The 1,153,433-nt window shown below is 44.1% G+C and overlaps 2 protein-coding genes and 1 pseudogene across 6 annotated transcripts; all 3 read left to right on the top strand.

The window, feature by feature from the left end:
* Positions 1 to 335,400: 335,400 nt before the first annotated feature.
* Positions 335,401 to 942,467, top strand: P2RY12 (purinergic receptor P2Y12). 5 transcript variants are annotated; one of them, XM_078666122.1, is made up of 3 exons: positions 335,401 to 335,477; positions 835,147 to 835,446; positions 941,410 to 942,467. In XM_078666122.1, exons 2-3 carry the CDS (start codon positions 835,434 to 835,436, stop codon positions 942,444 to 942,446), a joined length of 1,050 nt encoding a protein of 349 aa, XP_078522248.1. In that variant the 5' UTR covers positions 335,401 to 335,477; positions 835,147 to 835,433; the 3' UTR covers positions 942,447 to 942,467. The 5 variants fall into 5 exon arrangements, with proteins under 5 accessions (XP_078522248.1, XP_078522247.1, XP_078522249.1 ...); XM_078666121.1 differs by lacking the exon at positions 335,401 to 335,477 and adding an exon at positions 757,723 to 757,812; XM_078666123.1 differs by lacking the exon at positions 335,401 to 335,477 and adding an exon at positions 757,754 to 757,808.
* Positions 942,468 to 1,083,377: 140,910 nt separating this feature from the next.
* LOC144790769 (complement C1q-like protein 3 pseudogene) lies at positions 1,083,378 to 1,083,944 on the top strand (annotated as a pseudogene).
* A 13,994-nt stretch (positions 1,083,945 to 1,097,938) lies between these two features.
* On the top strand, positions 1,097,939 to 1,101,184 carry P2RY13 (purinergic receptor P2Y13). Its single transcript, XM_078666116.1, has 2 exons — positions 1,097,939 to 1,098,051; positions 1,099,244 to 1,101,184. Exon 2 carries the CDS (start codon positions 1,099,246 to 1,099,248, stop codon positions 1,100,257 to 1,100,259), a length of 1,014 nt encoding a protein of 337 aa, XP_078522242.1. The 5' UTR covers positions 1,097,939 to 1,098,051; positions 1,099,244 to 1,099,245; the 3' UTR covers positions 1,100,260 to 1,101,184.
* The last annotated feature ends 52,249 nt before the right edge of the window (positions 1,101,185 to 1,153,433 follow it).

The raw sequence follows: 1,153,433 nt of genomic DNA, 5'->3' as shown, positions 1-1,153,433 counted from the left end.
GTCGGACCAGAACCCATTTGAGTAGTCCAAAAAGTTCCGTTAAATGACAACAGAAGGGACAGGCAACAAGAACCATCAGTCAAAGAGGGGAGGGCAAGTTCTTCCCTACCGGGTCACGTTGGGGCTCCACCGGAACTGATTGAATTGGTAGTCTACAGTGTTTCTGGATGTTTCAGACTGAAGCTGGCATCAGCATGAGAGCACCACCATTCCGTGGCTACGTCGTGGCTATTCCGCGAGCAATCATGGCAGTCGCTCCCCACCGGAAGCCTGCGGGAGTCGGGGGCCCCGGTGACTCTTGTAGAATCTTCAAGGCTGAGGGGACGCTTTCGGGAATGGGGCCCATACCCTAGCAGTCAAGCGTCCGAGTTCCAGGGTTGCCCAGAGCCATCCTTGCAGGCCAGGCCCAAGTCTGTGGAGGTGACCGCCATTTCGTGAGCTCCGTGGCAGCCGTCTGTCGCTGTACCGCAAGAGTGTGTGCAATTCAGTCGGATGGCGGGTGAGACGCTGCAATAGCAAGAGCAGGCGCAACTCAGCTGGCCGAGCGAGGCACTGTGCCGCAAGAGTGGGCGTAACTCAGCTGCCGAGTGAAGCGCTGGGGTGCAGCTGAGAAACCTCCACCTGGGGAGGTGGGGGAGGCTCGTTCGCGCCGCCTCTCCCTTCCAGTGCACCCCACGCCGTCTCCTGGCGCAGGTATATGTGATGGTCGGACCAGGGCACCGCAGGACGTGTCTTCAGGTCAAACGTATTGTGGGACCCGGTCCAGAATGGAAGAGTCACCAAAAGGCTAAAAGTTCCGCCGGACCCCGGGAGTCGGCCGCCTACGTCGAGTGAAGCGCTCGGGTGCAGCTGGGAAACCTCCACCTGGGGAGGTGGGGGAGGCTCGTTCGCGCCGCCTCTCCCTTCCAGTGCACCCCACGCCGTCTCCTGGCACAGGTATATGTGATGGTCGGACCAGGGCACTGCAGGACGTGTCTTCAGGTCAAACGGATTGTGGGACAAGGTCCAGAATGGAAGAGTCACCAAAAGGCTAAAAGTTCCGCCGGACCCCGGGAGCCGGCCGCCTATGTCGGGGGCGATCTCAGGCCACACCAGGGCAACAAGACTTGGGGAGGGGGCTGGAGCCAAGCGCCCCCTCCGAGTACGCGCCACCACACCGCCCCTCGGGGGCCTCCGTCAAGCGGCTCATGGAGGCACCGCAGGCAGCGGTTCTTCAGATCAGTGGTCTCACCGGCAAGGCTCCCGTCCGTCAGCAGCGATCGTTGGCGCTGTGGTTGCGGCCGGAGGCCCCGCCTAGTCAACGCCCCGGCCTCTCCATCTCGTAGGCCGCAGAGTAGTCGGGGAGAAATCCCGGGAACGGCGGCATGCATTTGGATCGATGTTGCAGCAGGCTGCCATGTAAATAGTTATTTAATAAAACGTTTTACCCTGTTACTTTGCTGGTGTGTTGTATATATTTTTAATATTTGCATAGGGTTTGTCGTTATTTTGGGCGGGGTGGGCGGCGGAGCCGAGCTGTCTTGCAGCCATCATGGCGTCGAGCTCGGTTCCTCTCACTAGTTTCATATTTCTCATGAGGGGTTGTTCCTAATGTTTCTATTTTAGCGAGGTCAAAAAGGGATCCCATTAGTGGCCTACTGATTTTGATTGATTGCTTTTGTTTTTTCTAACGATTTTTCACTATCTGCAAAGACTAAACAGAGTATTGCGACTCTGTGCTTGTTTGTAAATAGAGAATGAACCAAAGAGAACCAATTCCAAAACAGTAAATGCTTGGATAACAATCAATCAAATGGAGAGGGAAGCAGGCACGACGGATTACAACGGGGCAAAGGTCTGCGTTACCTACCCTTCACTATCTGCAAAGAGAGAATACTCCTAAAAGAAAAGAGGGGGGGCAGCGTTGAAAGCACATCAGCGTGCATAAACACGAAAATGTTTTTACCTACCACGTACTTGACATTTTAAAGCTTTTGATATTTGCTAATAAAAAACCATTGAAATTCACTGAAAAAAACATAGGTTATAGACCATATATAGTTAGGAATTAGCATTTACAAAACCTTGAAAATTCACTGAAAAAACCATGGGTTATAGACCATATATAGTTAGGAATTAGCATTTACAAAACCTTATTTTACTCACACAAAACCATTGAAATTCCATATATAGTTAGTTGCACTAACTATATATAGCGCACCCGCAATCCACTGCTGATCATGTCACATATTACATCATTCATGACATGGTCAGTGACATCACTGATGACATCACTGATGACATCTCAAATGACATCACTCATGACATCACTGATGACATCTCAAATGACATCACTGATGACATCACTGATGACATCTCAAATGACATCACTGATAACATCTCAAATGACATCACTGATGACATCACTGATGACATCTCATTTGACATCAATGGTCACATCACTGATGATATCATTCATGTGACAATACAATGCATCTCCTCACACTTTAATATAACCTCTGTTACACCCAGTGTTAAAAACAGAATATAATTTTTTAAACCATTGACACACCAATACTAGTTACTACATACGCACTCACTGATTCCTATGTCTACACACACATTCACTCATTCACCCATACAATCATTCATACATACATTCACTCATCTTTACAACACTATCATATGCACTCATACACCTATACAGACACTCACACTCTGCCACTCATCCATGGAGTTACTCACACACCTAGTCAGTCCTGTAAAGAATCAATCACACTTCCATTTTCTAATCTATACAGTTAAACATAGAGTACCTTACATTTTCAAATATATACTAACACATTCTTACTGTCTTATACAATCATTGATACAAGAACACATTGATCTGCACAGAGTCACACATCTCCTAGCCAGCCACACACACACTCAGTCTCCCATACAAATACTTGGGCAACCAATCAATAACCCATATAGTTACTCATATAGCTACTGATCAACACATGCAGCAGTTTACAGAACAACAGACATAATGATGCACAAATTAAGACAGTTTAGTCACTAACCCATGCACTCAGTGAGACACATTTAATCACTCACTCATACAGTCAGTCACGCACCTACTAAATCTTTTATTTAGACACTTCTACATCTACTCATTTTTCAATATGTAAAACATATTTAAACTTTACAGAAACACACAGTCACTGGATGATGTCATCAGTGATGTCATCAGTGATGTCATTTGAGATGTCATCAGTGATGTCATCAGTGATGTCACTGACCATGTCATGAATGATGTAATATGTGACATGATCATCAGTGGATTGCGGGTGCGCGATATATAGTTAGTGCAACTAACTATATATGGAATATCAATGGTTTTGTGTGAGTAAAATAAGGTTTTGTAAATGCTAATTCCTAACTATATATGGTCTATAACCCATGGCTTTTTCAGTGAATATATATATATATATATATATATATAACAATCCAGCCTTTCACCAATGTGCTTGCCGCATGGAAAGGCACGCAGACAGCCGAATCAGCACTCCAAGGCAAGGTGGTATAAAGTTGCTGTATTTTATTTCATGACAACATATATATATATATATCGATCCAGCCTATCTCCGATGTGCTTGCCGCACAGAAAGGCACGCAGACAGCAAATTGAGCACTTCGAGGCAAGTTGGTATGAAGTTGCTATATTTTATTTTACAACATGTGGGTAAAAGAATGTCATCAGACGCGTTTCGGGCACGTCCGTGCCCTTTCTCACTGATAATAGACATACGACGCACACTCATTTTAAAATTACATTCTGGCGCCAAGATTCAATGATAATGGAAAGAGTGGAAGGACTCCCTAAGTACATGAGCTCCTATGGGGATCACAATTCGGGCGCCATTTTGTAACGGTACTTGTACATCGATAAACACAATATGACGTATGTGGCACAATTATAAATTTATAAAGTTTATAACAACATGTATGTACTCCCATGTACATTTGTGTACTTCTGCTCAAATGCCTAAATTATGCGTATATTTTGTGTCTGAAATAGAACAAACAAAACACCGCCCCTATGTGAACCTTGTAAGTACTGTGCCCGCAATTGTCCAAAGAGATTCATGTGTTCACGAGCCCATGTTCCTGTCTTCACTGTGAACATTAACCCTCTACGCAAACATTAGTTGTCATAATCCATGCCTCAAAAAATATCACTGTACAAATACGCTTATAGGCAACGAACATTCATAATCATTTGCACCAAATAAAAATATATTTTTCTATGCGTCGTGCGTGCAAATACGCCTATGAGTAAAAAAACACTGTTTGTTTCTCCCCATATATCAATCCATTTCAAATTCATTTTCTTTAGGATTAATATACATATGTGCAAATGCATTCAATGCGTCCTGCGTATTTACATATAATTTGTATGTATCAGTTGCAGGCAAAGACCTTAAAACAAAATACTGTTATAATGCCCACTGATTGTTTGATCAGAAACAGACTATACTAACTTGTGCCATCCTTCCATCCTCTTCTCTTAGCATATCTAAGGTCCTGGCTATGTATGAAAATTAATGAATAAAGTGTGCGTCGCCTAACTGGGTGCTCTCAAGGTGAATTCGATGCTTATGAAAAAAAGGAGAAAGAAATGAATTTAATTCAAATGTGATAAAGTGCTCGTGCATCTTAAAACTATCAGATATGATTGTGGGGGCTTTTTGGGCCATCTCACTGTTCAATTCATATATATATTAGGATGCTTGTGTGATGCTTCGGAGTCTTACTGGACCTAGGCTCTCTGCCTAATGATACAACCCGTGTGATGAAATAAATCCTACTAAGGTCAGGGTCATAGGAAATTGTGAAGGTCTTCACCCATATTGAGACCTCCCGGACTCTTACTGTTGAGTAACACTATATATCGTGACTCTAGTTGCCGCAATTTCTTCTCATAGTCACCACCTCTTTTGTTAGGGACCACTGCGTCTGTGACAAAATAAGTTAGATGTGCCAGATTTTTATTATGCACAGATTGAAAATGCTGAGCTACCGGGTAGCTCTGATCTGCATGCATGATGGCGCGTAAGTGCTGTAGAATACGCTGGTGCACCGGTAACTTTGTGCTACCAATGTATTGCAATTTGCAGCTACGTGTAAGTCTATAGACGGCTAGTTCAGTGCGGCAAGTATAGTGATCGTGTAAGGCTATAGGGTTATCCTATATATATATATACATAACATATATGATGTTTGACCTTCTGATGTGTGAATAAACTTCCATCACTTACACACCAGCTTTTGGAGTCTGTGCCCTTGTGTTACGTCAGAGTGTCAGCCATGGCACTGGGATCTCCTTATCATATATATATAAATATATATATATATATATATATATATATATATATATATATATATATATATATATATATATATATATATATATATATATATATATATATTCACTGAAAAAACCATAGGTTATAGACCATATATAGTTAGGAATTAGCATTTACAAAACCTTGAAAATTCACTGAAAAAACAATAGGTTATAGACCATATATAGTTAGGAATTAGCATTTATAAAAACCTTATTTTACTCACACAAAACCATTGAAATTCCCATATATAGTTAGTTGCACTAACTATATATTTCGTGCACCCGCAATCCACTGCTGATGACGTCACATATTACATCATTCATGACATGGTCAGTGACATCACTGATGACATCACTGATGACATCACTGATGACATCTCAAATGACATCACGGATGACATCACTGATGACGTCTCATTTGACATGACAGATCACATCACTGATGACATCATTCATGTGATAATACGATGAACTTCTTTAGACTCTAATATAACCTTATATACACTCAGTGTAAACAGACACTCACAGACTGTCACTCATCCATGGAGTTACTCACACACCTAGTCAGTCATGCAAAGAATCAATCACACCTCCATTTCCTCAACTATACAGTTATACACACCTTACTTATTCAAACAGATACTAACTCATATTTACTCTCTTATACAATCCCTGATACAATTTCATAATGATCCATACAGTCACTCACACATTCACTGGCTCTTATGCACAGTTATTTATATATGTCAACTCTCACATATACTGTGTTTTACATATGTCTTTACTTTGACATTTAGCACTGAGATATCCATTCACTCACCAATACACTCATGCACACAGTCAACCACCCATACAGCTGTTTCCACATGCACTTTTGAACCCATACATCTAGTGAATCAACTGCTCACACATCTATGCACAGAGTCATACACCTCTCAACCACCAACACACACACTCAGTCTCCCATACAGATACTTGGGCAACCAATCAATAACCCATATAGTTACTCATATAGCTACTGATCAACACATGCAGCAGTTTACAGAACAACAGTCATAATGATGCACAAATTAAGACAGTTTAGTCACTAACCCATGCACTCAGTGAGACATATTTAATCACTCACTCATACAGTCAGTCATGCACCTACTAAATCCTTCATCCAGACACTTCTACATCCACTCATTCTTCAATATGTAAGACATATTTAAACTTTACAGAAACATAAAATCACTGTATGTTGTTTTCAGTGATGTCATCAGTGATGTCATTTGAGATGTCATCAGTGATGTCATCAGTGATGTAATTTGAGATGTCATCAGTGATGTCACTGACCATGTCATGAATGATGTAATATGTGGCGTCATCAGCAGTGGATTGCGGGTGCGCGAAATATATAGTGAGTGCAACTAACTATATATGCGAATTTCAATGGTTTTGTGTGAGTAAAATAAGGTTTTATAAATGCTAATTCCTAACTATATATGGTCTATAACCTATGGTTTTTTCAGTGAATTTTCAAGGTTTTGTAAATGCTAATTCCTAACTATATATGGTCTATAACCTATGGTTTTGTCAGTGAATTTCAATGGTTTTTTTAATAGCAAATATTAAAAGCTGTTAAATGTATTCTTCTTTTAAAGGAAAAATATATTTTATATGTATTTAATACAATTTTTTATGTAAAAATATATACATTTTTTTTTTAGTTTCGCTACCGGTCCGCGCACCGGGTAGCTTCCCGTTAGCTCATTTTTATGTCGCGACCCGGTCCGCGTAACGGGAAACGTACCGTTTGCACAACTGCCGCGTTCGAGAACAACATCGTGACGCGTCGCGTAAGCGCGACGTATCGCGTTGCCGCGTAATGCGTCTTATGACGCGTTCGCGCACTCGGAAGTGCTCCGGTGCGCGAACGAGGCGCGAAGCGCAGCACACCGGAAGCGCTCCAGGCGCGGAGCGGGACACGTAACGTAAGCGTAACAGGTCATGTGACCTGTAAATAACACTTTTCATTGGTTTAGAACTTTTTTTTTTCCCAAATGATGAAAACCCCTCCTTCTTTCCTCACTCTGACTTTCATCTTTGTGAGAGGAAGACCTTAGTTATGGCATCTGTAGTAGCTGCAGCTGGTCGACCCCCACCACCACCACCACAACCACCTAGGAAGGAAGGACCACCTCCACAGTTCCTTCCCAACCCAGAGGAAGAGGAAGAAGAAGAGGAAGAAGACGTAGAGCCGAGGCAGTTCTTACGTGAACAGCCCCGGAAATCCCACCACAAAGACAGTTTTATTTGGCAATTTTATTCATACCCTCAAGGCCAAAAAAAGGTCAATGCCCGACATGTGACATGCCTCATTTGTAAAGATGTTTTGTCTAGATGTACAGACAAAAAGTATAGTCATGGTAACTATACTATGCACCGCCATATGCAGGGGTGGCATCCACTCAATTACAGCGTTGCAGAGATGCGTCACCTCCAAGACAACCCACCAACTCCTGTGGCCAGTACATCGGCACTTGTAACTCTATCGGGACCAGAGGCGAGGGAGACGGTCCCAAATATCCAACAGAATTAAATGCACATGAAGATAGTGTGCCTTTATTGTGGTGACCTACTTTCATGTGCGAATATGAGTATCAATTTGATTAATAGAGCATTTGAAAACCACAAGTGCTTAAAACGCCCCAAGAAATATTTTTTTTTTGCTCCTGTTGAGCCCTTTCTAATGCCTGTTTTTCGTTGTTCCCCCCAAAAAAAACAAAAAAAACATAAAATTGTTCAAAAAATACAACAAAAAAATTCTTCAGAAAAATAAAAAAAAATATAAAACAACAAAAACATTAAAAAAAGTTCTTTTCAGAACTACCTCCCATTTTTAAAAAATTACTAAAATTTTTAGCACTCTTGACTTCATTTTTCTCATGGGTGCGCATCCCGATACGCGCACCGGTGAGCGCCCCGTTAGCGCAACACAAAAAAAAAGAAAAAAAAATACAAGAGAAGGAGAGCATAAGAGAAAGAGAAAGAGAGAGTAATGTTAAGAGACAGACAGCAAGAGAGAGCAACACAGATGTACTGTGTAATACATAGTAAAACAGTGTAAAAGATATAACAAAGTGTAAGAGAGAAAATGAAAAAAATATAAGGCTGTGAAAAAAAGAAAGAGAGAAGAAGAATACTAAAGCAGAGGCACATGAAGAATGTGAGTGGCTGTAAAGAGTAAAAGGAAAGAGAAAAAATTATGTACAAATAAAAGGTAATAACGGAACCAGATTTAAATAACACTGGTAAGGGAGAGAGAGAAAAAAGTAGTGTGCATAACTAAAGAGGGATGAAATAAGATGGATAACATCGAATAAAGTTAAAACATGTGGATTGACAGAGAGAAAAAAATAAAAGAAGAAAAGAAGAAATAACAGAAAGGGAATAATTGAAGCAGCAAAGAAATGTAAATAACGTAGTGTGCTTGAACTTCAGGGAGAAAGCATAATGAACAAGTAGTGAAAGAGTGAAGAGACAGAGACAATTACAGTAAGATAGACGGACTGAGTGAACGGGAATGAAGAACTGTGAGAACAGAGGTACTGAGAAAAGGAGTGGAAGGAGTGCAGTAAGTAAATCACCCACACAACACAACAGCTACCCTACCTCAAAGCACTCTAAAATATTATTTTACTGTTTCTCTTTGTTTTCCCCTTGTTACGCTCCCCAGTGCGCTACCCATTGTAAAAGTAAAGAGGGGTGATAGAGGGAGAAATATTGAATTAGGATAACACATGGTGAGTGACAAAGAGAGCGGACAAAGAGAGTAAAGGAAACAGTACCTGAATGGGCTTGAGCACAACAGCAAAAAAAGATAAGTAATGCAGTGTGTGTGACTTACAGGGAGTTAGTGGGTGTAGGTCGGAGTGTGGGTGTGTAAGGTGTGTCTGTGGGTGTGGTTGTGTGGAGTGTTTTGGTGTGGGTAGAGATGAGGTTGTGTGAAATATGTGTGAGAAGTGTATGAGTGTGGGGTGTATATGTGTTCGATGTATGTGTGTGTATGGAATGTGTGTGTGTTTTTGAGGAGTTTGTGTGGGAGGTTTTTTTGTGTGTATGAGGTGTAGGTGTTGTGTGTGTGTGGGGTGTATGTTACAGGTGTGTGTATGTGTTGGGAGGGGGATGAGGTATATGTGTAGGAGTAAGGTAAATAATTAAGAAAAAGAGAATGAGTAAAGAAGCAAAGGAAGGGAACAGAGGGTAAGTGAAGTAAAGAATAGGGATCAAAAGAAGTTGAATATGAGAGGGTAAATAATGAAAGGGGAGTAAACATAGAGAATAAGAATAAGTGAGAGAAGCAGAGTAAAAACACAGGAGTGAGGTAGATTGAGAAAATGTTAGTGACCTTAAAGCAAAGGGTGATAACAAACTACATTTTTTTAGTCATACTTACCATATAATAAATGTAACTATAATTTTTTTTACTACGTTGGTATCTGTGAAAGAGAGAAAAAAAATAAGTTATAATTAGTAAAATATGTATTTTAAATTAAAAGATACAAATGAAGAGCTAAAAACATCATAACACTCTATTTAGAAATAAAGTTAGAGTGAAGAACACAGAAAGGGAAATAAACTAAGGTAGAAGGACAAAAAGAAGGAAAAAGAAATAGAAGGAGAACAAATTACAAAGAGTAAGGCATATAGATTCACTAAGAAAAAGAGAGAGAAGTACAGAGAAATGAACTGACGGTAAGAAAGATACTAAAACAATGTGAGTTAGCAAAACTAAATCAGGAAACAGAAGTAAGTAAAAAGATAATGACTGAGACAGAAAACAGTCTAATTAAGGATGCATTTAGAAGAATGAGGAATAGAAGATAACTGAGAGTTCGAGAAGAACAGTCATACAGTAAAAGGATGAAGGGAGACAGAATAATATACAACAATTGAAGGAAATGGACAGAGGAAGTTATAACGTAGACACACTAAGAGAAAAACTGAGTGAGGTGGAGTACAATGAGTGAGAAAAGAAAAAAAGTAAGTCTGCAAAAAAAAGGAAAGAGAGGAGAAGACGACTAAAACAGTGGTACTGAGAGAAAATAATTTGGTGATGAAAGTAAAGAGAAGGACATTGAAAGAAAGGAAATGATGGATAGTAATGGAACAAGAGTAAAAGAAATGGGATGAAGAACGATGAGAGAGGAGCAGTGAAGTTGTTGTAAAAGAAGTGATAGAAGGTAGATAAACACAAGTGAAAATAACACAAGTAGAATGAGGCACTGAGGACATAGAAGTAGTGAACGAAAAACAGAGAGAAGAGGTCAAAAGTAAAGAGCAAACCAAGATAAGCTAAGGAGAGTGGGTGATTTATAGTGATAGAGTGCAATAATACTGCTGAGTGAGTAAACAGGAATTATTAAAAGAGCAAAGGAGGAAAATACGGAAAAGAGAAGAAAAGCAGAAAGACTGAAAGCTGAAAAGTTATGCAAGGGAGAGACGGGATACACACAGTTGAAATGAAAATGAGGGGTTGTCAAAGAAGTGGAGTAAGGGAACGGGGGTTACAGAGAGTGAGAGAAAGACATTATAAGTGAGTAAAAAGAGCTGAAAGAAGATGAAAAATGGAAAGTAAGTGTCAGAGAATGGAAATACAATTTAATTTACACAATCCAAAGTATAGAATAATTTCTACAACATGTTACATAGTTTATTTTAGCTGTTCTCAGAATATATTGAATTTCACTTAAAGCAGTGAGTTCAAATTACTCATCATATGACAGCGGGAAAAAAAAACACAATCTAAAAGATTGTGTTTTAAAAAAACCTTACATACTGACAAATGACAAATGTACGCTAATCTTTGATTGACTTACTTTTCCTTGAGGCCAAATAGTATATCATGGAGGTCCTTTTCTCGTTACATAGTATTTTGCTGTTCACTTAGAAATCCATTTCATCGGCTTTCTACAAGAAAAGCTCCAACAACATCTGAAATATTTTCAAAATTTTAATATACTCCTTTTTTTTAGTCATGACTCTTTACTCATTCTGGCACCTTTCCATTTGGCCAAATAGTGTCAGATGTATGAGTATATATGAGTACTCCTCCCGTCTTCATAGGCCAATTACCTTTACCTAAATTTTGGCTGTAAAAACACAAGATATGAATTTATAAAGCCAAAAGGCAAACGTTGTTTGAAAGTCAAATGATTGTCGTTACATTGGGTCCAACCTTTAGAAGTTTTTAAATAGCATGTGTAATGCCCTGATGTTGTAGAAGGGCCATCATGAAAAATAATAGCTACAGTTGCAAAGGTTCTTCCTGATATTGATAACTGAGAAGCCACAACATTTTTAATAGAAGTTGTCAATTTAGTTCCATCAGGTCTACATCGTTGGAACATTAAAATAACATAGTGACCATAATTTTGTAGAAATATTGTGGACAGCATTGCAGACTTACATTGGGTACACACCATATTGTGATCCGCTGCTTTAACTAGATTATTGAAAGACACTGATTTGCAGTCTGGTAAAGTTAAATATATAAATCTTTCAGAGTCTATTCTAGTAGTACTTGATGAAGCACAGTTATCACAGTCATGTTGCCATTGATAAGAAAGGCCGAATAGATTTTTTATATCTACTCCTTCATCTTGTAATACATCAAACATATACATTAAAAATTCCTGACAATCCTGCTGAATATTCGGTGAAAATTGATTTTGACCTGAACATATATCTAGAAGATTTCTAAATTCTGAAACACTTTCTATTTTAGCTCTATCACTACTACATTTGTCTAACACAGAATTCAATAAACAGCACAATGTTTGTTCCCGATTTTCAACAATCCGTCTTTGTAAATTTTGAAGAAAAAAAACAACATTAACTACTACATTAGCATAGCAGTTGACACCAGAACTGTTTTCAAACTTAAATCCAACAACATCTTCAACAGAATCCTTTTTATTTCTCTTTACAATTACACTTTTATCTACTTTATGCCTTTTTGCTGATACCTCACTGCAATTACTCTCATTTCTTCTTTTTCGGCCTACCACACGTTTTTCAATCAGAGGATATTGAGGCAAATGTGGAGCATACTCTCTTCTTAACCTATTGTATTCTTTTACACAATCTAAATCTGCACAAATCTTTGTTTCATCACACTAAATCAAGTACAATCCTGATAAAGTTCTGACTCGTGATAATGCCACATATGCCATACCCTCTTTAAACACAGAACTTCCAATGTTCACCAAAGCGCTATCTACACTTAAACCTTGAGACTTATGAATTGTCACCGCATATGCCAAACAAATAGGAAACTGTTTTCGGCGAACATATAAGTCTTTCACGAGCAAAAATCTAGCTGAACAACGACAAATTTGTTCTATTTCATCAATGTCATCAAATTTAATTTTTAAAATTTCAATTCCATCTCTATTTTTGTAATTCACAAAACCAACAACATAACCCATTGCTCCATTTACCAGACCTCTTTCAACATTTAAATTCCTTCTTAAAATGACACGACAATTCAAACACACATTCAGAGTCTTTTCAAAACCAGCAGTTTTAGATATCATCTTCTCTAATGAATCCAATTTTGATTTCAAATTTTCAGACAAAATAATTGTTGCTCCCATATGCTCTATTTTATCAATAGCTTCCAGTTTCACTATCTCTTCATTTTCTAATTGTAACATTTTGTTGTTGAACATGCAACATTCTTTCAGAGTTGGCAACAAACATATGCCAGATTTCTTCTCGTTAATTTTCTTAAATATGTTCTCTGGAAGAATGTTTTCATTTGGGTACAAATTTGAAATTAATCGTGCATGTAAAGCTTCTTTTCCTTGCTGACTTACTTTTCCGATCCTTACATCTTATAGAATATTTTTATAATCTTCATCCTTTGCCTGCCGCATATTTTGAAGCAGTTCTGCATATTTAAATTTTAACCATATATTAATGTTTCCGATGCTCCCTAAGCACTTCCTGGTATCTTCATGAGTGAGTATTTTGAACACAGGTTGTCCTTTTACTGGAGTCAACTGCAGAAGATCTCCAAAAACAATAATATGTTTTCCTCCAAATAAGACATCATAGTCTGTTCTAAGAATTTCTTGCATCCTCAAATGCACAAAAGCAAGCATGATATTTGACACCATGCTTACTTCATCAATGATAAGAAGTTTCATTTTCTTCAGGACTCTCGAAACTTCGGAACACGCATCTCCTGATAGCTTGTGATACTCCAATTTGTTATCATGCTCCACTGGCAGCATCAGTAAACGATGTAAAGTAATCCCTTTAATGTTATGTGCTGCCAGCCCAGTTGGAGCAGTAACAACACAAGACAGCGGGGATTCAGTCCTTTTCTGCAGATAAGTTGCAATGGCTTTAATCAGAAAACTTTTCCCAGTTCCCGCTTCTCCACTCACGTACAGTTGGATAGGCTTAAATGATGTACATGAGCACTCTTTTTTCTCATGACTGAATCCATGTTCAATCTGTTCTGTGACTTCGTCATATATCTGTTTCTGCTCAAGGTTTAGTTGTTTCACCAAATCTTCTAAGTTAACTTCATCATCTTGACCTTGTTCCATAGCTCTTTCCACCTCATCCATGGCAGTAGCAGCTTCATTTTGGATAATTGGTCCTCCTAGTGGATCCTGACTCAATGAAGCAGAACTCTGACTGCCTTGAGAACTGTCTCTCGCAATCTCTGCAGCAATTGTGGATTCTTGCTCTATTTCTTCATTCAACATTTGCAGATAATTTGGAAAAACAGGACCTTCTATGGTATCCTTCGTTGCATTAAAGGAGTCTTCATAACAGAGAAAATCTCCAAGAAGTTCCTCTTCTTCACGCCATGGTTTAAACAGTTGCAAAAGAGCCAAATAATAAAATTCTCTTTTATCTGGATTATCACAACTCAATTTGCGATGATTAATCAAATGACCTTTTTTCTGTTTCACTAGACATCCTTCACATCCAATGACTCCATATATTCCATTATTGATATCTTCTCTGATGTTCCTCTTATAAATATATCTCTGCAGAACTTCATAGAGACAAGCGTTCTCAAGGTGATGACTTCTATTTGGATAGTATGTATCCAACATGTTTGTCTTCAAAATATCTGTACTTTCTGGTTCTTTCTCCGCCAAATACTCTATCTCTTGTACAGATTTCAAAACTCGATTTCGTGTTGCAGCAAGACCTAGACTCACCCAAATGATGGTTCTAGATTTGGCATAGAGACTTGCTGATGACAATCGATCAGAACATTCATACGCTCCAATTTCACGATGCGACAACATCTTCAGACTGTAACTGTATAATTTCTTGCTTAGACTCTTTTCATGTGAAATGTCCTCCCACATTTCCTTTAGTTCTGTCTTTTCCTCTTTAGTGATGTAAGACGTCACATATCGAGCCACAGCAATAGAGTTGTCAGCAACGAATTGAATATCCATGTTAGCATTCCACATGGACAAAATCACTGGGTTGTAGTCGTTGATGTACTTGGACTCTTCGTCTCTTTTTAAATTGTATGTATTTTTTGGTGATTTCCTCGTCACAGTATGTCGCAGAGAAGACATCAAATTATTTACTCTTCCTTTAGAAATCACTGGTCGTAGAAAGCTGAAACGACATTTTGTGTAGAACTTGTCCTTGTTTCTGAATTTTCGACGACAGTACTTTCCACAACGATGGGATTGAAAGCGTGAAACTTGTTGCCTTAAACTGTTTTCTTCCGTAGTTTTCAGAACAGCACATGTTGAATACTCTTCAATGAAACTCATCACTGTCTCATCCGAATCTGTTCCAAATTTGGGTGCATCTTTAATCCACAACAACATATGTATGTGAGGAGCACCTCTCGCTTGATACTCCTTTCTCCAAAAGAAATCCAAAACCTCTCCAAGGGGAGGATTTTTTTTGTTGGTAATAAAAGACATCATAGCGTCAAATCTATGATTAAAATATCTGCATACATTCACTGGATCCAAAGAACACAGTTCTCCAGGTGTTTTGAATTCTATATTTTGTATATTAGCATTGGCCTCTTGTAGAAATTGAAGTAAGTCCTACCATGCATACTCGGCACAGCTAAGAGTGAGGAACCATGTAGGAGTTCCTAAGTTTCTTAGCATACATTTCAATTCCCCATGGCGACGGTACCAATACTCATTTGTACCACGCTGACATGCCATGAGATTCTAAAATATTATCTTGCAGATTCACTTTCTCCATAAAGTCCCTCGCCGAAACATTTTGTAGATGTGCTCCACTTTTCAGAATATGGTTTACTGCATAAGAAAGCCCAGACAAGTCACTTTCATACAGTAGATGAAACAAATAGGGAATGCATTGACGAAACCTTGCATCTTCAGCATATAATCTTACAGTTCGATATTCAGATGCAGGAATTTGAAGTGGTCGATCGTCATATCGTCCACCTCGACCTGTTGGAAATAGCTGTGGAAAACAACGAGCTTCCAAACTTTCTTCCTTCCCATACACTAATGGGACTTCCTTTTGCTGTTTTCATTTGAAACAATTCAATTGCATTCCCCATTACTTCTTTGGAATGCAAAGGATGAACAGTATAATGTTCATATATTTCTTCACTTCTAGACACATCAACTTTTTCAATTTGGCCGCCTGAACAATCACTGTCTTCATCTGTAGCTGTTTCCTCTGCTGCAACACATACATCTTTGTAGTACTCATTGTTTTTGACTAAATACAACGTTGCCTTTTTGACTTTCCTAACATCCACTAAATCTTGCCAGATTTTTTTACTCTTTGTTGGAACCCCATTAACTAGAATAACTAAAGGTTCCTCTTCTACTTTTTCTATACCAATTGTATCAATATTTTTTTTCAAATCTAGGGGCAAATAAACAACTCTTCCCTTTAATCCTCTCTGCAAATCTGTAGGAGGCAATTTCCCTATCTTAGGCTCCATGCGAACAATTGCCTGAAAAGGATGGACACATTGAATCAAAATAGACTCATATGTATTTAAATCCATCAATTCACGGGGAATGTCTATCAACTCCAGATTATTATGAACAGCTCTAGCAGGCATTCTGTTTTGATTTAATTTGTCATAACAATATTTACAAATATGCTGATCAGAACTCAAATCAAAAGAATTCCCCACCCACAAATAAGTTGCTAAATCTTTCCACTCATAATTATCCATCTTTTCACTTTTTGCATATAAATCAATTAACCTAGTCTGAATCTTATAATGAGTCCGTCGACAACACACACAAGTAAAATTCGGCCTTTCACTTGATTTCACCTTAAACCTGGTAATTTCCTTCTCAAACTTTTCTGTATTTAAAATCTGTACATTGTCTTCCACATTACCTTGAATTGCTGTCTCAATTTCTACACTGTCCTCTTGCTCACGAAAATAACAAACCTCAATTTCTACACAAATCTTCTCCACATCTAATTCTGTTCCATGCAAAAGAGCACTGTTTAATTGTTTAAGCTTAAGTGCTGGACTTTTTGCATAATACAACATTCTCACTAATTTCCTCATTTTGGTATGATGCACTGCTAACATCCTAAAATGATGAAAAACACTCTGACAGACTTTTCTAGAAAGACAAGCCAGTGAATGGCCTTGCAAACCTGTGATTCCTCTCACTCTGCAAGGATCTAAGTCTTGCAACAACTTCATTTTCTGCTTTAGACTTTTCTTACTATATGTACGTAAGAAATTACAAAACAAATCAATTGATTCCTGTCGCACACTACAAATACTACTACACTTCCAAGTGTACACTGGACCCTTAGTACGTCTCCCTAAAACTCCATCAGATAACACCTCTTCTGGTTCTCTAGGCACACGTTTCTCTTTTTCAATCGGAAAACCGTCTTTCACTTCATACGCTCGACCACTGGTGTCAACTGCATGCACTAAATCATTCTTCTGGAAGTAACTCTGCTCATTAAAAAATGGCTCACAACTTGAACTGTGCATCCATTCTCCAGAAAAAACTTTACAAAAATTAGTCCGATTAATAACTCTTTTCCATCTACTGTTTGATTTGAAAACATCAATTGTCTTGTTAAGTGTCCTAATTCTATTGATTATTAAAATAAATAATTTTTTCTTAACTTCAAAAGCCTGATCAACAATCTTCTCTACACTTTTCTTTTTCTTATAAAAAGCAGCTCTCTGTTTACCTTTCCTAATGTTTTTTAACAAATTTAAAACCACCCTATTGCGAAACATTCATCTACGAATGTCTCTAAACTGATTCTGCCTTCTATTCCTATACATATTATTCTCTCCTGCTCCAGTTTTAGGATTCTTTGAAGTTCTCTCCTTCCTTTTCAATTTTATTCTCTCATTTTCTTTTTCTACATGGTGTCCATTATTTTTTCTGGATGTACATATGTTGCGTAAAAAAGACTTAGTTGTCTTACCAGGAGCTTTGTTCCTGTTTTTTGAAGTATCTGTTGTGGAAGAATGCTGTAATTCCGTTGCTGTTTTTGATTTTTCCCGGTTACGTTGTTTCTTTGTCCTTTCCTTTGTGGGCATCATTGCTTTTTCTTCAAATAACGATTTCAATCTGTGTTAAAGAAAAACAGTAGCACATTATAGACCACTATTACCAAACAACAAAGCAATGACAAAAAGCAAACGATCAATACAGGGTTTCAGATCAGGTGAGGATTCTCCAGTGGTGCACAAAAGGTGAGGACTGTATTGAAAAATATAGTGGAAGACAGCTCTGTCCACAACTACAAAGAAGATCAGACCTATGTCTAACTCCACTGCACTCTTATACACAGGCTTCACCACCTATGCTTCCCAAGAAAATATTGAGTTATATAGTTATATAGAATTGTATTTTATAAAATTGTGAAGCTCCATGAGAAAGCGTTTGCCTCAGTCTTATGCCTGCTGTGAGGCAGATGATTGTAAATAGGATCTGTGCTGTGTTTCCTAAATGTGATGTCAAAAACGATTTTGGAGAAAATGATTGTTTTTTACATTTTTGATTATAATGTGGCGCAGAGGTTTAAAAAGTGACGCATCTACCTACATGCATCAATTTTTAAATATGGAGCAAAAAGGTACTTGTTTGGGTTTTCCTGGGGAGCGTAGTTGGTGAAGCTTGTGTCTAAGAGTGCAGTGGACTAGGCTTCATGAAGCATATACCTGTCTGCATTCTTAGACGCAGGAGTCAATTTGACTCTTTACAGTGATGTTAGCTGTGTTTTAAATCAGTGTAGGAATCATATTGAGTTTGTTTCCATAGAGGAATTGTATTTTGTAAAATTGTGAAGCTTCATGTGAAAGCGTTTGCCTCAGTCTTAATCCTGTTTTGAGGCAGGTGCAAGATTTTGCCTCAGTCTTATCCCTGTTGTGAGGCAGATGATTGTAAATATGATCTGTGCTGTGTTTCCTAAATTTGATATCAAAAACGATTTTGTGGAAAATAAATGTATTTTACATTTTTGAGTATAATGTGGCGCAAGTCTCTATGTATATTAAATGAATCATAACTCACCTTTACAAATGCTTTAGGAGATTCACAACAGTGTCAGATACACACACCAATATTTCTTTAGCAGAGCAAAAGGTATGTTCTCCAGGCACTGCAAACCATAAAGGCACAGAAAACCTCGATTTCTACACAGATATCCCTTTTTGTTAACCAATTAAAACTCTTCCCTCTCTATTTTCAAACCAACACCCTTCCCCCCCTCAGCCCTTTCTACCTGTTACCATAGCAACTCCCTCCTCACTGAGCTCCCAGGGTTAAAAGTTTATTCTACAATGTTGCAAATCACCTCTGCAAGGATGTTTGACCTGCAAATACACCAGCTTATCTGGTGTAAGGTTTCTTTAAATAACTTTTTTTTAACCATTCAAATTACTACTTACACAGAACACAACCATGCACCCTAACTTTCAGTTTTCACCTATCTCATTCTACCAATCATTGCTTGTGATTCAAGAGCACAGGTTTTTTTTGCAAACTTCTATTATTCCAACTGCCATTTCTTTTCCACACTTCATCTAACTGCACCAGAATCTCCTCTGACCATGTATTCTGTCTGGATTATTGGACATAGCTATATCCACTGGGCTCAAAGGTATGCTAGTACCAGAAATTTACACAACCTTGATTTATCAAACGTGAACATAAAATGGATTGGCCACAGAGGATTAAAATGTCACCAATTGATTCCATTGGTGAAAACCTTTTTGCATTTGCCACACCCTGACCTGTTAATTGTGCACTGTGGAGGTAATGATTTGGGCACTTTGACTGGGGTAGGTCTGGAAAAGCTTTTAAAGGACACCTTTTAGCAATTGATGGCACTTTTTCCACAAACTGCCTTGGTATATTCCAATATATGCCAAAGGCAGAAATGGAAGTGGTCCAACCAATTTTGTCCACAATTTGAAAAAGCACGGAAACATGTGAATAAATCTGTTTCTGCTTACATGAGAGACTATGGAATGGGTTCAATATACAACAACAACTTGCGTTACAACATGCAAGATATTTACAGAGAAGATGGTGTGCACTTCTCAGAAGAAGGGAATAGAATATTCCTCCTGAATTTAAGACTGTGCATTGGTACCTACTTGTAGGTACCTAAATCAGCCACAGAACCCAAAAGCCCTTTTCAGGGCTACCCTATCTCAGATCACTCCAAATGATTTTCTTTTTCTAACTTTTTTCACTATTTTTCACTATAGTACGCTCCCCGGTACGCTTCCCGGTGCGCGTACCGGGCGCCCCCCCCCCGCGAAAAATAAAACCTTTTTTTTTTCTCGTTTGCCTATTTCGGCCTCCTAAGACCCCCTCAGAAAACCTAGAGGGTCAAGCAGTGCCTACGATGCCCCCTTACACCCATTCCCAACGTTGTCTGTCCTCTATTTTCTGTCTGAAATCTACCGAAACACAAAATGGAGGACTCCCGTAGCGCTGCTGGTACGCGTACCAGGGCGCGCACCGTGGAGCGCTCCCAATTTTTTTTTTTAATTAATTTACATAAAAACCTCTGTAGAAAAGTTCACCAAATATAGAATAGGCAATACTACATACCAGTCCCTACCATTTTCCCAAATTTGGTGGAATTCCATTCAGCCATTTGGCCTGTAGCCCTGTCTAAATATCCTGAGGTAAATTACATAACAAAAACACATCTGAAGTGTTAGAATTGACAACCAATTAAAATGTTACTTTCATTTTCTATTTTTTTCCTGACATTTGATTGGTTATGTACATGAATATAAATGAAAAATGAGAGGGAAACATGGCCATTTTGACTACAACTACCTGAGGTACATCTTGAAAGGATTTTCGCATTTTGTCTTCTTCACCTCTCTGTAAAGTAAGTTGATAATTTGTAAGGGGCACTTTAAGTAATTTTTTTAAAACGTTTTCTGATAGTTATTTACTGTCCCTCTGCTATAGTTATAGATAGAGATAGGCTCCTCTGTTATATTTATAAATTGACTTAGGCTTCTCTGCTATAATTATGAATATGCTTCTTCACAGGCACTTTTTAATATTTCTACTTCCTGCATGTTACCATACATTGCCCAAAGTTAACTTCACTATTAAAAAATCAAAACTACCTGTCTGAACTTAAACCCAACAGTGCCATATTTCTACTGATTTTTTTTAATGTAAATTTCAGCACAAAAATGGAAGGAGAACAGAACATTTCCTTTGAAATTGTACTAGAGATAAACAATGAGGGAATCATTGAACCCATTGACTTGGAATTCATGGATGAATCACGGGACCATGAACTTCTACAATGTGTAGAATCTGTGGATTTGTTAATTCAATATGAGGACGTTTCTGACAGTCAAATGTTGGAAGTTATGTTCACTCAACAAGAGAACATTTCGGACAGTCAAATGTTAGACGTTCTATTAAACTTTGAAAAAGAATCAGAAAAATAAATTTATATTTACTAATCAAAAATTGTTCGAGACATTATTCATTATTATATGTAATTCCTAAACTAGTACCAAATTGATTATAATATAAAGTCAGACTTATAGTATACTGTGCAACGTATTTGTGTTACATAGTAATTTTGCTCATAGTTACTTCCTTTCTCCCACTATATTATCTCCAATGTGTATTTGACATCTCTTTTTCATCTCCTGCCTCCATGTTGTTTCTGCTTCCCTGACAGACTATGGTATAGATTCCATATACCACAATAACTTCTGTAACAACATGCAAATTATCTACAGAGGAGACGGTGTACATTGACTTTAAGACTCAGCATTGGTACCTACATGTTGGTACTTAAAACACCCAAACAACACAACAACTCTATTCAGAGATACCCTACCTCTAAGCACTTTAAATTATTATTTTAGTGTTTCACTTAGTTTTCCCCATGTGTAGACGTGGGGGAGGTGTGTGTGGGGGATGTGCGGAGGGTGTCTGTGAGGTGTGTATGTGTGTGTGTGTGTCTAGGGGGATGAGGTGTATAGGTGTGTGGGGTATATGGATGTGGGTGGGGATATGGATATGTAAGGTGTGTGTGTGGGTGTGACTGTGTGGGGTGTTTGAGTGTAGGTGGGAGTGTGGGTGTGTGAGGTGTGTGTGGGGTGTGTGTGGGTGTGGGAGGTATATGTGTAGGATGTGTATGTATGTGTGAGATGTGTAGATGTGTCTGTGAGATGTCTCTGTGTGTGTCGGGGGGAGATGTTTGTGTGGGATGTGTGGGGTGTGTCTGTGAGATATTTGTGTGTATGTGCATGTGTGTGTGTGTGTGGTGGAAGGGGGGTGAGGTGTGTGTTTGAGTGTGGGTGTGTGGGATGTGGGTGTGGGTGTGGATATGTAAGGTGTCGATGTGGGGGTGTAGGGTGTTTCAGTGTGGGTGGAAGTGTGCGTGTGTGAACTGTGTGTGGGGAGAAATTATTATTTTAGTATTTCACTTAGTTTTCCCCATGTGTAGACGTGGGGGAGGTGTGTGTGGGGGATGTGCAGGGGGTGTCTGTGAGGTGTGTATGTGTGTGTGTGTGTGTCTAGGGGGATGAGGTGTATAGGTGTGTGGGGTATATGGATGTGGGTGGGGATATGGATATGTAAGGTGTGTGTGTGGGTGTGACTGTGTGGGGTGTTTGAGTGTAGGTGGGAGTGTGGGTGTGTGAGGTGTGTGTGGGGTGTGTGTGGGTGTAGGAGGTATGTGTGTAGGATGTGTATGTATGTATGAGATGTGTGGATGTGTCTGTGAGTTGTCTCTGTGTGTGTGTGGGGGGGAGATGTGTGTGTGGGATGTGTGGGGTGTGTCTGTGAGATATTTGTGTGTATATGCATGTGTGTGTGTGTGTGGTGGAAGGGGGGTGAGGTGTGTGTTTGAGTGTGGGTGTGTGGGATGTGGGTGTGGGTGTGGATGTGTAAGGTGTCGATGTGGGGGTGTGGGGTGTTTGACTGTGGGTGGAAGTGTGCATGTGTGAAGTGTGTGTGGGGAGTGTGTGGGTGTGTGGGTGTGGGGTTGTGTGCATGTGGGTGTGTGTGGGACACACTTGTAGGTACCTAAAACAGCCACAGAACCCAAAAGCTCTTTTCAGAGCTACTCTACCTGTAATCACTCAAAATGATTATTTTACACTATTATTTTCACTATTTTCCACCTAAGTACGCTCCCTGGTACGCTCCCCGGTGCGCGTACCGGGCGCTCCCCCCGCGAAAATCGAAAAAATTATAATTTTTTTTTGTCCCACAGGACCCTTTTATGGCCCCCACATCAAACCTAGGGGGTCAGGGGGGTGTACCCTGCCCCCTTTTGCTCATTTCCCCCTTTGATTTTTTCCACCTCTTGTATCTCAATCCTACCGAGACACAAGATGGCGGCCGCTACTGACTGTTTCGAATGTTTACAGACACCCGAGAACCAATCAGCTTGCCGTGCGCAAGTCGCGTGGCGCGCCCGGAGCGCTCCCCGGTACGCGTACCGGGGCGCGCTTACAGATATATAAATTTTTTTAAACCTAAATTACTCAAAATCCACTGGAGCACATATCTTGAGACATAGCAAAGGCACATCGGGCTACCAGTCCCTACAATTTTGCCAAGTCTGGTGCAAATCCATTCAGCCGTTCGAGCTAAAACTGCGACAGACCGCCCTATGGAAATTAACATGGGGAAAACACGTTTTGGGACCCCCCTTTTATCTCAGCCCCCACTTGACGAATCCCCCCCAAACTTTCAGGGAAGAAGCGGAGAGCCGCGAGGCAAAGTTGCTGAAAAATTCAGCCTGATTGCTCAACCGGCGCCAAAGTTATTCCAAATAGAATGTTGCGATTTCCCTATGGAAATCGATCCTAACTATATATACCTCCTAGCACATTCTGAAAAACTGCGTTTTCGGACCACAGAATGACGGACCACTAAGCAGCAGGTAAGTATTTAAGTATTTTAGGAAGATTTATTAACTCTTCTCACGGCTTTCTTCCTGGCATGACGCATTTCGGTTAACAAGTAACCTTGATCACATGGCGACAATGCAGTATACTTCCTCATTAAATACTCGATTTTTTCAATCATTCTCACCACGTGGTGCATAAAAAGTGAAAACATACTATAACTGACAATCTATATATTCACTTAAATATGCACTATTACATTTACATCAACCTGTTATGTAAACGGTTTCAATAAATACCAGTCATTTATATATTTCTGCATAAATGCATTATTTATAACTGTGCAACATTACGCCATAAATAATAATAAATATGTGTAAAAATATTTGCATTTACAACGTTCAAAAATGGTTAAAAACTCTAAAATTCATCGCATTCTAGAATTCATGTATACCAGCATCAATGCTCTAAAACCTAATTGTATTTGTGCAATATTACGCATTGGTTATGTAAAACTCATAAGGATATAAAGCTTTAGAGTTAAAACAAAATAACGGCATTAATGCCTATGAAACCAATTCCTGTGCAAAATTACGCAATTACAGTGCAAAGAGAGGGGAAAAGAATCCCACTGCATATGTACAAATGACTGTTCTTTGTATTAAAAGAAACCGATAATTTGATGTTTTTGTAATATACTTGCATTTTATGAATTATCTTAGGATCTATGGTTAAAAGTCCGGTCCCCGGCCAAAAAACCAACCTAGCTTATTACGTATAATAACAATATTGTCAGACAAAGTGCTTAGTGCAAAAAATGAAAAAATATAAGTGATAATTAAAAACAGGAATGAGAGATTTTTCTATATAGCATTTGCATTATTACTTCATTACTTGTGGTTCATTTTTAGATTTGGAATCTATATCTTACAGAAATGTGTGCATATCCTCTGTGTTATTTACTCCATTTGGAGCCTTGCTGTTAAGATTTAATATATATTTTGTCTCCAGCTGCCTTAATAATTTTTCTCTGTCGCCGCCTCTTTTAGGTACCGGTACCGAATCAATGACATAATATGACAAACAATTGATGTTTTTTCCATGTATCGCCTTAAAATGTCTAGCTACCGGATAGGCGGGATCGCTGTTGATAATTGCTCTTATATGTTGTAAAATTCTCACGTGCACTGGTTTTATGGTACTTCCCACGTACCTAAGGCCGCAAGTGCACGTGAGTATATATACAGCAAATTCTGTCCGACAGTCAAAGTTGCCCTTAATACTCTGTTCACTTTTACTGAAAGGTGTGCTATACTTTACAGTGTTAACACCAAAATTGCATGCCCGGCAGGTTGTGCATTTATAGAAATCCTGTTTGGTTGGTAACCACATAGAAGCAGGAGCCCCCGCTACTGTTGGTTGTGATACATATGTGGCCATGTTCTTGCATTTTCTAAATATATAAATATATATATATATATTCACTGAAAAAACCATAGGTTATAGACCATATATAGTTAGGAATTAGCATTTAAAAAACCTTATTTTACTCACACAAAACCATTGAAATTCCATATATAGTTAGTTGCACTAACTATATATCGCGCACCCGCAATCCACTGCTGATCATGTCACATATTACATCATTCATGACATGGTCAGTGACATCACTGATGACATCACTGATGACATCTCAAATGACATCACTGATGACATCACTGATGACATCTCATTTGACATTACTGATCACATCACTGATGACATCATTCATGTGATAATACGATAAACCTCTTCAGACTCTAATATAACCTTAGATACACTCAGTGTAAACAGACACTCATAGACTGTCACTCATCCATGGAGTTACTCAGACACTTAGTCAGTCATGCAAAGAATCAATCACACCTCCATTTCCTCAACTATACAGTTATACACACCTTACTTATTCAAACATATACTAAAACATATTTACTCACTAATACAATCCTGGATACAAGTTCACAATGATCCATACAGCCACTCACACATTCACTGGCTCTTATGCACAGTTATTTATATATGGTAACTCTCACATGTACTGTGTTTTACATATGTACTTACTTTGACATGTAGCACTGAGATATCCATTCACTCACCAATACACTCATGCACACAGTCAACCGCCCATACAGCTGTTTCCACATGCACTTTTGAACCCATACATCCAGTCAATCAACTGCTCACACATCTATGCAGAGAGTCATACACCTCCCAGCCACCCACACACACACTCAGTCTCCCATACAAATGCTTGGGCAACCAATCAATAACCCATACAGTTAATCATATAGCTAATGATCAACACATGCAGCAGTTTACAGAACAACAGACATAATGATGCACAAATTAAGACAGTTTAGTCACTAACCCATGCACTCAGTGAGACACATTTAATCAGTCACTCATACAGTCAGCCATGCCCCTACTAAATCCTTCATCAAGACACTTATACATCCATTCATTCTTCAATATGTAAGACATATTTTAACTTTACAGAATTATACAGTCACTGGATGACGTCACCAGTGATGTCATCAGTGATGTCATTTGAGATGTCATCAGTGATGTCATCAGTGATGTCACTGACCATGTCATGAATGATGTAATATGTGACATGATCAGCAGTGGATTGCGGGTGCGCGATATATAGTTAGTGCAACTAACTATATATGGAATTTCAATGGTTTTGTGTGAGTAAAATAAGGTTTTTTAAATGCTAATTCCTAACTATATATGGTCTATAACCTATGGTTTTTTCAGTGAATTTTCAAGGTTTTGTAAATGCTAATTCCTAACTATATATGGTCTATAACCTATGGTTTTTTCAGTGAATTTTCAAGGTTTTGTAAATGCTAATTCCTAACTATATATGGTCCATAACCTATGGTTTTTTCTGTGAATTTCATTGGTTTTTTAACAGCTAATATCTGTAGCTGTAAAATGTATTCTTCTTTAAATCCAAAAATATATTTTATATGTTTATGAATAATTTTTTTTTTAAATATTTTTTTTTCTTCGTTCCCGCTTCGCAAATCGGGAAGCTTCCCGTTAGCTGACCTTGATGCCGCGAAATAGACCGCGAGCCGGTAAACGTTTCTTTACCGCAAGTGCCGCGTTACAAAACAACATCGTGACGCCTCCCGTCCGCATGACGTTTCACGTTGTCGCGTGATACGTCATATGACGTACTACGTTAGCGAACTGGTACGCGAAGCGAGTCGCAAAGCGCAGGTTTCTGGAAGCAAACCGGGAGGCCCTGCAAAGCGCTTAACGTAAACACAGCAAGTCATGTGACTTGGTAATAACACTTTTCATTGGTTCATTTCACTTTTGGTTTCCTAATGATGTAAGACTAGGTCATATAATCTAAAATGAACACTTTTGATTGGTTGAGAACTCTTGTTTTTCCCAAATGATGAAAATCCCTCCTTCTTTCCTCACTCTGACTTTCATCATTGTGAGAGAAAGACCCTTTGTGATCACTGAGCAATGGCTTCTTTAGTAGCTTCAGCTGGTGCTTCCCCACCACCTCCACCACATCCAAGGAAGAGTGGACCACCTGCTCAAGTTATAATTCAACAAGAAGAAGAAGAAGAGGAACAGGAGGACGAGCACGAAGAGAGGCAGTTTTTGCCTGAGCAGCCCAGGACGTCTCACCGGAAAGAAAACTTCATTTGGCAATTTTTTAAAATTCCCAAAGGTCAGAAAAAAGTAAATGCAAGATACGTAACTTGCCTTATATGTCAAGATAGACTGTCCAGAGGGACCGACAAGAAATACAGTTTCGGAAACTACACAATGCATCGCCATATGACTAGGTGGCATCCTAACAACTACAGTGCTGCACAGTTTCGGAACGACCTAGATAATCTCCCTATTATGGCCAGAAGATCTGTTGTACCGGAAGTAACGGGACCAGAGGGCAGGGAGATGGTGCCAAATATACAAATGAGATTTGGTGATGTAAAACACATCTGCGTATTTTGCGATGGATTCATTTCCTACGGAGAAAAAAGCATCACTCTGATCAACAGAGCTATTGACAATCATGCTCATGTTTGTCCGAAACGCCCAAAATAATAAATACTTCTTTTTTTTGTTTTGTTGCTCCTGTTGAGCCCTTTACAATGAATCGTTTTCATTGCCCCCTCCAAGAAAAACCCAAAAAAATATAAAACTGTTCCGAAAAATTCAAAAACAGTAAAAAAATGTTCAGAAAAATAAAAAAAAAAGTTCTTTTCAGAACTACCTCCCCGTTATTAAAAAATTGGTACAATATTTGGAACTGTGCCAACCTCTATTTCTCTTAGTTCGCTTCCCAGTTCGCTCGCCGGTACGCGAACCGGAAGCGAACCAAAAACAGTAAGTATAAGGGAAGGAAACAGACACTTATGTTAAAAGAAAGACAGCTATAGGGGAGTAAACTAGAGATACTATTACCCGTAATCCACTGCTGATGATGTCACATATTACATCATTCATGACATGCTCAGTGACATCATCAGCAGAGGATTGCGGGTTTTTTGGCAACATGCCTTATCCACGGTTTAATAACGCTGCCTTTTGCTTTATATAAGTTTTCAAATTGTATGAAATATATACCAATAGGTCGTTATGAACCTTTAGGTAGTGCTTTTCTTCATGAGGTCTGGTCGCTTCCATACACATACAGATGTTTCAAAGATGATCAAGAAGTTTATCTGAATGGAGAGGAATGCACTGAGACGCCAGATCATTCACTAATGTGTAGGCACATACAGTTACACGGTTCATGCAACAAACACCGACCAAATATGGCTTGCGTGTTGCAAGGCACGCCAGTTCCTGCTATCATCCCCACGTCAAGTTGTTGGAAAATGGTAGTTATTTGATGCTCAATAATGAAGATTGTTCTGAGTTAATTAAAAGTATTCCTTTTATCGTAACAGTAAGTGAACGGGTTATTTGCTGCAGAAATGTTCTATTTCCTCCCACACATGAACATAGGGAGTTTTCAATCTGGCCACAAATACCAACCTTGGGACACGTTTCAACGGCATGGCAAGAATAAGAGCTCTTTTGTCTCAGAGAGAGGTGGCCTTGAGTTCGGCCTGTGAAACTTTCGTACTTCACATAGCGAACACCCGTACAGAGGTGCACACCCTTTTCAATTAAGATTTGCCTTTCAATTTCAGCAACATGTTTCCGACTATCTTTAACGCATCCTCCACAAAGTCCCTGGCGCACTTTTTTAAAGTTGTTACCAGTGGTCTCGTGACTTCATTTGAGAAAATCTTTGGAGTCATCCCTGCTTCCTTTCATTCCATTTTCTCCACTCTGGTTCGTGGATTGGCATTTTTACTTGCATTACCAGCGGACGCTCTTGTGCTTTTTTACATTTTTAAATATGGATGTCCCTCCTATGCAACCTCACACCCTGCAGCTGCTGACACTGTTCCGCAATCGCATGCTAGAATATTATGGCACAATGCCGTTGGCGATATTAAGCACGGCATATGGATTATCTTTTCGATTCTCCTACTTCACCTGTGTCCAGCCTGTATTTCACTGCCTGACCTGTGATTTCGATTGGGCCATTGATTTGTGTCTCTGCGGACCGGTTTCTCCTGACGTCGACTTTAATCAGCTGATGACTCCTATCATTACTCACGAGTTGGTTTGTCCTGGCGAAAGGATTATGGCTGTGGCATTGATGCATGGACTACTTGGTCCCTGGAATTTACTGGCGGCAGCACAGTCTTTCTTGGAACAGAGCTTTCTTGAAAACCCACCGAGCTGTCCTCTGATGGTGATAGAGGATCCGGTGCTGGGAGAGCACGTATTTTCTTTTCCGCTTTTAAATTGGATGGCTGAACTGTTTTCGGATGAAGACGGTGACTTCCTATTGGAGGCTGTTGCAGCTTATTTTGCATACACAGTTATGTCATAGACCTTTTTCATGTTTGATATGCTGAGTACTAGCATTTCATTGACAATTCATTGACTTATTTGTCAAGTTTTTATTATTTACCTTGCCTATTGGCTTAAGACTCGATAAAGTACTTGGCTGTTTTATTTTTCTTTAGCATTAAATTTTCCTAGTTTTTAATGCTTTACCTTGCGGACCGTCCACATATAAACTTGCAATCTGCTCTCATGAGATGGCACTTCTATTATCTTATTCAGTTCGTTTCCGGATCATGGGGAGGTGTCATCTAGGTCCTGGATATCTTTACACCGTGTTAAGTTAGCATGGGCTCATTACCGGTTTAAACGCCATTTTTCCTTTTTTGCAACTTCTGCACAAGACACTTAGTTGTTGCTTTAGCTTTCCACCTAGTAGTTCATCGTGGTTTACATGAGAATAATATGTTATTGGTCTACTATCTGCTTTACTTGTTAAACTATATCTGTACAGCGAGTGCTAAAGTTTCCAGAACAACACGATACAGAATTGTTATGAGGTCTGATCTCCACGACTTCATACTCATAACATAAGTGCAACTTCTGCCAATTCTGGGCATGAGGCGGGTTTTATATTGCTTTGCCGAACACACATACACAACAGTTGATGCGGTTCACATGAAGAGAGAGCTGGTGTATGCTGATGTGATTCCTTCAAATCTAAGACACTAAAGTATGGGCACGCCCTAAACCAACACAAAGAGACCTTCTTAGCAAATAATATAATATGTGTATTAGGGAGGGTGAGATATAAGCAGCCGCGGGCCGTGGAGGGAGTTACGATGGGGCAGGGAGGCGGGGAGGGGGAGAAGCAGGGTGGAGCCCTCTCTACCTTGCCCCTCCCCCTCCCCGCCTCCCTGCCCCACCGTAACTCCCTCCACGGCCCGCGGCTGCTTATAAGTGTTGCTAACTCTTATTCATTTACAGCATGTTAACATACTGTCACCATTCGCTTTTTATGTACTAGTAACTATTCTGGTAATTTTGCTACTGATAATATGTGTACTTGTATTCTCCACCCTGCTTCTCCCCCTCCCCGCCTCCCTGCCTCACCGTAACTCCCTCCACGGCCCGCGGCTGCTTATAAGTGTTGCTAACTCTTATTCATTTACAGCATGTTAACATACTATCACCATTCACTTTTTATGTACTAGTAACTATGCTGGTAATTTTGCTACTGATAATATGTGTACTTTTATTATCTAAGGTACTACGCCTGAGAAGACGGCATTAGTAAATAAACATTTCAAATACACATCTGTTCTTCTTAACTCCATGTTCTGGTTTCTAAGAAATCTATAACGACCGACTGTTCATGAGTTCCACGTATCCTGAGGTATTATAAGTTCATATTCTGGATTGTCTAAACATTGAGAGTTTGTTATATCCAATGTGACACTGTACCTAGCTTGCTAAGGAGTTTTTGATTACTAACGTGAGTTTTGGGACACCCTAATTCGCCGAGGTTCCAATCCTCTGTCCACAGTTCTGTGTGAGAACAGAAACCCTGCGACAGGGGCACCCCCGACCCTTGCTGGAGCTTCATCACACTTGCGATACAACTCCAGCAATGCATTCGCCGAGGTTCCAATCCTCTGCCCACAGTTCTGTGTGAGAACAGAAACCCTGCGACAGGGGCACCCCCGACCCTTGCTGGAGCTTCATCACACTTGCGATACAACTCCAGCAATGCGCCACCTTTACGGCACAGATACATCACGCATCTGTGCTGTTTTTGCCCCATGATGCGCCGCATTGTAAATGCAGCACACCATAGGTGACGGAACAGCGGCACAGAATGACTAACACATCCCTGGTGATGCGCCAGTCATCATAAATGTATCCCTATGCTGCTTATCTTGTTAGAGATGAGCCGCCATATGTATCATCAAAGTTTTTTGCATTTCCTAAATAGCGAACTTTAAGGAATAAATAGCGATTCTTTACCATTCCTAGTTTGCGATGAGCTATTTGCTAATTAGCCGAATGTAGCCCAATGAAGCCCAATGTAGCCCAATGTAGCCCAAAGATGGCCGCCAGACACACAAAAAAACAAATGTAGCCCAAATATCAGCCAAATGTAGCCCAACTATAGCCCAGTGACAGAATGACCAATCAGCTTCGCAAACCTCCGTTACGCGAAGCGGAGCGCTGTTACAGATATATATCTTTTTTGAACGTTAATTTCTCAAAATCCACTGGAGCACATATATTGAGACCTAGCAAAGGCACATCGGGCTACCAGTCCCTAATATTTTGCCAAGTTTCGTGCAAATCCATTCAGCCGTTCGATTATTATTATTATTTTTTTTTTTTGCCCCGCGGGGCCCTTTTAAAACCTCCACATCAAACCTAGGGGGTCAGCGAGGATTTACTATGCCCCCTTATAGTTATTTCCCCCTTTGTTTTGACCTCCTCTTGTCTCTCGATCCTACCGAGAGACAAGATGGCGGCCGCTACGGACTGTTTGGAATGTTGACAGACGCCGGAGAACCAATCAGCTTCGCTTCACAAAGCTCCGTTGCGCGAAAAGTCCGCGTCCTGGGCCGCTGCCCAGTCCGCTGTTACAGATATATATCTTTTTTTAAACGTTAATTTCTCAAAATCCACTGCAGCACATATATTGAGACCTACAAAAGGCACATCGGGCTACCAGTCCCTACAATTTTGCCAAGTTTCGTGCAAATCCATTCAGCCGTTCGGGCTAAAAGTGAGGCCAACCGCCCTATGGAAATTAACATGGGAAAAATGTGTTTTGGGACCCCCCTTTTTTCTCGGCCCCCCCTTGACGAACCCCCCCAACATTTTCAGGGGCTGCTCGGAAACAAAATGTGCCATTTTCCTGAAAATTTCAGCCAATTCCGTCCACAAACGCCAAAGTTATTAGACATAGAATTTTCAAAAAACCCATAGAGAAAAAATCCTAACTATATATACCTACTGGCGACCGCCAGTAGGTAATATATATATATATATATATATATATATATATATAATACCTACTGGCAGTCGCCAGTAGGTAGTTATAGTTAGGACCTATTTTTCATAGGAACTCCGCAACATTCTATTTCCAATAACTTTGGCGCCGGTCGATGAATCTTCGCAAAATTTTCAAAACTTATGGCCCGCTCCGGTCCACACTTATCTTGAAAGTCTTGGGTGATTCGGAAAGCGAGGGCCAAGAAAAAAGGGGGTTCCAAAACGTGTTTTCCCCCTGCTGAACGGAATTACTCCAAATTTGGCAAAGAGGTAGCCCTTGGTTCAGAAAGGTGCCTTTTTGTTAAATGGTGTAAATCTGTTCAGTAGTTGCTGAGAAAATCAAAAGTAAAAACACATATATCTATGGCCGCGATGGATCCGCGCACCCTGTGCGGACCCTGCGGGCAACCTCCCGAGCACGAGCTGCATGCTAATTGTCTGTCAACACTCCAAACCCTCCCGCACTTCGTTATTAATTAGACCCCGTGTGGGCCAAATCCAGGGGGCAATATTTTTATTATAATGGGGGCCGCCGCCCCCTGGGGCTTTTAAAAAATATATGGGGGCTCACAACCCCACCAGCCCTGGAGACCACCACCCCCTGGGCTTTACAAATAAATGGGTGGGGGGCTCAAAGGACCCCCAAGCCCCGGGAACCACCCCCCCCCGGAGCTTTGTACATTGTGGGATGGGGGCCGCGTGACCCCCTCCTGGAGCCCTCGAAGGCCCTGGGTACCGCCACCCCCCAGGGCCGGCTCCTGCAGTGTCTCGGGCGCCCACCCCCGGGACACTGCTGTTTGCTATGGCACGGTGGGAGCCTTGTGGCTCCCACCCTGCCATAGCAAACTTGGTTTGGATTTTGAAAGAGAGAGCAGGGAAACTGCATGTTAGCAGCTCCACATGTGAAAAAGCAATGCTGGCTCCTGAAGGAAGCAGGGAGCTGGCGGGCCGTGGGAGCATTGGGGCTCCCCCCACGGCCCCCAATGTTGTATATAGGCCCCGGGGGATGGGGTCCCCGGGGAGAATAAAAATTAGTGGTAGGTGCTCAAAAAAATGACGGTAAATTAGGAGTCGCGCACCCAGAGCAGCGTTCAGCGCGGCCCCCTGGTGTGAACGCATTGTGTACGCGACCCCCAGCGCGGCCCGCTGGTGTGAATGCTTTGAGTGCATGACTCCAAAACGCGTTCGGTGCATGACTCCAAACAAAAAAAATTTTAAATACTTTTTAAATATACATCAAGCTTATGTGTTTAGATCTTTGGTGGCTTTAAAAAGAGCCCTTGTGTTTATTGAGAGATTTTGGTACCTATAAGTAAGTACCTATGCAGAGTCTAAAGTTGTTGAGGAAAACTCTGTTAACCTCATCTGTAAAATGTAGACCATCTCTCCTATAGATGCCATCCATATTAAAACGCAGATTGTTGTTGTAAATGGACCCCATCCAATAATCTCTGAGATAAGCAGAAACAGCTTTATTGACATTTTTCCTAGCTTTCTCAATCTGTGGACAAAATTGATTGGACCAGTTCCATTTCTGCCTTTGGCATATGTTAGAATAGACAAAGGCAGTTTGGGGGAAAAGTGACATTAATTCTCCAAAGGTGTCCTTCATAAGTATTTCCACACCTACCCCAGTCAAAGTGCCTAGGTCATTGCCACCACAGTGCACAATTATGAGGTCAGGGTGTTGGAGATGCAAAAAGGATTTAACAATGGCATCAATTGGTGCCACTTTAAACCTCTCTGTCCAATCCATTTAAATGTCTACATTTGGCAAAGCTAAATCTTTGTCAATACCTCTGTTTTCTGCATACCTTTTGCTCCAGAAAATATAGCTGTGTCCATACTCTAAGCATCTTGAAGGGAGGTCTGGATGAACTCAGAAGGTGTCTGTATGTGAAATGGGCAGTTTGAAAACTAAGATTTTTTTAAATGGTGGATAAGATGCAGTTTGAACAAAGAAGAGAAATGATTGGCTGTTTAAGAACATTATAGACTGAAAAGTAGGGTGCATGTGTCTGTGTTTTAAGAGCATTTTTCTTATTGGTTAATAAAAACAGTTTGAACGTAACATTACATAGGATAAGCTGATATTTTGAAAAGTCATGCACACTTGCTGTTTGGATTTGCAACACAGTGTGCTGAACTTATGACCTGTGCGTTCAGTTGAGTGTTCCATGAACTGTTACTATAGTAACAGGCATTGAGCAGAATGGGGGTAGGTTTGAAAGTTAAGTCAATTGGAAAGGGTTGAAATGTGTAACCAATAGAAATGTGTGTCAGCTTTTGAACTAATGTGGGAAGCAATGTGATTTGATATTTACATGTATATCTGTGCAGAATGAGAGGGAAAGTTTGCCATTTTTTGGTTTTGCTAAGAGCAGTGCACTCTAGACATTGTGTATAAGAAAATGTGGTGTGCGATTGAGATACTTCTTAATCTATAAATCAATTTGAAAGGAGAGTTATTAATTTGTGAGGTGTTGTATGTGGTGCCTTTGATTTTAATAAGACTACTGTGTTTCTTCTGCTAAAGTCCAGGGAATAGTCTTGCTTGTCTAGAATCACACTGTGAATCTGTGTGCATTTGGGCAACCATTGTGAGAGAAGCATTTGGTTACTTCATGTCTTTGCTGACACATAACTGCTTAAAAACCTATCCTGTTGTCACGTTTTAGTAGTATTAGAACCTAGTCATTGCTTATGCATTCCCAGAATGAGTTAGGCATTCATACTAGAGTGCAGTAGTGAAATATGTAAATTGTGTGCAGTCACCTTACCCCTTCCAGACTAGTGAGTCTGTTTTGCTAAAGTCCAAGGCTGAGTGTTGCTTGTCTAGAAGCACACTGTGAGTCTCTGTGCATTTGGGCAACCATTGTGAGAGAAGCATTTGGTTACTTCATGTCTTTGCTGACACATAACTGCTTAAAAACCTATCCTGTTGTCACATTTTAGTAGTATTAGGAGCCAGTCATTGCTTATGCTTTCGCAGAATGAGTCAGGCATTCACACTAGAGTGCAGTAGTGAAATATGTAGAATGTGTGCAGTCACCTTACCCCTTCCGGACTAGTGAGTCTGTTTTGCTAAAGTCCAATGAATAGTGTTGCTTGTCTAGAATCACACTGTGAGTCTGTGTGCATTTGGGCAACCATTATGAGAGAAGCATTTGGTTACTTCATGTCTTTGCTGACACATAACTGCCTAAAAATCTATCATGTTGTCAAGTTTTAGTAGTATTAGAAGCCAGTCATTGCTTATGCATTCGCAGAATGAGTCAGGCATTCACACTAGAGTGCAGTAGGGAAATATGTAGAATGTGTGCAGTCACCTTACCCCTTCCAGACTAGTGAGTCTGTTTTTCTAAAGTCCAAGGAATAGTGTTGCTTGTCTAGAATCACACTGTGGGTCTGTGTGCATTTGGGCAAAGATTGTGAGAGAAGCATTCGGTTACTTTATGTCTTTGCTGACACATAACTGTTTAAAAACCTATCATGTTGTCAGGTTTTAGTAGTATTAGAAGCCAGTAATTGCTTATGTATTTGCAGAATGAGTCAGTCATTCACACTAGAGTGTAGTAGTGAAATATGTAGAATGTGTGCAGTCACCTTACCCCTTCCGGACTAGTGAGTCTGTTTTGCTAAAATTCAAGGAATAGTGTTGCTTGTCTAGAATCACACTGTGAGTCTGTGTGCATTTGGGCAACCATTATGAGAGAAGCATTTGGTTACTTCATGTCTTTGCTGACACATAACTGCCTAAAAACCTATCATGTTGTCAAGTTTTAGTAGTATTAGAAGCCAGTCATTGCTTATGCATTCGCAGAATGAGTCAGACATTCACACTAGAGTGCAGTAGTGAAATATGTAGAATGTGTGCAGTCACCTTACCCCTTCCAGACTAGTGAGTCTGTTTTGCTAAAGTCCAAGGAATACTGTTGCTTATCTAGAATCACACTGTGAGTCTGTGTGCTGTTGAGCAACCATTGTGAGAGAAGCATTTGGTTACTTCAAGGTCTTTGCTGACACATAACTGCTTAAAAACCTATCATGTTGTCAAGTTTTAGTAGTATTAGAAGCCAGTATATTGCTTATGCATTCGCAGAATGAATCAGTCATTTACACTAGAGTGCAGTAGTGAAATATGTAGAATGTGTGCAGTCACCTTACCCCTTCCAGACTAGTGAGTCTGTTTTGCAAAAGTCCAATGAATAGTGTTGCTTGTCTAGAATCACACTGTGAGTCTGTGTGCATTTGGGCACCCATTGTGAGAGTAGCATTTGGTTACTTCATCTCTTTGCTAGCACGTAACTGCTTAAAAACCTATCCTGTTGTCAAGTTTTAGTAGTATTAGAAGCCAGTCATTGCTTATGCATTCGCAGAAAGAGTCAGGCATTCACACTAGAGGACAGTACTGAAATATGTAGAATGTGTGCGGTCACCTTACCCCTTCCAGACTAGTGAGTCTGTTTTGCTAAAGTCCAAGGAATAGTGTTGCTTGTCTAGAATCACACTGTGAGTCTGTGTGCATTTGGGCAACCAGTATGAGAGAAGCATGTGATTACTTCATGTCTTTGCTGACACATAACTGCCTAAACACCTATCATGTTGTCAAGTTTTAGTAGTATTAGAAGCCAGCCATTGCTTATGCATTCGCAGAATGAGTCAGGCATTCACACTAGAGTGCAGTAGTGAAATATGATGAATGTGTGCAGTCACCTTACCCCTTCCAGACTAGTGAGTCTGTTTTGCTAAAGTCCAAGTAATAGTGTTGCCTGTCTAGGATAACACTGTGAGTCTGTGTGCATTTGGGCACCCATTGTGAGAGAAGCATTTGGTTACTTCATGTCTTTGCTGACACATAACTGCTTAAAAACCTACCCTGTTGTCAAGTTGTAGTAGTATTAGGAGCCAGTCATTGGTTATGCTTTTGCAGAATGAGTCAGGCATTCACACTAGAGTGCAGTAGTGAAATATGTAGAATGTGTGCAGTCACCTTCCCCCTTCCAGACTAGTGAGTCTGTTTTGCTAAAGTCCAAGGAATAGTGTTGCTTGTCTAGAATCACACTGTGAGTCTGTGTGCATTTGGGCAACCATTATGAGAGAAGCATTTGGGTACTTCGTGTCTTTGCTGACACATACCTGCCTAAAAACCTATCATGTTGTCACGTTTTAGTAGTGTTAGAAGCCAGTCATTGCTTATGTATTCGCAGAATGAGTCAGGCATTCACACTAGAGTGCAGTAGTGAAATATGTAGAATGTGTGCAGTCACCTTACCCCTTCCAGACTAGTGAGTCTGTTTTGCTAAAGTCAAAGGAATACTGTTGCTTATCTCGAATCACACTGTGATTCTGTGTGCATTTGAGCAACCATTGTGAGAGAAGCATTTGGTTACTTCATGTCTTTGTTGACACATAACTGCTTAAAAACCTATCACTTTCCTTGCAATACTCTAGTGACCCATTCAGCAGCACCATGTACTAATCAATTCACTGCACCAAAACCCAAACACTTATAAATTCACCCAGTATTTCTGTTTGCAGTACTCTAATCATTCAGTCAGTACCCAAGTACTCATGCAGTGACCCAGAGCCTTAGCAGATACACTGCTTCAAACCCCTATTCACTGTGCATGTAGTCCTCTAACCACCTACACACTTGTCTTTCAGGCCTTTAATTCCTGAGTCAGTGTCCATACACTCCTGCAAACACCCTGTCACCCCCCTTGCACTCCTCTAGTGAACCTTTCAGCACCATGTACTAATCCATTCACTGCGCCAAAACCCAACTGTTTATAAATTCACCCAGGCATTCTCCTTGCAGTACTCTAATTATTCATTCAGTACCCAAGTAGTCATGCAGTAATCCAAGCCTAACAACATGTAGTGCTTCAAACATCTGTCCAATGTGTATGCAGTCCTTTAACCACCTATACACTTATCTTACACACCTTCAATTACACAGGCAAAAAGTAACAAAAAATGAATGACAAGCAATAATGGAGATGACTGCCATGAAAACATGTTAAGAAAACTGGTTTCGGCAAGGATGGTATGAGGTGATCATAAACACCCCTCTAATGGACCAATCAGAATAAACTGTGGACCCTAAAAGTTTCAATTTTAGGCTAGATAGTTAGTGAAAAAGGATATAAAAAAAGCTTGTTCGAAAGGAAGAAAAAAGCTTGCTCCTTGGATTTATTTTGCACCACGACATGCTGTCGGTTTGAACTAATTTGATGGTGCTAGAAACTTTGAAATATTTTTGGACTTTAATTTTTGGAGCAATGAAGATGATCAAATGCAGAAATTTTTTGGGGAAGAGAGGCGTTGAGGAGAATAGAGAGGCAGTTTGAGACGTGTGCGACTCTTATTTCCACATAACAGAACTTGGTAACATGATTTCTAAATTTCATATTTCTTTTAACACGTACTAAATAAAATGCTTAATTCTTGCTTATCTAAATAAACTAAAGTTCAGTTTTCCTAAATGAAGTCGATTAATTCAAATTTTAAAATTTAAACTCGAGTTGTGGTTTTATTTTATTAAAGTGTTATGATAGATAAAATGCTAAAGTTAAAGGATTACTATGATTAAGCTGGTCTTAGTCTCCATCAACTAACTTCTACTAGATGATCTATTGACCAAATAGTGGAGTACCTTGATGTAGAGTTATCCAAGTAACGGATTAGCATGTGTAAAGAAATTCTATAAATGTATATAATGTACAAAATATGAGATTAGGTACCCGCGCTGACCGGCAGCTCGCTTTCTTTGTCACTGATTCAGGAGTAAAAGTATGTGTGTGTGTGTGTGTGAGAGTGTATGACTTGCAGTGTTATGGGCCCCACTGATAAGTAAAAAATGATTGTTCCTGGGTTAAGTGAGATTAGTATTGAGGGTTGTTGGAGTGCCGTGCTGGATCACAACTGCTCATGATCTAGATGAGGTCATTAGAATATAGGATGACAATTTTTATTTCTGTATTTCTCTTCACCGTCACTTTTTAATTCCCATCCTGATTGCTTCTCCCTATTTTTTTTATATTTGCTTCATTATCTTATATTTTTACCTCTCGATGGCTACCTGAGCCCCTAGTATATCATGCCACTACAGTGTGGAAAAGTAGGCTGTATAATTCATGCCCACTGTAGGATCTCTGGGAGAAAGTGGAGGGGGGTCCTTCAAGCATCGGTACAAGGTTGTTGTATACTGTTTTGAAGTTAGAATGTTGGATTATGTTAATGGGATGAGGAGTTCTAGATGTCACCACCATGTTCAGAGGTATAACATGTACATCTCCTTTGAGCAGGGCCGTAGAGGGATCGGGGTTAACAGATTACCCTTTTCAGATTACCAGATTACTGTTGAGCATGTGCACTCTGACCACACTTAATGCTTTACATGTCGCATGACTTTTTCCTAACTCAGATGGTACCTTGGCCTTTTAGAGAACTTGAAATATAGGTCTTTGGGAGAGAAGACCTCCATGTTCTTGACACAATTAGTCTTTGGGGATCTAAGGACTACTGGACACTGCTAGATTACGTGTCATTAGTTGACTCGTTAATGTCATCATAACATTAACGAGCCTTTAAAAAGTCATCCTTCGACAAAACGTGTGTCTGCTGTTTCTTTCTATTGATACTGACCTGCGTGTCATCGAACCTTGAATGTTTTGAAAATAAAGTGTTGGTTCTTCTACATTGGTAGACCATAATGTAAACATTTTGTAGTGCTCTGGATTTTTGATTAAATTAATATATGGAAGACTTGTTTCATATATAGTTTGGTGAGTACACATGCTACAGCCAGTAAAGCTAGTTCGTTACCTTCCAAATGTTCCAATACAACTGTTCCAGGGAGAACTATTGTACGTCCTGCAAGGTTGAAGGATTTTGATGTAGGGTGTATATGATTGTATTAAAATTTATATTACTGTATTCACAGTGCCGTGCAATGTAATTTCTAAGTTATGTTATTCACATAGCTGTTGGTTGTTGTGATATTCAAGGAATAGGTGTGATAATGTTTGTACTTGTCAGCATATCTGTGGAAACTATGTGTTATGTATTTTAAATTTCTATGAAATGCTTTGATGATTCTTCGAATCGAATAAAGATTTTTTTTCACTTTGAATTATTACACTTACATAGTGTACACTTTATTTTGTGTTTTTTCTTGTTGTTATAAAGGGAAGGTGTGTGGTGTTGGGTAAGTGTTTGGTTACTTAGCAATGAGGACATGTATTATGACATTGTATACTATGGAACTAGGTGGTTGACAGTTGGATGGGGACTCCTTGTACAGAAGTCCTACTACTTGCTCTTCCCCTTGTATTTGGAATAAATAACTTCTACTAACTATTGCTTTTTACTACAACGACTACACTGTGCAGATGAGCTCTATAGCGCATAAAACCTATATTAGAGTACAATGTGTCAAAACACTGCAGTGAAACATTGTGAAAAGTATGGGAAATAAAGCAACCCTTTTGTAAAACACCAATCTGAAACGTCTTCATATTTTCTAAAATGATTAGATTGGTGCTTGAGGATGCAGATTCGCTCTATTCAAAAGCTTTTGTTGTGCCACTAAATGTGAATTTGGCACAGTTCTTCATACACTTGAAAACTTTAGGGCATATCTACAAGGGCATTGCGCCACCGAAGTATCACTTTTTGCAACTCTCCGGTGGCACTGTGCCCTGCTCCATATTTACAAGGAGGCGCTAAGCCACGCAACGCAGCCTTGTAAATATTGTCCATCTCAACACAGTTTTCTGCTCAAAAGGGGCGTACAATGGGTGCTGCTGTGAACGTTCCCATGCACATCGATTGCTTTTTGACACTGCTCCAGATTTCCAAGGATCTGTAAATCTGAGGCAGCACCAAACACTTACGCCTGCCAAGGGAAGGTGCGAGAGTGGCTCAGCGAGGAGAAATACTTTTATTTCTTCTTGCTTTTTGCTCTTTCTACATGTGCTGCATTCTGAGCACACATAAAATTTGTAAAACGCCATTGATTATTATTTGTTTGCAGGAAGGGACGTTTTTGTGCAGGAAGGTGTCCCTACCTACACAAACAATCATCCCTGCAATGCAGGCACCCTTGCACTATGGTGCAAGGGCGCCAGGTTACTTTTCATGCACATGCACAGAGGTGAGTACAGGAATGTACCATATTGTTGTAAATACGGTGCATTCCTAGGGCTTATTTACAAGCCACTTGCAACACTTTTGCTTTATTTTTAACATGGGAAAAGTGAGGTACGGGTGGCGCAAGGGTCTTGTAAATAAGCCCTCCTGCATTTAGAAAATGATGCAGCTGGACGCAGCAAAATTGCTTGCGGCCAGCACTGTAAATATGCACCGTTATATTATGTAATTTTATGCATAACATGCTTCAACACCCTGCGTGTGCTTCGAAAGATCTTCTGATGGATCCCCACCAAAACCAGGAAGAGGGTCACCCAGGCACTCGTCACCAGCCGACTGGACTACGGAAAGACCCTCTACGCCGGAACCACAGCCAAACTTCAGAAAAGACTCCAACGCATCCAGAACGCCTCCGCACGACTCATCCTGGACGTTCCCCGACACAGCCACATCTCCGGACACCTGAGAGACCTGCACTGGCTTCCCATCAGCAACACAGGATCACGTTCAGATTCCTCACCCACGCACACAAGGCTCTCCACGACCTGGGCCCCAGATACCTCAACAACCGCCTAACCTTCTACACTCCCACCCACCAGCTACAATCCACCAGCCTCGCCCTCGCCGCCGTTCCACGCATCCGCAGAGCCACCACCGGAGGAAGATCCTTCTCCTACCTGGCAGCCAAGACATGGAACTCCCTCCCCATCCACCTCCGTCTGACCCAGGACCACCTTTCCTTCAGGAAACAACTCAAGACCTGGCTCTTCGAGCAGTAGCAGACCCCTCACCCCCCCCCAGCGCCTTGAGACCCCTCCGGGTGAGTAGCGCGCTATACAAATGCTATGATTGATTGATTGATTGATTATAACAAATTCTTCATTTGTAGCTGGCTCTGGGGAAGGAACCCGCCATCAGAGCTGATGAAGAAATACTAGCACCAGACAGAGTAGACAAGTCACAGGAGGGAATCACCAAATTAAACAAATACCGGTCCACCCAGGGAAGCCACATCTCCAGAAGCCCAAGCGTCGACTGAGGCAGCACACAGGGCTCAGGGCCGAACTACAGTCCACCCGAGGCGAGACTGATACGCTCACCCCTTCTGTCATCTGGATTAAATGATCATAATTGAGAATATATGTGGGTCATTCCTAAAAACTAGGCAGTATTGAGATCTGAGCTTTTTGAAACTAGTCAGTGGCATTACTAGACATGCGAAAAGGAGCAATGCAGGTACGCAGAATCTGATGTAGCCCAGTAAGCATCGTTTATTGCAAAATTGAATGCGCTCTATGACATAGGTTATATATTATGCTGGATATGTCATTTATTAGAAACTGAGAAAAACATACATTCTAAAATTAATTTGAGAAATGTTTAATGTACAAATCGAATGCTCTCTCTGCAGATAGTTTGAGAAGAGGCACGTTATGCGTAAATACGTCATTTCGTTTACATTAAGAAAGACGTGTATTCTAAAATAATTTGATATTATATCACCCTGTTCTCTTTCTTTAAATACTCTTGACAACAAGATTTCATAATTAAATGAAAAAATTATTGGGAAGCGTCCGAGCCTTGACAGCACCACCAAAAGAAGCAAGAACCCTGTAAATGGAACACTTATGAGATCACAGGGGCGGCAATGTGATGTCTCGAGGGCAGGACCCAAGTACGTGCGGAGGAGAGGCCTCTGCCGCGGCTGACAGAAAAGGAAATCACTAGTTAGCGATCTTATGTCGGGGATGCAGTTTTATTTTCACGGTTCACGGCGGGATAATTTATCTCGAGAGGAGCTGGATCTCGTCAAGATCTCGGATTGTAAACTTTCCTTGTACCTATCCCTCTGTTAGCAGGCATCATCCACCGTGGTGATCACTGATGAAATATTGAAAGGCCTCCATTGTGACGTTTCCTTGGTATAAAAGGCTGGTATCCAGGGACCTACAGCATTGCACACGAGGACGCCAGATCGAGAGGCTGTTGCGGTGACCCGAGCTGGGGACACTGAGAAGCCGGAAGCTGTAGGGGCTAAGCAGGCTCCAAAAAGAATGGGAGCAGGGGGTAGGGCCAAGGGAACACGGTAAGTAAATGAACCAAATGACAGCTGAACTGAAAACCAAATTGAACTCGAAAAAAACCGAACTCGGAACCAACCCGAAAACGAACCTGAAACAGACTTTCTCAATTACCTTAATTTCTCACCCCCTATTCTTTTAATTTGCAGCCGTTTCTAAACAATCCCTAATTTCTCAACGTAATATTTTCACCAATGTATTCCCTTTTTTCTCTCCCATCCTCCTTTTCTATCAATCAATCAATCAATACATTTATAGAGCGTGCTACTCACCTGTAAGGGTCTCAAGGAGCTGAAGTGGAGGGGGGGTGCTGCTACTGCTCGAAGAGCCAGGTCTTGAGGTGTTTCCTGAAGGTGACGGGGTCCTGGGTCAGTCGTAGGTGGGCGGGGAGGGAGTTCCACGTCTTTGCCGCCAGGTAGGAGAATGATCTTCCTACGGTGGTGGTTCTGCGGATCCGTGGGACGGTGGCGAGGGCGAGGCTGGCGGAGTTTGTGGGTTGGAGTGTGGAACGTGAGGCGGTTGTTGAGGTATTTGGGGCCTATGTCATGGAGCGCTTTGTGTATGTGGGTGAGGAGCCTAAACGTGATCCTTTTGTTGATGGGGAGCCAGTGCAGGTCTCTCAGGTAGGCTGATATGTGGCTGTGGCGAGGGATGTCGAGGATGAGTCGTGCGGATGCGTTCTGTATGCGCTGGAGTCTTTTCTGAAGTTTGACTGTGGTTCCTGCGTATAGGGCGTTCCCGTAGTCTAGTCGGCTGGTGACGAGGGCCTGGGTGACCGTCTTTCTAGTTCCGGTGGGGATCCACCGGAAGATCTTACGGAGCATGCGCCGGGTGTTGAAACATGAGGATGAGATGGTGTTGACTTGCTTGGTCATCGTGAGAGAGGAGCCCAGGATGAATCCCAGGTTGCATGCGTGGTAAGTGGGTGTCAGTTGGTGCCCAGTGCTGTGGTCCACCAAGAGTCATCCCAGGCAGATGGGGATGGTCTGAGGATGAGGACCTCCGTCTTGTAGGAGTTCAGTTTCAGACGGCTAAGTTTCATCCATTCCACGACATTTTTCATTCCTTCCTGGAGGTTGAGTTTGGCGGTGACTGGGTCTTTGGTGAGGGAGAGTATCAGCTGGGTGTCGTCGGCGTATGAGATGATGTTGAGGTTGTGTTTGCGTGGGATGGCGGCGAGGGGGCTCATGTAGATATTAAAGAGGGTTGGACTGAGCGATGAGCCTTGGGGTACGCCGCAGATGATCTCGGTGGCTACGGAGCGGAAGGGAGGGAGGCGGACTCTCTGGGTTCTGTGGGAGAGGAACGAGGGGATCCAGTCCATGGTTTTGCCTTGGATCCCGGCGTTGTGGAGGCGGGTTATTAGGGTGCAATGGCAGACTGTATCAAAGGTGGCTGAGAGGTCTAGGAGGATGAGGGCAGTTGTTTCCCCGTCCCTTTATGTCTTTCCTTCTGGATCCATTCTCTCTCCATCCCAACCCCATTCCAGGTCATTTCCTGTCCCATTCTCTTCCCTTCCAACCCCACACATTCCAATATATCCCACCCACATCTTTATACAATTTCTTCTTCCCCTTCCCTTTCCTTAATTTCATGTTTCTTTTCTTCCATTTCCTTTCCCCTTCCTCCGATAAAATTGGAGTTCATTCAACTCTTTCCTCCCCTCGTCATCATTCCTTTCCCGTCTTCCATTCCTCCTGCCCTCTTTTACACCACAACTTACTTTTCTCCCTTAACTCTCATATTATTTTTCTTCCCCTTCCCTCTTTTCATTCAACATCAATGCCCTTTATGCTCTTTCCCATTACCTCTTCTTCTCTTGTCTCTCCTCCTCCCCTCCCATTCCCTCTACTCCTCTTCATTCTTCCCTCTCCTTTCCTTCCCCTCCCCTCCCCTCCTCTTTTCCACATTGCCTTGTCTCTCCTCTTCCAATCGATGTACCTGCCTAGTCTCATCCAATCTTACTTCTCTCCACCTTCCTATGTCCTCCCTCCTCTTGCTTCATTCTCCTTCCTCCTCCCTCCATGATCATCACTTCCCTCTCTCCACATCCCTCTTTCCTTTCCGCTTCCATCCTCCATGCTTCCCTGCCACTTCCCTCATCCGTACTCCCCTCTCATTTCTCTCCCATCTCCCACTCCCTTCTTCCCTCCAGTTCCCGAATTCCCCACTCTACCTTTCTCTCTCTCATCCAGCCACTCCCGCTTGTCTTGCAATTCCCACCTCGCACCACTCTTTTTCTCTCCTATCCACCCACTCCCCTCTTCCCTTCCTTGTCTCTGATCCCACATACATGTCTTCTGTCTTATTTCCCATACCACCACTCCCCTCTCCCGTTCCTCATTCCTCCTCCCACATCCTTCTTTAGTCTCTTCTCTCTCCAATCCCCCTCCCCTCTTCCCTTCCACTTTCCTACTCCCCACTTCCCTTCTATATCTGCCCCCTCACTTCCCCTGCACTTCTCCCTTCTCCAAACCCTTCCCGCCCCATCCCATCTTCTCGATTCCTTTCGTATCTTCCCTTCACCTTCCTTCAGCTCCATTTTTCCATTCCATCTCCTCTCTACTCCCTCTCCCTTTCACTTCCACTTCTCTTCGATCCCTTCCCATCCTCTACATTTCTCCTTCTCATTCCTCCCATCTTCCCTTTCACTTACCTCCCCTCCCATCACCTTCTCTACCTTTACCATCCTTCCATTCAGTCCCTACACTACCGTCCGTCTTCCCTCCCATCCAATCTTTTCCCCTCTTCCCTTTCCCTTTCCCACTTCCTCTCCTCTTCTGCATTCCTTGTCTCCTCTCTACTCCAATGCTCTCTCCTCCTCCTTCCTTAGTCTTCCTCCCTCTCCCTCTTCATCCTCCTTCCTTCCCTCCTCCCTCTTCCCCTTTCCCCTTCTCCTTTTCATGTCCCTCCCAGATCCCCTCTTCCCTTCTCCTCATCCATCTTTCCTCCCTGCCTATCTTTCCTTCCTCTTCCCTCCTACCTTCTCTCTCTCTCTTACCTCCTCCCCTCTCCCCTCTACTCGACTCAACTCTTGCATTCCACTTCCAGCCTTCCAACTATTCTGTTTTCTCTCCCATTTCCCACTAGTCCCTTCTGCTTCCCACCTAACCCTCTCTTCATCACCCTCTCGCTCCCCTCTTTCTGTCCACTTCCCTCCTTCCTTCTCTCTTGTTCCCCAGACCCCGATTTCCTCTTCCTGCCTTTCCTCCCCATCCTCCTACTCCTCTTCCCCTCTCCCTGTCATCTCCTTCCCTTGTCTCTACCCTTCCACTTACCTCCCTGCCCCCTCCCATACCTCTCCCCTCCCCTCCGACCACTTCCTCTCCTCTCCCTTCTTCTTAGCTTCTCCCCTTCCCTCCTTTATGCTCTTCTCTTCCCTTCTACGTCTGTGCCCTCACACCTTCCATACCTCCCTCTTCCACTTCCCTCCCATACCATCCTCCTCCCCATCCCCTCTGCTCCCTTCCCCTTCAATGCCCCCCTCCCTCCCATTGGTCTCTCTCCCCTCCCATAACCTTCTATCCCCCTCACCCTCCTAATCCCTTCAACTCCCCATCCTCTCCTCTCTTCCTTTCTATTACCCTTAGCTCCTCTCCTCTTCGACTTTCCCTCACCTCTTCTCCTTTCCTACTCTCATCCCATCCCATTCAAACCCATCCCATTCTCTCTTCCTCCCACCTCCTCCACTGCCTCCTCATCCTTTCACATCTCTCCTCCTTATGCTTCCTCCCTTCTTCTTCTTACAGCCTCTCCACTTCCCTTCTGTTTCCCTCTGTCCATCTCCCCTCTTCCTTCCTTCCCACTTCTGTGTTGTGTCCTCCCTATGCTCCTCTTCCACTTCTCTTCTCACTCCAAACTCTTCTCTCCCAACTTCCACACACCTTTGCTTCCACTTTCCTACTCCCCACGCCCCTCTTCCCTTCCACTTCCTTCACTCCTCCATTCACTATTCTCTCCCACGCAGCCATATATTTCTTCCCTCCTCTCCCCTCCTCTCCCCTCTTCTCTACCATGCCCAAACTCCTGGTTCCCGTACAATTCCCTTCTATCCGCTTCCCTCTCTTCTCTTCCATGTCCTATTTCCCTCTTCCCTTTCACTTCCCTTCTCCCCCTTCCTTCTCTCTCTTCTCCCCATTCCCACCACTCTCCTCTTTCCATGAACTTTCCACTTCTCCTCCCTGTATATTCTTTTTCTTTCCTCTCTCTAACACCTCTCCTCTTCCCCCTGCACTCGCTTCTTGCCTCCTCTCCACCCTGCTTCTCCACCTCTCTCCCATCCCTTCCTCTCTTTCTATCTTTCCTTCACTTTCCTTCCTCTCATCTCAACTCTTTTTTATCGCTTCTCTTCTTTTCTGCATCCCTTCATCTCTCCTCTCCCCTCTTCTGTACTTGCCTACTCCCATCCCATTCAAAGCCATCGTCTCTCTCTCTCTCCCTTTCACCTCTTTCTTCCCCCTCCCTCCTTCTTCATCCTCCTTTTTTCTTTTCTCCTTCCTCCTCTGCTACCTCAACTCCTCTACTTCTTTCCTGGTCTCTTCTTCCCACCTCCCCTCTAACTCCTCCTCCTACCATCTTCCTCAATCCCCTCCTCCCCACTCCCTTCTTCCCTTCTACTTCCCTCCCCCACTCTGCTCTCCTCCCTCCCATCCACTCACTCCCCTCTTCCCATTTTACTTCCCTCCTTCCCCTTCCCTCTTTCTTTTAATTTCCCACCTCCCTACTCCCTTTTCCCTCCTCCCCAGGTCTTCTACCCTCCCCTCACTCCCATCTTTCTTTCCTCTTCTCTCTTCTGTTCTCCCACTCCATCATCCCCACTCCCATCTTCCAACCTCCCCACACCTTTTGTTCCTCCTACACACTTCCCTCCTCCCCACTCCTCTCTTCTCTCGCATCTCCTCAAACTCCCCTCTTCCCTTTCATTTCCCTCTTCCCCTCTTTCATCCCCCCACTCACCTCTCCCCTTTCACTCCCTGCTCCCCTCTCAATTCTCTCCTGCCCACCTACTCTGCCATTCCATTTCCTTCCTTCCCAGTCACCTTCTACTTCCCACCTACCACTCTTCTTCACCCCCTTGCTTTCCTCTTCCCTTCCACTCATTCCTTTCCTCTGTTCCCTCCCGTCCTCACATCCCGCTTCCCTTCTGTTTCCCTCCCCTTCCTCCGCCTTCTCTCTGACTGCTCTTACCTGCTGCCTACTCCCATCCGTCCTTCTTTTTCCTCCTCTTACTCTGCTCACCCCAATCTCCCACTCAGTTCTTCCTACTTCCCTACTCCTTTCTCATCCCCACTCCCCTCTTCCCACCTTCTGACTCTCCTCTTCCTTTCAACTGCCCTCCACCCCACTCCTCTCTCTTCTCTCCCATCTCTCCTCTCTTCTGAGCCACTTCCCACCTACCACTCTCCGGACTCTTTTACAACCCCTTCACTTCCCTCTTCCCTCCTGCTTCCTTCTCTTTGATCCCCTAACCTCTATCTTCCTTTCTACTTCCCTCGACTTCCATTTCCTATTTCTTCCTTCCTTCCCTCCCCCCCACTCCCATTCTCCTCCTTCCCCTCTTTCCTTCTAATTACCTACCCCTCCTAAATCCCTTCCCTGTGGTTCCCACCACCTCCTCTCCCTTTCTTTTCTTCCCATTGTCTCCTCTCCCATCATCCCACCATCCCATCCCATCCAATCCCATCTCCTCTTCTTCCCTTTCCTCTTCCATTCCACTTCCCTCCCCTCCCATCCTCTTCTCTTCCCTCCATTCAACTCCTATGCCTTCCTCCCAGAATCCCTTCCCTTCCTCTCCTCCTCTTCCATTCCACTATCCTCTCTTCCATATTCCTTTGCTTCTCCCCTCTTCTCCACTTGCCTACCCTCATCCCAACACCCCTGCCCTCTTCCTCTACCCTCCTTCCTTTCCCCTCTTCCTGTACCCTTCTTCTTTCCTCCTCTTCCTCCTCGTTCTTTCTCCTACTCCCTACTCTTCCTACCTCCTTATTCGTCCTTCCCCTGTTCTTCCCGCTCACTTCCCTCCTTCCCACTCCCCTCTTCCTCACTCCTATCTCCTCTCCTCCTTCTTCCTTCCTACTTCCTTTCTCTCTTACCCCCTCTTCTCTTCCACTTCCTTCCTCGTCCCCTCTGTCCTCTCCCATCCTCCCACTCCCATCTTCCCTTCCACTTCCTTCCACTCCTCTATCGCTTCTCTTCCATCTAAATGTAAATGTAAATGTAAATGAATGTGTAAATGTATGAAACTTATATAGCGCACGACTTACCCTGGGGCATCTCCGCGCTTGCTTAGGGAACCCGTCCTGGTATTCCCCTGTGAGAAACCCCGGCAGGGTATCCACAAGGTGAAAGCCAGGCATCCCGCCGCGAGGGGCCGATGTGGAGATTAAGCAAGCTATTGCCCAGAGTCGCAGAGTGTGACCCCGTGAGTCGAGTAGGCACCAGAGCGAGAATTGTCGAGACCGTGGAATTTATGAGCCTTAGACCCGCCGAGGCGGGGAATCGAACCCTGGTCCACGGTCGATCTCAGATTCCGGGTCTGCCGCCTCTAACCACTGAGCCACACTTCTCCACCCTTCCCTTCCACTTCCCTCTGACTCTTCACTTCTCTCTTTCCTTTACCTCCATTACCTCTTCCCTTTTTTCCTTCACTTCCATTCTTTCGTCTCTTCCACCACCCACTCTTGCTTCCTTCCATTTCCTCCCCTTACCGCCCCATCTCCCTTCTCTCTTCCCTTCCACATCTGTCTGTTCCCACTCCTGTCTATCCTATTTCCTTCCACTTCCCCTCCAGCTCCCCCTCCCATATCTTTCTCACTTCACTTCACCTCACCTCACCTCTCCTTCCCATCCCCTCTTCTCTCTCCTCTTCTCTAGTCCCACCACTTCCCCGTATTTCCTATTCTCTCCTCTCCTCCTATCCCTTTCTCTTCATACCCCCTCTTATCCCTTTCTCTACCTTTACCTTCCAACCACTTTTCTTCCCTTCTCATACCCTCCTTATCCCTTCCATTGCCCTCTCCTTCACCCACCCATTCACTCCCCTTCTACTTCCCTTTCCCTCTTCTCTTTCACTTCCATTTCCCTCACATCTGCCCTCCCATCTCTCTTCTCGCCCCCTTCCCCCTCAAATCCATTCTCTCACCTTTCTCTCTCCCTCACTTCTTTCTTCCACATTTCTTCACCTCTCTCTCTCACCTCTTCTCTCCTCTTACCACCTATCACTCTCCTCTCTTCTGTACCCCCTCGCTCTCCTCTTCCCTTCCACTCACTCCTCTTTCTTCCTTCTCTCCCATCCTCACATCCATTTTCCCTTCTATTTACCCCCCCTTCCTCCAATGCCTTCTCTCTACCCCCTCTTTCTTCCGGCCCACTCCCATCTTTCCTTCTTCTTCCTTCCTCTTGCTCCCCTTATCCTTACTTCCCACTCTGCTCTTCCCACCCAACCACTCTTTGCTCATCCCCATTTCCCTCCTTCTGACTTCCCTCTTCCTTTCCATTACCCTCCTCCCCACTCCTTTTTTCTCTCCCATCTTCCCACTCTTTTGTTTCACTTCCCACCTACCTCTCTTCTGTCTGTTCAACAACCCCCTGACTCGTCTCTTCCCCCCCTTCTCTCTGATCCCCCACTTCTATCTACCTTTTTACTTCCCTCAACTTCCTCCACCACCTCTTCCCTGCTCCCATCCACTCCTCCTCTTTCCCTCTTTCCTTCCAATTTCCTGCCCTCTCCTCATAAGTACCTCTCCAGCAACTCCGACCACATCACTTCCCTTCTTACCATTCTATCCTCTCCCAATCCCATTCCCTCCTCTTCCCTTTCTTCTTCCTCCCCACTTACCTTTCCTGCCCTCTACCATCTCCTCCTCTTCCCTCCCATCCTCCTTCAAAGCCTTCCTCCCTGACACACTTCCCTTCCTTCCCCTCCTCTCCCCTCCCATCTCCTCCTCTTCCATTCTATTATTCTCTCCTCTTCCACATTCTGTCGCCTCTCCACATGCTTACCCTCATTCCATCCCATCCCATCAAATCAGCTCCCCTCGTCCTTTTTCTTTCTTCTGCATTCTTCTTCCTTCTTCCTCTTCCTTTTTCCTATCTCCTTATTCCTCTGCTCTTTCCTTTCTCTTCCCACCTTCTCACTCTCCGCTTCCCTCTTCCCCACTCCTGTCTTCTCTCCCCCACTCCCCTCTTTCCTCCTCCCAACTCCCTTCTTCCTTCTACTTCTTTCCTCCTCTATTTCCTCTTACCTTCTACTTTCCTCCTCCTTACTCCACTCTGTCCTCTTCCACTTTCCCACTCCTCTCTTCTCTTCCACTTTCTTCCTCCCCACCCCTCTCTCTCTCTCTCTTGTCCTCCATACCCACTTGTTTCTTCCTCTTCCCTCTGACCTCTCTACTTTACCCACCCCCACCCCCACATCCTCTTCCCTTCTCTCTTTCCCCTCTATTCTCTTGTCTTTTCTATCTTACACTCCCCTGTTCCCTTCTATTTCCTCCTCTTTCCACCCCCTCATCTCCATCCTCTTTTAGCTTCCACTTGTCTGTTCCCACTCCTATCCATTTCTCCTTCCTTCCCCTTACCCTCCAGCTCCCCCTCGCATCCATTTCTCTCACCTCCACTCTGTCCTCTAGCTTTCCTTCCGATCCCCTCTTCTCTTCTCCTCTCCCCTCTTCTCCTTCCTACCACTCTTTCTCCCATCTCTTTCTCTCCCCACCTCCTTCTCTCTTATCACCTTCTCTTCATACCCGTCCAAACCCTTTCTCTATCTTCACATTACAACCACTTCACTCCCCTCCCCCACACATACCCTCCTCACTTCCCTTCCATTGCCCTCTATTTCGCTTTCCCATCCATCCTCTCCCCCTTCTCTCCCCTTCTACTTCCCTTTTCCTCCTATCCCTTCCCACACTCTCTCCCCCTTTTCCTCTTCTCTTTCTATTCCATTTCCCTCCCATTTATCTTCTCTTCTCTCCTCCCTCCTCCAATCCCCCTCTTCCCTTCCTCCCTCCCCCCACTGTTTCTCTATAACATTCCTTCATTTCGCCTCCTCCCATCATCTCCACTTTCCTAGTCCCATTCCATCCCACTCCCTTCTTTCCTCCTCCCCACTCCCTCTCCTCATGCCCCACTCCCCTCTTCTCTTCACCTCTCCATTCCCTCCTCTATTGCCCTCTTTTCTTATCGCTCCCCTCTCTCTTCTTCTCTTCCATTTCTATCGCCCCACTCCCCTCTTTGCTTTCACTTCCCTCCTGCCCTCTCCCTTCTCTCATATCCCCAAATCTTCCTTTCCACTGCCTTCCTGCCCCATGCACCTCTCTTCTCTTCCATCATCCACTCCCCTTTCACTTCCCTCCTCCTCTCTCTCTTCTCTCCCATCTCCCTACTCTTCCATTCCATTTTCTTCCTCCCCAGTTCCCTTCCACTCTTTCACCCATCTCCTACCCTCCTCTCCCCATCCACTTCCCTCATCCCCTCCTCTCTCCTTTACACTTCTCTTCCATCTCCTCCCCCTTCAATCTTCTCTTCCCTTCTTACATCCTCCCTTTCCAATCCCCTGCTCTTCCTCCCCAGTTCACTCTTCCCTTCTACTTCCCTCTCCATCTCGACCTCTTCCATTCCTCGTCCCTCCCATCCTCTGTTTCCCTCTCCCTTGCCTTTCACTTCCTCCCCCTCCAATGTAATTTCCCATTCTCTCCCCTCCCTCTTCCTACACCAAATCTCCCTTCACATTCTCTCTACTCACCTCTTTCCTTCCCTTCATCTACATCTCAGCCTTTTCTTTTTCCTCCCCACTTCCTTCCTACTTCCTGTTCCCCACCTTCTACCCCCTTTGCACTTTCCTTTCTTTTGCATCCCTTTCACCTGCCTTTACCTCAATTTCCCATCCATTTCCCTTCCATTTTTCACCTCCCATCCCCATACCTCTCCTCCCTGCTCCCCTTTCACTTTTTTCCCCTCCTGTTTTTTCTTCCTCCCTCCCCTCACCTCACCTCCCTTTCCCTCAAGCTCCATCACCTTCTCACCACTATCCAGTTCTATTAATCATCCTTCCTCTCTGCCCTCACATGTCCTTTTCTCTTCCCCTCCACTTCTTCATCTGCCCCGCTCCTCTTTGCTTCCCTTGTACCTCACCTACCATCCCCTTTTACTCCGACCATCTCCTCTCCCATCTTCCCTTACACTTCTCTCTCCTCTCTTCCATTCAACTACCCTCTTTCCCACATCCTCACCCGTTTCTTCACCCCCTCTTTCCTTCCACCTCCCTCACCTTCCCATATCCTCCACTTGCCTTCTTCTCCATTCTTTCCTTCCGCTTCCCTCTCCCTTATTCCGTCCTACCTTTAGTCTAGTCTGGCCTCCTCTATTTTTCCCTCATCTGATCTATTGGTTTCCCTCCTCCTAACCCCCTCCCCCCTACTCACAAGTAACGTAAAAATAACTGGAGGAATTTGAATGAAATTTGTCAGGATTATACATCATAGTGCACTGATAATACCTTTTAGTACTGCAGGTAAGTAGGGTAACTTTTGTAACCTAAAGGCATTTTAACTTAGTGATATCATCATCAAATAACTTTATTTCAATTCATCTGAACCATAAAAGTGCACAGTACAAATTTTACAAGTTAATTTTAAATTCAAGACAGTTCAAATTGTATAAAATAGGATTGCAATTAAAATACCTCATTTGGCACTAAGAGTGCCCTCTTACTTGGCCTAAAACCAAATGACAAAAATCATTAAAAAAAGACCTTAGATGGGCTCAAAAGTGGATATGCAAATTAGAAAAAGAGAACTTAAGGGGCACAGTGTAATTACAGTTATAGTTTGAGATGGTTATTTCAGGAAATTGCTCCTTAAACCATACATATCATAAAAACTAAAATAAAATCACAGTCTTAGCCTTGTAGGTAGCAGCCAGACATGTTTTTACAGTAAAACAGTCATTTTGGGCAACTTCCTACTCAAAGTGCATTTCTAATACTACATAGTGATGCATCATAAGTGTGTCTCAGAGGAAAACACAAATTATACAAAGCACAGTAGCTGGTTAGAGGAGCACAAACAGACTAATTTATCATTACACAAAGGAGATAGACATATATTGGAGTTGAGTGCAAAGTTGGAAGATATAAGCTGAGTATTCAAATAAAGTTCATCTTAAGTGCATGGTTTTACATTGAAGTATGGATCATATAGGAAGGAGACTAGCATACTTAGATGCAATCTAATCAAGGTAATCTTCCAGACTTTCAGCTAGCTTCTGGTGATGGTTCAAGGGTTACCTAAAGTGCCTCAAAATATATTTTCCGTAGCAGCCTGCCGTATGTAGGTATTTGCATTCCCAACTACGGCTACTTCTCTTGTATCTGACTGCAAAATTCTCCGGGCCACTTCATACTGCCTAATCCCTAATAGCCTACAGAATGCTAATAACCACTTTTTACGAGGAAGCTTGAACATGTTGCAAAATAAAAGAATGCTGTACATTCTCCAGGAAAGCCTACAAGACAGGCAAATGGCAGATAAGCCTGGTTACAGCCCTAAGTGGCGGTATATCTATAAATGTGTAGGGAGCTATATGTAAACTTTAGCTACAGCTGCTTCGGGATGGGACCCACTATCTAATTAAAGGAGTTCTCATAGGCTGGGCTGGGCCTGCTTTGTGGTCAAGGAATCTGTCCGCCAGGCTACCCATTTTGCATTGCTTGAACTCCTCGCCCCTGAAGTAATCCCCAAATCTATCCTTTATCAATTGTTTTGATGTGTCAACTGATTCTTCTGGGTTGTCCTAGAGTGAGTGAAGATTCAAAGTATAAGATAGATTGTTGATATAACCAAGCCAGGCAATCCTTAGGTGGCTCTTGGTGCTTAAAAGCTCCCTAAGTACGTACCCATAGGTGTCCGGTTTCACAGTGAACCAGAGACTTTGCCAGAACATTAGCAGTCTTAGTTGGACAGTAAAGGAGTTCAGATCAAAGCCCAGATCTAGCATGAGTGGTAGCCAATGTGTTCTTTGGGGTAAGTTTACTAAGGATCTGAGGAACTTGATTTCCACCATAGTGAGCTCCTGGGCTCCTTCATGACACCAATGTTCAGCACCATATAAAACTGCACTTTGCGTTTTGACTTTATAAATATCAAGTGTGGGGAAAGATCCCTGGAGCGAGTTCTCTTTAACATCTTTGTAACAGCCCCAAAATCCTGCTGTAGTTTTTAAGCACATTTAGATATCTGGGCCCTCCAGCTGAAGTTATGTGGTGCATTTATTCCCAAGTATACAACGTTTTTGGCCTGCTCTAGTAACATGCCCTGAACTGTTATGCAAAAACTCACCTCTCTATACAGGTTTAGTGCCAAAAAATGTAATGTTTAGTTCTTATCCTTTGTCATTGCAAAAAAACAGACAATGGTTTTAAATGGCCTGCAGGTCTACATGAGTTTTTGAGATGCGGAGGGCATTGCCTGCGAATAGCAGGGTGGAAGTTTTAGCATTGCAAATGTTTGGGCGTGCCATTTCTTAGGAAGTGTGCCAAGGTATTTATGTATAGGGAAAAGAGTGTCGGGCCAGGACACATCCCTGGTAAACCCCTTTTTTCAATCTTGAAAAAGTCATTAAGTGCCCTTCTATTTCCATTTCTGACTCGTGCTTGATTGTCTGAATGGAGCCTTATGATGATCACTGCTGGGATGCTATTCGGAACTCTCAAGTTACCAAGAACCTCCCTAATTCTTTAGAGTGGGACCTGGTCAAATGCAGATTTTAATTCCGCAAAGGCCACGTAAAGGTGGCCCCTCCCTAGTATTACAGTTTTCCAGCATATCAATCTGAAGCGCAGCAGTTGGTCCAGTGTACTGGTTTTTGGTCAATGCCCCGCCTGGTACTCAGAGATGATTTATTTCTCGGAAGCCCCAGAACTTGGCGACTGGACAGCTTCTTTAGTCCATCAATAAGACTGATGGGTCTATAATTTCTTGGATTGTCCCCACTACCCTTTTATGGATTAGGATGATCTCAGCATATCTGATATCGGTTGTTACACTATTTTTGTGAACTTTTGTGGTATTTCTCAGACGTATGAGGTACATAGTGATGACTAGTCAGTATGTGATTGGCTAATGTTACAAAAGCTGAAGGGACCATGTTGTTTTTAGATATACACACAAATGATAGATGGAATGCTTGAATTCATCTCAGCCACTGGTAACTACTATGGGCTGCATATCAATATTTCGTTATTTTGCACACCATGCCACCTCAGGTTGGGCCTCCCACGACAGCCCAGAGGGACGCCCGGGGTACCGACGGACAGAGCGGTGCCCTGTTTTACCTGCGCTGTAGCCAGGTGAGGTGGGACTTTTCTCTCCTTACAAGTTGTCAGGAGAAGGACGGTATCACTAGATCTCAGGTGATATCTGTATATTTATTTCCTTTTCCCACTATTTCGTTTGTTAAGCAGTAGCGTTATGGTCCTGAAGAAGCAGCTAGATACCATGTGGATCTCATTAGTCTGCAGAAACATGTCGACCTACCTTTGTCAACAGTGGTTATTTGTTTAGACCACTACGCACTCCTTTTTTAGCTTTAGGATTGAAGTGAACCTTAATAAATAATTTTTTCACTTCCTTACCTAATTTTACAGTCCTTTTCACATTCTCACCTAGCACTTCACTTTGAACTTTGTTCAGCACTGCTTTTCAGTCACCATAAATACATTCAGTGTTCCCCTCTCACTGGACACCACATGTAGGATTAGGCTTCCAACATCTGCCAGTCCACTGTGTGTCCCAGGATTTACCTCTGAGGGTGAAGGATCGCAGATGATGAAGGGCGGATCCGAGTGGTGACTGATGGGAATCTTCTCTTAAGAGATAAGAGACCCTCTGTGTGATTCGCATTACACACACCAGTAGTTCTTTTCCTTTCTCTGTTCAGTCACTATGTAGGGATTTAACTTAGTTCGTGTTTGACCCCTTGCTACCTTTTGTTGTAGTAACTGGGCCCAGCTATATGCATATCAGTCTTGACCCTGCTCCAATGGTGACAGTCCAGCTTGAACTGCCAAGCCAGGACCTCCCGGAACCACCAGAAGACAAGCAACTCAGTTTTGCCCTAGTTATGGGCTTATAAACCGAATCAAGGTTGGTTCCAGTGATACAGTGTGCACCAGACTCACATCTGGGCCTACTTGTCCCGCTTATGGCGACACACTAAAGTGTACAAAAAAGTGATGGATAGAATGCTGGGATTACTCAGGTCACATCCCAATCCAACGTGCCTTTGTATACCATGTCACCTAATTTTGAACCCAGCTATCTGCAAATCAGTCTTGACCTTGCTCCAGTGGGAAGAGTCCAGTCTGAACTGCCAAGCCAGGTACTCCCTGAACCAGATCACAAACAACCCAGGACTGATTTTTCTCTAGTTATTGGGTACGTTATTAAACTGTACACCAGTACACTCGTTATTTCACCTCTAAAGCACTCCACTGTATGCTATTTCACTGTATGCCGCTCCACTCGACACCACTCCACTCTATGCCACTACACTACGTTAATCTACTGTATGTCACCCCGCCACACAACACCACACTCTATGCTACTCCAATATATGCCTCTCCACTCTATGCTATTCCACTCTATGTCACACCACTCTATCCCACTTCAGTGTACACTATTCCACTGTATGCCACTCCACAGTCTGGTACTCAACTCTATGCCACAGCACACTCTTCGAATGTATGACACTACACTTTACACACTACACTCTATGCCAGTCCACTCTACATCACTCTGTGCCATTCCACTCTACACCACTACACTCTACGCTATTCTACCATATGCCAGCCCATTCTACCACACTCCACTCTATGACACTGCACTGTATATCACTCCACTATACGCTATTCAATTGTATGCCACTGTACTGACTGGCACACCAGTCTACACCACTCCACTTTATGCCAATCCACTCTACACTATTCTTCATGCAACTCCACTGTATAACACTCCTCTCTACACCACTCCACTGTACAGCACTCTCCTTTATGCTATTCCTTTGTATGCCGCTCCACTGTAGTCCACCCACTCGACTCTATCCCACTCTACTCTCCACCACTTCACTCTATGCCACTCCGCTATATGCCACTCCACTCTTTGCCACTCTAGTCTATGCCAATCCAGTATAGGCTACCCCACTCTGTGCTATTCCATTGTATTCAACTCCACTCTCACCCCTATACTTTACTCTATTCCAGTCTACACCACTCCACACTATGCCACTCCACTCTGTGCCACTCCACTCTATGACATTCCACTCTATGTGACTTCACAGTATGGTATTCAACTCTAGGCCACTCATCTTTGCGCCACTCCACTCTACACCTATCCACTATACAGTATTCCACTCTATAGCACTCCACTCTATGACACTGCACTATACGCTACTCAACTCTATGCTATTACTCTCTACCACACTCCATTCTACACAACTCTACTATTTGCCACTTCACTGCACTCCATTCTACTGTATTCCATTCCACACAATGCTACTACACTCTACAAAACTCCACTGTATGCTATTCTACTGTATGCCAGTCCATTGTACGCCACTCCACTTTATGTCTCTCTACTGTACCCCACTCCACTATACACTATTCCACTGTACATAGCTACACTGTACACCACTCACCTTTTTAATATTTGACTCTACCCCATGCCACTGTAAGCCACTCAACTGTATGCTATTCCACTGTACTGTACTCCACTGTATGCCACAACAGTGTACAGCACTGAAACTCTACGCTACTCAACTGTATGCTATTCGAATCCATGCCACTCAGGTGTTCACCACTGCAGTGTACACCAGTCTACTGTATGCCTCTCTACTCTCCAGTTCTCCACTATACACAGTTTCAGTGTATGCTGCACTACTGTACGCTATTCTATGTCTGCCACTGCACTCTACACCACTCCACTATACACTATTCCACTCTACACCACTCCACTCCCCGGTGCTCCACTCTGCGCTCTGCACTCTACAGTTCTCCACTGTATGCTATTACACTCTACTACACTTTATTCTATGCTACTCCACCTTGCCCCGCTCCACTGTAAGCTGTTCTACTGTACTCCACTCCACTCTACTGTGCAACACACCACTGTACACAGTTCCACTCTACGCCACTCCACTGTACACCACTCCACTCTACAATGCTCCACTGTATCCCACTCTACTCTACTCAACTTCACAAAAGACTATTCCACTGTACTTAACTACAGTCTGTGCCACTCATCTCTAAGCTATTTGGCTCTATTTCACTCCACTCTATGTCATGTCACTCCACTTTATGCTGTTCCACTCTATGCTACTCCACTGTACCCCACTCCACTCTATGCTGCTCCACTCTACATCATTGCACTCTAGACCACTTACTGTCTGTCACTTCACTGTACGCTACTTCACCATACACTATTTGAGTGTATGCTAGTCTTCTTTACGCTATTCCACTGTATGCCACTCCACTCTAAATCATTCCCCTGTATGACACCCCAGTACACACTATTCCTCTCCACTCTACCCCACTCCACTCTACCCCACTCCACTCTATGCCACTCCGTTCTACACCACACTCCTACAGGGCTTGACTGGCCATACCAGGAATTCAGCATTTCCCTGGGAGGTTGGAAGTTGGGGGCCGATTTTGTTACTAGGGGTCGATTTTGTAGCGGTGCTGCATTATCGGCCCCCAGTAACACAAGCAGCAACAAAGCCTTTCCAGCCTCCCAGGCCAGAAAGTGCTTCCCCAGGGGCTGGTCCACAAATATTGCCAGGGCTGCTTTGGGTTCCCAGTCCAGCCCTGCTCCCCTAAACGTCACTCCACTTAATGGTATTACATTGTACGCTAATCCACTGTACGGCTCTCAAGTCTATAACACCTATTTTATTTTTATTTTTTATTTTCTACTGTACACTACTCCACTCCACTTTCGCAAATCTATTCAATGCTATTCCACTGTATGGAACTCCACAGAATGTTTCTCCCCTCTTTCCTATTTCACTCTATCCTACTCTACTGTAGACCTCTTCATTGTATACCGCTCATGTCAACGCCACTCAACTGTACACTACTCTACTCCACACTTTTCCACTCTACGGCAGTGACTCTACACCACTACAATTTATGCTATTCTACTGTATGTCACTCCACTCTACACCATTCCAGTATACGCTATTCCACTTTACGGCACTCTAATGTGCCCCCACTCCACTGTGTACTATTCCACTCTACCCCACTCCACTGCATACAATTAGTCAAGAACACACAATTATGTGCAACTCCACTGTACGCTACTCCACTATACGCCACCCCATTGTGCACCACTGGACTGCATGCTACTCCACTGTAGGCCATTCCATTGGAAGCCACTCCACTCTACGACTCTCCACTCAACACTTATTCACTGCATGCCACTCCATTGTATGCTGCTCCTTTCAACTTCATTATATGCCACTACACTCTAAAACCCTATATGCCACTCAGCTGTAAAATACTGTACCACACTATAGTCTACTCTACCTCACTCCACCGTACATACTCCACTCCAGTCTATAACACTTAACTCCACTGTATGCTACGCCATTGCAGTGGACTACACTCCACGGCACCGTACTATAAGAGAAGCCACCCCACTATATGACATTATAGCCGATTCTTATATAACACTTCTCTCCACTCTATGCTACACCACTGCAGTAGACTACGCTCACGATACAAGATGCCACTCCACTATATGATATTACAGTCGACTTTTACACTAGGCTACTCCATTTGGCTACCTGTACAACAAATTAGCCTAGTGTACGCCTCTCTTATATATGCTGTTCCACCCTACTACACTCTACTGTAATCTATAAAACTGCACTCTATAAAACTCAACTACACTCTGTGTCATTGTACGACACCATGCTGCAAGGTATGCCCCTACACCACACTCTACAACACTCTACTCCACTCTATGCATTTCTGCAACACTCTACTCAACTGTTTTCCACTTGACGACACTCAGCTCCACAACATGACTCCACAACACTACAGTTGATGAAACTCCACTGTACAACACTCAACTGTACTGTGCGACACTCCACTGTACAACATGCCACTACACTCTACAATACTCCACTATACGACACACCACAACACTCCATTCCCTGATATAGCACTTTACTCCACTATACTCAACGCCACTCCTCTCTACACCAGTCTAATGTATTTCAATTCACAACACTAGACTCAATGATACTACACTGTATGACACTATGATACTGCGCTTAAGAACACCCAGTTAAATGACACTCAACAATATAATTTACAAATAAAAACGACTTGAACTGAATTTACAAAAACAAAGGTTAAAGCTAAGTTATAGTTAGGAAAACTGTATTTATTCTCTATAAACAAAACCATACAACTGGAAAATTATAAAGTTATGGTTATAACTTAAATTTCTAATTCATGAACTACTGGTTAGAACTTATATAGTAAATTGAAAGTGGTGCATAAATTATAAATGTGTTGCGCACCTCCATGTATATTTTTCTCACATCACTCGCCACACTACATTAACTATAACTCTCCATTCTATTATGCACTGTGTTCAGAGAAATTGTCAATTCAGATGTCATAAGTCTTATTATGACTGCTATGATTGAACATGCTATAAGTTAAGTTCCCAGGTAGACATATGTAAAATTACTGTTTTGTAGTTTTGTGAAATTTCTGAAAATTTGTGGCACATGTAGCAGTCACAGCTATATTTTCTCACAAAATGGTTCCTTATGGCCATATTAGATGAGAGGACACATTTTGCACCAAAAAATAGCATGAAGATACAAATTTCTCAAATATCATCTGTTTGTGTTCTGTTTGTTCACAATGTGCCCTTGCTTCCAAGATAGGACTGTTATACAAGCGGACTTGAAATTACGCTATGTGGTGTAATTAAGGAATTGTGCATCACAAGCTTAGTATAAAATGCTGGAAAAGAAGCGCGATTACTCTGTTGTAACAAAACCTTTACGCTGGTCTACTGCCAGCATGGGTATTAAAGTCTCTGCAGTTCCAACAGATGTGCACATCAGATCGACTATGGTAACAAAAGGGCTCATACATTTGCAAGTGGACTGTCAGAACCCCTTTCAGAGGCCAAGGGGCACAAATGGGTTACTGAGCCCATCTGTGGTTCTTGGGGCCTTTTTCTCCTGGTGACCCGGGCCTCAACTTACTGTGGATTCTGAGCAACTGGGTCAAGGACCCCTTCTGCACTTGACTATCAGTGGTAGCTATTATCTAGCAATCCAATGCTCCCTCAGGGGGAAAATTTAGATACAGCTTAGTAAACACGACTCTTAACTCAAAGAGTGTGCAGCAATGTCAATAAATCAGTGTCCTGTCACATACTTATTTACATATTCAAAAGGAATTTTACTTCTAATTCTGCACATTTAAAGAAGTAATACATCACTCATAAGCAGTAACACATTCCCCTTGAGGTTGGGGCTCTAGTGTTTCAATGTCTTCACGCACTGTAGTCAGGGTTATTCCCCATTCAATGGCGGCTTTATCCAGGGAATGTTCACTAGTAAGACTTACTTAAGAGTTTACTCCGACTCTTTAGAAAGTAGTCAAAATTATCTTTGGTGCCACAGCACCTACAGCAGTGAGTCCCCTGTGGCCCTGTAATCAAGTAGCGAATCTTACCCTCTCCAGCAGCGAGGAAGTATTCAGAGTCTCGGCAGATACCCCAAATGCTGGCACTCGCAATGCTCCAATCCTGCTTGATCGAATCAGGATGCACACTGGAGGCACAGAAGCACTTGGCATTGGCAGCTCCAGTAGGAAACATGGGTGCTCTGGTGATTCCTCCTCCAAGGTAAGTTTGGCGTTTCCACCGGGGGAGGAGGCGTTGATCCTGGAGTTCCCCATCGGGTCTCAGTGAGGTCAATGCACTCACAATGTCCTCTGTCCACAGGGCAAGTCAGGAGCATTTTCTCACTGCTCGATTTCGACCAATGGGTCACAGGTTAGTTCACAGCAGCTGCCAAAACTCCAAAAGTTAATTACTGGCAGCCCCTCCTGGTATACAAGATTATGACGGTACTTGCACATATGGTGTCTGACCTTTTTGCATGGCCGTCCACACCACACCTGGCATATGGGGTGTGCTGCTAAGCCCGGCAACAATCTTAGCACTTCCATTGCAACTCCTCCTGACATACAGGTGTTGTCGACCTGTTTCTGCAAACGGGCAAAAACCTGTTCAGTGCAGCAGCCTTGCACAGGGAATCCGCACAACAGGGCTTCTCACTCGATCTCGCTCACTCCAACGCTCTCCTCTTCCTCCCAGTGCACTCTAGCCTTTGCAAGCAGGCCAGCACTGATGCTCCAGGCTCCAGAGTGGGTGGTCTTGGTTTCCTGAGTGAAGGCCTCGCACCCAGCAGGGACCTAACAGGCACCTAACAGGCCTGGGCCCTTTGTTCTGGAGCTTCCCCTCCTCATACAGCCTGTCTGGTTACTTGGCAGATGACATATTTTTGAGGTCTCAACCTCCTCTTCATGTAGTCCATTTCCAAACACCAAATATGATTTAGGATCTGAGTCTTTGAAGTTTTATGTTGGGGTTCTGCTTCTTTTAACTTTCTTTCTCCCTTCTTCCTCTTGAAAAGACTGGGACAGCAGGAAAGACTGTGAAGCTGATAATACCACAACACAGGCCATGGGAGTGATCAGAGTTCACACCTGGATTTCAGCCACAGTGGTATGTGAATCAAAAGTTTGATCTCTGTCTCCCATCCCCATCTGCTTCCTGAGATATGTCCAATTCCATCTCTTCCTAGTGATCTCTCACTGAGTCAAAGAGCACCATGTTAAGTGCACATGAGGAGTCTCTATCTCCTTTCTACAGTCTGTCCCACCCAGCTCACACAAATGCAGCAATACACAGATCTATTTGGGAGGGGTCCTCTACTCTTCATGTCTTCACCATGCAGGCCTGGGTTTCCCAAAATGGAACCCAGTGTACCCCAAGTAACGTACCATTACAGACACACGTGCACTCAGTGTCTGAATGCAGCACACACATTAGTTCTTTTACCTACATGTTTTGTTCCACCCCAGGCACACATACATGCAGCACACACAATCCCTCTATGCCCATTGCTCAGTACTACATCATTTCGGTATTGTGCCATGGCATGCTACATGCAAACACACACACTGCTAGTACACACATTCCCCATGCATGTACTGAGCAGCATTTGACCCTGCATGTATTGTCACTTCTTGCAAGTACACATACAACCAGCACATGCTTTAATTGAGCACACACTGTACAACACTATATCTCTCCTGTAATGTAACCTTTCTGGTCTATATAGAGCCAGTGCAAGCACTGTCCATGCACAGTACTGCACTCTTCCTATGCACACATACATCCAGCAGAGTCTTCACTCCTACGCTTTGCTGCGCAGCACTTTACATCTAACTGATGTAGGCCAAGGGTGAGTTAAGCTCACAGCAGCAGAACTTTAACGAGCCAATAGGTATCACTTTGCCAATGTGTTTTAGCCATTTGTACACCAGCTTGGCTGTTGTCAGCATAGCTAAATGTTAGTGGCAAAGAGGAGAGTAATGTGGAGAGTCGTAGAATGGAATGGTGAAGAGTGGAGTAGAGTGTTGTAGAGTGGAGCGGCAGAGAGTGTTGTGTACTGGAGTGGCATAGTGTGGAGTTGCATAGACTGGCATACACTGGAGTGGTATAGAGTAGGGTGAACTGCTGTAGACGGTGTTGGCGTAAAGTACAGTGGCATTGAGTGCAGTGGTACTGAGTACAGGTGCATACAATGCCGTAGCATAGATTAGAATGGTGCGTAGTAGAGTACAGTGACACAGAGTGGAGTGGCACAGAGTAGAGTGGCACAGAATAGAGTGGCACAGAGTGCAGTGGCATAGAGTAGGGTGGTGTAGGGGAGAATGGAACAGAGTAGAGGGGCATAGAGTTGAGTGGCACAGAGTTGCATGATGCAGAGGGCAGTGAGCAGAGTAGAGTGAAGGGCATAGCGTGCAGTTATGTAGAGTGCATCGTAGAGTTGAGTGGCATAGAGTTCAGTAACGTAAAGTGGGGCAGAGCAGAGTAACATAGAGTGGTGCAGAGTATAGTGTTAGGGAGTGCAGTGGCATAGAGTGCTGTAGCGTATAGTGGAGCAGCATGGAGCTGAGTAGTGCAGAATAGAGTGGGGTAGAGTTCAGTGGCAGAGAGTACAATGATGCAGAGTAGAGTGTCAGAGTGCAGTGGTGTAGAGTGGCGTAGAGAGCAGTGGCATAGAGTACAGTGATGCAGAGGTGACTTCAGTGACAGAGTGCGGTTGTGTAGAGTGCATTGGCATAGAGTGCAGTGGTTAAGAGTAGAGTGGTGCAGAGTGCAGTGGCATAGAGTGGAGTTGCACAGAGTAGAGTAACGTGGCGTAGAGTGGAGTGGCATAGAGTAGATTGTTTCAGAGTAAAGTAAAGAGGAGTAGAGGTGAGTGGTGCAGGGTAGAGTGCAGTTGCGCAGAGTAACATAGAGTGTAATGGTGTTGAGTAAAGTGATGTAGACTGGAGTGGCATGGAGTGCAATGCTGCAGAGTAGATTAAAGTGGAGTACAGTGTATTGGTGTACAGTGTGTTAGCATAGATTTGAGTGCTACAGAGTAGAGTGCACTGGCTTAGAGTGTATTGGCATAGAGTGCAGTGGCATAGAGTGGCAGAGTAGGCATAGAGTACTGTGGCGTAGAGTGGGATTGTAAAGAGCAGATTGGTGTGGCTTAGACTGGAGTGGTGTAGAGTGCAGTGGTGTAGAGTAGAGTGTTGAAGAGTGCATGGGTATGAAGTAGAGTGACGCAGGGTAGAGTAGAGAGGCATAGCGTGAAGTGGCATTGAGTGCAGTGACATAGAGTGGAGTGGTGCAGAGTGCAGTGGTGTGGAGGGGTGTAAAGTAGAGTGTTGCAGAGTAGAGTGCAGTGATGTGAGGTGGTGCAGTGTATAGTGGAGTGGTGTAGAGCAAAGTATGCATGGTATGGTTGCGCACTGTCATTACAGACAACACATTTTCAGTTGAAATGACCATCATGTTTGCACAGTTTTTCAAATAAAACTATACAGGGCACAAGTGAACATTTATTTAAATTACATCACCTAGTATAACGATTTGTTTCGATCATATTACAGTATTTGTTTCCAACACACTTCAGAAAAAACTAAAAATGTGCTTATATGTGTTCCTAATTCTGATATATTCTGAAATACTTACACAGTTCACTTAAAAGTTGTCCTGTGCTAGAAAAAAACCTTTCCTACCCCATTGTCTAGCAATATTGTCACAATCATCTCTAATTTTGAAGTCAGAGAAAGAAAAGTACACATGCACCTTTGTAAGGCAGCACCTGACCTTTGACCTTGGTCTTTGAATGCACAGCAAATTTGATAAGATGAGAACAAGATTTAAAACCTGTTTACAGAAAGGGAGTTAGTGGACGAATACAGTAAACCCGCTATAGGCAACCGGGAGAGAAGAACTGAACCTGGAGAACCTACAGCAAATAACGGCAGCAAATAGAAATTTAGAAAATGTGAGTTACAAAGTTGTGGCAATCAACAGGCAGAATACGTTCCTAGGTCAACTTTATGTAAGTCCCTAAGATGTCTTTAGCAAACTAGAGTGTGACCTAAAAGGTGAGTGAGCCTGTAGGCCTCCCTCCAGTGACACAGGTTAAAAAGGACCTGTCCCCTCCTACTAATCACTACATGATATGTGCCCACGAATGTACTCATGATGCTTAACTTTTGTGGAAGGCAGTAGCCTTCCATCACTATGAGGGTAGGGGATTGAGTGCCGCTTCCAGTTCAACAAGACCGCAATCTGTGAGACAGGCTTATGTCATGGCGCATGCACATGATATGTGTTTGCTTATAACAACATAAAATCAGTAGTAGGGATCCAGATATCAGTACAGTTGGACACTCAGGGCATTGGTACACATCCATAACCATGCAGTGGACTTTTCCATCCACACATGCACAAAAATCGAAATACAAATCTGAGACATTTACCTATGAATTTACAAAACTACAAATAAAATATTTTGATGGGCATTACGTTTAAACATGAAATGACCTTCAATTTATTATAGCAATGTTTACAAATAGTTTAATTTCACTGACTCCTACCATCAATGTTAAGGTAAAGGAGTAGACAGTTACCATTTCTTACATGGATAAAAATATATATATTTTGTTTAGAAAAGGTTAACAAGCAAGCCCAATAGTAATTTCATAAATGAAGATTTATGTGGAATGTCAATCCAACAGAAAGAAAGAATCTGATATTTTAACTAAATTCAACAAAGCCCTACACAAATATACACTATTAAGTGAGTAACATTTACCCAGACGGGTCTGTGGCGAGCGAGTTGAGCATGTCTGTGCAGAATTCCAGAGCAAGACCAGGAAACCACCACTGCAACAACAATGACTCGATTCTCCTTGAATCTTTTAGTTGGCAGAATAATTCATATGTGTGGTTAACTATTCTCAGTGGCCCCACAAAATATATAACATCTTTACATAACTTAAAATAAAGAATGTAATTCTAGCCGTTTTAAAACATACATTCATTATTTAAATCATGTAATACCCCACTAAATGTAGAGTTTGAATCACATTATAAACTGATGTATCAATTATAATGCCAAGAAATATACAGCGCGGAAGTTCAAAGTAACTCTCTTTTATGGTCTGCCAGTCAATGACTAGCATCACTCATGCAATATATGTGACTGATTCATGTCAAAAGAGTCAAAACATAGACCAAAAGTGCAGACTCAGACATTCAGTGGGAGATTGGTAATGAAGTACAACTAAAAACAAAACTGTATAAAATGTTTTTCGTTGTTGTTGAAAATTAAAGCATGTTTGACTTTTGTGTTTGCACTAGGTAACTATATTGGCACAATGGGGAGCAGCACAGACCACAAACTCGCTGTTTTAGTTTATGAAAAGGGCTGCTTTACTGAAAATAGGTGCACATCACAAACTTACACTCTGGGGCTTAGCCTTACAAAGTCAATTCTCACTATACAACTATGTTATCTATGACATTACCCCCTCCCTTAATCATGCCATTCCCCCTTAAATTTTTAGCTTCCACTGTAACCTATGTCTATTACCCTCTCTCTGCCAGAGTATCCTAAACCTTAGCTTTTAACTTCTTCGTTCCTCTGTATATAACTTTAATGCCACCCCCCATTATACTGATTCACCTATGTTTACATCAATATCTTAATCTATCAGCATGGCAACTGAAAATGCCAACCACCTCACATCTTCCCGTATTCACCTATGCTCAAAAAAACCACCCGAGGCCCAATATCCTAAAGGAGTCCTTCTTGTCAGGAGGGGTGGACTTTTTTCTGCTGCTGCACTTCGGCCACTGTGTCCCGCTGTCTCCAAAATGGTGGCTGATGTGCTTAAAATGGCTGGCTAAGTAGCCACCAGTCAGCCCAAGCCCCCAGAGCCCCAAAACAGCCCAAAGGCAGCCTGGGCTGGCCCATATGCCAAAAACCCTGGGGGCACACCTCCCAAAGTCGACTGTCCCCAAAGCCAATTGGTATAAAGGGGAGCAGCACACAATACAAAATCACTGTCTTGGTGTATGAAAAAGGCATTTTTTTTCAAAACAGGTGCACATCACATATTTTCACCCTATGCCTTAGCTTTACAAAACGAAACCTCACTATACAGCCATGTTACCGATGTCATTACCCTTCCCCTTATCATACCGGTCCCCTCTTACATTATAATCTTACACTTTTCAACAACTATCCTCGTATTACACTGTTGACCTTTACTCCATTCCACTTTAACCTACATCTATTAACCTCTATGTAAGTATCCTAAACCTTAACTTTTAACTTCTATCCTTCCCTCATGTGTAACTTTATTGTTACCCCCTATTGTCCTGATTCACCTGTGTACACAACAATATCTTTATTGATCAACATAGTATCTGAAACTGCCAACTGCCCCTCAGAAAGGCCTTGACTTTCTGACCACCTCGAGGAGCCCCTTTGCCTCTGACTCCCATGGAGTGCTTCTTCCAGGACCTCCTTGAACTTGCATTAGGTATAGTCCCATTCCATTGTTAGATAAGTGAACCCCATTGCCTCTAAAATATTCTGGAGCATCATATCTCAATTCCAAATGCTCAACCCCGCCAAAATCCTCTTCCTTACAGAAAATTTGTGAGTCCCTTTTGATCTTGTGCCTGGCCTTATCAATGGCCGCGGTTCTGTCTGCCACACTTTACTGCCTTCTGGGAATACATTTCATCCATACTATGAAAGTGCCACCCACTGTCTCCTAAATTCTAAGAGATCCCTCTTCATCTCCTTCAGTAATGCCACACCGTTCTTCACTACCATGTCATTCTCCTTAAGTAGAGCACCAAAATATCCGGACATATGTGCCTTCTCATCACCTTATTTAGACATAGCAATAGTTCATGCCACTGCATACCTTCTTATCCATGCCAAGTAACTTTATTCAGTTGCCAAGCGAGCCTAAGATTGGCTCCTTGCCCCTTCTGTACTTAATACTGTTCTGCCCATTTTACAAATGTTTGTCCTATTGTCCAAATAAATAGACCTACTGCCTCCGGACCAGCCACTGCACCTGAAAAGAAATTATATATGAGAAGACACAACACATTAAATCCCCCCTCTATTCAACCATGCATAACGCTGAAAACGTTTCAATGACCATTGTCCCAGTTACATAATTCTGCCCCGACCCCAACCCTGGTGAGCCGCTACCGTGCCCTCCCCCCAATCCTGACAGAATGGGTCCTATAAACTTCTGGTGGTTCCACCAGTTTTGAAAAGGCTTTTCTCAAAACCCATAAAAGTTGAAAAGATGTCATCCCTGACCCATCCAAGTGCTTGAAAACTGACCCTCCTGAGGTTTCACATTTGTAAAGCGCGAACCATCACCCGTTAGGGTCTCTAGGCGCTGGGGGCCGTTGGGAAGATTAAGCAAGCTATTGCCCAGAGTCACATGGTGCTGGGCTAATCTGCCGCCGGCCTCGGGGATTGAACCGTGATCCCCAGATTCCGGAGTCAGTCACCCTGGCCGCGGCGCCACACCTCTCCATCAGAAAGCTTTTAATTTTGTGGCCCACTTAACTGGACCCTGGGAATGGCTGCAACACCACCGTCTTCCCAGCCTCCCTCTGATCAGTTTTTGAATGGTGAATGTATAACTCCAACTAGTCCCCTGATGCTTCACCTCCTTCCATACTTACCCTGTGACCCCCCAGCTCAATAATTCGGACACCCTGAAAGCCATGAAAAACATCTACACCATTAGTTTTAAGAAAAGAACTGTGACTTCCTGCCTCTGCATATAGCCAGCAGCTACCCCACCATCTTGCCCAGGAGCTGCCTTGATATTGGCTTCCCCACACTGGTGTGGCACCCCCACTTTCTAGCTCAACCCTCGAGCATCCTTTTTCCCAATTCTCCGGCCGAGGGGGCAAAGCCCCACAGGAAGTTGCCCATAAATGCAATACCCACTAGCTTCCTTGTAACAAACCTTTCTCAATCAAAATGAGCACATACTGCACTACTTCCTCTTCCCTGTACCATGCCTCAGACCGTTGCCTCACCCTGCTGGCGATGAACTCCTGCCAAGCATGGGCATATGCCTTCCTAGTGGAATATGCTAGAGACCCTACCACCAACTGAAGCAATCTTGCTCGCCTATTTTTCCACATTGTCGCCGGCATCGGAGAATTGACCTTGTCTGCATCCGTGGCCAGCCCTTGGATCCTCTCCCACTGTGAATGAGACAGAGCATCTATAATATCATTATCCACTTTTGGTATGTGTCTAGCCACAAAGACCACATCATGTCTGCATCCGTGGCCAGCCCATGAAACCTCTCCCACTGTGAATGAGACAGAGCATTCGCAATGTCATTTGCCACACCTGGTATATGCCTAGCCCTAAAGTACACATCATGTCTCAAGCAAGCTGTCACAAAAACCCTCAACAGTTTGAGCACCTGTTCATCCTGTGCAGACTGTCCATTGACCACATAAACCACAGCCATATTGTCAACTCTGAACAATACCTTCTTGTGAGCTGTTTCCCAACCCCAGAGGGTCACCACCACTACCAGGGGAAAAAAACTCCATGAAAGCTATGCTACTGCCCCCCTGCTTCCAATCCCATGACCATTCCTCTGCACACCACCGACCCAGCCAGTACAAACTGAAACCTAGCCCACCTGCTGCATCAGAGTATATCTGAACATCCCAATCCAAACCCTATGGTGATCCCATCGGGATTCCATTGAAGCCCTCCAAAAACCGGTGCACATGCGTAGGTCCTCTTTCATCCCTGCCAACAATCTGTTTTGGTGATGAGGCAGTGACAGCCTAGGTGCCTGCAAAAAGTCCTCCCCACCCTCACTACTCTACATGCAAAGTTTAGATGTCTGAGCAGAACTTGGACCTTCTCTAACAGTGACCTTTTGCTTTTGTAGCATGGCATCTAACAAAAGCTGCATATGAGCTTTCTTGTCCACTGGGAGGCGTGTCTCTTTTGCTACCGAATCTAGCTCAATTTCCTGAGCTGGGCCCCACTGTCTATTCTGGTGCTAAAGACACCCCAACATCACCCATGAGTTCTTTAAAACTTGCCAACTGTTGTTGACAGGACGCAGAACCGGGTTTTCCCACTAAAAAGAAATCATCCAAGTAGTGTGCTACTGTGGTGATCCCTGTCTGCTGCGTGAAAACCCATTGCAAGAAGGTACTGAATAGCTCCAAAAGTGAACATGAGAAGGAGCACCCCATGCAGAGGTCTTTGTCCAAATACCAAGACCCTTCAAACTGTATCCCCAGCAACTGGAAATCCTCTGGTTGTACTGGCTTAAGCCTGAAAACTGACTTAATGTTGCACTTAGCCATCAAGGACCCCATACTGACCTGTTCCACTTATGCCACAGCCACATCTACGGAAGAGTACAGTTCTGACACCACCTCTTCCGCAATGTAATCATTGACCGAGTTCCCCTCCGATCATGACAAGTGTTGCATTACCCTGAATTCCCCCCTCTCCTTCTTTGGCATTAGCGCCAATAGGTGAAATGATCAGGTCTTGCATTGGCCATGTGCCCGAAAGGGCCCTCCATCTTGTACTTCTTTCAAGAGCTTTGCCAGCAACACCTGTTTTTGTTACTGCACAGCCTTCAAATTATTTTCCCATTGAAGTAAACTCAGACCCTCATACCCAAGCCTGAAACCCTCCTGAAAACCTGCTCTTCTCTTTTGTGATAAAATGCCAACCGTAGTCCAAGCGGTCCACCTTAATTAGAGTATGAGACCTTGCCCATGTTTCCATATTCCATGCATCCTCCTCAGTTCCCCATTTCCTGATTACCCTACAGTCTGTCTCCTTGCCCCTACTATTTATTCCACTGCCCTGTCTGTTGGCCCAGACTGTGACCTGTGCAAGTGCATGCCTCCCTCCACACTTGAAGCATTCATTCAGGGAGTTACAGTACTCTCTGATACATACACCCTTGTTGAAGTCCCAGCATGTTACAAGCGCACTCACGTGTGAATTTGCCCTCACCCACCCTCGGGTGGGCCACTGCTGAAAGTACTGAAATATTAGATGATGGCCACTTGAGTAAAGATCATTTTTCAAGACACATTGTCTGGAGCCACAAATCATTGTCAATCTCCCCCCCCCCCCGGCCTCTGGCTTCACCGATAATCGTGCACAGAACTCTTCATCATATTGAGCCCACGCTTGACCCCTGTGCGGGATCTGCACCGTCCTAATCACATCCATGTGTTTAAATATGGGCACACATTAGTCCGGATATTTTTCACAATAAACAATGGTGAAAATTAAAAATGCCAGTTTTCTATTGTGACAGCACCTTGGTACGCTTGGACATCTCATATTCCTCTTCCTTGGAATCCTCCTCTTCCTACAGCTCCCAGTGGATCAGCTTCAACATCTTCACATACCCCCCTTTCTATATTTTCTCCTTGGTAGCCAACATTTGGTGGATACCCAAAGGATCTGTAACCGCCATATTGAGGAAAATTGAATTTTGCCTTGCCATGTGTGCCTACGTGTTCCCCATCCTATGTTATATGTGCATGATCGATATGCATATATGTCCCCCTATGATCGATTAAAGATGCAATTATAGTTGTGTCCAACTTTAGTATGCCAGTTTCCAGTTCTCGTGAAAGCAACGAGTATTATGCCTATGTTGCCAACGTTTTATATTGTGCCACGTTAATTCCCCGTTACTAGGCCTTACAGGGCCTGAACACCAGATTCAAGCTCCAGTCTCCTGAACCCACTCCGAGGAGCGATGCAGCCCCTCCCGCATCCCTGACCCTTCGCTTACTTCCTGCCATGCAGCGCGGTGCCCGGCCTGGCTCTGCCTGCCTGTCTGCCAAGAATATGTTATGCCTCTAGTTATCAGTTCAGCTCTCCGTCTTCACATTCCTAAGCTAACAAACCGCATAAACATCTCCAGCTATAGTCTAGTCTTTCTGTCTCCATGCAAGAGAATTACTGTATTAATATCCATAGAGGATTCATAGCACACGCAATACACGTAGAATATATGCATGTACCAGCCTTAGTGTCAAGTAGCCTTTGCCCTGATAACTTTTAGATTCTATCAACATGTTCTCCAAACACCAGATACCAGATATGCTATAGGTACATGTCGTCCTGACATCGCAGACTTTAGTCTCCTCTTTTAGTGCAGAAGTCAGAGCCCCCAGTTCTCCCTAGTTACACGTCATGGCCCGTTTGCGCGCACCGCTAGGTTAAAGGTTCCAGCTGCCCAGGTAGCCCCCTCCATGTATCCACCCATTTATGACACTTCTGTGACGTTCTCATCACATGTCTACGTGCACGCCCTGTGCACGCCTTCTTTGTACGCCCATTTGTTCTTATCTTACGTTTGTCACTTGTTACGCCTACTGTATTCAATGTAATTGTACTGTTTTACTATATATATGATGTACTGTTAATGAGACGTTGCAGCTGCCAGTCCAAGCCATTCTATTTCGGCTGTTCCGATCCTGTCCCTTCCCTTGTGCCTGATTAAAGCCTGTTCGACTCAGATACCCCGGATCCTGCCTCTTATTTATTGAGCTATCTGTTTTATTTAATGTATTCAAAAATAGTACCGGTAATTCATTATTTATTTACCACATAATGGCGCCCGAATAGGGACGAGCCCCTTCCCCACGCGCCGGCGATGTAACGCAGGCCCCCTGACCCTTCTACAGCCGTGACGGAACCTCTACTGCGCACCGGCAGATATTTCTGCTCAAGTCTCCCTCAGGCCCACGGAGGAGACGGAGACTGCGGTCCGGCATCCAGACGAGGCGGTGAGGAATGCGGTTCGTCCCGACCAGAGCCCAAGCCGAGAGAGCAAGGTCCGAGGTATCCGGAGGCCCACCTGTAACCAAAGCCCGAAGTCCGAAGCGCATGCGTAGTAACCAGACGTCGTAGCAGTCCAGTCCAGTCCGAGGCCTTCAAGTTCTGCTTCCCGGTGAGTACCGTTGCGGGGGAAGTATCTAGACAGGTTCATTAGTTTGTCCCTGGTCCGATGGGTTTGGGTACACAGATCCAGTCCGACGTGTCCATCTAGGTGGATACGGTATGACGTGTCTCTTTATGAGACCGGTATGTTCTGTACTGTTTTAGCAGTGCATCCAGTAATTCTAGTAAGTCCGTTCTCGAGAAATTCAAGTATTATGTTTTCAATGTATCAGGTAGTATTCTGTTCGAACTGTTATTAATGTATTTTTTTTTATGTCGTGGTATGAGTGATTTGTTTGCCATTTCATTACTGTGATTATTGTGTATTGTGTTTAGTTCAAGTAAGACTCGATTATGCCTCTGTTTTCGAAATTACGCCAGATCAAAACCAGAAAAGGGTTACTCGAAGAAGCAGTTCCTGTCCCTCCTAGGGACAGTCCTGGACATTTTATGTATCACAAGCATGGCTTAGATGCCATATTATATCTAGACTTATGGGTAGATTATACAAAGAATCTTGAAGAGAAATACAGATGGCCTGTATCAGGTACATGGGATGCCGAGTGCATCATGCGAGTAGAAGAAGCATTATGGAACAAGAAAGCTAGACAGTCTCAGAAAGATGCCATCGAGTTATGGCGCAAAGAATCTCATAGAAGAACCGAAAAAGAATTCAGAAAAGCAGAACTAAGTAGAGAATCCTCAGAAAAAGCCCAAGAAAGGGAACTTCTAGAAGAAGGTGAACGAGTTAGAACAGAACAATCAGACAGACAGAGAAATGCCCTAATTAAAGGTATGTATCCTCTTCTTGCCGAGGGCTTGCCGAAGGCAACCCCGGAAGCACCCTGTAATTTACCGCCACCATTGGTCCCGATTAAGCTACGTCATAAACCGACTGCAGCTGAAATTTTTCTTTCGTCCTACTTGGACGATACAGTCCCAGAATATGCAAATCCTATTCCGCCTGCTCACCCGCAGCACCCTGTTAATAATGTAATTCCTGTTCCTCCAGTCACTGGTCCCGGGGACCACGTTAATGTGCCAGTACCCCCGGACCAGCCCACATTAAGTGTGCCCGTTTTGCCAGTCACTTTACCAGCACGTTCAGTATTAACTGACGATTCCAGTTCAGGAGGAGCGGGGGGAGGTGCTCCTATCACCCCGCCTCAAGTAAGACGACTGACGCCGAGAGAAGCGGCGTTACAGCGTACGCCAAAAGTGGCTACATACGCAGACCTGAAGCGACATCTTACTGACTGCATATACGATCCAGTTCCAGGCGAAGATCACATGATATTATATTCAGTACGTTTAAGGCGAGTTGCCAACTTTTTGGCCACCCTGCCCGACATGAAAGAACATCTAGACAGAATATATCATTTTGTCCGTACAGGAGAGAATCCAGGAAGTATTCATGAAGCTATGGCACACAGGAAAGCCGAGATTCAAAATATGATTTTACAGTTCTTGATTAACTGTTTAATAAGAGAGCAAGATTATCCTGATAAAGATAAAGACGAGATGAAAGGCCTGACTAGGTGGAGTGACAATATAGCCGAGGGAAAACACAAGACACAAGGTAGTATAGAAAGTATGTACAGGAAAATTCGTAAGGAAATTATAAGTATACACCAGAAGGAGGAAGCAAAAAGAGCAACCGAGAAAGAGAATGACTCTTCAAGTGAAGAGGTAGACAGCGAGAATCCCGCCAGAATAGCGTATGTAGGTAGAACTAGATTTTCCGACAGACATTCACGTCTAGATTACAAGAAAGTTTTTCCTCCTCCCGTACCAGAACAGTGTTCTCTTGAACAAGTATTCCAGGCCACCGATACAATTCTGAAATTACGAATAGGTTATAGTGAGCTTAGTACCATGCATGAACAAGAACTAGCCCGATCAGCAATCCGATGGGTTAGCGATTCTGCCACGTTTCCAGACGAAGTAGTGGCCCAAATGTTTCTGAAACTACCGCCAGCCGAGCAGCGACTGGTGGGTATGTACATGATCCAGCACCTCATTACACTGTATGAGGATCAGCATTCTGATCCAGGTCCTTTACATGATGTATTGAACGAGTTACTCCTAAACCGATGGAAAGGTCTAGGTACCGATTTAATTAGTGTCATTCTAGAACAGCGCCACAAATACAGAACGTTCCTGAATCCACATTTTGTTCCTGTTCCACCCCCAGTAAGGAAATCATTCTACATAGACAGACAGAATCCGTTGCGAGAAGTACATCCAGTTAAGGGAGAGGGGGGTAATCTAGAACGAGTATTTGTTTACACCCCTATCACGAAAATAGAACTTCTAGAAATGAAAAAGTTAATACCCTGTCACGATAAAGATCCAGCAGGGTTCCACCGTGAATTAAAGGACATGCTCCGTATGGAAGAATACACGTATCCGGACATTATTAAAATGTTAAAGGTCCTGTTGCCTGCGGGCATATATGAAAAACTCAAAGAAAAAGAATGGGAGGTGGGAGAGAAAAAGATAGATTGGACCGCATTAGAAACTGAAGATAACACCCGAGTTCCAGGTACCGGTCTTGGGGATAAAGCTAAAGCATTGCCCGAGTTACTGATACAAGTCTTGCCAAGATTACTAGCAACGAAAAAGGAAGACTGGGATGCCATCTCAGCCTGTAAACAGAAACAGGACGAAGACACTAGTGATTTTTATTCTAGATTTGAGAAATGTTTCATTATTAATAGTGGTCTGAAAACAAGTAGTGAATCGTATCCACATCTTTTTGTTACCAAACTAGTTGATAATTCTTTACCGCAAGTTAAAAATAGAGTATTGAAAGTCGAAAGTACCTGGCAAGCAAATACTCCGTCACAAATGCTTCAGATGCTCCAGTATCACCAGAACAGAATTAGGGAGGAGCAAGAACACGAAAGGAGACGTATGAAAGACACGAAAATGAAAGTACTAGTTGCACAGTCTGTTCCACAAGACAGTCAGAAGAGGGGTCCGAATCAAACTAGTCATTCTACAGCTCCCGTTAAGGGGACATGCAATTACTGTAAACAGCCAGGTCATTATATAAACGAATGTACAGTTCTGAAACACAATATAGCTACTGGTAAAACGAAGGAGAGACCACGTCCTCCTAGACAAGAACAAGTCCCGCAGAATGCCCAGACACCACAGAACGCACAACAGACAGTTACCGTACCGCAGCCTATAGCTGCCACACAACACGTTACACAACAGATGTACCAGTACGCACAGTCAGAATATCCAGATTATCAGCAGTATTCATGAAACAGCCTAGAGAGGGAGGTTGGCTTGCCTCTCATCGAGGTTCCTGTAGATCAAGAGGGTCCCTATGTACACAGTCAAGTATTAGGGAAAGACAGAAAGTTTCTGATTGATACAGGGGCAAGTAGGACTACCATCAGTCATGACGAGGTTCCAGGGGCTCCACTCTCAGGCTCTAGAAATGTTTCCCTTGGATTTTCAGGAAAGCCTATTGTTAATGAAATATCGAAACCAGTTTCCCTAGAAGTTGGTCCATTGTCCCGAACTACAGACTTGTTACTTACGAAATCATGTCCAGAAAATTTACTAGGTATTAAAACCCTGAAAGAATTAGGAGCAGTTATATGCTGTTCCCCAGAAGGAGTGAGATTGTTTTTGCGCGATTTTAAAGGTCATTATGTATTACGTAATTTTGATCCAAGATTATTGAATGTACCACAGCATTTATGGGCGCAAGGTCCAACAGATGTAGGTTGTATGCACATTACACCCTATCGTGTCACTCTGAAGCAAGGTGTTGTATTACCACGAATCCGACAGTACAAATTGCCACCTGAGGCTGTAGCAGCTTTATCCAAAATTATTGACGAGCTCATTGCTCAAGGAGTAGTTGTAGAAACTGACTCCAATGTATGTAATTCTCCTATCATTCCGATTCTGAAACGTACTGATCCCAATGCACCTCCAGTTTATCGATTAGTGATTGACCTTCGAGAACTTAATAAATGTATCATACCCCAGTACCCAGTGGTTCCAGATATTTATTCCCTATTGACTGCCATTGATTCCGAAGCTACGTTCTTTACTGTTATTGATCTCAAGAACGCATTCTTTAGTGTCCCCATTCATCCAGACAGCCAGTTTCTTTTCGGATTCTGTTTAAGTGGAAGGAGCTATAAATTTACACGAGCTCCTCAAGGTTTCACAGAAAGTCCTAGTATTTACAGTCAAGCACTTAAAAGACAACTAGACAATATTCACATGCCAACTGACACTGCCCTGCTCCAGTATGTCGATGATCTATTGATCACAGCCCGTTCTGAACGTGACTGCGAACGTACGTCACTTACAGTCTTGTATTTTCTGGCCGAGATGGGGCACAAGGTGTCCCCTTCCAAATTGCAATTCTGTGTCCAGCAAGTGGTCTACCTAGGACACTTACTGTCCAAGAGGGGTAGGCAGTTGACACCAGACCGTATCCAGTTAATAGCACATCTTCCACAGCCCAAGACTCAGAAGGAGGTACGAGCTTTTATCGGCCTCACTTCTTACTGCAGACAATGGATTCCTCAGTACGCATATCTAGCCAAGCCACTGATACAGTTAACGACACAGGAGGCAGCCACATCGACTGTCCTCCCTTGGACATCTGAACATACACTCGCTTTTAATGAATTAAAGAAAGCCTTATGTCAAGCACCTGTTCTAGCTACACCGAACTACAGTAAGCCTTTTACACTTTTTGTCACAGAACGTGATGGTACTGCATTATCTGTTCTCACACAAGATCAAGCAGGACAATACAAGCCCTGTGCTTATTTTTCGAGCACATTAGATCCAGTAGCCCAGGCTCTGCCTGCGTGCCTCAAGTCAGTTGCAGCCACAGCTCTAGCTATCAGACAAAGTGATTCCATAGTATTAGGACACTCCCTGACAGTACAAGTTCCACACTCCGTGGAAGTTCTTTTAAACCGAACACAGACTCAGCACTTGACAATTGCACGTTTAACAGGTTATGAACTGACAATGTTCCAGCCACACGTAGAAATCAGACGCTGCAACGTTCTAAATCCTGCTACACTGTTACCGTCAGTTACTTCAAATCCTGCCACACATGACTGTGTGGAAGTTGTTAACACCATGACAAAGCCAAGACAAGACTTGACAGACATTGCATTACCTGATCCCGACCTGACACTTTATGTGGATGGTTCATGTATGAGGACAAGTACAGGAGAGTTAGCAGCCGCGTCTGCAGTGACTACTGAAACTGAAGTTATAGAAACACATCGTATTGACACCCTGTCTGCTCAAGCAGCAGAGCTCATCGCTCTGACCCAAGCCTGCATACGAGCCAAGAACCTGAAAGTAAACATATACACAGATTCACGTTATGCGTTCGGAGTCGTACACGACTTTGGAGTACTCTGGCAAGAAAGAGGTTTCATGACTTCTCATGGAACCAAGATTCAGCATGGCCCCCTCATTCAAGCTCTGTTAGATGCAATACATTTACCGACAGCTATCGCTATCATGAAGTGCAAAGCACATACGAAAGTCACTGACATCATTTCCCAGGGTAACGACCTGGCAGATCGAACAGCCAAGCTTACAGCCCAGACTCCAGACATTCCAGTTAACACGACTCAGACAGACGTTCCAGTTCAGACGACTTGTATGACAGTTAAGGACCCCACACAAGACGTACTAGATATACAGTCACATGCTACCCCAGACGAAATCAAGAAATGGTCTGAACAAGGAGGGGTCCAGACAGATCAAGGATGGTTGACGAAGGGAAAAGCCACATGGTTTCTCCCCGACTCTATGGTTCAAGTCATTATTAACACCGCACATAGTCCAGCACATTTAGGAGAAAAAGCCATGTTAGACAGTATTCAGAACCTCTGGTTTAACAAGCATTTACGAGCAGCAGCCAAACAGAAAGTGCGTACCTGCATGATATGTTGTCAGTTCAATCCAGGTAAAGGTGTTCCGGTGGAACAAGGTGGATTCCATCCTCCTGACCACCCTTTTGAAGTCCTCCAGATGGATTATATTCAGATGGATCGATGCCGAGGTTTCAAGTATGTCCTCGTAGTTGTATGCGCTTTGTCCAGATGGACAGAAGCATATCCAGTCCCAGATTACACTGCCGCGACCACTGCTAGGCAGTTGGTTCGTGAGTATTTCCCTCGCTATGGATTACCGAGGGTCGTGTATTCAGACAACGGCCAGCCATTCTCATCCGAACTCATGAAACAAGTATCCCTTCTGTTAGGGTACCAGTGGAAGTTCCACTGTGTACGACATCCTGAAGCAGCTGGTCTCGTCGAGAGACATAATCAGACCCTGAAAATCCGCATTGCTAAGGTATGCGCAGAGAAAGGCGTAGATTGGATAGTAGCACTGCCAGTCGCCCTTTTTTACATGAGAATGGTCGCACACTCCCGTTCAGGTCTCTCACCTTTCGAGGTAGTTTTCGGTCGTCCCCCAAACATGTGGGGTACACCTAGACCACGTACAATTACTGATGTTGACAGTAATATGCTGACAGATTACCTGGCTTCCTTGATGTCTGCACTACTCTCTTGTCGTTCACAGGTTGCCGCTGCTTTTCCAGACAACACTCAAGTGAAACCGCACGAGGTCATACCAGGCGACCTCGTTCTGATTCGTAATTTTGATCGTTCAAGTCCGCTGGAGCCCCGCTGGAAAGAACCAAAACTCGTCCTGATGACAACAAGAACGGCGATCAAGGTCGAGGGTCGCAAAGGCTGGTTGCATTCCAGTCACGTGAAGCGATTTCATGGACTCCCTCCAAAAACTTTTTTCAAAGACTGCCCAGTTCTCAAGGACTGCCCAGATACTGACTCTAAACTTCCCCTGTTAGAGAAAACTCTGCAGCAGGAGTATAAAGAAAAATTACGGTCTAGTAAGTCAGCCAGTTTAATTGTCTAAGTCCCTCTCGGGTGAAACGGTTAGACAGGTTCCTGACATGTATGAGATAGACCCCCACAGTGAGAGAGTTAGTGAAAACTCTAAGAGAATACGTTATTGTAAGAATCTTCGAAGTCGATGCATTGTTACTCTATTATTCATGTTATTTCTGAGTCTTATGGTTTCCTGCATAAGTTATGCCTTACATCTATGTTTTCCTATCGTTTCACATGTACATTTGTCTTCTAATGTTACATTAGAGCACGCATTTAGTGAACTGCCTCCTCACGAGTTATCCTATCGTCTTGCTATGCGCAATAATACCTTCATCCGAATGTTACACTATTCACACCAGACTAGCAATGCCACTAATTGTTGGGTGTGTGGTCGACTCCCCCCTTTCCAGACACCGAAGGGAGTTCTGCCACTCTTTCCCTATCCGTTTTCACACAATGGTTCGTGTGGAGCATGGTCCACGTTAACGTCATCCTCAAACGATATGTCCCTTCTGAATAGAACATGTTTCCCAGACAAGGAAGGACTTTCCCATAGAACAGGGTTAGATCTAGAAAATGAAGTATATGATCTAGGTAATTATTCCTCAAATCTCATGGTTTTGAATGTTCAGTCCGAGACTACTCCAGATTTGCCTGCTATTACAGTTCTACCAGTAAAAGGCGAATTATGTGTTAGAAAGAATGGTTCAGTACATCTAGGACATAGTGATTGTACTACTGTGGTCGAGTATAGTGACAGTGGGAAATCTACTTTCAAAGCCTCACGTCATTCGTATTTTGTATGTGGTCAGACCGCATATGTTCGTCTGCCCCTGGATTGGGATGGAACATGTTACATTGCCTTCCTACTGCCACCAGTTTTCCTAGCCCCATCCGATTATCACAGAAATACACATCTAGTACACGTCAGACATAGAAGGGAGATCGAGTCCCCAATTGTCGATCAAACTGAAACTACATTAGAACAGTATACAGACTTCAATAAAGGTTTCTTTTTCTTCATAGGTCCTGTCCAGAATAGTAAGCTAATACGTAGGCTAACCAGAACCCTTGAAGCAGTAGTGAATGAGACTACTTCCGCTCTAGGTAACTTAACTGAAGAACAATCTGCTATGAGATTTGTCGTGCTCCAAAATCGTCTCGTCCTTGACGTCATACTGGCCGATAGGGGCGGAGCTTGTAGAGTCATCGGATCTAGTTGCTGCATTTTCATTCCTAATAACGCACCGTCTGTATATTCAGCTATAACCAGACTTCATAAAATAGCCCATCAGTTACACCAGAATCCAGGCACCTGGACATGGTCCGGTTGGCTCTGGAGTATAATATCTGGCTGGGGATGGAAAATATTGTCATTCCTGGGTATAGCAGTAATGATCATATTCAGTTGCTGTCTTTGTTTACAATGTGGCCCTGCGATTTGCGGCTTGTGCGCTACATCTTGTATTCCTAGTCCTAAGTCCCGTTCCAAGACAATTCGAGACGAGCAAATGATGCTCTATGAACAGATAGATGGTATCATGAATATTGATGTTTCCTGAAGGAAACGTAGGGCACAAGGAGGGAATGAGGAAAATTGAATTTTGCCTTGCCATGTGTGCCTACGTGTTCCCCATCCTATGTTATATGTGCATGATCGATATGCATATATGTCCCCCTATGATCGATTAAAGACGCAATTATAGTTGTGTCCAACTTTAGTATGCCAGTTTCCAGTTCTCGTGAAAGCAACGAGTATTATGCCTATGTTGCCAACGTTTTATATTATGCCACGTTAATTCCCCGTTACTAGGCCTTACAGGGCCTGAACACCAGATTCAAGCTCCAGTCTCCTGAACCCACTCCGAGGAGCGATGCAGCCCCTCCCGCATCCCTGACCCGTCGCTTACTTCATGCCATGCAGCGCGGTGCCCGGCCTGGCTCTGCCTGCCTGTCTGCCAAGAATATGTTATGCCTCTAGTTATCAGTTCAGCTCTCCGTCTTCACATTCCTAAGCTAACGAACCGCATAAACATCTCCAGCTATAGTCTAGTCTTTCTGTCTCCATGCAAGAGAATTACTGTATTAATATCCATAGAGGATTCATAGCACACGCAATACACGTAGAATATATGCATGTACCAGCCTTAGTGTCAAGTAGCCTTTGCCCTGATAACTTTTAGATTCTATCAACATGTTCTCCAAACACCAGATACCAGATATGCTATAGGTACATGTCGTCCTGACATCGCAGACTTTAGTCTCCTCTTTTAGTGCAGAAGTCAGAGCCCCCAGTTCTCCCTAGTTACACGTCATGGCCCGTTTGCGCGCACCGCTAGGTTAAAGGTTCCAGCTGCCCAGGTAGCCCCCTCCATGTATCCACCCATTTATGACACTTCTGTGACGTTCTCATCACATGTCTACATGCACGCCCTGTGCACGCCTTCTTTGTACGCCCATTTGTTCTTATCTTACGTTTGTCACTTGTTACGCCTACTGTATTCAATGTAATTGTACTGTTTTACTATATATATCATGTACTGTTAATGAGACGTTGCAGCTGCCAGTCCATGCCATTCTATTTCAGGCTGTTCCGATCCTGTCCCTTCCCTTGTGCCTGATTAAAGCCTGTTCGACTCAGATACCCCGGATCCTGCCTCTTATTTATTGAGCTATCTGTTTTATTTAATGTATTCAAAAATAGTACCGGTAATTAATTATTTATTTACCACAATATACCGAAGCTTCTTAACCGCATCGATGTGGCGGCTTTTCCCGCTGCACGCGGCAATTTTAAAATTACCGCGTTACATGACGAGCTCAGCTCGTCATGAGCGCACGGCAGGTTACGCTCATGACGAGCTGAGCTCATCTTCAGCCTGGAAGGGGTTAATCTTAAGTTACTTACTATCTTTGGCACCCCGCATCCTGTACTTCCTTAATCTCCTGTTCTCTGTCTCCTTCATTGGTCACCTGCAATATAACCTGAGGTGTCTGGAGCTCTGGATTCTACCCTCCCCTTCTTCTTGTTTGAACTTGCCCCTGGTTACATACACCACCCCAGCTAGCAGCTGTGTGTCTCTCCCCACTCTGGCTTCCTTCACGAACAAACCTTTCCTTAGTCGGACATCACCACTGTCCCCATCACCCCTGGCCTCCACCCAATGGAAACCTTCCTATTGTCCCCCATCCCCTGCCTCCATACTAACGACCTTACCTGGAGTAAAAATCAGTCTTTGTACTGGATCCAGCCGCCTAACCAACTGCAAGGACTCCACCATAGCCTTTTGCTGGGTCTCTTGAGCTGCACGCTCTCGTTGTAAAACACTATGCATAACATCAGCGGGACCCCATCAACCATGCACCATTTTGCTACCATCGACGTTCCTCTGCCTCTATGGGCTTATCATCAATAAATTAACCCTCTTCTAGACTCCGTTCGTCATAATGTAGCTGCATTTGCTGATCAGTGCTTTCCCACAAGCCCGTGGGTAGCCCTGCTTTTGCATCCAATCGTATCGTGTCTAAGGCAGGAAGCCCCTTTTTTGCCACTGTGAGAGAGCATGGTGCCCTCCTAGTCATCCCAATGCTATCCTGAGTCCATAAGGTGGCCCTCGCTCCTAGGAGCCGCAATAACCAGCCCAGGTTGCTGCACTGCTGAGGCCACCCTAGACTTTCTTAAGTAGCATAGTCTCCGTCCCACAACGGAATCCAGATGGCCACACTAGATGCTGCCATCTCTTCATTTTGGTGCCATTGAGCCGCAAAGCTCTCCTGAGTCTGCTCTCCTGCTACTGCGACAAGACTGCAAAATAAAGGGTAGGTCTGGGGTGAAAGGGTTAATATCCCTACCAGCCTGGTCCTTGCCCTGACCTAGGACCCAGAGCCAATGGCCCCTACTCCCCTGAGCACTTGGTGCTGCTACTTCTTCATCGTCTGCTCCTCCCGACGTCTTGCCAGTGACATTGCCTCTGCTGAGTGACCCTCAACATGCTCCTGTGGAGTACATCTTAATCGGTGTCCTAACCTTCCGTCCCCATCCTTCACCTACCTCCCCTGTATTTTCTTCTACCTCCTGGCCCCCAACGTCCTCTTCACTCCATTCCGGCATGGCCACCACCAAAGCCATGGCAGGGTCCACAACCAGGCCCCCTTCTTTGACCCCGCACTGAGCCCCATCCTCCCCCTCTCACTGGGCCAGGCTGGATTCCCCCCAGCGCTGCCCCCTCCTTCATCCAAACAACTTGCCCCCATTTCCAAAAGGGTCCTAAATAACCAACCCCTGCCAATGACTGTGATAGCCACAGATCTATCGGCCTACCTTTGGCCCCTTTGTCTCATCCTCACATCTGCTTCCAGCACCCCAAACTCCCTCAGTGAAAGCCACCTCCCCCTCCCAGTCCAATTCCTGAAACCCTCCCCAATCTGGCAGAACCCTCATCCCCCCATTTCTAACACTTTGACCCTGGGACGGGGGCTCAATGGCATACCTTCCAGCAAATTCTCATCCCGTTCTCCCCCTTTAAGCACCTTAGGCCTCGTCTTTTGGTGCTCCCCCTCTCCCAAACATCCCCCTGCCTTTCCATGTCAAAGGAGGTGGCTGACTCTATTGCTGCCTCCTCCACATGCTCTTTATTTGGGCTGATGGCATCTTGCTGTGTGCATGCCCCTACCCCTGCTAACCACAAATTCAAGCGGTGGCTTACGCGCAGTGCTGTTTACCTTCAATTACGGCTCGTCGGAGCAAGCAATCTCTGCAGGCGCCATCCCTTTCACTGTTTGACTTGCCAGGCGTAATGTCACATGCGTGCTCAGCATAATTAAGTCCAAGCGACCTGCCTCCGCACTCAGGTGCATGCCTTCCGTTACCCTCGCATCGGCCATTCTTACGGGATTTTACACTTATTTCCTAATCAATTAAATAAATGGAAAACGTTTTTCTGCTACTGCACGCTGCCCACTGTGTCACTCTGTCCCAAAATGGTGGGCGGTGCACTTAAAAGGGCTGGCTAAATAGCCGCCAGCCTGCCCAAACCTGCAGGGCCCAAAAACAGCCCAAAGGTAGCCTGGGCTGAACAATATGTCAAAATACCCTGGTGGCACATCTCCCACGGGCGGCTGCCTCCCAAAGCCCATTGTGCCTCGTTACTGAAACATTATTAATTTCACTTAGCTTTGAAGGAGATGCGGTCTGTAATATTTTCTGTTCATTGTGTGATGTCTTTATTAGGGCACCTTGGCATTCCTTGTGCCCCTGTTGAGATTCCGGGTTTGTCAGAGATGGCAGCAAAGTGACTGTGTGCCTTTAGGTCTGTCTTCTGCCCTTTTTATCTCTTCAGCAGGGTCTTTAAGTTATTTTTTTGAGGTTTAATATCTTTTATTGATTTTACAAAACAAAATGCAAAATTGAGAGAAAGGGAAAATCAAATCGTACATATGTGGTTGCACTTACGGTACAATTCTGCAGTTGGCAGTACTTAAATTTGTAATAAAAGAAGTGCTGGGCCCTCATCAAGAGGACACTTAAGCTTGCACCACCCATTGCCCCTGCCAGCGCTGCCAGTGACAGTACCAACACCACTACTACCATCAGACACCTACAAGTGTGAAAATTGAGACTATTTCAGGCCTCCAAAGCTATACGAATGGCTTGTGCAGCAGGTGTCAGTCATTTTTAATGCTTATTAGATTAATAAACAACTCTTGTTGTGCTAATCTCTAAATTAGACAAACTGCGCCTCCATGTGGCAGACTATCATAAGTGCCGGTGTCGGCAATTGAATGCCTCTGCCGAACACCAGAAACCAGTGGTTCAAATTAAGCACTGACGGGCAGTAAAAACACTAGTATACATAGATAGGAGGTGCTAGTTAAAAATGAAAGTAGGAAAGAAGATTTGCAAAGTATTGTTATGTGCCCGGGTTAGGCCTGAGTAGCAGTGCTGCACATTTTCTTACACAGTCCTCTTTCTGCACAATAACATTTTACTGTGATCTTCTGCACATATTTGCATGTGTGACAATGTTGGATTAGTTTCTCTGAAATTGCTTTGCTTACACATCTGGCTTCACGCAGCATTATCATGATGCCTCAAACACTGAGCACAAGGACTTTGCACATGCTTTGCAAAAATCATTCTATCTTCAGCCAACGGGCAACAGGGCTAGCTGCATGCTTATAACAATGCTAATCAACTATACATGGTAAGGATGCTTTTTATTATAAATTCATAAGAAATTCTGGGAGCCGACCTCGACGTAGCAGAGACCCCCGCATCCGCAAAACTAGAGCAGGCGAAAGAGCCTTCTCCTACATTGCAGCCAAAGCCTGGAAAGAGCTCCCAATCAACATCAGATGCTCTCCCACCCGGCACACCTTCAGGAAGAACCTCAAGACCTGGCTCTTCAACTGAACTGGAGCTGCAACCCCCCCCCCCACTTCCCGCAGCGCTTGAGACCCTTACGGGTGAGTATCACGCTTTATAAACACTTGATTGATTGCTTGATTGATTGAGACAGAGGAGACACTTCGGCTGACACCGAGAGATCCCTGCATGCCGAGGCTTCACCAAGCAGCTGCCTAATATTTCTGTGAGTAGGGTCTAGTTTGTGGCCAAGACGGGGTGTAAATTTCTGTCCTACAAGGTAATTGGTTTATAGCATCTCAGTTAGATTTGGGGGTCTCTAGTTGGCACAGGTAGGTACTTGTGACAAATAGGGATCCTTACCTCTAGTCAGGATAAGGGGATTACACTCCTAAATAACCCCTGCTCACCCCCTTGGTAGCTTGGCATGAGCAGACAGGCTTATCTCAGAGGCAGTGTGTAAAGCATTTGTGACCACATACAGTAACCCAGTGACAACACTAAAGATGGACACTACACAAAGTTTTATATAAAAAATAAGTATACTTTGTATAGAGTCACCACAAGACCATAAATGACCAAAAATACACAATACTGTTACTTTAAGATGGTAGTTTTAGCTTAGTTAAGTTCAGTTCTTAAGATGTGACACTTTGCGTCAATGTACACTACGATGCGTTGCTCTTCCACGACAAGCAATGTTGTAGCGAGGGAAATGCGACAAAGTTCTGGTGCAAAGAAATAAAGACGTGAAGATCTTCCAGATGCTGCATGCTTCTCCGCGGATGCGAGAAGTACTCGGTTCGATGCGTGGACTGCAGCGGCGACACCCTTGTTCAGAAGTGTGACGGCAACAGCTTCAGCTGTGACACTCTTCACCCACGTTTGTGTGAAGCTTCCGCACAATGCGACAACTACAGCGGTGACATCCTTGTCCAGAAATGTGACGGCAGCGCGCTTCTCGGGGGATGCGAGGCACTTTCCTCGATGCGGTGCAATGCGACAGTTCCAGCGGCGACACCCTAGTTCAGCAACAGTGACGGGGACACGCTTCTTCCTCATTGCGAGACTCTTCTCACGATGCGGCGGCAGGCAGCAGCTACGGAGACACACTTCCTCTTCATTGCGAGACACTTGATGCGGTGCAGTGTGAACACCAGCGGAGACAACCTTGTTCAGAAGTGTGACGGCAGCGACGGCGACACGTGTCCTCTTGGTTGCATCGCACTTCCAGCTCCTTGCGACAAGCAGTACCTCAGAAGGCCCAAAACAGCAGCAGGCACTTCCAAAAGAACTCTGGGGAGCTGGGGCTTGAAGTCTGTTGTCCCTGAGACTTCAGCAGGAGGCAAGCTCTTTTCCAAGCCCTTGGAGATCCTTTACAAGTTGAAAGCAAAGTAAACAAAGTTCCTTTCTCCTCTCTTTGGCAGTAAGGCAACCACTGCAGGCCAATCCCCTAAGCAGCACTTCAGCTTAGGAATAGTCTCTCCTCAGTTTCTTCGGGTTCCTCTGCTCAGCAGAGGTTTCTTCTTGTTTGTCCAAAAGTGATCTAATTTCTTGGGATCAGGGTCCCAATATTTATACCCCAAAATCCCTTGTTCTCTGAAGGGAAAAGGGCCTTTGCCTAGTCGAAACCAGTTCCTGACCACTTTGTTTACAGGACTCCTTCCTTCTATTCACTGTGCAGGGCAGAGACATCAGCCGCCCCACAGGAGGTGGAGCCAGCACAGGGGAGGGAAGGCACAGCCCTGTAGCACTTCGTTGACAAGATTCCTTCTCTCCTTTCATAGTGCAGGGCAGAGAAATCAGACAAGCCACAGGAGGTGGAGCCAGCATTGTAGAGGGAGGGCCAGCCCTATTCAGGTCCCAGGTGCAACTCCTCTCTCCCATCTAGATGCAAATCTCTCTATTCACCACTGGGCTGACCCATCCTGTCTCCTGGAATCCCCCAGCCCTGTCACTCACAAACTCCAGACAAATGTATTTATTTATTTGTCGGATTTGTAATGTGCATAGCTGCCCCAGCAACGAGGCGTCCCAGAGCAACCACAGACTCCTCAGCGAGAACGAGAGAAAACTAAAGATTACACAGGGAAAAGCCAGGTCTTTATTGCTTTTAGAAAGGCAAGGTGGCTCTGAATGGCTCGGATGGACACATAGAGCGAATTCCAGAGTTGCGCAGCCAAGCTGCGGAAGGAGCGACCACCCGCTCTAGCTTTCAAAACACGAGGGGTACAGACCAGCGCTAAGTCAGCTGATCTCAAAGAACGCAATGGCACATAGAACTCCAACAAATTAGCCAACCCCAAGGGCGCTTGTGACGTCAGAATCCGATGCGCAACACAAAGCGCCTTGAATTGAATGCGCTTCTCAACAGGCTGCCAATGAAGTTTGCGAAGCACATGAGAGACTGAGCAGGAATTCGGGAGAGCCACCAGAATGCGGGCTGCTGCATTCTGTATTCTCTGTAGATTCTTAAAACTGGCCTTGATGGCTCCCAAATAGTGGCAGTTGCCATAATCCAGTAAAGGAATAAATAACTTAGCAGAGACAGGCTTGAAAGGTCAGGTAAGAAAATACCTAGTTTCTAAAAGTGGTATTTTCAAACACAGAATGTTAAGACCAACTTCACTTAAAAAATGTATTTTATCATTCTGAGTTCAGGCATACTAAACTCGAATTTCTACCATGTTCTCTGAGTCAGTTAGGATTATAAAAGGTAATAATTCTAACATCCCATTCTGGCCTTTGGAGAACAGGTAGCCTTGAAATAGTGAAAAACGAAAATGGCTGTAATTCACTATTAGGACATGCCACACACACCAGGGCATGTCCCACCTTATACTTACAATGCACCCTGCCCTTGGGCCTACAATAAGTGTGACCGATATGAAGGAAAGGGAAGGTTTAGGGACTGGCAAGTGGGTGCACTTACCCAGCCAGCATGACAGTACCAGACTGCACATGGGCTCTGCAATGGCAGACCTTAGACACATTTTACAAGGCTGCTTCTGTGGGTGGCACAACCAGTGCTGCAAGCCCACCAGCAGCATTTGGATTTACACGCCCTGGGCATACTCAGTGCACTGTACTAGGGTCTGACAAGTAAACCAAATAGCCAAACATGGAACCACTGATTAATTCACCAATTTATAATAGGGAGCACTTGCACTGTGGCACTGGGCAGCAGTGGTGCAGTGCCCAAAGCATCTAACACCAGCACAAACACATGAGGCAACAGCAAAAATGGAAAGGAGACCCATGCCAATGGTGCCAGGTCTAACAATCCCATGGAGGGATTATTGGCTCTAGATATACACACCTACACATACTCTAGACTTACATAGAGTAGGGATTGCATCGTAGGAGTAGGCCTGATTATCACCATGATTTGTATTTGTCAGCCTATATACACTGTTCTGAGCCCCATGGTGGAACTATACCTGCTATTTACTATTTAGGGTGCTTGTAATCACATTCATATGCTTCTGTCTATTGATTATCACTGCACATGTATTCTATACAAGAATAACTTTGGTTAAATAAATATATTGAAGACTGTCCCATTGTGTAATCTTTGTATATTTCTTTGAGAACAAGAGTGCACAAGTGACTAAGAGAAAATGTTCTAGATCTGTTACCACGATCTCTGAGGAATCAGGGTTGTCATGTTCAGTGGTTGCCAGAAACCATTTGCTCCCTGTTTGATTTAGGGGGGTTTATGGTGATACTGTGAGCTATCAGGTATCTTGGCCAACATATACTATGAGGGTGCATGGAATCAGACTAAGCACCTCACCCAAAGTTTATGTTGTCCACAAACTAGTAAATCCTATGGATTAGTGGGAACTACAGGACAGCATCATAACATCAGCATTTGAGACATAAGAGATTACCAAATAAGGGAGCATCACATTACTGGTATGGTGAGTGTGGTTAAAAAAACGTCCCACCTGCCAATAATATGCGATCTGAATAGATAGTGCACACTCAACTACTATATAGCACGTCAAGTAACACAATCAAGAAATCAATAAGAATAGGAAAAGGGAAAGAAGGGGAGGGGAAACCCAGCTATCAAGATGGTGCAGTTAGCTTGCCAATAGTGCTTACTCTGAATGGTGCCTAGTATAGGTTCACAATATTCAGTGCTTCATAACACATACATTTGGCAGAAAATATCAAAATCAAACATCACTTCAACAAATGTATATTCTTTTACACATGCAATGGTATAAGGTCATTTGTTACAGAATCTATAAATTCAGGGGGGATTGGATTTTTGGAAATATATATCAAAACTGTCCCACAGTTGGTAGAGGCTGGGACAGGCATGGATCTTGGCATATATTATATCGTCATAGCTTCTAATGGTACAGAGACCACCATTTATTAAATGAGACCATTGATTTTGACTTCCACTCTCATAGTTTAACTTTAATCCCCAAGCTTAGTAACAGGTCTAGTAGGTGTGTGTCATTTTGTGGTATTGAAGGGGAAGAGGAAGAATATGTGTACCCATCAGAAGTGTTAAGACATAGAGCACAAAAGAGACACCAGTGAGATTATGGAGGATGTATTGAATTTTAACCTATAATGGTCCAACCTTATTACACCCAGACAGCATATGGTCTATAGTGCCTTGGTAGGTACCGCATTTCCATTAGGTGTCTGAGTTACTAATTCATGTTTGTCCAGTATGTTTTATTTCGGACCCAGAAACAAGATTGTGTCAAGGCTGGGGTGAGTTTAGAATTGAAAGGTGAGTTCCAAATCACGTTCCAGACTGAGTCTGTAAAATTATCAAAATATGTGGCTGGAATAGGTGTTTCCATTTGTTTTTCAATCATGGAACAATTGATCATTTGGGTTGTTCCAGGAATTTGTATATTCTTGAGACCCTATGACCAATCTTTCTAAAGTTGCCTAGTAGAGAGGAAAGGTTGGCAAGATGGGGCTTGGGAGTTTCCTGAGTGCCCGTTTTAGTTTAAGGAAATTATAATACTCCAGGTCCACATAGTGAGAATTTCTCTTATAGGCTGGAGATATTTTTCTGAAACTAAATCACTGATAAAGTTGATCCCAGCCCTTGCCCAGTTCTCCCAAAATATAGACTTGTTTTGGATTTTTATGTTTTTATTGTACCAAAATGATGTTAGGGTTGATCCAGGCATTTTATTTTGCAATGCCTTATCCAAGTATTTTATTGACTGGACTATATCAAGGAGTATAACTGTTGCATGGCAAGGTGAGAGGTATGGTGTAAAGAGAGGCTAGTGCTAAGAGGAATAGGGTCAAGAAAATAGAGGCTCCATTTGTAACCACACTGGAGTAATTTGGACATAATTTAAGAGCCACCAAGAACCTTGTGTGGACTAAAGCCTTCTGATATCTTGGGAAATCTGGTAGGTTAAGGTCACCTTTGTGCTTATTCATTTTAAATGTATCAGAGGCTATTCTAGCACTCTTGCCATTCCATAGGAAATCAGTGATATATTTGTCAGCTGTCTTGAAGAAGTTTGTTGAGAGAAAAGATGGCAACATACTCGACAAAGTGTTAATCAAGGGCTTGATCATCATCTTTATAGTTTCAGCTCTACGTCACCACATAATGAATGTGGGTGACCATGAGAGTAGGAAATCTTTGACTTTGAATAGTACTGTATTTTTGTTGAGAGTTATTGAGTCTCTCAGTCCATTTGAAAACCAAATTCCAAAATATTTATTTGAGGAGGATTGGCACTTTGGACCTGAGTTTGCCACGATCTCAGAGAACATTAATGATTTAGTGGGAAGACCTAGATTTATGTTTATTAAGTGTGTTGCCCGATGCTAATGAGTATCATTCAAACTCTTGGAAGATGAGTGGAATAGCATGGACGGTATCTTCTGTAAATATTAAAACATCATCAGCATATTCAGCAACCAGGTGTATGCCTGTAGGAAAGCAAATTCCTCTTCTATTGACATTAGAACATAAAGCTGTAAGCAGAGGTTCTGTCACAAATAAGAAGAGAAGGGGTTAAAGGGGATATCCCTGGAGCATATACTGTGAAAGGTTAAAGGAATGAGAGAGGTGGCCATTGACTCTCACCTTCGTCTCCCGTTTTTTATAAAACGCTATAATCATCCGAATATAATCATCACCCAGACCATATTCCTCCATTACAACTTGTAAAAAGGCTCATGATACCTTATCAAAGGTCTTTGCCATGTCAAGGGCCATAGCTACAATTGGAGTGTGTATAGTTTTAACTTTATCGAGTATATGACAGAATAACCTATTTTCAGCAGCCAATCTTCCTTTGAGACAGCCAGTCTGAGCAGGATTTGTAAGGCTCTGAATGATCTTATATTTTTAATTCAGGATTAATGAGTGGAATAGGCCTGTAATTTGTAACATCCAAGTGGCCTTTCTCTCCTTTAGGAATACCTACAATGGCGGCAGCAGATGCAGTGCCCAAAACTGTTACCCAAGACTGTGCATTGGAGGAATACTGACTCGAGTGTAGTTACCAATTTGTCAGAGAAGACTTTGTAAAACTTACCAGAGTATTAGTCCATGCCAGGGGCCTTCCCTAAGTTACGACTGTGGATAGCTTTCCTAATTCCAGTTTGGTTAATTGGTGGATTGATGGAGTCTTTCTCTTACTGAGAGATGGAGGGAATGGCTAGTTTGGATTGGTACTCTCTACAGAAAGCTGTTTATTCCCTTCCTGTAGAGTTATGTAGCCTCCATATATCTATCAAGTTTTAGCTCTGACAAAGGGTTATCGTGCATTTGTGAAATTTACTGCCTAGGAATTTAGTATTTGGGATCCTATCTAAAAGATGTTCTATTGGGAATGTGAAATCCCCACCCACTATCATATCAAGATTCCCTGGAAGGTCTGAGATAATATTGTTCTCGTCTCTCTAAAATTCTGTTGAGTTATTTGTAGGGGCATAGATCTTGATGATATAAAGAGCTTCATAATTTTACTTAACCTTAGATATCAGCCATCTGCTTTGAATGTCATGTGAATAAGCATCTATACAAGCCAGATATCTTAGATATTAGAGTAATAATAGAAGTTGGCATGTTTAATAGATTCAAGACTGGTCTCTTGCACAAATATAATATCTCCTTTCAGTCTAAGACAATAGTCTGCTATCTTTCTCCTTTTGGTAGGGTGCTTCAGTCCTTTGGTGTTGAGTGAAAGGATTCTTAATGCACCATCAGACATTTTTGTTGTACATGTCACTAATGGCTGAACGTGGAAAATGAGGCAACATCAAGGTTGTAGACCAAGAACCTGTTTATGTGGACTGAATACTTTGGTACAGAACATAAGGGAGGAGGATGCGAACCAATTTAAGAGAATTTGAGGACAGCTTTGCAGTGTGGTAAGAAACAGGTGTGTTGTTCCATGCTTTTCAAGGGAGAGAGCTTGGTGAGCAAGAAGTGGAAATGGTATTGTTCTTGCTGGAAAGGATACCTCAAGGGACAGGAGAAAGACAGGGAGTTAAAATAAATAACAAATAAATACAAAAGAAAAAACCAAAGCCAGATTTTCAACAACCACAAACCCACCCCAGTTCCCCCGCTAATATCCATTCCTGTGGAGCACCCATGGTGCTTCATTTCATCCCATAATAAGTAGAGCACGAGGCACCACAAAGTAGCACGCCAGAGAAGCCAGTCATATCGCCCACTGCCTGAACTAAGCCATAGGACAACGCTTAAAACCTGAAAATATTCAATAACCCATGTATGGTTAGGTATGAGCAACAAGCTCAGGATATGCTGTGTAGGGGATGAGAGCCCTGTTTCTGTATTTTCACCGTGCAACTTTCCCATGTGGCAAATAAAGAAACAAGTCTTACAGCACCCAAGTGTCATCTGAACATAGTTGAGTCTATACTGGGTAAAAACCAGAGTAAGATTCAAGTCATAGATCGTAACCCTAAAATCATGATTCCATATCAGTTGCCGATATAGAACAGATGTAGTTCTGTAGTTTCACTAGTTACGCAAAGAAAAGGACTTTGCCTTTCTGAGCAATTTTGAATTAGGCCCGACCTGTAAATGGAAAAGGTATGGCAAGGTTTCTCAGTTTCTTGTAGAGTCAGAAAAACCCTTACATTTCATCACCGTCTCTTTGGAGTCTGTGCTATTGTAATCCTGGCTTCATTCCATTCAATATGCTGTGCTGATTGCATGTGAGCTAAAATCATTTCAGAATGGTGATATCTCAGGTGTCTAAAAATCATCACTCTCAGAAATTTCTGAGATTCCAGGGCTAATCAAAAGTCTACCAGATGTTAGCCTATAAACTGTCTCAATTTTAGTTGCTGTCAAAAATAGATATTCATTGTTTTGTGGATCAAAGTCTCCAGGAAGTCAGCGCAGGAGTTAGCAACACGTTCCACTTCTTCCGGTAGGCCAAAAAGTCTTAACTTGCTTCTGTGGTTTCAATCTTCCTATTTATTCAGACATGGTTTTGATCTTCTGGGACATCTCAGATTTCTGAGCATTGCTGTTGTTCTCCAGGACGCTTATTCTAATTTCTGCGTTGGTGGTTCTTCCATCAAGATCCTTAAAGTCTTGTCTTTTGTGTCTTGTGCGAAGTCATGCAGAACACTCAAGCGCTGAAGAACAAGGTCTAAGTTTGCCACACAGTCCACTCTTTGCTTGATATGCGAGGCAGGAGCTGGAGGTTTGGCGGTAGATTGTTTGAGACTAGACTTGGTTTCTAATTCATGTTGGATTAGGGTTATATTATGATAGATATAAATGTGTGGAGGTGATCAGAGGGCCTCACTTTAGCACTTGCAGACAGTTGAGGTCTTGATAAATATATCCCTTGTCATATAGGGCTATGCCCACATCAAGAGACAGTGAATTTTCATAATAAAGATTAACCTTTGAATTGTTGTTAATTCAGGTACCCCAATAGTGGTAGGAGATCTAAAATGAATGTCAGGTCACTATGCCACACTATTAGGCAATCATGTATCCAATATCATGTATCCAGTAAAACACCCATGGTGCAATTCAAGACAAATTTCACCTTAGGTGTGCGGACAAATATGGTGCAGGTCTCAATCCTGTTTTATGAGAATGCTGATGTAGTTATAGCAAACAATGTGCCTGTGGTACTGGGAGTCGGGACAGATTGGAAGGCTGGAGGTGTCAGACCTTGTCTATGTTGACTTAGGAACCGTACCCCTGCAGACCCGATATGTGTGTGTGAATTATGTTCTTTCCTTACTCACCTCCTACATTTCAGGGGATTGCTGGACATCTGTGGGACAAAGGCTCTCAAAGTAAATTGAAGGAAACTGATGGTACAGCATCACACTCTCATTCATGCACCGCAATCCAAGCAGTATGACGGCTGATAGAAATGGCGGACCGCTTTTTTGATTTGGCCCGAGAGGGGATGGGTGTAGCTGCCTGCAATGAGGATGACACCAGCTGGCTCACTATGGTAGTCGGCTGGTCCACAAAACGAGCATCGGACCCTCCCCATGTATTGAGCAGATCCGCATACTCACATCAATGTGCACAAGCAGTGCTAGGCTTCAGGACAAGCAGCACAGTTCCAAAGCTCCTGTGTCAGGCAGCCATCACTCCAGGGCACAAGTCTCATCTCCCCAGGGCCTTTAAGTTATAATGTCCTTCATTTACCTCATTGCATGCCCTGCAGGTTTTTTCAATATACGCTAGAGTTGGCAATGAGCAGAGTACATGGCAATCTTGTCGCAAATTCAGTACAGCATGCTGATTAGGCAAATAGTGGGACAAAATGTACTAAACGTTTTAGTAGGAGCATATCTAGGAGTCGAGAAGTGTCTGTGCTTAATTTGAGCCAGTGGCTGCTAGTGGGGCCTACTGGAACTCATTTTTGGGCACCAGCACTTATTTGTCCTCCGCAGACTTTGATCCAAAGCAACAGGGAGAAAAACACAAAATGGAGAAAAACAGAAAAACTGTGACAAAAAGAAAAAGTAGGGATGAAAAAGAGCCTGCAAGAGTGAGACAGAGGCAGGGAGAGTCTGGTGGTGGTGTTTGAAAAAAGCATGAGGTGGAATCAATAATTTGTAGCCTTGGTATTCAGCATCTCAACCTTCAACACCAGTCACATGCTTCTGAGCAAAACTTTGGGCCCTGACACTTATTATTTAATAAATTAAACATCGATAAGGGTAAATGCCTTAGATTGTCACATTTTGGCAAAAAGGAGTGTGGTCACATGGGCATATAAGACACCTAGGGCCATATGTATCAAGGTCCCGTTTTGCGGTTCTGAATAAGCGATTTTTCGCGAATCGCACAATCAGAATCGCAAAACGGTATGTATGTAAGAAATCACAAAAAAATAGCGATTCCCAAAAAATCGCTATTTTCATTGCGATATCTGAAATAGCGATTTCTTAATGGGAAAATTCGCAAATTAGCGAATTTCGCAAATCTGAGAGTCAGAAATTCAGGTGCAGCTTGATGACATCACAACCAGGAAGTGTGACTACCCATGCTGCACCTGAGTTTCTGAATCACAGACAGGGAGAAAGAGTGGTGGAGAGGGAACTCTCCAGTGGAGAAATGAATGCGGGACACAGGAGACATGCCCAGCCAGGACAGCCCCCAGCAGCAGCAGGGTGAAAACCAGAGGAAGAGGAAGCAAAAATTTTCAGAAGCTGAGCTGGAGGTGCTCATTCAAGAAATGGTTATAAGCCATGAGCACCTTTTTGGAAAGAAATCACTCAGGGTGCCTGAGGCACGAAAGCGGCGCATATGGGCAGACATCCAGCAGACGGTGAATGATGTTGGGGTAACACACAGGAGCGTGGAAGACTTAAGGAAGCGCTGGTACGACATGCGCCAGCACTCCAGTGGGACCTCCAATGCCACTGACTCAACACCTTTGAAGGAACTGGTGGAGGGAACCCTACTTCCTGAAAGCGTCATGGGCGTGGCCGACATGGACAGCTCCGACCCCCCGGGACCAGGACAAGGTAAGAAGAATGCCATCACACCCCTGACCCCCCCCCCAAAAAACCCACACACCTAGCAGCGACCCAGGGGCAGGACAAAACTAGAAGTCCAGTGCAGGTACACAAGCACACACTGCAATGCATTATGGGAGATGTAGTCACATGCACATTACAGTGGTGCATTTACACCGAGCCAATCCCCAAATGCATGTGCACACCAGGAAAGGAAAAAACAAGATAAATGTAATCACAACAAGTGATATTTAATAATTGTCAAGTGCAAGTCAGAAGAGTAAATTAATGTATGCTTTTACGTCCACAGCACCAACTGCAACACAGGCAACAGGCAGTGGGAGACAGGGTGATTCCCCTACCAGACCAGCAGCAGGGCAGGAGGATGAAACAGAGGAGGAGGCTAGCCCAGTGAACCCTCCCAAGCGCAGCAGGAGGAATGTTGTGCTACCACTACCCCCATTGGAGGACGAGGGCCAGGACACTGATGGCGATGTCCAAACTGACACTACACAGCCAGAACCACAACACCGCCCACGTGCAGATCCGATACCAGTAGTCCCAACCAGGCGCAGGTGCCATGCTTCCAGCAGTGCTGCAGATCCAGGGGATGGGTCTGTGTTTGGCGGACTGGAGCTGCACATGTTGCAGGTACAGCACCTGGAAGTAAAAAATATAAAGTCACTACAAAGGGAAGTCAGGGCAGGCTTCAGGGACATGACAGGTGCCATGGAGGCACTCTGTGCTGAACTCAAGGTCGACTGTGCAGCTAGGCGCAGGGAGATGCAGCCCTAGACTTGTACACACCGGCAGTGAACTGCCTGCCCTCTGCCACAAATGTTTTATCAAGGCGCAGCATCTGCATGCAGCGCGAGGTGGCGCACAACAGCCAGGACGTGGCAAGGGCCCTACTCCAAATTACTACAGCTGTGGATGAGCTGCGGGCAGTCCGCACTACTGGGCCAGGAGTCCTGACTTCCACTGATGAGGACGCCCTATCAGGAAGGAACAGCGTCACATCCCCACCCACCATGATTAGGTGCCGTAGTGGCTGTAACAGCAGGCCTAATGGCCCAAGTGAGGGGGCACGGTGCATCCCCAAACAGGGGCTTCCTCCCGACAGCGCCGCTTGTGAGGAGTAGTACATGGGACCACAGGATGGGTGCAGCTACCCACTTCACATGGACACTTGCCCCTGATGGGAGCCTTGCACTGTGCAGGAACATGTGCTGGACATTTGGATGGACATTGTGTGTCACTCAGCCTGTGTGACATTAATAATCCTGATGTTAAGGAATAAAACACAGTCTGACAATTGATATCTAGCATTGTGTCATTTTCTCTTACCTAGAAATAGTTGCGTGTAATCTCATCTCTTCTGTGGCGCCCAGCAGCTGCATCAACTACACCGGCTGGCATGCGTCCTGGACCTGGCCCCTCCACATCTGATGAGTCTGATTCACTGAGCTCCACCGGTGTGCCTTTCCTGGTGGCGATGTTGTGCAGCATGGCACATGCTACCACTATCTTGCAACAGGTCTGTGGGCTGTATTGTAGTGCCCCTCCACTCTTGTGTAGGCATCTGAATCTGCTCTTGAGTATCCCAAATGTCCTCTCAATGGTGCCTCTAGTTGCTATGTGGGCACTGTTGTACCGCCGCTCCGCTGCATTGGCTGGATTCAGGTAGGGCGTCAGTATGAAGTCACGGACCGCATACGCACTGTCACCTATGGGGTGGGAGGAATATGGTTAAACACTGTCCTGCACATGCTATCCTTAACAAGTGTGGCCTCTATTCAAATGCATTTACCTAGTAGATAGCCCTCGCCAAACTTCCCACTTGTGAGTCTACGGTGTATCCCACTGTGACAGAAGACGAAAGAGTCGTGCGTGCTGCCAGGGTATTTGGCAACAATGTCCATGATGATGTGTCTGGCATCAGACACCGCCTGTATGTTCAGGGAATGGTAGGATTTGCGATTCCTGAACACGTACTCATTCTAGGAGGAGAGGGGATATTGCAACGTGTGTCCCATCTATGCATCCGATGAGGTGGGGAAATTGAGCTATTTGATAGAAGTCCTGTTTGGTCTGGTCTACTGCCTGTGAGGTGCTTGGGATGTGAATGTGGTGATGCAGCCTCTGTACCATGGCATCAAGGAACGCGTGGAAAAAACTCTGTGACCCCCCTCCTACAGAGGCAATCACCCCCTGGAAACTACCAGATGCCAAGAGGTGGAGTGAGCACAGGACCTGGATGTGGGTGGGGATGGAGTGTGCCCTGCGTGTGGGATGTTCAACGAAGGGTTTGAGTTCATCAAGTAAATCAAGGATGCTCTCTTCATCCAACCTGTAGTGTGTATGGATGTCCTCCTCAGTGCGCTGGAAGATGGTAAGGCGTATCCTCCTCTGTGCAGCAGCTCTGAGACGCAGCCTCCTGGCTATCACGTAAAGCCCAGCCATTGCGGAAAAAACTCTGTTGCAATGTGGGACTCCTTATATAGTTTGCACCTGGTTACCACCTGCTCCTACTTGGTGTTAATTGCGATTCTCTAAAATGCAAATTTCGTGAAATCGCTAATTGCGTTTTTTTCATACATTCCATAGCGGTTTCTTGTTTTGCGATTACCCCATTTGCGATTTTCCCTAACTAAGGTAATCGCAAAATAAGGAATCGCTAGGGAAATGGCAGAATTCAGGGTCTTGCAACTTAAGTAATCGCTATTTTACCGATTTCTCATTTTGCGATGCGATTGTGCTTCATACATTTGGAATAGCACATTTTTTGTTGCAAACGATGTTTTTTACGATTCGCAGGGTTTGCGACTTAAAATTAGCTTGATACATATGGCCCTTAGTCAGAAGTAGTGTTTCTCAGGGTTTTAATGGTCCACCTAAGGATTACAGGGGTTTATCTGGATAAGTGTCAGGCTAGGGTCGTTTAACAAGGTATAGGGGAATGTCCTTTCTTGACAGGGTAGCCAGTGTCCATATGCTTTAGGGTTTTCTCTCTCTTTTGGATGGAGCTGGTGTCTGGGTGTATTTCTCCTCTTTTCGGTCATCCCCCCAGGTCAGAGATGTTTAGAAGTGGCCTTCAAAACAAAAACAAACAATAATCAGTAATGTTGTCCTAACTCACTCTTCAGTTTGTACCGTCACCTTCACCCAGGACATGTGCTGTTTGGGCCAGTAGGTGACAAAAAAAGGATGCGCTGATCCCCTATAGTGGTATGCAGACGCAGGCGCTCAGTGTTCCGACCTCCACCACCCTGTAGTAAGATACTGCATGAAGGGTACTTGCCTCCGGCCACGGCCCTCCTGAGTTGTGGCAGAAGGGGCCTCGCCGCCCTCCTCCACCCCAGGTCCGTCTGACCTGCATGCGGTGCCTGTGGCGGTACTGCTGGTGTTACCTCTCCTGGGACATCTTCCTGTAGGCTGGTCCTTCCTGTTTTCAAGTTCTCTAGCTCACTCATGTGCCCCTTTCTCTAGCCCAATCTTCAAGTAACCTATGCACATTTATCCCTTATTACCTCCACTGATGCATAACCCCAAACCCACTTACCCTGAAACATGATGCCTGCTATGTTACTCTCGATCATCACTGGAGGCAAACCCTTATCAGTCAAATCCTTAAAACATGCTTCCTTGTCTATAGCCATCTCTGCCTTCCACTGTCGTCTGACAGAAGTGCTGCCTTTATGATTTCTTGTTTGACTTCTGTTCCTCCTCCTTTGAATTCAACTTACCTTTCACATTCTCATGATGCAGTTCTTCATTGCTGTGACCATCAAACGAGAGACCAGAGGTGCTACTGCCCAGGAATTGTGATTTTAAAAGTCCTGCTTCTCTTGTAACAATCTTCTCAACAGAGCCTGTTTTTCCAGTTGCTCCCTCACTTCCTCACTCATGGTCTTCTTTATTGTGTTATCTGGATTTTTCTCAACCATCTTTGCTTCAATGCCTTTGCTGTCCACAGAACCCATATTAATAGGTCTGTCAGTATCCCTTTTTTTCTATGTACTCCCCACTACTCCTAAGCTCCTCTTTCTTGCACCTAATAACACCCACTTCCTGAGTATTTGCTTGCCCCCATCAATTTACACTTTGGCATTCTCCCTATTTTTTCACCTTCTCTCGTTATATGTTCTGAGGTAGGTCATTCTTTTCCATGCATCTTTTGCCTGCCTCAGTGTCACACACTAATGTGGTGGATCCTCAAGGTTCCATTGAACATCCAAGGACTCCTCCACTCACCCTATGAAAGAGACTAAATTCAACTGACCAATTTAATGTGCTTTCAAGGCACTTCTTTGTTTCTTCCTTCTCTGCTCACATTTCAAAAAGGCTGTCCTTTTTGTTTTTCTCTGTCTACCAACTGTCCTTTTCTGACCTGCCTTTGCTCATCCTCACCCACCTCCCCTATGGCTCTATGATTCTGGTGCTATTAGATTTGTCCGCTGCCTTCGACACGGTGTCTCATGACACCTTGATCAGTCGTCTGAAGGGAGTAGGAGTGCAAGGAACTGCTCTATCTTGGTTGAAAAGCTTCATTTCCAACCGATCCCAAAATGTTCGCCTGGGCTCTCACTACTCCATCTTTAGAGAGCTCACTAAGGGGGTTCCACAGGGCTCATGTCTAAGCCCCACATTATTTAATGTGTATGTGGCCCCCCTGGCGAAGGTCGCAAGGAAATTTGGGTTTATACCAATATCCTATGCAGACGACACCCAGCTATTGTTCCCATTCCAAAACATGACCTCTACAGTAAGGAATTCCTTTGCTGCTGGAATGAGAGCCATTGCTGGATGGATGACCTCCAATTGCCAGTATCAAAGAAAAGATTCCTTTCTGGGTAATTATTTCACAAGGTGACCATGAGGCCTATCCATAGCAGTTAGCTGTATTTAACATTTGGAATTGACGAATTCAAGAAGTAAAATTTAGTCTCCACACTAGGTTAATTATACTTTTTACTCAAAGTTTATTTTATAAAAATTCATATTTAGGAATTCATTTTAAATACACATTATAATTTTACACTGTGGTACTCTGGTACAAGTATATATCTAATGGCTAACAATTCCGTGTTACGGTTCTCTATCGCAAAGTCACCACTTTATAGTATGCATTCAATGTTTAAAATACAACAATACAGTAAATTCATAAAAAACATTTTTTCACAGTTTAAAATAGTCCAAAAAGTCGACGCGTTTCGGTGCGTTTATTATACTTGGTGCACCTTCATCAGGACAGAATGAGTTAAAAACAGGTATAGTTTAAGAAAAAGGCGTCCTTCAAGTGGTTTCTGGGACCTCCAATTGCCTACAGTGTAATGTGGGCAAGACGGAGGTCATGCTTTTTGGGAATGCACCACTCCTTTGGACACCTGAGTGGTGGCCCCCAGAATTGGGTACAGCTCCTTGTCCTAAGGAAAGCGTGAAAAATCTGGGCGTTAAGTTAGATCAATCCCTGGTACTAAAAGACCACGCTACACAGGTCACAGGAACCTGCATGAGAGTCATTGACCTACTCAGAAGGGTGTTCCCATACTTAGCTGACCATCACCGGAGAACACTCGTACAAACCCTAGTCATGAGTAGGGTAGACTACTGCAACGGATTACTTATTTCCGCTAATACAGAACAGTTGAAGAGATTGCAGGTTGTTCAGAATACTGCTGCTAGATTGATCCTCAATGCCCCTGCGAGATCTCCCTCACATCCTTTACTGAGCAAACTACATTGGCTCCCAATTCGCCAGAGAGTGCTATTCAAGATTTGTTGTACCATCCACAAATGCTTGTATGGTACTGGCCCTAGGTACCTAAATGAAATTTTCCAACTGTATCAGCCAGGTAGATCATTAAGATCTGAAAATCAAGCCCTGCTGCAGATCCCTAGGATCAGAAGAGAAAGACAGGGAGGCCGAGCTTTAGCATTCAGAGGTCCTACCTTATGGAATTCACTACCCCTTTTCATAAGACAGAACTCCAATCTTGCTACCTTCAGAAAATATCTGAAAACGTATCTGTTTCCCACCCAGCAAGCCTAGCTAAGTCACACAATCCTCCTGCTCTCACCTATCTTCAAAACAACACAGCGCGGAGATATCTCTTCGGAGATCGAATTCCTGCGCTTTACAAGAAAACAAATAAATAAATAAATAAATATATCACCTCACAGCTGTTGTTTTCCTTAACTTCAGGCTTCTCCTTCCCATAATCCAAATATAATTCTGCTCCACACATAGAATTTACTCACCTCCACTATCAATCATCAAGCCTCCTAACATACTTGTTCTTTACTGCTCACAATCTACCCAGCACCAACCCTCATACCTACTGCTACATCTTTGTTTGACCATGTTAGGGTGGCTGCCCTGGACCTCAAGTCATTTAGGACTACCACTTTAACCCCTGCCCAACACACTCCATGCTGAACTCAATCCATTCTGATTTCTTCTGCCTTTCTGATATCATGACCTTCTTCAGTCCTGCCCACTTACTTTGCAAATGAGCTTGCTTATCCAGGACCTATGAAACCTGCACCTCTCCCTTTTCTCATGTCTCCCCACCCTTCTCAAACTCCTATGTATCTACCTGTTTTGAGGAAACCAGATTTATAAACTGTGATGGAGAGAGGTTTAAATCCTGATGTGAGCTGTTGCTGATTGCCCACACAATAAAAACAATCTAACATCTAATATGCAAATAGGTTTCCATGATCAGTCAGGGAAATCCACAAGAAAAATGGTACGTGGTACATGAACACTAACAGTAAAAAAATTACAATTAAGAAATAAGCCACATGACTACAACATGAAAATCTAGCCTGATCATCAGAAATGGTCAAGTAACCTCCATTGCCCCAAATGCTTGCACACTTTCACAGAAGTATTTAACTCAAGTCAACTGGGACTTATTCCACTTGACTCCTTTGAAGGAAAGAGATCTCAGAGACTCGTGGATGCCTTTCATCACAGGGTGGTAGGAGCAGATGTGACAAGGGGGTGGATTTCTTCTGTGTTCAAACCCTGATCTGATGAGATTTTTTTTTAACCTAAATGTATTTATTCTTTCTGAGATCTCAGACTGTAACATCACTAACCAAAGTATACATGTGTAGTCCAAAGAGATCTGAATAACATTGGAAAACTCTGGTATCTGAAATCTAAACTCATGCAATCTGTGCAACCTATAGAACCAGGTTACAGAAGGAGAGCCAGAGCTGTTTACTAAGGACACTCATTTCAAAGCATTTGTAATTCATTTTGCAGCAACTTACCCGGGAGAGACCAAGAATCGTTTTGCAATATGAGACAGCCTGTGAATTTAACCAGTACACACAGGGCCTGTCCAATGAGTTGGACAGAGTTCACACTTTCCATGATTCGTTCATTTTGTTTTCATTCTTTATTCTTATAAAATATATCCATAAAAGTATAAATACATACATTGATAAAACACCCAGCAATAAAACAATTGGAAGTTAAAAAAACGCAGTAAAAACACACAACGTAGTACAGAGCTATTAAAGCGCAGAATACTAATTATACAATACTTATTGAATAGCGGAAATGGATGGAAATTTTCAGAAAGACCCCAGTATAACTGACTATCTCATCATAGCCCAATTTAAGAAGAATGCTAAATGCTTCCCCATAGTCTATAATGGAGCGCCTCTTAAAAAAGGGAAGCAAGAAGAGCTTTGTATAGATCATGTAGAATCCACAAAAGAATAAAACATGTGGAAATGATTGGCCAGAGCTCTGTCACATGCACATGGAGAAGAGCCAAGATTGGCTTGAAAACCCAGGGGGAAGCAGAGTAGATACTTGACAGTGCCAGCCCTAAGGCAAAACAAAAGGCTTAATTCCCAGCGACCCATGGGTTTATATAAACACCAAGTTTTTAAATTAGTGTTATTAATGTCCAAATAGGAGACCCTTGGTTTCCTAGCCTTATTGGTCCATCTTTCCTCATGATAACACTTATATATAGCTGCCTAAATCTCCTGTTTTGTAACAGCGTTGAGGCTCTCAGGTTTATAAAAAACACATGCATAGCCAACCCTGCGCAAGCTAGTCTCCAACCCTGACAGCCATTGAATATCCATGCCTTTGTCCCAACTAAGGCAATCCTCTATAGTGTCTCTTGTAAGAAAAGCCTTCTTGTTTTTTCATACAGCTAGCCAAAACAAGGGGGGACGGGCTCTGGTGTAATTTTCTACACAAGATAGTTCAGTTCACTATGTCAAATATATTGAGGAAATAGGGACCCCTAAAAGCTTGCGGCAGAACCTATTTTCTTCATTCTGTATGTTGTGACAATTGGAGATACCCAAACCTCAGCCCCATAGGCTGTTACAGGGGTACACTGCGTCTTAAAAATGTGTAAAATAGGTAAAATACCCCTCCCTTCTCCCAGACTGCGGTAAACAAAACACTGTGTCAATTGACTTAGAAAACTTGTTCCTGCAATGGACAATGTGATCCGCCCAAGAACCATTAGCAGCAAAAATCAGTCACAAATAAGAAAAAAGTGCTGGTGGATTGTAAACAATGGTCACCAATGGGTAGATAAATCATTTTGTACTTCCTGGGTCCACAAGCCATAATATAAGATGTTGTAAAATTGGTGAATAAATCTAACAAAGCCATAAAATCCACAAATCACTGTACTAAAAGATGCAAGGAGCTAGGAGTACGACCCATCAGGACATCATCATGGACATACAAGAGAGAAAGTACAATAGAACTTCTGATTTTTGGAACATCCTGGTTCAGATTTATTACAAAAGGGTGGAAATGAATGCATTATATATTTTTAAAAAAGTAATGGTGCTAAAACATACCCTTGTCTTACTCCCCTAAAAACACAGATGTCATTAAAGTCCCCTTTTCCGTGATTCTTTTTCTCTATTGAAATATAAGCATCCATGCTGCCAAGCATGAGTTAGAACTATATATACCTCTTGTGTTTGTTATTGTTTACCTTAGTACCTCCGGTGTTGGATATATAAGTCCATGCCTTGCCTCACTGACTGCTCATGCAGCACTACTGGTGTGTGCATGATGGGGGGGATATCGCATTGGGGGACGGAGATCAATAATAATTATGATTTGATTGAGAACAGGTTGTGAGACAATGCACACAAGGTGAAGTGTGTGTGGTTTGCACCGCTGACACCAATGCTGGTTCTTCTCTGAGTGATATATCTATTCACATGTAAAGAAATCCGTATCAGTAAAGCACAAACTACTTACCCTTATGGATCTCAAGGCACTGGGGGCCTTCGTGGCAATTAAGTGAGCTATTGCCCAGAGTCACATGGTGCTGAGCTGAGTTACCGCGGACCCAACCATGAACCCTGTGCTCTGAAGTCAGCTGCCCTGGCCGCTGCACCACACCTCTCCACTTGCTTGCTGACTGTGCTTATTCTTTTATTTGTAAATGCTGCTTGAGCTGCCAGTGCCCAGGCATTGTTTCCATTTTTTGTGTGTGTTTGATGTGTGTAAAGAATTTTGTACAGCTGCTGCTAATGCTGTACAAATTCTTTGTCATGCGGATCTGTGGGCGAGGAGTGTGAAGGACACCTGCACAACCAGGCATGTTTGTAGTCAAACCAAAACACTAAGGGGCTGATTAGTATGGCAGGCGGACTAGCCCCAGGAAACAGGTCTGCCCGCAATGCGTGCAGCGGTGCGGCACCAACAATTAGGATATGCCCGCCACACCGGTGGGCGCATCCCGCATTTGTAATATTGCAGCGGGCGGTGCTGAAAGCACCACCCCCTGCAATGCCACAAATGCAAGTTGTGCATTTCAATGCACAACGTGACAGGCACAGCGCGGTGCCTGCCACATTGTATATTGAAATGCATGTCCCCCCATGTGCACCCCCCAGAATCCCTGGGGGCCCTGCTACGGGCCCCCAATGGTGAAGACGGCATGACTTTCCGTGGCGGCAACAGCATTCCACGGCCATGATGCTAATATGGATGGCGGTGCCTACAAGGCACCACCACCATATTCCTGGGCTTTTTTGCCCGGTAGGCAATTGGGCGGATTGCCTACCGGTGGAAAACCGGCGTACGGTCTTCCCATCCCCCGGGGTCCTCCCTGCCATCGTAATGTGGCGGGGGGAAAAGTCATGCGGTTGGTGGGTTTTGGCGGGCAGATCGTCACAGCCATACGGGCGGTGGCGATTCGCCCGCTATCCTAATGACCCCCTAAATCTTCAAATTGGGTGTGACAAACTTGGGGCCTAGAAAACTAATATTCTGACAGATAATAAAACAGTGTGTATGAGATTATCATATTACTTTCAGAGCTGTAACTTGACATTTGTCAAACAAAGCAAAACTGAAACTATAAATATTTTGCTCTCGGAAAGCTGAAGAGCTACATGCAATGTGACATCCACAAGACCATTCTGCCTCCCACAAATAAGACTTGGAAGGAAATAGGTATGGCAATATTTGCCTGCCTTCTGTGTGCTTTTGCAACAGAAGCATTATTAGTGTTCTGGAAGGATGATACGAGAAACTGCTCAGGAGTTCCTCCTTCCCTCAACATGGAGAATATTAAGGAAGAAAATATAAAAAGATTCAAGGAGCTGGGAGAGGCAGACTCAAGTACTGTTTCAAGAGGGGGCCTGCTGAAGTGCTGATCTGACATTTGATTTTAGACTCGATGCTTTTATAAGATATGCAGGGATACTTCCGTGGCTTAGGATAGAAACAAATAGGGAGTCCTGGTAACCATTTAGCTGATATAACAATCACGAGGCTGAGAACTCATATGGAGCTACTTGATAAGGACTAGTTTAATTGATTAGTGGATGTAGGAAAGTGTGTTTAAACATGCTTGGGCCTTTCCTAATGTTCATTCTTTTTTATATTATTACTACAGAGTTTACCATAATAATTACCATCATTATGATACACAAGATTTAGGGCATGATAAGTAGCTGTATATTCTAAAATACCAACCAGCTGTTCAAGCCCACCTATTTCTAGGAGCCAGGGGGAGGATCCAAACTTAAGAAAAAATCTGCAGTTGAGATGGCTGTCTGACTCTTAACATTCCCTGTCTCATTGTTGAATGATCATAGGTCGTTGTAGAGAAGAGTGAGAGGCATCTGCCAGTTTTCTTTACATGCCTCCACCAAACATAAGAGCCAGGGGTGCCTCAAAGGCGTAAGTTACCTATTCTGAATCAGTTCCTTTGTCTGGCACTGGCTCTCAGCCCTTTGGCTTTGTCAATCTTATTTTTTTGTAAGTTTTTGTTAAACAAACTCTCTTGTTGGGGCAACTGCTGGGCCCTTGCCAATACAAAAAAATGGTCTAAAAGCAAAAATGTACTTAGGCTCAAAAAGCATACATTGCTATACTAGTTCCTAGCACGGAAGAAAACTACTGTGTAAGCGGAAGTGCTCCGAGAAGAATGCCGCTGCCCGCGTCCCACGCAGGGGGACATCGGCAGGGCAGCCACCTTAGTGGCCACTAGTCATAGCCCCCCCCCCGGCCAGGGCTTCAAAGGAGGCGCGGCGAGCCTCGTCTGCCCCTCCCCGGGGTCTCCATGACGCGCGGCCAGGGGAGGGCTTACCAGTAGGGCGGGCCAGTTACTTAAGCTCCGGCCGCCCCTAGCTCTGCCTCTGTTCCTGCTTCTGTTCCTGTCCGCCCGTCTGAGCGCTGCACCCACCCTATCCTCGTACCCAGAGGCTGGACAGGCGGCGTGGATATGTTGAATATTTTAATGTTTTTTCTTGTGTTGCAGGTGGAGTTACAGGGCGATCTGGAGGCAGACGAGTACAGTAAGGGTACCTCTGCGGCAGACTGGTACAGTAAGGGTACCTCTGCCTGGCACAGTAAGGGTGCCTGAGCCAAGGACCTGGAGCCGCAGGATGTTCCGGGAAACCGCGACGGCGCCCCGTTAGTCCTTCGGGCAGTCGGGGGGCCTGAACCGACCGGGGATGTGCCATACCGCTCCGCCCTGAAAGGGGGGGCGGGAGTACAAGATAAGGATCTACAAGGTGCTGCACTGTCCGAGCGTCGACTCACCGTGCTGGCTGGCTCATTAGGCAGGCGAGAGAGCGAGGGGCTGTCTGCCTTGGATCGCCCGTAAGATAACTCATCAAACGTCATACGCTTGTTGTATGAAAATAAACCTGCAGCAGTTCTTACCCATAAACAATGTGTCCAGTGTAATCATTATATGGGCAAAATGTGTATGATGTTGGGTGGGAGCAGATGACGGTGTGGGCACTATGCCTTCACTCACAGTGAAATTAACCAATGAATGAAGTGGTTTATCTATTGCCCCATGATGTGTGCTGATCTGGGTGAAAGGAAAATGCGAATGCTACAATGACAGACCAATCACTGAAGCAGGATAGCCGAAATTCCCTATTTGTAAAAATATTATGCATTTCATTTTAGTAAAATTCAACGGCCGTAATTAACACCTGGCCGAAAAATTCTAAGCACAGTTTAATAGGACAATTGTTAAGAGCAGCATTTTATTCCCTCCATTGTATTTTTTTGTGCTAAATATTCTGTATTACCCATAGCGCTCGGTCAACTTTGATGGAGCATTGTGACACACCAGTCTTGTTCAGCATTAGAAGGAGCAAAAGCGTATTTCATTATTTAAAAAGTATTTGACATGGTGTTTCAAGTGGGCCAGCACACACCGAAACCAAAGAAACATCAAGACAGAGACAAATGCGATCACATAATTACACGTTAATTACATGTTTGGCTCTTCCATAAAACTATAAGGCTTTTGAATCAAAGAACAGCTGGTTATTAATTTACTTAGACTGACATTAGAATTACAGGGCTTGTCTTCAGTAGCCTCAAAGGCTAACTCATGATATAGGCTTAAATACCACCAGGTGCAGGGCATCTTTTTGTTTTTATTTCTTTACTTCCAGACAAAGGCTAGGTTTATATTTTAGTTTTTAAACCTTCTGTATCCAAAACAATTCCCACGTGTACGTCTGCACGTGTCCTGTCTTTGATATTAGTCTGCACTCATCTCGTGTTTGCACCTAGTTGGTATCAGCACCGCGATAAAGCCATGGAGGCACAAAACAGTGCAAGAAGAGGAGGAGGTGAGAGGGGGGGTGTTCTCACGGTTGAAAGGAATGTAGAATATTAAACAGAAATGTAAGCCTTGAATAAAAAAGCACTGAATAAATAAACGACACTCCGAAAAATTATGGGGAAAATCGATTGAGATAACTTAAAACGTTTGAAGTAATGCACACTCGGTTTTGTAAAATGTGTGATAAGGTGGGGTTGCCCATGTTTCTAGTGATTGCTTTTGATATTCTTAAATACAAACAGTGACTTTGCCTCCTAGAAAACAATATAGAATTTCACCGAAACCCCCTAAACTCACTAAAGAATTTAAAGGTTTTATGTACTCCAGAAATCCAATGCCTGAAACATTTCTTCCACCTCATGCATACCTCAAGGTCCAGCACCTACCTGAACCTTAATGCCACAAAAACTACATTCCTGCTGTCTGCCAAACATTACAAGCAATAACTAGTCCAAGCCTGACTCAACACTATGAACATGGATGGAATAACATTCAAACTTTTATGCAGATCCAAGCTCCTCAGATTCACCCTGGACATCAATATCACCACCAAGGAACACTTCACCAAGGAAACTAAGTCGACTTGGTACCAGTTCTTTCTACTTAAAAAAGTGTACATCTTGCATCTGGAGAGGGGCAATGCTCTGCACCACTGCCTCCCACACTTCACACTGGCCCATTTTAAAGGCATCCTACATGCCACAGTATACCACTTCATGGGCCTGAAGACATTTATCCATATTACCCCCATCTTGATGGAACTCCAGTGGCCGCCCTTGCCAGTCACACCATTCAAAATCCCCTGACTTTTATAAAGCATTCACACTAGCACCCCTGTCTATTTGACTGACAAACTCACCATTTCAGGTGGCTGATGGTGGTGGCCATCAGGCTGGAGATCACGCTGTGCTAAAAAGAAATCCACACAGTACCAGGCAGTCTCCATCTATGCACCCAGGATCTGGAACGACATCCCCATAGCTAACAGGACAGCCCCAACCCAGCGACAATTTAGAAAGGAGACGAAGAACCACCTCATTGACAAAATTAGTTTATGATGCATTAAGTGTCCACTTTTACTCTTAGAACTTGGCTGTACCTCAACCACATGTTAAATGTGTATTTTCCTTGGTCGCTGCACAATGCTCCTCTGCCTTTCAGGAAGGTTCAAGCTACATATACATTTCTGCAAACATACATGTGAATTCTTCAAAAGAATTCATAGTTATAAGCAAATGTTTACTCTTTTGACCACCCTTTTAACTGTACCACCCCATCCGATGAATCTGCAGAACATTAACAACTATTGAGAGCAAGCTAAACATCTTAAGTATCTGCCAAATTACATGCAATTTTAGCAGATAGTTTTAGCATTATAGGCAAATCGAAAAGCACATTTTCAACTGTCAAAGTAGCTCCATATTCTAACCCTTTGAAGCTTACCAAACATCTTTTTCAGATGCTAATATCTAAAATTAAATGTTTGAACTGATTTTCATGTAAACAATTAAAGGCACTGCTCTGAACAAAGTCCTACTTGCATGACATGCTGTAATTTCCTTCAGCATTCTTTAGCTGGGAGCACTGTTTCTTATTCAAGTTCATGTGGAAAATGCTATATTTTACACAACAGTTAACATTCTGTAACTTATCCAGATTTACTTTATTCACAAAAGTTATCTGCAGATCTGTCAAACAATGCCAAATTTATAAGCAACACAACGATCAACTATTCAGTGGAACTTTTCAATGCAATGGAAACGCTATACTACACAGACGCGCATGCACACGCACACACACACACACACACACATTTCCTACTGGCAGTCACCAGTAGGTATAGTTAGGAAATATTTTCCATAGGAAGAGCGTTTTTGGGGCTGGCAATAACTTTGGTGGCACCTGATTAATCTTTTTTAGAATTTTTCAAAACGTATACCTTAGTCGGTTCAGCTGCTGTGTTAAATATATTAGGGTGGTCCGTCAAACCGGGGAGGAGAAAATGGGGGTCCCAAAATGCGTTATCCCCATGCATTTTCCCATAGGAATTATGAACACAACTACAGCTCGAACTGCGTAACAGAATTACACCAAATTTGGCAGAAAGCTAGATAAAGGCCCAGTAAGCGTGCTTTTTGTGATTTAGTGGAAATCTGTTCAGTAGTTTTAGAGCTATTAAAGGTAAAAAAAAATAGATAGAGCAGTGGGACCCTCCGCGGATCCGAGGGTCCCACTGCTCAAATCTGACTGGCTGCCTACACTTTAACCAGGAAGTGTTGGCAGCCATCTTGGGACTCGGCTTGAGTCGAGTCCTACAAAACAAGATTAAAAAAAGGAGGGTCCATGGTAGGTACTCTCTAAGCCACTAGCAGGGGTGCAGGGGTTCCCCCAGAGACCCTGGTATTGCTAGAAAGCAATAGAAAAAAACTCTGAAAAATCCGTGCATGGATACTCAGTTTTTTTCTGAGATTTAAAAAAAAAAATTGATGTCATTTATTTTGCCCCCAGGTAGGCCAGAAGCAGGAAGCATTGAGGGCTGAAAAAAGGAGTGGGGCACATGGGCCCCCCTCCTATTGCTTATGGTAGCCCCGGGGGCCACCACCTCCCCAGGGCTAAGATAAAAAAAATGCAGGGGGGACCTATCAGGCCCCCCATAGCCCTTTTGACTGCCACCTCCCTGGGGCAAATGTACTTTATTAGAAGCGGGCCCTTGTGCCGGCCCCGAAGGCCCAGGAACCGCTACCTTCCTGGGGCAACCCTTAAATTGTATGGGAGGCTATGTGGCTCCCTGTGACCTCAAGACTGCCACCTTCCCGGGGATAAAATAAAATAATGAAGGGGGTTCATTGCGGCCCCTGGGTACTACAACCTTCTCAGTGCTAAAATGAACATTGAAGGGAGCCACGCACCTCCCCTCGAGGAGCCATAGATGGCCCTGGAGACCACCAACCCCCAGGGCCTTCTCCTTCTACCTCCCCAGGTGCCCACCCTAGGGAGATAGCTGTTTGCGGACAGCTCCCACCAAGCAAAAGCAAACATAACTTTGCTTTCTGCAAGCCGGAGCTGTAAAACTACTCCGGCATACAGAAAGTGGAGTTTTAATCGGATTCCTTGAACGCATATATGAGGACAGGGAAACAGATGAAAACATTGTTGCTGCAAGGAGGGAGCTTCTATTTGAAGCAGCTCCCTGTTAGCGGCAGCAATGCCGTCTCACAAAGGAGATGGGAACCCGATGGGCCCGCTGGGGCCTTGAGGCTCACCTTACAGTCCCAGCAAAAGAGGAGAAAGAGGCTAATAAAGGTAAGAAACAAGCAAAGAGGCAGAATAAAGGACAGAAACAAGCAGATAGAAGCAGAATAAAAGTCAGCAATGGACAGAAAGAGGCAAGATAAAGGTGAGAAAAGAGCAGAAAAAGGCAGAATAAAGGTCAGAAACAAGCAGAAAGAGGCAGAATAAAGGTCAGCAATGAGCCGAAAGAGGCAAGGTACAGGTCAGAAACAAGCAAAAATAGGCAGAATAATGGTGAGAAACGAGCAAAGAGAGGAAAATAGATGCCAGCAATGAACAAAAAGAAGCAAAATAGAGGCCAGCACTGAGCAGAAAGAGGAAATGTAGAAACCGGCAATGAGCAGAAAGAGGCAAAATTGAGATCAACTACAAGCAGAAAGGGGCAAAATAAAAGTCAGAAATGAGAAGAAAGAGGCAAAATAGAGAACAGAAACGAGCAGGTAGAGGAAAAATAGAGGTCATTAATTAGCAGAAAGAGACAAAATAAAGGCCATCAACAGGCAGAAAGTGGCAAAAGAAATCAGAAATAAGCCAAATTAGTAATAATAGAGGTCAGAAACAAGCAGAAAGAGGCAAAATAGAGGTCAGAAATAAGCAAAAAGAGACAAAATAAAGACCGGACATGAGAACAAAGAGACCAAGTAAAGGTAAGAAACGAGCAGAAGAGACAAAATAAAGGTCAGATGTAAGCAGAAAATGAGCAGAGAATGAGCAGAACCCACTCAGGCATTCAAGCACCCATGCGAAGAAAACCTCAGACACTCTCACACCCACTCATAGACCCATCCAGACACCCAAGCACCCACTTACAGAATCCTTCATACTCACTCCCACCCACTCACAGATCTACTCAAAGACTCAAACACCCACGTATAAACCCACTCAGATCCTCATTCAGCCACTCACACACCCAGTGAGACACACACACCCACTTACAGACCCATTTAGACACTCATGCACTCACAGACTGACTCACCCATATGAAGGCCCTTGCAAACCTACTCAGACACTCTCACACTCACTCACAGACTCATTCATACACTCAATCACCCATATACACACCCAATTAGACACTTCTGCAGCCACCCCCAGGCTCACTCAGACACTCACACACATTGAGACACTCAATCATGCACTCACTCACACACTCACTGAGACACTCATGCACTCAGTCAAATACTCACTCTAAAGGATTACAGGTTAACACTGGCTCATTTCTAGGACCACAGACCAACGTCTCATTTCAGAGATCTACATGTTCCTAATACAAACTCAGAAACATGTATACAACCCATGTCAACATAAATGGGAGCAGGAATTAGGGAGGGAGCTAACTGAGAAAGAATGGAGTGACATACACCATAGAACCTGACACACCACTAGTAATATAATGGAAACATTAGTTAAAATCACTACATACTGGTACCGCACACCGGCCCGGTTACATCAAATGTACCCATACAGTAGCGATCATTGCTGGCGATACTGCAGCAACCAAGTGACTTTAATACACATATTATGGGAATGCCCCCGACCCCAGCCATACTGGACACAAATACTAGACGAGATAGACACCCATCTCCATACAGAGACACCTAGATTCCCAGTTTATGTTTCACTAAGCCTGCCTAACCCCTTAACCTATCCCTTGAAATCTAAACGTGGAAGACAAATCTGCCTTGTACTGGGAGTGGTGACACAGAACATTCTAACCCACTGGGGTTCACCGCAACTCCCCAAGCATTCGAGTTGGCTTCACAGGCTATGGTTCATTATGGGCATGGAAAGAATATCCATGACACTCGCAAATCAAGGTGACAATTTTGGAAAAATCTGGCGTCCTTATTTGTCCCTCCTAACAAATGATTTCTCACTCACTTGGCCAATTATTTACAACTTTTACATTTGCCAGAAGCTACCCTCACCACATTAGTGGATATGTATGCATGGTAACAGCGGTAGGGCCAGGCAAGGGGGGATTTCAAGGGGCGATGCAAAGGGAAATTTCAATAAATAATTAATTTTCCTTAGGCATCGTCCCTCATGATCCTCCCCTTACCCGGCCCCAACGCTGTTTCCTGCACAGACCGCAGCTGGGTAAATCAATTATGTTTAAATCTTTTAGCAAAGGTGATCAAGACTTTGGGTTTGGGAGGAGGGAGGGCTTAGAGTTGGAATGTATTTCTCTTGTTTCCGTTCTCTCTCCTCTTTCCCCTTTTCCTTTCGTTGGTTGAGATGTTTCTCATTTTCCCTTTCCCTTAACAGTTGAATGCTGACAATTAATTTACTAGCTATGTCAATGTTGAATCAGATAATGATGTAAACATTACTCTGGAATGCTCTTCAATAAAAATATTTAAACCAAAAAAGATTACAGGTTACAGTTAGGAAATACAATTTAAAAACCGTAGAAATACACTCAAAAAACCAAAGGTTACAGGGCCATTATAGTTAGGAAATAGAATGAAAAAACCTTAGAAATTCACTTTAAAAACTAAAGGTTACAGAGATGTTATTGTTAGGGAATAGCATTTAAAAAACATTAGAAATTCACTGACAAACCAAAGGTTGCAGGGGCGTTATAATTAGGGTCAGATTCCACTCGTACTAAACTATAGAAATTCAGCAGTTAAAGTTACCTGAGCTCACTATAACTTAAGCCCCCGCAATGCACTGCTTATGGTCTCACATATTACATCACTCATGACATGGTCAGAAGTGGCAAACTCAATTCATTTATTGACCTTTTTTTTTAAGTGCTTAAGCTTGTGTAAAAATTTATAAAACAAGAGAAAGTGCAGTATGTCATCAATTTAAAAACTCTGTGAGTTTTAAAACAAGCCAACCTTAAATTCTGAATTATTCTAAATCAGAAATGTGCAAATCATTAAAACTGGGGATATCCATTTGTTCTCCATTCAAATAGGCAATAAGTACATTATGCTGCTCTCAACCATGAATTACAATTCTGTATTGAAGTTTAAATACATCACTGTCACCCTCTAGTCAGCATTGTTAATATGTTTGTGGTTCAAATGATTAAATAGTTATTATATAGAAACTTTTACCCTTCAGTGGGTACACATATTTAAAGTCATTGATGCTCGATATATGCATTTTTGCATTCATCCTTTCTGAAGTGATGACAGTTAGGTCTTTACCTAGTATTAATCCCTGATTTAAAAACATACTGACTCGGAGCAGGAATAAAATATTAGCTCACTAGCTAGGTATTTTTAACCTATTTTTTCCCACTCCACGCACTGCACCACACATTTTTTCCAAAAACTTGGTTCACCTACGTAGTTCGCAAGTCGCAGCACGCCTCAATCCGCAGCAGATTGAGAGGACCCCAATGTTAAAGCATGCCACCTAGGGTTAACCCTGATGGGTTAGGGGACTCTAGAAAATAATCTTTCCTTCTGGAAAGAGGGTTTTTCACACATGTTCAGTTGAATCCCTGTTCTTCCTATGGTTTAGTTTCTTTTTCCGGTATTCCGGATGTTGTGGAACTGCATAGAGTACAGTGCCATAGAGTAGAGTGGTGCGGAGTAGAGAAGAGTAGGAAACAGTGCAAGTGTTAGGCACAGTGGTGCAGAGTACAGACGAGTGGCATAGAGTCAGTGACATACAGTGCTTTGGCATATAATGCAGTGGTGCAAAGTAGAGTAGAGCTGCGTAGAGTGCAGTGATGCAGAGTAGATTGCAATGGCGTAGAGTACAGTGGCATAGATCAAAGAGGTGCAGAGCATAGTAGAGTGGCATAGAGTGCAACAACGTAGAGTGCTAGGACATACAGTACAGTGGCATAGAGTAGAGTGGTGCAAGTGCAAAGTAGAATGGTCCAGAGTGCAGTGGCACAGAGTAGAGTGGCGTAAAGTGCAGTAGCATTGAGTAGAGTCATTCCAAGTAAATTACAGTGGAATACAGTGCACTGCATGCAGTGAAGTAGAGTAGAATACAGTGGTGTGAGTGCAATTGTGTAGAGTGCAGTGGAACAGAGTAGAGTAGAGTGGCGCAGAGTAGAGTGGTCTTGTGCGGTTGCATAGAGCAGAGCAGTAGTGCACAGTGCAGTAGTGTGGCCTAGAGTGGAGTAGAATAGAGTGAATTTGAGTAGCATGGAGTAGAGTAGTGTGGAGCAGAGTGGCTTACAGTGAAATGGGGTAGACTGAAGTGGGACATAGTAGAGTGGCATAGAGTACAGTGGCATACAGTACAGTTGCATTGTGTGTAATGGAGTGGGATAGAGTGGCATACAGTGGGACTGTGTGGAGTGGACTGGCATGGCGTAGATTGGAGTGGTGTAGGGTGGAGTGGCATAGAATGGGGTGGCATAAAGTGGCATAGAGTGGAGTGGTGTGTCGTAGAGTGGAATGGATTGGCATTTCATAGAGAGTCATAGAGTGGATTGGAGTAGTATAGAGTGGCATGGTATACAGTGCAGTTGTTTATCGTACAGTAGAGTGGAATGGTGTGTAATAGAGTGGCATATCAAGGAATGTCTAACAGTGGAGGGGCATAGAGTGGAAAGACCTAGAGTGGAGTGCCATGTCATAGAGTGGAGTGGCGTTTCGTAGAGTGCAGTTGCATGTCATAAAGTGGAGTGGCGTGGCGTGGCGTGGCGTGGCGTGGAGTCGAGTGTTATAGAGTGGCATAGAGTGAAGTGGAGTGTCATAGTCTATAGTGGCATGACTTATTAGAGCACCACGTTGTACACTGTCATAGAGTAGAGGGACATCGAGTGGAGTGGCATGTCAGAGTACAGTGCTGTATCATACAGATGAATGGCTTGTTGTACAAGGGAGTGGCGTGTCAAAAAGTGGAATGGTGTGTAGTGTCATACAGTGGAGTGGACTGTCATAGATTGGAGTGGCATAAAGTGAAGTAGAGTGTTCTAGAGTGGAGTGTTATAGAGTAGAGTGGAGTGGTGTGCCATAGTGGTAAATCATACAGTGTCCTAGGGTTAAAGGGCATAGAGTAAAGTAGCGTAGAGTTGGATGTCTTAGAGTGGAGTGTTGTAGAGTGGAGTATCATAGAATGAAGTAAAGTAGAGTGTTGTAGAGTGGAGTGGCATAGAGTGTCATAGAATCAAGTGGCATAGAGTGTTGTAGAGTGGAGTGGTGTACAGTAGAGCAGTGGAGTAAAGTGAAGGAGAGTGGAGTAGAGTGTGATAGTGTGACAGAGTGTTGTAGAGTGAAGTGGCATAGACTGGAGTAGCGTGTCATAGAGTGGAAAGGTGTTGAGTGTTGTAGAGTGAAGTAGAGTTTTGTAAAGTGAAGTAGAGTGGTGTGCCATACAGTGGTGTGGCATTGAGTGGAGTGGTGTGTCAGAGTATTGTGCCATGAAGTGTCATGTTGTATAGTGTTGTGGCACACAGTGGCATAGAGTGTAGAGATGTAGAGTGGGTGGTGTGTCGTAGAGTAGAGCGGAGTGGCATGTAATACAGTGGTATGCTGTAAAGTGTCTTAGAATAGAGGGGTGTACAGTGAAATGTTGTACAGTGAAGTGACATGTTATAGAGTGGACTGAAGTGTCTCAGAGTGGAGTGGCATGTCAAAGAGTGGTGTGTCATAGAGTGGAGTGGCAAGGAGTGTCGTAGACGGAAGTAGAGTGGTGTGGAGTGGTGTGTCATAGATTGAAGTAGAGTAGTGTGTCGTACAGTGGACTAGAGTGGGATAAAATGGAGGGGAGAAGAGTGGAGTGGCATGTCATGTCATAGAAAGGCATGCCATAAAATGCCTTAGAGTGGAGGGGCATAATGTGGAGTGGCATAGATCTGGGTGTCATATTGTTGAGTGAAGTGGCCTGCTGCAGAATAAAGTAGCGTGCCACAGAGGGTAGTGATGAGTCATAGAGTCTAGAGGCATGAAATACCGTGGAGTGGAATGGGGTGTCATAGAGTGGAATGGCATGTCATACATTGGATTTGTGAGTTATAGAGTAAAGTGGTGTGGTGTGGTGTAGAATGGAGTGGCATATTGTAGAGCGGAGTGGCCTTTCATTGAGTTGAGTGCTGTGTCGTAGAGTGGAATGTCGTGTTGTTGAGTGGAGTGATATGGAATGTTGTAGACTCGAGTGGAGTGTTGTAGAATGGAGTGTCATGCCATACAGTCGGGTGGGGTGTCATAGAGTAGGATGGAATGGCATAGAGCGGAGTGGTGTGTTGTAGAATGGAGTGGTGTGTCTTAGAGTGGCGTGCCATACAGTGTCTTACAGTAGAGAGCAAAGAGTGGAGTGGTTGCGTAGAGTGGAGTGGCATATCATTGAGTGGAGAGGCATGTCGTAGAGTATTGTTTAAACAGATATACATGGAACTTGGGAGAATTGAAGAATATGGGGTGAAAAGGATTCTTTTTTTAGTACATCTAAAATGGTGTTGATGTGGTGTTAAAGGTATGAGGGACAAAACACATAGGGGCAGATTTATTAACCCTTGCTACACTGCATTGCATGACAGAGAGGGCAAGAATATGCCATATCTACCATTCCTTCCCACACTGCACAAATGGAATGCCTTCCCAGGGCAGAGTAATGCAAGGCATCAACTTGAGGTTCCTTGTGTTACTCCTGATTTACTAAGCAACGCAGAGCCACACATGTATTGGGTTGCCCTTGTAACACCATGCATTTGCAAAGTTTCATGGAGATTCATCAAACATGGGCAAAGTTATTAATGGGCAAAAAACCAAGGAGTTCCGGTCTCTGGGAATCCTACCTGTAACTACAGAGTGGCTTCCGCCAAACAGTGATGTCATAGAACATGTCATGAGTCCATTAGGCACTGACATTGATATATTTTTATTCTGAATGGCTTCAACAATTTACAATGAAACGGAACAATGGGATATGTATTTCAAAATGCTCGGGGTGCTGCTATGATTACTTTTAAGTTTGTCTATTTTTTATGCTCTCTGTTAGACATTGTAATATTTTTCGTTTAATTTTTGACCGATTTTCAAAGTAATTGACTTTGTAAGTATTCATTTTCAGATTACAATATTTTTGCAGCCTTTGTTCCATTTATAGACACAAACTGGTATTCGGTTGATGTCAATTATTTCCACATTTTTAACCCTCAAAGGGTACATTTTGAGAAATGTTCCAATTTTGTTTTTAAATCATTCCTGCTTTTAAGGGTTCACATGTAGTTCTTCATTTACATTTTGTCCATGTGGCATTTTAGTATATCCTACCCAGTGATGTGTTTGGATTTCCCGTTGTCCTAAATGATGTATTCTAGCTTCTCCTCATTCATTCTTTGGTATTATGTCACTGTCAATGTGCAAGTAATCCAGCCTCTGTATGTTTTTTATTTTAATGTAGTGTATTGTAGTGTTTGGCCATAATACTAGTTGATTGGTAATACTACCTACATAGTTTAAACCACATATGAATTCAAATGTATATGACATATACAACGTATTGCATATTGAGGGCAAAACTACTATTCATTAATGTCTGTTTTCTTAATCTCTGGCTTCTTTTTCGTATTGATAATAAATGTTGCAGGCCTTGCACAGATGGTATTTTAAAAAACATCTTGTATGTTTTTGAGCCCGTTCTGATTGTTGTGTGAGATTCTTATAATGCAAATACATTAAAATGTTTAATGATTAGAAGTCACTTTGAGAATATGGAATATAGAGCACAACTGTGATGTCATCAATGATGTCATTTAACATGCCATGAGTGATGCAATATGTGAGATCAAAAGCAGTGCTTAGATGGGGTTCAATTATGGTTGGGATAACGAACCTTAACTGGTGAATTTCATGGTATTTAAGCTGTGTTTTGTAACCATGCCTGATCTTTAAATCTGTGTTTTTTAGTGAATTACAGAGGTATATTTAAAGAATGGTTATGTTGTAATAAGCAGAGCTAACCATATCTTCACTTTATACTTTGACTGTTCAGTGAATTTCAGTTTTTCCGTCCTATTCCACAAAGAACTGGCTAGATCTGCATAGTAAGGACTGGCTGTAGACCCTGTGCCCAACCTCCCGTGTGTAGCTAACACCTGAGGTACATGGCATTTAACTACGTGAAACAGGCGTTGACTGCAGGGCAGGAACTATGACAAAGTCCTGCGCCCCACCCAGAAAGTATTTTCCAACCAGGCACTGAGTTCATCAAGCCATGGGCAACTAACCTTGCTGTGCAAAGCCCCTGACAGGACCTGAGTCCCACTCACTGTGGACAGCCAAGTAACCTTGTGGATGACCTATGGCTGTGCTCAAAGAGGATTGGGCCACAGGGGCACCCACCATCTGTAGGGAGGCAACTCTCACAATGAATTGCCTTCTGCTGTGCACAGGAAAGGTTGTCCACATGGAAATGTTTCTTGCGAAATCCTGCAACCAGCCCACAGCCCACAATGACATTTTCTTTTCAAATAGGAAAATGTTTAATAAAAAAAGAAAGTGAAATACTGAAATGTTCTGTTTGGTTCGATTCAATTATAAGAAGAGAAAAATACTTCATCGTGTGCCGTTATAACATGCTGTTGCTCACAACTGGCCTACAATCAAAACCCAGCATCCTACCAACCTCCTGCAATCAGCCAGCCCTAGCACTGTAAAGCGGAGATAGTGCCTGACCTGCTGACAAAACCTACATTGTGCCTCCTGCCATTAGACTATCGCCAAAATACATGGTATTCCGCCGGGCACAGCAGGGGTTGGCTGCAGGCTCTGCTGCTGCCCCCCACAGAAGCTAATTATAATGCCTGGCTTTGCTTGAGATTTTTTGTTACACTGCCAGATTCCAGCAGCTGAAATGGTTTTTCATGTGACTTTTGAATCTTTTTGTGATTCGAAAGACAGAGGCTGAATTTGGTGTTTTGCCTAGTGACATGTCAGACCTTATATGATTAGGCTAGTTTTTTACTAAATTTCATTTAAATCCAACTAAAAGTTTAAAAGTAATAGGCACATTAAAAAATGCCTTTCTAATGTACAGAGCATTTAAACCATAACCATACAGTGGCAAATCCAAATGCTATTCCTGAACGGATGTGTAGCAAAGAAACCCTCCACTTTATTCTTCTACTTGCCCCTCAACATAACATGTTTTGAAATGTATATCTTATGAAACTCTGAAGATAGTATTTCTATTTTATATACATACCCTACTGATATAACAGCATGACTATTGTGCAATCCTACAGGCATTATTTCAATTATGTACATAACACAATAAGGATGAAAGTGTCTAGTGCGGGTTTGCATATATGCATTTAAGTATGTAGTATTTATATAGTATGGACCTAGCCAGAGTCAATGAAGCACTGCGCACAGCTTAGAAGACAAATCAGTACAATTGATGAGTATTTACAGGGAGGAGGAGAGGGCAGGGCAGCTTGTTTTTGTTTCAAGAGGTGTATTTATGTTTATGTCCTCTATTGAATAAGGATCAAGGCGGTACTGACACTTACAGGGAAATGCTACATATTTTAAGTGCATAAATGGAATATGCCAATTTCCGTTTTTTAATAATTTCTCTCTCTGGTGGAATCTTTACTATAGGTGTCTTAAAATCCACTAGACAGAGAGGTGTGCTGGTCGTGAAGGTTTTAAGGTAATGCAGCCGTTATTGAAAATGCTGCAGGTCAGGGGAGTGGCTTGGATTTCAAGGGAAGCAGAAGCCTAAATCCGGAGCTCCGTCCGACCCTGGGAAAAGAGCCAAACTAACGGCGAGAACTGACAGCGTATCACCCAACAAACAGCGCAACGGTTATCGGAATAGAACAGGACCACAGCGGAAAGTATCGCGAGACGCAGGGTCGATCCGAAGCAACTATTTCGAGTATCGCCCTCAACAGCCCACACAACAACGGGCAGAAAATGGCACGACACAGTAGCAGCTACCAGCAGCCGAGCGAGTCCACCAGCTGAGTGCTACGAGCTACTACAAAGAGATCCAAAGGTTAGTCGCTCAGCCGAAGAGTCGCTACAAAGCGGTAATCCCCCACCAAATATACGTGATAATGCAAATAAGCAAATAACGACAAAGGGAACAAACCGAAAGCAAAACCCACCTAGGGCGCGGCCATATTGGGAGCGATGAAGGAAACGAAACTCTGAATGAGCACGGCCGAGCGAAGCAGAGCACACCACGAAAGACGCCCAACAGCCAAGATACCAGAGGGGTGAGAGGGGCATTGGCACAGCGTGATTACCCATCAGGACGAGCGCACAAGAGCCGCAGAGTGAGGGGGGCCAGCAAAAAGCCACTCAACCCAACCAAGCAAAAAGATAAACGCACAGACAGGGCAGCCATCTTGGTGGAGGCACAGTGTATACAAGAGTGACAACGAGCGCAAACTACTAGCAGCGCCAGGAGCACCTAAAGCCAAATAGTGGAAAGTTAAAAGGATCACGCCCATTTATAAAGAACCAACGTGTGGGTGTCTGAGGGGCAAACGGTCGGCACATGTTACCAGGTGCAGCGCAGCAAAGCGAAAGTGAAACGCACCAAGGACGCGGCCATTTTGGAAGCACTGCTAGGAAACGATACTCACAAAGAGCGTGGCCGAGTGGGGAGAAGCACACCAGGAAAAGCGCACAACAGCGAACAACCCAGTGGGCTAAGAGGGACAACAGCACAGCGTGACGACGTAAGTGAGCAAGAGAACTCAAGCCTAATAGTGTTGGGGGCCAGCACTAATCCACCACACCCAGGCAAACTTAAGTGGTTGACAGGAGCGGGGAGCGGTCGCAAAGAAAAGAATACAACCATTTGAAAGAGGAAAAGAGGCGCAGAAGCGACAACGCATGGGCAAACAACATTGGGAGCAGCGAGCGGCTACATTAGCTCAACAACGCCGAAAGCACACGCACAATGCAAACCAATAGGTGAGGAGGAAAAGTGCAGCAAAGCAAGGCCAAATTAGGGAAGCCTGCTCGAAGAGAGCAGAAAGAAGAGAGGAGCGGTACAACATAAAGGACCTAAGTGCACCACCAAAGAAATAGTCCCACCAAAGACAACGATAACAACTGCCGGCAGGAAAAGCAGAATGTTACAACAGCAAAAGAAAAACAGACTCGAGAACAATATGGAATCCCCAATTAAAAACAGATCAGAAATTTCCTGCACACTAGACAGTATACTCAAAAAACTGGCTGATGTACAAGATCTAGCCATATCAACGAAAAAAACAACAGACAAGATAGAACTAGAACTGGCAGCTATCAGAGCAGACATTCATGCTACAAACAACAAAGTCGAAGCAGTGGAACAACGAGTCAACGACATTGAGGACAGATCTCAGCTCACAGGCAAAGCCATAGGAAATATTGCCAAAGCTACCACAGAACTACGGAGACAAGCAGCAGAATTCGAAGACAGAAACAGAAAAGGCAACATAAGGATCCTAGGCGTCCCGGAAGGAGAAGAAGATAAAGCTGGCTTGTGCATGTCGCTTATACAAAGCCTCATTCCAAAGCTAACCAACCTTGAGTTCGAAGGCCCTTTTGAACTAGATAAGGCGTACAGAGTACCAGCGAGCAGACAATCAGGCAGGACAACCCCCAGACCAATAATATGCAGGCCACTACGTTCGTACCAAACAGACGCCATATTCGGGGTAGCGAGGAAAAACCCTAACCGGTATGGAACGGTCACAGAATCATGCTCACGCAGGACTTCTCAAAGCCGACGGTCGACATAAGAAAGGGGTTTCTATCCCTAAGAGACAGGCTAAGGAAATAAAACATTACCTTTTCATTCACGGGCCCCGCAAGATTCAGGATATACAACAAAGGTATCACCATGACATTCGAAGATCCAGCCGAACTCTCACGCTATCTACAAGGACCACCAACGCAAGAAATGGAAGACTCGACACCGACGGGAAAAAGAAGCGCCTCACCCAGCAACGCAACCGATAGTGGCTAAGCGAGGGCAGCTCAAGGGTCCAACTATCTATCACATAGACTATACAATGGAAATCAGTCACACGCAAGAGAAAGCAATTCCGCCTCAGAGACTACTTAACCACAACGACTCAACCTCACTATGAAAGAAATAGCGAAGCCAACTTAAAGAAAGACTGTTGGAAGCAAGATAGGAACTTTACAACAACAATTCTACCTCAGAGACTCACATGTCTACTTAACCACAACGACTCTACCTCACGGTGAAAGAAAAAGTGAGCCAACTTAAAGAAAGACTGTTGGAAGCAAGATAGGAACTCTACAACAACAATTCTACCTCAGAGACGCACCTGTTATAACCCAATATCCTTTATAAATGTTGTGCATCATTTATAAGCTAGCTAGAGAAATATGGTTCAATTTACGGGGGAGGGGGGGGAAGCAGGAGGATCTTGCTGTTGTACGCCCACACCACGAAGGAACAATGGACAAAGAGAAGGGGGGGAGGGAGGGGAGGGAAAGGGGGTGATAGCAGGGACTAGATTAGCTCGTCTGGTAAGTCTTGTTTGTCTTGTTTGTTGCGTTCGTCTTGTTCATGTCTTTGTCAGTAGACTAGCCAACACCCTAAACAGATCGCCGGCGGCATCAGTACATTCAACCCTTAACAATAGTGTTAGCGTACAGCACTACATAGCCACACACGGGTCATCCAGTGCCATAACACACCTAACCCAATGCACTCCCAATGATGACACAGTCGAGTAGCAATTCACTACAAATAGACCTCAGAGTCATCTCACTTAATGTAAAGGGTCTTAACCATCCAGTCAAAAGGAAAAAAACACTAGACTACCTAGCCAAAACAAATGGAGACATTATACTATTGCAAGAGACAAAACTATCCACAGAAGAAGCAGACAAACTCAGAGCCAGGTGAATACGCCAAGTAGCCTGCTCACCAGCAGTGGGAAAAAAAGAGGAGTCATCACTCTGGTTAGTAGCAAATCCAACATAACCATAGAGAATGTACAGTAAGACGAGGAGGGCACATTACTGATCACACAGATGAAAAGGGGAGAAGAGACAATACTAGTGGCAAACATCTATGCACCCAACACAGATGACACTCAATTCTGGGAGAAGGTAACCAAAGACCTAGAAAGCAGCTTTTCACACAGCATGATGGTAGTGGCGGGAGATTTCAACATAACAATAGACCAAACGCTAGACAGACAGGCCAAAAACAAGACACGAACGCCGACCTGGCACAAGGCACTAATGAACCTGTGCAACAAACTAGACCTAGCAGACCCGTGGCGCTTGCAACACCCCCATACTAGAGACTACACCTTCTACTCGCACCCACCCAACTTCTACAGCAGAATAGACTACATCCTCATATCCGCAACCCACACCCACGTAACCGAACACACAGACATCGCAGCCAGAACAATATCAGACCACGCCTGCATCAGCCTACACTTAGTAGGAAGACATAATGAACACTTAACACGCAGATGGCGACTTAACCCAACAACCCTAGCTAAGCAAGAAGACAGAGCCAGGATTCAGATAGCCATCACAGAATACATCGCAGCAAATGAGACACTAGATACAGACCCAGGCACGCTGTGGGAGGCACTCAAAGCAACCATCAGAGGAGCACTAATAGAAATAAAGGCGAGAAGAGACAAAGAGACAAGAGCACAGCTAGCTCAGCTAGATATAGACATCAAAAGGCTAGAAACCCAACACATAGGAGACACCAACAACCAAAACACATTAACAGAACTCACAAAAAAGAAATAAGAATTCAATAGAATACTCAGCGAACGTGCAGGCCTCTGGATAAAAAAGTACAAAGAGATCAATCTGTGTGAAGCAAGCATAGCAGGTAAATCATTGGCATCATACCTCAAGCGCAAACAAAGACAACACAACATCACATCAATCACAAAAACACCAAGCAAATCACACACCTGGCACGAAGACATCGTACGCACCTTCAGGGAATTCTATGTGGAGCTTTACAAAAAAGATGAGGGACTAGACATAACGCGAACAAAAGCCTACCTAGAGAACTTAAAACTGCCAAAAATCACAGAAGAAGAAGCAAAAGTGTTAGGTCAAGACTTCAAGCCGCTAGAGTTTAGGACAGCCATCAAGGCACTAAAAGATAACAAGGCCCCAGGACCAGATGGTTACACAGCACCATTCTACAAATCATTCCAAGAACAACTAATACCTACTCCAACGAAAGCCTTCAACTATTGCGGAATGGCTGGTGAAGTGACCGCAACAATGGCACAAGCCAACATTATAGTTATTCCGAAGGAGGGTAAAGACCCGCAATGGCCAAACAACTACCGACCAATATCACTCATTAACCTAGACTGCAAACTATACGCCAAAATATTAGCAACATGGCTGAGTAGTGTGCTCCCACAGCTGATAAACAATACACAAGTAGGATACATGAAAGGCCGGATGTCTAGCGAAAACACCAGACTCCTCTGCCAAGTCATGATAGAACACAGCTCACACGCACAAAATCCAGCAGCCACAATTGCACTTGATGCAGAAAAGGCCTTTGACAGGGTGTCTTGGCACTTCCTAAAAGAATGCCTGCAAGCATACAACCTGGGGGATACGTTTGCCAGGAGAGTCATGGCCATGTACAAAAACCCGAAAGCGCACAGATTGCCATTAACGGCACAACCTCAGTCCCATTCGACCTCCAAAGAGCGGCTAGACAGGGCTGTCCGCTATCCCCACTGCTGTTCTTACTAGTACCAGAACCCCTGATCAAAGACATTCTCACAAACGAGAACATAGCAGGAAAATCCATCAATAAAACCACTGCCAAACTGGTGGCCTACGCAGATGACCTATTGATAATCACGGAAGACCCGACAATATCCATACCCGCACTCATGAGCACCATTGACATCTACGATTCCCACTCCGGGTACAAACTAAACAGAGACAAGTCAGAGTGCATGCCCATGAATGTATACACGCCGAAAGAGGTACTAGGGGACTCAGGGCTGGTGTGGCAAACACAATCGATCAAATAGCTAGGAATCAACTTTGGTAAGGATTAAAGAACCACCCTCGACCTAAACGAAAAGAGGACACTGACAAAAATAAGAGGCCTGCTGGAAAAATGGTCACCCAAATGTATCTATCGCCTGGTGGGGAAGAATAGAAACAGTCAAAATGATGGCTATACCTACAGTTAAATACCTGGCCAGTATGCTCCCCCTAGCACTAACCGACGACTTCCACAAGAGAATAGACCAGGCATTGAACAAATTCATCTGGAGGGACAAAAAACCCAGAATAGCCCTCCAAAAACTTAGACTGAGGAAAGAACTAGGAGGCCTTAACGTGGCAGATCTAAGAACATTTCAGACAGCCTGCATAGCCAGACAAGGGTTGCACTGGGTAATCCAAAACCAGAAATACACACCAACGTGGCTAGCCCTAGAAAAAGCCATCCTAGACAATTCAGACCCCCTAACCCTCCTCACAGCCAACAAACAGTCACTAAAAGGGAACCCAATTTTCAAGATCACAAGAACTGCCCTCCTTAAGGTAGATCAGAAACTAGAGGTAAGCCTAAAAAACACGAAGTGGGTGGCACTATGGGCTAACCTGAAAATAAGATACAGAGGGAAACCCCTACAAATAAACAAGTGGAGTACACTAGGCCTCTGACATCCAGCACACCTAGAAGAGGAAGGCAAACCGCTCACTTTTAACACCATAAAGGGTAGGTTTGGCCTTCCAGAGGCTGAACTAGACAACTTCCTGACCATTAAAACAGCAATCACAAAAGAGAACCTAAGCAGTCTTACCCCATCAATGTTCCAACTCATGGAAAACCTAAACAAAACGGGGTACCATATATCACACATATATAAACTCCTCCGCCCAACGACCTCAAAACTCAACGAAAAAAGTAAACGGTACTGGGAAAACCAGATAGGCCGTACTCTCACAGAGCAGGAACTAACGACCATGTGGGCCTCCCCCACGCAAAATATAATATAATTTCACCAGTACTAGCGCAAACTAAATTTTGGTTACTACACCAAGCACACTGGACCCCAGCAAAGCTTGCGAAACTGAGCCTAAGAGAGAATAGCCAGTGCTGGAACTGCAACAAGGCAACAGGGGACCTAGCCCATCTAATCTTCCAGTGTAGCAAGGTCAAGAAATTCTGGGACAAAGTGTTCGCCTTCACCAACCAGACACTAGGCTGCACCCTCAAGAGCACACATCAACACCGACATCGACACACAACAAGACAGAAACCTTCTCGACTTCCTCCTAACTAGTGCCACAAAGATTATACTGGCCAAATGGAAAAACACCTCCAAGGCCACCTTTAAAGGGTGGATAAACTGGGTTATATTCTTAAGAGGTGCCGACAACACAGCACTAAGATATACACCCTTGAAGAAACCCAACAGACAGATGTTGTCATCACTAGACAAGGCGCTAGACCGTTTCAAACCACCGTAGTCAAAATAAACTACGAGATAGAAACAAGATGTTGTACGCCGATCTTCAACCACCTGCCAACAACTATATGTTACATGTTTCATGTTATATGTCTACGAAATAGCTTAGAGCCAACAAAGGAAGTCCATCGTAATGTGTACACTGAACGATTACCCCAAGGGGACTTGGAAACAACCGCCCAACAGAGGAAAACAATGCATAGAATATTCATTTATCTATGGTATATAATGTACAGGCGCAGTGATCTATGCGCCAGAAATAGTATATTTGTTTTTATTTTGTGTGTACCATGTCTATGAAAATACAATAAAAATATATTTAAAAAAAAAAAGAAAATGCTGCAAGTCGATAAAGAGAGTCATTGGAGTTCCATCAGGGCACCAGGGCACCAATTGTTTTCAAGTCCATGGTGATGATAAGGCTTATTGCTACTTCTGTGATGTCTTTCAGGCATACTAGTGTGGTGTTTGAGAAGTTGAGGAGAAGTAAATTGCATTATCCAGGTGCAAAAATATAAAGACTTGGATGTTTGTTTTGCAGTCGCTTTTACCAGAGACAGTTGGCATCAGATCATCTTGGTCTTCTTGGTAGTATGATCCTATAGTGCTAGTTCCTGGTTGTTGGTGAACCCGAGTGACTAGGAGTGAAAGCTTTTGGACTGTTAGTTGATGAAAAGGAAGAATTTGGTTCTCTTGGGATTAAGTTTCAGATAGGTGCTGGACTTCTACGTCTGAATAGGATCAAGATAGTGTTTTGAGCTGTGAATCTCGGGAGTTGCGGAGATTTTCAATTAAAGTTGTGTGCCATTGATATATTATTGAATATGGATTTGTTGTCAGTGAGTAGGGTTCCATGGGGGCTCGATATTGATATTAAATATGATAGGGGACAGGATTGATAGCTGGCATCTCCATGTGTGACAGAACGGTTCAAGGAGCTGGAAATGACCGGGTGGGAGAATTGATGTTTTTTTAATAGATAGGAAAAGAACCAGTGGAGCATGTTGCCAGTGAATCCCATTTAAAACCTCAGGGTGCAGGTGATGTTTGGGTGGTTGACCATGTTAAAGTCAGCTTAGCTTATAGGTCCAGAAGTGTCAGGAGGTAGGGGTCATCTTTATCAGTGGCCAGGGTGGCTTCATCTATGATTTTTAAGTTAGCTGTTTCAGCGCTATAGCATGATCTGAAACAAAATTGGCAGTCGTGCAAGATGAGTTTGGGGTTGATGAGATCTTGCAATTGCACATCAACTGATTTTTTTTAATGATAATCCCAAATTGCCTATGATGGTCTAGTAATTGGTGAGGTCATCAGGGCATGGAGTGGGTTTCTTCAGGAGGTTGGTGGGTCTGGCCCATATTGAGGGCTTTGGGGATATGTCTAAGGTGAGGGAGGCATTGATGAAGGCAAGAAGAGGTCAAAGAGTTTCTTTTTCAAGGGCAATGAAGAAGAATGTAAGTGTACTGGAAAGGAGGATCTGATGGGTTTGATGCAAGACTTGATGGTCTTGGAGATACTTTTACTTCTGTCGGCTACCTCAGTGGTGGTGGTGCAGTATTTGGCTTTAGCCGATGGTGGCACTGAAATAATCTGAGAACCTTGATTTTCTTCAATTTTCTTTTGTGCCTATTTATAGCACATTGTTCTCAGTGAGTTCTTTTGATTGCCAAGAAATTGATGGTTTAGGATTGTCCTTCCTTGCTTTCATGCGGTTTCCAGGAATTAACTGAAGTTGCTATGAAGGATATTGATATTTTCATTGGGAGCGTGGTGACCGGTTATGAGATGATCTTGAGCTGTAGTTTACAAATGGAGCAGCCCTTAAAGACACTGGATGTTTGTTGTTTTTTTATAGGTTGATATTGATGTGTTGCTTGAACATGAATGAAGTTGATAAATATGGTAAAATGTAAAAATTAAGAAGGTGAATGGATTGGTTGAGTGACATGCTTTACAATGCTGAGTTTCTGTGAGGTTGAGGATTGCGTCTTTTAGTTTCTTTGTGCTTGAGTTTTGTGGAAAACAGAGACGTTTTAAAGTTTGGGCAAAGTGTGCTCTGGACCAGGGCCCCGTCGTCCTTTCAGGGCCCCCTCCCCTGATAGAGCCAGCTCGGTTTTGCAGGGTCTTGCCGGGCTGATCTGGAATCATTCTTGAACATATTGTTTTAAATACTGTGTTCCTTTAATATGGTTAATGTGTGAGAGTATATTTTGCATTTGAAGTCCGAGGCATGAAAAATTGCAAAGCATGCATTTTTAAACATGAGTTGGTTGTGTTTGGTAATTTGTGGGTGTGTGGTGGTTAGTGAGATATGTAGAAGGTTGGATCTATGGGTCGCATGAGTGTGTTCAAAGAGCATGGGCTCAGTTTGGGTGTTATTGTGCACATGGGTGATGTGGGGTGTTATATGATGAATATAATCCAGTAACACCTTTCTGATGTCTGCTGTGGTAGTGCTGGAGAGAGTGCTTTTCTTCTACTGACCCTTTCAGGCCCCAACCAAGTTCAACAGACGATGTCTGTTTTTTCAGCCAACTTTTGATGAGGACACCCAAGCATGGGAACAGTAGTAAACAGAGTGGGCATGTGCCTTATAAGTAGTGACTGGCCCAAATGAAAGTTCTGCTGATTGGTCAAGGAGGCATGTTAATAGCAGTAGTGGAAGAAGTAGTGGAAGCTGAGCAAGCTTCTGGACTGAGACTGAGACTCTTGATTTCCACATTTCCGATACATCTGGGATGTTTTCCTGCACAGTGGACTCACATCCTGAATCATGTTGCAGATACTCTACATTATCTTTGAATGCTTTGATCAGCTGCAGTACTGCAGATTGCTGGAGATGAAGTACGCCTAAGGTTTACTCTTTTATCATGGGTGATTTCTGTTTCTGTGTTGAGGCCATCAAATGACAAACGACCGATGGAAGCTGGAGAAATTGGGTTGCTGGTTGACTGGGAGATGAGCCCTGGTAAAGCAGCAACCACAATTCTTGTCAAGGGGCACAACCAAAGAGTATGCCACCGAGTAGTAGTCGAAGTGTTTTGGGGAACTTCAGGGAATGCAGCAGCCGACGTGGAAATGTAAAGACTCCAGGGGTCTTGTGCCCAAGACCCCCAGTAGAGGATTTTATTAAAATTAAGCACTCCCAGAGCTAGAGCTTTTGTTTATGGGCTGTGTGTGGGGAGATTTGTTGTGGTTGGGTCTATGGCTGCAGTATGTGGCCTGAAGAATGCAAATAAAAGAGTTGGCACACATGTTTCGGGCTGAGCTAAAATACTTCATTCACAATGACTGGTGATGATGTTCACGGATGAACATTGCTATGTTAATATTAATAATAGATACATTTGAATATAATTACTGAGCCCAACTATAATGCATGTTGGTATCCCTTAAATTCAATATGCCTGCCTTGTTTAAATTGGCACACCCTTATATTGTGATGTCGCGTTTGGTATTAATTGGGATCATTGTTAATGTGGGGTTCAGGACCCACCAGTGATGTATTATGATATGAGGGTGTCATTAAAGGTATTTCCATCTACCTGATATAATTAGTTTGTTTTAGTTTAATGCATAATATTTAGTGGTGTGTGTGTAATAAATGTACTTTCCCTTTTTAAAAGAAATAAAACTGACTGGACAGTAATTTATTGAGTATTTTCGCTGCGCGTCAGCGATTGGTATTGCTAACCCACACCACCTCCCCTGAGTAGGCCTTGGATTGCTCTTTCTTTCCATATATAACTTTATTCGGAGTCATAAAAGAAGCATCCATAAAAGCATTTGTACCAAAAAACATACATCAATTTCCCTTAGTTTCATATGATAAAATACAAGCATCCATAAAAGCATTTGTATCAAAAAACATACATCAATTTCCTTTAGTTTCATATGATAAAATACAATTACGTACATTAAAAAAAGCAATATATACATTTGCTAAAATTATTAAAACAAATAGCTACCGAATTTCATTGGGCATTTGATTAAATACATTTCCTACAATTATTAATGTGCAGTAATACAACGTTTTTCGTGTTAATTTCCAATGACTCTTGCTCCCATAAATAGTGGTTCCTGTACTCCTCGGGTATATCCTCTTTATGCCATATTCTAGACGGTAACTAGTGACATATTTTTCCTGACAAAGAAAACAGCCCATAAAAAGGATGACATTCCACAAAAAATCTCTAACATTGACAATAATTGCCAGAATAAATATGCAGGTCGAAATTGTGTGAAGGATAATTGTCTAATCATCGGAAAGACATACTGTTTCCTATGTTGGCTGTAAAATTTACAAAAGAGAACCACAAGCATAGTGTTCTGGGGCATCCTGTCATCACAGGGACAATTTGTTAGTTTTGTGGACCAGTCATTCATAGTAGGAAAGCTAGTTAGAAGATGGAATATGTCCAATCGTAGGGGTGTCAAAACAAACCTGTGCTGTGCATTTAATACAGTTTTAAGGTAAGGCTGCATATTAAAAGTAGTTAAGATCAATTGATTTTTTAAAACATTGGGTTTCGGAAGTTCAATAATCAATTTGAGATTTTCCAAATGTGTAATTCCTTCCCTTCTCAACGTTTTTCTACTAATAGTAGCTAACAATTCTAGTTTCTCAAAGTATTCAGGAGGGGCCTTGTCACCAAAAAAACGCTGGACGTAACCCAACTATGCAATGCATATGAACTTGATTTGAGACATCACCTATTATCGCTCGATAAGGTCTGTGTATTCTGATGTCCAAATTTTATAACACTGCAGGATTGGTTGTACCTTAATTAGGTTTATAAGAAAAGGAGCAACAAGTTTGGCATGGCATACATACACTGATGTACTTTTGGGATTGCGAGAAGGTATCTAAATAAATTGTTTTCTATCAATTGCATCTCTGCGCATTCCTTGTATCCCCATATGCCGCCCGTAAAGTGTTATACTAAGGCATTTCACTTTGTATATCTTTCGTCATCCTCTCAGGTGGGCAGTGGAGTAGCTAGGCACTTTGCCACCCATGGCGGTCTGTGCCTTGCTGCCGCATGGCTGACACTGAGGAGCGGGGGTGCTGATGATGATTTTTGTGTTTGCCGCCCCTGCAACAAACTCATGTAAGAGCACGGGGGCGGGAAGCCGCCACCCCAAAAAACGTGCCACCCGAGGCGGACCTTCCCCCCCTTGCTCCACCACTGCAGGTGGGCTGGAGCCCAGTCGTCTTGCAAAGCTTCTGAGGGCCACGAAGACCTTACTAAGTTGCATCTTTCTGTTATCAATGACCTTTTACCATGAACCATGCTTGTCGAATAGGACCCCAAGGTAAGAAAAGGTGTCAGTAAAACCAATATTTGTGCCATTTATTTTTATATCTCTACATTTCAAGTTATTCTTCCCGCAGTTCATGATAAGTGTTTTTGATTGGTTAACTTAAAGACCAAGTTCCTTCATATATTAGACAAAGTTGGTGAGCAGTGACTGTAAGGCCAAAGGGGTGCGAGCCATGAGAACTGCATCGTCAGCCTAGAGGAGGGCCGGGACGGAGTGTGCTGTGGGAGATATTTTGAGGATGCCACAAGTTCCTCTCCCACACTTTTTATATAATGAAAACAGGAAAGGTGCCAGGAGGCACCCGAGTCTCACCTCTCTCTCCATGCTGAAAGATTTTGTGCATTTACCTCTAGCACCATGTCTAACCATGGCTCTACACCCCGAGTATAAGTCTCACAAGAAGCTAATAATGATTGGCTTCTCCACCCCTATATCTTTCAGTTTTGACCAAAGTTTGCTGTGTATTATGCAATCGAATGCTGATGAGAGATCAACGAATGCTAAGTGAATCTTCCCCTTCTTGATGTTAACATATTTCCCAATTAACATATTCGATTACTCTACTTCGCTGCCCTGCGAGAGTCAAGTTTTACAATGGGGTACTTGGGGGCATATTATCAAGGGGCTTTATCTCCGCTTTTTTGGCTTTAAAAGCCAAGAAAGCGGAGATAAAATGATCTCCCTATTACCAAGCTGTCGCTAACACCAGTTAGCGACAGCAAATAGGAGATAGTGACCATCTTGGGCCCCGCTTTGCATGTCAGTGATATTTATCACTCATGACATGCAAAGTGGGCGTGCCAAGATGTTAGCGACTGAAAACAGTCGCTAACATCGCTATCTCCTATTACCAACTTTTGGAGATATTCGCGCTAAGTGCGAATATCTCCAAAAGCTAACACTTGCCTAGGAGCAGTTCTTAGCCATGTTATCCAATGGGAGGTGGATAACATGGCTAAGAGCATTTGCTCGATAATGCATGAATATCGCTGACTTTTTTTATCGCATTTGCGATAAACCTTGCTAATAGCAAGGTTTATCTGCGATAAAAATCGCCGATTTGCGGCGATAATTTTTGTCTCTAAACAAGTTAGAGACAAAAATTATCTCTATTGGTTGGTAATATGCCCCTTGGTTCCTAGAAAAAACTGTGGACTTGTTCCTTGCGCAGGACTCACATTTTTCACACCAAGTAATCCAAGTTGTTACACTTACTATTGTCATTTTTCTGCTGTAAAGATTTAGTCCATCAGTCAAAGGGGGAAAACATTCTTGAGTCGCATTGCAGATGCTTTGCAAAAATTGCATCTGCAATGTCTCCCAAGAAAGGTACAGCGTGTCTTTGATTTTGAGCTATTCATTTGTTGTTTTCATTGATAATGAGAGGTCTATCAATAAATAATACTCATTATGAGTTTGTGGCATAGTGCAGCAAGTCACCTCGAAAGAATACTGCACATTCCTGTCCTTGTCGCTGCACTGGCGCCATTTGGGCTGCCTAGTGCCAATGCAGGCACCCTTGCACCATGGTGCACGAGTGCCTGTGTTGCTTGCAGGATTGTTTTTTTTACCAGGATCGGGCGCCTTCCTGCACAAAAACGCCCCTGAGAGGCATATTCCTATTTTTTTCTGTGGCACACATAGAAAGAGAAAGTAGCAAGGAGAAATAAAAATATTTCTCCTCATTACGCCTCTCCTGGGAAGGAGTTTCTTTTTCGTTCATTTCCAGGTGCCCCTAGTAAATCTGGGAATACACTAAAAACCATGGGACTTGTGTGGTAACACCCACCCAACACCCATGGAACACCTTCCAAGGGAAGAGTAAAACAAAAGAGAGATTTGCACTGCATTGCGTTACTCCATATTTATGAAACCTCTCATGGCCATACGTGGCTTTAAAGATCTCATTTTGTACTTCCGTCGCACTTGCACCATGTTGCGTGGTTCAAAAGCAAAGCAACTCCTCTCATAAATTTGCTCCCTAGTTTTAAAACATTGTTATGTTTACAAATTAGTACCTCTGAATCAAACCTGTTCACAAAGTAATGAATTTTAAATTATACTTTTCCTAACATGGATGGTTAGAATTGTAATAGAAGTTATCAACAATGTACTTTTGAATGTTTGTTAGTAACATGGCCAGGCATTTTTTTATTTTTGCAAAGGTATCTGATTAGATTTCTTATGTGGGTGGGGTTCATTTAAATTAATTTACATTTGCTATTTTTTCCCGTTTTTGAAAAGATTGAATGTGATTGAAATCAGGTGAAAAGCTAGCAATACATCTTTAATAAGAATATTGGAATAGAACCCAATGACCTTTGAAGACCTGGGCCTAGATGTATCATCGTTCCTATTTGCGATTTCTTAATAGCGATTTTTACCGAATCGCTATTTAGAAATCGCAAAATGGGATGTATGTTTAAAATCGCTATTTTTTTGCGATTCCTTATTATTCTTTATTTGCGAATTCGCAAGTTGCGAATTCGCAAATAAGGAATCATTTCCCATTCATTCCTATGGGCCAGGAGGCCCATAGGAATGATTGCGAAATAATTCTCAAGTTGCGAATTCACAATTTGCTAATCGCAATTTGAGAATTATTTCAAGGGTGCAGGGGTGTCTCATGGACACCCTGCTGCACCCCTGAAACTTACATGTGTGTGCATATGGCGCACATATGTGTGTCACATGCCACCTTAAACATTGCTAAATTATGTATTTTGAAAGGTATTTGCAAATTAACACCAACCTCAAGTTGGTGTTAATTTGCGATTTCTTAACCATAATTCGCAATTTGAAAAAGCTTCATACATGGTATTTAAGGAATCGCAAAATTGTGATTCCTTAAATGCTTAAGCAAAATAAAGAATCGCAATTTTTTTGCGATTCCTTATTTTGCTAATTTCTCATACATCCCAAAAGATGCAAAATGTCCGTTTGCGATTCGTTTCGGCCTTAACGAATCCCAAAAGGCTTGATACATCTAGGCCCTGATTTCCAAAAATTTGAGTAGGTGCAGATTACTCTTGTAGCACTCCTGAATTCCAAGAGTAAGGGGCATACATACAAGGGAAGTGTCAGAGAGAGGCGTTAGCCTTCCTGACTTAACCCCTCTCTCCGGCATTTCAGAAACGCAGTGCTGCACCATATTTACAAGAATATGGTGCAGCCCTGCATTTCCCCCTGCTTTGGAGCTACACTTAGCAGCCTAGCACCAACGCAGGCTCTCATGCACAAGGCAGCACACATGAAAACAGCAAATACGAGGAGAAATGAAACATTTCTTCTCGTTGTGCCAGGGTAAGACCAGGTTTTCCCTGGTCTTAATTCTGGCGCTACCTCCTGTTTACGCCTCCCTTTGTAAATAGGAGGCTGTGTCAGAATCAATTGGTGTTTTGCATTGGAAGACCCACAGCAACACCCATTGCCCTCCCCTTTCACGCTAAGCATAGAGTGAGAGGGGGCCTTATTTACAAGGCAGTGTTAAGCCATATTAAGTGGCTTAACGCTGCCTTGTAAATAAGGCAAAGCCCCTATCGCCACAGAAACATCTCAAAAAGTGACGTTCCTGTGGCGATAGCGGCTGGGACATATGCCCCTAAGTTGGGTGTACTCTTGTCTTACTCCGAGCATATTCTTGGAATTCAGAAGTAAGTCAGCAGTACTATAATGGTAAGTCAGATCAAAATCTTTGTGACTTTGGCTGTGAATCTCGTCCCAATGGAAATAGCGCTTGGCCTCACAGCCTGCTCACTGAAATGGCTGTGCATCCAGAACATCGAACACACAATAACAGATGTGGATTTAGGAATAGTAAATCTATACTTTGCTATATGCTCTTAACTTTTGATTTTTTTTTCCCCTTGATATTATCTTCTAAATATTCTTGTACCCTGGTATTATTGGTGCTGATATTCAGTAGCACAAGCACTAAAATGTGCTAAAGATGGATAAAGGATCACAAGGCCCGCGAAACACTTTTTAAAACACCAACAGTGCAAATGTATTTGGACATAGAGTACAGTCTAACATAGTATAAGTGATCATTTAGAGCAGGGGTCTCCAACCTTTTCACCAATGAGGGCTACTTTTGTTCCATGAAAATCATCCACAGTATAAGGCAGTGTAAGAGATGATCAGTATGCAATACTTCACCAGATACATTAAGATTTATGTTCAATCTGCCTACCATTTCGTGTTAGGACCATTTAGCCTCACGCCATTGGAGGGCTTCCCTCGAAAGAAATCTGCGGCCACATGCATCATTGTTGCCGTTTGCGATTTCTTAATTGCGAAAATTAAGGAATCACAATTAAGAAATCGCAAAAGGCTATGCATTAGGAAATCGCAATTTTTTTTGCGATTTCTTAATTTTCCTTAATTGCGATTCACAATTTGCGAATCGCAATTAAGGAATCCCTCCCCCTTGATTCCTATGGGCCTAGAGGCCCATAGGAAGGAATGGGAAGCCATTCTCATTTTGCGATTCGCAATTAAGGATTCGCAAAATGAGAATGCTATTTCAAGGGTGCATGGGGGGTCCAAAGGACCCCCCTGCACCCCTGAAATTTAACTTTAAGAACATTTTTCACACACACATGCCCCAAGGGCATGTGTGTGTGTAAAATGAAACACCATGAAGGTGAACTTCATGGTAATTTACCTCTCCCTATTTGCGAATTGGCAATTTCTAAAGTGTGATGCATTGCATTTAAGAAATCGCAAATTGGGATTTCTTAAATGCAATCGCAATTTAAGAAATGCAACATAATTGCGATTCCTTAAATTGCGAAAAAATGAAAAAACATGATGCATCCCAAAAAAGGAAATTGCATTCGCAAACGGCCGAATTTTGCGATTCGCACCGTTTGCGAATTTAATTTACCCTGATGCATGTGCCCACTGGAGTTTGCTCGCACATAAGCAGTCGCTGTGTTGAATGTGTCTGTCTGTCAACGTTTATTAGGTCTTGTCTGTGAACTCTTCATTGGTATATTGTTTGCAGATCGCAGTGGCAAAAATGGAATGCAGACTTTAACTATCTCAAACGGTCTTTCTTATCTTGGAGAATTTTATAATAAGCAACCTCCAAGGAAGTTAATATATTTTGACGGGACATGTCATTTATTTCCTTGAGGGTATTGTGGAGTTAATGTTCAAAGTGAATGTTCTGCACAGACGGTGAAAAGGTAATGCAGCTCATGAAAGCTGCCATTGTGCTGCAGCCCATAGATCTTTTATTATCTTGCCAACCCTCATTAAGAGTTTATGTGTCATGAAAGCAGGAGTAGGTAGCAGTGTAGGGATGTCAGCATGGGGTGCCCTTTCAAGCACAGTTCTCGAATTAGTGACACCATCACAAAGGAATGTGTGATCTTCTGTTAAGGCAGGCATGTGGGAGAGTGGGTCTTGTGACACATCCCCCAGACTGAAGTCGGTGCCCTATGGTGATTGAGGGTTGTTTTGTAGAGGACACATGGACGGACAGGGAATGTGGGCCCCTGCTGAATTAATACTGCAAGCCTGCAAACCCAAGGGGCCGAGTACCCCAGTCAAGAGCCGCCATGTTTATTTATCTGCTTCTTTGATGGCGAGATATCCGCTCTTATCACTGCAGAGCTCTGCGCCTGACCTCGTTTAGAATCCCACCGCGTCGTGGAAACAGGAAAGTTTATTTTGGAAATGCTGCATGCATGATTCACGTTCACCTCACATTACCCACTTTTCTTCTGCCACCTACCCGTGCTGAATAAACACATTATACATAGCACGTGTGCGTGCTGGGGACTGGTTGAACTATTATGAAGCAGTCAGAGTTTTAGGTTACAACCTTGGCTCACCCACTTTTATAATTCATCTGTTTTTATACTATGCACTCAAGACATGGTTCTCATTTATTACCAAATTCCAACAAAGTATTTTCTGCATAGAGTAGGTAGTGATTTGTTTACATTTCACACATTGTCAGATTTCAGTCTCAGAAGTGAGAGAAAAATATCTGCTTACATGAAAATGGTGCTTTATATTACAAATAGCCAGGACCACTGGAATTATCTGGCTGGGGAGGGTCAGATTATGTGGCAGTGTTGACTTAATTGTGAGGCAAGAAAATGCAAATTATGTGGCATAATGTGCCAAATTTTGTCATATTATTACTGCATTATTTTGTAATTTTTACTCTTGGAAAAACTGTCTGGGCAAAGATTTCATCTTATTAGCACCGGTTTAACAACCAAATACAGCAACAAACAACTGAAAGATGACGAGTCAACTTTTGTCATGGTTTCTCATTGCGTGGGAACACGTTGCTATCATTTTAATAACTTTAAATTTGGGTGAGCTAGAAACAATTTTGTTGTTAAAATCTGCAGGTTAAACAGTAGATGATGGACTATGTGGTGAATGTGACAATTCCATAATTATGTGGTAAAAGCCCAAACTGCAGAATCGCATAATTCCTGTGGCTCTACAAATAGCTTGTTGAAATACTGGTATACTATGAAAAAGATGTGCAGATTTAACATTTAGATGGATTTGAGCGAGAGAAGACATTGGAACAAGGGGACTCCTGTTTGAGACTATGATCCCTGGTGTCTAACTGCAGGGGCATAGCTATAAAACGTATTTAAAATACTGTCTTTCATTACCCCAGCAGCAGACAAAGGGATCCTTTTACCTTCTTGATCCCTGGCTCGAGACATCCTTGCTATGCTACTGTCTATTTGCCCCTATACTCTTCTCATGCTCCAAACTAAGATGCCTGCTGGAAATCCTTCAGGTAGTCGTGGCCCCCTTGGCATTAAAGGCCCTAACTGAAGTGAAATGCATCACAAGTCACAGGCCGAATCACCTGTAATTAGTGCCAAAGACCACTATTCCCATTCAGCAATGACCACAGAAAGAAAAGAACAGTTTTCAGGTTGAAGAAGTGTATTTCAGCATGTTTCCCAAGACCCAGGTAGTTATAATCGAAACATACGCAATTATTTCGGTTATATTTGTCTGTCTGTGCTGTGTGCCTTTAGGGAGTAGAATATGTGACCACAGAGGCATTCTGAATGCAGCACACATGGAAAGAGGAGGTAAAAAGAAGAAATACATATAGTTCTCCTCCTTACGCCCCCTTGTGGTAGGTTCACCATTGTAGCGCAATCCTAGGTTTACTGCTTTTGGCATTGCATTAAATTCTATTGGTGGAGGCATTGGAATGCCCATGTTCCACCTACCAGAAGAAATATCATTTATCACAATGCAAACCATTGCACTGGGTTACATTTCTTTACAAAGTCATGCAAGTTGGCGCTAATTGCCCCTGTTTTGGCTTTGTAAATTCAATTTAAGGACTTCCATTGTCTTGCGATGACTTAACGTCACACAAGGACAATGCAAGTCCTTAGTAAATCTCTCGGCCTTAGTTTGAAGTGCAGGAGTTATCTCACTTAGTGGGAGAACACCCAGTTACAGAAACTATTTCTTCTTGAAAGCACTTGACTTACAACCAGACTATGATGGTTTGGAAAAAATGACCAGCAAGCAAAGGAATCATTTGAGAAACTTGATGTTGGCATTTTATGACAACTGAAAAGCACTTGTTTGCAGTACAATTTCCACTGTGCTCTATAAAATCTCTAGTAACATATTAATCATAGAAAAATGTTAAGGCCTTTCCTAACTATGACCAACTGTACATCATTGTTGCTGTAATTAGACTAATTCATAGCAGATTATCAAGGATTTCTTTGCAAGGTTACCATCTGAGATTCAAATCACCAAGGTATAAACAAAACTCTGATAAAATGTCCATTTGACAAAAGATCAGTAAAGGTATAGAAATAAGACATTATTAACCAGATATATCAAAACTTTGCAAAGTACCTTGCGTGTCACATAGCAGTGCAAGCATTGATCTACTTTCCTGCAATATTTCTTTTAGCAGGATGACAACTATACACAAAATCTTAGATTGGAGTACCCTTTGCAGTAACCAGCTAAGCAGACTATATCATAAGAAATGGGGAACATCCTTTACAACGCAACTTTTACCACGCAGTGCCTTTACGACGCAACTATTACAGCGCATGTTATTACAACACATAGGGAATAGATTTAATTTACTATCCAACACCTTCCCTACTATCCACGGGGACGGGAGTTGGAATAGTAAATTAAACTATTCACTATCCAGCACCCCTTAACGCTATGCGTTGTAACAGCATGCGTTGTAAAAACTGATATGTAAAGGCATGCGTGGTAAAATCATGCGTTGTAATGTCATACATCCATAAGAAATACCATAAAAGAATCTGCAGAGCTGTTTAAAGCTACCAGCATACTCAAAACCATAAACCTGCATGTCTGTGTGGTTTGAACTTCAGAATTGGTGATGAAGAGTGTACCTCAAGTACAAATTCCGTGCTTGACAGCACTTGATTGCCTTTACAACATATTGCAAGTCTGTGTGTACCCCAAAACAAGCCTTCTTTGTGCTTGCTCCACCGATAATGTCATTGACTTGCGCCTGTTGTATATCTGTTGCTGCACAGCTTTTAGGTTTGACCTACACTGTGAATGCTCTGCCTCTGCGAGACATGTTGTTAACATACAGTGGGCTTAAAGCCCACCCACAACTTGCAATTTATTAGCTTCAGCTCTGCTCTCATCTCCTTCGTCTTGTCCACTTCTTGTATTTGGCCTTCTCTTGGAGCATGGACCAAGCACTTGTATCCATCCACTGCTCCCACTTTTGGAGTTACTTTTTTTGTGTACAAGCACTTTACATGAGTGTTTGTGTTTTCTGTCTATTTCCCATATCCCTGTCCAAGTAGCTTCTCCCCCCATTCTTCCACGTTGTGTCTTTTCCCTCCCACCGACCCTGTACTCTATGCCATTGCACTCTACGCCACTACTCTGCACCACTCTACTCTGTGCAACTTCACTCTTTGCCACTCTGCCCTACTCTGCACCACTCGACTCCACTGCACTCTACGCCACTCTACTCTACTTCAGCCCCTGCACTAAATGCCACTGCACTCTACACCATTCTACTCTGCACCACCCTACTCTATGTCACTATACTCTGCACCACTGCACTCTACACTAATTTACTCTCACCACTGCACTCTATGCCACTGCAACCTACTCTGCATACTCTACTCTACGTCACCGCTCTCTACGACATTGCACTCTATGCCACTGCACTCTATGCCACTCAACTTTGCACCACTGTACTCTACGCAACTCTACTATGTGTCATTGCACTCCACGCCACTCTACTCTACTCTGCAAAACTCTACTCTAGACCACTGCACAATATGCCACTGTACTCTAAGACACTGCACTCTACTCTGCACCACTCTACTCCACTGCACTTTGCAACAGTCTACTCTGCACCACACTATTCTAGGCCATTTCATTCTATTCTGCACCACTCAACTCTGCACCACTCTACTCCCTGCCACTGCACTCTATGGCAATGCGCTCTATGCCATTCTACTCTACTCTGCACCACAGCACTCTATGCCACTGTACTCTACTCCACTATACTCTGCACCACTATACTCTATGCAACTACACTCTACACCACTGCTCTCTACACCACTCTACTCTACACCACTACACTCTATGCCACTACACTCTACTCTGCGTTACTCTACTCTGCACCACTCTACTCTGCACTGCTCAACTGTATGTCACTACATTCTATGCTACTGCACTCTATGCCACTGCACTCTAAGTCACTCTCTTCTGGACAACTCTACTCTACACCATTGAACGCAATGCCACTAAACTCTAATCTGCACCACTCTACTCTATGTCACTGCGCTCTTTGCAGCTGCACTCTATGCCCCTGCATTATACTGCGCTTAGAGACCCCTGTGGTTATAACGCGCCATATAAATTAAATAAATAAATAAATAAATAAATACTCCACTCAACTCTACACCACTCTACTCTGTACCACTGCACTCTATGCCACTTCATTATACAGCACTTCACTCTACTCTGTGCCATTGCATTTCTGTCTATGTTGCTCTACTCTGCACCATTCTACTCTATACCACTGCACTCTATACCAGTGCACAATACGCAACTCTACTCTGCACCACTCTGCACCACACTGCACCACTGAACTCTACACCACTGAAATCTATGCCACTCTACAGCACTCTACTCTATGCCATAAATTTGTCAATGCACTCTACGCCACTGCACTCTACACCAATCCTCTCTACTCCACTCCACTCTATGTTACTCCACTTCACTCCATGCCACTCCACCCTGCTGAACAACACTCTACACCACTTCACTCTATGCCACTTGGTGCAGAGACAGAATATCGAGTAAAAAATATTGAATTGCACAAATATTGCATCAAAAATATCATGGGTCAGGAATATTGACAGACAAATACTCGTGGTCTAGATATCGATTTATAGGTAAGTAATATCGATTTAAAAAATATCAAAGTGTTTAATATTGTTTGCAAAAATATAGTTGTTAAAAATATCGATTTTTTATTAATGTTATGTATTTTAGTATATATTTTATGTGTATGATTTTTTTGTATAAGACTTGTTTGTACGTTTCTTATATGTGTTAATATTTTAGTAGTTATTCATTTATATTTATTTAGATTTTGCGTTTTTAGTTCTGTATTGGGTTGTGGGTTTATAGGGGAATAGGGTAGGAAGTAATTTAATTATACAAAATGTACTGATTATTTTTAGTAGTTATTATTTTTTTTATTTGAATTTTGCATTTTTAGTTCTGTAGCTGGCAGTGGATTTATAGGGGAATAGGGTGGGAAGTAATTTAATTATATTACATTTATTGAACAATTTGTATTTATCAATATTTGTTTAATTTAAATGTTATAGTGTTTGATGTGTAAATTAATTTGTTATTCATTATTTAATAATGAGTTGTTCATTAATTTTAATTAATTAATTGGCAATTAATTATAGTAATTGTGTAATTAATTTTAGGTGTGTGTTGTGCTGTTTATAGGTGAAAATGGTGTGAATGTTAGTAAGTAATGCATTTTTGTTTGATGAGTTAATAATTAGTTGTTAATTCATTTTAAATAATGAATTAGTAATTAATGATGGTAATTGTGTAATTAATTTTAGGTGTGCATTGTGGATATTATAGTGTTAAAGAATGTGTACTCAATGACTGTTTATTTTAATTTTATCAATAATATATTTTAATTCATTATTAATTATGTTAATTATGGAAATACATTTAAATAAAAATGTTGAAGTCTTTTTTTATTGGGGCAGTGTTGTAGGGTAGGAAATAAAATAAATATATTTATGCTTTAAATAATTTGTTTGTTAATATTTGCTCTTTTTAAATAAATATTGTTTATAAATGTAGTTATTCATTTATTTTATATAATATTTGTACCTTTTTGTTATATGTAATTAATATTATAATATGTGTTCTTTTTATATGTTTAATATATTTAATCGTGTATTTGTAAAGTATAGTTTATACTTATTTTTAGGATTATTTAATTGTATTCAATTGTTTAAATGTTATTGTTAATTTTTGTTTCTCTGCTTTCGAACACTTTCCCTACTGTTGCATTCACTGGAGTAGGAATAGTAATTTATATCCCTCAACAATCCAGCACTTTCCCTACTGTTGTACTCACTGGAGTGGGAATAGTAATTTTTACCCCTCCGCTATCCAATATTTCCCTACTATTGCACTCTTTGGAGTGGGAATAGCAATTTTTACCCCTTCGCTATCCAGCACTTTCCCTACTATTGCAATCACTGGAGTGGGAATAGTAATTTTTACCCCTCTGCTATTCTACATTTTCCTACTGTTGCACTCACTGGAGTGGGAATAGTAATCCTTACCCCTCTGCTATCCAATATTTTCCCTACTGTTTAACTTACTGGAGTTGGAATAGTAAATTTAATTCTTCTGCTATCCAAAATTTACCCTACTTTTGCACTCACTGGAGTGGGAATAGTAAATGTTACCCCTCCTTTATCCAACACTTTCACTACTGTTGCACTCTTTGGAGTGGGAATAGTCATTTTTACCCCTCCGCTATCCAACACTTTACCTACTGTTGTATTCACTGTAATTGGAATAGTAAATTATATTATTCCACTATCCAACATTTTCCCTACTGTTGTATTTACTGTATTGTGAAATGTGCGGTTTAATTTTTTTTAATTGTTTGTTTTAATTAATAATAGATTGTTTTTTTATTTGAAATTATTGAGATATGTGTATATTTTATTTTTATATAATTTAAAAGTTAAAAAATGCAATAAATATAAAGTTAATAAATTATTTTTAAGTAAATATATGTATATATATATGTATAAGTTTTTATGTTTGTGTGTTTATATTTTTTTTAATTAAGTTTATTTTTTATATTTAGTTAAAATGTATATTAAATGTAATGTATTCTGTTAAAGATAATATTAATATTCCATATATTTAATATATATTATTATTATTATTTTTTTTTTTATCAATATGTTTTACTTTGAAATTTTAACTGCGATATTTTTGATTCAATAGTTTTGTACTTACCTGTTTAAGTATAGGGAGTCGGTATTTTTGCATTCTATATGTTTTATCTATATTTTTGTCATCAATATTTTTGCTATCAATATTTTGTTAGTGATCCATGCCACTCCACAGTACTCTACTCCACTCTACTCTATGCTATCACACTGTGCAACTCCATGCCACTCAACCCCACTCAGCTCCACACAATGCCACCCTACTTCACTCTACAACACTTCACTGCACACCTTTCCCAACACACCACTCTAATCTACAAAACTCCAACCCACTCTACTCCACTCCACTCTATACTACTTTACTCTGTGCCACTCTATTCATTTCTCGTCCATTCCAATCCACTTCTCACACCTTCTGCCATGCCACTCCACTCTACTCTATTCCACTACGCTCCAGTCGACTCTATCCCACTCCAGGCCATTCCACACTACGCAACGCTTGTCTACCCCACTGGACTCTATGCCACTTTCTCTACTCAACTATACTTGATGCCACTCCTCTATATTCCACTACACTCTGCTCCACTCTACTCTGTCACTCTACTCTATACCAGTCCACTCTACACCTCTGCACTCTGCTTGGCACTACTGTACTCTGTGCCACTGCACTCTATGCCACTGCATTCTAAGCTGCATCACTCTACGCCACTGCTCTCTATGCCACTGTACTATGTACCACTCTACTCTGTGCCGCTGCACTCTATGCCACTCTACTTTACTCTTCACCACTCTACTTTATGCCACTGCCCTCTACGCCACTCCACTCTACATCACTGCAGCATAGGCCATTCTACTCTTCTGTGCACCACTCTACTCTATGCCACTCTCCTCTACACCAGTCCTCTCTGCACCACTTCACTCTGTTCTGCACGACTCTACTGTATTCCACTGCACTCCATGCCACTGCATTCTACTCTACAGCTACGCACTTGACTCACCACTACACTCTACTTTGCACCACTCTACTCTATGCCACTACACTCTACACCACTGTACTCTATGCCAATACACTCTACACCCCTCTACGGTATGCCACTGCTCTCTACTCTAGTGAACTATATGTCACTCCACTTTGCACCACTCTATGCCTCTGTGCTCTACACCACTGCACTGTATGCCACTCTACTCTACACCACTGCACTCTACTTCACTGCCCACTATACCAATCTACTCTACTCTACTCTAATCTATGCCCCTCCACTCCACACCATTCAAATCAAATGCAATTCTACTCTATGCCGCTCTATTCTATGCTGCTGTACTCTATGCCACTCTACTCTGTGCCACTTTACTCTACGCCACTTCACTGTACACCACTTCACTCCACCACACTTCCACTATGCCACTCTACTCAACTCCTCTCCAAGCCATTCAACTCCACTCCACTCTTTGCCACTTTACTGTATGCCACAATACTCCACACAACTCTGTGCAATGCCATTCCACTCTACTTCACTCTGCTATGCTCCACTCTACGCCACTCTACGCCATTCTGGCACTCCACCCTATGCCACTATAGCATTCCCCACTCCGCTCTAGGCAACTCTACTCAACTCTTCTCTAACCCACTCAACTCTACGTCACTGCATTCTACACCACACTACTCTACCCTACTCTATGCCACTCCACTGTACACCTCGCCACACCACTGTACACCACTTTATGCCACTCCACGCTTCTATGCGCCATTCCACTTACGCCACTTCATTTTATGCCACTCCAGGCCACTCTACTCCACTTCACTCTACGCCACTCCACTTTACACTACTTCACACCTCTATATGCCATGCCACTCCTCTCCACAATACTCCACGCACCTGTACAACATGACTAAAAGACATTGGCAAAGCCACTAACGCTCATGTATGCAAAAACTATTGGATTTGCCAATGCTTGTTATTGTTTGTGCAGTACAGCACAGCAATTTACACCTAAGGCTCCAATACCTGAAGGTTTGTAAATCTAGGCCAACCTACAGAATCTCAAATGTGTCAAAAATGCTATAGGTCTAAAGCAAAACGTTACTATGTCTAGTAACAAATCAGTACCTCAGTCTTTGGAGGGCGGAGGCAACTTCCGGTGTGCCTTTAAGCTCAAGCTCAGCATAAAGCAGAAGTGTCTCACAAGCACGGACGGCAGGTCTATGAACTAATACCTGTTTGTGTCATCAAAGGCTTCATCGGCAATGCAGACGACATCCCAACAAACAGATAGTCTATGATTTATCTGACTCTTTTCAAGGTAAAGCACTCTAATCCCGCACTGAAAGGCACTGCTGTTGTATAAACATTTTGCAGGACCACACATGCTCAGTCCTAAAAGTATTAATGAAACAGCAGAGCTTATCCTTGATTGCCCACGTACCTCCTCGTAAAATAAATATGAGCGCCTTCAAAGTGATGCAGATGTTTGCATACAGAGCACTGTCATGCTGCAAAGATGTTTATTTGAATTAAGAGACATTTTTATTCAGATGCAAATGCAAATTTGACATGCATCGCACAAAACTACCACGAACTTGTAGAGATGCGCGAAATTCGCCTAATTCGTTTTCATGCAATTACACGAAATTTTGGGGAAATTGCATAAAATTGTATGTGATTTCATGAGATTGCAAATACGGTATTTAGCGCTATATTTCTGAGTGAAAACATCCTTTTGTCAATATTAGATGCGGGGGTACATTGTGCCATTAAAAAGAGTGCTAAAACACCAGTGGCAAGAATAGCAGCCATTCACACAGGGTTGTATGCCACAATATCAAAGTCGGGAATATTTTCTGACATCAGAATTGTGTGCTGAATTTCGTTTTTAGAAAACATAGTGTGCCTAAACTGCAGATTTGTTTTTTAACTTCAGCTGGCGCACGGTAGCCAATTGTACGCTGGTGCAGGGGAAAAGGACAGGAATGCGGCATGTCTAATACGTATAGCGCATTACTGCCCTTTTCTTTTGCCAGAGGGCAGCACAACCTCAAGGTCTGCTATGCTGCCCTACGGCAAAACCCCCCCAGAAATGAGGCCTTAAACTTTTTGCACTAACTTAAAATAAGAAAATACAAGCCAAGCTCTGAAAGATGCAAAACGTAATGGCAAACCCAAACAACCCTTGAGGGCTTGGGCAAAGTAAATGATAGGGTGCAAATGCCTTCAAGGGATTTATTCAAGTATTATAGTTAGAATTATTAATATACTAACAGCCTGATTCATCAACGGGCCGTTTTGCGTGGCCCTAATAGCGAATCATAGCGACTCGCTATTGAGGACACGCAAAACGGTATTCATGTAGGAATTGCTAAAAAAATAGCGATTCCTACATGTTCTCTATTTGCGAGTATCAATTTGCTACTCGCAAAAAAAGGAAATAACTCCCCATTCATTCCTATGGGCCAAAAGGCCCATAGGAATGAATGGGGAGTATCCCTTATTTGCGAGTAGCAATTTGCTACTCGCAAATCAGATAGCGATTTTAAGGGTGCCAGGGGTGTCCAAAGGACACCCTGTAGCACCCCTAAAATGCACATTTGAACAGGTGTTGCGCACACACACGTCCAAAGGACATGTGTGTGTGTAACATGCAAAAGAAAAAAATGCACTAAAGTGCTTTTTACACTATTTACGCAATTTACCACCAAGTCAGACCTGGTGGTAAATTGAGACCAAATATTGCGATTTCGCTATTTCTATTTGGTTGATGAATTGCATTTAAGGAATCTCTATTAGAGATTCCTCAAATCCAATTCCTCGCAAATATGCGATTTCGCTAATAGTGATTTTTGCATTTGGGATGATGAATACCAAATGCAAAAATCGCACTCGCAAAGGGCCAGATTCTCAGAATCTGGCCCTTTGCGAGCGCAAATCAGCTTGATGAATCAGGCTGCATGTTTATAAGGTCAAGTGAATGAATACCTGAGGTGGTGGTTAATTCCAGCTGTTTGATACCTTAATTAAGTAGTGTTAGCAAACCATAAGGTCACTTTTTTTTTTAATATGATCCAAATCATCAATGTAGAAATATACAGAGCAAATACAAATAAAAACAGAGAGTGGGTGTATGTAAAAATATATTCATTTTTATCTTATTCAAAAAAGGATTCTTTTGTTAACATTATACAAAAAATGTGACAGAGAGGTAACAAAGACAATTAAGAGCCTTCACTGTGACATTTATAGACACCTTTCTTCTTACTAATAATAACAACATATTATAGAAGAAAAGGTATTGGTCAAGATACCTTTTCTTCTATAATTTTTTACAAAAGTACCCTTACAATCACCCCACACACATCCAGCACAGGCGGCACTGTACATGTGGCCCTGCAATAAAGGGGCCGGGTGCATGTGCCCGTAGCCAGTTCCACATACTATCTGTGTGTGTCTGTGTGGTCATGACGTATGCTTGAGGGCCCAGGGTCCTGCGACATTACATTGTGCTGTATACAGTGGATGCAGACATGTCACCACAGGCAGCGAGTTAGGGCTTGGACATGTAGCTTTGGCGTCACACACTCAATACGTAGGAGTAGTGGGCTGGGCCATCGTAAACAGGTCCAGCGCGGGTGTGTTACTGATAATTGCGGGGCTCTGGGCGTGGTTCAGTACAGGAAATGTGCAAATGCATATGTCTCTGTCGCATTTTGGGTCTCCTTTGTGGGGTGTAGGTGGTTCCTGAAGCGAATTAGACACCCATGTATGTGATCTAGTTTGGCTTCCATGGGTTCAGACCCCACCTGCACCTGTTTGGCCACCTCCTTTTGGCATTCTGACACCTGGCATTGGAATGCCGTGTGTGGCTTGGTGAAGTGTTGGGAGCCAGCCGTGCTGGTGGGTGCTTCCTGCTGTGTGGTCTGTTGCAGGGGCTGGGTTCTCCTCTATGTAGCTTGGCTGCCCTGGTCCTGGTGGTGGGTTGAATGGGATGTCCCTGGGCTGTTGTAGGGCATCAGAGTCGAAGGTGTAGTGGTTCTCTCCTGCATCACTGATGAGTAGCCTACTCTGCTCTGCTGGAGGTGTTGTTGGCCCTCTGCAATGTGAAGGGGTGATGCATGATGACATTGTGTTGACAGGTATGTTTGCGCATTGTTCTTGTTTGCATGCAGACTGCAAGACAATATGCATTGTGACTCTTTGGGAGGGACTGGATTATGGTGCGGGACAGTGGACATTTGGACTACTTGAAGGATGTGAGGTTGTATGCGTACATTTCCATCTTACAGTTTCCAGCTCTGTCAGATGTAGTTGGCCTGTTCCTGCGCATGTGCGGAGCCAGTTGTGTCCTCTGTGCTACAGTGTCGGGGTTGAACATTGTACTACATTGTCGTCAAAGTGGATGTGCTGTTATTGCTCTGTGTGTGTACTGCAGTGTACCACGGGGATCAGGGACATGATCCAGGGTCATTGTGGGTATGCAGTGTGCTACACATCGTTGTGCATGTGTGCCATTTTGCCCATCTCACCCCGTCCCCCCAGTCCGTGGTCGTTACTCACCCTGTTGATGTTGTGTCAGGTCCTCTCGAGCTGTGCAGTCATTGCGAAGTTAGCATTATTTAGTATAGGCTTGGCAGCCATCTTGCCGCTTTTGCACGCGTTACTACATGGCTTTATTCTCGTGGATAGACTGCTGGTGATTTCTCGCATGAGAACTGTCTGCTTTTCACACATTTAGCTGTACACTGTGCTCCTCGTCTGCACAGCGTGTTCAAGGTAAAAAAACCTATTTATGCCGTTGATTCACTTTGCGGTACAAAAGGGGGTGGTGATGGACGGAGCATCTGAACCAATCAAACACTCACACCCAGTCAACTGATCCGGGTTTAATCCATCACCGTTCTTTAGCCCACTCTGCCACCCCAGTTCAGACATGGCCATATGCAAATCAGTCTGACCCTGTGCCTCATGGCAACAGTCCAGCCCGAACTGCCAAGCCACGCCTTCCCTGGACCGGAAACAAGCTTCCTAAGACCGGTTTCTGGCATTTCAGCCGTCTTCAGCCAGCCTTGCTTGAATCCAGTGGCAAAGTAAGCAAGGGACTCACGTCTGAGCATACCCTGCCAACTTATGGCGAACAAAGCGGTGCAAAAACAGGGTGGTGATGGACGGAGCATCTGAACCAATCACACACTCACAGCTAGTCAACAGATCTGGGTTTAATCCATTACCGTTCTTTAGCCCACTCTGCCATTCCAGTTCAGACATGGCCATGTGCAAATCAGTCGGACCCTGTGCCTCATGGGAACAGTCCAGCCCGAACTGCCAAGCCACGCCTTCCCTGGACCGGAAACAAGCTTCCTAGTACCAGTTTCTGGCATTTCAGCTGTCTTCAGCCAGGCTTGCTTGAATCCAGTGGCAAAGTGAGCAAGGGACTCACGTCTGAGCATACCGTGCCAATAGATGGCGAACAAAGCAGTCAAAAGGGGGTGGTGATGGACGGAGCATCTGAACCAATCAAACACTCACACCCAGTCAACAGATCTGGGTTTAATCCATCACCGTTCTCTAGCCCACTCTGCCACCCCAGTTCAGACATAGACATATGCAAATCAGTCTGACCCTGTGCCCATGGGAACAGTCCAGCCCGAAGTGCCAAGCCACGCCTTCCCTGGACCGGAAACAAGCTTCCTAGGACCAGTTTCTTGCATTTCAGCAGTCTTCAGCCAGGCTTGCTTGAATCCAGTGGCAAAGTGAGCAAGGGACACACGCCTGAGCATACCCTGCCAACTTATGGCGAACAAAGCGGTACAAAAGGGGGTGGTGATGGACGGAGCATCTGAACCAATTAAACACTCACACCCAGTCAACAGATCTGGGTTTAATCCATCACCGTTCTTTAGCCCACTCTGCCACCCCAGTTCAGACATGGCCATATGCAAATCAGTCTGACCCTGTGCCTCATGGGAACAGTCCAGCCCGAACTGCCAAGCCACACCTTCCCTGGACCGGAAACAAGCTTCCTAGGACCGGTTTCTGGCATTTCAGCTGTCTTCAGCCAGGCTTGCTTGAATCCAGGCACAGGGTCAAGGCTGATTTGCATATGACCATGTCTGAATTGGGGTGGTGTGGTGAGCAAAAAAACGATGGATTTAGGCCCAGATCTATGTACTGGGGTGAATGTATGACATTGTTCTGCATTCTGTCCATCAACTGTTGTTTTTAAATTTGTCACCCCGAGTGGGACGGGTATGCTCAGACGTGAGTCCCGTGCTCTCCACACCATTGGAGTCAAGCTTTCCTGGCTGAAGACGGCTGATAGCCAGAAACCGGTCCTAGGATGCTTGATTCCGGTCCAAGGAAGACATGGCTTGGCAGTTCGGGCTGGACTGTTCCCATGAGGCACAGGGTCAAGGCTGATTTGCATATGACCATGTCTGAATTGGGGTGGTGTGGTGAGCAAAAAAACGATGGATTTAGGCCCAGATCTCTGTACTGGGGTGAATGTATGACATTGGTCTGCATTCTGTCCATCAACTGTTGTTTTTGCTTGAATCCAGTGGCAAAGTGAGCAAGGGACTCATGTCTGAGCATACCCTGCCAACTTATGGCGAACAAAGCGGTACAAAGGGTGGTGATGATGGACGGATTGCTTCAGATGCTCCGTCCATCACCACCCCTTTTGTACCGCTTTCTTCGCCATATGTTGGCAGGGTATGCTCAAACGTGAGTCCCTTGCTCACTTTGCCACTGGATTCTAGCAAGCCTGGCTGAAGACAAGCTGGAATGCCAGAAACCGAACCTAGGAAGCTGGTTTCCGGTCCACGGAAGGCATGGCGTGGCAGTTCGGGCTGGACTGTTCCAATGAGGCACAGGATCAGACTGATTTGCAAATGGCCATGTCTGAACTGGGGTGGCAGAGTGGGCTAAAGAACGGTGAAGGAATAAACCCAGATCTGTTGACTGGGTGTGAGTGTTTGATTGATTCAGATGCTCCGTCCATCACCACCCCTTTTGTACAGCTTTGTTCGCCATAAGTTGGCAGGTTATGCTCAGACGTGAGTCCCTTGCTCACTTTGCCACTGGATTCAAGCAAGCCTGGCTGCAGACGGCTGGAAGTGTGAGTGTTTGATTGGTTCAGATGCTCCGTCCATCACCACCCCTTTTGTACTGCTTTGTTAGCCATAAGTTGGCAGGGTATGCTCAGACGTGAGTCCCTTGCTCACTTTGCCACTGGATTCAAGCAAGCCTGGCTGAAGACGGCTGAAATGCCAGAAACTGGTCCTAGGAAGCTTGTTTCCGGTCCAGGGAAGGCGTGGCTTGGCAGTTTGGGCTGGACTGTTCCCATTGGCACAAGGTCAGACTGATTTGCATATGTCCATGTCTGAACTGGGGTGGCAGAGTGGGCTAAAGAACGGTGATGGATTTAACCCAGATCTGTTGACTGGGTGTGAGTGTTTGATTGGTTCAGATGCTCCATCCATCACCACCCCTTTTGTACCGCGTTGATTCACTTTGGTCAGTCCCACGCCCATAGACACAACATCGAACACAGCTGCACTACTGAAAGCCGAGTGCTTTTATTATGGCATTGTATGCATGAAAAAGGGACTTGAAGAGATTTATTGCAACCTCTGTCCAATGGACTGACCAGGGGAGGGTGTTGTTAGGTCATGGAATGAACTGCAGACATTGCTAAATTAGCATTAGTTAGTATAGGCTTGGCAGCCATATTGCCATTTTTTGCACGCGTTACTACATGGCTTTATTCTTGTGGATAGACTGCTGGTGAATTTTCGCATGAGAACTGTCTGCTTTTCACACATTTAGCTGTACACTGTGCTCCTCGTCTGCTCAAGGTAAAAAAACAATGTATGCTGTTGATTCACTTTGGTCAGTCCTACGCCCATAGACACAACATCGAACACAGCTGCACTACTGAAAGTCGAGTGCTTTTATTATGGCATTGCATGCATGAAAAAGGCACTTGGAGAGATTCATTTCAATGAAGAAGAGCTGTGTTTATCCTGAGATGTAATTCCTTGCATCTAAACTTGGAGGTATGGGGTCCCCTTGACAAAGCCTAGAGGTCTTCTATACTTAGCTTATACGACGGGAGAGTGGTAAGGCGCTGTAGTCCTCTTTCCACTGTCATTATGATATGATTTCCCCTGTTATGCTTCATGGAATTGTAACCATGCTAATTATATTGTTCTCATGCATTTTGCTGCTAGTATTGGCTCATGTACTGCATTATAGAGCACCTTAGTTAAAATAAACATTTGAAACTATATCGTGTCTCTGTTTACTCACATTGTGGACAAGTATGAGTGTTTGAATGAAAGAGTGTTCTTCTTCCCGCGATTCCTGAGAGGGGCAGAGTGACGTGGTCTAGGATGTCTAATCATTGGTAGCTTCGCTGTAGTACGGAGAATGAATGAGACACTATAGCTAGTCGGATTGGGGTTCTGGGCACTGAGGTGAGTTTTCTGGTACACCACTACACGCGGAGGTCCTGGTTTCATGCGCATTGTTCTGTGTATGTGCAGAATCCCTGCAACAGGCTGCACCTAACGTTTGGTCTGGTTCTTATTTAACCGCATGCACGCTAGCGGTTTTCCCGCTGCGCGCTGCGATTTGAAAAAAGACGCGTTACATGACGAGCTGAGCTCGTCATGAGCGTGCGAGCAGCACAACTCATGACGAGCTCAGCTCGTCATGAGCGCGGAAGGGGTTAAGAAGCACTCAAGTAGTACGGGTCCTTGTCCACAATACCCTTGCTTCTATTTTCCGGTAAACAGTTGTGATGGCATAACCTACCTATATTGATGGATTTTATAGGTCTTTTCAAGCTTGATATAATTAAACAGTTTTTTTGTTGAATTACTGCACTATATTGCGCTGTCACACAAAGTTGTTCTTTTTTCTTAGTCCTTATGGCTGATGTTGATATTGCGGTTCATAGCCGGACACCGCTCCGTCATCATTTGCATGCATATGGAGTGCCAGACGCTGGCAACAATCTTATTTTTGTGGTTGGAGCTGATCCAGCTTTCCACTTTGGGGTGTTTTATTCTTGGGTAACTTTTCCAGCAGTGAATGGAGATGATAACATGTTCCATGTATTCACTCACACTGCAACACCTAATGCATATCAGCCTTACAGTACTCTTGAAGTTCCAATTTCGGCATGGCAACACCGTATTTGGTTTAACGGCGCCCTACCCCACACAGTACTCTAGTCTGTTTAGGCCCTTTATCAATTCCCGGGGCCACTTGACCAGTTTTGGCCGGGTACACACCACGTCCATGTTATTTGGCACTAACAGTAGCAGAACTTCGTGTCTTGCAGGGCTCCTTAATTGAGGTGCACATACCCCTCATGCAATACGTCTCACGTGATCTCCAGGTGGGAGTGCCTGGGGTTGCTGTGCAACCAGCTGGACCTGTCAGGCTGACTATTAGTCCTGTCATGGATAATTCAGTTATGGACAAGCGTCCACAGGATAAGGATGACTTACCTTACTGGCTTGCTGAGAAATTTGACCAGCTGGAAGCGGTATTTCCGAATATAACTCCTGTGGAAAAACACAGGATTTTAACTATTTGCAGAAAGACCTATTACCCGAGATAACCGATTGTGAAAATTGGGTTAAAGTGTTTGCGGCGGTGTATGCAAAATGTTTTGGCACACCTTCTATGGCAGTGCTCCCCTCCGTGATTAAGCGTGTTCATGATGAGCACTGACCAGAGGCGGCTGTGGAATTGGGGATGAGGTTGGTTTGAGTGTTCAAGGTAGTTGCTGATCTGATCCTTGCCAATGTCAAGGGAGATGCAGTCAACTTTCAAGTGTCTAGTACCTTGCGCCTTGTCCCGGAAGATGAGAAACCCCACACATTACCAAAAATCATTGCAAATGCCTAGAATACAATTGGCTGCAATAGTTTGGGTGTTAAACCTTTTGCTAAAATACCGGCACAACAGCAAACACAGGCGGCACAGTCTGCAAAAGACGACCTTCCAATATTTCCTAAGAAAAATTGGAAAAATAAAAATCAGGGGAAGTAACAACAGAAACAAGGGTCGCGTGCTATGTCACAAGCACTGAGTCTTCTGAGCACACTTTTGATTTGTGCGATCGCGCTAGAATTAGGTCTCCTGACAGATTTCCGGTTCCTGATCAGCGTTCTCCTCGTTCTTCACAGGACACATCAGGCTCCCAGGCTGGTGGCTGAGAATGCCAGGAGTGCGGAAGAGGTCGAGGTGCCCCGCAAGGAAGTGAGCAACCTCGTCAGACTGACGGAAAAGGGAAACAGGGTGATATTCCTTATCAGCACCCACAGTTTCAGAAAAAGAAAGTTGCTTCTTTAACAGCAAGATATGCCACAGACGGTGAGGACACAGCTCCAGAACCTAACACGGGCAGTAACGCTGCTAGACAGCGCAGCGGAGGTTACCATAGTGTGGCAAGCACTGCGTCTATTTCTGGATGCAACAGCAACTGAAACGTTCATCACAGTTGAAACGGCTGATACCAGAGTGGCTCCCCCTGACAAATTGTTTATATGATATAGGCCTTATGATTGAAGGTGACATACAGCGTGTAATTAAAGGGATTTAGGGGGGAAAATCTGACTTCTTCTTATGACATTTTGTTGGCAGAGGCAGTTTGGCCCCGACCTTTTGTTCTTGCAGCTCCAAGAGGGGAGGAAGTAATATTCCCGAGTTTTTTATGTAACGTCTCCAAGGAGCAAGCAAAGGCTTTTGCAGAAGAGTGGGCTTTGGTGCTTGCACTGGCGCTCTACCGTACTCAGCTGGGCTGGTATAAATATTCTACCCCGCATGAGATACCATTACGGTCTATGCCACAGCCACAACCTCAGTATCCCATCTGGCGGGAGGCAAAAGCTCCCTCGTTTCTGAGATTCTAGATTGATTAGAGTATCAAGGAGTAATTGAGATGTGTGTCACCGATGAATAACCTTCTGTTTACTGTAAACAAACCCAATGGGTCATACCGCTTAGTTTTGGTTTATCGGCATTTGAATTCTCATTGTCGCACCTGTGCGGTTCAGAATACCCATAGTTCTGCTCTAGTGGACAGTACAGCTTGTAAAAAATATAAAACTACCCTTGATATTTCAACAGCTTTTTCAGTCACAATCTGTCACATGAAAGCAGTCAATGGACCGCTTTTACCGCTGGCGGAAAACAAAAACTATTTTGGCATTTGGCAATGGGCTACAAAAACAGTCGAGGTGCATTCGCCGCCTGTGTCGTCTCTTTGTTGGACAGCATTGACCCTGATGCGTACTCATACGTTGATGATATTTATCTCACGGACAACGAGTTATGGCTGCATCTTTGTCGAGATAGTTTTGTTTGTGGACTATGGCTATAAGTTTAACTTTGCAAAATCACAAATTGCAGAGTATACAGTATTGTTCTTGGGCTACTAGCTCAATAATGAAGGTAGAGGCTTGGCGCCTCACTTCTTGGAGAAATGCGCATGTTTGCGACCTCCGACAGCCTTAAAAAAACTACAGTCTTTGCTGGGTTTTTAAAATTTCGGTCAAAAGTATATTCCCGAGTATGCCCAGGGTATCAAACCATTGTGTGCTTTGATACAACTTACTTTTTCAAAAGCCTGCTGGCTTTCGGAACATTCATCTATCCTGCAATCTTTGCAGTCTGATCTTCTTGAATCTAAATACTTGTTGACACGTGATAACCACACTAACCTGGTGATACGTATCGTGCCAGGTGCGGTAGGTTTCACATACTTGAGGTTTAATGAGGGCGACACAGTGCCTATTGCTTACAAGTCACATTTGTACACTTCCGCTGAACTTCGGTTTTCCACTGTTGAAAAAATCTTGCCAGATGGCGATTCTGAAGGAACGCGCCATGGCACAGGGGAAGTGCATTTTGGTTGGCACACCATATCCTGTTCTAGAAGCGGTGACGAAAGCAAGTGTACCATACTCAAAAGCTTTGCATCCACGTTGGGTACAATGGGCTACTTCATTGACATCTTCGGATGTCACCTTCATCTTTGACTCCTACCTGCAAACACAGGAGTTTTTACAGTATGAAGTTGTTCATCCTGTGCCTCTGTCAATGCGTTCGTTGGAGGAGTACCATTGTATCATTTACACTGACGGTTCAGTGCAACTGGCGACGGGGTCGAAGCATTCTTATTCAGCAGCATGCGCAATTGTGGCTGGTGCCATAGTGAACGGAGAATAAAGCCATGTAACTACTCTTATTGGAAGAGGTTCTTATTACTGTGTTCAGTCTTTCAATGACAACTTACACTTTTGGTCTCAAAAGGACTATCGTGATTCTAAAGGCAGTGCAATCAAGCATAAAATGCTTTGGGTTCGAGTCGCAGATTTTAAACAATGTCTGCCTCTCACACATGTAATTCATACTCTTGCCCACCAGGGTGTAGGAGTACACGCGGTTGGCTGAAGTAGCAGCTAAATCAGCAGTAGCCACGTTTTCAGTTGCAACAGTTACAAGATCCATGAATAAAATTGATAATGACATCTTGGCAGCAATTGCTGCTACAGAAAAGGGCTGCAATTGACCGCAGGGTTTCCCTTCGAGATACTCTTATCACTTAAGTATTGATAAAGTTCGTTATGTGAGGATTAATGACATTGGTGACAGGTTAATTCCCAACGTGGACCGCAGACTTTCACTGATAACAGCCACACACGAAAGCTTAGCTGTGGCCCGTGCTGGAGTGTCTGCGACTGTTTCAATCTTACAGCAGCGTTACTGGTGGCGTGGTTTGTATAAACAAACTCGTAATTATGTGCTTTCATGTGACATTTTTCAACATATTAAGCCATCTACGGTAGCACGTCCACCACAAACACTGCTGTGTATTTCTAATAGACCTTTTGGATGTGTTTATTTAGATCACTGCAGTCCATTTTCTCCAGATACTGCCTATAAGTTCATCTTAGTTGCAGTTAATTCGTGCACACATTTTCTTTGGGTGTGGCCACAACGAAGTGCTGACGCTCGAACTGTCATCAGAGATTTGTGTGTCTTTGTGGGAATTTTTGCATGTGGCACTTTCCATTCAGATCAGGGTCCTGCATTTACCTCTAAGGTGTACAAGGAGGCCACAGGGTTTTTGGGAGTGCAGGTCAAATTTTCGTCTCCATACAGACCTCAGGGTAATTTGGTTGTGGAGCAAATGAACCAGGACTTAAAGCAATCCTTGACAGCTACGGTCCTAGGTACTGGATGTCAGGCTCAGTCCTCTTGTGTCTTCGGAATTGTGCTGAAGATAAATGGGTTCCACCTCCTGACATCCCCGGTGTCTGGAATATATATATATATATATATATATATATATACAGAGCACCAGGATAGTCAAGCGAGGGAGGGAAAGGAAGGGGACAGCGGGGAGGGAGATCTAGAACAACAATAACAAATGCACTCAATACACATAATACCAGGATGAGTATGTGTCATGTGAATTCACTTCCTTTACCTCAAGTAACAATTTGGAATACCCCCTACCTGAAAAGGAAAATGTAGTGCTTTGTACATAAGAAGAGATAAGGCGACTTCAGGAGATATCAGACCACTAGAAAGAGACAACAATCATTACTTGACATTGTATTCTGAGCGTAAACATATGTTATAATGTGCGCCACTACATACCAACACATTAGGTGCGATATCTTAGGACTGATCCCCTGTAAATCCCCTGTAATCCTCTCTTCTATCGTGAAACAAAAAGAACAGGTTGCGGAGAAAAGAAAACAGGTAAGCACAGCAAGAAACGGTAAATCCTTTAGCGTCTTCTGTACCTTAGGGAATATCACAATGAATCAACTCTGTATAGTCTGTAAAGTCCTTCATCCATTATGATACAGTTCTATGATTTCCTTGGGTGTACAACGTGAACAATTGGAACTCCCAATGCCAATTATAGTCCCCTCTCACTGCACCCAATGACTCGTGTTGCTCCACACGATAAAGTTCTGTTCTCGTGTTTACACCACACGAAGACAACAACGACTGTCTCAATCACACAGCCTGAAACACAGTTCCGAAATGAACGCTATCACCCAGAAGGCGCTCACGATCACCAGAGACAGAAAGCAACCCTGGTTCCAAACCAGCAACACATGAAGAGTAGCGAAACACGCAACTCTTGAACAAAAGCTCGATTTGTAGAATTCCAAGCACTCGGTGACCTCGGGTTACCAGGGAGGCAGAGCACAGCTTCCACAGAACTTACCCCGATTCAGACGTCCGTAGGTGCACCAACAAAGGCAAGAATAATCGGCAATGCTGGGTCCCGCTGTTCCATACTTATTTCCTGGTCACGTGACAGCGTAACACGTCACTTACGTCCCGGGCATGATGGGAACTGTAGTTTCATGCCCTGGAACGTAGGAAAACCAATACAAGCAAGGTCAGCGTAACATTCATAACCAGTGAACTGTGACAGTACATACCCCTTCATGAGGAACGCTGACCAGCACCCGGCTTACCCGGATTCATACGGTGGAAGTCCGCCACCAAACGGGGGGCATGAACCGCCCCCGCAGGTTCCCATGAGTTCTCCTCAGGTTCATAACCCTTCCAAGAGATCAAATAGTGCACACGAACCCTCACCCTCTTGGAATCCAGTACTCTCTGCACCTCATACTCCTGGTCTTGGTGTACCCACACTGGCGAAGGGAACCTTCGAACAGGACAAAGTGAGAGTTTCAGGAGGGACACATGGAAAACAGGGTGAATCCTGAGATGAGTCGGCAACTGCAATTTCACCGCCACAGGATTGAAATGCTTTACCACCCGAAAAGGGCAAATGAACCTGGGATTGAACACACTATATTTCTTAAACCTGATGTATCTGGTGGATAACCACACCCTCTCCCCTTTCTTGTACACCTGACAAGGACGTCTACGCTTGTCTGCTTGGGTCTTGTACCTAGTCTTGGCTCGCAAGAGATTCAAGCGTGTGGCAAGAAGGATCTTGCGGACACGCAACAATCTGTCCCTGACGTCTGGCAATTGAGTGTTGGTACTGGGAATCAACAGAGGGTGGTGACCATACGAACAGAAAAAAGGGGTATGTAGTGTGGAGGAATGTTGCGTGCTGTTGTATGCTATTTCTGCCACCCACAACCAATCCACCCATGCATCGGTGTTATCCTGCACATAACAACGCAGATATTGTTTAAGTGTTTGGTTCAGTCGTTCTGTTTGCCCATCGGTTTGGGGGTGAAAACTGGTAGAGAGGGAAGAGGAAATTTGCAATTCTGCACACCATGTTTTCCAAAAACGAGCTGTGAATTGAGCCCCCTATCAGAGACTATGACCCTGGGGAGACCATGTAAACGCACGACATGCACAAGAAGGAGATGCGCCAACTGCCCTGCGGTGGGAACTTGTTTACAGGCAATAAAATGTCCCATTTTAGTGAGGTAATCTATAACCACTATAATGGCCGTATTTCCTTGATCCTTGGGGAGGCCCACAATGAAGTCCACAGAGAAACTTTCCCACGGCAAATCAGGAGTGGGTATAGGTTGCAACAACCCTTGTGGCTGTTGTCTGTCCGATTTCATTTGAGCACAGGTCACACATTTCCTCACCCATTCCTGCACATCAGGACGTATGGAGGGCCACCAAAACTGTCTCAAGGCCTTTTCCAATGTTTTTGCATACCCTGTATGTCCCGCACAAGGAATATCATGACACCATGAAAAGACGACCTTCTGTAAAGCTATAGTGGGGACCAACACTTGAGGCCCTTTCATGGGTATTCCATGTTTCAACTTCCAATCCTTGTGATGTCTCAACCAAGTTCTCCACGTACAGGTTTGGACTCCTGATTTCACACGTTCTAGGAAATCTTCCGTCCGTGTTATGCACAACACATTAGAGGGGTTGATTATGGCTCTCTCCGGGGTCACAGCATGCATAGTCGGATTTTCTTGACGCGTTAAGGCATCCGCCTTCTTGCTGTTTGCCCCAGGCCTGTAGGTCAGCTTGAAATGGAATTCTTCAAAGAATAGCATCCACCGCAACTGCCTAGGTGTGAGATGGCGTGCAGATCGCATATACTGTAAATTGCGATGATCCGTGTAGACAATTACCTGATGACGAGCCGCCATGAGCCAATGTCTCCATTCCAGGAACGCATCTCGTATGGCCAATAACTCTTTTTCAGCGATCGTGTAGTTCATCTCAGCCTTTCTCAGTTTTCTGGACATAAAAGCAATAGGGTGAAGTTGCCCTGTCGTGTCATTCCTCTGGGATAGAACTGCTCCCAACGCTACTTCAGATGCGTCAGCTTCCACCAAAAAAGGCAACTCTGGGTCTGCATGAACAAGAAAGGGAGCCGAAGAAAACGCCCTTTTTAATTGAAGGAAAGCGTTCTGTGCTTGTTCGTTCCATTCAAATGGAGTGTTTTTCCTCGTAAGACGAGTCAACGGGGTAACCATCTCGGAGAAACCCCGAATGAATCTGCAATAAAAATTGGCAAAGCCAAGCAGACTTTGGATATCCTTAACGTTTTCAGGGCAAGGCCAGTTCTTCACGGCCTGAACTTTCCTTTCAGCCATCACCTGACCGGACGGAGTTAACATAACCCCCAGAAATTCCACTGTAGTCACATGGAACTCACACTTGGTGATTTTACAATACAATCGATGTGTCTGGAGAGAGTGCAAAGTTCTTTTAACGTGTTCCACATGTTCCTTCGTGGTGTTTGTGTAGATCAAAATGTCGTCTATATAGACAACAACGTATTGGTCCAGATGTTCCCTCAATACCTCGTTCAAGAAAAATTGAAATGCGGCTGGGGCATTACAAAGTCCTACGGGCATTACCAAATATTCATAGAGCCCAAACCGCGTCTTGAATGCTGCTTTCCATTCGTCCCCTTTTTTGATGCGAACAAGGTGGTAGGCGCCCCTCAGGTCAAGTTTGGTATATATTTTGGCCTGACGCACTTGTTCCAATAGCACCGGGATCAATGGTAACGGATACTGGTTTCTCACCGTTATAGAGTTGAGGGCCCTATAATCGATGCAACATCGTCTCTCCCTGTTCGCCTTCGGAATGAAGAACAAAGGGGACGCTGCAGGAGATTCGAGGGTCGAATAAACCCAGCAGACAGATATTTGTCCAAATAGGCACGGAGTAGATCATTTTCGGGCAGAGTAAGTGCATAAATCCTTCCGCTAGGAACCACAGATCCTGAGAGGAGATCGATACGGCAATCATATTCCCTGTGTGGGGGGAGAACTTCTGCTTGGACATTGCTAAAAACCTCTTCATACGCTCGATACACATGAGGCAGCACCGTTTCCTTCTCTTCAGCTGTGGCAATGTAAGAGGAACAAGCGAGGTCTCTTGCAGGATTTCCTGACTGTAATATGCAATGGGACAGGCAGTAATCGGATTCAAACCGCACTGTACTGGAAGACCAATGTATAACAGGTTCGTGTGTCTGTAGCAACGGAAGACCCAATATAACACCATACTGCGGGGCTTGAATTATGTTAAAGGACAAAAGTTCTTGATGACAAGATTTGTATGTAAGGACATACCCAGGAGTATGATACCGAATGGGTCCAGCTTCCAATTCTTTCCCATCTACAGCATACACGGTTTTTGGTACTTTCTTGGCCACGAGAAGAGCCCCGAGTTTATGTGCCACATCATAATCCATAAAACAGCCCGTGGCTCCTGAATCCACCATTGCACGTATCTCATTCTCTACTTCGTTTATGACCATAGTCGTGGTAATGAACACATGGTTGTTCACTTGCATGGTACCCGGAGACAATGAAGGAATAATGTTAATGCTCGAAGGTTCTCCTTCATCAGCCTTCAAGCTTTGGAGTTTTCCGCCTCCTTCTCAGCGATCCCAGCCACATTTTGTCCGATCGGAATCTTCCAGGTTTTGGTTTAACAGGACACTCTCGAAGATAGTGCCCCTTTTTTCCACAGTAAAGGCACAATCCTTGTTTTCTTCGGTGATCCCGTTCACTAACTGTTAGTGAGGCCCTCACGGCCCGATCTCCATGGGTTCTACTGCAGTTGTAGGTTTTTCGACTTGTCCCGCTCTGTCATAAGGTTGTAAGGAGCGTTCTTTTTTCTTATGGTCTCCTTTTCTATCCCTCAGTCTATGGTCCAACCGTAAGGTGAGTTCGATGAGTGCAGTACTGGTACGAGGTTGAGGATCGATGTGAGCTAATGCATCTTTTAACTCATCATTGAGTCCTTGATAGAAGACAGCAGACTGCTTGGACTCAGGCCAGTCGGTTTCTGCCACCAACCTACGATAGTGGTAGAGATATGTTACCAGGTCTGTTGATCCCTGCTTCAACTCCAAAAGATCTCTATCCGCAGAGAAGGTTTCCGCTCTCCGATCAAAAGTTTTTTCAAATTCTCTGCGGAACTCATCCCAATCGTACAGCAAGGGATCTTCCCTTTTTACTATAGGTACTGCCCACTGCGCTGCATCACCCCCTAAGTATGAAATTACAAAAGCCACCCTGGCCTGATTGGTGGAAAACATTTTAGGTTTACACATGAAGTGGAGTAGAACTTGTGTCATGAATACCTGTACCTTTTTGTTATCCCCAAAATAACGTTCTGGGGGAGCTAAGGGTATCTGAGCAGGCATTTCCACTACCACTGAAGCCTGAGGGGCTTGGCTCCCACTGGCATTGAAAGGATTTCCTTGTAACCTGTCTACACGGGCTTGTAATTGAGCCGTTTCTGCTCTGGAGTCGGCTACTTCTTGACGAGAAGCAGCCAACTCGGTTTGTACCAACGCCAGGGTGGCCATAACATCATCAAGGGAAGCCATGATAGGTTATCTTTAGCACAACCAGGAAGTAAATCAATTCTTGGGCGATTATTCTGTCAGGCTCAGTCCTCTTGTGTCTTCGGAATTGTGCTGAAGATAAATGGGTTCCACCTCCTGACGTCCCCGGTGTCTGGAATATATATATATATACAGAGCACCAGGATAGTCAAGAGAGGGAGGGAAATGAAGGGGACAGCGGGGAGGGAGATCTAGAAAAACAATAGCAAATGCACTCAATACACATAATACCAGGATGAGTATGTGTCATGTAAGTTCACTTCCTTTACCTCAAGTAACAATTTGGAATACCCCCTACCTGAAAAGGAAAATGTAGTGCTTTGTACATAAGAAGAGATAAGGAGACTTCAGGAGCTATCAGACCACTAGAAATGGACAACAATCATTACTTGACATTGTATTCTGAGCGTAATGTGCGCCACTACATACCAACACATTAGGTGCGATATCTTAGGACTGATCCCCTGTAAATCCCCTGTAATTCTCTCTTCTATCGTGAAACAAAAAGAACAGGTTGCGGAGAAAAGAAAACAGGTAAGCACAGCAAGAAATGGTAAATCCTTTAGCGTCTTCTGTACCTTAGGGAATATCACAATGAATCAACTCTGTATAGTCTGTAAAGTCCTTCATCCATTATGATACAGTTCTATGATTTCCTTGGGTGTACAACGTGAACAATTGGAACTCCCAATGCTAATTATAGTCTCCTCTCACTGCACCCAATGACTCGTGTTGCTCCACACGATAAAGTTCTGTTCTCGTGTTTACACCACACGAAGACAAAAACGACTGTCTCGATCACACAGCCTGAAACACAGTTCCGAAATGAACGCTATCACCCAGAAGGCGCTCACGATCACCAGAGACAGAAAGCAACCCTGGTTCCAAACCAGCAACACATGAAGAGTAGCGAAACACACAACTCTTGAACAAAAGCTCGTTTTGTAGAATTCTAAGCACTCGGCGACCTCGGGTTACCAGGGAGGCAGAGCACAGCTTCCACAGAACTTACCCCGATTCAGACGTCCGTAGGTGCACCAACAAAGGCAAGAATAATTGGCAATGCCGGGTCCCGCTGTTCCATACTTATTTCCTGGTCACGTGACAGCGTAACACGTCACTTACATCCCGGGCATGATGGGAACTGTAGTTTCATGCCCTGGAAGGTAGGAAAACCAATACAACCAAGGTCAGCGTTACATTCATAACCAGTGAACTGTGACACTGGAAGCAACTGGTTCGCCCATTTGTATAGCGTACAACATTCACTAAATAATCTCCCTAGAAGATCTCTGGGTGGGCAGACCCGATACAAAATGCTCCTTAGCATGAAAATGTTTGTGCCAGACCTTTATGGTCTAGACATGACGGCAACTCCCTCAGCCTTTGACTTAGATAATAATTCTGCTTTATTACAAAAGCTACAAGATAAACGAGACAGTCTTGCAAAGGAACATTTACCATCTGCCACAGATGGAGCACTGCAGATTCCAGTAGTCGGCTGGCTACCCAAAGCCAGAGACTTGTTCCGAGAGAGGGTGGAGAACAAAAAAGAGTTTAGCCCCTCTTATCGTGCACCTGTCCCAGTGCTTCGCGCGAAGGGAACTCATACAGTAATTGTACCACCACTTCCGGGTTGAAAAGACAACAGAAACGTCTCTATGGACAATGTCAAGTTACACAAATATAAAGCCAATCTAAGCATGTACCCAAATAAACAAAGAAGAAGAAAGGGAAAAGTTTATCAATTAAAGACGAGTTCCCATCAGTCCGCCATCGAGACCGCCCTTCATCATCTGGGATCTCTTGTACATATCACAGTAAAGGGAAACCACACCTGACTCGGCAGATGATATACCATGCCCGGAGTGTCCCAAAACAATTTTACAGATGTGAAAAATGGCGTGCCTAGTGGGGAACTGAGTAGCAGTGCTTAAAAAATGTGTGAAGTGAAAAAAGAAAAGAGAAAAGGCTCTAAAATTAGGTCGTGATCAGGGAAAAAAAGCTTTAATATGCACCATCACACTCCTAAATCAATAAAAACAGTGCAAATTAGTAGTATAACAAATGACCACTAAAAAGAGATGTAAGGTCGACATGTTTCTGCAGTCAACTGGAGCCTAGAGGTCTCCTGCTGCTTCCTCAGGACCATTAGTGCTACTGCTCAGTTAAAAATAAACCATATCACCTGAATAGTGTATGTGTAATCGTCTTCCCGTCCCACTTGTTGGGAAGGAAAAACCCCACCTCACCTGGCACGATTGAGCTTGGAGGGACGACCGGTGTACCGACGGAGAGTGCGGTGCACCCACTACCTGAGCTCGTGCCAGGTGAGGTGGGGTTTAACTCGCTGTGGCCACCCATTGCAACCTTGAAGTCAGACTTCAAAAAGTTGAGCAGAATTAGAGCATTGTTGTCCCAAAAATAAGTTTTTCTCAAATCTGCACGTGAAACATTCGTCCTTCATGTGGCCAATACCCGATCAGAGGTGTAAGCCCTTCTTAATACTGACCTCCCACTGCATTTCGATGCTTTAATTCATACCATTTCCAATGCCTCTCATACTACCGACCGGGCCCATTTTTAAAAGTTGTAGGCTCTGACCTTGTGTCTTCTTTCCAGATTATTTTTGGTGTGATACCGGCATTTATTCATTCTATTTTTTCCAACGTCTTCAATGGGTTGCTACTATTACTTGCCTTAGCTGCTGGACTACTGCTGCTCATTTGCCTGCAGTGCAATGGCTGCTTTTCCTGTGGCCCTACACAGCCAAGACAGGCTGCAGATGCTTCGTAGCAGTATCCTTGAATGCTTTGGTACTCTGACCCTGGTCACACTAAGCGTGGCTTACGGATTGTCCTTTCGTTTTGCATATTTCTCTTGCGTGCAACCTGTCTTCATGTGCCTGGAATGTTCATTGGAATGGGCATTGGACCTTTGCCTCTCCAACACGGCGTCTCCTGTGCCAGATTTTGATCAGCTGATGAGTCCCTTAGTGTCCCATGAGCAAGAGTGTTCCGGTGTTGGGATTATGGCCTACGCAGCTGCGCTAGGAGTTTTGGCACTGTGGGATATCTGTATAGCAGCACAGGATTTCCTACAACAAAGTTACATCGAGTATCATGCAAGTTGTCCTTTAACCCCTTCGCTGCTAGGCCTTTTCCCCCTCCTGTGCTAAGGCTTTTTTGGTGTTTTGGGGTAGTGCGCGCTTAGGCCCTTGTAACTTTTTGACCACATAAGGGATCCGCGCCAAATTTGCGTCCTTTTCTTCCAACATCATGGGGATTCTAAAGGCGCCCAGGGTTTGTGGATTCCCTTGGAGGGGTCCCAGAAATTAACCAAAATATAGTGTTTTTTTGTTTTTTTCAGAAAAATGGGAAAAACGGGCTGCAAATGAAAGCCTCTGGCTTTTTCCCTGAAAATGGTATCAAAAAAGGGTTTGTGGGGCTGAATTCTCCATTTTCTCAGCTTTTAGGGAATGACAGTGTTTTGTCAGAGAACCGAAATTTTTCACTCAGTTTTGGCATTTTTCTGGGACATAGCCTATTTTTGCTATTTTTAGAGCTTTCCACCTCCTTCCAGTTAATGGTAGAAATGAGTTTGAAAGCAATAATGGATCCTGGAAAGCTTTACATTTTCGAAAAATAGACCAAATTTTGAATTCAGAAAGGGGTCATTTGTCTAAATCCATGAAGGTTTCGTTATAGAAACTAACAGTTAGATATTGGAATATTTGAAAATTTGTTGAAAACAACAGCCTTTTGTCTCAACGTTTTCACCTATAACTTTCTCTAATTTTGACAGCTCTTGGAAAGCAATATACCGTTACATCCGTTAGACCTTCCTGGTTGTGGGGATATATGGGACTTGTAGTTTCACCAAGAACCCGACGAACCCAGATCCAAAAACTGAGCAGCAACTTGCAATGGTATTTTTTCATTTACTGGGTATAGTGCACTTTGTCTTGGAAAATGTACACATGGAATAATCTGTATGAAAGACACCTATGTATGTATGAATTGGGTACAAATTATAGAGTTCAGAAACAGTATATAATTGCACATTTTCAAAGTTGGGAATACTCATACTAGCATGAGAATTATTGGTCATTTTTCCTAAAGTTTTTTTTTCTACACAATATCTTTCATTCAAAGGGAGAAATGCAAGAAAGCTCAATTGGTAATAACAGTTGATTTACAAATCTGAATTACCCCAAGTGTCCCGATAAAAACGGTACCTCACTTGTGTGGGTCGGCCTTGTGCCTGCGACAGGAAACGGCGCAAAATGCAACGTGGTCACACCTAAATTTTGCAGTTACAAATTGACCCTTTTTTGGCAAAGTGCCTACCTGTAGTTTTTGCACCCTAGTTCTTCCGGCACCTAAGGAAACCTAGCAAACCTATACATTTTTGAAAAGTAGACACCCAGGGGAATTCAGGATGGGATGACTCGACTGCCTACCACCAGGTTTTGTTACCCAGAATCCCTTGCAAAGCTAAGATTTTGACAAAAAAAACACATTTTCCTCACATTTCTGTGGTGGAAAGTTCTGGAATCTGCGTGGATCAACAAATTTCCACCCACCGAGCGTGCCCCCAGGTCTCCCGAAAAAAATGGTACCTCACTTGTGTGGGTCGGCCTTGTGCCTACGACGGGAAACGGCACAAAATGCAACGTGGTCGCTCCTCAATTTCCCAGTGAAATCTTAAGCTCTTTGGACAAAGAGACTACCTTTTGTTTTTCAGCCGTAGCTCAACCAGCACCTAGGGAAACCTAGTAAACCTATACATTTTTGAAAACTAGACACCCAGGGCAATTCAGGATGGGGTGACTCGTCTGCCTACCCCCAGGTTTTGTTACCCAGAATCCCTTGCAAACATAAATATTTGACCAAAAAAACACATTTTCCTCACATTTCTGTGGTGGAAAGTTCTGGAATCTGCGTGGATCAACAAATTTCCACCCACCCAGCGTGCCCCCAGGTCTCCCGAAAAAAATGGTACCTCACTTGCGTGGGTAGGCATAGTGGCTGCGACATGAAACAGCGCAAAACGCAGCATGGTCGCACCTCAATTTCCCAGTGAAATTTAGCACGATTCGGACAAAAAGACTACCTTTTGTTTTTGCGCCGTAGCTCTGCCAGCACCTAGGGAAACCTAGCAACCCTATACATTTTAGAAAACTAGACACCCAGGGCAATTCAGGATGGGGTGACTCGTCTGCCTACCCCCAGGTTTTGTTACCCAGAATCCCTTTCAAACATAAAAATTTGACCAATAAAACACATTTTCCTCACATTTCTGTGGTGGAAAGTTCTGGAATCTGCGTGGATCAACAAATTTCCACCCACCCAGCGTGCCCCCAGGTCTCCCGAAAAAAATGGTACCTCACTTGCGTGGGTAGGCATAGTGGCTGCGACATGAAACCGCGCAAAACGCAGCATGGTCGCACCTCAATTTCCCAGTGAAATTTAGCACGATTCGGACAAAAAGACTACCTTTTGTTTTTGCGCCGTAGCTCTGCCAGCACCTAGGGAAACCTAGCAACCCTATACATTTTTGAGAACTAGACAACCAGGGCAATTCAGGATGGGGTGACTCGTCTGCCTACCCCCAGGTTTTGTTACCCAGAATCCCTTTCAAACAAAACAATTTGACCAAAAAAACACATTTTCCTCACATTTCTGTGGTGGAAAGTTCTTGAATCTGCGTGGATCAACAAATTTCCACCCACCCAGCGTGCCCCCAGGTCTCCCGAAAACAATGGTACCTCACTTGCATGGGTAGGCATAGTGGCTGCGACATGAAACAGCGCAAAACGCAGCATGGTCGCACCTCAATTTCCCAGTGAAATTTTGCACGATTCGGACAAAAAGACTACCTTTTGTTTTTACGCCGTAGCTCAGCCAGCACCTAGGGAAACCTAGCAAACCTATACATTTTTGAAAACAAGACACCCAGGGCAATTCAGGATGGGGTGACTCGTCTGCCTACCCTCAGGTTTTGTTACCCAGAATCCCTTTCAAACAAAAATATTTGACCAAAAAAACACATTTTCCTCACATTTCTGTGGTGGAAAGTTCTGGAATCTGCGTGGATCAACAAACTTCCACCCACCCAGCGTGCCCCCAGGTCTCCCGAAAAAAATGGTACCTCACTTGCGTGGGTAGGCATAGTGGCTGCGACATGAAACAGCGCAAAACGCAGCATGGTCGCACCTCAATTTCCCAGTGAAATTTAGCACGATTCGGACAAAAAGACTACCTTTTGTTTTTGCGCCGTAGCTCTGCCAGCACCTAGGGAAACCTAGCAAACCTATAAATTTTTAAAAAACTAGACACCCAGGGCAATTCAGGATGGGGTGACTCGTCTGCCTACCCCCAGGTTTTGTTACCCAGAATCCCTTTCAAACATAAACATTTGACCAAAAAAACACATTTTCCTCTCATTTCTGTGGTGGAAAGTTCTGGAATCTGCGTGGATCAACAAATTTCCATCCACCCAGTGTGCCCCCAGGTCTCCCGAAAAAAATGGTACCCCACTTGCGTGGGTAGGCATAGTGGCTGCGACATGAAACAGCGCAAAACGCAGCATGGTTGCACCTCAATTTCCCAGTGAAATTTTGCACGATTCGGACAAAAAGACTACCTTTTGTTTTTGCGCCGTAGCTCTGCCAGCACCTAGGGAAACCTAGCAAACCTATACATTTCTGAAAACTAGACACCCAGGGCAATTCAGGATGGGGTGACTCGTCTGCCTACCCCCAGGTTTTGTTACCCAGAATCCCTTTCAAACAAAAACATTTGACCAAAAAAACACATTTTCCTCACATTTCTGTGGTGGAAAGTTCTGGAATCTGCGTGGATCAACAAATTTCCATCCACCCAGTGTGCCCCCAGGTCTCCCAAAAAAAATGGTACCCCACTTGCGTGGGTAGGCATAGTGGCTGCGACATGAAACAGCGCAAAACGCAGCATGGTCGCACCTCAATTTCCCAGTGAAATTTTGCACGATTCGGACAAAAAGACTACCTTTTGTTTTTGCGCCGTAGCTCTGCCAGCACCTAGGGAAACCTAGCAAACCTATACATTTCTGAAAACTAGACACCCAGGGCAATTCAGGATGGGGTGACTCGTCTGCCTACCCCCAGGTTTTGTTACCCAGAATCCCTTTCAAACAAAAACATTTGACCAAAAAAACACATTTTCCTCACATTTCTGTGGTGGAAAGTTCTGGAATCTGCGTGGATCAACAAATTTCCATCCATCCAGTGCGCCCCCAGGTCTCCCGAAAAAAATGGTACCTCACTTGCGTGGGTAGGCATAGTGGCTGCGACATGAAACAGCGCAAAACGCAGCATGGTCGCACCTCAATTTCCCAGTGAAATTTAGCACGATTCGGACAAAAAGACTACCTTTTGTTTTTGCGCCGTAGCTCTGCCAGAACCTAGGGAAACCTAGCAAACCTATACATTTCTGAAAACTAGACACCCAGGGCAATTCAGGATGGGGTGACTCGTCTGCCTACCCCCAGGTTTTGTTACCCAGAATCCCTTTCAAACATAAGCATTTGACCAAAGAAACACATTTTCCTCACATTTCTGTGGTGGAAAGTTCTGGAATCTGCGTGGATCAACAAATTTCCACCCACCCAGCGTGCCCCCAGGTCTCCCGAAAATAATGGTACCTCACTTGCGTGGGTAGGCATAGTGGCTGCGACATGAAACAGCGCAAAACGCAGCATGGTCGCTCCTCAATTTCCCAGTGAAATTTAGCACGATTCGGACAAAAAGACTACCTTTTGTTTTTACGCCGTAGCTCTGCCAGCACCTAGGGAAAACTAGCAAACCTATACATTTCTGAAAACTAGACACCCAGGGCAATTCAGGATGGGGTGACTCGTCTGCCTACCCCCAGGTTTTGTTACCCAGAATCCCTTACAAACATAAAAATTTGACCAAAAAAACACATTTTCCTCACATTTCTGTGGTGGAAAGTTCTGGAATCTGCGTGGATCAACAAATTTCCACCCACCCAGCGTGCCCCCCGGTCTCCTGAAAAAAATGGTACCTCACTTGCATGGGTAGGCATAGTGGCTGCGACATGAAACAGCGCAAAACGCAGCATGGTCGCACCTCAATTTCCCAGTGAAATTTAGCACGATTCGGACAAAAAGACTACCTTTTGTTTTTACGCCGTAGCTCTGCCAGCACCTAGGGAAACCTAGCAAACCTATACATTTCTGAAAACTAGACACCCAGGGCAATTCAGGATGGGGTGACTCGTCTGCCTACCCCCAGGTTTTGTTACCCAGAATCCCTTACAAACATAACAATTTGACCAAAAAAACACATTTTCCTCACATTTCTGTGGTGGAAAGTTCTGGAATCTGCGTGGATCAACAAATGTCCACCCACCCAGCGTGCCCCCAGGTCTCCTAAAAAAAATGGTACCTCACTTGCATGGGTAGGCATAGTGGCTGCGACATGAAACAGCGCAAAACGCAGCATGGTCGCACCTCAATTTCCCAGTGAAATTTAGCACGATTCGGACAAAAAGACTACCTTATGTTTTTGCGCCGTAGCTCTGCCAGCACCTAGGGAAACCTAGCAAACCTATACATTTCCGAAAACTAGACACCCAGGGCAATTCAGGATGGGGTGACTCGTCTGCCTACCCCCAGGTTTTGTTACCCAGAATCCCTTACAAACATAAACATTTGACCAAAAAAACACATTTTCCTCACATTTCTGTGGTGGAAAGTTCTGGAATCTGCGTGGATCAACAAATTTCCACCCACCCAGCGTGCCCCCAGGTCTCCCGAAAAAAATGGTACCTCACTTGTGTGGGTAGGCATAGTGGCTGCGACATGAAACAGCGCAAAACGCAGCATGGTCGCACCTCAATTTCCCAGTGAAATTTTGCACGATTCGGACAAAAAGACTACCTTTTGTTTTTGCGCCGTAGCTCTGCCAGCACCTAGGGAAACCTAGCAAACCTATACATTTTTAAAAACTAGACACCCAGGGGAATTCAGGATGGGGTGACTCGTCTGCCTACCCCCAGGTTTTGTTACCCAGAATCCCTTGAAAACATAAATATTTGACCAAAAAAACACATTTTCCTCACATTTCTGTAGTGGAAAGTTCTGGAATCTGCGAGGATCAACAAATTTCCACTCACCCAGCGTGCCCCCAGGTCTCCCGAAAAAAATGGTACCTCACTTGCGTGGGTAGGCATAGTGGCTGCGACATGAAACAGCGCAAAACGCAGCATGGTCGCACCTCAATTTCCCAGTGAAATTTAGCACGATTCGGACAAAAAGACTACCTTTTGTTTTTGCGCCGTAGCTCTGCCAGCACCTAGGGAAACCTAGCAAACCTATACATTTTTGAAAACTAGACACCCAGGGGAATTCAGGATGGGGTGACTCGTCTGCCTACCCCCAGGTTTTGTTACCCAGAATCCCTTGAAAACATAAAAATTTGACCAAAAAAACACATTTTCCTCACATTTCTGTGGTGGAAAGTTCTGGAATCTGCGTGGATCAACAAATTTCCACTCACCCAGCGTGCCCCCAGGTCTCCCGAAAAAAACGGTACCTCACTTGCGTGGGTAGACATAGTGGCTGCAACAGGAAACGGTTCAAATCGTACGGTGGTGAATTTACATTACCTTATTGCAAAACTACCTTGATTTTGGGGGGGGGGGATCTGAATTTGTGGCCCGGGGCTCGGTGGTATTCTTTGCAAAGTAGCAAACCCAAACAGTTCTGAAAACTAGACACCCGGGGGAGTCCAGGGAGGTATGGCATGCATGGGTCCCCCAATGTTTTCCTACCCAGAACTCTCTGCAAACCTTAAAATTAGGTAAAAATTGCACTTTTCCAAACTTTTTGGCGTGGGATCGCCGTGCCGGCAAAAAAGTCGTACCACCCTGCGTTCCCCTTGTTCTCCCGAGTAAAAGGATACCTCACTTGTGTGGGTGCCCCAAAGCAGAACACCCCAAAAATGAATTTTGAAAAAAGTAGTTTTTACTCATATTTACGTTTTACAAATTAAGCACCCCAGCCTAAGTCACTTGCCTTTGGCCCACCCACACAAGTGAGGTATCATTTTACTCGGGAGAACAAGGGAAACGCTGGGTGGCAGGACATTTGTTCCGGCAGCGAGATCCCACCCAAAAAGTATGGAAAAGTGGGTTTTTGGACCAAAATTTCAGGTTTGCAGGGGTTTCTGGGTAGGAAAACATTGGGGGACCCACGCATGCCATACCACCCTGGACTCCCCCGGGTGTCTAGTTCTCAGAACTGTTTGGGTTTGGTAGTTTCCAAAGATGACTGCCAAGCCCCGGGCCAAAAGCTCAGGTGACCCCCTCAAAAAATAAGATTATTTGGCTAAAGGTAATGTTTTCGTCTCCACAGTATGAATTGGGCCTTTTCCTAAAGCAGCCGCTATGCCTACCCACGCAAGTGAGGTACCATTTTTATCGGGAGACCTTGGGGAACGCTGGGTGGGAGGTAATTTGTGTGAGCCCAGTGATGCCACGCTTTCCCACACTAAAACGTGTGAAAAAAAATGATTTTTTCCAAGCAAAAAATGAGGTTTGCAAGGGATTCTGGGTAAAGGAACGTTGGAGGATCCACGCAAGCCATACCTCCTTGGAAGCCCCCGGGTGTCTACTTTTCAGAAATGTGTGGGTTCGGTAGGTTTCCCTAGATGGCTGTCTCGCACGGGGCCAAAAACCCGGGTAACCCCTCTTGCAAAAGCTGGTGGACATGAATTCTCCAGCTTTTGCAAGAGGGGTTACCTGGGTTTCTGGCCCCGTGCGAGACAGCCATCTAGGGAAACCTACCAAACCCACACATTTCTGAAAAGTAGACACCCGGGGGAGTCCAGGGAGGTATGGCATGCGTGGGTCCCCCAATGTTTTCCTACCCAGAACTCCTTGCAAACCTTAATTAGGTAAAAATAGCACTTTTCCAAAAATTTTGCCGTGGGATCGCCGTGCCGGCAAAAATGTCCTACCACCCAGCGTTCCCCTTGTTCTCCCGAGTAAAAGGGTACCTCACCTTAACAGAGTTACTCAAAAGTCAAACATTCAAGCACGGCTATCTATTCCTCAAAGACACACACATACAGGTTGGATTTGGCACGAGGGCGAGTGATGGTTCAGTATATAAAATTTTATTAACAAGATATTTCAAAAAAATGAAATGCTCTGTCAATAAATAAATGCATAAAAAATGAACCAGTGACTCGCAACTCGTGAGCTGTAAAGCCACGACAAGGCACCAACCGTTTTACAGGCCATTCACGCACCTTTCATACCTGATACAAACAAGACCACTGACACCATCTGGAATAAAAGCAACACATTACAACAATCACAATAAGGGACAAGGTACACCCTAATGCAGAAAGAGAAAAAAAACAATTATTACTGCACACCCATCTAATCCGCAAGCACACACACATACTGGTTGGATTTGGCACGAGGGTGAGTGATGATTCAGTACATACAATTGTATACGCAAGTAATTTCACAAAAATGAACTACACTGTGTATAATTGCAAGTATGATAAACTGAACCACTGACTCACAGCTCGTGAGCTGTAAAGCCACGTCAAGGCACCAACCTCTTTACAGGCCATTCATACACCTTTCGTACGTGTGACACATTCAAAACATTCACACCGCCAGCCGCGGACCCATCACATTTCAACACTCACACCAGCAAACAGCGCCATTCAAGGGCCCATCACTTTCACACGCCCACATTTCTGACACTGGAACTACACAAATTGATGGACTGCGTGGAGTGTCACTCAACAAGCAGTGTGTGCAGTGACCAACAGAAAGTAACTACACACACACCGCCAGCCGAGCGCCAGTCCACCCACACCACCAGCCAAGCACCAGACCATGCACACCGCCAGCCAAACACTCAGCGCACACCACCAGCCAAGCACCTCTCCACGCACACCGCCAGCCAAGCACCACTCCGTGCACAGACAGCTAAACACCGCTCCACGCACACCCTCCAGCCAAGTACCACTCCACAAACACCACCAGCCAAGCGCCACTCCACACACACCGCCAGCCAAGCACCACTCCACACACACCGCCAGCCAAGCACCACTCCACACACACTGCCAGCCAAGCACCACTCCACACACACCATCAGCCAAACACCACTCCATGCACAGACAGCCAAGTACCACTCCACGAACACCACCAGCCAAGCGCCACTCCACACACACTGCCAGCAAAGCACCACTCCGTGCACAGACAGCCAAGCACCACTCCACACACACCGCCAGCCAAGCAGCACTCCACACACACCGCCAGCCAAGCACCACTCCACACACACCGCCAGCCAAGCACCACTCCACACACACCGCCAGCCAAGCACCACTCCACACACACCGCCAGCCAAGCACCACTCCACACACACCATCAGCCAAACACCACTCCATGCACAGACAGCCAAGTACCACTCCACGAACACCACCAGCCAAGCGCCACTCCACACACACCGCCAGCAAAGCACCACTCCGTGCACAGACAGCCAAGCACCACTTCACACACACCGCCAGCCAAGCACCACTCCACACACACCGCCAGCCAAGCACCACTCCACACACACCATCAGCCAAACACCACTCCATGCACAGACAGCCAAGTACCACTCCACGAACACCACCAGCCAAGCGCCACTCCACACACACCGCCAGCAAAGCACCACTCCGTGCACAGACAGCCAAGCACCACTCCACACACACCGCCAGCCAAGCACCACTCCACACACACCGCCAGCCAAGCACCACTCCACACACACCGCCAGCCAAGCACCACTCCACACACACCATCAGCCAAACACCACTCCATGCACAGACAGCCAAGTACCACTCCACGAACACCACCAGCCAAGCGCCACTCCACACACACCGCCAGCAAAGCACCACTCCGTGCACAGACAGCCAAGCACCACTCCACACACACCGCCAGCCAAGCACCACTCCACACACACCATCAGCCAAACACCACTCCGTGCACAGACAGCCAAGTACCACTCCACACACACCACCAGCCAAGCGCAACTCCACACACACCGCCAGCCAAGCACCAGCCGGCACACACCACAAACACATTTAGAATTCTTTTTTTGAAAATAACACTAAACAAATGGAAATACCTACAAATCAGGTAACACAAATTCTTAAAATAAAAACTTTGCACTAATGCCAATCCTTGAAACAAACTAAAAATGTTTTACAGAATGCAGACCAGGCAATTCACTTTACAGCTCATTCAAACTCCCAATAGTTCTTTTGCGTGTGGTACGATTTAAAACAAGCTGACATACACAATGCAGGCTTAGAAGGACAGTCAGGACAGTATATACGAGACTCCTTCCGCACGCCTCTTCGCCAACAGACTCTGCATCTTCTAGTCGGAAAGTCTCTAGCAGTAGTGGAAGGAATAGATTCAGGAAAGTGGCGATCTTGCAATCTAGCCACTTCCTCCACCACTCCAAATCTAGGAACACTTGCCTGCTGCACAAGTACAAGGCTGCCTATTATAGACTCCTGAAACTTAAGAAAAGTCATCTTCGTCTCAGGACAAGACTTCTGGTACACAACGAAAGCATTAAATGATGCCAAGTGGAACAGATGGATAGCCAACTTCTTGTACCAAACGTAAGCCTTTCGAAGAGCAGCATAAGGTTCCAACCTCTGATCTACTCTGTCAACACCACCCATGAACTTATTGTAAGCTAGAATGCACACAGGTTTGCGCACTTCAGCACCCTGACCCCAAACAGGCACAGGTACAGTACTTTCATCGTGGATAGTAGTCAGCATGTACACATCTCTCTTGTCTGAATACTTCACAGCTAAAAGCTCCCCACATCGCAATGCCGTAGACTGTCCCCGCACAAGCCTTTTGCAAACAAGTTCCTTTGGGAAACCTTTACGGTTACTCCGCATTGTGCCACAAGCAACAGTGCCCACTTTGGCCAACTCCTTGAACAACTGCACACCAGTGTAGAAGTTATCTACATATAAATGATGGCCTTTGTTAAATAATCCTCTACCTAGTTCCCACACAATTTTCTCAGTTACTCCAAAAGTAGAAGGACAACCAGGAGGGTTAATGCGGGACTCCTTACCAGTGTACACCCTGAAATTGTAGACATATCCAGTCTCACTGTCACACAGCATATACAGTTTGATTCCATAGCGTGACCTCTTACTAGGAATGTATTGCCTAAAAACCAAGAGGCCCTTGAACAACACCAAAGACTCATCCACTGCAATTTCTTTACCAGGGACAAAAATCTCAGAAAAACGATCAACAAAGTGATCAAGGACAGGCCGAATTTTAAACAAACGGTCACAATCAGGGTGATCGTGTGACAACGCTAAACTATTATCAGCAAAATGCATCATCCGAAGAAGAAGCGTATACCGATCACGACTTATGACTGCTGGAAATATAGCTGTTACCATCAAGGGACTAGTGGACCAATATGAAGTAATTGATGACTTCCTTATCAAGCCCATCAAAAAAGTTAATCCCAGAAACTTCTTCATCTCTTCAACATTGGTGGGAGTCCACCGGATTGCTCTAGAATAGGGCTTAAGGCTGGCACTGTTGGCCCTCAAATATTGTTCTGCATACAAATTGGTTTGCTCAACAATCTCTTGCAAAAACACATCGTCAAAAAACAACTGAAAAAAATTAATTGGCAGAAAATTCTCTGTATTCACTCTACACCCAGGAACACCAGTGAACTCTGGCAATGCCGGCTGCACCAAGCCAGGGGGAACCTAGAGGCCATCCCTATCAACGGGGGGAGCAGCCACCCCAGCCTGCAGCACCGAAACATCTTGCTGCTGTTCTCCAACGGGAAGCCTAACAGCCACAGATACTTCTGGCTGCACAACACCAACAGAAGACATAGCATCCCCAGAGGGCTCTTCCTGCACTACACCAACGGGAAGCCCAGCAGCCTGAGATGCTTCTTGCTGCACTACACCACCGGGAAACCCAGCAGGCCCAGATGCCTCTTGCCGCTCTACACCAATGGGAAGCCTAACAGCCCCAGATGCCTCTTGCTGCACTACACCAGCAGGAAGACGAAAAGCACCAGATGCCCCTTTGCGCACCACAGCAATGTGAAGCCTTTTGGGTGCAGGCTCCAGCCCACATGCCTCTTGCCGACGTAAAAAGAAAGGAACCCTTGCGGCCCTAGGCAGCAGCACAGGTGCCTCTTGGCCCACTACCGGCAACACAATGTCCTCCTGTACCATAGGCCCTTCATCAGCACTAGAAGAAGAGTCATCATCCGATGATAATGATTCCATGCGACGAGAAAACTCACTGCCTGAATCTTCTGCCGCTTCCTGGGAGTCCGAATCGGACTCAGACTCTGAACCATGGTCCGAGGAAGACTCAAAAAGCAAACCAAGAACCTGCTGAGCAGTAATCCTGCGACTAGCCATTATCCTTACAAAGCAAGAAGACTGCACACACAAGTGAACAACAACCTACACTGTGCAAAGTAAGAAGTAAACAAGGTAAGGCTTTCACTAAAAGATAAATACAATCCAAAACAATTTCACTCTTACAAAATATAGCTACACTCACCAGCACCTACTCTGTTGAGACATAGCGAAAAGAAATGAAATCCCACTAGAAAGAAAAAAAGAAATGACATTAGAAAACAAAGTGCACATCAAACACTAATGCTGAAAAAAAAAACACAGAGCCACACAAACTGCTAGAAGTACAACCTTTTTCAAAAAGACAAACATCAAGGGGAAGTAGTACAAAATACATTCACTTACCAAGCACAAGCAACTACACAAGCTGCAAACAGACACGCAACCTACAACAATCCAAACAGCAAAAGCCTGGAACAAGACAAAAATAGAGAAGAAAAAAAAATTACTACCACATTTCACAAACAATATAACAATTAAAAAAACAACACACAAATTTGCCCCCCAAATTAAAATTCGGCCAGATGGGCCATCAATTAGGGCTTAGACCAAATGAGATTAGATGAGGTTTAACATCAAGACACTGGATAAATTTTTGAATTTTTTTAAAGTGCCTGACCACTTTGGTGCCAGTCAGTCTTTTGCTACTACCAGTACCCATATCACACAGGGGCAGTAAGGACATTCATACACCTTTTGTACGTGTGACACATACAAAACATTCACACCGCCAGCCGCCCATCACTTTCACACGCCCACATATCTGACATAGCAACTACAGAAAATGATGGACTGTGTAGAGTGTCACTCAACTAGCAGTGTGTGTAGTGACCAACAGAAAGTAACTACTCACACACCGCCAGCAGAGTTCCAGTCCACCCACACCACCATCCAAGCACCAGACCATGCACACCGCCAGCCAAACCCCACTCAGCGCACACCGACAGCCAAGTACCACTCCACGCACACCATCCAGCCAAGTACCACTCCCCACACACCACCAGCCAAACACCACTCCCCACACACCGCCAGCCAAACACCACTCCACACACACCACCAGCCAAACACCACTCCGTGCACAGACAACCAAGCAGCACTCCACGCACACCACCAGCCAAGCGCCACTCCACACACACCGCCAGCCAAGCAGCACTCCGTGCACAGACAGCAAAGTAGCACTCCACGCACACCACCAGCCAAGCGCCACTCCACACACACCGCCAGCCAAGCAGCACTCCGTGCACAGACAGCAAAGTAGCACTCCACGCACACCACCAGCCAAGCGCCACTCCACACACACCGCCAGCCAAGCAGCACTCCGTGCACAGACAGCAAAGTAGCACTCCACGCACACCACCAGCCAAGCGCCACTCCACACACACCGCCAGCCAAGCAGCACTCCGTGCACAGACAGCAAAGTAGCACTCCACGCACACCACCAGCCAAGCGCCACTCCACACACACCGCCAGCCAAGCAGCACTCCGTGCACAGACAGCAAAGTAGCACTCCACGCACACCACCAGCCAAGCGCCACTCCACACACACCGCCAGCCAAGCAGAACTCCGTGCACAGACAGCAAAGTAGCACTCCACGCACACCACCAGCCAAGCGCCACTCCACACACACCGCCAGCCAAGCAGCACTCCGTGCACAGACAGCAAAGTAGCACTCCACGCACACCACCAGCCAAGCGCCACTCCACACACACCGCCAGCCAAGCAGCACTCCGTGCACAGACAGCAAAGTAGCACTCCACGCACACCAACAGCCAAGCGCCACTCCACACACACCGCCAGCCAAGCACCACTCCGTGCACAGACAGCAAAGTAGCACTCCACGCACACCACCTGCCAAGCGCCACTCCACAAGCACCACCAGCCAAGCACCACTCACCGCCAGCCAAGCACCATCCAGCCAAGCGCCACTCCACACACACCGCCAGCCAAGCACCACTCCACACACACCGCCAGCCAAGCAGCACTCCGTGCACAGACAGCAAAGTAGCACTCCACGCACACCACCAGCCAAGCGCCACTCCACACACACCGCCAGCCAAGCAGCACTCCGTGCACAGACAGCAAAGTAGCACTCCACGCACACCACCAGCCAAGCGCCACTCCACACACACCACCAGCCAAGCAGCACTCTGTGCACAGACAGTAAAGTAGCACTCCACGCACACCACCAGCCAAGCGCCACTCCACACACACCGCCAGCCAAGCACCACTCCGTGCACAGACAGCCAAGTACCACTCTACACACACCACCAGCCAAGCGCCACTCCACACACACCGCCAGCCAAGCACCACTCCGTGCATAGATAGCCAAGTACCCCTCCACGCACACCGCCAGCCAAACACCACTCAGCGCACACCGACAGCCAAGTACCACTCCACACACACCGCCAGCCAAGCACCGCTCCACGCACACCATCCAGCCAAGTACCACTCCCCACACACACCACCAGCAAACATGCCCAAGGGGTCGCTTCCTAAAAACTTTGTGTTAGTGGGCATTTTCCGCCCCCCCCCTGGGGGCAAAACGGCAAAAAAAAAGGCCGATTTGCCCCCAGGGTGGACAGAAAAACAAAAACACAATCATGTCCACCTGGAAGCGACCCTTACCCAAGGGGTCGCTTCCCAAAACAAACACATTGCCCCAACAAAAATCCCTGGTTCTAGTGGGTAATTTCTGCCCCCCCTGGGGGCAAAACGGCCGAAAAACGGGCCGATTTCCCCCCAGGGGGGGCAGAAAAACAAAAACATACTCAGACCCCGCCTGGAAAGGACCCTTGCCCAAGGGGTCGCTTCCTAAAAACTAACATTACATCCCTGGTGTCTAGTGGGCATTTTCTGTCCCCCCTGGGGGCAAAACGGCAAAAAAAAACGGGCGATTTGCCCCCAGGGGGGACAGAAAAACGTAAACAAAATCAATGGCCGCCATCTTGGCTATAATCAATATCCCTGGTGCTAGTGGGGAATTTCTGCCCCCCCTGGGGGCAAAACGGCCGAAAAAACGGGCCGATTTCCCCCCAGGGGGGGCAGAAAAACGAAAACATATTGCCAGCCCGCCTGGAAGCGACCCTTGCCCAAGGGGTCACTTCCTAAAAACTAAAATTATATCCCTGGTGTCTAGTGGGGGCATTTCCGCCGCACAATCGCGACGCTGTGCGCGATCGTGAGGCAGAAATGCCCTGCAAAGAGACATCAGGGGAAAGGAAAATCTCTTTCCTCTCCCCTGATGCCTCTTCGCTGCCCCAAACCCCCGCCGAAGTCCAGAAAACCTACCTTCTTCTCCGGCGCTCAGGAAGCAAATGGCTTCCCGAGCGCTGGGAATCCCTGATGATGTCAGCGCGCGCTGTGCGCGCTGACGTCATCAGGGATTACCATGGGGGGGGGCGGGGGTGGCAGCGGAAGCTCTTCCGCTGCCGCCCCCATTGACAAAACAAAGATCAGAGAGCCTCGGGGGGAGCGCCAGCGCTTCCCCCGAGGGTGGGGCTGATGACGAGCTGGCCTTGTCATCCGCGCAGGACAGGTAAGCGCGAGGACGAGCCCAGCTCGTCATTAGCCCCGAAGGGGTTAATGGTGCCGGAGGCACCCCTTGTTAAGGAACATGTTTGTTCTTTCAGTTTGCTTGAATGGATGGCATCTCTTTTTTCACACGATAACAATGACTTTCTCTTGGATGCTGTTGCAACTTACTGCTCATACACTTTGATGGATTAACCTGGCTGACACCGACCAACTGCAGGATTTTTCTTTTTACTTTCTTTCCCCTTTTGCTGGTATTTTTTGTATAAGTCCACTTTGTTGAAAGACAAATTATATATTTTTCTTTCCTGCCAAAAATTGAAAAGCTGAATTTGAAATCAAACGCTATTCCCAGATTCTCAAAACACTTAAAAAATGCTCTAACTTCTGTATCAGACTTCTTGAATTCCGTGTTCTCCATAAACCTCTGTCCAATGGACTGACCAGGGGAGGGTGTAGTTAGGTCATGGAATGAACTGCAGACATTGCTAAGTTAGCATTAGTTAGTATAGGCTTGGCAGCCATATTGCCATTTTTTGCACGCGTTACTAAATGGCTTTATTCTTGTGGATAGACTGCTGGTGAAGTTTCGCATGAGAACTGTCTGCTTTTCACACATTTGGCTGTACACTGTGCTCCTCGTCTGCACAGCGTGTTCAAGGTAAAAAAACAATGTATGCTGTTGATTCACTTTGGTCAGTCCCACACCCATAGACACAACATCGATCACAGCTGCACTACTGAAAGTCGAGTGCTTTTATTATGGCATTGCATGCATGAAAAAGGCACTTGGAGAGATTCATTCCAATGAAGAAGAGCTGTGTTTGTCCTGAGATGTAATTCCTTGCATCTAAACTTGGAGGTATGGGGTCCCCCTGACAAAGCCTAGAGGTCTTCTATACATATAATAAACTAGGTTATAGCACGGGGAGGGTGGTAAGGCGCTGTAGTCCTGTTTCCACTGTCAATATAATATGATTTCCTCTTTTGTGCTTTATGAAATTGTAACCATGCTAATTATATTGTTCTTATGCATTTTGCTGCTAGTATTGGCTTGTGTACTGCATTATGGAGCACCTTATTTAAAATAAACATTTAAAACTATATTGTGTCTCTGTTTACTCATGTTGTGGACAAGTATGAGTGTTTGAACGAAAGAGTGTTCTTCTTCCCGCGACCTCTAAGAGGGACAGAGTGACGTGTTCTAGGATGTCTAATCACTGGTAGCTTCGCTGTAGTACGGAGAATGAAAGGGACACTATAGCTAGTCGGATTGCAGTTCTGGGTACCGAGGTGGGTTTTCTGGTACACCACTACACACCAAGGTCCTAGTTTCCTGCGCCTAGTGCTGTGTATGTGCAGAATCCCTGCAACACTTGTCCTTCCCCGACCCCATTGTTCCTTGCTGGTGGTCTGTGGGGCTTGTGGAGTTCGCATTGACCTCTGCACGCGGTCCGGGTGCATCCATGTTGCTACGCATTTTGGATTGTTTTTGGTGTGTTCTTTTTGTTGGTTTTGTAGTGCATTTTCCAGTCAGACGTGTGGGATTTTTTAGGCCTGTCGCTGGTTTTTGCTGCTTTTTGTATCGCGATTGGCCTCATTGCAAGTTTTTTTATGTTTGGGTGTCGCGTTGACTTTATTGCGGATATTTGACGCCTTGTTGGGGGCCCATCTCATTGTGCCTCAGTGCTGTGAATACGTAGTCAACACTGCATTATTTTCCTGTGATAGACTGCAATGTTGAAAGTTGTGTTAAGCTAATTTTGCAATGGTTATCACACGTTCTTGAGAATATACCCCTAAGAATCTAGGAGTTTAGTTTATTTTATTTAATTTAGCTCAACCTGTTAACCATGAAGCCGTTTAACGAAATTCTAACCTTACACTGTGATTCAACAAATACACCACTTCTTCTCACCATGTCAGCAGCACTGTCCAAGTGAATGAGTCTCATTGGTGTTAAGAAATCCGCACAGGTTATAAGTAGAATTGGTTTAAGGCACTCAGAAAACATGCTATGGTATGGCTCAAACCTATTTTAAGAGTAGGATAATAGTGTTAAATCTAGGGCGCTTACATTACCCAGTGGAATGAAACTCCTGGTGAAACTGCAGCATACAAGATTGTGACCCAATGGAAAAACATTCTGCCTTTTGTAGAAGATGTACAACCTATAAAAATTACTGTAGTTCAGACGGTAGTAGTATACACAATTATCAGAAAAAATAATGAACCTTTTTATCTTAGCAAATCTATTTTCATACCTTGTAAAACGATCGTATCAGAATAAATAGTGGAAAGGCACAAATAAAACTCAAATTATTATGCAAAAGAAAAATTGCATTTTACTGATACCCATTAAATGCAGTAAACTAACAAAAGACAGTGCACACTTATAATAGCGCAGTGCTGAGTGTAATTGAGGAGGTGATATAAAGTAATGAATATTTTCACATAGTGTTTGTATGTGGTCTACTGGTAGGGCGACTTTTCCAGGCAGTTTATGCCAGGGACAGAAAGACTGCTCTCTTGCAGGTTATGTCCAATCCTGGCACCAATGATTTTACCCACAGTGTATCGACTCCTGGTGAACAGCACGGATTAAACTTTGAAGATAATACCACACACGAAGAGAGGGGAAGACACAGGGCAGGGGTTGGGGTCTGTGAGGATATGATGGGTGGGGGATGGGGAGCAGTGACCATTCACCCTGCCTGTCCTTCTAGCACTATCTGCCCGTGGCATACTAGAGGATACCTGCACATGTGACTATAGTGGCTCTTTTTTGCCTCAAGCAGCCTTGCATTGGGACTGTGAGGTTGTTTCCTAGGGGACCAAGCAAGTGTGTGTTTCTGCTTGCCACCAACTCAAGGGCTTCACACACATACCCTCGCCATGCTGGCCCTTTGAGCGAAGTTCCCACATCATTGTTCCGACCTCGAGCGGGAGAGCCGCCACAATCCCTCTTGCGGCTGCAGGTGTGATGGTGGTAGTTTATTTATTTATTCATTTATTTATTTAATGCAATTCTATATAGCGCGATCTTTACCCAAAGGTGTCAGTGAGCTTTACAAAAGTACCAGTTACATTACATAGTAATGTAACACAGGTCTTCTGCTTCACGATCACACACCTGTGGTGCTGATAGCCCTATTGCCCAAACCTGTGTGCCAATAACAGCTGCTGAATATCCTCCCCTCGTTATGGGACCTAGTATGCACCTTGGGGCCATAATTGCAGGGCAGGTATTTAACCGCCATTATTGCCTATATGTGGGGACAATAAAGCTGAATTATGAACCTGCCGGCTGCTTTGCTATCTAATTCAGACAATGAAATATATAACTAAAAGCAGAACGTTACAAGTCGCAGGTAACTTATAATATTGTAAAGAGATGAAAAACCATAATTGTGCAAACAACATTTAATAACATTATTTGGCTCAACATCTCCGAAATATTGCGTTGGAAATTTGTGAAGATTGAAAGCTATTTAAGGAGTACAGCCAGGGCCATTACAGTTAGAAATAAACAATTAAAACTAGAAGTCACAGTTGTTACTTTAAGTGCTTTTACTGTGGTAGTGAGAGTATCTTTGCCTCGTCAAATCTCTCCTGGGAGCCATTTTCCAGATTGAATGCCAAAGCTCCATTTATCGTAACCCGAGGGTAAGTCAAACACAATTGTAAATAATTTAATTAGGAGCAAAATGGACATGTGATCTCAGCTTGAACAATTAGCATGCTTTTATTCACTTGCTAAAACCTGCCAGTAAGTTAAGTTACGTTATAAGTGTTTTTTAAGCACAGCATTTGTCATGGAACAGATACTACAACGAGGTATTACGCATATCCAGGAGCTGCAAACACGGGCTCTTGGTAAGGAAAAGACCCCATTAATTTAAGTGCAAAGTGGAGAGATGTGTCTGAATTTGAAAGTGCTCCACAATGGCCCAAATGGACACTTGATAACGATTCCAAAGGGTTGTGGTTTATTTTCCTTCACCCTTGTTGCTGTTTAAATCTAGAACTTCTAATGAAGAAGCCAGGATAAGACTCAAGTGCACAGAATGTGTGAACATGAAGAAATGTAATGAACAAAAGTGCGGCTTCCATTTTGTAGAATGATCTATGTGCTATGCATAGACTACATGATAACTCCTTTGATATTCGACAGGCAGTGAAAAGTAGATGTCACACAAAGTGTTATTCTGAATAGTCTGGTGGCAGTAGAACGGAGACAAGGTGAAACAGAAAATTGACCAGAAGAGATGAGAAAGGAGTTCTTGGTGGAACAAACTAGTCTTAAATGTATCAGAGATGTCTTTGTCAGCTTCTCATTTCTCAGTATGCACAGATTTTTAACTAGGAATTTAACCATTCTAACACCAGATACACTTGTGGTGATGGAGAATACCCCAGAGCAGGTGACCATATACCAGTTTTCAATTGCTAAGCTAATTGCAGACTATCATTATTTCAGTTTTTCTTACATTTATTTTTAATTGTTCTCAGCTTTTCGAGTCCCAAGTCAAGTGCTGCCGAGGTAACGATGCAGGAGTACCAGTTGAGGGGGTCATTGGCATGAAAAATATTTCCATATGTATCATGTAGCCACTGACGTGTATTCCTACAATGTGTATGATTATGCCGTACTATCACTCAGTATGGCATCCCCCAAACAACATGTCCCACTCTCCTCACAGATAATGCCCGGCCAGGTCCCTGAGACCTATGAGGCTCAATGTAAACTTGCCAGTCTTTGCAAGAGGTATTTCCTGTTGACTCTGGAACCACAGGCACCCGGTAGCTTATTGCGCTTGGTGGCCTCACCTTTTAGGCTTTGACTTTCAGTTACAGTAAAGGCTCAAACAGTTGAGATTAATTATTGAAGGTTGGTGTGGAGTAGAACAATAAATTCAGTTAGCACAAAGCTAACACGTAATAAAATATATAGTCCAGTCAGTGTCATCAGTATTGCCTCAGTTTTCTTACACTTATGATATAAGGAAACTCACCTTAGCAGTGTTATGGCAAGGAATGGTCTTGCAGTGTCCAGTCCAAGGTGGAAACATTCCCATCAAGAGTCTTCCTTAATTCAGTTTCACACACACAGCACAATCAGGGAGAAGACAGACACTGTCCAGAACTGGCACTCTTATTTTTAGCTGGGAGCAGCGATTAGTGTAGCAGGGACAGTAGTGGCTCTGGAAGGAGAGCCCTGGGAGCCATTGTACTCTTGTTGGCTAAAGTGGCACCAGTTGGAAGAATCTTCAGTGGCGAGGCACAGAGTAGAAAAAGATTGATTTTCATAAATGGCAGTAAAGAAAATTGTGGTACGGGCAGAAGCTGACAATAGGAAGAGGGTCTAAGGGAGGTTCCACTTCAGATGCAGCAATGCGCTCAAAGTAGTCAACCCAACCATGTCAATGTCATGAGGCAAAACTCCAAAAAACGGGGAGACCTTTCCCCCCAACCAATGCACAGCAATGATATGCCATTTGGTGCATTCTATTCCATGTTCAACAATTTAATGATTTTATTCCTGTATTTCTCCTTCTTGTCACTCTCTTTATGGTTCAAGTACACATGTGGAAATATGCGCTATTTTTCCAAGTTTCTTTTGTTCAAAATGTGCCCGTCCGGACCTCAATATAAGAACACGACAGAAGCGCTTTTCATAAACGGCAGCGTTTAATCGAATATAACCCAATGCATTTAGGGCTGGGATTGCCCTTTGTCAGGGGTCACTAAAAATAACAATGAGACCACAATCAGTACACAATGTAATTGCGATGCATCACAAAATGTATTAACTCATTCCTACTATCATATTGCATCGTCACACTATTTTCTTTACCCCACAGTTAAATCATATGTCAAAGGTACGTGCCCTTGCTTTTTTTTCGGTATCTCACCTGTGAGAAGTTGGCCTGGCATATGATGTCCACTATTCTAGTGGGCACCTTGCACCAGTCCAAACAACCCTTATTGATGGTAGGTTTAGACAACCTTTATAGAAAGCTATCCTAGTGGTAGCTGTGGAGAGCAGCCTTCAGGCTAATTCTTGAAGGAATGTAAAGCAGCTTGTTTTACCAGTCTATAATCTTGAATGATCAAATGAAAGAGCACCACACCAGGTATAGATATATAATATATGTATTTATTCTAAACACAACCCTGCTAGTCTCTTTATGAGGCTAGAGGCAAAAGTACAATACAAGAACTTAAATAGTACACAGTAAACTAGCACAGTATACGTTTTGCCCTAGGGGCCTCACAAACCATATACTAAAAAAGTGGTACAAGAACCACGTGAGAGTTAGAAGTGAGGCCTAGGGCCGGTAGAACCGCTGGGGCAACCAGGAACCACCCAAGGTAGGGACGCAGGAGACCCACGGGGGATGTGTGCAGTGTCTAAACACAGCCGCAAACCACTATTGACTTTTATGGAGAAAGTGTAAGTTACAGTTTTAAAGTTTAAGGACACTTAGGAGTGGACTGCGGTGAAACCCCTTTAGAACTAGAGACTTCGAGAGTCAGGACGCACGGGAGCACCGAAGTACTCGGGTTACCTCACCCAGGGAAGTCGGGTGCATAGGTGTCTTTTCGTGTCGGGTTTCGTCGTCGATTCCAATGGAGAGCTGCAAAGAAGTGCTGCAGGCTTCCAGGAGAAGAGTGTCCTGATGGATCCAAGGGTGGATCGGAGATTTGAAGAACCTGAAAGAAGAGGAGACAGAATCTGGGTCACTACCCAGTGACCAGGATGGCTACAGGAAGATGCCAGCCGATGTCGGGTGCTTTTAAGTGAAGTAGGTGAAGCTATACTCTTCAGCCATGAGGTCCAGGAGGCATCGATGACAACTAGGAGCTGGATTCGAGCTGTACCTTGTTGGATGTCGAGTGCTGCAGCATCGGTATCTGGATTGGACTCAACAAGCCTTGGCAACAGCAACCAATGCAAAATGACAAGATTGGCTTCAGTGCAGTCCAGCAAGGTCAGAGTGTCTCACCCGTTGGAGGGGAGTCAGGGCACGTCTGGAGCAATCAGGAAAGCCCAAGAAACAAAGGATTGTCCTTTGTGGGGACCCACTAGTCAAAGGACTAGGGATCGCAAGGGAGCCTCAAGCTGCGATGTAAAAAGCGGGCCCCCGGAACACTCGTGGAGTGTAGGCCTCTAAGCTTCAAAGCAAATGGTGCTTGGTGCAAGGGAAACAAATAGCCCAATGCACAACTTTGGGAAACTTTAGGAAGTAGGTGCACTTTTTAGGATGTCCAGGAGTTCCAGTCCCACATCTCTTGTGATAGCTACAGGTCTCAGCTTCACTGGGGACTCGTATCAGCCTCGGAGATGTTTGGAGGTCTGTGTCCTGTTATGTTATGTTATGTTATGTTATGTTATGTTAAATTAATTTGTAAAGCGCGGCTAACACCATTAGGTTTCTTGGCGCTGTGCTGGAGAGTGGTGAGAAGAATGTGAGGCAGAATCTAAAGGTATGAGGTCGTGAAGAGGAAGGTTTTGAGGAGTGATCTGAAACCAGAATATGAGGGTGCAAGTCTGAGAGGGAGTGGAAGGGAGTTCCAGAGGGATGGAGCCAGAAGAGAAAACCTCAGGCCCCCATGTTTTTTCCTCTTGAACCTGGGAACGGATAACAGGGCCATTTGGGATGAACGTAAGTTGCGGGACGGAGTATAAAGATGGAGAAGGGAAGAGATAAAGGAGGGACCCTGCCCGGAAAGGGACTTGAAAATAGTACAGCCTAGCTTAAATTTACAGCGGGCGGATACCGGCAGCCAATGAAGACTCTTTAGAAGTGGACGAACGTGCTGATCTTTCGGCTGGTGGTAAATCAAGCCAGCAGCTTGATTTTGGATCAGCTGGAGTCTTTTCAGTTGGTACTCAGGAATGCCAACATACAATGCTTTAGCATAATCGAGTTGGCTGATCACCAACGCCAGGAGCGCTAACGTGAGCGCTTCGGTAGTAAGGAGGCGGGAGATTTTCCGGAGTTTCCTGAGTTGGAAATGGCTGGAGGACACCACTGCGCTGATCTGGGGGGTCATAGAGAGGTCATTACTGATAATGACGCCCAGACTTTTGGCAGAGTTGACTGGAGAGGGAGGGCTTCCAAGACTGGCAGGCCAGATGGAAGGCTGCCAAGGGTTGGAAGCTCCCCCGACAAGAATCAGTTCAGTCTTGTCGGGGTTAAGCTTCAGGTGGTTTAGGCTCATCCAGTTACTGATGAAGCAGAGTGTGTTTTGAAAGGTGGAGATAGAATCCTCGGAGGAGTCGATGTTAAAAATCAACTGAATATCGTCCGCGTAGTTGAACGCGGTAACGCTCAACCCGCGAAGGGCACGGAGTAACGGGGCTAAATACAAATTAAAGAGGAGAGGGGATAATGAGGAACCCTGGGGGACACCACAGGACAGCTCAACCTGGGTGGCAGAAAACTGGGACAGCCTGACAGCTTGTTGTTGTTCCGTCAGGAAGGACTGAACCCAGTCCAGGGCGGTCCCATGGATGCCGGCCTCTCCGACACGGTCGACCAGGATCCCATGGCCGACCGTGTCGAAGGCGGCCGATAAATCCAGAAGGACAAGGGCTTGTCGAGTGTTAGCATCAGCCCCTCTGCGCAGTTCGTCCATCACGGAGAGAATGACAGCCTCCGTGGAATGCGCAGGTCTGAACCCTGCCTGCTTAGAGTCTAAAACACACGAGTCCTCAATAAAGGAGCTGAGTGTTTGAGTAACGTGCGATTCCAGGACTTTACTGAGGAAGGGAAGGAGGGATATAGGGCGGTAGTTACTCAAGATGGAAGGATCTGCCGAGGGTTTTTTTAGAATGGCAACCACCTCGGCCTGTTTGAATGAACAAGGGACTTCCCCAGTGGCCAGAGAGTTGTTTATGAGGGCCAGGGGGAGTTCAGGGCAGGAGGTGAAGGCTGCTCGAAGGACCGAGGGAGGGCAGCAATCACGGGGGGAGCCAGAGGAAATTTTGTGCAAAAGTGTGGAGAAAGTAACTGTCGAGATGGGGGGGATCGAGGTAAGAGTATGAGGATTAAGGTATTTAGGAAGCTCAATAATCAGGGGATAGACAGACGGAGTTTGGGCAGCAATGCTAGATTTGATTTTAACTATTTTTTGATGAAGAATTCATTCAAGGAATCACACAGGAGTTGGGAGGGAAGGGGCCCTAATGTGAGTCTGGCTGGGTTGGATAGTTCCTCTACAATTGAAAATATGTCCCTTGATTTATTTGTGGAGTCCATGATTTTATTTGAGAAATAGGTGGATTTGGCCAAGACTATGGCAGTTTTATATTTTTTGAGCAAAGAGGAAAATACCTTCTTAGTCTCAAGGGAGTACCCCCGGCGCCATCGCCGTTCTACTTGGCGGAGGCCTAATTTTAAAGCTCTCAGGTCCTCTGTGAACCACCTTTGAGCGTCGTGGCAGCGTCTGGCTCTAACTAATTTTAAGGGAGCTACTACGTCGGCAGCGGAGGTAAGCCAACGAGTAAGATTTGACGACTGGGCGTCAATAGAGACAGGTGGATCAGAGATGGGAGGGACTGAGAAGCTAAGGATAGAACTAAAAACGTTTAGGTCTGACCTATTCCAATTACGGGCCAGGAAATTGGTTTCTCGAGGCTTGATGGTAGGCCTGGGTATCCCCAGCGTAAAAGTAATTAAAAAATGATCTGACCATAGGCATGGCAGGACGAGAGTGGCGGATATATCCAGGCAGGATGTCCACACCTGGTCTAGAGTGTGCCCTTTTATGTGCGTGGGTGAATGAATCTGCTGTGTGCAATTCAGACCTGACATGAGGTCTGAAAAGGCCAGTGAGCTAGGGGATTCGTGGGCGTCCGATGGCCAATAGTTAAAGTCTCCCAGAACCAAAACGTTGGAATTGTTAATGGTAAACTGAGAGATGAGGTCACCAAACTGGGCAGGGAAGTTGGGCATAGGTTGAGGGGGGCGATAGATCAGAGCGCATATAAGAGAGGACCCTGGCAATTCCAATCTAAGTACCAAGCAATCTATTAAGGGGATGCTGGTAGTAGGCACTATAGAAAAACGAGTTGGGTGCTTAATAACAGCGGCGACCCCCCCTCCGGCCTTACCAGAGGCACGGTTGGCTTGTAATATATAGTATCCGGAGGGGATGGCAGCCAAGATATCAGGAGAAGAATCATCTGTTAGCCAGGTTGCTCTGACTCCAACAGATAAAAAATATCCAGTTGGTGACTGACCAAAGACCGGGTATTGAGGTAAGACACAGAGAGAGAAGGGTGGGAGGGTATTGCCGATGAGTGGGTGCCGGGTCTGGGTACCGCAGCCTGAGGCCTGGAAGTAGAACATGGCGTTATTATTTCAGGAAAAGAATTACGGGTGGTGAGCAAGCCTAATGAAACCAACCTGGGAACGGACTCGGGTGGGGGAAGTGCGGGATTGTGACATAACATAAGGGAAAAGCGGGAATACGTAAGGAAAGGGACAGAGTTACGCGCCCCTAGCCCCGGCCGGCCGCGGACGGTCGCAGACGGGCTTAACTCAGGCGCAACTCCGGCGCGCCTACGACGCGCCCGCTGCGCTCGTCTTCTGCGCTGACACATGGGGGCCGTTAAAATAGGAGGATGGCGAGGGGGTGTGGCGAGGCTCTAGCTCGCAGCCAACCCGTTCCAAGATGGCGCCCGCGGCCGCTGGGGAGCCCGTTAGGCGGTCCAGCCACAGCAGGCGGCCAGGCACCACGCGGTGGCGAAGCACTCAGGAGAAGAGCGTCCCCGCTAGCAATCAGCGGATGAGAGGTAAGATTATTAAAAATTAAGGTCACTGCTCGCTATCAGCAGGACCAAGGTCGAGTAAGAAAGCAGCTCGTAGTCAGCAGAAATGGAGGTAAAAAGTAAAAACAACAAATGGCAGCGTACCAGCAGTTGCGTGTCAGCCCCCTGCCACAGGGCTGCTTTGCAATCACTAGGGAGCAGAAGGGGGGACTTAAAATAGGAGGATGGCGAGGGGGTGTGGCGAGGCTCTAGCTCGCAGCCAACCCGTTCCAAGATGGCGCCCGCCCGCCTGTGTCACCGATTCTTCGGGATCTGGTGGAAGCCATGAAAATGAAGAGTGGCAAGATGCTTCTTTGTTGCCTGTTTAAACTGGGGAGTCACTCCTTGACCCCAAGGGAGATTTCTTCAGTTTTCCAGTCGATATGGAATGTCAGAGGTCCATATTTCTTCTTCAGAGTTTTGTCCAGGGTAATCTAAAGTCCTAGTGACTGGTTTCCTATACTTATGCCAAGTTTAGGGGTTGGACTAACTCTAGGGTCCCACCTATGGGAGCACCTGGGGAGGGGGTGGTTACACCCCATCCCCTTTGTCCAGTTTCGAGCCAGAGCTGGTGCTGAGTGCCCCAGCAACCGGTTTGAACTGGGAAATGCATGGAGCACCTTGTGTGCTCCAGGCAGTGTCTGCAAAGCATTCAATGAATTCAACCCACCCTGCCCCAATACACTAAAGCCTGTCTGGGGAGGTGCTGGCACCTCCCTGGACAGAAAACCTATTGTCCATGCCTCCCCTGCAGGAGTTTCGTCCAGCAGCAGGAGGTCAGACTCGTGTCTGTGGCAGTAGCATCCATTTTGTGATGCTGAGGCTCTTTTAAACATTTACCGGGTAAGTAAGTGTGCACATGTTTTCTCCCTCTAGAAGGGTGGAATGCTACCCCCGCCGCCAGAACTACCGGGGAGGGTAGTATTCCAAAGTGTTTGACACCAAACACGACATGCTTTGATAAATCCATTCCAAAGTTAGCATTAACAGTGAGAATTATAATGCACTTAAGAGTATATGGTATGGCTATATCATAGAACAGCAATAAGGAAGGGATTCCGAAAGCTGCAGAGGGGCTCAGCTCATGCTAGGGCACCCTCTCACACAGAACCAAGCACTCTGCCTTTAGTATTGTCAAATCATGCAATAGGAGTGACTTATAGGTTAATATGTGTCCATATATATATATATATTCACTGAAAAAACCATAGGTTATAGACCATATATAGTTAGGAATTAGCATTTACAAAACCTTATTTTACTCACACAAAACCATTGAAATTCCATATATAGTTAGTTGCACTAACTATATATCGCGCACCCGCAATCCACTGCTGATGATGTCACATATTACATCATTCATGACATGGTCAGTGACATCACTGATGACATCACTGATGACATCATCTAGTGTCTGTGTGTTTTTGTAAAGTTTAAATACGTTTTACATATTGAAGAATGACTGGATGGATGGAAGACTGAGTGTGTGTGTGGCTGGCTGGGAGGTGTGTGACGCTGTGCATATCAATGTGTACTTGTATCAGTGATTGTATAAGAGAGTAAGTATGTGTTAGTATATGTGTGAAAAGTATGGTGTTCTGTGTTTAACTATAGATGAGGAAATCGAAGTGTGATTGATTCTTCACAGGACTGACTAGGTGTATGAGTGCATATCATAGTGTTCTAATAATAACTGACTGTATGTATGAGTAATTGTATGGGTGAATGAGTGAATGTGTGTGTAGACGTACGAATCAGTGAGTGCGTATGTAGTAACTGGTATTGGTGTGTCATGATGTCATCAGTGATGTCATTTGAGATGTCATCAGTGATGTCATTTCAGATGTCATTAGTGATGTCATCAGTGATGTCACTGAAGTATGGTGTTCTGTGTTTAACTGTATAGATGAAGAAATGGAAGTGTGATTGATTCTTTACAGGACTGACTTGGTGTGTGAGTAACTCCATGGATGAGTGGCAGTGTGTGACTGTCTGCATAGGTGTATGAGTGCATATGATGGTGTTGTAATAATGAGTGACTGTATGTATGAGTGATTGTATGGGTGAATGAGTGAATGTGTGTGTAGACGTAGGAATCAGTGAGTGCGTATGTAGTAACTGGTATTGGTGTGTCATGATGTCATCAGTGATGTCATTTGAGATGTCATCAGTGATGTCATCAGTGATGTCATTTGAGATGTCATCAGTGATGTCATCAGTGATGTCACTGACCATGTCATGAATGATGTAATATGTGACATCATCAGCAGTGGATTGCGGGTGCGCGATATATAGTTAGTGCAACTAACTATATATGGAATTTCAATGGTTTTGTGTGAGTAAAATAAGGTTTTGTAAATGCTAATTCCTAACTATATATGGTCTATAACCTATGGTTTTTTCAGTGAATTTTCAAGGTTTTGTAAATGCTAATTCCTAACTATATATGGTCTATAACCTATGGTTTTTTCAGTGAATTTCATTGGTTTTTTAACAGCTAATATCTGTAGCTGTAAAATGTATTCTTCTTTAAATCCAAAAATATATTTTATATGTTTATTAATAATTTTTTTTTAAAATATTTGTTTTTCTTCGTTCCCGCTTCGCGAATCGAGAAGCTTCCCGTTAGCTGACCTTGATGCCGCGAAATAGACCGCGAGCCGGTAAACGTTTCTTTACCGCAACTGCCTCGTTAGAAAACAACATCGTGACGCCGCCCGTCCGCATGACGTTTCGCGTTGTCGCGTGATACGTCATATGACGTGCTACGTTAGCGAACTCGTACGCTTACCGAGTCGCAAAGCACAGGTTTCTGGAAGCAAACCGGGAGGCCCTGCAAAGCGCGTAACGTAAACACAGCAGGTCATGTGACTTGGTAATAACACTTTTCATTGGTTCATTTCACTTTCGGTTTCCTAATGATGTAAGACTAGGTCATATGATCTAAAATGAACACTTTTCATTGGTTGAGAACTATTTTTTTTCCCAAATGGTGAAAATCCCTCCTTCTTTCCTCACTCTGACTTTCATCATTGTGAGAGAAAGACCCTTTGTTACCAGTGAGCAATGGCTTCTTTACTAGCTTCAGCTGGTGCTTCCCCACCACCTCCACCACATCCAAGGAAGAGTGGACCACCTGCTAAAGTTATAATTCAGCAAGAAGAGGAAGAAGAAGAACAGGACGACCTAGATAATCTCCCTATTATGGCCAGAAGATCTGTTGTACCGGAAGTAACGGGACCAGAGGGCAGGGAGATGGTGCCAAATATACAAACGAGATTTCGTGAAGTAAAACAAGTCTGCGTACATTGCAGTGGATTCATTTGCTACGGAGAAAGTAGCATCACTCTGATCAACAGAGCTATTGACAATCATGCTCATGTTTGTCCGAAACTCCCCAAACAATAAATTCTTTTTTTTTGTTTTCTTGCTCCTGTTGAGCCCTTTACAATGAATCGTTTTCGTTGCCCCCTCCGAAAAAAAAACAAAAAAAATATAAAACTGTTCAGAAAAATTCAAAAAAAGTAAAAAAAGTTCAGAAAAATAATAAAAAAAATATAAAACAACAAAAACAATTAAAAAAAAAGTTCTTTTCAGAACTACCTCCCCGTTATTAAAAAATTGGTATAATATTTGCAACTGTGCCAACCTCTATTTCTCTTAGTTCGCTTCCCAGTTCGCTCCCCGGTACGCGAACCGGAAGCGAACCCAAATTTTTTTTTTTTTAAAAAGAACAGTAAGTATAAGGGAAGGAAACAGACAGTTATGTTAAAAGAAAGACAGCTATAGGGGAGTAAACTAGAGATACTATTACCCGTAATCCACTGCTGATGATGTCACATATTACATCATTCATGACATGCTCAGTGACATCATCAGCAGAGGATTGCGGGTAACAGTATCCCTAGTTTATTCCCTATAGCTGTGTTTCTTTTAACATAACTGTCTGTTTCCTTCCCTTATACTTACTGTTCTTTTTTAAAAAAAATTTTTAGATCAGTCAGAAACAGTGAAAGTAATGAAATATAAAAGACTACGTAGGATATGAGCACTGTATGCAACAACTTTGACACTTACAGAAGCCTCACCTTCTCCATGCCTCCTACACAGTTCTACATGTACATCATAAATGCAAACAGAACAGAATTAATTATACATGTTAAATGGTTTATTTTTGCTGTTCTCAGAATGTATCAAATTTAACTAAAACAGTGACTTGAAGGTATTCATCATATAACAGCGGGGAAAAAAAACACAATCAAAATGATTGTGTTTAAAAAACCCATACAACATTACAAATCAGAATTCAGAACTCCTTAAAGTTAACTTACTTTCCATGACGGCCAAGGATGTCCTATGAACAGCTTACACTCTGTTGTGCTGTTATTACTTTCAACCCGCCACTTTCTGAAAGAAAACCTCCATCGTTTTCAAAAACATGTTACATACAATAAATGACTTCTTGCTCTCTACCACAAGTTTCCACAAGGCCAAATCTTGTCAGAGCCATGTATAACTCTTGGATTTCTTGTTAGCCAATCCCGTCTTTTCGCATTTCCGCAACTTTCAGAATTAAAATGTTGAAGATCATTTACACAATCCTGGACTAGTAATATCTTCCCCTTCTTGCTCAATCATGTTCTACATTTCCTATCACACTGATACTGCTTACTATGAAGCAGACTTACACTACCTTTATGACTAGTACAATTATTTAATTCTCTACATCACTTTTAATCACAAAGCAATGTAAAACAGTAGACAGCATTGCAGACTTACATTCCCTCTACTCCATGTTTTGATTGGCTGCTTCAATTAGCTTATAAAAAGAAACAGTTTTTCTGAACTCATTCAAAGTGCACGTATTTCTCCATAACGTCCAGTGTTATGGTAAGAAGTTATGTCTCTGTACTACACTTATCCTCAAGGCCAAATCGTGTAGGAGCCATGAGTACTTCTTGAAATTCCTCAGAGCACATCCCGAGATTCTTTCCCTAAAATTTTGGTTTTAAAAACACCAGGTAAGAGTTTTTAAGGTCATACGGCAATTTTTTTTTTTTAATTAAAACAGAATCATTGCAGAATGACCAGCCATTTCTACACTTTAAATAAGCTGTATAATGTCCTGATGTTATTGAAGGACCATCATGATATATAATTGCTACAGTTACAAAAGTCCTTCCTGATATTGACAACTGTGAAGCCACAAAATTTTTAATTAAAGTTGTCAATTTTGTTCCATCAGGCCTACATCGTTGGAACATTAAAATGACATACTGGCCATATGTTCGTATAAATAATGTGGACATCATTTCAGATTTACATTGGCTACACTCCATGTTGTGATCAGCTGCTTTTACTAGCTTATTAAAAGAGACTGATTTACTGTCTGGCAAAGTTAAATATATAAATCTTTCTGAGTCTACACTAGTAGTACTTGATACCCTACAGTTCTCGCAGTCATGCTGCCATTGATAAGAAAGCCCAAACAGGTGATCTACATCTACACCTTCATCATGCAATACATCAAGCATATACATTAAAAACTCCTGACAATCTTGCTGACTATTTTGAGAGAATTGTGTTTGGCCTGAACATCTGTCTAACAGATTTCGAATTTCAGACACACTTTCTATGTTTGTTCTATCAGTGCTACATTTCTCTAACACAGAATTTAACAAACTGCAAAATCTTTGATCAGAATTGACCACAATCTCTTCTTTTACATTTTCTAGAGAAAACAAAACATTAACCACTACATTAGCATAGCAGTTGACACCAGAACTGTTTTCAAATTGAAAACCAACAACATCTTCAACAGAATCCTTTTTGTTTCTGCTTATAATTTCAGGTTCATCGACTTTTCGTCTTTTTGCTACAACCTCCCCAGTATTGGTCACATTTCTTCGTTTCTGGCCTACCACACGTTTCTCAAACAAAGGATACTGAGGCAAATGTGGCGCATACTCTCTTCTCAACCTATTGTATTCCTTAACACAATCTAGATCCGCACAAATGTTTGTGACATCACACTCAATCAAGTACAATCCCGATAAAGTCCTAACTCGTGACAATGCCACATATGCCATACCCTCCTTGAACACAGAACTGCCAATATTCACCAATGCACAGTCTACACTTAAACCTTGCGATTTATGGATTGTCACCGCATATGCCAAGCAAACAGGAAACTGCTTACGACGAACATATAAGTCTTTTACAAGCAAAAATCTAGCAGAACAACGAGCAATTAGCTGTACTTCCTCAATGCCATCAAATTTAATTTTTAAAAATTCAATTCCATCTCTATTTCTGTATTTCACAAAATCAACAACATTACCCATTGATCCATTTACCAGACCTCTTTCAACATGTAAATTCCTTCTTAAAATTATACGGCAGTTCAAGCACACATTCAGAGTCTTTTCAAAACCCGCAGTTTTAGATATACTCTTCTCTAATGAATCCAATTTTGTTTTCAGATTCTCAGACAAAATAATTGTTGATCCCATATGCTCTACTCTGTCAATAGCTTCCAGTTTCACAATCTCTTGCTTTTCTAAATGCAACATTTTGTTGTTGAATTTGGCACATTCTGCAAGAGTTGGCATCAAACATATTCCAGATTTTTTCTCAGTAAGTTTCTGAAAAATATTCTCAGGCACAACATCTTCGTCTGGATATAAATTTGTCAGTAATCGTGCATGTAAAGCTTCTTTCCCATGCTCGGTCACTTTTCCAATTCTAACATCTTGTAGAATAGTCTTGTAAACTTCATCCTTTGCCTGACGCATATTTTCATGCAGTTCAGCATAATTGAAGTTTAACCATATATTGACGTTGCCAATGCTCCCTAAGCACTTCCTGGTATCTTCATGCGTGAGCATTTTGAACACAGGTTGCCCTTTCACTGGTGTCAGCTGCAGAAGATCTCCGAAAACAATGATGTGTTTGCCACCAAATAACACATCATACTCTGTTTTGAGAACTTCTTGCATTCTCAAATGCACAAAGGCAAGCATGACATTGGAAACCATGCTTACTTCATCAATGATAAGAAGTTTCATTTTCCTCAAGACTCTTGAAACTTCAAAACAAGCATCTCCAGATAGCTTGTGATATTCTAATTTGTTGTCATGCTCCACTGGCAGCATCAGTAAACGATGTAAAGTAATCCCTTTAATGTTATGTGCTGCCAGTCCAGTTGGAGCGGTGACAACACAAGACAGCGATGACTCTGTCCTTTCCTGCAAATAACACGAAATTGCTTTAATAAGGAAACTTTTTCCAGTTCCCGCTTCTCCACTCACGTACAGTCGGACAGGCTTCAACGACGTACATGAGCACTCTTTCTTGTCATGACGTAATCCATGATCAATTTGCATGGTAAGTTCGTCATATATTTTCCTCTGCTCAACGTTGAGTTGTCTTTCCAACTCTTCTAAGTTAACCGCATCCTCCTGAGCATGTGCCATGGCTCTTTCCACTTCATTCATAGCAGTGGCAGCTTCATTTTCGATAAGAGGTCCTCCTAGTGGATCCTGACTCAATGAAGCAGAACTCTGACTGTCCTGAGAACTGTCTCTGGCAATCTCGGCTGCAATCGTTGCTTCCTGCTCAATTTCCACATTCAACATTTCTACATATTTAGGAAAAGCAGGACATTCTATGGTCTCCTTGGCAGCATTGAATGAGTCTTCATAACAAAGGAAATCTCCAAGCAGTTCCTCTTCTGCACGCCAAGGCTTAAAAAGTTGCAAAAGTGCTAAATAGAAAAACTCCTTTTTTTCAGGAGATTCACCACTCAATTTTCGATGGTTTATCAAGTGGCATTTTCTTTGCTTGACCAGACATCCCTCACTTCCTATTACAGCATACACTCCTTTCTCAGTATCTTCTTTGATGTTCCTCTTGAATATGTAATTTTGCAGAACCTCATACAGACAAACATTCTCGAGATGACTGCTTCGATTTGGATAATATGTATCCAACATGTTGCTCTTCAAAATGTCGGTACTGTTTGGCTCCTTTTCCGCCAAATACTCAATTTCCCGCACAGGTTTCAGAACTCGATTACGCGTTGCAGCAAGACCAACACTCGCCCAAACGATACTCCTGGACTTGGCATAGAGACTTGCTGAAGACAACCGGTCAGAACATTCGTAAGCTCCGATTTCTCGATGCGACCACATCTTCAGACTGAAACTGTACAACTTCTTGCTGAGGCTCTTTTCATGGGAAATGTCCTCCCACATATCCTTCAATTCTGTCTTCTCTTTTTTGGTGATGTAAGATGTCACATACCGAGCCACAGCCATACAGTTATCAGCCACAAACTGTATATCCATGTTAGCATTCCACATGGACAAAATCACCGGGTTGTAGTCGTTAATGTACTTAGACTCTTCGTTCCTCTTCAAATTGTATGTGTTTTTAGGTGATTTCTTCATCACATTATGTCGCAGCGAAGACATCAAACTGTTCACTCTTCCTTTAGAAATCACCGATCGTGGAAAGCCGAAACGACATTTGGTGTAGAACTTGTCTTTGTTCCGGAATTTACGACGACAGTACTTTCCACATCGATGGCTTTGGAAACGTAGAACTTTTTCTCTTAGGCTTTTTTTCTCCTTTGCGTTTGGAACAGCACACGTAGAATACTGTTCTATGAAACTCATCACTGAGTCGTCTGCATCCGTTCCAAATTTAGGTGCATCCTTGATCCACAGCAACATATGTATATGAGGAGCACCTCTTGCTTGGTACTCCTTCCTCCAGAAGAAATCCAACACCTCTCCAAGAGGTGGATTCTTCTTATTCATGATGAAAGACATCATACCTTCAAATCTATGATTGAAGTACCTACATACATTGACTGGATCCAAAGAGCACAGTTCTCCGGGTGTCTTGAATTCGATGTTTTCTACGTTAGCATTTGCCTCTCGTAGAAATTCAAGTAAGTCTTCCCAGCCATACTCAGCACAGCTCAAAGTGAGGAACCATGTGGGAGTTCCTAAGTTCCTCAGCATACATTTTAAATCACCATGACGACGGTACCAGTACTCATTAGTACCACGCTGACACGCCATGAGATTAATCAGGTGAGAATCCAAAATACTGTCTTGGACATTGACTTTATCCATAAAGTCACTTGCCGAGATGTTTTGCATGTGTATACCACTTTTCAAGATGTGGTTCACTGCATATGACAGTCCAGACAGATCGCTTTCAAACAGGAGATGAAACAAATAAGGAATGCATTGTCGAAACCTAGGATCGCCTGCATACAATCGCAAAGTCCGGTATTCAGAAGCAGGAATTTGATGAGGTCGCTCATCATATCTTCCTCCCTGACCTGTTGGAAAAAGCTGTGGGAAACACCGAGCTTCCAAACTTTCCTCCCAAACACTAATGGGACTCCCTTTCGCTTGTTTCATTTGAAACAACTCAATAGCATTCCCCATGACTTCCTTGGAATGCAAAGGATGAACACTATAATGTTCATATATTTCTTCACTAGTACAGGGTTCTACTTTCTCAATTTGACCAGCACACAAATCGCTATCCTCTTCCTCACTTACTTCCTCTTCTGCAACATATACATTTTTATAGTATTTATTATTTTTTTTCAAATACAATGTTGCCCTTTTGACTTTCCTAACATCTACTAAATCTTGCCATATTTTCTTATTCTTTGTCGGAACCCCATTAACTAAGATAACAAGAGGTTCCTCTTCCACTTTTTCTACTCCTTTTGTGTTAATGTTTTTCTTCAAATCTAGAGGCAAATAAACAACTCTTCCCTTTAATCCTCTCTGTAAATCTGATGGAGGCAATTTCCCTGTCTTTGGCTCCATTCTTACAATAGCCTGAAAGGGATGGATACTTTGAATCAAAATAGATTCATAAGTATTTAAATCCTTCAATTCAGAAGGAATCTCAACCAATTCCAGATTATTATGAACTGCTCTAGCAGGCATCTGGTTTTGATTTAATGTGTTACAACAATAAGTACACACACGTTGATCCAATCCCAAATCAAAACAATTTTCTACCATCAAGTATGTTGTAAAATCCTTCCATTCACTATTATTTTCCCTTTCACTTTTTCCATATAAATCCACTAACTTAGTCTGATTCTTATAATAAGTGCGTCGACAACACACACAAGTGAAATTTGGCCTCTCACTTGATTTCACCTCAAACGTCGCAATTTCCCTCTGGAAATTATCTGTACTGGAAACCTGTACACTATCTTCCACATTACTCTCTTCTTCTTGGTCAATTTCAACATTCTCCTCTTTACTTCCAAAGTAACAAAACTCAATTTCTTCACATATATTCTTCACATCTATTTCAGAACCATGCAAAAGAGCAGCGCATAATTGTTTAAGCATAATTGCTGGACTCTTAGCATAATACAACATTCTAACTAATTTCCTCACTTTATTATGATGCACTGCTAGCATCCTGAAATGATGAAAAACACTCTGCCATACTCTCCTGGAAAGACAAGCCAGTGAATGACCATGCAAACCTATCACTTCTCTCACTCTGCAAGGATCTAATTCTTGCAAGAACTTCATTTTCTGCTTCAAACTTTTCTTATTAAATGACCGTATGAAATCACAAAGCAAATTGATGGAATCCTGTCGTACACTGCAAATACTACTACACTTCCAGGTGTACACAGGACCCTTAGGACGTCTCCCTAAAACCTCATTACCTAACACCTCTTCTATCTCTGTTCTCACAACTTTTTCTTTTTCAACTGGACAACCATCTTTCACTTCATAAGCTCGACCATTGGTGTCAACTGCATGCACCAAATCATTATCCTGGAAATAACTCTCCTCATTAAAAAATGCCTCAGAGCTTGAACTATGCATCCATTCTCCAGAAAAAACTTCACAAAAATTACTACGATTAACTATTCTCTTCCATCTACTATTTCTTTTGAAATCATAAATTACCTTGTTTAGCTTCCTAATTCTATTGATTGTCAAAATAAATAACTTACGTTTAATTTCAAATGCCTGATCAATAACTTTCTCAACTATTTTTTTTCTCTTATAAAAAACCACTTTCTGTTGACCTTTCTTAATATTTTTTAACAAATTCCCAATTATCCTGTTGCGGAACATTCGTTTACGAATATCCGTAAACTGTTGTTTCCTTCTACTTTCATGCATAGAGTTATCTCTTACTCTAGCAGTAACATTTCTCATTGGCCTTTCCTTACCATTTGAATTGTTTATCCTTTTCTGGACTGAAACATTTTCTGTAGTAATATTTTTTTTACTACACATATTTCTTATGACTGTTTTTGGACTCTTACCCGGTGCTTTCTTCGTGACTTGACAAATCTTTTTGTTAGAGGACTGCTGCATTATTCCATGGTCCTGCTGTCTTTGACGTTTTGCAGCCTTTCTCACTCTTTCTTTGCTAGGCATCCTAAAATCTTGAAATAATCTGCAGTTGAATCTGTGGTAAAATATAATAAAAAATGTTATTAACCACTATTACCCAACAGTAAATTAATAACAGTCATCAAAAACTTAACACACTACTTAAGTATATAATATACTGAAGCCTATCTCCAATTTTTCACTGAACAGGACTCATCTCTTCTTAACCTTGGATAAACCTCACCTACTCTGTGTCCCCTGCACATAATTAAATGTAAAGGGGCAGATTTATATTAACTAGCACATCCTCAGGGATGCACCAGTTAACGTGCACCGCTGCTCTGCCACCCACGGTGTGCCGCATTTACAATCAGATAGGACAAAGCTACATCAAAACCCTGCGCCTGCTTGAAGCAGGCATAGATCTTGACGCAGGTAGGCTGAAAGCTAAAGCAACAACTAAGTGTCGTGTGCAGAAGTTACAAAAAAGGAAAAATGGCGTTTAAACCAGTAATGAGACCATGCTAACGTAACACAGAGTAAAAATATCCAGGATCTACATCAGTTTGGGGTTCACGAACCTGGCAGGTACAAGGCACTGAGGCTTTCCACCGTGCATGTCTCATCCCAAATCATATGTTGTTTGTGAATGAAACAATTTCCCAGACCAAATGCTTTGGATTGGCTACTTCTAAAAAATTAAACACCCCTACTATCCCGGAGTTAGAGGAATATGATGGTTGGAGTAATTTTACTCGTTGTCCATTAAAGATTTACAGGCCCTACTCCGTAATTCTTCCTTTAACATTTCCAGTATAACTCCAAAAGGTTGACTGCTTTGGCAACGTGCCTTATCCACGGTTTAATAACGCTGCCTTTTCCTTTATATAAGTTTTCAAATTGTATGAAATATATACCAATAGGTCGTTATTAACCTTTAAGTAGTGGTTTTCTTCATGAGGTCTGGTCGCTTCCATACACATACAGATTTTCAAAGATGATCAAGAACTTTATCTGAATGGAGAGGAATGCACTGAGACGCCAGATCATTCACTAATGTGTAGGCACATACAGTTACACGGTTCATGCAACAAACACCGACCAAATATGGCTTGCGTGTTGCAAGGCACACCAGTTCCTGCTATCATCCCCACGTTCAAGTTCTTGGAAAATGGTAGTTATTTGATGCTCAATAATGAAGATTGTTCTGGGTTAATTAAAAGTATTCATTTTATCGTAACAGTAAATGAACGGGTTATTTGCTGCAGAAATGTTCTATTTCCTCCCACACATGAACATAGGGAGTTTTCAATCTGGCCACAAATACCAACCTTGGGAGCACATTTCAACGGCATGGCAAGAATAAGAGCTCTTTTATCTCAGACAGAGGTGGCCTTGAGTTCGACCCGTGAAACTTTCGTGCTTCACATAGCGAACACCCGTACAGAGGTACAGACCCTTTTAAATACAGATTCGCCTTTCCATTTCAGCAAGATGGTTCGGACTATCTCTAACGCGTCCTCCACAAAGGGCCTGGCGCACTTTTTTAAAGTTGTTACCAGTGGTCTCGTGACTTCATTTGAGAAAATCTTTGGAGTCATCCCTGCTTTCTTTCATTCTATTTTTTCCACTCTGCTTCGTGGATTCCCATTTTTACTTGCATTACTAGCGGACGCTCTTGTGCTTTTTTACATTTTTAAATATGGATGTCCCTCCTGTGCAAGCTCCCGCCCTGCAGCTGCTGACACTGTTCCGCAATCGCATGCTAGAATATTATGGCACAATGCCGTTGGCGATATTAAGCACGGCATATGGATTATCTTTTTGATTCTCCTACTTCACCTGTGTCCATCCTGTATTTCACTGCCTGACCTGTGATTTCGATTGGGCCATTGATTTGTGTCTCTGCGGACCGGTTTCTCCTGACGTCGACTTTAATCAGCTGATGACTCCTATCATTACTCACGAGTTGGTTTGTCCTGGCGAAAGGATTATGGCTGTGGCATTTATGCATGGACTAATTGGTCCCTGGAATTTACTGGCGGCAACACAGTCTTTCTTGGAACAGAGCTTTCTTGAAAACCCACCGAGCTGTCCTCTGATGTTGATAGAGGATCCGGTGCTGGGAGAGCACTTATGTTCTTTTCCGCTTTTAAATTGGATGACTGAACTCTTTTCGGATGAAGACGGTGACTTCCTATTGGAGGCTGTTGCAGCTTATTTTGCATACACAGTTATGTCATAGACCTTTTTCATGTTTGATATGCTGAGTACTAGCATTTCATTGACAATTCATTGACTTATTTGTCAAGTTTTTATTATTTAGCTTGCCTATTGGCTTATGACTTGATAAAGTACTTGGCTGTTTTATTTTTCTTTAGCATTAAATTTTCCTAGTTTTTAATGTTTTACCTTGCGAACCGTCCACATATAAAGTTGCAATCTGCTCTCATGAGATGACACTTCTATTATCTTATTCAGTTCGTTTCCGGATCATGGGGAGGTGTCATCTAGGTCCTGGATATCTTTACACCGTGTTAAGTTAGCATGGACTCATTACCGGTTTAAACGCCATTTTTTCCTTTTTTGCAACTTCTGCACACGACACTTAGTTGTTGCTTTAGCTTTCAACCTAATAGTTCATCGTGATTTACATGAGAATAATATGTTATTGCTCTACTATCTGCTTTGCTTCTTAAACTATATCTGTACAGCGAGTGCTGAAGTTTCAAGAACAACACGATACAGAATTGTTATGAGGTCTGATCTCCACGACTTCATACTCATAACATAAGTGCAGCTTCTCCCAATTCTGGGCATGAGGCGGGTTTTATATTGCTTTGCCGAACACACATACACAACACTTGATGCGGTTCACATGAACAGAGAGCTGGTGTATGCTGATGTGATTCCTTCAAATCTAAGACACTAAAGTATCGGCACGCCCTAAACCAACACAAAGAGACCTTCTTAGCAAATAATATATTATGTGTATTAGGGAGGGTGACATATAAGCAGCCGCGGGCCGTGGAGGGACTTACGGTGGGGCAGGGAGGCGGGGAGGGGGAGGGGCAGGGTGGAGCCCTCTCCACCCTGCCCCTCCCCCTCCCCGCCTCCCTGCCCCACCGTAACTCCCTCCATGGCCCGCGGCTGCTTATAAGTGTTACTAACTCTTATTCATTTACAGCATGTTAACATACTGTCACCATTCGCTTTTTATGTACTACTGACTATGCTGGTAATTTTGCTACTGATAATATGTGTACTTGTATAATCTAAGATACTACGCCTGAGAAGACGGCATTAGTAAATAAACATTTCAAATACACATGTCTTCTTCTTAACTCCATGTTCTGGTTTCTAAGAAATATATAACGACCGACTGTTCATGAGTTCCACGTATCCTGAGGTACTATAAGTTCATATTCTGGATTGTCTAAACATTGAGAGTTTGTTATATCCAATGTGACACTGTACCTAGCTTGCTAAGGGGTTTTGATTACTAAGGTGAGTTTTGGGACACCCTAATTCGCCGAGGTTCCAATCCTCTGTCCACAGTTCTGTGTGAGAACAGAAACCCTGCGACAGGGGCACCCCTCAGCCTTACTGGAGCTTCATCACACTTACGATACAACTCCAGCAATGCGCCAACTTTACGGCACAAATACGTCACGCATCTGTGCTGTTTTTGCCCCATGATGCGCCGCATTGTAAATGCAGCACACCATAGGTGACGGAACAGCGGCACAGAATGACTAACACATCCCTGGTGATGCGCCAGTCATCATAAATCTATCCCTATGCTTTTTATCTTGTTAGAGATGAACCGCCATATGTATCATCAAAGTTTTTTGCATTTCCTAAATAGCGAACTTTAAGGAATAAATAGCGATTCTTTACCATTCCTAGTTTGCGATGACCTATTTGCTAATTACAAATTACCCATTCATTTCCATGCAGCAGGAGGCCCATAAGAATGAAGGTGCAATTTGCGATTAGCAATTACCTCATCGCAAATTACGAATTTTTCCGACGGTGCAGGGGTGTCTCAAGAACACCCTACTGCACCCCTGAAAAAGAAATTTGGGGTCATATGGCGCACATAAATTTTGAAAACATTCCTTTACCTCAAAAACGATTTTCAACTCATAATTTGAAAACACTGCACATGGGGAAATAACTTAAAATGTCCTTAAGACACATAAAAGCATTTTTTGATTGCCTTTGCAGCATGTTTCAGTCACCTTTAACATGCCTATGTAACGGAAACATTCAAAATCTAAATTTGCCATGCACAGGTGGAAGCATATTTACAAGCAATTTGCTCCACAGACAAACTTCTTACATTGAAATGGGAAAAATAACATCAGAGACTCTCAATTACCTTATAAAGAAGCAGACACCATTATATCCTTCTCATCAATATTAAAACTATTACTTTTTCTCAAAAACGATTTACAAGTCATAATTTGAAAACACTCCACAGCTCCTATGCACATAAAAGCCCTGTCAGTACTAATACTTCACATTTTCTCCAATTACAATTTCTCAAAGAAACAAAATCTATTTGTGAAACACTTGAGACAAAGCAACATTTGAAAAACACAACTTTCTTCATAATTTTCTCCTTAAAGCACACTATTTTCTATCTAAATTAAAGAAATCTTTTCTCACCTTAGCAAATACTTTGAGTTTCAAAACAGTCTCAGAAACACACCAATTTGTCTTCAGCAGAGCAAAAGGTATGCACTCCAGAGTCTGCAGCTATCAAAAGCACAGAAATGCTGTAATTCCTCACACATATCTCTCATGTCACCCAATCAAAACTCTTCCCTCACTTTTTTTCAAAGCAAAACCCTTCCCCCCTCTGCCCCCTCTCTGCTTTTTCTGCATAGCAACCACCTCTTGCAAGACCTCTCACACAACAATGTTGCAATTGAACTCTGAACTCTCAGTGCACCTGCATATCCAGAGCATTCTTTCATTTAATGATTTTTTCTTCGCCACTCAAAATACATCTTTCAACGAACTCATCCATGCACACTAACTTTCTGTTTTCAGCAATCAAAATCCACCAATCACTCTTACTGCTTCATTAACACAGAAACTCCTCAGTTTTTTTCATTTTACACTCTCATTTTTTCAACTGCCATTTCATTGCCACACTTCATCTGACTGCAGCAGAACCTTCTCTCACCATGGTTTCTGTCTGGATTGTTGGACATAGTTATATCTATTGGGCTCAAAGGTACGTTGAAAACAGGAATTTACCTAACCTCAATTTACAAGATGTGGAAATTAAGTGGTTTGGCCACAGAGGATTAAAATGTCACCAATTGATACCATTGGTGAAAACCTTTATGCATTTGCCAAAACCTGACCTGTTAATTGTGCACTGTGGAGGTAATGATTTGGGCACTTTGACTGGGGTAGGTCTGGAAATGCTTTTAAAGGACACCTTTGAGCAATTGATGGCACTTTTTCCTCAGACTGCCTTGGTATATTCAAATATATGCCAAAGACAGAAATGGAGGTGGTCGAACCAATTTTGTCCACAAATTGAGAAATCGAGGAAGCATGTAAACAAATCTGTTTCAGCTTACATGAGAGACCATGGAATGGGCTCCCTGTACAACAATAACTTGCGTTACTACATGCAAGATATCTACAGAGAAGATGGAGTTCACTTCTCAGATGAGGGCAACAGAGTTTTCACTCTGAATTTAAGAATGTGCATTGGTACCTACTTATAAGTACCTAAATGTACCATAAACCCAAAAGCTCTTCTCAGAGCTACCCTACATCTGATCACTCACAATTATTATTTTACTCTAACTTTTTTCACTAATTTTCAAGAAAGTACGCTCCCCAGAACGCTTCCCGGTTCGCGAACCGGGCGCACTCCACGCAAAAAAACTAAAAAAACGGTATATTTTTTTTTTGCCCTGCGAGACCCTTTCAAAGCCTCCACATCAAACCTAGGGGGTCAGGGACGATCTACTATGCCCCCTTATGGTCATTTGCCCCTTCGCTTTGGCCTCCTCTTGTCTCTCGATCCTACCGAGAGACAAGATGGCGGCCGCTACGGACTGTTTGGAATGTTTACAGACGCCGAAAAACCAATCAGCTTCGCAAACCTCCGTAACGCGAAAAGTACGCGAAGCGGAGCGCTGTTACAGATATATATCTTTTTTTGAACGTTAATTTCTCAAAATCCACTGGAGCACATATATTGAGACCTAGCAAAGGCACATCGGGCTACCAGTCCCTACAATTTTGCCAAGTTTCGTGCAAATCCATTCAGCCGTTCGATTATTATTATTTTATTTTATTTTGCCCCGCGGGGCCCTTTTAAAACCTCCACATCAAACCTAGGGGGTCAGCGACAATGTACTATGCCCCCTTATGGTCATTTGCCCCTTCGCTTTGGCCTCCTCTTGTCTCTCGATCCTACCGAGAGACAAGATGGCGGCCGCTACGGACTGTTTGGAATGTTGACAGACGCCGGAGAACCAATCAGCTTCGCTTCACAAAGCTCTGTTGCGCGAAAAGTACGCGTCCTGGAACGCTGCCCGGTCCGCTGTTACAGATATATATCTTTTTTTAAACGTTAATTTCTCAAAATCCACTGGAGCACATATATTGAGACCTACAAAAGGCACATCGGGCTACCAGTCCCTACAATTTTGCCAAGTTTCGTGCAAATCCATTCAGCCGTTCGGGCTAAAAGTGAGGCCAACTGCCCTATGGAAATTAACATGGGAAAAACGCGTTTTGGGACCCCCCTTTTTTCTCGGCCCCCCCCTTGACGAACCCCCCCAAAATTTTCAGGGGCTGCTCAGAAACAAAATGTCCCATTTTCCAGAAAATTTCAGCCAATTCCGTCCACAAACGCCAAAGTTATTAGACATAGAATTTTCAAAAATCCCATAGAGAAAAAATCCTAACTATATATACCTACTGGCGACCGCCAGTAGGTAATATATATAGGTAGATAGAGGTATACTATATCTAAGTAATAGGTGCTTATACCACCTTACCCAGGCTGCAAGTGCAGACCTTTGGTGCAATTTTGGAAGACTTCCCAGGGGTGGCATAATACATGATTCAGCCCCTGATAGGCCTCCAGGGTACCTATGCCCTTGGTACCTAAGGTACCATATTCTAGGGACTCATAAGGGTGACCCAGTAACCAATCTGGTATGTACCTAAAGTACATGGAATCAATTTAGAGAGAAAACAGCTAGGCTGTGGTCCTGATTAGCAGGGCCACAGCCAGACTAAAGTCGATCAACCAGTGAAACACAGCAAAAAATGGGGGTAACCATAGGAAGCAGATCCTACTCTCCTACATCACCCATCAAATATCATCTACTATCTCTTGCTTATTGCTATTTCTCCCTCTATTTCAACAAAACTTCCCTGCAATTGTTCCACAGTTCAACTTAAGGACTGCTGAATAAACCTACTTTCCCCCTTCTTCCCATCTGCAAACTAGTTCTCAAACACATTCCCGACCCCAACCTGACTACCAGGCTTGCTGTTAACCCTCTTGACCCCAATCGTTTACCTTCCTTTGTTATCCCTCCTACCAACATCTTGAACTTGGCTATTTCTCATGTGCTATCCCAGCATTGTCTCATACCTGTGAAAAACATTGAAAATCCTCCAACCTCCTTAGTATATCAATGAATAATGATACACCCCTCAACCCAATGTCTATTTAACCAGATTTCCTCTCTGTTTGCTCCTCCCTACCAACATCTTGAACCTCCTTAGTATATCAATGAATAATTATACACCCCATGTTGTGTTGAGGGGTATATACTTATTCATTGGTATACTAAGGAGGTTGGAGGATTTTCAGCGTTTGTCACAGGTATGAGACAATGTTGGGATAGGGCATGAGAAATAGCCAAGTTCAAGATGTTGGTAGGATGGATAAAGAAGGAAGGTAAACGATTGGAGTCAAGAGGGTAAACAGCAAGCCTGGTAGTCAGGTTGGGGTTGGGAATGTGTTTGAGAACTAGTTTGCATATGGGAAGAAGGGGGCGAGTAGGTTTATTCAGCAGTGCTTAGGTTGAACCGTGGCACAATTACGGGGACGTTTTGTTAACATCGATGGAGAAATAGCAATAAGCAAAAGATAGTAGATGATATTTGATGGGTGAGATAACCGGAAGAAAAGCAAGGGCACATACCTTTGACATATGATTTAACTGTGGGGCAAAGAAAATAGTGCGAGGATGCAATGTGATAGTAGGACTGAGTTAATACATTTTGTGATGCATCGCAATTACATTGTGTACTGATTGTGTTCTCATTGTTATTTTTTAGTGACCCCTGACGAAGGCAGTTCCAGCCCGAAATGCATTGGGCTTTATTTGAATAAACGTTGCCTTTTATGAAAAGCGCTTCTGCTGTGTTCTTATATTGAGGTCCGGACGGGCAGCTTTTGAACAAAAGAAACTTGGAAAAATGGTGCATATTTCCACGTGTGGACTTGAACCATACAGAGAGTGACAAGAAGGAGAATACAGGAATAAAATCATTAACTTGTTGAACATGGAGTAGAATGCGCCAAATTGCATATCATTGCTGTGCACTGGTTGGGGGGAAAGGTCTCCTCGTTTTTTGGAGTTTTGTCTAAATCGTGTCATTTAGGCATGTCATGAGGCAACCATTTCTGATGAGTTGCACTCCTGTCACACATAGTTCCTTGGGAAAGACAATTGGATGATAGTAAGAGGATCTCAGGCTACCCGTATCATCAGCACCATTTTATCTCTGAAAAATGCTCACTCCTGCCTTAGTAAATGAAGATATGCTGGCTAAGATCCCTCTTGGTGAACTTGTAGAGATAGTGAGTACTCCACTCTTTGTGTTGTTAATCTTGGGTCAGGCTGGGCAGTGACATAAGGTCTCAAATCTTGGGTGTACTTTCAGATTCAAAGCACCTCATAAGAGCACATGAACCAGCAGGACTTAGTGCTCTGGTCCTGTACGTTCTCAATACAACAGTAGGCTTTTTCTATCTACTTTAGTCACAGCCTTCAGTCCTCTCTTCTACTTTATAGGAGGCAGGCAAGTGTTCTGCCACCTCTCTCATCCATTTTCGGTATTGATGTGCAGAGATTCTTCAAGTAAAAATGTAACACCTGACACAGCTCAGATGATAACTTTATATTTTGGAAGTAGCAGCAGATGGGCCCAGCTTAAATGGCCTGTTTAATTCAAGATTGACACCAATCACTCCCAAAGGCATTTTTTATTTGTTTTGTTTATCCACTGCTGCTTAGTGTGCTGGTTTATTTTATAGTTTACATAGTGGTGGGTAACTACCATATTACTTTTCTACCTAATTTTGTCCAGCCTTTGTCCAGCTAATGGCTGTGTGTTTACAAATGCATGTTCTTCTAATGCAGCATAGTTGTGTAGCGGTATTGAACACATTATAAATATTTCATTTAAGAGTAACTCTGTGTACAGGTGACATTTGACAACTTGTGTCCAGTATGTTCCACACAAGTTTTTTGGTGTGCAGAACAAGTTTCCAATAGGTAAAATATTTTACATAGTAGATAGTTAGTATTGTAAGCAGCCTAGAGTTACTAGACAGAATCGTCATACCATGACAATTTCTCCATAACATAGAAGACTGTGCAACAGGTACTAAGCCATGTGCTTGTTTAGCTTCAAAGATGGGCTATCTGTAAAGTTTTCACCAAAGTATGAAGGCTGCAGGTAGTATGATCTTGACTGTGAACACTTTGTGTCCCTAAAGCACATTTTCAATGATTTTAAATGAACTGTTCTGTCTATGATAAAGAGAAACAACCAACGAGGAGGTGACTCTGAAGTTCTGTTGGCCCAGAGAGAAGCGTTTCTTATTATGAAATTTAAATCTAGTTACATAGTCCGCCATAGAGAGCCAAAACTACATGATCCATAATGCACTTAGACCATGTGACCCGTGGGTCTCCATCCGGGTCAATAAGTCAACTGGTTTCATGACCTCCTCTTGCTAACTCAAGGAACCACTTTCAGCGCAATGGATTTCCACACGCTGTTTCGCCCTCGCTATTAATCACAGGCAAGTGACTATCTTTATGCATAGACAAATACCGGAATGAAGTTCAGCCCGACGTGCTCGGTTGAAGGTAACAAACAGCCTTTGTTGTCATTTACAGGGACGTGCAACCCAACGGTGCCTACGGAGCCCAGCGAGGCTGTCAAAACAGAAATACAGATACGCGTAGGCAGCCAAAAAAGGTAAGAGGCAGTTTGATTCTTTAGACGCATGCCGGAAAAAAGTTCGGCTTGACGCGCTTGCTTAAAGGTAACATAGAGCCTTTGTTGTCATTTACAGGGACGTGCAACCCAACGTTGCTTACGAAGCCCCTTGAGGCTGCTAAAAGTTAAATACGAAGACGCGTAGACAGCCAAAAAGGTAATAGGCAGTATGATTCTTCAGACATTTGCGATTGTTTCATGCACATGCTGTCTGATTAAAATATAATACATGAAGACTCAGACCATCTAACTTATTCTTTCAGAATTCAAGTATCCGAGAGGCCTCATTATAACAACATATAGAGAGCTAGCCCAAACTAGAGCACGAAAGGTAGGAACCACAACCTTTTTCTTAATGGTAGTACTATGGTGGCCTTGACACTCACTAGAGGGATCCTGACAAAGTGTTTCTAATTATCACTCACTGTATCCCTCTCAACCAGTGGAACACTGCCATCCGACCTAGCTGGTTATTCCAACGCTATATCCAGGTACATAAAAGATACAGTCATTGGTATTTAACGTTTTTTGTGACAGCAAACAGGATTGGGACTGACACTACATGATTGTTTGTTTTTTATTGTAGAGCCCACGGCCCGGTCCGAGTCCTGAGGGGAACCCTATTATCACTAAGGGATCGAAACGTGTTGACTTTTTGAGTACAGGGTATTTTCAACACGGGTTTGCCATAAGGAAATTAGCTTAATTCCTTCCCCTTCCAGGCAATACCAAGATAAATGTGTGTAACGTGTAACCCCATTTCTTACTCACAGGCAGGACTAGATACAGTAGCCCTGAAAAGAGACAATGTCCACCTAGTGCTAGATTCTGAAGTTAGGACTGGTCAATTATTTTGTGCTCATATATGTTATCTTTTGTTGTATGAGTTTTTCTCTTGAATGTTTTTTTGTCATTGGTACATGTACCTGTTGTGTTATATATATTGAATTTGAGTATGTGTTAAAATGAGCTATGTATGTCACTATTCCAACTAAGTATTATCCATTCTAAGACGTGCACAATAGAGTTTGATTGTTTTTTGTATAAAAGATTATAAATTGAGCTGAATAAATCTGAGGCACCTTCGAATTACTGGTCTAAAGTGCCCATTGAACTCATGGTCAATAGTCTCCCTGGACATCTCGTCTTGCTTGTAATCAAGGTAGTACGATCTGTAGCATCTTTAGACCTTGGTTATTTTAAATGAATAGCGGGGTTTTTTTCTGACCTTGGTTATTTTAAGAGAATAGTGTCTTTTTTGACAAATGTTGTCTAGAGTATACACTATTCTAAATAGATACTTTTAAGATAATTTGTGGTGTATTTATCATGAGAGTTTGACTGTTTGCAAACAGTGTGATACAGAGTAAACTCTCGCCATAGAGTAAATTCTGTTTACAGTACCCACTTTTCTACTCATATTGACTCAATGTCTCACTGTAGGTTCCCTAATTGTGAGGGGTTAATACAGGTAAAAACTATCCCTAGTAGGGCACTCATTTTGGGACAGACTCTGTGTGTCTTGAGGAATTTGGCTTTCTCTGAACAGTTGTATACATATTGAAAACTATGGGTAATGACGGTTTCCCAGAGATTTCTGGTTGAATGTTAATGTGAACTAGGCTTCTTATGAAGTATATGGTAAAGGGTCAAAGTTCCACATACCACATGATTGTTACACTTAAGGGAGTTACATCTGTGATAGCATTGATGATGCGTCATATTTTATACTATCTTTTAGGTCTCTAATACCATACTAGTTTATAGAGTAATGCATAAATAAGAAGCTTGGATGATATCATTATTGATGTCATCAGTGATACCAACAATGATGTCATTAGAGATGTCACCAGTGATCTCATAAATGATGTAATAGAACATGTCATGAGTGATTTAATATGTGATGTCATAAGCAATGCATGGCAGGGGCAAAAGTTATACTTCGCTCTGCTAACTATAACAGGTACATTTCTGTGGTTTTTAGAGTTCACTGACATAATCACCCACCTATAATGATACTTCAAACTTTGGTTTCTTCAGTTATTTTCAAAGATTTTTTTAATAACAAAAACAGACCTTTTTATCACCTCTAACTATAATGTTACCTTTTATTAACTGTTTTTATTTAGTTTCAGATTGATTTGACATGACATAGGCATACATGCATAGCAATAACAAATAATGATGAAATGATAATGACCATTTATTTGGAAAAAAGCTAATGAGGCAAAGAAGAATAGAATATACTGTAGCCAATCTATGCCATCTACTCTGCGACAATTAGTCAACACAAAAAAAGAAACAGCAACATAAAACAACGAGTGCCCGCAAAAAAATGCAAGAGAAAGAGGGATAACACCTACACTCCCACAAATAATGACAAGCAAGGGGGGGAGGGAGATGGAGTGATAAGAACTGGTCAATGGGAGAGGGAAAGGGACAGGGAGGGCATCCCCTACTATCTATCTCAGGTGAACCACGTTCATGAAGGTGGCATGAGGGGGTGCACGGGGCTACGGGTCACCATATATTAGGTTATTGAGTAGGAGGGAGGATCCGATGCATCTGAGCGGGTCCCTTTAGACTGAGCGATAATAAGTAGTTACGTAGTGGTTGCCAAATGTTTTTAACTCCAGATGTCAGGGTTTGAAGAGGTGCGTATAGTTCACTGGCAGTGTCACAGTATGTCATACTGGTGAGCAAGTTAGCAGCGGTAGGGAGAAGGTGCTAACCCCAGTGGATCACACCCTTGCGTTAGGCCAAGAGGAGAGTGATAGGGGTAAATCGTGTAGTGCTGTTTCGAAGATCTGGTATATAGCCGAACAGGGCTAGTAGTGGGTCTATAGCTACAACATTTGGGATAATCTGGAGAAAACCTTACCCCAGTAGTGCATTACATGGCTTCAAGACCAGGCCATGTGGAGAAAATTTACGCCAGGAGTATGACATTTAGGACAGTTGGAGGAGAGCAGTGGGGGTTTTGTAGGCATGCAGTAAAAGCTTGAAGTGCAGAAGATTGGGGCAGAGGTCGAGTAACACAACCTGAGTTTGGACACAGCACGCAGCCCATATTTTACATGTCATGTGGCTTCCAAGGTCCCACTCCGAGTATGATCTAAGTTTCTTCATAAGCTGGAAGCAATGCCAAACTAGTACAATATAGTTTGTAGACCAGTCATACCCTATCTTGATTGTTAATTACTAACATCAGAGGGAAACTCATCTCGAGCTATGGATAGGTTGAGATGGTGAACTGCAATGCATTGTGGATGCGGTGCATAATAAAACAGTCCATGAGTAAGGCATCACTGAAGCGTATGTCTGTGGAGTGTGTTGGGGCATCTTCCTATGGGAAGAGGTCACCAAATGTATGAAGGCCATATAGCAACAATGTATGTTTCACCAAAGCTTTGTCAGTGATGGGGAGCCATGGTTTGTCCTCCAGCATCAAGGCCGGGAAGTAAAGGAGGCTGCCCCCGTATGAGACACTGGAGTTTCCTCCATGCCCAGCAGGTGGTAGACAGAGTTTGAACATCCTTGGAGTCAGGTGAATCCCTTTCGGTAGTATGGAAGGAAGCGGAGTGAGAGCTGCAAGATCCATCTCAGGTTTTGTGTATAGTAGTGCATGGTACCAGTGATGGGCTTATCGACATTGTGGGGCAACATGATAAAACTGAAAATGGGGCCCAGCATACTCACCTCTCTTGTAGGGGAACACTAATGTGCCGCAACTGACACAAGGCTGATGACCAGCCCAAAAAGACTTAAGGAATGAGCCATGTAGGGTGAGAAAGAATAAATCTGTGAGTGGTATGGGAATGTTAAGAAACAGGTGAAGGAAACGAGGAAGAATCACCATTTTTGGGTTGAGCCTGGGCAGCGCATGAGCTGCACCACCCAGATCTGGCATTGGCTTGTGTCATTGTCCTCCGTAAATACTGGCTTCTGATTTGTTAATAGGATTGTTAGTCCCTCCTTAGTACCGCCTTGTCTTCATTTGTAACCTCACATGAGGACTGGACATCTTACACAGTACGTCTTATTTAGTCTGTAAGCACTATTTTCTTTAATGAGTTTCTCCTACTGCAGGCACCACATGCATTACTGCAACATTCAGCGTACCATGCGCCCTTTCACTTTCCAAGCAAAAGGTGTCACGTTTACAAGAGTTTGAGCTATTGGCAGTGTAAATTATCGTGCCTTTTATTTATGTGTTATTTATCAAAACAGAGAAATAAAAGGCATTGACATTTACAATGCTAATAGCTTAAACTCTTGCGAATGCAAGACCTATTGCATTGCAAATGCTTGTTATAATTGTGATCCTACCAGCTATTGAATGAGGCAAACGGACCCACCAATTGATTTGGTTCGACAGTGTGACAATGACGGGCCATAGTTAAACCTTATCACTTGTACCTTATCCGGATGGATTATAATGCCAAGATATTTAGCTGGCCCCACGCACCAGGTCAATGGGTAATCACACAGTCTGCTTTGTGGGAGCAGTTAGGGGGAAAAGTTCAAATTTGGACCAGTTGATCCGAAGACCAGCTAGGGTCCCAAAATGTATTAGTTACTCCACAATTAGCGTCAGGTTCTCCTCCAGGTAACGGATAAAGAGTAAAATGTAATCTGCTTAGAGGGAGATGAGGAGGAGGCCCAGTTTGATTTGAAAGCTGGGGTGTAGGTGGCTCATATGCAGATCAATCACCGGAGGGTCTTGTGCAATTATGAAAAGTAAAAGGGACAGTCAGCATCCATGATGGGTATCCCTTGTTATGGGAAATGAAGCCATGAGAGAGCCATTGATTATAAGCAGTAGTAGTAGTACTTTGTTCGATAAAAATGTATCATAAAAGTAGGTACATTTTCAAACATAAAAACAGACCATAAAATTCATATATCCAAATTACAGCCCATAAATACAATAAAAAGGCTTATATACAATTAAAAAACCCAAAGGGCCTAAAGTTCTACGGCAATATGATCAAGTACAATTAATCTGATTGGACTACAATTGTCTCAATCTAATTATTCTTTATCAGCTTTGTACGTATCTGCCAGGCTTTTCCCAGGTACTTTGCAACCCCACATACAATGGTCAGAGATGTTATATCTGTTGTGAGGATGTGTAAGGCCATACTATGTTGTCTGAAACCCAACTCTTTACATAACGGTTTCAGCCATCTTCTTCTAGCCCCCTTCTAAGCTTTGCAGGCAAACAAAAAATGCGGTAAGGACTCTCTAGGGCATGGACAACATGGACAGGTAGCTTGCTGGTACTGTGACATTTGCCAACTTTCAGTAAATACATTTAGTGGTAGTGTCCTGTACCTCAACTTTAAAAAGAGCGCTCTATCTCTAGGATTTTGGATAAAGTCTAAGAAGGGTTCGAGCTTCCTAACAGGCTTATACTCAAGAAATTGATCAGTTAGAGTCCCCCACTTGGAACCATGCAATTCCTCAGCCTGCATCCACTCCCAATAAATGTTCTTAACAATTTGTTTGGGTGGGGGGAATTGGGTCGTCCAAGATTCGCCCATCCCCAGGTTTATGACCAACTGTCTCAATTTGCTTAGCCACACGATCTTCTTGCAGCTGTTCAGATTGATAAGTTCATCAAGCACTGCTGCATAGTTTGCCAGTTCGGGTGTCCTTCTCAGGCGCACCCAAAACAGTAATGGACGAAGGCGGACTATGTCTTTGATTGAGCGCCTACCCATGTAATAGAGAAGGGGCTTTAAGGGGGTTGAGACTGGGAGGGAGACTAGATCTCTCAAGAACTTATTCTCGGCTCTAACCAAATCCGTGGTATTCTTGAATCCCCACAGTTCTGAACCATAGACTGCTGAAGCCAGTGCCATCCCTTCGTATACCGCAAGAGCTGGGGCTATTGGTCTACTAATGGAGCCCCGCTGGTCTCTTAAAATTGCTCCCGAGACTCTTTTGTGGTTAAGAAGCATTTTGGCTACATGGGAGTTCCCTTTCATTTTATTGTTAACCCTGACTCCCAAGTAGTCAAATGCCTCGAACACCTCTAAGGGAGACCCATTAAGGGTAATGTTAATCATCCTTGATTTTTGTGATGGTGACAATGCCATTAACTTTGTTTTGGAGGTGTTGATGGTTAATCCCCGTTCTTCACAGAACAAGCTAAACCTGTCCAATAGTTTCTGGAGACCCACGGGAGTTTTGGACATCAGGAGGGTATCATCTGAGAAGAGCAGGGTAGGTGTTTTCTCCCCCGCCAGGACTGGGGCGTCGCCTGGGTCCTCTCTCAAATGGTCTACCACCCCATTAACAAAGAGAGAGAACAAAGTCGGGGTCATCATACAGCCCTGGCGGAACCCCCTATTCACAAGTACCCTTTCTGTCAATTGTCCCTGGCTCCCCCATCTGATTTTGGCATAATTACCCTCATGTAGTCTCTTGATAAACTCAAGGAGACATCTCGGAAAGCCCATATCCTGTAGCACCTGCCAAAGCTTATCGCGGGGCACCTGGTCGTAGGCGGTTTTCAAATCTATAAAGGCCAGATATAGACTGCCTTTCCCGATGGTCACAGATTTCCAGTATACCGCAAAGAATCTGAAAACCTGGTCCATCGTACCCACCTTCTGCCTGAATCCCGCCTGAAAATGCGTCAGAATGTTCCCTTCTTCCAGCCAAGACCCCATTCTAGAGACAATGACTCTACCCGCTACTTTCTGGACCACATCGGTTAAACTAATCAGCCTGTAGTTGGCAGGGTCCTCTCTGTCGCCTTTCTTGTATATAGTTACAACTTCAGCTCCCTTCCAAGATTCAGGGATAGATTGACCCTGTACAATCCGTTTCAATAGAAGGGCAATGAAGTTGGCCCACAGCATAGGGTCGTGTAGGAGTAGATCGCCTGGCAGGCCATCCGGACCTGCGGCCTTACCCGGGGCTATATTCTTAATGGCCAGTTGTACCTCTTGCATTGTAAAGGGTTCAGCTACGGGAGGGTTCTCAAATGCTTTGAGAACGCTCAAAGTTCTGTTTGAGCACCTAGCGTTGTCTCTGGTTCTACATCGCCACAATACATTTTAAAAAAATGGTTATGCCATTGCTGTTTGGTAATGTGATTTGGGATGGGGTCAGCTCCCCTTCTATTAGATTTATTTATTAATTCCCAAAATAGGGTTGAATCTTTTAACTGTGCCGCAGTTTTGAGGTCCTGCCAATGTTGTTCCTCCCAGTCACGCTTTCCTAGTTCTATGGTGTTATTATTTGAGAACCCCCAAAGTTCTGTTTGAGCACCTAGCGTTGTCTCTGGTTCTACATCGCCACAATACATTTTTAAAAAATGGTTATGCCATTGCTGTTCGGTAATGTGATTTGGGATGGGGTCAGCTCCCCTTCTATTAGATTTATTTATTAATTCCCAAAATAGGGTTGAATCTTTTAACTGTGCCGCAGTTTTGAGGTCCTGCCAATGTTGTTCCTCCCAGTCCCGCTTTCCTAGTTCTATGGTGTTATTATATTCCTTTCTAGCCACCCTTACAGCTACCGCATCTTTTTTTACATAATGCTATAGTTATAGCCTTCCTCTTTTTTCTACACAAAGCCATGTACCATTGGTTGCCACATTTTACTGTTTTACTTTTATGCCCTCTGGACTCTCTAGCGATAAAAAAACAAACCCAGCTTCTCTATTATGATACTGTAGAACTTGCTCAATTGGAAACCCTGCTTGTTTCCCTGGGCTGTGTTGAGTAAAGCAAGTACTATACTCTTCAATTCTACTAGCTCTCTAATGCTAGTTAGTGTATCCTCCTGGCAAACAACCTTGTGCCATTTCAATCTATGCTTACAGTTAGATGGGACTACCTCTTTTGATGTTAAAAATGGGGCTTTGGATACTTTTCCAATGGATCCCCATCTAATTTTCATGCATAATGGATTGTGGTCGCTGTCCTGCGATTGCTTAACCTCCATGTCCACTAGGTCCCCCCATAGGCGGGTATCAAGCAATATATAATCAATACGCGAGGGGCCACTGAGTCTATTATATGTGTTGGCTCCGTTTAAATCAGATATTGTCCTGCCATTCAGTGCTCGTAAGTTAAATTCTAATGTCAAGGCATTGATTTGTATCGCCCTAGATGACCACTTCCTTATTGGGGGCAAACTCAGTGTAGGGATAGAGTGTTTCGCATCATCTTCGTTGGTTCCCAAGAGGTCTTCCTCAATTAGGGGTTCATAAGTGCAATTTAAATCACCTCCCACAATTATTATTGTTATTATTTATATTCTTATATAGCGCCTGAATAAACCCCCAAAGGGGTATCTCCGCGCTTTGCCAGTCAGAATATAGCTCCAGATGATCTTATTCAAGGGATAGTACATCATACAGGGAAGAAATTAGTTACTGGTAAATAAGTATGTTTTTAAGGTCTTCCGGAAAGTCAGGTGGCTAGTGAGTGATCTCAGCTCAAGAGGTAGAGAGTTCCAGAGCACTGGTCCCACATGAGCCAGCGCTCGGCCTCCTTGTCTGTACTTCTTTATTCTAGGTATCTGCAGTAGCTGTTGACTGCTAGAACGCAGAGAGCGCCCAGGTACGTGTGGCTGAAAAATTTCTGCCAAATATCTTGGGCCTTCGCCTATCACACTTTTGTGGATGGTGCATAGGGTCTTAAACTGCACTCGTTTCCTCACCGGTAACCAGTGGAGTCTAGTCAGCAGGGGGCGGGAAGGAGTCCTAGAGGGAACGTTCAGGACTGTCCTTGCCGCCGTATTTTGGACTACTTGTAACTTATTAAGTTGTCCTTCGTTGGATCCTAAAAGAAGACAGTTACAGTAATCCACTCTGCTGATGACTAGCGCCTGCACAAGTGTTTTCCTGTGGCAATCTGGTAAATAGGGGAACGCTCTTCTTAGCATCCCAATTGCCCGAAAGCAGGTACCAGCCACCTGGTTTACATGATCTTTAAACGTGAGTGTATGATCTAGTAACACTCCCAAGTTTTTTACCGTACTCTTAGGGCTGGGAACAGAGCCTAATTCTGAGGGCCACCATTCAGGTGACCAGTGTGTTGCCGCTTGTCCAAACAGCATGACCTCTGTTTTCTCTACGTTGCATTGAAGACAGTTTGATGACATCCACTCTGATATTGCTCTCATTCCATCTGCAAATGATCTTTTTATAGCAGGGGTCAGACTTTTAAAAGGAAAGAGGAGTTGGGTGTCGTCAGCGTACGACACCGGGGTAAACCCAAATGATCTTGCTAAGTTGGCCAAGGGGGCCACATACACATTGAAAAGTGTCGGGCTTAAGCATGAGCCCTGTGGCACTCCCTTGTTGAGCTCCCTATAGATGGATTTGTGGGAGCCCAGCCAAACTTCTTGGGAGCGACCGGATAGAAAACTTTCCATCCATGTCAGAGCCACTCCTTCCAAACCTACGTCCTTTAAACGATCGAGAAGCACCGTGTGAGACACCGTATCAAAAGCGGCGGAGAGATCCAACAGCACCAGAATCATAGAGCTGCCCTCATCCAGTGCCATTTTGATGTTATTGGTCACTGTTTGGAGAGCTGATTCGGTGCTGTGGTTAGGCCTGAACCCAGATTGCGAGTAGTCCAGGCCCTCCATCGCTTCTAGATGTCCTGATAGATAAGTGTTCACGTGCTTCTCTGCTATTTTGCCGATATAAAGCAAAAGTGAAATGGGACGCAGGTTTGAGAGGTCTGTCCATGGGTAAGCCGCTTTTTTTCTGATTGGGTTTACCACCGCTCTTTTCCAGTCTGCCGGGACCTGTCCTTTCATGAGAGAGATGTTAATAACACTCTTTATGGAGGGTCCTAAGAGAGAAATCAGAGGGGCAACCATCTTGGCAGGGAGGAGGTCATGTGGAGATCCAGATTTAATATGGGCGATAAGGGAAAGAAGCTCTGCATTGTCAATTGGAGGAATAGCTAGCAGCGGATGTTTATTGTACTTTGGCGGGATCGGGGGTAGGGGCTTATTGGTATCACCCATGTTATTATTAGCTGCCACTATTCTTCCATAAATAGTATTTATTTTTTCCTCGAAGAATAGCGAGATTTCATCGCATAGAAATAATATTGGTATGGGGGAATACTCGCTAGTGCTGTTTCTAGAGATGTTATAATGATCAATCTCAATTCATCTAAACAACCTGCCTTTCTTGTGTAGACTAGATTTCACCCTTGTATTTGCCCATCCTGCTATGAGTGGTTAAAACATATTGCTTTATAAATTTGAAAGAAGAAGTAACATTAGTACTGGTCACAATATTACCCTTGAATGTCTTACGACCTGATTCTGAGTTGCGCTGTTTGGAATGGGGAATAGCATGCACTTTCTCTCTAACCAACCATTAATGCTGCTGGTATTTCCATTTTACACCCAAAAATTCGTCCTGGCATAATCTATAGAAATTTGCAAATAGAAAGAACAACATGTGGCTGTCTCAAAAAACAAAAACAAGTGAAAAAGCTGTTTACATACAATTTGAGTTTACCATAGAACTCACCGAGCCCATTAGTGTAACAAACATTGGTAAAGCCAATAGGTCTCGCCTATGCAATGTTTTAGCAATGTTGTACAGTAGTGTGGCTGCTGTTCAGCATGGCTAAAAGTTAATGGCATAGAGGAGAGTGGCATGTGGTTGAGTGGATAGGAATGTTGTGGAGGAGAGTGCTGTAGACTGTAGAGCCAAAGAGTGTCATAGAGTGGAGTGGAGTGGTACACAGTCAAAATATCGAGTTTCAAATATCGACCTACCAAAATATTGTGTTTGAAATTTCGAAGGTCATGAATATTGATGTCAAGAATATCGTTGGACAGAATATCGATCCTAAGGTAAGTAATATCGAATTTATTTATATCGATGTAAGTAATATCGAATTTAGTAATATCGATAGCATATATATCGATGTAACTAATTTCGATGTCACTAATATCGATATTAGTATTATTTTTATGTTTTTTATTATGTATGTGTTATATGTATTTGTTAAGTATTTAAATTAATTTATATTATATGTGGTTTTTTTATATATTAATACATTGATTTTTAAGTAAAATATATGTTTTAGTACCGGAGCGGGTTGTGGGTTTATAGGGGAATAGGGTGGGAAGTAATTTAATTGTAAATAATTAATGATTTTTTTCTGTGTAAATAATTTTTATTTTAATTATTAATTGTCAATTAAGTATTTTAATTGATAAATTAATTATTTAATTGGTATTTAATGTGAATTTTTATTAAATGTTATGTTTTAGTACCGGAGCGGGTTGTGGGTTTATAGGGGAATAGGGTGGGAAGTAATTTAATTGTAAATAATTCATGATTTTTTTATGTGTAAATAATTTTTCATTTAATTATTAATTGGCAATTAAATATTTAAATTGATAAATTAATTAATTAATTGGTAATTAATGTTAATTTTTATTAAATGTTATGTTTTAGTATCAGAGCGGGTTGTGGGTTTATAGGGGAATAGGGTGGGAAGTGATTTTATTGTAATTAATTAATTATTTTTATGTATAATTAAATTAGTAATTATTTATTAATTGGCAATTAATTATTGTAATTGATAAATTATTTTTTGATTGGTAATTAATGTTAATTTTTATTAAATGTAATGTTTTAGTACCAGAGTGGGTTGTGGGTTTATAGGGGAATAGGGTGGGAAGTAATTTAATTGTAATTAATTAATTTATTTGATGTATAATGTATTTTGTAAATATTTATTATTTGGAAATTAATTATTTTAATTGATAAATTATTTATTTAATTGGTAATTATTGTTAATTTTTATTAAATGTGATGTTTTAGTATTGGAGCGTGTTGTGGTTTTATTGGGGTATTGGGTGGGAAGTAATTTAATTGTAAATATTTAAATATTTAAACAAATATTTTACTGATAATTAATGTATTAATTAATTATTAATTGGCAAATAATAATTTTTAAACATAATACATTTATATAATTGGGAATTAATATTTTTAAATCTTAATTATTTTTTAATAACTGGAAAAAATCATTAATTAATTGGTAAACTCTTTTTACAATTTTTTTATATTTTGTATATTGTTTCTTAAATTGTATTTGTAAATTAAATTTCATAATTTTTTTATTTTTATGATAAATAGTTATTTTTATTATTTTCATTATTTGGTGAGTAATATTTAATTATTATTATTTAATGGTGTTTGTTGTTAATTTATTGTCAAATATTTTTTTTAAAATTTCATTGGTTTTATTAAATAGTAATTGTATTTTATTGATGTTGATGTATTTAAAAAAATATTTATACATTATTTCAAATATAAGAATAATTTATAAGTATGTTAAAATAAAATTCTACGCTATTAAACGCTTTCCTGGTGTTGCACCCTCTGGAGTGGAAATAGTAATTTTTACCCACCCGCTATCCAACGTTTTCCCTACTGTTGCACTCTCTGGAGTGTAAATAGTAATTTTTCCCCCTACGCTATCCAAATGTTTCCCTACTGTTGCACTCTTTGGAGTTGGAATAGTAATTTTACCCCATGCTATCCAACACTTTCCCTACTGTTGCACTCACTGGAGTGGAAATAGTAATTTTTACCCACCCGCTATCCAACGCTTTCCCTACTGTCGCACTCTCTGGAGTGGGAATAGTAATTTTTACCCACCCGCTATCCAACGCTTTCCCTACTGTTGCACTCTATGGAGTGGGAATAGTCATTTTTCCCTCTACGCTATCCAACTCTTTCCCTACTGTTGCACTCTTTGGAGTTGGAATAGTAATTTTTACCTGTACGCTATCAAACGCTTTCCCTACTGTTGCACTCACTGGAGTGGGAATAGTAATTTTTACCCACTTGATATCCAACGTTTTCCCTACTTTTGCACTCACTGAAGTGGGAATAGTAATTTTTACCCACCCACTATCCAACGCTTTCCCTACTGTTGCACTCTTTGGAGTGGGAATAGTAATTTTTACCCACCCGCTATCAAACGCTTTCCCTACTGTTGCACTCGCTGGAGTGGGAATAGTAATTTTTCCCCCTACGCTATCCAACTCTTTCCCTACTGTTGCACTCTTTGGAGTTGTAATAGTAATTTTACCCCTACGCTATCCAACGCTTTCCTTACTGTTGCACCCACTGGAGTGGGAATAGTAATTTTTACCCACCCGCTATCCAACGCTTTCCCTACTGTTGCACTCTTTGGAGTGGGAATAGTAATTTTTCCCCCTACGCTATCTAACTCTTTCCCTACTGTTCCACTCTTTGGAGTTGGAATAGTAATTTTATCCCTACGCTATCCAACGCTTTCCCTACTGTTGCACCCACTGGAGTGGGAATAGTAATTTTTACCCACCCTCTATCCAACGCTTTCCCTACTGTTGCACCCACTGGAGTGGGAATAGTAATTTTTACCCACTTGCTATCCAACGTTTTCCCTACTTTTGCACTCACTGGAGTGGGAATAGTCATTTTTACCCACTCCGCTATCCAACGCTTTCCCTACTGTTGCACTCTTTGGAGTGGGAATAGTAATTTTTACCCACCCGCTATCAAACGCTTTCCCTACTGTTGCACTCTCTGGAGTGGGAATAGTAATTTTTCCCCCTACGCTATCCAACTCTTTCCCTACTGTTGCACTCTTTGGAGTTGGAATAGTAATTTTACCCCTACGCTATCCAATGCTTTCCCTACTGTTGCACCCACTTGAGTGGGAATAGTAATTTTTACCCACCCGCTATGCAACGCTTTCCCTACTGTTGCACTCTTTGGAGTGGGAATAGTAATTTTTCCCCCTACGCTATCCAACTCTTTCCCTACTGTTCCACTCTTTGGAGTTGGAATAGTAATTTTACCCCTACGCTATCCACCTCTTTCCCTACTGTTGCACCCTCTGGAGTTGGAATAGTAATTTTTACCCATACGCTATCCAACGCTTTCCCTACTGTTGCACTCTCTGGAGTGGGAAAAGTAATTTGTACCCACCCGCTATCCAACGCTTTCCCTATTGTTGCACTCTCTGGAGTGGGAATAGTAATTTTTCACCCTACGCTATCCAACTGTTTCCCTACTGTTGCACTCTTTGGAGTTGAAATAGTAATTTTACCCCTATGCTATCCAAAGATTTCCCTACTGTTGCACCCTCTGGAGTTGGAATAGTAATTTTTACCCGTACGCTATCCAACGCTTTCCCTATTGTTGCACTCACTGGAGTGGGAATAGTAATTTATACCCACCCGCAATCCAACGCTTTCCCTACTGTTGCAATCTCTGGAGTGGGAATAGTAATTTTTCCCCCTACGCTATCCAATGCTTTCCCTACTATTGCAGTTACTGGAGTGGGAATAGTAATTTTTACCCACCTGCTATCCAACGCTTTCCCTACTGTTGCACCCTTTGGAGTTTGAATAGTAATTTTTACCCTTACGCTATCCAATATTATTTATATTTATTTATGTATTTAATATGTTACATAATATTGTATTTAATTAATTTTTAAAATATTGAAAGTATATTTGACTGTTGTTATTTATTAAATATAATTATTTATTATTATTTATGTTATTATTTTATGAGTGTTGATGTATTTTTAATTTATAGTATTTGTTAATATTTTTAATTAATTTAATAAATATATATATCTTAATTAAGTATATATTATATATTGTATGTTTAATTTTAATGAAATATGTTTAATATTAAATATGTATTCTTTATTCATTTTAAACATTATAACACATTTTTAAATAAGTTTAAAATATATATAAGTATTATTTATTAAGCATGGGCGGATTTTGCGGATCCACGATTCACGAATTTGCGTATTCACGGATCGTGGATCCGCAAAATCCGCGGATTTTGCGGATCGGCGGATTTGGGGGCGGGGCTTCCATGCCAGGACCATCGTGCCAGATTGAACCCTGCCCTTCATATTGATTCAAGAAGACGCCACCGTTTTGTGCCATACCTCTACTGAACTGGAGTACTTTCTACTGGATAATCAGTAAGTGCTACCTCGTTGGGTAAATGTATAGTGCTTTTACTACACTACAGCTACCTAAAGTGCCAGAGAGTTGTCAACAGCGACCAGGTGTGTGTTACTATGCAATCGCGCCGAAGGGCGCAGGGGTCCCTTGAGTGACCTATCATAGTGGGTAAATGGCGGGAAGACGGTGCACACCTCGAGTGTGTGGGCGGGGCCAAACGGACGGGGCTTCCATGCGAGTGCACATGCCTCTTGTGTGTATAAAAGGTCAGAGACCGATCAGAGCAGCAGATACAGATACAGATACAGAAGCTCCTGGCCACAGGAACAGCACGAGGATTGCGCTCGTGAAAGTCAAGGATGCAAAGGCCTATGTCCAGCATCACAGCTGATTTTCGATGGTATATCTGGGAAGAAGGCACATCTGCCCAGCCTTGACAACGCTCACGATTGTTTTTGGGGCCGATGAATGTGTCACTGAATTTAAGCTTCAACTAGGGCACATGCTTATTTCTGTAAGTGCTTGCGGAAGAGGTTTAATTTTTGTGCCAGGACCGTCGTGCCAGAATGAACCCTGCCCTTCATATTTATTCAAGAAGACACCACCGTTTTGTGCCTGTTGTAACTAATTTACGATGGCGCCGGCAAGCTGCCAGCGCCATCCTAAAATAGTTACTAAATTAGCTTCAACAGGAAGCTCTAATTGGTAAAATAAAGCAGGCGCTCGAGCCCCTGCTTTATCTTATCTATTAGAGCTTCCTGCTGAAGCTAATTAAGTAACTTTAGGATGGCGCTGGCAGCTTGCCGGCGACATCGTAAATTAGTTACAGACCAGCAAGGCTTGAACTTTTGACCGAGGAATCCGCCGCTCGCGAATTGCGAATTTTCTGTAAATTCGCGAGAGTTCGCGGATCGCGGATTTACCGAAAATCCGCAAAATCCGCGATCGGAGCGGATTTTGCGCTCATGCTTATTATTTATTTAATTTAACTATTTTTTTTACAGGAAAAAAACGATATTTTTAGTTACGATATTTTTAACATCGATATTTTATTTTCGATATTTTTGTACTTACCATGTTGTACATAGGGTGTCGATATACTTGCCTTCGATATTCCAGCGCCGATATTTTGTCTGTCGATATTTGCATTCTCGATATTCTGTCATAGATTCGAGTGGAGTGGCATAGAGTGTCATGGAAGTATGTGGCGGTGAGTGGAGGGTTGTAGAGTGGATTGGTATCGAGTGGAGTGTCATAGATTGGCGTGTCATGGAGGAGAGTGTTGTGTCCTAGAGTAGAGTAGAGAGGAATGTCATGAGAGGAGTGGAGTGTTGTAGAGTGGTGTGTCGTGGGGTAGAGTGAAGTAGAGTGGAGTGGGGTAGAGTGAAGTAGAGTGGAGTGGAGTAGAGTGAAGTAGAGTGATGTTTTATGGAGTAGAGTAGAGTGGAGTGATGTGGAGTAGAGTTGAGTAGAGTTGAGTAGAGTGGTTTAGAGTGGAGTGGTGTAGACAGGAGTGGTGTAGAGTGGAGCGGTGTAGAGTGACATAGAGTGGAGGGGTGTAGAGTGGAGGGGCGTAGAGTAGAGAGGCGTGGAGTAAAGTGCTGTAGAGTGGAGAGGTATAGAGTGGTGTGGAGTGATGCACAGAGGAGTAGTGTAGCAGTGTGGAGTTGTGTGGAGTTGTGTGTCACAGAGGAGAGTGGAGTGGAGTGGAGTGTTGAACAGGGGTGTAGAGTGGAGAAGAGTAAATTGGACTAAGGTATCACAGAGTGGAGGGGTGTAGAACAATGTAGAGTGCCATAGAGTGGTGTAGAGTGGATTGTAGAAGAGTGGAGGGTTGTAGAGTGGAGGGGCACAGAGTTGAGGGGCGTAGAGTGGAAGGGCATAGAGGTGGAGGAGGTAAAGTGGAGTAAGGTATTATAGAGCAGAGCGGACTGGCTTAACATAGAGTGGTGTAAGTGTTGAAGAGTGGAGTGGCATTGAGTGGAATAGTGTGTCACAAAGTGGAGTAGAGTAGTGTGTCATAGAGTTGAGTGGCACAGAGTGGCGTGGCATTGAGTGGAATGGATAGAGTGAAGTAGAGACGCATTGAGTGGCATATAGAAGAGTGGCGTAGAGTAGAGCAGAATGGCATAGAGTGAAGTCTTGTGGAGCGGCATAGACTGTTGTAGGGCAGAGGGGTGCAGAGTAACAGAGAGTGTCGTAGAGTGGAGTTGCACAGAGGGGAGAATGCATGGTGTGGTCGTGTAATGTTACGCCAGACAACTCATTTTCAATTAAAATGACCATTACATTTGAACGACATACAGTTTTACTGATAAATCTATACTGCGCACCAATGATAATGTGTGAAAATGACATCGCCTAGTGTATTGATTTGTTTTGATCATATTCAAATATTTGTGTTCCTACACACTTTAGAATTACAAAAAAGTGCTTCATTTGTACTTTCTTAATTCTGACATATTCTGAAATATTTGCACAGTTCATTTACAGACATTTAAATGTTGTCTGTGTGCTAGAACAAAAGCCTTTCCTTCCACACCCCCAGATTGTCAGATAAACCCTCTCACTTTGAAGTCAGAGAAAGAAATGTAAACACCAAGCTCCCCCAGGCAGCAGAGCCTGCTGACATTTGCCCTCTGTCTTTTAATACGCAGCAAATGTGACAAGATAATCGAAAAATTAAAGGCCTGTTCACAGAAAGTGAGCACTCGTGGAAGAATAAACAGGATATGCTCGTGGAAGGGAAAATGAAAATGCTGGTCAGCCCAAAACAAATAGAGCCAGCAAAAGAAAGCAAGCAGATATGAGTTACAAACTACACATCCAATGGTCAGCAGTGTACGGAAAGCCTTCAAAGGTTTGCTTTCAGAGTGTTCACAATAGTATTTAGCAAACAGGCCGCTGCGCTGTCTGAGGAGCTTCGACCTTAAAAGCCCTGATCAAAGTAAATACTAATGCCTGTTAACTGAGAAAAGAGCTGATTGCATTAGACAGCCTCTGAACAGTCAATAAATGCTGCATAGAAGTTCCATATTCTGCAGGGATGTTTTCCTTCAACCAATGCCAAACTCTGTTTTATTTAAAGCTTCCTTGACTTGCACATCGTTAATATTGAGCACTCCTCCGCTTGGTTTAAATGACAAATTTAGCTAGCATGACATAAACCTTTTGCTTTAGACATGATTGTATCCCTCCTACAGCAGTGAGATCATCATTCTTGTGAACAGGCTTCATAATGGTCTGTGCTGTGAAAGACACAGCCCAGATATAGAACGAAATACTTACTGTAACCCATGTGGAATCGTCAGTATGTCACTAAATTATAGTATTGAAAGGTTCAATACCTGCAAGGCGGTGCCTAGAGGAGTGGAAGACTGTATCACATGCTTCTTTTGCTAAATCATCACTGATACGCATTCAGTAAACAACCCTTAAAGTATTTTAGACAAGTGAAATGCTTTTGTCACACAAGGGACAATAAATAATAGATGGACAGTGATGCCAGGTAAAAGATGGGCAAAAACTGGATTTTGTATGTTGTGTTCTAAGTGCTAGTTTAGAGCTCTGTGCAAATTAAATGTGCTCAGGAGTGCGACTACATTTTAGCTGGTGGTAACTGAGAGCCCAAATTGGAGAGAAAAAAAGCATGCATAACATATTGTACACATTAGTTGTGTCTTCTTTGAAATATTGTGGCTGCAATGCAATATTTGAAAAAAACTGAAATGATCTGGTTATTGCAAACAAAAACGCATCTCCCTGTGTTGAGGCTTGTGTTTCAAAAGATGATTCTAGTTGGCTGCTTGCAGGCACCAAGACTCGGAATATGACCTGAGCCCTGTGCTCCAACATCTGAATTTCTCAGTTGTGGGAACACAAGACCTGTTAATACTAGTGTGAAAAGCGAGATGGTGAAATAGAATTAGGATTGGGCTGCAAGTCAGCCTAGGCGCACCCGACCTCTACTATAGGGTGACCAGATTCTCAAAACAAAAAACGGGGACAGGTCATAGACATAGAAGTAGGACTAAGGTTTGCAGTAACCATCGACATAAAAGTAGGACTATTTGACAGCTGTCATAGACATAGAAAAGGGACTACAATGACAGCTCCCTCCACAGACTGAGATGTAGCAATACAGATGACAAATCAGAGGTCTTTTATGAGCAGTAACCATTAATTCCATTTAAACACACGTTGCCTCAACATTTGCTATAGTTGGTGACCACCCTTGCCTTGAAATTCCAAGTATGTTTGCTGATTAAATAAGTATATATTATCATTGTTAACTTTGAACGATAAAGAAAATCGCACAATCTAAGAGGAGTTTGTGCTCTTGTTTTGCCGCAAGGAAGTGAACGAGTGCATCGCTATTGATATATTATATATATAAACCTACTGTTTGTTGTCAAAATCAGATACTGCTGCTCGGCAGCCAACGGAAGAGAGACCACCCGCCACAGAGTAGGAGGTTTGAAGAAAGGCTTATCCACTGGCTGAGACTGGCTTCACAGTGCACAATGTTGTGTCAGCTTTCAGAATCACAAAATACTCCACTAAGTCCCAACTCTAATGATTTATCTGCAGAGTGAGATCCTGCAACCCTTTCATTTTTAATATAGTAAAATATGATTTTCAACTTGCTAACTGCTGTGTGCTAGCACTATTTTGAAATCAATGTAAAAACAATTCAAGAACAAATATGTATAAATGACCGTATGAGAGCACTTAGAAGAGGAAATGTAGAGAAACATAAAAGGTAGTAGGATGTGCAAACAGAGAAGTAAAGATCACAGCATTTCACTTGTGACATTTTTTTTGGTTTTGGACCATGGCTTAGCGATGAGTGGATTCATCAGCATTGTTTGAAACTCGATTTATTATTATTAGCAGCATGTAGAACGATATGAAGGCGCTTCTCCCCACCCCCTTTCCCTGCGTGCCTGATATGTATTCGCTTATTGCTACAGCGCCTGGTAAAGTAAACACGGGAGTCCATTGTAGGTAACGCTTTAAATACAAGAATCTGTTCAAAGCCATGTGCTGGTGGGCAGACCAAATGTTTTGTTGCTCATTACCAAAGCTGACATATTACTATTCAACCTATTACAGTTAGTGCAACTGGGATTCTTAAAATTGAAGTAATATTGTCACGTTCCAAAGTAAAACACTTTCATATCAAGAAAAATAATTTCCCCAATACAATACTGAAACCTACCAACACATTGATCAGGTTTCAGCCCATCATACACGTAAACAAAGGTAAAGCAATCCGACGTGCTACAAGGGCATAAAAACATAAGCCAGATCCTATTAAACAAAACAATTAGCATAAGAGAACACTTGTTCTGCTGGGGTTTATCGCTTTTAAATTTACTCCTCAAGCCACAATTGGGCACTGACTGTGATTGCAGTTATTCTCGTGTGTCAGGTGTTAAACTTTGTTTGCACCGGACTCGTTTTTTTTTATGGAAGATACAGTTCATTTTCCAAGTGTCTGTCTCACCAGGCCTCTCTCCTGTAGCCAGGGCAGATCTGGGCACACTGGCAGCAGCGGGTGGGGGGTGCTCCGTAAGTAACTAGAACTGAACACTTGTCTTTGCACAATAATCTAATGTTTTCACACAAGTGCAGTCCTGTGTGAAAAACGGCTGCCTGTTGTGCTAAAAGCTGCCAGGAAGCCTAGGAGGGTGCACATTTATCAGTAAAGAAGCATGGAAATATTCTAGTTGAAACGGCTCTCTCTGCCACACATCACACATCATGTCAGTGGGGAGCTGTCACTAGAGGCCACGCCTCTCCGCCGTTTTCCCCATCTCTAAGCAGCGCCTATTTGGTGCGTGTTACTGGCTTGCCATGCAGCTTTTTGTACCGGACCAGGAGCAATGAAGAGTACCGCTAAGTAATTGGACATGTGTTGTCCACCGTCACTTTATAGCCCTGCACAGATAGCTACTGATTCCCTGAATCCTTGTGTAGCCACAATTGTCATACATTTTGAAACCATATCAAGTTTTATACTTCTCAGGTCTGTACCTATGCATTTATTGATCCGCCCATCCTTGCGTTTATTTACCTTGCCAATCTATACCTCCACTCAATGAGATTCACACATTTGTGTAACTACAGATGTCACACCCAGCAGCCACCTCATTCTGCTTACTTTTAATTGCTTTTTTATCTGTGCAGCGTCTGCATTCATGCTGTACAGTGTGAAGACATCAGCAGACTCAATAGGCCTTGAATACGAGATCTTGTATATCTTTGCCCATGCTTGTCACACAGGTTAACACAGTTCAACATCCAACATAAAGCAATAAATAACTGAAAGGTGACCAGTTAACCCTTGCGAAGGACCACATATGTTGCTGTGGTTTAGTAACTTTTGATCATTTTTTTAAATCTGCAGATTATGCGGCAGGTGGAGAATTATGTGACAAATGCAGTAAATCTATAAATATACAGAAAACGCTGGGACCCAGAATCAAATAATTCCAGTTGCCCTAGCAATAATGTTTCTTTTATCGATGCACATGGTCCAATGAGGCAGATTTGTCAGGGCACAGGAGGCGGGAAAAGTGCCTGATTAAAAGTTATTACTTTTTACAGATGCCAGGCAGTGACGTAGAATAATGTGCTAAAGTGAAATATGTGCCATCAAAAAATAATGTTTTTAATCAGAAACGGTCTTTGTCAGGTGTTTACAGGACGTTTAGTGGACCATTGACATGGCAATCTTTCCCTAGCTGGGCTCTGGCTTCATCTCTTTAAACAAAGTCGGGCAAGGTGGTTTGCTGCGGGGAAGGGGATTACAGTACGCACGTTGCAGGCTGGCAGGGCAAGTCTCGTTGTTTGGCTTGAGATGATCCTGGATCCAGGCTGAGGCAGGTCCGATGCGGAGGTAGCGGGTCCCAACGACGGTGCTGCTGGTTCGGCTGGGCTGGGGAGGAGTCACGAAGCTGCTGCTGGATTCTGCTGTAGTCAGAGAAAGAATGTCCGACCCTCGCACAGCAGGGCCACACCGACTGAAGGTAAAATCAGGGTCATGCCGGTCAAAGGTGGTTCTAACCAGCTGCTGTGCGATGGTGCAACGCAACGATGACGTAGGTGGCGCTGCGACGTGGACAAAGAAGGAAATCCCGAGAGAAAATTTCTCTTCAAAGGATTTCCCCTCGTACGGCGCTCACCTCAGTGATGTCACAGTCACACGCAGTGCGAACAGAGCATGCGTGCAACCAGAACAGTAAAAAACCGGGACATTTCTCTGTTTGCCCCGGACACTGTTCTAAAACGGGGACATTTGACTAACTTTGGGAAAAGTGCTGGGACACGGGGACACTTTGCCAAAAACGGGGACCGTCCGGGGAAAACCGGGACGTCTGGTCACCCTACTCTACTAAAACCTGGGGGGAACGTGCAATTCTTCCCTCTGCGAGGCCACATCCCTGCGTTCTACCACTCGCCCTGCTCAACCCTGCCAAGTGTCACACATTTCGTGTTAGATTAGGGCATTATAGGTGTATTTGCCGCATTCCTGCAAGTACAGAAATTGTCACGCAAATCATGTTATCAGAAATCTGAACGTGTTGTCTTTCTCTGTGACTTGTGGCTTCTGCCTCACTGTTTCGCCTTAGGCTCACAGTAAGCTACACGTGTCTGTCTCCTCGGGCTCTGATTGGCCAGTACCAGTAGGCGGGTTCATAGGTGCTGCTATGCATTCCTCCCACCACCACGGGGCCTGCAGTTGTGCGGTTTATAGAGAGTGTATGAGGGTAACAACTTTAAGGAAGTGCCTCCAAGCATGGCCGAGGAATTCGCTATGGGCTTCACTGCAAATAAATGCCAGAGTTGCTGCAAGAGTGACGTTTCCGGTGGCAGTAACCGTTGTGGCTCAACAGCTGCCCTGGTCTCTCAGTGGCCGGATGGGGGAGCGAAGATAGGGCTTTAAATGGGCTGGGTCCCCCGGGTCTGAGACCCGGTAGTAATTTAGGTCAGACTTAGAAACGGCTCCCTATCCCGACCTATCGTGTCCTATTTTTACTGACGATAGCTGAACAAGTCATGTAATGAATGTCCAGGTCGGTAGCGATTTAGTTCCGTTTTTCATTCTCATGTTTTACTGAATCTTTCACTCCATTAGAGTGTAGTGTTAGCAATTCCCAGGTTGTTGTGTTTATTTCGTGAAGCAATTACTCTTGGACACTGGATGCTTTGAAGGGGCGCAACTAGGTCTTAATTTCGGGGGGGGGGGCTAACATGGCAAATGAAGGGGCGTGGCTAATGTTAATCAATGGGGTGGGGCTAAAATGGCAGATAATCAGGATTGATTAATGCTCAGGTCAAGCGGAGAAAACATGCAACCCTAAAATTACCCCCTCGCACCCCAAAACCCATTACCACCCTGAACCCTGAAATCATCCCCCTAGAACCCCAAACCGCATACTCGCGCTGATCCCTAAAATTACACCCTTACCCCCCAAAACCCTTACCCACCCTGAACCCTAAAATTACCTCTGGCACCCCAAAACCCCTACCCACACTGATCCCTAAAATTACACCCTTGCCCCCTCAAATCCATTACCACCCTGAACCCCAAAATTACCCCCCTAGCACCCCACAACCCATACCCACCCTGAACCCTAAAATTACCCCCTGGCACCCCAAAACCCATTACGACTCTGAACCCTAAAATCAACCCCTGGAGCCCCAAAACTCATACCCGCGCTGATCCTTAAAATTACACCCTTGCCCCCCAAAACCCATACCCACCCTGAACCTTAAAATTACCCCTGGCACCCCAAAACCCATACCCACCCTGAACCCTAAAATTGCCCCTGACACCCGAAATTCCAAACCCACCCTGAAACCTAAAATGTCCCCCCCTCACACCCCAAAACCCATTACCACCCTAAACCCTAAAATGACCCCCTGGCACCCCAAAACCCACACCCACCCTGAACCCTAAAATTCCCCCCTCACATGCTAAAACCCATACCCACCCTGAACCCTACAATTAACTCCATAGCACCCCAAAACCCTTAACCACCCTAAACCATAAAATTACCCCTGGCACACCAACACCCATACCCACGCTGAACCCTAAAATTACCCCCTGGCACTCCAAATCCCATGCCCACCCTGAACCCTAAAATTACCCCTGGTTCCCCAAAACCCATACCCACCCTGAAGCGTAAAATTATCCCTGGCACCCCAAAACCCACACCCACCCTGAACCCCTAAATTGCCCTCCTGGCCCCCAAAACCCATACAGATCCTGAACCCTAAAATTACCCCCTGGCACACCAAAACCCATTACTACCCTGAACCCTAAAATTACCCCTGGCACCCTAAAACCAATACCCACTCAGAACCCTAAAATTACCCCCAGGCACCCCAATCCGTAACCCACCCTGAACCCTAAAATTACTCCCTGGCACCCTAAAATCCACACTCACCCTGAACCCTAAAGTTACCCACTAGCACCCCAAAAAATGAACTCTGCAACCTTACACTACATTTGCATATTCGGAGGGAACTCTCCTCTTTGACTTTGGGCTGATCAGCAGCACTGTGTCCTGGCATCCAGCCCCTCCCGAAAATCTCACAGTGTGGACAGGTGGGGGCCAAATGTTTCCTGGTTTCTCCTTACCAGGGCCTCCTCTGCTTCTGAGTGTGTTTTAGTGCCCTGGATGTGAATTCCCTACAAGTGCACAGACAGCAGGGGGAAAGGGATGTCCAGTGCAGGTGAAGCTTTTCCTTTGTAAATTAATTCCTGCTGGCGTCATAGCCCAGGGTGTGATGTCTGTGCACTTGTATGGAATACACATCCATACAAGTGCACAGCCGGCAAACCCTGGGCTATGACACCAGCAGAAATTAATTTACAAAGGAAAAGCATCACCTGCCCTGGCCGTCCCTTTCCCCCTGCTGTGTGCATCTTCCCACCCCATGCTGAACACATCAAGTGATTAGGTGAAATCCCTGCCTTCAGGCAAGGATATCACCTCAGTGACTGTAAAGGAAAACAAGAGGTGGGGGCTGGGGGTTCCCTGAAACTGCTAAGAGGCTGGCTGGCTCGGGCTGCTGGGCCTCTCAGAAAGCATCATAAAAATGACTTTCTTGGCTCCGATGCGCAGTTATTTCAGTGCGTGTCAAATTAGCCCGGGCTGAAGAAGACGAGGGGGGGGGGCTGAAGCCCGGTGAGCCCAATGGGTGTTGCGCGCGTTGTTTGTTTATAATGCCCACAATTGAGAGCTCCGGAGTTGAAGCTGAAGGCAGTGCGAGAAGCTGTTAGTGGGACAAAAAGTGTCCAGAATTCATGGTCATCCAATCCTTGGCCTCTCTCCAGAGTGCACACAGACAAAAATTGACAAAGTCAATAGTCCAAGCTGTTTTTTAGATGTTTATCGGGTATTGTGGTATTATATCTGGACGCAGTCACAGAACGCCACCGAAATACCGGTCGGATGGCACACAATGAGAATCATAGAAATGTAGTTTACGTGTTTAAGCCACGCCTATGACTCCCGCTTACAGGGAACCCCTCATTTTTTTGCATCTCATTTAAAGCTCTGAGCAAGGTCCCCGAGGCCCGCCAGCAAACAGACACTGAAGAGCTGGTGACGCAGTGGCAGGCACAGGTCGGCACCCGAGAGAAGCGTTCTGCCATCCGACAGGACGAGCACTGTTCCTGAGATCGCCGGTAGGAAACGTCACAAGTAGCATGAACGGAAAGCGCTAGCTCAGTCTCTCCGTTATTTACCTGCTAAGCCACCGGGGGTTGTCCCTGTAATGACAACTCTCATGCTACACGAGATTGAAGTGAGGGTTGACGTCCGAGGCTAACCTTTATTTGTATTTAAGTAATCACTATTGGTGATGCGAAGGTCGAATCACGTTCTGCGCGGAGTAGTGTTGCTACCCGGATTTCACACTATGAGGCAGGAGTGTAATCTTTTGTGCAGTCTCAGAAAGCGCTGCACCCACACAGCTCACTCTCCTTTGCTTTATGCACAACTCTATTGAGGCAGTGCGCCCCCTTGTGGCCGGCCTAGAGAAAGATGCCACACACACACACACACACACTAATCTGTTCTAGCTCGAGTATACAACCTTTTCTTAAGTACTCTAAGAAATATACATTGTTCCTACTAGAAAAAGTGAGTTGTGAACTATGAACAGCATTTTTAGGCCCTCATGTTGCACAAGAGAGGATTGTTTCTGAAATTAAGATTATAACATGGACATAACTGCATGCAGTAAAGTGTGACCTGAACTGTTGTATATAAGGCACAGAAATGCACACAAAAGCAAACTGCAAATACAAAAATATCACATATCAGTAAAATAAAACTTGGCCGCTAGGCTCCCACGACCTCGAACCTCACTCATTTACTCCATGCTCCAAGCCAGTAGTAAATGTGAGAATTAAATCTTCTGAAATTCGGAATTCCATGCGTAATTCGACCTGGAGAAACAGGGTTGTGCTGTTATTGACCATTATGTGGGGTTTAACTCACAATAGAAGTTTTTGGGTGAAGAAATACCAACTAGAAATATCAATTTTGGTCACTTGGGATCTCCACAGCTAAATAAGCCTAACTTATAATCAGGGGGTATGTGCCAAGTTACAGCCTCTGAGGTGCGGTTGTGGTTCCTTACTTATCCAGCAACTCCATTTATGTCATCACCTGCAATATCAGTCTGTGGGCCTAAGTCACAAAGGTAAACGTACACTTTTGTGTAATCTTCCAATTCCTTGCTATTCCCAAAGGAATTTAGGAGTAGTATCTTTATGAGTGCGAAGACTCTGCATTTGTAAAGATACTACTCGTAAATCCATTTATGAATAGCAAGCAACCAGAAACTTACACAAAAAGTGTACATTTACCTTTGTGAATCAGGCCCTCAGTTTTTGTTAGGTCTCGCGACCTATCGATGCGCGCATGCGCATCGAGCGGAGCGAGAATTCATGTCGGCAAAATCCTGTTCAAACCAAGGGCTTTCAGCCCTGCGGTTTTCTTGCAGTTCACGTGAATCACGTGAGCAAACATGCACGAGCATTCACGCCCAGGGCTTCTCCTCCCCTAGCAGCACTCCTCCCACACCAGCAACACCCCCCTCCCACACCAGCACCTCCCCTCTCTCCCCGCAAACACAGCCTTGCCGTAGCAGCACTCCTCCCACACCAGCACCTCCCCCTCCCACACCAGCACCTCCCCTCTCTCCCCGCAAACACAGCCTTGCCCTAGCAGCACTCCTCCTCCTACACCAGCACCTCCCCCCTCCCACACCAGCACCTCCCCTCTCTCTCCCCGCAAACACAGCCTTTCTACGTACATGTATTCCACGTCCCAGCGCTCCTTTTCTCCCCCTTCCTTGTCCCAGCTTGCTTTCTTAGCCTTCCCTTCCTCCTGTTCGGTGTACCCTCTCCCCCAGCTCCTGTCGCTTCCTCCCCCCACCTCTCCCTCGAGCACGTTTTCAGCTCCTGTCGCTTCCTCCCCCCACCTCAAAGGCAGCGGCGGATTTTGGACAGTGCACGTAAAACCCAATCACGTGACTGTCTCTCATGCACGAGCCTTCCCATCTGATCCTCACACAGCTCTGCTCCCCGTCCCCCACACCCCGCCGTCACCTATTCACGGCCGCAGGCCGTGACTCGTTTGGCAGTGGCTGCGCTGGCCTCCCATCTCCTCCCCTCTAATTGCTTTTTTTTTCACCCTTCCTTTGATCTCCGGCCCCTCTTTCACTAATTTAAATGCCTGGCGGGCTTCGGGCGGTTGGATCCGTGTAATCTTGTTTCACTGGCAGGTGAAGTCTTTCTCCTCGGCCCGAGAGGTGCACGCTCATTGTAACTTGTTTTATTTGATTTTGTGATGGGTTATTTTTTACTTTTTTTTCACAAATGAACACAACCTTCAGACTTACAGGACATTAACTTATTTTTTTAGCAAGGCTGTTCTGTGTGACCGTTTTAAACATTTTTATTTGTGACTGGCATGTTTGTGCATGTTTTATCTCCTGATGATTGGATCTTTTGTTCGCGCTGTTTAATTAGTTGTGAAGAAACATTCCTAACACATCCTAACTTCTCCCTGCCCCCTGCAGTGTTTTTTCGAGGGGTTCCAAAAAGCTCGACACTAGTAGTTGGGGGTAATTTTGTCCGCGAAACATCCTTATTTGTCCCTATTTGCTCTTCATATCGTTGAACCTGGTGACTTCGGAACACCTTTAGGAGTTGTGAGCAAGGTCTCGCGGACTTCACGATGAGGGAATGGAATCCGTTGTTCCTTTTTATCGGGTAATATGATGTATTTGGGAAGGGAAGTCAGAGAGCGGCTGCCATGCTGCAGAATCGTCTTTGGTGTTTGCAGCGTGCCCAGCTGTATTGATTCTCATCTCTCGCTGACCCCACGCTCAGCAGACGCACTATTAAATTTTAAATGACACTCGAGACTTTTACTGCGCAGTGTAGCTGCTGGGTGTGAGGCGCCAGCTTCTTTTCCACCGATGTCTTTAGCTGGTCGTAGAGCCATGACCGTATTAAATAAACAATTTGTCATATCCGGCCAATGATGCTCTAGCTCTGTCTTGGAATTTTATATTCTTCATTTTTACTGAGGTTTGTAGTAAAAAGAAATTTTCACGCAAACCCAGGTTTAAAATTACCATTTTGGCCTGCTTCATTTCATTGTGATTTATTTTTCTTTGATAGGACAAAAGTTATTTACAAAAATGTAAGCTATTGCCATTACAAATTAAATAAATTATTTAAGTATTAATTATTTTAAAAAAAATAAAAGCATTGTTATTTGTAATATCAATAGATCTAAGTCACGTAAATACAAAACATGTTCCACTCACTCATGCAAAGCCACTCACACCCACGCAGTGCCACTTTCACCCACACAGCACCACTTTCAGACACACAACGCCACTCACACCCACGCAAGCCCACTCTCACACACGCAACGCCACACTCACCCACGCAATGCCACTCACCCACGCAACGCCACTCACCCACGCAACGCCACTCACCCACGCAATGCCACTCACCCACGCAACGCCACTCACACCCACACAGCACCACTTTCAGACACGCAATGCCACTCACACCCACGCAAGCCCACTATCACCCACGAAACGCCACACTCACCCGTGCAATGACACTCACACACGCAACGCAACTCACACATGCAACCCCACTCACACATGCAACCCCACTCACACATGCAACCCCACTCACACATGCAACGCCACTCACACATGCAACGCCACTCACACATGCAACGCCACTCACCCACGCAGTGCCACTTTCACCCACACAGCACCTCTTGCAGACACGCAAGGCCAGTCACCCACGCAAGGCCAGTCACCCACGCAACGCCACTCACCCACGCAACGTAACTCACCCACGCAACGCCACTCACACAATACAAAATCAACTCACATACGCAACGCCATTCACCCACGCAACGCCACTCACCCACGCAACGCCACTCACACAAAACAAAATAACTTTGACATTTTACATATCCAAAACTCAAACTTATCTATTGCGAGACCTATTGCATTTCCTATGCAATAGGTCTCGTTTTAACGCAAATTTAAGCTATAGGCCTTGTAAATGACAAAGCCTTTTATTTATGTTCTAAAACCAGAACGCAAAAATAAAGGGCATTATCATTTACAATGCTAATAGTTCAGACTCGCGTAATTGCGAGACCTATTGCATTTCCAATGCTTGTTTATGTATGGGGTTGGGATGCCTCTATAAGGCTAAATTATGTATGTATGCTTGGTTTCTTCCTCAGCAGCTATTGCGCCACTCTCCATACCTTGCAATGCTAACACTCGTGCAATGTACCACTCCTCCAAAACCCGGAGAGATGGACCTGGAACAGCTTAGAAGAAAGTCCTATTGATATGGTCTGCAAAAGGACCTTGCCCTTCTTACTGGGTCACTTTATCTTTTTTTAAAGAGTTTAGCATCATGATTTATGGTGTCCCTGACTCTGGTTCTATCTCTGATGCCCTCCCAGGCTATATTATTTTTGACTAGTAGAATTCCATGGATCTGGATTAGATATTACAGGATGTGCTGAAGAGTTGTCTTCAGCCTCCACAGCCATCCTTTCCTGTAGGGAGGGTGCCACACAATTTGTTTGGAAGCATGGCATTATTGTGAGGATGCCCAGCGTTACTGTTCGCCCCTTCAATATTTGCTAGCCAGTCTTTAACGCTCGGTCTAAGTGTGCGATTTTGTAACATGATGAGAATACGGTAATTGTAAAACTGAATTTCAGTTTTGTAACCAGATTTTGGTCTAAACTGTTAAAGACTAGCTCAGCCATCCATAGACGTGGTGCCTTCAGGAAAAAGAGAAAAAATGACTGCATCGGGGTAACTAGCAATGAATTAGATTTCCCTGGATCTATCTGCATTGTAACAAACAACTCGCGCCCTGCTGTAATGCTGGACTACAATTCTGATCAAATTGCATTTCATAGCATATTCAAACACTTAGTACATATCATAGCTTTACCTACAAGCATCTGCAGCTACAGCTAAAATTACATTTGTTTTTGCCATTTTGCTAATGTTTCTGATATGCCCCTATTCTTGATATTTTTGCTAGATTTGTGTTCACTACTTGCAGTCAGATGGTGCCATTTTTAGGGCGAGGCCTGCGCCACTTCGTCAGAAGTGGGCGGAGTTTCGAAGCCCTCTTGTAAGGGCTTGCAGAAAAGCAGTTGAAAAATGCCAGACATTCCATTTTGCGTGAGAATTTTCATGGTGTTTTTGTGGCATATGCTTTGCAATAGGTCCTGGCAAGGCTGTGTTATAGTAAGGCAGCACGCCATAGGCCGTAGGAATTTCTCAATGTAGAGTTCCTGCATATTGTGTGCGGTAATGTGCAGGGGAGCGCAATTAATTATCAATTACAGCTGTCAGGGGGCCGCGGTAATGGAATCCAGATGTTCTGGGCGTGTTCACCAGTCTGCAGTGAGTGGCGCGCGTTCGTGCTTGTTCTGTTTTATTTCAACACCATTTCCACACAAGAACTGCTAAAGATAACATTTCACTGACCGATGACTGTTTTTAACCCAAAAAATGGTATTAACTTATTATAATCTTACAATACATGTCTATCTTAAAAAGAAATATATCCCTCAGGTGTTTTATAGATTTGATCCTAGCTCCAGCAAACTCCATTATGCAAAATTGCATATTTCTATGCCACCTTGGAACCTATGTATATGTGGTGGTCTGCTCACCATTGGGTCTGGTATCATCTACATAAAACCAGAAAAATAAATAAATAAAGAAGTGAGCAAGTGATTAGAATGTCAGAATGCCTCGGAGCATGTTAAAGAGAAGAACAATGTATTGTGTGTTGCTATAAACGTTCTTGCCAGGAAAATATGAAGTACTACTCGAATATCCAGAAAGGTAAAGATATGCATCACCTGCAGTAAGTGGAAATCATCTGCTCTCTTGCAATTGTAACACTGACATAAACAATATAAAGAACATAACCCTGGGGCGTGTCCAAGATGGCGACGGAGTAAGACGTCTTTTCTGTCCCTCCGCCGATGTGCTCTGCTAAGCCTTGTTTAGCACCTTCCCTGGGCTCTACCAGCGGCTCTCCTTATAGAGCGACGCCCCGGGACCCCCTGGGGTGCCCTGTGTGCGACCGGGGCCGCGTGGGTGATAGGCTGAGCCCGCTTCCACATCGGGGCCTGTGCCGTGGTGGACAAGTGAAGCCGGGGCCTTGCGTGCAGCGCTGCAGGGGCGTACCCGCCGATCCGCCCTACCGCGGAGCCGCCGCCAGGGGGGAGATCGTCGGGCCCATAACGATCGGAGGTCCGGCTCCGCTGGGGTGAGGCGCAGGCTGCCCGAAGAGACCCTGGAGCAACATCGCCTTGCACTGGGAGACGCAGCGCGGACCCTGGACTACGCGAGAGCGGGGATCTGCGGCCTGGCTCCCGGGCGCGGTTCCCAGCCTCTAGCGAGGATCCGGTGAAGTGACGGAGGCGGCGCCGGCCCGAACCGCTGTAAAGAACCACGGTGCTTTATTGGGAGTTCCCTGAACTTGGACCACGGGTGCCCGTGGCCTACTGAAGGGAGTCCACGTGTGCCCTGCCCAGAGGACCTGAAGCCTGACCCTGCGGGCCTCAGAGACGGAACCGCCCCCCCCGGGGGTCTGCGACCTAGAGCCGAGACGCACTACTGAAGAGTCGGCGGTGCGGTCGTTGTTGGCTCGAGGGGGAGCTGTGGCAGTGCCCCCCCTCTGTTTGGTATTGGAACGCTATGGCGAACAGAAACCGCAAGGACAAGCCCAGCAAGGAGGGGCCACTCAGGGGAACGCAGGCGACGTCGTCCCCTAGCACCAGCACTGGCTCCTCTCCCCGGTTGCGCGACGATGAAGCTCCGGCCACCAAGGCCTTCATGCTAGAACTCTTCTCCGCCATTAAGGACGACCTCTCGGAGATGCGGACCCAGCTCGCCTCGGATCTTCGAGAGGTGAGAAGGGATGTGGATGGCATTGGTGAGCGGGTCGCCACGTTGGAGGAACACGATCTGGGCATGGCGGAGGACGTACATCAGCTACAACAAGACGTAATTCGGCTGACGGAGCAAAATTTGGACTTACAGGCCCACGCTGAAGACCTGGAGAACCGCTCCCGCTGAAATAACATTTGCATCCGCGCGGTGCCATGGGAAGGAGAGGCGGGGGACCTGCGTGGATATGTGGAGGCGCTCTTTTTGCAGATCTTGGGTGAGGAAGACCTGCGAGAGATCAGAATGGACAGGGCACACAGAGTCGGGCTGCCGAGAGGCACGGGGGCTCCACCCCCGGACATTTTGGTTTGCATTCATGACTTTCAACTTAAAGAACGTATTCTTCGGAAGGCGAGGGGGATAACTGATTTGCAGTTCAGAGGTCACCGTCCCCAGCTGTTCCAGGACCTGGCGGCTACCACGCTGCAAAAGAGACGCACTTTTAAGCCCGTGACTTCCTATCTGAGAGATCGTGGTGTGGCGTATTCCTGAGGCCATCCCTTTCGCCTGATCTTTCGCTGGCAGAACCGGCTGGTCCAGATCCGATCACTGCAAGCAGCCAAAGAACTACTAGGCTTGGACGACCCGGCCCCCTCCTCGAGTGCAGATCACTCCCCAGCGCGAAGACGACGACGTTCGCCTTCCTGGCAAAGAGTAGGGCGCCCGCCGGCGCACGGCAGACCGGATCCCTCGGCCAGCCAACAAGAGAGGGATGGAGCAGTGGCCTCGGTGGCGAATGTGACGGAATCGCTGTCACAGAACAGCTCAGGAGCGGCATGAACTTACAGGGAAGGCGGCTAAGCGGCGGAGGGGCGACCCCCCCCTCCGTTCAGGTACCGTGGGTAAACATGTACTTTTGGAGAAGACACCCCGGTCCTAGAACTAAATGGGACACTGTCCGATATCCCACCAGCTACCTGCTGTGGGTTACTGGAGCCGCCCTTTTGGTGGCCTATTGTTTTTTCTTTTTCTTTTTGTTCCCCTTTTTTGTTGGCCCAGAGGGGCCCTTGCAGTTCATAGTGGAGGGGGCACTCCGGTTGAGGCCCTCCGACCTTGGGGGTGCGAAGAGGGGAGGGTGTTTGGGGGGAAGTTTGAGGGAGGGATGGGAGGGTGATGGTGGTGGCGAGAATGCATGTCGTAGAATGTTTCTGACTTCACAGTATCTGGGTGTAAGGGGCGGGAGGGGAGGACCTGGGTGGGTAGTGCGGTTAAAGAGACTTCGAGGTTGCTGGAAGGACTGGTGTGTGTCCGGTGTGGGGAGGAGGGGCGTTGAGCTGCTTGTGAATCTTTGCCCGTTATGCCGTTAGTTGTTGGCACCTGGAATGTTAAGGGGTTGAACTCCCCTCAAAAGCGGCAAAAGGTATGGAAATACATTTTGGCTCATGACTTGGATGTGGTGGGCCTCCAGGAAACGCATCTGGCAAGGAAGGACGAATCCCGCCTCAAGCACAGGCAATACCCTTTGATATATAGATCTTCGGCCCATACCAAGCACAGGGGAGTGGCTCTGATGTTCCGTTCAGCAGTGCGATTTCAACCGCTGGGGGTCAGGAACGATAAAGAGGGTAGATGGGTTTTGGTCAAGGGAGTACTTAGGGGCAAATTGTGTACCTTTTTAGTTCTTTACGCTCCTAATGTAGGTCAAAATAGGTTTCTCCGCGATTTGCTGACCACCGTGTTAGATTTTGCTGAGGGGGCATTTTTTGTCCTAGGGGATTTTAATCTAGTGTGGGACCGTGATCTGGACTGCTCTCGACCCCAGAGGGCGGAGGCCGGGGTAAGCTCGACTGAAACGAAAGAGAAATTTGCAGACTGTGGCCTCATTGACGGATGGCGGGTCCACAATCCCCTTACCCGGGACTACACCTATTATTCGCATGTCCATCAATCCTACTCCCGGCTGGACTATGGCTTTCTGAGCCAATCCCTACGAGGGGCCCTGTGCGATGCCAGAATCTTCCCCCTCTCGGTCTTCGATCACAGCCTGCTAACACTGTGTTTTCATTGGGTGCAGGATATCGCCGGACCGCGCAAGTGGTACTTCCCGGCCTCTGTGGTCAGAGATGACCCCTCCTGTAGAGCTCTGCGAGCAGCGATTCGGGACTTTTTTTACCTTAACCCTGTCCAAGATACATCAATCTTTGTCACCTGGGATGCTTTTAAGGCAACGATTAGGGGGAGTTGCTTAGCCCTCAACGCAACTCTCAACCGGCGACGCCGGGAGGAGAGAGAGGGGCTGGAGGACGAACTGGCCAGGCTAGAAGTGACTCATAAACAGAATCCCACCAGGCAGACGCTCCGCTCCTTGACGGCGGTCCGGGGGAAACTCAGATCCCATTATAATAATAGAGCAGAGTTCACTCTCCTGAAATTGCGCCGCCTCTCCTACTTACAGGGTAATAAGATTGGGAGGCATCTAGCGCGCCAGTTGAGGGACAAGCGAGAGAAGGAATATATAGGAGGTATACAGGCTCATAGGGGAGAACTTCACCATCTAGATGAGGAAAAAGCGGAACTTTTTGGAGAGTTTTATGCGGCGCTCTATTCGGGAGATTCCCTGGACCCTGCGGCCCAGAGGGACTATCTAGCTGCACTCCCACTTCCCCGCGTCTCCCCCGAATGGAATGACTTGCTGGAAGCCCCCTTCACTAGGGAGGAGGTGCTGACGGCGATTAAAGCCCTGAAGCCCAATAAGGCACCTGGGGCTGACGGCTTTACGGCGCTCTTTTATCAGACCTTTGCGGCTGACATAAGTGACCACTTGGTGCACCTTTTCAATGCCATGGCGGACTCGGGCACGACCATGGGCTCCATGGCTGAGGCAGTGGTGTCGATTATCCCCAAGCCGGGGAAGGACCCTTCCAAGTGCGCTTCCTACAGACCGATAGCGCTGTTGAATATCGACGCCAAATTGTATTCGTCCATTCTAGCATCCAGGTTACAAGATCTTATGCCCGCACTCATCCACCCCGACCAATCCGGATTCATTAAGGGGCGCCAGACCCATGACAATACCCGCCGTGTGGTCCACCTTATTGAAAAGGCTACCCGCTTCCGCATCCCTGCAGTGTTAGTGGGGCTAGATGCGGAAAAAGCTTTCGATCGGGTGGACTGGGGATTCCTTTTCCAGACCTTGACGGCTTTTGGTTTTTCACCCAGATTTTTGGATATGATCCATGTGAACTATAGTTGCCCCCGCTCCAGAGTCTCGGTCAACGGCCATCTGTCGACCTTATTCCCCCACTCCCGGGGTACGAGGCAGGGGTGCCCGCTTTCGCCCCTGCTCTTTGCGTTGAGTATCGAGCCACTGGCGATGGCGGTTCGGGAACACCCAGGCATACAGGGACTGCCCTTCATGGGAGAACAACATAAAATCTCGTTGTTTGCTGACGACGTCCTGCTTTCTTTGTCAGATCCCGCGCAGTCTCTGCCCCAGGTCCAGGCTGTATTAGAACATTTTGAGAGAGTGGCGGGCTTCAAGGTCAACTGCGACAAGTCCTTTATCTTGAACCTTACGCTGCCTCTGGCTGAGGTGGACCGCCTTCGCCCATTGTCCCCCCTGCAATGGATGCTTTCGTCTCTCCTGTATCTGGGGATTCGCCTCACTCCGACGGTGGGGCAGCTGTATGCCGCCAACTTTCCATCCCTACTAGCAAGTATCCGCTCTGATCTGAGGCGCTGGCTACCCCTCTATATCTCGTGGCTGGGACGGATACATGTGATTAAAATGACCCTGCTCCCCAAGCTGCTGTATTTATTCCAGGCACTCCCCATTGTGGTCGATGCTGATTTCTTTCGCAATATAAAAACCCTCATGCTCCGCTTTATTTGGAGGGGAGGAAGGGCACGCTTTTCCTTCGCTACGCTTAGACGACCGCGTGGGGAAGGGGGAGTAGGCCTACCAGATATGCTCCTCTACTATGAAGCGGCGCAGCTCCGGGTGTTGGTGGAATGGTCCCAACCGGAATCTGAAAAACACTGGCTCCACATTGACAGGAGCGTGGCGGGGAGGACAATCTGGGACCTGGTGTGGAAACCCAAGAGGGACAGGCCCATTAATGCGTACATTAGCACCCCCACAGGCACCACCTTGAAGGTGTGGGACTCGCTCGCCGGGGATGAGAGATGGACTACGTTTCCCTCGCCGTTTACGCCCATCCACTTCAACCCGGCCTTCCCTCCTGCCCAAACTGAAGGTCCCTTTGACGCCTGGCGGAGGGGGGGTGTTTGGCCCTCACCCACCTGTTTCATGGAGTAGCCCCACTGACCTTTGACAACTGCAGGAGGGACTACGAGGTCCTACCAACGGAGCGCTACCATCATGCTCAACTTCTCCATTGGGCGCTTTCCCCTGCTGTTCGCGATGCTGCCACTAGAGCTCCCACCCTCTTCGAGTCCTTCCTTGGTCGAACCTCTAGCATGCGGGGAACTATATCCTTTCTTTACCGCCACCTCCTGTCCACAGCGATGTCCCCAAAGCCTCGGTACATGGATTCATGGGAAAGTTTGTTGGACCGAGAAATTTCTGAGGTAGAGTGGTCGCAGTTGTGGAGAGACCTCGCAAAACATAACCATTCTGTTGAACTCCGAGAGGCCCATCTCAAAACAATGATGGACTGGTATCTCACCCCGGCTAAACTCCATCGTATATTTCCAGGCACTTCTGATAGATGTTGGCGGGGCTGTGGCCTGCTGGGCGACTTCCGCCATGTTTGGTGGGACTGCCCGGCTATTCGCCCCTATTGGGAGGAAATCCTCTCTCATGTTCAAGAGATCTTGGGATACCCAGTGGCAGACTCAATGGCACATGTGTTATTGGGTCTCCGAGATCCACTGCTGGAACATCAGACCCGGGCGGATAAGAAGATCTTATGGTTGTGCTTGGGGGCGGCTAAGACTACTCTGGCTGCGGCCTGGAAGAAGAAGGAGGCCCCCGCGATTTCTTTGTGGTATGCCAGACTGTGGCGACTGTTGAGCATGGAACGCATGGCTGAGGTCTTCTTGGGGGATTTCAAGAACTTTATCTTCCGCTGGGGTCCACTGGTCCGTTTCCTTGCTAAGGGACTCCCATCGGCGGTCTATCCACCTACACTGCGGGCCCTGCACCTATTCCAAGTATGAATGCTGTTGCGTGTATGATTGTGAGTATGGGACGCTACCACCACCGGGGAGGGGGGCGGGGGGGGTTCGGGGGGGGGGGGGAGAGTTCCTTTTCAGTTTCTTTTTTCTTTTTCATTTCTTCTTGTTGAACCTCACTGTACCTCGATTGTGGCGGGAGTAACTCACCACTACGACAAGGAGACGGCTGCCGATTACGATTCCCCCCTGATAGCTGGGCCTTTCTGGACTGTGTTGCTACCATGCCTGAGCACGTTTGACTTGCTGCCCACTTTGTGTTGTTATTATATGTGCCTACCTCTGGTGGGGGTATTCGGCTGCATTCTTGCTTTCTCCCGCTTGCCAAGCTAACCCCCTGTGTGGGGAATTGTGCGAGGTTGTCGCGAGTGTTTCTTTCCCTTCTTGCTTGATAATAAAATACAATTTTGACCAAAAAAAAGTACATAACCCTACACTCCAACAAATAACGTAGTGAACTATGTTGTTTGTGCTTCGTGTAAAAATTTCAGAATTTTTTTTGTAAACATGACGTCATTTTACCTATAGGACCTCTAGACTGATTCTCGGTGCTAGCCGAGCTTACCTTTCAGTTGGCAAGTTTACATCGACCCTAAAGTGTCTCCTGCAAGTGCGATTCCTACTGCCCCTCACTGACCCATGTTGAATATTTACATTTTAGTTGAGTTTGTTGTTAGAGCTAAGTGGTAAAAATATTGTTTGTTTTCAGTGTTAATCAATCACTTTATGTCTTACCTTAATTACTGTAGTAAACTACCACCTAACCTCACTTTCATGATATGCGGGGTTACTGTCCCTGTGGACAATATTTCTGTTTGAAATGTTGTTGCCGTTAAATACATAACTAAGTGAATAAACGTTTTAAACTTTTTGGGGTTTAACACGTTTCAAAGATTTGGTTCTTTGTTTACCTTGTATGTGTTCTAATCTCCCTCAGAAAGCATAATAGTAAAGTATGCTTCCTGTACTGAAAAAGTGAGATACATCAAAACTTTACCAACGTATTTACACACTTACACTATGCTCTAGGCCAGATCCCTCAGGAACTCAAAGGGCGAAGAGATTGCATCCAGAACCAGTGTGGCATAGCTACCCTTGTGGAGGAGGTGCAGTGGCACCACTGTGGCATAGCTACCATTGTGCAGCAGGTGCAGTGGCACCAGTGTGGTGTAAGTATCTTTGGTGGAGCAGGTGCAGTGGCACCAGTGTGGCATAGCTAAACTTGTGCAGCAGGTGCAGTTGCACTAGTGTGGCATAGCTACCCTTGGGCAGGAGGTGCAGTGGCACCACTGTGGCATAGCTACCATTGTGCAGCAGGTGCAGGGGTACCAGTGTGGTGTAAGTATCTTTGGTGGAGCAGGTGCAGTGTTACCAGTGTGGCGTAGACGTAGCTACCATTGGTGGAGCAGGTGCTGTGGTACCAGTTTAGTGCAGCAGGTGCAGTGGTACCAGTGTGTGGTAGCTACCATTGGTGGAGCAGGTGCAGTGGTGGTGTTGCTTAGCTATGATTGTGCAGCAGGTGCAGTGGCACCAGTGTGGCATAGCTATACTTGTGCAGCAGGTGCAGTTGCACCAGTGTGGCATAGCTACCCTTGTGCAGGAGGTGCAGTGGCACCAGTGTGGCATAGCTACCATTGTGCAGCAGGTGCAGTGGCACCATTGTGGTGTAAGTATCTTTGGTGGAGCAGGTGCAGTGGCACCAGTGTGGCATAGCTAAAATTGTGCAGCAGGTGCAGTTGTACTAGTGTGGCATAGCTACCCTTGGGCAGGAGGTGCAGTGGCACCACTGTGGCATAGCTACCATTGTGCAGCAGGTGCAGTGGCACCAGTGTGGTGTAAGTATCTTTGGTGGAGCAGGTGCAGTGTTACCAGTGTGGCGTAGGCGTAGCTACCATTGGTGGAGGAGGTGCTGTGGTACCAGTTTAGTGCAGCAGGTGCAGTGGTACCAGTGTGTGGTAGCTACCATTGGTGGAGCAGGTGCAGTGGTAGTGTTGCTTAGCTATGATTGTGCAGCAGGTGCAGTGGCACCAGTGTGTGGTAGCTGCCGTTGTGTAGCAGGTGCAGTGTTATCAGTGTTACTTAGCTATGATTGTGCAGCAGGTGCAGTTGCACCAGTGTGGCATAGCTACACTTGTGCAGCAGGTGCAGTTGCACCAGTGTGGCATAGCTACCCTTGTGCAGGAGGTGCAGTGGCACCCCTGTGGCATAGCTACCATTGTGCAGCAGGTGCAGTGGCACCAGTGTGGTGTAAGTATATTTGGTGGAGCAGGTGCAGTGGTACCAGTGTGGCGTAGGCGTAGCTACCATTGGTGGAGCAGGTGCTGTGGTACCAGTTTAGTGCAGCAGGTGCAGTGGTACCAGTGTGTGGAAGCTACCATAGGTGGAGCAGTTGCAGTGGTAGTGTTGCTTAGCTATGATTGTGCAGCAGGTGCAGTGGCACCAGTGTGTGGTAGATGGCGTTGTGTAGCAGGTGCAGTGTTATCAGTGTTACTTAGCTATGATTGTGCAGCAGGTGCAGTGGCACCAGTATGGCGTAGCTATCATTGGTGCAGCATGTGCAGTGGTACCGGTGAGTGGTAGCTACCATTGGTGGAGCAGGTGCAGTGGTAGTGTTGCTTAGCTATGATTGTGCAGCAGGTGCAGTGGCACCAGTGTTTGGCGTAGTTACCATTCGTGGAGCAGGTGGGGTGTTATCAGTGTTACTTAGCTATGATTGCGCAGCAGGTGTAGTACCACCAGTGTGGCGTAGCTACCATTGTGCAGTAGGTGCAGTGGCACCAGTGTGGCATAGCTACACTTGTGCAGCAGGTGCAGTGGCACCAGTGTGGCATAGCTACACTTGTGCAGCAGGTGCAGTTGCACCAGTGTGGCATAGCTACCCTTGTGCAGGAGGTGCAGTGGCACCACTGTGGCATAGCTACCATTGTGCAGCAGGTGCAGTGGCACCAGTGTGGTGTAAACATCTTTGGTGGAGCAGGTGCAGTGGCACCAGTGTGGCATAGCTAAACTTGTGCAGCAGGTGCAGTTGCACTAGTGTGGCATAGCTACCCTTGGGCAGGAGGTGCAGTGGCACCACTGTGGCATAGCTACCATTGTGCAGCAGGTGCAGTGGCACCAGTGTGGTGTAAGTATCTTTGGTGGAGCAGGTGCAGTGTTACCAGTGTGGCGTAGGCGTAGCTACCATTGGTGGAGCAGGTGCTGTGGTACCAGTTTAGTGCAGCAGGTGCAGTGGTACCAGTGTGTGGTAGCTACCATTGGTGGAGCAGGTGTAGTGGTAGTGTTGCTTAGCTATGATTGTGCAGCAGGTGCAGTGGCACCAGTGTGTGGTAGCTGCCGTTGTGTAGCAGGTGCAGCGTTATCAGTGGTACTTAGCTATGATTGTGCAGCAGGTGCAGTTGCACCAGTGTGGCATAGCTATACTTGTGCAGCAGTTGCACCAGTGTGGCATAGCTACCCTTGTGCAGGAGGTGCAGTGGCACCACTGTGGCATAGCTACACTTGTGCAGCAGGTGCAGTGGCACCAGTGTGGCATAGCTACACTTGTGCAGCAGGTGCAGTTGCACCAGTGTGGCATAGCTACCCTTGTGCAGGAGGTGCAGTGGCACCACTGTGGCATAGCTACCATTGTGCAGCAGGTGCAGTGGCACCAGTGTGGTGTAAACATCTTTGGTGGAGCAGGTGCAGTGGCACCAGTGTGGCATAGCTAAACTTGTGCAGCAGGTGCAGTTGCACTAGTGTGGCATAGCTACCCTTGGGCAGGAGGTGCAGTGGCACCACTGTGGCATAGCTACCATTGTGCAGCAGGTGCAGTGGCACCAGTGTGGTGTAAGTATCTTTGGTGGAGCAGGTGCAGTGTTACCAGTGTGGCGTAGGCACCATTGGTGGAGCAGGTGCTGTGGTACCAGTTTAGTGCAGCAGGTGCAGTGGTACCAGTGTGTGGTAGCTACCATTGGTGGAGCAGGTGCAGTGGTAGTGTTGCTTAGCTATGATTGTGCAGCAGGTGCAGTGGCACCAGTGTATGGTAGCTGCCGTTGTGTAGCAGGTGCAGTGTTATCAGTGGCACTTAGCTATGATTGTGCAGCAGGTGCAGTTGCACCTGCGTGGCATAGCTATACTTGTGCAGAAGGTGCAGTTGCACCAGTGTGGCATAGCTACCCTTGTGCAGGAGGTGCAGTGGCACCACTGTGGCGTAGCTACCATTGTGCAGCAGGTGCAGTGGCACCAGTGTGGTGTAAACATCTTTGGTGGAGCAGGTGCAGTGGCACCAGTGTGGCATAGCTAAACTTGTGCAGCAGGTGCAGTTGCACTAGTGTGGCATAGCTACCCTTGGGCAGGAGGTGCAGTGGCACCACTGTGGCTTAGCTACCATTGTGCAGCAGGTGCAGTGGCACCAGTGTGGTGTAAGTATCTTTGGTGGAGCAGGTGCAGTGTTACCAGTGTGGCGTAGGCGTAGCTACCATTGGTGGAGCAGGTGCTGTGGTACCAGTTTAGTGCAGCAGGTGCAGTGGTACCAGTGTGTGGTAGCTACCATTGGTGGAGCAGGTGCAGTGGTAGTGTTGCTTAGCTATGATTGTGCAGCAGGTGCAGTGGCACCAGTGTGTGGTAGCTGCCGTTGTGTAGCAGGTGCAGTGTTATCAGTGTTACTTAGCTATGCTTGTGCAGCAGGTGCAGTTGCACCAGTGTGGCATAGCTACACTTGTGCAGCAGGTGCAGTTGCACCAGTGTGGCATAGCTACCCTTGGGCAGGAGGTGCAGTGGCACCACTGTGGCTTAGCTACCATTGTGCAGCAGGTGCAGTGGCACCAGTGTGGTGTAAGTATCTTTGGTGGAGCAGGTGCAGTGTTACCAGTGTGGCGTAGGCGTAGCTACCATTGGTGGAGCAGGTGCTGTGGTACCAGTTTAGTGCAGCAGGTGCAGTGGTACCAGTGTGTGGTAGCTACCATTGGTGGAGCAGGTGCAGTGGTAGTGTTGCTTAGCTATGATTGTGCAGCAGGTGCAGTGGCACCAGTGTGTGGTAGCTGCCGTTGTGTAGCAGGTGCAGTGTTATCAGTGTTACTTAGCTATGATTGTGCAGCAGGTGCAGTGGCACCAGTGTGGCGTAGCTATCATTGGTGCAGCATGTGCAGTGGTACCGGTGAGTGGTAACTACCATTGGTGGAGCAGGTGCAGTGGTAGTGTTGCTTAGCTATGATTGTGCAGCAGGTGCAGTGGCACCAGTGTGTGGCGTAGTTACCATTCATGGAGCAGGTGAGGTGTTATCAGTGTTACTTAGCTAGGATTACGCAGCAGGTGTAGTACCACCAGTGTGGCGTAGCTACCATTGTGCAGTAGGTGCAGTGGCACCAGTGTGGCATAGCTACACTTGTGCAGCAGGTGCAGTGGCACCAGTGTGGTGTAAGTATCTTTGGTGGAGCAGGTGCAGTGGCACCAGTGTGGCATAGCTACACTTGTGCAGCAGGTGCAGTTGCACCAGTGTGGCATAGCTACCCTTGTGCAGGAGGTGCAGTGGCACCACTGTGGCATAGCTACCATTGTGCAGCAGGTGCAGTGGCACCAGTGTGGTGTAGTATATTTGGTGGAGCAGGTGCAGTGGTACCAGTGTGGCGTAGGCGTAGCTACCATTGGTGGAGCAGGTGCTGTGGTACCAGTTTAGTGCAGCAGGTGCAGTGGTATCAGTGTGTGGTAGCTACCATTGGTGGAGCAGGTGCAGTGGTAGTGTTGCTTAGCTATGATTGTGCAGCAGGTGCAGTGGCATCAGTGTGTGGTAGCTGACGTTGTGTATCAGGTGCAGTGTTATCAGTGTTACTTAGCTATGATTGTGCAGCAGGTGCAGTGGCACCAGTGTGGTGTAAGTATCTTTGGTGGAGCAGGTGCAGTGGCACCAGTGTGGCATAGCTACACTTGTGCAGCAGGTGCAGTTGCACCAGTGTGGCATAGCTACCCTTGTGCAGGAGGTGCAGTGGCACCACTGTGGCATAGCTACCATTGTGCAGCAGGTGCAGTGGCACCAGTGTGGTGTAGTATATTTGGTGGAGCAGGTGCAGTGGTACCAGTGTGGCGTAGGCGTAGCTACCATTGGTGGAGCAGGTGCTGTGGTACCAGTTTAGTGCAGCAGGTGCAGTGGTATCAGTGTGTGGTAGCTACCATTGGTGGAGCAGGTGCAGTGGTAGTGTTGCTTAGCTATGATTGTGCAGCAGGTGCAGTGGCATCACTGTGTGGTAGCTGCCGTTGTGTTTCAGGTGCAGTGTTATCAGTGTTACTTAGCTATGATTGTGCAGCAGGTGCAGTGGCACCAGTGTGGTGTAGCTATCATTGGTGCAGCATGTGCAGTGGTACCGGTGTGTGGTAGCTACCATTGGTGGAGCAGGTGCAGTGTTGCTTAGCTATGATTGTGCAGCAGGTGCAGTGGCACCAGTGTGTGGCGTAGTTACCATTCGTGGAGCAGGTGCAGTGTTATCAGTGTTACTTAGCTATGATTGCGCAGCAGGTGTAGTACCACCAGTGTGGCGTAGCTACCATTGTGCAGCAGGTGCAGTGGCACCAGTGTGGCATAGCTACAATTGTGCAGCAGGTGCTGTTGTACCAGTGTGGCATAGCTACCCTTGTGCAGGAGGTGCAGTGGCACCACTGTGGCATAGCTACCATTGTGCAGCAGGTGCAGTGGCACCAGTGTGGTGTAAGTATCTTTGGTGGAGCAGGTGGAGTGGTACCAGCACTGGCACCAGTATGGTATAGCTATCATTACTGGAGCCGGTGCAGTGGCACCAGTGTAGCGTAGCTACCATTGTGCAGCAGGTGCAGTGGCACTAGTGTGGTATAGTTATCATTAGTGGAGCAGGTGCAGTGGCACCAGTGTGGTATACCTATCATTAGTGCAGCAGGTGCAGTGGCACTAGTGTGGCGTAGCAGGTGCAGGGGCAACAGTGCGGTGTAGGTACCATTGTTCAGCAGGTGCAGTGGGACCAGTGTGGTGTAGGTACCATTGCTGCAGTAGGTGCAGTGGCACCAGTGTGGCGTAGGTACCATTGCTGCAGCAGGTGCAGTGGCACCAGTGTGGTGTAGCTATCATTGTTGCAGCAGGTACAGTGGCACCAGTGTGGCGTAGCTACCATTGCTGCAGCAGATGCAGTGGCACCAGTGCGCCACATTGGTGTAACACACTCACTACCACACACTCAGCCCCACAGACTCACCACCACACACTCACCACTACACACACAACCACACACACAACAACACACCACCAGCCGTCAGTGCACGCTTTCACGAACCACAAACACCACCAGGCGTACAACACCAGCCGTCAGTGCATACTTTTACAAGGCGCACTCACCAGCAACCGTCAGTGCACGCTTTCACCAAACACACACACCATCAGCCATCTGTGCACGCTTTTACCAACCACACACCCACCAGCCATCAGTGCACCCTTCCACCAGGCACACACACCTCCAGCCGGCAGTGCACTCTTTTACCAAGCACACACACCACCAGCAATCAGTGCACAATTTCTACAGGCAGTCACACACACCACCAGCCATCAGTGCACGCATCAATTGTTAACGCATCCACAATTAACTATTGTAGCAATCTCAGTATGGTACACTTTACTTTTAAACATATTCATGTAAAGCACAGCATGCCACCATTGCTACAATTCCAATCTAACCCACATAATTCCACTACACACCACATGCACACACTCCATAACACATGGCGAAAAGACATTGCCATTTACAATGCCATTAGCTCAAACTCAAATAAATCTGAGCCCGATTGCATTTCCAATGCTTGTTATTAGGGGAGAGTGTAACTTGTGTAATCCTGTGTGGGTAATCATGCATAATTACCTGAGAATTCCCTAAGATTATGCTTGAATTATGCGAGAAGAGTAATTCTGTGTTAAGGACTACTTCTAAAGCACAAACGTGCCCCCTCGCATCCAAGATTAACATGAGGATGATGTTTTTTGTGATAAGAAATAGCACTAAATGCAACAGAACACGAATAGTGAGCATGAGCACCCACTTGTGATCGCTAAATGTGCTCTTGGGGTAGGATTGTTCCACAGACTACTATGGGCATTTAGAGCTATTTTCTTCATTCAAAATGCACCCCAGTGGCCAAATGGGCATGAAGATGCATTTTGTACGAAGAAACAGCACAAAATGCAGCAGAACACGAATAGCAAGCATAAATGCCCGCTCACACTTGTTAAATGTGCTCTCGCAGTAGGATTTTCCCCCCAAATTACTCTTTGTTATGTGATTAAAAGTAGCCATGTAATTATCAGTAATTCCACATCATAGAGTAACACAGAATAACCAAAATTACTACGATTACTCCGTTGTAATGAAAATTCTGCTCAGGCTTAATTTTCATGGAGTAGTTCTGGTAATTCTGGTTGTTGCTGAGTAGCTTTAGATAAGGTGGATTTACTGCATGTTGTCTCACTTAATATGTGTTATTGTTTCATATGATGAATTACATTAATTCTGGTGAGGATAGGAATTGGTCTGTCCCGTCACCTGACCTTGTCTTTGGCCAAGGGATCAATTAGGGATGTATTTGTAAGAAGTGGTGAAATAAAAGATTTAAACAGGGGCTTTTGTTGACATATTTCACTTAGTGTCTGAGAATCTGACTGCTGAATAAAGCAAAGACATTTAAGAGTGCATGCATGTGCATCACAAGACTAATGTAGAAGGCACATTGACTAATTGGGTGAAAGGGTGTACAACTAAACAGTCCACTTTGCTTCAGAAGTTGCACCATGGGTACCCCATATACCTTATTAATACGAAAAGTTAGTTAATGACCAAGAGGAGTTTGATAGTAATTACTGGAAGAAGTATGATAGGGCTTGCCAGTTATAGAAGTCATCTAATCCAAACATGTATTGGGATCAGCCAGATGTGAATGCATGAATACAATGTATGATGTTTAAAAATGGCATGAAATGTGGAACCCAATCCATTTGGGAGGTGAAATAAAAGGGCTTGCCAGGTTTATAACAAGAAAGCCTGTACATTACCAGCTATCTAAAAATGTACGCATAACTGCTCCTTTCGTGAGCTTCCTTCCCACCACAAGATCAAATATTTTAAGACATTCAAAAAGAAGTAAGACCAGAAATGATGTAGAGGTAAACTTGCTCTTTAAGGCACCTTGTTCTATACTCATACAAGGAACGATCCCTTGCCTTAACTATCATCATTATTCATAAGGGACACAAGAACGGCACTGTGCAAGTGGGTGGCGGAGGGGGTAGACTACTTGCTTTTGGGATGCCAGGGAAGAAATTGTCTAAGAGCCAGCAGTCTCTGTTCACCAAAGAAAAGAAGTGGCCAACAGAAAGCTTTAGCTGGTCCCATTGAGTAAGAACCACTTTAGAACATTGTGTGCACCTCTTGGGGATTGTTCCTTGGAAAAAACAAGTGGAGTTCAGACTAATGCATAATATCTGAATTCTCAAAGGTGCTTTGGTAAATAACACAGTTGATCCGGCTATCTGCTCTGTCAAATATGCTTCCCTAGATCTGTTCAGAGCCATGCTAAGATCCCTGGATGAACGGGTCATTCTAGTGAAGGCAGATACAGAGTTAGGTGTTTATTACCTGTCTAGCCTGAGGATTCCTGCCTTTCGGGTTTCCAATTTGAGGGCTCCTTCTTTTTTCAATACATGCTTGTTCATGGAATATACAATGTCCTGCACATTCAGTACTTTTTCTAGAATGAACGTGTGGTACAACTTGCAGGCTTGGTGTGGATTTCACCCTGACTTTTTGTCTTCAAACCTCTTGTTTTTGATAACTTTATTTTTGCTGGCCTTATGACTCTGAACACTTTACCCCTGCTAACCAGTGCTAAAGTGCTTGCATCCTTTCCTTCAAACATTTTAGATTGGCTTTTACACAAATGGATTATATAATTTACCTGTAAGTCGCTAGTACAGTGGCAGTACCTCTGCCCAGGAACTGTAAATTAAATTCTACTAATGGGCCTGCAGCACTGATGTGACGCTCACTTAAGTAGAACTTCATACATGATGCAGCCTGTCATTGAAACCTGCGACTGTGCAGTGTAAACTACCATTTCGACCTGGCAAAATAAACCTTTTCTCAGACTCAAACCCTCCTTTTTAATACATATAAGTCACCCCTAGGGTAGGTCCTGAACAGCCCAGAGGGCAGGTTTCAATGAATTTAAGAGGTAGGATATGTACTATTAAGTTATATATGTCCTTGTGGTAAAAAAAAAAAACTCTTACATTCATGTTTCACTACTGCAAGGCCTGCCTCTCCCATAGGCTAGCATTGGAGTTACCTTATTACATTCTATAAGTATAATTTACAAATAGGAACAGGTAAGAAGTTCATGTTTGTTGTCACTGCAATTGCAATAAAACATCTATATACCTGTGGATACTCGGCCAAGAAGAATGACCGCTGTGCTTCTGAAAGGACTGCCACTCTGTTGGACTGATGCTCGGAAGGACTGCTGCCCTTGTGTACTGACCTGCTGCCATCTTGCCTGGGTGAGGAGAATTGGACTTGCATCTCTTGAACCTAGAATCCAGGGTGACTCCTGGGGCTAGTTGGCTGGCCTCCTGATCTGAAGTCTCAGAGATATAAAATACTTTCAACTATCCTGCTTCTGCAACTGGACTCTGCCATCTATGAATCCACCGTGCCAGTGGTGCCACCTTGTCCTTGAGCCTTGGAAGTAGGCCTAAGGTGCTTGATCTAACAGAACAGATGCATTGTTACCTCTGTGGAGAACAAAACCTACACATCAGTACCGCTGCGTGGGTCAGCACCTATGCTCTGGCGTTATTGTGCGGAGTATTTCCTGTGAGGTTTCTGTTTTAGAATTGTGTAAGGTGGTGGGTTCTGCCCATCAAATCCACCCTGATGTTTTGCTTTTGACCACGTTGTATGTGACCTTATTACTATGGTTGAACCGCCCCCCACTGGAGACTCACCCACAGCAAACTCATGGTGAATGCATTGCATATGTTTAGAGTCAGTGTCTGCTTTTTAAGATAAGGTTGCTGCAACACAACAAGGGTAGGGAGCACTTGGCTGGTTGAATGTGTAAGTGCTGTGCATGTGAGACTTCTGTCATACACAGCCCTCTAACAGTGCACAGATATCCTGGCACAGAGGGTACTCTGCAGGATTGTATATTGAACCTGGGTAGGCCTAACTATGTTAGTGTACACTCATAGGGAAAGTCAATGTGATTTACTATCTTGTCTGTAGTGACACTCCATTATACGCCTATGGGGAATACTGCCTAAGAATGCAGCTTCACTTCTCTCTGGCCTACGGAGACCAGTGACTTATTGAACTAGGGTAAAATCTGCATGCCATACCAAAGTATGAAAGTTCCAAAAATATATTTGTACAGCTTATGATTCATCCAGGATTCTCATATTTCTCTTGCTCAGATCATGATCAGAGCCCAGGCCTTTTGTCACCCTGCTCTGCCAAGTTAATTACCTTTTTCTCCAACAACAAGAACAATGGCCACCTCACACAAAGGGTGCAATTAACAGTGCTTGACTAACATCCTGAGGAGGAAAGGGGTGGGGATGAAGGAGCTGCATCATTCAATCAGAAGTCACACTTTACCAGGGATGGGCCAGCCCAAGTTCACTGAAAAAAGGAGGGAGCCCAGACCTCTGGAGCCAACACAGGAGGGGGTGCCCGTTAAATATTTGGTAGGACAAGCCCTGCCAGTGATGTCAGCGAGGTCCGGAGCAGAGGCTACAGAACAGATGTGACTAATGACTCTTGGGTGAAGCCATTTTGAAATGTCCCAAATGGCTGTGCAGTAGGGTTTGGACAGTGGTGGAGAGGTGATGTGGCAGGGTAGGCCAGAGGTACCTCATGTTTGGAACATTCCGCCTCTACTTAAAATGTTTTGCACAGGTGGGAGAGCTTTCTCTTAGTTGGGGCTGTAGGGGGTCGCCATAGACATCTGGAAGGAGGAACCCTCTGATATCCACCTGGACTAAGGATTCTAAATCCAGTTACCTTTAGGACCAGTGAGGCTTACCCCAGGATCAGAGAAGCTGGTCCCCTTGCACCCCCTGAGGTCTAGTTGGGGAAACATGGTGCTACTGCGCCAAGGAGGAGAGAAGCTCCAGAGGAAACACAGGGGAAAGGTTAGTGCAGGGAGGCAGTGGATACAGCCCCTTTTAAGCTTGCCACCTTAGAGGTCAGGAGGCCTGCGGAAAGTGCTCCAGATGGCCTAGGGCTCACCACTGAGAACAAAATGAGCCCAAGATCATGGAAATCAGTCCACTGAGGACCGAGGATTTGAATTCTGAAAACTACCTACCTTTGACCTCTGCTTAACGGAACACATGTTGCTCTGCCGCCACTTCCAAGCATTTCCCCCACAGTGGGCCAGAGCCCTGGGGTTACGCATCAGGATACTTTTAAAATCCTTCAGGGAGGGGGTGCGCATGGAGCCCCTTCACCCAGGTACCCCATCTCCTGGGAACATTATTAAAAAGGGGGCCGGGACCCCATCCTATACAAGAATTGATGGGTGGAGCTCTATTGTGCCCCCCATTAGTTATGTTATGTTATGTTAATTAATCATTTTTATAGCGCGCGGCTACTCAAAAAGAGTGTCCCGGCGCTTTTATTGGAGAAAGAAAAGCTGCAACATAATAACATAACACCAAAATAAAAGACTAAAAGAGAAGTGATCCAAGGATTCGAGAGAGACCGGCTACTGAGTAAACAGCCACGTTTTAAGGCCTTTCCTAAAAGCCAGCAAGCTAGTGGCTCCCCGCAGGGCCAGTGGCAAAGAGTTCCATAGCTGAGATGCCAGCAATCCAAAAGAGCGGCCGCCAAGGCGCGTTTTCTTTACCCGAGGGACAACAGCCAGGTGCAGGGATTCCGACCTCAGAGATCTGGTCGGATGGTAAAAGACCAGTCTCTTTTGGAGGTACTTAGCTCCCCCCTTGTGCAGAGCTTTATAGGCCAAAGTCAGCGCCTTAAAGGCGATCCTCTTGCGGATGGGCAACCAATGTAAAGTTGCCAACAGGCCCGAGGCACTGGAGCGCCTACTAAGGCCGAAGATTGCCCTGGCCGCGGCGTTCTGCACCACTTGAAGCCGCTGCAGCAAGTACTCTGGAAGGCCCAGGTAAAGAATGTTGGAATAATCCAACCTGGACCCAATCAGAGCCTGAACTGTCAGCGTCCTATGCTCCACGGATAACAGAGGAAGGAACCTCCGCAGCATCCTAAGGATGCCAAAGCACATGCCCGACACCCCCAGTATCTGAGATTTCAGGGTTAACCTGTTATCCATCTTCACCCCTAGATTCTTTGCAACCTGAGAGGAGCAGGATGGAGGGAACATATCCAGTGGCCACCAAGTCTGCCAGTCAGGCTCGGTGTCACACCCAAAGAAAAGTACTTCGGATTTGTCGGAATTGCACTTAAGGCTGTTTAGATGGAACCAGTGAAAAACAGCCCCAAGGCAATCCCGAATACTGTCCCCGTCAAAGTCACCTCCTCTCTTACAAGAGAAGATGAGCTGGGTGTCATCCGCGTAGGATACGATCTGGGCACCATGCGACTCCACCAGCGCCGCCAACGGGGTCATAATGATGTTAAAGAGGGTCGGGCTCAAAATGGAGCCCTGAGGGACCCCGACTCCCAGAGGCAGCATCACGGCGGAATCAGGCGGGGCCCAGATCGTTTGCCGGCGGCCGGCAAGAAAGGAAGAAAACCAGTCGAACACCGTCCCCCGTATGCCTATCTCGCGAAGTCTTGCGAGAAGACCAACATGGGGAACGGTGTCGAAAGCCGCCGACAGGTCTAACATCACCAGCATGACTTTGCCCCCAGAGTCCAGAACACCTTTAATGGTTTCCGAAACCTCCAGGAGCGCTGTCTCAGTGCTAAGATGGGGACGAAAGCCCGATTGGGTGGCGTGCAGGATCTCATTAGATTCAAGAAAATTGGAGAGCACGCCTTGAACGTGCTTTTCCAGAATCTTCGTGAGGGCCGGCAGCAGAGAGATGGGCCTATAATTAACTGGGGCCTTCGGGTCTAGGCCAGGTTTTTTGAGCAAGGGAATCACCATCGCCTGTTTCCAGGTTTGCGGGACCACACCCAGCCTCAACGAAAGATTCAAAAGCGGATTGGCCAGCGGGTTAATCACCTCCGCTACTTTCGCTAAAAATTTAGCAGGGCATGGGTCGAGGGGAGAACCTGATTTTAAATTGCCCATTAGAGCCAGCGAGTCCGGAGCAGAGATTGAAGGAAACACACTCAGCGTCACCCCTGGCCCGACCTGTGGCGGTGTGATGATGTCCAGTTCAGTCTGGCCCACCGACACTGGTACCAGGAATGACTCCTGGATGCGTTGGATCTTGCTCGTAAAGAAGTCAGCAAGGTCCGTAGCCCAGGTACCAGATGGTTTTTGGTCCGAGGTGTTAGACCAGGGGGAGGTGAATTCTCTCACGATGGAGAAGATCTCCCTGCAGGAGTTGGAGGCGGCGTCAATTCTCCTGGCTAAATAAGCTTTTTTTTCCAGGCGAATGTCCCGGTGATAAGCCTTAACCACCGTTTTGTAGGTCAACTTGGCAACAGTGTCATATTGTGCCCGCCAAGCTCTTTCGGCTACCTTGCACTGCTGCCGCGTAGCCGACAGTGCAGCGGTAAACCAAGGCGCGGAGACCCGTTTCGGTGTCGGGCGAGATGTTACTTCCGGGGCAAGATCGTTTAGCCTGTCCAAAAACCAGTCCTGCATAGTCTGCATTAGTGATTGACCTGCCCCACTCCACATGCCCATGTCTGGGTGGAGCAGGCAGCCACAATGAAAAAGAGCCTTGTCTGCAGGAGCGGGCAGGGAAGGAGACAAAGCCACATCCTGCTGCTGTAAATGGAGGTGCAGATCACATAGGAGCTGGCAGGGCAGCCAGGGGTGGGCCTGCTGGGCTGTCCCCAACATCTGGAGGCATGGGGTGCCCTTGTGGGACTTGCTACTCCCAATTAAAAAGAAACAGCCATGCAATCCGAGGCCGCGTGGCCCGAAAAACAATGAAAAGCAAAGCTGCGTTACTCCTCAGCACAGCAGGAGAGTCACTCATGAAATATTTCTTGCTTCTGGAGGAGCACCCCATAGTGCCCTGTGGGGCTCTTCAATTATGCATATTTTATCTCCTCATGTTGGGCCATGATGGCAAGGGCACCACCAACTAAACTAAAAAGGCATGAGAAGAGCTGCAGAATCACAGCTGCCCCCCCCTACAAACTTTTTCCAAAGTACTGACCCTATGTTTACAGGGTCAATACATACTGGAACCTGCCAGGATTTACCAACCTTTTCAAAGCCCTCCCTAGGTTGAAGGGAGGACATTTCAACTGGGAATGCAAAGCTCTTTATGGGCAAGGCCATGACTGCAGTTATTGTGGTCTGACTGTCTAATAAAAGGTATAGGTTGTACGACACTCACTAGGCTCAAATTCTATGGTAACATATTGTGTGATCGAAATCTGATGTTCTCTAGGGGATGTTTTTATAATAGCATTTTCAAGGGTTGAAATTATTTTTTTTTAAAGTGGAAAGACACATGAAGAGTTTATTTGTAAACACTTATACATGAAATAATAATGTTGACAGTAACTACTGATCCAAATATGTATGCTTTATTAACAATAATAAATGCGTTCACACATGGTTCTTTTTGATTAATGCATTTACTCCTAAAATGATGTTTTTGGGCATGTGGTTGGTTGATCTTGGCCCCTTTAGGGGGTCAGAGGTAATTATGCAGTGTCATCAAAGGGATTTCCACCAGCTTTATTTATATTTTTAATTTACTGCACAGAATTGAATAATGTAAAAAATGCACTTTTTCTTTTCTAAAGAAAAAGCCCTGACTGGACAATTAGCGAATTGTGATTACTGTCCCACACCACATACCTTGAGTATGCTTTGGGCTCCTCTGTTGCTCCACTACCTCGAGAGAGTCAAGCTCTGCAATGGGGTGTTTTGTTCCCAGTGGAGGGCGAATGTGGACCCACTACTTGTTTAGGCCACACAACTAAGGGCCCAGTTCCTTATAGATTTTTAAAGTATTGCAAAGTAAATGCTGTTTTTCACTCGTAGTGCATTGCTCAAGATGTGAAATTAAGTGTAGTGTTATGATTCTTCTTCTTTTTTCTTTTAATGTAAGAAATACATATTGATAGTAATTCTCAAAACCAAAGACAGTCTCGGATCGGCTTGTTGTTTCTGTTTGGTCTCTTGCTTGTGGGTCCTCGCTGATTGGTGGGTACCTTCCTATCAGCTTTTAAATTCATTATAGCCAGTAATTGCAATGGAGAGACCAGTGGCAATAGACATTCCATAGTCAAATAACTCCACATCCATGTACTGGCTGAGTGTATTTCTGTTCTCACAATTGCAGAATCATAACAATTTACTATAGCATTTGGATGATGTTCAACAAAATGATCTAAAAGCTACAACGATTGTAGTGCCAGTGGCAGCGGTCAGTGCAAGTATGTCTTGAAAAACAAGTAGACAAAGAAATTACATTATTTTGAAAACGCGAACTTCAAACATAACAAGGCTCCCAGTTTTTAATATTTAATTATTTTTACAGATCAATACGAAGATAAAAAACAATGTGTTTCCTGTCTGAATTTATCTTTGAAAGTGGTCAAATACCCAAAATTTGACTTTTTGTGAGCAATTCTCAATTCTGTCTCTCTTGAATTCCAGATCAAGAGTTGAGCAGATAGACAGCATGGAGAGTTTACAAACAAGGTGATATTTCCTTATATACTGGCATATGTTAACATATATTTGTATTTGAATGCTAATATTTACCTGTAAGTGTAGTATTGTATTATATTTGGCTGTTTAATTTGTTAAACCACAACAAACATACAATGACGGCATGCTTTTCAGCTAAATACATCTGGAAATGTACCATCAAACAACTAATATGGATAAATGCAGACAGACCTGAAGCCCTATTCCTAAATTTAATGACAAATGAGGGTGGTGTAAACTGGCAAGGTAAAATTACATTGATCACACCTTTAAAGTCCATCAATATTTCCAGAGGTGATTTATATCAAGCAATTCGTGAATTGACTATGTTTTTGTGTCTTTATAACGCTTAACATGTAGACGGGTATACAACAGTATAGCTTCCTCAATCCTACTGTATTTCCCATGTCTTGAAAGAGCACCAATATTTCAAGTTTTTTCCTGTATTAGAGCACTTTAAGTAAATCTAGCAATTAAAGAGGAATGAATGTTCGCTTGGTGTACATTTCCTGCACACTGTAAAAGTAAGATTCAGTTTCATGGGGAAAAGATTAATATTAGTTGCTAGACTGAAGTATAAACAACACTGCTTCCTGAACCTTTACTAGAAATGGATGTAAGTGGATTTACATTTAATTGCAATTAAACTTAAACGATTTTATGGGCGCAAATAGGAAAAGCAGAGCATTTTAAACAGTTCAATCCTTCTAAACTAAACATAAAGCAAATTGCCATCATGGGAAACATTCAGACCTGTCATTGTTTAAGGCAAAGCAAAAAATTAAGTAGAAACCCTCCCTAAAGAGACAACAAATAACATTTCGAACAAAGCAGAAAATCTCGCGTTTTTTTTAAATTTAAAGATATGTGTTACTTGTGGATGAACAAAAACTTTAATCTACAATAAAAATGTTAAATTCTTTGCAATTCATATTTTTCATCTTGTATGTTTTCGCTGAGCTATAGAAATGTGAAAAAGTTCAGAGTACTGTATGGGATGGTACATTAAAATAAAGAAAATAGTGCCCGGTTCCAGAGTAAAAGTGCAGCCTGTAAATCTCCTGTACAATAAACCAGCACTGTCATTCTTATCTCACTCTGAGCATGCTGTCATAATTATACCAGATAAAACATGACTCTAGCCATAAATCTTACTTTGTTAAAATATAGCCCTCATGTATCTGTGTGTGGCAGTGAGATTTAGTGGCTTGTCCTTTTCACCCAAATACTCTCTGTACAGGTCACATAGCAGTCTTTGTCTCTCCTGGAAGACATTTTTAATTAGTCATCTTTTTCCCTCAAGTTTATTGCCCTCTCCTAAGAGAATGTAAACAAAAGAACAACACTTCTACTAAAGTACTTGATGCATTACACTTTTCTAGTGCTTGCTTATGCCACATCTCTTTGTGGGGAAAAATGTGGTTGTTTTACTTTGTAAAAGATCACTGCCACTAAAATTTGGTTTATGTTATGAAACTCATGATTTTGTTGTATTTGTAGCTGGCGTACAGTAACTTGACCCTGCCATTCTCCAAATGATATGACCCAGAGCTGAGACAGTGGACAATTGCCCTAGATCTTTTTAGTGCAGCCGGTAAAGTAGCACCGAGGCAAAGTTCCACTGCACCTCATTAAGACTATCTTTTGCTACTTAACTGGGACACCAGCAGGATCACTTTCAATGTTTGCAGGTTGGCCAATGACGCCATTGCTACACCTCTGGGTTGCCTTGATTATGGGACCTGGGGTCAAATCATGAACAGGTGTGCTGGCACATCGCAAAACTATCCAAACATTTTTTTAAGACATTGCATTGTCTAAAGCATATACATTTAACTCGGAAATTATCCAAGTTAGTGTGAGCGGCAGACAGCACAGCTCAGAAAACAGCAATCTATGGCTGTGTTACTGTTTCCGAGCTGCACATTCACTAACACTGTGAAGTGTTTTCCCTTTAGACAGCACAATGTCTTAAAAGCAGCTGCACTGCTCTGCTCTGTGCCCATGCTCAAGTTAATTTGATAGCCCCAGTACATGTGTAGCAGGGACTGCGCCGAAAGAACAGAGGGGCAGATTAACAAGCTCCCTGCGCCACCCGTACGTCACTTTTTGTGAGGTACTGGAGGCGTATTTCACTTCTCTATATTTACAAGGAGAGGAAAAGCCACCCTGCGTGGCTTTTCCTGTCCTTGTAAATATGGCCCCTTCACACGCAGCACTTTGCCTGGAAGGGGCGTTCCATGGGTGTTGCTGTGTGTGTTCCCACACAACACCCATGGAATGAGACACATTTCCAGATTTACGATTGAATGCGCGTCAATGCTACGCCTCCCCACGATGCAGGCACCTTTGCACCACGGTGTAAGTGTGTTTGCACCAGCGCATGGCTGCAATTTGTGCGCCAATGCAGGGGAGAGCAGAGGAATGCGACATAGTGTGGATGTTGCAGTCGTTAGAGAGAAGGCACACTTGGGGACAGAAAGAGAGAGCTGGTGAACTGGTATATGAGGAGGCCACTGACTTCTAAACAGTTTGTCTCAGTTGAACGTCACGCAAAATCTACTAGTGTAAAATTTAAAGAAATGTTCATAATATTCAAGGGCGTTTTTAAAAGCCCCTTGCGCGGCCAGTGCATCACTTTTAATATGGGGGAAAAGTGACTTACCATTGGCGCAATGGGCTTGTAAATCAGTCACAAAATTTGCAAATGTTATTTTCGTGTGTGTAATTAACTGTTACTGTGCAGTTAGTAACTGGGGGTAGACCACAAGCCACAATAGACACTGCAGCAGGAGACCGCAGACGCTGATAGGTTACGCCCGGAGGCACTGCACAAACCCTGCTGGTGCTCCCGCTGTGCGGGAAGGGAGAACCATGCAGCTCTTAACAGGGGGCAGACCACAAACCCCAGTAGACACCACAGCAGAATGCTACAGATGCTGATTGTTTTCGCCTGGAGGTGCTGTTCCAGGAGCGAGGACCATGCAGCTGGTAACTGGGGGCAGACCACAAGCCCCAGTAGACACTTTAGCAGGATGCCGCCAAAGCACATAGTTTGCACCCAGAGCGCTACAAATCCAGCTGGTACTCCTGCTGCATGGGACATGCACAGGACCTGCCTGGTCGAAGACCAGGCAAAGACGGGCCCATCTCAGCCCATCATAGACCGGACAAGGCCGGGCTGGGCCACCCCCCTTGGCTCCAAAACAGGTATTTTCTCCTCCTGCTCCCAAGGCACATTTAGATGATTAGTATGGGTAAAAGGAAAGCTCTCCCCAGACCAAGGCCTGTGATTCAATTCTGGATGGGTATATTAGGAGACTGAATGTGTGGAATACTGTCTTTCAGCACAGCAGCCACAACAGTTACAGAGGCTTTCGTTAATGGGAATTCCATAAATTCAGATCTAGCTGTTACTAGTATGCAACCCGTTCATCCTCCTATAGATGATGTATATTGTCTTGGTTCCCATGCTTTATCTGCTCCGATTACCTCAGGCCATGAAGTTCATAAAGTAGAAGCAACACAGCACGCTCATTGCCAAACAATTCCAAGTATAGAGAAATCCTTTGATGAGGGTCTCCTGACCAAAAGGAAAAGGCATAATGGGACTACAGAGAAAGGACATGGGTCCGGTGCTAAGTCAGAGAGAGCGGCTGGCCATTGCCTATTTAGGGACTCTATTTGATCTGTCCAAGACATTGTGACTATTGCACATAAAAATCTGCTTGGGACCATTAAGGAGATGTTGCATGATTTAATTTTGATTGTGAATAAGTGTCTAGACTCTATTGAAGAATGTGTTTGCAATGTTAGATCCGAAAGGGCTAATAATATGATAACTTCTCAAACTGATTCCCAGTTAGTATGTGTTTCTGTGCCTCTTTTAGTATCAACATCCATGGCAGACTGTAGATCCACTCCAGTACCCACCAATATTGTGATGCCTTCTATTCCTACCTCTGTTTTGTCTTCTATGACATCTATGCAAACTGGAGGGCAACCACAGATCCAGACACTGACCTCAGTAACTAACATAACATTGACTCGCTGTGACCCTGTAACAATGAATTTACCTCCAGCCTGCTGCCCTTACGTAGCAGTAATGGTTAATGTACTATCGTTGAACCCAGGTCAAAATGAATCTTCTGAGTCTCTAAAGAATAAAGTTGCGCATTGACTGGATAAGAATCATGTTTTACCGTCATATAGATCACATCAAATATTGATGACCTGGAGATGGGTGGGTAGGACCTTTAACCGCATGCGTGCGGGCGGAATTCCGCTCGTACGCGGAGTTTTGCGAAAGCGCATTTTACGTGACGAGCTGGGCTCGTCATCATCGTAGCAGGAGGCTACCTCATGACGAGCCCAGCTCGTCATCAGCGTGGAAGGGGTTAAGGAAGACCTTTAAATGTGATTGTATTATTAACTTACAACATCCAGACCTTGCAGGAGAAATCCTAGTAAGGTCCTTGCCTATCTCCTCCTTCTCCAGGAATATTGTATTCCTCCCACTGGGTTTTTTCTATCGCCATTTGCGACATCTAGAATCAGGGCTTAATGATAAGATGAATAGTAATAAGGTGGTCAGAGAGGTCTATCAGATGTTCCCTCCACTAGTCACTTCTATCAGGTTTCAAGCATTGGCTTCACTACATGATAATGACTGATGTGAACATGGTATGATGGGGAAGAGGTATGAAATAAAAGTGGAAGCTTGAAATAACAAGAGTGGGCCTGTAGCTGGGCTGTTGTAATCCAATACAATCTGGTTAAATGATTTGGAGGATATTACTGGGGCAAAGAATCTTTGGCCTAGTCTAGCCATAGATGCTGAGCATTGTAGAACCAGTGTGCCATTTTGTGTTGAATGTCCAACGGTTACCACTAGCAACGGATTTGAGGATTGATATTTACACAGGTGGAACCCAACAGAGATCAGCTATTGCCTGGGTGAGGTGGTAATCCAGGAACATATGTTAAATAATTTTAAAAGCATTTTCTGTTGTGTTAATACCCTCCTGGCAAGAAGGCCCAGATACACATCAGCTAAACATGGGGGATGGTTTGATCCAATATGTAATCAGACCTCTCAACAATTGAGAGTGGCATTGCGGAGCTCACCCAGGGATACTGTGTTGATCAAGATTCTCCACAACAATTATAAGCAGGTACTTGCTGATAGGAAAAGGTTCAATTTGAGGCGAGCCTCAGATACAAGGGATAGTAAGCTGTTATGGGATATGATTAACACCCCTTTCCTGAAATCTGATAAAATCATAGAGCTTAACTCTTTTGTTACTTATAATGCATCGGTGCCTAATTTTTCAGAAATTTCTAAGGATAATTTAAATGTGGGTAATGAAATGGGGACTGAAAGAAGATGTAGTTGACATCCAATCCCACTGAACATTTCTATTGATGAAGTTATTTGTGCCATACATTCCAGTGCTAGTAGAAGGGCCCCTGGTCCTGATGGTCTCCTGGTCAGTGTTTTAAGGCATCCAAAGAACAATGGGGGCATATTTTAACAAGGGTTTTTAATGCAGCTGCCGAAAGTATAATTCCTCAGTCTTGGGCTTTCCATTTTAAAAAAAGGTGACAAATCAGATCCCAAATGGTATTGCCCCATTTCCCTTCTGGACTCTTTTGTAAAATTGATGAGCAGGGTTCTGCTACAGAGGCTGGAAGAAGGGGCCCAGGAGAATTCTATTATTTCCCCAAACAAATATGGGTTCAGGAGGGGTTTAGGAACACTGGAACAGTGCTTTAATCTCGACCTGATAATAAGGAAATATACCAGGGCTAAGCCAGGATCTTTGTATCTTTGCTTTGTAGATCTTAGTAGTGCATTTGACCTAGTTAATCATTCTATCCTTACTTCAACCCTGACCAACCGAGGCGCTCCCTTGGCAATTTTTTTCTTGTCTCGCCTTTATGACAATTTATCGAACAAAGTTTGTTATGGCCCAAGGGGCGAATGCTCTCCTGATTTTAGTGTAGCAAAGGGTTATAGACAGGGATGCTGTACTATCCACTTCTAGCCCCCTTAATGTTTTCCCTTTTTATCAATTGAATGAACGAAGTCTTGCTGTCATTACAGGCCGATTTACCCGTCATTTTTGGCGCCCTATTCCGGTGTTTTTATATGCCAATGATCCTGTATTATTATCTAGGACTCCCAATGAATTGTAGTAATTGAGGAAAGGGTTTGGTGAGTTTATGGCATCTAAAACATGCTCATTAATAAATCAAAGACTTTCACAATGGTATGTGGCAATCAAGGGATTAAATGTAGGCCCTTCTATATTGAAGGCTGCTTAATCAATAGAGTGAACACATTCTCATATTTTGGGGTCCAGTTTACAAGTAATGGCATATGGGCTCAACAGATTGCAAAAGCTAAACTTAAAATGAGCAGGCATTTTGAGAAGATTTTCAACTTTTCATCCGAACTGGACCAGCACCCCATTAAGGAAATGATTGAGATCAATAATGCTAAAGTATTACCTGCTGCCAGGTTTGGGGCTGGACTGTGGGGTTACACTCCCAGCAAATCACTTAAAGTTGAAGAAATGACTTGAATGGTTGCTTTGTTTGCCTGTATTAGCTCCATCCTTGTTTGTTCATAAAGAGGTGGGGTTGTTTCATCTGGAGTACCTCCTTTTAACGAAACCACTGTTGCTTTGGCTCTCCATCTGGACGAAAGAAAAAAACAGCTTTACTAAATTGATTATACTTTATTGTTTACAATTGAATTATGCTTCTCACATTCCATGGCCGGCTTATATCGTTTCTATGTTCATGTCCATGTTTAATTTGGCAGTGGGGAGGAGCCATCCCAGGTACTATCATTAAATAAAAGTCACATTAAGGTCACTTATTTACAGCATAGTTCTGATTCTAGACAATGTGTAGAGGTGAAGAAAATGTTGGTTGCTGTGTATATTTCCTTGGAGGAAAAGGAGGGGTGTTAGGACATTTGATGTGTGTCTGAAATAATCAACATCGGTATGTCTTAACTAGATTTAGATGCGGTATGGTTTATCATTTGATTGCATTCCCGAAAATGAAATCCTAATCCTCTGACAAAACTTGTCCTTGCGATGGAATGAGTAAGCAAAGCATACAGCACTTTATTCCATTCTGTAAGTTTTATAAGGAGTTGCGATGCAAATATCTGAAACCCCTTTTTATTATGCAAAATATAAGAAACTATAAAGATGCACTGACATTTTTGCTTGCACTAAATTATCAGTTTGTCTTTTAGTATTGCCCTTTCGATTCTGAAAGCTATTTATTTAAGGAAATGTACTAAGTTAGATCTCGTCTTTTGATTGTATATTTATGTTACATGATGATATTCTGAAGGATTTTATTGATTGTATCGCCCAAAATGCCTTTCACTGTGTTTGATAACTGTAAGTACTTTTATGGCAGTTTTCACTTGCTGTAGAAAGTCCTTGAATTACATTGAACTTTCTAATGATAATGTTTCCATTGCTGGACTGTTTGCTTCATTTCCTCAAATCAAATCAGGTGTTTGTTAAGCACGACTATTCACCCGTAAGGGTCTCAAGGCCCTGGGGGTGTGTGGGGGTTCGCAGGTTCCAGTCCATCAAGAAGTGGGTCTATCGAAGAGCCAGGTTTTGAGGTTTCTTGCCAAGATGGGGAGCGATGTTGTCTGTCTGAGGTGGAGCGGAAGGCCGTTCCAGGCACTGACCGCATGGAAGGAGAAGGAGCGGCCTCCCGATCTGGTCTTTCTGGTGCATAAGAGAGCTGGGCTGATCGTAGGGTCCTTTGGGGTGCGTGGAATTTGAGCCGGCTGTTCAGGTTTGCTGGTCCGGTGTGGTGGAGGGCCTTGTGAGCGTGGGTTAGCATCTTGAAGGTGATTCTAGCTTCGATGGGGAGCCAGTGGAGATGTGGCAGTAGCTTGGCAGGTTGAGGACCAGTCTTTCGGCGGCATTTTGGATGTTCTGTAGCTTCCGTTTTGTTTGTGTTTAGTTGTAGGCAGCTGTTTTTCATCCATTTGGCGACGGCTTCCATGCCTTCTCGAAAGTTGTGTCTGGCGGTGTTGGGTTTGTTGGGTAGGGAGAGGATGTGTTGGGTGTCATCTGCGTATGACACAATGTTGAGTCCGTAGGTTCTGACGATTGAGGCAAGCGGAGCCATGTAGACGTTGAAGAGCGTAGGGCTGAGGGAGGACCCCTGGGGGACTCCACATGTGGTAGGTCTAGGGTTTGAGAGGAAAGAGGGGAGTCTGACCCACTGCGTTCTGCCTGAGGAAGGAGCGGATCCAGTCGAGAGCATTGTCTTGGATCCCTGTGTCGTGGAGTCTGCATATTAGGGTGCAGTGAGAGACTGTGCCGAACACCGCTGAGATGTCGAGGAGGATATGGGCTGCTGTTTCTCCTTTGTCCAGTAAGGTACGGATGTCGTCTGTTGCGGCAAGGAGGGTGGTTTCCCTACTGTGTTTTGTTCTGAAGCCGTATTTGGAGGAGTCGAGGATGTTGTGCTCTTTGATGAATGTGCAGAGTTGGCTGTTAATGGCTCTCTCGATTACTTTTGCTGTGAACGGGAGCAGGGAGATGGGTCTGTAGTTTTTGAGGTTGCCAAGGGTTTTTTCAGGAGGGGGTTGACCTCAGCGTGTTTACAGTCGTCAGGGAATGAGGCGGTTGCCAGGGAGCAGTTGATGGTGTGGCAGAGCATGAGTGCGATGGTGTCGGCGGCTCTGTTGAAAATGTGGTGGGGGCAGGGGTCTGTGGGGGCCCCGAATTGGAACGACTTCATCGTCTTCAGTGTGTCTTCAGTGGAGAGGGCTGTCCAGTCGTCGATCACTGGCTTCAGGGTGTTGGGGGTGGTTGGTGAGGGTTCAGTGTGTTGGTTGTCTTTGTCGAAGTTGTCGTAGATGCTCTTGATTTTGTGGTGGAAAAAGGTGCTAAGTTTGTCGCAGAGGTCCTGTGTGGGAGGGATGTCGGTGGACTCGCTGGTGGGTTGGGCGAACTCCTTGATGATGTTGCAGAGTTCTTTGCTGTTGTGTGCATGAGTGGAGAATATGTCTTCAATCGCTTTTTTCCTCGTTTTTCTGATGAGTTGGTGGTGGGCGTTGGATGCGGCTCTGAGGTTGTTGTGGACTTCTGTGGATTTGGTGTTCCTCCAGGCCTTTTCGAGGTGGCAGCAAGTGCTTCTGGACTCTTGAAGTTCGGTGGTGAACCATCTAGCTTTCTTGGAGTGGGTGTTGTTGTTTTTCTTGAGGAGGGCTATGGTGTTGGCGCTGTCAGAGATCCATCTGTGCAGGGTTTGGGCTGCGGTGTTGGTGTCGTCGTTTTCCGCGATGGTTGGGATGGAGTTGCTGAGTGATGAGGTTAGCTGGTCGTCGGTGATTCTGGTCCAGTTTCTTCGTGGGAGCAGGTGCTTGTGTCTGTGGATGGTGGGTGTTCTGAAGTTGAAGTGGATGCATCAATGGTCAGCCCATGGGAGTTTGGTAGAATGGCTGAAGGTGATGGAGTTTCCTGTTGTGAAGAGAGTGTTGAGGGTGTGTCCTGCTGAGTGCGTGGGTTCGGTCACGGTCTGGCGGAGTCCAATGTTATGGAGGTTATCCTTGAAGGATGTGGTGCTGGGGTCCAGTTGGTTGTCCGGGTGGAAGTTGAGGTCTCCCAGTAGGGTGTAGTTGGTGGATGCAATGGCATTTGGGGAGATGATGTCAATGATGGAGTTGGCAAAAAGTCTGCAGGGTCCAGGGGGTCGGTAGATGAGGGTTCCATGGAGGGTGGAGGTAGGGCTGGCCAGTATCTTGAAGTGAAGGTGTTCCATCAGGTGTCTGGGCTCGTCGGAGAGTTTGCTCAGGCGGAGGGTGAATTTGTGATGATTCTTCCTCCAGGGCGGGTGGGGTGGTTCTTCCTGGAGATCTTGTATCCTTGGGGAATGGCGATGGCTATGTCCGGTCCCGAGGTGGTGTTGGTCCAGGTTTCGGTAAAGAATGCTACGTCCGGGGTAGTGCTGTCGAGGAGGTCCCAGATTTCGGTGGCATGTTTGTGGAGGGATCAGACGTTGAGGAGGATGCATTGCAGGGTCTTCAGTTCAGTTGTGTTCTTGCGGGCGGATTGTGCTGGGTCAGTGGTCTTGGTGGTGCTGCAGGTGTGCCGGCAGCGGTGACAGCTGAAGGGTCAGTGGGTGTCGGCTAGTGATGCTAGCTTGCAGTTGTTGTTGCGGCCTGGGTTGAGAGCGTGGAGTGCCGCTGGGTCGTAGCATTGGCGGTGCAGACATCCAGGGTTCCTGGCGCTGGTCGCAGTCGGGTCGCGAATGGGCGCAGACGGGCTTGCCTTTGGTTCCCTGCCGGCGCGGCCTGCCAAAACTGGTAACAGAGTATGTTCACCTACTGGACATCACATGCATGGCTGCATGCATTCACTTCCAGAATATAATCCCATAGATTCACCATTAAAGTGTATACATATTTAGCGTTCCACACAGAAATTATTCATGCTATGCTGTAAAGGTTTGCCTGTGTTTTACTAACCATTAACTGCTTCCGTCCTTTCTTATCACACCGCTCAAGAGAAAAAAGGCTGTGAAAAATATGTTTCATTCCACCTTGCATCTAGTAAAGCAACAGTGTGGAGCTGCTCCAAATTATGATTCAAAGTATACTACATGATTTCCACTTCAGAGTAATATCATTTGATTTGGCTTTGAAGGTGTCTGGAAAAGCACCAAAGGTTATAAGGGGTATAAACTTCTAACGATCATAGTACACAGACCGATCTTGGGTGACTAATGCTGTGAGCCATCTATAATGCCATAAGAGTCATTGGGGCTCCAGAGATGCATTAGGCCCAACCTCCTGCTCTATTAATTTCTCCCCCCAATTTTTTTTTAATATCAACGCTACCTTTCTAATATTTGTTACCTTAATCGTAAGCAGTTTGGGCACACAGGCCGCAACTTTCAATATCTCCATCTTTGAGTATAGTTGTTAGTTTCTTTGGAAATTTAGCTTGTTATTTTGGGAAGAGGGAGAGAGGGTACTCGGTCACAACAGAGTGTCCTCTCCTCCAACCTGAAGGTCTTCCCACCTGATTACAGATGGGCAGTCCTTAAGTGTGTCAGCAACAGAGACTACACCATATCCATCCCTGACATACTCCTCCAGTGGCCCAACAGAGTAAGGTCCGTCAGAGGTTTGCCTTTTTGACTACTCACCCTAAGTAAGGTACACATTAGACAGCTTTCACTGTCCCTTATTACTAAGAAAAAGGTAGTGGTAGGAGACATTTAAATGACTCTCTCACCATGGGAGAAAACTCCCATGGTGTGGGGGTCATTAGTTTTTGGTTTTTAAAAAGCAAAATCCCACTTCAACATTTTTTGGGGGGGAAAACAAAAACCTGAAAAAAATTTGACAAATGGTACCATCATTTTGACTACTGTTCATCACACTTTTAAATCATTGACAATACATACTATGTAAAGAGATGTCCACTAGACCGGTCTACATCTGTAAAATCAGAGTCCGGTTATTCCATCAGTGCAACAGAGTATGTTTTATTTTACTCTGTCACCCTGATGAAGTAATTACTGTAATCAAATGTCTCAATCAGACCCTGTGTTTAGGAAGAATTCGTGTGATTTTTCCGTTTCTTTAAGATTTTCTAATGTCACACTACTGGGACTCCATAATGGTGTTTCTTTTAAAAAGAATTTTCTAATTGTGTATTCTGCTTGCATAAGAGAAATGTGCTAATACCTGCATGCATAGCCATTCTGCTTTACTACTTCCTAAAATGAGAGAAAAGTATATACTGGTAATGCAGTTGTTCAATGTATGTCCATGACACAGATGTGCATGAAGCACTTAGGAATGCCACATTGCAATTAACTTTAATAACGCAGTGTCAGTCATGTCCATGATAAACATTTTCTTTAGTGTATGAAAGTAGTGGCATTCCCATTTATGGGTGTTTAGACAAAATAATGAAAATGAAAAATTGTGAAAAAAATATATAATCTCAAGAATATTGAGTTGTCAGGAATATAGTCAACAGGACTGTTGTTTTTATAATTGTTTTTAATATTGTGGTATGAAATATGGATGTAGGAAATATTGTTGTATGTAATATCATTTGTAAGTGGTAATTAACTTATTGTAATGTGTTTGTGTGTATATGTTTCTTTATTTTTTATTTCTGTTTTAACCAAGATAATTTTATTAGTTAAGTAATTGTTGAAATTTCAATTTTTAGTTGTTTTAATGTATATAAGTAATGGTATTATACTATTTTTAGTAGTGGGATATTGGGTTTTTAGGGGATAAGTGTACATTTTAAGGTACATTTTATGGTAATAAGTTTAAGGAAATGCAAATTAATATTTGACATTTTTGAAATGTATTTGTTACATTAAGGACCTGATTACAATATCAGACCGATCGCCGCAGTCTCAGGACCGACCAAACTCCAGTCGGTAGTCCTGACAGCACCATTACAATGCGACCGCACATGGTGTGGTCGCATACTCCCATTTCCCTATGGGTGCTTGTTTAGTTTCTTTTTTAACAGTTTTTTTATAACATTTCTTAATTCATGCACTGTTTTATATACATATTTTCAAACACATTTAGCAAGTTTACTAATGTTTTACATTTTTTCATAGTTATTCAACATTTTAATATTATTTCCCATTCATTTCTACAGGAAGATAGTCTTTTTTTTGCTTTATTTAGTGGCCATTTTTGTAACCACTACCTTCTATTTTGTAATCTTTTTTGTTATTTTGAGTCCGTTTTCCCAGAACCAGGTTGTGGTAAGATGCTGCTGTTCACATTTTGAGGGTTATGGATTAGTGGAGAGGTCTACAAGTTAGTTATATTGTTCTTTGTGGCTTTGTGGTATATTTAGATGTATTAATAGAAGTGTTATTCACTAGTTTGTAGTTTTGGCTTTTCTTACACTATTTTAGTAATGTATCATTAACTTACAATACATTGTGTTAGGTTACTTATATTTTGATGGTTAAGTGTGATGTATATATATTTTTTGGAATGTAATGTGTTTTGCGGGTGGGTGTTCTAATTTACTTAGCTTTTTTGTCTACGAACGTGTCCTTTGTGAGTTTCTGTTTGCTTTTAAAGGAAGTCAATTCTTGTTTATAATTAGCCTCCCAGTCTTATGGTATTTTTTTTACATTTTCGTCTGTGCTTAACCATATTTATTTTTGGGCCATCTTATTCATATTTATCCCTATTTATTTTGCGATTTGATAATAAATTGAGCTGTAAAATGGTATATTTCCACATTTATTTAACTGATAAATATACATTCATACATTGATGCCAGTTGAGCTTTAGCAAATTAACAAGAGAAATATAACAGAACACTACACCCACATAAAAATATAGCATTATATTCAAATATATGCCTGTATTATTTTTTTAATCCCCTTCTTTTTATCTGCTCAGCTGTTTGCCTGGAATTCATGAAGGACAGCATGGAGAGACACTCACAAGGAGTATAATTTACTGTATTTTTCCGCTTTAAAAAATAAATACAGAGAGAAAACATATTGTTTTCTGTCTGTATTTATCTGTAAAAATCAGTTAAAATTGGAAAACTGGGGGCCTTATTTATAATAAAGCAATGCATTTTACGTTGATATCCTTCTTTTGGGCTTCTTGGTGAATTTCTTTTTTTAAAACACTTTAGGGGTGTTTATGGGTACTACATACTTTGGATTGCTTTAAGGGATCTCCATAGGACTTCTTTTCTTTTTGGCTTTTTGGAACAATATTTTTCCCATATTAAGTGGATTATTACGTTTGACTATGTGGATACAGAGGCGGATCTGCAGCTACCGAACAGTACATTTTATTTATTTGGGGGGGGAAATATATTTTTGTTGTTTGTGTAAATATTATGTGATTGTTATCTGGAATTGTGTGATTAATATGTTGTAATTAATTTGTGTTATGGATTGAGTTTGCTTTTAGTTTCTTGGTTGGTGACGGGTACATTTATTTCCTAAATAATTTTGTAAAATTTTATTATCTTGGTCTTTATCAACATTAGAATACATTTTTTTGACTGATATAACCAAATATTATATGTTATTTAAAAAAAAAGGATTTATGTTGGTTTTGATTTTATGCTAATTTGTTAGGACTTTGGGGGGTTAAAATGTATTTTATTATTTGCTTTGGCTATCATTTCTCAGTAATGTACTCCTTTGTTATTTAAGAAGAGTTTGATTTTAAATTATGTAAATGTAAATCTGTATTTGTAAAGCGCGAACTACTCACCCTTATGGGTGTCAAGGCGCTGGGGGCCATCTTGGAAATTAAGTGAGCTATTGCCTGGAGTCACATGACGCTGAGCTTAGCTGCCGCCGGAGCTGGTGATCGAACCCTGAACCCGGTGCTACAAAGCTATCTGTCCTGGCCGCAACACCCCACCTCTCCTATAGCTTGTTCTACATTCTTTTGTTTGGTTTGCTACATTTACGGGCAATTTGGATAAGAGTTTTCTTGTCTTGCAGCCTTTGTCATTTTTTAAAAGTATTTAGTTGTTTAAATAAGTGTGCCTTTTCTATTGTTGATTTAATTGCTTGTCTGATTTTATTGGTGAAGGTGGTTTATACTTTTATTTTATTGGTTGGTTTACTTTTAGATTGAATTCTTTTATATCAGTTATGTGCTTCAATAGTAAACGTTAATTTAGGTTTTTTTTTTAATGTATGATGAATACTTCTCAGGATTTCTCTGGAGACTTACTGTCCATGAGGTAAACACTGACATGCTTTTTGACAGTGTATTTATGAAAGGCAGCTTAAATATCTTACTCCCAGTGCCTAATTTGTGAAAGAAGAAGTGTGGGTGTCAAAGCTCTACACAGAAGCTGGAGGTCCATTCTATTAAGTGTTGGCGGCAGAATACCAAGGCTGGTAGTCTTTTATCCAACGTCAGCGATTCCCTGCTCCTTTTTCTCACCCTTTCATGTTCCTGCTTTCTCCTTTTGTGAAAGTTTTGCCGACTTTTTTACTCCTCCGTCTTTCCAATCTGTATGTTTGTCTCTGTCTTGCACTCAGTAAACATCTGATGGGCTGAATACATTTTGGGCCCAAAAATAAGTGCTGGTGACCCCACCGCCAACCACAGACTCAAATTAAGCACTCTTTACTCTAAAAGAAAAAAAACTCTAGTTATTAAGGACCCTTGCAATGTATTTTGGTTTAATAGAGATTCACGCTTGCTTAAGATAGAAGCTCAAAAGCATCACTAGTATAAAGTGCAACTAATCTGTTATAAGCATTTTAATCTGTATACTAAAGCATTAGTAGTTGCTCACAATCAGTATATTCCATTTTACTTTTCATCGCTGGCCTTTCACAGAAAATGTCTATAGAGTAGTGAAGGATCCCATTAAGATTTGTAGAGTTACCAAAATCTTTATTTCATAAAAGGTCTCTACTATGGCCAATACCTTCACAAAAAGCCAATTACACAGCTGTTGCTTGTCTGATTTTCAAAACAGCCTTATTTACAAAGTGCCAGGACATCTCATCTCAAATTATGTCACGCATTCCTGTGTATCATTGTTCAGTAAGATGGAAAACGTTTTTGCGGCCAGTTTTAGTCCTGTTTCTCTTTGACAATAAGTATGTCAACTTGGGCCTGGGAGCAGCACTGTCTTGGCCGTGAATTTAAAGTAGTTCACAACCCCACTAAACCTCATTGACCAAGTAGAGCATCTAGAATTTGTTAAGAACCTAGGTAAAAATGTTCGTAAAAACTGTTTTATCTCAAACATGCTGGCATTTGTTTGTCCTTTTGTTAGTTGTATCAAAAATTAACAGCTGGAGCACGGACACAGGTGAACTAAATGAAAGCAGGTGGCTGCGGCTTGTGTCATGTTAAATTTAACACAATTTTTAGTGTCCTATGGGCTCATTAGTTTGGCGGGCGAACCCCCGGGAAACAGCACCACCCGCAATGCGTGCGGCGGTCCCACACCTACAATTAGGATGTACCCGCCACACTGGCGGGCACATCCCGCATTTGTAACATTGCGACGGGCGGTGCTGAAAGCACCGCCCGCCGCAATGCCAGAAATGCAAGTTGTGCGTTTCAATGCACAACGTGACAGGCACCGCCCAGTTCCTGCCACGTTGTACATTGAAATGCAGGGGGTTACCATGGGTACCCCCCCTTGTGCAGCCCCCACCCCCCAGATTTCCTGGGGGCCCGCTACGGGCTACCACCTGCCTTTCCGTGGCGGCAACACAAAACCTTGCATGCAGGTCCTCCCCCTTCCAAAGTAATATGGCGGGGGAATTGGCATGCGGGCGGTCACAAATTTCGGGTGGATCGCCACCACCATGCGGGTAGTGGCGATCCGCCCGACATGCTAAGGGGCCCCCTAGTGTCCAAAATGGATATAAAGGTTTATTTCTTGCTTAGAATAGTGGTAAATGCCCGGTTTGTGGTTTGTGTAGTTATCCCGTCATTTCATGTAATTACGCAAAAGGAAATTACATAAATTTCACACACTGTTAAAAGAGATCATACTTACCTGCATTGCCATGTCAATGGGTGACATCCAGCATGTTGAATCACAGACAGGCAGTGGAGGTACCACATGCTGCTTTTACTCTGAGGTGTCCCATGGTTCTCTGCATTACTCCAGTTTGTTTAGTGTTTATATTTATTACTAAACTGCCCTGAGATGTGCTCACAACTTTGATTTTGGGCAAGTGCAAATAACCCTACCTTCCAAATTTTTCAAACTAAGGCTTCAGTCACTGGTGATCCAGAGAAACAAATGTCATTATTTTTGTATTCAAGATGTTTTGGGTCTGTCCAACACTGTGTAGTCAACTAAGCAATCTAACCCAGAATTGCCCTATCTCTTCCCCAGGTGGAGGCTGTGCAAGCTTTATATCATCAGCAATTGTGAATTATGTGTATGATTACACAAGTCCCCAATCACAATCGCTGCTCCATACCATTGTTATATTCCCTTCAGGATTATGAAACTCTGGGGCATATTCACAATGAGCTATCGCCGAATTAATGGCACTTTATCGCAGCCAAAGTCATGAGAAATTTACCCCACCATTCACAAGCTGGTGCTAACAGCCCACAGCACCAGTTTTCCAACGATAGCAGCTGCAAAAAACATCGCCACAGAGGACCCCTGCAACTACCGCTAACGAGATGCAGAGTAGGCGTTCCCGTGACAAAACCCGCGACACCACACCTCAACATTCACAATGACCAGCCAGACCAGCGATAAGAACACAAAACACGTGAAAAGGTGCGTTAGCAGCAGGAAATTTACACCTGCCCTGACCTGGTGTAAAGTCATATCACAGCCTGCACAACAAAAGGGAGCACAGCCCACATCCACATCTGAAGACAAACAGATGCCATAGAGCAACTGAACATGCAGCACGGACACCCAAGAGGGCCACAACACCCACCGACACCACACCCAGGACCACCCCTCCCTGGCACCCCCGACCAAAGACATGCCACATCAGCTACACCGAAACATGTATGAAATAATCCACCTGATGCTGCACAATCACAACTCGTGACATGCATGTGTCATCACAGAAATGAGCATCACACATTCTCTTTTCGAAGCAAACAATGAAACGTTCTTGAAATTAACACAGAAATCAGATGAAGACACATGGAAGCTTCCCTCAACACAATCCGTAGGTCACATCCTGCACGACAGAAAACATGATGAGAAGGTGTGTCCTGTGCACATCAAAGGGCAGAGAGAGAGCGAAGGGGAGAGAGATAGAAGAGAAGAGAGTGGGAGAGAGAGAGAATAGGAGAGGAGAGGGGGAGAGAGAGAGAGAGGGAGGGGGAACAGGAGAGGGGGAGAGAGAGAAGAGAGGCAGAGTGAGAGAGAGAATAGGAGAGGAGAGGGGGAGAGAGAGAGAGATAGAAGAGAGGGGGAGAGAGAGAGAGAAGAGAAGGGTGAGAGAGAGAGCGAGAAGAGAGGGGGAGAGAGAGAGAGAGAGAGAGAGAGAGAGAGAGAGAGAGAGAGAGAGAGAGAAGAGGGGGAAAGAGTGAGAGAGAAGAGGGGGAGAGAGTGAGAGAGAAGGGGGGAGAGAGAGAGGATAGGGGGAGAGAGAGAGAGAGAGAAGAGAGAGAGAGAGAAGAGAGAGAGAGAGAGAAGAGAGGGGGAGAGAGAGAGAGAAGAGGAGAGGAGAGGGGAGAGAGAGAAGTACACACTGATCACCTGCTGCCACCGGTATGTCTCAAACCACTTGCCGGTATGCATAGCAGTACACCAGATCACACATCTGAGACAGAGCCGTGATCTGAATCAGAGTCATGACAGTACACACAACTGCACAAGATAACATCACCTGCCAATGCACACCCAGGCAGAGGCATTCCAGGTCCTCCCACTGCCATCGGGGCATGCCCACCCATGCACACACGGGCCTCACTGCTCACCTTCTGCCACTGGTGCGTAGACTGCAGGTCCCACCACCTGCCGCTGCAAGCCACAAGCCCGGGCCCGTGGACATTGCCCCCTCCACACCATGCAACCACACTGCACAGGCCACCAGGTCTCACGTTTGGTGCTGGGTCTTGACTGCATCATGGGATGGAACATATCAGGCCACCCGGCAACATCGCAGCCTGCACAGCCGCTCAGCCCAATGGGTGCCACTAACTCTGTGATCCTGGATGCGAGGTCACATGGCGGTAGGCCCGCGCAGCCCAATGGCGTGGCCTACACTGTGGTCCTGCAAGGCACACTAATCCTGAGAAGTCCAGGCCACCGGGACGGGCCAATATCGTAGGCTGCACACCCGCTCAGCAGCTCAAGGTTCCAATGACTCAGTGCACTCTAAGTCACCGTCCCGTGGCGCGGTACCTCTGCCAGCTGCAATACAGTGTGTGCCACAAACCCTGTTCAACCCCAGTCAGCGTCCCGTGGCGGGGTGCCTGTGCCGGCTGCAATGCAGCGTGTGCCACAAACCCTGTCCAACCCCAGTCAGCGTCCTGTGGCAGGGTGGCTGTGCCGGGCGCAATGAGGCGTGTACCACAAACCCTGTTCAACCCCAGTCAGTGCCATGGGATGTTAGGCACATGCCGGCCTCAAGGCCTCAGGTTTGTCATCCAGTCACCACAGGCAGAGGGGTCTGTGACGTTGTCACCCCCTTATCTTTGCGGGATCACATGGCCTGTGACGCCTGTGCCGGATGGGTGTGCTGTACATGCAAACCTGCCCTCAGGGAATGACTGTGACATGCTGACAACTAGACCAGTGACCTGCACACCACCAGCGAGTACGCCTGTGAAGGGTAGCAATGAGACCCCCCACCCTGGCACTCCAGCACACGGCGATGGAAGGCCATGTGTTGTTCCTGGGGGTCTTGGGGGAGTGCCGGGGCTGTGGGTACCTCCTGCGGGGTGCTTTGGGTAGTGGGTGGGGCCTCCTTGATGTAGCTGGCCTGCCCTGATCCTGGAGGTGAGTGGCAGATGAGGTCAATGATGTCTTGGATGGCTTGGGTGTCGATGCTGGTGTTGTCCTCTTTGTCATCAATGAAGACTGACTGGGACTGCTCTGAAGGAGGTGTTGACGGTGCCCCTGCGATGTGAAGGGGAGATGGTGTATTACAATGTGTCCACATGTATGTAGCTGCATGGTACATGTTGACATTCAGACAGCATAGCATTGTACATTGTGACAGTCTGTAGATCTGGGCAAGGACCTAGAGTCATTGTGGGTGTGCACTGTGCTCTGCTTGATTGTGCATGTGTGCCATTGTGCCCATCTCCACCCGTCCCTCAGTACCTGGTGGTCACTCACCCTGTTGCGATTGTGTTGTATCCTGTCGGCAGTGTTCGATCCCTCAACTCCGGCCATAGTCTCCACACTGATGACTGTCGACACCAGCTTCTCCATGTCATCCAGCAAGAGCTGTGGGGCTGGGCCCCCACCTCCAGTGTGCGTTGCTGCCTTCTGATTGGCAGAGAGTTTCGCCTTGGTCCGCCACTTGATGTCATTCCATCGCCTCTTGACCTCCTCCATTGTCCTCTTGTGCTCCCTGACGGCATTCACCTTGTCCACGATGTCCCGCCATATTCCATTTATGGTGCCCAATAACACATTGGAGGTTACAAACAGTTGTTGATGGTGTTCCATCACCTCCGTGACTATGATCCCGTTTGCCTGCGGACTGAATTTCTTTTTCCTCTTCCTCTTGTCCTTGCCCTTCCCTGTCCCCGAGGTCCCGGGCTAGTCGTCCGGGGTGCTTATGGGATTGCGCTCGTCCTCTGCGCCTGCTCAGGCTGCCTCCATGGTGTTTGGGTGTTGGTCAGTTTGTGTTTGGCTGTTTTTTCTACATTTATGGTGATTTTTCCCGCCTGCCAGGTGTGTGTTGCAGGCCTGGCGCTGCTTATCGCTGGTTTCCTCATCATTCTTTGGTCCATCGCATGTTTTTTGGTCCAGTGGTTTGTGTTTTTGTCTCCATCGAGGTGATTGTATTGCGGACATTGTCCGTGGTTCCGGCAAACTATTGCATGCTACCGCCTTGTTGTGAATTCCACGTTGCCACAGGGTTATTTTCCAGCGATAGGCTGCGATGTTGAAAGTTGCGTTAATCTACTCTTGCTGTAGTTATCACACGTTTTTGTGAATATACCCCTCTGTATCTGGTTAAGCCAAGATACCATGCGAGGAAGCTAAAACTGAAAAGTTCTGCAGATCACCCCTTTGTCATGGTACTCAAGTTTAACTGTGCGTCCTTCCTCATTTGAGCCTTTAATTCAATACTGTTAGAAAAAGGGTCTTTTATGTCCCTGTATTTAGATACAATGTATTTTTTATAGCTTTTGACTTGCGTTCACTAGGAGACAACATATTAGACCCTAAATTCTATAAAATAATAATTATGCATCTATAAATTTACATGTACATGTGGGTGAGAGTTGCATATTTTTTGTTATTCACTTTTATTCCCAATCTGACAACAGGTGAACTGCACCAGCCTAAGGTTTCGTGGTGTACTATTTGAAAATCGAAATGATTCTTTCTGTGGCCACAAAGGTATCTTCCATTGGTGCAACATGTGCAGTGGTACTAGGTCCCAGAACCTAAGGGGCCCACAGAACCCTGATTATTGCTATATTTTATAATTCAAACAATAGCTAGAGAGGCCCATTTCTGTCCTTGTACTAGGGCCCACAGCACACTGGTTACTCTACTGCCCTTGGCTCCTGTTCATACTGTGTGGGGTTCTCTATAGTGGAGAAGATTACACAGTGGGAATAAAACCTCCGGTACAAGCACACACTTTTCTTTTTGTCTGCAGGATTTATTTTTTTACCTATGGTGAAAACACTTTCTCTACACCCTCACCAAACATTGATCTCATCCTTTCCACTCTCCATCCTGTAAGGGGAGTCACTCCAGGTACTGGCTAGGATCAATTTCCCTCTATTTCCAGGGATGAGAAGAGGCCATAGAGGAGTTTCGAAATGCCCACACACATAATGTTTGTGGGCAGCCACATAATTTCAAGGCAAACCATGCCTTCGAATTTCCTTCCCTTTGAGTTGAATTTGTGAGTGTGTCTTTCTTCGCACTCCTGGTCGGAGACGCCTACATTAAAAAAAGCAAACTCACCTCCCAGGAGCCCATTTGCAAATGTATCATCTTCCACCATGTTTTAAAGGTAGTACATTATCTAAAACCGAACACTTTGGAAAGAAAAAGATTCCTTGAATGAAAGTGCAAAAATAATTCAAACCCCAAAACAAAAAGGTTATGTTCAGTCGCTCAGCTGTTCCATCCCTATTTGTGGACTAAGTAACCGTGGTGTCCGCTGACAGCATAACTTTCGTTTCCCTTATGAAAGTTCGAAAGGGTATTTGGCAAAAAACATGCAACTACAGTTTCAGTTCTGCTTGTTTAGGAATTCTATTTTAAAAAAATCGGTGTCAACAATAAAGTCCATCAACAGTGTTATTCTTTTTTTTAGCAATATTGGTATTCTACCAATGGGGCACTTTCTCACAAATCAACACAAATCGGGGGTTGGAAACGTTTCCTGCCAGCTCTCATCTTTTGTTTCAAAATGCGTTCATTTCTGCAAATGTGAAAATAAGGACCTGCGGTGTGTGCAAATAGATTTTGCAGAAATTAAACCTACTAAAGAATCCAAAAACATGTTACTCCAGTGCAAGTGAGAGGAGAATCAAACATGACTTTGTTATTAATTATGAATGGCACTTACTACGAAGCTTTTATAGTAGGATTCTACTGTATTTCCTAGCAGAATTAACTTTGATAGTAATGTACATGCATCTGAAACTGTTTTAAAAACAGCATGGCATCAACATAATAGGTGTGCCAACCTGAGCTGGAAATTACGAAATGGTATAAGATTTTTTAACTTCACGATCATAGGTTTATTTATTTATTTATTTATTTTATTTATTTGCTTTTATAGCGCTGGACTCGACCCCCGAAGTGGTAGCTCCGCGCTTTATTCGCCATTAATACCAGAATCCGAGCCTTTAGGAGGTGCCAACAAAACTATGCTTCTAAAAACAGGCGCGTCTTTAATGCTTTCCTGAAAGAAAGAAGGTTGGAGTTTTGCCTCATGCTAATAGGGAGTTTATTCCAGAGGGTGGGCCCTATGTATGAAAGGGCTCGACCACCCTGCCTAGCCTTCCTAATTGGAGGAGTTTTTAATAGAAGTTGGCAGCTGGAGCGCAGAAGGCTTTCCGGTTTATGAATCTGAAATTTTTGGGCTAGATAATGCGGACCTGTTCCAAAAAGGCTTTTATGTATTATGCAGCAGATCTTGAATTTTATACGCTGGCGGATGGGCAGCCAGTGAAGCTCTTCCAAAAGGGGCCTAGATGGAGTTCTCGATGGGACATTAAGGACTAGTCTGGCTGCTGTATTTTGGGCCACTTGCTGTCGGTTAAGCACGTCTTCATTAGCGGAAATGAGAAGACCATTGCAATAGTCTAACCGACTTATTACAAGGGCCTGGACAAGGGTCTTTCTGTAGACGTCTGATAGAAAACGAAATACTCGTCTTAGAAGACCAATTGTCCGGAAGCATGATCCGGTCACCACGTTCACATGTTCTTTTAGAACTAGCCCCTGATCTAGTCGCACTCCCAGATTCTTCACTGATTGCTTAGGGCATGGGACCGGTCCTAAGTCCAAAGGCCACCAGTCTGGTGACCATAGGAGGTTAGCTTTCCCAAACAGCATGACATCGGTCTTGCCCACGTTGCATTGAAGGCAATTGGAGGCCATCCAATTGGACACTGCTCTCATGCCCTCAGCAAAAGCATTCTTAGTGGCAGGAGTGAGAGTCTGGAAGGGAACCAAAAACTGGGTGCCGTCAGCGTACGACACTGGGATAAATCCGTGTGCTCTCACAATGTCAGCAAGGGGGGCCACGTACACATTAAATAATGTGGGGCTTAGGCATGAGCCCTGAGGAACCCCCTTAGTGAGCTCCCTAGAAGTGGAACGACAGGAGCCCAGGCTGACACTTTGTGAGCAGCCAGAGAGAAAACTCTCCAGCCAGGACAGTGCCATACCTCCAATCCCCACTCTCTGCAAGCGACCGAGAAGAATCTCATGTGACACAGTGTTGAAGGCTGCAGACAGGTCTAACAGCACCAGAATCATAGAGCCTCCTCTATCTTGTGTCATCTTGATGTTATCTGCCACAGAGAGGAGCGCAGATTCGGTGCTGTAGTTGGGTCTGAACCCAGATTGAGAATAGTCCAGACCCCCTGTTGCCTCGATGAAATTGGACACATGAGTGTTCACATGTTTCTCGGTCAATTTGCTCAAAAATGGCAGTAGAGAGATGGGGCGGAGGTTGGAAAGATCTGTCCATGGCATGGCCGAGTTTTTACGAATCGGATTTACTACCGCTTTTTTCCAGTCTTGGGGTATTTGTCCCTATTTAAAAGAGAGATTCATGATGGTTTGGATCATTGGGGAGAGTAGATTACTTAGTGAGGCAGTTATTTTAGCTGGAAGGAGATCTAGAGGGGGGCCTGTTTTTATGTTGCTTATCAGAGACAGAATGTCATTTTGACTAGCTTCAGGGAAGGCAGTCAGGGTACCTTTATGTATACTAGAATGTGCCAGAGTACAGATAGCAGTGTCTTTGGAATTGTTAGCATTGGTAATTTTTTCATAAATAGCCTCTATTTTGTTTTAAAAAAATAGGGAGATGTCATTACATAAGGTTTGAGAGAACTCGTCAGGACTCTCGCAGGCAGAGGGTTTCACAAAGGTCTGCAAGATCCTGTATAGCTCTCTGGAGGAATTGCCAGCTTCTGCTAGCTGTGATGTCAAGCAGTTTTTCCTGGCTAGCCTGATGTTTTTGTAATAGGAATACATGGCTTCTGAAAAGTTTTTCTGGCTTTCTTCAGTGTGGGTTTTCCTCCATATTTTTTCCAACTTCCTGCAACCCTGCTTTTCTAGTCTAAGATGTTTGCATACCATACCTCCTGCTTAGATGTAGGATGTTGTTTCATTAATTTCAACGGGGCTAAGAGATTAACCGCTTCCATGAGAGCTGTGTTGTATTTGGAAAGAGCTGACTCTACGTTGTCTGTTGCTGCAATAAGCGGCTCTCTCCAAACTTTTTGAATCTCATCTAAAGTCACCTTATGCCATTGTCTGCGCCATATGGGAGGGGCGGGGGGTTGTTTGGTGGGTTTAACTAGACCAGGGAGGGAAAATTCAACCACAAAATGGTCTGACCAGTTTATTCGGGTCGGGGGATAGCAGTATATCGTTGGGCAGTTGGAAAAAATGTAATCTAAAGTGTGACCTCCTATATGAGTAGAGCCATTATTCTGTATCTTAAATCCCAAAAGGGCGAGGTCGGAGAGCAAGGACAGGGTTTCAGGATGGTCAGGGATATCAGCATGAAAGTTAAAATCCCATAACAGGAGAAAATTTTCTTTAGCTCTAAGATGTTGTGCAAGTAACTCAGTTAAAAACAGAGTAAATCCAGTGCTTGGCCCAGGGGGGCGATAGATCAGGGCTCCTTTCCAGTGTTCTTTAGGACCTGAGTTAATCTTAAATATCATCACTTCCATCGAGGGGCGACTAATCTGTTCAATTATAGAAACTTTTAAACCTTCTTTATATATAATGGCTATTCCGCCTCCGGTTTTGATCAGGCGGTCCAGCCTTAGAATTTTGTATCCTGCAGGAATTCCTAATGTAATGGCAGGGGTCGTGTGTGGTTTTAGCCAGGTTTCTGTTAAAAAACTGATTTCTGAATTGGCTGTGTTAATGAGATCCCATACCTCAAGATGGTGTTTGGGCAGTGAGCGGATATTGAGAAGAAAACTTTTCCAGCCCTTGGGCGCTGAAGTTCTCCTTACGGAGCCTCCAGTAAAATTGGCGATGTAGGATGCCTGGAATCTGCATTGAATGCATGAGACTGGGACTTCAAGACATGGCCATTGATTACGAACACAGCCCACCGCCCCCTGAGGTTGCAGGTCGAATAAGGCTTGGGAAGTGTACCTAGTTCGGGTGTCCGCCGTCCGATCCATGTCGATTTCAAACAGAGTTTGTGGCCCCTAGTCCCGTCCTGTCGTGGACGGGCGCATACGGGCTACTCTTTGGCTGCTCTCGGCGTGTCTTCGGCTCCCTAGCGCGCGACAGCTGCGCGCTCGAGGATGGGCGATGGCTAAATAGCCCCGGAAATGCAGCCACTAGAGCGCTAACCGCTCCAGTGCTGAGAGCTGCCCTGAAGATACCGTCCCCCCTCTCAAATCAGGTTAGGGAAGGTGTTTTGGCAGGAGCGCGATTTCCACAGCGCGATGTAAACTAACACGGGGCAATTTGCAGTTTCAATTTAGTTTCAATTTTAAAATCACACACAAATGTCAATTTTTAAAAATATCATATGCACAGCATAGAGCGCGACTTTAGGCACCTTTGGCGAACAAGCGGGTCGGGAACCCTGCCACAGTCACCCTTACCGCAGCTCGCCGATGTCCAGGCTCCGCCTAAATAGCCCCGGAAATGCAGCCACTAGAGCGCTAACCGCTCCAGTGCTGAGAGTTGCCCTGAAGATACCGTCGCCCCTCTCAAATCAGGTTAGGGAAGGTGTTTTGGCAGGAGCGCTATTTGCACAGCGCGATGTAAACTAACACGGGGCAATTTGCAGTTTCAATTTAGTTTAAATTTTAAATTTACACACAAATGTCAATTTTTAAAAATATCATAGGCACAGCATAGAGCGCGAATTTAGGCACCTTGGGCGAACAAGCGGGTCGGGAACCCTGCCACAGTCACCTTTACCACAGCTCGCGGATGTTCAGGCTCCGCCTAAATAGCCCCGGAAATGCAGCCACTAGAGCGCTAACCGCTCCAGTGCTGAAAGCTGCCCTGAAGATACCGTCCCCCCTCTCAAATCAGGTTAGGGTAGGTGTTTTGGCAGGAGCGCGATTTGCACAGCGCGATGTAAACTAACACGGGGCAATTTGCAGTTTCAATTTAGTTTCAATTTTAAAATCACACACAAATGTCAATTTTTAAAAATATCATAGGCACAGCATAGAGCGCGAATTCAGGCACCTTGGGCGAACAAGCGGGTCGGGAATCCTGCCACAGTCACCCTTACCACAATTCTTTTAGAATAGCATTACTTTCTACGCATTGCCTTTAATTTAAGCATGACTGCTCTGAGCCAGGCTACCAAGGGGTTCAGCACAGGTTAATTTGGGTTGTGCTTGTGCTTACCATGACCAGGATTGTGGCTGCTGCTTGACCAGGGCTCACACCCCGGGCAACTAGTAACCCAATTTTACATAGTATATGATCAGATAAACATACTGAAAGCAGCAACTAAAACAAAATTATTGGGAGAGCTTTTTCAGAGGTTTTTTAAAGGCTATATTGCTAGGGTAAGACTTTAAGTCAAAGGCTAAAAGTAGAAATATTTTCAAGAAGTTACGTCTTAAAATTATAACATGAAGCAGTTTGGCTCAATCTTTTTCAGAATGCACTCTGAAAATGTGGAACTAACTTTTTAACCATATCTGTCCAATTCCCATTTCGTTATCAAGAAAGGACCACAAAATGTTTTCATCAGTCAGCACAGCCTGTCTCCTAAGTTTTAGCCTCCTGTAATCAGTCTCCCCTGCACAACATTAGATTATGCATTAAGCACTACACCCGCCCTAATTTTTCTTCCCTACAACACTGAATTGTTGTGAACTCCGTCACAAGTCAATGGAGTGGCAGAGGGCCAGTTTTACGATGGTGTAGTCCTTCTACTCCAAAAACAAGCTTTTCTTTGTATTTCTCCTTGCTCATTTTTAGACATATAAAATTCTCAAGGAAAATGTTTTGATAACATTGGAGCCTTTCTGCATCAGGCTATACTTCTCATTATAGGAGTTGTCCCATGATAGAGGACCTTGCTTGCAAGTATGCCCTTCATCTTGGAATTCATGTCTTTAACTGCATATATCTCTCTTCGTAAGTAGGATATGAATGCAGTGCTATATTAATTCTATCACTCCAATGTTGACTGAATAGAATGTTATTGTCAACATATCGTCCTAAGGTAATTCCACTTCCATTTACTCTGTTGGAAATAGTCAACCTGTTATGTCTTGGATTTTCCACTTCCTTGGATTTACGGATAACTCAAGGATGGGAAAATCAAGGCCATTTTCCGAGTCACTCATAATAACGGCCTAAGGGCCAGATGTATCAAAATTGGATTTTGCAAGTCTATATTAGAGAATGTTTCCAATTCGCTATTATAGACCCGCAAAATGCAATATATGTAGGTTTTCTCAAATATTTTGCAATTCCTACACATTCCTTAATTGTGAGACGGGAATTGCGAGTCGCAAACAAGGAATGGCTTCCCATTCATTTCTATGGGCCTAGAGGCCCACAGGAATGAATGGGAATTGCAAGCGCAATTTGCGAATACCCAATAGGTACTCGCATATTGCCCAAGCAGTTACATGGGTGCAAGGGGGCCAAAAGGCCAATCTGATGCACCCCTGAAATATGCATGTGTACACATGTGGCGCTTATACATGCCCTAAGGGCATGTTTGTGGGCCACATGACACTTAGAAAAATGCAGAAAAGTGATTTTTTTTCAGGAATTTGCAAACTACCACCAACTAGAAGTTGGTGGTAATTTGTGATTCCTTAATGCAAAATCGCAATTTGCAATAGCTCCATGAATTGCATTTATTCCCTAACTGCATTCGCAATTTAGGAAATCGCAAATAATTGTGACTACCCATATTGTGAATTCAAAATGTTTGATACATTGGAAAATACATTTTTGGATTCGCAAATGGGCCAATTCTGCGAATCGGCCCCTTTGTGATCACAAAGAGCGTTGATACATCTGGCCCTAAGTATATAAAGTCCACACATAAAATTAGTCCTTTAAGGGAATAGGGTTATACTGTGGTTTAAAGGTCATGGGCGTGTTGTCATTCCTATCAATTACAGCATTTGAAACCACAGACTGCCATTGTTGTGCTACATCGAACAAAGTACCGAAACTAATAAAAAGACTAAACATATTTTTGTATTCAAATAGCATTTAGAATAAATATGTAATTACGCCTGCTAAGAATTTGACTACAGTTAAAAAATATTTTATATTCATCACAACATTTTATTTTTTAATAAGTCCTGAACATGGTGAAATTGTATTTCATGTATTTTGTTTACACTTTTACCCTCATTGTGAATGGGCTGCAGCAGAGAAAATCTGACTTTCTGGTGCTCACCACACTCAAACAAGCATAAATGTTCCCCTTTTGTATTCTGACAAGTTTGATCTGTCGAAATTCAGTGAAGAGTGAGAACCTTATTGTAGCCCAGAAAATACCACGTTGGGTAAATTACACACAATTCGGAATTCTAGCCCCGCGGCGAACAATGGTTTGCTCTGTGGTCACAAAACTCTAATCCACTTAAAATCAAGGCAAGTGCCTTTAAATCACTCGAGGTAAAGCGAAGTAAAGCACATATTTGTGCAAATTGGTGTTCCTGTGTTGTTAAGCATATAATATTATAATGAACTCAGCCATGGAACTATACAACTGTTAATCCCCCCAGCCCATCCATAACAAAGTGTATGAATGGTACGAGGACAACGGGACTCGGAGTAATGAAGATTACCGGTAAGTAATAGAGCAATGTTTCTATAAACTCCTGTCTGTTCTCTTATGAGTAATGTGAATCAGATTTAGGAAGTAGCTAGAGCCAAAAAAAAAAGCAAAATCATTGTAAATTAGGGAAGCACTTCTTGCAGTTAATTTCTGTATTATGGAAGATACTTTCAGTAAAAACGTTGAGCTTCGAACGAGCCTGCTTCTGAGATTATCAGAATGTATACATTTACAAACAGCCTTTGAGGGGGGAAAATGCAGCTAACTGAGATGGCATGATCAATCAGAGGTAAATCAGTTTCTTAAAATGTTAAAATATTCACAAACGGGGACATGAAGCTGTCAAACCCCACATTTTATAACATACACAACAACTTGCAATGTAAAGTAAAAACAATGTAAATCGTGACATTCTCGCTAACGTAACATTATAAACGTGTCTTGATGTGTTTAGCATGTATTGTTATCATTTTGAGGGGAAAAAAGAAATGATTTACAGCCAATCAATTTGCCAATTTATGAAGAATGTCCTTAAGAAGTCAAATATTCTCATCATTAATTTTTAAAATGTAAACAACGTTTAAAAATCATTTTACAATACCAGTGATTTTTTATTGTTTTTCTTTTGAAAGTAAATACGTTTATTGTGCATTATTCAAAAAACAGACTACTTAATTAATCAAGTGACTGGCAGTTTTGGTTGATATACGTGTTGTTCTCTGTTAGTAACTGAAGACATCAACAGTAGTCGGTAGTGATTCATTTACTTTCTTTTCGAATAATTTCAAAAAGGAAATGTTTTACGATATGTTTTCTGGAATACCCTTCACGCCACAAGCCAAACTATATGTACATCTGCAAAATTCAGAATTATTTTATGGACAAGCATAGTTTGAAATCAGCTTTCATGAAGTGGTGGAGAAAACGTGTATTGATACACTCACAACATGAGAGAGATCAAATACAAACAAAACCACTTGATTTGCATGACTTAAAAAAACAGAATTTATGCACGTAAAATGTTGCTCAGTTCGTAATTTTACACTCTCTTGAAGTTAATATGATATTACCCATGATGCACCACAACCTGACACTGACATTGTTAACTAATTGAATTGTCGGCGACTTCCTAAATAGGCATTCAGTTGCAGAAAGTGAAATGGTTGTTCTTGGCATGACATTTATTCGAAGTAGAACTGAATATTTATTATAAGACAGTGATTGGTTTTATTACAAACGGATTGGTAAAGGGGGTTTAAAGCCAGATTGTGCCTCGTCAAAACTATTGTTTCGGAATTACATTTTAGAAATTGGAAGATGTGATAATGCAGATATGGGACATGCTTTGTGGTAAGAAACCACAGAAATGTGAAACTGACAACTGGATAAACTAGAGGGGCTGATTACGATTTGCGGGGAGAGGTTTCCCTGGGCGGGATACCAATCTACCAGGTCTCTATTGGCCTCGGTAATTCGAGTGTGGGAACATAGGGCCAGCTTTTACTGTTCAGAAAATGGCGCCGTTCAATCCATTGTGGAGCAGTACAGATTTAACACTCAGGCCCTGTGTGACCTCCCCTCCCTCCTCCTGCCAACACACTTCCTTCCATGTCCCCTTCCACTCCTTCAGCCCCAAATCCCACCCAAACCCTTGGCTATGTGTGGTGATTGAGTCTGTAAAGTCACCTCTTTGTTCTATTCTGGTGTGAGGGCTGATCCGCATAAATATCATCTATGTGTTTTTCATTGACCTTGAAGAAAGGGATCTTTCTGCAAGTGTTAAGATTGGTTCTGCATGGATGTTATGTGTGGTTGGTGCCTTTGTGAGTGCTTTGCAAGATGTCACACTACCTGTCTTGCTCTAGGCTCCCAGTGTAGTGGGGGAGTGTACTGGCACCTTCTATTTGGTCTTTTTTACTTTTTCTTGGGATAAATGTGGTAATGGGAGATGACAGAGGATGGAAGGCTAATGTTTTCAGGAGGATAGTGGATGTGTGACCTACCAACTTCTCAGGCTGTGGCGTGGTGCTTGAGTGCACTGATGTATTCCAGTTAGCGCTATTCGTGTTTTTGATGGGAAGGGAGTGGTGAGTAATACAATGCAGGCAGAGGATTACAATTGAATGATTCTCACCTGTTTTGATTGGAACAGTGTCACCAAAGTAAGAGGCCGATTATGATGGCGGACGGACCTGAGTCCTTCCGCCACCATAGAGTAGGAGGGACCGTCCGCAGGGGCAGCGGTGGTCCCTCTGTGCAAATTAGGATGTGACCGCCACCCTGGCGGTCACATCCTGTATTTTTAACATTGCGGCGGGTGCTGCTTGAAGCAGCACCCGCCGCAATATTAAAAATGAAAGTTGTGCCTTTGCATGCACAAAGCGGCAGGCACCGCGCGGTGCCTGCTGCTTTGTTCACGCAATTGCAGGGGGGTACCATAGGTACCCCCATGTGCATCCCCCACCCCCCTTCACCCAGGGGGCCCGCAACAAGTCCCCGAAGTGAAGGTCCGTATGCTTTTCCATGGCGGAAAAGCAGCCGCGGAAAAGCATACATCTTACGCCATCCTAATATGGCTGGCGGTGTCTGATAGACACCGACAGCCATGTTAATGCTTTTCCGCCGCGGTCGGAAGGCGACTGCGGCGGAAAAGCTGCGGACAGATTTCAAGACCCACCGCCATCCTAATATGGAGGTGGGTCTTTTGAGGCTCCGCAGAGGATTTTCCGCATCCTCCATCATAATCTGCCCCTATGTTGGAGTAGAGCAAACCGAGTCAATTTTCTTTAAGAGGCAGGGTGGTAGTAGCACCATGATTTCTGTCTTGTAGACATTACGTCGTAGGCTATTTTGGTTTATCCCAGTTTCAATTTTAAGTCATTCAAGTAATGTGGAAATTGATTCTCTTCACCTGTGACACAAAGGTATTATTGTGCTTCATTGCTGTCAGGGCGAAATAGTAGGTTGTGCGATCCTAGTCCACTAATGTATTTTTTTTAAATATCTTTTTAATTTCATTTTTCAGTTATATAGCAAGTTATACATAGCAAGGCAATGTACAATGGAAGTGTATGATAAAGCAGAAGAAATGGAAAAGGGTGATTACTACATGGTACACAGTACAATCGGTATTGTATTTGTTTTTGTGTTTCCCGTTTTCTATGGAGATAGCTACTAAGAGTCTGCTGAGTTTCACGCTTATATGGTATCTGCAAAGTGCAGCACATTTCCTCATCTATAAGCAATATTACAGGGGAGCCCTATAGAATTGTCCCTTAATATATTTCTTACTATGTTACAATAAGTTCAAACATAATCAGCAAACATAGTACACCAATAACAAAAAACGCACCTGGGGTCAGGGTCTGAAATTGTATACACATATCATCATTGTGTATCAATTGTGGTTCTCTGATGTATTGTGTGGTCCCAGTGTTAAGGACATCTCAAGGTGGATTATGGCCAGATATGGTGAATTATTTTTCTATTGACTTTCGAGAGTAGTGCTGGGGCAGGGTTCACCCTTTCGATTACTCTTCAGGTGAACCCCACAGAGCTCTCCTTCCCCTCTCACCCGTGAATCCCAAGCCGGCACCTCCTTAGTCCAGAGCTCTGCAAGTGGTCTACGCCGTTTGCTTAATTTGTCTTCCTGCAGTAGTGCTCTCTCTTCTGCACTAGACTAGGCAGAGACATCTCTCTGCCAGTAGAGCACCTTGGGTGCTATTATTGCCCAACATCTGAGAGCAATATGTCTTCTTGCCAGTACTAGCGTGAGATCAACAAATTTAGTGCCCGCCTTTTTCGCTGTGAGTCGCAGGAATAAACCTACCAGGCAAACCTCTGCTCTGCATAGTAAAGACCTTGCCACCACCTCATTTAGAACCCCCATGATCCCATGACAATATGCTTGTTTATCCAGGCACTCTCATTCCATGTGTGCAAATCTAACATTCGGGGTTCCACAACGCGGGCACTTCTGGCTATCTACTCCGTACATGATAGTGAGCCGGTGGGGAGTAAGGTAGGTTATGTGCAAAATATTAAATTGCGTGAACTTAAAGTTGTAGTTTCTGGAGATTTTCTTTGGCCTACTCAGAGCTTTCCCCCACTCTGTATCAGACAGGTTCCTTCCCAACAGGGCTCCCCATTTCTCCTGTAGGTGGGCCAGGGCTGTTCCATCATGGCCACAAGCGAAGCATATATCATTTGACTAAATTCCTTGCTGACCCAAGTGTTACTACTGCCTGTAGGACTGCATGTGTGTCGGGTTCATAACTGCCTATTCCCCATAGTGGAGTAAAAGTTCCCATCGTAACATGATCATTTAAGAACTGCCCTGGGGATGGATCGCATTGTGTAAGGAAATCGGTCGGGGAATAAGCTCTCTGTCTTGATAACTGTCATGAGCTGTTGTCACTCCCACCACTGTCCAGTCTCTCAGTTGACCCTTTGTAAAAGGGGAGCAGTCTCCACCTTGAGGTAACCCATTCAATGGTAGATTGGGAGCCTACAGGGTGGCCCCAGCCGCATGTCAGGTGCATCTAATCCAACATTTTGAGGCTACCTGCAACAGCACCCCAATACTATGTATCCGGAACGGTTTATAAACTCTTTGGTATGGTATGGTTTAGAACTTTGGCGAGTAGCCATCTTCGAGGGTGTAGTCCAGAGGCTCCCAGTGTCTCCACAGATTTCCCATTCAGCCATCGGGATAGCCATTGTAGCTGTGGTGCCAGATAGTAGGCCTCAAAATCTGGCACCCCTAGGCCACCCGCAACCAGAGGTCACTGCAGCACCGCCAGAGAGACCCTGTTCCTCCCCCATCCCAGACTGGATTTCGTAGCAGTGAGTCCAACTCTCTGACTCATCTCTGTGTAATCAACACCGTTCCCTTATAGAACAGTTTTACCCATCTAAAACCACCCTTCCCCTAGCCCCATCCTTCTCATAACTTACATTAGAAAGTCGCATCGTAGTGAGTCAAATGCCTTTTCTAGGTCAACTGCCATTACCACTGCTTCTGGGTGTTCAGAAATACCTTAATGGAATAAGACATGATACAACCATCTTAAATTCCTGGACATCAATTGAGATGGCATCAATCAGTTTTGGCCGGTATATACCAAATCCGACATGTATGGGAGTAACCTTGTGGCTAAAATTTTATTGAGGACTTTAAAATCTAAATTCAACATGGAGAGTCGGGGGGAAGTCCGATGTGCCGGGCAGATTTGATTTAGCTTTGGGTAGGGGGAGCGCCAGTGCCTCTCTTGTACAGGTCGATACCTCTCTTGTACAGGTCAGCAGCTGGCCCAAACACAGTGAATCATATACATCTTCTCAAGGCAGGGGGGGTCACTATTGAGGCAAAGGTGGAGTAAAACCCTGCAGGGAATCTATCTTGCCCTGGGGTTTTCCCTCTGGCCACATCTTTAATAATCAATCGTATTTCATGTGTGGATATTTCCTCTCTCTGAATCTTCTGCCTAGCAGGGTCCACCCCGCAGAGGCGTAGAACCCCCAAGTATTCCACCATAGACTCCACTGGCACATCACCCGGTTTACCATAGAGAGTAGCGTAATATTGCTATAATGTGGTGTTAATGATTTTGGTGAAAAGATTACCTGCCCGTCAGTGGTGCGAAGGCAGGTGATTGGAATGTTTCTGCTCTATGGCTTAATCAGCCATGCTAGCAGTCTCCTAGCATTGCCACCCTCTGCGTGTTGACTCTCCTGATAGCCCACAGATCTAATAAACGCAAGCATTCCAGAGCTATTTTATACTTACTATTGGCATCCGAGAGTTGTCTCTGGACCTCACCGTCTGCCCCCAGTCTATTGTCTGAGGAATGAATTTGTGTTTCGATCGTATGGAGTTCTTTGCTAATTCCTCGCTGCATGCCTACTGTCTGTCCCATAAATTGTCCTCTCACAACTATTTAAAAATGTCCCACTCTATTAGGAAGGTGCTTGCGGTGTTTTGATTTAATTAAAAATAGTTTGAAATTAAGGTGGATAGTTGTTGTCTAACGCAGTCATTTTCCAGTAGGCTAGGATTGAGGCACCAAACCAGAATGGGGAGAATCTTAGGAGCAGTGGACTATGGCCCAAGAGTGTATGCCTCAAGTACTCTGCTCCTGCCAGTGGTGTCAAAACCTATTTTGAGCATAAAAACATGTCTAACCTAGTGTGTAAGCAATAGAGTGGGGAGTAAAATGGCTAATCTCTCTGTTGACTGTTGTGTAGTCGCCAACTATCCAAGAGTTCCCACTGACTCATCTAAACTGGAAGACCTTTGGAGGTCTCAGTCACTGCTATTCCAAGCAGTGGGGGGTGGACCATTCCATGTCTACGTCTACAACACAGTTTTAGTCTCCACCCAGGATTAAGCAGCAAGCAGCCACCCCTGGTAGGGGTTTGCATAGTTGTTGAAGGAAGTGGGCCTGATCTTGATTCGGGGATAAATTATCCCAAATGTCACTTCCCTACCAATCAATCTACGCTTCATCATGACTTACCATCTCTCTGGGTCAATGATTGTATATGTTACTTGAAAGGGAGTACCTGGCTATATTCACAACTGGGCACCCCTAGCGAGTATGCGGTCGCGAATATTTGTCCCCCCCATCAACAGTGGAGACTGAAGCCTTCCTCAGGCGTGAGGTGTGTTTCCTGTAGCAGGACTATCTGCGCACCCTTACAGCGGATATATTTATAGAATATATATTATTTAGTGGGGGAACCAATACCTTGAATATTCTGGGACAGAAGTTTAACCTCCTTGGTGGTAGTAGTCCCAGTTGTCATGTCTCTATTAGGTGTTCCCCTCTGCCCTTTCCACCCCATTCTTTCCTTTGATTTGGTCCTGGTATGAGAGCAGGATTATACTTCATAGACCCCGAGTATTAATCAACAAATCCCACAAACAAACTCCCCATCCCAAGAGCAGCCAAGCAACAACCAGCTGCCCAAACCTGCAAACAAACAACCACATTACTGTAAGAATGCAGCCTTTAACTTATCTGCGGGTCACTCCAACAGAGGGAATTAAGGTAGATTTTGTATTTTTTTTTATTTTACAGAGTTTTCTATAGCGCGAACTTGAGCTAAACTGGGTATCAGAACGCTTTACATAGCACCAGTTGCGTTATATGAGGACACATTCATTTTTTTTTGTTAGGCACGGGGAGATTAAGTGATTTACCTAGAATCACAGGATGTTCAGCGTCATTGCCGAGACTCAAAGCCAAGTCGTCAGATTGGAAGTGGACCACCCTAGCCGTTAGGCCAACTCCTCGTAGGGCCCGTCCCAGCTCACAATGTATGCTGGGAGTTGGCCAGTTGGTTCCCAGGTGTGAGTTTGTGCCTTCACTTCAGGATACTATCCTTACTTTTGCCTTAGCTCCGTACTTGAACCAATTATACAATGTCTTCTGCTGAACGAGGAGTCACTCTCTGCAAGGGAGACTCATTGACTGTAAGGTCCTTGGAGTCCGTTGTTAGGTCTCTCAGTTCAGAGTAATTATCTGTCACTCTGTCAGATTTCTGTGGTGACACGATCTTTGCCACCGCCTGTAGTACCGCCTTCCTATCCTGCTTTATTTGGGATGCTGTGGGTTTCTGCAATTTTGTTTTTCTCCATGATCAGCGTTGCCTCTTCCTGACAGTGTGTTTTGTCTCTTGGGGAATTGACTGTGGTTTAGGCAGGGGCATCCCTTTTTTATACACCTCGAGCAAGGCCCACATGTCTTTCGGAGAGTCACAGAAGTGGGTGGCTCCATCTAGGATGATTCGAGTGTTTCACTGGAAGCACTAGGTAATACAACAGTCCTGCCTCTCTGAGAGCTCTCTTGGTTTCTATGAAGGACGCTCACTGTCCCTACACTGAAGATGTGAAATCTGGGATCAACGATACTTAGCTATTGTCTAAGGTGTAGGGGCTATGTCTCTGTTGCAGGATTGTATTGAAGTCTCGATAGTAAATGAAGCTCAGCTGTCTTTCCGCGGCTGCCCTCTGGCCCCAGCTGCTCTGTGAAATCCAGGAGGACTGGTACAGGGACCCACAGCATTCCACACTGATTTAGATCCTGCTCTACAGAGTCTGAATTTGTGGTGGTATAAGGGGAGTACTATGAGCACCTCCGCAACCTTCGGAGCCATTGCACTACGAATTACCTGAATCGGGTGAGTGTCTCATATAGCGCTCACTGCTCACAGGATCCGGCTACATGGGGGGCCTGTTGGCTGATTGAGGGTGTGCCTCCATGAACCTTCGCACCTGTGTGAATCTCCCAGAACAGGTGAGTACTTTGTCTACTCGCCCGCCTCTTTGCTGGGCTCGAAACTGCCTCTGCTATGGGAGGAGTATCCCCAGATAGAGCCAATGGCCGGAGGGTCGAGGAAAAGGGTGTGTGGCTCTCTTCCTCCATCCTCTTTCTTCTTCGCTTCCCTGAAGCCTGATGGCCCTACGCTTCCTCGCCGCACTTGAGCCGCTGGCTGGTGGGTAGAGGGAAAAGGAGGGACTCACTTCCACTGTTTTCTCCACCATTCCAGGGCATGACTCTATCTTCCACGATACCTCACAGCCCCACACTTCCTCGCCACTCTAGAGCAATGGACGACAGGGAGGTTTCTCCAGCTTGGCAGGTTTGATCCGGGAAATGAGTTCCATTTGGGAAAAAAGGAAACAAAATCTACCGATTGGGTACAAAAGTGCGATTTAGGAAATAAAAAAAATAAAAATAAAGTGATTAAAAGTGAAAAGACGTGGCTAATAAGGAGGGTAAAATGCAGCTTGCTCACTCCAGTTGTCTGAATGCTACAACTAGCAAATAAATCATCCCACCATTTTAGTTTGGCAACACTAAGTCTCATTCATTCAATTCCACACAAGATGGCGCCCCCCAACAGTCGGATTTAAAAAAAGAATACCTTCAGACCTAGCAAAAAAAAGAGGACAGTTTCGTATATCGATACAAAAAAACCTGCAAAACGGGCAGACATCTTTAAAAGGCACATTAGTCATTGGAATACCTTCATACTTAACCCTCTACGTTTGAACTAGATACCTAGGAACGATCTCCCGACAAGAAGAATACTCTATCTCCCTAGACTCTAAATTACCACTAACAGAGTTATTAGAACAATTAATATGGTCTATACTGCTCACTTATTCATTCATTAACCTACAACAGCAGAAGGGGTGTCAGAAGTGCCACCTCAGAACTTTCTCAATCCAGGAGGTACCTCCCAGCATCAAATAATGGACATGCAACTGGAACAATCGGGCCACAATGCCTTTTCTATCAAATACCCCCAACCCTTTCCAAAAACACATTAAAAAAATCAAACACCAAATACTCAAAGCTCATTCAGAAACGCTTATCTCAGACCCTTATTTCAGTATCTCCAAGGGAACCCAAACAAATGACCGTATATTCCATACAGAAAAAAGAGCCCAATGATGAACTATTTTACTCTCCATGTTGAGCATCACAGACACCAGAAAAACACCCCACTGATTATGATTATCAGTATCTTCCTCTCACTTCTGCAATGCAAAAGCTACCATATTCATTTATAATAATAGTATTATACTAATACAATAGTCAAATGAAAATGTAACCTTAATCGACAAAATCGTCTCCATTCTGAAAAAAGGGGTCTACAACAAGCCCAATATTCCCACCCAAAATTGCCCTAACGGTCCTGATGGATCCCCTTCATTCCCCTTAACGCTCATGGCCACTCCTATCTCAATCAACTCACTTTCGATCACAGGGGATAACAGTCCCACCTACATTTCCACCTCTCCCTCTCCAGAACTACCCTACCAATCAATGATTGAGAACCCTACTAAGAATAGTTGAACCAACTTTCCAGCTGCCCCCCAATTTCAAGACTAGATTAGACCCCAATGTCATGGAACCTCCTCCCTCCAATGAGGGCTCTTGAATTATGCCCTCACTGTTCCTCCCTACAGGGAACAATAATGTCCACAAAACCATAGCCCCTCACCAAATCAACCTTACATCAACTAGATACTCTAACCTCTTCACTACCTCCAGTACTACCCTTCCTCCCATCTCATCCAATATTCCTCATACTTATCCACTACAAAAATGCCCAGCTAATAATGATTCCCTCTCTCAACTGGGTACCCCTTATTATTTCACACCACGATCAGACCTCTCTCTACGCAGCCCAACGCTACCCTTAAAATTGAGTACTGGGTAATGCGATTCAATGAGATTGATCGGTGCCTAAATCACCTTGAAGAGGATCTGCAGAGACTTACATCCATCACAGCCAATTGTTGGCCTTCTCAAAGCTCAAATAGCTACATGATAAACAGAAATGACGCCCATACAGACATCTACCCACTCCATCCTCACACAGCTAACCGGGGATCGGATACTAGACCTTCCGCTAATGATGCCTCTCGCCCAAAAAGATCAAATCAAGATCTATCGAACAATGAGATCCATTAACTCCTCCTTTCTTATCAGTCCAAAAAGAATACAAGCATTGCTGATCTAAATCAAATCCAAACCATCCAAGCAGACCCATTCAGAGAAATTAATCACTATCACAGAGGGATAAACAAGACCAGCCTCAAGCAAGTCACTCTATCACAAATGGCCTCACATCATAATAGGAAGCAGCTAAAGTGCATGCTCCTCAACTGCATATCAGCAAATAAACACGCTGCAGATATCTACGACTTCATTCTCTCTCATAGGTTCGATATAGTCATACTCACAGAAACATGGTTAAACAACTTGTTAGAAATGGGGGTCTCCAGTTGGCAATGGCTTGCACCTTTGTCCAAATGGGGACCCTTGCTGCTAGTCAGGGAAAGGGGGATACACTCCTGAATAACCCCAGCTCACCCCCTTGATACCTTCGCACGAGCAGACAAGCTTATCTCAGAGGCAGAGTGTAATGCATTTGTGGACACATACAGTTACACAGTGAAAACACTACAAATGGACACCACACCAGTTTAGGAAAATAAATGATCTTTATCTATTCTTAAACAAGACCAATACACACTACAGTTCTCAAATTAGCCTTAAAAAGAGGTCATTCACTTAAATCAAGCTTCTAGCAACAAATTCATCCACTCTGAGTTATTATGACATCGTAACAGAAGAAATCCCAAAGTGCGGTGCCGACCGCCAGGTGCGCGACATCGGGCCCGGAGTCAAGCAGACCCACAAATAACTGTACCTTTGAATTGATGAAAACAAAGATTGTTCACGGCGTCGGGGAGCTGCGGCTTCGTTGGCGTTGCGCGGCGTTCGACTCCTTACGACCCCAGGAGAGGTGCAGCCTCAGTTCCTTTCTGCAGTGCAGGGGAGGTGAGACGACGGTTCTTTACTGCTTCGGGGAGATGACGCCACAATGGCGCCGAAACCACTGTTCCTTACGATTGCGCAATGTCGATGGATTAGGGGAGTCACCCACGTCGAGTAACGGCTCCGCGATGATGAAGTCGGCTTCGGAGTTGATGAGGCACAGCAGCAGGCGTCAGGCCCACGTCGCAAGTCGTAGCAGCGCTCACGGCTTCGGACAGGTTACGGCGTCGCTCGCTGGCGTCCATGTGGCATGGCAGCTGGCTTTGAACCTACGTTGCAAGTCAGAGCAGCGCTCACGGCTTCGGTGCAGGTTATGGCGTTGATTGCCGGCATCGGTGTTGCAATTTCCTTCTGTAGCAACTAAAACAGTAGTTCTAGATGCAGGTAGACAGAAGGGGTGAAGTCGTTGTGTTCCCAAGACTTCATAACAGGAGGCAAGCTCAGTTTCAAGCCCTTGGAGATCTTTTCTTCAAGCAGGTGACCAAGCAAAACAGCAACGTCCTTTTTCTCCTTTCCTTGGCAGCAAGCAGCCACTGCAGGCCAACCCCAGACAGAAAACAGCACAGGGGTAGTATTCCTCCTCAGCTTATCCAGCTCTTCTCCTTGGAAAAGGTTTCCTCTTGATTTCCCAGGAGTGATCTAAAGTTCTAGGGTCTGGGTCCCCCTTTTATACACACAAATCCTTTGTCTCTGAAGGCAGAGAGTGTCTGTACGTAGTCCAAACCAGTTTTGTCCTCCTGGGTGCAGCTTCCTGGCAGGAGGTGGAAACAGCATTGTTTGAGAGCAGACCTGTTCCAGCTAGCTGAAAGGAAATCTCCTCCCCCTACTCTCTATTCTATGAGGGCTCAGGTCAGTGAAAGGAAATCTCCACCCCCCACTCTCTATTCAATGCAGGTCCTATTCAGCCCAACCCTGAGCCATAGGACTGCTGGAGCTAAGGCCCTATCCAGCCTCCTGTCACTCACAACCCAGACATGGAATACAAAACCCAGCAGAGGCATGCTGGATGGTTAGGCAAGAAAATACCTATTTTCTAAAAGTGGTATTTTCAAACAGAGTATATAGAAATCACCCACATTAAAAGATGTATTTTAACATTTTGAGCTCAGGCATACTAAACTCGAATTTCTACCTGGTTCCCTGGGTCAGTTAGGATTGTAAGATGTTATAATCAAACTGCCCATTATGGCCTATGCGAACAGGTAGCCTTGCAGTAGTGAAAAACAAAATTGGCTGTAATTCACTATCAGGACATGCCACACACATCAGGGCATGTATTATCTTTTAGATACAATGCACCCTTCCCATAGTGGTGACTGAAAGGTAGAAAAGGGAAGGTTTAGAAACTGGCAAGTGGGTGCATTTGCCAAGTTGACATGGCAGTCCCAGACTGCACACAGGCTCTGCAATGGCAGGCCTGAGACACATTTTACAAGCTGTTTCTGTGGGTGGCACAATCGGTGCTGCAAGCCCACCAGCAGCATTTGGTTTACAAGCCCTAGGCACACATGGTGCACTATACTAGGGTCTGACAAGTAAATCAAATAACCAATCATGGAATCACTAATCCATAACACAATTTACAAAAGAGAGCATATGCACTTTAGCACTTATCAGCAGTGAAAAAGTGCAAAGAGTAATAAAACCACCAACAACAGGTCTGAAAAAATACAGGAGGAAGGCAAAAAGTTCAGGGATGACCCTGCAAAAAGGGCCAAGTCCAACTCAACTCATCTCATCACATCATAGATCTAATAGTCCCACCTAGTCACAAGATCATCTCACTAGATAGACCCAAGAAAACGGGAGGTGGAATAGTGTGTAACTGTCATAATAAGCTTTCATTACGCCAATTGGTAACAATAGCAGTAACAACATGTGAATATCTTAACATCAATATCTCTTGCAACAACAAATCCATTTGTAATATACATGCCTTCTTTCACCCTTCGGGCAATAACTCTTTGTTCATCGAATAAATCATGGAAATCTTCACAATGAATGATAATCTTCAAGGACCCCAGATCTTCCTTAGTGATTTGAATGTACACTGGAATGACCTGCACGACCCCTCGTGACTAGCCTAAAATCCTTCCTATTAAACCATGAGTTGTCCCAAATTTGCAACACACCAACACACAACCAGGGTGAGACTCTGGACCTTATCATCTCTAAATCAGACACTATCTCCTTAGAGTCTATTACCCCATGTGACTGGAAAGACCACTATCGCATCACCTTTCTCATCAACTTAAAGATCCCAAAGAATAGCCAACCGAAGAAAATAAAACATTGGAAAAGGAATCTTCGTAATATAAACCACAATGAACTAACCACCCTACGCAATAACACCGTAATCCATAGACAAACATGGAGGATGTCAATGACCTCACAGACTACTACAATACATCTATCCGGGAAGTCATGCACTCCATTGCGCCCCTTCAACAGAAAAATATTTCCAATAAAAACTCAAAACCATGGCTTCATGACAACTTTGACACAGAAGGACGCAATCTAAGAACAGCAGAAAGATCTTGGAGATACTCCCCATCCGTAGAATCACTAAAATGCTTAAGATCAATGAGGAACACGTACAATAGAAGAATAAGACAAGGGAAAGTTAATTTTATCAGAACACAGCTCGGCCAAGCCAGAAATAGGCCCAAAAAACTATTTAAAATAGTCGAGCAACAATCATGCAACACATCAGATCTGTTAGACTCTGGATCCACCACACTTCCAAATTGCGAAGAACTGGTTTGCTTCTTCAAGGAAAAAACTACAAAAATAGAGAACAAACTTAAACTAGCGAAGGAACTACTACTGTCTACCTCAGTCAGTCTCTCGTACACCTCCCCATTTACGGAAGGAAAGGAACCACTCTGGTCCCCGTCCAAAAACAATGCCACTTGGAACACCTTCTCCCCTATTCACGAACAACATTCTTCCATTTTTAAACCCATATAACCACGTCACAGACCATGTACCTTCCAGCATATTCAAAGAGATCAAGATTGTAAATACCCCTCTACGTCAAGGCACTATCCCTGACTGCCTAAAAGTAGGACAAGTAACACCCATCTTAAAAAAACCTATGGCAGACTGCTCTGATCCTAAATACTTCAGGCCCATCTCCAACATCCCCATGCTGGCAAAGATCTTAGAAAAATGCGTACAGAAACAACTATGCAATCACATAGAGAACTTTCAACTCCTTGACCAACACCAATCAGGCTTCCGTCAAGATCACAGCACAGAATCTGCCCTTACTCATACAGTAGATGACATGCTAAAAATGCTGGATCATAATGAATCATGCCTTCAAATACAGCACAACTGGAACAAAGGATGGGCATATCAGGGGTGGTATTATAATGGTTCTCTCCATTCCTCCAAAACAGATCCTTAAGAGTCAAAATAAATCAATCTCTCTCCAAGTCCGATGTGATCACTCTTGGCGTTCCTCAAGGATCTCCCCTCGCACCCATTCTCTTTAACCCATTCCTGGAACCACTGGCAAACCTCCTAAAAACGTCAAACATCCACTACCATATGTACATGATGGCACTCAGCTGTATCTCAAAATCGCCTCCCCAGAGGACATCATATCCCTCAACTCCATCCCACAAAACACACACCTCTGGCTCGTAGTTAACCATCTCAACCTCAATGCTGCCATTGCCAGTTTCTTCTCATCTCTCTGCCTAATAACAACCCCAAGACTGATTTGTGGATGAAACATCATAAAGCCCTCAAATGCTCGCCCCACATCATAGACTCTACCAGATCATTAGGTATTACATTAGACAAACACCTAAATATGCAAGATCACATTAGTGCAGCCACCAAAGGAGCGAACTACCAACTGAGCATTCTGCAGAAACTTAAACCCTATCTACCTCATGAAGACCCAAAACAAGCAGTCCAAGCTCTAGTATTGCCAGAATGGATTATGGTAATGCCACACTATGTGTCCTACCTAGGTGCAAACTGGCCCCTCTAAGAGCCTCCATCAATGCAGCAGCAAGACTCTTCCTCAGAACCAAAAGAAACACACACATCTCACCAGCCCTAAAATCCTTAAACTAGCTACCATGCAAAGCAAGAATCCAAATGAAAATTGCTTGCATGACGCATAAAGTGGTACACTTCAATATCCCCAGTTACCTGGCCCAAAAGCTAAAAGAATCAGGGGGCAGCAGAACCTTCACAAAGTGCGCTCACCTTTCTTCTGAAACCCCAATGAACCCACAAAAAGAAAACGGGTGCTAGAGAATTCTTGGCTATTGCCCCCAAGATATGGAACTCCTTACCACCGTACCTTTTCCTAATTTCCTCTACCCCCTCCTTCAAGAAAGAAGCCACATTTTATCTACTAACTAAGGGCCAGATGTAGGTAATTCATATTTACCGACTCTTAAATACCGAATTTTACCGATTCGGTATTTAAGAGTCGGTAAATATGAAGGGGGAGATGTAGGTATTACAGATTCTGTAAATACCAAAACGTTAAGATTCGGTATTTACCGAATCTGTAATTACAGAATCGTATTTCCCATTGATTACTATGGGCTTTGAAGCCCATAGGAATCAATGGGAAATACCGATTCTGTAATTACAGAATCGGTAAATACAGATTTTAGCAAGGGTGCAGGGGGTGTCACTTTGACACCCTCTAGCACCCCAAAGACGGGCATGTGAGCCATGTGGCACACAGACATGCCATAAGGGCATGTCTGTCTGTCACATGGCTAGGTGGGCATGCACACATGTGCATGCACACCTGGATTCGGTATTTTACCACACAATTGGATTGTGTGGTAAAATACCGAATTTGTAGGGCCTTTGGGACTCTGAAGAGTCCCACCTACATCTGAAAATTTCCGATTTGGTAAAAATATCGATTCGGTATTTTACCGATTCGGTAAATTTACCGATTCGGTAAAATATGCTCCCTACATACCAAAAACCCATTTACCGGTCGGTAAATGGCTCCTACATCTGGCTCTACGTTTTTACCCTAAGTCAATACATTGATGACATTGAAAAGGTATAGATACCAAACTCCTATGTTGACAATCCTTCCTAATACTGAATTTAACCCAATCCAATCTCTGTTATCCTATTTTACTGTATAATATATCCGGTTCTCATGCACATGTTTTCTCATCTACCAGATCAATTGTTACTCATCTTCTTGTCATGTAAAGCGTTCTGATACCCTCAAGGGTCACATTCACGCTATAAAAAACTTTAAAAATAATTAAAATAAAATAAATAAATAAAGGAGCCTGGCTTCCATCGGGGGGGAGGCCTTCCAGGCATGGGTGGGAGTGCAGGGACCCAATGTGCCATCTTTAGTGAGAAGAACCGTCAGAGGCACTCTGGAGCCATTTCAGTTTTCAACCAGTTTTCCAGATATGCAACCATGTTAGGCCTTCAGCGCCCTCCGGGATACCCACAACCCATATGTTGTTGCGTCTACTGCACCATTCATCATCTTCAGCGTGCCGTTCCAGCACCCCCACCCTAGTTGTGAGTTCTTGCAATTTGGTTGCTGTTGACTTTTGCTCTGGTTGGAGCTCCGCCACTGCACATTCCACATCCTTTACTCTGTCCGCTAGTTTGTGGTGTTCCACCTGAAGAAGCCCCAAGCCCACTGAAACTAATTTCAGCTAATACTTTCTCAAGGTGCAGGTGGAGCGAGGCTACTGTAACAGCAGTCTTGCTGTCATTCTTCTCTGGGGGTAGTGGGGAGGGTTCTCTTGTGTTGGGCTTTGTGCCTCCAGGCTTCAGTTTTTGCATGTGCATTGTGGTACACGGGTGAATAAGGTCTTGGGATAGAGTAGGTAGTTGTCTTCAGCTACACTCCTTCTGTCCTGGGGGGCTGTTGCTCCTAGTACCTCTAAGAGACTCTGCGGGCAAATCCCAGTGTGCAGTTCATATCTATAAATCTCAAGTCCACAGTTCACTATTAGGCAGTCACTTTGTGGGCTTCTCCAAGTTATGCCAATGCCGGCAATTGCAGGGAGCAAGGACTTAAGAATGCATGGGTGGTGTCCGCCTGCTGGGCAACCCTAGGTCCTTTCGCCCCCCGGGTCACCCAAGTCCAGAAGGTACACAGCTCAGGGGAAGCAGGCTCTACTCCCACGATCAGTGTGTTCCACTGCTGGTAGGTGTGCAGCCCAGGTCAGTCTCACACAACAGGGGAAGTCCAGCCACCCCCAGCACTTCCTGTTGTGAGTTGTGTCCTGCTTGTCAGAGGGACTGAGCTAGCACCTCCGACCAGATTGGGCATGATCTATTGAATGCCGCATTCACTCAATTTCCGAGGGCAAGTCAGCAGCACTCCCTGGCCCCAGCAGTGGCCCAACCGCCCATGCAGGTATCTTCCTTGGACCTGTCTCTATTATCAGGGGGAAGATGCCTCACTTGCCCCCTTATCCTGGGGCTCGGGTCACTCCTTACCTCCAGGTTGAGCCTTGGCTGTTGTGTAGGTCCACCTCCGAGTCCCAGAGCCAGAGGGCCATCACAACACCCTGGAGCAGTAGGCCCAGGTTGCCCAAAGTAGGGGCATAGGGGGCCCCCTCACACCCCACCTCCGGCACTCTGAGGCCTCCACTTCCAGCTCTGCCCTAGGGTGCGCGAGCCTGCAACATCCCGTGGCTTCTTAGCCTCTTGCCGGGCCTCCCAGGGTATTCTCCCCGCGGATACCTCTGGATCTGTGCAGGCCGGTCTCGACCTCGGGTTGCCCACAGCTGCCACAGAAGGAGTATAGCTGGAGGTGCAGGGCAGGAGGCGAGCCACAGATTATGAGCTTCACATACTCCCTACTCTCTAAGTTGCCTTGCCTGCGTAGGTGGAGCAGGCCTACACTGCCATCACCCACTCGCTGTCTTGTCCGCCTCTAGAGCTCGTCTTGGAGTGCAATAAGAGTCACCCCCCTCCACATCTGTACAATGGCTACCTGGGGGTATTTCACATTCCTGACGCCACAGAGCCAACCACACAGTCGGAAATTGTAGGATGTATTGTACTAGGTCTTAGTGAAAAGAGTTAAAGTTACATGTTAACAGTCAGTGATTATGTGTGAGGAACTGGTCAGATAAGACAGTAAAAACATACTCAAAAAAGGTTTGGGTTGGCCCATTGTACAGTATTAAATGAGTATCACATCAGCTTTGCTTAATTTGGGAAGGAAAGAGTGCTGGTGCCTGACTCAATGCTTAGGGGCTTGTGGCTGATGTAATTAAATGTTGGTGTGTCAAATATCAAGTTTTACATTCACAGCCAAACACTTCCTGTCCCTTTTCACACTCTTACAGGGTCCTGCTTTATCCCTCTATGACTGTTTTGCCGTCTTTATCTTCCTCCTTCTTCCCAATTTGTGTGTTTTCCCTCTTTTGCACTCTGCAAATATCTGATGCCGGGAAATAAGTGCTGGTCCCCAAAAATAAGTGCTGGTAGCCCCCACTTGCAAACACCAGCTCAAATTAAGCACTGCACAAGGATTTTGTTTGGTGAGATTTGATCAGGTATGCTAAGGGGCTCATGGGCAGTGGACACTGATAAATGGGAGACTCACTTTAGTGCTGGGACAGTTGCTTGTTGCCTTGTCTCTCCAATATTGCCTGTTGTTGTAGGAGATCGTGTAGCTTTGAGGAACTAAATATTTGACGGTGTATGGTTTAGGAATCAGTGAACCATGTTTTTTTTTTACCAGGGGAATGCCAAAGGATTGGTTTTTGATTAAGTCACCTGCTGTTTTTTAGGCATCAAATGATGTTGATGCCAATGTGTTTTACTTTCACTCTTGTTGGCTGGAGACTTATATTAACAATATCCAAAGGAATGCAGAGGGAATTTGAGACTCTCATTACTATTATAGCCCACCTTGCAATTGAACATCTATTCTTGTATTATCTGTAACTTTAAACTGTATTCCCCATGTCTTACAAACTGCACAACTGGTCTTATTGAAAACATCAATATATCACTAAATTGTTATATAATATCTGCATGTGGTTTTACTTTCCATTACTTAGAGAGAGATTAGTTAAATTCAAACCACATTTGATATATATTTGTTCAAGTCTTTCCATGTGCGGTTGTTATTATGATATGTTGTAACTTTGAAGAAAATCCACATCCCAAAAAACCACACGCTCGACTGTAAGGGAGAACCACAAGGTACATTCTGTCTAAAAAGAACGGAAAATACAAGCGGAAGCAGACTAGTCAAGAACATCAGGACTGATGCAATAGGTTCTTGGCTAAACATCCTATTGAGTAAGAAACTGATGTTCAGCAATTTAAAATGTCGATTTAATAAACTCTGAGCCAAAGGAATACAAATCTTTGGTATCTAACTCATTGTTTATTTTAAATAAAATCAGATTCTTACCTTGTTACAATGTGGTTTTCATTTCATGTCTACATCGCAAAAAAAAGATACATTCATATCATTAATACTTCACTTTGAAACATACTAACCGATTTGTAAAACTGCATATAAAGGTGTACTAGCTAGCAAAGGTGTCGATTTACCATTTTTGTTTTATACACAAAGGTTTTCAAAAGTACACCTAGACTCCTGCAACAGATAGCTGCAGGATTCCATGTGCGCTCCTAGAAAACTTTAACAATTCACAAAAACATTAATGTGAAGGCATTTTAGCATGCAAAATGTACACGGTCAATAAATACGTATGTCGAGATGACTTCACATTAAGGCAATCACACTTTATTTTCTTCTAGTTTTCCATGGGGTATATATTTTTGATTATGACGAAACCCCCTTCCCTACACCACAACTAGTTTTAATGGAGTTCCCTGCTTGTTCCGCGGCTTCCTCCTGCCCTTAACAATGATTTAGAATTTCATGATTGTTTGCAGGGCGGGAACGGGTCATGGAGTTGTTTGTTAATATCCACTAACTGTGGGGTTCGTGATTGTCTGAAAACTTTCTAGGGCATGGCAACTCCGGAACAAACGCTCGCCTGGACCTAGTGTGCATTTACACATGTAAAATACTGCACCATAATAGGGTAATATATTCTGCATGAGTAAGCCCCTTTACAGGTGCAAAGCCACATTTTGTGAATTACAAAAGTGACTTTGCACTCTTAATTGAGCGTTTTGCATGTGTAGATGGCTTTATGAATTTTGGAGTGGAGTCTAAGGGGTTGATTACAACTTTGGCGCAGTTGCACCAGCTCTCCACCGATACAGCCTCACCAAAGGTGCTCAAGGACTGCCTGCCATACTACGAGTTGAGCTCGTGTATGGCAGATGGTCCTTCGCCTTTCCCATGGTGATGCCTGGAAAACAGGCACCACATTTGGAACAGCAAAACATTTCCAGCATGGCATGGACAGTCACGTCCATGCCGTGCTGGAACTTTGGGGGAATACAGACAGGTGTGTCACATATTGATCCACTACCTGGATGCCGAGCGCAGCTGAATGCACAAACCTGTCCACAGGCTTCTACATACCCTTATAATTACAGGCTCGCCGAACCGGCTTTCCACACGCGTTGCCAGACGCAGATTGATCTCTTGTTTGGCGCGCCGTTACGAATCCAAGATGCTTAATCATCGCACACAGCCCTGAAGAGTCACAACCCCCACATGGTGTGACGAAACACGTGTCGGCTATTTGTTCTCGTATGTACTGATCAATATTGAACCATTAAATATATGTACACTCAACGAGATTGGACTCCGGCCTCATATATAGAACTTGTACCTAATATTATTGGGCTCTCACTTGAGAACCAAATTTGAATATACACGTGTGCACAGGACTTCGTTGACATTTGTCTGATAGAGGACACGTTCTCTATCTTAGCAGGGGCTGTTTTCTGCTGGGTTTGTTGCCCTGACCTGTTTGCACCACTGTACCAACTCCATCAACAAAGACCACCCACATATCAGGCACCCGCTGAACGCCACTTCTTCCTGACTCTCCTCCAAACCATTTTCTTCCCTTTTGTACTGGGTCACATATTGTGCCTCCTAAATATATCCCCATGATGAGGGGGATATGGAGGCGCTGTAGGGACCACTTTGTCTCTCCACCGCCAGCCTTTTCATGGTGGGGCTCCCACCATGGAATGGCTGAGGGTGGCGGAACTCGTAACATTCTGAGCGGGACTGCACCAGTCCTACTCCGCTTGTTACATTGTGGAGTAGCTCCGTTACCACCAGGGAATGACTGTTCCCTGGTGCAGCTGGTGGTCCTCTGCTGCAACGACTTTTAAAGTCGTAATTCGGCAGACAGGCCACCGTGGGTCTGTTGGTCTTACTACTACCAGATTCATAATCAGGCCCTTAGTTACTATACCTCATTTTATACAAACATAGTGCAATTGTACAATGTTTATCTTAGGATGTGTCTGCCACCTTCCTCCAGTGGTGCCACCTCTTCCTCAACTGCTGACCCTGTGCCCGCAACGACAATGCCCAATGTCAGATTGATTACAGCAAGTGAGTAAACCAAGTGAGATCACCTTCCTCTGTGGGGGTAAAGGGCCTTGTTCCCTTGACCAGCTTGAGAAATCGTGACCATATTATGAACTTTAAAGTCCAGTTTCACTTAAAAGTATTTCATACACACAGAAAATCATAGTTGTAGTGTGGTAAAAGGGATATGGTCCAAAAACAAAGTGTCAAGGTTATCAAGGCTGCCATTGCTCCAACGGTTAGTGACAGATCTTCAAGCAACCAAAATAAAATAAAAGCTAGCACACCTCGAAGCAGAAATGCCAACCAACTATATTGCAAGATGTACAAATGCTGCATGTATACCAGTCATACCTTCCTGGCTGCCAGTCTCTTCGCACACCAATACCCTTGACCTGGCTACTCATAATCCATCAACTGTGCAATCAGCACATCACATTCTCATAGGAATGATCAATATGAAACTGAATAATGTCATGGACCAATTCTTGTGAATAAAGGATACCAAGTCTCTAAATTTCAAATACTTTCTATAACATTTTCTTAGAACAACATCGTTATTTTAGTCGATGCCTAAATGACATCCATCAAGGAAACATTCAAGCTCCCACCCCCAACAGCAACAAAAACAGCAAGGTTCCTTGTTCAACCTACTTTTCTCCTCTCTACACTGTCTACTGGACTACTGGACTAATCTGTGACTATTGACTAACTGGCCCACATCTCCTGACGGGCCTGTGTTCAAGGGAGTACTACTAATGTCTCCAGGGCATTTATGGGAGACCTTGTGTAAAGGATAAGCATGCAAAAAACACCCTTGCTGAAGTGAGGCCATTTAAAGGCCTTTTCAAAGACAGGATGGGTATTCAAACTACACAGTGACTCAAAAATATTGTTTGACTATGGTCAAATATCATGACTGCAAATATATTGTGGGCCACGTTATTGAAAGTAAATATATAGTTTCATTCTGATTAACTATATGAAGTTTAGAATATCTTTTACTTTAATATTTTATTTTTTTATTTTTGTGTTGCATTGTATTGTATTATCTTTTTTTATATGCTATTGTTGAATGTATGTTATTTTTCAATGATATGTTTTTGTATGCTTATTTTTCTGGCCTTTTGGGAAATTGATGGTGCAGTTTTTTTTCTTATATATTAATAAGGATAATTGATTAATATTTTAGTTATTTTATATTTGTATTGGTTATTTATGTGTTTAAATGTTTATTTATCATTATGTGTTTAATTTTAAATCTGAGCTTGTAGGATTTGTTGGGTATTTCAGACAATGGGAGCTCATCCAGTTGACTATTGCACTCATGCACTTGTTAAATCAAGAGGCCACCGCTTCAATGCTGTTTTTCGTGGATACCACAACTTGGATATTGTCAGCGTAGGAGACAGTGGAAAAGGCGTACAATCCTCTAAGTTCCAGAAGTCACATATATAATAAATAGATTGGGGCTGAGTGAAGAAATTTGCAGGATGCCACAGGGTAGGGTGAAAAGCTTGGAGCTCAAATCTCCCATTTTGACTGTCCTCAAGAAAGGAGCAAAGTAACTTAAAGGCAGAATTTCGGATATCTATCTCAGTCAACCGGTGCTTCAATAAAACATGACTCAGTGTGTCAAAGGCTGTCGATAGGTCCAAATGGACCGCCGCAGCTTTCCTCCCTTGTCCATAATGTCCCTTATGTACTCTGATACTGCTACCATTGCAGCTTTGGTGTTGTGGGTTTTCCTAAAGCCAAACTGGGCTCTGTCTAGAACACCACTTTGGTTAATAAATGCAGGGAAAGATGTTTAAATGTCTCTCTAGAACTTTACCAAGCGTAGGGAGACGGGATATCGACCTGTAGCTGTGTTCCTCTAGGGGATCCAGCATTGGCTTTTTGAAAAGACGCAGAATGGAGGTTTTTTCCATTCTGCGGGAAAACAACTGGACTTCATGATATTATTTAGTAGCAAAGCCAGTGGAGATGCAATGAAATCTTCCATTTCTTGCTTAACGGGGTGAGGATCTGTTGGGGCTTTGGATTTTGTGATCTGTATTCAGTAAAAATAATGGGAAACTTACAAAGAGCTGAAGGGCTGAGATCTAAGGGAGTGGCAGCTGGGAGTGACGAATCAGTACCCCTTGTTGAGGTTAAGGTCGTTGTAAACTACCTCTACTTTATTTCTAAAAAAAATAGCTCAGGAAGGTTAGTAGAAATACCGTAGAGTATGTGTTCTGCACAGTGTGTAGGGGAATTCACCAGTTGTTTAAGATCAAAACCCAGAGGATTATCGATTAGTGTTTTTGGTTAATTATTTTCAGGATCATCTAAATGGAAATTAAAGTCCCCTAATACTGTGAAATTACCACATTTCCCACTCCCTTCAAGTGTGTTGCTGAGGGCTTCTAAAAATTTGGTTTCACGGACCTGGGGGCTTATAGATCAGGAGTCCATGACACATAGCATTGTGATATAATTTTCAACTAAAAGAGAGGGCTTTACAATCAGTGCAGTGGGGCCGCGTGAGGGGGGATTTCGAGGGATGATGCTGAGGGGAAAATAAATAAATAAATAATTTTACCTCGGCATTGTCCCTTGAAATCACCCCCAACGTGGCCTCTCCGCCCCACCGCTGTTACCTGCAGGGACCGCGGCTGGAGAAACATTAATTTTTTAAACATATTTATAGCACGTATTTTCAATCTAAAATATTAGCTATTGTGTTTTCAAAGTTAATATACATTAGCATTACATTTTTAATCACAAAGCATATTTTATTTGTGCAATAAATGTATTGATAAACAACACTTGTATATTTATAATTCGTGTTTGGACCTCTGGGTGCCCCTTTTGACCAGGGCTCCAAATTGTATCTGTTACACTGTCAGACTTCTTTGTGGGGGGGGGGGGGGGCGCATAATTGTTCACAATTTTAAGAATAGAGACAGCACTGATCCCTGCTGGTATAGGCAAGTCTCATGAATTGCTACAGCTGTAAAATTAATGTGTAGGATTTTGCTTGATAGACTTGAAGGATGGGCAAGAGCAGGGTGTATAATTCCAGTTGTAGATTTTGAGTTTGAATCAATACACTAATGAACACCTGGTGAGTAGTAAATATGGTGCTGTAAAGAAGGGTCTTCCATCTGTTATTTATAGACTACTCCTCCACATTTGACTTGGTTGAAAGGTCCGAATTTGGAGTGACTCTGAGAATTATGCATAAGCAACTTGTGGTACTATTTAGGTCTGGATGAAATTTAAATTACACAGGCATAATTCATGTAACATTAGAATTACTCATTATCCTTCTTACTCAAATTTTTAAAAAAAGACACCATTACAACACTTCACATAATGACACTCCATTTCAGGTAAAGTTTTGCTGTGAATGGGGCAAGCTTGTGGGAAAAGTTACCATGAATGCACAGGAACAATGGAACACAAGCAGCTGTTGTTCACAGTGCTTTTGTTTAAATGTTTCCTCACACCATAAACTGACACAAGGACATATTTCATGCTAAAAGAGATCACAAAATTATAGATTTGCATTTTGTGGAATTATACATAATTTCACGTAACTGTGCCGTAGTTTCACATTATTATATGCAAGCAAATTAGGTAAATTTTGCACATCCCTACTATAAGGAAAACATCCACTTTTCCCAGTGTGCATTACTAATATATGGATATTACTCAGAATATATTGTGGCCTTCTGCTTAGTTAGAAAATTGTGTCAACCTGCTAGATGAGACAATAGGTGCAGCTGTGACCCTATTTCTAACATTGGTCATAGACATCTCCATTCTAATTGTGCGCAGACTAATTTCTCATATAATAAAATGAATTGCCTTTACAATCTTGTTCAATTCATGGATATACAAAGATTATAGGCCTCAGGTAGGCCATGGTAGGTTAGCTGCTGCCTGTGGGTGGCTGAGGCGGCACCTCCACTTGGCTTTACTCAGCCAGCAGCAACTTGCCCACCCAATTAAGAGTTCCTACTGAACAGTCAGGGAGCATACCTAAAAGTGCTTCCTTTGACGCAGCAGTAAAAATGTTTGGGAACTGTGCAATATTAGCCAGGTCGGTATGTAATGGTTGGCATATTTCTTTTTTTTTTTAAAAACAACACAGGGGTTTGTTTGAAAAACTAAAATCTCTGTCTCTCATACACAGTGAATTTTCTCCCAAGACTGTGAGGAACATAGTTGTCTATTCTTTGTGGGCCCATCTTGTCCAGCGTAGCTGTTCTGACATGCAAAAACTGCATCAGAAGAACTGCCCTAAATTAGGAGGGCCTTCTTATGCCAAGGTCTGGCACTAGTACTGTGGCTGATCTTCTACGAAAATGTTTGTGACAAAGGAGGTTACTGTGGCTCCATCATGTGAAACCGGTTATGCGGGGACCTAGCAATGTGCGTGGTCACAAATCCTGTTTTTGACAAACTTCTTTTTATATTCTATCTCTAAAAGAGACTCTGTGTTCCTTGGCTGCCCAATTTTGAATGCAAAGTTCATTCAGATAAACAACCAGTGTTTAAGTAAGGCTGGGTGTCTTGGATTCGAATTGGACACAACTATTGTTCTTGATGACTAGCAAACAGATTGCATTTACTGCTTCACCATATCACGGAGTCGTAATTTTACCATCAGTGATTAAATGCTACCATGCTATATCCCATTATGGAACTTTGAAGATGAGCTTTCTATTAAGGTATTTAATGCCCAATCCATAGCCACTCATAGCCACAACCTTTGTGAGTTGTTAACCAAGGAGCAGAGGGCATGTTTGACCTTTATGAAATGTGTTATTCTGGCTCTTCAAGTAGTGAATGTCAAACACCTTATCTACTACTCCATAGCAACAAAAAACAGTATAAGCAGAATGGTGACAAGGTGGCACTAATTGTGAATAATAGTCTAATATGGCTGAGGCTTTGGTAGTCATCTTTTTTGTCCCCCAGGAGAAAATCTGCACTGACTTCAGTGAGACTATTAATATGCTCATGGGTTCCAACCAATACCTTGTGGCTCATTGTGCACTTTACCCTCTGATGAGTTCATATGGAAAATATTAAAATCTTGCATTTTCTGGCCTATAAAAAAGTTATTGGGACAAAACAATTTGTATTCAGTTTGACCTACAAGAAGGGTTATACCTTGAACGGAATAGTGACTAGAAACTTTTTTTCTTTAGACTACCTTGGAACTTGTTTCTACCTTGTAGAATCATTCCCTTGTTTTGCATAGGTTCAATTTTGGTTATGCAGCAACATTAATCAACAGGCACCTGTATAAAGACCCATAAGAGAGACTGACCCAAATGATACCTTTTGTTAGCCAAGGCCATAAGATAACAATCGCCAGCCTTGTTAGAGGACTGGGTGGGCATGCATAATTCCATCCTTATAGATGTTTCTGACCATTTAACCCCCCCAGGGAGAAGTCATTATGAGGGAAAAAAGTTTGATATTCTCAAAAGTGCTATACAGTGGTAATAAGATCTGTAAAGAGCACACTAAGGCAAGCCACTTAAAAGTTATGAAAACTGTGTTGAAGAGAAGCAAGGAAATAATGATCAAGCTACGTAAATCATGCAGATGTGCATAAAAGCCACAAAAAGTGGCGGGTGACATACTTGCTGTGACATAATTACTAAAATAAACTGCCTTTGAACTCCGATGACTAAGCCTGCAACAGTCCTATTGCTGACATCAATTTTTGTGGTAAAGATTTTGGTGAAGGTGGTGGCTAGCCGACTTCTGTTATACGTAGATAACCATACTAGTGTGGGTACTGACCAGGCAGTCGCACCAAGTCAGTATTACCAGGGATCTGGGAGTATTTCCTTGAGATTGTGGATTTGTGAACAGCAGGCCTCTTAAAGCTTTTTGAGCTCGTAACCGCTCTCATTATCATCAATCATAGTATTCTCTTGATTCATCCAACGTCCACAACAGTTAACTTTTTTAACCAGTTCTTTAGGCACTATAAATGATGAAATTGACTCTTTGAAGCAGAGTCAGAGTGTCTCTCTTTAGACCAGTGAGGTGTCTTATCAGTGTTGGTAACACCACTTCTAGGGGAAATTCCTTACTCATCGTAACAAAAGATAATCTGTGTATTTTCACCAAACTCTTACCTATTGATAGTTTTGTTTATGTTTCTATTCAAACAAAATCACAGGGCGCGTCTCCTTCAACAAAAAGAAGATAATCAAAGAAATTCCAAGTCCACGGCCAACATGCTACTTTTGGCTTCTATGATGCTAAGCAATCTAAAAGAGCTCAAATATGCCCTACATTGGCTGAGGAAGATAACATTGTGAAACTTAGGGACATCGATTAAGAGACTTTTTGACAATGTTTTGTCCAGATTCACTGTTAGGAATTTTGCATCTCAAGCAGAGAATGCTAAACATTATGGGGCAGATTTACAAGCCCTGTGCGCCACTTTTGCGTCACTTTTCCCACGTTAAAAGTGACAGAAAAGTGGCGCAAGGTGCTTGTAAATCTGCCCCTATGCACATAAGGGGCCACTGTTGAGTCTTTTATTTGGCCCATTATTTGCGAATTGCACCACATAACTTCTCAGCAGGATGCTTCTGTAGTCCCTGTGATTGCGCCCACTCTTTTTTCAGATTTCAACTAACAGTCAAAAGAGCCGTCTGATGGTTCCCATGGTCAATGCCACCCCTTTTGTTATGCGTTTGATGGCTATAACACCTTTGGAAGTTAATGCAACAGAAAAGTTTATACAACTAAAAAAATATCTTGCTCGTTGGGTTGGCACCCAGATAGGAGGTGGCTTTCAAATTTATGATGATATGAACTAGGTTAGACTAGTTTCTTGGATTGTGAATAACACAAAACCTTGGTCCGGTGATTGCATTGGGGTAAACTTTCAGAAGGCTGTTGTGGCGGTGAATTTCATTTCTAAATTTTCTTGTATCCAGCCTCCTCATAGCAGAATTAAACACACACTCCAGTATTTCGCGATTTGCAAAGAAATCGCAAAATCAGCAGTTTTGTAAAAAGGGCATGATTTTTACTAAACTGCCTGCGAAATTTGGAGAATGCGATCATTTTTGTGCAACCTTTCGCCATAGTTCGTTTATACAGCACTGTTTATTTGTGTATTAAATGTGAGAGTGCATTTTTTCCAGGGGTAAAGATAATAAGACCTGCTGTATATTGTGTGTAATATATTACCAAGGATTTCCCATGCCTTGGGCTTTCTGGAGTTTGGACCGTGACGGTGGTGATCAATGCCATACCTGTATGTGCACGGTCCCTTACGAAAAGTGTGACTGCTTGTTGTTTGACTGTTGTCCCGCAGTACTTCAGCTATTTCTTAAGTGAGATTTGTGGCAGAATGTATGCAGTGGTTTCCAGGTCTTCTGCCACCTGGTGGCAAAGAACTTCCTGTATTGAAAGGTTTACATTAGAGATTGCTGTTTAAAGGTGCCCTCAGGCAGCAATTTTGTACGCTGAGAAAGTCTTGGCCCAAAAACATTAGAGATGGAAGTTATTATATAAATAAATGAACTAAGAGAGAAGATGCAACTGAAAAAAGGCAGGCAGAAGATAGCAAGACGGAATAAAAAAAGAATTAAATACAGAAAGGAAGAACAAGAGTTTGCAAAGCCTATAGGTCTCGACTATGGGACATACTGACTTTGCAAATACCATTTTATTATGAGGTACAGCATCCCTGAATTACAAATGAAAAAAGACTGTCTCGCTATTTTGTCAGCCAATAAAAAGTAAACTCATAAAAAAGCATTTTTTTAAGAGTGGGAGAGGGGAACAAAACGGATGTGGGCGTGGAAGCAACAAGGGTCAAAGTGGGCTGAAAGAAGCAATACAAGCAGGGTTGCACCGAGGCAACATGGGGGACTGGTGGGCGCAGAAGCATAACGAGTTCCGGAAGCGACAAAAGGGTGCGTTTAAAAGGTAAGCAACATGGTGGATGGAGGACGTAGATGGAAGGAAATGAGTAACCCTGGGCGTCCGATTCGGCTACGCCCACGGAGTAGGCGTAGTGTTGCCTTCTACGCATTTTGCGTAGACAGCGTAGCCAGCAACACTACGCCCACTCCGTGTGCGTAGCCGAGTCGGCCGCCACCCGCCTCCCTCCCGCCCTCCCCTAGATACATTATTTAAGCAACTACCCTGAATAAAACAATTTTAAAGCACTTACCTTGTCCGGGGCTCATCCGGGGCTCCCTCTTTGAATAGCGTCCTTTCCTGGAAACAAATGGGCATGCGCGGCCGCCCGCGCATGCGCATTGGTATCCAGGAAAGGACGCTATTCAAAGAGGGAGCCCCAGACGAGCCCCGGACAAGGTAAGTGCTTTAAAATTGTTTTATTCAGGGTAGTTGCTTAAATAATGTATGTAGGGGAGAGCGGGAGGGAGGTGCGTAGTGGGGCTACGCGGAGTGCGGGAGTGGGCGTAGCTTCTCGCCCATTCCGCATAGCTCCGCGGAGCCCCACTACGCCCACTACGCCCAGGGTTAGAAATGAGCAAGAGCAGAGCAATGTGAAGCATGGAGAGTGGAAGAGCAAATGAGAGAGGGAGAAAGAAAGCAACGTGGAGGTTGGTTCGACGGGAAAAGCACACGTGCAAGAAAACAGTACAGGAGGGCGCGCACACAAGGGCAAGCGCATCACCGAGGGGAGGTGGGAGAGAAGCATACAGGTGAGAGCAGCACAGAGAGGGAAAGAGAAACACCCTAGTAAGACAGGTGGAAACGCATGCACTCTTTTCAAGTGTTTAAAGAAAAAGAAGAAAGTACTGCATGAAAAAATTAGCAGTGTTAGAACACAGTAAGATGTCCATGCTCCAGGGAAGAGATAAACAAATGATGAGGAATGACAGCCCCACAAGTTAATTAATAAGAAGCAAGAAAATGAGAGTATAATGAAGCCAACCAATGATAAGCAATGGTCTGGCTTTAAGCCCACTGTAAGCTAACAATCCATCTAAAAGCACGGAAGGAAGAATGAAGGAAGGGAAATTAGTGAATGAGTAAAAAATGTAAGTGGCATATAAAGAAACACTAGCTCAATGGAAAGAAGGACGTTAGGGAGAATGTAAGAAAAAGATACGGAAGAAAAGAAGATAAAGAAAGGAGGTTAAATAATGAAAGAGGTACAGCCAGGAAGAATGGGTGAATCCCTAGCGTTGAGAGATGGGTAACTTGCGACTCAGGCAGATTGTGATTTTCGCAAAAATCACAAACATTGTTTCCATGGTGAAGCTAAGATTACACTTAGGGCTACTAGTTCCCGACTATGTTGTTTAGCCAATGGGACACATCTGTGACACTGACCACTTTTACTACAGTAGAAAACACCTGCTACAGTCTTCCACTAGACCACATCCCCTTCAACAGACCACACGTTGTCAGATTGCATATTATTCTTGATGCCTCATTCGAAAGGGTGACTGCAAACAGGGACAGATGAAACATTCCAGAGACTTCATTGCCCGAGACCTGTCTTTCTGGACAATATTCAAACCTTCGGATCTCCTGCATACCCTTGTTTCTGCCCCTTGGTAGACACGAGCCATCAGGAGGAGAGTCTGTTAATTACCAAATTGCTGATGAGACTACCCATTCACCTTCAATGGTAACTTTTCAAACAATCTGGGACCCGAAATTGGGTGCGGTGATAAGTAATACTGTGGCAATACCAAATGGAACATAGCACGTACTTTGTCTTGTCCCTAGCTCCTGTGCCCTCTCCCCCAAATTCTCTCCCCTTGCCTGCTACTGTGCCTACCCCCTGTCCTTTGTGCCCTTTGACTAAGCACTCCTTCTCCCCTTGTTGGGGAAAGATCAAATATTTATACTCTGGAGTCTCAGCGAACCCGCTGAGTGAGTCCACTGCGCCAAGGGAGCAACTCACACTTGAGGCATGGTATGGCACCCCTTGCCAAAGCACTCCCTCTCCCCTTTCTGGGGAAGGATCCAGTATGTAGGTCTTGGAGTCTCAGAGACCTCTCTGAGAGAGTCCACTGCACAAAGGGAGCCTCTCGCAACAGAGATAGGGAAGTGATACCACTTCCCCTGGGATCACAGCTTACTGGACTTTGGACGTTTGCCTTGACTCGTCTACCGGTTTGTGTACCAGTCACCCTTCCCCTCCTCTTCCCATGCTGTGTCTCTCACCCTAACCTCCTCTTTCCCGTCCTTCATTATCTGTCTACTTCCCCTGCTCCAACCCCCCCTCCCCTGAATCTCTCACCTTGCCTGCTTCTCCCCTTACGTATTTGTGCTTATTGTTTATCTCGACCTTACCAGTAACTATGTGGCCATGCTCTAAGAACTATGTAACCTTCGTTATGATGTAACCTGTAACTATGATCTGATGCACATGTAAAGCGCTCTGATACCTCCGGGTCTAGCCAGCGCTATATAAAACTCTTGAAAATAAATAAATAAATAAACATTTGCCTATTTCAAGTGGAATACTCTGCTAAAACAGTTTCCATTGATTTAAGGCTGAAAAGGGATGATTTTGAGTAAAATAAAGTGCCACAATAATGCCGCAGAATTTCAATTTTTTCGCTGCTAAATTTCTGTTTTTGAGCCACAAAATTTGCAGCGAAAAAACTGCCGCAATATATTGGGGTGGTCTGATTAAAGTGCTACTGCTTGGTAAATTTTTAACATTTTTAAAAATCCTGACTGCTACAAAGGTCAGTTGGGAGGGAAAAAATTGTTGCGCTTTTGGCTTCACTGGACTGTAACAACTGATTTCCGTATGGGAACTCTGTCACTGACATCTCTGATATAAGAGCAGTCAGGCCTAAACTTTTAGAAAACTTAGATACTTAACTCCGTCCTCGAGAAAATATAAAAGATATTTCCTGGAATGTTGCATGCCTTAAGATTAAGGGTCCGATTACGATGTCGGTCGGCAAGCATTCCGGACCCGAATCGGTTTCGGATTGGTTTCCAACCAAATCGGATTCATGGAGTCTAACCAACCGATTACAATGGTTCTGAACACCGCTCGGTCTGGCTCCCATTGAGTTCAATGAAAGCCTGTGTCCGACTGACTACACAGTCTCCCAATGAAGAAAGGGGTGGTTGCTGAAAATCGTGCCTGCCACTCTGTGTATGGTTGGAAAGGAGGGACCCATGTGTACCCCCATGGGCCCAATTCAGAGGCCCCCAGGTGAAGGAGAGCCTGCTACAGGCCCCAAAGTCAGATTCTGACAGCCGATTTGTGTCGGAACAACTGATTTGGAAAGGCTGTCTGAATCCAACATCCTAACCGCTCGGTTGGAAACACGGTCCATAGACCTGTACGAGTCAGCTCAGCCTGACTCGGTTACTCCTAATGCCATTCAGTAACCGAGTCGGAAAGTCCAAATGGTTTCCGAACATCATAATCAATAATTCAGAAATGTTTCAGAGTCGATTGGAAACAAGGCTTCCAAATCGGATTCAGACAAACTGAATCGTGTTCTGATCCTTTCCGACCGACATCGTAATTGACCCCTAAGTCTGACAACCCAGAATGGGTCTCTTTTATACAATAATTTGGTGTTCTGCTATTCCCCAAAATGTGGGCCTTTTCACCTTTTAACTTCAATAGGTTATTTTCTTTTGCCATCACAGCCATTCCTTCAACCTATGGGCAGGTGAAGGGGAACCCTGTCCATAGTGGAGATCATACTGAAGAGAAATGTTAAATCACTGGCCACTGATATACTATACTTACAAGCCTTATTAATAAACAGTAGATACACACAAAAAATAGATTGGTTAATTTGTATAGTGCTATATTAATAAATACAATATTGTCAAACAGGGATCTATTGACCCGGATATTAAGTATCTAAGCTCAGCTTTTGTTTGAGCGAATAGATCAAAGTTGTGTTAAATAATGCTTTCCATTGGGTTCTTGGTCACCACTGTCAACATTTTGAGACAATTACATGCAATCCTCCCAGCTATTGTAAGGTATTGGGTTGGGGTGAATGTTTGGATCTCTAATTGGTTCATGACTAAGCTCAATAGAACAATAAACTCTGATTGCCTTTCTTTAGAAGGAGCCTTGAAGATCCCATGGATGAATGTTAGTGATTACTATACTGTTCCCATTATCTTGTTCATTCCTGCTGCCCCTACTCCTGTCTCTGTGAAGCGCTCCGATATCTGTAAGGATCTTGTTCGCGCTATATAAAACTTTGAATAAATAAATAAATAAATAAATAAATAAATAAAATGAAATATATTAAAACATTGTGCCATGAATTTGGCATGCCCAAGTTTTTTTATAACCCTTTATTGATAAGTGAGCATGACAAGGAGTGGGTAAGAACACATTGTTTACTAGTGAAAGTGCCTTAAGGAAGCAAAGAGAAATACTAAAACTATTTAAAACAATCTATGAGATCACATGTGTTTGCAAAAACTGTAACCACCATGGAACTCTACCTTAGTTGGGTGCCTAATGCTAAGCATAGATTTTTATTGGACTGGGCATAGTACACGTTCACTTGTGTTTCCCTAAGGGTTGCGCTTTGCCCGCCCATCTTCTGCCCTGAATGTGAGACCAGGTTTCTTTTCAATCAGTCCTGCATTCAACATGGCTTTGTAGACTTTTACAAGAAATCACAGCACTTTCTGATTCCATTTCCTAAATCAATGAAGTTAGCACAAGCCAATCACCCCCCTGTTTTTTTAGGTTGAACCTAATCAGCGCAGAAGCACTGCTTAGAAGTGATCTCTTGGAATCGGTCTGTACTTTTTGGAAAACTCATGCATCTACTGCACTGTTTCCAATGAACCCTAGTGCATGTACGACATACACTTTGCGGGAACGAGCAGTGGCGCCATCTGTTTGCAATTATCGGGCCCACGCTTTGGAAACAAATGGCAACGCTGCTCGCTCCAGCAAGGTAAATGCTGTACATGGACTGAGCCTCGAAGCCGCACCCCAGTTGCTCACCGTAGCATTGCCGGCCCCGCTCCACTCAAATCCTCTTGAGTCGTGCCTTCAGCTTCCACGGGCATCTAGACCCCTCCCCTACTTTTTTTACGGTTACTTAAATTGCATTTTGAAAGCTCTCTAGAGACTATAAAACATGTAGGCATGAGGTAAAATGATGGATGCTGATTTTCCGTGAACACAGATGCGCGCTGGGGTTTCCAAGTGAACCCCATTCAGCCAGTGGAGCCAGGAATGTGTTCGGCTCCCGGCAGCCACCCTGGGAGCAGCTGGAATGCGTGAAAACCCACAAGCCTCATCCAGGAGCTGCTGCAGAGACCGAGGCTGAGACCTTTGCCTCTGCAGAACAATCCCGATGTCTAGTTGTCTATTAAACCCAGCTCTACACAACACTGCCATTTACCACCTGCCACCCCAAGCTAAAGAGATAGAAGATTTGCACTGTACCTTTGCCGGCTGCTTCCCTCCTTCATCGCCTACGCTCTGGCCATTCTTAAAAACAAAGAAAGGAGATGTGAGGAAGATTGAAAACTCACTGCTGGATCTAACCAGCATGTCTGGACCGCCAATGTAGGCGCGCACTTACACTAAAGCTTCGCCTGTGGGGCCCTGCACCGGTGCCCTAGTGTAACACTCCAGGGCCGCACAGGCGTGCACTCGGGTGAAGGGCCAGGTCCCCCGTTATAGCACCTGTGATGCATACACAGGTCATGGTAGAAGGGGTGCTGCTAACTGTCAAACCTTATCCAACGTGGTGCTGCTGCACCACCTGCCTTACAATTCAATTGTCTCCAACAACTGCTCCCACCCTACCACAAAAATCTCAAGTTGCATAAAATGGCGATAATGAGTTCTTGACCTAGATCATGATTCCAGCATCACAGATTGGAGGCAAAAGATGCCCATGTGCTCTTCAAGAAAACACACACTTCTTGGGTCCCAAGTGACGCCGAAGGGTGCCGTGCACTGCTCAAATCCTGCACTGAAGCTCCAAACTGAACTCCTAAACTTAATGTGAAGAGCCATCCCTCATGCTTGCACTTCTACTCATTTCCACAAGAAACGCTGTACACTGGCACTGTAACCCTGCGAGTACATTGCGATGTAAACAGCTGAGTGGGTATGTAAAGCCTTGACAAGAAGGGACGCGACAATGATACGCCATGATATTAACACCAGGCATCAATAGTTAATACAGAGGGGGCACAACTTCTCAAGTCGGACATGCAACTACTGTTGGGCTGAGAGGGATTTCACCTCTCCCCTACACCCCTCTGCCTCACCGTCAGGTTGCCGGGGCCAGACTGGCTGGGCTGGGATGCTGGCCTGACCTTCAGCCACAACAAAGTATTCCTGCGAGGACAGTGCAGCCCTGTCAGTCCTCTGTGTTCTGTGAAACAAATCTGAAATTTGATGCGGTGAAAATGCAGGTGCATGGCGATTTTGTATTGGTAAATCCCAAAATCCTCATGATATGCCTCATAACAATTATCATTTTAAATTTGTGGGGCACTTCACTGTATGACGTTCATTACCAATCAAATATTGGCCTCCCGGCAGTGCCATCTTGGATTTTTTGTTGTTGTTAACTAATTCAATTTGAGAAGGTGGGGCGATACCAGAGTCATTCAGATATGGGAATATAGTCAGTTTGTTTAAAAAGGGAAAAGACAGTGAGGACCCGAATTCTTACCACCCCATTACATTATTGAACTGTGACTATACAATAATCACCAAACTTTTAGCTAATTGTTTAAATCAAAACGCTTCGCATTTGATTCACCCTGACCACGGGGGAAGCAAGATGGCGGCTGCTATTGCAGCTGTGTGAGGAGCTGTGGCGTTCTCTGCCTAATGACCGACCCGACCTGCTTCTAATCGGCGTTGCTTCCCGCTGTTCTACAGTTGCTTTTGGCTACAAGAATTACCTGGTGCTTGGTGTGAGCTCCGTGGGCCACGGCGGTGGTTCCCGAGATTCAGTGCTTTACCGGGACTGAGACCGGGAGTGAGATCGGTGCGGTGTGCTTGGCGTGTCCCCGTGCTGCCTCTACGCTGCTGCCGTTTGGAAGGTGCAGCGGCCGTTTGGAAGGTGCGGCGGCCGGGTGCTGTTGCGGGCCGCGAGTGGAGTCTTTCCGCGGTATTCCGTTCTGTGCACCGCTGCTACTGCCGAGGCTGGGGGCCAGCGTGGTGCGGAGCTTACTTCCTGTGAGTGGAGACGCGATTCACGGCATCTCTGCAGGAGAAGCGAGAGACACAGGCAGGTCCCGGTGGATTGAGGTGATCGCTCATTGTGCATTTTTGCTACATTGTATTGCTGAAAACCGTTGGATATTGTGTTCAGCTCGAGTGATGAGCTGCTTCATTACTGGGAAGAATAATTAATACTGAGCCCGATACAATGTGACGTGGCAGGTCATATTCATAAAAACTGTAGGTAAGAACTGTAACATTTAAAAAGGAAAAAAAAAAACGTGGTGAGAACAGATAAAAAGGAGCCAGAAGATTGAAGTTTTTGTGTTTGAATTGAACCAAATAATAAGTGAAACAGCAAGATTGAGTTTTGGAGGCTTATTGAAACTCCTCATAAAGTAATAAAGGCAGAGGAGCTAAAAAAAATGTTGTCAATTCAGCTAATTCCGTTAATACCACTCCAGGAGTTACAGAGAGAACAGCAACTATATCAGTGCCAGAATCAGAAAATCGGGCTGTCCAGGCAGATGGGGCTATTACTAAAGAGCCTGTAATACCCGATCAATTTAGAAAAAAATATATACCTAACTCTTCTAAAAACAATATTAACGAGCAGACCTCCTCCAAAGCTCTACCTGGTGCTACTTCAAAAAAACCTGATACAATCCAATCAGCCAAATCTCCTGTAAACGCAGCAGTGAGAACAGTTGAGGAAGCAGCTGGAGCAGGAGTAGGAGTGATAGATGATGCACTAGCTGAACTCTGTCATGCTGTGGAAGAAGTCAGAGTCTCACCCAGGGCGAGTGAACAACACGATGCAGATTCCATTGAATCAGGGGGCCAATTTTTGTCCATGTCTGATGTGTCGGTAGCATCTGAAGGGGACCCTGACGAGGAGCTATCTAGTGACGATCATTTACTTGTAAAAGATTGGGCTGATGATCGCAATGATGGCTCAGAAGAAGACCCTCTCGGATCAGACTTTTTATTGAAAGAAGGAGCCCCAAATACCGTCCGTAGGGTCATAGAGGCTAAAATAGGTGAAAATGTAGGCTCTATAAGTCAGCCGAAATGGGAAGGGGCTGGCACGAATGTTGGAACTGATCCCGAATCCTTAGAGATATTAGAGGAAGACAAAGAAGTCACATTGAAGTCAATCTATAAACTACAAACGTCAATGTACAGAATGATCATGACTCACAGAGAGGAAACAAAAGCAGAGGGACTTCGTACTCAAGGAGCTGTGCGTAAGCTCCAGAATGCTGTTCGTCGGTTGGCCAAATCAAATACAGATACTAATTTAAGAGTACAGGAGACTGAGACTCGTATATCTGCAATAGAGGATGAACTAACTTTACAAAAAACCTCAATTAAAGATCTTGATAGTACCAGAAAAGATGTCGATTGGAAGTTAATTGATTTGGAAAATCGTGCAAGGCGTAACAACCTACGTATACTGGGAGTGGCAGAAAAATCAGAGGGAAAGGACGTTCGACGATTTGTTGTTGAAATGTTCTCAGATGCCTTTCAGGATCTTAAAGGATGGGACTGGGATAAAGAAGTCTTAAGAGCTCACTGTTTTCCTTTTAATCTAAAACATGGTCAGGAGGGAAGTAAAAATCCAAGAGCTATTCTTATAAGTTTACAGAATTACTTACTTCGTGAGATTCTATATGACTTGGCAAGGCCATCCAAAACTAGAAAGGGTTTGGGGCATGAATTTTTTGTCCGACCAGATTTTTGTTTTGCAACAGTACAACAACGCTGGAAACTTAAACAGTTAATGGCACCAATACAAGCTAAGGGGGGACAAGCCTTTCTATTACCGGCTAAGCTTAAGGTTGTGCATAAGGGGAGAACTATTTACTTTGTATCGGAGATCAAAGCACAACAATTTCTAGAAACTATGCAATAGGGATTTACAGGATAGAGATGAAGGATAATATCTGAATGTGGCTTGAGTGGGCGACCCTTCTAGCTTTGTTTGTTTTCAAGTTTTTTTTGGGCTTCTGTGGTGCTAGAGGTATATTATTTACAGGTCGGGCTGGCCCGGGCGGAACAAACAGCCCATACTCACTTACCATCAATGCGGGAATTAGTCCTTACGCTTCTGGTGGGGGGGTGCGGGGGAAAGGGTGGGTTGGGAGGGCTTAGCTGGGGGGGTTGTGGGTGGGAACATTTTTCTTTTTTTGGGGTGCAAGGACATACAGCTGAAAAATGTTTTCATTTTAATGCTATGATTTATCTATGGCAGGTGTCGAATTTTGTAATTTTCTGTTATCATATGCTCTATTGTGCTAAATTACTAAAAGAATATAATGGCTAAGCTGTCGATATGCTCTATTAATGTCTGTGGGCTAAACGACAAAAGAAAAAGGGGAATAATGGCTCAGATGCTAAAAACTATGCGGCTGGACGTAGTCTGTATACAGGAGACTCACATTGCCTGGTCTAACAGAGGGTGGCTAAAAGATCTTGGATTGGAAGTTGTAGGGTGCTCTCGGCAGAGCTCTACAATAAGAGGAGTCGCAATTCTTAAGAGATTTGGATTAGGGGAAATTAAAAAAGTCAAAGAAGATTTATTAGGTCGATGGGTTATTGCCGAACTTAAATTTGGAGGATTGCCTATCACTATCTGCTCACTATATGCATCAGTAATTGACGATCCCACTGCCCTTAATCATCTAAGTGTGGAGTTAGCTCAATGGTCATCCAACATTGTACTATGTGGAGATTTTAATTTACACATGGAGGAAACGTTTGACATCTATGGTAGTACCCCATATAATGGTAGGAAGAAAAAGGTATTTGGGGCACTTAAAGAGATAATTCTAGAATATAGAATGCTAGATGTAGGGTATGAGAAAAGGGGTGGAATGTTTGGTTATACTTTTTTTTCTGCCCCGCACAAAAAATCTTTCAGATTGGATTATTTTTTTGTATCTAAGTGCCTATACAATGAACTTATTCAAGTGGAATATGGGGTGTTACCAAAAAAAATTTCGGATCATAATCCTATTACTTTTAAATTCGAATTAATTACCTCATTTACCCCTCGAGCATGGTCATTTGACCGCAAACTATTGTATGACTCATCCTATGTTGATTACATGAATATCTGGATCCCTGAATTTTTCTCTAATAATAAAGGTTCTGCATCTCCTGAAATAGTTTGGGATGCTTTTAAATGTGGGGTTCGGGGAGAAACATTGAGCTACTCAATAAGAAAACAAAAGGAGGTTAGAATGCGAGACGAACTAGAAATGAAAAATTTAAGATTGCTAGAGATTCAGCTTATGCAGGCGTGCAATAGAGGATTAGTTACTGAAAGCATTATAAAGGAGTTATTGACTCTCAAAGTTAAGATTCATCAGGGGTATGCGATAAAGTTTGCTCAGCAAGTTTCTGCCTTTAGGACAGAGGTTTATGAAGTTGGTGAGAATTCTGGTAGACATTTGGCTAAGAGGGCCAGGCAGAAAGTGGCATTTGCTAGCATTGATAAAATAAATAATTTGACAGGGATAACTGTTAATAAAATAGAGGATATTCTTAAAGTATTTAGTGACTTCTACTTTAAACTGTATACTGAGGATGTGAGGTCAGATTGTTTAGATCAAACTACTCAGTTTATTGAATCGACTTTAAATGTCACCTTATCTAGCGAAGAGAAGGAGAAGTTAGATCTACCATTTACTTGGGAGGAAATTGAACTCTCTTTAATGTCTCTAGCCTCAGGAAAAGCAGCTGGTCCTGATGCTATCTCTTTAGAGTTCCTTAAACAGTTTTGGAATGCCTTAAAATTAGAATTAGTAGATCTATGTCTGAGAGCTCAACAAGGTAATGCCCCTCAATCATGGCATGATTCAATAATAACGGTGTTTCTTAAAAAAGGGAAGCCTCCTTTATCACCCTCATCTTTTCGTCCCATATCACTCATAAATGCCGATAGTAAAATTTTCTCTAAAATTTTAGCTCTAAGATTATCTAATATTATTTCTCCCTTAGTTTCTATTTATCAACATGGCTTTATCCCTGCTAGAGACACTGCTGACCACATTCGACGGGTGATTTCGTTCCTGGATTGGTCCCAGGCAACTCGGTCTAATGTTGGACTAATATTTTTAGATGCTGAAAAAGCTTTTGACCGGGTTGCCTGGAACTATCTGTGGGAAATTCTATCTAGGAAGGGATTGGGCCCTGGAATCATAAAAGCTTTAAAAACTTTGTATATCGCTCCTAAAGCGTGTATTCGAATTAATGGACACATTTCCCCTCCTTTTTCAGTGACCAGGGGCACTCGACAAGGATGTCCCTGTTCTCCCTTACTTTTTGCTTTTTATATTGACCCCTTAATTAACCGCTTTTTTTTGGAACAAAAAATCAAACCTATTTATTTAGCCAATATTAATTATCGAGTCTTAGCTTACGCTGACGATATAGTGATAACCACTACTGATGTTCAGACAGCTTTACCAGCGATAGATGACCTTGCTAAACAATTTGGGCTTTTCTCCGGTTACAAACTCAACCTGGAGAAAACACAAATTTTATGCTCAGGAGATAATCCACCCTCAAACATTTCTACTACTTTAGAAGTCACATATTTAGGAATAAAGATTTCTCTCCCCATAGAAAAGATACCAGAACGTAATATAAACCCTATAATAACTCAAATCAATGTTTCACTGCAGCGCTTGGATCATTTACACTTATTATATGGCAGACTCAACATTTTAAAAATGATGATCTTACCAAAATTACTGTATATCTACCGTACAATACCATTAGAATTTCAGCCGCTTTGCTTTAAAAATTTAGAAAGAAGTACTTTTCGTTTTTTATGGGGTTATAAACGTCACAGGAAAGCATCAAAGAAAATGATACTAAGTAATGAACAAGGTGGATGGAGTGTTCCTTATTTTCTTTTTTATTATTTATCTGCTGCATTGCAATACATAAGTCCTTTAATCATGGGAGATAGGGTGGAAATTATGAAATGTCAAACTCCTTCAATTTACGAAATGATTTTGGGCGAACAAGCTAAAGGTAGTTTTTTGAGGATTGTAGAGCCCAGCTATCACAAAAAAACAAAATATAAGATACTTAAGGCAGCTTTTGGAGTTTGGCAAAAAATCCGTAAACATATAAAATTACATAAATTAAATGCCTATACTCCCCTTATATCAAAGGGCCTTTTACCTGAAATCTTCTGTGATTTAATTATGTATAGATGGCAGCAAAAAGGAATACGGTATCTGGGAGACTTATTTAGTGATAATCAATTTGTTTCATTTCAGGATTTAATGAATACATTTTCTGTTGGAAGAAATGATTTTTTTAAATTTCTCCAACTACGAAGCTACCTACAGAACCAATTTTCAATTTCCCCAGTAAAAATGACGAAAATTTCATTGTTAGAACTCTTGCAAAAAAAAACCCGTATAGGTACTATCTACTTAAGTTTAATTCAGGAATTTGGGGATGATTTAGGACAATGTCAACGGAAATGGGCTAATAGCTTAGGTGTATCTGATGTGGATATTTTGTTATTGATTAAAATGGCTTCAGATTGCCTAATGACAGGGATGATGAAATCCCAACATTTTATGTGCATTCATAATCTATATTACACCCCAAACAAAGTTGCTAAGTGGAGTACAACGACAGGTACGAATTGTAGCCGCTGTGGGCTATATGCAGCTGATGAACTGCATATGTTTTTTTCATGCCCCAAAGTTTCTATTTTGTATCAACATGTGGAAAATTTTCTAGCTATTATTCTTAAGAGTGAGATTAAGATAACGGCGGAATTAGTGTTGTTGGGTATTGACCATACTGTTGTTAGGTCAACACCAATTTCTTATTTTTTATTTTTGTGTATGGCTGCAGTTAGATCCTGCATTACTAAGGAATGGATTAGTTCGGGCCCGCCGTCTTTTTTTATGTGGCGGGAAAAATTATTGTTTATGTACAATATTCAATCTGCTATATATATAAGTTAAAAGGGGTTAAAAAGAGAATATTGGGGGAGAAAATTTGGGCACCAATTGCCGAATGGATTTAAACTTTTTATGTTGATTGAATCAGATTTATGTTATAAATTGTTATGTATTTTAAGAGGATACTGACTTATTCTGGTAACTATGTATTGCTGTATTTCCTTGCAATAAAACAATAAAATAAAAAAATAAAAAAAATAAAAAAATGATTCACCCTGACCAAAATGGTAACTGAAGCATTCGACTATTTTGAGACTCAGAGGATACCGGCACTGGTCCTCCTTTTAGATGATGAAAAAGAATGTGACCTAGTTGTCTGGGACACCCTATTTTTTATTTTGCTAAATTACGGGGTTGGTTCCGAATTTATATCTTAATGCTGAAGCCAATGTAATTATTAACACCTCAGAGGCCGGCCAAGTCAAGGTTAAACGGGGCACTAGACAAGGCTGCCCTCTATCGCCGGTATTATTCGCCTTTTTTATCGAGCCATTAGCGATTGCAATCAGGAATGGTATTGATATCTGCCCCCCATTTCCAACCATGGCGAAATTTAAATTATATGCCGATGATATCATGCTTATTATAAAGCCTGTGAAGGAGGTCCAAGCAAAAACTTTTAGGATCTTTGAAGAATTTATAAGTCCTAAGATGCGTGGTATTTAGCATAGGGATTTTGGCGCCTCTTGGTGAAATCGCAAAAATTATAAATTTCAAAAGAGTGTATTAACGGTGCTCAAAGGTGTGGAGAACCACTAAACTCCACAAAACAAAAGCCTAAGCTCTATATAAAATCTAGTTCACTCCCAAGCACACATTATGTATTGAAATGGTTTCCCCGTTAAAGTAAAGACACAATAATTTCAAAACAAAATATAAACTTTTTTTTGGGTCCTTTCTTTTCAGGCTTTTATTCTTTTGTTTCAGCCACAGCCATCACGTGTTTTGTCGCAATTGGAGCATGATCCCGGGACTTCATCAGGGCTGTATAAACGTAAACATACATAGTTCTTCTGTATTCAATTTTTCAACAACCTAATCTCATACAACATTCACCAACATGACGGACCCCAGCGAAGGAGCCCACAATCTCACACAGTGGCTCACCAACTGCGCCGAAGACCTTGCACCACTGAAGAATCTTCCCAGCAGATCCGGCAGCAGGAAAGCCTCGTGGTTCACCAACGACCTCAAAATCTCCAAGAAAACCTGCCGCACCCTCGAGAAAGCCTGGCGCCACGACCAGACAGCAGAAAACATGACAGCCCTCAAGAACGCCACCCGAAAACACCACCAGCTGATCCGCACCACCAAGAGGACAACATTCAAAGAACGACTGGACAACAACACCCACAACAGCAAGGAACTCTTCAGCATCGTTTAAGAGCTCTCCAAACCCAGCGCCTGCAACAACGACATCACACCCTCGCAAGACCTCTGCGACTCTCTCACCTCGTTCTTTCACCGCAAGATCGCCGACATACACAACAGCTTCGGCGTGCCGACCACACACCCAACCACTGAACCAGCACCCCCCACCACCACCCTCTGCACCTGGATCCCTGTCAGCACCGAAGACACCACCCGCCTGATGAACACCATCCACTCCGGCTCCCCCACCTACCCCTGCCCACACCACATCTTCTACATAGCCGACTCCATCATCGCTCCCCAACATCTAGGACATCATCATCAGCTCCTTCGCATCCGCCACCTTCCTGGAGAGCTGGAAACATGCCGAGCTGAGCGCCTTCCTGAAGAAACCCACCACGGACCCCACGGACCTCAGGAACTTCCGCCCCATCTCGCTCCTCCCTTTTCCTGCCAAAGTCATCGAGAAGACTGTCAACAGACAACTCTCCGCCTTCCTCAAGACTAACGGATCCCTCGACCCCTCACATTCTGGTTTCCGAGCAAACCACAGCACCGAGACCGCCCTCATCGCAGCTACCGACGACATCAGGTCCCTGGTCGACAACGGGGAAACTGCTGCCCTCTTCCTCCTAGACCTCTCAGCAGCCTTCAACACCGTATGCCACCGCACCCTGATACAGCGCCTCAACAACACTGGAATCCAAGGAGCAGCCCTGGGGTGGATCATCTCTTTCCTCGTCGGAAGAACCCAGAGAGTCCGCCTCCCCCCGTTCCGTTCCGCGGCCACCGAAGTCATCTGCGGCGTTCCGCAAGGATCCTCACTCAGCCCCACCCTCTTCAACATCTACATGAGCCCCCTCGCAGCCATCGCACGCCAACACAACCGCAACATCATCTCATACGCCGACGACACCCAGATGATCCTCTCCCTCACCAACAACCCCGCCACCGCCAGAGCCAGCCTCCAGGAAGGAATGAAAGACGTCGCGGAATGGATGAAGCTCAGCCGTCTGAAACTGAACTCAGACAAGATGGAAGTCCTCATCCTGGGACCATCCCCTTCTGCCTGGGACGACTCCTGGTGGCCCCCTGCCCTGGGCACCGCACCCAAGCCAACGGACCATGCACGCAACCTGGGCTTCATCCTGGACTACTCCCTCACAATGACCAAGCAATTCAACGCCGTCTCATCCTCCTGCTTCAATACCCTGCACATGCTCCGAAAGATCTTCCGATGGATCCCCACCGAAACCAGGAAGACGGTCACCCAGGCCCTCGTCACCAGCCGTCTGGACTACGGGAACACCCTCTACGCTGGAACCACAGCCAAACTCCAGAAAAGACTCCAGCGCATACAGAACGCTTCTGCACGACTCATCCTGGACATCCCTCGCCACAGCCACATCAATGCCCATCTGAAAGACCTGCACTGGTTCCCCGTCAGCAAGAGGATCACGTTCCGACGCCTCACCCACGCACACAAAGCTCTCCACGACATGGGCCAGATATACCTCAACAGCCGCCTCACTTTCTACACACCCACCCACCTGCCAGCTCTGATCCGCCAGCCTCGCCCTTGCCTCCGTCCCACGAATTTGCAAATCCACCGTCAGAGGAAGATCCTTCTCCTACCTGGCGGCCAAGACATGGATTTCCCTCCCCACTCACCTACGGTTGACCCTGGACCATCTCTCCTTCAGGAAACAACTCAAGACCTGGCTGTTCAAGCAGTAGCGACTCCCCCCCACACCCCCCTCAGCGCCTTCAGACCCTCACGGGTGAGTAGCGCGCTATACAAATCTCACTGATTGATTGATTGATTGATTGATTGTACAATAATCGCTTGTCCCAGACGTTTTAGTGATCTAAATCCTTAACCCAAGGGGTGTTCATTATACTTTACAAATCCTTAACATATATGTACACGAGCCTCTCAAAATCGAGGTGTGCAGTAACCCGAAAACAATGGAAAAGCGCACCAATTGTTTTCAAACTATAAGTGTCACCTTATTGCCCAAGAGTAAACGAAGAAAATAAACGTGCTGTATCAAGATGTCTTATTGTAGCCTGGCAATGGAGAAATACTTCGCGATGACGTGCATATTAAAAATCCCTAAACCACAGATGACCAATCCCAAGTGGATAAAATAAGTCACAACCAACGCAGGCACCATAACCCAAGCTTATATGTCAAATAAATACCTAGATCTTTCAAAGTGTTGAGATCTGTAATTAAATTGAGACATACACAAGTAAGAATTAACTACAACCCAATTCTCTTCAATGACCTGTTTATCTAATCAATAATTTCAGTCCATCTCTAAATAATAATAAAATAACACCTACTTTAAATGTGGTGATATTTCCAACCCACATTGGGGTTCCAAATTATGTCGCGTATTTCCAGGTAATTAGTCTAGCTTCAAAGATCCTTTGTATTTCACGTAGTGTTCTGAAAGCCATATGGGATAAAGATTAGCTATACTTGCTAAATATTGAGTTGATTCACTTTCACTGTATACATAGGCTATTCAATTACATGTCCATTTCCCACTATTTATACCTTAAACAGCGATCTCCGGTCTGAGAGCCCCCTACGCGTTTCAAATCCAAAATTCATGTTACCAAATATACTCTCATTTGCCACTTATACTTGTTAATACTCATGAGGCAAGATTACTGGCTGGCTGTTCTTTAAGAACATTTAATGCGCTTCTCCAGTCTTGTGCCAGCGAAAGTTTAAAACCCATAAAAAAGTTGTCCTAGCTACTTAACAGCTTTGGCATCTCCTTACCTTTAGATTAGCAGAGTACGGCATCACAAACTACGTCTAGTGTCTACCGAAGAACGATATAAGGCTCTCGAGTGAAAGAGCCGACACATCTTAAATCTGCCCACTTGGGCGCCGCATCCGCGTTCAAACGACTTACAGTTCTCACGTAGTAAAAACTAACAATGGACTAGCGTGTATTGCCTCACAGCAACCGCCATTTTGAAGTGTGTATAATTAATGAAAATGGTCTAAGAAAAAACATGCAAATCGTGCAATTATAGCAATTAAATCATGCTGATCATATTTATGTGTCCCTAAAATTGGGAATTCATAAATATAAAGTGTAAATGAATATTATAAATTGAGCGAGTGTGCAACTCAATAAATTTGTATGGTCTACTTACCAATACGTTGTGACGAATTCTAATCCAAATATAGTGGCTTATCAGTATTGTAGACGTGATGAGTCTTCACATTAAATTGTGTGCAGGCTAGTCAATTTGGGTGAGTCTATACGAAGTATGAATATCCCCCAATTTAACGGGGATGTGCAAGTCACAGCAATACCTGTGCTGTACTTCCTACAATTATATATCAATCTCTGATAAGACAAAATTTCTCTCCATCACTTAAGGTCAGAACATAAACATATTAAAAAAACATAATTTAGTTATACATTCCTTACTTCTCACCATACAAACAGATTTCTTCAAGTAAAAAGAAAAGAAAAAACAGTTGCTTCGTTGCATGTTCTCTACCAACCTTGAAATCTATTTTGCTTGACATGTATAACATAATTGGTCATAACCCTTGTTGTTCTTTTTTCATTACATCGTCCATGTTGGTTGTACATGTCAGTCACAGACACACAAACCTATCCTGAATGTAGAGTCTTTATCATTTGCCCAAAAAATAATGTAACTCCTGGACGATGGCATTCTGTACTGCGGAGTTTCAATATCCATAACGCTTCTTTCTTGCGCAACATTAATTCCCTATTACCCCCTCTGGGGTGTCTAGGTGTGTGGTCAATACCATAAAACTCCAAGCGTCTATTGGTTGGCTGTAGCGGGCATATGGACATATGTGCTGCCAGTGGATATGGCATGTCGCCCTGTTTTACAGCCCGTACGTGTTCACCAATCCTCTCTCTTAATGTTTTAATGGTGCTGCCTATATATCTCTTTTTGCATTTACATTCTATAGCGTAGACAACGAATTTCGTCAGACAATTAATGTTGGTCCTAATCTCATACCTTCTCACAAAGTGAGTTTTCTTAGGAGTAGCCCATTTACAAGCCACACATTGGTTACAACCATAGAAACCTATATTGTGTTGTGTCAACCAATTGTCTTTGTTACACATTACCCAACAAAGACAATTGGTTGACACAACACAATATAGGTTTCATGCATCCTAGAACCGGTTTCTGGCTATCAGCCATCTTCAGCCAGGATAGCTTGACTCCAGTGGCGTAGTGAGCAAGGGACCCACGTCTGGGCATACCCTTCCCACATAGGGTAAACGGCAAAACACACAAGATGATGGACGGAAACCGGTCCTAGGATGCTTGATTCCGGTCCAGGGAAGACATGGCTTGGCAGTTCGGGCTGGACTGTTCCCATGAGGCACAGGGTCAAGACTGATTTGCATATGGCCATGTCTGAACTGATGAGCAAAATAACGATGGATTAAACCCAGATCTCTAACTGGGGGTGAATGTTTTGCCTGCCATTTTGCAACATTCCGTCCATCATCTTGTGTGTTTTGCTGTAGATACTTTAATAACAATCATTTGCAATGCAATAGGTCTCGCATTTACGCGAGTTTAAGCTATTGGCATTGTAAATGACAATATCCTTTATTTATGTTTTAAAAAAGAAAACAAAAATAAAAGGCATTGCTGTTAGCAATGTCAAAAATGCATGGCTAAACTTATAAGGTCCCAAATGCGAGACCTATTGGCTATGCCAATGCTTGTTTTACAAATGCTTTCTGTCGAGTTAACATGCTCAGTGATGCTCAGTTATCCTAATGGTGCAATTAAACAAAGGAACAGTCTGTTATTCTACTGCATTTCTTTTTATGTTTCAGTGATTTATTGCACAGCTTCCCTGTAACATAATTTAGTTGTTTTTCCTTCTTTTTTTTGGTAGGTTAATTGGATTGAATTGTAACAATTTTATGGATTTTTATTATTTTATCTATATCATTTCATTAATGAATAAAGATATACTGATTGATGGATTGATTAGGTGATTTGTTTGTTTGATTGATTGATTAATTTAATCATCTCTGCAGACAGGTAACGAAGGCAGAACACATATTGCTCTATTTGGATTCTTTTTCTTGAACCAGTACTTTCAAGGTGTGAAAAATACCACCTTTGCATCAGATTTATTGCTCAACAGTGTCTCTACTTTATCCCTGTGTTCTTCATTGTTGAAATGAAACCTTTACAAGATCTATCGGAGGCAAAGGGCATTTTGTTTTACTTGCATGAATGACACTCCAATGGTAATTTCATTTTTTTGTGTTCCCCATCTGGACTCTGCTTTTCTATTGAACTTCATAAAATGTTTGTGAGACTAAAATTAGAATAGTAAATCCCACCCATTTTAACGTATGCACTTACTCCAAGTGTAGTTGTAATAGCACAGTTAACACTTTAATATGACTTTCCCTTATTGCTTGTTGCCCTGGAGTTAGAATAGTAAAACACACCCCCATCAACTTAATTTGTCTTATGTTTGTACAACTGTTATTAATGCAGTTTATCATATAATTGTATTTTACTTTATTTTGGTGACTTTCTGTTGTAGTTTAAAACTCATAATTATTGTAAAGATGTTTAGATTATTATGAAGGTGTTGGAAACATGTTTTGTTATTTAGCTATTTATTATTTAAATTGTTTACAATACTTTTGAGTTCAGTGTAAGCAATTATATTTTTGATATTTGTATAGTCTAAAAAAAATTACACATATCTTTAAAACAATTACGCTTTTATTTAAAAATTAAGTTTATATTAATTTGAAATGTTTTTTAATTATTTTTCCATATTTTTATACAGTATATTTTTTTCAATAGATATTTTGGTATAGTCTACTGTTATTTTTATATACTACCCTTTGTACTGCATCATTATGTTAAAAATGTTTAGATTATTTATGAAAGTGTTGGAAAGATGTTTTGTTATTTAGCTATTTATTATTTAAATTGTTTAGAATAATTTCATAGCCAATATATGCAATTATATTTTTGCTATTTGTATAGTGTAAAAACAAAAATTACACATACCTTTAAAATAATTACATTTTTATATTAAATTTAGACTATATTAATTTGAAATGTTTTTGGTTTAGTTTCCCATATTTTTAACCAGTATATTTTGTTCAATAGATATTTTGGGTAAAAGTCTACTCTTATTTTTTAAGTACTTGGGGCCTCATTTATGAAAAGTGACGCATCACTGCGTGAAAACAGCGATGCGTCACTTTTCACTGCGCTCTCCCTGCGACACTAATGATGCGTCATATTTACAGTATGACGCATCATGTCGCAAGGAGTTACAGATACGTCAGTATTTCTGACGTATCTGTAGGCGCAAAAGCGATGCATTGCTTAGGTTTGTCACAAAAGTGACGCAACTCCAGCAATGTGTCCTTTCACATGGGGCAAGCCCCATATGAAAGGGCCTGCGTCAGTCTTACGCCTGCCATGAGGCAGGCGTTAGATTTTGACGCATTAGCGTCCAAGAAATGGCGCAGTGAAATCTTATAGATTTCATTGCGTCACTTCTATGACTCTTTCTTGCGACAAAACGTCCCCCTTGCATAAATTATATGTGGCGCAGGTATAATGTGGCGCAGGGGTTTACAACGTGACGCATCTACCTAGATGCGTCACTTTGTAAATGTGGTGCAACAAGGCACATTTTTTACTCCACTGCTGCGTCACTAAAAGCGACGCACCAGCGGCGTAAAAGTGACTAGCTTTTGTAGTGCAAATTGTTACACTAATCTTTAATTTTTTTTAATGCCTTTATTCTAATTGGTGTTATGTTGTACTTTACATTATCAGTACAGAATGTCGATATTTTGGCCTATGGTAATTTACCACAATATTTTTAGTGGTATTTTCATAGTAAGAATTCTGACATATAACTGACTGTCACCCAATCAGTTGTGGATGTGGCAAAGAAGGGCCTTATAAAAGAATTCGGAAGTCTTTTCTCAGAGGGTAATTAGTCTATTTTTGGATGGAAAATTTCAAATAAACATTTTTCTCTATGAATATGGACAATGCTGACAGTTGTCCTCAATGTAGGAAGAAGCCTAGTTTATATAAAATCATTTTAACCCTTAATGGCAAAGGTATTTGCAGACTAAAAGACAATATATGAATATGATCCGTTTAAGGAGCCTTATTTTGTTTCAGGGTTTTAATTTCACTTGCATAAAAAGCTGTATTTTTCCCAGTCATTTCTGAATAAATATCTAAGATACAGAGTGGTGTTGCTAGAAGACTCAGGGGACATATTGCCAGAGGTCCTGCTCTCTTTCTGCATCAATGTTCGCTTTAGTCTTAGATACATTTATTTTTGTTTTTTAAACATTTTTATTCATGACTGCATCAGAATTACATGTCAATGTAAACATTACATCAGTTTCCAGTCTTTACTTATTTTCTGAACATGTACTGTCCGTGAATTAACAGGTATGTCTAATCCTTTTACCGTAGTTGTTTCAAGGTGCCAATCGTAATACACTAGAAAGTGATCGCGGTCTCATTGCAATACTCTCTTTTCAAGAAACTTACAACCTTTATTCACATTACAGTATCAACTTTTAGTAACCCGATGTCCCACCCATGTCTATCCCACCCTCCCGTCTCCTAGCGCATCTATCATATACACACTGTTTATCTAGGTCCCTGGATCAAAACTGACTTAGAAGAAATGTCGATCTGTATCTGGCTAACCCGTACTTGTGGCGTTCACATGCTCAATCCTCAATTCTTGCGCTTCCCCCCTTTTTGATATGGTCATGGAGCGTTTCCCTGAAAGGACCCTGTGTCTACATCCTCTAATTCTGTCAGCATTCGCTCCCAATCTTGCGCTATAGGGTGTTTGCGGGCCCCCTTCTCTTCCTCCCTGCGCAGCGTCACGCCTTCAGCTTTGCCTCATTTTAACAAATCAGAGCGCCATACGTCAACACTCGGCGGTCTGGCCGATTTCCATCTCATAGTGATAACTCTGAGTGCCAACAGGAGTGCCAGGTCCAGGAATTTCAGTTGCGCCCTGTGGGTCTTGGACCTCCTCCTGTTTCCAATCAAACAGGGCAATGCCCCCTCCGGGATCTGCAGGCCTGTGACATCGTGCAGTGTGTGTTTGACCCTCTCCCAGTAAATGCATAGTCTCGGGCATGTCCATAGCATATGAAGGATACCTGCTTCATCCCGCTGACATCTGGTGCAATTGTGGGGGGAAGTAGGGTACATTTTATGGAGCCTATGGGGAGTGAGATACGCTCTATGCAGTATCATAGCCTGTATGAATTTAAATTTTACGTTTCTGGATACTCTCCTGTGATGCTCTAGGACAATCTTCCATTCCCCATCCATCATGGCTTCTCCTGTGTCCTCAACCCAAGTGTCCCTGAGTGTGGTAAGGGGTAGCGCAGCATGTTCCCTAATACCCCCATAGAGCCATCGCACCAAGTGTCCTCCCGTCCCCATATAATGGAGGAGGTGTACCAGTTCATGTTGTGTCGGTTTATTGCGTTGCGGGGCCCATGTACATCGGATATATTGACTTACTGAGGCGTGCAGCAGGTATACACGTAATGGGGCGCCTGTGGCCTGTGCAAAGGAGGAATGATCCATCAGTATGTCGTCCCCGAACAGGTCTCCCACTCTATCCACTCCCGCCTCCGTCCAGGGCCGTAGCCTACGCTGCGACAGAGTATCTTGCGGTTTAGGGAGCCCTAACAGGGGGATATTATCCGCATAAGGGGTGGTCCCGGCCGTGTACGTCAGTGCCTTTCGCCAGCATCGCAAAGCAGTGCGCAACAGGGGATGAGAGTCCCGGGGGATCTTGGCCGTAGGTAGCAAAAGGGAGTGTAGTTCCCCGCGTGCCAGTCGGTCCTGTGTAAACGCTATTTCGTGTAGGTCCCTGCCCGCCACCCATCTTGTTAGCCACTGTAGTTGACTTGCGTAGTAATAACCTTGCAGGTCCGGTACACCCAGGCCGCCCCGTCTGGTGCTCAGCTGTAGTTTTTTAGGCTTATTCAGCGTCTCCCCGCACCCCATATTAGAGTGATCAGCAGCGTATTCAGTGTGGCAAATACGTGTTGCGGAAGAAGGACTGGTAGATTTACGAAGTAGTACAACATCCGGGGGAGTAGGACCATCTTCGAGATCGCCACTCTGCCCATGACAGAAAGGGGTAAGGATACCCTAAAATTCACACTACCCCGGAGCCCATTAATTGCCCTTCGTACATTGCCCCCAATCTGATCCTCCTGACTTCTATATATGTTAAGGCCCAGGTATTTAAATGTGGTCGGTGCCACTTGGATCCTGTAGGCGCCAAATTGTATATGGGATGGTTGTTGTCCTTCCCGGAAGTAGAATCCCAGGGACTTCGATGGGTTGATGGCCAGGCCAGAGATGGTCTCAAACCGGGCAAAGATGGTCGCCAGGTGCGAGTGGTCCCCATCCAAATCTCGGAGATATACCAAAATATCATCGAATATATGGAAAACAGGTTGTGGATACCTCCGACCGATATTCCCACCTCAGCTGCCCGAGTCCGGAGCGCGATTGCCAGAGGTTCAAGCGTTAACACGAACAACAATGGCGACAGTGGGCAGCCCTGCCTGGTACCTCTATAGACGTTATAGCTATCTGAGGTGTATCTACCCGTACGTGCCCTAGCCGTCGGGTGGGTATACAATAAGCGTATCCAGTTTATCAGGGTGTCAGGGAAACCAAAGCGCTTAATGACTTCAAACATAAAGTTCCAAATCAGTGAGTCGAACGCCTGTTGGAGGTCCAGGGCAATGCAGCCGGCCTGAAGTAGATCCGGTGGTGCAGCCAACATGAGGGCATGGAGCCTTCTCGTGTTTTGGGAGGTGCTCCTCCCCGGAAGGAAGCCGCATTGGTCCGGGTGAATTAAAGCAGTGAGGTGGGCCTGTATGCGCATGGCAATAATTTCACTAAGTATTTTATACTCCGTAGGGAGCATGGAGAGCAGTCTGTAATTATTAACGTCCAGGGTATCTCTGCCAGGTTTTGGTATGGATATCACCGAAGCCTGCATAGTCGTGGTAGGTAGGCGGCCGGCCAAGTAAGCGGTCCTATAAACTTTTTCTAAGACCGGTACTAATGTGTCAGAAAAGGTCTGATAAAATTCCGCAGGTAACCCATCCATACCAGGGGTTTTACCTCGGTTAAGGGAATGATGGCCAGTTTTATTTCCTGCCGCGTTATGGGTCCGGCCAACTCAGTCCTCGCATCTCGGGTCAGGGTCGGGAACGGTAGTTCTTGCAGGAACCCCATCATATTGTCTTCAATAACCTCGGGGGGGGGCATACAATCTTTCTAGGTGGGCCCTAAAGGTAGCATTAATTTCGGATTGTGTGATAACCTCCCAACCCGTCTCGGTCCTGATTCGCGTAATCACCGGGACCTCAGAAGTGTCCCGGATTAAGCGAGCTAGCAGAGCTCCAGATCTATCCGCCTCCGCATGTTGGCGGCGCGAATAGTCTCTGTAGTCTATAACCCTCAATGTTTCAAGGAGTTACGCGTATTCAATGTTGCATGTCTGTAAATCACTCTTTCGTTCCGGGTCTACACCCGCTGCCGTCTCTAGGTCTTTCAGACGGGTCTCGGCTTCACAGAGCCTCCTGTGAATTTCTTGTCGGGCTCCCACCAGTTGGCTAATCGCGTCCCCCCATATCACAGCCTTCATGGCGTCCCATACCACCAGATTCAAAGACGTGGAGTCCCAGTTCTCCCTGAAGTAGTTATTAAGGGTGTCGGAGAGGTGTGTGTGGAACGGGGCATCCTCTAATAGTAGAGGGTTGAGTCTCCAGGTGGGTATTGGTGAAGGCACCCTCCCCCAATGTAGGTCAAGTGTAAGCGGTCTGTGATCCGAAAATGTTTTTGCGAGGTATTCAGAGGACGTACATTTAGATATAAGGGAGTTGGTACATAAGAATCTGTCTAAACGAGTGTGTAGGTTGTGCACATGGGAGTAGTATGAATACTCTTTGTGAGTTGGATGCAACGCACGCCATGCGTCTGACAGTCCCCACCCTTGAAGCCATGTGCCGAAAGAATCGGCCATCTTGTGCACTCCTGTCGTCTGGAGGGGGGGGGTGTGACCTATCCATGTCAACGTCCAAAACCATATTCCAATCTCCCCCCAATACCCAGGATGTATCTATCCAGCCAGTCAAGGCTCTCCCTACAATTGCCAGAAACCTGTCCTGATCAAAATTCGGGGCGTATATGCTTCCCAGGACTACCATTGTGCCATCTAGTGTGCCTTTCACTAAAATGTACCGACCCTGGTCATCTACCTTTCTTTCTAGTTCCACAAAAGGGGTGCCATGGCGTATCCAGATTGTGGCCCCCCTGGAGAATGCAGAGTATGTCGTAGTGAGCACAGTCCCCCTCCACTTTTTACGTAACGTGTGTGCCTCAGACAGTGTAAGGTGGGATTCCTGTAAAAATGCTATCTGCACCTGTTGACGAAGTAAAAAGGCATGTATTCGATGTCGTTTTTGTACCGCACCGAGCCCCCTCACATTCCAGGTAGCCAGTCTATATTTCCCTGCTATGTCAGCCATGTCCTAGTGTAAGCAGTACAATAAATAGCATTGTCGTGTTGTGGAAGGTGTGACGTCAGTGTGAACCAGGAGACGGTGCCCTCCCTTCCCCAACCCCAAACATTAAGGTCGCAGCATAGGAACTCTGCTGTGCCAAACCTAAAAATACAAAACATAAACAAACAATCGACAGTGCATACGCTTGTGGGGGGTCGGCGTAGCGTAGGCCGTGTCCAGAGCTCCATACCTATCCGCGTCGCCGGCTCAACGGCGCCCCCGGGGGAGGCAATGTGTATACAGCAATTACTAACAGCCTACGGGGGAGGAATCTGCTTACACCAACTGAATGTCATACTTCTTACTTCAGATCATATCTATCACGCAATAAGCATACCCCAAGACAACCAGGCTTTCATACATGGTCACGTAACAACCTCAAATTCTCGTGCTGCAGAATTGTTTTCCCCGTTGTTAACTCAACATTACAATCAATATACAGGAAAGGATATCAGTAAATCTCACAGTCTTGGGAGATGGTTGTGTCAACAGTTATTCATGGACGTTGTCCAAAAGTTCATCCGCCGCTCTAGGCGTGACCGTCAGGAACAATACCATACTGTGTTCCGAGTCGGAGTGCAAGGTTCTGTCTTCAGTGTCTGTAGGTATTGTCTCTCTCTCTTCCCGGAAGGAGCCTACCATCGCAACAGTGTCTTTTTGGCCTGCTTTTTGTTGGAAGATGGTGGGTTTGCGCCGCTTCGGATTTGTGGTCTGTGTGTCGGACGTGCCACCCGCCTGGCTTAAGTCGTCTTTGGAGCCTTTGGCCAATGACCTCTGGGTTGGACTCGGGTCCTCTTCAATGTCCATCACCTCCATCCATTCTTCCACATCCGTGGGGCTTTCAAAGAAATGAGTCTTATTATCATGGACGACCTTGAGACGGGCCGGAAACAGTAAGGCATAGCGGAGTTTTGCCTTCTGAAGTCTCTGTTTAACTTCGTAATAGGAGGACCGTTGTTTCTGCACCAGGTTGGTGTAATCCGGGTACAGCGAAATACGTTTATTTTCATATTCGATGGGGGACTTCAGCCGGGCTTTCTGGAGCAGCACATCCCTATCCCGGTAGTTGAGGATTTTAACAATCAGCGGTCGTGGGGCCTGACCTGGTCTCGGTTGTCCAGTGGGAATCCGGTGGGCTCTCTCCACACAAAAGAACGGCGATAGACCTTCCGTAGCCACGTTGTCACGAAACCACTGTTCCATAAATTCCGTTGCGTGGGCCCCCTCACTCCGTTCCGGAAGTCCAATGACGCAGATGTTATTACGCCGATTGCGACCTTCGGCATCCTCCACCCGCTCCATGAGGGATTTTAGTTGGTGCTGGATTTGCCGGATGGAGTCCGTGTGATCTGCAACCGTCGGGGCGAGGTCCGTCAGCACCATACCCTGGTCTTTAACTTTGTCCACCAGCTTGTCATGGTCGGCCTTTAACAATGAGAGGTTAGTAGTGAGGGTGCCCACCTGCGTTTCCATCGCGGACCTGGAGTCACGAATTTCTTTAAGGATCAGGTCCAGTTTGTCCATTTGCTGGTCTTCAGTGAGGGCAGAGGTCGAAGCAGAGCCACCCAGGCCAGCGTCCGGGAGAGGTCCCGGCGGCGTCCCCTCCCTGCCGTCCGTTGCTTTTGCCCCTTTCCGTACCATTATGGCCGTCTGCAGGCTCAGTCAGTGTCCGGGGCCCTGGACAGGGATGGGCGTCCGTCTAGCCCCCTGTCGTCCTCGAGCGATCCTCTGGCTGAACTCCTGGTTCTTCCGTATCCCCGTGCGTCTTAGGGTAGGGCCCAGTCAGATCTACTCATGGGGGCCTCGCCGGTAGCACTCAGCATCTGCCTCTCGAAGGAGGGCAGAGGGCGGACCGCAGGATATGGTGCCAGTCTCCACCCCCCCACTCGCGGCGTGAAAATGTCAGCGGTTTCACTTGATGGCGCAGGGCATCTGCGATGTTACCACGCACCCTCGGGCACTCTCCCAGGCCCACTCCACCTATCCTCTCGGGCCACAGCAGGATTCTCCTTCCGTCGCTTCAGGGGGAGGGAGGAGGGGAGGAAGACAGGGCGGGGGGGCGGTAAATCTGCTCCGGCGCCTCCACTCGCCCTCTGCCTTCCAGCAGTCCACCAGGCCGCCAGGCAAGCCGCGGAGCCGGTGTGGCTATCAGGCCCCTCCCGGGTCGGGCAAACCTCCAAAGGTCGGGTCCTCCCTCCGGTCCTCGGCCCATAGATCGGGCAGAATTCCCCGCAGGCAAGCAGGCAGGCACTGTCACGTCCGCCTTAGTTTCCGGCGGCACCGCGGGTCACAGCGTGGGCAAGCTCCACCAAACAGGCACAGTCCGCCGCGCCGGACGGCGTTCAGCCTTTCAGGCACTTTGGCCATTTTCGCCACGCTAGGACCCGGCTCGCGGCCCGGAGGGAGGCCTCAATCGGCACTCCGTCGGTTTCTCGATGGTCCGGGCTCGTAGGATCTCCGGGGCCACGTCGAGTCGTGTAAGGGTTCTGGAGAGTCAGTGGCCAGTCAGTGACGGTGTTTTTTGTCTCCCCAGCACGGCTTACAGGATTCTATTCCCCCTGCGGCAGCGGAGCTCTAGCAAACTCCGACCGCCATCATGGCCTGCTAGCCACGCCCCCCCTAGTCTTAGATACATAACCTTTGTTGTCACTGGCTTCCAAAAGGTACTTGCATCTTTAAAAATGCTTAGGAGAGAAAAGGTTTTCCATTTACATGCCCACTCATTGTCAAATGGCAACTCATGAGACAGATAAAGTTATGCAAATAATTTGATATTTATTTGCAACCCCTTCTTAAAAAGATTTCAGGAAAGCCGATGATTGAGCCCACAGTGAGCAATGGATCCTCAACCAAAGTTCTGGTTTATGCGGATGATGTTGCAATAATGACAACATAACCCAAGTTAGCAATCAAGGGTATTGAAATTGAGTCAAGCAAATTCAGTTATATATCAGGATATCTACTGAACAAAAATAGAACACAGGTGCTGGTCAGTAGTTATATTAAATGACATGTTACCCAACATGATATCCAGATAGTCCACAAAACAATGTATTTGGGAGTTTGTTTAACATTGAATATGTATCAGATAGTAATGCTTAATTATGATCCACTTTGAAATAAGATAAAATAGATCTGCAAAAAATGATAAATGTACATCTCACACTATTAGAACAGTGCAGCATCTTTAAGATGGTGATCTTACTTCTTTAAAACAATTACACTTTTATTTTAAATTTAGACTATATTAATTTGAAATGTTTTTTATTTAATTTCCCTTATTTTTAACCAGTATATTTTTTTCAATAGATATTTTGGTAAAGTCTACTGTTATTTTTAAATACTAGGTTTTGTAGTGCAAATTGTTATACTAATCCTTAGATATTTTTAATGCCTTTATTCTAATTGGTGCTATGTTGTACTTTACATTATCAGTACAGAATGTCGATATTTTGGCCTATGGTATTTTACCACAATATTTTTAGTTGTATTTTCATAGTAAAATTTCTGACATATACCTCTGACTGTCACCCAATCAGTTGTGGATGTGGCAAAGAAGGAACTTATAAAAGAATTCGGAAGTCTTTTCTCAGAGGGTAATTAGTCTATTTTTGGATGGAAATTTCAAATAAACATTTTTCTCTATGAATATGGACAATGCTGACAGTTGTCCTCAATGTAGGAATACGCCTAGTTTGTATAACATCATTTTAACCCTTAATGGCAAAGGTATCTGCAGACTAAAAGACAATATATGAATATGATCAGTTTAAGGAGCCTTATTTTGTTTCAGGGTTTTAATTTCACTTGTATAAAAAGCTGTATTTTTACCAGTCATCGCTGAATAAATATCTAAATATAGAACAGATTGCCAGAGAGGTTCTACTCTCTTTCTGCATCAATATTTGCTTCAGTCTTAGATACATAACCTTTGTTGTCACTGGCTTCCAAAAGGTACTTGCATCTTTAAAAATGCTTAGGAGAGAAAAGGTTTTCCATTTACATGCCCACTCATTGTCAAATGGCAACTCTTGAGACAGATAAAGTTATGCAAATAATTTGATATTTATTTGAATCCTCGTCTTAAAAAGATTTCAGGAAATCCGATGATTGAGCCCACAGTGAGCAATGGACCCTCGACCAAAGTTCTGGCATATGCGGATGATGTGGCTATATTGACAACACAACCCAAATTAGCAATCAAGGTTATTGAAATTGAGACAAGCAAATTCAGTTATATATCAGGATATCTACTGAACAAAAATAGAACACAGGTGCTGGTCAGTAGTTATATTAAATGACATATTACCCAACATGATATCCAGATAGTCCAGAAAGCAATGTATTTGGGGGTTCGTTTAACATTGAATATGTATCAGATAGTATTGCTTAATTATGATCCACTTTGAGCTAAGATTAAAAAAGATCTGCAAAAAATGAAAAATGTGCCTCTTACACTATTAGAACAGTGCAGCTTCTTTAAGATGGTGATCTTACCTCAGTTGTTAAATGTTTTCTAGCACTGCTCCTTGATATAAACACTACATGGTGAACCAAAATTGATTCTATGTGTATTAGTTTTATATGACAGTATAAAGACCCATGTAGAGCCATTAAATACCTTTGACTATTCCTTGATAGAGGTGACTTTGTACTTCCTAATTTTAGATACTAGTTTTTTCAGTGATAATTATGGGCAATACTTGTGATGGTTTCAGGTCAAACTGACTGCTCTCAATATATGAATTAGTGTTCGGTAAAACTGTTATAAGTATTCAACTTGATTTCACAGACAGAGCTACTTTGAGAAAGTCTCATTCAAAGTAGTCCTTACCGCTATTAAAACATGGAAAATGTGGTCCAAGACATTCAATATTACTCCATATAATTGTTATAGCTTGCTCTGGACTTCTACTTTATTTCATGCATTGTTTTAAGACATTTACATGAAAATCTGGGATGCAGCTGGGATCAAACTCCTCTGACATATCTAGGACCAATCCTCAATATATTCATTTCCTCAACTTCTGGAGATATATAGACTTCCAAAAAAAGCTATCTTTAAGTATCTTCAAATCAGAATTTTTATTCTTAAAAAAATGTACAAATGTACAATAATCAATTAAATCTTACACAATGCTCATGGTAGGTAATCTGGCTAAATCGAGAAATTAAAGCATTAGTCACCCTTATACATTTTTTGGGGATATTTTACAAGTCGCATCATTATGACTGCTGATTCACAGAACATAAAAAAAATAGAACTTTCTGGGGTTCAATTGCATTTTATTTTAACAGTTTTATGGATTTATATTGTTTTATCTATATGGTTTTAATTACAAATAAAGATATACTGATTGTTGGATGTATTGATTGATTCAATAAATCATGCATGCACACAGGTGAGGGTGGTACCTATTGCTTTATTTGTGGTCTTTTTCTCAAACCAGTACTTCCAAGTTGTGTAAAATTCCTCCTGTACATCAGCTTTGTTGCCCTCAGGATCTCTACCTCAGTCGTAAAATACATTTCTGAAGAGCAAACAATCCTAAACTTACACAAAAGTGATCTCTACCTCAGTCGTAAAATACATTTCTGAAGAGCAAACAATCCTAAACTTACACAAAAGTGTAAGTTTAGATTTGCAAATCAGGCTGTAGGATTGCTGCCCTGTTGCTCAACACCTGGGGCAGATATAATATGTATGTTTTCAAGCTGCTCTAAATTGCACTCTGTTGGGTGAGCAATTTTTGGATTTCTGGAAATATTATTAGATATACAAATAGCTGGCTTTTCAAAATTAATGTTGCTTGGTATTGCTAATATCGCCAATTAAATACCCTTGTCCCGAAAGATGATTTTTGTGGTTACAGTTATCGGACAAACCCATATAGCATTGAGCTAGCTTGATTTAGACCACCTATGTTACATTACTGCCAGCTTTTATATATAATATCTGCTATATACATGCAAAGGGAAAGCAGCTAGTAAAAAGTTGGAAAATGTTTGGGGCTTCCATCACAATGGATTAATCGATTTCAATATTTTGTGACTTATAATGCAATATCTTTTTACCTCTCTGTTCTGCGTGGGAAACGTCGTTTACAACGCGGTGTTTACACCGCACGACCTTTTCCACGCAGCTATTACACTGCAAGTCGTTACTACCACTTGCGCTGGATAGCGCTGTGGGATAAGGAATGTTGTAATTTTATATTCCAACACCTTCCCTACTGTTATGGGGACTGGTGTTGGAATATAAAATTATAAAATACCTAAATCCGCGCCCTCCAACGCAAGTCGTTGTAACGACTTGCGTTGTAAAATCTGCGACGTCAAGTACCGCGATCTAAAAGATCGCGTTGTACTGACATACATCCGTTCTGCCTGTGTGAAATAGTGTATGTATTAGTATAAATGTATGATCTATTACAGTTCTCTGTTTTACTTCCATAACAAAAAGTAAAGAATGTGGTATCAAATGTGCACTAGATCTACATAAAGTCCATTAAACCTAGTTAATTTCAATCCTTATGGTAAGGAGAAGTATGTGCCAAGATAATACTGGGCAACTATTGTCATAACACATGAGACTTACTTTTAGTGAACATTTGATGTAAAACATAAGAAAATTAATTCAAGGTATATGGTAGACCTGTTTTTCCCCAGACTTCTTGACTTTTACCTCCTGTTTTGCTGATTCATTTCGTTTGGCCTTGAAACTCTGAACACTTTACCAGTGCTAACCAATGCTGAAGTGCATGTGCTTCTTCTCTAAACATGGGGACACTGGTGTATACCCGATTAGCCTATTTAATGTACTAGTAAGTCCCTGCAAAGTGGTATAACATATTCCCAGGGCCTGTAAGTCAACTGCTACTAGTGGGCCTGCAGCACTGATTGTGCCAACCATCTAAGTAGCCTTACAAACCTGTCGAAGGCTTGCCACTTGCGGGCCCGTGTGCAGTTTACTGCCACTTCGACTTGTCATTTAAAACTACTTGCCAAGCCTTAAACCCCCCTTTTATCAAATATAAGTCACCTCTAAGGTAAGCCCTAAGTACTAAGTAGCCCTAAGGGCGGTTGCCATGTGAGTAAAACGTGGGACATGTGTGTTTATTTTTTACATGTCATGATAGTAACAACCACCCATTTTAATTTTTCACAACTGTGAGGCTTACTCCTATCATAGACTAGAATTGGAAATTCCTTAATACACCTTTAATCTGTAATTTCTGATCAGAGAGGAGTAGCTTTTTCATGCTTCATATCTTTGGAATGGTAATGATAAATCCTCCTCAATGGTGAAGTTAGATTTAAGATTACTGTTTTTGAAATGCCACTTTTAGAAAGTGGACATTTATCTGCACTTACTGCTCTGGGTGCCTGACAGCCTGTCTTTAATACACGCCTGGCGTGGCTGACAGCCATTCTTTGTGCATTGCATCTAGATGGCCACTACACAAGAAGGATAGATGTGTCTGAGTACCCACCTTTTCCATGTTTTATAAGGAAAAAATTTCAAGCGGTCAACTATTCTAAAACTGCTATATTAGTAGCCGATATGTTGAATATAGCATGGAGTCAACACAAATTAACAAATTTACATGTACAAAATATAACCCTTATACATCAAAATATTGTATATTGCTAAAAGAATAAGCTCAGCAGAGTACAATGAGGGCAAGAGTTGGCAAATGAATGGATTGTATATCTTATTTTATTTATCAAACAATCTGTTATCTTTTCATTACTTTGGTAAAAGCATCATCATATTTATTAAAAAACAATACAATACATAATAAAACAAATTATAAGAAGAAAACTGTCGATGCAGCGCTTCGGTGAAAAAGATGGTCACCTTCTTCAGGACAATAGTTTCATGTTAAAAACTATCTAAATCAAAAAAATATAAAACATTCATTATAGAAAAAACTAAACTAAAACATTAGTTCACAACATCCTTTTGCAGCTTATTTTTCATCAAAAAAGCCATCTGCCCATCTACATATATCTATACTCTATGTCTCTGCTCAATCTTAAATCTTAAGATTATTACATATTCCGCATAACATTTTTTGAAAAAAAGGGATTTCTGGCTCTTCAGTGCACCCCCGATTATTTCCAAGTTTCTCAGTAACATTAACATCATCAATAAAGGAGCCAAAGTTAAAATGCCTGGTCAATGGTCCCTGTCTTTACCCTGAAGCCAGCCTGTTACTGAGATAAGATTGCATTATCGTTCGCCCATAGTTGCATCCTCTGCAGGCACAACTCTACCGAAGACATTCTGTAGGGCGTCGATCAGGCTAATAGGCTTACAGTTTGAGGGTTCATCTTTAGCTCCTTTCTTATATATTGGGAACACCTCTGCGCCCTTCCAAGACTCGGGGACTGGGGCACTGCTGGCTATTGCATTAGACAAAATTAAGATGTAGCGGGCCCAGTTTGAAGTGTCAGCTATGAATAGATCCCCTGGGATTCCACCTGGGCCTGCAGCTTTGGACGGCACTATTCTAGCTATTGCGGCCTGCATTTCTCTCAGGGTTAAAAAATCCTCATCCACAGGAATGCTGTAGAAATCATCCACCTCCACAGTAGGGTTATAGAGCTTCCAAAAATGCTTATACCAAGCCTGGCCAGTGATGAAGTTAGGGAGTAAATGGGCTCCCGAGCTACTACTCCAGGTGACTAGGAACAAAAATGACTTCGATTCATTTACTGCACTAGCTTCCTTAAGCAGCTGCCAGTGGGATTTGTTTCAAGCCATTTTTGTTGCGTGCAAAGTGGCCTTGTAGCACCTCCTAGATACTTTGATCAAAGGGCCAATATTGGCTTTAATTGCAGATGCTAGGTGAAGTCACTCACCACTACATTCCTTTATATACCACAAATATGTTCCACCTGTAGGGATGCAGGACTTTCGATCCAACCTAGGAGCTAGAAAATATGAGCAAAGTCGGTCGAAGGTCCGTGAATGAGCTGTGGCTACGTCGGCCATTCCACGATTGCTAGCAACCAAGGACTGAAGCTCGGAAGCACCTACTAATAGGTCATGCTGTAAGCCTTTAATCTTATTTTCGTCTAAAACCACCTTTTGCCATTCGAAGGATTTCCTGTCATTGGAGGGAAGGACCTCTCTGGTGTAGGTCAGGGGTAAAAGTAGTAAGATACTTTCCATAGAGGGTTCATACTTAGTGAAAGAGAATTGTGGTCACTCTCTGTTGTTGCACCCACTTTCATGTCGGCCACATCTCTCCAGAGCCTCACATCGAGAAAGATGTAGTCGATGCTGGATGGGCAGCTAACTCTGTTGTATGTGTATGCACTGTGCCTGTCTGTTGGGCTTCTGCCATTCGCTGCCCTCAGGCCAAACTCAACACTTATGGCATGAAAGTGGAGCAACATCTGCGTCCATCTTTTAACTGGCGATAGGTTTAGACGAGGGACTGCCCATTTGAGGTCATCTTCCTCATTGCCTAATAGGCATTCTCTTTCGAGAGGCTCAAATGTGCTATTGAAATCGCCTGCTACTATCACTCGCGAGTGGGATAAACAACTTGCTAGGCTTTCTTCCAATAGGATGAGAGTGGGTGAGACTCTACCTCCTTTAGTCCCCCTCACACAAATGTTGAACAAATCAATGGGGTCTCCCCATGGGTCCCTTAATACCAATCCCCAAAATATCAGGACTAGAGCTATGATGGAGGGTTATCTGTCAGCCCTGTGCAATGCCCAACCAAATGATCAACCGCACAGCTGGACGCCCTCTCCCTATTATTGTTGCTGGTGAACTGTAACACGCATACCCTGGTTTGAATAGGGGGATCAAGCTCCAGGTCTCTTGGAAGATGCAAAAGCTGTATCCCTCAATTAGAGCATTCCAATGAGGGAGCAATATTTTGCTATTTAACCCAGCCACATTCAATGATATTATCCATTTCCTGTTTTTAGTTTCTATTTTTGGTAAATAGGGGGGGGGGGTTCAATTTTTTTAATACCTTAAAAAAACAGTGGATACACATTTTCGCATCATTAAAAACAACAGAAACAGTGTTTTTGTGGTGTTTATGGAATGTTTGCATTTAATTATTGCTTGCTTTCTGCACTGATAGTGCTTGTGTATAGATAGCTTGTGTACTGGGTATATGAGGTCCAAATACATTTTTACAAATCAAACTTATTTTAGCACATCATACAATACTTGTTTCGTGAGTCTTTGGTCATGCTTTCTCTTTCCCTCCCATGTAAACGTTTATCTGTGAAAAGGCCCTTCAACATTGGCACTTGAGACGCGCAATGCCAAAACAGCCAGTACACAATTTCCTAACTCTGGCCAATAACATAGCTTTCTATGCCAATACTGGTGCACCTGAAGATTGTGATTGTCTACATCATGTTCTGCAACACATGGGTTAAATTGGTAACATATGTCCTCAGTTATTAAAGTCGTAAAAAATGAAGCAGTACTTTTCAAAGTCTGGAGAAAATTCAGAAGGGATCTAGAACTTGTGCAGAGTACCTCAGTGAGGATTCATTAACTTCAAATGCCATGGTTGGTGAAGGGAAATTTCTATGCATCATTGGAAGCCATTTCCCGTAGACTGTAAAATAAAATTTCCTGAATTGCTCCTCAACATTTCTTTGCTTAGCAAGTGGCAATAATTCTAGCATGGAGCATGTTGCAGTGCCAAAGTCACTAAACGTGTTGCCCAGCCTACTCTCAACGAGATGTTTCACATCTACACAACTTACGCTGAACCCTTGGTAGACAAGGCTGTTTTCAGACTCTAGTATTTTGATTAAGTCCACTACAACAGTCATGATTTCCTGTAAAAACCAAAGTATGCAGTAGACTGTACTTTTCTCACATCACTATCAATATGTGACCAAAGATCATCACATATCTTGCCTTTGGCATCATCACTAAGCAAAAATCGCGTAAACGGTCGCCACATGGATAATATGGTATTCACAGCCTCTAGGACTGAGAACCACCGGCAAAATGACACAGTTAGGATGACTCTTTCTTTGAAGCCACACAAAGCACAACATGAGAAATATTTGCATTTTAGTTCCCAGGCATAACGAAACAGTGTACCAGAATAGACTACAAAGTCTATAGCATGCTTCATTAATTCTGAAGATTGTAAAGAGGATTTCAGATCATCATAGAACTTTTCATATATGTAGCTGAATTACTGCAAATACTAACAATATCACTCAAATCTTCATTAAACCTGGAAGGAACTTTTTCCAGCAGCATTCCAGGTGACTACCAACATCTGGTGTCATGTTTTCAACACTATCTCAGATGCTTGTTGACAGCGTTCTTTTCACATATACCTGTCACTACACCTTACATTGAATGTTTAAAGCCTGGGGTGTTTGGCAATTCACCTACAATCAATGCTGATTCGCTAGAACATGGGGCTGATGTATCAAAGGATTTCACCCATTATCTGTCTATGGGTAAATGTGATGGTACATATTGGGAAAGATTCCTATGAAACCTGCCATTTTACCTATCAGTGAAATCAAATGTAGCCAAAATATCAAATATGATTTTTATATTTCCTGATTATCTACAGTTTTTAAAATAACTAAATAAAACCTAAAACATTCTTCCAAAAACTGCATCTGTAGACCAAAGACAACAAAACTGAAAAAAGCAGAAGGAAGAAGAGACAATATTTTAGTGGGTGCACAGACATAATATCGACTCCAAAATATCGTTTGGACAGAATATCGAGTTTTAAATATCGTTTGGAGAAAATATCGACTAGACAGAATATCGACAGCCAAAATATCGTTTTTAAGGTAAGTGAAGTAATACCGACTGTAAATAATATAGACAGTGAAAATATCCAAGTATATAATCTAGATAGTAAAAAATATAGTTTTTTAAATAATATTTAATTATTTATAGTGTTTTTATGTTATAATATGTGTGAAAAGTGTCATTTTATTTAATAATTATTTTTAATTAATAAATTTTTTTAATTATTGTGTAATTTTATTCTGTAGCGGGTTGTGGGTTTATCGGGGAATAGGGTGGGAAGTAATTTAATTATAATTAATTAAATATGTACGTTTATTAATTGGTAGTAATAATTAATTAATTGGTAATTAAATAATATATGTTAATTATTTAAAATTTAATTGGTAATTAATTTAATTTAATTGATTAATTGCTAATTATGTAAATTAAAATAATGTATTTTCTGTAGCGGGTTGTGGGTTTATAGGGGAATAGGGTGGGAAGTAATTTAATTATAATTAATTAAATATGTAAATTTAATAATTGGTAGTAATATTTAATTAATTGTTAATTAAAACATATTTGTTAATTAATTAAAATGTAATTGGTAATTAATTTAATTTAATTGACTAATTGCTAATTATGTTAAATTAAAGGGTTATTTTAGAGTTCAGGGTCAGTTTTTAGTTTTTGGGTAAAGGGGTATTTTTAGGGTTCAGGGTCAGTTTTGGGTTTTTGGGTAAAGGGGTATTTTTAGGGTTCAGGGTCAGTTTTTAGTTTTTGGGTAAAGGGGTATTTTTAGGGTTCAGGGTCAGTTTTCATTTTTTGGGTAAAGGGGTATTTTTAGGGTTCAGGGTCAGTTTTTAGTTTTTGGGTAAAGGGGTATTTTTAGGGTTCAGGGTCAGTTTTCAGTTTTTGGGTAAAGGGGTATTTTTAGGGTTCAGGGTCAGTTTTTAGTTTTTGGGTAAAGGGGTATTTTTAGGGTTCAGGGTCAGTTTTTTTTTTGGGTAAAGGGGTATTTTTAGGGTTCAGGGTCAGTTTTCAGTTTTTGGGTAAAGGGGTATTTTTAGGGTTCAGGGTCAGTTTTTAGTTTTTGGGTAAAGGGGTATTTTTAGGGTTCAGGGTCATTTTTGGGGTTTTGGGGTACATATACAATATTGCCTATTATTTAATTAAATGTTGTTACTATATATATATATGTTTTAAGAAATATGATTAAAAAAATATTATTTTTTTACTTTCATTAATTATTTATTTATTAAAAGTTATTTTAAGTATTGTTAATTATATTTTAGTAATTAATTTTTTATATTAATGTAATTAAACATTGTTTTTAGTAAAGTCGATATTTTTTACAACGATATTTTTTACAACGATATTTTGTACTCGATATTTTTGTACTTACCTGTTTGTACATACAAACTCGATATTTTGGTTGTAGATATTTTTTCCTCGATATTTTGGGTAGTCGATATTTTGGTAGTCGATATTATTTCAGTGATCCATTTTAGTGACATCCCTAAACAACAAATCTCAAGCAGCTTAATGTTAGCCCAGTTTATCTTGCTGCTGCCTTGTACAACAAAGTTGCTTTGCATTGGCACCTTCAGGAGGACATAAAAAGGACTCTTTAACTCATCTTTTCCTTCTTTGAATGGCACTTAGTTTGTGGTTGCGAAGTGTTTATATGTATACACCTGAGATGGCTATTTTCCTTTTGGTGGGGTTTTATCAGTTATTATAGGTTTAAACCTAACACCAGATAGCCTAATTATAATCTATACGGCAGAGCACACCCTCTGACCCACTAGGGTTAGTAGAGGCACTACTTGTACCTGCTTTTAGGGGAGGTCCATCCTCACTTAGGTGGGGCACTGTCTGTGGGGCCTCGTCACATGGGCGGGTATCTACACAGGGTGAGTACAGGTTATCTTTTAATAAGTTTCTAGCTTACCCTGACTAGAGAGTTGGTTCCTGCCTGGCCTGGGTGCATACCTCAGCCAACTAGGAATCCAATTTCTTCCAGTTAAGGTTTGTAAAGAACATTTAATTACAACATGTGTTTTGCCCTAATAAAATGCGCAAGGCTATGTTTTTTTCAAAGCTTTCAACTTCATAAAAAAATATTTACTTTATAAATACTCATTTTCTATAGCTGATGGGTTGTTATCAGCATTGAGGAACTGTAACACGTTCATCTATGAGACCTAAGTATCTTGAGGTAGGCAAGAGTAAACTTGGTTTAGAGCATGCAAGCAATCTATTTCTCAAAGTTAGGGGTTAACGTTCTCCTATGAGCTGTGGGAGTCCAGCCCACTTTGAGGAGAGTAAGGTTCAGGCACTGTTAATAAATCTTGTAAGGAGGTCAGGGTTCAAAACCTCATTTGGCTTTAAGGTTTCCCTGCAGTGCACTTAAGCCTGTGTTGACACTTTTAGGGTTGCGTAACTTTAGATATATATTTAATGAATTTCAGTGTTCTTACTTTTTTGTCGATGAGTGTTTTTATATTAGCAAGTCCCTCTCTAAACCTTTCTTACATTTTCATACACCCCTCCCATCTCTGAGTGATTGTTTTTCATTTCTTACCACTCTCTTGATCTCTTGATCCTTCCCATATTTACTATACTTACTTTTCCTGAAAGCTCTGCCACTGTGGTGGACATCTTCACATTCAAATAGCAGGCGAGACAGAGGAGATCAATAGCTGGAGGTTAGAAATTGCATTTTGTAGTAAGTGAACAGTACCAATACTAGTTCAATGTGTGCACAACATCTGTGAATCAGCACAATGCTAATTATAAAAGCAATACCTTTTTTCATAGTGACTGATTGAAACTTGGCCCATGCTAAGATGTCTGTGCCAGCAAGCATATTTTTGTAGATAACTTATATAACAAAATAATGGTGCTTGTATACTAGTCACATAGTTGTCCCACATAAAACCATTTTGATTTGAAACAACAATCAATTTGATTTTCATTTAATCACAGAATCCGGATGTATGACATTACAACGCATGCTTTTACCACGCATGCCTTTACATCGCAGTTTTTACAACGCATGCTGTTACAACGCATAGCGCTTAGGGGTGCTGGATAGTGAATAGTTTAATTTACTATTCCAACTCCAGTCCCCGTGGATAGTAGGGAAGGTGTTGGATAGTAAATAAATCCATTCCCTATCCTAGAGCGCCCCCCCAGCGCAATGTGTTGTAATGACATGCGTTGTAATAGTTGCGTCGTAAAGGCACTGCGTGGTAAAAGTTGCGTTGTAAAGGATGTTTCCCACAGAATTCAGATGGATGAATAGTACACCCTCCCCATTGAACATTGGCAATGAGATGTTCATGACACAAATATTCAACTTTTAGAAATGTTTTGCTATAGTTACCTAAGAATGTATACCATATTCTTATGATAAAAAACTGAATTCATTTGTTATGTCTAAAGGATTGTTTAAGTCTACACAATTCACTACATTTTGTGGAGGTCTGGATGTAAAGTTCTAAAGTAACCCTGAGGAAGGAAAGTTTGCCTGTGTGATTACCAATATACCTTAATATTGCTTTTAAGAGTTGAGATGAATTCTCCTTGTCCATTTAGTGCTTGTAGGCCATTATTGATCCCCATGACAAGCCTATCAGTACGCCTTGTAATGGTTACTGTTGGTGTATTTTACTTTGATTTTAATTGAAAGAAAAGTCTATGCTGTGCCTGTTCAATGTTTCTGTCATTAATCTATATAATTCACTGAAAACCTACTGGAAGGCATAATCGACAATAAATATGATGATGATCTAATCACTACTCCTTCCTACATTTTGGAGGAACCAGATGACTGTGGCTATACAGAGGACGCGATACCTCAATCATTAATACTTTGAATTTACTTGAACATACCAAGCCACTGGATGATATCGTCGTTTGACAAAGGCCACTGAATACATGGATTTAATACTGATAACATAGATATTTTTATAATTTTTACTATATGGAGTATATGAGATACGTCTGGACTCCTACCCCTGATTATTGAATCAAAATCATAAGAGAGTTTACACTTTGAAATAGTGGTTACCCCCAAATTACCGTAATATATGATCCACCTTTTGATGCCTAGTGACATAAAGCGATAAAATACCGACAACATCAAGACCAAGGTCAATACACAGTTTCACCAATGCTGCTGTTAAGCAGCGGGGACCCGGGACGGGTCAGCACCACCAACGGAAAAAGTCAGGAGGGTGCAGATTACGTTCACGCTACCATTTTGCGGACAAGTTTTTAACGTATACAGACACTACATCGGCAACGTGATATTTGTTGCTAAACCGTCGATATCAAATATAACAACGCCTTAACTTATTGATACTTGATGAACCGTCCCGGACTCCCAGTGACGCAATTTTAAACAATTGTGATCAAGTGTATTGAAACACTAATACATTGTGTCGTCTTTGCTGCCTTTTTATAATAACACTCATCAAGACTTATTCTGCATACTGCAAAGAGATAAAGATAATGATGAATTCCTGAAGAAGTCCTGTGAGGGATGAAACGCATTGGCAAGCTATTGGTAAGAAATTGTGTGGTGCTTTTTTAAGGATTAACTGTTGTTCAATAAAAGAAAATGACTCCAATCAAGTAACACGACCATCTGTTTCATTTTCATCTGGGAAGCTATTTATTTAACACACTGTTCTAATTTTTCTAAAACAATGTTTTATTTGAACATTCATACTAGAAGATACATGTTTCTTTGATGTGTAGGGCTAACTTTGAATGCCCTAGATTATGTAATTCTTGCTTTTTTCGGGTGCTGGGTCATTCTGTTTAATGCTGCTGTTAAGGTTGGCTCAGAGCCACACTTACCATCAACAGAAGAAACAGAACTTGAATAAGCCTTGAAGAAGTCCCAAGAGGGATGAAATGCATTGGCAAGCAATTGTGTGGTGCTTTTAAAAAGGACACGTGATTTTCAATAAAAGATTCATTCTAACTACATTCAAGATACATGACTTCTTGATATTTTCTTCTGGGAAGCTATTTTGTTTGTAATATATTTTCTATTTGTCTAAACAAGTTTTACCAGGACATTTATAAAAGAAATACTTATCCTTTTCGGGTGCAGGGTCAATCTGTAGTTGTGAAGGGAAACGTTTGCCCTTGTGATTACCAATATACCTTATTATTGCTTTTAAGAGTTGAGATAAATTCTCCTTGTTCATTCAGTGCTTGTAGGCCAATAATGATCCCCATGACAAGCCTATCAGTACACCTTATAATGGTTACTGTTGGTGTATTTTACTTTGATTTTAATTGAAAGAAAAGTCAATGCTGTGCCTATTCAATGTTTCTGTCATTAATCTATATCATTCACTGAAAACCTACTGGAAGGTATAATCGACAATAAATATGATGATGATCTAATCCCTACTCCGTCTTGCATATTATAGGGGACACTCTCTCACCACTCATATGCTGGTTGGAGACTTTCAAGCATCTAAATGATTACTCTCTTTTCCACAAACTCAGATGTTAAATATTCTTCCTTGATACATTCTTTTAGGGACCTCCACTGAAGAACATACGTGCGGCCCAGTCGACCATTCTTAGTGACAACAACATAAATCATTTTAAGATTACAACCTTTGTTTTCCAGTTTCATTGACAGCAACATGCATCAAAACAAATGGTACCAACCCCATATCAAGCAATCAGAATTTAGCATTGCCCAAGATTAGTGAATACAGACTGGCGTACTGGAAATCTCCAAATATATCACATTGTCACCATTATAAGATAAGGATCTTTGAGTAAGTCAATGTCCTTTTGGAAAGGAAAAATGCAATATTTTGATATAGGTGAAACAATCCTCTTCTAGGCGAAACAATGGTGCACTATATTAATACACATATGATTGGCAAGTCCCTGAAGGTTTGTTGCTCTCTTGTTTTTAGACACATACAAGCTGTACATTCAAACTGAAGTTCATTTGGTGTTTTTTTAATGGTGTGACATTCTATAGAATGTTTGTTGTAGAAGGGGTGTGCAATGATTTTTTGCTGCTGAAGTTAGGATAAGTTTCTTATTAGGATAAGTTCAGAGATTAAAAGATATAGGCTTTGGGGGGAAGCTGCTGACCTGGTTGCAATCTTACCTCAGTGGTTGCTCTCAAAAAGTTGCCCTATGACCATTTAAACATAAACCTAAACCTCTTTGGTGTGGCGTCCCTCAGGGCTCTGCGCTGAGCCCTTTACTTTTCAATGTGTACTTAGCTCCTCTCTTCTCTTTGATTGCCAACTGGGGTGTTAAGGGAATTTCTTACGCTGACAACACCCAGTTGGTTTTCTCTTACCAGGAGCAGACAGCAGAGACTTTTAAGAATTTTAAAGGGTGTTCGCGCGACATTGCCCTCTGGATGAACATAAATAAACTAAAACCTAATATGGGAAAAACAGAGGTGCTGTTTTTTGGAAAGGGCCCAGTGCCTGCGCCAGATCTGCGGTGGCCTTCAGATATGGGACCTCTGCTCCCCCCCAGCTCTAGTATCAAAAATCTGGGGGTGAGATGGGAGGCCGACCTTTCCTTCTCGGCCCAAATTCAACAAGTTTCCGCTGGTTGTTTTAGTAAATAAAAAAACCTTCGTAAATTCTTACATTTGCTTCCAGAAGATTGCAATAAATCTGTAGTCCATGCCACTGTAACATCCAGGCTGGACTACGTGAACAGCTTATATCTCGGCCTGCCCAAATGTGCATTTGCAGATGGTGAAGAATGCGACGGCAAGACTGATTAAACGTATTCCCTTTTGGCCTCATGTCTCGCCACACCTACAGGATCTACATTGGCTACCAGTAGCAAAAAGAATAGAATTCAAGGCCTTGACCCTGGCCTACCTCGCACTGCAGGGAAAAAGGTCCCAGTTATCTTAAACTAAGACTCTGCTGTTATAAGCAAGATCAGTCTCTGAAATCGAACGCTCACAACCTTCTCTGTGTCCCCCGCTTTGCGAAAGCCCGTCTGGGTGGTAGGGCATCCTCCGCTAGAACAGCTAAAATGTGGAATGCCTTGCCTGGGTGCCTCCGCCATGCAAATACAGAGTCCTGCTTCCGAAAAACACTGATGACATGGTTTTTCAGCAATAACTAGGTCTGCCCCCCAGCTTCTGAAACTACCCTGCAGGCGTTGCTTGCTTCTTGAGCGCCGGGACACCTCTGTTGTTGAGGTAGCTGTTGCGCTTTATAACCCTTTCCGTGCTGCCATCGGCCATTGGCCGACGGCAGCACTACCTCCCCAGTGCTGCCGTCAGCCAATGGCCAGTGGCCGACGGTAGCACGGAATGGGTTATAAAGCGCAACAGCTACCTCAACAACAGAGGTGTCCCGGCACTCGGCGTTTTGCGGAAGTGCTGCACTTCCGCAAAATTGAGGCCGCCGTTAAGGCGTTAAACTTCAGTATTATCATTATCATTAGTATTATTATTATTATTTTCATCATTCATACTTTTCATCTTTGTCAGTGCAACGTTTGTCTCTTCTCATAGAAATTATATCTATTTGATAGCGAGATGGGGGTCGCTGTAATTAAACCCAGCTATGCTGAAATGTGCTTGAAGAATTGTTTCCTGTAAGTTTACCTTTAAAACAGTGTATCTGTCCATCATAGCAAATGTTTACAGAATTTGCCACTGCAAGAGTAGCTTATGTTGATATTTTCTTTAGATCAGCCACTGTATTAATTCCTAGAGCACACTGCCCTTGTCCTGGAGCAAGGTTTAATTGGCTGGAGCCTGCCCTTTGCTGGTTAGTAGACCCCATCAAAAATGCAGTTCTCTTAGTAGGCCGCTGTGGCATTCCATTTAAATAATGATGGAAACTATGTTGCTGTAGAGACACAGTTTGAGGGTTTTGTTTGGTGCAGTTTAGTAACAAGAATTTATCTAAAAACATTTCCTCTTTATAGTTCTCGTGGTAGCCCACAAAACCTTCTGGTTATGGAGTAGGTTGTTATTTTCACTTTATTTGATGGCCCACTTAGTCTCAGGTCATAACACCTTGCACTTTAGTGGATCTGGCTCCCCACAGAGTCAAGTGTTGGTACATATATCAACGGATTAAGCTATGAATTGTCTGTTGCTCATTTTTATTTGTTTTATACAGATTGCTGTTTTTATATTGTGATACTTTTAATAACTTGACACAATAATCTAGCTATCTATCTTTCTATCTATCTATCTATCTATCTATCTATCTATCTATCTATCTATCTATCTATCTATCTATCTATCTACCTATCTATCTTTACCAAATTATATTGTAAAGGAAGAAAACATGGAGGGCCTCACTCCTACTCCGGCAACAATCCGTATGTGGGTTTTTAAAGCAGTTTGGGCTGAATCAGGCTTACTACTTGTATGGAGGGCATTATGTCCTCACATGGTCTTGGCTTGTGCTAAACACCCATTGTGCATGGCCAATGGCTTTGTCGTGTTACTTATGCTCACACTGTATCTGGATGCAAGGTATTGTATGAGGCTGGGACATTTGCCCAACACTCCCTTCCTATGGTTGAAAACAGTTTCCACATGGGGGTTGAGGACAGGGCCTGACTTCTGTGGGAAGAACTATGCATTTGGTCTGAGCCAGGTGACATATCTCACTAAATACAAACCATTTAGCTAACTTGATGAACAATAATGGTTTGCCAAAGAACTGTTCCTCATAAAACATCAATCCATTTTATCCTATCAATCACTATTGAAGGCTCAGCATCTGTACTTTATAAAAGCCTCCTTCAAGACCCACCTTAAGAACACGTAATGCTCTACAACAAATTAGCCCCTGTCCCTCCATTATCAGGGAGTTCCGTCTTAATGACTGTACGATTGCCGAATACCTAATATTCCCACATGATATTGTCATACTCTTTGGACTGCTACATACCATAGTCTAGAATTATTAGTGGTGAGACACCCTAGCCAACAACTATAAATTGTTGCTCACTGCCCTGAATCAGATCAAGGATTCAACTGTTTTGCACTTCATTCAACTGAAGTTGCCACGTTCAACATTGTAGACTAAAGCAATCTACTTCCTATCTCATCAATATATAGCGTTTGAGGACTGGCCTCTAATGGTTCTATATCATTTTGCTCAGCAGGGGTCGCTAAGAAAAAGAAAAACAAAAGCTTAGCAGAAAAGCATTGGCAAAGACAATAGGTATGCAATGGCCACAAGCTTTGTCAATATTTGTTTTGTTTTGTCATCGATTTTCCAAACATTGTTACAAGTTTGTCAGGCCCTCATGGATCTAAAAAACTAATAACTAAACGCAAAATGTTATTTTGCTCTGAAAATTAACTTATTGCCATAGCAGTCCACGACAGCTTTAGGGAACAACTTTGTGTGTGTATATGCTCCTTGTTGAAGGGCATAATGCAGTTACTCACAGTGAAGCCAATGGCTCAAGTAGGTTGACCTATTGCCCCATGCTGTATGCTGTAGAGGGTGGGAGGAAAATGTGAATGGCAAAATAACAGACCAATGGATGCATAGGGCTGACTTGACGCTGCTATAAGAAACCATATTATGGAATTTAATTTAAGTAAAATCAAACGATCTTGGCCAATGCTACACCTAAAGATATACAAACATAAGTCGAGCAACAGTCAGCATCCCACCTGCCTAAAATGGGCAGTCACTTCTAATCGAGCCTCCAGCAGTCACTTCTAATCGAGCCTCCAGAGAAAGGGAAAACAAACAGAAAGTAGCACTGACATGACAACGCTATGGGTTTGACCATTGCATAGTGACTGCTCACATGCATACGTGCACACACAATAAAGCACACGTTGACAGAGATCATGCATATATAGACACCCCATGCAAATACATAAATTAACAGGCATCACTCATGTACACAGACCAACAAAAATGTGTTATTTATGTTGGTTGCTTGGCTACCACTTAATGCTGAGTCAACACACTAGAAAGGACAGTACAGTAAACCGGATGGAACAATTGAGACAGCAAGAAAACTACCTTATGAAAGTAATGCTCTTCCTCAAAATAGTGTTGACTCTGGCATGTAACACATAGATTCATACTTTCAAAAGAGGATGTTGCAATCAGCCTGCAGGCATCAATATGCAGTACATATCTCGTATACATATTGCTCGCTATGCAAAATACACTTTGTTTTAAACATCAACAGCGAATGAACATTGAAAACAACAGTTAATGGAGTAACAATGTGAGAAAGCTAAACTGTATTGTAGAGGCATGTTCTTCAACACTTCTTTCACTCGCCTAATCCAAGCTCCAACAACCTCATACCCAGTCTCTGTGACTACATGTATACTCAGTGAAAAAACAAAATAGATGCCATTAATTCAAGCCGAAATTTGACGATCTGAATTTCAGGAGTCAAGACACTGTTCATGAGTCCCACTGGGTAAAGTATTGGCTGACTAGGATTCCAAGCAACTCTAGTAAGGAGGAAAAGTAAACCAATAATGTGTCAAGCAAAGAAAAATATGAGTTTTAAAACTAAATGAATTTAAAAGACACTTAAGCAACCGTTAGACTAGTATTGAACAGTGAAGGCTCAGGAATACCAGCGAAAACAACACAAGAGCAGACGTAGTATACCGAAGGGACAACCTAATAAACAAGATTAAAACCATCTTGGAAAGGTCAGCAAACTACTAGCTGAATATTCATTGCAGCGAAAAAACATATGGAATGAAAGGCAGGAGCTGAGGTAATAAAGAGGCCAGGCAAACGCTTAATGACAGTAAATCAAAGGTTATCCAAAACAACAAACGGACAATCAAGAAAACAAACAAATTGGAGGAATTAATTAAAAGGTAATACTTCATTTACATTTTGTACAATAACACATACTATAATTCCCTGCCCTTGGTCATTTACTACCCAGCTAATCAGACACTTATAAATACACAGTCTTAGCAAAAATATATGTTAGACCAATATTACAGTGATATCATATGTAAGCTGTTTGGTCTTTATTTATTATAGAAATATATCTGACTCATACCTATCCACCTGCTCCCAAGATAATGAAATTATTTTTGTCTCCTGAAATCATTGTCATAAATCCTCATTTTCTGTGCGTTCCTGACTTCTAAATTCGTTTCAGTATAAAGACGCCCTTGGTCAAAAACACATTTGCTATTTGCACAGATCTGATAGCAGGCACCACTTTACAACAATCATGTGTAAACACATCTGTCTATTTAAAATGGTTTTATGGCTGCTTACGTCAATACATTTGATAGGCTTTACTCCCAGGCGAGCCGTTATTGGTAGGCGCTCGCGCTCATTTCAATGAAAAAAAAAGTAAATTTTAATGAGCAACTTCTCTATTCCGAAATGAAACGCTTGCCTCCAACCATTAGAAATATTTTGATACTATAGATTTTATATTCAAATTTTGCCTCACCATGAATTTCAGGTTTTATTATGTATATATAAGTTATTATCAAATGATAATATTAATTGGTAGGCCGTTAGGGGCGAATTCTCATCTATTGACATATATATGAATTGAAATGTGTCCGTGTACCAGCATCTTCAATTTTTTAATTTGTTATATTTGAAAAACGGAATCGGAAGCTTGTATTAATGATTTTAACTCACTATGTAAATATATATCCTGTACATTTATTGCAAGGGTTTTAAGTAACCAAGCAATTGTTTAAAATAAATGAAAATAAAAAAACTATTCCGAAATGGTACAAAATTGCAGCAAAACATGTAGAATTGTATTTCTTAAAACTGTCAATACAATATTATACATTTTTAACAATTTAAAACACTTTTTGTTGAACTTGAATTTATGATTGTTGACAGTAATAACCATTTCCAATCTGTACATTGAAAAGGTTTTGCAAGACTGAAGAATAAGCAGAAAAGGAAACATACGGGCAACAGAAGCAGATGCGTATTTCCCACAAACACTGGAATTGCACTGCCCCTGCTTTTGTTGCCCTCTTCTGTGCTTATGGGGAAGTTAAACAGTGGCCATCTGTCCTACACTTCTATAACAATTGCTACTCCCTATGGGCTACCTGTGCTGTAGGTGAAGTTTTGATCACACAAAGGTTTCTGAGATTGCTTTGCACAGACAGGACAAGCACAGCACAGGTTGTAGTAGTGACTCCTTCCAAAACCCACCCACAGGGATTACGAACCACAGGAACATCATCAGCAGTAAAGCTTCCCTCACACACACACTCATCCATACAGCACACTTCCCTCACACACACAGACTAGGTATCGGGTGGTGTGAAAAACTGAAAGCATATAGGTATCAGCAGTTCAAGCATTCCGCACACACCCAGGTGGAGTGGAGCAGGAGGTGGGTGGGGTGCACAGTGCAGGGAGGGGTGCACTAAACAAAAGGAGGAGCAAAGAAGATTTAAAGGTGCACAGGGGCAGAAGGATGGGAAATGGAGCATAGGGTGAAACCTTGCTTTAGCCTTTTGGCAATGAGGGCAGGAGCGGAAGTAACCCCCCCCCCCCACACACACACACACACTCCTACACTCAAAACAGATAGCACATGAGTATCTCCCTCACAAATACAGAATAGTCAGAATTGTTATTGCATACAGGTATTGCTTTATCTCAACAGGCATGCACACATAGAACAGGTGCCACATGTGCAAGTACATAAGCAGTATAGGTTTCCCAACCTTCTACAGAGCACACACATCATCCGCATACAGCATCTGCAAGAGCAGTATATGAATGGATGAATGCATGTGTGTACGCATGTGGTATTTGCATAGACTAAACCTGACGAAACGTAGTAGAGCGCTACACATGCCCACTGGCGAAGTAACAGTTAAAGAGTGATTGGGGAGGTAATTATATTTTAATTCTAGGAGCAAAGTTGTGCTGTTACTGCATCGTGATGCGGTGATCTTTAAGGATCTGTGTTCTCCCAACATTCTAACACACACAGAGCAGGTACAAAACTGGGCGGGGGGGGGGGGGAACTGTAAGTTTTCATCACTTAGACGTGAGGGTGCTGGCAGGGCCGGACTGGGAACCAAAATCGGCCCTGGCAAAGTGCTCGGCCGGCACCGGGGGGAAAGGGGGGGGGGGCAGGTCAGGGGTGCGACCGAGCTCTTTGCCAGGGCCGGTTTTCGGACGATTTTGTTCTGAGAAAGATTTTACCTTTTATCCCTTTGGAGCTGAAGAAACTAGTGGTAAATGCACTTACACCATCTAAAATAGACCATTGCAATGGTTTATTTATTAATATAAAGAAATGTCTCTTGAGCAAGCTACAAATTCTGCAGAATTACAGCAGCGCCTGTTGCTGGGAATACCCAGACAAAGCTCAGCCCTTAAGGCTCTTGAGGAACTTCATTGGCTGCCAGTTGTCAAGAGGATAGACTTCAAGGCTCAGTGTATCGCCTTGAAGGCACAGACTACTTTAACGATAAATTAACCAAATATATTCTCGCTAGGTCGCTCCGATCATCCTCAGCAGTTAACCTGAAAGTGCCCAAGTTCAGAAGAATGCACTGGGGGTGTAGAAGCTTCCTGTATGGCAAAGCCAAACTGTGGAATGCCCTACTACCAAATAAAAGACCAGTTCTTCATTGTTGGCATTTAGAAAGAATCATAAGACCTGGCTTTTTAACTCATAGCTTCATAACTTGGCTGTTATATATCATTTATCTGTTGTGCTACCAGTGCCAAGACGCCCCTGGGCATTCAAGATATTTATAAAACATATTTTCATTTCATTTCATTACTGTCAGCATGCATCGTTTAGAATGTTCCTGCTCAGTCAGCCCCTTAGTAACATCATAATGGAGATCCAGTCGCTGGACTGAAGAGTATGAAAGGAGGGAAACTCAGTACACCTTTCACAGCCCATATCAATGACATGAAATAGGGGATGAACAGTGTTCTACAAGAGATCTGGCAGTGGTGTGAACCCTGTCACCACTCCCCTCTGCTGATGAACCAAGGACAGGTGGTGCCTGCTTTTAATCCAGCATAGATGAAGCAATAGATACCTATGAGGCCCTGATGCACAAACTGTTTTTTCTTGAGTAAGTGAGTCTTCTGGTAGTTTAGGAGTAGGTCACACATATACCTGGAGTCAAAACACAAGATTACATTTAAATTCATACAAACTATTCAAGGCATTGATTGCATTTTTCATTTATTTCGTTTTGTAGACATGGTGACCGCAACAGGTGCCTCTTTTCAACTATCACATTGTTGTATACAAGTAATGCATGCTTTATATTTTGAGGGCTGTATCCACAAAGCAGGAAAATCATTAGACCAATTCCCAGTTAAATGCTGCAAGAGTTCTTCTTACAACAATGTGCATGGGGCTCTCAAATGTTTTACACGTGTCTCGGTTTCCCAGAATAGCATGCTGCTACTATTTTCATCTTTTCCCAGCACATAGTGTAATTCTGTTGGATGCTTACAAATATCTTACTTAGATGAATATAGTTCTGCAAAGATATCAATCTGTAGACATTAGATCAGGCAATTCTAGATCTAGTTTCCTCTATACAAGTGTGAATCAACATTAAGATACAGGAATGAAGATATCTCATTAACAAAGTCCTTATATGGTCAAAAGCAGATTGAAGTTACATCTAAACAATTTTTAACTCAAGAGATTTTTACTAGAGCATCATAAGATCTATATACAATACTTAGATCCCCAGTTCTATCCTTAATGCATGCTTTAATTTTATGTTATTTGTACATGCATAACACAGAAGTATTATTATTATGGTTTTGTTTAACAGTCATCCACTATGTGAGCCTCCACCAGATCTTTAGTTTTTTTATATATGTTGGAGTCTGATTCTTTTGAAATGAGGAGTGTTAGAAATCGGGTTACTAGTTGCCTGGGGTTTAAACCCTGGCCAAGCAGCTACCGCAATCCTAGTCAGTATAAGGAAAAAGTAAAGCCCAAATTAGCCTGTGATTAACTCCCTGATAACTTGGCACATATCGGTCAGGCTTAATTTAGAAGCAATGTGTAAAGTATTTATGTAACACTTAAAACTGTAAAACAGTGAAAACACCACACAAAAAGATCTCATGCCAGGTTACAAAAAATAGAGCTAAATTCTATAAACAAGCCAAGAACAAAATGACAAAAATCCTAGTAGAACGAACGTTATGAATTTTTTACTACGGTTAAATAGTACCTAAAAGCAGAAAGCGCCAATTGCAGCTATCTGGTCGCGCGGGACCATTTCAAAGTAAAAAACGTAAGGACGACTGTGATAAAACATGGGTCGGATACAGTCATAGTTTAGCCCAGCTGAAGTTTTACCTTCTTAAGTTGTTGTGCCGAGTGTCCTGTTGTTGTTGGAGAGTGTTACAGGGAGCAAGAAGAGCGCTGTGGTCAGTGGTTGGCATGGAGCAAGGAGCAGGCCTGGCACCGCAGAAGGGCAGGCTGGAGCTTCATGTTGACGGTTCTCCATGGGCAATCAATGTTTGCTTTGCAAAGAGACGGGCTGGTGGCAACTTGCTCTGAATGTCATTGCATAGTTCTGTTGCAAATTGGCCAATTCACAGTCGGGAAGAGCCCAAATGATTGATGTCAAAAGGTTGTGAGTCACACCAAGGATCCAGTACCACTTGGGGGTCAGGAACTCACTGCAGCTGGGTTCAGGCACTGGTTGGGGAGCCTTTTATGTCCCTGAGGCTCAGATCAGGAGGCCAGCAGACTAGGCCTTTGAGTCACTCTCAGGTCCTGGGTCCAAGATGAAGGTGCAGGCACAGGTCTTCCCCCCATGAAAAGGGGGCAACAGGCTGCATGTCAGCACAGTGAGGCAGCAGTTCCTTTTTGAGTAGAAGTCCAGCAGAGTGCCGTCCTTGTAGCAGCACAGAAGTCCTTCCTGGCAGTGTTCACAGGTCCAGAAGTGTGCTGAAGAGCTGGTGCCTGAGTTCCTTCTTTAAAACACAGTACTGTAGGTCCACCATCAGCATTTATTTGCACGCACTGGGCACATGTAGTGACATTTTACTACGGACTTATAAATAAATAAAATATGCCAATTGGGTATTAGCCAATGTTACCATGTTTTAAGCAGAGAGCACAATCTCTTTAGTACTGGTTAGCAGTGCTAAAGTGCACAGAGTCCCAAGGCCAACAAACATGAATTCAGTAAAAAGTGGAAGGAAAAAGGTTTGGAGATGACTCTGCTGGGCCAAGTTACACAAGGAGTTTTGGCTGATACGAGCTAATCAGTTCTTAAATCTGTAGTGTGCCACAACAGTACAGCATTGATTACATTTGAGTGAGAGCTTGTGATCAGGAGGACTGAAGAAGTGCTTGGGAAAGAGATTCAGAGTTAAGGAGTAGAACTGTTAACTTGCTTCACCAACAGGTGATCCGTGAAAGTAAGATATGAACAGTTGCTACGTGGAAGAAGACCTAAGGCCTTGTGATTGATGGCAGTTGCTAAAATTGTTTTTCAGAAACTCTGTGTTTGATTAGCACTTGTTCTTGTACTAATAAGAAGTTATATATAAGTGGACCCCTCCTCACGTGAGTTTCAGATGTTCACACCCTACCCATGGATGCTCTGTGTCCATGCTCGTGCCGACACATTGCTGGATGCCGCTGTGGAACACTTAAGACTTTAGTTCCCGGCTGATTCCGAAAAAGTCAAATGGATTATTCTGCTTGCCGGTGGCCACTGGCACAATTGGAATGTTTTGGTGACTCAGGTGCGCGCCACACTTAATTTTTACAATTTTTGCTGCTGCTGCCCTTAGGGACTGATAGGGTGCTGACCCCGGAGGCCCCTTGGAGGCAGCGTATGATCACCCCTCCTCTCCTCGTGTATCTGCTGATCTCCAGGGAGCTGCGTACTGTGGAGCAGGATGGGCAGAGTGAAAGGGGGTCCCTTGAGCTGTATAGTAAAGTTTCAGCTTAAAACTAAGATCGAGATTGGGACCAAGACGGTGATGGCATTGGCTACATAGAGTGTGTATTTTCACAACCAGTAGTAGGAGGTACGTGTTGTAAAGGACATTAAAAGTGTTGTTGAGTGCTTCACATTACTCTTCTAATTAGCTTATGTAAGCTTTGAAGATTCGAACTCCCCTTTCAGAAATCTGTCCACTCTCCTGGTTCTTCTGTGGCTGGTGGGGTAGAGCAGTTGCAGTCAGCTGCTGGAAAGGGTTGATGTAGGCCTCCTTACAGTGGTGTAGCAAGGGGGGGCAGGGGGTCAGTATGCCATGGGCAGCATGAGTTTTGGGGGTGGCGGCCTCCCACCTCTCATACCTGCAGTCTCGGGCGGGCACTGCCCCTATTCTTCAATCAGCTGCAGCGGGGCAGCAAATGAATCGGAGATCTCACCCCAGAACGCCCCCGTCTCTTCACACCGGCTGCCATGGGGAGTACCAATAAATATTTTTAACCTCCTGCACCACTAACTATTGACAAGGGTGAATAGTAATCTGCAAAGGTAATGTAAAATTATAATGTAACATTTCTCTTGGCCTTGTAGGGAAATATCTTGGTCATACGAGTGCCAGTCAGACTTGAAAGCCTTAGGGTGGTCTTCCCTCCACCTTTGCTGTCTTTAAGACTCTGTGCACTTTACTACTGCTAACCAGTGCTAACGTGCCTTTGCTCTCTCTTTTAAACATGGTAATATTGGCTTATACCCAATTGGCATACTTAATTTACCTATAAGTCTCAAGTAAAGTGCAGTACATATGCCCAGGGCCTGTAAATTAGATGCTACTAGTGGATCTGCAGCACTGATTGTGCCACCCACTTAAGTATCCCTCTAATCACGTCTCAGTCCTGCCTTGCAGTGCCTGTATGGCAGTTACACTGCCATTTCGACCTATTAAGATAAACCTCATGCCAGGCCTAAACCTTCCCTTTTTATACATATAAGTCACCCCTAAGGTAGGCCCTGGGTAAACCAGAGGGTAGGTCGCAAACTATTTAAATAAAAGGCAGAACTTGTGTTCCACAACCTTTCCCCTAAACCCCCCTTTGGTGGCGAATATCACCATGGCACCTCCGGGACCTGGCATACCAGGATATGCTTCACACCGCAGTTACTACATACTTGGAGGATAACGGCCCCACAGCTACCTCCCAGACTATTCTATGGGAAGACCTAAAGCCGACGGTTTGCGGGGTTGAGATTAGTTACCACACAAATGGAAAGCGGGCGCGGCGGAAGCAGTTGGAGGCTTTAGAGACATTGTCAAGCGTCACTAGCTTCACAACTCAATACCGATCCTAACCCAGTTATTCGCCTAAACTTGCTGCAGACGCAACAAGATCATCGGCAGCACCTCATGGGCGAAGTGAAGGAGATATGGGAGGCTTCCCAGCACTGAATTTATCAATGGGGCAATAAGTCCAGTAAGATGCTCCATAGACTCTGCAGGGCAGATGCGTCTCCGGCGGTTGTCCCTGCCATTCGCGGTACCAACGGGTCCCTTCATATGACACCACCTGGAGTCGCTACGGAATTCGCCAGACACTTTACCGCCCTCAATACTAGGTATGAACAAATTTCACTGGAACTGATTGCTGAATTCTTGGTGGATATCCCTCCCCGTCGCCTTCCCGATCATCTCCTTGAGCAACTGGATGATCCCATAACCACGGAGGAACTCACTGGGGCCCTCAATGCACTTCATCCTGGCTGCGCTCCCGGGCCTAGTGGGTTCCCAATGGAATTCCTCAGGCCAAACATACACACGTTGGGGCCCCATCTATTGGCGACAATCCAGGAGGCTATGGAGTCTACCATTCTGCCTAGGGACTGGCGGCACACAGAAATTGTGCTTTTTCACAAGCTGGGCCGACCCCCGGAGGATCCTTCCTCATATCGCCCCATCTCTCTTAAATTTCAAACCAAAGCTGTTGGGTAAGGTGTTGGCTGATCATCTGCACAGCTGCATCAGTGAATTGATCCACCCGGACCAATCGGGCTTAATGCCACACAGGGCTACTCGACATAATATCCAACGGGTACACAACGCCATGGCGGCAGCCTTGACACTGGGTCAGCCAGCCGCCTTGCTTCTCGCAGACATAGACAAGGCGTTCGACTCCCTCAGTTAGGTGTATCTATTCCAGCTCCTTGAAGTGGTATATTTGGGGCCTTGCTTCTTGGCTTACGTGCAAACTGTTGTACACAGAGCTGACGGCGTTGGTACGAGTTGCAGGACACCATTCAAAGCCCTATTCTATCCAGTGGGGCACCAGACAGAGTTGCCGCCTGTCCCTGTTAATATTTGCTTTTGAGAGTTCGACTGGTACCAGTCGCGCTCGGACCGTATAGCTTTATATGTGAACGTTGTCCTTTTTTTCATGACCGATCCCTGGAACTCAGGTCCCCGTATACTGGAAATCCTCAGGGTTTTTGGGGGTACCTCGGGCCGCCATGCTAACCCTGCCAAATCTATTCTAGTCCCGGTGTGCGGACATCAGGGACGCGACACCTTGGCATTGCAGCTTTCCAGAGCGACTGAGAGCTTCAAATATATTGGCATATATATTTCCCCATGTACGAAAGTCTCCTGGGCGTGCAATATTTCTCCTTTATTGGTTAGCCTTCACAACGAAACCACCGTGTGGTCCTCTCTCACTCTCTCCCTGTATGGGCGCTCAGCTATGTTTAAAATGGTATCACTGTCCCATATTCTATATCACCTCCGGAATTACCCATATCCCATTCCGCACACATGGTTTGCACAAGTGTCAACCATACAAAATTAATTCATGTGGAACGATGGGGCAATCAGAGTGGCATTCCGCACATGTACACATTCCACATATTGCGGCGGGTTCGCCGCACCAGACATTTATGCCTATTATGTAGCGTCCCATGTGATAGTAATAAATTAATGGTGGCACTGCTCCCCCACGAATCCAGCATATTCAGCGGAACATGATGCTATGGATTAGGTCCCGGTTCTCCACTTATTATACAGCACAGTTTGCCTCGATCACCTACCACCGGCCGGGAGAGTGGTGATACAACTCTGGTGGGCTAAGACCCGACAGATGGGCTGGTGAGGGACACTTACTCACATGACCCCCTTATGGCAGAGCACATATCTCCGCTCCATATCAACATAAACGGGGCTCAGAGGGTAGGACCGTGTTGGGATTTCGACCCTTGGCGATGTAATGTGCAGCACCACAATGAAATGTTTTCAGCAACTACAGACCGATTTTGATCTACATAAATCACAATTCTATAAGTTCCTTCAGCTCCGACACGCACTTCAATCCCAGATCCACACATTAGAATCCCTCCCCGAGTTTCAACCCTTAGAAGGGCGACTGCTTACACGGGACCTAGGACCTCACAAGATCAAACAGGTGTATCAGATACTGCCGACCCATACACCCACCACACTGGACAAGACAAGGCTTGCATGGCAAGCAGATTTACCTGAACTCACCAATGATGATTGGGCCGAAGCCATTGCCAGCTCTAGGGGTGTGGCGGTGTCCCTGCGCTTTCGGTTTATCCAATTTTTATACCTACACCGTGCATATTACACTAGGGTACATCTATGGAAGATGGGCGGTATTCAATCCCCCATGTGCCTGAAGTGTGGTGGGGAGGAGGGATCATTCTTACACATGGTTTGGAGCTGCTCGGCGTTACAGCCGGTTTGGCGCTGAATTCGCTCGTGTCTCCATGAGGTGCTGTGATGGGATCTCCCGCTCTATCCTCGCCTTTTCTTGTTACACTCCACAGAAGATATAGGGGGAATAGGTATAAGCAGGACCTCCTGTTTTTAGCACTCGCAGTGGCCAAGAGAGATATAGCCCAAATGTGGAAGGCAACATCGCCCTCACCTTGGGCAAATGGAAAACTGAACTAAATAAATGTATGGGGGCTGAGATTGCTGTTTTCTTGGCCTGAGGATGCCCCGCTAAACACCGCAAAATCTGTACTAGATGGGCGGACTATCGTTGTATCGACCTTCCCCCCTGCCGGAGTCGGACCCCTGAAACTGCTTTGCTATGTTTTTGTTTATTGGTATATCCCTATTGAGAGTTTAAAAATATGTGTATGTATATATTTAATGTGGCACGCTATGACGATTGCACCGCTTGCACGAACATGGAGACTGGAACCTGTCTGTAAGTTTTTCGTTTATGACACCTACGTGTTTGGTGGGTGTTGCTATATATCAGAAATATGGTTATTGGTACAAATTTAAAATACATCTATTTGGCCATTGTGGGGCTGCGACCCCTACATATTGCAAAGTAACTTAATAAAGTTTGTTATTAAAAAAAAAAAGGGCGGGACTTGTGCTTCTAAGTTTTACATGCCCGGTTAGTGAAAAACTCCCAACTTCATTTTTCACTACTGCAGGGCCTATATATGCAACAGGATAGCATTGGGATTATCTTCTTAAATCTTTTATGTGTAATTTCCATTTGTGAAGAGAAAGACTTTTCAAGTCTGCTGTGTCTGGACTCACAATTTAAAACCACAACTTATGATGACGTTGGATTTCCAGTTGCAAGTCTGAAAATTCCACTTTTAGAAAGTTAGCATTTTCTTACTTTAGCCATTTTTGTGCCTGGTGCCTGTCTCCGAGTCAGCGGCTGTTGGTGCAGATGAGGCGGTGTGGTGGAGCAGCAGGGGGGGATGTCGAGAGACAATGGAATAGGGAAAATAAACAAATAAATCCTTTTCCGTCATCTCTCGACATCCCCCCACCCCACTCAGTGGTGCTCCATGGCCCCATTGTGCTAACCTGCACCGTCTGCCGCTGCTCTGAATACACGACAAGGGTGGGTAACAGCTAGGCTCTGTGCATTCTCTCTAGACAGCCGCACAAGAAGGGTGCTTAGGTGTGACAGATGTGCCATCTACATTCTGATGGGCCATCCTGGGTAGGATGGAAGAGAAGAGCTGGACACAGCCTCACACTTACACCTGAATAGGCTGTGTTCTGTCCATGAACAAAGGGATGCATACCCCCCTCTAGTGAGTCTGGAGGAAGGGCAGGAAGGGAGGAACTCTCTGAACTTCAAATACCTTTCTTTGAAGTCTCCCCCAGTTCAAAACAAAACTGGGTAACTGGACCTCTGACACCACCACTTCAGTACACTTCTGGACCTTTGAAGACTGCCAGGAACAAGGAATTCTGTGCTGCTGAAGGACTGCCACTCTGCTGGACTGCTGCTTTGCTTGACTCCTGCCTTGCTGGGTTGTCCTGCTACCTGCTGATCCCCTACCTGGGTGAGAAGGACTGACCTGCATCTCTTGAACCTAGAGTAATTCCAAGGACTTACTAGCTTGCCTCCTGATTGAAGACTCAGGGACATTAAAGACATCCAACTTGCCTGCACCTGGACACTGCCATCTGTGAGAGTGCCCTGCCAAGTGGTGCCACCCCAGTGTGGGACCCTTGGAAGTGAGAGCTAAGGTGCTTTTTACCCTACCCATACATCTTCATTGGATCCAGTGCATCTTCACCAGTGCAGGGATCAGAACTGGTGCATCTTCGCCTTTGCGTGAATCGGAACTGGTGCATCCTCGAAGTTGCTTGGTGTGAACCTGGTGCAATGCCTTCCGAACCAACACATCCCTCTTGAAGCCGACGCATCTTCTGCTACAGGAGCAGAACCGATACATCACATTCAGGACCAGCGCAACACCCTCCGACACGACGCATCGCTGCCCTTGCATGGGGAAAACGAATGCATCTTCCTCTGTTGTGGGATTGGAACAGGCACATCTCCTCAGCTGCACCCTACATCTTCTTCAACATCGACGCAAACCAGGAAGAAGGTACTTTTGATCAGCAGGCAGGAGGGGCCCATGCCGGTAAGAGTGGTAGGGTCGATGTGGGGAGATTTGACAGTCATCTGTAGAATTTCTCTCCCACCCGGCCCCACTGCCTCACTGCTCATACCCGTTCCTGGGCCCAAGTGGGTCCATGCATTTAACCCACACTTCATCGCAGTCAGCCTGAACTTTTGACTTTGTCCTGGTCCAGGTATCCCAAATAGGCACTTATTTCTTCTAAGCACTAGTCTACAATTCTTTCTTTAAAAATTCATATCTCAAGTTCTACTAATTTTATTTTTGTCATATTGATCTTGCTTTATTTATTGAATTAGGTTATTTTTCTAACCTGGTGTGGAATGTTTTTGTGGGTTTTGTTTTCACTGTTTTACTGTTTCAGGTGTTGCACAAATACTTTACAAGTTGCCTCTTAAGTTAAGCCTGACCGCTCTATGCCAGACTGTGAGCACAGGTTAATTTAGGTTGTGTTTGTGTCTTAACCTGACTACGATTGTGGTTTCTGCTTGGGCAGGGTGCATACTTCCCCAAACCAGAAACTCAATTTCTAACAGTGCTGAAAACCTGAAAGCTAAATGGACGATATAATGCTTTCTGGCGCCAAAAATGTGTACATGAAATTTAGATTGGGAATTCTACCCATCAACTCATTTAGATCTAACTACATCTCAACTGATATTAAGTCTGATGTATGCCCAGTTTGTATGTCTGCAATCAGTTGCACACTATTTATTTTTTGCACTACATATATCATCAGGAGAAAATGCATCCTTCCAATTTGACGTCATTTAGGTATAAGGCAATATTTAATTGCAGTAAGGATTTTCAAATCAGACACTAATCATGTTATAGTCTTTGGACTGGTAAAATATCTGCTTTCTGGATGGCCCTTAAGGTAAATTAAGAGCAAACATGATGGGAAATCAAGCTTTATGCAAGAGATAACAATATATTAAGTTAGATTTTTAAATGTGTGTTAACCTAGACGTAAGCTAGGCATATCGAAATTTGAGTGACTTGGCAGAGTGACTCAATCACTTTATTGACATTAAATATGAGATACACTTGATATGATTATGTATGTCATATTTGTTAGCTTAATATATGAATTGTCTAATTTACATTTGTTACATGTGCTATGGTACCAAGGACTGAGTATGCACTTTAATGATATGAAATACACGATGGACTTTAGTAAACTTTGTCTGCTAGATCATTATTTGAATCATCACCAGTTTGTTGTTAATTTTAGTTTAGTTTGGTTGCTCCTTTACAGACCTCCAACTAGCAAGGTGACATTCCCAGACTCACTTCTAGACACAGTTTCAAACCTGAGAACAATATACTCCAACCTATGCGTTCTGTGTGACCTCATCATTTGGTTTGACAAATCCAATATGTCCCATCCAAAAACAATAATCACTGGCCTAGACACACTGAACCTGTGTCAGATTGTCCACAAACCCACACACATCACTGGACATATCCTAGATGTCATTTTTGCTAATACTGAACAAGTTACCTTTCAAACTATAACTCCAGTAACATGGTCAGACTACCACTTGCTTGCTTTCAAACATAAAACAACACTAAGCGACTCACCTAAAACTGCCTTAAATCCATCCACCTTTCAGCCGTGGAACAAACTCAATTTGGAACACTTAGAAACACAACTAACATCCAGTACAATTCTGGAAACAATAAATTCTGTTCAAAATCTATATGAGGGGCCACGGGAAGCTTTTGACATCCTGATGCCACTCAAAACCACACAACAGAACAAAAGAAAAAAAGCACCTTGGAGAAACATAGAATTAAAGGACATAAAACAACAAATTAGAAATCTGTAACTTACCTGGCTCAAAACAAACGCCAAACAAGACAAACTTCACTTACAGATAATTTACAGATTATACAAGTCAGCTATAAGAAAAGCTAAGAAAAGGTACTAAGACAGAATTCAAAATGCTAAATGTACAAATATAGAATTCTATAAAATCTCAATGAATTTCGCAAAACCAAATTGCCTAGAAGGAACTTATCCTGCTACTCAAGATTTCACAGACAAACTGGCAAATCATTACACGGACAAAGCAGACACAGTGGACTCGTACTTAAAACAGAAACAAAGCATCAGCCCTAACCATTGTACAAAACAACAATTCAAGAATACTCTAACCCAGCCTCTCTGTTCTTTCCAACACATCTCACATGATGAATTTATGGACCTGGTCAAAGCAAGCAGGCCTGCCAGGAGCCCTTCTGACCCCTATCCATCACAAAATTTCAAAATAATTATTTTCACAACCTCTGCTGCCACTCCAGTAAGAAGAATCATCAACAATTCCTTAACTACCGGAATATTTCCAGAAGAACTCAAAAAGTCACACATACGCTCTTTACTGAAAAAAAATATCTTGGACCCACTGAACCCTGACAACTACAGATCCATTACAAATGGACCTTTCCTGGGCAAACTGATAGAAAGACCAGCATTCGCCCAAATGTCACAATTCATTGAAGAGAATGAAATACTTTCAGACTCCAAATAGGATTCCGTCCGGGAAGAGGCACTGAATCTGCCCTCCTTGCCATCTGGGATGACCTGAAGAATACAGTAGACCGCAATGGGGTTGCTGCACTACTCCTCTTGGATCTCTCGGCTGCCTTTGAGACGGTGGACCATGATACTCAGAAACAAAGACTCTATGAAGCCGGCATAGAGGGAACTGATCTAGACTGGATCGCGTCCTACATTCAAAACAGAACTAATGTCATCCATACCCCACCTTTCTCGTCCAAACCGTACTCCACAAAAGCAGGGGTCCCTCAAGGCTCTATCATCTCCCCCATGCTTTTCAACATCTACATGAATTAATTACTGGTACTGATCAATCAATTTCACCTCACAGGCTATAACTATGTAGATGACACACAAATACTCCTTGAACTGGAATGCACCAAAGACATTAGAAAATCCCCACTTTTCAGTTGTCTCAGAGCCATGGATGAGTGGATGACTTGGAGCCATCTCAAATTGAATGCTTACAAAATGGAAATACTCATGTGTGGCGATTGGAAACAACATGACCCGCTTGCTGCCTGGCCTGATGAACTGGGATCACCGCCTAAAGTATCGAAGGAAGTAAGAAACCTCGGAATGACGATGGACTCCAAGCTGTCGATAAATACCTAAGTGGACAAACTAGCAAGATCAAGCTTTGTCACTATAAAAACATTGCAACGAATGTTACCTTATTTGGGATTTCCAAACAAGGTCCAAGCTACCATCTCCCTTGTTCGGTCCAAACTCCATTACGTCAATAGCCTCTACCACGGATCATCTTTAACAACCATGAAAAGACTACAACGGTTTCAGAACTCGGCTACCAGACTACTCTTGCATATCAAACCACGAGACCACATCTCACCTGCCTTGAAAGCCCTGCATTGGTTACCAGTTGCCAGAAGATCCACATTCAAGCTACTTTGTATCACCCACAAAGCAATGCATGGAATGGGACTGCTCTTCCTCAGGAATAAAATCACCAAACACATTCAACGAAGGAACCTCTGCTCTAAAGGGGCATCTCACCTCAAAATCCCAAAATAGAAGAAAAAACACCATAGGTGGCACATCTTTCTCTGTTCAAGCAGCCAAACTATGGAACTCTCTACCCCCAACATAGGATGCACCAACAACCACCTTATCTTCAGAAAACTACTCAAGAATTGGCTCTTCCCCACATAAGCACCATACGCAAACAGAAATTTACAGAAAATCCCTCTGTATATACACACTATATATATGCACCTATCTTTGTGTATTGCTTTGTATAAACATGTAGAATAGTTATGTTGGTAAATTAAAAAAATCACCTTTTAGTCTACATGTACTTGCTTCCATTGTGCATCTATGTACCTTCCATGTACTTTGATCTGTGTGTCTGTTACTTTTCCCCTGAAAAATCATATCCAATGCACTACCCTATTTCTCATCCTGTACCTCTATCAATATCTTTTATCTAAATATACTTACCTCCTTTGGGCATCTATATACTTTCAATGTGCTTATGGATCTATATATTTATCACTTTCTTCTAATTTAGCATTTCCATTGCACTACCCTATTTCTCAGCCGATATGTTCTCTCAATATATCTTCTAGCCCAACTTTCTGACCAACCTCAAACTTCTGTCTACTACTTTTTCCAATGCACTACCCTATCTCTCACCCTATACATCAATCAATATATCCTTTACATCCACTCTCGCATTTATCCCAAACTCCATACCACTACTATGATCCATAAAAATAACCCTTTCCAGACTCTCTCCTACTCTACCCCTCCTTACATCATCTGACACCTCCTTTACTATACCGATCCCCCAAAACAAACCTTTCTAAACTCCTCCCTCTGATTCTTCCCCTCCAAACCTTTTACTCATCCAAAAGCCTCCTCCTACTGCTATGACCTAAACACAAAAAAACACACAAAAAAACAAATCCTTCACTCTTCTATCCCTCCACTATCCTTTTCAATCAAAATAAAAGACTAACATGTTCACTTCTCAAATTCCATATTCCACTATACTAATTCACCACTAATCCTTTATAGGTTCCAGAGTAGCGTGCTACTCGCCAATACAGCATTTCAACACCCCATAAGGGTTACAACCGCTTTATAAATGCAAACCTCTTTCCCTTTTCCATCCCTCCCCAACCCTTCTCAATCTAAATAACTGACTAACATATCCACCACTCAAATTACTTTCATGTTTCACCATACTAATTCATCACTAATCCTTATGGGTTCCAGAGTACCGTGCTACTCGCCAAAAAAGCACTTCAAAACCCCATCAGGTGTAGCAAGCTCTATGTAAATACAAACCTCTTTCCCTTTTCTATCCCGGCACCTACCCTTCTCTATCCAAATAACTGTCTAACATATCCATCACTCAAATTACTTCATATTTCACTATACTAATTTTTCACACTAATCCTTTATGGGTTCCGGAGTAGCGTGCTCCTCGCCAGAAAAGCGCATCAACACCCATCAGGGGTAACAGGTGCTATATGAATGCAAACCTTTCTTCCCCTTCTATCCCTACGCTATCCTTCTCACTCCAAATAACTGACTAATATCCACCACTCAAATTACTTTCATATTTCACCATACTAATTCACCACTAATCCTTTATGGGTTTCCGGAGTAGCGAGCTTCAACACGCCATCAGGGGTAACAAGTGCTATATAGATACAAACCTTTTTTTTCCTCTTCTATCCTTCTGCTATCCTTCCGAATCCAAATAACTGAGTAACCTATCCACCACTTAAAATGTACTTGCATGTTTCACTATAAAATTCAACATTAATTCTCTATGTGTCACGAAGTAGAGTGCTACTTGCTGAAAAAGCGATTTGACGCCTCGTCAGGGTAGTATGCGCTATATAAATGCAATTACAATACAATACAGTAGAATATGAAGAAGCATGACTATTTGTGTGTTTGGCGTAAGCTGGAGGGTGTATCTGTAGTGCATACCAGTATATACATTTCTTTACCGATTTTATATTATATGAGGGATTATCTGATTCGTTTATGTTTCTCTGTCAGGATTTGTGGGTTTCCCCGAAATAAACAATGATTAATTGAATACTTCTCTATTACTTGAAATGTGTGACTACTCAGCAGTTCAGACTATGATGTTGATATATTCACTTTTCCAAACATCTTCCAAACATCTGCAACCAACATGTAATGGCCGAAATCCCAAATTTGATTTAAAGTGTTCTGCTACCCTTTGGGGTTAGTTTAGAGCCTCAGAAATACCTCTATGCAAGAAAATATATTTTTTAATAGTCTTATAAAAGTCATTTATAATCTGAGTAGAAGAAATTTAAAATTCAGCATGTATATCATGATCCTGAGCTTCTACACAAGGTAGGTTGCAAGCCTTTCATGATACTGGTTCTCTTCGCTTATTGGTGAATCTTTGATGCTTTGAGAATCTTTATTTTAAAACAGACCAAAACTTCGGCAGCATGCCTCCTGGCTGTTCCTCTGTCAGGGTACCCTGGAAGTAATCAAACAATACAGGTAATATTATTGAAGACCAGGAATCAAAGGCGATGCTGGCACAGCCATTCAATCTTGTCCCAAGGAAGGTTATCTCCCTTAACCCCTTCCATGCTCATGACGAGCTCAGCTCGTCATGAAGTACACTGCTTGTGTGCTCATGACGAGCTGAGCTCGTCATGAACAATGGGATTCAAAGATCATCAGCATAGAGGATGAATCGCTGTAGCATTGATGTGGTTAAAGACGAATGCCAGACAATCTCTGCTGTTTCCAAGCTACCCAGAAGGAGGTGCTAGTCACACCTTCATCAGGTGTACAAAACATGGAAACAAGGAACTGATATGCACTCTGAACGATCACCAGTAGAGTCAGTACAGGCACCCTCATTCACATCAGCTTTCAGGTAGCAAGAAAGTTCCTTCATAATTTGGATTGAATCGCTTTTAACTGTGAATGACATCACACACTGGCCTTAGTATTACATAACTTATGCAGGTAGTATGCACAGAAACACTACATCCATCCTGCACTTCCCATGTGCTCCGAGCTCCAACATGTTTTATTTTCAACGTCGACTGTGTTTTTTTGGGAAAAAATATAAAAGCACATAAGAAGACCAGCTAAATACTGGTTGACTCTAGCGGTCAGAATATCTGTCAGAATGGCAAATGAGAAATGCGAAAATCGGTTAATTTCTGAGTGTTAACATGAACATCTGTTCAGAGAATAAAACTCTGTGAAACTGAGAAGAGGAATTTGTGTCATTGCGTGCAGTGTTTTGAAGGTAGGTCAGCAGATCTTAAATGTGATGCGATGAGAGAAGCCACTTGAGATCCTAGAGAAATGGATTGATTCCGATGTTTCTTAGGGTCTTAATCAGCCATGCTCCCAAATGAAAAAAGCTCTTCGAGGTGCCTCAGCCTGGTTGAGGGAGACATACCCTCTAGACTGCAAAAAAGGGAGGGAGGATTGCAACATAGACATCAAAGATTGAATGCTGTCCTTCATGCAGTTTATTTTGCTTCCAACTGAGACCTCCAGGTACAACTATGAGACACATTAAATCAAGAATCTTGATGTTCAATTTGTCCTGTGTTTTCTGCAGGGCTCACTGTTGTTTTCCCTGTGTTGGTCTAGCTGTGCATGCTACTATCTAAACATGTTTGCTTTGTGCCACATTATACTTCAACAATGAACCTGCATATGTTTTTGCGTTCTGTTCTTTACCTGGGATTTAGTCTGAACACTACAGAAAAGGTCAAACAATGATCTCCCTTGTTATTATTTCTCGCTGGGCACTAGCATATAGACATAACACAAAAATGCAGCTGTTGTTTATGTGAATACATATCTTATATATAGATGAGTACAGAAACTAAAAAACACACATCGAACTAGAGTTCTGAGACAAGAATACCGAGTCTGCCGAGATGTAGAACACTCATCTGTGTATGCTAAGGTATGAGGTCCGCCAGTAATCCCAGAGATCTTCGATCTATAATCATTTAGCTTCAGTATCAGGGAAGGGGGGTGTAAGCTACTCTGTCCTAAATAATGACAATGTTTTTCATCATATACAGTTTATTAACCATGCTAACAGTATATTTGGTAAGCATTTTTTTCTAATTGTGGCACAAATACTGCATTTGAGAGCACAATAGTTTAAATAAATATTCTAAACTTCTTTCATGTCTCCCGTTTATCTAATTGTGGAAGAGTACCAGTGAGAGAGTGAACGGGTGTGTCCTGTTACTGTGATCACTGAGAGGGTCCAGATTGTTGTGTTCTGGGGTGCCAATTCACTTGTTTCTCAGGTAAGGTTAGGAGGGCAAGTGAGGCTCTATGGCTCGTCAGGCTTGGGCTCATGGATGTTGAGGTGGTATGGTGACTCAGTCCCTACATACTGGTGTTCTATGGTCCCAAAATAGTTCTGTTCCTGAGCAGAATCCCTGAAACAAAATTATTGTAGAGCTTAAAGATGACTGATAAAAGGACAGAGTCTTGGGGTTACACTGTAGGTCACGAAAACATGGTCAATAATATAGATGTGATCGTCTGGGTGAACTAATACCTGTGGAAGTGAAAAAGATGAAATACTGCATGGCAATGTTAGGAAAGCCTTTTCCAGAGATCAAGGTCATGAATAAGGATTTTATGGTCAGCAATGTCCAAAGGTGCTGAGATTTTTCTGGTGTAGCTGTTGAGGTAGTTAGGGTCAAGGTTGGCCTTTTTCCAAGTTGACATTTGGGACAATTTAACAGCATCAGAAAAGATATTTTAGGTGAAGAAGGCATTGCTGATGTGTATCATGTGTGTGAATGTTTCCCCAGTGATTATCTAACTACTGGTTGCATTTTTGCTTTAAGTGTGCTTGAGGGAGTCACTGAGTTTTAAGAGGTTTTGGAAGTTGAGAGAGTTGGAGTGTGGGGGATACAGCATAAGCCCCTGGATTTGTGCTTCCGGAGGTTGGAAATGTCTGAATATTTTTCTACGATAATATGTTTAATATTCTTAACCATATTGAAAAATGAGTGTGGCAAAACTGCTGCTAGGATAAGATTTGTTTTGCTTGATGTTCTTGAATCGTTCATTAAGATTCATTCTACATTAAGCAATGATTATTAGAGGCCAAATGTTCTCAGTGTTACAACGAATCCTCATATTGTATTGTTCTTCAGAATAAGTTGGAGGAGCAATTCGAGTTTGTGTTCTTTGAAGATAACACTTATCAGCCTATTAAATGTCCAGCTCCAAAAACAAAATGGATACAATAGTATGGCATTTTTTGAGTTTCTAAAATCAATATTGAGCTTCTGCAAAGGGTAGATTGCAAGCCTTTCACGGTGTTGGTTCTCTTCACTGATTGGTTCATCTGTGATGCGTTGACATTTTTTAATTTAAAAACAGAACAATCCTTTGGCAGCATGATTCCTAGATGCTCCTCAGCCAGGTTACCCTGGAAGCTATCAAATAATGCAGGAAATATTATTGAAGACCAGGAAACAAAGGAGATGCTGGTGCAGACATTCAACCTTGTACCAAGGAAGGTTACCTCGCTTAAGGATAAATGCCTGACAGCCTCTGCTGTTTCCAAGCTACTCAGAAGAGGTACTATTCACACCTTGAATCAATGATAAGATATTTATAATATACAAAGCCGTAGCTATATGTTTGTTATTTTTAGTGAAAAGTAAGTGAGCTTTAAGAATAGACAATCATAGACCAATTCACAAGCTAGATTTCCTGCAAACCCAGGTTTAATGTCTAACATGGCTCCATGTTCGCCTGTGAGTTATCCACCAAAGTATACCTAGCAAGCATAAAATAATATACTACTATCTGGTTGTAATCAAACCCCACACAAGAGGATGGGAGTTATAGATCATAGTGTAGTTTGTCTTGAGAGTTTGTGAGTGTCCACAAACTCATAAACCTATTGACATTCATTAACTCCTCAGTGACCTTTTCACTCTTTGGAAAAGGTATGGAATTTCCTCCAGTAAAGAGCCAGTAAAAATCTTGAGTAATTCCCCTTCAAAGGTAGGAAGCGGAATAGAACAGCCAAAACATCATGAGGGTTTTGAGATAGAACATTTTGCCTGTGTAGATAAAAGAAAAGATTACGATCGCAAGTTGCACAGCATGGTCACTCTGTAAATTGACTCTGTGTAAAATTATCAGCACGCCCCATGCAAATGAGGGAACACTCTCTCATGATAGTGCTGGGACTATATGTGTGCCAGCGCTATCAGTATTACAGAAGGGGCAGCAAAAACATGTGTGGCCACTTCTGTAGTACCATTGTGTCTCAGGGTGCACAAAGCAGGTGCACATGCCCACTGCGCCCCCGGAGCCCAATGTATAATACAGCCCTGGAGACCTAAGACTGATTAGTAGTCTATTCTTTCCAGGTGTACTTCCAAAGTTTGTAAATTTCACAAGGTAGTAAAGTGTTCCCATATGTTGGAGTACTTTTAGGGGTGCACATTTATTACTTTCCGAAGCTTGGGCCCGACATGTACAGAAAAAATGCGGAGCACTCTCATTAATATAGCTCATCAGTGGTCGGATATACTGGCTGCAGTTGTGGGAATAAGAGTTCTTTTTTGGTTGTTTTAAACATAAAAACGGACAAAACGGTTCAAGGTTGACTATTAGAGATGCCCTGACTGTGTCATTTGAATGAAAATTAGTGGTGTGCAGCATTTTGCGGGCCAGGCACTATAAGATTGTAAAAGTTCTCTTTTTTCCATCAATGGCACAGTTTATATTTCTGGAAAGTAAATTTGAAACAAAAATGTAAAAGTTTGCTCTATTGTGTCTGAACTTAGTTGTGGTAAATATGTATGTTTATCATTTTGCTGAAAACCTTACAATCAGAAATAATTGCTCTGTACAAGTAATACCATTGTAATCAGCTTGAATATATGTTGCGTAAATATTTGTGGTGAAATTTCACATTTGGGGAAATCTATCAATACACAGGCTGAAGCAAATGCAGTCAGAGTGCTAGCAGATTCACTCTGTGCTGTTCGTCATTTCTCTCTGTGTTCTCACTTCTAACTACAGTTACGCCAATTGTTGATTGTGTTCTTAACATCAAACACTTGTAAACAAAGATTGTGGAATTATTTTATTTATTTTAAAGTAGGTTTTGCCTCTGTGGTACTTAATCTTTCCTTTTCGAGCTTGCTGCTTTCGAGACTAGAAGGATGCAAGGTTCTGAGGGGACCTGACATTTTTCAGAGGAGGAGCTTACCTCTATCACAATTTGTTAGTCACTCAGGAACGTAGCTTGGTCAGTTAGATTTGGGTATGTGAGCTTCAGATTTTTCGACCATCACTCTGGCACATCATGTTAACTATTAAATGAGAAGCTGCACATGAGGGAAGCTTAAGGGCCAATGGAAAGGGAAAGGAGTGCGGATTGTGAAGGGTTTTGCAAAATACCTGTGTTTTAGGACCTTCAAAACAGAAGAGTGTGTGGGTTTTTGTCTGAGGTGAAATCCAACAGACACCTTACCACTCCTGGCTCAAAGTTCCTGTACCCAACTATTTGCTAAATAATGAATTTATTAGAGGGGTGTAACCCCAAACACCCACCACCCCCGACGTTACGCACCTGGTGGCACTACTTGTCTAGGCCCCTGGAGTTGGGAAAAACAAACTGAATTGAGGAGCAAAAGAGTGGCTAAGATTCATAGTCACAATGGTTTGGCCAAGTCCAGCACTAATCAGACTACATCATCTGCACAAGCAGAGGTATCTGGAGAGCATAAATGTGGTGATGACAAAGTTTAACAGTTACTCCAATCACAGGGAGCTTACTTTGTTGGGCCCTCTGCATACTTTTTACAGCATGATTGTGCCTCAGAAACCTATGATAATTAGAGCAGATGAAATCTCATGCCCTTTGTTGTGTGACACGTGCAGCTGACTTGATATCATATTCCTAATAGTTTGCATTAAAAAAATATAAAATCAACAAATGTTACTTTGTTCCTTTCCATGCCAGCCTATTAGAGGCACAAGAAAACACAATAGTCTTACATGCAAGTCCGACATTTTCCCTCATTACCCTCTTCAGACATTCATTCAACTCCCTACCGTTTCGTACTCCCACCAGAAGTGAAACCATAATCCAGGTGTCTCCTCCATCTCTGTTTCTCCCAACATGCTTTTTTCTCAGCCTCCACTAATTGAGCAGACAAGAGTCTATTGTGCATGGTATTTTTACTAGAATAAAGGCAATAGATACTAAAAAAATCAGATTTAAAAAAAAAAAAATTCTTTCAGCACTGAGCCTCAAATCATGGATTTAGAATGCACTGCCTTCTGTCCAGCTCTATCACATTTCAAAAACGTTGATCTGGAAACACTGCAACTATGTTTGCCATAGAAACATGCCAAATTTGCAGTCAGTATGTTTCACAACTGTATTCTACTGTGGAAGAAACTCTATTAATATATTATAGTCCCGACTAGAAACACCTTTAGCTGTTTGCCAGAGCTCATGTCATCAATGCCAAAAATAAATTTTTAGTCATTGATGATTTGGGGAAATCATCTTCAGCCACTGCATGAAGATAGTGGGGAATATTTACTAGAAAATGATGCAGCCTGGCGCTGCAAGCCGTCTTGAGGCACTGAGCTGTGTCATTAGGAAAGTGCAGCGAAGCATTGAATTTACAGCAATAGATGCATCCCTGTGCTCTTCACTGCGCTGATTCACAACTGGCTGCCTAGCGCCAGCTCAGGCACCCAGGTGCAAGGGTGTCTAAGTTCCAGGGATGATTGATGCTGTTTTCCTCCTTCTATATGTGCTGCAGAATGTATATGGACAGAGCAAAAAAACTAGGAGAAATAATGGTATTTCTCCTCGTTGAGCCACTTTAACCCGTTGGCTGCTTCCGCTTTTTTGCGGCAGTGCGGCTGTTTTAAAAAACGGGTGCGGGCGCGTCGGCCATTGGCCGACGGCAGCACCAGCGAGGTAGTCTGCCATCGGCCAATGGCCGACGGCAGCATTGAAGGGGTTAACAGCTCGCGTGGGGAGGCATTAGAATCTGGCACATTCCCAGGTTTACGAAACCTTGTAAATCTGGGAATGCTCTGGATCCATTGGTGAGGCGTGGAACACCCCTTTCACACATGAAAGGGGGCCCTATTTACAAGGCCATGGGTGGCGGCTGGGTGGATGGGAGAAATCCATTGTATTATAGATGCAGTCCATAACATTGAGGATGGAGAATCGAGTGGCAAGACTATTTGTGACAAAAATATTCAAAATCCAATTATCAATGAGGTAATTGCACATAGATCACTACTGATTTACTATTCGAAACTCCACAGCTATGTACCTTCACATCATACTCACTGTCAAGGTGTTTACATGTGATGTGAGGTGTAGAAAGTCTACAACAGTTACCTGTATCACAGCTGCATAGCATGAGTTGCCAAAACCCTGGGCAAGGCAAGTATCCTTCCACTTTTGTTTTAAATTTTTGAGCCCCTGCGCCCCTAACCCTGCCCCTAAGAATTGTGCACCCAGGGCAACTACCCCTGTGGCCCATCCCACGCTAGGCTACTGCTGCCTGGTTAATGCTTTAATGAGAGAGCGTGAATGGCACTGTAGTTATCACGGCAAAACTTAATGCGGATATCACAGGCATCATAATGTTGTGCTATTGAGCCACTGTGCCACTTTTTAAATAAGCTACTATCACCATAATTAATACTATAGCTCTGGACCTCAAATATTGTCCTTTTAATTTTTTGGGTTTGATAGTTATTGGGTGTGTGCATTAAAATTATTTTTGACGGGCTTGCTCTAGGGTGGTACGACCAGTGCGATGGCACCGGGCGCTGACTTCAGATGGGGGCGTCCTGTTTGCAAGTGTGTAATAGTTTTAAAAGCACCTTCTGCAGAGTTCCTGGTCTCCAGCGATTTTCAGCAGTCAATAAAAACCTCAAGATAACTCTGTATTTCATTTTCTTCTTACAGAAAGATCGGAGGTTTGTCTAGTGCAGAGTTCTTCAATCTGTGGGGTGTGCCCCTCCCTGGGTGGGCGCGACACCATATCAGGGGGGGCACGCCCTCCACTCTAAATTGTTCCTCTCACTGTCACACCTCGCAAGTCTTCATCCATTTCAAATGGGGTTTCTTTTTGTTGTAGAACTCCGGTAACAGAGCGTTGGAGGGAGGGTAAATTGACGAGGCACTACGTGCCTGTGCTTTTGTCATGTTAAGAGCAGACACATTTACCATCACAGGAGGGGGTTAGTTCGTAGAGCTGAAATGCTTCAGCTGCAGTGGGAGGCAGAAAGGCTCTTTCCTCTGCTAAAACCGAAAGCAAACGAACAGACAGTCCTGTTTCTTTGCATTCGATTTCATAGCAGAGGAGACTCCTTGCCTCCCACTGCAGCTGAAGCATTTCGCTCTACGAATTAATGAGTGGTGTACAGCATAACCAATGAGACATTGAAACAAATAAAAGATGCACAAAGAAACACTGGAACAAAGATAATAACATTAATATGTTCTTATTGTTTGTGTGACTAAAAAAGTGGGATTTTTTAGCTATTAATAGGTGCCTATAGTCAATGTAGCTAAAAAGGAAGAATCCTCTGAAACATGGGTAGGGGAGAAAAGGAAGGAGTCATTGAGTTAAGAATGTTATTAAAGTTGCACAATACAGAGCACATGGGGAGCTAAATCCAATTGTATTTGTTCTCGAAAAACTGTATGGGTTTTTATACTCAGGATGGGCTCAACTTGAACTATATAGATGTAGCAAAATCATGAGTTGCTAGCAGGTTTGGGGGTTGTACGTCTTCAGAAAACTAAATGGCTGCTTCAAGTCCTGTCTGTGAAAGGGGACCAACATTTTAAAGCAGGAGTTTCAAAGCTGATGCTGACCTTTCCAGACGTCATCCTCTCTGTAGGAATGTTTGCAAGTTACACTGCAGCTGAAATGAGTCTGTTCCTTGTTTCAGTTTCAGTAGAGGAGACATCCTGCCTCCCACTGCAGCTTAAGCATTTAGGGCCTGATGTATCAAAGGGTTTTGCCCATTCTGTGTCTATGGGGAAACGTGTTGATACATATGGCCCCTAAGCTTTACAAATGTAACCCCATCCTGGGAGAGTTAGGTCTTCCCAGCAAGGAGACAACGTTTTTTTCCCCTTTAAATTACACAAGCAGACGTACAACGCCCACCGGGCAAGAAGGGCTTCAAAAGAAGATTGCCAGCCATGTGTTTAAACAGTCTGCAAATTGCTTGTCTTGACACTAAATTCTGTTATAAAAAAAAAAGTATATATTCATTAGTAATGTGACTTTTCTGTCTTTGTTCCCTTTTATTACCAGTCATGGTCATGGATCATTCAGGCATCCTTAAAACACAATTAAAAGTGCTTTCTATTTATATTTGCTGTTCTAAATATGCACAGACAAGTGCTGACAATACAGCTTTAGATGACTACTTATATCTGTACTGCCTAGGACATCAAAATAATCAGCTGGCAACACTAATAATAAAACTGGAAGTTTGGTGCAAGATCAGCACATTTATTTCCTCCACCCTTGATCCCTGGTTAATGTCATAATAGTAATAGTCTTACTTATATCTGAAACCCTACGCAGTCGTCAATAACATGCTGAATTACTTCAAGTGTCTGGGAATGCACCTTCCATTCAGACAACTCACTCCTCATTCTCGCCCTTCACTTTCCCGCTCACCCTGCACTCACAGCGATCACAATTCACTCACACTGATCACCATTCACTCACACCATTCACCTGATCACCCTGCACTCACAGCGATCACAATACACTCACACTGATCACCATGCACTCACACTATTCACCCGCCCACCCTGCACTCACAGTGACCACAATGCACTCAAACTGATCACTCTGCACTCACAATGCACTCGCACTGTTCACTCTGTACCTCACCCTGCAGTCACACAAGAACACTACTCAACCTGCACTCATGTGGCACTTCACTCGCCTGTCCCCCTCACTGCTTAATCTGCAGTCTCACTCAAATAATCCCATCACTAACCATCCATTAATTCATCCCACTCTGTACTTACATCAGCACCCAAATTCATATGGTCACATCACGCACCCTGGAGTCACTCCTCTTACCCTACTCTCACACTGTCGCATCGCTCACCGTGCACTTACATGGGCACTTCAGCCATCCACACAGGGCACAGGTTTAATGTGTCTGCTACAAAGAACGTGTACCATGCAGATCAAAGAACTGGGTGTGAGTAAACAATGAGTAGTTCTATAAAAAAATTAAATGTTTGCCAGAAAGGTGCTAAAGAGAGATGAAGTGTATTGTTGGTGAGAGGTAGTGAGGAAATTCATGGAGAAGGAGGAAATAGGGGAGGGGTTGCTAAAAAAGACTTGCACTGTGTGCGACTAGTGCTAGGACCAGCCCTGGCTGGGAAAGTTAGCCCCCACTTGAAGTTTGAGTCTAGTTGCGTCCCTGTACACAAGTATGGGCATGTCGTGCCCCATCAAGGTTTTTGTCGTAAATTACAAAAGTACACATTTACATGCACTGCAATTCAGCCTTTCAGGGGGCACCTTGATAGGAATGGCTCTGTTTTTGCACTGATGGCCTGGAATAATTCCTAAACGGATTCTTGTAAATACTGTTTTGTTTCATTTCTTTTCTATGTGATTGATGTGAGAGACTCTATTACTATTTGCAGAGAATTGTGTTTGTTTCATGCAACAACCATAAAAAAGTTTGTTTTAGATCAAAACGGGTCCTCACATATGGGAAATTAGAGGATATCACAGATATTATTTGCGGTAAAATTTGTGGGCTGCTGCTTTGTTACAACAGTGAAAACACATCACTATCTATGAATATTAGATGCAAACACTTTTAGAATTTCGACCATAGTGCCTGTGCACCGCTAGTAGCCTTGATAAAGAATATATGGCAGAACTGAAAGTGAATCATTTAAACTCAAAGCTGTTCTGAACAGGGGCCCCCAAAATAGTTTTGGCCCAGGGCACCCAAAATCCTTAACATGTCCCTGCCACCACAAAGTCTGTCAGACAACATTGCTCTGAAGTAAAATAGGCAACATCATTAATTTATTATTAGTTCTATTTGTTTTTAAAATATAAGCCCGATGTGTACTAAACCCCCACTGCTTCAGGCAAGCCACTTATCGTACCACTAAGGAAGTCTCAATTAGGTGCTCGTTGAGCGCCCTCTCTGCGGACTGACTTTCACCTTTGTCTTCGGATCCATAACTGGTTGGAGGGCAATTATCCCATTATAATGCTGCCTAAAATGTTTGTTAATGATTTCTAAAGAAGAACTGTTTCTCGTGTACGAGCTCTGAGCTAGGGAGTGCTAGAAAAATCTGATAGCACTGTCTCCCTTACCATCACTGTTTTGGCTGAAAATGTCTGCAGAATATTCAGCTTTGAGAGAAACTGCGATCAAAACTCTCTTGCCTTTCAGCTTGTCCTATTTATGTGAGATTGGGTTCTCAGCACTTGCCGTATTAAAGACTAAGTACTGTTCAAGAATGGATGTGGAGCACAACCTGAGGATGGCAGTAGCAAAAATCCATCCACAGATTGACAGTCTCTGTGGCGGAAAACAGGCAAACCCGTCACATTTATGTTGGTGGTTTTATTATCAATCTATGCCATGTGTAAAGCAAAGTATCCTAGTAAAAATAATATGCACACATTTTATCCTGGAAAATTATGTTTTGAGCTGTGTAATAAGCCTATGTCATTTCACCACACCCACTCACAAACCTGCAGTTTACTAAACCCTCTTATTTTGTTGAACATTGTTTGCCAGATTTGGCCCGGGATATGCGCTTGGCAGTCGATTATATAGTGTAGCAAATTCCAGAAATTTCTTACAAGTGGTGGGGGGGGGGCAACTTCTAAAAAAATTCAGCTGGGGGGCTCAATCTACAAAAGTTTGAATATCTCTGGTCTAGTGGAAGCTTTGAGTCATGGTAGGGTAGCGTTGAGGGTTAATATGCCTACTGCAAAGAACCTGTAACATGCAGATCACAAAGTGCATATAATTTAAATAGCTCAGTGGGTCAGTGCTTTTGTCTGAGAGATCCTTTTGTTACTTGCAGTTGATGTTGACATCCTAGCATAGAACTGTCATCAAAGAGCTGCATGCAACCTGTAAAGTATAGATGAGATTGTTATGATTTTCCCCCCATCTTTCATTATCTTAATGCTGGAAAAAGGATTCATTTGGATATAAATAACTTCTGCTTATTAAAAAGAACCCCCAACTTGGTGTTACATTTTAAATTCTGAGTTTGTGCTTCTCCAGACTAAGCGCTATTAAACTATATTGTCTACGAGTATGGATGACATGTGACTCCTACACCTTGTAGTCGTCTGTCTTATGCAACATTTCCTATACGCTGATTTTGCACACCTATGATTGATTTTCTGTGTGTAGTGTGTGTGATGTAAAGTGATCTGACACCCTACACTGATATAAGTGGCGCTATACAACTAATTAATTGCATCTGAGAGAGAGAGAGTGGTTGTGGAAACTTGTGGGGCACTGTTAAAGGGTGGTAGTGAGGGAATCAGTGATGGTCATTGGGGGGCGCCAACAATTGTCGCACTGGGCGCCACCAGCGCTAAAGCTGGTCCTGTTTTGTGAGGTTGTTTAGTCTGATTAAACTAAATCTTTTTTCTCGTTCCTGGTTCACAGGGCACAAGTTTAATAAGAAATTCTGCCTTTGAGTGTAAGGTCTTGCCTTTCATACAACGTGTCTAATGAAGGAGAATTTATTTTTTTAAATCAACCCGATGAAGTCTGCTCTTTAATCAAACCTGGCAAACGAATTCTCTGCTTTTACAGGGAAGCTGGGAAGGGAAGAGAGAAACAATACAGATAGAGTGAAGGGGCAATGTGAGGGGTGAAGGAGCATATGGTGTGAGAGCTTGAAAATACAGGCCCTCCCATGGATGGCACAAAGACAAACTAGTTCCTTAGTGGAAGAAGAATACAAGTCATCTAATGAATAATGTTGTTTAGAAGCTACTCTCTAGGTGAGCAACAAATACAAAAAAGGAAGTGAAGCTATTGAATAAATAATATTAATCATAATTCCCATTTGTAAAGCACAAACATATAACCCCTTTAAGGGTTTCAAGATGCTAGGGGCTTTCGGAGAGATTAAGTGAGCTATTGCGCAGAGTCACATGATGCTGAGCTAGAGTCAGCTACTCTGGCCACTGAGCCACACCTCTCCTCCGATAAGAAACAAGAAAATGAAATTAACATAAAAGCTAACCAATGATAAGCAATGGGCTTACTGATGGCCCACTGTAAGTATTAGTGGTGTACATAGTAGGTCTAGAAGATGTCTGAGGTGAGACCAAAATATACCAAAGCCTTTTAAACTTGGCTCTTTCAATATGTGTATTTAGTTGTGCAGTCTGCTTCAGTTTTGGTATTGTGCTATGGCTCCAAAATACCTCATCCTGGGATGTTAATCGTGCTCTATAAATATTCAATTAGCCAGGCAAAACAAAAAGGCATTATATTTGTCAGAAGTCTAACTACAGTGGTGAGCCTGACAGCACCTTTTTAGGGCTCGGGCCTAAGCCACCACGAAGTGGAGGCAGAGCTTCCGAGCTCTTATGTGTTCCAAAAAAAAATGCAGAAAGGGGTCCGGCTGGCACATTCCGTAGTTTTTAATGACATCTGCCTAGTGATTCGTCTTCGCTGTGCTGTGTATTTAGTAGCGTTGACGTGATAGGCTATAAGTAATTTACGCGTGCCCGATGTGGCATATTCTGTGCGAGAACGAGCACGGCAGAGTGATTAATCTTAATTAGGAGCTGTCAGAGTGCCCGTGTAATGCAATCCAGATGGTGCGAGCGCGTTCACCATTGCATTGCATGTATCATGCGCGCGTTTAACATTTACCTTTCGCGCACGGCAGTCCATTCATTTTAATTAGGAGCTGTCAGAGTGCCGCGTTCACGGCGGAGATAATGGAAAGAATTTTCCTGTAGCTTAAAGGGCAGTCACAGTTGATTTTTTTTTAAGATACCTCGCATACAAGCACCCTTGCCTCGGCAATCCGCGTGTCTTTTAAAATAAAACAATATGGTAGAGTTTAACAGAGATTTTTGCAATAAACAAAAACAGCTATGTAGATTGCGGCGTGTTTTATTTGCCATCACCTTGAGTTGATTTTTACGTACGTTTTTCACACACACACAGTAGTGAGGATGACAATGCATATCTACAGGCTAGCGATGACAGTGCATCTAGGCTAGCAATGACAGTGCATATTTACAGGCCAGTGATGACACTTCATATCTTCAGGCTAGTGAAGCCAATGCATATCTACAGGCTAGCGATGACAGTGCATATCTACAGGCTAGCGATGACAGAGCATATCTACAGGCTAGCGATGACAGTACATATCTACAGGATAGCAATGACAGCGCATATCTACAGGATAGCAATGACAGCGCATATCTACAGGCTAGTGAAGCCAATGCATATCTACAGGCTAGCGATGACAGTGCATATCTACAGGCTAGTGAAGCCAATGCATATCTACAGGCTAGCGATGACAGTGCATATCTACAGGCTAGTGAAGCCAATGCATATCTACAGGCTAGCGATGACAGTGCATATCTACAGGCTAGCGATGACAGAGCATATCTACAGGCTAGCGATGACAGAGCATATCTACAGGCTAGCGATGACAGTGCATATCTACAGGCTAGTGATGACAGTGCATATCTACAGGCTAGCGATGATAATGCATATCTACAGGCTAGCGATGACAGCGCATATCTACAGGATAGCAATGACAGCGCATATCTACAGGCTAGTGAAGCCAATGCATATCTACAGGCTAGCGATGACAGTGCATATCTACAGGCTAGTGAAGCCAGCGCATATCTACAGGCTAGCGATGACAGTGCATATCTACAGGCTAGCGATGACAGTGCATATCTACAGGCTAGCGATGATAATGCATATCTACAGGCTAGCGATGACAGCGCATATCTACAGGATAGCAATGACAGTGCATATCTACAGGCTAGCGATGACAGTGCATATCTACAGGCTAGCGATGACGGTGCATATCTACAGGCTAGTGAAGCCAATGCATATCTACAGGCTAGTTAAGCCAATGCATATCTACAGGCTAGCGATGACAGTGCATATCTACAGGCTAGCGATGACAGTGCATATCTACAGGCTAGCGATGATAATGCATATCTACAGGCTAGCGACGACAGTGCATATCTACAGGATAGCAATGACAGCGCATATCTACAGGCTAGCGATGACAGTGAATATCTACAGGCTAGTGAAGCCAATGCATATCTACAGGCTAGCGATGACAGTGCATATCTACAGGCTAGCGATGACAGAGCATATCTACAGGCTAGCGATGACAGTGCATATCTACAGGCTAGCGATGACAGTGCATATCTACAGCCTTGCGATGACAATGCATATCTACAGGCTAGCGATGACAGTGCATATCTACAGGCTAGTGAAGCCAATGCATATCTACAGGCTAGTGATGACAGTGCATATCTACAGGCTAGCGATGACAGAGCATATCTACAGGCTAGCGATGACAGTGCATATCTACAGGCTAGCGATGATAATGCATATCTACAGGCTAGCGACGACAGCGCATATCTACAGGATAGCAATGAGAGCGCATATCTACAGGCTAGCGATGACAGAGCATATCTACAGGCTAGCGATGACAGAGCATATCTACAGGCTAGCGATGACAGTGCATATCTACAGGCTAGCGATGACAGAGCATATCTACAGGCTAGCGGTGACAGTGCATATCGACAGGCTTGTGAAGCCAATGCATATCTAGAGGCTAGCGATGACAGCGATGACAGTGCATATCGACAGGCTAGTGAAGCCAATGCATATCTACAGGCTAGCGATGACAGTGCATATCTACAGGCTAGCGATGACAGAGCATATCTACAGGCTAGCGATGACAGTGCATATCTACAGGCTAGTGATGACAGTGCATATCTACAGCCTTGCGATGACAATGCATATCTACAGGCTAGCGATGACAGTGCATATCTACAGGCTAGTGAAGCCAATGCATATCTACAGGCTAGTGATGACAGTGCATATCTACAGGCTAGTGAAGCCAATGCATATCTACAGGCTTACGATGACAGTGCAAATCTACAGGCTAGCGATGACAGAGCAAATCTACAGGCTAGCGATGACAGAGCATATCTACAGGCTAGCAATGACAGTGCATATCTACAGGCTTGTGAAGCCAGCGCATATCTACAGGCTAGCGATGACAGTGCATATCTACAGGCTAGCGATGACAGTGCATATCTACAGGCTAGCGATGATAATTCATATCTACAGGCTAGCGATGACAGCGCATATCTACAGGATAGCAATGACAGCGCATATCTACAGGCTAGTGAAGCCAATGCATATCTACAGGCTAGCGATGACAGTGCATATCTACAGGCTAGTGAAGCCAATGCATATCTACAGGCTTGCGATGACAGTGCATATCTACAGGCTAGCGATGACAGTGCATATCTACAGGCTAGCGATGACGGTGCATATCTACAGGCTAGTGAAGCCAATGCATATCTACAGGCTAGCGATGACAGCGATGACAGCGCATATCTACAGGCTAGTGAAGCCAATGCATATCTACAGGCTAGCGATGACAGTGCATATCTACAGGCTAGCAATGACAGAGCATATCTACAGGCTAGCGATGACAGTGCATATCTACAGGCTAGTGAATCCAATGCATATCTACAGGCTAGCGATGAAAGTGCATATCTACAGGCTAGCGATGACAGTGCATATCTACAGGCTAGCGATGACGGTGCATATCTACAGGCTAGTGAAGCCAATGCATATCTACAGGCTAGCAATGACAGCGATGACAGCGCATATCTACAGGCTAGTGAAGCCAATGCATATCTACAGGCTAGCGATGACAGTGCATATCTACAGGCTAGCAATGACAGAGCATATCTACAGGCTAGCGATGACAGTGCATATCTACAGGCTAGTGAATCCAATGCATATCTACAGGCTAGCGATGAAAGTGCATATCTACAGGCTAGCGATGACAGTGCATATCTACAGGCTAGTGAATCCAATGCATATCTACAGGCTAGCGATGACAGTGCATATCTACAGGCTAGCGATGACAGAGCATATCTACAGGCTAGCGATGACAGTGCATATCTACAGGCTAGCGATGACAGTGCATATCTACAGGCTAGCGATGATAATGCATATCTACAGGCTAGCGATGACAGCGCATATCTACAGGATAGCAATGACAGCGCATATCTACAGGCTAGTGAAGCCAATGCATATCTACAGGCTAGCGATGACAGTGCATATCTACAGGCTAGTGAAGCCAATGCATATCTACAGGCTTGCGATGACAGTGCATATCTACAGGCTAGCGATGACAGAGCATATCTACAGGCTAGCGATGACAGTGCATATCTACAGGCTTGTGAAGCCAGCGCATATCTACAGGCTAGCGATGACAGTGCATATCTACAGGCTAGCGATGACAGTGCATATCTACAGGCTAGCGATGATAATGCATATCTACAGGCTAGCGATGACAGCGCATATCTACAGGATAGCAATGACAGCGCATATCTACAGGCTAGTGAAGCCAATGCATATCTACAGGCTAGCGATGACAGTGCATATCTACAGGCTAGTGAAGCCAATGCATATCTACAGGCTTCCGATGAGAGTGCATATCTACAGGCTAGCGATGACAGTGCATATCTACAGGCTAGCGATGACGGTGCATATCTACAGGCTAGTGAAGCCAATGCATATCTACAGGCTAGCGATGATAGCGATGACAGTGCATATCTACAGGCTAGTGAAGCCAATGCATATCTGCAGGCTAGCGATGACAGTGCATATCTACAGGCTAGCGATGACAGTGCATATCTACAGGCTAGCGATGATAATGCATATCTACAGGCTAGCGACGACAGTGCATATCTACAGGATAGCAATGACAGCGCATATCTACAGGCTAGCGATGACAGTGAATATCTACAGGCTAGTGAAGCCAATGCATATCTACAGGCTAGCGATGACAGTGCATATCTACAGGCTAGCGATGACAGAGCATATCTACAGGCTAGCGATGACAGTGCATATCTACAGGCTAGCGATGACAGTGCATATCTACAGCCTTGCGATGACAATGCATATCTACAGGCTAGCGATGACAGTGCATATCTACAGGCTAGTGAAGCCAATGCATATCTACAGGCTAGTGATGACAGTGCATATCTACAGGCTAGCGATGACAGAGCATATCTACAGGCTAGCGATGACAGTGCATATCTACAGGCTAGCGATGATAATGCATATCTACAGGCTAGCGACGACAGCGCATATCTACAGGATAGCAATGAGAGCGCATATCTACAGGCTAGCGATGACAGAGCATATCTACAGGCTAGCGATGACAGAGCATATCTACAGGCTAGCGATGACAGTGCATATCTACAGGCTAGCGATGACAGAGCATATCTACAGGCTAGCGGTGACAGTGCATATCGACAGGCTTGTGAAGCCAATGCATATCTAGAGGCTAGCGATGACAGCGATGACAGTGCATATCTACAGGCTAGTGAAGCCAATGCATATCTACAGGCTAGCGATGACAGTGCATATCTACAGGCTAGTGAAGCCAATGCATATCTACAGGCTTGCGATGACAGTGCATATCTACAGGCTAGCGATGACAGTGCATATCTACAGGCTAGCGATGACGGTGCATATCTACAGGCTAGTGAAGCCAATGCATATCTACAGGCTAGCGATGACAGCGATGACAGTGCATATCTACAGGCTAGTGAAGCCAATGCATATCTACAGGCTAGCGATGACAGTGCATATCAACAGGCTAGCGATGACAGAGCATATCTACAGGCTAGCGATGACAGTGCATATCTACAGGCTAGCGATGATAATGCATATCTACAGGCTAGCGATGACAGCGCATATCTACAGGATAGCAATGACAGCGCATATCTACAGGCTAGTGAAGCCAATGCATATCTACAGGCTAGCGATGACAGTGCATATCTACAGGCTAGTGAAGCCAATGCATATCTACAGGCTTGCGATGACAGTGCATATCTACAGGCTAGCGATGACAGAGCATATCTACAGGCTAGCGATGACAGTGCATATCTACAGGCTTGTGAAGCCAGCGCATATCTACAGGCTAGCGATGACAGTGCATATCTACAGGCTAGCGATGACAGTGCATATCTACAGGCTAGCGATGATAATGCATATCTACAGGCTAGCGATGACAGCGCATATCTACAGGATAGCAATGACAGCGCATATCTACAGGCTAGTGAAGCCAATGCATATCTACAGGCTAGCGATGACAGTGCATATCTACAGGCTAGTGAAGCCAATGCATATCTACAGGCTTCCGATGAGAGTGCATATCTACAGGCTAGCGATGACAGTGCATATCTACAGGCTAGCGATGGCAGTGCATATCTACAGGCAAGCGATGATAATGCATATCTACAGGCTAGCGATGACAGCGCATATCTACAGGATAGCAATGACAGCGCATATCTACAGGCTAGTGAAGCCAATGCATATCTACAGGCTAGCGATGACAGTGCATATCTACAGGCTAGTGAAGCCAATGCATATCTACAGGCTTGCGATGACAGTGCATATCTACAGGCTAGCGATGACAGTGCATATCTACAGGCTAGCGATGACGGTGCATATCTACAGGCTAGTGAAGCCAATGCATATCTACAGGCTAGCGATGACAGCGATGACAGTGCATATCTACAGGCTAGTGAAGCCAATGCATATCTACAGGCTAGCGATGACAGTGCATATCAACAGGCTAGCGATGACAGAGCATATCTACAGGCTAGCGATGACAGTGCATATCTACAGGCTAGCGATGATAATGCATATCTACAGGCTAGCGATGACAGCGCATTTCTACAGGATAGCAATGACAGCGCATATCTACAGGCTAGTGAAGCCAATGCATATTTACAGGCTAGCGATGACAGTGCATATCTACAGGCTAGTGAAGCCAATGCATATCTACAGGCTAGCGATGACAGTGCATATCTACAGGCTAGCGATGACAGAGCATATCTACAGGCTAGCGATGACAGTGCATATCTACAGGCTAGCGATGATAATGCATATCTACAGGCTAGCGACGACAGCGCATATCTACAGGATAGCAATGACAGCGCATATCTACAGGCTAGCGATGACAGTGCATATCTACAGGCTAGCGATGACGGTGCATATCTACAGGCTAGTGAAGCCAATGCATATCTACAGGCTAGGGATGACAGTGCATATCTACAGGCTAGCGATGACAGTGCATACACTCACAAGGAGACCACAGCCAGCTGAGGTGCAATCTTCTCCCACTCACAAGAACGACATCACAGGCAGCAGCAGTGCAAGCTTCTTACACTCACTAGGAGACCACAGGCAGCAGAGGTGCAAGCTTCTCACACTCACAAGAAGGACATCACAGGCAAGTGGTGCAATATTCGCACACTCACAAGGAGATCACTGGCAGTACACACCACATGAACACACTCCATAACACATAGCAACAATACATTGGTATTTACAATGCCATTAGCTCAAACTCAAATAAATCCGAGCCCGATTGCATTTCTAATGCTTGTTAATATAGTGTGTGTCAGCAGAATGACCTTTGCTGGGCATTGCTTTGGGAGGAGTGGGGGTGTTGCTGGTGGTGTAGAACTGTGGAAGTCATAGCTTTTAGTGCAGTGCATGGTGATGGTACTATGTTACTAGACATGACATGGCAGCACCAAGGTAGAGGGCTATTTCTAGTGGCTTACTGTTTAGTTAATGATGCAATGTTAAGATTTGTGGTGTTTATTTGAGGACTGATGCAATGCTGTGTGTAGTGGTGTGGTAGTGAGGATGGTGATGCTGTTTGGCAGAGCGACATAGTTTTAATGGTGTGGAGCTCGAGTCTTGGGTAATGCTGCACAACTGGGGTTCTAGAAGCAGTGCTAGAAGGTGGTGCTGGTTTAGTGGAGAACTGATGTGTGCAGTGAGGACATGCTGGGGATGGTGGAGCAATATTTTCTTGATCAGGCACCAGTCATGTAGAACTAAAATTATAAAGTCCACTCCATAGATATGAGACATTTTGCCTGAGACCAACTTAGTCAGCACTCTGAATAGGATTTTTCTGTTTGATAGGTACACATGGATGCTGCTACAATTACAGTAAATCCACTGTGCAATGGACCAATAGAGAGTCTAGTTTGCTCCCCCTATCAGAATTTTCCTCTTATCGTTAATGGTTGCTGTGTTATACTAAATATTGTATTTAATTTGTTCTGTGGTACTTGTATTAAGTTTGTAGGTAAATACTGTTCTGCTTTTATGTGTTTATTTTTGTAAGGCCTCTTCCATGTCATCAGTTGCTTTTCCTACGTTCTAGATCCTTTTTTTAGAACACTGGAAGAGTTGATTGAGCTGAAGGGCCGAGTCAGGACATGATTGCTTAAGCTGGAATTTGGTGTTTAAACATATAATAAATACTTCTTGGATGTGTACTCTTCAATGGTGATGCATTCGCTCAGTAAACAAACAAAAACTCTTGTTTCAGTGCAGAGGGGGTGCAGCACATGTGGTGGTCGCGTCCTGGTGGTTGGTGTCACAGTGGTGGGTGATGATGGTGCATTCCTAGGTAGGTTATAACACTGTAAGAGTGTTGTCACATGATGTTGTGCTGGACTGCGGCTGTAACGCTTGGGCTGTAGTGTCATACTGTTGTGGCTAGTCTTGCTGTACTGGTGGTATAGTGGTGTGGACTGGTGTCACAGTGAGGGGTTGTCGAGCTAAGTGTTGTGGGTGTTGTCATGATATTAGAAGGTGGAGTTGTAGGAAGCTGGATCTGTATATTCTATACCAAAGCAAGGTATAGTGTCCACAGAGTTCAGTGGATACCCAGAGGCTTTACAGAGGCTAAAGTAGATAGTACTAATGCTCTTTTGTGGTAGTGTGGGCAAGCAGTAGGCTTATCACAGGGCAGTGCTAATCATTTGTGGTACACACACAGGCAAGAAATGATTACACACACTCTATGACTAAACCTGAGACCAATGGTTTTTAAAAACATAACTTTTAGTATAATAATTTTATAGAACAAAAGACTGGTAAAATACGTTTTGCGATATCACTGTTTTTCAATGTGAAAAGTGGACGCAGTATATTTTTCAATCAATATAATGTTATCCTATAGGACTAAGAGCAATCAGCAATATGCAGGTAAGTAAATGATTTACGATATTGAGATTTTGGGTGAAGAATCCGAACAAGCCAAGGTTCAGATAAGTGGCAAAGCTGCACAACTAGCGGCAATGGGGCGACCGGATGCAGAGGCCAAACTCGGGATCTGATGCCAATGTTATCCAATGGAGAAAGGTGACAATTGAAGTGGTATTACTTACAGATAAGTGGAACAGTTTGGTAACCCAGGCTCTGGAGTTTAAGGTAAGCACAGGAGGGCCACAAAGCAGCACCAAGTGCTCCCCCTCAGCGGCACAGGGACAGCTGGGTGCAGAGTGCCAACACAACTTCAGGCACCCAATGGAAACAATTGGAGAATCTCAAATTTGAAAAAATACTACAGTCTCAGGCCAGGAGGCTGGACGAAAGAAATTTACAGCTGCACAGGTAAGTTGAGGTGTGCTGGAACATCAGAACACCATCGGAAGATCACCCCAAGGCCCAGGGGCTCTGGCTTAAGGGGTGACTTTAAATGTTGGACGTCAGTTTACTGGGAGAGGTGGGGGGTCCTCGTGCAGAGGCTGCAGGCATTGACAGCAGGGTTTAACTTTTGGTGAACTCTTGTTCTAAATCACTGAGGAACGTGTGCTGGATAGGTGGGCCTCTGGGCCATGGGCATCGGGTGCAGAGGTAGTCACTTTTGTGGTTCTGCAGGCACAGCCCTTTGTCTTTAAGGTTGATTTTCTTCTGGACAGGTCCACTGTCCTCTGGAGATTAGGAGTCTTTTTCAAAGGCAGGCAGTCCTCCCAGGATTCTGGTGGCCACTGGGCTGCGAGACGGGGTGCGCTTCTTCAGCAGTGTCTTTGTGGGCTGCAGACAGGCCAGGAAGGAAGGGACCAAGTCAGTTGGTATCTTCGGTCTTAGATGCTTCACAGCTCTTATTTGTCATTGTCTTCATAAATCCTCAGTAATCTGAGGTTTAAGGTTTATAGGTGCCCCTAAATACTCAAATTAGGAGCTTTATAGGGATTAAGAAGGTTGTAGCCAATTGGCTACTCAACTTTAGGGTGCCTACACCCTTTGCATGTCCACTCCCTCTGGGGAGGGGGCATACCCCTAACCCTATTGGTAAGAATCCTCTAAAACAATATGGAGAATTTTGAAAGGAAGAGTCACTTCAGCTCAAGGCACCTTAGAGGTGGCCCTGGCTGAGAGGGGACACACCTCTCCTGCTTACTAATTTTCCCTCCGACCTTGCCACTAAAGTGAGGCTTGGTCAGGGGGGCGAGCCTCGCCACTAGCTGGGGAGGCCCTGGTCAGCATAACAAAGGACAGGAATCCTTTGAGGCTTTCAGCCGTTCAATGCTGGTCCTGCTAGGGGGTAGGTGTGAAGCACCTCCACCCAGAGCAGGCTTTGTTTCTGACCCACATGAGCAAAAGGCTTCCACCTCAGGGGGTCCGAAACATGTCTAGAGGTGGTAGGCGGTGCAGACCAGTCAGGCACACACTGGTTGGTTGGTAGGTTTTCAGGGGGCACGTCTAAAGTGCCCTCTGAGTACATTTATTAATTAATACAACACTGGCATCTGTGTGCATTTATTAAGCTGAGATGTTTGGTACCAAACATCTTGGAATTCAGTGAAGCCATTATGGAGCCATGGAGCTCGTAGTGACAAGCTCTCAGTCCAGTGGTGGCTCCTCCATAGGGGCGTGGGGGTGTCGCCCCACTGCTTTCTCACAGTGCAAGGAGCAGAAACATAAAATGGTAAAACTACCATTTTATGTTTCTGCTTCTCACACTGCGAGTAAGCAGAAGTGACTGGTTGTGGGTGGGCGTGTGGCGGTCCTGGTCGAGGGCAGGGGGGACTGTCTTGCACACTATTGTGGGCCCTGACTGCTTTGGTCGAACTAGGGCCGACCAAAGCAGTCATGCGCACTCTACCTTTTCTCTATGTAGGCTGCATGCAGCCTACATAGAGAAAAGGGCCTCCGATTAGGTGCCCGGCTGGGGCGCTGTGCTTCTGCACCGCACCAATCACAATGCTGCCATTCATTGCAGCATTGTGATTGGAGGAGCGGAGGGAGGCTGCCTGTGGGTGGCAGGTTTGCTTCCTGTTGAAGGCTGGAGCAGCAGAAAAAAGCGAATCGGTACTCGTCCAGGAGCTGAGGCGGCCTGGAAAAGGTAAGTTTTATTTATTTTAATTTGACATAAAAACCAACAAGGCAAACCACAAAGGTATTTTGCACTAAAACAAGGGCACCTTTTGGATAGTAAATACATGCTGAGATTTTGCAAACCGTTAGTATATCTGGGCCTTAGTTTGTGACTGTTCAGTGATGATGTGGCGTTTGATGCGTTACATTGCAGATTTAACTATGAAGTGTGTATCTTTTCTTTTTTTTGATGATGGAATATGTTTGCACAAGTGCACAAATGCACCGTTTACAAATGCAAAGTGAGATTTCACTGATCTACTATTAAAAATGCTTTCCTCGTATTTGAGTGTACAAAGAGTAATTTTACAGGAAGGCACTGCAACTTAGTGATGTGAAAAGTATACAAAACAACAGGTATGTTTGTAGAGCTGTGGAAGGCTGGGGCTGGATCCTCACGGTATAATACATTCTGACAGGTGATGGGTTTCGAATCGATTCCACTGCCGGGGAAGGATGAGGGGTGGATTTGAGCACATCCCGACTACCAACAGGTGGGCAGGACAGTGGGCAGAGACCCCCATAGTTCTCTGTCTGGCGGTACGTAGGCGGCTCCTCCAATGAGACATTGAAAACGTGAAAGAGGGCGACCACTTCACTGTGCCTTCTGTGCAAGTACAGAGCGGGGTTGGTCATGAGGGAAAGCTTGGCGGCCACTTTCCAAAAGCATGTGGCGACAACCAGAAGAAAAGAAAGGGGTGGCAGGTGCCCCAACACAATTTCCACACCATCGCTTAGAGTCATTCTGGGAGTTTCTTACTTCCAATAGCCTGATTGCTGTTGAAGGGGAGAAACTAACTGAATGCGCACAGTGAAGGAGTTTGGACACTCTAGTCTCTGCACAGATGAGCCGCTGGGTCACTGGAACAGCCACGTGTGAAGGTCGAATCTGTTGACTCAGTGCACTGGTAGACCACGGTAAACTGGCTTCTTCCCAGCCTGGCTTTGTGAAAGGCAGAGCTGGTCCATGTGCACCATACTGCACAGCAGGCTGTGCTGTGTGCAGGGGAAGTGGAAGCAGTTACTGTAAACAGGGCCTCATGTGTGCCTCCCAGTGCCTCTGGCATTCGTGCGGTCACTTAAAGCCTCCCTGGGGGAGGAAGATAAGGGGTGTTACCTTTCGTGACTATATAGGTGAAAGTGTGGGTGTAATCACTGTGACCTTCGGAGACCAATTTATCAACTTTCCTAAACGTAATTCCCTGGTCTTTTTGCGGTTGTTTTCATACTGAGTAGCCAGCATGTCCCTGATAAGTTCTTATTGGTTGACTTTCACAATTTTAATTTTATCTTGAGATCCTCCAGTCAATGCAGGTGCAAGTAGGGCACAGTGTTTCTGCTGCTAGCATAACTCGTGTTAAGAGACTATTTAAATGCGCTCTTTTCTTGTTTATGCCTGATATGAAAGTTGCCATCATGTTTAGCTAAGTTATTTGAATATTCATTTTTTTGGACTGGTAGTTGAGGGCTTCGACGGAAGATTGGAATGTTCTTAGTAGAGAGGACAAAATATCAATAATCTTGTTTGCTTTCCTGTAGCCTGAACAAAACGTTCAAGCTTTTTCCTCCCCAAACAGCATTTCAGAAAAGCGTCATTTTGTCCAGCGGTGCACAGGAGTCTTGGGTGGCATGGGTCCCCTTATAGAGCTAGCTCTGTTCTGCAGAAATTATTGCCCTGATGACATTGAACAATTCTTAAACAAACAGTTTTAAACACGATTTTCCTTTAATTCATTTTGAATGTAAGATGGTGTGAGAGGCTATTATATACATTTTTCAGAGAAATGCGTTTTGTTTCATGCAACATCCATATAAAAAGCTTATTTTACATCAAAACTGGACCTCACTTGAAAAATGTGAGGTCGTCACAGAGATTATTTGCAGTACAATTAGTGAGCATTATTGATGTTAAAACTAGAATTTAACAATTACTTTATTAACCTCAGTAAACTATTCTTTAAGTTTTTCTAAAATAGCAGAAAAACCCGATCACAAACAATCCTTCAAAATCGAAGTAAATATTAAAATCCAAACAGGATTAAGTAACTCACCAACAAACAATAGCATGAGCCTTGTATCACGAATATACAAACTCCTTGTCTTTATTTCAACAAATCCCGTAACAAGTAACTATCTGCCAGTAATCATTCCACTCCGTAAATAAATAAAAATATATATTGTTTAAAGCCTGTAAGTAACCTCTACCTATATAATACCACAGTTTCTCTACAATATCCGTAAAGAACGCGATATTCCAAAACAAACAGTTCTCGGTCACCGTCTTACCTGTAAATAGTGATAGGTACATTCGTCCATGTACAGAAAATCAATCAGTCATTTTATCCGTATACTAGAAAAGAAAGCAATCACCGCTCAGTATTCGGCCGTGTATTAAACATTAAATTGATAACAAAAAGTAAATAGAAGTGATTCGTGCTCTTTTACGAACTCCACTCCACACTACAGACAAACTCACCGCATATCAGCTTGAATTTAGTCAAGAAATCTTCGCGTGCTACACGGGCGCCATCTTTCAGTGACTATTTGTAGTAAAAATCTAGGCGCGCCAACTTGGAGTGGCTAATGTATAACCTTCTCTCTTTTAATAACAATAACACTAATGCCACAATTCAGAATAAGAAATGCGGTGTAAGTAAATCAAATTCTTAATTACAAAAGCTGAGTACGCCTTCGTAATAATATCAACACTACGAGGATAACTACTAACAATTTTAGCATACTCCAATAACTATTGATAGTACAAACTATGCGCACCATCTTAGAGTGACTAGTGTGTAACCATCACTCGCTATAACAATATATTAATATCATAGTTCACAATTAGAAATGCGGTGAGAATAATATATCAACTCTCAATTATAATAAGTAAGTGGGCTAATGCGTAACCAACAAACATTGTAACGAAAATAATAGTACCATAATTACGAGTAGGAAATACGGAGAAAGTAAATAGTATATCAACAATCAAATGTAAAAGGTGAGTACTGGAGATATTACGAGGGTGTACTCACCTTTTGTGGAGTAATGGTTTAGCCATTCCAAGATGGCGCGCATAGTTTGTATTAATAAGAGACTGTAGCACGCTAAATTTGAAAGCATTCACCTCTGCAGTGTTGGCACTATTGCGAGGGTGTACTCACCTTTTACATTTGATTGTTGATATACTATTTACTTTCTCCGTATTTCCTACTCGTAATTATGGTACTATTATTTTCGTTACAATGTTTGTTGGTTACACATTAGCCCACTTACTTCTTATAATTGAGAGTTGATATATTATTCTCACCGCATTTCTAATTCTGAACTATGATATTAATATATTGTTATAGCGAGTGATGGTTACACACTAGTTACTCTAAGATGGTGCGCATAGTTTGTACTATCAATAGTTATTGGAGTATGCTGAAATTGTTATTAGTTATCCTCGTAGTGTTGATATTATTACAAAGGCGTACTCAGCTTTTGTAATTAAGAATTTGATTTACTTACACCGCATTTCTCATTCTGAATTGTGGCATTAGTGTTATTGTTATTAAAAGAGAGAAGGTTATACATTAGCCACTCCAAGATGGCGCGCCTAGATTTTTACTACAAATAGTCACTGAAAGATGGCGCCCGTGTAGCACGCGAAGATTTCCTGACTAAATTCAAGCTGATATGCTGTGAGTTTGTCTGTAGTGTGGAGTGGAGTTCGTAAAAGAGCACAAATCACTTCTATTTACTTTTTGTTATCAATTTAATGTTTAATAAACTGCCGAATACTGAGCGGTGATTGCTTTATTTTCTAGTATACGGATAAAATGACTGATTGATTTTCTGTACATGGACGAATGTACCTATCACTATTTACAGGTAAGACGGTGACCGAGAACTGTTTGTTTTAGAATATCGCGTTCTTTACGGATATTGAAGAGAAATTGTGGTATTATATAGGTAGAGGTTACTTACAGGCTTTAAACAATATATATTTTTATTTATTTACAGAGTGGAATGATTACTGGCAGATAGTTACTTGTTACGGGATTTGTTGAAATAAAGACAAGGAGTTTGTATATTCGTGCTACAAGGCTCATGCTATTGTTTGTTGGTGAGTTACGTAATCCTGTTTGGATTTTAATATTTACTTTGATTTTGAAGGATTGTTTGTGATCGGGTTTTTCTGCTATTTTAGAAAAACTTAAAGAATAGTTTACTGAGGTTACAAAGAAGAATTGGAAGTTTGAGGGGTATGTTACTCCAGTTATACCTGACTTTTCTCGTGTTTTTGGTACTCAAACTTTGGTACTGCCTACCTGGCATCTTTTCGTTACAAATTGGGTGCTTCTGGCTTTTTCTTGGTGACAGGTATCTTCTTGTGTTTACTTTTTCTAGACACATTATTCGGTGAATCTTGATTTTATTGTAATTACTGTTTAGTATAGAATTGTGATTTGAACAATGGTTATTGTATTGTTTACAGCCCTGAAGAAGTCTGTTTGTCAGAGACTGACAAGACGAAACACGTGTTGGCTGTGTTTTGCGAATTACGTTGGATGATGGAATAAAGTAAAGAAAAGAAAAATTGGAAGAAAATTACTTTTATACTGTGGACTTCATTTAATAATTTTGAGTGCTTGGTGGATAATTTGGAATTGTATTAAAGTCACTTGCTGGCTTTATATTAGAGTAGTGGTAACCTACTCTTGTCTACTTAGAGCACCAACTTGAATTTGTTTGATATACTTACATACTTACACACACTGTGCGCTCCTGTGTAACTGTTACCAAAATGTATTGCTGTCTACTTTATTAACCTCTTGCTTTCTCAAATATGCTTGAAAATGCACCATTTGCCCGCTCTTTTTGTCAAAATGTTCTCGGGGGAGAACCCCCCCCGGACCCTACTTATGGCTGTTGGGCTTGATCTCTGCGCTCGCTCGCCACAAGCCCCTCATCACAAACCTTTACGCCTCACCATTTTCCAGACTCATCAGCCAGCACTGTCCCAGTCCATGTACTCAGTATGGCTTCACTGTGTAATTATAGTGTCTAATAATGGACTTAGAAACTATAGGGCATATCTGTTCATGCAGTTATGCCCCCATAGGAGGTTTAGTGCATCCTGCCTTAGGGCTATAGGGCCTGCCATAGGGGAGACTTACCTATGCCTCTTGTAGGGCTGGCACACTGTGAAGTTAGTCAGGTTGACTCTTCACTTTTCTCTGCCCAAAAACATGCAGGCTGCTGTGGCTGTATGCCTGTGTTTGGTGAGGGGTTTCTTAGGGCGGCACAATACATGCTGCAGCCCTTTAAGATCCTCTCTGGTCACAATGCCTGTGGTACCACTGGTACTTTTACAAGGGACTTATATGTGATCCAGAGGTGTACCAATTGTGGAAACAATGGTACAGTTTTGGGAAAGATCCCAGGCACTGGGAACCTTGTTAGCAGGAACCCAGTGCACTCTCTGTCAATGATGCATCGGAGTCAGGCAAACGTGGGGAGGAGTACTGCAGCAGAAACCCACCTTCCTACAGGAGTGTCAATGATGGGATGGTTGTGTAACAAAATCCACGGCAAGGGTGATTTACTGCATCTGTGTAAAATTATTGTAAATCCTATTAATTCACCATAATCACTGTTTGGTGGATATGCAGAGATGCTTAAGTTAGCATTATAGGCCCTCTTGTGATAAGTTAACCCTGGCTTAGCTGAAGATCCTTTTCTTATTCTCCTCCACCGAATGAATTTAAGTATGTGTGGTAAGAAAAATGGGCCACTGGATAGGACCTTGTTTGCCCTGCACGGTAGGAACAGAATGCACAAACATTTAGTACATTCATTAATATGTATGCCCTCCACTGTTTTCAGCCATTAAAAAATAATTCTCTATGGTGTAGTACACAGGTGTGCTGCAGACAATTTAATGATACATACTGCCAAATGTGAGATGATGTAAGGATTCACTTAGTGAAAGAAGTTACAATTGATTTCAAAACCTTAGCTGACATAATCAAACAAACAAGCATTCCTGAATGTCTACTGTTTGTGATTTTTTTGTGATGCAAGACTGGGCAAAGAAAATTATGGGCCATATTATCAAGAAAGGCGATGACATTATCGCTGCTTTAGCGGCTGAAAACTGCTGCTGAAGCGGCGATAAGGGGCTTGATAATATGCTTATGAGAATTCCCATAGAAGCCGAGATTTGATGTCCTTCACACCAGAACCTGGGCTTCTATGGGAATTCTTAAGGGCATATTTTCAAGCCCCTTATCGCCGCTTTAGCGGCAGTTTCCTGGGTGTAGCACGGTTACAACGAATTTTTTACAACGCACTACCATTACATCGCAACTTTTACCACGCAAACCATTACAACGCAATGCGCTGGGGGGCGCTCTAGGATAGGGAATGTATTTAATATACTATCCAACACCTTCCCTGCTATCCACGGGGACTGGAGTTGGAATAGTAAATTAAATAATTCACTATCCAGCGCCTAAAAGCATTATGCGTTGTAATGGACTGCGTGGTAAAAACCGCGTTGTAAAGGCATGCGTGGTAAAAGCATGCATTGTAGTGACACCAATCCGTTTCCTGCCACTAAAACAGCAATAATGTTATCACTATTCTTGGTAATATGGCGCTCAGTTTTCCCTACACTGAATGCCCCCTTGTAAGTGCAGGTGTCAAATAAGACCTTAATTATTTTCAGATACAGAAAAAAATAAATCGCAGTTTAACTGCATATTTATCAGATTTGAAGGTATCAATTTTAAAAATGATGGGGCATATTTAGAAAAGGATTGCGCCACCGGAACGCCACTTTTTTCAACTTTCCAGTGGCGCAATGCATTGCACCATTTTAACAAACAGTGTTAAGCCACTTTGTGTGGCTTAATGCAGCTTTGTAAATATGATACCCTTTCACACAGTTTTCTGCGTGAAAGGGCGGTCCAATGGGTGTTGCTGTGGGTTTTCCACCGTAACACCCATTGTTTTTTGATGCAGCCCCAGATTTACAAGGATGTGTAAATCTGAGGCACCGCCAAAAACGAATGCCATGTAAAAGCAGACAATAGATTGGCGTAAATAAATACTTTTATTTCTCTTTGTTTTTGCTCTTTCTATATGTGCTGCATTTTGTAGCACACATAGAAAGAGCAAATCCCCTTTAAACATTGTTTTTTATGCTGGAAGGTGTCCCTTCCTGCACATACGCCATAATTCCCTGCAACACAGACACTCTGGGCCTGCGTTGCATAGATGATTCCCTGCAACACAGGCACCCTTGCACTATAGCACAAGGATGTTTGTGTTCGCGCTAGGCAGCTATTTTGTTTCTTGTGAATAGGGCCCATCCGTACGTTTTTTAAATGACGTAGCGCGGCACTACAAAATTTGTCATTGCACTGCGCCATTTCCTTGTGAATATATCCCAATATATTAAGTAGTAAGGCCCACATGCATCAACGATAATTGCATTCGCAAACGGTGCGAATCTCAATTTTCGGCCGTTTGCGAATGCAATTATCAAAATTGCAATGCATCATGTATTTCGCAATTTTAGGAATCGCAATCATGTTGCGATTTCTAAAATTGTGATTGCATTTCAGAAATCGCAATTTCAGATTTCTGAAATGCAATGCATGATCATTTTAAAATTGCACATTTTTAATTTGGAAGCGGGAAATTAGCATGAGGTTGAACCTCGTGCTAATTTACCGAAAACCTTCAAACATGCACAAAAATGCATTTTTGAAAGTTGCATTTTACACACACACATGTCCTTGGGACATGTGTGTGTGTAAATTGCAGTTAAGTTTAATTTCAGGGGTGCAGGGAAGGGTTCTTTGGACCCCCCCCTGCACCCTTGAAATTGCATTTTCAAATTGCGATTCGCAAATTGAAAATCGCAAATTGTAAATGCCGTCCCATTGATTCCTATGGGCCTCTTGGCCCATAGGAATTAATGGGAAGGGTATTCCTTAATTGCGATTCGCAAATTGTGAATCGCAATTAAGGAAAAATACTGATTCGTTAAAAAAAATGCGAATTAATCATGCATTGCCGTTTGCGAATCCTTATTTGCGATTCCTTAATTTTCGCAATTAAGGATTCGCAAACGGCAACATTGATGCATGTGGCCGAAAGATACAGAGATAAACACAGAAACAGCTTATAGATTAAAGCATGATGGCAGCCGCAGCCCGTACAGGTAAGAGTGGTGGGGCCCCGTGAGGGGAGGGAGAGGATTTTTATGGACCATGACAAGGGAAAATTAGATAAATAAATAATCTTCCCTTGTCAGCGTCTGTCGATCCCCCCCCCCCCCCCGCCTCTGCCCCCCACTGGGCCACACCAATCTTACCTGCATGGGTGCAGCTGCATGATGGGACACATTGCAAAGAAAAATATGTATGTAGTGTTGTGGTGCCAATCCCAAGAAATCTAACTTTATTGCTTCTATAGATTCAGGGAAATTAGAGGCATCTGCTGTATGTTCTAAAAAGAATCAGCCTCAGCAAGTGTAATTTATTATAAAAAAGATTTTAAGATTACACAATTGTTTAATAAATGTTTTAGCTGGTGTGTGTGGGATTCTCTAAGGGGCACTTCAGGAGAGATGGTGAGGATAGCTGTGGTTCCCAGTATTAACACCATGCGTTTTGTGGGTGGCAATGTTATTGTTTGATATCAAAATGCACACCAGTTGTGGTCCCAAATACATAGCCAATGTAGACAGACCTCAAAAAGGCCGATGTCAGACAGGATTTCATGTAACAATTTTGCAGTATAAAATATTCACTGGAGTAGAGCACCAGACTCTAAACAAAATATTATTTTTTTCTAAGACATTTGGGGATATAAATATACTGCTGAAGTGGCTAACATCTTGGAAACATCTTGATGTGTTTGGAAACTAAAGCAGGCACTGGCAAATTCAATAGGCCTAGCATTTGCAGGCTGGTAAGGTGGTTACTTTTTTTGGGTCTCTGCTATAAATTTAGCTGGGGCCAGATTTACTGCTCCCATATACATTGATTGAGATTTGGGTCAGGCCTTTGATCATGATTAGATGGGTTTGTTTTCAATTTAGCATATATCTTAAAATGAGAGTTTAACCATTTCAAGTTGGCCGTCCAAGAGGGTGCACATGCATACATTTTCAATGTTCACTAATAATTGTGGTTGCAATATTTGAAGAAACATTCAAAGATGGCTGCTGTGTAATCACGTGCATTTACGTGGCCATCTGATAATAGGTTTAATGAAGAGCATTTTCAGTTTAAAGAATCCAGATCCAGACTAATTTGCTTTTCCAGTGGTCACTCTAGAGATGTTGTACTCATGTCCTGTGGGTATATGTGGACAACGCCATACTGTTCAACCATGTGCTTTCTCCACACCTACGCCAGTCTTCTGACATTTTGGGATTTTTCCCTTTGTTGCCCAGGGCTGATTTCATTGATGCGCCACAACCGTCAGCCACATATTCTATCAGCATTTACTGCCTTATTGACCAATATAGGTGCTTTTGCATAGGCACACAACAACATCAAAAATAAATACCACGATCCCTAGAAATAATACACTCCTTGAGCCCATATAACTGCAGAGCAGAGTAAAGAAGATACTGACCCATATTTATCATAATGCTGCATCGCCTCTACGCCATGCAAGGAGGCTCAAGGACAACGCAACACTAAAGTCAGATTAATCAAGCCACGCAAGGCCACCTTGCATGACTCTGCATGGCTTGATAAATCTGGAGTAATTAGAGGCAGTGCTACTCTGCCCCAGGGAGGCTTTCCATGTTGTGTTGCCATGCATCTAGCCATGGAATTTGGCCTATTTCCTAAGTGACTGGAGGTTAGTGTCTGAAAAGTTTCAGCGCTCCGTCCATCATCTCCTTGTGTTTGCTTTGTTCGCCCAGATTTGGCAGGGTATGCCCATACGTGGGTCCCTTGCTCACTTTGCATCTGGATTCAAGCTAGTCTGGCTGATGAAGGGTGTTAGCCAGAAACCAGTCCCAGGATGCTTATTTCCGGTTCAGGGAAGACCTGGCTTGGCAGTTCAGCCTGGACTGTTCCCACGAGGCACAGGGTGAAGTCTGATTTGCATATAGCTGGGTTTGAACTGAGGTGGTGAAGTGAGTTAAAGAATGATGATGGATTCAACCTAGATCTGTGACTGGGGGTGAGTGTCTGAAAAGTTTCAGCGCCCCTTCCATCATCTCCTTGTGTTTGCTTTGTTCGCCCTAAGTTGGCAGGGTATGCCCAGACGTGGGTCCCTTGCTCACTTTGCCACTGGATTCAAGCTAGCCTGCCCGCTGAAGGGTGATACCCAGAAACTGGTCCCAGGTTACTTGTTTTCAGTTCAGAGAAAACCTGGCTTGACAGTTTGGGCTGGACAAGAGGGACAGGGTCGAGACTGATTTGCATATAGCTGGGTCTGAACTGAGGTGGCAAAGTGAGCTAAAGAATGATGATGGATTCAACCCAGATCTGTGACTGGGGTGAGTGTCTGAATAGTTTCAGCGGTCTGTCCATCATCTCTTTGTGTTTGATGTATTTTCAGATTTACTATTAGTGGTAGAACTGGGAATGTATCAAAATTCTACACCTCCCCAGGGGAGGCGTAACAAGGGGAAATATCTTTATTCTATATGCGCTGCATTCTACAGCACACATAGAAAGAGGGAAATGCCTCTCAGGATTGTTTTTGTATGGGAAGGCATCCATTCACGCTCAAAAATAATCCTGCTTACAATGCAGGTACCCTTGCACCATGGTGCAAGGGTGCTTGCGATGGTGCTAAGCAGTCAAAATTGTGATAGCGCAAAGAAAGGACAGGAATGCTGCCCTTTCATTCAGCACACATGCTTCATTCTACTTCACACTCCAAACCTTTCCCCAGCTGCTCAGTAAGCGTGGGAGAGCAGCAGGAGAACGCGGGAGAGCAGCAGCTGTAAGAAATGAGAAGCAGGCTGGAACATAGGCAGATGCAGCCATTTGGCAGCCTCAGAGAGTGTTGAGTCTTGGGGGTCATTGGGGGCTGAGTGTGGGCTGGCAATAGGCCACTGGCCGTCTCAGTGTAGCAAAGGCCGGCAGTAGGCTGGTTTGGCTTGCGCTTTGCAGAGGGGCTGACATGCCCTCTAACCAGTTTCAGCCCTGAGAGTCATAATCCAGAGTCTGAACAATTGAGCACCATAATCTCCAAACAGAGTTACCTGACTCACCATCTGGTCCATCATCTGGCCAGTTGCCACTCCCAGTCTTTCATACTCTCTGGTCTTGTAAACTGCCATGAATTGCTCTACAAAACCCAGGAACCACTCGGTTGGTGCAGCAAACTTACAGCTTACTATTCCCCACTATATAATTCACTAGCTTTCCAGAATGCACAGACTCAAACAACAAGAGCTCAGTTTGAGAACTAAACCTGGACCAGCTTGAAGCAAACAAGGACTCTTAACAAGCCATACAGCTGCAGCTGTAGTTACTACAAGAAGGAAATCCAACACCAGGAGTCAGTGGCACTATGTGCTCTGACAAAACTATGGGGCCATTAGTGTCACAGAGCCATAAGCTCAGCAACCCCAGATTAAATTTGTTTTTATCTCTACTGATGACGGATGATATCCAGAAACACGTGTCTAGAGATTTACAGCACTAACCTGCACCAACTTTGGTGGAGTACTCAAGGAAATATTCAAGTAAGAATGTAACATGAACTGCATTTACCATATTGCTAAGGGGTGAACTGAGCTGGGAGGTGAAGCAGCGTGCTCCCACCCCTTCCTGTTTGTGTCACAGAACAGTCCACTCCACTAATGTCAGTACCTCTTTAACGGAAAGGAGTGGTCTGTCAAATTACCAGAATTTCCTCAACCCAACATGGAATCAAGCCATTGGAACTAAAACAAGCATTTGCAATGCAATAGGTCTCACATTACTGAAAGTTTAAGCTACTGGCGTTGCAAATAATAATGCAATGGCAATTGCTCAAACTTTCATTGAAAATGTGACTTATGCCTGTCAGGGAGACGGGCTCTTTAACAGGCATGTTTTTTAGGCCCTGCTGTCCGATTAACACAAAACAGATATCTATGCCAAGCAGGCAGATTTCAATCACTAAATCTTTAATATTACCCGGAGCCTTTCCGCAATGTTTACATTTTATATATTTTATTAATTAATAAATGCTTTTATTTCTCTGTGTTAAGTGATTTGAATGTTTTTAGCTTCTAAAGGCTTAGAAAAAAGCTATGGATAAAATAAACTTAAAACATATGGTAGGGGTACTGTAAGAAATGTGTCAGCTACAATTTGTAAAATGTCCTGGCTTAGCGACCTGTTAGTGTCCAATGAATGCTAGCAGCCTTTGAGGGTCGCTAAAGTAATATTTGTGCTTGAGGGGATGCATTTGCTTAAGCTCACCCTATATCCCTTAACTTCTCTGCTGCCACTTTTTGATATACAGCGCTTAACCAGCATTCGAGTGCTTTACACAAACACTAGGTTACGTTACAGAAGTTCAGATTCATGTGTACAGGCAGATTAAGTATTTAGCCTGGAATCACAGGATGTAGAGCAGACACCAGTACTCAAACCTGGTTCCCCAGCTTCAGAATTGACGGCTGTGGCCATGAGACCACATCCTGTTTGTGCTGAAAGAGGCCCTCACGATGACCTGCCAGTGATAGAGCAGTATACTCGGACTTTGTTATTCCTAGCCAGCTTCATAAACTTCAACCATTCAACAATTATCAAGGCCTTTGTGGCAGCACGTGGTGGGGTCCGGGCTGGGACATTAATAGTGCTTGAGACATGAACTGGTGCAAGGCGACAGTATTATTGACCAGAAATGGATGTACCAGGAATGGACTTGTTCATTACAAGTTAGCACTTGTCCCGAGGGGAAACATTAAGGAGCTACGTAAAGTTTCCCATTTGTTGGTTTGTAAACCTAATAAAGTTTGTCCAGTTGAGGAACAGTAGCGCAGTGCACCTAGTGGCCTAAACACTTCATGACCCGTAGGGTCGAACCTGCACGTGAGATAACTCCGGGCCCCCTGCCCGTCCCGAAGAAGGCTATGCATTACCAACAGTGAGAGCCGTAGTCAATAATGGTGAGCCTGGGCAAAATCAGGCAGGTCTTTGCTTCCCCAGGTATATTTAAAACATTTGCTATGACACAGCGCATGGTAAGGACATCCGCAATGAATAACCACCAGAATACGTATGTTGAGCAGGTGGTAATTTAAATTAATTAAAAGAAAGGCTGGTTAAAGCAATGGACACTGACAGATTTGTCACTTGAGAGACTCCAGACTGGACCAATAAAAACATCTGCATTTTTATCAGTAGCTTGTATACACTATGTGCTAGCTCTCCCTTCCAGGACCATAGCGCGTCTCCATGAATATAATTTCCATACGACGCTAGCAGGCAGGTGACCGATTCAACAGACTTAAATTTGCATGATCATCAGTGCGCTTCAATGCTTCCATGTGTCCATTGTTAGGAAAATAACTTTATACAGTCATGGTTGATTGAACGCTATGTCAGACACACATCAAAGCTCTTTTCCTTGCTGTGGTGTTTTAATAGATTGCAAATTCAGGGTCACCAATGTTCTAGATGCATATTACTTACCATCGACAGTCAGCACATACAGATGGAAGACCGAACGATATCAATACACAAGTGACAAAACGAGTACTAGGCACCAACGATCCACCCACTGCCTGCACATAACCAAGTACGATGTCTTCTCAATTACGGGTATACCGTGAAACCTTAGCACATGTCCATTTATCAGAGTTACCCCGTGCTTGAATAAAATTCTGTCCTATGAACCAACCCCCGCCTCCTGCAGTCCATCCAACAAGGCTGTAACACAATCTACTGTGCCAAATTCCTCCCACCTTGCAGCCAGATACTGAGGAGGAATTACAACCCTCCTTAACAAACACAGATGCAGCCACTCGTAAGACAGCCCAGCCTGACTTCTGATCTCCGGCCCGGACACACCAAAAACACAAGACAAAGACAACATTTCAAGGCATTTCCACAGCTCATCCGCCTTTTGAGCTGTAGCATGGCCGCACCCCCACATTTTAAGAAAGCAGCAGGGGACCAAGTGACCAGCTCGAAACACTGGGTGGAGAGCAGCCGTCGAGACCCGAACCCGGATCACTATTTTTCTGAACCCAGGCCGGGAAATGTAAGTAGGATGGCAGGCCTTTTCAATGACAATGGGTGCGCCGCCTACCCCTAAGACAAGGCAAATGCAGGGGTGCCCACCTGACGGTACCCGGCCTGCCAGCTGCTCATTTTCTCAAGCTGGGGGGGTTGACCATAACAGACTGCGGCGCACTCTCAGCAGTGGAACAACAAAGGCGATAATGTCCGGGGCAGTACCAGCAGGCCCCGCCCACCCAATGGCCGCAGAGCAGCGAATAATCCACTCAAACCGCCCAGATGTTAAGGTTCGACAGCAACTGCCCTGGTACCAAGAGAAAAAACGGCTAGACCACGACTTGCTGATAGACAACCAGAAAGGCAAAGGGTGTGGACAGCGCAAGAGCAGGGTGGGGGTGGGATACCCCCAAGCCTACAAGATAGAAGCGAGATCCCACTCCCCTGGACAGCGCAGACCGTGTGCCAACAGAACAGGGCCCCACACCCAGATGTCAGTGATTAGGAAACAGGACCGATCCCCGCCCCCCACAACAGCTGGGATTCCTAACCTCCATGTACCTGTGTTTAAACTACGTGTCCAGCGGGGGCAAAGAACCCCTCAGGCCGCAGCCCAAGCACAGTCCGGCGGGATCCATGTGTATCGGCCCGCCCACGCCTCTCCTAGGGGTGCCAACTCTCAGAACCTCGGGGGCCGCACTGCTGGGGAGCACCTGCCACAGTGGAACCCAGCACAATGCCATGGGTCATGGGCACTCGCGGCTCCGGTCACCACCTCCACACTGCGGCTGGTGATGGACAACAATTCCAGCATCACTGTCACAAAACAGAGATCTAACTACCCCTCCCTCTGAGGGTATGCCCTGCGTGGGCAGCCTCAGTTTCAGTAAATATGCGCTGCCTAAAAAACATGTGCACTTCTTGCAATAGCATCCCTTGAAAGATTTGCAAGCTAAATGTCACTGTCACCTTCCAAGACAATGACACCCTAATGAAAAATCCCTGGCTACAGCCTGTCCTTCAACCGAAAAAGACATGAGTTAAATAAACCCAGAACACCTTCTGAAACACGCTGCTGTCTGCAGGGGAACATGCTAGCTGAAACCCACCATACTGTTAAAGGAATGCCGGACACGTAGGTTCTCAAGATAAGCTCGAGCGCATCCAGACTGCTGCCTCAAATATTTAAAAAGGCAGCAACAGACAGAAATGAAAGAGGAAAAAAGAATCAACTTAAACAACGGACCGGGGGAGCTGCACACCCCCCATGGCGGACACCAGCCCAGGCAATGGCCTGGCGGTGGTCGCGGTGAATTTTTAGGGGAGAGGGGGGGGGGCATGGACTAACCATAAGGTGCAGCTCCTGGACCTAACCAACGACAAGGCTGATGACGAGGAACCTCAGCGCAAAGTGAAAGCGTGCCAAGCGTGCATTGAGCTGAAACACCGTACACGTGCACGTTGCCTGTCCGGGCGCTTGCACATCTCTTGTCCTCCTTCCAAAGCTAAATCGACAACAATAGATCTCGCCAAAGCGTGCAACGCATGTGCTGCATTGCTAGGCGAGACCTAAAAAAGTACATGTAGAATGCACGGGCAGCAATCTTCTCAAGTAATAGTAACATCACTTGACTCCCTCCCCCACTTAGCCATATCGTGGTGGTGCAACAGCAGCAGGGGTCACTGGACAAGCATCAGCCAACTGAAAGGTCTGGTACAGGGACCTCTGATGGTAACTTGGGGTCTCTTGATGACCTGGCCGATGTGGTTCTTTTCAGTACAGATGGGGAAGAAACCCCAAATAAATTTACAAAATCGACTACGCCTTTACATGAGGAGCATGGGCATTCAAATCAGCCTTTTAAATAATCCAGGCTATGTACATCTCATGGATAGACAAGAAAATTGCAACTTGTACAATTTGATAAGAAGAGTTCAAACCGGTCCACAGGGGCATGGCAAGGCTTTAACTGCTCTCTGGTCCTTGACAAACTGATGACCCTTACTGAGACTAAATTTCAGCTTCTTTAAGAGCTAAAGTTGAACTCTACACAAAGGGCACCAAATGCATTGGGTGGTCAATTTGATTCCAGAATTAAACACCCTACCCATCAGGGGGATCTGGGGCAGAAATAGCACACTCAGAGCTTGACATTCCTGCCATGGAAGGGGCCCAAGCTGAAGATCCACGGCCACATCTACCACAGAAGAAAACAGCAATATGGGGACTGGTTCATAGAACAATGAACGTAACTGTGAGAAGTTGGCCTGGCATATGCTATCCACTAGTTATAGTGGACACCTTGCACCAGTCCAAACAATCCCTTAGAGGTGAAAGGTTGAAGACAACCTTATTTGAAAGCTATCCTAGTGGTAGCTATGGAGAGCAGCCTTCAGGCTAAGTCTTGAAGGAATGTAAAGCAGCTTGTTTTACCAGTCTATAATCTCTTGAATGGCTAAATGAAAGGAGAACCACACCAGGTATATATATAAAATATATGTTTTTATTACTAAACACACCCTACTAGTCTCTTTATGAGGCTAGCGGTCAAAACACATATTTTACACTTAATATATCACGGTAAATTAGCACAATATATGTTAGGCCCAAGGTAGTGACACAGGGGACCCACAGGGGACATGTGCAGTCTGAAAACACAGCCGGGAATCGCCCTTATCTTCTTTGGGGAAAGTTGCGGTTGGAAATGTAAAGATTAAGGACAGTAAGGAGAGGACTTTGAGAAAACCCCTCTAGACTTAAGGGGTTCTAGGGCCAACAATCACGGGAGCACCGGAGTACTCGAGTTACCTCACCCAGGGAAGCCGGATGCATAGGTGTCTTTTGGTGTCGGGAATCGTCGTTGTTTTCAATGGCATTCTGCTGCAAAGTGCTGCTGCCATCAAGAAGAAAAGTGTCTGGTGTGATCCAAGCTAGGATCAAGGATGTGAGGAACCTGAAAACGGAGGGGACAGAGTCTGGGTCACTTGCCAGTGACCAGGGGTACAATAGACGAATGCCCACCGATGTCTGGTGATTCAGGTGCGAAGAGGTGAAGCTTGACTCGGCAGCCACGAGGAACAGGAGGCATTGACAATGACCAGGAGCTGGATTTGAGCTGTCCCACAAAAGATGTCGAGTGCTGCAGTGTCAGTGCCCGGATTAGACCCAACAAGCCTTAGCAACAGCAGCCCATGCTGAAAGAGAAAAGATGTTTGGGTGCCGACCAGCAAGGTCGGGAGGCTCACTAAGTGTTGGAGAGTCAGGGCACATCTGGAGCAACCAGAGAAGCCCAAGGAAAGTCAAAGTTACCTTCTCAGGGACCCACCAGTCAACGGACCAGGGATTCCAAAGGTACCTCGAGCGAAAACACAAAGGGCCGACTCACGGAACACACGTGGAGTGTAGGCCATTAATCTTCGGTGGAAAAGGTGGTCAGGTCCGGGCTACAAGTAACCCAATGCACAGTCTCAAGGAACGTCGACAAGCTAATGCACTTGCAAATGTGGACGGGGTCCAGGGGTTCCGGTTCCACAATACCCACGAGGGCTACAGGTCTCAGCGTTGCTGGGGATTCAGGTCGATCTCGGGGAAGTCTGGAAATCCACCTCCTGTGTTGCAAATACTTCAGAGTCTGGCGGGAGCTTCGGAGATGCAAACCAGTCAGATGCGTCCTTGGTGCCGTCCAAGCAGGGGAGTAACTCCTTTATTTATTTATTTTATTCATAAAGTTTTATATAGCGGGAGATTCTTCATCATCTAGTCGTGTAGATCGTCGAAGTTCCAGGATTTCTGTAGCAGAGGTTTTTCCAGGTGTAATCTAAAGTCCTGTAGTTTGGGGTTCCTTTCTTATACCCGAGGAAGGGGTTGGACATACTCTGGGAACCCACCTATGGGAAGATCTGTAAAGAGGGGTGGTTACACCCATTTCCTTTGTCCAGTTTCGTGCCAGAGCAGGGGCTGATTGCCCCTGCAACCGGTTTGAACTGTGCTATGCACAGGGACACCAAATGTGCCCCCAGTGCAGACTTCAAAGCACTCCTGGAGTGCACCTAACTAGCCCCAATACACTAAAGCCTGTCTGGGAGGTGGTGACACCTCCCTGTGACAGGAAACCTATTGTCAACCCCTTCCGTGCCGGAGTTTCGTCCAGCAGCAGGAGGCCAGACTTGTGTCTGTGGCATCCATTTTGTGATGCCAGGGTTCTTTTAAACTTGTACCGGGTGTACCGGTGTGGACATGTCTCTCCCTCTAGAAGGGTGGGATCATACCCCCGTCGCCAGGACTGGTGGGGGGGTATGATGCTAAAGTGTTTGACACCAAACACGACATGTTTACTTGTAGCCATTCCAAAGTTAGCATTTACCACGAGGTTATAATGCACTTAAGAGTATATGGTCAGCCCCTGGTATGCCTCTGGGGTACCTATGCCCGTTTAACCTAAGGTACCACATACTAGGGACTCATAAGGGTACCCCAGTAACCAAACTGGAGTGTACCTAAAGTACATGGAATCATTTTAAAGAGGAAGCAGCTAGGCTGGGGTCCTGGATAGCAGGGCCCCGGCCAGACTAAAGTCGAAAAACAGTGAAACATCAGCAAAAAGTGGGGGTAACCATAAGAAGCAGATCCTACTCTCCTACAGTAACAATACAAAGCCTCAGCACAGAAAGTGAGACCAACATGTCAGGGGCTAAGAAAAATAACAATAGAGCCAAGAGGAGAAAGGGGTGTAATTAAAAACTTCAACCAGCAAAGCTGATAGCTGCCTATCCAATCTTTAACAGACAATCAAGGTAGTCTTCCACAAAGTTGCCCTTGAACACCTAACAGTCCCACATCTGTCTCTTGTAAAAGAGAAAGGTACATGCAACGTCAGTGATGAGCCCAAAGGACTAACCAAAAAGGAGGGTGAGGCCCCAGGAAGCTTCCTTTCACACAACCAGTCAATGAGGTGGCCACAACTAGCTCAACCTACATTTTAAAGTCCTCACGGTCTCCCTTTTGTAAAGGCTCCCCAAACAGGACAGCTCACCGCCCCCACAGACTCCTCGAAAACTGTAACTTAATGGACAAGCCAAAGACAAAACAGGGGCAACAGCAGGAAATGGGGCAAGGAGTGTGTGTTGCACCTCAACAAAGGAACCTAAAAAGGCACTCGCATTGCTGAGAAGAACAAAAGATAACTCAACTTCATAACCCAGCCAACACATCCATCAACCTGGAAATACATCTCCTACAATAATACAGGTAGTCACAAGCTCCGGGGCAAAACTGTCTATACTCATGAGGGGCAAGTATGCTCTGCCATCCAGATTACATACCTAAAGGATCTTTTGACATCTTAAACAGGGGCCACATTTTGAAGTTTGTCTATGTGATTCCAACATTGGGGGAATTTTCATCCAAGGACTTTGCATCATTGAGTTTCTCAACCTTGGCCTGGGAGTACACAGCAAATCTACTAGCGTTACCTGGAGCCCAGTAGACCTGGCTCAGAAGGTGTTAAAGGAGGCGGGCACCTTGAAAAACTGGGGTAGCTCACCACTAGTCAGAAAAAGCATTGGGTACATGGATCCACTCAAAGCTCTTAAGAATGAGGGAGGACGTCTTGATTGGCCAAGAACTGAAGTGTCTCTTCAGTGCTGAGGAATGCCCTGAGCAAATCCCCTGAGCATACCACGAGCCTGGTCAAAGATTCTGCCCTGAAATCCGCTTCACAAATTGGTGCTGAACTTGACTGGGGCTGACAATCAGGAACTTTGAACACAACCAGAAAGCTGCGATGACACGGAGTAAATAAAAGTATCCAGTCAGCCAGTATTTATTTTATTTTATTTATTTAATTTGTATAGCGCTACAGCTACCCACCAAGGGGTTTCCCGGCGCTAGTAATTCAGAAATGCGTATTTTGCCAGTCAATATCAGATGTTAAAAAGCCACGTTTTTAATGCTTTCCTAAACTTCACATGGCTGACTTCCGAACGTAAGGAATGAGGCATCTTGTTCCAGAGGGATGGGCCTAAGAAGGCAAAGGATCTTCCCCCCATCCGTGATAATTTGATTTTGGGAATAATGAAATTATTAGCGGTTGCTGATCTAAGAACTCTCGAAGGTAAGTAAGGATGCACAAGGTTCCGCAGATATTTAGGAGCAGTTCCAGTTGAAATTTTGTGCATAAAGCATAGGGATTTGAACCTAATCCTATTTTCAATTTTCAACCAATGAAGGTCACGGATGTATTTAGTAGTGGGGCAGGACATAGGGATTTTGAAAAGAAGTCTCGCCGCTGCGTTTTGTACTAATTGCAGCCTTCTGATTGTAGCTTTCTTTGCCCCTAGGTACAGCACATTACTATAATCTAGCCTTGAAGTAATCAAGGCATTGATGACAGTTTTTTTGGTGCCATCAGGGAGCATCCAGCAGATCTTCTTTAGCCATTTTAAGACTGCAAAACATGTAGCAGAAGTCTTAACGGCTTGCCGGTGCATATCTAAAGATTCGTCAATGATGACTCCCAAGTTACGTGCCTGTGAAACAGGTATAGGAGGAGGGCCCATTTCAGATGGCCAATGTTGTGGTCCCCAGGCCTCTCTATTTTTTCCAAGAATAATTAGCTCCGTTTTCTCGCCGTTAAGCTTAAGAAAATTATCCTGCATCCATCCAGCGATCTTACCTAACCCTAATTTTAGCATGGAAGGATGGTTACTTTCGGCTGAAGAAAGAGAGAAAAGGAGCTGTGAGTCGTCAGCATATGAAAACATATTCAAACCTGTCTCCTCAACTAATCTCGCAAGAGGACTCATATACAAATTAAAAAGCAGTGGACTTAAAATTGAGCCCTGTGGTACTCCATGTTTAAGAAGTAAAGTCTCAGAGCAGGCAGACTGAGAAAAAACTTGAAACGTACGATTGCTTAACAGTGACTCAATCCAATTTATGGCTTCGCCATGAATACCTATGGAGGAGAGTGTTCGTAACAGCACCACATGTGAAACAGTATCGAACGCGGCACTCAGGTCTAATAATATGAGTGCCACAGTTTCTCCTCTGTCTATCATGGCGCGGATGTTTTCTGTCACTCCAAGCAACGTCGTTTCCGTAGAAAAACCTACACGGAATCCAGATTGTTGTAAAGGAAGGAGATCGTGTGTTTTTATGAATTCCGACAGCACCTGATGCACGTGCTTTTCCAAGATTTTTGAAAAGATAGGCAGAAGAGATATTGGTCTAAAGTTGGAGGGCATATTTGGATCTGCTCCAGCCTTCTTCAACAATGGGTGGACCATAGCATGCTTCCATTCTGCTGGAACGTATGCTTCCCGAAGAGAGGCATTAAGTAGATCTGTAATGAACGTCAATACATTTCTATTCAATTGTTTTAGGACAGAGCAGGGTAAGGGGTCCTTTGGTGAGCCGGATTTGATCGTATTTAGTAAATTGATAACCATGTCGGCATTTAGCGGTGGCCAACATTCTAAGGTTGCATGTCTTTTGTCAATGGCGCAAGAGTCCAACTCTTTGGAAGCATCGCCAACTTCCATAATTGGATCACCAGAAATGATCGTATTAAGCTGGTGTTGATCTTTTTGTGCGAGCTCTATGCCCTTATGAATTTTGTCCACTTTATTGACAAAGAAGGAAGCTAACTGGTCACACTGTTTTTTGTTTAAATCGGGTGGTTTTTGAACAGTGTTAGATCCTGCAAGCTCTTTTACAACATTAAACAATGTTTTTGATTTGTTTAACGCCTCCGTAATTGTCATACAGACATAATCTGTTTTTGCTCTTCTACATAACATCTGATAGTGCGTCAATTTAGATTTATAAGTTTGTTTTGCTTCCAGGGAATAGGTTTTCCGCCAATTGCGTTCCGCACTTTTGCATTTAGTTTTTTCTTCCTTTAGAGTGTCATTAAACCAAGGGGCAGGAGGATGACGGGTATGGCCTCTTAATTTTGTTTTAGGTAGGCAAGAATCAATGGCTGTCATGAGCCAATTCTGTACTGAAGAAGAAAGGCTTTTAATGTCTGATTTTGTACATGGGCCATTAGTTTCAAGAAAGGTATTTAAAATATTAATGTCCAGTTTTTTCCACTTCCTAATATATTGAGCGATAGTTGATATATTTTCGTTTTTTCCTAAATTAGTTCGAATGGAAAATTTTACTAGGAAGTGATCAGACCATGGGATGGGAAGGGCAGGGAATGTAATCATATCCAGGATATTGGAGAAAATGGGATCCAATAAGTGCCCTGCACGATGCGTGGGTCCAGTATTTTTCAAGATTAAATTGAGGGAGGCAAAATCAGAGATAAAATCAGTTGCGATTGTACAGTTGGCATTATCCAAGTGCACATTTAGATCGCCAATGATTGTAAAGTTGGCCGCCTTCATTACCAGCGGGGTAAGCAGATCCAACAAGGCAGCTTGCCAGTTAGATACTGGCCCTGGCGGACGGTAGACAAGGGCGCCTGAAAAGGTATAATTGGGGGCTAGCAGAAGCTTAAAAATAGCACCCTCACACCCTAAACATGGGAGCGGGCTAATTTCACAGTTGTAATTTTTCTTAAAAATGATAGCTATACCACCACCTAATTTTTTTGGCCTATCCTGTCTTATAATAGCGTATGTGTCCGGGAGAGCTGTTGCAATATCGGGTCCCGAACTGTCCTGAAGCCATGTCTCTGTCAGAAACAAGGCATCAGGCGTCTCGTCAAGTAGCAGATTAAATATTTCTGTCTTATGTCCTGGAAGAGAGCGACAATTCAAACTTAGAAAAGAAAAGAATGTCGGAGTGTCTCCAGGGGATTGACTGCTAGATCTGGCTTCAAACACTTTTGTTCTTACTGGATTTGAATAAAGGGGGCAGTTTTGACATATATCACTTTGACCTAAATTCAGCAGAGTACACCGAGGTGACTTGGGAAATCGTAGAGTTTGCATATAGTCAGATGTATATGCAGTGCTTGTATTAGCAGTTACTTCCACCACATGCAATACCTGTGAGTGTTCCTTACTGATAGGTGATGATAACGCCATGGTCCTATTGCACGTCCGTGGCGCGGACAGGCGCAGACGGGCTGACTCAGGCGTGACTCCGGCGCTGAACGAGGCGCTTCCGCAAAGCGCGTCCGCTAGCGCGGAGAGCGACCGTATTCTTAAGTAGTGGATAGCTAGAGCGCTCTCACTGCTGTCGCCTCCCACCTAAGATGGCCGCCGTAGGGGATGTTATCCCTATAGATCGAGTTTCAGCCCTAAGGTCAGCTGAGACCTTCTACAAGCGGTGTAAAATAAATGCAAGGAGCTGGGGAGGTATGCTGAGTGCTAACAGTGTGGAAATAACAATTTAGACAAGTTTTAAAAGTTTTAAAAATCGGCGATTAAAATGCAATATTAAACAATGGTAATTCCTAGTATCAGCTAAAGTAAGCAGCGTTTCTAAGGGAGCGGGTAGAATACTGTGCAATGCTGGCAAAACGCTTTCTAAATCACGAGCTTGCTTCCTAGGGGCTCCTTAAGTAGTGGAGAGCTAGAGCGCTCTCACTGCTGTCGCCTCCCACCTAAGATGGCCGCCTTAGGGGATGTTATCCCTATAGATCGAGTTTCAGCCCTAAGGTCAGCTGAGACCTTCTACAAGCGGTGTAAAATAAATGCAAGGAGCTGGGGAGGTATGCTGAGTGCTAACAGTGTGGAAATAACAATTTAGACAAGTTTTAAAAGTTTTAAAAATCGGCGATTAAAATGCAATATTAAACGATGGTAATTCCTAGTATCAGCTAAAGTAAGCAGCGTTTCTAAGGGAGCGGGTAGAATACTGTGCAATGCTGGCAAGACGCTTTCTAAATCGGTACACAGTGAGTATGCTCTTGGTACATCAACGGACTTGCTAGCTAGCTGGACGATTCAGAGAACTTGCTCTGCTGATGCTCCTCCCACATCGTGTTGCTACAGGTGACCTGGGCATCGGAATCTGTGCCGCTGAAGCCTTGTATTACCTTTTTTTCCCCTGGTACCAAAGCCCTCAAATACAGACACCATGAAGGGGGCCTTGCATTCTACATATCAACAGCCAACTAAATAGAAGGAAAAGAAGTTAGGGGCAACAAGGAGGGTTTGCAACTTGTGGTATTGCCCTGAAGCCACCAGAAGGCTCCTCTATCACCATTGTTATAGTGAATGTATATATTCACCGCAATTAAAAAGCAAGGTTAGAGCTCTCGTCAAGTCTGATGGATACGTTCATGAGTTTAAAAGGTGAGAGAGATCACATTGAATTCAAAGTCTCAGGGAAATTTAACATGTGTCTCATCGGAGCATCTGCCCCATATAAAATCCTGAGAGCACAAGACAGACATTGGGGCATACCACATCAAGATAAATTGCTATTGCACAAAAACGACAAAAGAGGCCAGTCACTATTAAGAAACCTGATGCATCTTGGCCTTTGCCTGCTGAACGGTTGCACTGCCCCAGATAAACCACCAGGGTTTTCATGCCACTCCAAAACATGACCATATCTGATAGAATACACCCTTCTGTGCCTTCCTTTAATGAAATGCGTAATCTCTTACAGTCTCTGAAAGAGAATAGTCAGTGACCGCCATCCTCTGGAGATAGTTCTGTCAATTGCTGTAGGAGAATATGAGGCCCCATCCGATCAGGTGACATTTTTGTTGAACAAACAACAATAAGCAGATTAGATGCACACAGATTTCTCTTTCACATCTCACCCAAGGTGCTACGCACATTCTGCAAACGGCAAAGGTGGGGATAAGTCCCTTAAGTGTCTGGGAATGCTTTAGTACTAAATTTGCTGGCCTGTAAGCTTCATCAGTACCTGCCAGAAGGGAGGGTCCTGGGTATAAGGTCCCCACCTATGCCCCTAGAAGGGAATCCCCTCCTCGAGGAAATAAAAAGCTGATTAAACCTACTCTGGAGTGCACTGAAGAGGACATAGAGTGACCCGGATTCATGCCAGGAACTAAGGAAAGCCAAAAAAGCCCTAAAACATTCAAAGTGGGAGTTCTTGAGAACCTGGAATAATTCTTTCTGGGTGAAACTGCTGTGCAGCATCAAGAGAAACAACTCTGTCAACTTCTGGAAGACGGTGAACAGCATTAATATTTCCTTACCCAAAGTTGCAAGCTCAAATATCTCAAAACGTACCTGGGTGTACTTCTTAGCCAGGTACTTTATTTGGTGGGCCAGTCCGCTCCAAGAGAAACACCCTCTCGACTAATGAGCCCAGAGAGTAATTTCAAAGCTTAATCTCCTAGTTGAAGCCCAGCCACATAGAGCTGACGAGGATAAAGAACATGCCTGGTGTGACTGGGAGGACGCTCAACACACCGGGCTAATAGCACCACAGGCCCTAATATAGTTCAACCATCAAGGAATATGTACACCACTTCTGAGACTCCAACGCTTAACAGCCTGGAAAGTTTTATTTATGCAAAGCTACCAATTATCCCACAAGCCATCCAAAGACAAATCTCTAAAGGGAAACCAGGAAGGGGCCCCAGGTCCAAACGGGATTGCATCTACAAGGAAGAACAATCTACTGGTCAAATCAACTTGCCCCACCCATCAGTCTCATCATAGCTAGCAGCAGGGTCCCACTTTGGATCATTGAGGAAATATCAGAAACGAAAATATTCTCTGGACAGAATATCATGTCAAAAATATATAGGACCAAAATATTGAGATTGTAAGCGCAAAGCTGTAAGTATAGATTAACTATTATTAACTCCAAATCTATGTACTTTGAACACACACACACACACATATATATATACATATATATATCCAAGAAAGAAGTGACTCAAACAGATAGATTCACCAAAGAACAAAAATATATTTCCACTACAACGTTTCAGCTTCCGCCTTCCTCAGGTAGTTTCAAGATGGTAAGCTCAGTGGCTGCACAGATGACACAGCTGAATTTTCAAAAAGCATCATGAGTGCAGATTCCATTTGGAATGCAGTTCTGAGAGTTCTTGAGATATGCAGTAATCAGGTTATATTGTCAGTAATGTTCAGTCCATCTGGATGCAATGATTTTAAACGGTTCATCCAGAAGTTTTCCCTGAAGTCCAGTAGTTCTTCCTTTGAAACATGTTCCACAGGGAAAATCTTCAAATCTGATAGTGAATGATCCACAAGGTTAAAATGATTGGCTACAGGCTGGTCAATTTTCCATATATATATATATGTATATATTCACTGAAAAAACCATAGGTTTCAGGCCTTATATAGTTAGGAATTAGCATTTAAAAAACCTTTAAAATTCACTCAAAAAACTATACGTTTTAGGGGTGTTATAGTTAGCTGGACATTTCACTCATACAAAACCATTGAAATTGCTCCTATATAGTTAGTTGTACTAACTATATTTCGCGCACCCGCAATCCACTGCTGATGATGTTACATATTACATCATTCATGACATGGTCAGTGATATCACTGATGACATCTCAAATGACATCACTGATGACATCACTGATGACATCATCCACGTGACAATCACATACACCTTTTCATACACTAGTAAAATCTTTCATCACTCTTTGTAAAATACAGAGTATCATATTTGAATCCATTGTTACAGCAATACAAGTATCTAAAAACCCACTCAGTGATTCATAGATGTATACATACATCTAATCACTTACCTTTAGATTCACTCATACATGCTGTCAATGAACAATAGAACACTATATAAATCGACATTACACACCAGCACACATCCTATTCACATATGAACCTATGGTTTTTCCAGTGAATTTCAAAGGTTTTTTAAATGCTAATTCCTAACTATATAAGGCCTGAAACCTATGGTTTTTTCAGTGAATTTGCAAGGTTTTTTAAATGCTAATTCCTAACTATATAAGGCCTGAAACCTATGTTTTTTTCAGTGAATTTCAAAAGTTGTTTTAATGCTAATTCCTAACTATATTGTAGTGTAGCTCCTATTTTCCCAATAGGCTCTGCGCATTGGAATAGTACCTACAGTAGTAAAGGCCTAGGCCAGACGTTAACTAGGTCTACTACTGTCGAAACTAGACTTAATTTTTGGGTTTGCCAGCTAAGCTCAGAGTTCGCTAGAAACTTTCTCGAATGTTCAAGGAAGGATGAACTCCCCTGATTAGACAAGAAGGGATTTAGTTTCTGACAACCATAGAACATGACAACTTTGCTCTCCCCTAATCAAGAGTCAATCTCGAGAGTCGTGTGAGCACAAGGCAATTATTTTACTCAGTCAGTACGTGCATTCTTAGTCTCATCAGAATGTAGAGAAAAGGAAGAGACGGGCGTGTTCAATAAAAGATGTTATTTATTGATCAGTCTCTTTTCTCGTACAAGAGAAATGGATCGATATTATTGCAATACTTATAGTTAAGTAAAGTGCATACATTAGAAGCAATAGTATAAAATAATACTGTAAAAACATTGATATGGTTTCTGAGCCATATGATGTTTAAAATGATTAAAATATATTTACATACACATATACATTTGACTAAACGTACTCAACTGGTGTTTCTAAATACGCCTACCCCGTGTACCTGACCTAAGTCTAATGCGTGGGCGGGAATAGAAAGTTACAGTTTAGTTTAAGTTTGTTTTTGCCAAGTGAATAACTAAAGAATTCTCTAGGAGGGGTTATTCAGTTCTGTACCTGGAATTTAGGATGAATGAGGAATGGTATCTCTTTCTCTGCTCTCGATATTCCAGGCTGCCTGCGAGGGCTGCCCAGAAGCGCCGGTGCTGGGTCTCTCGGCTTGAGATAGCAGCGCGTCTCTCAGCGCGTCAGGAAGGCGGGGCTGCTGCCTGCGGGGTCTGCTTCTGCTCTCGGCTTCGGCAAGTATGGCTGCTCCGTCTTGTCACCACGCGTGTGTTTGCATAGGGCAAGGTCGGCAATATTTATACCTTAAAGGTGCCGGGATTGACGTAAGGATGGACATAGGTACGTCAATAAAGATGTCATACGACTTGCTCGTTAGCACATTCTTTACTAAAGTTCTCTGTGAAATCAAAACAATGGCCGCACGGATTATCCAGGTTGTCATAGGTTTGATTTGTTATGAGAACGTCGTATGCCTTATCAGGGGCTGGAGGAATGTCGCTTGTCTAATTAGATCTCAAGCGTTATGACCTAATCAGATAACACGTTCCTGTGCCGTAGTGTGACTGCGTCAGATAACGGTATCTGCATCATGGGGGTTTTCTTGCCTCATGGGCTGACTGTTAGTTAACTAGCTAGTAAGTTTAACCAGAATAGGGTCAGGAATAGGGGGATCGATTCAGAACCTATAGAAATACACGACACCCACTCCACGCTAACTATGGTCATATCTACTAATCTATGCATAGTATAACATAGTACAACATACTATAGAGTATAGTGTATACCTTACCACCCCAAAATACATAAATGCATTTCGAAATTTTCAAATATACTGAAAAATTGCAGTCATATATATTGTATGTACTTAAGCTATGAATTAAATGCAAAAGTAAACACGCATTGTTATGCATTATTGCTTGTTGGTATATGAGAAATACACATGAAATGGCTCTTAATATGGCTATACAGAAAAAAGGTCGAAACCATTTCATCACATAAAATCTATTGCGAACATACCAGCGGGCAGCTAAAGTCTATAAAGTCTATAAAGTATCTAAAATAGAAATCTTAGTTCTCTAGGAATAGTCTCTTACTTTAAGCAGAAAATCAGTGTCCCGGGAAAAAATATATAGAAAAATATTTTAGGGGCTTGCTGAAAAAAGTTGCTGTCCGTGAACTGGATTGTAATTGTTCATGTGACTTTATTTTTAAAGTTGAAGGCCGAATTCAGGGAACGCCGTGTGCGAGTTTACTCAAAAGTCTCTATTTCTGTTCCGGAGAGAACATCATATCATTCAGGCTTTCGAAAAAACTGTCAACAGCTTCATGGGAAAGTTCCTCTAAGTCGGAAATAGGGGTAACCATGCATTCATGCGCATAATTGTCTCCATTGACATTCTGATTTGCATTGCTGACAGAAGGTCGTACCTGTTCGATGCTGCTTTCATCTTGAACTTCACTACTCTTCAATCACAGTGGTGAAGATTCCAGGAATGCCGTCATCAGAATTGGCAGCCTTTGAGGGCAGCACAGTGCGTGAACCTTGGTAGGAACCAACAGTGTATCTGCATCCACCGGCGCATCCGATTGTAGCGTCAGACAGGTGTCTAACACGCATTCTTCTCCGCATAGCAGACACCTTAGTACAGGTAAAACACACCTTTGCCACATTGGTCGAAATGATAGAAACCAAGTCATGTTTAGGTCTCTAAGCCGGGATAGTCCCAGGATTTTTGATATCCGGTCCCGGTATCCAATGGCTAGGATCGTATCTTCCATTGTCGCGAGAGTTTGATCTGTGACATGGGTTGCCATAACGAAAAATAAGGACTAGGAATAGGATTCCTGCAATTAGTCCTAGGATCAGGGGAAGTCCGCCAAAAATCGAATGGACGAAGTCTGGAAAAATACCCAGTATGGCTTTGAATGGTGTTAATGCCATCGAAAATACTGTCTTAAATACCTTTGAGACCCCTGTGGTATCAGAAATATTTAAGATTTCGCTCAGGATTTCCGCGAAATGTACGGGGGAATTAGTTGATAATAATGTATGTATCTCTGCAGTCGTCCTTGCGACTTGTAGATCATACGTTTCTTTAGATGACGTGAGCCTTGTAGGCGTCTGAAGAAGCACTGTTTTCATTCTGCTTAAAGTGTCTATTCGAATAGAAGTAATTTTCAAACCGGGCCATGCCCTTGCCTCCCTGTCTGGAAAGGAGCTGGGAAACAAAGAACGTCCACAGCACTTGACCTTCGCCGTCGTAGTGACGAGATAAGGAGTCCCGGGCATAAGACTACAGCATCTGCGGTCTACAATAAGAATGTAACTCCCATTATAGAGTCTTTGAAAGAATGGTTCTATTTCAGTTGCAGGTGCGCCTTGCTGGTGACATGAAAGGTTGTATGAATTCCCTTCACAGGCTCCGTGCAAACTAATACCGTTACACAGAAGCGTGCCGCTTAGTGACATAGCACAATTGTTGCCACTAAGAAACACTTTCTGTCCTTTGTTACTGACACATGCATGTGAATAGGGCAGGTTCCAAGTTGTTTTAAGGTACCCCTTTCCCAATTTCTCGTACATGCCAGCCTGTATATATTTTTGGCAGTATTGAAACCTGAAGGTTGAGATTGGAATATTTATGATTCCGTGGATTATCCATTCACTGACAGGTCGTTCTGACATTGTCAACGGTAATCTTTCTAGTTTTTCAATGCTCAAGATTGTATAATCAGCACCCTTCTGAGCCATACCGATTTGTCTATCAGTAAGGTTAAAGATTTGGAATAGTGACGTTGTGTTGATTAAACGCCAAGGCACATAGCCTGAACGCAGATTTTGTAACGTCCAGCCAAGCTGTACAATAGAACGCAATTGTGACTGACCATGTTGTAATAACAGTAAGTCTTGCGATAATATATCGATTGCTGAAGACACAATGCTGTCCAATGAAAAAATTCTGGAGGACAGAGTCATTAACCCATTGTCCACTACAGAAAGTGATTTTTCCAAATTAATACGGTCAATTTCCCGTATTCTTTCTGCTGTTTCAATTTGAGTAACCTTCCAGGCCTCATTGTATGCTGCATATACAGAGGCTGCTATGAAACGCTTTTGACGCTGTTTGCGTGGTCCCATTATGAAATCACGCAAGTCAGCACCATCAGTAAGTAAAGTTAGGTGTTGCTTAATTTCAGGCAGTGTGGAAGTTTGTAGCCATTGAAGGCATAATTTGCCCACACTGTAGGTTGTTATTATCCCTGGGTGATGTCTTTGGGGATATCTAGGGTCTGGCCTGTTCATTTTGAAACCCTGTGTTTTATTCAGGAATCTATCTTGACAGTTATTTGTATCTGTGGGCCAGATCAACCATTGTTTCCAATCAGGATGTGTTCTGTTTTGGTTAAGTATATGGTTTATGTCTATTTCTTCATCTGTTTCAGAGTTATTGCTAAACATTGTTGGCTTTGGAATAGACAGGTTATTTAAATCTTTGATTTTGGCTAAGCCAAGACAGGTGGTTTGTTGAACGGTGTCATTTAAAAATATCATTTGTTCTGGGATCATGCAGGCTCTAAACAAAGCTTCTATACCCTGTACTTGCCATTCTTTTGTACCCCAAACACTTTTCAAATCAACATGTTTGTCCCAATAATCAAATCCAAAAGTATTCATTTTTTCAAAGAAAGAATCTGAATATATCAATTTTGTGTTGGTTATCATGGTTTTCATCCCTGTCTTGTTTGGCAATTTGTAATAAAATGTTTCAGCATTAGTTATGTTAAAACCTGAAAAATATGAATATTTGCCATACACGGTTCTAGAGCTCCCTTTTGGAGGTGTAGCACAATGTTCCCATTGATTAAAATTTAAAACATTTCTAGGTTGTGCAGATTTATGCAAGTAATGGTTACCATAATGGTTATAGCAGTACATGCTGTCATAATTTGTAGAACCCTGCAAATAATCATGTTTTGTAAATTTAGCAGACATTACTAAGTCAGACATCATATTGTTTATACTTTCAAAGTCCCAATCATCAGCAAATGAGTTTGGTTTTGCAAAGTCACTCAAGGAGATCTTGATTTGGTGTGGATATTTCAGGATCTCGACCGGACCATAAATTTCATAGTCAGTGTTGTCCCAGGCTACCCCACCAGGTATTGGAATTGCTGTGAAGTTGGCTGAAGAAAGTTCTGAAGAAAGTTCTCTTTTCTCGACGTGTGAAGATGTGTGTGGTTTGAGGACCAAGTTGATGTTCTGACTTGCTGTGTCCATTTTAGCATATTTTCCCTCAATGAAGCGTCCCAAGGTAAATACCATGATGAGCCAAAGTATGAGGATAAATGCACCAAAACCCACCCAAAATTCAATCCATGGAGAAACTAGATATGTTTCTTTCAGTTGTTTCAAAAGTTCCTTAGCTTTGTCTTTAAAGGATTTTGATGATGGCTGTGTCTTTTGTTCGCTGAAGCCGTCAGAGGAATCATCGAAGTTGATGAAGTAACCGGATGCAGTTCTGTCAATTGTTCCAATTGGTTCAGGATTTTTGTTTCTCGCATTTTCACTTGGTACTTCTGTATAGATTGGTGTGTCTCTGCTAAATGTCTTTATTTGGGTTTTCAGAGGTCTAAGTTCTATTGCATTGTTGCATAGTCCTTGTTGTTCTTCCGTAGGCGTTTCGAATGTGATGAGCCTCTTTGATAGGACCTCTGTACTGGTAGCAAACCTTGGTGTTCTGCTACTTATTGGGAGTCCACTTGGCCTACTGTTGGTTATCGGCCACATGTTGTGGTTTTACCAGGTCGATGGATACAACTCGGTTCTCCTTTTTTCCAGCAAGTGGCGGTAGTACAACTGATCTTGTCCCGTTGACAGACAATACAGGAACTGCTTTTCTGTAAGAAGGCCCAAATTCCTTCTTTACCGCGATCTTCTCCCTGACTAGATCCCCGACTTTTGGAATCCAGACAGGTCTTGCTGGGACAGGTGGTGATTCTTCAGTGGTCGTTGGCTGTTCTTTCAACTGTATGTTGCTCAGGTCTTTTCTTGTTTTGTTTAAGTCCTGCAAAATAGCCAAACGGTCTTTGACATCAAAGCTTTTTTCTGTTACCACTGAAGTCTGACTATCAAGGTCAGAGATCAACATCCTAGTTCCGAATAATAATTCGTACGGACTGAATCCCTTCAGAGAATTTCTTGGCAAGTTATTAAGACTACGTTGGACACTTATTAGATGTTTGACCCACCCAGCTCCCGAACCTAATATCCTTTCTATTATAGATTGCTTTCTGTCTTGGTTTTTTCTCTACACCATCCCATACCCTCAGGAAGGAAGTGAGAAGATTCCCGCTGGGCTGTGCTCATTTGGCCATTCTTTCCCCCCCCAGGCTGGATTGCCTGAGAAAAAGAAAAAAATGGTCGAACGTAGCATGCTCTTAGCGTATATGCCATTTAGACTCGCAAATCTTGTATAACAGTCCGGACGTCAGCCGAGTGTTGTGGATCTACATTATAAGTGGGAACTAGCCTGTATATGTTAATCGCAAGCCATTCTTTTTAGTGGTGATGTTATCTGCCTTGATACGACGAGGTATTAAACTGCTTCTCTCCCCACTGCGATCTCTGTTGCAGTTTGGGCAGTTTTTTACAAACATGGTGTAGTGCAGGCTCATGCCTGGCCACCAGTACCGTGATTGTAATTCTTCCAGAGAATCCTTTAATTTAAGGTGTCTGAGACCCTCGCCCATGTGTGCGTCTGCGATTAACAAGTTTCTCCTGTCCATGTTTGGAATCACTCTATCCCCCACTCCAGGGATTCGAGCAAAAGGAATGGAGTTTGCATCTATGATGTATGTGTAATTGAGTGGATAGTTGATCGGTAACGCCGAGCAGTCGCCTTTTGATGACGTTTTTACTGCCAGCAATGTTTCGCCGTCAATGTATTTTAATGTACGCTTTTTTCGATCTACGGGAGCCGGTTTACTGGCTGCCGCTGCGGCTGTTTCAGCCAATGAATTCCCTACAACGTGAACGCCATCACGCTGGTGACTCAGTGAGTGTGTCACGTGAGTCTTTGGTAGTTCTTTTTTCAAAAGAGCTACCTGTTCCCAGAGCAGTCTCTGCTTTATTGGTGCATCCGTGTCATCTTTGTAATCGTTCTGAATCCAGGTCTGCAAATCCTTGTTATATGCTTTGACGCAGAAATATGAATCTGACACTATAAGTGTCGGGAATTCGCGATCCGCATTATCTAGCGCCATTTTCAAAGCTAATATTTCAGTTTGTAGTTCTGAATTAGTTTCTACTGAGTGTGATTTTGTTAATAGAGGTCTTAGTTTACCTCCGTGCCACACTTCTTTTGTAATCTCACATGTGGGATTGTATGCATGTTCTCCCCAAACGGAGGGTTGAGCATGTCCGTCTGTATAGATTACACAGGCGTAATGTCGTAGAGGCAGAATGTCGATTGGCAGAGGATACGTTTTTTCATATTTTAGATTTTTTAATTCTTCTAGTTCTGGATCAAAGAAGTAATATACTTTGTCCGTTGTGATTGAATTTACCCATTGTAACCATTCTGGATCCAATGTTGTTGTTGGTAAATTACACGGTGTTGTTAATGCCTCAAAAGCTGATTCTGCTGTTCTGACTGTGATATGTCTACCGTCAGCTATGTCTTTTTCTCTAGCTATTGCGGTTTGAACTGCTTGAACAATTTTTCCTTTGTTGTTGAATCTCTGTTCAGCTTTTGTGTACAAATGTGATTTGAATGCAATTGGTACCTTATCTCCCTCATTAGAGGTTAGGTATGTGAATCCGTATCTCCCTGGGATGACTCGGATCACAAGGTTGCGTGTATTATCACGGGTTTCTAATTTTGTTTTAATTAGCATGTCTGTTTGTAAGGATCTCAAAATTTCTGTGTGTGCTTGAGTCCAACTGGATCTTTTAAAGTCTGGTTTAATTAGATCGTAAAGGGGTTTGACCCTTTCTGCGTAATTTGCAATGTAAGTTCTTCCGAAATTTAGGAAGCCTAGAATTGACTGTAGGTTTTTTAGTGTTTTAGGAGCTTGGATTACGGCACATTTCTCTAGGAAATTGTCTGCCAGGCTTTTGCCTTCACTTGATAACTCATATCCTAAGAATAGGACCGTCAGATGGGCAATTCTGGACTTTTTGAAGTTGAATTTGTAACCCTCTGCAGCGAAACCAAGTATTATGGTGTTCACTCTTTTCAAGTGAGTCTCCAAGTCATCATCTGTTAAGTAAATGTCATCGACATAAGATAATGCTTCATCATCATATAGTTGTAGTAATTCTGTTACTCTCGCTGAGAATACCCCCGGGCTGTTCTTGTACCCCTGGGCTAACCGACAGAATTGTTTTTGAGTGCCATTTACTGAAAATGCAGTTAAATATCTGCTCTCTGGTGCTATGTTTTGACAAAAGAATCCGTTGGAGATGTCCAAGGTTGTTTTGTATTTTTTGCGCACTATGTTATTCATTAGTGCAGCACTGTGTGAGTTTTGCACTGCAAAAGTTTTGCAACATGTGTTAAGGTGTCGGTAATCCAAAACTAGACGGTACGAATTGTCTGGTTTGGAGACCGGAAACAAAGGATTGTTCATTTGTGAGGTGCAAGTTTCAATCACCCCTTGGTATTCTAGCTGATCTAGTATTTCATTTACTTGTTTTTTAGCTTCTTGCTTAATTGGGTACTGCCTTTGTGCAGTAGGTTGTGATTTTAACTGGACTTTGTGAGGAGGAGAATCCTCATCCCATCCTACATGATTTTTATATAAAGCAGGTGCTAAGGCCACTGCCCACTTTCTAGCAAGTGTATATTTTTTATGAATCGGTATTTGATTCGAGAAGGCAGGCATAATTACTTCTTCGCCATGAGGGCACTCCCTGACAAACTCTGGTGGCCAGTCTTTTTCAGCTAGAAGGATGTCATAGCCCTTGGATAGGTTATCCCAAAATAGTCCCCTTATTTTCCTAGTCTTATCTCCCTCTATACGTAATGTTATCTCGTATATTTTGTGGGGCTTGCTAACTCTGGTATCTGCAGTTTCAACTTGAAGGTATTCATTCGTGTCCACTGTCTCCAGATGATTCATAAGGACTTTGCGAGCTATGCTCACCTCTGCTGCGCTGTCTAGCATTGTCTGAGCCCATTCTCCGTTTTTCAGTTGTGTCCTCAGTATTCTCGGCATTGTTAACTACCTTGATACTGGCTACCTTCTTTTTTGGAAATTGTGATTTCTTTTTCAGTTGAGCAGATTCCTTGTCTTTGGACTTGGCGTGCTCTTCTGATCGTCCTCTTCTTTCCGATTTCTGCGAGGAATTCTGAAAAGATTGAGACGGACGTGTATCAATGTCTTGATATCTATCAGGTTTTTTAATATTATCCCTATTTCTAAGGTTATATCTATTCCCAGAGGGTTCACTCTGAGGTGACCTTTGTCTCGGGTTCGGAGATTTCTCTCTTCGCCTAGGAGACCTTCCTCTGGACTGGAATTTCTTTTCTTTAGGATTGGATTGTTTATTTCCATCCCAGTTCTTTTTTGGTGAATTATTATTAAAAAATATTTTTTCTGGACTTGTAGTCAGTTGCGGTTTTACTGGTATTCCACCTAGACTATCTCTGCCTAGTTCTTCATAGGATTTTTCTATGATTCTGGCAATTTCAGCTGGTTGGTCTGCTATATCTGTCTCTTTTAACCTCTGGCGGATCGCCACGTTTGCTGCTTCACCCTTTATGTTGGCTAGTAATATAGCCGAGACCTGCTTGAAGTCTTTCAGTAATTTCATACCAAGAGTTAAAGCAGGTTCTGGACCGTATTCATCTTGAATTTGTTTTAGCACATCTGGTATCACCGAAATGGATGGAACACCGTGCGTTTTTGTATAGATGGAAGCAAAGACTGTACCCCAAGTGTCACAGTCCTCAATGTGTGGTGCGATTCCCATTGGGAGACATATAGTCAGAATCCTGTGTTTTTCTAATGGGGTGGTGTCAGGAAACACCGCCTCTATTTGGGTAATTTTCTGTGCCAACCAGAATGGTATTTGTTCCCGTTTAGCTGGAACTTTACCTAGGCAGGATTGGATGTTCTGTGGTGTGATTTTATTTGTGTTCCCCTGGTGAGGGGTCAGCTGTGGAATTTTAATCGCTGGCTGAATTGTTGAAGTCCGCATTACATACTGAACTAATTGTCTATGAATTTTTAGTAGTTGTTTTAGCTGTATTAATAGCTCTGCTGCAGGCATTCTTTCGATGTCTGGATGTGGTGTGTATCCGGCTAGGACCGGCCACGTTGCTCCTGGTCTTCCTAAAGGACCGAGCCTTGTAATGTGATTGTTATGTATTAGGGCGCCATCAAATAAGAGCAAATGCTCTTGGAATTTGAGTGGTACTTCCACCTCCTCGAAAGGAGTGTACGTTTCAGGAGGTTCCTCTACTTTGTAATAGTGGAAGTACTTTGTTACAGCATTTGCTGCTGGAAAATGTATCCATGTATAGTATACCTCTGTCTGCCGATATTCGTGTGCCTCAATTACGAATATGACTGTGCCACCTCTAGGTGTCAGTCCATTTTCTATAAGTTTTAAGGTTATAGATCTCCTTTTAATGACCGGAATAAGTATTATATCCGCGTCTGCTGCTTGCATGGTAGCATCAGCATCTGCTATTTCAGTAGCTAATCTAATTGCCTCTCTTTCTCCATCGCTGTCTCCCATTTTACTGACAGGATGGTATTATTTTTGTTTGCAGATCAGGTTTCTTTATGGAAACAGAGATTAGGTGCACAATATTTTGGAACTGTTTTATCCTTCAACGTTGACTAGACCAAGAACCATACATAGGAGTTCCCTCCTGCGAGGTTTTGGAGGATATTATAACCTTTCACCCACTCCAGACGTCTTTGGAGTATTTGGGAAAAGGGGTCTGAGTGAGAAAGCACGACTGAGTTACTCTAAATGTCTTACGTTAGTTTTATCGCCCTTTCCAAACACGTTGGGCGCCATGTAGTGTAGCTCCTATTTTCCCAATAGGCTCTGCGCATTGGAATAGTACCTACAGTAGTAAAGGCCTAGGCCAGACGTTAACTAGGTCTACTACTGTCGAAACTAGACTTAATTTTTGGGTTTGCCAGCTAAGCTCAGAGTTCGCTAGAAACTTTCTCGAATGTTCAAGGAAGGATGAACTCCCCTGATTAGACAAGAAGGGATTTAGTTTCTGACAACCATAGAACATGACAACTTTGCTCTCCCCTAATCAAGAGTCAATCTCGAGAGTCGTGTGAGCACAAGGCAATTATTTTACTCAGTCAGTACGTGCATTCTTAGTCTCATCAGAATGTAGAGAAAAGGAAGAGACGGGCGTGTTCAATAAAAGATGTTATTTATTGATCAGTCTCTTTTCTCGTACAAGAGAAATGGATCGATATTATTGCAATACTTATAGTTAAGTAAAGTGCATACATTAGAAGCAATAGTATAAAATAATACTGTAAAAACATTGATATGGTTTCTGAGCCATATGATGTTTAAAATGATTAAAATATATTTACATACACATATACATTTGACTAAACGTACTCAACTGGTGTTTCTAAATACGCCTACCCCGTGTACCTGACCTAAGTCTAATGCGTGGGCGGGAATAGAAAGTTACAGTTTAGTTTAAGTTTGTTTTTGCCAAGTGAATAACTAAAGAATTCTCTAGGAGGGGTTATTCAGTTCTGTACCTGGAATTTAGGATGAATGAGGAATGGTATCTCTTTCTCTGCTCTCGATATTCCAGGCTGCCTGCGAGGGCTGCCCAGAAGCGCCGGTGCTGGGTCTCTCGGCTTGAGATAGCAGCGCGTCTCTCAGCGCGTCAGGAAGGCGGGGCTGCTGCCTGCGGGGTCTGCTTCTGCTCTCGGCTTCGGCAAGTATGGCTGCTCCGTCTTGTCACCACGCGTGTGTTTGCATAGGGCAAGGTCGGCAATATTTATACCTTAAAGGTGCCGGGATTGACGTAAGGATGGACATAGGTACGTCAATAAAGATGTCATACGACTTGCTCGTTAGCACATTCTTTACTAAAGTTCTCTGTGAAATCAAAACAATGGCCGCACGGATTATCCAGGTTGTCATAGGTTTGATTTGTTATGAGAACGTCGTATGCCTTATCAGGGGCTGGAGGAATGTCGCTTGTCTAATTAGATCTCAAGCGTTATGACCTAATCAGATAACACGTTCCTGTGCCGTAGTGTGACTGCGTCAGATAACGGTATCTGCATCATGGGGGTTTTCTTGCCTCATGGGCTGACTGTTAGTTAACTAGCTAGTAAGTTTAACCAGAATAGGGTCAGGAATAGGGGGATCGATTCAGAACCTATAGAAATACACGACAATATAAGACCTGAAAGCCCACAAGGAATCTCCAGTATGCGCCAGGGGACTGCATTGCAGAGAGGTGCAATGAAGCCACGCCCCTTTTTACACCTCTCTGCAATGCATGTTTGAAGAGGGGGAACTAATTCCCCTTGCATACTGGGGGCCACTGGGGGCCAACTAGCCCACCTTGAAGCTCCAGTATGCGCCAGGGGGCTGCATTGCAGAGGTGTAATGAGGCTATACCCCTTGTTACACCTCTCTGCAACGCAGCCCCCTGGCGCGTTTGCAGAGGGGGAACTAATTCCCCTTGCATACTGGGGGTCCCTGGGGGCAAACTAGCCCACCAGGAGCCTCCAGTATGCGCCAGGGGGCTGCATTGCAGAGAGGTGTAATGGGGCCACACCCTTTTTTACACCTCTCTGCAACGCAGCCCCCGTGCATGTTTGAAGAGGGGGAACTAATTCCACTTGCATACTGGGGGTCCCTGGGGGCCAACTAACCCACCTGAAACCTCCAGTATGCGCCAGGGGGCTCCATTGCACAGAGGTGTAATGAGGCTATGCCTCTTTTTACACCTCTCTGCAACGCAGGCCACTGGCGCGTTTACAGAGGGGGGACTAATTCCCCTTGCATACTGGGGGTCCCTGGGTCATATCTGCCTAAACGCCGAAATTCCAAACGATTGAAAATGACTTTTCTTGAGAAACATTTGGATTTGGATTATCATGTCCTATACTTTGGAATTTTTGAAAGACTGACCTTGAGGATGCTATAAATTACTCAAGTCTGCCCGAATTGTGTGGGTAAAATTGATACCTAGTCACTTTGAATAAGAATGTACTTACGTCTCGTCTAACAGTTGGAAGAAATATCTAGTTATATGACAACAGGATACCGACATAACTTGAAGGAAATAAGAACGCCCTGAAGACGTTCTGTTGTACAGAACGAAACGCGTCAGCTGGCTTTGGTACATAAACTTAAGGAAAATAAAAGCATTTGAATATACACCAAGATTCAGCGCTTCAATAAGGACTCTAAGTGATATGATTTGATTGGACTTATTGTGCAAGTGGTGCTGTGCCAAACTTTGGAATATTCTCCTCTACTCTCTACTACTTACTCTCTACTACTCCACTACTCTCTAATACTCACTCTCTACTACTCATTCTCTACTACCCTACTACTCTCTACTACTCTCTCTCTACTACTCACTCCCTACTACTCACTCTCTACTACTCTCTACTCTCTACTACTCACTCTCTACTACTCTCTCTCTACTACTCACTCTTTACTACTCACTATCTACTACTCTCTACTACTCACTCTCTACTTCTCACTCTCTACTACTCTCTACTACTCACTCTCTACTACTCTCTCTCTACTACTCTCTACTACTCACTCTCTACTACTCACTCTCTACTATTCTCTACTACTCACTCTCTACTACTCTCTCTCTACTACTCTCTACTACTCACTCTACTACTCACTCTCTGCTACTCTCTACTATTCTCTCTCTCTGCTACTCACTCTCTACTACTCACTCTTTACTACTCTCTACTACTCACTCTCTACTGCTCTCTACTACTCACTCTACTACTTACTCTCTACTACTCTCTACTACTCACTCTCTACTACTCACTCTCTACTACTCTCTACTACACACTCTACTATTCACTCTACTACTCTCTACTACTCACTCTCTACTACTCATTCTCTACTACCCTACTACTCTCTACTACTCTCTCTCTACTACTCACTCCCTACTACTCACTCTCTACTACTCTCTACTCTCTACTACTCACTCTCTACTACTCTCTCTCTACTACTCACTCTTTACTACTCACTATCTACTACTCTCTACTACTCACTCTCTACTTCTCACTCTCTACTACTCTCTACTACTCACTCTCTACTACTCTCTCTCTACTACTCTCTACTACTCACTCTCTACTACTCACTCTCTACTATTCTCTACTACTCACTCTCTACTACTCTCTCTCTACTACTCTCTACTACTCACTCTACTACTCACTCTCTGCTACTCTCTACTATTCTCTCTCTCTGCTACTCACTCTCTACTACTCACTCTTTACTACTCTCTACTACTCACTCTCTACTGCTCTCTACTACTCACTCTACTACTTACTCTCTACTACTCTCTACTACTCACTCTCTACTACTCACTCTCTACTACTCTCTACTACACACTCTACTATTCACTCTACTACTCTCTACTACTCACTCTCTGCTACTCTCTCTACTGCTCTCTACTACTCTCTACTACTCACTCTCTACTCTATTACTCACTCTCTTCTCTCTACCTCTATACCTCTCTCTACTTCTTCCTCTACTAGTCTCTACCTCTCTACCTCTACCTCTCTACCTCTACACCTCTACCTCTCTACCTCTCTCTACAAGCACACATATACACATATATATGCATATATATGCATATGCATGCATGTATGTGTATATATATATATATATATATACATACATATATAAACATATATAATATGCATATCTATATTCACTGAAAAAACCATAGGTTATAGACCATATATAGTTAGGAATTAGCATTTAAAAAACCTTATTTTACTCACACAAAACCATTGAAATTCCATATATAGTTAGTTGCACTAACTATATATCGCGCACCCGCAATCCACTGCTGATCATGTCACATATTACATCATTCATGACATGGTCAGTGACATCACTGATGACATCACTGATGACATCTCAAATGACATCACTGATGACATCACTGATGACAACATCCAGTGACTGTATGTTTCTGTAAAGTTAAAATATGTCTTACATATTGAAGAATGAGTGGATGTATAAGTGTCTGGATGAAGGATTTAGTAGGTGCGTGACTGACTGTATGAGTGAGTGATTAAATGTGTCTCACTGAATGCATGGGTTAGTGACTAAACTGTCTTAATTTGTGCATCATTATGTCTGTTGTGATGTAAACTGCTGCATGTGTTGATCATTAGCTATACGAGAGGCTATATGTGTTATTAATTGGTTGCCCAAGTATTTCTATGGGAGATTGAGTTTGTGTGGGGGTGGCTGGAAGGTGTGTGACTCTGTGCATAGATGTGTGAGCAGTTTATTCACTAGGTGTATGAGTTCAAGAGTGCATGTGGAAACAGCTACATGGGCAGTTGACTGTGTGCATGAGTGTATTGATGAGTGAATGGATATCTCAATGCTACATGTCATAGTAAGTACATATGTAAAACACAGACCATATGAGAGTTGGCATATATAAATAACTGTGCATGAGAGCCACTGAATGAGTGAGTGGTTGTATCGATCATTGTGAACTTGTATCAGGGATTTTATAAGAGAGTAAATATGTGTTAGTATATGTTTCAATAAGTAAGGTGTGTATAACTGTATAGTTGAAGAAATGGAGGTGAGATTGTTTCTTTGCATGACTGACTGGGTGTGTGAGTAACTCCATGGATGAGTGGCAGTGTGTGAGTGTCTGTATACACTGAGTGTATCTAAGGTTATATTAGAGTCTGAAGAGGTTTATCGTATTAGCACAAGAGTGATGTCATTTGAGATGTCATCAGTGATGTCATCAGTGATGTCACTGACCATGTCATGAATGATGTAATATGTGACATGATCAGCAGTGGATTGCGGGTGCGCGATATATAGTTAGTGCAACTAACTATATATGGAATTTCAATGGTTTTGTGTGAGTAAAATAAGGTTTTTTAAATGCTAATTCCTAACTATATATGGTCTATAACCTATGGTTTTTTCAGTGAATTTTCAAGGTTTTGTAAATGCTAATTCCTAACTATATATGGTCTATAACCTATGGTTTTTTCAGTGAATTTCAATGGTTTTTTAATAGCAAATATCATAAGCTGTCGAATGTCAAGTACGTGGTAAGTAAAAACATTTTCGTGTTTATGCACACTGATCTGCTTTGAATGCTGCCCCCCACCCCTCATTTCTATTAGGAGTACTCTCTCTTTGCAGATAGTGAAGGGTAGTTAACGCAGGCCTTTGCCCCCGTTGTAATCCGTCGTGCCTGCTTCTCTCTCCATTTGATTGATTGTTCTCTTTGGTTCATTCTCTATTTACAAACAAGCACAGAGTCGCAATACTCTGTTTAGTCTTTGCAGATAGCGAAAAATCGTGTAAAAAAACAAAAGGAATCGAGCAAAATCAGTAGGCCACTAATGGGATCTCTTTTTGACCTCCCTAAAATAGAAACATTAGGAACAACCTGTTGATAATACCAATGTGTATGTACATAAGCGGCGTTCATTTGTGTTCACAGTACCCCTTGTTGATTGTTTGAATCGACCATTGAATTGTTCGAAGTTGGTTCTCTTAAGAATCTTCTCTGCCTGCAAACGAGGAAGAATAGGAATATTCTCTCTCCCTTTGCAGATAGTGAAGGGTATGTAACGCAAACCTTTAACACGTCGTGCCTATTTCGTTCCTCATTGATTGATTGTTTCCCCAAACATTGACTGTTTGGGAATTGGTTCTTTTTGGAGGTATTCCCTGTTTGCAAATATAAGTAGGAAAATCTTTGCAAATAGTGAAAGGGTACGTAATGCGGACCTTTCTCCCCCGTTGTAATCTGTCATGCCTATCTACTCCCCACTGATTGATGCACCTGTTTCACCCGGACCATTTACTAGAGATACGTCATCTGGCCCGACCAGAGAGCACCCCTAGTGAAAAGGACATATGCAATAATAACGAAGTGATCACTGTATCCTGTTAACAGAAACTTTAGCATGAAACAACCTGGAAAGAAAAGAATAGGAAAACGAAAATCAGTAGGCCACTGATGAACATGAACTTTTATTAAACAACGAACAAAGAAACGATAACATAACGTAATGATAAAACCTATTAATGTCCTAGAAACAAGAAAACGTTAGAAATATGCCAGTGGTGAGAGACCAGAAAAACAGTAAGAGAAACCAAATCACCCCTCGCTGTCCCACCGCCTGCCACGCCAAAAAAATCGATAGACTAGGGAAAATGCAAGTCAGTAGAACATCCGCCCCCACTCTGGAAACTTCCAAGGTGGGGCAGGGTTGCGGCTACGCCCAGCCGGGAGCAGCCCATATAAGGTGGGTCCTGCTGCCACGCCTCGGCCAGGAGATCCTAACGTAGGGTGTAGCCGGAGGAGAGGCCGAGGCCAGCGGGACCCGGCCAGGGGATTGCCTTTACAACGCTGAAGAGTTGCAGGGGGGGGAATGTCTCCTCGACCCTCCCCTCTCTCTCCCAGTCCGGCCGCGGTGGCCCTTGAGAGTTTCAGGTAGTCCCGCCACATGCTCTTCCGGTCCGGCCACCAACGGTCGGGGGGCCGAGGCCGACGGGATCCGGCTGCAGCCGATAAACCAAGGAATCCGTTCATGGGGCCAGAGCCAGGGGCGTCCGGCCGACATCCACCGGAAGCCCGGCCCAAAGACGGACGGGACATTTTTTCTTTTCTCCTTCGTAATAGCAGCGGCAACACGCCAGGCACCACTTCTTTCTTCAAAAATGGCTTTGACAACACTGGGGGGGATGTCTTGCACATGCATCCGACCCCCCCCCGTCCTCATCGCCACCGGCCATAACAAATGTCAAGCGGGGCGCCGTGGGGTGCACTGGGAGGGAGAGACGGTGCGAACAGGCCTCTCCCGCCTCCTCAGGTGAAGGCTTCCCAGCTGCACCCTCAGCGCTCCAGGCGCCCCGAAAAAGGGTTCGTCCACTGTGGCGATGCTGCAACGTCTCGCCCGGCAGGGTGGAGCCCGTCCGCTCATGTGACCCCGCGATCGCCGGTAGCTGCCGAACTCTCAAAATGGCGATCGACCTGGCAAGAGCGGGCCCAGCATGAAGAAATGGCCCGGTCACTGGTTGACTCCACCACCGTAGTCCTCCACGACCTTGAAGATTCTACAGGAGCCGCGGGAGTCTCCGACCCCCGATGGGGAATGACTGCCATGATCGCCCGTGGAGTGACGAAACTGTATCCGCGGGACGTCGGCGCTCCCATGCTGGCGCCAGCCTCACTTTGAATTACTAGAATCCTGCAGACCTCAGTTCCGGTGAAAGCACAGTGTGACCCGGTAGGAAAAATTGTTGCACCCCCTCCCCTTTTGAAGTGATAGTTCAAACCACCGATCCTTTCCTTTGCCCTTTTAACGGAACTTTGGACTGCCTCCCCCTCTTTTACATTTTCTAGAGAAAACAAAACATTAACCACTACATTACCATAGCAGTTGACACCAGAACTGTTTTCAAATTGAAAACCAACAACATCTTCAACAGAATCCTTTTTGTTTCTGCTGTGACCCTGCTACAGCACAGGCTTTGTCCCCAGCAGTAATTCTGCAATGCCGGTAAGAATAGCTGTGGTGCCTACTGGACTCACTCACCCCCGCGGCGCCCCACGCCGTTATTTGCTGGGCGGCAACTTACTAGACATCACTTTCGTGCCATCTAGATTTCAGCGCGTTCTGCTGCCTTGGAACTATTCACACAACAGACTGCTACTGACGACCCACCCCCAGGCAACATCTTCTGAATTTTCATAATTTGAAAGAACTAGTAACATGTCCTCATCAGGAATTCAAAAGAAATTGCCACGGTCTCTTCGTTGTTTAAATGTTTTTACTGTTTTTGTTTTGTTGTATATATTTATATGTTATTAAAGTTTTATATTCCTACTACTTTGTTGGAGTGCTATATATTTTTAATGTGACACATAATTGTAAAAACTTTGATGTACAAAGAGTCATTCCTAGAATCTTCCGCTTCAGGCTCGGTCCCCTCCCCAATCACAATACAGGATGGTTTTCAGATAGTAGGAACACGTGTGGTGTGACGGATCTCATCGGGTGTGGGCCTTGATCTACTATAACTCCTTTGAAGAGGGGTGATTCTTTACAGCTGGAGCCATAAACTACATCTGCAGGGCTAGCTGATAGCCTGGACAATCGGACACAGAGGAAGAGTCAGAGGGTGCGGTAGTGAATAGGGCGAAAGGGAGGTGTCGGGCGGGCACAGAGTGTGATTCTCAGGGAAGAGCAGCGCAGATGGGGGGAGGTTTATTGCCCATGCACAAGACAGAGAGCGGGGGTGACCAGTGCCTGGGGAAGATGCTTGCGAGGGTGGGGAGCCATGCTACGAATCGACAGCGTGCAGAGAGTGGGTCTGGTCAAGGCATCTAAAATGGCTGCCGTGCACGACAAAAGTGTGGCATTTCAAAAAAGGCAAGATGGCGCAAACAATGTTTTTCAACACTTCCTCATTTCCTTCGAATCGAACGTTAACAGACGTTGGTGCATATTACCAAAGTTAAGCAATATTTATCGCTAACGATGCTTACCAGCGAATTTTTTACCGCTAAGCATCGTCAGAAATTATCGAAGATAAACCTTGCTATTATCAAGGTTTATCGCAAATGCGATAAAAAACGGCCGCAATGCATGAATATCGCTAAAAAGTCAGCGATATTCATGCATTACCGAGCTAATGCTCTTAGCCATGTTATCCACCTCCCATTGGATAACATGGCTAAGAACTGCTCAGGGCAGGTGTTACTTTTTGGAGATATTCGCGCTTAGCGCGAATATCTCCAAAAGTTGGTAATAGGAGATATATATCTTGCATGTTGTAATGCAAATTATTGTGGTATATGGAACTCATACCATAATCTCTCAGGAAAGCAGAAACTGATCCTTTTGGGACCGCCTGAGAAGGCCTAGGGGGTGAGGGGTACTCTACTTTGCCCCCTTTTCACGTTCCGAACTATTTTATTTTACTCTCTTCTGTAATTACACAAAATAGCAGCGATAAGATGCATCAGAGACACACAGTGAGAGAAAGGAGGCCGGAGATGAAGAAGAGATGTCAAATACACATTGGAGATAATATAGTGGGAGAAGGGAAGTAAATATGAGTAAACTTACCATGTAACATAAAAATGTTGCACTCTATACTATAAGTCTCATTTTATACTACAATCACTTCGCTACAACCTCATAAATTAAAAATAAAAATGAATAATGTCTCAAACAATTTTTGATTTCTAAATATAAATTTATTCTTCAGAATTTTCTAAATTTGAAAGAACTAGTAACATGTCCTCATCAGCAATTTCCTCTTCAATCATCTCATCTGGAATCTCCTCATTAAAAGTCTGCAATGATGATTCTTGTAACTCTATGGTCTCCAAACATTCGATAAATTCGCCATCAACAGATTGATCAAAAAAATCATTCAAGTCATCTCCTCCTTGTGACAATATTTCATTATTGGTGCTGTCAATTTCAATCAATGTAGTGGAATCATTCAAGTCATCTCCTCCTTGTGACAATATTTCATTATTGGGGCTGTCAATTTCAATCAATGTAGTGGAATCATTCAAGTCATCTCCTCGTGACAATATTTCATTATTGGTGCTCTCAATTTCAATCAATGTAGTGGAATCATTCAAGTCATCTCCTCCTTGTGACAATATTTCATTATTGGTGCTGTCAATTTCAATCAATCTAATGAAATCATACAAGTCATCTCCTCCTTGTGACAATATTTCATTATTGGTGCTCTCAATTTCAATCAATGTAGTGGACAATGCAAAAGAAATTGCCACGGTCTCTTCATTGTGAGCCATTTTATTTTGAAATTGCTTGCTGTAAATTGCAGAAAAAAATAATCACTTTCATTTATCGTTTTTAGTAATACATAATATAAAACTAACTTTATCAAGTATTTAGTATAACAGAAGGACTGCAAATAAATAACAGAAAACATTTTTCAAATTATCTTCAAGTGTACAACATAGTTCCCCTTACAAATTAACAACTCACCTTTTTAAAAGTAGGAGAAGTGTTAGTACTGTGTAAATCAAACACCAGAAATTCACCACCAAAAATTCCTCACAAATGTACCTCAGACAGTAGTATCACAAAATGGCTGTGGTTTCCTCTCATTTGAGATATATATATAACCAATTAACTTTCATCACACACAAATACAAAACCAAAGTAACATTTTAATTGGTTCTAAATTTCAACACTTTCAAATGTGTTTTCCCCATGCAATTTTCCATAGGACATTTACATACGTCTACAGCCTGAATGGCTGAACGGAATTACACCAAACTTGGCAAAATGGTACATCAAACCTAAGAGGTCAGAAAGGATCTACTATGCCCCCTTATGGTCATTTGCCCCTTCGCTTTGGCCTCCTCTTGTCTCTCGATCCTACCGAGAGACAAGATGGCGGCCACTACGGACTGTTTGTAATGTTGACAGACGCCGGAGAACCAATCAGCTTCTCAAAGCTCCGTAACGCGAAAAGTACGCGAAGCGGAGCGCTGTTACAGATATATATCTTTTTTTGAACGTTAATTTCTCAAAATCCACTGGAGCAAATATATAGAGACCTAGCAAAGGCACATCGGGCTACCAGTCCCTAATATTTTGCCAAGTTTCGTGCAAATCCATTCAGCCGTTCGATTATTGACATTTAGATACGTCTACAGCCTGAATGGCTGAACGGAATTCCACCAAACTTTGCAAAATGGTACATCAAACCTAAGAGGTCAGGGAGGATCTACTATGCCCCCTTATGGTCATTTGCCCCTTCGCTTTGGCCTCCTCTTGTCTCTCGATCCTACCGAGAGACAAGATGGCGGCCGCTACGGACTGTTTGGAATGTTTACAGACGCCGGAGAACCAATCAGCTTCGCTTCACAAAGCTCCGTTGCGCGAAAAGTACGCGAACTGGAGCGCTGCCCGGTCCGCTGTTACAGATATATATCTTTTTTTAAACGTTAATTTCTCAAAATCCACTGTAGCACATATATTGAGACCTACAAAAGGCACATCGGGCTACCAGTCCCTACAATTTTGCCAAGTTTCGTGCAAATCCATTCAGCCAATCGGGCTAAAAGTGAGGCCAACCGCCCTATGGAAAACTCAATGTTAAAAACACGTTTTGGGACCCCCCTTTTTTCTCGACCCCCCCTGGACGAACCCCCCCCCCAATTTTCAGGGGCTGCTCAGAAACAAAATGTGCCATTTTCCTGAAAATTTTAGCCAATTCCGTCCACAAACGCCAAAGTTATTAGACATAGAATTTTCAAAAATCCCATAGAGAAAAAATCCTAACTATATATACCTACTGGCGACCGCCAGTAGGTAATAAATACAAATATAAATGCATGCATACATATACATATGTGCATACACATGCATGTTATTTACATGAAAGTTTTAAAAACACTAATAAAAGCAAAGCTAAAAAGCCACCTTTGATTTATAGGCAACACACAAGTGGTGGGCGCCATAGATTTAATGCTTTAAGTATTCCTATTAAGGAGGGTATTATACACAGTTTCGAAATGTATTTTGAACCATACATGCATTTATAAGTAATGGAAAACATATAAATTGATCATTGGCAATGTGCTAATCTCATTTTGATCTATGTTTTACTCGTTATTGCATGTGTATATTGAAGCACTGTGTTTGCTAGTATTTCTTCTGTGTCTATGCAAGCCTTAAGTGGGAAGGATACTATATATACCTACCTGATATTGGCGCCAATCAGATTGACAAAGGCTTCTGTGAAGCCAAAACGCGTCTCTTGTGCCTTTGGGTGGAGGGTGACCAGAAACAATAAAAGAAGCCATATCCTAAACAACCTCGAGTCCGTGCCTTCTTCTTTGGATGTTTCTGAGGAAGCTGGAGTGTTTGTACATATATAAACATATATAATATGCATATCTATATAAATACAAATATAAATGCATGCATACATATACATATATGCATACATATGCATGTTATTTACATGAAAGTTTTAAAAACACTAATAAAAGCAAATCTAAAAAGCCACCTCATTACAAACAGAATGGCTTTAACTTAAACGAGGGCGAGATCTATTGCATTTTCAATGCTTGTTTACTTTGGTTCCATCAAGAAGGCATTCAGATGTGTCAAACATTTGCCATAAATTCTGAATGTTAGCACTCTAGTTGGTCATTAGATCACTGTAGTAAAGCTACTGCTCACCAGGGAAGTCTGCTGCTAATCATACTTTCTATGGCAAAATGAACCCCCTCATTGTGTTCCTTTTTAAATTAAATGTTTTCAGACTTACCACTTCATTCCAATCAAGATGGCTTCTGGTGTGCCATACTTTTGTCATAAGTAAGACTATTAGCGCTCTAGTTGTTCTTTAGAACACTCTGGCACATTCTGTCATTGGGCTATACTTGGGCTACATCTGGGTGATATTTGGGCTACATTTGGGCTCTTTTGTCTCTGGTGGCCATCTTGGGAAACTGCATGTCAGAATTTTTTAATGAAATAGAAGAGGATTTGGGAAGTCACTCTGTGCTCTAATTTTTCTTTCTGCAGCACTAATCATACTTTCTATGGCAAAATATACCCCCTCGTGTTGTTCCTTTTTAAATTAAATGTTTTAAGAGTTACCACTTTATTCCAATCAAGATGGCTTCAGGTGTGCCATACCTTTGTAATAAGTAGGACTGTTAGCGCTACAGTTGTTCTTTAGAACACTCTAGGAGGCAGCAGTAGAACACAAAGGAATCAACTGACAGTCTCTGTCCTTGTTGGATGTACATGTTTTACTGAGAATGTCAGACTTCATTCTCACATGACTGAGAAAGATAATGTGAATTTACAGAAAATATGCTTTCAGTTTAGCTTATAGATCCCCTTCCAAACCACTGTGGGAAAAGCATGAGATAATAGTTTTCTTTCAAACATGATTCATGATATCCCAGCAGAAGGCTTTTTCACATGGTAAAATCACCTTAGAACACACCACAATTCCTAAAATGAGTATGGTACCATCAACAAATGATTTATAATGTAACTGAAGTCGTAAAACCCTCTATTAACTACAATGCTTTTTAATGAGGTGCTTTCATGTATATTGGTCCCAAGATGGTTGCCAACACTTCTTTGATGAAGTGCTGACAGCCAATCAGATCTCACGATGAGATGCGTGGTTAGGCTCCGCCCAGATATATATGTATTTTTGAAGTTAATGTTCATAAAAACCACCAAATATAGCAAAGGCACTTCTGCGTACCATTCCCTACAATTTTGCCAAGTTTGGTGTAATTCCGTTCAGCGGTTCGTGCTGTATCCTTGTCAGAACGTCCTATGGAAATTAACATGGGGAAAACACGTTTTGGGACCCCCCTTTTTCTCAGCCCCCACTTCACGAATCTCCCCAAAACTTTAAGGGAAGGAGCGCAGCGGAGCTGGCCAAAATTTGGGAAAATTACACGCAAATTCCTCAACCGGCGCCAAAGTTATTCCCACTAGAATGTTGCGGATTTCCTATGGTAGCTAGGTCCTAACTATATATACCTACTGGCTATCGCCAGTAGGTAATATATATATATATATATATATATATATATATATATATATATATGTATATATATATATATATATATATATATATATATATATATATATTACCTACTGGCGGTCGCCAGTAGGTATATATAGTTAGGATTTTTTCTCTATGGGTTTTTTGAAAATTCTATGTCTAATAACTTTGGCGTTTGTGGACGGAATTGGCTGAAATTTTCAGGAAAATGGCACATTTTGTTTCTGAGCAGCCCTTGAAAATTTGGGGGGGGTTCGTCCAGTGGGGGCCGAGAAAAAAGGGGGGTCCCAAAACGTGTTTTTAACATTGAGTTTTCCATAGGGCGGTTGGCCTCACTTTTAGCCCGAACGGCTGAATGGATTTGCACGAAACTTGGCAAAATTGTAGGGACTGGTAGCCCGATGTGCCTTTTGTAGGTCTCAATATATGTGCTCCAGTGGATTTTGAGAAATTAACGTTTAAAAAAAGATATATATCTGTAACAGCGGACCGGTTAGCGCTCTGGTTCGCGGACTTTTCGCGCAACGGAGCTTTGTGAAGCGAAGCTGATTGGTTCTCCGGCGTCTGTCAACATTCCAAACAGTCCGTAGCGGCCGCCATCTTGTCTCTCGGTAGGATCGAGAGACAAGAGGAGGTCAAAACAAAGGGGGAAATAACTATAAGGGGGCATAGTAGATCCTCGCTGACCCCCTAGGTTTGATGTGGAGGTTTTAAAAGGGCCCCGCGGGGCAAAAAAAAATAATACAAATAATAATTGAACGGCTGAATGGATTTGCACGAAACTTGGCAAAATATTAGGGACTGGTAGCCCGATGTGCCTTTGCTAGGTCTCAATATATGTGCTCCAGTGGATTTTGAGAAATTAACGTTCAAAAAAAGATATATATCTGTAACAGCGCTCCGCTTCGCGTAACGGAGGTTTGCGAAGCTGATTGGTCATTCTGTCACTGGGCTATAGTTGGGCTACATCTGGCTGATATTTGGGCTACATTTGTTTTTTTGTGTGTCTGGCGGCCATCTTTGGGCTACATTGGGCTACATTGGGCTTCATTGGGCTACATTCGGCTAATTAGCAAATAGCTCATCGCAAACTAGGAATGGTAAAGAATCGCTATTTATTCCTTAAAGTTCGCTATTTAGGAAATGCAAATAACTTTGATGATACATATGGCGGTTCATCTCTAACAAGATAAGAAGCATAGGGATAGATTTATGATGACTGGCGCATCACCAGGGATCTGTTAGTCATTCTGTGCCGCTGTTCCGTCACCTATGGTGTGCTGCATTTACAATGCGGCGCATCACGGGGCAAAAACAGCACAGATGCGTGATGTATCTGTGCCGTAAAGGTGGCGCATTGCTGGAGTTGTATCGCAAGTGTGATGAAGGTCCAGCAAGGGTCGGGGGTGCCCCTGTCGCAGGGTTTCTGTTCTCACACAGAACTGTGGACAGAGGATTGGAACCTCGGCGAATTAGGGTGTCCCAAAACTCACGTTAGTAATCAAAAACTATTTAGCAAGCTAGGTACAGTGTCACATTGGATATAACAAACTCTCAATGTTTAGACAATCCATAATATGAACTTATAGTACCTCAGGATACGTGGAACTCATGAACAGTCGGTCGTTATATATTTCTTAGAAACCAGAACATGGAGTTAAGAAGAACACATGTGTATTTGAAATGTTTATTTACTAATGCCGTCTTCTCAGGCGTAGTACCTTAGATAATAAAAGTACACATATTATCAGTAGCAAAATTACCAGCATAGTTACTAGTACATAAAAAGTGAATGGTGATAGTATGTTAACATGCTGTAAATGAATAAGAGTTAGCAACACTTATAAGCAGCCGCGGGCCGTGGAGGGAGTTACGGTGGGGCAGGGAGGCGGGGAGGGGGAGGGGCAAGGTAGAGAGGGCTCCACCCTGCTTCTCCCCCTCCCCGCCTCCCTGCCTCACCGTAACTCCCTCCACGGCCCGCGGCTGCTTATATCTCACCCTCCCTAATACACATATTATATTATTTGCTAAGAAGGTCTCTTTGTGTTGGTTTAGGGCGTGCCCATACTTTAGTGTCTTAGATTTGAAGGAATCACATCAGCATACACCAGCTCTCTCTTCATGTGAACCGCATCAACTGTTGTGTATGTGTGTTCGGCAAAGCAATATAAAACCCGCCTCATGCCCAGAATTGGCAGAAGTTGCACTTATGTTATGAGTATGAAGTCGTGGAGATCAGACCTCATAACAATTCTGTATCGTGTTGTTCTTGAAACTTTAGCACTCGCTGTACAGATATAGTTTAACAAGTAAAGCAGATAGTAGACCAATAACATATTATTCTCATGTAAACCACGATGAACTACTAGGTGGAAAGCTAAAGCAACAACTAAATGTCGTGTGCAGAAGTTGCAAAAAAGGAAAAATGGCGTTTAAACCGGTAATGAGCCCATGCTAACTTAACACGGTGTAAAGATATCCAGGACCTAGATGACACCTCCTCATGATCCGGAAACGAACTGAATAAGATAATAGAAGTGCCATCTCATGAGAGCAGATTGCAAGTTTATATGTGGACGGTCCGCAAGGTAAAGCATTAAAAACTAGGAAAATTCAATGCTAACGAAAAATAAAACAGCCAAGTACTTTATCGAGTCTTAAGCCAATAGGCAAGGTAAATAATAAAAACTTGACAATTAAGTCAATGAATTGTCAATGAAATGCTAGTACTCAGCATATGAAACATGAAAAAGGTCTATGACATAACTGTGTATGCAAAATAAGCTGCAACAGCCTCCAACAGGAAGTCACCGTCTTCATCCGAAAACAGTTCAGCCATCCAATTTAAAAGCGGAAAAGAACATACGTGCTCTCCCAGCACCGGATCCTCTATCACCATCAGAGGACAGCTCGGTGGGTTTTCAAGAAAGCTGTGTTCCAAGAAAGACTGTGCTGCCGCCAGTAAATTCCAGGGACCAAGTAGTCCATGCATCAATGCCACAGCCATAATCCTTTCGCCAGGACAAATCAACTCGTGAGTAATGATAGGAGTCATCAGCTGATTAAAGTCGACGTCAGGAGAAACCGGTCCGCAGAGACACAAATCAATGGCCCAATCGAAATCACAGGTCAGGCAGTGAAATACAGGCTGGACACAGGTGAAGTAGGAGAACCGAAAAGATAATCCATATGCCGTGCTTAATATCGCCAACGGCATTGTGCCATAATATTCTAGCATGCGATTGCGGAACAGTGTCAGCAGCTGCAGGGTCGGAGGTTGCATAGGAGGGACATCCATATTTAAAAATGTAAAAAAGCACAAGAGCGTCCGCTGGTAATGCAAGTAAAAATGCAATCCACGAACCAGAGTGGAGAAAATGGAATGAAAGGGAGCAGGGATGACTCCAAAGATTTTCTCAAATGAAGTCACGAGACCACTGGTAACAACTTTAAAAAAGTGTGCCAGGGATTTTGTGGAGGATGCGTTAAAGATAGTCGGAAACATGTTGCTGAAATTGAAAGGCAAACCTGTGTACGGGTGTTCGCTATGTGAAGTACGAAAGTTTCACGGGCCGAACTCAAGGCCACCTCTCTCTGAGACAAAAGAGCTCTTATTCTTGTCATGCCGTTGAAACGTGTCCCAAGGTTGGTATTTGTGGCCAGATTGAAAACTCCCTATGTTCATGTGTGGGAGGAAATAGAACATTTCTGCAGCAAATAACCCGTTCACTTACTGTTACGATAAAAGGAATACTTTTAATTAACTCAGAACAATCTTCATTATTGAGCATCAAATAACTACCATTTTCCAACAACTTGAACGTGGGGATGATAGCAGGAACTGGCGTGCCTTGCAACACGCAAGCCATATTTGGTCGGTGTTTGTTGCATGAATCGTGTAACTGTATGTGCCTACACATTAGTGAATGATCTGGCGTCTCAGTGCATTCCTCTCCATTCAGATAAACTTCTTGATCATCTTTGAAACATCTGTATGTGTATGGAAGCGACCAGACCTCATGAACAAAAGCACTACCTAAAGGTTCATAAAGACCTATTGGTATATATTTCATACAATTTGAAAACTTATATAAAGCAAAAGGCAGCGTTATTAAACCGTGGATAAGGCATGTTGCCAAAAAACCCGCAATCCTCTGCTGATGATGTCACTGAGCATGTCATGAATGATGTAATATGTGACATCATCAGTAGTGGATTATGGGTAATAGTATCTCTAGTTTACTCCCCTATAGCTGTCTTTCTTTTAACATAAGTGTGTGTTTCCTTCCCTTATACTTACTGTTTTTGGTTCGCTTCCAGTTCGCGTACCAGCGAGCGAACTAGGAAGCGAACTAAGAGAAATAGAGGTTGGCACAGTTCCAAATATTGTACCAATTTTTTAATAACGGGGAGGTAGTTCTGAAAAGAACTTTTTTTTTTATTTTTCTGAACATTTTTTTAATGTTTTTGAATTTTTCGGAACAGTTTTATATTTTTTTGGGTTTTTCTTGGAGGGGGCAATGAAAACGATTCATTGTAAAGGGCTCAACAGGAGCAACAAAACAAAAAAAAGAAGTATTTATTATTTTGGGCGTTTCGGACAAACTTGCATATGATAGTCAATAGCTCTGTTGATCAGAGTGATGCTTCTTTCTCCGTAGGAAATGAATCCATCGCAAAATACGCAGGTGTGTTTTACTTCACCAAATCTCATTTGTATATTTGGCACCATCTCCCTGCCCTCTGGTCCCGTTACTTCCGGTACAACAGATCTTCTGGCCATAATAGGGAGATTATCTAGGTCGTTCCGAAACTGTGCAGCACTGTAGTTGTTAGGATGCCACCTAGTCATATGGCGATGCATTGTGTAGTTTCCGAAACTGTATTTTTTGTCGGTCCCTCTGGACAGTCTATCTTGACATATAAGGCAAGTTACGTATCTTGCATTTACTTTTTTCTGACCTTTGGGAATTTTAAAAAATTGCCAAATGAAGTTTTCTTTCCGGTGAGACGTCTTGGGCTGCTCAGGCAAAAACTGCCTCTCTTCGTGCTCGTCCTCCTGTTCCTCTTCTTCTTCTTCTTGTTGAATTACAACTTGAGCAGGTGGTCCACTCTTCCTTGGATGTGGTGGAGGTGGTGGGGAAGCACCAGCTGAAGCTACTAAAGAAGCCATTGCTCAGTGATCACAAAGGGTCTTTCTCTCACAATGATGAAAGTCAGAGTGAGGAAAGAAGGAGGGATTTTCATCATTTGGGAAAAACAAGAGTTCTCAACCAATCAAAAGTGTTCATTTTAGATTATATGACCTAGTCTTACATCATTAGGAAACCAAAAGTGAAATGAACCAATGAAAAGTGTTATTACCAAGTCACATGACTTGCTGTGTTTACGTTAAGCGCTTTGCAGGGCCTCCCGGTTTGCTTCCAGAAACCTGCGCTTTGGCACTCGCTTCGCGTACCAGTTCGCTAACGTAGCACGTCATATGACGTATCACGCGACAACGTGGAACGTCATGCGGACGGGAGGCGTCACGATGTTGTTTTCTAACGCGGCACTTGCGGTAAAGAAACGTTTACCGGCTCGCGGTCTATTTCGCGGCATCAAGGTCAGCTAACGGGAAGCTTCCCGATTCGCGAAGCGGGAACGAAGAAAAAAAAATATTTTAAAAAAAAATTATTCATAAACATATAAAATATATTTTTGGATTTAAAGAAGAATACATTTTACAGCTACAGATATTAGCTGTTAAAAAAACAATGAAATTCACAGAAAAAACCATAGGTTATAGACCATATATAGTTAGGAATTAGCATTTACAAAACCTTGAAAATTCACTGAAAAAACCATAGGTTATAGACCATATATAGTTAGGAATTAGCATTTAGAAAACCTTATTTCACTCACACAAAACCATTGAAATTCCATATATAGTTAGTTGCACTAACTATATATCGCGCACCCGCAATCCACTGCTGATGATGTCACATATTACATCATTCATGACATGGTCAGTGACATCACTGATGACATCACTGATGACAACATCCAGTGATTATGTGTTTCTGTAAAGTTTAAATATGTTTTACATATTGAAGAATGAGTGGATGTATAAGTGTCTGAATGAAGGTTTTAGTAGGTGCGTGATTGACTGTATGAGTGAGTGATTAAATGCGTCTTACTAAATGCACGGGTTAGTGACTAAACTGTCTGAAAGTGTGCATCAGTATGTCTGTTGTTGTGCAAGCTGCTGCATGTGTTGATCAGTAGCTATATAAGTAGCTATATGGGTTATTGATTGGTTGCACAAGTATTTGTATGGGAGACTGAGTGTGTGTATGGCTGGCTGGGAGGTGTGTGACTCTGTGCAGATCAATGTGTACTTGTATCAGTGATTCTATAAGAGAGTAAGTATGTGTTAGTATATGTTTGAAAATGTAAGGTACTCTATGTTTAACTGTGTAGATTAGAAAATGGAAGTGTGATTGATTCTTTACAGGACTGACTAGGTGTGTGAGTAACTCCATGGATGAGTGGCAGAGTGTGAGTGTCTGTATAGGTGTATGAGTGCATATGATAGTGTTGTAAAGATGAGTGATTGTATGTATGAATGATTGTATGGGTGAATGAGTGAATGTGTGTGTAGACGTAGGAATCAGTGAATGCGTATGTAGTAACTAGTATTGGTGTGTCAATGGTTTCAAAAATTATACTCTGTATTTAACACTGGGTGTAACAGAGGTTATATTAAAGTTGAGGAGATGCATTGTATTGTCACATTAATGATATCATCATTGATGTGACCATTGATGTCAAAAGAGATATCATCAGTGATGTCATTTGAGATGTCATCAGTGATGTCATCAGTGATGTCACTGACCATGTCATGAATGATGTAATATGTGACATCATCAGCAGTGGATTGCGGGTGCGCGATATATAGTTAGTGCAACTAACTATATATGGAATTTCAATGGTTTTGTGTGAGTGAAATAAGGTTTTCTAAATGCTAATTCCTAACTATATATGGTCTATAACCTATGGTTTTTTCAGTGAATTTTCAAGGTTTTGTAAATGCTAATTCCTAACTATATATGGTCTATAACCTATGGTTTTTTCTGTGAATATATATATATATATATATATATATACACAAGATACATATATGTGGAGTTATATATCGTAAATTTTTACCTACCTATAGACCCGTACCTTCCTAATATTTTTGTCCTCAATATTTTTGAAAAGGTAATTTGATCCACAATATTTTGGTTTCCCATATCTTGTATAAACATCACCCAATTTCCAATGTATTTATTTATTTTGTTTTGGAAGTCATACGGAGGTCCACAAAAACACACCAATAATTTAAAAAGACAAACGTTGCATACAGTACAAAATTCCTTCCTTATACATTACTATAACATTATATCAAACATAGTGAAAAATGTGCAAATAATGCTATAATACGTAAAACAATCACATAACCGACCGATACAAATTCTTATATACATACTAAGAAATGTGCAAATGATGTTATGAATACATGAAACAATTAAATAGCCAACCAATTGTTATTAAATCGGAACCAGAGTACTACTGTTAGACAAAATTCTAATAAATAGGCAAAAATGTTCTGAAAAATATGTATATCTTAAAACAAACCATTTCATTCGGGGAGGACAAGACCAGAGAACGTGCCTGAGCAGAGTGAATATTAAATCTGATAAATACTGGTTTTTAAAAACACTCGCCTGGCGCTTTGCAGCTTTGAACATACAAATAAAACATGATTTAGATCTTGGATTTGCAACTGGCAAAATTCACAAATTCTCTTCTCTCTAGGTGTTTTATCCCAGATGCCAGTGACGTCTCTAAAAGGCAGCAGATTAAGTCTCAGTAGGAGTATCAGCTTTCTAATCCCATGGGGATATTCCAAATTAAATAAGGCTGTGGTTTATTCCCCAATGCTCTCCCACTGACCGCCACGTTACTGGGCCTGGATTTACTTAAAGCAACGTTTCTCGCCAAACTGCTAGGGGATTAAGCATGGGCTGAAAAGTTGTTCTGCATGCGAAATTTGTGGATTTTTGGCAATTTCGCGTTCCGTGAATCGCGCAAAATTGCCAAACAATCTGCAATTCGCAAGTTCGCGAATTTTTTTTGCTTGTTCGCGCTTCAAAAATACAATCTCGCGTGCGCTGCATTGACTTACCTTGATTCTGAGTTTGCCGAGTTGTTTTCCTCCCGCGAACAAGATGGTCGCGCCCAAAAACGACCGCATGGCTACGTTCGCGGTAGCCGCACTGAGAAAAAAAAAACGTGAACACGCCAAAATAAAAAAATTCGCAAGTTCGCATAAATTTGCAGATTTCACGGACTGCGAATTCGCTTTCGCACTGCGAATTCGCAAATTTCGCCCATACTCATGGGGGATCTGAATTTCTTTAAAAACTGAAACACCACCAGCTTCATGGAAAAGTTGTATTATTTTACCAATCTCCAAATGGGGAGACAACGTATGCACATAAAACTATCATTTATTGGCCCTAATAGACAATGAAGCCAAATATTTTGCAGGGACCTTTCTAGAAGAACTACAGATGTGGGCTGAGGAAAATACTATAAGTCCTTTGAATTAAACCGGCTTTACAAAACAAATAAGGTCAATAATAGATATCATGGCTTTTTCCCAGTTGAATGCCTGTGCAATGTTGTATAATAAATCAGTGTATCTACGTTTCATATAATATAAATCTGCCTTTGATAGGGTTGACCAGAGCAAATTATATAAAAAATTGCCAGCATAGAATATTCCCGACCATATCCTAAGGGCAATATAAATGCTGCATGAAAATATGTGGATCTAAGTGAAACTGGGGGATGGCTCCCACTGGTTACACTGGATGGCCCTACACATACGAAAGGCCACACCCTGGACCTTGTCTGGTACTCCCAACCTCGAGCTAATCTCCCCATGTGTGTGGTCCGACTACTCTATAATTAGATGCTGGGTCCCAATAGTTAACCACCTAACCAAACCCCCTCAAATCTGGAAAACTGCGAAATTGGGAAAAAATCGAGCACACAATCCTAGTTGAGTCTCTCCTCTCCTCCACCCCCCCCCACCCCCCACCTTTGAAAAGGGAAACCTAGATCAGGAATGTGAAGCACTCACAAAAAATGTACGCATAGCGATCGACCATATAACACCTGAGAGAAGGCAATTGGTCAAAGAAAAGGGTAAGGGAGCTCCCTGGTTTAACTACTCACTACGAGAAACTAAAAGAAAACTTTGCCACGCAGAAAGACCCTGGCGTAAAACTAACGACCCAGTTGACCGAGCAATTTATAAGTGACTTCTCAATTCCTACTAAAAAAGGCATTATGACCACCAAGGCGGAATACTATGAGATCAGAATCAGTACAGCTACAAACAGACAGAAAGAGACCTTCAAAATTCTGAAGGAACTCAGCCATAAACCTGAACAGAAACCCGCGACCAACTCAATTGACTGCAACACCTTTCAAACTTTCTTCTTGCAAAAAGTGAGGGACATCCTCTCAGACATAGACAATACCCCTATTTATCTTAGCCTGCCACCATTTTTGCATACTCCACCTTCTGACCAGGTACTCACTTGCTTCCCCAAATTGGACACCACCTGTTTGACGCTACTTATGAATCGGACCAAATCAAGTTCCCCCGCAGACCCCTGCCCCCCTAGAATTTTTCGAATGGCCCTTCCTGGTCTAGAAAATCAAATTATTACTATGCTAAACAACTCATTAGAGACTGGGTACCTGCCTTCGTACCTAAAGGAAGCAAGAGTCACACCCCTCCTGAAGAAGGCAGGCGCCGCTGTGGCCAACCTAAAGAACTATAGGCCGATCTCTCAGCTACCATTCCTGGCCAAGGTCCTAGAACAACATGTCCTGAAAACACTCTCACCCTTTCTGGAGGACCACCATCTCCTCTAGGAACGCCAAGCGGGGTTTAGAGCATATCACAACACTGAGCTGGTTATGCTAGCAGTGCTTGATGAGCTGAGAACCATGGCTGACAGTAAAAGGCCCGTGCCCTGAGTCTGTTAGACCTATCAGCGGCATTCGATACTGTCAGCCATGCTCAGCTCCTGGATAGACTCGCCTTCTTGGGTATTAGGAGCCAGGCACTCCTGTGGCTTGAATCATTCCTATCTGGCAGATTCCAAAGAAACCAACTGGGAGAGTCGGTATCTGACATAGGCATGCTCAGCTGTGGAGTCCCCCAGGGCTCAGCCCTATCCCCTCTCCTGTTCAATATCTACCTGCAACCGCTGATCGCAGCCTTAGCCAACATGGGCTGTGAAATCCACAATTATGCCGATGACACCCAACTGCTCCTCAGCCTTGACAACATCCCCTTGCTCAGGCCCAGGCACAAAACATCCTCAGATTCACCGAAAGCTGGATGACAGCTAATTCACTGAAAATCAACCCAGACAAGACAGAAATTTTGGTCATCCCCGCAACAAACTCCCCTTGGGGAGACCATTTCTGGCCCCATGAACTAGGTCCCACCCCCGACCAATGAGAGTTGTAAAGAGTCTCAGATTAAAACTTGATGCCAAGCTCTCCATGTCCAACCAAGTCTCCTCTGTGGTAGGCACCTGCACTGGCCTGATTAGGCAATTACGGAGACTGGTCCCTCTTCTCTCCACCTCCACACTCCAGACGATCATCTCGGCCACTATCATCTCAAGATTGGACTACGGCAACGCCCTGTACATTGGCCTCCCTCAGAAACTGGCAAACAGACTGCAGGTAGTCCTTAATATTGCAGCTTGGTTGATCCTTAGACTCCCTAGAAGGTCCCATGCCAAGCCATTATTACACAAACTGCACTGGCTTCCGATAATGCAAAGAGCGAAATTCAAGTGCCTCTGCATCGCTCACAAAGCGGTCTACGGTCAAGCCCCTACCTACATTAAAGAACCTTTAGAGGCCTATATCCCGGTACGCTCGCTGCGATCCTCTAAGTCTTGTCTCCTGTCCTGCCCACGTTACAAACTCACTTCAAAAGGAGGCAGAGCCTTTTCCGTCCTTATCCGCCAGCTCTGGAACCAGCTACCTGAGCAGCTCCGAAAAGAACCTAACTTTTCCCAGTTCAGGAAACAGCTTAAGACAATTCTATTTAGGGAAGTCCTAAACACAGCCTAACACATATTTCTCACCTGCCACGACTGTTGTCTTGCAGCCTCGCCCTCCCTACCCTAAGCGGCAAGAGACCTGACGGCGATTTGGCGCTATATAAACACCAATTAACCTTAACATTAACATTAACATTATGTGCTATTTTAACAATGCAAGGCCTAAAACGGGGTTGCATGTTGGCTGTGACCCACTTCATCCTGTTTCTTGCTGATCTTTCACCGTTCCTAAATAATGTAAACAGCCATGCTGCAGAGCTGGGCAGAATTCAACTTTCCCATCCACCCTATGGAGATGACCTAGTGCTAGTCAGCAGGACCAAGGTGGGGCTGCAATGGCTCCTAGACACAACGTTGTAATATTCTAAGAGCAATGGATTAGCTATAAACATGAACAAGTATAACACTTTCTGGGCAGAGACAAGGTTGAGCCTGCCAATGCTTATAGGTATCTTAGACTGTTATTTAATCACTAAGGGAGGTTACCAGCCCATTTGGAAGAAATCAAAAGGAAAGGCCAAGCACTAGCTGCTGGCCTAGGGTCACTGCAAGGGAAGCTGAAGTGCTCATCGCTAACTCAAATATTACAAGTAACTCAAGCCAAGGTTTTACCCATGTTGGCATATGGGAGCAAGGCCCTGATGGGCTGGGACAGCACCACTTTGGACTACAGTTATGAAAATCTACAGGTCCATTTCCATCTGCCAGTGTATACATGCCCTGCACAACTTAGGTCAGAACTCGGCCTAGTAAAGTAAAACTTGACTTGGCAGGCGTCTTTTGTGAATTGTTGGCATGGCCTCAAACTTGCAAAGGAGGGTTCTCTAGGCCACCACCTCTGTTTCGAAATCCATGTTAGGGACTGTTAGACCTGGCATCATTGGCGTGAGTCTCCCTTCCATTTTTGACGGATTGCCTCCTCTGTTTTGATATGTTTTTGCTGGTTATATGCTTTGGGTTAAGCTGGTTATATGCTTCCACTGCTATTCAGTGCCACAGTGAAAGTGCTCCCTATGTTAAATTGTTGTACTCATTGATTATTCCATCTTTGGGTTATTTGATTTACTTGTCAGACCCTAGTACAGTGCACCATGTGTGCCCAGGGCTTGTAAATCAAAGGCTGCTGGATGGGCTTGCAGCACTGGTTGTGCCACCCACAGAAGCAGCTTGTAAAGTGTGTCTCAAGCCTGTCATTGCAAGGCCTGTGTGCAGTCTAGCACTTCCATGTCGACTTGGCAAGTGCACCCACTTGCCAGTCCCTAAACCTTCCTTTTGCTTCATATTAGACACCCCTATGGTAGGCCCAAGGGCAGGGTGCATTGTAAGTATAAGGCAGGACATGCTCTGGTGTGTGTATCATGTCCTAATAGTGAACTACAGCCATTTTCGTTTTTCACTATTGCAAGACTACCTTTCTCCATAGGCTAGAATGGGCAGTTATATTATTACATTCTTATAATCCTAACTGACTCAGGGAACATGGTAGAAATTCGAATTTAATATGCTTGAATTCAGAATAATAAAATACATATTTTAGTATAGTTGGTTTTAATGTTCTGTGTTTGAAAATACCGCTTTTAGAAAGTAGGTATTTTCTTGCCTAACTGTCCAGGCCTGCCTCTGCTAGGTTATGTATTCCTTGTCTGGGTTTGTGAGTGACAGGACTGGGTGATTCCAGGAGACAGGCTGGGGCAGGCCAGTGGTGAATAGAGAGATCTGCATATAGATGGGAGGGAGAAGTTGCACCTGGGACCTGAATAGGGCTGAGCCTTCCCTCTACAATGCTGGCTCCACCTCCTATGCTTTCCTGATGTCTCTGCCCTGCACTGTGAAAGGAGAGAAGGAATCATGTCAACAAAGTGCTAGGGCTGTATCTTCCCTCCCCTCTGCTGGCACCACCTCCTGTTGGGCGTCTGATGTCTCTGCCCTGCACAGTGAAAGGAAGGAGAGAGTCAGGTAAACAAAGTGATCCCAAGAAATTAGATCACTTCTGGAACAAGAAACCTTTTGCCAAGGAGAAGAACCAAGGAAGCTGCAGGAGTTTTACTACCCCTCTGCCAGTGTGCTGTTTGCTGGGTTGGCCTGCAGTGGTTGCTTCATTGCGAAGGAGAGGAGCAGGAACTTTTAAAGGACTTTCATCATACACAGAATATTCTCCAAGGGCCTGAAATGTGCTTGCCTCCTGCTGAAGTCTCAGAGAAAAAAGACTTCATCTCCAGCTCCCTTCTGAATTTCCTTGCTGGGAATTCTCACCTCTAGACATTTACGAGTCGCTGGGAGCTGGAAGCGCGACACATCGAGAGGAAACGTGTCGCTGCCGCAGCTGAAATCGTTGCATCGCAGGAGAAGCGAGCCATTGCCGATTCTCCCGAATGCGCGTGTTCATCGAAGCTGCCTGTAGTCGCATCACCGGAGAAGCGTGACACCATCGAGAGAATTGCCATCGCATCAAAGTACCGAGTCGTAGCAAGGCTGCCAGGGCGTCTAAGCATCGTCATTGCATCGCCGCATCAATTGCGCCATCTTCTCGCATCGCAACTGGATCATCGCTGCGCCTTCTTGCGCACCGCAACGGGCCCGCAGGCCGAGAATCTATGCATCACCTCCGCACCAGTAAGGGTCCCGACCCATCCCCTATTCTACACAAGCATTGAGGCACAACGCATCATTTCCCCCGGATCATGGAACCGACGCATCTCCCCTTTTGCAAGCCTTTTGTTTACTTTGCGTTACGCATCCAGGTACTTTGGTGAGAACTTTGCTGCATTTATCATCAACTTGAACTAGGTAACTTTTATCATCTTTAAAGCAATCTTAAGTGTAGTATTGTGGATTTTTGTCATTTGTGGTCTTGTGTTGAGTCTATATAAAGAATACTTATTTTTATAAAACCTGTGTTGTGTCCATCTGTAGTGTTTTCACTGTATTGCTGTGTATATTCACAAATGCTTAACACGCTGCCTCTGAGATAAGCCTGTCCGCTTGTGCCAAGCTACCAAGGGGGTGAACAGGGGTTTTAAGGAGTGTAATCCCCTTATACTGACTTAGAAGTAAGGGTCCCTATTTGGACAAAGGTGAATACCTTTGCCAACTAGAGACCCCCAGATCTAACAGGGACCTTTTGCTCCTGAGAACCTTTCTTCATCCGTGTCTAACCACTCTTGGCCTCTTGTCTGCCTGGGCCTTAAATCTGTGTCAAAGTGAGCTAAAAACGTTCACAAAATTAAACCCTAAAACCTATCTCTTATGGAGAACAATCAATCCTTGGTGAGTCGAGGCCACAGATGGCTAACACTCAGCAACTGTACGAAGATAACCGCTCACGGCTAACTATCTGTTCCCTACAGTAATCAGACATAGGGAAAGTTCCTTAAATACAAACTCTGGTACGGCCTGTTCTAAGGCATTATCCTTCATGGAGAAGAATGGAAGGCCATGGACTTTCCAGGTTATGCGGACAAGGCTCTGAGGACAAATTTGACGCATTGTGTGTATGTATAAATACATTGGAAGACTGCCTGGAACTCATATGTTAGAAACACTGTATCTGTGGCACCCTCCAACAGGATGACTTTGCCACCACCCTTAACTTTAACGTTAACGAGAATGCATAGATGGGTACTTAACTCCTTAGGTCCTCTGCATGTTTTCTACTTCTTCTATGTCAATTTTCATTTCTGTTGCAAATTTAGTGGCCTCTTGCCACCTTCCATAGGTTTCATTTCGATGGTAATGCAATAGGCGGGAATGTAGGCTTAATTGCACCTTATTCTTGGGATGCTCCTAGTTGTACTATCTCTGCAGCCACCTGCCACCGCTGCCCCAATTATGATATGGAGCATGCTTAGGTAGCTTTTAAAAAACATGTATTGAGACCCAGTCTCTTTCTGTTTTTATCTTAGCGGGGAAAAGCTGGCCAAGTATTGTCTTAACTGCTTGAACTTCAGTTTAGTAATTCTTTAATCGATGAAAAAGATACATCATAAAAGTGCAGTATATATACAGAGTAAAAATAGAATTAAATTACAGCTGACAGTCATCTGGAATTACCATTACAAATATATAAAATAGTTAAAAAGGACACATACTTAAATGTTTTATTTTTTTAAAAAGCCACATAGTTTTAGCTGACTCCTCTAGACTTTCTTAGCCTCACGACGAGCCTCAAACAGTTCATAATGCAATGGAGGGTCCATGGATCATTAGCTCTTTGTAAATAGAGTAAAGCCAATTTAGCGTGCCTAAATTTTTCTCTCTTTAAAATTTGTACCAAATATTTACACCAGGGAAAGTTAAAAAAGGGCACAGCAGTACAAAATGAAGGGTGTTTTGCGGAGACCTACTGTCGCAGCCGCAAGCACCCTTTTGCGCAATTGTTGGCGTGAATCCTGCAGAATCCGCTAATAGGTGTGGTAGTAAGTTAAACCTAAAGCGGGTCATCAGAAATCTGTCGTGTGTGTTATGAACCAGGTACAAGTATGGCTCCATGCCCTCGTTTTTTATGAGACTGAGGGCAGCTACAGATTGTTTGGTTGTGTCCTCTGCTGATCTGCGATTCACATAATGATCGGTTACCAGTTTTTTGATTTTTAGTTTATCCGATGGTACAATGATCTTAGGGTTAATGAACAGATCCTCCCGGTCCACACTTTTCAGAGTAGTCTTAACATAATTTATCCATGGGATAAGTAACCCTTTGTCCCTCTGCAGGCAGTCGCCCAAGATTTGTCTACCTAGGCCTGCCTCAGGGTTTGACCAGGTGTTCAACCATGCCAGTATGGGTCTTGCCCTGATCTGATCCTCAATAAATGGACACCCCAGTTCGCTATGTACAATTGCAGTTGAGGTGGACTGAGGAACTTTCAGGATCCTCCACATGTATTTGTTTTCCTCAACTTGCAATTGATCCAAATTCACGTAGCCCCAGACTTCCGACCCGTACGTTACTCTTGCACATCCTATCGATCTATAAAGGTTCAGAACCTGTTCACGGGACCAACGACCCAACCTGCGACCGTAATTTACTATGACACCATTTGTGGAGATTAGTTTTGAACGTCGGTCCACCACTAAAGATCTAAATGTGAGCGCCCCGTCGAACAATAACCCTAGATAGGAAAAAGTCTTAACCTTCTCTAGTGTGTGGTTCCCTATCCTAAACGAGAACCTTTTGCACGGTTTGGTGCCAGCTAACATCACATAGGATTTGCTCAGGTTTACAGACAGATCCAGAGTCCCCATGAATTTTACAAAACCGTTGATTAAGCACTGCAGGCCCTTCGGTGTGCGTTCTAGCAGGACCGCGTCATCCGCGTACAAAAGTACCGGAATATGACGCAACCCTACTTTTGGGCAGTCCGAGTTTAAAGCCAGCAATGCCTGCTCTAGGTTATTAATGTAGAGCGAAAACAGAAAGGGAGCAAAAATGCAACCCTGACGCACTCCAATAGTACAGGGAAATGAATCTGTGTTCCACCCCTCAGTGTTGTACATACCCTAGCTGTTGTGTCCTGGTGTAATTCACTCAAGATATGCATTAGGCCTGGATCAATTCCCATATCCAACAATATGGTGTGTGGACTCGCACAGCCAGGTAATCCAAAAGTGTTACACTTGTTTAATTTGTAGCGTGCTGCTGAGGTATCGCTGTCTGTTCCAAACAGCGTGGGTATCAAGGACTATTATAAAGCAACTCCAATGTTTGGGTTTGCTCCTCGGTGCACAGCTATAAGAAAGCCCGTGGCTTTTTTTTAGTTCATAAATTGAAAACCAAAATAAGTTATATTCGACAAGCGAAGTTGCTTTTTATTTTTCTTTCAAATCATTTTTTCCATGATCAAAAAATGTCTTATGCTTTCATTATGCAAATTGTCCAATGCATTCTCTCAAGGGTTTAAATCACCGTAACATTTGCTCCCAATGCATTTCGGGCGGTCATTGCGCCCTTCATCAGGGGATAATCCTAAAAGTAAAGAAAGTATGTGTGTCAATAGACTGTCTCAATTCGTGTTTCTTATCTAAGGTTCCATGCTGTTACTATTGCTGTCGTGCTACATGCTGCAATTTTGTGAAGTAAAAATTAGTATGCATATCTCATGCGTTGGTTCGTGTTATTTCTGGGGCAGAACGTGTGCTCTCTCTCGGTGAATGATATCATGCAATGTGTCAAAAGTTATCCCCGGTGATTGTTAATCTAGTTTCATAAAATTGGTGTAATAGCCATGCCTCTCTGTATAATGAACGTGTCTAAGGTGAAGTGCTCTTAAATTTATGGTGTTGTTTTTAAAAAAGAACACGGGGTGCGTGTTAGCTGATCTGAAGTGTGATGGTGGACATTCATGAACTTACGCGGTGAATGCCGAGTTCCGGACGGATCTATAAGACACTAGCAGCCCGTCCCAACGTTGTCCGGGGATGAAAAGTAAAGTGTGTAATGTTGTTACAGATGAAGTATGTCATTATTGTAAGATTTTGCGGTAAACTACATTTTTAGTTTCATTTGAATGAGGATGTAGAATAAATTGATTTTGCACATTCCCGGTGCGAGAGAGTGCAACATATAACTGGCCATGAGTGAAGCACTCTTCTCGTAAGTCGATGCCTATAACATTATAAGTTTGACCTTGCGATTTGTTAATGGTAGAAGCAAAGGCAATGTTAATCAGGAATTGCAAACGTTTAAATTGAAATAGTAGATCTGTAGGTGTCATGGTATACGTGGAATGTGAGCTAACTGGCCTGCAGCAGGGCCAGATAGAATAGTTGCTTTAATGACATAAGGTAAAAGACTTTTAACTTGTAGTCGGGTTCCATTGCATAGATTTGGCGGATGTAGGTTTCGCAAAAAGATGATTGGAATGCCAACTTTTATTTGGAGTACATGAGGTGGAAGTCCCGAAGGGTTAAGTGAGTTTAGGAATTCTTGAGGATAATGTACTGCGTCTTCAGTATCTAATACTGTGTCAATGGATTTATATACTTTTGTTTCCCCTGGGATTTGAAGTAGTATGTGTTCATTAATGTGGTTGACACTTGTGTTTCTGGGTGCAACTATAGCTCTTTCACAAATCCATTGGTAGTCTTTGTTAATAATATTGTGAACGTCTGGGTATACATGTTGTATGAGTTCCTGTAAGTTCGAGACAGCCGTCCCTAAATTTTCAATATTAATTTTATCATTTGTGTTGTGTAAATCTCCATTACCAACTTGTAGTAGAAGATCAGCAAAGAGATTATCTCCACCTCCTAAATGTGTTCTCATGTTAGTGCGTAAGGTAAGAGTTTGTACGGAGTCCCATAGGTGTGATGCTTTTAAGCATGCTTTTAGTAAATCAGCACGTGTTCCTCTTGGGACAACAGGAAGAGTCTGACGGAAGTCACCTGCAAAGACAAAAGTGACCCCACCCATGATTGTAGGACAATTTCTAATGTCTTGTAGAGTTCTGTGTACGGCGTCTATATGTGCGCGGTGTGTCATAGTACATTCGTCCCACATAATAAGAGACACTTTTTGAAGCAGGGTGCCTAAGGGTCCGTTTTTGCGTACTGAGCAAGTGGATTAATTTTCAATGGAAACAGTTAAAGGTAGTTTAAACGTGGAGTGTGCTGTTTTACCTCCAGTTAGCAAAGTAGCAGCTATTCCAGAAGATGCAACTGCCAGAGCCAATAGTCCTAAAGAGCGTATTTTTGCAAGTATTAGGTTGATTAAGTACATTTTCCCATTCCCTCTTGGTGCGTCTGAGAAGAATATTTTTCCATCGTTTGTTTCCACACTTTCAACAATGGTGTTGTATGCTAAGATTTGATCGGGCACTAAGTTTGGCAAATGTTGTGCAACGTATTGCAGTAGGTTCTCTGTAGAGTTTTCAAAATCAGTATGGTTGTACGGTGTATGTATAGTTCTATTTGTTTGCGGCTGTTTGAAATCTTTTAAAGTTTTTTCACTTAGTATATACACCGAGTCTTCAATTAGTATGAGACCCTGGTTAAATATGTCATTACTCATTGGTATTGATTCATCATTTGTTTCTTGACGGCTATTGTGTAGTATATCTTCACACAAATCTTCTTTGTATTGGTCCCATAAAGTAAGAGGATCAGATGGGTTACAAAACAGCAGAATAGTAACAAACAATTCACGTAGCTTAGATGGGTAATGTGAAAGTGCAGCATCACCTAATGTATGTTTCCAATGTTGGTCGTCTTAAATGAGTCCAAGTTCTTTACACGCTACTTGATAGGTAGGCATTAGTTGTCCGTTAACCGTTAAAAGAGTGTCAAAGCCTGAAGGTCCGTGAACATGTTGTAAAAGAATGCGTAAGTGGAAACACTCTGATTGGTTGGGGTGAATAGTGTACATTCTACCAAGAGCTGAGTCTTTTTTTACACCAGGGTGTCCTAATACTTGCTGTCCACATTTTCGCCGTTTAAAACTTGATTTTGACCATGTTTAGTATTGTGGTACTTCTTGGTATAGCAATGTTTTTGCAAAATTGTCGGTGGCACACAATTGGAAGAAGGCAGTAAGCGTTGTGTGCGTTGGGGTCTGTGCTACATGTAGAATGTTCTTGTCATTGAAATAGACTCTTTGACCATTTTCAAGATGCACAGCTAGATGTGTGACAGTGGGATGGCGTTCATGAATGTGAAACTCTAGAATGCCATCACTGTAGTGGGGCTTCATCTCGCCCCAAACAATCGCACAGCTGAATGTGCCTATGATGCAATTGTTTGTTGATTTGTTCACCATAATCACTGTTCATCCATGTACTCCATAGTATTCCCAACTTATTATAACTTGTTCTCCAACTTTAATTCGAGTCCACACGCAGAGTGTGCATGCCATTTCCGATTTTTTACTGTTCAAACTATGTCTATCCGGACCTTTTGAATGAACAGGACTGAAGCATAAATTCATGTCAGGCAGCGTTTATTCCATAAAAAATACCCAATGCATTTCGGGCTCAACGCCCTTCTTCGGGGGTCACTGTGGATAAATCATAAATAACCACAATCACAAATTGTGTTCATCACTTTGGTTTAACATTTCCCAATGCTAACCCAATTATAAAAATATTGCGCGATACCAAAAACATTTTTGTCACTTTAAAAGGCTTTGCACAATAAATAAATGTGTTACGAAAATACCCAAATACCAAACAGCCTAACTCATACATTCCTCCCTGTTTTTATATTTTCGATACTTGTCACATTCCAATTTTTTAAAATTGAAACCAACCCCTCGCCCTGTTCCATACGTATTAAGTTCTCATACAACCTTCCTGCCTCCCTGCGACCTGACAGTATATTGATTATATTTCCCTTCCAACCTTTCCATATGCCCATCAATCTACAATCACCCTTTCCCAAATAGTGAGCAGTGTAAAGACTGCCGTAACTTGTCTCTCATGTTTACTTGCCCACCTCTGTTCTCAAAACCGCCATTGCTTGACATTTTCACCTCTCTCTATTCCCACCCTTTCGCCTTTGGTTAATTGTGCACTGAACCATGCCCTTTCAAAACACTCTACTTGACATGTACCTGCCATTTGATGTTAAAAACCGCCCGTCCTTACTCCGTATTCCATCCCATCAATCTCCCTCCCATAATCCTTCTCTTATTTAACCCCTGGTACTACTGTCCCAATTAGGCTCTTTGATTCAAATCTCCCGCCCTCTCGGCGTCACACGTTAGATATTTTTCGTAAATGACTGCATTTCCCATAATTCAGTTTGACTCAACTAAACCAACCGATGCAGCACACAGTAATGCAAAATAGTATGAAACAATGGTAAATCACACAGTGCAAACACATAATGAATGTGAGTATATTAGATGTCATTTTCGTGATCGTTTAAAAGTTAACTCCTTGAGCGTCTCTAACACTGTCATTAATGAACCACGTTGTTAATCCTAGCGTGCAGACTCGTATTTCATGCAACGGTTTAATCAATTTTCTCCGTCTTCATCCACGGGTGCTATCCTGGTGTGGGGCATCTGTTACAAACTGCACTGTGGGGGCAGGATGCACACCTCGTATTCCTAACTTCTCAAACTTGTCTTCTTTTATCTGAAAGGTGCGTGCTGATTGAGTCAAGTGCCATGCCCTATTGGCACTGGAGTTATAAACATCACTGTAGTGGGGCTTCATCTCGTTCCAAACAATCGCACAGCTGAATGTGCCTATTACGCAATCACTGTTCATCCCTGTACTCCATAGTATTCCCAACTTATTATAACTTGTTCTCCAACTTTAATTCGAGTCCACACGCAGAGTGTGCATGCCATTTCCGATTTTTTACTGTTCAACCTATGTCTATCCGGACCTTTTGAATGAACAGGACTGAAGCATAAATTCATGTCAGGCAGCGTTTATTCCATGAAAAATACTCAATGCATTTCGGGCTCAACGCCCTTCTTCGGGGGTCACTGTGGATAAATCATAAATAACCACAATCACAAATTGTGTTCATCACTTCGGTTTAACATTTCCCAATGCTAACCCAATTATAAAAATATTGCGCGATACCAACATTTTTTTTGTCACTTTAAAAGGCTTTGCACAATAAATAAATGTGTTACGAAAATACCCAAATACCAAACAGCCTAACTCATACATTCCTCCCTGTTTTTATATTTTCGATACTTGTCACATTCCAATTTTTTGTTTCATACTGTTTTGCATTACTGTGTGCTGCATCGGTTGGTTTAGTTGAGTCGAACTGAATTATGGGAAATGCAGTCATTTACGAAAAATATCTAGCGTGTGACGCCGAGAGGGCGGGAGATTTGAATCAAAGAGCCTAATTGGGACGGTAGAACCAGGGGTTATATAGAGAGGGATTATGGGAGGGAGATTGATGGGATGGAAGACGGAGTAAGGACGGACGGTTTTTAACATCAAATGGCAGGTACATGTCAAGTAGAGTGTTTTGAAAGGGCATGGTTCAGTGCACAATTAACCAAATGCGAAAGGGTGGGAATAGAGAGAGGTGAAAATGTCAAGCAATGGCGGTTTTGAGAACGGAGGTGGGCAAGTAAACATGAGAGACAAGTTACGGCAGTCTTTACACTGCTCACTATTTGAACAGTAAAAAATCGGAAATGGCATGCACACTCTGCGTGTGGACTCGAATTAAAGTTGGAGAACAAGTTATAATAAGTTGGGAATACTATGGAGTACATGGATGAACAGTGATTACGGTGAACAAATCAACAAACAATTGTGTAATAGGCACATTCAGCTGTGCGATTGTTTGGGGCGAGATGAAGCCCCACTACAGTGATGTTTATAACTCCAATGCCAATAGGGCATGGCACTTGACTCAATCAGCACGCACCTTTCAGATAATAGAAGACAAGTTTGAGAAGTTAGGAATACGAGGTGTGCATCCTGCCCCCACAGTGCAAACTCTAGAATGCGCCACACTGCTTCGGAAGTGCTAATATACCGTCCATTTAGATATGTGTCTATTTCAATGTGTTTGTTTTCAATAGCAGCAGTTGCTTGATCCGAGCCTTTGTTAATATATTTGCAAATATATTTGATAGCTTTAACAGATTGGCAGTATTCAATATTAATGTGAGCATTGAAAGTGCAACAGAGTAGTGGTGAATATGGAACAACCCACTGATTATTGACAGTGACTTCCTGTCCTCTAACCGTCATTGTGACAGTATGTCCACCATGTTCGGTGTTCCTCCTACGATAAATGGGGTAGCCGTTAATCCCAGTTTCTGTCTCATTAATGAGAGGGCGTGGGTATTTTTTGGTGCAAATCCTGTTTTTCATACATGGTGAAAGAATGTTGTGTTCACCACAAGGACCATGTATCATGTTTTTCTTGACAATAAGAAATAGTTTTGGATCGTTAATAGGATCAGGCAGCTCTGCGGAGATAATGAGATCAACGCCATCGGCATTAAATTTTGGTTCAAGCCATAATAGTATGTGTACATGAGGTAGTCCTCTCTTTTGCCATTCAATAGTAAATACGTAAGCTTTAGCAGATCCATAGATACCCTGTTGTGTTAATAGTTTCATTAGTGTTTTACCTTTTAAATTGAAGACCCGTGCAACTATGTCATGTCTATCGCATGGTTTTTGTTTTGGGAACAGTTGATCTTTAATTTCTTGCCAGTCTGGATTGCATGTGAAAGTAATGAATAAGTCTGGTCTGCCGTAGTGCCTGACGAATGTCATAGCATCTTGTGTTTTTTCGTGCATGTACCTTGGTGATCCAGTGAAGGTAGCTGGTAAAATAACGTGCTGTCCAATGTCTTGAGTTTGTAGGTTGTGATCTTGATTGACAGCATCTTTTAAATTGATATAGTTGTCTGCGCGTAGTGGTTTTTGATTGTGCCTGATAAAGTCGAGTCTTTCTGTGATCATTTTGGACATCATATCTACAATGTATTGATTGAAGAGATTGCGGAACCAATGCAAGGTATTGAAAGTTGTATTTCTAACCATAAGAGTATAGGCATAGTACTGCATCATGTAACAGTTTTGTTTGTTGCAGAGTTTCTTTGTGGTATATTGAGACAATAACCATCTTCACCTTTAGGGAATAGGATGGGGTATTGTAAAGGATCATAGGATCTATGTAATTCAGATACTTTGCGTAATACTCCCTCTCGGGTATGTAATACAATGTCGCGTGGTCCCTTGTCCTCGTTGACTAAAAGAACTGCAACTTCATCGGTAGTTGGTGCATTATATCTTCCTGCATGTGTATTTGTTGGCCGTTTATCAGCGTGTATAATAATGCACAAATCTTCCTCTTGTGAATTCATTTCATAGTTGTACTTTAGTGAACGAATGTATGTGTTATGATGGTGCAATGTGTCTTGTAGTAGTTGTATAAGGTCTGTGTTCAAATTTAGCACCATGTGTGAGCGTGTGTCTATTTGTTGCTGTTGAGATAGGAAATATATTTTTAGGAACTGTGGTGCTTTCCCTTCCATTGGCAGCATACTTCCAATCAAGTGGTATAACTGTCCCTGTATTTTAAATGTCGGGATGAAATTTCCTTCCCTAATTTCATTTGCACCAAAGAATGTCATTTGGAATAGAGTATTATAACGGCGTGTGTTTGTTAAGAAATGATTAGAAAGTGTATGAGTGCCATCCAGTAGTAGTCTAATGAGTGGCGGTGGATCTTCAATTTTGTTAAGAATTACTTTTCCTGATGAGCAGCAAAGGCCTTTAGCCTCTGCCTTCCATTTAAGTGCATTGCAGTGAGTACAGATATTGTCCATGTGTCCAATTTGTACATGTGGATTGTTGCTGTAGTCATGAAGTGGGTTGTAGTTGAATGCAGATCTGAGAGTGTGTGGGTGTTGTACTGTATGTTCTTCTTGATGTGATTGCATAGTTTGAGTTGTGAAACTTTGGTGTTTTTGTATGTTGTGTGTCTGCAGTGTTTGAATGTGGGAATGAATGTGTCAGAGTTGTCTTTGTTGGTGTTGTTAGTGTGTGTGGTATTAGAGGTCGGTGGCTGTGGAGTACTGTTATGATGCTATTGTGAATGTGTTGTATTTGTTGTTTGTGAAAGATATGAGGTTGATGGTGCATTGATGTTATGTAATGTTTCCTCATTATTTGTCTGTGTCAGTCTTATGCGCTCGTTTGTGTTTTCGCGTTTTTGTATGTAGTCCGTGAAAGATGTGTTTTCCTCTTCACCATATTGAAATGTATGTGTTTTAAATATTTACAAAAGAGAGAGTAATGTAGTTACGTTGATGTTCACTGTTGCTTTCCCTAATTGTTTTTGCGTAGTAATGTCACAATTGTCACTTTTCCCTCATGTATCTTAACGTCTGCTTTTGTAATCTGTTCACGTGTAATGTGCTCCTTATGTTTCTTGTATCCTGCACACTTGTCACTGTTTCTTCCTGGCAGTTTTTGCTACCTCATGTATACTTTTTGTTCACAATTGTCACTTTTCCCTCATGTATCTTAACGTCTGCTTTTGTAATCTGTTCACGTGTAATGTGCTCCTTATGTTTATTGTAACCTGCACACTTGTCACGGTTTACTCCTGGCAGTTTTTGCTACCTCGTGTATTTTTTTTGGTCACAATTTTCACTTTTCCCTCATGTATCGTAAGGTCTGCTTTTGTAATCTGTTCACATGTAATGTGCTTGTTATGTTTCAATTATCCTTGTACTTGTGTTTAGTACCTGTTTGTAAGTTGCACACACCACTTTTCCCTTGTAACACACAGTATGCTACCTCTCACATTTTGTTTGCTGTTGATACTTGCACAAGTGCCACCATTACCTGAGTAACGTTTATTCTTGTGCCTGAGTGTGCCTTTTGTGATGCGCTCTGACGGCCTCGGGTAAGCTCGGCGCTATATAAAGACGCCTTTGGCTTTAATTGAGTGCTATGGAACTACGTGTCTGCGCTACATAAACACGGCTTTTTGAAATTGCCGCGCTATGTGAATCAGGCATATGCTCTTTACGGGTCCGCGCTATGTGAAAATATATGCTCTTTAACACCTTGACTGCTACAGCAATTCCCGCTGGTTGCTGACAAGTCAGATTTACTATTGTTCATGACAAGGTCAGCTCGTCATAAGCACACGACCAGTGTACTGCATGACGAGCTGAGCTCGTCATGAGCAGCGAAGGGGTTAAATACGGGTCTGTGCTGTGTGAAAACGGCTTTGGGGAATGTCCACTCTCTGTAAACACGCATAAATCAATCCTCGCGTTTGTCCGTGAACAAATGGAGCCTTGTTTACTTCCTGCCCCCTTTATGACGTGTTTGGTCAATGGTTACAGAGTACCTATTTATTTTATCATAAGTCGTGTGTGTGTTTTATTTGCAGTGTTGTGATTGGTGTACAATGTTATTAACCCTGCCCCCTGTGTGACGTCATTATGGAAGGCACTCCCGCTTTTGCCTTCAAGTCTAATTCATTGCAATGTAAATATGGGTTCGCGCTACATGAAGACGGCAATTAAAATATGGGTCAGCGCTACATGAAGACGTCTTTCGGTAATTTCCGCGCTACTTTAAAATGTATAATTCAATCCTCAATAGCATTTTTTGTCTTAGCAAATGTTTGTTTGAAATAGTGTCAAATCCGGTGAAAGTATATAATGATTTGTAAATTCGGTGAAAACGCATTTGCGCTCTAAGGGTGCAATGTAAGGGGCGCTCTATGTGTGCAATGTAAGGAGCGCTCTATGTGTGCAATGTAAGCTTGCCCTCTTTGCAGTTGGCATGTCCCTGTAAACGCACACATATTTTGTTTGAGACGCCCACGGCCACGTTCTTACACGCGACCACGCCCCCAAGGGACTACTTTTACACTTTTGGGTTTTTTGCTTTTTTAATATATATGGTGTACACATCTATAGCCTATGTCCTTCTGCTATATCTCCCCTTTCAAATGGTGTATTGGGTGTAGTGATTGGTGCATTACTTTTGTAGTTTACCTGGCTCAAAGGTTTGTGTTCTGTCTTTATAATAGTAGTATAGATAATGTTAGCATACGGAGATGTTAATCCGATCCTGTACTAAAATTAGTACCGCTGGTCCCCCCAAAAAAAGGTACTTACTGTACTGATTAGTAGTGCTTGGCGTGGTTCAAGCGCGACATGCTCTGTGTTAGACGATGTTGTGAAAAGTGTGATGCTGGGAACGTATTCAAACGTGTGTTCGTTAGTGAGTGGTAAAGAAAAACAAAGGACTGATATGATGGTCCCGAAGGCGGGCGCCATCTTGGACTGGAGGAAAAAGAACGTAACCAGATTGAAAACCATGGCGGGTGCCCGTGACAAGGTGCAAAAGTTATGAATTATATCACAAGGATATTCATGAATTCACTAGTATGAACGAATGTGTGATAAACATTGCAATTACATATTACACGTGTACTATGGTGGTCTGCTCCAGATGTTACATAGTTCTGAATCAAAGGTAACAGGAAAATTCAATTCTGTTGTTGAGCCCGTTTGGCTGCATCGTGCTCATATATCGGATCCAGTAATTTTCTCTCTTGAGTAAGGTGTTCTTGTTATTCACTCCTGGTTTGATGACTTCTAAAATCAGGAACTTTAGTTGAGCTACGGAGTGATTGTTCTCCAGAAAGTGCAATGCCACTGTGGATTTCGTGGTTTTGGTCCTGATGTTACTCTTGTGCTCTAGTATCCTTGTTCGTATCTTCCTCTCTGTGTGCCCCACATAGCTGGATCCACAGGGGCATTTCAACATGTAAATTACATTTGCTGTGTTGCAAGTAGCATTCACTTTTAATCTAATCTTTGTGCCTTTCATTGGATGGTGAGTGAAATTGCCCGGAATGATGTTATGGCAATTGCTGCAATTATAGCACGGCACTAGGCCTTTATATGTCACGGTGGTCTAACTCTCCTTAGTTCTGGTCAGAATTTATTTGAGATTCCGGCCTCTTATGTACGCAAATATGGGGTTTTGATCAAACAGACCTTTGAAGTCCGGTTCTCCGCTCAGTAATGGCCAGTGTTTTAAAATGATGTTTCTGAATTTCGAACTGATAATAGAATATTTGGAAACTACTACCATTCTTTGGTTGTCTTTCTTCTCTTTGATGGACAACAAGTCCTTTCTGTTGATTTGTTTGCATTGTTCTTCTGCTTTGTTTAAGACATCAATGGGGTATCCTCTGTTTTTGAATCTGTTAAGCATGACTCTCATCTATTGTTCACTTGTGACGGGTGAGGAAACGATGCGCTTTACTCTAAGGAGTTGAGAGAAAGGCAAATTAAGTTTTAATCTAGGTCTGTGAAAGCTATTGTAATGCAAGAGTGAATTACGATCTGTGGTTTTGCGGTACAGTGTGGTAGATATGCTTCCGTTCCTCTGTTGTATTTCTACATCTACGAAGTGAATGAGTTCTTTGTTAATATCCCACGTAAATTGAATAAGTTCGTCTATTTGATTCTTGTTGTCTAGAAATGTTTGTAGAGATTGACTGGTACCAGACCATAACATAAAGATGTCGTCAATGAAACGCAAATATAATCTTCCATGCGTCTGCCAAGAGGGGTCATTCAAGATATGTGTTTCTTCGAAAGTCTTCATGAATAGGTTCGTATACGCAGGCGCTGCACAGTTTCCCATGGATGTACCAAAGAGTTGCAAAAACCACTTATCATTGAAGTTGAAATAGCTGTGATACAAGGTAAATACCAACAGTTCCATCAGAAATATTTGCAAATCTCCATCTAAGGTAGAATTGGTGAGTACCTATTCTACTGTAGTGTAGCTCCTATTTTCCCAATAGGCTCTGCGCATTGGAATAATACCTACAGCAGTAAAGGCCTAGACCAGACGTTAACTAGGTCTACTACTGTCGATACTAGACTTAATTTTTGGGTTTGCCAGCGTAGCTCAGAGTTCGCTAGAAACTTTCTCGAATGTTCAAGGAGGAATTAACTTCCCTGATTAGACAAGAAGGGATTTAGTTTCTGACAACCATAGAACATGACAACTTTGCTCTCCCCTAATCAAGAGTCAATCTCGAGAGTCGTGTGAGCACAAGGCAATTATTTTACTCAGTCAGTACGTGCATTCTTAGTCTCATCAGAATGTAGAGAAAAGGAAGAGACGGGCGTGTTCAATAAAAAGGTGTTATTTATTGATCAGTCTCTTTTCTCATACATGAGAAATGGATCGATATTATTGCAATACTTATAGTTAAGTAAAGTGCATACATTAAAAGCAATAGTATAAAATAATACTGTAAAAACATTGATATGGTTTCTGAGCCATATGATGTTTAAAATGATTAAAATATATTTACATACACATATACATTTGACTAAACGTACTCAACTGGTGTTTCTAAATACGCCTACCCCGTGTACCTGACCTAAGTCTAATGCGTGGGCGGGAATAGAAAGTTACAGTTTAAGTTAAGTTTGTTTTTGCCAAGTGAATAACTAAAGAATTCTCTGTGAGGGGTTATTCAGTTCTGTACCTGGAATTTAGGATGAATGAGGAATGGTATCTCGTTCTCTGGTCTCGATATTGCAGGCTGCCTGCGAGGGCTACCCGGAAGCGCCGGTGCTGGGTCTCTCGGCTTGAGATAGCAGCGCGTCTCTCAGCGCGTCAGGAAGGCGGGGCTGCGCCAGCGGGGTCTGCTTCTGCTCTCGGCTTCGGCAAGTGTGGCTGCTCCGTCTTGTCACCACGCGTGTGTTTGCATAGGGCAAGATCGGTAATATTTATACCTTAAAGGTGCCGAGATTGACGTAAGGATGGACATAGATACGTCAATAAAGATGTCATACGACTTGCTCGTTAGCACATTCTTTACTAAAGTTCTCTGTGAAATCAAAACAATGGCCGCAGGGTTTTTCCCAGGTTGTCATAGGTTTGATTTGTTATGAGAACGTCGTATGCCTTATCAGGGGCTGGAGGAATGTCGCTTGTCTAATTAGATCTCAAGCGTTATGACCTAATCAGATAACACGTTCCTGTGCCGTAGTGTGACTGCGTCAGATAACGGTATCTGCATCATGGGGGCTTGTCTTGCCTCATGGGCTGACTGTTAGTTAACTTGATAGTTAGTTTAACCAGAATAGGGGGATCGATTCAGAACCTATAGGAATACACGACACCCACTCCACTCTAACTATGGTCATATTTACTAATCTATGCATAGTATAACATAGTACAACATACTATAGAGAATAGTGTATACCTTACCACCCCAAAATACATAAATGCATTTTGAAATTTTCAAATATACTGAAAAATTGCAGTCATATATTTTGTATGCACTTAAGCTATGAATTAAATGCAAAAGTAAACACGCATTTGTATGCATTATTGCTAATTTGGTATTTGAGAAATACACATGAAATGGCTCTTAACATGGCTATACAGAAAGAAAGTTCGAGACCATTTTATCACATAATAAAATGTTTGTGAACATACCAGCGGGCAGCTAAAGCCTAAAAAGTATCTAAAAATAGAAATCTTAGTTCTCTAGGAATAGTTTCTTACTTTAAGCAGAAGATCAGTGTCCCGGAAAAAATATGGGAAAATATTTTAGGGGGTTGCTGAAAATTGCTGTCCGTGAACTGGATTGTAATTGTTCATGTGACTTTATTTTTAAAGTTGAAGGCCGAATTCAGGGAACGCCGTGTGCGAGTTTACTCAAAAGTCTCTATTTCTGTTCTGGAGAGAACATCATATCATTCAGGCTTTCGAAAAAACTGTCAACAGCTTCATGGGAAAGTTCCACTAAGTCGGAAATAGGTGTAACCATGCATTCATGCGCATGATTGTCTCCATCGACATTCTGATTTGCATCACTGACAGAAGGTCGTACCTGTTCGATGCTGCTTTCATCTTGAACTTCACTACTCTTCAATCGTAGTGGTGAAGATTCCAGGAATGCCGTCATCAGGATTGGCAGCCTTTGAGGGCAGCACAAAGCGTGAACCTTGGTAGGAACCAACAGTGTATCTGCATCCACTGGCGCATCCGATTGTAGCGTCAGACAGGTGTCTAACACGCATTCTTCTCCGCATAGCAGACACCTTAGTACAGGTAAAACACACCTTTGCCACATTGGTCGAAATGATAGAAACCAAGTCATGTTCAGGTCTCTAAGCCGGGAGAGTCCCAGGATTTTTGATATCCGGTCCCGGTATCCAATGGCTAGGATCGTATCTTCCATTGTCGCGAGAGTTTGATCTGTGACATGGGTTGCCATAACGAAAAATAAGGACTAGGAATAGGATTCCTGCAATTAGTCCCAGGATCAAGGGAAGTCCGCCAAAAATCGAATGGACGAAATCTGGAAAAATACCCAGTATGGCTTTGAATGGTGTTAATGCCATCGAAAATACTGTCTTAAATACCCCTGAGATCCCATTGGTATCAGAAATATTTAAGATTTCGCTCAGGATTTCCGCGAAATGTACGGGGGAATTAGTTGATAATAATGTATGTATCTCTGCAGTCATCCTTGCGACTTGTAGATCATACGTTTCTTTTGATGACGTGAGCCTTGTAGGCGTCTGTAGAAGCACTGTTTTCATTCTGCTTAAAGTATCTATTCGAATAGAAGTAATTTTCAAATTGGGCCATGCCCTTGCCTCCCTGTCTGGAAAGGAGCTGGAGAACAAAGAACGTCCACAGCACTTGACCTTCGCCGTCGTAGTGACTAGATAAGGAGTCCCGGGCATAAGACTACAACATCTGCGGTCTACAATACGAATGTAACTCCCATTATAGAGTCTTTGAAAGAATGGTTCTATTTCAGTTGCAGGTGCGCCTTGCTGGTGACATGAAAGGTTGTATGAATTCCCTTCACAGGCTCCGTGCAAACTAATACCGTTACACAGAAGCGTGCCGCTTAGTGACATAGCACAATTGTTGCCACTAAGAAACACTTTCTGTCCTTTATTACTGACACATGCATGTGAATAGGGTAGGTTCCAAGTTGTTTTAAGGTACCCTTTACCCAATTTCTCGTACATGCCAGCCTGTATATATTTTTGGCAGTATTGAAACCTGAAGGTTGAGATTGGAATATTTATGATTCCGTGTATTATCCATTCACTGACAGGTCGTTCTGACATTGTCATTGGTAATCTTTCTAGTTTTTCAATGCTCAAGATTGTATAATCAGCACCCTTTTGCGCCATACCGATTTGTCTATCAGTAAGGTTAAAGATTTGGAATAGTGACGTTGTGTTGATTAAACGCCAAGGCACATAGCCTGAACGCAGATTTTGTAACGTCCAGCCAAGCTGTACAATAGAACGCAATTGTGACTGACCATGTTGTAATAACAGTAAGTCTTGCGATAATATATCGATTGCTGAAGACACAATGCTGTCCAATGAAAAAATTCTGGAGGACAGAGTCATTAACCCATTGTCCACTACAGAAAGTGATTTTTCCAAATTGATACGGTCAATTTCCCGTATTCTTTCTGCTGTTTCAATTTGAGTAACCTTCCAGGCCTCATTGTATGCTGCATATACAGAGGCTGCTATGAAACGCTTTTGACGCTGTTTGCGTGGTCCCAGAATGAAATCACGCAAGTCAGCACCACCAGTAAGTAAAGTTAGGTGTTGCTTAATTTCAGGCAGTGTGGAAGTTTGAAGCCATTGAAGGCATAATTTGCCCACACTGTAGGTTGTTATTATCCCTGGGTGATGTCTTTGGGGATATCTTGGGTCTGGCCTGGTCATTTTGAACCCCTGTGTTTTATTCAGGAATCTGTCTTGACAGTTATTTGTATCTGTGGGCCAGATCAACCATTGTTTCCAATCAGGATGTGTTCTGTTTTGGTTTAATATCTGGTTTACGTCTATCTCTTCATCTGTATCAGAGCTATTGCTAAACATTGTTGGCTTTGGAATAGACGGTTTATTTAAATCTTTGATTTTGGCTAAGCCAAGACAGGTGGTTTGTTGAACAGTGTCATTTAAAAATATCATTTGTTCTGGGATCATGCAGGCTCTAAACAAAGCTTCTATACCCTGTACTTGCCATTCTTTTGTACCCCAAACACTTTTCAAATCAACATTTTTGTCCCAATAATCAAATCCAAAAGTATTCATTTGTTCAAAGAATGAGTCTGAATAAATCAATTTTGTGTTGGTTATCATGGTTTTCATCCCTGTCTTGTTTGACAATTTAAAATAAAATGTTTCAGCATTACTTGTGTTAAAACCTGAAAAATATGAATATTTGTCATACACGGTTCTAGAGCTCCCTTTTGGAGGTGTAGCACAATGTTCCCATTGATTATAATTTAAAACATTTCTAGGTTGTGCAGATTTATGTAAAAAATGGTTACCATAATGGTTATAGCAATACATACTATCATAATTTGTAGAACCTTGCAAATAATCATGTTTTGTAAATTTAGCAGACATTACTAAGTCAGACATCATGTTGTTAATGCTTTCGAAGTCCCAATCATCAGCAAATGAGTTTGGTTTTGCAAAATCACTCAAGGAGATCTTGATTTGGTGTGGATATTTCAGGATCTCGACCGGACCATAAATTTCATAGTCAGTGTTGTCCCAGGCTACCCCACCAGGTATCGGATTGGCTGTGAAGTTGGCTGAAGAAAGTTCTGAAGAAAGTTCTCTTTTCTCGACGTGTGAAGATGTGTGTGGTCTGAGGATCAAGTTGATGTTCTGACTTGCTGTGTCCATTTTAGCATATTTTCCCTCAATGAAGCGTCCCAAAGTAAATACCATGATGAGCCAAAGTATGAGGATAAATGCACCAAAACCCACCCAAAATTCAATCCATGGAGAAATCATATATGTTTCTTTCAGTTGTTTCAAAAGTTCCTTCGCTTTGTCTTTAAAGGATTTTGATGATGGCTGTGTCTTTGATTCACTGAAGCCGTCAGAGGAATCATCGAAGTTGATGAAGTAACCGGATGCAGTTCTGTCAATTGTTCCAATTGGTTCAGGATTTTTGTTTTTTGCATTTTCACTTGGTACTTCAGTATAGATTGGTGTGTCTCTGCTAAATGTCTTTATTTGGGTTTTCAGAGGTCTGAGTTCTATTGCATTGTTGCATAGTCCTTCTTGTTCTTCTGCAGGCGTTTCGAATGTGATGAGCCTTTTTGATAGGACCTCTGTACTGGTAGCAAACCTTGGTGTTCTGCTACTTATTGGGAGTCCACTTGGCCTACCGTTTGTTATCGGCCACATGTTGTGGTTTTACCAGGTCGATGGATATAACTCGGTTCTCCTTTTTTCCAGCAAGTGGCGGTAGTACAACTGATCTTGTCCCGTTGACAGACAAGACAGGAACTGCTTTTCTGTAGGAAGGCCCAAATTCCTTCTTTACCGCGATCTTCTCCCTGACTAGATCCCCGACTTTTGGAATCCAGACAGGTCTTGCTGGGACAGGTGGTGATTCTTCAGTGGTTGTTGGCTGTTGTTTCAACTGTATGTTGCTCAGGTCTGTTCTTGTTTTGTTTAAGTCCTGCAAAATAGCCAAACGGTCTTTGACATCAAAAGGTTTTGTCTTTCACCACTGAAGTCTGACTATCAAGGTCAGAGATCATCATCCTAGTTCCAAATAATAATTCGTACGGACTGAATCCCTTCAGAGAATTTCTTGGCAAGTTATTTAGACTACGTTGGACACTTATTAGATGTTTGACCCACCCAGCTCCCGAACCTAATACCTTTGCCGTTATAGATTGCTTTATGTCACGGTTTTTTCTTTCAACAATTCCGTTCCCCTCAGGGTGAAATGGACAAGAGTACCGCAATTGCACGCCCATGCTGACCATGGCCTCCTTATAAGCCCGAGAGCTAAAAGCAGGACCATTGTCCGAATGCAGCATGCCAATTGCGTATGTGCCGATAAAGACTCGCAAATCTTTTATAACAGTTCTGGCGTCAGCCGTTCGCTGGGGCCACATCCATATGAATCTCGTGCATGAGTCCACTGCAACCAAGATATATTTATAGTTACCATCCCTTTGTAAGGGACCGCAGTGGTCTAGATAAACACAGGCTAATGGTTTATCCGAGATTAGAAGGGGCGTCTGAGCTGGACGTCTCACCGTTGATACTTTCATTTTTTGACATATTTCACATTCTAGAACATAGTTCCTTGTTTGTCTTCTCATTTGTGGCCACCAGTATCTCTGTTTTAATAATGATACTGTGGCTGAGACGCCAGCATGGATAGAAGCAAGCCCTTCGTGTGCCGCTATTATTAGTCCTAACCTATGTTCCATGTTTGGAATTGCCCTATCCCCCACTCCAGGGATTTGAGCAAAAGGAACATTGTTTGCATCAGTTATGTATGAGTATTTTACTGGAAAGCCTTTAGGGAGTGGTTCTATCGAATCCTTTTCTGAAGCGCTGACAGCTTGTAATATTTCGCTGTCTATTTTTGTTTTTGACCGGGTGACGGCAGCTACGGAAGCCGTTTGCACAGCTGCCTTCGCGGCCTCGTCAGCCAATGAATTCCCTGCAACGTGACCGCCATCACGTTGATGACTCAGTGTATGTATCACGTGAGTCTTTGGTAGTTCTTTTTGTAAAAGAGCTACTTGTTCCCAGAGCATTTTATGCTTGATTGTGCCACCTTTCGCATCCTTGAAACCGTTCTGAAGCCAGATCTGCAAGTATTCATTATAAGACTGAACTCAATAATACGAATCGCACACTATCAGTGTGGGGAATTCTCGATCGGTATTTTCAAGCGCCATCTTGAATGCTAGTAGTTCAGCTCGCTGAGCTGTACAATCTCCTAGGGATTGTGTTTTAGTGAGGGTTGGTTTAAATTTCCCTTCGTGCCAACGACCTTTAACAATCGCGCACGCAGCACTGTAAGCTTGTTTACCCTCTACTGCGGGTTGTGCTGATCCGTCTGTATATATTATACAGCCGTAGTGATCTAGAGGCAGAATTTCGGTTGGCGTAGGACATTCAAATTCATATTGGAGAAATTCTTGTGTTTTTAAGTAAGGGTCAAATTCGTACACCACGTCTGTTGCAGCAAGAGAGTTAGCCCATTGTATCCATCTCGGATGGAGTGCTTTAGCATTTGGAATGCTTGCTTTTGTTACCGCCTCTAAGGCTGGTATTGGTGTCACGATTACTATTCGTTTACCTTGTGCCAGGGCTCGTTCTTTTGCTATAGCTGTCTGTGTTGCTGTAAGAATTTTTTCCGTTGGGCTAAATTTCATTTCAGCCTTAGTGTACAAGTGTGATTTGAATGCAATTGGTACCTTTTCTCCCTCATTAGAGGTCAGGTATGTGAATCCGCATCTCCCTGGGATGACTCGAATCACAAGATTGCGTGTGTTATCACGTGTTTCTAATTTTGTTTTAATTAGCATGTCTGTTTGTAAGGATCTCAAAATTTCTGTGTGTGTTTGAGTCCAACTGGATCTTTTAAAGTCTGGTTTAATTAGATCATAAAGGGGTTTGACCCTTTCTGCGTAATTTGCAATGTATGTTCCTCCGAAATTTAGGAAACCTAGAATCGACTGTAAGTTTTTTAGTGTTCTAGGTGCTTGGATTACGGCACATTTCTCTAGGAAATTGTCTGCCAGGCTTTTGCCTTCACTTGATAACTCATATCCTAAGAATAGGACCGTCAGATGGGCAATTCTGGATTTTTTGAAGTTGAATTTGTAACCCTCTGCAGCGAACCCAAGTATTATGGTGTTCACTCTTTTCAAGTGAGTCTCCAAGTCATCATCTGTTAAGTAAATGTCATCGACATAGGATAATGCTTCATCATCATATAGTTGTAGTAATTCTGTTACTCTCGCTGAGAATACCCCCGGGCTGTTCTTGTACCCCTGGGCTAACCGACAGAATTGTTTTTGAGTGCCATTTACTGAGAATGCAGTTAAATATCTGCTTTCTGGTGCTATGTTTTGACAAAAGAATCCATTGGAGATGTCCAAGGTTGTTTTGTATTTTTTGCGCACTATGTTATTCATTAGTGCAGCACTGTGTGAGTTTTGCACTGCAAAAGTTTTGCAACACGTGTTAAGGTGTCGGTAATCCAAAACTAGACGATATGAATTGTCTGGTTTGGAGACCGGAAACAAAGGATTGTTCATTTGTGAGGTGCAAGTTTCAATCACCCCCTGGTATTCTAGCTGATCTAGTATTTCATTTACCTGTTTTTTAGCTTCTTGCTTAATTGGGTACTGCCTTTGTGCAGTAGGTTGTGATTTTAACTGGATTTTGTGAGGAGGAGAATCCTCATCCCATCCTACATGATTTTTATATAAAGCAGGTGCTAAGGCCACTGCCCACTTTCTAGCAAGTGTGTATTTTTTATGAATCGGGATTTGATTCGAGAAGGCAGGCATAATTACTTCTTCGCCATGAGGGCACTCCCTGACAAACTCTGGTGGCCAGTCTTTTTCAGCTAGAAGGATATCATAGCCCTTGGAGAGATTATCCCAAAATAGTCCCCTTATTTTCCTAGTCTTATCTCCCTCTATACGTAATGTTATCTCGTATATCTTGTGGGGTTTGCTAACTCTGGTGTCTGCAGTTTCCACTTGAAGATATTCATTCGTGTCCACTGTCTCCAGATGATTCATAAGGACGTTGCGAGCTATGCTCACCTCTGCTGCGCTGTCTAGCATTGTCTGAGCCCACTCTCCGTTTTTCAGTTGTGTCCTCAGTATTCTCGGCATTGTTAACTACCTTGATACTGGCTACCTTCTTTTTTGGAAATTGTAATTTCTTTTTTAGCTGAGCAGGTTCCTTGTCTTTGGACTTGGCGTGCTCTTCTGATCGTCCTCTTCTTTCCGATTTCTGCGAGGAAGTCTGAAAAGATTGAGAGGGACGTGTATCAATGTCTTGATATCTATCAGGTTTTTTAATATTATCCCTATTTCTAAGGTTATATCTATTCCCAGAGGGGTCACTCTGCGGTGACCTCTGTCTTTGGTTTGGAGATTTCTCTCTTCGCCTGGGAGACCTCCCTCGGGACTGGAATTTCTTTTCTTTAGGATTGGATTGTTTGTTTCCATCCCAGTTCTTTTTTGGTGAATTATTATTAAAAAATATTTTTTCTGGACTTGTAGTCAGTTGCGGTTTTACTGGTATTCCACCTAGACTATCTCTGCCTAGTTCTTCATAGGATTTTTCTATGATTCTGGCAATTTCAGCTGGTTGGTCTGCTATATCTGTCTCTTTTAACCTCTGGCGGATCGCCACGTTTGCTGCTTCACCTTTTATGTTGGCTAATAATATAGCCGAGACCTGCTTGAAGTCTTTTAGTAATTTCATACCAAGAGTTAAAGCAGGTTCTGGACCGTATTCATCTTGAATTTGTTTTAGCACATCTGGTATTACCGAAATGGATGGAACACCGTGCGTTTTTGTGTAGATGGAAGCAAAGACTGTACCCCAAGTGTCACAGTCCTCAATGTGTGGTGCGATTCCCATTGGGAGACATATAGTCAGAATCCTGTGTTTTTCTAATGGGGTGGTGTCAGGAAACACCGCCTCTATTTGGGTAATTTTCTGTGCCAACCAGAATGGTATTTGTTCCCGTTTAGCTGGAACTTTACCTAGGCAGGATTGGATGTTCTGTGGTGTAATTTTATTTGTGTTCCCCTGGTGAGGGGTCAGCTGTGGAAGTTTAATCGCTGGCTGAATTGTTGAAGTCCGCATTACATACTGAACTAATTGTCTATGAATTTTTAGTAGTTGTTTTAGCTGTATTAACAGCTCTGCTGCAGGCATTCTTTCGATGTCTGGATGTGGTGTGTATCCGGCTAAGACCGGCCACGTTGCTCCTGGTCTTCCTAAAGGACCGAGCCTTGTAATGTGATTGTTATGTATTAGGGCGCCATCAAATAAGAGCAAATGCTCTTGGAATTTGAGTGGTACTTCCACCTCCTCGAAAGGAGTGTACTCATTAGGAGGTTCCTCTACTTTGTAATAGTGGAAGTACTTTGTTACAGCATTAGCTGCTGGAAAATGTATCCATGAATAATATACCTCTGTCTGCCGATATTCGTGTGCCTCGATTACGAATATGACTGTGCCACCTCTAGGTGTCAGTCCATTTTCTATAAGTTTTAGAGTTATAGATCTCCTTTTGATGACCGGAATGAGTGTTATATTCGGGTCTGCTGCTTGCATGGTAGCATCAGCTGCTGCGAGTTCAGTTGCTAATCTAACTGCTTCTCTTTCATCATCACTTTCAGTCATTTTACTGACCGGATGGTATTATAGCTGTTTGCAGATCAGGTTTCTTTATGGAAACAAAGATTAGATGCACAATATTTTGGAACAGTGTATCCTTCAACGTTGACTATACCAAGAACCATACATAGGAGTTCCCTCCTGCGAGGTTTTGGAGGATATAACCTTTCACCCACTCCAGACGTCTTTGGAGTATAATGGGAAAAGGGGTCTGAGTGAGAAAGCACGACTGAGTTACTCTAAATGTCTTACGTTAGTTTTATCGCCCTTTCCAAACGCATTGGGCGCCATGTAGTGTAGCTCCTATTTTCCCAATAGGCTCTGCGCATTGGAATAATACCTACAGCAGTAAAGGCCTAGACCAGACGTTAACTAGGTCTACTACTGTCGATACTAGACTTAATTTTTGGGTTTGCCAGCGTAGCTCAGAGTTCGCTAGAAACTTTCTCGAATGTTCAAGGAGGAATTAACTTCCCTGATTAGACAAGAAGGGATTTAGTTTCTGACAACCATAGAACATGACAACTTTGCTCTCCCCTAATCAAGAGTCAATCTCGAGAGTCGTGTGAGCACAAGGCAATTATTTTACTCAGTCAATACGTGCATTCTTAGTCTCATCAGAATGTAGAGAAAAGGAAGAGACGGGCGTGTTCAATAAAAAGGTGTTATTTATTGATCAGTCTCTTTTCTCATACATGAGAAATGGATCGATATTATTGCAATACTTATAGTTAAGTAAAGTGCATACATTAAAAGCAATAGTATAAAATAATACTGTAAAAACATTGATATGGTTTCTGAGCCATATGATGTTTAAAATGATTAAAATATATTTACATACACATATACATTTGACTAAACGTACTCAACTGGTGTTTCTAAATACGCCTACCCCGTGTACCTGACCTAAGTCTAATGCGTGGGCGGGAATAGAAAGTTACAGTTTAAGTTAAGTTTGTTTTTGCCAAGTGAATAACTAAAGAATTCTCTGTGAGGGGTTATTCAGTTCTGTACCTGGAATTTAGGATGAATGAGGAATGGTATCTCGTTCTCTGGTCTCGATATTCCAGGCTGCCTGCGAGGGCTACCCGGAAGCGCCGGTGCTGGGTCTCTCGGCTTGAGATAGCAGCGCGTCTCTCAGCGCGTCAGGAAGGCGGGGCTGCGCCAGCGGGGTCTGCTTCTGCTCTCGGCTTCGGCAAGTGTGGCTGCTCCGTCTTGTCACCACGCGTGTGTTTGCATAGGGCAAGATCGGTAATATTTATACCTTAAAGGTGCCGAGATTGACGTAAGGATGGACATAGATACGTCAATAAAGATGTCATACTACTTGCTCGCTAGCACATTCTTTACTGAAGTTCTCTGTGAAATCAAAACAATGGCCGCAGGGTTTTTCCCAGGTTGTCATAGGTTTGATTTGTTATGAGAACGTCGTATGCCTTATCAGGGGCTGGAGGAATGTCGCTTGTCTAATTAGATCTCAAGCGTTATGACCTAATCAGATAACACGTTCCTGTGCCGTAGTGTGACTGCGTCAGATAACGGTATCTGCATCATGGGGGCTTGTCTTGCCTCATGGGCTGACTGTTAGTTAACTTGATAGTTAGTTTAACCAGAATAGGGTCAGGAATAGGGGGATCGATTCAGAACCTATAGGAATACACGACACTACTGCTTCCAAGCCTAGGTTGTGCAGCATTGCCTATACCACCCGCACCTACGATGATGTATCACCTCCTAGGCTCCAATCATCGGATCCTCTACATCGACACATCCTCCTCGTAAGGTACTCTTTGCAGGCTGGTTCCTGTGTCCAACCCATGTACATCGTGGTCGGTCTGAACTTTTAGATTTACCCTGGTCAATCGTGACCTATGTTCCGGGTTTGCACTTTATGCTTTTAAGCACTATATCTCCATTTAATCTTTAAAAATTCATAACTCTGGTTCTACTTTTTGGATTTTGTCATTTTGATCTTGTTTTGTTCATTACATTATTTTGCTCTATATTTCTAGCCTGGAATGGATTAATTTTGTGTTGTATTTTCACAGTTTTACTATTGTAAGTGTTGAACAAATACCTATTTCCTCCTAAGTTAAGCTGCTCTGTGCCAAGCTACCGGAGGGTGAGCAGAGGTTAATTTAGGGTGAGTATCGTACTTGCCCTGACAAGGATTGTGGTCTCTACTTCGACAGGTTTGCATACCTCTGCCAACTAGAGACCGAGTTCTAAAAGTTACCATTTTCACAGTTATGCCCAATATATAGAACAACATGATTAAGGTTGGATTGCACACCTGTAGTTAACATAGTATTACTCCATGCTTATCAGTAGATTAAATTGTTGCGTGCTCATTGGTGACGTGCTTAGCCCAGACTGCACGTAGAAAATTGTACAACATTTTTAAGGGGCGACTTTTCACCCCAAACCGCTGGCACTGCCAAAAATTGCATTTGCGCAATGTTTTCTTCCATGTTCAAACCAATTTACTCCTGTTTACTCAATTCATACTCCGTTTTTTTCACTCTTCACAAATTCCAAACTTTCATGCAAGAAAAGCAATTTCCTTAGGCTTCTCATGTTCGAAACGGGCCATCCGAACCTCTAATTCAGAACACGTACAAATGCTGTATTCTTCAGAAGCAGTTTATTATATCCCAATGCATTTCGGGCCCAGATTGGCCCTTCGTCAGGGGAAACTGAAATTAACAATAATATACATTAAAAAATCATTTCACAATGTGTGGCAATACTCTCATTTAAATAATAATGACTTTTTACTGATTATACTTAGTTTCACCTTAATTGACACATGCTCTTATGTGGGGGCAGTATATTAAGTAAACCATGGATAATAATCCTCCTATTTTTTGTAATAACCTTCAGACATTCTGCTGTTAAATGTGCCCAAGTTCCTCCCGTTTCCTACCCCCTGCTTTCACCCAACATGACTTCAACTACCCTCCCCATTTCTCTCTACCCCCTCCTCACTACACTTCCCTTTCCCTCCGCTTTTCCCTATTCCTCTCCGTTTCCATTCCTCCCCCATCACGATACTTAACAATCATGCATATTATTGTTAATTTCAGTTTCCCCTGACGAAGGGCCAATCTGGGCCCGAAATGCATTGGGATATAATAAACTGCTTCTGAAGAATACAGCATTTGTACGTGTTCTGAATTAGAGGTTCGGATGGCCCGTTTCGAACATGAGAAGCCTAAGGAAATTGCTTTTCTTGCATGAAAGTTTGGAATTTGTGAAGAGTGAAAAAAACTGAGTATGAATTGAGTAAACAGGAGTAAATTGGTTTGAACATGGAAGAAAACATTGCGCAAATGCAATTTTTGGCAGTGCCAGCGGTTTGGGGTGAAAAGTCGCCCCTTAAAAATATTGTACAATATATAGAACAAGTCATCAGCAACACTACCAATTATATAAAATAACCAATTGAAATGCAATCCTGATTTGAAAGATCAACTACACACCCCAATTCAATCAAAGCAGAGGTACTCTTTTCTATGGACTGGGCCAGAAGACTGTCCCTGAATTTTATTGGAGATCAGTCAAGAGCTAACTCTCATAATACCTGCCCCACACACCTTAAATATAAATGTTAACAAAGGCATAAGCAGGCCAAGTAATCCTACCTAGCTGCCCACAGCCTAGGTATGCAAACCTGACTCAATTATATTAAGCTCGAACTCCAACGTTCACTGAATGTAAAGTCACTTGGCATCACCCTGGACATTAACCTCACCCTCAAGAAACATATTGCCAAAAAACAAAGATGTCTTGGTACCAACACTGTTTTCTAAAGAAAATGAAATAGTTTCTTCCAGAAAGTGATATCAGAACTGCTGTTCAAGCCCTCATACTTATTTGGCTGGTAGTAATGCACTATTCCACAGTCTTCCAGATGCCACACTGGCACCCTTTAAGGTTATTCTGCATACTGCAGCATGTCTCTCCAGGATTTGATGAAATATGATCACATCTCCTCCATCCTGATGGAACTCAATTGGCTCCATTTGCTTCCCTTCCTGTACCATCTTAAAACCCTCATTTCCAAACCCTTCACTACCTGAAACTTTGCTTATCTTGTAGGGAGGCCTACCATCTCTGTTGGTTCTCAGCACACATGCAGCCAAAACATCAACCAACTGCAGACTAAGAAGTGCAAAAAAGAAAAAGACAAGACAGCAGGCACTTTCCATCTTTACACTCAGTATCTGAAGGAACAGCTAAGTATCCTTCATGACTGTAACAATGCAACTCTAATTTAGAAAAAAGCTGAAGACACCACATCACAAAGCATTAATAGTCCACAGATAAGCCATCTTCTCTATCGCTCTTTGACTTTGCACCAGTTATTGACGCTGTACAGCACCCTGTTGTCTTTGAGCTAGGTGTGTGATATAGAAATAAACCATTCATACATATATTTGCTCAAAAAAGGTATGGACCCACATGAATATGGCCATAATCAGGCAAGCCCCTCTTTTCAAGTCCATGTCTGGCCTGCATCCAGCACCAGCCATGCTGCTGGTTTAGCTCCCATCTGGTAAGTAAAAATGCTTAGAGCCGGTAGGAGATCTATGCACTTAGGAGAGAGTCGAGCAGTCAGCTTAATATGAAGGTCTGGTCCTTGCTTAGATTGGAATCCTAACAATATCACAATAACCCTGTTCCCAGGACGTTTAATATTAATACTAATATTCATGAACTGGAGAGACAAGCGATCAAAGTCCAATGCTACACCACCTATATATGAACATTTTTCTTTTGGGTGTATTTAGTATATTTCGTCCAGAATTCTTAACATAAAAATAAGGGGAAGTCCTAGTAAACTTCAAAAATGACAGTCAATCAGAGCACTGAGCAATGTCTAAATCAATCATGTACACAGTACATCCGACCACACTTAATACATGTGAAAAATGTGTGAAGAAAAGAATGACCCCTCACGGGCGCACCACCCTCGGGGCAACTGGCAGGTGTTCACCAGATTGAGACCCTTTTCTCATCAAAGGCTGGTAGCTAGCTTTGCATACCATTACCTACAGCCAACATGTTTCTCTGCCTCTGAAACTTCTGGCAGATTCGTCAGGGCTCGACACTTAGACTCAACCTGGACGAGAGACAGAGCTCCGAGAAGCTCCGTATGATTGATGAGACAATCGTAGGGGGCACTCAGTTAAAGTACAGGCTCACATTGGTGCGGTGACTAAGAGTCGAGCCCTGATGAATCTGCCAGAAGTTTCAGAGGCAGAGAAACATGTTAGCTGTAGGTAATGGTATGCGAAGCTAGCTACCAGCCTTTTTAGTTCAACAGAACACACCTAATTTCAGAATAAAATTGCGCGAAAGGTGTGCCTGTTGTTTTTAAGCACTTTTTGTCACAAAAAGGAGTGAATGCTCATTGCTCCTTGGCACTTTACACACTTTTTTGGTTTGTTTTGGACACTTTTCTTTCTTCTTCTTTTCTGAATTGAATGACCACCTGTGATGAGAAAAGGGGCTCAATCTGGTGAACACCTGCCAGTTGCCCCGAGGGTGGTGCGCCCGTGAGGGTTCATTCTTTTCTTCACACATTTTTCACATGTATTAAGTGTGGTCGGATGTACTGTGCACATCATTGATTCAGACATCGCTCAGTGCTCTGATTGACTGTCATTTTTGAAGTTTACTAGGACTTCCCCTTATTTTTATGTTAAGAATTCTGGACGAAATATACTAAATACACCCAAAAGAAAAAAAATTCAAATATAGGTGGTGTAGCATTGGACTTTGATCGCTTGTCTCTCCAGTGCATGAATATTAGTATTAATATTAAACGTCCTGGGAACAGGGTTTTTGTGATATTGTTAGTTTATGAGTGGGGGCAACCCTGGTTCCCTTTTTCCATCTTGGCTCCTTTTTGGAATAGATAGATTGGAATCCTGCCATATTTTTCATTTGTATTTTAAAACACTTTGAGACTGTGGTGAACACCAAGATAGATTGAGAGACTCCCCCAAACTTAGGCCCACATGCATCAAGCATTTTTGTAGTCGCAAACGGTGCGATTCCTTAAAATCGGCCATTTGCGAATGCAAAAGTGCTTTTTGGGATGCATGAAGCAATTTTAGAATTCGTAACATTTTTGCGAGTTCTAAAATTGCGGGTGCTTTTAAGAAGTCGCAGATGTGCGATTTCTTAAAAGCAATGCATCATTACTTTTAGAAGTGCAAATTCGCAATTAGGGTGCCAAATTTACCGAGTGGTTGAACCACTCGGTACATTTGGAAAAAGTGTTTAAAATGCTGAAAATGTTTTTTTTCAACATTCATGTTTCACACACACATGTCCTTAGGACATGTGTGTGTGAAACATGATGCGAAAAATACATTTCAGGGGTGCATGTGGGGGTCCTTTGGACCCCCCCCCTGCACCCATGAAATTTTCAAAGTGCCACTCGCAATTTGCTGATGCCTTCCCATTCACTCCTATGGGCCTTTTGGCCCATAGGAATCAATGGGAATTGCGAAAATTAACTTAAGAATTCGGTATTCATTTGGGATTCGGTAAACATTGCGATTTTTACCGAATCACAAATGAATACCGAAAATAATGATGCATAGCATTTTGCACTTCTTAATTTGCGATTCCTTATTTTTCGCAAATTAGGAAGTGCAAAATGTAACAATGATGCATGTGGGCCATAGGGCCTGATTTAGATGTTGGCTGGACCATGACGGAGTGGACTTTTTTGGCGGTCTTCCTGTCTGCCTACCTGGTAGTCCACCAGCCCAATTTAGATGCTGCATTGCAATGCGCAAGAAGACCACCATTGTCCTGCTGACTGCACCAGGACTTCGCTCCCGCCCTTCAGTGGGATGGACTCAAGGAGACAGCAGCGCGATTCCGGCCAGGATTACGGCCATTGGGATTTGGTTCTGGCTTGTTTCTGAGGAAATTCCAATGGGAATCCCTCCTACTTTGATTTGGTGGATGAAAAGGAGTGAATACTCACCTTTCATGTCGGGTTTAAGCTGTGGTTTCCTCCTCTTCTCCTTCGTCCAGGTCCCCCCTGTCCTGCCGTTCCTTGACTGCGATTGACCAGCACCCCATTTTGATGGACTGGAAGGTACGTGTTGGTGGTGTGTGTGGGTATACATTGATTGGTGTGTGTAAGTTGGAGGTGTGCAGTGCAGAATGTATACGCATAATGCACACAACACATATCAAACAGACACATATGTACACCTACACAACATATTTGTGATTTGCATTTAAAACAAAAGGTCACTTACCAGTCTCCCACCTCCAGGGTCACCCCCCCCATCAGTACTCCACCAACATGACACCATCAGGCCAACAGGTACATCCAGATCTGCTCGGCTGGATTCCGCCGTCAGGATGGCAATGGCAGGCAGTTCGCCAGCACAGATGACCACCGCCCCCCAGTACGGTCTTCTGTATCTCACATATACATCTAGATAGTGAGGGCGGACCGCTGTCAGCTAACTGGTATTTCAGAGACCACCGTGACCGCAGGCCGGCGGTCAGGCCACCAAGATTTAAATTAGGCCCATAGTAGTGAAGCTAGGAATCCATTACCTAACAGGATCCTGGCTTGTATGATTGGCTCAAGATCCCTGCCAAAGCATGCACTAGACATTCACTACCTCCTAAAAGAGGATACGTGGGACCTGTGTTTCCTCGCAGAAACCTGGTTGGTTCCCACAGGCTGTTCGTGCTGGTCAAAATCCCTCTGCAGTAAACGATCTGAGATAAATATCTAAAACGATTTATCCTTTTCCCTCCATGAAGGTTCTCCCCCACAGTGACATTTTGTAACAATATTTCTGATTTATTTCACAATATACCTCAGCCATTTGTTCTGAAATTGATAGTGGAGTTGCGCGCACCACTCAGGCAGTGCTTCTAAGTGATCAGACCCACTTAAGGGCCTTGTCTCACAGCATTTTCTCTAGACGAATTGTCGCCAGCAACGCTTAACTGTAGGTCAGACATATCACAGAGCAACAAACAGACGCCTAAAAAAAGCCATAAGTATTTGCTTTTCGGATGCTTTTTAGCAGTACCAGATAAATTAGTAACAACATTTCTAACTTTGAAAACATATAAAATTTTAAAATAGGAGACTGTGATTTAAATTAAACATTAGGAAGGACTGTAGAACCACATAGTGTCTCAATCACTCATTTTCCCTCTTCGCATCACTGAACTCTGCAATCTCTCATTCTTGGGGATTTATGACATTTTTCTCTCCACATCTTTCTGAAATCCTTCACCTCCATCTCTCATACATCGTTTACTTTCCGTCTTATCACTCTCTCCTTTTGAATGTACTTTCCTGCATATCTCTCTCTCGCTCTCAATGTCTCTCTCCTTCCCCCTCCCCTTCTTTTTCTCAGGGGCTGTCAATATTCCAACAACTGTGTACACCCTCTTCATATACTTTGACAAAAAATGGTAATAGCAAATGGCACGTGTGTGTGTGCTACAGAGAGACTCAGGATTGGATGAGCTTTTGTCAAACACCTTTATGACCCAATGACTTGATCTGCCAGAAACCCACACTCCCTTTATCCTCAGCTGTAGAGTACTCAGCCATGACACGTCATGAATGACATTTACAATCTAAAATCACCAAGGGACATATGTAGGAAGCCTAATTGCGCTCGCAAATACTGAAATTCGCAGAATTTCAGCATTTTCGATTGCAATTAGGGCAGTGTGCTATGTAGCACACAAAAAAAACACACGCAAAATAAGGAATCGAAAAAATGTGCGATTCCTTATTTTGCGATTGCATTTAAGGAATTGCAAATTGTGATTCCTTAAATGCAATGTAGGAAGCACCCAAGTTGTGTGAACTGTGGCTTAAGGAATCACAAAATACCACCAACTTCAGGTTGGTGGTAAATTACGATTTCTTTGAAAAATGCACTTTTTGGTATTTTTTAAAGTGCCATGTGGGTCACATACATGCCCTTAGGGCATATATGTGGGCCACATGTGCACACATGGTAATTTCAAGGGTGCAACAGGGTGTCCTATTGACACCCTTGCAACCCTGAAATTGCATTCTCAATTTGCGATTCTCTAATTGAGAATCGCAAATTGAGAATGTCTTCCAGTTCATTCCTATAGGCCTACTAGCCCATATGAATGAATGATAAGGTATTCCTTATTTGCGAATCGCAATTTGCGATTCGCAAATAAGGAATATTTGGGATTTGCAAAAAAATGTGCTAATCCTACCTACATTTCGTTTTGCGATTCTCTCATTGAGATTCCTAAAAAATCCCAACCTGAGAATCGCAAAACAAAAATTACCTACATATGGCCCCCAGTCACCTATGGGTGACGCAGTTCATTGAGCTATACAAGAATTATCACCTGCATATAAAAACAACATAAATACAGTATACTGAAAAAAAAAAATGATGTAGAACATTTCAATAAACAGGGATCACATTTCACACATGGATTACCTCAACTGTTTTTGCATACATTACTGAGAAATTGTGAATGAAGGACATGAAAGTAGGGCCCAATATGGACCTGTTTCAAAATCTGAGTACTGTTTGGTCTGAGCACTGGCAGGAACCAGCCCACTTAAAGCCCTGACAATATTATATGTTCAGCTTCGAGAACCTCTATCCTCAAAAGATCCTTATCTGGAAATGTGGTATTCGAGGGTATGGAATCCTCTTCCAGTACTTATCAAGCAGACCATCTTCAAAGGGCATCTCAAACAGCACTTTTTCAGAAACTTCATAAAAAAAACTGTATCCATCACCTCGCTCGGAACAATGTTAAACTTCCCCATTAAAGCCAGATATCTTTACAATCTGGACTGGTTTGCGCTATATAAAACTGGAAAAAATGTGCATTAGGTTTGCAGCCTAAAATATGTAAGAGGCTGTTGTGTCCCAGAACCCAGGCAATAAAAGCATTCCAAACTCTTAACAACATTTTGGAGACCTCCCCAGCTCCTTCGTTTATTATATCTGTGGTGACGTTGTCACTGCACATGTGACATGGACCACGTGTTCTACCTGAAACACTACTGAGACATTAACCTGGCAACATAAAAGGGGTGGTGCAATCTGTTAAATGCATAATGTTATTAATGGTGCTGAACTGCTTATTCAGCATCATATCTGTTGCGCATGGTCACATCAGGGTGAAGTCTGTAGAACCAAGTTTCTTCAGAGAGTTGAAGGACACAAGGAAGGCAATGGTGCAGAAGGACAGAGTAAATAACTTCTTTGAATGTGCTATACCGCAGAATGAAATCTTTTCGGATTGGCATGGTGTGATTATCCATTAATAGTAAGGTTGGACAAATAGGTCCACTTTTTGCAGTTTTATATAGTGCAAACTCGACCGAAGGTGTCAGACTGCTTTAGATGAGCAACAGTTACATTACAGATGGACACATTTATTTTTTTAGGCACAAGGAGATTAGGGCCCCAATTTGGATGTCACGCGGGGAGCCTTTGATCAACGGACGGACCCTCTTTGCCCAATATCCAGAGTTTTCCCTCTGACAACTGTATTTTGATCATGGTAGTCGGAGGGAAAACCCCAAGGGGATTACGCTCCTCTTCCGATGGGATCTGTGAGCCCATTGGAACAGTAGCCGAATGGTAATCCCTTCAATGACTTCAAAGCCAGGCTCGGCTCCGCCATCGGGATTACGATGTTGGCTTCCGTCATCCAATCCATGTCAACCGTTCTGACTTGAATTGGCTGTCGGAAAGTGACCCATTGGGGCCCCTAGCAGTGCCCAGTTCCCCCCTGGCCTATCGCATAACGGACTGGGGTAACATTTCTGCACCATGTGGCTGGCACGGAGAGGTGCCTGCCAGAAGATGCAGGGATGCTTACAAACTTCCATTTTGCAATGGGAGCTTGTGCTGCGGGCCGTTTCGCCACAAATCACCTTACCCTAGGAGCAGTAAAATTATTTCTACCATTTCCGTGGGAAGGCGGGAGGAGGAGATATTTTTTTAAAGACCTAGGGCAGGGTGTGGTCTGAGCTGCAAAACTCATATGACTTCAACCTATCCCCACTGTCTTGATTTGCTCTATCCCGTCAGTTCCATCATTGTTCTTCTACTATTACTAGTTTTTAATCCCTCTCCTTTCATATCTCTCTGTCTTCATCCCTATTTCTATGCCTCTCATTCCTCCTTGATATTGTAACATCTTCAGATCCTTCATTCATCATTCCATTCGCTCTGCCTATATCTCCCTCTCTCCTCCCAACGTCCCTCTTTTTTGTCCACCTCCCTTTTTCTCATTCATTACTGTCCTCCAACTTACTTTTATTTATCCACCTCTTCTGCAATGTTCAGCTGCAACTGATGCCAGGGCAGCTGCGGCCAAAGAGCACTGATTGCCTCTCCTGTCTCCTTTATCACCTCTCTTCCCAACTACTTTCCAAGCCCTTCTCATATATTTCCTAAAATACTTTGCACCCTACCCTCTCCTTTTTCAGAGCTGCTGTCTGATGTGTTGGTTTTATGGGTATTGTCTGTGGCCAGGCGCCCCAAAGCTGCCATTAGTGTTTATGTGGCACTTAGTAATCTGTACCAAAACTAAATATGCTGTCCTATGACATACAAATATGGGTTGTCTGATTACACGCTCATGTGCTGATGAGTCTTACATTTTGCCCCTCTACACCGATGAGCTGTGCAGTTTGATCTAATATTTTGATGTGTTTGAGTATGTGGATGTGTTTTTCTTGAGCCCTATTGTGTTGATTAGTATTAAGTTTTCATCCCAAACCCTCTCTGCTACTTGCTACTTTCGCCACCCGTCATCCCTCCTGGTCATTCGTTTTCTCTCACATCTCTTTAATTTTACAACTAACGTCTTGAATTTAGTTACATCCTTTCAGCTGGACTTTGTTGGTTGGTCAGAGAAAAGGGCAAGAGAATGTGGGCCACCAACCGGCATGACTGTTCCTCTAAAGGCACTGAAGGTTTGGTGGCTGCATACTAAAGATTTTTGTTTTTAAAAAACAGTGTGAGTTTGTGTTTGAAAAACAAAATACTAGTGACCCCAGGTTGTGAATACGTTCTTATTTGTTTCCCATCAAGTATTTTCAGGTTTTTCTAGTCCGTGATGGACAGAAAAAGAATTTAGACATCATTTCTAAATGGGGTCAGTGGTCTAATGTCCTTACCCTGATGGTCCCTACTTTGGCGGACCATGAGAGTAAGCTTTCTGATGGTGGAGCCAGGTAGGGACACAGCCTTTGGTGACATAATGGTTTGCCTGACTCAAAGTAGGGCAGGCAAATTGTCGGAAATGTGGACTGGGGACTCTGCCACATTTGTGATGGAGTACCCTGTCTACCAAACTTTTAAATAGACTTGTGGTCAGAGATTCAACCCCTAAGTTCATGTTTACAGTCTCCTGAGGGGCACTGATGCACAGCTGGCCGCTAAGAGGCCACACCCACAATATGTCCCATCATTTTGCCGCACACAATGCCACAAGGAGTGATGAGAGTGAACTGGTAATTAGGTGGGATGTATCAGCAAGTCAAAAGTGAGCTCATGTAAGGTCCCTTCTACCACATGAACTCCTTTGTGTCGCTCAGAGAGAAAGAACTACCAGCCCCCATGTGCAAGTATACTGTGAGGATGAGCCAGCAGGCTGGGGAAGGATTACATTATATCACTTTCAATGCCAGCTGTGACATATCCGCATACCCACTTATTGGCACTATGGGGATCGTCTGTTGTTGGGCTGTCAGTCCTGAGGCAGGGTGATCCAGAGACTGCCCTCTGCATCTTGACCACACAACACCCTGCCCTCCTCATTGTAGCCTTCACCTTTGACCGAAAGGGGAGCCATTTTTTCAGAACCTCTTCTTTGCCCAGCAACATTCTTCACAGTGTGCTTGCACTTACCCAGTAGGACCAGTTTGCAAGTATTATGTCTATGCGTGTGTTAAACACTGTTCTTTTGGCTGTATGTCCTATTCTCTTTTTCATGTGGGCCTATCTCAGCTCAAATGAGCAATGACCAAGCACTAACAACAGTTGATGGACAGAATGCAGAACAATGTCATACATTCACCCCAGTACAGAGATCTGGGCCTAAATCCATCGTTTTTTTGTATTCCACACCACCCCAGTTCAGACATGGCCATATGCAAATCAGCCTTGACCCTGTGCCTCATGGGAACAGTCCGGCCCGAACTGCCAAGCAATGTCTTTCCTGGACCGGAATCAAGCATCCTAGGACCGGTTTCTGGCTATCAGCCGTCTTCAGCCAGGATAGCTTGACTCCAGTGGTGTCGAGAGCATGGGACTCATGTCTGAGCATACCCACCCCACTCGGGGTGACAAATTCAAAAACAACAGTTGATGGACAGACTGCAGAACAATGTCATACAAAAACGATGGATTTATGACCAGATCTCAGTACTGGGGTGAATGTATGACATTGTTCTGCATTCTGCCCATCAACTGTTGATTTTGCAATTGTCATCCCGAGTGGGATGGGTATGCTCAGACATGAGTCCCATGCTCTCCAAACCACTGGAGTCAAGCTATCCTGGCTGAAGATGGCTGATAGCCAGAAACCGGTCCTAGGATGCTTGATTCCGGTCCAGGAAAGACATGACTTGGCAGTTCGGGCTGGACTGTTCCCATGAGGCACAGGGTCAAGGCTGATTTGCATATGGCCATGTCTGAACTGGGGTTGTGTGGAGTGCAAAAAACCCAATGGACTTAGGCCCAGATCTCTATACTGGGGTGAATGTATGACATTGTTCTGCATTCTGTCCATCAACTGTTGTTTTTGAATTTGTCACCCCGAGTGGGATGGGTATGCTCAGACGTGAGTCCCATGCTCTCCACACCACTGGAGTCAAGCTATCCTGGCTTAAGACGGCTGATAGCCAGAAACCGGTCCTAGTATGCTTGATTCCGGTCCAGGAAAGACATGGCTTGGCAGTTCGGGCTGGACTGTTCCGATGAGGCACAGGGTCAAGGCTGATTTGCATATGGCCATGTCTGATCTGGGTTGGTGTGGAGTGCAAAAAAACAGTGGATTTAGGCACAGATCTCTGTACTGGGGTGAATGTATGACATTGTTCTGCATTCTGTCCATCAACTGTTGTTTTTGCAATGACCAAGCACTGCCAAATCAATTTGCAAACAGTGAGAAGCAATTCTTCATGGAGGTCAACTAAACCTCATTATTCATCCCACCACTTTGCTTCTTTAGCCCAAATGTTGATATTTATTTATGAAATTTATAAAGCGCACAAATGCCCTAGGGCGTCTCCGCGCTGCGGCCGGTGAGAAGAAACCGTGGAGAGGATTATTGGTTGAACAGCCAAGTCTTTATCATCCTACGGAAGAGTAACAATGACTCGCAAGTTCTAATCTCCAGCGGGAGGGCATTCCAGAGTCTCGCCGTTGTAACGACAAAACGCCTGTCACCCCAGGACCCCGTTTTTGTGCGTGGAACAGTTAACTGACATGCAGTAGAGGAGCGAAACAGTCTGTTAGGAAGGTATGTAGAAAACTCATTTATTAGGAACTGAGGGCCTATTTTACGAGAGGCTTTATAGGCGATGCATAATGCCTTAAATTTTATACGGTTCCTTACTGCTAACCAGTGATACCTTTTGATCATGTGGGAGACAGGTTTAAATTTGGGGGTCCCTGACAGCATTCTGGCAGCCGCACTTTGAACGGTTTGCAGTTTGTGAATAACCCTGCTTTGTGCATTAGCGAACAACCCGTTGCAGTAATCCAGGGATGATATCTGGAATTTTATTACCAATAGGGTGCACTGTCCATGTTTGTGCCACAGTGCACCTTCAAATTGGTATTCCAGGTGCAAACAGGGACAGTGCACCCTAATACTGATGATGCACTGCCCCCAAGGCAGATGTAATTTCGCTGTTACCCTGAGGGCAGGGCATTAGTGAACGACAGAGTGTGTGTTTGAAGCAGGCATTCCATCTTTCATTGTGCAGGTGGCAGTTCCAAGGGAGAACAAAGATGGCCAAGCAGGTGGGTTCAGTGAGTGACACCAGCATTCTGCAGGGATTTAAGGGTGGGTGGTGGCCACAGGACCCCCTTTACCTCCTCCATAGGGTTGCCCTCTGGGGGCAAATTGACCATCACCTTTTTGCTGCACTCAGTCAATGGAGTGGCAGATGCCATGTACCGAGGGTGGAGAGGTGGGGGGGGGAGACACAAAACACATTTTAAAAAAATACACTTACCTTCCTGCATGACATAACATCCTCCTCCTTCAGTCTTCCCTAAAGGCTGGCTCCACCGCAGGACCCAGCCAACTCCTCAAACCAATCCTAGCACTGTTCTCAGCAGCATGAGGTTTCAAAAACAAGGAAAAGCAAGATCATTAGGGACCCAGGGTAATCTGTTGTTAATGGAACAAAGGTCCCTAAACAAGAAATATGGATAGAGTGCTGTTGGAAAAGTAATAATTCCCAGAGATTGTTCCAATGACTGTAAGGGAAAATATTTTATTTTTGGAGTAAAAGTTACATTGAGGAATATAACCCCACCAGAGTGATTGGAAATCAAGTGTTTGAACCAGACAAAGCAATGAATATACAGGCAAAGAATAAAGTATGACCAGCAATTATGTGCAAAGTCAGGGTCACTTCTTTCAAGAACAAAACACTTCTGCACCCAATTAAAAGATTTATTCAAAGTCTAGCGGGTCAGAGTGTCGGTCAACCGCGTTTCAAACTTTTTTAAATATGGGAGCATCATAAGGACAATAAATAATTTGCCTGAAACAAAACTCAACAGTATAATGATGAATTTTAATACCTGCCAATTAAGTTAGTCCATGGAAGCCCAGTGGGGCTGAGTCAGGTGAGTGAAAGAACATATCCTACGTAGTGATAGGTTATCCCTCCATATGGTTCAACCATGCATTTCAGATGAATACAGACTGCAGAGCGTCTACTTGAGGTCCAGCCATATTCCATAATGGGATTACTATGAAATGTCTTATGTAACACAGGAGCAAATTGTGTCCTCGTTTGCAGCCCTGAAGAGACGGCCATGTCTAAGCAGTGCCACAGATGAATTCCAGCATGAAATTAAGCATGTGAGGAGTTGGGGGAGATATTGAGGAGGGTCCGTGGTGTGAGGGGGAGGGGCAGGGGCAGCATGAGAGCAGCACGAGGACTGGAGGGAGCAGCCTCACTCAAAACTTCCAAGAGCACTGGAGGCCTGCGCTATCTCTAACCCAGCTTTCTACTAAGACAGCTAGGTTAGAAAAGTTTAAAATGACCATGTCTGGCTGGCCTTTGCAAGGAGGCTGGCCAAAGAGACATGCACATTTTGAAGCGTGCAGCTCCCTACTGCCTCTCGGCAGCACTGACCCCGGACCATCCAGTTGCTCAATTCGGGATGGGTCAGTTACTGACAAATAAAATGGTAATAAATTAACATTATTGCCATTTTTTTCAGCTCTGGCTAGGGACTTTACTCGTGGGGCAATGCTCCTCTGCTCAAACGAAGGAGCTGCCCTGAGTCAGTGCACCTCCTGACAGCCTCTTTGCATCTGTGCCCATGTCCATAATACAGTGCAGACATTGAGGCAAAGTGTTTCCCTCATTTGCATAGGGCTATGCCCCCAAACAAATAGACAACTGTCTCTTAAGCCAACACGGGTGCTGTATGTGGTGGGCCAGTGCTATCTGTATTGCAGAAAGGGCCACTCTTCTGTAATAATACAATGCCCCAGGTGTGCACAAATTGGGGGACCCTGACTGTTGTACACCCAGGGCGCTGTATGTAATATAGTATCTAATAGAAAGAGTGGATAAACATGTCTCAAATAAGCAAAAAAAGCAGAATCCACACAGTTGCTTTTGAGTCTCTTCTTGCCTCGTATTTTGTCAAACAAAGGGAAAGGGAGAACTGGAACATTTCATTTGTGCCTAGATTGGTCAAAACAAATCAGAAAGACAGATCAGTGGGGCCTATTAGCAAGAAATAGCGATGTTTATCTCTAAATGGGCTTAGCGACTTTTTTTATCCCTGCCTATCTCTGGATATTTCAGCGGAGAAAACATGCTATTAGCAACGTTTTTCTCCATTGTGCTAAAATATCGAGCGATTGCGCCGAAATGCGAGAATATCGCTGGAAATCCAGCGACATTCTCGCATTAACGCCAATGGGGGCTTAATCTGATAATCCACCCCCCATTGACTATACAGGTAAGTCAACTTTTTAGCAGGGATTATATTATAGCGATGATCGAGTTTAGCGCAATTTTTTTATGGCTTCGCCTGCTTTGCTAGTAGGCGATAGCTGTGTTAGCAACTGTTTTCAGTCGCTAACAGTTTCCGTAACCCACTTTGCATGTCATTAGCGATAAATATCGCTTACATGCAAAGCGGGCCCCAAACCTGTAGCTATCGCCTAAAAGCTGTCGATAACTGCTGTCAGCGACAGCTTGTTAATAGGACGATAACAATTTCGCTGCATTAGCGGGAAAAAGTCCTGCTAAAGCGGCGATATTGCCCTTGCTAATATGCCCCAATGTGCTTCTTACATTCTGCCGGCATAGGGCAGGCGATAAGTCGGCGATAAGTCAGGCAGCCTCTGCATAGCAGACTGTGAAATGGGCAAATTGAAGATCCAATCTACTTTGGCGGTTCGTGGGGGTGAAAAAGGAATTCCAAAGACACTAAACAGAGACACCCCATAGCTCCATTTTGGTGCATGCTCCTGAAACACCGGATCATTCACTCTTTTAAAAGAGGCACACATATGAGAAATAGTTGTTTTTATTAAAAAAAAAATCCTTGGCCATTTATAACAATGTCAGTTACTGTGAAGAGCGCATCTGGTATTAATGCTGGTAGAAAAACAAAAGTGTGGACCAGTTTACATAGGTCTTCCTCTGTAAAAAAGACAACCATTCAATAGTTTCTCTGAAAGGCGATTTGCACACAAATCTTTCATTTTAGTCAGTCAGAAGCAGAGCCCAAGCAGCATGTTTAGGTCACTTGCAAATTATAATAAAAAAAAGTTGTTTCAAGGTACTTAGCGGTAAAGTGGATTATTGCCTTTAGGTCTGCAGTCGGGACAGGCATGCCCCTACAGTGTTTTTTCCAGCGGCTGAAAAAATATTTTATTTAACTAAAAAATGTCACGAGCGGGTCATTGAAAGCAGCCTCCCTTTTATAGTTAATGGAGCCTTTCCAGAGCCAATAATGCATGTCTCAACAGAACTTCAAAAAACACCGACATAAATCTGTCACTAACAACCCATAAGGTTTACCATGTGTGCGAATACCGTGCATAGTGTTTGCCTACAGCATAGTTTGACTATTTCCCATTTCAGATGTACAGCATGGAGCCTAGACATAATCTATTGAGATAGGAGGACACGTTTGCAAATTAATTTAGCTATGAAGTGCACACACATGAATTCCTAAGAAACTTTAATTGTTATCCCATCTAAATATCGTTACTCTGAGGTGAATTTGGTCGAATTCTAAAAGTTGATTAAAAAATATATTTTGGGGTGCCATGTATTTTAGATGGTTTTTTTTTGTGTTTTGAAATTTGCTAGAAGATACAAAGAACACAAAACGTCGTTTTGAATAGTTTATGGAGCAAATCAAGCATTATTTTATTTTATTTTGTTTTGTGGTGTTGTTAAATTGTTTATGTAACGGTGTCTGTCTCTCTTTTTCAGTGTCAATAATAGAAAGTCCTAAACTTCGCCAAACTACTTGAAACAAAATAAATCTATTCTGAAACAAAGTAGCATAAATAGAAACAAAGTTAAACCTAGGGAGAACATTGGGAAACATGAGCGCTTTTACAATACAATGGCTACCTTTTCATTATTTCTTTTAAGACAGGATGCAAAGGGAACCAGAAAGGCGCGCTCACTTTTTTTCGAAGATGGAAGGAAATTGGGCGCTTGATTTACAGTGGGAATTCACAGAGGCACTTGTACTCATGCAATTTAGCAAACCATCACAGTAGCATTTTCTCACAGCTTTCCATTACGCCTGGCAATGTCATGCAACTTATGTGGTGTGGACTTTTCCTGCTCTCTTTCTGGAAATGGATTTACTTCCGCGTTTCACTGGTGTAACACTCCGACCTTTCTACGGAAGAAATGCGTCAGAGAACTCAAAATTGACTTGTTAGTGTGTGTTCACAAACTCACGCGGCTAACCGCACCTTGTTATGCCCACTACCCACACCAGGGTGACATCATTTACTTATGCGTAATTGATGAATTTATGGGGACATTCACACTGGTGACCAGAATTTTAAAGCCAAAAACCAGGACATTTCCCAAAAATAGAAGAAGGACCACGGGGCATATTATCAAGAACGGCTTGATAATATGCCCTTGAGAATTCCAATAGAAGTCCATGTTCTTGTGCGAACATGGGCTTCTATTGGAATTCTCCAGGGCATATAATTGAGCCCATTATTGCCGCTTTAGCGGCCATTTTCTGCCGCTAAACCAGCGATAATTTTAACGCCGTTCTTGATAATATGCCCCCACATTTTTACTTCAACCCAGCGCACAGAATGGCAGTGCTGCTTAGCAGAGAAGTACAGAAGTAAGAACATACATAAAATGTCATTTTAGAGCCAGTAGCATGCCTGTATTAAATTGCTTTACTAATAACAGCTGCTAACTATGCCTGCTTTGCAAAACATACAAAGATACCTCCCACCGTTTTCAGCCGGCCCTCTAAAAACCCAGACATGAGCTTAATTTCCTGAAATCTGCCGTGAGAGCTGGCAAAAAACTGGGACTGTCCTGGCAAACACCGGGACAGTCCTGGCAAAACCGAGACTGTCCTGGCAAATTCAGGATGCCTTGTCATCCGAAACTGGAGTAAATAAATGGATAAATGCAAGTTATCCTTTGGTGAATATTTAGCATGTGTAAATTTAGGTATTTCTTCCCGTCAATATAGGTTTTGGACCAGGGGGCCGATTAGGATCGCGGACGGACCTGCGTCCGTCCGTAACCCCGGATGTGGAGGGAACGTCCGCAGGGGCTGCGGCGTTCCCTCCAGTGCAATTAGGATGTGACCGCCACCCTGGCGGTCACATCCTCAATATTTAACATTGCGGCGGGTGCTGCTTGAAGCAGCACCCGCCGCAAGGTTAAATATGCATACTTCGCATTTGCATGCACAAACCGGCAGGCACCGAGCGGTGCATGCCGCTTCGTGCCTGCAAATGCAGGGGGGTACCATAGGTACCCCCCATGTGCAACCACCACCCTCCCTCCAGCCCTGGGGCATGCAACGGGCCCCCAAACAAAAGTCCGTATGCCTTTCCACGGCGGAAATGCCGCCGTGGAAAGGCATGAACATGCAGACAGCCTAATATGCCTGGCGGTGTCTGATAGACACCGCCAGACATGTTAGAGCTTTTCCACCGCGGTCGGAAGGCGACCATGGCGGAAGAGCAGCAGACGGTCTTCCTGACCCCCCAGCCATCCTAATCTGGAGGGGGGTCTTTGAAGGCTCCGCAGCGGTTTTTCTGCATCCTCCGGGCCGGCGGACACTTCCGCCGGACCGGAGGATGCGGAAAAACCGCAATCCTAATCAGCCCCATAGTTCGGACTGGGAGAAAAAATGTGGTCAATAAAAGTAGCCCCCATTAGCAAACCAGATAGCTAGAAAACAAATGGCCCGCATTTCTAAATCAGGCCTGTTTTGAACTTGCAAAACACTGTGTAATGGTATTTTTCAAGGTATAGAAGACTGCATGTATTAAGTCAGGGAAATCAGCAGTGAAAGACGCCCCACTTGGTCATAAAACAGGCCCAAAAAACTTGCTCTTCGAAGTAAATATCCTCCCAAGCCTTCACTCTGCATTGCTTCACTCTGGCGAGGCGCAGTCTTGTAAAATCTGCTGTCTCCTTACACGGGCGCCCGCGGAAATGTGTTCAGGTTGGGCCATTATTTTAACGCCATCCATCTTCTGATTCTCTGTGACAATGTCAATGGGCAGCGGCATAGCCATTTAAAGACAAGTGAACAATCCAGGGGTTGAGGGCAAGTGCTCTCCCTTTGTTAAATTCGTCCGGGGGTCGTCGCGTCCGTATAACTTAATTAAGTACGTGTGCGATAGCAGCTTATCAAGGACTGCCTGTACGTCTCTCCGATTCGCATTACCTCAATTGACACTAAAATTAACCTAATGAGGATATTTTGACGTTTTGTGATTTGCTTGACACACTCCACGACCCCCCTAGGTTCTGGATACACTCTTGCAACTCTGAACCTTTCACTAGTACTTTTACCTTTACAGTGGTGTAGCACTTTCTTCATTTTTACTGCATCGATAGAGGAAAAACATCTATTAAATTTGTACTTGTACCATTACAGTGGTTTAGCACTTTCTTCATTTTTACTGCATTGATAGAGGACAAACATCTATTAAATCTGCCCTGACGAAGCTCCAGTGGTTGGGGAGCGAAACGTGTTGGCTGTCCTGTGCCATTTGAAAAAAACGAAAAGAAAAAGAAAAATCTATTTTTGCACAATTTTGGCCTCTTGCGATTTACTTTACGATTGGTGCTGCCTCCACGCTTTTCAAATTTTCTATCTGGGATTCCAGTGGGACCGAACCACAACAGGTCTTGGAGGTTGGACAGCACAATAAGAGTAAACATTTTATGGAACTTTGGAAATTTGAGGTGCTTGCCGTTTGATCCGCTGTGGAGACTCTCTCTTTTTCTGCTCTCCCTTGCCTCTCCTGCAGACGCCCATGCCTCCTTTGTTCATGTGTGTGCAGGTGCGGAATGAGTTCATGACAGCATCTCAGAGATGATGGTTCAAACTGTCATGGGTGGGTGACATTTTTTTTGTTTCATTTCATAGAGATGCACAATTAGTCAGTAATATTCTTAGGTGTGCAGTATAAAACTTAGTCATCGATAAATCAATCAGGATTTGTAAAGCGCGGCTGCTTCACCCGTGAGGGTCTCGAGGTGTTGTAACACAGCTCATGATAGTAAATACCTCTCTGCCTCAGCTTTTCAGTGCAACTGTAGGGACAATAACATTTCAATAAAAGCAGGAAAGCAAGATGCCTAAAGAGATTATGAAACACAAAATTACGAGTTCCAGGGAGTAAATGGGATCATTGCAAAGTCTTAGGGCCATATGTATCAAGCCGTTTTTGAATCGCAAAGGCCGCAATTCGCAGAATATCGGCCTTTGCGAATCGCAAACGGCCTTTTTGCATGTTTTGGTATGTGTGTAATATCCGCAAAATAAGGAATAGCAAATATTTGCGATTCCTTATTTTGCCATAGCATTTAAGGAATCGCAATTTTGCGATTCCGTAAATGCTATGTATGTACCATTTTTGGGTTGCGAATTATGTTTAAGAATTCGCAAATTACCACCAACTTGTAGTTGATGGTAACCTGTGAATTCTTCAAAAAATGCACAATGTGACATTTTTTAATGTGGCATGTGAGGCACACACATGCCCATAGGGCATGTATGTGCACCATATGCACACACATGTACATTTCAGGGGTGCAGCAGGGTGTCTTTGAGACACCCCTGCACCTTTGAAATAATTGTCAAATTGCGATTAGCAAATTGCGAATTCACAATTTGAGAATTATTTTGCAATCATTCCTATGGGCCTCCTGGCCCATAGGAATGCATTGGAAATTATTCCTTAATTGCGAATTCGCAAAATGCGAATTCGCAAATAAGGAAGATTAAGGAATTGCTAAAATATAGCGATTTTCTTCATACATACCATTTTGCAATTCCTAAATAGCGATTCCTTAAAAATCGCTATTTAGGAATCGCAATATGGTTTGTTGATACATATGGCCCTTAGAGACCTTTGAACTAGGAAAAGTGCTTGAGACCTTTCACAAATTAGTCCATGGTGGCCCAGTGTTTCTGTTTACATGGAGTCAATTCAGCAGGGATGTGCCCCAAATTCTTGTATTGTAGTTCTTGCAAGAGTTTTGTCTAGCACTAGCTTTGAGTTTGAACTTTCAAATTTCAGTTCTTCTTCAGCTGATTAGTTTGCCACCACCACGCCTATCACTCTGCAGTTCTTTTCTTATAACCATTTCTCTATTTGTAGGCTTCTAACTACATTTATTTTCTGAAATCTAATTAGTGCTTGGCAATTTTCCCCTGAAGAGAGGCATGTGCTTTAATTTTGAGGACTTCCAAAGGTTCTCTTGTTTCAACCTGTCCACATTCATAATGATTCGATTTTTTTTATTTGGACACGTCTCTTGATCATTTTGTCTTGGATTTCCGGCATATTGAATTTGGTTTTTAGGAGCAGATGTTATGATATGTTATAACTACTTATATAGCGCTCAGCTGCCCCAGCGAAGGGGCGACCCGGCGCTTACATCAGCAAAAGGGAAAAACAGCTACAGAGGCCCAGTAAGACATATACCCAAGAGATATCAGTAGGTCAGGTGCTCTGTGAATAAGGCTACTCCTGTCTCTGAAAGAGGGCCTTTAAATATTTACTCTACTAATATCTAACCTTCTGACCACAGACAAAACCCTCATCTGTTGCTCTCTATCTTCAAACATTGACAGAAAGAAATCCATTGAATTGTAGGTCACAAACCTTCCTTGCATAGATATGTGTTTAGTATCCTCCTCCCTTCCTATCTCCACTGTCAGTTAGTCCATTGTGGCTGACTTCATGCATGAAACTCCCCCTTACCGTATGCTGTTGCGCAACACTTGATTTTCTAGATGATAGAGGTTGGATTACTTCTCGCTGATCGATCTGGTACGAGCCATTGTTACACATTCCCTCGCTGAAGCGGGGTCTGTCTTCTCATTGTATGCTTTCCTTTGTTTTATATTTGTTTGTGACCATCCTCTAGTACCCTTGGGGAGTAAAAGAGGAGGTAGCAGAGGGAGTGTTTAGATTGACTGATCTTCCAGGTTTTATATAAAAGCGAATGGTCGAGAGGTGCAAAAGCTTCTTCAATATTTTGCTACAGGAGGCCAGGGTTGTAGAGAAGAGCTGGCAGATGTATGCATTTTGCATGTGTGCATTCGTGCTTTTCTGTATGGCCTGTTTCTCAGCTTGTATCATGTGAACAATGTTATTGGTGAAATTCAGGAATGTGCAAACGTGGACCTTGTCTGGATTTCTTCATGTTTTGTGAATAAATGCTGTTCTAATATAAACGTGCGACAATGCTAATGTCTGCCTCTTCATCTTGTTCGCCACAATCTTGTGAACACAGTCAGTGAGAGGTTCATGGCATTACGATTCTTTGCCTGTCACCCATAGGTGAGGTGCATATAGGCACTTAATTTGAGAAGAGCCTTGACATCATGTTGATGTCATTGGCAGTCCTATCAGTATATTCTCCTTTCAGTTGTGTTTTCTTGTTTAATTGTAATTTTTATCATGTTTTTGCTAAAGAAATGCATTGCACATTTAATTTCCCAAACCATATCTTTCGAGTAAACAACTTGTTTTTCTTGTTTTGTTTTATTTGTTTTCCATCCTTACCAGTGAATTATACAGTTGCCTTTATATAGTGCTTCACACCCCATTCTGGGGTGTGAAGTGCATTATGGGATGGGATGGGTAGCATGCTACACTATGTAGGAGAGCATGGTCGGCAGAGTATAGTATTATTCTTTTTGAGAGGTATTTTTGTGTCACGCCTGAGTTACCTGAGAGGTGCTCTTGTCTTGTCTTTTTTGCATCGCCTAGCAGTGTGATAAAGGGGGAAGTGTGAAAGGAAGGTGCAAAAATTATAATTGTGAATAGCGGAGGTTTAAAATGTACTATGCACATTCTGTACTCTCTTACATGGTTTCTGTTATGCTTTCAGTTAAAATCTCATATTGACTGCAGCGGCTGGGTCAACCACTCTGTAAAGTTTTGTGAGTCTTTATGAGAACATGCAAAGTGAAAAGAAAAGGGGGAAAGAGGCTGAGATTGACCTTTAAAAACAGCCAGTACGAGGGTAGGTGAAGTAAAACATATATGCAATCAAAGGGACCTGGGGGGCTAGGGTGGCTAGGGAGGTAATCAGAGAAAGCCAAGTCACATCTGGCAACATGTGTAAGGCAGAGAAGCTATAAATTAAGTAAAATGAAGCCAATTGGGGAAGAATAGAAGTTGTTCCCCTGCAGTTTCCCGCTCTTCTGGCTACTGCCGTTTTAACCCAACTCCTGAAACCCGCCTTCCACCCATCCCCTCCCATCCCCAGGAATACTTATGGAGGCTGCTGTTAGACAGTGTCACTGGTGCGCCAAAGCAAGTGCACCAGCACCTGGACCGTGCCCACGCCAGGACCCCTGGACTACCACTATCCACCACTACTTGGCCAAGGACCTCCTGGCCCTAGACCCAGATACAGCAACAAAAAAGGCCACTTCATATGTTACCACTGCCACTTCTAATGCTGCGCAGGGCCACCAACTGCAAAAAGAACAATTGATGGACAGAATGCAGAACAATGTCATATATTCACCCCAGTAGAGAGATCTGGGTCTAAATCCATTTTTTTTTTGCTCACCATGCTATTCCAGTTTGGACCCAGCCATATGCAAATCAGTCTTGACCCTGCGCCCACTGGGAACAGTCCAGCCCGAACTGCCAGACCTGGTCCTCCCTGGAATGGAAACAAACTTCCTAGGACCGGTTTCAGGCTTTCAGCCCTCATCAGATCAGCCAGGATTGTTGACTCCAGTGGCAGAGAGACCATGGGACCCATGTCTGGGCATACCCGTCCCACTCGGAGTGAAAAAATGCAAAAAGAACAATTGATGGACAGAATGCACAGCAATTTCATACATTCACCCCAGCATAGAGATCTGGCCGTAAATCCATAGCTTTTTTGCTCACCATGCCATTCCTGTTTGGACCCAGCCATATGCAAATCAGTATTGACCATGCGCCAAATGGGAACAGTCCAGCCCGAAATGCCAGGCCAGGTCCTCCCCGGACTGGAAACAAGCATCCTAGGACCGGTTTCAGGCTTTCAGCCTTCATCAGCCAGGATAGCTTGATTCCACTGGCATGGAGAGCACGGGACACACGTCTGGGCATACCCGTCCTACTCGGAGTGGCATAATTCAGAAAGAACAATTGATGGACAGAATGCAGGACAATGTCATACATTCAACCCAGTACAGAGATCTGGGCCTAAATCCATTCTTTTTTTGCTCACCATGCCATTTCAGTTTGGACCCAGCCACAAGCAAATCAGTCCTGACCTTGCACCCGATGGGAACAGTCCAGCCTGAACTGCCAAGCCAGGTCCTCCCTAGACTGGAAACAAGCATCCTAGGACAGGTTTCGGGCTTTCAGCCCTCATCAGCCAGGATAGCTTTACTCCAGTGGCATGGAGAGCACTGGACTCATGTCTGGGCATACTCATTCCACCCAGGGTGACAGAATGCAAAAAGAACAATTGATGGACAGAATGCAGAACAATGTCATACATTCACCCCAGTACAGAGATCTGGGCCGAAACCCATAGTTTTTTTGCTCACCATGCCATTCCAGTTTGGACCCAGCCATATGCAAATCAGTCTTGACCCTGCGCCCAATAGGAACAGTCCAGCCCGAACTGCCAGGCCAGTTCCTCCCTGGACTGGAAACAAGCACCCTAGGACCGGTTTCGGGCTTTCAACCCTGACCAGCCAGGATAGCTTGACTCCAGTGGCAAGGAGAGCACCGGACCTATCTGGGCATTCCCATCCCACTTGGGGTGACAAAATGCAAAAAGAACAATTGATGGATAGAATGCAGAACAATGTCATACATTCACCCCAGTACAGAGATCTGGGCCTAAATCCATTGTTTTTTGCTCACCATGCCATTCCAGTTTGGACCCAGCCATATGCAAATCAGCCATGTCCCTGCGACCAATGGGAACAGTCCAGCCCGAACTCCCAGTCCAGGTCCTCCCTGGACTGGAAACAAGAATCTCAGGACTGGTTTCGGGCTTTTAGCCCTCATCAGCCAGGATAGTTTGACTCCAGTTGCATGGTGAGCATGGGACCGACGTCTGGGCAGAACCGTCACACTCGGGGTGAAAAAATGCAAAAAAAAATTGATGGACAGAATGCAGAACAATGTCATACATTCACCCCAGTACAGAGATCTGGGCCTAAATCCATTATTTATTTCCTTACCATGCCATTCCAGTTTAGACCCAGCCATATGCAAATCAGTCTTGACCCTGCCCCCCATGGGAAAGCCCGAACAGCCAGGCCAGGTCCTCCCTGGACTGCAAACAAGCATCCTAAAACCGGTTCTGGGCTATCAGCCCTCATCAGTCAGGATAGCTTGACTCCAGTGGCATGGAGAGCATGGGACCCAAGTCTGGGCAAACCTGTCCCACTCTGGGTGACAAAATGCAAAATGAACAATTAATGCACAGAATGCAGAACAATGTCATACATGCACCCCAGAACAGAGATCTGGGCCTAAATCCATCGTTTTTTTTGCTCACCATGCCATTCCAGGTTAGACCCAGCCATATGCAAATCAGTTTTGACCCTGTGCCCAATGGGAACAGTCCAGCCTGAACTGCCAGGCTTGATCCTCCCTGGGCTGGAAACAAGCATCCTAGGACCTGTTTCGGGCTTTCAGCCCTGACAGCCAGGATAGCTTGACTCCAGTGGCAAGGAGAGCACCGGACCTATCTGGGCATACCCATCCCACTCGGGGTGACAAAATACAAAAAGAACAACTGATGGACAGAATGCAGAACAATGTCATGCATTCACCCCAGTATAGAGATCTGGGCATACATCCATAGTTTTTTTGCCTACCTTGCCATTCCAGTTTGGACCCAGCCACATGCAAATCAATCTTCACCCTGTTCCCAATGGGAACAGTCCAGCCCGAACTGCCAGGCCAGGTCCTCCCTGGACTGGAAACAAGCATCCTAGGACCAGTTTCGGGCATTCAGCTCTCATCAGCCAGGATAGCTTGACTCCAGTGGCATGGAGAGCACGGGACCCACATCTGGGCATACCCGTCCCACTCAGGGTAACAAAATGCAAAAAGAACAATTGATGGACAGAATGCAGAACAATGTCATACATTCACCCTGTACAGAGATCTGGGCCTAAATCCATCGTTTTTGACTCTGCTAGCCTGGCTGATGAAGGGGTATACAGAGAAACTGGTCCCAGAAGGCTTGTTTCTGGTCCAGGGAGGACCTGACTTGGCAGTTTGGTCTGGACTGTTCCCATGAGGCACAGGAACAAGACTGATTTGCATATGGCTGGGCCTAAACTGGAATGGCACGGTGAGCAAAAGAACGATGAATTTAACCCAGATCTCTTAACTGGGGTGAATGTATGATTTATTCAGCATTCCATCCATCATTTGTTTGCATAGCAAAGGGCCACTGGACAGCAATGGACCACATGTCCACTAGGCTACACACAACCCAGCACCACTCGTATCCTGCTCAATTCCCTCTCCCTCCTCAAACATGCCATAGAAATTTGGAACACCATCGCCACCCTCTCCCCTTCATCACCAAAAGGTGGCTAAACCCTATTGCCATCCCTGACATCACCACCGCCACACCCACCCATCAGATACAAAATGATACACAAAGACCACACAAACAGACATGGTGTACGCGCCACCATAATAAACCATCCAATTCACCATCACCAATGACAACCCCACACCCATAATGGATAACTTCACCTCAACTTCACACTACAAATTGACACAATAAGGGGCACCCTCGCTTACATATCACCAGGAACCTGACCAGCCTTTTGCGATGCCATCTCCAATCTCATCTCCTCCCTGTCCATTGACTCACAACAATATGTCCAGCTTGGTAATCTCAATTTCCACATCAACGACCGCAATGACACCAACACTGCCACCCTCCTAAACAACCTCAACAACACCGGCCTGACCCAATGATTCACAAAACCCACGCACAAAGCCAGATACACACTCTACTCTATTTTCCCCTCCAGCGATGGACTCAAAAATGTAACCACGTCACAGAGCTGTCATGGATAAACTACTCCATTGTCCACTTTACCATCTCTGGCAGAGCTCAACAAATAACTACCAAGCACCACAGTGCCGCACACCACAGTTGGGTAAAAGTTACCAAGACGAAATGAACGAAATCCCTCAGCACCACATAAACCTAAACCTCAGCAGAGCACCACCATGCCGCCAGAATTTCAACACCTGGATCACCAAATGTGCTGACAAAGTCATCCCACTGAAACCAGCCAAAACCAACAAATCCTCAAAACAAAGCAGATGTTTCACCCCGAAGCTCAGAACCACCAAGTGCAACTGCTACCAACTCGAGAAGTGTTGGTGTGCTTCCAAGGACACCTCCGACAGAGCTGCCCACAAAACACCTATTAGCGACTAACACGGGTTCATCAAAGAAGCCATGAGAGCACCCATCACCGATTGCATCAACACTGAGGCCAACCACACGAAGGGGCTCTTCAAGATCATCAAGGAATTTGCCAACCCTCCGGCCATAGTGAACACCATCCACCCCTCCCTAGAACTCTGCGACTCCCTCTCGGACTACTTCCTCAGCAAGATAGCTGCAATCTACAGCAACTTCGACCCCCAACCCACTACCCCCAGTCTCAACAACGTCAAGCCACCAGCAACTACAAGATAAACGCTAACCACCTCATCGCCACTCACTGCACAGATCACCTCTATCATGATATCGTCAATCCACTTTGGGGAATCCACTGCCCCCTGCCCCCACCATCTCTTCAACCTTCAAGCAAACCCGATCAACACAGAGCTCACCAGCATCCTCAACACCTTCATCCCCACAGAAACCTTTCCAGATGGATGGAAACACACAGAGGTCAGACCCCTCCTGAAAAAGCCCTTGGCCGTACCCAGTGCTCTCAAAAACTACCCCTGAACTGTCTCCCTGCTCCCTTCCCAGCCAAAATACTCGAGAAAGCCATCAAAGCTCACCAAATACTTGGTACTCAACCAACTACTTGACACCTCACAATCTGGATTCCGCGCTAATCAGAGCACCAAGCTTGATTGCTGTCACAGACAATATCAGATCTGTCCTCGACCACAGAGAAACTATGGCCCTGATCCACCTCGACCTCTCCATGGTGTTTAACACTGTCTTCCACCACACCTTCAACTAAAGACTCCTCATGACATACAGAAAAACACTCTCAAATGGATCACTTCTTTCACCTCAGGTCGCACATCCAAATGCCTCTCTATACCTCCTCACCCAAGGACATCACCTGCGGCACACCTCAAAGATCATCCTTCAGCCCCACCCTATTCAACATTTACATTTACATGAGCCCCCTCGCAAATGTCGTCAGATCCTATGGCCTCAACATAATCTCCTACGCCGATGACACTCAACGCATCCTCTCATTCACTAAGGATCCCACCAATGCCAAAACCAGCTTCTGCATCGCCAGGACAGATGTAACTAAATAGATGAGAGACGGCTGCCTCAAGCTCAACTCTGACAAAACAGAACTACTGATATTCAGGACAAAACCTCAATATGGGACCACAGCATGTGGCCAATAGAACTCAGACCAATGCCCACACTGACAGACCCCCATATAGATAGTAAAAATATCGACTCCCTATACTTAAACAGGTAAGTACAAAAATATCAAATCAAAAATATCGAAATTAAAAATATAGATGTAAAAAATGAATAAAAAATAAAAATAAAATAAAATAATATATAAAAATATAAAATATTAATATTATCTTTAACAAAATACATTAAATTTAATATACATTTTACCTAAATATAAAAAATACACGTAGTTTAAAAAAATATAAACTCACAAACATAATAATTTATACATAGACATATATTTACTTTAAAATCATGTATTACCTATTATCTTTATTCATTTTTTTACTTTTAAATTATATAAAAATTAAATATTTACATATGTCAATAATTAAAAAAAACATTCTATAATTATTTAAAACATTAAACTATTAAAACAAAAATAAAACATACATTTTGCAACACGATAAATACAACAGTAGGGAAAATGTTGGATAGCAGAGGGGTAAAAATTACTATTCCCACTCCAGTGAGTGCACCAGTAGGGAAAGTATTGGATAGCGGAGAGGTAAAAAAATGACTATTTCCACTCCAGTGAGTGCAACAGTAGGGAAAGTGCTGGTTAGCAAAGGGGGGAAAAATTACTATTCCCACTCCAGTGAGTACAACAGTAGGAAAAGTATTGAATAGCGAAGGGGTAAACATTACTATTCCCACTCCAGTTAGTGCAACAGTAGGGAAAGTATTGGATAGCGGAGGGGTAGAAATTATTATTCCCACTCCAGTGAGTGCAACAGGAGGGAAAGTGCAGGATAACAGAAAGGGAAAAATTACTATTTCCACTTCAAAGAGTGCAACATTAGGTGAAAGTATTGGATAGCGGAGGGGTAAAACTTATAATTCCCACTCCAGTGACTGTGACAGTAGGAAAAGTATTGGATAGCGGAGGGAAAAAATTACTATTCCCACTCCAGTGAGTACAACAGTGAGTAAAACAATGTTTTAAAAATAAACAAGTAAACATATTAAACATATAAAAAACACATATTATAATTGTAATTAAATATAATAAAACCTACAAATATGATATTAAAAAAATACATTTGTAAACAATATTTATTTAAAAGAAACAAAAATTCACAAACAAATTATTTAAAACATTAATGTATATATTTTATTTCCCACCATATAACACCACACCGATAAAAAATAGCAAAATGTTTATTAAAATGTATTTCCATAATTAATAATACATTTAAAATATACTATTATTAAAAAGAGATAATAAACATTGATTGATTACACATTCTTTAACAATATAATATCCACAACACACACCTAAAATTAATTACACAATTACAATGAATAATTACTAATTCATTCATTTAAATTAATTAACAACTAATTATTAATCCATCAATAACATTTAAATTACTTCCCACCGTCCCACCATTTACACCTATAAACACCACAACACGCACCTAAAATGAATGACACAATTGCCATAATTATTTACCATTTTTCTGTCGATATTTCTGACCCACGATATTTTTACCTCGATATTTGTGCAAATCGATATTTTTACATCGATATTTTGTATCTGCACCAACCTCAGCGTCAACCTCGACATCCAACTGACAATTAAATGACAAGTCAATGCAGTCAAGTCCTCGTGCTTCCACACCCTCCGAATGCTCCGCAGAATCTTCAGATGGATCCCTATCGACACCAGAAATACCCCCACGCAGGCCCTTGTCACCAGACGCGTAGGCTGCACCAATGTTCTCTATGCTGGAATCTCCATCCAATTTTTCAAAAGACTCCAGACCATACTGAGCACTGCAACCTGACTCATTCTTGAACCCCCAAATGAACCCAAATCACCCCTCACCTCAGAGCCTTCCACTGGCTCACCATCCAAAAGAGATGTCATTTCAAAATCCTCTCACATTCCTACAAAGCACTACCCAACCAAGGACCATCCTACATCAACCATCGACTGAAATTCCACCTGCCTGCAAGACTCCTGCACTCTGCCTCACTCGCCCTTGCGGACACACACCTGCATCCACTGCAGCTGAGCAAGGGGCCACTCCTTCTACTACATCCCACCCAGGCCTGGAACGTCCAAAGCCTCCACCTCCGACTAGCTCCCGCCCTGGCGGAGTTTAGAAAGACGCTCAAGGCCTGGCTTTTTGACTGAGTCACGGCACCTCACACCCGGTGCCCTTAGGGGTGACAGTGTGCACTCTACGCATACTGACTGATTGAAAAGTAGTCATGCAGTGTTTTTTGAGGCTGTATATATGCACTTCATAATTTTTTGAGGGAGGAATGAAATGGAAGAGCAATCAAAGATGGTGACCTGAGCAGAAGCTACAAAATCTTTAATCTACTTGTCCCAGGCAGCAAGAGGTCACCATTGTATGTATCCAAAACCTCCCTCAGGCAGGTGAGTACCATTAGGGCATTACTAGTCAGGTAGTGGAACACATCTTAGACAGACAGACACCCTGAAAGCATAAACAAAGACAAAGCACTTGTTTGGTTGCTGCCCTAAAAGAACAAGATTAACTGCCCAAGTTACCGTTTTGTCATCAACTCTCCAGGTGAGCTCCATGCATTTCTTACAACTCAAAACCCCTTGCTGTTTCTATTTGCATTAAGAGTCAACTTCCTGCCCTTTCAGAATCTTCTCTAAGACAAAATCCATTCTCATTCTTAGTAGAGAATGACATTTCAGGGGGATAAAGAAACAATGCGATGAAAAGAGACTTTGGGGCCTATTAGGATCTCGGGCAGATCGCCACCGCCCGAAAGGCGATGGCAATCCACCCGAGATCCATCCCCGCCCGCCAACCATTTCCCCCGCCATATTACTATGTCGGGGGGGGGACCACGGCGGACGGAAAGACCGTCTGTCCCTTTTCCGCCCGGTCAACAAGTCGACCGGGCGGAAAAGAGTTTAATATGGTGGCGGTGTCTGTTAGACACCGCCAGCCATATTATCATGGGGGCGGAAACATGCCTTTCCGTGGCGGCATTGCTGCCACGCAAAGGCATGCAGGAATTGCTTGTGGGGGCCTGTTGTGGGCCCCCAGGTACTCTGAGGGTGGGGGGTACACATTGGGGGTACCTATGGTACCCCCTGCACTTCCATGCACAACATGGCAGGCACCGCGCGGTGCCTGTCATGTTGTGTATGGAAGTGCACAACATGCCTTCCTGGCATTGTGGCGGGCAGTGCTGAGTGCACCGCCTGCCACAATGTCAGGTATGCAGGATGCGCCCGCCACTGTGGCGGGCGAATCCTAATGGCCCCCATGGGACCCCCGCCCTTATGGTGGGCGGTCCCATTTCCCGATAGGTTGCCCGCCCGCCATCCTAATGACCCCCTTTGCCTTTTTCCGTTATTTCAGCTAGGACAGTAGCATAGTTAAATTTGGTAGGTCTTATTTTATTAGATCGTGGCACAGCTCTTCTCTGACTTGTGCGTCTAGTGAAAAACAGTTTGAAATACCTCTGTACAAGTAAATTTTCATTTCAATCTTTTCTGCCTGGTCCCTTCCCACTGTCCACCCTGCCACTGATTAACTCTTTTCTCATCTCCAACAAGAGTCCTTTAACTCAACAAGAGAACAGCTCTAGTTGTGAGCCCTTTGATCTCTTTTATTTCAATCTTTGCAATAATACCAAGTGAAATGTGCAGTGTGTCACCATGGTATACTTACCTCCAGGAATCACTTCCTCAGTTCATTATTACACTGTGAGGTACTCCATCACACTGTTTGATAGGCACTGCGCTGCCAAATTACACTTCCTCGCTATTACTACATAATGTGCGCTCACCCTAGAAGTGACAACAAATGCTCTGCCATAGTTGCCCTTCCCTGTCCCTACCAAGTGGGTCAGCAACCTAAGTGGCAGGGGCTATGCTCATGAGATATCTGGTGTTACGATTATAGAAGCACCAGACCCGATTTCACTAGTCAGAGAAAATGAACGCGTGTTGGTAGGGTCAGCGGGCACAATAATAGCCTGTTCCCACCTATTACCCCTCTGACGCTACAGGGGGGGCTTCGAAGGCTCCCCCTTCCTGCCTCCAGCCTAGCCTGTCCCAGATGACCTACATGCCCACCGCCCGAAACCACAGCGATTACTACCTCTTTTTACCATTTCTGCCATGTTTTAATGCCTTTGTTAATTGTGGCACTTTACTTACAAGCGTAAGCAAATCGGTCACAGCCATTGTCTAAATACTCTGACTTCTGTCAGAAATCACTGCCCAGAAAATCCCATTTTAAGCGGAATATATGATTCTAGTGATAAAGATATTAAGCATTAATTCTATTTGTTCTGATATACAAAGACTTCCGGTCAGTCGGTCAATTTCTTTAAGTAAATGCTGCGGTAAGTCTAGGTCCATTATGAATATTAAAGTGTCTTTTTTTACCAGTTATCTGTGCAAGTAATATCTTCTTAATGACAAAAACTCATTAAGTTGAAAGTATGCTTCAACGGCACCTCATGAATAAATCACAAACACCAATTTAATATTTCATATTTGAGGGAAATATGACAAACACAACCTGCGAAAATGATATCATGAGATCTGCTATAAATGTTTCTCTTTGACAGTAGCTGAAAAATAGCAAAATAATATTCTACCAAATAAATTGGGAAATCGATGTGCCGGTAAATCATATAGCAAAACATATATAAAATGTAATATATATTGAAGAACCTAACTGCTTAGCATAAGATAACATAGTATGACAATTCCAGTTAACATCTCATTTTGCCAAAGATTATCAGTACTATCAATGAACCTTACCTTAGCAGCTGCTATATGTTTGTGAACTAGAATGACAAAATAAAGTAATATCACTTAATGGTTTCATAAAAGCACATATAACAAGCAACATTTGTTCACTGAGGCATCATTCAAAGAACTTCTCAGTAGTTCAACATGTGTTAAAGAAATCAGCAGTAGTTCCAACCCAATTCATGTTTTTTCATTCGCATATAACAGACAGCGTAGCTGAGACTCAGGGTCCATCTCATGGTTAGTATGAGCCAGGTCCATGGCACCTGGTTCCACTTACTAAAACAGAGGACTACTGACATGAGAAGTAAACCCAATCATGATTGCATTATAGGTGTATTACTAAGAGCCAAATAAGGGGGTCATTAGGATGACGGGAAATGGGACCACCCGCCATAAGGGCAGATGTCCCGTGGTGGCCATTAAGATGTGCCCGCCACAGTGGCGGGCGTTTCCTCCATACCTGACATTGTGGTGGGCGGTGCACTCAGCACCGCCCGCCACAATGCCAGGAAGGCATGTCGTGCACTTCCATGCACAACATGACAGGCATTGCGCGGTGCCTGCCATGTTGTGCATGGAACTGCAGGGGGGTACCATAGGTACCCCCATGTGCACCCCCCACCCCCAGATTCCCTGGGGACCCACAATGGGCCCCCACAAGCATTTCACGCATGCCACTCTGTGGTGGTAATGCCGCCAGAGAAAGGCATGTTTCCGCCCCCATGATAATATGGCTGGCGGTGTCTAACGGACACCGCCACCATATTAAACTCTTTTCCGCGCGGTCGACTTGTTGATCGGGCTGAAAATTAGCAGACATTCTTTCCGTCTGTCACGGTCTCCCCCGCCAAAGTAATATGGCGGGGGAGAAATGGGTGCCGGGCGGGGAAAGATCTCAGGCAGATCGCCACCGCCATGCAGGCGGTGGCGATCCGTCCAAGATCCTAATGGGCCCCTAAGTGTCACTGTGACAACGAAACCCTATTGCAGAGAAAATTAAAGGGTGCTTTCTCAAACAGGTAGCAGCACAAGTAAAGGAGCTCCTCGCAAGGCTCGACAACATAACTCTATCTGTGTTGTACAAATAAACAAATCCATCATTTGGTTTGACAATATTGTTGTTAGGAAGGGCTCAGTCAGTTTAAACATGCCTTGAAGTTAGTTAATTCTAGATAATTTATGGAAAGTGCCTAGAAAGAAAGTATAGGGCAGATTCACAAAGAAACTGGTGAATCTACATCCTAGATTTACATCTACAAACCTGTACATTTCTGGGAAGGTCATGTGATGGTCCAATAGGAATCCCATTTCTTCTATGCCTGGTTCCCAACATTAGAGATCTCTGCACAAGAGAAGTAGGATCCACTGTGCAAATGCACATTATTTCCTCCTCAGGGACAAATATTTTTTCCAGTGGAGAAACCTCCTCTCTTACGCCCTCTGAAAATTTAGGGGCAAAAAGATGTATGCCAGCACTGGTCAGAAGTACAAATCTGACCATTTCCAAGGTGTAAAAGGGAATGTGAAGACTTCTGCATCCCTCACAAAGGGACTTTCGCCCTGGCTACAGCACAAGTTTGGCTTTTGTGTTGGCACTTTATGAGTTGTGACACCGTACAGATATTAATTCTCCTGATGCCCTTCTACTAGTTCTATCAGAGTTTTTTGATGTAGTCAACTCTAATATTTTGTTGAGCAGGCTTAATTTAATGGGTGTCAAAGGAGTAGTTCTCGTATGGAATTCAAGCTTTTTAGTGGATAGAACACCTCAAAAATCTATTGCTCTCTTTGTTTTATCTGAGCTCTACAGTGCCTTAAGGTTCTGCTTTGTTCCCTCTGTTGTTTAATCCGCACTTGCTTCCCTTGGCACACCTAATTTAATTTTTAGGTTTGAATCCTTTTCTTTGTGCAGATGACATGCTGATAATTTTAAAAATATTGTGCGATGTGTAGGTAATGTGAAGGAGACTGATGCTTGGTTGTTTGAAAGCCATTCACAGGTGGAGAGATGGATGAGTTTTGACCACCTAAAACTCAAATGTAACAAGACAGAGATTCTCTACCCTCTTAGACCCTCCCCTTTTGGCATCTGCCTCGTTTGCTCTCCTCATTAGGCCAGACAGTCACTCTGGCAACTAGTGTGAAAGCCATGGCTTCAAAATTGAATCCGCCTTGACAATGGCGAATCAGGTTAAGGCTGAAAACCTGCTTCTTCCAGCTCCAGTCACTGAAACCCATTTTGTACTTGTTTCCTTTTCACACAAGAAACAAATTCTGAATGTGTTCATATCGCCATGCCCAGATTATTATAATTCATTATACCTTGACTTGCCAGCCTTACTGATTTGAAAGCTTCAGCATAGTCAGAGCTATGCTGCCAGGCTTGCCCTGGCATTGAAATTGAAATTAAAAGATTTATAAAGCGCACGACTACCGAGCGGTTTCTTGGCGCTAGGGATGCAATCCAGTGGGCAGGACAGGATGCGGGCCGCTAATGTGAGAAAGCTTGAGAGAAGAGGAGTGTCTTGAGAGCTTTTCGAAACTCCAAATAGTGGGAGGAGGACCTGAGGGAAAGGGGGAGGGTATTCCAAAAGACGGGGGCAAGGGTAGAGAATTTCATGCCTCCTGATTTCCTCTTCCTGAAGCGAGGAACAGAAAGAAGGGATTGGGAGGAGGAGCGCAGCTCTCTGCTGGGAATGTAGGCCTTAATTTCAGAATTGATGAAGGCAGGGGCCGTCCCTGCCCGGGCCTGAAAGGTTATGCAACCCATCTTGAAGAGGGCGCGTTCCCGAATGGGAAGCCAATGCAAGGCTTTGAGTAAAGGGGTAACGTGGTGAGACTTAGGTTGATTACAAACAAGTCAGGCGGCCTGGTTTTGAACCAGCTGTAGTCGCCGGGGGTCATAGGCAGGGACACCAGTGTACAAAACGTTACCGTAGTCGAGACGGGAGATGACCAAGGCTAAAAGAATGAGTTTGAGGGCAGATAGGGAAAAAAAGCATGAAATCTTTCGGATAGAACGGAGAATCAGGAAACAAGATGAAACAACTGAGCTAATCTGGGAGTGCAGAGTGAGGTGATCGTTCAATTTTATCCCTAAAGCCTTAACTGAGGAAGAAGGGGAGGGAGTAGGGCCCAGGGAAGAAGGCAAAAACAAAAAATTCCAGGGACTCGAGCTACCACCTGTAAGAACCAATTCGGTTTTATCAGGGTTTAGCTTCAGGTGGTTGTAGTTCATCCAGTCCCTGATAAAAATCATAACAGATTGGAAATTGTGAAAAGATTCTGGGGAAGAGGACAGATTGAAAATAAGCTGGAGGTCATCGGCGTAGTTGTAAACCGTGACCTCCATCTTCTGTAGTGCAAAAACAAGAGGAAAAATGTATAAATTAAACAAAAGGGGGGACAGGGAGGAACCTTGTGGAACGCCACATTGAACCTTGCGGGAGGGTGCAGAAAAATCGGCCAGATGGACGGCCTGAGTGCGGTCCCTCAGGAAGGAAGAGAGCCAAACCAGAGCAGATCCCCCGATGCCAGCCGCCTTGACACGGGTGAGAAGGATGGAATGGTCAACCGTGTCAAAGGCGGCGGATAAATCAAGAAGGACCAAAACCTGGGGCAGATTGGTATCCATTCCCTCTCTGAGTTTGTCCCTGACTGAGAGAACTACTGACTCCGTTGAGAGCGCGGGCGGAAGCCTGCCTGACAGGGGGCTAAACAGCCATTTTCCTCAGCGAAGGCACTGAGCACTTTAGTGAAGTGTCGTTCCAATATTTTACCTAAAAAGGGGAGGAGGGAGATGGGGCGATAATTTGCCATAGAGGTGGGGTCTGCACCGGGCTTCTTTAAAATAGGAATTATTATAGCTGAATTGTGTGGGTGTGGAACAATGCCCTGAGCAAGGGAGCCATTAAGAAAAGAGAGAGGGGGCAAGCCAAATAGATTTGTCTAAGGATACGTGCAGGGCAGATGTCAGAGGGGGATCCTGACTTAACCTTTTGGAGTAGGGACAAGAACGTCTCCCTGGTCAGGGGAGGTATTTGAACGAGATATGACCGATTAGGCGGGGGCTGAGGATCGGAAAAAGAGGGGGAAGGAAGTGGAATATTAGACTTAATTGTTGTGATTTTCTCAATGAAATAGTTATTGAGTGAGTCACAGAGGGCCTGGGAAGGGGAAGGTTTGAGGGTGACTCTATCAGAAAATGCCAGGTCCTGCACAATAGTAAAGATTTCTCTCGGTTGGTTTTCGGCGGACAGGATTTTCGAGGAGAAATAATTAGTCTTGGGAGAGAATGGCTTTCTTGTATTAGTTGAGAAGTAAGGTGTATTGCAGTTTGAGTGTGGGACAGTAGGCGCGTCTCCAGGTGCGCTCTGCCTGCCGTACTGCGAGTTTCCTCTCCTTAAGTTCAGCGTTAAACCACCTATTTGTGTCATTGGCGCGCCTGGCAGTAATGCGTCTCAAAGGGGCCACTTGGTCGCACCCTCTAGCGAGCCTTTTGTTAATAGTGTTCGCTTGGGAGGAGGAGGAGAGATCTTCAATATTAGGGCTTGAGGCTGAGAGAGAGGAGCAAAGGATGCCATATCGACGTGGTTCCAATTGCGCGCCCAGGTGTTCCTAGGGAGAGGGGGTCTTTTAGCAAGACTGGGATGCAGGAAGAAAGAAACTAAAAAGTGATCGGACCAAGCACATGGGATAACGCCAGGGGGAGAAACGGGACAATTGAGAGACCAGACCCGGTCCAGGGTGTGGACGTGGATGTGGGTAGGGGTATGGACGTGAGGCAAGAAGTTAAGGCTACAAAGGAATTCTGAGAATTCTCTGGACATATGGTCCTCGGCAGGGTCGGAGGGCCAAAAGTTGAAGTCACCAAGCACTAGAACGGATGAGTTGTTCACAGTCAGGGTTGCCAACAGTTCCTGGGCAGTGGGAATGAAGAGCGCCATTTGTTGAGGGGGACGATACATAAGTAGACAAGTCAAAGACGTTTGAAAAGAGGCACAGCGAACGACTAGATAGTCGACCGCTGTGATGGAGGGAGCAGATAACAGCTGAAAGTGAAGTACAGAGCGGACGATCAAAGCGACGCCACTGCCAGCCTTCCCAGCAGGCCGATCGGCGCGAAGAGCATAGTAGGAGGAGGGGAGGGCCGCTAGTATGTTTGGCAGAGAGTCGGGGCAGAACCAAGTCTCTGTGAGAAACAGAAGATCCGGCTTATGAGTGTCAAGAAGAACAAACAGTTCATGATGGTGCTTGACCGCCGATATGGTGTTCAGAAGAAGAACTGAGATAGCAGGGGCAGCACAAGGCAGGGGAGGCGGCTGCAGTGAGGGAAGGGGGGGGAAGGCAGGGATGACATACAGGGAATGAGTGAAGGAATGGGAAATGCCTGCCTAAGGCCAAGTGTAGAAATATAGGCAATAGTGAGGCCTGCCAGTGGCCACGAACCTTGTAGGGAACGGAGCTGGGCTGACGAGTAGGTTAAAAAAACGGCATATTGGGGTGCCCCTAGCCCCGGCCGGCCGCGGACGGGCGCAGACGGGCTTGCCTTTGGCGCACCTTTGGCACGCCCGCTGCGCGCGTCCGCTGCGCGTGTGCATGGAGGGGTCTTTAAGTAAGGGAGGAGCGCGAGGACTGCAACGCTGACCTGAGCAGTCTCTATGCCCCGGTCCAAGATGGCACCCGCTACCCCGTCAGCCCGCCGGTTCAAGCGGCACTCAGCCGTGCCGGATCGGGACTAGGGGTGCCGGGAACTAGGTAGTTAAAAAGCAAGTGCAACTAAATAAAATACACCAATTTTTAAAAGTGCTGCTTTTGTAGTCAAAGTAGCAAAACGAGCCACCACACACAGCCACAACCGACGCGAACCCACTGCCACTGGGTCACATGCATCCACTGAGCGCGCGCATGGGAAGCTCTTAAGTAAGGGAGGAGCGCGAGGACTGCAACGCTGACCTGAGCAGCCACTATGCCCCGGTCCAAGATGGCGCCCGCTACCCCGTCAGCCCGCCGGTTCAAGCGGCACTCAGCCGTGCCGGATCGGGACTAGGGGAGCCTGGGACTAGGAAGTTAAAAAGCAAGTGCAACTAAATAAAATACACCAATTTTTAAAAGTGCCGCTTTTGTAGTGAAAGTAGCAAAACGAGCCTCCACACATAGCCACAGCCGACGCGAACCCACTGCCACTGGGTCACATCCACTGTGCGCGCGCATGAGAAGCTCTTAAGTAAGGGAGGAGCACGAGGACTGCAACGCTGACCTGAGCAGCCTCTATGCCCCGGTCCAAGATGGCGCCCGCTACCCCGTCAGCCCGCCGGTTCAAGCGGCACTCAACCGTGCCGGATCGGGACTAGGGGAGCCGGGGACTAGGAAGTTAAAAAGCAAGTGCAACTTAATAAAATACACCAATTTTTAAAAGTGCCGCTTTTGTAGTCAAAGTAGCAAAACGAGCCTCCAGACACAGCCACAGCCGACGCGAACCCACTGCCACTGGGTCACATGCATCCACTGTGCGTGCGCATGGGAAGCTCTTAAGTAAGGGAGGAGCGCGAGGACTGCAACGCTGACCTGAGCAGCCACTATGCCCCGGTCCAATATGGCGCCCGCTACCCCGTCAGCCCGCCGGTTCAAGCGGCACTCAGCCGTGCCGGATCGGGACTAGGGGAGCCGGGGACTAGGAAGTTAAAAAGGAAGTGCAACTAAATAAAATACACCAATTTTTAAAAGTGCCGCTTTTGTAGTCAAAGTAGCAAAACGAGCCTCCACACACAGCCACAGCCGACGCGAACCCACTGCCACTGGGTCACATGCATCCACTGTGCGTGCGCATGGGAAGCTCTTAAGTAAGGGAGGAGCGCGAGGACTGCAACGCTGACCTGAGCAGCCACTATGCCCCGGTCCAATATGGCGCCCGCTACCCCGTCAGCCCGCCGGTTCAAGCGGCACTCAGCCGTGCCGGATCGGGACTAGGGGAGCCGGGGACTAGGAAGTTAAAAAGCAAGTGCAACTAAATAAAATACACCAATTTTTAAAAGTGCCGCTTTTGTAGTCAAAGTAGCAAAACGAGCCTCCACACACAGCCACAGCCGACGCGAACCCACTGCCACTGGGTCACATGCATTGAAGTAAAGAGAACACATGGAATATTTACAAGCCCCTCATGCTGACGGTATATCACTTTTTTTGACATACCGGCGGCACACTGTGGTGCTCCATATTTACAAGGACATGTAAAGTCACCTGTGTGGCTTTCCATGGACTTGAAAAAAGGGACCCTTTTCACACATTACTTTGTATGAAATGGGCATGCCATTGGTGTTGCTGTGGGTGTTCCCACACTACACCCATGGATCCTACCCATTCCCAGATTTACAGTGCTTTGTAAACCTGGGAATGCGTCAGAATCCCACGTCTCTCCAGGGGAGGCGTAAGGAGGTGCAACGAGGATAAATACTTTTATTTTCCCTCACTCTGTCCTCTTTCTATGTGTGCTGCATTCTGCAGCAGGTATACAAGGAGGAAAACACCTCTTGTGATTGTTTTAGTGCAGAAAGGTGTCCCTTTTTGGACAAAAACAATCATCCCCATAAAGAAGGCGCCCATGCCTGCGTTGCCATATGGTAGCCAATTGTGCGCCAGTGCAGGGGAGAGCTCAGGAATACTTCATATTGATGTATATATGACGCATCCCTGTGCTTTGCAAGTGATGCAGCTGGGCACAGCCAAATGGCTTTCGGCACCATGCTGTGTTACTTTCATGTAAATAAGGCGGCACGTTTGTCCAGCCTTACCCACAGTGGTGTAGGGAACCCCCTACTTTAGCAGCTCCAGCGGGGGGTTCCACTGGGGCTCCTAAGCTGGTGAACTGGGTCCATTTGAACATGTTGTTTATTGGCCTCTTATGTCTGTAAGTTTGCAGATAAAATGCTAATAAAAACTAAACAATGACACTACCAGGAAATACCATGACAGTGCTGTGTGCTTTCAGCTGACATGGACATGGAGGGAAATACTTAAAGAAAAAGAAAGGAAAATATGAGCATGAAAGCATGAGACAGAAAGATTTGAAAGAAAAAGTAAAGATGAGATAAAGAGGATGGGTAGATCGAAAGGGAAAAATAATCAGAGAAGAAAGGAGGGTTACAGGAAGGAAGGAAAGATCAAAGAAAGGTCAAAGGAAGGATGAAAGGGTGAATGAATGACTGAATGGAAGTGTGAACAGACAGGGATGGAAGAGTGAAAGGATTGAATGGAGCAAATGTGAATGGATGAAAGGATGGGTGAATGAATGGACAGTCTGAGAAGAGTGAGTGTGAAGATGGTTAGAAGATGTATGAATAATTGAACATATTGATTGGTGGATGGGGTGAAAAGATGAATGGATGAATGGATGGGGAAATGGGTATGTAAATAGAAAGGTGAAGTGATGAACAGTTGGATAAATGAACACATGAAAGGAAAAAGAAAAAGCAACTCTTCTGAAGAGGGTCATATTCGCTCACTTAACACACTCTGACTACAGATATGTTACACGTGGGGGAGTATTGTAATGTTCTGCCTACTCCCTTGTTACCCACTCTGCACTGGTTTCCTGTTAAAGATTGTGGGGCTCATTTGTGAGTGGCTTGTGCTGCAGGAGCACCACTATTTTTGAACTCCAGTGGGGCAAGCCTCTCAATCACATCTATGAGGCCACGCAAAGCCATGCAGAGTGGCTTTGCGTGGCCTAATAGATATGGAGTAAGAAAAAAGCAGCACAAGTCACTGCGCTGCCTTACTTTGCACAAGCGAGGACACATAAAAAGAGGAAACTACCTCTCAGGATTGTTTTTTGCGGGGATAGGCCCCTTCCTGCACAAAAACAATCCTGCATGCAAAGCAGACACCCTTGTACCATGGTGCAAGGGTGCCTGTGTTGGCACTAGGCAGCAAATTGTGCGCCAACGCATGGAGAAAGGACAGGAATGCACTGTATTTCATTAATAGGTGAATTCCTGCCCTTTCACATTAGCATAGGGCAGTGCAGCAAGAAGACTTGCAACACTGCCCTACGCCAAATCCCCAAAAATGAGGCCCTGCGTCACTTTCAAATCTTTGCGCTTTGTGCGCAAAGTCTTGTTGTCTTTTAGTCAGTCTCCATTGTTGAGGTGTTGTGTTTAAACCTGTGCCACCTTCAACAATATCTGAGATCTGTGGGCAAATTATTTCTGGTAATTTCCCAATATCAGTACAAAGCGTTTGCTGGTTGTGCGTTCTCATTTGCAGCAGCAATTAAATTGAATTCTCTATCTTTGCATCTGCGGCAGATTGATGACTTACGTCAGTTTAGGAAAGGTTTAAAGACATTGCTGTGTCTTCCTTTCTCTTAACGGTGTCTCGTCTGTTTTCTGGGCATATAACTATAGATTTGGGATTGCTGGTAGTTCTTTAGTGCCAACATAGCCTGTACAGGGCGAATGTTGCACTCTATAGGAAAGCAAACCTAAACTTTGTGAATACCCACAAATGTAGTTATTTGTGGGTGTTTCCAAACTTCCAAGGCCAACCATGTCTCAACAACTCCCTACTTGTCTATATTACTACCCCTTTCAGATACACTATAGAAATTGCTCCACTACCAAATTGCCACATAGGAAATATACATAAATAATATCTACATTAGCTTTAAAATAAAAGTGCTGCATGTGGCTGGTCTTAAAGGACAGTAAATAATTTAAAAGATTCTGCTCCAACTAATCCACCAGCATACAGAAATGCTCTAAATAGTTGAAGTTCAATACAAGCGGTAAAGTATACACTCTAGAGAAAAATGTTGAAATTATTCATTGTTGAACCTTAATGCATTGTTATTATTGTTGCTGCTGCAGTGATTATTAATATTACTATTATTATTTCACAGAGCTACCGAAATACTCCTAGAAACAAAGCCTGCACACAGTTCAAAAATATGTAAAACATTTAAATAATGACCTAACATATAGCAGGTATTTTTTATTTCAGCATTGTCCAATAAATACAAAATGTCCTTAGTAATCTATGAATTGATTTTTTTAGATAATTATAGCAAGAACAGTTTTCATTTAACTTTCAACCCGCACAAAAAACATGTACCATATCATGTGCACAGCAATAACAAAAGACAGTTACATAACAAATCAGGGGCCAAATTATCGGAACACATTAATATTGTGTAAAAAACTATTGCTAACAAAAATATTGATTTTACGTACTTTCTCTGTAAATTCCAGTAAAATCATCAATAAAAACATCATAAAGCAGAATATTTTCAGAAAAGGTGAATCAAAGTATGCATATATACACACACACACACAGACATATATATATATAGGGCCGTTATAGTTAGTTGAGCTAACTGTAACTCGTGCCCCCACAAACCAATGCTGAAGCTGACACATAGTACATTACTCATGACATGGTCAGTAACATCATGTGATGACATCACTGATCTTTCAGGGTAAAAAATGTATGACCAGCCAACAATGCGTATGTTTATAACAAGAATTGGTTTTATTACATTGCACTTGACTGAATGCATTGCTGCCATAATGTTCGTGTTTCTGTTTAGGCTGTATGTTGGCCTTAACTATTGTGATTTCGATCAGGCCAACATGGCGCCTTTGTTTGCATGAAAATGAATTGTCCTATATTTATGTTGCTGCCTAATACGGAACTTTTGGTCTGATTAGGATTGCGGTGAATCCGCATCCTCCGGGCCGGCGGAAGCCACCACCGGCCCGGAGGATGCGGATTCAAGGGGGTGACCACTGTGCCTCTCGAGGCCGGGTCACCCCCTTGCTCCCTCGCCTGCTGACCTGATAGCCAGCCAGCCTCCTTGCCAGCCAGCCTCCTTGCCTGCCTGCCTGCCTGCCAACACCGTCGCCCCCCCAGCACCCCCGAGCGGCCCAGCCACAGCTGAGCCGCCCGCTCGCCGCTCGCCACTTTTTCCCGCCGCTGGCCCCCTGCGGCCCCACCCACCACCGGCCCATTGGCCCAGCCGATCGCCCAGACCAGCAGACCCGCCCTCCCGTCCCCCTTCTTAAGGGGATTACCTGGCTGCGCGCGGGAGTGACCACTGTGCCTCTCGAGGCCGGGTCACCCCCTTGCTCCCTCGCCTGCTGACCTGATAGCCAGCCAGCCTCCTTGCCTGCCTGCCTGCCTGCCTGCCGACACCGTCGCCCCCCCAGCACCCCCGAGCGGCCCAGCCTCAGCTGAGCCGCCCGCTCGCCGCTCGCCACTTTTTCCCGCCGCTGGCCCCCTGCGGCCCCGCCCACCACCGGCCCATTGGCCCAGCCGATCGCCCAGACCAGCTGACCCGCCCTCCCGTCCACCTTCTTATGACGCCCCCGGAGCGACCGCGCGCAGCGGGAGCACCGATTGAGCGCCGAAGGTGCGCCAAAGATAAGCCCGTCTGCGCCCGTCCGCGCCTGGACCGCGCCCAGTGCCAGGACCCCTGGCCCCCACCGCCGGAAGCTGACCCGACGGACCTACGACGCCACCGAACTCAACGCACTCAACACCGGCCGAACCCCGGGCTGCTGCCGAGCCACACCGAGACGCACCCACGGATCCTTCAGCTGCCACTCCTGCAACTTCACCTGCAACTGGACCCACGCCACACCAGCACCCACCAAGCCGAACTCCAGCAGCACCCACCTGAAGTGCATCCTGCTTAACACCCGCTCCGTCCACAGACACGCCGTGGAACTCTGGAACCTCCTCGATGCTACATCACCGGACGTCGCCTTCCTCACGGAAACCTGGATGAACGCCTCCTCAGCGCCCGACATTGCCATCGCCATCCCGGACGGCTACAAGATCATCCGGAGGGACCGCGTCAACCAGACAGGAGGAGGCATCGCCATCATCCACAGGAACACCATCCGCATCACGACCAACACCGACGACAACCTCGCACCCGCCGAACACCTGCACTTCCAGATCCACGTCAACCCCAAGACCACCCTCAGAGGCACCCTCATCTACAGACCCCCGGGACCACGCACACAATTCAGCGAGGACATCGCCGACTTCGTCAGCCCGCTCGCCCTCCCCTCCGCCGACTTCATCCTCCTCGGGGACCTCAACTTCCACCTGAAGAACAACAACGACCGCAACACCACCACCCTGCTGGACAACCTCGCCAACCTCGGACTCAAGCAACTGGTGACCACCCCCACCCACTACGCCGGACACACACTCGACCCGATCTTCTCTTCCAGCAAGGACATCGCCTTCAGCCACGCCACGGGACTCCACTGGATGGACCACAGCTGCCTCCACTTCAGCTTCAGAAGAACCACGCTCCACCATCACCAGCAACAGGTTCCCCGCAGAAGCAGGAACAAGATCACTGCAGACCAGCTCACTACTTCCCTGAGCAAGAACCCTCCCACCAGCACAACGAACCCCAGCCAAGCAGCCACCAACCTCACGAAATGGATCAGCGACTGCGCAGACGACCTCGCCCCGCTGAAGACCCCGCCGAGCAGACCCGGCAGCAAGAAAGCCCCATGGTTTAACGACGAACTCAAGAGCTCCAAGAAGAACTGCAGAGCACTCGAGAAAACCTGGCGCAGAGACCCAACACCGGACAACATGACTGCCCTCAAGCTCGCCACCCGAAAACAACACCAACTGATCCACGCCACCAAGAAAACCGCATTCAAGGAACGACTGGCCAACAACGCACACAACAGCAAGGAACTCTTCAACATCGTGAAAGAGCTCTCCAACCCCAACGCCGGAAACAACGACATCACCCCTTCGCAAGACCTCTGCAACTCCCTCGCCTCCTACTTCCACAACAAGATCGCAGACATACACAACAGCTTCAGCACTCAACCGACGCACGCCACGACCGAACCAATGCCCCCCTCCACCACCCTCCGCGCCTGGACCCCGATCAGCACCGAAGACACCATCCGCACGATGAACTCCATCCACTCCGGATCTCCGACAGACCCCTGCCCTCACCACGTCTTCAACAAGGCCGACGCTGTCATCGCACCCCACCTGCGGGACATCATCAACACCTCCTTCGACATCGCCACCTTCCCGGAGAGCTGGAAGCACGCCGAACTCAGCGCTCTACTCAAGAAACCATCAGCAGACCCTACTGACCTCAAGAACTACCGCCCCATCTCGCTGCTCCCGTTCCCGGCCAAAGTCATCGAGAAGACCGTCAACAAGCAACTGGCCGCCTTCTTCGAGACGAACGGCTCCCTCGACCTCTCGCAGTCTGGCTTCCGGGCCAACCACAGCACCGAGACCGCCCTGATCGCAGCTACAGATGACATCCGAGCCCTGCTCGACAACGGAGAAACAGCGGCCCTCCTCCTCCTGGACCTCTCCGCGGCCTTCGACACTGTCTGCCACCGTACCCTAGTACAGCGCCTCAGCAACGTCGGAATCCAGGAGAAGGCACTGGAGTGGATCACCTCCTTCCTCGCCGGAAGGACACAGAGAGTCCGCCTCCCCCCGTTCAGATCGGAGGCCACCAAAGTCATCTGCGGCGTTCCTCAAGGCTCCTCGCTCAGCCCAACACTCTTCAACGTCTACATGAGCCCCCTCGCAGCCATCGCACGCCATCACAACCTGAACATCATCTCCTACGCCGACGACACCCAGCTGATCATCTCCCTCTCTAACGACCCCGCCACCGCCAGAGCCAACCTGCACGAAGGGATGACAGACGTTGCCAAAAGGATGTCGAACAGCCGCCTGAAACTGAACTCGGACAAGACGGAAGTCCTCATCCTGGGATCCTCACCCTCCGCCTGGGACGACTCCTGGTGGCCCCCCGCCCTGGGCAGCGCACCCAAACCAACTGACCACGCACGCAACCTGGGCTTCATCCTGGACTCCTCCCTCTCCATGACCAGACAAGTCAACGCCGTCTCCTCGTCGTGCTTCAACATCCTGCGCATGCTACGCAAGATCTTCCGCTGGATCCCCACCGAGACCAGGAAGATGGTCACCCAGGCCCTCGTCACCAGCCGTCTGGACTACGGCAACTCCCTCTACGCCGGAACCACCGCCAAACTCCAGAAGAGACTCCAGCGGATCCAGAACACCTCAGCACGACTCATCCTGGACATCCCCCGCCGCAGCCACATCTCCGGACACCTGAGAGACCTGCACTGGCTCCCGGTCAACAAGAGAATCACATTCCGGCTCCTCACCCACGCACACAAAGCCCTACACAACCAAGGACCAGGATACCTCAACAGCCGTCTCAACTTCTACGCTCCCAAACGCAAGCTTCGATCGACCAGCCACGCCCTCGCCGCCGTCCCCCGCATCCGAAGAGCCACCACAGGAGGAAGGTCCTTCTCCTACCTGGCCGCCAAGACTTGGAACTCCCTTCCGACCCACCTCCGCCTCACCCAGGACCACCTCGCCTTCAGGAAGCAGCTCAAGACCTGGCTGTTCGAGCAGTAGCGGACCCCCTCCCCCCAGCGCCTTGAGACCCTCCGGGTGAGTAGTGCGCTATACAAATGCTCTGATTGATTGATTGATTGATTCACCGCTGCGGTGATTTAAAAGACCCCCCCGCCAGATTAGGATGGCAGGGGGGTCGGGAAGACCGTCCGCAGCTTCACCGCCGCGGTCCCGTGGCAGAAAAGCTCTAATATGGTGGCGGTGTCTATCAGACACCGCCAGCCATATTAGGATGCATGCTTAAACATGGTTTTCCACGGCGGCTTTTCCGCTGTGGAAAAGCATGTGGTATTTTCAGTTTGGGGGCCCGTTGCGGGCCCCCAGGGTGTTAGGGGGTGGGAGGTGCACCTGGGGGGTACATATGGTACCCCCCTGCTTTTACATGAACAAAGCTGCAGGCACTGCGCGGTGCCTGCCGCTTTGTGCATGTAAATGCTATACATACATTTTTAACATTGCGGCGGGTGCTGCTCCAAGCAGCACCCGCCGCAATGTTAAAAATACAGGATGTGACCGCCAGGGTGGCGGTCACATCCTAATTTGCACGGAGGGACGGCCGCTGCCCCTGCGGACGGTCCCTCCACCTCTGTGGTGGAGCACGGACGCAGGTCCGTCCGCCATCCCAATAGGGCCCTAAGTCAGTTCATTTCCGGCGGGCCTCGTAAAACCAACAAAGGCGCTAGCCAAAACGCATTTGTTGAGTTTGCTGCGATATCAACAAAAATCTTGAGGCAACTGTCCCAGTGTGTGCTGTTTATACTTTAAAGAGGGTAGCAAAGGAGCTTTAATATTTTACGCAGGAGCATACCTGCGTTCAAGCACCCATCTGCGAGTGCCCCGGATTAGGTGTACCTGGAGCGTGGATTATATATATATATATATATATATATATATATTATATATATATATATATATATATATATATATATAAATATATATATATATATATATATGTACATATTCACTGAAAAAAACATAGGTTATAGACCATATATAGTTAGGAATTAGCATTTAAAAAACCTTATTTTACTCACACAAAACCATTGAAATTCCATATATAGTTAGTTGCACTAACTATATATCGTGCACCCGCAATCCACTGCTGATCATGTCACATATTACATCATTCATGACATGGTCAGTGACATCACTGATGACATCACTGATGACATCTCAAATGACATCACTGATGACATCACTGATGACAACATCCAGTGACTGTATGTTTCTGTAAAGTTAAAATATGTCTTACATATTGAAGAATGAGTGGATGTATAAGTGTCTGGATGAAGGATTTAGTAGGTGCGTGACTGACTGTATGAGTGAGTGATTAAATGTGTCTCACTGAATGCATGGGTTAGTGACTAAACTGTCTTAATTTGTGCATCATTATGTCTGTTGTGATGTAAACTGCTGCATGTGTTGATCATTAGCTATACGAGAGGCTATATGTGTTATTAATTGGTTGCCCAAGTATTTCTATGGGAGATTGAGTTTGTGTGGGGGTGGCTGGAAGGTGTGTGACTCTATGCATAGATGTGTGAGCAGTTTATTCACTAGGTGTATGAGTTCAAGAGTGCATGTGGAAACAGCTACATGGGCAGTTGACTGTGTGCATGAGTGTATTGATGAGTGAATGGATATCTCAATGCTACATGTCATAGTAAGTACATATGTAAAACACAGTACATGTGAGAGTTTGCATATATAAATAACTGTGCATGAGAGCCACTGAATGAGTGAGTGGTTGTTTCGATCATTGTGAACTTGTATCAGGGATTGTATAAGAGAGTAAATATGTGTTAGTATATGTTTCAATAAGTAAGGTGTGTTTAACTGTATAGTTGAAGAAATGGAGGTGAGATTGTTTCTTTGCATGACTGACTGGGTGTGTGAGTAACTCCATGGATGAGTGGCAGTGTGTGAGTGTCTGTATACACTGAGTGTATCTAAGGTTATATTAGAGTCTGAAGAGGTTTATCGTATTAGCACAAGAATTATGTCAAATGAGATGTCATCAGTGATGTCATCAGTGATGTCATTTGAGATGTCATCAGTGATGTCATCAGTGATGTCACTGACCATGTCATGAATGATGTAATATGTGACATGATCAGCAGTGGATTGCGGGTGCGCGATATATAGTTAGTGCAACTAACTATATATGGAATTTCAATGGTTTTGTGTGAGTAAAATAAGGTTTTTTAAATGCTAATTCCTAACTATATATGGTCTATAACCTATGGTTTTTTCAGTGAATTTTCAAGGTTTTGTAAATGCTAATTCCTAACTATATATGGTCTATAACCTATGGTTTTTTCAGTGAATTTCAATGGTTTTTTAATAGCAAATATCATAAGCTGTCGAATGTCAAGTACGTGGTAAGTGAAAACATTTTCGTGTTTATGCACACTGATCTGCTTTGAATGGTGCCCCCCCCCCTCATTTCTATTAGGAGTACTCTCTCTTTGCAGATAGTGAAAGGTAGTTAACGCAGGCCTTTGCCCCCGTTGTAATCCGTCGTGCCTGTTTCTCTCTCCATTTGATTGATTGTTATCCAAGTATTTACTGTTTTAGAATTAGTTCTCTTTGGTTCATTCTCTATTTACAAACAAACACAGAGTCGCAATACTCTGTTTAGTCTTTGCAGATAACGAAAAATCGTGTAAAAAAAAAGAAAAGGAATCGAGCAAAATCAGTAGGCCACTAATGGGATCTCTTTTTGACCTCGCTAAAATAGAAACATTAGGAACAACCCCTCATGACAAATACAAAACTAGTGAGATGAACTGAACTCCACACAATGATGGCTGCAAAACAGCTCGGCTCCGCCACCCACCCCGCCCAAAATAACGATAAAGAACGGCTGCCATGATTGGTTGCGGAATGACCACGACGGAGCTACGAAATGGTGCTGCTCTCATGCTAACCCCAGCTTCAGTCTGAAACATCCAGAAACACTGTAGACTACCAATTCGATCAGTTCCGGTAGCGCCCCAATGTAACCCGGTAGAGAAGAACTAGCCCTCCCCTCTTTGACTGATGGTTCTTGTTGCCTGTCCCTTCTGTTGTCATTTAACAGAACTATTTAGCCTGCTGAAAGGGGTTGTGTTCCGACCGCTGGTTGGTGGAGACATTTTGACTATATTCTGTACCTGCGTTGTCGCGTAATGCGTCATATGACGCGCCGCGTTAGCGCATCCGGAAGTCATCCGGGGCGCGCAGCGCGTAACGTAAGCATAACAAGTCATGTGACTTGTTAATAAAACTTTTCATTGGTTCATTTTACTTTTCTTATTGTAATGATGAAAGGCTTGGTCATATGACCTAAAAATTACGCTTTTCATTACTTCCGAACATTATTTTTTCTTAAATATATGTTATAATGTTCCAGGCTAATGTACGTTCCCGGAAATTTTACAACTGTCCTGCAAGTAAAATATATTCTTTTTTCGAGAAAAAGAGCGTTTCTTCGTCCCATGACGGAGCCGTTGAGCAAAAGAGGGTCGACCTGCTGTCTTAGTCGCCGATACGCCTGAATATGAGATTCTTGTCGATCACTTTATGTTGCAGGAATAGAAAACACAACAGCCCTTGACCATTTATCTTTACTGCGTTCCTTCGTATTATACCTTTTACCCTTCATGTAATTGGTCTGCTTTATTTCACTTGCCTTTTAATGATTCTAAAACAGTCACTATTATTAAATTCTTTACCAATGTATATACTACTACCATGTTTTCTTTTAAAAACCTTTATTGTGAAAATTTCATTATACAAATACGAGCCTATAACCACGTGGGCCTGCCACGGAGCAAACTGTAATCGTATATGATGAATAGACATTTACACTGTAGAGGAACGTAACGGGCGGGCCATTAGGTTGCAAGAACTAAGGTGTCTAACAGTTACGGAATCGGTGGACGTACATTTTATAATTAAAATACGACAGGGCCAGTTACAATAAAATTATCTAGATATACATTTGCGGGCAAGTACCATGGGTGACGTTAATTCGAACTTTCAACAGTACAGTAATCAATAACACATCAGAACTTAATATCAATAGGGATGTCGAAATATTCAATCAATTCTCGTCCCCGCCCGCCATGTGCTTCAAAACTGCATACGTATCTCGTGATTTCAAGGTTCTGCAAAAAGTACACAACAAGGAGTTACGAGTCCCATTTATTCCGGCGCCATTTTGGGCGAGGACGGGCAGGTCCAGGATATAGTCAAAATGTCTCTACCAACCATCGACTATGATGATGTTCATATGCTGTATTTATTAGAGTAACACTTATCTGTCCACATGAAATTAATTTGCCACAATCTAAACATGTCATTTTAATCTTTCCAAAGTTCTTCTAAATATTTGGGACCGTTTCCCTTGCCTCTGAAGCTCTCAGTGCCACTTCTTTGATGAATGTACTAGCAGGTCAGGGGTTCTCCTCCAAATCTCTCTTTTATGCAGCACTATAATTAATTGGTGCCACCTCTCCATATGACGATGCATGGTATAGTTACCACAACTATATTTTTTTTCGGTTCCTCTGGAGAGTTCATCGTGGCAGATGAAGCGTGTAACGTACCGGGCATTTACCTTTTTTTGCATGTACAGGAAAGGAAAAAAAAATCGAGCGTCCGAGTTCTAAGGTGTCCCAGGGCCATTTTAGTGGACCAGGCCCAAATCCAAAGAACAGGCCGCCATTTTGGGAGTCCTCTTGCAGCCGCCTGTCGCTGTAGCATCAAGAGCAGCCGAAACTCAGCTGAATGGCAACTGAAACGGTAAAGGGGCGCCCCACTACAGCAGACGAGCCTCCACCTAGGAAGGCCCATTCACTCCGGCTCCCCCCCCTTCGGGCACCCCACGCCGTTATTCGGAGCAGTATTGTAGGGTGGCCACACCAGTGCGGCAACTTGCTAGACATCACCTCGGTGGTAACCGAATCTCAACGCCTTGTGGTGTCTTCTATTCAAAAAACATTGTTATGCTGCCTTCGACCTATTCGCCGCAAGTGCGCACACAACTCAACTGCATAGCTTGCTAGACACCACCTCGGTGCCATCCGGATCTTGGAATGTCAGCACCTTTTGGTGTCTTCTCTTCAGAAAATATTGTTGCGCTGCCTTTGGCCCCATTCGCACATCAGTCCGCTACTGACGCCATCTCACAGGCTAATGGGGCGCCCCACGCCGACTTTCAGCATTGTAGAATGACCACACCAGTACAGCAACTTGCTAGACATCACCTCGGTGCCATCCGGATCTCGGCGCCCCACTGCAGATGAAGTGCCTCTCAACTATGAAACCACCACGGTGACATCCGGATCTTGGCGCGTTGTGCTGCCTTCGGCCTATTCGCACATCGGTCCGCTACTGACGCCATCTCACAGGCTAATGGGGCGACCCACGCCGAGTTTCAGCATTGTAGGATGACCACACCAGTACAGCAACTTGCTAGACATCACCTCGGTGCCATCCGAATCTTGGCATCTCAACGCCTAGTGGTATCTTTCATACAAAAAATATTGTTACGCTGCCTTTGGCCCCATTCGCACATCAGTCCGCAACTTAGACATCACCTCGGTGCCATCCGGATCTTGGCATCTCAGCGCCTTGTGGTGTCAGTCAGAAAATATTGTTGCGCTGCCTTTGGCCCCATTCGCACATCGGTCCGCTACTGACGCCATCTCACAGGCCAACGGGGCACCCCACGCCGACTTTCAACAGTGTAGGATGGCCACAGAAGTGCGACAACTTACTAGACACCACCTCGGTGCCATCCGGATCTTGGCGCGTTGTGCTGCCTTCGGCCTATTCGCACATCGGTCCGCTACTGACGCAAACTCACAGGCCAACGGGGCGCCCCACGCCGACTTTCAGCATTGTAGGATGGCCACACCAGTGCACCTTACTAGACACCACCTCGGTGCCATCCGGATCTTGGCGCGTTGTGCTGCCTTCGGCCTATTCGCACATCGGTCCACTACTGACGCCATCTCACAGGCCAACGGGGCGCCCCACGCCGACTTTCAGCATTGTTGGATGGCCACACCAGTGCGGCAACTTACTAGACACCACCTCGGTGCCATCCGGATCTTGGCGCGTTGTGCTGCCTTCGGCCTATTCGCACATCGGTCCGCTACTGACGCAAACTCACAGGCCAACGGGGCGCCCCACGCCGACTTTCAGCATTGTAGGATGGCCACACCAGTGCTGCAACTTGCTGGACACCACCTCGGTGCCATCCGGATCTTGGCGCGTTGTATTGCCTTCGGCCTATTCGCACATCGGTCCGCTACTGACGCCGCCTCACGTGCCAACGTATTTTCTCCGCATTTTATACCCTATGCCGCATAACAGGTCATGTGACTTGTTTATAAAACTTTTCATTGGTTCATTTTACTTTTGGTTTCCTAATGATGGAAGGCTTGATCATATGACCTAAAAACAACACTTTTCATTGGATGAAAACTTTTTTTTTTTCCAAACGATGAAAGCCCCACCTTGTTTCTGGATGTTTCAGACTAAACTGGCGTCAGCATGAGAGCACCACCATCTCGTAGCTCCGTCGTGGTCATTCCGCGAGCAATCATGGCAGCCGCTCCCCACCAGAAGCCTGCAGGAGTCGGGGCCCCCAAAACTTTTGATGAATTCTCAAGGCGGAGGGGACGCTTTCGAGAATGGGGTCCAAGACCTAGCAGACAAGCGTCCGATTTCCAAGGTGTCCCAGGGCCATTTCAGTGGACCAGGCCCAAAAAGGAAAGAGCCTGCCGCCATTTTGAGAGTCCTGTGACAGCCGCCTATCGCTGCACCGCAAGAGTGGGCGCAACTCAGCTGAATTGCGGCTTTTGACACAGTGGACCAAAAACGGACGGAATGGCAACTGAAACGGTAAAGGGGCGCCCCACTACAACAGATGACACTCCACCTGGAGAGGCCCGTTCACGCCGCCTCCCCCGGGGCGCCCCACGCCGTTATTCGGAGCAGCATTGTAGGATACCAAAACCAGTGCGGCAACTTACTGGACATCACCTTGGTGCCATCGTTCTGCTGCCTTGGAACTATTCGCACAACAGTTTGCTACTGATGACCCACCCCCCGCGACGCCCCATGCCGTTATTTACTGGGTGGCAACTTACTAGACATCACTTTCGTGTCATCTAGATTTCGGCGCGTTCTGCTGCCTTGGAACTATTCGCACAACAGTTTGCTACTGATGACCCACCCCCCGCGACGCCCCACGCCGGAAATCTGGACATTGTGCTGCGTTGGGACTATTCGCACAACCGACCGCTACTTCGTTGTTTTTCCCTAAAAATGTTTATATGTTATTACTATTTTTGTTTTCTTGTATATATTTATAAATTATTAAAGTTTTATAATCTTACTACTTTGTCGGAGTGCTATATATTTTTAATGTGACACATAATTGTAAAAACTTTGATGTACAAAGAGTCATCCCTGGAATCTTCCGCTTCACGCTCGGTCCCCTCCCCAATCAAAATACAGGATGGTTTTCAGATAATAGCAACGCTTCTGCTGTGACGGATCTCATCGAGTGTGGGCCTTGATCTACTATAACTCCTTTGAAGAGGGGTGATTCTTTACAGCTGTGGCCATAAACTACATCTGCAGGGCTAGCTGATAGCCTAGGACCGGCCTGGACAATCGGACAAAGAGGAAAAGGAGTGTCAGAGGGTGCGGTAGTGAATAGGGCGAAAGGGAGGTGTCGGGCGGGCACAGGGTGTGATTCTCAGGGAAGAGCAGCGCAGATGGGGGGAGGTTTATTACCCATGCATAAGACAGAGAGCGGGGGTGACCACTGCCTGGGTGAGATGCTTGCGAGGGTGGGGAGCCATGCTAAGGATCGACAGCGTGCACAGAGTGGGTCTGGTCAAGGCATCTAAAATGGCTGCCGTGCACGACAAAAGTGTGGCATTTGAAAAAAGACAAGATGGTGCAGACAATGTTTTTCAACACTTCCTGATTTCCTTCGAATCGAACGTTAACAGACGTTGGGGCATATTACCAAAGTTAAGCGATATTTATCCCTAACGATGCATTGCAAAGATTTTTTTACCATCAGAAATTATCGCAGATAAACCTTGCTATTATCAAGGTTTATCGCAAATACGATAAAAAACGACCGCAATGCATTAATATCGCTGAAAACTCAGCGATATTCATGCATTACCGAGCTAATGCTCTTAGCCATGTTATCCACCTCCCATTGGATAACATGGCTAAGAACTGCTCAGGGCAGCTGTTACTTTTTGGAGATATTCGCGCTTATCTCGAATATTTCCAAAAGTTGATAATAGGAGATAGCGATGTTAGCGACTGTTTCCAGTCGCTAACATCTTGGCATGCCCACTTTGCATGTCATTAGTGATAAATATCACTCACATGCAAAGTGGGGCCCAAGATGGTCGCTATCTCCTACTAGCCGTCGCTAACTGGTGTTAGCAACAGCTAGGTAATACAGATATAATTTTATCTCCGCGAAGCGGAGCGCTGTTACAGATATATATCTTGTTTTTGAACGTTAATTTCTCAAAATGCACTGAAGCACATATATTGAGACCTAGCAAAGGCACATCGGGCTACCAGTCCCTAATATTTTACCAAGTTTCATGCAAATCCATTCAGCCGTTCGATTATTATTATTATTTTTTTTTTTTGCCCCGCGGGGCCCTTTTAAAACCTCCACATCAAACCTAGGGGGTCAGCGAGGATCTACTATGCCCCCTTATGGTCATTTGCCCCTTCGCTTTGGCCTCCTCTTGTCTCTCGATCCTACCGAGAGACAAGATGGCGGCCGCTACGTACTGTTTGGAATGTTTACAGACACCGGAGAGCCAATCAGCTTCGCTTCGCAAAGCTCCGTAACGCGAAAAGTACGCGAAGCGGTGCGCTGTTACAGATATATATCTTTTTTTGAACGTTAATTTCTCAAAATCCACTGAAGCACATATATTGAGACCTAGCAAAGGCACATCGGGCTACCAGTCCCTAATATTTTGCCAAGTTTCGTGCAAATCCATTCAGCCGTTCGATTATTATTATTATTTTTTTTTTTGCCCCGCGGGGCCCTTTTAAAACCTCCACATCAAACGTAGGGGGTCAGCGAGGATCTACTATTCCCCCTTATGATCATTTGCCCCTTCGCTTTGGCCTCCTCTTGTCTCTCGATCCTACCGAGAGACAAGATGGCGGCCGCTACGGACTGTTTGGAATGTTGACAGACGCCGGAGAACCAATCAGCTTCGCTTCACAAAGCTCCGTTGCGCGAAAAGTACGCGTCCTGGAGCGCTGCCCGGTCCGCTGTTACAGATATATATCTTTTTTTAAACGTTAATTTCTCAAAATCCACTGTAGCACATATATTGAGACCTACAAAAGGCACATCGGGCTACCAGTCCCTACAATTTTGCCAAGTTTCGTGCAAATCCATTCAGCCGTTCGGGCTAAAAGTGAGGCCAACCGCCCTATGGAAAACTCAATGTTAAAAACACGTTTTGGGACCCCCTTTTTTCTCAGCCCCCCCTTGACGAACCCCCCCCAAATTTTTAAGGGCTGCTCAGAAACAAAATGTGCCATTTTCCTGAAAATTTCAGCCAATTCCGTCCACAAACGCCAAAGTTATTAGACATAGAATTTTCAAAAAACCCATAGAGAAAAAATCCTAACTATATATACCTACTGGCGACCGCCAGTAGGTAATATATATATATATATATATATATATATATATATATATATATATATATATACATATATTTAGGAGGTGCTCCAGTTGTAAGGCGTGCTTACATGGAGTCAGCAAGACCGAGTATATTACTCCTTTTTCTCCTATGCCCCGTAAAATTACAAAGCAGCTAACCTGTAAAAGTGAATACGTGGTATATGTGCTGGAGTGCTCGTGTGGCCTGCGATATGTTGGCAGTACCAAATTGCAGGTCCACAAGAGGGTGCTCCAGCACATAAGAGCCATCAATACCAATGATACCATGTATCCAGTTGCTAGGCATTTTAGGGAGTGTCATGGTAACAACAGTGCACTCCTCACATACTATGCGATCGACATGGTGGGTCCCCTGAGAAGAGGTGGAGACAGGGAAGGCATCCTTAGAGCACTAGAGACTAAGTACATATTGGAATTGAACAGCAAGACCCCTTGGGGTCTGAACTCCACTGAAGATCTTTATACTTGTCTTTGATAATTCTATTTAGGTAGCCCCACTGGCCCACAACATGTAGTGTATCTGTTTGCCGCATTATTCCAACATATTATATGCAGGTCTTGATATAGTCTAGCACTTACGTCCTAACCCAAAAATATGTATTTTCAGCAGGGTGGGTCGTAGCTAGTTCATATGCGATCAGGTTCTTGGTACATTGTTGGAAATTAACATCAAATGTGTAGGTTGGGAGCAGCCTACAATACTAACGTAAATCATTTGTATGTTTTTTAACTTTTTGTACATTCATTTTTCTCAATTTATTATTCATCACGCATGAAATTGGACATAGCAAATGTGGTTATTTGAAAATATAAAATTCAGACACTTTGACTAGTAATGCATATGTTTTGTCGTATTTATACAGTGATTTGATAGCATACTATCTAGGTGCCATTAGGTGAGAAATATTTGGTGGCAACTGATTTCTCAATTTTGGGTAAATTAGATTATCCGTTTAGCATGTTTGTATTTTGCATTGTTCTTAAAAATATTATTCAGAAATGATGTCCTAAACCGTAAACGTTTCATGTCCTTAACTATTAACGATATGAACCAAAATGGGGTTTATTTGGATATGCATGCGTCATTTTAATTCAAATCAAATGTGTAGAGTGATTGGGATTATCCCAAAAGGTGTCTTGATAAGTCTGTCTTCCATGGTGGTTTATTTTAACCCTAGCAATGGTCCAATCAAATGCTTTAAAATTTGAGCACTTGCACTTTAAATTTTGATCACGCTCTCCTTGCGTCATGTGACCAAGGCCTCTTTGCAGGCCGAAACGTTATGCTGACGAAGGTGCCAATAAAATAAGAAGCTCACCTGATTTTGGGTCTCGTGTTCTTTGCTACTGTGGCGTCCAGGAGATTGTGGACCTGTCCTTTGGTTTTGATATATATATATTACCTACTGGCGGTCGCCAGTAGGTATATATAGTTAGGATTTTTTCTCTATGGGATTTTTGAAAATTCTATGTCTAATAACTTTGGCGTTTGTGGACGGAATTGGCTGAAATTTTCAGGAAAATGGAACATTTTGTTTCTGAGCAGCCCTTGAAAATTTGGGGGGTGTTCGTCAAGGGGGGGCTGAGAAAAAAGGGGGGTCCCAAAACGTGTTTTTAACATTGAGTTTTCCATAGGGCGGTTGGCCTCACTTTTAGCCCGAACGGCTGAATGGATTTGCATGAAACTTGGCAAAATTGTAGGGACTGGTAGCCCGATGTGCCTTTTGTAGGTCTCAATATATGTGCTACAGTGGATTTTGAGAAATTAACGTTTAAAAAAAGATATATATCTGTAACAGCGGACCGGGCAGCGCTCCAGGACGCGTACTATTCGCGCAACGGAGCTTTGTGAAGCGAAGCTGATTGGTTCTCCGGCGTCTGTCAACATTCCAAACAGTCCGTAGCGGCCGCCATCTTGTCTCTCGGTAGGATCGAGAGACAAGAGGAGGCCAAAGCGAAGGGGCAAATGACCATAAGGGGGAATAGTAGATCCTCGCTGACCCCGTAGGTTTGATGTGGAGGTTTTAAAAGTGCCCCGCGGGGCAAAAAAAAATAATAATAATAATAATCGAACGGCTGAATGGATTTGCACGAAACTTGGCAAAATTGTAGGGACTGGTAGCCCGATGTGCCTTTGCTAGGTCTCAATATATGTGCTTCAGTGGATTTTGAGAAATTAACGTTCAAAAAAAGATATATATCTGTAACAGCGCACCGCTTCGCGTACTTTTCGCGTTACGGAGCTTTGCGAAGCGAAGCTGATTGGCTCTCCGGTGTCTGCAAACATTCCAAACAGTACGTAGCGGCCGCCATCTTGTCTCTCGGTAGGATCAAGAGACAAGAGGAGGCCAAAGCGAAGGGGCAAATGACCATAAGGGGGCATAGTAGATCCTCGCTGACCTCCTAAGTTTGATGTGGAGGTTTTAAAAGGGCCCCGCGGGGCAAAAAAAAAAAATAATAATAATAATCGAACGGCTGAATGGATTTGCACGAAACTTGGTAAAATATTAGGGACTGGTAGCCCGATGTGCCTTTGCTAGGTCTCAATATATGTGCTTCAGTGCATTTTGAGAAATTAACGTTCAAAAACAAGATATATATCTGTAACAGCGCTCCGCTTCGCGTAGATAAAATTATATCTGTATTACCTAGCTGTTGCTAACACCAGTTAGCGACGGCTAGTAGGAGATAGCGACCATCTTGGGCCCCACTTTGCATGTGAGTGATGTTTATCACTAATGACATGCAAAGTGGGCATGCCAAGATGTTAGCGACTGGAAACAGTCGCTAACATCGCTATCTCTTATTATCAACTTTTGGAAATATTCGAGATAAGCGCGAATATCTCCAAAAAGTAACAGCTGCCCTGAGCAGTTCTTAGCCATGTTATCCAATGGGAGGTGGATAACATGGCTAAGAGCATTAGCTCGGTAATGCATGAATATCGCGGAGTTTTCAGCGATATTAATGCATTGCGGTCGTTTTTTATCGTATTTGCGATAAACCTTGATAATAGCAAGGTTTATCTGCGATAATTTCTGACGGTAAAAAAATCTTTGCAATGCATCGTTAGGGATAAATATCGTTTAACTTTGGTAATATGCCCCAACGTCTGTTAACGTTCGATTCGAAGGAAATCAGGAAGTGTTGAAAAACATTGTCTGCGCCATCTTGTCTTTTTTCAAATGCGACACTTTTGTCGTGCACGGCAGCCATTTTAGATGCCTTGACCAGACCCACTCTGTGCACGCTGTCGATCCTTAGCATGGCTCCCCACCCTCGCAAGCATCTCACCCAGGCAGTGGTCACCCCCGCTGTCTGTGTTATGCATGGGTAATAAACCTCCCCCCATCTGCGCTGCTCTTCCCTGAGAATCACACCCTGTGCCCGTCCGACACCTCCCTTTCGCCCTATTCACTACCGCACCCTCTGACACTCCTTTTCCTCTGTGTCCGATTGTCCAGGCCGGTCCTAGGCTATCAGCTAGCCCTGCAGATGTAGTTTATGGCCCCTGCTGTAAAGAATCACCCCTCTTCAAAGGAGTTATAGTAGATCAAGGCCCACACTCGATGAGATCCGTCACAGCACACGCGTTCCTACTATCTGAAAACCATCCTGTATTGTGATTGGGGAGGGGACCGAGCCTGAAGCGGAAGATTCCAGGGATGCCTCTTTGTACATCAAAGTTTTTACAATTATGTGTCACATTAAAAATATATAGCACTCCGACAAAGTAGTAAGATTATAAAACTTTAATAATTTATAAATATATACAAGAAAACAAAAATAGTAATAACATATAAACATTTTTAGGGAAAAACAACGAAGTAGCGGTCGGCTGTGCGAATAGTCCCAACGCAGCACAACGTCCAGATTTCCGGCGTGGGGCGTCGCGGGGGGTGGGTCATCAGTAGCAAACTGTTGTGCGAATAGTTCCAAGGCAGCAGAACGCGCCGAAATCTAGATGACACGAAAGTGATGTCTAGTAAGTTGCCACCCAGCAAATAACGGCGTGGGGCGTCGCGGGGGGTGGGTCATCAGTAGCAAACTGTTGTGCGAATAGTTCCAAGGCAGCAGAACGATGGCACCAAGGTGATGTCCAGTAAGTTGCCGCACTGGTTTTGGTATCCTACAATGCTGCTCCGAATAACGGCGTGGGGCGCCCCGGGGGAGGCGGCGTGAACGGGCCTCTCCAGGTGGAGTCTCATCTGTTGTAGTGGGGTGCCCCTTTACCGTTTCAGTTGCCATTCCGTCCGTTTTTGGTCCACTGTGTCAAAAGCCGCAATTCAGCTGAGTTGCGCCCACTCTTGCGGTGCAGCGATAGGCGGCTGTCACAGGACTCTCAAAATGGCGGCAGGCTCTTTCCTTTTTGGGCCTGGTGCACTGAAATGGCCCTGGGACACCTTGGAAATCGGACGCTTGTCTGCTAGGTCTTGGACCCCATTCTCGAAAGCGTCCCCTCCGCCTTGAGAATTCATCAAAAGTTTTGGGGGCCCCGACTCCTGCAGGCTTCTGGTGGGGAGCGGCTGCCATGATTGCTCGCGGAATGACCACGACGGAGCTACGAGATGGTGGTGCTCTCATGCTGACGCCAGTTTAGTCTGAAACATCCAGAAACAAGGTGGGGCTTTCATCGTTTGGGGAAAAAAAAAAGTTTTCATCCAATGAAAAGTGTTGTTTTTAGGTCATATGATCAAGCCTTCCATCATTAGGAAACTAAAAGTAAAATGAACCAATGAAAAGTTTTATAAACAAGTCACATGACCTGTTATGCGGTATAGGGTATAAAATGCGGAGAAAATACGTTGGCACGTCAGGCGGCGTCAGTAGCGGACCGATGTGCGAATAGGCCGAAGGCAATACAACGCGTCAAGATCCGGATGGCACCGAGGTGGTGTCCAGCAAGTTGCAGCACTGGTGTGGCCATCCTACAATGCTGAAAGTCGGCGTGGGGCGCCCCGTTGGCCTGTGAGTTTGCGTCAGTAGCGGACCGATGTGCGAATAGGCCGAAGGCAGCACAACGCGCCAAGATCCGGATGGCACCGAGGTGGTGTCTAGTAAGTTGCCGCACTGGTGTGGCCATCCGACAATGTTGAAAGTCGGCGTGGGGCGCCCCGTTGGCCTGTGAGATGGCGTCAGTAGCGGACCGATGTGCGAATGGGGCCAAAGGCAGCGCAACAATATTTTCTGACTGACACCACAAGGCGCTGAGATGCCAAGATCCGGATGGCACCGAGGTGGTGTCTAGCAAGTTGTGGCACTGGTGTGGCCATCCTACAATGGTAAAAGTCGGCGTGGGGCGCCCTGTTGGCCTGTGAGATGGTGTCAGTAGCGGACTGATGTGCGAATGGGGCCAAAGGCAGCGCAACAATATTTTCTACAATATTTTCGGAGTAGAAGACACCACAAGGCGCTGAGATGCCAAGATCCGGATGGCACCGAGGTGATGTCTAAGTTGCGGACTGATGTGCGAATGGGGCCAAAGACAGCGTAACAATATTTTTTGTATGGAAGATACCACTAGGCGTTGAGATGCCAAGATTCGGATGGCACCGAGGTGATGTCTAGCAAGTTGCTGTACTGGTGTGGTCATCCTACAATGCTGAAACTCGGCGTGGGTCGCCCCATTAGCCTGTGAGATGGCGTCAGTAGCGGACCGATGTGCGAATAGGCCGAAGGCAGCACAACGCGCCAAGATCCGGATGTCACCGTGGTGGTTTCATAGTTGAGAGGCACTTCATCTGCAGTGGGGCGCCGAGATCCGGATGGCACCGAGGTGATGTCTAGCAAGTTGCTGTACTGGTGTGGTCATTCTACAATGCTGAAAGTCGGCGTGGGGCGCCCCATTAGCCTGTGAGATGGCGTCAGTAGCGGACTGATGTGCGAATGGGGCCAAAGGCAGCGCAACAATATTTTCTGAAGAGAAGACACCAAAAGGTGCTGACATTCCAAGATCCGGATGGCACCGAGGTGGTGTCTAGCAAGCTATGCAGTTGAGTTGTGTGCGCACTTGCGGAGAATAGGTCGAAGGCAGCATAACAATGTTTTCTGAATAGAAGACACCACAAGGCGTTGAGATTCGGTTACCACCGAGGTGATGTCTAGCAAGTTGCCGCACTGGTGTGGCCATCCTACAATACTGCTCCGAATAACGGCGTGGGGTGCCCGAAGGGGGGGGGAGCCGGCGTGAATGGGCCTTCCTAGGTGGAGGCTCGTCTGCTGTAGTGGGGCGCCCCTTTACCGTTTCAGTTGCCATTCAGCTGAGTTTTGGCTGCTCTTGATGCTACAGCGACAGGCGACTGCAAGAGGACTCTCAAAATGGCGGCCTGTTCTTTGGATTTGGGCCTGGTCCACTAAAATGGCCCTGGGACACCTTGGAACTCGGACGCTCGATTTTTTTTTCCTTTCCTGTACATGCAAAAAAAGGTAAATGCCCGGTACGTTACACGCTTCATCTGCCACGATGAACTCTCCAGAGGAACCGAAAAAAAATATAGTTGTGGTAACTATAACATGCATCGTCATATGGAGAGGTGGCACCAATTAATTATAGTGCTGCATAAAAGAGAGATTTGGAGGAGAACCCCTGACCTGCTAGTACATTCATCAAAGAAGTGGCACTGAGAGCTTCAGAGGCAAGGGAAACGGTCCCAAATATTTAGAAGAACTTTGGAAAGATTAAAATGACATGTTTAGATTGTGGCAAATTAATTTCATGTGGACAGATGAGTGTTACTCTAATAAATACAGCATATGAACATCATCATAGTCGATGGTTGGTAGAGACATTTTGACTATATCCTGGACCTGCCCGTCCTCGCCCAAAATGGCGCCGGAATATATGGGACTCGTAACTCCTTGTTGTGTACTGGTTGCAGAACCTTGAAATCACGAGATACGTATGCAGTTTTGAAGCACATGGCGGGCGGGGACGAGAATTGATTGAATATTTCGACATCCCTATTGATATTAAGTTCTGATGTGTTATTGATTACTGTACTGTTGAAAGTTCGAATTAACGTCACCCATGGTACTTGCCCGCAAATGTATATCTAGATAATTTTATTGTAACTGGCCCTGTCGTATTTTAATTATAAAATGTACGTCCACCGATTCCGTAACTGTTAGACACCTTAGTTCTTGCAACCTAATGGCCCGCCCGTTACGTTCCTCTACAGTGTAAATGTCTACTCATCATATACGATTACAGTTTGCTCTGTGGCAGGCCCACGTGGTTATAGGCAAGTATTTGTATAATGACATTTTCACAATAAAGGTTTTTAAAAGAAAACATGGTAGTAGTATATACATTGGTAAAGTTTTTAATAATAGTGACTGTTTTAGAATCATTAAAAGGCAAGTAAAATAAAGCAGACCAATTACATGAAGGGTAAAAGGTATAATACGAAGGAACGCAGTAAAGATAAATGGTCAAGGGCTGTTGTGTTTTCTATTCCTGCAACATAAAGTGATCGATAAGAATCTCATATTCAGGCGTATCGGCGACTAAGACAGCAGGTCGACCCTCTTTTGCTCAACGGCTCCGTCATGGGACGAAGAAACGCTCTTTTTCTCGAAAAAAGAATATATTTTACTTGCAGGACAGTTGTAAAATTTCCGGGAAAGTACATTAGCCTGGAACATTATAACATATATTTAAGAAAAAATAATGTTCGGAAGTAATGAAAAGCGTAATTTTTAGGTCATATGACCAAGCCTTTCATCATTACAATAGGAAAAGTAAAATGAACCAATGAAAAGTTTTATTAACAAGTCACATGACTTGTTATGCTTACGTTACGCGCTGCGCGCCCCGGATGACTTCCGGATGCGCTAACGCGGCGCGTCATATGACGCATTACGCGACAACGCAGGTACAGAATATAGTCAAAATGTCTCCACCAACCAGCGGTCGGAACACAACCCCTTTCAGCAGGCTAAATAGTTCTGTTAAATGACAACAGAAGGGACAGGCAACAAGAACCATCAGTCAAAGAGGGGAGGGCTAGTTCTTCTCAACCGGGTTACATTGGGGCGCTACCGGAACTGATCGAATTGGTAGTCTACAGTGTTTCTGGATGTTTCAGACTGAAGCTGGGGTTAGCATGAGAGCAGCACCATTTTGTAGCTCCGTCGTGGTCATTCCGCAACCAATCATGGCAGCCGTTCTTTATCGTTATTTTGGGCGGGGTGGGTGGCGGAGCCGAGCTGTTTTGCAGCCATCATTGTGTGGAGTTCAGTTCATCTCAGTAGTTTTGTATTTGTCATGAGGGGTTGTTCCTAATGTTTCTATTTTAGCGAGGTCAAAAAGAGATCCCATTAGTGGCCTACTGATTTTGCTCGATTCCTTTTCTTTTTTTTTACACGATTTTTCGTTATCTGCAAAGACTAAACAGAGTATTGCGACTCTGTGTTTGTTTGTAAATAGAGAATGAACCAAAGAGAACTAATTCTAAAACAGTAAATACTTGGATAACAATCAATCAAATGGAGAGAGAAGCAGGCACGACGGATTACAACGGGGGCAAAGGCCTGCGTTAACTACCTTTCACTATCTGCAAAGAGAGAGTACTCCTAATAGAAATGAGGGGGGGGGCACCATTCAAAGCAGATCAGTGTGCATAAACGCGAAAATGTTTTCACTTACCACGTACTTGACATTCGACAGCTTATGATATTTGCTATTAAAAAACCATTGAAATTCACTGAAAAAACCATAGGTTATAGACCATATATAGTTAGGAATTAGCATTTACAAAACCTTGAAAATTCACTGAAAAAACCATAGGTTATAGACCATATATAGTTAGGAATTAGCATTTAAAAAACCTTATTTTACTCACACAAAACCATTGAAATTCCATATATAGTTAGTTGCACTAACTATATATCGCGCACCCGCAATCCACTGCTGATCATGTCACATATTACATCATTCATGACATGGTCAGTGACATCACTGATGACATCTCAAATGACATCATTCTTGTGCTAATACGATAAACCTCTTCAGACTCTAATATAACCTTAGATACACTCAGTGTATACAGACACTCACACACTGCCACTCATCCATGGAGTTACTCACACACCCAGTCAGTCATGCAAAGAAACAATCTCACCTCCATTTCTTCAACTATACAGTTAAACACACCTTACTTATTGAAACATATACTAACACATATTTACTCTCTTATACAATCCCTGATACAAGTTCACAATGATCGATACAACCACTCACTCATTCAGTGGCTCTCATGCACAGTTATTTATATATGCCAACTCTCACATGTACTGTGTTTTACATATGTACTTACTATGACATGTAGCATTGAGATATCCATTCACTCATGCACACAGTCAACTGCCTATGTAGCTGTTTCCACATGCACTCTTGAACTCATACACCTAGTGAATAAACTGCTCACACATCTATGCATAGAGTCACACACCTTCCAGCCACCCCCACACAAACTCAATCTCCCATATAAATACTTGGGCAACCAATTATTAACACATATAGCCTCTCGTATAGCTAATGATCAACACATGCAGCAGTTTACAGAACAACAGACATAATGATGCACAAATTAAGACAGTTTAGTCACTAACCCATGCATTCAGTGAGACACATTTAATCACTCACTCATACAGTCAGTCACGCACCTACTAAATCCTTCATCCAGACACTTATACATCCACTCATTCTTCAATATGTAAGACATATTTTAACTTTACAGAAACATACAGTCACTGGATGTTGTCATCAGTGATGTCATCAGTGATGTCATCAGTGATGTCACTGACCATGTCATGAATGATGTAATATGTGACATGATCAGCAGTGGATTGCGGGTGCGCGATATATAGTTAGTGCAACTAACTATATATGGAATTTCAATGGTTTTGTGTGAGTAAAATAAGGTTTTTTAAATGCTAATTCCTAACTATATATGGTCTATAACCTATGGTTTTTTCAGTGAATATATATATATATATATATATATATATATATTACCTACTGGCAGTCGCCAGTAGGTAGTTATAGTTAGGATTGTTTTCCATAGGGAAATCGCAACATTCTATTGGGAGTAACTTTGGCACCGGTTGAGGAATCTGCCTGAAGTTTTCCTCAACTTTGCCTCGCGGCTCTCCGCTCCTTCCCTGAAAGTTTGGGGGGGATTCGTCAAGCGGGGGCTGAGATAAAAGGGGGGTCCCAAAACGTGTTTTCCCCATGTTAATTTCTATAGGGCGGTCAAACTCACTTTCAGCTCGAACGGCTGAATGGATTTTCACCAAACTTAGCAAAATTGTAGGGACTGGTAGCCCGATGTGCCTTTGCTATGTCTCAAGATATGTGCTCCAGAGGATTTTGAGTAATTTGAGTTAAAAAAAATATATATATCTGTAAGCGGCCCCGGTACGCGTACCGGGGAGCGCACCGGGCGCGATACGCGACTTGCGCACAGAAAGCTGATTGGCTCTCGGGTGTCTGTAAACATTCGAAACAGTCCGCAGCGGCCGCCATCTTGTGTCTCGGTAGGATCGGGGGGCACGCCCGGTACGCGCCCCGGGGAGCCTACCGGTACGCGTACCCTGCAGAAAAAAGATTGACAGAGATTTTTTAAAACTATAGGTTTCTTTTTATAAATTAAAGGTAGTTCTAAAAAGAACTGTTTTTTTTATTCTTTTTGTTGTTTTATATTTTTTTACTGTTTTTTGGAACATTTTTTATTTTTTTGGGCTTTTCTGAAGTTTTATATTTTTTTGTATTTTTTAAGGGGAGAAACAAAAAATAGGGAATTCTAAAGGGCTCAACAGGAGCAAAAAAAAGGCGGAAAAAATCAATGTTTCTTTGGACACTTGTGGTTATCCCAAGCAAGGTTAATAAGTGTGATGCTTTGCTCTCCATAGCATATTGTTTTGCCACAAAAAATACAAACCATTTTAAAATTGGAAAACTTTGTTTGTATGGTGGAGCATATCTCCCTAACTTCCGGTCCCGATGGGGTGGGAACATTAGTTTGGGAGGTGCTGGCAAAAGATTGGACAGGGTTTCTGGCCAGTTCCCTGACCTCTGCCCTAGCATAGTTATTTGGATGCCTGCGTAGCATATGCCTGATCATGGTGTGGTTGCCAAAGGAGTACTTTTTGTTTGGATTCCCCCTTGACAGCTCCTGATGACATACTAAGCAGGTTGCCTTAGGCGCATTTACTTTTTTCTTGTCAGTCATTGGGGATTGAAAAAACTGCCAGATGATGTGCTCTTTAGGTTTGTAGGTAATATTGTCCTCTTGGACGAATCTCCTCTCCTCCTCCTCCTCATCCTCCTCCTCTTCTTGATCTCCACCACTGTGAAGTTGTGGTGGTCCTTGTGGTGGTGGTGGTGGACCAGAAGCTCCAGCAGCTGCAGCTAATGTAGCCATTTTCTACTGAAATAACTGCAGGTCCTCCTCTCTCAAAGCACAAAGGTAGAATGAGGAAAAAAGGTGGGGTCTTTTATCATTTAGAAAAGAAAACTGTTCTGAACCAATGAAAAGTGTTATTTTTAGGTCACATGACCTGGCCTTACATCATTAGGAAACCAAAAGTGAAATGAACCAATAAAAAGTTTTATTTTCAGGTCACATGACCCGACGCGCTTACGCTACGCGCCCCGGGGCGCGCCCGGGGGCACGTAGCGTAAGCGCGTCAGGACAATGTGCGATCGTATGCGCTCGCGTGCTTCCGGGTGCGTTTACGCAGTGCGTCATATGACGCATCACGCGGTTACGCGAAACGTCACAATGTTGTTTTCGTTCGCAAGAATAGCGCTAACGGGACGCTCCCCGGTACGCGCCCCGGGGCGCGCCGTAACATTGCGCTTACCCGTGCGTTCACCGGTACGCGCCCCGGGAGCGCCCCAGGGCAAAAAAAATTATATAAATAAAAATTACATAATTATACAATATAAAAATCGTTACAAAATGTTTTACTTTTTATACCTATAGAGATTTGCTTTTAAAAAACCTATGAAATTCACTGAAAAAACCATAGGTTTCACACCAGTTATAGTTAGGAATTAGCATTTAAAAAACCTATTAAATTCACTAAAAAAACCATAGGTTTCACACCAGTTATAGTTACCTGGAAATTTTACTCACATAAAACCATTCAAATTCCCACGTTATAGTTAGTTCGACTCACTATAACTTGCGCGTGCAATGCACTGCTGATGACGTCACATATTACATTACTCATGACATGGTCAGTGACATCACTCCTGACATCACTGATGACATCTCAAATGACATCACTGATGACAACATCCTTGTGACAAAGTGGCAGACCTCCTATCAGCATAAAATAACCTTTGACACACACATTCAAAAATAGAAACTAACATTTTCTTCAAAAAGGAGAAACCAATACCAATTACAAAAACTTATTAGGTAATTCCAACATCTACATACACATCCACTCATTCACCAACAGTTCTATATAGTCACTCATGCATGTACTTCTCATCATATGTACTCATACACCTATACATCCTGTTACACACTAATACTCATCCATATAGTTACTCACACACAAATTCACACATGCAAATAAACTATCAAAAAACCATTGACTTGATTATACTGCTATATACACACCACTACACATACTTCTACAGAAACAGAAACATATTTACTCTCTTAAACAATCAATTATAAAAACACATACTCACTAACCCACCCATACACACAATCATCCACCCATACAGTCTTGCACACATGCTGTCTTCAAAATACATACAAATAGTGAGTCACTCATTCATGCATCTGTGCTCTAAGTAATATCCCCCACCGAACCATACAGACACTGATACTGATACTCAAAAAAACAACTAATAACCCATATACACACTCATGTAGCTACTCACCAACCCATGCAGCCACTTATACACAAAGTGAGACACAGATACAGATATTTAAATATTTAAACATTACTCGCTAATATATGTATTCACTAAGATACATTTAATAAGTCAGTTAACCAATCAATTTTACACAAAAAAAACATCCATTTAGACATTTATTTACCCATTTATTCTTCCATCAACCTTTAGATACATATATATAAAAAATATTTATTTTTCAGAAAGATACACATTCACTGGATGATGTCATCAGTGATGTCATTTGAGATGTCATCAGTGATGTCATGAGTGATGTCACTGACCATGTCATGAGTGATGTAATATGTGACGTCATCAGCAGAGCATTGCACGCGCAAGTTATAGTGAGTCCAACTAACTATAATGTGGGAATTTCAATGGTTTTATGCAAGTAAAATTTCCAGGTAACTATAACTGGTGTGAAACCTATGGTTTTTTCAGTGAATATATATATATATATATATATTACCTACTGGCGGTCGCCAGTAGGTATATATAGTTAGGATTTTTTCTCTATGGGTTTTTTGAAAATTCTATGTCGAATAACTTTGGCGTTTGTGGACGGAATTGGCTGAAATTTTCAGGAAAATGGCACATTTTGTTTCTGAGCAGCCCTTGAAAATTTGGGGGGGGGTTCGTCCAGTGGGGGCCGAGAAAAAAGGGGGGTCCCAAAACGTGTTTTTAACATTGAGTTTTCCATAGGGCGGTTGGCCTCACTTTTAGCCCGAACGGCTGAATGGATTTGCACGAAACTTGGCAAAATTGTAGGGACTGGTAGCCCGATGTGCCTTTTGTAGGTCTCAATATATGTGCTCCAGTGGATTTTGAGAAATTAACGTTTAAAAAAAGATATATATCTGTAACAGCGGACCGGTTAGCGCTCTGGTTCGCGGACTTTTCGCGCAACGGAGCTTTGTGAAGCGAAGCTGATTGGTTCTCCGGCGTCTGTCAACATTCCAAACAGTCCGTAGCGGCCGCCATCTTGTCTCTCGGTAGGATCGAGAGACAAGAGGAGGTCAAAACAAAGGGGGAAATAACTATAAGGGGGCATAGTAGATCCTCGCTGACCCCCTAGGTTTGATGTGGAGGTTTTAAAAGGGCCCCGCGGGGCAAAAAAAAAAAAAAATAATAATAATCGAACGGCTGAATGGATTTGCACGAAACTTGGCAAAATATTAGGGACTGGTAGCCCGATGTGCCTTTGCTAGGTCTCAATATATGTGCTCCAGTGGATTTTGAGAAATTAACGTTGAAAAAAAGATATATATCTGTAACAGCGCTCCGCTTCGCGTACTTTTCGCGTTACGGAGCTTTGCGAAGCTGATTGGTTCTCCGGCGTCTGTCAACATTCCAAACAGTCCGTAGCGGCCGCCATCTTGTCCCTCGGTAGGATTGAGAGACAAGAGGAGGCCAAAGCGAAGGGGGAAATGACCATAAGGGGGCATAGTAGATCCTTCCTGACCTCTTAGGTTTGATGTACCATTTTGCCAAGTTTGGTGTAATTCCGTTCAGCCATTCAGGCTGTAGACGTATGTAAATGTCCTATGGAAAATTGCATGGGGAAAACACATTTGAAAGTGTTGAAATTTAGAACCAATTAAAATGTTACTTTGGTTTTGTATTTGTGTGTGATGAAAGTTAATTGGTTATGTATATATGTCAAATGAGAGGAAACCACAGCCATTTTGTGATACTACTGTCTGAGGTACATTTGTGAGGAATTTTTGGTGGTGAATTTCTGGTGTTTGATTTACACAGTACTAACACTTCTGCTACTTTTAAAAAGGTGAGTTGTTAATTTGTATGGGGAACTATGTTGTACACTTGAAGATAATTTGAAAAATGTTTTCTGTTATTTATTTGCAGTCCTTCTGTTATACTAAATACTTGATAAAGTTAGTTTTATATTATGTATTACTAAAGACGATAAATGAAAGTGATTATTTTTTTCTGCAATTTACAGCAAGCAATTTCAAAATAAAATGGCTCACAATGAAGAGACCGTGGCAATTTCTTTTGAATTGTCCAACACATTGATTGAAATTGAGAGCACCAATAATGAAATATTGTCACAAGGAGGACATGACTTGTATGATTCCATTAGATTGATTGAAATGGACAGCACCAAGAATGAAATATTGTCACAAGGAGATGACTTGAATGATTCCACTACATTGATTGAAATTGAGAGCACCAATAATGAAATATTGTCACAAGGAGGAGATGGCTTGTATGATTCCATTAGATTGATTGAAATGGACAGCACCAATAATGAAATATTGTCACAAGGAGGAGATGACTTGAATGATTCCACTACATTGATTGAAATTGAGAGCACCAATAATGAAATATTGTCACGAGGAGATGACTTGAATGATTCCACTACATTGATTGAAATTGACAGCACCAATAATGAAATATTGTCACAAGGAGGAGATGACTTGAATGATTTTTTTGATCAATCTCTTGATGGCGAATTTATCGAGTGTTTGGAGACCATAGAGTTACAAGAATCATCATTGGAGACTTTTAATGAGGACATTGCTGATGAGGACATGTTACTAGTTCTTTCAAATTTAGAAAATTCTGAAGAATAAATTTATATTTAGAAATCAAAAATTGTTTGAGACATTATTCATTTTTATTTTTAATTTATGAGGTTGTAGCGAAGTGATTGTAGTATAAAATGAGACTTATAGTATAGAGTGCAACATTTTTATGTTACATGGTAAGTTTACTCATATTTACTTCCCTTCTGCCACTATATTATCTCCAATGTGTATTTGACATGTCTTCTTCATCTCCGGCCTCCTTTCTCTCACTGTGTGTCTCCGATGCATCTTATCGCTGGTATTTTGTGTAATTACAGAAGAGAGTAAAATAAAATAGTTTGGAACGTGAAAAGGGGGCAAAGTAGAGTACTCCTCACCCCCTAGGCCTTTTTAGGCGGTCCCAAAAGGATCAGTTTCTGCTTTCCTGAGAGATTATGGTATGAGTTCCATATACCACAATAACTTGCATTACAACATGCAAGATATCTATCTCCTATTACCAACTTTTGGAGATATTCGCGCTAAGCGCGAATATCTCCAAAAAGTAACACCTGCCCTGAGCAGTTCTTAGCCATGTTATCCAATGGGAGGTGGATAACATGGCTAAGAGTATTAGCTCGGTAATGCATGAATATCGCTGAGTTTTTAGCGATATTCATGCATTGCGGCCGTTTATTATCGCATTTGCGATAAACCTTGATAATAGTAAGGTTTATCTTCGATAATTTCTGACGATGCTTAGTGTAAAAAATTGGTTGGTAAGCATCGTTAGCGATAAATATCGCTTAACTTTGGTAATATGCCCCAACGTCTGTTAACGTTCGATTCGAAGGAAATGAGGAAGTGTTGAAAAACATTGTCTGCGCCATCTTGCCTTTTTTGAAATGCCACACTTTTGTCGTGCACGGCAGCCATTTTAGATGTCTTGACCAGACCCACTCTCTGCACGCTGTCGATTCGTAGCATGGCTCCTCACCCACGCAAGCATCTTCCCTAGGCACTGGTCACCACCGCTCTCTGTCTTATGCATGGGCAATAAACCTCCCCCCATCTGCGCTGCTCTTCCCTGAGAATCACACTCTGTGCCCGCCCGACACCTCCCTTTCGCCCTATTCACTACCGCACCCTCTGACACTCCTCTTTCTCTGTGTCCGATTGTCCAGGCTATCAGCTAGCCCTGCAGATGTAGTTTATGGCCCCAGCTGTAAAGAATCACCCCTCTTCAAAGGAGTTATAGTAGATCAAGGCCCACACTCGATGAGATCCGTCACACCACACGTGTTCCTACTATCTGAAAACCATCCTGTATTGTGATTGGGGAGGGGACCGAGCCTGAAGCGGAAGATTCCAGGAATGACTCTTTGTACATCAAAGTTTTTACAATTATGTGTCACATTAAAAATATATAGCACTCCAACAAAGTAGTAGGAATATAAAACTTTAATAACATATAAATATATACAACAAAACAAAAACAGTAAAAACATTTAAACAACGAAGAGACCGTGGCAATTTCTTTTTAATTATCCAATAGATTTATTGAAATTGACAGCACCAATAATGAAATATTCTTGTCAGTAGCGGTCTGTTGTGCGAATAGTTCCAAGGCAGCAGAACGCGCTGAAATCTAGATGGCACGAAAGTGATGTCTAGTAAGTTGCCGCCCAGCAAAAAACGGCGTGGGGCGCCGCGGGGGTGAGTGAGTCCAGTAGGCACCACAGCTATTCTTACCGGCATTGCAGAATTACTGCTGGGGACAATGCCTGTGCTGTAGCAGGGTCACAGCAGAAACAAAAAGGATTCTGTTGAAGATGTTGTTGGTTTTCAATTTGAAAACAGTTCTGGTGTCAACTGCTATGCTAATGTAGTGGTTAATGTTTTGTTTTCTCTAGAAAATGTAAAAGAGGGGGAGGCAGTCCAAAGTTCCGTTAAAAGGGCAAAGGAAAGGATCGGTGGTTTGAACTATCAGTCAAAAAGGGGAGGGGGTGCAATAATTTTTCCTACCGGGTCACACTGTGCTTTCACCGGAAGTGAGGTCTGCAGGATTGTAGTAATTCAAAGTGAGGCTGGCGCCAGCATGGGAGCGCCGACGTCCCGCGGATACAGTTTCGTCACTCCACGGGCGATCATGGCAGTCATTCCCTATCGGGGGTCGGAGACTCCCGCGGCTCCTCTAGAATCTTCAAGGTCGTGGAGGACTACGGTGGTGGAGTCAACCAGTGACCGGGCCATTTCTTTATGTTGGGCCCGCTCTTGCCAGGTCGACCGCCATTTTGAGAGTTCGGCAGCTACCGGCGATCGCGGGGTCACATGAGCGGACGGGCTCCACCCTGCCGGGCGAGACGTTGCAGCATGGCCACAGTGGAAGAACCGTTATCTAGGTCGTTCCGAAACTGTGCAGCACTGTAGTTGTTAGGATGCCACCGCCTGGAGCGCTGAGGGTGCAGCTGGGAAGTCTCCACCTGGGGAGGCGGGAGAGGCCTGTTCGCACCGTCTCTCCCTCCCAGTGCACCCCACGGCGTCTCGCTTGAGATTTGTTATGGCCGGACCAGGCGATGAGGACGAGGGGGGGGTCAGAGGCATGTGCAAGACATCCCCCCCCCAGTGTTGTCGCAGCCATTATAAAAGAAAGAAGTGTCCCGTCCGTCTTCGGGCCGGGCTTCCGGTGGATGTCGGCCGGACGCCCCTGGCTCTGGCCCCATGAACGGGTTTCTTGGTTTATCGGCTGCAGCCGGATCCCGTCGGCCTCGGCCCCCCGACCGTTGGTGGTCGGACCGGAAGAGCATGTGGCGGGACTACCTGCAACTCTCAAGGGCCACCGCGGCCGGACTGGGAGAGAGAGGGGAGGGTCGAGGAGACATTCCCCCCCCCTGCAACTGTTCAGCGTTGTAAAGGCAATCCCCTGGCCGGGTCCCGCTGGCCTCGGCCTCTCCTTCGGCTACACCCTACGTTAGGATCTCCTGGCCGAGGCGTGGCAGCAGGACCTGCCTTATATGGGCGGCTCCCGGCTGGGCGTAGCCGGAACCCTGCCCCACCTTGGAAGTTTCCAGAGTGGGGGTAGATGTTCTACTGACTTGCATTTTCCCTAGTCTATCGATTTTTTTGGCGTGGCAGGCGGTGGGACAGCGAGGGGTGATTTGGTTTCTCTTACTGTTTTTCTGGTCTCTCACCACTGGCATATTTTAACGTTTTCTTGTTTCTAGGACATTAATAGGTTTTATCATTACGTTATGTTATCGTTTCTTTGTTCGTTGTTTAATAAAAGTTCATGTTCATCAGTGGCCTACTGATTTTCGTTTTCCTATTTTTTTCTTTCCAGGTTGTTTCATGGTAAAGTTTCTGTTAACAGGATACAGTGATCACTTCGTTATTATTGCATATGTCCTTTTCACTAGGGGTGCTCTCTGGTCGGGCCAGATGACGTATCTCTAGTAAATGGTCCGGGTGAAAAAGGTGCATCAATCAGTGGGGAGTAGATAGGCATGACAGATTACAACGGGGGAGAACGGTCCGCATTACGTACCCTTTCACTACTTGCAAAGATTTTCCTACGTTTATTTGCAAACAGGGAATACCTCCAAAAAGAACTAATTCCCAAACAGTCAATGTTCGGACAATCAATCAATCAATGAGGAATGAAATAGGTACGACGTGTTAAAGGCTTGCGTTACCTACCCTTCACTATCTGCAAAGGGAGATAGAATATTCCTATTCTTCCTCGTTTGCAGGTAGAGAAGATCCTTAAGAGAATTAACTTCGAACAATTCAATGCTCGATTGAAACAATCAACAAGGGGTACTGTGAACACAAATGAACGCCGCTTATATACATACGCATTGCTATTTTCAACAGGTTGTTCCTAATGTTTCTATTTTAGCGAGGTCAAAAGAGATCCCATTAGTGGCCTACTGATTTTGCTCGATTCCTTTTGTTTTTTTACACGATTTTTCGCTATCTGCAAAGACTAAACAGAGTATTGCGACTCTGTGCTTGTTTGTAAATAGAGAATGAACCAAAGAGAACAATCAATCAAATGGAGAGAGAAGCAGGCACGACGGATTACAAAGGGGGAAAGGGCTGCGTTAACTACCCTTCACTATCTGCAAAGAGAGAGTACTCCTAATAGAAATGAGGGGTGGGGGGCAGCAATCAAAGCAGATCAGTGTGCATAAACACGAAAAAAAAAATTCTTACCACGTACTTGACATTCGACAGCTTATGATATTTGCTATTAAAAAACCATTGAAATTCACTGAAAAAACCATAGGTTATAGACCATATATAGTTAGGAATTAGCATTTACAAAACCTTGAAAATTCACTGAAAAAACCATAGGTTATAGACCATATATAGTTAGGAATTAGCATTTACAAAACCTTGAAAATTCACTGAAAAAACCATAGGTTATAGACCATATATAGTTAGGAATTAGCATTTAAAAAACCTTATTTTACTCACACAAAACCATTGAAATTCCATATATAGTTAGTTGCACTAACTATATATCGCGCACCCGCAATCCACTGCTGATGATGTCACATATTACATCATTCATGACATGGTCAGTGACATCACTGATGACATCACTGATGACATCTCAAATGACATCACTGATGACATCACTGATGACATCTCATTTGACATCAATGACCACATCACTGATGATATCATTCATGTGACAATACAATGCATCTCTTCACACTTTAATATAACCTCTGTTACACCCAGTGTTAAATACAGAGTATAATTTTTGAAACCATTGACACACCAATACTAGTTACTACATACGCACTCAGTGATTCCTATGTTTACACACACATTCACTCATTTACCCATACAATCATTCATACATACAATCACTCATCTTTACAACACTATCATATGCACTCATACACCTATACAGACTCTCACACTCTGTCACTCATCCATGGAGTTACTCACACACCTAGTCAGTCCTGTAAAGAATCAATCACACTTCCATTTTCTAATCTATACAGTTAAACATAGAGCACCTTACATTTTGAAACATATACTAACACATAATTACTCTCTTATACAATCATTGATACAAGTACACATTGATCTGCACAGAGTCACACACCTCCCAGCCAGCCACACACACACTCAGTCTCCCATACAAATATTTGGGCAATCAATCAATAACCCATATAGTTACTCATATAGCTACTGATCAACACATGCAGCAGTTTACAGAACAACAGACATAATGATGCACAAATTAAGACAGTTTAGTCACTAACCCATGCACTCAGTGAGACACATTTAATCACTCACTCATACAGTCAATCACGCACCTACTAAATCCTTCATCCAGACACTTCTACATCTACTCATTCTTCAATATGTAAAACATATTTAAACTTTACAGAAACACACAGTCACTGGATGATGTCATCAGTGATGTCATCAGTGATGTCATTTGAGATGTCATCAGTGATGTCATCAGTGATGTCACTGACCATGTCATGAATGATGTAATATGTGACATCATCAGCAGTGGATTGCGGGTGCGCGATATATAGTTAGTGCAACTAACTATATATGGAATTTCAATGGTTTTGTGTGAGTAAAATAAGGTTTTTTAAATGCTAATTCCTAACTATATATGGTCTATAACCTATGGTTTTTTCAGTGAATTTTCAAGGTTTTGTAAATGCTAATTCCTAACTATATATGGTCTATAACCTATGGTTTTTTCAGTGAATATATATATATATATATATATATATATATATATATATATATATATATATATATATATATATATATATATAAAACAATACCCTTTCAAGCACAGAGTGATGCATAAATTATGCAAAAAAAAGCATAGAACTTGGGTAGTTCTCAAGTTTAGGTGGAAAGCAGCTCCTGTATAGAGCACTCTTAACACCAGCGACACTCTAGATTGCTCATCTCAAATGTCTTCTTTTCTATCAAAGTCTTTAAGCATAGATTTAGCACAGTACCATCCACGCTGTTGATATTTCACCAATTTAAAGCTGTAATACTGTGCCTGGAGTGGTAATTGGATTTTGTCATTTTGTAGCTTGGCATGGGCAACACTGTGCTAATCCTATGTTTAAAGACTTTGCTCTAGAAATGGCAAAATAGTTTGTCCCTTTCTATCTCGATATGGATGGCACTGTGCTAATCCTATGCTTAAAGACTTTGATAGAAAAGCTGACATTTGAGATTAGCAGATCTAGAGTGTCGCCATGTCTCCCTTTTATTATGTAGGATTTCATCTTAAAAAAAGAAATTTCTGTCTTCAAAAACACATTGTAGCTATAGAAATCAGTACTCTGCTAGCAAGGCAGGGCACAAACGGGTAAGTTCAGCTTTCTTGCATAGATAATTGGACAAATGGAAGTGGTTTTATCTGGGATTTTTCAAGCTGCTTCCTGCAGGGCAAGCCACTGTCAAAAAAACTGAGCTTACAATGGACCTCGATTGGAATTAGAATGTTCAGCTTTCACAAATAGACTGTTGATTAAACAAAAGGCAGAGGCTATACTCAGGGATAGTTGAATTTACTGCCATCAATGGCAGAACACCTTATGTGCTTTTAGCAAGGTACTTGACTTTCACAAATAGACTGTTGATAAATTATGGTAAGCTCAGAGATGTTTCAAGCTTTCTCTTATTAATTAACAGCGGGCAACAGTGAAGCTCTTCAGAGTTGAAAATGTGCGTGAACATTTTGAAACTGTTTCAAGATTTCCTCTGGGGCGACTCCTCTATTTGAGCGGAGGAGCATCACCACACAAGCCCCAGAGCAGAAAAATAAAATGGCAATCAAGTTTATTTATTACCATTTTATTTTTCAGCAACTCGTGACCCGTCCTGAACTAAGTTTCATGACGGGTTGGGGCCAGTGCTGCCGAGAAGCCAGACCAGGGAGTTATGCGCTTTAAAATGTGTATGTCTATTTGGCCGGACATCTTGGGACAGACATGCCAGAGATGAGCATTTTAAAGTTCTCTAACCTAGCTGTCTTAGACAGCTGGGTTAGAGAAGCGCAGGCCTCCCATGTTCTTAGGAGGGCTGAGAAAGCCTACTCTATTCAATACTGGCACTGCCCTCATGTGGTGAGAGCAGTGCCAGGATTGGGTAGTGTAGTTTCCTGGTCTGGAGCGTCCAGGAGGAGAGAAGACACCCAATGGAGGACAATGCCATGAGGCAAGTTATAAAGGAAAGTGAATGTATTTGTTTATTTTCTTTTGTGCCTCACCACCCTTGGAACAAGCCAGCCACCACTGGGTTTTCTTTTTCTACAGGCTTGTGGCTAAATGACCACTTTGATTTACTGATCAAGATGTATATAAGCACTATTTACCTGAAAAGTGCAGTCATATTTCCTACACGAAACCCCTCATTACAATTTTCTCCAACTCAAACTGCTTACAATTTGGACTATATGGATTATAAAACAGTAGGGGCTTGGCTTAAAGTTTGGTGAACGGGAACTCCATCACAAATGAGACAGAAATTCCATCTGCCTTATTTCAAGTGCTTTAGAATACAATTCATTTGTATTACTTGTCTGACAAACTAGAAATCAGGCCTTAAATATTCACGTAATAGAAGTTGAATGATGGTGAAGGTGGATGGGTAGTGGGTTCACTTTGGTGATGTATTATGCTGCTGAGTTTAATGTTGCATTAGTGTGTGGGATGGGGCTGTGTTAAATTATTTAATGTACTTTATTTTGTGTTGTTAAGTACTATTATTCTGTTGCGTTATTGAGTAATTATGTAGTGTTGCCTTTTGCTATTTGCTATGTGGGTCTATATTGTAATCAATCAATCAATCAGGGGTTTTAAAGTATGCTACTCACCCGTGAGGGGCTCAAGGCGCTGGGAGGGGGTGTGCACGCAGGTCCACAAGTCATTCGACGAGCCAGTTCTTGAGGTCCTTTCTAAATTGTTGCAGTGTTGGGCTTCGTCAGATGCAGTGGGGTTGTTTGTTCCTGGTCTTAACCACAAGGTAGGAGAAGGATCTGCCACCTGCTCTGGTCCAGTGTGTGCGGGGGACCGGGGCAGGAGCCAGGTCGGCAGAACGTAGGTTTCTCTTTGGGGCGTGAAAGGAGGTTACTTCGTCGAGGTATTGGGGTCCGGTGATATGGAGGGCTTTTTTGTCATGTGTGAGCAGGTTGAATGCTATTCTTCTTTCGACGGGGAACCAGTGGAGGTCAAGGAGGTGTTAGTTGATGTGGTTATGTCATGGGATGTCAAAGATGAGTCTGCCTGCGGCATTCTGGAGGGTCTGGAATTTGTGGAGGAGTTTTTTGTTGATTCCAAGCATAGAGGGAGTTTCTGTAGTCCAGTCTGCTGGTGATGAGTGCTTGGGTGACGGTCTTCTTGGCATCGAGGGATCCATTTGAAGGTCTTGCGAAGTATGCGGAGGGTGTTGAAGCAAGTGGAGGACACGACGTTGAACTATCATTTCATGGTGAGTGAATAGTCAAGAATCATGCCGAGGTTGAGAGTGTGGTCCATTGGGATGGGTGGGTTTCCAAGGGTGGGGGGCCACCAGGTGTTGTCCCAAGCAGAAGGGGTTGAGCCGAGGATGAGGAATTCAGTTTTATTTGAGTTGAGCTTCAGGCAGCTGCTGCTCATCCAGGTTGCGACGTCTTTCACCCCTTCTTAGAAACTGCTCCTGGTGATGTTGGGTTCCTTGGTGAGAGAGAAGATGAGCTGGGTGTGTTCGGTGTATGAGTCCATGTTTTCTGACAATGGATGCGAGGGAGGCCATGTAGATGTTGAAGAGCATGGGGCTGAGGCAGGATGCTTGGGGTACTCCACATCTGATCTCTGTAGGTTCGGAGAGGACGGGCAAGAGTCTTATTCTTTGTGTTTTGCCTGAGAGGAAAGATCAAATCCAGTCTAAGACTGTTCCCTGGAGGCCGGCGTCGTGGAGTCTGGTGGCTAGTGTGTTGTGGGAGATGGTGTTGAAGGCTGCTGAAAGGTCCAGGAGGATGAGGGCTGCTGTGGGGCCTTGGTCGAGGAGACTGCGGGTATAGTCAGGGGTGACTATGAGTGCAGTCTTGGTGCTGTGGTTGCAGCGGAAGCCGGATTGAGAGTTATCTAGGGTGTTGTTGGTTTCTATGAGGTGTGCTAGCTGGGTGTTGACGACTTTCTCAATGACTTTGGCGATGAAAGGGAGTAGTGAGTTGGGCCTGAAGTTCTTGAGATCTGTCGGGTCTGCGGAGGGCTTCTTGTCTTGAGGAGGGGTTTGACTTTGGCACGTTTCCAGTCATCGGGGAATGTGGCGGTCTTGAGGGAGCAGTTGATAGTTTGGCGTACTTCCAGTGCAATGGTGGTGGCGGCCCTGTGGATGATGTGCGGTGGGCAGGGGTCCGTAGGTGCTCCAGAGTGGATGCTTTTCATAGTCTTTACTAAGTATGGGCAAATTTTGCGGCTCTGCGGTCTGCGAATTCACGCGAAATCGCAAAAAAATCCGCAAATTTGCGGATTTTCCCGCGAACTCGCGGATGTTTTTGCGATTTGCATCTACTCAACTGGAGTACTTTCTACTGGCTAATCAGTAAGTGCTACCTCGTTGGGTAAATGTAAAGTGCTTTACCTACACTGCAGCTGCGTAAAGGGCCAGAAGATTTGTCTCCACTGACCATGTGTGCCTGTAACTTTGCCACCGCTCCAAAAGGCGCCGAGGTCCCTTGAGTGAGCTGTCCATCATATTTGGGAAAGGGCGGGAAGACGTTTGATACCGCTAGTGTGTGATGCAGGGCTTCTATGCGTGTCAACATGCCTCTTGTGTATAAAGGGTCAGAGAGTGAGCAGGGCAGCAGGTGAGGAGAAAGCAGCCTCCTGGTCACAGGAACTACACGGTGATTGCACTCGAGAAACTCATGGATTCAAAGACCTCCCTCGAGTATTACAGCTAATTTTCAATGGCAGATATGGGGTTAAAGCACGCTTGCCCAGCCTCGACCGTGCTCACTAATGTTTTGGGCTGATTAAAGCATTACTGAATTTGAGCTTCAACTCGAGCACCTGCTATATCTGTAAGTGCTTCCTGTTGAGGTTTAATTTTTGTGACAGGAGCCTCATGCCAGAATGAATCCTGCCCTGCATAGTTATCCACGAAGATGCCACCGTTTTGTGCAATACCTCTACTCAACTGGAGTACTTTCTACTGGCTAATCCAGTAAGTGCTACCTCGTTGGGTACGTGTAAAGTGCTTTTCCTACACTGCAGCTGCGTAAAGGGCCAGAAGATTTGTCTTCACTGACCATGTGTGCCTGTAACTTTGCCACCGCGCCAAAAGGCGCCGAGGTCCCTTAAGTGAGCTGTCAATCATAGTTGGGAAAGGGCCGAAAGACGTTTGATACCGCTAGTGTGTGGTGCGGGCTTCTATGCGTGTCAACATGCCTCTTGTGTAAAGGGTCAGAAAGCGAGCAGGGCAGCAGGTGAGGAGAAAGCAGCCTCCTGGTCACAGGAACTACACGGGGATTGCGCTCGAGAAACTCAGGGATTCAAAGACCTCCCTCGGGTATTACAGCTAATTTTTGACGGTAGATATGGGGTTAAAGCACACTTGCCCAGCCTCGACCGTGCTCACTAATGTTTTGGGCTGATTAAAACGTTACTGAATTTGAGCTTCAACTCAGGCACCTGCTTTATTTATATCTGTAAGTGCTTCCTGTTGAGGTTTAATTTTTGGCCCACAGGAAGCACTTACAGAGTTAAGGCAGGTGCCAAAGTTGAAGCTAACTTTGTGACCATTTTAGAATGGCGCCGGCAAGCTGCCAGAGTCGAAGTTGCAACTAAGCAACTTCAACTCTGGCAGCTTGCCGGCGCCATTCTAAAATTGTTACAAAGTTAGCTTCAACTCGGGCACCTGCCTTAACTGTAAGTGCTTCCTGTTGAGGTTTAATTTTTGTGACAGGAGCCTCGTGCCAGAATGAATCCTGCCCTGCATAGTTATCCACAAAGATGCCACCGTTTTGTGCAATACCTCTACTCAACTGGAGTACTTTCTACTGGCTAATCAGTAAGTGCTACCTCGTTGGGTAAATGTATGGTGCTTTTCCTACACTGCAGCTGCGTAAAGGGACAGAAGATTTGCCTCCAGTGACCGTGTGTGCCTGTAACTTTGGTCCCTTGAGTGAGATAAGCATAAAAAAAAAAATCCACCCGCAACCGAATTTGCGAATTTTGCGGCTATTTCGCGAGATTCGCGGATAGCGAAATTGCTGAAAATCCGCAAATTTCGCGAGCGGAATGGCTTTTTGGCCCATACTTAGTCTTTAGGGTATCTTCTGTGGTGAGAGGGATCCAGGCGAGGAGGGTCTGTTGGATGGCATCGCTGGGAGGTTGTAGGGGTGGTGCTGCAGATTTGGTCATTGAAGTTGTCGTAGAGCATCTTGATCTTGTGATGGAAGAAGGTGCTGAGTTTGTTGTAGAGGTCCTGGGAGGGTGGGAAGTTGGTAGTTTCGCTGTTGGGTCTGGGGAATTCTTGTATGATGGTGAAGAGTTCCTTGGAGTTGTGGGAGTAGGAGAGGATTCTGTCTTGGACCCTCCCCCTCTGCATGGGACAACACCTGGTGGCCAACTACCCTCGGCAGCCCTCCCACTCCCATGGACCATGCCCGTAACCTCAGCATCATACTCAACACCTCCCTCTCCATGACCCGACAGGTCAACGCCATTGCCTCCAGCTACTTCAACACCCTCCGCATCCTCCAAAAGACCATCAAATGGATCCCCCGGAATCAAGGAAGACCGCCACCCACGCACTCATAACCAGCAGACTGGACTACGGAAACGCCCTCTACGCCGGGATCAACAAGTCCCTGCTCTGCAAACTCCAGAACATACAGAACACCACAGCCAGACTCGTCCTCAGCATCCCTTGACACAAGCGCATCACCCAACACCTGCGGAACCCCCACTGGCTCCCCATAGCAAAGAGAATCACCTTCAAGATACTGATCCACACCTACAAATGCCTTCACAACATGGACCAAAATACCTCAATGAGAGAATCTCCTTCCACGCACCTAAACGAAACCTCCGATCCGCCATCCTCACCCTCGCTGAAATCCAACGGATCCGTAGAGGCAGAACAGGGGGAAGAGCTTTCTCCTACATCGCGGCAAAGATCTGGAACGAGCTCCCGATTGACATCAAATATGGCCCCTCCCTGACCATCTTCAGGAAGACATTTAAGACCTGGCTCTTCGACTGAAGGGAGCGGCTTCCCCCCCCCCCCCCCCCCATGCCTTGAGACCCTAACGGGTGAGTGGAGCACTTACAATTCCCCTGATTGATTGATTGATTGGATGACATTTTTCTTTGTTGATTTCATGAGTTGGTGGTGTGCCATGGTGGTGGCCTTGGAGGCGGAGCGTGCTTCAGTAGTTTTGCTGTTTCTCCACGTTATCTCCAGTCATCGGCAAGAGCGCTTGGATTCTCCGAGCTCCGTGGTAAACCAGATGGCTTTCATGTTGTGTCGTCTGGTGGTGTTCTGTAGGGGGCGATAGTTTTGGCGCAGTCGGCGATCCAGTGGTGGAGGTTTCTTGCTGCTGTGTTGGAGTCTGTCGTAGTAGGCGGAGGAGTGCAGCTGAGGATAGAGGTGAGGTGTTCTTCTGAGATTCTCTTCCAAGTTTTGAGTGGGAGGCGTGCAATGCACTTGTGTGCGGTGGGTTTCGAGAAGGATATATGGATGCAGTGGTCGTCTGTCCTGAGTGGGTCTGTGGTGTGGCTGAAGCGAATGTTGTTTCCTTTGGTGAAGATGGGATTGATTGTGTGTCCTGAAGTGCCTACTAGTAGGCCTGTAGCACTGATTGTGCCACCCACTTAAATAGCCCTGTAAATATGTCTCAGGCCTGCCAATGCAGACTTTGTATGATAAGTTTAAACTGCCATGTTGACCTGGAAGGTAACCCTCTTGCCAGGCCCAAACCGTCCTTTTAAATACATATACGTCACCCCTAAGGTAGTCCCTGGACAGCCCAAGGGCTGGGTGCAGTGTATCTAAAAAGTAGAATTTGTACCTTTCAGTTTTACATGTCCTGGTAGTAAAACCTTCTTACATTTGCTTTTCACTACTGCAAGGCCTATCTCTCCCACAGGATAACATTGGGATTACCTTATTACATCTTATAAGTGTAATTTCCAATTGGGAAGGGATGGTATCCCCAAGTTTGGTGTCTCTGGAATCACAATTTAAAATGCCAACATATGTTGTGATTCTGAAATTTTCACTTGTAGAAAGTTGTCATTTTCTTACTTTAGCCATTTAGCACCTTCTGGCCATCTCTGAATACATGTCTGGGATCTGTGACAGCTGGGCTTTGCACACTCATTTCAGACAGCCACATACAAAAGGAATGTAGGTGTGACTGATGGGCCATCCACATCCTGATGGGCTATCCTGGTCAGGAAGGGAGGAAGGAGCTGACACTTACACCTGAATGGGCTGTCTCCAAACAAAGAGCTGCATACCCCCCTGTAGTGAGTCTAGAGCATGGGCAGAGAGAGCATGGACTCTGTGCACTTCAAAGGCCTCTCTTTGAGGTCACCCCCACTTCAAAGGCACAACCTGGTGTACTGGACCCTGACACCACCAACTCAGTTCACTTATGGATCTGTGGATACTCTGCCAGGAAGAAGTCACTCTGCTGGACTCCTGCTCTGCTGTGCTGACATGCTACCTGTTTCCCTATTGCCTGGGAGTGAGAAGGACTAAACCTTATTCTCTCTAACCCAGAACCAGAGTGACTCAAAGGGCTTGTTTGCTTGCCTCCTGTTGGAAGTCTCAGGACATCAAATAATTCATTCCATTCATCACCAGCACCTGGACATCTGAGAGTCTTGTCCAGTCAAGTGTTGCCAATCCAGTCCTGGGTCCCTGTGAGTCTAAAGTGCTGCTACCCCCAGAATCTATGCATCAGCATCATTACGTGGCTCAGAACAGGCACATCGCCTTCGATGCCGACTCATTGCCACCGCTGCAAGGACCAAAGACCTCACATACTCAACTACGCAGCACCTTGCCTCTGGTTACCAATACACCCTTGACCTACACGGCTCGACGATGAAGCATCGCCTTCACCTAGGGGTTGGACAATGATGCATCTCCGATTTGCGCAGCTCGAATCCGATTGCCTACTTCCTAAGGATCTACGCTGATGCATCGCCTCCTCTGTTCCTCGCATCTCATCCTCGACGGAACCCGGAACCAAGGTACTGTTTCAGAGGGCCAAGGCTGGCCTCTGCATCTGACCCATGCTACATCGCGGTTGGCCTCAACTTTTGTATTTGACCCGGTCTAGCACGACTAGTTAGCCCCGGTTGGCGCTTTTTAGCTCTGAATTTCCAAATATTCTTTAAAAATTTGCAATTCTGGTTCCACTTATTGGATTTTTGTTGTTTGGTCTTGTTTTGTTCAATAAATTAAGCTCTATTTTTCTAACCAGGTGTAGTATATCTTTGTGTTGTGTTTTCAGTGTTTAACCGTTTGACACGTTGCGCAAATACTTTACACATTGTCTCTTAAGTAAAGCCTGACTGCTCTGTGCCAAACCACCAGAGGGTGAGCACAGGTTAATTTATGGTGTGTATCTGACTTACCCTGATTAGGATTGTTGTTCCTGCTTGGACAGGGTGTAAACCTCTGCCAACTCGAAACCCAATTTCTAACACATTCCATGACACATTCTACAAGTCCTCTTTGAGGTTCCGTGATTTGCGAACCAGACTCCATTTTGTTTGCGTTGTTCGTGACGCCATTTTATGTTGCCCTCACGTAGGCCTGTGGAGGTAACCGAACGAACAAAGTTGCATGGGCTTCGTTGTTCATGTGCATATTAACTAGGCCTTTTCTGACTTGTGAGTGAACTGAAGGACGCTGACCCCGTCACCTGAAACTGACCCTTTGCGAGGCCAATTTCCCTGGCTGATCATTGTCTGAGATTGCCAATCAATGTTCAGGATATCGTTAACTTTTAGTTCGCTTGCACATATCTTATCCTATTCAGCATCTGAATTGGTTCCTTTCCTTATGTCTTTTCATTACATGGATAGTGCTTTCAATTATGGGTTTGTCCGGCTTGTAGAAATCGAATTTGGGACATTCCTAATAATTAACTTGTGGGTTGGTACAATGTAAAGTGAGCTTTTTATGATGTAATAATGTGTGGGAAAATGTATTTCATTCGTCAGTATTTGTCGCAGTGGGTGTGCATTTGTAATGAGCAAAAGAAGAATAAAAGGTGATGTCTTGCTCTACGAAAGTTGAGCAGTTTCCTGAGTTGTACACCGTGTTGTATTGCTAGGATTACTGTTACTAGCTGCAGCTAATAAATTTGATCTCTGACGCCACCTAGAAGTATTCCGTGTCTCTGTATTTCAAGACAGGAGAACTCGAAGACTTCGGGTGTGTCCCTGGCACCGCTGGGTTCTAAGAAAACCCGGTTCTTCAGTTGGCGCCCAACGGTGGGGCGACTTCAGTGGTACCGGTCCAAGCCCGAGGATCGTGAGGAGCACCGTGAGAAAATTCTGGAGGAAGGCCAACCACTTCATCGACCCCTGTATGTCGACGTGGACCGAAGGTTTTTGCTGCGAGGCTTCCCGCTTTCCGACGACTACGAAGGACTGCTGCCCTTACTGTCGCCCTGTCTTGGACCCTTGATTGATCCTTTGTAAAGCGAGATGATAGACGGTCTTCTGGTGGCGTGACAGATACTTTGGTTAAGTATAAGTGGGTCGCTCCCATGATCTTTGTTTTGGTCCTTGGTTTTGATTCGAATATTGCAATAGTCGAAGCCGAGGGGCTTGTATATTTACGAGTGTATCGATAATTGATAACCCCTTGAAGTTTGAAGCTAGACTAGTGAGCTATAAGATGCCTGGTCTTAGCAAACTTGGGAAATGGTTTGGTTCTGGTTGCAACAGGGATTCCCGATTGGAGGATTCGTGTCCGATACCTCCGGTTGGAACTCCGACTTATGAGCTCTATTCAAAACACGGAGTGGGTCCTATTACTTATAATGAAGTATGTGTTCGCTATACGAAGTAGGATGGTGTTTTACGATGGCCCCAACATGGTAGTTTCGAATTAAATATTTTAGATAATCTGATAGTTGCGCTATTTAAGAAGAAAGCCCGGCCAGCGATGTTTGACTCTTTCCGCCTCTGGCGTAAGGAAGCCAAACAGCGAGAAATTAAGCAAGCAAAGAGAGATGGGAAAGATAAGAATATGTCAGTACTACAAGCTGCTAGGCAGTTTAAGGCAGATGAAGAAGATCGAGTGAGTGAAGTCTTAGATAGACAGCGTTGCATGGCCATAGATAAATGTTATCCAGCCTTGCCGCCTTCTCTTTCAAAAGTGAATGAGGACCCCGAAAAAGATCCTTTCATAACTCATATCCTGAGATTACCACCCCCTTATGTGCAAGGTGCTACTGCGCCTCCATTATTACCCCCGGTTGTTGCACCCCTTGTTGTTCAGCCTCCTGCTGTTGTTCAGCCACCCGTTGCTGCGCAGATTGTTCTCCCTCCTATGGTGCAGCCCCCTCTAGGGCCGCCAGCTTTGCTACCAGCTTTGCCTCAAACTCCTTTGCCTTCCACTTCTGTATCTCCGACTCCTGCTACTCTTGTCCCTACGCCTCTTTTGCCTCAAAATACTCTTTCTTCTGTTCTTATGGCTACTTCTTTTCCTTCTGCTCGAAAACGAATGACTGAGACTGTTGCTAATCTTTTTTCTCCACTCTTTGGGTCATTGAATATGACCCCTGTTTCGGAACGTAGACAGAGTCGTAGTCAGTTTCCTAGTCCCGAAGAGCAGGCAGTGTTGGATCTTTTGGCTCGTAGATGGATTTTGAATGCTTCGAGGTATAATTTGCAAGCGATTATGGATGTTTTCTTCCAGTGGGAACCGCCGAAGCAAAGGTATGTGTTTGATGTAATGTGTACGTTTCTCCGTCAGGAATGGGAAAATAATGAGTTGGGTCCGATTCCGCAGGAAGTGCTTGATGTTCAGTCAGAATTTGCTAAATGGACGATAGTGGAGTCCGATATTACAGAAGCCGTAGAGACGATACTTGTTTACAGGTCTAGGCTACCGCCTCAGACATTGTATGAACCTGACTCCTTCATTAGGAGGAAAGTGAAGCAGTATCCTATGAGAGAGGTTCCTCCTGTATGGAGAGACGCAGTTCAGGGTGATGCCGTTTTGGGTATTGCGGCCGCACCGGCCCATTTTCAGCGAGTATGGGTACATGTTCCTTGGAAAAGAGCAGAGGTATTGGCTCTTAAGCAGACCTTGCCTGACCCCCGTAAAAATCCTGCTGGTTATTGCAAGGAGTTGTCCCAGACAGTTGATGCGTGTATTATGAATTTAGCTGACATAGATATGTTGATGGGTAATGTAGTTCCTCAACCTTTGTGGGCGAAGATTCGTCATGAGAATCATGCGCAAGAATTAGGAGACTAATATTGTTGCTGCGGATGGTCGACAGGTAGGAGGTGCCAAACCTGAGCCCTTGGTTGCAGAATTACCTGGTAGGATTATTAATTTAATGAAAACTATGATGCCTCCTTTGCGAGTGAATTGGGATAAGTTACCAGCATGCAAACAAAAGAAAGATGAGAGTGTGTATGATTTCTTCACGAGGTTTGAAGAAACGTTTATCGATCATAGTGGTCAGGACATGAGCACTGAAGGTGGTCAACGGTTGTTCGTGGACAAATTTGTCTTTAATTTGCTTCCCGAACTTTCTAATAAGTTAAAGGACTCTAAGAGTTCATGGGCTGTTTCTTCGTCAGCCCAGATATTGGCTACTGCACAATATTATGAGAATAGGGATAAAGATGAGAAGGATAAAGTAGAGAAGAAGACTAAAGAATTAAAGACGAAAGTTCTTTTGCAGCAAGCTTATCCGCCTCGTTCGAATCAGCCTCAGTTTCAGCAACCCCCACAGTTTCAGAGATTGCTACAGAAACCCGAGTATTTTGCTCCGCGATTTTTGCCAGGCCCTAATCAGTGTGCTTATTGCAGAGAAGAAGGTCACTTTAAGCATAGTTGTCCGGTTCTGTTACAGCGTGCGAATGGTGTATCTGGTTAGAGAGGTCATGGTGGTTTCCAACAAGTTCCTAGGGGTAGGGGACGTGGTGTGTTTCCCCGGAATGAGCGTTCCTTTCCCCCTCAGAATTCTACGAATTGTTTTGACGGACAGAATGTTCCGACTGTTCAGTCTGCACAGTACTACGTTGAGGATTATTATGTTGAGGGTGAGAGTGCTGGTTATAATGATAGTTAGGACAGCCATGGGCAAAGAGAGGGAGTAGTGTCAGTTCCAGTAGACCAGAGTGGACCTTATGTTGAAGTGATTATATTAGATGTGGCAGAACCTTTTCTTTTGGATACGGGTGCAACAAAGAGTTCTATTATGCACTCTAAACTTCCTGGCGCACCTTTGTCTGGCTTGACCAATGTTTCAGTAGGATTTTCTGGCGCCCCAGTTTGTAACCCGGTTTCTAATCCTTTGCCTCTTTCTATTGGTCCTTGTGAATTGGAAGCTCCTCTTATTCTAACGACTGGTTGTGGTGAGAATCTGTTGGGTTTGGACTTGCTGAAAAGATTGCATGCGACATCATATTGCTCTCCTTCGGGAGTACATCTTACCTTGGGTAAGAAAGTGATCTCCCCGATTTATTTGTCTAAAGATTGTCTTCCACTGTAATTGCGTTCTCTTCCTGATACACTTTGGGCTACAGGTCCCAATGATGTTGGTCTCTTGCAGATTCCACCCTATGTTGTCACTCTCAAGTCGAATGCTGGGCTACCTCGTATTCCCCAATATGAGATCTCGAGTGATGGCGAGAGAGCTCTTCTAGCGATTATTTATGATTTGGTTGAGAAGGGTGTAGTTGAAGAAACGAGAGGTAATGTGTGTAACAGTCCTGTTTTGCCTGTCCTTAAGCGTACTGATGCTTCTCAGCCACCTGTGTATCGGTTTGTGATCGATCTTCGAGAGGTGAATAAGATTGTGGTGCCACAGTTTCCTGTTGTCCCGGATATCACTGCTTTGTTGACTCTCATTCCTGCTTCAGCTGCTTGGTTCTCAGTAATCGACTTGAAGAATGCTTTCTTTAGCATTCTGATTGCTGAGGAAAGTAGAGATATTTTCGGCTTCTCTTTAGGAGGCCGCAGCTTCTGGTTTAAGAGAGCTCCTCAAGGTTATTGTGAAAGTCCCTCCATCTATAGTCAGGCGTTGAAAACTCAGCTTGATAGTTTTGTGTTGCCTTCTGGTGCCACTCTTATCCAGTATGTTGATGATTTGCTGGTCGCTGCTGATAATGAAGATATTTGTAAAGAAGCTACTCTTTCCTTGTCACGATATTTGTCTGACCTTCATCATAAAGTGTCACCTTCAAAGTTACAGTATTGTCGACAAGAAGTAACCTACTTAGGTCATCTCTTGTCGAAGAAGGGAAGACGATTGACCCCAGAACGAATTCAAGCGATTGCCCAAATGACTGTACCATCCACACAGAGAGAAGTGCGTGCTTTCTTAGGTATCACCTCGTATTGTAGGCAATGGATCCCCAATTTTTCCCTGCTAGCAAAACCCCTGTTGGCACTGACTCTTAGAGATACTCCGTATCCTCTCCCTTGCTCTGATGAATGTCAGAAAAGTTTTTCTGAATTACGTGATGCATTGTGTTCTGCGGTGTTGGGTACTCCTGACTACAGTAAACCTTTCACACTGTACCTACACGAGAGAGAAGGTTGTGCGTTGTCAGTGTTGACACAACGATTTGGAGACAAGCAACGCCCATGTGCGTATTTTTCAGCGACGTTAGATCCGGTAGCTAGAGCGTTGTCGAGTTGTCTGAGAGCTACAGCGGCAGCGGCTGTTTCTATTCGACAGTCTGCTGGTTTGGTATTGGATAATACTTTGATTGTGATGGTCCCACATGCAGTGGATACTCTATTGAATAGGACTAAGACACAGCACCTTACTAGTGCACGTTTGTCAGGATATGAGGACTGTAATCTCCTGAGGCGGAAGCCGGGAGAATCGCTTGTTGTTTATTTTAACCTTTGTGTGATATTGTGTATTTTAATCTTACCTGCCACTTCCCCCGCGCTCCCCCGTGCAGCGGGCCTTAGCGCTGACGTGGGTAACTCTTCAAAATTGCCGCCATTGTCGTGGAACACTGAGGCTACGCCCACCATCCTCAGGCCACGCCCCCCGCATCCAGTATTAAAGGCGCGCTGATTGCGAGCACGCCCAGAGGACTGTAATCTCCTGAGGCGGAAGCCGGGAGAATCGCTTGTTGTTTATTTTAACCTTTGTGTGATATTGTGTATTTTAATCTTACGTGCCACTTCCCCCGCGCTCCCACGTGCAACGGACCTTAGCGCTGACGTGGGTAACTCTTCAAAATTGCCGCCATTGTCGTGGAACACTGAGGCCACGCCCACCATCCTAAGGCCACGCCCCCCGCATCCAGTATTAAAGGCGCGCTGATTGCGAGCACGCCCAGAGGACTGTAATCTCCGGAGGCGGAAGCCGGGAGAATCCCTTGTTGTTTATTTTAACCTTTGTGTGATATTGTGTATTTTAATCTTACCTGCCACTTCCCCCGCGCTCCCCCGTGCAGCGGACCTTAGCGCTGACGTGGGTAACTTATAAGTGTAATTTCCAATTGGGAAGGGATGGTATCCCCAAGTTGTGTGTCTCTGGAATCACAATTTAAAATGCCAACATATGTTGTGATTCTGAACTTTTCACTTGTTGAAAGTTGTCATTTTCTTACTTTAGCCATTTAGCGCCTTCTGACCATCTCTGAATACATGTCTGGGATCGGTGACAGCTGGGCTTTGCACACTCATTTCAGACAGCCACATACAAAAGGAATGTAGGTGTGACTGATGGGCCATCCACATCCTGATGGGCTATCCTGGGCAGGAAGGGATGAAGGAGCTGACACTTACACCTGAATGGGCTGTCTCCAAACAAAGAGCTGCATACCCCCCTGTAGTGAGTCTAGAGCCTGGGCAGAGAGAGCACGGACTCTGTGCACTTCAAAGGCCTCTCTTTGAGGTCACCCCCACTTCAAAGGCACAACCTGGTTAAAAGTACTGGACCCAGACACCACCAACTCAGTTCACTTATGGATCTGTGGATACTCTGCCAGGAAGAAGTCACTCTGCTGGACTCCTTCTCTGCTGTGCTGACATGCTACCTGTTTCCCTATTGCCTGGGAGTGAGAAGGACTAAACCTTATTCTCTCCAACCCAGAACCAGAGTGACTCAAAGGGCTTGTCTGCTTGCCTCCTGTTGGAAGTCTCAGGACATCAAATAATTCATTCCATTCATCACCAGCGCCTGGACATCTGAGAGTCTTGTCCAGTCAAGTGTTGCAAATCCAGTCCTGGGTCCCTGTGAGTCTAAAGTGCTGCAACCCCCAGAATCTATGCATCAGCATCATTACGTGGCTCAGAACAGGCACATTGCCTTCGATGCCGACTCATTGCCACCGCTGCAAGGACCAAAGACCTCACATACTCAACTACGCAGCACCTTGCCTCTGGTTACCAATACACCCTTGACCTACACGACTCGACGATGAAGCATCGCCTTCACCTAGGGGTTGGACAATGATGCATCTCCGATTTGCGCAGCTCGAATCTGATTGCCTACTTCCTAAGGATCTACGCTGATGCATCACCTCCTCTGTTCCTCGCATCTCATCCTCGACGCAACCCGGAACCAAGGTACTGTTTCAGAGGGCCAAGGCTGGCCTCTGCATCTGACCCATGCTACATCGCGGTTGGCCTCAAATTTTGTATTTGACCCGGTCTAGCACGACTAGTTAGCCCCGGTTGGCGCTTTTGCTTTTGAGCTCTGAATTTCCAAATATTCTTTAAAAATTTGCAATTCTGGTTCCACTTATTGGATTTTTGTTGTTTGGTCTTGTTTTGTTCAATAAATTAAGCTCTATTTTTCTAACCAGGTATAGTATATCTTTGTGTTGTGTTTTCAGTGTTTAACCGTTTGACACGTTGCGCAAATACTTTGCACATTGTCTCTTAAGTAAAGCCTGACTGCTCTGTGCCAAACCACCAGAGGGTGAGCACAGGTTAATTTAAGGTGTGTATCTGACTTACCCTGATTAGGATTTTTGTTCCTGCTTGGACAGGGTGTAAACCTCTTCCAACTCGAAACCCAATTTCTAACACATTCCATGACACATTCTACAAGTCCTCTTTGAGGTTCCGTGATTTGCGAACCAGACTCCATTTTGTTTGCGTTGTTCGTGACGCCATTTTATGTTGCCCTCACGTAGGCCTGTGGAGGTAACCGAACGAACAAAGTTGCATGGGCTTCATTGTTCATGTGCATATTAACTAGGCCTTTTCTGACTTGTGAGTGATCTGAAGGACGCTGACCCCGTCACCTGAAACTGACCCTTTGCGAGGCCAATTTCCCTGGCTGATCATTGTCTGAGATTGCCAATCAATGTTCAGGATATCGTTAACTTTTAGTTCGCTTGCACATATCTTATCCTATTCAGCATCTGAATTGGTTCCTTTCCTTATGTCTTTTCATTACATGGATAGTGCTTTCAATTATGGGTTTGTCCGGCTTGTAGAAATCGAATTTGGGACATTCCTAATAATTAACTTGTAGGTTGGTACAATGTAAAGTGAGCTTTTTATGATGTAATAATGTGTGGGAAAATGTATTTCATTCGTCAGTATTTGTCGCAATGGGTCTGCAATGAGCAAAAGAAGGATAAAAGGTGATGTCTTGCTCTACGAAAGTTGAGCAGTTTCCTGAGTTGTACACCGTGTTGTATTGCTAGGATTACTGTTACTAGCAGCAGCTAATAAATTTGATCTCTGACGCCACCTAGAAGTATTCCGTGTCTCTGTATTTCAAGACAGGAGAACTCGAAGACTTCGGGTGTGTCCCTGGCACCGCTGGGTTCTAAGAAAACCCGGTTCTTCAGTTGGCGCCCAACGGTGGGGCGACTTCAGTGGTACCGGTCCAAGCCCGAGGATCGTGAGGAGCCCCGTGAGAAAATTCTGGAGGAAGGCCAACCACTTCATCGACCCCTGTATGTCGACGTGGACCGAAGGTTTTTGCTGCGAGGCTTCCCGCTTTCCGACGACTACGAAGGACTGCTGCCCTTACTGTCGCCCTGTCTTGGACCCTTGATTGATCCTTTGTAAAGCGAGATGATAGACGGTCTTCTGGTGGCGTGACAGATACTTTGGTTAAGTATAAGTGGGTCGCTCCCACGATCTTTGTTTTGGTCCTTGGTTTTGATTCGAATATTGCAATAGTCGAAGCCGAGGGGCTTGTATATTTACGAGTGTATCGATAGTTGATAACCTCTTGAAGTTTGAAGCTAGACTAGTGAGCTATAAAATGCCTGGTCTTAGCAAATTTGGGAAATGGTTTTGTTGTGGTTGCAACAGGGATTCCCGATTGGAGGATTCGTGTCCGATACCTCCGGGTGGAACTCCGACTTATGAGCTCTATTCAAAACACGGAGTGGGTCCTATTACTTATAATGAAGTATGGGTTCGCTATACGAAGAAAGATGGTGTTTTACGATGGCCCCAACATGGTAGTTTCGAATTAAATATTTTAGATTATCTGATAGTTGCGCTATTTAAGAAGAAAGCCCGGCCGGCGATGTTTGACTCTTTCCGCCTCTGGCGTAAGGAAGCCAAACAGCGAGAAATTAAGCAAGCAAAGAGAGATGGGAAAGATAAGAATATGTCAGTACTACAAGCTGCTAGGCAGTTTAAGGCAGATGAAGAAGATCGAGTGAGTGAAGTCTTAGATAGACAGCGTTGCATGGCCATAGATAAATGTTATCCAGCCTTGCCGCCTTCTCTTTCAAAAGTGAATGAGGACCCCGAAAAAGATCTTTTGATAACTCATATCCTGAGATTACCACCCCCTTATGTGCAAGGTGCTACTGCGCCTCCATTATTACCCCCGGTTGTTGTACCCCTTGTTGTTCAGCCTCCTGCTGTTGTTCAGCCACCCGTTGCTGCGCAGATGGTTCTCCCTCCTATGGTGCAGCCCCCTCTAGGGCCGCCAGCTTTGCTACCAGCTTTGCCTCAAACTCCTTTGCCTTCCACTTCTGTATCTCCGACTCCTGCTACTCTTGTCCCTATGCCTCTTTTGCCTCAAAATACTCTTTCTTCTGTTCTTATGGCTACTTCTTTTCCTTCTGCTCGAAAACGAATGACTGAGACTGTTGCTAATCTTTTGTCTCCACTCTTTGGGTCATTGAATATGACCCCTGTTTCGGAACGTAGACAGAGTCGTAGTCAGTTTCCTAGTCCAGAAGAGCGGGCAGTATTGGATCTTTTGGCTCGTAGATGGATTTTGAATGCTTCGAGGTATAATTTGCAAGCGATTATGGATGTTTTCTTCCAGTGGGAACCACCGAAGCAAAGGTATGTGTTTGATGTAATGTGTACGTTTCTCCGTCAGGAATGGGAAAATAATGAGTTGGGTCCGATTCCGCAGGAAGTGCTTGATGTTCAGTCAGAATTTGCTAAATGGACGATAGTGGAGTCCGATATTACAGAAGCCGTAGAGACGATACTTGTTTACAGGTCTAGGCTACCGCCTCAGACATTGTACGAACCTGACTCCTTCATTAGGAGGAAAGTGAAGCAGTATCCTATGAGAGAGGTTCCTCCTGTATGGAGAGACGCAGTTCAGGGTGATGCCGTTTTGGGTATTGCGGCCGCACCGGCCCATTTTCAGCGAGTATGGGTACATGTTCCTTGGAAAAGAGCAGAGGGATTGGCTCTTAAGCAGACCTTGCCTGACCCCCCGTAAAAATCCTGCTGGTTATTACAAGGAGTTGTCCCAGACAGTTGATGCGTGTATTATGAATTTAGCTGACATAGATATGTTGATGGGTAATGTAGTTCCTCAACCTTTGTGGGCGAAGATTCGTCATGAGAATCATGCGCAAGAATTAGGAGACTAATATTGTTGCTGCGGATGGTCGACAGGTAGGAGGTGCCAAACCTGAGCCCTTGGTTGCAGAATTACCTGGTAGGATTATTAATTTAATGAAAACTATGATGCCTCCTTTGCGAGTGAGTTGGGATAAGTTAGCAGCATGAAAAACAAAAGAAAGACGAGAGTGTGTCTGATTTCTTCACGAGGTTTGAAGAAACGTTTATCGATCATAGTGGTCAGGACATGAGCACTGAAGGTGGTCAACGGTTGTTCGTGGACAAATTTGTCTTTAATTTGCTTCCCGAACTTTCTAATAAGTTAAAGGACTCTGAGAGTTCATGGGCTGTTTCTTCGTCAGCCCAGATATTGGCTACTGCACAATATTATGAGAATAGGGATAAAGATGAGAAGGATAAAGTAGAGAAGAAGACTAAAGAATTAAAGACGAAAGTTCTTTTGCAGCAAGCTTATCCGCCTCGTTCGAATCAGCCTCAGTTTCAGCAACCCCCACAGTTTCAGAGATTGCTACAGAAACCCGAGTATTTTGCTCCGCGATTTTTGCCAGGCCCTAATCAGTGTGCTTATTGCAAAGAAGAAGGTCACTTTAAGCATAGTTGTCCGGTTCTGTTACAGCGTGCGAATGGTGTATCTGGTTAGAGAGGTCGTGGTGGTTTCCAACAAGTTCCTAGGGGTAGGGGACGTGGTGTGTTTCCCCGGAATGAGCGTTCCTTTCCCCCTCAGAATTCTACGAATTGTTTTGACGGACAGAATGTTCCGACTGTTCAGTCTGCACAGTACTACGTTGAGGATTATTATGTTGAGGGTGAGAGTGCTGGTTATAATGATAGTTAGGACAGCCATGGGCAAAGAGAGTACTGTCAGTTCCAGTAGACCAGAGTGGACCTTATGTTGAAGTGATTACATTAGGAGTGGCAGAACCTTTTCTTTTGGATACTGGTGCGACAAAGAGTTCTATTATGCACTCTAAACTTCCTGGCGCACCTTTGTCTGGCTTGACCAATGTTTCAGTAGGATTTTCTGGCGCCCCAGTTTGTAACCCTGTGGAATTTTAGTTCGTGTATTGAACATCATCTACGCCATCTTGCAGACCCACGTACGAGCATACACGACAGCCATTTTAGGTACCATGGTCTCCCTGTTCACGATCGCCCGTCAGCACACTTCCCTGACCATGCAAGCCTTCCCCGCGCACCCTGGCTGCCCCCGCACTCGCATGCACAAGTCATGAACCCTCCCCTCCCATGACTCTGTCCCAGGGAATCGCAACCCGCGCCTGACCAACACCTCCTTTCCGTCCATGAATACCCCTCCTTTGATGACCCCTTCCTCTGAGCCTGAACGTCAGCACTCACTGCTGGTCATCCTTTAGCCCGAGGATACAGTTTATTGCCCATTACTGTATGCACTCGCCTCTCCTGAAAGAGGCCACTATTGATCATGACATCCCCACCCCCGGAGATTCGATCAGGCGCACACATTCCAAAGAGATCGGCAGAACACTCAGCTGCGTGATAGCCCCTCCCAATCATATGAGGGGAAAGGGTCTCTACTGTTGTCATGTGTTGGAATGGGCTGGAACTGGGGGGTGTCGGGGATATCGTTCTGATGTCATTCTCATGCTTCATAAATGCCCCTATTGTAATAAAGAGCGTCCACATGTCTTGAACCAGTGTATAAAAGACCAGGTCTCAGAGAGGTAGAGAGAGCACCTCGAGACGATACCTTGTTGTCCGATCTGACGTGTTCTACTCTGTCGGAATAAAAATTGTTTCCTGTCTTCCAGTCTCCAGCGCCTGCCTCTTTATTGAATAACTTCGTATGGTATTAGAGGCGTTTTACGCCGGGCAAATTTAACTTAGGAAACAACTACTGAAATCGCCTGACCATTGTAAATTGATCTTTATCAATTGGCGTCCCAAACGCGGGGCCCATCAGCGACACGTGGATCCAGTGGGAGAGGTCCCGACGACAGAGTGAACGACTGCAACGATCGGAAGAGCTCCTGTCCGATAGACCCTCGTCTGACAGCCGATCATCTGAACTTCACTGATTCCGAGCAGACCTCTCCCGAGTGATCTACGGTCCTGACTGGGAACCACCAGGAGTGCCGCGATAGCAACAGAGAATAGAGGACGATCGGGCGCTGGAAGCGGAAGACGAGAAACTGTCCATGCGGTCCGGGTAAGGTCGTGACACACGACAAATTGCGAAATTGATTGATTGATTGTTTGAAAATACTAGTATTACTTATTAACCGTTTCTGAGAAATTCTCTATTTGCAAACAAACACAGAATCGCCATACTCTGTTTAGTCTTTGCAGATAGTGAAGGGTAGGCAACGCAAAACTTTAACACGTCGTGCCTATTCTTTTTTTCTCCCCATTGATTGATTGATTGAATCGAGCATTGAATTGTTCGAAGTTGGTTCTCTTAGGGATCTTCTCTGCCTGCAAACGGGGAAGAATAGGAATATTCTCTCTCCCTTTGCAGAGAGTGAAGGGTAGGTAACGCAAACCTTTAACACGTCGTACCTATTTCGTTCCTCATTGATTGATTGTTTGCCCAAACATTGACTGTTTGGAATTGGTTCTTTCTGGAGGTATTCTCTGTTTGCAAATAGCGTAGAATAGACTATTCTGTCCAGTCTTTGCAAATAGTGAAAAGATAGGTAGTGCAGGCTTTTGCCCCCCATTGTAATCCGTCATGCCTATCTTCTCCCCATTGGCTCATAGTTGGGTCAACCCGGACCGCTTATTAGAGATGAACCATCCAGCTCCACTGGAGGGCACCCCTAATAAGGACATGTTTACTTAGCAAGGACTAGTCGCTATAGCTTATAGTAAGTTATGGCATAAATATACAAAAAGGGATCCTAAAAACCAATGGCCACTGATAGGTTCTTTTGATGAAAATAAAATAAAAACACTAGAAGCAGCTGTAAAAATAAATAAGGTAACACCCACTATGCTCGTTAGTATTGGCATGTGGCGCAAAGAAGCAGACCATCGCAGGAAAAGAGAGGAAGTAAAAACAGTGAAAGAATTACGAAAAGCAGCCCATCTAACCGTAAAAGAACTAGATGAAGAAATAAGAAGAAGAGAGAAAGTTAAACAAACGCAAGAATCAGGACTGACAGGTCAATGCCCTGTCAGGACCACCGCTGCGCTCTACCCGGAGATTCCCTCCAAACAGCGAGCAAATGACGAGTTACTGCTCGGTCCTCCAATTATCTACATGCCTCCTCCTTATGCTCCCAGCCAACCTCTAGCACAACACTCACCAGTTCAAAATGCAGGTGTGAGTAACCCTAGCGCTAGTGCCCCGGCTCTTACGGCCTTCGCACCAACCGCGTTGGTAACAACAGCAGATGAGCATGAGATCAGCAGGCATCTAACAGCCAGACCAAACAGGTTGAGCAAAGATGAGCGGGATGGAATCGACCAAATAGCAAAAACCCTGGTAGAACGAAAGGAGAGCGAAGAATATACGATGAATATGCACAACTCGCATGCCGGTAGTCACAGACGGCATTTTATTTTACGGTTCAGCTACCACACCCTGAACGCGTATGAGGATAGGTACCAGACTAAGGGTCCTGCTAAAGTGACGGCTCTATATAGAAGGGTTGATGTCGGAGATGGGGCTGAAAGCGATGTGACGGACCTCTTCATGCAAACGCTTGAGGTCTTCCGCCACCTCGCGGAACAGAAACCAGAGGTCAAGATCACAGTCCCTGAGACGATTGAGCCCTCATTAGAAGCAGCCAACACCATGATGCCTATCAGAGAAGCCGCCCCCTATTGGGTTCCCCCAAGAGGTCAGGGAACAAACGATGATATCAACCATGCAGATGCCAAAGGGAGGGTTGTGTACAACTGGGTTTACCAACCATGGGATCGGCAAGATATTTTAACTTTTAGACAAACCCTGCCCGATTTAAGAAAGAACCCTACAGCATTCTATACCGAATTAGGCACAGCCTTGGGCTCAACCATAATGACTCTAGCGGACATGGATTTGTTTTTCGGGTTGTGTCTGCCGGCTGATGTGTGGAAGCAAATCCGGAGAGCCGACCACACAGATCTGTTCGGACACACCTGGACAAAACTCGATGAACTAGATAGGCAGCGAGAGCCCGGAAAGAAACCTGTAAAAGACATATTGGAACTCCCCGACAAAATAGTGCAGAAGCTAAAAACGTTGATCCCAGAAAAGAAGGTAGACTGGTCGATAGTCACGGCCTGCCGCCAGAAACCTCAGGAGGACGTATCAGAATACTTCTCACGATTTGAAACAGTGTTCTCCGACTACAGTGGCCAAGACATGACCACCGCAACCGGACAACACCTATTCGTGCAGAACTACGTAAAGGGGCTATCGCAAGAGGTCTCCCAAAAGTTACAGACTAGCGAAAGTAGTTGGGGAGCCTCTAAACCTGCAGCTATCCTTCAGATGGCTCAGTATTACGAACACCAAAAGAACAAAAACGAAAGGGCAACTGAGAAAAAGAAAAAGGACCTAAAGGAACGAGTAATGATTGCACAACTACAGGGAGTGACCACAGGGAGGGAACGGTATAGGGGAAACTACCAGTCAAATGCCCCTAGGAATTCGACCCCTAGAGACCGCAACCCCACCCCTGGCGCTCCACGAACCGACCTTGATGAGAACCAATGTGCATTTTGTAAAGAATTTGGACATTGGAAGTCTCAATGCCTAGCCCTTCGGGAACTGATTAAAAATAAAGAGACAAGGGACATGGCAAATGGCCCCAAAACTGGAGGGCAGGGACGAGGACAGACCCACGACACCACCAATGACCGATCTGGTAGACCAAACACATTTGACCGCCCCCGACAGAATCAGTGCCAACAGTCCGATGGCTACAATGATCACGACTCTGCATAGGACTGCCAGGGGCAAGGGAGGGATCCAGTCGAGCTCTGTGTTGACCAGCAAGGTCCTTATGTCACTGCTAAGGTCCTGGGTACAAAGTCTCCATTTTTGGTAGACACTGGAGCGACACGTAGTGTGTTATCAAAACGACTGATTCCAAGGGCACCCTTGTCTGGCTCACACATTACCTCGATAGGTTTCGATGGGACGCCCTCCACTAATCCCCTGTCTGTACCTATCTCCTTTGACCTAGGAAACAATCCCACTGACACGACGTTTCTGCTCTCCTCCAACTCCCCATACGCTATTATGGGTATTGATTTACTGAAACATTTCCGAGCTACTATTAGGTGTTCCCCGGAAGGAGTCCGAGTTATCCTGTACGACAACCCGAACATGTCCGGACCCTACCCCGCACGACATATGTACACTTTAACAGATGCTGACCTATCCTTGCTCGATTCGCTACCCCTGCACCTATGGGCCAGAAACGACTCGGATGTAGGACGAATGATGATCGATCCTGTACACATAACTGTTCGACCAGATGCAATACTCCCGAAACTCCCACAGTACCGGATATCGCCCGAAGGCGAGAAGGCATTGGTAGCGATTATTCAGTCCTTGGTAAATGCAGGAGTGGTAGAGGAAGTGGTTAGTAATGTCTGCAATAGTCCTATCCGACCCATTGTTAAGAAGTAAGGTGAGGGGGATGAGAAAGCGTACCGCTTCATCATCGACCTGCGAGAAGTCAACAAAGTGGTGGTGCCACAGTACCCCGTAGTCTCAGACATCGCCACCATTCTGACCCTCATCCCGTCCACTGCCACCACCTTCACCGTTATAGATCTTAAAAATGCATTTTTCTCTATCCCCATCCATCCAGACAGCCGTTATCTCTTCGGCTTCACTTTAAAAAACCGTTCATACCGATTTTGTAGAGCTCCCCAGGGCTACACTGAAAGTCCCAGCATTTACAGCCAGGCCCTAAAAAGGCAGCTGGACGCCGTCCAGCTACCAGATGGAGTGGTGTTGATCCAATATGTCGATGATATCCTTTTGGCGGCCGACACCACTCCACTTGCAATCACAGCCACTATCCAACTCTTGCACTTTCTCGCGGAGAATGGCCACAAAGTCTCCAAAAAGAAACTGCAGTTCTGTCAGTCCCAAGTAACATACCTAGGTCATCTCCTGTCCAAAGAAGGGAGAAAACTTACACCCGACCGAATCCAAACCATCCTAGACACCCCTATTCCAAAAACACAGAAGCAAGTCCGTTCATTAGTAGGCCTTACTTCTTTCTGCCGACAATGGCTACCAAATTTCAGTCTCATTATAAAACCCCTACTTTCCCTGTTGGCCAAAGATGTTCCGTTCCCACTCCCGTGGACCCCCGAATGCCAAGCATCCTTTAAGGAGTTGCGAGATGCCCTTTGCTCGGCACCCGTTCTAGGAACACCAGATTACTCCAAGCCCTTCTCCCTCTACACTCACGAAAGGGAGGGATGCGCATTGTCCGTTCTAACCCAGCCCATCGGCACCAAACAGCGCCCTTGTGCCTACTTCTCTGCCACTCTTGATCCAGTCGCCAGAGCTCTACCAGCCTGCCTTCGAGCAGTAGCCGCTGCTGCTGTCTCTATCCGACAGAGTGAGGGAATTGTACTTTCGAACTCTCTCACAGTATTAGTACCCCATGCAGTTGACACGCTTTTGAACCAGACAAGGACTCAACATCTGACTAGTGCACGACTGACAGGATACGAATTGACTTTGCTTGCGCCCCACATCACTCTGAAGAGATGCACGACATTAAATCCTGCTACACTGTTACCCTTGCCCGAAAATGACCCCGATGTGCCCCCTATACACGACTGCGTGACTCTTACAGACGAGCAGACTAGGAGTAGAATTGACCTCCGAGACGTTGCTTTCACAGATCCTGACGGAGAACTATGGGTAGATGGCTCTTGCATCAAAATCCCAGACGGCACCACTTCTGCTGCCTATGCGGTAACGACTGCTCGAACAGTAGTTGAAACTGCTTGCATCACACAACGATCCGCACAGGCAGCAGAACTAATTGCCCTCACACGAGCATGTATCATAGCAGCAGGAACCACGGCGAACATTTACACGGACAGCCAGTACGCCTTCGGGGTAGTTCATCATTTTGGGATCCTGTGGAGGGAAAGGGGATTCCTGACGTCCCATGGTACACCCATCCTTCACGGAGATTTAGTCTCCGCCCTGATTGAAGCAGTCCTTCTCCCCACACGATTAGCAGTGATCAAATGTCAGGCACACAAGAAGGTGACAGATTTAGTTGGACAGGGAAACGCACTAGCCGACATCACTGCCCGAACCACAGCTGAGAATAGGGCCACGACACGCATGTATGTGACCAGGTCACAAGCAGAAAAATGGACCAACGCTAGGGAAACGATCAGGGATATCCAATCGACCAGCACACCACACGAACTGACTGAGTGGGCACGGGTGGGTCTAAGGGACGATGAAGGCTGCTGGCGGACAAAGGACACAAACAAATGGTTGCTGCCTGATGCATACTTGATCCCCATACTGACAATGGCACATTCCCCTGCACACATAGGTTCTGCCCCCATGATCGAACTCATTTCCAAAGTCTGGCACAACGGCAAGATCCCCGACTCAGCCAAACGCCTAGTCCAACAGTGCCTTATCTGCTTACAACACAACCCCGGGAAAGGAACTGTGGTACCCCGGGGAGGGTTTGGGATCCCCGACCACCCCTTTGAGGTCCTCCAGATGGATTACATCCAATTAGAGAGGTGCCAAGGCTTAAAGTACGTATTAGTCATTGTATGTGCCTTCAGCAAATGGGTGGAAGCCTATCCGACCCGTGATAACACTGCCATGACTACTGCCAAAGTACTACTGAAGGAGTTTTTCCCTCGCTACGGCCTTTGTCGAATTTTATGGAGCGACAATGGCCCCCACTTCATAGCTGAAGTTATCCAACTTATCCTGAAGGGGTTGGGGGTCAAACAAAGGTTCCATGCGGTCTTCCACCCCCAATCCGCTGGCCTGGTTGAACGACACAACGCTACACTGAAACTGAAACTGTCAAAAATAGTGGCCACCACAGGGCTTAAGTGGCCAGATGCCCTTCCACTGGCATTACTATCGATGCGCTCCACCCCCACTAAGCATCACTTGACCCCCTACGAAGTTGTGTTTGGACGGCCTATGAACCTCTGGACTGCCCCCAAACCAACCTCCATTCATGACGTCCCCGACGTCCTGCTGTCAGATTATTTGTACAAGTTAACTAAGACATTGTCTGTCATTCATCAACAGGTGCAGCAGGCCATCCCCGATACTTCCAGGGGTCCCGGTCACAATATCCAACCGGGGGACTATATCCTGATCCGGAACTTTCAACGAGCGAAGAGTCTGGAACCCCGGTGGACGGGCCCCTGGCAAGTACTGATCACCACTCGGACGGCTCTTCGAGTGGAGGGGAAAAAGAACTGGCTGCATGCGCACCACTGCAAGAAGATTTCCTCGACCCTGGCCACGACAGACAACATCAGCACCCAGGAAGAGCTCCTGAACAAAGACCGACCATCATTGAACTGCTATCCTGATACCGAGGCACTTGAACTTGCAAAACACTCTGATCCCACTGTGCCATCTCGAGAAGGGTATTTCCTGCGTCGAAAGGAGGGAGCTTCGGCTAAGTAGGCCACTGACTAGGTTAAAAATCTCAGAACGGTGACCCAAAGCAACCAAGGGTTACCTGGAGAGAAGCTAAACTAAGTCTGTGGTTCTGCCCACTACCGAGCACCTTGAAGATGAAAATGATGGAAGCGCCAGATAAGAAGATGATGGAAGCGCCAGATAAGAAGACGTCGAAAACAACAGGAAATACCCACTATAGGAATCCAAAAACTGACAATTTGCACAAATCAAAGACAATCGCCTTCTTCATTATCTCCCTGTTCTGCCTCCTCCTCATGACTTCCTTCTGGATCCTGGAGGAAAGCACACCCGCTCACCAAATGTTGCCAACCACTGTCCAGCCAACCACCGTGAAAGAGCACCACCTGATCACCCTTTCACCTCAGCTTCGAGAAAGGCGTAGGGAATTCTGGAACAATTCCTTTGTACAACTGTTGCACCAGCACAACCTTGCTGCAAATGCCACAAACTGCTGGATCTGTGGGTTGCTCCCACATGCTACCGGACACTCCATCCCCTTTATTCCTTCACCTTTCTCAGTTCACGGCTCTTGCCTCGCCTGGTTGATCCTCATGCAAGAAAGCCACAAGGACAACGCCGCTTCTGGTCAGACAGTGTCGCACTTCTACTATGGGTTCTGGCTGAACAACACAGGAAAGCCCTTTTGTCCCGCAATTTCAGGTTCAACCTTCCTTACGAACATCCCTGCCAAAGAAAGGGTCGAAATGCAGGTGCTCCACAATCCAGCCAGATCCACCTTCTCCCACCTGCGGAAACAAACGGCTGCCACCCTGACTGCGGCCCTGTCTGTCATCAATGTCACAGGACTCGTATGCCTCGAAGGACAAGGAACGCAGCTGGTGGGTCACAGTTCTTGCCGCATCACCAAAACATTGGCCTCAGCTGACCCCCCCTCCTTTGTTGCTTCCCCGAATATGTACTTTGTTTGTGGCACCAAAGCTTACACGTGGCTCCCAAAAGGCTGGAAGGGTACGTGCTACATCGCCTTCATTCTTCCTCCCACGTATGTGGCTCCAGCCAACCACCACCGCCAAAAAAGCGCGCTGGAGATGTTGAACAAGCCGACTCCACCGGAGCACAGTTCCTGGATGCAGCAAAGGGACTTGTTCCTCTGTGGGGACCAATGGCCAATAGCCGCGCAATCCGACACCTAACTCAGGCATTAGAAACAACCATTAATATCACCGCTGGCATCGTCGCCAACAACACGGCTGAACTTCAGGCAGTCCGCCTGGTGGCTCTTCAAAACCGTCTTGTTCTAGATGTGGTTCTGGCCGACCGTGGACGTGCATGCCGTATCATCGGCTCCAGCTGTTGCACCTACGTGCCAGATAACTCACCTTCAGTCTACAAAGCAATCGAACATCTCCACAGACTGTCCTCGGAGGTTCACCAGGAACAGGAAGGATGGTCGCTTGGAGGCTGGTTCTGGGACACTTTAAAGAACTGGGGATGGAGACTGTTCACGTTTTTAGTAATACCAATCATGATACTATGTGGGTGTTGTTTGGGTATTCAATGTTTACCATCTTTATGTGCACTCATTTCCAACTGTATGTGCCCGAAGACTTTGAACTTTAAACCTGAGCACATGAGTCCCCTATACGAGGTAGAGGTGCGTGGTCTCATGGGGATCGATCCGAACTGACAAGCTGGCGAGACATGTTAAAGGGAGGACTGTGGAATTTTAGTTTGTGTATTGAACATCATCTACGCCATCTTGCAGACCCACGTACGAGCATACACGACAGCCATTTTAGGTACCATGGTCTCCCTGTTCACGATCGCCTGTCAGCACACTTCCCTGACCATGCAAGCCTTCCCCGCGCACCCTGGCTGCCCCCGCACTCGCATGCACAAGTCATGAACCCTCCCCTCCCATGACTCTGTCCCAGGGAATCGCACCCCGCGCCTGACCAACACCTCCTTTCCGTCCATGAATACCCCTTCTTTGATGACCCCTTCCTCTGAGCCTGAACGTCAGCACTGACTGCTGGTCATCCTTTAGCCCGAGGATACAGTTTATTGCCCATTACTGTATGCACTCGCCTCTCCTGAAAGAGGCCACTATTGATCATGACATCCCCACCCCCGGAGATTCAATCAGGCGCACACATTCCAAAGAGATCGGCAGAACACTCAGCTGCGTGATAGCCCCTCCCAATCATATGAGGGGAAAGGGTCTCTACTGTTGTCATGTGTTGGAATGGGCTGGAACTGGGGGGTGTCGGGGATATCGTTCTGATGTCATTCTCATGCTTCATAAATGCCCTTATTGTAATAAAGAGCGTCCACATGTCTTGAACCAGTGTATAAAAGACCAGGTCTCAGAGAGGTAGAGAGAGCACCTCGAGACGATACCTTGTTGTCCGATCTGACGTGTTCTACTCCGTCGGAATAAAAATTGTTTCCTGTCTTCCAGTCTCCAGCGCCTGCCTCTTTATTGAATACGCCGGGCAAATTTAACTTAGGAAACAACTACTGAAATCGCCTGACCATTGTAAATTGATCTTTATCAACCCGGTTTCTAATCCTTTGCCTCTTTCTATTGGTCCTTGTGAATTGGAAGCTCCTCTTATTCTAACGACTGGTTGTGGTGAGAATCTGTTGCGTTTGGACTTGCTGAAAAGATTGTATGCAACATTATATTGCTCTCCTTCGGGAGTACATCTTACCTTGGGTAAGAAAGTGATCGCCCCGATGTATTTGTCTAAAGATTGTCTTCCACTGTAATTGCGTTCTCTTCCTGATACACTTTGGGCTACAGGTCCCAATGATGTTGGTCTCTTGCAGATTCCACCCTATGTTGTCACTCTCAAGTCGAATGCTGGGCTACCTTGTATTCCCCAATATGAGATCTCGAGTGATGGTGAGAGAGCTCTTCTAGCGATTATTTATGATTTGGTTGAGAAGGGTGTAGTTGAAGAAACGAGAGGCAATGTGTGTAACAGTCCTGTTTTGCCTGTCCTTAAGCGTACTGATGCTTCTCAGCCACCTGTGTATCGGTTTGTGATCGATCTTCGAGAGGTGAATAAGATTGTGGTGCCACAGTTTCCTGTTGTCCCGGATATCACTGCTTTGTTGACTCTAATTCCTGCTTCAGCTGCTTGGTTCTCAGTAATCGACTTGAAGAATGCTTTCTTTAGCATTCTGATCGCTGAGGAAAGTAGAGATATTTTCGGCTTCTCTTTAGGAGGCCGCAGCTTCTGGTTTCAGAGAGCTCCTCAAGGTTATTGTGAAAGTCCCTCCATCTATAGTCAGGCGTTGAAAACTCAGCTTGATAGTTTTGTGTTGCCTTCTGGTGCCACTCTTATCCAGTATGTTGATGATTTGCTGGTCGCTGCTGATAATGAAGATATTTGTAAAGAAGCTACTCTTTCCTTGTTACGACATTTGTCTGACCTTCATCATAAAGTGTCACCTTCAAAGTTACAGTATTGTCGACAAGAAGTAACCTACTTAGGTCATCTCTTGTCGAAGAAGGGAAGACGATTGACCCCAGAACGAATTCAAGCGATTGCCCAAATGACTGTACCATCCACACAGAGAGAAGTGCGTGCTTTCTTAGGTATCACCTCGTATTGTAGGCAATGGATCCCCAATTTATCCCTGCTAGCAAAACCCCTGTTGGCACTGACTCTTAGAGATACTCCGTATCCTCTCCCTTGCTCTGATGAATGTCAGAAAAGTTTTTCTGAATTACGTGATGCATTGTGTTCTGCTCCGGTGTTGGGTACTCCTGACTACAGTAAACCTTTCAAACTGTACCTACACGAGAGAGGAGGTTGTGCGTTGTCAGTGTTGACACAACGATTTGGAGACAAGCAACGGCCATGTGCGTATTTTTCAGCGACGTTAGATCCGGTAGCTAGAGCGTTGTCGAGTTGTCTGAGAGCTACAGCGGCAGCGGCTGTTTCTATTCGACAGTCTGCTGGTTTGGTATTGGATAATACTTTGATTGTGATGGTCCCACATGCAGTGGATACTCTATTGAATAGGACTAAGACACAGCACCTTACTAGTGCACGTTTGTCAGGATATGAGGACTGTAATCTCCTGAGGCGGAAGCCGGGAGAATCGCTTGTTGTTTATTTTAACCTTTGTGTGGTATTGTGTATTTTAATCTTACCTGCCACTTCCCCCGCGCTCCCCCGTGCAGCGGACCTTAGCGCTGACGTGGGTAACTCTTCAAAATTGCCGCCATTGTCGTGGAACACTGAGGCTACGCCCACCATCCTCAGGCCACGCCCCCGCATCCAGTATTAAAGGCGCGCTGATTGCGAGCACGCCCAGAGGACTGTAATCTCCTGAGGCGGAAGCCGGAAGAATCGCTTGTTGTTTATTTTAACCTTTGTGTGATATTGTGTATTTTAATCTTACGTGCCACTTCCCCCGCGCTCCCACGTGCAGCGGACCTTAGCGCTGACGTGGGTCACTCTTCAAAATTGCCGCCATTGTCGTGGAACACTGAGGCCACGGCCACCATCCTCAGGCCACGCCCCCCGCATCCAGTATTAAAGGCGCGCTGATTGCGAGCACGCCCAGAGGACTGTAATCTCCTGAGGCGGAAGCCGGGAGAATCGCTTGTTGTTTATTTTAACCTTTGTGTGATATTGTGTATTTTAATCTTACCTGCCACTTCCCCCACGCTCCCCCGTGCAGCGGACCTTAGCGCTGACGTGGGTAACTTATAAGTGTAATTTCCAATTGGGAAGGGATGGTATCCCCAAGTTTGGTGTCTCTGGAATCACAATTTAAAATGCCAACATATGTTGTGATTCTGAAATTTTCACTTGTAGAAAGTTGTCATTTTCTTACTTTAGCCATTTAGCGCCTTCTGACCATCTCTGAATACATGTCTGGGATCGGTGACAGCTGGGCTTTGCACACTCATTTCAGACAGCCACATACAAAAGGAATGTAGGTGTGACTGATGGGCCATCCACATCCTGATGGGCTATCCTGGGCAGGAAGGGAGAAAGGAGCTGACACTTACACCTGAATGGGCTGTCTCCAAACAAAGAGCTGCATACCCCCCTGTAGTGAGTCTAGAGCATGGGCAGAGAGAGCACGGACTCTGTGCACTTCAAAGGCCTCTCTTTGAGGTCACCCCCACTTCAAAGGCACAACCTGGTTAAAAGTACTGGACCCAGACACCACCAACTCAGTTCACTTATGGATCTGTGGATACTCTGCCAGGAAGAAGTCACTCTGCTGGACTCCTGCTCTGCTGTGCTGACATGCTACCTGTTTCCCTATTGCCTGGGAGTGAGAAGGACTAAACCTTATTCTCTCCAACCCAGAACCAGAGTGACTCAAAGGGCTTGTTTGCTTGCCTCCTGTTGGAAGTCTCAGGACATCAAATAATTCATTCCATTCATCACCAGCACCTGGACATCTGAGAGTCTTGTCCAGTCAAGTGCTGCCAATCCAGTCCTGGGTCCCTGTGAGTCTAAAGTGCTGCAACCCCCAGAATCTATGCATCAGCATCATTACGTGGCTCAGAACAGGCACATCGCCTTCGATGCCGACTCATTGCCACCGCTACAACGACCAAAGACCTCACATACTCAACTACGCAGCACCTTGCCTCTGGTTACCAATACACCCTTGACCTGCACGGCTCGACGATGAAGCATCGCCTTCACCTAGGGGTTGGACAATGATGCATCTCCGATTTGCGCAGCTCGAATCCGATTGCCTACTTCCTAAGGATCTACGCTGATGCATCACCTCCTCTGTTCCTCGCATCTCATCCTCGACGCAACCCGGAACCAAGGTACTGTTTCAGAGGGCCAAGGCTGGCCCCTGCATCTGACCCATGCTACATCGCGGTTGGCCTCAACTTTTGTATTTGACCCGGTCTAGCACGACTAGTTAGCCCCGGTTGGCGCTTTTTGCTTTTGAGCTCTGAATTTCCAAATATTCTTTAAAAATTTGCAATTCTGGTTCCACTTATTGGATTTTTGTTGTTTGGTCTTGTTTTGTTCAATAAATTAAGCTCTATTTTTCTAACCAGGTGTAGTATATCTTTGTGTTGTGTTTTCAGTGTTTAACCGTTTGACACGTTGCGCAAATACTTTACACATTGTCTCTTAAGTAAAGCCTGACTGCTCTGTGCCAAACCACCAGAGGGTGAGCACAGGTTAATTTAGGGTGTGTATCTGACTTACCCTGATTAGGATTGTTGTTCCTGCTTGGACAGGGTGTAAACCTCTGCCAACTCGAAACCCAATTTCTAACACATTCTACAAGTCCTCTTTGAGGTTCCGTGATTTGCGAACCAGACTCCATTTTGTTTGCGTTGTTCGTGACGCCATTTTATGTTGCCCTTACGTAGGCCTGTGGAGGTAACCGAACGAACAAAGTTGCATGGGCTTCGTTGTTCATGTGCATATTAACTAGGCCTTTTCTGACTTGTGAGTGAACTGAAGGACCCTGACCCCGTCACCTGAAACTGACCCTTTGCGAGGCCAATTTCCCTGGCTGATCATTGTCTGAGATTGCCAATCAATGTTCAGGATATCGTTAACTTTTAGTTCGCTTTCACATATCTTATCCTATTCAGCATCTGAATTGGTTCCTTTCCTTATGTCTTTTCATTACATGGATAGTGCTTTCAATTATGGGTTTGTCCGGCTTGTAGAAATCGAATTTGGGACATTCCTAATAATTAACTTGTGGGTTAGTACAATGTAAAGTGAGCTTTTTATGATGTAATAATGTGTGGGAAAATGTATTTCATTCGTCAGTATTTGTCGCAGTGGGTGTGCATTTGTAATGAGCAAAAGAAGGATAAAAGGTGATGTCTTGCTCTACGAAAGTTGAGCAGTTTCCTGAGTTGTACACCGTGTTGTATTGCTAGGATTACTGTTACTAGCTGCAGCTAATATATTTGATCTCTGACGCCACCTAGAAGTATTCCGTGTCTCTGTATTTCAAGACAGGAGAACTCGAAGACTTCGGGTGTGTCCCTGGCACCGCTGGGTTCTAAGAAAACCCGGTTCTTCAGTTGGCGCCCAACGGTGGGGCGACTTCAGTGGTACCGGTCCAAGCCCGAGGATTGTGAGGAGCCCCGTGAGAAAATTCTGGAGGAAGGCCAACCACTTCATCGACCCCTGTATGTCGACGTGGACCGAAGGTTTTTGCTGCGAGGCTTCCCGCTTTCCGACGACTACGAAGGACTGCTGCCTTACTGTCGCCCTGTCTTGGACCCTTGATTGATCCTTTGTAAAGCGAGATGATAGACGGTCTTCTGGTGGCGTGACAGATACTTTGATTAAGTATAAGTGGGTCGCTCCCACGATCTTTGTTTTGGTCCTTGGTTTTGATTCAAATATTGCAATAGTCGAAGCCGAGGGGCTTGTATATTTACGAGTGTATCGATAGTTGATAACCCCTTGAAGTTTGAAGCTAGACTAGTGAGCTATAAGGTGCCTGGTCTTAGCAAATTTGGGAAATGGTTTGGTTGTGGTTGCAACAGGGATTCCCGATTGGAGGATTCGTGTCCGATACCTCCGGTTGGAACTCCGACTTATGAGCTCTATTCAAAACACGGAGTGGGTCCTATTACTTATAATGAAGTATGGGTTCGCTATACGAAGAAAGATCGTGTTTTACGATGGCCCCAACATGGTAGTTTCGAATTAATATTTTAGATAATCTGATAGTTGCGCTATTTAAGAAGAAAGCCCGGCCGGCGATGTTTGACTCTTTCCGCCTCTGGCGTAAGGAAGCCAAACAGCGAGAAATTAAGCAAGCACAGAGAGATGGGAAAGATAAGAATATGTCAGTACTACAAGCTGCTAGGCAGTTTAAGGCAGATGAAGAAGATCGAGTGAGTGAAGTCTTAGATAGACAGCGTTGCATGGCCATAGATAAATGTTATCCAGCCTTGCCGCCTTCTCTTTCAAAAGTGAATGAGGACCCCGAAAAAGATCCTGTGATAACTCATATCCTGAGATTACCACCCCCTTATGTGCAAGGTGCTACTGCGCCTCCATTATTACCCCCGGTTGTTGCACCCCTTGTTGTTCAGCCTCCTGCTGTTGTACAGCCACCCGTTGCTGCGCAGATGGTTCTCCCTCCTATGGTGCAGCCCCCTCTTGGGCCGCCAGCTTTGCTACCAGCTTTGCCTCAAACTCCTTTGCCTTCCACTTCTGTATCTCCGACTCCTGCTACTCTTGTCCCTACGCCTCTTTTGCCTCAAAATACTCTTTCTTCTGTTCTTATGGCTACTTCTTTTCCTTCTGCTCGAAAACGAATGACTGAGACTGTTGCTAATCTTTTGTCTCCACTCTTTGGGTCATTGAATATGACCCCTGTTTTGGAACGTAGACAGAGTCGTAGTCAGTTTCCTAGTCCCGAAGAGCGGGCAGTGTTGGATCTTTTGGCTCGTAGATAAAGTCCACATTTGTAAAGCGCACAATCACCCGTAAGGGTCTCTAGGCGCTGGGGGCCGTCGGGAAGATTAAGCGAGCTATTGCCCAGAGTCACATGGTGCTGGGCTAACCTGCCGCCGGAGCCGGGGATCGAACCCTGATCCCCAGATTCCAGCGTCAGTCGCCCTGGCCGCGGCGCCACACCTCTCCCTGTAGATGGATTTTGAATGCTTCGCGGTATAATTTGCAAGCGATTATGGATGTTTTCTTCCAGTGGGAACCGCCGAAGCAAAGGTATGTGTTTGATGTAATGTGTACGTTTCTCCGTCAGGAATGGGAAAATTATGAGTTGGGTCCGATTCCGCAGGAAGTGCTTGATGTTCAGTCAGAATTTGCTAAATGGACGATAGTGGAGTCCGATATTACAGAAGCCGTAGAGACGATACTTGTTTACAGGTCTAGGCTACCGCCTCAGACATTGTACGAACCTGACTCCTTCATTAGGAGGAAAGTGAAGCAGTATCCTATGAGAGAGGTTCCTCCTGTATGGAGAGACGCAGTTCAGGGTGATGCCGTTTTGGGTATTGCGGCCGCACCGGCCCATTTTCAGCGAGTATGGGTACATGTTCCTTGGAAAAGAGCAGAGGTGTTGGCTCTTAAGCAGACCTTGCCTGACCCCCGTAAAAATCCTGCTGGTTATTACAAGGAGTTGTCCCAGACAGTTGATGCGTGTATTATGAATTTAGCTGACATAGATATGTTGATGGGTAATGTAGTTCCTCAACCTTTGTGGGCGGAGATTCCTCATGAGAATCATGCGCAAGAATTAGGAGACTAATATTGTTGCTGCGGATGGTCGACAGGTAGGAGGTGCCAAACCTGAGCCCTTGGTTGCAGAATTACCTGGTAGGATTATTAATTTAATGAAAACTATGATGCCTCCTTTGCGAGTGAATTGGGATAAGTTAGCAGCATGCAAACAAAAGAAAGACGAGAGTGTGTCTGATTTCTTCACGAGGTTTGAAGAAACGTTTATCGATCATAGTGGTCAGGACATGAGCACTGAAGGTGGTCAACGGTTGTTCGTGGACAAATTTGTCTTTAATTTGCTTCCCGAACTTTCTAATAAGTGAAAGGACTCTGAGAGTTCATGGGCTGTTTCTTCGTCAGCCCAGATATTGGCTACTGCACAATATTATGAGAATAGGGATAAAGATGAGAAGGATAAAGTAGAGAAGAAGACTAAAGAATTAAAGACGAAAGTTCTTTTGCAGCAAGCTTATCCGCCTCGTTCGAATCAGCCTCAGTTTCAGCAACCCCCACAGTTTCAGAGATTGCTACAGAAACCCGAGTATTTTGCTCCGCGATTTTTGCCAGGCCCTAGTCAGTGTGCTTATTGCAGAGAAGAAGGTCACTTTAAGCATAGTTGTCCGGTTCTGTTACAGCGTGCGAATGGTGTATCTGGTTAGAGAGGTCGTGGTGGTTTCCAACAAGTTCCTAGGGGTAGGGGACGTGGTGTGTTTCCCCGGAATGAGCGTTCCTTTCCCCCTCAGAATTCTACGAATTGTTTTGACGGACAGAATGTTCCGACTGTTCAGTCTGCACAGTACTACGTTGAGGATTATTATGTTGAGGGTGAGAGTGCTGGTTATAATGATAGTTGGGACAGCCATGGGCAAAGAGAGGGAGTAGTGTCAGTTCCAGTAGACCAGAGTGGACCTTATGTTGAAGTGATTACATGGGGTGTGGCAGAACCTTTTCTTTTGGATACTGGTGCGACGAAGAGTTCTATTATGCACTCTAAACTTCCTGGCGCACCTTTGTCTGGCTTGACCAATGTTTCAGTAGGATTTTCTGGCGCCCCAGTTTGTAACCCGGTTTCTAATCCTTTGCCTCTTTCTATTGGTCCTTGTGAATTGGAAGCTCCTCTTATTCTAACGACTGGTTGTGGTGAGAATCTGTTGGGTTTGGACTTGCTGAAAAGATTGCATGCAACATTATATTGCTCTCCTTCGGGAGTACATCTTACCTTGGGTAAGAAAGTGATCTCCCCGATGTATTTGTCTAAAGATTGTCTTCCACTGTAACTGCGTTCTCTTCCTGATACACTTTGGGCTACAAGTCCCAATGATGTTGGTCTCTTGCAGATTCCACCCTATGTTGTCACTCTCAAGTCGAATGCTGGGCTACCTCATATTCCCCAATATAAGATCTCGAGTGATGGCGAGAGAGCTCTTCTAGCGATTATTTATGATTTGGTTGAGAAGGGTGTAGTTGAAGAAACGAGAGGTAATGTGTGTAACAGTCCTGTTTTGCCTGTCCTTAAGCGTACTGATGCTTCTCAGCCACCTGTGTATTGGTTTGTGATCGATCTTCGAGAGGTGAATAAGATTGTGGTGCCACAGTTTCCTGTTGTCCCGGATATCACTGCTTTGTTGACTCTAATTCCTGCTTCAGCTGCTTGGTTCTCAGTAATCGACTTGAAGAATGCTTTCTTTAGCATTCTGATCGCTGAGGAAAGTAGAGATATTTTCGGCTTCTCTTTAGCAGGCCGCAGTTTCTGGATTAAGAGAGCTCCTCAAGGTTATTGTGAAAGTCCCTCCATCTATAGTCAAGCGTTGAAAACTCAGCTTGATAGTTTTGTGTTGCCTTCTGGTGCCACTCTTATCCAGTCTGTTGATGATTTGCTGGTCGCTGCTGATAATGAAGAGATTTGTAAAGAAGCAACTCTTTCCTTGTTACGACATTTGTCTGACCTTCATCATAAAGTGTCACCTTCAAAGTTACAGTATTGTCGACAAGAAGTAACCTATTTAGGTCATCTCTTGTCGAAGAAGGGAAGACAATTGACCCCAGAACGAATTCAAGCGATTGCCCAAATGACTGTACCATCCACACAGAGAGAAGTGCGTGATTTCTTAGGTATCACCTCGTATTGTAGGCAATGGATCCCCAATTTTTCCCTGCTAGCAAAACCCCTGTTGGCACTGACTCTTACAGATACTCCGTATCCTCTCCCTTGCTCTGATGAATGTCAGAAAAGTTTTTCTGAATTACATGATGCATTGTGTTCTGCTCCGGTGTTGGGTACTCCTGACTACAGTAAACCTTTCACACTGTACCTACACGAGAGAGAAGGTTGTGCGTTGTCAGTGTTGACACAACGATTTGGAGACAAGCAACGCCCATGTGCGTATTTTTCAGCGATGTTAGATCCGGTAGCTAGAGCGTTGTCGAGTTGTCTGAGAGCTACAGCGGCAGCGGCTGTTTCTATTCGACAGTCTGCTGGTTTGGTATTGGATAATACTTTGATTGTGATGGTCAAACATGCAGTGGATACTCTATTGAATAGGACTAAGACACAGCACCTTACTAGTGCACGTTTGTCAGGATATGAGGACTGTAATCTCCTGAGGCGGAAGCCGGGAGAATCACTTGTTGTTTATTTTAACCTTTGTGTGATATTGTGTATTTTAATCTTACCTGCCACTTCCCCCGCGCTCCCCGTGGAGCGGACCTTAGCGCTGACGTGGGTAACTCTTCAAAATTGCCTCCATTGTCGTGGAACACTGAGGCTACGCCCACCATCCTCAGGCCACGCCCCCCGCATCCAGTATTAAAGGCGCGCTGATTGCGAGCACGCCCAGAGGACTGTAATCTCCTGAGGCGGAAGCCGGGAGAATCGCTTGTTGTTTATTTTAACCTTTGTGTGATATTGTGTATTTTAATCATACCTGCCACTTCCCCCGCGTTCCCCCGTGCAGCGGACCTTAGCGCTGACGTGGGTAACTCTTCAAAATTGCCGCCATTGTCGTGGAACACTGAGGCCACGCCCACCATCCTCAGGCCACGCCCCCCGCATCCAGTATTAAAGGCGCGCTGATTGCGAGCACGCCCAGAGGACTGTAATCTCCTGAGGCGGAAGCCGGGAGAATCGCTTGTTGTTTATTTTAACCTTTGTGTGATATTGTGTATTTTAATCTTACCTGCCACTTCCCCCACGCTCCCCCGTGCAGCGGACCTTAGCGCTGACGTGGGTAACTCTTCAAAATTGCCGCCATTGTTGTGGAACACTGAGGCTACGCCCACCATCCTCAGGCCATGCCCCCCGCATCTAGTATTAAAGGCGCGCTGATTGGGAGCACGCCCAGAGGACTGTAATCTCCTGAGGCGGAAGCCGGGAGAATCGCTTGTTGTTTATTTTAACCTTTGTGTGATATTGTGTATTTTAATCTTACCTGCCACTTCCCCCGCGCTCCCCCGTGCAGCGGACCTTAGCGCTGACGTGGGTAACTCTTCAAAATTGCCGCCATTGTCGTGGAACACTGAGGCCACGCCCACCATCCTCAGGCCACGCCCCCCGCATCCAGTATTAAAGGCGCGCTGATTGCGAGCACGCCCAGAGGACTGTAATCTCCTGAGGCGGAAGCCGGGAGAATCGCTTGTTGTTTATTTTAACCTTTGTGTGATATTGTGTATTTTAATCTTACCTGCCACTTCCCCCGCGCTCCCCCGTGCAGCGGACCTTAGCGCTGACGTGGGTAACTCTTCAAAATTGCCACCATTGTCGTGGAACACTGAGGCTACACCCACCATCCTCAGGCCACGCCCCCCGCATCCAGTATTAAAGGCGCGCTGATTGCGAGCACGCCCAGAGGACTGTAATCTCCTGAGGCGGAAGCCGGGAGAATCGCTTGTTGTTTATTTTAACCTTTGTGTGATATTGTGTATTTTAATCTTACCTGCCACTTCCCCCGCGCTCCCCCGTGCAGCGGACCTTAGCGCTGACGTGGGTAACTCTTCAAAATTGCCGCCATTGTCGTGGAACACTGAGGCCACGCCCACCATCCTCAGGCCACGCCCCCTCACACTATAAAAAATGTGCATTAACCGGACGCGCAGCGGACAGGCGCAGCGGGCGCGCCTAAGGCAAGCCCGTCTGCGCCCGTCCGCGTCCGACCGGGGCCAGGGGCATGCCACTATGCTCAATCCCTTACATACCTTCCGGCCCAACTCCACGCCTTAAACAACTCTTGGCCACTGGATTCCGCTACACTCTCCTATGCTCAACATCTCGGCATAGCCTCAGTTAAACCTCCTACACCGGCCCTCCCACCGCCCCCATTGCCCCCCACCACTGCTCTCCTTCTGAACACGAGGTCAGCTGTTAAGCATCAATACGAAATATTTGATCTCCTAGATTCCGAATCCCTGGATTTACTGTTTCTAACTGAAACGTGGTACAGACCGGATTCCCTTCCAAGCATCCTGGCGGCCCTCCCTCCTCTTTACTCAATGTTTCATGTAGATCGTCCTGAGGGAAGAGTAGGCGGTGGGGCTGCCCTGATCCCTCGTAAGGGACTTTACTTCCAGACTCTTGCGTCGCCCACGCTTCCTGCAGCTGACTGCCTTGTAGTTCGTTCCACCTCCTTTAATATCCCAATCACTTGTGTATTGATCTATCGACCTCCTCAATCATCCCTAGGCTTTCTTTCCGCCCTCGAGGACTTCCTTGCGACTCTTGTAGTCAATAGCGCTTCCGTTCTCGTGTTGGGCGACTTTAACTTCTGGCCCACCGACCCCGCCGAGGATACGAAATCTAAGGACTTCACGGAACTACTGCTCAGTCTTAATTTTACCCAGCATGTCCAGGGTCCCACTCATAACCAGGGCCACACTCTGGACCAGATCTGGACTCTAAACATCCCGATCTCTTCTCCAATCATCTCGCCTTGCTCCTGGTCAGATCATTACATTCTTGCCTTCTCCTTGGTTCGGAGTCAAAAAATTTCACCTCCCCGACCCAAGATCACCCGGGCAAGAAACTGGAACAGAGTTGACATTCCATCTTTCTGCAACTCGCTAGCTGCCACCCACCCGGATTTATCGGGGCTGACCACTCATTCTCAGATCGCCACTCTTGATCACTGGCTCTCTACAGCCTGCGACCTAGTGGCTCCTTTGAGGAGGATTACCATCAACCGCACTCACAATGCCAACAAATGGTTCAACCCTGTTCTCAAAGCTAAGAAACTTGTGCTCCGCCAGGCCGAACGTGCCTGGCGTAGAGCATACTGCCCTATTAAAAAAAAACACTACACTTCCACCCTTAACGATTACAAACAAGCAATCTTGGCAGCTAAATCAGACTACTTCTCGAAGCGCATCCTTGCCGCAGAAAGTCAACCGCGCGAGATCTTCGTCACCATCCACGAGCTGGCATCCTCTGACAGAACTCATCCCAAGATCCCCCCCTCCCAGGCTTTATGCGACTCACTTAACAAATTTTTTATTGACAAAATAGTTTGCATTAAAGCCAATATTCCCTCCCCCCGCCTACTTTTTCCTACCCCCAGCCCTCCCTTAACACAGTGTCCCTTACTGCCATCCCTGCCCTTACCAGTGAATCTCTGCCTCCCCTACTCAGTCGCGTCAATTCGGGCTCTCCAGCCGACATCTGCCCGGCTCGCATTCTTCGCGAGATTTTCCTTGAATGTCCTTCCCCCGCTCTCACTCTTCTCAATGATTGCTATGCGAACAGTTCCGTTCCTGACACATTCAAGACTGCCATAATCCTCCCCATCTTAAAAAAACCGGGGGCTGACCCCTCTTCCCCGGCAAACTATCGCCCGATCTCCCTTCTTCCTTACTTGGGCAAGGTAGCCGAGTCCCATGCCACCCAAGCACTCAGCACCTTCATTGAGGACAGTAACTACCTTGCACCCTGTCAGGCGGGCTTCCGTCCCCGCCACTCCACCGAGAAGGTGGTCATCTCGGTCATGGACCAACTTAGGGAGGGGCTTGACACCAATACCCCCCAAGCCCTCGTCCTCCTAGATCTGTCCGCCGCTTTCGACACGGTGGACCATTCCATTCTTCTTTCCCGTGTCAGGGCGTCGGGCATAGGAGGACGAGCATTGACCTGGATAGGCTCCTTCCTAGCTGACCGTACCCAGGCCGTTCACCTCGCCGAATTCACTGCTCCACCCCGCAGGGTGCAATGTGGTGTCCCCCAAGGCTCCTCTCTCTCCCCCCTTTTATTTAATCTCTATATTTTTCCTCTTATTTTCGCACTTCAGCAGATGGAGGTCACAGTCTACAATTACGCTGATGACCTCCAACTTATTTTTAATTTTGCCTCTTCCTCATCTGGTGTCACTGCCTTCCAGTCGGTCATGCTCTTTATCCGGGATTGGATGAATGCCAACCATCTGAAACTCAACCCGGATAAAACTGAGCTGATTCTGACCGGAGGCAGTGGCAACCCATGGTCCCCCTCTTTTTGGCCCCCTTCCCTTGGTCTTCCTCCCACCCCCTCCCATTCTGTTAAAACTCTCGGCATCATCCTCAATCATCAACTCACCTTGCACTCTCACATTAGTTCGGTAGTATCCTCTTGTTTTTTTACCCTTCGCACCATTAGGAAAGTTTCACGGTTCTTCTCTCTTTCTGCACTTAAACTTATTGTCATGGCCATGGTTCTATCCAAAATTGATTACGGGAACATCATCTACAACGGTGCCCCTGCCTACGCACTCCACCGCCTTCAGCTAGTGCAGAACCAGGCTGCTCGCCTGGTACATGGCCTGCCCAAATTTCATCACTCATCACCCCTCCTCTTCTCCCTTCACTGGCTCCCCATCAAACAAAGGGCCCTATTCAAACTTGGCTGTCTTACCTTTCAAGCTCGAATGGGCACAGCCCCTGCATTTATCAATTCCGCCTTTACTAACTATTTCCCTTCCAGAGATCTTCGTTCTTCTACTAAATCTTTACTTGTCACTCCCCGTTTCAAGAAATCAAGATCTGGAGGCCTGAAATTTACGGTCCTCGCGCCCACTTTCTGGAACTCCCTCCCGCTCCACATCAGAACCTCCCCCTCCTACATGGAGTTCCGTAGAGCCCTCAAGACCCTTCTCTTCCAACAGGCCTTCGGCCCATAATCCTCCTCCTCACTTATTGCCCAGGTAGCTCCTCTAGCGCCATGAAACTGCATTGTATACAAGCGCTTTATAAGTTTTTAAAAATTCAAAAAAAATTCAAATATACGTTGACGCTTTTGGCTAGTCATGTGCACATCAAAAGATGCAACGTGTTGAATCCAGCTACGTTGTTACCGATTTCTGTAGAGACAGATGTTCAGGAACAGCATGATTGTGTTCTCCGGACAGAGCAAGAAACGAAGGCTAGAGTTGATTTAAAAGATACTCCTCTTTTGAATGCTGATGGTACCCTATGGGTAGATGGTTCATGTTTTAAGCTTTCGAATGGAGAGTCGACTGCAGCATATGCTGTCACAACTTTACATACAGTTGTTGAAACAGCACGTATTGCACAGAATTCAGCGCAAGCAGCAGAGTTAATAGCATTGACTCGAGCGTGTGTGTTGTCAGAAGGAAAGGGAGTGAATGTTTATACTGACAGCCAGTATGCATTTGGTGTTGCCCATAGTTTCGGCCGTTTGTGGAGAGAGAGGATTTCTTACTTCTCATGGTACGAAAATTCAGCATGGACAATTGGTGAATGAACTTCTTGAATCACTGACTCTGCCAAAGCAGATTGCAATTGTGAAGTGTAGTGCGCATAAAAAGTTTACAGATGATGTGGGTTGAGGAAATGCGTTTGCGGATGAAGTTGCGAAGGAAACAGCGAAGGATATGACGAGTCGAATGTATGTTGCGGGTCCTGCAAGATGGGTTGTGGAAAGAGGAATGTGTAAAGACACAATAGGAAGCGTGAAGTTGATTCAGGCTGAAGCTACTGAGAAAGAAGTGAGTACGTGGAAAGAAAGTACGGGTATGTTGGATTCGACAGGTTGTTGGGTTGAGTTGTCGGAGCACCAGCGATGGTTGTTGCCTGATGCGTATGTGCTCCCAGTGGTTACTATGGCTCATGGAATGGCTCACATAAGCTCGAAAGGGATATGTAAGTTGTTGGCTCCAGTATGGCAGAATGCTGGAATTCTTAAATGTGCTGAGAATTTGGTGAAGCATTGTATGATTTGCTTGATGCATAATCCTGGAAAGGGAACCCCAACTCCAGCTGGTCATTTTGCACCTCCAACGTATCCGTTTGAAGTGATACAGCTAGATAACATTCACATGGAGAGATGCAATAATTTGAAGTATGTCCTTGTGGTTGTTTGCGCCTTTTCCAGATGGATAGGGGCCTACCCCCTAAAGGATAATACTGCCTTGTCTACGGGCAAGGTGTTGCTCAAGGAGTATTTCCCCAGGTATGGTTTGCCTAGAATTGTATGGAGCGACAATGGGAGTGAATTTGTGGGCCAGATCATGAAGAAAGTGTGTGCGGGTTTGGGTATCAATCAGAAATTCAATGCTGCGAATCACCCCCAGTCAGCTGGACTTGTCGAGTGCTACAATGGCACTTTGAAGCTGAAGTTAGCTAAGATACAAGCGAGCTCTGGTCTTACATGGCCAGATGCCTTGACATTGGCTCTTCTGTCAACAAGGACGACAGTACATTCTCGTGTGGGACTTAGCCCATATGAAATTGTGTTTGGTCGTCCGGCCAATGTTTGGGGTGTCCCAAGGCCCAAGAAGTACAGTGACATCGAGTACCCTATGTTGGTGGATTACTTACATGACTTGACTGCTAAATTACGTGTTCTCCACCAACAGGTCTATGACAGTTTGCCGACAGCTACTACAGATCCAGGCCACACGATTCAACCTGGAGAATATGTGTTGACGAAGAACTTCCAATGAACTAAGAACTTGGAACCGAGATGGACTGGACCACATTTGGTCCTTTTGGCCACTAGAACTGCAGTTAGGGTAGCTGGTAAAAAGAACTGGGTGCATGCCACCCATTGCAAGAAGGTTCCGTTGCCCTTACAGTATGACAAGTGGGTGAGGGGAGGAATAGCTGATTCCGATCTTTTACCTTTTAGTGATGCACATTTGACATGGACTCAGTCAGAACGTGAGGATGATGACATTCTGCAAGCTGCTGTGCCTTCCCATTTGAAACTCGACACAACGAATCCAGAAACACTTTTTCAGGATCAAACTGTGCCTGGCAAAGAGCGTTACAATTTAAGACCGAGAAAGACTGAACCTATGGACAAATAAAGATTGAATTTCTTTATGTAGTGAATTACACCTTGTCAGATCAAGAGACTTTTTTAAAACTTTTTTCTTTTTCGAGTCACCATCCGGACTCAGCTGCAGGGTCGCAGTACAGCCTTAAGGGGTGAGCCGCATATTGACATAAGGTCTGTGGTTCATGGTCGTTAGTACGATCTTGACGCACACTTAAGTGAAGAAGGTAATAGCCGTGAGCAGCACGTTAGAGGATGGAGTCTTTTGGATCTGATTAGAGTGTTGAGAGAATTGATGTTAAAATGAAAATGTGTACATTGGTCCGTAGCAAATGTTTTTTGATATTGTGTTTCTTGATGCTTTTGAATATTATATTGGGTTGTGTGGGTTGGGTTGTTTATACCATACAACATACGTTTGCATCTACATCCCAACCTACTCTTTCTTTGTCTACTGTTTCTCCACATGAGTTTCACACTTTGCCTGAACATGAACAGACACGAAGATCAGAATTTGTTAACAATTCGTTTATATAGTTGTTGCATCAGCATCAGCTAGTAGTGAATACAACGAACTGCTGGGTATGTGGTCTTATGCCGCATATGACAGATAAGGGAATGCCATATTTGGTTTTGCCTTTTTCGCCTAATGGGTCAGTGTGGGTGCTCCAAGCAATGTTTATTTATGCGAATGAAGCATCTCCTGTATGTTCCGTCAAAGATAATGCGAGTAATAATGCCTTGATACAGGGAATAGTAGATATGATCAGAGATATCGATGCGTATAATGCTATCCCTAAGGATGAGGTACGAGCATATATTGTTTGCAACAAGACTGAATATAGCATTAGTCTGACAGAGAAGGAGAGATGAAAAAGGTCTCCCCCTATTTGGATTGTACCCCACCGAGGTCATTTTTGTCTGCAAGGTAATGGTCAGAATCCGAGAGCTCAGCTTGGTAAGAGTGTGTGTGTTCACACCTATGTCTATACATCCCAGAAATCTCCACCGTTCGTGCCAGCTAAAGGCACGTATTTTGTTTGTCACGACAGAGCATATACATGGTTTCCATCTGATTTCTCAGGTACATGTTATGTGGCATTTTTGCTTCCACCTACATACACTGCTGTTTTCAATTACCATAAGACAAGATATGGTAGAGGTGTTATCGATGCGAAAGATACTGTTGCACAAGAAGCTGGAGACTTCTTCAAGGGTTTTGTGCCCTTTTGGGGTCCTATGGCTAATAGTAGGAATATTCGTCAGCTTACGAGAGTGGATGAGGCCACTATAAATGAAACTGCAGGTGCTCTTAGCAATATTACAGCTGAGCTTCAAGCGGATCGTCTTATGACATTACAAAACCGTATGGTTTTAGATATCATATTAGCAGATAGAGGTGGGGTATGTAAATTGATCGGGTCTAGTTGCTGCGTTTTCATACCAGATAATGCCCGACAGTGTACCAAGCCATCATGAAGTTACATAAGTCTGCTGAGTCTATACATGCAGATGAAGGGAACTGGTCATTGACTGGATGGGTTTGGGAACTGTTGTCTAAATGGGGATGGAAGATTCTGATGTTCCTTGGTATGGCTTTAGCTCGTGTTGTTTATGCATCCAGTGTGGTCCCGCCATTTGTAGTCTTTGTGCTACAATCTGTGTGAGAAGACCTATCCCGAGAGAAGTGAAGGATAATAAGATGATGCTACAGCAACACCTTGATGACCTGATGAGAATAGATATAGACCTGGATTCAGATTGACATGAGTTTAGGTTATTGCCTACGTAATGGCAAAAGGAGGGTCTGAGGTTCCGTGATTTGCGAACCAGACTCCATTTTGTTTGCGTTGTTCGTGACGTCATTTTATGTGGCCCTCACGTAGGCCTGTGGAGGTAACCGAACGAACAAAGTTGCATGGGCTTCGTTGTTCATGTGCATATTAACTAGGCCTTTTCTGACTTGTGAGTGAACTGAAGGACGCTGACCCCGTCACCTGAAACTGACCCTTTGCAAGGCCAATTTCCCTGGCTGATCGTTGTCTGAGATTGCCAATCAATGTTCAGGATATCATTAACTTTTAGTTCGCTTGCACATATCTTATCCTATTCAGCATCTGAATTGGTTCCTTTCCTTATGTCTTTTCATTACATGGATAGGACTCAAACAGCCAAAAAATAGCTCATACGCTGATGTGACAGACCATCCCTTCGGGCACTGCCAGATGGCACTATTGGCCAGTTCTACTCTGCCTGTTTTTTTCCCCTCAACCTGACCATGGGAACCATGGTAAACTATGCTAATGCATTATTGGATTCTTCATTGAATCACATGACATCTTATTCTCCATACGTCCCGTTCAGAGAAGGTGGAAGATCAATACCATGGCACTGGAAGATCAGTACAGTGGCACTGGTGTATTTCAAAGAGGGACTGAGAATAAAACACACAAACAAGGAGACAAATCGTAGCAGGGCCTGCCTTAGGGGAGTGTGTGCTGCACCGGGTGCTGAGCTTGTGGGGTGCTGTGTTTAGAAATAATTTATGGATTCAAAAGCACCTGCTGGATAGTTCCGTGTGTGGAACAGTTTTCAGGCAACAATTACAATATGAAGCTGACACTGGTGATTAATGTTCCAGCTGGAAAGTGATCGGAGTTTTGTCTATTGGCACCTTTGACTTATAATGAAGTAGCACAAAGGGTTAATATGCCTGCTGCAAAGAACATGTTCTCTACAGATCACAGAACCATATTTTGTGTGATAGCTCGGTAAAAATATGAAGCTGACTCTGGTGATTAATGTTCCCGCCGGAAAGGGATCGGAGTGTGTTTGAAAATGTTGGCATGTACGTTTAAGTTTTACATGTCCTGGTAGTGAAAAACTCAAATTAATATTTCACTACTGCAAGGCCTAGCTCTCACTTAGAATGACATTGGGTTACCTTATTACTTGGTCCCTGATCCGGGACAGGGAAGACATGCAGAAATATTTGCACAATTACAGTAGCCGGCCAGACTCAGTCGGAGCAGTCCTCACCAAAAGGAGACCATACACCTCTGGTCTCCATTTGGTGAGGACTGCTCCCACTGATTCTGGCCGATTACTGTAATTTCCCTGATCTGAGACCAAGGACTTACTAGATTGGGAGTCATCATACACCCACTCGTCTTTATCCTTTTAGATTAAGGTGCCAGTTACAATTTTTATACATAATAAATTGGAGGACGGAAGCATTTCTGTATTCTATACCCGACTTACCTATATGCCCTGAAGAAGTCCTTCTGATAAGGACGAAACGCGTTGGCTGTCTCTCAATCACCTTGATTATGTTTTAAAGACTTCATTGAAAATAAAGGAAGAAACTTGGAAGAATATTTTGTGGACATGGATTCTATACAATTCCTTGTCTAATTTGTTATGTGGTGCACCTGTGCTATTGTGTTAAAATTGTTAAATTCCTGTATGGAAATTACACCATAACAGTGGGTGTTTGTCGGTGTGCACACACGTTTCTGGGTAGGTCCAGATTACATATACACAGATTAGGGATGGCAGGTTAGGTGCTGAGGTCTACGGGGTTCCACTGTTCAGCTTCTCTCTTTTTAAACAACAAAGGTTGTGTTGCACCCAAATCTAGCTCAAGACTGTAGTTCCTTAAAAACTTAGTGTGCACTCTGTGAAGGGGCTCCACCCTGACCCCAAATATGTAAATAGTGAGAATTTCTAGAACCTATGGTCTAGACACCGTGTGCACTACTCTGTCCCAAATTGGGGTTTCACCATTATACAACAATGATAAACAACATTTTGAACAGAGAATTCTAAACTAAAAGGTGATCCGCAAACAATGTGGCTAGATGTTAACTGTATAAATCAAGTGTCTTTAATCAAGTCGATTTTGTTCCAAAGACGATAATCGTGTACATAGTTCGTTCATATGGAAGTTGTCATTACATTCTTGTAAGACTAACATTCAATCCAACTGAATGCATTTCAGGTCGATACAAAAGCCCTTCATCAGGGGTATCTACATACAAAAATGAGAATACAAGATTTTTTCTATTGAATAAATTCCTTGCTAGTTAAAAATAACCACATAACGTGAGGGACATCTCACCCCACTCACTGCTGCCGCTCCTGCCTACCTTGCCGCCTCCTGCCTGAAGATCCTCGCTCGCTGCCCGCTGATCCTTTCCCGCTGACTGCCGCTGGATTTCCCGCCGCTGCCTCCCTGCGGCCCCGCCCCCCCGTGATTCCATTTGCCGCCCCGCTCCCGCCACCCAGCTGCTCCTCCCTCCCGGCTCCTTACTTAAGGGGACCGTAGGGGACCACAGAGTGTGACCGCTCAGCCCTCCACAGGGCTTGGTCACCCCACTCACTGCTGCCGCTCCTGCCTACCTTGCCGCCTCCTGCCTGCAGATCCTCGCTCGCTGCCCGCTGATCCTTTCCCGCTGACCGCCGCTGGATTTCCCGCCGCTGCCTCCCTGCGGCCCTGCCCCCCCCGTGATTCCATTTGCCGCCCCGGTCCCGCCACCCAGCTGCTCCTCCCTCCCGGCTCCTTACTTAAGGGGACCACAGAGTGTGACCGCTCAGCCCTCCCCAGGGCTTGGTCGCCCCACTCACTGCTGCCGCTCCTGACTACCTTGCCGCCTCCTGCCTGCAGATCCTCGCTCGCTGCCCGCTGATCCTTTCCCGCTGACCGACGCTGGATTTCCCGCCGCTGCCTCCCTGCGGCCCCGCCCCCCCGTGATTCCATTTGCCGCCCCGCTCCCGCCACCCAGCTGCTCCTCCCTCCCGGCTCCTTACTTAAGGGGACCGTAGGGGACCACAGAGTATGACCGCTCAGCCCTCCACAGGGCTTGGTCACCCCACTCACTGCTGCCGCTCCTGCCTACCTTGCCGCCTCCTGCCTGCAAATCCTCGCTCGCTGCCCGCTGATCCTTTCCCGCTGACCGCCGCTGGATTTCCCGCCGCTGCCTCCCTGCGGCCCCGCCCCCCCGTGATTCCATTTGCCGCCCCGGTCCCGCCACCCAGCTGCTCCTCCCTCCCGGCTCCTTACTTAAGGGGACCACAGAGTGTGACCGCTCAGCCCTCCCCAGGGCTTGTTCGCCCCACTCACTGCTGCCGCTCCTGACTACCTTGCCGCCTCCTGCCTGCAGATCCTCGCTCGCTGCCCGCTGATCCTTTCCCGCTGACCGACGCTGGATTTCCCGCCGCTGCCTCCCTGCGGCCCCGCCCCCCCGTGATTCCATTTGCCGCCCCGCTCCCGCCACCCAGCTGCTCCTCCCTCCCGGCTCCTTACTTATGACGCCCCCTGAGCGACCGCGCAGCGGACACCCGCAGCGGGAGCACCGACGGAGCACCGACGGAGCGCCAAAGGTAAGCCCGTCTGCGCCCGTCCATGCCTGGACCACGCCCAATGCCAGGACCCCTGGCCCCCACAGATGCAAAACGACCCGTCAGACCTACGACGCCGCTGCCCTCAACGCACTCAATGCTGTCCGGAACCCCACCTGCTGCCGGGCCGCCCCGAAACGCATTCACGGACCCTTCACCTGCAGAACCTGCAAGTTCACCTGCCTCCCAACCTGCACCGCGCCCGCCAAGCCAAGCTCCAGCAACAACCTCAAGTGCATCCTGCTCAACACCCGCTCCGTCCACAGACACGCCGTGGAACTCTGGAACCTCCTCGACACAACATCACCTGACGTCGCCTTTCTCACGGAAACTTGGATGAACGCCATATCAGCCCCTGACATCGCCATCGCCATCCCTGACGGGTACAAGATCATCAGGAGCGACCGCGTCAACCAGACCGGAGGAGGCATCGCCATCATCCACAAGAACACCATCCGCATCACGACCGACTCCAACGACACCCTTGCCACCGCCGAGCACCTCCACTTCCAGATCCACACCGACCCTAGGACGACCCTCAGACGCACCCTCATCTACAGACCCCCGGGACCACGCACACAATTCAGCGAAGACATCACGGACTTCATCAGCCCGCACGCCCTCCGCTCCGCTGACTACCTCGTCCTAGGGGACCTCAACTTCCACCTGGAGAACAACAAGGATCGCAACACTGTCACCCTGCTGGACAACCTCGCCAACCTCGGACTCAAGCAACTGGTGAACACCCCCACCCACTACGCCGGCCACACGCTTGACCCCGTCTTCTCATCCAGCAAGCACATCACCTTCAGCCACTCCACCGGACTCCACTGGACCGACCACAGCTGCGTCCACTTCAGCTTCAGAAAAACCACAACCCATCACCACCCGCAACAGGTTCCTCACAGGAGCTGGAGCAAGATCACCGCCGACCAGCTCACCACCTCCCTCAGCCAGAACCCACCTGCCAGCACAACGGACCCCAACGAAGCAGCCCGCAACCTCACGCAGTGGCTGACCGCCTGCGCCGACGACCTTGCACCACTAAAGAACCCTCCCAGCAGACCCAGAAGCAAGAAGGTCCCCTGGTTCACCGACGAACTCAAGGACTCCAAGAAGACCTGCCGCATCCTCGAGAAAGCCTGGCGCCTCGACCAGACCACTGACAACATGACCGCCCTCAAACACGCCACCCGCAAGCACCACCAGCTCATCCGCACCACCAAGAAGAAATCACTGAAGGAGCGACTGGACAACAATACCCACGACAGCAAGGAACTCTTCAGCATCGTCAAGGAGTTCTCCAACCCCAGCACCGGCAACAACGACATCACTCCTTCACAAGATCTCTGCGACTCCCTCGCCTCGTTCTTCCACCGCAAGATTGCCGACATCCACAACAGTTTCGGCACACCATCCACACACCCTACCGTCGAACCAACGCACTCCACCGCCACCCTTTGCACCTGGACCACGGTGACCACCGAAGACACAGCCAGCACGATGAACACCATCCATTCCGGATCTCCAACCGACCCTTGCCCCCACCACGTCTTCAACAAAGCCGACTCCACCATCGAACCCCAACTCCGGAACATCATCAACACCTCCTTCAACACCGCCACCTTCCCGGAGAGCTGGAAGCATGCCGAGCTCAACGCCCTACTGAAGAAACCAACAGCAGACCCCACCGACCTCAAGACCTTCCGCCCCATCTCGCTCCTCCCTTTTCCTGCCAAAGTCATCATGAAGATCGTCAACAGACAGCTTGCCGCCTTCCTCGAGACGAACGGATCCCTCGACCCCTCGCAGTCCGGGTTCAGAGCCAACCACAGCACCGAGACCGCCCTCATCGCAGCCACCGACGACATCCGAGCCCTGCTCGACAACGGGAAAACAGCGGCACTCATCCTCCTGGACCTCTCTGCAGCGTTCGACACTGTCTGCCACCGTACCCTAGTCCAACGGCACAGCAACACCGGCATGCAAGACAAGGCACTGGAGTGGATCATCTCGTTCCTCGTCGGAAGAACACAGAGAGTCCGCCTCCCCCCGTTTCGCTCCGAGGCAACCGAAGTCATCTGCGGCGTCCCACAAGGATCTTCACTCAGCCCCACCCTCTTCAACGTCTACATGAGACCCCTTGCTGCCATCGCACGCCAACACAACCTCAACATCATCTCCTATGCCGACGACACCCAGCTGATCCTCTCCCTCACCAGAGACCCCGACACCGCCAGGACCAGCCTACACGAAGGGATGAAAGACGTCGCCGAGTGGATGAAGAACAGCCACCTGAAACTGAACTCAGACAAGACGGAAGTCCTCATCCTGGGACCATCACCCTCCGCCTGGGATGACTCCTGGTGGCCCCCAGCCCTGGGCACCGCTCCCAAGCCAACAGACCACGCACGCAACCTGGGCTTCATCCTGGACTCCTCCCTCTCGATGACCAGACAAGTCAACGCCGTCTCCTCATCATGCTTTCACACCCTCTGCATGCTTCGCAAGATCTTCCGATGGATGTTATGTTATGTTATGTTATAATCGTATTTATATAGCGCACGGCTACTCAAAAAGAGTGTCCCGGCGCTTTTGAATAAGGAGACCTACAACAACATAACACAACAGCTAAAATACAACGAAAGAAAGAACAGAAAAGAACCAAAAAAGACGACAGATCAGCCTAAATAGTAAACAGCCAGGTCTTAAGGCCATTTCTGAACGCAAGCAGACTGGGAGCTCCACGGAGTTCTAGCGGCAAGGTGTTCCACAACTGCGGCGCCAGCAATCCGAAGGAGCGACCTCCAATGCGGGCTCTCTTCACTCGTGGCACAGCTGCCAAGGACAGAGATTGTGACCTGAGAGAGCGAACGGGATGATAGAATGCTATTCTCTTTTGGAGATACTTTGCTCCCACCGCATTGAGAGCTTTATAGGCCAAAGTTAACGCCTTAAAAACAATCCGTTTACGGATGGGCAGCCAATGTAAAGTCTGCAACAGGCCTACTGCACTGGCTCGCCTATTGAGGCCAAAAATGGCCCTCGCGGCCGCGTTCTGCACAACTTGAAGCCGCTGCAGCAGGTACTCGGGCAGGCCCAGGTAAAGAACGTTGGCGTAGTCTAACCTAGAGCCGATCAGAGCCTGCACAGTCAGCTTCCTATGTTCCTCAGACAACAGAGGCAGAAACCTCCGCAGCATCTTCAGGAGGCCGAAGCAGGTGCCCGTCACACCAAGGATCTGAGATCTTAACGTCAGACCCCTGTCCATCTTGACCCCCAAGTTCTTAGCCATTTGGGAAGAACAAGACGGAGGGAACATGTGACTGGGCCACCAAGCTTGCCAGTCTGGCTCCGTCGCACACCCGAAGAAGAGTACCTCAGATTTATCGGAATTGCACTTGAGGCTGTTCAGTTGGAACCATTTAAAAACAGCCCCAAGGCAATCCCGGATACTCTCTCCATCAAAGTCTCCTCCCCTCTTACAAGAGAAGAGGAGCTGGGTGTCGTCGGCGTAGGATACGATCTGGGCCCCAAACGACTCCCCCAGTGCCGCCAGAGGGGTCATGAAGATGTTAAAAAGGGTCGGGCTCAATATAGAGCCCTGAGGGACCCCGACTCCCAAAGGCGGCATCACAGCGGAATCTGGGGAGGCCCAGACCGTTTGCCGGCGGCCAGCTAAGAAGGATGAAAACCAGCTGAGCAGCGTCCCCCGTAGGCCAATCTCGTGAAGTCTCACGAGAAGGTCATCATGGGTGACGGTGTCGAAAGCCGCCGACAAATCCAACATCACCAGCATGGCTTTGCCCCCAGAGTCCAGAACCCCTTTGATGGTTTCTGCAACCTCTAAGAGCGCGGTCTCTGTGCTGAGACTTGGGCGGAAGCCAGATTGGGTGGCGTGCAAAATCTCGTGTGTCTCCAGAAAATCGGAGAGCACCGTATGTACATGCTTCTCCAGTATTTTCGTCAAGGCAGGCAGCAAGGAGATAGGCCTATAGTTGACCGGGGCCTTGGAATCAAGTCCAGGCTTCTTCAGCAAAGGGATGACCATTGCCTGCTTCCAGGCCTGCGGATCCACTCCCTGGCACAGTGAGAGGTTCAGGAGTGGGTTCGCCAGCGGATCCCGACCGAAACCAGGAAGACGGTCACCCAGGCCCTCATCACCAGCCGACTGGACTACGGAAACACCCTCTACGCCGAAACCACAGCCAAGCTACAGAAAAGACTCCAACGCATCCAGAACGCCTCCGCCCGACTCATCCTGGACATCCCCCGACGCAGCCGCATCTCCGGGCACCTGAGGGACCTGCACTGGCTCCCCGTCAACAAGAGTATCACGTTCAGGCTCCTCACCCACGCACGCAAGTCTCTCCACGACCTGGGCCCCAAGTACCTCAACGACCGCCTGACCTTCTACACGCCCACCCGCCAGCTACGGTCTACCAGTCGCGCCCTCGCAGCTGTACCACGCATCCGAAGAGCCACCGCCGGAGGCAGATCCTTCTCCTACCTGGCGGCCAAGACATGGAACTCCCTCCCCATCCACCTTCGGCTGACCCAGGACCACCTCGCCTTCAGGAGACAACTCAAGACCTGGCTGTTCGAGCAGTAGCGGACCCCTTCCCCCAAGCGCCTTGAGACCCTTCCGGGTGAGTAGTGCGCTATACAAATATTATGATTGATTGATTGATTGTAAATGGTAGAGAACTCTGCCACCAACCGATTCATGGGAAGTGTAACTGGGAAAAGAATGCAGGATGAGGATTCAAAAGGAGAATGGGTGAGTTGCCCCAAAGTAACCAATCATGCAGCGGTAGCTGACGGGATATTGTTTGATGAAAAATGGAATGTCTTACCCTGTAGTACAGCAACTTAGGTGCAAAACGTGACATTGGTGAAAGAACAAGTAAGATATCTTAAATTGTCGCACCGGATGTAACGCGTGCACAGAATTGACAGGGCAAAACGTTTGAAAAAACAAGTAAAAGAAACAAAGGAAAGGGAGGTTTTTGTTTCCACATTCTCTACTAAATTGCTGACTATCAAGAGTATCATTCTTAAACAATGGGAAGTACTCCAGATTGAATCTGACTTCAGAGGAACATTCACTAACCCCCCTTTATTTGCCTACAATTGAACCAACAACCTTACAGAATTACTATCAATTACAAAAACGATGGACAACGAGGTCCCAAGAGGCATGATGAAGTGCAACAACTGCACCCACTGCAACAATCTGTGAGTAGGGAAGAGCATTGCTCATCCTTGGACAGGCAAACAGATCAGTTTCAAACACACAGCAGATTGCAAAACGCAATTTGTAATTTACGCCATTAAGTGCCTGTGTGGGCTATACTAGGCGGGCAAGATGGAAAGAAAGAATAGGACAAGGATCACTGAGCGTAAGAGCCGTATAAGAACCAAGACCCCGAATTCTCCTAGTCCCAACCATTCTCGCTCACACTGTCCACATGTAGTTTGACTTTCAACACTACTTTTTGCCGCTCCACAGTTCATATTTAAACACACCAGTGCCAGCACTTCATTCCCATTTCCGCAGAATACGTTGCTGCAACAGTAACATTTAGTGTTAAAATTGGTCACGCAAATTATGAGTAATTAATGATTGTTGTCATCATGTGTTATGGAGCACATTCATTTAAAATTAGTGATGGACCACAGTTTCACTAGTAGAAATGATTCCTAGTTCTCTAGCTCTCTGGTAGAAACTTTTAAGCACATAGCACCTTGAACATTTATGTTTATGTCCGAATTCTCATTATGTCAAAATTCCATGAAGATTTGCTATGTTTGGCGGTAGTAAGAACAAGGCAATATTTCTTGCTACTTTATGCAATTTTCTGTTGGATGTAAACCTTGTTGGATGGATGTTCATATATACACCCTGCCATTCCCTTATGCTTTATATGTCAAGATACAATTTAAAAATCACTCAGATAGCTGCGTGAAAAAAACACTGTCTCACCATGTATGACTTTATTATATGCTTCACATTTAAAAAGAAGCATTTTAACCTGAATATTCATCCACGCACAATGAAATTTGGTTGCTAGAGGGACATCTCCATTGATCCTTATGTATTACATACTTGTAATTTACGAATTAAGGCTGTTTGACTGTCGTTTGTTATTTATTAAAAAAATACTTTATTGTTCCTTTACTGGATGGTCACTTCAATAGCTCACCTTCTCACGTCAATACACGCAAACCGTAGCACATTCACAAATGCAACCGCAGCATCTGGATGGGCCTGAAGCTTCGTCACTTAGGACACAGTCATGATCACACAGAGTAAGAATCAATGGGGCTCATGTATTTATGCAGTATTGGCAACTTATTCTTCATTTCGGATTATAGATGACAGTATATTACTGTGATTATTTTTTTGACAGCTGTGAATCCAATGTTAGTCATGAAACTTATTGACCTGTAGTTACAGCTTTCTTCATACTAGCTGGGACACAAACTTTTGAAGGTCCGAGTTGCCTATTAGTATTTCATCCGGGAACAGGTCACTATTTTTATAGTCTGCTGCATGCATTTCCACCTTTTGATATTCTTGTGTTAATTCTTTTTAAGCTCACTTTTACTCACACTTTGAATGCAACCCCCAGATGCATGCTGGGAGAAGTAGTTTCTTCTTCCTTCTCTTACTCACTAAGGAAACATGGGACAGTTTGTTTGGAATAATTCACACATCTGGTGAAACAACTAGAGATATCCTACTCGTTCTTTCTTCAATCTTGCATTTTGCACCTTAGTCGCTGTAATACAGGCTAACACATTAAATGTTTTAACAAGCAATAACCGGTCTGCTACTGCTGCATGATGGGTTACTCTGGGACAACGCACCCATTCTCCTTTAGAATCTTCGTCCTGCATTCTTTTCTCAGTTACACATCCTGTGAATTGGTTGGTAACAGATTTCTCTACCATTTACGCACATCACGGATAGATGTCCCTCAACTTATGAGGTTATTTGTAACCAGCGAGTAATTTATTCCACAGTGAAAAATCTTGTATTCTCATTTTTGTTTGTAGATACCCCTGATGAAGGGCTTTTTTATCAGCCCAAAATTCACTGGGTTGGATTGACTGTTAGTCTTACAAGAATGTAATGACCAGCTCCCATATGAATGGACTATGTACAAGAATCTTGCCTTTGGAACAAAATTGACTTGATCAAAAAGAAATTTGATTTATACAGTCAACTGCGAGCCACATTGTATGTGGAGCACCTTTTTGCTTTGAATTCTGTTTATTCTGTTCAAAACCTTGTTTATCATTGTTGTATAATGCTGAAACCCCGATTGGGGACAGAGTAGTGCACACTATGTCTAGACCATACGTTCTAGAAATTCTCACTTTTAGAAAGTTGGCAGTTTCTTGTCCAAATCAATTGGTGCCTGTAGCATGATTCTGTGTCACATGACTAGGTGTAGCTGGCAGTTGGCATTTGTGTATTGCTCCCAGACAGTGAGACAAAGGGAGTATAGGTGTTAGCAGGATGGGCCACTCTGAGTTGAACATCAAAAAGGTTCTACCTGAGCACCCTCCCTAATGGTTGAACACTGGTCTTTTGTGACCAAACACAAGTTGGGGCCAGGGCAGGGAGTCAGAGAATGCCTAAACCACGAGGGGGTAGAAACCTCTAGAAGCTTTTCCTACTTCAAAGTGGGCACCTAGAATAACTATTGGACCTGAAACCTCAATTCTTCAGTATACTACTGGACCTGTGGATGGTACAGAAGAGGCACTGCTGTGCTGCTTTGCTGTCAAGACTGCCATTCTCATTCTCTGCCAACTGCTGCCCTGCTTCCTGAGAAGGGAGTCTGGACCAGCACCCTTCATCCCAGGCTAAAGTGACTCCAAGACCAGTTAGCGGACCTCCTGTTCTGAGCTACTGAGACATAACAAGATCCAGTGGCTCCCTGCAACTGCCCAGCTGACCTGCTCCTTCGACCTGCCTGAGCCCTGCTGGACTCTACTGGCATAAGCTCCTGACCCCCAAGTTGTGCCCCTTAGGTGCTGGACCCTTGGTATGGCCTCAATCGGGCTCCCTTGAAGTTTTGGGCTACTTACAAACACGAACAGGCCCATTTTCATCAAGATGTTGCCGCCTGTGCCAGCTACCAATGTGAAGGTCCAGTGAATCGGGGATGCCCAGCAGCACAAGATCATTTACAACAAGGGGTGGTGATGGACAGTCTCTGAATTAAGCAGAGTACTCTCACCCAGTCAAGAGATCAGGGCTAGATCCAACACCGTTTTTTAGCTCATTGCACCATCCCAGTTTCAGAACCTGGCTGTATGCAAATTAGTCTGTCCCTGGCCCAGTGCATCATGGGAGCAGGGCAGACCAGACTACAAAAGCCAATTCTTACACTGGGAAGGAAACAAGCTTCCGGGGACCGGTTTCTGGCATTTCAGCCGTCTTCGGCCCGGCTTGCTTGAATCCTGATGGTGCAATGAGCAAGGGACTCACATCTGAGTATACCCTTCCACGCTTAGGGTGGACAAAATTATTTACAACAAGGGGTGGTGATGGACAGAGTCTTTGAATTAAGCAGAGTACTCTCACCCAGTCAAGAGATCAGGGCTAGATCCAACACCGTTTTTTAGCTCATTGCACCATCCCAGTTTCAGAACCTGGCTGTATGCAAATTAGTCTGTCCCTGGCCCAGTGCATCATGGGAACAGGGCAGACCAGACTACAAAAGCCAATTCTTACACTGGGAAGGAAACAAGCTTCCGGGGACCGGTTTCTGGCATTTCAGCCGTCTTAGGCCCGGCTTGCTTGAATCCTGATGGTGCAATGAGCAAGGGACTCACATCTGAGTATACCCTTCCACGCTTAGGGTGGACAAAATTATTTACAACAAGGAGTGGTGATGGACAGAGTCTCTGAATTAAGCAGAGTACTCTCACCCAGTCAAGAGATCAGGGCTAGATCCAACACCGTTTTTTAGCTCATTGCACCATCCCAGTTTCAGAACCTGGCTGTATGCAAATTAGTCTGTCCCTGGCCGAGTGCATCATGGGAACAGGGCAGACCAGACTACAAAAGCCAATTCTTACACTGGGAAGGAAACAAGCTTCCGGGGACCGGTTTCTGGCATTTCAGCCGTCTTCGGCCCGGCTTGCTTGAATCCTGATGGTGCAATGAGCAAGGGACTCACATCTGAGTATACCCTTCCACGCTTAGGGTGGACAAAATTATTTACAACAAGGGGTGGTGATGGACAGAGTCTCTGAATTAAGCAGAGTACTCTCACCCAGTCAAGAGATCAGGGCTAGATCCAACACCGTTTTTTAGCTCATTGCACCATCCCAGTTTCAGAACCTGGCTGTATGCAAATTAGTCTGTCCCTGGCCCAGTGCATCATGGGAACAGGGCAGACCAGACTACAAAAGCCAATTCTTACACTGGGAAGGAAACAAGCTTCCGGGGACCGGTTTCTGGCATTTCAGCCGTCTTCGGCCCGGCTTGCTTGAATCCTGATGGTGCAATGAGCAAGGGACTCACATCTGAGTATACCCTTCCACGCTTAGGGTGGACAAAATTATTTACAACAAGGGGTGGTGATGGACAGAGTCTCTGAATTAAGCAGAGTACTCTCACCCAGTCAAGAGATCAGGGCTAGATCCAACACCGTTTTTTAGCTCATTGCACCATCCCAGTTTCAGAACCTGGCTGTATGCAAATTAGTCTGTCCCTGGCCCAGTGCATCATGGGAACAGGGCAGACCAGACTACAAAAGCCAATTCTTACACTGGGAAGGAAACAAGCTTCCGGGGACCGGTTTCTGGCATTTCAGCCGTCTTCGGCCCGGCTTGCTTGAATCCTGATGGTGCAATGAGCAAGGGACTCACATCTGAGTATACCCTTCCACGCTTAGGGTGGACAAAATTATTTACAACAAGGGGTGGTGATGGACAGAGTCTCTGAATTAAGCAGAGTACTCTCACCCAGTCAAGAGATCAGGGCTAGATCCAACACCGTTTTTTAGCTCATTGCACCATCCTAGTTTCAGAACCTGGCTGTATGCAAATTAGTCTGTCCCTGGCCCAGTGCATCATGGGAACAGGGCAGACCAGACTACAAAAGCCAATTCTTACACTGGGAAGGAAACAAGCTTCCGGGGACCGGTTTCTGGCATTTCAGCCGTCTTCGGCCCGGCTTGCTTGAATCCTGATGGTGCAATGAGCAAGGGACTCACATCTGAGTATACCCTTCCACGCTTAGGGTGGACAAAATTATTTACAACAAGGGGTGGTGATGGACAGAGTCTCTGAATTAAGCAGAGTACTCTCACCCAGTCAAGAGATCAGGGCTAGATCCAACACCGTTTTTTAGCTCATTGCACCATCCCAGTTTCAGAACCTGGCTGTATGCAAATTAGTCTGTCCCTGGCCCAGTGCATCATGGGAACAGGGCAGACCAGACTACAAAAGCCAATTCTTACACTGGGAAGGAAACAAGCTTCCGGGGACCGGTTTCTGGCATTTCAGCCGTCTTCGGCCCGGCTTGCTTGAATCCTGATGGTGCAATGAGCAAGGGACTCACATCTGAGTATACCCTTCCACGCTTAGGGTGGACAAAATTATTTACAACAAGGGGTGGTGATGGACAGAGTCTCTGAATTAAGCAGAGTACTCTCACCCAGTCAAGAGATCAGGGCTAGATCCAACACCGTTTTTTAGCTCATTGCACCATCCCAGTTTCAGAACCTGGCTGTATGCAAATTAGTCTGTCCCTGGCCCAGTGCATCATGGGAACAGGGCAGACCAGACTACAAAAGCCAATTCTTACACTGGGAAGGAAACAAGCTTCCGGGGACCGGTTTCTGGCATTTCAGCCGTCTTCGGCCCGGCTTGCTTGAATCCTGATGGTGCAATGAGCAAGGGACTCACATCTGAGTATACCCTTCCACGCTTAGGGTGAACAAAATTATTTACAACAAGATCAGCACTGTGCGCCACCGCATCTAAGCTCAAAGGGACTGCCAAAACGAAGCCCTTCCCAGACCGTCTGTGATGCCTGACAGGATCTTCATGCTACAGGGACAATCGTCTGCCAGCTCTGTCCTTCTCTTCACGCTGCTTGGATGGCCAGGTGCGACACTCTCTCTTAGCCTTGCAGTCACTTCCACCGCAAACTGAACCCTTGGCGCCGGACTGTGAAGGTAACTTTTTATGCTGGACTAACGTGGTCCCTGAATCTGGCCACCACTCCACCCTGGTCGGCCTCAAATTGATGCTATTTTGACTTAAATGTTTAGAATTGCATATCTCTGGTTCTACTGACTGGATTTTTGTTGTTTTGGTGTCAAATTATAACATTTTGATCTATTTTTCTAAATTGGCATGGGATTTTCCTTCTGGTGTGTTTTCACTTTATTACTGTTTGAAGTGCTGCATAAATACTTTACAAATTGACTTTAAGTTATGACCTGACTGCTCTTGTGTCAAGTTACAAGAGGGTTAAGCACAAGTTAATTTGAAGTTTCATTTGACTTCACCCTAATAAAGAATTGTGTTGACTGATTGAGATGGATTTCAGCCCCCCTCAACCAGTAACCCCATTTGTGGAGAAGATTAGCTCAATGGTTAGAGCGGCAGACCCTGATGCAGAGGTCTGGCCCGGGACCAGGGTTCAATTCCCGCCTCGGCGGCTCTTGGACTCAATCTCCCAGGACTTGATAATTCTCGCCTCGGTGCCTAGTCTAATCATGGGTCCCACTCTGTGACTCTGGGCAATAGCTTGCTTAATCTCCACAACGGCCCCAGCAGCGCTTGGATGCCTGGCTTCACCTTGGGGGTGCCCAGGAGTGGACATTTCACATGGAAAAGCCAGGAAGGGTTCCACAGCGGTATGAGTGCAGCGCCAGGGCGCCCCATCGCGTGGGCAGCTGTGCACTTTACAAATACAACACATTTACATTTACATTTCTTACAGTGCTTCTCCAGACCAAACCCTCTTAAAATATACTGATTTTGGTATAGATGACATGTGATTCCTACAACTTGTAATCCTAAATATTTTATGTAACATTTCCAGTAGACTGATTTTTATTTGTATGGAACATTGGTTCTTTTTAATGTGTGTTTGGTGTAATGTGCTCCCTACACACCTCACACTCCTAGAAGTAGCACTATAAAACAAATTAAATGCATCTGAGAGAGGGGCTATGGAGAGATAGGGGCACTGTTGGTGGGTGGCAGTAAGGCAATATGTGGAAGAGGAAGTCTTCAGTGGGTGCCAAAAAAGATTGTTGCACTGGGTGCTACCAGCCCTTTTGTATGGAAATCATCCTAACACATGACAAAAGTGAATTGGGCACATATATGCCTATATTTTTCAGAGAATTCATTTCTTTTAATTTAAGCATCTCGCTGTTGCCTCTAAAAGTGTGCCATGAGTCATACAACATGAACACGAGTCTTGAAATGCCTCCAACACACATCAATATTTTAGAATGCAATTAACAAGAACATGGAACAGTTTTTGCTGCAGTGAAATATAAACTGTCAGAACAAACCTCAATCTGATGAATGAGGAAACTCACTTGCCTGATGTATATTGTGAAATCTCTATTATTTATAGAATATTCTAAACAAAAAAACTATAAATGTTGAAAACCTTTTTTTCTTTAATTTCTTTTCACCAACTTTTTTTTAGTTTGCAGCAAAGGTATTTCAATTCTATATCAAAAGAAGACATGCTCAATGAAGTCACTTGGTTCATGCCCCTCAATGTCAATTAAACATATATTATCATTAGTTCTTTTTATTTTTTATTGTTATTATTATTAGTATTGTTGTTGTCATGTTATCATAGTTGTGTTCGTATTGAACAACTTCTGACAAATGTGTCTGAATTTTTTTAAATAATGTAAAATTTGATATGTATCTGCTTTCTTAGTAGTGTGGCAGATCAGATAGGACCTGAAGTAAAAAAAACATGACCCCAAGAATTTAATAGAATGATTAAAGGGAAATTGACTTTCACTGAACATGTAGAAGTAATATTGACAATAGACATAGGACGAATGGAATATCGGGTAAGAAATATTGAATTACCAGAATGCTGTGGTCAAAACATTGTGGGTAAAAATATCGAAAAGTAAGTATATATGGATAAAAATAGGTTTACTGTCCTTAACATCACATATATGTACTTTGATGATTTATATCTTCAAAGTACATAGATGTAGACTTAAGAATAGTAGATTTTTAATTACTTGCGTGATCTTACCTTCTCAATATTTTAGTCCTCGATATTTTGGGTACTGTACTCCAGTGATTCGATATTATGTGTTCAATATCCAAACTACAAACCAAGAGACAAAGTGCTGCAGTGATTCTGCTTTGCATAACCTGTCTACAAAGCAGCAGTAGTGTGTGGTTGGCCAGCCAATCCAGTCATGCAGTCTTATTTAGACCAGTCAAAGCAATGCAGTGTGACTCATAGTTAGGGAAGATACATATAGAATGGAATCATTAGCGATCCAGTGTATTTGATATGATTATCTAGTGACGTTAAACTCTTCAGTTGAACTGACACATTTAGTAAAAGGTAAGGGCTTCTGTCTGTGTGGAATAAACATTCCCACATACCCATTCAGTCATGCTCCTTCATCCACTATAATTTTATATAGGGCAGCGCAGAAAGTGATTTTGCTGTGCTGCCCTATGCCAAAGTTAAAGGGCAGGAATGCTCCGTATTTATTCAATGCAGTGCATTACTGTTCTTTACGCCTGTGCTTGTGCCATTTTGGCAGCCTAGCACTAACTCAACCACCTTTGCACCATGGTGAAAGGGGGACTGTGTTGTTGGCAGGATTGTTTTTGTGCAGGAAGGGGCACCTTCCTGCACAAAAAGAATTCTAAGAGGCATTTTCTCTTTCTGGTGTGCTGCAGAATGTAGGACACCAGAAAGAGGGAAGAAAAAGGAGGAAGAAAAAGGAGAAATAAAGGTATTTCTACTTGTTACGCCTCACCTCAGCAGGCGTAAGGTTTTGCCACTTCCCCAAGTTTACATGCTCTCGTAAATCTGAGGAAGTGATAAAGTCCATGGGCATTGCGTGGGTAAACCCACCGCAAAGTCCATGGAACCTATCAATGACTTCTGGGAAGGCGACCCTGATCAGGCCGATTAAAAAAAAAAAAAAAACTCTGCTCCCACCGATTTGGCTAACTACAGCTCTATTTCCCTCTTCCATTCGTTGGCTAAGTTATTGTAAAAATATATTAACTATCAATTGACAACCTACCTTGAGAATAACAGATTATTAGACACCTCTCAGTCTGGTTTTAGACCCCTTCACAGTGCCGAGACAGCCTTGCTTGCGGTCACTGACCATATTAAATGTTTGCTTGATGCTAACGTCCCAACAATACTGGTTTTATTAGATCTGTCAGCGGTATTTGATACAGTGTATCACCCCGACTTCTTGACAGACTCCATGATCTGGGGATTCAAGGAATGGCCCTTAAATGGTTAGCAGACTTCCTGTCACAAAGAGCCCAAACTATCATCCTCGACCCCTACATGTCTAGAACAATGCCTCTGACCTATGGAGTTCCCCAGGGCTCCTGGCTGAGCCCTACGCTCTTTAATGCAGCTACTTTTCTCTTTTGGCTCTAACTGGTCCAAATCCAAAGCCCTGTTCTCTTTTGGGATGAAGGCCATAGCCACATGGATGTTTGATAACCGACTGCAACTCAATCCTACAAAAACCGAAATGATGCTATTTGGATAAGCCCAACTTCTTTGGGACCCAGAAAGGGGGCGAGTTGAAATGGGCCCCAGCCCTTCACCCAAATTGGTAGTAAAAAATATTGGTGTCCACTTAGATCAATCCCTTTCTATGAAAGAACACATTTTCCCACCACTGCGTTCTGCTTTTATATGCTACGCCTGTTGAGAAGAGTTTTCCCCCTATTACCTCTTTCCTCAAGGAAAACCTTGGTTCAAGCCCTGGTAATCAGCCGCCTTGATTATGGCAACTCACTTCTGGCGTCCATCAACAAGAGTCTACAGTCCAAACATCAGGTGGTCCAAAATACTGCAACAATCCTTGTTTGCAACCTCCCTCCGCGCTCGACCTCAGTCCCTCTTCTGCAGTCCCTACATTGGCTCCCGGTGAAATTTTTTTTTAAACTAAGTTGCCTAACCCTCCGTGCCTTTAATGGCCAAGGGCCTTCCTTTCTAGCTGCTTAGATTCTGCCCTACACTCCAGTGAGACTCCTTAGATCCAGTGATAAAGCTCTGCTTATAGTCCCCAGATTTAAGAAGGCCAGGACTGGCTGCAGATCTTTCTCGTTCCTTGCCCCTTATCTTTGGAATTACCAGGCACTCAACTCGGTCTCTGTCAAAACCATTTTCTTTTTAGAAGGCACTTAACACTCACCTATTCTAGTCAACCCCAACCTGTTCTCTGCCCCTGTCTCGCACTGAGATAGCCCTTCGGGGTTGATTCGGGAACGTAATTAATTAAAATAACATAACACCTCCCAAGTGCAAAGAAAGGCAACGCAGCAATTTGCATTGCCTTGCCTTACTCCATATGTAGGAGACCATTCAGACAAAAAGAAGAGAAGTTTCCCTTGAGACAATGCTAAGTGAAGGTTACGATACCAAGCCTCACAATGTCATAAGTACATACAATAGAAACATATAGGTAGTTAAAAATTCATTTATTTTGAATAACTTAAAAACACAGGAGTACATTTCACTAATCTAGATCCCTAGTCTTAAAACACGGTTAAAACAATACACAAAATTGCGACCTGCACAATTGAGAAGAAAAGACAGAACAGGTACAACATGCAATTGTTGAATACAGTTTGTATATTCTGGCTCCGTAGTGATAACACCAATATTGTATTGCTATGACATCAGCATATCAACTCTGGTGTTGGAGACTTGAATTATACCACTCTGTGCGTCGACGCGTTTCGGTGGGTTCTCCTTATAGTTATCACCTTTATCAAGACCAATGGTAAGCTGTCACAATCAGGGGGTATATGTAATTGCCCCTGGATTCTTGATGAGGATCACTTCTTATAATGAGTACTCTGTGATCCGAACGATGGTTTCTAGTCGAGATATGGGTAGTATGTTGCTGCCAGTTGTCTAGCCTGTTTAAACTTATACAGCTTATTATATTATCCCACTTTAGATGCATGATCCACTTCAATTTGGAAAAAACCCTTATTATTGATCTGTTTCTAGGCCACACATGTCTTGAGTGATTGCCTTGCGGTCCCTGTTTCTTACGATAGTCTAGGACGTATGTTGGTTCAAAAACAGTGCCTCTTCTTCAGCCCTTTCTATGTAAAATCAGGAGGAAGGATATCCTGAAGGGTAGTACGTAGTTCCACTGTAAACAGTACTTCTTTAATGGCCTGTTGCAAAGACTACCTGATGAAAGTTGCATCGATCCGCTGTCTCTGGGGTTCTGCGTTCGTATGACTACACTACAAAAGGACACCACACCACTTTAGAAAAATATCCAATATTTTTATATATCTAAAACAAGACCAAAATGATAAGAATCCAACATACAGTACTTAAAAATATATACTTTGCAAGATATCCTTTAAAATTGCAGAAATATCTCAAAAACACAGTCTTTCCGAGTGAGTAGCTCCATCCAGTTCCAGCCGACCGCGTCAGTACGGGCCAGCCGAAGCGTGAACAGTACCTTTTGCATTGCGGCCGACTCGTTGGTGCGGGCTGGTTGAGGCAACCTTCTTGGTTGCAATGTGAAGTGTAGCAGTGCAGCGTGCGGTGTCTTCTAGTAGCGGTTCGGGCAGCAGCTCGGTGATGGTCGTCCGGCGGCATCGGTGAGAACAGGGCTGCAGAGTGAAGGTGGTGCTCGATGAGGTGCCCAAATGTCAGGGAGCAAGCAACGGCTTGGTGGCAGCAGCGATGGTCGTCATCGTCAATGAGACCGGGGCTGTGGAGCTAGATGTGGCGGTGCCCTCTGCGGTGCCTTCAAGGCACGGAGCAGTGACAGAGTCGGTGATGGAGTCTGTGCTTTTTCCTTCTATGTGGCAATTGAAACAACGGTTCCAGAAGCAGTACCCAGAGGTTGGTGAAGTCTTTGCAGTCCCTGAGACTTCGGAACAGGAGGCAAGCTCTACTCCATGCCCCTGGAGATACTCAGCACAAGTAAAGAAAGTTTAGTCCAGTCCTTTCACTGCCCAAGGCGGAAGCAGCAACTGCAGGCCAACTCAACAAAGCAGCAACACAGCAAAGGGGCAAAATTCCTCATGGCAGTTCTTCCGGCTCTTCTTCTTGGCAGGTTCCTTGATTCCAGTGAGTTGTCTAAAATCTTTTATCTCCCTGAGATTTCCAACAGGAGTCAAGCTCAACTTCAAGCCCTTGAAGAAACCTCTACAAGCAGAATGATGAAAGTACAATCTAATCCTTTCCCTGCCCAAGACAGAAGCAGCTAGAAGCAGGTCAACACAGGAGAGCACCCAGCAGAGTGGCAGTTCCTCCTGACAGCTTTTCCAGCCCTTCTTCCTGGCAGGTTTCTTAGTTTCTTAGTTCATCAGTAATCTAAAGGTCAGGGATCTGCCCCAACTGTTTTACAACACACATTCATTTGTTCACTGGTGGCAAAGAAGCTATTTGCCCAGCCAAAACCATTTCTGTCCTCTCTGGTGCAGCTTCCCGGCAGGAGGTGAAGACAGCATTGTGTGAGGCAGACCAGGCATATTCAGGTGCAAGCAAATCCCCTCCCCCACTCTAAATGCAGCCCAGGTCTATTCAGCCCAGCCCTGACTCACTTAGGAAAGGCAGGACACACATCAACCCCCCTCCCCTGTGGCCATCTGAGAGACTGTCCCTCCTCAGTCCCTGTCATTCAAAAGCCCATCAGTCAATCCACAAACCAGCAGAGGCACACAGGATGGCTAAGCAAGAACATACCCACTTTCTAAAAGTGGTATTTTCAAACAACCAATATAAAAATCATTTTTACTAAAAGATGTTTTTTATATTCTGAGTTCAGGCATACTAAACTCCAACTTTCATTCTTTTCCCAATGGGAAGTTATATTTATAAGATGTTATACATAAACTCTCATTCTATACTATAGGACAGATAGCATTTCAATAGTGAAAAACTAAATTGACAGTATTTCACTATCAGGATATGCCACACACATCAGGGCATGTCCTACCTTTCCCATACACTGCACCCTGCCCACAGGAGTACCTTGGGCCTACCTTAGGGGTGTCTTAAATGTAAGAAAAGGGAAGGTTAGGGCTTGGCAAGAGGGTGCACTTGCTAGGTCGGCATGGCAGTACCAAATTGCACACAGACACTGCAGTTGAGTTACATTTATAGGCTGCTCGTGTGGGTGGCACAGTCAGTGCTGCAGGCCCACTAGCAGCATTTGATTGACAGGCACTTGGCACACACAGTGCACTGTACTAAAGACTTACCAGTAAATCAGATATGCCAATCATGGAATCACCAATCCATAAACACAATTCAAAGGGAGAGCATATGCAATTTAGCACTGATCAGCAGTAGTAAAGTGCCCCAAGTCATACAACCAACACAAACAGGGTCCAAAACAGGAGGCCAAAAAGCAAAAAGTCTGGGTATAAACCTGCTGGAAAAGCCAGGTCTAACATTCCCCAAATAAGCTTGTCAGTTTATTAAACTACTAACATTTTTCTATCAAATAAAATCCCCCCATACAACCGCTAGTCATTTTCATGAAAAAAACATGTTTTCATGAAAACCCACATTTTCAGAATTAGTAAATATATTGCTGGTGCTGAAACATTAATTTAGCATTTTCCCCAGGTTCTCACATGAACAACCGTTACATATGAACATATACTGCCTTGTATATACATGTATCACCATCTCATGAAAGGATGTCCTAACATGTCAATAGTTATGACTATCATACTAGGGCCAACAGTATATCAAGGGTGAGCATTATTATGTCATTTGTGTGTGTCTTATACCATGGAATAAGACAATTATTGAAGGGTCAGCAATATCAAAGACTACATATATACTCAATGGATGCCCTCAACATGCCAATAAATACCACCAGTATGACAGGGTCACTTTTGTGCTATTATGGGCCCCACTGTGATGTGGATGACCCCAAACTGGCAAGAATTGTCAGTGTGTGACGGTCAGCACTGAATATCTTTTTTAACTTACCTTCTCTGGGTGGTTGCATGGGTCCCACTCCTAGTCACAGAAACCCTGTTGCTGAGCTCTCTTGATGCACTGCAGGGCCACCCATTAACCACTTCTCTCAGCCTTTGGAACCAGCATAGGGTCTGCAAGAGACAGTGTACACTGATGACCATCACTACCACACAGAACCTGGAGCTTCCATGCAGGGGCTGGGCCAACCCATTCAGAATTCTCTGAGACTCACTCCAATGGCAGGTCACTTACCACATATGGTGCAGCATTCTCATGGGCAGGTTCTGGTTTTGTTAATTTGCATGAACCGAGGGGTCTGTGGTAAACCATGTGGCCATCTTGAAATAGTTCTCCTTGTGCTAACGTAAGTCCCATTCCCCAAAATAAAGTGCAGTTGTGAACATAAAAAACCACTGGCCTGAATTCAGCACTGGAGTTAGGCATTGTCTTATGTTTTGGATCAAGTTTGGTTGTTCTTTTCCTGAAGCACTTATAGGCAGGCTGTTAGGTAACTCAGTAGATCCCCGTTCTCTCGTCTTTGCAGGTTACTATCTTTTGTATACTCAAACACCCTGAAAACCTTTCTGGCCATGAAGAACTTTTAAAGTATATAACTCATTCATTCTGAAATGGTGACAAAGTGCTAAGCATTCATCTTTGCACTTTTAAAAATGCTAGGGGTTGAAAAGTTCTACTAAATGCAGAGGTAAAGATCCTATCAAATGACCAGCCCTCCTTTCTTGAAATCAGGCATGTTGTCGTCCAAAATTATTTTTCCATTTCTGGAGAGTGCAGGTAGCCCTCCTGGAATATCAATGAAGAATGGGTTACTTTTATCTTGAGCTACTTAACCCAAATTCGAGCTTTATCAAATACTAGTGTCTAAATCTGAACCTCCTCCTCTGATCTCTTCATGTTTTCAATAGTGTGAGACATACCCACCCTAACATAAAAGAAATTTGAGGCCATGGCAAAATGTCCCTTCTGGACTTCCCTCTTGTGGTCCATGAATCTCAGACACATTCATACAAGGCAACCTTGAAATGGAAATGAGTAGTTAAACTGCAACATGAATAAGCATCTACCTTTGCTTAAGAACAGTAATATTTAAAAAGCATTGGGTTGTAAATAATAAAACGCCACCAAGCTTGTTTCTCCAAAACTTCTTTGACGTCTGATGATAATAACAAAAATATTTCAAGCTATGATTAGAGAGTATAGATACAAGAGTACATACTACTAACATACTGTGGGCCATATTATCAAGGAAGCTGCAGTAGTTTATTGCCGCTTTACCGGCAGGAAACTGCCGATAAAGCGGCGATAATGGGCTTGATAATATGCGATTCGAATTTCAATCGAAGCCCAGGTTAGATGTTCACACATCTAAAATGGGCTTCGATTGAAATTCGAATCACATATTATCAAGCCCATTATCGCCGCTTTATCAGCAGTTTCCTGCCGGTAAAGCGGCGATAAACTACCGCAGCTTCCTTGATAATATGGCCCGGTATTTAATATTCCTGTTCTAGGTAGCACTTGAGGACTTTTTCTTAGCAGCAGAAGTGTGCTTTGGAGTTTCACTGAAGTCTACCACACAATGAATAAAAGTAGTGTAATCGTTAAAGACCACTAAAAAGTGGTTTATGAGTTGATTGATGAAAAGCATTTGCAAATGTTTCTTGCACATGGTGCTTTGTAATATAAAACGTTTTCATAATCTATTACAACGACCTTTGCTATATTGTAGCCGGAAGCTGGTGCACCTTAAATGACTATATGTACATCGGGCAAAGCAGAATGTTCTGCCCTGACTTTTGGCAAGCCACCAGAGGCTTGGGTGACACAGTGTCCTAGTCGGAAGTGACGTGCTCGAGCGGGCGCACTTCTTTTATTGCACGCCACAGGCCAAGCCTGGCCTGCGGATGTAGGGGTGCGTGTGCGTAGATAGACCGCTCATAGGCATTACATCCCTCCCCAACTTGCAATTGTTTTTTTTTTTTTAAAACAGATAACAAGAAAACAGATTCAGTCTTACAACATGTTAGACGAAAGATGCCTGGGTACTTGCGTGTCCCTTGGTGACAGACTCAGGGTCTCAGCAGGCAGGCATAGTCTTTCAGCTTCTGGCTCGGTGGGGGGTTGGGCCTCAGATTGTATTTTCGGGCGTTGCCCCTACCACCTTCACTAGTCTGACAAGTGTCTCTGGCTGCAGCCGCCGGTGTTAGGGGCGCTGCCGCGAAGTCATGTTCTTCCGCTTGACATTCTGGGACATTGACATTTTCTTCGCTAGTTGTCGCCATCCCGTTGGGTTGGACCTCCTCCCCTGCCGCCTCCGACCGCTGTCTGGACTCCTGCGGGAGCGCCTTGAACCACGAAGTGTTTCGCGACACTTCCTCTTCTCCTCTTTTGGCCGTGACCATGGTGCCTTTTGTGGATGTGACTGTCCACGGGCCCGGTTCATAGCGGGTTTGGAACTTCCCTCCGGGACGTCTATTCCGGATAATCACTCGAGTCCCCGTGCTGAGGCTCCTCGGATGGGCCCTCCTGTACATGCTGGCACGTTGGTTCCCTTGTCGTCTCCGTGACTGGGTCTCTTCAGTGTCGGCTGGGGGTGGCGTCCACCCTGGCGCCGTTGGGAGGAGGTCTCTCAGTGGTCCTTGGAACATAAGGGTCCATGGGCTCCTTTGCGTTGCGCAGTGGGGTGTGCCTCTGTATTCCCTTAGGAACTCATGTAGTCTTTGCTCCGGATCAGCTTGTTCCACTAGAGCGATTCGGAATACTTTATTGAGGGTCCGCATAAACCTCTCCACGTCTCCGTTTGCCTGTGGCCACTGAGGTGTAATGCGGCGATGTTGAATCCCCCTGGTCGTAAGGAATGTGGCAAATTCTGCCCCTTGGAAGGGCGGTCCATTGTCACTCCGGATCTCCGACGGGTAGCCGAACATAGAGAAGATCTTTTCCAGTGCCGGTCCTACATGAGCAAATGCCCTGGAGATGACCCTTTCCACAACTGGATACTTGGAGTATGAGTCGATGGCTACCAGAGTGTGTCCTTCTCCCGGAAAGCTTCCAAAATCTATGCTGACCTTGGTCCAGGGGGAGGTACAGGCATCTTCTGTGATTATTGGCACGGGTCTCTCTGGGTCACTCGTCAGCTGACAGGCCATGCAACTTCTAACATATTCTTCCACCCTGGTTTCTAGATCCGGAAACCAGACCTTTTCCCTCATGCGCACCTTCATTTTCGTCGAGCCTTGATGTCCTCCATGGGCCAATTGTATTGCTCGGTGTCTCAGGCTGTGGGGTATGACCAGTCGTGACCCTCTCAGTAGCACTCCATCGTCCGTGGCACTCAACTCGTGCCGTATCCGCCAGAATTTTGTGAGTGATGCTTTGTCTTCCGCGATCCAGGAGGTGGGCGGGCGTAGGTATTCTGCCCACGATCCATCTTGTACTGCCTGAATTGTTCTCCTGTATACGTTATCGGTGGCCGCGGCTCCTTTTATTTCATCTATGGTCATGCTGTTCGGGCATGACGTGAGGGCTACCCACTGAGCGTACTCCTCACAGTCGTCCTCCGTAGATTCATGTGCTTGTGGAGAGGGGTGGCGTGACAGATAGTCCGCGGGATTTTTGGCTCCCGGGCGATAGGTGACTTCCATCTCATATGATTGTAGTTGTATCACCCACCGTTCAATGCGAGGTGGGGGGTGGGGAGCGGTTCCTTTGAATAGAGACACTAGTGGTTGGTGGTCTGTAACCATTACGAACGGGTGGCCTTGTAAGTATAGGTGGAAATGGCCGCAGGCCCACTTGATAGCAAGAGCCTCCCTCTCGATTTGGGCATACCTGGTCTCCGTCGGAGTAAAGGCCTTGCTGGCAAACGCTAGCGCCGTCCACTGGCCGGGCTCATGTTCTTGGGTCAGGACAGCGCCAAGCCCTACCGGGCTGGCGTCCACAATCACCTCCGTACGCTTCTTGGGGTCGAAGTAGGACAGCGTGGCCTTCTCCAGAAGCGCGTCTTTGATCCCCCGGAATGCTTCGTCTTCTCTCGGGCCCCACTGCCACGGGACATCTGTCTTAGTCAGCGTTCGCAGCGGTTCGCTCCTGGTGGCCAAGCCCGGTATGAATCGGCCACAGTAAGTGGCCATACCAAGGAAGCTTCTCACCTCCGTCGGGGATTTTGGCGCGAGGGCGTCCTTGATGGCCTTGGATTTTTTTGGATCAATCTGAATGCCCTCCTGATTGAACACATAACCAAAGAATTCTATCGAGGGTTGAAAGAATTGGCATTTCTCTTTGTGGAGTGTCGCTCCATGGGTGCTGAGTCTCTTTAGGACGTCCCTCAGGTGCTTGTGGTGTTCCGATGCGGTGGCAGAGTGTATCAGGATGTCATCGCTGACATTGATGACCCCCGGTAATCCTGAGAGGAGTTCACGGATGGTGTTTTGGAACACCTCCGCCGCTGACGAAATGCCGAAGTTCAGCCACTTATAACGCCGGAGCCCCAGGTGGGTTCTAAAGGTGGTAATGAAACGACTCTCCTCCGCTAGTGGCAATTGATGGTATCCGGCCTTTAGATCTATCTTCGAGAACCATTTTGACCCATTTACGTCAGCAACGATGTCATCCATGGTTGGAGTTAGATGTCTCTCTCTTCGGATGTCGGCGTTTGGTAGCCGCATGTCGATACACAGACGGATAGCACCTGGTTGCTTGGGTTTCTCTACAATCACCATGGGTGATACCCATGGGGTGGGCCCCGTGACTTTTTCGATGACCCCCAGAGTTTCTAGTTTCTCCAGCTCCTTCTCCACCAGTGGGCGTAGGTGGAAGGGTATTCGACGGTGTCGCAAGGCAGTGGGGGTGACCGATTTATCAATGTGCAGCTTGACAGGCTCGCACTTGATGCAGCCCAGGCCCTTGAACAGTTCAGGGAATCGCGCCAATAGTTCATCCACCTGGTGTGCTCTTATCCGGTTAGCAAAAGCGATGAGTTTCAAGTCCTCTGCTGTGTGACTGCTGATCAACGTACCGGCCTCTCGGTTGATGATGTGGATCGTTGCCATTACCTGTGACTCATCGGCCTGAATTGGTATTGTTATTTTGCCCTTTAGGGGTAGGGGAGTGTCCGCTCCATAAGCAAAAATCCTGGTCTTGGATGGCATTATTTCGGGCCGTGGGCGTAGTTTGTTGAACTGTTGCAAACCCATCACATTCACGGTGGCGCCGGTATCAATTATGGCCTTAACCTCATTTCCCGCCATTTGTACGATGCACGTGGGCTGTGGCTGTCGTCGTTGTTTAAGCTCTCGTGCGAACTAGACGATGTATGCCTCCTCATCCTCCGACTCTGAGTCGCCGTACACGGTGGGCAGCTGTTTCTCCGCCCTGGCTGGTGTTGTTTCGTTCAATGATAGTTGGCGGACGGCTTTTGTGGGCGTCCGTGACTTTCGGAATGGTTTCGACGTGTTTCTTTTGAGGCACACTGAAGCAAAATGATTTGGTATTCTGCAGTTTGCGCAGGTCTTCCCCTGAGCCGGGCAGTCCTTGGCCGCATGGGGTTCATGTCCACAATACCCGCATTGCGTTCGCGATGGGTCTCTCCGATGTTTCTTTTGCGGTGGTCCCCGTGGTTGGGGTCGTACTGCATCTGCCCGCTCCACTTTGATGGTCTCTGTTTTGACATGTGGTTGGTGTAGTGCCTGTTCCATGGCGGAGGCTCTGACGCTCGAGAGTTCATGAGATCTAGCAAGTATTAAGATATCTTCCAGCGTTATACCTGGCTTGCGTATGATCGCCCCTCTCAGCGTCTTGTCTCGGCATCCCTGGATGATCTGCCGTCTTATGGCTTTTGGTTGGTCTTCATCGGTGGAGCTAGCCAGCTCCCTGACGCGGGCATGAAATTGGTCCATCGTCTCGCCTTCCCTTTGACGTGCTTGACCCAGTTGGAAGACCTCAAAGTCTACATTCAGTTGGGGGTCAAAATGGCCGTTCAAGGCAGCGACCGCTGCGCCATAGTCATCTCCTGTATTGGGCAGGTGTTTAAACAGTCGGAATATTTCATCGCCCGCGTAGTGTAGTAGAAGCGACCGCTTCACAGCTTTATTAGTTTCCCTTGTGACGACAAAATAATTCTCCAACCTTTCTAGCCATATTTTCCATCTAGGGGAGGCCGTAGACGGGTCTGCCGCCTCGCTGAACGGTGGTAGCACCCCTGTCGCAGCATGCTGGAATGGAATGTTGATGACTGGCGCCGGCGCGTTTTCCTCCGTCATGGTGGTGGTATAGGTGGGTGTTGTCAGTGATTCCCTCCTGACTGTTTTCCTTCCCTGTGCTGGCTCTGCGACGCCACGTGGCCGCTGCGTAGCTCACCTCAGCGTCGTCGCGATGTCCGTAGGCCTCGGGGATGCTTCGTGATGGGCACGCTGCAGGGCGCGTTCATCCCCGGGTGAAGATAGGCCCAGGGAGCATGCGGATGTGGCGCGCTGGTCCCAAGGCTACTCTGCCGCCGGCCGCAGTGGGAGGTACTCTGGGGCGTGGTGGGCACGTCCTCCACCGAAGTCCTCTGTCCCCAGGTACTGTGGAAGTCTCTCTGGGCGTTTGTGGCCTCTCACGCGCAATGCGTGGGTAAAAACAGGGTGCCGTGCCGATCCGCGACTCACGCGCAATGTGTGAGGAATGGCAGGCAGTCGCAGAAGGCGGGCCGACTCCGCGCCCGTCAATGCCGCTTGCTGCACCTTGTGGGAGTGGTTCTCCGACCCAGGTGGCCCCCTCACAGTGCTTCAGGGGGTGCTAGGGCCCAAAGGCAAAGGCCCAGACAGGTACATAGGCTCCGGTGTGGCCGGGTGCAAAAGGCAGCAGAAGCACGGTAGGCACCGCGGGACGGAGCAAAACCGCTCCGAGATAGCACGGGTGTGCGAGCGAGGGTTTGGCCCCCTCCGCTCGTCGCCAGTGTTCTGCCCTGACTTTTGGCGAGCCACCAGGGGCTTGGGTGACTCACGCTCTTGCGCGGGGGCTGGCAGCGCAGCGGCGACAAGAACACACCGACACAGTGTCCTAGTCGGAAGTGACGTGCTCGAGCGCGCGCACTTCTTTTATTGCGCGCCGCAGGCCACGCCTGGCCTGCGGATGTAGGGGTGCGTGTGCGTGGATAGACTAGACCGCTCATAGGCATTACACAGAACAGGTTTGGAGAAAGTTGGCTCACTATATAGTGTACTAAAACAAAGAACACTGTGCAGTGAGTCCAGTCGGTCCCCACTTGGTTTATAAAGGCAAAAGTAAATAATACTAACATTCTCTTTTGTTATAGTATCTGCAAGCTATAGGCTTATCCCATGGTAGTGCAAAGCATCTGTTGTACTCACAGAGGCAACAAATGAGAAACACACTCAGCTGTTTTGTACTTTGGGGTCTTTTTAAAATCCTCCGTGCAAGCTCGTAGGTCTATGTTGTTCCAAATTTTAACTATTATATTGCTGATCATCTTTACATTTTTATTATCTTAATCATTGTTCTCTTGCTCTGTTGCATTTTTATCAAACATTTATTTTTATCATTCTGTCTTGTTTACTCGTGTGATTCTTTTATGGATTCTACAATGCACAGGAATAAAGTTTTCTTGAATTAAATTGAATAGAATTGAAACACACTCAAAGAATAAATCCAAAGCCAAATCAGAAAAAAACACTTCTTATTATATATGTTTTCAAACCACGAACTTTGTTCAAAGTTAAGTACAGTTTTCAATAGCAATATTGACAGGTAAGTAAATCGTTCATACGTGCGCGCTTTACACACAATGCAATCCTAAAGATGCATAAAGGTAGGTACAGTCAGTTTCAGGGGTTACCCTTCACGGTTCAGAGTTGTGAGCCAAGGTCCAAAGTACTACCAGCAGTTCTTTAGGGACCGTCCAGGTTCTACCGGGAGCAGGGTGCTGGTGAGGCTGGCAGCTAGCGCGCTATGGTGAAGGGGGGGGGCACCGAAAAACAGGCTGCACAGGGGGACTTGGAGACAAGTCTGAGGGCTCGCAAATGGGGGCTTCGGTCGCAAGGGTTCTTGGAGCAAGGGGGCACAGGTGGTTCATTGGGACCAGGGCCGGGAGCTCAGGTGCAGAGTTGTTTAGTCGGCTTGGCTAGATCCGCAAAGTTGCACCTTGAGGTCAGGGAAAAACAGCAGGCAGGGGAAAATCAACGCAGCTGGGCCCTTCTCAAAGTGGGTCTCAGTGATGCTGATGTCCATAAATGGCTGTTTGGTCCTGGTGAAGTGAGAATCCTGGACAGGACTCTCACTGTTGGGGTTTAGTGCAGGGCATCCGGTAACCCATCCCCCCCCCCCCTCCCCCCCCGGGTTGGTGCTGCATGGCTCTGTTGGCCTTGGTGATTTCAATATTCCTCTGCAGGTTAATCACAACCACCAGTGAAACCCTGTCGGGCGAAGGCTTACTTCAAACCACTGGTGCAGTATTTGTATGTTCAAAAACTGAGAATTGTGTTATGACATTTGCATAACTATTGTGTTCCCTTTTGCTTTTCAAGTTATTGACCTATTTTCTTTTTTTGGTCATGATGAAAAATGCTTTACGGAGGGCACTAGGTAGACACATGTTGACCAGCACTTATCTATGACAAGTTGAATTCCCTCCTTTCATAGTACTAGTTTTTAGTCCTGACCTCTGGAGGCCCTAATAACATTTTCAGGCCTACTATAGAGTTAGTTTTAGCTCACATAACACCTATTAGTCCATTCTCATCACACTCTTCCTCCATCATTGGTTTTAGGAAATCTCTAGCAGAAACACTGAAAACATCCCTGAGCTCCTCCCTCTCAGAGAAGTGGCTGTAGCCCACATTGCAACTAGGCTAGCGATTATGTCTGGGTGGTGAACTCCGCTCCGCCAGCGGAGTTTGCACAGTTTTGCAAACTCCATGCTCCACTGGAAGTGCGAAGTTCAACTTCGCTGCGTAGCGGAGTTTGCCCTTGTCGCACCCCCCTAGGATCTGATAAGAACAAGTGTACTTAATGCCACAACAAGTAAGCCTCGAATCGGGTACTGCCTAATTCACATTGGAAAAAAAAGTATACACACGCCTTTTTTGAGGCAGGAAATCCTATTCTGCACATAAATGAGATTAGACTCAGAGCAATGGCAGACCGAGATATGACTACTGTGGAAACATATGTTTTCCTTAACCCACAGCACTACGGCACTAAGGAGCAGATCATAGGGCAGCAGAGGAGTCTGGGACTGAGGAATAGATCGCAGCCTCAGGGGCCAGGAAACGGGAGCTCACAAGGAGGCAGGCGAAGGAGGAAGTGACATGTGCCTGGGTAGCAGCCAGGAGGCAGAGTGGTAACCTCTATGGGGGAGTGGCTCAGCATGAGGTGTAGCCACAAGAGCAGCCGGCCTCCGGGCGCTCACGAGGAGGCGGGGCAAAGGGTCTGTCTATGATGACTGTCCCTGCAATTCGTCGTGCAATATTGGGAGGTCGGTCTTTCCGCTATTTAACACCTAAAGTTTGGAACGACTTACCACTGTCCTTGAGACAGGCTCCCTGTCTTCTTGCTTTTAGAAAGGACCTGAAAACATGGCTTTTTATGAAATAGACCCTTTTCCCTCTCTGTTCTTTTCTGTTGTGTGGCTGCCTTTTTTTATGCTGTTATTCTTTGCCAAAGCGCCGGGATGCTCCTTGGAGTAGCCGTGCGCTATAAAAGAAATAAAGTAACATAACATAACATAACATAACAAAGGAGGAAGTGACTTGCGCCTGGACTCCAGCCAGGAGGGAGAGTGGCAGCCTCACCAGGGAGAGTGGTTTGGCATGAGGTGCAGCCCCAAGAGCAACAGGGCTCCAGGAAAAAGGCATGTGACCCCTCACCCTTTCCCTCCTGCATGGCCCTCTTTGTCTCGAGGCTCCACCCCTTCTACCACTGTGTGCCATTTTTAATAAGTCTACCTCCTTGCCCTCACTTCTATGTGTATGCCTTTTAACCTATAACTCTTTCCTGCATACCCTTCCCACCACTACCCATGATGTATAAACCTGGTCCCTCTTGCCTGTAGCTCTGCCACCCTCGTGATTGTCTGTAATATGCCTCTATCGGCCAGTCCTCTCCCATCTTGCTTGCCTGAATTGCATTCCTCTATTTGTGGCTGCCTGACACCTCGTCACAGCCTGTTTACCCTATAGTCTGACCTCTCACTACTGTCGTCTGCATGCCCCCTATCTGTGGATGTCTGATATAGGTCTCATGGTTGGATGGAATGGAACTAAAGGGTGGAGCGGAACTCCGCAGAATTTCACTGAGTTTTTATGCAACTCGGCGGAATTCCATGTAGTGCAACTCTGCAAACTCCACTCACCCTTACATGGGATGTGAGATGGTTTCCCTGTGATGAAGCATGCCAACTATGGGAGGGTGAGGGGAATCGTCCTGTAAAAGGGATATCCTTGGCTATACCCTTACATTTCTTAAGTCTCCACGTAGACCCAGGTGGCCTCAGTGTGTTCTGTGACTTTGCATTTTGTGGAGTTGGCACCTGAAGGTCTTTAAACCTCCTCAGGCTCTTGTGTGTGTGTTATTAGATGTTTTAATATTATAATATATTCATGAATATTATTTTGTTTATTAATTTGTTTGTTAAATTGTAATAAATATGCATGACAGTTAATGTATTTATCGAAAATTATATTCAGATTTGTATTTTATATGTATTATAATTTACCAATAAACTTTAGATTGTTAATTAAAAAAACATGATGTACTTATTTGTTATAAAATAGGTAATTGGGAACATAATTTATACATTTGTATATGTCTTTTTACTGAATATGTTTTAAACATCTATTTGTATATATAATGTTAGATATTTTATGATTTTATTATTGTTTATGTATATCTTTATTTTTATTTAAGTCATTTAAATGTTGCCATATTATTAAATATAATGCATAATGTATTGCATTTTGTCAATAATAAAAAACGTATTTAATAGGTTAATTTTAATGGTAAATATGTAAACAATGTTTGTTTGGTAGCAGCGTGCTATAAGTAATGTTTTGTTTTTACTAGCAAACATTTATTATGTATGACCACGGAGTATGTTTAGTGGTTGTAACCCTTTTAGTGTGCACCTCAGTCTCCAATATGGTTTTGATTGGAGTGGGATTAGTAAATGTAACTTTAAAGCAAAGAGAGAAACCCCTCACAATGCTACAAACCAACCACAAATTACGAAAGGGTTCCCCTTACAACACCTGAAAAATAATTCTTGAATCCAGCCTCACACACTCAGCTAAATTTGCTACCACGTGACCTTATGAAAGCACGTCTACAAAACTTGGTCAAATCAATTAATAAAACCGCAAGTCGTAAAGATGAAAAACAAAATACCATCCACAATACATCACATGTACTTAACATTGAACAACTATACTTATGAATAGAGACAATACATTTAGGAATGGTTAAAAACCCAAAGGGAGGCAGATTAACACCAATCAATTATAAAGAATAGGTTACACTCCCACTGAGGGTGTCATTGGATATCGTTGTGTATGTTCAAAGACATAATATACTTGTCCAACACTGTGAGTCGTGTTAATAAAATCTGTAGACCCGTTTCGGTGGATTTTGTCAAAATATACCACCTTCTTCAGGACCAACTTTTTAACTCTTACCTCCTAAACCAATATCTTTTAGAACAAAAAATTATCACACATAGACGTAGAGGTAGGCAGGACCACAATATCTCAACTTCATAAAAGAAATGATTTTTTATATGCCTCAAAACAGTCTCCAGATATGAAGTGTTCATAGTTACGAAACACATTTAGAGCGGCCGGGACTCGAAGAATGTTCTCATCATGGATATATTAAAAGGTCATCTTCAACCATAAAAGAGGAACCATAAAGGAGGATAAAAATGCCTTCTCCTTGGCGATGTATATCCATACTAAATGGCAGGTCAGCAGGTTCCTTCCCACTAGGACTTTGTAAAAGCTGATGTCTCAAAGTGTTGCATACATCCCTCCGAGCATTGAAAGTCATTCTTCAAGTCCTAACAGCTCCAAATGTGATTCGTAACTATAAACACTTTTTATAGTATTACTTACATTATCAGTTATATTTTTTTACCTATTTTTATGAAACTGCTTACATGCTTTTCATTATTTAAACATTTTTATATATTATTTTTTTAAAGTTTGAAACATTTTTATGCTACATTCCCATAGTTTTCGATGGAAAGCTAGCCTTTTTTTAGTTTGATTTAGCAACCATTATTTACTGCTAAATTTTTATTTTGTAGCCTGTTTGTTTCATTTTTAGTCTATTTTCCTGTCTGTAAGTTTCTGGACGGTGCTGCATTTTGTCGTAAGAGGGAAGACCATTATAAAAAAAATGTTGGGGGGTTTAGAGGGAGGGGGTATATAGGTCAACTTGTATATGGTGGATATAATGTTGTTTTGGGGGTGTTGTGAGATTTAGACTCTGTAGGGCCCCCTTTGTGCCCACTCCATAATGGTTCTCACAGAGTAGGAACCGCCATGAAAACCGTAGAGGAGAGAAAACTTGCAATATGCTTGGCAGGACCGTGGCGGTATCCCCAAGCATATTGCAGCCTCAAGACTGCTGTACCACCACCAGGGATCTCCTATCCTTGGCGATTGAGGCAGCGCAACGGCAGTCGTCCACCCAACTTGTAATAGGGCGGTCGGACAGCCAATGAGGTGGCGGCTGTACTGTCACCGCCACATCCCAGCAAGACATCCTTGGACCGTCAAACTCATAATCAGGCCCTAACTCTGCACCCAGCAAGAGAGAGCTGTCAAATGCTCCCACTTGCTAGGAGGGGAGTTTTCATCTGTTTCCCTGCCTGCTGTCATGCATGTAGGGAAACAGGTCACATAATTGCACCAGTATGCAGGGAGCTGCATTACTAGTAGATCCTTGCATGCAGGAACAAAGCAGACCTTCCCCATTGCAGAAGAGGGAAAAACAGGACAGAAAAATTAGCAAAAAAGGCAAAACAGTGGAAGATGGCAAAATATAGGGCATGCAAAATAACTGAAAGGCGAAATGGAGGGCAGAAAATGAGCAGAAAAGGCAAAACAAAGGGATAAAAAAAAAGAGTGGAAAAGCAGAATTGAGGGAAGACAAATTAACAGAAAAGGCAAAACAGATTGCAGAAAAACGAGCAGTGAAGCCAGAACAGAGGGTAGAAAAATGAGTAGAAATAGTAAAACAGAGCAGAAGGGGCAAAATAGATATTTGATATTTATTGGGATTTGTATAGCGCGACTATCGCTCCGGAAGGAGCATCTTGGCGCTGGGCAGACAGAAGAACCAGCATGGGGAGGCGTAGATCAGATGGCTGCGAGAACCGATGGATCAGGCTGAATGAAAATCCAAGTCTTCAGGAGTTTCCTGAAAAGGCTTTCTGTGGGGGCGTGCCTAAGGTTGAAGGGGAGACCGTTCCATGCCTTGGACGCCAGGAATGAAAAAGTTTTTCCACCTTTTGTTTTGAGCTTTATTCTAGGTACAGTGACCAGGTTGGCTCCTGATGACCTCAAGCAGCGCGATGGGGTATAGCGCCGAAAGCGGTTGGCCAGGTAAAAAGGGCCGGTGTTCCTGGTGGCTTTGAAATAGAGCATACTCACAGACCCACTCAGACACTCACAGGCCCATTCACAGACCCACTCAGACACTCATGCACCCGTCACAGACCCACTCACAGAACCACTCAGAGACACCCACACCCACACACAGGCCCCTTCAGAGACGCACGCACTCGCTCACACACCTACTCAGAACCATGTACTAACTCACAGTCCCACTGAGAGTCTCACACCCCACTGTCATGCCCACTCAGAGACTCACGCGCCCACTTACAGAACCACTCAGACATGCATGCACTCACTCACAGACTGACCCACACACTCATGGAGGCACTCGCAAACCCACTCAGACACTCTGACAAATTCTCACAGTCCGAGTCAGACACTCGAGCATCTAGTTTATGGCAAGTTTTCTATGTTAAGCATATTGTTGGTGGAGGGAGGAGCTCACATCAGGAGCCAGAGCCTGAGCTGGAGATTCACTACCGTTGCCACTGCTGTTACCATATTTGCCCCGCTTTTTCTTTTGCCTGTGCTCAGCTAGTGCAGCCCCCCTAGTCTATCTGAGGAGGTGCATGGCTGACGACCGGTAGCAGGCAGAGACTAGGACCATTGGCAGCTAGCAGTGGACTCGGGCAGCTAACCGCTATAGCTTAGGCAGCAGGACCGAGGACCGAGCGTGCAGTCGCAAGCCTGTGAGAGCTACGTGAACCTGCTGAAAATCTGCTGAGGGGTAGTGGCGGAAGTCTAATTGTGCCAGCTTTGTCTTTTGGGATCGGGAAAGAAGAAGAAGACGTGGGTGCGGCAGTAGGCATAAAGGGAACGGAACGATTTGGAGGTGAGGCGGGAAAATCAGAGCTGAGCTGAGCAAGAGGCCCTTAGTAAGTCTCATGGAGAGAGAGTCCAGCCCTACCCTGTGCAGGTGGCCCTGCTAGGTTTAGGTACAGCTTGCGGTTCAGACGGCTCCCGCTAGGCTCGCCCCTGACCTTTTGCTTCATTTACTTCTGCCTCTTGACCTTTTTGCCACCACTCCCACCAACCCCTACCCTCTCGACAGCCGACAGCCAGATAGCCTGGGAGGAGGTAATCCTAATAAGCCCCAGCAAGTCTGTCACTTAGTGGGGCGGCAGCTTAAGGCCATACCCTGCTGTGCCCAATCTCCTGTCACTAACAATCTCCCCAACCATGCTCTGTTCGGGTTCCCCCAAAGGGGGACTCACATGGGGGAACTTGGGGCCTTGGGGGGCTTAGGGCCCTCGGTGCGGTGCTGCGGCTTTGAAGGGGTGGAGCTTGCTTGTGCCTCAATTTTAGTCAACATTCTTAACAGTTTTAACAGCCTTAAATGCACCATCCCAATTGCACTCCAATACCAGCAAGGCGGCCCCTCTCCGCAGATCAAGTTGAATAACAGCCTCAACTCCTCCCAACTCCAAAGTGCTGTGTTGTACTGACTACAAGGCTGCAAGGTGGTAACTAAGTTTAAGCCACTATTCCCGTTTTAGTTACAGGTTTGACTACCACTGCCCCTGCTCTACAGAGCGCAGAAACTATGCGGTCAAGAAACTCCGGCCTGGTTCAGCACCAAGATCATTACTGTCCACATAAAGCTGCAATGCGGCAAAAAAACAAAATACTATAACCTCCAGGGAGAGGGTGCACAAAACAAGGGTCAACCACAATGGCGGGACAACAAAAAGAAGAAGTGTCGCTTACAGCAATTATAAATTTGAGCTTAAATAGTTAATCCAATAATGTTAACAAGAAAGTCTCTAACAGCAGTGACGACATAAGAGCAGACCTTTGTCCAATAAACCTGAAAGGCAAAAAAGTAAATCAATCTTGCCATGACAACAATGATCCTAATTCCTACAAACATGGGGAAGTTCGAGAAAGATCTCAGCCAAAAGTCCAACTGTCCCCTGAAATACTTATCATTAAAGAGAAAAGAGTAATTGCAACAGCGGTTGATCAAGGCCAGCCCATGCTTAGCGGCCTAGAAAATAACCCTGCTTATCCTATTAAAGCAGTACACCTTAAAGTGGGAAATAGTTCCCCTAATAAGAAGGAACTAGGATGGGCCACCAACCATCAGCAGCCAAACCTGGAATGTTCGACAGCTCCAGAGCAATGGCGATCGAAATTATACCGTTAGGCAATCCAATCAATGTCAAATAGTGCCCTATCCCAAAATGCAAGTCAACATGCCTTAAGACCAGCAAAAAGAAAATAAAGGTAACAAAGGCAATAATTTCAACAAGCCCTAACCTAGAGACTAAACTACCAGACAAATATGAATATCTCTCCAGCATTGTCTCCAAAGCCCACTTACTATCAATCCGTCCTGATTAACAACAATACTAGAAACTGTGGAGAAAAGCCCAAGCAACAGCCCAGTACTACAATCCCCGCGATAAGAGAAGACGTCCCATTATTGTCAGCAAACAGTATTGGTGAAAATGGTGATCTCTCTACGCTCCAACTGGAGGCTTCTTCCACGAGCCCACCGACCCAGCTAAACGACACTCTCTAACCAACTGGAGTCCAACCTTTTGAATTTAAGCTCCCTTTTTTATGAAAATTAATCAAGGAAATTCAGATCCCCTCCAATTGAAGAGGAAACCTGTGAACCAACACAAATAATTGAGAATTAGCTCACACTGATTAAAAGCACCCTGATTTCAATGCAAATGCGGCTCTTATGCATGCCGATAAACTTGATACCCAAATAAAAATACTCCAGACAGTTGCTGGCTTAGTCTCAGGCCTGGATTTGAAAATCGAATGATTGAATTCCCTAATTCATTGAGCCCAGACAAGTGCAGCGCCAAGTACAAAAGGGATGTGGATGAAGCCCTATACTACATAACTTGGAAAAGTTGCCTGAAATAATGAGCACCATAGTCAATGCCCTCAAGAGAGAGGTAATTAGATGGCCGCAAAAGACAAATCTCATTCCCCAGCAAAACTCAAATTTAAATTCAAACCCGCATATGCTTCACACTTAAATGAGCTCTCCGAGAACATGGATGAACAAGTAAATAGAACTAGGGTAAGAGAAACATCAATAATTCCTACTACTCTACAGATAAGGTCCAATGGCAACCAGGAGAGGATGGAGAAACCACAGGAAATCAGTCGGAACAAGGAGAGCGACTTTACACAAATATCGAGAAATAACGGTCAGGATCCAAAATCTGACCCAAAGCCGGAAAGAAAAACTCCTTTTCATTAAACCTTAAGCACCGAAAAAACTACTAGTCCGAAAACAACAATTATGGAATTCCAGCATCTATCTTGAAAAAAATAAGAAAAAATTAAAATTAAACAAAGTGAACAAGGGCAAACGTAACAAGGAAGGGCCCCTCATGAACTGTCTCCAGACTTAAAAAAGGAACGCACTGTGGATGTTAATCCCCTCAAATATTAAATCTAAATGATAGAGCTCCAGGAACACATCAAGCTGGTAGAAACCAAAGTGAAACTACAAGCCCGTGTGATCCTGAAAGAATCACAGGAAATCTGGCTACAAAGCAGGTCATGAAATAACTAGAGCCTTGGCAATTAATGGATGATAACGCACAATGCTTTCTAGTCGAAGGTATACGGCATAAACAAAATGAACTCTCAGAAATCTATATTGATGACCACCACCAAATCGGATCTCACGAGGGGGTAACTTTAAAATTAGAAACGATCGCTGAGAAGTCAACAGGAAATTAAAAAATCCTCTGGTCGTCAGTGATTGAAGCGGACAATCTAAATAAAAGCAGTACCCATCAAGGAAAATGGAAATTGAGTCAAATAAATAAACTCGACCCTAAACTAAAGTTTTTCCTTAAGGAGCCTTTATTTCAAGAAAATCAAAGAGTGATTTCACAGATGAAACAGCTTGAATCTTTGCTCAAATATTCCGGGTTTAGAAAACATAAAAACTACAGACATCGACAGTGTTGCTTTTCTTGCTTCTGAGCCCGGTGAGACAAATGAGACAACAGAGGTAACTTTCTCTAAACTGACCGTGGTAAACGCCCTAAGGGAAAATAAAAATGTATTGCATGATGGAGGGATTCAGATCAGAAACCCTGTAATAATAAAATATCCAGTGATCTTGAAAAGAGGAGCTGCTACAGTATTGCAGTCAAAACAAGAACGAAAATATCTTTTTTTTTTTGGTCCTCATCTCACCTTTCAAGCCTCTGCGGGTCTTATGAAGCCACTTTCGTGATCTGTCGCCCCTACGGCTTACCGCACTCGCTTGGGTCATCCGACCGATCCCTTTGTTTTGTAAGGGACCCTGGTGTAATCATAAGACCAATGATGTTTACAATAATCTTAGATTCTTACCCCAGCTCACGAGGGGGTGTCAAATATTCGATATCTTGTCCTCCATGCCCTCGTACTCTAATCGTGCCATAGAGAATACAACTTTGAGCCAATCTTCCCTTTGCGGGGGTAGGGGGTCTTTCCACCTCTTGCACACTTCCCTTCTAGCCAGCAATATCAAATACAATAATAAACCCCTATCCTTCTGAGAGAGGTTCTGACTGAGGCGACCATCATCTCCAAAGAACACCAGTGGCATATTAATATCTATGATGGTATTAAAAATGTCCCGTACATTGTCACCCACCTCAGTCCAAAATCTTGCAAGTGCTGGGAACTCGTAGAAGATATGCAAGTCATTGGCGAGAGGTGTTGCACACCTAGGGCATTTGGGGGCAGGATCAGGGGCGAACTTTGCAATTTTTGCGGGGTTGTAGTAGAGTCTATTAATGACAAAAAAATTTTTTTTTTAGACAAGCAGGCTGTCTACAAGGAGTCAGTTAACGGCCCAAGTGGGGTTTCCATCCATACTGCAGCAAAGGGGTCTCATGGTCCTCGGCCTCCAACAAGCTGTTGTACCACTTAGAAATGTCCTTATTCAGTGGGCAAATAGATCGCAACAGGTCTTCAATCTCTCTATTTCCACAGGCCTCCCACTTTTCTGCCTCATACCATGATGTTAACTGTATGTATTTAAATCTTGAGAGCCCCGGGCCGATCTTTGCCCTCAGGTACTCCCAAGGATGTATCCCCCTGGAGTCCAACAATTCGGACCAAATTGTGATGCCTGCCCTTTTTATCGGCAATGCCAAACTGTCCTGCAGGCAGTCCGGTGTTCCTGGTGCATCCCACACGGGGGCATTTTCAGAGTAGTATCCAATGCCCCAGCTGCGCCTGAGCCTGTACCATAACTCCAAAGCTGCCCTCAAAACTTTCAGACGCACCCTCTTGAAGAACCTAGGTGACCCAAACGTATACAGAAATGCCTCGCCATCTCCTCCCCCTTCCACCCGCGCCATTTCGCCCAGCACCCTCCCCCAGGCTGATTCCCCAGGTTTCACCAGCAGCATCCGTATGCTTTTAAACTGGAATGCTGCTGCGTACAACCTTACATCTGGGAGGGCTAACCCACCTTTTTTTAATCTGCTTTCATCAGACTTTTACTGGGAAATGTTAATGGAATTGAAGAGAAGAGGTAGGACAGCTTAGGTAGGATAACCATCTTTACTAAGTTGTTTTTCCCATAAATAGTCAGGGGGAGATTTCTCCATCTGCTAAAGAGACTATCAATTTCCTTTGCCACCCTCTTGAGATTCAACTCGGGTATCTTTTCGACTTCCTTTACTACATAGATCCCCAAGTATCTCATCTCTTCACTTACTGTCCCTGACCACTCCAGATTCCAACACATCACCTCTGTCTTAGTTTTATTAACAAGAAACCCGGAGAGCAATCCAAACTCACACATACACTCTTCCACCCTCGTGATAGCTATCTCTGGGTCACTTGTGTACAGTATTAAATCGTCGGCATATAGGGCTTTTTTTTAGCTATATTGTTCTGATCTAAATGGATAGATTGAGTCATCCAGTCTAAGCATCTGAGCTAATGGTTCCACGTACAAATTAAACAAAAGAGGTGATATCGGGCACCCCTGCCTAGTTCCTCTCTGGATGTTGAAACTCGCCGTAAGGAAACCATTTAGGGATATTCGAGCAGAGGCACCCTGATAGCAGTTCTGCAGGGTTTGTATAAAAATTGGGCCAAACCCCATGGCCTTCAGAACCTCCCATAGATATACCCAGCAAACTCTATCAAAGGCCTTGACCGCGTCGACAGCGACAATGGCCAAGGGTTCTGTCCTCTGGATGGCCAGATCGATGTTGTCAATTAGGAGCTGCGTTTGTTCCTGGATGTATCTCCCTACGACTAACCTTTTCTGATCTGGGTGTATTAACTTTGGTATCAGTTTGGCCAATCTCCCTGCTAAAATGCCCATATAGATCTTATAATTGGCATTCAGCAGGGAGATTGGACGATAAGAGTCCGCCTTTTTTGGATCCTTACCAGGTTTTAATATTAAAACTATTATTGCCTCTTTCCAAGTATTGGGAACCTTTCCAGTTAAACTATAAATTGAATTAAAGGTATCCCCCAATGCTTCTAAAAGCTCTACTTTAAGGTGTTTGTATATTTCGCTCTGGAGTGCATCTGAACCAGCAGCTTTTTTGTTCTTAGATATATTTATCTGAGCTGCTATCTCCTCCGACATGAAGGGGGCATCTAAGTTGTTTTTGCTTTCTTCTGAAAGTACGGGGAGCTGTTTATTGCTAAGAAATAACTGAATCGAACTCGGCAGGGGAGCCAGGTCTTCTCTATACAGCTCTGAGAACATGGAAAGAAGACAGGACTGTATATCCTCGATCTTATTTGAAATGTCCCCGCTGGCGTTGATTTTAAGTTCTTTTATATCGTTCCTAGCTCGGTCAGTCCTGGCTTTCCATGCTAATAAGGCGCCCGCCTTTTCCCCATATTCGTAATTCTGCATCCTTCTGGAATCCCACTGCGCCCTACACTTAGCTTCTAGTTTCCCTCTGTATTCTGATCTTACCTCTTCCAACTTCCTCATGGTCTGAGTGAGTTGCTCCCGGTCCCCGTTACTAACACCATCTCTTTCTCTCTCCAAACCACTTATCTTCCCTTCGATACCTTTTAACACCTCAGCTTCGATCTTATTCTTATAACAGATAATTCCGTGGAGTTTCCCCCTAAGCCAGGCATTATAGGCGTCCCAAACTACATCAGGAGTTGTAGAGCCTGAGTTCAGCAAGAAAAACTCCAAGGATGGGGCCTGCACAGCGGCAATCACCTCGGGATCCAACAACTTGGCCCTGTTAAGGGTCCACCTCAATGCATGCCGCTGTACCTCCTTAATCTGGTATACAAATTGCAGGGGTGCGTGGTCAGACAAGTGACTCGGGAGAACTGAAACCACCCCTAGATTGGCTGTTGAGCCTCTATTTAAAAATATATAGTCAATCCTAGAGGAATGACAGTGCTATAAAAGGTAAAGCCCTTCTGATCTCCTTTTATTTCCCTCCATAGATCGACTAAATCCATATCGTGGATCATATTAACTAATGCCCGACGTACCTTCACTGCACCTTTGTAGTGGCTTAAATTGGATCTATCCTTTAGGGGATCTATCAAGACATTAAAATCTCCCCCTATCACGTATGGTGGAGGTTCCAGCATCAGCACAGATTGTAATTTGTGAATATAGGCTGGATCGTCCGTGTTTGGACCGTAAAAAGAGGCACAGACCATATCATAGTTTTCGAATGCTAATAGAACAGTCAACCACCTACCAGAGGAGTCTGACTGTGCTTTTTTTATATTGCAGGGAGTAGAACGAAAATATCAAGCAAAAGAGAATCGTAGGCACACAAGAAAACCTGCAACAGGTTCCACCTTGCATGGCAATAAAGATGGCCTAAGAATAAAATTGTGAATCGAAGAGTTAATACAAATTACAATGGACTCATAAGGGGGCAAACACCAATGCCTGACTAAGGGGAAGAACAGCAAAGATTGGCCTTGGCTACCACGGGCCTTAAACCTCAGTCCTTAACACCCCGGCACTTCTTCCTAACAAGCACAATCTTGCTTCCATGTTAAAAATCTGTTCTTGGAATATTAGCGGTCCAACAGCTGACAAAGATAAAAGGGACATAATACAACACCTTCAGAGCTATGATATCATTGCTTTACAAGAAACTTGGGCCTTGTGCTCAACACCATGGCTGGAGTATACGACTATAAATCACACGCCACTGCCTCTTGGTAGGGAGAGGTGGCAATCTACGTTAAAAACAACTTGGCAGCTCAGGTACCACTCCTAAGTGAGTGAAGCAGAGATTATATTTTTGTCAAGCGAAAGTGGCTAAAATCAGACATGCCAAACCAGGTTGAACAATCCATGACCCTGGGTTGCATTTATCTCCACAATTCTAAGACTAAGCGAGAAGCAACCCTAAGTAGAAGGTTTTCACCAATAAGTGATCTCCATTTGTCCAGAAGATCTATGGATAATAATGGGTGACTTTAATACCAACCTAATGAACTCAGACCTAAACTCTTCTCTGGTAGCTCTGGATGACCCCATCTGGTCAATTCCAGATATAAGCTGCCAGTACCAATGAAAAGATAATCGTGGTTTCAAATTGTTAGCTTTTTTCAATCACCTGGACCTCCGAATCTTAAACAGTGGATCAGCCGCTGATTCACCACACTGGATTACATCTGGCTCGTGACTGCTCATTTTCACACAACTCAAGACTTTGGAGTAATACCAATGGTGGCAAGCGATCATGCAGTCATTGCCTGTGATATCATATCCCTGCAATGCCACCCGGCAGAAATCAAACTAATCGGTGAGGTGGAAAAACTGGAACCAATAAATAAAATAAGGTGGGCATTAGAACATCAAGAAAAAATTCACTCAAACTTGGAATCTCTCTTGAAAAAAGTAACCCAGGTAAAAGGCGATTTGCCCTAAATAAATTATGGGAACTCCTCTTCGAAGAAACAAGAAAAAAATTAACCACTGTCACAAAACGAAGACTCAACCAATCTCCCCCCAAAAATGATTGCCTCACAAAACAAAGACAACTAATAGGGACAAGAAAATGCAATTTCCATAATATCATGTGCACAACCACCAAGGATAGGTCTGAACATAGATCCATAAAGGCAAAGCTTACAGCTATCCGCCGGGTGTTAAGGAAATCAAGATTTTCCTACACGAGAATGATTGAAGTAGACCATTGGGGTAAAGCACATGAAATTATAAAGTCACGAGATCAGAAGCAGTTTTGGAATTTGATGAACACTTGTTTCAAATCCAGGCAGAGAACTGCAACCACAAATATCTCGCCTATTGCATGGGAAAACTACATAGAAGCCCTCTATGTGGAGACATCTAGTAATAATGGCGCAATCCCTTTTATGAGGAACATTAACAACGTACATGGGATCACGGAGCCAAATATGTCTCCCATGACCAAAAAGATATAACGCCTGGCGAAGTTATGCACCTCATTAAAAAAGTGTGTTCTGGAGGGGCGCCAGGCCCCAATGGTATCTCGCCCATGGTGTATAAAGGGACGGCACGGAAATGGGCAATAATCATGGCACCTTTATTATTGGAGTATAGGTTGGGAAGAAGTATCCCTGAGTCATGGAGGGGATCCCTTCTTGTCCCAAAACACAACAAGCATTTGCAATGCAATGGGTGTCGCCTTTGGGACCTTATATGTATTTAGCTATGGGGCACATTAGCCTGGGTGCTGAAACATCTACTGTTCTTTAACATGGAGGAAAACTAAGCACCAAAATGCGTGACACGCCAGGCATGGGGACAAATGGAGAGAAATATTGCCTTTCAGCAGGAAATGGTATAGTCCAAAGCTCTGTTTTTATATAAAATCAGGGCCTTTGGTGGTCATATCACTGAGAATACAAGATTTGAAAAAAATCTTACTGTCTACGGGTGCTCGTGGAAGACAATTTCCATGGAGTGGAATCTGGAGAATGCTAAAGTGATTCCGGTATTATACTGACCTCTGCTGGTCACTTTCTATCAAGACAGTTAAATAGAGGCAGTTGAACAAGCAGAAAGCAATTCTGCTATTTCACTGGCCTCTACTGGTCGTTTTCTATCAAGACAGTTAAATAGAGCCAGTTGAACAGAAAAAAGTCGCTAAATGGAAGCAGACAAGTCCTAGGGCTGATCTCCAGAGCCCACAAAGTACATACACATATAAGTATATTGCTCGATTGCAATGATTTTAATTAATTGTGCAATAAATTATCTATCTATCTATCAAGCATCTACTCAGACGTCCAATCAGACACTCACACACCCACTGAGAACCTAATGCACCCACTCACACACCCAGAACACACTGATACAGCTCCTCCCAGACCCAATGAGACACTCACATACCCACTCACACACTCACTGAGACACTCGGGCACACACTCATACACTCACTCTCAAAAGTCACAGGTTATAGATAGGAAATAAAAGTTTTAAAAACCTTAGAAATTCGCTTTAAAAAGGCTACAGGGAAGTTATAGTTAGCAAATAAGATTTTTAAAAACTCAAAAATTCACTGAGAAAACCAAAGGTTAGAGGGATGGTATAGTTAGGATATGGACTCTAAAAACACCTTAGATATTCACTGAAAAATCCAAAAGTTACAGGGACCGTATAGTTAGTCTCAGATTTCACTTGTACAAAGCCAATAACATTTAGCAGTTAGAGTTACCTGAGATAACTATAACTTATGCCCACGCAAAGCACTGCTTATAAGCTCACATATTACATCACTCATGACATGGTCACTGACATCACTGATTACATCTCAAATCACATCACCGATGACATCCTCCACAGACAAACTCGAACCCCTATACAACCTCTCATACATCCACTGACACACCCACACAACCATTCACATACCCATTCACAGACCTATATAAGTACTCACACAACTATTCACTCACCCGTAGAGCCACTCACTCACCACTCACTCATACAGCCACTCACACAACCACTCACTCACCCATACATCTACTCATACAGCCAGTTACTCACCTATAAAGTGTCTCATACAGTTATACACTCACCCATACAGCTACTCATACACACAGCTATTCACCTATATAGCCACTCACACACCCACTTACTCATCAATATAGCCTGCCACCCACTCACCCATACAAGCACTCACACACCCATATTACCACTTACATACCCATTCACACATCTATATAGCCATTCCCACAGTCACACTCAGGCACTCGCACATCTACTCACTCACCCATATGGGCATTCATACAAATAGTCACTCCCAAATACAGCCACACACATACCAACTAATTTAACCAAACACCTACTCAAAGAGCCACTCACTCACCCGTACAGCCACTTACACATTGTCACTCCTTCATACAGCCATTCAAATACCCACTCACTAACCGATACAGCGTCTCACACATCCACTCACTCACCCATACAGCCACTCACACAGTCACATACACACCCACACAGATACTCACACACCCACTTATACACCTAGGCAGCCACTCACACAACCATGAAGCCCCTCAGACACCCACTCACAAATGGATACATACAGTCACAGATCCACTCCCTTAATATATGTTAGAAGTAGTATCACTCATTAGTATTACACCTAGTATACTCATTTTTGTTTTGTAGTAGCTTAGTATATATGTTTAACAATCATGAACTCTTCGATTACAGCTAGAAAATCACTCACACCCCCATTCACAGACCCATAGAGTCACTCAGGCACCCACTCATAGATCCATACAGCCACTCACATACCCATACACCCACTGAGACACCAACTCACACACTCATACAGCCACAATGCCACTCAGATAACATATGTTAGAAACAGTATCACTAATTAGTAATACAGAAAGTATAGTAATGTAACTTATTTATTGGCTAATTATAGATCTTTAAATTTAACAAACCTTTATGAAACACTAACTCTCGCTGGATGATGTCACCAGTGATGTCATTTGAGATGTCATCAATGACTTCACTGACCATGTCACGAGTGATGCAATATGTGAGGTCAACACCTAAGCGGTGCATTGCGGGGCCATAAGTTATAATTATCTCAGATAACAATAACTGCTGAATTTTAATGGTTTTGTACAAGTGAAATCTGAATCTAACTATAACTGTAACCTTTGTTTTTTCCAGTGTATATTTAAAAGTACTGTACACCTTGCTTTCAAGAACACAAACTGCTTCACTGGAAAGTAAAACAAATGTGGCAGCTCACTCACCTGACACATTTCGGCTTTGTGCCTTAATCTTAGGTGAGCATTCTTTGCGAGTGTAAGGGAAGCACGTGCTTTTAACCTCATCGCTGCGGCGGCTATTCCGCCGCAGCGCTAAGGGGGCGGGGCGCGCAGCGCACCCATGCTGGTGACGGAACCGCTCCGTCACCAGCCGCGGTTGAGCTGTGCTCATGACGGAGCGGTTCCATCATGGCCCGCCCGCCTAATAGAACGCGCCGCTCAGGCGCAAAATCAGCGCTGTGCAGGCGCGTCGGGCAGGCCATGACGGAACCGCTCCGTCATCAGCACAGCGCCACCGCGGCTGATGACGGAGCAGTTCCGTCATCAGCCTGGAAAGGGCTAAAGATGAATCCTGGTCTCATTAGCGTGTCCTTACCTCTGTTTAACTCATCACGTTGAAAAACATGTAGAATGTGTTTTCTTTGAACTCGCAAAGACTGCTCACCTATGATTAAGACACAAGTCTGGAATGCATCAGGGGAGTGAGCCGCCACATTTGTTTTATTTTCCAATTCAGCGCTTGGTGTTCTTGCAAGCATGGTTTACGGCGCTACTTTCTTCATGTTTCATTGACCAAATGCTTCATTTCCATTTTGATGACACCTCCCTGCATGGTCTGGGGTTCCCTTAAATGAAAATGTTGTTTCTGGTGTCTAATTTGGGGGCCTGACCCTTTCCACTGAAATGCAAGAGGATTCATCCTAATACAAACTAAAAGTGGCTGCCGGCAAGGGAGTAAGAGGGGGAATTTTCATCCTTCATTGTCGCTTTCAGACTCTGGTACATTAAGAAGAATTGGAACTTTGTGGTGGATTTGCTATGTGAGAGGTACATTGTGCACATTGGACATGCACATCACAGTAATTTGGGGCTGCAGGTCAAGGGACGAGAGTTCTGTATTGCACTGCAGACCACTTGAATCCAGTACACGTTTTTCAAAGTGCTAAGTTAAACAGAGGCAAGGACATGCTAATGAGACCATGATTTTTCTTTAGAAGCTTGTGTTTCCTTTGATCTCGCAAAGACTGCTCACCTATGATTAAGGCAAAAAGCCAAAAAGCGTCAGGCGGGGAGTGAGCTGCCACATTTGTTTTACCTTCCAATATAGAGCTTGGTGTCCTTGAAAGCATGGTGTCCGGTGCTTTCTTCTTCTTGATAATTGAGGGCTTTACACATCCCTAATTGCCATTTTCAGACGATCGTGCATCAAGAAGATCTGGAACTTTGTGACGGATTTGCTATGTGAGAGGTACATTATGCACATTGAATATACTCATGACAGTAATTTGGGGTTGCAGTGCGAGGAACTGTTATTTTGAATTGTGCTGCAGTCCACCAAATTCCAATGCATGTTTCTGAATGTGCTAAGTTAAACAGAGGCAAGGACACGCCAACGAAATTCGTTTTATTTATTTGTTTGTGTACTTACCTCTGTGCGGCCGTATTCCGGAGTTTACCACCCCCCACCCTGCCCCTTCCCCGACCCACGTGAGCGCCCAGCAGCGCTCCCGCCACAGGCCGCTACTGGGCCCAAGGGTATTACAGTGCTTTAAAACAGTGAGTGTACAGAGTACATAATTAATTAGATCTGCCTGGTATTATTACAGTGCAAACAGAAACAAAATGTAAATAAGAAAAGAATATGAAAATATGCTGGGCAAAAAGAGTGAAAAGATTGTAATCATAATCATAACAAACTTGTAGTTGTTTAAAAGAAAGATTGTACAAGGTAGGAGTATCCAAATGTAAGCGAATGCAGCACTTCCACAGTTTGGGCGGGGACATTCATGGAGAGAATTAAAGGATGCATCTTTCACAGAAGGAGATCAGGGTGATAACAGACAAGAGAGTAAGGGTGCTAAGTGTCAACAGTGGGAGAATAGGACAAGATTTGTGAGGATGGAATGAGGAGGAGGTGAGATTAAGATAACTAGATAGATTTTGGAATGAGGAGCAGGGGGTAACAAGATCACTGTATAAATCAATGACTTACACAGAGGTATCTTTGAAAGAGAAGGGGCATGTATATAAGAAAGTGGCGGAGTGCAGGTTAGCTCCAAAATTGCTAACGCCATGCTCCATCACTTTCGAAATGCGTGATGCACAGTATTTACAATAATACAGTGCACCCCTGCGTTTCTACCTGTGCTGGTATTAAATTCAGCGGGGAACATCCTTTTCGACGCAGATTTTACACCGCAGTACTTTTAGAACGCGTCCTTTACAACGCAAGTTGTAACCACGACTTGCGCTGGAGGGCGCTAGAGGATAAAGAATAATAAATTTACTATTCCAACACCTTCCCTAGTATCCACGAGGACTGGTGTTGGAATAGTAAATTATATTATTTACTATCCGCGCCCCCAGCGCAAGTCGTGGTGTTACGACTTGCGTTGTAAAAGACGCGTTGTAAAAGCACGCGTTGTGACGGTATGCGTCGCACTGTGATACATCCAATTAAGCTGCTAGTGCCAGAATGCCCACCACAACACCCACTGCATGCCCCTTTCACGCTAAGTGTAGCATGAAAAGGGGGTCTTGTTTATAAGGCAGCGTTAAGCCATGTTAAGTGACTTAACGTGCCCTTGTAAATTAGGCGAAGGGTTTATCGCCACAGGAACATCACTAGAAGTAACGTTCCTGTGGTGATAATGGCTTGTAATTATGCCCCAAGAGTTGTCATTTCTTTCTTGAAGGAGTCTAGCGAGTTTGCTGTGGGCAGGCTTAGGTGGAGAGAATTTCGAACTCTAATTGTGATGGCACTACCAGAAAAGGACTGTGGCAGTGACCATTCCTTATCTAAAGTAAAGTGCTTTAAGAGTAGAGTTCCTGTACTGCGTAGGATTTCAGTCCATTGCATATTTTAACTTCTGAGGCTAATCAACAGTAATGGAGGTGGTTACAATCTTATGGGTAACGCATGCCGCTTGTAGTGTGCCCTGGTTTCTAGGGAAAACCTTTGTATTATTAAGCCCACAGTAGAAATATACTGAAATGTTCCGGTTCCTGTGATCAAGAGGTCTACAGCATTGATTACTGCTTTCAGGGGGTAGATGCAATTTGGAAAGATCAGACAATAAGTTCTTATAGTGAATCCTTGACAGCACAAGATATTGCACCACGTTTTTGAGTTCTTGTTCTGGGATACGTAGGTGAATTTACCAAATGAGTCATACTTGAAACTATGTAGTTTTATCCATTGTATTTCTTTTTTTATTGTAGTTTGAGTTTTTTATCAAGACTCAAAGGGATGTTGCCTGATCAATGATTGTTGGTTTATACTGTAGAAGTTTGAAATCCTAGGTTTAAGGGCTTAGTAACAAGCCAGATGTAGAGAACCATAAGGCAAAAGATGATGAGCCAGAAATTTGAAAGAGGATGAATAGGAGCATTGATGACATCGTTCATAACATCTGTGATGAGAACATGGTCATATACAGCCTAGCATTACTGAGTGTACCATGTGGGTCTATGCACAGAAATAGCACAAGCCTTAGAAACAAGTGTAATTGAGCATATTTAAAGTTTTATGGTGTACCATTTACAAGTTAATCACGTTTGGGAGCAAGAAGTACTCTATGTTAAGCAAGGTAAAGGCTGACCTAACCTGATGTGGGTTGCAGAGGTATGTTGTAAGAAGGCTCTGGCTTAATGCTAAAGCCTGATTTTCACAAATCTGTGAAAAAGGCCAAAGCTGCTGTTTGCAGAACATTACCAACAGTGAATATCCAGGCATGTGCCCTTGTTAAAGTTGTTATAGTTGTAATACAGTGGCATCGACAATTTCTATGACTGGTTCATGTTTATTTCCAGAAATTTACTAAAGATTTTGAGGCACTACAGGTTATTGAATAAAGCAGAAAATAGGTTCTGTCCCACCTAGACGTGGTTTATCCCATGGCTCCAAGGTTGGATTTTGGGGTGGCCATAACTCACCTAATTTGCAGTAGTGTAATTATGAGAAATTATGTAAAATTACGTGAGGATCGTAACCTTGCATTTAGTGCTTTATTTTCATAACACAAAATAAGGTTGCATCTAAAATGGACCTGAGGATGGATTTTGCTCTAGCATTAAATGCAGCAGAACATGAACAACATCAGCCAGCAGCAGCTTGTGCTCTGTTCCTGTGCTCTGTAGGTATTGTTTAGCTAAATTACTTTAAATTATGCAAACAGATGCAATTTTCGGGAATTTCGCATCTCATGAGTAACACAACATTACCAAATGTGCTCTGATTATTCCATTGAATCAAAATTTCCACCAGGCCTAGTTGTATGCCATTAAGCCCATTTCAAGATTGTGTCTAATTCTTTTTACTGGATCACTGACATAATATAGAATGACAAAATATAGACTTACCAAAATATAGTCACCAAAATATAGAATGCCAAAATATCGAATTCCTATCTACAAACAGGTAAGTACAAAAATATCGATCCAAAATATAGTCTGTAAAAAATATAGTCAGTCAAAATATCGATTTTTTTTAATGTCTTAAAAGTAATTTAAAATTAATGAAATAATAAATATAATTAACTAAAACATACTTAAAAATACTCAAATAACCTTAAAATTAAGATATAATTAATTTAAGTTATTAATAAAAAATGTACAATATTTTACCGTAGGATAGCAGGAGGGTAACATTTAATATTACCACTCCAGTGAGTGCAACAGTAGGGAAAGCGTTGGATAGCGTAGGGGTAAAAAATACTATTCCCACTCCAGTGAGTGCAACAGTAGGGAAAGTGTTGGATAGCGTAGGGGTAAAAAATACTATTCCCACTCCAGAGAGTGCAACAGTAGGGAAAGCGTTGGCTAGCGTAGGGGTAAAAAATACTATTCCCACTCCAGTGAGTGCAACAGTAGGGAAAGCGTTGGATAGCGTAAGGGTAAAAATTACTATTCCCACTCCAGAGAGTGCAACAGTAGGGAAAACGTTGGATAGCGATTAATAGAAATTAATTACCAATTAAAAATTAATTAACAATAAATTTAAAATCAATACCAATAAATGAAAAAAATGATTTACTTAATTACAAATAAATTACTTCCCACCCTATTCCCCTATAAACCCACAACCCACTACAGAAAATAAATTTAGAAAATTAACATAATTAACAATTAATCAATTAATACAAATTAATTGCCAATTAATAAAAATTAATTACCAATTAAAAAATAACATAAATTCAAAATGAATACCAATAAATAAATAAAAATATTTAATTAATTACAATTAAATTACTTCCCACCCTCCCTATAAACCCACAACCCGCTACAGAACTAAAAAGCAAAATTTAATTAAAAATGTATAATAATTGCTCAAAATTAATATTTAATTTAATATAATTAAATTACTTCCCACCGTATTCCCCTATAAACCCACAACCCGCTACAGAATTAATGTACGCAAAAATTAAATAACATAAAATTAATTACTTAAAATACATTAAACATACATTACAAAAATTAATATATACTTTTCACACATATACTATCATACAAAACACTTTAAAAAAATTGATATTATTAAAAAATCGATATATTTAATGCCTATATTGTATACTTCGATATTTTGACTTCTATATTTTGAAAATCGATATTACTTACCTTAAATTCGATATTTTTAACCACTATATTGTGTCCATTCGATATTTTGTCCATTCTATATTTTTACTTTGATATTATGTCCATTCTATATTTTGGAATCGATATTATGACTGTTTACCCTTTTTACTAACCTACAGAGCATTGTCCATATAGTATGACAGGAGGTGTTTTTACAGTGGCAAAGGTATACCTGTTAACTTCTCGACTTAAAAGTGCAAGTCATGTGAAGTCTTTAAGAGGGTAATTCCATTAAGATGAACAGAAAATTGTCCACAGGTGTAGCATGTTGAATTACCTCAAGTACGCAAACCCTACAGGATGGTATGACAATAATTGCATGATATTATCAGTGATGTGATCAATTATGCCATTTGAGGTGTTATCAGGGAAGTCATCAATAATGCCTTTTGGCATGACTCGAGTAATGTAATATGTGAGGTCATATGCAGTGCACGGGGGAAGCGTGAGTTATAGTTAGCTCAGTAAACTATAACTGGTGAATTTGAAAGGATTTTTGTTTTTTAAATGTTTGTTTTTACCTTAATTCAACATCTAGCCATAATGTCACTTAAACTTTATTTTTTTTCAGTGAATGTATGTGCGTGCCTGCATGAGCACAGTATGTGTATGAAGACTAAGGACTCAATTTACAGTTTAGCGGGTTGGGTACTCTGTCACAAAGTGCTGAATACCCTGGCAACCAAGCCTTTCGTCTGCCAGCCTCCTTTAGAGATGAGCAGACATTACGAAATCCATTGATGAAGCCTTCGATAGCTCTATGGACAGAATACTTCCTCTGATGCCCTTACCAGGCAAATAGATCAGAGGAAGGAAATCGCACCACCTGCCAAATTACCTTGCCAGTGAAGGACAGGAAAAAATAATGACCCCATACTCTATCGGAAAAAGTCATTTGTCTTTTTTGTTCAAAAAACACCTCACACTTTGGAAGTTTGTTTCTAAAAAACAAAAAAAAGAGCAAAAAAGTTTGGGGACTGGCTGTTATAAACCAGCAGCAGATACACAACACATGTTATTTTGCACAAAAAGAAACTACAGTAACAGAGGTTCCTTTTAATGTACAGAGATCATTGCTGGGTTGGCAGTCATCTGTAAATTTGACAGATGAAGACTAAGGGTACTCTATCACAAAGTGCTGAATACCCTGGCAACCAAGCCATTTCATCAAGCCGCATCATTTGGAGATAAACGGAAATTAGGTAATCTGTCGACAGAGACTTCAATGACTCTATTGATTGAATACATCGTCCGATGGCCCCACGAGGTACGAGCCATCAGAGGAAGGAAATCACATCACCTGCCATAATATGGATGGCTGGTGTAATGTCTTTTTTTTTGTCTGTCATCGTCAGGAAAAACCAGGCAGTGGGGGACAGGGAAAATATAATGACCTCACACCATGGGAGAAAACTCATTCGTTTTTGTTGTTAAAAAAAAACCTCCCATGTTGGGAGGTTGCAAAATGCGATGCAGGGCACGGAACGAAATTCGTTTTTATTAATGTCATTGTTTACTTACCTGCAATCTTCCAGATTCCGGTGTTTATCACCCCCCACCCTGCCCCTTCCCCGCACGTCTGTCTGCCCGACCGCAACTCCCTCCACGGGCCGAAGCTGCATGCACACGAGGTATGCTACGTCCCATACACCTGCTTCCTCAGCCACTTCCAGTAAGTATCAGCTATCACATAAACATTTTAAAATCCAATTAAACAGAGCACTTTGAAGTGCAAGAAATGATGTTAAAACAATCTTAATTATGATGAATGGTGAAACACGCTGGTTTGACATTCTGTTCAAGAAAAAGCATTAGCAGTTCTGCCAAAGCAATCACAGAGTAAAAAAGCTTGAGTAGTTTTTGAACCTTGCGTTCTGTCGAAAATCCCCGTGCAGGCTTATTTTTCAATCCATTTGCAAAACTCCAAAATCTTCTGTGAAGGCACATCCCCTAAAAGACTGCTATCAAGGATACATTTGTTAAAATAATTAAGTGTTATTCGTTTCACTTATGTTCTAAAACTATTTAGTGTTTTGTATATGTAAAAAAATCTGTTTTTGTAATTGTATACACAAAAGGATCTGTATTAAATATGTAATATCATTTTGAGGAATGGCATGAGAACTATCAGTGCAACCCATTTGAATATGAGAGGTGCATTTGGTCACATCCACCAATCACTTGACTGACAATTCTTTTGAACTGTATTTATATAGAGCTTATTACCCTTGACGAGGCGTTAAAGTGCTTTTCGGTGAGTAGCACACTACCTCGGAACCCAAAAAAGGATTAGTGGTGGATTGGTATAGTGAAATTTGAGTTAATTTGAGTGGTGAGCGTGTGACTCTGTTAGTTGGATTGAAAATGATAATAGGGGGGATGGGGGAATAGAAGAGGAAAGAGTCTAGAAAGTGTTTATTGGGAGATCATAGTTGTAAGATGAGTCTTGAGATGCGTATAAGGAGAGATGGAGGGAAGAATCTCTAGGAATGGATTCGGAATATCATAGTAGTAAAATGAGTTTTGGGATGAGTCAGAGGAGGGATAGGTGAGGGAAGAGTTTAGAAGGGTTGTTTGGCAGATGATAGTATTAAAATGAGGTTTGGGGTGATCCAAGCAGGGATAGAGGAGGGAAGAGTCTAGAAAGGGTTATTTTGGAGATCATTGTAGAAGGATGAGGTTTAGGATGAGTCGAGAGGGGGGAGTTAGAGGATGTATTGAGAGAGGTATAGGGTGAAATATAGGGTAGCTCAGAGAGAGTCAGAGTTGTTTTATTACAGTAGGAGTAAAGTAATAAATACATTGATACATAAGTACATATTTATATCAAGAAATACACATATCTAGATACATACATATAATCAACTTAAATATTTATATGCACAGGGATATGCTGGGCATTTGTGTTTGAGTATGGTGATTATGTAGGAGAGAGCCAAGTCTTAATTAGTCTTCTGAAAATAAGATAGTTAACTGTGTAACTTAGTTTGGGGTAATGAATTCCTTAGAATGGCTGCTTGAACAGAGAAAGATGTGCCACCCATGTTTTTTCTCTTGTTTGGTGAGAATTTAAGGCAAGGTGCCAATCTGGAGTGGAGGTTCCTTTGTTGAATGCATTTGGTGATTTGTTTCTGATGAATTTGAGTCAGTTATCTGATTTATTTGATTGCTGCAGGGGAGGACTGTTGTGTCACTAACACCTGACCTTACAAGTGTGCTTGTAGCTTGACCGTAATGGTCATCTAGGCATTACTGCAGTAGGAGGATCAAATTAACTATACTACAAAAGTGCACAAGGCCATGATGCTGAACAGATTCTTGAATATCTTTAATTTTATCTATCTAGTCTGAAATGAGTCTGATGAAAAACTAGACTAGTTCCCAGCATTAAATCATAGCGCTTTCAGGTGTGTAACTCCCTGACAAATATTTTCTGAGGAAAGCCCAGACTGGTGTTTTGCGAGTTCCCTATTAATTCTAACGTAGGCAAAGCATGTTCAGAAATAGATTTTTTTAAAGGCTTGCACCACTTTAACCTGACCGCATCCGTTCACTCTGTTGAAGAAATACTTTCTATTGGAAAACCTCTTCTTCAGCAGGAGGCCTGTCGACAACAGATTATTCATTCACAGTAACTGTAATAATTTAGTAGTTTTTCAGGGGAAACAATGGGCTACATTTATAGTAATTCTGCCTCCTAACAGCCCCACAAATTCTCTATCCAATTTCAATACTACCCCTTCGCCCCTGCCCCAGCCTTCCCAGCTTTTTTCCCAGTCCGTACTTGGGCCTGTTGTCCTGAATGATATTTAGGCAAACCTTTTTGTTTGTTCCTCAAGTTCAGCAAATGGCCCTTGCACCCCCACATATGTTGAAGCCAGGTCAGGACACACACAGTCCTTTTCTCTACCATCTTTTCAATCTCTTGCATCTTGTATAGTTCCTACTAGCTCGGAACAAACTCGTTTTATCTATTTTTTTGCTAAAATAAAACCATCATTAGATCCTTCAGTCTTATTCAATTGTAGATTGATCCCCACGATCACTAAGCTTTCCGACTACCTAGAAGCCAAACGCTTGATGAACTATTCTCACTCTGGACTTGGACCCACCTACAGCACTGAAACTGACTTAGTGGCTGGCATTGAACATCTACCTTCCAATTTGTACAATGGTGCTCAGCTGCATTGATTTCATTAGACCTATATGCTGCATTCAATAGAGAATAACACCTTATTCTTCTAGACCGACCCTTTGACCTGGGGGTCTGAAACAATGCTTTTTTAAATGCTTTCAATCTTATCGAGCTGGCCAAAAGCAGAAAATATTCTTACACCCTTTCACACCTCTGACCTATCATCACCACTATGTGGTACCTCAGGAATCCTTCTTGAGACCTCTATTGTTACACAACTATATTGCCCCTCAGTTTCATCTGGTGCGAACAACATTACAGCCTATCCAGACAATACTAAAGTAATAGTCTTGGTCACAGGCAATGAAATGGTTACTTACCAGTAGTTTTGCAGCATCAAGAATTTTCCGGATTTACATGCTGTACATTAATCTGCCACCTGGTGGCTGGGCCCAGAACTCTCCTCTTGCAGACTCAAAACGTTCTAGCTACATTTGGGTCAATGCTGTGCTATGATTGCATCTTTCTTGACAAGTATTCAGTGGATTCCAAGTACAACTGTTGAACATCAATTTTCCCTTGTGTTTCCAGAATGGCTTAGGCCTCTTTGGCTGTAAAACGGGCACAGTTTTGTCTTCAATATCTCTTACTGGAGCACTTCTAACCTTTCATCTGATCACTCATAAGTGCGCATCTTTTCTCCTCCCCGTAACCTCCACCTAGCCTGAAGACTGCAGTTGTAAACACGAACCATTGGTTGACATTGCTATCATGTTTGTTAATCCCAGCCTGAAGCACCATTGGGTTAGGGAGGAGAAGGGACGCCTGAAGGACAAAGGTGTGTCTCTATTTGCCCCAAAGACCTTAATAGGATTGGAAGGTCTATATCACTAACATTCTGGTGTATTCTCCTAACCCTCACTGTTGATGGGTTTGAAGACAGCAGAGAGCTACAAAAGCTAGTCTCCATGACCTATAGGCCCTCCTGTGGTCCAGCCTGCCACCAGAGTTTATTGCCAAGTCCTGGTGGCAGTACCTACAATAAATCAGGACATCAACTAGAAAATCGGTCACCATTGATTTTCATGAGCAGCTCCCATCTTTTAGTCCAGCTCAACAGTTGTTAATACCAGGCACACTGTAACAGCAGTCTCTCTGCCAACAGCTTGTTCACTGTACTTAATGCAGAAGCTGAAGCAGCGATTTTTGAATCACTGGGTGCTCTGAAAGCAGACATGGGAGGAGATTTGAGCACATTTCACCATCCATTTATTAATGATGATGAATGGAATAATATAAAAACACTCCCCCATACTGGAGAAGCATTCTTCTAAATGACTTAATGGGTCCAGCTCAAACAAAAGGAAGTAAATCTACACTCCGACAAAAGAAAGTCAATCTATTTATCAATGATGGGTTGTGAGGAATCCAAATTAGGCATAGCAGGATTTGGTCTGAAACTAAGGTTAAGTTTTAGTTTGAAGCCTAATGTTTTTCTTTATAGCATTCTCTAGCTTAGTAAGCCTTGACCGTTTTTTAACAGTGCATAGAAGGGGTTAAGAAGATGGTAATAAAGGATGGAGCAGAAACCACTGCTGTTTGCTATTTTTTCCAAGAACGTATCTGTAGCCAAAGAGGAAGTATTTCTGCCAAAGGTTAAGTTCCCGGCTTTGACGAGGATAGAGTTGAGCAAACAAGTATGCGAGTAATGATGTCTGTACATTCACGCAGGGATGTTAGTTGCCCAAGCTGGTTTTATTAGTCATGCCTTCACTGATCTGAGATCACTTTAAAAACATTTGAAAGACTCAGACAAAAACCATTCTACTCATACTTAAAGAAAAGTATCAACCATATTCTAAATTATGGCCAACTCACCAAGGGCAGACATGACTGATGCAGTGTGTGAGCAGAAATGCTTTTTTACCAAAAATAATTTTGCCTTGTGTTTTGCACTCTTTGTATACATTGTCCCAAAAAAGATTTAGATAAATTAGTCGAAACACCTTTTACTGGGGTCGCAGTAACCCCTGGTGACTGAGCAGGAAGACTGCCAGAACCATTTAGATACTAAACACAAGATTCCATTTAGGGTTGAAGGTGAAAAAGACCTCATGCAGAGTCAATATTTAACAATGATAACTTCACACTGGTCTGAAAGGAGCAAAAGAAAAAGTTGAAAACAAATTAAGATGGCTGGGCTTAGAAGGCAGAAGAAAATCAAAGTCCTGCATAGTCATTAGCAATAAACGTTTCTAGAACCCAATAAGTTCAAACAGTATCAATATTAACCCATGTTTTTTTTCCACACGAGTGGGCTCAATAAGGCCCCCAAAAAACCTGGTAGGGCCAGGCTTATTGTGCCGGTCAAGAACAACCAGAGCAGGAATCAATACGCATGACTGACATTCAAACACCGATCTACTGGATTTTCTCCACAGCAACAAAAAACTACCTTCGGACCCAATACAAATAGACCAGAATTCAGCAAAGTATTTAGTTAATGGTATCATGGAGATCAGTAATGTTGTGTGGTTTTCATTGGTGCTAACTCCAGAAACAGAAGCATTAACATGGCACTGGTAATGAGGATCTCTTAAGTGCAATGCATCACCTTTGCCCATCTCAGATTCAAGTCTTACACCAGAACACCCTATTGACATCTTGATAATTTCTGCCATTCTGGCAATGGGCATGTTTGCTCCTGTATTTCTCAGGGGCCCACACAAGAAGACAATATCCAATGAAGGCAGATACTGGAGAAAGTCAAGTGCCCAAACACATGCAAACAGAATCTTGGCATACACTTTTTCCTTCATTATGGCAAGAAAGATACCTAGGTTTTGGGCTCTAAGCTTTTAGGACTGCTTTTGTGTGGCTGATTATGAAAGCCTTAGATTGGGGTTAGATATTTATCGCACTGGGTAAAATCAGATTACCACACATACCAGAAAGACACTTGTATTCCGCCCTTTCTAATGAGTCAGGTTGCACGCAAGCAAATGCTTATATCAATTTACGGGTTAAAATGGTTACCTCGTCGACGTGTAGACAAAATATTAGCAAAATATTATAAGTCCTCTTTGACTTTTCTACAATATTTCTCAATCTTGTAGCTTGCCTACAAAAGCAAGCACCTTGGTTTTGAAGAACAAATTCATCCTTAGTCCACAGTAGGACACAAAATAGAAGTCAAAAATAAATATGCTCTTCATCAACGCATGTGAAGGAAGACATAAATAGCAGCGAGCAGTGATGCAGGTTGTCTCATGTTGACCCAGTGTTCTACAGGCAATTTGACAGGACATCAAAAGGGTTTGTGTTTTAAAAAAGTGTTTCTAGATAGCACCTGTTCCCAAATGTAAGCCTGTTTTATCACTCAGGCAAACCTGATGGTATTGTCAGCTTCCTGATAGCCTGCGGCTACCTGGTCTTTGGTTGAAAGATAAACCTCGTCTATAGCTGGGTTTACATGGTTAATTTGTCCCAGTGGTTGAGAGTGTATACCACAGGCATTTATTCTAGTGTGAAACTCTTTTTGCCACGACTGTGTGTGGAGGTTGTGAAGCCGAGCCATTGGCTAATGCTTGTTGAGAAATTGCCTCAGCTAGGACAGCTGCTTAATGCTCAAGCCCACCCAGGCCAGACTTTCATGCCACTCACTTTGTGCTAACATAAAAAAGGTGGTCCTTATAAGGGAAATGTTACCTTAGACTTCCCCGGCAATAGTATCAATACTATTGCCGGGGAAGACTTAGGCTACACTTCCCCCATAGGGACCACCTTTTTTGATAATAATTGTCCTGCCCAGGTCCCTGGGTTGTCCTGTTTTCTCGAATACTCATTTTGTGTTAGTTTGAATGACTTCCACTGGGGATGTCATGATGATGATATCATGTCAGTGCTTTGGGCCATCATGCAACTTCCAGGAGCCACCGATGATCCACACTGCTTTCGTCAGCTGGCCTCCGTTAGTTGGTATGCTGCAGCTGTTTAGGATGGGTCAGGTGGGGCAGGGATGGGTGCTACTACCTACGCTGCCATGTGGACCATGGGCCTTCTCTAGCAGTGTCCAGCTGGAGCTCTACCTGAGCCCATGTAGTTCTTCATCTGAGCTTCCACCCCCTCCAGCACCCACCTTGCTCCTGATGATAAAAGTGAGTCGTCTCTGGAAAGTGGAAGGTGTTGCTTGCCTGGGGTGATATAAATACATATTTTCCTACTCCCGTCCTATTTATTTACAAAAGTCTTAAAGGAATTGAGGCCTGCAAGTGTTGGTGGTGGGAGAAAAGGTTGGTGAAAGCCTTAGGGCTGAAGAGGGGCATTGACAGGGGCATTGCTGATGAAAAGAAAACAAGCATAGGATCGGTGACTTAGTTCAGCAGGAGTCCAACTAAAGAGAGCTGAACACATTACATCTGAATGCCCAGCCAACACTACCACAGCGATGGGTAACCAAGCCTTATGAGGATGTAGGGGTGCACCTCTCACTGAGGAACTCTTGCCTTTGGAATCACTGATTCAAGGCATGGTCCCAGAATATGTACTGTACAAAGGCGTTGTCACAGTATGTGACAACAGCCCTGGACAGACACCCTGAAGGTGACTGTGCTAGCCACAGACAGATACCTTAGAGGTCACATGACATCTGAAATGTGAGGGTGTCTATATAAATAGACATTGTAACAGCCAAATACAACCACCTTAAAGGTGACTGTAGTAGCCACAGACATCCGTCCCTCTAAATGGTTTAAAGTGACGCTAACTTTAATAGATTAATTTAACATGTGAAGTGTATTATATAATGGAGACTCAACTCAACTGGGTCTCAAAGTGCTGCACAGCAATCATAGATTGACATCAGCATGTTAAAGTAGGACTTTCATTGCAGCATCGTCAAAAGAAATAGTCACAATGTTAGTGAAAAGTCCAAAGACTGATAATCTACATGGGGCAAAAAAATGAGAGGCAAAGCACAAATCAACACGAGGACAGAAGTTGTAAGGAGACCATAGAAAAAATTGATAAAGGAGGAAAATGATGCTGAGTTCAAAGGCTGATATAGTGCATTCAAATATGATTTGATTTGGAATAGCCGTATTAACTTTTCAGTTTACTAATCATGATGTTAGCTAGTTAAAGCAATGACAAGATATGAGCACACAGTATTAACCAGTACACTATCAGTTAAAGGATTATGTGCATGCTAAAACATATGGTCACTTCAATAAATGTTTTGATTAATTTAGTGTACACAAGGCAAAGTGCTGATATAGTGTAGGTTTGTCTTATTTGGTGCAAGTGGAGCAGTGTAATTTAAACTCCACCCTTACACGTCACAGAAGTATGATTATATAGGTGCATGTGACAATATATTCACTGTGTGCCTTAACTTTAATAAAGTGTGTGAAACATTTAAATGCATTTCAGAAATGTATTCACTGTAGAGACTAAGGGCCAGATGTAGGTAGGCTTTTACCGGTCGGTAACGGCCGAAATCGGCCGTTACCGACCGGTAAAAGTCTTTTTCTATGTAGGAGGCTATTTTACAGATTCGGTAAATAACGAATCGATATTTACCGATTCGGTATTTACCGAATCATCATTTACCGATTCTGTATTTACCGAATCGGTAATGAGATGTAGGAAGCACTGTAAACAGTGCTTCTGGGCTTTAAGAATTCGTTATTTACCACCAACTATTAGTTGGTGGTAAATAAGGAATTCCTATGTAAATGCATAAATGTGCATTTACACCTGTGCCATGTGACAGACATACATGCCCTTAGGGCATGTATGTATGCCACATGTGCACACCAGCACTAATCAGGGGTGCAACAGGGTGTCAAAGTGACACTCTGCCACCCTTGAATTTTTCCCAATTTTACAGAATCGGTAATTACCGATTCGGTCATTGTGAAGTACCGAAATTATATTATCGCCTCCCAACAATTATCATTACATTGCCAAATCCCCTTACCAATACCAATAAATAGTCGGTCGGCAGTGTAGAAGGTTCAAGCGTTTATTAGACAAACACAAACTCTGCCAGAGGAGCTCCTTGCGACCTAACCCGCGAGGTCTGCCAAGAAGACTGCTGGCACATTGTCAGCACATCATATATATACAGTTGCATTGGCATCATCATAGCCTAACATGGAAAAATACAAATTGGTACAAGCTAGTACAGTAATAGGAAAACCCATATAAGGCACACAAAGAGCTCCTTGCTTCGCTCAGGCAGCAAGGTCAGACGGGTGACTCCCTTCTGTCTTCTCAGAGACAGTCCACCCTGCACCCCTCCCGGAATGTGCTTATCGGCCCTTCCTCAGCTAACTACGACCTTGGCGAGTATAACGAGCTGAAACAGCAGTTTCTGCAACAGTTGGTTTCTTCCCCTAGAGCAGGGTTTTTGGAGGCAAATGAGAATAGGGCCTGTACATGCACGATATTAAAGAAGGCCATAATATGGTATTCATATAGCGTAACGTGGTGTGAAGCTAAGTAAAAGTAAATACTGCAAATACTAATGTTGCATGTCTACGGTGTGAGTCTAGGGACACCATGCTAATTCTAACATATCGATTATCAATATTACATGATCAAGAATCGATTCTAGTACCTCAAACCCTCCTTTTAGCGTGGTGGAGCTAAATAACGACAAACAGCTACTCCTTGAATATTTCTTCATCGATGGCCATCATGTCATGTACCTCTTTCTGCAGCATTTGGGCTTTGATAGAGACAGGGGATGGAACACACAGTGTGGTGATACGGGAGGCACAGTAAGAACAGCAGGCAGGACCGCACTGCATCAAGACACAGCACGTAAAGATGATGGCAGCTGCACCTCCTAAGATCAACATCAACTTCCATCCCCATGTGGACAGAAGTCCCCACAACCAACCTGATAATGACCAAGACCCATTTTCAGTGTGCATTTCAGAGGCAATGCGGTGCAGCTTTTGGATGGCTAGATGGACCGAGGGGGCGGAGTCAGGAATATACACGCAGCAAGAACTGCCGATGACGCGGCATGCCCCACCCCGATCGGCTAAGATAACATCTAGAACCATACGATTTTGAAGCGCTACAAGCCTAGTAGCCTGAAGTTCCACTGTTAAGTTTGTTAAAATATCAGTGGTGATATTTATGACATTCTCCACTATTCTAGATAATCTCCTAATTTCCCTACTATTGAAAATAGGCCCCCAAAAAGGTAGTAGACCCTTACTAAAATCCGTAAATTGCTGCAACGAGGTATCTGTTTGATCCACTTCCGCCATATCGAACTGTCTACGTGATCTGTGTAAGAGTGCAATATTGGAATGGCTAGAGGTCACTTTGGCAAAGCTTGCTACTGGTGTACTTGTCACCGGGTTGGCTGTATTCCCATGATGGGATCGCATCGGGTACAACTGATGCGTTTTGTGATAGTTGGAGGGGGCCATATAAACAGGAGGGAAAAGAAAGGATAGATAGCAAAGTCCCCCCCAATTTCGTGGTAGCCAAGTATATGCGTGCTCCCCACACACAAAATACACATTGTGGGGAGTAATCAAAGGGGGGCTAATACGTTTCCGCAGTCGATAGGTATAATTGCAGATGCTATTCCCCATTTGTACCCTACCCATCCCTTGCACACAAAATCCTGCAGAAACATTCAAAATCGGAATAGGTACAGTGCGATCTCTGGTAACATTTCGTTCAATGAAAATCTGAAAGTATTGAGTGGCATTAAAGTCCTTAAAGTCATACAGTTCATCTTGCAACCAAGTTTTGTTCATTTCCGCTAAATACAGCTGTATGCAACCTTGTGGGTCAATGGTCACCTGATTCCCATGTCCCGTTCTATTATAAGCATAGTGTGCTCGAACATAATCAAGAATAATATTATGCTCATTGACATCGAGATCCCTATGATGCTCACCCCCATGCCGGTATATTGCCAGAAACAGTTTGTACCAAGCTTCACAACTACCTAAATAAGAAAGAGGGCGGGAGAGAAACAGATCATGATTGCGTACTACAGATGGCAGGAGCCCACAAACCCAACAATCCGTAGTGTTAGTAACATTGTGTGTTTGGTGTAACATTTCTATGAATACATTTTTAGCATATTTCTGGCGATATCTTTCTTTGTGAGGTGCTAGGGTGAATAGGAAATGTTCGGGGGGTGCAACAGTAGTTGGCAAAAACTTCTGTAATGGGTATTTATGTTCTAAATATACGAATAGACTCATGAACACAGCTACTATAACAGTTATAGTCACAACAAATGCTACTTTGACCTTCGTGGTCCATGTGGAAAACATCGGTTCATAAAAAGGTATGTGTCGGGGTGCAATAGGAAACTCTTCTTCTACAATAACACGACCAAAAGGGTACATTGCTAGCTAAAAGTCCAAGAATAGGCCTAGCAGTCCGACCTGCCAGAGGGTTTTTCTTTCCTGCGTCCGTCAGAGTCTCACAAGCAGACTCATCTCCAGCATCTTCTTTCTGAACAGAGCACAATGATCAAAAGTTCCAGCTCTCAACGAGTCAGTCCAGTGTCCCGCTCAGCGCCCAGACCTGTAGTCTAGCAAGCCCTATCTTATGCAATGAAGTCCTTCCCTATCTCCTAACAATGGGGTCTGAGGCGCCGCGTGCCGGCTTCCTGAGCCGGAAATTGTATCGCTCGCGACCCAGCACTTCAGGGTCGGAAAAGAGCACACCCGGGGCTTCCCGTACTTGTGAGATTTCGTCAGCTGGGGTACTTGTGACAGGATTTAAAGCTGTTGCACGTTCACTTGCAACTTCAGTGGAGACCAAGCCATCTGATCTCGCCGATCCCTCCTGTGGCCTACGCTCAATTTCGCAGGCGTCAGAAAAGGGCACGAATGCATCAGCTCTTTCAGTTTCCTGCGTCAGAATTTCCCCTGGACGTGACCGCTCACCAGGGAGTGGAAGTGGTAGTCGTTTAAGATGCGAAACATGGATCCAATGCTTGCGACCATCCACTTTAACCGCCGTCCGGGTGGCCAACAAAATCTGTCGTGGCTCAGACCATCTAGGAGCCAAGCTGGTGTCCCGCTCGAACTTTTTTACCAGGACCCACTGGCCGGGCTGTAAGCGATGACCGGGGCCCTCTGGCAGTGGCTGCAGTACAGAAGCTACCTGCTGATGAACAGAACGAAGGTCTTTAGTCAAAGCATAAAGATAATCAATCAACATAGGATATTCAATATCTGCAAAAGAACGAGGTCTAGGTACCCCCCACACGTTACCAGGCCTCCCAAACAGTATCTCATAGGGAGAGAGACCCGATCGAGAGTGCGGGGTGACACGTAAAGACATAAGGGCTAGGGGTAAAGTGTCAGGCCATTTCAACCCCGTGCTCTCCTTTATTTTTGCCATTTTCAATTTTAAAATGCCATTGTACTTCTCCACGAGCCCTGCTGATTGGGGGTGTCGGGCAGCATGGAACTTTTGTTGTATGTGTAGGCCCTCACAGATATGCTGAACAAGGGCTCCATTGAAATGTCCCCCGTTGTCCGACCAGATCAAGCGAGGCAATCCAAAGCGAGGCACAAACTCTTTCAGGAGGGCTTTTGCAGTTGCCAATGCTGTGTTCTCCTTGGTAGGGTATGCCTCAACCCATTTACTAAATGCACAGACCACAACCAGCACATACTTCAAATTGTTGACGCGTTCCATATGAATATAATCCATCTGGAGCACTTCAAAGGGCAATGTAGGTGGTGCAAAATTCCCGCTCAAAACATTTTCTCCCTTTCCGGGATTATGCTGCAAACAAACCATGCAATATTGGACCAAACGGACAGCCGTCCGTTGGATATTTGGGTTATTCCAAACTGGATCTAAAAGCCCACAGATACCTTTTGCTCCTATATGTGCTGGTCCGTGTGCCATTGTTACCACGGCCTGTACCAGTGCATTGGGCAGTAGCCACCTTTGTTTGTCGGTCAAGTCAATCCAACAATTATTTTCATCCAATCTCCCTACCTCACGTTCCCATCTCTCTAATTCTGCGGAGGTGGCTTCCTTCTGTAGTATTCTCACACTTTCCATAGTATTATCAAATAGGCCAGAGTCCCCCCCCACCCATCTGGCAGAGGAATGGACATACATGGGTGACATCAGTGACTGTGCTGTCTGCTTGGCCACCTCGTCTGCAAAAGCGTTGCCTTCCCCCACCTCATAGCGCTACCTTGGGTAGGGTGAGAGCATCTAACAACCGCAGAACTAGCTGTCCGTTCTGTATTCTCTGACCATGTGAAGTAAGGAAGCCCCTCTCCTTCCACAGCCGCCCAAAACTATGGGCTACACCAAAGGCGTATTGGCTGTCTGTGTAGATATTGACCTCGAGTCCCTCACTCAGCTCACAGGCTCGCAACAAGGCCATAAGTTCAGCAGCTTGAGCTGATCGGTGGGGTACTCGGAGTGTTTCAACAACCGTTTTTAGGGTCGTGATCGCATATGCAGCTGTTGTTGTGCCATCTGTTAGTTTAAAACAGGAACCATCCACATATAGCTCTCCCTGGGGGTGGTCTAAGGGGGTGTCCGTGAGGTCAATCCTACCCTTGGTCTCATCTTCTGTGCGATATATGCAATCATGTAAATCAGTGTCCTGTCCATTCGTAGGGAGCGGTAATAATGTGGCTGGGTTCAGAGTGGCGCATCGAGTAATTGTAATATGTGGTGCAAATAAGGTCAGCTCGTACCCAGTAAGACGTGCACTCGTAAGATGCTGCGTTTTTGTTTTATTTAGTAAGGTGTCTACTGCATGCGGCACCATTATAGTCAAATTGGAATTCAAAACGAGTCCTTCTGACTGCCGGATTGCCACTGCCACTGCAGCCGTAGCCCTCAGACAGCTAGGAAGTGCTCTTGCAACATTATCCAATGTCGCTGACAAATAGGCGCACGGTCTTTGCTTACCTCCAAAGGCCTGCGTTAAAACAGACAATGAACAACCGTCGACCTCGTGTACATATAGTACAAAAGGTTTACGATAGTCTGGAGTACCCAGAACAGGAGCGGAGCATAAAGCAGTTTTTAAAGAGTCAAAAGAGAGCTGACATTCATCCGTCCAGGGTAGGGGTTCATGCACATCTTTAGTAGTCAAATGCAACAAGGGTTTAGCCAGAAGTGAAAAATTAGGTATCCATTGGCGACAGTAAGATGTGATGCCAAGAAAAGCGCGGACTTCACGCTGCGTGCAAGGTACAGACATGCTAGAAATGGTGGTAATCCGTTCAGGTGTTAGTCGTCTACCCTCCTTCGATAAGAGATGACCTAAGTAGGTCACCTCCTTTCGACAGTACTGAAATTTCGATAATGATACCTTGTTCCCCTTAACAGCCAAATGGTGCAACAATTTAATCGTAGCTTCTTTACATCCGTCTTCCGTATCAGACGCAATGAGTAAGTCATCCACATATTGCAAGAGGACGTTGCCTTCCGGCAAGTCCAGGTCATCCAACAGAGCCTTGAGAGCCTGGCTATATATACTCGGACTTTCAGTATAACCTTGAGGAGCGCGACAGAAGCGGAAGCTGCGACCAGATATTGAAAATCCGAAGATCTGTCTACTATCAGGATGGATAGGAATGCTAAAGAAAGCATTTTTCAGATCGATGACCGAAAAATACTGTGCAGTCGGAGGGATCATGGTGAGAATGGTAGTGATATCGGTCACCACAGGATACTGTGGTACCACAATCTTGTTAACGGCTCGTAAATCTATTACGAAACGATAGGCAACACCCGTCTCCCCTCCATCATGGTTCCTTTTCAAAATCGGGAGAATCGGGCTATTGCAAACATTGGCATTCGTTTCTTCTACAACCCCTTTGTCAATTAGGTCCTGAATGATGTGCAATAAAGCCCGTTCCCCCGCCGGCGCTATTTTGTACTGCGGGATGCGTGGTAATTTCGCACCTTGTTTCAACGTGATGTGAACTGGGGGGATGTCCAGTTTACCCACATCTGCGTCTCCTATTGCCCAAAGGGAAGTCGGAATGTCATCGAACTCCGGTGGGAGTCGTTCATTTTTCGTAAAATATTGTTTAACAGTGTTTACAGAGGGGCGTATAGTTAAATAGACCCCGTCCGCAGAACAATGTATAGTTGCATTCAATCTCTTCAGCATATCCAATCCTAACAGATTCTCTCCACAATTCGAAGTCAATAAGAAAGGAGTATCAATGGTGGCTGGACCAATCGTGAAAGGGAGAGGTTTGGAGATGGGGCTTACGACGGGGACTCCGGAGAAACCCACCGAAACATTATTTCTCCCGGACAGAGCTGCCCCTGGAACCAATGATCGAGCAACGGAACTGTTCATTGCTCCTGTGTCAATTAGAAAATCCTCAGAGGTCCCCAATACTTCCCCTTTGACATAAGGTCCCCTTTGATTGACCGGTATCGACACCTGGCCCCCGCTCTGTCCCTGGCTGTCCTATGCTGGGGCGTATTCATCGTCATTCCCTTCGGCATAGTCGCCATGGTAGTACTGTCTGTGTTGGGGATTATCGAAATGATTCTTTTCCAACTTGCCTGTCTGATCGTCTCTGTGCATATCACTTCGGTCGGGGCCCCCTCGTCCTCTACCACGTCCCCGAATCGTTCCGTTCTGGGCGGCCAAGTATGGACACTGTGCCTTCCAGTGTCCCTCCTCTCTACAATAGGAACACTGGTTGATGCCGATCGACGGGGCTCCTCCTGAACCCCTTCCTGTCCCCGCCCCTCTTGTCATTGGGCCCCGACTACCTCTACCTCCTCCTTGCCCTCGAACCACTTGCTGTAACAGTACTCGAGTCTTCAGATCCTTAACCTTTTTATCCACCTTGTCTTTATTTTCATTTTCTCTATGCTCGTAGTACTGGGCCATGCTTAGGATTACAGACGGGGAAGAGGTAGTCCAGGTACTCTCTGCCGCCTCCAGTCGTGCTGAAATTTCCGGGGTCAGGTTCGTAACAAACCTGTTAACGAACAACCTCGTGCCCCCTTCCGTTGCCAAATCTTGCCCGCTAAAATCAATAAAAACCTCTTCGAACCTGGTAAAGAAGTCGGACACACTTTTGTCCTTCTTTTGTCTACAGGCGGACAGTTTATCCCAGTCGACCTTTCGGGGTGGGATCAGAGTATGCATAAAAGTTATTATTTTTGCTGGAAGAGAAGTTATTTCCACTCTTGGTTTGTCCCCTGGTTTGCGATCCTGGTCCCAGCCCCTCAGCTCCTGCCATGTGCCACCGAACTCAACATGATTAGAATCGTGCACCTGTCGCCATATATCAACCGGTACTAGTAGTCCGAAGAACAGTTCAACATCGGCTAAAGTCATTACAGCGGAGGCGGCTGCCTCAGTCAATTCTTTGTAATATGCAGTAGGATTCTTTCGGGGATCTGGCAGTTGGGATTTCAACGCCAGTACTTCACTTCTCTTCCATGGTGTATAAACCAACTGTTCCTGGAACCTAGCCGCCACCCCTTGCCGTATGACTGTCTGATTACCATCTTGTTGTTCGGGGATCTCGGGATGATAGACGGGATGCACCTCTCGCATAGGGTGCTGCGTAGTCCACTGCGGACTCTTCAAAAATAATCTGTTTCGATATTGTACCAAAGTGTCTATATTCTTAAATACTTCCTCTGGTGCTAGGCTAAATTTATGAGCCCAATCTCTGATAGTATACAGGATCTGAGGGGCCGTCCCATCCCTGAAGCTTGTTTCCCAAGACCAAATAAGTGAATTAGACATCTGGTATAGCACATGTTGCTGCATGACCGGTTCTAAATCCTTCACCGTACTCCATATGTCGGTCATAGTGTACACGTCATTCCGTATCCACTTAATTGCCTGATCTTCTAATGCTTCCTTTTCGCCATATTCCACGGATGATCTAGTGAACAATCGCTTGCTATCTAACCCCCTTGTAGCTCCCCTCGGGGTCTGTTCGGACCCGCCAGGTGCGATGCATACCTGAGGGGAAGGTATCTCCGGCGTTGGGGAACTCAATTGCGACTGAGGGGATGTGATTATTGGCGCAGACTCGGGGATAAGCGAAATCAAAGCCCCCCCATGAGGAGAGGGAACACCGTGATTCCGCTCTCGAGTAGCGGGGTCCTGTTCCTCTGGGGCGGATGCCCGTGGCCTAGCTTCGGGCTGGACAGGTATTGCGGGATATATACGCTCCAGGGCATATGGCGGGGGAGGCCTTGCGTTTAGCAATTCTTCTATCTCATCTTCCGTTCCCTCTCTAGCTACATAACATTGGTCTACTTGAAGTCTAAATTGTCTATCTGCTATTTCGATATTTCGTTCTATCTTGCTTTTGTCATATGCAATGGCCTTCTGAGTAACAGTCTGTCCCTGCTCTATTTTTAGTAATTTTTCAGATCGAATGCGTCTTCGTTTTGCTTCTTTCTGCCATTTGTTAAGGGTGTCGAACATTGATTGCCGACTGCGCTTAACAAAAAGGCGTTCTTGTAAATACGCAATTTTCTTTTCATCGAAAGACCCGGTTTTCGGCCATTGTAATTCTATATTGTCCTTAGTGTATTTATGCCACAAAGAGTTAAAAATAAGGGGGCCAATACCATGCTTACAATACATATCGTGACTAGGCGTCCCCTCCGGTGGGGTCGGCTGACTCTCGTCTAACCTCCCTTCCTCACTACGGACACAACCAAAGCACAACTTGCTAAGGCACGGCATATTGGATTATCTCGTTTCTGGCTGAAAAGGAATTTTTCCGTTAGTACAAATTCAATAAAATTAAGTATCACGTCATCATTGTGCTTTCATTCTCATGGCCATGACATCAATCATTCTCCCATCCGTTTCTCATTATACATTTGACAAAGAATATGGACGTAAAACGTAACACATAAATTCCAACAGTTGCAATCAAAAAGTGGAGCCCGTCGGCTCCCACTTGTGGAGAACTCTTCTGCTACTATTCACAAGGCTGCAAAGAACACTTCCAACAACAGTCTCATCCTCAGACTGCCTAAAGATAGTCACACAGGTTTTAAACCACAGACCGGTCTACAGGCCATCCGACAGCATTCATGGTTCACTTCCCGAACTATTCTGGGTAAGCCCGCGTTTAAGCGCCGCTCCAGATTTGTCCGGGTGCTACCCAATCTCAACCATCGGCTTTCCCGAGAACAGTCCGGCCGAGCAGGAACCGCAGTTCCCCTAGGCGTGTAATCCTTATCTTTAGTATACCCAGAGCGTCCGCACGTGCAGTGTCACACTGCCCCCGTCGGACCTCTGCCCAAATTCTCCCTGTGGTAACTAATGCAAATTCCAAGTTCCTCCATGACCACAGGCCACCAAATGCTTAGATTCCGCTATCCAAATCTGTATATGCAATCCAACATACAACGGGACACAACACTCACCTGGTGCACGCAGGTCTGCCAGAACGTTCTCCACTGCCGACGTTTCGTTAGCACCAATGTTGCAGGTTCTCGGGTTACACCCGAAGGACTCCGGCGTGGGGTTACTAGCAGCTGAGGCCCTCCGGACCGGGAGGGCAGAGCAAAACCCCAAATTCTTACGTATCTGGTCTGCAACCCCCCCAATCAAGAGAACCCCTTTCAACGTCACCTGTGGTTACACAGGGACGACCCCAACGCGGAGTCCCGGCGGAGTCGCCAACTGAAGTACCGAAATTATATTATCGCCTCCCAACAATTATCATTACATTGCCAAATCCCCTTACCAATACCAATAAACAGTCGGTCGGCAGTGTAGAAGGTTCAAGCATTTATTAGACAAACACAAACTCTGCCAGAGGAGCTCCTTGCGACCTAACCCGCGAGGTCTGCCAAGAAGACTGCTGGCACATTGTCAGCACATCATATATATACAGTTGCATTGGCATCATCATAGCCTAACATGGAAAAATACAAATTGGTACAAGCTAGTACAGTAATAGGAAAACCCATATAAGGCACACAAAGAGCTCCTTGCTTCGCTAAGGCAGCAAGGTCAGACGGGTGACTCCCTTCTGTCTTCTCAGAGACAGTCCACCCTGCACCCCTCCCGGAATGTGCTTATCGGCCCTTCCTCAGCTAACTACGACCTTGCCGAGTATAACGAGCTGAAACAGCAGTTTCTGCAACAGTTGGTTTCTTCCCCTAGAGCAGGGTTTTTGGAGGCAAATGAGAATAGGGCCTGTACATGCACGATATTAAAGAAGGCCATAATATGGTATTCATATAGCGTAACGTGGTGTGAAGCTAAGTAAAAGTAAATACCGCAAATACTAATGTTGCATGTCTACGGTGTGAGTCTAGGGACACCATGCTAATTCTAACATATCGATTATCAATATTACATGATCAAGAATCGATTCTAGTACCTCAAATGACATTCATTCCTATGGGCCTCCAGGCCCATAGGAATGAATGGCAAATACCGAATCAGTAATTACCGAAACGGTAAATACCGAATCTTACCGATTCGGTATTTTTTACCGAATAATTACCTACATTGCATTTACTGATTCGAAAATACCGAATCGGTAAAATTCTGTATTTTCGAATCGGTAAATCTAAATTACCTACATCTAGCCCTTAGAGATTTATAAATGTGTGCACAAATGTTTAGTATAAACATCAATCTTGTATTCGTTATTCAGGTTCTACACTTACACTTCAAATTATATTTTTTAAGCAAACATTCATTCTTTTGTTCAAGTTTTGCAGTTTTATTTAATCATGTAATGGAAGTGCACATTAGATGCTCAGTTAAGTTAGTCTGTACAGGCCTCAGTTGAAATATTTCTAGTTTGCATGATTTTTCTTTTTCTTTCAGGTTTATTATTTTAGTAGTAAGTAAAGGGTTCATTGTCTGTAGTAGAGGACTGATAGGGAGACTTGAGACTTGAGAGAGACTTGACATTGAATGTGGAGATACAATGGTTGAAAGAAGCTTTTTGTTCACTGTGTACCAGGATGGCAAGATGTTCAAGGCTAAGAACGGGAGCTAGTTTGATGTGTTGGGAACTTAAAGTAATGTTGCAGAAGCACATGAACAGCATTCTGATTGGATGCTGGTGATGTGAACCAGGTTAACATGCACTTGAAGTCCATGTTTCTTTTATATTGGCGCTCTCACAGCTTTGAAGGAGGCTGTCTGTAGTTGGATGTTAGGAGAAATCCCAATTAGACTTGGAGCGGGACAGAGTGCTTTGCTTTCCCTGTTCATGTGAGTTTGAGCCTTCATGCTAATTACTCATTTAGGTTTCTTTGGACTTTACCTGCAGTCTGATCATGCTGCACCTTCTGCTTATATGCTACCGAATAAGAAACCTTGAATATATGATCCTATATTTGACCCATTTAAGAGTAGAGAAAGGCAGTTTATTTATGGAAAACTTTTTTGCTTTTATTTGTTATTATGTGACAGTGGCTGTCACAACATTGTGTATCATTCCACGGCATCTCAACCAACGAAGATATTTTACTTTGCTCATAGTGCTAATCTACTTACTGTATTTGCATGTGCTTTTCATAATGACTCGATTGATTGGTAATCCAAATAAAACCCTTTAACTATATTCAGTGATTCCTGGTCCTCATTGTGAAGTCACATGGGCTTCACGAGTTAAATTGTAATACTTGGGCACTTTCTGATAATCTTATGAAAGGCAAATCGTGTTTTACTTCCTGTGCTCGACCTTATGCTCCTCTCTCAACATATGGCGATTCCTTGTGCCGGAGCTTCCCGGGCCTTGTACAGATTTCTTTCTCAACCAAGTTGTTGAATGTTATACTCACACATTTTCTGGACCTTTTTAGGTGACATGAAGCATTGAAAGGGAGAAAACATTAACAATGCAATTTTAGGGCAAAGGAAGTCACTTACCTTTAGGGTGAGAGAGTCCTCAGAGCTGTCCTTGAGTCAATACAGACAAACACTGAGTGTACCTCAGGTTGCAAACTCACACCATATCCCTGTGTCTTAATAAACATCATTTGATGTAGGAGTGGTGGAGGAGATTTCAATATAATGCATTTTTACATCATGTCTCAGTTTCTGTTATATTAAGCAGTTAATTTGTGTCGGTGGGTGAGCCATGATGTAGACCACAGAAAATCTGTATACATCAGTAAGCCGGATATTACTGAGTCACATAGCCTGACACAGCTTAATAGGAAACGCCTCCCTCTAAATCAAAAGAAGATATGCCTATACCTTTATTACACAGTAATAGCATGTAAGTGGTAGTAATACACACAGCAAATAGAAATTTAGCATTTATAGGTTTAGATGCAAGAATCCAGAATGTGAAAACTTGACTCATCACTTATAAATGATATCTCCCTAACTTTCATAGTTCAATTTGTTGAGACACATGAGTATGTTATTCACTTACCATTCTAATTTCATGCTTTTCCTGAATTTTCTTTTTTTTCTTTTGCCCAGGCATGAGAATGTGCGTTTTTGTTACTAATGCTGATTCTAGTATGTTTTCGTTGGTATCTTTTTTTGACACCTTCCACCTCAGTGAAGATTACTGCAAAACCATCACTAGCAACGAGACAGATTTTAGACATACTCCTTTATATCAAATGGTTTAAAGTGCCGAGGTCTGAAGTATTCTTGCAGTGAAACAAGATGTTTTTCCAACCACTGGCTCTCATTTTTAGTTCGAGCCTCAACCTGTTGTGTCTCTTCTATGAGCTTTTGGCACAACCTCCCATTGCCATTGGTTGCTATCTGTGGCATTCAGAAATTCTGGCTTGTTTTTGGTGCATTTGTGTAAATGTTCCTCCTTTGCGTGCTTAGTTCCCTTCCTGGCAATTACACTAAGCACACATTTCGGTTGACCATCACATTGTACAGTGTGTAATGGCCCCTCCTCTCTCCTCTTGTATGGGCATTATAGCCTTATACAAAGCTTAGCTCCCTCCCAAATCGCTGCTCCCATCTGCGGCGGTCTTTGTAAGTGCTCCTTGTTCACACAGCTTGTTTTTAATTGTTGAAGTGCGCATGCCAAGCTATATCTTTAAGCATTGCAGCTGCACCATTTTTTTTGTTTTGCTCCACACGGCTTACCCATCTACATGTTTTTCATCAATTGTTATGTACTTAACAGACCCTCCAGGATTTCGCGATTTCGCGATTTGCAAAAAAATCGCGAAATCGGCAGTTTTGTAAAAATGCCGCGATTTTTACAAAACTGCCCGCGAAATTTGGACGGTTAGTGAGCTCATAGAAGGAGGCCCCTTTTAGGTCTGTGTTGTCAGTACAGCTCCGCCCTAGTGGCTGAGAAGTACATGCTTCAGTATTTATTTGTGCGTTTTTATATAGCGCGGACTTTACCCGAAGGTGTCAGAGCGCTTCTCAATAGGAACAGTACATTGCAAAAATGACAATCGTGACAAATGTGTCTTGCTAATGTTTCAGGAGCTGGGGGGGAGGGGGGGTTAAAAGAACTCGCTCAACCTGCTGGGATGTCGGGCCCCACGTGTCTATTCCTGCATGTCGCCCTCGTGGGGAACAGGGGGCGGCTTCACTCCTAGGTGACTCTCTGGTAGAGAAAAGAGAGCTTTCGGACAGCCTGAGCATCCTGTGGGGGGGCAGGCGAAGGAGGGGTGGCTGATGTGACAGACAACTAACAATATCCAGGGACCAGCGGCAACTGCGGGCATTTAAATGAAGAAAAAACTGCGAGGGAGGGAAAGATGAGCAGCGTGGAGAGGGGGGAGGGAGTGTGGGTCTGAAAAGTAAGATTTGAAAGAGCTGCGAATGAGACCTGAGAACAAGGATTTGAGGGGGAAGGGAGGGAGAGGGAGAAAGAATGAGGGGACGAAACGGGGAGGGCAGGAGGATGCAGAGGCTGATTACTTTTTGTTTTATTTTATTCTCTTATGATTTTTCGATTTATTATTTAGTTAACATCCCATCCTGGAGAGATGTTTGAATTCCGTGCATGCTTTCTTTCGATTCCTGGAGAGACGTCACAGACTGGTCTGGCGAGAGATCCCAGACTGTGACATCACTTCCGGAGCCTGACTCGTCCAGTTCCCATGCCAAGGCCAGCCGATCTCCAGATATGAGACCATTTTCCCGAAATACGTTAAAATGAAAGACGGGTGCAGCCAGTCTTGAAACTACTAATATTTGCTAACTCAAACTGCATTCTGCCGTTTAAAAGTGGTTATTTCCATTTCTGCGGCTGTTTGTGATTTCACAGATTTGAGACACTGTCGAGTTACATTCAACTGCCTTTTGTACAACAGATAAGGAGCGTTATCTTTTTACATTGAACTGCTTGTGATGTCACAGAAGGCGAACATGTCATGTTTGCATTTCATTGATTGTTTATGACGCCATAAATGAGAACTGTTCACATTCGTCTCTCTGATTGTGATGTAATAAAGAGCGCTGTTTACATTCCACTGTTTATGTTCAACTGTTTGTGATTTCACAAAGGGAAGGAAGAGAGAGATGGGATAGAAGAATTAGGTGTGCAAAAAGAGGCCAAGGCTAAAGATGGGAGGGAAGAGAGAGGCCTTGAGGGGGGCAGAACGAGGTTGAGATGGGGAAAAGAGGAGCAGTAGAGATATGAGAAGAAGGAAGAAAGAGTACAAGATGTAGAGAGCGGTGGGACAGGAGAATAGAGATGCGAGGAGAATGAGTAAAAGGTTCCCCGAGAGGGGGAGGGAGAGCTTGAGAGCTGAAGTGGGGGAGGAGGGCAAAGAGGATAGAAGAGAAGAGGGGGAGAGGTGGGGAGATGGAATATAAACGAGAGACAAAGATAGAAGAGATGGGAAGACACAGGAGAAGTGCGGGAAGTGAATGCGCAAGAGAGGCGAGAAGGAATAAGTGAAAGATAGGAAGGGAGCGAAAGATGCAGAGGGAATGGGAGCCAGAAGGTAAAGAGGAGAGGAGAAGAGAATGAAGAGGACTTGAGAAAGAGTGAACGGTGTATAGAAGGATGAAAGTGAGAGGAAGAGGACGGATGCCTGGGAGGAGGAATAAAAGGGGTAGAGGGAAAGCTAGAGGGCGAGACGTGGGGAGAAGAAGAGCAGTAACCCAAGGTTCAATGCTCTTAATTCATGAGAAACGCAGACTCTGTTAGACTAAAATGTCCCTAAGAGCCCTGACAGGCTGGCTGAGTCTTTATTTCAATTATTTATCTACTTGATACTTTGCGGCAATTCTGATTTTGTGGGGCAATAATATGTTAATTGTATTCCTTAATGCACAAAAATGTGCCAGTCCTGTACATACCATGCCTTTTCCTCTGGCTAAATTCCCGCAGGGTTGCTTTGCTGAAATCGAACAAAGGGTAATATTGAGTGTGATAGGCATCACAACACTTACAATCTCGGTCTCTGGGCAAACAGGTGTTTGAAGGGGGATCGCAATTTAATGGGCGTGTTATAATCAGGCCGTATACTTTTATGTATTCACTATCCAAGATACATAGAGAAACGTATGCCTGCAAGCAATGTTACTTAAATGTAAATACTAATCAGGGCCTATTTCAAAGTGGAATACTCTGCTAAAACAGTTTTCATTGTTTTAAGGCTGAAAATAAATGATTAGGAGTAAAATAAAGTGCCGCAAAAATGCCGCTAAATTTCCATATTTGTGCCGCTAAATTTCCATATTTGTGCCGCTAAATTTGCTAATCCATGCCGCTATATCCTGGGGGGTCTGACTTAAACTCACAGTGCGGTGCCTGTTTCATGAGTGCCACACTTTATCTTTTACTTGTTGTAGTAAGCAATCACGTTTAAGTACTTGTGTTTCCGAAAGTCACTGTCAATCTACATTTTTTTGTTAGTACCAGCCTAGTCATTTTGTTTTTTTGCTTTGAGCAGAGAAATGTTCAGATGCTGACTGCCTTGCACAGACATGAGGAACCACTTTACTCTGCTCTGGGCGGAGCGTTTAAATCTCTCCAAGCCAAATCTAAAGTTAGAGTGTGTTTACAGAGGGCATAACCTGACCCTGCGCAGAGGAGTGCAAATCCCACCTGTAAAGCTCCCCTCAACGTAAAAAAATGTGAGATTAGGGTGCTAGACCAGCAGTATAGTGCCATTTGGTTCCCTTCCCATAGTGCGTTGCTAATTGTAATTTGCATTCTATAACTTATTTTGATATTTCAATTAAAAGGCCTACAATTCCCAGCTGCTTAGTTTTGTAAAAAGCAAGAAACCGCTGCAGGGGGAAACGTGACAACTAAACTGCAGGCTTGCTATGGAGTAAAAAAAATAGGCATTGAAATGAGGTTTGCAGTGTGTTATGTGAAGACAGTTGAACCAAAGGTACAACATGGGTGAGAAAATAATTCTTAAGTAGGGTAAGCTCGATAACACAGGGCGGCAACAACTAATCACTCCTGACATGGGACATTGTGTGTGTGAATAGGATTTCACTCTGACAGCACCACTAACTTGAATTGTGACTCGAATCTTGGGGCCTCATTTATGAAAAGTGACGCATCGCTGCGTGAAAACAGCGATGCGTCACTTTTCACTGCGCTCTCCATGCGACATGATTGATGCGTCATATTTATAATATGACGCATCATGTCGCAAGGAGTTACAGATACGTCAGTATTTCTGACGTATCTGTAGGCGCAAAAGTGACGCATTGCTGGAGTGTGTCACAAAAGTGACGCAACTCCAGCAATGCTTCCTTTCACATGGGGAAAGCCCCATGTGAAAGGGCTTACGTCAGTCTTACACCTGCTGTGAGGCAGGCGCAAGATTTTGACGCAACAGCGTCCTAAAAGTGACGCAGTGAAATCTCATAGATTTCACTGCGTCACTATTACGAGGCTTTTTGCGGGGGAACGCCCCCTCTGCATACATTATACCTGACGCAGGTATAATGTAGCGCAGGGGTTTACAAAGTGACGCTTAGATGCGTCACTTTGTAAATAGTGCGCAACAGGAGGCATGTTTTACGCAGCCGATGCGTCACAAAAAGTCACGCATCGGAAGCGCAAAACTGACGCAAGGCCTCATAAATGAGGCCCTTGGTTCTTAAATGTCATTCCCTTTTGGCTGTTCAGATTAACGCCTATTTGGATGCACCCAGAGGGATCTATAAATCCAACTAGAAACATAAAAAAAGGATAAAAGTTTCGGGTGTGCATATCTTTTGTGTACTTTTTAGCTACTCAAAGCAAGCCAGGAGGAGGGGTGGGGGCTAACTGTAGGAGAAGGGAGGGGGCTGGTGAACGTGTTAATCTGCAGCTTGTGAAACTAGAAAGCCTGAAAACCGAATCCGGTTCACAATCTGGAACAAAGGCAGCTTTCGGGCACAAATAACTCTCTTTGGGACCACACACAGGGAAGGACATAAGCACCACACTCTTACAAAATGTAAATGTATTCAGGCCTATACAACCAAGATGTTTGAATGATTTGCTCTATCAGTGGTTCAGGCGGTTTGATCTATCCAGAAGGAATTTGATTCTTTATTAGTGTTTAATTAATTCACTTTTAAAACAGACCATATACTTTGTTTGTTCGGTACAAATGGCAGTAGGCTGTGTTTCTTCTGTTAAGTGGAAGGGCCAGGAAATGTGCTGAGTTGCACTAAACAGAAATCTTTACTTAGTGTTTGTTGAAACATATATATTCAAAGCAGAGCTCCCCGCGTGCAAATTTGGAGTCATGACGGTAGCAGCAGAGCGAAGATGCAGCCTCTGCCTTTCTTTGGCACTAGTGCCAAATCCCCAAATTGCTCATATCCAAGACTGTTATTTTCTTTTTGAATGGGTCACTTTGCCCATGCCTTGGACAATCACTCCCTAGCACACTCCCTGATACCTAGTGGTTGGATCCCTGCTTGGGATTCAGCTTTCTGTATGGATCCCCAAGCAAGGAGTTACTTGGGGATCCATGAGAGAGAGATAGGCACTTGTGGGGCTAAGATGTGTAATATGTTTTGCGGGCTGAGCACTTCGCTTGGATTAAGTCAATATGCTGACCTGTCATACAACAAAACAACATAAGTTCAGGATGAGGGAAGTCCTTCCCTTTTTTCCTGAATTAATTTTTTATAAAGAAAATACTTAAGGTGCTTGTGCAGAAGGATTTTATCTCACTGATGTGTGGGCGAGAGCTTGTTTGATTGGACAGACGTTGTGTGCTTCCACAAAGAAGTGCTTGGCCTCCACTCAGCTGTGAGAGTTTTGTTTATTTATCCAGCTTGAACTTGCCTGACTTGAACTTTAGAGGCACTCACATATGCCATGATAGTCCTATTTAAGCGTTTAGGTAACTAGAACATTTATGGTGTTTTTTCTGTGGCAGCAGCACAGATAGAAGGAAGCAGCCCTTAACGCCCATGGATCTTTAGGTCTGGCTTGACAGTGCATTCGTAATCTCGACCAACTGGAATTGCCAAAGCTTGCTGGTAGAAGGAAACCCAAAGTACAGTACACTTGGCCACAAATAGTCCCTACTTCTAAAGAGCAATTTTGTGAACAAACGTTTCACAAGTGTGCATTCGAGCGATACTGCTATTTTTGAGTTATTTCGTTTTACTGTTCAAATTGAAGTGTGCATCAGGAATCCATCATGTCACCACTTCATTGGTAATCACACAGTAGATAGCGACTGTCATATATTTAATTTAATATTGCAAACAGAGCTTGATTGAGTTATCCCATCCTCGTCGCCAAATGTAGTAATAAAAGAAGGCTGTTTTATTAATTTTAATCCAGTTTATTGTGAATATTAAACTCCACCCGATCACGAAGCGTCTGACCAGCGGCAAGCCAACGGTGACAATGGCCAACCGCAGAACAGGCGTTCATGCGCGAGAGACAAGCATTTGATAATCAACATATTTACACACGCGCAGGAGCGCGAACATACACCGCGCGAAACATCGCGCGGTGTATGACATAATCAATACACTACATCATGCTAAAATGGTCTGCATCAGCATTTGTATTCAGTTTCTATACTTCATGAGATCGGTGCCAATATTTGTAGGCAGGACTGTTCAACCATCAGCAGGAGAGTGGCAGCATTTCTTAACAGGACAGCCTAATAAAGTACTAGTAATGGCCAATAACAGCATTTCTGTGCAAGGTACCTGTACTAGTTCTGAATAATGCAAGGCATACTCAGTAGGGCTGCCATACTTTTAATTGACATGGTTGTCTTTTTTATTGCACAAGTGCACTTTGTTTTTCACAGTACTCTACTAGGGTAGAGCAAAATTCGTGTTAATTGCTTTTGCATAGTTACATGAAATGTTGGCCAAAATTCCACTAAAGTATGCAAAATACAAAACAGGCATTTGGCGCTGTATTTTAGTGCAAAATACGTTTGTTAGTCTATTTTGGATATACGGGTGCATTTGACTAAAAACAAATAGTGCCAAAAAACTGAAGCACCAAAAACAACAGCCACTCACATTCTGGGGGATATGTACAACAGAAGTTGCGGAGTGAGGCATTAGCCGCCATTGCTTAGTGCCTCACTCCGCCACTTCAGAATCGCAAGGCTGCACCATAGTTACAACAATATGGACCAGCCTTGCGATTACCCCTTCGATGGCGCTGCACTTAGCAGTCTAGCGCCAACGCAGACTCCCTTGCACCATAGTGCAAGGGTGTCTTCATGCAGGGCAAGATTGTTTATGTGCAGGAAGCTCCCCCTTATTGCACATCAACAAGCTTAAAATGTCATTTTGTTATTTCTACGTATGCTGCTTAATGTAGCAAACATGGAAGTCACAAAATTGAATTTTTTTCCAAAGATTATTTATGTGCAGGAAGGGTCAACTTCCTGTACATAAACAATCCTAGGCATTTTACTTTTTCCATGTGTGCTGCACAAGGTAGCACACATGGAAAAGAAAAAACGAGGAGAAATAAAGCATTTCTCCTTGTTTCACCAACTTAAGACCAATTATTCCCTGGTCTTAATTTTGGCGGTGCCTCCTATATTATATCAGTTTCATAATTTCATAATTGAAGCATTTTCAATATTATTTTCATCAAAGTCATTGTTGTTGTTACTCATTTGTCCTATTCAGCTAACAACTATTGACAAAGCCAATAGTATTGGGCTGTTTTAGGTCTACTTTGGGTTGTTGTATTATATATCTGGCTGCAATAACAGAAAGAAGCAGCAAATTTGTCAGGCGGCAAACTATGATAGGCACAGATTTGTACTATGCCCTAAATACATTATGTCACTGCCCTTTAAAAGACCCCCCACCCCCAGTTTTTCCATCTCACTAAAAGCCCTGTGTATAGCTTTTTAGGCTCCCATGTGTTTCACACCTGTTTTTACCACAAACTGTAAGCAAGTTGAAATCACAAAATTTAGGAAAAATACACTACCTCTTAGAAAAACACAAGAACATTTTTTTTATACATGTCTGTTCATTTCTGAAACCTGGGTAGATGGTTATAAAAGCACAGCAAACCTGTTGTTGATTTTTAGAGAAAGAAATGCTTTCTTGCACAGCAGATTTAAAAAAAAACCACTGAATTTAACTACATTTTGTCTTTTTTCTTGGTCCCCTCCATAGGAATCCACAAACCCAATGTACCTTAGAATCTGTAGGATATTGGGCAAAAAAGGACACACATGTGGCGTTGATACCTTATATGGAAAAGAAGTTATGAAGGCGTAAGTGCCCAGTAATCACAGGACAAATGCAAGAGCCCCGCCCGGCGGTGTGCATTTGTGTTTGCGTTTGTGTTGTGGGGGGGGGGGGCGTGACCCTCTGTGACTACTTCTGCTGGTTTGCTGGTAAGAGTTCACCTGGCAACTACCTGGTTCAGTGCACCCTCAAGATGTAATTGAGTTTCTCTGCCCTGATGAAATTGCCACAAAATGATCGCCAATGGAACATTTTGGCCGTTCAAGTTAAAAGGGTGTAAACATGTTATTATTATGTTAACTGAGTACAAACATCAAAAATAAAGGAAATGTATGAAAGGTGTTTGCAACTCAGTATTAACCTGGGGAGAGTATAGATGACCTCCCTTGCACTAAGGAGCTTTTAGATGGTAGATAGATATAACTTTATTTGACACTTTCTCTGTCACTTTTCACATAATTTAGAGTTAGGTCACGTTCTTTTCTGTCAGTAAAGTGCCAATGATGACAGAGTGAGCTAACTGGTGAGAACTTACCAGTAGCTCCAGGGGTGTTGCTTATGTGAGGCACTTTCTGACCCACCTCGCACTTTTTAAAAATCTTGTTAGTCCATTTTAGGGTCTATAGAATGGTGGGCTCCCGATCTGATATGGTTGATTTTATAAACTTAAATAACACATACGAGTGGACATGACTAGATAGTCAGCCTTGTCTCACCATAGAAGAATGTTGTGATGCTCATTTGAAAATCAGAAAGATATGTGTTAGTATGTAACAATGCCTTTTTTTTTTAAATGTATGTGTGGAGGCCGTCCTGGTTCTTTTTCCCTCTTATGCTCCTTTCTTTGATGTGTAAGCATAAAATACGCCAAATAGCCTCCTATATACGTTGCCCTTGTAAATAGGGGGCAGTGTCAAAATCAACGGGTGTAGCAGTGGAACGCCCACCACAACACCCACTGCCCACCCCTTTTACACTAAGCATTGCGTGAAAGGAGGCCTCATTTACAAGGCAGCATTAAGCAATGTTAAGTGACCTAATGCTGCCTTGTGAATAAGGCAAAGCCTCTATCGCCATGGAAAAGTTACAAAAAGTGACATTCACATGGCGAAAGGGGCTTGTACATATGCCCCTCTGTCTTTTGCATTGTTCCTGTGCAATTTTTACAGCAAACGGCACATTTGTTGTAAAGTTTTACCACAAACAGCGCACAGTTAGCCAATGTGGTGAAATAGTGTAAGCTTGGAAACTTTGCATAACAATAATAAGGTCAAATTACTGAAATGACACTAATTACCCCAGCCTAATGCAAATTTAGCCCAGGCCTACACACTACCTGCATTCTGTTTCAGGACTGGTATGATTGTGTTGGGACAACATCAATGCTCCTATGTAGGTCTGCCATGCTTCTATTATTGTACTACCAGCACTTCTTTGAAGGAAGCAGACAAGTTTTACCTAAGCAATTGCATTTGTCCACTCCCATGTTTAGCACTTGGTTTGTTTAGGCATGCACAAAGTTTGGAAATCATTAAATATGAAGAGCCAAGGCACAAATATGTTTGGACAGATACGTTCAAGTGTCTCCCCAAGTTCCTGTGCATGGGAGTTCCCACCAGGCTGAGTCAGGGAAGGCAGTGCAGCTGCTGCAGAAGCAGCTCTGTTGTTCTGCAATCAGTGCTGCCTGTTTACCTTCTCCCATCTCCCTGTGATGCAACACCAATACCAATGGAACACTGCCTGTAGACTCTTATTCTCAAGGAATCTTGACCAAGAAACATCATTCTAGGTGAAAGATCACAGACAGAATAGCATTCTCGATTGTGATGGCTGAAAGAAGCATCCTATAGAAAGTCATGCAAGCTAACACTGGGCTTCTAGTAATATCAGTTAGTCACATAAAGGTATCATTCATGACCAGTATTGTTCAATTGTTCACTTTAGAAATTCAGAAATTGCTGTACTTCAGTGCAGTAGTCAGTGAATGTCTTTATCAGTTGAGCATGTCAGTTACTGCTCCTGTTCAATTCAATTGCAAGTGGTTAAGCGTCTGTCGACATCAGGCCAGGGTGATTTTTTTTTTTATGCAAGCATTATCCTGTAATTGACTAATGGGTTTTGCTTATTTTTCCCTACTTTGTTTTTTTCTTACACTTGCGATTTTCGCATTATTTTTCAATGTAAATAAATATTGGTCAGAGCTGATTGCCTGTACCTTTTTTTTCCATTAACTATCCGTACTGATGTATGCGCATTTTAACTATATGGTAAAGTACACCATAACTCTGATATGAAACAGTTTCTCTCTATTCCAATAGGCTTTGACATTAAAAGTACAGTAAATTATTATGAAAATGTATGTATTTATGTGGTTTTATATATAGTGAGAATCTAGATAGAACGCTTTGGAGTTTTCTCTTGAAAACAACTAAACTGACAGGGGTGGAGTGAGGCAAGAGCTTTAAGGAGGGAGGGTGGTATAGAAGGAGAGGGGTGGGTGGTGGCATGTGCTGAGACCGCTAGGGTCATGCTGCCACAAGTGCATTACATGGTGGCTGTGAAGTTATCAAACTACTAGGTTCTGTTTGAGAGTAGAATTTCAGAAAAGTTGGAGAAAAGCATCCTGTGTATGTCACCAGGAATGGAATTCCAGACCCTATAGAACCAGCACCTTGATATCCTCATGGGTGAGTAGCCGTGCCATACAAACTCCTGATTGATTGATTGATTGATTGATTGATTGATTGATTGAAAGAAGCCCTGGCATCTGGTCCTGTCTGTTTTATCCTGCCTGGTCTCGAGTCTTGCAGCTGCTGTGTGTCTTTCCTAGCAGGTAGGAAGGGCTCCACTGCGCCACCCCTATAGTTCATGCAGCAGCAATTGAATGTGATGTGGGCAGAATGAAGGAGCCAGTGGTGGTTTCTGAGCTTTGTTGTTATCTTCTCAGAATTCTGAAGATGTTTGATGAGAAATGATGCTGCCGGCCTTCATGAATCTGTTGTCAGGGAGGAAAGGCTTCACTATGTGAAGCATGGAAAAGTGATGCTGCACGGTTTTTGCATTGTGTCCAATGTGGGCAGTGCTTAATTTGTAAAAGAATGAGTGCAGGTGCCCAAAGTTGTTGCCAAAAGCCGGCTGCCGGCACAACTAAATGGCGAATACATAACGATTGCCAGGGCTGCACAGCCTTAAATACACCTCAGGGCTATTTATTCCACTAACGAACACCCCTTCCCCTTGTCTCATTCGTGCAATCCTGCATTCTCACTTTATAACGTTTTTTCTGTCTTTTTCTTCATCCGCTCTTCCAATTTGTGTGAAAATGAATTGCTGTTCCCTAAAAATAAGTACTGGTGGCCCCCACCAGCAACCACCAGCTCATAGTAAGCGCTCAATGTGAGATTTGGAGTTGAGGCTAATCCAAATGTGTGTTCTGTACCTATACTTGCTTGTGGGCATTACCAATCATAACACAACTGTCTTAATGGGGTTACCCTTGTGTTTGCCGTTTCCAGGAGGCCAGTTACTTCTTCAGCTCAGTGACACTACTACTTGAAGTGGCACACCTAACAGGTAGAGCTATTTGGACAATCTGCCCCTATTTCACCAATTTAGCATTGTATCATGGTAGGATTATGGCACGACACCTACTTGGAGTGCCATGGTGTGGTGTAGAGTAGTAGAAAACGTAGGGTGCCTTTGCTATTGCCTATGAGCTTTAAGGCGTCATTAAGCACTTTCATACCTCCTGTCTCTGCATTGTGCCTGTGCTTCAAGCTAAATCAATTTTGTACATATATTAGGGACCAGCCTTTACACCCTTATGGAATGGTAGATATGGGATGCGTATTAAATGCTGACTACCAGTGGTGAGGCACTGAAGTGGATGGTACACGTGTTATGATGTTTGCTCACTTTTAATCAACAGTTCTTTAAGCCATTAGTTGTGGGAATAGACTAGTAATGCAGGAATGTGATAACATTGCCTATTAGTCTGATAAATAAGCTTGTTTCAAGCTGTAGTTTATGTTTCATTGAACTGACAAACGTCTGAAAGAAAGGAGAATACTCATTCATACAGATATTCATTTTGTAGTTTGTGCTTTGTGTGAGTGGCAAAGAAGACAGCACATAGCTCAGCAAGTAATGGTCATGCAGAGTGTACATTTATGCAATGATGATTCACAAGTATTCAGTTGACTAAGTGAAGGAAGTAAGATTTAAGCTCTGGCTCATTAAAGGCATCCTATCTGTTGTCATTTAATTGTTCGTATTATTGGCAGTCAGAGCTTATTCAATGTTCCTCCTGAGACTTTCCACAGGTGTGGCTGGTACAGGTAAGAGTGGGGCAGGGCGAGGCGGGGCGGGCGGGGGTTTGGTGGAAGTCGACAGACGATGGGAATAGGTAAAATAAATAAAACCACTAACCTTGCGCTCGCCGTATCACAGAGATGCCGATGAGGCAAGCGCAAGTTAAGTGGCTTTATTCATTTTTTTATTTAATTTTGCCTATACCGTTATCTGTCAACTTCCACCACCACCCACCGTGCCCTGCCCCATCACTCTTACCTGTGATTACCACGCCTAGAGAATGATCTTCCCGTTGTTATGTAAATTCCTATAGCCTTTCCTGCACTGGATGATAGTAGGAAGACAACTCAACCGAGCTGTATGAACTGGATGTTTCTGCTTGTACTAACTAGGATACAATGCTTCCCATCCTGATAGAAAGGTGATAGAGTGAGGCAAGTCTTTCAATTTCCAATAGAGTCAGTAGGAAGAAGTCAGGTCTTCACCATCCTCCTGAACACCAAGATTCAGATAGGAATCAACCAGACGTTCTTCGTCCTCCATATGCTTTGAAGAGTCCATCCAGAAGCATCAAAGGAGTATCAACAAAGCAACCAGCCATAGTAAAAGCTCTGAGGATTCCACACAGGAGCAGTAGAAGAACATCTGTTAAAATTTGTATGATTCAAACAACTACAATATATTATCTGCTGAGTCCCTAAAGGAAACGCATATGGGGCCAATGTTCATCCACTTAATAATCTTCTGATAGGGGCCAAAGCAGTCAGTCCTATGCAGTGAATTCTATGTCAGGAGCGGAGGCTTCTGATTAGGCTGTATCTTTCCCCTTTATTCTTACTCCAGCAGCCATTATAAAGATATCAACAACTCAACAAACTACATTTCCCATGAGCATCAGGGAAATGGAAATCGAAAATGTCCCAGCAACTGTCCAATCCTGGACCAGGGCTCCTCATATCCTCCTCTACTGACGCTCTATCCTCTCTTTCTTCGCTGCTCCAGCAGCATACAGATGAGTGCTTTTATATCTTACATTTTCTGACTGACTTTATTTAATGTTTTTGGGATATTGCAGGGTCGCGCGAGTTTGTTGTCCCAGTAAGGGTTGCGTGTGCGACTCGGCGTGTGTGTGAACCGCGGGGGCGGCTTTCCGCTCCTTTCGCGGCTTTGTGGACAGGCTCCGTGCGCGGGCGGCCTCCCGCCGCTAGGGGACCGCGCTGCCTCCGCTGCCGCTCTGAGGAGCTTAACCCCCCGGCGGGCGCGAGTCGTTGTGTTTCCGCTTCTCAGCGTCGGAAAGGCGGCCAACTGACTCGCGCACCGCGGGGGAAGACCGGGGTATTTGTATTTACTTTTGGCAGCGCTGAAGAGAAATATCGATTGACGGAGCCCCTGCCTGGAGCCTGAACACCCGCAAGTGGGTAGGAGCTATTCTAACGCGTTGGGACCGGCCCAGGCAGGCATTTGACGTGTGCCTCATAGAGAGAGGTTGTTGGGTCCCTGTTACTTTATCCTGACCCCGTTAAAACGGGAAGAAATTAATAACTGCGGACTCTGTCCTACCATAACCCCTAACACCTCTGCTGTCGGTGGTGCTCGCAGCAGTATGGAATACGACGAATATTATGAAGAGGAAGAGCAGCAGGTCATGTACCTGCCGGTAGATGACCACTTCTGCCAGGTAATGGATTCCTCCATTCTGAAGGCGGTGACACGGGTTGTGGAACCCCTAGAAAAGAAAATTGATCAACTACAAGCGCAGTTCCAACCCCTCGGACAGGGGGCAGTCTCTTCGGGGCAATCGGCCTCCACTTCTACTGATCAACCGTCGACGAGTGGCACGGACCCCAAGCGCAAACGTTCTGCGGACGCGGGGGTGGATCCCGATGCCTTCTCGCGCCTCAAGAAGGCGTTTCTGGATGCAAAAATTGCGGAGGCTCCGGCTACCCCACCGGTGGCACCTTCAACTGCCGCGGGGGATGGTCAGGACGATATGACCAACGTTGATCCGGATGAATCGCCCCAGACCTCGGATGGGGATGGGGAACCGGACCGCTCGTGGCCTGCAGCGGATCCCGCCCAGGCGCCCAATCCTGATCCTAACTCGGACATGCTTAACCCGGACGAACTCCTCCATCCACGGTCGTCGCATTGGACCCCCGCCCCTAAGGTGGCGGCGTACATGGCGGCCAGACTTCGCAAACCGTTGGACCAGGAGGTGCGCAGCTGTCTCCGTGCGGAATGCCCGCGCCCCGACTTGGAGGGTAAGGTTGCGGTTACCCCAGACATCGACCCCAAAATGTCTACCTTCCTTACGAAGTTCGTCAAGGACCCCAAGAAGGGTATAGACCGCTCTTGGAGAGCCTGCCAAGATAAACTCTTGGACACGGCGGGGCCTTTGGCGAAAATCCTGGACATGGCCGAAGATGCCAAAGCCTCAGGATCACTGATCTCCCCGGAGATTCTTTCCGGCTGGGCACAACGTGCGATTATATTTTTAGGGAACGCGAACGTGGCTATTTCCACGGAACGGCGGAGGTCTATTCTGATCAAGATAGACCCGAAGTTGGGAGAACTGGCCACCTCTGAGGCAGGCACGATGGCGGAAGGCAACCTCTTCGGTGACCCGTTCGTCCGGGAGCTGGGGAAGTTTGTCAACACATTTAATTCCCTGGACAAGGCCCAGGCTTCCGTGAAGCGGATCTTCACACCCCGTGTTTTTGGCGCAGCCAGTCGAGGAAGGGGCCGTTCGTCTGGCAGACCCTATAACAGAGGCTCCTTCAAGCAAGGCGATTCCCACCGGGGCCAATACCAAGACCCAGAGAAGTTCGGAAACTTCTATCAGACCAGAGGTTATCCTCGCCGCCGCGGTGGAAGAGGAAGAGGAGACGGCGGCTACAATTCCCACAAAGGCCTATTCCCAGGTCGTTCCCCTCACGGAAGAGGCGCAAACAGAGCTCCGATGGTGGATCGAGCATATGGATGCTTGGAACGGAAGGGCGATCTTCGGCTCCAAGCCGGATTTGGTAATAGAATCCAATGCCAGTGGTCTAGGCTGGGGAGCACGTTGTGGCGACGTGTCTACCGGCGGAGTGTGGTCATCCGCAGAGAAGGCCCTTCACATCAACTGTCTGGAGTTGATGGCGGGTTCCTTTGCGGTGCGGTGTTGGACGAAGGACAGGATTCAATGCTGTGTCCTTCTAAAAATGGACAAGTGGCGGCGGTGCGCTACATAAACCATCTTGGAGGCACCAGATCCAAGGCCTTGTCCGATCTCGCCAGGACTCTATGGGAATATTGCCTATCCAACGGGATATCCCTGTCGGCGGAGCACCTTCCCGGCTCCGCCAACCTAGTGGCGGACTGGTGGTCACGTCACTGGAGAGACGTCAGCCTGTGGCAACTGCGCCCGGATGTGTTCAGGGCGATTGCGGGCAGATGGGGTCCGTTCTCAGTGGACCTTTTTGCCTCCAGGCTGGATGCCCAGCTGAGGCGCTATGTCAGTTGGCGTCCGGACCCGGAGGCGATGGCTGTGGACGCCTTTCTACAAGATTGGAGCACAGAGAAGGGCTATGCGTTTCCCCCCTTTGCGATGATCATGAGGGTGTCCACCCAGGGGAGGAGGCAACGGGCGGATCTGGTAGTGATCACCCCGACCTGGAGATCGCAAGCCTGGTTTCCAGTTCTGATGGAACTTTCCTGGGATTTTCCAATCCCTCTACCCCACATTCCAGATCTCCTCAGGAGTCCCCAAGGAGAGCCTCACCACCTCCTGACCATGGGCCACCTTCGCCTGATGGCCTGGAGGGTTACCGGCAACGCTGGAAAGTCCCAGGACTTTCGGAAGACGCTGCCACGCTGTTGGCCAAATCTTGGGCGGACAGTACCAACAGGAGGTACCGATCAGCATGGTCTCGGTGGAGTGGTTGGTGTCTGCGACAACAAATTGATCCAATGGGGGCAGACATTGTCCATGTCCTAAATTTCTTGGCCTCCCTGGCAAAGGAAGGTTTGGCGTACAGATCCATCAATACCTTTAGATCGGCCATCTCAGCGGGCCACACGCCGCTGGATGACCGTCCTGTAGGGGAGCATCCCCTGGTCCGCAAACTGCTGCGGGGAATTCGACTATCAGTTCCTCCTGAACCCCGTTATTCGGTTTTATGGGACGTGAATAAGGTCCTTAATTTGTTTCGGGAATGGCCGTCTAATAAATATCTGTCGAGGAAACAAATCTCAGCGAAGTTGGCAATGTTGCTCTGTCTTATATCGTGTCGCAGAGTCTCGGACGTGCGAGCCCTAGATCTTACAGGTCGGATCTTGACCCCAGATGGTGTTACATTCCATCTTTCTAGACGTACCAAAGGGGACTCCCGTTCTATCTCGTATCCTGCATTTCCGGATATCCCGAAATTGTGTGTGGTCAGGGCCCTGAAGGCCTACGAAGTGGCGACGATTGATATACGCCCACAGGGTGTCAAGCAAATTTTTATCGCTCTTACTAAACCACACGGGGCGGTTTCATCCCCTACTATTGCACGATGGGTGCGATGGGTCATGCAGGAAGCGGGTATAGATATTTCACAGTTTGGAGCCCACTCTGTCAGAGGTGCAATGGCGTCCAAGGCTTCTTCCCTTGGGGCTCGTCTGGAGGATATTCTGAAAGCCGCAGACTGGTCCTCTGATTCCACCTTCAAAAGATTTTACTTTAAGCCTGTAGTCTCTCTGGCTTCACTGGTGGTGGACAAGCTTTAAACTAGCCTAATCAGAAGCCTCCGCTCCTGACATAGAATGAAAATTTTCCTAGCTAACGTACAGGAAAGTTTCAATTCTATTAAGGAGGCGGAGGCGAGGATTAGCCCACCCTGTCTTCATTAGAACCCGCCCAGAATACCTCGTTGATACGGTAGGTAAAATATTCATGATGTGGTTCTACTGCTGTTTGTGGATCATGATGTTCTAATGTCGACTATTTTGCTTAATGATCGTATCAGATTGTTCTGTTATTCAATTTGCACATTGTTTCCCTTAATGTAATGGGATGCTCGTTCCCTAAGGTCTCACCTAGTCTGCTTGTGCTGTAGGTCCAGATGCGGGCAAACAGGAATGATGGACGAAAGAATGTGGCAGTGTCGCAGGAAGAAAGAGGAGGATAGAGCGTCAGTAGAGGAGGATATGAGGAGCCCTGGTCCAGGATTGGACAGTTGCTGGGACATTTTCGATTTCCATTTCCCTGATGCTCATGGGAAATGTAGTTTGTTGAGTTGTTGATATCTTTATAATGGCTGCTGGAGTAAGAATAAAGGGGAAAGATACAGCCTAATCCTCGCCTCCGCCTCCTTAATAGAATTGAAACTTTCCTGTACGTTAGCTAGGAAAATTTTCATTCCTTTGCATAATCGCTCATCCACATAGAGGGCAAAACAGGTTTTACACCATTTTGTTTTGATCATTGAGTGTTGTTCAAAAACATTATACGTTCATCTTTAAGCTGATGTAGAAACATTCAATGTCATGCAAGCAGGGGTTTCAAAGAAGCAAGAAAGATTGATCTGTCTATATTCATCTAAGATATCAGTGAGATAAAAGCTAAGGACACAAGAAAACATACCCACATTGAATGGGTTCTTATGCAGGACTCGTCGGATAGGAAACATCAGTATAAAGCACTAGACAACGACCCTCATTGTTAAAGGTATAGTGACAGTCTGACACAAAACTGGATCAGGGAGAAATCCCAGTCCCATGTTTTTGTGAAAGCTATCAAGTCATCAATTTACTCAAAAAATAAAAGCGTTTATATGTTATGCTTTTGCTGGTGTCTTAAAATTGTGACAAACGTGTATCAATTGTGGCTCCACCAAATGTTGGAAGAGTTAGCAGTCAGGATCAACATATATGTGGTAGTCGAGCAGTAAGGTACAAATCTTCAGGAATAAAATGGAGTCAGAGATCTTCGAGTTCGTTCTACCTTGAAATCTACAAAGCACCTTATCATACAATAATCATTATAATGTATAGACATTGGCATCTGGTAGGTAAACTAAAATATTTCACATTGTTCTTGTACCTCTTTGGACATCAGCACAAACTTTAAAGTCTGTGACGTGCTCTTTGCGAAAGTAAGAGAAAGGAAGTATGGGGATGGGAATGTAACATAGGACGTTTTCTAATATTTGTTAGGAAGTCTAACCACCTGCCTTAACACTTGTTACGGACAAGGTTGCTGAACGTATCAGGGCAGTTGAAAAATGAAGAATCAAAGTATTATCAAATTAATCCTGTAAAATGTTACCTGCAATATGGTGACAAGATTTATATGTGAATCACTCTTGACCTGATCAATCTAGAAAGAGCCAAGGTAAGAGCTAAGTCAACCAAGGCACTAAGCTGCTGTTTTTGTTTAAATCCATAGCCAGACTAAAAGCAGCAAATCTTTCCGTAGAGAAGATTCTGAACCTCCAGTTTCTGCCTTGGTGTTCTCCGAGTAGGACCATAATGTTTGAATAGAATGAATAGAAACCAGGACTGCAAGCATACACAAATCCGAAGAAATGGAGACCAGCAACAGAAACAGCAGCAGCAGTAGCAAATCAAAATGTCGTAGCCTTCATTTTCTTTAGGATATCTGAAGAATGTCTGGGTAGAGGCTAATTTGGGGTCAGCCCTTAAAATTGGTTGATAGGCCTCCCTAGTGTCTTTCCTAGAATGGAGGGACTGTCCAAGAAGACAAGATCACCAGAAATGGGCCCAAGAAAACATAGAATTCCCTAGAAGGATGGATGCTAAGCAGATGAGCCCACAACCATGGCCTGTTTAGTACCTCAATGTGAGGAGGACAGTTTTAAAACCAGATACTGAAAGTGTATACCAATATTGTTAATGCTAAAAATGTTTTGCACCCTAACTGGAGCACCAGCTTTCTTTGACAATCAATCGTAGCATAAACAGAAACTCACGAATGAGAGGAAGGAGCTCTAGAACTAGAAAACCTCAAATTGTGATGGGGCCCTTGAATAAATGCCCACAAGTGTTACCTAAAATTTTTGGTATAAATATGGGTTCAGTCACTCCAAGAAGAGAAAAACCATTGGCAACGACAATAGATCACGATTGTAAAAGGCCACAGTATTGGCTTTGCCAATGTTTGTTTGCACTGACATAACTAATGCCAGAGTAGCTACCAGTGAGTCATGACACATGTGGACATATGCCAAAGCAATGACCACCATCTTGGAGTGGGTTATTTTATTAAAAAAAGAACTTCTGATTTGTAAGCATGGGCGAATTTTACGAACTCGCGGTCCGCGAATTTGCAAATTTGCGAACTCGCGATCCGCAAAATTCCCGAATTCGTGCGAATTTACAAATTTTCTGTTTTTGCCAGTTCGTGAGGGTTTTGTACAAGTTTGAGAACGCGAACTTACTTATGTGGTCGCAACGGTCGCGACCATGTCGTTTCTACGTGTCCAGCCTGTTAGCGACCCTGTGGTTCATCGCGGACACCCTCCGGTTCATCACTGCCACCCTCTGGTTCTCCAATGCCACCCTCTGGATCATCACTGTCCCCTCTGGTTTATCACAGCACCCTCTGGTTCATCCCTGCCACCCTCTGGTTCATCACTGCCACCCTCTGGTTTGCCACTGCCACCCTCTGGATCATCACTGTCCCCCTCTGGTTCAAGGCTGCCACCCTCTGGTTGATCACTGCCATCCTCTGGTTCATCCCTGCCACCCTCTGGTTCATCACTGCCACCCTCTTGTTTGCCACTGCCACCCTCTGGATCATCACTGTCCCCCTCTGGTTTATCACAGCACCCTCAGGTTCATCCCTGCCACCCTCTGGTTCATCACTGCCACCCTCTGGTTTGCCACTGCCACCCTCTGGTTTGCCACTGCCACCCTCTGGTTCATCCCTGCCACCCTCTGGTTCATCACTGCCACCCTCTCTTTTGCTACTGCCACCCTCTGGATCATCACTGTCCCCCTCTGGTTTATCACAGCACCCTCTGGTTCATCACTGCCACCCTCTGGTTGATCACTGCCACCCTCTGGTTCATCAATGCCACCCTCTGGTTGATTGCTGCCATCCTCTGGTTCCTCCCTGCCACCCTTTGGTTCATCACTGCCACCCTCTGGTTTGCCACTGCCACCCTCTGGATCAGCACTGTCCCCCTCTGGTTCAAGGCTGCCACCCTCTGGTTCATCACTGCCACCCTCTGGTTTGCCACTGCCATCCTCTTGTTCACCACTGTAGATTATGGGGGGAAAGCAAAGCACACCTTCCCAGCCTCAACTTAGATGATTTAATTTAGGGCTGGTTAATGTGTCACTGAATTTGTGCTTCAAGTCTGGCACCTGCTTCCTTAGCTGTAAGACCTTCCTGTTGCAGTGATTTTTTTTTACAGGAGCAATGTGCCATACTTGTAACTATTCTCTGACCCTGCTTTGAGGGTCAGCGCAGTGTCAGAGAATAGTTGAAAGTAGGCAACTGAACTCTGGAGGGGCCCTCAGGAAGCACTACAGGGAATGGTTACAAATTAGTTTGAACTTTTGCACCTGCTAAGTGCTTTCTGTTTTCCAAAATTTGTTTTTCTTCTATTTCGCGAGATTTGCGGGACGCGAAATCGAACTTGCAATCCGCAAATTCGTTTTTTTGCGTGTTCGCGCGGTTTTTTGCTTCTTCGCGGGCCGCTTGCAGCGCACCGACTCCGAGGTTGCCCATGAGGTCATGTACGGGCGCGCCCATCTTGTTTGCGTGACGTGTTTCCATTTCCGGACGCTCGTTGCGAGTTCGCGTCGTATGCGGCGAGCGATTACGTATTCGTGAGCGTTTTTGCGTGCTCGCGGGGGAAATATCGCGCAAACTTACCCACGCGGTCCTCTATGGGCGCGGCCATCTTGTTTTTCATTCACTGCTATGGTGTTGGGCATGCTACCTCTCTATCCACCTTACATCTTTGCAATCCTATGTTTTTCTGAACTTTTTTTGTATTTTTTTTGCTTATTATCTCTCTCTTGGTAAGTAGCTATTTAATAACTACTTTTTTTCCTTCTGCTCTGTTATATTGCTAATCTATTTTTTTCCTGAAGAGTACGAATGCTGCTGATTAGATTACATTGCAGGTAAATTAATGTTTAAATAGCTTCTGTGCTCGCCTGGTTATTGGCGTTGATACTATGCTTACTTGTTTGCAACTTTTTACTCAAGTCTAGTCCTTCTTTGTACTCCTGCTGCTGCCACTTTGAAGAGATAGTGGTGGATTGATACGTTGAGTATACTATTATTTACTTGTTCTAGGACATTTGTTATTGGTCTGCAATCATGATGACGGACTGTGTCTGTTACGCGACGTCTCGTGCTGCTGAGTGATGGCAGTCGTAGTAGAACCTTTTTGTTGTTGATGTAGTTAGTGAATTACATAACTTTCCTATTAGACGGTCTGCGAATCCTGCAATACTGTACTACTATCCTCTAGAACCTCGACACTACCCGGTAGCCGGGTCGGAATTAGAACCGGCTGAGAGCACCTAGCCATTGTGGCAATAGCTTTGGAACCGCTGCCCGCGGGAGCCCTGAAGAAGTCGCGGGCTACTAGCCCTGACGAAACACGTGTTGGCTGCTCGTGGTGGATAAAATCTGAATTGAAGAAAAACTTCTATCAAGACTACTTCCACATTTTTGTCTGGTTGTGTTGTTTGATCAACAACAGCATTTACTCTGTAAAAGGCGACGTGTGCACAGATACCTGCTGTATCAATTATGTTCGGATCTTGGTCCTAATTGGAAGTTTAGGTTCTTCCTCCTATCTGGGGCACCCTCAAAATAGTGGTTAGAAATTATAAATAACGTCACATACGGGAGGCGCCAGTTGTGGATCGACAATCACAAAAAACCTGGCCCGTTATCTTAAAAATGTTATACTGTGTTTGCTACTTGCTGGTGTTACTTATGCTGGTGTTACTGAGTGTCAACTTTCTGTTGAATTATTTTGACTTTATGTTAAAGACTATTGGCTACAGTATTTTTCTTTCTTTTTTCATAGATGCTACTCCCAAAAAGCTCACCCGTAAGGAGATGGCTGTCCGGGCCAGGACCCGTAAGCTGGAGGCTATTTGTGTCGAGTATCGACGGTCGTGGGTTCGGGAGCATGAGGAGGAAACTACAACAACAACCTCCACATCCTCCTCCACTGCCCCCGGGTCCACCAGCCAAACGGAGCTGTGGCCCGACATCCTCCGGCCGCCGCCGCACAGCAGCAAAAACACCAGCTGCCCCCCCAGAGCCTGGATGGTACACCAGCGCCGCCTCCGAAAGCAAGTGGACTACCTGGAGCGCCAGGTCCGGGACCTCCGCAAAGAGCTGCGAGACATGCAGCACCAGCTCTCTAAACTTAAACGCCACCGGAGGAAGTGACTGTCCCTTGTCCCTTTTTTAAAGACTGTTGGGGGGTGGGAATTGGGTTTTTGGGAAAGGGTACTTTTTGATTTTTGGACATTGGTTTGCTTAGGGAGGGGGGTGAGTTGGGGTAATTCTATTTTTGTGACGACAACAACATCCATAATTTATATTTCTCAATAATTATATTTTTCATTCAAAAACACAGTATACGCGCTCATATTATTTTGTGTGTGGCTTGGCGGTGGTTACTGTACGTTTGGTTTTTCAAACTTACCAGCATGAATGAAACATCTTGTCCTAAATGTACCAAAATGCAAGTAACCGAGTTAGTCAATTCAGTAGCCCTACTACTGTACTTTACTAGTGGTACTGTTAGTCTCTGCTCTCCTCCAAACTTAGTCCTAGCCCATTATTCTATATGCTTATCTTACCTGTGATTTGCGAATCACGGTTCGTGAATAAGGTTGGTTGTTGACTTGAATCCTCGACAGATGCAATATCATTGTTGTGCTGGTAGCAGTAGTGGTACACACTGGCAGTCACAATAGATAGTACGGTACAGAACAGTGCCCTAAATTGTAGCCTAAGCAGTTCCAACGTAAGGTAAGCATTAAGCATTACATTGATCACGTCGTGTAGGAGGAGGATGTTATTATTATCAATCCAGGATGGCGCACATGAACTTCTGGTTGCTTTGACCATATCCTCCCCAGCAAGTGTGTGGAATTCATTGTTGTTGTCAGGCACACATCAATGAAATACCACACAGCCCGGGGGAAGAGGGTTAGGGTTTGAAAATTGGATGGGAATGGGTTTTTTCTTTTGGGGAAAGTTGGTAGAGAGGAAAAAAAACACAACATGGTCAGTAAAACAACAAATGAAGATAAACAAATCTTTGGATTTGAAGATATCGATAAACCTTTAAAGGGACATAAAGAAAGTGCACTACTGCATGCGAGAAGTTGTTTGTTGGTAAATGGATGGTTAGCTTACTGAAAAGTAGTACTACTACTTACTGCAACTTACTAGTAACTACGAAGGAACAAGTTAGCAAACTTGGCAGTACAGGGCTGCAGTCATTACGCAATTTCACTTGCCTCTCTGCCCTCAGACAATAAACACTTAGAACATTAAATTAGTGTTAAACATAGCAAAGGCATTTCAAATAGCTGGAGGTATGAATTAGCAGAGATCAAACAAACGCACAGAGTCACACTCGTAGAAGTAAGTTCAAGTTCACAAGAATATCATTGAAAAGATAAGGAGAATTTTGGATACTGTTACTGTTTTTTGTAGTGGTCCCGTTGAATTTGTGAAGTCGATGCATCCAGCCATTCCTCTTACTCGCGGTACTCCTTCATTCCATCGGATGCTCCGTCGATCAATCTTGGTGACCAGACAAACAGTCCAGTGTCCACTGCCTGCCTGATGCGGATTTGCGGATCGCTAATTGTACGCCTGAGTAGTACATCGATGGCACAGGGTAAAAGCCTGCCTGTAATCGATGATGGAAAAATACAACAGTAAGTGTTAAAGACACCTCGGAGAAAAAAAATATGTAAGACACGCTGTGTAGTGCAAAAATTATACTGTCACTTTCAGAGATGACAATCCCCAAAATCTAGAACACGTGACGCCACATTACCCTCCCAAAAACGTGCAGAATACTGCTGCTACCTCACAGAGGCCTAATTTCAAATCGTGTCAAAAGGCACTCAGAAAGTATGTCCAAAACCCCCCTTTCCCACCATGGATTATGTTCAAACGATTAGACATTAGAACAAGTTTTCCAAGACCCCACCCAGTCGTAAAATAGCCCCCGCCCAAACACATGCAATACAATAGTGCTAACCCTAACAAGCCCTAAGTTAAGAATAGTGGCAAACGCTTTCTTTCACTAGGCAAAATCCACCCTTTCCCACCATGGATTTTCTTCAAACCACTAGTTGCAACCAAGATTACACATTCCCACGAGTGCTGTAAGACCCCAGAGCCCAGTTGCAAAAATCTAGAACACCCCCAAACACATGGAATACTGCTGCTAGTGCTAACCCTAACGAACCCTAAGTTACAAAAAATGCAAAAGGCTTTTCAGCAGGGATTTTGTCCAAACCACTTTTATTAGACCTTCCCAGCAATGCCCCAAGACCCGCCAACCCACCCGCAAAAAAGCACAACACCCCCAAACAGGCAAAAAGCAAAAATGGTAAATCTCATACTTAGAATATTTTTCGGCCTTCTGTCAATTCTGTCCAAACGCGCTATGCAGCAAGGTCATAACTCTACTTTTCCACCATGGATGTCCTGGAAAACAAATGCAATCAAAATTAGACTGTGCCAGCGTTGCTACCAGACCCCAAAACCCACCCACAAACACCAGCAACCCCCCCCAAACAGGCCACCGAAAACATGATAGTGAGCAAAAAGGCAAAAACTTTTTTTGCTCAGATTTTCTCCAAACCACTTTTATCCGGTATTAGAGCTTCCCAGCAATGGCCCCAGATCCGTCAACCCAGGCGAAAACAAGTAGAAGACCCCCAAACAGCCAAAAAGCAAAAGTACAAAAATGGGGACTTAGTCACTTTTGGTGAAATTTCCAAAATCACTCCGCGCGCGCTCTGCAGCTAGGCCCTAACTCCCCTCTGCCTCCATGGATTTACTTCAAACCTCTTGCTATCAAAACTATCTATACCCAGCAGTGCTCCCAGACCCCGAAACCCACCCACAAACACCAGGAAGCCCCCCAAACCGGCCCCCGAAAACGCTACATTGAGCGAAATGTCGGAAAAAGCAAAAACTTTTTCCTCATGGATTTTGTCCAAAACAGTTTTATCCGGTATTAGAGCTTCCCAGCAATAGCCCCAGAGCCGTCAACCCAGGTGAAAACAAGTAGAAGACCCCTAAACAGCCAAAAAGCAAAAGTACAAAAATGGGGACAGTCATTTTTGGGGAAATTTCCAAAATCACTCCGCGCGCGCTCTGCAGCTAGGCCCTAACTCCCCTCTGCCTCCATGGATTTTCTTCAAACCTCTTGCTATCAAAACTATCCGTACCCAGCAGTGCTCCCAGACCCAGAACCCCACCCACAAACACCAAGAAGCCCCCCAAACCGGCCCACAAAAACGCTACATTGAGCGAAATGTCAGAAAATGCAAAAACTTTTTCCTCATGGATTTTCTCCAAAACACTTTTATCCGGTATTAGAGCTTCCCAGCAATGGCCCCAGAGTTGTCAACCCAGGCAAAAACAAGAAGAAGACCCCCAAACAGCCAAAAAGCAAAAGTACAAAAATGGGGACTTAGTCACTTTTGGTGAAATTTCCAAAATCACTCCGCGCGCGCTCTGCAGCTAGGCCCTAACTCCCCTCTGCCTCCATGGATTTTCTTCAAACCTCTTGCTATCAAAACTATCCATACCCAGCAGTGCTCCCAGACCCTGAAGCCCACCCACAAACACCAGGAAGCCCCCCAAAAACGCTGTAGTTAGCGAAATGTCAGAAAATGCAAAAACGCTTTTCCTCATGGATTTTCTCCAAAACACTTTTATCCGGTATTACACCTTCCCAGCAATGCCCGAAGACCCGCCAACCCACCGGCAAAAAAGCACAACACCCCCAAACAGGCAAAAAGCAAAAAATGGAAAATCTCATACTTAGAATATTTTTCGGCCTTCTTTCAATTCTGTCCAAACGCGCTGTGCAGCAAGGTCATAACTCTACTTTTCCACCATGGATGTCCTGGAAAACAAATGCAATCAAAATTAGACTGTGCCAGCGTTGCTACCAGACCCCAAAACCCACCGACAAACACCAGGAACCCCCCAAACAGGCCACCGAAAACGCTACATTGAGCGAAATGTCAGAAAATGCAAAAACTTTTCCCTCATGGATTTTGTCCAAACCACTTTTATCCGGTATTAGACCTTCCCACCAATGGCCACAGAGCCGTCAACTCACCCGCAAAGAAGTAGAACACACCCACAAGTGCAGAGTCTTTCTTCATTGGGCATATTCCAGCCATCTGCTTTGAGGGAAATAGGAGTCTGGAGGAGGAGGATAGAGGAGCATGTTCTTGTGAACTTGTGAACCTGAGGAATGCAGACTGCGGCACCTTCAAATCAATAAGCAAATAAGTGAAGACAGTTCTGCTGATGGGCTTCTTTTTGTGATTGATTAGGTGATTACATTTTTTATTTATATTGACTTTGCAAAACAAAGAAAGACATACACACAGGAATAAAAGTGAATAAACGAAAAAGAAAGTTATTGATTAATTGGCTCATTTTCAGGGCTCGGTGTCAGGGAAGCAGAGTTCATCCTCATACTCTGCGAATTAAGGCGGGAGTAGGTCCCCTAACAGAGAAGAAATTCCCTCATCTAAGTTGGTGTCCTCCTCATCTTCTTCCGGCGTGTATTCTCGTACTTTGTAATCTGGTGGTATGAGGTGCTGATTCATCTTGATCATTGTTAACCTCTCCACATTTTTCGGAGAGAGGCGGGTCCTTTTGCAAGTTACAATGCCACCAGCAGCACTGAAAACACGTTCAGAAGACACGCTTGCGAGTGGGCAAGACAAGTAATTTATAGCCAGGTTGGTGATCTCTGGCCACAATTCTCTTTTCCCATGCCAATACGCCAATGGGTCATCGTGAATATAGACCTCTGTTGGGTCATTCAGATAGTCCTGCACCATCGACTCAAGGTCGTTCTGCAGGGTTCCTCCACTTTGCTTACTTTTTGCTGGGACCTTTTCAGAAGCAAACCCAAGCTGAGTTAGCCAATTGTCTTCTTCACACAATGTTCCTGTTGTGTCTGGTGCAGATAATCCGGTTGCTGGTGTCTTTAACGGCTGAGAGGTCACTTCTGCCACAGCCACAGGTGCAGGAGTGGATTCTTTGGGCTCCGGATGGCCTTCTGATGCTGATGTACTGCCTTTTCCTTCAGTTTCCTGCCGTTCTCTTTCAAACCTCATGGCTGACAGAGCTAGCCAACGTTTGTACTTTGAAACTTCTTCGTCACCAAACGCAAACAATGCTCTGGCTGCCAGTGCCTTTTTGTAGGGTGGATACAGAATAGTAGCACAAATGTAATGCTGTTCTGTGTGGATCTTTTGAAGACGTTCATCGCAAAGTAGGCACTGTAATAATTTCTCCGCCAAATGAAAAGCTTCTTGCTTTTCTTCATCTTTTTGCAACGTAGAAGACACCTCCTTCAGTTTGTGCTCTAGCATGCGCAACAAAGGGATAGTTTTTCCCAAACTACAGTCCTCCCTGCTGACTGCAAGCGTGAAGGCCTCAAAAGGACGAAGCATGTCTGTCAGGCTTTTAACTAGCTCCCATTGCTCCGCATGTAACCTCATGTCCTTCGCAGCTGTACCCAGTGTAAGGAAATACTGATCGAGTACCATAAACTGCTCATACAGACGCTCAAGCATGTAGAAGGTTGAGTTCCAACGTGTTGCCACCTCCTGGATGAGTGCTTTCACTGGCAGTCGACGTTCATGTAGCAGGCCCCTCAGATGCTTCCGGGCCTTAAAAAAATGGCTGAAATGTGTGCACATTCTTCGGCAGGTGGTCAGTACCTCGCACACTGGACTTACTTTACTCAAGAATTTTTTAACAACCAGGTTTATACAGTGCGCCAAACACGGCACTCTGAAATAGTGACCCTTATCCATGGCCTTAACTACATTGGCGCCATTATCCGTGGAAACATAACCAATCATGCGTTTTTGGGGGACAGCCATTTCAAGACCTTTGTGTTAAACTCTTGCAAAATGTTTTGTGCTGTATGAGTTGTCTCCATGCCAAACATGGCTAGTGTTGCATGTTTCCGAGCAGCTTTAAAAACGTTGTCTGTGTCAACACCTGCCCTTAGCTTTGCTGTAACTCCTGAAAAAGAGACCCAGTGTCCAGTGATGCACATGTAATCAGTGCCTGCGCCACTGGTCCACATGTCTGTTGTCAGATGTATAGTGTGAACAGCACTCTTCTTCAAAGCTGCCCCAATCGCCTCCAGCACATCTGCATGTAGTGCTGGAACCGCAACTCTGGCAAAATAGTACCGGCTAGGAACCTTCCAATTAGGGCAGAGCGTTGCCACTAATTCAAGAAAACCAACCCCTACCACAAAAGAAAAAGGGAGACGGTCCAGCGCTAGCATTTTAGCCAGCTTAGTGTTATACAGACGCACCATTGGGTGGTTGCATTCAAATGGCGCATCTGATAACAACATGCTTCTAATGGTGGGCTGGACCATTTTTTTACGGGCAGATGATGATGACTCCTTCGACCCAGTTACGCTCGGTGATGAAGTTTTTCGCATTGGTGTCTCTCCCACAGTCTTAGTGTGGCGCACAGGGGGTGTGCTGCTGACAGGGGTACTGGGTGTAGGTGAAGAAATGTTTGACGCTTCTTCCTCCTCGTCATCATCAGATGAAACATCATCGGTTACAGTTTGTTGACTTCCAATTCGGGCTTCCTTGATCTCCTTTAGGTGCGCAAGCCATTGGACAGTGTGCTGTCTCTTAAGATGACCTCTCTGGCCTCCGGTACCATAGTTGGCACCAAGCTTACCACGACTAACTGCAAGCTTACAAATGCTAGAAATGGCTATGTTTTCCCTTTTTGGGCAAACACTAAAAAAGTCCCAAACTGCGGACTTCAAATGTCTGTGGGGGGCGGAGGAGGCGATACTGCTGGTCATGCTGCTAATGCCAGATGAAGTGGAGGATGTGTGTTGCCGAACTTTACTATGTTGTGCCCTTGCATTACCACTAATTGAGGTGGAGGTGGATGGAGGTACCTTCTGGCGAGAAAATATGGAAGCGGGAGGTGGTGGTGTACTAGTTAACTGCATTTGTGGTGGTCCCGTTGTCACGTCGCCATCATCACGCTCAGCGGCATTTCGGGATAGGGTAAAAATGTCTGTTTGCTGCATGCCCGCTGAGGCTGGAGTGACGCCTATGATGACTGCGTCATCGTCAGGAGAGTCTTCATCAGCAGGAGTATACGCCACTTCTTCTTCTGCGTCATCATCACACTCCATAACTCTGAGACTTTCGGGAACCTTCCTTTTACTCTTAGCTACCTTTGTCAGATCATGGTGTGCCTCACTCTCAGGCAGCACTGGTGGTTCCCAATTTTCATCCATATCATCAGAAAGAAGGGGGCTTGAAGAAAAAGTAGACACCATCCTTGATCTTTTCCTTGTTGGGTATCTGGAAGATAATGAATCATCAGGAGGAGTGGCTTCCTCATGTGATACCTCGGCTTGAATGTCGATTTCCTGATGTGCCCCAACTTCGGGAGGAACAACTATTGTGGGCACTTGTGCCGCTCCATGCACCTCTGCTTGCGCATCTCCTTGCGCTGCCTCTCCTTCCACATGTACTTGGGCTTGTACTACTTGCACAGGTGGTTGTTGTTGCGGCTGTGTTTGTTGAACACTCGTCAGATCAATTACAACAACCTGTGTTGATTGAGGGACATTGCTGCTACTTTCTTGCGATGAGCCAACATCACTGGTCGATGGTGATTGAACAACTATACTGGTGGCCTCTAAAGCACTCAAGGGCTTGGACCTAAGTTGGCGTGGTGGTGGTGGCACTGAGCCCAATGGAGCGGGGGTGCTGCTCCCGGCAGCTTGGTCCCCAGCAGACCCCGCTGCTGCTGCAGGCGCACTTTTTTTTCCCCAAAAAATGTGGCGGTCGGCACACCAGTCTCCTTGGTATGTGGTGCCACTTGCTTCTTCTGCTCCTTACTGCCAACTTTCTTGCTAGAGGAGCTACGGGGAACTTTTTTTGGGGCCATCTTCTTCAGAGGTCAGAACAGCAGGCCGCAGTTGCACGAGTTGCAGAGTTGTCTTGTCTGTGGCCACACGTGACGTCACGTGACGTTATGCTGCACACACACCGCTGCAGGATTTCTTCCTGGCACTGGTGGTTCTCTTGTGCACCTAAAAACAATGGAAGACAGAGGAACATCAGTTATACACCCCAAAAAGTTGAAAAACACACAAAAATCTCACAATCCCAGGCCATCCATGCCCTGAATGATGTTTAAATTCAAGAAGACACCCCACAGAAAGACTAGGCCCATGCACCACTCACTACCCCTGGGCATAATGGATGAAAGCTAGGCAAAATGGGTGCAGGCCTCAGAACACTGCCTGTCTTCAAAATGGCCCCTTACACCCCAAACACATGGCCAGGGCCTGTCTGTACCAGCACTCAAAATGGCCACCACCCACATGGCCAGTCCCCATCAACAGTACACCTAAAAAAAACGAAAAAAAACACAAACATCACCACAATCCAATGCCATCCATGCCCTCCATGATGTTTACATTAAAGAGACCCCACAGACAGACTCAGTCAATGCACCACTCACTACCCCTGGGCAAAAGGCCCCAACAGCAGCCTAAAAAAATCGAAAAAAAACACAAAATTCAGAACAATCCCAGGCCATCCATGCCCTCAATGATGTTTAAATTCAAGAAGACACCCCACAGAAAGACTAGGCCCATGCACCACTCACTACCCCTGGGCATAATGGATGAAAGCTAGGCAAAATGGGTGCAGGCCTCAGAACACTGCCTGTCTTCAAAATGTTCCCTTGCACCCCAAACACATGGCCAGGGCCTGCCTGTACCAGCACTCAAAATGGCCACCACCCACATGGCCAGTCCCCATCGACAGTACACCCCAAAAAAAACGAAAAACACACAAAAATCACCACAATCCAATGCCATCCATGATGTTTACATTAAAGAGACCCCACAGACAGACTCAGTCCATGCACCACTCACTACCCCTGGGCAAAAGGCCCCAACAGCAGCCTAAAAAAATCGAAAAAAAACACAAAATTCAGAACAATCCCAGGCCATCCATGCCCTCAATGATGTTTAAATTCAACAAAACAGTTGTATCATGCACCCATAACTAACCTTGGTCCTACTGGATACTGTGGCTACCCACAATATATTTTATTTAATGTTCTGAAAAAGTTCCAAAATTCTAGTTGCAGCAACTGTAATGCCCCAAACAAACTTACTTGTGAAAGTTGATTTCTAATCCAAAAGTGATCCAAAGAAAGTCAAAAAGGCCTCAAATCCAAATATCCAGCAGCATCCACAAAAAGTAATCCTTCCAGGTCAAGATCCAAATAAAAGTGACCAGCACATGAAGAAAGCACTGGGAGGAGCCTGCTGGACAGGAACAGGAAGTTGGAGACTGTGGGGCACTTCCTTCCTCTCACCCCCCCCAAAATGGACTCCTTGCAAAAAAAGTGCAGGCAAATGTCAACCTTAGGAGTTATTCTGATAAAAATCATCATTTTCGGAAGGTTTATGCTGCTTGCTGGTGGATTTCTTGTGCAGAATTGCAAATTTTGCAATTTCGCGAGTGCGAGATAGTTGCTGCCCGCCGCATCTACGTGTTCGCCATTGTTTACTCCCGCGATGCGTGATCACGAGCCTTTATGACGTTCTCGCGTTAACAAAATCTCGCTGTGCAAGGTGGCGGGCGCGATGACGTAATCGCGGTCGACAAACTCCCGCGGGATCACGCAGCAGGATCCAAAATGGCGCAGCACACGCAAACATGGAGAAAAACAACTTTTCAAACGCTGAATGACGGTAAGTGAACGCCGCGCGCCGCAATATTGTATTTGTCAAGCGCGACCAAGCAAAAAAAAATCGACTGCGTGCGAATTTACGAATTTTGGGCAAATTTGCGAGAGTTCGCGGATCGCGAATTTACCAAAAATCCGCAAATTCCGCGAGCGGAACGGATTTTACGCCCATGCTTACTGATTTGTACACCTGCATCATGATTCATGCAGAAGCATTCACCATGACATACACATTTGCTTGTAACTCTTCAAAGATGGCCACTGATGCATACTCATGCAAATAGATCCAGTTGCCCATACATGCAGATGCATTGTGATGCATGCATACACTTGTGTTGTGAGGCATTTTTGCTATTTTTAATTTACCCCTCAAAATGGCAAATTGATATTTTGGAAAGGAAAAAAATAAAAGCAAAAAATGGAGGCAGATGGCAGGTGCCTGTAAAAAAGAGAAATACAAATAAATTCAAAACAAGGAACAGGTTCAGGAGTGGTCCAATAAGATTCGGGGAGCCACAAATGAGTGGTGTTGAGGAGGGTAGTAAATAGAAAGAAGGGTTGGGGCGTGAACACTGGAATGTCCAGAGTAACAAGTAGATGGAGGAGATAGCTCACTGTTCTATAATAGAAGGATTACAATGTATGAACTGCAAGTAACAAAAGGATCTCTATGTTAAAGGCAGTAACCTACTCACCTACCTATATAAAATAAAATGCTGTCATCCGCATGTTACATGATATGATAGCAGGTGCCACTTTAGCCCTCTATGCTACTTTGTTTCAAAACTGGAACTAGCCAAAACACAGATCCCTGCAGCAAATGCATTAACCTCCAGAGTTATTTTCCCATTATTGATATTCCCTGAAATGTACTGGACACAGAAAGATCTCTGCAGCAGGTGCCTTAACCCCATAAGCTATTTTAAAATGGAGACTTTGCAACCAATTTAAAAGAACAGATTTACTCCATGTTTCTCCTTGTTGTCTAATTCTTTGCGACAGAGTTTTTAAAAAATCTATTAGTTGAGGCCCAGATTTTACGTCAGGTTGCCCCACTTTTTTGGCACAACCGCGACCCAAAATTAATTTGTTAAATTTAGTAATGCGCTTAAATGTATTCTTGATAGACCTGCTAAACATATGCATGAGGTCACGCGATGTGAAGTCATGCGCTGTGGCGTTACACACAATGATGTGACTTGCATATTGCCTAACTTGGTTAGTCCCCCCCCCCCCAATTTCTTTTTTGGGACTTGTGCTCTGGTCACAGTGATGTGTGTGAGGGCATTTGTACCCTTCCTCGTGAGAATATCAGTGCTGTGCCTCTGAAAATGTATATACAAAAACTAAATATACAACTCGAAGGTGCTTTTGAGGGAAGCCTTCTTCGCCATTTGTAATACATTCACAGCAGCAGGGGCCGCCTTAGGCATGTGCAAGCTGTGCACCTGCACAGGGCCACCAAATCCCAGGGGCCGCCACGTCAATATATATCCTTAATGTAAATGTAAATGTAAATGTAAATGTACAGGAATTTATATAGCGCAAATCACCGAGCGGTTTCTAAGCGCTTGCTTAGGGAACCCGTCCTGGTATTCCCCTGTGAGATAACCCCGGCAGGGTATCCACAAGGTGAAAGCCAGGCATCCCGCCGCGAGGGGCTGTTGTGGAGATTAAGCAAGCTATTGCCCAGAGTCGCAGAGTGTGAACCCGTGAATCGAGTAGGCACCGGAGCGAGAATTGTCGAGTCCATGGACATTTTAGGACCCAAGACCCCGCCGAGCTGGGAATTGAACCCTGGTCCCGGGCTGACCTCAGCTTCCAGGTCTGCCTCCTCTAACCAGTGAGCCACACTTCTCCAATATTAATATAATATAATAATCCTCTGAGGATGGATATATATTTGCGTGGTGGCCCCTGGGAGGGATTTGGCGGACTCTGGCTCTGTTCCACTTCCAAACACCCTGACCCCCCCCCCTCTTCACTGGCTTCCGCGCCTGCGTTCCTCCGGGGGCCCCCTACCTGTTCTTTCGGGGGCCCCCTACCTACGCTCCCTGCCCAGAGCCACCATGAGCTTAGAGCTGCCCCTAACAGCAGTGTATGCAGAGAGAGGCAATGCAATCTAAAGTCAAATGTACAGCACACCTGCCAGTAGTGTTTGCCTTATTCCTGATTACACGGTAGCCTGGCACTGGGTTTCACGGACATAACAGCTTTACAAATCTGAGCACCTTCGCTCCTGTGTGTGTGGATGGGCGGCTGGATTTAACATTCGTGCCTAGTGTGGGGAAACTCATGTCTTTAACGTGATGGGACAACTCAACAACGTGGGTAAATATGTTAATTACTGTTGATGAACCGAATGCTTACAATAATGAAGATAAAGGCACACTCTTTAAGCAAACTTAGAGGGGATAAATGAGTATTAGACTTCGTAAAACTATGCCTCGATTATAGCTCAAATGTTAGCTCTGACTAATGAGCGTTTTTGAAAGAAGGATTTATTTCCCAAATCATGTATGCAAGTGGATCGGTTATGAGTTGAAATTTTCATATTTTCCGTGTTTTTCTGCTAACACTCCATTATGATAGATTCTAAATGCGTACTTTTTCTATTGCAATGGGTCGCTATCCCCGTCTGCTTGTGGTGACACTAAGCAACACATATGAACTGACACGCACGTAATTTATATGTAGATTTTCAAAACATGAGCTTATAGACATGTAACTGCTTTTATATAATCACATACCGTGTTATCATTTGTTTTGATGACTCAATAATACATTAAAACAGTAACGCATTCCAGCCTTTAGCATATTTTTTTATGTGAGCCTTCATTGTAGAACTGAAAAGTTAAATTTTATTATCACTTCACTAATTTGTACATAGAATAGCTCATTATTATTTGCTGTTGCTTTTATTCCTGTGTTACCAGCTGGACAAGTGGCTTAATCAGAGGCGGCTCCTCCATGTGGGTGGAGGAGCGTCACCCCACTGCATTCTAAATAAATGCCATTTTATGTTTCTGCTTCTTGCATTGCATGAAATCAGAAGGGTTTGGTTGGGGCTGAGTGGGTGGGTGGGTGGGCGGCTCCTCTCATGTGCAGCGGAAGAGTGGCGTATCCACTCTGGCGGCGCTGACTGCTTGGTTGGCCCCAGGGCCAACCAAACCAGTCATATGCACTCTGCATTTTCTCCATGTAGGCTGCATGGAGAAAATGACCTCCCCATAGATGCCTGTGTGGTCGGCGCCCCAGCCAATCAAAATGCTGCCATTGCTGCATTGTGATTGGCTAAGTGGAGGGGAGGGAGGCTGCCTGCTTCCTGTCAGGAGCAGAAAAGCAGTGATGACCCAGGACCGGACTGGGTCGGCGAAGGTAAGTTAGTTTTTTAAAATTCAAGTAAACTCTAAGTGTAGCCTCACCACCCGCGAGTTATGCCGGACGCGACTGGACATAATGAAAGATGATGAGGCTCCCATGTTGAATGGTGTAAGAGCCAATGAGTCTCCCATATCCAGGGTTGGACTGGCCCATAGGGCAATCAGGCAGTGCCCGATGGAATGGTCTGACAGATCAGTATGTGGGATGATTTTTTTGCAGTTTTGGGAGAGTTTTGTTGTCAGACAGGCCTGTTTTTACTGTTTTTTGAGCATATATTACTTTTTAACTATATGCTTTGCTAATGTGGGCTACTTTTATTTTGGTGCCCTGGCCTATTTTTTGTCCCAGTCTGACCCTGAATATCTTACCGACATTCAGAAGTCTTCTGCTGAATGGGACCGGATGAAAGGGGGTTTCCCCATGCGCCGCAGGGGCAGCAGGAGCCTGTATCTTGCCCCTGTGCTGGACATGTCTTTTTGGGCGCATTAGTTATGGAAGTTGCTGCAGTTTAGTATCATGGGATTGCTAGTGATTTCCCTATCAAATAAACCAAAATCTGATCTAGATGTACCGAAAAATATTTCTCCCATTAAAATGCTTCCTGCTTTATCTAAGATCATGGAGAAACACCTTTTTAGGTGGCTATCCAGTTTTCAGGAGACCGAGGACCTCCTAGATTGCATGCAAGGAAGTTTCAGTCCTAGGCATTCTACTGAGAGAATAATTCTGGCTGAGCTACTAGCCATAAGAGATGCAGGTGCATAAGATGGACTTCTGTTGTTGGAGCTTCCCTCCATCTTTCTGACAGCCAACCACCAACTTATAGTTGACCGACTGGAGGTTATCTCACTCTGCTTTAGATAGGTCCTGCTCCTTCCTGTTTCATAAAACTCAGGTAGTCTCTTTCTTTCTGTTCATGTCTGCAGCAATCTAACTGTGATGCAGTGTGACTCAGGCCTCAGGTATTTTCCTGGCACTTTTCATTCTTTATGTTCATCCACTTTGGAATCTAATGCAGTCCTTTGGCTTTCAGACATTCCCATATGCCAATGAGAACGAGCTGATTTTTTGGTTTGATCAAACTTCTACCAACAGCATCAGTCATCAGGTGTAGTGTCTTATAGGCATCAAACAAGGTGACGAGCCCTGACACAGATCTACGGCTATCTTAGAGGACCTTGACTGGTATAGTTAAGAACCTTGGTGTGATTTCTGAACCTACCCTCACTTTTGACAGACAGGTGCAAAATGTGTGGAAGAAAGCCTTCTTGTAGCTAAACAACACACTCCTTTCTTACCACCTACCTTACATACCTTATGTAATGCTGACCATTTCTAAACATTTACCCCCAGTTACAGATCTGGGTTAAATCCATCGTTTTTTTTTACCATGCCACCCTAGTAGTGGTTTGGGCTGGACTCCCCATGGGAAGCATGGTCAAGACTGATTTGCATATGGGTAGGTCCACACTGGGTTTGCATTGTGAGCAAAAAAACAATGTATCTAAACAGATCTGTGACGGGGGGCGTGTATGTTTGGAAATGTTCTACTTTCTGTCCATTATAATTTGTGTTGCTATAGTCACCCTAAGTAGGAAGGGTCTGCCCAGACATGGGTCCTGTACTTGCTATGCGAATGGATTCAAGGCAGCCTGACAGATATGGGGTGACACCACAAAACCGGTACAGGATGCTTTTTTTCCAGTCCAGGGAGGACCTGGTGATTCTGGCTGAACTGTTACCATGAGGAATAGGGTCAAGGCTGATTTGCATATGGATGGGTCCAAACTCAGGTGGCATTGTGAGCACAAAACGTTGGATTTAACCCAGATCTGTGACTAGGGGTGAGTCTTTGACAATGTTACCCATTCCATCCATAAACTTTTTGTGCTGCTATTGTAGTCCTAAGTAGGAAGGGTAAGCCCAAACATGGGTCCTGTCCTTGTTATGAGACTGGATTCAAGCTAGCCTGGCTGATGAGGGTTGATACCCCAGAACCGATCAGGGAGGACCTGACCTGGTGGTTCAGTCTGGACTGTTCCCATGGGGTGCAGGTTCAAGACTGATTTGCATATGACTGGGTTGAAACTGAGGTGGCATGGTGAGCAAAAAAACAACGGATGTAACCCAGATCTGTGACTGCGGGTGAATGTTGACAATGTTCAGCATTCCGTCCATCATCTTTTTGTGTTGCTATAGTACCTAAGATGCTAGCTTTACTTCAAATATTAGTTCGACTGTTAAGGCCTAGGTGAATGAAGTGTGTTTAAAGTGCAATGTTTTAACTGAATATTAATTTGGAGGTCTACCTCAGATATAGTAGTACCTGGCCTACCAGACTCAAGAATGTTCTATTTGCCTCTGTTGTAAATTTGCATGCTAATGCCTTTGTAAAGTGCAATATATTTAAAATGCAATGGTTATGATAGCCTGTTCAATTAAGAGGCCTGCTCTGGAGGTATTAGTGTCTAGCCTCCTCTGGAGGTATTAGTGCCTAGCCTCCAAAGGCCAAAAGTGCTCCTTTTATCTTTACTAAATGGACCAAGCAAGTGCAAGGATTTTAGCGGCATATTAACAAAAAATTTAGTTGAAGGCAATTAAATGTGATGGGTTAAAAGGCCTACAATGGGGATAACATTATCTGGCCTCATGATCATAAAGACTGTGAGGGGCATATAACACTCAGTTTGCCTCTATACCCAGTTTGCCTCCATACCCAGTACCTAAGGTGCTAGGGTACCTGATGTGCAAAATCAACTCTTAATGCCCATGTATAGTGCACTGTTTTAGTCTTTAGTTTTTAACAGCATTACGAAAATTCAGAGTCCACCGCGTTAAGAGAAGGTGCTAGCACAGTTTTCATAAATTTCAGAAATCCAGCTGTAAGGTGCGATGAGTCACCTTCAGGCAAGCCTGCACTGTGCCTTGGCAGGTCTTGATATTGGCCACAACTAGAACTTCCTTTTTATTTTTTTTTATTTTTTGTAAATCTTTTTATTATTTTCAAAACAAAGAAGGAAATAGATATAACAGGTGCCATACATTCAGACATAATAATAAGGTGAACAGGCGTAAAAACAGAATAGTTACTAAGCAACGAAAGAATGGTTGAGACGCCTACGCTAATGTTTGCGAGGCAGGATATGCAACAGTACAATATACGATCTACATTAAGCGCAAGCCCTCCGAGCCTGCCCACCCATAAATCAGGATAATAAAAGAAGCATGAGCCCCAGATACTAGAATACAATCAGAGTCAGGATATTCCACCAACTACACTGTAAAAGGAAAGTGAAAGAGAGTGTGAAGAAAAAGAAACCATAAAAAACTAAAATGAGACAAAACAATAAACCTATCCCCCCACCCTGCACCCCTGCATATGGCTATCACCTAACCCCAACTAGCAGTGTGCCTGTCGCCCCGACTAACTAAATACTAAAAAGTAGAAAATGGAGAAGGGCATCTTCATACATGCCCCTGGTCTCCCCTCCCCCCTGCCAGAGCCAAGAATCCCCAAACTAAGGTCAAGAAATCTATTAGGCTGCAAATACGTATCGCAACAAGGGAAACTTCAAACACTGCCCAGCCTCCCGAAAGCATCATGTTAGCAAACCCCATGTCCATCAAGACTCGATGTCAAACTCAGTCACTCAGTCTCATCCTTGACCCTTCCGATCAGACGTGTGAGCCCCTTCCGGACGAACTGTCGCTTCCGCAGGATAGTCAAAGCACGAAGAAGCTGTAGCAAAGTTCAAACCGAGACGTAGCAGAGAGATGAAAGTGCTGAGAACTCCGTCAGGTCCAAAGACTCCCCTAACTGTTATGAACTCCCAAAATTGTTTCGTCCGCCATCTTAGCGGTGCCGATGTATAGGTGAGTGACGCAGTTTCAACCCAATACCAGTTCCCATCAAAAGTCTCCGGAAAGGGAATATCAAGTAGTCCTTCCATAATCGGCAACGATCGTAGGCCTGACAATCCATTTGCGGCATCAAACTTGCTCTCATCACCCAAAACAGTAGTCAGAGGCTCCGACACCTCCCATAGTACGGGGTCTGCTTCCTCCATCGAAGTGGCCATCTTGGGTATCTCGAGTCGTTTCATTTCTTGTAGTGGTGCAGGGTCCGGTCCAATCCGCCCAATTTCAAACAAACGTGCTATCATTTTATGAATGTGGGCTTCAACGCAAACATGAAGTGACCCTATGGCTGCCAGCACAGTTCGTAGTGACGGGTCATTCTCGGTCCGTTCCACCACTCCTCGCTCGGTTTCGGTCATATTCACGCCCCCAGAGAGCCCGGTCTCCCCGGGGGGAACAGGTGGACGTGGAACGGACGATTGCAGAGGGGGACCTATCGTTGGTTACAAAAACAATCCGGACTCTGCCACCGCAGGCGGAGATCCCAACCCAGCGAACACGGGCGGGGCCCTAACCGGGCCAGGGACCCCCATACACCATTTCAATTGTGCATCGTCACCCCTCCTTTGTTAGTTACCAAGTCAGCCAATCGTCGTCAACATCGATCGAAGAAATCCTCCACTTCGGTAGACCGGACCCTGCCACACAACTACAGCCGATGTTGTTCAATTGAAACCCGGCTGGGCCAGTACTCGAGACCCCGGCTTTCAAGCTGGTCTAGGCCGCAAACTGCCACACGACGTATCTTTGTCTACAAAACTGGTAGAAATCTCGGGATCGCACCGTTAATCTCTAGTCCAGTTCATACACACGGAGGCAGGGCGCAAAAACAGGATAAATGACAGGATCTTCTGGCAGGAGTCGGAAGTCGGCGGAGCCGGGAGCCTACGCGGCCATCTTGTTTGCTAGCGTAGCTCCTCCCCCAACTAGAACTTTCTTAACTGCTTAACCGCAGCGTGAATTCCGCCGGGGTGCGGCAGATTAAAAGAGTGGGTGGGGCCGCGTCGGCCAATGGACGTGCGCAACACTACCGAGGTAGTGCTTGCAACAGCAGTTGCCTGACGTGCGCAGCAAAGGGGTGAATTGGAGCAGCTTTTCACCGGTGCAGAGAATATGAGTTAGAGATTCCTCTCCTTTTGCACAGAAACAACATTGTCAGTTGGTGTAATCATGGTTCCTCAGACCATACCAGTAGGCTTTCAGAGGGATTCGTCCAAATCGTAGACTCATCGTCTGTTTTTTCATGTCCTTACCAACAGTGTAAGGTAGGTCAGCAGGACCCCTGAATCATACAGTGTTGTAGCCTTGATATTAGTTTACCTTGCTTAAACAACAGTTTTGAGACTAGTAAGTATGGGCGAATTTTGCGAATCAGCGGTCTGTGGATTTTCCCGCGAAATCACAGATTTTTTGGCGATTTGCACCATACTTAACTGGAGTACTTTCTACTGGCTAATCAGTAAGTGCTACATCGTTGGGTAAATTTATTGTGCTTTTCTTACAATACAGCTGCGTAAATGCCCAGAAGAGTTGACCCCGTGTGTCTGTAACTTTGCCACCGCGCCCATAGGCGCCGAGGTCCCTCGAGTGAGCTGTCCATCACAGTGGGGGAAAGGGCGGGAAGAGATTGCATAGCCTAGTATGTGTGGGTCCGGGCGTCTGTGCGAGTTCACATGCCTCTTGTTTAAGAAGGGTTAGAGACCGATAAGAGCAGCAGATGAGGAGAAAGCAGTAAGTGCTACCTCGTTGGGTAAATGTATCGTGCTTTTCCTGCACTACAGCTGTGTAAATGCCCAGATGAGTTGTGTTCTGTGACCACGTGTGTCTGTAACTTTGCCACCGCGTCCATAGGCGCCAAGGTCCCTCGAGTGAGCTGTCCATCACAGTGGGGGATAAGGGCGGAAAGAGGTTGCATAGCCTAGTATGTGTGGGTCCGGGCGTCTGTGCGAGTTCACATGCCTCTTGTTTAAGAAGGGTTAGAGACCGATAAGAGCAGCAGATGAGGAGAAAGCAGTAAATGCTACCTCTTTGGGTAAATGTATCATGCTTTTCCTGCACTACAGCTGTGTAAATGCCCAGAAGAGTTGTGTTCTGTGACCACGTGTGTCTGTAACTTTGCCACCGCGCCCAAAGGCGCCGAGGTCCCTCGAGTGAGCTGTCCATCATTGTGGGGGAAAGGGCGGGAAGAGGTTGCATAGCCTAGTATGTGTGGGGCCAGGCTTCTGTGTGAGTTCACATGCCTCTTGTTTATGAAGGGTCAGAGACTGATAAGAGCAGCAGATGAGGAGAAAGCAGTAAGTGCTACGTCCTTGGGTAAATGTATCATGCTTTTCCTGCACTACAGCTGTGTAAATGCCCAGAAGAGTTGTGTTCAGTGACCACGTGTGTCTGTAACTTTGCCACCGCGCCCATAGGCGCCGAGTTCCCTCGAGTGAGCTGTCCATCACAGTGGGGGAAAGGGCGAGAAGAGGTTGCATAGTCTAGTATGTGTAGGCGCCGAGGTCCCTCGAGTGAGCTGTCCATCACAGTGGGGGAAAGGTCGGGAAGAGGTTGCATAGCCTAGTGCGTGTGGGGCCGGGCATCTGTGCGAGTTCACATGCCTCTTGTTTATGAAGGGCCAGAGACCGATAAGAGCAGCAGATGAGGAGAAAGCAGTAAGTTCTTCCTCGTTGGGTAAATGTATCGTGCTTTTCCTGCACTACAGCTGTGTAAATGCCCAGAAGAGTTGTGTTCAGTGACCACGTGTGTCTGTAACTTTGCCACTGCGCCCATAGGTGCCGAGGTCCCTCGAGTGAGCTGTCCATCACAGTGGGGGACAGGGAGGGAAGAGGTTGAATAGCCTAGTGTGTGTGGGGTAGGGCTTCTGTGCGAGTACACATGCCTCTTGTTTATAAAGGTCAGAGACCGATCAGCGCAGCAGATGAGGAGAAATCAGCCTCCTGGTCACTGGAAGTACAGGGGGATTGCGCTCGAGAAACTCGTGGATGCCTAGACCCCCATCACGGATTACAGCTAATTGTAGGCGGTAGATCTGGGGAGAAAGCACACCTGTCTAGCATCGACCGTGCTCACTAGATTCTTGGGCTGATTATAATGCGTTAATGACTTTGAGCTTCAACTCGGGCACCTGCTTTATTTTTTATCTGTAAGTGCTTCCTGCTGAGGTTTAATTGTTGGGACAGGCGCCTCGTTGCCTAATTGTAACTATTCTCTGACCCTACTTCGAGGGTCAGAGTAGGGTCAGAGAATAGTTGCAAGTAGGCAACGAGGCGCCTCAGGAAGCACTTACAGGGTTACAGCAGGTGCCCAAGTTGAAGTTAATTTCTTTGTAACCATTTTGTAAATGGTTACAAAGAAATTAGCTTCACCTTGGGCACCTGCTGTAACCCTGTAAGTGCTTCCTGTGCAAAATGCGTCCCGCTCGCGGATTCACGGATTTTGCCGCAATTTCGCGCGGATCGCAAAATCGCGGAAAATCCGCAAATTCTGCGAGCGGAACGAATTTTCCGCCCATGCTTAGAGAATAGGGATACATAGAGGTCACTTGATCCAATTGCTCGAACCTCCAAGGCATTCAATGCGAAGCTTTGGTAGCTATGCAAGCTTGTCATGGGGTTGTTTATTACTACCTAGATTACATGTTTTAGTGTAATATTCTTCGCCTACTTGGCTTTGTGGCAGTAGGCCAGAAGTAGGCTAAGAAGGTTGAATGTACATACAGTTTATAAATAAATACAATTGAAATAGTCTAGAGAATAAATACTTTAACTAAACTCAGTGAGGTGCTAACTACTTCCTCCAATAGGAATGTAATATTACTCTGTTTTCTAGGAAGTAGACAAAAATTACCACATTCAGAACTCTCCATAGTACACAATTTACGGTTCTGACCACCTATTGCAAAAGGTAGGTTCATGTTTACATGTTCTACTTTTGAATGAGTAATGGTCAAAATTCTGGTACACATGTCAAAATCTTGCATTTGCTGGGTCAGACCACTAAAAAATTGAATCTAGTTTCCAATTGTAGTCTTTACATTCTAGCATTAATCATCCATGTTTCCCAGTGAGGACACCAAACTGGACATCTGCAGCAATCAAACACTCTGTATTTTCTGTTGTGGGAAGCAAACATCGACTTTAGGTGCAATTAGTGCTCCCCAAACTAATATCAAACATAGAATGCAGAAATCTAAAGTATGGTCCACTAATTAACCATAATAATAGGCATACTTTGCCAGTTTGGTGACCTAACATTGGCTGTAACTTCAGACAGGTTTATATTCTAGTGTGCCGAATAATGGTCAAGGCTGAATGCAGCTGTGGAATGTGGTTAGTTTATTACACTTTGAAACAAGATGGCACACAACAAGTCCCTATGCTTGCCTGGCAAGCTAAACAAGCACCGGCTGTTCACCTAGCTTTCAAGAGTTTCCACTTCATGGAGCAGGGCAACTATGTCATATGTTTGTGTACACCACTTCTGCATATTTTAAGCAGTTTTAAAAAATTCCCATTCTCAGATTTGTAAGTGTTTTTTCTGGCAGGCGCAATTAGATAGGCAAGATAGTGATAGAGCGTGCAGGGACCTACTAGCCCAGTTTACCATACTCACCTTGGGCCCATATAACACTCACACTTTGAACTAGTAGTCCTGCCTAACCAATTACTAATTTAGTCACACTATCAGTTGCCCAGAGGTCCAATTTAGGACTTATACCTGTAAACCATGACTTACCAATCCTTGTCACCTTATTATGAGTCCTGTGAATCAGAGAGTTAGAATAAACAGGTAGTATTTAAACACATTTACCTTTCTTATAATAACCACAGACTCTGGAAAAGTTTTAAAACCTCTATCTATGATAGATTTTCTGAGTCAAATGAAAAAGGGCTACAATCTAGTGACCATGAATTTTACAAGCAAGAATATAGCCAGTAGGACATAAAGTTTGTAAGAAATCACAGTAACCCCTTTAAAAATTGGTACCTGGGAAGAGTGAGAAAGGGAAATAGTACACGGACATACCACATAGATTATATTTACCTAGAATGGTGCAATGACCAATCCTGGCCACCGGCTGGGGCAAAAATATAGACCAGGACCAGGCTCCTGGCTAATCAGGTGCCCACGGGACAAGACAGGTGCAGATCAGGACTGGTGATCTCAGCTAAGTGCAACGCCAGCGTCACACCCCTCTCTCTAGGTAAGTCAATTAATACCCCAATTGGGTAATTGATTCTTCTGACAGAGTGCTCTGCCAGCACCTCTGCTCTCGATCACCTATTGAGTGCATTGGGTCAGTGACAGGTCAGCTATTCGGACAAGTCGGACAATTTCTCTATCTAAGTCTACCTTAGTTATACCATTTTGAGGGCAATGTACCACCCCTAAATGTTGCAAATCTATGTGTTCCCCTTTAGTGATTGGTTGGAAAGACGAGGAGAGATCATCACACCATACTAAGATGATGTAATTTCAATTCGACTCATATTGATTGAATCCCCACCCACAATTTACTTTCCCATGACTTTATTCGGCCCAACAATATTATTTAATTTTTGCATACAATGTTAACACATTTGGTAAGTCTTCTTCCTTTCCCAGGTCATGGGGTAAGGTTCTCAGGTACATCGTGGGCACGACAATCCCTGGCACAGTTTCAATGCCACAGTTCGATTCCTCTCGGTTCTCTCGGCACATGCGCAGTACGCATTCAAAATGGTGAATCAAGACACCCCTCAGGCCAAATACGAGCTAGTAACAAAGTAAAAAAGAAACATCTTAGAATACAGAAATAAATGAATGCCTGTCTACCACTTAGCTCTACTCTAAACCCATTACTTTATTTTAACTTGTGCATTAATAGTTAAGCAGAACGAACAAGCTTAGTACAAGCTGCAGCATAAGCATTAGCATGTGAATTTTAAAGCGGCCATTTCTGGCACTAGTGCGCAGAAGCAAACATTTCCCACCAAGCAAAGTGTACGTCATGCCACGTAGATGTGACAGACGCATGCTCAGAAGCATGCATTCGAGTTACTGTTAGTAAAAGCAGATAGGCAAGCTTCCCCTAGATTCTAGGAATGTCGTGTAGTGCGGACTTTTGTTAACAAAACATGTTGGTTAATATATTACAGGTTATTTAGAGAGGGCTGTGAACAAGCAAGTTTTGGTATATGTGAAACCTTGCTCCATCAATCCCCTCTTTGATGATATTGTATATCATCACAAATTAAGGAACCAGATGCCAACTGCAACATTCTCCCAATTCAATTTCTTCAATTACTTGGGGAGTTTTCTTTTTACTATTATTCTGATAAACTTTCATTCTCTTATATATGACTCCCTTTAACTCTTCCATTTGAATCTCGTCAAATTTCCTTTTCTTAATTTTTTCATTAAAAGTGTACCTTCTTCTATTTCTGCAGCATTTGCACCAAATCATTATCACCAATATTATTAGTGAAATTGCCATTATTGGCATCAGTACTTTACCTACATTAGATATCTAAGTACCAATAGAGGAGAGACCATCAGTAAGTCTCTTCCATGCACTATCAACTTCCAGTGGTTTCAGTTCTTCTTCCAAATGAGTAATATTCTTTACATACCTTCCAATTTCAACACTTTTATCAGGTATGTAAGTGCAACAATGTTGCTCTTTAAACATTCTACAGACTCTGCCCTCTTTTGCCAATAATATGTCAAGAAAAAGTCGATTTTGTAAAACCATTGATCTGATCGCAACCAATTCGGTATTGATCAACAAAAATCCTGCAGCAGTGTCAGTCGATAAGCGATCCACCACTTTAGACAATTTGCAAATTCTTTGAGTATTCAGAACCACTCCCACTGAAGACATCAATGCACTAAATATATCACCTACAACTTCTGCAAAACCAGCTCTTTTATAACGCGTTAATTAATTTTCGTGTTCATTGCTTCAAGTGATTCTTTTTACATGGTATACCTTTGGGAATACTATTCTGAAATAGCAACTCCCATACCAATGATCAGGTAGCTTAAAATATGCTTTGTTCCCACAAATGTAATAAACTCCAGGAAAAACCGGATCAGTTCCCCCCTTTAGTCCCCATCCCCCAATTATGAGGAAATTGTGTTCACATTCACTGGAACCGATGAATACATTGTTATACTCAGTCTTCTTTCTATGGAGACAGATTTTCCCCATCATTCAAAAGTCCAAAGACATAGCAGCATGAAGTTTGCGAGTTGCCATAAATTCCTCCCTTTCAGCCCATTTGGGTATCTGGGGTTTCGTTTCAGTGGCTTTTCTATGGAAATCCAGCCTCCTTTTCATTACTAAGTTTAAAAATACCTTCTCTTCATGTAAACTACATGTTAGATTATCTTTGTGTGCATTAGCTATATCTATTTCTTTCATCGTTAGGAAACATTCACCAAAGAATTGGGCATCTTTAGCACTGAGGACAGAATTCATTCTTCTGCGAACAGGAAAAATAACATCTATGTTAGAATGATAATACTGCAGCCTCCCAGTTTTATAAAACAGGCGTATTAATATGCTACATGAAATTCCATAGGTCAGGGGTAAATGATGGTAGGTAACACCTTCAGCTACAGAAGTAGGTAATTTCATACAGACATAACAATCACTAATTTGCATAGTTCCTACATAATCTACTAATAGACTACCAAAAACATTCATTTCAGTTTTGTTTCTATTTCTAATGTGATGTAATTCTGTCTCATCTGGTGCTTCTAAGTCTACTCTATTTTGTTTGAGGTGTGCTATCTTTCCATGTATACTAGTATTATTTTGCTTAGCAACCATCATGTACGGTATTGCTATTGTCAGTCCTAGCCATACTATATGTACTATCAATACATTACATATGCAAATCCTACAGCATGTCTTTATACAACTTTTTTTTGAGTTTCCAGTAACTCTTTTATTAGCCATTTTTGACTAAGGAGACTTAACCCCTCTTTGAGAATTTTACACAGAGTACACCTGTGATTTATCTCAAGTTGGCCTCACTTCTTCAATATCTTGATCAGCAATCAATTCTTCATCACTTTCATGACTGATTTCCAGATTCTCAAAATCTTCAATGATGACGTATGTCCATCCAGGGCCTTTGAGTTTATTGTTTAGCTTTTTCAGGTGTGGACTTCTCCTTCTTTGATTGCTTGTGGATGGTTCAGTTTGGCTGGTTACTTCATTTACCTGTTCAGGTTCTTCATTTATCGTCACTAGGCGATATTTCAGTCTTTTAACAAAACCAGGCTATTTATCACTTTTTATGAGTCTTTTAGCTGCCACTGTGTTTTCTGATTCTTTAATTGTTCTTTTATGTTCTTTAACTTGTGGCTCCACTTGATTGTCTTCAACCTGTGCGTTTTGACTAGTACCTATCTTTCCCTTCTCAGACAATGGAGTTCTGGTAGGTGTTTTCGTTGGTCTGAGTATATTGCTCTTTCCTTATCTGGTCTCCTCATGATTACTATTAGATTAGATTTCTGTAATCTGAGTACATTCTTCTATGCCTATCTCGTCCTCACTATCAGTCTGACTATCTAAGTATGTTTGATTTCTTGTTCTCACTCTGATTTCAGGTATGTCAACCACTGGGATCCATTCATCCTGACTGGTGCTCGGTTGCTCTTCGTCAACTACTTCAGGATCAACTTCTTGAGACCCTTCAGCTGCACAACCTTCAGCCTCAACTTCGTCAGGTTCTTGTATCCGCTTAGTGTGACTTGCGTGGATCCAGTTGAGGATTCCCTTGCACTTTACAGCTGTGGTGGTGACCAATATTACTTGTTCTGGTTTTTCCCACCTTGATGCTAGCCAAGATTCCTGAGTGTGATTCTTTATCACAACCCAATCTCCAGGGTTTAAGTCATGTGCTGGAGTTGAATGTCTGGCTTCTGCGTCTTCCCCAACCTGGTGAGAGATAGAACGTACTTGGTCAGCCAATACTAAATCATCAGATATAGATAACAGCTGATGTCCTGGCACACATGCTTGCCTCATTGCCCTTCCCATGAGTATCTCATGGGGACTCAAGCCTGTTTTCTTGTCTGGAATGCGTCTGAGTCCCATCAGAACAATAGGAAAATCATCAGGCCATTCCAATTGGATAGATTCACCACATCTTTCCCAACCTTGCTTTAATCGTACCATTCAATTGTTCTACCACTCCAGAAGCCTCTAGGCAATATGCACAGTGCAATTTTTGCTCAATTTTGAATGCTTCACAAATTAGACTGCCTTCCTCGGTCTGACTCAATCGTCACTAGAAAACCGAACCTTGGGATGAGTTCCCTTAAGAAAAGTTTGGCTACTGTTATGCTATCGTTCCTGCGAGTAGGGTATACTTCCACCCATTTGGAAAACAGGCAGACAATAACCAGGACATATTTTAATCCTCGACAAGCAGATAACTGAATGAAATCAATTTGTAGTCTAATGAAAGGGCCTTCTGCCTTCCCAATTTCCCTAGGGCATACTACAGTTTTCTTACCCTGTTTAATCGTTGACATGTAAGGCATCTCTAGTAAAAACTCTCTGCTATGTTCCTGAACTTTGCATGAACCAGTCCCTTCTAAACAGTCTCACCATAGCATCTATCCCTATGTGTGTGTCCCCATAGTACATTCTAGCCATTGGTGCAAGCAAACAGTCAGGTAACACTGGTCTCCCATCTAGGTAAACTATTATGCCATCTTCAGGTCTCACTCGACACCCTATTTTCTGCCAGCCTTCCTTTTCTTTGGGCTCTGCCTCACCTTGTAAATCTCTCACTTCCTCCCATGTATTCACTCCACACAAAAGCATAAGTTGGCAGCTGCTTCCACATGCTTCAATTTCCTTGTTTATTGCCATTTTATATTTGGCACAATGTTGAGCCACTTGGTCAGCATAATGATTACCGGCTTTCACTCTGTTAGTTCCAGATTGTTGAGCAGCACATTTGACCACAGCCAATTCTTTAGGTAATTGAATTGCTTCAAGTAATTCCTTCACATATTGTCCATTTTTGATAGGAGTTCCTGAAGAAGTCATAAACTCCCTTTGCATCCAGAGCTGGCCAAAGTCATGCACAACCCCATAACTAACCATACCGGCTATCGGTGTAAATGGTTACTCTCCAATTTTTCCCAATTTTGCATGCTTTTATTAAAGCAATCAATTTGGCTACTTGTGCAGACTTGACTCCTGGTAAATAGGATGCTTCAACTATGTTTGATAGAGTGCATACAGCAAAAGAAGCGCTTAGTCCTCCTTCCTCATGGCGCATACACAAGCCATCTACAAATAAGTCATGGTCTGGATCTTTTAAAGGTTCTTCCTGTATGTCTGCGCAAGGTTTAGTACGGAATTCAGTTAAGTCGATACAGTCATGTTCGACTTCCTCTCTGACTTCCTCAAAGTGAGAATTGGGCAACAATGTTGCTTAATTTAGAATAGTGCTTCTCACAATTGTCACTTTCTCTGAACCAAGGATAATTCTTTCATACTTAATCATCCGACTAGGTGTTAGATGCTGAGTACGTGTTCTGGTTAACAGAATCATGACTGAATGTGGAACATACACTGTTACAGGATGTCCCATGACAATGGATTCACTTTGCTCAAGACTCATGCATGTTGCAGCTACTGCTTTCAGACAACCTGGCAGTGCAGATGCCACTGGGTCCAAAGTTGCAGAAAAATATGCTACAGGTCGTCACATTAACCCATGGGTCTGGGTTAGGACTAAAAATGCACAATTGTCTCTTGTGTCACAAAATAGTGCAAACTCTTTTGAATAGTCAGGCATCCCCAAAGCTGAAACTTCACATAATCTGTTACGTAATTTTAAAAAGGCAGTCATGCTTTCATCATCCCACTCGACTGGATCTTTTGCTAGTTTCATTGTCATTTGAATAAGTGGCTTTGCAAGCACTACGAATCCCACAATCCACTGCCTGCAGTAACCTACAACTCTGAGAAACATTCTGATTTCTTTCTGAGTTTGGGGTAATTTCATGATCTGAATTATTTTGATTCTTTCAAATGTCACTCTCCTGACTCCTCTTTCTATCTGGTATCCCAGATACTTTACTGAGGTTGTACAGTATTGCAATTTTTCTGGAGATATGTCCACCAATTGCTAAATGGTTCAGCAATGCAATGGAATCGATCACACAGTCAATTCTTGTTCTCGATGCCAACAATAGGCCATCGATATACTGCACCAGGACAGATTTTCCGGGCAGTACCAGCGATTCAAGGCACTTTTTCAAAATCTAATTAAAGATGGATGGACTTTCCGTGTACCCCTGACATGGCGGTCAAATTTGAACGAAAATAAAAACTTGCTATATAGATGCAGCGGGATGGAAAAGAAAGCATGGCATAAATCAATTACAGTGAACCATACTGCTTCCCATGGTATTTAATACAGAATCACAGCTGGATTTGGTACTACTGGGCGACATGGGAGAACAACTTTATTTTATGGAGCATAAGCATTAGCATGTGTATTTTAAAGTGGCGCAGAAGCAAAGATTTCCCTCCAAGCCAAGGGTAGGTCAAGCCACGTAGATGTGACAGATGCATTCGAGTTACTGTTAGTAAAAGCACATAGGCAAGCTTCCCCTAGATACTAGGAATGTCGTGTAGTGCGGAAAACATGTTGGTTAATATATTGCAGGTTATTTAAAGAGGGCTGAGTACAAGCAAGTTTCGCTATATGTGAAACCTTGCTCCATTAATAGTATAGTCTGTCTTCCATAGTCATGAGAAACAGATTTGCTGTCGTTTTCAAAACGTTTTAGTTAGATTGTTTATTCTTAGAGATTTTTTTTTTATTGATACGTTTTTGTAAGTTTTCCTTAGTCCCGTGAGAGAGCTCTCTTTTTTGCCTCTATTTTCAATGCACTTCTACACCAAAGACGCTTCCTAATAAGAGTCATCTAGCTGTATTTTTAGCAGATCTTCAAGCATGCGTCAGTATTATATTTTGCACCGGCTGATGAGGAGGCGCTTGCGAGATGTTGTGCACTTGCTACTAGTAAGACCGAGCTTTCCTTTTAAATGTTTACATAACATGCCCAATCAGGTGTTTTTGACTTTATATTTGCTACCTTTGTTTGCGTTTTGCTCATTACATAAGTAAATCATATCTTTCATGCTTGTTGGTAAGCCCGAAGTATTTTTTCTTGGTGTCATGACACTATGATGGTGACATTCATACTCTTAATGGGTTCCTTTGACTTCATAGGAGAGATCATGGTTGGGCTTGCCTTTACACTTGGTAGCCCAGAAGACGTACTATATCCCACCTTAAGCGTTCCATAACATAAAATACATTTGTTTGTAAGCTTACATTTGTAGGCACCATTACTTTTAAATAGGTTTCATCGAGTTCATACTCTTAACTAGTTCCTTTCATTACTCAACTTTTCCAAGGGCAGCGTTCTTGCCTCAGCTAGCAGTTGTGAGCTTCACTGTGACCCTTTTTGCATACAATATTTTTTTAGCCTGTATTGTATATTGAATAAAATAATTGTTTCCTAATGTGTCTTATAGATGCTGGGCAGTTATAATTATTACCCAGGTGACGACTCATAGATTAATAAGCCATAAAGCACTGATATGTCAACTACATGCCAAGTGGACATATCAACCATTAACGTCATTGAAGGATTCAAAGATATGAACTGGTTAAAAAGTGTATTCTTTTTGTTCCACTGTCTATGTCACAAGCCCCTGAGCACTGTTCCACTTTGTTTAATTTATGAAGCATAACATCTGTATGAAAATGTTAATACAGATCCGTTTCATACGACAGTCTGTTTTTTAGACTTAATTAGATGTGCTAATTAATTTAAATTAAGTAAGATTTGCATGGATGTAATGCTTTTTTTAAACAGACCGTTCTGGCTGAATGTATGATGAAGTCTTAGTTAATTAGGATGTACCACTGTTTTTATTATAATTTATGTATCCAGGTTCATTTTTTACTAAGTGTAGCCATCTTCATTTGCATAGATATTTAACTATGTCAAGCAGCCGACAAATCACGGAGGACTACAAGTTGTGGTTGGCCCCTACCAGTGATGAGCAGAGCATGATATGTTTCATGTTAGTTGTTGTCTCGGTACAGTGGCACAGAATGAAGTTTGATTTTCAGTAATTTAGAGAGTCTTTGGCTTTCATGTATTGTAAAAATAAATGTTGAATTACTCAACTGTTATCTTACTGAGGAAGGGTAGTTGTGAGATGGGACAGTAATGGTAGGATGTGTTTGGTATGATGAGGAAGATACTTTGTCCCAGTGAGAAGCTGCCGGTGTAAAAGAAGTTTATGAAGGTTTCTCCAAAAGGAGTTTCAAAATTGTGGATGAAACAAGCTAGTGGATTCAAAGACTTTCAGAGTGCTGATGAGGCCAGTGAGTGTGACTGTTTGAAGGTCAGCCATGAAGGCATGGTGGGATGGGAGGGATAATGATCACTTTTTTTGTTGCTCTCAATGTCATCTCTGATTTTTCTGATTTTGTAATTAAGAAGTGACTGATGTTATTGCATGTATCAGCATGGTTAGGTATTGGGGTTTATGTGGCTGTGTTTTTTCAAAGGTTGATCGTCCTAAAGAGAGGTCTGCTTCTGTATAACAATTATGGTATGTGTGCCAAGGTTGTCTTGTAGTGTGTAGTTGATTGAATTCAACTGAAATACAACTGGGGCTGATTGATCTTGTGTAAGAGAATGCATGTGGAAGTTCTTGAAAGTGTAGTGTTGTTGACTGGTGGGCCTTGTTGGTTGTGTTTGATGGCATGGACCAGATTAAGATTAGTAATGTGTGATTATTTTTATGTATAGAGCACAAACTAGACTCAAAGCTATCAGAGTGCTTTACATGAGCACCAGTTGCGTTACAGATGGACACATTCATTTTTGCTAGGCACCGGGAGATTAGGTGATTTGCCTAGGATCACAGGATGTTGAGCGTCCCTGCCTAGACTCCAACCCGGTTCCCCAGCTTCGAGGTCGATCACCTTAGCCATTAGGCCACATCCTCTACCGATGGTTGGGCCTGTTTGAGTAGCTGGCAGTTAAGAGTCTGGATGGCAATGAAGACGAAGACTCAAATGCTGCCTTTTTGTGGGTTGCTGAGTGATAAGTTGCTTTATGATCAATATGCCTTAGCATATGACAAGAAATGTTCATAGTGTCAAGAAGATTGAGGAGAGCAGGGGCGTAACACAGGCCCGCGCAGCCCCCGCGGTGTGGGGGACCTCTAGCTCGAAGGGGCCCCCTCGGTACTGCACTGTGGCCGGAGAGCTCCTGATTGAGCCTGGAGGGGGCCCCTCTAAGTACCGTGCAGGGAGGCCCCCTCACTTTTCGTTACGCGAGTGGAGGAGAGCTTTTGTTTGTCATTTAGCACATTCTTTTTTCTCTTCCATCCTCTCTCTTATCTATCTATCTATCTATCTATCTATCTATCTATCTATCTATCTATCTATCTATCTATCTATCTATCTATCTATCTATCTATCTATCTATCTATCTATCTATCTATCTATCTATCTATCTATCTATCTATCTATCTATCTACCTATCTATCTATCTCTATCTATCTATATATCTCTATCTATCTATCTATCTATCTATCTATCTCTTTAATAGTGCACTGCTCTCTAATTCGATCTCTATGTGATGGTGCATAAAGTGTTCCAACCTTGGAGAGGGAAGTATGTAATTGAAGCTCCAGAAAAATGTTTCTGTGCCTTCACCAAGGATTCCATTCTGCCTGTCTAGAGGATTCAGCATGCTTTTAAAGATTGAAGATCAGCTGGCAAATCCTTCAAAATGAGAACAGCACTGGCCGATTTGCAGCATTTGGCTTTGCATTTAGACAGCAGCTTTAAAGGAAACATTATGATAACCAGGCTAAGGGAAGGGTGCAAAGCCAACAAGAGAGAATGCAAAGAAGCACTGTATTTATAAAGTATGACGGGATAATGCCGTGCACACACTTAAAGATTTGCAAGCTAAAACATGTACTTTTTATGAGTTTGGCCATAGTGGGCAATGTGATCTTAGAGTGAAATTGTACACCTTCAATGGCTCCAGGTTGGGTTTCCTTAATAGGTGATATCAATGCCATTTTCTAAGAACCTGGTGAGATGACAATCGGTTAAAAGGAGAATTAGCAGGAGGTTATACACTGGGTTGAGTAAAATGGTGTGTTATTCTTGAATGGGTAAGGATCGACTACCAAACTAGTGTGTTTAATTGAAAGAGCACATTTTAAATGTAAGTTGGATTGGCAAGTGAAAGAAAACAAAGCCATCAGTGCTTAGATGTCGTGAATACATCATGTATTTAGCACAGTCAAACAATTTTCAGCCACACCCATGATGTTTCCTGTTTTTCAATTTTGAGATGAAAATGAGGTACATTATTGTAAAGCTGTTGAAAAATAATATTTGAAGTATAATGAGCGGGGTTGGTGATTGTGTTGATTCGTCTAAAGAGAATGTCAAAAGGTTGCTACTTTGAACAGTTTGATCTTGTACCCATTTTTATTTGTTCAATAGAATATCTGAATTCTCTGTGTTAAATGTCCATATTCATTGGATGTGGAAACACAGCAGCTAAATAAGGGAAGTGAAGGAACCATACATTTATCCAATTGAAGAGAAGGTGATTAGAGAAATTGTGAGCTTCTGCATGAAACAATATGAGCATAGAAACTAGATAATGTGGTCATAAAATCAGGAAAAAGTCGACGAGGCTGTAGTTACACTAAATAAAAGATAAAGGGCCAGATGTAGGTCACCAAATACCGGTCGGTAACGGCCGATTTCGGCAGTTACCGACCGGTATTTGGTGATTGAGATGTAGGTGGCCTTAAATTTACCGATTCGGTATATTTACAGAATCGGTAAATTTACAGAATCTGTAAATTACCGAATCGGTAAATTTACCGAATCTCAAGCTTATGATGTAGGTGGCACTGAAAACAGTGCCACCAGCCCTTAAGAATTCGTTATTTACCATGACATACTATGTCATGGTAAATAACGGATTCCAGCGTACATACACCTGTGCCATGTGGCACAAATACATGCCCTAAGGGCATGTATGTGTGCCACATGGCACACAAGCCAGAATCATGGGTGCAACAGGGTGTCAAAGTGACACCCTGTCCCCCTTGCAGAATCAGTAATTTTACTGAATCGTTATTTACCGATTCGGTAATTGACATTGATTCCTATGGGCTTCAAGGCCCATAGGAATCAATGGCAATTACAGAATCAGTAAATACCGATTCATTAATTACCGGATCATACCGATTCAGTAATTAATTTGGTAAAATTACCTACATCCCGATTGTCAGTTCTTAAATACCGAATCGGTATGATTCGGTATTTAAGAATCTGTAATCTGGGATTACCTACATCGGGCCACAAATGTTGAAAATATTTTATTTTTTAGGAAAATCATGCTAGTGTGTCTTTAGGTCGTCGATTCAAATATTCAAGTAACCAAAGACGAAAAAAGATGATAATGCAAGTTTTAGAAGGGTGAAAAAAATGCACAAGTTTTAGAGAGATGACCCCTCAAACCTGGGAACTATGCAAGGGAGCTCTGGAAAAAAATCTTTGTTGTCTTCACTAAGCATTCCATAAAGCCTGTCTTTAGGCTGTCTTTGCCCCCAAAGTATTTATGGCACACAACATGTAAGACCGGCTTAATTAGGCTACCAAATTCAATTTGGCAAATTGTGAACATTTGGCTACTAAAGGAACATTCCAAGAAATAATGGTCTTACAAAGTTTTTTAGAATTAATAAGACTCTGGACATAGCCTTCAAATAAAGATGTAGACAAGTGTCACAGGTAACAGTGCAGTAAGTACACAATCCTCTGTGGTAAAATCTCATTGCAGAGATGAGACAATTATTTACACTGGCTTAAAAAGACCTCCTACCAACTAACAACCATATAAAAAATGGGATTCAGGGAGTGGCGTAGTTTCGCTACGCATGCAGTGAGACACACGCCGAGGGAGCTCTGGTAAGCCGCTCCCTTTTATGGCCTGAATTGCGGCACAGAAGCATTACCTGCAGTTTTCTGTGGCCTGCCCAGACTCCTGAGGCTTTCTGGAATCTCCTGGCTGCTTGGTGCGGTGCAGTTGAGGCCGGTGGCTGTGATCTGAGCTGTGGTGCCTGGAGCCGATACTCGTGGCCACCATCTTGATCACTCCGAGCTCTTGGAACGGGCCGTGAGTGAGGATCTTGTCTCTGCAGGGGCCAGCGGCACCCAGAGATATCTCAATAAGCTGCCTGGGATGAAGACTGCTACCCGTGCAGAGGAGCGGCAGCTCGCGACTGGCGCCCGAGCTGCGAGGGTGTGTCGTGCTGTGGAATGGGAGATCCGTCACTGCCATCTTGTGGGCTCTCCTGGCGGGAGAGTGCCCGTGCTGAAGCGCCTCCCACTGATCTTCTATCCCACTCCTGGGGCCCTGGAGGGCGCACATTTCTTAGCCAGCAGGTACCGGGGGAGATCTGTGATGTTTGGCAGTTCCACACGGTCTGCCACTTTCCTGGGGTCTGCTGCTCCCTGCCCCTGAAGGACCTTGCTGGGTGTGGGGCCCGCTTATGCCCTATCAACAAACTCTCTATCTCTCTTGGAGCGCTGCAGGGGTGTCCCCTGGGGGGACCGACGCCTGATGCTTTGGGACTTCACTGGGCCAAGTTCCTCAAGCATGGTGCCATACCGCCATTGGCCCAAGCTTACTGCAGGCACTCCTGAGATTACATTGACCGTGTTGGCTGGAGGGGGTGCACTGGGATCTTTCCCTGTTTGAGGTGCAGGCTTGGTGTGGTTAAGGTGCCTCAACTGACTCTCTCCATTGCTATAAACGCTTGGCACCTTGAGGGGAGCCCACCCTTCCTGCCTCCCTGTTTTGCTCTCTGTCCCTGCTCCCTTGTGAACTCCACCTATGGGGGCTAGTTGCAGCACTGAGGGACCTGTGATTCGTGACAGCTGGGGGAGACCCTGTGCCCATTGAAGCTCTACAAGAGAAGTAGTCTCCTCCTCCACCCGCCTGTATCTCTTCCTCACATGCTTTGAGGGAGGGAGCCTGGGGGGCAGTTGCTGTGGTAGGGTGTAGTTGTTGCTCCATCTCCTACTTGGCGCAGCTCTTTATTTGGGACACCCCTTGCTTGGATCTGTGGCTCTACTCACCTGTGCTACGATACTCTCGACCCCCTGCTCGAGAGTGAACTGGACACTTTGCCCTGCATCCTAAGCTTGAATCTCCAGTGTGTACGTCAGTGAATGAAGAGTCATGCCACATACTAAGGCTGGGAAGGAAGCGACCGAGTCTTTGAAAGATAACCCTTTAAGGGATTGTGGAACAAACCTGGTCCAATGCCCCCTGTGACCATGGCATCTTCAGCTGAGGGCTCCTCAGATCCTCTCACTCAAACCTTCACGGTTAACTTCCTGCAGGAGATTAAGTCTGAAATCGGATCCCTCAGAATGGAGGTCCAAACATGCATCACGGAACTCAGGAAAGACATTACGGAAATTGGGGAGAGGGTGGACGACCTTGAGAAAACGGTGGATGCTCTCACGGAAGACCAAGAACAGCTCTGGCAACGACTAGCCCTCCTAGAAGAACAAGACATTAAGCTCCAAATAAAGCAGGAGGATTTAGAAAATCGGAGCCTACACAACACCCTGCGCATCTGGGGTGTTCCTAGGGGGGGCAGAGGGTTTGGACATATTTTGACTTTCGTTGCAGAGCTCCTTCATGAGATCAGGGGGGATGACGATGCCTCACCACCAGCACTTGACAGGGCCCACTGTGTAGCTGCACCCCCTGGATGCTCTCATCTGGTACCTGACATATTAACCAGGTCAATTTTTTCATGGAGATGTAGACCACCATAAAGGCAGCGCACAACAAATCAGAGCTGCCTTACAAGGGATCCACGATTCAACTCTTCCAAGATCTTGCATCCCTTCCTTTGGCCCTGCAGGAACTTTAAACCTGTCACCCATAAGCTTCGTGAACTGGGCATCCAGTATCAATGGGGACATCCATTTGCTCTCATCTTCACCTGGGAAACAAAGCATCGGGTGTTGTGTTTTCTCCGAGAGGTCACTCAGCAGCTCCGTCTCCCGGCCTCTTCTGCACTGACTAGTTCCTCGTACCTGCCGCAGTGGGTCAGGGCTCTTAGACAGCGTTGACTGCCTAAACATGGGGAAAGGTCCTATTCCCAAGCCAAGCAGGACATTATTGATCATCTCTGCTCTATAGATGGAGAGAAGTCTCCTCCCCTTTCCCAAGCAAAGGAAGAGTGAAAGGTCCCTTATGCTAGAAGGTTCAATTGTGCTTTATCATCAGCGCTCTTCATTGCGACGGGGATGGACCCCCCTATGAACTGTTTTCTTCTTGCTCTGGCTACAGTGTGGCAGCGGAACTGGTGACTCCAGACTGGCATTTGTGCCTTGTTCCATGAGCCTCGCCCACACCTTCTATTCCTAAGAGAGTGACATCTCTGGAATGGCTTGTGCTTCTGAGCCTAGCCTAATCTCAGACTGGAAAAGGACTTGTTGCCCAAGTTGGCCGTTGTTGATTCCCGAAGCCCTGCTATGTACTTCTTTTTCTTTCTTTTCTTCTCTTCTTTCTTCTGGAGGAAGGGAGGACTATCACATTGGGATCATGCCAATTCCTTGCTGTCGACTGTTATTTGCTGCACTAGACTCACCTCAGTCACTGCTCGATGTTGAGGTACTTTTTTGTGTTGCACGTTTTACCTGGAGGTTTACGTGTACGGAGCGGTTGCTCTGGGCTCTGTATTCATACATCAATATTTGATGGCTGATGGGTATATTTGGTACTTAGTTTGAGTGCTGTGCCATGTCTGAAGATCCTCTCTCTTAATGTATGGGGGGGTAAATGCTCCTAACGAGCGTAATCAAATCTGGCATTATTTGCTCCAACAGAACCCAGACATCATCTTCTTGCAGGAGACTTGTCTCCTGAGGAAGGATACACACCGCATGGCTCATCATAAATACCCCCTCCAGTGCTGGGCATCTGCACCTGCGAGAATGGCTTGAGTGGCTATTCTTTGCAGGGCAGGTATACATCAGGGAGCTACCCAAGTGATTTGAGGGAAAGAGGGTAGATTTCTCAAACTAGAGATCAAGGTTAGAGTGCAGACGCTTCTTCTCTGTAACATTTACGCTCCCAATCAAGCCCAAGACGTCTTTGTCAAAGAAATGATGATTCCCCAATTATTATGAAGAGAGAATCTTGATTTCATTAAAGACATACAGAGACTAACATTATGCAAATACTTTTATTTGCTGCCCAACATGCAGCCCTTTAAAGAATGTTATTACATCACAATAAACAGAACAATAATATCATGGCAAATTGGCTGTGCAGGCTCCCATCTTCCTCGTGGGCTGCGATGACACAGGAGTTCCAGTAAGTCGAGTTAATCCTTAACATTGTTATCTGAGAAGGAATAAAAAAATATTGTACAGTGAAAGGTAAAAAACCAGAGTAAAGCTGTAGGCAAAGGCAGAAAGTGCAATAATAGAATATTAAACATAAACATTACCACAATCAAAACCTCTCGGGGAGAGGAGGGTGGGATAATGTTAGCCTCCGTATGTCTTTAATGAAATTAAGATTCTCTCTTCATAATAATTGGAGAATCGTCATTTTATTACAAGACCGGAGGCTACCATTATGCATGTTTAAAGACATGCAGAGCTGCACTGCTAACATGCTCTATCGGTCTCAAGTAAAACTTAGAAAAGGTACTTGCATTAGACAAATCTGCAGCTTTAAGTATTTCGGGCAGAGAACCTCCTGCCCAACAAACATTGCTAGCCATTGCACGTGTAGAAGAGTTAGCTCCAAATCTAGAGAAATCCACTCCAGCCTAATGCATAATCAAACAAATCCATCTGGCTAAGGTCGCTGAGGACACAGGCCTAAAAAGGTCTAACATACGATAAGAGAAGTTGATCACAACCAACGGGTCTTAATGAGGAAATCTTATTTTCATAGCACTTCAAACAATTCACAACATACAGTTTTTCACAGTCATGGAAAAAGGGGTAAAAGATAGACTACAACATTGTTTTAGTTCTCTTCCAGATATCGAAATGAACACCTTCAGAGGAGTAAAATCTATTTAATGTCGGAGACCCTTCTAAAGGAGATTAGGCACAAGAGAGTTGCCAATTTCAGTGAAATTATTTTAAGGGAGAGTAAGTGGTTGACAGGCCAGGAAAGGAAGAGATTAAAGATAAGGTTAACATCCCAAAGGGATTCATAGCGAGCCCTGGGGGGTCTCCTTAGTCTAATATCCTTCATGACTCTTTTGATTAGGGGGTTGCTACCGATAGCAAGGATATTAACCACGGAATGGCCTGAAGAAATAGCTGACCTGTACCAGTTGATAGTTCTGAAAGAAAGACCTGACTCAAAAAGATGTGCAAGATAATTAGCTACGTGTTCTAGAGGACATTGAACAGGATCCAAATCCCTTTCCAGGCACCAAACAGACCATTTTCTCCAAACACCTTTGTATCTTTTTCTGGTCCCTGGTGCCCATGAATCTTCCAATAAGCTTTTAGCTTCTCCCGAAAGCTCAGAATATCTGCTTGAATCAGTGATATCCTCCAGACAAGAAGGTTCATCTTCCCTTCTAAGACCAAAGGATGTTCATCTCCGTCTGGGCCCTGGAGTAGGCATAAACAAGATGGGATCAACCACGGGAAGTCTACCACCAACTCCATTACCCCGGGAAACCAAACTTGGGATTTCCAAAAGGGAGTCACCAGAATGATGGAGCATGACTCGAGTCTCACTTTCCACAACAATCTCTGAATCATTGAGAAGGGAGGGAAGGCTTAAGCTTTCATCCCTTCCCAAGAGTGGAGAAAGGCATCTACTCCTGACGCATTCGGGTTTGGCCCCCAACTGAAGTATTTTGGTACTTGGTGAGTTAATCTGCTGGCAAACAAGTCTATCTAAATTGGGCTCCAAAGTTCTTGAATGAGGCAAAAAACTTTGGGATTCAACATCCAATCGCTGGAGTCGTGGAGGAAACGTGAATTCCAGTTTGCCCTTAAATTCTGGAAACCCGGGATGAAACCCGCTCTGAGCGTGATCTTCTGTTCCCAACAGAAATACCATATTTGCTTGGCAATATCTGAGAGATTTTTGGATCTCAAGCTCCCCAGGCGATGTATGTAGGAGACAGCTGAGAAGTTGTCCAAGCAGCTTAGGGTATTCAAGTTCTTCAGAAGCTCTTTGGAGCTCATAAGGGGATTCAAAGCTGCCAACATTTCTAGAGAATTTATGTGAAGGGATTGTTCTAATAAGGACCACCTCCCCCCGGTCTCTAAATTGTTCAGCCGAGCACCCCAGGCATAGTTGCTCGCATCTGACTCCAAGGTAAAGTCTGGAACGTTTCCGAAAATAGCTTTCCCGTTCCAGGCTTGGAGGTTGTTCAACCACCAATGAAGATCCTCCCAAGCGTCTTTCAAAAGGGGAAGGGAGTCTTCGTACCAGAGGCCTTTCCTCAGGCCCAGAGCTTTTAGTCTTTGCAAACCCCTGTAATGAAGGGGACCTGGAGAAATGGCCTGGAAAGAGGATGAGAGGAGAACAAAAACCCTGGCTAGGTCTTTTAGATGGATAGATTCTTTGGAAAGAATGAGGGAAACATGTTTCTTTATTTTGGTAACCTTTTGGTGTGGAAGGATTAGGTTGGAAAGAATAGTGTTTTCTTTGAAACCAAGAAATTCTATTTCTTGAGTCAGGGATAAAATGGATTTCCCCAAATGTATGATGAAACCCAAGTCTCGAAGAAGGTTCATGGTCGTAGCTAAGTGTTTCAAGATTTCTGACTTGTCTAGAGACATGATGAGAATATCGTCTAGGTAAATTATTAAATGAATCCCTCTCTGAGATAACTGACCACTGGTCGAAGAACCTTGGTGAAACACCAAGGAGCTGATGATAGGCCGAAGGGAAGGCACTGGAACTGGTAGAGGCTTCCCTTCCAAGTAAAGCGGAGGCACTTGCGACACTCCTCATCCATGGGCATGATAAAGTAGGCATCTTTCAGATCCAACTTTACCAGCCAGTCCTTGGCTTGTAGAATGTCTCTCAGAAGATGGATACCCTCCATCTTGAAATGTCTGTATATTAGAAATTTGTTTAAGTGTTTTAAATTTATGACGGGTCGCCATCCCTTGTCTTTCTTTTTGACAAGAAAGAAGGTACTTAGAAAACTGTTGGACAATTCGAACAGGGGAATTTTTATAATAGCTCCCTTGTCTAACATTTGTGAAATCTCTGTCTCTATTAATTTTGAATTTTCTTTGTCTAGAGTCACCTCCATTGGAATTCTCTCTGGGAAAGACCTCTTTGTCAAAGAAATCTTGCGGGAACAGTTGACGCAGGATGATCCTCAAATCATACTAGGGGCTATTTAAACTTTGGTGTTGTATGCAGCATTGGACCGAAATACTAGTACGTTCCATGGGGCTCGGGCTATGTCTGCTTCTTTGAAGCAACTGTTTACAGATCTGGGTCTACTGGATATTTGGCGCTTTCACTCCCTAGCTACGAAAAATTATTCCTACTATTCACATGCCCATCACTCTTATTCATGCATAGACTACCTGTATGTGTCTCATTCCCTGGTATGCGATTTTATCTCTTCTTCTATGTCTGACATTTCCATTTCTGATCACGCACATTTAGAATTGTTAATACACAATTGCACACACCACTTGCAACACCAACCTCGCCGGTGATTCCTCCCTCACATCCTGTGGATGTGGCTGAGCTTCGTGAGGTTATTGTGTCATACTTTTTGTCTGATTACCTCTCAGAGACACCGTTCCACGTGGTCTTGGATGCTCTCAAAGTTACTATTCGTGGCCACATAACTTCCATAGTGATAGCAGGGGCCCGGGAAGCCCGCTTCTTGGAGGATAACCTGACTAAAGATATTAAAGCAATCGAGAAATTGGACCAGGAGCATCCCCCAGATATTCACAAGCGACGGTATGCCATGCTTCGTGGTCAGTTACGGGCTCATAGGACCAAGAAGGCTGAATGAGCTTTATTGCCATTGAAGCAAAGATACTATGATGGAGGGGATAAGGTGGGAACGGTGTTGGCACGTCATCTCAGAAAGCGAGCAGCAAAAGCCCATATTGCTAATAATAAATTAGATGATGGTAAGTGGGCTACCACCGAAACAGCTACGCTCAAAGCCTTTCATGACTACTATACTTCTCTTTATGCACAGGAGACCCCCAACCTGACCCAGATTCAAGCAGTTTTAGGTGCAGGTGGACTCCAATAGATGGGCAGCATATACAGCTTCTCAAAAACCCACTCACACTAGAAGAGCTTACTGGTGCATTGAAAGATTTACCTCTACGCAAATTTCCAGGCCCGGATGGTCTTCCAGTATCTTTCTATCATGCTTTTCTCCCGTGGATACAAGACCATCTGCTGCACCTTTCTAACTCTTTTTCAGCGGCTGGTGGTCCCTCCAATTTTATGGCATTAGCTGAAATTGCATTGCTCCCCAAACCTGGTAAAGACCCCACACTATGTTCCTCATTTCGTCCCATTGCACTCTTGAACACGGATTTGAAGGTATATACTAAAATCCTGGCCAAATGTTTAGATCCTCATTTGCTGGGGCTCATCGAATCTGATCAGGTTGGTTTTATCCGGCACAGACAGGGAGCGGATAATGTAAGGCAAATAGCGCACCTGGTAGGGAAGGCCCACCACTGGGATATACCTGCCTGCTTGTTTTTACTCAATGCTGAAAAAGCATGTGACAGAGTGGGTTGGGACTTGATGGTTTCCAGGATTATGGCGCCATATAGTTCCCCTCAAGCACAGGTCTGGGTCAAAGGTCAACTTACGGATCCTATACACGTACACAGGGGCACCAGGCAGGGATGCCCATTATCCCCTCTACTCTTCGCGCTTGTTATAGAACCTCTTGCCATATTGATCCGCAAAGCTCCTAACACTAGTGGCATCATTCATGGAGGAGTACATCATAAAATAGCTCTTTTCGCGGACGATCTCTTCTTACATTATCGAAAACTCATAATTCTCTACCGACTCTTTCGAAGTCGCCTCAGGCCTTAAAATTAATCATGCAAAATCTTGGGCCTTATATCTTACAAATACAGCCACAGAGATCCCTTTGCTTCAGTATCTTGTTCCATACCAATGGGCCCCTCACTCCATTAGATACCTTGGACTTAACCTAACTTCTACTCTTAATACGTGGTCGCAAGCGAACTGGCAGGAATGTAAAACGGCAGCCATGGAGGGCTTAGGATCTTGTAAATCTGTCCCTATATCATGGCTGGGGCATTAAAATGCAGTTAAAATGTCGGTATCGCCAAAAATACTATATCTATTTCAAACATTGCCCACTCCTCTACCGCAAAGCCACAAACAGCACCTTCAACGTGAGCTTCCTACCTTTATATGAGGAGGGAGGCGACTGCGTTTCTCCAATGAATTACTCATGCCACCACAGGACGGGGGGGCTTGCATGTCCTAACCTGAAGGAGTATTATTGGACCTCATATTTACGCTATGTTTTTGAATGGGTCATGCGAGAGAGTGAGAAGGTCTGGTTTCATATGCACAGAGCAGTGGCATGTCGACCCCTCTGGGATCTTTCTTGGCTTCTGCAGGAAACTCAACAACATAGTGCTTACATGGCGGTACCCACAAAAACTGTGTTAGATATATGGGACAAGCTTGCACTCTCTAGGGTTCTCACCTCCTTTCCATCACCTACTAGTCCCATTGCTCGTAACCCGCAATTTCCTCCAGCCCTGCAGCCACATTTTTTCCTGGCCTGGTCATTGGGGGACTGTAGTACACTCAAGGGCCTTTTCACAGGAGACACCCTTAAATATTTTGAAGAGTGCAAAAGGGAATTCCATCTCTCTGAGGGCGCGCATTTATAATATCTTCAGCTTCAACATTGGGTGCAGGCATTGTCTGCTGTCCAGGGAGACACTCGCTCTTTCACTCCCTTTGAACAGCTGGTACGTTCTTATGATGCTCCAGGGGTCTGATATCCTGTACGTTCCAGGTGCTCCAGCATGCCCCCTGGATCACTCTGCATACTTATCAGTCGCAATGGCAATCCAGTAGTCCTGATGAAATTACACACAAACAATGGGAACAGTTATGGTCCCTTGCTCAGTTTGCCACTGGATTCAAGCAAGCCCGGCTGAAGACGCCTGCAATGCCAGAAACCGGTCCTGGGAAACTTGTTTCCGGTCCAGGGAAGGCATGACTTGGCAGTTCGGGCTGGACTGTTTCCACGAGGCACAGGGTCAGACTGATTTGCAAATGGCCATGTCTGAACTGGGGTGGAAGAGTCGGCTAAAGAATGGTGATGGATTAAACCCAGATCAGTTGACTGGGGGTGAGTGCTTGTATTGTCAACGCTCCGTCCATCATTTCCTTTGATTTTGCTTTGTTCGCCATAAGTTGGCAGGGTATGCTCAGACGTGAGTCCCTTGCTCACTTTGCCACTGGATTCAAGCAAGCCCGGCTGAAGACGGCGGCAATGCCAGAAACCGGTCCTGGCAAGCTTGTTTCCGGTCCAGGGAAGGCATGGCTTGGCAGTTTGGGCTGGACTGTTCCCATGAGGCACAGGGTCATACTGATTTGCAAATGGCCATGTCTGAACTGGGGTGGCAGAGTGGGCTAAAGAATGGTGATGGATTAAACCCAGATCAGTTGACTGGGGGTGAGTGCTTATATTGTCAACGCTCCGTCCATCATTTAATTTGGTTTTGCTTTGTTCGCCATAAGTTGGCAGGGTATGCTCAGAAGTGAGTCCCTTGCTCACTTTGCCACTGGATTCAAGCAAGCCCAGCTGAAGACGGCGGCAATGCCAGAAACCGGTCCTGGGAAGCTTGTTTCCGGTCCAGGGAAGGCATGGCTTGGTAGTTCGGGCTGGACTGTTCCCATGAGGCACAGGGTCAGACTGATTTGCAAATGGCCATGTCTGAACTGGGGTGGAAGAGTGGGCTAAAGAATGGTGATGGATTAAACCCAGATCAGTTGACTGGGGGTGAGTGCTTGTATTGTCAACGCTCCGTCCATCATTTCCTTTGGTTTTGCTTTGTTCGCCATAAGTTGGCAGGGTATGCTCAGACGTGAGTCCCTTGCTCACTTTGCCACTGGATTCAAGCAAGCCCAGCTGAAGACGGCCGCAGTGCCAGAAACCGGTCCTGGGAAGCTTGTTTCCGGTCCAGGGAAGGCATGGCTTGGCAGTTCGGGCTGGACTGTTCCCATGAGGCACAGGGCCAGACTGATTTGCAAATGGCCATGTCTGAACTGGGGTGGCAGAGTGGGCTAAAGAATGGTGATGGATTAAACCCAGATCAGTTGACTGGGGGTGAGTGCTTGTATTGTCAACGCTCCTTCCATCATTTCCTTTGGTTTTGTTAACAGTTATGGTGTGACATACCAATGGTCTACCGCAGCACTGCATAACTACGCGCAGCGCTTTGCTTCTAGGCGCTTTGTGCATTTTAAATCCCCGTTTGTTTATTTGTTTGGTTTGTTAAAAAATTCATCCCTGCTTTTAACTTACCGCCGCATTCCCGTCACCGCCGCATTTCTGCATTTAAACTGTGCCCAGCACCGCTGTTTTGGCGGATTTTCCAGCGAGGCTTCCTCCACTTGCAGCGCCATCTTGGGGGGACTCAGGGACGCTGACGCTTCTCCTGGTGCGCTCTAGCAGTCAGGTTTGACTGGTTAGAGGCAATTGGGAGTGTCTACTTAAAGCCGGTAAGAGGCAGAGTCTGCTTCTAAGGCTTCTGCATAACTACGCGCAGCGCTTTGCTTCTAGGCGCTTTGTGCATTTTAAATCCCCGTTTGTTTATTTGTTTGGTTTGTTAAAAAATTCATCCCTGCTTTTAACTTACCGCCGCATTCCCGTCACCGCCGCATTTCTGCATTTAAACTGTGCCCAGCACCGCTGTTTTGGTGGATTTTCCAGCGAGGCTTCCTCCACTTTCAGCACCATCTTGGGGGGACTCAGGGACGCTGACGTTTCTCCTGGTGCGCTCTAGCAGTCAGGTTTGACTGGTTAGAGCTCTATATATTTCCAGCTAGATGGCGCGCAGCGTTTGCGCGCAGCGTGTGCGCCGGATTACTGCCGGAGTCACGCCAGAGTCCAGCCCGTCTGCGCCTGTCCGCGCAGAGGACGGGCTGGACGGTTGGCCGGACAATATGGGCTTTTCTGCCCCCACAGATGTCAGGTATGCAAAACATGACTTGCTTATGCTTAGGCCTTCAGGTCGCCCTTGTCATTATTGCCTTGCTCCCGAGGCTCTTATAACCCTCCCTCGCTGTGGCTGTTTCAAGGAGGGCTGTGGGGCATCGAGCCCTACTCCGACCTTTGATCAGGTGGGATCGACCTGTAAAGGAGGTGGGCGTACCGTGAGGGAGACTGGCTTTCTTCTGAATGTGCGCTCCTTAATTAAGCACAATGTTGCATTCAAGGAGTTTGTTATGGATAGGAAACCTACCTGGGTGTTTGTTACAGAAACTTGGGCGAAAGATTCCTCGGGTCCAGACCTGGTTGAGGCAGTTCCGGAAGGTTACTTCCTCACCAGGCTAGACAGGACTGGTCGCATAGGAGGAGGTCTTGTAATCCTTTATAAGGATAATACCCTATGCCATACCACTCCGCTTTCCGACCCTAAGGATGATGTGCAGGTTTTACACTTCTCCCTGAAAGGCCCTTTTGAGCTACCGTTTACTGGTGTCCTTATCTACCGCCCTCCCGGGTCCAGAATGCAGTTTGCTCAAAAGATGCTTAATGTTCTTGAACCCTATTTTGGCTGTGAACATCTCACCGTTCCGGGAGATCTGAATTACCATCTGGAGAACATGGAGTCCAGTGACACCTTCTCCTTGATCGATGCTATGTCCGCCTGTGGGTTGAACCAGTTGGTGAGGGGTGTCACCCACCAGGCGGGACATACGCTTGACGGTATCTTTTCTAACGATGAAAGGCTGACAGTTAGTTCCCCTTTCCCCCTCTCTTGGTCCGATCACTATGCGGTGCCATTTGAACTGTCATGCACCACTTTGGACAGTCTGGAAAGGATCCCAAGTAAGAGGGTAGTTAGGCGCAACCTTAAGAACATCTCTAACAACCTGCTTGCCCCTATGATCCCCAGCATTACTATCTGGCAGGAGGAAGATGTAGGTCTCTCGGTCTCGCAGCTTGAGAAAGCTGTCACTGTGGCTTTAGATGAACTTGCTCCGGCGCGTTCACGATATTCGGCCAGGAAGAAGCCGTTGGCTCCCTGGTTCTCAGAGTCTTTAAGACTTCTCAGGCAGGGAGTCAGGAGGCAGGAGCGTCTCTGGCTGGCCTGCTGGGACCTGCGGGAAAAAGAAGTCCACAAAACCTTATTGAGGAGCTATAAGGCGGAGATAATAAGAGCGAAACAACAATATTTCACTGCCCGTACCATCTCACTCTCCTCCCCCAAAGATCTTTTTAAGATTGTGGATTCTCTTACTACCCTGCAGGCTCCTGACCCGGTTACTTGCTCTCAGCTTCTGTGCAACAACATTGCCTCCTTTTTTCAGGCGAAGATTGCTGACCTATATTCGGCATTAGAACGACAGAAGGCCGAAACGGCGGACTCTTTTGGCTCCGTTGAGCCTGCTCTAGTTGGAATGGAGGCTGTCCCTTCGGGACGTTTGGCATCTTTTCCTCCCCTTGCATCTCAGGAACTGGAGGACCTGCTTTCTAAAACTAGATCAGGTTCCCCCTTGGATCCTTGTCCTCTCACGCTTCTTAGGCAGTGTAAGGAGACCCTTTTACCTCCCCTTCTGGAGATTATGAATGGGGCAATGAGGTTTGGAACTTTCCCTCAGCAGTGGAAAAGGGCTGTGGTAAAACCATTACTTAAAAAGGCTACACTCAACCCTGGGGTAGTTAAAAACTTTCGCCCCATCTCGCTGCTCCCTGCTGCTGCAAAGATGCTTGAAATACATCTTAACAAGCACCTTGCAGCCTTTCTGGAGAACTCTGGCTTATTAGATCATTCGCAGCATGGATTTAGGAGGGAGCATAGTACTGAGTCGGCCCTGACCATCGTGTTGGATAAGATCCGCACTCAAGCTGACAGTGGCCAGACCACCCTCCTTATCCTGTTAGACCTCACCGCTGCATTTGACACCCTCTCTCCCTCGGTGTTAACATCTCGCCTGAGGGAGATTGGAGTGGAGAGGTCCGCTCTTGACTTGCTGACCTCCTTCCTAAACCAGAGGGAACAGAGGGTGATGCTGGGGGAATTTCTATCTCCATCCCTGTCTGTGCAATGTGGGGTCCCCCAAGGGTCGGCATTAAGTCCGACCCTTTTTAACATCTATGTGACCCCACTTGCCAGGTTGATAAGATCTTTTGGGATGGAGGTAGTGTCCTATGCCGATGACACCCAGATCCTGGTCTCCCTCTTTCAGCCCGCTAATGAGGCTGCCTCCAATTTTAGATCTTGTTTGGATGCAGTCGCTAAATGGATGACCTACAATTCATTAAAATTGAATGGGGAGAAGACGGAGATCATGGTGTTTGGGGGAAAAGAGGACATCTGGTCGGCTAATTGGTGGCCTGCCTCTCTGGGAGTGTGTCCGGTACCTACCGCTCTTGCAAAAAACCTAGGAGTCCTGATTGAGCCTACCCTCAATATGCGTCAGCAGGTGAACAGAACAGTCTCTACCTGTTGGGGCATAATTCACATCCTGAGGAGAATCAAACACTACTTATCTCAGCAGGCCAGAAAGCAAGTCGTGGTTGCTCTTATTGGCTCCCGAATTGATTATTGTAATGCGCTGTTTGCAGGTCTCAGTAGGGGGCTGCTGCAGCGCCTTCAGCTGGTCCAGAATGCGGCAGCTAAGTTTGTGTTGGATCTGCCCAAACGTGCATCGGCCACCTCTGCCAGGAAGGCTTTGCATTGGCTACCTGTTGAGGACAGGATTTCCTTTAAAATCATGTGCCTTAGCTTTGGCGCCCTAGCGAGAAATAGGTTAGGGGGGATTGGGGCCCTTTTGGCCCCTTACTGCCCCTCGAGAAACTTACGCTCCGCGAACAAATCTTTGTTATCTGTACCACGCATTCGCAGAGCTAAATGGGGTGGTAGAGCTTTTTCCACAGTGGCCCCTAAAATGTGGAATGCTCTCCCCGTTGAAATCAGGGCTCTTCCCACTCTTCAGTCTTTTAGGAAGGCCTTGAAGTCACGGCTATTTGCCAAAGCATACCTGTAGTCTTGCCTTTGCCTTTTAAGATTTATTTCGTAGGCGCCTTGATGCCTTCGGGTTTTAGTTGCGCGGTATAAATCTTCTTTCATTTCATTTCATTTCATGCCCCAGAGAGAAACCCTCTGCAAGGTTATGACCCAATGGTACTACACTCCCCACAGATTACATAAAATGTTCCTTAACTCCCCCCCTGTCTGTTGGCATTGCGCGAGTGCTATAGGTTATTTTCTCCACATCTGGTGATACTGCTCGCTACTGGCCACTTACTGGAAGGAGATACTCAGTCACATTAAACGGGTGATTGGTTACCCTATACCAGCAGCCCGACTGTACTTATTTTGGGACTTAGGTCTTTAAATCTTCTTGCCATGGCACACACAGACTGGCACTTAATCTTGCACATGCTTTGCGCAGCTAAACAGACAATAGCGGTGTATTGGAAGAAGACTGAGACACCCCCAGTTACTGTGTGGTTCACTAGCCTGTGGCATACCATAGCGATGGAACTCCTCTCAGCACGGCTCTACTCACATAAGACTAAATTCGCAAACACTTGGCAACCATTGATAGATTACTTCTGCATGATTAAACACGCCCACCTTCAGCCCCCGAAACTCCGGGTCCTGCACCTCTTCGAGGATAACATACAACCATCTTGCGCAGATGGACTTTGGGGGCTGAACAGAGATAGTACTTACACTATTCCTTATATGACATCAGACATCTGTACGGCTTTAATTTTCCATGGGTCCCCCTTCCTTCTGTTGGCTTCTCCCGTCACAAGGGTTCTCCATTCCATTACAGAGCATTTTGCTTTTCCTGCTTTTCCCTCATGTTGATATTTTTTCAATTTGCTTTGCATCATTCAACCTTCTCTTATATGTTAATTGCATTTGATCTGGAATTTTTTTCTCCATCAGTTGAAGATATATGACATGCAATCACTATGTGTCTTTGTTCTAGCATGTTGAAATTTTAAAAGAATGAACTTTTTATCAAGATGGCTAGCATATCACACCCCTCTGAGATTGCATAAGATGTTTCCTACTAATTTGAACCAATGCTTTAGATGCAAAAACCAGGATGAGGGGGGTGGGTACACACATTTTATGAATGTAGTAAATTACAGCAATTTTTGAAAGACATTTTTATCATGATTTCTTAATTTCTGTCACCAACTATTGACCCATCATCCATGTTGTATTATTTGGTGCATCGCCGGAGGTACAATTTTTTACGAAATATCAACAGTATTTTATAGTCATTTCTATAGCGGTTGCTAGATCACTTGTCGTGCAAAATTAGAAAACTATTAAACAACCTAGGATTAACCATTGAGTTAATAAAATGTGCAGGACTTACAGATTTGAGAATGCCTATGTAAAACGTGTAGGAGCTACTGTAAGATTTAGAGCTATCTGACAAAAATGCTGTGTATCTGAGTCAAGTAGATTTGAGGAGCCCTCTGTAGTTAGGAATTAATTTCTGTACTTTATTAAAATAGTCGCTGCTAGCCACACCTGCACTTTAAGGAGTTCTTGGATATTTGTAATGATGTACCTACTGGTATGGTTTTCAGTCACTGTTTGCACTTTAACTGAAATATTTGCTTCTAGTTGCACGTGCACTTTAAATAGTTTCTGATATTTTCTCGCTAGCTGTTTTTCATCATTGATTAGATTGTAGTGGGCCAACTATGCAGTATTAGTTATTAAGGGATATATGCTCCTGTGGAATATATTCTGTAGGCACCTTCCTAAAGTTCTTAATCCTCTCAAACTGGTATTATGTACCGCTATGGTTGACGCTTAACCAGAGTCTTTTTTATGAATTATTATGTAATGTATATTATGTTTTTTCTGTTTTTATTCCTGCTCTAAGAAAAATATTTAAAAAAAGAGAGAGCATGGTTGCAATGCGAGATGCAGACGGTGCCCTCTCTAGTGCCGTCAGGACACAGAACCAAGGACAGAGTAGGTGATGGATACGGTTACGTTTCCCTTTTCTGTGGCAACTGAAACAGCGGTTCCAAAAGCGGTACCCAGAGGTAGGTGAAGTCTATGCAGTCCCTGAGACTTCAGAACAGGAGGTAAGCTCTAATTCAAGCCCTTGGAGATACTCAGCACAAGTAAAGAAATTTCAGTCCAGTCCTTCCACTGCCCAAGGCAGAAGCAGCAGCTACAGGCCAACCCAACAAAGCAACAACACAGCAAAGGGGCAGTACTCCTCCTGGCAGCTCTTCCCGCTCTTCTTCTTGGCAGGTTCCTTGATTCAAGCGAGTTCCAAAATTTGGGGGTGTGGGCCCCATTATTTATACTCAAAATCTCTTCGTTCTCTCAGGCAGAGAGTGTCTGTGCTTAATCCAAACCGTTATGTCCTATCTGGCCCAGCTTCCTGGCAGGAGGTGGGGACAGAATTGTGGAAGGCAGACCAGGCACATTCAGGTGAAAGGAAATCTCCTCCGCATACTCTAAATACAGCCCATGTCCATTCAGCCCAGCCCTGACTCATCCAGACATCCTGAGCCACTGCACATCCCCAGCCTCTATCACTCCAAAGCCAGACATTCAATACTCATCCCAGCAGAGGCACACTGGATGTCCAAGCAAGAAAATACCTATTTATTTATTTATTTATTGATAAGTTTTATATAGCACTTGCTATACCCAAAGGATCAGAGGACTTTACGAAATGGTGAACAGAAAATACAGTAAATTAGGCACGTAAACACAAACGAGGCAAGAATTCAAAATAGAAAATTGTAAACATCAAGGAAAATAAAAGCAGTACCAAAAACATTAGAAGCAGTATTTTCAAACACAGAATGTAAAAATCACCCTCACCAAAAAATGCATTTTAACATTCTGAGTTCAGGCCTACTTTATTTTCCTACCTTGTTCCCAGGGGTAGTTATGTACTCCCTATTCCATCCTATGGGAACAGGTAGCCTTGCAATAGTAAAAAACGAAATTGGCAGTATTTCACTATCAGGACATACCGCACACAACAGGGCATGTCCCACCTTTCACATACACTGCACCCTGCCCACAGGGGTACCTTGGGCCTACCTTAGGGGGCGACTAACATGTAAGAAGAGGGAAAGTTGGGGCCTGGCAAGTGGGTGCTATTGCCAGGTCGACATGGCAGTTACAAACTGCACACATATTCTGCAGTGGCAGGCCTATGTTACCTTTACAGGGCTAATTCTGTGGGTGGCACAATCAGTGCTGCAGGCCCACTAGTAGCATTTGATTTACAGGTCCTTGCACTCTCATTGCACTTTACTAGGGGCTTATCAGTAATCAAATATGCCAATCATGGAAACACCAATCAAATATGCAATTTACAACAGGAGCACTTGCACTTTAACACTGAACAGAAGTGAGAAAGTGTGCAGAGACACTAAACTAGCAAAAACAGAGTCAAACCGGGAGGTAAGAAAGCAAAAAGACAAGAGCAACACGCCAAAAGATGCCAAGTCTAACAACTACTTTAAGACACGTCTAAAAATACCAGAACTATTTTAAATGTAAATTTTCTTTTTATTTTATAGTGGTTATTTCCATTTTCACAACTCGGTCTATTCTGTTTCTACCAAAGTTTACATGTTTTATTTAATGTTTGTTAGTAAATACATTATATTTTTTAGCATTCGTCTCACATTAATTTAAATTAGTCATTCACGATAATCTTGAGTTCGAGAAAGCAACCATAATGGTAATTTAAGTCGAATTTGTGCAACTATTTGTCAACATTCTGAGGGAGTGAGTGACCGGTTCAGCTGGAGTTTCAGTTAAATTACATCTGTGTCCTTTCTTGACCTCCATCACAGATGCATAAATGGTTTTAGTTCTGGTTCTGATAGAGCGTTGTGATATTTTGAAAATTGTAGGCGGGCATCATAATCACCGATAGTCAGAACCTGCGTATCTTTAGGAATGCATTAACTTGTAGTCATTAGGAATGTAGTATTAAAGCAGCATATATTAGTGCGAATAGAAGTGTAATCATGTCATTTATGAAGATCAATGTAGTGTTTATTCAAAACTGTATTCTCGATGATGCATAATGAATTAGTTCACGTATAAGGTGATGCATTAAATTTAAATGTGCACTATATTAAAGTCTGCTATCTACCTAAGCAAACTGAGTGTACTTCTAATGAAGTCCTCACTACTGACACCTTTTTTCTCTCTTGCCTCGGGATGGTGCTAAGTAGGGATGTGATTTTAGCAGCAGTGTAGGGATATATTAATTGCTTTTCTTGTCTATCCCAATGAAAACTAAAATAGAGATTAGAGCAATCATTGGATGCTGGATGCTTTTAGAATGAACTATTCTTCTTATTCTGAGTCCGATGAGACTCCTGCGTAGGATTATGTTTGTAATAGTGCCCATTTATTTTCTTAACCTCGTGTTGAGGTGCTTGTATGTTCAGTTATTCTTGGCTTTGTAATAAATTCCCAAAACTTTATTTCGTAGTCAGTGGTCCTTTGAACATGATTGGTCCTGGTCATTTGAAAGATTATGGATGGACTGTTTTTTCCCCTTTACACTTCTTAGCAGATAATAAAGATCCAGTTGACCGAGGATTCTTATAAATTGGTATGGTAAAATAAAAGATAAGATAAGAATCCGGTGTTATCACTTCTCTGTGGATTTGGAGCCTGCTCTCTGCAGCTGTTCGCCGTCCTCCTTACTGGCATCTACAACACTTTTGTATGTCTAACCTTCTCCCTTCTGTTTACCTTGTAAACAGACCCTGGCCTCTCAAAGACACCACAGAAAGGCCATGTATACCAAGGTCGCTCAAACACGCTTTTTATTCCTCCACTCTGCCAATATTCGAGGGCTGTACAGTGACCCCCATTCAGTGCCGGTCACAGGGACAGTAACACGGAAGACGTCGGAGGAAAGGGGTTTTCGCCCTAGCTCGAAGTGCACTAGGTATATCTTAGCCCTGGTGTCCCCTTGTGCTTAAAAACAGTGAAAGATACTATGAGCAGCCAATGAATACAGACTCCCCTACCCTAGACACATGACTTCCCAGAATGCCTTCACCCCCTGTCGCCTTCTCTATAACCTGGGTGAGCAGAGAGAGGGTCGTTTTTTGAAGTTAAGATCAAAGGCAATTGCCCACCACTTACACATTCTTTGTATAATGAGATGGGAGTGACTGCAACGGACCCAGAGGGGCATTTGTTCTTTTTCTTTGGTATAAAAACAAAACACAGATGAAAATGAAGCGCCAAGCCATTATAACTTACAAAGAAATACCTCGGCGTAAATGTAGATTCTTAAAGGTTAACTACCGAATAACCCAATTTCTTTAAAACTGTTGTCACTTTTTAGTCAATTATTTTCTACGCAGTTTCCATTTTATATGTGAGAAGCATGCGATGTATTTAGAAGAAGCTGTAAATGTTCTTTTCATGTTTTTGTTGCTATGTTTAGCTTCTGTTTTGTGTTGCTTTCACTCAGGCGGCCACGTGGGAGCTTCTAATGAAAGCAGAACATGATCAAAAACCGCCTGCATCATGTCACGTTTTCACTGTCTCAAAAATCAATGCTGTTGACTTGATTTATCCTGTCAAACACCAGCTAGATGCGTTTGAAATATAACTGTCCATAGCGCCATATAGCAAGTTTTGCATTACTTTATTTTAGGATAACAGGTTTCACCATAATGTAGGCACAAGTCCTAAAAAAAGAAGTGGGGGGGACTAACCATGTTAAGCAGTATGCAAGTGAAATCATGACGCGTGCCATCACAGCGCATGATATCACGACGCGTGACACTGCATGTGAAATCACAGGAAGCGACCTAACTTGAAGCAAAATCACAAGAAGTGACATCAGATATTAAGACCTCACACATATGTTTGTCAGGTATATCATGAGTACATTTAAGGGCATTATGAGATTTAACAAATTACATTTAGCGTTGGGTTGCGCCAAAAAAGTGGCGCAATCTTGACGCAAGATCTGGGCCTCAAAGGGCCAGATGTAGGTCATTTTAATTTACCACCTCTTAAATACAGATTCATACCGAATCGGTATTTAAGAGGTGGTAAAATAGAGGGGGGGAGATGTAGGTATTTCAGATTCGGTAAATACCGAATCGTTAAGATTCGGTATTTATCGATTCTGTAAATACCGATTCGGTATTGCCCATTGATTCCTATGGGCCTTGCAGCCCATAGGAATCAATGGGCAATGCCGATTCTGTAATTACAGAATCGGTAAATACCGATTTTAGCAAGGGTGCAGGGGGTGTCACTTTGACACCCTCTGGCACCCCAAAAATAGGCATGTGCGCCATGTGGCACACAGACATGCCCTAAGGGCATGTCTGTGTGTCACATGGCACAGGTGTGCATGCACACATGTGCATGCACACCTGGATTCGGTATATAACCACCCAATTGGATTGGGTGGTAAAATACCGATTCTTAAAGCCCTGTGGCACTCTGACATGTGCCAGCTACATCTGCATTTACAGAATCAGTATTTTACCGAGTCTGTATTTACCAATTCGGTAATTTTACCGAATCGGTAAATACAGAATCGGTAAAATACCGATTCTGTAAATGCATGCCCTACATCTCAAAATCCAATTACCGGTCGGTAACGGCCGAATTCGGCCGTTACCGACCGGTAATTGGCCACCTACATCTGGCCCTAATTTTTTAAAACCCTGCCACAAAGAAATTGGCAAAAAGGAGAAGCATGGCAGTAGATCTGTAATGCTTTATTGGTTGCAAAGTCTACATTTTAAAATATTTGACTGGGTTAAGGCATCTGCTGTAAAGGTGCCCGGTAAATCTCAGGGAATAGTAATAGTGGTGAGATAACACTGAAGTTTAAGCATTGTTGGAGAGATCTGTGTTTTGAGAAGTCCCAGATGTAAATCAAAGTAGCATAAGGTTAATGTGTCTCCTGCAAAGCATATCATGTAATATGCAGATGACAGATTTTTATTGTTTGTGGATCGTAAAGTGGGTTACTGCTTTTAACACAGAGATCCTTTTGTTACCTGCAGTTCATAAATTGTAATTCTTTTAATATAGCACAGTGAGCTATGAAGGACATTTGACTCCTACACATTGCAACCCTGTCTCGTGTCACTCATCTTGTACATTGATTTACACATGTACATGATTTATTCTCAATGTATAATGTGTATGTTACGCAATATCAAGGGTACCCCCTACAACTTATTTTCAGGTCTGGAAGAAAGGGGGAGGCAAAAGTAAATCAACACAAAGAACTCCCACTAGCCCTATATTGCTTTTATGTAGGCTGACTGCAGCTCTTTGGGGCTATTCGCTGTGACTACATAACAAAGTGTAATTTCTCTCTCTATATATATATCTTTTTTGGAATTTTAATTATTCAAAATAATTTTTTCATCATTGATATCGATATGAAAAGAGTAAAAACACTTATTTATGTGTAAAAAAACTTTTTGCCATCCATATTTCTTTGATATAAATATCCTACAATTTCATCTATTACAAAAGTTTATCATGTATATTATTATTTAACATGGGCAATATTATCTGTATCACATCCTTACATTTGTGCAACCCCTACTAATGGACGCAGTGCGGGAGAATTAATGAGTGGGCGGGGCTGCGTCGGCCAACACATGTGCGCAGCACCAGTGAGGTAGGGTATGCTCAGACATGAGTCCCTTGCTCATTGCACCATCAGGATTCAAGCAAGCCGGGCCGAAGACGGCTGTAATGCCAGAAACCGGACCCCGGAAGCTTGTTTCCTTTCCAGTGAAGAATTGGCTTGGTAGTTTGGTCTGCCCTGTTCCCATGATGCACTGGGCCAGGGACAGACTCATTTGCATATAGCCAGGTTCTGAACTGGGATGGTGCAGTGAGCTAAAAAACGGTGATGGATCAAGCCCTGATCTGTTGACTGGGTAGGAGTGTTCTGATTAACTCAGATACTCTGTCCATCACCACCCCCTTTTTGAAATTATTTTGGCCACCATGAGTGTGGAAGGGTATGCTCAGACATGAGTCCCTTGCTCATTGCACCATCAGGATTCAAGCAAGCCTGGCCGAAGACGGCTGTAATGCCAGAAACCGGTCCCCGGAAGCTTGTTTCCTTTCCAGTGAAGAATTGGCTTGGTAGTTTGGTCTGCCCTGTTCCCATGATGCACTGGGCCAGGGACAGACTAATTTGCATATAGCCAGGTTCTGAACTGGGATGGTGCAGTGAGCTAAAAAACGGTGATGGATCAAGCCCTGATCTGTTGACTGGGTAGGAGTGTTCTGATTAACTCAGATACTCTGTCCATCACCACCCCCTTTTTGAAATTATTTTGGCCACCATGAGTGTGGAAGGGTATGCTCAGACATGAGTCCCTTGCTCATTGCACCATCAGGATTCAAGCAAGCCGGGCCGAAGACGGCTGTAATGCCAGAAACCGGTCCCCGGAAGCTTGTTTCCTTTCCAGTGAAGAATTGGCTTGGTAGTTTGGTCTGCCCTGTTCCCATGATGCACTGGGCCAGGGACAGACTAATTTGCATATAGCCAGGTTCTGAACTGGGATGGTGCAGTGAGCTAAAAAACGGTGATGGATCAAGCCCTGATCTGTTGACTGGGTAGGAGTGTTCTGATTAACTCAGATACTCTGTCCATCACCACCCCCTTTTTGAAATTATTTTGGCCACCATGAGTGTGGAAGGGTATGCTCAGACATGAGTCCCTTGCCCATTGCACCATCAGGATTCAAGCAAGCCGGGCCGAAGACGGCTGTAATGCCAGAAACCGGTCCCCGGAAGCTTGTTTCCTTTCCAGTGAAGAATTGGCTTGGTAGTTTGGTCTGCCCTGTTCCCATGATGCACTGGGCCAGGGACAGACTAATTTGCATATAGCCAGGTTCTGAACTGGGATGGTGCAGTGAGCTAAAAAACGGTGATGGATCAAGCCCTGATCTGTTGACTGGGTAGGAGTGTTCTGATTAACTCAGATACTCTGTCCATCACCACCCCCTTTTTGAAATTATTTTGGCCACCATGAGTGTGGAAGGGTATGCTCAGACATGAGTCCCTTGCTCATTGCACCATCAGGATTCAAGCAAGCCGGGCCGAAGACGGCTGTAATGCCAGAAACCGGTCCCCGGAAGCTTGTTTCCTTTCCAGTGAAGAATTGGCTTGGTAGTTTGGTCTGCCCTGTTCCCATGATGCACTGGGCCAGGGACAGACTAATTTGCATATAGCCAGGTTCTGAACTGGGATGGTGCAGTGAGCTAAAAAACGGTGATGGATCAAGCCCTGATCTGTTGACTGGGTAGGAGTGTTCTGATTAACTCAGATACTCTGTCCATCACCACCCCCTTTTTGAAATTATTTTGGCCACCATGAGTGTGGAAGGGTATGCTCAGACATGAGTCCCTTGCTCATTGCACCATCAGGATTCAAGCAAGCCGGGCCGAAGATGGCTGTAATGCCAGAAACCGGTCCCCGGAAGCTTGTTTCCTTTCCAGTGAAGAATTGGCTTGGTAGTTTGGTCTGCCCTGTTCCCATGATGCACTGGGCCAGGGACAGACTAATTTGCATATAGCCAGGTTCTGAACTGGGATGGTGCAGTGAGCTAAAAAACGGTGATGGATCAAGCCCTGATCTGTTGACTGGGTAGGAGTGTTCTGATTAACTCAGATACTCTGTCCATCACCACCCCCTTTTTGAAATTATTTTGGCCACCATGAGTGTGGAAGGGTATGCTCAGACATGAGTCCCTTGCTCATTGCACCATCAGGATTCAAGCAAGCCGGGCCGAAGACGGCTGTAATGCCAGAAACCGGTCCCCGGAAGCTTGTTTCCTTTCCAGTGAAGAATTGGCTTGGTAGTTTGGTCTGCCCTGTTCCCATGATGCACTGGGCCAGGGACAGACTAATTTGCATATAGCCAGGTTCTGAACTGGGATGGTGCAGTGAGCTAAAAAACGGTGATGGATCAAGCCCTGATCTGTTGACTGGGTAGGAGTGTTCTGATTAACTCAGATACTCTGTCCATCACCACCCCCTTTTTGAAATTATTTTGGCCACCATGAGTGTGGAAGGGTATGCTCAGACATGAGTCCCTTGCTCATTGCACCATCAGGATTCAAGCAAGCCGGGCCGAAGACGGCTGTAATGCCAGAAACCGGTCCCCGGAAGCTTGTTTCCTTTCCAGTGAAGAATTGGCTTGGTAGTTTGGTCTGCCCTGTTCCCATGATGCACTGGGCCAGGGACAGACTAATTTGCATATAGCCAGGTTCTGAACTGGGATGGTGCAGTGAGCTAAAAAACGGTGATGGATCAAGCCCTGATCTGTTGACTGGGTAGGAGTGTTCTGATTAACTCAGATACTCTGTCCATCACCACCCCCTTTTTGAAATTATTTTGGCCACCATGAGTGTGGAAGGGTATGCTCAGACATGAGTCCCTTGCTCATTGCACCATCAGGATTCAAGCAAGCCGGGCCGAAGACGGCTGTAATGCCAGAAACCGGTCCCCGGAAGCTTGTTTCCTTTCCAGTGAAGAATTGGCTTGGTAGTTTGGTCTGCCCTGTTCCCATGATGCACTGGGCCAGGGACAGACTAATTTGCATATAGCCAGGTTCTGAACTGGGATGGTGCAGTGAGCTAAAAAATGGTGATGGATCAAGCCCTGACCTGTTGACTGGGTAGGAGTGTTCTGATTAACTCAGATACTCTGTCCATCACCACCCCCTTTTTGAAACCAGTGAGGTAGTGCCTTTTGTTTCCCCTCTGTGGCATTTACATTTAAATGTGAGGTTCCAGCCCCCCCACCCACCAAGTCAGGATATTCAAACCAAAGGAGTCTTAATGGCCACTTAACTTCGGCCCAGCAGAGGTGAAAAAAAACTCCCTTACTGCCTGCATGGTGCTGTTGGGAATGGAAAGCAGACAATGTACAGGTGCTGTTGTGGAATGTGTTGTCCACAGTGTCTGGGACAAGTTCAGCATATTTCTGTGGGGCCCAACTTCTTACAGGGAGCGGCTTCCACCCTGAGAAAATAGTGGGTGGACACTGTGTGGCTGCGTGTACCCCCTACTTGTGCCCTGATGTACCATTCTTTACTGAGGGAAGGACATCAGTGTTGTGACGTCACCGATGTCACGTCATTTCCTCTGTCGTCACTCCACGTGACATCGTTGTTAAAAGCCTACATAAATGTGTGCCATCATTTCAATATGAGTTGAGCTCTGGACACTAATGTGCGTGCACTTTATTTACATCATCTCAGACTGGGGTAGGAAAGGCGCTCTTGCATGAAGATGCCTGAGAGTCGCTCTGGGCCCCAGTACAGTTTTGTTCCTGGCTGCTACAGCGATTCCTACGCTGTGTTTCTGTGCCCCACGTGTATGCAATATTTACCCTCTGTATTTTGGCGCCCCTCTCATGGGACAACATTGATGTCCTTCTATAAGGCAGCCGTGCATCCTTCAAGCCCAACCAACCAGTCCGGACTCACTAACGTGCTCGCGTGCGTCCCCAGGTGTGGCAGGACCGCCTCAGGAAACGGCTCTTAGCATCATGCAATGATAAATTAATGAACACGGCTAATGGGCACGCGGCAGACCGCGAGAACTCATTAGGAGGCATGCTGGGTAGGCGGCGGGGACAGCTCTAGAAGGCGCGTTTCAGACCTGATTCTGCTGACAGCGGGCTGTGGAGATGTGCTGGCTGTGGGAGGACGGAGGATTCACGAGCTACAGCTCCGAGGCAGGTAGAGTGTCAAAATACCGGCTCGTCGCCTTCCAGTTGTACTTTTGCTGATAACTTGCAAACAAGGGATAGAGCGATGTTATAATGAACTGCTGTTTTTTCTTAACCTAAAGAGCGCATGGTAAAAAGAGGATGTGTTTCCATTTATTTATGCGTTTTTTTTGCAGCGCGGACTTTGTTCGAGGGTGTCAGAGCGCTTTACAACAGAACCGCATTACATAAGGACTTCAGAGTACATATGTACTTTTTATACAGTACTTTGTGTACTGCAACTTGTTCTTTCTCTCACTTCAGGATGTTTCTCTTGCCTGGGTTTGGTATTTGTTCTTAACGACTTAGGAATTTGTATTTTGTTTGTACACGGTATCTATACTTTATCAGGATTCGTGTAGTTTTCGTGTTGATGAAAACAAAAATGACCACAATATAACGGAACACTAAACGCATATATACGGTTATTTTTTTACAGCTTATTTAGTTGTGCAGTAGTCAAGTCTCTACATAAATTCAATAAATCTGTTTTATTTGATGTGCTTCAGAACAGAGCATAAAGTAATTATTTTGTAGGTAAAAAGCGTTGAAGCTTCATCGTGTGAAAGACATTATCAAGATGTACTTGTTATTTGCCATTATTACATTTAAGTGGATTTTCATTTTAGGTAAATTCACTGAGTTGGATTAAATTCGTTTTTATATAGACAGTTACGTAATGGATACACATCTGGTTCAGGATTGCATAAGTGGGCACAAGGTACACATTTGTGCTGATGGGCTCTGCCTACCTCTGGAGAGTGCCTAGAAACATCCCACGGGGGCTTCAATCTGTTACTGCATCTCACTGACGTAGGTGTGTCTGGGAATGGATGGGGATGGGGAGAGAGGGGGGGGGGGCGCAGGGGGGCCAGGGAACCCTCCATACACTCTTTGAAGGCGTCACACGTGTACTGTGCACCAGTCAGGAAGCAAGTAATTATCGCATCACCCATGTTCCTTTTTGCCCTCTTACTCTTCTGTAATATAGTGCAGACAGGCGGACAATGGTGAGCATTCATGTATGCCCGGTGATGGCGTCACGCAAACTAGCGCACGCCTCATTGCCGTTGCCGGTGTGTGGAATGTGCGCTCGTGCAGTGTGTATGACAGGAGGGCCGGCGCGAGCTTCCCTGGTTGCTTCTGTAATGCGAGTTTCCAAGAAGCGAAAAAGTGGCATAAAAACCCAATGTGCTCTTGGGACACTTGCTTAATATGGGCCCTGAATATAAAAAAAATGGCCACATGCATTTCGCCCCTTCATTTACAATATCAGTAGATGAGGGAGAACTTCCGACAAGGAAAATAAAAGTTGGGAATTTAGTCGAATTTTTTTACCTGAGGGGCGCAATTGGGTCTGATCTGCTGCTCTGTGTGCAAAAAAGGACAATTGTTTTTTTTGCAGCAAAATGAGGCTCTAGCAAACGTATTTACTGTAATGTAAGGGCAATCATGTAAGTACAGCGCCCAAGCCCCTGACTGTGCAGTTCAAAGCAATTTTCACAGGATACGTCTGTGTGGAGCACCTTCCTGCAGGGTCCTCTTGGCTGACAGGCAGGCATCACACTCCAACCCCACTGCTTGGAAAGTTTCTTTGAGTACACTTCCCTTGCAGGACAGCCTTTGTTACTAACAGTGCTTGAAATGGAAAGTAGAAGTGCAGGTAATCTGTACCATATTGCCTGCTTTTTTTCTAAGAAGTGCCGTTAGTTTCCAATTAAAAGTATAGCATTTCTCTTGAGAAGTGCCAGTACTCTCCCTCTCAAAATAAGAAAGTGCCGGTACTCCTTACAGCACCAGCCCATTTAAAGCACTTGTTATTAACATAATGTAATTACAATTAAGTGTGTTTCAATAGCCAGCCCCTGACAGTGGTAAGTGGCACAAGGATTCCTATTGCCTAAAATTCCTCAATGGCCAGAAAGCAGATTTCTTGATTTGCAGGGCATTTGGCCTGCATTCCTCCCATTTTCAAACCCGGTGCAGGCAGATGTGGAAACCTTCTGCTTTTAAGGATGGAACAAGCAGTGGCAAAGCCAACAGATCTCACCTATGCAAGATCTATTGGCTTTGTCATTGTTTTATTTAACCATGTAGTATAACAGTGCATGATCTGGCATCGTGTAGTATGGGATAGGATGGCTTGTCATTGTATATTGTAAGGCATAATATGGTACACCTCTAAACCGGTCTGAGAATGTTTGTTTTCCTGTCCACGGAGTACCTGGCCTGGCAGTTCGTGCTGGACCGTTCCCATGGGGAGCGAGGTCAAGACTGTTTTGCGTATAGCTGGGTCCAAATTGGGGTGGCATAGTTAGTTAATAAACAATGGATTTAACCCAGATGTGTGACTGGGGGTGAATGTTTGATAATGCCAGCCGGGGCTCATGCAGGTAAGAGCTGTGGGGCTGGATGGGGGAGATTTCGACAGCCCACGACAAGGAAAAACAAATTGTTTTTTTAATTTTCCCTAGTGGTCATCTGTTGAAGCCCCCCCCCAACCCGGCCCCACAGCCCCACCGCTCTTTTCTGCACGGGTGGCTCCTGGATAATGCTCAGGATTACACCCATCATCTTTTCGTGTTAACATAGTATATCTGGTTGTATGGTATGGTATGGCATGTCATGGAATGGTATGTGATTGTATTGTATGCTATGATATGTTATGATAGCATACGGTATTGCATAGCCTCTCATTTTATAGTATGGTATGGCTTGTTGTTGTACAGTATGGTGTGGTGTGGTATGTTATCTTATGGTATGGGATGGTATCGCTTGTCACTGTATAGCACGGTATGGCATGGCCTGTCATTGTATGGTATGGTGTGGTATATGGTATGGTGTGCTGTGGTATGGTATGGTGCAGCCTGTCATTGCTTTGTATGGTATGGTGCGTTCTGTCATTGTATAGTATGGTATGGTAGCAGAGAGAGGGTCAAAGGCAGGAGCGGCCTCGCCCACTGCCTGGCTCAGGGCCAGCAGGTGTAAAATAAAACAATGTTCTTGCATGGTATTTTTTTGGATTTGCCAGTGCTGTAGGGATGGGCAGGGCCTGGGCATGGGAGGGGTAGAAGAGCTACATGCACTCTACTCCATAAGTGCTCTTGTGAGTTTGGCCAGCCGCCTGAGACCAAATATAACACACATTCACACTTAGGTTTTCTCCAGCCCAGCTGCATTGAGCACCCAGGCTGGAGAAACCCCACAAACTCCCTGGTCTGAGCAGGGCGTCTTTTGAGCCCACCCTGGCCAATAACCGCACCGCTCTGCAACACAGGGATTGTATGGGAGTCTTTCCCAGAGGCTGCTGGGACCGAGGAAGAAGAGGAGAGGCGGTGCGACGCTGGAGGGGGCTGTCGGCCGAAGGTAAGTATTTATTTTAAAAATAATATATTATTTCTAAAACCCCCAAGCGACCTCCCGGGCGACCCCTCCTGCGCTCTCCCTCCCGCCCCAACACCCTTTATTTATGGCGGCCGCCATTGGGCAAAAGGCACAGGAGTAAAAGAGAGGAGGAAGGAGGGCAAAGGCACACAGATGGAGAGCGAGAGAGGGTGGATAAAGGCAACACAAACAAATAGGGGGAGAGAGGAAAATATGAAGGAATAACATGTCTGTAATACAACTAAAACAAAAAAGTAAGAAAATATAAGTGACAGTGCACTCTGAAAAAAAACCTTTTTTAACTACTGTGTAGCCTGTTTGAAACAGTAACAAAGACAGAGATACGGAGAGAGGGGTCGAAAGTCACAGGGACGGAGGTTTGGGGTGCAAAGGCAACACAGTGGGAGAGAGAACATCATTAAGGAATATCATTTCTGCAATACAATTAAAACAATAAAAAGTCAGAAAAATATAAGTGACACACACACTCCGAAAATAAACATTCTTAAGTATGGTGTAGTGTGTTTGAAGTAGTAACAAAGATAGAAATACTGAAGAAGGTGTCAAAAGCCACAGGGAAGGAGGGTGGGAGGGAGGTGGGCAAAGGCAACATGGACCAAGGGAATGAGGGTGGGATAGAGGGTGACAAAGGCATACCAATGGAGGGTAGGAAGAAGCGGGTAAAGGCAGCATAGTCTGATGGAGGGAGAGAGGCAGCACAAAGGAATATCATGTCTGCAATACAATTAAAGCAATAACAGTCAGAAAATGTAAGCAACTTGTGCACTCCGTTTGGTATGGCCTCTCATTGTATAGAATGGCATGAGCTGTCATGTATGGTATGGTATGGCTTGTCATTGTATAGAGTGGCATGGTATGGTATGGCCTTTCATTCTATAGAATGATATGGTATGAGCTGTCATGGTATGGCTTGTCATTGTATAGAGTGGTATGGTATGGCATAATTGTATAGTATGGTATGGTTTGCCCTGTTTTTTTACAGTATGGTATGATTTGACCTGTTTTGTACAGTATGGTTTGGCCTCTCTTTGCATAGTATTGTATGGTATGGTGTGGAATAGTGTGGTATGAGATGGTATTGTATTGTATGGTATGACTTATTAATGTATGGTATAGTGTGGCCTTTCTTTGTATAGTATGGTATGATTTCGCCAATCTTTGTATTCTATGTTATTGTATTGTCCGGCCTCTCTTTCTATGGTATGGTATGTGATGGTGTGGCCTGTCACTGCATTGTATGGTATGGTATTATATGGTATGGTATGGCACTGTATAATATGTTATGATATGGTTTTGTATGGTATACTATGGTATTTCCTGGCATTATATGGTATGGTATGAGTTATCATTTTAAAGTATGGTATGGTCTATCTTTGCATAAGGTGGTATGGATTGGCCTGACTTTGTATACTATGGTATGATATGGGTTGGCCTCTCTTTGTATGACATATTATGGTATGGCCTGTCACTGCATTGTATGGTATGGTATTATATGGTATGGTATGGTCTGTCATTGTATAATATGGTATGGCATGGTTTTATATGGTATGGTTTGGCCTGCCATGCTGAGATATTTTTGTCTATTTGAAAGAAATATAGGCAACCTACAATGGGTGGTGTTATCAACAAATATACATTCCTGCAGTGTTATGTGCATACATGAGCACAGGTGCCAACAACGAGCAGCGTAATGCAGTTTCCACCTCTGAGCTGGTAAATATGCATTAGTCTGTTAAACATGTGATAGTATTTGTTTCATTGGGCAGTGCTTGTGATGAGATAAGAATAGAAGCCAGGATGAGGTAGAAAGACTACATTATGTGGGGTACACCATGTCATAAGGGCCGATGTACCTATTTCATTGCATTGCAGAAAAAAATACCTCACACTGTGCGCGGTGATAACTGCTGTATACTTTGCAAACATAGCCGACGCCATCTTGCGGTGCAAGAAGTGACTGACAAAGATGAGCTGTTCGAAAATGCCCCCTAAGGATGTGTCAGGATAACTAGGCTGCCTCCCAACTTTTAACTTATTTGCTCAGTGTTTTTATGTCTACTGTGCTTCTAGGGGTGAACGTGTATCAAAACCAAAGTCTTTAGAATAAACAATACAAAAACAAAATGCAACAAAAAAAAGAGGTGCAATCTTGGTGATTGTTACCGGTATTGAAATTTTACATACAGGAAAGCAAGGCATGTAGGTAGGAGTGAAGGGTTTGTAGTTATGTAAAGTGGTTGATTTTCTGCGATAAATTAATGTAATAACTGAGAACTGCAGTGGGACTGTTGTTTAAAAAGGCAAAAAGACTGAAAAACGTGAAGGAAACCTTTAGATTAATGCTTGTGGTAAACATGTAGTGGATCAGTGAAAGAGGTTGGTATATGCTTTTTTTCACGACGCTTCGCTCTTTAATGTCATTGATAGCAAATTCATGTATTCAAAAAATTCATGTACACTTTATTTGCTAAACTCGGGGACATTCGTATGGACTTCATTAAGGGGTTGCAAGGGCTCCCAGCTGTGACTGCTGGCTAGCTTCCTGCCTCGGACCTCCTGACCTCAGAGGACAGTAGTTACCTTGGAAAAGAAACATTTCTTGTTCCAAGTGGTCTGGATCATCTCCGTGCCTCCCACTGCCCCAAAACCAGGGTTGGATTAGGATAAAAAATAGGCCTGGGCATGCAAAAAAAAGTGGCCGACATTTGCGGATTGCCTTTCTGCAAAACACTGCTTCGGGGAAGTTTTATGAAAAGAAGGATGGAGGTCTCTGACAGAGGCATGTTTTGATAAATTCACTTAGATTACAAAAAAAGGCACCTGAATACAAGTGAAGCCACTTCAGTTCAGGCGCCCTATCCCCACTCAATCTGCATACACTAATGGGTTGGCCCAGCGAGAGAAAGGGAGTGACAACTCAGCCCCTTTGTTAGAAGGGAGGTAATAGAGGCCCATCTGCCTCTAGAAAGGCCACTCAGGCACCCACTGGGCCGCTGGTGGCATCCGAACAGCACAGACACCGCCCAAATCAGCCCACAAGCTGCACAAAAAAGCGGAACAGAGCTGCAACTCGGATACCGGCCCCTCGGCCATTACCCGAGCACCAGCCTTACCAATCTGACCCTGTCCATAGCTTGTTGAGAGAGTAAGAAAGAAATACAGGTGAGAGAAGGAAAGCGAAAGAGAGAGAGGAGGAAAAAGTTAAAAGGTCTGAGGCGTAATAAAGGTAAAATAACAAAAGTACGAAAACACCACAGAAAGAAGGGTAAGCAATCAAGAGACAAACACAGGAGGATGTATGTTTGAGAGAGGCAAAGAGGGATGAAAGCAACACCAATAATACTGTGATATAGACAGGTTTAAAGGGACAGATAAGGGAGTAGGAGAGGAGGGAGAAAGATAAAATAGAGTGGGCAAAGAGACAGAACATGTGAGAAAGTTAGGTGAGAGAGGGGGAAAACTTATTATAAGGAGATCCGTGAGAAAGACATAGTTAAGATAGACAGGAAGGGTGAACAAGAGTCAGCAACAGTTGAGAAAAACGTAACAGATTACAGAAAAGTTAGACAGATCACCATCAGATGAGGGGAGGGTGACTGCGTATCAAAAGCTATATGACATCACTACTTTTGATGTTATTGGGGGTCAAAAACTCTGCGGAACTTCTGCTACTTCTGGCATTTTGCTGAATCGACGCCCATGAACATTCATTCTTCATTTTATTACTTAACCTTTGTTTATTTCTATTCTATGAACTCATTAGGAATGCTGCAATATAGTGTACACAGTGTATTACATGTTATATTATACATTATATCATCTGAATACATGAATAATTGAAGTATTTATTTTCATAGACTTCATGTACAATGGGACTTTCAACCTTTTGCTCTATTTGGCGGTGTGTTTAGTTGATGTAAGCGATCAAAAATCTGTGAAAGGAAGTTTTGATGTGATATGTACTTGTCCAAGATATACCCCTCTCATAAATACTTTTTTAGGTTCTCCTGCGGTTGGGCTGGTTATGGGATCAGGTGTAATTGGGAGCCGGTGGGTGGGCTGCATACTTCATGAATCTTTAGCTCTGCTCTAGGAAATGATCCAGGACTCTGTTAGGGCTAGAGGGAGATACATCAAGCCATTGCATAACCAAGGTGTAGTAATTAGGGTCCAGACCATATAGTTTATAACTTCTTTATTGTAGTATTAGAGAGGTAAAGGGGTCCCCAGCTTGTCGTGTATCTCGCTCTCAGCAAACCTCTCAACGTTCTATGTCAGCCTTCACAGGAGGGTACGGGGTATACCAAATAAGGGAAAGGGAGAGGGGTGAGTATGGGAGGGATGAACCATTGGGAGAAGTTACAACACAAGGACCTCCATGTCATTCCACCATCCTGTCTTGAGTTGGAAAAGGGCAGGATGGGTCTATAGAGGTTTCATCTCCCTCTTTCACTTGGACAGCCAATTTCAAAGAACCAGAACATAAGAAAGAACTAAAGGAAAAACAAATGTCCAGTGAAAGATAATGCACCTGTCTGATCGAGCAGTTTTGGAGCATCATTACATACATTAAGAGCCTCCTCTTCTCTTCATAAACATATGAGACCCCATATAGGGCAGAGAATCAAAGTGTAAAGGAGGATCAGGGCGCTGTAAGCCTTCTATCAACCCATGCTATCAACCAAGACAGTAGAACCTCAAGAGACAATTAAGCCAAGTCTTTTTGATGCTGAATTCACAGGGCATGAAGTAATTTTCTGCGAGTATTTATATCTGGAATAAAACTAAATAAAGCATTTACGCATTTTTGTTGTGGAATTTTCTGTGGTGCAGCATATATTTCATAGTCTTGTAATCAGATTTAATGTTAGATGCTCCATACTTATGTTAGTCTGAATCTACACAGCCATAGACTGTTTTGCCCTCAGTTTTGATTTCTTCGTCAGATGAGAACCTCTGTAATATTATTTCTGCAAATCTATCTTTACTATTGCAAGTCCTGGATAGGAATGTGTCACCTTTGAAAGGTCTCTGGGCGCACAGTCTGTCTGCAAGGTCAGAGAGGGACGAAAAATCGGTTCAGGCACTAAAAAAAAGTGATCCCCCTTAGCGAATCAGATAGCTGAAAAAATTATCAGCATTTGCAAATCAGGCGAGTATTGAAATTGTAAAGCTACGCTGTATGGGTATTTTGAAAGATTTGGGAGACTGATTGCATTTGCGATTGCTGCAGGCAATCCGTGTGGTTATATCAGTGAAACTGGCAGGAAAAAAAATAGCAAAGCTGGCCATAAAGTTGGCCAACAAACTGCTAAAAATCGGCCCCCACACTGGTCTGCTGGACCAGACCATCGTGCAGTAACTGACTACCTTATAGGCCCATCCGACCCTGCTTGTCTGTCTTTCTCACAGTTATTTTGTATCAGCTGTGGCAAGACTGTGACGAGGTCCCACTATAGTCTTCTCACCATGTACCATAGGAGATTGTAGCAGACCATTACCACCACCATAGACATGTACCATTGATTAATTCCCTATTTGAAAAAAAAATTGAACCCCATCTAAGAAGGCATCAGCAATACAGAAGGTGGGAATGGTAAACAATTGAAACATCAAGTGGGAAACACAGGCATTGTAGTGGTGTCTGAAAATTGAAAGACTCACATTTAATTTATGATTTGATTTATGATCAAATTAATTGATCAATAAAAAAATTCTGTCAGTAGCTCTAAACATAATAATTTGGTAGTGCTTTAACTCACAGAGTGACACATGCTTTTAATGATCTGTAATGCAGGTGAGAGGGACATTACAATCTCAGTACATTATGTGTAACTTACAATACACACAGTGCCATATTTTTGTAAGCCTTCTACTCCTTAAGCGTGGCCACTTTAAGGACCACAAGTCATCCTGCAGCAAACTAAAATACGTCTAGTCATGGGACTTGTTTACAAAGTGGTAGCCCTCATACTACAGTCAGACAGAGAGGACAAAGCTTTCACAGAAAAACCCAAAGAGGGCAAACATAGTTCATCCAGCTCATAACTGATCCACGGCACGCCCAAAACCACGCAGAACTGCAGTTCCCCTTAAGAAACTGATTCTTTCAACCTCCCCGCCTTCAGTCCAAAGGTTGCCAAGTCCGCTTGTTTTACTCTGCTCACTTACTTCCTCCCAGCTATTTTAGTTTGTCCGTCCTATTTGAGGTGCTCCTTGAGAGAGGCAACATTTAACAGGTTTGCATCATCCGAGCAGCTAGGCCGCCATTTTGTAGCCACCAGCATAACTATTTATCTCCAAGAAGTCTAAATAAAGAATCCTTTTTTGCAGTCCACATCTGCAAATGAAGGCACAGGGTTTACGAGATTTACCCCAAATGACACAACAGGGAAGACACCATTCGAGCTAGAACCATGGCCTCTGTGTTCACAAGTCAACAAGTTAGCCACAAGGACACGTGCCCTGGAAGTAACTACGCAGCACAGCATTTGCACATTTCAGAGCTAGTTTGCATCAAATACGTTACATAAGTGTCCAAATTATCTGTCAGTTAATTTGTGGAATATCAGTTCTGAGGCTCTCAGTCACTGTTTAATGGCGAGGCATTTAAAAACGCATTAACTTCATCTTCTAAATACACCTTCATTTGGCAAGCACTACAAACTGTCCTAAATAACGTGCTTTTTTCCAACTACTCTCCCGAGATGATGTGCCTTGTATTGCTGTACTCTGCAGCAACCCATTTGTTACATGATTTATGAGACGCAGTCACACTGCACATCTAATATGCAAAGCTTTCAGTGAAGCATGCTCTCCTGCAATATTGTTATTGATGCTTAACAAGTCATTATGTCAGCCTGATGGGCAGGCTGTGTTTGTCGGGCTTATTCGGTTTCTAGGAAACCTGGAAAGGATTGTACCCAGAAGACCCTCATCTTCCTATTTTTATTTGAATTCAATAGTTATCCCCGGTCTTTTGAAGTATTTTGAAAACGCTTGCTCTATTTTTATCCTTTATGAGACCCGTCACTCTTAAGAACTTCAGAGATTAGTCCAAATGGCACTTTGCCGAGCATGAGATCTTCATTGGGAATAATATAGAGTTCTGCGGCAATTGGTACATTGGGTTTGCGCTTTTATTGTAGTATCGTTTAGTTGGTTGTTAACTGCACTTGTAGTGTAAGAAGTAAGAACAGTGAGAATGATCAGAGTGCAAGCAGTTGTTGTTCGTAGCACTTGTGTTTTGGTGATATTCAGACATAAGGAATCATATCATGCTAGAAATATAGTGCTAGCTGCTAGACTTGCAGCTCACTTAATTTTGTGTATTGTTTCCAAAATTTCAAGTAATGAAGCAGAAGCAAATTGCATAATTTTACACACCTCTAAAATTCCGGCCCCTCTTGCAGCACATACCCTGACGTGCCTATAGATGTTTTAATCAGTTTTGTAATTTCAGAAGTGAACACAGCTGTTTGAAATGGCCATCTTTTGCATAGCATTCGCCAGATTTTTGCCTCTTTTGCTGAACCCGTTTTTCTTGGCAAGCTCTCCCCCCCCCCCCACCTTCCCCTCCTTCTAACCAGTGGTAAAAGGCTTGAGCTTTTTGTGCTTTTCCTTTGAACAGGATAACATTGTTTTCTCCCTGATTGGCATTTAATTTACTCTTAAGTGCCTAGTATATTGTTGTACAATGTAGCCAGGGCGTGTAAATTAAATACTTCCATTGGGCCTGCAGCACTAATTGTGACACTATAAAAACCTGTCTTTGGCCTGCCACTGCAGCCTGGGCGTGCAACATTAAATTGCCATTTCGACCTGTCAAAATAAGCCCCTTGACAGACATACACCTTCCTTTTTAATCTTTATGTCACCCCAAATGTGGGTCTTAAATGCTCTTTGGGCAGGGGGCATGATATTAGGGCATGTGTATTGAATGTTTTACATGTCCTGACAGTGGAAAACCTCCAAAGTCGTTTTTCACTGGCATGGCTGACTCTCCATTTGCATGCCACCACGGGTTTACACTATTAAACTTAAGTGCTAAATTCAGTTTGGCAACAGCTACAAAAATAACTCAAGGCTTCATTTTATTAGTAATTTAAAAACTAATTTAAGTGTAAGATCAGATTTTCCAGTGCTGTTTTGGAAAATACACGTTTAGAAACTTGTCTTGTTCCTACCTAAAACCAAAAAGCCTTTCTGCCACAGTCCATCTGTCACCTGATTACTGATGGCCCCACTGTGGTGAGCTGTGTATTGCTCCCAGAAGAGGGCCTTGGAGTGGGGAGGAAAGTTTCCCCCATGTCAGGATGGCTTGCTGGGCTGTGCCGAGCCCCTTCCTGAGATTCAAACGATGCCTACCCTGTCACTGGCAGAAAGTGTTTAGTTTTAGTCAGTGCTTGACTCCGGCACTTAATTGTTAACACTGGCGCTTGTGACAGTCTGCCACAAGGTGATGATGTCTGGCTTATTTAGAGACTACCAAACAACAGGTAATTATTAATTTAATATGCATTAAAAAGAACTACCTGCCGCCCAATCCATTCTTAGCAGTTTGGGGGCCTGAAATAGTCTGAATTGTCACACTTGTCTGAGGGTGATGGTTAGTAGTTGTTTGTTACTTTAATTGGCAGCATAGCAGGGGCAATGTGTGGTGCAAGCTGTACTTGTGGTAGTTGATTATATCCTTTATTTGAGTCGATGTAAATGTAATGTCCAATCATACTGTGAAACATGCATATGTCATAGTTAGAATGTAGTGATGTAACTTAGAATGTTAGAGCTTGGTGTATTGTGGGGAGAAGGCGGTTGGTTTCTGGAGAGTCGGGACGTTTGCCCAGCTGCTCCGGTGGGTCTATGGATTGAATAATTTTACATCTTGGATGTTTGATTTATTTCATTCTGTTACTTTTGTAAAAAAGAGACATGTGGTAGTTGATTATATCCTTTATTTGAGTCGATGTAAATGTAATGTCCAATCATACTGTGAAACATGCATATGTCATAGTTAGAATGTAGTGATGTAACTTAGAATGTTAGAGCTTGGTGTATTGTGGGGAGAAGGCGGTTGGTTTCTGGAGAGTCGGGACGTTTGCCCAGCTGCTCCGGTGGGTCTATGGATTGAAGAATTAATAAACTATTCTTTGACCACCTTATCCGCCTCAGCACCATCTTTACAGTACTGTTTTTTTTTTTTTTTTTGTGAAGTATCAAGGGCCCCCTGGTGAGGATAAAGATCCTGGGTCAGGGAAAACAGACAATGTGAAGGTAAACACCCAGGCTATCTGTATGACAAAACACTAGCTATGTACTCGCACACAACGTTACCAAATGGAGAGATTATAAACCATAACACAAACAATCAAATTGATATCAAAACCAGTTTGTTTTAATAAAAAGGGGATACATTTTTACAATATAATTATTTAAACATGATGAATTGATGATGATAGAGAACGATCTTAAAGGTATGAATGTGCGTCGCCTTTCTAATTGATGTGGTATTTACAGGATTCTGCTGCAAAAGGAAGGATAGAATAATAATAAGAGCTATTTATCCCCTTTTGGTAGCTACGAGTAAACAGTGTATCTGCTCGCGGCGAGTTGTAAACCTTCATCGGCTCTGCTCGCGGTAGTCTGAAAATCTGCACCGGCACCAGTCACTGCGCCTTAGCGTGTCGCCTTCAACATTTGGAAAACTTTTCTATAAATGGTGAGACATATAATATCTACAAAGTTTGAATAACTTACCCCAGTAAAACTTCATGCCAGAATATAATGTTTAGTCCATGCTGATTTATTAATAGCCTACAAGAAAACTCCCATACAAAGAAAACCTATGAAAGATTGAATACACGTTAAGTGAGATGGGAGCAGTGAAACCTTAACTTAAAGGTATGTAATATCATACAAAGAGGGCAAGATAATTATGTTAACTAGATGCCTACCTTTATCACGATAAAAGAACAAATTGGTCAGTATTAAGAAATGCAAATTATGTCCTTTCTAGGTTTTCACATGCCATTTTAAGAAAAAAGGTGCCTCACTTATCCTGTCCTAAGCGGAAGAATTGAAAGACGATCTTTTTAAATAGAAGTCTAACCAGGTAAAAGCATGGAAAATAGAATATCCCGGCATGATAGGAATAGGTATATACAGACTAAAATTTAGTGTAATGTTGGGTATAATAGGAGCGCATAAATAGCAATATAGAACAACATAGATCATTACTTTATATGTGTGCCCTGCCTGAACTTTCTAATTTCACTGAAAATATGACTGAACCTGTGCATCTTTGCAACTTTCAACTCTCTCTCTTATTTTGCTTCTCTATCTAAAATCTGGATCTCTCATTAGATAGAAGGATGAAAAACTGATATTCTATAATAAAACTGGAACAGGAAATTTGAAGTACATCAACACTGAAATAATTGTATGATATAGACAAAATAGAATATGATAAAATCAAAGCTGTCTAGGCCTGTTCATCTTAAGGTACCTCCATTAATAATATACCTTGTTTACACTATGCTATGTATAAAGCGATGTTATAATAACCCAAATGAAAAAATGAATTGCACTGAATATCTCAATGCTAGCTGAAATGAAATGAATAGCTGAAATGAAATGAATAATTGTATTGGGATTTACTATCGTTACCATGAATAGACATAATGAGACTATGAGCCATGACACTGTTTTAAGAAAAAATGAGAACTAAAATTGTTCTGTTCTTTTTAGATAAATTGGCTGAAAATATAAATGTCCTGATGAAGACACCACGACGTGTCGAAACGTGTTGACTGACATACAACAGCCACAGCAACAATAGATAGGACATATATCATTGTCCTTCCAATGTTTTTAATTTATGTTTTTTTATAAAAAGTAATTACACTAAATTTTAGTCTGTATATACCTATTCCTATCATGCCGGGATATTCTATTTTCCATGCTTCTATTTTACGGCCACTGTAAGCTTCCAGACACCCTTTTCTGCTTTCCAGCTAATGAGTCCCAACTGTACCTGACCTGGTCCCCTCTGCTGGCTTCTGTGTAAATGAGCCCTGACCCCCAAGTACTGTCCCTAATATCCTGGACACTTGGCTCTGGTCAGAGTGTACTCCTCCTTGCCCAACTGAGAGTTTCACTGGGATTGATGCCAAGCATTGATTCCAAGCACCACCTAATCTACAACTCCCCCAGCTTGAGGTCAAGCCGCACTCGATCAACACCAACAACCTTTGTCGATGGCTTCACAAGACCTGATGTTGAGCATCTTCCTATGCTGCAAACTCGTGCAGCGTTTTCCCCTGCGTTGTCAAACTCTTCCTCAGATCAAGTCGGCTACCTGAGCCAGCTGAAGACTTTCGACCTCCCTAACAGTCTTCAGATTGGAAGTGACAGTTTCATTGTGACAAACCTGGTCCCTGTATCCACTCGTTGATAAATGGTAGTTGGCCTTAACTTCTGATTTTGACCTGGCCCAGCGACCTGAAATCCGTGGTTAGTGCTTTACGCTTTTATATGCTATTTTTAACTCAAACATTGAAAATTCGTATCTCTGTTTCTACTTATTGGATCTTTGTCATTTGATGATGTAATTTTATTCATTAAAATATTCCCTATTTTGCTAAATTGGTTTGGAATTTAATCTTGTGTTTTGTTGTCACTTTATTACTATTTGTGTACTGCACAAATACTTTACATATATGTCCTCTAAGTTAAGCCTGATTGCTGTTTACCAAGCTCCCATGGGGTTCAGCTCAGGTTTATTTAGTGGATTTAGAGGTACACCATGACAAGAATTGTGAATATTATTTGAGTTGGGTTCTCATTCCTCTAAATCAATAACCCATTTTGTTACAGCGGCATAGAGCCAACTCTATTCCATTATCAAGCATGTGCTCAGAGGAATCAAGTGTTTTTAATGTGTACTACAAATACCTTTAAATGTTCTTGTAAAACGCTCTGACACCCGACTGGCTCTTGTTTGCGCTATATAAAACACTAGAAATAAAATTAAAATGAAATAAGTGGAGGAAGGGGCATTATTTAAGGTAGTTATGGCCACCCCAGTGTTACAACTTGCAATTCCTGCAGCCTGCTGAACACCCTCTTGTTCTTGCCATTTGCATATTGATATTTAGGTAATTAGTTAATTTTTATTTGTTCTACTTTCAGTGCAATTATTTTATTACAGATAAAAATGGATGAAGAAACAAATTCATACTGCTAAATGTATTATATTGTCAACAAAAAATAATAAACTGCATGAATTTAGATAACAGTAAAAAAGTAAAATTAACAATAGGGCTGCAGAAGCTAAAACATGATGGGTAAAGATTGGAAAAAGGGAGAAATCGTAGGGTTTACTTTAGATTTAGAGTTAGTATAAGGGTTAGGATTTAGTATAGGATATGGAAACCAATTTTGGGGCTTGAGTCAGAGTTAGATGAGCCAATAGGAGTAGTAACTTGCTTATATTAAATTTATGATAAGATGGAAGATATATATTTTGTTGCAAATTAATTTATTTTAGCACTTTAATTTAAAGGATACTAATATTAGGAAAAGTACAAAATTAAATTGTCTCTTTTAAGGTTTGTCTCTGTGTTCTTTATAATGAAATAAGGAGTTATTTAGTGTTTGGTGGAGATGGTACTCCGCCACAAACATGATGAAATACTCTGTCCGCCAAACTGACAGTATGCTTACTCTATTTAGAGTCAAGTGGACTATCTTGTTACCACTTGCTGTGCCCCTGCTGGCTCCGCCTTACACAAATGGGACGATGGTGGCTACTAAGCAAATCTTTAGGGCCCTGACCGAAGCTACTGAGGCACCAGCTCCTTTGAAAGCACAGAGATCTCCAACAGGCAGGCGTAGATATCTATATATAAAGACAATAGTTTCCCTGTGAAGCAGAGATTTTTACCAACTGTCCAACACTAATTTGGCTCCATAAATGTATATCCATAGCTTCATGCTTGTGTCTGTTTAAAACCATGGCTTGTAGATGAGATGAAGCTTAAATTTCCATTAAGAAATGTTCCAGATTCAAATGCTTAATGCACAACCTGTTTAAGGACACCACCATTCCAGCAACATCAACTCTGCATTGTCAGTGGCACAAAGGACCAGAGTTTCCAGCCAGATGAGTGGAGAGTAATTGCAGGAAGTTGTTGCTGGCAAGCTGACAAGAAAGAGAATATAATCAATATCACAATGGAAACCCCTTATGTGGCCCATAATGGAGTAAGGTATGTTAGGCATACCTACCTCTTCTTCATTACTTGCATCACCTTCATAATATGGGGACTGAGAAACAACATAGAACTCTGAGGTCCCTAATATGACTTATTCAGATTCTGCTATTAATGTTTTGATTCAGATGCACGCAGACACTATAGCCCCCATATGCTATGGCCCCAAGGGTGAATGTACAGAATCTTTTAAGATCAGCTGGTGAGTCTGGCAGGGCTGTGTCTTGACCCTTTCTCCCTACCCTACATTCTACATGTGCTTTTTTTATGGGATAGGTTCAGGACATCCCACAAATTGGGTCATGCCCACTGCCGGTACTCCTCTATGGAGATGATGCTGTGCTAATATCCCAAATTTAAAAAAAGGCTTCAATTTTTCATTGATTCTTTTGCTCAATTTATGGAGAATCTTGACCGCCAGGTCTTGCAAAATCCGATGTGATGACTTGTGGCCATTTCACAGTTAAAACCAAGGTCCCCTTTGTGCAGGACATCCCCATACACAAGGATGACTGTTTTCAGTATCTAGAGGTCCTTTGTGATTCATCTTTGAGCTGAGATCACTGATGCAACACAAGGAGAGAGCAATTGGAGCGGTCTTCAAGTTATCCAGCAAGTTGGGCCCGAAATCTTTAGATGGGTTGATTACCGTCTACAAAATTAAATGTATTTCCCTCGCAATATAGGGTACATAAAGAGTGAAATGGTTTGCAACAAATTGACAATGAATTCTTACAAAGACTCCTCTCTGTTCATAAAAGCACTTCCAATATTATTTGAATTGGGGATTAACTAGTGGAGGACTAGATTACGTTATGGTCACTCACCCTCTGCCTTACAATATGGCCAGAAGATGCCAAACTTAACCACATAATTATAATGTATTGCTTAGTACTGGAGTATGTTCATTGTATCCCTGGCTTAACATATAAAAATGACTTGAATCATTCCGGAAATCCAATATATTTTTCAAACCTGACCAAAGGAATCTTTCCTCCAAAAAACTGTTGAAAGTTTTATTTTTTGATGAATGCAGCAAGGCCATATTGAAAAATGAGTGTTACAGCACAAATGATGGATAAAATGCTGAGTAAGTCAAACATTCACCCCTAGTCAAGAGATCTAAGTTAAATCCGTTGTTCTGTTGCTCACTACAACACCCCACTTTGGACCCAGCCATTTGCAAATCAGTCTGGACCCTGTTCCCCATGGGAACAGTCCAGCCCGAACTGCCCAGCTGGGTCCTCACTGGACCGGAAACAAGCATCCTGGGACCAGGGCCGGACTGGGAACCAAAACCGGTCCCGGCAAAGTGCTCGGCTGGACCCCCGGGGAGCTGTTGGGGGTGCGACCGAGCTCTTTGCCGGGGCCGGTCGTCGGCCGGTTTTCAGACGATTTTGTTACAGGACCGATTTTGCAGCTATGCTGCATAAACGGCCCTGTAACAAAAACGGCCCCCTGGGGCCCAAAACCAGCCCTCTTCCTTGCGGCGCACCGGGGGATTGCAACGGCCAGTCCGGCCCTGCCTGGGACCGGTTCGGGGTTTCACCCCCCATCAACCAAGCTAGCTTGTAGGCAGTGGCACAGCGAGATGGTACAAAAGGGGGTGGTGATGGACGGAGCATCTGAACCAATCAAACACTCACACCCAGTCAAAATATCTGGGTTTAATCCATCACCGTTCTTTAGCCCACTCTGCCACCCAAGTTCAGACACGGCCCTATGCAAATCAGTCTGACCCTGTGCCTCATGGGAACAGTCCAGCCCGAACTGCCCAGCCATGCCTTCCCTGGACGGGAAACAAGCTTCCGAGGACCGGTTTCTGGCATTACAGCCGTCTTCAGCCCGGCATGCTTGAATCCAGTGGCAAAGTGAGCAAGGAACTCACGTCTAAGCATACCCTGCCACACTTATGGCGGCCAAAGCGGTACAAAAAGGGCTGGTGATCGACGGAGCATCTGAACCAATCAAACATTCACACCCAGTCAAAAGATCTGGGTTTAATCCATCACCGTTCTTTAGCCCACTCTGCCACCCCAGTTCAGACATGGCCATATGCAAATCAGTCTGACCCTCTGCCTCATGGGAACAGTCCAGCCCGAACTGCCAAGCCATGCCTTTACTGGACCGGAAACAAGCTTCCGAGGACCGGTTTCTGGCATTAAAGCCGTCTTCAGCCTGGCTTGCTTGAATCCAGTGGCAAAGTGAGCAAGGGACTCACGTCTGAGCATACCCTGCCACATTTATGGCAGCCAAAGCGGTACAAAAGGGGGTGGTGATGGACGGAGCATCTGAACCAATCAAACACTCACACCCAGTCAAAAGATCTGGGTTTAATCCATCACCGTTCTTTAGCCCACTCTGCCACCCCAGTTCAGACATGGCCATATGCAAATCAGTCTGACCCTGTGCCTCATCCCAGCATCCTGGGACCAGGGCCAGACTGGGAAACAAAACCGTTCCCAGCAAAGTGCTCGGCCGGACCCCCGGGGCGCTGTTGGGGGTGCGACCGAGCTCTTTGCCGGGGCCGGTTTCGGACGGTTTTGTTACAGGGCCGATTTTGCAGCTATGCTGCATAAACGGCCCTGTAACAAAAACCGACCCCTGGGGCCCAAAACCGGCCCTCTCCCTTGCGGCGCACCGGGGCATTGCAACGGCCAGTCCGGCCCTGCCTGGGACCGGTACGGGGTTTCACCCCCCATCAACCAAGCTAGCTTGTAGGCAGTTGCACAGCGAGATGGGGACCTACGTCTGGGCAAACCCTTTGCCACTTAGGGCAAACATGGCAAACACAACAAGATGATGGAAGGAAATGCTTCCTTCTGTATTGGTGTGTATAGTTTTGTGGTTCAAATTATTGAATCTGCTTCGTTCGGCGTCTCCGGTTTCCAAATATGACTTAGTGAGTGTCCCCGGATTCCAATAAAGATTTAGTATGTAGGGGGGGGTCGCTGGATTCCAATAATTATTAAATGAGTGTCCACAGAAGTCAAATGGTTAAGAGCCACTGCTATAGCGTATAAATTGTACTTTGAAATGAAGGTTACCCAAAGTGTGCAATTCTATATCAATGAAATAGCCAGACTGTCTACCACTGTTACCAATGAGTCTAATACATCAAGGGGACAGGATGTAGCCTTAATGGCTAGAGCGGTCAACCTCGAAACTGGGGAACCGGGTTCGCGTCTTGGCAATGATGCTCAACATCCTGTGATTCCGGGCAAATCACATAATCTCCACATGCCTAACAAAAATGAAGGTGTCCATCTGGAACAAAACTGGTGCTCTTGTAAAGGGCTCCGATACCCAATTTCTGGGGTCTATTTCACGCTATACAAAAACTTTAAAGTAAATAAATAGAGAGACTGACCCCTTGCCTCATTAAGTGATTATGGTCAGAGCAATGTGGATTCCTGCTATTCTTTCAGCTGCACTTTTGAACATTTCTGATGATCTTGTTCTCGATTATTGCAATGGTCTGGCTGATGTAGTATGTTATGTCTCTCACCTGGTAAAGTTGACAACACCTTCAGCAAGTGAAGATCCCTGCCACAACTTGGAACCTGGTGATGGGTTGTGGTGAAGGATCACATTAGGAAAATGGTCTGAAGCCAAGGTGGCGTGAACACTATAAAGTCATACCTGTGATGAATAGTGCTGTAAAGTGGGCAGATTTACCTCAATGGAACCATGCATCTCACACGAAAAGAGTAGAGACTGCAGATGAAGAAGCACTGACATCAACCACTAATGCACAGTGTCAAGCTCGAGTTTGCTATGTGTATCCAGAGAGGTGTGGTGAAGATCAGATTCTGCAAGAACAACCAGCATGACAACAAACAAGAAAATCAGAAGGAAAAGTTTAACATTTAAAAACATCCATGGAAAATTAAGCTGTCCCAGTAGAAAGCTGCACAGATAAAGTGGCAAGTGAAGATGAAGATGCAGCAGTTGTCATACATAGGTCTGAAGATGACAGTTTGATGCAAGGTGGATGGCTTGAGTGCAAGAGAGGGATGAATAGAGCAGCAGAGCAAGAGAATAAACTAGAAACAATTGAAGAAGAGTCATAACAAGAACCAGAACAAAGAGAAACATAAGAGTGATAGAGAGTTAGAACGACCATTAGTCAGAGGATCTGCATAAAATTCTATGTGAAAAAAGGTTACCAGATCAGACCCAAATGCATGTTCTTTCCAAAGCACTATTGCCTCACAACCCTGTTTCCATCATTTTAACAGCCATTACTAAATTAGTTTCTGTGTATACGTTAATATAGCGTCTTCCAGTAGACAAGCTATCTAACAATTAACATTTTCTATGAAGCTGGACTTGTGTAGGATGTTGAAATGTGTTTTACTGGGATATTTAGTTGTATTTATTATCTGCTTATGTCTGTATGGGGTATATATATGATGCTGATGTTTTTTAAAGAGTGTATTATATCATTTTATGATGTCTACTTTAGTCTACTTTTATCATCATTGAATAATGTTCGAATAAAGCTTAATAATGATCATGAACTCTAATCAATTGAACAAAGTTCATTTTCCATGGCATGATATAAGAAATGATGATTTTTCCCTAAAAGGCTAAATATCGAATGAAATTTACTTCAAATATATTCTAAAATCTTGGCCAAACAGTTAGCCAATCAAATGCACACACTTGTACTTCCTATACAGCATGAATTTACTCTAGCCAAACACACCACAGCTGATGTCAAAATAGTTCCTTCCACCTTTGTGATAGCTGCACTTACTAGCCTGCATACACGTGTGATCCTTTTGAACGGCAAGAAGGTGAACAGCAGGGTTACATGTCAATTTCTCTGGTTCACTATTAACCTCATATACTCAGTACAGCAATGCAGCTCACTCAAATGACTAGAACCTCTTTTCAGGGTTTATACTTTTAGAGGTTAGTGGGACTGAGAAGTCAAAGACCTACAGCCTCATTTGCCAAATGGAATATGGTTTGACAACTGTAAAAGTGGTGGAGATAATTACCTTCAACCACCATAGTTAAAGATCTGGTCCATCCCAGCTGAGATGTCTGTGCCTTCAGACAAGCCACCGTCACAGCCGCTCTTCCAAAGCGGAGTTTGTTTTTGAAACACAAAAAATTAGTAACTCTGAATCCCTGTGAGTTTTCTCCCAAATTGTGGGGGATATGATCAAAATTGGGCAGATTATCTGAATCGCCCACCCCAACAACCCCAACTCTGTTGGGCTGTCAGTGTAGGGTTTCTGTTGGCAGAGCCACTGAGGGACCACCGTCAGAAACATAAGAGTCTGTCTGAATAAAAATAGAGCTGTTGAACCATTGGTTTGGTGGGCAGATCACTCCTCTGCATTTGTCTGCCAAACTCTAAATCAGGCCAGTCAAACTAAATCAAGCCCTTACTCTTAGAGGGTAACTAAAATTGGAATCACAGATACTTCATATACTGCGGTAACTCACAAGTAATAGGATGTCAGATCAATGCTATTTGTTAATGATGAAATAATAGGCCGCTGCTTAAGAGAACGTTCAAAAGTAGAATAAAATACTAATACTCTTTGGCATGATAGTCACCTAAAGCAGGAACCTTAATGATCCTGAAAGACTTGCCCGTCCCCGTGTGAGTTCACCCAATCTAGGCTATATAGGCTAAGCCTTGGCAGGAGTTTTCCTGTCTTTGCATTGTTTTCTTTTGCATCACAGCAGGTTTGCAACAGATGAGCATCAACTTCTTGAATTTTCCTAGTAGTTTATTTTCACCTTCTCAAATTACTGTAACAATTATAAAACGGTCATTGCTCCCAAAGAAAATCAGCAACAAAGAGACCTGCCTCTGAGCCATTCCTCCTTCGGCGCTTACACACAGCTTTTTTGTGGAGTGAAAAGTGAGGTGTTCTCTGGGCATGCTTCTAGCTCAAGGTTTCAGCAGTCAGTGCTAGGCCAATCATCCTCTCAGATTAAGAGCTACACTTGAAAGTTTTGAGGAAGTCAACCAAGTTCAAGTGTAGCATCCATCTTTTTTAGTGTTCAGTCTAATGATGTTGGGCCTGCCATGGTATTTGCAGAGGCTCAGAACAATTGCTGATGGTAGACACCCATAGCAATGCCTGATCTGCTATTAAATTTAAGCCCGGAGCACTGCACAAGGCGTTCTCTTTTATTAGGATATTACGGACTGGTATTGCCCCCTAACTAGCTACGATCACTACCATTAAAAAACCTCAAAGTGATCTGGAAAAGCATGAATTAACAACAATTGTAAATTCACTGCTTTTGAACGTCAGCTGCAGAGAAAGTAAAGAGACAGCACATACCTTTAGAAGGTCGAAGGTAGGTATTTTATTTTACCACTTTTGAGGGACTAACATGCTTATCGGCACCAGTTACTAATTTTCAAAACAAGCAAAACAATGAATCGGGCCTAATGTGATACTTACACGAAGGGACAAGTAAAATGGAAACCAATGCAAAACTTCCCAGACATTTATGATGTATTTTGTTTTTCACACAAATAGTAATTTCAGAAATATAACCAATTACATTGAAGTAACTACTTTGTTCTCGCAATAAAGTGCCTCTTAAAGTGTGACACATAATGGGTTTCAAATGTCACACATACTCACCGAAAACCTGGAAATCTTTCATAAGTAATCTTAGGACTTGCCAGCTATGGTAACCATGATCAAAGCGCAATGCACTAGATGTATGGATATGAAATAATAGTGAAATAATTACAGTGAAATTCGTAAAAATCGTTAAAACTATTTCACATTATTATTTACTTGTACCTTTTGAACTAAAAGGCCAATGTACACCCTCAAAGAAATACACAAAACCATAAAGACTACTTGTTATATGTAAAGTTAATTAGAAAAGTTTTTGTTTAAACAAAGGTAGCATTTGTTTTCACTCTTCCAGGCACTTGTTCAGTAAAATGATGCGGGTAGTGCTATTCACTCGATGCCTGATGTTTCAGAGGCTACTGTGCTATGCACAAGTTGTGTTTACAAAGCATGGCAACAAGCAAGCAAAACAATTTCAGACAAGTACCCTCCTGTGTAAAACGCCAATGGTTTTTACGTGACATGTCCACTCACCACTTGGACAAATACTCACAAATCCCTCTCACTGGTGATGTTCACGCTGTTCCTTGTTGACAATCCCAAAACAAACAAGTGATCACAGAGAGAAGGGCTTACAAAACACAAACACAGCTCCTAAACTAAGCAAGCTGCTGGGCATTGCTCTCAGCCTTGAAGAGTGGAGTGTGAAGACCAGCCCTGCATGGCCCTACCCGCTAGGCACTCTTTCTCCCTCCTGTGGGATGACAAAAAGGAACAGTTAGTGAAATCACCATGAGAGGAAATGAGACACACAAAGGAAGGTCAATAGTAAGAAAATAGTCCTGCCAAAGTAACTTTAATGCCCCTTGAAGACAGGAGACATGTAAGCGGTCCAGTCGCCATTGACGTGAACCAAACCATGGAAAGAGGGACTGAAGGTAACCATTTGCCACTCAAAAAAAAAAATTATTTAGAAAGGCACTGAAAAGATCCAGTGAAAATTTAGTGGGGTGCGAGGCATATGCCCAAAGCCCATACTGTAGATACATCATGCCTCGCTGCTGGCTGTCTAAAACACAAATAGTAACAGGAGTGCTGGGCCCTAAAAACCCTGTTGCCTGCAGCAAAAAGAGTCTGCTGCCCTTTCCCTTTGACGATCAACCCTGTGTCAATGATATGCTTCAGGGTGAAATTACTGTCTCATTGCCTTTTGAGTCTGCTAAATCCTATGCCTTCCAGATACCTGGACAAACATTAGCCTCTAGAGGAGTCTCCCATATGTTTTCATACCTCTATAGCGGATGTATGACATTACAACGCATGCTTTTACATCGCATGCTTTTACAACGCGAGTTTTACAACGCATACCATTACAACGCATAGTGCTTTGGGGCGCTGGATAGTGAATAGTTTAATTTACTATTCCAACTCCAGTCCCCGTGGATAGTAGGGAAGGTGTTGGACAGTAAATTAAACCTATTCCCTATCCTAGAGCGCCCCCCAGCGCAATGCGTTGTAATGGTTTGCCTTGTAAAAGTTGCGTCGTAAAGGCACTGCGTGGTAAAAGTTGCGTTGTAAAGGTTGTTTCCCCTCTATAGCAAACTTAGTGGGACAAAAGCTGTCAGGTCACATGGAATTGGCAACAGAGGAAATTTTGTGTCAAACTCAGTTGATAAGTGCACTAATGGTGCATCAAACTTTTAAGTTGTGGCTTTGATCTTTGGTATTAGAGATAAAGCTAAAGTAGTCTATTCAGGTTGAAGAAGTGCATAGCATTTTAAGTCCATATGGCTGCCTCACGTCTGGTAACACCTTTGATGCAATCCAGTCATATGGTTGCTACAGAGTGCCCACACAAATAGCAATTAAAAGCTTCATATCAAACCATTCAATATAGGTATAAAATAACACAGTATGAAAAGCAATTAAAAATATAATAAGATCCAAGATACATCTCAGCTATCCATTCAGTTCTGTGTGATGCTATGTTGTTTATTATAATTTACACTAAATTCACCAATTAACTACAGTTTTATTTCTTACAATAGTGTACTGTATATATGGTGCTATGGAGATGACCTTCCAACATTTAAAAGTATCCACACTTCATATAAAACATGAATGCTCCCACCACCAACTTAGTCTATGCACTCGCGGGCGGGTACCGTGTCATTGCAGGGGTGTACCTGCATTTCTAAATGCCAGCTCTGTTACCCCATCACCAAGAAGTCCAGAGATGGCCCTCACGGGGTGAGTTCATGTAGTTTATTTTGAACTCTGCAGAAACAGACGTGTTTCAGCTTTTACCTTTATCAATATCATCAGGCGTGCTGGAAACGGGCCAAACTTATCATGAAAGTTACATAAACATCAACAAAGGACTCGCAAGCACATACCATAGTATATATCATTGCCATCTTTGCGTAGTTTTGGGTCGTTCCAGTCCCGATAGAAACATTATTATCGTACCAATGTGCAAAAGCCTCAGGGTAAAACATTGCTTATATATACACACACCACAAATGTTATATGCATCTGTGCACAATAATAACATTGTGGCCTGTTCAAATAAAAGATGTAAAGAACCCCTCTTATTTACCCATATGGGTGGGGACTTTTGAAAATTCCTATCTCCATAGTTCACCTTTAAGTAGCCTCTTTTTTTTGTCTCCTTCCTTTATGGCTTTATGGACTCTTTAACGGATTTGATATCTGATCTGGCAAATATCTGGCTGCCTTGCTAGTCTTGATTTGAAATTTGTATTGTGAATGCCTGACGTGTTCCCAAAGTTTGGACATTTTAATGAATTAATTACTTTTTTGTTTCACGTGTGGCATTGTGTTTAACCTAAAACTTGTTGCCGGTCTTGGGTTGTAGTATAAAAGTAATGGGATGACAGTGAGCACAATTTAAGCATGGAAAAGTTCCCCTAGTGTTAGTTGTCAAAAAAACGTTAAGTATTTGTTGAAAGTTCTTATTTCAACTAAGAAACAGCATTGACTGTTCACTCAATTCTTGTAGTTTTTCATCATTTTCTAATAGATTCCAGTGTTTAAGGATGATTTGAATTATATTGAGCCTCTGTTTGGAGTATGGTAGGGTTTTATTCATTAGGTTACTTTGTAAATTGTATCTTCTGTGTATGTTTTTAGCCCTTATTCTTCTTTTTGTTTAGTCTCTATTTTGTACCTTGTCAGAATACATTTCTCACACATCTGTCATTCTCTTAGTTTACTTTTCTTTCTCAGTGATACTTCGTTTAAGTCCTGGTAGTTTATTGTATAGTAAAGTTTCAATGAGTTGTTTTGGATGAAACTTGTGGCATCCAAGATGCTATTTTTGTCTGATGGTTTCACAAATATGTATGATACACATGTCCTATCTCTAATGCTATTATTTAAGCCCACAAATGGTTCTTTAGGACTTCAAGTGTGAATTTGATGGGGTCATGACATCCATTAGGGTACACTTCAAATTGTTTCAATTGGCTCATAGCTCCTTTCCAGATACTTAAAGTTTCATCTATATACTACCATCAACTATTAATGTGGTCCTTCAAGTTTTCATTTTGAAGTCTTTTTTCAGTTTCACTTTTGTGGATGTAAATATTAATGCATTTGGCGGCTGAATCGCTCCCCATTGGATACTCCAATTGTATGCAAATAGAATTGCCTATTAAATCTGAAATATGAGTGGTATAGGATCTGGTGTCAAATCTGTAAAAGGAACAACCTTTTTTGTTGATTTGCATTCTTTAATAGCAGTTCTTCCCCACTGCTTCTTTTCTCTCTTCATGAAGTTTACTTCCATAAAGGTTTTCTACATCACATGTGTATATTATTTAATTACTTTCACATGTACTTTCCTAAAGTTTCAATAGGATATCAGTTGTATCTTTAATCACTATTGGAATATACAGTAGTAATTATTTCAATTGTTCATCCAAAAATATTGCCAATATTTCAAACTGATATCTGCTACTTTGACTTTGGAATATTATAGTGATGTCAAAGGGGCTTTATTGGGCACAGAGTGTTGATTTAATAGAAGCATGGCTGCTTTCTAGGAAGAGATGTGGTCTGTGTTCATGAGAGCTGTTGAAAGCTATTACATGGTTTCAACAAAGCATGTTTAGTTAGCTTTTCAAATGAAGTTTGATGGTGCCATTCTTGTGGAATGCAGATTTCTTATGCTTCAGGTGGTTCACAATGTGTGAAGTTGTAATGTGTAATTATTAAGGATCTTGCCAAAAAAAGGGGGATGAGTTGATAATATTTAATTAATAAATGCTGTTCTATAGATGTTTAGCCTGATTTAGAATTATGTGGGAACACCAGATCTTCTGACTGGTGGTACTAACTCTATAGTGCTGAAAATTCTGCAAGTGGATTCTGCATTCAACAATTGCTCAACCAATCAGTGGATTTTCCATCACCCTGCAACTCAAAATCAGACTCTATTGGCAGAGAAACATCATTTACCATGCAGTCTGAACCATGCAGTGCCTTTACAATGTAATCTAAACAATGATTGAGTCTTTACAATGTATTCCTTAAGCATGCAAATCATTGCAACAACTTGCTTTAGGGAATGTGGTGTTGGATTTTAAGTCCTACTGATACACATACTGGAGTTGGAATAGTAAATTATACTATTGCCAAGTTTAGCACTTCACCAAGCCTAGTCATTGTAACAACTTGCATGCTAAACAACATGTGGTAATGATTCACTCATTATTCAGACTGCATTGTTAACGCACGCATGGTTACGGCATGCGTGTTTCTTTCACACAACCCTTTTGGCATATCCTCCCTTGTGAATATCTATTTCCCCCAACCTTCTTACCTCTGCAAGTCAGAAACTTTCCTCTTCAGATATTGACTGATGAGGAAAATACAGGCAGAAAAGTTGTGGCAGTGAAATGCTGCATGTAAACATAACTGAAGTAGACACATGTTTTTCCAAATTCCAGGTCCCTTTGTTCTCACATTTTCTACCTGCTTTAAGGAGGTGGAAAATGTGAGTGCACATGCAGTTGTTGTTACTGGGTGCAATGTGGCACATGGCTAAAATTGCAGCTATGCTGAGTGGTAACTCAGAAACCTGCAGAATTACCACAACTCCTAATCAGCCCCTTAGCAAAAACTGTTAAAAGAGAGATAGGGACTCTTTATTATCAAAGCTACTAGTAAATAATCCAACATTATTCTATTTCAGCTGGAAATACCGTGCTGAGGTGATGAATGTCGAGAACCAGTGCCACGCAAATTAAATCATGTTATTTCCCTCTAGCCTGCAGTTGCACCTGTGTACTTTGTCTTTTAACAAGCACTTCAATTGACTTAAACCAAGGCTGTCTGATATAAAAGAAAAACATCCTTAATTAGTAATGACAGGTGGCACAACTGCACGCTATAAATGCAAGTAAGAAAGGAAGGGACAGAGGACGTTCTTCCATTAACCAATCTGGTGCACATTGAAACACAATATTAAAGCTGAATTCGTCAAACATTGAAATGGCGGTGAATAGGGGGTAGACATATATTATTTTACAATATGTGTCTTTTATGGCGTGCCAGTTATCACGGGTGAAGCCGGTCACCTCCCTCCACATTTAGATTTGATTTAAATGCAAGATTGGATTACATGTACATTAGCGCCTCGTCATGGGCGAGAAGGGCGCGGTAAAACGCTGGATAAGATCACCAGATTCCGACTTAATTTAATTTCTGCAGGATGCACATCAAGGGGCGGTGTTATTAACCATTTCAACACAAGTGTTTTAGACTAACAGTTCCCGATAGTGTGCTCAAAAAGCCTTTCAATAAAATCATTACATTTTATAAGGAAGTAAAACTGTACACATGATGTTCAATGATGTATGCCATGGCAAAAGTCCAGGAGCTGAAACCTTAAAACAACTATTTTTTTCTCCCTGTCTGTTTTAAGGAAATAAAAGCAGAAGCGTGAAGCAACAACTTGTCATGGAAATGTTCTGCCCATCGGAACTATTGCAGTGAAAATCGAAAATAAGCCCTATGAAGGGACTGGGAGAGGGCACAGCCGCTCGCTACTTACTTTCTTCCGCGAGGAGGCCTGAAGCAAACGAAGACACCAGTCTACGAGAACTCGTCATGCCGCGGTTTTAACCTGGCCGACCCCCCAGGGCGCGCGCTATGCACATCTGATGCACTGAATAACCCAGAAGGTCAGGATTTCAAGGCCCCGATTCCACAATGAACCAATCAGGTAACAGTTCTCTTTTTAAGCTGGATTTGTGGTTCTGGTGTTAGCCAAACATCCAGGGCTGGTAACTCAAATTAGTTTAGCAGGTGCAGTGGCACAGGGGTCCTGTGACGTTAGGGCTGAGTGCACCCCAATTAGGTCTTGACTTTACTACCCAGCAGACAGAGACCCATTTTCCCAGCTTTCACCAGAGCCCATGTGCAAAATTCTTTTTTTTTAACTCGTGGTGCAATTGCACCCACAAACACATAGCATACTGGCTGGGTGCCTAACTCAATTCCTATTTAATTTCAAACAATGAGATGCAATATACACTCCAGTGCTTACTTTGTGCCGGTGGCGGCAGGAGGTGGGCACTGACACCAATATTCAGAAATCAACATTTATAGTCCATAATCAGATTGTAACCAAAGGAAGAGATAAATACACAAAGGGTAGAAAGGGGGTGTTGGGGGAGGAGTTATAGAAAGAAAAGAGGGACTGTGATTGAAAAAAAATTAAAGAGTGAGATAAAGGAGCCGCAAGTGTTAAGTTGTTTAAAAAAGCGGCTTGCTAGGGAAATCAATATTAGCTACCCTTGTCAACAACTATGAGCCCTCCCCTGCACATATGTTTCTTTTCTAAGCTTAACAAAATAAGCACTAGTAAAATCCATTCTTCTCAAATCATCATACCTAGAGGTGAAAGTACCAATATGTATTGATTTTTAACTCCCTTCAAATAAATGTATATATTTTTTTTGGTATTTTGTATGATTGTTTACTCTCCCTCATATCTGTTTATGGTCACCTGTGAGCAGCATTATTTTGTGAAATTTGGACACTGAGGAATGTTTCAATCAAAGTACAGATAGACCCCTTGAACATGATTCACTAAAGTTTCCCCATCGACATATCAGATCTGCACTTGATGAACGTTATATATTCCAGTATGTTAATATCAACTATTAAATATGCAGCAGCAACTATCCTATGGTCTCAAATATATGTTCCACAATATAATCAAAGTAACTAACTGTGGAGTTAGACCAGTAAATCCTCTCTCCCATATATATGCTTGCCATATACATATCTTGCTCTCTATATACTGTTGCAGATCGAAGTTTTTGGATTTAATACAATGGCATTCAACCGAAGTTCAATTTTTAGTATTAACGCTTAAATTAAGAAATTGTGCATTTTCGGTATGCCAACAGATCTTTCTAATTTTTAGTTGAGTTGCACCGATAGGGGGGGAAATGGTTGAATTTTTCCGCCAAGTGTAAGGGGGTGAACAGGAATATGCAAAGCAAATGAGATGAAAACTCACATAGGACCTTATTACAATGTTGGGCGAACCTATGTCCACCCAACACCTTTGGGAATTGGGACCCGCTCGACCATAGGGAGGCGGATCTGACCTCAGTATTTGGATCGACCGCCCATAGGGCAGTCGGAAGCATACATTTTCCAATGGAACTTTGTGTGGTGGGTAGAATAGGCCCACAGTGCAAGCTTCCATTGAAAAATTGATGTTTTCAAACATCCTTGCACTGTTTGGAAGGCACCATGTGGTGCCTGCCGATGGTGCAGGGATGTTGAGGGGCCCCATTGTAGAGGGCCTGGGGAGAAGAGGGCCCTACAAGGGGTCCCCAAAGACACTTTCCGACAGCCTTTTTATGTCAGAAAGGCCAACATAATATGGCTGTCGGAAACCGTCATCATAATCCCAATGGCGGAACTAAGCCTGGCACCGCCATTATAAGGGGATTATAGTGTGTTCCAACAGTCCGACGGGCTCCATTGGATGGTCCCTCCACCTGCTGCCTCCGACCGCAGAGGGAGATGGCGGGCGGATCGTAACCTACGAGCTGTCGGTTGCGGTATGACCGCCATCGAAATCAGTCCCATAGTCATTACCCACTCACGTGCACATGAATTGATTTTTTACTCCCCAATCTGCACTTTTACATTGACACCTTAAAGACCAGGGTGCACATTTCGCAGAAAGCAAGATATAATAATTGGAAGCAATGACATCCTTGGACAACTTAGTTCTGGGTAGAAGCAGGGCTTACTTTAGTGCTGGTGGTGCCCGATGTGACAATCTTTTTTGGCACCCCCTCTCCTCCCATGACCCCCTCCTTTGATTCCCTCACAACTGCCCAGGGAATGTGCCCCTCATCTCTCCATAGCCCCTCTCTCACATACCTTCCATTTCTTTTTCAAAAGCTATTAAGGGCTGACTTTACTAGTCCACTCAGCTGTCCACATAAAATGCTTATCTGTTCTTTGTAGCAGGAATATTGACCCTATGGCGAGTCAGTGCTGCCATTGGATAAACTTCTGATCCCTCTCTCTAGCAGGAACATTTATCACAAGAGTTATCTTGACATTTTTATTCCTGCTTGAAAGCTGGATGCACCCGGAACTCTGTAGTAGGTGCTTTTAAATAGTAGGTGAATACTAAGCACATTGCCCCTCTGAAGTCAATGCCCATCCTCCAAGTCTGGCCCAGTGCGGCCACACTGGTCGCACTGCCCTAGAGCATGTCCTGGGAAGAAACATCCTTAGCTGTTATCAGAGCTCATCTCTTAACCATCTTTCGTCAGTGCCCTTTTATTTGTTTGTATCAGCCCTTTTCACCCATTGCTTGTTTGTTAATTGCATAAAAAGTAAAAATAAAAATAATATGGAATGCAAAAAAGTCTTACGTTTGTTCAGAGACATGCGTGAGTTAGCACACAAGAGAAAGATAGGAATGTACACTAATGCATTTCATTATGGAGGTTTTATGAACTTGCACATTGAAATAAATTAGCTGAACTTGCACATCTTCATGATCCGTGAAGACAAATGCCACACCCCTATAGATGTACCGTACAAGATTATTCTGAACTGGGCTCATTGAATGTATATGTTGGTAGATGGTACCATGTATTTAGCTGTTTTCCAGTGATTTATTTCGTTTCTACGTACATTTCAGACCACAATGTTTTAATTTAAGTACATTCACAAAATACATGCTTCCATGTGCCCACCTCTTGGTTACAATGGTTATATTTCATTCTAATACCCAAGCTAATTTTATTCCATGTCTCTGGTGTATAGTTAAAGTTTATAAATACAAAAAAAATGGAATTTGTCTTAGATTAGCATTGACTGGTGTTTGATGTAAATCCTTATTCAATTCTGCCCAGATTTCAGAGGTCATTGCCTAAAATGATTCAGATGTCCAATGAGGCTGTATACTCATGTGGTTTGGAACTTTATTGACCGTTAATAACTGATATACTCTACCCATGTGGAATTTCTTGTAATGTTAGTGGAACACCTCATAAACCAGAGATATCGTTCTAGTCAGATGCTTGTAGTAATATCAACAACGGTGGAAATATTTGAATAAACCTGCCTTAGGTAGTATCCCAAATTCATTCTGAATTTATGAAAATTATAAAAATTAATGTTCCCTAACTAGTAGATCAATTTCTGTTACAGTGTCGGGATTTCCTCACGGTTTGAAGTGCACTTTATAAATGCACATGACATAACATATTATGCTTTTCGTTGCCCACAGAGGGCACTCCTCAGCCACCTAGGATTAATTAGGTTCAGTAAAGGAAAACATCGATTTCCAGTTGTACCTCAAATTGTTTCACACATCCTAGATATTCCGAAGTACTTTAAAGTGTATTTTTTTAAAGAAATGTGTGTCAGACAATTTAGCAGTGCACCCTAATTTGCTACTTTTTGCTCATTTCATTTGGTTTCTGATACCTGAAGAAATGTGTGCTAGTAGACAAGGAATAACTTTTGCCTTAGTTTTTGTGAGAAGGGTGCCAAATAGTACATTCAACAATCTAGTAGAGCCTAACTAGTCACATTGATTGAATGGAGTGTTTAACACTTGAAAGGTTTGAGGTATTGTTGAGCAAATAAAAGATTTTATCATAGAGTGCAGCTTTGAAAAAATGCTTATTTTAAAACACATGGCAGACTTGGAAAGAAACCAGCATTGTGGTAATAACACCCTTTTTATCATGTTAATTTCATTTACCAATGAAAGAGATATTACATGCAATTTTTGTATATCCTTTATTAGGGAGAACCTATTTATTTTAAACATCTTTGATATTCAGTCTCCTACGTTAATACCAATGTATTGAAGAGGGCCGAGGTCGACCCTCCAGGTCGATCAAATTGCTGGAGGGTTACCTGCCTACCTGCTTCCACGCAAACAGCCCATCTTCAGCAGAGGCTGCACCGGGCTTCTTGCTGCACGGCTCCCGCTCCCACTCCCGCTGACGCCATACCAGCACTGCCGCCAGGGGTAGGACTCCAAGTCCCAGCACCCCCCAGGCGGCGCACACCACCAGCGTCACGAGGAAGCGCCCGGAGGCGCTTGAAAGGAGGAGCGCTGCCGGAGCTTGTGGGGGCCGAGGTCGATCAAATTGCTGGAGGGTTACCTGCCTACCTGCTTCCACGCAAACAGCCCATCTTCAGCAGAGGCTGCACCGGGCTTCTTGCTGCACGGCTCCCGCTCCCACTCCCGCTGACGCCATACCAGCACTGCCGCCAGGGGTAGGACTCCAAGTCCCAGCACCCCCCAGGCGGCGCACACCACCAGCGTCACGAGGAAGCGCCCGGAGGCGCTTGAAAGGAGGAGCGCTACCTCCGCCCCGCGGAGCGCGCGCGGGAGCGCGCCGGGAGAAGCCCGGGACAAGGGCGGGACCGTCTGTGGCCGTCCGGGGCTGTCAAGGCTGGGCTGGGCCCCGTCCCTTTCCTCTTACCAACCACGACGACTCACGCTTGGTGCCTGTTGCTCTCCTGTTGCCCAAACCATGTCTACACGCTCTGGTAAGCCTCTCAGGGGTGAGGTCGAAAGGGGATCTAATGCCGCGAGCCCCGTGATAGGGTCAATGGACCGCTTCATTACCAGGGTGGCGGCGGTGATTGAAAAGGAGATCGCCATCTCTGAGCGGCGTCTATCTGAAGTATATCTCCCCGCAAGTCGCTCATTATTGGGGGTAGACGCCCAGTCGCTCACACCAGCCATTACACGGGTTCAAGTAGGTACCCCCCCTAGTATGGACAGTGCTCCCTTGGAACCCCTCCATCTGACTGGTATTGAGCAAAATATTGACAGGTTGGAATCTCAGGCCGCTCTTCCTCCTATAGACACTCTGGAAGATGATGGCCGTAGTATTTGCTCCGCATCACTACCACCTATTCTGTTAAGTGATGTTACTGGAGACCCAGAGTCCCCTAATTCCCCTGTACGTACCACAGTTGTATCAGATGGAAAGCTAGTTGGGGCATCTCCTATTATCGTGACTTGTGATACTAGGCAGGAGTTTCCCCTCGTAGGTAAAAAATTGCGCAAACGTAAGAAGGGTAAGCTAGTGAGACAGGCCGCCCTCTACCAAAGAGTAAGGAAGTCTCCTGTGCCAAATCCAAGTACTACAAGGGGTGCCCCTATGCAGAACGAAACTGATACAGAAGGGGATGTACTGATTTCTCCAAAGGGCCCTCATACAACTAAGGTCCCAAAGCGAGCTGACTTGGTAGTGGTCGAAAATATTCTGGAGAAGGTATATACCCTCTTGAAACCATTAATAACTCAAGTGAAGAGTCTAGGGGAGAGGATTGATAAATTAGAGCAGTCAACTCTGGATGGGTTACATTCACTCAAGACAACAATTAAATTAGCAACTAGAGTGACTGTAAATAAGGATGTGGGTGTAAAAGGGAATGATTTATTAGCGCAGAAAGGCCCTGAGCCCCAAATAACCCAAAATAAAGCTGCTCTTAACAATCTAGTAATTCCAGCTCCGAAATCTCCTCCGAGTTTGAATCCAGGGCCAAGCGATAAGGGACTTCCAACAAATAAAGAGTCAGAGAAAAATAAGCCAAAATCTCATTCTCAAAAACAGCAACAGACAACTGAGGGCAAAAAGGCGGTCCAACAAAAATTAGAAGGTAGCAGTAAACCCAGCGGCCCAACGACTAGGAAAGCCCCCAGGCCTGCAACACAATGTTCTGCCCCAACAATCTTCTCACAGGCCCCCAGTATCCGCCCACGACGGATCCCCCCAATTAATCTCCCACCAGACTGTCAACCATTTGTTGCAGTCATGGTTAATGTGCCTCCTCTAAAGGATGGCCAGTTGGAAAACCATCAATCACTTAAGAACAAGTGTATACACTGGCTGAAGGCAAATAAACCAATCCCCCCGGGTATGGACGGTATTATTTTAAGTGTCCGTAGAGTGGGATGGGTGGGGCAAGGGAAAAAAATGCTGGAAGGGGACTGTGTAATTATAAATTTCCAAGACTATAGAATGGTGCCATCCATTTGTACTCCTATTAAAAATATGGGGGCCCCGGGGGTGAAACTGGTAGACCTCACGTATTTTTACCCTAGGCATCTTGTGAGCCCAATTGGAGGAAGTGAAAGTTCTCTCAATTCGGGCCAAAACTGGGCCGGGGTTGTAGGAGGCGACAGGGAGAAACATATGTGGGCAAATGGCCCCTGCTGACTGGAATCAGTGAGGAGAGCAGAACGAGAAGAAGTACCATCCACCCAAATAAACCTTGTAAGTGTAATAGGAGAGTCTACAACAACTCCACAAGATCCCTGCTCTCCTCGGTTATATAGGGGGAGCCCCATGGATAGGGGCCTTCAAGCGTCCAGCGACTATCCAGCTGTGACGGACCTAGTCTTTAAGGTTTTCAGCTGGAACATCGCAGGGATTGCTGGAAAACTGGCCCTCCCAGATTTTACTGCGTGGGTCGACAAGCACTCCTTGTGCCTCTTTCAGGAAACTTGGAGCTTGATACCGGTCCATAGGGTGGGCTTTTCCTCATACTCCTCTCCTGCGCGGGCCTCGGAATCTGGGAGAGGCCGCCCAGCCGGCGGCCTTCTTATTTGGGTCGCGGCATCTTTAAACTGTAGAGTGGTGGACTATCCCACAGGTTCCCCGGACATACAAAATATTACCCTTATAGACCAAAGGGGAAGAATTGTTCTAAACATCTTTAATGTGTATGCTCGGGGAACAAAGGGTGGGAGAAAGTCTCCAGTGATAGCTCTTCTTGAGACCCTGCTAAATAACACCCCCCATAAGACCCGCACCCTGGTTGTTGGTGATATGAACTGCACGTTCGAGCCTTTGGGCTCGGATGTTTCCCTCGACCAGGATGAGGAGGATGCCAGGTGGGGATCCCGGCTCTGGACATCGCACCGATTAAAAAGTGGACAGAAGTGGCGCTCCAAATATACTCCCTTACTCTTGAATTTAATCTAAGGGCAGCGAATGGGAGGACTTCCTTGGATAGGGGGGGTGCACATACCTACAACAGACCAGGGCACACCTCTAGGCTGGATTATGTCCTAATAGATGTGTGCTTATGGCCTTATGTGAAGGACATGCAGGTGGTCCCTTCGACAGAGAGCGATCACAACCCTCTCTCCCTAGAAATGGAACACTGGTGGCAACCCCAATGGAAGGCCAACTTTAAAGAGGCGCTCGTACCACTAGATGAATCTGAAGTCTCCCCATGTGGTAGAAGAATTAAATGGGCGAAACTGGTCCTATCCGAGGCGAAGGTTGGGGAAATTCAATCCCATTTAAACCGCGCGGTAACATCTTTGGAATCTTCGCTAGAAGGGGTTGGTAAAGTGAGTGGGTTGTTTCTCTCTCTGATTGAAGACCTAACCAATGTCTTTACCCTGTCCTCTAAAAAGCCGGGCACGACAGGAACTAAAAAAAAAGTTTGTGAGGGGTGGTATACCCAAGCCTGCAGGACCCATAAGACAAAGCTAGTTGAGGCAGTTAAATCTAAATCCCAAAGTGTGATCCATGAGGCTAGGAAGGCTTATAAAAAGATCCTTAATTCGGCTAGAAGGGAGTGGGAAGAAAAATACTGGGAGGACCTACTCCAGGCTAGCAAAATCAGGGATTCCGGGGTGTTTTGGAATCTCATAAGGAAACGGACCAAATCCGATGCAGCCATGAGACCCTGCAGCATTCCGCCTCAAAGTTGGGCAAAACACTTTGGGTCTCTATACCTCCCACCAGACGGGGAACTGTCTGTGGGGATGGATCTCACGCTAGCTATCGAACCTCATGCCTATGACCTTTTCACTTCCTTAGAGATTGAGGGGGTTATAGGCTGGGTGGCACCACGCAAGGCACCGGGCCCGGATGGCCTTCCGGGTGATCTGATGAGGGCTTACCCAAGGGAATGGGGAAGGATCATAGCTGCTCTCCTAAATGACATTATGAGGGGAGGAGTAGTACCAGAATCCTGGAAAGGGGCGGTGGTAGTCCCCATCTATAAAAAAGGTTGCAGGGAAACCCCGGGAAACTATCGCCCAATAAGTCTGATAGACTCCACCCAAAAGATAGCTGGCAAAGCTATCCTAGGTAGGATCCTCCATTGGGTGGAGGAGAACAAAATCCTATCAGACTTTCAGGCAGGTTTCAGGGCTGGTATGGGGACTATAGAGCAGGTGTTTAGGTTGTCCCTCTTGGGGTGGAAGGTGGTGGAACTGGGCAAGGGCAGTCTTTATTTAGCCTTTATAGACTTGAAGACTGCCTTTGATCTAGTTCCCCGGGAAGAGCTCTGGAGGGTCCTTTTTGAGATGGGGCTACCACCTTACATCTTGTCCCTTCTTATAAGCCTTCATGCCCACACTTTTGCACAGGTCCGTTGGGGTAATAACGGAGAACTCACGGAAAAAATACCAGTGTCTAGGGGCGTAAGACAGGGCTGCGTCCTGGCGCCCACCCTATTCTCGTTATATCTGAATGGGGTGGTAAAACACCTTCAACAAGAACCAGCTGACGCCCCCTGTCTTGGAGGTGTCCGCATCCCAACCCTGCTTTTTGCGGACGACACGCTCCTGATTTCTAAGACCCCACAAGGACTACAGAAACTTCTAACACGATTCCAGGAGTTCTGTGTTGCAAAAGGGCTTACAATAAATGTGGACAAAACCAAATACCTAGTTGTTAACCCACCTAAAAAATTGGGCCGCCCACCTACACTTAACTCTATTCCCCTGGAGAAAGTAGCCGAATTTGACTACCTTGGCATTCGGATTACGGACAGGATGACATGGGCAAACCACATTGAAAAAATGGTCCTTAACCACAGGAGAGTAGGAGGAGCTCTCATGAGGGAATACAGGGCCTCAACTAGGAGATCACTTACCCCAGTACTTGACATCTACAAGGCTAAAGTAGCGACATCAGCCTTGTATGGGGCAGAACTGTGGGGTCATTGCCGCCTGGATGCCCTAGTTACTGCTGAGAGCAAGCTATTAAAATCCTTCATCGCTCTCCCCCTGAGCACACCATCTGTACCTGTGAGGATGGACACGGGATGTAAAAACATTAAAGACCAGGCCCAGCTTCGCCCGCTCCTGTTGTGGACACGGATTTGGAGGTGCGAAGAATTAAAATCCTATGCTGATGCACTGAGAGACATAATGAGCCAGGGGGGTTGGGCCAAAATAAAATGGTTAAGGGACACCAAAAAGTTGTTGGAGAATATAGGACTAGGGGATTGTTGGCCATCCCGCTCAGCCCCTCCAAAAGAAGTTGTCAAGGCGCTTTTTTGGAAATGGATTGCTGAGCGCCTAATCTCCAGCCCAAATCACTGCAGGTCCACTGCCACCTTTTTACAAATTAAAGACATTGTGGCCTTTGAACCTTATTTGGACTTGATTACTCTCCCCTTTGATCGTGCCCTTTATTTTAAATTTAGAGTTGGTTCCCTCCCGTTGGGTGCCCTGGTGTCGAAATGGTCAACAGCGGATCGCACTTCTCCCAACTGTGTATGTTGCCCGACTAAGATTGAGTCTATTGTGCACGTTTTATTTGAGTGCCCGGATTACGCAAGGCCTAGGAGCTCTTGGCTGAAACCACTCTGCCGTAACATGGGCACACGCAGTTATTTAGTAGCCTTGCGTATCCTAAGCACGGACACTTCCCCCCCAATAGTCTGTGGAATAGCTAAATTTTTAAAGCAGTTTTGGCATATTCGATGTAAGAGACTGTCAGTAGCTGTTTAATTCTTGTTTTAGCTAATTTATTAACGGATTTTATATCCTTTTATCACTCTTAAACATTCTAATATTTTTTACTGACTTCTTATGGCATAAACTTTTTTGTATACTGTATTGATTGTATTATGTATGTGCTTATAAGATATCTCTGAGTATCGAATAAAAGCTTATGACTGACTGACTGATTTTACTATTATTTGAAATGCCTGCTCCAATTTCTCTTTAGAAAATTGATCAGAATATTTTGTTTTTGTGTTTTATTTATTCAATACCTGATATAGATAAGAAAATTCCTCAATTAGTTAAAATACTTGGGTAATACTATCCATTTCTGGATCTAAATAATACAGCAGTCAGCATGTCGAAGAAAGTTTGATAGTGGAGATGAACAGAAAATGGAGGAACTGTTATTATGGATTGTTCTTGTGAAATTAACAGAGATAGTTGTTTGATGAAAAGTGCAAAAAATAAAGGACAAATGTAGCACGTTTTTGGATTCCTTTACTGATTGAAACAGAGCCACCCCCTTAGCCCAAAAGGATTAATTCAGAGGAGGAATTGTAGCATAAATATTCATTTGTCATGAGAAAGCGCTTAGGAAATTCCATCTCAGCCAATACAGAAACTAAAAACTGGCAAATTGCTTGATAAATTTATTTTCTCCATCCAGGGGCCAGAAGGTCAGCGGGGCCTGCATGATCTCAGCATAAGCTATTGCGTCCCATATGTAATGCATGTTAGTTGCTAAATGTCTTTTTGGGATAAACTTGGTTTGATTTAGGACTATTAACTGTCTTATAAAACAAGCTATTCATGCCTTCAAATATTCCATATAGATTGTAGGGTCTGAATTAAAAAGATTTATAGGTCAATGGGATCTGCAAAGCAATGGGTCTTTACCTGGGTTTAAAAATATGACCGGTTTTCCCTTGTTAAATGATGATGGAAATTTCAGTGTTTGTTATATTTTGTTGAAAAGTGTGGTCTTATATATTTTTTGGACAAGCCATCCTCCCCAGCTGCTGTGGTATATGGAAGAGATCTGATTGTTAATAGCACTTTTGCATGGGTACATTGGAAACACAGAAATCAATGTTCTTCCTTTTATTTGTTTAAATCAATTTGGCTGAAAACTCATTGGTCCTTAATTCTGTTGACCTAAGATGTTCTGTTGCAAAGGAGTATGCTTACCACCAACAATTAAATCAGGACATGAGTTTGAAATTTTCCTTACGCTAATTGCCTATTGTTTCTTGATTTTCCAGGCAATCAATCAGTGACAGCTAGCCAGAATTTTCTTAACGATCTATATCTTTGAGTGCTATGATTGGCTAACTAAACCGAAATTAAAGCATGATCAGAGAGTGACTTCTAAATCATTGACATGCATATGTAAAGCTTCCCTTGTTTTTATCTATTTCTCTCCAACAATGTGATAATTTGTAATATTCTGCAATGGTTGAAAAAACTTATCTCATCAGTGGATTTCTTTCATTTCTCAAATGTGTTTATCCCTGGTTGTTCTCTTATCTGTTTCTTCTAATGACACATTAAAATAAATTCTAATAATAAAGGAATTTTGAAATTGAGTCAATTCTAATAACTCATTTAGGGCATTTATCTGTAACGATGGGTTACTTGAAAGTCTCCTTTACTCGCAACAAGGATAACCCATTGACATGCTGTATCATGGCTCTTCTGTTTTTTTGTCTACCCGATGCCTTGAAAGAGGATTGTTGCAGACCTTGAATTGTCTGTGTTATATTAAATTGAATAAATATCCACAACCCCTGGATATTACTTTAATACATTCTCGTGTAGATAGCCTAAATCCACCTTAGTTTCTTCTAATAGCCTCATAAACTTGCTTTGTTTCCTTTTCTTGATCAAATCATAGTTAAAACTCAAAAAATAGGAACCAAAATATTTGGACAACTCACCATTTGTTCCTTAATATTTTGTGTTACGTGATTTATCTGGATGATTTCCCCATGTTTCCATATCTTCATGTAGTATGCATGTTAGGGATATGATAATTTTCTTCTATCATGTAAAGATCAGAAAGTGATCACTTTCCTGAAAAGGGGATTATAATATTCAAATTAGGGCATTATGTTAGAGTCAATTAAGCCTTTTGGAAGATGTTTGCACTAACTTCTTTAAAGTATCAGAAGCTGTGTGCAGTGGCCTCGAAGTCCTGAGTCAACATTCATGTTGACTGATACAAAGAAAGCAACTTGCAGCATTCATTAAAGCACATGTTAAGAAATCAATATGATATGGAGGTCTTTAATGTCTATAAATGAATGAAACCTGCTTATAGAAACCAACTACTCTGTTCATGAAAAGCTTTGGGAGGAAAACCTGGCTGCAGTTTTGGCAACAGACCTCTAAGGGCCCAATGGACTCTGAAGCAATCAATTAGGGTTTGACAGAGCAGGAGCCCACTACAAATTGGCAAGGCACCTAACTTTCTCAACCTGTGGTGCTCCAACCTCACTTGGTAGGGTAGGGGAAGCATGTCTGGTTTCTGACAGGAGTCCCTCATCACTCTGAAACACTTTTCCGATTTCTAAAAATAACTCCTTGCTTTGGGGGTTGTTCTGAAAAGCTAAAAAGATTGCGGAGAAGCTACTAACAACAGCCTTGCCAAGATGTCATTTGTTGCAGCAGCTGATGTACTTTTGCCAAAAATAGCCCCCAGATAGGTAGGGATCTGTAAATTTAGTGAGTAACGCATAACCAGGGTGGGAGAGGCAAGGGCATATGCTGATCAATGATCTACTGGGTCTCTCGCCAAGCTCGAAATGAACCCTGATACCCTCATTATGATTGGCCTCTGTAGGAAATTGGGTTAATAGTTGAGGGGGGAAAACCCTACTCAAAAAGCAGCCACAATCTCTGTGAGGGACAAGCAAACCCCAATTAACTTGTGCTTAGCCTTCTGGTAGCTTTGCACAAATGCAGCCAGGCTTAATTTAAAGAAAATGTTTAAAGTATTAATGGAGCACTTCAAACAGTAATAAAGTGAAGACACAATACAAAAAACCCACACCAAATTAAATAAAAATACATTAGTTGACATCAAATTGAATCAGAATGATCAGATATATGCAATTTCAAAGACTGTAAGTGAAAGCAGGGCTTAGAATCACAAGCATCAACTGTGGGTATCTGGTTATGCTGGACAGGGACTTAATCATAAGTTCAGGCTGACTGCGATAGAGTGCTGGATGGATACAGGGACTCTGCCACGCCCACTGAACAAGTATTTTCAATCTGGTTCTGTGGAGTCCTAGGTTGTTGTCAAGTATGACATTGATAGGGGGGCTCAAGATGTGAAGTTCTGCATCAAATCACGCACCATTGGATTCTGAAGAAGCTGCAGGTCTGTGGAGATCTGCGTCATTAAAGAGGAGGGCTTATTATGTGAAGGTCTACCTCAATAATGTGTCACACAGCGGGGGTTCAGAGGATACTGCACTGCAATGTGAGATCCAGCATCGGGATTCGCACTGTGGCGGTTCTGATGTGGCTGTGAGAAGCTGTGCCACACTGTCTTAGTTCTGCTTACAGGACCGCAGCTGGGCTGGCACACAGCATCTTCAGTCCCTCTTCCAAGGGTTCAGGATTGTTGTTGCACCACTTTGGGGCACTACCCATAGCAAGCATAGTCCAGATGCTGGGTTCAATTTGGTTGGTGCCTTTTCTGTCTCTGAGACGTCTGATCAGGAGGCTAGCCAACAAGCCCTTGAAGTCACTCTTGTGGTCCTGGGAGCAGGATGCAGGTCCAGTCCGTCTTACTAAAGCATAAGGGTAGTGGGGCAGTAGGGCAACAGAGTAGCAGTCCTTCAGTGCTCTGCCAGACTCCTTCTGAGTCTTCCACAGGTCCAGAGGTATACTGAAAAGTTGATTCTGAGGGTCTAATATTTGTATCTGATGCCTATGTTGAAGTAGGAGAAGGTTATATAGAATTCCCTTTGTAGTCCTTAAAGTTTCCTGCCTCCCCTGTCCAGGGTCCAAGCAGACTGCATGAACAATCAATTAGTGACACGTCCTTTGTGTGAAGGCAGGGCCCAGAATATTCAGTTGCAGGTAGGGCTGTGTCCAGCTCCACACCCACCCAATCCTGCCAGTTGATGGGCCATCCATGTATACCAAATCTCTTTATTGGAAGGCTGTCCGGGAGGAATAAACACAATGCCACCGTCAGCTACAAACAGTCATGTGACCCAGGAACAGGCTCAAGGCACCAAGTGGTTAGGGCAGGAAAGTTAAATCTTTCTAAAAGTGGAATTTTCAAAATGATAACTTAAAATCTAACTTTAACATTGAAGAAGATTTTTAATTATAAGCTCTCAGATACTATACCGGACAAATCCTCTCTGCTTCCAGTTGAATGTTATCGCTCATTAAATGTGATAAGTTAACACAATGTTATCTTACAAGAAAGGTAGGCTTCACAATAGTGAAAAACAAATGTAAGAAATTTTCACTATCAGGAAAAGTAAAACTTAAAAGTACATGTCCCACTTTTCAAATACCCTGCACTCTACCCTAGGACTGTTTAGGGCCTACTCTAGTGGATGGCTCCTATGTGCTAAAAAGGAGTGTTTAGGTTTGGCAAACATTTTATTGTGTCAGGACAAAATGGCAGTTTTATAACTGCACACACAGGCTGCAATAGCACTCCTGAAACATGTTTAAAGGGCTACTTGAGTGGGTGACACAATGAGTGCTGCAGGCCCACTAGTAGCATTTAATTCACAGGCCCTGGGTACATATAGTACCGCTTTACTAGGGACTTACAAGTAAATTAAATATGGCAATTGGGTATAAGCCAATGGTACCATGTTTAAAGGATTGAGCACACACACTTTAGCACTCGTTAGCAGTGGTAAGGTCCTAAAGCCTGCAAAAAAGGCAGCAAAACCAGGACGCAAGAAGTTGGGGAAAACCACACCAAGGATGTCAGTTCCAATAACGCCTAATACCAATGGGTCTTGTGACTCCTATTATTTTCTTATAGATTACAACTGCCTCAAGCAGGGGAAATCTCTCAAAGGAAACAAAGGGATTATAATTATTTATACGGGGAATTAAGCATAGTATTTCTGATTTCTTGATAATTTTATATTAAGGAACCAGATGCTCCTCCCCAGAGTTACAAGTATGACTTGTCTCTGTAACTCTGGGTGGAGGGGGATACCACCCCTGGTTCACATATAATGAGGGGCTTAGTCTCATAGGGTGATTTATGCGCACTGGAAAATATGTGGTTAATACAAATGAGAATTATAAAGATAATCATTATAGCCTCACTGAAATTGAAGAAACCCCTTCTTTAAAGCTCAATAAAAAGGACAAGGCATACCTACGTAGTGAGTTGTATAAAGTCTGTTCATGTATAGCAACAATGCAGCTGTTATGAAATTGATTTTAAAAAGCGCTGTTGACCAGTGAAACCAGTTGGTATCAGAATAATTCTGTTTGAACATCATGTGGCATGGTGAACCTCTATGCCCCCTATTCCATTTAATGAGGGTATTGCAAGTGACACGATCCATGAGCGCTGATAGGGAATTACAATCATACCTTTGCACAAATAAAACTCTTTATCAATCTTGCCCAATACAGGTTAGTCACACTACTCGAAATTGCTGGGACAATATTACAATATTGCAAACTTGCTGGTTTGTTACCTGGAAAGAGGGGGCTTCTCTTTAAGTACTGTACTTTGCAAGACCCAAGTGAGTCCCTCAGCAAAAGGATCTTATGGTCAAAACAAAGGTTTATTAATATCATATAATACAAAGATACACACTTGGAAACATTTGTATATCTGTTTCTTAGAATGGATGCTATGTCGTAGGGTGTGTAGATGCAAAGCTACTGTGGTTCATCAGAAAACAGTTGTGGCTAAGAAGGTTGGGCCTAATCTAGTGTGTGCTGAAGCTTAGACAGGAATGATTTGGAAGGAGAGAAAAGGTTATAACTCAAAGGTTGTTTTCCAAAATGAAGGGCTAATGTAAGAAGAGCAATTGTCCCACAAAAGGTTTAAGGCTGAACATATTTTGAATCTGAATTACCTTTACTTTAGCATCAGTAGTCTTTATAACATGGTTCTCTAAAGTAAAAGTTGAAATGAAAAAATATGCAGTTAGAGGAGAATTTGTGGATCTTTTTAAATTGTCAGCCTGCCAAGAATATCGACTGGACTGTCACAGTTGGAAAGAGAGTTACCACAATGTTGGTGTTCAGGGCTTTGTGATTAAAGCTAATGGCACTTAGTGCCTGATTTTGAGTTTGAGTTTGATGGGCGGAGCATATACCTTCCCCTTGCCATAGTACATTACTCCAGCGATGGTGAGGATACTCCAGCCACCAGATGTATGCTGTCCTGTGGAAATCTCTTACCATTGCCATCATGGCAGTTACAGTAAATGCACTTACATTTTGATGGACACTTCCGTCAATATGGTGGAGCCATACACCAAACTTTCAGCATTTTTTATATTTAAAAAACAACGGACCTGATTTAGAGACAGCAACACCAAAGCCAAGTTCCGCTCTTCTCAATTTGAGTGAGGCAGAACTTCAGTCTCTGTCATCTACATTCACCTCCAGTGGCCTAAGGTCCATTCGAGGTTTGGCCAAGTGACTGCCCGCCATTCTTAGAGTGGGCGAACACATGACTACTTTTAGCTTTCACATTTTGCCATACAAAACATGGCGGTATGTGAAATTAAAAACCTTTAAATGACCCCCATGCCATGGGAGAAAACTTCCATGGTGAGGGGGTCATTGTTTTTAATTATGTTTGATAGAAAAATTCCGCTTTGTAAATCATTTTTTTTTAAATTTGTCATATGGCTTTGTAATGTTTACAGAGCCATCAATCACACTTTCATTGCATTTACAGGAACCACCAGGACTGCGATTCCTGGAAATGCAATAAATAAATGCTGGGATTACAGACTTCTCTAGATTTAGCAGGCACATTACCCTTGAAACGGTGGGCGTGAATTACTCCGAGATGGTGACGGTGCATATCCATTCGCCAAACTGAAAATGTGACCCAAATTCTTTATATGTGACACTTAAATCCCTTGTTGTGCTTGGTCTGTCCGTGGAATAGTACTGAGGCAGATATTTACAGAGAGACATTAGCCAATTAACTGCAAGTTCTCTGCACAGATTGGCTTTGGAATAAGCCTGTTGAAATTAAGCCAGGCTCTTGTCATCTGATGCAAACTGCTTTCTTGAGCTGGTGGAAGCAAGTTGATATCATCCCACATGGAGCTAGACTAACTGGGAAATATCTTCTCCTTAAGGATGAACATGGTTGTGAAGTATATCTGGAATTTGTAGAGCCAAAGTATGCCAAGAAGTTATTTTTACAATTTCGGATTCGCATGTTTCCACCAACTGGAATATCACAGCACTGGGGAGACAAATCAAATTCATCTGGTTTCTGGTTATTGCTCTTTGTATCCAATTATTTATGTAGAGTTTTATGAATTATGTCCTGAAATAAACTAAAATGTAACTTTGGGAGAACAATTTCTTACGTCATATTTCAAGAACTTTATGCACTAAGAAAGAGCCCCTAGTGAAATCAAGGGAAAACTAATTGTCATTGTTGCATTACAATGTAAAACATGTTACTCATACAACATCTATATTATATTTGAAACCATCTGTATTACACTCTTGAAAAAAATTGCATAATGAACAATTATATCCCTGACTACTGTCCCAGATGTAAACTACTACACAGATGGATTGCTACTATGGACCTAGCAAGGGAGGGTGAGCAAATAACAAAACAAAGTGTTATTTCTTATTATGAATGCCCTTTTGTAATGGGCATACAACCCTACCTTGTCCAAGTAAGAAATGTCCAACAAAGTTTCTTTCTGACTAGATTAAGATTTGGTACCCTACATTATTTGGTTGCATTCCCCACGAAGAGGAAAATGTATCATTTATTACCAAACTGTCCATGCGATGGTAAATCGCCGCAAACAACGCTGCATTTTTTATTATTTTGTGTTTTTTACAGGGACATTCGTAGATTTACTTTGAAACCTCTTTTTAAACAAATACATATTACCACTATAAGCAAGCCTTTAATATTATATGTAGCTTGGAGGATTGTTAGAAGCGGCTGTCTCTAGTTGGCAGAGGTATACACTTCTGACAAATAGGGACACACCTTTTCTAGTCAGGGCAAGGAGATCACACACTTAGATAACCCCTGCTCACCCCCTTGGTAGCTTGGCAAAGCAGACAGGCTTATCTCAGAGGCAGTGCGTTAAGCATTTATGACCACATACAGTAATGAAGTGAATAGATTACCTGGAAAGAGGGGGCTTCTCTTTAAGTACTGTACTTTGCAAGACCCAAGTGAGTCCCTCAGCAAAAGGATCTTATGGTCAAAACAAAGGTTTATTAATATCATATAATACAAAGATACACACTTGGAAACATTTGTATATCTGTTTCTTAGAATGGATGCTATGTCGTAGGGTGTGTAGATGCAAAGCTACTGTGGTTCATCAGAAAACAGTTGTGGCTAAGAAGGTTGGGCCTAATCTAGTGTGTGCTGAAGCTTAGACAGGAATGATTTGGAAGGAGAGAAAAGGTTATAACTCAAAGGTTGTTTTCCAAAATGAAGGGCTAATGTAAGAAGAGCAATTGTCCCACAAAAGGTTTAAGGCTGAACATATTTTGAATCTGAATTACCTTTACTTTAGCATCAGTAGTCTTTATAACATGGTTCTCTAAAGTAAAAGTTGAAATGAAAAAATATGCAGTTAGAGGAGAATTTGTGGATCTTTTTAAATTGTCAGCCTGCCAAGAATATCGACTGGACTGTCACAGTTGGAAAGAGAGTTACCACAATGTTGGTGTTCAGGGCTTTGTGATTAAAGCTAATGGCACTTAGTGCCTGATTTTGAGTTTGAGTTTGATGGGCGGAGCATATACCTTCCCCTTGCCATAGTACATTACTCCAGCGATGGTGAGGATACTCCAGCCACCAGATGTATGCTGTCCTGTGGAAATCTCTTACCATTGCCATCATGGCAGTTACAGTAAATGCACTTACATTTTGATGGACACTTCCGTCAATATGGTGGAGCCATACACCAAACTTTCAGCATTTTTTATATTTAAAAAACAACGGACCTGATTTAGAGACAGCAACACCAAAGCCAAGTTCCGCTCTTCTCAATTTGAGTGAGGCAGAACTTCAGTCTCTGTCATCTACATTCACCTCCAGTGGCCTAAGGTCCATTCGAGGTTTGGCCAAGTGACTGCCCGCCATTCTTAGAGTGGGCGAACACATGACTACTTTTAGCTTTCACATTTTGCCATACAAAACATGGCGGTATGTGAAATTAAAAACCTTTAAATGACCCCCATGCCATGGGAGAAAACTTCCATGGTGAGGGGGTCATTGTTTTTAATTATGTTTGATAGAAAAATTCCGCTTTGTAAATAATTTTTTTTTAAATTTGTCATATGGCTTTGTAATGTTTACAGAGCCATCAATCACACTTTCATTGCATTTACAGGAACCACCAGGACTGCGATTCCTGGAAATGCAATAAATAAATGCTGGGATTACAGACTTCTCTAGATTTAGCAGGCACATTACCCTTGAAACGGTGGGCGTGAATTACTCCGAGATGGTGACGGTGCATATCCATTCGCCAAACTGAAAATGTGACCCAAATTCTTTATATGTGACACTTAAATCCCTTGTTGTGCTTGGTCTGTCCGTGGAATAGTACTGAGGCAGATATTTACAGAGAGACATTAGCCAATTAACTGCAAGTTCTCTGCTCAGATTGGCTTTGGAATAAGCCTGTTGAAATTAAGCCAGGCTCTTGTCATCTGATGCAAACTGCTTTCTTGAGCTGGTGGAAGCAAGTTGATATCATCCCACATGGAGCTAGACTAACTGGGAAATATCTTCTCCTTAAGGATGAACATGGTTGTGAAGTATATCTGGAATTTGTAGAGCCAAAGTATGCCAAGAAGTTATTTTTACAATTTCGGATTCGCATGTTTCCACCAACTGGAATATCACAGCACTGGGGAGACAAATCAAATTCATCTGGTTTCTGGTTATTGCTCTTTGTATCCAATTATTTATGTAGAGTTTTATGAATTATGTCCTGAAATAAACTAAAATGTAACTTTGGGAGAACAATTTCTTACGTCATATTTCAAGAACTTTATGCACTAAGAAAGAGCCCCTAGTGAAATCAAGGGAAAACTAATTGTCATTGTTGCATTACAATGTAAAACATGTTACTCATACAACATCTATATTATATTTGAAACCATCTGTATTACACTCTTGAAAAAAATTGCATAATGAACAATTATATCCCTGACTACTGTCCCAGATGTAAACTACTACACAGATGGATTGCTACTATGGACCTAGCAAGGGAGGGTGAGCAAATAACAAAACAAAGTGTTATTTCTTATTATGAATGCCCTTTTGTAATGGGCATACAACCCTACCTTGTCCAAGTAAGAAATGTCCAACAAAGTTTCTTTCTGACTAGATTAAGATTTGGTACCCTACATTATTTGGTTGCATTCCCCACGAAGAGGAAAATGTATCATTTATTACCAAACTGTCCATGCGATGGTAAATCGCCGCAAACAACGCTGCATTTTTTATTATTTTGTGTTTTTTACAGGGACATTCGTAGATTTACTTTGAAACCTCTTTTTAAACAAATACATATTACCACTATAAGCAAGCCTTTAATATTATATGTAGCTTGGAGGATTGTTAGAAGCGGCTGTCTCTAGTTGGCAGAGGTATACACTTCTGACAAATAGGGACACACCTTTTCTAGTCAGGGCAAGGAGATCACACACTTAGATAACCCCTGCTCACCCCCTTGGTAGCTTGGCAAAGCAGACAGGCTTATCTCAGAGGCAGTGCGTTAAGCATTTATGACCACATACAGTAATAAAGTGAATACACTACAAATGGACACGACACAGTAGTATTATAAAAATAAGTATTTTTATATAAGGCTTAGCACAAGACCAAATAACGACAAAAATATACCACAGTCTCAATAAATACTCTTGGAAGGAAAAATAATAGTTCAAGCACGGTTTCTTCTTAGCACAAAAGTCTTTAGTATCAAAAGCAACTCTTCTTCTCTAAAACACAGTTCTTGGCAACAATGTAACCCACACGGGAGTCACACGACGTCGAGGCAAAGTTAATCCAAAGGTTCGGCGTCGACCGCGAGGAGCGCTACGTCGAGCCCGGAGTCGCACAGACCCCAACAACACAGTACCTTGGAAAAGTGAAGCACTCGATGATCAGCGGCGTCGAGATGTCCGGCGTCGCGTCTTCGGCGTCGATCGGGCCTCGGAGTCGGGGCGATCTGCAGCGGCGTCGACCGAAGTCAGGCGGGAGCAGCGCTCACGGGATGAAGCAGGATACGGCGTCGTCGATGTCGATGTTGCAAGAGTGAGCAGCGCTCATGGCGTCGAGAGGGCTCGAAGTCGATGCGATCAGCAGCGGTGCAGACACGGGGTCACTTGGAGCTGGAGCCGAACTCACTACTCACTGGCGTTGCTGCTAGCGTCGATCGGGCCCGGCGGCCGGCGTCGAGGAAGCGGGACACTGGAGCCGTTACTCACGATGTCGAGCTGGATTCGGCGGCGTCCGTCGGCGTCGAGATTGCTGGATTCTTTCAAAGGTGCTGGATTCACAAACTCCAGCAAATAGCACTTTAAGCAGATGAAGTCCTTTAGCCCTGTGACTTCAACAGGAGACTGGCACTCTTCCAGCCCTTGGAGATTTTCTCAGCAAAGAGTGAGAGTACACACACAGTTCCTCTCTCCTGGTTCCTTGGCAAAAATAAAGAAGCAATGCAGGATTCCCCCAACAAACAGCACTCTGGCAGAAGGGGTAGGCAGTCCTTAGATCAGCAGGCTTCTTGTCCTTGGTTCAGGTTTCCTTGTCAGAAGTGATCTGAATTCTTGGTTCAGGGGTCCTTCTCTTATACCCCTTTTTGGCTTTGATCCCTTTGTCCATGCTGGGGAATTTCCCCCCATCCTGGGTTTGTTGTGGGTGTTGCCAGGCCAGAGCACCTGGCCTATTCACTGGGCAGGGCAGAGTCCTCAGCCGCTCAGCAGGAGCGGAGCCAGCATTGTCACTGGCAGGGGCAGGGCCATCAGCTGCCCGGCAGGAGGCGGGCCAGGAAAGTCCCAGGCAGGCACAGAGTCATCAGTCGCCTGGCAGGGGGGCGGAGCCAACATTGTATCAGGCAGGGCAGGCTATCAAGAGCTACTCTCCCCTACTCTCAATGCAAATGCCCCACTCATCCCACACTGACTCATTCAGACTCTCTGGAGCCACCCAGCTCCTGTCACACGCACACCAGAACCAGCAGAGACCGGTAGACAATTAGACAAAAAAATAGCTACTTTCTAAAAGTGCTATTTTCAAACACAGAGTCCAAAAACCATCCCCACAAACGGATGCGTTATTAAACCCTGAGTTCAGGGATACCAAACTCGACATTGCACCATGCTCCCCGAGCCCGCTAGGATTATAGCATTAATAATCCTGGCAGCCCATTCTAACTGATGGAGAGCAGGTTACCTTACAATAGTGAAAAACGACTATGGATGTAATTCACTATTAGGACATGCCAACCTTGTCAGGCTTGTCCTACCTTAGGCCTACAATGCACCCTGCTCGTGGGCCTACCATAGGGGTGACTAACATGAAGTTAAGGGAAGGTTTAGGGACTGGCAAGTAGGTGTACTTGCGCAGTCCTCGTGACAGTCAGACTGCACGTGGTCTGGCAATGGCAGACCTTCAGACATACTTTTACTAGGCCGCTCTTGTGGGTGGCACAACATGTGCTGCAGGCCCACTAGCAGCATTTGTATTTACAAGCCCTGGCACTCCTGGTGCACTCTACTAGGGACTGATAGTAAACCAAATAAGCCAAACATGGAAGTCAATCAATACAGCAATTTCACATAGGGAGCACTTGCACTGTGGCACTGATCAGCAGTGGCACAGTGCCCAAAGCATATACCAGCAAAAACATCGTAAACAGAGGAGGCAAACAGAAAAAACGGAGGAGAGACTCATGCCAATGATGCCAGGTCTAACACGTGTCCCCTCCAGCTGAAATGTGGGGAGAACTACCCTTACCCTAGGGAGTCCTCATCACTAAGGCGGAAAAATCTGGACAGACCATCAGCATTGGCGTGATCTGTGCCAGGGCGGTGTTCCACCGTGAAGTCCATCCCCTGTAGGGAAATGGACCACCTCAACAGCTTTGGATTCTCACCCCTCATCTGCATCAACCATCTGAGGGGCCTGTGGTCTGTCTGCACCCGGAAGTGAGTCCCAAACAGGTAGGGTCTCAGCTTTTTCAGTGCCCAGACCACAGCAAATGCTTCTCTTTCTATCGCACTCCACCTCTGTTCCCTGGGAAGTAACCTCCTGCTGATGAAGGCTACAGGTAAGTCTCGGCCCTCTTCATTCACCTGAGCTAGAACAGCCCCCACGCCATGCTCTGAAGCGTCCGTCTGGACAACAAATTCTTTCGAAAAGTCGGGTGCCTGGAGTATGGGTGCTGTGCACATTGCAGTTTTCAGGGTGTCAAAGGCCGTCTGACAGGCGTCAGTCCAGTTCACAAGTCGGGGCTGCTTCCTGGAAGTCAGCGAAGTCAAGGGGTGCACAATGTTACCATAATCCTTGACAAACCTCCTGTAATAACCCGTGAGACCCAAGAAGGCTCTCACCTGAGTCTGGGTTTTGGGCGGTGCCCATGCCAGGATGGTATCAATCTTGGGTTGCAGGGGGGCCACCTTGCCGCTCCCTACTTGGTGCCCCAAGCACACCACTGAACCCTGCCCAATCTGGCACTTACTGGCTTTGATTGTGAGGCCTGCTCTGCGCAGGGCCAACAACACTTCCTGGAGGTGGCACAAGTGTTCCTCCCAGCTGGCGCTGAACACTGCGATGTCGTCCAGGTAGGCGGCACTGAAATCCTCCAGTCCAGCCAAGACCTGGTTGACCAACCTCTGGAAGGTGGCAGGGGCATTCTTCATCCCAAAGGGCATAACCTGGAACTGGTAGTGCCCATCTGGTGTGGAGAATGCTGACCTCTCTTTTGCCCCATCGGTCAAGGCGATCTGCCAGTACCCAGACGTTAGATCAAACGTACTAAGGTACCGGGCAGCCCCTAACCGATCGATGAGCTCATCAGCTCTGGGGATGGGGTGCGCGTCAGTCTTGGTGACTGAATTGAGTCCTCGGTAATCCACACAGAACCGAAGTTCCGGTGAAGCACCAGGCGCTGCAGCCTTTGGAACCAAGACCACGGGGCTGGCCCAAGGACTGCTAGAGGACTCAACCACCCCTAGGGCAAACATCTTGGAGACCTCCTCCTTGATGTATGCTCTGACCTTGTCAGTCACTCTGTAAGCCTTGTGCTTGACAGGAGTGCTGTCCCCGGTGTCTACATCATGGACACACCACTGAGTAACACCAGGAATCAAGGAAAACAGATCAGGGAATTGCCCCAACAAATGGCGACAATCCTGCTGCTGTTCAGGGGTCAGTGTGTCAGAGAGGACAACACCATCCACTGACCCATCTTGCTCTTTTGCATACAGGAGGTCAGGAAGAGGCTCACTCTCCTCCTCCATTCCAGCATCTGTAGCTAGGAGCATGCCCACTTCGGACCTTTCTAAGTGGGGCTTCAAACGGTTGACATGCAGGACCCGCAAGGGGTTCCTGGGAGACTTTAAATCCACCAGGTAGGTGACATCGCTCTTCTTCTCCACAACCTCAAATGGTCCAGTCCACCTGTCCTTGAGCGCACAAGGTTCCACAGGGGACATGACCCAAACTTTCTGTCCAGGCTGAAGCTCTACCAGAGTGGCCTTCTGGTCGTACCACCGCTTCATCTCCTCCTGGCTGGCCTCCAGATTTGCCTGAGCAAGATCCCTGAAGCGCCTAGTCTGGTTCCTAAAGGCCAGCATGTAACTGTATACATCCTGGGGAGGTTTCCTGGGAGATTGCTCCCAGCCTTCTTTGACCAGACTTAAAGGTCCTCTTACCGGGTGACCATACAAAAGCTCAAAGGGGCTGAACCCTAGAGACTTCTGTGGCACCTCACGGTAAGCGAACAACAGGCATGGCAAGAGGACGTCCCATTTACGCCTCATTGGTTCTTCAAGACCCATGATCATGCCTTTAAGGGTACGGTTGAATCTTTCAACCAACCCATTACCTTGAGGGTGGTAAGGAGTGGTGAACTTATAAGTTACCCCACACTCCTTCCACAGAGACTTCATATAGTTGGAAATGAAGTTGATGCCCCGGTCTGACACCACCTCTCTGGGGAACCCCATTCGGGAGAAAACAGCCATCAGTGCCCGTCCCACCACGGGGGCAGTCACTGTTCTGAGAGGGATGGCTTCCGGGTACCCTGTGGCATGGTCCACCAAGACCAGGATGAACCTGTTGCCCAGGGCTGTCTTGGGGTCCAGTGGCCCAACAATGTCAATCCCCACCCGGTCAAAGGGGTACTGACCACGGGAAAAGGTTGGAGGGGAGCCTTCTGCTTCCGCCCGCTTTTCCCACTTGCCTGGCAAGTCTGACAGGTCTTGCAATGGACATCTGTGTCCCTTCGCATCTGAGGCCAATAGAAATGGGTGACAAGCCTGTCATAGGTCTTGTCCTGCCCCAGATGTCCAGCTAAAGGAACGTCGTGAGCCAAACCCAGTAGGAAGGCTCTGAAGCGCTGGGGTACCACCAGCACACGGGCTGACCCAGGCTCAGCAGCCTTAGGCTCGCTATACAGGAGGTCGTTCTCCCAGTAAACAAAATGTGACCCTGGCTGATCACCTGAGGTTTGGGCTGAGGCCTGCTGCCTCATACCCACAAGAGAAGGGCACACTTTCTGTTCTGCACAGAATTCCTCCCTGGAGGGACCACCATACTGCTGCCAATGGGTCAGCTCGGGCAGGTCTCCCAGTTCAGCAACTTGTTCCCCTGTGGGTTCCAGGGCATACCCCTCAAGGTCTGCCTCCTCCTGGACCACGGGAACTACGGGGGACGGTTTCCCGCGCCCCCTGCCTCTTCTCTTCACAGCTGGGTCCTGGGCCATACTTTCAGGCTCCAGAACCCCATCAACACCCTTACTTGCTGTCATGGATCGAGTGGTTGCACACACCCACTCTGGCACACCCAACATTTTCAAATGTGTCTCCCTCTCCACCTTAGCCCAAGGGGAGTCTTCTAAATCGTTGCCCAGGAGACAATCAACAGGCATGGCGGGCCTCACAGCAACCTGAAGAGTACCTGAAACTCCCCCCCCATTCAAAGGAAACTTGAGCTACCTCACACTCTCTCTGGGAGTTGTCAGCAGCTATCACAGGGTAGAATGCGTGGGGAACAACCTGCTCTCTGGACACCAAGTGACACTTGACAGCTGTCACACTCGCTCCGGTGTCTCTGAGAGCTTCCACTCTATGGCCATTAATGGTCACCCACTGCCTATATTTTTTAGTGTTACTAGGCAGAGGGGGTGGCGGGACCAATTCCATGTCTCCTAGAGAGACCAGGGACATCTCTGCGGGACCCTCCCCACCATGGGCAACCATCTCCTCCCCTCCCAGAGCTACACTAGCCAACTGACGGGGGGCGGCACGTGGTGGTGCACGTGGTGGTGCACTAGAGTTCTTCAAGGGACACTGAGGATCATAAAAACGGTGTCCCACCTGCTTACAAGCGAAGCAAGCCATGGGGCCCCTACGACCAGGTTTACCTGTCGGGGCCTCTGATTTCTTATCTGGGGGAGGCTGGGAACCCTTCCCTTGGTTCCCTTGGGGATTACTTTGGGGCCCTTTCTGGAACTCCTTCTGTTTACCCTTGTCCCCCCCACTCTTCTGCTGGGGACCCTGCCCACCTTTGGCTGAGTCTCCCACTGGACCCTTGTGGACCCTGGTACTGACCCAGCGGTCCGCCTCTTCAGCAAGTTTTCTAGGGTTAGATATCTTGCTATCAATAAGGTGCTGGCGCAGCTCTGGAAAACAGTTATTAGACAAGTGCTCCCAAGCAAACAAATCATAAAGAGCATCATAACTTTCCACTTTGCTGCCCTTTACCCAACCATCCATGGCTCTGCAAAAATATGACACATACTCCACCCACGTGGTACCAGGCAACTTCTTGCATTCTCTAAAGGCCTGTCTGTACTTTTCTGGGGTTAGGCCATACCTTAACATTAAAGCATCTTTCATATGAGCATAAGACGTCCTATTCTCAACAGGCATGTCTAACAGGGTATCTCTTCCCTCATTCACAAAGCGACCCCACAACCCCGCTCCCCAATCCTTCTCAGGGACCCGGTGGGCCAACAATGCTAACTCATATGCTTTAAACCATTGACCAATATCCTCATTCTTCTGAAAATCTTTGATCACATCTTTGGGAAAATAAAACCTACTTTCTGCAGGCATAGATGGGACGCTGCCACCAGAGGGATTCAATTCTAACTTTTTAGCTTGGAGCTCCAACTCCCTCAACTTGGTATCACGCTCAAAAGCTAACTTCTCTCTTTCAAACTCTAATCTTTTGATCTCCAAATCAGCTTCTCTCCTGCCTCTTGCATTCTCTATCTCCAACTGCCCATTTATCTTAAGTTTTGCCATTTCCATGTTGTAGGCTCGCTCCTTCGCCCTTTCTTCTCTTTCTTCAGGGGAAAGACCTTTGGAGGAAACACTGCTGCCAGGAGGGGATACAGGCCCAGTCACGGGCACTTCCTCCTCCCCTTCCTCTGTCGGTACCACCACCGGATCAGAGGGATCTCTGGCCTCTAACCAGGCCTGCAATGCTTTGAGAAATTCTGGTTTGTTTTTGCAGCCTGTGGTAGGAACTTTAAATTGCTTGCAAAAGGATTTCAGATCCTGTAACTTGTAATCCTTTATCTTGCTCCTATCAAACTCCTCCACAACAACAACAACAGGGGCAGTGACTCCAGCGTCACTCATGGTCAAAACTGGCAGTTTCAAAAATCAAGCTTCAGGAAATTGGAGAACAAAAATAGAATATCCAACCAAAACAGATTGTGGCTGCGCTATGGTCTGCTTTCACTATGTAGCGCACACTAATCACTGCACATGGGTCATAAATGCAAAGTTCAAAATCCCACCGCTGACCCACCAATGTTAGAAGCGGCTGTCTCTAGTTGGCAGAGGTATACACTTCTGACAAATAGGGACACACCTTTTCTAGTCAGGGCAAGGAGATCACACACTTAGATAACCCCTGCTCACCCCCTTGGTAGCTTGGCAAAGCAGACAGGCTTATCTCAGAGGCAGTGCGTTAAGCATTTATGACCACATACAGTAATAAAGTGAATACACTACAAATGGACACGACACAGTAGTATTATAAAAATAAGTATTTTTATATAAGGCTTAGCACAAGACCAAATAACGACAAAAATATACCACAGTCTCAATAAATACTCTTGGAAGGAAAAATAATAGTTCAAGCACGGTTTCTTCTTAGCACAAAAGTCTTTAGTATCAAAAGCAACTCTTCTTCTCTAAAACACAGTTCTTGGCAACAATGTAACCCACACGGGAGTCACACGACGTCGAGGCAAAGTTAATCCAAAGGTTCGGCGTCGACCGCGAGGAGCGCTACGTCGAGCCCGGAGTCGCACAGACCCCAACAACACAGTACCTTGGAAAAGTGAAGCACTCGATGATCAGCGGCGTCGAGATGTCCGGCGTCGCGTCTTCGGCGTCGATCGGGCCTCGGAGTCGGGGCGATCTGCAGCGGCGTCGACCGAAGTCAGGCGGGAGCAGCGCTCACGGGATGAAGCAGGATACGGCGTCGTCGATGTCGATGTTGCAAGAGTGAGCAGCGCTCACGGCGTCGAGAGGGCTCGAAGTCGATGCGATCAGCAGCGGTGCAGACACGGGGTCACTTGGAGCTGGAGCCGAACTCACTACTCACTGGCGTTGCTGCTAGCGTCGATCGGGCCCGGCGGCCGGCGTCGAGGAAGCGGGACACTGGAGCCGTTACTCACGATGTCGAGCTGGATTCGGCGGCGTCCGTCGGCGGCGAGATTGCTGGATTCTTTCAAAGGTGCTGGATTCACAAACTCCAGCAAATAGCACTTTAAGCAGATGAAGTCCTTTAGCCCTGTGACTTCAACAGGAGACTGGCACTCTTCCAGCCCTTGGAGATTTTCTCAGCAAAGAGTGAGAGTACACACACAGTTCCTCTCTCCTGGTTCCTTGGCAAAAATAAAGAAGCAATGCAGGATTCCCCCAACAAACAGCACTCTGGCAGAAGGGGTAGGCAGTCCTTAGATCAGCAGGCTTCTTGTCCTTGGTTCAGGTTTCCTTGTCAGAAGTGATCTGAATTCTTGGTTCAGGGGTCCTTCTCTTATACCCCTTTTTGGCTTTGATCCCTTTGTCCATGCTGGGGAATTTCCCCCCATCCTGGGTTTGTTGTGGGTGTTGCCAGGCCAGAGCACCTGGCCTATTCACTGGGCAGGGCAGAGTCCTCAGCCGCTCAGCAGGAGCGGAGCCAGCATTGTCACTGGCAGGGGCAGGGCCATCAGCTGCCCGGCAGGAGGCGGGCCAGGAAAGTCCCAGGCAGGCACAGAGTCATCAGTCGCCTGGCAGGGGGGCGGAGCCAACATTGTATCAGGCAGGGCAGGCTATCAAGAGCTACTCTCCCCTACTCTCAATGCAAATGCCCCCTCATCCCACACTGACTCATTCAGACTCTCTGGAGCCACCCAGCTCCTGTCACACGCACACCAGAACCAGCAGAGACCGGTAGACAATTAGACAAGAAAATAGCTACTTTCTAAAAGTGCTATTTTCAAACACAGAGTCCAAAAACCATCCCCACAAACGGATGCGTTATTAAACCCTGAGTTCAGGGATACCAAACTCGACATTGCACCATGCTCCCCGAGCCCGCTAGGATTATAGCATTAATAATCCTGGCAGCCCATTCTAACTGATGGAGAGCAGGTTACCTTACAATAGTGAAAAACGACTATGGATGTAATCACTATTAGGACATGCCAACCTTGTCAGGCTTGTCCTACCTTAGGCCTACAATGCACCCTGCCCGTGGGCCTACCATAGGGGTGACTAACATGAAGTTAAGGGAAGGTTTAGGGACTGGCAAGTAGGTGTACTTGCGCAGTCCTCGTGACAGTCAGACTGCACGTGGTCTGGCAATGGCAGACCTTCAGACATACTTTTACTAGGCCGCTCTTGTGGGTGGCACAACATGTGCTGCAGGCCCACTAGCAGCATTTGTATTTACAAGCCCTGGCACTCCTGGTGCACTCTACTAGGGACTGATAGTAAACCAAATAAGCCAAACATGGAAGTCAATCAATACAGCAATTTCACATAGGGAGCACTTGCACTGTGGCACTGATCAGCAGTGGCACAGTGCCCAAAGCATATACCAGCAAAAACATCGTAAACAGAGGAGGCAAACAGAAAAAACGGAGGAGAGACTCATGCCAATGATGCCAGGTCTAACACGGATGAAATAATTATGAATGCTGCTTGTAATTTTATTCAAATGGCAATTAAGAAAAGAAAGACATATTCCCAACTGGAGGCTTCAACTTATGAGAATTATGAAAACTGAGGATCCTAAACATTTTGTATTTGCAAAACTTAAAGCTGAACGCACTTTATACTCCATGTGATGTTTTCGATCTGTTTTTAATATTAATGAATTGATGACATTTTAATAGATTTTATTGAATTGCCTTTTTAGATTTATCGAAATACGGACTGTACTTGCAAATCAATAGATACTGTGTAAAATATATATGTTATCTTATGTTTTTAGTGAATCTATGACATAATATCGACAGACAGAATATAGACATACAAAAATATTGAAGCAAAAATATCGACATAAAAAATATTGAAGTTCTATCTACATAAAGGTAAGTACAAAAATATTGAAAAAAATATCGTAGTACAAAAATATAGAAGTAAAAAATATCGTTTTTTTAAATGTTTTAATATTAATGTAAAAATAATTAAAAAATACATATAATTTATCAAATTATAGATATAAATATTAAAACATATTTAAAAAATAATAACTAATACATATACATTTAAAATCAATTAAAAACTCTACATATAAATTAATATATATACTTACTCTACATATTTCATCAGTAGTGAAAGCGTTGGATAGCGTAGGGGAAAAAATTACTATTCCAACTCCAAAGGGTGCAACAGTAGGGAAAGCGTTGGATAGCGTAGGGGTAAAAATTACTATTCCCACTCCAGAGGGTGCAACAGTAGGTAAAGCATTGGATAGCGTAGAGGAAAAAATACTATTACCACTCCAAAGGGTGCAACAGTAGGGAAAGCGTTGGATAGATTGGGGGTAAAAATTACTATTCCCACTCCAGAGGGTGCAACAGTAGGGAAAGCGTTGGATAGCGTAGAAGTAAAAATGACTATTCCCACTCCAAAGTGTGCAACAGTAGGGAAAGCATTGGATAGCGTAGGGGTAAAAATTACTATTCCCACTCCAGAGGGTGCAACAGTAGGGAAAGCGTTGGATAGCGTAGGGGTAAACATTACTATTCCCACTCCAAAGGGTGCAACTGTAGGGAAAGCGTTGGATAGCGTAGGGGTAAAAATTACTATTCCCACTCCAGAGGGTGCAATAGTAGCAAAAGGGCAGAATAGCGTAAGCGTTATATTAACATACTTATCAATTAGAAAAAAAAAAAAGATATAATATTTTATTTACAAAAATATATGACTAAATACCAAATATTTATAATTATTATTTACTTAAATAACAAAAAATTACTTCCCACGCTACTCCCCCTTTAACACACAACACACTACACATACAAAAAAACACAATTAATATAAATATCAATTAACCAATTAATAACAATTAATATTATTAAATTGATGTAATTATAAATTAACTAATTTACAAATATTAATTACCAATTAATAATTAATTACCAATTAATAATTTATTAATAAAGTGTTTATAATTATTATTATAAAATAATAAAAAAAACTAATTACCAATTAATTAATTAACAATTAATTAATAATAAATATCAATAAATAAATACAATCTCTTGAATTCATTTAATTTAATTATTTCACACCCTATTCCCCTATAAACACACAACCCACTACACATAAATAAATCACATAAAAATGTAATTTTCATTTAATCACTTAATAATAATTAAGAATAACAAAAATTAAAAAAATATTACTACATTAACTCTGATTAATTTATTTTAACTAATTAATAATAATTAATGACCAATTAATTATTAATTAACAATTAATTGTTAATCAAAAATATAAAAAAACATAATAATTAATTAATTATAATTAAATTACTTCCCACCCTATTCCCCTATAAACCCACAACCCGCTCTGATACTAAAACACAAAATGTAAACAAAATTACTAATTTCTAAACATAGATTAAAAACATGTTTAACAATCATATAAAATACATATTAAAATACATAATACTAAACAAAATTTCGATATTAGTAACATACATACCTTAAAATCGATATTCTGTCCATCGATATTATTGCACATCGATATTCTATACCATCGAAATTAAAACATCGATATTATTGTATATCGATATTTTAATTTCGAAATGTTGTCACCCTACTGTTTTTAGTATGCTTTTATGGTCTTGTGAAATGTACCGAATAAAGTTTTTTGAATTTGAATTTGACTGTGTACCAAATGTGGAAGTCACATTAGCAGGCAGTGAGTGGTTCAAATGGAAGACATAGCAAGGGAATTTTAAACTTTTATTACCACAAGAGAACATGATATGCAACTAATAAATATAACACTGAGCTTCCTAAATGTTTCAAGAATTCAGATTGATTAGATATAGAAAGGGGAGAAAAATGTAATTTTATTAGACTACTCTCAGGTCTCAAACAACAGGTCAAGTCTTCTTCCGCAAGTCCAGAAAGTGTTCTGTAGAGTGTGCCCCAGGGAAAACACAATTATGCATGGCACTAACTTGAGGATGTGGGCGTCGCTGACTCCACACTGACCTATGGGTTAAATGTTCCCAGTGGTAACCACCCCACCCACTTTTGCAGCAGTTCATGATTGCCTCACTTCAACCAATTCCACATTGTGCATCTCTTACTTAATCTAATATGATGAAATCCTTCTTGTGCAGAGCCTGTGCACCCACCCAGAGGTGTGGCGAGGATAATGTGCAGCTCCTCCTCTGTGGTTACTCCTAACCAGTTCTCTGGAATTGGTGCCTTCCTGACTGATGGAATAAAGAAAAGGGCCTGTCCAGGTGTCATTTGACTTCTGCCTGTGACTGTGTAGGCCCCATTGCAGTCTATTAATATATTCCTGTGAACATCCTAAATGGTCATCCTGCCAGATAAACAAAAACACCTCTCCACACCATGCCTTTGTCTATGCTCTAGGAGATTTCGTATCTCATCAGGGCTTAAGCACTCAGAGAAATCCATTTAAAGGCCAATGCAAATTGGCCCCCAGAAACTTTCGACAGAGAAAAGTAACTTTCTGAGAGTATCTTTTCCTTAATAGTTAATAAAAATCAAGGTTAACTATTGTATTGCGCTTTTAATTAATATTGAAAATATAATGTAATCAAACTTATAGCTGGTCCCTAACCTAACAAAGCAGAATTAATATATAATATTGTATCCCAGTGTTTCCCTATGGGCCGGGTGGCCTTCTTACAGTGTAAATAGCCTTGGGGTCTAGTTACTTTAAGGACATGTTGACATTACATATCACATGCCCTATTTTCAAATACCATGCACCCTACCATATGAGCCATACATCCTACAAAGGTTGACTTACTTTTATTTAAAAGAATGGGTCTGACCTGCTGAAAAGTTTTTTTCCATTCGGTCTGGTGCAGCCATATCTCCCTACGAGAGCATTGCTTTCAGCTCAGTTCAATCTGGTGATAACTCTGCGGTTCCACAGGGAAATTGCTGATGGCCGCTCTTTTTAAGGATTACCCACTGCTCTCTGGAACAATATGCCCCTTGAGCTCAGAATTACTCAGAGCCATTTGGACTTTAGGAAAAAGCTAAGCACCTGCCTCTTTACCTATTAGGGATCTACTTCGTTCTACTCTTCCCCAGGTTTGGTTTACTGGGTCAGGTGAGCAGCATTTGGAGACCCGTTGCTGGAGCAGCCATGCCCTTTATAAATCCTATTAACATAAACAATAACATTAAAATTTACTTTTTGACAGATTGATTTGCAGTTCTTACACTGCTTCAGTCAGGCAACAATGTTAGGCCTGAAACCATGTTCATACGTCCACAGTAGTAGATCACACAATAGTCACTGTAGTCCACCAGTGATATTCAACTTTCAGGTCCTGGGTAGGCTTGTACCAAATACTAGCGACTGGTAACTTTAACTATGGAAGGTATTATGCCAATTTGACTTTGATTAAAGGCATGGGCCCTATCCTACTTGTTAGCAGGAGTAAGGTGCACAGAGTTCTACAGCGATCAAAAAATAAAGGGCAAATGTCTGTGGGTACACCGCACAAAAGATGGTAATTTCCTGTATTGTCCCTCATAAGAAGTTGGAGAAAACTATCCACCACCATTGGAGTTCTCATCGCTAAGGCAGCAGAAAAACCTGAATAGACCATCAGCATTGGTATGGTCAGTCCCAGAGTGGCGTTCCACCGTGAGGATCATACCCAGTAGGGATGGACCACCTCAGCGGTTTAGGAACCTCACATTGCATTTACATTAACTACCTGAGAGCCCTGTGTTCTGTCCGAACTCAGAAATGAGTCCTAAATAGATATGGTCTAAGCTTCGTCAGTGTCCAGAAAACTGCAAATGCTTTTTTTAAAATCACACTCCACCTTTGCTCCCTGGGTAGTGCAGATCTGCAGATAAAGACTGCAGTTTGGTCCAGGAGCTGGCCTCCTCCGGGGTTTGAAATGCCTTTTGACACACTTCTAGTCAGATCCCATTCCTGGGGTGCTTTTTGGAAGTCAGCTCAGTCGGGGGCAACAATAGTTCCATGTCTCTTCACAAACCTCGTGTAATATCCAGAGAGGCCCAAAAATGCCCTCACTTGAATTTTTGTCTTGAGAAGCTCCCAGGCCATTTTGGTTTGAATCTTGAGTCAGAGAGGTTGCACATGTCCTCCACCAACTTGGTGGCCCACATACACAATGGACCCCTGCTGTGCCTGGTACTTGTTGGCCTTGATGTCCAGCCCTGCCAGCTGTTGGACCTGAAGCACTCCCTTAAGGTGACTCACGTGGTCTTCCCAACTGAAGCTAAAGACTTCAAAGTTGTCTAACCTAACAGCAGTGAATTCCTCCAACCATCAGGGACCCTGTTGACCAAACTTTGGAAGGTGGCGGGGACATTCTTTAACCCAAAGAGCATGACCCAGAACTGGGAAAGCCCTTCTGGTACAGAGAATGCATACCTCACCTTGGGTCCCTCAGAGCAATCTGTCATTAGCTTGATTGCAAGTCAACTTGTCCCCTCCTAATCTGTCAATAACCATTTCAGCTCTAAGTATGGGTGTGTATCACCCTTGGTGATTGAATTGAGTCCCCTGTTGTCCACCCAAAACTGCAGTCCTGGGATGTTAGCCAGTGTGGAAGTATTTCATTCCAATACCGCTAGGCCATTTCATGGGCTACTAGAAGGCTCAGTCACCTTAAACTTTAAAATCTTGAACACCTTGTCCTTGATGCTGGCTCTCACCTTATCATAGAGCTTGGAAATGTTGCTTTTGACAGGCATGCTGCCCCCTGTGTCTATCTCATGGGTACACCAACTGGTGAGCCCTCAAGTAAGTAGAAAAGGAAAAGGGCAACCCCAGCAACTGGCGACCGCCCTTGCCGTTAACTCCCCCCTCCACTGACCCATCTTGCTCCTTGTATGACAGGGGGTATAGGAGGGGTTCATTCTCCTCCTTCTCACCACCATCTGTTACCATGATCATGGTGATTTCTGACCTCTTATAGTGTCACTTGAGCCTGTTCCCATGCAGGACACAAGGTGTTCCTGGATGTCTGTAGGTCTACTAGGAAGGCAACATCAATTTCCTTCTCTTTGACCTAAAACGGCCAGTCCATCGGTCTAGCAGGGCACAGGGTTCCACAGACTTCATCACTCACACTTTTTGGCCAGGTTGGCATGATACAACCAGAGTGGCCTTCTGATCATACCACTGATATATCATCTCCTGGCTGTCTTCTTAATTCTCAGTGGCTTCTAAATTCTCAGTGGCCACTTTTATGTAGCACACTGGCTTGGTTTTGAGGACTAGCATGTAGCCAACAACATATTTTGGGAGTTTTATGAGGCATATTACTACCCTTCATTCATAATACTGAGAGGTTCTTCTACAGGGTACCCAAATAGTTGTTCAGAGGGACTGAAGCCAACTCATTTCTGTAAGGAAACAACAGGCATAGTAGCAAGATGTCTCACTTGTGTCTTAAAGGCTCAGACAGGCACATGATCATGCCCATCAAGATCCTGTTGAATCTAGCAACAAGCCCATTTATCTGGGGATGGTACAGTGTGGAGAACTTGTAGGTAACCCCCTGTCATCCCACATCACCGAAGACCCTGGACATTCCCTCTGCACCTTGAAGAACTCTGCCTGTTATGGTCTTCCTGCCACCTGGCCAACTCAATCGAAACAAATTATTGCAATTTTATATTTAAATCAGTTTGCAAGTAAGAAGGTGATCACAAACAGTACAATGATGCAGTCTGAAGCCTTGTTTGTGCTGCCGCTGCAGTGGATGATACAACATGTGCTACAGTTCACTAGTGACATTTAACTTACAGGCTCTGAGCACACCTGTTTTTGTACTTTAGTAGTACATGTAGGAGGAATAGAGGGAGCAGAGGAATACTCTGCTCCCTCTAATTCAATACATTGACTTTGACAGCCCGTCTGCATGTAGCAAGGTTCAAGGGTCAAAGAACCTAGTAAGCTGCCCCTGCCTACCTGCCTCCACACCTCCCTCTTTTCCACCCTCTAATCCAGCAACTGTCAGGAAGAGGGTGTGATTTGAATCCTGGAGACCGGAGGAACCCGGCCGCAGTGGTCACAGCTGCACAGGGCAGATGGATACAAGTCACAGAATCACTGACCTGCCCCCAGAAGCCTGTACCCTCTTAGGGAAGAAGAGGAAGGGAAAAGTATAGAAGTGTAGAAAGGAAACAGTAGCACCTGCTCCAAACTACAAGAAGGGGACACTACCAAAATAACAGTACCATATAGCAGCATCTACCATAGCCAATAGAAAAACCCCAGGCTACCGGGTGTATATATTTGGGAGGTATAACATAGTGAGGAAATTAAGATTAGGCCTGGGCTGTGTTGGCAGAGTTCTACTCAGTGGAACTACGTGAAGTGCTGGAAAAACTCTGCCACCCTCCACGGAATTCCACCAGTGCTGAGTCTGTTAGCTCACACTGCTCGCACTGATACTTAGCACTGGGAGTTTGTCCCATGCTGCTGCTTCCTGCCGCTTGAGTACACATTCTAATCATGTGGCAGCTTTCTCAACGCGAGCAGTAGATATCTCAACGCGAGCGGTCACGACGTGCCGTGACCACCAGCATTACGAAATCTCTCTGAAAGGTGGTCTAGCACATGATATTTTCTCGCAAGCTCTCACCAACTTAACAGTTTTTCTCTTGAGTGGTTCACCAACATTAAGTTGGCAAGCTGCTCGAAGGAAAAAACTCCGCTCCACATCACTTCGCTGAGTTTTGCGGAACCCCACACTCTGCAAGGATTGCGGATTGGGCAAAACTCTGCGGGCAGAGCCAAATTCTTTTTCCACTCCTAATTAAAATGCTGAGAGGGCACTAACCTCTGTCCTCTGGCAGTGCTCGTGCCACAACTTCCTCACATACTCACTTATGCAAGGAGTGACTCTATTTTCTCCCCCTGCTCGATGATTTCTAACCACCACCTCTGATAGGCACTGCACCCTTCAGTCAGCCTACTTCAAAACCCAACTACCACACTTGCCTCCTGGGCCACCAGCATCCCAAGGCGAACAACCACAGGTCCAGCTGGAGAAGTTCACAACTAGGGCTATCACAAGGGTAAATGAGGTGGGTTTGTTTTGTGTGGCTACAAGAAGGCAGCAAGAAGGAGCAATCGGAGTAAAGGGAATCCCACCTAATAAAAAAGACTGCCTTGTAAAGGGAAGGAGGACTCCCAAAAGCAGCAGGCAATGACACCACTCCCACTTCTTCAATTACAATAGAGAAATCCCTCAAATAACTCTGCTAACTCCTACACAATCCTTTTTGACCTGGTACATTGATGTATTAAAAAAAGTGATGTATGGAATGCATGAATTAATCTCAGCCACTGGTAATAACTTTAGGGCAGCATCCCAGCACATTGTTATTTTTCACATCATGCCACCTCAGTTGGGACCCAGCCATATGGAAATCAGTCTTGGCCCTGCTACAATTGGAACCGTCCAGCCTAAACTGTCAAGGCAGGTTCTCCATGAATCGGAACACAATCAACTCAGGATAAGCTTCACCCTTATTAGGGCTTATCAGTCAGGTACGGCTTGGTTCAGAGGCACAGTGTACAAGGGAGCCAAGCCTCTGCATACTTGCCCAACTTAGGGTGTCACACTGAAGTATACAAAAAAGTGATGGATGGATTGCCTGAGTTACTCGACTGCTTCATCGAGTCCGCAACCTTCCTGGAAAACTGGAAGCACGCAGAGATCAACCCCCAGCTGATGAAACCTTCTTGTAACCTTCCATACCTCAAGAACTATAGACCCATCTCTCTGCTCCCCTTCCCATCCAAAGTAATCGAGAAAGCCATCAACGCCCAACTCTCCAAATTCATTAAAAAAAAAACATCCCGACCTCTCCCAGTGTGGCTTCAGAAGCAGCTACAGCATGATGCCGCTCTCCTCGCCACTACAGCCGACATCCACATTGTCCTCGACTGAGGCAAGACTGCTGCCCTTATTCTCCTGGACCTCTCAGCCACCTTCCACACTGTCTCTCACCACACCCTCTGTGCAAGACTCCATGACACTGGCATCCACGACAAAGCCCCAGAATGGATCCGCTCCTTCCTCACTGGCCAAATACAGTGAGTCAAACTTCCACCGTTCAACTCAGAACCCACATAGAATAGGTGTGGAATGCCTATGGGATCCTCCCTGAGCCACATCCTCTTCAACATATGAATGGGCCCACTTGCAGCCATCATCAGAAGCCACAAACGTCAAAACAGTCTTCTACGCTGGTGACACACAGCTGATTCTGTCCTTCACAGACTAACCCACAGCCACCAAGAGCAACTTCCACAACAGGATGAAGGCAGTCACCACCTGGAAGAAGGATAGCTGCCTCAAGCGTAACTCAGACAAGACCGAAGTATGCATCCTGGGCTTCCCTCCCTTCACCTGGAACAACTCTTGGTGGCCTGAAGTGCTCAGAACTCTCCACACACCCACAAACCATGCACGGACCACACTCAAACCTCTGTATCATCCTGCAATCCTTGGGCCAGATTCACAAAAGTAATCAGAGACAAAATCCTAACTTTATGACTTTCGGTATTCACAAAGGGCATTTAGGAGTAGTAAAATTAGGATTCCTAACTTTACTACTCCTAAATGCCTTTTGTGAATACCGAAAGTCATAAAGTTAGGATTTTGTCTCAGATTACTTTTGTGAATCGGGCCCCTCGCTTTTAATGAACCTCCAAATCAATGCCATTTCATCCTCCTGCTTCCACACTCTCCGCCTGTTTGTAAGATCGTTAAGTGGATCCCCACTGAGTCCCGGAAAACGGTCACCCATGCGCTCATCAACAGCAGAATCAACTACAGCAATGGACTGTATGCTGGCAGTACCCAGAAACTCCAAAAGATACAGCAGAACGTCCAGAATGCCTCTACCAGACTCATCCTGAACATCCCATGTTGCAGCCACATCACTGGCAACCTGAGACCTACACTGGCTACCTGTCAACAAAAGAATCACCTTCAAGCTCCTCACACGCCTGCAACGCCCTCCACAACACTGTACCTAAACCATCGCCACTCCCTCTACACTCCCATCAGGCATCATCGCTCAGCCCAACTGGCTCTGGCCACCATCCCATGGATTCACAATAACACGGCTGGAGTAAAATCCTTCTTTTAATTAGCTGTGAAAACCTTGAATCGGAACACAATCAACCCAGGATAAGCTTCACCCTTATTAGGTCTTATCAGTCAGGCACGGCTTGGTTCAGAGGCACAGTGTACAAGGGAGCCAAGCCTCGGCATACTTGCCCAACTTAGAGTGTCACACTGAAGTATACAAAAAAGTGATGGATGGATTGCCTGATTTACTTGACTGCTTCATCGAGTCCTCAACCTTCCTGGAAAACTGGAAGCACGCAGAGATCAACCCCCAGCTGAAGAAACCTTCTTGCAACCTTCCAGACCTCAAGAACTATAGACCCATCTCTCTGCTCCCCTTCCCATCCAAAGTAATCGAGAAAGCCATCAACGCCCAACTCTCCAAATTTATCAAAACAAACAACATTCCGGACCTCTCCCAATGTGGCTTCAGAAGCAACCACAGCACGATGCCGCTCTCCTCCCCACTATAGCCGACATCCACATTGCCTCTTAACCTCAGGAAATCACAATTGTTGCCACAATTCAAGAAGGACCTCAAGACCTGGCTCTTTGACTGTACCACAGACTACCCCCCCCCCCACTCAGTGCCTTGAGACCCTCATGTAGTTCCGCTCTATAAGATGAGATAAGATTACTGATTGAATTACTCTAAGCCCCAGGTAATTATTTGGGGTAACATCCCCATCCATCGTTATTTTGCACACCATGCCACCTCAGTTTGGACCCAGCTATATGCAAATCGGTAATCATTCTGCTCTTATGGGAAGATTCCATCTAGAACTTCTAGGCCAGGTCCTCCCTGAATCAGAACACAAGCAACTCAGGGCTGATTTTGCCCATATTAGGGCTCATCAGCCAGATATAGCAGGGATCCAGTGGCACAGTGTGCACCGGACCCATGTCTGGGCATACCTGACCCACTTAGGGTGTCCCACTGAAGTATAAAAACAAGCATTTACAATGCAACGGTCTCGGCATTGCAAAAGTTAGAGCCCCCACTTCAAACGTGGACATAGCAACGCGACACGTGCTTATTGGTAGGGTGACCAGAATGTTAAAGCCAAATCCCTGACATCTGCCGGGACAGCTGGTGGAAAACGGGGACAGTCCTGGCAAATCCGGGACGCATGGGCACCCTATTATTGGCCAATATATCTGAAGAATACACACTTTGTAGCATGTGAAAAGCGCACGAGAAGGCTTCCCCGCCCTCGTGTGTCTGCTTTAGGCAAAGGCGAGGACAAGGATAGGTTACACGAGAGGTTGAGACTAAGAGGGAGAGAAACGGAATCATTAGGTGTGTTTACGTGAGAGAGAACCAGAGGGCGGGGGATGGGAGACGAATTAAGATGGGGCAAAGAGAATACGAGTAGGATAAAGAGGGGCAAAGTGAAACATAACAGGGACGAAGAGAGGGGGGCATGGGAGAGAATGAGGAAGCCAGCACGGAGGCATAAGCATAACGAGGGACAGCGGGAGAGAAAAGTGAGGAATAGAAAGTGTTTCAAAAAAGTGGAAACAAATTAAAGGGGCAAAGAGAGCGAGATAGAGGAGCGGGAAAATGAGTTAGATAGAGACAGAAGAAACAGAGAAGAAAAGAGGGCGCTAAAGAAAAGGATTCAGTGAGAAAACGGGGGGGGCGAGCAGTACGATACAGACAGAATACGAGATAAAGATAGAACAGTGACAGAATGATCGACAGCCATCTAGTTATCTAAGCCACCTTTACAACATGACCATATCATGTGTATCCCCCTGAAAGTTCCTAGCTCGGCCAGCTGGATAAATAAGCACAATACAGTAGTGTGAAGGGTAAGTTATGTTTTTTTTTGTGGAAGCACCTGGGCGGAGCACGGTCTCTCCAGTGATGTTCAAATAGTTGTTAGGTGACGGCTGCACTGACAAGCCAGACCACAAAAAGGAAGTTGGGTAGTAATCTGTGTTGTCTTTGAGTGACTATGGGTTCCTTCATTTGGCAGGAGCGAATCTTGAAGTTGGAGAAATAATAGCCCGTATTGGAAAGTGAATATGTTTGTGGTAAGACATATCCATAATGTAGTGTGATAAGGACCGAGGGGAGGAGGGGTTCCTATAAGTAGGTCATATTTTACCTTAAAGTAGATGCAAACGATTTCCTTTAGGAGGGAAGGATATAGATAAAGAGGTAAGTGCCCTTGATTCGATTTCATTACCCTTCGGAGCGGGTTACACAGATGGGGGCGCAAGGGTCACAGAGAGCGAGCCTGCCCTACCTTAAGGTTGTTATGGTTGTTATGGTTCCGATAAACAGATAAGCGCGAACATGTCCATTTACAAAACTGTCCCAGTCTGCCTGAAAACACTTCGGAATGCAAGTTCCTAATTCGAGCAGAAAGTCTCCTGAAGTAAGAAATACCAATATCTTAGTTGGCAGGATGAAATGATTTTATAGTGCCAAGTAATTTCATCGCATTAGTGCGCTTTTTAGTTTGTGACTCGTTTCAAGTAAAATCCTCATATCGGTGCTCTTTTAGTTTGTGACTTTTGAAGCCATGAGTGCAGTGCAGTTTAAGGAGGTGCCTGGCAAATGTGTCTGTCGTCCTTTCAAGGGCCAAACGAATCCACGGTTTATCCGAAATAATTTGAGAGCAGCAAGCAGGCTCTGTGTCCTCGGTGCTAATCCCTGCATTCTGCTGGATGCAGCTCAGTGACCTCGCTTGTGTGTGTGCTTCCCAGGAGACAGCGCCTGGCCGCAGCGCTCGTTCGCGTGCGCGTGTCAGTTTGGAATCGCCTCCAAGGCGATGCGCGCGGCCAGGATTGTCTCCTGGGAAGGAGACACGGCCACAATAAGTTCTCGGCGGAGACGCGCTTCCGCGCGTTTCAGCCGAGCCCTAAAAAGTGCTGAAAGAAATGCTTGATTTGATTGAAGCCACTGACAATTACTTAGGGCCGCTCCAAAGTCCATCATTATTTTAGAGACCGTGCCACCTCCATTTGGACCCAGTCCTATGCAAATCAGTCCTTACCCTCCTCCAATGAGTACATTCCATCCTGAACTGCCAGGCCAGGTCCTCTCTGAACCATAACACAAGCAACTTCATAGTACATTGAGGCAACAGGATCAAGACAGGTTTTAGCTACTACTCAGCCTCAAAGAAACCCAGGCCTGTCCACTGAATCAGGAAAGAAAACTATTATTTCTTCTTGATTCATGAAGAATATTGACAGCCAGGAACAGGTTCCTGTCACCACAAAGGTCTGCCCATCCAACGGTACCCCACTACAATATCTAGATCCTGTACAACATCCCATTCCTCAAATCCCTGCCAAGTCATGCCGAAACCACCATCCCCAAGAAATGTCACCCAACAAGCCTGAATTCACTTAACCTAGAAAGAAGCTATCTGGTCCAGAAAATACAACAGAAAACAAAGGACCAATAGTTCCATTCCCCAATTCCATTACACTGTAAGACAAGACAGGGCCCCTGCTAGACACATCAATTCTCCAAGAGCAAAGATTCCCACTTACTATCTCCCACAACTTTGAAGGAACACTGCTCCCTCTGTTACCGCAGAGTTTCGACAATGCACCAATAGAAGGGAGGTGCAGAGATAGATGATCCCAACCGGAGAGCCACATGAACACCTGTTCTTAAAATGATATTTGAAGTAACCAGCAATTTACTCTAAAAGTCCAAAAAAGACTGTTCTCATTTTACCCCTTAAAATAATTTTCCTTGTCGATTGCACGGCTGCCAATTTTACTAGATATTAATGTTGCTTCTACAGAAGCCTAAACAATGTTTATGTGGGTTTTCAAATCCTTAGGGAACCATTAAAAAGTTTCCCTTGAAAACTGATAATCAGAGACCATAGAATGAGTATCTTAAATTTTCTAGTATATCTGAACGATGTTTGGCTTGGGTTCCCACAACCAGCAGCAGTCACTACCAGACCAGCTGGGGCACTACAACGCCTGAGTTCCTTTGCAGTATGGTCAGTCCCAGAGTGGCGTTCCACTGTGAGGATCATACCCAGTAGGGATGGACCACCTCAGCGGTTTAGGAACCTCACATTGCATTTACATTAACTACCTGAGAGCCCTGTGTTCTGTCTGAACTCAGAAATGAGTCCTAAATAGATATGGTCTCAGCTTCGTCAGTGTCCAGACCACTGCAAATGCTTTTTTTAAAATCACACACCACCGTTGCTCCCTGGGTAGTGCAGATCTGCAGATAAAGACTGCAGTTTGGTCCAGGAGCTGGCCTCCTCCGGGGTTTGAAATGCCTTTTGACACACTTCTATTCAGATCCCATTCCTAGGGTGCTTTTTGGAAGTCAGCTCAGTCGGGGGCAACAATAGTTCCATGTCTCTTCACAAACCTCGTGTAATATCCAGAGAGGCCCAAAAATGCCCTCACTTGAATTTTTGTCTTGAGAAGCTCCCAGGCCATTTTGGTTTGAATCTTGAGTCAGAGAGGTTGCACATGTCCTCCACCAACTTGGTGGCCCACATATACAATGGACCCCTGCTGTGCCTGGTACTTGTTGGCCTTGATGTCCAGCCCTGCCAGCTGCTGGACCTGAAGCACTCCCTTAAGGTGACTCACGTGGTCCTCCCAACTGGAGCTAAAGACTTCAAAGTTGTCTAAGCTAACAGCAGTGAATTCCTCCAACCATCAGGGACCCTGTTGACCAAACTTTGGAAGGTGGCGGGGACATTCTTTAACCCAAAGAGCATGACTCAGAACTGGGAAAGCCCTTCTGGTACAGAGAATGCATACCTCACCTTGGGTCCCTCAGAGCAATCTGTCATTAGCTTGATTGCAAGTCAACTTGTCTCCTCTTAATCTGTCAATAACCATATCAGCTCTGAGTATGGGTGTGTATCACCCTTGGTGATTGAATTGAATCCCCTGTTGTCCACCCAAAACTGCAGTCCTGGGATGTTAGCCAGTGTGGAAGTATTTCATTCCAATACCGCTAGGCCATTTCATGGGCTACTAGAAGGCTCAGTCACCTTAAACTTTAAAATCTTGGACACCTTGTCCTTGATGCTGGCTCTCACCTTATCATAGAGCTTGGAAATGTTGCTTTTGACAGGCATGCTGTCCCCTGTGTCTATCTCATGGGTACACCAACTGGTGATCCCTGAAGTAAGTAGAAATGAAAAGGGCAACCCCAGCAACTGGCGACCGCCCTTGCCGTTAACTCCCCCCTCCACTGACCCATCTTGCTCCTTGTATGACAGGGGGTATAGGAGGGGTTCATTCTCCTCCTTTTCACCACCATCTGTTACCATGATCATGGTGATTTCTGACCTCTTATAGTGTCACTTGAGCCTGTTCCCATGCTGGACACAAGGTGTTCCTGGATGTCTGTAGGTCTACTAGGAAGGCAACATCAATTTCCTTCTCTTTGACCTAAAACGGCCAGTCCATCGGTCTAGCAGGGCACAGGGTTCCACAGACTTCATCACTCACACTTTTTGGCCAGGTTTGCATGATACAACCAGAGTGGCCTTCTGGTCATACCACTGATATATAATCTCCTGGCTGTCTTCCTAATTCTCAGTGGCTTCTAAATTCTCAGTGGCCACTTTTATGTAGCACACTGGCTTGGTTTTGAGGACTAGCATGTAGCCAACAACATAGTTTGGGAGTTTTATGAGGCATATTACTACCCTTCATTCATAATACTGAGAGGTTCTTCAACAGGGTGCCCAAATAGTTGTTCAGAGGGACTGAAGCCAACTCGTTTCTGTAAGGAAACAACAGGCATAGTAGCAAGATATCTCACTTGTGTCTTAAAGGCTCATACAGGCACATGATCATGCCCATCAAGATCTTGTTGAATCTAGCAACAAGCCCATTTATCTGGGGATGGTACAGTGTGGAGAACTTGTAGGTAACCCCCTGTCATCCCACATCACCGAAGACCCTGGACATTTCCTCTGCACCTTGAAGAACTCTACCTGTTATGGTCTTCCTGCCACCTGGCCAACTCATTCGAAACAAATTATTGCAATGTTATATTTAAATCAGTTTGCAAGTAAGAAGGTGATCACAAACAGTACAATGATGCAGTCTGAAGCCTTGTTTGTGCTGCCGCTGCAGTGCATGATACAACATGTGCTACAGTTCACTAGTGACATTTAACTTACAGGATCTGAGCACACCTGTTTTTGTACTTTAGTAGTACATGTAGGAGGAATAGAGGGAGCAGAGGAATACTCTGCTCCCTCTAATTCAATACATTGACTTTGACAGCCCGTCTGCATGTAGCAAGGTTCAAGGGTCAAAGAACCTAGTAAGCTGCCCCTGCCTACCTTCCTCCACACCTCCCTCTTTTCCACCCTCTAATCCAGCAACTGTCAGGAAGAGGGTGTGATTTGAATCCTGGAGACCGGAGGAACCCGGCCGCAGTGGTCACAGCTGCACAGGGCAGATGGATACAAGTCACAGAATCACTGACCTGCCCCCAGAAGCCTGTACCCTCTTAGGGAAGAAGAGGAAGGGAAAAGTATAGAAGTGTAGAAAGGAAACAGTAGCACCTGCTCCAAACTACAAGAAGGGGACACTACCAAAATAACAGTACCATATAGCAGCATCTACCATAGCCAATGGAAAGACCCCAGGCTACCGGGTGTATATATTTGGGAGGTATAACATAGTGAGGAAATTAAGATTAGGCCTGGGCTATGTTGGCGGAGTTCTACTCAGTGGAACTACGTGAAGTGCTGGAAAAACTCTGCCACCCTCCACGGAATTCCACCAGTGCTGAGTCTGTTAGCTCACACTGCTCGCACTGATACTTAGCACTGGGAGTTTGTCCCATGCTGCTGCTTCCTGCCGCTTGAGTACACATTCTAATCATGTGGCAGCTTTCTCAACGCGAGCAGTAGATATCTCAACGCGAGCGGTCACGACGTGCCGTGACCACCAGCATTACGAAATCTCTCTGGTAGGTGGTCTAGCACATGATATTTTCTCGCAAGCTCTCACCAACTTAACGGTTTTTCTCTTGAGTGGTTCACCAACATTAAGTTGGCAAGCTGCTCGAAGGAAAAAACTCCGCTCCACATCACTTCGCTGAGTTTTGCGGAACCCCACACTCTGCAGGGATTGCGGATTGGGCAAAACTCTGCGGGCAGAGCCAAATTCTTTTTCCACTCCTAATTAAAATGCTGAGAGGGCACTAACCTCTGTCCTCTGGCAGTGCTCGTGCCACAACTTCCTCACATACTCACTTATGCAAGGAGTGACTCTATTTTCTCCCCCTGCTCGATGATTTCTAACCACCACCTCTGATAGGCACTGCACCCTTCAGTCAGCCTACTTTAAAACCCAACTACCACACTTGCCTCCTGGGCCACCAGCATCCCAAGGAAAACAACCACAGGTCCAGCTGGAGAAGTTCACAACTAGGGCTATCACAAGGGTAAATGAGGTGGGTTTCTTTTGTGTGGCTACAGGAAGGCAGCAAGAAGGAGCAATCGGAGTAAAGGGAATCCCACCTAATAAAAAAGACTGCCTTGTAAAGGGAAGGAGGACTCCCAAAAGCAGCAGGCAATGACACCACTCCCACTTCTTCAATTACAATAGAGAAATCCCTCAAATAACTCTGCTAACTCCTACACAATCCTTTTTGACCTGGTACATTGATGTATTAAAAAAAAGTGATGGATGGAATGCATGAATTAATCTCAGCCACTGGTAATAACCTCAGGGCAGCATCCCAGCACATTGTTATTTTTCACATCATGCCACCTCAGTTGGGACCCAGCCATATGGAAATCAGTCTTGGCCCTGCTACAATTGGAACCGTCCAGCCTAAACTGTCAAGGCAGGTTCTCCATGAATCGGAACACAATCAACCCAGGATAAGCTTCACCCTTATTAGGGCTTATCAGTCAGGTACGGCTTGGTTCAGAGGCACAGTGTACAAGGGAGCCAAGCCTCGGCATACTTGCCCAACTTAGGGTATCAAACTGAAGTATACAAAAAAGTGATGGATGGATTGCCTGAGTTACTCGACTGCTTCATCGAGTCCTCAACCTTCCTGGAAAACTGGAAGCACGCAGAGATCAACCCCCAGCTGAAGAAACCTTCTTGCAACCTTCCAGACCTCAAGAACTATAGACTCATCTCTCTGCTCCCCTTCCCATCCAAAGTAATCGAGAAAGCCATCAACGCCCAACTCTCCAAATTTATCAAAACAAACAACATTCCGGACCTCTCCCAATGTGGCTTCAGAAGCAACCACAGCATGAGGCCGCTCTCCTCACCACTACAGCCGACATCCACATTGTCCTCAACTGAGGCAAGACTGCTGCCCTTATTCTCGTGGACCTCTCAGCCACCTTCCACACTGTCTCTCACCACACCCTCTGTGCAAGACTCCATGACGCTGGCATCCTTGACAAAGCCCTAGAATGGATCCGCTCCTTCCTGACTGGCCAAATACAGAGAGTCAAACTTCCACCGTTCAACTCAAAACCCACATAGAATAGGTGCGGAATGCCTATGGGATCCTCCCTGAGCCACATCCTCTTCAACATATGAATGGGCCCACTTGCAGCCATCATCAGAAGCCACAAACGTCAAAACCGTCTTCTACGCTGGTGACACACAGCTGATTCTGTCCTAACTCAGACAAGACCGAAGTATGCATCCTGGGCTTCCCTCCCTTCACCTGGAACAACTCTTGGTGGCCTGAAGTGCTCAGAACTCTCCACACACCCACAAACCATGCATGGACCACACACAAACCTCTGTATCATCCTGCAATCCTTGGGCCAGATTCACAAAAGTAATCAGAGACAAAATCCTAACTTTATGATTTTCGGTATTCACAAAGGGCATTTAGGAGTAGGATTCCTAACTTTACTACTCCTAAATGCCTTTTGTGAATACCGAAAGTCATAAAGTTAGGATTTTGTCTCAGATTACTTTTGTGAATCGGGCCCCTCGCTTTTAATGAACCTCCAAATCAATGCCGTTTCATCCTCCTGCTTCCACACTCTCCGCCTGTTTGTAAGATCGTTAAGTGGATCCCCACTGAGTCCCGGAAAACGGTCACCCATGCGCTCATCAACAGCAGAATCAACTACAGCAATGGACTGTATGCTGGCATTACCCAGAAACTCCAAAAGATACAGCAGAACGTCCAGAATGCCTCTACCAGACTCATCCTGAACATCCCATGTTGCAGCCACATCACTGGCAACCTGAGACCTACACTGGCTACCTGTCAACAAAAGAATCACCTTCAAGCTCCTCACAGACGCCTGCAACGCCCTCCACAACACTCTACCTAAACCATCGCCACTCCCTCTACACTCCCATCAGGCATCATCGCTCAGCCCAATTGGCTCTTGCCACCATCCCATGGATTCACAATAACACGGCTGGAGTAAAATCCTTCTTTTAATTAGCTGTGAAAACCTTGAATCGGAACACAATCAACCCAGGATAAGCTTCACCCTTATTAGGTCTTATCAGTCAGGCACGGCTTGGTTCAGAGGCACAGTGTACAAGGGAGCCAAGCCTCGGCATACTTGCCCAACTTAGGATGTCACACTGAAGTATACAAAAAAGTGATGGATGGATTGCCTGATTTACTCGACTGCTTCATCGAGTCCTCAACCTTCCTGGAAAACTGGAAGCACGCAGAGATCAACCCCCAGCTGAAGAAACCTTCTTGCAACCTTCCAGACCTCAAGAACTATAGACCCATCTCTCTGCTCCCCTTCCCATCCAAAGTAATCGAGAAAGCCATCAACGCCCAACTCTCCAAATTTATCAAAACAAACAACATTCCGGACCTCTCCCAATGTGGCTTCAGAAGCAACCACAGCACGATGCCGCTCTCCTCGCCACTACAGCCGACATCCACATTGCCTCTTCACCTCAGGAAATCACAATTGTTGCCACAATTCAAGAAGGACCTCAAGACCTGGCTCTTTGACTGTACCACAGACTACCCCCCCCCCCCCACTCAGTGCCTTGAGACCCTCATGTAGTTCCGCTCTATAAGATGAGATAAGATTACTGATTGAATTACTCTAAGCCCCAGGTAATTATTTGTGGTAACATCCCCGTCCATCGTTATTTTGCACACCATGCCACCTCAGTTTGGACCCAGCTATATGCAAATCGGTAATCACTCTGCTCTTATGGGAAGATTCCATCTAGAACTTTTAGGCCAGGTCCTCCCTGAATCAGAACACAAGCAACTCAGGACTGATTTTGCCCATATTAGGGCTCATCAGCCAGATATAGCAGGGATCCAGTGGCACAGTGTGCACCGGACCCATGTCTGGGCATACCTGACCCACTTAGGGTGTCCCACTGAAGTATAAAAAAAAGTGCTGAAAGAAATGCTTGATTTAATTGAAGCCACTGACAATTACTTGGGGCCGCTCCAAAGTCCATCATTATTTTAGAGACCGTGCCACCTCCATTTGGACCCAGTCCTATGCGAATCAGTCCTTACCCTCCTCCAATGAGTACATTCCATCCTGAACTGCCAGGCCAGGTCCTCTCTGAACCATAACACAAGCAACTTCATAGTACATTGAGGCAACAGGATCAAGACAGGTTTTAGCTACTACTCAGCCTCAAAGAAACCCAGGCCTGTCCACTGAATCAGGAAAGAAAACTATTATTTCTTCTTGATTCATGAAGAATATTGACAGCCAGGAACAGGTTCCTGGCACCAAAAAGGTCTGCCCATCCAACGGTACCCCACTACAATATCTAGATCCTGTACAACATCCCATTCCTCAAATCCCTGCCAAGTCATGCCGAAACCACCATCCCCAAGAAATGTCACCCAACAAGCCTGAATTCTCTTAACCTAGAAAGAAGCTATCTGGTCCAGAAAATACAGCAGAAAACAAAGGACCATTAGTTCCATTCCCCAATTCCATTACACTGTAAGACAAGACAGGGCCCCTGCTAGACACATCAATTCTCCAAGAGCAAAGATTCCCACTTACTATCTCCCACAACTTTGAAGGAACACTGCTCCCTCTGTTACCGCAGAGTTTCGACAATGCACCAATAGAAGGGAGGTGCAGAGATAGATGATCCCAACCGGAGAGCCACATGAACACCTGTTCTTAAAAAGATATTTGAAGTAACCAGCAATTTACTCTAAAAGTCCAAAAAAGACTGTTCTCATTTTACCCCTTAAAATAATTTTCCTTGTCGATTGCACGGCTGCCAATTTTACTAGATATTAATGTTGCTTCTACAGAAGCCTAAACAATGTTTATGTGGGTTTTCAAATCCTTAGGGAACCATTAAAAAGTTTCCCTTGAAAACTGATAATCAGAGACCATAGAATGTGTATCTTAAATTTTCTAGTATATCTGAACGATGTTTGGCTTGGGTTTCCGCAAGCAGCAGCAGTCACTACCAGACCAGCTGGGGCACTACAACGCCTGAGTTCCTTTGCAGTAAGAGCAACCCACCGACACTACCACCAGCTGTTTGTAGTGCCTGGAGGTGCTTTAAATTGAAGCACAGGCTTCCGCAGTGTGGGTCCCGCAAGCAGCAGCAGTCACCACCAGACCAGCTGGGGCACTACAATGCCCGAGTTCCTTGCTTCAGGAGCCGCCCACTGCCTCTACGGCCGGCTGTTTGGAGCGCCTGGAGGTGCTTTAAATTGAGGCACGGGCTCCCGCAGCGCGGGTCCCACAAGCAGCAGCTGTCACCACCAGACCAGCTGGGGCACTACAACGTCCGAGTTCCTTGGCGGCAGGAGCCACCCACCGCCACTACCACCAGCTGTTTGGAGCACCTGGAGGAGCCTTAAATTGAGGCACGGGCTCCCGCAAGCAGCAGCAGTTGCCAACTGAAGCACAACAACGCCCGAGTTCCTTTGCGGCAGGAGATGCCCACCGCCACTACCGCCGGCTGTTTGGAGCATCTGGAGGCGCTTTAAATTGAGGCATGGGGCTCCCGCAGCGTGGGTCCCGCAAACAGCAGCAGTCACCGCCAGACCAGCTGGGCCACTACCACGCCTGCGTTCCTTTATAGAAGGAGCCACCCACTAGCACTACCACCAGCTGTTTCGAGCACCTGGAGACGCTTTAAATTGAGGCACGGGCTCCCGCAAGCAGCAGCAGTTAACGCCAGACTAGCTGGGGCACTACACCACCCGAATTCCTTTGTAGCAGGAGCCGCCCACCGCCACTACCGCTAGCTGTTTGGAGCATCTGGAGGCGCTTTAAATTGAGGCACGGGCTCCCGTAGCTGGGTCCTGCAAGCAGCAGCAGTCACCACCCGACCAACTGGGCCACTACCACGCCTGCATTCCTTTGTGGCATGAACCGCCCACTGGCACTACCGCCGGCTGTTTGGAGTTCCTGGAGGTGCTTTAAATTGAGGCACGGGCTCCCGCAGCGTGGGTCCCGCAAGCAGCATCAGTCACCGCTAGAGCATCCGGGGGACTACAATGCCCGAGTTCCTTTGCGGCAGGAGCCGTCCACCGCCACTACCACCAGCTGTTTGAAGAGCCTGGAGGCGCTTTAATTTGAGGCATGGGCTCCCGCAGCACGGGACGCACACTGGCTTGTCCGGACCAAGCCTGGGCCATGGGCGGGCCCATCATTGCCAGGAAGAGGCAGGGCAGGACCACCCCCTTTTCATCTAACTGTTGGACCGAGTTCCTGTTGCCACGGTCTTACAACAGCCAGACGAGGTACTGTGCAAATCCTATCTTTTTTTTCTCTTTTTCTTGCCCGAGGAGACTCTGAACACAGTGTGAGACACTTTTTTAAGTACTATCGCGCCTGAACTTTGTTCCACGGATCCACTCTTTGTCAGCCCTTGACGACATTTATCATAGGTGGCTCTTACAAGCATCTGGAGTCGGGCCATTATATGGGAACTGCTTAATATATCTTATCTTTGTCAAAATATGGGCAAACAGAAAACTATGTAGGTTACGGTGGCGGGAAGTAGCACTAATGGTGGGGCTGGCAAATGGAAAAAGGCCAGGAAAATTCAGAAACATGCAGCTGGTAACTGTGTCATTGAGATAATTGATACCCTCATTAGTGAGTGCGAGGATATCTTAGCAACAGAATCATCAGCACCACGCTCCAATGGCCAATCCTCTTCCACCCACACTGACCCGCTACGCACAACAATCATTCCCACAATGTTCCATAAGAACTCCAGAAAGGGAAATCCTGAGCGTAGATTTACTACATCAGTTGCTCAAGCAAAAGGGCAGGTGAAAGGCCAGGCTGAGGTTACTAACTCCCCAGATTCCTCTACCAATGCGGATGAGTGTGCACCCTCTCCCACAGTCGCCAGTTCAAATAGGTTTGCTCAACTGGCCTTGCATGACACTAACACGAATGAAGTACCCCGGCTGGCAAGCACATCCCAAGCACAAGGCAGTGAAGACCATCAAATACTTGCTCCGCATGACACCGCTCTGTCCATCAACACCCTTTGGTGTGAGATAGCAACTATGAGGCACATGATCGAAGACCTCACCGTACTGGTTAAAAGCTTACTACCAATGTCCCCACCTCGTCATTAGCACGTAAACCAGCCACTTTAGCACAACCATAAAAAGGAATCAACAAATAAGTTGCCCTTAATTGAAAGTGCAAAACCAAGCGGAGTTGCCATTTCTCGTTTTTCACTTCCTATAAAATCTGTTTCCCTTACCACAACATGGCAAAAGCTACTACATCTAAAGATTCTTGCAATCCAAAGACTCACGCCACTGGAGATGGCCTTGATCAAACCGCCGCTAGAGCTCGGCTGGATCAAGTAAGCGCCAGCGGCACACCAATGAGAAGGGTCATTTTGGCAAAATCACTCCAGCAGACTTACCATCCACATGCTGCTCCCCCGTTACAAGGCCAAAAAATCATTATGATTATTGTCCCCAAGCTTTGCCCTAACAATGCCTGTGAAAGCTATGATTGCTTAGCAAACAAAATGATACACTGTATACCTCACACTAGTGGTTGTCATTTGGTGATATGCGAGGACATCATTAGCACCCATCGATGCTCACCCCCACGCAAACATATGACTACATTGAACTCACACTCTCTACCCCCAATCTGGCAGAGAATCTTCTCGCCTTAGAATACCGAACTTGCCACCCCACCTCTTCTATACAGTTTAGGAGCACACAAACACACACAGGGGGTGGGACAATTGACATCCCAGTGCAAGGAACATCTCTAGAAGTAGTTGATTGACTAAAGACAGCTCACCACCCAATCACAGACCTAAGTACAACCATCTTGAGCCCCATGTGTAACGCACAAACCCCCTCATCCCTCCCTGACACACAAGGGCTAGCAATGGTTATTCCCAGGAACAAAGGCCCTATTTACCCCCTTAAAACTGTGAAAAGGACACACAAGACAGGACCATGTAGATCAATAGACCACCTTGATATGCCCGATCACTCAATGCAGCTAAGTCTGCCACCACTGATACATGTTAACCCGGCCCGGCCCCTATTCCTAATAAGCTCAAGCTCATATAATGGAATGTAGCAGGTTTTCAAAATAAACTCCTACTCCCGCACTGGAATGAACTAATTGAAGGATTTGATATATGTATCTTCCAGGAGACATGGAGTCTGGTGAACCTACATAGAACAGGCTATGCTTGCTTTTGCATCCCAGCCTCCACAGTGGGAAGAGGGCGTCCCTTAGGGGGTTTGATTAGGTGAACATCGCTCTGGGCTGCCGAATCCTTATGCACCCAACCATAAGCCATGACATCCTGAGACTCACCATCAAGGGTCCCAGGGGTGGGGATATCTTAGACTTGTTTAATGTCTACATTAGAGGAACCAAGGGGGACAACCCATCGCCCACCATCAACCTTTTAGAACAAGCCTTATCCAGTTGTTCGCCCTGTACTGGAATTGTGATTGCTGGCAAAATTAATTGCACCTTCAAGCCTTTGAGACCAGACGACATGCTGGAGCACGAAGGAGTTGATAGCAATTGGACGGTCCCTCCACTCAATATATCCACCAACAAAAGATGGACCAACTTAGCAATTCAAATTAATGCTTTAACAACAGAGCTCGACCTTAGGGGAGCAGGTCAGTTAACGGTAGACCCCCTTCGCACAATCAGGGGGCCAACACCTTTATCAGAGACAGTTGCACCTCATGTATCAACTGTATTTTAGTTGATTTGAAACTGTGGGATGAGACGGTGATATGTTTGTCAGCACCACAACTGATATTGATCACAACCCTTTATGCATGACAATGAAGGACCCGGGGGCTCCACTACCCCACCCGCAGCTTAGCCGGGCTGCTAACTTCATCACTGATATTGTCCCTTCCAACTGCAAAAGGCACCTACGATGGCACAAGGTCTCCTTACATGAATCAAACTTAGCAGCTATCCAGGAGACCATGTCCAAGAACACAGCAGATCTTCAGGCCACAGTCGCAGACACAGCTGAGTGGGAAGCAGTCCCTGTCATCCATTCTCGCACTATAGACTCACTGAGCTCTTATTTTCAAGCATGTTGCAGGCATAACATTTTGCATGTTCCCCCAAAAAAACAGCCCCCATGGTTCACTGAGAACTGTAAGCTCAAAAGACAGGCCGTGACCTTAGCGATCAGAACTAAAAACTGCCTCATTGTTAAATCGACCAGGAAGGAATATAAGGGTGCTTTGCACAAAGCAAAGGTTGAGTGGGATGAACGGTATTGGCAGGAATTGAAGGACGACATCACCTGCCACGAATGGCATGACCATTTTGCGAAACTATATTCCACTTCAGAGGATGGATGTTTGATGGAGCCATGCGGCCCCACAGAGGTCTCTCCAGTAGGGAATGTTAGTGATCCCTTTTCACGGGCCGAAATAGAGGCAGCAATCAAGAAATTAGTCCCTGCTAAATCCGCAGGACCAGATGGACTTCCAGGAGATCTATTCATGTCTGATCCTAGAGGGTGGTCGTGTTACTTCAGCTATTGTTCAACGCTATAGTTGCAGGAGGCCCAGACCCGGAATCCTGGAAAGGCGCTGAAGTGGTCCCTATGTACAAAAAAGGTGATAAGGAAGACCCCTCAAATTGCAGGCCCATAAGTCTGATTGATGTTATGCAAAAGGTGCTAGGCAGAGTCCTCTTAGAGAGAATTATATCATGGTCCAAAGAAGAGGATGTCCTTTCTCAATACCAGGCGGGCTTCAGGGCCAGTACTGGGATGATCGACCAGTTACTTAGGCTAATGCTTATATACTGGAAAGTCATGTTAATTGGAAAGGGCAGCCTTTACCTAGCATTTATTGACCTGAAGACCGCATTTGATCTGGTACCTAGGGCCAGATTGTGGCAGATCCTTAAAGACATGGGCATACCACCCCTAATCCTTAACCTACTGATTCGCCTCCATGCAGGAAACTATGCCCTGGTGAGATGGGGAGCCCAAGGGCAGCTGACAGAGCAGATTCCCGTTGGCAAGGGAGTGCGCCAGGGTTGCATCATGGCCCCCACCCTGTTCTCTCTATACCTGAACGGGGTGGTGAGGTTTCTCCAAGAAGATTCATCCGATGCCCCAATCCTGGGGCTGATAAAGTGCCAAAGCTCCTGTTTGCCTACGACACCTTGTTGGTGTCAAAGACCCCAGTTGGGCTACATAAACTAATGAACAGGTACCAATCTTTCTGTGACTCACGGGGTTTAGTCATAAACACCACAAAGACAAAGCTCATGGTTTTCAACCCCCATAAATATTTTAGGAACAATCTCAGACTGAATGGCGCCCCCTGGAGAGAGTCGGGACCATCAAATACCTTGGAATTTGACTCTCTGACAAAATGCACTGGAGGCCCCATTTAGTCAAAATGCTTTTGAATCACAAATACGTGACCGGGGCACCAATCAAAGAACATCGCTCCTCGTATAGTAGGCCAGTTTCCCCGGCCCTCGTAGTTTATGATGCAAAGGCAGTGAGCTTGGCTCTCTATGGAGCCGAGCTATGGGGGGTTGAGAACGTAGACGAAATCAGTAGGTCTGAGCACAAGTTTTTGAGGGATTTGGTGATGCTTCCCCGCAACAACCCATTAACACCTCTTATGCACGACATGGGTAGGCGGCCATTTAGAGACATTGCTATGCTCTGACCATTGCTCTTTTGGGCTCGCCTGAGGTGCACCGCAGAACTTACCAACTATGCCACAGCCCTAACGGAGGAAATAAATTTAGATGTGGACCATAGGGTCAAGTGGATATCTTATGTAAAGAAAACTATGACACTATTTGACCTCAAAGAATCATGGGGCACCCAAAACCCCTTGAGCAAGGAGGAACTTAAGCGCCATTATTGGGATTGGACTGACTGCCAGGAGTTTAGCAAGTCCATTATGGGGAGATTAACAGAAGAATTCCTTATGTTCAAGCAAACAAGAAGCCTACAGCCTTACCTAGATGTGATCCAGGTCCCACAGGATAGGGCACTGTACATTCAGTTTAGGTTTGGCTCTCTCCCTGTTAACTTTCTAACATCAAAGTGGCACTCGGTTGAGAACACTACAGAGAGATGCCCTAGCTGTGGAGCCTCGATGGAGTGTGTTGCTCATGTCATGTTCGCCTGTCTAGCTTATTACAATGCAAGGTCCAATTGGTTAAAACCTATTGGCAGTGACATGGGCACCCGCGACCACCGGGTTGCTCTGCGCATTCTGAAATCGGACCCAAGCGTTCTTTTCTCTTGTGGGGTGGCCAAGTTTCTTAGCCATGCTTGGACAGTCAGAAACAAAGCCCTACGAGGGGTGCCCCTACCATAGGCCTTGTGTGACCTCAGAGTCAGCCAAAAAAGCTATGCGATGTTGCACTCACTAAAATTGCAGATTACATTGGAGTGTCACCACAAATTTAGAACATCCCTCTTGATGGAGTTAGCACCTGCACTTTATACAAATACTGCCGTGATGAATTACGTCTTTTTTCATCTCTTTTTCTTCTTATTTACATTTCTATTTCAACCACCTTGTATTTGTTATGGCATGAACTACTAGTAACTCTCATTCACATTTTTTAGATTAAACATATTAAATGTGATATTTGTTTTATGCTTTGCATTTTAAATTTATGTCTAAATTGTTGCACCGGTATACTTTTAGCGAATTCTTGTATTCAAGGACCTAGTCATCATCGTGTACATGTTTTTATTCTTTGTACAACTGTCAAACAATGCTTTTATGATACAAGCTGTTGAAATAAAGCTATTGATTGAGTCATTGATGTTTGGCGAGAAGTAACTGGCCAACATAGTAGTGCCAACCCAAGTCTACCATGCCTAAATTGTTATTAATGGCAAGAGGCTCTTGAATCAATCTCTGCCCTTAGATACTCTTTAAAGCATTTCATCACACAACAATGAAGAAGCTAGTCTACAATAGTGATAACCAGCCAGCCTTCGAAATCAGCCTTTGCAGTCAGCATCTGTATATGTCCCACATAACCATAATAATATCCCTCCAAAAACACTGGACAGATATCCACATTTAAACATCATAAGTATTTGATATTAACACCTTAGCTGTGGAGGCTTTTTCCTCTCCGGTTCTGAGCCTTTCTTTTGGCCTTTGGGGCACTTAGCACTTAGAACTTCATAACTTTTTTTTCAACAAAGGATATCTACACCAAATGTGTGTCCCTTTTTCCCACACATTAGAGAATCTAATGGTACCCAGGGTCTTTGGATTTCCCAAGAGAGAACCGAGGAAATAGCAAATAAATATAACAAACATTTTTTTACTGTTGGAAAAACAGGAAAAAAGTGCTGTGCAAGAAAGTGTATTATTTATTTATGTTTTTTAAATGACATCAGAAATAAACTGACAACTTTCCATTGGCAATATGGATGAATCTTTTCTCTGCTATAGGAACACAGTCGGCAAAGTGCTGATCCTGCATCTTGAAGGGTCCTCCACAACCAATAAAGTAGAGGCTACTGCTTCTATATCAGTTAGACAATCTATAAAGAATAACCGAGAGCCAAGAAGGATAATAATCTTCCTGTGGTGCTCTGATGATAGACAACAAATGCACTGAATGTTGTCAGCTGGATCATGTGGATAACCAACTTCTTATACCATATGCAAGTTTTACAACTCTCATTACATGTTTGAAATACTTGGTCTTTTTCATCCCCTCTTCCTATGTTCTTGTTATAATCAAGTATACAGGTGTGCTTGTGAACTTTTACCAAACTGACCACAGATGATGACCAGAGAAGTGCTCTCACAGTGAAGTATAGTGAGTACATATAGGGCCCGATTCACAAAAGTAATCTGAGACTAAATCCTAACTTTACGACTTTCGGTATTCACAAAGGGCACTTATGAGTAGTAAAATACATTTATTGGGTGGTGGTGGTTGTGGAGTTGTGCTTGTGGTGACTCTGGGTGTACATATAGTAGTTTGTATATGTTGTTGGTGAGCAATGGTATATGTAAAATGAATGACGTTATACATCACCTGCATATACATTTTGACAGATTCAGAACATATCTGTGTAGTGAGATAATGATAAGTAGTGCTTACCTGCCTCCACACCCCAAGGCTTCACTACATCGGGATTCCACCTCCAGGACACCTCCAGCACCACGGGAACATCTGAATCATCTTGGCACAAACCTGCTGGCCCGATAGTGACGAAATACTGTTAGCCAGCTGAGAAGACCCCTGTGAGAACTAGTCTGTTGATGCCACATCCAAATATGATGGGCGGACTGCCTAGTCACAGAGGTCTCTCTGATCCCTGGTGCACATCATGTAGAGTGCAGTACCCTGAAGATGTACGGCATGAATAGAGCAAGACAGGAGTATCAGGAAGTACCTGAGTACCCGCTGGGGTGCATGGGTGCCATCCTTCAGACACAGCTGCCTAGAGCCTAGGGGTTCACACTGTGGCAATTTTGGCATTGACCTTCCTGGAACTTACAATTGACACAGTCACTCGGGAGCTGGGTCTGCTATGGGTTGATCATAGGAAATTGGCAGAGAGATGTGGGGGTCACAGAACACACCCTCACACAGACACAGATCTCACCATTGTTGGGGGGCCAGGACTGCCTTGAGAAGCTGCTAGTGGATAATGTGGCCATGGTGGTAAAGCTGGATGACTTGGAGGGCTTCTCCCACCATAAATACATTTGGTTGGTGGGAATCCCAGAGCAGGTGGAGGTCTATGTTGAGTACTGGTTGGGCTCAGTGGTGCTAGAGGGATGAATCTCAAAGCTTTGTACTGTGGGATGGGACAGTAGGGTACTGGGTAGGCACCCACCCCTGGTGCTCCACTGAGGGCGAGTGTGGCCCAGCTCCTAAACATTTGGGTGGTGGTTTGGTCACCATATATCCGGACTATACAATGAGGGTTCAGAGGCAGCACAGACTTTTATTGAGGTTAAGAGGCAACTGAGGTCCTTAAATCTTAAATTTGCACTTTTGTTTCCTGCCCTGTTTTGCGTTATGAATTCAGAGGACTCCCATTTATTTGAGACATAATCCTGGGACTGGCAAGAGGCTAAGGGGCATCAGGTGCTGGAGCACCAGATGATGATGGTAAGGAAACTTGGCTGACCCAGTCAATGAGATGGAGTGGGGAAGTCAGCCTGGCGCTACCTCCGTCAAGCTACAAGCTGAGTCGGACAGGGCGAGTTTGGTGATAGAGAGCTAGGATAACCAGTGGTCGGCACTGGATGTGGATAAAGAGGTTGCCAAGGAGATGACATACTGGGAGTTTTCTGCCAGTGGGGGTGACACTGAGGAGGGGGGCTGCCCCTGGTTATCCCCATGACTGCCAACTTGATTGTTTGATTGGACATTGATTTTGTTGGCAGCGGCTGTCTCGTCTCTTCCTGGACAGGCTGAATCACTATGTACTTGTGGGAGGGGTGGGCAACAGGCATCTCAAGCCAATGGGAAGGGAGGGGTTAGTTCTTGTTGGGGGCGTGTGTTTTTTTCTGGACAGACAGAGATTATGGGCAGATTCGTACTTTTGAGGGGACAGGTCTTGAATGGCTACCGTTGGGACACAAGGGTTAGGGGCATTGGACCCCCAAAACGTGGAGGTTGGTGCCCTGAGGGTCGTCTCCTGAATGTTAATGGCCTCGGTAGCATTGTCAAAAGGGGAGTGGTTAGCACATTTCTGTATAGGCATGCCGCAGATATAGTCATGCTGCAGGAGACCCACTTGGTGGGCAATAGGTGTAGAGTCTTTTACGGAAGGCCTTATGGGCTAGTGGTCCATGCAGGGTTCTCCTGGGGCTCCAGGGGGTGTGGATTCTGCTCTGAAAGACTGTCCCATTCCATGTAGGGAAGACGTGGGCTTCCCCAAGGCAAGGGCTTCCGGTACCTGGAATGGGCTTCCGCTCCTTGAAGTTTCGTGGTACCTCCTGCCACGACCTGTAGACTGAGGGCTTAGCAAAAATGGGTGAGTGGATGGTGGCAGTGTCTGAAGCCCTTACAATATTAGGGGGGATCTTAATTTGATGGCGCAGGAAGCCTGGGATAGGGTATTGTGGGCCTTCCCCCACCTAGAATAGATACACGCTTGGCTACATTCCTGGGGTCTATGGATCTGGCAGATTTCTAGCTGGTACAGCATCCCAGCCTAAGACGATTTTCGTATGCAGCCAATGCTATGCAGTCACTTTCCAGGTCGGACTATCTTCTGGTCCTACTGCATTCTGCCAGCTAGTGAGGGGATGTACAGTATCTTATGAGAGGTCTTTCAGACCACTCTCTGATGATGGCAATGTGCCGGACCTGGAGGGGCCTGTTTAGAGGGGTGTTGCTTGGATCCACGGGAATTAATGGATTGGGGCACCAGGAAGCATTTGTTGGACACGACTAGTAGGTACTTTGAAAAGAACAAGGGATTGGTGTCGTCAGGGTGGTGATATGGGAGGCCCATAAGACTGTGGTCTGGGGTCATTTGATCTTGCACAGGGTGGAAAAAGAGGGAGAGGGTGTGCCTGGACCTACAGCAGAAGCTGCGGCAAGGGGAGGTTGAATATATGGTCTCACCATCACAGAACCCGGCAATCAATATTTATAAGGACTAGGAGGCATACAGAGCCCTGGCACACCAGAAAACTAAGGCTGGATATCTGGCAAAGCAGGTGAGGGTGCACGAAGTTGGTGATAAGGCTGTTAAAGTTGTGGCTTGGTAGGGCTAAATGTGAGGAAGGGCAGAGGTAGGTACTGTGCCTGAGGAGTATCAACAGAGCCCTGGTAGAGACAACTGTAGCCATCTCTTGTGTGATGTGGGCCCATGTGAGGCTCGTCTACCGCCAGCACACTTTTGAGATGGGGAAGGGGCTGCTTGTAGTCATCTGGGATCTTCTGACTCCCACCCTTGAGGAGGAGGATCAGGAGGCTCTAGAGGCAGAGATTACTGATTCAGGGATCACAGAGGCACTGAGCTAACTCAAAAAGGAGCCATGCTCCCGGCCCAAATGGCTTCCTGTCTGAATTGTTTAACTGAATACTGCTTCACCTGGGGGAGTTATTTAGGTGTGTGAAATGGGAGAAGGAGCTGCTGGAGGATCTGAGACTGGTGCTGATTGTTCCCATTTGTAAGTCGTATGCTACAGGTGGTGGATTCTTTGGTGAATGCAGATCAGTTGGACTTAATGCCACACAGGGCGATGCAACACAATCTTAGGCGCTTGTTTGACTGGTGCGTAGTGGGAGGATTAGGGATCGAATGATGCTCTTGAAGTTAGATGTGGAGATAGCGTGTGATTCTATGGAATGGATATACCTGTGACCGGCATTGAAGAAAATGAGGTTTGTCCTTTCTTGGTTGAGTCAAACTGCTGTATCGGTAATGTAATGGCATAATCTCTGAAATTTCGTTCAGTGAAAAAACCAAAATTCCACCAATTTCTAATTAAACTAGCAATTAAAATTTCACCCAGGTCTAATGATTGAATAATTATTGCTGAACCCCTTGGCCGCGGGGGTAATTCCGCCGCGGTGCTGGGGGGGAGGGGGGTCGCGCGGCGCCGCCATGCTTGTGACGGAACCACTCCGTCACGAGCCACTGGCGCACTGTGCTTATGACGGAGTGGTTCTGTCACGGCTCCGCCCACTCACTGATTCGCCCGCACAAGCGGGGAATCATGCCGTGTGGGCGGAGCGGCCGCGGCGTGACGGAACCACTCCGTCACGAGCACAGCGCGCCCGTGGCTCGTGACGGAGTGGTTCCATCACTAGCACGGAAGAAGTTAATTGGAGAAAGGCTAGTGTATGCATGCATAATGGCCATCTCTTTCACCTGCTGGCACATTGCAGAAGCTCGGGACTGATGGTAAAACTGCACTCTTCCTGTCCTGCTGTGATTTGACTCCTAAAGGGAAAAATGGAGAGGCAGTATGTGTACTTCCAATGTTCGAGGAACCCTCCCAGTGTGGAAAGACTGCTGCTTGCATAGATAATTTGTTGATTGAGTTTGCAGCACTCTGCTCCTAAGTGTGTGCACCAGTCACCGGGAATGTTTCTATGGAGCATCCTGGCCCACACATTCCGTATAGGGTATTTTGGAAAGATGCTTAACCAGTGTTTTTCACAAACCCTACAAGCTCCTCACACATGCCTACAAAGCTCTCCACGACAAAGGACCAGCATACCTGTACCACCACCTTGCGTTCCACATGCCTTCTAGGCAATTCTGTTGCACCCAGTTCACTCTTGCCTCCGTTCCCAGGATGCACAAGACTTAAACCGGAAGAAGATCCTTCTCCTACCTCACCACCAAGACCTGACACATCCTGCCCCTCCACCTCAGGCATTCCGCGTCGCTGACCCAATTCAAGAAGGACCTCAAGACCTGGCTTTCCAAATGATCCTACAGCACCCCCCAAACAGAGCCTTCAGATCCTCATGGGTGAATAGCAGTATTTTAAAAGCCCTTGATTGATTGACTTGCACTGTTCCCTTTTCCTGCCAGCAGTAGTGGGCTTCAAGTTCTTAGGATGTGCCATCTTGTCCACCCTTATGCAGTTTCCTGGCCTGACATGTTCTTGAAGCAGTCCCCAAAGTGCAGCAACCCCCTCACTGTTCTCAAGGCACATCTGGCTCTCTGCCTGCACTTCCCTGGCACCCAAAGCAGCTCACCATTTGCAAGGTGCCTATGTGTCCAGCAGGGGTACTCCATCTATAAGCAACAAAGCCTGTGATTCATTAACCTTTGCATGTGTTTGTTCCACCCAATATTCAGTGCCCTGAAAAAGTCCTGCACTAGGACGAAACACGCCGGCTGTACTGTGTGAAGTCATAAAAATTTGACTCCGTTTTTTAATTCACTGGAAATGGAATAAGAATAAAAAAGAAAGAAATTGAAGAACATCTTTATTGGATATGAACTTTATAATTGTTCTTTTTGCTTGAATTTTTAATGTGTGGTGCACCTGTGCTTGTGTTTTGAACTATTAGGTTCCCAAGGGAACTAGCATTGTGACAGTGGGTGTGATCCAGTGTGAACAAATGTGGCGCCCTCTGAACTTAGGGAGTGACCCTCTGGGCGCAGCTGAGACGGATCGCCAATGCAATATTTTTTCCAATAACAAAACAAGCGGTTGTTATCAAATATGAAACCAAATGTTCAATAGTTTTCAATAAAGTTTGCAAATTTTGATTTTAATCATTCATGTTCGTGGAACTTCAGTCAATGTTGTAAATCACATCAAAAGTGTTCTTTTCACACACACGATGAACATCAAACATAAATAGCATGGTCCCAATGCATTTCGTGCCTAACCAGGCACTTCATCAGGGGAATCTAACAAGGAAAATATGTATATATGAGGGTCCACAACATTATGAAATAATAGTAAAACATGATGCTCAGATACAATAACATGAGGTCTTAGGATCACAACAAAAGTGAAGTTCACCAGCTGAAACCCGATATATCTAAAAAAATATATAGGTACTCTCAAACATTCTATCCAGTGAAAATTCTTTCGTGTTTGTTGAAGGAAAGTGGCCAAGGTGTTAAAAAATTAAAATAAAAACGAGCGTGTGCAAGTAGTGAGGAGGATAAGGAGTCAAGAAAAACGTGCCTGATATTGGTAAAACAATATCGTGAAGAAGAAAGTCCACAGATCATACAAAATAAGGAGTGCACGAGTGTGGTGGTACACATTAAACCGTTCCGATTATAACCCGCATAGTGGAAGAAATAACGTGATAAAAGAAAGATGCGTGTATCCGATAGTTAGAGCCACATATCTAAATAGAGGTCAAGTGTAGAATTCTTACCGATGTCTTTTGTCGAGTGGGTGACTCGACGTTAGATTTCAGGAGTAGAATAGACTTGCGGCGAGAACGCCGACAGGTAAATGAAAGCAGACGGTGCAATGGAAACTGACGATGTCTAGAGGGTGACTACTGAAAAGTGTCAGCCATGTTGGAAGAGTTAAAACGTGAAGTGAAAGTTAACCCAGTGAAAGAAGAGAAAGATAATAGCAGCAGTACGGTGTAAGGCTGTAATTAAATATAACGAACAAGATACGGAGGAAATCTAATATCAAAGGGGTGAACCAAATAGAGTATATCAAGGCCGGAAAATATAAAAAAATGGTGAGTAAAAAGAAAAGGTGAACAAGATTATTCTAACACAGTAAAGAAACATTCAGAATGAATATCCCATCTTCCCAGTACTGTTCAACAATTAAAAATGAAAGTAAAAAGGATGAAAAAGAATACAAAGAATGCGACACAGTGTGTCGAGAGGGACAGTAGTCAAAGGCTGAAAGAGTCAAATAGCGTCAGAGGCATTAGGAGAATAATTCACCGGTAGCAAGAGAATTTCAAACAGTTATTGAGCCCATGGGGCTTCATTGAGTCAAGTCTAAATATCCATTCATTTTCCTTTTGTAACAGTTTTCTATTCACATATTGGTTGTCTATATTGGTGATGGTTTCAAGAACCATAAATTGTAGTTGAGCAATGTTGTGTCTCCGATCATTGAAGTGTGTTGCTATGGCAGATTCCTCATTTTTTGTCCTTATATTGCTTTTGTGCTCAGATAGGCGTGTTTTTATTTTTCTTGTCATTTTGCCCACATAGACTAGGCCGCATGGGCATTTGAGTAAATAAATCAGATTCATAGAATCACAGGTGGCAGTAACTTTTAACCGGATGGGAGTACCTTTTCGTGGATGATTAATTGTGGTACCATGGCAATTGTTACAGTTGTAACAAGGCAAAGTTCCTTTAAATACATTGGTGTTCGTAACTTGTGAGGTTGGTTTCAAAATATCTTGAATATTCTTACTGCGAGAAAATGCAAATCTTGTTCTATTTGCAGTAAGACATCCAGATAAGCAATAGTTTATTGTCCATTTGATAAGTAAATTGAATCTGATCATTAATTGCATTTTAGAATTGTTTATGTGGACACCTTCCTACACATAAACAATCCTCCCCTGCACACAGACACCCTTGCACTATGGTGCAAGGGTACCTGCGTTGGCGCTAAGTTGCTAAAATTAGCGCCATCGCAGGGGGAAACGCAAGGCTGTCCCACATTCTTGTAAAAATTGTGCATCCATGTGTTTCAGAAGTGGCGGAGCGTGGTGTTAAGCCAAGAAGGCTAATGCCGCGCTCCGCCACTTCCTTGCACATATCCCCCTCAATTTCTGACAGTCTTGCAGACAGCTGCACTGTCAAACCAGGCCTGAAAACATGAACAACTTAAAATGTATGATATTTTGTAAACGTGTAAAAAATGCTCAAATGAAGTAGAAGGAATGCAGAGCTGCAAATGTATACTAATTACATAAGGACAATGTAAATAAACAAGCATTTTAGGAAGATACATAATTTCTCTAAACATAAAATGGGTCAGATTTACTTGAATACTAATTGGCACTAATTAAAGCAGAATGAAAACATTAATGCGGTAGTTTTAGCAATATGATACCGGAAAGTGGTGATTACGTAGTGAACTACGAAATGAATTGAAGAGAATGTTTTTGTCACACTTATTGGGAAGAACCTGGAGCTGAAGGTTAAACATCGGAAAAAGTATAGGGGCGAGATTACAAATGTAACCCTCCACTAAATAAAGCACGCAGGTCATGGTATCATCTTTCAATTACCTCGATTTTTAGATCTCACCTAAAGACAGCTCTAGCTGTCTGATGAAAGCTCAAGTCATCCTATTTTGTGAAGTTTTTATATAGCGCAAACTAGACCCGGAGGTATCAGAGCGCTTAACATGAGCACCAGTTACGTTACAGAAGGACACATTGGGGGATATTCTCAAGAACATGCAATAATCATCACCAAAATTGGTGAACGCAATGTTTCATATCGCCGTCTATCACGGGAAAATAACTCTGTTTTAACGTCCTATTCACAACACGGCGGTGACATGTGACCGCAATAAAGTCACTGAGATGGCAATAAAAATCAAAACCCCAATGCAAAAAAAGAAGCGATGGACCCAACAGCGATAAAAAAAATCTGTGATAAGCTGCGCCAGGCCTACAAGTCACACATGTCAGGCGGGAAAAATCACTATAAAAGTAGAAAAAAATACAAACAGAAGCAAAACAACTGTGAAGCACAATGGAGGTGGCCGGAGCAAGTACAGAGGACAACCAAAACCCCACAAGCCCCCAGAGGACCAGCCTGGAACCTCGGGGTCGGGTAAGGGCAAGAACAAGAAGAAAAGGAAGACGCTGTTCAGTCTACAGGAAAACAGGATCCTGATAACGGAGGTGATAGAACACCATCAACTGCTCTTCATCAACTCAATTGTGTCATTGGCAACAAAAAATGGAATATGGCAGTCCATCGTGAACAAGGTGAATGCATTCGGAGTGCTGAGGAGGACAATGGAAGAGGTCAAGATGAGCTGGAATGATGTAATGCGCAAAACCAAGCAGAAACTCGGCAACAACCAAAAGGCAGCAATGCAGACTGGAGGTGGGAGTCCAGCGCCATAGGAGGAGCTGGATGAGATGGAGGAAATGGTGTCCACAGTCATAAGTGTGAAAACAGTGGCAGGAGTTGGGGGACCGGACACTGCTCAACATAACCCTACACAACAGCAACATGGTGAATAACAACCAGGGACTGGAGGGACACGGGGAGATGGGCACAATGGCACACATGCACAATGAAGTATAGCACATTGCACACCCACATTTACTCTGGAGCATGTTTCTGATCCCCTTGGAACACAGCAGCACACCTAGAAACAGCAATTAGGCCCCCGTCGACTAGGTGCCCCTAGGGAACCCTTCCCACACACAACCAATCTCACAACCAACCCATGCACATGTGTTAAACCAAGCAAAGCGGCATGTCTGTGAGCTACACTGACAATGCAAGTAACACTGCATGACGGATAGCATTGCTGCAGTCAAATAATCCTGAAATGTTGCACGCCACGACCCTGAGGTGGCTGAGTGTGGACCACATCCGTAAAGGAGCAGGTCACACTCTGACACATCCACGTGCACAAACAACACCTGCCGTCAACAACACATCTGTGAATAAACCATGCCCCAGACTCCCAACACCCACCAAGAGCCCAATGTACCCAAGTCTGAAACATCTCAGCACTGTATAAGCACAGAAGTCAAAGGCACACCGCATTAAAAGGATAAGGGGCAGCAAAATCAGAGCTGCAGGGGCGGTTCTCCCAAAATGCAGCACACACACATAACATGCAGAGCAATTCAACATTGCCAACAATGTGGTACAAACCGCAACATGTCCACAACAGAACAGAGGACACAGCCCCTTGTGTGTGAAAACTGCCCAATCACATTTGGCATAATAGGGAAATGTGAGTTGATAATGTACAAGTACAAACACACATCCATGATGTTTTCGAAATGTCCACTGTCCCGCATCAAATAGGCAGCTCCTCCCAAACAGCCACAATGCACCATGTCATGCAGTCTGTATGGAAACATGTACAATGCGCGAACATACTTGTGAAAACAATGTTAAACTGCATCTCCCCTTCACATTGCAAAAGGAAAACCAACACCTCCTGCAGAGCAGACCAAACCTCTCTTCTCTGATGACGAAGAGGACCACCACACCTTTGACTCCGACGCCCTCCAAGAGTTCATTGACAGCTACGTCAATTCACCTCCAGGACCAGGGCAGTCCAGCTGCATTGATGAGTCCCCACCTCCTGGACAGACCACACAGCAGGCAGCACCCACCACCACGACTACCTTCCAGGACCACCATGGACAACATATGGCCTTCCAATGCCATGTGTCGGGGTGCCAGGAGCAGATGGCTGAACAGGTGCGGGTGGGGTAGACAGCATGGCAGCCAAACTAGATGCCATATGTGGGTGTCTAAGTCCCATCAGGGGTCACTCACAGTCCCTAACGGATACCCACAGTCTGCTACATTCTCTCCAACGATCCATGGCTGACATTGCTGGAGTCCTGACTCTGAGAAAAGGACAACTGTCTAGTCAGAGTGGCTCCAGCGATGTCGCCCAGGAAGTGGGACACATGAGGAGTACCATGGAGAACATGGAGCGGACACAGGCGGAAAGAGCGGCTGCCATGGCTGCCCAACAGAGATAGATAGCTGGGCTATTCTATGCTCTGCAGACCCTCCTCATGGCATTGCTGCCACAAGGCCTGGCGCGGATGAATGCTGCTGCTACCACTCCATCCATATCTCCACCCCCGAAGTGTCATTGCCACACAGTGTGGCAGACATTCCACCTCCGGCCTCTGAGGTGTCTCTGCACACAGTGCTGTAGACAGAACAACACCACCCACATGTGAGGCACATGAAACAGCAGAGGATGAAGATGTAGGTGAATCTGCCTTACTGTTAAGAAGAAAGCTGTAGCATTTATCTCCGCCATATGGCATGTTTCTGCTTGGTTCTGCCCTCCGCATCACCACCTTCCACTGTCCCCGATGCACTCTGCGACACTCACCTTGGACCTCAACATGCAGTGTCATATTCTGTTTGGTTACCAATGGCAAAGCAATCAGACTGCGGACTGAACTCTTCCTCTTCTGATGAACTTGGAATTCTCTAAAGGACTCTGGCTAGCCCTCCTCGGGCCTACAATGTAAAGTGGGGTTTGCATGGCCCTGTACTGCTCCAGCTACAACACTCCACTGAATGTGTATTAAACATTCATATTCACACAGATGTGTCATGTCTATGATCATTCAAGTGTGGAAGTATGGATGAATGTAGGGTCGGTGATTCCCCCTTACGTCCATGTTGCTCATGTTGTGGGACTTGAGTTACAGGGTGCAACATTACCCATTGCGGTCTGGATGGCGCTGACACTACAACAGAGACACAAGCATTAGTTACTTCCTTGTTCAGCCCAGGACAGAACCACACCCAGAGCCATGTGGTCATTGTTCACACCCATACCCTGGACTGGCACACGCCAGGCCAGCCCACTCTGCTTACACTTACAGGGGGAGGGGAGGGGGGGGCAACGCTACATATCCCAAGTCTTCCCTGTAGTGATCTGCTGATCACAGGTCTAGTTGTCCGCATGCCACAGCCACTCCCTCATGGCTGGTTTAAACCCACACCACACCCATCCAGCACACACGTCACAGGACATGTGAGACTGCCAATAAAAATGTCCGGGCGCACGTGCTGAACGCCATTTCCACTCTCTATTTGGGTGTAGCCTTGTGGTTATTATTTATTCATGAGGGCCTAGGGCCCTACCACATCAGATTCCCCACTCCCGGGGGTGACATGATGGCGTCCACACCATGGGACTCAATCATAAAGGGTCCATGACTTGCGATGCATAGACTTGGAGGCACCGGATACACTGCAGCCGGCACGGGCCCACCGCCACCGGACGGTGACTTTGGATGCACTGAGGTAGGGGCACCTTAAGTGCTGAACAGGTGGGCAGCCTACGATGATGCCCTATCCTGGCAGCCCGGACTGGTAAGAATAGGTATGAGCTTGCTGGACCGCAGTGTAGGCCTCAGCCAGCGAGCAGCGCGGGCCTACCGCCAGATGGCATTGCCTTGCGGTTCACAGAGTTAGTGGCACTTAAAGAGCTGAGCGGGTGTGCTGCCTGCGATGATGCTGTGTGCACTGATATGATCTCTGCCATTGCGAAATCAAGACCCAGAATCATGTGTATGACCTGGTGGCCCGCGGTGCGGGGCTGCATGATGTGGAGCCTGCCAAGGTCGTGGGCCCCAGGCTTGGAGCTTGCACCAAGCCAGTGGTGGGCCCTCTTGGGGTCACGCCGGTGGCAGAAGTTGAGCAGTGAGGCCTGGGTGGACAGGGGTGGGCAATCACCGCTGGGTGGCGGGAGGGGCTGGGGTACAGCAGCCTATGTGCGCAGGGGCGGCAAGCGATGATGGCGTGTGCAATTGTATGGACTCTGCCATTCATGAATCTGGACTCTGTTTCAGATAAGGGACCTGGTGGACGGCAGTGTATACTGGCATCTGGTTGGAGACACACTGGTGGCAGCAGATGAGCAGTGAGGCCTGCGTCCGCAGTGTTGGCACTCTCTCTCTCTCTCCCTCTCCCTCTCTTCCTTTCACTGTCTCTTTCTCCCTCTCTTTCTCTCTCTTTCTCTGTCTCTCTCCCTCTCTTTCTCTCTCTCTCTCTTTCTCTCTCTCTCTCCCTCTCTTCCTATCTCTCTCTCCCTCTCTTTCTCTCTCTTTCTCTCTCTTTCTCTCTCTCTCTCTCCCTTTCACTCTCTCTCTCACTTTCTTTCTCTCTCTCTTTCTGTCCTTTGATGAGTGCATGACACATCTTCTTATCTTGAATTTTGTCTTTCAGTCTGTGACTTACAGATTGTCCTGAGAAGACGAATGAATGATTCTCCTTTTTCTGACCACACATGAATGTTAAGTGTAGTAACTGTGCGACATCATATTTCATAAAGTTGATGTAACATATCTTTGTCCAGGGGAGGGATGCCGGGGGGCAGGCCTGTTGGTGGTGGTGTGTGTTGTGGCCATCTTGGGGCTCCGAGCTGCATGATCAGTAGCTCCATGGCATCTGTTGTTCTTCAGGTGTTGGTTTTGGGCTGGGCTCCATTTTATGGTGCAGGTTGTCGTCCGACTTTACACCAGGTAAGAGCAGGTGTTAAATCCTTGCTGCCTACGCGCCTTATCGCCTGTTTTGTGATCTTATCGCCGATCTGCCTGGTCATTGAGAATGTTGCGAAGTGGTGTTGTTGAAGCATTTTGCACGGGAACACCTACTCTGCATCTCATTAGCGATAATTTGCCGGTGTCGTCTGTGGCAGTGTTGTTTGCGGCTGCTATCGCAGGGAAACTGGTGATATCGGCTGTTAGCACCAGCTTGTGACTAGGGCGATATATTTACCACCACTTTGGATGCGATAAAGTGCCGCTAACTCAGTGATAAGTCCTTGAGGCTATGCCCCATTCATTTTTGTTAGGCACAGGGATAGTTAGTGATTTGTCCAGAATCACAGACTGTTGAGCGTCCCTGCAGGAGATCGAACCTGGTTCCCCAGCTCTGAAGGCGACCGCCCTAGCTGTTAGGCCACATTCTCTCACCCTGCTCACAGAACGCACACCTTGTACACATACACAGAGATGGAGAATGTAGCCTTTGGACAGCCCCTTTCAGCCATTTGCTACTGTGCTTTAACGGCCTTTAAGCATTGGCTTGGCTACTCTAAAAAAGAAGTTCAGAAGCATGTTGCTGTTAATTCTTTTTTTATGTGTATTTTTTTAAATATGAGTGCTCCCACCCCAACCCAGCACCATTAGACCTGTACAAGCGTCACTGCCTCCGAAGCTCCTGTTAACAGGAAGGCAGCGATGTGCTGTTTTGAAAGAGAAGATTGCAAGTGCAATCATGCATTTTAAAGTTAAATTAATTTGAAGTTGGAAGCTTTGGAAAAAAGCGTACCACCATTGAGCATTTCTCCACTATTAGCTCGCAAAAGTTAATGCCCCATGAGAGTGGCTGGATTCTTGGTAGTTCCTTTTTTTGTGTGAAGCATCCCATAAAAAATAAAAATAAACGACGTACTTAATTAAAGAGGCCTCCCTAGCCTCTCCATGCCTCTATCATAGGGCAATTATAGAACCTTAAGATGCCAGACGGCTCCCTGCTGCTCTGAGCAGCTTTAATAAGAATTTGCATTTCCAGCTTTCAGCACTACAAGACGTTTAGTATCTTGTATCTATATTCTTATGTTAAGCTTCGAGTGAGTTGTGATGTAATGGTGTTTCACTTTATTCTTATTAGATGTTGGGACTCCTTTGCTGGAGTTGAAGCGATTCTGTGTTAAATTACACTACTTAACTTTAAATTTGGCAACGAGTTGACTCAGAATTCACAAACCTAGATTTGAAAGTCAATGGACTGCTATTACTATTTTGCCTGTGAAAAATGCTTTGGAGTTTTTCCTTATCTTCATTGTGGAAGCCCAGCGGTTGGATTTGCTCCTGCTGTCAATAGCACATAATTGTAATAGATTCGTTAGTTAGTCAGCGTTATTTATTTCTTAATTAAGGAGAGCGCAAGCATTAAGTAACGGCCCCCTGTTGCAATCTCGCCTCTATTTGCTAGCTCTGTATTATGCTTCTCAAGTGGATCATTTCAGCATTTGCAAAGGCCCTCGAACCAACAGCACGTATTGTATTGTTTGCAGTGGCTTGAGCATGGCATGCACAGTCAACCTGTGCTCAAGTGGAGTTTTGTGCTCTGTTCATTCAATCCATATCTAGGGGTTATTGATGGACATAGTTTTGAGCAAATAGGAAAATAAATTCACGGTGTTATCATTTAGAGAGGGAGGGTCAAAATATCACTTACCTGAGTGCACCCCATCAGAGGATGAGGCAACAGATGAATATCAAGTTCCTGTGAAGCAGCTTTAAACATATTTTGAATTTAAAGTCAACATTGTGATTTCTCGCCACAGATTCCTTATCAGAGTGCAGGGACCTACTGATTTGATGGATTCATATATAACAGCCTTGAGGGTTTTATCCTCAAATTGTGATTTTGAAGGTTGTGTGTCCCAAAATATATACTAACATCTGGTGTTAAGATGTCATTCTATGAAGGTTTTAGGAAGACATTTGGCTTTGAACAATCCTATGTTAGATGTGGCAGGAGACATAGCAAAGAGCATTGAAATGCACTCCTTATTCTATAACGAATGTTGCTAATGTAAATAAATAACACATACTCAGCATGTGTAACAATAATGTCAGTGTATAGAGTTATACGTATCTGGTAGATAAAATTCAGTATTTTAGGTTTGGTTCACATATGCATACCTCCAATTTTAAGAATTGTCCTGCCTCAGGGCTGGAGTGTCAGAATTGCAGTGAATAAAGGTCATTTTGAATAGGTGTATAGCGGTGGTATATCATTGAATATTAGTAGAGCAGTTGATCAGGTGTAATCAGTTGAGAATAAATTCTGTAGGATAAGGGTTAAGTGAATTAGTTCTTTCTGTTGAAGAACTAGGTATAGGCAGTGTGCAAGGTCATACAACATTTACTCACCCATGTATATCTATCACTATTGATATTGATAACATTAGTATATTTGTATTACTGGATTTGGGGGCTAAAATTACTATTATATCAGAAGTACAAGAACATCTGAGCAAAAATACTTTGTTACCTTTGGATATGGTTCTAACAGTTTTTGATGGCAGCGTTACAGACTTGGGTTACTTTGGGTAGAAATTCGATTTAACAAGAGAGCACATGGGAAAAATGTAAGTTGCTCAAAATGGTGTAAATGTGGTGGCCTCAAGTTGATTTTTAAATGATGAGAAGACCTGGTGAGACATATCCTGTAACTTTCGTAGATGTCAAATCTACTAATAATTGGGTATAGAAGTTTGGACCCGTTTTTGTGGAAAGGATTTGTAATGTCAAATATTTTGTGCATCATTTTTATCTTAAAGAGGGAAGTGTACCTGTTAAACACCATCTTCGCAATGTTCCTCACAGTGTGTGGATGTGTGGGGGGAGAATGACCATGTAGGAAGAAGGTGTTATTGCGGATGTTGGCGCTACTGTTTGGTTGTTGCCTGTCATTCTGGCTAAAAGAGTGGCAGGCAAGTTATGTTTGTGCATTGAATTATGATGTCTTAACAATGCCGTTTGGGTGAATACATTTCCTCTACCTCATATAAATGACCTCATCTGCTGTGAATCAGTCAAAATTGCCCTTCAGACTAGACATAGATTCCTGACATTTATTTGCATTTTTAACTCCTGATGGTACTTTTCAGTTTTGCCAGATGCCATTTGGACTGGCTGCAACCGTTTTTGATGACTAAAATGCTTAACACATATCTACCATTGTAGTGTTTCATAGTAAAATCCTGGTGTTTACACCAAGCAATTTCTACATGCCAACATTGTTATACATATTTATGTAGGACAGACAATTCAAAAACTCAAAAAAACCCTGTCACAACATAAATGTTTAATATGTTGTAAAACTCTTAATGTCCCTTTGGTGTCATCATTTCTAGAGCATAGGCCCTTTTTTAATGGAATCAGATAGCATGTTATTGAACCTTATTGAAACCAATTGGGGTGGACACATTCAGATGATGTTGAATAGGGCAGAATGTCGCTGGATTTTGAAATGTGATAGCATTAACAAAGGTCGTAAGACACTGGAGGAATGTGGCTCTGCATTAATGTTCCTTCTATTCTAATGATATGATATAAGGGTTTTGTAGCGCGCTCTATTACTAAAATAGTATCCTGACCGTATTGCTGCATATCACAAATCTACATCACCTTGGTTAAGCAAGCTTTGTCTAGTACTTTTATACCAATCATATGTATTATGCTTATGACATGTATCACATCCTTCCAGTGTAATTGGCCCCTTGGTGTGGTGGTAAGCACCTAGATTTGTCATTGATGGGTCTAACAACACCAGAACAACCAATTTGCCATCTTTTCAGTTCTTTCGCTATGCATGTTCTACCTTTTTAGCAAACCTGTTTTGCAAGGTTTTTATTCATTTGGTTAAATGCTCCTGTTAGACCTGGCATCCTTGGCGTGCTTTCCCCCTATCTTTTTGCCTCTACCTCCTGTATTTTGTATGCTGTGCTGGATTTCATTTTTGCCGGTTTAGATGCTTTGGGCACTTTGCCACTGCTGTTCAGTGTCAAAGTGCAAGTGCTCCCTGTGTAAATTGTTACTGTGATTGGTTATCCATGATTGGCATATTTGTGTCACCAAGAAGTCCCTAGTAAAGTGTACTGAGTGTGCCAGGGCTGGTGATAACAAATGCTACTAGTGGGCCTGCAGCACTAATTGTGCCACCCACATGACTACCCCTAAAATGGTGTCTCAGGCCTGCCACCGCAGTGCCTGTGTGCAGTCTGTGAAGTGCCATGTCCTCCTGGTCAGTGTCCCCATTGGCCAGGCTGACCCCTTCCCTTTCTGCACACATTGGTCACTCCTATGGAAGGCCCAAGGTACCCCCTTGGGCAGGGTGCAGTGTAGGTGAAAGGTAGAGCATATACTAGTGCTGGTGACATGCTCTGGTAGTGAATTACAACCGTTTTCGTTTTCCACTATTGTAAGGCTATCATGCCCCATAGACTATCATGGGGAATGCTGGCTACAGTGGCTACCAGCATATCTTCCCATAGGAGCAAGATAGGACATAAAAGTCTGGTATCCTTGAACTCAGAATTTAATAACACATCTTTTAGGAAAGGTTGGTTTTAAATCCTGTGTTTGAGAACAGCAGTTTTAGAAAGTTGCTGTTCTCGTGTCTGACCTTTCTGTGTGCCTTGGCCTGTTTGTGATTTGACTGTCTGGTTTGAGAGTGACAGAGGCTGGGAGCCCCCAGGAGGCTGGCTGAGTCAGCCCTAGGCTGAATGACTGCATCTGCATCTTGAGTGGTGGGAGGGGATAGCACCTGGGCCTGAATAGGTCTGTGCCTGCCTCCCACAATGCTGGCTCCACCTCCTGCTGGGCGGCTGATGACCCTGCCCCTCTCCCTGAAAGGAAAGGAGAGGCCAGAAAAACAACGTGCTCAAGGAACACCCAGAACTGGTTCGGACCGGGCTCAGAGCCCTCCTGCACAAAGGAATCGAAGACTTTTAGGGGTATAAGTACAGGACCCCTGACTACAGAAAATTAGATCATCCTGGAATCAAGAAGGAACCTCTGCCAAGGAGAAAGCTGAAACTGAAGAAGGAAGACTGTCCTGCTGTTGCTCTGCTGGACTGACCTGCTGTTGCTTTGCTGACAAGGAGAGGGGAAGTACTTTGCTTTGTGCTGTGTCCCCTTGATGGAAGGAATCGCCAGGGGCCTGAGAAGAGCTGGAACCCTGTTAAGAAGTCCCAGGAACAAAAGGACTTCACCCCAGCTGCTTCCCTGAACTCTGCTGAGAGAGTTCTGTCCTTCCTAGAGTGCTTGGGCCAGTTGTGGTTCCTCTGGAAGTTGTACCTGTGTTGGAAAGCTAAAAACCAAGATTTTAAAGACTTTCTGCAAGTTTAGTCGCATCGCTCGCTTGCGGAGCGTATCCCCGTCAGTGCGTGGAAATTCCCACCGATACGAAGGTCGAGATCGTCGCAGCGCCTCTTGCCTCTGCCAGAGTCGTTGCATCCTTCGTTTGCGGGACACACCAGTCCGGTGCAGGGAGATTACCATCACTGCGAGTGTCGTCGCAGAGCCTGTCGATCGTCGCAGCCCCAAAGTTCACTGCATCGTGCCTTTGCGAGCTTTTTCACTACAGAACCTCCGCACCGGAATCCATACAAGGAATCGCCTCCCTCCCCATACAGACCGGATTAGTCGCAACACACCCGCTACATCCAGCGGGGTTATCGCATCGCCTCCCCAAGGTCTCAGGAGTGACGCATCGCTTGTTTTCCACCGCACCAGCTTCTGTCTTGGAACTTTGTCGCATTTAAAGGTACTGTTGGCTAAACGTGGCACAACTGTGAACTTTTCACACAACTGTGGATTATTTTAACGCAACTTTAAGAACTCTTCTTAAATCACCTTCTTGAACTGTGTATGTTGGATTTTTGTCATTTTGGTCTTGTGTAGTTTAGATTAAAATACCTTTATTTTTCTAAACTGTTGTGGAGTCAGTTTGTGGTGTTTTCACTGTGTTACTGTGAGTGTTGGTACAAATACTTTACACTTTGCCTTTGATAAGCCTTGACTGCTCGTGCCAAGCTACCAAGGGGGTGAGCAGGGGTTAGCTCTGAGGGTTTTCTAATCACCCTGACTAGAAGCAAGGGTCCCTGTTTGGACAGTGGTACCTACCTCTACCAACTAGAGACCCCCAGTTCTAACTGCTCCTTTTTATGAAAATGTTACCCTCTATTTACAGTAGTGGTTGTAAGAGTTTCTTGGTCTGTGCATGCCCAATGCACTTCAGTCCCCTGTCCGTAATCCACACTTCATATAATTGTTGATGATGTTGCCCTGGGATGCGCACTCTTTATTGCATATTAGAGTCTTGGTTCCCCTTGTCACAGCACCTACTTCAATTGTGCGGTTTTGAATGCAGGGAACATGCAGAATTGTTGAACCAACTCCCCAACTTCTTACACATGCAGAGTCTCTTTTCCCTGTCTATGGGAGCAGTGCTAATTTAGACACAGCACCGCTTATTTTGCTTTGGGAGACACGTGCAAGAGAAGTTGACTGAGCCACCCGGTAACTTGTTTCATCACTTCAGTGGCCCGCAATTCTCGAATTTTTAAAGTTTTTGAGTCGGTATTTGAATTGAATTCACCCTTCGTTTTTAAATTGCATTATACTGGAGGTTGATTGAGACTCGGAGGAGGTCTCCTTAAATTTATTGTTAGGACCCCCATGCGCCAAATTAACCTGCCTCATGCTTTACTTGGTGAGTGTGTTTTCATTTATGTGCAGCCCTCGTCCTTAAGCTTAGTCTTTGGTCTCTTTAATAAATAATTTCTCATTGTAGGGACCATAGATAATTGTCTGAGTCAGAGGTTTGTTTTTGATTGACTCTTCTTTTTACAAGTATGTATATTTATCCCTAACATCTTTAGACTGGGGATATATTATTGAAGATGGGGATCCTGTTTTCACTTCTTTGGGCACTCCTTGGAGCACTGTTTTTCTACATTTAGAAAAACTAATTTTAATTTTGATTGCATAAATTCAGTAGTATAAAGGTTGGTGATGGTTTGGGTTAGGGGGTCGGACGGGGAAAACATGGCGGCCGCGAGTTAGAGCGGCTCGCACAGAGGTGATGGTCTCTCCCCCAGCACGCTGATTTTAGCTGTAAAAATACCTGCATTGGAGTCCTGGCGTGATCTGGCGTGAACTGTGTTCACGGTGACTTGGTGTCCGCTTGTCGATTCCAGCTCGACGGTAGCTGGGGGATCGGACGCGGATGTGTGTGATCGCGGCTTCAGCCCCGGCGTTGCCCGCCCCTCCCACCGCTTTGCAGCAGTGGTTCCGAGCAGCCGTGGAGCTGCGACGTGGACGTTGGGGGGCGGCTCGCGGATGCCTTAGAGTCGGGGGGGGGAAACAGAAGGGCGCGAAAAAGCCCACCCACCGATTGCACCCCCACGTATCCAGTCGGGAAATGGAGAGCTCGAGGCCGTTAAATTTGCTGCAAGAAAGCTGAGGTCAAAAGCGGCTGCTGCATTTGATGAAGAGAAAAGGTTGACCTCTCATGCGATTAAATTAACGGGTGACGATTGCGATACCGGTGAGAGCAGAAGCAGAAGCGCCTGTAAAGACAACAGTAACGGTGAAAGTAAGGAGAGGGGTTGGAATGATAATTCAGAGGGCGGTGGTGGGTTAAAAGCAGCTCCGATTTTTGACATCAAACCCGATTTGAAATCCTCAAAAAACACTCAGCAGTTCTGTAACAGCAAAAGGAAAGCGTCCCTAAAGAAAAGAGGAGGTAAAGGAAAGAGGAAGGGGGCAAGTCCAGGGGGTAAGGAGCACTGTGAGAGAGGTCCCCCAGACCTGACTGACCTGAACGATAAAGGTGGAGATTTTAGGGAGGGGGCAGTTAAAGGTGTTGTTGATGAAACAGGTGACTATACAGGCAAACTCTGGGAAGCTGGACAGGGAGGTAAGGTGGTTCCCGACTCTAACATTCAGGCAAGGGGAAAACACAAGAGGGCTCCAGTCTCGAGAATAACCCCCTCGTTGCGTGCCTTTTTTAAGGTGCTGCCACAGGTCTTAAAAGTCACCCATAGTCCAGATAGCCCAGATAAACAAGTCCCTGATATTTCCGCACAGAGGATGGCAGATCTGGGAGGTCCAGAGGGGTCCTCGTTAGACGTACCTGTACCTACATTTGCACCTGCGGCAAATAAATCACCAACAGAGGCTTCTGGTGGGATGGTTGAAAGGTGTACTAGCGGTGGAGAAGAGGGGAGTATAAGGCATACTGAGAAGGAGAAAGAGAAGGAGCAGGGGGAGGAGCAGGGAGGGGAAACCCTAGAGAATTTGCTAATCGCCATGAGAAAGGAGATAAAGTTGGGCTTCACAGAATCTAAGCAAAATCAGAGCGAGATCAGGATAGCCTGCGACACCCTGGAGCGGAAAGTAGACGGGCTCTCAGAGAGAACAGAGACCCTAGAGGGATCTGTCGGGGAGCTAAAAGCCAATCTGGAGACAGCACAAGCTAGGATTCAGTCCCTAAGGAAAGAGGGGGATGAAATGAGGGATAGGGTTGAATCTCTGGAGAACTTTTCTAGAAGAAATAACTTACGACTCTTAAAGGTTCCAGAGGCGAAAGAAGGGGGGACCTTAAGACTTTTGTGGTTTCTCTATTAAAAAGCGCCCTCAATTTGGAAGAAACAGAGGAAGAGTTGGCCAAAGTTATTCAGAGAATCCACAGGGATCCGTTCCGCCTCAATTCTGGGAGAGTGAAGCCAAGGAAAATTCTTATGAACTTTTTGACTTACTCCTTGAAAGAGAAGATTCTCAATCTTGCCCTAAAAGCAAAATCATTGAAAGCCCCGGACTTTACATTTGACGTGCGGTCAGACCTATCAAAGGTCACCCTCGAAAGGCAGTGGGAGTTGGGACAAAGAATGGACAAGTTCAGGGCAGCAGGGGCAACTGTACAAATGAGGTTTCCCGCCTTTCTAAAAATAATGTACAATAATAAGATGTACAATATTCGCTCCCCTAGGGAAGCGGACGAGTTAACTACCTCCGTTTCTGAACACTCACAGGGGGGAAACAAACTCTAGGAATGGCAATACATCTCCCAGTTATACGGCGGGGGTGAAGTACTGACCCTTAAGAAGCAATAACGAGTTAAGAAAAACTTAATTGTAAGAAATTAAAAAATATATATATAAAAAAACGGGAAGATCAAAGGGCGAAGTATAAAAAAAAAAATACAAAATAGCAAAAAAGGGGAAGAAAAAAAAAAACCTTTCCTCCTCTTACCTTGCTCTATGTGTGAGATATGGGGGTAATCAATTTAAGGAAAAAAAAAATAAAAAAAAAAATAAAAAAATAAAAAATTCTAAGAATAGCAGGTAAACAGTCTCACTGATAGAGGGTAGAAGGGGTTAGAGACCAAAACACACCTACGTAAACCTGGCAAACCAACATGCCAGGAGAAGTGAGGGGGGGTTTCCAGGGGAGGGGGGAGGGTAGGGGGGTGCAATGAAAAAAATCCTCAGATGCCTGTATTTATCTCTTCTTTTTTATTATTTCCAAGTTTATCCACAACCAACAACACAATCTTCTTTCGAGAGAGCAAAACTCAGCTAACGGTAGGGGGTATAAAGAGTCGCGGAGAGCTAGAAGAAGAAAAAAAACATGATAGAAGTAAATTTTTTATCCTGGAACATTAATGGTCTGCGAGTGAAGGGGAGGAGGCATAGAATCTTACAATACTTCAGAGATGCCCCTGCCCAGATCATAGTGTTACAGGAGACACACCTACTTAAACAGGAAGTGGAAACAATCTTGAAAACGCAGAAGTGGGTCGATAAATTTATTTGTACAAACCAGTCCGCTAATATTCGTGGGATTCTCATTGTGTTTAAAAAATCAGCAAAGGCACACATTTTGGCTTATGAGGAGGATCTCAGTGGTAGGTGGCTGATGTGTAAAATAACGTTAGACGGTCAACATTATAGACTGGTAGGGCACTACGGCCCAAACCAGGATGACGCATCCTACCTTCAAAAAATCAAAGGGGCCTTAGTTACTTTAAAAACGACCCTATCATATGGGTGGGTGACTTTAATATCGTCTTGAACCCCAAGCTCGATAAGTCCTCAAACTCCAGAGTGATGGTATCATCTAAATCAAGACCCGTTATGTTGTCCATAATGACGTCTCTGGGGTGGGCAGACGTTTGGAGTAGGGCAGGGATCGCTCTTGGGGTTTCGTATAGGAATCTCAAGTACAAACATAGTTCAAGGATCGATTATGCCCTCTTTAGTTATAGCATCCAAGAGGAGGTGAAGGGGTTGCGGTATTTACCCCCCCACCTCTCAGACCATTCAGCAAAAGTTTTCTCTCTGACACTTACGCAACAGAAAAAATATTCGTCATGTTCTTTTGATCGGACGATACTGTTAGACCAGGTGGAGACCAACCTGTTGTCAGAAGAGGTGTCAAATTTCCTTGAAATTAATCTGGATTCAGCGGGAATAAGTACTGTATGGGAAACCCTTAAAGCTTTTTTAAGAGGGCATATCACGAACCGAGCATCATTCAGAGGAAAAGCCTATAGGGAAAAAATCAGGACTTTAGAACGAGATTTGGATAGCTTGGATAGGAGTTGTGGTTCCTCAGGGGGTACCTCTGCAGAGCAAGAAGAGCGGAATAAGGAGAAGTTAGAACTGAACAAAGTACTACAGGAAATAGTAGAGAGGAGGTGGGAGGCAAGTAAGATCTCGAATTTTGAATATGGAGAGGCGGCTGGTAAGGTTTTAGCTTGGAAAGTTAAAACAGATAAATCTAAAAAGTTTATAAGGGGCATTCGTAAGGAGGGGTACACTTCTGTTAGGAACACCAACATTGAGATTGGTAGTGCTTTTCAGGAGTTCTTTCAAAGCATATACACTGAGGACATTGAAGATGATCCCCATGCAAGAAGTCTATGGCTAGGTAGGATCCAACTGCCCACCCTCTCGGGTGATCAGATCGATCGCCTCGATAGGGAGATATCGGAGGATGAAGTGAGTAAGGTGATAGGTCAACTAAAGCAGGGGAAGGCGGCTGGGCCAGACGGCCTCCCAGGGGAATTATACCGGGTTTTGTGTCCAGAGTTAGTAACAACTTTGACTCTGTTATTCAACAACATCTTCACAAAAGGGTTAGTGCCTCCTCAATCATGGAGTGAAGCAACCATAGTCCTTGCACCGAAACCAGGTAAAGAGCCAACTGATTGCGGGTCCTATCGGCCGATCTCGCTGCTGAACAACGATTATAAGATCTTCGCCGCAGTTCTATCAGCACGGCTGGCAAGCGAGATCGGCTCGATAATCCATGAAGACCAAAAGGGCTTTATCAGGGGGCGTCAGTTGGCGGACCTAACTAGGGACTTGGTTGCGGCAATAGACATCGCCACAACATTTTCCTTACCCGTAGCTACTTTAACATTAGATGCCACAAAGGCCTTTGATAGGGTCAATTGGTCCTATCTGGCCGCAGTATTAAGGAAGTTACAGCTAGGCGAGAATTTCTGTCGAACCATCCAGCTCCTATACAGAGCTCCTACCACCAAGCTTTTAGTCAACGACACACTTACTGAGCCATTTAAGATTTCACTGGGAACTAGGCAGGGCTGCCCCCTTTCCCCCCTCCTGTTCAATCTTTACCTAGAGCCCTTTGCGCAGACATTAAGAGAAGAACAGAGTATTACCCCCTTTGAGTTTAGCGGATGGGTGAAGCGTCTGGGTATGTATGCAGACGACATTCTTATATATACGTCAGACCCCATTCAGGCCTTTCCGATAGTTGTCAGGAGAGCAGAAGAATTTGGTCAGATCTCGGGGTACGAGATAAATGCGGGGAAAACCGAAATAATGGTGTGGAATATCAACAACACACAACTGGATATAACCTCCTCAATGCGCTATCTGGGAATTAAGATCACCCAGGAAGTCAAGCATATAGCTCAGGTTAATTTGGATCGGGTTTCCCAAGAATGTCGGGCGCTTTTAAAAGCATGGACCTTTCTCCCATTGACGATTTATGGGAGAGTGAGCCTTATAAAAATGTCAATTCTACCGAAGCTCACATTCATATTTAACAGCATTCCTTTAGCCTTTAAGCCAAAACAAATTATGAAATGTCAACAGGACATCAACTTGTTCATTTGGAACTATAAGGCCACCCGGATAGCTTGGAAGAAACTGAGGAGGAGGAGGGAAAAGGGCGGGCTCTCTCTCCCAGACATACAATATTACGCTTGGGCCTTTCAGTTATCATTCTCCAGAATGCTACTGAAAACCCCAACAGATTCATCAGTAGGGAGAATGTTTAAGGCCATGTTAATTGGAACGGGCCTGCCACTAGACGGGTTTCTATTTAAATTCGGAGTACAGAAGTTTTTTTAAAAGGTGAGGCTGAAGGTCTTGCAGTCGCTGGCCAGAGCCTGGACAAGAATCAAGAGGTCGGCAAGGCTGGCCTATTACTCAAATTTGGCTCCAATTTGGGGTTCCCTGGGGCTCCCCCCGTGTTTGGGTGATAACCTTTCGATACCACTAAGAGAGGGGGGGATAATGAGATGGGGAGACTTAATGGCTGGCGGGGCATTAATATTATGGGATAAATTGTTTGAAAGGGTAGGCCCAAGGCTATCAAGGTTTAAATACATACAACTAGTAAGCTGGTCTAGAGAGCTCCTACAAAAGAATGCCCTAGTGGGGAGGTGTAGTGTGCTAGAACAACAGCTGGTGGAGAAACCTCAGGGGGGCAAAGAGGTGGCACATTGGTATTGGGCAATACTGGAGGAGGTGGACGGAGACTTTGACCTTCCCGATGAATTATGGGCGGAGGATATGCACCTTCAAGGAGAAGACTGGTGGAAAAGATCATTCACTCCTCTTTATAAAACTGTTAAGCCTGCATGGTTGAGGTGGAACCACCTTTTCACGGTACACAGAGCCTATTGGTCACCACAAAAGCTGGCAAAGTTCCAAGCTGGTAAATGCTGTAATAAGTGTAGTCTCCAGGGCGCATCAGATGTTCACATGTTCATGGACTGCCCTCCAATCAAGGCTTTTTGGGCGGAAGTCCTGGTTACATTGGGCTCGATACTTAAAGTATCCTTAACCTGCACACTAACACTGATAATCTCTGGAATGGCTGATAATGTGACTGGCACAGCAAGGCCGTTGCTGTTTTATGCAATTTTACTCGCTCGGCGACAGATATGTAAATTTTGGGTTGATTCCAAGGCGCCAACACATGCCAGTTGGTTGTCATCTCTACTTGAAACATCAAAGGTAGATCTGGCTAGATCTTGCAGCAGTAAAAACCTCACCTTTTGGAACCTCTTATCTTCTTGGTGTTAGTGTCCCGGGTTTTTTTTGTTTTTTTTTCCCCCGGTCCTATGATTATGCCTCCAAACTTCAGGGTCCATTGTGGCGGTTTCGTTAGACATGAACTGGGCCTCGCGGTTGTTCCTACCTTGATGGAGTCTAGGATGGGTTTGGCAGGTCGCCATTCGCCACCAAAGCCTCAGTAAACCCAGATTTAGTCTCCCGCCAAGTTGGTCCCTAAGGACGTGGTGATAGTGGGTGCGTTCCACTCCTGGTCGCACATATAGGTGGTTGGCTATACAGTCTTTGGTTAAGAGGTACAGGCAAATGAGGACAAAAAAAAAAAGGTTGGTGATGGTTTCTATTACTATTTAAGTCTTTGCTATTTTTACACATTTATCATGACATGCACGAATCCTAGTTGATTTGTCGTGTGTTATGATCAATCAAATTATCTGCATTAGGTAATCTGGCACACCCATAAATTCAATTGTCTCCAATTTCAGATTGACCTTATTGGTTGCTATCAACGTTTAGTCCTTTCTCCTGATGATGATCTAATGAATTATCAAAGGTTAAAGTGCTGTTGACGCCTTCCTTTGGCAAATTACGAGGAGGCATATGTTGTGTTGTGTTCCTGTCACTTGACAGACTTATCTTTCTGTTTCTTTTCCATCTGCCATTGTTTATTTGTTTACACTGTATTCTGTATAATTTTAACACCTTCACTGCGGCGGCTATTCCGCCGCAGTGCTACGGGTTTTGAGCGGCCGCGCGGCGGGCGCATGCTGGTGACGGAACCGCTCCGTCACCAGTGTCGGTTGAGCTGTGCTCGTGACGGAGCGGTTCCGTCACGGCCCGCCCCGCTCAATAGAACCCTCAGCGCAGGTGCGGAATTCGCGCCGCGCATGAGCGTTCTATCGAGCTGGGCGGGCCATGACGGAACCGCTCCGTCATCAGCACAGCGCGACCGTGGCTGATGACGGAGCGGTTCCGTCATCAGCACCGAAGGGGTTAATATGTATGTCGTGTGTAACTCTGTGAGCACCAATTGGCTATTGTACTGCTCTTCTGTTTTAGGAATAACTTCCAGGAACACATGTTTTTTCATTCAACTGTTGGGGACACCTTATTTCATATGTTCTAATTTCTCTATAGCTTACTGTCTTATTTATTGTATGTGTTGTGCTTTCATTACTTTTTTGTTCAAAATTATTCCCTGAACCATTGCTGCTACAAAAGTTGCTCATCGGCACCAGGTTCTGGGGAGTAGGGCTCCCCCTGTTTGTTGTAATCTCCAAGCCAGGTGAGGCATTTTATTGTTCTTGTGCTCAGGTGTCTTGATGAGTGGAAGACACATCTGGCAAATGTGGCAGAACCAACTACGTGAAGTGTGATTGTTTTCTTTGAAGACATTTTTTACCAAAGAAGGAATTGCAGACAAGATTTTAACTGATATTAGTGCACAATTCACCTCAGCATCCATGAAAGAGTTATTGAACAGGTATGGGGTCAAACATCTGCATACAACTTTATTTCACCTTAACGGAATTGGGTAGTCATTGAGGTTTAACAAATTGTTGGTAAAATTCATAGTGTCATTAAGGCCATGGTGGATTATGTGTCTGCAGTAAGTGAATTGCTCTGGGCTAATACGGCAGTGCTGCATTCTGTGACTCAAAAAAATCTTTCTGAGTTAGATAGGAAGGAAAGTCACCTAAGCTTTTTGTCCATTTTGGATAGTTAAGGTGCATAAACTCCTCAAGTGTGAGGTGATATAATTAAGCAGCTAAGAAAAGAATCAAAGTGGCAAATGTAATGTCATGCGATTTGAACAAGTAGTGGTGTGTAAGAAAAGGGGTGTTCCAAGGATTTTTGTGGGTGATTGGGTTCATAATAAAGAGTCTTTGTTGCACAGAAAAGGGTAATCTAAGTTCAGAAATCTAGTACATGTGGTAGATGTTAAGGGTTTTGCTATGTGTTGCTGATTTCTAGTGATGGAATGTATATATTATGTGAACTTACTACTTTCGGGATTCACAGAAACAACATACTACTTTCGGTATTCACAGAATAGACTTACGACTACTAACTTTACGTCCGCACCCGGGCCTTAATTTCCGCCACCGGGCCGGAATTTACGGCTCTGCGGCGGAATTTACGATTCCGGCCCGCAATTTCCGACATTGTGCCATAATTTACGATTCCGGGCCGGAAGTTACGATTCTAGGCCGTAAGATATGAATTTTGGCAGTTGGTCATGTGAGCCAAGGGTAAACACCTGTCCAAGTGCCTACCATCCCCCACCATGGATCAGCTGACACCAATCCCAGCCCTGCAGCATGTATTAATGCAGAGCAGACACAAACAAACCCTTTCAGGGTGTCACTGATGGTGTTTGTAGCACTGCCCCATGCCATGCGGCAAAACTACTTGAGGAGGAGGAGGAGAGCAGAGAGGATCTTCAGACAGAGGATCAACATATTTGGAATGTCCAGCCAGGATGTAAGGGCCAGGTACCGTTTCCCTTCGGAAGTCATCTTGGATATGGTATGTGAGTGGGAACAGGAACTTGACTCTGTGACCTGCTGCTCACATGAAATACCAGCATATCTTAAGATCCTTTCTACTCTCCACCTTCCAAATGGTCTCCAGTGACCATGTAGGCATTTCCCAGGTGAGCCAGTCGCGTTGCCTGCATCACGTACTGAGATGCAACACTGCTAGAGCCCCCAACCACATACAAATGCCACATACACCTGCCATGAGACAAAGGGCAGCAGGAGATTTTTATCTCCTTGCACAATTCCCACGTTTGCTGGGTGCAATTGATTGCACCCATGTGACCCTTCAGCCACCCGCCACATTGCACACATCTTCTGCAACAGACACAGATGGTATTCCATCAATGTGCAAGCTGTCTGTGATGCCAGTGGGAGGTTCATCAATGTGCATGCAGTGTTCCCAGGCAGTACCCATGACAGCTTCATATTCCGCATGTCACCTCTTAGAGAGCAGAAGTTTTAGAGAGCAAAGAAAAATAATCTGAGGTTGCTGGAAATGCTGCCAAGTTCCTCACAGGCACACAGCAACTCCAGATGATTTTTATTTGCTCTCTAAAACTGCTGCTCTCTACTGCTGAAGGGCTCAACCCAGAAACACGTGTCTAGAGATATACAGCAATGTCTGCACCAACCTTGGTGAAAAACTCCAGCTAATTTTTAAGTAAGTTTGAACTGTGTACTGCATTTACCAGAATGCAAAGGGGCGAACTGTGCTGGGACAGTGTGTGCTCCCAACCCCCATTAAGTTCATAAACACTGAGGGGCAGATTAACAAGGCACTTGCGCCTCTTTAACACTGCCATAGGGTCACTTCTGTGATGTGGCGGCGGAGCAAACCAAGCGCCATGCTGCTGGGTAATTACAACGTGACGCATCTGGGAGATGCATCACGTTGTAAAGCCCTGCACCACATGCAGGCGTTCTGGCACTGGGAGGAGGGGCGTTCCGGTGCAGGAACGCCTCCTAAAAGTGGCTGAGTGAAATCTACAAGATTTCACTCAGTCACTTTTAGGGCCATGCTGCGTCAAAACCTTGTGCCTGCTTAAAGCAGGCGTAAGGATTGACGCAGCATATTAGAGATCGGGCACCCCTGAGCCTTGCTGGAGCGGCATCACACTTGCCATGCCACACCAGCAAAGCGCTGCTTTTCCACTGGGGATGCGTCACACATCTGCCCACCCAAGCACCAAGCTGGGCAGCATAGTAAATGCGGCGCATCAGGGGTGGCGCACGGGTGGGCAGATGTGTCGCAACTCTTCTGGCACACCTCTGCTGATTAGCAGAGATGCACCAGAAGTCGTAAATCGGCCCCTTACAACTGTAGAGTTTGATCAGAGGAGAACAAAATCTGACCTTGGCTCTTCTATGTATGTATCTCGTCCTGCATGAAACAACCACCACATCAGGATTTTGCTTACACTTCTGCAGGCACGGTTGGTGAGACAGAAGAACTGCAGGAACCGGTCCGGAGCAGGACATCAGTACGCCGGCGGCTACACACTCTTTCCACCAGCGTGGAAGAAGAGGTGGAGGAGGGGACCTCAACATCAGCAGGCCAGGGGATTGCGCCCACCCGGGATGAGGAATAACACAACTCTGGTGCTATGTCCTGGATGGAGGCTGTGGACATTGTAGGGGGAAGGACCGGACTCCTCAGACCATGATGTTGTGGAGAGCCACTCACCCACACACTCTTCAACATTGGCTCCCGAAGAGGTGACCCCGGGGCAGGCCAACATTCAATCTGGGCCTGCCATCTGCCCCTCCCTACCTCTAGAGTCCCCCATGCCATTGGGGGGTCCAGCTCCATCCCCTGAAACCTGTTCCCCTCCTCATAGCCGCCAAGCCGAACACAATAGCTCCGGACCTGAGGCATCACATCCCTCCTGTCCCCCGCAGGCCCCTCCCGGTGTTGTTCCCCATGTGGCTGTGCCAGAGGACTTGAGTTGGATGGTCGCGGGTCAACCAGACATGTCCTTTGCATCTTGCTACAAGTGTGTCTTGAGATATGCACGATGCGAGCGGACCTTGTCCGATCTATGGACAACCTCGCCACCAACGTCCAGTCCCTGACCACAGCCATGTCAGTTGTCTCCCAAATCCCTTCCCATATCACCGACAATTTGTCTCCCTGTCTGTTGCCCCACACTGTTTCCCCCCGTACTCCTCGTGTGTCACGTACCCATGTGGTGCCTGTTCCTGCACCAGCCAGCCGTGTGCCTGCATCGGACCCTGAGGATCCAGACATTGTGGTCCTGGAGGATGACCAGAAGGACACTTGACTTTTGGACTGAGACATTGTTCTGGACAAAGAATTCTGTTTCCCCTTGTTAATAGACCGGTTTCCCTGACTCTCCCTGATGTATTATATTTGTTTTGCCCCACCCCAATCCAACTTCCCTTCTCCTTCTGCATTAAGATCATCATTTTTTTTCCTTTCTCCCTTCCAAACGGACGGTTTGTTTTTGTTTCTACATAAAAATCTTTGAGGAATTCTACTTTGTTTAACATGTTTGACTTAATTTTGAATGTCTGTGTCCAAATATGGACACATATTCTGTGAGTCATATACAATGCACATAATAGCGTGTTGCTATGATGGGTTACACTTGTAACTGTGTCTCACACACACACGCATGCCTACATCGTTAGACAGGACATGATATACAACAGGATATTACTTTTATAGATCTTTATTTTCACTATAAACCTAAGGACCCCAAGACAAATTGACCACGTGAATGTCACTGGCGATCGTGTTTGCGTCTCCGCAATGGTGAGGGTGATGAATGCTGTGAGGGGTCAGGTTGAGCTTGTTGCCTACGTGTATGTGGATGTTGTACAGGGTGATCAACAGGTGCAGGTGCAGATGGTGTCTGCACATTCGGTGTCTGTGCCTGGACATGGACTGGTTGTGCAAGTGGTGGAAGTGACTGTACAGAGGTTGGTGGTGGTTGTGCAGGTGGTGTGAGTGACAGTACAGGGGATGGTGGTGGTTGTGTAGGTGGTGGGGGTGATGGGAGTGACAGTACAGGGGTTGGTGGTGGTTGTGCAGGTGGTGGGGTGGTGGGAGTGACTGTACAGGGGTTGCTGGTGATTGTGCAGGTGGTGGGGGTGGTGGGAGTGACTGAACACGGGTTGGTGGTGGTTGTGCAGGTCGTGTAGGTGTTGGGGGTGGTGGGGGCGCCTGTTCAGGGTGCCGGTGTGTTTGTGTACCTTTGCTGTGGTTTTGTGCAGTTGGTGCTACAGGTGTGTGGATGTGCTGTCCTGCAGGCAGATACGATTGTTCCCCTCCCTGCGTTGGCCGTGAAGGGAGACTTTGGATCACTCTCATCAGGCCCTCCATCATCTTCATGGCCAAGGCATGGTGTCTTGCACTCTCTTCCCTTTGGATGGATATCAGGTCTGTCATATTCCTGGACATTTCCTGCCAAGTGCTATCCATCCTATCCAAATCTTGGCACACCAAGGTTGTATTAACTGTACTTTGCATCAACAGATGAGGATCATGTGATCTGGTTAGGGTACCACCACAAATGACCGCTCACACCATAGCACTGAGGTATTACACGGAAATGTACATAATACTAACAAACTCAGCAGCACCAGCCACAACTCTCTGTCCCTTCGCGTTCCCCCCTGGTGTATCCTGCTGCACCTGTCTCCTCATAGCTTTTGTACACATAGCTGTAGAGGGTAGAAACAACATTCTCAATGATCTGCATCACAAATTGACAGACAGGCATATGTGACACTCCTGGTTTGTATTTCACTTTGTAAACAACAACTGTTGATTCCATGCAGAAGGGGATCTCGATCTCTGTCATGGTTTAGTAATCTAAGCTGGTGACACACCTCATGCCCGAATTACCTGAAGGACAGGTGCACAAGGGTTTCACTGCTTCAGCCAGGATGTCATGCAACCCCCGGGATGGTGTCCGCTGCAGTGGTCTCATCCTGTCAGCACCTGTGATGAGAAATACATGTCCATATTTTAGTATAACAGATTGCAGCTATGAGCCAACATGTAATTCTCATTAACCATTTGCGGATAATCAAGGACGATGTGCAGCATGTTTACCTCATTGACTTTACATGAGGGCACCTGTTCACAGGCAGCATTTGCTAGCTGTTACAACCATGCAGCACTGACATCAATAAGATGACACAACAACTGACAAACTTGTATGAGAAGGTTACTGATATTTCAAGGAAGGGGATAAATGACCCGGACTCATCTGCATCACACTGATTTCACCTTTATCATTGAGACTAACATTTTTCATTGGTGTAATGTTGTCTGTTAACAAGTCAGAAAGGAGTTCATATGTGAGATGTGCAGTTGTCAGGGTCATGATGTTGCCCATTTGTGCTAGGTCACACAGCTAATTTTTGAATGAGAGAACACAGATTACTAATGTCCATCCTTTGAGTGTCCTCTGTTCCCATACTCCATTTCCAACATCATGGTACTACTTACCTGACAGCGGATGGTGTCTTGTGCAGCAGACATCCAAACCTCATATGTCAAACACTCACCTATACATGTGAATACGATAGAAGGGAGGCAAGCAGAAAACAACATTTGGTTATGATCACACATTGCAGATGATGTGAGAAGCTTTGAGGCTTCCCGCCTGCACTGGATTACTGTGTTGCTCTTCAGCCAATTCTTTTTGCAGGTGTAACTGCATGAAGAGTCACCTTAGCAGCCCCTACACCCATCTCAAAGGTACACAACTGGCACCAGTGTGTGCCTCAGCCACCAATTTCATTTTGATTTAACCATGTATATTTTTCTAGGGATTTATCCTATCATTGAATTGCAAGCCTTTTGTGTTTTGGTCAGTTCATATGACACATTGTTCTATTGTATTTCCATTCTGCACACACTTGGCATACATTTTGTGTCAGCCTCTCATTTGCCCCAAGGGTCTGATCTGCCATGTGTTCAAATGCCATATGTGAGCATATTGTGATGCAGGACAACAGTATTGTACAACACATATGGTGGAGGTGAAAGGCACAATTAATGAGCATTCAGCCAGGTTGACTTACCTTGGCCCAGCACCGGAGCAGTGTGTGGTCCCTGAATAGATGTCACGTCCAACCCTGTAGCAGAAGTCAGTGTGCGTCTTTGATTCTGGGAGGACCGCATTGTACCTACAATGATAAGTGTGTTTTGCACCTTTACATTTCTGCTGCCACGTGATGCACTCAATTTCTGGCACAGAGGACAAGCACAAGCAGTTGTGGGAACCACCGTTGCAGAAGTGTGTCATACATATGTAATGAGTGATTCCATTCCACATATAAGTTAGAATGGACCCACTACCTTGATGCTACCTACATCACAATTACATGTCTATGAATCAAGAGGTAAGGTCCACTATCATGTTTTGTTGATGCCCAGAAAAGAATCCATCCAATGTACGCAGTACATGACCAGCTGTGTGGACTGTGCAATTTAATGTATATTGGAAAGATTTGAAGTTGGACAGTGTATGCATTGTCAATACTACTGAGACTGGTATCTCACTGCTTGTTCATCATTTTCATATCTGTGCAAATACGATTTCTTGATTAGGTCTACAGACACTATTACAATATAGTGGGCACACCCTTTTGACTAGTTGTCGCAGTCGATTACAGGATTGGTTTCCCCGGTCTGGGACTGTTGGTGAAATACATGTTGTGTACCACAATTACAAAGGTATGATGAGCCAAGACATTTTATATTTTCTCTTTCGCTGTTCACAAATGTCATACGGTAAAGGTGAATGTCCATTGACAACTCCAATTGTAATGAAGCACATTTTGCATCTCTGGTTGACTTACATAGGTAGGCGCAATTTGTCCCTCTATCGTCTCCTGACAATGTTTGCATTTTGACCATCTCCAGGCCAGTTTGACTTACCAGTTAGTGTGGTTGTCATGCCTTCCTCTGTACGTTGCCGATACCTCCCAGTAGATGCGGTGACCTCTGCTACTGCAGTTGTCTGTGCTCTGGCCGGATGTGTCAATGGGTGAGAAGAGAGAGAAGTAACCAAATGGGAAATATGCTTGCAGAACTTTTCAGGGATTTGCCCATATCTTCTGCGTGCTGCTGCAGACGGGCAGATAGGAGCAGTGGCGTGTTGGAATGTAATGGCATGGCAGAGTGGAAAATGGACAACAGAATATGTGTATGACATATTTTGATCTGATGATACTCTCACCTTCTGCTTTGTGATTTAGGCTTGCACAGGGTGATATACTTTTTGGAGAATTTGTGGCAGGTTTACAAGCCCCTTGAATAAGATTTACACTGCTGTTGCATCACTTCCTTGAAACAGCAGTGGTGTACAACAGACAACACATTTAGAATTATTCGCAACGTGATGCTTCTATGGTGAAGCGTCACGTTGTGAGGCCCTGCGCAACATTGAACCTGCGTCAGCTTTGATGTAGGTAGGGTGGGCATTCCTTTGTGATATGCTGCGTACAAGTGATTCAGTGAAATCTACAAGATTTCATAGAGTCACTTTTCAGAGGCCGCTGCGACACAACATTACGCCTGCTTGAAGCAGACGTAAGGTGTGGCGCAGCACGTTAGGTATGGGCAGTCCATGGACATTATTGGAGTTGCATCGCTCTTGCGACACGACTCCAGCAAAGCCCCCCCTATACACCATCAGATTCAACACACATCTGTCTATCCCTGCGCCACAGTGCACCGCCATGTAAATGCAACGCATTCGTGTTTGCGCAAGGGTTGAATTGCATGTCACATTGGTACTGGCACTTCCCTGCTAATATTTGTCAATTGCTACTTTAAAAAAAAAAACTTTATTTAGCATTTCCATATATCATTGCTCATTTGCAGTCAATATGAACAGTTATTGAATTAGCAGGGTTGTGTATGTACGGCAGCAGTACTGTGCCCATGTTTTCAAAAGGGGGGGAGGGATTAGCCTTTTCTGATGCAAAGGATTCTGGGACTTGTGGTGCTACGTAGAGGGTGACACATGAGTCTCTGACTGACTATATTTTTATATACACTTTGGGCAAGTTCTATAATCACAATGACAGTGTAACACAGACAATCTTTTCATGCACTTTTTCTTTTCATTCCATTTACCTGGTACCACGTAGCGGACATCACTGACAGGCAGCCCATAGACCAAGTGGGAGTGTATTGTTGTGAGGATATCCTCCTCCAGTGGGGTGAGATGGATGCGGGGACCAGGGTATGCAGCAGGGAGGATCCTGCTTAATTCGATCCTGGAGTATTTATCCTTCACCCTCTGCCTTTCATCCTGCCACTTTTTCTTCATGTCCTGTACTGTGTGCCTCTCCTCCCCCAATGCTGAGACAGCAGTGGCTAACTGCTGCCATAGGGCTGCCTTCTGTATCCCACTGGTGCAGTAGGGTGGGAGTCCATATAGGCGTTTGTGGTGCCTGACTATGAACTCCACAAGCATGGTGGTCTCCTCTGCAGTAAAATTCCTTTTTCTCCTCATTTCCATTTTCTGTGGCACTGTGAGCGTTGTGGACACAAACTCTCTGTGGCCCAACCTGTTCCTTCAATGTGTGCTGCTTTTATGTGTTTGTGGTGCTGGTCAATTAGTGTTAATTGGCTTCAGCTGGAGCATGGTGGGGGATGGTAGGCACTGGCAACATTCATCATGGCAAAATGGAGCTATTGGCTGGGATTGGCTGCAGTGTATCAGCCGATCCATGGTGGGGGATGGTCGGCACTTGGACAGGTGTTTACCCTTGGCTAACATGACCAGCTGCCACAATTTGTATCTTCCGTCCCGGAATCGTATTTTCCGGCCCTGAATCGTAAATTACGGCACAATGCCGGAAATTGAGGGCCAAAATCGTAAATTCTGCCGCAGAGCCGTAAATTCCGGCCCGGTGGCGGAAATTACGGCCTCGGTGCAGACGTAAAGTTAGTAGTCGTAAGTCTATTCCGTGAATACCGAAAGTAGCAAGTTCATTCTGTGAATACCAAAAGTAGTAAGTTCATTCTGTGAATGCCAGAAGTAGCAAGTGCATTCAGTGAATACCAAATAGTAGTAAGTTTACAATTTAGTCTTAAGTTCATTCTGTGAATTGGGCCCAGTGTGTGATTATTAAAAAGAAGGACACCTACTCAAAACTATAAGTTACCTTTGTGAATCAGGTTTATGTTTATAAATATTCTCCTGCTATAATATGGTGTATTAAACATGCAACATGACGCATTTTACAGCAGCATTTGTCAGATTATCTGATTGTGCTATCCATTTTACCTGTAATGTCTTCACTATGAAAATACTGTGTATGCATGTTAATGCAGTGTGAAGGATTTAATCCAACACATTAAGCCTTGATTAAGACAGTAACATTCAGTGGCAATTAAAATAAAATAAATCCCAATTAAAATAAAATAGTAGACAGCAATAGCAAGTACAAACAGATCCATAACACAGTTAAGCCAGAATAAATTATTTCCAGTGTAGCATGCAATCTATTACACCGGGGAAGAAGCAAACGTTTCAAAATCCATCCATATATCTCTCATCTCATCCCACTAATTTCTCAAATCAAATTCAAAGCACATGTAAACAGTGGCCTGCTGCATAAAGAAATGTGCAAACAGTGTGAGCTGCAAACCCCACATAAACAAATCAACTTTTTAGGTCTTGCCTAGGCAGCGCTTGTGCTGTCTCTTTGAGACATGCTGTGATCAGGTGTGGACTTAAAGCTCCGCCCATTTTCTGCCCATCTTTTTACATGGCTCATGTAACTGTCCTTTTTAAATGGTTGCTTTTGATTTGTGAATAGGCTTAATAATCACTCCTTAGTACCGCCTTTTCTACTTTTGTAACCTCCCATGAGGACTGTGTTGTTACTCTGCAGGTTTTATTAACAGTTTGTGGGCACTATTTTGTTAAAGGACTTTCTCCTACCACCTGTTGCAAGCAGGACACAAGCAGCACTGGTGCTCAGCTCGCCCTTAGCTTATGGCTGCCTTTCCTTTCCTGGCTGGTGTGTTTGGAATATTATTTGTTCAGACCCCTCCCACCTCCAGCACAGCATGAGCGTGCACCTTTATTTATTAATTAACATCGCTGCAATCATTTTGGGCTCACCAGTATCTGCGTCCATGTTTCATTTAACCCACCCTTCCTTCTTAATGCCATTAATTTGCATTATATTGATACACATATCACAGTGTTGGTGCTACTTTCCTGTGACTTTATTTATTTATTAACAGTGTCACGATCATTTTTTAGCTGAACGGTGTCTGTGATACTTAGCCCCGCCAATCCCTCCTCATGTCGTGCCTTTCATTTGCATTAAGTAATGGCGGTGCCGCATTGATTTTGGGCTTGCAGTGATTTTGGGCTCAACAATGTTCATGTCACTTAGCCTCGCCCTTCCCTCCTCATGGCCTGCCTTTCATTTGCAATAAGTAACAGCACAGCAGTGATTTTGAGCTTGATGGTATCTGTGTCCATGCTGCTTATCCCCGTCCTTCTCTCCCGCGCAAACATTAATTTCCTATTTTTGAACTGCGCGCATATTTTTTACAAAATATACTTACTTTTATTTACTCAAACTATTTGGCTCTTCACTATGTAGTAACTCAGCATGGTGCCTGCTTAATGGGCATTGTGCTATAACTCTTAAATATGCTCCATTCCCCCCACAGCACAAAAACCCGTGAAGTGAGCGCTGTGTTAATTAAAGAAATCAGCGTATGCCATTGTTCCCCATCGCTCCCTCATCTGTGCCCTTCGTATAAGCATATTGAAAACACCTTGCTTATGTAAATAAGCACAAGGTAGTCAATGAAACGTGTCAAATTTCTTCAGTGGACAAGGAAAGCTTGAAACCATCCCAGCAGCACCGGAAAGGGGTGATCTATGCTGCCTTTGTTGACTTAAAGTCAGCATTCAACCTGGTTCCTCGTCCTAAGCTTTGGTCAACCCTTTTGAAATTGGGCCTACCACTGGAGCTTCTAGCCCTTGTGGTCAAACTGCATACCGAGAATTATGCCCAGGTCAGGTATGATGCAGCAGGTCGAACTACGGAAAAGTTCCCGGTGGAGAAGGGGGTGAGGCAGGGATCTGTCCTCGCACCAACCATCTTCTCGATTTATATAAATGGGGTGGTAAATTATTTTAAAGACTATCCCACAGATGCTCCGTGTTTAGCTGGCAATAAGACCCCTCTCTTAATGTTCGCTGACGATACACTCCTATTATCAAAAACTAGGCAGGGCCTCCAGCGAGCCCTGACAAGGTTTTAAGAGTTCTGTGCAGATCATGACTTAATAGTTAACGTCGACAAAACTAAATACATGGTGCTGCACCATTCAAAGAATGTCATCGGGGATTTAAAGATCAGTGATGGGTCTCTTGAACAATTGGAGACATTTACATACTTAGGGGTTCTAATAGATAGGAAACTCAATTGGAAAGCCCAATTAGATTGTCTCACTGTAAAACACACCCAACTTTCTGGTGTTTTGCTCAGAGAGCATAAACGGTCATATACCAAACCAATAGCCCTAGTTCTGCAGATATATAACAACAAAATAGGCGCATCTATCTTATATGAAGTATAGTTGTGGGGTCACTCTAATCTGAACAAACTAGTGTTGGGCCAGAACAAATTTTTTAGGTCCATCATTGGTCTCCCCCAATCTACACCGACAGTTCCTCTCCTCTTGGATTTGGGCTGTCGATCAATTAGAGATGTGGCCAGATACAGGTTGTTAGCCTACTGGAGGCGGCTCTAGGTTACTCCCGAACTTGAGCATTATGCCCAGGCAGTCCTAGAGGTGAGAGATATGGACACAAAACATACGATCCTTTGGTTTGCTACCATAAAGAACCTGTTATATGATCTAGAGCTGAAACACCTGTGGGATACCCCTACGGGAAGTATTTTTCCTAGTAAAATGGAGCTGAAGGCAGCTTATTGGAATCATACCACCATGAAGCGGTTTTCACTTTGGTCGCATGGTTCCTTGACAAAGGCTTTTATTGATAAAAAACACGAAACTAAATGGGAGGGTTACTGGGATCTCATCACGTCTACTCGCGACAGAAAACTATTTCATCAGTTCAGGGTTGGTGCCTTTACATTCTTTCACCTCTAAATGGTGTACGGCAAAGACTAGTGATTGTCCCTTCTGTCCCGACGTTAAAGAAACAGTAACCCATGTCTTTTTTGTTTGTCAAGCATATACCGCACCCAGAAAAAAATGGCTTAAACCTATATGTGCCAATCTGGGACTAGATCTTGCCTAGAGGCCTTCAGAATTTTAAAATGTTCTGTTGAAGGCCCAATTGTGGTTGGAACTGCTAAATTCTTAGGCTGGGTAGGGGTGCTTAGACGCAAAAATGTGAAACAAATGTACATTTTTTATGTGTTTGACTTCATAATATCATGTGAACTATTAATTTATTGAATAATTTTACATGTGATCCATACTTCGTGTTCTTTTGTAAATTGAAGCCGATTTTATCTTAGTTTATTTTATAATGTTGTGGACTGGTTTTAAGGGTTTTTATAACTTATTTATTATCAAAATATTGTTGTTTCCAGGTGTCAAGCGCATGTATTTTATGTTTGTATTATCAATAAGCTGGCTGTTGTTATTTGCCCATTGTATATTTAGGCTAACTTTTATGGGTTTTTTTTAACAACCAAAATAAAGTTTATAAACTGAAACTGAAAACATATACTTAAGACAAGACCAAACCAATAAAAATCCACAATACAGTACTTAGAAATCTTCAGTTATCAAAATTAAGTTCCTTGCAGTCGATAGCTCTGTCTGGGGCTATCACAGCATAGTGAACAACAAATCCAAACAGTACTGGCTGATCGCAGCATCCTGGGCCAGCTACGGTGTTAGGAAGACCTGCAAAACAGTAGGCCTGGGCAGTAAATTCCGTTCCGTTCACGGAATTTGCGGAATTTGGGTAATTTCACGTTCCGCGGAGAACGCGAAATTGCCCAAAATTCTGCTTTTCCGCAACTTTGCGAAATATTTTACTTGTTCACGTTCTCACAATGCGTGTTCGCGAGATATTTCTCCCTGAGCAGCAAACAGTGATTGCGAACAGTAAATAAGCATCTAGAACAAGCAATTCCGCGTGTTTGCGGTATTTCAGCGTGTTCGCAGAGATTTTTTACCAGCTCGCAGAGATTTTGGTAACGCAAATACGCAAATTCCACCCACCCCTACAAAACAGTACCTTTAGAAATGCAGGGCATCGGCGACCTCTCATTGAACTCTGAAAGCACGGCGTCCGCAGTCGTTGGTTCCGGAGGTCGGTTCAGGAGTCGTCGGGCCCTCGAAGTCACATGCGTTGCAGATCGAACTCCTCGTGGTTGAAGTCAGGAGCGCTGGCGTCAGGTGCTGCAGTGCAAAGTGCAGTGGTGCGGCATGCAGTGCCCGGAGGTCGCGGTCCGGGCAGCGGCTAGGTGATAATTGTCCAGCTGCATCGGGAAGACCAAGGCTGCGGTGCAAAGTGATGCAGTGCTTGTCAGGATGCTGGCAGGTCACGGTGCAAGCAGCCATGGCGTCGTTGCTGAAGTGCTGTCGTCGGCTGATGAATTGGAGTCAATGGTGCCCGCGTTGTTAGGCCAAGGCTGCTGTGCGGGATGAGGACGGTGCTTCGTGTAACTTACGAATGGTGCCCTTGAACCACGGTGCAAGCAGGGGCGTCGATGTCGGCATGGAGTGGCATCATCGGGGATACGAGGGCGACATTGTGAAGTGAGGCGGTGCGGAGTGCAGTGTCTACAGGATTCGGTGCAAGCAGCAGCTCTGTGGCAGAGCATGCAGGACACGGAATCGGCAGTGGCATCGTAGACGGCGTCTGGTTGCTTTTAGTCTGTTGCAGCACAACAGAAGAACAGTGCTGATGGCAGAAGAACTTGAAGTATTTGATTTTCCTGAGACTTCTTGAACAGGGGGCAAGCTCTACCTCAAGCCCTTGTAGTACTCAATAATTAAGTTGTAGAAAGTTCAACTCCAGTCTTTTTACTGCCCGAAACAGAAGTAGCCACTGCAGGCCAACACACCAAAGCACTCAACAAAGTGGTAGTTCCTCCTCACAGCTTCTCCAGCTCTTCTTCTTGGCATTCGTCTTGGTCCAAAACAGTTCTAGAGTAAGGGGTTTGGGCCCCACTTTTCACAGCCCACAATTCTTGGTCCGCTCAGGCAGAGAGTGTCTGTGCCCAACCAGAACCAGTTCTGTTCTCTCTGGTGCATCTTCCTGGCAGGAGGTGGTGACAGGATTGACAGAGGCAGACCAGGCCCATTCAGATGAAAAGGAAATCTCCTCCCCCTACTCTAAATGCAGCCCAGGTATTTTCAGCCCATCCCTGACCCATCTAGATTCCCTGGAGATTCTGCTCCTCCCCAGCCCCTGTCATTCCAAAGCTAGACAGTCAATCCACAAACCCAGCAGAGGCACAATGGATGGGTGAGCAAGAAAATACTTACCTTCAAACACGGTAGGTAAAAATCACCTTCCCTAAAAGATGCATCTTTAGATTCTGAATTCAGGCATACTACACTTTATTTCTATACCTTGTTCCCAGGGGCAGTTATGTTTATAAGATGTTATAAACAAACTCCCCATGCTGTCCTATGGGAACAGGTAGCCTTGCAATAGTGAAAAACGAATTTGGCAGTAATTCACTATCAGGACATGCCACACTCACAAGGGCAAGTCCTACCTTTCACATACACTGCACCCTGCCCACAGGGGTACCTTGGGCCTACCTTAGGGGTGACTAACATGTACGGAAAGGGAAGGTTAGGGCGTGGCAAGGTGGTGCACTTGCCAAGCCGACAAGGCAGTAACAGACTGTGCACAGGCTCTGCAATGGCAGGCCAGAGTTACATTTATAGGCTGCTTGTGTGCGTGGCACAATCTGTGTTGCAAGCCCACTGGCAGCATTTGATTTACAGGCCCTGGGCACACGTGGTGCACTGTACTAGGGACTGATGGGTAAATCAAACAGTCAATCATGGAAACACCAATCCATAATAACAATTTACAACAGGAGCACTTGCACTTTAACACTGGACAGCAGTGATAAAGTGCGCAGAGACACTAAAACAGCAAAACAGAGTAAAAACTGGGAGGTCAGAAAGAAAAGGTCAGGGGAAACACACCAAAAGATGCCAAGTCTAACAATGTGTAATTACAACACCATTCAAATGCATGCATTTGTAATGTAACTGGTACTCATGTAAGCCGTTGCTTCTGATGATCACTTTTTAAAGATCTGTGGATTTGTTTGGGACCGGATCACTATATCCTTCTGCCAATTCCGTGCTTCTTTCGATCTTCCCTATAGCACTGTTTTATTATGTTGTAGGGATATAGGCAGACCCAGGTATCACCATCCACTTTACCCTTTTAAGTGTGCATTCCTTTGATTGATTTTTCCCTGCACGCATGGCTGCCTCCACCAGGATATCTCTTCTATTCTCTTTCTAGATGTTTCTCCTTGGCTGGATTTACTATGCCTTGCTGCTTTTTCCCTCTGTGTGTTCATTTCTGCCTGGAGAGCATGGGTTGATGCAGGGTCCAGCATGCCACAGCTTCAGTTTTCCTTTATCCTGGAGTGCTAAACACGATTAGTGTTAGAACGTGATTATTGGAAATGTGAGTAACAGAAGCTCCCATAGGCCACAAAGCTACAGAAATCTCTCACATTTCAAAAACAAAAATCCAAGTACGCTAATGTTTAGCCCAAAAAAAACAATAATGTAATTATTCTTTACAAATGTATTCAAGTACGAAATGCTAGTTAATCTCCCCTTTATGTATAATTTGTTGACATGGAGATGCAAGCATCCAACTATTTGCATGTCTTTGCATTACAACGAGCACTTTAATTTTAAACAGTTTCTTCATATAAATTAGATTTTTTCAAGTAGGATCTAATCCTTTAAAAGGGCAGAGGGCATGGGTTAAGTACGGTAATGAATCTTTCAAATGCCACGTCCCTGTGGGACTTCCCTGTTGGATTGACAGATTCATTTAATAGGAAGAATCATTAAGAACTTCTGGGTTTGGAGCGTCCATGACTCATTCTTAATCTGGGAGTTGAAAGTCTGGACCTGTTCCAGCCGTCCACTCTTCAGCAGAGATCACATACTGACAGGGTTTGCAGAAAGTAGCATGTTGGGCCCACCACTGCTATACATAAAAACAATAATTCTTCCTTGTTACTTTAGAGAGTTTTTCAGTATGATGTTTGCAGAAAATAGTGAGACTTTTTGAAAATATGCCTGTTTCCGTTAGCTGCTTTTCTTTCTGTCTGCACTGCACTGGGCGAAGGAGTGTTTTTGGGGAAAATACCTTAGGTCGCGTAATATTTATCCAAACTATTCACATTGATTTATTTTTTCAAGTGTTAACACAACAGGGTCCAGAAAATATTTGGCTGGCTAATACCAGCAAAGTGCATTGACTTGGTGCCTGAATTAAATCTCATTGTGCATGCCTACATTATTTAGAGAGAAGTAAGATGTGTCGCCATTTCCCGTCCTTGCCTCGCAGAGCCAGATGCAGACTATTTCTGCTGTGGTCACATGATCACAGAGTTCATTTAAATAATGGCAGCTATAATCACAGATTATCTACAGGGTATCACCATTTACATCAGTGCAGCACCATGGCCACACCTGCACGAAAGGCTTAGGGCATAATTTAGAGAAGGATTACAAAGGGATATGTACACCACATTAAGGCCAAAAATACAGTCCCCCCTTCTGCTTTTGGACCACATTATTTTGAGAGCAGTAGAAGACTATATCCCCATTGGTGCAGCCCCAGATTTCACCACCATTGAGAAAACAAGTTGGAATCAGCTAAATTGGTGTCATATGAGCCAATAAATATTTCCTAATTATTAGTCTGCTAGGTAGCGCTGCAACTGCTTCTCTGGTCCCAGTGGTACTTCCTCATTCTAAGTCCTCTAGAGAGTCCTGCTAGCTGCTTCTCTGGTCTCAATGGTAATTCCTCTTTTTAAGTCATCTGGGCTGAGCTTCACCTGCTTTGCTGGTGCCAGTGGTACTGCCTCATTCTAAGTCCTTTAGAAAGAGCTGCTAGCTGCTTCTCTGGTCCAGTCGGTAATTCCTCATTCTAAGTCATCTAAGCACTGCTTCTAGCTGCTTTTCTGGTCTAGTCGGTAATTCCTCATTCTAAGTACTCTAGTCAGTGCTGAAACTGTGTCTCTGTTCATTCATGCACTACACTCCAAACCAAAACACAGAGGTAAAATAAATTTTTATTCACAGCGCCAATAGCTCTAACTCTGACAAATGTGAGACCTATTGCAATGCTAATGCTTGTTTGCTAGCTTACTTGACGTTGCCACCATTTGTTCTCTGCTGCCATGACCTTCACTCTGTTTTTCTCCAATCCTGTAATTATAACTACTGCTTTTTTCTTTCATTTTATTTCTCTCACTCTCTTCTACTAAAGGCTTGAGAAGGCTGGCCAAATACTAATGCTCTCTTAGGGAGTGCACAGAGCACTCCTCCTCGGACTCCCATGCCTCTGCGACGACCCTCTTCACAGCGCTGGCTCAGAGCTGGCATATTAAAAGTAAAACAATTCAGGAACATCGTTTTATTTTTCATTTGCTGGCTCTGAGTAAGCAGTGGGGTTACACTCTTCCACCATTTTGAAGGACCCACAGCTGAATAATCCATCTTTCCATTCACCCGTGCATCCCTTCACCAATTCACCCATTCACCCAACCTTTCATTTACCCATGGATCCTTTCAACCATCCTTTTACCCTCCCACACATCCTTTCACCCTTCTACCCTTTCACCTATTCTTTCACCTATCCATCCTTTCACATATAAATACGCTTTTGCCCATCATTTTACCTACCAATGCATCCTTTCACTCATCCTTCCTTTTAACCCTCCGTTCTTCTTTCCCTTTTTTATTCACCCATTTTCTTTGATTACTTATGAGCTTTAGTCTACCTAATTGTAGACAGAAGAGGCCCATACAAAAAAACTCCTCTTACGATGAATACATTTAGACTGTGCTTGACCGTATTAATCACAGATGTACAGAATTATATTTCTCCAAAATTTTTCACCTTCACATAACCTCACCTGCAAGTGAAAATTCCTGCAAAGCACATTTTGGGTGAAAACATTCCCCGACAGATACACTTTTGGGATCAAGATTCGCCTTCTGAAAGGAGCTTTTTTGTGGCAGTTGTTAGCAGAAAAAAATCTACTTTTGTGAGATTTTTCTTCTACATATTTTTTTTAAACTTAGCAACCCATTAGGAAGTATGTGAGGAGTAAGAAAAAGGCTTTTAAACTTTGAATTGGAAAACGTAAGGATCTTTGATCCTGCTAACATGAATGCACCCTTGATCACTAAAGGACATTTCTTCTAATCAGCTTCCAGCTTACAAAATATAGCCATCACATTCCAACATGCTTGTGTATTATTATAGCAGTGGATTATTTAACTTCAAAACTCTTGCAGAAAGATAACAATCTTTTTTTTTGTTTTCCAGGACTACAGTCATTTTACAACTTTACCAACCACACCAATAATGAACTTGTTTGTTCCAGAGACAACTACGTCAGCCAAGTTGTCTTTCCAATTCTCTACACAGTTCTGTTTTTCGTAGGAATCATCATGAACGGCTTGGCGATGCGAATTTTCTTTCAAATCCCCAGCAAATCAAACTTTATCATATTTCTCAAGAATTCAGTGATTTCCGATTTGCTCATGATCATGACGTTCCCCTTCAAGATTCTGAGTGATTCTGAACTGGCCCACTGGTCCCTCCGGGCTTTCGTATGCAGGGTTACTTCAGTGATCTTTTATACCACGATGTACATCAGCATTTCATTCCTTGGACTGATAACCATTGACCGCTATCAGAAAACCGTCAACCCCTTTAAAACGGCTGGTCCCGGCAGTCTCCGGTATGCCAAGATTTTGTCAGCTGCGATATGGATAATAATGTTTGCTCTTTCCATCCCAAACATGATTCTGACAAATAAAAAGACCACCATTTCAAATGTAAAGAAATGTGCATATCTGAAGTCCGATTTTGGTTTGGTGTGGCACGAAATTGTCAATTTCATCTCTCAATTTATATTCTGGATCAATTTAGCTATAATAATTGTATGTTATGTGCTTATCACGAGGGAATTATATAAATCGTACAAAAGGACGAAAGGTGTTCGGAAGGGACCCAGAAAAAATGTGAACATGAAAGTATTTATTGTGATTGCTGTATTTTTCACATGCTTTGTCCCTTTCCATTTTGCTCGAATTCCCTACACTATTAGTCAAACTAGAGACTTATATTTCGCATGTTCCTCCAAAAGGGTATTGTTTTACCTGAAGGAGAGCACTCTGTTGCTGTCCTCTCTAAATGCATGTCTTGACCCTTTCATATATTTCTTTCTCTGCAAATCGTTTAAGGATTCTCTTATGAACATGTTCTCAAGAAAGAAAGACATTGTGCAAACAAACGAATGTGCAATAAGAAAGAAAGATATGTTGAACGCAGATTATTCCGAGGAAACTCCTATGTAGTAATAAAGTATGTTATGTGAAGTAAGGCGTTCGGCTCAAATTCAATGTCTGCAATGATGATGATGATGGTAATTTGAAGAGTGCGCGACTGCTTCTAATGCAACGTTCCAGCGCTAGGATTCTGATTATAGGAGGGCAAGAAAGATAAAAATATTGGGATTAATTAAAATGCCATGTTTTTAGCTGTCTTCAGAAGGCTACTTCTGTAGGGATAGTCCACAAACTTAGTAGTATGCTGTTCCTTTTGGAGCAAGATATATATTAAACAAAAGGGCTTTTCGCTTCGCTTGCGAGCCCTAAAAACACCCCCATATCTAGCTTTATGGATCCTCGGTAGTGTCTGTTGAGTATCACAGAATGTCGGTGATTTTGTGGGGGTGAAAGGTTTTGTTAAACTTTGAAGATAGTATGGACCGCAATTAGAAAGTGTCCTAGGTGTGTAACACAAGGCCTTAAATTGGATCCGCTTGCCGATCTGTAGACAATGAAGTTCCCTCAGACCTGACCTGATAGATAAACATCTAGGGATATTCAGTAACAATCGAGCTGCTGAGTTTTTAACTGTCTGGTCAGTGATTTTGCCTTGTCTAGGTGAGGCCTAAGTAAAGAACATTACTGTACTCCAATCGTGAGGTTGCCAAAGCCTGAACTACAGTTTTCTGAGCTGATGAGGGTAAAGCCATAACACTTTCTTCAAGCATCTCAGTATCCCAAAGCATTTGGCCGAAAAGAATGGATCTGATCATCGGAAATAAGCTTTTGGTATAGCCAGACTCTTAGAGTTTTTTTAATATTGTGAATAATTGTTTGGGAAACCCAAAACTCTCAAATATTTATTTATGAACCTCGAAGCTTTGAGGTGAATAAAAAAAATCCTTACACCCATCATTTAGAAATATGCCTTAAGGCCATGTTTCTATGCAACATATTTAGACAATTCTTTTCTTTTTGGACAAGGGTTTTGAAAAATATTCTGGTATCATGCTTAGTTCTGGAATATTTGAAAAGTTTCGCTATTCCAGTATTTGAATACTCTGAATCAATTTGAAGAACCTGCTACATTTTCACTCATTCTCTTGTTCTCCAAACTACAAGAAAAGCAAGTCCTAAAACTCTGAATATGTGACAAATATCAAGATTCCAGTGATTTATGCCTGCTTGATTCTCATAACACCCATCCTAATATCTATATTGTTTATGAATTTTATCTATTATTTCCAGATTCGTATGATGTTCACGTATAATCCTGGTGTATGAGTGTGTTTCCTAACAATGCAAGCGAGGACTCTCCGAATGTCAGATATTTTGCATACATAGGTTTACTGCTATAGTGATATTTCACAAATATATTTTAATTTCCTTTCTCTTTTCATGTACAATATCCATGAAATGTATTCATGTTCTACACCTATCCTCAAGAAATTGGAACCGTTCCTGCACGCTCCCGAACGCAGGGTTTGAAGCGGATGGTGTAGGCCTACTGTTTCTGGTAATTACCATCACTGTCCTCCACTCTCTAACATTACTTTTATCAACAGCTTGCTCAATTCTCTTGAAACTGGATACAGTATTCTGCAGAGAGACCCAGATATTCCTTCTCTCTGTCTAGGAGGGGTGCAGCTTCAAAGTACCTCTGCCTAGTAACCCTCTCCTTGCTAGCATGGGATTAAGATACCCGCAAAAAATATCTCCTTTGCAGATAAAGTAATCTGTCTCTATATTGCATTGTCTGTGCAGTAGGTAAATATTTTACTATTGACTTTGTATAATGATGGTCTTGAGACCTCAGTAACCAACAGAACAACTCTCCTTAGGTGGTAGTGCTGATCTTACTTTTACATGAGTGTGTTACAAGAATATCATAGTCAAAAAATTATTAAATTGTCTGGCTTAGATGTCATGTTTTTAATATGGATTACAAAAATATTGCCCTGCTGGAGTTAATGGATCATTTACACCTACTTGGATATTATTTCTGTAAATTATATTTAGTACAGTCGATATCTGTTTATATTATATTCTGACCTTTTTGTGGCAGGTATTAAATGTTTTTATGAAGTAAAAGTCCACATTTTCTTTCTTTATCTACTTCTTCATTTCACAACCAAGAGTTCACATCAATTTCCCAGGTTTCCAGCTTCCCTGTCCTGTAGTCAGTAACTACTCCTTTCTGGGATGAAAAAATGGGTGGGGGGGGCATTATGTTTGGCATCTATTTTTGGATGAGTGCACACAAGATTATGCTCAACATACTTTGCAATTGGTCTTTATTGTTGAAACTTCAAAATTGAATGTACAATAAAACGTAATGTGTCGCAGGTCACACTACACTGCTGTTGCAATCCTAACTTTATGGCAACTAAAATTAGACCTGAATAGATGCCCTTTCTGTTTGGTATGATTTGTTGCTAATCTCATACCCCTATAAATACATAGTTTATCCTCACACTGGCCATACGTTGAAGTTTACATCACCATAGTGTTTATCATTTAATTTCGAAATAATTCATTTTGAATTGTGCAATAGTCTTTTATTAGCAATCAAACATTGCCAACACTTGTTTCAATAAAGATCGATTCGTCCTGGAAATAACATATGTTTTCCTCCACATTAAAATTGTCTATAAATCAAAGTCTGTTGCCTAGAAAGCATATTTAAATGGATTAGGTAAATGCTCTAAAAGAATTACACACACAATATCAAAACGGCTTCAAATACAGTCTTGTAAACAATAAATTGATATGTGAGCATTCCATTAACCATATACATAAACAACATCAGTGAAGTCCTACAAATGTCAAAATGAACACAGGCAAGTGGTGATTCAACTCCATCTCTAAATAACAATTTTAGTTTTGCATAATTTCAAAAATTCTGGATATTCATAATCTTTACAATGTACGGTTATATAATTCCCTTTATGTAATTTTATCTTCTTATATGATATGATTCTATTGTGAATCACAACATACAACATGTTGGGAAGCCTAAATCTAAACTAAGTTTAATGCTCAATAGCAAGTATCACAGCAAAATAATTAAGACAATTATCATTTCAACTGACCAAAGCTCTCACTAGAAACATGCACGGGATTTATAATGGCTTATATAGGTTTTCTTTCAAAACAAGTTTATAGAACCTAATCAAGTATCAGAAACATGTCACTTTCAGTGCAAACTAAGCTAATAGGCAGGTGGTAGCATCTTTTCCCCGAGGAAGTGCAAGGTATTCTCGAGAAGGTGGATACAATAAATGAATACAATACTGAGCTCACTATTCTTCCAAAATCCCATGTCCAGTTGCCAGAACTAAAAGCGAGGTTATGCTTTGCAAAATGTGCAATTGTACGACCTACTAGAGCCATAAAATTTAGCAAGCAAATTAGAGATCAATGGATACTCCACACCTTTAAGAAACAACATCCATATTTGTTTATAGAATATATCATTGCATTCTTTGTCATATTTATATAAAACAATAACATATATAGGAATACATGACGATATTTTCTCACAATGGCCCTGATTATGAGTTAGATGGTGTTATCTGACCCCCATGCAAACTCTTGTTTGGGACTCTCTGGTATTTGTTGAACCTTCTAGAGAGTTGAAATATCAGTGTTCTCTGAACCAGCACAACACACTGGTAGATTATGGTTCAAATGGCAGTTCCTGTGCATTTTCCATCAAAGCTCATCAATCAAGGCACAACTCCAAAGCTTCTCAGTTTGCATATACATTTTGGTGGAAACAAATGGCAAAAACATGGCTCAACCTGCATAGCACATTTCTAGGCCTCTACATCAGTTCCTGAGGCAATTGAGGAGCACTGGGCAGTATGAATGGCTGGTGCCATAATTTCTCCTTACTGTCCCAGGCCACTGGATGGTTTGCTTTTCAAAGCTTAGTAAGAAATATTTAGTTTCTTTCACTATGTAGGGATATTATGAGAAAACAACGGAACAAGTGTATCAGAGGAGTATTAAATCATATGATCAGCTTATCAACAAATGGTACACGAATTCCATGTTAGGGACAGAAGAGAATTTTTTTCTCTGTATAAACCATCCTGTGATCCCCAAATTTTATCACATTCCCAAATTGCACAAAGATAAGATAGATCCACCGGGAAGACCGATAATATCTTCAATGGGCAGTCTAACAGAACACTTATCCAGGTTTATTGACTATTTTTTGTTTCCTTTGGTTGCACAATTGGACTCTTACACAAAAGATACGAAGCATTTCCTTAACAAAATGTCCTTTTTGAAATGGGATGCTAGCTAAGTATTGATTGTACTTGACATCACAAGTTTGTACACCTGTATAGAGCATTCATTAGGTCTAAAAGCTGTGCAATTTGAACTTGAGAAACGTCAGTCAAGATTTGCACTACACAATCAAATGCTACTCAAATGCATAGATTTCTGTCTGAGAAACAACATTTTTTTATTTGAAGACCAATTTTACAGACAGACCTCCGGAACAGCAATGGGCACCTGCTTTGCCCCCAGCTATGCGAACCTGTTCATTGGCTGGTGGGAGGAGCGGGTGCCCAGAACCGTGGAGTGCAGGGAGCTGGGCAGGGTAGTGCAGTGGCACAGATATATTGATGACTTGTTCATCGTATGGCAAGGCACACAAGCATCAGCTCATGAGTATATTAGGATCTTAAATGAGAATGATTTAAATCTTCACTTTTCAGGTACAGTAAGTCCGGTGGCAGCGGACTATCTGGACCTGAAAGTATTTGTGGAAGATAATGCAGTACAAACTGCACTTTTTCGAAAAACAACTGCCGGAAACTCAGTCCTTTTTGCCAGGAGTAGCCATCCAAGCAAATTGATTCAGAGTATCCCCTATGGGGAGTTCCCCAGGTTAAAAAGAAATTGCACAAGAGAGGAAGACTTTGAGGGAGCGGCATCTGAAAGTGTGGCAAGATTTACTGTGAGATTGAATGATTGCGCACTTTTAGAGAAAGCTCTACAAAAAGTCAGACGGATCCCAAGGGAGAAACCTCTTATGGATGGAAGAAAGACGAGCAAGGCAACTAGTAACAACCAGGGCAAATTCAGAATGGTCACTCCGTACTCTTCGGAGGCTAACCATTTGAAAAAACTGCTTAAAAAACATTGGTCCATTTTAAAAACGGACAATGTCATCAAGGATGATATTCCACCTCATCCTTTGGTGACATTTAGCAAAGCTAGATCGCTTAAGGATATGCTAGTGAAGAGTCATCTTGATGTTACACAGCAAAGATCTAATACGTTGAGAGAGATGAAGGGATTTTTTCCGTGCAATAGATGCAAGGCTTGCGCACAGAGTAAAAGGGTCCTAAACTATAATGTACCAGACACAGGCATGATGAAGGTCATCTTGAAATTTTTAACATGCAGCACCACATACGCGATATACTGCCTAGTTTGTCCATGCGGCCTAAAATACATCGGCAGCACGATTCATCAATTAAAGATTAGAATTTTAGAACATCAGAGGGCAACAGAAAAGGCAGAACCCGCATACCCTGTGGCACGCCACTTTGCAGAGTTTCATTGCAAGGACAGAACCATGCTCCACTGAACCCGCGTGGAGGAGATAGACTTCGCACTCTTAGACGCCTTGAGTCGAGGTACATTATTGATCTCTCAACGAAGCATCCCAGATAACTGAACTGTGGGGAGGAATTAGGGGTGCAACTAGGTAAATGATGACAACAACAGGAGAAGAAAATTAGTATGTGATGAAATCTCAACTAAATGAATTGTGAAGATTAGGAAAAGCTGATCCCTGCTGCTAACTCAAACCTTTGCCATTTTTGGAAAATTGACTTTGCACTTTATAATTATCATTTTTGAATGACTTTGCTTGTTTATTAACATTGAAAGATATAGTGTTGATTAAGTGTATTTTCCAGTGACTATCATGATCTTTATGTATTTATTTTGTAGTTTCGCTAAAGAGTTGTAAATAGCATGAATTTCAAATATATAGTGGCAGTCTGTAATGACATCTAGGAAAGGGGACATCTGCCGATACACGGCTAGATGTGGTTGTGCCTGTGGTCCGCAACATGACTAAATTTATGCAAACATTATGCGGAATATTTTAGCGCATCTAAGCGCTTCATATGGTTCACGTTGTGATCACAGTCAAAATACTATCTACAAAATGTATAGACTAATCTGTATAGACAGCAATGTAGATGGTTAGCCTCTCCAAAATGGCGCTTGAATTTGTCAGAGGCAATTGGTCCCTTTTTCATTTTACTGCCCGTTTTTGAACAAATGTTTTATAAACACTGTCTTATGATTACATGAATAACACAGAAGAAGGCTCCGCGCTGAAACGTTTGTTCCTTGGTTTGCCAAATAAAAGTCTTGTGTGAGCCCCCCACCTTGAGTGCGGTATTTTCTCTTACGATACTCGGAGGAAAAATGAGCTTCAATTTAAATCGGTCAGTCACGACCGTACCCAGCACCCGCCTGAAAGAGTGCACTGGCAGTGGGAGTGACAACGGAGCGCTGAGATATATATATATATATATAATATAATATATATATATATATATATATATATATATATATATATCAGCAGGAACTCCGCAATACCACCTCCAATCCCTCAGGACCGGCGAAGCAGGAGACAGACCACAAATTCTTTCCAGGTAAGTTTATTTTTTCAGTTTTTTCATGAACCAACCAACCATGACGCGTTTCGGGCTTTGCAGCCCTTGTTCACATGCAGGGTCTAGCTATATATTACAACAAAATACCCGAAAGCTTGGCGGTGCACTCGCGGGAGGCCGTTCGACAGGACTTCACATTTCTGAAAGCTCCTTGGCAGCACAGATTGTTCAGTAGCCTGATGCGTTTCGATGTGAGAACATCTTAATCATAGGCGTGCTAAACCACTCTGCAGAAAGGCTCTCTTTTATTTCTCTCAATAAGCATATTTGATTAGTGCATGACCTTTAGTGGGCTTGGTTTGGCATAATATTCATTTTTTTAAATTTTTTTTTTTGGGGAAAATACAGGAGACAGTAGGGATGAGACATTCTACTCCACTGGTATAAAAACACAATAGGGTTAATAACACTAAAAGATGCAATCAACCAGCGGACAACAAAAAAAAGGAAAAAAAAACAACAACAAAAAAAAACGCTGCCAGCAGTCTTCGATTCGAACATACATTGTGGAACAATAGGAGTTACATACTTAACTTATACAAAACAAATGAATTAATTACGGACGGCAGAGGATCAAGTTGCAGGCGCCAGGTAATGCGAGACTGCGCCCCAGATTTGCTCACCCAGCTTCTTCTTCCGAGGGCCTTTGAGGGCATACAGACTTTATTCCATATTGAAAACTGCAAAAAACCGTTCCCTCCATACCTCAAAAGGAGGCGGCTCTTGTTGCAGCCAAGAAGAAGCTATACAAAGTCTATACACCGCAGTCGCTAAAAATATTAAATTCACATGCTGCATAAATACTACGGAGTCCCCCAATCCCATTTCTACACCTAGAAGAATCTGTGTCACAGTTAGCTGGATTGGATTACCAATGATCTCTGATAAACATTTTTCAATCTGTTTCAATAAACATGCTAAAGCCGGGCAGTCAACAAAGATATGGACATCATCTGCAGGTACCAAACCACACCGGAAACATTTCCCAATTGCATCCCCTGGCCATCTTGAAACCTTATCCGGTGTATAGTACAGATTAAAAAGAGATTTAAAATGCTGAGCAGACAATTTTGCAGACAAGAATTCATTTTTAGCCATCCCCAAAGAGATTTCTATTTGTATATCCTGCCTACCCAGTTTAATCCCCCATTTAACATTTTGTTGCTCAATATCATCAATCTTAATGCTCAGCATATGCCCGTATAATGTGCCAATCCTTGCCGACTTCATATTATCTTCTATCAAAGAATTAGGTTGGATAACAGCTCCACTGTTGACCAGATAATTTCTAATCTGCAGATATTTGACAAAATTCTCCCAAGGGAGGTGATACTGTTTCCGCAATTGTTCGAAAGATTTGAGACAGCCTTGAGAATAAAGGTCTCCCACCACCCTTATTCGCTTAGCCCGCCAAATATGCACCACCCGGTCCACAGATCTACTGGGAGAAATATTGGGGATACCAATGGTGTGTACCATGAATTTTTTTTCCAAGCCAACCATACCCCTTACTATTCTCCAAACCCTATACGCAGCTGCCAAAACCTTAAAGCGCGTCCGCTTGTAATAGCTCCAATCTAGGTGCAGGAACAGACAATTTTTTGCTTTTACCCCCAATAGCATTTGATATATAGATGGACATTCTGCCAGATCCATCAGGTCTATCCCGGTGAATAAGATATTCATCCCTTGAATCAAACAAGTGTAGTGATATAGCATAAAGCCTGGGACCGCCCAGCCACCAAATTCCTTGGTAATATCATATATATCGTCCAGCGCGTCGGGCCTTGCGCCCAGACCACATAAAACGCATACATATTGTTTGGAGCTGCGCCACACTCGCCTTGGGGACTTCCAAGGGGACGCATCTAAAGAAATACAGAATTTTCGGGAGAATCATAATTTTTAATAAATGAGTTCGTCCTACGAAGGAAAGATGCAAGCATTCTGCCCGGTCTAGCTGTTTCTTCACACCTAGCAAAAGAGACTCCCAATTCGATTTAACCAGAGCAGTTGTAGAGGCCCTCAACTTAACCCCCAAATAAGTTACCGCTTACCAAACCCTTGGATCAGAGTATTTAGGAATATTAGCGGTTAACAGCTGAGTTTTAGCCGCATTTTGCTTGTAGCCAGAAGCAGCGCCAAACTCTGCAGCTAGATATTCAATCGTCTGCATCGCTGTTGCTGGATTTGGCGTAACAACGGCCACTCGTCTGCGTAAGCCAGCACCTTGAATTTATAAGTTTGTATACTCATTGGTACGATCCCAGTGTTAGATTCTAACATCCTTAAAAAGGGTTCAATATATAAAGAAAATAATAAAGGTGAACAGGGGCAACCCTGCCTGGTGCCCCTCTGGATTTGAACGACCGCCGACTCGAGTCCCATGGTGCTGATCCGGGCTGTAGGTAGACTATACAATGTCTGTAATGATTTAATGAATTCGTGTCCAAAGCCCCGGGACCTCATAACCTCCCATAGGAAGCATCATGAGACCCGGTCGAAGACCTTCTCGGCATCTAATAAAATTAAACAAAGTGGTTCTCTAGTTACACTTACATAATCAAAAAAAGTTACGACACGGTTCACATGATTCGCTGTACCGCGCTGTGGGATAAACCCGTGCTGTGTAAGGGAAACTAATCCCGAGATAACAGCTGACAGCCTATTAGCTAGAATCTTTGAATAAATCTTCCCATCGGCATTTAAAAGCGAGATGGGACGATAAGACCCAGGGAGATTCGCCGGTTTATCTTTTTTGTGGAAGACAACTATACATGCTTCATTCCAAGTTTTAGGAGGAAACCCTTTCTGAGCCATTCTCATCGTTTCCAACAGGTCTGCTTTTAAAACTGGGAAAAAAGTTTTATAGATTTCTACAGGTAACTTGTCTGGCCCTGCCGCCTTACCCCTTGCCAATCCATTTACTGCCAGTTCCAACTTCTCTAGCGAAATAGGGGATTCCTACCCTACTTTCTCTTCTATAGGTAAATCTGGGGTGCAATATTGACTAATCAAAGTAGTTGCAACGCATTCATCATACACATCTCTCTGATATAATAACTCATAAAATTGTCGGAACACCTCCAAAATACCACTTTCATTTTCTACAGGGCCCCCCTTGAGATCCAGAATTTTATCTATTCGTTGAGCTGCCTCCTTCAGTCTTAATTTTTGTGCGAGGCATCTGCCACTTGCCTCGCCATATTCATAATGAATTTCTTGTTTGATAAAAAAAATGTTGCTGTTTCCTGAGACCAGATCAAATTTAATCTCGCCTTAAGCCGTGCCACCGCTGTGATCAAGTCAGTTATGTCTATACTAGCATCTATGCCCTGCATGAGTCTTTCCTCTGCCTTTATCAATTCATTATATAGCTCTTGAAATTTAGCTGCATGTCTCTTTTGGTTATATAGACCGAAGCTCAGAGCTTCCCCTTGGAAGGCGGCCTGGAAACTATCCCAGACACAGCCCACACTACTGCTCCCACGATTAATATCAAAAAAGGAAATGATCCATTGCTGCATATGCTCTTTAAATTGCTGTTCCAATAGTAATTTGCGATCAAAAGAAAATGGCCTTGGCCTTGTAACTGTGACTATGCCACTTATTGAGATAACTAACGGCCCATGGTCGGACGTAATTCTCGGGTAAACTTGAATAGTAGCCTGATTTAATAACGATTGAGGAGTGAAGAAGTAATCCAACCGGACCAACTTCTTATGAGGGAAAGAAAAAAAAGTGTATCCAGAAGCCCCCCCCCTTAAAAAAGCTCAGACGTCCACTAACCCATGTGCCTTTGTCAATGCCTGTAGCGCTTTAAATACTCGCGGTTTCCTACCATTGTATTTCAGCTGTTCATTACATAGAATATTAGGTACTAAGTTTATGTTGAAATCACCGCAAAGGATCAGCGGCGTGGGCCACATTGATAGCTCAACATTTAGAAAGTCAAGAGTGGTTGCTTCATCTAAGTTTGCCCCATAAACTACACAGATCGTAAATAATGTAGAGCCAGCAATACACTCTGCAATTGCCCATCTACCTAACCAATCAGTTAAAATTCTTCCTGTGTTGCCTATATGCTTTTATCCAAGGATTGCCACTCCTCTAGCCGTGCCAGAATATTTTGTACAGGCTATCAAACTGAATCCCAATTCTTCCAGCAAATGCCGCTTGGACCATACTTAGGGGCCGATTAGGATGGCGGACGGACTTGCGTCCGTCTGCCACCCTTGAGGAGGAGGGAACGTCCGCAGGGGCTGCGGCGTTCCCTCCGTGCTGATTAGGATGTGACCGCCAGGGTGGCGGTCACATCCTCTATATTTAACATTGCGGCGGGTGCAGCTTCAAGCTGCACCCGCCGCAATGTTAAAAAAGCATGTGTTACATTTACATGCACAAAGCAGCAGGCACCGCACGGTGCCTGCTGCTTTGTGCACGCAAATGCAGGGGGGTACCATAGGTACCCCCCATGTGCACCCCCCACCCCCCATTCACCCAGGGGGCCCGCAACGGGCCCCCAAAGTGAATATCCGTATGCTTTTCCATGGCGGAAAAGCCGCCGTGGAAAAGCAGTTTTACACAAACATCATAATATGGCGGACGGTGTCTCATAGACACCGCCTGCCATGTTATAGCTTTTCCGCCGCGGTCGGAAGCCGACCGCAGCGGAAAAGCGGCGGACGGAATTCCAGACCCACCAGCCATCCTAATTTGGTGGTGGGTCTTTGGAGTCTCCGCCGCGGTTTTTCCGCATCCTCCGGCCCGGCGGAAGTGTCCGCCGGCCCGGAGGATGCGGAAAAACCGCCATCCTAATCGGCCCCTATATGTGTCTCCTGAAGACAGATTATATCACAGTAGAGCGCTCGTAATTCCTGCGCCACCCAACTCCTTTTATCTACCGAATTGAGGCCCCTCACGTTCAATGTACCTACCCTGATTCCCCTGCCCGCCATTTAACTATATATTGCTTCCTTCCCTTTGTCCACAAATTATTTAAAGAAAAAACACTGACTGCCAGAAATAGACTCCTTTCTGTCCTGTACTCATGCATTATTTTATTTTTTTACCCCACCCTCCCTTACCCCAACCCTCCACCACCCCTCTCTCACCGTTGCCCCCCTCCCCTCAACCCCCCCATACCACCCAAAATGAGGCTTAAGGACCATGTCCTCAGCGATGTGGAAGTGCTTTCTCCGCAGCTCCCCCGCATGACTCCCCTGGACCCCACCCACTATCCTACTCCCTCCGAAAGCCATTTATCAACCTAATCCTCTACCCTAATAGAAAAAACAAGGGAATAGATTCTGCTCTTTCTTTTTCATATCCCTCTCAAGAAAAAAAAAGAAGAGAAGAAAAGGGGGCATAGTTCAAGAAATTCTGGTGCACATAGCTTCCATTATTTCCCCCTCCCTCACCTCTCTATCCTGTAAGATTGCAATACTTTCTTTTTTCTTCTTTTTTTCTCTTGAGCAATACAACGACATTCAGAATACATTTTGAAGGAAAAAAAGAAACTCAAACCAAGAAAAAAAGAAGTGGAAGGGGAGAAAGAAGCTACACAAGAAAAAAACAGACCCCTAATCAAAACAGTAACACATTTGCACTTTCTACCCCGTATTAGACCCAATATACTAGCATTACATGCACATTAATTTAATTAACTATCACTTTCAGTTTATCGGAATAGGACTTTTCGCACTCTTGCCCATTTCCTTCAAATAGTCCTGTGCAAGTGTCCAGGATGTGAAGTACTTGGTTTGGCCTCTAAAGATGACCTTTAACTTGGATGGATTGAGTAAGAAGACCTGAGCCCCCTTTGCTTGAAAAGGGGAGATTAATTTCCGAAGCTGCCATCGTTCTTGAACCGTTGCCGGGCAGAAGTCCGGTCTTACAAAAAAGTCACACCCCATGCCATTCCGTTTTTTCTCAGGGCGTGCCAGATCGTATAGCGCCTCACGTAACAGGTAGTTGTTAAGGCAGATTAAAATTGTCCTGGGATATGAGTTCTGATCCTTCCAACGTTGCCGTATCGCGAAAGGGAACCTATGAGCCCTGATCACTTCTGTTTCCCAGTTCCACGCTTTCAATTCAGGGAAAGCTTCCTTGAAGAGCTGTATGATAAATCTCCGTGGGTCAGCTCCTTCTTTCGCCTCAGCAATACCTAGCACACGCAGGTCGTTACGTCGCGCGCGGTTTTCTAAGTCCGTCAATTTCCAATCGACATCTGATTTTGATTGCTGCAAGGTCTCGATGGCTGATTGCTGCTTCACCAAGCAGTCCTCCGTAGAAGAAACTCTCTCTTCCACCTCCACTAGACGAGTAGTAACTTCAGCACAGGTTTTAACCAGACGTCGCACTGTGTTCTGTAACTTCCTTACTGCCCCTTGTGTGCGTAAGCCTTCCGCTTTAGTTTCACTACGGTGTGCCATTATGCTTCGATAAATTAAGCCAAGCGTGATTGAATCTTCTTCAAAATCCTCGTCCAAGCTAAAATGGGCTAATGGAGGACTCTGTTCCTGCCCCAACACTTCCCCCACCTCCACCGCTTTTCTTACTGTTTCATGGGACAGAGACAGATCGAAATCAACACCATCTTCCTCATCCGGTAAGTCCCCCAATCACCTGGGTTGCTGAGACTGTCATCATCCTGTTCTTTGTCTGATACAGTTGTTAACTCAGACATCGAATAGAACTTGCCATCCGATCCGGCATAGTCAGATTCAGTGCCTTTCTCAATTACTGAAATAGTAGTATCAATAGATGGCCCTGGCAGTATGCAGCTATCCTCCATTGCCGCAACTCCATTATCAGCATTTACTGCCAAGGCTTCAACTAAGGCACTATGAGCCCCTTCTAAGTTAGCAGGTACTGGGGCACGCGTAGTTACCTGTGGCAGTTCTGGTTGGGTCCTAGAGTTTGCTCCAGCATCCCGAGTCTCTCCAGTCGCCCTCTCAGTCAGCTTCCCTTTTACCCCTTGCTTTTTGTTAAAAATTGCAGGCACAGTCCGTTGTTTCACTGGGGTATCCTGCATTGGTTGCGTTATCTGGCTCTGGACCTGGATCTGGACCTGAACCTGGCTCTGACTCAGGTTCTGACTCTGCTGATTGCCCTTTTTCTTTAAGGCCACCACCTGAACCTGTTGCATATTTCCGTCATTAGGTAACAATCCCGGACTATCCACATTGGCACTGCAACTGTTACTAGCGTGAATGCCTGGCACCACATTGTTACTAATATTGTTGGCGCTGTTAGCGGCAGCCTGCTCCATTGTCGAGGCACTTTCAACCCCCCTCCTGCGAAGGGTACTCGCAGGCGCTCCCCCACAATTCCTCGTACCGCCTCTGCCTTTCGGTGCCATTAGTTATGCTAGCTGTCAATCAAAGAAAGTCCAGAACACAGAATAGTGTAAAAATAGGCAGTACATTCTTAAAGTACTTCACTTACTGGCTCCACATTGTACTATCCGGTGTTGCTGGTTTTTCTGCCAGAAGCCCCGAGTCTAAGTCTGGGCCGGCTCTCCACAAGTAAAACCTTTCGGAAAAGACCATTCAGAAACAGCCGAAACGGTAACAGCAATACCAGTTTTTTTTTTGCAGCGCCGTGCCGCTGAGCCGAGCCGAGCACGGTGGAGCGTGCCGGTGCCTCGCTGAGAGAATCTGTTGCAGCTGTGGCTTATCGGGGTGGCGGAAGGCAGTACTGGAGCTGGAGCAGCCGTAGTCAGCTGAAGCGGCGTCGGGCAGCGCTGGAGCTAACGCGGCCGTAGTCCGACGTTTGCGGAGCGGTCACCTCAATTTCCAAGCATGTAGGCCATACATGAACGGTAAGCCCCACCAGGATCTATGCCAGTTGAACCCAATTTCATCGGGTCCTCTTCAGGGCAGAAGCGCTACTATAGCGTGGGTGAGCGGAGAGCCAAGCGGAGCATAGGGGAATGCACCTCATACGGCCACAGTAGCGGCCGCCATCTTGCCTTAACCAGCACCCTCCTGAAAGAGTGCACTGGCAGTGGGAGTGACAACGGAGCATTGAGATAGATATATATATATATATATATATTCACTGAAAAAACCATAGGTTTTACATATGTTATAGTTAGGAAATAGCATTTACAAAACCTATGAAATTCACTGAAAAAACCATCGGTTTGACACCAGTTATAGTTAGCTGGAAATTTTACTCGCATAAAACCAATGAAATTCCCACGTTATAGTTAGTTGGACTCACTATAACTTGCGCGTGCAATGCACTGCTGATGACGTCACATATTACATCACTCATGACATGGTCAGTGACATCAGTCATGACATCACCACTGTAGCCCAATATATATTTTTTCAAAGTTAATTTTCTCAACAACTACTGAACAGATTTACACCATTCAAAGAATAGCGTAATCTGCGAGCCGGACTCTACCTTTCTACCAAATTTCTTATAAATCCATTGAGCCGTTCGAGCTGTAGCCGTGTCTAAACGTCCTATGGAAAATAACATGGGGAAAACACGTTTTGGGACCCCCCTTTTATCTCAGCCCCCACTTGACGAATCCCCCCCAAACTTTCAGGGAAGGAGCGGAGCGGAGCAGGCCATCTTCTTTGAGAAATTCGCAAAGATTCGTCCACCGGCGCCAAAGTTATTCTCAATAGAATGTTGCTAATTTCCTTTGGAAACTAGGTCCTAACTACTGTCATTGGGCTATAGTTGGGCTACATCTGGCTGATATTTGGGCTACATTTGGGCTCTTTTGTCTCTGGTGGCCATCTTGGGAGACTGCATATCAGAATTGTTTTAATGAAATATAAGAGGATTTGAGAAGTCACTCAAAATGTGCCCTAATTTTTCTTTCTTCAGCACTAATCATAATTTCTATGGCAAAATGAACCCCCTCATTTTGTTCCTTTGCAAATTAAATGTTTTAAGTGTTAACACTTTATTCCAATCAAGATGACTTCAGGTGTGCCATACTTTTGTCATAAGTAAGACTGTTAGCGCTCTAGTTGTTCTTAAGAACAATCTGGGACATTCTGTCATTGGGCTATAGTTGGGCTACATCTGGCTGATATTTGGGCTACATTTGTTTTTTTTTGTCTCTGGTGGCCATCTTTGGGCTACATTGGGCTACATTGGGCTACATTTGGGCTCTAACATATATATAGCCCAATGTAGCCCAATATATATTTTTTCAAAGTTAATTTTCTCAGCAACTACTGAACAGATTTACACCATTCAAAGAAAAGCGTAATCTGCGAGCCAGACTCTACCTTTCTACCAAATTTCTTATAAATCCATTCAGCCGTTCGAGCTGTAGCCGTGTCTAAACGTCCTATGGAAAATAACATGGGGAAAACACGTTTTGGGACCCCCCTTTTATCTCAGCCCCCACTTGACGAATCCCCCCAAATTTTCAGGGAAGGAGCAGAGCGGAGCAGGCCATCTTCTTTGAAAAATTCGCAAAGATTCGTCCACCGGTGCCAAAGTTATTCTCAATAGAATGTTGCAGATTTCCTATGGAAACTAGGTCCTAACTATAACTACCTACTGACGACCGCCAGTAGGTAATATATTCACTGAAACAACCATAGGTTTTAGGGGTGTTATAGTTAGCTACACATTTCACTCATATAAAACCATTGATGACATCACTGATGACATCTCAAATGACATCATCATCCAGTGAAAGTGGTTTGGTTCGTTATTTAAATATGTATTATATATATATATATATATATTACCTACTGGCGGTCGCCAGTAGGTATATATAGTTAGGATTTTTTCTCTATGGGTTTTTTGAAAATTCTATGTCTAATAACTTTGGCGTTTGTGGACGGAATTGGCTGAAATTTTCAGGAAAATGGCACATTTTGTTTCTGAGCAGCCCCTGAAAATTTTGGGGGGGTTCGTCAAGGGGGGGCCGAGAAAAAAGGGGGGTCCCAAAACGTGTTTTTAACATTGAGTTTTCCATAGGGCGGTTGGCCTCACTTTTAGCCCGAACGGCTGAATGGATTTGCACGAAACTTGGCAAAATTGTAGGGACTGGTAGCCCGATGTGCCTTTTGTAGGTCTCAATATATGTGCTCCAGTGGATTTTGAGAAATTAACGTTTAAAAAAAGATATATATCTGTAACAGCGGACCGGGCAGCGCTCTGGTTCGCGGACTTTTCGCGCAACGGAGCTTTGTGAAGCGAAGCTGATTGGTTCTCCGGCGTCTGTCAACATTCCAAACAGTCCGTAGCGGCCGCCATCTTGTCTCTCGGTAGGATCGAGAGACAAGAGGAGGCCGAAGCGAAGGGGCAAATGACCATAAGGGGGCATAGTACATTGTCGCTCACCCCCTAGGTTTGATGTGGAGGTTTTAAAAGGGCCCCGCGGGGCAAAAAAAAATAAAAATAATAATAATCGAACAGCTGAATGGATTTGCACGAAAGTTGGCAAAATTGTAGGGACTGGTAGCCCGATGTGCCTTTGCTAGATCTCAATATATGTGCTCTAGTGGATTTTGAGAAATTAACGTTCAAAAAAAGATATATATCTGTAACAGCGCACCGCTTCGCGTACTTTTCGCGTTACGGAGCTTTGCGAAGCGAAGCTGATTGGCTCTCCGGCGTCTGTAAACATTCCAAACAGTCCGTAGCGGCCGCCATCTTGTCTCTCGGTAGGATCAAGAGACAAGAGGAGGCCAAAGCGAAGGGGCAAATGACCATAAGGGGGAATAGTAGATCGTCGGTGACCCCCTACGTTTGATGTGGAGGTTTTAAAAGGGCCCCGCGGGGCAAAAAAAATAATAATAATAATAATCGAACGGCTGAATGGATTTGCACGAAACTTGGCAAAATTGTAGGGACTGGTAGCCCGATGTGCCTTTGCTAGGTCTCAATATATGTGCTCTAGTGGATTTTGAGAAATTAACGTTCAAAAAAAGATATATATCTGTAACAGCGCTCCGCTTCTCGTACTTTTCGCGTTACGGAGGTTTGCGAAGCTGATTGGTTTTTCGGCGTCTGTAAACATTCCAAACAGTCCGTAGCGGCCGCCATCTTGTCTCTCGGTAGGATCGAGAGACAAGAGGAGGCCAAAGCGAAGGGGCAAATGACCATAAGGGGGCATAGTAGATCCTCCCTGACCCCCTAGGTTTGATGTGGAGGCTTTGAAAGGGTCTCGCAGGGCAAAAAAAATATATACCGTTTTTTTAGTTTTTTTGCGTGGAGTGCGCCCGGTTCGCGAACCGGGAAGCGGTCTGGGGAGCGTACTTTCTTGAAAATTAGTGAAAAAAGTTAGAGTAAAATAATAATTGTGAGTGATCAGATGTAGGGTAGCTCTGAGAAGAGCTTTTGGGTTTATGGTACATTTAGGTACTTATAAGTAGGTACCAATGCACAGTCTTAAATTCAGAGTGAAAACTCTGTTGCCCTCATCTGAGAAGTGAACTCCATCTGCTCTGTAGATATCTTGCATGTAGTAACGCAAGATATTGTTGTACAGGGAGCCCATTCCATGGTCTCTCATGTAAGCTGAAACAGATTTGTTTACATGCTTCCTCGATTTCTCAATTTGTGGACAAAATTGGTTCGACCACCTCCATTTCTGTCTTTGGCATATATTTGAATATACCAAGGCAGTCTGAGGAAAAAGTGCCATCAATTGCTCAAAGGTGTCCTCTAAAAGCATTTCCAGACCTACCCCAGTCAAAGTGCCCAAATCATTACCTCCACAGTGCACAATTAACAGGTCAGGTTTTGGCAAATGCATAAAGGTTTTCACCAATGGTATCAATTGGTGACATTTTAATCCTCTGTGGCCAAACCACTTAATTTCCACATCTTGTAAATTGAGGTTAGGTAAATTCCTGTTTTCAGCGTACCTTTGAGCCCAATAGATGTAGCTATGTCCAACAATCCAGACAGAAAACATGGCGAGAGAAGGTTCTCCTGCAGTCAGATGAAGTGTGGCAATGAAATGGCAGTTGAAAAAATGAGAGTGTAAAATGAAAAAAACTGAGGAGTTTCTGTGTTAATGAAGCAGTAAGAGTGATTGGTGGATTTTGATTGCTGAAAACAGAAAGTTAGTGTGCATGGATGAGTTCGTTGAAAGATGTATTTTGAGTGGCGAAGAAAAAATCATTAAATGAAAGAATGCTTTGGATATGCAGGTGCACTGAGAGTTCAGAGTTCAATTGCAACATTGTTGTGTGAGAGGTCTTGCAAGAGGTGGTTGCTATGCAGAAAAAGCAGAGAGGGGGCAGAGGGGGGAAGGGTTTTGCTTTGAAAAAAAGTGAGGGAAGAGTTTTGATTGGGTGACATGAGAGATCTGTGTGAGGAATTACAGCATTTCTGTGCTTTTGATAGCTGCATACTCTGGAGTGCATACCTTTTGCTCTGCTGAAGACAAATTGGTGTGTTTCTGAGACTGTTTTGAAACTCAAAGTATTTGCTAAGGTGAGAAAAAATTTCTTTAATTTAGATAGAAAATAGTGTGCTTTAAGGAGAAAATTATGAAGAAAGTTGTGTTTTTCAAATGTTGCTTTGTCTCAAGTGTTTCACAAATAGATTTTGTTTCTTTGAGAAATTGTAATTGGAGAAAATGTGAAGTATTAGTACTGACAGGGCTTTTATGTGCATAGGAGCTGTGGAGTGTTTTCAAATTATGACTTGTAAATCGTTTTTGAGAAAAAGCAATGGTTTTAATATTGATGAGAAGGACATAATGGTGTCTGCTTCTTTATAAGGTAATTGAGAGTCTCTGATGTTATTTTTCCCATTTCAATGTAAGAAGTTTGTCTGTGGAGCAAATTGCTTGTAAATATGCTCCCACCTGTGCATGGCAAATTTAGATTTTGAATGTTTCCGTTACATAGGCATGTTAAAGGTGACTGAAACATGCTGCAAAGGCAATCAAAAAATGCTTTTATGTGTCTTAAGGACATTTTAAGTCATTTCCCCATGTGCAGTGTTTTCAAATTATGAGTTGAAAATCGTTTTTGAGGTAAAGGAATGTTTTCAAAATTTATGTGCGCCATATGACCCCAAATTTTTTTTTCAGGGGTGCAGCAGGGTGTTCTTGAGACACCCCTGCACCGTCGGAAAAATTAGTAATTTGCGATGAGGTAATTGCTAATCGCAAATTGCACCTTCATTCCTATGGGCCTCCTGCTGCATGGAAATGAATGGGTAATCTTGCTGAAATGCAAAGTCGAATCTGTATTTAAAAGGGTCTGCACCTCTGTACGGGTGTTCGCTATGTGAAGCACGAAAGTTTCACGGGCCGAACTCAAGGCCACCTCTCTCTGAGACAAAAGAGCTCTTATTCTTGCCATGCTGTTGAAATGTGCTCCCAAGGTTGGTATTTGTGGCCAGATTGAAAACTCCCTATGTTCATGTGTGGGAGGAAATAGAACATTTCTGCAGCAAATAACCCGTTCATTTACTGTTACGATAAAATGAATACTTTTAATTAACCCAGAACAATCTTCATTATTGAGCATCAAATAACTACCATTTTCCAAGAACTTGAACGTGGGGATGATAGCAGGAACTGGCGTGCCTTGCAACACGCAAGCCATATTTGGTCGGTGTTTGTTGCATGAACCGTGTAACTGTATGTGCCTACACATTAGTGAATGATCTGGCGTCTCAGTGCATTCCTCTCCATTCAGATAAAGGTCTTGATCATCTTTGAAAATCTGTATGTGTATGGAAGCGACCAGACCTCATGAAGAAAACCACTACCTAAAGGTTAATAACGACCTATTGGTATATATTTCATACAATTTGAAAACTTATATAAAGCAAAAGGCAGCGTTATTAAACCGTGGATAAGGCACGTTGCCAAAGCAATGAACCTTTTGGATTTATACTGGAAATGTTAAAGGAAGAATTACGGAGTAGGGCCTGTAAATCTTTAATGGACAACGAGTAAAATTACTCCAACCATCATATTCCTCTAACTCCGGGATAGTAGGGGTGTTTAATTTTTTAGAAGTAGCCAATCCAAAGCATTTGGTCTGGGAAATTGTTTCATTCACAAACAACATATGATTTGGGATGAGACATGCACGGTGGAAAGCCTCAGTGCCTTGTACCTGCCAGGTTCGTGAACCCCAAACTGATGTAGATCCTGGATATTTTTACACTGTGTTACGTTAGCATGGGCTCATTACTGGTTTAAACGCCATTTTTCCTTTTTTGTAACTTCTGCACACGATACTTAGTTGTTGCTTTAGCTTTCAGCCTACCTGCGTCAAGATCTATGCCTGCTTCAAGCAGGCGCAGGGTTTTGATGTAGCTTTGTCCTATCTGATTGTAAATGCGGCACACCGTGGGTGGCAGAGCAGCGGTGCACGTTAACTGGTGCATCCCTGGGGATGTGCTAGTTAATATAAATCTGCCCCTTTACATTTAATTATGTGCAGGGGACACAGAGTAGGTGAGGTTTATCCAAGGTTAAGAAGAGATGAGTCCTGTTCAGTGAAAAATTGGAGATAGGCTTCAGTATATTATATACTTAAGTAGTGTGTTAAGTTTTTGATGACTGTTATTAATTTACTGTTGGGTAATAGTGGTTAATAACATTTTTCATTATATTTTACCACAGATTCAACTGCAGATTATTTCAAGATTTTAGGATGCCTAGCAAAGAAAGAGTAAGAAAGGCTGCAAAACGTCAAAGACAGCAGGACCATGGAAGAATGCAGCAGTCCTCTAACAAAAAGATTTGTCAAGTCACCAAGAAAGCACCGGGTAAGAGTCGAAAAACAGTCATAAGAAATATGTGTAGTAAAAAAAATATTACTACAGAAAATGTTTCAGTCCAGAAAAGGAGACAGAATTCAAATGGTAAGGAAAGGCCAATGAGAAATGTTACTGCTAGAGTAAGAGATAACTCTATGCATGAAAGTAGAAGGAAACAAGAGTTTAGGGATATTCGTAAACGAATGTTCCGCAACAGGATAATTGGGAATTTGTTAAAAAATATTAAGAAAGGTCAGCAGAAAGTGGTTTTTTATAAGAGAAAAAAAATTGTTGAGAAAGTTATTGATCAGGCATTTGAAATTAAACGTAAGTTATTTATTTTGACAATCAATAGAATTCGGAAGCTAAACAAGGTAATTTATGATTTCAAAAGAAATAGTAGATGGAAGAGAATAGTTAATCGTAGTAATTTTTGTGAAGTTTTTTCTGGAGAATGGATGCATAGTTCAAGCTCTGAGGCATTTTTTAATGAGGAGAGTTATTTCCAGGATAATGATTTGGTGCATGCAGTTGACACCAGTGGTCGAGCTTATGAAGTGAAAGATGGTTGTCCAGTTGAAAAAGAAAAACTTGTGACAACAGAGATAGAAGAGGTGTTAGGTAATGAGGTTTTAGGGAGACGTCCTAAGGGTCCTGTGTACACCTGGAAGTGTAGTAGTATTTGCAGTGTACGACAGGATTCCATCAATTTGCTTTGTGATTTTATACGGTCATTTAGTAAGAACAGTTTGAAGCAGAAAATGAAGTTGTTGCAAGAATTAGATCCTTGCAGAGTGAGAGAAGTGATAGGTTTGCATGGTCATTCACTGGCTTGTCTTTCCAGGAGAGTATGCCAGAGTGTTTTTCATCATTTCAGGATGCTAGCAGTGCATCATAATAAAGTGAGGAAATTAGTTAGAATGTTGTATTATGCTAAGAGTCCAGCAATTATGCTTAAACAATTATGCGCTGCTCTTTTGCATGGTTCTGAAATAGATGTGAAGAATATATGTGAAGAAATTGAGTTTTGTTACTTTGGAAGTAAAGAGGAGAATGTTGAAATTGACCAAGAAGAAGAGAGTAATGTGGAAGATAGTGTACAGGTTTCCAGTACAGATAATTTCCAGAGGGAAATTGCGACGTTTGAGGTGAAATCAAGTGAGAGGCCAAATTTCACTTGTGTGTGTTGTCGACGCACTTATTATAAGAATCAGACTAAGTTAGTGGATTTATATGGAAAAAGTGAAAGGGAAAATAATAGTGAATGGAAGGATTTTACAACATACTTGATGGTAGAAAATTGTTTTGATTTGGGATTGGATCAACGTGTGTGTACTTATTGTTGTAACAAATTAAATCAAAACCAGATGCCTGCTAGAGCAGTTCATAATAATCTGGAATTGGTTGAGATTCCTTCTGAATTGAAGGATTTAAATACTTATGAATCTATTTTGATTCAAAGTATCCATCCCTTTCAGGCTATTGTAAGAATGGAGCCAAAGACAGGGAAATTGCCTCCATCAGATTTACAGAGAGGATTAAAGGGAAGAGTTGTTTATTTGCCTCTAGATTTGAAGAAAAACATTAACACAATTGGAGTAGAAAAAGTGGAAGAGGAACCTCTTGTTATCTTAGTTAATGGGGTTCCGACAAAGAATAAGAAAATATGGCAAGATTTAGTAGATGTTAGGAAAGTCAAAAGGGCAACATTGTATTTGAAAAAATATAATAAGTACTATAAAAATGTATATGTTGCAGAAGAGGAAGTAAGTGAGGAAGAGGATAACGATTTGTGTGCTGGTCAAATTGAGAAAGTAGAACCCTGTACTAGTGAAGAAATATATGAACATTATAGTGTTCATCCTTTGCATTCCAAGGAAGTCATGGGGAATGCTATTGAGTTGTTTCAAATGAAACAAGCGAAAGGGAGTCCCATTAGTGTTTGGGAGGAAAGTTTGGAAGCTCGGTGTTTCCCACAGCTTTTTCCAACAGGTCTGGGAGGAAGATATGATGAGCGACCTCATCAAATTCCTGCTTCTGAATACCGGACTTTGCGATTGTATGCAGGAGATCCTAGGTTTCGACAATGCATTCCTTATTTGTTTCATCTCCTGTTTGAAAGCGATCTGTCTGGACTGTCATATGCAGTGAACCACATCTTGAAAAGTGGTATACACATGCAAAACATCTCGGCAAGTGACTTTATGGATAAAGTCAATGTCCAAGACAGTATTTTGGATTCTCACCTGATTAATCTCATGGCGTGTCAGCGTGGTACTAATGAGTACTGGTACCGTCGTCATGGTGATTTAAAATGTATGCTAAGGAACTTAGGAACTCCCACATGGTTCCTCACTTTGAGCTGTGCTGAGTATGGCTGGGAAGACTTACTTGAATTTCTACGAGAGGCAAATGCTAACGTAGAAAACATCGAATTCAAGACACCCGGAGAACTGTGCTCTTTGGATCCAGTCAATGTATGTAGGTACTTCAATCATAGATTTGAAGGTATGATGTCTTTCATCATGAATAAGAAGAATCCACCTCTTGGAGAGGTGTTGGATTTCTTCTGGAGGAAGGAGTACCAAGCAAGAGGTGCTCCTCATATACATATGTTGCTGTGGATCAAGGATGCACCTAAATTTGGAACGGATGCAGAAGACTCAGTGATGAGTTTCATAGAACAGTATTCTACGTGTGCTGTTCCAAACGCAAAGGAGAAAAAAAGCCTACGAGAAAAAGTTCTACGTTTCCAAAGCCATCGATGTGGAAAGTACTGTCGTCGTAAATTCCGGAACAAAGACAAGTTCTACACCAAATGTCGTTTCGGCTTTCCACGACCGGTGATTTCTAAAGGAAGAGTGAACAGTTTGATGTCTTCGCTGCGACATAATGTGATGAAGAAATCACCTAAAAACACATACAATTTGAAGAGGAACGAAGAGTCTAAGTACATTAACGACTACAACCCGGTGATTTTGTCCATGTGGAATGCTAACATGGATATACAGTTTGTGGCTGATAACTGTATGGCTGTGGCTCGGTATGTGACATCTTACATCACCAAAAAAGAGAAGACAGAATTGAAGGATATGTGGGAGGACATTTCCCATGAAAAGAGCCTCAGCAAGAAGTTGTACAGTTTCAGTCTGAAGATGTTGTCGCATCGAGAAATCGGAGCTTACGAATGTTCTGACCGGTTGTCTTCAGCAAGTCTCTATGCCAAATCCAGGAGTATTGTTTGGGCGAGTGTTGGTCTTGCTGCAACGCGTAATCGAGTTCTGAAACCTGTGCGGGAAATTGAGTATTTGGCGGAAAAGGAGCCAAACAGTACCGACATTTTGAAGAGCAACATGTTGGATACATATTATCCAAATCGAAGCAGTCACCTCGAGAATGTTTGTCTGTATGAGGTTCTGCAAAATTACACATTCAAGAGGAACATCAAAGAAGATACTGAGAAAGGAGTGTATGCTGTAATAGGAAGTGAGGGATGTCTGGTCAAGCAAAGAAAATGCCACTTGATAAACCATCGAAAATTGAGTGGCGAATCTCCTGAAAAAAAGGAGTTTTTCTATTTAGCACTTTTGCAACTTTTTAAGCCTTGGCGTGCAGAAGAGGAACTGCTTGGAGATTTCCTTTGTTACGAAGACTCATTCAATGCTGCCAAGGAGACCATAGAATGTCCTGCTTTTCCCAAATATGTAGAAATGTTGAATGTGGAAATTGAGCAGGAAGCAACGATTGCAGCCGAGATTGCCAGAGACAGTTCTCAGGACAGTCAGAGTTCTGCTTCATTGAGTCAGGATCCACTAGGAGGACCTCTTATCGAAAATGAAGCTGCCACTGCTATGAATGAAGTGGAAAGAGCCATGGCACATGCTCAGGAGGATGCGGTTAACTTAGAAGAGTTGGAAAGACAACTCAACGTTGAGCAGAGGAAAATATATGACGAACTTACCATGCAAATTGATCATGGATTAAGTCATGACAAGAAAGAGTGCTCATGTACGTCGTTGAAGCCTGTCCGACTGTACGTGAGTGGAGAAGCGGGAACTGGAAAAAGTTTCCTTATTAAAGCAATTTCATGTTATTTGCAGGAAAGGACAGAGTCATCGCTGTCTTGTGTTGTCACCGCTCCAACTGGACTGGCAGCACATAACATTAAAGGGATTACTTTACATCGTTTACTGATGCTGCCAGTGGAGCATGACAACAAATTAGAATATCACAAGCTATCTGGAGATGCTTGTTTTGAAGTTTCAAGAGTCTTGAGGAAAATGAAACTTCTTATCATTGACGAAGTAAGCATGGTTTCCAATGTCATGCTTGCCTTTGTGCATTTGAGAATGCAAGAAGTTCTCAAACAGAGTATGATGTGTTATTTGGTGGCAAACACATCATTGTTTTCGGAGATCTTCTGCACCTGACACCAGTGAAAGGGCAGTTAATCAAAAAGGGATACGAGGGGAAAAAAAGGCTATCTAGGGCAGTCCCCCACTCCACAAGTCTACAACAAGAAGCCCTCTTAGCCTGCATGTAATGAATCTCAGACTCAGTAACTTACGGGGTCATGCCTCCCGTCCACACACCAAGTGGCCAGATCAGGTCAGTGCTGCGTTACAGGTCCAGACATGCGTTCAAACATACCAAAACCACTGTGCACAGGATACAACACATAAAGAAAATATGTGTGAAAGCAAGGAAAGCACCTCACGGACGTAACACCCGAGGGGGTTCCCGGTTTATGTATATCCGGTTTACCCACTTCTCATCATCGGTTGCTTTCCTTGCAGGGAGGATGAAAATGTGCAAAGGAAGATGTGCACAAAACAGGATAGAGAAACAGGAAGGAAGTGTACAAATACACTACCTAGTAGGATAGAAATATGTGTTCAAAACTAGCAAGTACCTACACCCAACACCAACAAAACATAAAAATATATATAAAATAGTGTGGTTTGGCTGGCTGAATCAATTTTATTCTGGTGCTGCCAAACTGCACTGTTTAAAAAAATGGTTAAATTGATACCATTTGATGTTGTAATTGGACCAACATGTTTCATTGCCTTGTCATTGGCAATTTCATCAGGGCAAATGGTTGGGTCTCTTATTCATAATCCTCCATTTGGAAACCTGTGCACATACATACATAAAAACAACAGAACACAGCTGTGGTAAGGTGATGAACCAGTGGGAGTCTAAATATATCTCACACTCATACCCTTGGTTATTACCTTGTGCTCGCAAACACTGGGAATACCGGCGAGCATCAACTAGGACGGCGTGTCAGCTGATCACGAAACCGTCTTGGAGACTCCTCAAGGTGAGTCACCTGCATAGAGAGACATAATTCGCCCGTTTCATGTATCTCAGAGTATTCGATCTCATTCATTATTCACATGTTGCTGCTTGCGCAAACAAGTTGCCTATAATGTACCAACAAGTAGCTGTTATAAGTCGGTTTCGCAAAATCTACAACCATTGTCAGGTCGGTAAATAGTGACGCTACATAAAAATTGTGTCGCCATGTGGGTTGTTGACTCCCTCCCCCCTACAACAGTTACACGGAGCTTCCGCTCACCTTTTATACTCACTCAGTATGCGGGGAGAGCGCAAAAGCATAACCCGCTCGAGCGAAATGCCCGGGGGGTGCGCGCCTACCAGATTCGTAATTGACGCGCATGGACCGGGACGCGGAGCCAGCGCTCCTCACTTTAACATACCACTGCCGAGTCCCTCCGGCGCTTCCGACGTCTCGCAATCCAAACGTGGATTGGGACGCGGAAGTAGCCCGGGGGGGACTCCGCCCCTCGCGCTACCTGGCGGCCATCTTGAGTAAGGGGTGAAGTCAGAGTCAGGAATGACCTGACTTCATTCGTGTTAAATGTTAAAAGTGAGGCGACCCAATTGAAAGAATGAAGGCAACCCAATTTAAAGGACTAAATCAGAGGTCTTACACTGTTTATTCTTAAAGAATAAAATTTAATAAACCGTCCGGTGGACGACTTATTGTGACCAAGCCAATCGAGTGTGCCGGTGCTGGTTACAGACGGAGCCCACCGGCAAGTAGACATTCAAGGGAAACGGGGCCATCAGGGATCAAAGCACATACTCGTGCCAGGCAGAATGCTAAAATGTCACGTTCTGACTGCCGTACAGCCACCCCATTGCATTGATGATTCATAGAGAAACAATACAAATAGCCATGCTGAGTCTAAGCTGCTGCCAGGTTGGAATATTTAAGACAAGCCTGTAATATATCTACCGCCTGCTCACTTTATTCCATTCGATAGAGTCATTAAGACCCTCTTTGTCAGCCTTCTCAGAATAAATCCAGCGTGCTTCTTTTTTGGCAAGTATTGCATCTAGGTTGTGTGTGTTACCCATCACCTTCTCTAGTACTGTCCATTGCAAATCACTGGGCCCGTGGTTTCTTTCTATGAAATGTTGAACCAGACGTGTGGTGAGTTTTCTCGCTCGGATGGTACTAAGGTGCTCCTGAATGCGCACTTTCACTTTACGTGTAGTGAGGCCTATGTAATGCAACCCGCACGTACAGGTAATCCTATAGATAACGTGTGTGGTGTTACAGTTACTGAATTTGGTCAGATACCACGTTTTGCCATTGTGTAGTTTAACTTCTTTGGTTGCAGTGGTCAGTGGACATACAGAGCAGCCACCACAGGGGTAGTGACCCGCCGGGATAGAATTGGTCTGAAGGTTACTAGTCGTCGTCCTTGTATGTACCAATTTGTCGCGCAGGTTCGCTGCCCTTTTAAATGCAAAGCGCGGGACTGGCATCTTATCATTAGGAGTGTCCAGTAGATTCCAGTTTTTCCGGATGATTTGTCTGATCTTGGTGGAAAGTGGGTCAAAAGTGGTTACCACAGGTACACAAGGTTGATTGGTTTTTACATTGCGTTCAAGAAGGGCATCGCGAGGGGTGTTGAGGGCTCTTTTTCTTGCGTGTTTGATGACTCTATTGGGGTATTGTCTTTGTTTGAGTCTGTCGACCAGACCAGCGGACTGGTCTACATACGCCTCGGTGGAGGAACAGTTTCTGCGGTACCGGAGAAACTGACCCACCGGCAGATTGTCCCTCAGTGCACGCGGGTGGAACGAGTGGTAGTGAAGAAGAGAGTTTCGATCCGTGTCTTTCTGATGGACAGTGGTGGCCAACTTTGTATTCTGCACTGATATATCCACATCAAGATATACCGCTTTGCTGTTGCTGATTGACCACGTGAAGCGGAGGCTTTCATCAGCTTGATTCAACCAGTCAAGGAAAAGACGTAATCGGTCCTCTGTACCTGTCCAGATACAGAGGACGTCGTCTATGTAGCGCTTCCATTCCTGGATGTTTCTTAGGAATGGATTAGAGGGGTGGTAAATCACATTCTCCTCGAACTGGCCTACATAAATGCAGGCCAGGCTCGGAGCAAATGTAGCCCCCATAGATGTCCCAGACGTCTGTAAGTACAATTGTCCCTTGTACTCAAAAAAGTTCCTCGTGAGAGCTAGCTCTATACATTGGAGGACAAAAGACACAGGCGTGTCATAGAACCATTCCATCGCCTCCAGGGCACGAGCTGCTGCCACCAGCGTCGCGCCCTGGGGGATGCTGGTGTATAATGATTCGATATCGATCGTGACCAAGAACTGGTTCACGGGATCAAAGGTCTTATCTTTCAAGATGTTTAGGATATCTGTGGTGTCCTGCACGTATGATTTCTGAGTGATGACTGCTTCTCTGAGGAAGAAATCCGAGAATTGAGATAAGGGTTCGAGGATGGATTGTATACCAGATACGATTGGACGTCCAGGTGGGGGGCGCTGTGGCTTGTGAATTTTCGGCAAGATGTAAAATGCCGGGACGCGAGGGCTTGTATTAATAATGAAGTCCGCTTCCTTGGTGGTAACCCATTTCTTTGAGACCGCATCTGCCACTAGATTTTTGATGGTACTGGCGAGTTCCGGCGAGGGGTCACGCATAATAGGGCTGTAGTTGGTACGGACGGATAGAAGTCTGAGTACCTCCGTCTCGTAGTCAGCGGTGTTGAGCACGACCACTGCCCCGCCCTTGTCCGCTGGCTTGATGGTAATCGCAGGATTCAATTGCAATGATTTAACAGCTTGCCAATCCTCTCTGGTCATATTGTGGCCCTGATGGAAATGAGTTTGTTGTTCCAGGATCTCCACTTCATGTAGCACTCGTTGCTCGAACACCGCAACTTCAGGACCTACAGCCGAAGTTGGGGGGCAGAACATCGATGGCCGGTGTAAATTGGTGTCAAACAATGACATCGGGGTCTTCTCTTTATCATGGAAAAATTTGTGCAGTTTGATTTTCCGCATCATTTCGGATAACTCAGTTCTGCAAAGGAATGAGTCATGCTGAGGTGTAGGCACGAAGCCAAGTCCTTTGTTTAATACTCGCCTTTCGGCGGCCGTGAGTATGTAGCTAGATAAATTAACCACAATGTCATTCTCTGGGACTGTGGAAGGTGTATCTGACTCAATCATTTCTGAAATGTGCGCCCCCTGCTCCGTGTCACACTGGGTGAGAAGGTCTGCCATGTTGGTGGGGTTTTGCCCTTGCCTCTCCCTCTCTGGGCCTGGCCGCCTCTCCCCTGATGACCCCCCGAGCCCTGACCTAAAAAAGCTCGCAATAATGCTCCTAGATCGTCTTCAGGTTTGCCACCTGTAGCAAAGTTGACACGGTTGCCAGTGGAGGTGGATGGGCGATCTGATGCCTCCTCGTCTTCACTGCTGGTGTTGTCAAACTGCCAGTTACTCGGTGTGCGTCTGTATCCCTGCTGGCCCCCTCGATTGGCTTGCTGTCTCCCCCTCCTGGACTGATATTGGCCCCTTGGTTGTTCTTGTGGCCTCTCGTAATACTCGTCCTCTGTATATGGAAAAGCCCACTTGTGAGTGTGCCTTTCTAAATTCTTTTTCAAGCCAATTATTTTCTGATTAACCAAGTAGGCTTTATAATCAGCCAAATCACTCTGGATGCGGGCCAATTGGTCCTTAGCACCTAACAAGGCACTGTTGGTGTTAAGACTCTCTTCTAATTCCAAGATTTCCACCAAAAGTGCCTCACTGAGGCGTTTGGCAGTATTGATAATTAAGATGAGCCAGTCGCGCGTGCACTTGTTTTCCACGCAACTCCAATCAAATCGGAACTGTTTGTCTTCTAGGAAAATCTTAGGCTCAAGCCTAACTACGAGACTAGGCGGTGCAGCCCCAGCTCTGAGGTACTCGGTCATGAGAGCCCCATGAAGGGCTACGCGAATCTGGCGTTTCTTAAGTGTGCTCAGCTTGTCCCATTCTTCCCGTGCCGACACCTCCGCATTCAGAGGGGCGTCAGTTAGCAAGGGTGGGCCTGCAAGTATCAATGAGATCTGCTCGTCAGTAAATGCCAAGCAGTTCATATTCATGTAGAGTTCAGGAGATGCGTGATGAGCTGTTAGACTCACGTACCACTCAATATGTAGCTGTGTCTGTTTTAAAACAATTATTGGGATTAATTTAAAAAGCTATCCTCACGGCTGAGCCGCCGTACTCAATCTGTTAATCAAAAAGGGATACGAGGGGAAAAAAAGGCTATCTAGGGCAGTCCCCCACTCCACAAGTCTACAACAAGAAGCCCTCTTAGCCTGCATGTAATGAATCTCAGACTCAGTAACTTACGGGGTCATGCCTCCCGTCCACACACCAAGTGGCCAGATCAGGTCAGTGCTGCGTTACAGGTCCAGACATGCGTTCAAACATACCAAAACCACTGTGCACAGGATACAACACATAAAGAAAATATGTGTGAAAGCAAGGAAAGCACCTCACGGACGTAACACCCGAGGGGGTTCCCGGTTTATGTATATCCGGTTTACCCACTTCTCATCATCGGTTGCTTTCCTTGCAGGGAGGATGAAAATGTGCAAAGGAAGATGTGCACAAAACAGGATAGAGAAACAGGAAGGAAGTGTACAAATACACTACCTAGTAGGATAGAAATATGTGTTCAAAACTAGCAAGTACCTACACCCAACACCAACAAAACATAAAAATATATATAAAATAGTGTGGTTTGGCTGGCTGAATCAATTTTATTCTGGTGCTGCCAAACTGCACTGTTTAAAAAAATGGTTAAATTGATACCATTTGATGTTGTAATTGGACCAACATGTTTCATTGCCTTGTCATTGGCAATTTCATCAGGGCAAATGGTTGGGTCTCTTATTCATAATCCTCCATTTGGAAACCTGTGCACATACATACATAAAAACAACAGAACACAGCTGTGGTAAGGTGATGAACCAGTGGGAGTCTAAATATATCTCACACTCATACCCTTGGTTATTACCTTGTGCTCGCAAACACTGGGAATACCGGCGAGCATCAACTAGGACGGCGTGTCAGCTGATCACGAAACCGTCTTGGAGACTCCTCAAGGTGAGTCACCTGCATAGAGAGACATAATTCGCCCGTTTCATGTATCTCAGAGTATTCGATCTCATTCATTATTCACATGTTGCTGCTTGCGCAAACAAGTTGCCTATAATGTACCAACAAGTAGCTGTTATAAGTCGGTTTTGCAAAATCCACAACCATTGTCAGGTCGGTAAATAGTGACGCTACATAAAAAATTGTGTCGCCATGTGGGTTGTTGACTCCCTCCCCCCTACAACAGTTACACGGAGCTGTTGTAGGGGGGAGGGAGTCAACAACCCACATGGCGACACAATTTTTATGTAGCGTCACTATTTACCGACCTGCCAATGGTTGTGGATTTTGCAAAACCGACTTATAACAGCTACTTGTTGGTACATTATAGGCAACTTGTTTGCGCAAGCAGCAACATGTGAATAATGAATGAGATCGAATACTCTGAGATACATGAAACGGGCGAATTATGTCTCTCTATGCAGGTGACTCACCTTGAGGAGTCTCCAAGACGGTTTCGTGATCAGCTGACACGCCGTCCTAGTTGATGCTCGCCGGTATTCCCAGTGTTTGCGAGCAACAGGTAATAACCAAGGGTATGAGTGTGAGATATATTTAGACTCCCACTGGTTCATCACCTTACCACAGCTGTGTTCTGTTGTTTTTATGTATGTATGTGCACAGGTTTCCAAATGGAGGATTATGAATAAGAGACCCAACCATTTGCCCTGATGAAATTGCCAATGACAAGGCAATGAAACATGTTGGTCCAATTACAACATCAAATGGTATCAATTTAACCATTTTTTTAAACAGTGCAGTTTGGCAGCACCAGAATAAAATTGATTCAGCCAGCCAAACCACACTATTTTATATATATTTTTATGTTTTGTTGGTGTTGGGTGTAGGTACTTGCTAGTTTTGAACACATATTTCTATCCTACTAGGTAGTGTATTTGTACACTTCCTTCCTGTTTCTCTATCCTGTTTTGTGCACATCTTCCTTTGCACATTTTCATCCTCCCTGCAAGGAAAGCAACCGATGATGAGAAGTGGGTAAACCGGATATACATAAACCGGGAACCCCCTCGGGTGTTAAGTCCGTGAGGTGCTTTCCTTGCTTTCACACATATTTTCTTTATGTGTTGTATCCTGTGCACAGTGGTTTTGGTATGTTTGAACGCATGTCTGGACCTGTAACGCAGCACTGACCTGATCTGGCCACTTGGTGTGTGGACGGGAGGCATGACCCCGTAAGTTACTGAGTCTGAGATTCATTACATGGAGGCTAAGAGGGCTTCTTGTTGTAGACCAGTGAAAGGGCAACCTGTGTTCAAAATGCTCACGCATGAAGATACCAGGAAGTGCTTAGGGAGTATTGGCAACGTCAATATATGGTTAAACTTCAATTATGCTGAACTGCATGAAAATATGCGTCAGGCAAAGGATGAAGTTTACAAGACTATTCTACAAGATGTTAGAATTGGAAAAGTGACCGAGCATGGGAAAGAAGCTTTACATGCACGATTACTGACAAATTTATATCCAGACGAAGATGTTGTGCCTGAGAATATTTTTCAGAAAGTTACTGAGAAAAAATCTGGAATATGTTTGATGCCAACTCTTGCAGAATGTGCCAAATTCAACAACAAAATGTTGCATTTAGAAAAGCAAGAGATTGTGAAATTGGAAGCTATTGACAGAGTAGAGCATATGGGATCAACAATTATTTTGTCTGAGAATCTGAAAACAAAATTGGATTCATTAGAGAAGAGTATATCTAAAACTGCGGGTTTTGAAAAGACTCTGAATGTGTGCTTGAACTGCCGTATAATTTTAAGAAGGAATTTACATGTTGAAAGAGGTCTGGTAAATGGATCAATGGGTAATGTTGTTGATTTTGTGAAATACAGAAATAGAGATGGAATTGAATTTTTAAAAATTAAATTTGATGGCATTGAGGAAGTACAGCTAATTGCTCGTTGTTCTGCTAGATTTTTGCTTGTAAAAGACTTATATGTTCGTCGTAAGCAGTTTCCTGTTTGCTTGGCATATGCGGTGACAATTCATAAATCGCAAGGTTTAAGTGTAGACTGTGCATTGGTGAATATTGGCAGTTCTGTGTTCAAGGAGGGTATGGCATATGTGGCATTGTCACGAGTTAGGACTTTATCGGGATTGTACTTGATTGAGTGTGATGTCACAAACATTTGTGCGGATCTAGATTGTGTTAAGGAATACAATAGGTTGAGAAGAGAGTATGCGCCACATTTGCCTCAGTATCCTTTGTTTGAGAAACGTGTGGTAGGCCGGAAACGAAGAAATGTGACCAATACTGGGGAGGTTGTAGCAAAAAGACGAAAAGTCGATGAACCTGAAATTACAAGCAGAAACAAAAAGGATTCTGTTGAAGATGTTGTTGGTTTTCAATTTGAAAACAGTTCTGGTGTCAACTGCTATGCTAATGTAGTAGTTAATGTTTTGTTTTCTCTAGAAAATGTAAAAGAAGAGATTGTGGTCAATTCTGATCAAAGATTTTGCAGTTTGTTAAATTCTGTGTTAGAGAAATGTAGCACTGATAGAACAAACATAGAAAGTGTGTCTGAAATTCGAAATCTGTTAGACAGATGTTCAGGCCAAACACAATTCTCTCAAAATAGTCAGCAAGATTGTCAGGAGTTTTTAATGTACATGCTTGATGTATTGCATGATGAAGGTGTAGATGTAGATCACCTGTTTGGGCTTTCTTATCAATGGCAGCATGACTGCGAGAACTGTAGGGTATCAAGTACTACTAGTGTAGACTCAGAAAGATTTATATATTTAACTTTGCCAGACAGTAAATCAGTCTCTTTTAATAAGCTAGTAAAAGCAGCTGATCACAACATGGAGTGTAGCCAATGTAAATCTGAAATGATGTCCACATTATTTATACGAACATATGGCCAGTATGTCATTTTAATGTTCCAACGATGTAGGCCTGATGGAACAAAATTGACAACTTTAATTAAAAATTTTGTGGCTTCACAGTTGTCAATATCAGGAAGGACTTTTGTAACTGTAGCAATTATATATCATGATGGTCCTTCAATAACATCAGGACATTATACAGCTTATTTAAAGTGTAGTACAGAGACATAACTTCTTACCATAACACTGGACTTTATGGAGAAATACGTGCACTTTGAATGAGTTCAGAAAAACTGTTTCTTTTTATAAGCTAATTGAAGCAGCCAATCAAAACATGGAGTAGAGGGAATGTAAGTCTGCAATGCTGTCTACTGTTTTACATTGCTTTGTGATTAAAAGTGATGTAGAGAATTAAATAATTGTACTAGTCATAAAGGTAGTGTAAGTCTGCTTCATAGTAAGCAGTATCAGTGTGATAGGAAATGTAGAACATGATTGAGGAAGAAGGGGAAGATATTACTAGTCCAGGATTGTGTAAATGATCTTCAACATTTTAATTCTGAAAGTTGTGGAAATGCGAAAAGACGGGATTGGCTAACAAGAAATCCAAGAGTTATACATGGCTCTGACAAGATTTGGCCTTGTGGAATCTTGTGGTAGAGAGCAAGAAGTCATTTATTGTATGTAACATGTTTTTGAAAACGATGGAGGTTTTCTTTCAGAAAGTGGCGGGTTGAAAGTAATAACAGCACAACAGAGTGTAAGCTGTTCATAGGACATCCTTGGCCGTCATGGAAAGTAAGTTAACTTTAAGGAGTTCTGAATTCTGATTTCTAATGTTGTATGGGTTTTTTAAACACAATCATTTTGATTGTGTTTTTTTTCCCCGCTGTTATATGATGAATACCTTCAAGTCACTGTTTTAGTGAAATTTGATACATTCTGAGAACAGCAAAAATAAACCATTTAACATGTATAATTAATTCTGTTCTGTTTGCATTTATGATGTACATGTAGAACTGTGTAGGAGGCATGGAGAAGGTGAGGCTTCTGTAAGTGTCAAAGTTGTTGCATACAGTCCTCATATTCTACGTAGTCTTTTATATTTCATTACTTTCACTGTTTCTGACTGATCTAAAAAATTTTTTTTAAAAAGAACAGTAAGTATAAGGGAAGGAAACCGACAGTTATGTTAAAAGAAACACAGCTATAGGGAATAAACTAGGGATACTGTTACCCGCAATCCTCTGCTGATGATGTCACTGAGCATGTCATGAATGATGTAATATGTGACATCATCAGCAGTGGATTACGGGTAATAGTATCTCTAGTGTACTCCCTTATAGCTGTCTTTCTTTTAACATAAGTGTCTGTTTCCTTCCCTTATACTTACTGTTCTTTTTTGAAAAAAAAATTTTTGGGTTCGCTTCCGGTTCGCGTACCGGGGAGCGAACTGGGAAGCGAACTAAGAGAAATAGAGGTTGGCACAGTTGCAAATATTGTACCAATTTTTTAATAACGGGGAGGTAGTTCTGAAAAGAACTTTTTTTTAAATTGTTTTTGTTGTTTTATATTTTTTTTATTATTTTTCTGAACATTTTTTTACTTTTTTTGAATTTTTCTGAACAGTTTTATAATTTTTTTGTTTTTTTTTCGGAGGGGGCAACGAAAACGATTCATTGTAAAGGGCTCAACAGGAGCAAGAAAACAAAAAAAAGAATTTATTGTTTGGGGAGTTTCGGACAAACATGAGCATGATTGTCAATAGCTCTGTTGTTCAGAGTGATGCTACTTTCTGCGTAGCAAATGAATCCACTGCAATGTAGGCAGACTTGTTTTACTTCACGAAATCTCGTTTGTATATTTGGCACCATCTCCCTGCCCTCTGGTCCCGTTACTTCCGGTACAACAGATCTTCTGGCCATAATAGGGAGATTATCTAGGTCATCCTGTTCCTCTTCTTCGTCTTCTTGCTGAATTATAACTTTAGCAGGTGGTCCACTCTTCCTTGGATGTGGTGGAGGTGGTGGGGAAGCACCAGCTGAAGCTAGTAAAGAAGCCATTGCTCACTGGTAACAAAGGGTCTTTCTCTCACAATGATGAAAGTCAGAGTGAGGAAAGAAGGAGGGATTTTCACCATTTGGGAAAAAAAATAGTTCTCAACCAATGAAAAGTGTTCATTTTAGATCATATGACCTAGTCTTACATCATTAGGAAACCGAAAGTGAAATGAACCAATGAAAAGTGTTATTACCAAGTCACATGACCTGCTGTGTGTATGTTACGCGCTTTGCAGGGCCTCCCGGTTTGCTTCCAGAAACCTGTGCTTTGCGACTCGGTAAGCGTACGAGTTCGCTAACGTAGCACGTCATATGACGTATCACGCGACAACGCGAAACGTCATGCGGACGGGAGGCGTCACGATGTTGTTTTCTAACGCGGCAGTTGCGGTAAAGAAACGTTTACCGGCTCGCGGTCTATTTCGCGGCATCAAGGTCAGCTAACGGGAAGCTTCCCGATTCGCGAAGCGGGAACGAAGAAAAAAAAATATTAAAAAAAAAAATTATTAATAAACATATAAAATATATTTTTGGATTTAAAGAAGAATACATTTTACAGCTACAGATATTAGCTGTTAAAAAACCAATGAAATTCACTGAAAAAACCATAGGTTATAGACCATATATAGTTAGGAATTAGCATTTACAAAACCTTGAAAATTCACTGAAAAAACCATAGGTTATAGACCATATATAGTTAGGAATTAGCATTTACAAAACCTTGAAAATTCACTGAAAAAACCATAGGTTATAGACCATATATAGTTAGGAATTAGCATTTAAAAAACCTTATTTTACTCACACAAAACCATTGAAATTCCATATATAGTTAGTTGCACTAACTATATATCGCGCACCCGCAATCCACTGCTGATGATGTCACATATTACATCATTCATGACATGGTCAGTGACATCACTGATGACATCACTGATGACATCTCAAATGACATCACTGATGACATCACTGATGACAACATCCAGTGACTATGTTTCTGTAAAGTTAAAATATGTCTTACATATTGAAGAATGAGTGGATGTATAAGTGTCTGAATGAAGGTTTTAGTAGGTGCGTGATTGACTGTATGAGTGAGTGATTAAATGCGTCTTACTGAATGCACGGGTTAGTGACTAAACTGTCTGAAAGTGTGCATCAGTATGTCTGTTGTTGTGCAAGCTGCTGCATGTGTTGATCAGTAGCTATATAAGTAGCTATATGGGTTATTGATTGGTTGCACAAGTATTTGTATGGGAGACTGAGTGTGTGTATGGCTGGCTGGGAGGTGTGTGACTCTGTGCAGATCAATGTGTACTTGTATCAGTGATTCTATAAGAGAGTAACTATGTGTTAGTATATGTTTCAAAAATGTAAGGTGTTCTGTGTTTAACTGTATAGATGAGAAAATGGAAGTGTGATTGATTCTTTTCAGGACTGACTAGGTGTGTGAGTAACTCCATGGATGAGTGGCAGAGTGTGAGTGTCTGTATAGGTGTATGAGTGCATATGATAGTGTTGTAAAGATGAGTGATTGTATGTATGAATGATTGTATGAGTGAATGTGTGTGTAGACATAGGAATCAGTGAGTGCGTATGTAGTAACTAGTATTGGTGTGTCAATGGTTTCAAAAATGATACTCTCTATTTAACACTGGGTGTAACGGAGGTTATATTACAGTGTGAGGAGATGCATTGTATTATCACATGAATGATATCATCAGTGATGTGATCATTGATGTCAAGTGAGATGTCATCAGTGATGTCATTTGAGATGTCATCAGTGATGTCATCAGTGATGTCATTTGAGATGTCATCAGTGATGTCATCAGTGATGTCACTGACCATGTCATGAATGATGTAATATGTGACATCATCAGCAGTGGATTGCGGGTGCGCGATATATAGTTAGTGCAACTAACTATATATGGAATTTCAATGGTTTTGTGTGAGTAAAATAAGGTTTTTTAAATGCTAATTCCTAACTATATATGGTCTATAACCTATGGTTTTTTCAGTGAATTTTCAAGGTTTTGTAAATGCTAATTCCTAACTATATATGGTCTATAACCTATGGTTTTTTCAGTGAATTTTCAAGGTTTTGTAAATGCTAATTCCTAACTATATATGGTCTATAACCTATGGTTTTTTCAGTGAATATATATATATATATATATATATATATATATATACTTTTTTTTTTCTCTGAAAAAAACATAGGTTTGACACCAGTTATAGTTAGCTGGAAATTTTACTGACATAAAACCATTGAAATTCCCACGTTATAGTTAGTTGGACTCACTATAACACGCGCGCCCGCAATGCACTGCTGATGATGTCACATATTACATCATTCATGACATGGTTAGTGACATCACTGATGACATCATTGATGACATCTCAAATGACATCACTGATGACATCACTGATGACATCTCAACTGACATCACTGATGACATCACTGATGACATCTCAATTGACATCACTGATGACATCATCCAGTGTCTGTGTGTTTCTCTAAAGTTAAAATATGTTTTACATATTGAAGAGTGAGTGTATGTATGAGTGTCTGGATGAAGGATTTCGTAGGTGCGTGACTGACTGTATGAGTGAGTGATTAAATGTGTCTTAGTGAATGCATGGGTTAGTGACTAAACTGTCTGAATGTGTACATCATTATGTTTGTTGTTGTGTAAGCTGCTGCATGTGAGAGTTGTCATATATAAATGACTATATATAACAGCCTGTGATTGCATAAGTGACTGTATCTATCAATATGCACTTGTATCAGTGATTGTAAAAGACAGTAAGTATGTGTTAGTCTATGTTTAAATAAGCAAGGTTTTGTGTGTATAACTGTATAGTTATGGAAATGGGAGTGTGATTGATTCTTTACATGATGCTGAGGTACCGGGTTTTTAAGAACCGGTATAGAACCAGCAACCCAGCGGTGTCAGGGTACACCCAAAGACCTCGAGTCCTTTCCTGATTCAGACCACAGAAACTCAGAGTCTTCTAGGTGAAGTCAAGGATTGATTTTATTGGCTGCAACCAAGGTAACAAGTGTCCTAGAAGTACAACACACGGGAAGTATATTCTCAGGAGACTGCTCAACTTCACAAAACCAGGCTTCTCTTTTTATACAAAATATTCAGCTTCAGGCAAACATTCCTCAATTTACAATATACTATTCACATACTTTAGTTTACATAGAGAAAGCAGAGTCATGGTGACAAGCCCATATTTCACTTCATCCAGCCCAAAATAAATTACCCGGCAAGGTCCGGTATTGCCATCAGATATCAGTGGACCCCTAATAAAAACGGGCACCTCCCCATCATAAAGCAAGTGAGAGAAATGAGCAGGGAAAGATGTGAGCAAGATTCGGCAGGGTGTGAGTGCGATAAGAAGGTTTTATGGCTTGTTGAGCCTTGATGTTATCTTGTTCGACACTGGGAGAGGAACTGACCTAACAGGTTCGGCCTGGGGCAATGGTTCCAACTTGCACAGGTCATAGGAAAGTCGATCAAGGTGTACGTGTCCTTTTGGAATCGAATCTAGCTGGATTAAGGCCTATGTAAAGGGCAACTCACAAAATGGCTGCCATACATAAAATGGAAGCCAAGGGTTCAGAACGAAAATGACGATTTCGAGGTGAAATCGTCACTCGAATATGCTGAAAATGCTTGTACATAGTGTACTCGTCATTCTCGGTCTTCTGATACTAAATTCGTCATGTTACGATGAAGTTTTATTCTCGAGTCCAGAATTATTATACGAGTCCAGAATTTTCAGAACCACAAGCCCTCCTTTTGCCCTTACATAGGCAATTAATCTATCCTTATGCTAATCTGAGTCCAGATCTATATTCCTAAAGTCATTGAGATGTTGCTGTAACATCATTCTAGTACTTAGTTTGTCTCTTGATACAAGCTTCCTTACACATGATGTAACACAGAGGCCACATATTGCAGGAGCACACTGTACGCACAGACAGAACAGGAAAAGAATGGCTAAGACCATCCCAATGACCATCAGAATTTTCCATCCCCAGGCGGATATCAGTTCCCAGAACCATCCCATTAAAGACCAATCTCCTTTATCCACATGAATAGATTCGGAAATCTTATGCAGTTTAGAGATGGCCTGGTACACTGTTGGATCGTTATCTGGAATGAAAACAAATCAACTCGATTGGATCAATCTTCATACCCCACCTCGGTCTGCAAGTATGACGTCTAACACGACCCTGTTCTGAAGGGTCATAAGTCGATCCGACTGGAGCTCAGCAGTCAGGTTACTAAGGGCACCAGCAGTTTCAATCACGGTGGATTCAACCACCCTTGTCAATTGCCTTATGTTCCTGCTGTTAGCCATCGGTCCCCAGAACGGCAGAAAACCCTTTACGAAGTCCCCAAATTCTTGTCCTGCAGTGTCTTCTTGACTCAAGGCACCTCTAACTATCCTCGTTTTGTGGTAATCTGCCGCTGCTGTGTAGGTGGGAGGCAACAGGAGCGAAACAAAACATGAGACACAGATGACCCTGATGGGGTACAATCCAAATCGGGGAAGATCTCTTAGCTTGCTGTTTCTCACTCAGAGTAGCTCCATATCCGGTTATGTTCCATCCTATGTATACCGGTGTCTCATCTCTCGGGATAGTGTCATAAGAAATACCTTCCTTAATCATATCTACTATACCCTTAACTAGAGCACTATTTTTAGGATTGTCTGTTACAGAACTTAGGGGGTAGACTTCATGCGCATATATGAACATTGTTCTGTATGCCCACACAGAACCATTGTGGCTGAAAGGCAGGACCAGATAAGGGATACCTTTACCCGTTGTGTGAGGCATAAGACCACACACCCAACAGTTAGTTGTGTTCATTACATGTTGGTGTTGGTGCAGGAGCTGAACAAAGGAGTTGTTAATAAACTCTAATCTCCTAGCTGATTCGTGTTCAGGAATGGGTTGAAAAGAATGTGGGGAAACAGTAGAAGGGGGAGGTATAGGCGATGAAGTGGGTGCAAAGGTTACTCGAAAAGAGAACAAAACATAACTTATTAAAAATATCATCATACTGAATAACATGAAAATGCACAATATCAAGAAGCTTTTCTTTGTCATTAAATTACACATCCTGTGTTTAAAGTTCATTTCCTTGGCAGGTCTCTCCATCTCGGAAAACTCCATCCTCTCTAAAGTGCTGCCCGCGACGGGAGGTTGATTCTGCTAAGGAATGCTTCTGTCAGTCCAGGGCAACTCCCTTAGACCAACCAGAACTGCCGACCTAACGTCGTCAGCTGCACCCCAAAGACTTTAAGCAATCGCGGCCCTAGCAGCGGAACCCGGATGGCGGTTCGAAAAACAAAAATAAGCAAGTTTTCTTCAGATGGGAGAGCTGCACTTAAAAAAGTACTTGGAGGGAAAAAAGAAATGTATTTATTTGTCCATAGGTCTCGGTCTCAAATTGTAACGTTTTCTTTCAGGTACTGTTTGATCCTGAAACAAGAGTTCAGGCTCTGTAGTGTTCAACCGCTTTGATGGTGATACTGCTGGTTGCAAGATATTGTCACTCTCTTGTTCAGTTAGTGTTCCTTTTACACGTGCATCACTGAAAGGTAGGAAACGTGGCACGGTTTCAGTTTCTGAGTCAGCGACACCCTTCTGGACCCACTGGTCATAAGGCAGAGGTAAAGGAATCCTTTTACAGTGGACCCCGTGGATCCAGTTGGCCTTCCCCTCCACTCGAACTGCTGATCTTGTGGAAAGAAGGTCGAGGTGCGATCCGGTCCACCTGGGCTGGTCGTTCTTCGTTCTCTGGAAGTTCTTGACCAACACCCAGGATCCAGGGTCGATCCGATGTCCTGGAGTCTCAGAGACCGGAGTCAGGGTGTCGTGAACCTGTTGCTGCAAAACACGCAATTTAGCCGTCAATTCATACAGATAATCAAGCAAAACAGGGTGTTCGAGTTCACTGAACTTAGTGGGTCTAGGCACTCCCCATATGTTGGCTGGGCGGCCAAAAACAATTTCATAGGGGCTAAGTTTCACTCGGGAATGCACAGTCATTCTGGTGGACAGGAGTGCTAAGGGTAGAGCATCAGGCCATTTAAGACCTGTGCTTGCTTGAATTTTGGCCAGTTTTAGCTTAAGCGTGCCATTGTAACATTCTACTAATCCAGCTGATTGGGGGTGATTTGCAGTGTGGAACCTCTGTTGAATGCCTAGCCCTTCACACACTCTCTTCATCACTCGACCCACAAATTCACTTCCATTATCACTCCAGACCATTCTAGGCATTCCAAATCTGGGGAAGAACTCTTTCACAAGGGCTTTAGCTGTGGATAAGGCAGTGTTGTCTTTTAGGGGATAGGCTTCTACCCATCTTGAGAAGGCACAAACAAAAACGAGTACGTATTTTAAATTGTTGCACCTCTCCATGTGAATGAAATCTAGCTGCAAAACCTCGAACGGATACGTAGGAGGTGCAAAATGACCAGCTGGAGTTCCCCTACCAGGATTGTGCTTCAGACACACCATGAAATTCTTGACGACATTCTCTGCACACTTGGGAATCCCCGAATTCTGCCATACTGGAGCCAACAACTTGCAAATCCCTTTCACGCTGATATGAGCCATTCCATGAGCCATTGTAACCACTGCAAGCACATATGCATCGGGTAACAACCATCTCTGATGCTCTGACAATTCAATCCAACAACCATTTGCATCCATTTTACCCATACTTTCTCTCCACGTGCTCAACTCTTTCTCTGTGGCCTCAGCTTGAATGGACTTCACACTCTCTATCGTGTCTTCACACATTCCAACATCACCAACCCATCTTGCAGGGCCTGCAACATACATTCGGCTCATTACATTCCTTGCCGTTTCTTTCGCGATCTCATCAGCAAATGCATTTTCACGACCAACATCATCAGTCACCTTCTTGTGAGCACTACATTTCACAATCGCCATTTGCAGAGGCAGGGTCAGTGATTCAAGAAGCTCATTCACCAACTGACCATGCTGAATCTTAGCTCCTTGCGAAGTCAGGAACCCACGTTCTCTCCACAATCGCCCAAAACTGTGAGCCACACCAAATGCATACTGACTATCAGTGTAGATAGTCACTTTCATTCCTTTAGACAACACACATGCTCTCGTGAGTGCAATCAATTCTGCTGCTTGAGCTGAATTATGTGGGACACGTGCAGCTTCAACAATTGTAGGCAAAGTCGTGACAGCATATGCTGCAGTCGTGTCACCATTCGGGAGCTTGAAGCATGAACCATCCACCCACAATGTACCATCACACTCAGCAAGAGGAGTATCGTAAAGATCTACTCTCCCTTTCATCTCTTCCTCTGTTCTAAGAAAACAATCATGCTGTTCTGAAGCATCTGATTCCTCTACCATTGGCAACAACGTAGCTAGGTTTAACACGTTACATCTTTTTATGTGCACATGACTCGCTAACAATGTTAATTCGTAACCTGACAATCGAGCACTAGTTAAGTGCTGTGTCTTGGTTCTGTTTAACAACGTGTCTACTGCATGTGGGACCATCACGACTAGTGTATTATTCATTACTAGACCAGCAGACTGTCGAATAGAAACAGCTGCTGCTGCTGTAGCTCTTAAACAACTTGGCAACGCTCTAGCTACTGGATCCAAAGTCAACGAAAAATATGCACATGGACGCTGTTTGTCCCAAAACAACTGAGTCAAAACTGACAATGCACAACCTTCCTTCTCATGGACATACAATGTGAAAGGCTTACTGTAGTTGGGGGTACCTAACACAGGAGCCGAACATAATGCTGTGCGCAATTCAGAAAAACTTTTTTGACACTCTTCAGACCAAGGAATGGGATTGGGTGTATTTTTACACGTTAATGCCACCAAAGGTTTGGCTAATAACGAAAAATTTAGAATCCACTGTCTACAGTACGATGTAATGCCCAAGAAAGCACGCACTTCTCTCTGTGTTCTTGGCACACTCATTTTCGCTATTGCCTGTATTCTTTCTGGGGTCAGTTTCCTTCCCTCCTTCGATAAGAGGTGACCTAAGTAGGTCACTTCTTGTCGACAATATTGTAATTTGGAAAGTGACACCTTGTGATGCAAATCACATAGATGACGCAACAATGATAACGTGGCTTCTTTACAGATTTCCTCAGTATCTGCAGCAATGAGCAAATCATCCACATACTGAATAAGGGCAGCACCTTCAGGTAAAACAATTGTATCAAGCTGTGTTTTTAGAGCTTGACCATATATTGATGGACTTTCACAGTAGCCCTGGGGAGCCCGTTTAAAGCGGAAGCTGCTTCCTCCTAAACTGAAGGAAAAAATATCCCTGCTCTCCTCAGCAATCGGGATGCTGAAGAAAGCATTCTTCAAATCGATCACCGAAAACCAGGTGGCAGAAGCTGGAATCATAGTCAATAATGCAGTAATGTCGGGGACAACTGGAAATTGTGGCACGACTATTTTATTGACCTCTCTAAGATCAATCACGAATCTGTACACAGGTGGCTGAGAGGAATCAACTCGTTTTAAAACAGGCAGAACAGGACTATTGCAAACGTTGCCTCTTGTCTCTTCAATCACCTCTTTTTCAATTAGATCATAAACGATCGCTAGCAAAACCTTTTCACCTTCACTCGAGATTTTGTATTGGGGAATTCGTGGCATTTTAACATTGGCTTTCAATGTTACAACATAGGGTGGTATTTCTAAAAGACCCACATCATTAGGACCAGTAGCCCAAAGAATATCTGGAAGAAGCAACAATTCTGCTGGAAGTTTGTCCCTTGACAAATACATTGGAGAAACCACTTTCTTACCCAGTGTAAGTTGTACTCCAGAAGGAGAACAGTACAAAGTGGCATACAATCTTTTTAACAGATCTAATCCTAACAAGTTTTCACCACAACCTGTTGTCAGAATAAGGGGTGCTTCGAATTCACAAGGACCAACAGAAAGAGACAAAGGGTCAGAAATCGGGTTCCTATCCGGGGCGCCAGAAAAACCTACAGAAACATTCCTTTCGCCAGACAAAGGTGCGCCAGGGAGTTTGGAGTGCATAATAGAACTCTTTGTAGCACCAGTATCCAACAGAAAAGGTTCTGACACACCTGATGTAATCACCTCAACGTATGGTCCATTCTGATCTACTGGAACTGAAACAATTCCCTCTCTTTGTCTATGGCTGTCCTAGCAATCATTACCTTCCCAATGCTCATCTTCTGTATAGTAATCATCCGCATAGTACTGAGCTGTCCTACCAGAATTTTGAGGTGGAAGGGGACGTGCGTTTTGGGGGACGTTTCCACGTCCTCTACCTCTAGGTGCGTGCTGAACACCACGACCTCTTACACCAGAAGCACCATTTGCACGCTGTAACAAAATAACAAAATAGGACAACTATACTTAAAATGACCCTCTTCCTTGCAATACGAACACTGATTGGGGCCTACAGGGACACGTGGCTGAGTATACTCGACTCTTTGCGAGTTCCTCTGATACTGTTGAGGCTGCTGATAATTATTTTGATAGTTACTCTGACCACCATTATTCTGACCACCACCACCACGTGGCGGATATGCTTGCTGTAACAAAACCTTCGTTTTCAGCTCTTTAGTTTTCTTTTCTGCTCTATCTTTTTCGTCCTTGTCTCTATTTTCGTAATATTGTGCAGTAGCCAATATCTGTGCTGAAGACGAAACTGCCCAAGAACTCTCTGAATCTTTCAACTTTTTACACAACTCTGGAAGCAGATTGTGCATGAATTTATCGACGAACAAACGCTGACCACCTTCTGTGCTCATATCTTGACCACTGTGGTCGACAAAAGTCTCTTCAAACCTGGTGAAGAAATCTGACACTGTTTCATCTTTCTTCTGCTTACATGCAGACAACTTATCCCAATTTACACGCATTGTAGGCATTATCGTTTTCATGTAATCAATTATTTTACTTGGAAGTTCAGCTACTAAAGGCTCAGGTTTAGCACCACCAACGTGTCGGGCATCTGCAGCAGCAATATTAGCCCATGAGTCACCTAACTCCTGATCATGATCTGTATGACGAATCTTACCCCATAAAGGCTGCGGAACAACATTCCCAAATAACATATCGATATCGGCTAAATTCATGATACATGACCCTGCAGTCTGTGACAACTCTTTGTAATACCCTGCGGGATTTTTACGGGGATCAGGTAATGTCTGTTTAAGGGCTAAAACTTCAGCTCGCCTCCATGGGACATGTACCCTCCCCCGCTGGAAGTGTGGCTGAATAGGTGGGTTAGCATTTGCATCACCCTCTCTCCATTGTGGGGGAACTTCTCTCATGGGGTATTGTCGTGCCTTTTTCCTACCATGCTCAAATAGCGACTGAGAAGGGCCCCCCTTACTCCAATATGACAACAATATCTCAACCGCTCTCTCGACATCGCGACCTACAATCATGCCCTCTGCGAAATTGAACCGCACACGACACAACTCTTGCGGGTTGTATTCCAGATCATTGTCTTCCAAATCCTCACAGAGAAAGACACACATTTGTTCAAAAACTTATCTCTGCGTCGGTGCTTCCCATTGACGGAAAACTTCCATGACAGACTCTACATCATACTTTACAGTGTCCATAACCCATTTATGCGCTAAACGATTCAGTGAATCTCTCTCTTGATAGTCAGGCAGTTGACTTCGCAACTGTCTTCGTTCCATTTTAGGGGTCGTAGTAGGCGACCCGAAAAGAGGTGAAAAAAGATTAGTAACAGTGTTGGCCATTCTCTGTCGAACAGAAGGAGAAACTGATGGGAGAACGGGTGCAAAAACAGGGTGAGACAAGGCAGGAGCAGAGACAATAGCAGAGGAAGCATCAGGAGAAATAGAAGGTGCACTAGGCAAAATCGTAGAGGGAGCATTAGGAGAAGTAGAAAGTACACTAGGCAAAATCGTAGAAAGCACAGGTGAAGCAGATGTGGTCGGTGGGCCTGGAGGAGGCTGCACCGAAGGAGCAGGAGCCAGCTGAAGAACAGCTGGTGGGTGCTGTGGAGGAACAGGAGGCAATGCAATCACAGGTTGCGCAACTAAAGGTTGCGGGGGTGCCGCAGCATTTTGCGCATAGGGGGGTGGCGAACTTAATAAATGCGACATTAAGGGATCTTTTTCAAGCCATTTGCTGCATCTTGCTGAGAAGGTGGCAAAACTGGATAGCATTTATCTATTACCATTTTACGTTGCCTGTGCAACTGCTCACTCATCTGTTCTTCTTCATTGTCTTTAAACTGCATAGCAGCTTGCATTATCGAAATTCCCCCTTCTCTCTTATTTTTCTTCGCTAATTTAATTTCCTTCTGTTTGGCTTCCTTCCGCCATAGGCGGAAAGAGTCAAACATCGCCGGCCGGGCTTTCTTTTTGAAAAGTTTAACTTCGAGGTTATCTAGGATTTCGGTATCAAAGCTACCATATTGGGGCCATTTTAAAACACCATCTTTTCTGGTGTATTTGATCCACACTTCATTGTATGTGATGGGGCCTATCCCATGTTTCACATATAACTCATAAGTTGGAGTTCCAACCGGAGGAACCGGACATGAGTCCTCCAATCGGGAGTCCCTATTATTACAACCAAGACAAAACAAATTTCCAAGTCTAAGACCAGGCATCTTCGCTCTCTAGTCTAGCTCCAAACTTCAAAGGATTATCGATTATGATATTTCTCGTGAATACACGAGTCCTTCGGCTTTGGCACTTGCAAGTTCCAAATTAAAACCAACTAAGGACTGGGAGACGCTCCACTTATACTTAACTGAGATATGGATGACGTCACCAGAAGACTCGTCTTAACGTTTCGCTCTACCAAACTTCATGGGTCCAAATCAGGGCGATAGCCAGGGCAGCAGTCCTTCGTAGCCGTCGGGAAGCGGGGAACCTCGCAGCAAAGACCTTTGGACCACGTCGACATGCAGGGGTCGATGAAGTGGTTGGCCGTCCTCCAGAATTTTCACACGAAGCTCCTCACGAACCTCTGGCTGACTGGTACCGCTGGTATCGCCCCAAACGTTGGGCGCCAGCTGAGGTACCGGGTTTTTAAGAACCGGTATAGAACCGGCAACCCAGCGGTGTCACGGTACACCCAAAGACCTCGAGTCCTTTCCTGATTCAGACCACAGAAACTCAGAATCTTCTAGGTGAAGTCAAGGATCGATTTTATTGGCTGCAACCAAGGTAACAAGTGTCCTAGAAGTACAACACACGGGAAGTATATTCTCAGGAGACTGCTCGACTTCACAAAACCCGGCTTCTCTTTTTATACAAAATATTCAGCTTCAGGCAAACATTCCTGAATTTACAATATACTATTCACATACTTTAGTTTACAAAGAGAAAGCAGAGTCATGGTGACAAGCCCATATTTCACTTTATCCAGCCCAAAATAAATTACCCGGCAAGGTCCGGTATTTCCATCAGATATCAGTGGACCCCTAATAAAAACGGGCACCTCCCCATCATAAAGCAAGTGAGAGAAATGAGCAGGGAAAGATGTGAGCAAGATTCGGCAGGGTGTGTGTGCGATAAGAAGGTTTTATGGCTTGTTGAGCCTTGATGTTATCTGGTTCGGCCACTGGGAGAGGAACTGACCTAACAGGTTCGGCCTGGGGCAATGGTTCCAACTTGCACAGGTCATAGGAAAGTCGATTAAGGTGTACGTGTCCTTTTGGAATCGAATCTAGCTGGATTAAGGCCTATGTAAAGGGCAACTCGCAAAATGGCTGCCATACATAAAATGGAAGCCAAGGGTTCAGAACGAAAATGACGATTTCGAGGTGAAATCGTCACTCGAATATGCTGAAAATGCTTGTACATAGTGTACTCGTCATTCTCGGTCTTCTGATACTAAATTTGTCATGTTACGATGAAGTTTTATTCTCGAGTCCAGAATTATTATACAAGTCCAGAATTTTCAGAACCACAACTAACTAGGTGTATGAGTAACTCCATGGATGAGTGACAGTGTGTGAGTCTCTGTATAGGTGTATGAGTGCATATGTTGGTCTTGTATTGATGAGTGACTGTATGTATGAAAGATTGTATGGGTGAATGAGTGGATGTGTGTGTAGACCTAGAAATCAGTGAGTGCGAATTGTGGTAAATGGTTTTACTGTGTCAATGGTTTCAGGAATGGTAGTTTGTATTTAACACTAGGTGTATCATGTGTTAGATTAGAGTGTGAGGAGGTGTATTGTATTATCACATGGATGATGTCATCAGTGATGTCATTTGAGATGCCATCAGTGATGTCATCAGTGATGTCATTTGAGATGTCATCAGTGATGTAATCAGTGATGTCACTAACCATGTCATGAATGATGTAATATATGACATCATCAGCAGTGCATTGCGGGCGCGCGAGTTATAGCGAGTCCAACTAACTATAACGTGGGAATTTCAATGGTTTTATGTCAGCAAAATTTTCAGCTAACTATAACTGGTGTGAAACCTATGTTTTTTTCAGTGAATTTCATAGGTTTTTTAATAGCTAATTTCTATAGCTATGAAATATAATATTTTTTATAATGAATCCTATATTGTATATTTATGTAATACTACTTTTTTTATGTATATTGTTCATGTTCATTTATTTTTTTTTTTTTCCCTAGAGCGCACCGGTAAGCGCAGTCTTGCGGCGCGCCCCGGTGTTAGCGCTATTTCCGCGAACGAAAACATCACCGTGACGTATCGCGTAGCCGCGTGATGTGTCTTATGACGCACGGCGTAAGCGCATCCGGAAGCGCCCGAGCGCATATGATCGCGCTACGTAAGCGCCCCCGGGTCGGGTCATGTGACCTGAAAATAACACTTTTCATTGGTTCAGAGCGTTTTTTTTTTTTCCAAATGATGCAAGCCCCCACCTTTTTTCCTCATTCTTACTTTGTACTTTGACTGAGGAAGACCTGTTTGCAGACCTGAGAAATGGCTACAGTAGCAGCAGCAGCAGGAGCATCTCAACCACCACCACCACAAGGACCACCACAACACCACAGTGGTGGTGAAGAAGAAGAGGAGGAGGAGGAGGAGGAGGAGAGGCAGTTCCTGCCTGAAGATAATACCCCCTATAAACCTAAGGAGCACTTTGTGTGGGATTCTTTTAAAATCCCAAGGGGTGCAAAGAAAGTAAATGCTGCAAAGGTGACATGTCTCATCTGTGGCACTGTACTTTCCAGTGGGAACCCTGCAAAAAAATATTAATTTGGGAACCATACAATGCTTCGCCATATGCAACGCAGGCACCCAAACAACTATGCTGCGGCAGAGGTCAGAGAACTGCGCAGAAAACCCTCCCCAATCTTCTCCCAGCACCTCCAAAAGAAATCAACCCACTCCATCGGGTCCAGAGACAAGGGAGATGGTCCCAAATATACAACGCCAGTTTGGAGATTACAAAATAGTTTGTATATTTTGCGGGACTACAATTTCCAATGGTGAGCAAAGCATCAAACTCATCAACCGTGCTGGAGACAACCACAACTGCAGAAAGAAACCTTATTTTTTTTCTGATTTTTTTGCTCCAGTTGAGCCGTGTACAATTCCCTGTTTTTTGTTTGTCCCCATAAAAATTACAAAAAAAATATAAAATTGTTCATAAAAGCCAAAAAAAGTACAAAATGTTCAAAAAAACAATAAAAAAATATAAAACAACAAAAAAGAATAAAAAAACAGTTCTTTTTAGAACTACCTCCAATTTATAAAAAAATGCTACATTTTTTAAAAACTCTGTCATTCTTTTTTCTCCATGGTACGCTCCCCGGTACGCTCCCCGGTGCACGTACCGGGTGCTCCCCCCGCGTAAATAGAAAAATGGCCCCCACATCAAACCTAGGGGGTCAGGGGGGTCTACCCTGCCCCCTTTTGGTCATTTTCCCCATTTGTTTTTGCCACCTCTTGTGTCTCGATCCTGCCGAGACACAAGATGGCGGCCGCTCCAGACTGTTTGGAATGTTGACGGACACCCGAGAGCCAATCAGCTTTCCGCTCGCGAACTCGCGTAGCGCGCTGGTGCGCGCCCCGGTGCTAAAAGTGAGTCCAACCGCCCTATGGAAATTAACATGGGGAAAACATGTTTTGGGACCCCCCTTTTATCTCGGCCCCCGCTTGACGAACTTTCAGGGAAGGAGCGGAGCGGAGCTGGCCATTCTATTGGAGAAATTCAGCCAATTCCGTCCATCAACGCCAAAGTTATTCCCAATAGAATGTTGCGGATTTCCTATAGAAACTAGGTCCTAACTATAACTACCTACTGGCGACCGCCAGTAGGTAATATATATATATATATATATATATATATATATATATATATATATATATATATATATATATATATTACAACAAAATGCCCGAAAGCTTGGCGGTACACTCGCGGGAGGCCGTCCGACAGGACTTCACATTTCTGAAAGCTCCTTGGAAGCACGGAATGTTCAGTAGCCTGATGCGTTTCGATGTGAGAACATCTTAATCATAGGCGTGCTAAACCACTCTGCAGAAAGGCTCTCTTTTATTTCTCTCAATTAGCATATTTGATTAGTGAATGACCTTTAGTGGGCTTGGTTTGGCATAATATTCATTACAGAGAATGTTGGGACATGTAGTCCTCCTTTGAGCCGATTATTTTCTCCTTAGTAGGTTTCTGTCATGGTTTAAATTAAATGCTTTTATTCCTCCTTTGTAGGATCGGTGGTGCTTCAGGAGCTTGCTTTACCTTTGGCTCCCCACGCTGCATGGCTGGAACCCACTGGACGGTATGATTTGGCTCTATGGACCACAAGTCCCAGCATGCAGAAAAGATAAATCATGTACTGAACGTGACCCACTGGGGGAATGCATAACACTAATTAATTATAGCTCTCTGTCGAACATTCACTTTCAAAGCTGCCCATGATTAAGAGGCTGGAACCTCAAAACGCTTTGGGCTATGAAGGATTGCACCATCTGAACAATCAAAACACCACAGAGAGAAAAAAGGGTCTAAGGGATATTTAAAGACCTGCCCAGGTTTGCACCCCCTAACATTCAATACTCAAAACACAAAAAAAGGGTGTCTCAAAAGAAGCCAATGAATTGGCTCACTGGCCGGGACTCTTTGCTAAGTGAGTCAGGACTCAAATTTCTATTCAGCCCAAAAATAGGAGAACAAACAGTAGACAAAAATAAAGACACACGTGATTGTTGGTGAGACTCATAGACAAGTCAATGGATTCCCATCAATGTATCGTGATGATCAATTTTCTCATTTGGACATCCAAAAGTTGGGATGGTATGTCTCATGATCATTGAGACTCTTTCCATACCCACTATATCAGACTAAAATGGGTCAAGCCCACAATCACTTTACGACCATGAGAAATGGATTATATGGGAAAAAGTGCAGTGCAAAAACAGAAGAAGTGGTGAGTAAAATAGGGTGAAGAGACAGAAAAAAAGTTTTTATTAGAGTATTGGCTCTTCCCCTAATTAAAAACAAGACCAGTGCAAAACAGCAGTTTCAACAAATAACTGCGGACGGGCCAACATGTTTCAGCCAGCAGGGAAGGAAATCCCATGGCTTTCTTCAGGGCCTCTGCTATTAATCTTGCTACTGCATCAAGTGATAACACTTAATAACAAAAAGGATATAAGTGAACAAATCAATAAATGTTACTGTTCCTCCGTGTCAGGTGGTGTGTCTCACATCTAAAAAACAAACATAATGGATACCAAGTTAATACTCTACTGCGTTTCTCAACCAGGTATCAACCTTTTAATTAGTAAATTCTTTTCACTCACCCAGCTTGACCGGGGACTAGACCTCACCTCGTCTGGACCAAACTCAGGAAATAGGAGGCCCCGCTCTGTGAAAGTAAGGCATGGGACACATAGAGTAAAGAAAGAGACGCAAGAGCACCTTCCATCCTTACAATCTGTTACAGTCCCATCTCACATACCTCTCTCACAGGCGAACTCTAATTCTGTTTACAAACAGGTGTGGATCTCAATAAGTTACAGTCTATCGCATATCTCAATCTATGATGCCCATATTATAGTGACCTGGGGCATCACATAAAGGTGGTAAGCCATTATTTTAAATGTCCATGTTTCAATGAAGGCAGAGGTATGGCTATATCCAATAGTCTGGAACATCTAATTTCACTAAGAAAATCTAACACTACAACATTCTGTCTTAGAAAAGGGGGTTAATGATCAATGTAAGAATCCACCTACAACCATGCTTACTCAATTGTTCTGCTCTTAGCAATACAATCACAGACAAACAAACATAACCCACCTGTCCGTCATTGCCTCTGGCGGAACCTGAGTCGAGGAGAAGGCAACAACCGGCTCAGGATGGGCGTTTTTAAAGTTGCACACAGAGGGCGGGGCTTAGGGAATAGTGAGATGCCCCTGGTTAGGACTACCGATTCTCGGGATCAGAAAACATTTGATTGCCTTTAATGACCCCACACCTGTCACTAAGCTTTCTCAAAAAGTGCATAACAAACAGAACAACTTACTAATCGAAGCCATTTGCCAAAACTATTGTGTGACTCACTACTTGCGCTGGAGATCGCATGACTGATCTCGCGAGATCACATAGGACTACAAAATGACGACACCCGGATGACAAATGTAGTTTACATCTGCCGTGGTCCCGCGCTTTTGCAATACAGCCAATACCAACCAACACTACTTCTTTAACAAATAGTAATATGATCATTGCTTTCAGTCTGCCTAGTAGGAAGCTGTTCGAAATATAATCTTAAATGGTTGATGCTGATAATCTCGTGGCCCGTGTATAATCTTGCGGAAGTGTTAAAACTATAGGATGATGTCATCTATCTGTCGTCTGTAGTTTGTTGATTCTCACTTCAACAACTTTATCAACAAAAATAAGGTGGTCAAACTTGCTATGTTATTTGTCCGTTTAGGGTCCCACGGGGCTCTTAAACCTACCAAATGACATCAACTCTCTTATTTCAGTAGTTTGGTAGTGTTTTACTTCCAAAACATAAACAAACTCTACTAGGTCTTGCCAATTCGTTTAAACCCGTATTGTAGTGTATACCAATACATTGATAGCCAGGCATAAGGGTAATATTACAAAGTGGCAAATGGAGGTAATTGTAGCCATCATTATTCGAAAAGGACTGCTCCTATATATTTAGCTGTCACAGGCATCAGTGTGAAAATAGCCCGTTATTAATCAACCCCGGATCTGGGATCTATAGGGTACCAACAATTCCTGGTGATACTCTAGATCATGCAAGTTATTAATCAAGTATTCGTATGCGTCACTTAGAGCTTGAGACCATAAGACAATATATATTCTGGTGCAGATCTCCCCCTGGTCCAAACCAAAAGCCCATCCTGGTAACTTTCTTACCTCAAACACCTACAGATTTATTGAAGGCTGGCCCAAGGTATTTCGTCATTGAGGCCCTGAGTATCAGTGGACAACTTATAAATCAATTTTTGTTCTTTCATGAACAGGTACTTGGAGATATCACTAATGTATGATGGTATAAAAGGTTTCTCCAGTACTGTCCATTGAAAGCCCTCTTCTCCATGATTCTTTTCTACAAAATGTTTAGTGAGTCTAGTTAGGGTCTTCCTATATCTAAATGAACTCTTATGTTCAAGCATTCATGTTCGCACTTTCCGGGTTGTCATACCAATGTATCTGATCGAACAGGGGCAAGCCAGCAAATAAATTAGTTGAGCACTGTTACAATTTGTAAACTGCATTTTCTCCCAAGGTCGATCAGTCCCTATGTCTATCGATGTAGTATGTGTGGTTTGTGGACAGACCGAACAGCATCCACAAGGACGATGTCCAGCCACTGCAGGTAGATCCCATAGTGTACCAACCACTAGTTTAGGTGTCTCTTTCGGTCGTGTATGTACCAAGCAAATGCGTATGCTGCTCGATCTCTTGAAAGCAAACAATGGACGTTCAATTTTGTCATTGCTGCAATTAAGGACACGCCAATGGCGACGGACAATCTTCTGAATGTTATTGGTCCTGGTGTTGAAAGTACTGACAAAAGTTAAACGGTCCATGGGGGATTTTTCTATGGGAGGCTCGAAAAGCGCTTCCCGATGATTGTTCTTCGCCCGCTTTAACAATCGTTTGATCAAGTTTTTTGGGTAGTGTCTTGCACGGAGTTGTTGAGACAGGCCCTCTGCATGCTTGGTGAAAGTGTGTTGGGTAGAACAATTTCTCCAAACCCGGAGAAATTGATCATATGGTAAGTTGTCCCGGAGTGCCTTCGGATGTTGGCTCCCATATCGTAACAGAGAGTTCCTGGCCATGGGTTTGCAATATAGTTCGCTCTGTAGCCCTGTAGGGGTGGCATAATGGAGAGATCAAGAAAAGAAAGCCGTTCTTTACTGATCTCTACTGTGAATCGTAAATAGCGGTGGTCGGGCAGGTTGAACACCTGCTTTGTTCTTTTCTACTCCCTATTATTGAGAGGCTGAAACTAGTCGCTGCGAGTTTGGATAAACTAGAAATCTCAGTCAAGGACAACTCTCAAATGTTACTCTTCCTGACTGATGGTAAAAGCAAGGGCAAAACTCCAGCAGCTAATCCAGATCAGGTGGTCATTAGAAGTAATCAAGCACCATCTACCTGTAAATCCCCCCTGCAGAATGTAAACAAACTAGTGGCACTTAGGGATGTTAGCTCAGTTAGGCCAGGCGCTAAAGAACTATGCCAAGATGAATTCAGTGCCCCGATGGAGGCTTTGCAATCCCATCAGGAAGTTCGGCTAGAACCTGAAAGACTTGCCTCTGAGTATTTAGCTCCTAACAAACCAGATTCAGCTATAGGTAATCAATTTACACTTAACTTACCCCCTCAAAGTATCCCCTTAGTGGTGGTTATGACTAACGTCCCTCCTCTCCGAGCTGGCTTAACTGAGGGGTTCTACCAATTGAAGTCAAAGGTTTCCCATTGGTTCACAAAGAATCTAGAAGAGGGCCATGAAATAGGACATGATATACTCATGGTCCGTAGAGTAGGATGGGTGGGCCGCTCAAGGAAGACCAGAGAGGGTGACTGTATAGTTATTAACTTTAACAACCCGAGCACAGTTGCTAGAATACTAGGGGAGATAGAACAGTACTCATCAGCGAGGGGACAGGGTATTGAAGTCATGCCCCTTGGGTTCTTTTATAGACCAGGTACTCAGGGAAAACCCTTCTACAGGTTCCCCCCACCGATGAATTTCCCTAATCAGGTTCAGGTTCAGGTTCAGGTTTTAAAGTCTTTATTTCGATAACAAAATCATAAAAGACAATATTTAAAACACATTTCATTATAATAACATTTTTCCTTTTAAAAATAGCAACACCATTATCATAAAAAGTTATTAAACATACAGAAATACAAAGACTAACCTGAACATAGAATGTTAAAAGTTATAAAACAACCAAAAGTATACAAGAAACATACCTCATACTATATACAAAAATGTTTTCCTGAATTTAGTTAGAAGAGGTATGGGCAAGCCTTTATGAGAGGATTAAGAGGCCCTGATGAAGGTTTTGTCTGCTTCTTGCCCTGATAGCCCAGGCCCACCCTAGGAATTTGGCTATACTCACCACAATCGTCTCTGAGGTATTGGTTTTTAAAACCTGAATAGCCTCCGAAGACCTTCTAAAAGGAAGGTGCTGGAACAAAGGTTTTAACCATTTTGTTCGAGGCACAGAGTAGATCGGGCAGGCAAACAGGAAATGACCCTCAGTTTCTTTATAACTTGTGCACCAACTGCAAAATTCAGTTACTCCATTAACCCATTTTTTTGTGAAGGAATTCAATGGCAGTGATCCTACCCTAAACTGATGGTAAAGTTTCTTGTCCAGCGGTTTGGTGATGATATCCCAGTAGGTCTCACGGGAGGGATCCAACTTAATGGTCAGAAACCTTCCCGTAAGACCAACAGAGCTGGAGGCCGTTATTAACAATGAACGGACCGAGGCCCAGTACAATGCCTTGAAGTCCTGTTTGGAAGGAAAAGCGTTGGTACTTGGAGATGTCCACAGATGTTCTAGTCCCATTTCGATCAGAATGGTTTTTACACTTTTTAACCAAGGGATTCTCCCTGATCCCCCAATTGACCTAACTTCTGTCAATTCCTTAGCAAAGAGGGTAAGGTCGGGGGATGTCCATATACGCCTCCAAAAGGCCACCAGTCTAAATCGTGCCATCACATTGATTGGGTTGCATCCCATATCCAAACATAGGGGTATAGAAGGTGATGATTGGGGTAGCCCAATCAAGCTCCTTAAGAACTTACACTGAGTTCTGAATAGGCTGGAGAGGTCTGTGTATCCCCAGAGATCAGCACCATATAAAATTGCGGTGTTGATCTTGGTGTCATAGATTTTTAGCGCTGGGGTAACCCGTTTAGTAATAGATCTCCTTTGCTCACTCAGAAGGCAACCAGTGAGTCGGGCAAGTTTAAGCTGTTGGGCACCAACCTGATCTTTCCATCCCAAGCGACGGTCCAAAGTGACCCCCAAGTACGTCATGGTTTCAACCTGTTCCAAGTTGACTCCACTCAAACTTACGGAGCTCCGGACAAGGTGCTTCCTATTGAGAACCATGAACTTGGTTTTACCAACGTTTACCTTGAGGTCGTTGATAGCACAGAGCTCCTCAAAGCGGTCTAGCGCCCGCTGCAGACCACTGTGTGTTTTTGAGAGGAGTAGGGTGTCATCAGCAAAGATAAGCATTGGAAACCTTGTCCCTGCCAACAAAGGGGCGTCAGTGGGGGTGTCTGCAAAGAATTTGACCACTTGATCAATGAATAGCAGGAAGAGTGTTGGGGCCAGGACACAACCCTGACGAACACCACGGGTCACGGGGAAGGATTTTGACACTTGTCCCTGACTTCCCCACCTCACCCTTGCGTAATTGTCCTCGTGCATTTTAACTATCAGATCAAGTAGTTCCCTAGGTAGACCTAAGTCCCTCAGGACGCACCACAATTTATCCCTCGGCACAAGATCGAAAGCAGACTTCAGATCAATAAATGCGGCAAAGATGGTACCACCGCCGAGCAGAACCACCTTCCAGTAGATCAGACAAAATCTGAACACCTGATCGATGGTGCTCGTTCCAGATCTGAAGCCTGCTTGCATGGGAGATAAAATATCCTCTTGTTCAATCCAGCCTTGAACTCTACTCAAAACCATGCGTGCAATAATTTTTTGGAGGGAGTCGATAAGGCTAATCGGGCGGTAGTTGCCCGGATTAGACCTATCGCCTTTTTTGTGGATTGGGAGTATCTCCGCACCCTTCCACGACCTAGGGATTCTTGCCCTTTTAGCTATTGCATTAGCGATCTTTGTTATGTAGGACACCCAAAGAGCGGGGTTGGCTTTAAACAGGTCAACAGGGATTAAGTCCATCCCTGGTGCTTTTCCCCGCTGGGTCAGGCCAAGTGCTAGCTCTACCTCAGTTTCCGAGAAGGTAAGTTTCTCCCCTCGGATGGATGGCAGAGGTACCTTGTCCAATTTAAAGGGGGGTTCAGATGTTTCAGCACTAAATTGAGCCGAATAATGGGTCACCCAAACTTCCGGAGATACATGGTTTGTAGGGGTACGTGAGCCAGGGTCCTTGCCCCATTTCACCAAATTCCAGAACTTGAGCTGGTTGTTTGAGGTGGAGGCGTCCAGAAGATCGGACCAATACATATCCTCCCACTCCCGTTTGGCTTCCCACTGAGCTTTCTTATATCGCACCCTTGCTGCCTTAACCGCACTCATGTTCCGGGACTTAACCACATTAACAAGATGTCTGTGGGCCTCCCTGCACTTTTTGTTATACCATTTCTGACGGGTTGCATTCTGTTTAACAGTACCCTTCTGACCTGGTAGAGAGAGAAGGAGTTTGAGCTCATTAAAACAGCGCTCATGAAGGTCAATAACAATGTTTACAGAGCCCCCCCCTGTAATTCCTTGCGTGTGATTTCGTTAAACATGTTAGAGACCACGATCTCAACGCTCTCCAGGAAGATCTCATCCCCCGCTAGCCTGGACCATTTTAACCTCCTGCGATCATTGGTCAGGAGAACTTCCCCTGTCCGGGGGGGGTGTCAGGTTCTTTTAGTCTCTTCAAACCTGGTAACCTTAAATTAAGTGCCAGGGGGTTATGGTCGCTTTCTGGGCGAGGTACCACTTCCATATCTACCAGCAATGGCCAGTATTCCAGCTTTAACAAAAAGTAGTCAATCCGGCTTTTCCTTAATCCGTTGTCAAAGGTGTAATTTGCACCCAAATCCGATCTTGACCGACCATTTATTGCCCTTAGCCCCTGGGTAAGACACAGAGCCATCCAGTTCAACGCGGCCTCAGTAGCTTTAACAGTTTTATTAAGCAACAAGTCAGGGATGTTCCAAGCTGCGTCTTCTGCAGAGCCCCAGCTGTCTCCGGCTACATATAGCGGCTCAAAAGTGCAGTTTAAATCACCTGCCAGGAGGATAAGGTCTTCTCTGGCCTGTCCTACGAGAAGGTGGTCCAATACATCCAACACAACAGGGCAGCGACCCCCTGGGAGCCCTCGTGCATATACATTAATAACAATCAGGTCCCGATGGCCATCTTTGCTCAGTTTGATTACCAGGAGGTCCGGATTGTCTACAGGAATCTCAGATGGGTGGTATCCGGATGACTGCTTCACCCAAGTCAGCAGACCCCCTGAGGCTCGCCCTTTACCACCCCTTATAGCTGGTTTGAAAAAATTTACGAGACCTACTCTATGAACTGGTTCAGGTGCCCAAGTTTCCTGTAGTAGGATGATATCAAATTTGTCCACAAACTCCAACCAGTCTTCTGAATTCATGCTTCCCCTGACCCCTGCAACATTCCAGGACAGTATGTTAAATGTTTCCGATAAGGGAGTTGCTAAGGGGATCGTTAGTACTGACGCAACAGGGGGCGGTAATATACATCCCCTTAGCCCAGCTGTGTCACAGGAAACCACCTTGGGCGAATTCACTAAATCTCTAAAAGGTGTTACCTCTGATAAGCCTGCTTCTTCAACCCTGGTCTCAATGAAGCCAATTACAGGTTTTGGGTTAGATTGTGGGCCTTCCAAGGGTGTATCACTAACAACATATGTTTCAAGTGGATTAGAGACGGTGAGCCTAATTGCAGGACTTGGAACAGGACGTGCTCCTTCAATGGGAGCAACATTTTCTACACAAACTTCTAGAGGGGTAGAGGCAGAAAACACAGGGATAGGGATGGATTCAGGATTATAAGCTGGAACATTAGCCCTCCAGAGTCAATCGACCTTATCCAGACAACCAAACCTATTCGAAGTGGGAACCCCTTCCCACCAGCCAATTTGACCCTGCCAACCTTCCCTTCATCCACCCCGCGTAGTATTATGGACTGTGGACCAGTTCCCTCCTGAGTTTGTGTGTGGTCGTGGGGGGTAAAAGAAGGTAAGTGGTTTGACAACAATACCAGAGTTATCGCCACGTACATCCCATGAGCACAGATGGTGAGCTGTCCTTGGATCTGCAAAGGAAACAACAATGCAATCACCCGGGATAGACTTAGATGAAGGGCCTACCCAAGGTACCCTGCGGACCATTAAGATGTTACTTCTAAGGTGGTTCGGTAGTTGTCTATTTGCATTAAGCCAATAAATAACCTTGTTCTTTAGTGACCAATGATCCTCTTGAGACTGTGGCCCCAAAACAGGCACACCTGCCAACACTACAACATAAGGCCTGGCATCTGGTGGTAAGTCAATATAGCCCCCACGAAAGTTATGTCTGTTTCCATTTCTAGATCCCTGGGAGTATGTACGTGGGTTCCCACTCTTATTTGGTTGTTGGACAATAACCTGAGAACCCATTTTTATGGGTGCTTTAACTTGTGGAGGGCAGGGGATTGGGACAATAGATAGGGGCTTAATGACTAAAGGGTTACAATCCTTAGTGCGAGGTTTGGGTATAGGTTTAGGATTAGGCGGGGCGGGGGCGGGCCGATGTAAGTACAGCTGGAGCCTGTGGGATGCTCTCAACACCCTGGATGGTATTTGCCTCCATCTGCTTTAGGCTAAGACTAGCTAGAGTGACAATTGTCTTATCTATTTCTAATAAATTGTTTTCAATGCGTGAGAGTCGAAGTTCCAAGGGGGATAAAAGCCTCTTCAATGTGTCCCATACAATTTTGAGAAAATCTTCATCACCCCCCTGTAACTTACCAGACTCGCCTAGCAATACCTCTGGGACTCCCTCAACAAGATTTGGGAGTGATTCCCCCGTTTTTGTATCTAAATCTATACTATCTATACTGATACCAATGTCCACACCAGTAAGGCGGGTATTGGCCAACAGAACACTAGTACCTGCTCTATTTGAGGTCAGGAGACAACGATTATTGAAGAAATGTGCCCTCGCAATTTTGGCCTTTTTCCGGGCATAAGCTGATCTGGCAAGACGTTTTCTTATATGTGCAGCATCCCTTTTATTAACACTAGCTGGCTGCTTTAGCATGTCAGATTGTTTGGGGATACCTAAGTTTGCGCCTTGGGTTTTAGACAACAAAATCTGGGTGGGCTTAGGAGATATCAACAGAGGAATAGATGAAAACTCCGGTGAAGGGGTTGGTGAGGAATGATGGATATCCGCCTTTACTATCAAGGGCTGGGGGCCTGACAGGCGTTCAGGAGTTTTGGCCGAGGCAATGTTGCCTAAAGATGATTTTTTAGAAAATACTAAATCCTGAGATAGTCTTCGCGCTGCCTCTAACTCCAATGATACTCTATGTTGCATTTTAGAGATTTCATTGTCGATGGCCATATTAGTCTTGACAATGAAATCATCGAGTGTCCCATTAGGTTTTAGCCCTCCCCTAGCAGTTTTGCTACGAGTCCCCCGTGAGCACATGATAAATATCAGAATAAAATACAGTTAAAACCTGTACATGTGATAACAATTTAAACAAGGGGGGTGGCCCAGTCCAGTCCTCTCAGTCCTCGAACGGCCTCAAAAGGCCCGCTCTTTGCCCGGTCTTCGCCCCGAGCTGCGTCCCGCAAAGCGGGAGGTTAGACCTGGGATATAGGGACCGTAGTGGGCGGGGTGCGGGACAACAGGGAGAGCGGACCGGAAGGTGTCGCACGGTCACGCAGGGACTCCTGGGATATGGAGTCCCTGCAACGCTCGCAGCCCCGCTGTCAGCCTTAGCCCAGTGCCTGGACTACTTCCTCCCGGTCAAGCGTGAAGCCCCACTCGTTCCTGGCGCTGCGGCACCCGCGAAGCGGGTGCGGCGAGGTTCAGGCTCCAAGGTCCGGTCTAAAAGCGGGCAGGTCCTCCACCATCCACAAAGCTCCTCACGGTAAGAGCTTCTTTAAAACAGTCCCACAGAAAGCAAGGGAGTAGGGGTTTAAAAGGTCTCCAGAGGGCGGGGGCGGGACAACAGGGAGAGCGGACCGGAAGGTGTCGCACGGTCACGCAGGGACTCCTGGGATATGGAGTCCCTGCAACGCTCGCAGCCCCGCTGTCAGCCTTAGCCCAGTGCCTGGACTACTTCCTCCCGGTCAAGCGTGAAGCCCCACTCGTTCCTGGCGCTGCGGCACCCGCGAAGCGGGTGCGGCGAGGTTCAGGCTCCAAGGTCCGGTCTAAAAGCGGGCAGGTCCTCCACCATCCACAAAGCTCCTCACGGTAAGAGCTTCTTTAAAACAGTCCCACAGAAAGCAAGGGAGTAGGGGTTTAAAAGGTCTCCAGAGGGCGGGGGCGGGACAACAGGGAGAGCGGACCGGAAGGTGTCGCACGGTCACGCAGGGACTCCTGGGATATGGAGTCCCTGCAACGCTCGCAGCCCCGCTGTCAGCCTTAGCCCAGTGCCTGGACTACTTCCTCCCGGTCAAGCGTGAAGCCCCACTCGTTCCTGGCGCTGCGGCACCCGCGAAGCGGGTGCGGCGAGGTTCAGGCTCCAAGGTCCGGTCTAAAAGCGGGCAGGTCCTCCACCATCCACAAAGCTCCTCACGGTAAGAGCTTCTTTAAAACAGTTTCCCTAATCAAACCCACCCTATGGGAAGACATGGGGTGCGACCTATACCTCACGTGATACCATCTGGTCGCTGGCATGAGGGAAATTACTGATACAGAGGTGGAGTTGAAATAACTAACAGATTCAACGCCCTCTCGGGGCTTAATGAATGCGACTGACTTGTTTGTAATCAAGTCGACAGCATCCCTGAACACATCACCAACCCTCCACATGATCATTATTCCAAGGGGGTGGTACCAACTATGGGGAACCCTAGGCCAGTTGAGTTTACAGACAATAATATAGTCCTGATGTACCCTCGCAAGGAACCCCCATGTAACGGGTAACAAATGATATTGAGGGTCTAGGAAGCTTGGTCTCTTGGAATATAGCCGGCATTCGCCCTAAGCTGGAGTCTCAGGAATGGGTCGATTTTGTAAATCGTTTTGACATATGTATGTTCCAGGAGACTTGGATGTGTGAGCCTTGCTTCCTTCATGGGTACCTGAATTACTCAATCCCGGCAACAAAAGGGCTCAAGGGTCGCCCAAAGGGGGGTCTGATTATACGGGTTCGTCAATGTCTGCCTTTTTCTATCAAGGTGGTTGAGACAAGTAGCAATGATATCCAACTTATAAAAGTGAGTGTGGCCCTATCTGGGAGCCTGGATATATACAATGTATATGCCAGGGGTTCCAATGGGGGGAAATCAGTAGTTCTTGAGGCTCTGGTCTCCCTACTTGAGTCACACTCCATGAATAATAACATAATTATTGCTGGAGATCTTAACCGTACGTTTGAACCCCTGGACATTTGTGATGATCTAGTGGGGATGGATGAGGATATGTTATGGGGTGTTCCTAGATTAAATCTAGACCCAATTAACGCTGGCCTGAGGATATCTTATGTTTGAATGCCATTTGCTTGGAAAGGGGTCTTAGGGCATTGAATGGGCGAACAAGGGGTGATAAGGGGGGAGCATGCACTTTCGATAATGGTAGAAATAGGAGTAGGATAGATTATGTTCTGCGCAGTCTCCAACTATGGATGGGAGTTAACGATATGGAAGTAAAGCACAGGTTAGAAAGTGACCACGACCCATTGTGTGTAACAGACAAATGGTGGCGGCCCTCAATAGGGAAGCCCGCTAAAGAGTGGATTGGTGTTTCCCCTCCCCGTATCCTCCAACGACATGCGATGGCTAAAATGGCCCAAGGTTCTGGCTAACCAACAATCTATGGCTAGTATAGATGTGGAGGTGGACAAGGCGATAATTGCCCTAGATCAAGCAAAAACAGTCGTTCCTGGGTCTGGAGAAGCTACTGCTATACATGATAATCTTTTTTGTGCTATTAGATTCCACTTTCAGAAACTGGGTAGGAAAACCAATAAGGTACCTCCCAGTTCTGTGAGGTGGTATAACGCCCAGTGTAGGAAAGCCAGGTTAGCTTTGGGAATAGCTATTAAAAGTAGAGATCAATTGGCTACCCGCCGCGCAAGAAGGATCTACAAAGAATGCATAGCCTCTGCTCAAAGAGCATGGGATGAGATGCATTGGAATGAACTAAGGGAGGCAAGTAAGACTAAAGACTCTTCTGGAGCATTGTTAAATGGGGTAGCGGTGGTTTATCTAATTGCCCAGATAATAATGTTGGCGAGGAGGACTGGGTTAATTATTTTAAGCCACAATATGCTGATAGCCACCCAGGTTCTGAGATGGAAGATTTTATGGCTGTTTATCCGAAAGGCAACTTTTTTAGCCATGGCGAAGTGCTGTTGGCCCTAAGTGCAATATCAAGAGGAAGAGCTCCAGGTTTGGATGGGATCCCGGCAGACCTTTTCATTAATGATAAAGAACGCTGGGGTAAATATATTCTGCTTTTGAGTAATGCTGTTGCCAAGGGTGCAATTGTTCCGTTATCCTGGAAGGGCGCAATCTTTATCCCTGTACATAAGAAAGGCGATCGGGGTTTGCCGGGTAATTATAGACCCATAAGCTTGATAGCTACCATCCAAAAGGTGGTGGGGAGGATGGTGGTGAACAGGCTCATGGCCTGGGTTGAGGAAGAAAATGCATTATCCCCTTACCAGGCTGGGTTTCGGAAGGCAACTAGTACGGTGGACCAAGTGTTCCACTTCACTCTGCTACGGTGGCGAACTGTGGTGCTGGGCGGGGGCAGCCTGTATGCCGCTTTTGTGGACTTGCGGGCTGCCTTCGACCTGGTTCCCAGGTCAAAGCTGTGGGCAGTGTTATGGAAACTGGGTCTACCGGAGGACCCATTGACCCTGGTTATGAGGTTACACGAGGCGAATTTTGCCAGGATACAGTGGGGCAGTCACGGGGAGGTCACTGCGGACTTCCCGGTTGAGCGTGGAGTTCGACAGGGGTGTGCTATGGCCCCCCTGCTTTTTTCCTTGTTTATCAATGGAGTAGTAGCTAGAATGCTGTCTGCTGATTTAGATGCCCCCTCGTTGGCGGACATTAAGGTTCCAATATTAATGTTCGCCGACGACACTCTTATAATATCAAAGACTCTGAGCGGCTTGCAGAGTGCCCTCAACATCTTTGAGGAATTTTGTGGGGAGCATGGTCTCGAAGTCAATGTGGCCAAAACCAAGTTCATGGTTTTTAATCCTCATCGGAATTTCCGATCTAGGCTAACTATGAACCAGCGCCCCCTAGAGGTAGTCAAAGCTTTTACCTACCTTGGTATTTACATAACCAATGATCTCAAATGGTCCCAGCACATTGATCTAGCGACATTAAGGCATAGACAATTAGCTGGAGCCCTCGGGGCTGAACATAGAAAATCAGAAACCAAACCAATCATGCCGGCCCTACAGGTTTACGAGGCAAAAGCCCTTGGCTCAGCACTATATGGGGCCGAGTTGTGGGGTTTTGGAAAACTTGATCCATTACAAATGTCCGAAAATAAGTTCTTTAGGACAATCACAAGTCTTCCTAAAAGTACCCCTCTTCCCCCCCTTAGATATGAGCTGGGCAGAAAGGCAGTGGTTGATTTGGCAATGCTTCGCCCGATATTGTACTGGAGAAGACTCTGGACCACTCCAGAACTGAAGCACTATGCTGAAGGTTTTTTGGCGTTAATTAAAGGGGATGTTTTTCATAAAATCAATGGCTAAAAGACCTTAGATCTTTGTTATGCTCACTGGGTCTTCAAACCCTATGGGATAACCCGTCAGGCGCTCTATTCCCTAGTAAAATTACTGTAAAGGAGTTATATTGGGACTATGTGGCTGAGTGGGAATGGAGAAACACTGATTCTAGATCTATGACAGGATGTTATCTGGAATCAAAAATTTCTCCTGAGCATGAACCTTATTGGGACATAATAAGAAAGCCTTGGGATAGAAAGCTTTTATTTCAACTGAGGATAGGTACTCCCCCACTCAGGGCACTTACTGGCAGGTGGCGGGGTTCATCAAATACTTCCTGCCCCGCGTGTGGATCTGAAAAGGAGACTATTGGGCACTTTGTATTCACCTGTCAAGCCTATGCCACCCCTAGGCAAATTTGGTTAAAACCTGTATGTAAAAATCTAGGTACCAAAAGTAGTAATGTAGCTTTGAGAATTATTTGTACAAGCTCTTGTTTGCCATTGGCTATAGCTGTAGCGAAATTTCTGGGGTGGGCATGGTTTATCAGGAATAAATCAATAGCCGAGTAACTGTTTACAGTGGGTGGGTCTTATTACTAAAAGCTACATGACGTCACTCGTATTTTATATTGAATGTATATATGTATATGATTTTTACCCCAAAGTTGTGGTTTTAATTGTTTGAGGCAATCATTTAATACTGTTTTAACATTTTGTATGTATTGTGCTTTTATGAGAAATTCTCGAATAAAGCCTTTTGACTTGACTTGAAATAGCGGTTCCTGGTGTTGAGCCACTGATGGAATTGCAAAATTGATTCTCTATCCCCTCTCCATACAACAAACACGTCATCTATATAACGTTTCCACCATTTGATTGATGGAAAAAATGGATTAGTGGATGTCAGGACGTGTTCTTGTTCAAACGCATGAACGTAAAGGTTAGCCAAACTTGGCGCAAAAACGCTGCCCATGCTGGTTCCTGATGTCTGAAGATAGATCGTTTCTTCATACCTGAAAATTTTTTCTTTCATAGCAAGTCTCGCTAATGACATAATAAATTGGACCGGTGTGATGGTATCAAGTTTAACTTCACCCAGGATGGACATGATGGTTTCTAAAGTCTCATCCTGGGGAATCGAAGTGTATAGGGACTCTAAGTCGAAAGAGACCAAATAGTCTCTTTCGAGATAATATTCAATGTCTGGTATTACCCGTAACACATCTTTGGTGTCTTGCAAATAAGTGGGCATAGTGTGCACAATAGGTCTCAAGAAATGATCCAACAAAGTGGATAAAGGCTCCAAAATTGAACCTTGACCAGATATTATCGGTCTCCCAGGAGGTGGTCTCTGGGGTTTGTGCACTTTGAGCAGAGTGTAAAAATAAGGCATCGTCGGATGCTTGGTCTGCAAAAATAGTGCCTCATGACTTGTGATCCAGCCTTCGCTGAATGCCTCCTCTACCAAGATCTTAATTTGGTTGCTCAATTTCTCTGTTGGATCTTCAGACAAGGGCTCATAAGATCTCCTATCATTCAATTGGCGAAGGCACTCCGACCTATAATCGCTAGTATCTTGGATTACGATCGAACCGCCCTTATCGGCTGGTTTGATCGTAATCGTAGAGTCCTGTGATAGAGACTGTAAAGCTAGATGTTCTTGTCTAGATAGATTTCTATAGGTACTGTTCTCTGTACTCCATTATTTCTCTCTGTCATCCCTGACTGCTTTCTCAAACATCAAAACCTGAGGAGGTATGGAATGGGTAGGTGGTTGAAAGGTGGATTTTTTCTTAAGGCCGGTGTTAACATACTTAGGGGCCTCATCATCAATGTGTTTATCCTCAAAAAAGTAGCAAAGTCTCAACTTACGAAAGAACTGAGCCAGTTCGCATTGAAACAAAAATGGATCTCCATTAAATGTTGTAATAAAGCCCAAACCCCTGTTGAGAACACTTTCTTCCATTGCATCCAGTACTTTACTACTGAGGTTCACTACAAGGCTTAGTTTGGGTCGTTCTCCGCCTGAGGAGGATTCCTTTTGGTGTGGCTGCGGGTTCCTGCATGTGGCCCCATCGATTCGTCCCAATGTACCTGCATCTGTGGGTTTCTCCTTTTTCCTTGTGACCTCAGTGGGCCAAAACCTAAAAAAGGCTGATTATTATAATTTGGCTGATAGCCTGGAAATGGTGCCATCGGAGGTTGAAAGGGATGTTGAGGATCTACAGAGGCTGCTGGTTGGAACTGAGCCATACCGAATGTGCAGCACATCAAATGTGAACAAAATAAATCAGCGCTGTTTCTCCAGACCTACTAAGGTAAAATAACATGCTGAAATCAATTGAAATAATGTGAATATGTAAACGGAACCCACTGGAGGGTATGATTTGGCCCTATGGACCACAAGTCCCAGCATGCAGGAAAGGTAAATCACGTACTGAACGTGACCTACGAGGGGACTGCATACAACTAATTAATTAGAGCTCTCTGTCGAACATTCACTTTCAAAGCTGCCCATGATTAAGAGGCTGGAGCCTCGAAACGCGTTGGGCGAAGGGTGAAAAATGACTGGATTACGGCGCTGTTTATCTTCTTGCAAATAAACCGGCTGGTTAATCATTTGGTGTGTGTGCGTCCTTGAAGCTTTGGGCATTTTTGGATATAAAAATTACACAGCTGCCTTGCCGTGAATGATTGCACCATCTGATCAATCTACAGAGGCTGCTGGTTGGAACTGAGCCATACCGAATGTGCAGCACATCAAATGTGGACAAAATAAATCAGCGCTGTTTCTCCAGACCTACTAAGGTAAAATAACATGCTGAAATCAATTGAAATAATGTGAATATGTAAACGGAACCCACTGGAGGGTATGATTTGGCTCTATGGACCACAAGTCCCAGCATGCAGGAAAGGTAAATCTTTTGAGATATCATCCGTGATGTCATGAGTGATGTCACTGACCATGTCATGAGTGATGTAATATGTGACGTCATCAGCAGTGCATTGAGGGCGAGCAAGTTATAGTTAACTGAACTAACTATAACGGGGGAATTTAAATGGTTTTGTATGAGTGAAATGTCCAGCTAACTATAACATGAGTGAAACTTATGTTTTTTTCAGTGAATTTCTAAGTTTTAAAAAAAAATAATTCCAAACTATAACGTGGCTGAAACCTATGGTTTTTTCAGTGAATTTCTGATGTTTTTTAAATGCTAATTCCTAACAATAACGTGGCTGAAACCTATGGTTTTTTCAGTGAATTTCAAAGGTTTTGTAAATGATAATTTTTAAATTTATTAATTTTATATTTTTTTATACTGATTTACTACATTATTTTTAGATATTTTATTTTGAAGTTACATTACATATTTTTAATATAAATTGAAAAAAATGTTTTTAAAAATATTGAAATTATAATATTTTTTAATTTTTATATTTTTTTAATTTATATATATTTCATATAGCAGGCAATGATATCCTATGGAAGGAAATTTAAGTTACTGGTAAGTACAGTTAAATTGACTTTTCAGGAATAGTAGTGAGCTGAAAGATGCAGCACTGAGGTCTCTCCTGATAACAGGTGAGTAATTCGGAATTCGCACTTCGGCTGATTTTTGAGGAAGTTTTTAAAGTTCCAAAACTCCACACTTAAAAAAAAAATTCCAAGTGAAACCAGTCAATGTTAGCCTATGGAAGGAAATTCAAGTTACTGTAAGTATGGTTAGAATTACTTTTCAGGATCAGTAGTGGGCTGAAAGATGCAGCACTGACGTCTCTCCTGATAACAGGTGAGTAAATCGGAATTCGTACTTCAGCTGATTTTTGAGGAAGTTTTTAAAGTTCCAAAACTCCACACTTAAAAAAAAAAATCCAAGTGAAACCAGTCAATGTTAGCCTATGGAAGGAAATTCAAGTTACTGTAAGTATGGTTAGAATTACTTTTCAGGATCAGTAGTGGGCTGAAAGATGCAGCACTGAGGTTTCTCCTGATAACAGGTGAGTAAATCGGAATTCGTAGTTCAGCTGATTTTTGAGGAATTTTTTAAAACTTCCAAAACTCCACACAGAAGAATTTCCAAGTGAAACCAGTCAATGTTAGCCTATGGAAGGAAATTCAAGTTACTGTAACTACAATTAGAATTACTTTTCAGGATCAGTAGTGAGCTGAAAGATGCAGCACTGAGGTCTCTCCTGATAACAGGTGAGTAATTCGGAATTCGTAGTTCGGCTGATTTTAGAGGAATATTTTGCTCAATAGCGAAGGAAGGGGGAGGCGCCTGAGGTGATATGTGTGCAAACACGCCCTGTGGTGCGTTTTAGGTTGGGGAATTAATTCCTCTTCAATCCTGAGGTCCCCTGTGTGCCAACTAGCACACCACATACCTCCAGTATGCGCCAGGGACCTGTGTTCTAGAGAGCTGTTCAGACGGCACGCTCCCTTTTTACAACACTCTGCAACGCAGCTCCGTGGCACTTACTGGAGGTACCTGTTGGACTAGTTGGACCCTAGGGGACCTCTGGATTGAAGAGGAATAAATTCCCCAACTTAAAACGCGCCACAGGGCATGTTTGCACTCATATCATCTCAAGCCCCGCCCCCTACCTTCACCACTGTGCAAACGCGCCCTGTAGTGTGTTCTAAGTTGGGGGATTAAGTCCCCTTGCATACTTCATCAAGGGGGGGGGGAGGGCAAAAAGAAGGGGGTCCCAAAACGTGTTTTCCCCAAGCATTTTCCCATAGGAAACTTTAGACACGGCTACAGCCCGAACTGCTGAACGGAATTACACCAAATTTGGCAAAAATGTATCTCTTGGTTTGGAAAGATCCCTTTTTGTTAAATGGTGTAAATCCATTCATTAGTTGCTGAGAAAATCTAAATTAAAAAAGTTTCGATATCTATGGGCGAGCAGGATCCACGCACTTTCCCGATCACAAGATTTATGCTAATTGACTGTCAACACTCCAAACCAGGAAGTGTTGGCAGCCATCTTGTGCCTGAGTAGAACCGAGGCACAAAAAATAAGTCAAAGAAACAGGCAAAACACGAAAAGGGGACAGGGTAGAAACACCCTGACCCCCTAGGCCTGCTTAGGGTGTTCCACAAGGACCCCCAGGGCCCCCTAATTTTTTTTTTTTAATTGGCAAATCCGCGGAGGATCCACGGATCTGGTAAAAAATAAATAAAATAAACGAAGCTCGGGCTCCTGCGCTTTGTTACTATTTAGCCCCCGGGTGGGCCAAGTCCCGGGGCAATATTTTTATTGTAATGGGGGCCAGCCCCGCGGACCGCCACCTCCTGAGGCTTTTCAAACATATGTGCGGGTGGGCTCACAGCCCCCCCAACCCCGGGGAACTCCACCCCTGGGGCTTCTAAAATAAATGGGGGGCTCAAAGGCCCCCCCAAGCCCTGGAAACCGCCACACCCAGGGGCTTTATAAAAATATTTGCAGGTGGGCTCACAGCCCCCCCAAGCCCCGGGGACCACCATCCTCGGGGCTTTAAGAAAATAGTTGCGGGGGGCTCACGGCCCCACGCAGCTCAGGGGCTGTCACCCCCTGGGGCTTGTGTTTTATTTTTTTTAAATAGAAAAAACCTGTGTTGGGGGGCTCGAGCCCCCCACACGCCCCAGGGACTGCCCCCTCCCCGGGGCTCTAAATATTTATATTGGGGCTTTGGTAATGTTGGGAGAGGGGCCGCGCAGCTGCCGCCCTGCCATAGCAAACTCTGCTTTGGTATTTGGAAGAGAGAGCAGGAAACCTGCCAAAGCAGATTGCTTTTCCACATGGGAAGCTGCATCTTAGCAGCTCCCCTTGTGGAAAAGCAAAGCCAGCTCCCGCAGGACACGGGGAGCCAGCGGGACCGTGGGGGATTGGGGACCCCCCCCACAGTCCCCAATGGATAGGGCCGGCCACGTGGGAAGGGGTCCCCGAGGCCAATAGATGCCTTAGGAGGGGGGCCACGCAGCCCCTCTCCATAAATGAAAAAAACATTATTTGGCCATGCCCCGGGAATGGGGTCCGAATTGGCCATAGGAGGGGGGACCACGCGGCCCCCTGTCAGTAATATTTTTTTTTTCTTGAAATGGGGATCAGGCCCTGGGGGATGGGTCCTCAGGGCCAATAAAATAGAAAAGGAAGGGGGGCCCCACAGCCCCCTTTTAAAAACAAAACAAAAAAGGACTGGCATTGCGCCGGAGGTCCCGCCTCCTCCCTGCAGAACTCTGCAAATGCGCCCCCTGGCGCGTTGTAAGATGGGGAAGTTATTCCCCTTGAATACTGGTGGTCCCTGAGGGCCAACTAGCCCACCAGGAACCTCCAGTATGTGCCAGGGAGCTGCGTTGCAAGAGGGGTTCAGAGGCCACGCCCATTTTTACACCTCTCTGCAACGCAGCTCTGTGGCGCTTACTGGAGGTACCTGGTGGGCTAGTTGGACCCCAGGGACCCTCAGGATTCTAGGAGAATTACTTCCTCATCTCAAAACGCACCAGGTACCTCCAATAAGCACCAAAGAGCTGCGTTGCAGAGTGTTGTAAAAAATGGGCGTGGCCTCTGAACACCTCTCTGCAATGCAGCTCCCTGGTGCATACTGGAGGTACCTGGTGGGCTAGCTGGCCCCCAGGGACCCTCAGGATTGAAGAAGAATTAATTCCCCAACTTAAAACGCGCCACAGGGCGTGCTTGCACACATGTAACCTCAGGCCCCGCCCCTTCCTTCACCACTGTGCAAACCCACCCCCTGTTGAGTTGTAAGTTGGGGAATTAATTCCCCTACAATACTGAGGGTCCCTGTGGGCCAACTAGCCCACCAGGTACCTCCAGTGTGCGCCCGGGAGCTGATTTGCAGAGAGGTGTTCAGAGGCCACACCCCTTTTTACACCTCTCTGCAACGCAGCTCTGTGGCGCTTACTGAAGGTACCTAGTGAGCTAGTTTGACTCTAGGGACCCTCAGGATTCAAGGGGACTTAATCTCCCAACTTAAAACGGCCACAGGGCATGTTTACACAGTGGTGAAGGGAGAGGACGGGGCCTGAGGTGATGTGTGCAAACACATCCTGTGGCGCCTTTTCATTTGAGGAACTGTAAATTATCAATCTGAAGAAAACAGTTCAAAGCAGAACAATGGATAATTGAAATTTAGTATAATGTTTTAAAATATACAAATTAAGAACCCAAACAACACTCATTATTTTAACTGAACAAACATTGGCCCACCTCCTATGGAAAAATACACTAACACCATAAAAAATATTTGTATATAGATAATAAATGCAGGAGCATTACATCCCAAATAATAACACTGCCCACCGAATACCAAAAATAGATAAAATAATACTTATGAGTTTGCAGCTGACATCCCAATAAGTGAAAGGACGATCCAAAAAATACAATCTAAAAAAGAATTGCAGACTTAAATCATAGATTAATAGAACATCTGACACAAGTTCAATAATCCACAGAAACCACCCAAAACATGAAAATAAAATGTCAAAGCAAAATTAAAAAGTAATTTTTGGTAAAATATAACCCTGCCTTTTTCCTTGAAAAAAGATTAAAATGCATCCAGGTTAAAAATAAAGTCCAACTTCCCCAAAAAAAAACAGTAAAGAAAAAATCATTATAAGTGGAGCCACAAAACACTTTCAACGCTAGTAAAACCTAAAGCACTCTAAAATGGTATAAAAATGAATAATAAATACATAGAACATTCTCATAAAATTCAATTATTCATCCCAATTGACATTATTGCCTACAACAATACTATAGACTACCTTACACATACTGCACAACAAACAAATTCACCTAAGCATGAACCAATTACAAAGGCTAACCTGCACTACATCTAAACGCCTCCATCCTGCCACTAAAAGCTGATAAAATAGGCGTAATATAGTGTTACCTAAGCTGGAGAACACCAAAGGGAAACCACAACTGTAAACTTCATAAACAATCCGCAATTGGGAGGAAAGAATACATAATCCAAGAAAATAAGGAAAAAATGTAAAAACATAAAATTTACGAAAGATTCCATTTCATAGATATTAATGTTAAAAATATTTTATTTAAGAATGTTCCTAAAAATAATAAAGAACATGTAAAAACAAGTGACACTGTGCTGGGAACTTATTCTTGCCACACAACATATTATAGCCCTTCAGGAAACGTGGGAGGCTAATGAAATCTACTATTTGGATGGGTTTATACCTTTTTATAAACTCGCTACACCATCCAGTATGTGTAGAGCAAGGGGGGGCTACTATTGATGATTAACCTCAAGTTGTTTTATAAAGTAAAGATGATTGAATCATGTTCTACCCATATCTTAGTAGTGGAACTGACAGAGAAGAACTTGCCAACTCTGCTAGTGGTTAATTTTTATAATTCTTTCACTAGAACTTATGAGCTAGAGCACCTTAGAGCTCTCACTGCATTTTTGGGCAATTATGGTGACAGTTCTGACACACATTATGACATATTAGTCCTGCGGGATTATAATATTCACGTATGCCCGACCAGCTGCTTAGCAAGGCTGGAGGAGAATTATGGCCCTTAGGGGCTAACCCATTTCAGACATACCTCGTCCGGCACTTTTTTAGAAAACCTTTCATCAACCCGTAACTTGATTTGCCCTGCTCAGTCGGACAGGACAGTCTCCATACCTGCATATGTTGGTCATGACCGTCACAGTATAATTGGTTATATTTTGGTCTCCTCTTCATTGATGTCGATATTACACTAAGCGCAACAAAAATTTGTTTTAGTGACCACAATCCACTAACACTGGACCTTAATATACATGCTGTAAATAAAGGAAGGACCATGACCCAACTTACTAATGCTAACATTACCCCATAGATCCAGCACGTAGAATTAGGTGGAAAAATATAATCCCTGACAGTTTTATTGACAGTTTAATCACTAACTGTGCGCAGGAGTTTGGAATTTGCTCAGGCCAGGACTCCCAACCACTATCTGTCCTTGACGCCTTTGACCGAATTGCAAAGCAGGTTGATTTGAACTTGACTGTATCCTGTAGACCAAGGCCCCCAAAATTCTAAAAATGGTTTGATGAAACATGTATGAGTACCCATAAGGAACTTATGCAGGAACTCAAGCAAAAACCTAGGGTAGCCTTACGGGTTAAGAATGCAAGAAGGGCATACAAACTTGCAGTGGTATGTCGGAAAAGGCAACTAAGGGAGATGGCGTGAGAGGAGCTTAGCCAGGCCAGTGAGCTGGACAACAGTTCTAGATTCTGGTCTGTCGTAAATAGTCCACAGTTTGACGATTCACCAAACTCCAGCAAAGATTGTTTAGTGTCTGCTGAGAGGTGTGTGCAACACTTTGGGAAAGTATACAGCGATGTGACCCCCAGGACTCCCGCAGGGACATCAGTTAGTGATTGTGTATGCCACCCTCTTGTCTTTACTATTGATGAAGTCAATAAGGCGATCACATCAACCTTAGGGGGGAAAGCTCCAGGTCCCGACGGATTACCGGCTGACCTTTATAAGGCAGATCCTAAGCTATGGGCAAGGATTTTAACCCATGTTTTTAATGCAGCCTGCCTGTCAGGTTTTCCCCTGTCTTGGGCTAAGGCAGTTATTATACTACTCTTTAAGAAGGGAGCAAGGGACGACCCAGCTTGCTATAGGCCTATTTAGCTCCTTGACTCCGCGGCCAAAGTTATGGGGAAAGTTGTCCTGGCACGTCTAACTGAGTAGCCTGATCAGGCAAGTATAGTTTCCGACCTCCAATATGGTTTTAGGCAAGTAAAAGGTACGCTGGACCAATGCCTTAATCTCCATTTGGTGATAGGGAAGTACACTGTTGCAAAATGCGGGGACCTCCATCTGGCCTTTATAGATCTAGTATAGAAGGAACAAATCCCTATGGGTAAGCTTCAATATCAAGTTAATAAACACAAGATCATACATCAACCAGTTACATCCTTCCTGCTTTCTCACATTCCACACCTGAAGATTGGACCAAATGTATCTGGGAAGCCACTATAAAGATTACAATTTCACATTCATTTATTGTTTGCATGGGACACAATTTCATCACATTGAATGGCCTGACAATTAGTGAATTAAAAATTCTCAAAGTATTACACAATACAATACATTAAAAAACATTTTTACCAATTTAACTTAAAAAACACATGGAGAGTAAAGAAGCCAGACAAGTATAATGTGTCTTGACGATTAGCACATCCAACTTCAACAACATCAAAAGCATGGAAATGTACAGTTGAAATTTGCGACTTTTAACCAATGCCAGATGGGTGGATTGTGTATAAGAGTTTAGCGTTGAGGCGTTTCGATGGGTCAATCTCATATATCCATCTTTCTCAAGACCAGGTTATACACTGTCTGTACTTGTACATATAGGCTGAATTCAGGTGCGGGCCCCTAAGACGATACACACGAGTAGTCCGTGATCCCGGTGAGTCTCACTGCCGGTGCTTTTTGAGTAAACTTTTCTTATGTAGAAGAAAGAAACTGCTTAGATTATGTAGCAAGTTGTGTTCTCATCGAGATGAGGACAAAACTGCTCCCCTTTGTGCCGGTCACGCTTGGAGATCACAGACTCACTGTTTTATATGTTTAATACAATTTACAAACTTATTTGATGTATAACTATATATTAAAAATACTGTTGAATATATACAATTTTTTTCAATGATTTATTAACATAGCAATATTTAAAATATGCAAATAATGTAAAGAGTCATGACGTTCCTTAAAAATGACCCTGTAACATGTTTAAATAAAATTATAAACAACAAATAAAAGGATATGTACGCTGCAACTATATAATATAGTTATAATATACCCCATTAATGCTAGGGGAGGAAATCGAGAACTTATGCTCAAACAGGCAGAGGTACGCTGGATAATTAGACTTCATGCGGTAGAGGTGGGCATAAATATTGATAGTGAAATGCAATATTTTTTGGGTCAATAGATTAATTAGATCTCTGTGAAAGAAGTTATCCAGATATTATTGCTATTTCTAGGGTTGTAAAGTTTTTCTATCTTCAGTTATACACTTACTAATGTATTTAATTCCATTGCATGAATAGCATAACAGGAACAAACTGAATAAGAATGCACAATAGATACAACGTACTGCTGTATGTAATTTGTACACGATGTAATAGTGAGACACAATATAATTAGGTAGTGATACTATTGAGAATGTATTTGTTGAGAATTTACACTCATCTTCGTGTTAATGATGCCACTATTTATTTCAAATATACTACATATAGGATGGGTGCTAAATGGTGATGGGCTGCTGTCTGTGAACTTGTTATATCCATTCACCTATTTTTCCTCCTTTTCTATATGGGTTCTTTAACCCTTTTCTTGACATTCAGCCATCTCTTATATGAGGCGCTAAAACCCTTCAAGTTGGTTATTTTCTCCAATCAAATTAGACTGTTCTTATTGATGATAAGTGAATCTGAAACGATGGATGCTTTAGTATGTTACCTTTCTTTTTTGGAAGCCGTTAAATAATGTTTAAGATTTTAGGACGATACAGAGGATAAGAAATCATTATATCTTCAATTCCTTTCTGTTGGGTTTCATATAGGGAATACTAACTTGTTTTAATAGAATTCGTAATTCCTTTACTTTTAGCTAACACATGATAAGATGGCGCTACCTGCCGGACAATAGCCCGTCTTCTATCTTTGAAGAGATATGTGAATGTGAGGCAACGAGGTAACGAGGTATTGAATTATCAAAATATGTAAACTCTTCTGAGATTGAGTTAGATATTGTTTGTGACTCGAATTAGTATCCAATTTATATTTTTTCGTCAAAAATATATTTTTGGGACTATAGTGATCGGAATATATAGGTAATCTTCATTTAACTACTAGAATTCATTTTTTACAAATAAATAAGATATTGAGGATTGCTTTAATACGGTATTTATAAATATCCTCTCCATATACGGTACGGTAGAAATGCTTGTTAGGTGAAGTCTGCTTTCTACTTCCAAACAAGATAGGGTATATAAGCTCAGCCGAAGATGGCGCTGATGCTAGACGCCGCTGTAAACATGTGCTGTATAGAAGACTACTGATTTGTGTTACCGGTAGGTTCTTACGGTGCGATACTAAGACGGGAGATAATTACTTTAGCTTAGATGTAAATAGTGTGTCTACATGACACTAGTAGTATTGGTAATAATATTGTGCTTTTGGTCTATGACTTTTTCTTAGGTTCGAACACAAGACAATATTCGAGCTACAAGAACCGTTTGTTTTTTTCAACTAGATGTGACACGGTTCTTCCTATTTGAGGTATATTTGGATAGTAATTTCTTTATTATTACTATTCTATCTAACATAGATATGATGTAATCTAATCACCATGATTTTAATTTTATCTTTTAGAATTGAACTTAATACATCGGTCGAAATATTGGCAGTCAGTAATTTGTTTAAAGAGAGAAACAAACGATAAACTGTTTCTACTCAGGTATTCTCTCCCTTCTCTCAATAAATAATCTTTGACCTGTTGGGGCCATGTGATGTGTTATTGGTAGATCGTATTTTAAGGTCATAAAAAAGGAGATAAGCCTCTATGTTACTCGCGGCTCCTTTGAGTTTCTATTTTGCTAATGTTTAATTGATAGTTGTAACTTCAATAGAATCAAAATGTGTACAGTCCTTCAGGAAATATGACAAATACCCTATGTCTACTATAAAAAGACTTTGGCTATATATTTTAGAGATTCTAGATAATTTTTATTGCAACTAATGGCATACTGGCTATTGGTCACAATTATGTGTAGCCTTTTAATCATCTCTTTATAGATACATAATAACAATCGTGACTAGTCTTTTTTGTTGATTAATTTATTTCCTTTTCGTAGGAATTTTATATGTATTTGGTCGTTTTGAATTTGGAATTTTACTTCAATTTGGTATTGTTCCTGAAATTTAATCAACTTGGTAAGTTGAATTTGATATATGTTTAGATTTGAGTGAGAGTTGTTAGGGGCACAAGCTTTAATTCACTTGTCCTTATTATTTTTCCACTAATAGATATACTTTTGGTGGCACCCTATACACAGCAAGTGTTGGCTCTTTCTTTGGTTCTTTGCACTTCACTCTAGTATATCTAGATAATTGTTTCTTGTCACAGAAATTCGGTGTATCACTTGGGATGTGATTTATTTTTTAGCACTTTGGTTACTGTCTTTTCTCTGTAGGTTCTTCCTTTAGCTTATAATTAGATCACCCATGTGAAACTTTTTATGGCATATATCCATGTGAATTAAGGATATAATTTGCTTACTTTTAGCCCTGACGAAGTCATTGGCTGAGGAGCCAGACAAAACACGTGTTGGCAAAATCTGTTGGTTATTTGTAATGCTGAAGAACCCCTTATGACTTGTACCCGATGATTGGACTGAACTATGAAATTGGAATTGAATAAATAAAGAAGATATGGAACCCATAATATCTGGAAGAGACTGTTATTGATTTGGACTTTTCTACTTATTAGTGTTGCTCAGGTTGAGAGATTGTATTTGTAATTTAGGATAGATTATTATCTGTCTGTTGTTACAACCTATGGTAGGGGTTGTATCTCTACCTTAGAGCATATACTAGTTAAGATATATAAAGAGTAAATATATTCATACTATTTTGTGCATTATTTCCTACTGCCAATCTGTTGTGGAGTGTTTAGTAATGTATCAGGTACAGCACCGGGAAGACATGTAGAGCTGGGTCCATTGTGGTCGGGACCAGGTGGAAGGGACAGGGACTCTGATTTCATGCTCTGCTGTGGTGCTTCTGCCGTCTCTGGTTGGGCGGTTTCTCCACTGTGGTGCGACTGGATGTTTGGAGCATCCTGATTTGTAAGACCGACGGGACGTCATTCTGCACGGCGGTGAGTCTCCATTGGCTCACACCACCGCTGTGGCGGGCGCACTTTGATGGCGGTGCGCCTCACACGACGGCGCACTGGAAATGGGCTATGTTTGTCCACACTAATATGGCGGCCATGAGGACCGCTGCTGGAGTGCGTAAAAATGGTGCCTCCGCCCGCCATCATAATAGACCCCTAAATAATTACCGGTGGCTGAGATTAATTCAAACATTCCATCCATCACTGTGTTATGTACTTCAGTTTTTCATCCTAAGTGGCATGGGTATGCCATTCTACATCCCCCCTCTGATATTTTATGCTTTTGATATAGTTTGTCTTTTACTGGCTCTGACAGTAGGTTCTGTGTTAAGAACATCTGCCCATGCCCAGAGCCTTGCACCCAATCCTGTGTTGTCAGTTACTGCAAGGCAGACATTTTAAGCTCAGTGTGTCGAAGGCATTTCAGCATCAGCCAATAGCATTCAAGCATCTTGATAGACCTCTCATTTTGCTTCCAATATTTGTACCAGTCTCATTGATTTCACAGCTGTGTTTCACACCTGGATAAACCTGCTCTGGTCTGGGCTGATTGACCTCAGTATCAATTGGAGGTTGGTGGACCTTTGTCCTTACAGAGTTTCCTCAGCTAATGCCACAGTGAGGCCTTTGATGCTGCTGAGGTCTAGCTGCATCCTTGAAGAACATTGCAGGTACCAAAAAGGTGGATGGAATTTAGGAATAAGCAAAAAAGGCCTAATTTTAAGAATAAAGTAGAATTGTAAAAGAAATTGATTGTGATGTCAGATTAAACAAAGGATTTTTTGTTTTACAAACAAATTACTGAGTGGCAATGGAAAAAATATAGTGAATCTCACAGTTAAACACTAATGTAAGAAATTAGAGTATTAGTTGAAGAGTGTTATAACCCAACTCAAATATTAATCCCAATCATTGTCAGAATGAACCACTCAAGTCAGGAAATAAACCAATGCTTAACCATTGGGTTGGTACAAAGCAGTCCGGCTTAACTTAGAAGCAATATGCAAAGCATTTATGCAAAAAGAAAAATTGTTGGACAGCATGCAGAATAATGCCATACAATTGTACAGAGATCTGGGCCTAAATCCATTGTTTTTTTCTCACCATGCCAGTCCGTTTTAGACCCAGCCATATGCAAATCAGTCTTGACCCTGCACCCAATGGGAACAGTCCAGCCTGAACTGGGCAAAAGATCGATGGATTTAACCCACACCTTTTACTGGGTGAGAATGTTTGCATTGTCAGCATTCCGTCCATCATTTGTTTGCTGTAACACTTTTCGCCTTAAGTGGGATGGGTCTGCCAAGACGTGGGTCCCTTGCTCACTGTGACACTGGATTCAAGTTAGTCTGGCTGAAGAAGGATGACATCCCATGAAACCGGTCCCAGAATGCTTGTTTCCAGTCCAGGGCAGTTTGGTCTGGACTGTTCCCATGGGGCACAGGGTCAAGACTGATATGCGTATGGCTGGGTTCAAACTGGGGTGGCATAGTGGGAAATAGAACAATGGATTTAACCCAGATGTTTTGACTGGGGGAGAATGTTTGCATTGTCAGCATTCCGTCCATCATTTGTTTGCTGTAACAAAGTATTTATGAAAACACTCAAACAGTAATCAAGTGAAGACGCAAAACAAGAAAAATCCCAAACCAATTAAAAAAAACGGAGAACATTTTAATAAGTAAAGTGACATAAAAATGACAAAATTCCAATAAGTAGAACCGGAAATATGAATGTATCTAGTAGTGCTAGACAGGGTTCAAGTTAAAAGTTAATATCGGCCATGATGGGTCCCCCTTCAGATACAAAGAGTAGGGTCATCCAGTTAGAAAATTTACCTTCAGACTTAATACCTTTTGTGGAGAAAAAGTTGCAGCTGACCAGTCTTTGGTGAGGCAAGCTGTAAGTTAAACCTGAAGCAGGGCTCAACAATTGCAGGCTGCTGTAGAATATCCCGGTGCAGTCAGCAACAAAGTCAGGAAAGCTCCCAGCTCTGTAGTCCATGACCAGCAAGGCCTCGATTTCGTTTCTGAAAGTCAGATCTCCTTCAGCAGGGCAAAGTGGCTAGTCAAATCTGACATGTGATTTGATGTGACCCATGACCCGGTCACTCCACTACCGCACGGCCCTCGTGTGCCCGGATTCTGCTGCCGCTGCCAGCTTGGCCCTCTTGCTGTCGCCTCTCCTTAGGGCCCCTGTTCTCCAGGCTTGCCCTTGCTCTCCAGGCTTGCCCAGGCTTACCCTCGCTCTACAGGCTTGCCCAGGGTTGCCCTTGCTCTCTCCCGCTCCGCTTTCCCGCTCTTTCCAACCCCCCCTCTGCTCCCCGCCGCTGCTCCCCTGCGACCCCACCCCCTTCTCCTGTCTCCCGCTCCCCATTCGCCGCCCCGCTTCCGCCTCCCAGCTGGTCCTCCCTCCCACTTCGCCATAAATGGCGGGGACCGCGTGTACGCGCAGTGGCCACGCGCAGCGGGCGCGCTGATTGCGGGCCGAAGGTGCGCCAAAGGCAAGCCCGTCTACGGCCGCCCACGCCTGGACCACGCCCGGACCGCGCCCAGCGCCAGAACCCCTGGACCCCGCCAGAGCCAGCCAACCCGACTGAGCTACGATGCCGCCACCCTCCACGCACTCAACACTGGCCGACATCCAGCCTGCTACCAAGCCACCCCGAAACGCACCCACGGAGCCTTCACCTGCCACGCCTGCTACTTCACCTGAACTCGGTCCTGCACCACGCCAGCTAAAACAGCCACCAACAACAACCACCTCAAGTGCATCCTGCTCAACACCCGCTCCATCCACAGGCACGCCGTCGAACTGTGGGACCTCCTGGACAAAACGGCACCAGATGTCGCCTTCTTCGCGGAAACCTGGATGAACGCCTCCTCAGCCCCCGACATCGCCATTGCCATCCTGGACGGCTACACGATCATCCGGAGGGACCGCATCAACCAGACCAGAGGAGGCATCGCCATCGCCACAGAAACACTATTGCATCACGACCAACACCGACGACACCCTCGCCACCGCAGAACACCTGCACTTCCAGATTCACACCGACCCCAAGACCCCCCTCAGAGGAACCCTCATCTACAGACCCCCGGGACCACGCTCACACTTCAGCGAGGCAATCGCAGACTTCATCAGCCCGTTCGCCCTCGCCTCCCCCGACTACATCCTCCTAGGGGAACTCAACTTCCACCTGGAGAACAACCAGGACAACAACACCACCGCCCTACTAGACAACCTCGACAACCTCGGATTCAAGCAACTGATCAACACCCCCACCCATTACGCCAGCCACACGCTCGACCCCGTCTTCTCCTCCAGCAACCACATCTCCTTTAGCCACACCACCGAGCTCCACTGGACCGACCACAGCTGCATACACTTCAACTTCAGGAAAACAATGACCCACCACCGCCCTCAACAAACCCCCAGAGATGCTGGAGCAAGATCACCACCGACCGACTCACCACCTCCATGAGCCTAAACCCTCCCACCAACACCACGGACCCCAACGAAGGAGCCCGCAACCTCACACAGTGGATCACCGACCGCGCCGAAACCCTTACTCCACTGAAAAACCCTCCCAGCAACCTCAACAGCAAGAAAGCAGCGCGGTTCACCAACGATCTCAAAGACTCCAAGAAATCCTGCCATGACCTCGAGAAAGCCTGGCGCCACAATCAGTCAACGGATAACATGACAGCCCTCAAGAACGCCACCCGCAAACACCACCAGCTGATCCGCACCACCAAAAGGTCATCCTTCAGAGAACGACTGGACAACAACTCCCACAACAGCAAGGAACTCTTCAATGTCGTGAAAGAGCTCTCCAACCCCAACAATGACAACATCACGCCTTTTCAAGACCTCTGCAACTCTCTGGCCACCTTTTTTCACCGTAAGATCGTCAACATACACAACAGCTTCGGCGCTCAGAACTCGTACCCCACCACCGAACCTACACCACCCTGAGCGCCTGGACTCAGGTCAGCACGGAAAATACCACCGACACGATGAACACCATCCACTCGGGCTCCCCAGCCGATCCCTGCCCACACCACATCTTCAACAAAGCCGACTCCATCATCGCACCCAAACTTCGGGACATCATCAACAACTCCTTCATATCCGCCACCTTCCCGGAGAGCTGGAAGCACGCAGAGATCAGCGCCCTCCTGAAAAAACCCACCGCAGACCCCTCAGACCTCGAAAACTTCCGCCGCATCCCGCTCCTCCCCTTCCCTGCAAAAGTCACCGAGAAAAACGTCAACAAACAGCTGACAGCCTTCCTGGAGACGAACGGCTCCCTCGACCCATCGCAGTCCGGATTCCGAGCGAACCACAGCACCGAGACCGCCCTCATCGCGGCCACCGATGACATCCGGACCCTGCTGGACAACGGAGAAACCGCCACCCTCATCCTGCTCGACCTTTTGGCTGCGTTCGACAGGGTCTGCCACCGCACCCTGACAACCCGCCTCCGCCACGCTGAGATCCAAGTAAAGGCCCTGGAATGGATCACCTCCTTCCTCTCTGACAGAACCCAAAGAGTCCGTCTCCCGCCCTTCCCCGCAGAAGCCACCAAGATCATCTGCGGCGTACCTCAAGGCTCCTCGCTCAGCCCCACCCTCTTTAACGTCTACATGAGCCCCCTCGCAGCCATCGCACGCAAGCCCAACCTCAACATCATCTCCTACGCCGACAATACCCAACTGATCCTCTCCCTCACCAACGACTCCACCTCTGCCAGAGCCAGCTTCCAGGACGGAATGAAAGACATCGTAGACTGGATGAAGCTCAGCCGCCTGAAACTGAACTCAGACAAGACGGAAGTCCTCATCCTCGGCCCATCCATCTCCGCCTGGGATGACTCCTGGTGGCCCCCCCACCCAAGCCCACGGACCACGGACGCAACCTGGGCTTCATCCTTGACTCCTCCCTCACGATGGCCAGGCAAGTAAATGCTGTTACCTCTTCCTGCTTCAACACACTCCGCATGCTCCGTAAGATCTCCCGCTGGATCCCCACTGCAACCAAGAAAACGGTCACCCTGGCCCTCGTCACCAGCCGTCTGGACTACGGGAACGCCCTCTACACTGGGACCACCGCCAAACTACAGAAAAGACTCCAGCGCATCCAGAACGCCTCAGCACGACTCATCTTGGACATCTCCCGACACAGTCACATCTCCGCCCACCTGAGGGACCTGCACTGGCTCCCCGTCAGCAAGAGGATCCCGTTCAGACTCCTCACCCACGCACACAAGGCTCTCCACGACTTGGGCCCCGAATACCTCAACAACCGCCTCACGTTCTACACGCCAATCCGCCAGCTCCGCTCCGCCAGCCTCACCCTCGCCACCATCCCACGGATCCGCAGAACCACCATCGCAGGAAGATCCTTCACCTACCTGGCGGCCAAGACCTGGAACACCCTCCCCACCCACCTACGACTCACCCAGGACCATCTCTCCTTCAGGAAGCAACTCAAGACCTGGCTTTTCGAGCAGTAGCAGCCCCCCCCCCAGCGCCTTGAGACCCTAGCGGGTGAGTAGCGCGCTTTACAAATACTCTTGATTGATTGATTGACGTTGAAGGCACGTTCTTCATTCAGCATGGCAGTCCTGCTTCTGATTCTTTGCAGTACCAGAAGTGTTCTGTGGATAGGTCTGCGGGGTCCACGTTTATGCCCAGTGCCAGCTTGTGGGTGGATGGTAATCCCTTGTCCACACCCATAACCATCTTCTGGCCCATTCCTCCCCTCCCTCTTGGTTTTGAGCCAGCATGATTAGAGAGACAAAGGGGAATCGGGCCTAGCTGTGAACCTCATCTGATAGTGATGGGGAAGGTATGTGTTGAAGCTCAGGAATCGGTTGGCACAGCCCCAGGTCATACTGTCAAGGGGAGAGACCCCCACCCCACACTCATAGCCCTTTGTTGACTGCTTGGGAGCAATACACATCTCACCACAGGGAAGCCAGAAGGGGTCTGGTAAAAGCTAGACACTGGTAGGAAATCATTTTGGGGCACATGCATCATCAGAAATTGCATTCGCAAACAGTGCAAATCGCTAAAATTGCCAGTTTGCAAATGCAATTTCTGATTTTGGAATGCATCATTATTTTTCCAAAATAGGAATCGCAATTGGCTTTGCGATTCCTTATTTATTCGCAAACGGCTTAGCGAGTTTTTTAAAAATCGCAATTTTAAAGAATCCTTTAAAAAATTGCAAAAACTGGAATGCATGAAAATTCGCTATTTGCGATTTTCATAAAAATCGCAATTAAGAATTCCTAAAACTAGAAGAAGTGTGAGCAGGTGGTATTTTTTTTTTCTCTCAAAACATGTGCAAAGGATTGGGCAACTATAAAAGGGGTTCCACAGTCCCTCAGAAACTCTTCCAGGATGGCAGCAGTCATTGTGCTGGCACGTAGGTGGCGCTTGAGAGCAGCAGGGAGGAGGAGAAGAATACTCAATGAAAGAATATTTAGATTGCGCATCACTTTGCTTGGGCAGACACAGGCAGACATATATGATAAGTATAGGCTTAATGCAGACTCAATTTTAGAGCTGATAGCAGAATTAGACCCCATATTGCATAGGCAAACGCGTAGGACTCAAGCCATACCCACCCATGTACAGGTGTTATGTTGTCTTCATCTTCTAGCCTCTGGCTTCTTTCAAGGTGTCATTGCTATTGCGGGGGGGTTTCACAGAGTGCATTGTCTAGATTTTTTAATGACTTTCTCAATGCAATGCTCCATAGGATGAACCATCACATAAAGTTTCCTACCACTCAGCAGGAGTTGCTTCAGTCAAAATTAGACTTTTACAACATGGAACATTTCCCACATGTAATAGGATGTGTTGATGGAACACATGTTCCCATTTGTCCCCCTTCTGCAAATGAGTATATTTTTAGAAACAGGAAAAATTACCATTCTTTAAATATTCAAGCAATCTGCAATGCAAAAGGAATCATGACTGACTTAGTTGCCAATTACCCAGGGAGTGCCCATGACTCGTACATTTTTAAACATAGTGCCATCCATGCTCGCCTGCTTTCTGGAGAATTTGGAGATGGATATTTACTAGGTAAATGTAATTAATCATTGTGAAATGTATTTTACTATTATGCTTTGGCATTAAATTGGTACTCATTTCCAACTTTTACCTTAAAACATAGGAGATAGTGCATATGGTGTGAGGTCATACATACTCACACCTTTCCTGACTCCAACAACCCACAAAGAACAGCAGTACAACCATGCCCATATCTCAACCCGCAGTATCATAGAGAGGACTTTTGGAGTTAGGAAGTCTAGGTTCCGCATACTGCATAAGACTGGTGGAGCATTGCATTATCGTCCGGATGTTTGCTGCAAAATAGTTGCAACATGTGCTATCCTGCACAACCTAGCTACTAGGAGAGACCTTGAACTTGATATGGAGGATGTGCTACCAAATAATGACAACCAGCCTCAACAACCCCATGCAAGATTACATGGACCTGACGCAGCAGAAGGGAGGAGAAGAAGGGCAGAAATTACTCAACATTATTTTTAAGAAAAGGTAAGATCAATGTCATTTTTTATTCAAATTTTTTTTATTTATTTTTCAAATCAAAGGAAGACCTTGGTACTTCAAAAACATTACTGCATGTAATTTTAAAAAAAACATACATTTTCAGTCAAGGTCCACTTTTAAGCATTTTAAGAAATCATGAAAATACTAACAAATTATTACAGGTAATCATTTCTTCCTTCCGCGCAAACCTAAAGCTTTGGTTTTCACATTCTCTGAAATGATAGGTTTTCTTGTGTTTATGTCTTGGCCTCTTGCGCTACGGCATTCATACACTTCTTTTGGTTTAATTTTGACACTGCTTCCATCACAATGAAAGTTTAAACCCCCTTCAACAGATTTATTAAGGTTTTCTTTAGGTTGCATCTCAATAGCAGCACTTTTCATAGACATCATACCTTCACAAAACTCCCCACAAAATAGTTTAATATCCTTCTGAATGGAAATTGTATGTTTAATAAGTCGTGCATTGCTGGTAGTCACACTATTCAAAGCCCTGGCATATGTGTGCATGCTCATCATTGTTCTCATGTGTCTATTGCAATTTGCAATCTTCTGTCCATCCATGCCATGACAAATAGTCTCCAATGCATTTGCTATGCGGTCAAAATTGTCACATGACGCCTTATGTGCACCTTCAATCACTTTTGTTAATGTAGTCAAACTTTTACTCATTGCACTGATGTCATCACTGATATGACTCAGTTTGCCCTTCATAATCCTCAAATCCTTCCCTTGCAGACGGTGCACTTTCAATAACTTTAATTCTACATCACTTGCATGGGCGTTATCTTCTATGGAGTTACTTTGATTTGAAGACCTTGGCCTTCTTCTGAAGAACTTTTGAAGCTTTCTGCGACGGCTTGACTGTTTATTTGAAGTGCCAGTGATTCCTGCATTTTGCTTTTCAAGTTCTGGGACATTATGTTCTTCTTCAGTGTCTGAATTCTGAAGCTGACACACTCTCTTTCTACCTTGCAATGTGTGCACAGTTGGTGAAGATGTATCAGAGTTTTGATCTAATGTGTTCTGTAAATCCATGTTGGTGTCTTCAAAATCATTTTTTTCTGTTTCCTTATCAACATCTATAAATGATAAAGGGCATTCAGTATGTAAATGTTTTGAAATGACATGTTTGAAAAAGCACTGCAATGCACATTTATTTGTTAATAAACATGCTAAATGCATGCATTTGAACTATCTCATTAGTGATGTGTTATTTTTTAAATTAAAAAATGAATTTTTTTAGACATTTTACTAGTCATGTTAAAAAAACTACAATTTCCATGATGCACTGCTTCCTTCATGAAAATGCCTTTTAAACCACCATATACCAAAGCAAAGTGTACAATTCTTTAGGGGTTTGAACATGAGCAGTAATAAAATGTGTAATTGCATCCTGCAACCTCATGTACTTACAATGTAAAATATATTACAGACAAAAATCTTACCTTGTGAAGTGCCAGCATGCTCAGAGGTGTCTATTTGAATCACTCCAATGACTGCTTCTGTCACAAGGGTCCCCTCAACCAAATCCTCAAGGGGGGTAGTTGGTCTGTCCCTGGGAGTGCCTTCACCAGTTCTATTGGCACTTTTGATCCTTGTCGTAATCCTTTCTTTTGCGCGAGAGCGTAAGTCATACCACCGTTTTTGCAGGTTGGTGATATCTCGGTGGGCAACCCCCACAGCATTTACTTTTGCTTGTATGGCCAGCCAAAGTTTTCTTTTGACTGCTTCTGGAACCTTCAATGACTGCTTTCCAAACAGCTGATCCTGCCTCAGAGTGACCTCTTCTATTAAAATCTCCAACTCCTGCTCACTAAACTTTATCTTCCTTTTTCTGGCATGAAGGACTTGACTAGCACTTTCTGGCTCCATTTGTCCCTCTGCAGCACTCCAAAAACACTCCTCCTGGTGCAGCAAACAAAGTTGAAATGACCAACTGCCACTCTCTAGTTCAAACTAGGTTTCAGGTGTGTTTAATCAGTGTGTAGGATTCGTGGGTGTGTCCTCAATCCAATGCATGAATTTGCGAATTCGCAATTTTGCAATTTTTTTGCGATTTCGCAAAATGCGAATTTACAGAAAAATCGCTAATAACTTGCGAATCGCAAAAAATAGCGATTTTTACCGATTCTCAAAAAAAATGCATACAGTTTTGCGATTCACAACTTGCGATTCCTTAAAATTCGCAAATTACGAATCGCAAAACGACACAATGATACATGTGCCCCTTTGGGTTTAGACAGGAATATGACATCTTTCTAAACGTGTCATTTCCAAAACAGTAATATAAAATCCGATTTGACCATAAAGTTGGATTTTAACTTACTTATAAAATGAATGCTTGAAATATTTTTCTAGTTATTCCCTAACTAAATTTAGCACTTATTAAATATAATAGTGTACATCAGTGTTAACCTATGGGAGAGCCAGCCTTGCTACAGAGAAAAACAACCTTGAAGGATTTATATTGCCCGGACATGTAAAACATTAAATATACATGCCCTACCTTTAGATACCATGCACCCTGTTCCATGGGGGCCTACCTTAGGGGTGATGTATTAAGTATTAAAAAGGAAGGTTTAAGCTTATTTTGTCAGGTCCTAATGGTATTTTAAAACTGCACTCTTAGGCTGTAATGGTCGAGCCTGGAGAAATGTTTTACAGTGCTACTTTGGTGGGTGGTGCAGTGAGTGTTGCAGTCTACTAGTAGCATTTAATTTGAAGGCCCTGGGTAACTGTGGTACCATATACTTGGGACTTACAAGCAAATTAAATGTGCCAATCAGGTGTTTACCAATTTTAATCTGTTTGAAAGGGAGGGCACAAGCACTTTACCTCTGTTTAACAGGAGTAAAGTGCACAGAGTCCTATATCCAACTAAAATGGGTTTAGAAAAAAAAGGCAAAAATCTATGGGAATCCACACAAAAGATGGTCATTCCCAACATGACCTTAACTTGAATCTTACCTTCCATTTCTCCAACAATATGATAGCTTTGTTAGATTGAATTTTCTACTTCAAAGATGGGAATATGAGAGCAACCATAGACCGGAAAGCAACTGCATCCAGGTCAATTTTCCAAGCTACAGCTGCCATCCCAACTAACTATTGACATCCCAAAAGGTGAAATACTGCGCCTTTGGAGAAACTGTGGTGAAGAAGATGAATATATCCAAAGGACAGTGGAATTATTATTTGTCCAACTTAGGCTATGACTGGAACAAACTCAAACCCCAATGGAAGGTAATTAGAAAGCCAAATATACTCACTCTACTCAATGAGATAAATGAACAACGATCAAACAGAAGTCTCCCCTCTGAGGTTTGACCTAGAATACAGTAAGGTCCATCAGCTCATAAGGAATTTTATGCAGAATAATTGGTACCTGCATGCAGACAACTCCTAACTTCAGGGTGCCGTTCACCAATGGCCGCATGTACGTATTAAACAGGCCAGGAACCTCAAAATCTACTATTTAGTTCTGAATTAAAAGACTGAGGAGAAAAATGCCCCACAAACTTTCTTCAGAGACTAATTTATTTCTACATCTGTCATAGCTGCATTTCTTTACAAACTTGATTACAACATAAACATCCACTTCATGGAACATAAAGGCACTGGATTCAAAATAAGAAATTGGCTTCACTGAACAGCTTCACATGTTATGTACATCATAACATGTCCATGTGGCCTTTATTCTGTTGGAAGCACCACCCATCTATTAAATGTTCACATACAAAAACACTAGCACAATATCCATAAAGCAACACGGAATAACAGAGGGAAACCATTGTCTGATCATTGCAGCAAATACAATGAACACATTAATGTTTTTCGATTTTTTGCAAATAAATAAATAAACAAAAAAATCCTTATGTGGTGAAAGTAGAAATTTACATTTTCGCCAGAAAGAAAGTGAATCAATTATACACTTGGACACTGTGAGCATGGACTTAGTTCAGACCCATTCAGCCCTACCTTACTAGTTACTATAAACCATTCTACTACAAACACTGATGTCAACTCCCAGGTCTAAGAACTAGTCTTACTCTTCCGATACTTTTGATGTATTTACGGGTGACCAAGTAACCTTGACACTTACATGTTCTTTTGCTATGAGGTTATAGATTTTTTTAATATAGTCCCTCTCCTGTAAGGTTCTGCAAGTTCATGAACATTAAATAGTGCACTTTCCTGTAGTTTGTATGCTTTTGAGCCCAAAACATTTCAAAAAGATCTAATTTGAAATGATACTTTTTACACAATTGATGATGAAGTATGTATAATTATTAAAATGTCATAAATCTATGTGAAAATTATTTGTTGACTTTAATGTATAGGCTAAACATTATTTGCTTATGAATGATTGAGTACAATGTTTACATTGAACAAGAATATATTTGTTTTTGGATCAATTTATTGCCTTTTATGTATAATGGACATACACCACCAACCTAGACCTATCTCTACATTTTTTGGCCTTAAATGGCTTCCACTCTATCTCTGTTGATAATCTTTCACCTTTACTTGCCCTCAGCCTCCTATTGTTTGACTACCTGCCCTTGTTGATAAAAATGCTAAATAAATGCCTTCTTGCTTCTCCATTATACATTTTAGCATTCAACTGAGGTATGAACCACTTGTCATTTCCAAGATGGCAGCCACATTTTTCCTCAGATAAAGCAAAACACATTGCTGCATCATGTGACTTGGCAGTCTACGGAAACATTGGGTCTCATTTATGAGGCCCTTACCCCTCTGTTGCATTACTTTTTGTGACACTGGGGTGGCGTAAAAAATGCACCACACTGTGCCATATTTACAAAGTGATGTATCTAGGAAGATCTGTCACTTTGTAAACCCCTGCACCACATTATACCCGCAACAGGTATAATGTATGCAGGGTGAGCATTCCGACGTAGAAAAGCCTTATAGAAGTGGCTGTGTGAAATCTATGGGCCTCATTAATGATGCCTTTAGGCCCCTGTTGCGTCTCTTTTTGTAAAGCTGCTGCGGCGTACAAAATGTGCCACACTGCGCTATATTTACAAAGTGGCACATCTAGCCAGATGCGTCACTTTGTAAACCCCTGTGCTACATTATACCTGTGACAGGTATAATTAATGCAAGTGTTGCATAGCTGTTTCACACCAGCGATGCTACTCTTTTCATAAATAAGGCCTATGAGATTTCACTGTGTCACAGCATCATGCGTGGGTGGGACCATGAAGTGGCTCTGCACACAGCTTCGCGCCTATGGCGTCACTGCATCAAATCCTTACATCTGCTTGAGGCAGGTATAAGGGGTGATGTAGCCCTTTTCACATTTTTTTCAAGACATGCTTCAGCAAAGCACCATTTTTGCGCCGACAAATGCATCAGGATTCCTGACTATCTGTAAATCCTTGCTAATTGGAGCACCGTACAGTAAATATGGTGCATCCATGGTGTCGCAAGGATGGAGCACTGAAAAGTGTTGCATCGCTGTTTTACCCAAGCGATGGAACACTTTTCATAAATAAGGCGCAATATTACTGATCCTCCTTTGGCTTTTCTTATGCACAGGTTTTTTGTGAGTTTACCTTGGTGGACCATTCCATTCACTACTCATTTTTGGGAAGATACACTTATTTCATGTATATATTCATTTGCACCCCGCTTAAAACCTCTCCCCTGTATGCGCCAAAGATGATGCCTAAAGCCAACATCACTCTACAAACCCATGACAAACCCCATTTTCTATCCAGAGTCATCCTCCTTGTATACCCTCCCAGAATGGCGCCTATGATGCATCCACGAGTCCGAGTAGCACTACGCTTTCATAGGACCTGAGACTGATGCTAGGTTTATCATCCTTGCCTTTCAAATGGATACTTTCGTTCACTAGCTAGACATACGTTGTCATACAGACTGCAAACTAGACGTTGTGACTAGCCACACCTGGCGCACAACTTGAGAGGGCTAATGACTTTCTTCCTCAGGTAAGACATGCTGCCTTTAAAAGCCATAATGCAACTGACCAACAACTTATTTCTTAGCCTGCCTCTAAACACAAATCTCATATAATGACCCTTCTTATCACTACAATATACTTTAAGAATTGAAGGTAACAGAAAGAAACAAACCAGTCACGTTTCCCATTGTTCTCTAACTGTGTTATGCTATAACTTTATTTTTCACGTTCTCTTGTTCTCTTAGACCATCTATTCTTACAATCAAAAAGGCATTTTTTTCTTCTGCTCTACATTTTCTGTTACTTTCCTGCAACCTTGAAGCTTTGAAAAAACCTTTGGCTTGCATGCTGTGGTGAAATGTGATAGCTGGAAGAAAATGTGCACATTATTGACTCTTCGTTCTGTTTTTACAAAATGAACGAGCAATGAGTCACACCATACAAAAAATAATACATGGATGGAAAATGGAATGGAATTCTAGCCTCTTGTCTCGAAATTATGTACTGAACTGCACTCATTGGTGTACATTTATTTTGTCCCGATGTTCTAGATCACTAATATAAATCCTGTTGCCCTGCACTCTGAACCTTAAAATAAACCATTGTTGTGCAGTGCCTGACTAGTTGTTGGCTGGCACATCTCACTGGAAAAGGAGAAATCAGGAGTGGTGTGGCTCATGAACAGCAAACCGGCATTTGTGTTGCTAAAGAAAAGATTAGTATCGTGCTATTGGGGTTTGCTCAAATGGCCCCGCTATACCTGGGCATCAAATCATCAAAACAGAGAAATTGGTATATAGTGGGAACGGATTGTCAAACAAGACATTAACGCACTGATTTCTCAAATTAGTCATTGGTATATTTTGTCTATTTGTCACCAACCACGATTTACTCATGAATTATGAACAATCTCAATAACCTTCCCTCTCAGTACTCTTACCTAGCAATGACATGTAAATTAACATAAGGGTTGACATATTACTATACATATACATAACGACACAGTACTATCAAAAATCATAAATGAAGGGCACTAAATCGCATTATTAGTACATGTTAACAAATCTATGTAATCAAACAAGACAAGAAATGACAACTTTGAAACGTGTCTTCAGTCTTCCAGTTGATTTAAAGATGTATGGCTGTCTCCAGATGTCTTCCAGTTGATTTAAAGATGTATAGCTGTCTCCAACCCTGAGCCCAAACTACACAGTAGAAGGTAGCCTTTAAGGGAGTAAACACACAGAGAACAACATTGTCATCTATTCATTTCGTGTCTGTTCCAAATGATGCTGTAAAGTATTTTAATTGAGAGGGTCCTCCATCAAGAGAGGCGACACCTTTCGGCCGTGGGCCTTTTCAAGACAATGGAAGAGTAGAGGTATCTATTGAAATGCTATTTAAAAGTTGTAATCATATTACTGGTGCGAATATTACTATGGTGTACCTGGGGGATTAAAACCCAGGTATAAGTACCTGTAGAATTCTGACATGCAGAACCAATAGTGCCATGCACCAGAGGTGTTCCATTCTAAAATTAACTAACACTGCCTTGAAATGTGTTCTAATTGATCTTACCATAAAAGCATGCCTTGTTCATCTAGATCAAAGGCACCGCAGTGAGTGGGATTTATGGTTGTGACTGTACAGCATTTTACTTTATGTTGGCAGTGGACTGTACATCAGAACCCCATATGATGTACATAAGACACGTAAGTGAAAAAAAGTGTGTGTTGTGGATGTGCAGGAGGGGATGAAAATGGAACATAGCTACTTCTACTATTCTATTTTCCTAAAGAGACCCAGAACTGTAAGGTTTCAAAGTTGTCAATTGTTGTCTTGTTTTATTACAAGGATTAGTTTTGTTAGATTTGGGGGGCTCTAGTTGGCAGAGGTAGGTACCTTTGACAAATAGGGACCCTTGCGTCTAGTCAGGGTTAGGGGGTAAACTCCTAAAATAACTCCTGCTCATCCCCTTGGTAGCTTGGTACAAGCAGACAGGCTTATCTCAGAGGCAGTGTGTAAAGCATTTTTGAACACATACAGTAGCCCAGTGACAACACTACAAATGGACACCACACACGTTGTAGTATAAAAATAAGTATTTTTATATAGACTTAAAACAAGACCACAAATGACAAAAATCCACAATACTGTACTTAAAAATGGTAGAATTAGCTTAGTTCTCTTAAGATATAAAATGCAACACTTTGAGTTCAAGGTACCTTAGGATGCGTAACGCTATACAACTAAAGTGTTGCAGGGAAGGTGATGCGCGGTTCCTTACACTCAAGAACGGTGATGCATCGGGTCCCTATTGAAGCGTAGGGGATGCGTTGGTTCTTCTCTGCGAGGGAAGGTGTTGCGTCGGTTTCTTACTGCCCTTCCGTGGCGATGCGACCAGCAGCGCTGTGATGCGATGATGATCCGGTGCAAAGAAACAAAGATGGCATCTTCTTCTTGATGCGTGCATGCCTGACAGCCGTGCGGCGATTCAACGATTCTTCTGAGCCGCAACAGGCCCTTCGACACGCTTCCCGGTGATGCGGTGGCATCTGGTGCGACGTCGATCCTCTTCTCTGGCTATGCAAGGCGCTTCGGCGATGATACGACAGCTGCAGCGGCGGCGACATGCCTCTCCGTTGATGCAGCGGTGTCTGATGCGACGACAGCGGCTGCTAGGCAACGCGCTTCTTCTTCGTGAGTCGTGCTTCCAGGTCCTTGCGACAAGCAGTCCCTCAGAAAGCCCAACACAACTGCAGGCACTTCCAAAGAACTCTTGGGGAGCTGGTGGGTGAAGTCTGTTGCCCCTAAGACTTCAGCAGGAGGCAAGCTCTTTCTCAAGCCCTTGGAGATCCTTCAAAAGTTGATGAAAGTACACACAAAGGGCCCCATTAGTATGGCAGGGGCGATCCGCCCACCATCCATTCAGTAAAGACCCCGCGCCATAATATGGTGGCTGGGGGGTCCGTGGCAGGCGGAAAGACCATCCGCCGCTTTTCCGCCCGGTTGACAAGTCGACCGGGCGGAAAAGGCTTCAATATGGTGGCAGTGTCTGTTAGACATCGCCATCCATATTACAATGGGGGCGGAAACATGCTTTCCATGGCGGAATTGTCGCCACGGAAATGCATGCAGAGTTTTCTTGCGGGGGCCCGTTGTGGGCCCCCAGGGACTCTGGGGGGTGGGGGGTGCACATGGGGGGTACCTATGGTACCCCCTGCAGTTCCATGCACAACATGGCATGCACCACGCGGTACCTGCCACGTTGTGCGGCATGGAAGTGCATGACAGGCCTTCTTGGCATTGCGGCGGGTGGTGCTGATAGCACAGCCCACTGCAATGTCAAGAATCCAGGATGCGCCCACCAGTGTGGCAGGCGCATCCGAATGTCACCAATGGGACCCCCGCACCAATGGCGGACGGCCCCATTCCATGGAAGAATGGCACGCGGACGAAGTCCGCCCGCCGTCCTAATGACCCCCAAAGTTCCTCTCTCCTCTCTTTGGCAGTTAGGCAACCACAGCAGGCCAATCCCCCAAGAAGCCCTTCATCTTAGTGATAGTCTCTCCTCAGTATCTCTGGTTCCTCTCCACAGCAAAGGTTTCTTCTTGTTTCCCAAAAGTGATCTAAAGTTCTGGGGTCTGGGTCCCCCTTTGAATACAGAGTTTCTCTTTGTTCTTTGAAGGCAGAGGGGCCTTTGCCTATTCCAAACCAGTTCTGGTCAGTCCTGGAGCACTCTGTTTACATGACTCCTTCTTTCCTTTCACAGTGCAGGGGAGGGACATCAGACACACCACAGAAGGTGGAGCCAGCATTGTGGAGGGAAGGCACAGCCCTATTCAGGTCCCAGGTGCAACTCCTCCCACCCATCTACATGCAGATCTCTCTATTCAGCCCTGTGCTGACTCACCCTGTCTCCTGGAATCCCTCAGTCCCTGTCACTCAAATCTCCAGACAAGGAATACACAACCTAGCAGAGGCAGGCTTGGATGGTTTGACAAGAAAATACCTACTTTCTAAAAGTGGTATTTTCAAACACAGAATGTCAAAACCAACTTCACTACAAGATATATTTTATCATTCTGAGTTCAGGCATACTAAATTCGAATTTCTACCTAATTCCCTGTGTCAGTTAGGATTATAAGATGTAATAATCAAACTGCCCATTGTGGCCTTTGGTGAACAGGCAGCCTTGCAATAGTGAAAAACAAAAATGGCTGTAATTCACTCTTAGGACATGCCACACACACCAGGGAATGACCTACCTTATACTTACAATGCACCCTGCCATTGGGCCTACCATAGGGGTGTCTGATATGAAGAAAAGGGAAGGTTTAGGAACTGGCAAGTGGGTGCACTTGCACAGTCAGCATGGCAGTACCAGACTGCACACAGGCTCTTCAATGGCAGGCCTGAGACACACTTTACAAGGCTGCTTCTGTGGGTGGCACAACCAGTGCTACAAGCCCACCAGCAGCATTTGATTTACAAGCCCTGGGCACACGAGGTGCACTGTACTAGGGTCTGACAAGTAAACCAAAGCAGCCAATCATGGAGTCACTAATCCATACATCAATTTACAATAGGGAGAGCATATGCACTTTAGCACTGATCATCAGTGGTAAAGTGCCCAGAGTAATAAAACCAACAAAAACAGGTCAGACAAAATAGAGGAGGAAGGCAAAAAGTTCAGGGATGACCCTGCAAAAAGGGCCAAGTCCAACAGTTTGTTTTCATGTACTAATTATGGTATTTACTGCCCTTCATTTATGATTTTACTCAATGTGTTAAAGTCTTGTGTAACAATATGTTCCCACAATATATACTTTTCTCTGTTTTGATACCAAAGAAGAGATAAGCACATTAAATAGAAGATTGTGTGGAGTCAGGAAGATATGTGGAATCAGCAGTAGGATCTGTACCACTAAAGGCCTTGTTCCTTGGATCAAAAGAACATTTAGGCCCATATTTATCAAACTTTCATACCACGCAACACAGCAAGGCACCTTGCTGCACTGCTTGAAAGGGAGAGGGCAGGAATGATTTAGATTTAACATTCAAAGGTGCATTCCTGTCCTCTGCTTGCCCTGGCACAGAATGTGTCTTGTGCCATGGTGCAAGGATACCTGCGTTGTCGGTAGAATTGTTTTCGGGCAGGAAGGGACCCCTCCCTAGACAAAACAATGCTCTGAGGCTTTTTCCTCATTATACATGTAGAAAGGTGAAAAAACAAGGAGAACTTTACATTTCTCCTTGTTGCGCCTCCCCTATGAAGCCATAGCGTTTTCAGAAATGTTCAGGCCTACCACTCATGGTAAAACTGGGAATGCTCCAAAATCCATGGGTTGATGCGTGGGAACACTCACGCTCCATCCATGGAAGGCCTCCCTGGGGCGGGGTAACACACAGGTATGTTGTCTGGCAAGCGGAAGTGAAGTGTTTCAAGTGACGGACTAGACATTGGCTTTCACTATTCCAAGAAAGTGATGCACATTACATCAGCAACATTTCCAGCTCATAAGGATAAAACCAGGATGAGGGTACATTCTCATCTATTGTGAACTGGAAAAAAATCACAAGTAGATTCATGTGTCAGGAGCTATAGACCATGAATCAAATCTCCCTGATTTCAGTAAGCTGTCAGACAGGGCCAGCTTTAGTGCTGTTGGCACCTGGTGCGAAAATCATTTTTGGTGGTCCACACCCCATGACCACCTCCTCAGATTCTCTCACTACCATGGGGCAAAAGTGCCCCTCATCTATCCAATTATGAGTTATTGCTTAACACAGTGCCCTCCCCCGAGGTCAGCTCCCCCGAGGTCAGCGCCCCCGCTACAGGTCAGCGCCCAGTGCGGCTGCACCTGTGGTACTGCCCTAAAGCCGGCCCAGCTACCAGAACAAGTGACAGCTTCATATGAACTGAGCATAATCAAGCTATTTTAACCTGGAAAAGCGGAGGGATCTTGGTTAAAGACAATAAAAATGTTGCGTAGGGCATGCTAGATTGAAGTGGGAAACTACCAAGTGAAGCCATAGACAAGTTAAATTTGTGTGAACCATATCAGGTAGAAACAGCAGCCACCCGAAGCATCCATAATCTATTTCATACCACAAAACGCAAGCAGCATTTTGTAAATGATGAAGACATTTTCTATTCTAGTTTTGCGATTTTATAATTTTTGCAGGTACAGTTTAATTTAACTTTAAAATATAAGTGTCTTTATACCGATGAAGGTATTAAATATAAAATAGATACATTCAGATCGAAATGACAAAAAAGAAATGATAAAAAAGAAATAACCGTCAGTTGTAATTATTGCAATTATACAAAAACGTTGCAATTTTAAAAGCTTTTCAGTAGATGGCAGACAACGACTGTACAACGTGTTTTTCAACAAGAAATCGTTTCAGAAGTGAAGTACACAGTTCCGGTTGAGAACCAGTAGTTCTGGTTTGACCTACTTGTAAAAAGATTCACGTGTACAAAGTCGAATGAGTATACAATAAATCACGAAACGAAAGTGCAAGGATATTAGGCAGACAAAGAAAAAGTTACATGGGAATGGTGCCATCCGCTTTTGCTGCTTTACCTATCACAAGGATGCCATTGTGAGTAATTGCGAGCGCTATAAATTGTCTATTAATAATAACATGGAATGAAATAAAGTTGGCTAACATTCAGATGTTGTTTCTCTTTTTAGAACGTTTTCGTGTTATCGTTTTGTAAGAATTATCTTAAAAACATGCCTGGCCAAATGTTGTCTTGAACAATATTTCTTAGGTAAAACACCAAAGACTTGAAAAAAATGGTTGAATAGACTCCATGAACTTGTCATTTGACATAATAAGTGAAGTCGTGGTTTCAGCTGTATTTTCCAGTTTTTAACAACTTCTGAAATTCAGTGGTTTTCAGTGTTTATTACATTGCTACGTCCAAAACATTTTACTGGAAGATACATTTTTCCAATCCTTTCGTGAAGTAGTGCCTATATTTGTATACAATTATATAAAGGATACAGAAAGGGTAACTGGATAATATGACCCAGTATTTCCGTAGAGGTCATCCTGCCAAAAAATAACCCTGGAAAGTAAAGGCTGGGCATTTTTAACTATCACCCGAACCCTAGATGGAAATATTACATATGGTACCCGTTGTGTATTTATTACATTACATGTTTCTTTTGGAGTAGTTAGCCTGAAAAGGCTGTGTCCTTTAAAGTGCAGCTAACAACATGCACTGATTGGTAAAACAATGTTTAGCTTTTGTTAAACTTTTCTGACTATATTGTTTATAAAAAAACGGGCAATGGTCAGGGTCAGTGGGTTTAGGTGATTCTGTGGCAGCAGTTTTTGCTGCATAGTTGTCAATCTGCCATATTTGCAACATAGTGTCAACATTTGCAGATATCTCCAAAATATGCAAATGTGGCCCCAGGGCATTAGAACACTTCACACGAGCACCAGATTACATTAAAGAAAGTATTTTTTGTAGGCATAATAAGTTTAAGGGAACTGCCTAGAATCACAGGATGGTGACCTGACTCTTTGACTCGACTTGGTTCCCCATTTCCACAGTTGGCAGTTCTTGCCTTTAGACTAAATCTATGGTCTTTTTCTATAACTCATGTACAAAATAGAGCCAGGGAGAGTATTTAAAGTGCAACAGAATGTTTATACCCAGACAAAAGATGAAAGGCCAGTAAACACCCAGCAAAAGTGTACAGATTGCATGAAGTCCTTGGTTTACATACTAGTGAATCATCTCAACCTTTAATAATTATTTTGTAAATGGAAGCAAGATCATTATCCCGTAATAGTGACACCTAATTCCAAAGTGCTTTAAGACTTAGGCGAAGATGATGCTGGATGAAGACCAGTTATAATACAAATGGGTAGTAGAGTGTTTAGGCTGCACACAGAAGGTCTGAAAATGTTAAGGAAGGCAGGTAAAAACATACATAAAGGCTTTGAGACACAATATCTCATATAAACTGAACCTCCCAAAAATTAAGACATTTTCAGGAATAACCGTGAAAAGATGTAGATAGACAGAATGCCAATCTCATATTTTGCAGTTTCAGTGGTGACATCCATAACTATGATCATGGCACAGTGTTAAGGGAGGGCTACGAAAAGTATAGGGTAATGAGAATATATCAGGCATCTAAGCAGACACTCATAACATCATATGGTATGCTGATAGCAGCAGTGGCAATGGTACTAAGGAGGGATAACTAGAATACAATAACATACCCCTAAAAATGAGACGGAACATGGAGTATGGAAAGGTACAGGTCTGACTGGGATCGGCAGTCAGATGGTGAAAAGGCTAACATTGTCAGGCAGATATTGGTGCTGCAGAAACTGCCCGCTTCTTGATAAAGGTCACATATTTACTTATTTACATTGTTGTATAACATTTGCCTCTTTCTGCAGGGTTATCCTTGATTTTCCTGTTTGCAAAACCCCATATTTTTGCTGACTGTAGACTTCTGGGCAGTTTACCCTTGCTAACCAGTAATAAAAATCCTGCCCCCCCCCATGGTGAAATTGGCATTCTCTTAATTGGCATATTTAACTTATCTATTAGTACCTAGTATATGATACAAAGAGTACCCAAGGCCCATAAGTTAAATGTAACTAGTAGACTGCAGCACCCATGGTGCCGCCCACTATAATGACAGTGCAAAAATGACTGGAAGCCCTATGATTTGTAGACTGGGTGTTGCAGTTTTAAATTGCAAATTCCACCTGTGAAACAACCCCTTCTGGCAGGTCAAAAAGATGTTTTCCAACATCTGTAAGCAATCCCTATGTATGCTGTATTTCCCATAGGCAGGGTGCATTGTATTTAAAAGTAGAACATGTAGGAATTTAATGTTGAACCTGTCCTTACAGAGAAAAAAGCCCCCAGACCTTTTTTCAGTTCAGTTCATACGTCTTTATTTCGAAATGTTTCATCATAAAAGTCAATCATAAAATGTAATTCAAACATTATTCCTTAACTATTAAAAACAGTCAGACAGGACATATCATACAATTAAATTGTGTTATAACAATATACCATAAATACGATTAAAGACGTACTAAAATAAAAATCAGATCTGCCAAATGTAAGGGTAAGAAGTGGAGAGGATGGGGCCACAGAGACTCTAGATTCGGAGCCTCAGCAGGTTCAATCAAAACTTCTAAAACAAATAAGTTCCAGCACACCTCCCTCATCCTCTTCTTCCTCCTCCACTTCCCTTCCTCCTCCACTTCCCTTCCTCCCCCCCCCCTTCCTCCCGTCCCTTCCCATAATATACAGGCCAGTGATAAAGGGTCAGGTTCACAAGATACTAGACCTAAGACACTCTTAGTAACAGCTGAGCCTTCATCAAATGGTCTGACAGCCACTCGAGAAGGGAACGCAAATCAGGGTCACCACAAAGATAAGAATCCAGAGCTTGTTACTCCTAGATCAAGACGAGGATCGGAAGAATTGAGTGAGCTTGATGGTGATCGGTTGGGACATCTTTTTCAGTCTCTAAGGGGGGACCTGATGTCTTAATTCGAGATATCTGAAAGCAATCAAAAGGCAATACACGACAGATTCGACCTTTTGGAGTCCAAGTTAGATGATGTTATCTGCCGTACTGGGAAATTGGAATCGGAAGTGGTAGCCTTAAGTAAATCTGTACGTGGAAATTCAAAAGATATCGATACCCTGAGAGCGCAAAATAGATCTTTGGCTACTGATGTTGAGAGATTGGAGACTCAGGCCTGAAGAAATAATCTGAGAATCTTGAAGATACCAGAGGGTGAGGAACTGGAGGATATTAAGGGATTTGTCTGCCGGCTTCTTAGGGAAGGGGTCTTAAAGGACCGCCCCGATATAGACGTGGAGGCGGAAATTCAAAGAGTACATAGAGATCCTTTCAAGAGACACGCAGATAGGAAAGCCCCTAGAAAGATACTGGTAAATTTCCAAACTTTTAGTGTCAAGGAGCTTATTTTGGAGAGATGCCTATCAAAACCAGATCTTCGCTATCGGGCAAACCCCTATCTCATCAGGTCAGATTTGGGAGCCAGAACAGCACAGCGACAATGGGAGCTAGGCACTAGAATGCCAGAGTTGAGATCACTAGGAGCCCACGTGCAGAGGAGGTTCCCTGCTCTATTGAGAATCATGTGGAAAAACAAGACATATAGTTTTTCCCAGCCTGAAGAGGTAGATAATCTTTTAGATCGGATGAGAGAAAACCAAGAAAATTAAGTGAAGTAAGAGAAAGTTGAGGTGCTTATATTTGAGCTGGATGTTAAAAAAAAAAAAAAAGGGGGCTATAAGGTGAAATAAGGTGAGCTGAAATAAGGTGAGCATAATATATAGAAGTTGACTTAAAACATGGTGCGACACAATGTATTGATAGGAATTAAGGGTGCAATTAAAGGGGAAAGGAGATAGTAAGGCACTGCAATTTACTCTTTGTCAAAGATTAGTTTTGAATTCAGCCAGAGGATTCTTCCTGGAGCTCCAAAGGCGATGTCATCGTCTGGTATGTTGGGGGGTTCCTCTGGGGGGAGGGGGGGTTGGAGCACAGGGTGGAGGGCGAAGGGGGAAAAAAGTTAAAAAATGGACACAAGGTTCTGGATAGGCGGGAAATTATAGCCGGGTCATGAGTAAGTTACATAAGCTTAAAGCCCTCTCATGGAACGTGAATGGGTTAGGGGAAAAAAGGAAGCAGTCCCGTATCTGTGAGTTTTTAAGGAACTCAGAAGCACATCTTATAATGCTTCAGGAAACTCATTTAGAGGCAAATGCTTGTAGCACACTATTTGGGAAATTGAGGTGGGTGCAGGAAATGTTATGCTCTAGGCAGATTGGAACAACTAGGGGGGTCACAATAATAATTTGTGCAAACAGCGGGATATGTCTGAAAAGATATGAAACAGACCAGACAGGAAGATGGTTGGTGGCACCCATATCTATTCATAACATCCCCTACACGCTTGCAGTATATTATGGCCCTAACGATGATAATCCCGGCCCGCTACTTAAGTTAGCGACAGCTTTACTAGGGACAACGTGCCCAGTAATCTTGGGAGATGATTTTAACCTGGTTTTCGATCAGATATTAGACAGAACCTCCAAAGCCAAATATCATGCTCCCACCAAATCACTCTCTACCTTAGGCGGTATGATGAAAGACTTCAGTCTCTCAGATGTATGGAGGAAGAAATACAGCTCGACCAGGGGATTCACATTTTATAGCAAAAAGTATAAACACTATTCAAGGATCGACCACTTTTTAGTTGATCAGCACCTTCTCTCAGACATTAGTTCTCTCTCGTATATACCTGTCGGGATATCAGACCACGCAGTTTTGTAACTGGTTTTCTTACTAAACTTGAGTCCCTTAAACACCAGATGGACCTTGGAGAGGACAGTGTTACTTAGTGATCAGGTAAAAAGAGAAGTTAGAGAAAAAACTATCGAATTTTTTGCAACTAATATAGGCTCCTCCACCCCTCAGGTTGTTTGGGAAACTTATAAGGCCTTTTTGAGAGGGGTCTTGAGCTCCCTAATGGCCCACAAAAGCAAAGCTATAAAAGCTAAAAGGAGAGAAGATTTAGCGGCAATAACTAGTAAAGACTCTGAGCTACAAAGTGCCATCTTAGCAAACTCCGAGAGGGTCCAGGCATTAGAGAAGGAGCTTTCAGATTTACAACTTCAACTTAAAATTTGTGAGGAGAAAATTATAAAAGAAAAATGGGAGTCCAGCAAATTAAAAAACTTTGAATATGGTGAAAAATGTGGGGCCCTTTTAGCATGGAAATCTATAGAGGAAAGAACTAGGAACAACATCAAAATGTTAACTCAGAGAGGGACAGGGGACGTGATAGTGGAAGATGGAGATATCAGAGAAGAAGCCAGGTGGTTTATGAAAAGTCTCTATACTGAAGACAAAGACCCAAAGTCAGAAGAGATAGAGACCTGGCTGTCCCAGAATAATCTACCCCAAATTTCTGACCTAGATAAGAGATATTTAGTAAGTGAGATCACGGAGGGAGAAGTATTAAATCAATTAAAGAAAATGAAGCGGGGCAAAGCGGCAGGCTCAGACGGGCTTCCGGCTGAGGTCTATTTAGACTATACAGAACAACTGTCGCCCGTCCTTACTACACTTTTCAATGGCTTATTATCTCAGGGTCACAGTATCCCCCCTACATGGGCTGAAGCCACAATAACGCTTATTGCAAAACCAAATAAAGACCTTAAGAAAATAGAATCCTACAGGCCAATCTCCCTCCTGAATACAGATATGAAGTTATATTCCGGGATTTTAGCGACTAGACTTGCAAAGATAGTAAAATCTATAATCCACCCTGATCAAAGGGGCTTCATTCCAGGGAGACAATTACATTAATTAACCTTTCAAGTGATAGGAGCTATAGACTACGCTGAAGATAAAGGCCTCCTGTTAGCCTTGGTCGCGATAGACGCGGCCAAGGCTTTCGATCAAGTCAATTGGTAATATCTCTGGGCCACAATGGTCGCGTTTGGGTTCCCCCCAGTTTTTATAGAGGGTATCAAATCATTGTATCATAACCCAATGGCAAGAGTTTTGGTTAACGGGGCAATATCTGACTGGTTTGATATATCCCGAGGAACTCGGCAGGGTTGTCCCCTGTCGCCCCTTTTGTTTGACATTTATATGGAGCCTTTTGTTTGTAGTATAAGAGATGATAATGTTATTCAACCTTTTAGGATAGCTAACTTGGAGCTAAAAACTGCCCTATATGCTGACGACCTCCTTTTATACACCTCTAACCACATAGAAGCTATACCCAGGCTATTTGATTTAGCAGAGGAATTTGGAAAGCTGTCGGGTTACCAGATAAACAAGGAGAAGACAGAAATAATGGGGTGGAATAACAATACTCCTATACAGGGGGTGAAACAAAAATTGCGATATTTAGGAATTTACTTAACTCAAGAATTAAAGAATATACCGAAAATCAGTTGGCAGACTGTTGTAAAAGACATTATTAAAACATTAACAAGAAGGGGTAGTCTACCATTAAATATATATGGACGAGTTAATCTCATTAAAATGTCCATACTCCCCAAATTGACTTTTCTATATAGTTCCATCCCTCTATCTTTCCCGCTGAAAGAAATCACGAACCTTCAGGGTAAGATCGGCTCTTTTATCTGGGCCTGTAAATCTCCGAGGATAGCTTGGAAAAAATTGAGGAGGGGTTTAAAAATCGGGGGCTTGGCTTTACCAGACTTATTACTTTACTGCCATGCCTTCCATTTTAAAAACTTCAGGCTACTTGCTAACATACTAGATGCATCTTCACAGGGCTGTTTATTCCAGGCTTTATTTAATGACTTACCAAATGGCCAAGAGTTTTTTTTATTTAAGTTTGGCCACCAGAAATTCTTTAAGAAAGTTCGTCTTAAGATCCTGCAGACTGCACTCAAGAATTGGGGGTTTATTCGGAAGGTATGGGGAATTCCTTATTATCATACTTACACTCCAATTTGGGATTCCCCGGGCACCCCTGCATGTTTCCAGGACCAGCTTTCTCTGCCCCTGAGAACAGCTGGAGTACTGAAATGGGGGGATCTATGGGTGGATTCAGGTCTTATGGACTGGAACTCCCTGACGTTACTCACAAACGGGTTACTGACAAGATTTAAATTGTATCAACTATTTGCATGGTGGTCAAGCCAGACATTACAGCGGGAAAAAGATACTGGACTTTTGGATGCAATCCGCAGGGGGGGGCTGGATCAGAGAACTATCATTCTGGTATAAACTGCTTACAGATGAAAAGAATAATTTAGATCTTGAACTAACGAGCCTCTGGGGGAATACAATAGTTGAATACCCTGAAGAGCTCAGTAAAATTTGGTCAGATTCCTTCTCTTTATCCCAGAGATTAATTAAACCAGCCAATTTAAGGTGGAACCATCTGTTCACGGCTTATCGGGTGTATTGGACCCCGGCCAAATTGCAAAAGATAACTCAGAATAATTACTATTGCCCCCGTTGTAAACTTATAGCAGCAGATGACTTGCATGTTTTTTTGGAATGCCCCGAGATTCAGGAATACTGGAGAGCGATAGTTGGCTTCGTGGGTGAGGTTTTATCTACAACTATTCTCTGTACTCCTAGGCTAGTATTTTTGGATTACCCTGTGAGTATAATATCAACAACTTACTTTCACAGTTTATTTTTTACGTGGTGGTTATTGCCAGGAGGGAGATTTGTAAAGAATGAAAATCAGATGCCCCTCCCAGATTTGAAGACTGTTTAAAAAGTATAATGGAAGTCTGTAAGATGGACATGGTTGGTCGAGATGGAAGCTCTGAGAATGCATGGTCAAAACTGGAGGCCTGGTTGAATAAGTAAATGGTCTGATGATTATGCCAGAGGTTGTGTCGGTCCTGTCCTCCCCTAGCCTGAAGTATTCCATCGTAGGACAGGGGAGTTGGATAAGGAAACAACCCACCTCTGGGACATCTCTGTTAGCTATATACTGACCCCGGGGCGGTTTCAGGAATGTCAGTACAGAAGGTGACAGCGAGACCCATCTAGAGCATATAAAATCTGGTGGCATATATGAGGACAAAAAATAAAAAAAAATAAAAAATTTAATTCAAACATTATTCCCTAACTATTAAAAACAGTCAGACAGGACATATCATACAATTAAATTGTGTTATAACAATATACCATAAATACGATTAAAGACGTACTAAAATATATTATAAAAACAGATTGGAGAAATTAGTCAACTATCTGTTAGATCCTTAGCTCTAATAAACCACGACCAACCCAAGAACTTTGCAACTGCTATGACCACTAGTTCTGATGTGTCAGTCCTCATTATCCGCAAAGCCTCCAGCCCCACCCGTGTTCTCATATTTTTACAAATAGGTTTTAGCCATTTAATCCGGGGGGCTGAATAGGCTGGGCAAACAAAGAAAAATGGCCTAATGACTCTTTTTGGTACTTACACCAGGGGCAAAACACATTTGTCTGTCCTTGCCATTTAATGGTGAATGATCTCAACGGAAGCGACCCGACCTTAAACTGGTGGTAGAGATTCCTATCACCACTCTTGGTGATGATATCCCAATATGCCTCTAGGGAAGGGTCTAGTTTGTGTTCTAAGAACCTACCAGACAGGGAGGTGGTGCCTGTCTGGGATATATGATGTTGTCTTACTGTGGACCAATATAGAGCTTTGAATTCCTTTTTTGAAGGGAAGGCATTCTTGTTCGGAGCGGTCCAAAGATGACTTAGACCCATATTTTCCAGCAGTGATCTTACTTTTTTGAACCAGGGAATATTTCCCGAGCCCACCACAGATCTGACGTCCAAAATTTCATTTGCAAAGAGTGCCAATTCGGGGGCTGTCCACACTCTCTTCCACAAGGCCACAGCTCTAAAACGTGCAACATCATCAATAGGCTGACAACCCAGATCAAATAGCAGGGGCTTAAGGGTGCTAGACTGGGGAAGGCCAACAAGATTCCGAAGGAATTTATTTTGAACTCTGACTAACGGTGACAGGTACGAAAAAACCCATAAGTCCGCGCCGTACAAGATCGCTGAACTTATTTTAGCATTGTAGATTTTTAGAGCGGGACCTATCCTTTTAGTCAGTAAGGTTCTCTGTTCCTTAATTAAACACCCTGTTAGCTGAGCAAACTTCAGAGAGAGTATGTAAAGCTGGGGTTTCCAGCTAAGCCTGTTTTCCAGTACGACCCCTAGGTAAGTCATAACTTTTACCTGCTCTAGCACACTACCATTCAAACTAACGTGGCCCAACTGCGATCTATTTTTGGATAAAACCATAAATTTTGTCTTTGTTACATTGATCTGTAGGTCATTAACTTGGCAGAATTCCTCAAACTTATTTAGGGCGGACTGGAGACCCTTCTGCGTTTTAGATAGAATAAGGGTGTCATCCGCGAAGATGTGTAGCGGGAACTTGTTGCCACCTAGACCTCGGGCATCCGTGGGGGATGCTTCGAAGTACTGCACAACCCTGTTGATGAACAACAGAAACAGGGTCGGTGCAAGTACGCACCCTTGACGTACACCACAGGAGACCGGAAATCTCTCAGTTACCTGCCCCTGTTTGCCCCATCTAACCTGCGCGAAGTTTGCTTCGTGTAGTCTGATTACTATTTCAAGAAGTTCTCGGGGCATCCCCATCGTTCCCAGTGCATCCCATAGCTTAGCTCTTGGAACTAAGTCAAAGGCAGACTTTAAGTCTACAAACGCTGCATAAATAGTTCCACCACCCAGAATGACTAACTTCCAGAAAATTAAAATAAACCTGAACACCTGGTTGATCGTACTGACACAGGATCTAAAATGTGCCTTTTTTTATTATAGCTCGTACAGTCCCAACCCAAGTAATTTCCCGGTGATATGTAATACGCATGCACTCTGCATTGAAAAAAATGAAGGCTGAGTTGGCCCGTTAAATGGGGTTGAGACTGAGAGATTGAGAATGATATGAGAAGCAAAGATTATTTGTTGCAATTTATTAGTAGTTCCAAAATGTAGTTTAGGAAATTTGGAATAGGGATTGGTTTAGGAGATTAGGAATAGGTCCACAATACTAGTACTGTAGGAGATCTATTTTAGATAAGTTCAAAGTTACTGTTTGCCTTTCCCAGTGCAAATTTTTTGGGGGAGATTACCACTAATCTTTTTTTATTTTATTGTGTTTATTACTTACATTAGAATCCAGGGGCAGGAAGAGGGATGGGCCTGGAACCATCAAGATGGGTGAGGGAGCTGGAGGTGTCTCCACGAGTGCCACTGCAGATGGCTCTGCTGGCCCAGGAAGTACTCCTGTTGTTACTATTATTATTATTATTTTCCTAACTTTTATTGCTCCATATTTAGAATTATGTTTCCTTTTTACTGTGCCTGTCCCCTAATTCTTTCCAACTCCTCTTCATTCTATCTGTTTCCTAAATTCTCTTTATCCCTACATTATCCTATCAACTAATTTTCTATATTTCAAGTTTCTGTACTTGACTTCAAGCTGTCTGTACTAGTCTGTTGGTATATTCATTTCTTCTGCTTTGCCAGTAAGCTTTCATCTCCCCTTATGTATCTTGTGAACTGGTGGTACTGTAAGATTCAGATAACGCATTTAAGGTCAGGTACTCTACTGCGAAGATTGCATACCCAAGTAAGGTATTTTTTATATGTTTGTTGAGAAGGCTTTCTTTTTCTTGCTCATTCTTAAACAGTAAAGCAAGAGAGTGGCCATGGTCATTGTGGACCTTCCATTGTGGTGTATGTATTATTATCATAGAATACCAGCAGTTGATGACAGTGCAGCATGGCTGAAAGTATGAGGATGATACCATTGCATTTGTCAACCAATACAATATGTCCTTCATTGACCAATTATTGTACATCTTCATTGCATTTCAATTACTCAGATTAATCATAGCTCTGCCCCCCAATTATGTAACGTTTTTGGTACTACCTGGTTTATCTGACTTTGCCAGACAACAACTTGCCCAAAGTCATATTTTGACAGAAGATACTGTAACCAAACTGTAGTGACATAGTGTGGTTGTATTTTGCTAAAAAAAGAATATTAGGAGGAGGCCTATCTCGCATCTAAAATGTGGAGTGTTATTTCTAGCCGCACAGACCACCACTGCCGAGGCCAGCAGCGAGAGCACCAGCCGAGCAGATGTGGCTGTGGCGGTCGAAGGGGGATCCCAGCAGCGGCAGGCACGAGTGGTGGTAAGTCAGATTGCTTGCTTATTGACAATTAGTAATATACTCGCTACAGGGGCATGGACTCATGAACAGTCACCCCGCTTTAGCAGATACAGCGGGAGTTGAGTCATTGATGGCCACTTCTATCTGCAACGCAGCAGAAAAAAGACTATAATGAACTTTAAAAATGATAGAGTTATTGGAAAAAATAAATAAAGGATGAGAGGATGGAAGCATAAAGGATGGGTGAAATGTATGTAATATAAGTGAAAGGATGCTTGGGTGAAAGGATGCACTACGCTGATGAACTCCAGCTTGTTTTTACTATTGACTCGTCACCCTCCGCAATAGAGAACTTCCAATCAACCATGACCTTCATTAGAAACTGGATTAACCGTAACCAGTTAAAACTCCATCCAGATAAACCGGAGCTAGTACTCACTAGGTCATCAGCCAATCCCTGGAACTCTAACTTTTGGCCCCCTTCCATGGGACATTCACCCTCTCCAGTCAGCCCGGACAAAAGCCTTGGTGTCACAATCAGCAACGACCTTTCCTTGAAGACCCAGATTAACTCGGTAGTCTCCGTCTGTTTTTTCCATTTACGCAGAATCCGGAAAATCAGCAGATTTCTTTCCTTCGAGGCCCTCATGCAAGTCACCCTGGCCTTAGTTATGTTGCGTATTGATTACGTGAACTCACTCTATGCCGGTATCCCTGCATATCAATCACACCGGCTACAACTGATACAGAATCAAGCAGCCAGACTTGTTTACGGCCAACCTAAATCACACCACGCGAACCCCCTGCTTAGAAGTCTCCACTGGTTTCCAGTTGCCCAGCTCGGTCTCTTCAAACTAGGCTGCCTGATCCATAGAGCGTTGTCATCCCACGGACCCGCCTTTATCGCCAACAGAATTCAGCGCTATGTTCCCTCTCGTGTGCTTCGCTCTGTCAGCTCGAGCCTCTTGACCCCTTGCTCATTCAAACAGAAAAAAAATGGTGGATTACGATTCTCGTTCTTGGCACCTCAGTTCTGATCTATGCCAAATCCCCTCCTATCCTCTGTTTAGAAAATCTCTCAAGATGTGGCTCTTCCCCCAGGCTTTTAATCAATAACCTCTCATTGCACCTGCCCACGCACTCCTGTTTAGCCCCAAGAAACCGCTGGTGAAAGTGCGCTTAATAAATAATTTCATCATCATCATCGGTGGGTGATAGGATGCATTGGTGGGTGAAGGATGGATGAAAGGGTTGATGGGTGAAATGATCCAGTGGGTTAAAGGCAAAACAGGATGGGTGAATGGATGAAAGGACACATGAGTGGGTAAATGAATGTTGGTGAAAGGTTCGTCGGGAGCCATGTTTGGATGGATTGGATATAGATTGTTGGATGGTTTTGAAATGGAAAAAACATGGTGTACTACGATTCTCGTTCTTGGCACCTCAGTTTTGGAACACCCCCCCCCCCCCGAGCTATGCCAAATCCACTCCTATCCTCTGTTTTCTCAAGACGTGGCTCTTCTCCCAGGCTTTTAATCAATAACCTCTCGCTGCACCTGTCCACGCACTCCTGTTTAGCGCCAAGAAACCGCTGGTGAACGTGCACTTAATAAATAATGTTATCATCATCATCAGTCGGTGATAGGATGCATTGGTGGGTGAAGGATGGATGAAAGGGTTGATGGGTGAAAGGATGCCTTCCTGAGTTGGTTAAAGGATATGGGTGAAAGGATACCTGCATGGGTGGGTGAAAGGAATGATCCAGTGGGTTAAAGGCAAAACAGGATGGGTGAATGGATGATAGGACACATGAGTGGGTAAATTAATGTTAGTGTAAGGTTCGTTGGGAGCCATGTTAGGATGGATTGGATATATATTGTTGGATGGTTTTCAATGGTGAAAGACGAAATGAGAGAATTTAAAGTTTAAATGGTATGTATCAAAGCAAGGGGTGAAGATTAAAACTCCTATAAAAACAATGTAATAATTAATGGATAATTGCTTGACTTTTGCGGATAGGATCGTTTGCGACAAACATGTCAAAGCTATATCCTGTTCCTTAATCCTTTTCCTGTACTGCAGTGCATCGATTTTCCTACTATCTAATTACGGCAGGCATGGTTGATTTATTTTATATGTGACGTGTAGCATTCATGTTATTAACTTACATTGTAGTCGGAGTAAAATTGAAAGGCATTTTGGGGACGTGCAGGGCCATTGGAATAAGCTAATTCTATGTCCCCACTGCAGACTGCAAAGAGTAGCAAAGTATGACTAACGAGTACAACTAGGGCTCTAGATGAGCTAGCATGCCTCCATTAACTAATCTAGCACAACAAGAAAAAGAATACTTGTACTCCATTTTGCATAATGCCATCCTCATTAATGAGAGGTCATTTATTTTTGTTTTTCCACACACATTTTGGGCCATATGCATGAAAACATTTTCCCATTGACACACAATGGGGAAAACCCTTTGATGCATCTGGCCAAAAGTGTCTGTTTAGTTTTTACTAAGGAGTCCTTCAAAAGGCAAAAAATACCAGTTTTTTAAAACTGGTATGCTGTTTTTATTCTGCTTTAATCACCTTCAGACAGTAAATTTGCCATTTGCCTTTAGTTTTATGTGAGGCCTATGTGAGTAATGGCTGTGACTCTAATCACACATTAAATTGAACGGCCCAAGGGAACCATCAATTTACTGCTACTATGGCACCCACTACATCATTTTAAACAATTTCTTTGCACCAAACATTGTGTACAATTCGTTTTTTTTTCGTTCTAGCTACTCCTGCTGGTCATCCATCTCGCCAGGATGTAGCAGCCTAGCTGCAGCAGTAGAAACTGGAGGCCATACGGGCAGAGTACCAGGGGCTGGTAGCCCAAGAGGAGGAGGTAGCTGCTCAGGGTCCCAGCCAGTCCCAGCACCTCCAGACTCTCAACAACACCGGTGCAGCAGGCTGCTGGAAGCCACTCACAGCCAATCCATCAATGCTGCTCCCCTCAGACCGCACATTCCAACACCATGTACTGTTGTGGATGATGAGGATTGAAGCCAGGCAGACCCAGATGGAGTGGCACCTCAAAGAGCTTCTGGCCACCCATGTGTAGTGCACTCTCCTGCACATTTTTTAACATTTATTTTTGTGGGTGGGACTTCTTGTGGGTGGAGTGGGTGAGAGTTGGGAAAGGGAAAGTTTAAAGTGGAGTTTATTTTTTGGACAATGGACATTTTGGTTGGACAATGCTTGGGTACAGAAAGATCTGTTTGCCGAGAGGGGTGGACCAGTTGTGAGTTGAAGGGATGGGTTTTATATTATATTGTTAGAGTAATAAATATTTATCTTACGTTATTTATTTATACCTCAAATCCTTTTGGGGATGTTTTACTTTGCACTGCTGCCTTTTAGTGCAGACTGTTTTTAAAATTTTCTGATAGTGTATAACATTTAGTTTTATGGTACCCATGTCATACGACTCCCCTAGTCCCTGTAGTCTGCAACTACATTGAACGCTGGGGGGTGAGGGGGTGCCTACAACTTAGATTAAAAATGTTCCATAGTTCTCTTACTGAATAGATGAAGCGTGGGATGCAGGGTTTCTCAAGGTGCCATGGTGGTGGTAGTAGTAGCAGGCTAGTGCGCTAACAGTGAAGGAATCAGAAGTGAGGTCTGATTCTCAAACAGGTGAACTCCAACTGTAGGATTAATTGGAAGGATTGTTCATTACAGGCAACAAAACTGAAATAAAAACTGAATTAGTGGGTTATGTATTATTATATCACAGCTTTACAAGCAATTGAGATCAGATTACTACACAAGAAAGAATACCTAATAGTGAAAATATAACAAGCAATACTAAATCATTCAGAGCAATGGTGAGCTAGTATTTAGATTAAAACTAAAGTTACAAAATATTCCAAATGTGAAGTGGACTCTAAGCCTGTAGTAGACAAGGTTAAGTGTCTGCGCAACATAATACCTGAATGATGATGCTGATGAATTATGTTCTTCAATATCTAAAACATGGGTCAATTGTATGTGTAGGTGGGTAAATGGGACGAATGTGGGCTATTGTTATGGTAATGGAACTGAAGATCCTGCACTGAGTTGTTGTTGCTTTCACCACATCCTTTCTACCAAGTGTGTGATCAACTAATGTTGTAAATTATTAAGTCACACCTCAATAAATCACAGCGCCTGTGGGAAGAGAGTTAGGGGTTTGATAAGAAGTATGGGAAAGGGGATCTGGATAAAGGTGTGACAAAGACAAACACTACACAAAGACGGTGTTTCTATTCATCTGGGCGAAGAGCAGCCAACCATCATCAATCTGTTGTGAGAGGAAATGAAGGAATAACTATGATACAGTCAACTTAAATGCATTGCAAACAGTCTGTCAGGCCCAGAGAGATCCAAGTAATATTACATTATTATATATCTAAATGTTCTGTCACCTAGGTATGAAAAATAGAAAATACAAATTATATTGGGAGTGAAGAAAACAACACACACAGTTCTAAAAAATGATTATTGAAAGACAAATTATACTTTATTGCTAAACAGACTGGTGCATCTGCATTCTTCTTGGATTGTCCGTCAATCCTGGGTGCCTGGCTGAAACAGTCTGGTAAGGTAAGCATGAGTCTTATGGTGCATTTGCCTTTAGTGCAGGAGAAGAAAAAGTCTGCAGATTGTAAGACACAAATGATATTGTGGAATCAAGGAGAAGGACAGAAGGTAAACTTGATGAGGAGTATACCAAGAAGACTCCGAGGCAGAGCAAGAGCATAGTCCTTTGCAATCATTTATTTTATGACTAATGTGAGATCAATTAGGTGAGAGCAATTACAACAACCAACAATCACAAACAAGTGGCTGCATGTATAAGACAGATCAAATTCACAACTGTCATGATCATCATCATAATATTTAGCCCAGCATGTGAATAATGTGATGATGTGACATCATCACATTTCTGACTCCAGTTACCTATAACAACAGGTACCCGACCAAACCACATAGCTCCAAATTTGAGCAGCTAGCACATACACTCAGCAGCATTGCATTCAAGTAATCAATGTGCCTCTCCCCAGAGTTGAGTAGGCCTCTTAGAGTCATCAGCATGTTGGTTTCCATGAAGTTTCCTAACTTCCTTCTTCTGATAAATGTTAAATCAGTCACACCCTCAGTCTTTCCAGCATCCTCCTGGCTCCAAGTAACGAATATGTCCAATGCTGGCCCAACCGCAGTAACAACTCAAATGCGAGAGACTGACCTGTAGTGCAATGATGTTGATGGACAACAAAAGAAAATGTGAGTCTTTTTTGTGTAGACTAGATTTGTGTTGGTTAGCTAAATGGACTAGTCAGGTCTTTGAGAAGTGTGAACCAGAAAATAAAGCATTGTTTACCCGGCAAACAAATTTCGCTAAGTGTGAAAGGGGAAGGAAAAAATTACCTTCAGGAAATAAATGATCCCCACTAGGCCACCAGCATTGTGAACCATCTCAAACACAATCAGGCTCAATAATTATATTTGAACACCCACTCTCACTGTCTGCCACCACATGAATCATCTGAACTCTCACAAGCAACAAGCACTCATATACCACTCATTGGTGCATTACTTACCTGTTCCAATTCAAGCACAGTGGTAAATTGCTGACCCTTCTTGATTCACGAAACACACATTGCCAGCCTGGCAAATCAAATGGCCTGGGCAGTACTGCTAGGGCATTTAAGAAAGTATAGGCATGGGATAGAGGCATGCATTTTCTCTCCAATGTCCTTGAAGGGATTGGGGGAGGCTTTTTAACTGCACACTGGTCCAAGTCCAATCTGACCACACATGTGTCTAAAACATGGCACTGCATTAGTCAGTGAGACACAAACAAACAAAATAATATAATTTTCCCCCAGCTAAATCCTTTTTCTTTTGTCAAAGCAGTTGGGCGATAGAAAGATTTATGGTGATCCAGGCCTACTCAGTAGCCAGGGAAGTACATTTCGTCCTCAAAATCAGATAGTTCACCCAGTGGTTGGTCAGATAACACACTACCATGACCTGAGTCTGGTTAAATATCCCAATCATCTTTCTTTCTTACTTCAGGTATATTGTAATTCTGTAGTATAAAGTGCTGATTCATTTTTATCATGGGTAATCTCTCCACATTTTGGGGTGACAGACTGGTCCTTCTCACTGTGACAACTATACAAGCTACACTTAACACATGATCTGCACACACACTAGCTACTGGGCAAACCAGATACTTTATTTCCAGCCTGATAAGTACTGACCAATGTCACCTCTTCACATACCAATACACCAATGGGTTTTGATCAAGATAGATGTCTATTGGCTCATCCAGATATGCCTGGACCATTCAATAGTCACTGTTGCTCCACCTTGCTTGACCTCTTTTGCTTTCACCTCTGCACTGAACTTAAGCCCTGCCTTTAGAAACCAGTCAAATGCAGCTTTTGGGGCAGATGCTCCTGTTCCTATTGTTGCTGGTGTTCTTGTTGTTAGTTTTGGCTTCAGTGAACCAACAGCGCTGTCCTCAGGTTCTATGGAAGTTGAAAGCTGCACCTCAATACTTGTGCCCAGGAGTGGCCTCTAATTCCTAGCCGTTCTTTTTCTGGGTCACTGTCTTGCTCAGCTATCCATGTCTTTTAGTTTGAAACATCGCAGTCTAAATAAGGAACGAAAGTGACCAGTAATTGTTTGTACCATGGATCAAGAATTGTGGCACAGATGTCATGTTTAGATGATACAATGTCTCTTAATAGCCATGTATTAACAGGTAAGCGAAGAATTAAGCTCTCCACCAAGTCTCGCACTCCTTTAGCTGTTCCTGTAGCATATGCAACAATGGGATAGCTTGGCCGAGGGTATTGTTCTCCTCGCTGACTTCCCATGAGAAAACCTCAAAAGGAAGCAGCATCTCTGTCAGGCATTTGATTAGGCCCCATTGGTCCATTCTCAATGATCATGCCTTTCACAGTTGCATCCCCTCTTTGCATGACATATTCATTGATCGGGCTGTACTGCCCAAACAGACTTTGCAACACGTTATAAGTAGAATTCCTACCTGTTGGCACCTCCTGTATGAGTGTTTTAACTGGCATGTTATTATCACGCTGAATGATCCTCAACTTCTTCTGGGCTGTATAAGAATGGCCGAAATGAAAGCAGATTCTTCTGCAGGTGGACAGTAAGTTGCTGACTCAATACATTTTTTTTTAGAAAGTCCCATAGAATGATGTGATACAAAAGTACAATGGTTGCCTACACAAAACGGCTGCCAGCCACATGGTCAAACAAGAAGCAGGAGGTAAGAAAAACAAAGAACACATTCAAGCCTACGAACAATGACCATGTAAAAAAATGGCCCTTGGCCACATGACATGGGGAACAAAGACAAATGGTGCCCTATGGTATACACACATACACACTGGTCAGATAAAGGAGTCATGGTAACACAGGAGAAAACAGTATTAATTCACCAATGCCGAAAACAAAAATTAACTCAGGTAAAGATTTTTACAATAACACATATTTTCCAACGGCATCAAATATATCATCCCACCTATACACTGTTTGCAGAAAAAAATGAGAAATAGACCCAAAAACGCATTTTGAAATTTAATCCAATGACATCCATTACCTAAATGATGTTTCATTTCAACAGACACCACAGAAACAGTTGTTCCATGCAGCCATGACTAGTACTGGGCCTACTGGCTGGAAGGCCCATTGGCAGACTAGACCACATACTGAATTAAATGAATACTGCAAATGTGTTAAAAACATGGAAAAAATGTATTGAAATGTGCACAAAAAAGTATTTATAAAAGAAGATAAATTACATGCAAAAAAAATAGTAGGTCCCTACTGAAACTGCAAGCCATCTACCACAATACATTTTATAAATCAAATAAAAATATAAATGAATCCTGGTGCATGCCCTCTATCAAACAAACAATACCCTTATACAACATTTTTTGCACTTACTTGTGACATCACAAAAACAAAGTCCTCAAATCCAATGGTGTATATGTAGCAGACACGCAGAGTGATCATATCAGCTCCAAATCCAAATGATAAGTGACCAAGAGGTGGACAAAGCATTGTGAGGAGCCTGCTGGACAGGAACAGGAAGACGGAGTCTCTGGGGCACTTCCTCCTTGTTGAATACAAAAGTAACAATAAAAAATGCACCTCACGAAAAACCAACTCGAATGGTCCATTTTAAAAGGTTTTTAACCCCAAATTGTATTTTTGAGGAGTTTTATCTACTACTCGAGGAGAGTATCTTCTCTCGGTTGCAGCCGCAGTCAATCGCGCTTAATCACATTTGTGTACGACCCAAAAGAAGTGCCAGAAGTCACTGTTGTGGACTAAAGCTGTGCACGGGCTGCAAAATCTCGTGGGAGCTCGCAGGCAGTTCGAAAATCTCATGGGCACTCGTGAGCACCCGGCAAGTTTCTCGTCACACCCAGATGTGCACACAACAACATTTTGAGAGAGCCAACGGAACAAAAACTCCGCTCCGTAGTGAAGTGTGGAGTTTATCGGTGTTAGACCTTGCATTTCTTGGCGTGATTACCCCCTGACTTTTTGCCTCTACCTCCTCTATTTTTGATGCTGTGATTTCGCTTTTCTGGCTTATATGCTTTGGGCACTTTGCCACTGCTGATCAAGTTTTCCCTGTTTAAAGTGTAATGGTAATTGGTTGTCCATGATTGGTATGTTTGCCCTGCCAGTAAAGTCCCTAGTAAAGTGCACTATGTGTGCCAGGGCTGGTAATGTAAATGCTACTAGTGGGCCTGCAACACTAATTTTGCCACCCACAACAGTAGCCTTAAAGAGAGAAACTAGGTCTCCCACTGCAGTGCCTGTTTACAGTTTGTTAAACTGCCATGTTGCCCTGACAAATGCACCCACTTGCCAGGCCTTACCCTTCTCTTTTTATGCACATCAGACACCCCTATGGTAGGTCCAAGGTAGCCCCTGGGCAGGGTGCAGTGTGTGTGAAAGGTAGGACATGTAGTAAGGTGTGTACCATGTCCTGACAGTGAAATACCCTCAATTTTGTTTTTCACTGTTGAAAGGCCATCTTGCCCATAACACAGAATGGGAGAGGCTGTGTAATATTTTTCCAGCCAATCTTCCCATAGGCTTAAGATGGAGAGGTGAAGTTTAGTGTGTCTGAACTCACAATTTAATAATACATCTTTTTGTGATGGTGGTTTTTGCATTGTGTGTTTAGAAACCACTCTTTTAAGTGACTGGGTTTTTGTGTTTAATATTTCTGTGTGTCTCTGCCTGGTTGTGGATTGACTGTCTGGATTTGAATGTGATAGGCTCTGGAGAATGTCTTGACCCAAGGGAGGAGGTGAGACAGCAACAGCCTGACTTGCATCTGGAGTGTAGTGGGGAGGAGTAGCCCCTGGAGGTGAAGAGGCATGGGCTGCCACCATAAAACAATGGCTCCATCTCCTTCTGAGTGATTAAGGATCCAGACCCCCACTATCAAAGGACGAAGGTGTCACTGGCAGGAAGGCACCCACAACTGGTTTGGACAGGGGTCAGTGCCCCCTTGAACACAAAGACGTCAAAGACATTTAGGGGTATAACTATGAGAGCTGAAACCCCTGGACTTTGGAATGGAACTGATCAAGACTGTAAAGGATTGAAACTACTTTGTGGTCACGGGGAACCTCTGCCAAGGAAGAAACAGCAGAAGAGACTGAAGGAAAGGACTGACCCTTGCTGTGTGTTCTCTGGCTGGCCTGGATTTTGGTGATTTAAGGAAGGTGAGGCTAAAGGGACTTTGCTGTCTGCTGTGTCCCCCTGCTTGAAAGGACTTTGCTGTGTGCTGTGTCCTGAAGTAACTTATCCCCAAGGTCCCGAGGAGAGCTGGCTCCCTGTGGTGGAAACTCAGGAACACAAAAGTTTCCTGGTGTGTCTCAGTGACGCTGTGTGTGTGTGCTTTATGCAGACTGAGACCCTCGTAAGAATTGCCCTCTGATCTGGTGCAACCGGAATCCAGGTGAGTCTCAGCGATACTGTGTGTGTGTGCTTTGTGCTTTGTGCAGCCTGAGACCTTCGTGAGGATTGCCCTGTGATAGTGTGCACCCAGAATCCAAGTGTGTCTCAGCATTGCTGTGTGCATGTGCTTTTTGCAGCCTGAGACCCTCGTGAGAATTGCCCTGTGATCGTGGGCACCAGGAGTCCAAGTGAGTCTCAGCAATACTGTGTGCATGTGCTTTGTGCAGCCTGAGACCTTCGTGAGGGTCGTCCTGTGATCGTGTGTACCCAGAACTCAAGGGAGTCTCAGCTACGTTGGACGCGTGTGCTTCGTGCATCTCTGTAATGGGTGAATGTATGACATTGTTCTGCATTCTGTCCATCATTTTTTCATTTTGCATTTGTCACCCCGAGTTGGCCTAGTATGCCCAGACTTGGGTACCATGCGCTCCATGCCACTGGAGTCAAGCTATCCTGGCTGATGAGGGCTGAAAGTCTGAAACCGGTCCTAGGATGCTTGTTTCCAGTCCAGGGAGAACCTCATCGCATTTCGGGCTGGATTGTTCCCATTGGGTACAGGGTGAAGACTGATTTGCACATGGCTGGGTCCAAACTGGAATGGCGAGCAAATAAACAATGGATTTAGGCCCAGTATCTCTGTACTGGGGTGAATGTAAGTGAAGTAGTGTGGCTCACTGGTTAGAGGCGGCAGACCCGAGAGCAGAGGACGGCCCGGGACCAGGGTTCGATTCCCGGCGCGGCAGGTTTCTGGACCAGGGTCAGCGGACTCGATAATTCTCTCGCCTCAGTGCCCACTCTGATCAGCGATCACACTCGGCAACTCTGGGCATTAGCTTGCCTCATCTTCACTAACGGCCCCACCAGACCGCCGGGGATGCCTGGTCTCACCCTGGAGATACCCATTAAGGGACCATCTCTCAGGGAAGCCAGGAAGGGTTTCGCAGCGGTCAAAGCGCCTTGGGACCCTACGGGTAAGTAGTGCGCTATATAAATGCCTATACATTTACAATGTATGACATTGTTCTGCATTCTGTCTATCAATTGTTCTTTTTGCATTTCTCACCCCGAATGGGACGGGTATGCCCAGACGTGGGTCATGTGCTCTCCATGCCACTGGAGTCAAGCTATCCTGGCTGATGAGGGCTGAAAGCCTGAAAGCGGTCCTAGGATGCTTGTTTCGTGTACAGGGAGGACATGGCCTGGCAGTTCGGGCTGGACGGCTCCCATTGGGTGCAGGGTCAAGACTGATTTGCATATGGCTGGGTCCAAACTGGAATGGCATGATGAGCAAAGAAACAATGGATTTAGGCCCAGATATCTGTACTGGGTGAATGTATGACATTGGTCTGCATACTGTTCATCAATTGTTCTTCTTGCATTTGTCACCCCGAGTGGGACGGGTATGCCCAGACGTGGATCCCGTGCTCTCTATGCCTCTGGACTCAATCTATCCTGGCTGATGAGGGCTGAAAGCATGAAACGGGTACTAGGATGCTTGCTTCTAGTCCAGGGAGGACCTGGCATGGCAGTTCGGGCTGGACTGTTCCCATTGGGAGCAGGGTCAAGACTGATTTGCATATGGCTGGGTTCAAACTGGAATGGCATGGTGAGCAAAAACGCGATGGATTTAGGCCAGGATCTCTGTACTGGGGTGAATGTATTACATTGTTCTGTATTCTGTCCATCAATTGTACTTTTTGCATTTGTCACCCGAGTGGGACGGGTATGCCCAGACGTGGGTCCCGTGCTCTCCATGCCACTGGAGTCAAGCTATCCTGGCTGATGAGGGCTGAAAGCATGAAACTGGTACTTGGATGTTTGCTTCCTGTCCAGGGAGGACCTGCACTGGCAAGTCGGGCTGGACTGTTCCCATTGGTTGCAGGGTCAAGACTGATTTGCATATGGCTGGGTCCAAACTTAAATGGCATGGTGAGCAACAAAACAATGGATGTAGGCCCAGATCTCTGTACTGGGGTAAATGTATAACATTGTTCTGCATTCTCTCCATCAATTGTTCTTTTTTCATTTGTCACCATGAGTGGGACGGGTATGTCCAGGCATGGGTCATGTGCTCTCCATGCAACTGGAGTCAAGCTATCCTGGCTGATGAGGGCTGAAAGCCAGAAACCGGTCCTAGGATGCTTGTTTTCAGTTCATGAAGAACCTGGCCTGCAGTTCTGGCAGGACTGTTCCCATTGGGGGCAGGGTCAAGATTGATTTGCATATGGCTGGGTCTAAACTGAAATGGAATGCTAAGCAAAAAAACACTGGATTTAGGCCCAGGTCTCTGTACTGGGGTGAATGCATTATGTCCATCTATTGTACTTTCTGTATTTTTCACAACAAATGGGAAGGGTATGCCCGGACGTGGGTTCCGTGCTCTTCATGCCACTGGAGTCAAGCTATCCGGGCTGATGAAGGCAGAAATCCCAACACCGGTCCTAGGATGCTTGTTTCCAGTCCAGGGAGGACCTGGCCTGGCACTTTGGGCTGGACTGTTTCATTGGGTGCAGGGTCAAAACTGTTTTGCATATGGCTGGGTCTAAACTGGAATGTCATGGTGAGCAAAAAAAAACACGGGATTTAGGCCCAGATCTCTGTACTGGGGTGAATGCATTATGTCCATCTATTATACTTTCTGCATTTTTCACAAAGAGTGGGAAGGGTATGCCCAGACGTGGGTCCCGTGCTGTTCATGCCACTGGAGTCAAGCTATCCGGGGTGATTAAGGCAGAAAGCCCGAAACCGGTCCTAGGAAGCTTGTTTCCAGTCTAGGGAGAACCTGGCCTGGCAGTTCGGGCTGGACTGTTCCCATTCTGTGCAGGGTCAAGACTGATTTTCAAATGGCTGGGTCCAAACTGGAATGGCATGGTGAGCAAAAAAGCGATGGATTTAGTCCAGGATCTCTGTACTGGGGTGAATGTGTGTGATTGTTCTGCATTCTGTCCATCAATTGTAATTTTTGCATTTGTCACCCCGAGTGGAACGGGTATGCCTAGACGTGGGTCCTGTGCTCTCCATGCCACTGGAGTCAAGCTATCCTGGCTGATGAGGGCTGAAAGACTGAAACCGGTCCTAGGATGCTTGTTTCCAGTCCAGGGAGGACCTGGCCTGGCAGTTCGGGCTGGACTGCTCCCATTGGGTGCAGGGTCAAGACTGATTTGCATATGGCTGGGTCCAAACTGGAATGGCATGATGAGCAAAGAAACAATGGATTTAGGACCAGATCTCTGTACTGGGTGAATGTATGACATTGTTCTGCATACTGTTCATCAATTGTTCTTCTTGCATTTGTCACCCCGAGTGGGACGGGTATGCCCAGACGTGGATCCCGTGCTCTCTATGCCACTGGACTCAATCTATCCTGGCTGATGAGGGCTAAAAGCATGAAACCGGTACTAGGATGCTTGCTTCTAGTCCAGGGAGGACCGGGCCTGGCAGTTCGGGCTGGACTGTTCCCATTGGGTGCAGGGTCAAGACTGATTTGCATATGGCTGGGTCCAAACAGGAATGGCATGGTGAGCAACAAAACAATGGATTTAGGCCCAGATCTCTGTACTGGGGTAAATGTATAACATTGTTCTGTATTCTGTCCATCAATTGTTCTTTTTTCATTTGTCACCATGAGAGCGACGGGTATGCCCAGGCATGGGTCATGTGCTCTCCACACGACTGGAGTCAAGCTATCCTGGCTGATGAGGGCTGAAAGCCCAAAACCGGTTCTAGGATGCTTGTTTTCAGTCCATGAAGGAACTGGCCTGCAGTTCTGGCAGTTCTTTTCCCATTGGGGGCAGGGTCAATATTGATTTGCATATGGCTGGGTCTAAACTGAAATGGCATGCTGAGCAAAAAAACACGTAATTTAGGCCCAGATCTCTGTACTGGGGTGAATGCATTATGTCCATCTATTGTACTTTCTGTATTTTTCACAACAAATGGGAAGGGTATGCCTAGACGTGGGTCCCGTGCTCTTCATGCCACTGGAGTCAAGCTATCCGGGCTGATGAAGGCAGAAAGCCCAACACCGGTCCTAGGATGCTTGTTTCCAGTCCAGGGAGGACCTGGCCTGGCACTTTGGGCTGGACTGTTTCATTGGGTGCAGGGTCAAAACTTTTTTGCATATGGCTGGGTCTAAACTGGAATGTCATGGTGAGCAAAAAAACACGGGATTTAGGCCCAGATCTCTGTACTGGGGTGAATGCATTATGTCCATCTATTGTACTTTCTGCATTTTTCACAAAGAGTGGGAAGGGTATGCCCAGACGTGGGTCCTGTGCTGTTCATGCCACTGGAGTCAAGCTATCCGGGCTGATTAAGGCAGAAAGCCCGAAACCGGTCCTAGGATGCTTGTTTCCAGTCTAGGGAGAACCTGGCCTGGCAGTTTGGGCTGGACTGTTCCCATTCGGTGCAGGGTCAAGACTGATTTTCAAATGGCTGGGTCCAAACTGGAATGGCATGGTGAGCAAAAAAACAATGGATCTAGACCCAGATCTCTGTACTGGGGTGAATGTATGGCATTGTTCTGCATTCTGTCCATCAATTGTTCTATTTGCATTTGTCACCCCGAGTGGGACGGGTATGCCCAGATGTGGGTCCTGTGCTCTCTATGCCTCTGGAGTCAGGCTATCCTGGCTGATGAAGGCTGAAAGTCCAAAACCGGTCCTGGGATGCTTGTTTCCAGTCCAGGGAGGATCTGGCCTGGCAGTTCGGGCTGGACTGTTCCCAGTGGGTGCAGGGTCAAGACTGATTTGCATATGGCTGGGTGCAAACTGGAATGGCATGGTGAGCAAAAAATGATAGATTTAGGCCCAGATCTCTGTAATGGGGTGAATGTATGACATTGTTCTGTATTCTGTCCATCAATTATTCTTTTTGCATTTGTCACCCCGAGTGGGACGGGTATGCCTAGACGTGGGTCCTGTGCTCTCCATGCCACTGGAGTCAAGCTATCCTGGCTGATGAGGGCTGAAAACCTGACACCGGTCCTAGGATGCTTGTTTCCAGTCCAGGGAGGACCAGGCCTGGCAGTTCGGGCTGGACTGTTCCCATTGGGTGCAGGGTCAAGACTAATTTGCATATGGCTGGGTTCAAATTGGAATGGCATGGTGAGCAAAAAAACAATGGATCTAGACCCAGATCTCTGTACTGGGGTGAATGTATGGCATTGTTCTGCATTCTGTCCATCAATTGTTCTTTTTTCATTTGTCACCATGAGAGGGACGGGTATGCCCAGGCATGGGTCATGTGCTCTCCACACGACTGGAGTCAAGCTATCCTGGCTGATGAGGGCTGAAAGCCCGAAACCGGTTCTAGGATGCTTGTTTTCAGTCCATGAAGGAACTGGCCTGCAGTTCTGGCAGTTCTTTTCCCATTGGGGGCAGGGTCAATATTGATTTGCATATGGCTGGGTCTAAACTGAAATGGCATGCTGAGCAAAAAAACACGTAATTTAGGCCCAGATCTCTGTACTGGGGTGAATGCATTATGTCCATCTATTGTACTTTCTGTATTTTTCACAACAAATGGGAAGGGTATGCCTAGACGTGGGTCCCGTGCTCTTCATGCCACTGGAGTCAAGCTATCCGGGCTGATGAAGGCAGAAAGCCCAACACCGGTCCTAGGATGCTTGTTTCCAGTCCAGGGAGGACCTGGCCTGGCACTTTGGGCTGGACTGTTTCATTGGGTGCAGGGTCAAAACTGTTTTGCATATGGCTGGGTCTAAACTGGAATGTCATGGTGAGCAAAAAAACACGGGATTTAGGCCCAGATCTCTGTACTGGGGTGAATGCATTATGTCCATCTATTGTACTTTCTGCATTTTTCACAAAGAGTGGGAAGGGTATGCCCAGACGTGGGTCCTGTGCTGTTCATGCCACTGGAGTCAAGCTATCCGGGCTGATTAAGGCAGAAAGCCCAAAACCGGTCCTAGGATGCTTGTTTCCAGTCTAGGGAGAACCTGGCCTGGCAGTTTGGGCTGGACTGTTCCCATTCGGTGCAGGGTCAAGACTGATTTTCAAATGGCTGGGTCCAAACTGGAATGGCATGGTGAGCAAAAAAACAATGGATCTAGACCCAGATCTCTGTACTGGGGTGAATGTATGGCATTGTTCTGCATTCTGTCCATCAATTGTTCTATTTGCATTTGTCACCCCGAGTGGGACGGGTATGCCCAGATGTGGGTCCTGTGCTCTCTATGCCTCTGGAGTCAGGCTATCCTGGCTGATGAAGGCTGAAAGTCCAAAACCGGTCCTGGGATGCTTGTTTCCAGTCCAGGGAGGATCTGGCCTGGCAGTTCGGGCTGGACTGTTCCCAGTGGGTGCAGGGTCAAGACTGATTTGCATATGGCTGGGTGCAAACTGGAATGGCATGGTGAGCAAAAAATGATAGATTTAGGCCCAGATCTCTGTAATGGGGTGAATGTATTACATTGTTCTGTATTCTGTCCATCAATTATTCTTTTTGCATTTGTCACCCCGAGTGGAACGGGTATGCCTAGACGTGGGTCCTGTGCTCTCCATGCCACTGGAGTCAAGCTATCCTGGCTGATGAGGGCTGAAAACCTGACACCGGTCCTAGGATGCTTGTTTCCAGTCCAGGGAGGACCAGGCCTGGCAGTTCGGGCTGGACTGTTCCCATTGGGTGCAGGGTCAAGACTAATTTGCATATGGCTGGGTTCAAATTGGAATGGCATGGTGAGCAAAAAAACAATGGATCTAGACCCAGATCTCTGTACTGGGGTGAATGTATGGCATTGTTCTGCATTCTGTCCATCAATTGTTCTATTTGCATTTGTCACCCCGAGTGGGACGGGTATGCCCAGATGTGGGTCCTGTGCTCTCTATGCCTCTGGAGTCAGGCTATCCTGGCTGATGAAGGCTGAAAGTCCAAAACCGGTCCTGGGATGCTTGTTTCCAGTCCAGGGAGGATCTGGCCTGGCAGTTCGGGCTGGACTGTTCCCAGTGGGTGCAGGGTCAAGACTGATTTGCATATGGCTGGGTCCAAACTGGAATGGCATGGTGAGCAAAAAATGATAGATTTAGGCCCAGATCTCTGTAATGGGGTGAATGTATGACATTGTTCTGTATTCTGTCCATCAATTATTCTTTTTGCATTTTTTACATTTAAAGCCCTGAAGAAGCCTGCAAGGGTGAAACGTGTTGGCTGTGTTGCACAAATTACGAATAAAAGGATTTATTACATCAAGTTAAAACTTGCCCCTGTCATCATCACTCTTTCATGTGTTGTAGACTAAATCCAAGGATAGTTTTGCATTTGTCTCTGCACACATGCCTCTCTTATTTTTGTCCATATATGTTGTATTTAAGACCATTAACAGCGGCTGGTCTTTTGAGGTGGGCAATTTGTTAGAGACTCTATAGGAAACCATAAATGGGTTTCCCCACTATTATTTTTTGCACAATACCGGTAGTGGTGCGGCAGTGTACACCCTGCCACTGGGGCTCTATGTGTTAGAATTTTCAAATGGTAGCCTGCACACTATCATGTTTTTTTACACAAGGACTTTCAAAAACACGACATCAGTATTATGTCTATTGACGATGAAAGAGAAGAGATGGTCAGGCATCTCCTCAGCTCAAAACATTCCAATACTGATTCCAGTATAGAAAAGGTTACTGGACAAGAAGGTCTCAAATCAAAATTTCAGAGGTTGACAAGGCTGAAAAAAAGTGAGTTGTTCAAATGGTGGGATGGGGTGATTTTAAAAAGATACTTGGATAACAGGAAGGTCCCAAGAGGACTGAGAATCCTCAAGTTCCCTAATGCCGATGACCTGGAACCAGACCTACTCACTGAATTGGAGGAAAATCTATTGAATTCCTTCTTTACAATGATGAAAGTATTGGTCCAACACTCTGATAGGAAATATGCCAAACTCAGGGAGGAAATTAAGAGTTTGGAAGAGGAGATTAAGGACCTTGGGCTTAAAGAAGCCATGGATAAGAACTATGTAATTCTCAAAGAACAGATAGCTAAACATCAGAAATTTGTCAAAGAGCGTAAATTAACTAAAATCAGGAAAGACGAAAGGGACTACACTACAGGACGGATTTACCCGTTTGCCAGACGTTTTTATGACTTAGTTATTGCCAAACCAGCTGTAAACATACCCCAGGACGCTATGAGTGTCTCGAGTGCAATCAGTAGCTCTGATGTCTTCTCTATAGAGGAACAAAAGGGGGTGGTGATGGACGGAGCATCCGAACCAATCAAACACTCACACCCAGTCAACAGATCTGGGTTTAATCCATCACCGTTCTTTAGCCCACTCTGCCACCCCAGTTCAGACATGGCCATAGGCAAATCAGTCTGACCCTGTGCCTCATGGGAACCATCCAGCCTGAGCTGCCAAGCCATGCCTTCCCTGGACCGGAAACAAGCTTCCTAGGACCGGTTTCTGGCATTTCAGCCATCTTCAGCCAGGCTTGCTTGAATGCAGTGGCAAAGTGAGCAAGGGACTCACGTCTGAGCATACCCTGCCAACTTATGGCGAACAATGCATCCCTTCAGGTACCTGACCCAGTTGTGGGCTCGCAGGAGCTATGCGATAACATATCAGAGTTTTTCTACAGGAAAATTGAGGATATCTATCTTGCCCTGGAATCCCAGAGAAATACCCTGGGTGATTCCTCTCTTCAAATCTTGGTCAACTTAGAAGCTTGGCCTAAAGATCACCCCAAGAGTTTCACAGACTTCCCGTTACTTACCTCTGAAGGGCTTGAGCTTCTGCTTGATAGGATTAAATCCTGATCCCCTCTTGACCCCTGCCCCCTGAAGACCCTTAAGGAATGTAGATCCACACTCCTTCCGCCTCTCTTGGAGGTAATGAATGGTTCCATAACTCAAGGCATTTTTCCCTCAGTCTGGAAGAGGGCGATAGTGAAGCCTCTGCTTAAGAAGCCCACGCTAGATCCGGAACAGTTGAAAAACTTTAGACCTATCTCACTGTTACCTTCCCCCGCAAAAATGCTTGAGTCTCACCTCAACTTTCATCTCTCTAACTTTCTGGACTCATCTGGGTTTCTTGATAGTTTCCAACATGGATTCCGAAAGGCCCATAGTACGGAGTCAGCTCTGACTATGGTGGTAAATAACATACGTATGAAGGTGGACTCAGGCCAAACTACGGTGTTGGTCCTATTGGACCTCACAGCAGCTTTCGACACCCTGTCTCCCTCTACTCTTACATTTCGGTTGAGGGAGGCAGGGATTGCCGGTTCGGCTCTGAACCTTCTGCACTCCTTTTTACATCATAGAGAGCAGAGGGTCATGCTTGGCGAATTCCTTTCCCCTGTCAAATCCTTGCAGTGTGGGGTACCACAAGGGTCGGCCCTTAGTCCGACCCTATTTAACATTTATGTGGCACCCCTTGCTAGGCTAGTAAAATCTCAGGGGATGGAAGTGGTGTCATACGCCGATGACACAGAGATCATGGTGTCATTGACCCACTCGGTTTCCACCTCTGCCACCAATTTCAGGATCTGTATGCAAACAGTCTCTGACTGGATGCTTCAGAATTCCCTGAAGTTGAATGGCGACAAAATTGAAATCCTGGTCTTTGGCAAGGACCAGGATATCTGGTCTAATGAGTGGTGGCCGCCAGCGCTGGGAACCTGTCCTACGCCCTCCCAGTCAGCCAGAAACCTAGGCGTTATTTTTGACACCTCTCTGTCCATGACACTACAGGTCAACCGAACTGTTGCTACATGTTGGGGGGTTATAAAAATTCTTAAGAGGATCCTTCACTACCTCTCTCCTTCAGTACTTAAGCAGACGGTGGTGGCACTGGTGGGTTCCAGGTGGAACTACTGCAACGCACTTTATGCAGACTCCAACAAGGGACTCATTCATCGACTTCAGGTCGTGCAAAATGCGGCTGCCCGCTTTGTCCTTGCACTTCCCAATGTATCCTCTGCTACAAGGGCAAGAAAGAGCCTTCATTGGCTCCCAATTCACTTGAGGATCTCTTTTAAGATCCTATGCTTAGCCTTTAGAGCTCTGGCAGATGGGCCACCGGATCCTCTAAGTGCCCTGCTTACTCGTTACCTGCCCTGTAGATCTCTGAGATCCTCGGAGATGAATTTGCTCGTGGTTCCTCGTGCCAAAAGGGTACGTTGGGGCAATAGGGCATTTTCCATTGTGGCCCCCAAACTGTGGAATTCGCTTCCCCAAGAGATTAAAACCCAACCATCTCTTTCTCTTTTTAAAAAAGCGCTTAAAACCTGGTGTTTTATCAAGGCTTACCCGCAGTAAGAGTTTACCTTAATAGCTGATATTCTTTTGTTAGGCGCCTTGACGCCCATTGGGCTTTAGTTGCGCTGTATACATTTATTTTCATTCATTCATTCATTCAACAAAGCGGTTCCTCTATAGAGGAAGCAGAACCAAGTGGGGCCAATGAAACTAAAAGACAGCTAAACAGTTCAGCAACTTTTTTTAAAGGAGGTCCGACATTTCAGAATAGGAAACAGACAAAAAAAGACCAACACAAAATCAGAAGAGGGGGAGAAGAAAAAATAGACACAAAGGAAGGTGTCCAGACTCGAAACCAGAGGAGGAGGCAGAACAGATAATAGAGATGGAGACAGAAACAGAACCATTCACAATAAATGTGTTATCTATGACTGACAATTTGGTTGTTAATCTTTCTGATTAGGCATTGAATGAACACAAATTATCTGCCCTTAATAAGGGTTTGGGTTTTTGTCTGGTTAATCAAGGACATTTTTCTGATATACATGTTGACTTATTTAAGTTCACAAGACAGGCTAAATTTAAATGTCACTTTTTCTTGAACAATATGAATAAACCTCCAAGCATAAGCAATCCAGTTTCTCCTGGAGTATCTGTGTCTCATATTAAAGATGTTTCCCTGTTGCTCTCATTGAACGATGAAAATGCACGGACTGTGGAAAAATTGATGGATGATCTGTGTATTGAACAAGACTACACAACAGAAAGTGTTTTACATCTAAGTAGTAAGTTCACCCCAATGGGAGCCCACCTCAATAGTATTGATGTTTTCCATCAACAGGTCACCTTTGCCCTCCACGAACTAGAGAATAAAAGACTGTCGTCACATAAAACCTATGTTAAAGACAACCTTAGCAAGGCAGAGATAATCTCCCTGTCCAAGATTAGGAACAACAATGATCTTATAGTAGGGGAAGCGGATAAAGGGGGCAATGTCGTCCTGATGAATAGATAGACTATGAGTCAGAGGTATATAGGCAGTTATCCACTACGGTCTGCTATAAAATAAATGCATTCAAATCCATTTGCCTGTGCTTCTATTCTGATGAATGACAAACTGAATCATTTGAGAGGGATTTGTCTCTTTTCTGAGGAGGAATAAAAATGTCTACGGGTGGAACATCCGAGGTATCCTTGTTTGTATTGTTTACCGACGATACATAAGAAGGAGAAATTTCCACCTGGCAGGCCTATCATCTCCATCATAGGGTCCCTTACAGAACCAATGGCTCAGTTTGTAGACTCTTTTCTTCAACCTATGGTACACAATCACCCGTCCTATATCAAAGATACTACTGACCTACTTAACAAACTAGATGGTCTCACATGGGATGATTCATTGTGGCTCTGCACTCCTGATGTAGAGTCCATTTACACCTTTATAAGAGAGGACTTTGGTTGTAGAGCCATAGAGCATTTCCTATCATCATGAAGAGCTAGTCATCCTGACCATAATAAAATGTTACTTGGCATGATCTCCCTGATTCTGAACAACAACTATTTCCTCTATGATGATACCTGGTTTAAACAACTACAGGAGACTGCGATGGTGTCAGAATTTGCCCCTTAGTACACCAATCTATTCATGGGGAGGGTGGACTTGGTGTATGCATGGGCCCCGGCAGCTGCAGCTTGGACAAAGTCCATCAAATTTTCAGGGCGCTACATTGATGGTATTTTTATCATGTGGTCTGGGACAGAAACTGCCTTTAAATCATATTTTGCATATTTGAATTGTAACTCATTTAATATGAGATTCACTATGATAATGTCCCAATCCAAAGTCCAATTTTCGTTATATGTGCAGAATAATATTTTTCAGAGTACTCTATTCAGGAAAGAGACCGCTGTTAACAGTCTGTTTAATTATCAGAGTTCGCATCCCCCAGTACCAAGAAAGCAATTACCTACCGGGAGCTAGTACGCATAAATAGAAACTCCTGTGATGAAGCGCAGTACAGAATTCACAGTCAGGAACTTTCATAACAACTTAGGCGTTGTTGGTACAGGGACTCTGTACTTTCACACGCAGTTGAGAGAGCTAATAGCCTGGAACGCCCAGCTACACTATTATCTAGAGAAAGGCCTAACAAAGAACGTTTGTCGTTTATTATGACTGTCTCTACATTGACTCAAGAGCTGTTTAAAATTCTCAAAAATCATTGGTACCTATTAAAGGGAGTACCCGGAGTGGGCCATCTTTTGCAGGAAAATCCGAGTATTGTTTATTGAAGATGCAGGATCATTATAGAGGAAGTGTGTCCTAGCTATACACGCCCAAGTAAAAAGGTGCAGGGTACCTGGATGACCCGTCCCGTTGGTTTCTACCCCTGTGACGGGTGCAATATCTGCCACCTGGGGTTTTGAATACAATACAAAAAGGACATAGACTATCAGACATTTTATAAACTGTCTGACAGGATATGTAATCTATGCGATTATATGTGTATGTGGGAAAGTTTATGTAGGGAGTATGGTCCGTCCCCTTAAGACACTTATCCAAGAACATAGGAGAACGTGTCTTAACGGTGACATGTTGTATGCACTGGTGACTCATGCGTGTGCCTCAATCAATATTAGGTCCAATTTTAAGTTTCATGCTATTGACCTCTTACCCAATATGCAGAGGGGAGGTGATAGGGAACTGCGTTTACGCCAACTAGAAGCAAAATGGATCTGTAGGTTGAGATCTATGACTCAGGGACTTAACTTGGACACAGAACTGCATTACTTCTTATAACTTCCCTCAACACTTTAGAAATATATTCCTGTAAATTTGTTTATCAACACTAAACAATTGTAGATGTTGACTTTTGACATCTGACTACCTCTGTTATGGCCTAACAACGCTAGTCATGCACAGCAAATTTCATATCTGTGTATATTCCTTAACATCATAAAATGGTGAGAATTAAAAGGCATTCCTTTATTTTAGATCCTATGCTCATCAAGTTCGTTCTAAGTCATTGATTCGCCTCTACTGTTACTTCTTGGAACATTAGTTTGCCTTAGTTTGCTCTTTCTTGTGAGTAAGTGTATTTTAAGACACTTCATGCACTGCCTCTTTAGTCCTCAGTTAAAAGGATATCATATGCCATAAATAGTTGATTAGGCATTACTTGTATGGATAACATTGTGATTTTATTAAGCGTCCGGTCCTCATGCTTGTCTGTTGCTGAATTTAAAATATAGGAACTATTTCCTGAGTGCAACGTTCATAGAGATGGCTAACAACACAGTCCTGTAACTCTCCACGCTTTATGATGTGGAGGTATTCAAAGTTTATATCATACTTATGGACTATGCTTAGTTTGAAATGGAGTATTTATATGTCCTGCTGCTAAAAAATGTGTGTTGCTATATTGTGTGGAACCGATGTCTTTCCATTTAGTCCGATTGGAATGCATCCAGTAGTTTCCGACCTACTTCTTATCAGCCTGCACCTACGACGTGCTTGGTTCTATGGATTTGATGACTGCTGAATCAGTCCTGGAACTCGAGTAGCTATCACTATTAGATACCCATGGCTTGCCTATGGATGCACGAAGGTTCGAGACTCTATCCATACAATTTTCTTTTTCATCAAGTTTTTTTATATTTTTATTTTTGTCTTTTATACAATATACTAATATTTGTGTTTTTTTGCGTTGTTCTCAGTACCTGTTGCTGTGATATTGGGTTAGACGCGTTTTGATGTTTTGCATGTGACCCGTGAGATGACTAGAATAGACTACAAAGATGGAGGCTTTTGGATTCCGCTTTAGTTACAGACTGCTCCCAATACTGCACCTGATGCTAGGTCTGAACTTTTGTCAACATCATGTCTAGTTGGCTATTTAATTTTGGACTTATCCGGAATGGCGGGTCTTTTGGAAACAGACGTGGAAGGAGTATTTTCGGCTGCAGCATATAAGTGAGTTTACTGCTGGGTTTGCGGGTGCCACGTTTTATTTACCGCTGCATTAATTTTTTTATCCCTATGTGCTTTAAATTCCAGCTTGGTGGTATAGCAGGACACCTGATGCGCTTAGGTTCTTGATGTTACTATTCGTGAACCTCTAATGTTACTTTCGATTTTCTTAAGCTGTGACTGCTGGCGTGGATAGTATTGTACGCATATTTGAGGTATGCTTTCTTTGCTTGCCATTTCATGCACATACTGGGTGTTTTTATAACGCTATGCTGCCCCACAAATGGGGCTTGTACTTTGTTCGCACTGGTTGTGCTTTTACATTACTTTACTTCACAAACGGGTCCACACTATGGCACGTCTTGTCAATTTTGTATGTGACACTCTATACAGACTTTGTGCCTGGTTCATGGCCTCGGATTCGAGCATGGCCGTACTTTGATTTATTCATTTGTTTAATTTGTTTATCTATTTGATTTTCACTGTTGTGCGCTTGTCAGGTGTCCTTCGGTGTTTAACTTTCGTCACTTCTTTTGTTCCTACTTTCTATTCAGTGCACAGGTGCGTAATTGTGGCATGTGCATCCACTTGTTTATGGTGTTATTGCAGTCGATCTGTTCTTTGTCGTCTAATTTTCTGTAGATTTGTGCTAGGACCTCGCACTAAGCTTCATCTACCTACCTGGGTGAATACCAAGCAATATCCTTGCTTGTTGGATCACCTTTTGGTGGGTATCAAGTGTGATACTTTACTATGTGGGCTGGTTTTTGCTTATTTCTTCAAAAGATTTTTTTTGCCATTAACCTAGATTTGGTCTTCCAACTTGCGGTGGTACCATATGCACTTCTATTGTTTGTTTGTGCTCCGGCTAAATCCTAATAGTTAATCTGAGTTGGTCGAACTGTAAAGTCTAAATAGTAGTGCTCCTGTCCATTTATACTGTTAGCAGTACTTTTCTATTACCATTTTTGTGTCTCTTTTTGGTTTATTGCTTATTTTTGTTCTCTTGTGACCGTTTGTTTGTTCCACTTCTCTCATTTTTTTACTTTACTCTCTTTTTTCTCTTACTGTTTTCTCTTATCCTTTTTCTCCGTCCTCCTTCGTCCTTTTAACTCCTTCGTACCCTTGGCTGTTGCCTTTTACCAAGCCTTTCCTCTTGTCATTTTGCTGATTTAAGGTGGTGTGGCAATATTGTGTTTGTAAAGGAAAGTTCTCAATGTATATATATATATATATAAGATATTTATTACACGTCTTGAGAACATTTCTGTTTTGATTTGAGACAAATGTTTTTAAATCAGATGTGTGCTTTTTCTTTATTTGTATATATGTTGTATATATGTCTTATTGTATGACTTTGTGTTTTTGTAAATAGTTGTCCATGCACAAAGTTTGTGATAGTGTTGCTTTTGTTACATTTACAGCCCTGAAGAAGCCCTCAAGGGTGAAACGCATTGGCTGTGTTGCACAAATTACGAATAAAAGGATTTATTACATCAAGTTAAAACCTGTCCCTGTCATCGTCACTCTTTCATGTGTTGTGGACTAAATCCAAGGTTTATTTTTCATTTGTCTCTGTACATGTGCCTCTCTTATTTTTGTCAATATCTCTATCATAATTTCTTCATTGCCAGGTCTCGCCCCAACCATACCTCTGTTCCAGTATCATGTTGAAATGTTCTTTAAGAGATTCTTCATAGACACCAGACAGAAGTTGGCCCATAAAGCAGTATTTATAATTTCTTTGTGCCCTTTGCAGCTTCACAGTCCACTCCCTAAAGGGCATTTAATGTAACAAAAAGTTATGAACAATTACAATGCTGCTTTTTGGGATTTTTCAAACCATATTGCTAATGTTTATAGGCCTGATTAAAAACTCGGTGGATGGGATATAATGAAATGGTAATTTTTAGGATCGGATTTCTATCACGTTTGTGAAGGAGTAACCCTGTCGACCAAGTTTGTAATCAGGCCCTGAATTTTCATACTGACTATCAGATCATATATGCCTTTTTTTGCTTTGTAAACTAATCATAGTATAAATATAATTGTATCACACATTGCATTCAAGAACAAAGAGAAGGACCTACCAGTCACTTAAATGCAAGATACATGTAATGTGGTTGCAAAAATGAATATGTGAACCTATTGTTCAAGGTGGAACTGATAGTATATAATCACTCAGGAAGTAACACACTACAGCAAGAAAATCACATTTTCAAATTAGTCCTACGAACCAATTACTGAAAAATAGGTCAAAGCAGTGCAGCCCTAGGACCCATCACGGCATTATAACATTTTTTAAATAAAAATTTGCTGCAAAATTGCTATATTCAAGAGTTCGTGATTTAAAAAAAAAATCAAGTACAGGCGGGACAGGTCCTGACGGCAAACCATAAATAAAGGAGGGGGAGCACATGGCCCCCCTCCTAGGGATTATCAAAGCCCCAGGGCCCACCACCTCCCCAGGGCACTTTTTATTTTGTATGTGGGTGGGCCCGCTAGGCACGCTTGCAGCCCTGGGGAATGCCACCTTGCTGGCTAATTACAAAAATCTGGGGGCCTCACGGACTCCCACTGCCCTAGGGACCACCACCTCACTGGGGCTAATTCCAATAATACGGGGGTGCTCCTGGACCCGACCTGTCCCGGGGACCACCACCCCCCTGGGAATTTATAAATTTGATTTGGGGGCCTCAAGGACCCCCGTGAGCCCCAGTAACCATCACCTCCCGGAGCCAAACTCTAAAATGGGAGGTAGGCAGTGTGGCACCTCCTCCCAGGCTGTTCTCCGACCCAGGGAACACCAGCTTCCAAGGGCAGGCCCTTAAAGAAGAAAGGAGGGGGCTGCCAGCCCTCTCCCAGGGCCAACTACCGCAACACTGCAGTATACTTTGGCTTGGTGGGAGCACCGCTCCAGCCAAGCAATAGCATACTCAGCTCTGTTTTCAGCAAGCCAGATCAGAAAATGCTCTCAATTGCTGAAAGAAGAGCATGTCTGTTTTCCTGCCCACTGTAACGCAAGCAGGAAACATAAACATTGCTTTTAGATCCAGGGAGCTGCATGTTAGCAAGGACTGCTGGGCCTTTGAGCTCCCCCGCAATACCCAACATTGAAAATGTGGATGCCATGGGTGAGACCAGGGCACCCACTCTACAGGCCGGGCCCCAGGGGTGAGGTCCCCAAAGCCAAAAATGGACCGGGTGGTGGGCAGCCCTTCTTCTTTTTTCAAAGGATTTTTTTTTAAAGTGGGTAGACCCCTGGGGATGGGGTTCCCAGGGACGAAAATTGTAGAGGAGGTTTTTTTTTTAATTAACTTTTTTTAAGTTGCAGGCCCCTGGGAATGTGGTCCCCAGGGTCCAAAATGGTCTAGGGGAGGGGGGACCACACAATTCAAAAAAATAAAAAAATAAAACAAAAAGCCATCAACTCTCTGCAAACGCACCTCCTGGCATGCTGCTGCTTATATGATGAAGTCCTCTTGGCTGCTGATGATCCTTGGGGTCCAGGAACATCTTCTGTTATCTCAGTCCCCCCCGGGCTGGCTCCTGCAATGTCCTGGTGTGTCCACCCCTGGTACATTGCTGTTTGCCCTGGCTTGGTAGGGGCACCGCTCAGTGCCCCTTGCTCCCACAACCCACTATCTCTCACTATTGCTTAAATCTCTTCCCTTAAATTCTATACCTTCTTCTTTCATGTGTATATATCACCTATTTATGTCCTTCTCCCTGTATCTGTTTTTGCCAATAAACCCCTCCCCTTTTACCACTCCTCAGGTCTGCACCTCCGCTTTCCCTCCTCAGGGTGCCCCCAAGAATTTCTGCCACCCACAGAGACTTTTGAAGCAAGAGTGGTGTGAGTGGGCAGGGATCTTGTGCTCCCTCCCAGCAGAAGCTCTTCTCTCAAGGAGTGTCGTCGATCTGTACTGCTTTTTCATTCTGGCAAAAAAATATTTAGAGGAGAAAAAGAGAGTCCCCCAGCAGCTGACAAAAACAGAAGACACCTGAAGAGAGAAAGTTTGGCATAAAAGTGTGAGTGATGCAGTGGTACCAGTAGGCTGCTGGGCACTCTCTGCCACAGAGCTGAGGAACGGGGAATTTTAAGATTGTATTTTTGCCTCTTAACCGAAAGCTAGCTTTTCTTTGCCATTAGCTCACCTCCTCGAAGGGGGGCAGAGATCTAAGAGGGGAACAGTGTGCCTTGCTGAGCAGGCGCTTGAGGTACAGAAAGGAGAGTGTGCCCAAATACTTGCACTGCCAGGGACATCCTGTACGCCCCTCCCTCCAGGAAAGCTGGTGCTCATTTTTTCTGAGGAGGTCCACACCAGCCTTCAAGATTTCGTCCAAGGCCAGGCAGGAGGATCGCCAATGCTGAGCAGGCTGGTGTGCCGGTAGAGGCTGGTGGTGGGAGGTGCAGTGGAGGGGTCATGGTCCTGCTCCTGGTCATCCTCATACTGGTGCTGGTCAGCTCAGCCAACCCCTCAGCGCACAAGATGCTGGGCACCTGTTGCATAGTCTGAGACTTGTATGGGACCCGGCAGCCACCTAGCACTGCCAGCCCCAAGACCCGCTGCTGCAGTCCCTGCCCACTTTCATCCAAGGTCCGACGGAGGAGCCTAGGTAAGGTGGGGTTGTGGGGCCCACCAGGGGCACCAGGCCCTCAGGCAGCGCATTGAGCCTGGCTGCCCGGGGCTGAAAAGCCCACCCGGGACCCCCGGCTCACTGCAGGGGGACCATCAGTGCTGCCACTTACAGCACGAAGCCCAAGATCACTGTCTACGTGTGACTCAAGTGCCAGCACAAGGGGCTTTGAGCTGCTCATGTGTGTGACATGTGTTGACCAACCTGGGCTACCACTACAACTCCACCACAGGCAAGTACACCTGTTCCATCTCAGGCATCTACTTCTTTACTTACCATGTGCTGATGCGGGTGGGGACAGCACCAGCATGTGGGCAGACCTAGGTAAGAACAGCCAGGTGAGAGGGGCATGAGGATGCGGGGCCGATGTGTACATGACCGGAGTGCCAACACCATGTGGCCAGCCCTGTGCATGAACAACCAGGTGAGAGCAACATGGGGGTCCATGGTGAGGTATATATAGCAAGGGATATCATTGTATGGGCAGACCAATGCAAGAACCCCTGTGCGAAAGGGATGTGGGGGTCCAGGACAAAGTTATACACTGCAGAGGGTAATACATATGGCCAGACTTGTGCATGAACTAATTGACAAGGCCATGGTGTACAGACGAGGGGTGCCATCATGTGGCAGAGGTGCTCAAGAACAATAACGTTAGATGGGCATGGGGAGGTACAGGGCTGATGTTACTACAGTTGAGTAAGAGAGTCTTGGGCAGAGGGTACCACCATATGACTTTCACATTCTTCAATCGGTACTTTTCCATGCCCTCCTACATTCTCCGGTTTCTCGTTGTTCTTGTGAGTACTTCTTGTCTCCAAAGCTCTCTCCCCTCCATTGCTCCCTTTACATTTTTTCTACTTGCTTCTTCACAATTGCTTTCTTTATGCCAAACCATTTTTTACTTTCCCTCTCTATGCTTTTCTCCCTTCTTTTTTCTCCTTTTGTCTTCCCGTTTCCTTTCATCCTCTAAGGGTTTCACTCTCAATTTCTTTTCCCTTTGTGCTCCTTTTTCTGGTCTCTGGCAACCATGATCCATGTCTTCACCATGCCTTTTCTCCCTCCGATATCTCTTCTTATTGAGTACAGAACACCTTCAGTTCCTGAGTTGCACGTACAACTTGGGGTTTTCATTCTTAGGCCGTCTCCTCAATCCCACACTGCTCTGCTACAATGTTACAAAATGGCAGCAGCACTGATTGGAGAGAGCATTATGCAGAAAGGCTACAACATTTATGTTTGCAGCATATGCAACCAACGGGCTCCCAGTCCGCTGAGAACATGCATCTACTTTTAAAAATCATGCTGCAGCTGGCTGGGACCATATTAAAATTGTGTTGCTAGGTGACACCTTGGATTGTACATGTGCAACTTGCAATTGTAATAGCCTAAAACTAGCCCTGCTGTGAGCAGCTACTGAACACCTGGAGCATTTTGCATAGAAAAATATCTCTCTGTCTTCTAGTTTTGCTTTTGCCCCCTTTATGGCCAGGTATTGCAAGTGGTAGAAGGCAGTGCAAGGGATAATAGGTGACCCCAATATGACGTCTATAACAGTGTCAACTGACATAATTTCTGGTTTGGAAATAGCAAGAGTGTGGAAATTAGTTTTAAATAGCAATGGTTTTGAGGTGCTGTATTTCAAGGACTTGCATTAAGGTGGGAAAACATGCATTTCGTTGCGCGCACTGCATTGCATTTGGGGATGCAGTGCACGCAACAAAATTTGGTTGATTTATTTAAATGTTTACTTTCCTGCAAACCTCCATTATCCATACATTACTTCCCCCCACCCTGCCACTCTCACTCCCCACGTCACCGCCCCGGCAGGTACTCCCCTACCGACCGCGCCTGCTTGTAAATCTCTAGTAAAGTGGTCCCACAGGTACCCAGGCCCTGGAATTTAAAAGCTACTAGTGGGCCTGTAGCAGTCATTGTGCCACCCACTTAAGCAGTCTTTTAAACATGTCTCAGGCCTGCAGTTGCAGCCTGTATGTCTGTTAGAAATGGGGGTCTCTAGTCGGCCATGGTTTACACCTTATTCCAAATGGGGACCCTTCCTTCTAGTCAGGATAAGGTTGAAACACTACTAAAATAAACCCTGCTCACCCTCTTGGTAGCTTGGCACTAGCAGTCAGGCTTAACTCAGAGGCAGTGTGTGAAGCTATCTCTACCGTGTCTTAGCTATTAGTTTATCGCCCACCAGGCCTTTCTAAAGAGTTTAGGACAGCACTTACAGAAATAGTCAGCTCTCTGGCATCAGAGCAGCCAACTTTAGCATCATTGGGGATATGATCTTGCATCTAGGAAGTCCTCAGGACGCGGGAAAAAGTAGTTTTCTAGCTGACCTTAAGGCGTGCCGAATGGTCCAACTGGTCCAGGGTCCCACGCATTCTGCTGGCTACTTGCTGGACCCAGTCTTTTCTAAACTTTGCTCCCTCACAGTCAACACTCCCGTCCCAGTGTGCTGGTCTGACCACTGCCTTATTTCTATGACACTTTCAGGGGTAGAACCCGCTCGGAGTGTGTCTCAGAAATCCTATTTTAAGTGACTATGACATAAATTAGATATTGATCAATTCCATGCCCTCCTTTCAACAAATACCCTCATCATGTCAGATGACCCTGATGAGGCTGATAAAGCATTGTTGGACTGGATTCTCAGGCCACTGGACCCGCTAATTCCTGCAAAGTGGTCCAAGATCCGTAAGACGTAGTCCTGCCCTTGGTATAATGACAAGCTTGCTAATATGCGTAGAGTGTGTAAAAGATTAGAGCGGGTGTGGAGACGTGACTATGATTGTACCTCGAAAGGGGGCTATCAGGTAGCTCCCAAGAGTTACCATTGGGCTATCCAGTCTGAAAGAGCAGCTTACTTTGTGGCTGAGATCAGGAGCAGTAGTAATCCCCTCCAAAAGCATCTTTTCCATACTTAAGGTTCTCAAACGGGTGGGGTCATCTACAACACCTCTGATGTCATCAGATGAGCAATGTGAGGCTCTTGCCTCTTTCTTTGTTGAGAAGATGGAGAATATCTACAACTCCTTCCCTCAAGTTGTTCTGCATCCTGATTCCGTTTCTAGTTCCTCCAGTACGCATACTTTTCTGTCAATTTCACAGGAAGAGTTGCGCATGCTATGTAGAATGGTCAAATTGGGCTCGCTTATACACTTATACTTTGGACAGTGGACCTGAAAGAAACAAGAAAAGGGGCACCAACCCTACGTTTTCACAAACCAAAATATTTTTGACGCTTTGCGTGCTAATGCCAAAGTGCCCTCTGTCCTAAGAGCACCACCCCAAACATAGGGTAAATCTCAATTTTGCTTTTGATTTGGGATAGCACCGCTTGGAGTATAGATCCAATCAATAAGAGGGATAAGTAACTCGCTTAATGTCCTTATAGATACGCTGAGTCTTGGGGGCGGAGCTAGCAGCCGCGGAAAATGGCCGCATAGTCCCTGGGCTCCGTCGGCGCCACTTTCAAAATCCTGTATTATCCTACACTAACCTTGCTCTATCAACACCCCCTGCACCCCTCTGCATAGCGGAACGCGTGGGGACCCGGAGGACCCGTCCTGGTAGAGATCCTGCCTGACCTGACGGTGACGGCGGGCTGTGGCGCCGGGAGGGCCAGTAGACCGCGACCTCAGGTAGCGCAAGGGCCGCGCTGCGTGAGGAGACGTGCGGCTGCGGCCGGGCGGACACGCCGACGATTGCCGGTTCTCCTGAAGGGGGCGGAGCCAGGCCGAAGGAGGCTAAGCGGCGATCACGGCTGGCGGTCGACGGATCTGCGGACCCGGGCCGAGCAGTGACCAACGGTGAGCCTGTGAGGTTACAGAGGGGAGTGCACGGGTGCGCCTCGGGTCTGTGGGAGAAGAAGACGCACGGATCGCTTCACAAGTGAAGAGAGCCTCGCCGGGCAGCGGGTTGGGGGCGCAGACGGACTTGGGGACCCCCTCCCCTAACTATTTGGCGGAACAACGTCTGGCTGACTGATTCAGGGACGGACCGCCTCTGGGGTCCGGGAAGCAAGGACACACGGGACTGCCTGGCACCCCCGCTCCACACCCCGCTTCCACAGGTGGGCTGCTGCGGAGTCTCCCCACGTGGCCCTGACCTAACAACATTGCTGGAGGACATCCTGATTTTTGGTGGGGACAGACGTGCAGCTTCCCCATCCTATTTGTGGCACGGGGGGCACCGAGACGCATAATTGGCGACGCACCATCCTTATAGTGTGCCCGGTGAGGCGCTTCAGTGGTCGGGCGGCAGCACTTGCAGCATTTTGGCATCGGAGGCCCAGACACGCAGAAGCGCGAGCATTACAGTACATAGGTGACCATGGGGAAGGGTGACAGGACCCAGAGTAAGCTCCCATTCTCACAAAGACGTGTGCCGGCACTGAGTCCTCAGTCACGCCAGGAGGAAGAGCAGACTGCGAGGGAACCGCAGGAAGAGAACTCGGAGATAAAGTCGATGCTCAGGTCAATGGAACTCAACATCCAAACTAATATAACGGCGCTGGGGTCCAAGATGGACGCCATGTCATACAGAATGGACCGCATGGCGGAACGGCTCGACAAACATTCAGAGAGACATGACATGGCGGAACGGCGCATCACGGAGGTGGAGGAGGCGCAATCGGACTTGGACACAGCGAGACGCCGGGCAGAGACGCTGATCAGAACACTGCAAGACAAAACGGAGGATTTGGAAGCACGGTCCCGTCGCTGTAACCTCCGCATACTTGGCCTGCCGGAGACCACGCAGACCGGGAGAATGGAACTATTCATCGAAAACCTGCTCACCAAACTGCTGGGAGACGATGTGTTCTCAACGATGTTTGTGGTCGAACGCGCGCATCGTTCGCTGGGCCCGAGGCCTAACCCGGGTCTCCCTCCTCGACCTATAATAGCGAAGTTGTTGAATTACAGGGACAGGGACACGGCACTTCGGCTGGCTCGGTCCAAGGGCGACCTGCGCTTCGAGGGATCAGCGATCTCCATTTTCCCGGACTTCACGGCTCGAGTGCAGGAGGCGCGCAAACACTTTGCGCCACACAAGAAACGACTCAGGGACATGGGTCTCGATTATGCAATGTTGTACCCGGCCAAACTGCGGGTCAACAGGAAGGGGCATTCACATATCTTCACGGATCCCGGTGAGCTGCAAAAAGCCATGAAGAAGTGGGCCAGAGACAAGCCGGAAGAGCAGGCGGATGGTCAGGAAGAGGCTGAGTAGCACCACGCAAACGATCAGGAGTGACTCTGTGATACGGGCCTTGGGGGACGGTGATCTCCAACTCTTCATTCAAGGCCATGAGCAGCTCGAGAGACCTGGTTCCGGAGAAGATCTCCGCAGCTGCGATGTTCCAGATAAGAGGGGATGGGAATTTGGCACGGGCTTTGTCTACTTCTTGCTTTGTTCTACACCCGCAATAGTTGTCTTATCCTGTGGGAGAATTGATAATGGGTGGTCTATGGGGGCCGCATTTGGGGTGGCAGGAGTGGGGGGGAGATATTCCTGGCTGTGCTGGGGTAAATGAACATTCTGTTACACAGGTTGGTGTGGTGACGCATTTCTGGTGGTGCGCGATGGAGGGTGGGGGCACTGGGCACCAGAGCAGTGACTTACCAGTTGAGACTGAATTGGCTGGCTACCTCTGCCCACGAGCTTTTTGCTAATGGGGCATTTGGACTTGTGGTTGGGGAGGGGTGGGTGGGATGGGGACCTGCATGGCCGATTTGGGGTGGGTCAGCTGTGGGTGGGGGGTGGAATGTTGGGGTATGTTCTTGAATTTGAGTTGTTTTTACGGTTGATTGATAATGTGCTTTGCCGAGTTATATGGAGAACTCCTACTGTGAATGCTACTATTGCTGCCTCGCCAAACCACTTACTTGCATGTGCTCCCAAAGTTCTCCTGTGCCTATCACATTATGGTCTTACAGCTCAGCATGGCAGACAGGAATGAGACTGATGCACTCGCATCTTTGAAGGGGCCAGAGCCGGCCCAATTGAGGGTTCTGACATGGAATGTGAGGGGCTTAAACGACTTCAGGAAGCTACGTAGGGTCCTTAGCTATTTGCGTAGACATCATATAGACCTCGCCCTCTTACAGGAAACTCACCTGCCGCTGACCAGCAAAATGCTTACTCACATAGGTTTGGCAGGTTGTAGTATAGCGTCGGGCTTCACCACACACTCAAGGGGGACGCTCACTTGGGTTAATCCCGGCTCCAAACTCTCGTTAACGCCCTTGGAGATCGATACTGAGGGTAGATATGTACTTTGCAGGTGCAAGGGTAGGGGGCTGGATTTCATGGTGGTGAATGTGTATGGCCCCAACTTTGACTCGCCGGAATTTTACACAACACTATCCCAGAAGTGCAGGATGTATGAATGTTCTGGAATGCTCTGGGGTGGGGATTTCAATCTGGTCCTAGACCCGACCCTGGACAGATCAGCGGGACCTCACAGAAGCCTGTCGGCGGCAGCCACAGTGCTACAGACTGAAATGGTGCGCTTGGATTTAACGGACGTTTGGCGCCGCAGACACCACACTAGAGGGGGGTACACGCATTATTCCGCCTATCATGAGCTTCACACAAGAATAGATTATTGGCTCACGACACAGCTCATATCAAACAGGGTGAGGGATTGCCGGATTCTGCCACGCACGTTGTCTGATCATTCGCCTCTCCTCCTGATTCTTGAGTTACCAACGCACAGGCTACCCCCTTTCACGTGCCGCTTCCCCCCGTATTCCTTACTAGACGAGGTGTTCAGGGGCGAACTCGCAGATGAGATAAAAAAAAATTTGACGCCAACGTGGGCTCCGTGGAAAGCTTCCAAACATTGTGGGAGACGTTCAAGGTATATGTGCGTGGTGTGGCGATGGCCAAACACTCCAGTGTTCTTAAATCTATCAGACAGAGGCTTCAATACCTAGAAACACAGCTGTCAGAGCTTGAGAAGCAACTGCAGGCTGACCCTGAGGGGGGTGCACTAGATCGCATTAAACAACTGGTGTCTGAATATAACTCGGAAGCAGACAGGGAGGTCCAGCACATGGGTAAATACGCCACGGCACGTACTTACGGTGAGGGCGAGAGGCCTAGCTCCTTACTGGCTAATCTGGTCCGCAGCGAACGACGCCCGCATATAGTTGGTCAATTAGTATCAAGCACGGGAGAGGTCCTCACCGACGAAGAGCAGATAATTGAAGAGTTTCGACACTACTACTCCACTCTTTACGAATCCGAGTCTACGGGAATGGAAGGGGCGATCGATGATTATTTAGGCTTTATCAAAATGCCACAGCTGTCAAATGCGCAGAGAGAATTCCTGATGATGCCTATTCAGAAGGAAGAAATAGTGGAAGCGCTAGATAGCATGAGATCTGGAAGCGCCCCGGGGGCTGACGAGCTCACTGTTGGCTTCTACAAGGCCTTCAAAGACCAGTTGATACCATTCCTCTCGACACTGTTTGACGATATATGCCTGGAAGGTAGTATGCCCCCGTCCATGCGGGAGGCGCTCATTGTCACTCTCCTAAAACCAGGGAAACCCTCGAATGAACGGGGATCATACAGACCCCTTTCATTGATAAATGTCGATGCGAAACTATATGCGAAGGTGCTGGCGACGCGCCTCGCTCTTTTGGCCCCGGAACTGGTTGCGCCAGAACTGGCCGGCTTCATTCCTACTAGGAATCTCACATATAACATACGTACGGTGCTGGGGACAATGCAGCACGTGAAGCCAGAGAATAAGGCGTTGGCGGTATTTTTAGACATGGAGAAGGCGTTCGACTCTGTCGAGTGGCCCTTCATGTCGAGAGTGCTGCGGAAGCTAGGCTTGGGTGAACCCTTCTTACAAATGATAGGTGCATTGTACTATAAACCATCGGCCAGAATTCGACTGGGCAACAGAGTAACAGATGCGTTTGCAATACGCAGAGGCACCAGACAGGGCTGCCCCCTCTCTCCATTGCTATACGCACTAGTAGCGGAACCTCTGGCGTGTGCTCTGCGAGAATACCGTAGCCATGAGGGCATCAGCTTCCCTACTTACAAGATCTGCATCTCCACGTATGCAGACAACACCCTCTTATACATCAGAGACCCGGAGCTCAATCTTTCCCCGGTACTACGGGAAGTGGTACAGTTTGGAGCATTGTCGGGACTAAAAGTGAACTGGAAGAAATCAGTGGCATTCCCGCTGACCCCAGTGACGAGCAAGTTCGCGATGGATTATCCGCTACAGTGGTCAGAGGACCCGGTTCGATACTTGGGTATACAATTGCACCCGGACCCGGACATTCTGGTAAGGGAAAATTATGGAGTGGCATATTCAAAATTGTCGGATGATGTGGAAAGATGGTGCAAATTACCGTTGTCCCTGTCGGGCCGCATCGCCCTGATAAAAATGATTGTCCTCCCGCGGTTTCTATTCCTGTTTAATAACATCCCGTTGACCCTCTCGAAGGCATTCTTCAAGACACTGACACAGATCCTCACACGGTTGGCGTGGGGGGGCAAGCAACCGAGAGTACAGTGGCAGGTGCTTATGCTCCCGTATGAACAAGGAGGTTTGGAAACCCCGGACCTAGAAAGGTACTATAGGGTCGCCCAGGCAACACATTTGCATACTTGGACGCACGGGGATCGCAATATCCCGCATGTGATTCTGGAGACCCTATTCACTGACCCCCTCCCCCCGCCGGCTACAGTGTTTGCACCGGCTCCACGTCGGATAGGCACGTTGGACTCCATCACTGCGACAAACCACGCCTGGCACTCACTAGCCAGGGGGCGAGGACACGAAATACTGTACTCCCCGCTCGTCCCGATAGACTGGGCGGTTTGGCTCTCGCCACTGAGAGAGAAGGGGGTCATACGTGCGCTTCAACACTTAGGCATATTCAAGCTGGGAGATCTGTTCAGGGACGGGACGGCAATTACCTGGATCCAGTTGGTTCCTCCCCAGGCACCAGCCTCGCTGCTGCAGCGCTTCCACTTTCACAGGGTGCGTGCGGCGTTACAGGCCTTGCTGGGCTTGACCATGCAGGAGCCTCCTGAACTGCCAGAACTAACATACGTTATTAAAACCCAGTCCTCCAGCCACCTCATCTCCCGAATGTATAGGGCGAGCCAACTCGGCGGGGACCGACCTTCCTCCAAAGCCCGATCGGCATGGCAGCGAGACCTGCAGGCGGAAATAAGCGACTCAATGTGGGAGTACTGCTGTCGCAACACTAAAAAAGTGTCACTTAATGCTCGACATAGACTCATCCACTTCAAATTTTTGCAAAGAGTGTATTACACTCCTGAACGTCTGCATAGATATGGCCTCCGACAATCATCGGAATGCGAGCGCTGTCATGCCCCGGTGGCGGACTTCATGCATCTAGCGTGGTCCTGCCCGGGCATTAACAAATTCTGGGCAGACGTTTTTGAGGAGCTAGGTCGCATACTGGAGACTGAGCTCCCAGTTGATCCTGCGTTGGCATTGCTGGGATATTCTAGGATTCTCCCGCCGGCGATGCGTCGCCTGGCAGATATGGGGCTCATTGTGGCCCGACGTGCAGTGGCGCGTTGCTGGATGCGGGGACCGCTCCCAACAAAAGGAGGGTGGTCCAGAGACATGCTGTACGGTTGCACCCAGACACAGCTCTATAGCTAGCTCCTGCCCCCGGTCAGTAGGCCCAAAAATTTCAGGGACCTGTATCTGACTTATGTTACCAATAACGACACCACAGAGACGGAACAGGAGGAGACGGAGGAGAGGCAGGAAGGGGAGGAGGGCACTGAGGATCAGGGGTACAATACAGTCGGATTGAGTGATTCGTGAGGGCCTGAGTGGGATGGATGGCGAGCCTCCGAGGGCTATGAGGGGACTAGTGGACACGTAACATTTGAGAACACTTACCAATAGGCCATATGCGGAGCGGGGTGATCAGACAGGGGAAGGATACAGTGGAGAGGGGCGGGCGGTGGGGGAGGTGTTCATTGGGTGGGCGTGGAGGTGAGGCACTATGACAATAGGTGTGAGGTAGAGGCAAGCACAAGGGCAGTTGAAGGGGGAGGGGTGGGGTTGTGGGGGGTTATTGTTAGAGTGGTTATAGAACTGGGCTTAGTTGCGGACAGGCACACTACACTAAATCCCCTGTCCACATAGTGACGTTGAGAGCGCTCCACCTGAGGGAAGTAGGGACGGGGCAGGAAGGCTACGATACCTTTGGAACGTTAGTAAAGTAGTGTTATAACAGGACTGCTGCTACCGAACTTTGAGATGATGATGTACTGCTTGATTACATGGTCCAATGTGATAGGTATTGATGTTCAGTTACATTGCTGCCGGTCTCAGGGTTGTAGGCGCAGAGCTGTGTGTGTGCACTGAAGGCGAATAAAAGTTTATAACCCCAAAAAAAAAAAAAAGATACGCTGAGTCTTGGTGTATATTTCAATGCTTATTTACTGTTCCTTTTAGAAAAATTCAATGATAGCCAGCCAACGCGTTTCGTTCTGAAACAGAACTTCTTCAGGGCAAAAGTTGTGTCAAACGCGGTTCTTTATATCAGACAATCTATCTGAGGCATACTCCATGTTAAGAGTGGTATATGCATTCCATGGAATTATCCATCGTGTGATAATTATATACGCAAACAAACATTTTCTCAATATTATGTCCTTATATTATGGCATGAGTCTGACTTAGATTACAGTTCTGTATATTTCAAGATATGGATAAGTATTCAAAATCCAAGATGAAGATTATTTCCACGGTAGTAACATGGTCTGTTGGCTAAGTCAGACTCATGCCATAATATAAGGACATAATATTGAGAACATTTTCGTTTGCGTATATAATTATCACACGATGGATAATTCCATGGAATGTATATACCACTCTTAACATGGAGTATGCCTCAGATAGATTGTCTGATATAAAGAACCTTTCGGATTAGACCGCGTTTGATACAACTTTTGCCCTGAAGAAGTTCTGTTTCAGAACGAAACGCGTTGGCTGGATATCATCAAATTGGGCTCGCCTGCAGACCCCCTTAAATCAGAGCAATTTATGAAATCTCTTTCTGTGCTCCTCTCCCCACTGGGACAGGTGATTAATCTATCACTGTCTAAGGCAGTTGTCCCCAGGACTTGGAAGCAGGCTAGGATGGTCCCCCTGTTAAAAAATGCCTCCCTTGATACAGCTAAACTGGAGAATTTCCACTCCATTTCTCTCCTGCCTTGGGTTTCCAAGATCTCTGGGACCTATGTCAACTCTGTCTTGACAGGTTACTTGGAAGACAACAACATTCTGGATCCTTCGCAGAATGGCTTTCACTCGGGCCACAGCACAGAGTCTGCCTTCCTAGTGGGGACCGAACATCTGAGGGTCACTCTAGATGTGCGACATACTTCGGCACTGATGCTATTAGATCTCAGTGCTGCGTTTGATACGGTTTCCCGCCAGATCTTGCTGCAACAGTTGGCGGAGGCGGGCATGTGGGCACTGCCCTGGATTGGTTCGCCTCCTTCCTCTCCAAGAGAACCTTCCAGTTGATGGCCCCCCTTTCTCTTTCTTCGATCCACACCTTGAAACAAGGGGTCCCACAAGCTTGACACTGAGCCCTACTCTATTTAATCTTTATGTCCAACTGTTAGCAGCTGTAGCTAGAAGTAGAGGGCTGACAGTGGTATCACAGGCTGATGATACACAGCTGGTAGTGGCAGTCTCCAACAATTCCGTGTGGGATGCCTCTAAGTTCCAGAGTGATCTTGCTGCCATCGCTGTGTGGATGTCTGCCAACTGTCTGCAGTTCAATGCTAGAAAGTCTGAGATCCTGCTGGTTGGGAGGAACCCAGAGCTGTGGAGCGAGCGCTGGTGGCCTTCAACCCTGGGCTGAGCACCCACCCCCAAACAGGTGGAAACAAATCTGAGTGTTTTGGTGGACTCGCCCTCAGCTTCCAAGTCCAAACTAAGAAGGTGGTGGGGGCCTGCTTTGGAATACTACGAGGGCTCAAACCTTTGCTAGGGTTTTTTGATCCGCCCACTCGGCAGGTTATCATCCAGGCCTCTATTCTGTCAAGATTGGACTATGCTAGCTCACTCTACTTGGGGACAAATAAGACAGAGATTCTTAGACTACAGAGGTTCCTGAACGTGGTGGCCAGAACTCTGCTTGGCCTCCCGAGAACTTGCTCCACCTCATGTGCTCTCTGAATACTTCATTGGTAGCCGGTGGCCAGACGTGTAGAGTTTAAGTCCCTGTGTATCGCTTTTAAAATTCTGAAATCCTCCTACCCTGATATTTTGGCTAACTTGCTCTTACCTTACACACACAGCCGTCAACTCCGCTCTCTGGGTCAACATCTGGCAGCTGTTCCTAGGGTGAGGAGGGTGCGTGGCAGTGGGTGTTCCTTTCGCACACTGGCAGCCTAACTTTGGAACTCTCTTCCATTGCGCATTCGTAGTCGGAATAATTATTTAGCTTTCAGTAAGGCACTCAAAACTCATCTGTTCCCCCCTGCTGTTCTTTTTCTTAGTGTCTCTCTATTTGCTGCTGCTAGCGCTGGGACGCTCCTTTGCTGGGGCAGCTGTGCGCTCTACAAAACCACTTAACCTAACCTAACCTAACTCTGCTCATGGACTCTTCCTGCTGTAAGTCCTGCCTCCAAATTGTGCCAGCCCAGTCTTGGACACATGGAAGGGATCCTGAAGGTGCTCTGCCAGCCCAGCTGTGGTCTATTGGGCAGAACTGCACTATGCAATGCATCTCCCCACAGCTCTGCACCGAAACCTCCGCTCACACTGCATCTCCAAAGCAGGAGCCAGCAGTTCTTCAGAACCACCACTACATGACACATCTTTGATGCAGGACCTCACAATGGAGCTATCAACTCCTCAGAACTGCCACTGTGGGATGCATCCTTGACACAGGACCTTATATTGCTCCTACAGCTCTTTAGAACTGCTGCTGCACGATGCATCCTCAACACAGGATCTTTCAATGCTCCGCAACCAGGATTTAATGTACTTTGTTCAGAGGGCCTAACTGGGCTCCTGTATCCACCCCACGCTACATTGCGGTTGACCTGAACTTTTGACTTCGTCATGGATTGTGTGACCAGATAACCACAGTTGACACTTTGTGCCTTTAAGCACTATTTTTACTTAAATCTGTACAGCTGCATATCTCTGGTTCTACTTGTTGGATTTTTGTTGTTTTGGGGTCAAATAATTTATTAAGTTTAACTGTATTTTTCTAAATTTGTGTGGTGATTTTCTTGTGTTGCGTTTTCTCTTTCTTACTGTTTGTGTGCTGCATAAATACTTTACACATTGCCTGTAAGTTAATCCTTACTGTGTTGTGCGAAGCTGCTAGAGGGTCGAGCACAGGTTAATTTGGGGTTTGTTTGTGTTTCACCCTGGCAAGAGTTGTGGTTGCTGCTTGAGTAGTGTTTCACCACCCCCAACCAGTTACTCAATTTCCTACATACCCTGTCTTTGTAAAATAGAAAACAAATCATATTGCAAGCATCACAGAGACAAATGTTTGCTATAGGATTTTACGACCTATTTAAAATCTCCTATCACCTTTAATAAGAGTTGTTCCCTCTGAATATGTACGCAAAGACCAAGGGCTGGATCACAAACATTTTTGACTGGTGCTATTACATGCATGTAGTGGTAAGCAAAGGAAGTGATTGATGTAAACATCGATCACCAGCATACTGTAAAAGGCTTTATGTGTTGGTAATAATGTGTGAAAAGAATATTTATACATTCTCTGAAGTGTTTTTGTGCTGCTTCCTTTTGTACTGTTACTGCATTGTGCTATTTTTTGTGTTGTTTTGTGTTGCATTCTGTTTTAACTGTTTTGTTTATGCAGTGTACTGTTCTCGTTTAGTTGTGCTGGTATGATGCTCTTATGTATGCTATTGTGTTTTGTCATGCTGTGCACTGATTTAATTTTAGGTGATTTTAGATGTGGCAACACATGCTGCTACATTTCCAGCTAAAATCAGCATGCTCATTTAAAGTTCCCGTGACAAGCATCCATTAAGAACAGTCCATGGTGCAAACATTTAGCTTTTCCAGCCCTTTAAATGTTTAACACTTGTCAATCCCAAATTGTGGCAGATCCCATGCTTTAAATTAGCACACCCATCTCTCACTTATGTGGTACGTGTCCCCAGTTCTCACTTCATGAATGTGGCCCCTTTCTTTAAATTAGGCCTTCTGTTCCTGTAAAATTAATAGTTCCTGAAAGCACATTTTGGGAGGTGCCAGTCTGTGTGGCGCCCAAAATGAGGAAGTAAATTTAGTAATAACGCAGGAAACTAGAACAAAAGCAAACAGCTGCCTAACCAAATATCAGATTTGCTCCAGTAAAGAAGAAACCAGAAACCTCCCCAACGGCAACAGTGCCAAGATTGATGCAGAGAAAGGTAAAAACGTTTATTTTCCATCATACCAACTGTATATTGATTGAATTAAACTATGTGCTAAGGCCTCACTTAGAATTTGGGGCCACCTGAAAATCCTCCAATTTCTGGCAGGAATTCTAATCAATGTCTCGAGTGTACAACAATATCCTTACGGTGGAGGAAATTCACCTTGTGGATTCTACTCCATGTTTAGAGAATTCACCAGAAATTGGTGAATTTTCAGGTCCTTCTGAACTCTAAATGATGCCATAAATAGGCTAGCATTATTTTGTAAGGTGCAACATATTACATTATTGTGAACAAGTAGAGAAGCCTTATAATAACGACTTGATTAATGAATGCATATCCTAATTGAAAACTCTGCACATGAACTTTTACTATTAAGCTAAAGGCAACTGGATTCATACAATGAGAGTGAGATGACATAAAATGTGGCTTTATGTAAAACACATTTTATGTAAATCAGTAACAAGGACCCTTGCCTATTCCGCAAGTTAGAAATAGCTCCTTTTCAAGACACATTTGAATCTGTTTTTCATTCATATTTGTAACCATTTTTGCAATTATTCAGTCTTATTCATTAGAAAAGAAATGTGAAGTGTATTGGAGTGTTTCGTTTAATATAAATAGCTTGATCCTCTTTCTATGGAAGGAAGGATGCGAACGAATAATTGATATTTAGTGAGTATTTTAAACTAAAAAAAAACACAAATATTAAAATAAATAAAATACAAGCCAATTTCCACTTTTACCAGTAACTACAACAGCTGATTTGAATGTTTGGGTTTCAGTACGCAAAAGGCAAAAGCTTCTAAGATATTCAAATATAAAACATTTTGGCCAGAAATATTTTTGAAAAGTATTATCTCATGTGTACCACAATACGACACTTACCTTTTCTTTTTGTAAGTAGCACGTTATTATTTTTTAGACAATATCAATACAGGATTATAATTCATACGGAAAAATACATCTGTAACATCATTATATTATCAAACTTCCCATAAATAATCCTATAGTTTAACAATTAATATGTGCAAGGGACAAATAGTTGTCATATTTAAATTGCAAAATTAATATTTGTTTACCGATATTCACAAGAAGTAATACATGGTGTATAATTTATCATATCCACATGTCGAACAACATAACACAAAATATCTTTTCTGATTTCTTTTTTTTTTATTCCTAGCAATGAACACGACTCTTTCCAACCTTTCAAATGAGACATCTTCTTTTGCAACCAGCTGCAAAAGGGACACGACAATCAGCCATATTGTGTTTCCCATTCTGTACACTGTGCTGTTCTTCATTGGGCTTATTTTGAATGCTTTATCCATTTGGGTCTTCTTCCAGGTTCCCAGCACATCCATTTTCATTGTCTACCTGAAGAACACTCTAGTTGCTGACCTTGTGATGACCCTAATGCTACCCTTCAAAATTGTCACTGACTCAGGCTTAGCCACATGGCAACTCAAAGCATTCGTTTGTCGCTTCTCAGCTGTGATCTTCTATGAGATGATGTACATCAGTATTATCCTGCTTGGACTTATAGCACTTGATCGATTTCTGAAGATCGCGCAGCCATTCGGACAGATCCAGATGCAAAGCGTGACCCATGCCAAGATCATTTCCGCGTGTGTATGGCTGGTGATATTTGGCATCTCGCTGCCAAACATCATTTTATCGAGTAAGAAAGCTACACCTTCCTCTGTGAAGAAATGCTCTTCTCTGAAAACGGAATTGGGCCTGCGATGGCACTCCGCAGTCAACTATTTGTGTCAGGTCATCTTCTGGACGGTCTTCATACTCATAATCCTGTTCTACACAATTATCAGCAAGAAGGTCTATGAATCCTACAGGAACTTCAAGAGGAAGGCCAAGGAGACAAAAAACAGAATGAAGGCTAAAGTGTTCATTGTAGTAGCCGTGTTCTTCGGGTGTTTCGGCCCATTCCACTTTACAAGAGTGCCATACACACTGAGCCAGACTGGAGGAATCCCAGACTGCACAATCCAAAACCAATTGTTTCTGGCAAAGGAGAGCACCCTGTGGCTGGCAGCTAGCAATATCTGCATGGATCCACTGATCTACATTTTTTTGTGCAAGCCATTTCGGGAAAAGCTTTTGAACATGGCATTTAGAAAGGCTACAGACTTAAGTATGGACACGGCAGCCACAGAAATCAACAATGAAACTGCAATGTAAAACATTAAAGCACTTATTGATAAACATTTCTTATATTTCCACTAGAAAAATATGACTGTCATCAATGAGACTATGCCTGTCTATTCTGATTTACAAATTTGTTGTAGACATTGTGTTCCAGGTAGTCATAAGCTTCGATCAGAGAACCTTTCACTATTGTGTAACTGTGTTGTGTTTGGGACAACCATTGTACATCAGGGTCAAAACAGAAGACTCAGCAGCAGGATTGTTCAACTTAGGCCCAAAAGGAAAGAACCCATGCCACATTTTGAAGGTAAGAACATAAGATACATTCTCATTAAATGAATGTAATTGAAACTCATTTGCAGTTGTTGTTGGTCAGTTTATCGGGACCTCTGAAATTGATCCAGCTCCCCACAATCCGTACCAAGCACCCCTATTTAAAGGTTTGTTCCTAAAGATAAAAGAAAAATCTGCCAAACCATTCTCACTAAGTATATTTAGCTTGCACATCCATGTTTTGTCAATGATGCATAAATTCTGCAGTTGCAGAAATAGAGACGGGAGAATGAGGTTTTCCAGCTAAGGGAACATGTGTAACAGTTTTTTTAGAGGAAGATGCGGCTGTTAGGTTCAATACCGAAAGTAAACCCAAAAATCCAACGTAGATGCAAAAGCGATCTGAAGCTGTTCACATCAAGCATGTTTTGCAATATTTATTTTTCTTCCTATTGTATCAGCTCCCAAGCACCATAATGTTCTGCCTTTTGCTCCTAGCTTTAAATTGTAAAAATGTTTAATTATTCCTGTAGCTCACATCAAACAAAGCGATGTTGTGGAGTAATAACATCAAGGGAACAACAAAGCATGCATTAGAAAATACATATTGCGTTTTTTATGCAATTGTGTTTATTTGATGTATTTGCAAATAAATTCAATATCACAAATTGACATTAAGATGAAAGATCCTGATATTGAAATGTTCTCCTTTTTATGTTCGAGCACGGATGCACATTTGTAATGCAGGGGCGAAATGTTCTGTTAGTCTTAAGAAAAGGACATTTTGGTGCATGATGCACCAACGCTTGTACCTACACTCAAATAATGTATCATGTCACTTTCCTTAAGGGTGCAAATGAGGGGATTTTCAATCATTAATAAAGATTGATATTTCCTCGTGTGGTTGTCTGGTTCACTTTCTTAAACAACATGTTGAAATGTTACCTTTTCTTAGTAAGTGTTCAATTAATATTCGTTTCCATGCAAGAAAAGTGGGACACTTCTGAAAATAAAGTTCCATATATTTTAGGTTTTGAATATTTGCTTAAAAAGCAGTAATTGCTATAACGATACTTATAATATTATTTGTCATAGACATGCCTTTATTTGTCAATTTGTTACTTAATTCAATTATTAAGAAAGTTTTAAATTTGTGGCAAGGTGTTAAGTCGAGTGTAAGGTTAAAAATAAAACTGCTTTAGCTCTTAATGTATCCAGTGCTCACAACCAATCAAGTAAGTGAAATCATATTCTGTAGGTACTATTGGAAAGTATGGTGACAATGGATTGGTTAGGGGATGCCTTGTCATAAAAGAAGCTCTTCCCAGTTGCTCATTGGCCAACAGTCACCTTCATTGAGGTTGGCAGACGGATCCTGACTGCCTGTGCCTGTCTCCATCTCAACAACCCACTGCCATCTCAGACTGAGCTTGGAGAGCTGGTTAATGTTCTACAGGTGAGGATGGTGAGTAGGCATTGGGCTATGGTGGATAAGCCTAGTTCTACACATCCAGCAATAGCTTATGTGGTGCTGTCCTATGCCCGACCTACCAGACCTGGTGTGCCTCACAGGCACATCACTTCCTGCACTCTTCTCTGCTCTCCCTCCTACTGATCCAGAGCAGTGCTCCTCCCAACAAGTGGTACTGAAAGACACACAAAATGGTAGATGGGGATTTACGCGGATAACGGTGTATTCGCCCCATTACACCATTTCTCCTATTAGTAGAGAAGTTCATTGTTTAGATTTCACTTTAAACGTCACTGTGGTGCTTAATTTGAGCTGGTGGTTTCCGGTGCTCAGAATTGGCACCTAATTGGTTTCCGGTGCTTTGCACAGGCACTTAACCGCTTCAGCGCGGCGCAGATTCCTGCGCTGTGCTGAACGTTCTATTGAGCCTATGGGCTCATGACGGAACGGTTCCGTCATGAGCACAGCTCAACCGATGCTCATGACGGAACCGTTACGTCATGAGCATCGAAGGGGTTAATTATCAATACCACACTTATCAAACACCAGGAGATGATGAACGGAGCGCTGAAACTTGTCAGACACTCACCCCAGTCACAGATCTGGGCTAAATCCATCATTGCTCTTTAGCTCACTTCGCCACCCCAGTTCAGAAACAGCTATTAGCAAATCAATCTTGACCCTGTGCCTCATGGGAACAGTCCAGCCCAAACTGCCAAGCCATGTCTTCTCTGGACTGGAAACAAGCATCCTGGGACGGGTTTGGGGCTAACAACCCTCATCAGCCAGGCTAGCTTGAATCCAGCGACAAAGTGAGCATGGGACAGGTTAATGCTGCTTTTATGAAGCTTCAACAATTTCCTTCAAATGTTCCAAATAAATCCGCTGCTCCAAAGGTTTTTTTTCCAATCTCCAAACTATATTGTTGCATCACAATACTTGCTTTTCATAATCAATGTATGAACTTTCATTCCCAAAATGCATTATTCCTGGTTTACCTTTTTCTTTTTATACCAATGCATTTCGGCTGACTGGCCTTCATCTGGGGATTATCTACAAGATTAAATATTATCTGACATTAATTTGCTATTTCTTCAATAGCTCAAGGAAGACAAGACTTTTCTGTGTCCCAGTTTATACAAGCTCATTGCCTCATGATGTCAAAGCTTATGAAATGTCACTGTGTGCCCATGTAAGTCTGTACGAGGACTCTGTATAACTGTTTTAGCCTGTGCTAGGCAAATATATGCACATGTATGAGGTGACCATCCTGATGATGTTAATATGTGTCTGAGGCAAGTGTTCTTCCTTTTAGACATGAAGCAGGTACCTTATATCAGGCAAGCACTATACGTCTTCCTTTCACTTAGAGGCTGCCACTCTGAAGTCTTGACTTATGTCCTTGGGGTTTGAAAGCCAACCCTGGACCTAATTCACGTGTTTGAGGTGCAGTGGCGTATCCGCACACCTGTCCACTCAGAACACGTTTTCAGTGGCTGAGGGTGGGTGGGGCTTTCACTCCGAGTCCAAGAGAGAAAATGGACAGGGAGGGGCAGTAGGAAGGGGCAGGGCGGCTTAGAGACTGTCATGGCCGAAGAAGCCTCTTAAGACTCCAACAATAAAGGCTTCTGAAACGCGTGTCCTCAGTAGGATAAAGAATCCTTAATGGACTTTGAAAGCACAGATTCTCTAACACATGAGCTGGAAACCTACTTTCAGAGGGTGGATGTGCTCACCTTATAAAATCAGCAGTCCCTGGAAGAGTGTTCGAAGAGACCCGACATCGTGTGACACACGGTGGTACAATACATATCACAATATAAAGATACACAAAATGTTGGCCATGTATATTTACAAAACGTCTTAGATCTACTATAACATGCTACACCACATCCTGGCTCGAATATTCCCTGTGTGGAGTGCTATACACAATGGACAAAGGATATGTTAGTGAGTTCAAACAACAGAAACAAAGCCATAGCGGGCAAACCAGCTCTGCTTACTTACTGTGAGGGAGAGGTATTAGTGCTGTGTCAGCTATGAGCAGCTTCCTGCATCGTTCTGCAGATACATTCTCATTGGCTCTGCTCTATAACTGGAATAAGTGGACAATTGGGAGAGGAGTTGGCCTAACGGATAGTGCGCTCGACCTCGGACTTGGGGAGTTCGAGTCTCGGTACAGACGCCAAAACCTCCTGCGATTCTGGGCAAACCACTATCTCCCCGTGCCTAAAATGAATGTGCGTCCTCATGTATAGTAACTGGTGCTTTGAAAAGTGCTCTGATATTCGGTTCGGGTCTAGTTCCCGCTGTGTAAAACTCTGCAAAAAAAAAAAACATGTTTAACTGATTGCCAAAATCAGGATGATCTTATTGCTTTTAAATGGACTTGCACCTCCTTTGGAGTAGTGCAATAATTAGCATTTGGCTACAACTAAACTGCATTGTCATAAATATAATTATAACCAAATGTATGTACTTATGCAAATCAGATCATGCTCAGAATGTGCAGGGCAGGTGATGAGTGGGTATAAAAGCCTGCCTGTTGTTATTTGACACATGCTTGGCTTCTCTTAGTGAGTGTGAATGAAATGCAAAGAGAGTGCTAGAGGCCATCGCCAATATGAGCTCTTGACAGAATAATCTTTGTAGAAAAGTAAGTGCTTAAAGAAAGTAATTAAGACGAGAACTGCAAATGATAATTTCCTACTTCTCCTATCATACAGTTTGTTAAAATATACATTTCTTTCATTTCACTAAGGTAAAACCTTCGTATTTGACAGAATGTGCATTTTTTCCATAACAGTTGCACATGTAATTAATGAAATGTCTTAGGTGACTATTAATAAAGACAACCGAGCCCCAGCTGGATTCGATTAAAAAGTTGTCAATTTGGTTAGTCGTGTGCCTGCTCTGTAATTTTTGGCAATGATTTAAGTTTAAATCTTTTATTGATCCATAAATTGAGCACTGTAAAAACATTATACAAGGAATTCCAACAGATTTCTGTAATTTAGGGAATGTTTGTGGACGGGGAAGTCAGGAGCATGATTCTGAAACTTCTTTGCTATTGTAAAATGTTGTTGTCCTTGAAACATCCACTGTGTGCTGGTGTCAGTAGTATGCCCTAATGTAGGGAGGGGTGTCCAACATAGATCCAGGATGGCCTGGTTTTAAGAGTGGCCATTAAAAAGACATTCACATATAATTCCTATAATCTGAACTAATTTACCTTCTTAGGGGTTACCGTGAAAATCTAGCATGGATCCTCCAGGGATCTGGAATCTATGTTGGACACCATCTGCTCTGCAGTGTGTTCCAAATGAAAAATAAACTGAAACACCAGACGCAGTGTTCTCACTCAATGTATTTAGCTTGCACAACCTTGTTTATGAAAGGTGCATGATTTATTTCCGCTGTTCTTACAAACAGAGAAGGAAGAAAGCGGGATGTGGTTAAGTCACATGCATCACATTGTGATTCAAGCTATGCTGACTTTGGGAAGAACAACCACAAATGCTTATGTAGGACACTAACATCCATTCAGTGCCCAATGCAGACACAATCTGATCATTCACAAAGTCCTTGGTTGCAAGTGACCTGAAAATTCAGATGGGCACAGAAACCGGATATACCAGGCCAATTGGCATTACACCTTGTTAGCCACAAATATTAGTGAAAAACAGGTAGGAATCAGTGCAGAAACTTACATTCTTGCATGTTATTCTCATAAAACCAGCAATATTTGTTTACCTAGGCATGACCTCCAAGCACTATAATAGTTTGCCTCATCCCTCTAGCATGCGTTATAACTCCTGCATTTAGTACGAAACTAAAAGAATGTTCTAATAAGTAATATATTTCGGAAATAGAAACAGTGTAAATATCTAAATATTTTTCGTGCTGTCTATGAAGATCTATTTGAGTTTGATGAATTTATGTAGGACATATGGGATGAGGAATCCCCTGTGCATTCTAAGTACATTACAAGTCACACTGGAGTTGTGCGACGAAAGTAAAACTTACTATTAAATTATTTGTCAAAAAGGCTTAATTAATTAGCATTTTGTTTGTGTAGTCAATTGTTAAGTTGAAAAACTCTTGTACAGCGTTGAGTTTTGTTTTAGTTTGAAAATAACTTTCTTAATTGGACATATTTGTCTCCTAACTCCAGCGAGCAGGGATATTTCGTGCTGTACACAGCACTGATAATCAATCAGGTTTGAAAAAATATATTCTGATGGTGGTGGCGAAAAGTACAGTGGATTTTTAATTGGTTTAGGCAATATCTTGTCATTGAGTGACTGATCATTGGCTGTGTGGCTACTCCATATGGCTGAAGAGATGGTGATCTTATGTGCGTTTTGTCCATGTTAGAGAACCACTGACATCTTGTATACAGCTGGAAGAGGAGGTAAACATCTTGGTGGTGGTGAGTAGAGTCGGTTCCAACCAAATCCAGTCTACTTTAGGTCTCTCCTGAACCAGCGCATGCACTGTCGCTTGCAGTGTTCTTTTATCTAAAAAAAAACTTAAAAATGGCTTTTAGCCCGCCCATTGCTTTCAATTGGCTGACTTCCTTGTCACTCTCATTTCTTATCTATTCATTGGTCACCTGGTTTTCATATTGCTGTTCTCCCTACAGACATCTTTGGAGGATTTGGGTCTCACCTTCTTTAGATTCGTCACACTCACCAAAGTACTGCAGGGAATTATCTGTATGGTATTACCTTACCATACAATGACAGGCCACACCTTACCATACCATTGCATAACATAGCATGCCATACAATGAATGGACAGGCTATATCATACCGTACCATGACTGCCCATACCATACCATGACAGGCCATACCATACCATACGAAACAATGCAAGATCATACCATACTCTACCATACCATAAAGTGACAGGCCATACCATACTATACCATACAATAAAAGTACCGTACCATACCAGTGCCATGCAATACCAATCCGTACCAATCACAGGCAATACCATACCATATCATACCGTAGCCTACCAAACGATTTCATAAATACTGTACTATACCATAATGTGACAGGCCATATCATGGCATACCATACCATATCAGCCTATATAACATTACCTTAAAAAATATTGACAAAGTTAACTTATATGTGAGACCTATTGGCATTGTCAATTCTTATTCAACAAAGTATCACAACAGCTTTTGTAGTGCTTTCTAACACCAGAGCCACCCAAGCTATATGTGCATCACAAACCGACCTACACCTGCACACTTATTTGTCCATCCACTTATTGGTCCGACATTTTCTTGCTCACTCCCATTTTGAATTGTCACGGAGAGAAATCTATTAATGGGGATTTTGAGTGATTATGGGAGGGGTGATCACTGAAATATACCCATTGAACGGAAAAGGAAGCTGTTGCCTGTGCCTCCAGCTCTCTCTACACGATTCACTGTGAGTTTGAGAGTTGACGTTTTTTAGGTTTAATGTGTGTCTATAGCAGAGTCTTTATTAGATCAGTGGTCGCCATTAGCCTATTTGGTAAGTGACTCAGCTCGCTCTATTCCATTCATTCAAGCTTGCACCTATCCTTGACAATCTCCTTGCAAGTGATGCTTTTAAGAACCGTAATTTATGGAAACGCGACATACTTGGTACAAGATCCGTGTCTGCCAATATTAGAATCTATGCAGGGATACTGGCAGTTCTGCCAGTGTGTTCAAGACAAAAGTGTCTACGTGCATGAGACCACCACCATCTTGGTGTATGTATGCACCTGTGACGGTTCCTCTACATATTACCCCTGTAACCTTCATGTTGGACAAGCAATATACATCCTGCTTTTAGTTGGAGACTATTTTAATGAAGACCCAACTTATGCTCATGCAGTTTGAAAGGACCATCACCACTGATTCACATACAAAAATGTCTAATGAGTGATTGATTAATTGACATATATGGTATAAATTACCACCTACCATACAATAAAAAATGTATGCCAAGTAACCGAGGAATGCACAACTATGTAGAAGATCAAGGTCAAAGGCCCAATTCCGTTATATAGTCATGAATCTCTGACTTAGCTTGCAATATCCTTTTAATGTGAGGCAGAAGGAAGTGTATTCCTCATAACACATGGTCACATCATTAACCTTCCCTAAAACCACTCAAATCCTTGGTGTATTGATACTTCATGTTCATCGAAGTTCTGAAAAATAAAAGCAGAATCTGGAAAATTATATAAGCCAAAAAGCAGTGAGTAATAATTCCAAAAAGTTATAGGAATTAGTGTAATGAGAGAAGAGAATACAGCACATGAGAACGTATTTTACACAAAGTAATGATCACACAATTTTGATATTAAAAATGGAACAGTTTCTCCCCTGTTCCTCTTCCTGGTTTCTAACACAAATGAATGGGCATTCCCTCATAGCCCATGAAAAGGACAGAATTATTTGAAATACTTCAGGTATGAAGAAGTTGAATAGTTTGAATAATTCAGAACAGCTGTTTCAGTTTAAAATGGAAAATAATCCATTCATGAATTTTGAATTGACTCTTTTGGCAGTAGTTCAAACCGCACAAAACTCTTTGGCACCAGCAAAACTCTTTAAATAAGGTGCAAAATTCTATTGATCACATTACAAGAAGAATAAATAGTTTAATAAGACAGCAATTTATAAGCTTTTCTGACTCTAAGAAAAAAAAAATTTCTAAGCTAAGGAAAGTAAGAAAGAAAATATTTACTAATAAGAAAAAAAGAATTTACGGACAAAAACTGGATTGACTTGCAGATAGCAAGTTCTCCAACAAATAGGCAACAGTTGTGGCGCCTAATATCAAAAGTGACCGAAGCTCAAAAACCCCTAACAGCAAACCCAGTCTCTCAATATGACTGGGAAAAGTATCTTTTAGAGCTTTATAAGGCAAATTTGGAAGAACCCTGCCAAAAGATCTTGTGAAAATGTTTGAACGTTCTGGAAGAAGATGGGATAAATTCTCCGACGTAAGAACAAATTGTATTATATATTATACGGTTTAGATTATCAGCAGTACTGGGTTCAGATAGGATCCCAGTCACTGTCCTAAAATGTAATCCCAAAACCTGCAGTGAATTTCTGGAACCTCAATTCTGCTACATATATAAAACTGGTCAAATACCAAAATCATGGACAGGGAGTATTGTCATCCCCCTTTTGAAGAAGGGCTCAAGACTTTCTATGAACAACTACAGGCAGATAGCTCTGTTGGACGCAACTGGAAAACTATGTGCTGCAAGCTTCCTGGACCATCTGAAGGAATGGATCTTCTATAACGGGGTTCTTCCAATGGCTCAGGATGGCTTCCCATCCAAAGCATTCAGTGATTGATAACATCGGACTGCTCAATAATTGATAAATAGGTGATAATGAAGTCACAGATTGTATATATTGTATTTGTGGACTTCTCTATAGCTTTTGACAAGGTCGATATACCTTGCCTATGGTGGAAGCTGATGAAAATGCTAATTACTGTTGTTTTATTAAAATTGATTATGACCCTATATACAAAAACGTGGTGTAGAGTGCAGATGGGAGGAGAAAAGGGCCTAACTGATGGGATATCTACTTTGAAAGGCTTTAAACAAGGCTGTTTATTGCCCCCCTTACTTGTTTTCCTTGCATGTAAGCGACCTACCATAATGTCGAGTAGGTATAAAATATTTTCCCCCTAAAATAGCCCCACATGAAATACATACCCTAATGTACGCTTACACTTAAAATAATTGTTTGAAAATAAATATTTTAAAGACAAGGGAGGTTCCTTTTAGGGGAGAGAAGCACCATATCTATTTCAATTGGAAATGAGGTGCTAAACTAGTGGAAACAGCAAAGTAGTATGTCTACTTAGGGCGAATATTTGCACAGACACTGGAAAACAATTCTCATCCACACCATCTAGAATCAAAAGCAATATCTCATGTAGGTGCTTTAAAAAATCTATACACCTACTCAGGAAAGAGACATTTCCAAGTCCTTTTGGAAATCTATTGTATAAAGAGTCCACCTACTTTGATATATGCCTTAGAATACTTTACAGAAAAGAATTGCACTTTTTGAATAAATGGGAAGGGACATTTCTGGAAAAAAAAATACTAGTCAGGGCACTCCAGTACAGGCTCTTCGCCTAGAACTTTCTTTGACAAGTTCGTATCAGGGGTCTCCAACCTTTTCTGTAATAAGAGCTACTTATGTTGAATGACAATCACCCTGAGCTTCTAATATTAATAGTGACCTAATGTGAGCACATTAGACAAGATCACATTAGTGGCAACCATTTGCAAGATGCAAGCAGGGATCACTGTATCTAATCAGGCACGGCTGCCGGTAGTAATGTAGAAAAAGCTTTTGTGTATGTAGAACTCCTCTACATGAGTGATACGTAACAGCTGAAATGTCCTGGTCACTAAAGTAATAATAATAATAGGTGTTCCCACAGCCAAATTAACTATCACTCAAAAATCAGCTTTATGTATAATTTGGAAATGTATCCATTTTTCTCCAAACATTGTAAGGTGTGGAAATACACACATTTTCATCGTAAAGTAATGTTTTTCAATTTTGATATACATAGATTAATGTAATCAAAAAAAGCTTCTTATATGGTATGCTGGGAGCTACTCATAGGTATTCGGAGAGCTACAAGTAGCTCATGAGCTACTCGTTGGAGAAATCTGCTGTATACAATCAACCTGGCAAATATAGGCAGGTGGGCATATAATATGCCACAAGCAGAAAAGGGTACGGTAAGAGCCTTACTAAGGGGCTCATTACTATCCCGGGCGGAAGCCTATCATTGCTGGTGGTGGTAGAAAACATCATCTACCCGCACCAGTTGCGGACATTGCGATCACCAAATTACAATGATCCAACAGAGGCCATTTTCCGTCTGCCGCGGTCTGTCAGGCCATGCCCGTTTTTTAGGTACACAAGGGTGGCAGACGGAGCCAATAGAGCAGGATTGGTGTGGGGAAACACATTCCGCCCGCCCACCAGATCACGATGTTGCAAACAGCCCTCCCCACCGCTGTGTAAAAACACCACGTCGCGGATGGCATAAACCCAACAACGGAGGGGAGAGGCCGACACAGTACCCATCTTAACTCCCCGAAGGCCACCATGGATCTAGTGCCACAGGCCTTCCTGCTGCTCTAGCTGCTGCACCTCCTGCAGATAAGACGTTGCCGCGCTCAACAGCAGAGGCGGGTACCAAACATCTCCACGCATGCAACCCCTAAAGAACTACAACTCCCAGGAAGCGTGGCGGCACCACAATGAATGTGGCAACCTGCCAAATGCAAAGTGCGAGGCCCACGTAATCCCCATGAGTGACCCCCGGCACCCCAGAAGGCAATTGGGGCCAATTCCGAGCCCATAGTTGCAGAGCGGGCACACCGCAATATCAAAATATGTACGCTGAAGGCTCCCATTGGCAGATGGCGCATTTGCAAAGTGGTTGCCCTACACCGCCGCGGCATGGAAGATGCGACCGCAATTCTGCAACATTCAATTGGGGCCAATGCGTGTCATCGCTGTGGATGCCAGCTACTGTGCATGCAATAACATACTGCATTTGCATTGTCGCCCAATGCGCATTGCATCACACATCACAACTCATTCGCCTAAAGTGATTTGTGCACCCCATGTGTAATGTTGTGGGCCACAAGGCCCCCATGCAAATCAAGTAACCATACACGCAGACACAGTACTTGTATGGGAGAACTGGCCCAGGGCATGTGTGTCTGGCCCCATTTGTTGGCAGGGTCACAGGTCCAGTGATGCCTGTGCTGGGTGGCTGTGGGGTGGGGGTAAGCCAGCTCTCTGGGAGTGGCTGGTTCATCAGAACAACTAGAACATCGACTAGCTGCTCACTACACTGTGAAGGTATGAGAGAGTGTGACCTTTGAGTCAAGTCATCACACACATGGTATGTCCAAGAAAGGAGAGAGAAATTACATACATTGTCATGCCTCATGGCCAGCATGGACTTAAATGGGAAAAGGAGTCCAAAAGGACAAAAGTATCTCACACCGTACCAATGTTGTGACATGAAACATCCAACCTGTGAACGTCGCTTGTATATCCCTTGATATCTGACTGGCGTCTCTTGGCCAAGCGTCGTCTTGTGAAGGGCCAGTGATGAAGGCAGACGATTAGAGGTATCCATTGTCTGCAAATCAGACATACTTGTTATCCCCAGCACTTCTAACACACAGACTGGTGTAGTGTGCAGTCGGCCCAGCTGCCATTGTCTGTATATTTTCTCACACACGTCATAGGAGTGAACATGTAAAACAAACAAACATAGCTCTGATCCACATCATTGGACATTGGCAGCCATGTGGGCATGTATACACAATCAATATGTACTTGTGCCTCATTCAGGTGAACATTGCAATGTCTGTGACGCTAAATCCTCACACACATACGTAGGACTGACCCCATGATGTCCACATGTGTCTGTCTCCCGTGCTGTATATCCATGTTGCGTTGTCCAGATGACAGTCACTGCCCTCATACTGTAATGTTGTTGTGAATAAGGGGACTAAAGTTTGCGGCCATGCAGTGACAGCAGCTACATGCAACTCATCACTGATACTGGGAAACACACGTGCTGTAACATCTAACCACAGGGCAGCTCATCCTTGATGTAGCAGTGTACTATATGTCTTACATATCGACTTCTTTGGATGTTGCAGTGTCAGTATGGCAAGTGAGTGAAGAAAAACAACGTCTGAATGCAGGTCACTTGTGCATTTCACGTGACCATGAGTCCTCTCAATGTTGTGGTTGTGTTAGTCTCTGGGTAAGCTGTTCACCATATCTTATCTTTAACCCAGCTCATGCTCGTGTACCCTGATATACGTAGGAGGAGACCACCCATCCTTCGACTGTCACTGACCTGGCGACGATGGAGGGCATCAAAATCATCCAGAAATTCCGTTTGGATCGCCGCATACTACGGAACCTATGTGCCTAGGTGGAGCCCCATGTGCAGCCCAAAATAATACATCCTGCTGCATTGTCTGCTACAGTGAAGGTTATGGCTGCATTGCATTCCTCCCCTACTGGGTCATTCCAGTACACTGTGGCCAGCGCTGCTGGGATGTCACAGCCCATGTTCAGCATGGTGGTGAGTGACGTCCTGTCAGCATTGATGCATTACAAGGACAGACATGTCCACTACCAGAGGAGGAATGAATTGGCAGCTGTGATGGGGAAGTTATATGACCTGCGAGCAGGCCCAGTTCTAGTGGGTGAGCCGGTTGGGCCAGGCCCAACCAAACATGATCCGTGGCCCTGACAGTGACAGCATGAAGACCAGCAGTAAATGGCCACATTCATGTGAAACATTCCTTTGAACGTTGATTATCTTACTGTTCTGGGAGTTGTGGATTTGGGCCAGAGTCCTCTCTCACAGGCACCCCCAATCACACATCTCCTTTCAGAAAGGTGTGCTGGGTCCCCGCCTAATCGTGCAGCTAAATTATGGGCAAGGGGAAGGGGACAAATCCTCTCATCTGCACCAGACAACCTTAACCGTTCTGCAGTGTGGATATCTCCTTTTCAATTCCACAGGGAGTAGAAAAGTTTATTTCTCCGGATTCACCTTACCTGACCACTGCAGCTGCTTATCAGATCGGGCAGTGAGTAGGAACCGAGCAGGTGAGTGAATGTCTGTCTATTTATTCTTCATAAAATCATCAGGGAAGGCCCAGCAAGACACATACTTCCTGTTTACTTCATTTAAACATTTTGTATCTGAATCAACGCTCTGCCACAGATGTAAGCCAACAATAAAAATGTCCAGATGACTGGTGATTTATGATCCTGCCAATCCTTTGTCTGTTAGTAGTTTTGAATTGCAGATAAGCTGCATTTGATGTGGATAGCTCAGTGGGTTACGGCCTTTGTCACAGAGAAACTTGTGTATCTTGAGTTCATGAGTTACAATCCACTCATAGGACAGAGACCTAGGAACTGCCATCAAGGAGCTGCATGATAACCTGAATTAATAGTCAGAACTTCGCTTTATTTCTGGGTTGTAACATAGTCATAACATCCCCACTCTTTCATCATTAGAATGTTGCCTTAAAGATTTTGTTGGTGCAGATATACACCTTTATCAGCAAAGCCACCCCTAACCACTGGGATTTGCATTAAATCCTGAGTTAGTGCTTCTCCAGACCAAAACGCTCTTAAAATATACTGCCCACTTGTATGGATGACGTGATTCTCACACCTTTTAATCCTCATCGGCTTTTGTGACATTCCCTGTAGACTGACTTACTTACATACTTGCATGATTGATTGTCTCTGAACAATGTGTGCATGATGTAAAGTACTGTCCCACCCTACACTGATATCAGTAGCGCTATACAACAAATAAAATCCACCTGAGAGAGTGACTGTGGAGAGATGAGGGGCACTGCACAAGGGTGGCAGTGAGGTAATCCGAGGAGGAGGTCAATAAGGTGAGGGGCTACGGAGAGATGAGGGACGCTGGAGGAGGGTTGCAGTGAGAGAATCCAAGGAGGAGGTCAATAAGGGGAGGGCTATGGAGAGATGAGGGGTGCTGGAAGAGGGTAGCAGTGAGGGAATCTGAGGAGGAGGGCATGAGTGAGAGCCTGAGAAGTGTCACTTGCCTGATACTCCCACCTCAGGAAACCTCCTCCTACCCGTCCAAACTCATCAACAGACTCCAAAGAATCCAGAACGCCTCCGCACGCCAGATCCTCAACGTCCCACGCCGAGACCACATCACCCCGCACCTGAGAGACCTGCACTGGCTCCCCGTCGACAAAGAATAACATTCAAACTCATGATCCACGCACACAAGGCACTCCACAACACCGACCCAGCCTACCTCAACGACAGACTCTCCTTCTACGTACCCAACAGGAAACTCCGCTCCGCCGACCTATCCCTGGCCACCGTCCCACACATCCGCAGAACCACTTCCGGGGGCAGATCCTTCTCCCACCGCGCCACCAAGTCCTGGAACGCCCTCCCCCTCCACCTACGACAGACGGCAGACCTCCCGGCATTCAGAAGACTGCTCAAGACCTGGCTCTTCGACCACTAGCTGCAGCTCCCCCCCCAGCGCCTTGAGACCCCAGCGGGTAAGCAGTGCGCTTTACAAATTCCCTGATTGATTGATTGACCTATCTTCAGGACATTATATGGAAAATACACTTTTTGAGAGTCATAACATCTAGAAAGAAATTTTTGAAGAAAAGAATGTGTTTCACTGGCCCTTGTAAAACTGAGGTGAGGTAAAGGAGGGCCCTGGAGCTGGCCTGGCGAGAGACATAAGTAACATATCGGGCCTGCAGTGGCCCAGCTGAATGTATCGTTGGCTCACCCAAATAGAAATTCCTGGAGCCGGACCTGCGTGGGAGGCATCCCAAATGTTGTGAGAGCCATTGATGGTACCCACAAAGGCCTTGTTCCACCACATGCAAGTGAACCTATCTCTAACAATCGCAAACACTACCACTCCATCAATGTGCAAGTGGTATGCCAGGTGGATAAGATCATCTCACACTTGTGTGCAAAGTATTCGGGGTCGGCACATGGCTGCTACATCTGGCGGAACAGCACCATTCCCCTGCTCACAACCCACACATGCCCAGAGACTGTGACAATGGTGAGGAAGAAGGCCTTGACCAGCCTCAACAGTTCATCATCAACTACTTTCGTTGAGTGTAAGTTAACAATGAGTGACCATGACTGTGTCTGTGAACCTTGCTGTTGTCTCACAAACTTTCACAATTGTTCCTGAGATTTTGTACACATACTGGACAATGCACAGGATTAGAGAACTTGGGCATGCAGGGACTGAGCACCCCAAAGCACCCCTAAGCACAGGACACAATTGCTATACTGCATCACAAGATCTCCTATTCACTAAGAGGCATTGAAGCGCCTGTACACAAGTAGATAAGTTGAAGACAAGAAACGGTTTCAAATGTCAAGTTGAGAATGCATGAGTACCTAACCAGTAACCACAGTGACATAACCATTTGACATGAAGACAGGGCTAAAGTCAGAGAGCTGGACGACAATTCTTGTCAGGAGGCATGAAGAAAGGTAAGCGAAAATTGAATTAGTCACCAACAGTTTCTGTTGCTGTTAAGTAGTTACGAATCCAAGAAGGCACAGACAGCTTCGAAGGCAATCAGTTCCAAAAGACGATCCAAATCATCTTCAGCAAAAAGGACCGCCATCCAATCCAGCAGTATTAGGGAACAGATGTGCTCCTAGCACCACAAGATTGAAAGGAGCATCCCGTAGCAATCTGAGAGAGGTTTGATGTAGGCATGGCATAGGAGTCATTGCACAAACGCACAGGCACAGCTGTCAGCCTGTCTGACACATTGAAAGGCATCCCATAAATGTGTCTCATCGAAGCAGTTCTGCTTGTGGCCCAACAAAGGCCTCACCCACAGCTATTGATCCAGGTCAGCAAGGTATATGTTTGAAAGGCAGACATCCATGGCCCACTTAAACAGACATCTTCTGTAAGAAAAGGCAGGTTGCACGCAGGTGAAATAGGTGTAGCGGTACGTTAGCCTATAACTGATGCGCAGCACAGCCAATGGAACACATCCAAAGAGAAGCTGCATGCAGTCACGGTACATTTGCAACTGACCGGGCTCGGCCTTGCCCACAGGGCAGTCAGACATGGTGTGAGAGCACTCTTAAAACCAGCGCTCAGCTGTACAGCCAAAGTAATGATCTGCAACCGCTAAATGCAGTATGGAATATTGAGGGATGACACCCAGTGGAACTTCAGGAAAAGAATGAAAGGAAGGGACAAGGCCAGAGCCCACAAGCCTGAAAAAAAGTGTGCAACGGCCTTCAGTATCAGATGCTATCAATAATTTGTGTGTCAGTTCACTGAGAAAAAAGTGGGAGTGCTGTGTTCCACAGTGACTGAATCACGAGGGACGGTCAAGACACCTGAAATTCGAAGGTCTCCGGGCTGATGTGGGAGCGACTACTTGTCTAAACAGAAGCCCATTGTGTACGCACATTTATTGAAGTATGCTTTCGCTGTGGGAATGTGAGGCCACAAATGACTATCTATAATCACATATGGGGGAGTTAGCAGTTCATTGCCACAAAAGGAGCACGTTGTGCAACAGTTCCTATATATGTGATGCCTGGCCTGTGCACACAGCAGTTGTTCTCATGCAGGAGAAGCTAAGTACGTTTGGAAAATAGATTTAACATGGGTTTGTTGTCAGGGACTGGTGTTCATGTGGGTAAACATACATAACAATTGCACATGTCACATGAAAAGCCCTGTGCAACAGTACTTGAGTGTGTGAATGGGACAATGTCACCACCGTCCACATGACAGGATGTGGTGTGATACTGGCTCTTGTGGGCACACTGCTAAGAATGTCATCGTTCTGCGCTATGTGATCTGTGACAAATTCTGTTATATCCATGTTGATGTTATTAGGGGGTGGGAGCACACTGCTTTACCTCCCAGCACAGTCCATCCCTTAGCATTCTGGTAAATGCAGTTCAGTCATGATGCTTACTTGTCATGGGTCTGAAGTGTCTCACCTGATTTGGGCAGGGAGAGGTACAGAGACTCGAGTGGATTGTGGCAGCTTCCTCAGCAGACATGATCACAATGTATCTTACCTCTACTGATGTAGGATGATAACGCGGCACACATGTGTCTAGAGAATCATAGGACTGACCTGCACCAACCTTGGTGACACACGACAACGATGACACAAGAAAGCATTTCACCTGAACTTCATTCACCAGGATGCTGAGGGGTGAACTGTGTTGGGAGGTACAGTCGTGTGCTCCAGTCCCCCTGCTGTCCATGTTGAGGGTGTTGGCCGGTGGTGGTCTCTGGAAGGCATGTAGTACAGAGTAGCCTAGTGGTGCTTTTCTGGTTATTCCATTTTCTGTCAACGCACTGTTATTTCCTTGTGTCCTTCCAGCTTCCTCCACTCTCTCATTGGATTTTTGCTTTTACATATTCAGATACATTACTTACTGTGATGTAAATGCTCTTGACACAAAGGCACACTGTTGTGAGTTGTGTTCCTTGGCCAATGTGTGACAGGTGAGAGGTGAATTTGGAAGTGATGGTACACAAATAGTTAGGGTAGAACACACAATAGTGGAGCTCCAAAGTACAGCGGAACACTCCCATCCGTGTGGCAATGTGGGTTCTGATTTACAACAGAGTCAATGTTCGGTGGTACAGTGGTGACATCAGTGGTTGCACAGAGAACTAGTACGGCACAGTGCTGAGCCACATGATCATCCCGGGGTCTTTTTCGGACTCCCCCTCTGCCGTTTGCCAGGGGGGGGGGGGGCTGCTGCATGCTTAGAGGTGTCTGAGGATTCACAGTGGTGTGACTCACCCCTCGCTGTGGCTGCTGCTGCAGTAGTGAGACTATCATCCGGCTGGCCAGGTGTGGGCGGGCAGCCATTAAAGCAGCGGACATGTCCCTCAGAACACCCTCGAGCTGACCCATGTACTCTGCAATGTGTCCCAAGCGAGTGTCCATGGACCTCTGCAGCAGGTGCTGTTCCCGCAGTATTTCAAGGACCTGGCCCATCTGTCCCTAGTTCTGCTGGTATGCACAAAGGACAGTTAGGATGGTGTCCAGGGCCTCTGTCTGATTGTCCTCCTGTGACTGTCTCCAAGTTGGCCGCCCACCTCCCCTGAAGCCACAGACATGTGACATTGCCTGGCACAGCCGCCGCACACCATCCCCAGCATCCCCGGTGTGCCTGGTGGTATTCACAACTGCTGGCACAGGGACAGTGTTGGAGGCAGCGGTGGTGATGGTGGAGGTAGCTGCCACAGAGGTTGTTGCTGCAGAGGTCTGCATTGGCGGTGCAGCTGTTGTGGGAGTTGTGGTGGTGGTGGGGTCAGTGAGGGCCTGAGCAAGGGCTGTCCTGGGCATGCAGGAGGCGCCAGGTTGGTCCTCCTCACCTGAAAAGACCAGGGAGTCTGCATCTGATGGTTCACCTTCCTTAGGGAGGGGGGTTGGCTGGACTTGTCCATGGCACGGTCACCTGCTGTTGCTAGCGAGTCACCTTTTGGAATGACGTCATATTGTCAGCATGTTCAGCACACAGCCCAACTTTGATGTTGATGTTTGGTACATTTAATTTGAGATTACCTGACTTTTACATTGGCATTACTAGGCATTCATGTCAGTTTGTCATCAGACGCACACGATGTTGAGGTACATACACGGTTTTAAGTGGGACGGGTCTCCCTGGTGCTGGGCACTGTCATTCATTTAAGGGAGCCTCGGTACTGGTCTCTATCGGGCTCTGTTTTGTGCCCTGCCACAGCCGGGCCGTTCTTTTTGCTAGAATACATTGACACAGGCACATCGATGTGCGCATGGTCACAATTCTCACTGGTGGAGAAGTTACTGCATGACGTCATGCCAGGTGAGCGTTGTGGGGAAGTGAAATCCTTTAAGGATTCATGTTGTCTCTGGAATTCTCTCCTTTGGAGACTCATGAGCAGCAACATTGTTGTGGTGTCACCAGGGCTTTAAGTGGAAGCTTTTCCAATGTTAGATGCAAGTCATAGTTGATTCTACTTTGTCTTCTGCAACTGACAAACATTGACAAAGCCAGTAGTCCGGAATTGTAGTAAGCATCATGTTACTTGTTGTATCATATAACTGGGTGCAATGGCAGTGACCGAAAAATGCAAGTCGGGTAGCCCAATATGCTAAGCACAGATTTATGGCTACGGTTTTTGGCCACGCCCTTAATTAGAGTGTCCAAGCCCCGTTGAGAGACTCCCCAGTTTTTTCATCACTTAAAGCCCTGGGTTACAGGCTGGCTACATTACTCGTTAGTGATGAGACATGGCTAAAGGACCAATTTCATATGCACAGATATTGTATTTCTGAGGACATGTCGTCTGGTACTAATTTGTTGCTCATCCAATTCAGTTAATGCTTGGAGATTTGGGAATTTTTCATGCGTATCTGACTACTATGCCGCGACTTCATGATTTGGGTTGTGCTTTTTGTGCTTACCTTCTATGAGTTGTGAGGGCTGACAGAGTTTTCCATGCATGTGCTGTGTTGACCCTAGTCTTGCTGCTTTGAGGCAATGGGACTTGCAGATTGGCTTTTTGTGGTCGCGTTCTCATATTCTGCTTTGCAGTTGCATGTGACTTCATCAATGACACTGTGAATCATGTGGCCTTTCAATGGGATTAGCGTATGTGCACGACCTAGGAACTTATGGCGGTTTCCAGAGTTGGCTGACAAGTGCGGGGTGTGGGGGTCATTTGGCTCCATGCTGTTAGTGAGGGGTGACAGAGGGCCTTGTGGGAGTTGTGCTCTTGCTGTCAGGTCAAAACAACCATTCCCCAGTAAGATGGCTAGCTACCTGTTGGGAGGCACTTTGTTAGCTGTCACATGGCTAACAGAGTACTGCTAGCTCCTGAGGCGAAAAGCCGTGAAGGACTGGACTTTTTAACAGTACCAGCGGTGCCAGGGAACAACACCTATAACCTTCATGGGATACCTGTTTCGGCGCACAAACTACAGAGACACGGGACACTTCCTTCGGCGTCAAAGATTCAAGGTTTATTTACTGCAGGGAACACAGAAGTCACAACAAGTACAACACGTGCAACTTGGGGAGACTGCTTCAAATTGGTTCTGTGGAGCGCTCCTTTTATACAGAATTTACTCATAGGACAACATGATACACAAAAGTTTACAACCTGGTTCCCATAATTATCCCCCAGAGGGGTCGCTTTGGTCACTTTGGTACACATAAGGTCCGGAACATAAGTGCGGAAACATTTGGCGGTTCCCAACTGTAAAAACCTATCTTCCCAACATTAGTGAATTCCAATCGGCAGTAAAACAGATCGAAATAGGGACAAAGACAGGTGCAGAGGAAGATGGAGACAGTGGGGAGATCGAGAAGGGTGTAAAAGGGGAGGTATCAGGAAACACGAGATACAGGCATCAAAGGGACGTGCCTAATGAGATGCACGGCTGAGACAATAAACCGGTACGGCAGAAGCGGCTCAAGCGGGGCCATCTGCCTTACAGTATCATCCCCCTCATCGTAAAAGATATTTACAAAGAACATGTGTCTTCCACAAATATCTTGAGAGTCCCAGGGTAACGAAGCGGACAGTGTCCGTTCGCTGGCTACTTGAGGGCAAGAGACAAAATGGATGCCGTATCTAAGATGGAACCCGTGGGTACAGATGAAAAAACCACATATCAAACGAACGGTTTAAGTTAGCACAGCGAAACTGCGCATACTTACTAAACTCGTCATTTGCGGTTCTTAGATACCAGACTCGACCATATTCGTGCGAGTCGAAAACATCACTTATAATTGTCACGGAACCTCAGACGCTCCTTTTGCCCTCATGTAGGCAAGCACTAGTCGGAATCATATTCGATATTCATCAGACCCTCGAGATGTTGCTGTAGCATAGCTCTGTCCAACCGAGACCCTTTGGTAACAGGTGGCTGTCTTATACACGTTGTAGCACAGAGGCCACATAAGGCAGGACCGCACTGCACGCAAAGGCAACACGTGAACAGGAACGCTACAACGACCCCAATGATCATCAGAATCTTCCAACCCCAAGTCGACATCAGGCCCCAAAACCATCCAAGTAGTGTCCAATCCCCTACATCCACGTGTATGGATTCGGAGATCTCATGTAACTTCGAGATGGCTTGATAGACAGTCGGAGCGTTATCAGGAATGAAAATACAGCAGCTCGAATGGATCACCTTACATACCCCACCTCGATCTGCTAAGATCACGTCTAAAACCATACGGTTTTGTAACGTCATAAGTCTATCCGCCTGAAGTTCTGTGGTGATATTACCAAGGGCACTGGCAGTAATATTAGCTGTCGATTCTACCACTCGAGTCAACTGTCTCAGGTTCCTACTATTAACCATAGGTCCCCAAAATGGGAGGAAACCCTTGAAAAAGTCTCCTGCCTCTTGACCGGCAGTATCCTCTTCGCTAATTACGCCTCTCACAACTCTAGTTTTGTGATAATCTGCATCTACAGTAAACTTCGGAGGCAACAAGTTTGCGATAAAACATGAACCCATGAAGTCAGAGGGCAACCATGCATACGCACGATCATGACAAATAAAGTATGTACCCTTGGCAGGCAAAAACACAGGGGACGAGACCATTGGCAAAATATAATTTTCAGTGCAAGCACTCTCTCCAAGTCGGGCTTTCGATCTACGGCCGCGACCTATTAAACAAAAATTGCCAATGTGGGGTACGACCCATATCGGAGGCGAGCTTTTAAGCTGTTTTTCACCAGTGAACACACTATATTCGCCTCTACTTAGGACCCTATAGGCTTGTACCTCTTCTTCAGGGATAAGCGTGGGATCATAGATATCGCTATCTAAATCCTCTATTGCTATAGATAAAGATTTTTGGTACGAGGTAGGACCAGAGTAGGGGGAACGTGGTTCTCGAATGGGGTGGAAACCTAGTGCGCTTCGAAACATTGTTTGAAATGCTCGAGCAGACCCTTGGGAGCTATACGGTAACGCCAGATATGGAATTCCCTTATCCGTAGTATGCGGCATCAACCCACACACCCAACAATTAGTAGTGTTAACCACTAACTGATGCTGATGAAGGAGCTGAATGAAGGAATTGTTGCGGAATTCTGCACGTCTAGCCTGCTCGTGTTCAGGTAAAATGTGAAAAGAATGAGGAGAAACAGTGGAGGTGAGTTTAAGGTCAGGGGTAGGAGTAGGTATGGTAGAAGGCAAGAAGTAAGACATTGTGTAATATACTCCACCCGCCAATAACGCAGAAACAGTCACAAACAGTACGAATATTTGAAACACAAAACATTTGGTACGACTGAGTTGCTGCAGCTTGAATCTTTGTGCTTGAGCTCTTTCCAAGTCCATCAGCTTTGAAAATGCCATTCCCTATGACCGTCCGCAACGTTTCTTGACGCACTTCGTTCTGTGTAGCAATAGTCAATTCCTAGGAGTTCCCAGGAACCGACGGTCTTTAACCTAGCGTCAAGACCTACTAACCAGGAGGAAGTACGCGCGCGGCCCTACGGCCTTCATTTCACAAATATATATATATATGTAAAAACAATGTCTCTCAGCTGTGGAAATAAAAGTGTAAGGAACGAAGCTCAATGAATATGTACAAAATAATTACAATAGTATGAGTGTTCAAACTGATCATGGAAAACGGGATAATGCACTTGTCAAGGGACAGAACGGGTTTTTTTTATTAGTCTTTAGTGCTGGATCGCAGAAAATATCGGGTTTTCCCAGGACGTGTCTGTTCGTTAAACAAAAGATCCGTCGAAGGGACGACGCCCTGTTGATCAGCTGAATGTTCTGGTCTTGAGTCTTCTGATGACAAGTGTTCAACAATGCCTTTTTGCTGCACTGAGGATTCTCCGACAGGTTGTGCGTCGCTGAAAGGTACAAACGCCGGCAATCCTTCGGTTTCAGTTGATGCAATGCCTTTCCTCACCCACGAGTCTGCTGGCAACGGGATGGGGACTTTCTTGGTATTGGTGGCATGCACCCAATTTTTCCGCCCCTCGAGACGAACTGCAGTTCTCGTGGCAAGAAGGACCTGATAGGGTCCAGTGAACCTGGGATCCAAATTGTTCTTGCGCGAAAAGTTTCGCGTTACCACCCAATCTCCGGGCTGGAGCGGGTGGCCTGGACCCTCCGTCTGCGTCGGCAATGCTTCGTGAACCTGTTGGTGAATTAACCTCAGTTTAGCAGTCAAGTCATAAAGATAATCGATCAACATTGGATACTCAAGATCACAAAAGGCACCCGGTCTAGGGACCCCCCAAACATTGGCAGGACGACCGAACACTATTTCATAGGGGCTGAGCCCTACTCGGGAGTGTACAGTTGCCCTTGTTGACAGCAATGCTAAGGGTAAAGCGTCAGGCCATGAAAGACCTGTCGTAGCCTGAATCTTTGCTAGTTTTAGTTTAAGGGTGCCATTGTACCCTTCAACCAGACCAGCTGACTGAGGATGATTGGCACTATGGAATTTCTGATTAATTCCGAGGCCCTTGCACACACTCTTCATCACACTCCCCACAAACTCACTTCCGTTGTCTGACCACACAATTCTAGGCATTCCATACCGAGGAAAGCATTCCTTCAGTAGGATTTTCGCAGTGGACAAAGCAGTATTGTCTTTGAGAGGATAGGCCTCAATCCATCGGGAGAATGCGCAAACAACAACTAAAACGTATTTCAAGTTATTGCATTGCTCCATATGGATGAAGTCCAATTGGATCACCTCAAAGGGACATGAAGGGGGAGCAAAACTACCAGGAGGAGTTGGGGTTCCCTTACCAGGATTGTACAACATACACACCATACAATTCTTAACCAAACGTTCAGCACATTTCGTAATACCATCATTCTTCCACACAGGAAACAGCAATTTACAGATACCTTTCGCGCTAATATGTGCTAACCCATGTGCCATAGTCACAACAGCCAGCACATACGCATCAGGCAACATCCATCTTTTCTGTTCCGATAAGTCAATCCAACAACCATTCGCATCCAACTTTCCCGTACTTTCTTTCCACTTCGCCTTTTCAGTCTCGGTGGCCTCATTCTGAATTGCTTTCACACTCTCGATAGTGTTTTCACACATACTTGATTCTGCAGGCCACCTAACCGAACTCGTCACATACATTCGAGTGCTAAGGTTCCAGGCAGTCTCCTTAGCAGTCTCATCCGCAAACGCATTACCACGACCAACATCATCCGTCACCTTACGATGCGCACTACATTTAACAATCGCCACTTGCTTAGGCAACGTAAGTGCATCCAAAAGATCATTTACAAGCTGGCCATGTTGAATCTTCGTACCATGTGACGTAAGGAATCCTCTCTCTCTCCACAGTCGTCCAAAACTATGTGCCACACCGAACGCATACTGGCTATCTGTAAACACATTCACCCGTTTATCTTTAGACAACACACACGCTCTCGTCAAAGCAATTAACTCAGCAGCCTGAGCCGAATTCTGACTTAACCTTGCGCTTTCCACAATCGTTCTCAATGTAACTACAGCATACGCAGTTGTCACATCACCGTTCGGCAACTTGAAACAGGAACCATCCACATATAAAGTACCATCGGGATCTGTCAATGGAGTATCTTTTAGGTCAATGCGACCTTTAGTTTCCTCTTCAGTTTTGAGATAGCAGTCATGTACTGCTTCATCACTTGATTCTGTGTCGATCGGCAGCAATGTTGCTGGATTCAACACATTACATCGTTTTATCCGTATGTGACTGGCCAGTAACGTCAACTCATAACCAGACAATCTTGCACTTGTCAGATGTTGAGTTTTCGTTCGGTTCAATAGAGTGTCGACTGCATGCGGAACCATTACCGTGAGCATATTATCCATGACTAGACCTGCGGACTGTCGAATGGACGCCGCAGCTGCCGCTGTTGCTCTTAAACAACTTGGCAAGGCTCTTGCTACTGGGTCTAAAGTCGAAGAAAAATAGGCACATGGGCGTTGTTTACCACCAAAAGGTTGTGTCAAAACACTCAACGCGCAACCATCCCTCTCGTGAACGTATAGTGTAAACGGCTTACTGTAGTCAGGAGTGCCCAACACAGGAGCCGAACACAACGCATCACGCAATTCAGAAAAACTTTTCTGACATTCTTCAGACCAAGGTACTGGGGATGAAACGTCTTTGCATGTAAGGGCTATCAATGGTTTCGCCAACAATGAAAAATTTGGAATCCATTGTCTGCAGTAGGACGTAATACCTAAAAAGGCGCGAACATCTCTTTGGGTTTTTGGCACAGTCATTCGGGAAATCGCTGCAATTCTCTCTGGGGTCAACCTTCTCCCTTCTTTTGACAATAAGTGACCTAGATAGGTAACTTCTTGACAACAATACTGTAGCTTTGAAGGCGATACCTTGTGGTGTAAGTCATGTAGATAGTGCAATAATGATACTGTAGCCGTCTTGCAAATGGCCTCCGTATCAGCTGCCACTAAAAGATCGTCAACGTATTGAATCAAAGCTGCACCATTAGGTAATACAAAGGCATCAAGCTGACCTTTAAGTGCTTGGCTGTAGATTGACAGACTCTCACAGTAGCCCTGTGGAGCGCGTTTTAGCCTAAAACTGCGACCTCCTAATGAAAATCCGAATAGGTCTCTGCTTTCCTCTGCAATTGGGATGCTAAAGAAAGCATTCTTTAGATCGATCACTGTGAACCAGGAGGCAGTTGCCGGAATCATTGTTAATAAAGCCGTAATGTCAGGGACCACGGGAAATTGTGGAACCACTATTTTATTTACCTCTCGCAAATAAAACAATAAAACAAAGCGATACACGGGAGGTTTAGTTGGGTCAGTTCGTTTCAGAATTGGCAATACAGGGCTATTACATACATTTCCACGAGTTTCTTCAACAACACCTTTTCCAATGAGATCATGAACAATTGCTAACAGCGCTCGTTCGCCCTCAAGAGAAATACGATATTGAGGTAAACGCGGTAATCGCGCATTTTGTTTCAATTGAATCACATAAGGTGGAATGTCTAACAGGCCCACGTCATTGGGACCTGTGGCCCATAGAGACGCAGGGAGAGAACTCAATTCCGGTGGGAATTTATCGACCGATAAATACATGGGAGAGATCACCCTCCGTCCCAATGTAAGCTCCACTCCTTCGGGGGAACAATACAATGTTACATATAATCGTTTCAACAAATCCAGGCCCAAAAGATTTTCACCACAACCTGTAGATAGAATCAGTGGAGCGGTTAGCTCACGGGGTCCAATCATAAGAGGTAAAGGACTAGAGACTGGGTTACTAACAGGGGCGCCAGAGAATCCAACGGAAACATTCGTTAAGCCAGACAAAGGTGCGCCAGGGAGTTTCGAATGCATGATGGAACTTTTCGTCGCACCAGTGTCTAACAGAAAAGGCTCAACTACACCTGATGTAGCCACTGCAACGTAAGGCCCACTCTGATCGACCGGAACTGACACTACTCCCTCTCTTTGTCGTCGGCTGTCCTAGTAGTTATTATTTACAACAGTTTCATGCTCTGCATAATAATCATCAACATTATACTGTGCAGATCGAACTGACCCCGCATTTCGCTGGTCAAAATAATTATTGGCGTCTGATTGATTTTGATAACGATCACTCTGATTGTGTGATAAACCACGACCTCTACCACGTGGTGCTTGTTGGGGACCACCGCCACGATTTCCTCGTGCTGACACACCATTCAGACGGTCCCGTAAGGCAAGACAATCATATTTTAGGTGTCCCTCTTTCCTACAATATGCGCACTGATTATACCCAAGTGAAGATCTGGAATCAAAGTTGTCAGAGCGCGGCTGTGTCCTATCGGGCTGTGCTCGTGGTCGATACTGCTGTTGCGAATCATTTTGGTTTGATCGTGGAGGGTATGCTTGCTGCAACAAAACCTTCGTTTTGAGTTCTTTCGTTTTCTTTTCTACACGATCACTTTCTTCCTTTTCCCTATTCTCATAATACTGAGCCGTTGCTAGTATTTGCGCAGGGGTTGAAACTGCCCATGCACTTTCTGAATTCTTCAATTTGTTGCTTAGTTCAGGCAGCAAATTCGACACGAATTTGTCAACGAATAATCGCTGGCCTCCCTCAGCGCCCATGTCCTGGCCGCTGTGGTCGACAAACGCTTCCTCAAACCTTGTAAAGAAATCTGAGACACTCTCGTCTTTCTTTTGCTTACAAGCTGATAACTTATCCCAGTTCACCTTCATCGCTGGCATGAGAGTTTTCATGAGCGTAATGATTTTCTGAGGCAAATCCAAAATCAGCTGTTCAGGCTTGGCCCCACCAACTTGTAATGCATCAGCTGCTAGCAGTGCAGCCCAATCACCCCCTAATTCAACTGCGTGATCGGCTTGACGAATTTTAGCCCAAACTGGTTGCGGTACCACATTGCCAAACAACATGTCGATGTCGGCAATATTCATAATAGTAGCTTCCACCAGTTGTGATAACTCCTTATAATAACCAGCCGGATTTTTACGCGGATCAGGTAAGGATTGCTTCACTTGCAAAACTTCTGATCGTTTCCATGGAAGATGTATCCACACTCTTCGAAAATGCGGTAGCACTGCAGGGTTAGCAGCAGGGTCACCAGGCACCCACAGTGGCGGAACCTCTCTCATAGGATACTGACCAGGAACCGCTTTCCAGTTCTCAGTGGTATCATCCAATGATACCCGAGAATGTGCTGTGGGTCTGAATGCTAATAAGCGTTCCACGGCACGTCGTACATCGTCTCCTATAATCATACCGTTCGAAAAGTGACTCTGAAGTTCAATTATGTCGGACGGTACATTATCTATTTCATCATTATACCATTCTTCTCTCAAAAAGTTACACATCTCCTCAAATACGAATCTCTGCGTAGGCTCATTAAACTGAGAAAACGTATCAAAGACTACACGTGGAGTGTAATTAGCAGGATGTCTTATCCACCTATGTGCCATTGTTACTAACGTCTCTTTCTCCCTACCACTAGGGATCTGACTCCGTCTCTGAGGAGTTTCAGATGAATCAGACGAAAATAACGGACCAGAAAGAGGTGAATAAAGAGTAGCAACAGAGTTAGGAACACGCTTACGAACAGAAGGGGAAAGAAAAACAGGGGCAACAACACTAGAGGTGAAGGAAGGCATAGTAGGAACGGACAAGATAGTTGGAGTAGCAGAAACAACAGTCTGCGAAGGTACAGGTACAGGAGCAGTAGGAACAAGAACAGGTGGTGAAACAAACATAGGGTTAACAGCGGGCTGGCCCGCAGCCACTGGAGCAACAAGAGGTACAACAGGAGGTACTACAGGAGCAACTACAGGAGCAGTAGCACCCTGTACATAAGGAGGTGGTGATTTCATCAAATATGATAACAAGGAATCCTCCCTCAAATCTTCTTCTTTCTTTTCTAGATTATTCGGTAAAACTGGGTAACATTTATCTATTTTCATGTGATGCAATCTAGTAGCGATTTCCATGTCTTTTTCTTCTTTGTCTTGTCTACATTCTTTTATAGCTTGCATTACAGGAACGAACTCTTGTTTTTGATTCTTTTTAAGTTGTTTGATTTCTTTCTGTTTGGCCTCTTTACGCCATATCCGAAAGGAATCAAACATAGCTGGCCTAGCTTTCTTTAAAAATAGTTTAGCCTCAAGATTATCTAAAATCGAAAGTTCAAAAGTTCCATGTGGTGGCCATCTAAGATCACCGTCTTTCTTTGTATAGCGGACCCAGTAATCATTATATATTATAGGACCCACCCCATGTCGACTATAAAGATCATGTATCGGAGTTCCAACTGGAGGTATCGGACACGAGTCCTCCAACCGGGAATCCATTGCGCAACATTTGAAAATACGAAACAAATCACTATGGCTAGGCATCGTGCACACTAACCTAGTATCAAACTTCAAGGATTACCGAAGCAATAAAACCTCGTGTAAGTCAAAACCCTCGGTTTTTGGCAATTGCAACTGTCAAATAATACTAAGGACTAATACTAAGAACCACAAATGCAATGGAACCATGCAATACAACAAAGCCTTAAGGCTACCACAAAGCTCGGAGAGCTAACCACAAAGCCTGAGGAGGCTATTACAAAGCTCAGTGAGCTATTACTACAAAGCCTTAAAGGCTAACCACAAAGCTTTCAAAAGCTAGAACAACCACTAAGGACTGGAAGCGACCCACAAATACTTAACTCAGAACTTCAATGGCGTCACCAGGAAGGCCCGTCTGTCGTCTCGCTTGTACATAAGGTCTACGCCGGGCGTCGAAGACAGGTCGACAGTCAGGGCATCGGTCCGTCGCAGCCGTCAGGAGGCGGGAATCTTCGCAGGGAAAAACTTCGGGCCACTTATTTCGACAACAGGATCGATGAAGCGGGGTGCACCTTCCCTCGGAAATTTCACACGAAGTTCCTCACGATCATCAGGCTTTGGACCGGACCGGTACCGCTGAAGTCGCCCCACGTTGGGCGCCAACTGAAGGACTGGACTTTTTAACAGTACCAGCGGTGCCAGGGAACAACACCTATAACCTTCATGGGATACCTGTTTCGGCGCACAAACTACAGAGACACGGGACACTTCCTTCGGCGTCAAAGATTCAAGGTTTATTTACTGCAGGGAACACAGAAGTCACAACAAGTACAACACGTGCAACTTGGGGAGAGTGCTTCAAATTGGTTCTGTGGAGCGCTCCTTTTATACAGAATTTACTCATAGGACAACATGATACACAAAAGTTTACAACCTGGTTCCCATAATTATCCCCCAGAGGGGTCGCTTTGGTCACTTTGGTACACATAAGGTCCGGAACATAAGTGCGGAAACATTTGGCGGTTCCCAACTGTAAAAACCTATCTTCCCAACATTAGTGAATTCCAATCGGCAGTAAAACTGATCGAAATAGGGACAAAGACAGGTGCAGAGGAAGATGGAGACAGTGGGGAGATCGAGAAGGGTGTAAAAGGGGAGGTATCAGGAAACACGAGATACAGGCATCAAAGGGACGTGCCTAATGAGATGCACGGCTGAGACAATAAACCGGTACGGCAGAAGCGGCTCAAGCGGGGCCATCTGCCTTACAGTATCATCCCCCTCATCGTAAAAGATATTTACAAAGAACATGTGTCTTCCACAAATATCTTGAGAGTCCCAGGGTAACGAAGCGGACAGTGTCCGTTCGCTGGCTACTTGAGGGCAAGAGACAAAATGGATGCCGTATCTAAGATGGAACCCGTGGGTACAGATGAAAAAACCACATATCAAACGAACGGTTTAAGTTAGCACAGCGAAACTGCGCATACTTACTAAACTCGTCATTTGCGGTTCTTAGATACCAGACTCGACCATATTCGTGCGAGTCGAAAACATCACTTATAATTGTCACGGAACCTCAGACGGGAGAAATTATCGAGGTTTTAAACTTTTTCTGTGCAATATTGTGTGCTTTTAAAACTTACTTGCCACTCCCTACGTGCACTTTCCCTGGAGCGGATCTTAGCGCTCACGAGGGATTCTGTCCACACCTGCGCCGGGAGAGGGGAAGACTGCGGCCACGCCTACCACCCTCAGGCCACGCCCCCTACCCTCCAGCCTTAAAAAGTGCACTGAACGACGAACGCGAACAGAGTACTGCTAGCTCCTGAGGCAAAAAGCCGGGAGAAATTATCGAGGTTTTAAACTTTTTCTGTGTAATATTGTGTGCTTTTAAAACTTACTTGCCACTCCCTACGTGCACTTTCCCTGAAGCAGATCTTAGCGCTCACGAGGGATTCTGTCCACACCTGCACCGGTAGAGGGGAAGACTGCGGCCACGCCTACCACCCTCAGGCCACGCCCCCTACCCTCCAGCCTTAAAAAGCGCGCTGAACGACGAGCGCGAACAGAGTACTGCTAGCACCTGAGGCGAAAAGCCGGGAGAAATTATCGAGGTTTTAAACTTTTTCTGTGTAATATTGTGTGCTTTTAAAACTTACTTGCCACTCCCTACGTGCACTTTCCCTGGAGCAGATCTTAGCGCTCACGAGGGATTCTGTCCACACCTGCGCTGGGAGAGGGGAAGACTGCGGCCACGCCTACCACCCTCAGGCCACGCCCCCCTACACAGTATAAAAATATGTGCTTCCTCCGGAAGCGCAGCGGACGGGCGCAGCGGGCACGCCGTTTGCGCGCCGAAGGCGCGCCTAAGGCAAGCCCGTCTGCGTCCGTCTGCGACCGGACCGCGCCCAGCGCCAGCCATGCTGCCAGTGCACGGTCGCATACAAAAAGGATAGTCTGGACCAGCGCGGAATTATTGGCGCTGAACGCTGCCACACCTTGTCATGCGTCTAGGCTCAACCTGGCGAATCTCGATCTACCCCCTTCATGCTTGCTTTGCCGCAAATCACTTGGTGACGTCTCACTTCAAAGAAACGCACTTTCCAAAATAGCAAGCCGACTGACAGCCAACATCTCTACTACTCACTTTAGGGCTGGACTACTAAACTGTAGATCCCTCCCCAAGCATGCTGATGATCTCTGTCTGCTAATAGCAGATTCTGAATGGGACGCCTTATTTGTCACAGAGACTTGGCTTAACGAAGATAATATGGCGTCCATTTCTTTGGCTGTCCCGCCGGGCTTTAAAATAAGTTTTTTCAAACAGAAAGGAGGACAGAAGGGGCGGAGGAGTGGCTATTATCTATAAAGATAAATACACATTGGTGTCCTCTACACCTACCACCTTTTCTGGGATAGAGGGGCTACACTTCTGCCTTCAAATAACCCCACAACTGTCTTTAACAGGTCTAATCATCTATAGACCCCTGGATTGTCCCATGGTATCCTTGTGTAAACTTATGGACTTTGTAGTCCAAAGTTCTTTAGCCCACCCGCATTATATCGTAGCTGGGGATTTCAATATTCATGCCGATAAGCCCGACTGCCCCCAGGCCATTCACCTCATCACAACGCTGCAAGCCGCCAATCTCACTCAAGTCATCTCTGGTCCTATGCACCGGGCAGGCCACATGCTGGACCTCATTTTCTCCAACATATTGGACACTAGAGCTAAACTTCCGATGCCATTATTATGGACGAATCACTTTCTAATTACCTTTTCAATTTCATTCTCTTCCCAATGTCAGATTATAGGGAAACGCTCTTATGTGCGGAGAAAATGGGACAACATATCAGCTGACACCCTATGTCCTGCTCTTGCAGCGAACCCCCACCTCTAACTTCTGATGTAAATTCTGATGCAGTGTCGCTGAATTGCTGGATTGGCAATTCAGTGGAATCCATCGCTCCTGCTAAAATTGCCACGTCACGCAGAGAATCCCCTTCTGCACCCTGGTTCTCCCCCGAGTTGATGGCCGAAAAAAGCAATTGCAAAAAGCTGGAGCGCCTTTGGCGGGCAAAATACTGTGAATCAGCAAAAACCTGCTATAAAAAAGCCCTTCATGGTCTTCACCTATCCATAAAAAAAGCCAAAAAGTTATTCTTTGCGACCTCCATCCAGCAGGCGGAGCAATCAAGCAAAGAAATTTTTAAGATTGTTCAATCTTTTTTTAAACCAAGAGCTATCGAGACGGAAATTATCCCATCGGTAAGACTCTGTGAAAATATCTCGGATTTCTTTGATACAAAAATAAGAAAAGTCTATGATATCTTCACGGACCCCGAGCCTACAGTTATGACTGACTCGGGAAATATTGAACCATCCTCCTCCTTTTTAAATCAATTCCATCCTATCATCCTCGCTGAGGCACTGAGAGAAATACAAAAATGCAAATCAGGGGCCCCTGATGACCCCTGTCCACCCAAGCTCTGGAAAATGATGTCGGACGCAATTGTAGTACCACTCTTACATATATGGAATACGTCCATCGAAACTGGAACGTTCCCTGACTGTTGGAAACATGCCACGCTTCTCCCTTTGAAAAAAAAACCCAACGGTGCATCGGACGACCTGAGCAATCTCCGACCCATTTCCCTACTAGCAGCCCCAGGAAAAATGCTTGAAAAGCTGATCCAGCGTCAGCTGAACAGCTTCATTGAAGAGAAATGTGCCTTACATGAAACACAGTCAGGTTTTAGGGCCGGTTTTAGCACCGAGACGGCCCTCATTGAGGTTGCCGAGTCGATCAGGTGGTCCTTAGATTCAGGAGCGTCAGCTATGCTGGTGCTCCTGGATCTATCAGCTGCATTTGATACAGTGGATCACGGCAGATTGCTGCTGCGGCTGAAGGACATAGGCCTGGAAGACAAGGCACTGAGCTGGCTCCACTCCTACCTCACAGATCGGTCCCAGAAAGTGGCGCTGGGTGCCTTCTCTTCTAAGCCAAAACGCCTCTGGTGTGGTGTCCCGCAGGGGTCGGCAATCAGCCCGCTGCTATTTAATGTCTATTTGGCCCCACTTTTTACGCTGATTGCCAAATGGGGGGTCAAAGCAATTTTGTATGCAGATGATACGCAATTAGTCTTCCCCTATGCAGATACGTCGGAGGCAGCCTTTAGCAACATTAGGGGCTGTCTTCGAGATGTGGCAAGCTGGATGAATGCAAACAAACTAAAATTAAATGCAAGCAAAACGGAGGTGCTATTTTTGGGAAAAAATACACATCCCCCCTCCGACCTGTGGTGGCCTCCTGAAATGGGTCCAGCACCATCACCCGGAACCCATGCAAAAAATTTGGGAGTAAGTTGGGATGAGAATCTCTCTTTCTCCCTTCACATACAGCAGGTTACCGCCGGATGCATGCACAAACTCTGAAACCTCCGAAAATTTCTGTCTTTTCTACCAGTCGAGTGTCGCAAAATGGTAGTCCATGCGACAGTCACATCCCGACTAGACTACTCAAACGGCCTCTACCTTGGTCTGCCCAAATATCTAGTGCAACGCCTGCAGATCGTGCAGAATGCGGCTGCGAGACTGATAAAACGGATCCCCTTTAGGCATCATGTCTCTCCGCATCTGCACGAACTACATTGGCTTCCAGTGGCAAACAGAATAAAATTCAAAGTGCTCACCTTGGCGTTCAGAGCACTAAAAGGACCTGTCCTAACTACTTAAAACTCAGACCTCCCCGTTACCATCAAGAGCGACAGCTGCGATCTAACTCTTTGCTTGAGCTTACTGTCCCACGAGTTAGAAAAGCCAGACTCGGGGGCAGGTCCTTTTCTGCTGGTACGGCGAAACTTTGGAACACCTTGTCCTCTGCCATCCAATCTGCTACAACAGAAGCCAGCTTTAAGAAGCTCCTAAAAACCTGGCTCTTTATGCAGAAAACCTAATAATTTCTTCATGACTTTTGCTTAATGTTGAAATACTCGCTAGCGCCGGGACACCTCATCGAGAGGTAGCTGTTCGCGCTTTATAAGCATCAGTATTATTATTATTATTATGGCTGTTGGGTGGGGAGGGTGACCCATGCTGTTTGGGAGGGAGGCCAGGGTGCCTGAGCTGACCACCTACCTGAGAGGTGGAGTTGATTGAGGAAATGGTATTCTTGTTATCCATTCATACTCAAAGTGTGCATTCCACATGAGTTTGTTGTGGGCGTTCGATTGGCGCTCATGGTGCATTGCAGTGTGGTGTGATCATTTTGTTGGTACTTACCAGCCTCCAGTCCCCCCTTGTATCATGTGAGACTCTCAGGATGCATTATGGCATCCACCTTCTCCTCCCAATTAGTGAAGGTTAGTGGTGTAATGGGAATGCGGCCTCCAGTTCTCTGTGCCGCCGCATGGTTCCTCTGGGAGCGACGCTTGAGCCGGGCCTTGGTGTAGAGCCACTGCCTCCTGATGTCACGCACTGTAAGTAGTGTGGTCCCACTGACCTTGACTTTGCTGTGGATCCTTGGCCACATCTGATTCTTGCATGAAAGTGGGGTGTGTTGGACCAGGTACCCGGACAAATGTGGTTCTCACCTGATTCTCTCGTCTACCATCACTTACAACTCTGAGTCTGTGTATTTGTGCTTTTTCTTGGGGTGCATGGAGCAAACAAATGAGGGGTGCAGGGTGCACGGTGGTGGTGGGGAAATGTGATGTGTGTGAGGTGTGTGGGTGAAATTGTAATTGTGTGGAGATAGGTGTGTGTGATGTGCTGTGTGAGTCAATGGTGTCCTGTCTCTCTGTCTCGGCTTGTGGTGTGCAAAGGATGTTGGTTCCGGAAGGTGTTGGTTTTCTACTGTGGTATGTGGGTTTGTCCACATGTTTGGTGACCTCCAGATGTCTCTTCCATTCTGCCCATGGCTTTCCTTACCAGGAACAAGTAGGGGTGTATAATTGTGGCGTGTGTGTTTTGATTGAGGGCGGCAGGGAGTACAGGCACACTTCGGGCATTGTTGTGAAGTTGGTTGCGTCCGCCATTCATTTGGCCTATGTGCAAGCACGGCGGTCGGACACAGTGTTCGGTCCGCCAGCTCTGCATTCTCATTGTAATTAGCTGTGCGGTCATACCGCAGCAGGAGCGGACTTTCCAGGCCATTGAACCACTTTCCCCGACCGCCGCGGTCTGATTTGCAGCTTATCCGACCGTGGTGGGTGGTGTTTTGTGTCATCCGGCCACGGGAGAATGTTTTTACCTACAGTGCATAGGGATTTGACCGACGGAAATGCCGCGGGCCTTCTGGGAGGTATTTTTACGACACCATGGAGGACAAATGGCTTTTCCGTCCGGCATTGTAATTTGGAGCAAAAACTTGAAACTCTTGAAAGTGACCCTGAAAAAAATAAATTTAGCAAAAATCTCTCAATAGCGCTATCATATTTTAAGTTCACAATTTCACTCTTATCGACTTGGTCTCGGGCTCACTTGAAAACCTTAAAAAAATAATATGTCCACCCCATTTTAGCTTTAATCTAGACTTAGCCCACTGCTCACATTTATCCCATGTTATGTCTTATCCTGCCTCTCTTGAGTATAAGATCTACCAGAAGTACTTGTAATTCACTCTTGCGCACTGCATGCGATGAAGCATAATTCGGATACTTCCTAGGGATCGTGCCTTTGAATTCCGTTACTAAATATTGAGAAAAATTTACATTGCAAAGCAGGAGTTTGAAATCTCTGTAATGGTGGGGAACAAAACCTAGCTCATGTGATATATATATATATATATATATATGTACAAACAGAGAGAAAGTAGAGGCTCGACATCATGTTTTTTAATCCTATACGTTCAATGAATAACATCCTTACAGAGAAGGAAATGATGGCTATTATAAATTTCCCGCCAAATTAATTTCTCTGTAATAATGTGTATACATTTTTTTAATCCTTTTTACCAGTTTACTAGCAAATCAAGAACTTATAAAAATCAAGAACTATTAACGCTTCTTCTAAGGAAAATGTATTTATGATGAAGGTGTTGATGGTTCTTATTAATGAATTTGTAATAGTGTATATAAATCTTTTAAAATTACCATTGTAATAGTATTAGATGAAATTATGGTAACGAAGCAAATTTACTAAAGTTTGTTTTAACATTTGTATTGTTGACCTCAGTAGAGGTCTAAATATAATAATACAAATCTTATGTATTGTAAAAAAAATGTAAACATGCAGTGGCTCACATTGCGGCGAAATTATAGTTTTACAGTACTTAAAATCTCTATACTTCTGACTGCTATTTCTTTTTAGAAAAATATATCACAAGAAAGAAAAGTTAGTTCCCGTTATACTTTTTTGAGCCAACATTGTAATGATCCTGCCCTTCACCCTGGCTGTTAGCTTTGTAAGCAGACATCCTGACGTCAGAACTGATTTGAAATAGCTTATTACACATGGGCAGTTATTTCATTTATTTAAAACAAACATGTTGCCATAAAAATCCCCCTTCTACTGAATTGTTTTTTTTTTGGTTTTTTTACCGGAACGAAAAACCAGTTCCCATTTTCCTTGTTTAACCTGAAATTGTAATGATGCTCTGTGACCTGCCTTTCACCCTGTCTTTTGGCTTCAACAGCAGCCATTCTGATGTCAGGACTCATCTAGAGTAATTTATTACAGTTAGGCAGCTAATTCCTTCTGTTGCATAAAAATCCCCTTTTTACTGATGCCTTTTCTTTTTAGAAAAATAATTCACAAGAGGAAAACGCATGTTCCTGTTTTCCTTGTTTAAACTTAGGCTGTAATGATGCTAGGTAACTTGCCTTTCTCACTGGTTGCTGGCTCTCACAATAGTCATCATGACATTCGGGGCTGTAATATACAAGTTCACCGGGGGCGCAGCAGGCGTTTGAGCCCTCTTTGCACACCCACGGGGGAACTTTGATATTATAGAAGGGGCGCAGATGCTTGTGCGTCCCCTTCTGTAATACTGATAGCGCTGGTGCACATAAATCGCCAGCACTATCTTTAGAGGGCGTTCCCTCATTGCATGGGGGCGTTCCTCAAGAAAATGAGGAAATCCCTCTGCACAGCGCATTCACTATAATGCGGTGTATTTTCATTGTTTGTGCTGGGCGCACCTTTTAAAAGATGCACCCAGGGCAAACAATGAAAATGCGCCATGTGCATAATACCGGCCCAGAACTATAATATGCATTAATTTATATTTGAGCAGTTACTTCATTTATTCATTACAGTTGATTAGAGGCATCACAACATGCCTGTAATAAGAAAATTAGAGTCAATATATTTTATGCAGAATGCAGAATCCCATGCTAATCAAACAATAGCCAGCACAGGCTCTTATTCTCTGTGTGATTTTGATACCAGAAACGAATAATGCCCATAAAATGCCCTTACAATGTTGTATTGTTTATCCAAAGACAGTATTAACTCCTCATTCCAAGTTCCAAGATGGGTATAATGTAAAATAACTGCATTTTCCCCATGTGCTGAGTAGCAAAACACAGAACGTTAGATGCACAAACTTTTGCTTAAATTTATGAAGCAATATTTGTGTGAGCAAAAACCATTGTTGGTGTGAAATTTGCACACTATCCCTAATGTCAAGTGGGGTGCAAAACATTCTTTATGTCCCAAATGGTATTCTCCAACATACAGAATGAGGTATGCAATGGTTTCCTACCTAAGGCATGTCTTGTGACCTCCTGAATCACTGCCCTTCAACTTCTTTACTCTATAGCTGGAAAAAGCTCACCTATAAAGTGACCCTAAGCCTGATCTTGAATCCCTCCTATGATAAAATTGTACAACCACAGTGTTATCAATCACATTGATTAGTTTCCTTTTTGAAGTTTGGTGCAAAAATCTAGTCAGGGTCACTGGAATTATATAATTTTGCAGTTGCAGCATTCTGTGCATAGTTATGGATTTTCTACATTTGCTACATAATCCATCATCTGCTGCATAAACTGCAGATTTCTCCCCCAAAAACATAGTTTCTAGTTAAAACTGATAAAAAGTTACAAAAAATGCTGCAACACATGTTGCTGCGCAGAGGAAGGCCCTTTACAAGGCTTGACTGGTCACCTTTCTGTTGCCTATTTCTGTATTTGGGTGTCAAAGTGATTCAAATGACGTGAAAACTTTGCCCAGATAGTGTTAACATCTTCAAAATGCCAAAATAATGAAGTTATAAAATAAAATGTGCCACATTATGTCCCATAAATTGCCTTTCCTAGCCACAACATTTTGTCAATCCTGTCACCTAATTCCAGTGGCCCTGCACATATGAGACATCTACTAAGTTTGGCACCCTGTTGCAGCGGCGCATGAATATTTGACAGGATTTAATTTTACCACTTCCACTGGCTTTATCTTGATAGCACAAATGGGTGTAGTAGATGCCACGGATGTGTAATATTTCATAATTACAGTAGTATCACATTAGCTTGCAGTGGCCCCAACTTGTAGAGGTTAGTCTTCACTAACCTCATGCCAAGAAACAAATTAAAAATCACACAGTATAAGGAGCAAATTAAACGATTAAGTATCAAGGACCCCCTGAAGGAATGAATAGAACAGACCTAGGTCAGGGAAAAATGAGTGAGATAAAACAACCTAGGCACTATGGTATTGTAAATTGGCAACCTTTAAAAATAATAACAGAGAGGTGTGACTACACAGGATCAGTATTTAACATTTAATAATATTCATATTAAAAACCGATAAAGCTTTCAACAAATTAGTCTGGGTTAAAAATTCAAACAAGTGCATCGCAGTACATAAAAATTCAAATAATGAATCGATTGTTAATACATAAGGATTTCAATTATACAAAAATCACGAATATCAAAAAATGACAATTATTATAATCACAAAAATCACAAATATAAAAGAAGTGGCAAAATTAATGTTTTTCTCAAAGCAAATTAAGTCAGCTGTAATACTTTACCACATTTTGGGAAATCTGAAAATCCTGTCTGTATTTCTTCCAAACGGCCTGACATCCTCGATGTCATGGCCAAGCTGTACTGTTGAATACCGAGGGCAGAAGTACACTTTTCTGGGTAGAAGTACACCCAAATTGTGCCCCCTCCCATACTCAGAGAGGAAGCTCCTAACCTCTACAACGTAAGCGGCCCTGAAAATTGAAGGCAGAGTCTTGGTTGTCAGGCTTGCATATCTTTACACCTGCACCCCTCAAAGAGGAGCCTGCGGGATGCCTGTAAAAATATGTTTAGTCCAACAGAGCTGACATTTTTCTCTTCTTCTCAGCATGTGTGGATTGAGCAACATGCTGCCCATGCAATGTGTGGTGGTTATCTCCTTATTTACTACAGGTGTCTTTGGATGACAGAGAACTGCCTTCAACTAAATCCTAGTAAGACTGAAATTATGCTTATGGGCAAAGCCTCGATGATCTGGACACCTGATTCGTGGCCAGACCAACTGGGTATGGCCCCCACAACGACCCAAGCAGTAAAAAAATCTTGGAATAAAACTGGATCCAACTTTACCTATGAAGGATCAGGTGGCAGCTATGTCTAGCTCATGCTACTAAAGTTGACGCCTCCTACCTAGGATACTTCCTTATCTGTCGACCGACCACAGGAGAACCTTGGTTCAAGCCATGGTGATGAGTCGACTAGATTATGGAAACGCACTGTTGGTGGAAGTAGGAGAGGCTTTGCTTGCTAAATTGCAGGTAATTCAAAACACCGCAGCTAGGATGATTTTAAATCGCCCCCCAGGCTCGACCCTCCGCTCCTTTGCTGAGACAGCTACACTGGCTGCCTATTAAGAAGCAATCCTTTTTCAAGATCTGCTGTCTTACCTTTAATGCCATGATTGGCAGAGGCCCTCTGTACCTTCAGAAGAAATGCCTGCTGCAAGCCTCATGTTGTAACCTAAGCTCCAACTTTTTGGCCCTGGTAAAAGTTCCTCGTATCCGTCTTAGCCGCACCGGGGGTAGATCTGTCTCGTACCTCTAGCTGGAGGTATACAAGCAGAGGTCCCATGATGGTGGGAGGCCGTGGCAGGACCCGTTCAGTATTGGACTATGGCTGCAGTTGTTGTATGGATGTTAACAGCCCACACCTGATGTATATTGGACAATTGCGAACACCTACAAAACACACTATAAAACACTCCATTTCAGACCATGATCCATTGCTTTTCTACTGCTGACCACCATTCTGAAGATGACCTTGCCACTGAACATCCAGGTTATTTTTTGTTTTCCTGTTATTCCTCAAAATCACTGTAGGGACACTAATGTATATTTTTGTAAATAACAATAGCAGGCAGGAGGAACCCACATTTTACAGAGGGAGAAATGTCTGTCATGGTGAATGAAATTATTAGAGTAGAGCCACAAATGATTGGAGCACAAGTACAAAATACAACCATATTTCAGAAAAGACAAATGTGAGACAGAATTGTCAACAGAGTGAATCCTGAAACTAACAATTTGCGCATACAGGAGGAAAATAGGAAGAGGTGGAACAAATAACCTCTGGGGGAGAGTCAGTTCCCTGGCCTCCAAGTGTCACCTGGGTGCCCAGAGTACTGATGTTGGTTTCCCAAGCACCCATTACAACTGTTTCCCTCAGAGGAGGAAGTATTGCAGATACTACCTCCGGATGGCTTGACAGGAATCCCTGGTGGAGTGGAGACTGGTAAGGTACACATATGTAGGTCTCAGTATTCACAAATGGAGTCCTTGCCCTTATTTTAGCCGTTCGAAATGTTTCTGGGCACATATCAAACTATATATATTTAAACTTCAGTTTCCAAAATACCTTGTGTCATCCAAATCAGTAGCATAATGGTTCTTAAAATCTATTTAACAATGACCAATATGCATTGTGAGATTGTGTGTTGGCCTCAATGGATCACCCCTTGCATTTGCCTGGTACTTTGCTTCTTCTCAATGTAGGTTGTCTTGCTTCCAAAAACAGGTTCCAATCTGCATTCAAATACACATGAAGGTATGATGTTGTAAGTTGTATTGTAACCTATGTACATTATACACATATGTGTATTTATTGTAAATGTGTGTTTAATTTCCACGGAAGTAATTTATATAGGTATGTTTTACTCACTTTTTCACAAGTATTGGCAATAGTATCCACAAATGAAAACAACCACCATAATGCCCTGCTTTTGTCTCTGCAAAACAATAGTGCAAAATCATGCTGGCCAACCTTCCTTTCCTTCCAAGAATGTACAGAAGACAAAACTTTACATAGATGCCAATAATCATTTCAAGTATGTTGAACATTTTCATCTGCTGTGTTGATTCAGTATGTTGTCACCTTCTTCTAGATCCATTGAATAGATCTACTTGCTTGCATAAATCATAATGTGTATATTCAAAGATTTCTAATCATGTTCTGTGACATTCTAATTATAATTATTACTGATAAACGATTTACTTTGCAGTGTACATATGATGACCAATGCCATTTAATTCAAAGAGTTATACCACGGTTTGGTTTGGGGGCTTCTAGGCCTTGAAAGGGCTGCTCTCTGAAATCTCCTCTCTACTGTGTTGAGTTGCATGTCTGGTACATGGAACATACACTTACAAAATAACAATTTACATTTCAGGACATATCTTCATCAATGTTACTGAAGTGTACTTCTGTGTACATTAACCCGCAGGAGTAAAAAGTGAAACATCACAAAAAACCTCAACATCCCATTAATCATTATATTTTCTTTTCTTTAGGTCATGCCATTTGTAGCTGAAGACAGATTTGAGGTACTATACAGACCTTTAATCTTTTTATATTTTGTAATTCATATTAGGACTAACACCCAAGGCTAGTGGACCACCGTCTGCAACAGAAAACACCTCCACTCCAAGCCAGGGTCAAACCTTCAGTGAGGACACCACTCCTGCAAGACCGGATGATGAGGAGATGCCTAGTCCATCTGGTCTGTCTGGGTAGACAGCCTCAGTGAGTCACACTCAGCCCACACCTACATTTCCCACATCAGCTGCTAGAACGGCTACGGTAATGGATATCTCTACTCTCTGTGTCCTGAGGGACAAAACTCCCATCTTGTGCCCTCCAGTACTGGCTACTTTTGTGCAACCACCACCAACTCCAGTTGTGCCAGGACCAAGAGGAATGGGCCACATTGCCCCTAGGGCACAGGGATATGGGGGTAGGCATTGTGGGAGGAAATCAGTGGGCCAGTAAAGTGAGGCCACTGGCATCATTGTCACCCAGACCACCATTGGCCAAGTCTTAGGAACAAGATAATAGTCTGAAGATTTGATGGGTCAGGTCCCAACAGAGACCTTGGACCGTAAGCAGGTGCAGAGGGAGCACAATATTGAGCTACAGAATCAGAATTTCAATGTGTGCCCCTTGGCTGGGGTGATTTTTGACATTTATCATCACATGTGCAGGACTTTTCTTTAACATCTAACCCTGTATGTGGTCCTTCTACACCAGGACACAATATACCTTCCGCAGACAGGGAGGCCATGCCACAACAGGAAACTGGTCCACCCACCCAAGTCCCTGCACCTTTGGCCCCACCCACCCAACAGAGGGGACGTTCATTTGAGACCTGCACCATCACCTCCAAGAGACGACAAACCCAATTTCCTCCAGTGTGTGTCTATCAGTCACTCAGTGGACAATTTTATGGACACATTTTCTTTTTCTGAGGAGAGAGGCATTTTGTACATTGGACTCGAAACAATTTGTGCTCAGCAAATATAGCTTCATCCACCATGATGGCCATATTTTGTAATTGTCCTATTTTCTTTCTGGTTTCAAAGCTATTGCACTTATCTTTTTGTTAATAATAAATCCACATTAAACAAAGTGAAAGACTGGTGGTGTATTTGTCGTTGTATTTCATTTTCTATGTCTTCTGTACATCATCATTTTTTAAATCTGTCAACCAATATGATACTAAAACAAATAATATACACCAGCTTGTGTAATGTGTTTCCCATGTTTAAATAAGATGGGAAAAGGAATAATGAAATCTCAATGTATCGGGGTCATATATATCTAGGTAACAAATGTGTGACCCAATCAGCTATGCATTCCACAAAATATGCAGAAGCCAAACAGTATGTGACATTTAGAAGACAACCCAGTTCCTTAACACCATAGAAGAAAGGAAATATTACTTTGGATTAAATTAAATGGGCCAACTATTATAGCTGCATGAACTCAGCTGGAGCCAGACAGCCTGTCTTCCCTCACAATAGGAATCCTACAGCACCAATATTCTACATCATGGCAGCAAATACATTTGAGGCCACATTACCATTTTATGACATTGTGGCAGTATCTGGAGCCATGTCACACCCACCATTCAGTGGTGTGCTAAAAAATAATTCTTTCAACTAAGAGGAGACACATCAACAGCTTCCTACACTGAACACCAATTGAAGATGTAGACAATGCGAAGACCAGTAGGCAATGGTCTGGCATACACATGTGATTAGAGCAAGTTAAGCAGCACCTATTGCCTTGGTGGCAACATCCGACAGAAAACAGGTCTGATACAATCTCAAGATATTTCATTTAATCACAGAGCAAATTGTCCTTGTACAAGATCTGTCCATCTCAAATGGGTGTCTGTCCCAGGAGCAACCCATGTTTCCTTTGTACTTTCCAACAGCAACCTATCACTGCAAATGTCACAACTTTGAAATGTCCAATTGAAGATGACATGGTGAAGGACCCTGAAACATAATAACAAGGGGAAATTCATAATTTCACACATAGAATTTGACTCAAATTATAAGTTAGGAGGACACATATAATTAGCACAAGCCAAGTTAATCTATGTCAATAGACACAATAGTCAATGTCGGGAAGCTCTGATCAACAAACATCTTTGCATTTGACTATTCTGATCTGACCATTTCTACCAAATTCCCATCACATACTGATATGTGCCCGATGTCACAAGTTGTTCTGACATTGGATGTTACAATATGTACGGAGGAACTTACACTCAGGTGAAGACGTGGTCAATGACATCTTGACGCAAGACAATACCTTCCTACACCACTGTCATCTTCATTGGGCATTCCAATATCCTCACCCATAGGATCTTCAGGGGCTCCATCCTCTGCGATGATTGGGATGTTCCGTCGCTGGGCAATGTTGTGTAGCATACAGCAGCAACCGTGATTTGGCACACCTTATCGGGTGAGTAGAGGAGGGCGACACTAGTTTTAACTAGATACCTAAATCCCGCTCCATTGGTCTCCGCATTCTTCCATGGGCCTCATAGAGGTGGACTTGCCGTGACGTTGTTGGATTTCTCAGCAGTGCCAACAACCACATGGACACAATACATTGATAGATTATTATCATATCAGGCCATTGTACATTCCTAAAGTAGGATTAAAAGCAAATGATCCTCAAGTTATATTGTACTTACCAACAAGCCAGGCCCTCTCACGTTTAAATTGTGACATTTGCAGGGGTATTGTGCTGCTCCGTAGTACAAAGGAATCATGTGTTCACAGAGGAAAGTGGGCACACATTAAGCATGGGCGGATTTCACAGATCCACGATCCGCGGATTTTGCGGATTTGCGTATTGTTGATCCGCAAAATCTGCGGATCTGCGGATTTGCGGATTTATTATTTTTTTTTTGCGGATTGCGCTCGTGAAAGTCAAGGTTGCAAAGGCCTCTATCCAGCATCACAGCTGATTTTCGACGGTAGATTTGGGAAGAAAGCACACCTGCCCAGCCTCAACAATGGTCATGATTGTTTTTGGGCTGATTTATGCATCACTGAATTTGAGCTTCAACTGTCCATCATAGTGGGTAAATGGCGGGAAGACGGTTCACACCGCAAGTGTGTGGGCGGGGCCAAACAGACGGGCCTTACATGCGAGCACACATGCCTCTGGTGTGTATAAAAGGTCAGAGACCGATCAGAGCAGCAGATGAAGAGAAAGAAGCTCCTGGTCACAGGAACAGCAAGGGGATTGCGCTCGTGAAAGTCAAGGATGCAAAGGCCTCTATCCAGCATCACAGCTGATTTTCGACGGTAGATTTGGGAAGAAAGCACACCTGCCCAGCCTCGACAATGCTCACGATTGTTTTTGGGCTGATGAATGCGTCACTGAATTTGAGCTTCAACTAGGGCACATGCTTTATTGATATCTGTAAGTGCTTCCTGTTGAGGTTTAATTTTTGTGACAGGACCATCGTGCCAGAATGAACCCTGCCCTTCATATCCCTTGAGTGAGCTTTCCATCATCCTGTAACTATTTTAGGATGGCGCCGGCAAGCTGCCAGCGCCATCCTGAAATAGTTACTAAGTTAGCTTCAACAGGAAGCACTAATAGATAAAATAAAGCAGGTGCTCGAGCACCAGCTTTATTTTATCTATTAGTGCTTCCTGTTGAAGCTAACTTAGTAACTATTTTAGGATGGCGCTGGCAGTTTGCCGGCGCCATCCTAAAATAGTTACAACAACTTCAAGCTTGAAGGCTTGAACTTTTGCCCCCCGGATCCGCCGCTCGTGGATTTGCGGATTTTTGGTAAATTCGCGGGAGTTCGCGGATCGCGAATTTACCGAAAATCCGCAAAATCCGCGAGCGGAACGGATTTTCCGCCCATGCTTAGCACACATACTTGAGATGAATAAATCTGGTAAGCTGACACCTTGCACATTGATGGAATGGAATTCTTCTGATTGCGTTACACCTGTTCCCTGGTGTGAGGTGTCACCAAGGCAATGTGTGTGCCATCAATTGCTCCAACAACATGTAGAAGGCCACCCAAATCATACAATTCTCCCTTCACACTGGCATGAGATGTAGGAAATTGGGTAAAGCTGTTGATGTTCGTATCATTGAAGCAAGGACTTCTTTTAGAACACTACTGAAAGCTGACTGTTAAATGCTTCCACATACTGACACAGGGCATTGAAAAGAGTCAGTGGCCACAAAAGGAAGTACTGCCATGATTTTCACTATTAATGTTATTGCTGTTGTGTTCCTATTGAGAGACATGGCATCAGGCTCCAGCTGCTGACACAAATCCAGCATAGAGTGACTATTTAATCTGAACTCTTTGATTATATCCCTTTTCTCCATGGTGGCAAGGTCTGGAAACAGTCCGGAGACTTGAGGACATTGTCACATAAAACTTTCACCATCAACACACATCTCATGTCTAGGTTAGATTAGTGATCTTATTGTGTCATATATATTACCATAATTTTCGACATCTTTCCTCTGAAAATAGATATTTTATTATATGTCTGACATTTTTTTTACAACTAATGTGTGAATAATACTTTTGAAATGTATAATTTGCAATTTATTTTATTTCGTTTTTTTAGTTTTTGGGGAAGTTGCCATCAGCTGAAGTTTTACATACAATGCAGCACTATCCATGTCAAACACAATAATGGTTCACTGTTTTATGTGTCATATCTTGCCACAAACAGTTTCGTACTTATCTGAGATATGTATACAAATTAGCCACCATTTTGAGAGCTGGTGATTCACAAACTTTTCAAAAATACACAGTTAAATGTCTTAAAATGGTGGGTGGCACCAGGACATTGGCTATACAACAAGACCTCCCCACCGTTTTTGCTGCTGTTCCTGACCTCTAGGAGCTAGGATGCAGGGCAGAGCAGGTGAGATTGCCCCTGCCTTCTCCCCTGAGGAGTTGGAGGTCCTCTTGAGGGAGGACCAGCCCCAGGACAGCCAGCTGTATGGGAACCCAGAGGAACAGGTACATGTTAGAAAGGGAAATGTTTGCCAAAGTAACATGTTCCCTCTGTGTCCACAGGCTATTTGCTCCCCTTTTGTTCATGAATGATGTGTTGTGATTGGAGTGTAGTGAACGGACTGATTTAGCTAATTACAGAGTGTTGTTTGAGGATGTTAGAAATGTCCATGCATTGAAATGAACATTCACCTGAAAGTATTAGCTGGGTTTTCAGTGCATGTTGCAGACAATTCCAGGTTCAATTAGACAAACTGAAGGCAGCTTTCTTTGTGAATAATCTGTACTGACAGTTCTGGGAATGCATGTGAGAGATGGCAAAACATGGTGTCACTGCACTACAGGCAAACAAACTCAGTTAAAACATATTTGTTGAATTTTGTTCTCATCCATATAGGTCAACGTCCATCGGAAGAGGGATTTGTGGAAGGCCATTGCGAAGGAGGTGGGAACCCAGGTGGTTTTTAAGTGGTGCAACCTTCATTACAGGAAGAGGATGGACCAGGAAATCAGCAGAAGTCCAGCTCGGCAAGGCTTCCCAATGAGGAAAGCGCATGCACGACAGCTAGACCATGCTAATGGCCTGCATCCTTGTAAAGACCTACCCAGAGCTTGATGATAGTTGAGTGCCCAACCGCAGCATTAGGGGGGTGTTATTGTATGTAACTAAGCCTGTTGTTTAACAATTTCAATTTACAGCAATGTTATTTGGCATCAACTTGACAGTTGACACACATCCAACAATGGGGTTGATTTTTCTCTTGGTCAAGGAGCACCAGCAACGGCAGGGCTTCTACAATCAGATTCATGGCAGCAGGAAATGGGAAATTGGTGAAAAGGTATGTTTTGTGCTTATATCCCTCCCAATCTGCCACCTCAGGTGTGGCACCTAAAGTTAGGTTGGAGGGAATCAGCATCGTGATTGGCTCTGCAGTAAAAGGAACTGTAATCCCACCGCCAGACGCTTTGCCTATGGCGCTGTTGACGCTGGCGTGGCTCATGGCGGTGACAGCGGTTCAACTGTGCTCTTTCTTTTATAGGATCGCCAACATCTAAATCGGGTGGATGGGAAATCCGATAGTAAATTGACGGCAGGATCATTACCGTGAAGATCTAAATTGGTCCCTATGTCTGGCTGAGATTCCTATAACACATCCAGCTGGCAACTATTCTTCTTGTCACAACTCTTCCGACCTACTGGTTTAGTAGAAAACCCTGGAAATGGCTGTAAAGTGGCAACACCTCTTTTTGGTTCGGGGGGCTTGAATTCTAAACAAGGCATGATTCTTTACTGGACTTTGTCTCCCCATCAACCACCACAATGTTGGACATGCTTTAATCCTCTACAATCTGTTTCAAATATTTGCTTTGACCCTGGAAGCAGCTGGGATGCAATAGCATACCAAGACCGTAACTCAGTCGCTGATCTCCTTGGGCCACCGACCAAGGCTGTATAACATGCAAACAGCATGGTCCAGTGAGGGACTGCCAGCATGGAGATAAGATTGTCTCACTGGCTTATGCTTGTCTAAAACCATCTGGATATTGAGACTGCAGCTGAGGTCTAACTGTGAGCTGCCTAACAAGAAAGTGCCAGCCGCCTATTTTAAGCCTTGAGTGCTTTACCAAACTAACATTGGACAGTTAAGTACACAAACTTAATAGTGATTCACCTTTAGCAGAGTACCAATACATTTATGCATGGATCACTAGAGATCAATGATAATACTCACTAAAGGTACTGCCCAGTGGTCACTAACAGCCCTAGATCCGGGAGAAAATGTCAGACACCCACCAAAATATACTTACTCAGAATATTTTCACAAAACTATCAGATGCCTCTTCTCTGAATTTTACCTTGCAACCATGATGGAGATACACATTGAGAAATTAATTCTTTATTCAAGTGACAGTTATCACTGTTTTGAACTCTTCCACCCTCTGAGCAGATTGAGCCCCAATATTCTCCCTGATGAGACCTGTAATTCCAAAGTATTTACTTGTGCCCTGGAGACAATGGACACTCATAACAACGTTTTCATTAATGTATGTGATTCATGCATAGACAAATGCTTTCCTGCAATAATACATTATGGGGTCGATTCCGATTCGGGAAAAACCGCTCCGAAAAGCCGTTCGGAGCGTTTTTCCCGTACGAATCGTACCCTGCAACGTCCCCCGTACGTACAACGTAGTACGATTCGTACCAGGAGCCGTACTCCGTACGAGTCGTACAAGACACCGTACGACTCTAATCTCCGTACGATTCACCCTCGGAACCCGCTGTACGTGACATCTGTACGGTTCGCGGCTGGTTTTTACGACCCAGCAAGTACGATACGTGTCGGGTACGCACCGTACGACCCTTTTTCTACGGGAGCTGAAAACAGCCGTAAAAGCAGAGTTCGCGCCAAAACAGGTACGGAACGCCCCCCCCCGGGTACGGTGCGTACACCCCATGATCGCAGGGGTACGCACCGTACCCCTGCGATCATGGGGTGTATGAGCCGTACCCCCATTGTACGATCGGTGTACGAGCCGTACCCCCATTGAACGATCGGTGTACGAGCCGTACACCCATTGTACTATCGGTGTACGAGCCGTACCCCCATTGTATGATCGGTGTACCAGCCGTACCCCATGTACGATGGGTGTACGAGCCATACCCTCATTGTACAATGGGGGTACGGCTCGTACACCCATTGTACAATGGGGGTATGGCTCATACACCGATTGTACAATGGGGGTACGGCTCGTACACCCATCGTACAATGGGGGTACGACTCGTACACCGATCGTACAATGGGGGTATAGCTCGTACACCGATCGTACAATGGGGGTATGGCTCGTACACCCATCGTACATGGGGTACGGCTCATCTCGTACACCCATCGTACATGGGGTACGGCTCGTACACCGATCGTACAATGGGGGTACAGCTCGTACACCGATCGTACAATGGGGGTACGGCTCGTACATCCATCGTACATGGGGTACGGCTCATCTCGTACACCCATCGTACATGGGGTACGGCTCGTACACCGATCGTACAATGGGGGTACGGCTCTTACACCCCATGATCGCAGGGGTACGGTGCGTACCCCTGCGATCATGGGGGTACGGACCGTATGGGGTGTATGTGTGTGTGTGCTTTTCCTTACGACTCGCCCTTACCTGACGTGGACCATACGAATCGCGTCCTCATACCCCGGTCCGGATCGTACTCGTCAGGTCGTATGGCATGTGTACGAGTCGTATGGTATGTGTACGAGTCGTACGGTTCACGGTTTCAGCCTTGCAATACGTACAGATCTCGACGATTCGGACGGATTCACGGAATACGGATCGTACTTCGCGACTCGGACGGACGGGTACGATTCGTACGGAGAGGGCTCGGGATACAAATTGTACGGACGGTTTTATCCCCGAATCGGAATCGACCCCTAAGTCTTATTCAAGGGATTTAGAGTTTTACTGTTACTGAGGCAGTAGACACGTTTATTGTTTCATGAGGTAATTTTGCTAGAGATTTCAAGTGATAGGAATCATTATTTCAGAATCTATTAGAAATAACAGTGGTTTTCTTTTTGGGTGACCTGTGTGAACTTTAAGAAACTCTTCAACTACTTTGTGCACATGTACCGTACTCTACACAATTGTGACCGTTTATATGTGAAAAACGATTGTGATGTATCAGAATTCAGTAACAACACAACCCATGTTTATCTGCCGGGTACGCACACTTTTGTGCGGAAAATACAGAAAAATTTAAGATGCATGGTATTGCCAAATTGCACACTATTTGCCTCCGTTACTTCTACCCAAATGTTATGGTGACAACTACAAAGTATACCTTTGAGCAACCAATAAAGAGTTATTAAATAATGGATTAATTGCTTATCTGAATCTGTTTTTATTGTTTTCCATTGTTTTAAATGGGGACATGTATTTTAATGTCACTTTTATGGTTAATAACAGAAATAAAGCTTGAAAGAGACTAAAGACTGAGTTATTATTTGTGACCATGAGAAAAATGTGCATCACCATATTTATTTACAAATTGCTCCTGTTCAACATTGAGTAGTTGTTTGACTGGAGTATGAGCCCTGGTAAAGCAGCAGCCACAATTCTTTCCAAGGTAAGAAGCAGGCAAACCCTAAATTAATCTGTGCTCACCTTCTGATAGCTTGGCACAGAGCAGTCAGACAATGTGTAACGTATTTGTGCAACACTTTAAACAGTAAAACAGTGCAAAACCCCCACTAAAATAATCCACCCCCACCTAGGAAAATAGAGCATAATCTAATAAGTAAAACACAACCAAAATGACAAACATCCGATAAGTTGAACTTGAAATATTGAATTTAAAGTTAAAAGTAAAAATTAAGGGCGGGCGAAACTGAGGGAGTTTTACTCCGCTTTATTCCGCAGAGTTACATATATACCCTGCAAGATTCAGCAGAGTTCCGCGAGTGGGTGGAATTTAGCACTTTGTGCTGCTCATACTGATTTTTAGAGCCAGGAAATTGTTCCACACTGTACAAACAGCGCAAGCAGCACAACACGGTGCTCCAGAGAGTGCTTCTTCTTTCTGCCACTAAAGTAGATTTTCTACTCAAGTGGCAGCTTTCTCAACACAAACGGTAGTCACTTGCTGCGACTGCCCACATCGAGAAATCTTACTAGGAGGTGTCCTAGTGCCTGAAAACAGCACTAGTGGATGCAAATTCTTGCTCGCGTTCGCTACCTTAATGTTGGTGATCCTTACGTGAGAAAAAACTCTGCAGAAGGCTGTTGGCAGAGTTTTGCTAGAACTCCTCGTTTCAAGCGGAATGTGAGGTGGGCAAAACTCCGCGAACCCAGTGGGTAGAGCAGAATTCTTCACCCACCCCAAGTAAAAATAGCACCTAGAAGCAAAAAGTGCTATATGGGATATTTGGTTGTCCCGGACCAAGCAAAGGCAACAGTTAAGGCCAACTACAATGAAGCGGGAGCCAAACACAGGAACCCAGTTAGGCCTGCTTAACCAAAGCACCTTAATCCTGGTTGCGGAGCACTTGCATGAATCCGCGTTGAAGATGTATCCGGGAGTAGAGGGGATGCATCAGTCTAGAGATGCGGCGAGGCTCTGGTATGAGGTCCTGATGTGGCGTCGCCGAGGATCCTGTCAATGGGGCTTGCAAATCGAAGTCCAGTGTTGAGGATACGAGGTGAGGCAGAGGTGATGCATTGGTCCTGATGAGCCCTGAAGATGCGATGCAGAGATCCATTGTTGTTGTCGATTCTGCCGTCAGTGAGGGATGGAGGAAGTTTGCACCAGTTAGAATGTCATGCAGCGTTGGTTTTGAAGGTGATGCGTCAATCCCAGTTGCAGGAGTCTACGTGGATTGGAGTCGTTTGCGACAGGACAATCCATGCAACAGGGACAAGTGGCGGTTATGCTTAAAGATGCATCACTCAGCTGAGGAGATTTGCTTATTCTGCTTAGGCATGCGTTGATCAGCAGAGGATGAGTCATTACTGCTCGAGATACACCTTAGGGCCACTTCCAAGGGTCCAGGACTAGGATGGCACCACGTAGCAGGGCAGACTCACAGAGTCTAGGTTCTGAAGCAGGTTGGCTGGAAGTCTTGTATGTCCCTAGGATCAGGAGGACAGCCAGCTAACCCTTGGAGTCCCTTTGGGTTCTTGGGTCAAGTGATGGAGGTTCAGTG

Source organism: Lissotriton helveticus, chromosome 11, assembly GCF_964261635.1.
Source record: "Lissotriton helveticus chromosome 11, aLisHel1.1, whole genome shotgun sequence".
Classification (NCBI taxonomy): Eukaryota; Metazoa; Chordata; class Amphibia; order Caudata; family Salamandridae; genus Lissotriton; species Lissotriton helveticus.
Note: the sequence above shows the minus strand (reverse complement) of the source record. Positions and strands in the feature narration are given on the sequence as shown.

Bases quoted from the DNA above. Each gene is read 5' to 3' on its own strand.
- P2RY13 (XM_078666116.1), top strand. From the start codon at position 1,099,246: ATGAACACGACTCTTTCCAACCTTTCAAATGAGACATCTTCTTTTGCA.